Here is a 991,712-nt window from a genome sequence, read left to right as displayed (position 1 = left end):
AGATGCAAGGGCCTCTTTTAATGGAGTTAATAGAGCATACGGGGTAACTGGGGGGGAAGTACCCTCACGGTAAACGGGCCCTCTGCGCATGCGCACTCCTCCTGGAGGGTGTGGTTAATTGATAAGGATCTGACACCAGTTAGCGACCTTGCCGTAGGCCCAAATGGATACGCAGAAAAGTAATTAATGTGTGAATATGATTCATATCTTAGATTCGGATAGGAAAATACCTTATACTAGAAATATGTTAAGGTTAGCCATCTGATATCTGTAAATATTAATTGTAATCAAATGTCATTCAATGTTTTCTGCGTGAATATGTAAATATTGTTTATTTCAATTTTTATTTGATTTTATGGTTGAATAAATACGGCCGGGGGTTGTTCGACCCCCGCCTCCAAAGAAATCCCTCTCATGTCCATTTTTAATAAATGTTGGCTAAATTCACAAGGGGGAGGAGATATTTCCGGTAGTCCCTGGCCATAAAGACAGACGGAGACAGAAAATTCTTCTTGTGTATGACGTCGGGTTGAACTGTTGAACAAAAGTAGCCTACAGACGCTGGCTGTTCTGCTGGAAGGATGACAGCCTGGCATTTAACGAACAGCGCGCGGACTGGTATAGAGATACACAGCCTTGCACCCTTTTCATCTCTTATTGAAATCTACCCGCGGTCAGTGGGGACTCGAATAGCCAGTGAAAGTACGATAAGGTTGAATAGTTTACACAGCATAAAATAAAAATCCATATTTCTGTGCAGAAAGTCATACAATAGTTCTTTTATCTGAACCGCTTGTTGACCCCACCTGAGAGTTTCGTCGTATTTGGCAAACCTTCAAGAATGTAATTTTTTTTCTTCACTTTGTAGTTTTACATAGTGCGAACTTGACCCAAAGGCATCATAGCACTTTAAATGAGCATTGGGTTACATTACACAAGGCTGTTGGGGGGAGGGGTGGATGCGAGCAGGGAGATTAATTGATTTCCTCAGAACCACCGGATGTTGAGCCGACGCCCCAGCCCCAAAGTTGGCAGCTTTAGTCATAAGGTCACATCAACAGTAGTGGGCAACAGCCCTCACTCACATGGATGTGACCTGGCTGTGGTGCTCATGGCACAAGCTGACAGACCCCAGAGTCGCGCTCACACACCCCCTAGTCACACACAAATTTGTTTAATGTTTCAAAAGTGTCAGGTTGTTCGGGGCCTACTTATCAGACGCGCAATCGTTGACAACTTTGATAAGTGTAAATATGCTTCAAAAGGCGCTAGCCGGCGGCGGTAGCGCTTCAAGTCTAGATGTGTTTCAAAGAGCGCTAGCCGGCCGCTGTAGCGCTCATTGTGCAGAATTTTAAACTATGTGTCAATTGTGATATGCAAAGCTTTTTCATACAAGTGAGCAGTTTGTGTTGTGTGTTCTGGTGTGTTTGTACTGAAATCACTCTTGTGTACATGCGTACACAGTGAACTCCGTATGCGAAACTTGTCCCTGCGGTCATTTTTTCAAAACCAACATATGTGCGCTCACGGCTGGCCGGTGTGGGTGCAGGAGGGGCTGAGGCAATGATGCTTCCTTCCACCTTTCCCACACTGGCCCCGGTAACCCCAACAACCACAAGAACTGCACTCACGGTGAGTGTGAAGGCCCTGCATTCTGCCTCGACAGCAGGCACTGTGATTAAAGGGCAGGGAGACCTGTCCTGCCCAGTGCTTTCCGCCCCAGTCCCTCAGACACTCATTTAATTTATTAACAAATGTTAAGTACACTAATTCGCCCTCGAACTTAAATCTATTAAGCTCCATACGGGGAAATTAACGAGGTGTCTGGATTCCTTGCCTGGTTCTCTATTCTCCTCATACAACATTGGTGATTTGGTGATTTATATTGCTAGTACATCGGGATCGAGCACTCAGGGACATACACAGCTTGATGAGAACTGTCAAATACTGAAATTCTCTCAGACAAGCGCGCTCACAATGGAGCAGACCTGGACAGATGAGGACATCCTTTTCAAAACGTTTCCAAGTCAGCCGGCAGACTTCCACTGCCCCCTTGCAGCATAACCCTTGTTCTCACGAATGTGGATTCCATGTAATTAAGTAAGCCGGCTGACGTTCACTGCCCCTCAGCAGTGCAACCCTCGAGTGTGGATGTCATGTATTCATGCTCCACCGCTGTGCCACTGCATTCATGAGCAAAAGAAACAATTGATGGATGGAATGCTGTACAATATAAACATTCATACCCAGTCACAAGTATGTGGGTTAAATCCATCATTCTTTTACTTACCACAGCATCCCAGTTTGGACCCAACAATATGCAAATCAGTCTTGACCCTGTTCCTTGTGGGAACAGTCCAGCACGAACTGCGTAGCCAGGTCCTCCCTGGACCGGAAACAAGCATCCTGCAACCGGTTTCAGGGCATCACCCTACATCAGCCAGGCTAGCTTAAATCCAGTGGTGTAGTGAGCACAGGACCCACGTCTGGGAATACCCTTCAGACTTAGGCTGACATATGGGTACCTTGCTTGCTGTGCCACTGGATTCAAGCTAGTATGGCTAATGATGGGTGATACCCCGAAACCAGTCCCAGGATGCTTCTTTCCTGTCCAGGAAGGACCTAGCCTGGCAGTTCTTGATGGACTGTTTCCATGAGGAGCAGGGTCAAGACTGATTTGCATATGGCTGGGTCCAAACTGGGGTGGCATAGTGAGCAAAGGAACAATGGATTCCACCCAGATCTCTTGACTGTGGTGAGTGGCTGAAAAGTTTCAGCACTCCATCCATCATCTTGTCATGTTTGCCAAGTTTTCTCTAAGTGGTCAAGGGTATGCCCGTACGTGGGTTCCTTGCTCGCTATGCCAGTGGATTCAAGCTAGTCTGGCTGATAATGGTTGAAACTGGTCCCAGGGTACTTGTTTCCAGTCCACGGAGGACCAGGTCTGGCAGTTTGGGCTGGAATGTTCCCATGAGGGCCAAGGTCAAGACGTATTTGCCTATGCCTGGGTTCAACTTGCGGTGGCATAGTAAACAAAAGAACGATGGATTCAACCCAGATCTCTTGCCTGGGGATGAGTGGTCAAAACATTTTAGCACTCCGTCAATCATCCTGTTATGTTAGGTATGTTTGCCCTAAGTGGCCAAGGGTATGCACAGATGTGGGTACCTTGCTCACTGTGCCACTCGATTCAAACTAGCCTTGCTGATGAAGGGTGAAACCCCGATAATGGTCCCAAGAAACTGATCCCAAAATGCTTGTTTCTGGTCCAGGGGTGACTTGGCCTGGCAGTTCGGGCTGAACTATTCCCATGAGGAGCAGGCTCAAGACTGATTTGCTTATGGAGGGGGTCCAAACTGGGATGGCATAGTGAACAAAGTAACGACGGATTCAACCCTGATTTCTTCACTAGGGGTGAGTGGTTGAAAGGTTTCAGCACTCAGTCCATCATCTTGTTGTGTTTGCTATTCCTAATGTGTAACATGGATGAAAGATGTAGCTTCCCAATGTTTGATACAATCAAATAGATTAGTTACATTTCTATTATCTCCAATACTATTACTAGGCTTGGGTATAAGAAATATATTAGAGAATTTTCTAAAATGCATGCTCATGTGTGACTGAAATTGCAGCAACATTGCACCTTGCTCGTACTTTTGCCCAGCCCGAGCTATCAGCTGGCAGACAGAAGGAAAATAACAAAGAGGCCAAGATGGGACGGGAAGATAATCTCTTGGCATTTGGTGACCCTGTCTGCCTCTAATTACCTTTTGGAGCACCCACTTGTTTTCAAGTTGTAAGTCATGGATAGAACCCTGGGTGATGAGGTCTCAGGCTGGAGATGTCCTTTATATGTTGATGTAAAGGCTGGAGATGTCCTTTATAGGTTGATGGGCTGCGCTTTAAGGGGCCCTGGTGGGATTAAGAGGCGAGGAGAGCTTAGGAAGGTAAGGCAATAAAAGACGTATGCAATCATTTCTTGAAACTGCACACTTAAATAGGAAGACATTTGAGAAATTAACTGACAGAATGCTACAGATGCAGGATACCTTCAAGCAGTGCTGTAGAATGGCAAAGAATACACAGATGAAATTATAGGGACACTGAATAAACTAATCTCCTAAAGGGATCTAAGGAGAAAACAAGACACGCAGCATCCGACTATTTTAGACACTGGAGGCGCTAAGGGCACAACAATGCATTATCCAATTGATTTCTATATTAACAAGACGAATTTGGGAAAATTATTTTGATATATTAAGTAACAAGTAAAAAAGAACTAATTTGTCATTATAAACATGTAATTCCTAACCTGCAGGGTGTAATAGAGTTATTGTGAAATCTGATCAAATCTATAAAGAATGAAAACTCTTGGTCCCATAAGACTTTAATAAAACTAGCAGATTGCGGAAACAGAAATTCAATAGTCATTCAGCAAACAACCATAGGCAATCATATCACAGGCTTTGCAGAGACAATTCTATTGTGTATTTGTTTCATTTCAACACCTATTTCCACATGACATCCATAGGGAGCCTTACTTTTATGCAGAAAAAAATGCCCCATATGAATCCATTGTTAATTAACATTAGAAAGAACCATGATTACAATAGGGGTCAAAAAGTGATGTTTTGTTTTGCTTGCACACATACTCGTTTGAAGTAAAAATATCGGTTTTCTAAAGAGAAAAGTATGCATGGATGGACATTGAAATATTGAATTGGTTGCCTGGTGGAATACCATTCCTTACTTAATAAATAGGTTTTCATGTAAAACCCATCACTCATCCCTCGGATAGATTAAACTGCAATAATGTATGAATTCAAAATGTTTAAATATGTTATGCCTTATGCATGAGCTAACAAAAAGAGAACGGCCTATTTACAAGTCACATGCAAGTGTCCCTTCATTTGTATTTGTGTATTTCTGCAAACTGCCCACATCATATTTCAAGATCACAACATGTGTTTGTTTCTTTTAAAGTCATAACCTTACATTGTATCAGTATTTAATCCCCTCTAGTTCCCCTGTTAATCCTACCAACCATCTATATGATCTCACATACCCCCACTACTGATCTCACCTAACTACTATTAACTCGTACTAACTACACAAAGAAACTGAAATAAATGCATGGAATGGTTTCTGTGAGAGCAAGACTGATCTAAATAACCAACAAAACCGATAACCACTTAATTGACCACTAACCTTGGGCTTACAGGGCAGTGTGATTCCTGGCATTAAGCCTTTCAATGCCTTGTCAGAGGCTGTCTGTGCTATATAAATGCAACTGCAATACAAAGCAATGCAATACAAAGTGATTTTCAAAAAAGTGATACAAAGTTGTGCAGAATTTGACTCAACACACACCAATCTTCGATCTGGCGAAAAGAGTGCTTGTTCACAGCATGTGCCAATACAAAAAAGTAGCACCAGTGGCGTAACACAGGCCCTCGCAGCCCCTGCGGTGTGGGGGGCACCAAGTTCCATGGGGCCCCTCAGCAAAGTACTCTGGCCGGTGGGCTCCCGATTGAGTCTGGAGAGGGCCCTCCAAGTACCTTGCAAGGGCCCCCCTCATAAGTGATTGTGAGGAAGAACCCCCAATTTATTGGTCTGTACAGAGCTTAATGATTGTTATTCTTTAAACTTCTACTGTTGAGCAGAAATAGATCATTCTCTTGCAGATCGCCTGGACATAATGACTTAAATGCACCAGTACTGAGAAAAGGTACATTGCTTGCTATTCATATTATTTTTTATCTCAATGCTTAGGCATAGTTGTGATGATTAATGATTTTTGAAGTAAGATGGATGATGTATCTTTGAAAAGTAAGTCAAGAGACTTTTGGCCATATCAATAGTTTGCAAAACCTTACCAAGTAGACATTTTTTATTTGTTCGCTACGAAAAGGTACACAAAGAACTATCAGCATGAAATTTGGAGGATACCATTCCAGGAATTCTGCATCTCTTCTCACTGAGACATACTTAAGAAGAAAACACTAACAATTGTGTGTGAGTCTTCATTTCCCTGAGTATAAATGCTATGAAGATGTCTATCATGCATTGCAATGTACAGCAAACATTGATTTGATTACTGTTCCAAAATTGCATTGTTTTATACATCCACCATGCCAATTGTTTCCTCACATACGTAGCACTATAGTGCCATCTGAGGTTGCTCTTACAATAAATCGAAAGCTGAAGGCTTGATTGCTTTGTAAATGCCAGCAGAAACTAGAGATGCAATAAAGGACTTATTTACTCATACTACTTGTTTTAATTTTTTTATATTAGATGTTTATTTTAGAGCGATATACAGTTAGCTTGACAAAATGTGTGTTTTCAAATAGAAAAACAGTTTGAGAAATGCTTGACTTTTTGTTGTATCTGTACAAAGAAGAGGGAGATGTTTCATTACATGGTTCAAAAATTCGAATTTTATTCAAAACAAGTTTTGGTTTAGTATAAAATATGCATTGAAATGTAGACCCTGGCCAGGTCAGTGGAGGCTTTGACCTCCTCTCCACTGGCGAAAGTTCACCCACAAGATTTAGAGATCTCAACAGGTAGGCAGGGATCTGCATAGCTTCAGAGTCCCATACTAAATACTCTCCTGTTAAGTCCATTACACATGGATTACATCGAAAAAAGGGTCAAAGACCATTTTATGTGGGCTAGCCAATAACACTGGGCAGGAGTTGCTCTCAAAAGCTTTTCAGGATCTGACAGGAGCAACCTATCCTGCCTGTCTGCAGTAGCTGCAATGCCAAACAGCTATATAGCCATATTAACCCGATAGACCTGCTCCTTGCCTAATATAAATCCATGCTATTAACAGAAGCAGCCAGTGCATGTAAAAGCAGTGGGGCGGGGTGGGGGGTACTCGACTGACGACAATGAGGGAAAATTAAATAAATAATTAATTTTTGCACGGGTCGTTTCTGGCTATTAAGTTGAATCTTAGAGTGGATTTTAGCATCACAATTGTTTAATGACAGCAGATGATATTATCTATGCCGTAGCTGGGCCCTGAATAGCCCCCCCCCCCCTTAGGTATAAATAGTAATGATCATTCCTCATTGCCTTGAAGGGATGATTGGACCCTTTCCCACAAGGGATTAAAAATGTCAGTCACCAGTTTCTTTAGGTCCTATACAATGTGTGCCAACTCCTCTGCTAGGCTAATTCGACTCATCAGATGATGACTCCTCTTCTAATGATTTTGAAGATCTTGACCAAGGTAGTCCTAATGTCCCATCATAAGTGTAATCTCTTCCATGGAGAGGAAATGGCAGAGTAGCCCAATTCATAGTTCAGGGCAAGCAGGTGTCACCCAGAGCGCGGGAAGTGTGCTCAAGTGGCAGCCCCCTAATACATATCAGCTGTAAATGTCATTTCTTTTTTTACTAGAGATGATGAATGTAAAGTCAATACTGCTATTTTCCCCCCTTGACTATTCCATCTTGAAAAGTTGAAAAGTGTTGGAGCTATGCACTGCTCATGGTAATATTGTTCAAACCAACACTAGAGTCTACTAATTTTCTCACATGGTTTGGCCAGCACTTGTTTTGTGTTCCTGCAGTGTACCCTGTATTTCAATTATAGATTAGCAGAATTGCCGCAGCTTGTTCAAAATATGTTCTGTTGTAGAACATTTCTCGGCCAAGTTCCCTGAGATGTATACTCTAGAGAAAAATATAGCATTCAACTAATCTTTGATTTCAGGTTGGTGCATGCCAAACAATAGAGCTCTGTATGGCATCAAGCTGTACATGTTGTACAACTGTGCCCTCAGTTATGCATACAGCAGGCAATTTAGAAATTTGTGAAAAGATCTTTGGGAAATTGTTCTATCTCTCATTCAAAAGTGCTATAACCCTTTTATGGATAATTTATACTCAAGTGTACAGCTGCTCAGCAAGCTGGACAATGCTGGCACGGTGGCTTGTAGTGTAAATCAAAAGTTGATAACCGTAGCCAAGAAAGATAGTAAGTAGGTGTGTGTACGTGTAGATGATGTGTTGATTGAGTGGTAGATGAATAATGTAAAAAATAGGAAAGGCTGCAAGTGTGCAAATTACCCAGTGCCATTCACGGGTAGTAGTTATCAAGAAGGCTCAATAAAGGGCCTGAACCTTGAATTAGAATAGCAAACAGAAGACTTGATAACCATAGACTATACTGTCTCTTTTTTAATATTGGTAGACTTTTGTTAAGGTTTTTTTTATACATGAACGGCAGGAAGTGCGCAAATTACCCACTGCCATTCATGAGTAATAGTTTCCAAGAAGGCTCAATAAAGGGCCTGTACTTTGAATTTCTATTACAAGAAGGATTAATGATAACCCCAGCCAAGAAAGGCAGCAAGTGCGCAAATTTCCCACTGCCTTCGCCGAGGTAGTAGGTACAACACAAAGGCTTGATAAAGGGCCTTGACTTTTAATCAGAATATGAAATTCAAGAATAATTGATAACCCCAGCCAAGAAAGGCAGCAAGTGTGCAAATTTCTTACTGCCTTCGGCCAGGGTAGTTGTAACAACATAAAGGCTCGATAAAGGACCATGACTTTGAATCAGAATATGAAATTCAAGAATAATTGGTAACCCCAGCCAATAAAGGCAGCAAGTAGGTGTATGTGTAGATGATGTGTTGATTGAGTGGAAGATAAAAAAGGTGAAAAATAAGAAAGGCTACAGATGCGCAAAGTACTCACGGCCTTGTGAGGGAAGTGGATGTTTGGATTTCCAGTCCATTACACAGACTGTGCGTGGGATTCCGCAGAGGGAACCTGAGAAATGGGTAGTACATCTAAGCAACCAATGCAAGTGGACAAAGTACACACACTGTGTGATAGAAAGGACGCAAGTGTGCAAATTACCCACTGCTATTCATGCGTAGTAATGACCAAGAAGGCTTAATAAAGGGCCTGCATTTTTAATTTAAGTTATTTGAAGAATAATAGATAACCCCAGTCAAGAAAGGCAGCAAGTATGCAAATTTCCCACTGCCTTCTGCTGGGGTAGTATGTACATGAAAAAGGCTTGATAAAGGGCCTTGACTTTGAATCAGAATATCAAATTGAACAATAATTGATAACTCCAGCCAAGAAAGGCATCAAGTGTGCAAATTTCCCACTGCCTTCTGACGGGGTATTTCTTAAAAACAAAAAAGCTTGATAAATGTCTAATGACTAATGTTGAAGACAGCGATGCTCCTGTTTCTTGTTTTTGATGAGGTTGATAGAATGTTTCATGTAACAGAAAAGTTCATCGCAATAAATGCATAGAAATTTAAGTTTACCAAAATCAAGATTTATATGTGAGTATGGATGGACTGCTTGCTGAAGATGCTGTTGCAGCAGTTGATGTGCTTGGTGCAGCAGGAAGTGGGTTGCCCTTCAATCTTTGTGTTGCAGCTCAAGCAAAGTTGTTGAGGTGCAAGTTCTTCACGCATCGCACTATATTTGCTGTGATAAAGAAGTATTTTTTGGATGGATCACCCTTTGAAAGAGTTGTTTGGCAAATTTTGAAGATTACTTTTGCAGTATTAACCTTCGGCTGGGGTAGTAGCTACAACAAAAAGGCTTGATAAAGGGTCATGACTTTGAATCAGAATATCAAATTGAACAATAATTGATAACCCCAGCCAAGAAAGGTAGCAAGTGTGCAAATTTCCCACTGCCTTCGTCTGGGGTAGTAGCTACAACAAAAAGGCTCTATAAAGTGCTTGCACTTTTAATAGGAATATGAAATTGAACAATAGTTCAGAACCTCTGCGAAGAAAGGCTGCAAATGTGCAAATTTCCCACTGCCTTTGGCCGGGGTAGGTAATACAACAATAAGGTTTGATAAACGGCCTGCACTTTGAATAGGAATATGAAATTGAACAATAGTTGATAACTCCTGCAAAGATAGGCAACACATGTGCAAATTTCCAACAGACTTCTACCGGGGTAGTATCTACATGAAAAAGGCTTGATAAAGAGCCTTGACTTTGAATCAGAATATGAAATTGAAGAGTAATTGATAATCCCAGCCAAAAAAGCCAGCAAGTAAGTGCGTGGATGATGTGTTTATTTAATGGAAGATTAATAAGGTAAAAAGTTAGAAAGGGTGCAGACGTGCAAAGTAACCACTGCCTTATCAGGGAAGTAGATATTTGGATACCCACCTCATTACACAGACTATGCGTCACATGAAAAGATTGAAGTGTGGAAATTACCCTCTGCCATTCACGGAAGTAGTTACCAAGAAGGCTGAACAAAGGGCCTGCATTTTGAATTTCAATTACTTGAAGAATAATTGATAACCCTAGCCAAGAAAAGCAGCAAGTGTGTAAATTTCCCACTGCCTTCGGACAGGTTAGTAGCTACAACAAAAAGGCTCAATGCAGGGCCTGCACTTTGAATACCGATATGAAATAGAAGAATAGTTGATAACCATAGCAAAGAAAGGCAGTAAGTAGGTGTGTGTGCGTGTAGATAATGTGTTTATTGAGTGGTATATGAATAATGTAAACAATGGCTGCAAGTGTGCAAATTATCCACTGCCATTCACTGGTAGTAGTTATCAAGAAGGCTCAATAAAGGACCTGTACTTTGAATTAGAATAACAAACAGAAGATTTGATAACCATAGACTATACTGGCTCTTTTTTAATATTGGTAGACTTTTGTTAAGCTTTTATTTATACATGAACGGCAGGAAGTGCGCAAATTACCCACTGCCATTTACGAGTAATAGTTACAGAGAAGGCTCAATCAAGGGCCTGCACTTTGAATTTGTATTACAAGAAGGACAATTGATAACCCCAGGCAAGAAAGGCAGTAAGTGTGCAAATTTACCACTGCCTTCGGCCGGGGTAGTAGCTACAACACAAAGGCTCGATAAAGGGCCTTGACTTTTAATCAGAACATGAAATTCATGAATAATTGATAACCCCAGCCTAGAAAGGCAGCAAGTGTGCAAATGTCTTACTGCCTTCGGCCGGGGTAGTTGTTACAATAAAAAGGCTCGATAAAGGGCCTGCACATTGAATACAAATATAAAATAGAAGAATAGTTGATAACCATAGCCAAGAAAGGCAGCAAGTAGGTGTGTATATGTGTAGATGATCTGTTGATTGAGTGGAAGATGAATAATGTAAAAAATAAGTAAGGCTGCAAGTGTGCAAATTAACCACTGCCTTTAGCGGGGAAGTAGTTAAAACAAAAAGGCTCGATAAAGGGTCATGACTTTGAATCAGAATATGAAATTCAAGAATAATTGATAACCCCAGTCAAGAAAGGCAGCAAGTAGGTATGTGTATATGTAGATGATGAGTTGATTGAGTGGAAGATAAAAAAGGTGAAAAATAAGAAAGGCTACAGATGCGCAAAGTACCCACTGCCTTGTGAGGGAAGTGGATATTGGATTTCCAGTCCATTACACAGACTGTGCGTCGGATTCCACCCTGGGAACCTGAGAAATGGGTAGCACATCTAAGCAACCAATGCAAGTGGACAAAGAACACACACTGTGTGATAGAAAGGTCGCAAGTAAGAACGCAAGTTTACCCACTGCTATTCATGCGTAGTAGTTACCAAGAAGGCTTCATAAAGGGCCTGTATTTTGAATTTAAATTACTTGAAGAATAATTGATAACCCCAGCCAAGAAAGGCAGCAGGTGTGCAAATTTCCCTCTGCCTTCTGCCGGGGTAGTATCTACATGAAAAAGGCTTGATAAAGGGCCTTGACTTTAAATCAGAATATCAAATTGAACAATCATTGATAACTCCAGCCAAGAAAGGCAGCAAGTGTGCAAATTTCCCACTGCCTTCGGACGGGGTAGTTCTTACAACAAAAAAGCTTGATAAATGTCTAATGACTAATGTTGAGGACAGCGATGCTCCTGCTTCTTGTTATTTGATGAGGTTGATAAACTGTTTCACGTAACACAAAAGTTCATCGCAATAAATGCATAGAAATTTAAGTTTACCAAATTCAAGATCAATATGTGAGTATTGACTGTTTGCTGAAGATGCTGTTGCAGCAGTTTATGTGCTTGGTGTGCTTGGTGCAGCAGCAAGTGGGTTGTCCTGCAATCTTTGTGTTGCGGCCAAAGCAAAGTTGTTGGGGTACAAGTTGTTTACGTGTTGCACCATATTTGGTGTGCCAAAGGAGTATTTTTTGGATCGATCACACCTGGAAAGAGTCGTTTGGCAAATTTTACAGGTTACTAATGGCTGGTGTGTTTCAGTTAGTATGTGTCTGGACTTCGCAGGAATCTTTAAGGGACACATTAGGACTTCATTAATACAGAAAAACTTTGTACTTAGTGACATCCAATTCTATTTTATGAAGAACGGTTGAATTCTACATCCGCCATTAGGGCTAGTGGGAGGGAAGCATTTTAAAGTGTTTGACACGTTACACTACATGTGTCCATGCGGCTAAAGAAAACTTAGCATGGTTATGCAAGGGCATCCTCTCACACAAAACGTAGGACTCAGCATTCAGGATTGTAAAAGCTTGCCATAGGCGTGACTGATGAGTTTATATATGTCAGTGACAAAAGAAAAGAAAAACAAGTATGCTTGTCTTTACATTAGAGATATACAAACCTGAAAGACTATGCATGTAAATCCATGAAATCTATTTTGAAGGTATGGAAGAAAGCAGTGAAAGGTTGTTTAGAAGCAATACTGTCCAGCATAAAAAGTGCATAATTGTTCTTTTTGTTGAGTCTAAACACACCTTTTGGATTATGACCATGGAATAGTGGTGTAACTATATCATAGATTCTATTGTCAGATATCTACCTTAGTGATAGTGGAATCACCACTACTTGTTAGACTGCAATTGAGCAATCATGTGCAGAGGAGCGGCATTGCTTCTTGACCTTTAAAGAGGAGGAAGATTTAAATTAATCTTTCAACACCTAAACAAAATATTTTGCTCAATTTCAAAAAGAAAATTAAGTAGGAATGTTACAGAAAGTCTGGTCTAACTCTAAAAGGATTGTGCAAATTATGACAGCTGAAAGAAGTGTGTCTCAACATTAGTTTTTATGATAATTCAGACAAAACACTAGATTGCAGGAGTGTGCAATTATCTAACTAGACATCTTGCATGTTACTTAAAAACATACATTTTGTACATATCTAACCAGTAAAAGGTAAGTAAGATTTACATTTGGTTTTATAAAGTCAAGGTGGAGTCATCATCTGTATTCGAAACATTGGGCCTGTTGGGGAGGTAGTTTAAAGTAACTTGTTATTAACATTGCATTGTTTAAAGGTGAATAGGATTTTGAAATGAAAAGTGTATATGTATTTACATGGTAAACAAGGTTATCTCTCATCACTTAGTGGAAACGTGGTAATGACTCCATAACTTGGAAGGGTGCATAGCCAGCTTTCCAACATGGTGGACGTAACTCTAAAAAGGCCCTTGTAAATGCCTCAGTTATCTGAGTGAGAGTAATATACACCCTGAATCAGACAAATGTGAACTGGAGACTTAATGCGCTCTACTGACTCCAAGGACTTATATCACTTAATTTTTATATTCATTTACACTCATTGAGGGTACTTACCATTAACTTTTGCACGTATGTTGTTGAAGTATCTTGGTTGCAGACAACACAATACTTTTCAACAGAGTCTAAATGTAAAAAAAGATGTACATTAGGACGTCAGAACAGCAATCCTAACAATTAAAAACTTAGTTTGCAATATATTATGCATGAGTCTAGGTGTTTTTAGATCCAGGATTAGAGACAGTTACAACTGTTGGAAACATATTCAAATGGCTTCACTACAAACAATATTGAAAATTCACAACTATAATGTCTTTATCTATGAAAGATCTTGTATGAAAAAACGAAATAAAGAAGAATCCAATGTTCAGGACAACACTAGAGTGTGAGACCTTATTTATCACTGAAATGTTGAAGTCAAAAGTGATGACTCCATTAGGTTCATTACAATTTTCAGTCCATAATTCCCCAGAAATATTACAGTAGTAAAAATGTGGGCAACTGGCTGCTGAGTTGGGTAGCATTCTGCAAACTGAAAACATAATAACAAACGTATATGTTGAGCAAAAGTCGAATCTGAATGTTAAAGCAATCATAGGTTTCAGAGTAGAGAATTTCAGTACACACATTGATGGTAAATTATTACTTAAAGATAAGTAACTGTAATAGGAATGAAAATATACATATATTTGGTGTTGATAGACATATTTTTGAGAGGAAGGCATTGATTACTTGTAAAAATATATGAAAGCACATCAGCTTCTAAACAGGAACCAATATGTACATCATACGCTATTGGCTATAGTATACACAATTTACATGTAGCAGAACGTGGTGTACCTGGTACAGGTCCTGAAGATGGAACAGGTCCTGAAGATCGAACAGGTTCTGAAGATCGAACAGGTCCTGAAGATGGTACAGGTGCTGGTGAATTATTACTGGTTATGCTTCCTGCAAATTAATTTTGAAAAAGTAACATTTCTTAAAGAAGAAATTAGTTTAACAACCTAACACAATCGTTGCTCAAACATTGTATTAATGTAGTTTGAAAAATATGTTGTGTGCAGAAAGTTTAGGCGAGGGATATAGAGTACAGTCTATACAAATACAGAGGTAAGGCCTGTCAAATGGATGCAGTTTGAAAACATGACAGTTTAACAAACGGCGCTCAGTCCCTGCAGTGAAAGACTTGATTTTTATATTTGGAGTTTCTTGTGTGGGTGGCACAATTACTGCTGTAGGCCCAGTAGTAGCATTTACATGAGCAGCCTTGGTATACATAGTATACATAACTATCAAGACTAACATTTTAATCATGGACAAACAATTACCATTACACTTTCAAAAGGAAGCAATTGCACTTAAAGACTGATCATGAAGTGGTGAAGTGTCCAAAACATGTATTTTGGCGAAAGCATGTCATAAAAAGATGTACGATAGAGGGAAAAATGGTTATGGAACCTAAGCCAAATAAAGGGCCAGTACAACACCGTAGTGTCAAGGTTATAAATCCAACAATTATTAAGAATTAAAACTATGCTAGTCTGAGGAGGCAAAACTTTCGTAGGCCAAATAGAGCACATAACAAAACAACTATAGGTCACGTGAGGAAGGAAGACATTTTAAAAGTCAGTGGATGATTAAAAGGGAGCAAATATGATGATTAGGAGAAAGTACATATGTTGAAACTCAAAGCACGTGGTGTAGCACAAATATGTAACATATATATTTATGAAAGCACAATATATAAGAAAACAGGCCTGGGAAGGCCATGTGAGGCAGTAATAAATGTTAAAATTCATGGGAGAAAAAAAAAGGAAAACAGAGCTGGGAGGGTCACATGACGCAGAAAAAAATATGATGAAGCACGTCAAATTTCTAAGAACAGACACGAAAGCACGTGACATTTAAAAAATACAACCCAGAAATTCATGCAAGCACAATTTATTAAAGAAAGGCCTAGGAGGGCCCCATGACGCAGAAGGAATTAAATAATAGGAACATGCAAGTACGATCAATAAGAATAGAGGCCCAGGAAGGCCATGTGAGGCAGTAATAAATATTAAAAATCATGGGAGAATTAGGAGGGAGGTAATATGATGAACCACAAAGCATGTACCCCACAAAAATAAAGCAAAACAGAGCTGGGAGGGCCACGTGACGCAAAAAGAATACCATCAAGAACGTAACATTTTTAAGAAAAAACACGAAAGCACGTGACACACTTCAGAAATACGACCAACAAATTCATGCATGCACAATTTATTAAAGAAAGGCGTAGTAGGGCCCGTGACACAGAAGGAATTATTAGGATCATGCAAGTACGATCAATAAGAATAGAGGCCTGGAAAGGCCATGTGAGACAGTAATAAATAATAAAAGTCATGAGAGAATTAGGAGGGAGCAAATACGATGAACCACAAAGCATGTACACCACAAAAATTAAGCAAAACAGAGCTGGGAGGGCCACGTGACACAGAAAAAAAATACCATCAAGCCCGTAAAATTTCTAAGATCAGACACAAAAGCATGTGACACACTTTAAAAATACGACATAGAAATTCATGCACACATAAATTATTGAAGAGATGCCTAGCAGGGTCCCGTGATCCAAAAGGAATTAAATAATAGAATCATCCAAGTACAATCAATAAGAATAGAGGCCTGGGAATGCCACGTGAGGTAACAATAAACAGTAAAAGTCACGTGAGGATTGGAAGGGAGCAAATAGGATGAAGCACAAGTAAACCTAATCAGATCTAGGAGGGCCCTGTGATGCAGTAAAAAAATACTATCATGCAGGTATAATTTACAGCTCATTCTCCTACCTTTGCTTCTGTTGTCTCTTGTCTTGTCTTCAAAAGCTGGGGCTTTGGCTGGGCCTGGGGTGGGCTGCGCGCCGGCGCAGCTGGCTCCGCGCCTACGGTGTTCTGGCTGCGCGGCAGCAGCAATGACACTACATCGAGTGTGACGAGTCCTCCTCCGCTCGACCAAACAGTTCGTAGTAAAATTGACCATGACAGTGTGTCTGTCATCCCATGACAGGCAGGCAAAAGAGAGCGTGGTCAAGTCAGTGCCCACATTATATGGGAACCGCGGGGGCTGACGAAACCAAGCCCAGGGCCGTAATTGGTAGCGTTTTCGCGCTCTACAAGAATGATGTCCCTGGGGGACGTCCAATTGGTTAATGTATTGCTTTCCAGGCTTAGTGATAGCAAGCATCCTAGGTGGTGGCATCTGGGGAGTGTGGACGGCGTGCACCGCGCATGTGCAAGTGTGAGTGTGTGCAGCAACAAATAACAACAGAGAGAGACGGCGGTGAGGTTATCATGTGCGCAGAGGCAGGCCCAGAATCAGATCTCCAATGAGTGACCACTTCTAATCAATCTTGTTAGCGCGCCCTGTGCTCTGATTTGTCACTGAGAGGGTGATCACACCATACTTTATACTGCTAATCATATTCAGCGAACCCGCGAATACGGTACGAATATGCTTTGACGTATCGTATCGTAAGAGCATCGTAAGCACACCATAAGCATACGCAAAGCCATGTGACTTTAAAAGAAGAGATTTCGATTGGTTCCTAACACTTCCTATTGCAACTGTTGAAAGTTCCGTTACATTTTAATCATTTGACTTTGACTTTCTAAGAAAGAGCATCTCTTCTGAGAATCTTGTCAAATAAAAGGAAGATAACAATAATAACAGCAATGGACTCATCTTCCAGCCATTATTCAGATGGACATTTCATTCCTGAAGAACCTCCAAAAAAGAGGAAAGAAGCTCTAATTTGGAAGTATTTTACTTTTCCAGAAGTGCAAAAAAAGGTTAATGCTCCAAAAGTAACCTGTAAAATTTGCCAAACAACTCTTTCAAGGGGTGATCCATCTAAAAAATACTCCTTTGGCACAGCAAATATGGTGCGACACGTGAAGAACTTGCACCCTTACAACTGTGCTCGAGCTGCAAGACGGAGGTTGCAGGACAGCCCACCTGCTACTGCACCAAGCACATCAACTGCTGCAGCATCATTTTCAGCAACCAGTCCACACCCACAAATTGATCGTGACTTTGGTGAAGTTATAAATTGTATGCATGTATTGCGATAAACTTTTGTGTTATGGGGAACAGTCTATCGACCTGATAAGACGCAGGATTCAGGAGCATTGGTGTCCTCGACATTAGTTCTTTTTTTTCATTCTTTTGTTCCTGTTGAACACTTTTTGGGTTCCAGTTCCATTTTTTTGGTATAAAAAAAAAACTTGTTGACAAAACCCCCAAAAAAATAGAAAACTAAAAACACAAAAAGCAGTTTTTCTTAGAACTACATTCACTGGTCAAAGAAAGAACTATATTTCTATGTTAGTGTATAGAAGTTTCTCAGAATGAATGTGTGGTAATTCCGTTACCGTGCGTATGCGGTACGATTACCAAAAAAAAAAAACAATGAAAAAGGAATTCTATAGAATTAAATTTTTATATATTGGAAAAAAATTAATCAAAACAACAATTTGCAATGTAGTTTTGTTTTTATTTTACAATAAGAATATGAAATATAATTTAAAAGATAAAATAAATATAAGTATTTATATTAAAAAATTTAACAAATTAGTATAAAAATTAAGAAATATAATAAATAATACATTTAATAATTATCATTTAATAAACCTTTGAAATTCACTGAAAAAAACAGGTTTCACACACGTTATAGTTAGGAATGAGCATTTAAAAAACCTTTGAAATTCACTGAAAAAACCAAAGGTTTTAGGCATGTTACAGTTAGGAATTAGCATTTAAAAAATTTGCTAATTCACTGATATAAACATAGGTTTCACACATGTTATAGTTAGGAATTAGCATTTAAAAAACCTTAGAAATTCACTGAAAAAACCATAGGTTTCACACGTTATAGTTAGCTGGACATTTCACTCATACAAAACCATTGAAATTCCCCCGTTATAGTTAGTTCAGCTAATTATAACTCGCGCGCCCGCAATGCACTGCTGATGACGTCACATATTACATCACTCATGACATGGTCAGTGACATCACTCATGACATAACTGATGACATGAACAAGGGCCTAACTCCGCTAGAGCCGTTAATGTCTTGCTTGGGGTCGGAGTTGGTCGATGATTGTGTAGTCTACCTTTCGACCCGGATAAGCGGTAGGAGTCTGTTCCTTACAGAAAGGGTCTTCGTCAGGACAAAGAAGTTGTGGGTGGGCAACCTCCTATCGCAAAGGGCGAGAGGGGCTGGATCAACAGAAGGTGAATTCTCCCGGACCGAAGTAGTATTTTCTAACTCTGATCTCTAAAGGTTCCCATGGAGTCTTGACAGTTCCCTAGTCATACTTCGGACTCTTTACGAGCCTCATGGTGTGGCCATTGATTTAAGGGACCACATGTACACAGTCTTCAAATTAAGAATAAGACTTGTCACTGAATGATTCAGACCATTCCTATCCTATCCCTGACACTTCCCTCACTTCACCACTCCCCGTTGTGCATCTTTTGACTTAGTCCCTCGCTCCCTACTATGGAAAGTCCTAGCTAAGATGGGTATGCCACTAGAAACTCTATCGCTAGTGATGAGACTGCACGAGTCAAATTACGCTAAAATACAGTGGGGGAGACATGGGCAAGTATCTGCTGAGTTCCCGGTAGAGCGGGGTGTACGTCAAGGCTGTGCCATGGCCCCAACGCTCTTTTCCCTCTACATTAATGGAGTAGTAGAGCGTATGTTGTCTGGTTCTGTAGATGCTCCGACTTTGGGTGGTGTGAAAACGCCAATCCTACTATTTGCAGACGATACGCTTATACTATCTAAAACCCCCAGCGGTTTGCAGCGTGCCTTGAATATCTTTGAGGGCTTTTGCTCTGATCGTGGGCTTGAAGTAAATGTAGCAAAAACTAAGCTCATGACATTTAATCCCCATCCCAGCTTTAAAGGGAACTTTTTCATGGATGGCCAAAAGTTAGAAATGGTTTCGGACTTTGTTTATTTGGGAATTCACATAGCTAAGGGTGCAAAGTGGGGGAAACACACAGAAATGGCGGCTCTCAAGCTCCGCCAAAATGCTGGTGTTATAAGTGCTGAGCATAAAAAGTATTTGACCAAACCTATTGTGCCAGCACTTCAAGTATATGTGGCCAAAGCCGTTAGCTCGGCGCTTTATGGCGCAGAGCTTTGGGCCTATGACAATCTGGCACCACTAACGCTCACCGAAAACAAATTCCTTTGAAACCTTATCGGCCTCCCAAACAGTACACCCATGAAGCCATTGCGTGGTGAGCTAGGCAGGAAAGCCATTTCAGATATGGCCAGACTAGGAACCATTATATATTGGCGGCTTATTTGGGTCACTCCTGAACTCGCTCATTATGCAAGAGGCTTCTTGGATGTAATCAACTGCGATAAGTTTCACAGAATAGGTTGGTTAGGGGATCTGTCTAGAACATTGGGGACCATGGCCATGAAGGAGTTGTGGAAGAAACCAGAGCTGGTTCAGTTTCCTACCAAAGATACGATAAAAACAAGGTATTGGGAAATGATAGAACGCCGGAACTGGAATGATGCAGACCCCTCCACTATGGAGGGACCCTTTTTGGAGGTAAAAGCTTCCCCATTCCTGGAGCCCTATTGGGACATCATAACGAAGCCTCAGGATAGGAAGCTTTACTTCCAACTTAGAGTGGGGTCTCTTCCAATTAGATCGCTAACTGGAAGATGGGCAGAAGGTAATTCTCATTTCTGCCCAGCCTGTAATAGCTGTACCGAGACCATCGCCCACTTACTTTTTGTGTGTGGGGCCTACTCAATCTCTTGACGTGTCTGGTTGAGGGCCATGTGCAAACAGCTCGGCACGAGAGAGAGTGATGTGGCTCTAAGAATTATTTGCACCAGTTCCTTGCCAACTATTTCTGTGGCAGTTGCCAAATTTCGGGGTTGGGCATGGGCTATCAGAAGGAAATCTCTTGCATAATAGCAGGCTTGACGAGATCAATCCAGGCCTTCTTTGTTCTTCGAACCAGCTAAAGAGAATGTTTTGACCCTGTCTTCTTGAGCTGGTATTGGTTCTACAATTCTATGAATTTTGAGGTTTTATTGATGAATTTTAATATTATCGAAGTCACAATGCTTTATCCTTTTTTAATTCTTTGAGGTTGTAAATATGTTTTAAACTTGTTGATGTGGATTTAATGGTTTTAAGATGTATCATGCTTTTATGAGTTTTTTACCTCGAATAAAGCAAATTTGACTGACTGACTGATATACCCCCCTTTAGGAAAAATCTGCCATCTTGGTGTGCTGCACAGGATCCCGCAATCCATTGCACCCAGTGGTTTGACCAAACTACAAAAAGGTATAAACGGGAGGCAGCATCTTAGAAACATGAGCTGCAGAACATTCAACTCACCACTATCAGAAATAAGGACTGTGGTGGTTTAAAATTCTTCAGAGCCAGTCTGAAATCACTTGGTTCCCATTTAAGGGTGAGTAATTTTCTTGTCCACGTTTCCATACAGAGTATGCAAATGCACAGAAGCTGCCCAAGGCATGCACGTCTCAATGTGGGAACCACCCAGAGGCTCAATAAATAATGGAATCTAACGAGATATGGCCAATGAAGTACCAGAAGAAAAGGGAGTCTACTTAGTTGCAGTAAGTTCGTATCCACATAACGTTTAGTAAGCCCAGACCTCAGCCAAAAAAGTCCCTATTTCCCTTTATTATGGTCTGGCTTGACAGCGCAGCTATGGCCAGACAATTATGTGAGGATCACTAAAGAGGGGCTTTGTCTCTGCCCACATGTTGGGAGCAGGAGTACATGTTTTGATTGGGCAGTGTGTGTGTGTGCTTCCACTAAAAAGTGCTTGCCCCCACGCAGCTGTGATCACTTTGTTTTTCCAGGTGTCCATGCTTGAACTTTCAGGAGCACCTACAAGACCTTGTAATGTTATGTAAGTGTGTAGGATATCTTGATTATTTGTGGTGTTTTTCCAAGGCAGTCGCTCGGATTGGAGGGGACAGTTATTAATGTACATGGATGTTTAGGTGTGGCTTGAAGGTGAAACTGTGAGTTGACCTTTCAACGTTAACCAATATTATTCTCCATTCTTTGCTCCCACACACATGCATCTTTAGTCCCATGCTAATTCCCTGTAATGTTTCACATTACCATGCAACATTATTTTAAAGCACGACCTATTGCCATTGCCAATGCTTGTTTAAATTGACTTCGAACAGAAGTTCACTCCCTGGTGAAAACAAAGTCCTGGGCCTTCCCCATGCCTAGCTTATGCCCTGTAGGAACCTGTCTGTGAAGGGTTTTCGAATCTTGCGAGGAGTTTACCTGCAGTCAGTGCGACTTGGTCAGGTTTGTTTGACGTCATATTGTGAGCTTTGGTTGTGTCTGGGCTCCACAGTTAGGGGCCCTATTTTGAGTTCTGAAATCAGTTCGAAAATGGAGGTGTATTACTTAAAAAAAAAAAATTAAAAACAGGAAAGTCACATATTGTGACACCTGAAACCCCCCTTTAGTTCCCTTCGACGTAGTTAAGAATGTCACCTAAGAAGAATGATGTCAGTAAGGATGGGAGCAGAGCTTTGTATCCATTTTTTCATCTTCTTTGCCAAATACAAAGGTGTCTTAGTGTGGCCTAATGGCTAGAATTGCTAAGTTTGGAAATGGGGACTCAGGGTTGAATCCCGGCCCGACTCGCCATCCTGTGATTCTGGACAAGCCGCCTAATTCTTCCTTCGTTAAAAAACAGCAATCTTTGCCAGGCAGCCAAGTTTTGAACACAGTATTTCTTCCATGGCCTCAAGTTTGCTTCCAGGTTGCAGCCTGGGTGGGCAGCCCCTCATGTCTCACAGCTAACTATCCCTTGGCGGCAGCTTGACTGTGGGGTGGTGCCATGGTGGGGATTGATGGGCGTCCCTTTCCGTGACTTCACATACATGCAGACCCCAGGACAAGCCCTGCTGCCTCCTCTTATGCGCCCATGTTCAGTGCAGCTCTCGAGCCACTGTTAATGGGGTGTCACCCCCCTCCTAGACGGGGCCCCTCACAGCCCCTCATTTTTTAAACCTTTATTTATAGATTTCCCAACATAAATCAGACGTTTAGACTGTATTACACATCCCATATTGCTCCAATAGCATAACTCCTAACAACAACGGTTCCATGTGCACATTCTACTCCGTTGTCTGATATAACCTTTGGTCTTTTGCTAAACGCCAGGGTGTACTTTAAACACGCACATCTGTTCATATGATAAACATCTTTATAGGTAGTCCTCGGTACTGCATCACTGTCCGTAACATCCAAACTAGTCTGTTTAGTTTGTTTTCAGGCACTCTGCTGTGCTGCAGTCTGGGCGTCACACAAAGTACTCTGCAATAAAATACTACATTGTGACATTTAGCAAAACAACTGTTGACCCGTCTCAGAAATATTGTGTTTAGAGTGGACTCCTTACGCCTATTTTAGTGATTGAACCAGAGGGAATGCTGCCAGTAGCGCCTTGATAATTGAGTGCGAGCAGCAGGGCTGGTACTTGATGTACCCCCCGCTGTGTTTCTAGGCACTTTAAGTGGGATATGCCTGTTGGTCTCTTCACATGTACAGGAGAGATTGGAACGGTGTCCATTCTTCCAGTCATAACATAGAAGGAAACAAGCGGATATCCCTGGTTGCTTTTGAAACCGGTAGTACATTTTTCCCTTCTACCATAATAACACTAACACACAACACACACACTGCACACCACCACACTTTGCAACTATTGAAACAAACCAGCCTAAGATAAACACTCTCACCTCTACTACATTCCCTCCTACACACAACATACACTCTAATCATAAACATATCACCACCCCTCTCTACGTCACAACCTCCTCTCACAAACAATACAACACAACCAAATCCGGCCCATGAAACATATACATCAGCACCCCTTTTCACTACAACTCAAAAGCAAAACATATCACACACACCAGTAAAACAAGATCTTCAGAGCACAACACCTCATAACACTTACCATCACAAAATACATGCATATACCCCGCTTTCAAACCCCACAAAGGAACAAACTCCAGTGCCAAGGTTTCACTCTTCCACCACACCTAACACAGACACAGCAATACAGCACATCTCTTCTAACCACCTCTGATCCATTGGACAATTTAGAACATTATGACATGACCCACATGCTGCACCACCTCCCCTGACTCATACACCCTCTATATATAGAATATAAGCAACATGCCACACCTCACAACTTTGCTTCCCCAAGTCTACCTCACAACAATGTTACACCACGAAAGCAACACAGCACTCCAACTCACTCTCAAACACCATCTCCAACACATACACATGCAGACCCATCAAAATGTCTTCTTAGCATGCTGGATGAGGAACACACTATAGAACAGCTACACAATTGCTATCCTAATACAGCTAATACCAGCACTAAAAACACAACTACTACACACCCACAAAATACTGATCACTCTTCTACAAAACAAAGTCTCACTATCACCATTTTTTTTTAAATTTCTTTTATTGCAGACAGTATAATAATAAAAATCACATGTTCCACAGTCCACCTTTCCAAACCTGGCGGCTGCCTCGTACCAGACTCTTAGAATCCCATCACACAGCCCGCGTGCCCACATCCCGGAGGTCAGGCGGCGATACCCATGAGGGATTAAACATCTTGCAACAAGAGCCCATCGCAGCCATCTAGTAGAAAGATCTTGTGTCCGCTTTTCCATTTTTTAAACAACCTCTCCCAAACACCCTCCCTCCCCCCAACAACCCCCATCTCAAGTCTATTTTCATGCACAAAGTCCCACTATCACCATAGGCTACTCTCGACACTGTCTACTAATAAAAGGTCGATCCCTCTCTAAAAACAAGCATAACATCTCAGCCGCGGTCGGCAGTAGAGGTTCCTGCAGTGCGGTGACATGGGGAAGGGGAGGGGCAGGGTGGGGGGTAGTAATGTATGGATTATGGAGTTTAACAGGTAAGTAAACATATAAATAAATGAAACAAATTTTGTTGCGTGCACTGCATCACCAAATGCTATGCAGTGCATGCAACAAAATTTGTTTTATTTATTGATATGTTTACTTACCTGTTAAACTCCGTAACTCATACATTACTACCCCCCCACCCTGCCCCTCCCCCTTCCCACGTCACCGCCCTGCAGGAACTCCTACTTCCGACCGCGTCTGTCACATCTACGACCTTCTCAACGATGTAAAACCAGACATACTATTCATAACCGAATCAAGGTTGGGAGAGGATGTGGCTCCAGTCCTACATGAAGTTATCAAATAATCATCCAAAATCGTATAGCCAAAAAAGGAGGTGGTCTAGCTGTTGTATTCAGGCAAACAATACATATCACTAAAGTTGATAACATCTCCATGAAAAATTGTGAGGCTCTTCTAACAAGTTGCAATCCTACACCGTCTTCCACCTGTAACTTCCTGCTTCTTTACAGACCTCCACCTAGCAAGGCTACATTCCCAGATGCACTTCTAGACACAGTTTCAAACCTGATAACAATACACTCCAAACTATGTGTTCTGGGTGACCTAAACATTTGGTTTGATAAAACCAATATGACCCATTCAAAAACAATAATCACCGGCCTAGATGCATTGAACCTGTATCAGATTGTCCACAATCCGACACACACCGCTGGACATATCCTAGATGTCATTTTTGCTAATACTGAACTAGTTACCTTTCAAACTATAACTCCAGTCACATGGCCAGACCACCACTTGCTTGCTTTCCAACATAAAAGAACACTAAGCGACTCACCTAAAACTACCTTACATCTATCCACCTATCGGCCATGGAACAAACTCAATTTGGAACACTTATCATTTCCGGGCAGCTCTTTTCAAAAGTGCTTGTTTTTTGTTTTTTTTAGTTTGAGTTTATTGAAATATAAAGAGTCAAAGATAGAAAATGAAGAAACAATCAAAAGTTATAACACAAGAAATATATCTTATAAATATAAGCATAGTAAATATCATTGAGCAGCAAGGAGAAAACACAAGGCAATTAAGGCATAAAGAGTAAACAATATAATCAGTTACTAAAAGTAATAAAAGCATTGGAAGAATCATGGTGGTTTTTGAACCTCATCAGTTCTAATTTGGGTAGTGGGTGTCGGGGAAGCAACCAAGGACAGATAATTGGTTAGGGGGAGCCATAGAAGATCTCATTTAATTGCTAGGGAAATGGGGGGGACAAAATTGGTGTCAAGTCGGTGGTGAAAACAGACCGAATTCCACCAAGCACGAAAAGAGACTCCAGTAGCTTGTTTCCAGCTGGAGGTAATGTGATGAAAAGCAATAGTTATTAAGAGGTCTATCAGTTTGTACTGTTGTGGGGAATTGGCGAAAATATAGGAGAGAGAACCTAGAAACATATTGTCAATGGAGAAAGGAGACTAAAATTTAAAAATATATTGGAATTGGATCCATACTAGCTTCCCAAACTGGGGAATGGGTGGGCATTCAAACAGCATATGTTTTAAATCAGCAGAAGGGCTTGGGCAGGACCAACAAGTAGAAGGAGTGTCTAAGGAGAAGGACAATAAAACTAGCGGAGTAAATAAAATATGATTACAAATGAAAAATAAGGTTTGAGTGGTGTTGGCAACTCTAGAGGTACTATGAATTTTTGACCAAATCTTATCCCATAAAGGGATTGACCATTTTTGTGAAAGATCATTCTCCCAGGCCAACTCAACTTTGGATTTAACTCTATCTACTGCGTATTGAATTGATTTATAGAGAAAAGTAGCAGAAGGTGAGTGTTCTAGCGCATTAGATATGAGATGAAGTGTATTAGGGATATTATTGGTATTAGGTAGTGAATGTATATATTGAGTAAGAATAGGGCAAAGTGAGTATATTGTGTATGAGAAAAAGAAGGTAAGGAGAATTGCGTTTGAAGATCATTGAAGGAAAGAAGTTGAATACAAGAAACAAGTTGAGAAATCCACTTTAGACCATGAGAGTGCCAGTATTTTCAAAATATGGAACGATTCCGAATTTTAGGATGTTTATTATGCCAAATAGGTTGTAAGTTAATGGAATTAGTAGATGGGTAAGAAGAGGACAAGTATGGGGTAAGAAGGTTACGAGAATGGGAAATGATGGGGTTACGAAGGGAAGCTACGTTAGATGTAAAAGAGAGTAGTTCACGGAAGTCAAAGGGAGCGAGAAAGGAAGATTCTAATTCAAGCCAGAGAGGAGGGTAAAAGGAGAGATCAGATGAAAGCCATCGTATACCTTGTTTCAAGGAAAAAGCTCTATGATAAGTCTCAAAATCAGGGAATTTAATTCCTCCATTTGATTTATCTTTCTTCAAGGTAGCGATAGCATTACGGGAGCGTTTACCCTTCCACAAAAATTTAAGTAAAATAGAGTCTATTGTTTTGAAATATTGAGCATGAATATGCATAGGGATCATGGAGATAGTGTATAATACAAGTGGAGCCAACATCATTTTAATAGAGTCGAGGAGCCGCCACCAAGAGAGAAATAGAGGCTTCCAACGTACAATAGCGGCATTTAATTTTTTAGATATATATTCGAAATTGAGTTTAAGAGTATCGGATAAGGGAGGAGCAAACCGAACCCCCAAGTACTTGATCTTTGATGGTTGCCAAGAGAAACCGGACGCTCAAAAAGATGTTTTTGACAAAGAGAATTCAAGGGCAAAATTTCACATTTATCGATATTAAGACGATAACCGGAAACCTTGGAAAAGGAGGAGACTTGATTCAAAAAGAAAGGAAGAGAAGATTGTGGATGGGAACAATACAATAGAATGTCATCAGCGTAGACTGATAGCTTAACTTGTTGAGAGCCAAAATGAAAACCAGAAATATTATCATCATGTCTAATTTTTGTCAGAAAAGGTTCTAAAGCTAAAACAAATAATAAGGGAGACAAAGGACATCCTTGTCTAACACCTCTTTGTAACGGAAAATAATCTGAAACCATGCCATTTGCGAAAATTGATGCCTGAGGACTCAAGTAAAGTAAAGAGATAAGAGATATAAATTTAGAAAGAAAGCCCGCCCATCTGAGAGCTTGAAACATAAAATCCCACCCTATCCTATCAAAAGCTTTTTCAGCATCAAGGGAAATGGCGGCCAAAGGATAAGGAAGTGAGGGAGCCTTACTTAAAATATTAAAAAAGACACAAGAATTATCTGATGAAAGTCGACCTTTAACGAAACCTGACTGTTCTGGACCAATTAAAGCAGGCAAAAGAGGATCTAGTCTGAGAGCTAGAATATTGGCGAAAATTTTATAATCTGTATTTACTAATGAAATGGGGCGATAGTTCTTGCATAAGGTGTGATCTTTATCTTCCTTAGGGATTAAACAAATCAAAGCTTCCTGAAAGGTCCCACGAGAAGAACCGGAATCAGAAAACAAGTGGAATAACAATAATAGTTTTGGTAGAAGAAGGGAAGAAAAATTATTGTAAAACTCGATAGTGAAACCGTCAGGTCCAGGCGCCTTGCTGTGTCGTAATACTGAGACGACATGTGAAATTTCTGTAAGAGAAATATTCGAATCAAGAGAATGAAAATCTACGTGAGATGAAGGAGGAGGAGGAACATTTTGGAAATAAGAGAGAAGGTCAGCCAAATCAGGACAAGTTTCGGGAGCATAGAGAGTTTTATAAAAAGAGAGAAATTCGTTCAGTATGTCTCTATCTTTAAATAAGGACACACCAGCGGGGCCTTGGATAGAATCAATGTTTGTCCTTTCCTTCCGTATTTTAAGGTAATTAGCCAATAACTTCCCCATTTTATTTTGACGAGAATTACATTTCAGTAAAGAATTCGAAGCAGCTGTTGTGGTGATTTTATTAAAGGTAACCTTAGCGTCAATAAGATCTTGAAGAGAGGATTCAGTACTGGAATTATAGTATGTGTACTCGAGTTTTTTGATTTTATTCAAAAGTTGAGTTGATAGTTGTTTTTTCTTTTGGGAAACAAAATTAATGATAAAACCTCTAGAAGCTGCCTTAAAGGAATCCCACACCATTACAAAAGGAGCGTAGGGGTTTGATTAAGTACAAAAAATTCAGCAGCAAAGACATTAAATTTAGTACAATAAGCAGGGTCAAGGAGTAAGGAATTATTAAATCTTCAACGTCCAGGATGAGGGGAAAAGGGGATGAGGTCAATATCAACAAAAACAGGTGCATGGTCTGAAATTAAAATGGATCCGATGTCCAAATGAAGGGTGCGTTGAACTTAAGATTTACTGAGAAAAAGGTAATCTATGCGGGATTGTGAGTGATGAGATCGCGAGTAAAAACTATATTCTCTGAGGTCGGGGTTGCAGAGTCTCCAAATATGAACTATTGCATTATTAATAATAAAAGCAGTAAACTGGGAGTGCATTTTGGAAGTGATAAATTTGACTTTGGAATTTCTGTCCAAGATAGTGTCAAAAACTTGGTTACAGTCACCACCAAAAATAATATAATCCTCATTAATTGTAACCAATTTTTCTGAGATAACAGACCAAAACGATTTGTCAGCACCAGTAGGAGGATAAACATTAAAAATAATTACAGGAATTTTGTCTATATTCAATTTGACAATTACCCAACGTCCATCAACATCGCATTCTTAGAATACAATAGAAACATTTAACTTTTTGTGACATAATATCACAACACCATTTTTCTTACCCAGAGCAGGTGAGTGAAAAACATGACCCACCCAGCAACGTTTTAGCTTCAAGGCCTCAGTTTCCGAAATATGAGATTCTTGGAGAAGGGCCACATCTGTTTTGAGCCTAGCTAGATGGGTTAAAACCTGTTGCCTTTTAATAGGGTTATTTAAACCTTTAACGTTCCAAGTAACAACCCGGAATTTGAGACAGGGAAGTAATATAAGAAAAAATTACTAGATGTAGAAAGAAGAGATATTGGAAATAGACAGGAACGAGAAAGGTAAGAGTTTAAGTGCAGAAAAAGGAATAACATTTGGAGAATGAGTTAAAGCCAAGAGAAGAAAGAGAGAGACGTAGAGAGGAAAAGTAAAAAGAAAAGTAGGAGATTAAGAGATAGTAGACAGTCTAGATCAAAAGAAGACGACTAAAAAACATGCCAACAGATACAAAACGAAGAATGGGGGTGACGACGCCAGAAGATGACGACATCAACAACGAAACCACAAACGTCACCGAACATCCGAAAAAATACAGCAGGTTACGTGATGTATGGATAACACCGGGATGGAGAGGAAAAGAGCATACCTGTAAAGTAAATGAGAGAAGACAAAGAATTAATAGAGGAACAAAACATAGTCATTACAAAACAATACAAGAGTGTAGAAAGAGTACATAAAGGCGATATGATGGAAAAGACAAGATACAAATGAATGAGCAAAAATTGAATTGAGACAATTAAACAACTCTTGCAGTGTCCATGACATCAGCTCCTTGTTGACGAAGGAATTCTTGTAGAACAAGTGGGTCTTCAAAAGTGGTGGCCTGGGAAACATCCTTAACAACGCGGGCATTACCCCGTGCTGCTATTACGACGCTTCCTTTACAACGCAAGTCGTTACGACGACTTGTGCTAGAGGGCGCTATTGGATAGGGAATAGTTAATTTTCTATTCCAACACCTTCCCTACTGTAACGTGGGCTGGAGTTGGAATAGAAAATTAAACTATTCCACTATCCAGCCCTTACAGCGCAAGTCGTTGTAACGACCTGCGTTGTAAAAACAGCGTTGTAACGGCACGCGGTGTAAAAGCCCACGTTGTAATGCCGTACATCCGGTGGTCTTGTCCTTGTAGGTCACCTTGAAGAGTCAAGGGTGAAGTAAACCAAACCTGGCATTCAGAGCACATAGCTGCGGTCACATATCCAAAAACTGCTTTCGATGGTCTGCTGTTACTTTAACCACATCTTTGGAAAGGTATAAGCGGTGTCCTTCCCAAACAATCTGCTTCTTGGACTTGGCGGCTGATAGTACCTGGAGAAGGTCGGTATATTGCAGAAAAAGCATGATGACGCCTCGAGGTTTTTCCGAAATTTTTGGACCCAGTCTATGTGCTCATTGAATATTGAAAGTAGTAGAAGGAGGAAGATCCAGAATTTTTGGCAAAAAAGATTGAAAGAATGCAGTTGGATTGGATCCTTCTGTGTGTTCAGAAAGTCCATAAATTCGGAGATTATTTCTGCGATTTCGATTTTCCAAATCCTCCGCCTGTCTCTTCAAAAGTGATATGTCTTTTTCCAGAGTGGAGATCCGAGAGCACGATGTCTGAAGGGATTCCGTTGATTGTTCTACTAGGAGAACACGAGATTCCAAAGTGGACCACTTATCATGTAGGAATTGCAAAGCTTGAGTGGTTTCAGCCATCAAAGGTTTCAGCGCACAAATTTCTTCAAGAATAAGATCTATTGAAGCAGAATGTGAGGAAGTACCCGGGGAAGGGGGATCTTTCTTTAGACGTTTTGTCAACGCAGATTGTTGAAGTCTGCTCGAAGAATTGTTTTCGGAATCGCCCCAGGTGTCAACAGGTTTCTGAGAAGCAAGATCCTCCATGTCTGGGGGCGCAGAGTCGGAGTCCGAGCAAGTACATGACCTAACAGAAGTTGAGAGTTTAAGGTTATGCAATTTCCTCATAGAGGAAATGTAAAGCCAGTGGGAAAGCAACAGTCCTCTCAAAAGTTCCTTAAAATCAGAGTCAAAATAGACAACAAGGCAGCCCAAAAGTAAGTGAAGACTTAGATATGCAGCAAAAATCTAATAATGAGTCAAACAGTCATTCAAATGATGTAGGGGCTCCTTTCCTCTCTGGCGACAAAATGGCAGCAAGTAGAATCATGAAGAGAGGAAGTTATCGCAATACAAACTGAAATTTCCACAAAGGAGAAACATTGTCATGTTAAAAGAAGAAAGTAGATGGCAATGAAGTAGCCAAAAAGCAATTTGTGAGGCATTGCGTTGTAAAAATCGGCAGTAGCGCAGTTGAAGAAAAACAAAATGGTGGCTGCAATGAAAACGGGCCATTTTGAGGTAAAATTAAGGCATAGACGCGATGTTGGAGATTAAAGAGCAGTGTGTCCAGCTCACTTCATGCTCCCCTAAATGATGCCAGCCTTGACAGTGAGTTGTCTCCGATGAACCCGGGTTTATTTTGCCGGTTTCGGAGTTCGGGAAACGGAGCTCCGCTGCTAAGCCGCCATCTTCTGCAGCGTTCAAGCCACGCCCCCCAATTTGGAACACTGGAAACACAACTAACATCCAGTATAAATCAAGAAACCATAAATTCTGTTCAGAATCAATATGAGTGGGTACAGGAAGCTTTTGACATCCTGATACCGCTCAAAACCACACAACAGAACAAAAGAAAAAAAGCTCCTTGGAAAAACATAGAAATAAAAGACATAAAACAACAAATTAGAAAGCTGCAACTGTCAGGTTTACTCTGCAGGATCCAGCTGTCGAATAGTGGTTCCACCTCCAAATGTCACCAACACCCTGATATTTACAAAACAAGGTGTTCGAGCCATTAGGTGAGGGAAAATATAAGAAAAATAAAAGAAACGGGAAGGGAAAGGAAGGGGTCGGCAGGGAAGGGAAATCTGAAACGACAAAAGGATATCTGCTTGAAAACCTTATAAACAAGTAAGGCTACTTTCATATATTCTCGCTAATAGGAACCATGTATACCTGCATAAAGAAAAGGGAACCAGACTATTCAATAGTTTAACACTCTTCACTCTCCACAACTGTCTCAGTTAATCCTAAGGGGACACAAATGAGAAACATACAGTCACAGACAATTGTGTAGTACAACGAACACATGAATGAGCCTATCTCTGTCTAGGGACATACCACTGACAGCATGAAGAAATGTGGAATAAGGGATTCTGTAGAAATGAATAAGTAAACGAACTCAGGATGAAACAAGCTCTTAGTCCGACTTGGACACGGTAATGTGTAGGAGGCAATAACCACAACACTCCGCTCCTTAATGGTCCATAACCAATATGCATAAGCTGAATCAGCCAGTACTAAGATGAGGGACACTACAGTATCGCGTAGTTGCGTCCACTACTGCGTTCTGCTCCCTTCCTTCAAAGCGCAAATGTTCAGTAAAAAACACGGCAGGGCTTGTTACCCGTTACCACAGCGCTCCACTTTATTTACCTAAATACACAGTTTATGAAATGCGGTAATCAATGCAGCAGCGCGGGGTTACTCTCACCACGACGCTCCACCTTGAATATATACACCTCCTAGAATCCAGGGCATTATGCATGAAAGGGAAATCAAAGGATCAAGAAACAATGAAAGAAGTCACTCCGCTTCTTGGAACTCAGAAGCAGAATAGTTTAACAAACAGCCCAGACGTCGTGACTGAAACAACACGACTCCGTGAACTTGCCGAATCTCGATTCTTACCGAAGGACTTCCAGAAACAGCGTCCCAGGGGAAGGGACACCGGAAGAATGTCCAGGAAGCCTACCTCGAGGTTCGGGCGCAGACGGCAGCCCGAAACGGACTTGTCTCTGGGGATCGACGTGCAGAGTAGCCGCTTCCACGTCAGGAAATCAGAACAGGAACCAGAATAACATGCACCAGGAAGCGTGCACCAATCATTAATGTAACTTCCTGGCAGCACCGCTAATGGTCATGGGAAATGTAGTTCTTCCGTATTTATGAGCAATGTAGGCGCAGGTGATGCGAAACCTGACAGTAACGTACCTGGCTCAAAACAAATGCCAAACAAGACAAACTTCACCTACAGAAAATTAACAGATTATATAATTCGGCTCTCAAAAAAGCTAAGAAAAGGTACTATTCAGACAGAATTCAAAACGCTCAATGTGCAAATAAAGAATTCTATAAAATACTCAATGAATTTCGAAAACCAAATTGCCTAGAAGGAACTCATCCTGTTACTCAAGATTTAACAGACAAACTGGCAAATCATTACACCGACAAAGGAAACACGTTGAACTTGTACTTAAAACAGAAACAAAGCACCAGCACTAACCCTTGTACTAAACAACTATCCAAGAATGCTCTAATCAAGCCTCTTCGTTCCTTCCAACACATCTTACACGTTGAATTTATGGACCTGGTCAAAGCAAGCAGGCCTGCCGGCAGCCCTTCTGACCCCTGTCCGCACAAACTTTCAAGAGAAATCTTTTAACAACCTCTGCTGCCGTTCCAGTAAGAAGAATCATCAACGATTCCTTAACTACTGGAATATTTCCAGAAGAACTCAAAAAGTCATACACATATGCTTTACTGAAGAAAACAAACTTGAACCCACTGAACCCAGACAACTACAGACCCATTACAAATGGACCTTTCCTGGGCAAACTGATAGAAAGAGCAGCGTTCGCCCAGATGTCACAATTCATTGACGAGAATGACATTTTTTCACATTTCCAAACAGGATTCTGTCTGGGAAGAGGCACTGAATCTGCCATCTGGGATGACCTAAAGAATACAGTTGACCGCAACGGCGTTGCTGCGCTACTCCTCTTCGACCTCTCAACTGCCTTTGACACGGTTGACCATGACACGCTGAAACAAAGACTTTATGAAGCCGGCATAGAGGGAACTGCTCTAGACTGGATCGTGTCCTACCTTTGAAACAGAACTAATGTCATCCATACCCCACCTTTCTCGCCCAAACCGTACTCCACAAAAGCAGGGGTCCCTAAAGGTTCTTTCATCTCGCCCATGCTTTTCAACATCTACCTGAAGTTTTTACCAGTACTGATCAATAAATTTCACCTCACGTGCTACAACTATGCAGATGGAACGCAAATACTCCTTCAACTGGAATGCCCCAAAGACATTGGAAAATCACCAATTTTCAGCTGTCTCAGAGCCGTGGATCAGTGAATGACTTGGAGCCATCTCAAATTGAATGCTTCAAAAACTGAAATACTCACGTGTGGCGATTGCAAAAATTACAACCCACTTACCGCATGGCCTGATAAACTGGGATCACTGCCTAAAGTATGGAAGGATGTAAGAAACCTCAGAATGACCATGGACTCCAAGCTGTTGATGAATGCCCAAGTGGATAAACTAGAAAGATCAAGCTTTGCTACTATAAAAACTCTGCGATGAATTTTCCCTCATTTGGGATTTCCACACAAGGTCCAAGCTACCATCTCCCTTGTTCTATCCAAACTCGATTACGCCAATAGCCTCTACCATGGATCACCTTTAACGACCATGAAAAGACTACAACGGATTCAGAACTCGGCTGCCAGACTACTCTTGAATATCGAGACCACTTCTCCCCTGCCTTGAAAGCCCTGCATTGGTTACCGGTTGCCAGAAGATCCAAGTTCAAGCTGCTTTGTATTACCCACAAAGCAATACATGGAATAGGACCACGCTTCATCAGGAATAAAATCACCAAACACATTCAACAAAGGAACCTCCGCTCTAAAGGAGCATCTTGCCTCAAAATCCCACCATACAAGAAAAAAACCATGGGTGGCACATCCTTCTCTGTTCAAGCAACCAAACTCTTTACTCCCCAACATAAGATCCACCGACAACCACCTTATCTTCAGAAAACTACTCAAGATTTGGCTCTTCCCCACATAAGCACCATACGGAAACAGAAATTTACAGCATATCCCTCTGTATATAAGCATTTGTTTTCACTATAGATATGTACCTATCTTAGTGTATTACTTTATAAAACATGTAAAATAATTATGTTGTTAAGAGAAAAGAAAAAAAATAATAATAATAATATTAATCAATAAATAAAAATCATCTTTAGTCTACATGTACATACTTCCATTGTGCATCTATGTACCTTCCATGTACTTGGATCTGTGTGTCTGTTACTTCTCTCCTGAAAAAACATATCCAATGCACTACCCTATTTCTCATCCTGTGCCTCTATCAATATATTTAATCTAAATATACTTCCTTCCTTTATGTATCTATATACTTTCAATGTACTTATGGATCTATATATTTATCACTTTCTTCTAATTTAGCATTTCCAATGAACTAGCCTATTTCTCAGCCTATACTTTGCTCAATATATCTTCTAGCCCAACCTTCTGACTCATCTCAAACTTCCTTCTACTACTCCTTCTAATGCACTACCCTATCTCTCATTCTATACATCTATCAATATATCCTCTACATCCACTCTCTCATTTATCCCAAACCCCATACCACTACCATGATCGCCAAAATAACCCTTTCTAGACTCTCTCCTGCTCTACCCCTCCTTGCATCATCTGACACCTCTTTTTACTACACTGATCCCTTAAAACAAACCTTTCTAAACTCTCCCCTCTGACTCCTCCCCTCCAAAACTCCTTTTTACTCATCCAAAAGCATCTTCCTACTGCGAAGACCTAAAAAAAAATAAAAAGAAATACCTCACTTTTTCATCCCTCCACTATCCTTTTCAATCAAAATTAACAGACTAACATGTTCACTTCTCAAATTCCATATTGTACTATACTAATATACTGCCCAAATAACTGAATAACATATCTACTACTCAAATTACATCATATTATACTAATTTTCAACACTAATCCTTTATGGGTTCCGGAGTGGCGTGCTACTCGCCAGAAAAGAACTTCAACACCCATCAGGGGTAGCAAGTGCTATATGAATGTTAATCTTTCTTCACCTTTTATCCCTCCGCTATCCTTCTCACTCCAAGTAACAGACTAATATCCACCACTGAAATTACCTTATATTTCACCACATTAATTCACAACTAATCCTTTATAGGTTTTCTGAATAGCGTGCGTCAACAAGCGATAAATAAATATAAACCTTTGTCCTCCTCTCTCCTTCTGCTATCATTCCATATCCAAATAACTGACTAACCTATCCACCACTTAAAATGTACTTGCATGTTTCACTATACTAATTCAACACTAATCCTCTATGGGTCCCGGAGTAGCGTGCTACCCGCTGAAAAAGCACTTTGACGCCTCGTCAGGGGTAGTAAGCGCTATATAAATGCAATTACAATCCAATACAATACAATACAATACAATACAATTTCCTGGTGTCTTTGGTTTTCTGGGCGTTGTCGTGGCTATGGTTACTGCTATCGGGGCATCGAGTGGATAAGCTTGATGCGCTTGAAATCCTGGATCAGCTCCCGATTGGTTCGGCTTCGTGTTGGTACTGTGCTGCTGTCAAGACCAACAGAGGGCAAAAACAAGGAGATATTATAACCTCCTTATTGGTAACACGTTGAAAGTGCTTTAATTATTTTGAAGGAAATAACTTACCTGATTGTATTCTTTGTTTTCTGGAACAAGAGTTATTTGGTTGTCCAACAACCTATCAGAGAAACAAAAAATATAAATGGAAATTTTTTGGTTTTACTTGGAATAATGAGTGATTTTTAAGTACATCATTTACTAAGGCTGTATTCACTTATGTCACACTTATCTTTATGTTGTTTGTATGAGAACTGTTTAGTGTATAAGGCATGAAAGAATGGTTATTTGTTTGCAAATCTTGAGAACATATGTACTGTACATGCAAGTTCGAAATTAAAGGGGGTGTTTTGAAGAATTCAATCAATCAATCAATCAGGGGCTTATAAAGCATGCTACTCACCCGTTAGGTTCTCAAGGTGCTGGGGGAGGAGGATATGGCTCCGGATCAGTCGAAGAGCCAAGTCTTGAGGTCCTTCCTGAACATGTGCAGGGTCGGGGAGCATCTGATGTTCACTGGGAGCTCGTTCAGGTCTTGGCTGCGATATATGAGAAGGCTCTTCCTCCGGTTTTATTTCTATGGATGCAAGGAACCTCTGCCAAGGCGAGGGCGGCGGAGTGGAGGTTTCTCTTGAGTGCATGGTAGGAGACTCTCTCGTTGAGGTATTTGGGTCCGATGTTGTTGAGGGCTTTGTAGGCGTGGGTGAGAAGCTTGAAAGTGACTCTCTTCTCAACGGGGAGCCAGTGCAGGTCGCGCAGGTGTTGGGTCATGTGCTCGTGCCATGGAGTTCCGAGTACGAGTCTGGCCACGGCGTTCTGGATGGTTTGAAGTCTTTGGAGGAGAGTTTTGTTGATTCCGGCGTAAAGGGTGTTGCTGTATTCAAGTCTGCTGGTTATAAGTGCTTGGGTGATGGTCCTTCTGCAGCTGGGGATCCATTTGAAGGTCTTACAGAGGATCCAAAGGCAGTTGAAACTGGTGGAGGCAACAGCAATGATCTGGCGGTCATGAAGAGGGAGGAGTCGAGGATGATGCCGAGGTTTTGGACGTGGTCAGTGGTGGTGGGTGGGGTCCAGAGGGCGGACAGCCACCAGGTGTTGTCCCAGGTGGTGGAGCAGGGTCCCAGGATGAGGACCTTGGTCTTCTCTGAGTTGAGCTTCAGACAGCTGCCCTTCATCCAGGCTGCCTCATTCTTCATTCAGTCCTGGAAACAGAGTCTGGAGTCTTCACTATTTTTTGTGAGGCAAAGGATGAGCTGGGTGTCGTCGGCATAGGATAAGATGCTGAGTCCATGTTTTCTGACGATAGTGGCGAGGGGGGCCATGTAGATGTTGAAGAGCGTGGGACTGAGAGATGACCCCTGTGGGATTCCGCAGTTGATATCAGTGGGTTCGGAGAGGAAGGGAGGTAATCTGATCCTCTGTGTTCAGCTGGTGAGGAAGAATTGGATCCAGTAGAGGCTGGGTCCTTGTCGTGGAGTGCGGATGTGAGAGTGCGGTGTGAGATGGTGTGGAAAGCCACAGAGATGTCTAGCAGGATGAGCGACGCCGTGTGTCCCTGGTCCAGTAGCATGCAGATGTCGTAATTGGCGGCTAGGAGGGCGGCCTCGGTGCTGAGGTTGCTGCGAAATCCAGATTGGGTAGGCAATGTTCTCTGGTACTCTGACAGATGGAATACCAGCCCATAGAAGCAATTAAGGCATGAAGTAGTGTTACCTTCTTTCCCATTTCATTTTGCTTTGTGAGTGACCTGCATCCTCATTATCAAAAGAAAACTGGACCAAGACGCTACTGGAACGCCCACCCAACCATACCGGGAACCTCAATGTCGACACTAAGCTCTACAATACATGGCTGACCGACTGTGCCGACCACAATGCTACCACCAGAAACAATAACTACAAAAACAACAAATGATCCAGCTGGTATACAAATGACCTCGGGGTGTCCAAGTGCCACTGTAAACAACTTGAGAGAAAATGGAGACTTAACAAAAACATTACCACATGAGCCACATACAAGTTCGCCCTCAACCGATACCACCAAGAACCCATGAGATGTAGAAAAAGAAGCTCTAACTCTCAGACTTGAAGCCAACTGCAAAGAGCTCTTCACCATTGTCAAGGAGGTCTCCAACACCACAGCTGCCAACATCGATATCATCCCATCCCATCCCAAGACCTGCTTGTTCAGTAACACTTTTAGGATTTTTCGTTGAATGCCTGATACTGATATGAACGCCCCCGAAAAGTAGAACACCTCCTTCATTGCCAAATAGCAGCTACGCAACTGGAAGCCCCAAAAATACAAAGAAACCACAACCCGATGAATACCATTGACTAAGGAGCCACCTCAGACCCATGCCCCCACTTCATATAGAACCTTGGAAGATCCATCATCTCCCCCGCACTTACCACTATCATCAACACCTCCATGACTACAGACACCTTCCCGCCTTGCTGGAAAAATGCAAAAGTCAACACGCCATTGATGAAGCCAACTGCGGATCCCAACACGCTCAGCAGCTACAGCTTCATCTCACTCCTGCCTTTACCAGCTAAATTCATGGAGAAAGCAGTCAATACCCAACTCGCAGACTACGCAGAACTTCATCAACTCCAAGACAGCTCTTAATCAGGCTTTCGCACCAGCCACAGAACAGAAACGGCATGCATTTTGGCCACCATTGACATCAGAAGTTTCCTCAACCAATGAAAAATGGCCGTACCCATCCTTCTCGACCTCTCCCCAGCTTTCTATACAGTCTCCCACAAGTCATTCATCCGAAAGCTTCAGCATTTGGCTATCTGTGGAACGGCTCTCAAGTGGATATCCTCCTTCCTCACGGACAGAACATAACGAGTTAGATTTTTGCCTACACCTCAGAAGCCAAGAAACTAATCTGCGGATTCCCTTAAGTATCGTCGCTCAACCCAACACTCTTGAAGGTCTATATGACTCCCCTCATGGACCTCATCAGAGCCCATGGCATCAACATAGTATCCTATGTTGATGACACACTGCTCATTCTCTACCCTACTAACTAAAAAAGCAAACTTTACCAACTGCATGAGCAACGTCGCTGCTTGGATGAAAAACAACTACCTCCATGTCCACACAGACAAAACCGTAGTCCTTAACTTCAGCAACTAACACTATCTCTGAGATGCCTTTTGGTGCCCTCCAAACCTGGCCCTTACCCAATCATGTGGACCATGCTGAGAACCTCAGGATCATCCTGGATACCAACCTCTCCATGAGCAGACAGATCAATGCTGCCTCCTCATCATGATTCCACATCCTGCAAATGCTACACAAGATTTCCAAGTTGATCCTACTGCACACCAGGTGAACAGTCACCCAGGCTCTTATCACAAGTAGACTTGATTACGGAAACACCCTTGGAACTCCAGCCCATGTCTTACACCAACTCCACGCCACCCAGAACACCACTCCCAGACTAATCCTGAATATTCTGCGAAATAGCTACATTTCTCCACTCATCAACAAGCTTCACTGGCTTCCAGTCCAGGACAGATGTAATGCAAAAAACAGAAGAGAGGCACACAACAAATAACAAATAATGTGCAAAATTGACGACTCTTTCAGGGTCTTCAGTGTGGAGAATTCTTCTTTATTGGTATCATAAGTTGAGAGATACACACAGCCTTAGCCAACACGTTTCAGCCAAAAGGGCTTCCTCAGGGCTAAAATTCGAACACCTTACTTCAAAGTCCAAGGATTGGCATCCGATCCTGCATTTCCAATAGCACTTCACTTTTTCTTATTGCGTTTTTAGACAATGTTCCATATTTATTAGGAGAAGTAATGCGTCAAACAGACAGAGTTGTTGATTCCTGGAAAAAACTTGGGGCTCTCACTAGTATGCACCGAGTTTTGGGCTGTGTCTACCTCACATAAACTCACAATCCGATTGTCGTGTAAGTCAGGTCCTTCACAGTAGTAAGTTCAAGCTACTCCCCCATGTCTACAAAGCACTCCACAACTCAAGTCCAGCTTTCCTCAACCGCCAACCCAACTGACACCTTTGATCTGCTTCCCAGACAAAAGCACGCCTCCCTCACATCAAGAAGACCAGAAGCTGTGGACACTCCTTCTTATACGTCGCAGTCAAAACCTGGAACGATCTCTTGAAACACCTCTGAACCTCTCCCTCCCTCATTGACTCCCCCAAAAATCTCAAGACATTGCTTTTGCAGAACAGGCATGATCTCTTTCTCCCCCCTCAGACCTGCCCTACTCAGAATCTAGATACCATCACAGGTGATTGCCTGTGCCCTACAAATTCACATCACATAACAAGAAGTCCCTTGGTCAGTTTTTGCTATACTTCTAAACCCATTTTATTAGGAGTTCCACAAGGGTTCTGTCTGAGTCCCACCCTTTTTAATCTCTATTTGGCTTACCTGCCCATTCTCATTCCATCATTTAGCCTTACTTTCTATGCTCATGCTGATGACATCCAGACTATTTTGAAAGTCAAGCTTACATATACTTCAGACACAGTGGCAAAATTGCCTTAGTTTGCTTGCCACCTGGATGAAAGGCAACTCCTTATGTCTTAAAACCGAAAAAAATGGTGGTCTGAGTTTTGGGAATAGTGTCTTTTGGTCTTCTTGTTGGTGGTCTAGCCACTTTGGCACATAGGCACCCCAAGTACTAGTGTGGAGGGTGCTGCAGCGCCACCAAAATAATCATCCAGGAGTTCAGGTGAGTGAGAAATAAAGATGCCTTTCAACTTTGTTTTAATCTTGTCACTTCTGCTCTGTGTTTAAAGGCAGAACGGAAATGACTCTGTATGGCTTCTGTCAAATTACTGCTCATTGATTTAACATGGAGATTGTTGTTTTCTTTTTCTGACGTTTAGTGGGAGCATTTTGTAAAGCGAACTAAGAGACAATCTTGCTGGGATATGGGGAGTGTGAAAGGAAAGACTGTGGGATCTAATTTTTGTTAACACAGAACACAATGTAAATACTTGCATTGAAACTGTTCAAATTATTCAAAATGTATCAGCAGTTAAGAAAGCACAAATGAAGCTCTTTTTTGTCATACTCCTGTTTGATGCAAACATGGCTGTTAATACAATCAAAATAAATTGAAGGCACTTGACTTGATGAGGCGTACATGAGTCTGCATATTATCATTAGTGTGAATTCTAGCTTACTCACTATAACTACATGTCTATGTAAATTTAGTTGCCAGTTTAACGGAATGTCTTTTAATGTCTATGTGTTACCACACAAAGATGCAGTAGTATAAGTGTGACAATGCTCTAAAGTGCTCCACCAGCTATTTACTCACCCATACCACTCATCTGTGGAATGGATGTAGCTCATTTTCTACACTTGCTCTTAGTGTGACAATTGAATTTTTTCATAAAGCCTATAACTTTAGTGACCTACGATTGAAGGCAGCACCCCTACTCTGAAAATAGTTCCAGCACCACTGCTTTGGCACGTGTCTTACTTCAGTGTAATCGGCACTTTTGAAGTCCATTATTTTCTAAGGAAGGATGTTTCAGTGGCAGTGTTTTGCTAATAGTAATGCTGGACTTACTACAAAAGTGCAAGTTTACTACAGAAGAGTGAGTTAATAATACAGTGAGTTACTACTACGTTGCTGAAATGCAGTAAACTATATTAAAAGTGTAAATGTACTCAATAGTGTAAGTTACTGTTGTATTTACATATGAATTAAGTTGGGCCTTACACTTTAAATGCTATGTTCTATTTAGATTCCTTGTCGTGGTGGTGTTTCATGTCTTGGCATCCTGTGTCAGTTACCTGCTAGCCTTGATGGGAACACCAACTATTCTCTGTGGTTCTTAATAGACATTAATGATTTGATTAATAAATCATTGCCGGCTGCGTATCTTCCCCTACAACAGTTACCTTTGTGATTTAAGCCCACAATGTCTGAGCCTTTATCTCACGCTATGAGCTTGTTCATCCCTTATAATCTTCTAAATCTTTTTCGAGTAACAACTTCTTGTTTTAAAAGATCTTTTATGGGTAGCTGTGCTCTCTCTACAGTCATTCTTAAACTTGGAAAAACTTTACTCTTTTGTTTTGTTCAGAACCCCATTTCCTCAAGTTCCTTAAGCTGTTCAAAACTCATCTGTTTACACTCTGAATTTCTTGTTTTCCTGCTTTTGACTAATACCGAGGGTACATTAAAGCATTTGTGCGATTAATGAAATAGAAATAAGTGATCACAATGTAGAAAGTCTTGATCCAGCGCCAATACCAATAATTGATCAGGGATCGATAATCAATCACATCTTAACACAATGGCCCATACACATTCACCCAAAATTACCAGATGCCCTGGGGTCAATTTATTTGTTCCAACACATCTTTCCTTTCATAGACTTAAATGAGACATCTTTCATTAACTAGCATTTAATGTCAACTTTCATTCTATTCAGTCGATGGACCAATTAGTTGAATAGTTGATGGTAATGATGACTCCTAACTTAGCAACCATTTAATTAATTAATCACAGACTCTCAATAAGGTTAATAATGAATTTTATCTCAATTATAAAGGTCAATGCACAATTGCATTTGGTCACAATTACAAACATTGAATCTCATGAAAGAAGAAATTATATATAAAATACTGACTCGATAAGCAATGACAATATGCAATGAAGGAGTGGATAGGGTAAGAGACAAAAGTTTCAGCAAATATGTATGCCAAACAAAAGATACCTAATGGAGGGATAGATGAAGAGACAATAGGTTCTTCTAAAATAATGCATATCAAAATATTTTTGACGGAGTGGGTAGGTGGAGAGACAGAAGGTTCAGAGACAATTACAATAATATTTAAATTCTGCAATGGTATAGGCTAAATACAAACCTATTGGTCTGTAGGAAAACCACCCCCTCGATCCTGGAGATGATAGGGGTTCCCCAGAAAAGAAATCAGGTAACAAAAGGTATAAGGACAGGAATGGGACAGGTTAGGAACAGCTAGGCCTCTCTGCAGACCGACAGCTAGCGATGCATCTCCCCTCTTCTCTCCTGTCAGCTTAAGCTCTAGACACACCCCTAAAGGCACCCCAGTTATAGTCTAAAGTTAACATGCCCATCCCAAAATTGTTGCATTTTACCATCGACCTCGCAAAAGGGATTGGTGGGCTTGGAAGGTGGCGTTGTCACACCACCATGATTTCATCTTTTTATTCAACTACTTTATTGTGAACATTAGTTCCCATGGTCTGAATCTGATTTTGTTCTCAGGTTCCCCATACAAGATACAATTTTATAACGTTCTCCTTTCATATATTAACCTTTGCAGAGTATATCTCCGGTCCCACGCCTGGGTACAGTAGCTGGCAGTCGTCTGACACTCTGGCCTTCACTCTTTCATGTCATCTGCGGTTCACAGCACATCTTGTTTGCCTCGAGACAGAACAGAATCACTCATTGAAGTTACCCCCCTCCCACATTGGACAAGTTAGGAAGATGGAGGCTCCATTCAGCACACTAAAGTAGAAGAAAACGAACATTATTAATTATACTATTAGAAACCTTCACTGTTTACGACCCACCTTTCACTATTCCCATTGAGGTCACATAGCATAAGCTTAGTGCTAAGCAGCATTAATTATTACTTTAAAGCAGGATGCAACATACATAAATGCTGAGGCACATGCGGCCTATTCGTGCAACTTCTTCATTACTTTCAAAACGCAAAGTTATCACAATACTATGTAAGTACGTGTTAATTCAGGCCTGCACAAAGCAGTTCCCTTGTGTCTATGTTGGTGTAAATTAGTTTTTCTACATCTACTTACTGTTAGTACTTATGGGGGAATCCATTTGAGCAGGATTCCTTTTTTGCGAAACCCTGCTCCATCAGTCTCAATAACTCCAAAAAATTTAACCAACTAAAGCATATTATTTTGCTAAACTAATAGTAGAAATAATGCCCTGCACTTGCAAAAACTTGCCACAACTGTAGTGCTCGACTTTAACTTTTTAAACCAAATATCTATTGTTTTGAAACATTTGAATCACCTTAAACCTCATTGCCTCATTTTTTACTACCATATTAAATGCTTTGCTCGTTCAAGAATCTTCCAGTGAAAAGGTCACTCCTCAAAAATCACTGCACCCCTATAAATCAAACAACTATGACGCAATAGCAAACCTTCTATAACAACCTAAACAAGTTATGCATAATGTGTCGGTGGTGCAGCACTTGCACAGCAAGCCTGCCCATTTTTGATGGCACATTCCACTTTTACAGTGAGTGGGGCTGTTTATTAATACTGCTCAAAATCTCTGAATCATGTGATAAAAATGAATAAAAATAAGTATGACCAGAAAGGCTGACACAGGCAATAGCAGATTCCTTGATTGGTTCTCATCTTACCTGTAATGCTACTTTCAGCTGGTCAAAAACTGCATTCTAAAACTACCCCTTCTGGAAACCCAATGGAGTGCCCTAAAGAAATCCTATATTTATCCCTCAGGCTTTTCAGCATTTTCATTAAGCCAAAGCTTCACAGTACTCGTGCGTGTCACAAGCACAAGAAATGCCACAGTTAAAAAATACATCATTGAAATGGAGTCAAAAATATTGCAGCACAATCTGAGACCGCATCACGAAAAAGTACACAACTACTAACCAGCACGCGATTTAACACTAATAAGTGGACAGTGGCCACAGAAGAAAATGACATCGCCTCCAAGTAAATTACCCAAGCTTAGTCGCCAAAGTTTATGCGCATTACAGATCTCTTATTAGACCTCTGCACTAAAATTGTAGGAAAAGAAAAACAAATTCCAACTGTACTGGCATGCAAACTACAAGGAAGCTATGCACATTGCCAGAGGCATGTTCACTAACCAAGTTAACTATGGAAATGCTAAATGTATCTCCCAAAATGCAAATTATCATCGTAAAACCAGATTTGCAAACCTTGCGATCCTCTCACGAGATTACACGAGCTAGTTGTGGCTCCCACGTGAAGGACAATCACAATGTAAAACTATTTACCTAATTTATCAAATGATAAAGCATGCTTACTCGTGCTCCCTAAGCGAAGGAATTCCTAAGAGTGCTGAAAGACTGGTATTCAGTAAGCATGGAACACTTTAGTGTTCTCTAAGTGTGCCCTGAAATTAACCAACTACTTATCTTTATTCTGACTTGTTAATGACCTTGCCCACAAAAGGCAAGAAAAAAAATCATTGCATACGATACTGAGAGCAAAACTGCCCATCACGTAACACAAACCTTTCAGCCTCGGGTCCACGAGAGCAGAGTAAAAGCTATCTTTACAAACCCACAGGCTGATGTGTAGAAAACAGTGATACTCATGTGCTCAACAACTGTAACTTGCTAAGATTGTGTTGTTTGAGAGATCAGTGTAACATTGACCAGCTCTTCTATCCATTGTTATACTGACTGCCTATTCAGTCTCAGTAACACAAGGGCAGCTCCAATGCCAAAGTCTATAGGAACTCTGTAACGCAAGCAATTTTGAATAGAGCTTGTCAAATATTTGCAGCTAGAGATATACCTCTCTAGCATGAACCTGGAAAGATTGTGCTGCTGTCTACAGTATATATTGGTATTGTTTATGCAATCCCTGTGACTGCGTTATTCTTTAAGGTCTGATCTTATGGAATGACAGCTTTTGGCCTCCCTCACTAGGGCTCCCTCCCTGTCCTGTCAACTCTGTGAAGAGTCTTGGTGTGGTCATTTCTAGTGACTTATCCATGGGGCCCCAGATACCTGCATACCTCTTTCACAAGTTGCAACTTGTACAAAATCAGGCTGCACGCCTGGTTTACCACCAACCGCGACACCAACATGTCTCGGCGCTACTGCAGAGCCTTCATTGGCTCTCTGTAGCCAAGCGTTGCATCTTTAAACTGGGCTGTACGATCTTTAAAGCCTTATCTGATCTTGCTCCTCTCTTTATTTCCTCTAAATTAAAATGCTATGTTCCTTCTAGAAACCTCCGCTCCTCTGGCCACAATCTGCTAGTCATTCCAAAAACGAAACGGAAAAAACATGGCGGCTCCTGCTTTTCTTTCTGCGCCCCCAAAACCTGGAATGCTTTCCCGCCGGCCATCCGTCACTGCCCTACCTATGGCTGCTTTCGTAAACTGTTAAAAACTTATCTTTTCCAGTCTGCTTTTGAGTAAAACCACACGTCCCTGCCTCCCCGCATTTGTCATGAGCGCCATGAAACCGTACGGTGTCCGAGCGCGGTACAAAACTTTTTACCATACCATACCATACCTTAAGCATTTGTGTTGCCCACACGTATTACTAAAACCTCCTACTCTGAATAAATACCAGCACTCAAGATGCTCTTACTGAAACATCAACTGGTATGGTTGGTCAACGTCCATATTTGTATATCTGACCTATATTCACAGTATATAATGTAATGGTTAGTATTTATAATACATGGGACCCTGTAATCCCTGTATAAAAGCTCGTCTCTAATGTGCTTATTACTGGCAACTTCTGACATCTCTGGTTACCTGTAGTAAATAAATGATGTACCTGGTCAACTGTAATAATTTATTACAGTAGACTTGCGTCATAATGTCTTCTGCCAGAGCACACAGGCAGAGTAAAAGGCAGGTCAAGAACATAATTATAGCTGCAGTTTAAACAATGCAGCTAAAACTGGAATTGCATTCTTATGATCTGTTTTGCTAAAACAAACAATGATTATTAGAAAGAAGATATTTATGGCAACATATTTATTGTTTACACAGTAAAGGTCATCACAAGTCAAAAATGTATCCGCTTTTTTCTAAACATTCTGCGCTTCAACACATTGTAAATTAAACTTGCATTAAACTAATTCTGATATATTTTGGCAACAAACACTAACTTTGTTTTAGATATGTTCAATTTTACACTAGATTCCACTTTTATTCTTCATGTCTGCAACCATAAAACCTTTTTCATATGAAAGAGCAAGGCACCGAGGATGTAAGTGGTTTAAAGTAAATGGTGATTGTATGACCATGTATTATTAGAAATACAATAAACCCCTGCTGTATATTATAAGTATATTGCAGGTCACCTTGAAATTTCATTACCTTATAAAGGAACCAAGACGTCGGCCTCATTTCTCTATATGATCTTAAAACTCCTCAGTGACTTTCAACATCCTTATAATTAACGCAAGAAGTAGTTTATCACATATATAATAGTGTAATATATAAATATGTTTATTTTCATTATCAAACTACTATACTGTATGCAACCATGTAAAACCTCAACATTTCTCTATGACCAAGAAGCAAATTAGCTTTTGTAGTTGTCACTTTCTAAATAAAGAAATAGGCCTGGGTGTGAAATTAGGCTCAGCTCACAGAGTTTGCAGAGTTTTTCCTACCCGAAATGCGCACTCGAATAGCAGAGTTTTTTCCTCACTCACGCTCGCCAACATTAAAATGGCCAGCGAGGAGAATCTTACTCCAGTCTGTTTCTTGGCAAGATTTGTCAATGCAGGCGGTCGTGGATGGCCACTACAGCTCATGTTCAGTAACCTTAGGTTCGCGTTGAGAAGCTGCCGTTCGATTCTAAAATCTACTCCAGTGGCAGACAGAAGCAGTGCCTTTTGTGCTGTGCATGATGCTGTTTGCGCTGATTTGCCAGTGCGGGACAAACACCAGGTGTTAGAAATCAGCTAGAACATCGTGACCTAATGCACTTCGCCGCTGGCGGAACTCTGCACAGTAGAGTTTTTGGTAACTTTGCGGAGTTCTGCACAGCGGAACTCCACCCAGGCCTACTATTTAATTAAGCACACTTCCTAAATATCCACTATTCTAAATGTCCCTGTCAAAACTTGCACTACTACCACATACATTGTAGTGAATTGAATCCTAAGTTACTAAGGCCAGCATTATGAGTGCTGATACATTTTTTGGATAATTATTGCACTCAATAAATTCAGATATCCATCCTCGAGATGTTTAGAGACCTCAAGCAATCCCTCATGGCTATTGACCACAAAATAGACTCCCTGTCGGACAGATTAGATCGATTGAAAGATAAAGTGACCAGTCACGATGAACGTATTGGACAGCTTGAGCAACGCATCTCTACACTAGAGGATTAGGAATGCGTGACAAGGAGAAACTGCTCAGCATGGAAAAAGTCCTGGAAGTGATCCACCAGCATGACCCAGGTTGAGGAGTAAGTGGAAGAAATGCTAAGAACTCTATAAGGAAACTCATTGTTGCCTGTGTGTATAGTGGAAAGGGCGCACAGGTCACTGGGGCCAAGAACACTGACCAGGTTCCTCACTAGACTGATAATCACCTGCTTGCTAAACTATTGGGACAGAGATACTGTCCTTAGGCTGGCAAGAGACCAGCAAACAATGGTCTATTAAGGGAACAATGTGTGTTCTAATCCAACTTCACCTGGCGGTACAGGCAGCTAGAGGAGAATTCATGTCGGTAAAACGGTCACTTCAAAAACAGGATAGCAAGTACACTCTACTCTACCCTGCAAAACTGTGCATATTTCACGCTGCCAAGACATCATGTTTCAGGGACCCGAAGGAAGCTGCAAAATTTGTACGTGACCTCTGTCCAGTTAGACAGACTCTTGGAGAAGGACACTGGGGAAGATAGCCGCATCGGTGAAAAGGACTGAACATGCCTAGTGCGACAGCCTGCCATGGATGGGCACCTGGGACTGCGCACGAGTGGCGCCTATTGTCAATCTGCAGGAATGTAACTACCCACTACTTTAATTCTCTGCTATTTGACTAGAACTTGATGTTTGCTCTACTAGCAGCTCGGAGGTGCCTCCTCCCTAATGCTATCACATGGTCTAGCCACCAAGCTACCCCCAGCTGGGATAAGCCGGGCGCCTAGTATTTCCCCCTCAGGGATGATTCCTGTTCCTTGTTTGCTTGTCGGCTATAGATGGCTATGTTGGGGTTGGGGGATCTTCATTCAGCCAGGTTGGGTGTCTGTAGTGGGAGTGGGGTGGGTTATACTGGGGATGCTATGGTTATTAATATGTTTTTTTGATGTTCCCTTTTCTCCTCCGCTCTCCACCGTCCTGCTGGCCTCCTCTTATTTTTGTGAGCCTCGTGATGGGTCCCCGAGAGCGAGGGTGAGACTGCGTTGTGCATTTGGATGTGTGAAGTGTGCAATGACCTAACTAAAAGTAGTAACTTGGAATGTCTGTGGCTTGAGTGATAGATGTAAACCGATATTGGTAGCTGCACACCTAAACTGCCATGGAGCAGATATCTGCTTCCTGCCAGAGCTGCATTTGATGGAACACACCTGCGCACGCCTACAAGCGGGACATCTGTGGAAAAACATTTAGCATGCTACTTTAATTCAGCACAGGGTGGCCATTCTCATCACGTGGGTTGCATTGGCACATGCAAACGGCTCTATGTGACACACAGGGGGTTATGTGATGCTGGCAGGCATGCTGGGGGGGACACCCAATCAAGCTAATCTCGATTTATGGCCCTAACGAGGATGACCCAGATTTCTTTGGGGAGATCTGGAGACTGATCCACACTCTAGGCTCTGGTGTGATCCTCTGAGGAGGTGACTGTAACGTAGTTCTGGATCCTCGCAAAGATAGGTCGAGTGACGCCCGGCCCCCTCACCCAAGAGCGGTGGCACAACTCCACACCATTATGGCTGACAATGATTTAGTAGACATTTGGTACAGCAGGATCAACAGCGAGGAAGGCACTTGCATGTCCTCTGCTGGCCCCTCCTGGCCAAGAATCAATTACTGGCTTGCCTCACACGAAATGCTTGCCTGGGTCACCACTACGACACACTTAACTAGAACCTGTCTGATCACTCCCCCGTGCTTGTCGAATTATCTATGCCAGAGTATCCTAGCAGGTCGTTCAGCTGGGGACTTGCGGAATTAGGTGTTTTGGGAAATGATCAGGACTGCAATAATAGAATACTTTGCGCTGAATGAGGGTACGGTCGAGTCCCCTTCTACTCTCTGGGAGTCATTCAAGACAGTTATAAGGGAGGAATGCATTACAAAGCAGGCGAGGGTTCTGTGCTCGCTGCGAGAAGACCTCAAGTGTATGGAAGAGAAGATACAAAGTTGAAAGCGCAAATTCTTTGTCACTAACAATGTTGAAATCTTGTCCCGCATCAGTGGCAAGATTGGGGACTTCGATGAGGCTGCCTTGCATGAGACTCACTATTTCGACAAGGAGACGTGCTCTAGGAGATATGGAGAGGTGGACTGGGGGGGACACTGGCAGGCCTCCTTAGGAAGCCCTGAGCGAGTGATTATATCACAGAATTACTCACCTCAGAAGACGAGGCGGCAGTAGGCTAGACTGCTGTCCAGTCTGAAATGATTTCCTTCTACTCCTAACTATATGAGGTGAACCAATGGGGAACTCCTCCGGACCTTGAAGATTGTTTTGAATCAATGCAGCTGCTCTGTCTTAGGAACGAGCACCTAAGCTATCAAGATGGGCTGTTCACTAAAGAAGAGGTGTTCAGGATCATCAGCGCAGTGCCCGGGGATAAAGGCATCCGGTCTGGACAGCCTGTCGGCCGCGTTGTACAAAGAATATGAATCACTATTAGCTCAGTACCTCATAAATATGTGTGAGGAGTCACTGGAAAGGGGAGTAATTCCTCCCTCACTTCGAGAAGCACTCATCATCATGATCCTAAAACCTGATGAGGATCTATTGAGATGCAACTCTAGCACGCTGTTGTCCATGATTAATCTAGACAACAAAATCCTAGCTAAACTCATCGCATCAGGACTTATTCCATTACTGTCCCTTGTGATGCATCCTAAACAGTACAGCTTTGTTCCTGGTAGGGCTACAGCACACAACCTGTGCATTTTCTTTGCCTCAATGCAAGAAATTGACCCCTCTCTCCAGGTGGCTGTGATTTTTCGGGACACGACTAAGGCATTTGATTCTCTCGTATGGCCATACCTAGTAACAATTCTTGCCTGCCTAGGAATTAGTTCCAAATTCATCAAATTGATTGCCCTCTTATATTCTAGTCCCACGGCGAGGCTGTGTGTTAATGGAGGGATTTCGCAGCCGTTTCCAGTGTCCAGAGGCACGAGACAGGAGTGTCCATTGTCCCCCTTCTTTTTGCCATCACTATGGAGCCCCTCGCTGCCTGAATATGGCAGCTTCATACACACAGGAGTTTGCCTATCTCTCCTCAGTTGATACTTGTCTCCTTATACGCAGATGATGTGACTCTATAGGTCAAGCTCCTTGCTGAAAATCTGTCTCCCCTGATCAGAGAGTTTGGAGGACTTTTGGACATACTCATCCACTGGGAGAAATCAGTAATTTTTCTGCTAACAGACTTTACGGAGCGATTCCAATCTGAGTTTCCACTCTGTTGGGCAGAGGGCCCTGTGAAATACCTGGGAATATGGCTGAGCCGCAATGTTGAAGAACTTTGGTGTTCCAACTATGGAAGACTGATAGAATGGCTGGAGAGCTGAGTAAATCTGTGGGTGGGATTGCCTCTGTCCCTAGCGGGCCGACTGGCAAAAGTCGAAATGGTCATCCTGCCCAAATTCCTTTACTTATTTCTTAATCTTCCCCTCCCTCTTAACAGTGGCTTTAGATGTAGATTGCAATGGAACATGAGATCCAGTTTGGCTTTCACTGGATATACCCAACACAATGTATGGCGCATACAGCACCTGAACATGAACAAGCGGCGCCACTCCCTTTGAACTCAGTTCTTTATAGACCGCTTTCCAGGGAACACGGTCGGCTACACGGTGTGAGCGTGGAGGGAAACAGCCATTACAACGCAACTTTTACAACACATTACTTTTACAAGGCAACTTTTACAACGCATGTACCTTTATAACGTGTGTTTTTACAACGCATGCTATTACAACGCAAGTGCTGTTACAACGCATGTTTTTACATTGAAATTATATTATTTTCAGTAAATTAATTTTATTAAAATACTTTTGATTTTATTTTTTGAAAAATCAAAAAGTTTTATATATAATAAGAAAGTATTTTTTGGGAAAAAATAATAATAATTAATTTTTATATTGATTTTGAAAAGTTTAAATATGATTGTATTAGTTAAAGAAATATCAAAATTAAAATTGGATAGTATTTTTTATTATTAATTTAATTTTTGAAGGTATTTCAAATGTAAATTAATTACGAAGTAAACATATATATATATATATATAAAGTAAGTTTATTTATGGTTTTTTAATTCTTTTCTTTGATATTACTTTGTAGAGAGATTTTAATTAAATTATTTTTATTTTTTTGAAAAAAAATAAATAAATAAACTTATAATTTATAAATACTGCAATGTTTTTTTTAACTATTTCAGAAAATAATTTTATAATTTTATATTACAAGGGTTTCATTAAGTAAGCAAAGTTTGTTTTTTTCCCACTTTTTAACATTGTTTTCTATGGCGTGATTTGTCCTTCTTTTATTTCAATACCTTCTCCATTGCAACCCGCGTTATGCTTTTGAAAGTCCTAGAAAAGCAGGTAATAGGCAGAAAATCATGGAAATACAATCAGCATTAAGGTAAGTGAAAATATTTATCATTTATTAAAGTAAAATATTGTTAAAAAAGGTATAATAAAGAAAAGTAAAAAATATAAAGAAAGAGATTTTGATGTTTTCAAATTTTTTTTATTTAAAAAAAACAGAATATAATGAAGATAATTTTATTATAAATAAAACATATTTTTAATAATTTTTTTAAACATGATTATTATTTTTATTAAATTATTTACATTTCAAAAATAATAACTTTGTATAATAGTCCTTTTTTAATCTTAGTTGCTTTGTATCACGTTGTCACGTTAACGTCGACGCAAGCGGCCGTTTTGAACAGCATCGAATGGAGGAAGCAGCTGGAAGCTGATCTGCGCACAGCTAGGAAACTTAAAATACTTTTAAATTACTTAAAGTAAACATTGTGGATATATATATTGCTAAGTAAGGATAAGGAGAGGTTGCATAAGTAAAATATGATGTTTTGGATGTATATTCAACATGTCGCCGATCAAGTTAGTAGAATATGCCTTTGTTGGGTCGTATTTCGAGAAGGGGAAACGGATAATTTATTGAAAATAAGTATTTTTTCATTGTTAAAATACATTTTGAACTTAAATAAAAGTTTGCTGTAAAAGAAATGTATAGATTTAAGTAAATAGTTTGAAAAAAAAAGAAGACAGTACTGTTAGTTGTCACAAAAGTGGGTTTTTGGTTTTATCGAGTATTTTACATACTGGTTTTTGTGTTACTTTTCAAATATTGATTATTCATATCTGTTGGTTTAGTAGGAGATATTTTTCGATAATGCGTTTGTTGATCGGATTTTTATGTTAATGTTTGCAAAAATAAAGTTGCTTAGCGAGAATATTTGCAGGTAGGAAATGACAAAAAAAATTATGTTTTAGTTAGCGAGAAAAAATGAGTTAGAAAAATGTGGATATTTTATATGGTGTTCCATTTTAAGGTTGAGATGAATTTGAATGTGAATTTTAATTTTGAAAAATGTTTGTACTGTTGATTCACTGATTAAGATAATGTAACAAAATATATAAAAATGTATTTACATTATTTTTAATTACAAAAATGGGACACTTGAATTAAAACAATTGTTAGATTTAAATATGAAAGGTTTGTTGAAATTAAAAATTATAATTTTTAAAAAAAGATACATTTTGTGGGGTAATTTCAAATAATAGATAGATGAATGGTTTGCATGAGTTCAATTACAAAAAAACAGTTCTACATACAGAATTAATACCAAAAAATACTTTTGTTTTAAGTCGTGGATAGGGTGAAAAGAAGTCATTTAATGTTACGTTCAAAATGTTTTCACAAAGTTATTTTAAAAAAGTATATGGAAAAGTAGTAGAAAAATGATAATTGGTTTACAAGAATGATGTTTTATTCACTTATTTTCTTATGATGGTATTTTAAGTTTTTCAAATATATAAAATATTTCCTTCAAATAATATTTAGGAAATATAAAAAAAGATGAATGTAAAGGAAAAAATTATTAATGGTTTGATGACCCGACTGAAATTAAAAAAAATAATTTTGAAAAAAATTGTCAATTTAGTTAATAATAAAAATAAATTTAGGTAGAAGCAGGAAAGTAAGTTGGGTGTATGTGTTTAAAAATGTAAAATGTTAGCAACATTTTCCAGGTAGTCTAATGCCACACTCAATGAAAACTGTTGAAGTATTGCCAATAGTCTCTCAGACATCTCCTTAGATTGTTTTGAAATCCGTGGATTTAGGCTACCTGTCAAGGTTTGTGCAATTCTCATTTCTTGATAACTTTGCTCCTTCTTCAAAGTTATTTAGAAAGAGTAGAAATTGGGGTGTGGTTTTCCAACTGCGTGGTTGAAGGAGTTATGCCATCCCTCAATGGCATTGTTTGTTTTAGCACCTCCTTCTAAGCAGGTTGTGTAGCAGTTCCACCACTCCACATGGAAACGTGGCTTCCTCCTGCGACCCGATCTACTTAGATGTCCAATCCATGTGTCTTCGAAATAATTTAACAATGGTGCCAATGTATCTTCATTTTCGACATAATATTCAGATTCAGAAATTGCAGGTAGTACTCGTCTACACTTTCAGGAGGTACAAAACAAAGTGCAGTTAGTTTTTTTAATTCTACCTGTAGTTTGCTATCTGAACAGTAATCAGCAACTAGGGATGTTTTTTGTAACTTACGCCAAAATGCCTGGGAAAAATGAAAAAAAACATTCCTGAATTTAGGTATCCGTGTACGTTTTGTTGATCACATTGATCATACTCAATTCATAATCCACAATAATTTTACTAGGACTTTTATTAGACGTTTTTTCTTTAATTACTGTCAAAAATTCAGTATAAGTTGCTGATTGCTTATCAGGAAGTAAACTATACACTAAGGGAACTAGATTATATTGAATCTGTGCATGAATACTGTAAATTTGGGTGAAAGGATGGGGGGTACTTTTAAACGTCCCATCCATCATCCAAATTTCAGTATTCTCTAATTTTACAAGGTTGCGGGGAGTGCTAAAGATTAGTATAAGTTTTTGAGGGTTTTGGTTGTCGTAGAGTAAGAAGGGTTCATTGGAGAAAGAGATTGTAAGTTCATTAGGAATATGTATATCTGCAAAAGTGTGTGGAGTTTCAGTGTAAGTGTTACTTGCCTGCTTTTTTCTTTGGATAATTCGTCGCAAATTAGGAATAATAGGCATATTACAAGCAACATGACCGGGGACATGCTGTGCAACCTCTCTTAAAATTGAACCGGGTGTGGCATTGGAGGTGGATGCAATATCTTTCATTTCGTTAATGGTTTCACGAAGTTCAATCTCCATTGCAGAGGCAGAGTGGTTATGTTCTGTTGTTTTTATAATGTTATCTCCAACAGTAACCGCTCTGCCGCTGCAACGGGATGAATAATATTGCACACACCTCTAATGTCTCCTTGGTTCACTTATTCTTTCATTGCAATATATATATCCACAATGATTTGATAACCTGTTTCCTTTCCTGGATCTGATATAGTTTGCAGTAGCTTGGCTTGACATTTTCTGTTGAAAAAATAGAAATGAAAAAAAAAATGTTGTGTTTCGGTTTAATTACAGAGACATATTTCAATCTATTCTTTTTCTAATGTTTTATCTATCTGGATTTGGAATAGTAATTTACATTCTTTCACTATTCATCATTTACGTTACTGCTGCACCTTCTGGAGTTGGAATAGTAAATGTTACCCTTATACTATCCGTCACTTTCCCTACTGCTGAATCTTCCTGGAGTGGGAATAGTAAATTATACCCTTACACTAAACATTACTTACCTTACTGTTGCACCTTCCTAGAGTTGGAATAGTAAATTTTACTCTTATACTATCCATCATTTTCCCTACTGCTGCACTTTCCTGGAGTGGGAACAGTAAATTATACCCTTACACTATCCATCACTTTCCCTACTGCTGCACCTTCCTGGAGTGTGAATAGTAAATTATACCCTTACACTATCCATCACTTTCCCTACTGCTGCACCTTCCTGGAGTTGGAATAGTAAATTTTACCCTTACTCTATCCATCACTTACCTTACTGTTGCACCTTCCTGGAGTGGGAATAGTAAATTATACCCTTACACTATCCATCACTTTCCCTACTGCCGCACCTTCCTGGAGTGGGAATAGTAAATTATACCCTTATACTATCCATCACTTTCTCTACTGCTGTATCTTCCTGGAGTTGGAATATTACTTTATACCCTTACACTATCCTTCACTTTCCCTACTGCTGCACCTTCCTGGAGTTAGAATTAGTAAATTATATCCTTACACTATCCATCATTTACCTTACTGTTGCACCTTCCTGGAGTGGGTATAGTAAATTATACCCTTATACTATCCATCACTTTCCCTACTGCTGCACCTTCCTGGAGTGGGAATAGTAAATGATACCCTTACACTATCCATCGCTTTCCCTACTGCTGCACCTTAGTGGAGTGGGAATATTAATTTATACCCTTACATTATTTCTCACTTACCTTACTGATGCACGTAACTTGACTTGGAATAGTAAATTATACCCTTACACTATCCTTCACTTTCCCTACTGCTGCATCTTCCTGGATTTGGAATAGTAAATTATATCCTTTTACTATCTTTCACTTTCTCTGCTGCTGCACCTTCCTGGAGTTGGAATAGTAATTTACTATGCTGTTTCACGAGCGGGGTCATGTACATTAATTAAACAGTATTAGGAATAGTTTTTTAACAATTGGTTTACTTGTGTTATTTGATTTACCTTTTGAGTGTGCTTTTTTTTCCTTGGAGTTCTTTCAGGTGTGTTGGGTATTGAGTTTCAGAATTATTTTCGGGAAACTTTTTTGAGAGTCGGAAAAAAGAAAACAGTATGTTTATGTTCGTTATTGTAAATAGTGTTTATTTTTTAAATGATCATGTTTGCATTTATTTGTATACGTTTATATAAAATGTACTGGTTTTAAAAAAAATGAAATGATACACAAACTTTTTCCTACGTTTTTCTTATGATGTACTTATTTCCGTTACAATAGTAATTATTACTCCTACACCATTTATGTAGCATCTTCAAATTTTTTTACCTGTACACTTTCCAGCATTTTGTGTATTACTGTGTTTTATTGACTTTAGAACAGTCATCAGTTTCTGTATATTACGTATTATTTGTATAAGTTGTATTTTTAAAAAATGTACCTTCTTAGTTTGGTGTGTTTTTCGACTTTAGATGATTTTGTTCGAAGAGATTTCTTTGGATGAGATTCACTTGTTCAAATTCTGTCAGAATTGAAACAAAAATGTTAATTGAAAGCATGCACTACTTATATTACGGAATGGGAAAAATTACCATTTCTGAACACTATCTATACCTTTTCTATTTCGCTTTTATTTTTGATTTAGAATTAATAACTATTTGCTTTCGATATCTTTGACAGAAAAATATTATTACATTTTTCAGTGGTGACATATTTAAATTTTATGGCTAGTCGACATTTTATTATATTATGTAATCCATTTTGCTGCTCTTCTTATGTTTATTGCTAAACCGTATTTGTACTAAACTTTTTCGACTGTTTTTATTTTTAGATACATCATTAATACATTTATTTCACAGTCATTTTTTTGGGTAATGTTACCTTTGGTAAACTTGGTAAACTAGTTTTTGGTTTCCGGATGTTTTAGAGGAAATTTTCGGAAAGTTGAGTAATTTATGAAGTCTTTTTCATAAAAAAACAATTTGTCTGTTGAGAAAATTACATACCGTAATTGTAATTTCAATTTATGTAAAAATTGTACTAATTATGCGACAGCATGTTTTATATAACATGAACGATTTTCGCTTCAAATCTATATTTATTTAAATATGGGGTGTTTTGTTCTTGAAATTTTTTGACATTGTTTTTAAAAAATAGAGTATTAATCTTAAGTGCTCTGAAAAGTTTATACTATATATTAAGATTTTTAAATAATAAAAAATTATGTTGCAATTTCATTTATTTCAAACATTATGTCTGTTTGAAAATAAGTACTTACTTTGCTGTGATTATGTACGTTGTTTATGAAAACGTGTTTTGGTAAACAGCAAACATCAAATTTTCTATAATCTGTAAATTAAAAATATTTAGGTTTTAATTATTAAGTCGTTTCTAATGTAGTAACTATTATTATAGCTTTGCTCTATGTTTAAACTTACTTGTTTATTCGGAGTAATATTTCGTAGAGTAACGTAATGTTGTTCAAGGTTCAGTAGGTCAGAGGGTCAGGTTCAGGCGTCTGCTCACTCTGCGAGTTGATAATCAACTGATTTCAAAAATGGTGTCTGCTTCGTTTTTATATGTTTGTGTTACTGTCTTTTTATTTTTTGAGAAAACGTGCTTTGAAAAGAGCGTTTAATTTCGATTTATTTAATGTGGAAACATGTAATTTAAAATTTGAAAGTAAAAAGTGTGTCTTTTCGGTTTTAACAGCATTTTAGCGCCCATTTTGATTTCAATGTTGTGGTGTTTCGTTTGTTGAAATAGTTGCAGGACTATTATTTATCACCCCTTTCCAAAATGGCAGCTATTTGTTTGGTATGTGTTTGTTAATAGGAAAAGAAAATTTAAAATGTCTATTTGTTAGAAGTGTTATGATAGTAAATCATGCATTTTTAAAGGTTAGAATTAATTTTTACATGTAAAGAGTAATTTTATAAATACTCGATTATTTAATTCATTACTCGAGTAATAATTTACTAATGAACTCTGGTTTAATCGAAATGAATTCGTTTAATTTCCCAATATGTTTGAATATATTTTTGGAAGCAATATTTTTCTTATTTTTCTTTGCTTGGATTTTGGTTGAGATAAGTCAAAATTTAACATTTTATTTAATGTAATAAAAATTTGGCATTTAATACTTGCGTATTAATTTTAATACTTGAGTATTAATTTTAATACCCGAGTATAATTATTTTTTTAATACTCGTTATTCGTCAATTTATCGGTAACTTTTTTTACTACATTTTAAAACACTTCCCCACCCAAAAACCCCATTTTCCCTGCATCCCGTGCCACATTTTATTTTACTATTTTTTAAAATATTTTATTTTTTAATATATATGCGTTGTAATGGTATGCGTTATAATGGGTTTTGTTGTAATGGTACTTTTCTATTACTTTTATATTTTCGCGTTGTAATAGCATGCGTTGTAAAAACATGCGTTGTAAAAGTTGCGTTGTAAAAGTATGCGTTGTAATCGCATGCGTTGTAACGTCATACCTCCGAGCGTGGAATGAGCCGTGACTCCACCGTTGCTGGAGATGTTGTGCGCCCCTCCATACTCCTGCTCAGGCATCCTACCTTACCGTTCTCAGTGGACGCTGGGTCCTGCACCAAATTGAGGAGACTGCGACTTCATACTATGGGAGATGTGTTCCCAGAGGGAGCCTTCAGAGTGCCCTGCCAGGTTCTGGAAGGGGAAGAGCTGGGTATGCTTGACATATTGACTTACTATCAGCTCCGAGCTGCACTACATGCTAGCTTTGCTTCCTTCCAAGCAGCATGGCCCACATTTCGGGTGCTAGAGGACTTTCTGAGTAGCCCTTAGCCCCGCAAACGGATCACACGGTTATATACTGGCATGCAGCGCACATCGCCAATATGCGTTCCCTGGGCTCATCAAGAGTTGGAGGCTCAGTTAGGCATACCTATATTAGAGGACCAGTGGACATTCTTCTGCTCGCAGGCAACAGAACTGTCCCCCAAATATCGGCTGCATTTAATTCATTTTAAATTCATACACAGATTATACAGGAGGCTAGAATGGCTACACAAAGCAGGCCTGATTGATGATGTGCAATACATGAGGTGCCGAGCCCCAAGCATGTCCTTCCTGCACCTGGCCTGGGACTGCCCGACATCAATCACTACTGGGGAACCATCTTTGATGTAAAGGATGATATGATAGAGCTTCATATAGAACACTCCACCTTGAATGCGTTGCTGGGTTATGTGAGAAATGTGCCTATGGGCAACAGGAAATTAATGTCCATGCTTCTGCTGCTTACTAAATGGTGCATAGGGATGTGCTGGGGCCATCGTCAGGTTCCCCAAGCCGAAGACTGGCTCAGAGATACAGCGTTCTGCCATGGGCAGCTGTCTACCTACTGGGACCTCATGCCTACCAAGCACTCCCTAGGGGCATCTGGGAGCCGCTGCAGACCTACCTGCGGCTGAATGCTGGGGATCAAAGTCGATCTCCCCCCCTCCTCCCCCCCCCCCACCCCGCGCTGGAACAGCTGTACAGGTCCAAGATAAATGAGCCAACCCAACAGCAGCCAACGCAGTAATGAATGTCCACATCATGAGGAGGCCAGCTCCCCTCCCTTCTCTCACCCACTCCCCCCTCATCCCCCTCATCCCCCTCATCCCCACCAAACCCTTCTTCTTCTTTTTGGGGTTCTCTGTTGGGTACTCGGGAACTCAGTACATAATAGAATGTCATACGAGGACCGGCTCTTACATTAGTAGTTGATTTGTACAGGCTGGTCAGTGGTCAAGCTTTATCCCAATGCTTAAAATGTATATGATTTGTCTCAGCTTCCCGCTTGTAACCTCAAATATCTTCAATAAGCAGAATTTCTTTTTTTTTAAAACTGATATCCCAGGGATCTGCATTTTATAGTGGTTATAATTATCTTTAATTAAAGGTTTCCCATTTGAAATGGGGAATAACGTGGATTTGGTGCTCTTCCAAATCCACATGCCTGGCCCTTTGCCCCATTAAACGTCGACAGGTTTGAATTAATGAAATTAAAACTGGGGGAGCAGACTTATATTGCACAGTTAATCACTAGGTCTGGTAAACACTGGACCACTAATATTCATCTCTGCGCAAATATGCATTTGAACAGGCATTGCAAAAAATAACAGGCACTTATCCGAAGTTCACTTATCATGCATGATGTTTGGTAATGGAGGATATAGTTCTAATTCTAGCACGCCGAACAGAGTTCTGAAGTAACAGCTTTAAATGCACCTGGTTTTTTTAATTAAAAGTACAATTCTATAACTCAAGCACTTTTGCACATACTTAGTTGCAAGACGTATCCTTTTGTACATCCACCGTTACCATCCCACTGTTCAAAGATGCTCATTAATTTTAAACTTACATTTTTTGTTAATTTAAAATGTGTTGTGCTTTGCATTCTGAATCAACATAAAGTCCTTCAAAGTAACATAATACATCCCAAAACCATCATTACGAGTTAGCAAACTAAGAAGTTGCTTCACAGAAATCGACTTGCCTTTCGATTCCCAAGACAGACTTCATAATCTGTCCAATTAGCATAACCTACGAAGCTGCAATATTAATCACTTTGAGTTCTAATAGTTTAAATAGATGACATACATTCAAGTGAAAAATACTTATTTGCAAACATCTTCAGTTCTTACTCCCTTGATATAAAGCTAGAGGAGACCTTTAGCGTTTAATTAATTTCCATTTATTATTTCTAAGAATCACATTTTACTCCCTTGTCAACTTCTTTGCCAGATTTGCGCTTCTTACAGTTGATGTTAATATATTAAAGTGTGAGTCTCCTTTACGTAAATCTATTCCCCCAAAAGCATAAAAAAATTATGAAGAGCCAAGGTAGTCAATGCAAATTATTATTTCAGAAAAAATTAATTTAATATTTTTTTAAAGCATGCTCTTGATCCATTCATTTAATCTTTTCTCATTGACTGGTTGTCATGACATGATGGAACAAATCAGATTAGACTGCTCCTTTAAAACAGAAAGTTTAACTGTTTTCAGGAAAAGATTACAATTGCTGGAAATGTTGTGAAAATTAAACAAACTTACTTCTAACTACATTGGGTACAAGCATTGTCAAATCCAATAGCTTAAATGCGACGATACACCCAAAGACAGTCATGCAAGATAGGCATGCAGAAATGCTGGAGCAAATTTACACCAAAGTGAAGCAAACCCAGTGCAAAGTGGTGTTTTGAGATTTCCTTTCTGTTTGCATATTTCTTTAGAAGACTCGAGGCAAAATCTGTGTCAGACAGTTTTACTGTCAGCCAGACCTAAAAATTAGTGTTATAATTGCACTTAGAGGCTCTAATTTATGTTATGTTACCTAATGACTGGTAGGAATTTCGAATCCATATTCCATTTGTGCTCCATGACTGGTCTCTCAGATCACAGTCAGCTAGTCTCACACATCTAGGGGCAGATTTACTAAGAAGTCACACAATGCAGCAAGAGAACTTGCTGTGCTGCATTGCATCACAGGGAGGGAGCAGAAATGCTCCTTATATACTCTCCCTGCTCCGGCTCACTATGTGTTGAGTAGCTCTAATCCAGGCACCATTGCACCATGTTGCAAGGGTGTCTGCATTACAAGTAGGATTGCTTTTGTGCAGGAAGAGATACCTTCCGGCATGAAAATTATCTTTAGAGGCATTTCTCTCTTTCTATGTGTGCTGCACACTTAGAATGCAACACATGTGGAAATAGCAAGGAGAAATAAAGATATTTCCTTTCATTAAATCTCACTTGAGTAAGAATACCATTTTGTTGCAATCCCAGTTTTACTGACCTTAATAAATATGAGTTTGCATCAAAATCCATGAGTAGATTCATGGGCACGCCCACGCTTCACCTACAGAATGCCTTCCCAGCACATAGGGGTCCATTAGGATGTCGGGCGGTGGCACCACTGCGGAGCCGGCGGTGCGAAAAAATGCCTTTCCCTGCCCGCGAGCAGTGGTACTCCTGTCCGCCATATTAGTATGGCCAAACATAGAACAATTCCCATCCTCCGCGGTGCGACGCACACTGCCATCAAAGTGCGCCTGCCGCCGTGGAAGTGGGAGCCAATGGAGACTCACCGCCGTGGGGAATGACGCCAGCCTGCTCCACAAATTAGGATGGCCCAAACAAGCTGACGCACCGCAGCGGAGACACTGCCCAACCAGAGACGGAGGAAGCTCGACAGCTGAGCGCGAAACCAGAGTCCCGGTCCACACACCCCAGTCAACACTGCCATGGACCCAGCGTTACACGTTTGCTGTACCTGCTACATCACGAGCAACTCATGGACCGCTGCCGACGCCGCCGCAGGTACGTAATTACACAAACACAACACACAACACACAGGCTGACACAGGGTCCAAAAGCACATCAGACACTCTGCTGGGGAAAGGAACACATCCGCAAGGGCACCCACACAAGACCCTCCTGCCACCAAGTCACCCCTCTGCATCCTGGACACACATCTACCGCGATCTTGCAGGAATGTCCCAGTCACGTCACCGTAGAGAACACAAGGGAAAACATGTGCACAATGCAGAAGGCAGGGCCAGTTCAAATCCTGGGCAGGGCACAAAGACCCCAGGACCACACCTCCTCCCACCACACATTAGCACACCCCATGAAGGCACATTCACAACAACAAGCCAGGTCAAACCACACCCTGCACCACACAACAAACAACAACGGAGACAGCCACAGCAGGAGTGGCTACACAGGAACACACAACACACAGGACAGTAGCATAGGGCCAGGGAAACACACACACCATAACAACACCACACATATGGAAACAAAAATTAGTACAATAACCAAATGAACACATACAAGGAACAAATTTACACATGACACACAGCCTGCATAGTCACACATACATACCACAGACTGACACACAGACACATACACACCCGACTGACACACAGACACATACACACCCCAAATGCCAACAGCAATGGAGCACAACAATAGGAAAGCCAAAGTCAGATGCACACATATGGAAGTCGATGGAGACACACAACAAGCATGTGTACAGCGCATGCAAGACAAGGGACACACAACACCCCCCCCCACCCCCCAGGCCATCAAACCACACATGGCTGGTACAGTCAGTGAAGTCAAACCACAGACATCACAGTGCAACAACATAGGGAGACAGCAAAGCAAACCATGTATAGCCACAAGGATGAAAGGAAGGCCCGATGTGAAAATGGGAACAGACACTCATGCACACAACCACCTCACAGGAGTCCACCAGCAGCACAACACATAGGGCCCATTGGCAAGATCCATGACTACCAAACACTAGAAGGAATGTACACACATACCTCCCTCACACCTGCACCGCACAACACCAGTGCCAAATACACTGAAGGCTGGCAATACTTGCCAGTCCATACACCCACAAACACACACCCTGTGTGTGTTTACACAAACATCACACACTGGTATGTCAGAACAAAATCTGCATAATAACTACAGACAAACACAGAACTAAACATAAACACACACAGAACCACAACAGAAACACACATGCTCTGTGCAGCCAAACTGTGGAAAGCAATGGGAGCACACACACAACAGGAGTGCACAACCTAACCACTCAGGAACAATGCACAGACAACATATCACAACACACACAAGAAGTGCACCATCCCAAAACAACACAGCCACATCAAACAAACAACAGATGCACAGGCAAAAGAACAGAGCAAACACTGCAGGACATCAGGGGATGCACACCAGGCAATGACAAGGCAACACACACACACAGCACTGCACGCACAACAAGCAGTGTGTGCATACCAAGCATAACAGTCACACACAGACATCAGTGGCACAGCATCAACTCACACTACAGAAATCAGCACAGCACAAACCGACCAGCACACCCAGGAAGTGAAGCAATACCACAGCCAACACACATACATCCAACACAACAACATATGGCTGAGATACCCGCCACCCCCTCTCGACACAATCCCCAAGGATGGGAAAACGGAAACAGTTCTGAACTTTTGGAAGGCGGGAGGGAGTGACCCTCCCGGCCGTATTTATTAAAATATGAAACAAAATCAAAACATTAAAATAACAGTTTCATATTATGTACAATTTCATTTCCACATTACGATGTTTGGCTAACCTTAACATATTTCTAATACAAAGGTTCTCCTAGCCGAAACTAACATCCTACAAAACATTTTAACTTGAAATTGTACATCCTAACGTTAAGGGCCAACGGCAAGGTCGTAACCGGTGTCAGATCCCTAAACCAGAATTACCCCCCCCCCCACTTACGAGGGGCGACCGCACAGAGGCTGTACCTCATGTGCATCTACCAATTTCCCTTGACTTGACGGGGGCCCCAATGAACTTGACGCCATTTAATGGTCGTCCGAGGACTCGTGTGAGGTGTCTAGAAGGTAGCGTAAACCCCCCTCCCCACCCCACACAACTTAGCACATCTGCCGTCGCAGGTGTCCTGGCCCCGGGAAATTCCCAGGAGGGGCCCGTAGCCCCTCCTATCCAGGAAGGGGCCTTGACCGCCTTCCCTTTCCTTTCGGCGGCCCATCCTTAGAAGGGACCGCCTCCCCGTTGAGGGGCCAATGGCCACCTCCCCCGGGCGCTCCCATCCGAAATGGGTGACGCCCCCCCCATAGGGATCTTCCAATTACTGCTCACCGATCATGACCTTACCGCCCGACCAAAATAAATACGACAATTAACTAAAATCACTAAATTAAAACAACCATAACTGCTGCACGTATGATTACTGATCAACACTCGTGCAAAATACTTTATTTGAAAAAACATACTGTAAAGAAACACACTTTATTGCATACTCAAATAACACTTTAATCATAACGACCTGTAAGAAATAGAGTTACCACATCAAAACTTTATTTCAAAACCACTTGCTGTCTTCAGGGGCTGGTGGGTGGGTCAAAATTGGCTCTTCGTTCCGTCTCGAGCTCACGTGCAGCGGGGAGGTGCAGCTTCAGAGCACGGGAACAAGAGGATGCTTCCTTGGCTTGTTGCTCCTTTTATCCGTCTTCGGGCGGGCGTAAACCCGCCTCCGCCCGCCTCCGGGGGCGTGGCTGGCGGCTTCAGTGTCTAGGACAACCCACTCCAGGGGGGGAAAAAGCGCGCCCCGGCTACGCCGCTTCGGGCATACCAGCCGAGACTCGCCTCCCGCCGAAGATGGCCTCCCGGGGGGATCGGGGTATTCCGCCATACGTTCCGGGGGACCGAGTGGTTGCCCCTTTCCATATGGCTGAGATACCCGCCACCCCCTCTCGACACAATCCCCAAGGATGGGAAACCGGAAACAGTTCTGAACTTTTGGAAGGCGGGAGGGAGTGACCCTCCCGGCCGTATTTATTAAAATATGAAACAAAATCAAAACATTAAAATAACAGTTTCATATTATGTACAATTTCATTTCCACATTACGATGTTTGGCTAACCTTAACATATTTCTAATACAAAGGTTCTCCTAGCCGAAACTAACATCCTACAAAACATTTTAACTTGAAATTGTACATCCTAACGTTAAGGGCCAACGGCAAGGTCGTAACCGGTGTCAGATCCCTAAACCAGAATTACCCCCCCCCACTTGCGAGGGGCGACCGCACAGAGGCTGTACCTCATGTGCATCTACCAATTTCCCTTGACTTGACGGGGGCCCCATTGAACTCGACGCCATTTAATGGTCGTCCGAGGACTCGTGTGAGGTGTCTAGAAGGTAGCGTAAACTCCCCTCCCCACCCCACACAACTTACCACATCTGCCGTCGCAGGTGTCCTGGCCCCGGGAAATTCCCAGGAGGGGCCCGTAGCCCCTCCTATCCAGGAAGGGGCCTTGACCGCCTTCCCTTTCCTTTCGGCGGCCCATCCTTAGAAGGGACCGCCTCCCCGTTGAGGGGCCAATGGCCACCTCCCCCGGGCGCTCCCATCCGTAATGGGTGGCGCCCCCCCCATAGGGATCTTCCAATTACTGCTCACCGATCATGACCTTACCGCCACAGGCCGGATAGTTGACCGGCTATCCGGACCCCCCACAAAAAACTCCTGCCTAAAGGTCATGTTTCAAACTCCTTAGCCAGGCTATGAGGTCTCCTATGAGTAACTCATTCCCTACCCGGGACAAATGGACCCCATCCCCCAAATACATACAGTCCCCCTTGATACAACCATGAGGAATAGAATGCAGTGCACTTGAACGAAACAATCTACCCAATTTGTTATTTACTTTCTTCACCGAATGATTTATAGCAGAAACCGAATTCGCCCCCCGCCCCACCTTACGTGGAATCATATGGGACCATGCAATTTGCACCCTGGAACCCTTCTCGCCAACCAACTTACTGTAGAAAGTATCGCCTCGAGAAGAAGTCGTCTACCAGTGGTCACCAAATCGTTGCCCCCAAGATGGACTATGATTATAGATGGCGGTGACCTTGTCCGCCCTAACAAACCCTCGAAAAAGGATTGAAACTGGTCAATACAGAGCCCGCCCCTTCCGTAGAAGGTCACCCTGTACCCGTATTCCCCAGCCATGTGAAACATGTCACCTGCTTTGAATACGTCCGCGGCGCGCCTCACGTATGAGTGGCCCACGACCCACACCTCTTTTTCCGCAGCCGGTGATGTGTGACCGCTGGTTCCCAGGTGTCGGGTCGACTGCACAGTCCACCCCGCCTCGTAAGCTTGCGAAACTGTAAACCAAACAAAAACAAGAAGCGTGAGTACATGATTACAGCTTCACAACATGTGCAACCGCACATACCTTTTGTAACAATTCGAGGACCAACGCCCCAAACGTTTCACTTTTTCTACACTCAGACCCCTGGCTGTAGCCTCAGTAGCAGCCCCTATCCGAAAGGAATGGGTCCCAAACTCGCCGGGGTTCAAGCCCGCGGCCGAAATTGCCATTGTAAGCACCCGCTGGAACTGAAAACTCGTCAGTGGGGTGGCATCAGCGTGCCTCAGCAAGGCCCCCCCCCATGATGCCGCCCTCTGCGCTAAATATTCCTCTACGCAAACCACAGGGCACATGGGAGATCCGGGAATCCGATGTATGACTACGCAATCCCCAATCGCACCCTGATCGGCCTTGGACCTGACAAACGAGACAGTCATCGTCTCCCCCTTAACCTGAATGTGCTCTCGGCACAGTCCCCCCACCGTATCCCGCTTGTTCTTGGCCACCAGTTCGCTTACTCGCATCGCCCCATGGAATGCTAACGCAAAAGCGGCCCAGAACAACATTGTTTCATACTGGGATGAACATGTCGCAGGGAGTACGGATAATAACAGGGCCAACCTATCCAGACCTATCGGGTGCCTTTCATCTACTCTGCGACCCTCAAGGCGTTGCCACCCACGTAGCGCTTTCTGCACCACGAAAGACGCTGTCCGGTCCTGGATCCCATGAGCCCTTGCCATAAAGGAAATGGCGGCCCGATGCCTCTGGGCCGTAGCTACTGATTTGCCTGCCTGGTGTAAAGACAGCAAAAATTTTACGACAAGCTCTTCCTGGCCCCAAAGCTCCCCCCTAGCAGAACCCAAAAAGGACCAATAGGAACGGAACGCCCCTTCATATGCCTTCCTTGTCCTGGGTGCTAAACTCTCTCCCACGAGGTTTTGTAGTTCGGGGCACCGAGAGACCAGAGAGCTTCGGGAAAGGGTGCCGCCACCGGGTCCGCTGTGGGCAGAAAACCCCAGAAGGCCTGCATACGGAAATGAGAAAGCGCATCAGCCGCTTGGTTCAGTACCCCCGGGACATGTCTTGCCCTAAAGAGCACGTTCAACTGCATACACAATAACACAATTTCTTTGAGCAGTCTCAGAATCCATTTGCAACGTGCTGCCTGACTATTGATACACTCAACCACGGTTATGTTATCAGACCAGAACACCACAGAGTGATCCCGAAACCCCTCAGGCCATGTTTTCAGGGCCACCAAAATAGGGAAGAGTTTGAGAAAAGCAATGTTACTCGTCAGCCCGCACTCGTGCCACCATGACGGCCATTTTTGAGCCGACCATTGCGTACCGAATATGGCGCCAAAACCTATACTCCCCGCCGAGTCTGTCCACAGCCCCAGCTCCTCGGAGGACACCGCCGGCTTGTTCCAGACAATTCGACCATCGAAATCCGCCAGGAATGCCAACCAAATGCGCATGTCCTGGCGAGTCTCTGCCGAGAGCCTCGTGCGGTGGTGTCCCTCCTTAAGACCGACCATGGCTTGTGCAATCGAGCGGGAAAAGGGGCGGGCCATTGGCATTACTCTAAGGGCAAAATTCAACTGGCCCACCGTTTGCTGCAATTGACGCAGGTTTACCTTAGTCTCCCGAATACATGTTTCAAGGGAGGCCCTGAATTTTACCACCTTTTCCTTGGGTAACCGAAAACAACCTTCCTCTGAATCGAGCTCTATCCCCAGAAACTCGAGTGAAGTCGAGGGACCCACAGTCTTACCTGGTGCCAATGGCACACCAAAATGATTCATTAAGACACAAAATTCTTTTAAAGCCTGTCCACATTCTGGATCCCCGGCTGCCCCCAGGAACAGAAAGTCATCGAGATAATGCATAACATGCTGAAAACCTGTCTTTCTCATGAATACCCATTGCAGAAAACAACTGAACTTTTCAAAATAAGCACAAGATATGGAGCATCCCATTGGCATACATTTATCCATGTAATAGCGACCCTGAAACATGAAACCAAGGAGACGCTGATCGTCTGGGTGTACCTGGAGCAACCGGAACGCTGACTCAATGTCTGATTTTGCCATCAGCGCCCCGGGCCCCAGGCGATTCAACATGGCGACGGCCTCATCGAAAGATGCGTACCGCACCGAACACACTTCCGGGTCTATCGCATCATTCACGGAAAGACCTCGTGGGGCTGACAAATTATGTATTAGCCTAAACTCACCCGGGTCCTTCTTGGGGACCACCCCTAAGGGGGAACAAACAAAGTTAGCAATCGGTGGTAAATCGAATGGACCGGCAACCCGCCCTCGAGTCACCTCTTTCCCAATCTTTACCTGTACCACCGCCGTATGCTGCAGGACCGACAGTTGGTTCTTACAACTTGTTCTACCCTGAAAATCCCCCACTGGAATGCGGAAACCATACGAAAACCCGTCTCGCAACACCCCAGCGGAGACATGATCCGGGTATTCATTGAGCCAAGGAATCATTTCCATGGTATCAACCGGGGTAGGTAAAGGCGCCCCTCGGACTATTTCAGACCTGTTTGGCGCTTCCCCTACCACCGTTATCACCCGTTTTGGCTCTGCACATGGACTCGGGATGGGAGGACTGTCCACACCCCCCACATTCGTGTCTAAACTTGCATGACCCCTGGGGCCTCGTACATTTCCCCCTGTTAAAATTCCAACAAATCCCCTTTTTACCTGCGTTGCCACTCGAATTCGAGTGATGCTCGTTACCTGCACCCGTCCGAAAGGGTGTCCCAGAGGATTGGCGGGAAGACTCACCCCCGTTACCCCCCGACAATGGTACTTTTAACATGCCTGAATTCTCCATTTTTTGCCAAGAAATGGAGTCATAACAATCCCAGGTCAGAGCTGGGTCGTGCTCTTTGGCCTTCCTAAAAACATTGTCATAGCAAAACCACTGATTGCCCTCGTATGATTGAGAATACTCCATGATACGTGTCTGATATATGGGCAACTCGGGTAACAACTCAGGCCTTCGTTCCCCCATAATTGAGGTGAATATGCCAAACGCTCTGCCCCAGGTACCTATGTTCTCATCAACCTTAAAGGCGGCCATTTTGGCGCGCCAAACACTCGGATGCAGAAGCTCTTTTTGACCCTTCACATGCTCGATCTCGTAGTGGTCGGTAAGCAAAGAAAACATGTTCACATACTTATCAGCCCAAATCTTTTCCTTAACTTCGAGTGGAACATGCTGGGCTACTTTCTCCCTTCGTGAAGGTACAGACCCCTCCCCCGCAATCGGCAGTAGCCGCTTACCTGAACTAGGAGCTGTACTTGCCGCCGAACTCGTGCCCGCTGCGGCCTCACCCACCGGAACCTGTGGGGGAACAGAAGATGGTGCCTTCGCAGCCTCTCTAGATTCTCGCAATTGCCTCATTACTGCCCTGGCGTCGTCCGCCGTGGTGCCCTCACTATCTTTTCCCAACCACGCTGCCAGTTGTGCAGCCAACTCGGGAGGCATATCCTCCCCGTTCACAGGGGTGACTACAACGGGGATCTTCGTTCCGTCTCGAGCTCACGTGCAGCGGGGAGGTGCAGCTTCAGAGCACGGGAACAAGAGGATGCTTCCTTGGCTTGTTGCTCCTTTTATCCGTCTTCGGGCGGGCGTAAACCCGCCTCCGCCCGCCTCCGGGGGCGCGGCTGGCGGCTTCAGTGTCTAGGACAACCCACTCCAGGGGGGGAAAAAGCGCGTCCCGGCTACGCCGCTTCGGGCATACCAGCCGAGACTCGCCTCCCGCCCAAGATGGCCTCCCGGGGGGATCGGGGTACTCCGCCATACGTTCGGGGGGACCGAGTGGTCGCCCCTTTCCAAGAGATGCACACATCTGGGATACAAAGGCAGAATCATCTTGACCAGAGGACTGGGCAGCACACACAGCCGAACAGCAGATGAGCAGCCATGATTGCTAAACAGCACAAGGACATCACAAATAAGCAATTGGGCAAATATCCTGAGTGACACATAGCTCCTGACCAAAGAACTGCATCATGAAGCACAGTGCAACAAATGAAGTGATGAGGAGGCACACACACACACACATAGAAAGCAAGGGGACAGCTGACATCTAAGTGAAGTGTACTGCACGTCAGTAGTGGAAATGGCAGGAATGCACCATACACAAACAGAGGGAGTTCGGACCCACAAAGGGTAGGCATTTTAAACACAGATAGGGGATGGCTTCACACCACACACAACATGCCATACTGGAGGAAAAAAGGCAACATGTGACAGCAATGCATGAGAAAACACAACCATAATGGCAGTGTGGAGCAGCAGGCCTGCACAGTCTAAACAAACAGAAACCAGACACATGGATGAACAACTATACACCACACTGATGTGGCAGTCAAAAACTCTACATACTCACAAGCGACAATAACAACAAGTAGGAGCAGACAGAACTACATGACCACACCAACACACTGCACAATGCACAACAAATACATCAACACTCCCTCCAAAGTCACACCCTTCACACTGCACACTTCTTGACTACCCAAGAGCACACATATAAGGTGGTCCATGGGACCAAGATGACTGACCATCACAAGATGAACACACACATACACTGCTGGACACAAATAAAGGTACAACACACATACATCATGACATTGCCAAGCCTGCCTGCAAATCTGTGGACAGAATCCCACTCTGTGCTGGCAGTGTCCCCCAACCTGACATTTGAAGACAATATCCAACACTTAAAATGCATGAAAATGACTACTGCAGTGCAGGCTAAATTGTCATCGTAGACACCCCAAGTATCAGTGTCAGGAAGAACGGAAGTCCCTGTCACCCCTGTGAAAAAAAGAGTAGGCGAGCAAAGACATTGGCAATGTTGAAGTGGCACACAGAGCATGGGGAATAGTCAACCATATGCACACACCAAAATTACTTTATTCAGCAAGGACACTGACAAAACAGACAACCGGAATAATTGTATTTATTCACATATTGCACAGCTAGGCACCAACAGTAGAGAAGAGCAATGCACAATATGCAGAGCATATCCATGAGAATCTGCACAGGCAAGATCAATACAGAAAGACCAGTGGCCAGTTCAGGGTGCACAGCATATCCATGAGAATCTGCAACGGCAAGCTCAATATAGGAAGGCCAGTGACCCGTTCAGGGAGCACAGCATATTCATGAGAATCTGCACAGGGAAGCTCAATATAGGAAGGCCAGTGACCCGTTCAGGGAGCACAGCATATCCATGAGAATCTGCACAGGGAAGAGTCCAACACAGCAAAGAGCAACAAGGCCAGTGTCAAGGGAAAAATGCATGGCGGGTACATGAGAGACTACATGGGGAAGAGTCAAACACAGCAAAGAGCAACAAGGCCAGTGTCCTGGGCAAAGAGCATGGCAAGTACATTAGAGATTGCACAGGGAAGAGTCCAACAGAGCAAAGTGCAACAAGGCCAGTGTCCAGGGCAAAGTGCAGGGAGAGTACATGAGAATCTGCACAGGCAAGGGCAAAACAGGAAGCCCAGTGGGCATGGCAAAGTGCAGAGCGAGTACATAAGAATCTGCATAGGGAGTGTGTGCAACTGTACTCTTCCATGGGCAGCAACACAGTCAGGGGGGTAACAATGAGCAGTACAGGCCCACCTGTGTGAGAGACGGGTGTGTGATAGGGACTACCAGGCAGACTGGGAGCTGGCTGCGTGTCAGGGACAGCAGGAGCACTTGACTGGGGAGAGAGCGGCCAGGGTGAGGTAGAGCTATCAGTGGCTTAGCAAGCCGGAGGGCTGATTGGACCAGGTAATGTAGTGGCACATGGAGGTGGAGTCATGCAGACCTGAGACACAGTGTGGGTGGGAAATGTTTGAGGAGTGCCTTTCTTCTTCTTGGGGATTCGAAATGGCTTCCCTGTACTGGAATTAATGGGAGCAGGTGTGGACACAACAGGCAAACACACCAACAAAGCTGCATTAGGTCCAGAACCTGGCACTCCCTCTGGGGACATGCTGGAACCAGCAGAGCGCTTCTTCTTTCTTCGCCTCTGGCCCTCCTTCCCCTATTTGCCAGGTGTACCCCCTACAGTGCCCTCCTTCCCCTGCTTCACTGGGCTTGGAATGGGAGTCGAGGTGGTGGGTGAATCTGCCTTGGAGCCCTTCTTAGGTGTACCCTTGCCATGCACCACCTCCTCAGTGGGCACAGAAACTGCATGCCTCTCTTTGCGAGATGCTTTAGGGAAAGGAGAGTCCTTAGCTGGGGATGCCTCTGAGGCATGTGAGCCTGACGTCTGCCTCTTAGCTTTTTGGGCCTTGGTTTTGCCTGACGGGCTTTTGTCTTTGCATTCTGAGGTGGCTTTGGGGATGGTGTCTGTGGGCGGGGACGCTTGGGTTGTTGCTGCTGTGTGCTGCGTGTGCTGTATCGGGACTTTGAGGTCTGTGGACCGTGGTCACTATCGTCAGAGGTGGCCACAACCTGGGGGGTGGACAAAAGTCTCGGAGCTGGACTGGTAGTATGGGCCTGTTGAAGGGCAGACGTCACTGTGGAGGACAAGGCCTGGACAGTACGGTGAAGCCCACCCACGTCAAAATGTATGCCCTCCATGTTAGCAACCACCTGGGCTATTTTTTGTCATGTTTAATGAAGGCATTGAGCAGAGCTGTCTGGCCCACACAAAGCTGGCGCAAAAGCTCAACAGACTCAGCACTGAGGGCAGCAGGGGGGACAGGGGCAGGGGTGCCAGGTGTGAAGGAAACTCGGCCCCTTTTACTGACCCGGACACGGGCAGCACCAGAGGAAGTGGCTCTGAGGGTGGGCACTGGCCGCTGTGTGGTTGATGATGATGCAGAGTCTCCATTCCCTGTGCCTGCCAACGTGGATGCATCACCGCTGGCATCAGATGATGTGGTACTTTGCATCTCAGGCTGGGATTCCTCCTGCAGACTCTAGTCCCCCTCTGAAGCACTGGTGACATCTGTGTTAATGGGCTCCTGTGCAGCTGTAATGGTAGTATCACCCCCACTGGTGTCCGGCTCCTGTTCCTCCGTGACCACTGGTGAATCTGCATGAGAGAGAGAAGCAGGGTCAGGTTCATGGCAGCAACAGAACAAACCAATGCAATCAATGCAGTACAAAAGAGGACCAAATCGACATGTTGCACACCACAACCTGCAATCACATTGCAGCATGTCACTACATAGACCCTAACAGTGCATGTAACCCTGATCATCTGTCATGACTGAGCCATATCATGGCCACACAGAACAACACTCTGCTAGTGGCTGTAGTCTACCTGACACATAACCAGCTCTGCGCACACCTAGGGACATGATGGAGGCACACCACTTTTTGCCACTGACAGACCTGGATGGAATAGGAGGGGACAACGCAGACACTGATTACAACATGACAGTCCACAATGGCAAAGAGCCCATGCCAACCACCATGTTGTAATCTTGGGTCCAAAGACTGGTGCATATTGTTGTCAGATGTCTAGGCCTCAAACTTCTGGCTGCATGCAATGGACGCATTGATGAAGTCACACTCAGATTGTGAACACTGCTGTTCCCTCCCAATGTGATTCACCAGACTAACCCAATGCTGAAGAAACCTGAAGAGCACAACTCAGACTGCAATGGTAATGCACAGCATGGAGAATTACCTTTGTAGGAACAATTTTGACAAATGCATGACACTGGCACCCAGCCCAGCAGCCACTTACATGACACTTCATCACTACACCAACATCACATGTGCCAGCGCTGGCACAGGCCCTGTACACATGCAGCCACTCCCAGACAAAGTCACCCTCCCCTAATACTCACCCCTGCCTTGCTGCTGACGCTCCTTCAGACATGCATCCAGCTCAGGGTGAGTCACCGCCAAGATGCGGCCCATCAGTGGTGTCATGCTGTGCTGTGCCAAATGCCCAGTGCGAGGAAGCAGCCCCAATATCATCTTTGCCACGTTCTTTGCCAGCCGTCTGATGTTGTCCCACCTCTTGTGGCAGTGGGTGCGCCATCAGTTAGATACCCCCAGAGCTCGAACCTTTGCTGCAATGGCCCTCCACATGGCCTTACGCTGGTGTACCTTGAGCTGCAGGCATGGGAGACAAGAGGGGGAAATGATCGGTGACACAGTGTCATGTGCCAACATCTATCAGTATAGTAGCAAGTCACAAACTTGTCACAGATTCTACGATATGTCCATCAGAGACTAGGGTACATCTCACATGGGTACGCTGCATGGGATAAGCTGATGTGATTGCAGGCAGTTGTGAGGGGGAACCTAGTCCATGCACATCTCACACACATGCAGGATTCCAACACTGAAACCAATATGTGGCCTGCACACATCTCCAGTCCTCAGCATGGTTGAGTAAAACATGCATCATATATCAATCTGTGTCTGGGGGTGGATTCCCTGTGTGCAAGACTGCAGCACTCAATGTCACTGCCATGTGATCCAATGAGTATGTCATGTGTGTGGCACTGAGAGACATGGGCTCACAAATAGCAATACCTCAACACAAGTCCGGTCATGTGCAAACTAATGGGCTGAGATGGTGCATAGCTGTTGTTTTCTGCTTCCATGGAGGTCGGGGTGATTTTCCGACTGCCCTCCTTATGAGCCCCACAGTGACCAGAGGTGGAGATTTACAGTCAGCGTGGGCATTTCATACAAAACCGATGGTAACTAGCAGGCTTTTCTATGAAGAGAAAACTCTGGATAAGCCTTCCACCTCAAGAAGTGTTTTCTATTAAAAGAATTCATTTCCATCTTAGATCAGCCTATCAACACCACAAAAACCAGTGCAGGTGGCATAATTGATTGTCTGTGAAACTACCAGATGTTTTGTTTATAAAAACATCTGTGTAAATATCAAGGTCCCTTAATTCAGAAAACACTAGCAGAAGCAGCACAGGGAATTGATGGCACTCCTTTGTCTTTAGGGAATGTACAATGGAAAAATGGATCCTTATTCAGGAGCATGGAATAGAGGCATTTAAAATCTTTAGCCTTAGATATAATCATGACCCCTGTCTTTTACGTGATAGGAATAAAAATGGGTAAAACGGGATATACTCAAAATTAAAGGATAGCATATCATCTTGAGTTTTAACTGTTGTAAACAAACATGTTGGCTAAGACCTACAAGACAGATTAGTTGTTCTGATTTGCCTTGTGAGAATCACAAAGATGTATTTAGGAGGATGGGAGCTAATACTTTGCCATTCTATCGGAAATGTGACTGTGAAGTAGTCCTTTAGACAGGATCCCCGATCCCTCGCTGGAGAATCTATCCATTAACCCTTAAGGAAGACAAAGAACTGAAGAGAGCTAAAAGGTTTATTCATCCCTCTGTGTCCCCAGCAGGGGCACTAGTCTTCTTCAAACTAAATGGTGAGAAGAGACGATGTACTGACATTTTAGAACTGAATGCATTTACCACCTTCAATAAACCTCCTCTCCCCTCATCTCTTTATTACTGGACCATCTGAAAATGCCCATAGTCTTTATCAAAATAGTTCTTACACGATCCTTCAATTTTGTCTATATTAAAAAGGGGGATAAGAGTAAAACCACAATAAATACCAATTGCCATATATGGGTACTGCGAATTCCTGGTGATGCCATTTGGCCTCTGCAATGATGGTTCTGCTTTTCAACATTTTAGCAATGATGTGTTTAAGTATGTACTGGATATCTTCAAGGTAGTATATCTGGACAAAATATTATTTGTTCCCACACCCTTGAAGAAGTCACAAATACTGCTCTAAGTTTTGCAGCAACTGAGAGAATATTAAAAAATGTATTGTGTGCTAAGGCTGAAATTTGCATTTTTAGATCACTCTGTTATCTTTATTGGGTTTGTTATTTCAGACCAGGGTGATCAGATAGACCCAGAAAAGGTAAAAGGTGTGGGTGAATGGCCCACTCCAAAGATTGTGAAACTGTTCCAGACGTTCTTGGGATGTGCTCATTTGCATGGATAAGTTATCAGAAATTTCTCAGATTGTTTAGCAAATAACCAAATTGACCAAAAAGAATCATCCATATGGAGGGAGAAGATCATGAAAGGGCCTTTGAGAACTTTAAAACTGCTTTCAGTGCAGCACCCATTTTGAGACTTCCAGACAATTCACAGCTTTTTTGTGTGGAAACAGATGCTTTCTCCTGCACTATTCAAATTGTCTCAGACATATTCTAAGACCCAGGACATCCATCCAGTAACCTTTTTTTCTCATACTCTATCAGCTCCTGAAGAAAACAATGATGTTTATGACCATGTGCCTCTGACAAATAAGGAGATATTTACATGCTGAAGATATTATTTGGAGGGATCACAAATGCAGTCACTGTCTGGACAGTTCACAAAACAATAAAGGGGTATATTTACATATTGGAGGTGTGTATTCTCTTTCATAACGGCAATGGAGTATACACACCACCATCCTAATGATCCATCAACCCGATGTAATTGCTGGCATGCCATAGGTTTGGCTACGGTGGTGACTACTCTGTCACCAAAACAGTCAAACCTTTCGGTGGACTGACACATTAAGGGCCATCGAATAAATAGCTATATGCCAGTCCACCCAATGTAGATGGGTAGACATGTAGCCATTTATTTTTTTAATGTCTGTCACAATCAGACAAACTGTGGTAGTGAAGGTTAGTAAGCTGTAAATAATGCTCCCCCTGCCATGGGTCCCGAAGTGAGGGGAGCAATATTTTTTATATTGAAAAAGGAAACCCCATTTTGGAATTTTCTTTATCAAAATAAAAAATTAAAACGGTTAGATTCAGGTTTGCATCATACTGATGAAAACTTCACCTACCAGCAGCCTCAGCCCTTCCAGGTAAGGAGCAGTGGGGTGGTGAAGCTGGGTGGGGGGGAGGTTCGACAGACAATGAAAAACAAATTATTTATTTCAATTTCCCCCGCGACATCTGTCAAATCCCCCACAACCCGGCTGTAGCACTCTTACCTCCCCAGGCCACTCCTGTCTAACAGCGAGATGGATTGATGGGAACAACGGTGACAGAAGTTCCTGTCAATGTTTTAGGAATGACCACCAGCTTGGCAGCCAAATATAAATTTGGCAGGCAGTCCCTCCACGAAGGGGGCAGAGTAATTTACTCCATCCCCATGGTGGAAAAACGGGCCATCTGCCAACATATAAATCAGCCCCATAGTTTCTTAAACAGCATGAAGGTTGCTAATGCGAGGCATGCCCAGCGGTTCCTCTTGTTTTCCATTTTCTGTTTTCAACATCTCATACGTAACTGACTCAAGTCAAGGAAAGACTGATGCTCTTTAACAGTAAGATGATGAGGAAGATTCCCCTATGAAGATCAGATTTTTCTAATCCTACAGACTACAATTCTTATGAAAACTGAGCTACTGGAACAGATTAACCAGAAAAAACAGTGAGTACAATAGGAGCAATGGTTACAAGAAAATAGCATTGCTAGAAGAGTCCATGAATGGCTATTTCATAAGAATAGACTCTTTGTACCTTAAAACTTAAAACTCAGTTAATCAGTATGTGCCATGACAGTCCTTGGTTAGGCTACGCTGGAATTAGAAAGACCAAAGACACGGTTTCAAGAACATTTTGATGATCCAGTTTAAGAAGGACAGTAAAATGTTATGCTATGGCACACATTGTGCAGTATCTTGCCAGAACAAGGCAACCTCAAAAAACAATGGAGTTACTACAACCACTTCCTATACCTCAGAAAACCTGATATGATCTCATTTATCTATGGATTGCCTAGTGAAACTTCCAAAATCCCAGAGAAATACTGCAATATGACCAAAACTGGCACATTTTGTTCACTTGTATAAACTACACTAAGCAGATGAATTGGCTAAAAAGAAGGTAACCAGGCTTCATGGCTTACCTGAGGTCAGCATAATAGATAGGAAAACGTAATTCATGTCCTTTTTGAGAAAATCTTTTTTATAACAACTACATATCCACTAGTCATTATCCTTAAACTGATGGGCAGACTGCATGCCGCGATCAAACCATAGAGGAATATTTAAGGTTCTTTGAAGTGGAACATCACAAACATTCAGTCTGTTAAATACCATTGGCAGAGTTACATGTAATTAATATTATAATATGTTTTCTTTTTATATATTTATTATCTTAGGTTTTTCATTTTTTAATATTTTTTTCCAACTGTTTGAGTGTGAATAGTAATTTTTGCCTCTCCACTATCCAGCACTTTCCCTACGGCTGCACTCACTGGAGTGGGAATAGTTATTTTTACTCACCCGCTATCCAACACTTTCCCTACTGTGACATTCACTGGAGTGGTAATAATACATTTTACCCCTCTGCTATCCAACACTTTCCCTATTGCTGCTCTCACTGGGAAGGGACTAATGGAGTGGGAATAGTAATTTTTACCCCTCCGCTATCTAACACTTTCCCTACTGTTGTACTAATCAGAGTGGGAATAAAAATGTTATCCTCTCTGCTATACAACACTTACCCTACTGTTGGGATCACCGGAGTGGGAATAACATTTTTTACCCCTCCGCTATCGAACACTTAGCCTACTGTTGCACTAAGTGGAGTGGGAATAGTAATTTTTACCCCTCTGCTATCCAACACTTTCCCTACTATGGCTCTCTTTGGAGGGGAAATAGTAATGTTTGCCCCTCTGCTATCCAACACTTTACCTACTGTTGCACTCACTGGAGTGGGAATAATATTTTTTACCCACCACTATCCAGCAATTTCCCCACAGTTGCACTCACTGGATTGGGAATAGTAAATTTTACCCCTCTGCTATCTAGCACTTATCCTACTGTTGTACTGAGTGGAGCGGGAATAGTAATATTTACCCCTCCACTATCCAACACTTTCCCTACTGTTGCACTCTTTAGAGTTGTAATGGTAATTTTTACCCCTCCACTATCCAACACTTTTCCTACTGTTGCACTCACTGGAGTGGGAATACTATTTTGTACCCCTCCGCTATCCAATACTTTCCCTACTGTTGCACTCACCGGAGTGGGGATAAAAAATGTTAACCCTCCGCTATCCAACATTTATCATACTGTTGCACTCAGTGGAGTGGGAATAGTAATTTTTACCCCTCTACTACACAACACTTTCTCTACTGTGGCACTCTTTGGATTGGGAATAGTAATGTTTGCCCCTCCGCTATCCAACACTTTACCTACTGTTGCACTAACTGGAATGGGAACAGTAATTTTTACCCCTCCGTTATCCAGCAATTTCGCTACTGTTGCACTCACTGGAGTGGGAATAGTAAATTTTACCCCTACGCTATCTAGCACTTATCCTACTGTTGCACTGAGTGGAGCGGGAATAGTATTATATACCCCTCCACTATCCAACACTTTCCCTACTGTTGCACTCTTTGGAGTGGGAATAGTAATTTCTACCCCTCTGCTATCCAACACTTTCCCTACTGTTGCACTCACTGGAGTGGGAATAGTACATTTTACCCCTCCACCATCCAACATTTTCCCTACTGTCGCACTCGCTGGATGGGAATAGTATATTTTACCCATCCGCTATCCAATACTTTAACTACTGTTGCTCTCACTGTAGTGAGATAGTAATTTTTACCCCTCTGCTATCCAAAACTTTCCCTACTGTTGCACTGACTGGAGTGGAAATAGTCTTTTTTGGCCCTCTGCTATCCCACACTTTCCCTACTGTTGCACTGACTGGAGTGGGAATTGTAAGTTGTTACCACTCCTTTATCCAACACTTTCCCTACTGTTGCACTCACTGGGGTGGGAATAGTACACTTAACCCCTCCACTATCCAACACTTTCCCTTCTGTTGCCCTCACTGGAGTTAGAAAAGTAATTTTTACCCCTCCGTTAATCAACACTTTCCCTGCTGTTGCACTCACTGGAGTGGGAATAGTCATTTTTGCCCCTCCGCTATCCAACACTTTCCCTACTTTTGTACTCAAAGGAGTGGGAATAGTAATTTTCCCCCTCCTCTATTCAACACGTTCCCTACTGTTGCACTCACCGGAGTGGGAATTGTAAGTTGTTACCACTCCTTTATCCAACACTTTCCCTACTGTTGCACTCACTGGGGTGGGAATTGTAAATTTTACCTCGCTGCTTTCCAACACTTTCTCTACTGTTGCACTCACCGGAGTGGGAATAGTACACTTAACCCCTCCACTATCCAACACTTTCCCTTCTGTTGCACTCACTGGAGTTAGAAAAGTAATTTTTACCCCTCCGTTAATCAACACTTTCCCTGCTGTTGCACTCACTGGATTGGGAAAAGTCATTTTTGCCCCTCCGCTATCCAACACTTTCCCTACTTTTGTACTCAAAGGAGTGGGAATAGTATATTTTACCCCACCACTATCCTACACTTTCCGTACTGTTGCTCTCACTGGAGTGGGAATAGTAATTTTCCCCCTCCTCTATTCAACACGTTCCCTACTGTTGCACTCACCGGAGTGGGAATAAAATGTTTTGCCTCTCTGCTATCCAACACTTTCCCTACTGTTAAACTCACTGGAGTGGGAATAACATTTTCTAGTCCTCAGTTATCCAACACTTATCCTACTGTTGCACTTACTTGAGTGGGAATAGTAATTTTTACTCGTCTGCTAACCAACACTTTCCCTACTGTTGCATTCACTGTAGTGGGAATAGTAAATTTTACCCCTCCACTATCCAACACTTTCCCTACCGTTGCACTCACTGTAGTTGGAATAGTAATTTTTACCACTCGCTATCCAACACTTTTCCTACTGTTGCACTCACCGGAGTGGGAATAGTAATTTTTATCCCTCCACTATCCAACATTTTCCCTACTGTTACACCCACCGGAGTGGAAATAAAAAAAATTACCCCTCTGCTATCCAACACTTTTCCTATTGTTGCACTCACTGGAGTGGGAACAGTAATTTTAACCCCTCTGCTATTCAACACTTTCCCTACTGTTGCACTCACTGGAGTGGGAATAAAATGTTTTGCCTCTCAGCTATCCAACACTTTCCCTACAGTTGGACTTACCTGAGTGGGAATACATTTTCTTACCCCTCCGCTATCCAACACTTTCCCTACTGTTGCACTCACCAGAGTGGGAATAGTACATTTTACCCCTTCGCCATCCAACACTTTCCCTACTGTTGCTCTTACTGGAATGGGACTAGTAATTTTTACCCCTCCGCTACCCAACACTTTCCCTACAGTTGCACTCACTGTAGTTGGAATAGTCATTTTTACGCCTCTGCTATCCAACACTTTATCTACTGTTGCACTCACCGGAGTGGGAATAGTACCTTTTACCCCTCCACTATCCAATACTCTCCCTACTGTTGGTCTCACTGGAGTGGGAAAAGTAATTTTTGCCCCTCCGCTATCCTACACTTTCCCTGCTGTTGCTCTCACTGGTGTGGAAATAGTAATTTTTACCTCTCCACTATCCAACACTTTCCCTACTGTTGCACTCACCGGAGTGTGAATGAAATGTTTTGCCTCTCTGCTATCCAACACTTTCCCTACTGTTGGGCTTACTGGAGTGGGAATACATTTTTTTACCCCTCCGCTATCCAACACTTATGCTACTGTAGCACTAAGTGGAGTGGGAATAGTAAATTTTACCCCTCCGCTATCCAACACTTTCCCTCCTGTTGCACTCACCGGAGTGGGAATAGTACATTTTACCCATCCGCCATCCAAAACTTTCCCTACTGTTGCACTCACTGTAATTGGAATAGTCATTTTTACCCCTTTGCTATCCAACACTTTCTGTACTGTTTCACACTTTGGAGTGGAAATAGTAACTTTTGACCCTCCGTTATCCAACACTTTCACTACTTTTGCACTCACTGGAGTGTGAATAGTAATTTTTACCACTCCTCTTTCCAAAACTTTCCCTACTGTTGCACTCACTGGGGTGGGGATTGTAAATTTTACCCCTCCGCTGTCCAACACTTTCTCTACTGTTGCACTCACCGGAGTGGGAATAGTACCTTCTACCCCTCCACTATCTAACACTTTCCCTACTGTTGCACCCCACTGGAGTGGGAATAGTATTTTTTTCCCCTCCGCTATCCTACACTTTCCCTACTGTTGCACTCCCCGGAGTGGGAATAGTATATTTTACCCCTCTGCTATCCAACACTTTCCCTGCTGTTACTCTCACTGGCGTGGAAATAGTAATGTTTTTACCACTCCACTATCCAACACTTTCCCTACTGTTGCACTCACTGGAGTGAGAATGAAATGTTTTGCCTCTCTGCTATCCAACACTTTCCCTACTGTTGGACTCACCAGAGTGGGAATACATTTTTTTACCCCTCTGCTATCGAACACTTATCTTACTGTTGCACTTAGTGGAGTGGGAATAGTAAATGTTATCCCTCAGCTATCCAACACTTTCCCTACTGTTGAGCTCACTGGAGTTGGAATAGTTATTTTGACCACTCCCCTATCTAGCACTTTTCCTACTGTTGCACTCACGAGAGTGGGAATAAAAATGTTTACCCCTCCGCTATCCAACAGTTATCCGACTGTTGCACTCAGTGGAGTTGGAATAGTAATTTTTGCCCCTCCGCTATGCAACACTTTACCTTCTGTTGCAATAACTGGAGTGGGAATAGTAATTTGTACCCCTCCTTTATCCAACACTTTCCCTTCTGTTGCGCTCACCTGTGTGGAAATAATAAATGTTACCTCTCTGCTATCCAGCACTTATCCTACTGTTGCACTGAGTGGAGTGGGAATAGAAATTCTTATCCCTCCACCATCCAACACTTTCCGTATTGTTGCACTCTTTGGAGTGGGAATAGTATGTTGTACCCCTCCGCTATCCAACACTTTCCCTACTGTTGCTCTCACTGGCGTGGGAATAGTAATTTTTTACCCCTCTGCTATCCAACACTTTACCTACTGTTGCACTGACTGGATTTGGAATAATACATTTAATTACTCCTCTATCCAACACTTACCTTACTGTTGCACTGACTGTATTGTGAAATTAAAGTTTATATTTTTTTATAGTTTAAGGTTTTAGTATATTATAGATTTTATTTTTTATATTTTAATCATTAATATATATTTTTATTTTTTATGTAATGTTAAACTCAACATAAATTAAAAATAATTGTTTATTAATTGTTTTACAGTCAATATATATGCATAAATGATGTTTGAGTATTTATCTTTTTTTATCAATCAATCAATCAACCAATGACACTTGTAAAGCGCGCTACATACCCGTAGGGTCTCAAGGCGCTGGGGGGGGGGGGGGGTGCCGCTACTGCTCGAACAGCCAGGTCTTCAGCTTCTTCCTGAAGGAGAGGTGGTCTTGGGTCAGGCGCAGGTCGGTCGGGAGGGAGTTCCAGGTCTTGGCAGCCAGGTAGGAGAAGGACCTTCCTCCTGTAGTCGCTCTTTATTTGTTTTATGTTATTAAAATGTAAAGAAAAATTATTTTATTTTGTTAAAATTATATTTACTATGAAATATATTTAATATATTATTTTCGTTCATATATATACATATAAAAGTCACTATTTTATACATCGATATTTTTACATTAATATTTTTGTACTTTCCTGGTTAAGTATAGGAGTCGCTATTTTTGTTGTCTATATTTTTCACTTAATAATTTTTACATCGATATTTATTACATCAATGTTGTGTGAGTGAACCGTGTAAATTCAGCTTCCCTATGATCAGTGCCTTATGATCTCTACATAATAGGCACTCAATGTGTGTAGTCAGTAATTAAATGAACAACTGGAGCTACCGACATCACTTAAAAGCATGCAGTCAAACACAATCTATTTGTAAAGAAAGCACCAGCTTTATTATTCATGTCAGGTCAGAGGGATGTTTGGGGAAGTGCACATGTTAATAAATAGACAGATAGGTCTAGAGGAGTGGGTTTGCAAAATCATGTAAACTTAAGCCAGGGACTATGAACATGGGACATAAATTGGCATGAAAACAGGGCACAGAATATTTCCAAAAATATTGTTCCAGAGATGTCTTCATGGGAGCAGGGACTGTCAATCCATTAGAAACCTCAGGGGATTTCCTAAAAAAAATCCTGTTCTCCTAAAAGGCTGAGTAGCTCTTCATAATACATCTGAATTTGACAGTGCAGGGCAGGTATACAAGGTACAGACTGTTATCAGGCAATCCAGTGCCAGGTTAAACTCCTCATAAATATGATGTCTGCATTGTCCAACTTTATAAAAGTCAGCATGGGATGTCTGTCTCAAGTAGAATTTGGCATAGATGTGCTACAAAAAGTATTGTGTGGGGCACTTAACATACATGGTTAGTGGTACAAAAACTAACCATTTAGGGTACAGCAATAACGAAATAGCTTCCAAAGATCAAAAAATGGGTGCTATGGTATAACTGAGTTGGGCACAGTGTTTCAACTTTGGAAAGGTGACAGCCTAAGATGGTGCCTACCAATTCTAAGTTGTAACCTGCACCTCTCTGCAGGCAAACTGCCTTAGCTGTATTACGCGCATTTGACTTGGACAGATTTGTTTGATGGTACAAATATCAAGTTGTATTGCCATGTCCATAGGTCAGCTTGAAGACCAGATGTCGTCAAAGTCCAGTGCAACCAGTGCTGAGCTCTATCTAGACCACACCCAGAAAAGAGATCAACTAAGCTGCCCAGCACAGTCCCTTTTAAATCCAAGTCCTAGTCTTCACTCAGTACTTCAGAGACAAAACCTTTTCTGTCTGAGGCCAATTCAATCTAACCCAGAGCCTGCTCCAGCCTAGAGCCCAGCATAGCCTATCTCAGCCCCACTCAGCAGTCTCCACAGTCTCCTCTGCACAGAGCCACAAAAAGTCAAGATCCCAGGCTTGAGCCCTGTTTAGCATGGATTTGGGGCATTGTCTTCCTGTGCTTCAGTTTCCAGATCTGTGTTGTAATGAAGGTTCAAAAACACTAGAAACTTGTTTGACGGTTACGTTTAATTTAGCATCAAGCCTGGTGGCCACTCTGACCAGGTTCCACAGAGTAACCACTCCAGAACATTCAAAACACAATAACCCCATAGCCTTCCCTACAGTAAGAATGACATAGTAAAGATTCTTATGAAACATCATAAAGAACCTACACAGTTAAAGCAGCCTTACTACACCGCACCCATCCTTTGGCAAAGACACATACACACCAAATGAACAAAAGTACAGTACCACAAAACCACACAGAACAAGCAAACACAAAACAAAATACACCACTCAGCCTCACACCCCTACTACCAAACAACCACACATTACAAACTGGGCTTGTGGTGTTTTGACTGACCTGCAGTGGTAACTCTGTGGGTCTTGGCCGGAGAGGCAACCAGACTTGATGCTACATTAAACTTAACTTACAAGCAAGATTCCTGTGTTTCCAAACTTAAAATCCAACAATCTGTCAGCAGTGTGTACATAAAAAAGTGGTAGCGCAAACGTGTTGGGCCGCATAAATTATTTGAATTGGTCTAGTTTCTCATATCTCAGAATAACCTCAGCTACCATATCAAATCTCTTAGGTCCTCAGATGGATCTTGTTCTGTGCTGAACGAGAACAGAATATTTAGGGGGTGAAATAGTTATCATATGAAGTCCTGGAATAAGATCATTGTTAATATCCAATAAATTAAGGTAACCTCCCAGGTAATATCTACCTCTCGTTAGTTGATAATAAATCAGATAAATTTTAGCCACAGCAAATAATGAGATAGAATCTGCAGATTATTTTTTTCTCGAACTTGGTCATGTTTCAAATAATTAGCATACAATCTATATTTAAATTGATCAGATTTAATAAGTGTTAAAGTAATATTGGGCCCATCAGCACTACATAGCCATGGAGCCTGTTTTTTTTTATTTAATTCACCACTGCGTGCAACTGGGAGAGCACAAAATGAGATATTCCTGTGGTTGTAATAGAGAGGGGAGTGATGAGGCACTTTCTCCGAAGAAATGTGGGCGATGTCTCAGGTGACGTCCTGTGTGTGTCCTGAAAGCAACAACCCCACACTCAGCATTGGAGAGCGATTCTCAACTACTGGAATGACTACTTAGGGGACTAGCCGTGCATGGAGACCCACAAGGGACATCCCTCTCCTCTTCAACATCTCTACAAGGTGACACTGTTTGGTTTCTAGGAAATCCACAGCATTAGCTACCAGGGGTCTGCAAATGACATCCAGATCTACCTGGAGGAATCTGGAGTTTGACACAAAGTGATAACGTGACTGGCAGAGGGCAGGATTAGATGGTAAACGAATAAGCTGTGCCTCAATAGCAAAACACAGATCTGTTTATGCTCCCAAGGAACCTTTAACCCCTTCTATACTCATGGCCTGACTCAATACGAAGACTCCAATTTCATTGATTACTGAAGATGTTTTTCTTCCACTATGACCAGGAGCGGGACCAGCCACTCTTCCTGCACACATCTCGTCTTTCTCAATATTACTGTACTATCCTCCTCATTACAATCCAATACTTGTGACAGGTTTCGGCTCTTGCTCTTCGGCTCTTGCTCTCCAGAAGGCACCAGAGGTTCTTTGTTGTGTTTCCAAGCCCATCTACAAGCCCATCTACAACAGAGACTCCACTATCATCTCTGTACACTGAGGTGGTTGTATGTACGGCGTCCTTGCTTCCAATCCCCACAAAGTGCTTTGAGGCTGTTTATCAGAGATGAGCACTTTGCAATAAAACTAAGATGGTTAGACAGACAAGTTGACTACGTTCAATCATCAAGGCCCTCTTCCAAGACTTTCCACACTCTCTGTTGAATTTCAAACAGCTCTGTATAAAGGGCCAAGTGTGAGGCTCACAAAGGGCTCAGTCTGCCTAGAGCACTTGGACAGGGGAGATGGAGGACAGGATTGGGCACTTTATGGACGCCCTCCATACAAGGCCACATGCTGATCACACAGCTCAATAAAGAGAGCCATAACACCTGTATATTTAGAAAGCTAAGTTCTGGAGTAGGTGTGGCACATTCAAGGCACTGAAACACGTTTCAACATCTGTGGTGGAACAGGGTGAGAGGCCCAGCAGTTCTTTCAGCTGGGCTACAGGAATTGGGCAGAGTTTGGTATCTCATGCACCACTCGGAGTATAAACGGTATTTTATATAAATGATCTGTTTTCTTAGAGAGGAATACAGACTGGATTTGGAGAGGCTGTGATTTGCAAGAGAAATGAGGGGATAGACATGTTCTGCCTCTTGGTGTGGGCAGGATGTTTTTGTCCATTAGTAAAGAATGAAGAGAGCTCGAAGTTTTAGTGAAGGCAGTGTTTTAATTTCATGCACTTCTATAAGACTATATTTGTAAGTTACGCCAGTAACAAATTAGGAAAACCACATTTAAAATGGAAATGGGTACAAACTGTGGCAGAATGCGTCGGGTCCAGTCTGTAGGGGTAAGCAATGCGTCAATTCTGAGCAGACTCCAATCCGCAGGTGATGTGTTGGAGAAAACTTGCAGCAAAGGGATGATTCGATGAACTCCAGGATGTGTTGGTGAACGATTCAGCAGCATCTAGCGGCACTGCTTCAGTTTCTTCAGCCGCAATATCTTGATGCATCGATTCTTGCCACGGTGACAGATGCTGCTTCAGGTTCAGCAGCGGCGCAGCGATGCATGGAGATTCTTCTTGCACCACGGAGCTGCGTCGCAAACGGTCACAAGAAGAGTGATGCATCGATTTTCTTGTAGTTGCGTTGCTTTTCCAGCTCCCCACAGCAGAAGCAACTTCCAGAGGCCCAAGACAGTCACAGGCACCCCCTGGAAGGTCAGAAGTTCCAGCCTGAAAGTTAAGGGGAGCTGGGTGTGAAGTCTTTGTATTCCTGAGACTTCAAAACAGGAGGCAAGCTCTACTCAAGCCCTTGGAGACTTTCCTCAAGCAGGGGATACAGCACACAGCAAAGGCCTTCTCCTTTCCTTGACACAAACAGCAAATGCAAGCCAACCCCAGACACACAGCAAGGGCAGTTTCTCCAGCTCTTCTCCTTGGCAAAGGTTCCTATTGATTTCAGAAGTAGTCTAAAGTTCAGGGGTTTTCGTTCTTTTTATACCCCAAAATGTCTTGATTCTCTTTGTGCAAGGGTCTCTGAGCCCAGTCCAAACCAGTTCTTTCCTCACTGGTGCAGTATGACCACAGGGGGTGGAGACAGCATTTTGCAGGGGAGACAGGCCATATTCAGGAGCAAAGAAATCTCCTACCAGTACTTTAAATTCAGCCAAGGTCTATTCAACTCAGCTCTGAGTCATCTGGGAAAAGCAGGACACACATCAACCACCCCCCCTCTCCGAGTGGCCATCTGAGAGAATGCACATCCCCAGCCCCTGTCATTCAAAACCAGACAGCCAATACACAAACAGGCATAGGCACAAGGAATGGTTAAACAAGAAAATGCCTACTTTCTAAAAGTCTTTAACAGGAAAGTGTGCCTCACTTGAAAGAAGGAGAAGAGTAAGAACAAATTATTCACAAGAAAGATGCGCATTCATAATTGAGGACCCCAAAACCAAGAGGTAAGATTAAAAGCTTGTTGAACAGCCCCTATGAAAATCAGCAGCGCGATGGATTTAACGCGCAAAGTAATCACCACGACCTTCAGCTCGTTAAGAATCCCCGGGGAGCCCAAATATCAACAACGAACACATTGCGCTTAATAGTGACTGCAGCACGGAGAGTCGGTCTTCGAATTCATAAAGAGACAGAGAGTTTCTCTTTTCAGCAGCTTCAGCTGAAGAAAAAGATAAAGAAGCATTGAACGGACAAAAAAATACACCATTGTCCAGAAACCCACATTGCTGCCTAAATTCAAGAGCCCTGATGAGAGTCCGCATATTAGATATCAGAGACTCGAAACGCGTTGGCTTCACTATGATTTGTGATATGAACATGGAGGAATTATGAATTTATTTTTTTGTCTATATATGGAAGAAAAATCTCATGTATTTTACACTAATGCTTTCGTAATTGAAAAGCTGATTCACACAATATTGTAGGATATTTATGAAACAATATCTACATATGAAATTGATTTGTGTCTTGGATGCAACAGACAACATAAGGCCTCTAAGATATTAGGATGTTTTATTGAAGATTTTTCACAAGAATGTTGATTTAGATTGTGAAGTCAGAACACGATTTTTTTGTTTAATGTTTGGTTTATTATATGCACATAAGTATTTTCTGTACATATGCTTTATTGTCTTTTTCTGTGACAAATGTGCAACAAAGAATTCTAACAAACAGTTGAATAAAAAGGTATAAATAAAGTACCGAATCAAATGAAAGAAATAGTTTGGTCTAGTGTCAATTAAAAACGCCAAAATAATACAGGTCCTGGCACACTTTCCAGTTACAGATTTATATACGCCCCAGCCAGAACCTGGCCCTTTGGGCCTAACTCCCCTTGTTATATACTTTCTAAAAGTAGCAGAACAAGGAACCTAGCTACCACTTTCTCTGCTGTTATCTACTTAATCTGACAAGAACCAATACCTAATTCCATTGGTCATGGTTATTTATTCAACCATTCTTTTTTTTTTTTTAATTTTCCATTTTTCTGTTATCATATATGTCAGAAATAGAGAAAACACTTTTAGTTTCAAGCAAGTATATAAAATAAATTATAAACATAATAAACAACAATACATGAACAAAACTTCAAAGTATTACACCAGTCAGTCATTTCATAAACGTCATGCATGCAGCAATCCCATTGTACTTTTGTACCTGATTTTAACAGTCCTTTTGAGGGGATGCTGCCCATTGGGAACAAGCTTGGAGGCAGCTCTGGTTAAACCATTACAATATTTCCCTCAAAGCTGCTCATGTTCCTAAATTGCTATCTCCTCAATGGTGAAAAATGCTGACGCGTTTCGAGTCCCAGTCGTACTCATGGGGCTCTCTTCATGGCTTTGACTTGGTGTGATCTAAAAAATAAACAATGTTGCTATTTTATAAATTCTCTACAATGCAGTGCTTCACAGACCATGAATTGCAGTTGATTTTGAGAAGGGATCTACATGAGTCTCCCTGCTTTGGTTCTAACAATGAACTTTTTCTTTCTCTAGTGTAATTTTTCACAAAAAGTATGGATCCCTGTATCCAGATCTCTAAGTTTAACCCAACTTCTTCAATAAATACTCTTATGCCAAGCCTTCGTCTAATTCGTTGTTTATCTTTTTGTTTTTTTCAAGGATTCTGTATCATACTTTTGCATGTACATATAGACGATTTACACAATTTACTGTAACATAAATATTCATTGTGACAACATGCAAATAATTACTGTAGGTTAACAATTAGAACAATGAATGACAATGTACAGCAATATAGCTTACACACAAACAGTCCATAAACAAAGAGACATATCTTTTTACAATAGACATATATTTACAAGTGCTTTGTTCCTCTCTCTTTATGCAAATTAAACCAGATACCTTGTTGGAGTTTCTTGTGTCCTACTCTTGTTTGTTGTTGGGACCAGATACCCTTGCGTCCTCGCACATTTTTGTATACTGACGCTATTTTAAGGTCCTAATAAGGTCAGAGCTTTAAATGGATCGATTTTTGTATCACCCTTAGTCATGCTCTCTGCATGGTGCCTCGTGTGCACCGGTTAATTATTTGTTAGGGCTCTTGACCTTTGTGTGAAATACGATGACGCGTTTCGACCTTCAGGGGTGGACCGTAGTGGTGGTTATGTGGAAGGTCTTCTTCAGGGCCAAATGCGTTCTTGAGGGAAACGTATTCAATCTTGTGGAGGAATGTAGGTTTCTTGGGGTGTATTCTTGTCTCTGCATGGAAGGCTGTCTCCCATGGTATTTGTGGTAGGCTTTGAGCCTCTCTTACTTGTCCTTTTACTTGGAGTCAATCCGAAGTGCCTTGGCAAGCGTCGCCTATCTTGCTTCTAGTTTCCTGTATCCTGCTGATTGAGGGCAGCCATATTTTACAAATGGTTTCAAACCTTTTGTTAATATCCACTGTGTAAGTTATCTTGAAGACTTCACAATACCTGATTAGCGCATGCTTTTTTACTGCTGGGTAAAGTGCTCTTCTTTGCTATTAGCTTAAAAACAAATTCATTGACTGTTCTGTCTGGGATCTGAAAGATGAAAGGGAACCTTTAAACATCTAGATGCCAGATTTAATTTGAAGAGACACTCAAAAGAGTTATAGCATCTTACTTAATTTGCGGAGCCATCACTGGGGACGTGTAATCTTTATTTAGAACGCAATGGTACAGCATGAAGAACAGTTCTTGGATTGCAGGTCAGTTTCTTTCACAAACAAAAAACAGACATTCAATTCTTGTTGAGTCTTTCTAAAAGTGGCATTTTTAAACAGACAATTTAAACACCATATTTACTAGAAGATGTGTTATTAAATTCTGAGTTCAGAGAGCCTAAACTTTTTTTCACGATCTTGTCCCAATGGGAAGTTATATCTATAAGATGTTATAAATATATAAATAAACTCCCATTCTATCCTATGGGCAAGATGGCCTTTCAATAGTGAAAAATGAAGTAGACAGTATTTCACTATAATTACATGTCACAAACACCGGTACATGTCCTACCTTTCACATTCACTGCACCCTGCCCAGGGGGTTCTTTGGGCCTACCTTTGGGGTGCCTTACATGTAGAAAAAGGGAAGGTTAGGGACTGGCAAGTGGGTGCACTTGGCAAGTAGACCTGGCAGTTAACAACTGCGCACAGACACTGCAATGGCAGGTCTGAGTTACTTTTCAAGGGTTACTCATGTGGGTGGCACAATAAGTGTTGCAAGCCCACGAAGAGTGTTTGATTTACAGGCCCTGGCACACTCAGTGCACTTTACTAGGGGCTTACCAGTAAATCAAATAGGCCAATCATGGATAACCAATCATGATAACAATTTACACAGAGAGCATATGCACTTTAGCACTGATTAGCAGTGATAAAGTACCCAGAGTCCTAAAACCAACAACAACAGGTCAGGAGAAACTAGGAAGAAGATGCAAAAGGTTTGGGGATAACTCTACAAAAAGGGTCAAGTCCAACAACCAGGCACCCATTCACAATGAACCACTCAAATTGAGTGTGAAAAATAATATTACAAACGTGTGATTGGTCTAGCAGTACATATCACACGTGTATTATTTGTAAGCAGTGTAAATAACGCATCGTTGTTACTCAGTTTACCCTGCCATGCCCTGTTACACGACAATGACTCCAAGGCACACTCATCTGAAATTTCAAATACACGACATCCTTACATATGACGTACAACATTACCCAGTGGGTACCATGAGAACATTGCAATGGCAAACACACAACCATTATCTGGGTTGACATACGTACATGCACAATGAATTCAAAGCTTAAGTGCAACAATATTTATTACATTTGAACACTGATATGGATTGATAGTTATGCTGCTTCTTTCTTTATCAGAAGCTGTGCGCAGGATAAACAGATTAGGAAAAATGTACCACTGAAAATGCACTTAGTCACAAGCATGGCAATAAGCTGTGCTGCCCTCTAAAACATATATATTCAATTTTAACCACACTAACCAGTTTCTTTTCTTTTTTAGTCGGGGGAAGGAGGCCTTGAAAGGTGGGGTCCTGGCAATCGCCCATGCCTTAAAACGTCTCTGAACTTAATGCCATTACTAGGAAATATCATGTAATGGAGCCGTCGTGCAGAAGGGACATCTGTACTGATCCCGAATCCAAATGAATTGTGGCAGAAACCAGTTGTGCTAATAGAATCCGAGATAGCCTTCTCTGCCTCGATGGACATTTAGTAATTTTTACCCCTACGCTATCCAACACTTTTCCTACTGTTGCACTCACTGGAGTGGGAATAGTAAATTTTATCCCTCAGCTATCCAACACTTTCCCTACTGTTGCGCTCACTGGAGTTGGAATAGTTATTTTTACCACTCCGCTATCCAACACTTTTCCTACTGTTTCACTCACCGGAGTGGGAATATTCATTTTTACCCCTCCACTATCCAACACTTTCCCTACTGTTGCACTCACTGGAGTGGGAATAAAAATGTTTACCCCTCCGCTATCCAACAATTATCCTACTGTTGCACTCAGTGGAGTTGGAATAGTAATTTTTACCCCTCTGCTTACCAACACTTTTTTTACTGTTGCACTCTTTGGATTGTGATTAGTAATTTTTGCCCCTCCGCTAACCAACACTTTACCTTCTGTTGCACTAACTGGAGTGGGAATAGTAATTTGTACCCCTACTCTATCCAACACTTTTCCTACTGTTGCTCTCACTGGCGTGGGAATAATAAATGTTACCCCTCTGCTATCCAGCACTTATCCTACTGTTGCACTGAGCGGATTTGGAATAGAAATTTTTACCCCTCCACTATCCAACACTTTCCCTATTGTTGCACTCTTCGGAGTGGAAATAGTATTTTGTACCCCTCCGCTATCCAACACTTTCCCTACTGTTGCTCTCATTGGCGTGGGAATAGTATTTGTTACCCCTCTGCTATCCAACACTTTACCTACTGTTGCGCGGACTGGATTTGGAATACTACATTTAATTACTCCTCTATCCAACACTTACTTTACTGTTGCACTGACTGTATTGTGAAATTTAAGTTTATATTTTTTTTATAGTTTAAGGTTTTAGCCTATTATTGATTTTATTTTTTTATATTTTAATCATTAATATATATTTTTATTTTTTATATAATGGTAAACTCAACATAAATTAAAAATAGTTATTTATTAATTGTTTTGAAGTAAATATATATGCATCAATGATGTATGAGTTTTTATCTTTTTTTATTAGGTTTATTTGTTTTATGTTATTAAAATGGTAATAATTTTTTTTTATTTTGTTAAAATTATATTTAATATGTAATATATTTAATATATTATTTTCGTTCGTATATATATAAAAGTCACTATTTTATACATCTAAATTTTTACATCAATATTTTTGTACTTTCTTGGTTAAGTATAGGAGTAGCTATTTTTGTTGTCTATATTTTACACTTAATAATTTTTACATCGATATTTATTACATCAATGTTGTGTCAGTGAACCGTCTAAATTCAGCTTCCCATTGATCAGTGCCTTATGATCTCTACATAATAGGCACTCAATGTGTGTAGTCAGTAATTAAATGAACAACTGGAGCTACCGACATCACTTAAAAGCATGCAGTGAAACACAATCTATTTGTAAAGAAAGCACCAGCTTTATTATTCATGTCAGGTCAGAGGGATGTTTGGGGAAGTGCACATGTTAATAAATAGACGGATAGGTCTAGAGGAGTGGGTTTGCAAAAGCATGTAAACTTAAGCCAGGGACTATGAACATGGGACATAAATTGGCATGAAAACAGGGCACAGAATATTTCCAAAAATGTTGTTCCAGAGATGTCTTAATGGGAGCAGGGACTGTCAATCCATTAGAAACCTCAGGAGATTTACTAAAAAAAAAATCCTGTTCTCCTAAAAGGCTGAGTAGCTCTTCATAATACATCTGAATGTTACAGTGCAGGACAAGTATACAAGGTACAGACTGTTATCAGGCAATCCAGTGCCATGTTAGTCGCCTCATACATATGATGCCTGCATTGTCCAACTTTATAAAAGTCAGCATGGGATTTCTGTCGCAAGTAGAATTTGACATAGATGTGCTACAAAAAGTATTGTTTGGGGCACTTAACATGCATGGGTAGTGGTACAAAAACTAACCATTTAGGGTACAGCAATAACGAAATAGCTTCCAAAGATCAAACAATGTGTGCTATGGTATAACTGAGTTGGGCACAGTGTTTCAACTTTGGAAAGGTGACAGCCTAAGATGGTGCCTACCAATTCTAAGTTGTAACCTGCACCTCTCTGCAGGCAAACTGCCTTAGCTGTATTACGTGCATTTGACTCGGACAGATTTGCTTTGATGGTACAAATATCAAGTTGTATTGCCATGTCCATAGGTCAGCTTGAAGACCAGATGTAGTCAAAGTCCAGTGCAACCAGTGCAGATCTCTATCTAGACCACACCCAGAAAAGAGATCAACTAAGCTGCCCAGCACAGTCCCTTTTAAATCCAAGTCCTAGTCTTCACTCAGTACTTCAGAGACAGAACCTTTTCTGTATGAGCCCAGTTCAAACTAACCCAGAGCTGTACCCAGAGCCTGCTCCAGCCTAAAGCCCAGCATAGTCTATCTCAGCTCCTCTCAGCAGTCTCCCCAGTCTTCTCTGCACAGAGCCACAAGAAGTCAAGCATGGATTTGGGGTATTGTCTTCCTGTGCTTCAGTTTCTAGATCTGTGTTGTAATGAAGGTTCAAAAACACTAGAAACTTGTTTGACGGTTACGTTTGATTTAGCATCAAGCCTGGTGGCCACTCGGACCAGGTCCCACAGAGTAACCACTCCAGAACATTCAAAACACAATAAGCTCATAGCCTTCCCTACAGTAAGAATGACATATGAAAAGATTCTTATGAAACATCACACAGAACCTACACAGTTAAAGCAACCTTACTACACTGCACCTATCCTTTGGCAAAGACACATACACACCAAATGAACAAAAGTACAGTAGCACAAAACCACACAGAACAAGCAAACACAAAACCAAAGACACCACTCAGCCTCACACCCCTACTACCAAACAACAACCCATTACACAAACTGGGCTTGTGGTGTTTTGAATGACCTGCAGTGGTAACTCTGTGGGCAACCAGACTTGATGCTACATTAAACTTAACTTACAAGCAAGATTCCTGTGTTTCCAAACATTAAATACAACAATCTGTCAGCAGTGTGTACATGGAAATGTGGTAGCGCAAACGTGTTGGGCCGCATAAATTATTTGAATTGGTCTAGTTTCTCATATCTCAGAATAACCTCAGCTACCATATCAAATCTCTTAGGTCCTCAGATGGATCTTGTTCTGTGTTGAACGAGAACAGAATATTTAGGGGGTGAAATAGTTATCATATGAAGACCTGGAATAAGTTCATTGTTAATATCCAATAAATTAAGGTAACCTCCCAGGAAATATCTACCTCTCGATTAGTTGATCATAAATCAGATTAATTTTAGCCACAGCAAATAATGAGATAGAATCTGCAGATTATTTTTTTTCCGAATTTGGTCATGTTTCAAATAATTAGCATACAATCTATATTTAAATTGATCAGATTTAATAAGTGTTAAAGTAATATTGGGCCCATCAGCACTACATAGCCATGGAGCCTGAATTTTGATTTAATTCACCACTGCGTGCAACTGGGAGAGCACAACATGAGATATTCCAGTGGTTGTATAGAGAGGGGAGTAGTGAGGCACTTTCTCTGAAGAAATGTGGGCGATGTCTCAGGTGACGTCCTGTGTGTGTCCTGAAAGCAACAACCCCACACTCAGCATTGCAGAGCGATTCTCAACTACTGGAATTACTACTTAGGGGACTAGCTGTGCATGGAGACCCACAAGGGACATCCCTCTCCTCTTCAACATCTCTACAAGGTAACACTGTTTGGTTTCTAGGAAGTCCACAGCATTAGATACCAGGGGTCTGCAAATGACATCCAGATCTACCTGGAGGAATCTGGAGTTTGACACAAAGTGATAACGTGACTGGCAGAGGGCAGGATTAGATGGTAAAAGAATAAGCTGTGCCTCAATAGCAAAACACAGATCTGTTTATGCTCCCAAGGAACCTTTAACCCCTTCTATACTCATGGCCTGTCTCGATACGAAGACTCCAATTTCATTGATGACTGAAGATGTTTTTCTTCCACTATGACCAGGAGCGGGACCAGCCACTCTTCCTGCACACATCTCGTCTTTCTCAATATTACTGTACTATCCTCCTCATTACAATCCAATACTTGTGACAGGTTTCGGCTCTTGCTCTCCAGAAGGCACCAGAGACTCTTTGTTGTGTTTCCCAGCCCATCTACAACAGAGACTCCACTATCATCTCTGTACACTGAGGTGGTTGTATGTAACAAGGTAATGGAAATATTGATTCTGCACAATATACCTGAATGTAGGCAGGTACACAGCGTCCTTACTTCCAATCCCCACAAAGTGCTTTGAGGCAGTTTATCAGTGATGAGCACTTTGCAATAAAACTAAGATGGTTAGACTTACAAGTTGACTACGTTAAATCATCAAGGCACTCTTCCAAGACTTTCCACACTCTCTGATGAATTTCAAACAGCTCTGTATAAAGGGCCAAGTGTGAGGCTCACAAAGAGGCATTAACTTACTTCTCTCACAAAAGGGCTCAGTTTGCCTAGAGCACTTGGACAGGGGAGATGGAGGACAAGATTGGGCACTTTATGGACGCCTCCATACAAGGCCACATGCTGATCACACAGCTCAATAAAGAGAGCCATAACACCTGTATATTTAGGAAGCTTAGTTCTGGAGTAGGTGTGGCACATTCAAGGCACTGAAACACGTTTCGACATCTGTGGTGGAACAGGGTGAGAGGCCCAGCAGTTCTTTCAGCTGGGCTACAGGAATTGGGCAGAGTTTGGTATCTCATGCACCACTCGGAGTATAAACGGTATTTTATATAAATGATCTGTTTTCTTAGCGAGGAATACAGACTGGATTTGGAGAGGCTGTGATTTGCAAGAGAAATGAGGGGATAGACATTTTCTGCCTCTTGGTGTGGGCAGGATGTTTTTGTCCATTAGTAAAGAATGAAGAGAGCTCGAAGTTTTAGCGAAGGCAGTGTTTTAATTTCATGCACTTCTATAAGTCTATATTTGTTGGTGTGTATAATAAGTAAGTTACGCCAGTAACAAATTAGGAAAACCACATTTAAAATAGAAATGGGTACAAACTGTGGCAGAATGTGTCGGGTCCAGTCTGTAGGGGTAAGCAATGCGTCAATTCTGAGCAGACTCCAATCCGCAGGTGATGTGTTGGAGAAAACTTGCAGCAAAGGGATGATTCAATGAACTCCAGGATGTGTTGGTGAACGATTCAGCAGCATCTAGCGGCACTGCTTCAGTTTCTTCAGCCGCGATATCTTGATGCATCGATTCTTGCGGCGGTGACAGATGCTGCTTCAGGTTCAGCAGCGGCGCGGTGATGCATGGAGATTCTTCTTGCACCACGGAGCTGCGTCGCAAACGGTCACAAGAAGAGTGATGCATCGATTTTCTTGTAGTTGCGTTGCTTTTCCAGCTCCCCACAGCAGAAGCAACCTCCAGAGGCCCAAGACAGTCACAGGCACCCCCTGGAAGGTCAGAAGTTCCAGCCTGAAAGTTCAGGGGAGCTGGGTGTGAAGTCTTTGTCTTCCTGAGACTTCAAAACAGGAGGCAAGCTCTACTCAAGCCCTTGGAGACTTTCCTCAAGCAGGGGATACAGCACACAGCAAAGGCCTTTTCCTTTCCTTGACACAAACAGCAAATGCAAGCCAACCCCAGACACACAGCAAGGGCAGTTTCTCCAGCTCTTCTCCTTGGCAAAGGTTCCTATTGATTTCAGAAGTAGTCTAAAGTTCAGGGGTTTTAGTTCTTTTTATACCCCAAAATGTCTTGATTCTCTTTGTGCAAGGGTCTCTGAGCCCAGTCCAAACCAGTTCTTTCCTCACTGGTGCAGTATGACCACAGGGGGTGGAGACAGCATTTTGCAGGGGAAACAGGCCATATTCAGGAGCAAAGAAATCTCTTACTAGTACTTTAAATTCAGCCAAGGTCTATTCAACTCAGCTCTGAGTCATCCGGGAAAGGCAGGACACACATCAACCACCCCCCCTCTCCGAGTGGCCATCTGAGAGAATGCACATCCCCAGCCTCTGCCATTCAAAACCAGACAGCCAATACACGAACAGGCAGCGGCACAAGGAATGGTTAAACAAGAAAATGCCTACTTTCTAAAAGTCTTTAACAGGAAAGTATGCCTCACTTGAAAGAAGGAGAAGAGTAAGAACGAATTATTCACAAGAAAGAAGCGCATTCATAATTGAGGACCCCAAAACCAAGAGGTAAGATTAAAAGCTTGTTAAACCGCCCCTGTGAAAATCAGCAGCGCGATGGATTTAACGCGCAAAGTAATCACCACGACCTTCAGCTCGTTAAGAATCCCCGGGGAGCCCAAATATCAACAAAGAACACATTGCGCTTAATAGTGACTGCAGCACAGAGAGACGGTCTTCGAATTCATAAAGAGACAGAGAGTTTCTCTTTTCAGCAGCTTCAGCTGAAGAAAAAGATAAAGAAGCATTGAACAGACAAAAAAATACACCATTGTCCAGAAACCCATATTGCTGCCTAAATTCAAGAGCCCTGTTGAGAGTCCGTATATTAGATATCAGAGACTCGAAACGCGTTGGCTTCACTATGATTTGTGATATGAACATGGAGGAATCATGAATTTATTTTTTTGTCTATATATGGAAGAAAAATCTCATGTATTTGACACTAATGCTTTCGTAATTGAAAAGCTGATTCACACAATATTGTAGGATATTTATGAAACAATATCTACATGTGAAATTGATTTGTGTCTTGGATGCAACAGACAACATAAGGCCTCTAAGATATTAGGATGTTTTATTGAAGATTTTTCACAAGAATGTTGATTTAGATTGTGCAGTCAGAACACGATTTTTTTGTTTAATGTTTGGTTTATTATATGCACATCAGTATTTTCTGTACATAGGCTTTATTGTCTTTTTCTGTGACAAATGTGCAACAAAGAATTCTAACAAACAGTTGAATAAAAAGGTATAAATAAAGTACCGAATCAAATGAAAGAAATAGTTTGGTCTAGTGTCAATTAAAAACGTCAAAATAATACAGGTCCTGGCACACTTTCCAGTTACAGATTTATATACGCCCCAGCCAGAACCTGGCCCTTTGGGCCTAACTCCCCTTGTTATATACTTTCTAAAAGTAGCAGAACAAGGAACCTAGCTACCACTTTCTCAGCTGTTATCTACTTAATCTGACAAGAACCAATACCTAATTCCATTGGTCATGGTTATTTATTCAACCATTCTTTTATTTTTTTTAATTTTCCATTTTTCTGTTATCATATATGTCAGAAATAGAGAAAACACTTTTAGTTTCAAGCAAGTATATAAAATAAATTATAAACATAATAAACAACAATATATGAACAAAACTCCAAAGTATTACACCAGTCAGTCATTTCATAAACGTCATGCATGCAGCAATCCCATTGTACTTTTGTACCTGATTTTAACAGTCCTTTTGAGGGGATGCTGCCCATTGGGAACAAGCTTGGAGGCAGCTCGGGTTAAACCATTACAATATTTCCCTCAAAGCTGCTCATGTTCCTAAATTGCTATCTCCTCAATGGTGAAAAATGCTGACGCGTTTCGAGTCCCAGTCGTACTCATGGGGCTCTCTTCATGGCTTTGACTTGGTGTGATCTAAAAAATAAACAATGTTGCTATTTTATAAATTCTCTACAATGCAGTGCTTCACAGACCATGAATTGCAGTTGATTTTGAGCAGGGATCTACATGAGTCTCCCTGCTTTGGTTCTAACAATGAACTTTTTCTTTCTCTAGTGTAATTTTTCACAAAAAGTATGGATCCCTGTATCCAGATCTCTAAGTTTAACCCAACTTCTTCAATAAATACTCTTATGCCAAGCCTTCGTCTAATTCGTTGTTCATCTTTTTGTTTTTTTCAAGGATTCTGTATCATACTTTTGCATGTACATATAGACGATTTACACAATTTACTGTAACATAAATATTCATTGTGACAACATGCAAATAATTACTGTAGGTTAACAATTAGAACAATGAATGACAATGTACAGCAATATAGCTTACACACAAACAGTCCATAAACAAAGAGACATATCTTTTTACAATAGACATATATTTACAAGTGCTTTGTTCCTCTCTCTTTATGCAAATTAAACCAGATACCTTGTTGGAGTTTCTTGTGTCCTACTCTTGTTTGTTGTTGGGACCAGATACCCTTGCGTCCTCGCACATTTTTGTATACTGACGCTATTTTAAGGTCCTAATAAGGTCAGAGCTTTAAATGGATCGATTTTTGTATCACCCTTAGTCACGCTCTCTGCATGGTGCCTTGTGTGCACCGGTTAATTATTTGTTAGGGCTCTTGACCTATGTGTGGAATACGATGACGCGTTTCGACCTTCAGGGGTGGACCGTAGTGGTGGTTATGTGGAAGGTCTTCTTCAGGGCCAAATGCGTTCTTGAGGGAAACGTATTCAATCTTGTGGAGGAATGTAGGTTTCTTGGGGTGTATTCTTGTCTCTGCATGGAAGGCTGTCTCCCATGGTATTTGTGGTAGGCTTTGAGCCTCTCTTACTTGTCCTTTTACTTGGAGTCAATCCGAAGTGCCTTGGCAAGCGTCGCCTATCTTGCTTCTAGTTTCCTGTATCCTGCTGATTGAGGGCAGCCATATTTTACAAATGGTTTCAAACCTTTTGTTAATATCCACTGTGTAAGTTATCTTGAAGACTTCACAATACCTGATTAGCGCATGCTTTTTTACTGCTGGGTAAAGTGCTCTTCTTTGCTATTAGCTTAAAAACAAATTCATTGACTGTTCTGTCTGGGATCTGAAAGATGAAAGGGAACCTTTAAACATCTAGATGCCAGATTTAATTTGAAGAGACACTCAAAAGAGTTATAGCACCTTACTTAATTTGCGGAGCCATCACTGGGGACGTGTAATCTTTATTTGGAACGCAATGGTACAGCATGAAGAACAGTTCTTGGATTGCAGGTCAGTTTCTTTCACAAACAAAAAACAGACATTCAATTCTTGTTGAGTCTTTCTAAAAGTGGCATTTTTAAACACACAATTTAAAAACCATATTTACTAGAAGATGTGTTATTAAATTCTGAGTTCAGAGAGCCTAAACTTTTTTCACGATCTTGTCCCAATGGGAAGTTATATCTATAAGATGTTATAAATATATAAATAAACTCCCATTCTATCCTATGGGCAAGATGGCCTTTCAATAGTGAAAAATGAAGTAGACAGTATTTCACTATAATTACATGTCACAAACACCGGTACATGTCCTACCTTTCACATACACTGAACCCTGCCCAGGGGGTTCCTTGGGCCTACCATTGGGGTGCCTTACATGTAGAAAAAAGGAAGGTTACGGACTGGCAAGTGGGTGCACTTGGCAAGTAGACCTGGCAGTTAACAACTGCGCACAGACACTGCAATGGCAGGTCTGAGTTACTTTTCAAGGGTTACTCATGTGGGTGGCACAATAAGTGTTGCAAGCCCACGAAGAGTGTTTGATTTACAGGCCCTGGCACACTCAGTGCACTTTACTAGGGGATTACCAGTAAATCAAATAGGCCAATCATGGATAACCAATCATGATAACAATTTACACAGAGAGCATATGCACTTTAGCACTGATTAGCAGTGATAAAGTACCCAGAGTCCTAAAACCAACAACAACAGGTCAGGAGAAACTAGGAAGAAGATGCAAAAGGTTTGGGGATAACTCTACAAAAAGGGTCAAGTCCAACAACCAGGCACCCATTCACAATGAACCACTCAAATTGAGTGTGAAAAATAATATTACAAACGTGTGATTGGTCTAGCAGTACATATCACACGTGTATTATTTGTAAGCAGTGTAAATAACGCATCGTTGTTACTCAGTTTACCCTGCCATGCCCTGTTACACGACAATGACTCCAAGGCACACTCATCTGAAATTTCAAATACACGACATCCTTACATATGACGTACAACATTACCCTGTGGGCACCATGAGAACATTGCAATGGCAAACACACAACCATTAGCTGGGTTGACATACGTACATGCACAATGAATTCAAAGCTTTAGTGCAACAATATTTATTACATTTGAACACTGATATGGATTGATAGTTATGCTGCTTCTTTCTTTATCAGAAGCTGTGCGCAGGATAAACAGATTAGGAAAAATGTACCACTGAAAATGCACTTAGTCACAAGCATGGCAATAAGCTGTGCTGCCCTCTAAAACATATATATTCAATTTTAACCACACTAACCAGTTTCTTTTCTTTTTTTGTCGGGGGGAGGAGGCCTTGAAAGGTGGGTCCTAGCAATCGCCCATGCCTTAAAACGTCTCTGAACGTAATGCCATTACTAGGAAATATCATGTAATGGAGCCGTCGTGCACAAGGGACATCTGTTCCGATCCCGAATCCAAATGAATTGTGGCAGAAACCAGTTGTGCTAATAGAATCCGAGATGGCCTTCTCTGCCTCGATGGACATTTTATATTCAAAGTCGGGAGTCTAGTCATAATGAATTAGGAGATAATGAGAGAGCTGCAATTTACGAGTGGATAATCTAAAGTGAATTACATCATAATCACCCAGCGTCTCGCCTGCAGGTTGTAATGGCGGCCACCCATGACAGATAGGCCGCAGTTAAAGGGCACCTCTCATTGATGCATTAGCTTATTACTGAATCTGCTCCTTCGGTTTTAAAAATGCAGGGGCATATTACCAAGCAATAGCGATAATTATCGCTATTGCTTGGTTAGAGACAAAAAATGCAGCTGAGCTGCGGCGATTTTTATCGCAGATAAACCTTGGTATTACCAAGGTTTATCGCAAATGCGATAAAAATCGGCCGCAATGCATGAATATCGCTGAAAAGTCAGCGATATTCATGCATTACCGAGCTAATGCTCTTAGCCATGTTATCCACCTCCCATTGGATAACATGGCTAAGAACTCCTCAGGGCAGGTGTTAGCTTTTGGAGATATTCGCGCTTAGCACGAATATCTCCAAAAGTTGGTAATAGGAGATAGCGATGTTAGCTACTGTTTTCAGTCGCTAACATCTTGGCACGCCCACTTTGCATGTCATTAGTGATAAATATCACTGACATGCAAAGTGGGGCCCAAGATGGTCGCTATCTCCTACTAGCTGTCGCTAACTGGTGTTAGCGACAGCTAGGTAATGGGGAGATAATTTTATATCCGCTTTCTTGGCTTTTAAAGCCAAAAAAGCGGAGATAAACCCCCTTGATAATATGCCCCGCATTTCCTCTATGGCTCCTCACTTCCTCATATTTATTCGTGTTTGTATTTTTATTAACTTCTCTAACAGATAGGTAGATATTGCGTATGTACCAATATACTGTTCTACTTAGAATATATTGGTTTGCTTTGTAGTTTGATTACGGCTATGATTTTGAGTATGTGACTATGTGTATGTATGTTGTATGTTTTCCTTAAATCAATAGCACGTAAAATATATGTTCAAGTAGTTTGTTGACCTTATGCATTTGTGCCTGTGGATATCTCATGTTTGTTTTTGAACACGCAGGTCATATGTGATATGGACCAATGTACTGTAAGTCTGCAGACTACCTAGCAATACATTCACCAAGACAATACCCAAAACTCACAATATTCATATCCCGCTGACATTGACAAACAGTCTCCGACGATGGCATCCGTCATTGGCTGTCTAGTGAACCTGGCCCAAGTGCTGCTACCTTCCTTGGAAACACGGTAAGTAGGCAAGCGGTAGGCTGCAAGGTCCCTGAACTCCTCTGCAGTCTTTGGATTTCAGAACTATGGGGCATATTACCAACCTACAGCGATATTTATCGCTAAGTAGGGTTCGCGGTAATAATTTTATCGCCGCCCTTCACCTGTTTTTATCGCTGAGATAACTTGCTATTAGCAAGGTTTATCTCAAAAGCGATAAAAATCAGGCGAAGTGCGTGAATATCGCTGACAATACAGGGATATTCACGCATTAGTGTGACAATGCTCTTAGCCATGTTATCCACCTCCCACCTCCCATTGGATAACATGGCTAAGAACTGGTCAGGGCAGGCGTTAGCTTTTGGAGATATTCGCACTTAGCACGAATATTTCCAACGCTACGCCTGTGTTGATCATAGGCGATAGCGAGGTTAGCGACTGTTTTCAGTCGCTAACATTTTGGCACGCCCACTTTGCATGTCATTAGCGCTAAATATCGCAGACATGCAAAGCGAGCCCCAAAAGGCTCGCTATCGCCTACAAGTTGTCGCTAACTGGGAGATAAAATTATCGTCGCTTTAGCGGGAAAAAGTCCCGCTAAAGCGGCGATAAGGGCCCTTGGTAATATGCCCCTAAATATGTGGTGTTGAAGGGTGTGTGGTAGAACATTACTATATTCTGTGATGGGGATACTTTTCTTTCCCTTTAATTTTTAGAGTGTTTGTTTAACTCATTATATCTTCTGGTACGCAGTCCAAAGAGCGATCAGTAAGGTTTGAGATTTGAGTAGTCGTCGTCACTGCCAGGGACATCATGATCACTTCTGAACCCGGAATAAACTTCTCCATTGTTTAAGTTCTCTCTTTCCCTTTATTGTTCCACATCAGAGATTACTAAATATGTTTGCGATGAGGAGAACTCTCAGTGCTGTTCACCTTCGGGAACAGCATCTTATGGGCACCTCAAATAAAGCACTGAACATGCCAGATACTTTGCTGAGCCTTCGAGTTTGCTCAGAAGGCAAACTTCCTGCTTGTCTTTTTGGAACAAGGTACCACAACCACCAAATTTAATGTATCTTACTTCAAGTGGCCAATTTTCTACGTCGTTTTCCAATCATGCTGTCTCATGCCCTAGCTAGTGCTCCCTTTCGTGGGACAGTCCTCAGTCAACCCATTGTCAGTGCGCTCCCTTTACACACCCCTATCTCCTTGTGGGTTATTCAGAGGATATGTTTAGCAGCGCTTGCCGATTCTGGATCCCGCTAGACATCGGCACCGATTCTGCAAGAGACCTGATTGCCTGCCAACACTTCAACCAGGAAGTGATGGAAGCCAATTTGTGACTCAGCTTCAGTCAAGACGCTGACAGAAGGTTAAAAAAAGGGGGCAGGGTAGGAATACCCTGACTCCTTAGTTTTGGTTTGGGGGTCCCAGAGGGACCATGCCAGGCCAAAAAAGCATAAGTAGCCAAAAACCGCGGCAGATCTGTGGATCCGGAAAAAATAACAAAAAAGCCTACGCTTGTTTTGAAATTAGCCCCTGGGTGCGCCAGGTCCTGGGGGCATTTTTTCATCATAAGGGGGGCACGCAGACCCACCTCCAAGGCTTATTGCAAATACCAGACATCACCACCTCCCAAGGGCAATACATTTTGCAAATATGTGAGGGGCTGCACAGACCGCCAGGGGACCACCACCTCCCTGGGGCCTACAAAATAAATAACACTGGGCGGGGGCATACGTTCCCCCTCTGAGGCCCTATATGGCCCCAGGAACCACCACCTTCCTGGGGCCAACATGTACAAAGTGAAAGAGGGTGGTCAAGTGATGCCCCTCCTGGAGCCATATATAGCACTGGGGACTGCCTCTCCCCAGGGCCAGCTCCTGCTACGTCCCGTGGTTCCCACCCCCTGGGACATAGCTGTTTGCTCAGTCTTGGCAAGAGCTTTGACAGCTCCTATCAAGTCAGAGCAAACATGAGCTGGGCTCTCAGCAAGCAAGAGATGCGTACCCGCTTCTGCTTTCTGATTGCTCCCACAGACACAAAGCTGCATGTTTAGAAGCTCCCTGTTGGTGAGAGCAATCCTGACTCCCGCAGGAAACAGGGAGATGGCTTGGACAGAGGGGCCCTGAGGCTTCTCCTGCGGTCCCCTAGTTGCACCCAGGAGACATGACTGGGCTCCGGGGGATGAGGTTCTCTGGGCTGAAATTGGCCCAGGGAGGGGGCTATGGGGCTCCCCATTACGTTAAGGCAGGGCCATGTTCGATGTGGTCAGGGGCTGAAATTGACCCAGTGAGGGGGGCTGCGTGGGTCCCCTCCCCCTTTGAGTTAAGGCCAGGCTCCAGGAATGGAGTCCTCGGGCTGTGAGGCTGCAAGGGGTCTATGTGGCCCCCTCTCACTTTAAAGAATGTCTTTGGCCCCAGGGAGGTGCATCATTTTTAAGTAGCCCCGGGAGGTGGTGGTCTTCAAGGCATATGAAAGCCCCAGGAGGGGAGATTCATATGCCCCCTTCCTTTGGTTACAATAAAGCCCCCTTCTCTATATCAGTAAAGCCCCGGGTAGGTGGTGGTCCAGGGGATCATAAAGGGAAAAAGAGGGCAAAAAAGCAAGCAGGAAAGACAAAACAGAGGGCAGAAAAATAGGCTGAAAGGGAAAAAACAGAGAGCAAAAAAACCAGCAGAAAGGGCAAAATCAAGTGCAGAAAAAAGAGCAAGAAAGGCAAAACAGAAGACAGAAAAACACGCAGAAAAAGCAAAACAGAGCAGAAGAAATCAAAACAGGGCGCACTCACACACACACTCCCAGACCTAATGAGACACTCATGCACCCACTCACATACCCACTCAGAGACTCATGCACTCACTCACAGACCCACTCAGGGACTCACACACCCACTCACAGACCCACTTAGACACTCATGCACCACTCACAGACCCACTCACACACTCACAGACCCACTCACCGACCTACTTAGAGTCACACATCCACTCACAGACCCATGCAGAAGCTCACACACTTACTCAGAGACTCACTGAGAAACTGATGCTCTCTACTCACAGACCCATGCAGAGACTCATGCATCCACCCAAAGACCCACTTAGACACTTATGCCCTCACTCAAAGACAAACTCAGAGACTCTCGCACCCACTTACATACCAACTCAGAGAATCCTGCACACATTCACAGACCCAGTGAGACACTTATGCAGCGACTCCCATGCCCACTCTAACACTCACACACCCATTGAGACACTCACAAACCCACTGAGACATTCATGCACTCACTCACAAACTCACTCTCAAAGGTAAAAGGTTACAGTTAAGAAATAAAATGTAAAAACATGAGAAAATCCCTAATAAAAACAAGGTTTACAGGGATGTTTTAGTTAGGATTGTTTTAATGTAGAAATTCACAGAAAAAAACAAAGGTTACTGAGACATTATAGTTAGAAAATTGAATTAGAAAAACCTTTGAAATTCAATGAAAAAAACGAAGGTTACAGGGATGTTATAGTTAGGAAATAGAATTAGAAAACCCTTAGAAGTTGTCTGAAAGAAACAAAGGTTACAGGGACAGGCACTCACACAGTCACTCCCTCACCCATACAGCCACTCAGTCACCCATACAGCCACTCACACACCTATGCAGATACTCACGCAGCCACTAACTCACCCACACAGACACTCACACGCCTATTGACTCACCAATACAGCCACTCACTCACCCATACAGCTACTCATGTACCTACTAAAATATCCATATAACCACTCATACAACCACTCACACACCCACACAGCACTCACATACTGATACAGACAGTCACACAGCTACTCATATGAGATATGTTAGAAACAGTATGACTAATTATTAGCAATTTAACTTATTTTGTTTCTTAGTATATGTAAGTCTCAGAAATATTTACAAAACACACTCACGGGATGATGTCATCAATTATGTCATTTGAGATGTCATAAGTGATGTCCCTGACCATGTAATGAGTGATATAATGTATGAGATCATAAGCAGTGCCAACGAAGATCGTAGCGCTAGCGCTTGACTGTGACTAGGATTACTGCAAGCATTCTACTCTGTTTTACTGATATTTTAAAAACCTATTGAGTGTGATAATATGTGTTTTTAAAACGATTTCTGAGCTCTTACTTGCATTCTGGTCGCTACTCCCTGGTCCACCACAGCTTCTGTGCTGATTGTCGTGGAGGGAGGTTCAAGCGACACCACTTCCTGGTTGTTCCATCCTGGCCAGCCATCTTGGGGAGGTTGACGGGCTAGTCTCCCCCTCGCCCTGACTATTTTAGGCCGGGAGTCATTCGCGCACGATCATTGACCAACAAAGATCGTAGCGCTAGCGCTTGACAGTGACTAGGATTACTGCAAGCATTCTACTCTGTTTTACTGATATTTTAAAAACCTATTGAGTGTGATAATATGTATTTTTAAAACGATTTCTGAGCTCTTACTTGCATTCTGGTCGCTACTCCCTGGTCCACCACAGCTTCTGTGCTGATTGTCGTGGAGGGAGGTTGAAGCGACACCACTTCCTGGTTGTTCCATCCTGGCCAGCCATCTTGGGGAGGTTGACGGGCTAGTCTCCACCCTCACCTAATCTATAAGACCTCTCCCTACCTAGCGTAGCGGTGACGCACAGTGGTAGCGCCGTATACGCGCCGAAGAGGCGCCAAAGAGTAGCCAGTCTGCGCCAGTCAGCGGCACGGAAGCGGACGGGGCCGGACGGCTATTTACTTTTCCAATTCCTGGGCTAGTGGCAAACTGCGCCTTAGTATGCTCACGTATTCCAGCCCCGAGCTGCGTACTCTCCGTCCTCCGTGTGGTCGCTGCCATCATGTATTCCCAGGAGGGCGGGCTCTGAAGAAAGGGTGTAGCGCATGTGGTTGGTGCCTTCCTGATCGGAAATTACTTACACAGGTTAGCCCACCCATCCACCATCAATGTTTACTACTTAATACCAGATCCTTACCTGGCCACGCTCTAGACATTTGGAATATGTTGCAGGATTCGAAGGTATCCTGTTTGTTCCTGACGGAAACTTGGTTGTCTGACTCTTCTGCCCCCGATTTGGCAAACGCCGTACCCTCCGCTTACAATATTTTTAGGAAAGATAAGCCATCTGGTAGAGGCGGTGGAGTGGCTATCATAGTAAATAAGAACATAGCATGTTGCACGTTCCCTGTAGATAATATACAGGGCAGTGAAGCCCTTGGCTTCACTCTCCACCTCTCATCTTCCCAGGCTTGTACAGGTATTCTTGTATACAGACCACCAGGCTCGGTGGGGCCGTTTCTAGAAGAACTGCAGGCAGCCCTATCGACTCCATGCCTTAGGTCCAATCATTGCCTTCTATTGGGTGATCTAAATATTCATATGGATAATAGTTCAGATCCGGACACTCAAAAACTGCTGGATATTACTTCTGTGCTCGGCCTATTTCCTTATGTGGTAGGACCGTCTCATAATAAAGGCCACACGTTGGATCAGATCTTTTCTACTCTTCCTATCTGTGTTGACCCTCCCATGCCAGTTTTGTGGTCAGATCATTTTCTCATTACTTTCTCCTTCCCTGTCATGGCTTCATCACGGTCCAAACCTGCTGGGTCGTTAAAGCATCTCTCTAAATCTTTCCATCTTCTTACTAGAGAGATGCTATCAAATGCTTTAACAAATTTCCCTTGTCCTACCTCTGACAATGTAGAGGATTACATTGCACTCTTTCATAATTGGCTCGCAGATCGTCTGGAGAGCTTGGTTCCGGCCAAGAAACAAAATTCTGCCGATAAGAGGACATCTGCCCCATGGTTTACCCCTCATTTAAAAAAAGCACGACAAGATCTTAAGAAAGCTGAAAGAGCATGGAGGCGATCTTACGATCATACTGAGAGGCTGAATTTTAAGGCGCTGACTCGAGCCTACCATAAATTAATTTGGGCAGGTAAAAAATCCTATTTGGAATTTAGAATAAATGAGGCGGAGCATTCTTGCAAGGAAATTTTCAGGGTGGTAAAAGATTTCACCTCTCCTTCTGCTTATACTCCGACCCATGCTCATTCAGAAGCTTGGCTGAAAGAATTGGCTGTCTATTTTGTACAGAAAATTACCACTATTCAAGAATCTCTCCAGTCCACTTTTCAGCAGCATACGATGAGTCTGGGGTGTCCCTTGCCCAACCATGGTCCCTTCCTGTGTGATTTTCCCCCATTAGATCATGAGAGTTCTCTTGACATCTTGGCAAGTCTTAAATCCGGATCTCCACAGGATCCTTGCCCTGCCAAGTGTCTAGCAAATATGGCACCTGTTCTAAATGACCTGGTTAATCCCATCCTGAATCTGTCGCTCTCTTCCGGGGTAGTTCCTAAGGCTTGGAAGAGCGCCATGATCCTGCCACTCATTAAAAAACCAGCACTCGACCCTTCAGTCCATGCCAATTACAGACCCATTTCCCTACTCCCTTCTCTGGCTAAAGTGACTGAGAGGTTTGTTCACAGATCTATTTCTAATTTCATCGAGGAAAAGGGTCTGTTACATAGTACTCAATCTGGCTTCCGTGCAAATTTCAGCACGGAGACTGCGCTCCTTGAAGTCACAGATGCCATCAGGGAGGAGTTGGATGTTGGAAGAAAAGTTGTACTGATTATGCTAGACCTGTCGGCGGCTTTCGACACCGTTCCCCACGCACTTCTTCTTTCCAGACTCTGGGACTTTGGTCTGCGGGGAACGGTGTGGAATTGGCTTAAATCCTTCTTAGCCGACCGCCGACAGACAATCTGGGCGCCTCCCTACTCCACCGAGATGTCACCACTAGAAGTGGGGGTTCCCCAAGGTTCCATCCTGAGCCCCCTCCTTTTTAACATCTTTATGGCCCCCCTGGCGGTGACGGCGGAGTCTTTCGGCGCCCGGATTGTCACCTATGCTGATGACACCCAGCTCCTCTTTGTAAGCAACAAGGATGGCCTGTTTGACGATGCCCAGGTTAGGGGCTGTTTGAGCGCTGTTTTTGAGTGGTTTGGACGTCATGGACTGAAATGCAACTCCGACAAGTCGGAGTTGCTCTTCTTTGGCTGTACCTCTGAGCCTGATTGGAAACCCTGGTGGCCGCAGGATATGGTTCCTCCCACTAGTTCATCTTTGAAGGCCAAAAATTTGGGAGTTATGATTGACAATGAGTTATCTTTCGGACCGCATATTTCATCTCTTACTGGGAAATGTTTCGGCATCCTTCGGATGCTTCGTAAATTTCTCCCTTTAGTCTCCATCCAGCACAGGAAAATCATTGTCCAGGCACTGGTCGGCTCTAGGCTGGATTATGCGAATGTTTTGTTTCTGGGACTTCCCAAATATCTGGTTAGGCGTCTTCAAATCGCCCAGAATTCTGCAGCCCGAGCCATCTTTGGTCTTCCAAGAAAAGCCAGAGCCACTGATCTTCTCTCAACCCTACACTGGCTACCTATTGCTAAAAGGATTTTGTTTAAAACTTTGACCACGACTTTTAAGGCCCTACATGGTATAGGCCCCAAATATATTTCCAAACGATTGTCCTGGTATCACCCCTCCAGATCTCTCAGATCTTCGTCCCTATCAAAAAGGAGTGTTCCCATTATCAAGCGTGCTAGAGCAGGAGGACGGTCTTTTCGCTACTTAGCTCCTCATGCTTGGAATGACCTCCCAATTTCTTTGAGACAGACCTCTAGCCTTCTGTCCTTCCGAAAGGCCCTTAAGACATGGCTTTTCCCTTAATTTGATGTTGCTTCCTGTGTCTGCACGTCCTTTCAGAGTTATGTTCTCCCTTCTTCGGTTGGGTTTCCTTCGATAAAGCGCCGGGATACTCCGTGGAGTGGCCGTGCGCTATAGAAGTATAAAAATAACATAACATAACATAACAGTGCATTTTGGGGGCGTAAGTTATAGTTAGCTCAGGTAACTATAGCTGCTGAATTTCTATGATTTTGTAGAAGTGAAATCTGAGCTTAGCTACAACGTCCTTGTAACCTGTTTTTTGTGTGAATTTCTAAGGCTTTTTTATTTCTATTTCCTAACTATAGCATCCCTGTAAACTTTGGTTTCTTCAGTGAACATATATAAATATATATTACCTACTGGCGGCCACCAGTAGGTAGTTCTTATTAGGACCAAGGTTTCCTTGGTAAAAGCATTTTTTGTTTTGCCAATAACTTTGACACCACTTCACAAATCTTCACAAACATTTCAAAACAGACCCCTTTGTAGTCGAGCTGCTATGAGGAAATTTTGTGGGTGATCTGTCAAGCTGGGGCTGAGAAAAAAGGCGGTTTCCAAAATGTGTTTTCCCCCTGTTAAATCAATGTGGATTTTTTTTTTTTAACATTACTACACCGAAGGCATTTAGGAGTCCTAAAGTTAGGAGTCCTAAGTTTACTACTACTAAATTGAGAAAAATCCTAACTTTAAGACTTTCGGTATTCACAGAAGTCATTTAGGAGCCCCAAAGTTAGGACTCCTAACTTCTGTGAATACCAAAATGAGTAAGTACCTTCTGTGAATACCAAAATGAGTAAGTGCCTTCTGTGAATACCAAAATGGTAGTAAGTTTAGGATTTTGTCTTAAGTTAGTTGCGTGAATCAGGCCCCTTGTTTCTATTCAAAAAGTGTTTTTACTTTCCCCAATTACTGGCGCTGGATGACGAGTCTTCGTGAAATTTTCAAAACTAGTGAGGCCCTCCGGTGAGCTCCTGTCTTGAAAGTTTTGGGGTGAATCGTTAAGCAGGGCAGAGAAAAAAGGGGAGTCCCTGAACGCATTTTCCCCATGTTATTTGCCATAGGAAACTTTAGACAAAGCTACAGTCCGAACTGCTGAACGGAATTACACCGAATTTGGCAAAAAGGTAGGTCTTGGTTACGAAAGATCCCTTCTTTAAAATGGTGTAAATCTGTTTAGTAGTTACTGAGAAATTAGAAAAAGAAAAAGTCTCAATATCTATGGCCGCGGTGGGCTCGCTAACCCTCCCGAGCACGAGCTTGATTCTCATTGGCTGCCAACACTACAAACCAGGAAGTGTTGGCAGCCATCTTGTGAGTAGGTAGAACCGAATCACAAGAAAACAGTGAAAAAAAGATGAATAACAGGAAAAGGGGGCACAGTAGAACACCCTGACCCCCTAGGCCTGCTCAGTGGGTCCCATAGGACCCCCAGGGCCAGAAAAAGCATTTTATTTTTGTTTTAAAAATGGCAGAATTTGAAATGGGGTTGCAAATCCTGCCATTTGCACAGTGGTGCAGGGAGGGGGTGGGCCTGATATAAGAAGTTGACAATCCTGCTGTGTGGGACTTACTGATGTAATAAAAGGGGTAGTTGGCCCCCTAGGTTGACGTTTGGGGCTAACTACTCCTCCTGTTATCACCAGTAAATCCTACACAGTGGGATTGGTAAGAGGTGTTTCAGAGGCCACGCTCACCTTTCTCCACCACTCTGGAAATGCGACTGGTATGTTATAGTTAGAAATTAGCATTTAAAAAATCTGTGAAATTCACTGAAAAAAACATAGGTTTCAGGGACGTTATAGTTAGAAATTAGCATTTAAATAAACCTTTGAAATTCACTGAAAAAACATAGGTTTCAGGGACGTTATCAGTGATGTCATTTGAGATGCCATCAGTGATGTCATTAGTTATGTCACTGACCATGTCATGAATGATGTAACATGTGATGTCATCAGCAGTGCGTTGCGGGGGCACGAGTTATAGTTAGCTGAACTAACTATAACGGCAGAATTTCTCTGGTTTTATACGAGTGATATGTCCAACTTACTATAACATCCCTGAAACCTATGGTTTTATCAGTGAATATATATATACACAAGTATGTATACATATATAGTTTTTCTTTTTACTGAAAAAAACAAAGATTAAATTGACGTAAGTGACAATATCAGTGACAGCACAGCTTTTTAAACTCAAACACTGATATTCACCAGTTATAGCTATCTTAAGTAACTATATCTTGTGCAGTAAGATAACTATAACTCACGCCCTTACCATGCACTGCCAATTATCCAACATATTGCATAATTTTTTGACATTTTAATTGATCTCATTCATAATATCACTGCAACATTTGCAATAAAATTATTGATGAGAAATCTGCGCATGGTCGTGGTGCAAGTAATAGTTACCTTAGGGTACAAGGTATAGTTACTTAAGATAACTATAACTGGTAAATTTGAGTGGAATTGTTAGTGTGAAAACATATGTTTAACTGGCATTTTCACCTATCTATACTACTACTTAGGTCTATGTTTCCATAGGAAAAGCATTTTTTTGTTTTAATAATAACTTTGGCTTGTTTGACCAATCTTCACGAAATGTTCCATAAACAATGCTCATCTACCTTAGCTCCTTCCTGGGGTGATCCATCAATCAGGTACCATGAAAAAGGGAGAGTCCCATAGCATGTTTTCCCCATACATTTTTCCATTAGAAAATTGAATAGCAATACCGCAAAAAACACTTCACAAATGTACACCAAATTTGGCAGAAAGCTAGAGGATGGTCTGGAAAAACTTCTGTGTTTGGGGGTAAAATTATTTTTTTAAATGTTACCACAAAGTTGCAGAGGATCCTGAGCTACTATAACCCCCTCTCCCCATCGGAGTGGGCAAGGGCCCAGGGTGGCAGCGCAAAACATTAATGCCCACTTCATCCACAACATCCTAATTCGCATCTCAGAATCCTCGATTTAAACGCAACCGGACCACACACCACAGCCTTGACGTGTCTCGGAACCGATGCATTGCCTCGGCTGCGTGATGCATCTTCAAAGCGAATCCACGTAACACTCCACAAACCAGAATGGAAGGTTGAAGGTACTATTTGTTCAGCAGGCCTATCTGGGTCCCTGTTGCTGGCCCATGCTCCATCGCAGTTGGCCTGAACTTGTGACTTTGTCCCAGTCTGGCGTGATCAGATTTCCACAGTTGGTGCTTTACTCCTTTAGGCATTATATTCCCTAAATAATCTAAAATTCAATATTTCCAGTTCTACTAATTGGATATTTGTTGTTTTGGTCTTGTTTTCTTTATTAGACCACTGCCTGCCCTTAACAAATTAAACAAAAACGTTTCAGTTTTATTTTTATTTTAAATGCATCCTGTTTTCCTGTAAGTAAAATGGGCTGCATTAAAAAAAACTACTTTATTAAAAAGTTTTCCCAGACATGGGGCTCCATTAGGATGACGGGCGGACTTTGCCCGCCCGTCATCCCATCGTAAATTGGGACCACCCTCCATAAGGGCGGGGGTCCCGGGGGTGCCATTAGGATGTGCCCGCCACATTGGCGGGCACATCCTGTATTTTCAGCATTGTGGCGGGCGGTGCTCTCTGCACCGGCCGCCACAATGCTGAAAATGCACTTCAACATTGTCATGTGCAAAGCAGCAGGCAACGCGCGGTGCCTGCCGCTTTGCAAATGACAATGGAGGGGGGGTACCACAGGTACCCCCCCACGTGCACCCCCCACCTGTACTTCACTCTGGGGGCCCGCATGGGGCCCCCAGAGCGAAGACCGCATGCCTTTCCGTGGCGGCATCGCCGCCGCGGAAAGGCACTGCACACCAACCATCATAATATGTCTGGCGGTGTCTATTAGACACCACCACCCTATTATTCCTTTTCCGCCCCTGCCACAAGGCGACCGGGGCGGAAAAGTGGCGGGCGGTGTTTCCCTCCGTTGCGTTCCCCCCCGCCATTGTAATGTGGCGGGGGGGAAAAGGGTGGGGGGGCGGGCATTTCTGTCGGGCGGATCGCCACCGCCACGATGGCGGTGGCGATCCGCCCGACATCCTAATGGAGCCCATGGTGTCTTCTGAGCCCAGCAGGCCACCATCCCTGGGAGGGCTGGCATTCCCAATGGGCTTGGAAATTGAGAGAAGCTCAATTTGCGCCTGCATTGGGAATTGCAAAACAGTGTAATAACACTGTTGTACATTACATTTAGCGCCGCATAATTTGTGACTCGCAACGAGTCGCAAAATGCGAGGCGCTAAATGAAAGGGTCATACATCTGGTCCTGAGTCTTCTACAGAAATACATTTGCATCTAGCACTATGGATCTCTATTTACAGTTTTAGGTACCTCACACTGCTTTACGAAAAACAAAATACGAATACGAAAAAGTTTTTCAAAAGCATGGAATTATTTTCTTTAAAGAAAGTGAGACTACTTCGTTAACCAGAAAGAAACCAGATTCAAGCTCAGTGCCGAAGAGGAAAATCCAATGGCATTGATTAATACCTTTTGCAAGTCTCATACAGCCATCCTGTGCTTCACGGATCAGATGTGACAGGATTCTTTTTTCAGAAATAATTGCACTTGGATTAGGAGACCATTATTTTGCTACTCTAAAACTACTAATCCCCTCTTTTGCATGCATTGTGATGCTTACTTTTTTCCATTGATGTTTACCTATACAAAATAAAATGTTCCTGATTTTTTTAGGGCACATTTGCCTATTGCCAAACATGATAAGACGTTCTTCATATTTTTGTAGCACTGCTGGCTGTTTCACATTTGGGTTTAACATTATGGCACATTCCAACACGGGCATGCATATTAATATTTGAAATAATGATGGATCCCCTTTTCATCTTGCTGGTTAGGAAACTTTCTGCCCAGGTTTAACCATCTTGTACCATTCTCATTAAATTTATTTTTCTTGTACACTGGGCTTCTCTCCATGAATTAAACCTTTATAATAAAATTGGACATGTGATTGTATCTTTTCCCATTACAATGGTGACCCTTGGAAGTAGCTCTGCTAATCCATCCTGATGAAGTCGTCACCATTAATAAGGCACAGAGAGATAACTGAAATATTGGGATGTTTGTGTCTATTGTATATATATTATTTCTATTTTATAGCCTCTCCTATGACACTTTGGAGATTGTGCCATTTTTTGCACTGTTTTATATTTTCTATATATTGTGTTAAAATAAAAACACCTCTGAAAGCCTAAAGTCTAACAGGCGTTTGATACAAAATAGCAAGCAGCACAGCAAAAGATCGGAGGAAATTATCATTTCGACTCACCAGGCCCCTTAACAGAAAACCTTCAGTTGAAAGCGAGAGTTAATGTAGGAAAACATCCTAGTATAGATATGTTTTCTCTCAATGTATGGCAACACAGTTTAACGATGTGAAAAAACGTGTTAGTCTGAGTGAAAACGTATCTAATGTGCAGGTGGTAGGATCGTTCCCCCTCCCCCCTCACCCAGGAAGCTCGGATTGATCTTGAGGGGAAGATATCATCCATATGTACAATACTAGCCTAATTATTCTCAGAAAGTCCTGCTTCTACTAGCCAAGTTTGAAAATGAGGTTATGCTGTTAAGAAACGTACAAGGTACAACCCTGAGCCCTGTGGCTTCTGGCCTGCTGGAGCCATACAATTTAGCATATGCATAAACAAAAATTATTCTGTTGGACCTGCTTAAAGAAATCATTTTTCTGAGTTGGAGGGAGAGGTCTCTGAAGAGGTAGTTTGCAGTATTATGAATAAAAGAGGCATGTGATAAGGATAGTCCACTGAGCATGCATCTAATGCTGTAGTAAACAATAAATTGCAATAATATTGATCAATAAACAACAATGAGAGGTGCTTCACAAATTACACTGGAAAAGGTGCAGCAGTACAGTGCTTGTAAGATGTGAATAAGTAAAGACCAAAACCAAGATTACATGAACGTTCTGGAATGAGATCAAAGCGTATTGGTATTCAGTTATCCCATAAGATCATAGACGGTCTCTGTCTACATAAAATGTGAAATCCAAGCTTTTAAGCAACAATATCATCGATGGTTCGACCTGTGAAAGGATGATTTTAGTTAGATTGGGTCTTCATCAGGACAAAAGGGTGGATACACATGTGATTAAAAACATGTAACTAATGTCAGATGTTTGTATAACAAAAAGTAAATATGCCTAACGAAGTGATAAAAAATTATTGACCAACCTACTAGGCGTTCCGTTAAAGGTCAGTAGATTGGTTGTATCGCAAAGGATTGAATGTGGTGGGTGTCACTAAGGGGTACTACGAGACACCAACATAGATATTGAGAAAGAGTTGTGAAAAAAAACATGCACCCAGTATTACAGGAAGCCCTTAACTAATGTAAAACGAAATTCATATTTGGGTGAAAATATTGAAACATTTTGAGTTCTGTACGTGATTGCCAGCAATACAATACATAGGTATATATGAATGCAATACAGGTAAGATTTAGATTTCATAAATGATTGTCACTATTTTACATCTTATGAATGTATTTTGTGATTAAAACATGAAAGAAGTGACAGTAATAAAATAAAAACTGCCTAAGATATTTAGGCTTCATTTACAATGATAGTAACAAGAAAGTATGGAACCCAATATACCCTTGGAGGCTTGGGCAAAACAACTAATAAAAGGTGAAAGTACCTTCAATGGATTTCATTGGATACTCTCAGGCAAATCCATTCAAGAAAATCACTTATTGGTCTAACTCCAACTGGTGTCTGACAATTGAACAATCAAAACATCAGTATAGTTATTTAAAGCATGTATATTCAACAATAGATAGTTCTCAGACACGGTATGCCTTCTTTTAAAAAATAAACAATTTAATATAAACAAAATTGGGAAGGGTACTTTAAGATACAACAATACACCATGATAGAGGACATATAAATTATAAAACCTTCAGATCATAGGCGTCAACATCTATTCCAAATCATAATGAAGGAAAGGAATCTGAAAATAACAGACAACAATTCCTAAAAAGCAACCAATGTTGGAAATAGATGTATTTTGTTGGTGTTTCGGTCTTTTGTGGTAGATTTGTCTGTCAGACAATCTTCAAGATGAAGAGTAGATTGAAATGGGTCACAGTTGGTATGGTAATCGCAAAGAGAGATATCGCACAGAAATGGGGGGCAGCTGAAACCCCCACTCTCACACAATGGTGTAGAAATATGGACATGGTAATGTTTACAGAACGCGCAGTGTACACAGCTATGGTCAGTCCACGTAGGTGGAATAAGATATGGACTCCATGGGATGTATACAGGGGTGAGATCTGTGACCCTCTGCCGGAAGACGAGATTTTAGCCTCAGACGAGGATTCTGACGGAGATGTCTAGGGGAGGAATAGGAGATCCCTTTGATCACCGTGGATAGATGGAGAAATACCTCCATAAATACCTGAAAGCACTGGATCTACACTACCTACATAAACGAGTTGTTGCTTTGTTCACGCTGATGTGGTTGCCTACAGAAGTGCCCTCCATTAATGTATTTTACTTACTGAAATGGGTCACGGTTGGTATGGTAATCCCAAAGAGAGATATCGCACAGAAATGGGGGGCAGCTGAAACCCCCACTCTCACACAATGGTGTAGAAATATGGACATGGTAATGTTTACTGAACGCGCCGTGTACACAGCTAGGGTCAGTCCACGTAGGTGAAAGAAGATATGGACTCCATGGGATGTATACAGGGGTGAGATCTGTGACCCTCTGCCGGAAGACGAGATTGTAGCCTCAGACGATGATTCTGACAGAGATGTCTAGGGGAGGAATAGGAGATCCCTTTGATCACCGTGGATAGATGGAGAAATACCTCCATAAATACCTGAAAGCACTGAATTTACACTACCTACATAAACAAATTGTTGCTTTGTTCACGCCGATGTGGTTGCCTACAGAAGTGCCCTCCATGTATGTATTTTACTTACTATAGTTGATGCATTCAGTTGAAAAGTTCTAAAACTAAAGCAAAACTTTAGACCTGGGATTTATCCGGGATACACCCTGATTGAATGATATGCATTTTATCAAACCACGCCGCCGGACCCCAGGGTTATCTGCTGAAAGGCTGTGTTAAATTGAACGCTATTTGACAAACATTATTTGTGACGTGGCCGGCCCTTGGGGTTATAGGCTCTACGTGGTGTAATGGTAAATTTGTGCAATAGAGGTCTTTTAAAAAAAAAGAAAAACAAAAGATGTAAAAGTCGTTCCTTGTATAAACATCATTTTAAATTACATATATAGCCTTAAATGGAATTATGTCTAAAAAAAGAGAAACAGCCCTGTGTGTAAAAAGAGAAAGAGAAGGCCTCATTATATATGCGGCTATCATGTACAACTCAAACCTTAACCCAAAGTGTAGTTTTAAAAAAAGCAAAGTATTTGCTGACACCGAAAAAATTCAAGGTGAATGAAAAGACATATATGACTTACTCAAATCTGGTCAGGCACTCAGTTTTGAGCCAGAAAGATTTTAAAGGGGCCTTATGAATGAGTTCCTATCAATATAAACACTAAAAACAGAAAAAATATATGTTTATAAATAATCATTAGGAGTGATAATGGATATTATACAATTACACCTGGACTTCCATCTTGTGTTTAATTTGCTCAAATATATTTTGCTATCGTCATGATGAGTTGGGATGAAGATAGTTGCTTTCACTTAAGGGGAGAAGTCTAAACTTAACTAGAATGTGTCAACATCGATCCACCGCAAAGTATGCTCGAAGTCCGACCACAATTCTAAAGTGATTTCCCATCTAAACATACAACAGGAACCATAGTTCTTGAGTGCAGCAAAATGCTGCGTTTTGTATGGAAAAACGAATTTGTCGACACACCTAATATGCTGCCTCCATTTTCAATGCACTGTGTTGTGCTAAAAATCAAATTAAGTTCTCGCACAGCAGGCATTCAATTATTTACAAAACATATAAATCTGGAACCATGCCAAATGGTATGCACCTGAAACATTGGACCATATACAAGTCTAATTTATTGTAACAGCGATCTGTAGATTGTAAATATATATATAGGAGAAAGGCTGGTTGATGACATACACTTCTGAATTAATACTGTTCCCGATGCACTATATCTTATTTAAAGTCTACGATAAAGATAATCATAACTCCTTTTGTTAAAGTCCTTACACCTCGCTAGTTTTGTTTCAATATTTCACAGTGATTAACCGGCTTAAAAAAGGGGTCTAAACGATAGAAGATGAGTGCCTGGCGCAACATGTTAAAGGATCCTAAGAGCATGCTTCTGATTAAACAATTGTACAAACATATATTGGCCGAGTTTACCTATCTCGGAAAAGCAGTAATCTCAATCCGAATAGTAGTCATGAAACACGCCATTTAGTGTGATCTGTTTAAAATAAAATAAAGGAGCCCTTATTGAGCATAAAGCTGGTCAATTACGTAAGCAGCCAAACATGGCAAAGGCTAGATCTCACTTACTAAATTTTAAAAAAGTTACGTCGTGGCTCCAAAACGCGTTCCGCTTGCGATGCAGACAGCATACAAAGCGTTATAATATCACAATTTTATATAGACTAATCTACTCAAATCGAGTGACATGAAAAGCGGACTATCTTAGTTCCTCTGTATTTAGCGAAAAGAGGCAGCGGTCGTCTTGAGATGTACGAGATCATCTCGGAACCAGTGAATATACATTTAACTCTGTCTATGGGCATGTTTTGTTAAATGATCTGGTCTTTTTTAATTTGACAAAGCACCCGAAAAGTGAGAATTAAATCGAAAGAGGTTATTGTGAAAGACTCAAACAGCAATAAATATTGTTTTTGAAAAAACAACAACAAAAAGAAGATGAGTTGTTCAAATCATTCCCAACCTCCATTCTTCTACAATGCAGCATAATATTGTTATTTTTTATTGGCACAGTGTATTCATGATGCTATAGAAAACATAGTTGCATGGGTTGTGCTCCGTACAAAAGAAATACTCATCATTGATAAAAAGTGCAGTCATGTCACCATTTACAAATTGATAAAATATTCCCTGATAACACGGTATTGTATGATGAAATAATATCTTCATTATTCAGTCAAATTAAGCAACAGCCATCTAGGTCACAAAGTTTAATGTAAACAGTATCACATTCCTCAAAGAATTTTAAAAATGAAGTACATAAATAGAGGTGATAATAATTTGATTGTATACGTAGAAAGTTAAATTCAGGAGTTCTATACTTGCTGATTTTAAGAAAAGACATGCTTTACAAAACTTACAAAGGATATAGACAGCCCATATGATCAAGGCACAATAAACAGATAGTGGCCATTATCTGTTGTTTGTAAAATTATTAGAACTAATATCTATACCTGGTATGTTACAATCATCACATACATGCAAGGTAGCATCTCCAGCAATCACATGACAAATTGGAGAATCTGAAGATGGCATAAATCCTCTTTGCTTTGCGATCAGAATTGCCCACAGTCATGAACAATCCTAAGCCATATTGACTGTTGGTGAAAATAGTCACCCTCAGTTTTTCTGTAACTCTGCAAGCTTTGGTAAGAGCAACTAAATCAGCCACTTGTGCTGAAGTAACACCAGGGGGCCATGAAGTTTCCACTACACCTTCAACTGTGCAGAAAGTGTATGCAGCTCTCAAATTCCCTTCCTCATCTCTCAGACAAGAGCCAACCACAAAATACATATAATCCGACTTTCAAGGGGCTCATCCTTAATATCAGGTCTTGACTTGGTGCATAGCTCTGTGACATCGAGCCAATCATGATTAACCTCCCTCTCAGTCTTTTCATTTCCAGGCAAAGGTAACAGTGTAGCAGGATTGAGCGGTAAACATTTTTTCAAAGTTATGTTTTCTGCAGGCAGTATACCATGCTCATACTTTGTTAAGTGGCTATTTGTCAGATGCTGGGTTCTAGTCAGCAGATACTCGATGGAATGAGGAATAATAACTGTAATCGGATGTCGCATGACTTTACTCTCACACCTCTCGATGTTGACACCCACTTCTGCAACCGTTTTAAGGCAACCGAGCAGTCCTGTGATCACTGGATCTAGGATAACAGAAACAAATGCCTACGTGCCTGCATCTCCATGTATTTGTGTAAGCACTGAGAGAGTCCAGATCTCCCTCTCTCTGCAATAGAGTGTAAAAGCTTTATTGTATTTTGGCATTCCCAGTGCTGGGGCATGACAGAGACTTTCAACTCTAGGAACGTAATCAAACAGTTGTCATCTCATGGTAGCTTATCAGGTACATCTTTGTGTATCAGTCTCGCTAGAGGTTTAGCCACTAGGGAAAAGTTGGATATCCACTGTGTACAGTAGCACACCACCCCCAGAAACATCTTGACTTCTCTCTGGTATGGCGTGGGTTAGCCCCTTGGCTGCGGCGGTATTCTGCCGCAGCGCTAGGGTGGAGGGGGGCAGCGCGGCGCTGCCATGCTCATGACAGAATCACTCCGTCATGAGCCATGGGCGCGCTGTGCTTGTGACGGAGTGGTTCCGTCACGGCCCCACCCGCTCAATAGAACACTCAGCGCAGGCGCAAAATCGCTGCCGCGCAGGCGTGCCGGCCGGGCCGTGACGGAACCACTCCGTCATTAGCACAGCCCGCCCGTGGCTGGTGATGGAGTGGTTCCATCACCAGCACAGAAGGGGTTCGTTTTCAAAATGGCAGATATTCTCACTTGCAACACCTTCCTTGCTCCTCTCTCAATATTCTAATAGTTCTGCATTTTGCTCTGGGACACTTTCTGGCCATTCACCTCCCCTCTTATGTATGGGTGACTCTAGTCTGCCTCCAAGACTGAACCAAGTACGCAATCTTCCTCCCCCCTCAGGCACTGTCATTGTGACTGCCCGGAGAAGTAGCCATCTAAAGAATTAAAAATAGGAAATCTCTAAAAGGCTGCCTGGTTTGAAAATGGATTTGAATTGGCTCGTGAACGTGGGTTTCCTTTAAACATAGGGCTTCCCATATTCTGTTGTGACATCAGGACTTGAGGAACTGGCACAATTGGCGCTTAAGACATGTTAGGATTTTGCATTCTCTGTATAGGAGCATTCAGCATCTGCACCATGTGAACATATTTCATTGGCGTTGGATTTGCGATTTGCCCCTGGTTGTCATTTGTCCCCTCTTATTGGAATTTAAGCGACATTTTGGCCCAACTTATTACAATAATGACATGGGTTAGATCTCTTCAACATCACAATATCAGTCTCAGTATTTGGGTCAACTGGACCACTGCAACTTCGGCCTTGTAAACCACCACTTCCACCCTGTTCCATCTCCCATCCAAATGGGACTCCTACACCTTGCATCCCACCAATATTCCTCACGTAACATCCATTCTGGAACTGCTTCTGAGACAGTTTTGTTTGAGCCAGCATAACTCTTTTCTTAAGCCATTTTGGTTTAATTTCATGCTCTTCACTGCAGTACTTCCCATATCGGGGGATCACATCCAATTGCTTATTCTGCCAAAATATCACGCTCTGAATATGCATGCTAATCTCCTGCCGTAACCCAAGCACAAGTGGAGACACAAAACTGCTCATATTTCTCCTTTCAGGATTTGTGACCCCATTATGCTGCTTGAAAACCTGTAATAATCATTCATATTAAGCATGTACTGACTACTTAGCGTCCTAAGTTTACGCGTTATTTTCAACCAATCAATTTCTTTCTGAGAAACCTTGCCCTTCAAGAAGTGTATCATCTGGTCATACTTTGTCGGAAGGAGCATTCATGCATGTCACCCTCAGAGGCTCTGCATTTGGCCACTATATGGGTAATTTACATTCAGCCCACAAATCACTAGCAGTCACTATTTCAAACAAAGTATTCAAATCCTCTCTCAAATCCTTTGACATTTTACAAATGGATCAACTTGATTACACAAGTGTTCAGGATTTTCTCTTCATTTCAGAACTTGATTTTTGAATATGGCAAGATTACCTTGACTCAAAGGTACATGTACATATCCTCCTCCATGTACCTCTCTTAAGGGGTAATTTAGGGTCATGTCTCTATCTGGGGGAGCTAGAGTTGGCTTCTCCCTTTCTCTCAGCACCTCTAGAGCTTTCTTCTTGTATTCCTGTTTCATAACCCATCTATTCTTCTCTTCATCTAAATCACTCTAATTCCATATGCTGCTAACCAATTATCTCACCTGCAACTTCATCCCAGAAGCCCTCATATTCAGAATATTCTCATTATTCAACTGGGCTTGAAAACCTTTTTGCAAAGACTTATTTCAGTTAATATTTATGAAATATGGATCCGCTAATTCAGCCAACATGTCATGTGCTCGAGCTGCTAGGCGAGTAATGTTCTTATTCACATATATGCCTTCATTCTTTTTCTTCAGTTCTTTGAAATTAAACTTTATGTACCATTTTAACATACTTCAAAAACAAATATCAGGTACATGTTCAGAGTACAGTGATCATAATACACACTGAGTGATACACGGTACAGCAGGTTCTTACCAATCTGAGTTAACATCTCACAACTATTACGTACCTTCTTGCAGCAACCTCAATGCAGGACGGAGGACTGTAGCTTTGTGACCCTCCACAGAAAGTGACGGGCTAATTCAACCTACTCTGGTGGGAACTACACCAGGGGGCGACTGTGACACAGTGGCATTCTCTATTTCTAATAAATAAGACTTAAAGGGTCCCAAATATCTTTGGGTCGGGATGATCTAGGCAGTGTAGTTGCATACAAGTCACTATTTGTGTTGCCGTAGATAAGGATGTGTAACCAGGCTGGTGGCTGGTACAAATTTACTGCCCCAATGTAAAGCTATTTCCCATGTTGCTAGGAGGAGCATGATTGAGGTGTATCTCCCCAACTGTTTGGGAACCTTACGGACATCCCCAACAGTGCCACCTTCAGGGTGGAGCGTAAAGTCAAGCCTGTCATGTGTGTAAATATAATATACACTGCATTCCAATAGGTCCTGATTTTAACACAAGTACATGTCATGTGTGCGAAGTCAGTGTTACTAGCTCCACATTTGGGACAGAGGTGGGATTTTGAAGGGTCAATAGAGTGAAGTTTGGCCAGTGTAAAATAAGCTCTCCACAAAAATTTAAAATGAAGTAACTTATGTTTGCTGTTTAGAGGCTCTTCTTTGATCTGCGTACACCAAAAGGTCCATTGTGCATCATCAAGTGGGTGCCCCAAGTCTCATTCCCAAGCTTCTCGTATTTTAGTGTCTTTGGCAGACATACATGTTTTATATAGTCTCGAAATGAGATGATCTCCCTCAGCACTTATAATCAGGACTCTCAGTGGCAGGTAGGGCTCTGGTTCTAGAGGAAATTCTTCAATTTGCGCTCTCAATGCGCTGCAGAGTTTGTTAAAGACAAATTTGTCCATAAAGTGTGGATTGCAAAATCTGGTGTCTTCTGAGCAATGAAATACATGAGTCCTCGAAAAAAGGTCTCCACATATAATTAAGGAATAGGTGGAGAATGTGCACTGTACAAGTTTTTCTTCAGTAGGGGCAGCCATGGGTTATTGGCCAGTGGTATCGCAGAGGAATACAGGGGATGACCCCCAGTCATGAGTTCTAGTTTCCTCCATGCCCAACAGGTCACAGACACAGTTTTATATCATGTGGATCTCTGGAGAACCTTTAGGTAATATAACATTTAAAGGTTTAGGGTTCACCAGGTACGCCTCTAGTCTAGGATAAGGAACTCACGCATCAGGATGGTACTATGACCGCGCAACACTACACTGCGCTACTAGATAATAAATATGCAGATTCTGCACTCCCAGACCCCCTCTCCCGTAGGGTAACGTCAAGGTGTCCCAACTGACCTGTGCATTCTTTCCACCCCATGTAAGCCTAAGAAGATGAGAATGAAGAATTCGAAAAATACTGTTGGGGAGGTGGATGGGTATGTTTTGAAACAAGTATAAAAATTTAGGGAGAACCATCATCTTAATAATTGCTACTCGTCCTGCCAGCGAGATGGGGAGTTTAATCCAGTGTTCTACCTGTTGCTCCAACTTATGCATTGCGGGTCAATATTTAAATGAAGCACTTGTTCAGCTTCTAGATGTATATTAATTCCCAAGTATCTAGTGGTGTCACTGCACCATGTCAATGGGAGTTCACAGTCCCATCTAACTGTGCAAGGTGTCAACGGGAACATTACCGATTTAGCCCAGTTTATACCTAATCCAGAATGCCCCGCCAAACCTGATTGTTTCTCTAATGAGGGGAACTAAATTGTCATGTGGCTTACGTGGGAAGCAGCCATTACAACGCTGGCATTACAATGTAGTGCCATTACAAAGCAACTTTTACAACGCAAATGCTATTACAACGCATTCCATTACAACAAATGCTATTACAAAGCAAATGCTATTACAGTGAATGCCATTACAACTCATACCATTGTAAGTTATGAGAATACATAGCTTGGTAAGTATATATTTTTAATAAATTATTATTTTATAATGTATTTTTTTAGTTCTAAATACACTGTAAAAATTATATGTTATTACTTATGTAATTAATACTGTTTATGATATGCAGAAATACTTTTAAAAAATACTATAAATTAAGTTAAAATAAATTAATTTAAAACAATGAATTATTGAAAAAAATACTCAAGTATTAATAAATAAAAAAGTATTTTTTATAATAAATATGAAAGAATATTTTATAAAATTATTACGAATGAATAAAAAAATGAAACATTATTTAAACAATGAATGCTCAGGTAATAATGAATATTTAGGGGGGAATACATTTTTTTTAAATTAATATGTATTTAAAATAAATAAATTATTTTGTAATAAATATTCTAAATAAATGTAAAAAAATAATATATATATATATATATATATATATATATATATATATATATATATATATATATATATATATATATATATATATATATATATATATATATATATATGTATTCACTGAAACAACCATGGGTTTCACACCAGTTATAGGTAGCTGGAAATGTTAAAATGTTAGTGACATAAAACCATTGAAATTCCCACGTTATAATTAGTTGGACTCACTATAACTTGCGCGCCTGCAATGCACTGCTGATGACGTCACATATTACATCACTCATGACATGGTCAGTGACATCACTCATGACATCACAGATGACACCATTCAGTGAATGTGTGTCTTTCTGAAAAATCAATATGTTATATATATGTATTTGTAAAGGTCGATGGACGAATAAATGTTTAAATAAGTGTGTAAATGGATGTTTATTTTTAATAAAATATTGATTGGTTAACTGGCTTATAAACTGTATCTTAGTGAATACATATATTAGCGAGTAATTTTTAAATATTTAAATATATGTATCAGTGTTTCACTTTGTGTATAAGTGGCTGCATGGGTTGGTGACTGACTCACTGTTTGTATGTGGTTTGAAGACAGCATATGTGCAGGACTGTATGGGTGGATGAGTGTGTATATGTGTGTGTTAGTGAGTGAATGCCTGCCTCACTAGTGTCTTTATGAGTAACTACATATGTTTTAATCTAGTAAATGTGAGTATTGATGTATGTAAGTGAGTATATGTGAGAGTGAGAGATTGAAAGAGTCCCTGTTTAAATAAGTATGTGTTTCTATAAGTGATTGTTCAAGAGAGTAAGTATGTGTAAGTTTCCTTAGAAGTAAATAATGTGCTAGTGTGTGTATAGCTGTATATGCAAATAAATGGATGTTCAATAGTTGATTTGCATGTGTGAGTATGTGTGTCAGTAACCTTTTGGATGACTGTCGGTGTGTAACAGGATGTATATGTGTATCACTACATATGATGAGTGAGTATATGTATGAGTGACTATATAGAACTGTTGCTGAATGAGAGGATGTGTATATAGATGGTGGAATTACTGAATTGGTTGTTGTCACTGGTATGGGTTAATGTTAATGTTACTGGGGGTTTTGTAAAGCGCTCAGCTGCTCCGAAAAGCGCCCGGCGCTATAGATCATTACACAAATACCAGCATCTAACAAGACATTGAAAATGTTAGTTTCTATTTTTGAATATGTGTTTCAAGGGTTACATTACACTGAAAGGAGGTCTGTCAGTCTGTCACAAGGATGGTGTCATCAGTGATGTCATGAGTGATGTCACTGACCATGTCATGAGTGATGTAATATGTGACGTCATCAGCAGTGCATTGCAGGTGCGCAAGTTATAGTGAGTCCAACTAACTATAACGTGGGAATTTCAATGGTTTTATGTCAGTAAAACTTCCAGCTAACTATAACTGGTGTGAAACCTATGGTTTTTTCAGTGAATTTAATAGGTTTTTTTAAATGCTAATTCCTAACTATAACTGGTGTGAAACCTATGGTTTTTTCAGTGAATTTCATAGGTTTTTTAAATGCTAATTCCTAACTATAACTGGTGTGAAACCTTTGGTTTTTACAGTGAATTTCAAAGGTTTTTTAATAGCAAATTTCTATAGCTATGAAATGTAATATTTTTTATAATGAATCCTATATTGTATATTTATGTAATACTATTTTTTTTATGTATATTGTTAATGGGTTTTTTTGTTGTTGTTTTTTTTTTTGCCCTGGAGCGCTCCCGGTGCGCGTCCCGGTGAGCGCACCGGTAAGCGCAGTCTTGCGGCGTGCCCCAGGGCGCGTACCGGTGAGCGTCCCATTAGCGCTTTTTCCGCGAATGAAAACATCATCGTGGCGTATCGCGTTGCCGCGTCCGTGTGATACGCACGGCGTAAACGCACCCGGAAGCACTCGAGCGCATACGATCGCGCAACGTAAGCATCCGACGCGCTTACGCGACGCGCCCCTGGGCGCGCCTAGCATAAGCGCGTCGGGTCATGTGACCTAAAAATAACACTTTTTATTGGTTCAGGACAGTTTTGGTTTCCAAATGATAAATGCCCTGGTCATGTGTCCTGAAAATAACACTTTTCATTGGTTCAGGACAGTTTTTTTCCTAATGATGAAAGCCCCACCTTTTTTCTACATTCTCACTTTGTACTTTGAGTGAAGAAGACCTGTTGAAAGACCTCTCTGTACCATTTTGGACTGAAAAATGGCTTCAGTAGCAGCAGCAGCAGGAGCATCCCAGCCACCACCACCACCACCAAGAGGACCACCACAACACCACAGTGGTGGAGATGAAGAAGAGGAGGAGGAGGAGGAGGAGGAGGAGGAGGAGGAGGAGGGGAGGAGGACATTCCTGCCAGAAGATAATACCCCATATAGGCCAAAGCAGCACATTATATGGGAGTTTTTTTCCATCCCAAAGGACCTCAAAAAAGTGAATGCGCCAAGGGTTACTTGCCTAATCTGTGGCACTGAACTTTCAAGGGGGAACCCTAACAAAAAATACTCATTTGGCAATAACACCATGATTCGCCACATGCAGCGCCGGCATCCTAACAACTATGCTGCGGCAGAGGTCCGAGAACTGGCCAGAAACCCTCCCCAATCTTCACCCAGCACCTCCAAAAGAAAGCAACCCACTCTATCGGGACCAGAGACAAGGGAGATGGTCCCAAACATACAACCCCAGTTTGGGCAATACAAGATCACTTGTATATTTTGTGGTAAAACAATCACAAGCAAAGCATAAAGCTCATCAACCGTGCTGGTGACAACCACAATTGCCCCAAAAAACCATAATTTTTTCCTGATTTTTTTTGCTCCAGTTGAGCCGTTTACAATTCCGTGTTTTTTATTTCTCCCATAAAAAGAACAAAAAAAATATAAAATTGTTCATAAAAGCCAAAAAAAGTACAAAATGTTCAAAAAAACATTAAAAATATATAAAACAACAAAAAGAAGAAAAAAACAGTTCTTTTTAGAACTACCTCCAATTTATAAAAAAAGGCTAAATTTTTTTTCATTCTCTTTCCCCTATGATATGCTCCCCGGTGCGTGTACCGGGCGCTCCCCCGCGCAAATCGAAAAAAATGTTTATATTTTTTTCCCCCGCGGGGCCCTTTTATGGCCCCCACATCAAACCTAGGGGGTCAGGGGGGTCTACTCTGCCCCCTTTTGGTCATTTCCCCCTTTGTTTTTGCCGCCTCTTGTGTCTCGATCCTACCGAGACACAAGATGGCGGCCGCTCCGGACTGTTTGGAATGTTGACAGACACCCGAGAGCCAATCAGCTTTCCGCGCGCGAACTTGCGTAGCGCGCTGGTTCGCGCCCCGGTGCGCGTACCGGGGCACGCTTATAGATATATATATTTATCTGAACCTAAATAACTCAAAATCCACTGGAGCACATATCTTGAGACATAGCAAAGGCACATCGGGCTACCAGTCCCTACAATTTTGCCAAGTTTGGTGGAAATCCATTTAGCCGTTCGGGCTAAAAGTGAGTTTGACCGCCCTATGGAAATTAACATGGGGAAAATACGTTTTTGGACCCCCCTTTTATCTCGGCCCTCGCTTGACGAATCCCCCCCAAACTTTCAGGGAAGGAGCGGAGCGGTGCGAGGCAAATTTGAGGAAAATTTCAGGCAGGTTCCTCAACCGACGCCAAAGTTATCCCCAATAGAATGTTGCGAATTCCCTATACAAAATAATCCTAACTATAACTACCTACTGGCGACTGGCAGTAGGTAATAGATATATATATATATATATATATATATATATATATATATATATATATATATATATATATATATATATATATATATATATATATATATATATATATATATATATATATATATATATATATATATATATATATATATATATATATATATATATATATATATATATATATAGTTAATACTCAGGTATTAATTTATAAACTGGTGTAAAATTAGAAAAAAAATGTAAAGGTAACTAATTTTAAAATATTATAATGAAAAAATCATAATTGGATTTAATAATAGAAATTAGTATTACTCATGTACTAATATTGTACAATGTTTAATGTTTTACTCAGGTATTATTTAAATATTTACATATATATATAATAAAAAGATATGATGTATTATAATGTAATATATAGTAATCTTAATTAAAAAATATTTTAATGATTTAATCAGGAATATTTTAAATATTTTAAAATAATGTGAATACAAATGTTTAAGGAACAGCATATTAAAGAAATAGTGCTTGTTATAGTAAAATTAAATAGTAAAAAAATATTTATAAAAAAATAGTAAAATAAAAAATATTTTTAAAAAATGGGCAAAATATTGAATAAAAAAAGATTTTTTTTAGAAATATGTACAAGAAAAATAAATAAAAGATGTTTTATTAAACGCTTTAACATAGAAGTGAATAGAAAAAAATGTCCTTTTCTATTTTCACAGTAAGTGAACACCTTTACGCGTCTAGGTACTTGAATTGAGAAAGAGGATCATCGCGGGACAGAGCAGAAGGATGGGAGAGCTGCTGAAAGGTAAGATAATTTAAATCTAATACATTACAATATCAATTTAAAAGAAATATAACTGTAAATTATAGATACATATTTAGGGGCCGATTAAGATAGCGGTTTCTGCGCATCCTCCGGGCCGGTGGAAGCCACCGCCGGCCCGGAGGATGCGGGAAAACCGCTGCGGAGCCGCGAAAGACCCACCACCATATTTGGATGGCGGTGGGTCTTGAATCGGTCCGCAGCCTTTCCGCCCCGGTCGCCTTCCGACCGCGGCGGAAAAGCTTTAACATGGAAGGCGGTGCCTATCAGACACCGCCAACCATATTAGGATGGTGTAAAATGTATGCTTTTCCGCGGCGGCTTTTCCGCCGTGGAAAAGCATACGGACCTTCACTTCGGGGGCCTATTGCGGCCCCCTGGATGAAGGGGGGTGCACATGGGGGGTACCTATGGTACCCCACTGCATTTGCATCAACAAAGCAGCAGGCACCGCGCGGTGCCTGCCGCTTTGTGCACGTAAATGCGGTGCATGCATTTTTAACATTCCGGCAGGTGCAGCTTGAAGCTGCACCCGCCGCAATGTTAAAGGTAGAGGATGTAACCACCACCCTGGCGGTCACATCCATCCGCTGCCCATGCGGACGTTCCCTCCTACTCTGGGGTCGCGGACGGCCTCAAGTCCGTCCACGATCCTAATGACCCCCTAAGCGTGTATTTCATAACAGTAATCTAAAAATAATAGAAAGAAGCAAATTATTGTATACATTTTTTTTAAACATTTAAATTGAAACAATATGTTTTATTAACAATAAGTGTGTTTATTATGTACATAATATATTGAATATACATTAAAAGACAACATGCGGGTAATTGTCCTTTTTTCCTTTTTAAAGCATGCTATGACGTTGATGCGTCAATGTGAGTTTATTCATTATGAGGATCATCGCATGACAGAGCAGAAGAATGGAAGATCAGCGTAAAGGTAAGCTCATTTAATAAACATAAAATGCATATTGTAGGGGTAATATTTATTTTAAGGAGAGAAGAGGGAGGTATTTAGAAATAGAAAATATGTTTTAGAAGTTTTAAAAGTTAGTAAATCAACAAAGTTGCCAGAGTAGGCCCACGTCGGGTCACATGTTTTCAAAACTTTTAATGTTTATTTATATTAATAACTAGATTAAAGTATTAAATAGACAGACAAAGTTTGAAATGTATGCCTTTATAAAATTGCAAATTGTGACTTAAAAAGAAAAAAAAAGAAGATTGTTGCGTTAATGGATTTGGGAATTGTGCTTGTTTTACGTTTTTTGGATTCGAAAAAGCTTTCTTTTTGGGATTTTTGATTTGTATGACTACTTTTTTTGATTTTTCAAAAAAGAAAAAAAGAAGATTGTCACGTTAATGGATTTGGGATTGTGCTTGTTTTTTTGGCGTATTATGGATTCGAAAAAGCTTTTTTTAATGGATTTTTAATTTAGATGTCTAATTTTTGGGATTTTGTAAAAAAAATAGAAAAAACACCAGAACGACCAAGGATCGGACTGGATTGCAACAATGGATTTGTTTTTGAAAATGTGGATAAGAGAGTTACATTTAGATTTCCCAAAAAAAGAGTGTTTTATTGTTTTGGTTTAACACATTTTGAAAAAGGACTCTAGGTGAAGAGATGGAAAGAAGAAAAGACCTTGGGGGTCATTAGGATGGCGGGCGGAATTTGTCCACCCGCCATCCTATTGGGAAACGGGACCGCCTGCCATAAGGGCGGGAGTCCCGTGGGGGCCATTAGGATGCGCCCGTCACAGTGGTGGGTGCATCCTGCATTCCTGTCATTATGGCAGGCAGTGCACTCAGCACCACCCGCCACAATGCCAGGAAGGCATGTCGTGCACTTCCATGCACAACATGGCAGGCACGTCGCGGTGCCTGCCATATTGTTCATGGAACTGCAGGGGGGTACTATAGGTACCCCCCATGTGTACCCACACCCCCAAGTCACTGGGGGCCCGCAACAGGTCTCCGCAGTCTATTCCTGCATGCCTTTCCATGGCGGCATGTTACCGCACCCATGGTAATATGGCTGGTGGTGTCTAACAGACACCGCCATCATATTAAATCCTTTTCTGCCCGGTCAACTCGTTGACCGGAAGGAAAAGTGCCGGACAGTCTTTTCGTCCGCCGCGGTCCCCCGCACCATAGTAATATGGCGGGGGGAAATAGGTGGCGGGCTGGGTCGGATCACGGGCGGATCGCCACCACCATGGGGCAGTGGCGATCCGCCCGTGGTCCTAATGGGCCCCCTAGAGTTGAAAAAAAGAAAACATCACAAGGTAAGGTGACCCGACTTTTTTAATTTATATTTCAAAAAGTAATGCCAAATTGTATAGGGAAGGTATTTTAGATCAAAACAGGCAAGTAATAGGGTAGTGTGAGTTAGTAACGAAGGATGTGGGCAAGATTATCCAGGTAGTCTGAAGCCACACAATGAAATCTGTTGTAGTGCAGCCAATAGTCTTTCCGACATTTCCTTTGATCTTTTGTAAATAAGTGGATTCAGACTACCTGTTAATGCTTGTGCTAATCTCATTTCTTGGAAACTTTGATCCTTCCTCAAAATTTCCAAAAAATGATAGAAATTTGGATGATGTTTGCCAATTGTATGATTGAAGGAGTTGTGCAATCCCTCTATGGCATTGTTTGTTTTTGCTCCTCCTTTTAAGCAGGTCGAGTAGCCTGGAAATGTGCTTCCTCCTGCGACCCGACCTGCTTAGATGGCCAATCTACGTGTCTTCAAAATAATTTAGTAGTGGTACAAATTTATCCTCATTTGTAGAAAAATAGTCAGATTCAGTAATGGATGTGTAGAACTCGTCTACACTGTCAGGAGGAACAAAGAAAAGTGCAGTTCGTTTTTTTAGTTCAAACTAAAGTTTGCTATCAGAGAAATAATCCTCATCTAAGGATGTTTTTTGTATTTTACGCCACAATGTCTGTTGAAAGTGGAAAAAACATCCTTGAATTTGGGTATCCGTGTACATTTTGGTATTAGTATTAATCATTGCAAATTCAAAATCAATTATTACTTTTCTAGGACTTTTGTTAGATGTTTTTGATTTTAACACTGTTAAAAATTCAGTGTAAGTTGAGGCGTGCTTATCTGGTAGCAAACTGAAAACCAAGGGGACTACTGTTTGGTTACTTTGAGTGTGAATAGTGTATTTTTGGGTGAATGGATGGGGTGTGCTTTTAAACGAACTATCCATCATCCAAATATCACTATTCTCCAACCTAACAATATAACGGGCCGTGCTAAAGATTAGGATTCGTTTTTGAGGGTTTTCGTTGGCATGCAATAGGAAAGGTTCATTAGAAACAGAACTTCAGGAGGAATAATTATATCTGAAAAGATTTGGGGAGTTACTCTTTGAGAGTTACCTGCCTGTTTTTTACGTTGTACAATCCGTCTCCAATTAGGAATATTGGGCATACTGCTGGCAACATGTGCTGGTTTGTGTTGTGCTTCCTCCCTCAAAATAGAACCACTGGTGTCATTGGAGGGGTTGCAATTTATTTAATTTCATTAATTTTTCTCTAACCTCAATCTCCATTGCAGACGCAGAGTGGTTCTGCTCTGTGGATATTAAAACAGAGTCACCGAGAGTAACTGCTCTGCCTGTGCAATGGGATGAGTAGTATTGTTCACACCTCCAATGACATCTGGGTTCAGTAAGTCTCCCCTGACGGTATGCAGTCTAAATAGTAATATTGAGGTAAGTAATATCGAGTTTTATAGGGAAAAAAAATATCGAAGTTAGTAATATCGAGTTGTTAATATCGAGTGTGTAAAATATTGTTTATGTTTGTAAGTAAATAATATCAAAAGTAAAAAATTTAAAATAAAAATTTTAAAACATTTTTTTTTTAAATGTATACATAAATTTAGTATTGGGATGTGTTTTTTTAGGGGAATAGGGTGGGGATTGTTTTAAAAATTTGAATTTTTAACTTTTTATATTATTTTTATAAAAAAAAATACATTTTTAAAAAAAAAAATGTAATAAAATTTAATAATGGGATGTGTGTTTTATGGGAATAGGGTGGGTAGTTTTGTTAAAGTTTGTATTAATAAATGTAATTTTTTTTAAATTAAAAAATGTAAATTGTTTAAAAATATATTAAACATTTATATTAAACTTTAGGAGTGGGATGTGAGTTTTTATGGGTATAAGATGGGGATTTTTTTTTAAATTTGATTATGTAAAATCTAAATTTGTCTTCTTTATAAAATATTAAATTTGTGATATTTTTTTTAAATTTCTAATAAAAATAAGGAGTGGCATGTGGGTTTCTTTGGGTATAGGGTGCAGAGTGTTTTATAAATTTGAAATTGTTAATTTTATTTAAAAATGTTACAATAAAAAAAAAATATTAAATAGTAAATTATATTGTTTTTGTGTACAGTACATTCCCAGAGCTTGTAGTTGGTGGAGTGGGATTAGTTAATTAAATTGTTTGATTGTCCAGCACCTTCCCTGAGTTTATACTTGGTGGAGTGGCAATAGTACATTATATGGGTTTTGTTTCCAGCGCCTTCCCTGACTTTGTACTTGGTGCAGTGGGAATAGTAAATTATTTGGGTTTTGTGTCCAGCACTTTCTCTGAGTTTGTAACTGGTGGCGTTTGAATAGTAAATTATATGGGTTTGCTATCCAGCAACTTCCCTGAGTTAGTACTTGGTGGAGTGGGAATAGTAAATTATATTGTTTGAGTGTCCAGCACCTTTCCTGAGTTTATAGTTGGTGGAGTTGGAATAGTAAATTATATGGGTTTTGTGTCCAGCACCTACCCTGACTTTGTACTTGGTGGAGTGGGAATAGTCAATTATATTGGTTTTGTGTCCAGCGCCTTCGCTAAGTTTGTAATTGGTGGAGTGGGAATAGTAAATTATATGGGTTTGGTATCCAGCAACTTCCCTGAGCTTGTACTTGGTGGAGTGGGAATAGTAAATGATATTGTTTGAGTGTCCAGCACCTTCCCTGAGTTTATAGATGGTGGAGTTGGAATAGTAAATTATATGAGGTTTGTTTCCAGCACCTTCCCTGACTTTGTACTTGGTGGAGTGGGAATAGTAAATTATATGGGTTTTGTGTCCAGCACCTTCCCTGAGTTAGTACTTGGGGGAGTGGGAATAGTAAATTATGTTGTTTGAGTGTCCAGCACCTTCCCTGACTTTATACTTGGTGGAGTGGGAATAGAAAATTATATGGGTTTGGTATCCAGCACCTTCCCTGAGTTAGTACTTGGTGGAGTGGGAATAGTAAATTATATTGTTTGAGTGTCCAGCACCTTCTCTAACTTTATACATGGTGTAGTTGGATTAGTAAATTATATGGGTTTTGTGTCCAGCACCTTCCCTGACTTAGTACGTGATGGAGTGGGAGTAGTAAATTATATGGGTTTTGTGTCCAGCACCTTCCCTGAGTTTGTACTTGGTGGAGAGGGGATAGTAAATTATATGGGTTTTGTGTCCAGCACCTTCCCTAAGTTAGTACTTGGTGGAGTGGGAATAGTAAATTATATTATTTGAGTGTCCAGCACCTTCCCTGAGTTTATAGTTGGTGGAGTTGGAATAGTAAATTATATGGGTTTTGTGTCCTGCACCTTCCCTGACTTTGTACTTGGCGGAATGGGAATAGTAAATTAAATGGGTTTTGTGTCCAGCACCTTCCCTTAGTTTGCACCTTCCCTTAGTTTGTACTTGGTGGAGTGGGATAGTAAATTATATTGGTTTGGTATTCAGCACCTTCCATGACTTAGTACTTGGTGGAGTGGGAATCGTAAATTATATTGTTTAAGTGTCCAGCACCTTCTCTGAGTTTATACTTGGTGGAGTTGGAATACTAAATTATATGGGTTTTGTGTCCAGCACCTTCCCTGACTTTGTACTTGGTGGAGTGGGAATAGTAAATTATATGGGTTTTGTGTCCAGCACCTTCTCTGAGTTTGTAATTGGTGGAGTGGGAATAGTAAATTATATGGGTTTGGTATCCAGCAACTTCCCTGATTTTGTACTTGGGGGAGTGGGAATTGTAAATTATATTGTTTGAGTGTCCAGCACCTTCCCTGAGTTAGTACTTAGTGGAGTGGAATAGTAAAATATTTTGTTTGACTGTCCATCACCTTTCCTGACTTTATACTTGGTGGAGTGGGAATAAAAAATTATATTGGTTTGGTATCCAGCACCTTCCCTGAATTAGTACTTGGTGGAGTGGGAATAGTAAATTATATCCTTTTAGTGTCCAGCACCTTCCCTGAGTTCATAGGTGGTGGAGTTGGATTAGTAAATTATATGGATTTTGGGTCCAGCACCTTCCCTGACTTCGTACTTGGTGGAGTGGGAATAGTAAATTATATGGCTTTTGTTTCTAGCACCTTCCCTGAGTTAGTATTTGGTAGAGTGGGAATGGTAAATTATATTGTTTGAGTGTCCAGCACCTTCCCTGAGTTTCTAGTTGGTGGAGTTGGAATTGTAAATTATATAGGTTTTGTGTCCAGCACCTTCCCTGAGTTTGTACTTGGTGTAGTGTGAATAGTAAATTATATGGGTTTGGTATCCAGCACCTTCCCTGAGTTAGAACTTGGTGGAGTGGGAATAGTAAATTATTTTGTTTGACTGTCCAGCAACTTCCCTGACTTTATACTTGGTGGAGTGGGAATAGTAAATTATATGGGTTTGGTAACCAGCACCTACCCTGACTTAGTACTTGGTGGATTGGGAATAATAAATTATGTGGGGTTTTTGTCCAGCACCTTCACTGAGTTTGTACTTGGTGGAGTGGGAATAGTAAATTATGTGGGTTTGTGTCCAGCACCTTCCCTGAGTTACTACTTGGTGGAGTGGGAATAGTAAATTATATTGTTTGAGTGTCCAGCACCTTCTCTGAGTTTATAGTTGGTGGAGTTGGAATAGTAAATTATATTTGTTTTGTGTCCAGCACCTTCCCTGACTTTGTACATGGTGGAGTGGGAATAGTAAATTATATGGGTTTTGTGTCCAGCACCTTCCCTGAGTTTATACTTGGTGGACTGGGAATAGTAAATTATATGGGTTTGGTATCCAGTCCTTCCCTGACTTAGTACTTGGTGGAGTGGGAATAGTAAATTAAATGGGTTTTGTGTCCAGCACCTTCCCTGAGTTTATAGTTGGTGGAGTTGGAATAGTAAATTATATGGGTTTTGTGTCCGGCACCTACCCTGACTTTGTACTCGGTGGAGTGGGAATAGTAAATTATATTGGTTTTGTGTCTAGCACTTTCCCTGAGTTTGTACTTGGTGGAGTGGGAATAGTAAATTATATGGGTGTTGTGTCCAGAACCTTCCCTAAATTAGTACTTGGTGGAGTGGGAATAGTAAATTATATTATTTGAGTGTCCAGCACCTTCCCAGAGTTTATAGTTGGTGGAGTTGGAATAGTAAATTATAAGGGTTTTGTGTCCTGCACCTTCCCTGACTTTGTACTTGGTGGAGTGGGAATAGTAAATTAAATGGGTCTTGTGTCCAGCACCTTCCCTGAGTTTGTACTTGGTGGAGTGGGAATAGTAAATTATATTGGTTTGGTATCCAGCACCTTCCATGACTTTTTACTTGGTGGAGTGGGAATAGTAAATTATATGGGTTTTGTGTCCAGCACCTTCCCTTAGTTTGTACTTGGTGGAGTGGGAATAGTAAATTATATTAGTTTGGCATCCAGCACCTTCCATGACTTAGTACTTGGTGGAGTGGGAATAGTCAATTATATTGTTTAAGTGTCCAGCACCTTGTCTGAGTTTATACATGGTGGAGTTGGAATAGTAAATTATATGGGTGTTGTGTCCAGCACCTTCCCTGACTTTGTACTTGGTGGAGTGGGAATAGTAAATTATATTGTTTGAGTATCCAGCACCTTCCCTGAGTTTATAGTTGGTGGAGTAGGAATAGTACATTATATGGGTTTTGTGTCCAGCTCCTTCCCTGACTTTGTACTTAGTGGAGTGGGAATAGTAAATTATAAGGGTTTTGTGTCCAGCACCTTCCCTGAGTTTGTACTTGGTGGAGTGGGAATAGTAAATTATATGGGTTTTGTGTCCAACACCTTCCCTGAGTTAGTACTTGGTGGAGTGGGAATAGTAAATTATATTGTTTGAGTGTCCAGCACCTTCTCTGAGTTTATAGTTGGTGGAGTAGGAATAGTAAATTATATGGGTTTTGTGTCCAGCACCTTCCCTGACTTTGTACTTTGTGCAGTGGAAATAGTACATTATATGGGTTTTGTGTCCAGCACCTTCCATGAGTTTGTACTTGGTGGAGTGGGAATGATAAATTATTTGGGTTGGCTGGTCAACATTTTGGTAAAATATATAGTTGATGGAGTGGTAATAGTAAATTATAATATATGAATGTTTAGTACTTTGTGACAGTATATATAATGATATTAACTATGTTTAACTCATGTTGTATGGTAAATTATTATAACAATATTAATTAATTATTGTAATTGTTAGTAATTAAAAATAAATTAATCAGAGTCACAGCATGTTTTAAAAATTTTATTATTTTCAAAAAGTAGGTAATAAAATAAGAACTCTGAATATGATTTTATTGACATTTTTAAATGTTATTTGTACATTTTTATTTTCATTAAATAAATTAAAAATATTTACATTTTCATCACAGTTGTACATTTGTCTCAAAAAATTAATATTGGAAAATAATTAAGTACAATTATTTTCAAGTAAAGTAATATTTATTAAGTGTACATTTCTATGTTTATTTCACAGTTTTTAATGTAAAAATAAAGATTTATTTGACAAGTCATATACAACAACTATTTTTATAATTGTTTAACACTGTGGTAGTATTTTAAAACATTTTTCGTTGTACACATATTTATAAACATTAATACAAAAAGGTAGGTTTTGTTAACATTATATAATATTTACATTTGTATTTTTTGAAATAAATTATTATTATTAATATATAAAGTATTAATAATAATAATTTTTACAGATACATTGCTAATGTTTTTAGGTAAAATATTGGTATATACAAACAGTAAATAGTAGTAATATTAATAACAGTATTGTACATTTATAGAGTCATGTAAGTAATTTTTAATAAGGTAAATGTTTGTTTATTTAATGTACAGTCATTGAAAATAACATATAGTACATTGGAATAATTTTTATAACAATCTTACATTTTTTTTTATTAAAAAAAACAATATTCACATAATGTATATTGTAACATGTGTAAAATAATTTTAGAATGGTATTTAATGTTAATATAAATGGGACTATCTGTTTGTTTGGGACTATTTTGTAACTGTGCCATGGTATTTTGGGTCATTTTGACTTGGAAGAGATTTAAGTTATATGTTTTGTTTGAGTGTTTGTGGAGTATGTTTAGGTTTTCTATTGTTTGGTAGTTGTAGGATGTGTGTGTTTTAGGCGGCAGTTACGGTTATCGTTTTAGTTCCGGTTTACAAGTTTTGGGTTAGTTTGTTGATGAGGTAGGAATAAGGTTAGAAATGTAACTTAATGTTTTGTATTATGTTTAATAATGTTTTAAATTGTACGTTGGGGATCATTGTGTGCGGGTGGGTATGTTTTTTTTCTATTTTACAGGTGCTTCATGTGGATGTCGTTTTTGGGAGATTACCTTTTTTTTCGTAAGAAGGGCCTCTATTATTTTTTAATATGTTAGGGACACACTTTCTAACATTTTCGGTTTTTCCAGGATCGTTTTTTATCTTTTACACTATTTTCTGGTTTTTAATGGGTTATCGTTGGATCTATTATGGAGAAGAATCGTTATGGATGTGTTTTTTTAATTTTAGTTATAGTACATTTCCACGGAGCGTTTTTTCTGTTTTTGTTAACTATTTTCGGGTTTTTAAGGGTTTTCGAGTGGATTGTGTTGGAGAAGAACTTTTTGGGATTTCATGTTATTTTCCAATGATCTCGTTTGGATTGTTTGGGTGGATTACCTCTAAGAAATTATTTATTTTGTTACAAAGGTTTCTTTTCAGCAACAAAGTGAGTAAGTATTTTTAATTTTTTTTGGGTGGGATTGACATGTTATTTTTTATGTAATTTAATGGTTATGTTAGAAATTGTAAGGAAATATTTAGATATATTTAAATAAATATATTAAATATATTTGAATAATTTTGTTACAGTTTTTAACATGTGTTTAATATGTATATTTTATGTTTACTATTTGAATAGTGTAGGTATGTGAGTTATGTTTAAAGAATTGTTTTAGCCATGGTAGGTAGGTGTGGTAGGTCTCTGGTAGTTGGGTATAGGGTTACTTTGCTTTGTAAGGTGTTATACATTTTTTTCATTTCTTTAGTTAGTTTAGGGCCTATTTGTGTTATAGATTGCTCCATTCGGAGTTCTTGGTAGCTTTGCTCCTTTTGTAATGCTTGAAGGAGTTTATATAGGGTTAGGGAACCTCTGCCTTTACCTGCTTGGAAAGCATTGTGCCATCCTTCGACAGCGTTGTTGCTTTTAGCTTGTTTATTTAGTGTACTTAGGTAGACATTCCACCAGGGGATTTGGAATTTTGGTTACCTTTTGTGTCCAGATCTGTGTAGTCTCCCTACCCATGTATCTTCCAAATAATCTAAGAGAGGGCTTAGTTTTGTTTCATTTTTTTTATAATAGGGGCTGTCTATTAATAGGTTGTAATGTTCCGCTACATCTGTAACTGGAACGTATGCCAGTGCAATTAATTTTTTTACCTGGTAGGCAAAAGTACTGTCAGCGCAGTATTGGGTGCTTAGGGCAGATTTTTGTATATGTTTCCATATACATTTGTTAAAGTGGTAGTAGCAACCTTGGATTGCTGTGTGAGGGTGAGTCTTTAGAATTGTATTCATCATTGCTTTCTCAAAGTCAATGATAATTTTTGGGGGGAAGTAATTATTTGTTAGGTCTTTTATTTTATTTAGTACCTCGGTATAGGTTGTTTGCTGTTTGTTGGGTAGTAGGGCATATATGAAGAGGATATTGCAGTTTTGAAGTGTCCATGGATGGTGTATAATTGGTAGAATGGTGTTGGGCACACTGAGAATGTGCCGTCCATCATCCATGTTTCGCATTGGTGTAATTTCACCATATTGTCTGCTGTAGCAAACATTACAATTCTTTTTTCTTTAGAAGCATTGTCATATATGATGAAAGGTTCGTTATTATGGGTTATTGTTAATTCAGGGGGAATTTGGACTTGCTCAAATGTTTTTGGGGCAGGTGGTCTAGCTGTAGTTGTTCTTTTTTGCCTAGCTATTGTCCTTTTAGAGAATCTATAGAAGGGAGTTGGCTTGCTGCATGTTGGGGGAGAGTTCTTAGATGGTCTTTAAGAATAGTTGTAGATGGGCGGTCTGTGTTAGTGCTTGCTTCTTTTAGTGAGTCAAGCATTTGTCTAATTTCTATTTCTGTCCCGTTGGGAGGGTGGTTATGTTCTGTTGTGTTAGTTACAGTTGTTTTCTGAGTTATAGCACAACCATAACATTTATTAGTGTAATATTTGCTGCTTTTCCAAAACACTTTCAATTGATGTTGTTTTTCTTGGGTATATGTATAGCCCATATAACAAAGAAGCATTTTGCCTTTCTGTGAAGTTACAAATTTAGCTTTTTCTGTCATTGTTCTGGTTTCTTTCTACAGTAAATAAATATTACATAGAGAAATTTAGATTTGTTTTAAGTTTATCATTACATTTATCACATTTTCACAGTATATTTACCAGTTTTCAGTTGTTTGGAGGGCTGTGCTCTGTTTTTTGGTGCTTTTCTTCTCTGTTTTTTTTTGATGGCTCTGTTGGTAAAAGTAAAATCATTTATTGTATATGTTTTGTTTACAATTATTGGATTCCTTTTTTTTGGACGTTTTCTGTCTAAGTTTCGTTGTATAAGGTGTCTCTGTTATTTCAGTTTGTATACTTACTTTGTTTTTAGAGTTGATAGGTTTGAAAATGTTGGCCTTTTTTTCTTTAATTGTTGTATATCTGTAATAAATGGTAAAAATGAAAGAAAATGATTAGTTTATTGTTTAATGTATTATTTGTAGCTTGTAGTGCTAAGCCTAGTAGTTAATGTCAGGTTCTTACTTTTGTTTTCTTTATCCTTTGTTTGATGGTAGCAGCTTTCTGTTCTGGGGAAAATTTGACAGAGTTTCCCCTTCTTCACGTTTTGTAGCACCAAGTGGTATCTAATTGTGTGTTTTCTTTCTTTATATAGTGTTTCAATTATTTGTTGGTTGATTTGATTGGTCTATTTAATGGTTTGGCGTTTTTTATTGGTTGAGATATTTTGAATTTTTTTGGTAGTTATGTGATTCGTTTTATAGATGCTAGGTAATGGTTTTATATTGTGGTGCATTTATTTTTCATTCTTTTTATTTAATATTGTTTTTTAATGTGAGCTGTATAATGTTTTATATGAATATATTATGTGAACTTATTGTATTATAAAAATGTTTTATACGTTTTAAATGTTGCTGTTTATTTATTGTTTGATTGTAGTATGTTATATTTTATATAAGTATGTTGATTTATGTTACGATTTACTGTGTTTTTTTCCTGATATATTCATACATTTATTATGTATATTGAAGTCAATAATTTGATTTAGCGATATTTTAGTGGTCTATATTTTTGTTTTCGATATTTTTGATTATGTCTTTATGTGTGTTGGAAGTCGATATATTTTATTTGCGATATTTTTTAGGGTCGATAATGTTGTTTTCAATGTTTTTTTGTTGCGATATTGTTGAGTCGATATTTGTGTAGTTTTATGTTTAAGTATTGGGAGTCGATATTTTTGTACTCTATATAATTACGTCTATAATGTTTGTACTCGATATTCGGTCCGTCGATATTGTTTCAGTGATCCTCTCCTAACAATAAATATACCCTGCATATTTCAGTAGTCGATTTCCCCTGTTTGAGGTGATGTATCTAGCTTCTGGAAAGGACAACATTATCTGAAAAGACATGAAAAAGTTGAAAACAAATGTTAAATATTGTTTAAAAGTGTGTTTACCTGTGCATAAATGGAAAAATTTCAGTTAGTATTTTTATAGCTAGATCAATGTCTGGTGATAGTAAATAAAATTGAATTAAAGAAGGTTTTTACATTTTTGAGATTTATTATTAACACACTATATCAAAGATAAAAATGGATATAGGGGACTGGTAAAAAGAAAAAAGGAATATTGCACTATGTTTACAATATATTTATCTTTTGAGATGAGTTTTGTTGGTTCTACTTGTATTTAAATTCGGAATATTAGATGTGGATGGTCTTGAATTTGTATCTGGTAGTGAATAAAAATAGAATAATAATATTAGTTTGAAGTTAAATATTGTTTGTTGCTAGGGTATAAATTCTGTTATTATTTTGAATATGAGTTTAGGAAAAATAAACTTACCGTCTATGGATGATTTGTAGTAGTAGCAAGACTATTCTAGCCTCTGGGTGTTTTATCTTCTGGTCTTTAAATGGTATCTGGAAGAAAATAAGAATAGGAATATAATCTGTGAATGAAATTTGAAAGGAATCTTTTTGGAAGCTTGAAAAAAGCGTTATTTAGTTGCTTTGGATTATTTGTTTTAAAAACGTACCTTTCAAGTTTGATTTGTGGAACTTTTAAGGTTCGTAGTTTTGTTAGAATATTTGAATGTGCTGCAAAGCAATGCTAAAAAAAATTGTTAAACTTGTGCTTTGATTGTTTTTTTTTTAGCACGTTTTTGAAAATTCATTTACCTGGAATAATGATGTTTTGTTGTTTATAGTGGTAATGAGGTGCTTTTCAAATGGAAGTTTAACTCAGTTTTTTGTAGTTTTATCTGTGGATAGTGAAAAATATTTAGAACAGTACATTAAAAACCCCACCAGTAAACTGCATTCTAAATGAGGCAAGGGCACTTCAGACTTGAAATTGTCATTCTAAAGAGCACCACTTTCTAGTGTTCTCCCAGAGGAAAGCACCACTTCGGAGTTGCAATAGTAGTTGTAAGGCCAACCACTATCCAGGATTTACCATGAGGCAAGGAGACCTTTGGAGTAGGAATATTAATTTAAAAGACAAACAATATCCAAGTTTTTTCCAAGAGTAAAGCACCACTTTGGATTTCAAATAATATTCATAAAGACCACCACTACCTATCATTTTCCCTGAGGCAAGCACTCTTTGGAGTGGGAAAAGTAATTTTAAACAGCACCAAAATCCAGCAATTTCCATGAGGCAAGCCCCCCTTTTGGAGTTGGAATAGTAATTTAAAACAGTACCACTATCCGGCGTTTTACCTGTGACAATCTCCCCTTTGGAGTTAGAATAGTAATTTAAGAAAGTACCACTATCCAGCATTTTACCTGTGACAAGCACCCCTTTGGTGTTAGAATAGTAATTTAAAAGAGTACCACTATCCAGCAGTTTCCCTGTGACAAGCACCTCCTTGGAGTTAGAATACTAATTTTAAAAAGTACCACTATCCAGCAGTTTTCCTGAGACAAGCACCCTTTTGGATTTAGAATAGTAATTTTTAACACCACCAATATCCAGCAGTTTCCCTGAGCCAAGCCCCCCTTTTGGAGTTGGAATAGAAATTTAAAGAGTACAACTATCCAGCAGTTTCCCTGAGACAAGCACCTCTTTGGAGTTAGAATAGTAATTTAAAAGAGTATGGCTATCCCGCAGTTTCCCTGAGGCAAGCACCCCTTTGGATTTGGAATAGTAATTTTAAATAGTACCACTCTCCAGAATTTCTCCAGCAGTTTTCCTGAGACAAGCACCCTTTTGGATTTAGAATAGTAATTTTTAACACAACCAATATCCAGCAGTTTCCCTGAGCCAAGCCCCCCTTTTGGAGTTGGAATAGTAATTTAAAGAGTACAACTATCCAGCAGTTTCCCTGAGACAAGCACCTCTTTGGAGTTAGAATAGTAATTTAAAAGAGTACGACTATCCCGCAGTTTCCCTGAGGCAAGCACCACTTTGGAGTTAGAATAGTAATTTTAAACAGTACCGCTATCCTGCGTTTTACCTGTGACAAGTACCCCTTTGGAGTTAGAATAGTAATTTAAAAGAGTACCACTATCCAGCAGTTTCCCTGTGACAAACACCAATTTGGAGTTGGAATAGTAATTTAAAAGAGTACCACTGTACAGCAGTTTGCCTGAGGCAAGCACCTCTTTGGATTTGGAATAGTAATTTTGAACACCACCACTATCCATCAGTTTGCCTGAGGCAAGCCCCCCTTTTGGAGTTGGAATAGTAATTTAAAACAGTACCACTATCCAGAGTTTTCTCCTGTGACAAGCACCCCTTTGGAGTTAGAATAGTAATTTAAAAGAGTACCACTATCCAGTAGTTTCCCTGAGGCAAACACCCATTTGGATTTGGAATAGTAATTTTGAACCGCACCACTATCCAGCAGTTTCCCTGAGGCAAGCCACCCTTTTGGAGTTGGAATAGTAATTTAAAACAGTACCGCGATCCAGCGTTTTCCCTGTGAAAAGCACCCCTTTGGAGTTAGAATAGTAATTTAAAAGAGTAACACTATCCAGCAAATTCCCTGAGGCAAGCACCCCTTTGGAGTTGGAATACTACTTTTAAACAGTACCACTATCCATCGTTTTCCATGAGGCTAGCACCATTGTGGATTTGGAGTACTAATTTAAAACACCATCACTATCCAGTTTTATCATAGAGGCAAGCTCACATTTAGGGGCCGATTCCGATCTCGATTGGAAAGCACTCCGACCGAGCCAGATCCGGGGTGTTTTCCGACCGATCCGGACTCCTGCAGTCTGACCGAACGAGTACGATGCAGCCGTATGCTGTCGGACTCGGTGCGGTCGGACTCCCATCGAAGTCAATGAGAGCCAATCGTACGACGCATACATGGGCTCCCATTGACTGAATGGGTATGTTGCAGACAAGTGTGCTCCCTACAGTGGGTACGCGTTGGGGCCATCCGCACCGTACATGCCTGTGTTGGGGAGACCCATGGGTCTCGCCCTGTGTCCGAGTCGTAAGGCTGCGGGTAACAGGGGGTCCGATGCGGACCCCAAAGCCCAACTCGGGATATATTGCGAGCCGGAAGCTCCGACTCGATCTGCCTGTCCGAATCGAGCATCGCACTGGCTCGGTCGGAATTTGCCTCCATTGTGTGCCACGGTTAGCTTACGGCCGAGACGTATGGAGCGGTTCGGACTCAGAAACGATTTGGACGGAGATTTTGCGCTTGTTCACATCGTACTTCGACATCCGTACCCGTGTACAGACCAAACGGAAGTTCAGCCTCCGAATCTGATCCGCTAATGCTGAACCCGATTCGGTGCCCTTCCGACCGAGATCGGAATCGGCCCCTTGGTGTTGGAATACTAATTTTAACCACCACTGACCAGTTTTTAAAATGAAGAATGAACATCTTGGAGTTGCATTAAAAAAATAATTGTACTTTTTTTCGGATGCAGGAACCAATTTGGTGTTTTAAGGATTAAAAAAATGTACTTTTTTTAAATATCACAACTAGTTTTTCCAATTAATCAAATAATTTTTAAAATGCAACTGCTAAAGAAAATTATGAAACATAGATTTGAAAAAATATCCATGTTTAAATATTATATCTTTTATTTCTTTGCAATAATTTCATTTATGTTACTTAAAATATTCACTTACTTTTTAAATGTAGCGTTCAGAAAAGGTGAGTCACCTTCAAGAACTTCGAGATAGCTTTGATAAGATCCTGTAAAAAAGTATATATTTTTGAGTATAATTCTTTTTTAGGTAATAGATATATTACCAATTTGTTTCATCTTTAATGCTTACTTTTTATAAACTTTTTAAAAATTTGTGATGTGACACTCTCTGGTAGCAGAATGTGTGTGGTGCCTCTGGTAGTCAGGTAGCCACTGAATTAAAAATGGTGGTCGGCTCCTTTTATACTTTTTTTGTGTTGCACCTAAATTTTCAGAAAAATATGTTTGTGCATAGTGTTTTTTTATTGTATTCATATGCTGCGAAAAACATTAATTAAGTTATGTTTATGGTTGTTTCCGTTACATTTGGCACAGTTTGTTTTATCCTCCATTTTGTCTACATGAGGGTCGAGTCAAGTTCATTTCATAGAAAGTGTTGTAGGACTCCAGCGTAGGTCAGTTTATAAAATGGTGGATCCTTTGTTTACCTATCTGTAGTTTGCGTTTTTCAGCTTTCCGTTTTATTTACTTTGCATTTTTATCGTTAATATTTTAATTGGAAATATTTTGTGTTTGATAAATATATTTAGAATTTTACATTGTACAAATATTAATTTAAGTACTCGAGTAATAAAATTAGTACCCGAGTATTAATTTTTACCACAAGTATTTTTTTTCCTTAATTAGTGCTGTTGATTTTACCACGTTTTAATACACTTCCCCACCCAAAACCCCTAATGTCCCTGCATCCCGTTCCAGGGGATTATTATACATTAAAAAAAATGCTTTTTAAAAATATGCGTTTTGTTGTTTTGCGTTGTAATGACACAATTAATGTAATACATATTATTGCGTTGTAATGGTATGCGTTGTAAAAACTTGCGTTGTAATAGTACTTCGATGTAAAAATTGCGTTGTAAAAGCATGCGTTGTAAAAGTATGCGTTGTATCGTCATACATCCCTCTGCATATGTTTTTCCTGTAGTGGCCAAACGAGAGGGTCAAGGGCAATAATAAATGATGATGGAGAGAATGGGCAGCCCTGCCTGGTGCCACATGTAAATGTAAATTGAGAAGAGACCGTGCCATTCAGGCCAAGTCTCGCCGTAGGCGATACATACAGAAAACACTTGGGTCCAAAATCCCTTAGGCATGCCCATCTTCCTCATGACTGCAAGGAAAAAATGCCATTCCAGAGAATCAAAGGCTTTATCCGTGTCCAAAAGCACATATATGAGTTCATTCTCCTGGTATTTATCTAATTGGAAAATGTCAAGGTTCCCTGAAGTCATCTTGTCTAATTTTATTCTAAACCTAGTGTCATCTAAAGGTTTCTCATGTGTTTGGGGCCAGTGTTAAATGCTTACTTCTACCATCTTTCCACTATTGGGGAATCTGTTTAAAGAAGCAAATCAACTCCTCAATCTCATTCCAACCCATCCAAGTCTTCGTAGTGTGGGTCATAAATACTAACCTCCCTCCAGATTTAACGCACTGCATCTTTGATGGAGGACTCCAGACATTTATACTTGGAATTCTTTGACGTAGGGGTAAACTCAGCCACATTCACTCCCGAACGTCTTGGGCATTGGGGCACTAATCAATGGGGTATGCATTATTGCGACTGCTACAGTTTGTGCAGGTAACAGAGGCGGGATCAGTTCAAAAGGGGTACAGGTGGCCTACTGGTAACCAGGGTACTCCCAGTAACAGCAGACAAATCAGGTGCTGTTGTTCTTTGAAGGGTTGGAGAGGGTCCCAGGCTGGGTCACAGTGGGATCAACTGGGGCAGGGGCTGTAGCAACAGTATGGCTTCTAGTAGCGCCATTATTATTTGAGGATGGGTAGCATTATAAGATGGGGGATGAGATGATAACAAGTTGTCTAAAGGTCAACGCTAAAGTCATCATCTGTACCGGATTTGTCTGTTTTTTCTGTGTCTTTCCCTCCTTCAGCTTTTAGTTTCCTAGACTTTTCATTTGTCAATAAAAGGTACATCTTAACTCCTTAAATCACCTCCTTTCTCTACCTTTGCTGTTCTGCATCCCATTTAGCATCCATATAACTGTGACCGGTCTTCTTAGCTCTGTTTGCCCTTAGCATGAGCAGCATGCTCCTAAGAATTCAAATACTCATACTGAATGGGTCTATGCGAGGGCTTCATATCATATAGTACACACTTCAAATGTTCAATTATTCTTACGTTAAATATCCCATATATGGGGAATTATTACAGACCTTCTTTCCCAGTGATCATATGCCATTGACTAAGCCAAATGCATGTATGAAGCCTCACATGTAAGGCTATGTAATAACCTTGTGTGCCCTTCTGGTCAAATCACAATAAGCTGCTTCCCGACACCAATACCCAATCTCAGCACAGGACCTTCTGTCCTGACCAATATACTCTTACCTATCCCGGGATCTTGGTCTGTGGCGAGCCTGAAAACAACTTCAACTGCATAACATTATTTAAATAGGTATCTATACAATAAACCCACCCAAAAGCATCCTCACACCTCAAAACACACAACTGCAACACAACATTACAGGCTTGACATACACAGTTGCAACTTGTGACCCTACTAATACTCACTTCTCAGCTATCACAAACTCCTTCAAGACCATTGCAATGCCGCCAATCCTCAAACTGGGCTCAAGATTTTAAGAGCCAGGAATGAGCTTGGATGGCTCCAGATTTCCTCTAGAGTATTTTAGCTACCTACACTTCAGGGACAAAATGTCCTCTGATCACTGCCACTTAATGGAGTGGGGATATTTAAATCTCAATCTCTTGGTAAGATGATTGGACAATGTCCCCCACTGGCCATATCAAACTTTGATTGTCAAATTGAAGCATTGAGTGTAAGCTAACATTGGAAATGCATTTCAGTCACAGTGAAAACAATGTGGCTCCATTATAATGACAGAGAGGATAAAGTTAAATTTGATCTGGACCTACTAAGATGCAATAAGAACAAGAATATCATCAGCTGCCCTACGTTCACAGGTAGGAATGCGAACACTAATATTGATCACATCTTAAATTCCAGTAATAGTGAATACTCTAATTTATGGGTTAAGGAAGAAGCTTTAAGTGATCATAATAGCATATCTATACTATTATTATGTTGGGGTAACAAACCCCTTAATACTAATGTCTGCTCTAAGCTTATAGTAGCCTCAAGACCAAATGGTATGAGGATCAAATGGGCTGGCATTGATCTCTCCAAAATACACAAAGAGGTAGAGGACAAATGTAGAACAGAGATAGAGTATTGCCTTTGTGACGAAGTTAACCCTGAATTTTTGCTCATAAGTTTCATTAAGATCAATGAAACAATAGAAGGTATTTTCACTAAAAAATCCAGGGGAAAAAGAGATGTTAGGACGAGTTGGTTTGACAAAAGTTGCACAAAGTCACTACATGAGTTAAAACAAGCATTGAGTACCAAGCCCCGGAACAACATAAATATTCAAATGCTTTATAATAAGTACAAAATAACTTTGAATAAAAGGAAAAAAGAGCTTCAAGAGGAGGCATGGCAAAACCTTAGGTTAGCATCTGAAACGAACAACAGCAAACTTTACTGGGAGATTATAAATAGTCCCTTTTTAAAGAACGATAGCATACCAGAAATAACATCATTTGTGGATTGCAATGCGTGGATCGAACATTTTACCAATATTTTTAACAAAGATAGGATGATTTTAGAAACAGTTTTGAAGGAGGAACCTGTATGGCAGCCTATGCCCCTCGGAATAAGCCTAGAGGAGGTATATGAAGGTTTAATTAACAGTAGAGGAGGGAAAGCGCCAGGCCCAGATGGGGTCTCGGTAGATTTGCTTAAAACCAAAATTAACCCGTGGGTGCCACTTTTAGTAAGGTTTTTTCATGCGGCAGCGGAAGGAAGTTTACCACCCTCATGGTGCCAGTCGGTAGTTATACCCCTTTTTAAGAAGGGATCAAAATCTGAAGCGTGTAACTACCGTCCGATTTCCCTTCTAGATGCATCAATTAAAACCATGAGTGGGATAATATTGAATAGGTTAGAAACCTGGGCTGCTGAAAATGGAATTTTAACCAAAGTACAATATGGCTTTAGAAAAGGCCTGGGACATTAGGGCAGTGCGTTAACTTGGATCTCCTTATTAACAAATATACCACTGATAAGGATGGTTCATTGTTTCTCTGCTTTGCAAATTTAAGTAGCACCTTTGATCTTGTAGATCATTCCATTTTATGGCCCATTTTAATTGATCTAGGTGCACCCAAGGGAATTATACATTTTCTAGCCAGGCTTTATGAGAAACTGTCATGTAAAGTACGTTATGGACCCTTGGTGAATGTACCCCCTCTCTTAAAGTTTCCAGAGGCATCCGTAAGGGTTGTGTTTTAGCACCTTTTTTATTTTCTTTATTTATTAACCAGGTCGACTCAATTTTGAGTCTGATCCCTGCGGATGCACCACACGTAGGAGGGAAGGTGGTCCCTTTATAATTATACGCGGACTACGCTGTTTTAATATCACGTACTCATTTTGGTCTACAGCGACTAATTGACAATTTTATGATATTTATTGAAAGCAGGAGACTCAAGGTAAATAAACTTTTGTGATGACATGTGGGACAAAGGCCAAGTCAGAAAGCTCTAGTTTCTTTACCGACAAGGTCAAAATGCAACAAGTTAAAACTTTTTGTTACCTTGGGATTACATTCTCAGGGGATGGCAAATGGCAACATGAGTTTGATAATATCAGTTTAGAGATGAGCAGGAATACCAATAGTATTTTTAGATTTTCCTCAAAATTAGGGGTCAGAAACATAAAAGACATGATGGCCATCTACAACGTACGATGTACTTCATCGGCTTTGTATGGTGCTGGGGTTTGGGGGCACCAGCATAATCCAACACTTCAGGGAGATGAAAATAAGTTTCTCAAAAAGTTACTATGTGTACCTACCTCGGCATCCACGGAACTAGTACATAAGCAGGTAGGAATCGAATATATCTCTGATATAGCTGCACTACGCCCTCTGCTGCAATGGCGTTCCATTTGGGCCAAAACAGAAACACAGTTTACAAAAGAGATTATCCGTGATTGCCTGAGGCTTGATCATGCATCCCATATTTCCTGGCTCAAATACATTCATCACTGGTACAATCTCCTGTTTGATTGCAATATTTTTCTTGAACCTGAGAATGTAGTTTTAATCCCCAAAAAATAAATAAAAATAAGGTTTCTTACATACAAAAAGGAGAACCGTGAAAGATGTCCGGAAAGTTACCGACTGTGGCTTTTTACCAGGATCTAGAACTAAATACCGGTTTTCAGTCCTACCTCTCTATTGTTACCCGAAATTCCCACCGTTTTGTTTTAACGCGTTTAAGATTGGGTATTGTACACCATCTAGTAGCTTTTCCAAAAATGAAATCCAGTTCAGACTCCTTATGCCCATGTGATAATACTTCAAGACAGAGTTGCTGCCATTTTTCATTGTTTTGTAAATTTTATTATTCATACAGAAAATTTTATCTAAAACCTATCTTCTTAAAAAATCATGTTCGTTCCACAAAAACAGCAATGAATTTAATATGTTCTTTGGAAAGCCCAGATATTTGCTTTTTTTTGCGACATATATACTGAAATGTACAGCTGCCAGGAAATCCGTAGCCATCTGATATCATTTGACTGTGTTATAAGAAATTTGACCTGTCTGTACATTCAAACTGTACATATACTTTAGATTTAGGGAATAGTCTCCGGTAACACCTAGGCCTTATTATGAGAAGAAGCATTACATTTGTATGACAAATTTTTATGTACTTCAGGGCTTTTATGTGATATAAATGCTTTCCTTATATTTGTTACATGGCGGGAAATTTTGCTCATGAATTATAGTATCAAAAGGATACATAAATGAAATATCCATTTTAGGCTAACTGATGTTTTTAAATATTTTTATTTGATTGAAAAGTTTATGTATCTGCTTTGCTTATATGGTTATGTTTTATAAACCGAAGAAAGCTTTTTAAACTGAACTGAAACTGACAGAGAGGATGATATTCAGCCATAAAGGTTTATTTTACAACTATTAGTCAAATCACAAGTCAGTGAAATTGGAAATGGTTAAGAAAATATATCAAATTAGCAAAAATATTGAACTGTACAAGTATTCTAAATTTAAATATTATTAAATACAAAATGCTAACAACCAATATGTAAAGAATGTAAAATATCCAAATTAGATGTTCCATAAAGAAACTCACCCTTTCTAAACTAAGCAACGCAAAGAAGTTGGGCATTTTCAAAGAGAAAGAGAAAACTGTGTCAGTTTGATGTAAACCTCAGTAGAATTCAGAAAAATGAGTGTTCAGCATGAGATCAGCCACTTGGGGAAACACAGCAGAGTTTTCTGCTCTCCCCAAAGGCAGGAAAATGGTCTGCCTTAACTAACTTTAGAACACTAATAGAAAATGCAATTGAATGTTCCAGAACACACACAACTCGCTCCCACAGTCAGGAGTCAATCCCATGTTGCATTTGCTGGGAGTTGGTGAACCCCCTAAATTCCCATCCCCTTTACATCTCTTGCCAGATTTCCTTTCTCAGGACTCATTATCTGTCTAATACATAACAAGAAACCTTTCTCTAACTAACGAGGAACCCAATAACACACATGCAAAGTTAAGGAAAAAAGCATACCGGTAAATTTTAAGATGTGCAATGCAAGTCAACGTCAAGCTAAGTTAACTCAAGAATCAAAATGGAAGCATATTACAGCATAATTAATCATTAACAACTACATGATTATTATTAAATGTAAGTAATTTCAATAAATGCGGTTACATTGATTAGTATATAATTCAACACAACTACATGTGACTTCTTAATGTGCTAAAAACAACGGCATACTACAATTTCATTAGGATGAGACACATGAGTTAATTATGCTAATCACATGCTTAGTACATAGGTTACATAAAATGCACACAAATATTGTATGGAAAGTAGAGCCTAAGTTTTATGCTGCTCCATGTGAGAGAGGAACTGACCAACCGGTTTCAAATAAGCAGTCCTGCAATATACAACCTGCATCTGCGAAAGTGGTATAAAGATGGAAGACCAAGACCCATCGGCTCCTCGGTAGGAAGTGCCACTCTGCAAGAGGAGCTGATAGTGGAAGCGACTGCTTCAATTGACCCAGGCATAGGGATCTGTGTTATAGACACTTGCTAATCAACTGCCTCAAAAGAATCACGCCAGACTGGGCAATGCAATCTTTCTCATTTAACCCAGTCATAGCCACCACTGAACCCGAAGCTGTGTGCCCCATTTGTGGGCTCGACTAAAACCTGGATAAGGGCCTGCTGGTGGCCTGTGGCCTCAAAAAGTGGATTGCGAGAACGCAACAATGCCAAAGTGTGCAGTTGGTTTTGGATCATTCCTGGCGACCAAGTGGTCTCATGGGTGGGGTGATTCATGAAGAATTGAGACTGTGCACATGGTACGGAGTACCACAGGTAGCCACCATAAATCTCTGCACCAAAAAACAATGGCGTGTGGGCTCATTTCGTCGTATTCAAGAAGTGGTGCCAAGTACTCACCTGAGTCAGCTTTGCTGTGACCAGAGACCTCCTGCACCAGCTGCCCATGAAGAGGTGCTGACAGAAGCCCTTGCTCCTGTTGTTACCCTCTGAGTGATGTCCTGCATGGCAAGCTGCCACACAGCTCCCTTGAAGACTGCAGTGTGAAACCTGCAAGCTCCCTGCTAGTGGTGAGGTCCTGCAGCAGCTTGAGGGCAGACAATGGCTTGGCACTGCTCCTACAAACTACATTAGAGATTCAAAGGTCCTAGGCCTAATAGACTAGGTACTAACACCAAACAGGGATAGGCAGTACCTCAAACTCTGGACCTGGAGGAGAACCACAGAAAGAGGGAAACCCACAAGGAAAAGATGGAGGAGTAGCTTATCTAGCCGGAAAAGGCCCTTTGAAACTTAAAGACTCTCACTTGTAAACTCAGTATCCCTGCAGAATTGTATATATACCAAATGGAAAGGTGCACTCAGGAAATTGTTCTAACCTCAAAAACCTTCAATGCAGAATCTCTGAAAAAACTTTTTTGAATTCCTTCTTCACTTGAAATCCATAAATATAGAAAGAACATCTACCCAACGCATTTCATTCAAAACCTCTCTTTTGAACTTCATCAGGGCTCATATACATTGAAGTCAAAAAAGCTGTGTCTCTTAATGAAACAATAAGGTCATCTGTCATTTCAGTCAATGTAGAGTTTGTAAAAGAGTTCTATCCCCCTTTAATGTAAGTCATTTTAAATCCAATCATGTTTCCAAAATATTATCAATTGGTGCGAAATTGAGGATGAGTAGCCCAGAGTGGATACCTTGATACGTATCCTGTCCGTCCCCGTGAGGTCCAACAAGCAAAAATTAAAAAAGTCCCTGCATAATTGTTTATGTAGTAGAATTCTGTGTTTACTGTGTAACAAAGTGTTTTTCCTTTATAGAAAGAGAAGTACTGATCATGACATTGATCTTACTGTGCTGTTGCAGGGTGGTAATGATTACTGAACCTGAGTATCCCCACACTAACCTTCCTGAGAAGTCTGTGACTGGTCGCCCTTGCTCCACTCAGAGCCAAGTGCGGAATCAGTTGCACTCAGCTTCTGCCAGTTCATATGGGTGAAGTGACCCGCCCCTCACCTTTTTCCGGAGAGGAAGAGTGTCTGTCAGGTTGAGCAAAAGTCACCCTGACAGACACTCTTCTTTTTCAGGTCAGGCAGTCAGGCGCTAGACATGTTCTAAAAGTATAGGCTCCTAGCTGTCTGAGCTGAACTTTTCCAAGCTGAGGATTTCACAGTCCTGAGGGCCTGACCTCCTCAGCCTGGCAAAGCTCCTCCCCCTCATGATGACGGGGAGCGTCACCTATTGCTTTGGACCTGGGTGCTTTCGTTTTAAGCCCTGAAGTGCCCAGGGCAGAGTGTCAACCAGTGACACCTTGTCACAGGGTGCAGTAGGTTCAGCAACTTTCAATGAACCCATACCACTGTGTGACGAGTGTGGGACTGATGTCTTCCCTCATTGGCTGACCTATGGTCAACTAATGAGAGAACGCTTCTGGGACCTCTGAGATTTTCCTCTCCTGGAGCTGCAGGACAGGTAAGTGTTCTGTTTTGAATGTTTGCTGCAAGCTTGTGTATGTATAAATGTATGCATTTGTTGAGAATGGGTGTGTGTGTGCGCTTGTGACTGCATGGATGTGAGTGAGTGTATATGTGTGGCCCCCTCCCTGTCAAAATTACAAGCCGCCACTGGTTGTACTTGTCCCAGTTTGCATAGCCATAATAAGACAGACCCTGGGACAGCAGTGGTGATAGAGCTCAATTTGCTGTGTCATTTGTAGGGTTGCAATATAATCACGAGTAGTTTTGCCCGCATATAATACTCCATTGTGCTAACATTTGGTCATTAGACTGTGTAATGTAATAATGTGAAAAGTGAAGTGTTGGGTATATTTCAGTGTAAACTCGAAGAAATCATCATTGTACTAACATGTGGCTAGATGGAAATCTTAACGTGTAGGGTTCACATGTGCAGTTAACGAATATTCTCACAGTTAATGTGTTTATGTAATGTGTTAATTGAATGTGCTCTGTAATAATGTTCATTTATATGTGTGTTTATGAAGTTATGTGTCGTTTATTATGTTGGCCAAATTCTGTAGGCCTAAAGTGCATTTCTCCCTCAACTTTCCCATTAGATTTGTTAGTAAAATTCATGTGTATGCAGAACTTGCTCTTTCTCACGTTTCTGTTGCAGGTGGAAGAAAGTCATCTTTGTTAGGTAGAATAATGTCTTTGTTTTATGAGTTAGGCTTAGGCAGGAGAAGATACTTTGAATGGTGATGCTGATAATGTGGGATGGTGTTCTTTCTCACCAAAGAGAGCCTGGGATTCAAGGTCATCGAGCCAAGGCCTGGGAGCATCGCTGCAGTATGAAAAGTTACCTACGAGGAGGTGGCTTGCCTGGATGGGGTGATTTTGCAGAGCATTATGGGATGATTTTGTTACAGGTCCAACTACTGGATCTTGGGACAGAGTATGGGGTCTCCTGCCTTGAAATAAAGAAGAAAGCATCTTAGAATGAGCTCTGTAGCTTTATGCTACTTGGCCCATTCAACGTGAGTGTACTTCTTAGAAAGCCTTAACGTGCTGACACCTTTACAGAACTTGCCTGGGAAATGCTAAGTAGGGATGTCACACTAGTGGTAGTGTAGAGACGGATTAATGCTTTTCACCTACGAACCTCCAATGAAGAGGACTCTCGATATTGGAGCAGTCATTTGCTGTGTCCTGATTTTGGAATAGGTTATTCTGTGCATGCTGCACCGTCTTAACTTCACCTGTTGGTTTGGATTTGTATTAGTTTCAGTGTTTTTTTACACCCTCGTCTTGAAGTGCTTGATGTCTAACTATTCTTGGCATTGTAATAAACGTACTAAACTTTGGATCGGGAGTCTGTGATTCTTTAGAGTCATGGTTCATTGGCACAGTAATGCGTGATTTGCTAAAGATTTTTCCTCGCCTCCACACTTTCATGCAGACAAAAAAAGACATCGGCCAAGTTTTCCAGGATAAATCTGGAATGTGGAACCCATCTCCTTCAGAGGTAAAATGTCTCAATCCCCACAGTTCTAGCCCAGTTGCCTCTGCCTCTCTGTGACCTCCAGAACTGGGCCTTACACTGAGTGATTGAATCAGGTATTGGAACAATACCTCCGCTGCATTTGTGAGACCAGAAGACTAGTTCAAGTGCATTGCTATTGCACATTTTCATAAAACAACTAATTGCATAGCTCCCTCGGATATTCATCCTTCTTTTGTACCTAAGGTTTCCATCCCCTTATGTGGCTTTCCAGTTTTACACCTTCTCAGTGTCTGCTGTTAAATGTTTGTTACAGACTTTACGGCAAGTCCATCATTGTACATTAATGAATTAATGTTCAGCTAACTTTCTCCGCTTGAAAGAAATTTGCTGACAGGGACAGATGCTCTTGTCCTCGTTACATGGCACAGGTTAAGATGTTGTTTTCTATAGCACACCACACAATTCAAATGTCCTATCTTAAATTCAATTCAAGATTTATAGATCAATTTTTCACTATGCCGTTTGTTGGTGGATCTGGGACCAGTTGTGTTGTGTCTGCCTGATCACTGGAGGGTGCAATTCATATATCCAAGATAAAGCCAGGACAACATTTCCACTGATTCATATCCTCCTCCTATGGTCTTGGTTGATGGCTCACAGGAGTATGAAGTTGAGAATACCCTTTAATCTAGGATCAATTAGTGTCAGTCGCTGTAAAGGATATGATACCTCTGCTGGGTCCTGTGAGTTATTTGTTTTTGTACATGCAGGTCATCTGTTTTTTTCACTTGCTTTTATTAATCACTTTGTCCAGGTTTTCAGTAACAATTGACATGCATGTATATTTACTTCATCTATAGCCGTTTCATACACTTATTTACTGACACATCACTTACACGCCATCTGGTTAAGATTTTCATGGACAGCATTTTCATAATCCTACACCCCAATTTTGGAGGGGATTCTGTTGGTGAGAGCACTATCAGGTCCCTGAGTCTTCAAAAGGGTAAAAAGGGATTATTGAACGAATCTGATGTACAAAAGAAAAGCTCACATCTAAAGAAGAGGCTGAAGGTTCACCAGTAGAAGAGATAAAGAATAAGGCACACCCAACGATAACCAGTATCAATTGGCTGAATGAGACTGGGGAAACAGAAGGGCTAGCACTTTAGGGTCACACCCGACTTTTCCTTGTACCACAAACCACCTTTAGACTGGCCCCAGTAGTTTTAGCATGCAGTGCTTCCGGGTCAGGTGTAGTAGGGTCAGCATAAGACGCAGGCTCACTACTAAGCTAATGTCTGGCAACAGTGATCGCTAAGGCGTACTTCTCTTGCTCTAATTTGCACCTGTTAATAGTGTGGCACACCTTTTTTGTTTTGTTCCCTCTTCGGTTGCACTTTGTAAGGTTCTCTGTAATGCTCCATTCCGTTTGGCATTCATTGGTATCCTGATACTTCCCTTGGAGACTTGCAAGAAAGATCCAATGACGAACAATAGCCCCTGCAGCTCCTGTGTTGCCGGGGAGTCTCGAGCTCCAGGGGCCCCCCTCCAGCACTGTGGACGGGTGGCGGGTCCCTTGCATGAGAGTTACTAACAAGATCTGGGGAAGTGAGGACCCTCTCTATGTACTTTGCAGACGGGCCCCCTCAAGTTTGGTTACGCCACTGGAATTCCATATACCTCTTGGCACTTCGTCTGTCCTGGGGCACGGTTCCTAGTATGCTCTGGGTCTAGTCACAGTATCCATGCCCAATGGTCTCTGTAAGCTCTCTGTTTGTCCTGTTTTCTTATCTTTTCCATCATTGTTACTTCTAGTTTGCTTATATTTTCTGATTCTGCATCCTTCCTCAAGATGAGGTCGTATTGAGGTATCCTCCCTGCATATCCTGTTCCTCGGGGCAAATTCTGCTTTCCAGTACAATTGGTCATCTCCCCAGACACTGCTTGCTTCACTTTTCTTCCACCTTTTTCAACTTTGGGGGTCGGTCCCATATCTGTACCTGTGACCGTAATCTGGTTGATTCCAGGAGTGGAGTGAGGTGGACTGGCTTCAAATGTCTTCTGCTACTCAGTACATGGCATTGCCCTTCTAGTGTGCTCCTCATCGCATTCCATGAATAGTCACGACAGAGCTCACACAATAAAGTCACTTCTCTCTGGATCTCTTCTAAATATTTTTGAGTTGCGGGGACACAAGCTGGGGGTCGGTGAGAGGGAGGAACTGCATCAAGGATCTGTCAACTGGGATGAAGAAGGGGCCAGGGACCAGAAGGTATTCTACTCAATTTGCATTGAGTAAGCCCTGTCAATGACTTAACACTCAGTACTAAACTATATGATGCACTTATATGTTTCCTCCAATATATATGCTTGTGCTCAGGGCCGTATGAATAGTATGCACATCAGAAATGAAGGTCCCTGCTGCTAGACTGCTAACGTTCTGTGTTCAAGAGGCTCATGTGAATGTCTACCTTCTCTTGCTACTTTTCCCAGAGAAAATACTGACCATTTGTGTGTGTGCCATGGTTCAAGGAGGGTCAGCGGCTCATACTGAAATAATAGTGTGGTTAAAATCCTCTGTATTTGTAAACAGCGTTTCGGCTCTATTTGCTTTACAAACCATTTGAGAACAATGTGTACACCAAAACAATTGTTCTGATGTGTTTCCGTCATATGAGTTTTCTTTACTTTTGTAAGGGGAGGGAGGATGATTTTCATTATTTTCCTGTTTTTCTGTTTACCTGTCGCAGCATGAAAATACTAACCCTGCTGGTAAAATACTGGTCAACTGGCAACCCCAGTTTTAGCACTACAGCACTTTAGTAGAAGTCACAAATATAGTTGCCACTGTTCCCAGAGAAAAATACCAGGCATGTGTTCAAGGAATCATTTTCTGCAAAGACCTGGATGTGATACTTAATAGAGCTTTATATAAATTCGCCTGTATCCATTTTTAACACACTTTTCTGTTTTTTTCTTTATTTATTTATATCAGTGATCAATAAGGCAACACTAGAAAGTAAAGGTGGCAACCCTAGCTCATCTCGACAGTGATAATTTATTACTGTGGGATAGCTATGTCACATTTTTGCTACAAGTGACTAATGATGTCACAACTATATTACATTAAGACAATTAGAGGGTTTTGAAGGTTTCCTATCTTGGTTTTATTATTATTTTTTCTTAATAACAGAAATAAATAGCTTCATCGTTGTGCTTTCAGTCATACTATCAGCCACACCTTATACAAAAAAGGAATATATTAAGGCAAAGTGTACTAGAAGACATAAGAAAATATCAACAGGATAAAGTGGATCTAATAGAAACGTTGTATTCAACTTTACTTTTCTAGCCACATTTCATCATTATATGAGCGTGGCTTGATCTGGGCTCATTTTTTGGGGGTTGGGCTTCTTTTCACAAGCTGATCTTGTTATGTTAAAAAGACCTGGCTAGGCTGACAGGCAGGGATTGGAAGTGCAGCCAGCAACACTGCGCGCGGGTCTGTGCCAGCAGGAGTTCAGGAGCTGGGTCATCGGAGAGATTGCAAGGAAGGGGGACAGTGCCCGAAGCAACACCATGAGCAGCAAATACGATGTGATTGTGGTTGGAGGAGGCATCTCAGGTTTGTCTAATCTCTCAACTGTCTTAAAAAGTTGCAGGACACGCGCTCTATTTGCACTGAAACGTTCTCTACAGCGAAAAGAAAAGTTGATTTTTGGGCTTCTGCTCCAATGCAAATGCACTGGCAATGTGATTAGAAAAAACAGCAATGCATTTGTATTTCTTATATGTTAATATTTCGTGCTTCTGTTAAGGGTTGCTTTAGAAATGCTTTACATATGTTGCTATCAAATTTGCTCTTACGGCGAAGTAAACCTATAGCCATGGCAAACTCTTTTGTGCTTTGCCTGCGCAAAATGTATGCATATTTTTTGTATGCACGTAAGAATGCATATATTTGTTTATGCACGCCCGACATATACACAGGCAGACCACGTTCTGTACAGGCGTGAAGTTAACCGAGCCTCATTAAATATGTGCTGGAGTTGAACGCCTGAAGAACCGACCGCTTCTCAACAAGAGGCGTGACAGGGTTAGAAAGTATCCCAAACTCCAGCACTGTAGCAGCAATACAGTTCCATACTACATAAAAAGACACTATTCTGAGATTTCGATTTAAATCCGGTAACACTGACTTTTGATGTACTAGCGGGTGCAGTGTACCGTTTAGGGAACACTACAATTTAGTGTATACAACATATTGTGAAAGTTCCAGCACGTCTACTCAGAGCCCGGTCGTTTCACCTCCTTGAAGCACATGCTTTATTTATGGCACAGCACAAGGTTGTGGACTTCGGACAGTGTTTTCACTGTGAAAGATATTTACTGTGTAAACTGGGTGCAGCAAGCAGCCTTTCAAAGACGCACAACCCTCCAATGGGAAGGCATTTCTCGCAGCATTTTAAGCTCCGACCCACGATAGTTTACATATTATCTGGCACCCCAACTTCATATGGTGACATTAATAATGTTGCCCCCTTTGTGATAAACTCTTGCTTCGTTCTCAGTACCACATGAGTATACCTATGCTATGCCACACGTAGGCGTAGTTACTCACTTGGGATTCCCCAGTATCGCAACTTCTAACACTGCTGACTTCCTCCGAACTTGCTAAACCCTCTCAGAACGTCTGCAAACGCAGAGTGTGGTGGGAAATGTCTCCTTGAAAAACTTTTTCTGACCTTCCCTTTAAAAGCATGCAGAGTTTTGAGGACTTCTGGTCTTTCGTGCTAGTTCCTCCGCCTGTTTTATCACTCCCCTTGCACATACCTTGCTAACAACGTTGGCAAGCAAAATGCAATAATTATCACGCTATGTTTGCTATCTTAGTTTATAGACCGGATCAGGACCAACCCCCATATTTTGTTAACACCTTTAACATCTTGATAGGTTATTTAGCATCCAGGGGATGCAGGACACCCACCAAAACTTGGCAGATGTCTCGTCCACTCTATTTCAGTTTTATAAATGGATACACACTCTAAATAGGTCGAATACATGCATATACCTCTAAGTTGGACAGAACACCCGCTAAATCCAAAATAACTCCCTTACATAGAACAAACCTGGCTAGACACCCACCACGGATCAAAGCCTTCGATGATCACATTGATAGCCCTCACAACCAATAATATTAGACAGCTTAAGGCTTTAAATTAGATATATCACGATTGCAAACCTGCAAGACAAACTAAATTCAGGAGCACCCATTCTCTTAGATTCTTCAGCCATATCTGAAATACTGTTTCCGTATTGCCAACCCATAATTATTTGCTAATGCCTGTAGCTGCCATATGTCTTTTGTCATATGAATTTTATACATTTCGTGTCCAAATACCTTTAAGCTGTAATATTTGCAGCTATTCTAATGCGCTACTAAATGTTTTGTTCCAAACTTTGTTACCCCAAAACCAGTACCGGGAAGACCTGGCTTGGCATTTTGGCTGGACTGTTACCATGAGGAACAGGGTCAAGACTGATTTGCATATGGCTGGGTCTGAATTGGGGTGGCGGAGTGAGCAAAAGAACAATGACGGACTCACCCCAGATCTCATAGTGACTGGGTGTATGTGTCTGAAAAGTTTCAGTGCTCAGGCCATCATCTTATTGTGTTTGCTAGTTCCAAACTGAATCAAGAAATAGCATATCCATGCATCCAACAGTTTATACTTTCCCACAGTGCTGTGTAGCTGCATATCATTTGCTTTTACATCAGATAGTCTGTTGATAATGCCAGGGGATACATTTATGGTCATGGAGAAACATACCATGTTTGGCACAATTACTGAATTCCGAACTTGTTGGTGTCACATAAAAATAGTTTTTTATCTGAAAACCTGCTCTCCAGCATATGTATGTCCAATCATCAATATTGGACACTATTTACAAAGGCAAATGTACAGATATACATGTTTATTTACAACTACACCTAGGTGTAAGTTTACACTTTTGTGGTAGTGACTATTTTCAAGTGTAAATGTAGACTTGTTTATCTTCAGCCCTTGGTGGAGCCTTCTACAACAGGATTTACAAGTGCAATTACTCTAAGAACCTTTCACACTTCGGCAACATCTCCCACTGTGAACAGATCTCCCTATGGGAAAGTATAAGGAAAATTAGAAAAGTTTATTAAACTTTTAGGGATAGGAGAAGGTGGATAGAGATAGAAGCAGAAAAGAGGGCGGGACGAGTAGCCTGGCTATATTGAACGTCTCTGATATACTAAGGATTAGTTGACAAAAGTGCAGTTTAAGCTTGGTGGGTCTGCATGCTGTACTCAAATGCCGACAGCAACCTAGACATCCTCCTTGACGAAGGTTTCCAGGGGGAGTTGTGAAGTGAGATGTTGTCTGCCCCTCTTAGGTATATAATCCAATTCAACCAGCCTTTAACCCCATCGCCGCGGGGCTAATTCCCCCGCAGTGCGGGGGGGGGGGAGGGACCGCGCGCGGCGCTGATGACGAGCTGAGCACGGTGGCGCTGTGCTGATGACGAGCTGAGCTCGCCATGGCCACTCCTGCTCAATGGAATGCCCAGCACAGCGGGATAATCATCCAGTGTGGGCGTTTCCCCTGAGGTCATGACGAGCTCAGCTCGTCATCAGCACAGCGCCACCGTGCTACATGACGAGCTCAGCTCGTCATCAGCACGCAAGAGGTTAAAGGACGTTTTGCTTGTGTCTTTCCAGTTAGTTAGGACCATTTTAACTGCCGATGTGATTAGTAGGTCAAGCAGGTCCTTGTCAGAGTTAGAGTTAAGGTTTGGGTTCATAAAAGCTCTAGGTAGTGCTGAGAAAACTTTGGTTACTTCACAACCGAACAGGTCTTTTAGGAAAACGAAGATTTTCTCCCAAAACAGCCCTAGTTGATGGCACTGGAAGATAAGGTGGGCTAGGACCCCGTTCTGCTGGTTGCAGTTCCAAGATTTTGCATCCTCCCTGAGACCAAAATCGTTTCAGATATTTATTTTAAGCAATAAAATAAAGGTTACAGCACAGTACATTATTATATGATGTCTGCATTCATGAAAATGTATTTATTTATTTTAGAAATAATATTACTTAAATAATAGTTAAAAAAACACACTCAGTAACATTTGTATTTCTAAAAGGTGTAGAAATGTAATAAAAGGTATGTATGGAACTCATTTAAAAGTTTAAAACTTTAATTTCATTTTCTGTTTAATATAGGTTTATTTCATATTAAAATATTATAATAATTCATAATTGTATATGTTTAACATAAAAAAAATGGATGGACATTTTAAAAAATCATAATAATTCTATTTAATTAACCATATTTCTTCCGGGGTGTTAGTTTATTCTCCTGTCGCCATTAATTTCTATGGGAATGTGTTGCAGTACCTGTGACTGGCCATGTGTGGTGCTGGACTTATTCCATGGCTGGACTAGAATTAATTTACTGTTTTGGATCTTTTTTGGCTAGAGTAACTTTAGAAGTGTAGTTAGTGAATAGCACTGGGCTTACTCTTTTGAAGGTGTATGTTTGTGTTTGCATGTGCCTCCCTCAACCCCTCCTTAGGTCTCTCTACCCCCGTCCATATAGGTGTAAGTATTTCCCATGTAACAGCTGCTCGCCATCCCTCCTATATATAATGCTAAAATGTAAACCTATGTGTGGTGAGAATGTACACTGTTAAGTCGGAACCCAAACTAAATAGATGCAAAACTTTATGTTGACCTGAGACTGGTACTGTAAAGTTATAAGAGAGCTAGAGATATTCTCTCAAATGTATTCTAACTTCTAAGTACTGAACACATTTTTTTTTGTCAATTTTTTATTCTACAGAGTTTTATATAGCACAAACTTGACCCGAAGGTATCAGGTATCAGAGCGCTTAACATAGCACTAGTTGCATTAAATGAGGACACCATTTTTTGTTAGACACGGGAGAGTACGTGATTTGCCCAGAATCACAGGAAGTTCAGCGTTGTTGCCGAGACTCAAACCCAGTTACCCAGATTCACCATCAACCACCCTAGCGGTTAGGCCAACTCCTCTCTAGATATCCGATTAAGATTGGAGCTTCTGGCCCATGTTTTTCTAAAGGAAACAATATGTGCTTACCAAGGGACCTCTTAATACAACACAGGCAAGAATAACGTGAATTACTTTCAGCAAAAGTGAGAATCTCAGTTCCCGACCTTCAATTACAGTGAATTGGTTGAGATAAATTTATGGTATAAGTTCAGGAATGTTTTGCTGCACCATCTACGAAGTCCTAAAAACTGACTCAATCGAACCTTCCACTATTGAACTCACTTTCATTTTTCCTTGGCAAACAATGCAATCATATTTGCCTGCCCTGGTTGTGTCCAGTCGTGAAGGACTCTGACGTCTTCTCATGGGTGTCTGTAGATTGGGAACAGTATTAAGTCTAAAGTGCAGTTGCTAGTGTGCTAGAAGTTGGGGATAGAGGCTGGCAAGGGTGGTATCCCAAAAGTGTAATGGTGGTAAGAATGTCTGAATGTCAGAACCAACCAGTTTTCGTCCCAATTTTCGTGTGAAGAGTGGAGCACACCAATAGGGTTCAAAGTGGCTATGAGTAAGCTGGAGCCTTCTAGGGAACTGAGCTATAACCAGAGGTTCAAACAACAATGCCTCTGGAATAACTTGGTTTAGAAATATTATTCTAATGGTTCTGAATTCAGGGGGTCGTCTTCTAGCTACTACAGGATCCATGGGATAAAGTTAAGATTTCCTCAGGCCCCTAAAGCAACTACAGAGGTATATATATTATAGGCTGCACCACGAGGAGAGTCAGGAATGAAGCAGGCTGACCTTCCTTGGTAGATGAAGTTGACAGGACTTCTCTAGATCCAGATGTTGCACTACTGTAGGTCTTGCTTCCTGGGCAGCTGCCTAGAAGTAACATCAAATCTCAGATGGCAGATATACTCTATTAGGCTGTCCCACGCTGCTCCTATGAGGCCCATGTTCACCTTCATTTTGCTAAGCTTTAGTCAACTTTTCTCCTTGGGGCAGCCATCTTGCATCTTCCACAGACACACAAAATCTCCACAGATCTGCATAAGCAGTGGCTCCACACTCTTGTCCTGGCTTAGTACTAGCCTGGGAAGTAGCATAAGGAACAACCCTCAGTAATCCTATTCCTGGATCTTCCTTTGTGTTCTCCTATGTTTCGCTGTACCACGCTCCCCGGCATTAACCCAGTACTGGCCAGAGGGCTTAATTCTTATCCTCCCAGAAGGCCTGGCCACCAGTGAATTCATATTTGTCATGGTGCCACCAGTCCCCAAGGGGCATGAATTCGGCTTGGTAACCTTATAACTAGTTGATGCCTTAAAATGGGGGTTGCTTGTGATGTGCGGGGCTTAGGAACCCTGGGTCAGTGATACCACCTTCAAAGAGACCAATCTTAATGTATAAAGTTTGAATAACTTGCTGTACCTATCAGCATTGGATGGACACCCACAGGCTCACGTAGTTTGCTCTGGACCACACTGGTCTTCCTTAATCTGATTAGCTCACAGGCCACTGGGGTGCTAAACCTACTCCAATGCAGTAGTGCCAACGATGAACATACCAAAAAGTGGTGCAGAGAGGGAATGTGCTCGTGAGGCAGAGTCAGCACATAGCTAATATTCAATTTGTAGCAATAGTTTTTGAGGCCATCCTCCTCCCGTCTCTGGGGTCGAATAGAAGGGCTCCAAGGTACTTGTTCTTCTCCTGGGCTCCTTGGTTTGGCTGAGTGAGGTCTACATCGGAGGCATATATGCAGCACTAAGTCAAGCAAGCAGGAGTTCATCAAGACCTTCAGGCTTGCTACGAACAGGAGAAAATTGGAAGCACTCAGCTTCATTTTTTTAGAAGCACCAACAAAAGCAGGACCGATACTTTTTCTATAGGCTTGAGAGAATATCTAGCTTACATCTCCAAGTGTTGGGATTTAGGAGGAAGCCTATTACCAACCAGAGTCAATGGGGGGAGAAGGAGGGGTGGAATTACCATGGATCACAGGTAGAAACCTGAGTTTCATCATAAAAATTAGAAAATACAAGTGAAATCAGTAATTACAGCTGCTCTCCGAAGCTGAAACCTCTGGGGGGGAAAAAAGAGTTCCATGGTGTTCTTTATATCTTCTATTTTCAATGGAGCTGGTAGCTTCTGTTTGAACTTCATCGGAGTCAAGTGGCTATTCATAATAAGGTCATTAATCTGAACACTCATTCCCATGTGTGCAGTCAGTGTTGTTCTAATAGGGTATAAAGTGCTCGGAAACATATTGAAAAGACCATAAAAAAATCACAAATGGGTCACGCTCCACCCCTAACTGTGGGATTTAAGTTACATGGGGAAGTCTGTCGGCATCTCTCCTAGGTTCAGCTACTGCATCCCGAAACCTTTTACATGCTGGGCGTGTGCAGAGCTGGCAAAGGAGAGTTCATTCCTTCAATCTCCAGGTTGCAGGGTCCAGTGGTGTGCCTCCTCATCTCCGGGTGTATCAAAAGGTGTAAGCGAGGAATACTAAATCTACAGATTGTGGGGACAATAGTGAGAGCCTTCCTCAGGAAGGACCCCAAAAAACTGACAAAAACTAAAGAATGCTTCTGAACCTTGAAACTGAGGGGAAAATGGCAGTAATCTCACCGCAGTAAAGATGATCTAAAAATTGTAGCCTTGTAGCCTTACAGACATGTGTCAGAGGTGAACCACACACTGTAGAGAAGTGTACAGTTGGCCATTAGGTATTACCCAATATGCTTTATGTGAAGAGGGAGATAAGCGAAGCTTAAAGGCCGTTAGTACACCTTCCCTGCTCTTCAATGTATATATAATCAAATACTTAGGGGCCCATTAGGATCTCGGGTGGATCGCCCGCATGGCGGTGGTGATCTGCCCAAGATCCGTCCCTGCCCGTCACCAATTTCCCACCGACATATTACTAAGGTAATATGGCGGGGGGGACCGCAGCGGATGGAAAGACTGTCCGCTGCTTCTCCGCCCGGTCGACTTGTTTAGAGTTTGATATGGTGGCAGCGTCTGTTAGACACTGCCAGCAGTATTACTATGGGGCGGAAACATGCCTTTCCGTGATGTCATGCGGGAATTGCTTGCGGGGTCCCGATGCGGGCCCTCAGGGACTCTGGGGGGTGCACATGGTGGGTACCTATGGTACCCCCTGCAGTTCTATGCACAACATGGCAGGCACTTTGCGGTGCCTGCCATGTTGTGCATGGAAGTGCACGACATGCCTTCCTGGCATTGTGGCGGGCGGTGCTGAGTGCACCGCCCGCCACAATGTCAGGAATGCAGGATGCACCCGCCACTGTGGCGGGCGCATCCTAATGGAACCCAAGGGACCCCCACCCTTATGGCGGGTGTCCCCCCGCCATCCTAATGACCCCCTTAGTTCCTCTTCTGGAGACACTGAATATCTGTCTTTCCGCATAATGGCACATGCTAGTACATAAGTGTCCACTTTTTCTTTGCTGTATTTTCTAAAAACGAATCAGAACTGTCCTCCATACTAGAGGACATGCTTCATTATAAGCATTGCCAGTAAACGGAATTGTTGTGAGCTCATCACATGCTGTTTCAAACCGATGTGATTCTGTAATTTCCAACTCTTATCAGCTAATGTTGAGTGTTGTACAGGTGTTTTTTTGAGGAGGTGTGTATTTTCACCTATTGTGGCATTATTCGTAAAGTTTAACATTGTATGCTGCTTTGCCAAGATTATTTATTTATACCCTCTTATCACAGTTTTAAAAGCAAAAGTAAATTTGGCGCTGATACGACCCATCATGTCTAACCATCACCTTAAGGGAGTGTATTTCTTTGTGTGTTTCATATATTTATATTGGCTGGACCTGTTAACATATTTTGACTCCGGGCACTGGAGAATCATTCCCCAGAGCATGTGCTCTGACCTAGCAAATAGTTGGCCACTCCAATTTGAATATCTGACCTTTAGATGAAGCCAACATTAATTGGCACAAAGATTCGCATGCAGCATTAACTTCAGACATAACTAGGGGATTGGTATGTACCTACACCCACACATTAGTAGCTCTAAAATATAACACCCAGTATTCTTGTTGTGCTGCAGGGCCAAGCTAGAGCAGCCACATGTCTAAATAAACCTTTCACATGTTTAAAAGCCTACATGTAACATTAGCTAACTCCTGCAGATGGGTATGGTGCCTTGTACCCAACGAGGCCTTGAGTCTTGATGTGTAGTGTGATGAATAGTCGATAAGAGTATTGATTTTAAGGATCTATTCCTTCACTACGACGAGACCCACTGTAGAGCCCTTTATGTTGCGGGGAGTTACACATATTTAAAGAAGGGTATTATTATGTAAATATTATTTGGGATAAGAAAGATGCAAATTAAGGTCACCCATGTCTTAACTAAACTCCCCCAGGAAAATCTTATTACCCTAGAAGATCAAACAAATTGTTCAACTAAAGGTATGTTGTCACCAAGTGTATGTGTATTGATGTGGGGTTTGGTAGGAGCTGTTTTTTTGTGTTTTTATTTCTACTGAAAGATATTTAAAAAATGAGAATTACAATTTTGTTGTGCTATTTCATTTTATAATGTCTTTTTGGATGACTCACCCTGCCACCAATTTAAGTATCTCATCCGGGAGGATACTGGACTTCTGTGGTGGGATAAGCAGGCCCAACACTAGTTACGAAGATTCATTATAACTAGTCAAACTTCATTAAGGAAAAGCAAGTTTTGGTTTTTGGAAGTTATAAAATCTGTATTCTCTTGGCTAGGTTTCACAGCTGGCCTGCAGTTATGAAGAAGGCATTTAAGGAAGAATTGTGTAGTTGTGAGCACTAGGACTGCGAGCATTATTTCTGGTTTGTCAGCCTGCACTGTTGTCATGATAGACCTGTATTTTTATCCTTATGCTCTCAATGGAGGGAATCTTGTATATTCTTGTGGTGTACTGGCAGACAGTTTAGAGTTGAATTGTTATTTTTTGTCCTCATTCGCCACCAATCTCAATTCAAGTCACACCCTAGATATCTGTACTCACACTCAGCAGGCTGAGGGACATAGGCTGTTGGAAATGGAGACCCGCCTACTAGTACCAGAACAACATGGGGATCAATGAAGAAACCAGTGAGAAACCTCTTCTGCCAAGCTCTGGGAGCTAGATGACTTTAGTCGAAGAACTGCCATAGGATCTGGCAATGTCCGACTTGGCCCGTAGAGTATTAATCATAGGACTCGGGGTGGGGGGGGGGTGGGGGGGGGGACAAACAAAAAAAACCCAGATCCACAGCTTGAAGTAAGCATAACCTCTTCTGTTTTCTGTCTAGCTCTTCACTTGCTGAAAACTGTGACTCTAAGGCTTCCCTCTCTTTCCTTTGCTTCATTCATTCTTTTGAAATGGATCTAAATAGGAAGTAATACTTTTGATGGAAACAGGCCCTATTTCTCAACCTGTACCGCCTGTCTGAAGTTCCTTCAGTTTTAAAGACTGCTTAAATATGTCTCTGTGTTCCATCGTCTTAGTACCCTCTGCTTGGAGCAGTCCCCTGAACCCTTAGCAATATCGCGTCTTGGCTTTGCCACACCCCAATTGATACCAGCGAGAATAGGTATGCTGTCCTTTGTGCTTACTGGCAAATTGTGTGTATGGGTGAATGAGTAACAGGCATTTCTACACCGCTATAAAAGTTGCAAATGATGTGTTTTATGTTTCAGTATAACTGCATTGTATATGTGTGCAACATTTTGCATGTAGGATTGTGGAATGGAGCACTGTGTTTGAGTAAGAATGACAGTGATAGAGAGTGTGCATGGCCGATTGCATGATACACTATGTATCAGACAACAGACGTGTATGTGATAAGAGAGCCTCGTGCCGGACTGTCCTCGCAACTTGCTGTCCGTGACACTTCTGTACCTATGTCCAAGTGTCTGGAAGGAAACTGTATATTAGATTGTGTGAAATAGTGATGCATGAAGCTCAATATGAGCTGCAGCTTTTACCATGGCAGGAACACTTTCAAGCAGTCTGAATCGGTAGCCTTTTTTTGCACGTTTGAGAGAAAACTGTATTGCTGTACATGCTGCAAAGTATGGCAGAAATGTGTTTGGAAAGATACATTTTTTTAATGGTATGGTTTAGAACAGTATGTCTGTCTCTGAAATGGCAAATCTGTGACGTTATGTCTCTGAAACAGCACTTTGTATGCTTTGAATCTGTGTCGCTAAAAGCACGCATACCATGTTTCAATGTGATTAGTTTAGTGTTGCTGTATGTAGACTGGTTGAATTTGAAGTAAAACATTTTTTTACAGCATCGCTGTTTTCATTTAACTTGAACAGGTATGGCTAAATATTGTTGTCAACATGGGAGAGGCATATGCGCAGCTGATGGCAGTTGTGGTCATGTGGTTTAGGTCTCTTTTTGGTCATGTGTGGTATATGTGTTTGTGACGAAGTCTTGTCTGTCCCATACCTGACCATCAAGACATCCCAGTGAGCCTCACAAGAGGTAAGACTTACTCAGATAGCAGTAAAACACAATGCATCTATCCTGGACTGCAACGTGGCATTAACCCAATGTACATAAAGTTTTCTAAGTTGCCATTGGGATCAGCAACAAACACTGTTGCTTGCAGTACCTGGCTTGGCACTCCCAGCTCTGTCACTACAAACAAAAAAAACCCAGATCCACAGCTTGAAGTAAGCATAACCTCTTCTGTTTTCTGTCTAGCTCTTCACTTGCTGAAAACTGTGACTCTAAGGCTTCCCTCTCTTTCCTTTGCTTCATTCATTCTTTTGAAATGGATCTAAATAGGAAGTAATACTTTTGATGGAAACAGGCCCGGGTTTAGGGCGGTGCGGGTGGCACCGGGCGCCAGTTTGGAGAGGGGGTCACCATTTGCACATGTGCACTGGAAGCACGCGCCATTGTGAATCCGAATGGGATGTGCTTTCACATTGCATAAACATAATCCCCTGTGTCCGGTGGGGGGGCGCAGTGCTTAATTTGTGCCACCCACCAGCACCTATTTTTCAGCACCAGCATTCTTCTCCTGCTACGGGCCGTATTACCAGTAGAAAAAAAAAACGTTCTATGTAGTTGCCCCGGCATTCACACCGTTGACTTTGGGGAATGGCCGGTGAAGTTATAATCAAACCCACAATTCATCGCACCTCAGCCTTGCCTACCTCCAATTTATTAACGGAAATTTGGGCGGGCGAGCTCCATGGGACGAGCTGCCTGCGGTGGCATGTGCGCTATAAGAGTGATTTGAGAGCGCATGTGCGGTGGTAATGGTTCATACAGTGTGTTTTGATCTGAGACAGAGCATGCTCTCGCCCTATTTCTCAACCTGTACCGCCTGTCTGAAGTTCCTTCAGTTTTAAAGACTGCTTAAATATGTCTCTGTGTTCCATCGTCTTAGTACCCTCTGCTTGGAGCAGTCCCCTGAACCCTTAGCAATATCGCGTCTTGGCTTTGCCACACCCCAATTGATACCAGCGAGAATAGGTATGCTGTCCTTTGTGCTTACTGGCAAATTGTGTGTATGGGTGAATGAGTAACAGGCATTTCTACACCGCTATAAAAGTTGCAAATGATGTGTTTTATGTTTCAGTATAACTGCATTGTATATGTGTGCAACATTTTGCATGTAGGATTGTGGAATGGAGCACTGTGTTTGAGTAAGAATGACAGTGATAGAGAGTGTGCATGGCCGATTGCATGATACACTATGTATCAGACAACAGACGTGTATGTGATAAGAGAGCCTCGTGCCAGACTGTCCTCGCAACTTGCTGTCCGTGACACTTCTGTACCTATGTCCAAGTGTCTGGAAGGAAACTGTATATTAGATTGTGTGAAATAGTGATGCATGAAGCTCAATATGAGCTGCAGCTTTTACCATGGCAGGAACACTTTCAAGCAGTCTGAATCTGTAGCCTTTTTTTGCACGTTTGAGAGAAAACTGTATTGCTGTACATGCTGCAAAGTATGGCAGAAATGTGTTTGGAAAGATAAATTTTTTTAATGTTATGGTTTAGAACAGTATGTCTGTCTCTGAAATGGCAAATCTGTGACGTTATGTCTCTGAAACAGCACTTTGTATGCTTTGAATCTGTGTCGCTAAAAGCACGCATACCATGTTTCAATGCGATTAGTTTAGTGTTGCTGTATGTAGACTGGTTGAATTTGAAGTAAAACATTTTTTTACAGCATCGCTGTTTTCATTTAACTTGAACAGGTCTGGCTAAATATTGTTGTCAACATGGGAGAGGCATATGCGCAGCTGATGGCAGTTGTGGTCATGTGGTTTAGGTCTCTTTTTGGTCATTTGTGGTATATGTGTTTGTGACGAAGTCTTGTCTGTCCCATACCTGACCATCAAGACAACCCAGTGAGCCTCACAAGAGGTAAGACTTACTCAGATAGCAGTAAAACACAATGCATCTATCCTGGACTGCAACGTGGCATTAACCCAATGTACATAAAGTTTTCTAAGTTGCCATTGGGATCAGCAACAAACACTGTTGCTTGCAGTACCTGGCTTGGCACTCCCAGCTCTGTCACTACAACCTCATGAAGTATGTCTACACAGGCTGCCTGGAAGTGCTCAACCTGAAGGAAACAGAATGGCGCATGCATAAGAACTGTGTTCAGAGATCGCTAGCATCCTAAATGCATCTGTTAGGCCTGAGCATCTGTGTCCTAGCTTAAGCAACACCAGAAACACTAGAAAGAGCTGAAGCTACCTCATACCCCCCTCTTCCCATCTACAGTACTTTTTTACTCTCACAACATCACTTTTTTATTAAGTGACCTCAAAACACAGTTTCTTCTCTAGAATGGGTAAGGCATCAAGCTTGTCCTCCATTTTCTTGCCCCCCTACTCCTACCTGAATGTAAATCTCAAGTCTGTCAGAACTCCATCCCACCAAACCCATGAACTCCATTCTGTCCATCCTTAAAGTTTGCTTTTTGGTCTCTGCCTCTGTTCTAAAGAGGTGTGCATTAGAGGACATGTAGCCCTGTCACTTCTGTGTTCAATGACTTGCGGAGTACACCTAAAACCTTCCCATTTATCAGCCCCCTGCTTTCCTTGTTTCAGTTTTCCTGCACCTGGCCTCTACTTCTGCACTGAGATCTCCCTCTCTTGCTTTTCTACAGACTCTAAAGGGGACACTCCTCTTTGAGTTTCTGTCTAAGTAGATAGATGGAATCAGTGATGGCTTTGGTACTTAATGAGCTGCTTTATTAATATTGTTCTAGACAATGTGGCTTAGCGAAGCTGATCCTACTAGCTCTTGAATGTGACACAATCGTCCACTGTATCATCAATGAAAGGTTTGCCGATGTGGATCTCTCTAGAACCACATCAATCTGATTTAGATTTTGTTTTCCGGCGATTTTTTTTTCTCTGTTTCATTGTAGTAGCCAGGTCATCTGCTTCTGAGCCTCACAAGATTCCCTCCCCCCATGGGTTTCTTTGTTTATTTAAGCTCTTTGTCTTATTTGATTTTTAATGTATTCATTCAATTCTTGTGCTCAATCATGTCGGAGGATGGTGATGAAGTAAAAATGTTGCCACCCCTCGGAAAAAAAAATCTTCGGACACCCCTGCGTCAACTAGAGCCCCAGCTAAGTTGCAGTAGGTTCGAAAATGCTCTCTTCCGGTCCGTGCCAGATCTGGCAAGATCCAATTTGGAGACTGCCAAGACTGAAGACTACCAGTCTAAAAAGGTGGGAGGGGTTGATTCTGTCTATCTTATACAGATTTGCCTCCTAGCTAGGAGAATAGCGTAGAAAAGCAGAGCTCCAGCAGGGCCAGTAACGTTTTCTGCAGAGCCGAATATAATTAGGGGTCAATCTATGTTGATAGGGCAACCCAAGGTACTTGTCAAAAAGTTACCAACACTTCCCCAGAAGGCCGCCAGAGATGGACATTCCTTAAACATGTGGATGTCGGAAACAGCAACCTGACCACATTTTTTACAACTCATAGGTGGCCCTTTCGTGATTTTTGAAAGTTTATGAGGGGTGAAGTAGGCCCTGTGGATGGTAAATAGGTGGTTTCTTTTTAACCAAGCTGGTTTCACAACTTTGGCAATTCCTTTGAGAGACGCTGGGTTGGTGGTTTGGGGAGACCTTCTCCCTGGAGGCACTCTTGTTTCCTGGGAACATCTGGAGCACAGGGTTGGAGTAGGTCTTTCCCGATTTTAAATATCTTCAACTGGTAAGCTGGATTCAATCCCACCCACAATTAATCTGTAAGAACGCTGTGGGTTGTGGTAGTTTTTTTTAACGCAAGCTTGTACCAAGCCCCCAAGGAGGAAGGAAGTCTCTTTTTGGTATCAAGCCTTGTTAGAAGAAGTAGACGTCAAATTCAATCTAGCTGAGGAACTGTGGGGTGGCTCTTTACCTACACAGGACTGTGTTTAACTATGGCAGAATTCTTGTAGAGTTGTATTGTTTTTTTTTTATTTGTTTCTTGACATTTCAAAAGACAAAAAAAATCAGCAGTTCAAGGCATCAGCATGCACACACAGTGCAAAATTAAAAGCATAGAATTATAAATTACACATATCCAGTGGAACATTTTAAAGACTGGACACCAACAGTACAAATACGGCGTAGCAAATTAGATTGTCTTGTGGCAGTGTCCCCCTCCGGTATCCCCCGCTTCTCAGTCAGCTGAGTAAACCTTACTAGAACTCACCCCTTCGTGACTCCTGTGTTCTGCCTAATTAGTGGGTGTGATAGGCAAGGGGCATATAGTAGGGAATTTAAATGTGAACTGAAGGACAATCCTCCCCTGTCTCCGTGGCAGCAGTCTCCCCATCTGGCATCTCGTAATGCAGGGTCCCCGAGTCAGGAAAAGGGACCAAAAGTTCTTAGGTCAGTTGCGAGGGGTAACACTTCGCTATATAATTCTGTTTAAGTGCTACAATTGAGCATTTCTTTCATCCACTGTGCCAATGTAGGCGTTGGACCTCGCAGCCAGCAGAGGGCCACACATCTTCTGGCAAGGAGAAAGGCCATATCTACCAGTCGTCTAAGGTCCTTGGGGAGTGGCTTGGAGTAGCCTAAAATAGCCAGGAGTGGGTCTGGGGTCAATGTCAGAACCGTGATGCGGTTAACCTCAGCATATACCCTGCCCCAGAAAGTCGCTATCCCCGGACAGGCCCAGGCACATGCAGAAAATCCGCGACCATTGCCCCACATCTCTCACAATGTGGGCTCTCTCGAAGACCATATCTATGTAGTCGTTCAGGCGTATAGTACACCCTATTCAGAAATTTGAAATGGACTTAGTCTGTGGCGCCCGTTGAGTGATATTCGTTTAGTGCTCGAGCAGCAGTACAGAAAATGTATCGTCCGTAATATCCACCCCAAGGTCTCTCTGCCACTCCATTCGCGGTTTAGAGTATTCTATGTCCCTTTCCGAAATAGCTATACGGACAGCCTGGAAATCATTCTAGCGGGCGGCTTAGCTTTAATAATGGTAGTTAGAGCCGTAACCTCCGGGGGTTCCGCCATATCCTCTCCTAGTAGATCTTTGAGTGCATGTCACACCCTGTGAAACTGAAAACGCTGCATCAGCGAGTACGACTCTCCCTCCGCTACCACATCTCCCCAAATGCGTGCAGGGCCATTAGCGAATTGGCCACCCATATTGCGTAGTTTCAGCATTCTCAGCGCTGCTATTACCCCTTTGTCTTTGCAGAGGCGAGCCAATAGAACCAATTGAGAGGAGCTAATGTGGCATACAGAAGGTTGCAAGCTTGGGCTTCCAGCTTATGATGCCATGCATGCGTAACCGACTTTAACAAATCTAATTTGCCAGAGCGCCGATCTCGGGGTGAAAACAGTAGCGCTGGTAAGGGTGTAGGGTCAGCGACAATGGTTTCAATTTGAATGTGCGGGACCTCTGCAGGCCCGTGATTCCAATGGTAAGCATGTGGGCTTTGGCATGTGGGATGTGTGCCGCTCTGTAATAAAGTTCCAAGTCTGGGGCGCCCAGACCACCCATTGTGTACGGCCGAGTGAGTATTTTCCAAGCCACCCTTGGCTGCTTTCCCACCCATCCGAGTCGAATCATCAGCGAGTGCAGTTGTTGGAAAAAATTTTTTACAAGATCATAGGGATATTAGTGAATAGGAAGAGGAAGGCTAATACATCTCTCAATGTCATCTTCTAATTTGGAGACTGCAACTCCGTAGTTTTCCCTCAGTACCATCTCAGAATCTGTATGCAGTTGAACTCCGAGATAGCGAACTGCATCCGTGGTCCAAAGCTTGTAGAGTTGTATTGTTGCAGCAAGTCCTAAAAACTTTTTTTTGTCCAGAGTTTATGTAGTTCTGCTAGTTCAGGGTTCTTCATTGTTGCGTGACTTTGGCTGAGGAATTTGTTTAATGGAAGATCCTTTGTGACAGAAATAGGACATGGAGATAGAAATAGTTCCCATGGTAGGTCACTGTAGTGCCTGTGTGTCACAGGACAGCGATCTTGCTTCTTTTCAAAGAGCAACATCCCCTCGTAGACAACCTTGAGGGTATGGTATAAGGTACAAGGAGGCTTTCCATCAGGAGATTCTTCTATCAGTTATGCCAGGGGGTACAGGGATTTAGGCCACGTTGGTTATTGTTAAAGCCCTGGGGTCAGGCAAGAGTGTAGCTTGCCTTCTAAACGGTGAAGGCAAAATATCATCATTTGAGCCCTGTCCTTCAGTGCTAATTGTATTCAGGGATGAGAAATTCCACAGAAAATGGCATTTTGATGGGACTGGAGAGCTTGGATCTGCACGCCTGCATATATGTTTGCGTAACAGCTGATGCACCAAAGCTTTGATTTGCATTTCTTTATCAACAGCTGACATTGTCCTCACTAGTGTAATGGTCTAATAGCGAAATAGCTATTTTTACAAATGGAAGTCATGCATATCAAATCTCTGTATATCGGATTTAGGGCCAGATACCGTGCCGGAGTGATTGTCTATCAAAAGTATTTTGATGTTTTCTTAATTTAATGATATGTTTCCTGCCCCACCTAAACAGGTGAATAGTTCTGTTTATCAATGCCACCTTTCTCGATGTTATATATTCAGTAAACATTAAACGATATGGAGTTGTAGAGTGTTACACTGTGCACGTGTGCATATTGCTATTGCACACTTCAATCTCCCTCCATCACTGTTAGTTTAATAGTAATGAGCAGAAAGTTAAAACTAGGCTCTGCCTTGAAAGACCTTTCTCCAAATCAGTCGAATAGTTTTAAACCTGGATATGTTGAAAACGTCCTTCATGTAACAATAGGTAAGTGCCACAGTGCGCTGCTATATGCGAGTATAAAAAAATACCCATTTGTGAAAAAAGTGCGTGTGGAAAGGCGTCCTTGCAAAGGAAGACCCAAGCGTGCAGAATAAGACACAAATCAGCAATTTAACCGGCCATAAATGAATAGCGGTGCTGCATAGTTTCATGTTCACCTTTGAATATTTCTTTTCAGTTCAAACACAACAGTCGTGGGTGAGGGAGGGGGAGTTATATTTCCAGTCCAGAGATGGTGAACAACTCCAGATGTGCATACCAGGCAAAACATAGAGACCAAAACACAGTCCCTTAAATACAGATGTCAAAGGAAGGTAAAGTTGGGGAGTAGAGTTCAAGTAAATTGCTCTGGAATTCTTGTCAAAATACAGTCTGTCAAATGTTATGGCACTCCGTGAGAAGCACAGAAAAAAATCCGGATAAACACATCATATTTGGTTTGGTATGGATTGGGAAAGTCTTAGTGGCGCGTGGAAGCTGAACATCTCCATGATTTAACAAGTAATCATTACACTGTTTGGACGATATGAGTTTATTGAACCAACACACCTTATGGCTGAGAGCCTGAGTGGTGAGTCGCCTTCCGAATCACGTAGAGAATTTCTTCAGAAATAACAAGTTAAGTAAACGATCGAGAGCTTCAGCATGCACCTCCAGGGCGCCAGCCAGGGAGGCTCCACTTGGCTCTGCTCGCTTTCCAGGCGTAAACAGTTGGATCATTTTAAAAGCAATTGGTATCAGTGATGTGATCCAGGTTCAGCCATTTAGTACCCGAGCCAGACTTTACAGACCTAAATAGGTTTTTAAGCCACATAACTCGATGTACTGTAGGCCACATTTTTCATATATATAATTGGCATACAATACTCTTATAGTTCTTTGTAACAGCTTGTTATGTAGTTTGGCGTCTTTGTTCAGTCTCCCGTTCACTGTGGCATGTCTGATGATCACTGCGCTTTCACTTTCCCTAGTCTCCGTTTCAGGCGAGGATGTTGTTTTAATTTCCAGATACTATACAAGGGCCCTGTATTACAACCAAGAAGGGACACAGATTATATTACACATGCTGACCCTCCCCATTAAAGGAAAGTCACACTGTACCTTGCCCATGGTATCCATTTTGGCACTCTCTTCAATGACTATAACTACTTTTATTTACTATATCTGAACATCTGTTATTAGTCAAATCTGACCATTGTTGGACTGGGGTTCGGGGATCCAAACCACTATGGGCCATATGCATGAACACATTTTCCCAAAGACACAGAATGGGCAAAACCCTTTGATGCATTTGGCCCCTAGTCCCTTGTATTCTGTCTCAACATGGGTAAAGAAGTCAGCCACATTCTCATCTTTTCGCTGCCTACAGGATTTTTGGGTCGAAGCCTGCATTGCAGGGCATGCCCTGCTGCAGGCAAAGAGATATTGTGAGCAGGGGATTTCAGTATGGCGTGAAGCCACGCCCCTTTTTTGCATTGGCAGGCCTCTGGAAACGGAGGCCTGCCATTGGAAAAAGCTCCTGTTTAGCAGATTTGTCTGCTCTGGATCCCGCCGCTCGAGGACTCCATGACCTGCCTTACGGTAGCACGACAATATTTTTAGAAATATTGCCTTGGCAACCATGAGGCAGGTCAGGGGGTCCTGGAGGGGCGGGATTCAGTATCCTGTTCCCGACCCGTTTTTTTTTTTTTTGGTTTCGTTTGTGCCGTAATTCCTGTGAGTTCCTGGGTGGTGAAGGAGGTAGGAGAGTGGGGGTGCTGGTTATGTTTGTTGCAGGATGCCTTTTTTTTAATATGCAGATGATCTTTTCACGGCCGTGCAGCTTTACTGCTGCGCGGCCAATGCTTGTTTTTATCCCAGTTAATGACAGTTTCCGGCAAAAGTGTTTTCATAAACGTTATTATTTTACCGGACAAAGTCAGGATGGCAGCTTCTGGTTTAGTCCCTCCTACCCTTACTTCTTCCATAGCCTCTAGGTCAGCCCATTTACCTCCCAACGCTACTTCATGGTCAGTATGTCGAATTTTGTCCCAAATTTCAGTGGGGACAGCTGTACCAAAAAGTAAATCTATATCCTCACGAACGAGAGTACCTACAGATATAATCTGACCTAATTCTCTGTAAAAGGCAGCCAGATTCTTCTGGGGATCTGGTAATTGTCCTTTTAACTGCATTACTTCTGACCTTTTCCAAGGAACATGAACCCAAAGCCTGCGCCAGTATGCCTCAACAGCCCCTCGGCCATTATTTTGCGCATCGGTAAGTGCGTTAACAAAGACAGGGGCCGCCTCGCTCATTGGCATAGCTGTTTCTAGAGGGGTGTTGGGAAAAGCGGTCATATAACGGTAAGCCATTAAAGCAGACATAGTGTCAAACATCCCCTCTCCCTGAACATCGCCTCTTTTTATTTGCGACCTAAGGTCCAATAATCCGGTGGGTATCTGCATAAGCGTATCCTCAAATCTTTGCATGACCAGGGAACACATGTATTCAGCCCAGGTGGTCTGTTCCATAATCGTCCACTGGGAAAAGGTGGACCATATTTCTTTAAAGGCATAAATATTACTGTTACTTATCCAATGTTCACACTGTTGCCTCTCTAGGTCATTTTCTCAAAGGGCCGAAAATCTGACTGCAGAGCGCAAGGAGGCCAGTCAGGGGGAAATTCAACAATTTATATAAATCCTTCTTAACTGTAGACCACGGGGAAGCAGGAAAAGGGCGTGTATGGGTAAAGCCGTAGGGGTTGGGTGGATGGAGACTTGTTGTCATTCCCGCAGTGAGGACAGGGTTAGTGGTCGGTGTCATAGGAAAAATCGGGAGGGATAGTGTGACAGGGAGAACAGTAAGAGGGGCAGTGGAGGCAGGAGTGGGCTGTGGCGGGGGGACATGCGGGGTGTGAGGCGTCAGGGCAGGGTACATTGGGGACATATGCAGGAGGGCTTTCTAGCATGGTATCAAGCAAGGAATCACCTTCTCCCCCTTCCATATGGCCCTTTCCTTTCTCCTCACGAGCTGGATACATTTTTTGTACCCGGGCCCCATGCTCCCTATCGGCTATTTCTACTGATTTTGTCATTAGATTTTGTAAATTTTCTCTGGCGTGGTCAGCCATTGACATACGTTCTTGTTTTCTTTCTTGAGCCTTCTGCTTTCTAGCTCTCTGCTCTGTCTCTTTTCTCCAAAATCAGACAGATTCAAACCTAGACGGGTGCGTTTTTCTTTTAATTAATTTTTCCTCTAGGTAGGCGAGAACTTGAGAATTAAAGGAGCCATAAAGTGGCCACTGTAATTCCGCGTTACTTTGTTTCGTATATTTTACCTAGAATGAGGAAAACATTATGGCAGAAGGGCCATGTTTAACATACATCGTATGGCCAGGGGTCCCTTCTGGAGGAAGCGGACAAGCCGCCTCCAGCTGGGAGTCCTGCGTACACATACAACAACATAATCTCATGAACTTTCTACTGACTGGCATGCTTGAAAACAGATAACAGACACCAGCAGGTTTTAAAACTCACCTCGCTTGCTTGGCTTTTGCAAAAGTCAATAACAGCAGAATCATACAGAACAGACACCAGCGGGTTTTAAAAAATTCACCTCGCTTGCTTGGCTTTGGCAAAAGTCAATAACAGCTTGGCTTTTGCGAAAGTCAATAACAGAATTATACAGACTTGGTGGGTGATCAGTCCACCCTTACCTTACAGGGGTAGTTCTCTTCTGCAGACGTGGGGCTGTGTCCTGCTCCAGAAATTATTTGCTAGGGGACTCCAGCGAGAACACGGTCATGTGGCCCAGACCGGGTGGGGAGGAACAGCAGGCGAGTCGTTCGGCTTACCGGATTGAAAGAATCACTCGGCTAGGGTACTCTCCATGCACCTCCTCACATCCACCGGGCCTGACCTTCGTGCTCGTGGAGTCCCTGTTCAGGCGCCATTTGAAGAACCGGATTAACCCACTTACTGGGTCTCGGTGGAGGGGTAACCGCCCAAGCCTTCCATACCCTTCATACGTAGTAAAAGGAGACACAGGAGCCTTTGTCTGCAGGAGGAAACCAGATTTATTCAAAAAGCCCGGGCTATGGAACAGAGTCCCAAGCTCGTCAGAAACAAGACAGAGGAGGCTGCTGCTTTACTCCGCAGCTTACAAGCCTTTTATACTTTTTCATCTCAGTCTTTTGGCTGTTAGTTCATTGTTCAATCAGGGCAGTGTTTGCAGTTGATAACCAGATCCAGACGACGTTTGTAGATGGTGACCTGGTCAAGGCTCGGTACACAAATCATTGTTCACTCAGCTTGATCAAGGCTCAGTCTTTCAGGTCATTGTTTAATCACCTTGATCAAAGCCCGGTCTTTCAGGTCATTGTTTAATCACCTTGATCAAGGCCCAGCAGTCAGACCATTGTCCAGATAACCTGATCACGGTGTCAAGGATGTTTACCAGGCTGGGAGCAGGAGATGGAAAACAAATCATTTACACATGGTGTGAGTGTCGCTTGGCTTTCTGTTGAACTGCAAGAACATTGGTGGTTGGATGTGCAACAGTTCCTGGGCAGAAATGCAGGCTGCAAGATGGCTGTTGTTGTGTTAGTTAGATTTTCCTCAGGCATCAGCAGAAACGACAGGTGGGTCGTGTGGAAGTGTTTGACATGAGATGGCAATGAAAAAGCAATGGAGTCTCTGTACAAATGATGCCGATCTGAAGAACACTTTTCCTCAGTACCAACAATTTATTTTAACAGCCACTGCTAGGATATGGAACACTATGCCAAGTCACATTACAGATATAAACTATTTTACCTCTTTCAGAAAAAAACTTAAAGACCTAGCTTTTTACTTCATAGGTCTGCTCATGTTTTCTGAGCCCTTTGATTAAGGCTCTCCTCTGTTTTCCCTTCCTTAGATGTGATAACCTCCCTCTATTTTTATGATGTTCTCTGGGTAGGCTTTTCCCTGATGAGGTTTGAAGTTCTTCAGACTCAGCACCTTCATTTCTTTGGGTTTAGAGCGCTACTATATACGTCTTTTTTTGTTCCTTTCTTTTCATTAACAATAATTTCCTTCAATAACGAGGCAATTAGCCATCCACCCTATGACCAGTAAACAAAATAGATCCTGGAATGTTTCTCTTTCTTTCAAATCTGTTTTACACTTTATCTTTTGTCACTATATATTAAAATAGACAGCTGGATTCACATCCTAGTGAATACACTTTTAATTCATCTACTGACGAGAGATGTCTCTAAAGCAACATATTGATTAACTTAAGCTATCATAATCAAAATACTTTATTTTGATCATCAAGATCATAAAAGTTGTGCATACATAAATACATTGTATTGGCTTTGGTACATACATATACAAAGTGATACACACAGTGAAGAAAGTAAGCAGTTTACAAAAATGAAAACATGTTCAAAAATAGTTAAGAAAAACTAAAACCCGTTCATAAATATACCTTGCAAATAATATTACTTCTTAACTGGCATTCACATGAGTTTACAGAATGTATATTCAACAGGAAATGCCAAATTCAAAAAGTGGCAATGTGTTGGTATAAAAGCTTCTTTTCCTGGTCCCTTTAGACATCACAAACAAAATCCTACTAACTAGTTAACATTAACTTAGGAATTAGCAGTTGTTCAGCATCCCCCTCAATAAAAAGTGCAAAAGGTATACAAACAGAATACATTTGGAGTATCAAGAATAAAACCTAATGTCAAAGAGCAAACCATTTCGAACAGCAACACTCCCTATGTATCAGAAGAGTACCAAAATACAATAGGTGCTAAAATGCAGTCATAACTAAGGTCCAATAAAGAAAAAATGAAAAACTGCCAGTCCGCAGGAACACTGATGTAACCACATAGACCAAGAATTAGAACAAAATTAGGAATCCCAGCATCCACACAACAAAGGACAAATGACCTTGTCATTATTAAGAAAAACCCTCCCAGCTTGCTATAAACTTGTGGACGACAACTGCTTTTGACCTTGAATGCACGTGCGGCATCTGATCCATACTGACAGCAAAAGTTTGACCATGGAGGAAACCGCCACTCCAGAGGTATTAGCACTAAGGATCCTAAGAGCCTCTATGTTCAGTCTAGTACCCAACTTCATACATAATGGAACCTCCCATTTTGCTCTCTGAGTGCAATACACAGAGCAAAAGAATAAAATATGAGGTACAGTTTAGGGCGCCTCTGCACATGCAGGGCAAATGTTACCCCTAACAAAGTAAGATGTCCACTTGCTACAAAACTGTGTGGTTGAAAGAGTCTTCTGTCTAAACTGAATGTACAATTTGCGCACCAGTGGAGGGTGGGGGGATAATCTCGTCAATAGTCTACTCATAGTATGGGCAAGGTTTTACATATAGGAACTCTGCTGTTAGAGTTCCTCTGCACTGGGTTAACTTTTGGACAGGTACAAATTCCTAATACATAATTTTAAAACCTGCTTTACATGAAGAGCACATCACTGTGGGGGAAACCCAAAATTTCTGTGTCGTAGTTCCCTTGTCTAAAAAGGAAGCGACAAGCGAATATTGGTACTGCTAAAGCAAGAAGTCAGGACCCTTCTAGGACCCGTCCGTCCTCTACGAGAGGCAACTCAAAATGACGAACAGAACAAAAAAAAAGAACAGGTCAGTCTCCCCTGCTCATTGTACTCCGGTAGTTACACTACCTGTCACCTGTACTGTCACCAGTGTGAAGGAAAAAGGTAAGGAGGGAAATAAAGGAAGTGCTACAGTCACGCTGTGGTGTCTTTCATCCCTTCCCTGTTAACCTTCATAAGCATTGAAGAAGAGAGAGATGCCTGGAGCTAGCGTCCTGGCTTCCCCCGGGACATCTGTATGCAAAGGCGTTCTCCCTTGACAATGCCTCCGTGTCCCCTGTGTCCTCTCGGTCTCCTCCTCCGCCACCCATGTGCATCCTCCTCCTCCACCGTTTCTCCTTCTAGCCATCCTCCTCCTTCACATTGTCTTCCTCGCTCACTGCACTTCTCCCCACTTTTCCGTTTGCCGGTGGGCAGGGCTTGTGACGTCGATGCAGGGAGCCTCCTCATCTCTCGACCGCCGACTTCCTCACTTGCCAGTTGAGGGCTGGGGCCATCTTGGAATCCTCGGCTGCTGGGGCCTCTATATCACATTCTCCAAACCCAATTTCCCTAATAGTCCTTTGACACAAGCCAGCCAAGGAATTTTCCTCACACATACAGGAGACATTAGATGTTTGAGCCTAAACCAATATGATTCAAGAGCAGGCGAGGTCCAGAGATGGAACCAAAAAGCCCAGGAGTCTCCACTCTATCTTATGGGAGATACCCCTCTCAGTCCGATACAAATTCACTGGGATCAATGGCATATTGGCTAAAGTCCCAGTAGGGATCTGACAAACGTATTTTCTGCCGTTGACAAGATCTTGATGTTTGCACATCCCCAGATTACTGATCCATACAGTGCAGTCCCTAAAGCCTTTACATTGTAAATCTCAAGAGCCGGTGCCACATTCTTGGAAGTTGTCCATCTGTGGACCATATGGCAAATTAGTAATGAATGGGTGTTTTTAAATTTGGGGAGTCCAATCTAAGTTAGGATTAAGTCTCACACCTAAACAGTCAAAAGAGGACACCTGATCAATTATGTTTTTGCCCACAAACAATCTACACGTCTGTTCTTTATGGAATACAAGCTGAAATAGCGTTAATTCAGTCTTAGAGCTATTCAGCTCCAGTCCCCACTCATTGCAGAAATCATTAAAATAATTAAACAACTGCTGTACCCCCCTTGGAGAATTTGAAAGTAATAGTGTAATTTGGCAAAGAGTAAAGCCGGCACCCTCTAGCCCTCCACCTTAGGGGAGTCACACTCATCCCTATTTAAGTGGTCAACCGACCTATTAATATGCAAAGAAAACAGAGTGGGCGCAAGGATACAGCCTTGCCTTACACAACGATTGATCCTGCAGGGATCATTCAGCCAGCTACTACAGTCCCACCTGACTTCGGCTTAGTTTTCTGAATGTAACCGCACCAAGATGTCTTTTAGGCTTGTGGGAAGGCCCATTTCCTCCAGAACCCTCCACAGCTTCGCTCTAGGGACCAGATCAAAGGCGGCACGTAAATCAATGAATGCTACATATAAGTTGCCTCCGTTGATTATTGACTTTTTCAAATAGACACAATTGAACCAAAAGACCTAGTCAATTTGTGCTGATGTAGCTTCTAATGCCCACCTGGAAATCAGACAGGACCTCTTTCTCAATTATCCAGACTTGAAGGTGCACAAGCACATGTTTGCAGATTTATTTTTGTAGGGAATCTAACAAACCAATGAGCCTGTATCCACAGGTCAGTTTGTTCCCCTTCTTATATATTGGCATAATCTCTGCAAATTTCCAAATGGAAGGAATCTTCATTCCAGACAGATTGCATTAGAAAGATGGAAAAATATAGGGTCCCGAAACTTGCGGATTTGCCATATACAGATAATTAGGAATCCTGCCCTGCCCAGGAGTTGGCAGCTAGGGTTTCACTGAGGTCAAATTCTAGTGGAGTTTACCTCAACGGCTAGTAGTGACGCAACACACTCCTGGACCAGTTTGTTGGAAGGGCAATATTAGCTACTAAAATGAGTAACCCACTTTTGGGGTTGAGCACAAAACTTCAAATCAGCCTTAGGGCCTATTGCACACGTTGTGGCTAATTTCCAAAGGATCTATTATCCTTGGCTCGCATTGCTTCATGGAGGATTCCCTAAGGCCATTCTACCATGCCCTCTTTGCTTTTGCAAGTTCCCTTCTGTAAAGGGCTCTACATCTCATCAAATTAGGCCTACATTTGGCTTTTGCTGCTCCTAGTAACTCTGATTACGCTGCCCTACATTCATCTGTGTACCATGCCACCTCCCTGGATTTGGTACTACGAATCTGCTATCTTGGGATATGAGTTCCCTGATTTGTTTAGGGAGCTCTTCATGATAATTTGGCAGTGGGGATATTCTAACCTAAGGGGTACAGTACATTTAGACCCTCAACTGCAGTCTTAACCTTACTAGGGACAGCTTCTAGGGCAAGTGAGTGTTTAACCACCCAATTCAATTCAAAATTAGCTTTATTCAGTTGGGACAAACAACCATAAAAGCACAAAATATACATAACGAGCTAAAAAACAATTCATTATAAAAATGGAGACAAGTACATCTGGAATCAAACTGGGGAGGATACAATATAGTACAACTCTTACTGAGTACCATTGTTAAAGGGTAGTTGATTTAAAAGTCCATAGGTGTAGCGTAATATGTCACTTCATATAAACAAATTAAAACATTAGCAGCTATTGTACAGTAAACATTAACATTATTAAATCGGGAGATACATTATAGATATACATTTGAAATAAAAAGCAGATAAAAACAAGCACAACCCCAGTATGGAAGGCCACAAATTTTGCTGTGATATAATTACATAATAAAAACTCAGTAATATATACAATATAAAGTGCAAGGTGCGTGAGTCATCCTGTCCACCACTAGCTTTTTAACAATTTAAAAGGGAAAGGAAAATTCATTAAAACACCATACTTTTTCTGGCCTTAATTGAGCTGAGGATAAATATAGCAGCAAAGAAGCAAATCCCTGGTTCTTCAATGGTGAGTAATAGTGTCATAACAGCTTTAATAGTTTTAACCCCATGTTTTTTAAAAAGTGGTTTAAGGAACATAATTCTATAAGACAAAAACAAATCACATAAGAGTAAAAAGTGCATAGTGCTCTGCTTTGAAGTCCCATCACAGGGGCATGGGGAGGACAGATACTGTTTCATTATAGGGAACGCAACCAAGTGGTGCACTTAACCTAGCCTTGTTCTGATCAAGACAAAAAGATGGTCTAGTGACAAAGGAAAGATACCCTTGGAAACCAGACGTATCAGTGTACATGTGGTAAAACTGATACGTAGTCTGTTTCCTGACTATTACCTTCCTCTTTTCGATCCTACGTGAAAGATAGATACTTTTCAGTTCCTGTTTGGACATTGAAGGTAAATCGTTAGGATTTCCCAAAATCGATCTGTCAAATATATCCCCATAGGATTTGATTAAATAACTAAGCCAAGGTATCTTAAAACCATTCTCCCATATCAGTCAATCATTAATAATGGCCTTTGTGAAAGAAGTTTTATCTTTTGACCATATTTGTCTCCAAAGCTGTAGTGGTCTCATGGCTATTAGATCCGACAAATAATTAAGTCCAACTTCACTATGTACAAGTTCCGTAAATGCTGAAGCTGGGAGGCATAGGAGCTTCTTCAAAAAAATATTCTCTTCAGATTGGAGATTTGCACATGGCTGGTGGCCCCATATGCCCGCCCCGTATAATGTAACCGAGGTGCATTTAGCTTTATAAATGTCGATCATATCATTGATCCGCCGATCCCCTAAATTAAAAGCAAATTTAAAAACACCATTTATACTCTTTCTAAGTTTAACCTTAATGTTTGACCTCTCATAGTTCCATTCCCCATCTGACGAGAAAGATATACCTAGGTAACAAAAGGTCTCCACATTCTGTATTTTGTTACCCTCGATGGAGAATGGTTTCAAACTTTTGAACTTAGGGCTGCACACCATTGTAAAGGTTTTAGTCTTGTTTATCAACAACAACCTCTTGTTGATAAAGGCTGCAAACCCATATATTAGCTTCTGGAAGCCCACTGGGGTTCTTGATAGTAGCACGGCATCGTCTGCGTAAAGCAGAACTGGTACCACCTTACCCTCAACCTCTGCTTGGATTGTTTTAAGGGCCGCAGCCACGTCATTAATAAATAAAGTAAAAAGTAGTGGTGCCAACACGCAACCTTGGCGAATACCACGCTTAACTCTAAAATTGGGGGTGAATTCTCCCTGTTGGCCGTACCTCACTTTAGTTGATACATTTTCATACAGCCTATCTAAAAAAGAAATAATTAGTTTGGGTGCACCGAGATTGATTAAAACAGGCCATAGAACTCCCTGGTTCACTAAATTGAAGGCACTGCTTAAATCTACAAAACATAAAAACAGCCGTCCCTGTTTGGCATATTTTCCTATTAAAAGCTCCAGATTGACACTCTGTTCTAGAGGGATGTACCATGTTACAACGCATACCGATACAACTACCTACTATTACAACGCGACCATTACAACGCATACCATTACAACGCATAGCGCTTTGAGGTGCTGGATAGTGGTAAGTATAATTTACTATTCTAACTCCAGTCCCCGTGGACCCTAGGGAAGGTGTTGGATAGTAAATTATACTTATTCCCTATCCTAGAGCGCCCCCCAGCGCAATGCGTTGTAATGGTATGCGTTGTAAAAGTCGCGTTGTAATGGTAGTGCGTTGTAACAAATGCGTTGTAACAGGTGTATACCGTTCTAGAGTACCTAAGCCTTTTCTAAAACCATACTGGGATTGTGCTAAAATATTATTATCCGAGACCCACTCCTCTAACCTTATCAATAAAACTCTACTCATTATCTTAACCGACGATTCTAATAAGGGGATGGATCGATAATTTTTTGCTTCAGATTTCTCTCCCTTTTTATAAATAGGGATAATAACCGATTCCCCCCATGAAGGGGGGCATCCCTCCATCACTGCCACGTTAAAAACCCTTGTAAGTATGGGCCCCCATAAATCTGGGATCGACTTATATACATCTATGGGAACTCCATCAGCACCTGGTGCTTTCCCCCCCTTGCTGTTACTAATACCTATCAATACTTCATCCAGAGTAATATCTATATTGTGGGCCACTTACTTAAGGTAAGGGGTTCTATCGGGGGGGGTTTCACTAGGGTTAAAAATGTTAAAAAAAAGTGGTCTACCCATTCTTCACTCCTCACATGAACCAAAAGTTCTGGGGCTGTTTCATTTTGCCAGTTCCCTTCTGTAAAGGGCTCTACATCTCATCAAAATAGGCCTACATTTGGTTTTTGCTGCTCCTAGTAATTCTGATTACGCTGCCCTACATTCATCTGTGTACCATGCCACCTCCCTGGATTTGGTACTAGGAATCTACTATCTTGGGATATGAGTTCCCTGATTTGTTTAAGGAGCTCTTCATGATAATTTGGCAGTAGGAATATTCTAACCTAAGGGGTACAGTAATTTAGTCCCTCAACTGCAGTCTTAACCTTACTAAGGACAGCTTCTAGGGCAAGTAAGTGTTTGTTTAACCACCCAATCCCATTGTTTTTCCATTACTTGAATTAGAGAGTACGCCAATGTCTTTCCTGGTTTATAAGTAGGGCTTACTCTGCCAGGTCGCTCACTAGCTTCAGACTAAGGGCATTATGATCGCTATCCATTCTGTCTATTACTATCTTGTCCATCAAACTGGACCAAAGTTACATCAATCAGGAATTAACCAATTTGGCTTGAGTGCCAGGTCTATTAAATGTAGGCCTACCTTCCCTATCTGAGGGTGCTCTACCATTTGCTGTGCGCAAGTCTCAGTTTAATGTAAAGGCCAACACTTGCACAGCTGTAGGGGACCATTTCACAGTAGGAAGTTTGATCTGAGGTATCTTCCACTGTCCATCTTGTTCCACAAACACATCAGGAAAGGTAATAGCCATAGGTTCAAATGTCATGTTTAATTCCCCTGACACTATTATTTTGGGTCTTTCCAGAGGCTCAAGGAGAACATTTCCAATATGCTAAAAACCAGTGACTTACCCTTGTCAATTTCTACCCAAATATAAATATTAATGATTTTCAAAGGCTTATCAGAAGGAGGCACCAATCTATTAGCTTGAATGTCTATCGATTTAATGGGGATACAGCTTATTGTGCACTGGAGTGACGTTTTGACCCATATTACTAGGCCTCCTGATGGTCTAACCCTACCAGAGTGTACAGCATTAACACAAAAAGACGTATACCCACTGCTAAAAATAGGACTAAGGCACCATGCCTCTTGGAATTGTAAATTAAGGTACCACATTGTTTTTTCTCACTGTCACGTTCAAGTGCTAGTGGGTGGCAACCAACTGCAGATGCACCTACAGCACATCTGGAGTAGCCATATAGTAACTTCTTAACATGACCTTAAATATGCACTTTGCAATGCAGAGCCTTAATTGTGTTTTACTAATGTGCTAAAATGATCGCTCACTACCAAAGCACTTACAACTTTAATAGGCATGCCGTAACATGTGAATATGATTGCAAACATAAACCCTTTAAAACCCATGTTGAGTCTCGCGAATGTGTTAAAACGACATTTCTCTAAGAGCGCCTCACTTTACTATGTAAACAATGTCATCACAATATCAATCTCACATATTTGCTGACCACTAGTAATACTACCTTATGCGTAAGAAACATTTACTTGATGTTGCTGTGCACCAAATGATTAGTTACATTGTTTTTACTCAGAGAACGTTGTCATAATTGAAATAAGTTTGTCAGAATTGAAAGGCTCCACATTATTTCCATTTGTTTAATTGTAAAGAACAAATAATTGCAGGAACTGAAGATTATCTTATGAGGTAACATTGGTTGTGTTGCAATACACACCCCTCTGGGCATGGGAGACCTGTCTTAGGGCACACAGCAAACTCTTCTAGAAACCTTTTCTCTAAAACCTAGAAGGCACAACCTCGCCATGAATTTTCTTGTCAGATAAATACTACTCACTCTTTAAAATAGCAACCCTAATAACTGATGACTCTAAAATTGAATTTTCCTTATGTTTTTTCTTTTTATATCAGTGATACTGTACCATCCACAAAAGAGTCGCTTGCCAGTAACAATAACAAAATGATTTTAAATCTTACTAACCTCTATTTTTCAAATAACTTTGGGTGATCACTTCGCACACCAATATTTCAGTCCTATAAACCGGTTATTGCATACACATGCCTGGGTGTACACATGTGGGCAATACAAACTTCTCACTTTCTATTTTTAATGGTGGACCTCCCACGCCCCCATGTCTGAGTGACAGGCATCACTTCACGTATGGCAGTGGACACATTTACCTGTAAAATGAATTACTAAATCCATGTTTTCTTTAACTTTGCAGCTTTGAAAAAGGCCAAGGCAATACAGCAACGTTTGTGGAGGAGGCAAGGGAGACAGACACATGTTTGCTGTGTACAGTATACCAACAGTATAAAATACATATCAAAATGGAATTTCTCTGTAAAGTGAAGTGATGAAAGGCATACAATGGAATTCACTATCACTAAGGAAAAATGAATAAATAAAAATAAAAACAAGACAACACCTTTTCTGTGTTCCTCCCTTATGGTTAGACACAATCTCCTCTCTCACATTGTTATGATATGTCCTATGTATTGTAATTCACACCACAAATATATATGGTTTCTCCTGGTAACTATGAACTGTAGACAGGTGAGTCCTGCGTTACTGTTTTACTACTTCTATCTACACCTAAAGTGTGCTTCTTTTTATCTTGGTTTTTATCAGGTGTAATGAGAATTAAATGATTGGACCTTCTGCATCACATGCTGTTTTTTATCTTTGTTGCTGTACTCCATTGTCTGCAAATTCATTTTCACTAAAGCAGTAAGTTTGCCAGGCAGGACTGTGACCCAGCAAAGTAGAGGTCATGAGGATAAAAACCTGTACTTCTGTTCTGTTTCTGAATTTTCTGCAGTCTTTTCCTTTCTTTCTTGCAAAACGTCTTTATTTCAGGCATGACTTACATACCTTTTCCCAGCTATATGTCTCTGAATTTATCTCAATTGGTATTTAGTCTCAACCTCCAACCCCTGAATCATTTATGATAAAATATTCCTCAATTTGGTGGGGCATGGTATAGGTGGCCAAGATGGCAGTTGACCCATCCTACCTGACAACGCTGATCTTCGTGTGCAGGGGGGCATTGGGGTTCTTTCTGGTGTCCTGTGGTGCAGAAGGTGCTGCTCCCTGTCCAGAGAGGTGCTGCCTGATTAGTTGGCTGCGGCGTGGGCTCCCGCCAGCCTGCTGGGCCATTGCTGTCCCGGCGGCACGAAGCGAAGTGGGACTTCACCTGGTGGGATGGACCAGAGAGAGGTGATTCTGCCTGTAGGCGAGCCTTGCCAGGCTCTGACATACCTGTGGCAGCCTGGGAGGTGCCTGGCCAGCCAGGCCAAGCTGCAGCCACAGAGTGGAGGAGAGTTTACTGACGCAGGCATGTGCTGACGAAGCAGGCCCTTTTCCTCACTTACCCGCGGTGAGAGTGCCTTGATCGGTCCCACACTACTTGGCCTGTGGTGTTCCTTGTTGCGGCTGTGCCCGAGGTGGCAAAGGGGATCTCCGCTGAAGAAGCTCAGGAGCCGAGGTGAGGGCTGTGCTGTGATCCGGTTAGGTGGAGGGCCCTTCCCTCCCCCGTCTTGGTCCTCATTCCTGCATCTTGGAGGTGCCCCTTGGGGGGCCTCCGTAGTAGCGAGGCACATGCAGCAGACATCAAAGGGCAGAGAGTCGAGGTGACGGCAGAAGTCTGCCTGACCTGGCCCTCAGGTCTGAGACCGTTCATTTACTGCAGGTAAAGGCCAAACCATTCTTGGAATCTGGCAGCCGAGACAACTGCTCGTGGCTGCTGTGCTGTCCTGAGAGGAGCCCCATTGACATTCCTAAGAGTTGTTAGAGGCTGGGGCAGCCTGCCTCTCTTGGCCCACTGTGGCAGAGGAGAGCTCATTGGGGCTAGGGTGTTTCAGCATCCCCCCTCCCCCCCCCCTTCTCAGGCTATCAGGCTATTGGCAACCGAGGCTGTCGGGAATGTGCATCGGCAATGTGCACGTACACAGTAAGTTGGAGCCCCCTTCCGCTGCTGATAAGCCCGGATGTGGGAAAGTAGCAGGAGCTACTCATGGTCTCATGGGTGCTGCATGGCAGCGTGGTTCTCACTTTGAACATTGGACAGCGGCGGAGGCCAGGGTTAGGGTCCTCCTTCATGAAACTCTTACCTGCGTTCTATATTTGGAACTTCCCTTGCCCAACCTGTCTGCTCTTCGGGGGCCTTTTGTCCGGTGGGCCTTGGTGGTTCGTGTTCCTCCCATGGGCAGCCCTGGGCCCTGGCCTGGGGCCGCTCTTGTCTCCCCTACCCCCTATCTCTACTATACTATTGGATCCCGAGCCCTGGAGAATGGGACAGGGAAAGGTTCTGCTGCAGACTCTGGTCCAGATGTCAATGGACCAATACACAGTCTCCCGACCGAGCCCCATGAGACTGGTGAGGGCCCGGTGGACCGAGCATCTGATTTGTCTCAGCAGGGGGGTGCGGATATCTAGATGTGATCCTTAAGGCCATACAGGACAACAAGGAGGCTATGGAGTCCAAGGTGGATGGCCTCCAGTTGGATCTCTCCCTGCTGCACCAAGCTCTCCATAATGTGGTGGACAGAACTACAGAGGTTGAGATACACGTATTGTCTGCTGAGGATCAGATCACCTCTCTCAATACTCAGATGCTCAAACTGTCCGCCTCAGTGTCATCTGTAACGGAGAGAGCAGAGGATGCCAAAAATAGATAGTGGCGTTATAATCTCAGACTTACTGGCCTGCCTGAGTCTTTGGAACAGCGGGCCCTTGCTGGGGTACTTGGAGGACTGATTTAAAATATGGGTGCCTGAACATAAGTTGTCTGCCTTCTTTGTCATTGAAAGTGCTAATTGCTTCCTGACGCCGTAGCACCCGCCAGGGGCCCCATCACGGCCAGTGATTCTGAGGGTGCTCAACTTCAAGGATTGAGATTTAGTCTTGCAGTAGGCCCATGCCCGCCTGGCATATCAATCGACAACTCAAAGGTTCTCCTGTATCCCAGTTCTATGAGGGCGGTGCAGCAGCGGAAGTGCTCCTTTGCTGAAGTGAAGCAGAAACTTTGCACACTCAACCTGCTGTACATAATCCTATTCCCTGCCCGCTCAAGGTCTTTTTTCATTTTCGCACTCTCTTTTTTGACACGCCAGACCAAGTTTGGGAGTGGGTAACCGAGCTGTGGTTGTTGCAGAGATCGCCCAGTGAGCTGCACTGTTCAGGGGACCCTGTGGAGCATGCCCGATCGCTGCCTCACAGTCAGAGGAGGGGTCGTCTTTCCTAATCTGGGAAAGTCCAGGCTGAGCGTGAGGGTGATGAGGAGGTCTCTGACTTAGCCCCAGAGGAAAATGCTTTAAATCCAGTTTTGTTGCAGGCGACCGTGAACCTTTCGACCACTCCCATGATTTTTCACTAGTAGAGGTAAACTTGGGATCTTCCTTTCAACTTTCTGCAACGCCATGACTCTGATGTTCAATTTTACTCCAATCGCTGATTCTGTTATGAGAGGCGGGCTATGAGGGAAAGTGGCTGGTTGCACTCCCCCTCTCCTGCGGGGGCCACAGTACTGGCTGCTCCCTCTCAGCTCTCAGTATTGCTTCTTTTGGGCACTCCCTTGCAATGATACTTACATATGTTGAATTGCGTTGTCAGGCACGAGATCCTTCTATGTTGGCGCCTATAGGTCATGGAAGTCTCCCCTCTCTAGTTAGCTATTATGCAGATTTTATTTAGGGTGATGGGGTGAAGTGTGGGGGAAGGTGTTGGGGGTTGGGAATGATTGTTTGCCTTTCCGGACTGGTTTATTCCATTTATTATTCTATCATTTTAGGTTGCTCAAGGCGAGCACATGTAGTGCTGCTGTTAAGTGTGTATGGCATAGCACTGCAGATTCCCCGGGGGGTCAGATTCAGCAGCCTTGTGTTTTCTGTTCGTGTCATGAACCACCCACAGACTAATGGTGCTCTCCTGGAATGTGAACAGCCTATTGGACTGGATTAAACGTTCTGCTGTATGTGGTATACTCGCCGATACAGGCCAGTAGTTGTTGTCTTCCAGGAGACTCACTTTCTGGGCACTAGATGCCCCTTCCAGGGCCGGATCGGTTATGACAGGATTTGCCATTCCAGCTTTACACGTGGCTCCAAAGGTGTCATCATATTCCTGCATAAATTTTTCTCCTATCAGTCACGGTGCAGCACACAGACGCACAGGGATGTTATGTGGGTATTGACGACCGTCTGGATGGAAGGCATTATAACTTAGTGTCCTTTTATGTTCCTCCTCCCCTGCTGCAGCCTTCCCTGTAATCACTGCAATCCTTTATTCTTTACTCTCCCCCAGGGATTTTCGGTGGTTGGAGGAGATTTCAATGCAGTCACTAAACCTGTGCTGGATGCGTCAACTGCCCTATACCCTGGCAGGCGTTCCCGTTCAGTCTGCCTGTCCTCGTGGGCTGATTCACTGGGCCTCTGCAACAATTGCGCTCTTAGCATCCTGGCCAGCATGTTTATACTCTTCAATCAGCAGTGCATGCTGCAAAATCCTGAAATGATTTGTTGTGGTTGCTGGCGGCGGTCTCCTCTCGGTTCAATCTGTGCTCACTTTCCCACACAGTATTTCTGACCATGCTTTGCCCTTGCTGTCTTGAGGAACCCAACCCACCTTTCAGCGCCTCACTTGGAGGTTTAGTGCTTGGCACTTGCAAGGATCTGAGTGTGCTGCTTTTGTTGATGAAGAACTACCGCAGTTCCTTAAACTTGATGTAGGCTCAGTCCCCTCAGCAGCGATGCTCTGGGCATCTAGTAAGCCTTCTTCGAGAGACCATGTTAAGTTATTTATGTCTGTCGGACAAATGCTCATCGTGTGGCACGCTGACTGACCTTGAAGGTCAAATACTGCTCCTGGAGCCCACCATGCACCAATGTGACACTGAACAAAACTACGTTAAATCTCCTTTGAGGAAGCCAAGCACTGTAGGATGGCATCTATGGAGTAGGCGTATGCATTTAATGACAAATTGGGTAAATTATATTAGTTATCTCTGACCATGTGATACTGGTTATGCGGTACACCTCGGGATGTCAATGGGAGGACCTCCCTGCTATTGCTAAGTCGTTTGCGGATTTATGCTGGGGTTTGTACTAGTGACCACCCACGCCACCAGCTGAAGTTGCAAACCCTCTTCTGGGTAGCATACCTCTACTGTTCATACATAGTGCTTTGGCCCAGAAGTTGGACCAAGACCTCCCGATGGAGGAGTTGTGCTCCGCGGTGTCAGGATTGCAAGCCGGTAAGGTGGCTGGCCCTGATGGGTACCTTATTTAATACTATAAGCACTTCCACAATATCCTACACCCCCATCTTCTGAATCCTTTTGAAGCTGCAGTGCAGCACAGGTTTTTTCGACCTGACCTTGATTGTGCCACAATAGTAGTCCTCACCAAAGAGATTCTCCCTAAAGACCAGTGTCCGGCTTATCACCCTATTTCCCACATTAACAACTACATTAAGATGTATGCAAAAGTTCTCGCGACACAGCTGGGTCGTTAATTACCACACCTGATTCATTCAGATTGATGTGGAGTTATCCCAGGTCTCTGTGTTTGAAACAAGGACCCCCTGATATGGATAAAAATCCTGGGACAGGGTAGACAATATATTCAAAATAACACTCCCAGGCACATAAGAAAATTACTGGCACAGTGTAAGTGGCAAACAATAATAAACAGCTAGGTCAAATTAAGAAAATACATTTTAATGCAACATGATAAGAAAAAGTAATAAAATTCATCGGTCCTTTGATAAGACTCAATAAAATAGCATTGTATCAATACATATGATTTCACTTTAAAAAGAGGTTATATATAAAAAATAGATGGTTTCCTGTCGACGCGTTTCGACACCAAGACCGTGTCTTCATCAGGACTTTACCATCGTGATACTGTAAAAGAGATTATAGGAATATTTTACTAATAGTTCTTTACATATTTTCACAGGTCTACAAAAATTAATTAACATTTGCCTTAAAATATTAACATTTGCCACAAACTTTCTTTTGCCATTGGATACAGTACTTCTGATATACCGCTTCATATTCAGTTATAGAACCTAATTTCAAAAAACCTATGTTATTTTATTTGCATATGATGGTTTAAAGTACTGTATCCAATGGCAAAAGAAAGTTTGTGGCAAATGTTAATATTTTAAGGCAAATGTTAATTAATTTTTGTAGACCTGTGAAAATATGTAAAGAACTATTAGTAAAATATTCCTATAATCTCTTTCACAGTATCACGATGGTAAAGTCCTGATGAAGACACGGTCTTGGTGTCGGAACGCGTCGACAGGAAACCATCTATTTTTTAGATATAACCTCTTTTTAAAGTGAAATCATATGTATTGATACAATGCTATTTTATTGAGTCTTATCAAAGGACCGATGAATTTTATTACTTTTTCTTATCATGTTGCATTAAAATGTATTTTCTTACTTTGACCTAGCTGTTTATTATTGTTTGCCACTTACACTGTGCCAGTAATTTTCTTATGTGCCTGGGAGTGTTATTTTGCATATGTTATCCCAGGTGTCAGCACACACCACTGCATTAGGAGAGTCCATGCGGCACTGTCTCGGGCGTGGGTCCTCGATTTCACACTGGCCCTTTGCTAATGGACTTCACAAAGTCTTTTGATACAGTTGTCCTGGGACTTTAAGGATAGAGTCCTCCAGCGGTTCGGACTGGGTGAAGGTTTCCATCATATGACCCAGCTTCTCTACTGTGCCCTTTCTGTTCAGATCGTTGTGAATGGGGTTCTGTCTCCTGCATTTCCCTTCAAGTGCAGTATGCGTCAGGGGTGTCCATTTTCCTCATTGCTATTTGTCTTGTTGATAGAGCCTCTGATAAGGCTTATACACTGCGATGCCCAGGTGTGGAATTGACAGAGGGGGAGCGGCTTTGAAAGCTGCATAGTGTTATATGCAGACAATATCCTACTGTTGCTGAAGGATACCCAGCGCTCTGGCCCCGATGTCTGTCACTCCTTCGGCTATACTGTGAGGCATCTGGGCTTCGGGTAACAAGGGCAAGTCCTGCTTGGCTGAGGTGAGAGGAGATGCCCTGGGGTAGGTGTGGTGTCTTAACATCCCTACCTTTCATAAATCATTCAAGTATTTAGGGATTCACTTGTTCCCCCTCCTGGATCTGGCCTGGGCCCTTTTTTTGGGGGGGCTGGAACTTCTGCTTGACCGCGACCGTGCCATTGCACCCTATGGGACGTACCGCCCTCTTTAAAATGGTATGCTTGCCACATTATTTGTACATTCTGAGCAATTATCCATAGGCCATCCCTGCAAATGGTTCCCCTCTCTGACGGCCAAGATCACTCATTTTATGTGGGCGGGTGGCAGGCACAAGGGCACATTTCAATCACTGCTCAGATCCCCCTTTGATGGTGGCTTGGTTTACCGGACATCTACGTATACTACCTCGCAGCCCATTTGGTACCAATTAATGACTGGTTCACAGGTGGGTGGGACGACCCTGCATACCATCTGAAGATTCATTAGATGGGTGTGGATTTCCTGCTCCATCTTTTTATATGGAGCGCATCTGCCCACTACATTATCCTCCTGTACATGGGTGTCCCTCACCTGCTGGAGGTCAGCTCTCCGGCGCACCGGCTGAGACTGTTGCCTCACCAGGATGACCCCCTTATGGCAGTGGGCTTGGCTTAGTCAGCTTTTGACCATGGTGGGCTTTGTCCTATGGGACCGTATTGGGATTTTTTATCTGGAAGATGTTTAAAGGGGAGGACACATTGTGTCATTTCAAGATTTAACGGCTAGATATACCCTGACAATTGGCAGTTTTTCTGTTACCTCCAGTTACATCATGTGTTGCAGGCCCAGGACCTCCGGGATAACTCACTACCTGAGTACAGTCCGTTTGAGTGGAAGGTTTTCTTGGGGCGGTTAATTAAGGGGGCAACCTCTGTGATCTATTGCTCACTGATAACTCATGCCCCGATGGTCTTGAGAGGACCCGGCAGAGCTGGGTGGGAGACCTGGATGAGGAGGAATGGAGGAAGGTCTGCATGGCTCCCCATGAGTTGGCAATTTAATTGCGGCTGAATATGGTTTAATTTAATTACTTGCATGTGATGTATCTCACCGCGCGCTTCCAGTAGCAGATTTTTTCCGTGTAGCCTGGGAGTTTCCAATGTTGAGGCCCTTCTGGGAGAGGGTGGGTCGAGTTCTTTCCTCTGTCTTGGGCCGCACCTTGGAGCTCAATGCCAGTGTTGCGCAATTGGGGTTGATGGAGGAGATTGGGGGCCCTAGAGCTGTGCGTATCTTTTTGGGAGTGGCCTGTTTGGTCACCAAGCAGGACATGGCTCGTGCTTGGAAACAGCAAAAACCATCTGCTGTCAAAGGTTAGCGCATGAGGCTGGACTGGTGCGCCCTCCAGGAGAAACCTATTTTTGAGGCCCGGATGTCCTCAGAAACGCTGCCTAATATAGCGGAAATGGTGTTCCTATTATGAGGTATCGATTTGCCCCTGTTTGTTTTGCAAAATTGATGACTGGGCTTGCTATACTATTGTGCATCGATCAGCCTTGATTTGCGCTAGTTTGTGTCTTGTCGCCAAACATTTAATAAAGTTGGTTATAAAAAAAAAATCCACAATTTGGCATGAGAGTTTGGCTTAAAGAACAGGATACATCGTGAGGGCTAGGGGGAGAATCCACCACTGTTCCGCTGGGGACTGTTTCGTAAGAAGAGTGCTCAACACTGCGCCATGATCGGACATTTTTATCGAATATTTATAAGCAGCCTCTATAAGCACAAAAAGGGTATTTCTAACAAAAATATAATTGATCTGTGAATAGGTAAGGTGTACATGTATTGAAAACTGTAATCTTAGGTTTGCCTGATTATTACCGTCATGCATCTTGTAATCCCCGGGATTAACTTCCTGCACATGCTTCTAGAAAAGCCTCTGAGTGTGAGGTCTTTCAGCCAAGGAGTCCAGCACCACATTTTCATTACCTGTCAGTTAGTATCACTTCTCCATTAGAAAACACAGCTAGGGCATTTAAAAGGTTTTAAAGAAATTGTCCTGACATGTATTAGGGTCATGAAATGTGGCACTGAGGATCCGCAGCCATCTTGTATCTATGATCTACCTGCCTTTCCTGCCCTTCTTATTTGCTATTGTGGTAAATTGCTGAGCCATATTATTATGTATGGTGACCGCAGATGAGTGAAAGAGCAGCGGGTGGTGTCTAGGTTGAAACCTAATCTCGTCATCCCTCTGAGGGTGAGTTTGCCTGATAGCTTTAACATCTGCTCTCTCCTCTGTTAGGAAAAGCCATACCTTAATTCTCTTGTTTGGAATGTAGCCCTTTAGTTTGGAAAGAAATGGCTCACTCCATCATTAAATGGGAGAGACCTGAAATATAGCCAGTGTGTGCACCTGTGAAGCATTGTCTGGGCTGGTAGTGGAGCTCTTGCCCTAGAGGCTGAAGAAGAACCTTTATCCCCACAAACAGGTGACTTACTCAGAGAACCAGTAACCCTTACAGCCCTCCCCTCCTTAATAGAAACCCAAAACACCAATTAAGAACAATAACTGTGGCTATCATGTTAGAAAAAACAAGTTGTGCATCTTGACAGCTGTGACAACAGGAGTGGTAAGCTTGGCTGCTCACAGAGGCAGTTTCTGGAAAGAACGGCTCCTTCTGACAGTTCTATAGGCCCACTACTGTCACACAGGGAAAGCTGAAACACCTGGGGTGTAATTCCTTGGGCCAAAATCCCAACTCCTGTTGTAGAAAGAAGTAAAAAAGAGGAGACGGGGGAGTTAAGCACCAAGGAGTTATCCCAAATAATTGCAATATTCAAACAGACTGTAGACAGCCGCTGCACTGCACCTCCAGATATGATGATCAACCTGAAAGTATGCAACTTTTCTATCCATGGCAAAAGTGAAATCAGGCCAATAAGGGGACCACCAGGCATCATGAGTGTCCATTTTTGGAATTACCTCTAGTTTTCCATTTAGCTTCCCGTCGGTGTTGGGCTATTGCTTTCTCCCAGTAGCTTATTGAAAGTTACACCTGCTATTCATCCAGACCTATGTTTATAATCCAGTCTGAGGTTGATTTATCAGGAGTGTCCACATTACCCAGAATCTTTGCCACCTCTTTCAAAGTCATGACGTTTTTCACCTTATCGGAGTACTCAAAAGGGATCCCAAAGGAAGAGGTCATCTGTATTTGATTTTCTATTTTCCCATTTCTTCCATGTCTAGGTGGAGCAAGAGCCTACACTGCAGCCTTGTTGGAGTATTGTCTGGAAGAGAAAGCATTTCTAGATGGAAATCTATCTCCAGGTTTTGACAGCATTAAGGACCTATACTTTTCTTTGAAGTTTTGGAAATTAGCAAGGATATTGTGAGGGCTGGCCTATCTAAGATCATTCCATCATCCACAAGTGGAGCCTCTCCAACCTGATCTCTGAGTTGCCATCATCAAAGACTAAAGACAATACACCATCCATAAACTGTGTATATCGTGGCTTTCAGCACCTACTTACAGGCCTCTTACTCATATTTTATCTTATCAGGATAGGTTTTAGAGATCCTTGCATTTAAAAATGAATGCCCTAACTTGGGAGTGAAGCATGTCAAGTGCAGATTCAAATGTAGCATTTGTGGTTTCCAGTTTCTCTACTTTTGCTCTTACTTCCAGTAGTCTTGAACCCTTGGAGTCTGTGTCATTTCGAAGATTATCAAGCTTGGTGCTAAGTTCAGTGTTTAGGATTTGAAGCCCGAAAACAGATCCGTTCTGATATTGATTCTCACTTTGTGCTTTAAAGTTTGCAAGGAGACAACCAAGTCCCCTCCGGCCATTGTGGTATTGGAGAGAGCATCAGACGCAGATCCAATAGATAGGAGACCCTTGCCTTTGCCACACTGATGAATAATTCTCCAAAGTGGATACAATATGTGTTCTATTTTGCACTTACTTTTTAGGAGGCATATGGAGTGCACCCTAGTCATCAAGGTATAATTCCTAGCAGGGGCAAGAGCTCCTCCCTCATTGCAAGCCTGTCCCAGTGGGTAAAGATGTGAAGTATCTCCATTATCTAATAGAGCTCCGATGGGCAACTTACATAAAGGGGACTAGCCCTGGTGGGAGTTGGGGGGTAGTAATATATCATCCAAGGGGCCCACAGCTAGCGAGATGGGCAATCCACATTCTCACTACTAGGATCTGCAGACCTCTTCTAATTTCAGAAACCGGGGGAATTGTCAACTCCAGAGAATCCATGCTGCACAGTCAACCTGCCAAGTGCCCTCCTCATGGGCATTATGCCCCCATGCAAATGCACCTACAGTTTCCCCAATCCAATCAATGGTCAGCAGAGAGTACTTCCCACATCCTGGTCCCTCCACTGCTGCAGCAGGAAGCACCCTTGTGAGTTTTGCTTCTGCGGTACACATGACATCCATTTGGGAGCTGCCAAAATTCATCAGGAGGCCCCTACCAGTGTACCACCCAATCAGGCAGTGTTAAGAAGTGAGGCGTGACCTCTCCACTGTCTAGCACCTCACCGCACAAGTCTCACAAGGGCTGCGGCTCCCCCTTTAGTGCCATTTTGAAACCCAGAGTACCATTACAACTACAGCAACGAAGCACTGGATCTACTGGAGTGCCCCAGTTAAAGAGGTTGTTTTGTTACTCCTGAGGTGTTAGAAGGGTGATTCCCTCCTAGTACTGGCCTGTCCCTTCCCATGGAGTCAAGTAAAAAAGCTCAGACCTGGGAGGTCATGTGGGAAAGAGCGTTCATTCTTGTTGGCATGATAACTACACTCCTACATCCTTAATTTACATTACATCCGGGAAGATCACACTTTTTTTGTAAAAGTAACAAACACATAGTAACCATTTAGGCACCAGTGGGGTTACCATTTAACATCACTTTAGTAGTCTCCACTTCCCTTTTGTAGGTGATTGCTTGCGATTCCAGTGCACTTTCATTTTACGCTCACCTCCCAAGCAGCAGGTGTTATCCGAACACTACATCTGAAACCCTGCACTGAACCAGTTTTGTAGGAGTAATAACTCAAAAAGAGTAGGTTGCAGTACTAGGCGGGAACGGTGGAAACAAAAGGGGAACCACAGAAGGTGGGTCATGATTGGGGAAATGGGAAGGTGTCTTTCACAGTATCCTTCAGAGTTTCTTCATCAGTATGGCCAGGGATGGTACTTAGCTTGATTTTTTTCAGGTAGCTCATAACAAAACACTTTGATTTATTCCAAATCCCTTTAATTTACATTGAATCCATAGTGGCTATACTGGTTCATGTTTTAAAGTCCCTCCACTGGCTATCTTGATGCATATCGGGAAACTCACTCGAGGGGTCATTGCTTGTAAGTGAGGTCTTGTTGGGTCACAAAGAGTCCATTCTGATTTTTAGCGTTCAGTGGTATTTTACTGTCCTCCGGGCATCAACATATATATTAATTGTTATTCTTTTGTCTACCTTAGACCCTCTCTTCTTCAGAAACTTCCAGAATTCTTATTTTCCTTGCTCTCTTAGAGTACAGCTAGAGTTGAATTTTACCCTGTCGCCGGGATGTTAGGACTTTTAGGACACCTCTGATGTTCTTTAGGCCCTTCTATTCTAAGGCATGTTGAATTCTTTTTTTCTTAGCTCTGATGGTCTTATAAACAATTTCTACTTTCAAATCTGGGAGGCATTGCTGCTTCAGGGCTTTTGCCACTCTTTCCTCCACTTCATATGTGTCTGTGCCCAGGTTCCTTTAGGGGAACTGTACTGAAGACTCCAGAAGTATGACTCTTTCATTTCAGCCGTTCCATTCTCTTGCAGATGTCAAACCTGTAATTTGAGAATATAATGTTTCAGTCCATCTTTTGTAGCCTGCCTGTTATCCGTATCCTTGGTGGTAAATAGCCTCATGGCAAGTAGGAGAAGAAGTCCTCTATCTTCATTCCCCCCTTCCTTTTTCTTAGCAAGAAGTAGCCAGCCTTCTCCTTCTTCCTTTGGGCTTTCTTTTTTGTGTTTGACATCCAGGATAAACTGTCACAGAGCTCAATGAAACAATGAAACAATTAAAACTCCTTCACATCAAAAGAATCACATTCATCCAAGAGGACAACATAGAGTCAACAAACTGAAGTCCTTCTTCACTGTTTTCAGACCATACATCTGGAAGCAATGACCTCAAACCCAGTCACATTTAATTCAGTGTCAGCACTGTGGACACCATTCAACATAGAGAACATAGAGCTGTTAATGTAGCATCCCCTTGGTGCCACAGTCCGCCCTCTTCTCCTCCTGCATTCTACCATCCTCTCATGTTGCTAGCAGTCTCCAGCACGTCTACCCTCAATAGCAGCATGTGAATCATCCCATGTTGCTCTATGTGCCAGTCACATACCAAGACAAAAGCTCCCTTCCAGCTTCTAATGCTGTACCCATATACACAACAATATGACCATATTTGGCATTGCTGATCTCGAGCCATGAGTACTCGGGATGACTCAGGGAGCTCCTTATCAGCTGGAACTCAAAAGATTAAGCTTTTGACTGGTCTCCTTCTTGGCCACCAACTCCCCCTTCCCTCTTTAGGTCTCTTCTACTAGACAGCTCATATGCTTTCTGTTGCACGACATATTGTTAGCTTACAATGGGGTTAGAGTCTGCCCATTACTTACCGTTAGTTAGCTTTATTGTCACTCTCATTTGCTTGCTTTTTATTCAGTAGCTTATGTCAGATTTTCTTCATTATCCTGTGTTTGTCCCTACCCTGGAGCATGGAGGTGGAGTGGTGTGGCTCACTGGTTAGAGGCGGCAGACCCGGAAGCAGAGAATGGCCCGGGACCAGGGTTCAATCCCCGACGCGGCAGGGTCGTGGACCAGGGTCAGCGGACTCGCTAATTCTCGCCTCGGTGCCTACTCTAACCAGGGATCACACTCGGCAACTCTGGGCATTAGCTTGCCTCATCTCTACAACGGCCCCCCACATTCGCTGGGGATGCCTGGTTTCACCTTGGAGATACCCAGTAGGGACCATCTCACAGGGATAGCCAGGACGGGTTCCCCAGCGGTCTACAGCGCCAGGACGCCTCAGGGCAGCAATGCGCTTTACAAGACACATACATTACATTACATTACATTACACATTACTCGTGGTCTTCCACCTCTCCTTTTTTATGTGATATTTTATTTTTGTTTAAGCATTGCCTAAGAATGCATTTGTTCCCCAGCTGACTCCAAAGCTCGCTTCTCTTCTCCCTTTCATGTTCCGTATTTCACTGTCTCTCATGACCGTGTGCTTCTTCCCTGCCCGCTCCTGTTACTCTCTCTATCATTTTTGCTTTTACACCCACTTCCACATTGCCGGCGCTCCCCTTTAGTTGGCATCTTTCCCTGTGACCTCCATGTTGCTTTCTCCTCCCTCCTGGCACTTCCCTCTACCCCTAGCCTCCTTGAGTTTGGCCTCCTGCCTTCCATATTGCTTCTGGAAGCCCCACACATTATGTCCTCCCGCCCACATTTCACCCTTTGTCCGTGACTCCAAGAGAAGCTTATGAACTTTGGATCTGCATTGCCAAGGATCACATAACTTCCATGTTTTGGATCAATTTCACTGGGGAACAAGTGCTGAAGTTCCATTTCTAAAAGGGTGTTGTGACACCAAAAGCCCCATGGCCAACCATCATGGTTTGGGGTGTGACAGTTGAAGAGGTCTGGCCTTCGGTTTGCTTTCACTCAAGGGCACAAGTTCCCCCTCTGATTCATAACACCAGTTGTGCTCCTGCCCTCCCCGAGAGTGAGTACCTTGGGGAGGAGAAAAATGGCTACTCCTTCTCTTCGCTCTACAAGTTTTAGATTTGACTGCAAGGACTTCAATATTTCCATCAGAATGTTAAGTTTGCGTCTGCAAGACAGATTTTAACTGTCTGTAGGCAAAAGCAGTTTGTGGATCACAGAGCTTTGAGAAAGATTAAAATGATGTGTGGGGATATCACTAAAAAAGACATGGCCTATGTAATTAAGGGCTTGGCTTAAAACATGTGAACTAGAACCTTGAGCTTTACACAGCATGCTACCTCAGCAGCACTTAAATGGCTCTACATGAGTTTTCTGCGACTGCATACAGACATGTCACACAACCGCAAACATATGCCTAAGACAAGCTCAAACTATTGGCTTTTTGAGTGCTTCTTAGCACTTTGATATAAATGACTAACCACAATGATTTTGTTATAAATAAATAGAATTGATAATTATAAATGGTACGTTTTGGAAAGTGCCCCTTTTTACATAATTAGCCCCCACTTTTTGCCAGATATCTGATGCACTTTGACTGAGTGTACACTGGGTCCCTGCCAAGCAGGTTCCCTGTGCCTCTGTTTTTTCCGAAAACAGTATCTTTGTTTTCACAATTGGCACACCTCTGGCTCACCTGCACGAACCTTGTAAAGGGTATCAGTGGTACCAAGGGCCTTGTGACCAGAGAGAATCTCTAAGGCCTGCAGCATGTCTTGTGCTAGTCTCAGAGGCCCCTCACCAAACACATACCCACTGCCATTGCAGATTGTGTGGTTTGGTGCAGACAACACTTAAGAGTCGACATGGCACACATCCCTGTGTGCCATGCCCATCAACCACTAACTGTGGCATGGGTAAGCCACATTGATTCCAGTGGTGGATTTATTACAAAATGCACTCAGAGTGCATCTTAGAGATTCCCCCTCTAAAACAACCAACTCCATTGTGTCTAGCTGACTGGTCTGCACCAGCCTGCCACACACAGACATGTTTCTGACACCTTGAGGTGGGAGCCCTGATGCTCTCTTGGGTCAGGGACAAAGGCTGCTGGAGGTGGAGGTGCTTCACACCTACCCCCAAGTAGGAACAGCATTCAGGGCAGTGGACCTCAAAGGCTTCCTACCCTTTGATATGCTAGCCAGGGCCTCTCTATCTAGTTGAGATGCCCGCCCCCTTGACCAAGCCTCCCTTTTGGCATAAAGGTTGGCAGGAAAATTAGTAGTCAGGAGAGGTGTGTCCCCTCTCTTCCAGGGCCACCCCTAAGGTGCAGTTGACCGAGGTGACCAGCTCCTTAGGAAATCCTCTACCTTGAATAGAAGGTTTCAGCCCACTCAGGTTAGGGGGATACCCTCTCCCCAAAAGGAGGAAGGGTGTAGCCACCCCAAAAGGCGAGTAGCCCATTGGCTACCATCTGTCTGTACCCGTAACCCCCTAAATTCAGTATTTAGTGGCACCCCTAAACCTTGAACATCAGATTCCTGCAACATAAGAAGAAGACGGATGAAGAGGAAGCTGTGCAGCAAAGCTACGTCTGTAAAAAAAAAATATTACAATTTCAATATGTTTAAAAACATTTATTTTTCAATTTATATAAAAAATATGTAATGTAATTTAAAAAATAAAATATCTAGAAATAAATCATTTAAAATAATGTAGTAAATCAGTATAAAAAAATATAACAATTAATACATTTTAAAAATTATCATTTACAAAACCTTTGAAATTCACTGAAAAAACCATAGGTTTCAGCCACATTATAGTTAGGAATTAGCACTTAAAAAACCTTTGAAATTCACTGAAAAAAAAACATAGGTTTCACACACGTTATGGTTAGGAATTAGCATTTAAAAAACCTTAGAAATTCACTTAAAAAACCAAAGGTTTCACACATGTTATAGTTAGCGTGACATTTCAGTCATACAAAACCATTGAAATTCCCCCGTTATAGTTAGTTCAGCTAACTATAACTCTCGCGCCCGCAATGTACTGCTGATGACGTTACATACTGCATCACTCATGACATGGTCAGTGACATCACTCATGACATCACTGATGACATCTCAAATGACATCACTGATGACATCATCCTTGTGAAAGTGTGGCAGACCTCCTCTCTCCCTAGTATAACCTTTGATACACACATTCAAAAATAGAATGTAACATTTTCTAAAGAATGAAGATACCAGTTAGAACAACCTATTCAGTAATTCCTATATACACATCCACTCATTCACCAATCGTTCTATATAGTCACTCATGCATGTACTCACGCATCATATATACTCATGCACCTATACATCCTGTTACACACCTACACTTACACATAGAGTTATTCACACATATACTCACACATGGAAATTAACTTCCATTTACATGCATATACAGCTCTACACACACCACTGCACTTATTTCTACAGAAACGTACACAAACTTACTCTCTTAAACAATCAGTTATAGAAATACGTACTTATTTATACAGGAACTCTTCCAATCTGTCACTGTCATATATCAATACTTATATACATCAATACTCACATATACTAGTTTAAAACATATGTACTTAATCATAAAGACACTATTGAGGCAGTAATTCACTCACTAACACACCCATACACACAATCATCCACCCATACAGTCCTGCACACATGTTGTTTTCAAAACACATACAAACAGTGAGTCAGTCATTCATGCATCTGTGCGGTAAGTAATATTTCCCACCAAACCATACAGACACTCATTCTGATACTCAAAAAACAACTAATAACCCATATAGACACTCATGTAGCTACTCACTAACCCATACAGGCACTTATACACAAAGTGAGACACTGATACAGATATTTACATATTTAAACATTACTCGCTAATACATGTATTCACTAAGATATACTTAATAAGTCAGTTATACAATCAATTTTAAAAAAATAAAAACATTTAGACACTTATTTACCCATTTATTCTTCCATAAATCTTTAGATACAGATATAAAAAATATTTATTTTTCAAAAAAACACATTCACTGGATGATGTCATCAGTGATGTAATTTGAGATGTCATCAGTGATTTCATGAGTGATGTCACTGACCATGTCATGAGTGATGTAGTATGTGACGTCATCAGCAGTGCATTGCGGGCGCGCGAGTTGCTCTACACTGCGCTACCTCCCCTCAGTCCCCTGGGAATGCCCACCTGAGGGTGCTTGGTCCGAGGGTGGGGGGGGGAGAGCCAGGCCATGCCCGGGGGGCCACCCATGGGGTGGGGGACCATTTAGGCACCCACAAAGGGTGAGGGGGTTTCGGAAGGCAATTGGTCCCACGCTGCAGGTAGACCCCATGCGGGATGGGCAAACAAATGCCCACCATGGTGTTGATTGAGCCTGAGCAGAAAAGTGGACCACCGGTCGAGCACCTCTGCTGCCGTGTGCGCGAGGGAGCATCACATTCGACAACACCCCCCTCTCCCACGTGCTTTCACGCAAACCCCCCCCGCAATGATGCCCGCTAGGCTCGATCGCCGCAGGCCTCACCTCAGCGGGCCGCTGCTATGCGGGCCGCCCGGCCCTGCTGCGACCCCCATAAGGGGGGAGCGGGCTCGAGGGAGAAATGCGGCCATCGGTGGCAGCGCATACCAATTGGCCATCAACCCCAGCAGCCCGCTAAGCAGGCCGCCCGGCCCTGCTGCGACCCCCATATGGGGGGGAGCGGGCACGAGGCGGGCTAACTAACCTTTGTAGTAAATGGCGTCTCCCCTAGACCTAGGTTCGCGTCCTGGGCAGCAAAAGAGGCAGGTAAAATGGTGGTGGGGCCTTAAGTACAACTTGGCCCCTCCTGCTAGCCCCGGACGTGACGTCACCCCACGTGAAACCCCACCCTCCCAGGTAACCGGAGGGGGGGAATCGAAGAGATGGCGAGGGGGGGGAGCCCAATGCAACTAAGGGTGCCGCCTTCCTGAATGTCCCCCTGCGGTGGCCTCGGGCAACTTCATTTACTACTTTTCACTGGGTGTATCTGATGCAGTTCATGGCACAAACACCTCCTGAACAGGATCAGGCAACACCTCACCCGTTACACATGGTCCTATACGGGGCGCAATCCCGGTCGCGATGAGAGATTGACACTGTGGGATGTAAGGTGTGGGCATGGCATGCATTGCACCGCAGAGCGAGGCTGGAAATACTGCATGCCCCCTCGATCCCTCTGTCCAAACATCCTGCATTGCTCTTTCCATCGGAGGCAGGACTGTGCGCAGGACTGGGGAGAATTCGACTCATTACAATGGGTAATGTATTCCCTGAAGGGACATTTATAGAGATCCATCAGGGGCGAGAAGGCGAGGAACTGACCGTTTCAGAGAAAATGGCTTATTTCCAATTACGTGCGGCATTGCAAGATTACACAGCCTCTTTCCCAGCTGTGCCACCAATGTTCTTCTAAAAAAATCCATCCCCACGAAAACTTAGTACACGACTATACTCTGACATACAGCGCACAGCACCCATCTGCACTCCAAGGGCCCACATGGAGTGGGAAGACTCGCTTGGCATATCAATCACGCCGGAGCAGTGGGCCTTTTGCTGTATGCAGGCAAGAGCCCTGTCACACAACTATCCGCTACGCCTCATCCATTTTAAATTCCTGCATATATTGTAAAGAGCACCTGATTGGCTTTGTAGAATCGGCCTGGCTGATGAAGCATGCTTCAAGCGCTGTAGGTCCCCCGATGCCACCTTCCCTCACCTTGCCTGAGGCTGTCTTAATATCTACCGATATTGGGAAATTATTTTTTAGACTATCGAAGTGATGCTTGGCATACGCATAGATCACTCCCCCTTGATCGTTTTAACGGGCTATGTGAAAGACCTGACGGAGGATTGCAGTAAATTGGTGGCATGCTCCTGTTGCTTGCATAGGGGCACGTTGCGAGGTACTGGGGCAGAAGTGGCCCAGGGATGCTGTGTTCTGCCAGGAACAGCTGTCAGCGTATTGGGAGCTTGTGCCCGCCCGTACCCGGCCCAGAAGCATATGGGAACCACTGCTAATGTACCTGCATTCACACAACACTGATTTAGACCCCTCACAATAGCATCCCTCAGGAGAAGTATCACAGTCCTCAGGCCGAATAACGATGTGCATGAGGATGCTTGCCCCCCTATGTCACTTGCATAGGGCTGGTCTCCCCCATTTCTCTCCTTTCCCCCCTCTTCACTTTCTTTGGCTCTGTTCTCCTCGCACCGATTGGGCTTTGTTGAATATTGTCCTTGAAGCTCCAGTATCTTTGCCCGCTAATTCCGAACTGCGTTATGCACTCCGTTGAATATTGGTACTACTAGTCATATACTGCAATCCACAGTGTTTGTCTTTAAATGCAATCCCTGGCAGCCCCCATCTGGTGGCTGGTGACGATTCATGTGTGCATAATAAGTTTGTTTAACCGGATGTACTTATGAACATTTTTATAAAAATATTTTTTTTTAAATCACTTACGAAAAAGTTCTATTTATTTTGCTCTACTAGTAATCAGGCAGGCATCCGAAATTATAAAACGTTAAAAGACTTTCGACAAAACGTAAAAAAGGCAGTGGACTTGTTATAAAAATTGGAAGAAATGCACAGGGTAATTGGTCACAGGCATTCTAGGGAGTTTTGGGCTCCTCAAAGTGTGCTGCCTTGTGTTGTTTCAGAGTTATATTGGATTTCCTGCCTAATCAATGTTTCTAGTGGACCAGATTTACATTTTTAAGCATCTTCTATATATCTATCTATCTATCTATCTATCTTGACATTTGTATAGCGGGCTTCTCACCCGGAAGGGTCTCAAGGCGCTGGGGGAGAGGGGTCCGTTACTGCTCGAAAAGCCAGGTCTTGAGTTGCTTCCTGAAGGGGAGGTGGTCCTGGGTTAGCCAAAGGTGGATGGGGAGGGAGTTCCATGTCTTGGCTGCCAGGTAGGAGAAAGATCTTCCTCCGGCGGTGGCTCTGCGGATGCGTGGAACGGCGGCGAGGGCGAGGCTGGTCGACCGTAGCTGGCGGGTGGGCGTGTAGAAGGTCAGGCGGTTGTTGAGGTACTTGGGGCCCAGGTCGTGGAGAGCCTTGTGTGCGTGGGTGAGGAGTCTGAACGTGATCCTCTTCTTGACGGGGAGCCAGTGCAGGTCTCTCAGGTAGCCGGAGATGTGGCTGTGTCGGGGGACGTCCAGGATGAGTCGTGCGGAGGCGTTCTGGATGCGTTGGAGTCTTTTCTGGAGTTTGGCTGTGGTTCCGGCATAGAGGGTGTTTCCGTAGTCCAGTCGGCTGGTGACGAGTGCCTGAGTGACCGTCTTCCTGGTCTCGGTGGGGATCCATCGGAAGATCTTTCGGAGCATGCGCAGGGTGTTGAAGCACGATGATGAGACGGCGTTGACTTGTCTGGTCATCAAGAGGGAGGAGTCCAGGATGAAGCCCAGGTTGCGTGCGTGGTCCGTTGGTTTGGGAGTGGTGCCTAGGGCAGGGGGCCACCAGGAGTCGTCCCAGGCGGAGGGCGATGACCCCAGGATGAGGACTTCCGTCTTGTCTGAGTTCAGTTTCAGGCTGCTGTTTTTCATCCACTCGGCGACGTCTTTCATCCCTTCGTGTAGGCTGGTTCTGGTGGTGGCTGGGTCGTTGGTGACGGAGAGGATCAGCTGGGTGTCGTCAGCGTAGGAGATGATGTTGAGGTTGTGTTGACATGCGATGGCTGCGAGGGGGCTCATGTAGACGTTGAAGAGGGTGGGGCTGAGCGATGATCCCTGTGGTACACCACAGATGACTTCGGTGGCCTCGGATCTGAACGGGGGGAGGCGGACACTCTGGGTTCTTCTGGCGAGGAACGAGATGATCCACTCCAGTGCCTTCTCTTGGATTCCGATGTTGCTGAGGGGCTGCACTAGGGTGCGGTGGCAGACAGTGTCGAACGCTGCGGAGAGGTCCAGGAGGATGAGGGCCGCTCTTTCCCCGTTGTTGAACAGGGATCTGATGTCGTCAGTGGCTGCGATGAGGGCGGTCTCGGTGCTGTGGTTAGCTCGGAAGCCGGACTGCGAGTGGTCGAGGGATCCGTTCGTCTCGAGGAAGGCGGCAAGCTGCCTGTTGATTGTCTTCTCAATGACTTGGGCAGGAAAAGGGAGGAGCGATATGGGGCGGAAGTTCTTGAGGTCGGTGAGGTCCGCTGTTGGTTTCTTCAGGAGGGCGCTGAGCTCGGCGTGCTTCCAGCTTTCCGGGAAGGTGGCGGTGTTGAAGGAGGCGTTGATGATGTCCCGGAGTTGGGGTACGATGATGGAGTCGGCCTTGTTGAAGACGTGGTGGGGGCAGGGATCGGTTGGGGATCCGGAGTGGATGGTGTGCATCGTGCGGGTGGTGTCTTCAGTGCTGCCCGGGGTCCAGGCGCAGAGGGTGGTGGTGGGGGCGTTGGTTCGGTGGTTGGGTGCGTGGTTGGTGCGCCGAAGCTGTTGTGTATTTCGGCGATCTTGCGGTGGAAGAACGAGGCGAGTGAGTCGCAGAGGTCGTGCGAGGGAGTGATGTCGTTGTCTCCGGGCTGGGGTTGGAGAGCTCTTTGATGATGCTGAAGAGTTCCTTGCTGTTGTTGGCGTTGTTGTCCAGTCGTTCTTTGAATGCTGTCTTCTTGGTGGTGCGGGTCAGCTGGTGGTGTTTGCGGGTGGCGTGCTTGAGGGCAGTCATGTTGTCTGTGGTCTGGTCGTTGCGCCAGGCTTTCTCAAGGGTGCAAAAGGGGGTGGTGATGAACAGAGTGTCTGAATTGAGCAGACCACTCTTACCCAGTCCAAAGATCAGGGCTTGATCCATCACCGTTATTTATCTCACTGCCCCATCCCAGCTCAGAACCTGGCTATATGCAAATCAGTCTGTCCCTGGCCCAGTGCATCATGGGAACAGGGCAGACTAAACTACCAAGCCAATTCTTTACCAGAAAGGAGACAAGCTACCGGGGACCGGTTTCTGGCATTTCAGCCTCTTCGGCCCGGCTTGCTTGAATCCTGATGGAGCAGTGAGAAAGGGACTCATGTCTGAGTATACCCTGCCACACCTATAGTGGCCAAAATCGATTTACAAAAGGGGGTGGTGATGAACAGAGTGTCTGAATTGAGCAGACCACTCTTACCCAGTCCAAAGATCAGGGCTTGATCCATCACCGTTATTTATCTCACTGCCCCATCCCAGCTCAGAACCTGGCTATATGCAAATCAGTCTGTCCCTGGCCCAGTGCATCATGGGAACAGGGCAGACTAAACTACCAAGCCAATTCTTTACCAGAAAGGAGACAAGCTACCGGGGACCGGTTTCTGGCATTTCAGCCTCTTCGGCCCGGCTTGCTTGAATCCTGATGGAGCAGTGAGAAAGGGACTCATGTCTGAGTATACCCTGCCACACCTATAGTGGCCAAAATCGATTTACAAAAGGGGGTGGTGATGAACAGAGTGTCTGAATTGAGCAGACCACTCTTACCCAGTCCAAAGATCAGGGCTTGATCCATCACCGTTATTTATCTCACTGCCCCATCCCAGCTCAGAACCTGGCTATATGCAAATCAGTCTGTCCCTGGCCCAGTGCATCATGGGAACAGGGCAGACTAAACTACCAAGCCAATTCTTTACCAGAAAGGAGACAAGCTACCGGGGACCGGTTTCTGGCATTTCAGCCTCTTCGGCCCGGCTTGCTTGAATCCTGATGGAGCAGTGAGAAAGGGACTCATGTCTGAGTATACCCTGCCACACCTATAGTGGCCAAAATCGATTTACAAAAGGGGGTGGTGATGAACAGAGTGTCTGAATTGAGCAGACCACTCTTACCCAGTCCAAAGATCAGGGCTTGATCCATCACCGTTATTTATCTCACTGCCCCATCCCAGCTCAGAACCTGGCTATATGCAAATCAGTCTGTCCCTGGCCCAGTGCATCATGGGAACAGGGCAGACTAAACTACCAAGCCAATTCTTTACCAGAAAGGAGACAAGCTACCGGGGACCGGTTTCTGGCATTTCAGCCTCTTCGGCCCGGCTTGCTTGAATCCTGATGGAGCAGTGAGAAAGGGACTCATGTCTGAGTATACCCTGCCACACCTATAGCGGCCAAAATCGATTTACAAAAGGGGGTGGTGATGAACAGAGTGTCTGAATTGAGCAGACCACTCTTACCCAGTCCAAAGATCAGGGCTTGATCCATCACCGTTATTTATCTCACTGCCCCATCCCAGCTCAGAACCTGGCTATATGCAAATCAGTCTGTCCCTGGCCCAGTGCATCATGGGAACAGGGCAGACTAAACTACCAAGCCAATTCTTTACCAGAAAGGAGACAAGCTACCGGGGACCGGTTTCTGGCATTTCAGCCTCTTCGGCCCGGCTTGCTTGAATCCTGATGGAGCAGTGAGAAAGGGACTCATGTCTGAGTATACCCTGCCACACCTATAGTGGCCAAAATCGATTTACAAAAGGGGGTGGTGATGAACAGAGTGTCTGAATTGAGCAGACCACTCTTACCCAGTCCAAAGATCAGGGCTTGATCCATCACCGTTATTTATCTCACTGCCCCATCCCAGCTCAGAACCTGGCTATATGCAAATCAGTCTGTCCCTGGCCCAGTGCATCATGGGAACAGGGCAGACTAAACTACCAAGCCAATTCTTTACCAGAAAGGAGACAAGCTACCGGGGACCGGTTTCTGGCATTTCAGCCTCTTCGGCCCGGCTTGCTTGAATCCTGATGGAGCAGTGAGAAAGGGACTCATGTCTGAGTATACCCTGCCACACCTATAGTGGCCAAAATCGATTTACAAAAGGGGGTGGTGATGAACAGAGTGTCTGAATTGAGCAGACCACTCTTACCCAGTCCAAAGATCAGGGCTTGATCCATCACCGTTATTTATCTCACTGCCCCATCCCAGCTCAGAACCTGGCTATATGCAAATCAGTCTGTCCCTGGCCCAGTGCATCATGGGAACAGGGCAGACTAAACTACCAAGCCAATTCTTTACCAGAAAGGAGACAAGCTACCGGGGACCGGTTTCTGGCATTTCAGCCTCTTCGGCCCGGCTTGCTTGAATCCTGATGGAGCAGTGAGAAAGGGACTCATGTCTGAGTATACCCTGCCACACCTATAGTGGCCAAAATCGATTTACAAAAGGGGGTGGTGATGAACAGAGTGTCTGAATTGAGCAGACCACTCTTACCCAGTCCAAAGATCAGGGCTTGATCCATCACCGTTATTTATCTCACTGCCCCATCCCAGCTCAGAACCTGGCTATATGCAAATCAGTCTGTCCCTGGCCCAGTGCATCATGGGAACAGGGCAGACTAAACTACCAAGCCAATTCTTTACCAGAAAGGAGACAAGCTACCGGGGACGGCTGTAATGCCAGAAACCGGTCCCCGGGAGCTTGTTTCCTTCCCAGTGTAAGAATTGGCTTTTGTAGTTTGGTTTGCCCTGTTCCCATCATGCACTGGGACAGGAACAGACTAATTTGCATACAGCCAGGTTCTGAAACTGGGATGGTGCAGTGAGCTAAAAAACGGTGTTGGATCTAGCCCTGATCTCTTGACTGGGTGAGAGCTTTCTGCTTAATTCAGAGACTCTGTCCCTCACCACCCCTTGTTGTAAATATTTTTGTCCACCCTAAGCGTGGAAGGGTATTCTCAGATGTGAGACCCTTGCTCATTGCACCATCAGGATTCAAGCAAACTGGGCCGAAGACGGCTGTAATGCCAGAAACCGGTCCCCGGGAGCTTGTTTCCTTCCCAGTGTAAGAATTGGCTTTTGTAGTTTGGTTTGCCCTGTTCCCATCATGCACTGGGACAGGAACAGACTAATTTGCATACAGCCAGGTTCTGAAACTGGGATGGTGCAGTGAGCTAAAAAACGGTGTTGGATCTAGCCCTGATCTCTTGACTGGGTGAGAGCTTTCTGCTTAATTCAGAGACTCTGTCCCTCACCACCCCTTGTTGTAAATATTTTTGTCCACCCTAAGCGTGGAAGGGTATTCTCAGATGTGAGACCCTTGCTCATTGCACCATCAGGATTCAAGCAAACTGGGCCGAAGACGGCTGTAATGCCAGAAACCGGTCCCCGGGAGCTTGTTTCCTTCCCAGTGTAAGAATTGGCTTTTGTAGTTTGGTTTGCCCTGTTCCCATCATGCACTGGGACAGGAACAGACTAATTTGCATACAGCCAGGTTCTGAAACTGGGATGGTGCAGTGAGCTAAAAAACGGTGTTGGATCTAGCCCTGATCTCTTGACTGGGTGAGAGCTTTCTGCTTAATTCAGAGACTCTGTCCCTCACCACCCCTTGTTGTAAATATTTTTGTCCACCCTAAGCGTGGAAGGGTATTCTCAGATGTGAGACCCTTGCTCATTGCACCATCAGGATTCAAGCAAACTGGGCCGAAGACGGCTGTAATGCCAGAAACCGGTCCCCGGGAGCTTGTTTCCTTCCCAGTGTAAGAATTGGCTTTTGTAGTTTGGTTTGCCCTGTTCCCATCATGCACTGGGACAGGAACAGACTAATTTGCATACAGCCAGGTTCTGAAACTGGGATGGTGCAGTGAGCTAAAAAACGGTGTTGGATCTAGCCCTGATCTCTTGACTGGGTGAGAGCTTTCTGCTTAATTCAGAGACTCTGTCCCTCACCACCCCTTGTTGTAAATATTTTTGTCCACCCTAAGCGTGGAAGGGTATTCTCAGATGTGAGACCCTTGCTCATTGCACCATCAGGATTCAAGCAAACTGGGCCGAAGACGGCTGTAATGCCAGAAACCGGTCCCCGGGAGCTTGTTTCCTTCCCAGTGTAAGAATTGGCTTTTGTAGTTTGGTTTGCCCTGTTCCCATCATGCACTGGGACAGGAACAGACTAATTTGCATACAGCCAGGTTCTGAAACTGGGATGGTGCAGTGAGCTAAAAAACGGTGTTGGATCTAGCCCTGATCTCTTGACTGGGTGAGAGCTTTCTGCTTAATTCAGAGACTCTGTCCCTCACCACCCCTTGTTGTAAATATTTTTGTCCACCCTAAGCGTGGAAGGGTATTCTCAGATGTGAGACCCTTGCTCATTGCACCATCAGGATTCAAGCAAACTGGGCCGAAGACGGCTGTAATGCCAGAAACCGGTCCCCGGGAGCTTGTTTCCTTCCCAGTGTAAGAATTGGCTTTTGTAGTTTGGTTTGCCCTGTTCCCATCATGCACTGGGACAGGAACAGACTAATTTGCATACAGCCAGGTTCTGAAACTGGGATGGTGCAGTGAGCTAAAAAACGGTGTTGGATCTAGCCCTGATCTCTTGACTGGGTGAGAGCTTTCTGCTTAATTCAGAGACTCTGTCCCTCACCACCCCTTGTTGTAAATATTTTTGTCCACCCTAAGCGTGGAAGGGTATTCTCAGATGTGAGACCCTTGCTCATTGCACCATCAGGATTCAAGCAAACTGGGCCGAAGACGGCTGTAATGCCAGAAACCGGTCCCCGGGAGCTTGTTTCCTTCCCAGTGTAAGAATTGGCTTTTGTAGTTTGGTTTGCCCTGTTCCCATCATGCACTGGGACAGGAACAGACTAATTTGCATACAGCCAGGTTCTGAAACTGGGATGGTGCAGTGAGCTAAAAAACGGTGTTGGATCTAGCCCTGATCTCTTGACTGGGTGAGAGCTTTCTGCTTAATTCAGAGACTCTGTCCCTCACCACCCCTTGTTGTAAATATTTCTCAAGGGTGCGGCAGCTCTTCTTGGAGTTCTTAAGTTCGTCGGTGAACCAAGAGGCTTTCTTGCTGCCGTGTCTGCTGGGAGGTGTCTTCAATGGTGCGAGGTCGTCTGCGCAGCTGGTGATCCACTGTGTGAGGTTGCTGGCTGCTTCGTTGGGGTCCGTTGTGCTGGCGGGAGGGTTCTGGCTGAGGTAGGTGGTGAGCTTGTCGGCGGTGATCTTGTTAAAGTTCCTGCGAGGAACCTGTTGCGGGTGGAGGTGGGTCGTGGTTCTTCTGAAGCTGAAGTGGACGCAGCTGTGGTCAGTCCAGTGAAGTTTGGTGGGGTGGCTGAAGGAGATATACTTGCTGGAGGAGAAGACTGGGTCAAGCGTGTGGCTGGCGTAGTGGGTGGGGGTGTTCATCAGTTGCTTGAGGCCGAGGTTGGCGAGGTTGTCCAGCAGGGTGGTGGTGTTGCTGTCCTTGTTGTTCTCCATGTGGAAGTTGAGGTCCCCTAGGAGGATGTAGTCAGCGGAGGGGAGGGCGTGCGGGCTGATGAAGTCTGTGATGTCTTCGCTGAATTGTGTGCTTGGTCCCGGGGGTCTGTAAATGAGGGTGCCTCTGAGTGTGGTCTTGGGGTCGGTGTGTATCTGGAAGTGGAGGTGTTCGGCGGCGGTAAAGGTGTCGTCGGAGCCGGTAGTGATGCGGATGGTGTTCTTGTGTACGATGGCGATGCCTCCTCCAGTCTGGTTGACGCGGTCCCTCCAGGTGATTTTGTATCCGTCCGGGATGGCGATGGCAATGTCGGGTGCTGAGGAGGCGTTCATCCAGGTTTCCGTGAGGAAAGCGATGTCTGGTGATGTTGTGTCGAGCAGGTTCCAGAGTTCGGTGGCGTGTCTGTGGATGGAGCGGGTATTGAGCAGGATGCACTTGAGGTGGTTGCTGCTGGTACTCGGCTTGGCGGGTGCGGTGCAGGTCCGGAGGCAGGTGAATTTGCAGGCTTGTCAGGTGAAGGGTCCGTGGGTGCGTTTCGGGGTGGCTCGGTAGCAGGCGGGGGTTCGGCCGGCGTTGAGTGCGTTGAGTGTGGCGGCTTCGTAGGTCCGTCGTGTGGTTTTCGGGGGCTGCGCGTACGTGCGGTGTTGGACATAAATGGATAGGGGGAGGGAGGAGGGAGGGAGGGGCAGCTGGGAGGCGGGAGCGGCGAGGCGGGAGCGGGGTGGCGAATAGGAGTGGAGAGGGTACAGAAGTGAAAAGGGGGGCGGGGCCGCGGGGGAGCAGCGGCAGGGAGCGGGGAAAAAAACAGTGGGAAACAGGCGGCAGAATAAGCGCCAGAAATTAGAAGTACAGGGACACAGTGGGCGCACAAAATAAGGCACCAAGCAGAATATAGCACACAATAAGGCACAGAGCAGAATACAGCACACAATAAGGCACAGAGCAGAATGAATAAAAAAACAACCAAGGGGCACAGAGCAGAATACAGCACACAATAAGGCACAGAGCAGAATGAATAGAAACAACCAAGGGGCACCTAAGCCCTGGGGGCAGCGGCGAGCAGGCGGTAAGAGCAGGAGGGACACCCGCACTCGGGAGGAGCCACGCGGCGGGAGGAGCGACCGGCTCTGACAAGGTCAGGTCACAGCCCTCCGTCGCGTGTCCAGCCTCTAAGTAGTCAGTGGGAGGGAGGGGCAGCTGGGAGGCGGGAGCGGGGTGGCGAATAGGAGTGGAGAGGGTACATAAGTGAAAAGGGGGCGGGGTCGCGGGGGAGCAGCGGGGAAAAAAAACAGCGGGAAACAGGCAGCAGAATAAGCGCCAGAAATTAGAAGTACAGGGGCACAGTGGGCGCACAGAATAAGGCACCGAGCAGAATATAGCACACAATAAGGCACAGAGCAGAATGAGTAAAAAACAACCAAGGGGCACAGAGCAGAATACATCACACAATAAGGCACAGAGCAGAATGAATAAAAACAACCAAGGGGCACCTAAGCCCTGGGGGCAGCGGCGAGCAGGCGGCAAGAGCAGGGGGGACCGGCGCACTCGGGAGGAGCCACACGGCGGGAGGAGCGACCGGCATCTTCCCTTCTTGTAGATACAGAGCTCAGTTCTGCTGCTCATATAAAAGAACTACTGCTTTCCATGAATTTGTCTCCCACACCCTCAATAGTTGGTCAAAGTCTCATTTAGTGGGCCAGCAATGTGTGCGCCTTTTTCCACGTAGCGACGATATTGCATCAGATACCTTACTCGTGTCTAGGTGTGCGATGATCAATCTCGTTTTTAAAAAGGGTGACCGCTAAAATTCCACATGCTGTCTGTTAATTACATTGCTGCATATCTGTCTAGGTTTATAGCCATATATCTTTCTTAGCTCTCTGCCTGAACATTTTGCAACTCAACAAAGTGGATTACCTTTTTGAAATGTTTGTCCATAATAGTTTGGCTCCTGAAATGCCTGCATTTATATACTTGATGACGACCCAATGTAGGTCATGGAATACTAACTCCAAGCTTAAGACATTCTGCTTTTACAAAGGTATTACAGACTTTCTAAAGATGTTATTGAGCTTACACTAGTACAGGTGTTTTCAGTGTTTGGTTTCTCTCGGTTTGTGCATATTTGTTATAAGAGAAGGTACACCGACCTCAACTGCAGGCCTGATCGAGGCCTGATTCTATTTCCTTGGAAACAACATTGACAGCTCGAGCCAGAAATGAGTCTAGTGTTGTACCTCCTGAGGAGGTGGCAGAAGTTGCAACTCTGTCCCCTGGGATTTTCCGTTTGTCCACTGTTCTTCTACAGTCTGCAGGAACAGCACATACAGCAAGCAGCCGTTGGGAGAATTGGGGGGGTAACAGCATCTAATGATAAAACCAAGAAGGACTAGCGCTGGTGCAGGTGGTGTGGCGACAAATGGTGGGATAAGCCCCATGCTCGGGGCCACAACAACTAAAAGGCCCTAAGCAGAGACTTTTTCACCTGAAGATGAAGTGAAACCAGCCACTTTATGATGTCAACAAATACAGAAGCAATAACAGGGCCCTCCTTGACCCCCAGGTGGGTATTTTTGGGACTGGAAATCCTCAGAGCAATAACAACTGGGCAGGAGAAAACATAGTCACTTCCCTCCCCCTCTCTGATACTGGACACCGCCACCACCCACAGGTGCTGGTGAATAGAGTTCTTAAGAGATATTTCCCCAGAGCACGCTATGGATCTCTGGCCAACACGTTGCAAGATCCTCAAGGTTATAATAGCTTGGACAAGTAAAACGTTTACCTTGAAAAGCCATCGTCATTAAGACATTGGACAAATGCGTTCCTAAATCAAAATTGCTTACCTCTCAAGGTACTTACATTTTCTACTTAAGATCTCCCTCCGAGCTCTTTTGAGTTTTAAAAACTGCAATTTTTACTTTCTTTTTTTCTTCTGAAACTAGGCACTGAATCTATTTTCTTTATAACCTTTAGCATCTGTTTACATAGTGAACAGTCTCTAGATTTCTGGGTCTACTTTCCTAATCTAATTACAAGTGAGCAGTCTCGCTTATTTTGTTTTTCCTTTACTTTGTTTTTGATTATTAGTAGCCCAATTTTTTATAGAGATTCACTTTGGATTTATAGTGCACCTGGGATTTTTGTCCTAGTTAAACTTAAGGACAAAACTTAAGTTTAACTGAGACAAACGTCTAACTTTTCTACTCGTAAATGCTCTTTCTGAATACCAAAAGTTGTAAAAGTAGCCATTGCCTTTTGTGAATTGGACCCCATGTATGGGCTTTGTGTCAAAAGGTGACAAATACAGTGATTGCTTGGACGCTACAATAACAGGTGCTCATTATGCTAGACTGCATGCTGACTATTGGGAAGCAGTACTCTGCCTGTGGAGTATTTCAGCAGTGCTGAATAGTGCAAGCATGTCCCTTTCCGAAACAAAGACGTTTAGGTGCTTGGGGTCTGTAAGGCCGGTAGGCCCATAGGAATGAATGGGGAATACCGAATCGGTAAATACTGAATCAGTAAGAGGGGGAAGACCTACAAGGGTGGCAGGGTGTCACATTGACACCATGTTGCACCCCTGAATAGTTCATGGGTGCACATGTGGTACACGTACATGCCCTAAGGGCATGTATGTCTGCCATATGGCACTGTTAAAAAAGCACAAAATTGCCTTTTTAACGGTTTTCGTTATTAACCACCAACTTATAGTTGGTGGTAAATAACGAATCCTTACAAGTGAAAAGCACTCACTTGAGTGCTTCCTACATTAAGGATTCAGTAATTTACCGAATCGGTATTTAAGAATTTGGTAATTTACCGATTCCTTAAATTACCGATTCGGTAAATTACCGAATCCTTAAATTAGGCCCCTACATCTCAAATGCCTAATACTTGTCGGTAAAGGCCGAAATTCGGTAATGTCGGCTGTTACCGAACGGTATTAGGCTTCCTACATCTGGCCCTAAGTTTCCTATCATCTCACCAAATCAGCCTCACACATATACACAACATGCAGACGCAGCTAACAATGACTCCTGCTCTCAACTAGGCACCCCTGACAACACCCCATTATCTGATCGTGCGAAGCAACCCACCACTACCCTTACTGGATAATGCGACTCAATGAGATCGATCGTTGCCTAAAACACCTTAAAGAGGATATGCATACTTACTTCCATCACAGCCAATCTCTGGCACCCTCGCAAAGCAAAAAGCCCCAAGATAGCCAGAAAGGACACCCATACAGACATCAACCCAACTCAGTCCACTCACACAGCCAACCGGGGATCTCCAACTACACTTTCCCCCAACGCTGATTCCAGACCAAAGAGATCAAAGCAAGACCTAACAAACAATGAGATCCATGAACTCCTATATTATAAGTCTGAAATAAATACAAGCAAGGCTAATCGAATCCATCCAAGCGAACCCTTTGAGAGAACCGATTCACAATCACAGAGGAATAAACAAGAACAACCTTAAACGTATCGCTTTATCTCAAATGGCCTCTCAACACAATAATAAACAGCTAAAGTTCATGCTCATCAACTGCAGATCCGCTAATAAACACGGAGCAGATATCTACGACCTCATTCTCACACATAAGTTTGATTTAGTGATCCACACGGAAACTTGGTTAAACAACTCATCCCATCCCTTCATAGATCTACTAGTCATCTCTGACCCTAGCAACGTCCGGCCCATCTCCAACATCCCTACTCTGGCTAAGCTCTGTACAGAAACAACTCTGCAATCACATAGAAAAGTTTCAACTACTCTATCGATTCCAATCAGGCTCCCGTCAAGATCACAGCACAGAATCAGCCCTTACTCATGTTGTAGATGACATACTAAAAATATTGGACAAGAACGAATCATGCCTTCTAATATTGCTTGATTTATCTGCTGCGTTTGACACCGTCAAACACGACACCCTAGTAAAACTACTGGAACAAAGAATGGGCTTATCAGGGGCCGTATTACAATGGTTCGCTTTTTTCCTCCAAAACAGATCCTTAAGAGTCAAAATTAATTAATCTCTATCTAAGTCACAAGCGATAACTCTTGGTGTTCCTCAAGGATCTACTCTTGGTGTTCCTCAAGGATCTACTCTCTTCCCCCATTCTCTTTAACTTATTTCTGGAACCACTAGCAAACTCCCTAAAATCAGCTAACATCCACTACCATATGTATGCGGATGACACCCAGCTATATCTCAAAATTGCCTCTCCAGATAACATTAAATCTCTCAACTCCATCCTACAAAATACACAACTCTGGCTCACGGTTAATCACCTCAAACACAATGCTGATAAAACAGAATTTCTTCTCATCTCTGCACCAAATGACAGCATCAAGATGGATATGTGGCTGAATCATCTTACAGCCCTCTAATGGTCGCCCCACATCATAGACTCTGCCAGATCCTTAGGTATTACATTAGACAAACACCTAAATATGCAGGATCACATTTAAGGCTGCCACCAAAGGAGCTAATTAACAACTGAGCATTCTGCGGAAACTGAAACCATACCTGCCACATGAAGATCTAAAGCTAGCGTTCCAAGCCGTAGTATTACCCAGATTGGATTACGGTAGTGCCACACTTTGTGGCCTACCTAATACAAACTGGCACCACTAAGAGCCTCTCTCAATGCAGCAATAAGACTTGTAATTTCAACTAAAAGAAATGCACACATCTCACCAGCCCTAAAAACTTTAAATTGGCTACCATATGAAGCAAGAATGCAACTGAAAATTGCCTGCATGACGCACAAAGTGTTACATTTCAACACACCCAGTTACCTGGCCCAAAAACTAGAAAAATCAGGGTGCAGCAGATTCTCTCGAAGTGCCCTCCCCTTCTTGCTGAAACCCCAACGAACACTCAAAAAGAAAACTGGGGCTAGAGCATTCTCGACTGTCGCTCCCATGATTTGGAACTCTTTACCGCCGGACCTTCGACTACTGTCCTCCACCTACGTCTTCAAAAGAGAAGCCAAATCATACCTACTGTCTAAGTTCTTACCCTAAATCAACTTATCAATGTCATTGAATAGATTCAGATCGCAATTTATGTAGACTATCCTGCCTAGCACTGGTTGTATTTTGCTCTAACCACAGTTAGCCTATTCTTAATAGTTGATTTGTTTGTCTCTCACGCATATGTTTGCATGTTGTTCAGACCAAGTGCACATCATACGAGACGTTTGTCCGGATTACTCGTGTTTTCGTCTTTATGCAGGCTGCTGGCGGTCTTGCAAGATTTCAGTAAACGGGGCTGTCATATTCTACCCGCTACCCTACTGAGGCACCTAGAGTATAGAAACTCGGGCGTTTAGAGGACACTGGTGGTGCCTTGTTGATTTTTTAGACCAGATATATATGCAAGAATTACGATACAGTTTATAGAACGCTGTATATTCGTGCTGCTTGTTTTCCCTGAGACTCCATGGGATCATACAGTGGCTAAAAAAGATATTCTATATTTATGTGGGATTCATACATTTTATCCTGAAGAAGGTGTTGGCTCTTAAAGTATATGCCCACCGAAACGCGTTGATGCACTTTCTGAGTAGTGATACACTAAGTCTTTGAAGCAACAACTCTCACCAAGATAATAATACGTGTGATAGAGTGAGATTGCATTGTTTGGACTATTGTATCTTCCTCAGTTGTATATCTTCCTTTTTTTGTTTCCCACCCGTGTATTTTCCTGTATATTATTGTATGATTTTTTAATGTCAGTGTATTAATGAATATGTTTTTTATGTATATTTGAATAAATTTGCATACTTTTTATGAAATCAATTTAATTTTTATTCTCTCTTGTGGCTCCTACTTGAATTGAATGTAGTGTTTGATTGTGTATGTTCTGTTATCATAGCCCAAAGGGGAAGTTCTGTTTTGACTAATTGTGTTATCTCCATATAAAGTGCTCTGATACCCTTGAGGGTCACGTTTTCGCTATACAAAACTTTCTAAATAAATAAACAAGAGTGAGTCCAGTAGTAATGTTGCTACTGACCGATTTGTTTTTTCTGGTACAAGAAGAATAATTAGATTTAATCTCTTTAAAGCAGGAATCATAATCAAAGAGGGACTTTCTTACTATATGGTTTACAAGATAATTGCCTAAATTTACAGTGAAATGTATTGCTCAGGCCAGAATTTGTTTTTATTTGATCTGTAAAATAGGTGGTTGTGCCTACAAGACATGGGCCTGATTTAGATCTTGTCGAGATTGGTCCCACAGTCGCTTTTTTGGCGGTCTCCATACCCGCCGCCTTGGCCGTCCGCCCGCTCAAATTGGATGTTGGCTGGTCACTTAGGGAAGACCGCTTCAGTCTCCCATTTTGATGGCGTGAGAGTCAGAAGCTGCTGTGGGAGGGAGTCAAGATACCCGTCATCCAGATTACGATGTGCCTTTCCATCAAGGCATCTGTGGCAGGGAAACCTCCTAGATTGAGTTGGCAGAATAGAAGAAAAAGAGGTGAAAACCCACAATTTTTCGGGGTCCCACCACCGATCCCACCTTGAACGCCATTATAAAGGTCCATCCTGTGCTGCTGCTACTTGACTAAGACACTCAGCCATCCCGTTATCGCCTGGATCTGAGGTAGGCTTTTGTGGTGGATGGGAGTGTACATTCAGTAGTGTGTGAATGTTGTTGGTGTGCAATGCTATATGTCAGAATATGGGCAGTACACATTACCTACATATACAAATTGACAGATTCACAACATATATTTGTATTTAGCTGATAATAAGCAGTACTTACTTGTCTCCACTCCACGATGGCCTCACGCTGTCAGGACACCGCCAGCACAACGGGAACATCTAAATCTGCATGACAAAGTACTGTTAGCTAGCAAAGAACACTGATGTCTATTACCGCAGCATCTAAATACAGTGGGCGGACGGCAGTCGGCTTGATGGATAACTTGGGACCGCTACCATGGTGGGACGGCGGTAGTACCACCAAAATCTAAATGAGACCCTCAGTTTGTGCTTATGGTCCTTTTAATTTTGGGAAAATTAGCCGCTGCCTACTAAACAAAATGACAGAACAACCAATATATTTGGAATGGTTTTAGCCAGTATTATAATTTAAAACAATGTCTGCAGCCTTCTTCACCCAGCATTGGCTCCACAATGAAATTCTGAAGTGACGGAGGTTTAGCATTTCACCACAATGTTGCTAAGGTAGTGTTCACCCTTTCAGTAATACTTTTTAGAGGATTCTGTCTGCCTTGCAAGTAATCATTTAACAGTTTATTTGCCCTCCAATCGTATTTCAGTCTCCACTGAGGTCTGTATCCTATCTTCTGCTCTTCTGTACATCTGCATAAATGGGAAATCTTTCCTTTGTGTGCAGATTTCACTAGTAGGAAGAGTTTTGCCTAGTATGTGACATTTATGCATTAATTCAGACATTTTTATTTTATGAGAAGTAAATATGTTTAATGAGATCAGTGCAGGTGACCTGACATCTCCTGTTGAACAGTGTCTTACTTTTGAAATTCATTGTAAAGAAGGGTTCATCTTCCCAGACTCCATATTGCAGAAAATATTTTTTCTTTTCAGACTCAAGGGTATGCAAATTGCTTAAAACCAGTGTAGCATCATTTTAATTTCTATTACGAGTTAAAATGTACATTCATACACTGCTAGTGGAAGCGAATAATGTCATTAAATTAGAATGGCATATCGATTCCTTAAGTTAACTAATTAATTTCATGTTCATTTGGGTGTGTGTGTGTGTGTGTGTGTATATTTGCTAGATCTTAAGTTTATAAAAGAATATTACTTGTTGGGTAAATATCAAGTCAACCCCCTGACAACATCCACATATGTATGGGGTGTCTTGGCTTCCATAAATGGGATTCAAAATGAATAACTACCTATCCTGGTAATGCCTGTGGGTACTTCACACCTTCTGGCCTTGCTTTGTGAGACCCAGATTTTACCAGTAATCTCCTACACAGTAAGGGGAGCTTTTCTCTATCCAAACAGCAAGACACGAGTTCTTGTTGAATTAAAGAGGGGGCATCGCAAAATGGGACCGAAAAGGTCTAACCCAGAAGCTGAGCTCTTCTTCCGTTTTGAGTTTGTAGAAAAAACACTGGTGAATATTTGGGCTAGTGTAGGGTCAAAGGTCCATGGTGCAATAGCCTTGTTACACCGTTCTCCTAATGTTGTCATTCTCACCGACCTGGTTCCTTTCCTGTTCCAGAAACTTGTCTCAAGAGTTCCCTTGCACGTGCCCACCATGTTTTATGTTTTGTAAATGTGTTTTCAGGTTACAGCTCGATTGTTCAATTGTTTAAATGCCCTTGGATTAAGTATGTTGCAAAATATTGTGTATTTGTAAACTGCCTTTTTGGTTTCCTGTGAAGAATCAGTTTCCAGGGCAGTGTTTTTTTAATAGATTAGCAGCCCCACATGTAACTAGTGATAGTGCTTGAAACTCCAGATGACCAGATCACGTCCTTTTGAGGCAAATAGCAACATCCTCTTGTTGGCTGAACTTGGAATTTAGAGTTCCATTGCGTACCTCACTGTTTCAATATCAAGTTTCAAATTGTTCGTAAGTAGGACTAGAAGAGTCTGATAGTAGCCATCAGTCAGTGTGAAGCATGTTTGTCTGAGCTAATGAGTAAGTAAGTTGCTTCAGACATTATTAAATCTGTGCAAGCAGTAGTGTGACTTATCCACTTCTTTTGATAGCAATCTGAGAAACTTTGGTGAGCCATTCGAATAATATAGGAACTACCTGTGATCTCAGATGGTGCAGAATACAGAGTTTTGCCTCCGTCAGGGCCTCAACTAACCATCAATCTTAATGGTTTACCAAGTCTTTCACATAATTCACGAAGTTGGCCTAAATGTACTGATTCTTATATTGGAGATGATACGGTAGCTGCTATTTCTCTCCATATTTCAGTCCAGTAAAGAGAGACTTGAATAGTACCATAAGATGTGGTGTAAATCGCTTCTATAGGCTTTACAGCACCAGCAATTTGAATGAGGAGTAAGTGTACTTAATGTAAACTGTAAGGGGTCCAGTACCAATTGTGAAATACCTTAAAATATAAAAACGTCAGCTTAGCTTCCCAAAGGTATCGTTGATGATTCTTCTAGTGGGTCTGCCCAGTCCTCTTCCTGGTAGTCCTTATGCAGGGCTAATTGCTGATAGCTTGAAACTTTCTGTGTAGAAAAAGAAAAGGTCATTCATAGCACTGTACAAAACAACCATTACAGTACAGAACCCTCCCCATGTCTGGGTGTAATATAATGTACTTTAGGTGAGTCTGCCAGTCCCAACATCTGCCCTTGGAATCTACCTTGTTCAGTGTCATCAGTAGGTATTGGCAGCAGTATACTTCCAGTGGTGACAGAAATTTCTACCTCTCCCGAGTGTCTCCAGGATGCGTTTTTCTCCATTATGCCATCGAAGTCCAGAATTTGTTTAAAATCATTTCGTCCCATTTCTTTGTGGGCCCGATGTCATGTGTATTGGGTTGCACCTATTTGTGGGTTAGGAAGTGTAGCAGAAGGGAGTTTGTCCATTGCAAGTAGTTTATTCAAACAGAACCCATGGTAGAGGGTGTTCTGTTTAGGGTAACAGACATACCAGTTGAGACAGCATATGAGCTAAGTAATACCATAGGATTTTCAGCACACACCTGTATTCTTATGTGAGCCAATATTCAAGCATCTATTCAATTTCATCATGCTGTGGAGGTATACCCTCTGACCCTGGGTATCAGTCTAAAATGTGTTCAAGCACGTTGCTAGTCTGGAACTGTGTCCCTTCCTCAAGCACTGCTATTCAAGTACAGACAGTCTCCACATTGTGAGTAAATATTCATATATGTGAGAATGATTTTCTTCATACGATGTGGTGATGAGACATGAATCCAACTTTGTGATAAACATAAAAGTTTACTTCCCCGATGCATTTCGGGTCAACTCGGACCTTGGTAAGGGTGTAGTCCCTGTGGAACAGAAGAAAAGCCAACCAGTTGAATACATCCAATATCATGAAACATAATTCAATTAATATTATACGTGGACTGGTGAGTAGAATAAACTGGGCTTTTAGAGCTGACCAACATATAAATCCCGTATTTTTACAGTAGAAAGAAATTTGAAAAGTTGCAGAAAATGTAACAAAAAGCAGTGGCAATCCCAGCCGTGGCCCGTGCAGGTAAGAGTGGTGGGGCCATGTTGGAGAGGGATTCGACAGACGACTACGAGGGATAATTAAATAAATAATAAATTTTCCGTCATCGTCGTCTGTCGAAATCCCCTCCCCCCACCGGCCCCACCTCTCTTACCTGCACTTGTCACGGCTGGAAAATTAAAAAAAAAAACGAGAATAACAAGGCCTAGTTAAGTGTGTGGTATCGGGTAATTGTAATAGTTCATTTACAGTGTGATTTCCATGCTATTGTTTTTGGGATAAGAGTTGTAGCCTTAGCAATAGGGACACAGGAAGTGATGTTATGAAAAAAGTCATACTCATGTGGTCACATTTGTAGCTTCAATTACATTTCAACCAACAGTTGCAGGTGTGAACTTTTATTTACAATTTGGAGACTATAGGTATAGCAGTGCTTCAGGAGGGGACATAGTCCCAGGTTGGGATCATGCTTGAACACATCTAAGTAATAAGTGTTCATATGGGGTGTGCCCTGCCCTCCATAAACCATGGGGCATATTTACAAGGAAATGACGAAGTGCGGAGCTGCAGCAAATTTGACAGTGCCACGCTCCACCATTTCCAAAACGCAAGGATGCACCATATTTGCAACAATATGGTGCACCACTGCGTTTTCCTTCGCGCTGGCACTAAAAATAGCAGCCTAGCACCAATGAAGGCAACCCTTGCACCATAGTGCAAGGGTTGCCTGCATTGCAGAGAATGATTGTTTATACGCAGGAAGGTGTCCCTTCCAGCACATAAACAATCCCTAATGGCAATTTGTTGCTTCTATGTGTGCTACATTCTGCAGCACACATAGAAGTAGCAAATCACCATTATTAAATGATTATGTGCAGGGCGTGACACTTTCCTGCACATAAACAATTATTAATGGCATTCTGCTCTTTCTATGTGTGCTGCAGAATGCAGCAACACATAGAAAATGCAAGAATGAGGAGAAATAAAAGTATTTCTCATCGTTGCACCATTCTAACATCTACTATTGCATGGTGTTCGTTTTTGGCGCTGCTTAGATTTACTCATATTTACAACAAGGGGTGGTGAGGGACAGAGTCTCTGAATTAAGCAGAAAGCTCTCACCCAGTCAAGAGATCAGGGCTAGATCCAACACCGTTTTTTAGCTCAGTGCACCATCCCAGTTTCAGAACCCGGCTGTATGCAAATTAGTCTGTTCCTGTCCCAGTGCACGATGGGAACAGGGCAAACCAAACTACAAAAGCCAATTCTTACACTAGATTTACTCATCCTTGGAAATGTGGGGCAGTGTCAAAAAACAATGGTTGTTGCGGTAAAGCGCCCACAGCAACACCCATTGCACACCTCTTTCCCACAAAGTGATGCGTTTAAAGGGGCGTAATTAGAAGGCGGCGTTAAGCCACTCAAAGTGGCTTAGCCCCGCTTTGTAATTGGGGAGAAGGGCATAGGACCACCAGAATGTTGCTAAAGGTGATGTTCTGGTGGTGCAATACCCTTAAAAATATACCCCATGTGTACACGGGGTATACCTGGGTCAGACTGGGGCTTTTGCAGTCCCACACAATGATTTATTATCTTTATAAATCCTAACTAATGTTGAATGTCTTATCTGGATTGAAAGCATTTCGAAATTATAATTGTAACAAACTACATTTGTCATTATTTTAACCACTTGAATTGTGACCGTCACTGAGAGTTCCAGGCAGGATCAACTGGCTATGTCATGTTGAGTCTTGGATGTCAAAGGGTTCCGATTCTCTTCTACAATCTTCCCATGTCCTCTGTTTAGTTTACTTCCCAGGTATTTGAGAATGCAGCGCATGTCAATCTGTGCTAGGCTATCTCTGGTGGGAATGCAGGACATTGGGAGAGGCTCACATTTTCCCCAGGTGATTTTGTTGCCTAAATCAGAGAAGGGGTCATTCATTGACAATAGGTTCTGCAGGGACATATACAAGTATACAAAATGTGATGGATGGAATGCTTGAATTTATCTGAGCCACTGGGAGTTACTTGGGCTGCATCAAGACCGTCATTATTTTGCACACCATACTACCTCAGTTTGGACCCAGCTATATGCAAATCAGTCTTGACCCTGCTCCAGTAGGAACACCCCAGCCTGAAGCGATAAAGCCCTGTTTCAATCTAGAACTAGAAAGAGAGGGGATGGGGTCGCAATCCTCTAAGATCAAATGAGCTTTGATAAATTGGAGGTAGAGCAAAGTTAAGGAATAGAGATACTAGGGGCCCGATTCACAGAACTTACTTAAGACAAAATCCTAAACTTACTACTTTTGGTATTCACAGTAGGCATTTAGTAGTAGTAAAGTTAGGATTTTGTCTTAAGTCTGTTTTAAGTCTGTCTTAGGTCTGTCTTAAGTCTGTCCTACTACTTTTGGTATTCACAGAAGGCATTTAGTAGTAGTAAAATCCTAACTTTACTATTACTAAATGCCTTCTGTGAATACTAAAAGTAGTAAGTTTAGGATTTTGTCCTACGTTAATTCTTTGAATCGGGCCCTAGGATTCTCAATTAAAGAAAAGGAACGCGCTATTCTATCTGGATTATTGCCCTAGAGACCCCCATGCCCATTAATGGAATTTGGCCAACTTTTCCTGCAAATATTTTTATGTCCCGCTCTAATTGCCTAATTCTGGGTGACTTTAACATCTGGGCATAAGACACCCATCAAAATCAAACAATGGACTTTCTAAAATCCTGTGAAGGTATGAGTCTCCTATAACAGGTTAAATGGCCTACTCATGTAGGTGGACACACTCTGGACATAATTTTAGCTTCATCAGACATGGTAACAGTTCAAAACCCTAGCCCTATTAGCTGGCCAGACCACTACTTGGTCACATTTAACTTTAAAATACCTACTAAAGGAATCAAAGTTAATGAGTCCATTAGAACCCACCATTGAAAAGATTATGTGCTAAACTAAAGAAAAGTGACAAGGAAACAATATTTGTCACCACCACCTGTTTTCTAGACTCCAACACAGTAGAAGTGAACTACGCAAACTATGAAAAGTCCATTGTGGACACTTCAGATAAGGTAGACCAACTAAAAGCAATCCAACACAAACATAGGAATTCAGCACCTTGGTTCACAGAAACCCTAAAAGACCTAAAATCAAAGTGCAGAAAACTCGAGAGACAGTGGAGAAAATACTACATAGATAATGATAGAGCACAATTTAAACTGGCCCACAAGGAATATAAGATCGAAATAAAGAAGGTCAGAGCCTCCTACATCTCAACTACTATCCTCAAGGTGTCCAAAAATCAAAGAAATACTTTGACCTGGTAAAATAATTAACTTCCCCTGAATGTATAAAACAAAATATGTTGCCCTCACAAGAACTATGCAATAACTTCTCTGAATATTTCCATGGCAAAATTAAACAGGTCATAGCAGACATACAAATAAGGACACTCCCAATCAAAACAAAAAAACAGATAACAGGACCAAAAGGCTAAACCCAAATCAAGATTGTCCCAGGGTCACAAGCCTAGAGATGGTTGATCTGCTAGGAGAGTCAATATTCTGAGATCTTGTTGCATCGATCTCTTCAGGTTCCCCCTTAGACCCCATTCCACAAGAATATGGAAAGAAAGAGTGAATGAACTCCTCCCCACTCTACAATTAATCTGTAATCAATCTCTTGCCACTGTGAGGGTTAGCCTGGAAGAAGGCTTTGAAGACCTCTCTCTTTTTTTTTCTTTTTTTTTCCCAAAAACCTTTATTGACAGTTATGGTTATACAGTAACAAGCATATAACCCCCCGAGTCGGCTGTCACATTATCAACGAGTATACAGGATAAGTCAGTTACACAGCGCTTCAGCCGGCAACCTGGGGGTCCGGCGGCGATTGAGCAAACATGTCGTAGCAATGTATTTTTAATCACAGGAGAAATAAGGTCTTTTTCTTTTACGTTTTTTAGAGAAACAAACAAACCAAAGAGAAAAGAAAAATGTAATTAACTGTCGAGGCAAAACAGAAAGCTTACACACGAGTGTTCCTCTGGGAGGGGGAGAACCGCATCTAAAAGGATCTTATGCGGCAGCAATTAAAGCTAAAAAGCTATAGGGAAAAAGGGGGGGGGAGAGCAAGCAATCAATGCATTGACAAAAATCAAGACCAGAAGGAACATCTGGCTAAGGGGATTGCAACACCTCCGGTGGATTCACAAAGGGGGGAGTACAGATCTCTCCGCGATACTGGTTCCACTGATTCCATATCCTCCCCCACTTCTTAGGTCTACCCCGGGCAACATAGACTGTTTTTTCTCGAAACATGCACCAGTCCATGTTTCTTGACCAGGCTGACAGACTAGGTGCCCTCGAGGATCCCCAAAGTTGTGCAATGTCACGTTTGGCGACCATATTCCCTAAAGTGGCCCATGGTGTCTGAGCCACGTTGTAGTCGTTGGGCTCCCACACATTCAGAAGACACCTACGGGCCTCAGGCAAGATCGAAACACCTGTTACTTCTTCCATGACGTCATGCACACGGTTCCAAAAGGATACTACCTCGGGACATTCCCACAGAATATGGAGGAAGGTACCCATCATTCCACACCCACGCTTACACAGTCCATCCACAGAGTATCCCATACGTAACAAACGAGGGCCTGTCACATACACGCGGTGCAGGATTTTCAATTGTACCAGTCGCAGATGGGCCGGGATTGCCACCTCCTTCGGGGAGGATATCGCTGCCTGCCAATCCTCATCGTCTAGTTCCAGTCCATCGCTGGTCCAGGCCTCACGCAGCTGTAGAAGAAGGTCTATCCGGTCATTTATCAGTTTCTTATATATAAGAGGGATCGTACTGTCCGGGACGTGACCGTCGAGCACCCTGTCTTTCAGGGGTGAGGATTCCGGAATGAGGATGCCGGTCGGGAAGACCGAGCCAATGGTGTGCCGGATCTGTAAGTACCGGAAGGATTCCCGATCGCTAAGTGTATATTCAATTTTTAGCTCATCAAAAGTCTTTATTCTATCTTTCTGCCAAAGATCCGCCACCTTGCTGATACCAATTAGGTCCCATTTCTCAAAGCCCTTGGTGGTCCACAAATTGCCTAACTTCTCAGAGACATAAAGTGGAGTCGCTCGAGTGACAGTGTCCGACCAGCCCATAGCTGCATTAGCACTATACCAGATACGCACCCCCACCTTGGTGGGTCCCGTTAACGTCTTATCCGACCGCCTGGAATAAAGTGCCCTGTAGTAATTCCCGCCCGGAAGTAACCATTTATCCATGGCAAAGGCCGGGTTAGAAACTGGGCCATACAGTGCACGATTGACCGCGCACAGTTGGGAGGCCCAGTAGTAACGCCTGATATCAGGCAACGCTATGCCGCCATCGTACCAAGGCAGTGTGAGCTTAGCCAGGGCAATCCGGGGACGTCCGGTCCACAACAAATTTCTTTGGAGGCTCTCGATCTCATGGAAATAGCTGGAGGGCACAAGGTCAAGAGTGTTTTGAAGTGCATACAAAAATCTAGGCAGGGACATAATTTTGAAGAGAGCTGCCCTGCCCACCAGGGACAGTGGCAGCCTACACCAAGCTTTTACATCTGCTTTCAAGCGAAGAAGCGGGGGGAGTAAATTACGCTGATACCTAACGACAGGGTCACGCGAGATATATATATATACCCAAATACTTGAAGCCGGAGTTCGAGATTTGTATCGGGCAATTGCGCGGCACGAGAGGTGTATCGTCCGTGAGCGAGTAGACACAGGACTTACTCCAGTTGATCACTAGACCAGAGTTCTTACCAAAGGACCCAAGGACATCGAACAGTACACCCAGAGATTTCCGAGGGGAAGTGAGATAAAGGAGAATGTCGTCCGCATACAAGGAGATGCGGTCTTCAAAGTCGGGGGTCCACCTGATACCCTTAAGTGATGGTTCCCACCGCAACCATGCGGCCAGGGGTTCCAAATCCAAAGCAAAAAGCAGCGGGGATAGGGGACGCCCTTGTCGCGTACCTCTCCCGAGGACAAAAGAAGCCGAGATCCTACCTTTAACGACCACCTGAGCCAGGGGCTCCTCATAAAGTAGCCGGACCCAGCTAATGAATACCGGTCCGAAGCCAAACTTCGTGAGAGCCGCCCATAGGTACGGCCATTCCACTGTACCAAATGCCATGGTGGCATCCAGAGAAACCAAAATGGCCGGTTCACGCAACGTCTCCGCCCTCGCTGGAACGCCGTGCAGACGACTTAGGTTCAACGCAGTGTTGCGGGTTGGAATAAAGCCAGATTGAGCTGGGTGCACCAGGTCCCCAATCACTTTAATACATCGATTCGCTAACAGTTTTGCCAGGATCTTGGGTTCGGCATTAAGAAGTGAAATGGGTCTATAAGAGGTACACAACTCACGGGGCTTCCCCTCCTTATGTATTACGGCGATAGACGCCAATCTCTGGTCTCGGGGGAAGTGAACCCCTCTCCCTGGACTCCAAAAACATCGAGCGAAGGTACGGCGCCATTTTGTTCGGACATAACTTGTACAGCTCGATGGGTATGCCGTTCGGGCCTGTAGCTTTCCCGGAGCGAATGGAGCGAATAGCAAGCGCTACTTCATCGGTGGAAAATTCCGCCTCCATAAGCTCTCTGTCAGAGTCGGACAAGCTAGGCAATGCGATATCCCTGAGCAATAGATGCGAGTCCTCCTCCGGCCTATCAGAGACCGGCGCATACACCGCTCGGAAATGACAGGCAAACTCTTCCACGATCTCCAGGGGATCTACCACACGTACACCATCCACACGTTCAACAACCGGCACCACTCGATTCAGTCTTTCTCTCTTGTCCAACCATGCAATCAATTTCCTTGCCTTGTCGCCCACATCATACAAACGGCCCTGTTGCTCACGACTCATGGCTTTCGCAGCATTCGTCACCAAGGCTTTATAGTCAGACTGTTTCAGTTTCAAAACATGCACCTTATCCCGCGTGACCCCGGATTTAAGATCTGCCTCTAGAGCAGCGATGTCAGATTCCAACTGTTCAACCTCCTCATTGTGGCGTTTCCTTGAACCGGCAATCAGCGACAGCGTCTGACCCAGAATAACAGTTTTAAAAGCTTCCCACAGGGACACAGACGAGGACACCGATCCCACATTTTCGGCAAAGTAATGGTCGATAGCCTTAACCACCCCAGCCCTGGTTTCCGGATGACTGAGATGCCAGGGATTGATCGGGGCGACCCGGCCCCCGGTACCCAGATGGAGATCAATGAGTATCCCTAGCGTTGAGTGATCCGAGATGCCTCTGGGCAAATGTCGGACCTCTCTCACCGATACAGCCTGGGCCGCAGGCATGAGGATGTAATCAAGCCTAGCCAAGCTCCCATGTGCCCCAGAGTGGAAGGTGTATTGAGCCTGCCCGGGGTGAAGCATCCGCCAACAATCAACCGTACCAAATGTATCTAAGAAGCCACCAAGGCAGGACTGCGACTGCGTGAGAGCTCTGGGAGGGTGACGATCTTCCGAGCCACTAACAACTGAGTTGAAGTCACCTCCAACCACCAAGATCCCCTCGGGAAGCTCCAACACCAGTTTCCCCAGGTCGGCAAACGTGGTGGTCTGTAAACCCGGGGGAACGTATATTGAGAGGATGGAGATCGCCTTACCCTCCCACCTACCAATAATGGCCGCATACCGTCCCCTATCGTCCAAGACTGTGTCATCAATCTCCAAGGGGAGGGAATTTCGGACCATAACACCAGTCCCTCTGGATCCCGAGGTGAACCCCAAGTGTGCAACCAACCTGTAGCCCCTCCGATTCATAGCATGAAACGTGTTCCCCACCAAGTGCGTTTCTTGCATTAATACAATGTCAGGGGAGAGGCGGACAAAGGGGGTAATGTGGTAGTAATGGATCTGGGAGACTACAACAATGAAATCCAGTCACAATTGGACGATCTCACATGCTATGAAGAGGTGGGACACAATCCAATGGGTCCCCTAACGATCGACATCAACAAACAATTACTAGTCTGGCACAGTGCGGGGATTTTAGACGATGATGAATTAGCATACCTAAAAGTGAATCGACCTACATATCCCATTCTGTACACACTACCGAAAATCCACAAACGCCATGCATTCCCACCCGGAAGACCTATTGTTTCGGGCATTGGCGGTCCGACGGAAAGGTTATCTGAATATGTTGACGTCTTCATTGGTCCGTTGGTGACAACTATGGCCAGTTATATTCAACACTCGAAACACATCATGAGTATTCTTTCTGACTTGGAATGGCAACGGGACCTGACACTAGTCACTATGGACGTGGTATCACTCTACACCAACATCGATCCAGTATTAGGCTTAAAATCACTGACACGTCTTCTGAACAACAGGCCGGCCTCTCAGTTGGTACACAATGATATGTTGATCTCAATGATGAAAATCATCCTGGACAATAATTTCTTTTTGTTCAATCACAAATGGTACAGACAAAAGAAGGGCGTTGCAATGGGCTCCAAATTTTCACCTTCCTTCGCCAATCTGTTTATGGGATGCCTAGAAATGGATTATATTTGGGTTGAGAAAGGCTCCCCTTGGATTAATCAAATCCTATACAGGGGTCGTTACATAGACGATTGTCTTCTAATCTGGTCAGGCAACATCGAAGAATTGGAGAGTTTCAAGAATCACATGAACAACAATGAATATGGTATGTCCTTTACTTTGGAACACAGCAAAGAGAAAATCAGCTTCTTAGATATCGAATTATACATTGAAAATCATCAACTCCAAAGTCGCCTTTTCAGGAAAGAAACATCCTGTAACTCAATCTTACACGCCAACAGCAATCACCCACCGTGTCAAGTCAAAGGGATTCCTTTTGGTGAATATCTAAGAGCAAGACGCAACTGTAGCAAGGATGATGAATTTGAAAAGTGCAAAAAGAACATGGAACAGCGTTTCATCAATAGAGGATATGATAAAAACACTCTCAAAAAAGCAACATATAAGATCAACAAGACAAAAAGAGAGGATACACTGAAAACAAAATCATGGTCCTCTAAGGAAGATGGTGCAGTACGTTTGTTAACAGATTACAATGGGCTTAATACCACTTTGAGGAAGAGCTTAAATAAGCATTGGGAAATACTCAAAACAGACAACATCTTGGCAGCAAATATCCCAACACGACCAATGATTTCTTTCAGAAGAGGTAGGACGCTACGATCCAGACTGAGTCCGTCCCTACCAAGAGAACCAAAGATCAGTATATGGTTGAACGAACGATCAGTGGGCTTTCACAAGTGTGGCTTCTGTAGCATGTGCCAGTGGGCACAACACAAGACTAAAACGTTCACTGGTCCAGACAGCGTAACACACACCATCAAAGCACATATCAATTGCACTTCCAAATTCATTGTGTACATAATCACCTGCAAATGTCAAAAACAATATGTTGGAAGCACAATAAGACCTCTGAAGGACAGAATCATGGAACATGTGAGAGCAGTGAAACAAGGAGACCCTAAATATCCAGTGGCTATCCATGCCAGAATGTGCCCAGCCCAAGGGATACATAAACAAATCACATTTTTTGGTATTGACCATGTTGCTCCTCACCCAAGGGGAGGAAACAGAGAACTACAACTTCGTAGAACAGAGGCTTTATGGATAATGCGTCTAGATGCAGTGAAGTACGGGTTAAACTGTGACCCGGAGATGCAATTCTTCTTGGGCTAAACCACATGTATTTGTCAGATACACAGGCCAAAAGGGATCTTTTACAATAATGTGTATGAAATGTATTGTCAATATAACAAATCGTATAGGAGTTACGTTGTTAACACTCTCACACATGTAAACTTGAGCGGACAACGTATACGACATATGTTTACAGGAATTTTGATACACGGGCATATGCATATAACAATGTGTCTTTAGTTTACATGAGTTTTAGCCTTGTGTAGATATAACCATGTCTAACCTCACAATGTCGATTATAACAGTGTATCCTATCGCTTGTAACCGAGGGTCCTTAAACAAATATGTATAGATAAGCAATGAACTGTCAAGCTTACTTTTTCCTACATCACTTTCCACCATCATATTGGTGCTCTCTCAGGTCTCAAATAATGATTTTCCACTAATAATAGTGAGGTTATTCTCCAAAAAACCTGATTCTGCTACCTTCTCTCTTTTGGCTAATACTAATCACTGAGTTTTTGATACAGCTGTTTTGAGACACTCGTTCCCATTTGTACAATATTGCTTTCACTCTAGTTGGACTTTTTGAGCTATGGACTAGTGTATATTCGGATTATGACTGATTCTGTCACACAGTTTATTTTATTTCTCTTATTTCAAAACATCTACTATGGTGATGTCTGTAAATCATTGTCATTGAATTCGTGACGTTATGAGAACTTATTCTGTTTTTAATTTGTTCGATTTTTCCAATTTCACATATCTACCAAGGCGATGTCCTGTCGATTAATCACCGTTACCGAATTCTTGACGTTCTGAGGAAATAACAACTTCATTCCGGGAACTTTTAAAACGCAAATTTTGCGTCCTTTGCTGCTTTCTATTCCACTCACTTCCGGTTCCACATCCGAATAACACCGGAAGTGTACATGTCGGTCTAGTGCTTCTAATGCGATCTGGCGCGTTCTTTTGACTAGATAAGCGGTGTTGCTGCACTTCCGGTCGTTACCCTGACTCGGAGACAGCAGCACACCAGGGAAGGCGAAACGGATCTTTTGAGAGGTATGCAGCTCAAATTTAGACAGCGATCAATCCCCGACCTAGGGCGTGTATCTCTCCTGCTATGATTTTCCATACGCTAACTATCGACTCATTTGGGTTTTCTTTACTTTTATTCGTCAGGGCGGTGCCGACTTCTTTTGCCCATCGAGGCTTTCTATATGGTCACTACTAACCTAACAGCCACGTAAGTGCCCATTTCGTTATATTACATTTACGATGCCCGTGCACTGTTGGGGTTTTTTCAAATGAGAATAATTGTTGAATAAACGCTTGTTTTTACTATAAATCTACTCCTAACATAGGCCTTTTCTATACCATGGAGTGATATGTTCATAAGTCAGAACAGTTTGGGCACTAATTGAGGAGAGCTGATTCAAATATGTCAGCTACCACACATCTAATAATGACGTTTTTTGTTATATCTTTTCTGTTTGCTGCAGTGACTACAGTATCACCGTCCTTGAGGCCGATATTTACTCAAATCCCTTACTTTTCATGAATCAATAGACAAGGTGTGTGCATTTTTAAATTAAATTTTTATATAGTAACTTGATGTCTACTCAATAAGCTAAGAAAATAGAGAGTGTTTCAATTTTGCAAAAGCACCATGGTGGGGAGGTTAGTGTCCTTCTATTTATCTTCTGTATAGCCACTTTGACTTATTTCCACTTTCTTTAATCTAGATGTGTATGGAAACAGGTAGGTTTTCTAAGATGGAGGTGCAGCATACTCTTCCGTTATTATTTTCATGCGTCTTATTATTGCTGCCATCAATATAGACTCTCTACCCTGGTTACTATACTAGTACACATCGATGACTCTAGACATCTTTGGCTCTGTTTTTCAGTCTTTTGAGTGATACCACTGTGTAATCTGCTCACTTCCTACTGATTGATAGCTGAAATTGTGGCAATTTTCTCCAATTAGCATATTCCACACACTACCGGTGCATCTGACCTGAAGATCCTAGTACCCGGAATGGGTTGGAATTATCACCAGTCGTGGGGTAAGCCATATATTTTTGATGATACTTAGGGTAGCTAATTAGAGCTCTGTGATTAGCATTTATGTCGCCGTTTCTTAACCCTTCCTTTTGATCTTTTTTATCATTATTTACAGGGATCATTCTGCCTTTGTCCATTTGGATTGGGGTATGTTGCATGCCCCTTGCTCTTTTTATTCCAGGACACTTCTATAGCATTTCTCTTAAATCACTAGTTGCCTCTATCTTTACACACCCTTATACCTAGTTTTCACTTTGGGGAGCACTTGGTGACTATTATGTGCATTTTCGAGTGCCAATTTGGACTGTTGTTCTAGGCTTTTAAACTTTTTTGCTTATTAAAAATCAAAAAAAGAAAAAGTAAAAAGAATTGACATTTTAGTTTAATTTGCCTAGTTTCACGCACGGTATCTGCCACTTTGGATATGGCTTGCCTTATGACTGGCACCTACTTGCACATAGACACTAAGTCTATTCATGTTATTGAAGCTGATTACTGTGCTATTTAATGCCGTTATTATCCCAATGTAAGATCAACTACTCAAACTCGGTTTGTCTATACATATCTCACTTAGACTCACTCGCGTACTGTCATAGTATGTGTTGGATTAACATGAATTGCTTGAGCTTTCTTTTTTAATGAATTCAAATGGTGTTAGGAGTTTCAGTGGTGGTGACTTATACCACTAGTAATTGTATTGTATCTCTGTTGTTTTTCCAGCCCTGAAGATTTGGAGTGTAGTACACTCCAATGAAACATGTGTCGGCTGGCGCAATAAATAATATTGCTACATTCACCAACTGTCCTCTGTTGTTGCTGTAAATCAAGACCAAAGAATTTATTACAGTTCTGTATTACTTTGTTGTTGCGCAGGTGTTTGCTTACTCAAATTATATGTAAATGTTTGTACTTTACATTGTTTAGGGGTTGTACAGGTCACCCCTTTTCCTAGCTGCACCACCTCAACACAATCATTGTATAGACCATTCCAATTACCCAGTGGTGCGCATAGTATCCCTTCAGCTAAGTACCTGTTCTTTGTTTTGAACAATGTCAGGGGAGTGGTGTTTCAAGTATTGAAGTACTATCCCCCGTTTTATCTTGTCCCCCAAGCCGTTGACATTCCAACTCAAAACTCTCAACCCCCTATCCCCCATCCCATAAGTAGTGGCGGGGTCCTCCAAACCCCAGGAAGGAAACACAGATCACAATGAGCAACAATGCGCAGCCTCTGAAACGATTCAAACAGAAAAAAGAACCCCCCTCCCCCAAAATGCCCCACACACACATCCCCCCCACCCTGCACCCCTGCGATAGTACAAAAAACCACCCCAATTTGCAGTTTGCCTGTCGCCCTACCCTAGAAAAACTAATCTACAAGAAGAAAAAGGAACACCCCAGGAGGAGGAAAAGTCCCAATCCCCCCGCCGCCTCGGGGTTTGCTTCGTGAAAGTGTCATTGACCCAAAAAGAAAACTAGCCAACCCCAACGCGGTACAGTAGTTGCATACGCCGGTCTCCTCACTCCTCCTGGTCCTCCTGGCCTCCCTCTGCGCCTCTGGATTGCTCTGCATTGTCCCGTTGCGTCGACAAAGTGTCCAACCAGTCACTAACCACCTCTGGCATATCAAAAAATAGCACACGTTCATTATGTTCGATACGTAGTCAGGCCGGGAAGAGCATGGAATACTTCATGCCCAGGTCTCTCAGTCTACGCTTCACCCTGGTAAATCCCAGTCTCTGTTTCTGCACCGATTGAGTAAAGTCGGGGTAGAAGCTGATGGATGTATTCTCAAATTTGGTGGGGCCGTTGGTCCTCGAGGCCTTTAAAATGGCGTCCCTGTCCCTGAAGTTGAAGATCCTCGCAATTATCGGTCTTGGTGTAGCACCCTGTTTGCGTCTTCCACCCGGGACTCTATGGGCACGCTCCACCGCAAAAAGTTACTGAGGCCCTTAGGGGCAAGATGGTTTAGAAACAGGTCTTCCACAAGGAGATTCGTCGATTGATCGGCTGAGGACTCCGGAACTCCGACTATGCGAACATTATTGCGCCTAGCGCGGCTTTCAAAATCCTTGAGCCGGCGGGCAAACTGTTCACTCGAGGTTCGTAAGGTCCGGACCTCGGTCTGGAGATCGGAAACGTCGGTGGTGAGACTGGCAGCTTTGATATCCAGCGACTTGACTCTCTCGTTGGTCTTAGCCAAGTCCGCCCTAATCAAACTGACATCCACAGCCACTGTGTCAATCTTGGCGGCCAAAGTTTCATATTGTTGGCCCATGGATGACTTCATGCTCGCAATGGCGCACATCACATCTCGAAGAGTCAGGTCCTCCGTTTCAGGGGGGCCACCACCAAGGTCCTCCGAAGTTTTGCCTGTTCCGCTGGGAGAACCCTTGTGGCGCGCAAATTGGTCCATAATGATGGTTTGAGTAATGCCACCCCGAGACGTGTTCTTGGTCGTCCGTTTGTCGCTGTCAGGCTTGCACGCCATGTTGGGCTGCGCGCCCCTAAGGGGCTTTTGGGACCTGGTGTAAATGGCTCCCCACGGAGAGAAACAGCGAGAAATCCAAATGCAGGGCGCCGGCGAAGAGCAATTAAGCAAGTGAGCTCATGGGCCGGCCAGATCAGGGGACAGTTGTCTTTCAGCCGTCGTGGGCCGGAAAATCGAAACCGAAAGTAAACCCCGGGTAGCTATCTCCTTCCATCTGCCGTTGTTGTTCAACTACCCCCGGGGTGATTCGGATGCTCAAGTCCCTGGATATCTCACGGTGTAGGCCTTCAGGCTTCAGGACGCAGTATTTCAGGTGTCCGGCGTTCGATTCAAATTTTGAAAAAGGCCATATAGGTCAGGAGAGTTACAGCTACAATAACCCGTTGTTAGAAACAGGATCCGTGACAGGATAGATGTAGGAGGCGGTGAGGGTTTCGGGAGCTCTCAGCTCACGCGACCATCTTGGGTGCGCGCTAAGCTCCTCCATCTCTCTCTTAAAAATAAAAACCCTGGTTGATATTAAAGAACTGAGCAACTACTGCCTTATCTCGAGGCTTCCTCTCCCAGTCAAGATACTCATAAATTCCTTGGTAAGATACGAGCTGATTTCCTTGAGGACAATAACCTGTTAGAACCAGAGCAAATGGGCTTTAGGCCTCCCTATGGAACAGAAACTGCATTGATCTTGGCCACCAACGAAGTAAGAACACAAGTTGACAGTAGCCGAACAACAGTACAGATTTTACTAGACCTATCTGCTGCGTTCGACACCGTCAACCACCGAAGATCAGTTTGAGATGCACAATGCTCAATTGGTTCCTCTCAAACAGAGTACAGCAATAACCCTTCCACCTTTAACATCAAAATACAAGAAAATTCAGCATGGGGTTCCCCGAGGTTCTGCCCTAAGACCCATAATGTTCAATGTATACCAAAGGCCACTGTCAATCCTTATAAAATCTTAAGGGATATCATTTGTAAATTATACACACAATTAATAATATCCCTGAATAAATCTGATCCTAACCAACTAAATAACTTCCACTCCTGTTTGAAAGAGATGACCCAATGGTTGGATGATAATATGCTAAAATTCAATGTAGATAAGACAGAATGTTTGTGTTGCTTGCTGGCAAACATACAACAGCAACTTCCAGCAAACTTCTGAGGGTGGGTGAATAACTCAGATTTAGACACAACAAATCCAGCACGTCAACTGGGAACGTCAATAAAACAGTAGCAGTATGTCACGGACTCCTTAGAAACGTGAAAAAAATAGCCCCACTGCTCCCAGGCTTCACTTCTAAGCAGACTGAACTATATTTAACTCTCTGCTACTAGACAGCCCCAGCTCTCTCCTCAACTGGCTTCAGAGGATCCGGATGTTAGCGACCAAATTAATGCCAAACAAGGGAGAAGGGAATCAGCAAAACAACACAGAAATTCCACTGGCTGTCAATAAAGGAAGGTTGTATCTTTAAGGCTCTATGCATTACACATAGGACAGTAAATGGCACAGGACCTAAAGGTCTTCAGCAAATAATTGAGCTGTATAAGCCTACATGAACCTTAAGATGAGCTCATGCTGGCCTCCAATCCATTCCCCCTTCAAAAAAAAATGCGAGTGGGAGGTAGAACCCTCCAGGTATAATGTTCACAACTTTTGAACAATCACCCACTCTCCTTAAGAACTGATACTGATCTGTTGAGCTTTAGGAAGAACCTGAAAACCTGGCTCTACCCCTGGAACTAGAAGGCTAACAGAAAGGACATACCAACCATAGCAATAATTATCTCTCTTCTTTACTGATTAATTACCAGCACTAAGATGCCGTTGGGTGATAATATGGTTATCTATCAAACAGCTGGTCTTTCACAAACTTTGATTTCGCTCTAGACCATCTCATTACAGTTGCTAGGAAGTATAGGATATTAGCTTCCCCTGAGGGAACCATTGTTTAATTTTGTATACATTTGCCCAGGTTCCTAGAGACACCAGGTTTTCCCCATACATTCTCTATAACGAGTGGGCCTGCAGCCCTTACTGCGCTACCCTCTTAAGGACCACCATAAAACATGTCCCGGGCCTGCCATGGTAGCCCTAAAGCAGTTTTAAATTGGCTATTCGGCTTGCCAATATAACCCTCTTGCCTGTCCTGGTATTGAAAAACTCCTAAATTCTTTTTTCCCTACTGTGAGACCTACCTGGTCCATAGGATGGCATTGGGTTTCCTTCTTATAATCCAAAGTACTAACTTTTGATTGGGACCAGCCAGCTCTTGTTTGGTATATATGAAATGGTAATGCAAAATCCTCTTTAATGGTTAAGTCTGATTTATAATTACAATTTTGAAAATACCACTTTTAGAATGCTGGCAAATTCCTGCCCTTAGCCCTTTCGTGTCCACAGCCTACCTTGGGTCACATTACTGTGTGTAACTGACAGACGTTGTGAATTCCTCCCACACCATAACACAATAGAGGGAGTAGGTGTGCCTAAATGGGCCACCTGCTGGCAGGATGGGGGTGGTGGAGCTGAGCACAGCCCCACTTGCACCTGAATAGGCTGTGCTCTGCCTTCACACACCTGCCACCTTTAAATTGCCATGGAAGCCAGCTGGGAGTCAGGCAGGGGTCAGAAAATTCTATGCACTTCAAAGAAACTTTCTAGAAACTTCTCCCATCTTCTAGAGGAATCGCACCATGTTTAAAAATAGGACCCTCAGGCTCACTGTTTAGTTTACTCCTGGACCTGTGGAAGGACTCACAGAGGACTGCCTACTGCTGTGACCGCCTGGGCACTCTGCAAGACTGCTTGCTTTACCTGGAAAGGATGCTTTGCTGCCTGAGTCTGCCTTGAACTCTCACAGACCAGCCCTGCTGTTCAGCCCTGCACTGTCACCTGACGCAGGACTACCAGAGTGACCTCAAGGGCCAGTTTTCTGGCCTCCTGTTCGGAGCCATAGGGACGAAAAAGGCTCCTGCCATCTTGAACCCGCACATGGGCCCAGCCTGAGTGAGTGCTGAACCCCCAAGTGGTGTCCCACCAGTCCTGGACCCTTGGTTGTGGTGCTAAAGGCACCCATATGGCCCAAAACCCCAAAATGAGCACTATTTGGCCAGAATCTGCTCTGAAAAACAGGAGGAGACCAGGACCAACCTGCTTGCCTATCTGCGATTGGATTGACTTTAAAGCTCATCCGCTTACGTTCTTATCTGCTGCAGCAGCAAATTCTGTTCAGTGGTCCTTTGCCAAAAGGGTATCTCAGCCCCTGGAACTCTGGAATTGTCATTCGCTAGAGTCCTCTGCCCCATCTCGCTGGAGAATTGAAACTTCCAAAACATAGACTAACTAAATCTGAACATAGACATTTTTACCTCTTGCTTCGACCCAAAGCTCCCCAACTATGACGCTTCCTGCTTGGACGTGGCAGCTTTGCCCCGCTGAATCTTACCTTCTCAGAATTTAGTTTTTCAAAATTTCTTCTAAGTGCTGAGGTAAGCGCTGACTGGGCCCAGTGCACTTCTTGTATCCGAGCCACACTCCATTGCAGTTGGCCATAGTTTTTACTTTGACCCGGTCTCCCACAACTAGATGTGCATGGTTGGCGTTTGGATCTTTTAGGGGCTAGTTTTCACTAAAACCTTTAAAAATTAATAACTTCGGTTCTACTGATATTATTGTTTTGTTTTGGAACCAAATTATTTATTAAAATGTATTTATTACCTATAAGTTAAACCTGACTGCTTTTTAGCCAAGCGACCCAGGGTAAGCAATGAGATTGTGACTTTTGCTTAAGCAGGGTTCACAACACAGTCAACCAAAAACCCAATTTCTCAGTTACCTTAGCTGCATAACAACCATGGTGGCTACAAAATCATGCTTTTTCTGCTCTTACTTTTGGTCCCGGAACAGAAAACTTTAACAGGAGCTCAATAAAAGTTTATGTGACTATCTTGTACACTTGTCAACTTTTGGATCTTGCCTTGTCTTAGTTGGAATTTAAGAAAAGTAAAAAGGTACCAAGGGAAAATGACTAGTGTGACCGTCTAGACGTACCTGGACCTCACTCTATTGTGTTCAGACTGAAATGATGCCTACATCCTGGTCTTCCACAAACATTGACCTTCAGTTATTCTTTGTGATTTATTGATGTATTTGCCTCAAAACTTCAAGAATCCATATCTCTGGTTCCCTTTACTCAATTTTAAAAATGTTTGTGTCTTTTTGATTACTATATTTTAATGATTCTTCTGGAGTGATGTGGGAATTTCATGTTGCTGTGTGCCTAACATTAATTTCACTTGGTGCTGCTTGAAGTTATCATACATGTCTTTAGAGTATATCCTTCTGCTCATGCTGTAGCTGCCAAAGGTTAAGCAGAGATTCACTTAGAACTGTGTTTTTATTGTGTTTTATTAAATTGGTTGGGACACTTGTCTGTTTTATCTGCTTGAGCGGGCCCGGTTCCGGGGTGGTTGAGGGTCTCTCGAGTTTGCCTAGCGGGCGCCATCTTGGGAAGGGCTTTGACGCTCTTTCAGCGCCATATTGAGTGTCCTGGTGGTGCGCTTTGCTCCTCACCTGGACACACTATTTAAACTAGTCCTCCGAGCGCAGCGGAATCGCGCAGCGGGTCGGCCTCCGCTTTGCCGGAGTCTTGCCAGAGTCCTGCCCGTCTGCGCCCGTCAGGGTCTCGGTAGCAGACGGGGCTGGACGGCTGGTTTGTCTTCCTTCATTTGCACTTTTGTGCTGTTCCATAAGTATGATTATCTATACTTCAGCAGATTTACTTGCTTTTCGCCTCCCCCGAGGTCGCTGTCACCATATCTTCCCTGGCGGCCGGGCTTTAAGGAAAGGCTGCTCGATTTGCAGTTGGCGTCTTCCGGTGTTTACTGGAACCGCGCAGGGCAATATCTCTGCTCCTTTTCAATGTCTTCTTCTCAATACCAGGTCTCTGAACTGTCACTCTCTTGATATCTGGAATTTACTACAGAATTACAATATATCATGTCTATTTCTCACAGAGACCTGGCTAGGTGATTGCTCCGCACCTGACGTGGCCAACGCCATCCCTCTGGAATATAACATCTTCAGGAGGGATAGAATATCGGGCAGAGGAGGAGGAGTAGCACTTGTTGTAAATAAAAACATTCCCTGCTCAACCTTTCCGGTAGAGAATATTCAGGGATGTGAAGCCCTTGGTTTCACCCTTCATCTTTCCACCCTCCAGGCCTGTACTGGGATTCTCTTGTATAGAACTCCGGGACCTGCGGGACTTTTCTTTGATGAACTACAAGTAGCTCTCTCAGTTCCCTGTCTGGGATCCGATCACTGTATTCTTCTTGGGGATCTTAATGTTCATATGGATAATAAACTTGACCCCGATGCTATGAAACTTAGTGACATCACAGCTCCATTAGGACTGTCTCCGTTCCTGCAAGGACTGACACACAATAAAGGCCATACCTTGGATCAGGTTTTTTCAACGAAATCTATCAATATAACCTCCATACAGCCAGTACTGTGGTCTGATCATTTCCTGATCTCCTTTTCCGTGCCTGCCACCGCCTTCACTCGGGTGAGAGAATCAATAGAGGCCACGCGGACTTCGTGCCCTTTCCATTTGCTTTCGGTGGATATGCTATCTGAGGCTTTCACTACCTTTCCATGTCCTCTTTTCGGCAATTTAGAAGAGAATCTTGCTCTCTTCCATAAATGGCTTATAGCCTGATTTGAGACCTTAATCCCCGAAAAAAGCCTAAATCAGGTGAGCGAAGAGCGTCGGCACGTGGTTCACTCCCCAGCTGAAGACGCAAAGGCAGGGCTGTAAAAGGGCAGAGAGAGTCTGGAGGCGGGCTTATGATCCGATTGAAAAAGTGACATTTCGAGCGATAACAAAAGCCTACCATCAGTCGATCTGGAATGAAAAAAAGGCCTATTTTGAGCGCCGAATTGATGAGGCAGAAAATGTTTGTAAAGACATTTTTAAAGTTGTTCAGGATTTTACTTCTCCAGCCATTTGCACTCCCTCTCACACTCACTCAGAACTATGGATAAAACAGCTTGCCACCTTCTTTGTTAGTAAAATTACAACCATTCAAGCCTCTCTTTCTTATTCCTGCCCACAGTTGGTTTCGAGTCCTTCATCTTCCTCATCTCTTATAGAGGGTCAAGGCCCTTTTCTTTCTGAATTTCCCCATCTGTGTCTTAATACTTCTCTCGATCTTCTGTCAGGTCTGAAATCTGGCTCTCCACTTGATCCGTGCCCGGCTAAACATCTGGGGAAAGTGGCACCTGCCTTAAATGCCTTGCTGAACCCCCTTTTGAACTCCTCCCTGTCTACAGGTGTGGTTCCGCAGGCATGGAAGCATGCCATGATCCTACCACTGATCAAGAAACCTACCTTAGACCCCCTCATCCATGCCAACTACAGGCCTATCTCCCTTCTCCCTGCTCTGGCGAAAGTGACCGAGAGATTCGTGCATCGGACGATTTCCAGTTTCATCGAAGGAAACGACCTGTTGCACACAACGCAATCTGGTTTCCGTGCTAATTTTAGCACGGAGTCGGCTCTACTCGAGGTCACTGATGCCATCAGGGAAGTACTAGACTCTGGGGGAAGAGCCATGTTGGTAATGCTTGATTTGTCGGCGGCTTTCGACACCGTTCCTCACAATCGCCTCCTTGCAAGACTCTGGGAGTGCGGTCTTCGAGGAACGGTGTGGAATTGGCTTAAATCATTTCTGGCCGACCGCCGGCAAACGATCTGGGCGCCCCCTTTCTCCGCTGATATGGCTCCGCTAGAGGTGGGGGTCCCTCAGGGTTCCATTCTCAGCCCCATGCTGTTTAACATCTTTATGGCCCCTTTGGCGCTAGTCACGGAGTCCTTTGGCGCCCAGATCGTATCCTACGCCGATGACACCCAGCTCCTATTCACATGTGATAGGGGCGGGTCATTCGACGGCATACAGATCAGGGATTGCCTTGGTGCGGTCTTTGAGTGGTTCAGGTGCAATGGCTTAAAGTGCAATTCCGATAAGTCGGAACTGCTCTTTTTTGGATGCGCCCTTGAACCTGACTGGAAATCTTGGTGGCCACAAGATATGTTTCCCCCTGACAATGTGTCTTTCAAGGCCAAGAGCTTGGGAGTGATTGTGGACAGTGAACTGTCCTTTGGGCCGCATATTTCGTGCCTTTCTGGTAAATGCTTCGGCATTCTACGGATGCTGAGGAAATTTCATCCTTTAGTGTCTTTTCAGCATAGGAAGATAATTGTCCAGGCCTTGATCGGATCTCGACTGGATTACGCAAATGTTCTTTTCTTGGGTCTACCAAAATATCTTCTGACCCGTTTGCAAGTAGTCCAGAACTCGGCAGCCCGTGCCATCTATGGACTCCCGAGAAGAGCAGGTGCCACTGTCCTACTGAACACCCTACACTGGTTACCGATTGCAAAGAGAATTCTTTTCAAAAGCCTGACATTTGCTTTCAAAGCTTTACATGGCACAGGCCCCAAGTACATAGGGAAACGTCTTTCCCGATATGTACCTAGCAGGACCTTGAGGTCATCCTGCTTGTCTAAGATGACAGTCCCGGCCATTAGGCGTGCAAGAATGGGAGGTCGGTCGTTCCGTTACCTAGCCCCGAAGGCCTGGAACGATCTTCCACTTTCCTTAAGACAGGCTCCCAGTCTTCTTGCTTTTAGGAAAGACCTTAAAACGTGGCTTTTTACCAAATAATTATTTTTCCTTTTTTTTCTGTCTGCATTTTAGTTGTTGTGTTGCTGCTTCACTTGCTGATATTCTTCGCCAAAGCGCCGGGATGCTCCTCGGAGTAGCCGAGCGCTATAGAAGAAATAAATTAACATAACATTAACATTATAGCATTAGGGTTTCCTGAAGTTTGTTTCTTGGGTGGTAATTGAAAAGTAAATAAGGGATAAGGATGCTTTTTTTGGGGTGAGGGGTCACTTCCAGTTATATTGCCATGAAAAAATTGTTACAGTGGGTGGAATCCAGCTTCCACTTACAGTGCAGTTCAAATAGGAATGCAAACAGGAGTCTATATATTAGTCTGTGTGTGAGCCATTCCTGCCTCAGCTCTTCTGATTGGAGGCCCCATTCTGTTTGTCTGAAAGGGTGGCCAATCAGATTTCTAAAACGACATGTTGTTTTATGAAGTCTGACGGGCCATCCTCTTAACCAGTAAGAATAGGCTCTTTTGTTGAAACCATTTAGTACGCCTGGCAGAAGCCAGCCAGAGCTTATCTAGGTAGTCTGGCTGGCTCCGGTGCCAGGTGTTGCAGCTCGCTGGCCTCCCCTCTCCAGCCTGCGCTGCAGGCTTGGTGGGTGTTCTGGGGTTTGTTATGACTTGGAAGCCAGCAATACTCGAAGTCTGCCTTACGTGCACCGCGGGCCCCGGGCGGCCTCTTCTTCACTCCAAACTTTTTGTGAGTGTTTCTGTGATTCCCAAAGAACTGGCAGCCCTGACGTTCCGCTGCAGGTTCTGAATAAATGCAAAGGTTGAGTTTAGCACAGCACTGAAAACTGGTTTTCAGATGGAAAGTTCGCCAAGCGGACGTGGAGTCATTTGTCCAAGATCATACAATGGAACCAAGCGGATGAACCGTGATTGTACTCTTCTTCTCACCGCTTAATAATAATATTTATTTAGTGCTAGCGATCCGAACCGTTGACGTACTTCTAACAGATAGTACTGTAATGCTACTCATTGAGGGGAGGCGTCCAAAGTCTATTGCGGCCTGTGACCTGCTGTAAATGCTGCTGGAGAGTTGATCCACCAGAACACTGCCCGTTGATGGGACTTTTGGCCGCATCTTCGCTGCGAATGGCGGCTGTTCCAGGGGCTTTGCCGGGCTTTAGGGACTACAGTTCCCGGGAGTCCCCGAGAGGCGCCCAGGACCTACGTCACCACAAAGCTCCCGGAGACGCTTAAATCATCCTCGCGCCTCCCGCAGCACGGGAGGCGTCCAAAGTCTATTGTGGCCCATGACCTTCTGTAAATGCTGCTGGAGAGTTGACCCATCTGAACACTGCCCGTTGAGGGGACTTTTAGCCGCATCTTCACTGCGAATGGCGGCTGTTCCAGGGGCTTTGCCGGGCTTTAGGAACTACAGTTCCCGGCTCCCCCGAGAGGCGCCCAGGACCTATGTCACCACAAAGCGCCCGGAGACGCTTAAATCATCCTTGCGCCTCCCGCAGCGCGGGATGTGCACGGGTGCCCGGACGAAGGGCGGGCCCGTCCGTGTCCGAGCCCTTCAGAAGCCGGAAGAGGCCGGGCTGGGCCTGCCCTCTTACTCTGTAGCTCGGGGACCTGAAACCAAGGTACTGTTTACAACAATATTGGTCCGTCAAGCTGGATCACAGTTAGCCCAGTGCATAACACAGAACCCCCCGGCTACAATAGCAGGACATAAGTGTATTCAGAATTATCTGCGTACCCCGATTATCATAGCTAATGCACTTATTTTTGGTTCTGTTACAAAGAATTTGTTGAGCTGTGTATTTCCTGCTATTTTGATTAGTGTGTGCTAGTATATTATTCAAACTATAGAGTTAATGGGGAATTTTGCCACAGAGTTAGCAGAATGGGGAGACGAGCTTGTGTGGAGAAGAAACAGGTATCGCTTAAGCCATCCTCAAAACCTGCTTCCATTGATAGGATGCTACAAAAGTCACTAGGCGCCTTGACAACCGAAATTGAACGGACCGAGAGACGTTTGTCCCTGACCCCTAATTTAGAAATTGCTTCACCTGATCTCAAATCCTCACACATTTCAGGGGTTTCATTGTCTGAGCCTTTCAGTGACCAATTACTAATAAATGAAGTTGTTACTCAAAATGACCTAGGGTCACTTTACAAGATCAACCAGGCAGAAATAGTAAACCTAAACCCAAGGCGAAACCAGCTGTAAGGAGGAAGAAGTTCCAGGGTCAATCTTTAGATAAGGGGAAAACTGTGTTGAGGATTCAACAAGAGGAGAGCGTGGAAATTACAAGTGAACAGCCAGTATGAGTCACAAAGTTGATAGTGGATTTACAGATCCAAATGATGGACATAGTAAGGGATGAACTTAAGTTCCTTCAAGAGAAGGTTGAGGGGTTGACTGCATTTTTTAATGACTGGATAACTCAGAGGGGTATAACCCACAGCTCTGCCAGTGCAGAGAACAGGACACAACCTCAAAACGCCTCTAATCCAGCTCCAGATAATGTTTATTCTAAATCTAGTGTACAAACATTACCTTCAAACACAAAGGGGGTATCACATGTAATGGAGGCCAATAGGGACAGCACTGCTAAGCCTCCCCTAGTTATTTTAAATCATCAAGTTGTCCCTATATAAAACTTTATAGATAAAATAAATAAACCCATGTGCCCACCCACATTGATTACACCTACAGAGCAATCAGTAATAAATTCTAGACAGGTGGGGGACTGTGTACCTAAAACTAAAGATGATACCAATCGATCTTACTTCCCAGGAGTCATTAATCTCCCCCTGAATCAACTCCATATGTCGTCGTCCTTGCAGGTATCCCTGAACTTAGGAGGGATCAATTTGAATCCCATCAAGACTTAAAGAATAAATGTGTTCACTGGCTAGTAAATTATAGATATTTTAGATATGAGAACGTGGAAGAAATTTTAGTGTAGGGTGGGTTGGCTACGCAGATGTCATAAGGACATACATGGGGATTGCATAATAATTAATTTTAGAAACCCTAGGATGACTCAAAGTATTTTATCTAGAGAAGAGGGAAGATCACCAAATGGTATTCAGTTTCTTCCCCCCCCCCCCCCCCCCCCAAGATCCCTCCTTACGAATCTTGGTAAGGGGAGCAGGGACGGAGAAATGATTACAAGTTTTCTGTGCCATCACACTTAGATCAGCATTGGCAGAGAAAATTTACTTATAACATTCCTACTCCAAATAGAAACAGATTGACTGGAGGAAAATTCATCTACCATGAAAGCACAAATTGGCCCAGTGCAACTGGAAACTCAAGGTTGACGTGGGCACAGCAGGTCCTTGCACAATACCCAGGGGGGCCTAAGCAGTGGGAGCATGAGCGGCTCCCCTGCTTGCACCCATAATGGTGGTGACTTGGATAGGAATGTTAACATTACAACCATATTGCCAGCAGGGCCAAATCCTAAGGATGATAGAGGGATACTAGAGGCAATAGTACTTTCACCCGCTATAGAGCTCCAAAATCCGAAACCCACTAATCCCTCAATAATAAGAGCGATTTCATGGAACGTGGCAGGGTTGAACAACAAGATGGAGGACCCCACTTGGGGTACCTTTATTAATCAATTTGAAATCTGCATGTTTCAAGAAACCTGGGCTAGAGGGGTGGTTTCTAGGTTGGGCTTTGCCACCTTTAGTATTCCTGCAATCTGTGGAGGCAAAGGGAGACCATCTGGAGGCCTTAGCACGTGGGTGGGCATTCACCTAGGATGTCAGGCTGAGCAGATAGACACAGTGTCTAACTGCAATTTCCACCAAAGATTTCTGTAGCCCTCATCAATATATACTCAAGACCTACAGTTTTGGCCAAAGAGTCACAAACACTGGAAGAATTATCTAATTTTCTAGGCACTACTGCTGACAAACATATGATGATTTTGGGAGGGGATTTTAATTGTCAATTCGAGCCACTGGAGGGATTGCTCAAGGACAGTTTATCTGAGGAGGACAATTTCTGGGCAATCTCGGAGACTAGTTGTCCACCAGTAAAAAAATGGTTGCCCTTGGTGGTACAAATGAACTGCCTTGTATTGAAATACTCCCTCAGAGCTTGTAATGGCAGAACACCTTCCGAAACCTCTAATAGTTACACCTTCCATCGAAACGAACGGGCTCCTTACTATACTACATTTTAATTGATTCCAAATCCTGGGAGAGGGTCATAGATTTTAGGGTAGTCCAATGATTCAATAGTGATCACCATGCGTTGGCATTGGAAATAAAAGCCTTTAATCGAGTGTTTCCGTTATGGAAAACCCTATAGACCATAAGTTGACTATCTCCAATTGTAGACGAAGAGTGAGATGGTCTGACCTTAACCAATCCCAAGCCAAAATGAGCTCCCTATATGAAGCTCTGGTTCCAGTGCTTCAGACAGCATCCCTCTCATTAAGTCAAAAAGGGGATGGTATAGATCTGGAGATGGTGAAGAAGAACCATGCCAGATTAAAAGACACCACATTGGATTTCTTCTATCCCAAAAAAACTAGTAGGATAAGTAAGAAGCCCCCCATCCGTGGTATAATGATCATTGCCTTAAATCGAAAAGAGCCCTGGTATTATCTATCAAGGCTAATAATCGTCCGCTAATTAAATCCACCAGGACGACATATAAAAGGCAATTTTAAAAGCCAAGAAAGGGTGGGAAATTGAAAAATGGGAGGCCCTGAGAAGTGCTCTGGGAGCGAGGGATATGAGCTTATTTTGGAGAGTAGTCAATCTGGATAGTTCTGGCCCTAGACCACCGGTAGAGCCCAATCTGGGAGAGGAAGTTTGGCGGGAACATTTTCAATCCCTCTATTCTAAGGAAGAAACAATGGTTGGTGACCCAGTTGATGGCTGTCCGATGGGGGTTGGTCCTTCTCATGACCTAGGAGAATGTAAAGAAGTCACTGATGCTACAAGTAATATAATTATTAGCCTAAGTGAAATCAAGGGAGCTTTAGCGAAAATAGCCCCCGGGAAAGCACCGGGTTTAGATAAAATCCCGGGGGATCTTTTTTGCAATGAAACCTCTGTATGGGCTCCATATTTCCGGGTTCTATTCAATGCGATATTACAGGGTATGAAGATCCCTCAGAGTTGGGCAGGAGCTGAAATAATTCCGATTTATAAAAAAGCTCCCCACTCCTGCCAAACAATTATAGGCCAATTAGCTTGATTGATATCTCACAAAAGGTTTTCGCGCGTGTAGTGCTCCTTAAGCTCCAATCCTGGATGGAGGATCAGAATATACTAAACTCCCTTCAGGCAGGGTTTAGGGAAAAAATGTCCACTATCGACCAAATTCTTAGGCTCCAGATGTTACACTGGAAGACCGTGTCCTTGGAGGGTGGCAGCCTCTATTTAATATTTGTTGACCTCCGGTCAGCCTTCGATTTGGTCCCTAGAGAAAAACTTTGGACAGTCCTCTATGAGATGGGGGCCCCTGTATATCTAATTCATCTCATCAAGTTGTTACACGAGGATAACTTTGCACAAATTATGTGCGGCAAGGATGGGAAGCTTAGTGTACCGAGACCAATCAAGCGCGGAGTACGTCAGGGCTGCGAGCTTGCCCCTACTTTGTTCAGCCATTATAATAATGGTTTGATAGATTTTTAATCAACAGAAAAAGATCTTGATGCCCCTAAACTATTCTCCTGCCCCATATCCGCAATGATGTTTGTAGACGATAATTTATAAGTATCAAAATCTCCCATGGGGATCCAGAGGGTACTTGATAAATTTGAACTTTTCTGTAGCCAAAGAGGTCTGAAAATTAATCTACAGAAAACTAAATTTATGGCGTTTAATAGCCCCAAAAGTACAAGATCTAAACCCACATTAAATGGTAAACCCCTCGAAAGAGTTACCTCGTTTGATTATTTAGGGATAACAATTGCTGAAACAATGGATTGGGGGGCTCAAGTTAAAAAATCAATTCTTAAACTAGTGCAATCTTCAGGTGGCATCATGAAGGTCTTCTGTAAATCTAGCCTGAAACTATTGAGTCCGGCCATCAAAATTTATAGAGTACAAGCTTGGGGAGGGGCATTATATGGTGCAGAACTTTGGGGGCATGTAAGCCAAGAGAACCTTACCCAAGTAGGGAATAGTTTCCTTAGACAACTAGTAAATCTTCTACGGAGTACTCCGCGTATCCCTTTACGATTAGATCTGGGCATTATGGCAATTGCGGATGTAACAAATCTGAAACGTTTACTTTACTGGCATCGCCTCTGGGTTACCCCTGAACTTTTACCATATATTTAGGAATTCATGGAAATATTGAATCTGCGAGAAGCTGCCAAATTCCTGTGGCTTGCCCATATTAAACACTAGCTGGTTCGTCTCGGGTTGGATGAGCTTTGGGATTATCCAGAAACCACTTGCGTCACTCAGCCCAGGAAATTATTGAAAGCTTACTACGAGGAGTACAAATTATCTCAACTTCATAGTTGCCCCTGAACTGGTAGATTAACTATAGCTTTTCTAGAAATTAAAGATAGGTTTAGCTTTGAGCCGGTTTTTGACGAAATTAAACTGTCAGCGGCTAAAAAGCTTTATCTCCAGTTCAAGTATGGGACCCTCTCTTTTCGATGTTTTACCCACAAATTAGGGGATATGCAAAGCGCAAACTGTCCGGTATGTGATTGCACTGAAGAGACAATACCGCATACTCTGTTTACCTGCCCCGGCTATCAAAAGGCAAAGAAACGATGGCTGGTGCAGATTTGCAGGAACCTAGGAACTAGATGTTCTGAGGCTTTCAGGATACTGAAGTATGATACTAGTATCCTGATAGTGTACTCAGTCGCTGGGTTTCTATTTTCTATGTGGTGCACACACCGGACATACTTGAAAGCGTCAAGTTTGGAGCCACAGGGTCTTTTTTGGCAGATATGAATTAATTTATTACATTAATTAATTAATATCTGGATAATAACTACAGTACCCAGTCCTGCCAGTCTTAAAATCAGGCCCTGCTATCTATTAGAACAATTTAAGTTTGCTGCTGGCCCTCCAGTCACGCTTTAATGAATTGGTGAATTTCTCACTTTATTTAATCTATATATTTTCTGTAGACCTAGCCTCTAGTATAGAGAGCTCTGAATCCTAGGCTGCATTTATGTAGAATGATAGTGTATAGGTCATCCTTTTTAGCAAACCCGCTAGGTAAATGTTTTTAGATAATTTATTTATTTATTAAGCAATTTGCACTTCCCGAGTATGGAGCATTATAGACTGCCATGAACTACCCTTTGCTTTTTGCACTCTTCCATGATAAACCAGTTTGATGTGTATTTCTCCTTTTAAAATGTGCTGTACAGAATTTTTTTAATTATCAAATGTGTTTACTACTGTCATTGCCGTAATTTTAAATGCATTTGCTAGTTTTGTGATTGTACTTTTGAGGTCATGTTGACCGAAATAAAGTCTTTTGAAATGGAATGGTAGTCTGTGGCTGTCTGTATCGTAATTAGCCAATAATGAAAATGTCGGCAGTTCATATGAGGCTGATATCTTGGCATGAAATCCATTGTTTTTTCAAGTTTGATTGCACAACAGAATTTGGTAGTTTTTCAAACCAAATTCTGCGCCGCTTGTATTGAAAAAGCTTACCAATTTTGCATTTTAGCTAAACTCAAACCTTGTAAAACGCATCCAATATTCGGCATAGCTACATTTTTGCATTTAATAAATAAAAAGAGTAGCCATTCAGTATGCATATAGTCATTGTATGCTGAAGAACCATTCTTTTAATTAATTTTACATTAAAGAGTCATACTTTTTAAAATATTGTAAGCTCTAAAAAGTATTGATCCTACTGTGCTAATTAACATTACAAATTGTACAGTGCAGTCAGTCAAAGGGAAATCAACACTCCTTACCATTTTGTAAAGGGAAAACAAAATTGGCCCCAATTTTCACAATATGTCTCTTCCACAAGTAGTTGAAGGCCTGTCGAACTAATTGAAGTCTGGTACCATTACATTAAACGTGAGAAGGAAAACACTAATCCTCTTTAGAATAAAGATTAAAACCGGTAGGAAAGGCAGAGAATAAGTAATACACTGGTGTTAATGGGAGACAGTGGGAAGTGTACACTGGAAAGACTGGTGAACGGAAATGTACACTCCGAAGTTTTACCTCAGACACCATCTCTGAGCAAAAGGACTGGTTTTTTTAACCGACAATACATCCTCCATGATTCTGAGAGAATATCACCAGACAATTTGTTGATACCTTCCACTAATTACCATGGCGACATGATGCAATGAGATGCAGGCTGCAGGCCCGCTTGCACAGGAAGTGGAATCTGGGCCGGTGCCATCAGCAGCAGATGCGGATCAGCTGTGGTCAGACATGCCATTTAGTAAGACCAGGGTGGATTGGATATGTTCTAATCATTGCAGAGCTGCGCATCTCAGCCAACATCAGTACTGAATCTCTTTGTATCTTGCCTCTTAATCATGCCCCTGAGTCAATGTGTTACTCTTTTACAGAAATTAAGTTAAGTCTCCAAAACATACTGAAACATAAACGTAACAGAGAACTAAAGGTAAGCATGTTGGGATGTTCATCTTCAAATGCGTTTTTGCCCATTTTGAAGATGTTATAAATCGATGTTGCTTGGTGTGGTCGTGCGATGCTATCACAGGGAGCATATTTTCCGTTGAATTGACCTGTTGAAATGGCCACTTAATTTGCATCACACATGCAGTTTTAAAGATAATGATTTAGAGATTTGGCAGACAAGCAATAATGTGTTGAAATCAGATTTAATCAAATATGTATTATTTGCGTATCACACAAATAGGGTCTTATTTACGCTTTAGAATTATGAAAAAACGATGTCCCTCATTTGCGGTTACTGGACGCTGATATATTTTGAAATATCTGTAAAGTTCGTCTGCAAGTATTTAATTTGTGTTGAGTTGGAAAAAACTGACATCCTATAAGAAAAAAAATGAACTCCTATAACCTTTCCTTTTACACTCCCTCACACCCCAGCAAGATTATCACATAGTTCACATTAAAAAAAAATCCTCTCATATTACAGTCAAAGAAAGGAAGAAAACGCCAATCTCCATATTCAAAGAATAAGTAGCAATTTGCCACAAGACATTGTAATGATGCGTTTTTCCCCAAGGACACTCTCGACCCAAAGTGCAGGTGAATGTAATTATATTTATTAATTAGGCAAGGAGAGCGCCGGAAAGTGCGTCCACAGGGATCGCAGGCTCTACGCTCTCTCTCCCAAAATGGCGGCCGCGCTCTATGTCGACGCAGCGTAACAACTAGAGCGTGACACTACATATCTCCCTCCTTTATATATAATATGACAGAAAGGGAAAGTCTCTCGGTCTACCTGCTGGTTGGCTCACTCCCTTCACCCATCTCAAAGTCTCGGTACTTGGCCGGTCGTACCACGGCCCTGCCAGCACGGGTACATCTCACTGGAGTACTGGAAGAGATCACAGTCTCTTCTCGGGATCTCTTACTCCAGTTTGTCAGCACACGGCTTTCTAATCTGCTAATTCCATCTGACTAGTTTTCTCTTCCAAAGCGCCAGGATACCCGCAGGGTGACAGTTGCGCTATATAAGAACAACATTCAATACAATACAATACAATACATGTGGGGATTCTTCCTTGAGGTGTTCCGCTTGTGCTTCCCAGGAACTCTAGAGGGTCTGGATCCTTCGCCATCTTCTCCTCTTCTTCTCTCTCTCTCTCTCTTCGAATCTTTCCGCTCCTTCTCCCACTGGGATGCTCTCTGTGCATTGGGTGTGGGGGTTTTCATCTTGCCCTTCTCCTTTACCCCACTGCAGTATTTTGTTACATTTGGACATACGGTCCAGGGACCAAACTTTCCCATCGCTCAGCAGGGCTGCTCTGCTATAAACCTCTTTCACTTGCAAAGGTGCATTGAACTTACTGTCACCTTTCCTTCTCAACTGGGCTAGTTTGACTCTGACCCACTCTCCTCTCTCTAACGTAGCGTCTTCTGTTAAAGTGTTCTGTATATATTCTTTGAGCTTTATCCAAGTTGTGGTGAACTACTGCAGGGGACCACTTGCTCGTGATTGTGTGCTCCTTCCAAGCGACGTTGTCCCTAGTGAAAGGATCCCGACCTCTTAAGATCTGAAAGGGACTGTATCCTGTGCTGGTCGGAGTGATCCTGTAGGCCCACAATGTGCACTTCAACTCTTTTTCCCAGTCCTTTCTTGCTCCTATCGCGGACTGTACAAAGCCCATGATGACTCTATTAAATCTCTCGGCTAAGCCGTTTCCCGCCGGATGATATATTGACGTGTGCTTGATCTTTATTCCGTTCCTTTCCATGTAGGTGTTCCATTTTCCCGACGTAAACTGGGGCCCTTTGTCACTTAGGATGGACCGAGGAATACCTTCTCAAAGGAAGATGGCTGTCAGAAACTATAATACTTTGTCTGTGTCTATGTCTTCTTTTATGTCTATTTCAGGCCACTTGGAATACCTGTCCATGAGCACTACTACGTATTTCGGGACTCCTTGTGTGTCCAACACCGGTCCTAGAATGTCTATCGACAAATCCTCCCACGGGTTGGAGGGGTTGTCAATTTTCCTCCTAGGTGGGCGCAACAAGCTTTGTGACTTATCTGCTTTCTGGCATTGCTCGCACTCACGCACATGTCTTTCTATCTGGCTATCCATTGCTGGCCACCAGTACATCTGTTTTGCCCTAAGCTTCGTCTTCACGATGCCCAGATGTCCTTCATGTAGAATGGCGAGTAAGTGTGGTACCAAGGATAAAGGAGGAACCACCTTTTCTCCTCTTAGCAGGAATATACCTCTGTCACCAATGGATGATTCTTCTCTCACTTCAAAGAATCTCCTGTATTCGGCCTTCACGTGCCTCTTTTCTGGCCACCCTTGTAATATAAATTGCTTGACCCTCCTGATGTCAGAGTCGTTCTCATATGCTTCCTTCCATTCCTGCACACGTATTACTTTTTCATGATCCTCCATGAACGCCACTCTGATATCTTCATCTTCGGACTCATGTGGAGCTTCCTCCATGGCTGAGGCACGGCAGAGATAATCGCTACTTTGTTCCTTGCTCCGGGGATATGTTCCACGTCGTACCTGTAGTCCAACAATTTCAATGTCATCTTAGCAATACGTGGAGTCACATTCGCAAGCCCTGACGACGTGAGGACTTTGACCAGCGGCTTGTGGTCCGTCCTGAGTCTTAATCTTGTGCCCCATATGAACTGGCGGAACTTCTCCATGGCCCACACTGTTGCTAGCATCTCCTTTTCTATTACACTAAACTTCTGTTCAGTGGGTGAAAGAGATCTGGATGCAAAGCTGACGGTGGTCATTTCTCCCTCCTCTGTCTCTTGCAATACGACTGCTCCTAGGCCTCTTTCGTTCGTATCTGTCGTTAGTATTGACCTTGCTTGATGGTCAAATCCATTTAGGGGGACTGCCGTACTGATATCCTTTTTGATCTTCTGAAATTCTTCTTGTGTCTCTTTTGTCCATTCAAAGATTGTTTTGTCTCGGAGGAACTGGTGCCAATGGTGTGTCTTGGTGGCGAAGTGCTGGACGAATTTACTGTAGAACTCGGCCATGCCTAGGAAGGACCTGACCTCTTCTTTGTTTCTTGGCTGTGGAGCGTCACAGATTGCCTTGACGTTGGCTTGTTTCACAGTGATGCCCTGATCACTGATCTCGTGGCCCAAGTATGTGACCGCCGACGTCATACCAAACCGGCTTTTGTCCCATTCTGCAGTAAGCCCATTACGTTCCAAGACATGCAGGACATTGAACAGCTTTGCGTCATGGTCCGCCTTGTTCTTGCCCATTACCAAGATGTCGTCCTGGAAGTATTGAACTCCATCCACCTCCTTGAACAGCTTGTGCATCAGTTTCTGGAATACGGCCGCCGCCGATGCTAGTCCGAACGGCATTCTGCGAAACTGGTAACATCCGAAGGGAGTTATGAACTACGTCAGTTTTCGGCAGGTGTGGTGTAGGGCTATTTGATGGTAGGCTGAGGTGAGGTCGATGGTTGAAAACCATTTCACCCCCGTTGTTTTTGCCAACATTTCATCAATTCTAGGTAGTGGGAATTTTTCTACTATTATGTTTTTTTTCAATTCCCTCAGGTCCACACACAGACGGAACTTGCCGTTTGGTTTCATCGCTTTGACTAATGGTGCCAAACACTCCGCATTGTTTATCGGCTCTATGATGCCATTGTCTTCCAGTCTTTGTAATTCCATTTGTAGCTTGTCCCTGATTGCCAAGGGGATGTTTCTCACTTTGTGGCACACAGGTTTTGCATCTGCTTTGAGGTCGATCTTGTGCGTGAATTTGGTTAGTTTGCCTACCGTCCCTCCAAACACTGTGGGAAAGTCTTCCTTCATTTGTGTGACGTCTGGCATTTGTTCAGAGCTGGTCATCAGAACTTGTGTGGTGCCACCCGGGTTCAACTGAATGCCTAAATCTCCTTGGTCGACCCATCCCAGAACTGAGGGACCTTTCTCTGCCACATATAATTTGCACTCTGCGCTCCGCTCTTTGAATTAAAATTTCAGGCTCCGATATCCTAGCATAGGGATAGGCTCTCCTGTAAACGTGACTGGTCGAATGTCTGGAGGTTCAATTTGATGTCCTATGCGGCATTTGAAATGTTCATCCCACACCTTCCTTTGTATTATGGTATACGGGGATCCAGAATCCGCTACCATCTTTATCGGCACTCCTCCTATCACTAAGTCACACTGGGGTTTCTTGGAGCGGTTGCAGTTAATTCTCAGTATGTGTTCTTCTAATCACAACACACTATCTTCTTCTTCTTCTCCCTCTACATCTGACTCTTCTGCTACGTACTTGACCGCCGGTCTTTTCTGCTTGCGGCGACACACTTTCTCGTAGTGCCCCCAATTCAACAGAACATGAATTTGGCGCGGAAAGCTGGTCAGCGCTTGTCATAGGCCGCATGAGACAGACTGCCGCACCTGTAACACATGTTTTTGCCGTCATTGGCAGGTTTCTTCGTTGGTGCTGGTCTGGGTGTCCCTTTGGCCTTTGTCCTCGTGTAACCATGGGCCTGGTGGTGGTTTCACTTTTTGCTGCCTCTGCGCACCTTTTTGATAGCTCTGCTTTCTTCACCATGGCTATGACTTCCTTCAGGGTCGCATCTCCATTTACCCACAGCTTGTCTTGGATTGCTGAGTTCGTGGTGTGCATGACTATTTGGTCTTTAATGAGTTCGTCATGTAGGGCGCAGAACTTGCATGTGACAGCTAATTTTTTCAACGCTGCTACATACTCCTCTATGGACTCCCCCACCACTTGTTTCCTCTGTTGGAAGTTGTACCTATCAATGGACTTGCTCACCGCCGGTCTATAGTTGTTGTTCAGGTCGTCATTCGCATGTTGAAATACGTCATCATCAGCTGCTTGTCGTGGTGTCGGAACTAAATTCCAGAATACTCTGATGCCTTCTGGGCCTAGGTTGTGAAGCAATATCCTCTTCCGTCTTTTGCTGGGAAATGCTTCTCCATTCTCATCCTCTAGGGCCTCTAAATAGTTCATGAAGTATTCTCTCCAGTCCTCCCACTTCATTGAGGGATCCCCTGGTTTGGGTAGGAAGGGGATCGGTGTTGTGAGCGAGGATGTTTGGGCACAGATTTCTACCCTTCTGTCGGGTGGGTCTTCCTCCCCTCTGGGACTGCCTGGTGCACCCCTTCTGTGCTGACGCGTGGGGCTCTGTTGTGTTGTCGATTTGCCCCCTGCTCTGTGTCCTGTTTGCTCCGCCAGGGCCCCAGGCTGTCGTGCTGTCCCCTCTGAACGTGGATCCAGGTGCTTCTACACCCGATGATTGTTTCACTGCCCTGCTCCTCTTCCTTTCTACAGGGCAATCACTGTGTGGTGGTTAGCCCATTCACCTTCCCTGGCTTGCACATTGGAGTACTGTGTGGTGCCTTAAGTTTCCCTTTTTGTCCCGCAGCTGGACAGAGCGCTCTGCTGTATTCGCCCTGGCTTCATTAGCTGTGGTTGGGGCTGTTTCTGCGCATGGTGGGGCTAGTTGGTGGTTGTGGGCGCTTGATCTCTTTCTCTACCGCGCTCTCCTGCTGCTCAGTACCTGCTCTCTGGTCATGGCTGCCGATGGGTTTTCCTTCCAGCTCGGGGTTCTGCGTGGTCTCCGTTTTATTCGTGTTTATTTTTTTCTGCTCCCGGCCTCGTCGCCAGTTGTAATGATGCGCTTTTCCCCAAAGACACTCTCGGAACCAAAGTGCAGGTGAATGTAATTATATGTATTAATTAGGCAAGGACAGGACCGGAAAGTGCGTCCACAGGGACCGCGTGCTCTACGCTCTCTCTCCCAAAATGGCGGCCGCGCTCTAGGTTGTCACGACGTAGCGTAACAATTAGAGCGCGACACTACAGACATTGCCTGATATTTGACCTCTGTCTTTGAACGCACAGGAAAAAATTGACAAAAAAAAATATAGACCTCTTTATTTGTTCATTTCATTCACGTTCTGAACTCCAGCATGGTTATTTTGGATGTGCCGCAGCACCTCCCACACCCCTTCTTCCAGCGCCTATGACCCAAACTGTGTTTACGACACCTTAAGTGTAATAAAGCTGTATTTTTCCCTTATGTCTCCACCTAGAGCATTTTGATTAATTTAAGATTTGAAATTGCATTTCTTCTTGTACTTTAATTTAACGCAGGTTATATTATTTATAACTGTGACTGGGCGCCTTGTACTTCAGTTTAGGTAAGAACTTTAATGTGATTTTTCTAACTGAGTAAAGGATCCAGGAAGAATACACAGCAAAACTTGAGTAGAGGATTTGTGTTCCTAAATTTCTGAGAACACTTGTCAGATGTGACATTATCACTCTCTCTATTAGATTTTATAACTATATTTTGCATGCTTTTTAAAACTGGCACTTATAGGCTTGAATCGAAAATACATGATCGGAGATGTAGGTCAGTACCTACAACAAAGGTCCAAAATTCCCTTTACAGCATGAAAACTCTGTTGGCTTACAACCTAGGACTAGCAAACCACACATGATTATGGGACCTTTTGGCTGTCATGATGAATAAAGATAGTCTGATAATCTAGGTGATGCAGGATCATTTTTTTTGTCTTGCCTTACTTACAGGCAGGTATAGCTGTTTGCTGCAGAGACCTGTTCTTTCCAATATGCATAGAATATGCTTCAGATCTACCCCTTGCTCCTAATTGGACAATTGTATTGTCTCTCCCACTTCCCTTGCTTCCGATTCAGTGGCTTTTCTCCATATTTATGTGTATTTCCCACCTAGGTACATTTCATTATCACATGTTCCGCTTGGTTGACTTTTTCTACTGCTGACTTTGCTTGCATTCAGGGAACTACTTTTTTCATTGCTTGTTGGATTTCTATTGGAGTGCATGTATTTTCTTGCTCTCTCTCACTGTGTGCTGCTTCCTTCTACACCTTCCTCCTCCTCCACCTCCACCTCTCACTCTTGATGTTTCTTTCCGGACCTATTCCCCAGGTCGTTCCATTACTTTCCCCTTGACTCCCCACCATACTCATTAACCCCCACCACCATGCCTCCACTGTTCCCATTGCCCTTCCCCTCTTGGGCTCGCTACAATGTTTCTTTTTCTTTTTTTTTAATTAACTTCAGGGAATTGATGCAGCATCAGCAGGCATCCATCTTAAAATATGTTTTCCTAATTTTAAGGTAGATTTCCATGTGCACACATGCATGATGGCTGCCTGTAAATTATGCGCACACCACACATGCGCGTACATACACACTTGCAGGCATCCATCTTTAAGTGGGAAAAATAAACATTTTAGGATGAACACCACAGCATCCTCGCTGTAATTGTGTCCCTAAAGTTATTATAGCATAGGCTTTTATATAGTGAGGCTCCTGTAAGTGGCATTCTCTTCTTGTATTCCCCCTCCATTAGCCTAATCTGCTGACATCTGCATTATATTGTGCTACATGGTGGAACATTGAAAGCTGGACGAGTGGCAGTGCTGTTCATCAAGGATTCAAAGTCCCACAAACTACTGCCCTTCCTCTCTTCACTGTCTTGCGCTAAAGAGGCACTTTTTAAAAAAGCATAAAAGTTCTACTGCTGAAAAGTGCAGTACAAATACTGTACAATAAAGCTGTTTTGCACTGATCTATGTTGTGCTTAAAGTCAGACTTGGCGATACCAAACGGGATGATAGACGGAGCGTTTGAGCAAATGAAACACTCACCCCCAGTCAACTGATCTGGGTTTAATCCATCACCATTCTTTAGCTCACTCCACCACCCCAGTTCAGACATGGCCATATACAAATCAGTCTGACCCTGTGCCTCATGGGAACAGTCCAGCCCGAACTGCCAAGCCATGTCTTCCCTGGACCAGAAACAAGCATCCTGGGACCGGTTTCGGGTTCATAACCCTTATCAGCCAGGCTTTCTTGAATCCAGAGGCAAAGTGAGCAAGGAACCCACCTCTGGGCATACCCTGCCAACTTAGGTCGAACAAAGTGATACCAAAGGGGATGATGGATGGAGCGTTTGAGAAAATCAAACACTCACCCCCAGTCAACTGATGTGGGTTTAATCCATCACCATTCTTTAGCTCACTCCACCACCCCAGTTCAGACATGGCCATATGCAAATCATTCTGACCCAGTGCCTCATGCGAACAGTCCAGCCTGAACTGCAAAGGCATGCCTTCCCTGGACCGGAAACAAGCATCCTGGGACCGGTTTCGGGTTCATAACCCTTATCAGCCAGGCTATCTTGAATCCAGTGGCAAAGTGAGCAAGGGACCCACGGCTGGGCATACCCTGCCAATTTAGGGCGAATAAAGCCATACTAAAGGGGATGATGGACGGAGCGTTTGAGCAAATCAAACACTCACCCCCAGTCAACTGATCTGGGTTTAATCCATCACCATTCTTTAGCTCACTCCACCACCCCAGTTCAGACATGGCAATATGCAAATCAGTCTGTCCCTGTGCCTCATGGGCCAATACAGCAAAGGGGCCCCCTGAAAAGGCAAATAAAGGGCAGACAAGCAGGGGAGTCAGAAACATTTCAACACAAAAAATAAGCTGCCCTAACAGATAAGTAGTGGCTCTAATAGAGTCCCAGTTTTATATCATCAATCCTGAGCCTACTCGACCAGCGGGAATCAATACATCCGAAACAGATAGGTGAAAAAGAGAAACTTCAAGTTTATTTGATTTTTACATAAATAAATGTAGACATTAGTTTAGAGAGTAATTACATTAACATAATAAATAATCAATTCATTCAATCCAAATCCCACACATCCCTTCAGTCAGTCGTATCCAGATCACATATACTCACACGTTCTTCATTCATCCAAGTCACATCACACCTCAGTTGCCAGTTGTTAAAGATGAGTCCAGTCTCGTGGAGTCTCGACGGAGCGTAGAGACTCAGATAGCAAAGTTGCGGGACAGTCTTGAGACGCCAAGGCGCGTTTCGGTGCTCGGCCAGATCTCGGGCCACACCTTCATCAGGGCACAGACAGGCGGGGGGATTTTTTTGAGAAACAACAGCGCAATCTGCAACAATTAAAAATTCAACATTTATATATCTCTTCTTGTTTATCCTTTCCCCATATGAGTCTGTTTTATAATCAATACAGAATCCATATTAATCATCAAGTATATCTGGTCATGAGTAGCGGGCTTAAGACTGGAAAATAATAATACTTCAAAAAATGTTTAGAAAACAGCGGAACCAGGAAGCTTGACGTTTTTATTACAGAAAGTAGGAGAAAGACAAACTTGGACAATATAACGCTACAGAAATGGGTACATACAAAAAACCACAACTAAACATCACGGGGAAACAAATTTGGGACCACAACCCTCAACCAGCCAAGAACTCGTAGTTAGCTCTCTTTCTCCCTCGCATAATAGGGTGATAGCTGACTTTAATAGGAACATTGTTTAGGAATAAAAGGATGGTATAAATCCTAATTACAGTACCTACCTCGCGATCTCAAACAAATTTAAGTTCGGGGCGCAGAGAATTATTCAGGGCCAACCATAAGGTACTCATCAGCCAGGCTATCTTGAATCCAGTTGCAAAGTGAGCAAGGGACCCACGTCTGGTCATACCCTGCCAACTTAGGGCGAACAAAGCGATACCAAAGGGGATGATGGACGGAGCATTAGAGCAAATCAAACACTCACCCCCAGTCAACTGATCTGGGTTTAATCCATCATCATTATTTAGCTCACTCCACCACCCCAGTTCAGACATGACCATATGCAAATCAGTCTGACCCTGTGCTTCATGCGAACAGTCCAGCCTGAACTTCCAAGCCATGTCTTCCCTGGTCCGGAAACAAGCAACTTGGGACCGGTTTAAAACGGACCACGATTGACAGCTTTGGTGCTGATCCTCAGGGCACTGCTGTTTTTTTTTACCAGTGCCTGTCAGTGTTTGAAATATTCACCTCACCAGTTTTGTTTGCCGAAGGCCGCCACTGGATTCGGCATACAATGTAATCTAATGTATCTGCAGTATCAATATTTAAGGAAGAGCTTCTGCATGTGTGCTAATTCGAGATAAAAGTGGTATAATAAATTACCGAAGGGAGGCCTTTTTTCGGTAGATACTCAACAATTAAACATTGGCAAAGGCAATAGTTTAGTTCTTCTATTTCAAAAGTAAAACCTCTGGCCATTTCTCGTTTTAAATTGCCTTTGTATTGATGTTTTGTGGTTTGTAGTCAATGCAGATTTGATGCTGCGAGGTAAGAATGGTGAAGTCATACTGCCTGACAAAACTTATTTAGTGAGACCCGAAAAATATGTATGGCTGTAGCATAATTACAAATTGAGGCTCTAGGGTGCAGTACAATTTAAACAGTCAAAGTATGGAAAGGGGCGACCACTCGGTCCCCCCGAACGTATGGCAGAGTACCACGATCCCCCCGGGAAGCCATCTTGGGCGGGAGGCGAGTCTCGGCTGGTATGCCCGAAGCGGCGTAGCCGGGGCGCGCCTTTTCCCGCCCTAGAGTGGGTTGGCCTAGACACTGACGCGGCTGGCCACGCCCTAGGGGCAGGCAGGGGCGGGTTTACGCCCGCCCTGAAGACGAATAAAAGGAGAAGCAAGATCCGAAGGCATCCTCTTGTTCCTGTGCTCTGAAGCTGCACCTCCTCGCTGCACGTGAGCTCGAGACGGAACGAAGAGCCAATTTTGAGCGTTGTAATCTTTCTTGTTTATTTTCCAGATACTCTGTTGGAGAATGCCGAAGAAGGCGGGAAAGCGCATGACTACTGACCAGATGCTGCGCGTTCTTATGAAAGAGATGACCGAGTTAAAGAGGCGAATGGATGAAAACGAGGAAGGGGGACCGAAACGTCCTTTGGCGGGAGCAGCCCCGGGAGGGAAGAGCAAGAGGCCCAGGAGAGGGAGAGCTGTGGAAGACATCCCGGGCCCCAGTACCCCGCTAGAGGCACCCACCCCCGTGCCGGAGGGAGGGAATCCGATTCCTGTGGTGGTCACCCCCGTGTCCGGGGACGATATGCCGCCCGAGCTGGCAGCACAATTAGCAGCGTGGTTGGGTAAAGATAGTGAGGGCGCCACGGCAGTCGACGCGCAGGTGCTGATGAAGCAACTGCGTGAGTCACGGGAAGCAGCAAAGGTATCCACGCCGGCTGCGGCAGTGGAGAAGCCACAGGGGACAGGTTCGGTCGCGGAGACACCGTCCGGTTCAGGTAAGCGGCCATTGCCGATTGCAAGGGATGAGTCTGCACCTTCTCGTAGGGAAAGGGTGGGTCAGCATGTTCCCTTGGCTATTAAGGAGAAGATATGGGCGGGAGAATATGTAAACATTTTCTCGTTACTTACTGATCACTATGAGATGGAGCATGTTAAGGGCCAGAAGGATCTCATGCATCCGAGTGTTTGGCGCGCAAAAATGGCCGCCTTTAAGGTGAACGAAAACATTGGCAATTGGGGCAAAGCGTGGGGGGTCTTTACATCGATCTTGGGGGAACGAAGGCCCGATCTGCTACACGATTTGCCGATTTATCAGTCACGAATCATGGGGTACTCGGTATCACATGAGGGTAATCAGTGGTTCTGCTATGATAATCTGTTTAGAAAGGCCAAAGAACATGATAAAAACTTAACTTGGGATTGTTATGATTCTGTGTCTTGGGATAAAATGAAGGAGACTGGTATGTTGACAGTGCCATTGGTGGGGAGTAACGTCGGCGAATCCTCCCGCCAGTATGCGGGGACGCCCTTTCGATCAGGTGCGGGTATCGACAATTACTCGAGGCCTGCCGGAAATACAGGAAAAAGGGGGGTTTGTTGGAACTTCAACAGGGGTAAATGTACCAGGCCCCAGGGATCGTGTAAATTTAGACACGAATGTAGTGGGTGTGGGCAATCATCCCATCCTGAGTCCACGTGCAGAGCCAAAACGGGTGATAATGGGGGGAGGGGAGGCGCCAAACAGGTCTAACATAGTCCGAGGGGCGCCTTTACCTTCCCCGATTGATACTCTGGCGATGATCCCCTGGCTCAGTGAATACCCGGATCGTACTTCTGCTGGGGTGTTGCGGAACGGGTTTTCTTATGGTTTCCGCATCCCAGTGGGGGACTTTCAAGGTGTAGAGAAATGTAAAAATCAGCTATCGGTCTTGCAGCATACGACCGTGGTACAGGATAAAATCCGGAAGGAGGTGACTCGAGGTCGAGTCGCCGGCCCGTTTACTGTACCCCCGGTTCCTAACTTTGTTTGTTCCCCTTTAGGTGTGGTCCCAAAGAAGGACCCGGGTGAGTTTCGGCTGATACATAATTTATCAGCCCCACGTGGTCTTTCCGTTAACGAAGCGATAGACCCGGAAGTGTGTTCGGTGCGGTACGCATCCTTCGATGAGGCCGTAGCCATTTTGAATCGCCTGGGGCCCGGGGCGCTGATGGCAAAGTCTGATATCGAGTCAGCGTTCCGGTTGCTCCCGGTACATCCAGCCGACCAGCGGCTCCTAGGTTTCATGTTTCAGGGTCATTATTACATGGATAGGTGTATGCCGATGGGGTGCTCTATATCCTGTGCCTATTTCGAAAAATTCAGTAGTTTTCTACAATGGGTCTTCACAAAGAAGACGGGTTTCCAACATGTGATGCATTACCTTGATGATTTTTTGTTCCTGGGGCCAGCTGGGGATCCGGAATGTGGGCAGGCTTTGGCTCAATTTTGTGTTTTAATGAATCAGTTTGGCGTGCCAGTGGCACCAGGTAAGACTGTGGGGCCTTCCACTTGCCTCGAGTTTCTGGGGATCGAGTTGGACTCCGATGAAGGTTGTTTTCGTTTACCTGCCGAAAAAGTGTCAAAGTTCAGGACATCCCTGCAAATATGTATAAATGGATCCAAGGTTAAGCTGCATCAGTTACAGCAGCTAGTTGGCCAGTTGAATTTTGCCCTGAGGGTTATACCAATGGCCCGCCCCTTTTCTCGTTCGATTGCTCAAGCCATGGTCGGCCTGAAGGAGGGCCATCATCGCACGAGGCTCTCGGCTGAGGTCCGCCAGGACATGCGCATTTGGTTGGCATTCCTGGCGGATTTCAATGGTCGAGTCGTCTGGAACAAACCAGCCGTGTCCTCTGATGAGCTGGGGCTGTGGACGGATTCGGCAGGGAGTATAGGTTTTGGTGCCATCTTCGGCACAAAATGGTCTGCACAAAAGTGGCCGACATGGTGGCATGACAGTGGGCTGACAAGTAACATTGCTTTCCTGGAACTTTTCCCCATTTTAGTGGCCCTGAGAACTTGGCCCGAAGGGTTCATGGATCACTCTGTGGTATTCTGGTCTGACAATATGACCGTGGTCGAGTGTATCAATAGCCAGGCAGCACGATGCAAGTGGATTTTGAGACTACTCAAAGAAATTGTTTTACTGTGTATGCAATTGAATGTGTTATTCAAAGCAAGACATGTCCCAGGGGTAATGAACCAGGCAGCTGATGCACTGTCTCGTTTTCGTATGCAGGCTTTCTGGGGTTTTCTTCCCACAGCGGACCCGGAGCCGGCACCCTTTCCCGAAGCTCTCTGGTCTCTCGGTGCCCCGAACTTCGTAACCTCGTGGGAGAGAGTTTAGCACCCAGGACGAGGAAGGCATATGAAGGGGCGTTCCGGTCCTATTTGGCCTTTTTGGGGACTGATAGAGAGGAGCTTTGGGGCCAGGAAGAGTGGGTGGTGAATTTTCTGATGTCCTTACATCGGGTCGGGAAATCGGTGGCCACGGCTCAGAGGCATCGGGCTGCCATTTCCTTTGTTGCTAGGGCCCACGGGATCCTTGACCCGACAGCGTCTTTCGTTGTACAGAAAGCGCTACGAGGGTGGCAACGCCTTGAGGGTCGCAGAGTAGATGAAAGGCGCCCGATAGGTTTAGATAGGCTGGCCCAGTTGCTATCCAGACTCCCTGCTACGTGTTCATCTCAGTTTGAGACGGTGTTATTCCGAGCCGCTTTTACGCTGGCATTCCATGGGGCTATGCGGGTAAGCGAACTAGTGGCGAGGAACAAGCAGGATGTGACAGGAGGATTGTGCCAGGAGCACGTCCGGATCAGAGGGGAGACGATGACGGTCTCATTTGTCAGGTCCAAGACCGATCAAAGTGGGATGGGTGACTGCGTAATCATACGCAGGATTCCCGGGTCCTCCATGTGCCCGGTAAGGTGTCTAGAAGATTATTTAGCACAAAGGGTGGCATCATGGGGGGGGACCTTGTTGAGACACGCTGACGCCACCCCACTGACAAAGTTTCAGTTTCAGCGGGTGCTTGCGATGTCGATTGCCGCTGCGGGCTTGAACCCGGGCGAGTTTGGGACCCATTCCTTTCGGATAGGGGCTGCTACAGAAGCTACAGCCAGGGGTCTGGATGTTGAACAAGTTAAACGGGTGGGGCGTTGGTCCTCCAATTGTTATAAAAGGTATGTGCGGTTGCACATGTTGTGAAGCTGTAGCAATGTACTCACGCTTCTTGTTTTATTTGGTTTTCAGTTGCGCAAGCCTACGAGGCGGGGCGGACTTTGCAGTCGACCCAACACCGGGCCAGCGGTCAGACATCACCGGCTGTGAAAAAGGAGGTGTGGGTCGTGGGCCACTCATACGTGAGACGTGCCGCGGACGTATTCAAGGCAGGTGATATGATTCACGTAGCTGGGGAATACGGGTACAGTGTGTCCTTCTACGGAAGAGGCGGTCTCTGTATTGACCAGTTCCAAGCATTTTTTGAGGGTTTGCTAGGGCGGACGAGGTCACCGCCGTCTGTAGTCATAGTACATCTTGGGGGTAATGATTTGGTCACCACTGGTAGACGACTTCTTCTTGAGGCGATGCTTTCCACTGTAAGTTGGTTAGCGAGGAGAGTTCCAGGGTGCACAATTGCATGGTCCCATATGATCCCACGAAAAGTGTGGCGGGGGGCTATTTCGGTTCCTGCTTTAAATCAGTCTGTGAGGAAGCTTAATAACAAAGTGGGTAGGTTGTTCCGTTCCAAGGCACTGCATTCTATTCCACACGGGTGTATTAATGATGATGGTATGTATTTGGGGGATGGAGTGCATTTGTCTCGGGTGGGGAATGAGTTACTCATAGGAGACTTCTTAGCATGGCTAAAAACGTTACACCATGACCTTTAGGTAGGAGTGTTGTGGGGGGTCCGGATAGCCGGTCAACTATCCGGCCTGTGGCGGTAAGGTCATGATCGGTGAGCACTAATTGGAAGATCCCTATGAGTGGGCGTCACCCAGCACGGATGGGAGCGCTCGGGGGAGGTGGCCATTGGCCCCTCAACGGGGAGGCGGTCCCTTCTAAGGATGGGTCGCCGAAAGAAAAGGAAAGGCGGTCAAGGCCCCTTCCTGGGTAGGAGGGGTTACAGCCCCCTCCTGGGGAATTTCCCGGGGCCAGGACGTCTGCGACGGCAGATGTGGTAAGTTGTGTGGGGTTTGGGGGGGGGTCTACGCTACCTTCTAGATACCTCACACGAGTCCTCGTACGACCTCTAAGTGGCGTCGAGTTTTATTGGGGCCCCCGTCAAGTCAAGGGAAATTGGTAATTGCACTTGAGGTACGCCTCTGGGCCGCTCCTCACAAGTGAGGGCGATATTTCTGGGTTAGGGATCTTGACACCGGTTACGACCTTGCCGTTGGCCCTTAAACGTTAGGATGTACAATTTCAAAATTTCAAGTAAATGTTTTGTAGGATGTTAGTTCGGCTAGGAGAACCTTTGTATTAGAGAATCTGTTAAGGTTAGCCAAACATCGCAATGTGGTAATGAAATTGTACATAATATGAAACTGTTTATTTAATGTTTTAATTTTGTTTCATATTTTAATAAATACGGCCGGGAGGGTTACTCCCTCCCGTCTTCCAAAGACTTCAGAACTGTTTCCGGTTTCCCATCCTTGGGGATTGTGTTGAGAGGGGGTGGCGGGTATCTCAGCCATATGGAAAGGGGCGACCACTCGGTCCCCCCGAACGTATGGCAGAGTACCACGATCCCCCCGGGAAGCCATCTTGGGCGGGAGGCGAGTCTCGGCTGGTATGCCCGAAGCGGCGTAGCCGGGGCGCGCCTTTTCCCGCCCTAGAGTGGGTTGGCCTAGACACTGACGCGGCTGGCCACGCCCTAGGGGCAGGCAGGGGCGGGTTTACGCCCGCCCTGAAGACGAATAAAAGGAGAAGCAAGATCCGAAGGCATCCTCTTGTTCCTGTGCTCTGAAGCTGCACCTCCTCGCTGCACGTGAGCTCGAGACGGAACGAAGAGCCAATTTTGACCCACCCACCAGCCCCTGAGGACAGCAAGTGGTTTTTGAATAAAGTTGATGGATAACTCTGATTTTCGTTTACAGGTCGTGGTTTTATCGTGATGATTTTGATTATGTAATAAAGAATGGTCGATTTGTGTTACGTTTCGCAAATAAAGAAATTCTGCTTTAGTGTTCATTGATAAGCAGGCTTTAATAGAATTGTAGTTGCTACTGTCTTTTTTAGTTTAGTTATTTAGTTAGCATTGTCGTATTTATTTTGGTTGGGCGGTAAGGTCATGATCGGTGAGCACTAATTGGAAGATCCCTATGAGTGGGCGTCACCCAGCACGGATGGGAGCGCTCGGGGGAGGTGGCCATTGGCCCCTCAACGGGGAGGCGGTCCCTTCTAAGGATGGGTCGCCGAAAGAAAAGGAAAGGCGGTCAAGGCCCCTTCCTGGGTAGGAGGGGTTACAGCCCCCTCCTGGGGAATTTCCCGGGGCCAGGACGTCTGCGACGGCAGATGTGGTAAGTTGTGTGGGGTTTGGGGGGGGGTCTACGCTACCTTCTAGATACCTCACACGAGTCCTCGTACGACCTCTAAGTGGCGTCGAGTTTTATTGGGGCCCCCGTCAAGTCAAGGGAAATTGGTAATTGCACTTGAGGTACGCCTCTGGGCCGCTCCTCACAAGTGAGGGCGATATTTCTGGGTTAGGGATCTTGACACCGGTTACGACCTTGCCGTTGGCCCTTAAACGTTAGGATGTACAATTTCAAAATTTCAAGTAAATGTTTTGTAGGATGTTAGTTCGGCTAGGAGAACCTTTGTATTAGAGAATCTGTTAAGGTTAGCCAAACATCGCAATGTGGTAATGAAATTGTACATAATATGAAACTGTTTATTTAATGTTTTAATTTTGTTTCATATTTTAATAAATACGGCCGGGAGGGTTACTCCCTCCCGTCTTCCAAAGACTTCAGAACTGTTTCCGGTTTCCCATCCTTGGGGATTGTGTTGAGAGGGGGTGGCGGGTATCTCAGCCATATGCACAGAAGTAAGAGGAATGGCAATACTCTTATATTAAACAAGTAAATAAATAATTTCATATCGAATAATTTGTTTGCTTCTGTTTTTTTATACCCACTTTCATTTCTCTCATTTTAAGCCTAGAGACTCTTAGAATATTTAATTCGAACCCACAATCAGACAGTAGATATATTTTAAATACGACGATTAGTCACTATCAATATGCCCTTAGGATGCCAAGAATTTGCATTGCAAACAGAAGAGAGACATATTTTGTTTGTCTAGGGAGGTGCCCCACTTCTCCCCTTAGCAGTGGTCAAAGTGCATTAAAAAAAAGTATGGGAACTGTGATGCGTGCAGTGGGGTTGGGTTGAGTGAGCGTGTGGGGCGTGGTAAAAGGCCTGGCTAAAAAACTAAATATTCAGTAACTTTTTCTGGTCATTCACCTTCAAGTAACTACACACATCAATACTTTAAATGGGTCCGGTACTGTCCCGTACTGAGTACATACAGTTCTTTAATTTGAAAGAAAAAGTACCTGCACTTCTCAGCACTACTGAAATACATTTAATTGAAGAGTACTGGCACTTCTCAAGAGCAAGCAGGTACTGTAAGTAGTAAGTACCTGCACTTATATAGTTCCTTTTAAAGCACTGCTACACATAAAACATAACTTAAAGCTTAAATGAAAATGAAATGCAGTTTATGTTAATCAGTGCGAAATGCATCATCGTACGTTATGAAACCTCTATTAGTTAATACACTGCAGAGGTCTGCGTGTGTAACCAGAGAGCCACAGAATTGAATCCTGGTTGGTGCAGCGGTGAATAGTGACTTGTGTATGTTTAGTGCTGCGAGACCCCAGTCAGTTAGAGAGAGTACTGTGAACATGTAAGTCAACATCTCTCAAAAAGAATAAATGAGCATCATCAGGAAATGTCAAGTGATTCCACCATTCAAAGCCAATACTGTCTTCCAAGCACCCTTTACATTTGCAGATCGACCAGTAGCGCAAATTTAATTCTTTTTTCAGGCAAGCAGGCACCCTTGCAACAAGTCTTGTTACTTCTTTAGCTTTCTCCCTCCTTCGGTTACATACTGCAAGAGGCATCCTGCCATACACTTCATCTGAACCGTTGTCTTTTCACAAAAAGAAAGGGAACTGTTTTTCTAAAGTTAAACAAGCATTTACAATGCAACAGTCTCGCCTCAAAAGTTAGAGCTATTGGCATTGTAAATGACACATTTTTTATCAATGTGTTGGTTTTGAAAACAGATAAATAAATGGCATTGTCATTTACAATGGCAATAGCTTAATCTCTCGCAAATGCGAGACCTATTGCATGTCGCGTATTTACATGAGTTTGACCTATTGACATTGGAAATAACAACTCGTTTTATTTATGTTTCAAAAACCAAAACATAAATAAAATGTCTCTCACACTGCTGTCTCTCACACTGCTGTCTCTCCCTAGAACACACATATGCTGTCTCGCACACTGCTGTCTCTCTCACACACACTGCTGTTTCTCACACACTGCTGTCTTTCTTACACACAATGCTGTCTCTCACACACACTGCTGTCTCTCACACTGCAGGTGTGGGTTTTGGGATGTGGGTTTCTAGCTCATATCTGGAGGGTGGGAGCTGCTGCGTTTCATGTTTTTTTTACATACTCCCCAGGGCATTAGTGGTAGCTTCAGAAGCTTTTGTTTTGGGGGGAGGGATGTTGGGGGTCAGATCTCAGCCCAAAGCCCTGACCCCTCTTCATAACCTTGTGCCCTCATGCCTCGTAAACACAATTGGCTTATGAATTTGTCTCCAGCACAGTATACTATATACCAAAACATTTCATAACATATAGATTAACATAGTAAATCATGGCATAGACTATACCATAACACAGGGTAGCGGAGCATAGCACACACTAATATATAGCAAACATATGACCGCATATAGCATCCAATAGCAAAGCAAAACATAGAACATACCTGGGCACAGCACGATGTGCACCATGGCATACAGCGCAGCGCGTGACAACACATAACATACACATGGCAGAATAGAATATAATAAAGCGTATCATCACATACCAAAGTATAACTCAACACCCACTTCACTTGGGTGTAGCACTTTATGAAGAGAAGCGCTACTGGTTAAACTGGAGACTGCTGGACCATAAGAACTGGGTGCAAAACACAGACCCACAACTTAACTGCACTGTGAAGTGTGAGGCAAACCGTCCCATGCGCATGTCACCTCGTCTGGGCACCGGGCTGCATGTGCCTCGACTCCCTACCTGCCAAGCTCTATGTGTGCCTGAACCCGTGATAGCTCAAAGTGTGTTCACAAGAAGACACATTCATCCATTGACTGTACATTGGCAGAGCGCAACAACCCCACATGGCCTCTGCAAGCAGCAGGGGGGGGCACCACGCTTTTTTGGGGGCTCTATGCGAAATGCCTATGCATAACCAAGCACGCTCCCTCACTGTACCCGCGGGGCGGGTTAGGTTGAGGTTCTGCCTGGGGCTGGCAGTAGAGAGTGGCGGTCGGCGGTGCACGGGAGGAGCTTGGGGAAGTGCTTGCAGGAGAGACCTTGCATGAGGGGGGTGGATGCATGCAGGGGGCCTTTCATCCTTTTGAGGCCATTTGGGTTGGAGTGCAGTTGGGCGGGCGATCGCGGGACGGGCGGGGTTCGGGCGCTATCTGGAGGGAGGTGGCGTGGAGGATGCGGTGTTGGTGCTTGTTGCAGCAAAGTGTTTCAGATTGGGATTCAAAGGTGGGAGGAGCCGGGTGCACAAATGCTTCATGAGTACAGTAGTGAATGACTAACAAAAAGGCCACAAGGGGTCTAAGTACAAAGTGGAGGGGGTGATTAGCCGACCTGGGATGGGGGGACGGGATCGCCCGGGAGGCTCTTTGTGTTCCTTGCCCCTTGGTCCAGAGAGGGCTGGCGCGCCCCAGGGAAAGTGCTAGACTTGAGGCCAGGGGATCGGGGGCGGTGCGGTGTCACTGCGGGCGCTCTGCGGGGTGGATCAGAATACGGTGCATTGGTGGTGGTCTAGGCTGGTAGGCCATGGCAACGAACGAATGCTTGAAGGATGGCAGTTTGGGTGCTGGGGATAGAAGATTGAGGGTAAAGGTGTTTGCCTTCTCGCACAGGACGTGGGGGGGTTTACAAGCATCCAGGGGGGAAGGAAAATAAATAAATAAATAAACTGTTTTCCGTATGGCAGAACCGGGGGGGTTGCAGGCTGTGCGGAGATGGGGTGGGCGGGGATTGGAATTAAGTGAGGAGATGAAGGTGGCGGCGAGGGGGGACTCTAGGAGAGTCCTAGGGCTGCTGCAGGTCGGGTGGGGGGTAGTTGGAGGGTTGGGAGTTGCAGTGCAGCATTGGAAGGCGCAGGGCTAAGGGAGTAAGGTGGGAGGGAGGCAAAGCATGCCAGGGGTAGTGGGGGGCACCAACCCAGAGCAGCCAGGGAAGACATCGAGCTGGGGTTTAGTTACAGGAAAGGGGCCTTCCGAAGGAATGAATGTATGAGATATCGGGATCAAGGAGGTCAAGCTATGGCCGAGGGGAGCGAGCTGGCGAAGTGGGTCGGTGCGGGGGCAGCTTCACCAGGCATGGCAGCAGCGCCAAATACGTGTGGGGTGGGGGTGATGCGGGCAAACAGGAGGGGTGCATATCTCTCTCAAATCCGGTTCAAAGGCATGCAATCTATAAAAAAAAGCCCCTGAAGTCACGGGCTCCAATATAAGCAGGTCAAATCCGCTGAGTCACAGCAGGAAGGTAACGAAAAACCACATTGTGGCGGCGAAGGAAACAACGAAAATGGCGGCGCCCAGAGACTCACTCACTTAGCCACGACGCAAAAGTGAAACCACCACGGCACCACCAGAGCCCAAGACCGGCAGCCTGATCAACAACGGTCGGTGAGTGCAAACTGTGCTAAAACAGTGCCCAGAGTGGCAAGAGAAGCACTGATGCGGCCTGCAATGGAGCCAAACGACTGAGCGAGGCGAAGGACAACATGTGGCTGAGAGTATACCGCCAGAACCACCACAAGGTGGCTGGCATAGTGTGGATCGGTTAGAGCGGACCACTTCGCACCTCAGATTAGTAGCTGCAAAGTGCATTGGAGCAGCCTGCAATACCCCAGGACCACAGCCGAGTGGTGCAGTGAAAGCAGGCTGCCCCGTATGTCCACAGCTGAGGCTACATATAACATTGGAGCAGCCGCAGGAAATCACGTTTGTCGGAGGTGAGGAGCGGTGACTGCGGGCCGCACTGCATGCTGACACGAGCAGCTGTAGCGACTACCGGAGCAACCACCAGCAATCAAAGGCCACGGCGGTGCGGGCGGCAAGAATGTCCATATTTGCGACTGCAAATAGCAGTAACAACCAAGTGCGCACACAGCCTTTTGTCTGTAAGTCCCGTCCTTTTCAGACTGGGGGGCGTGTTTTTGACTGTTGTTTACATCCTTTGATGTTTTTAGGTCTTCGCCAGCTCGACTGCGCATGTGCGCAGTCTTTCGTAGGCGGAGACCCAAAAACATCAAAGAATGTACGAAACAACAGTCAAAAACACACCCCCAGTCTAAAAAGGACGGGGCTTAGATAGAAAGAAGAACGTCACTAGGACCTCTTCTCCAATGGCTGTCCACCGTTTAGGAGGCCAGCCAATGGAGAAGAGGGGCGGGGCTTAACCTCGCTAGTGATGTTCTCTCTATCCCATTAAGTCTTGCCAGTGAGCCTTTCGCAGGCAGAGACCTAAAAAGGATGGGCACGTCGTTTCCCTCAGACCACCTCCCCCCACCTAACACCTCCCCTCCCCCCACCTAACCCTCTCACCTCCCCCCAACACTTCGACCACTGTCCCTTAAAGAATATATTCGGCTTGTGTCAGGTCGGGCGGGCGAAGAGTCCGGGGAAAAGTGGGGGGCATCAGGCTGTTACGAAGTTGGCGGAGTCATATGGTCAACCTGACCGCAGAAGTAAAGGGCATTTAGCAGCATGGCAGCATCAATTGGGAGATGGGTTTTAAGCAAACAGCATCCAAGTCTTTCAGCTTAGCTTGGGGTTGCCATGGCAATGTCCGTGGGACCTGTTCATTTTCTCTGCCTTGTATGTATCCTGATCTAATAACAAATCTTACTGACAGCCTGAGGCCCTGGACGTGCAACGTCCTTTGTCAGAGTTGTCTCATTTCATTGCGTTTAGCCATTGATTTTTTTATAACATCTCCAGCAGATGACCGACTTGGATGCACATTATGTCCATGTAATTTTTACTTACCTGTATTATTTGTGAGCAGATGCCTGGGGGGATTCTGAATGTGGTGCGCTTCCGTCTCATGCAGCAGTGAGGGAGGGACCCTAGGGCAGAAGAGAACGGATTCTGTTTCTTGTTCATGGAAAGCCGGCTCAAACCGGAGCCTCCTGCCTGTTTTTGAGATGGTTTTCACTTGTTATTGAGACTTTTGTGTTGCAAACATTTCTGCCTCTCTAAAAATGTCACTTAGTTGAAACGCAAACAAAATAGAAACTAAGTGGGAAGAGTGGGGCATGCTTTTAACCCCATTCTCTATTTAGAGGTATTTTTCTCTTACTTCAGCAGAATCTTAGTGTCAGTTAGGGCATAAGTCCTAAAAAAAAAGTGGGGGGACTAACCAGGGTAGGCAGCATGCAAGTGAAATCATGATGCGTACTATCACAGCACATGATGTCAGAACGTGCGATATTGCATGTGACATCACAGGAAGTGACATCACAAGAAGTGACATAAGATATTAGGACCTCACATATGTTTTATCAAGTATATCAAGAGTACATTTAAGTGCTTTATGAGATTTAATAAATTAGATTTGGGGTTGTGCCAAAAAAGTGGTACAATCCTGACGCAAAATCTGGGCCTCAACTAATACATTTATTTTATTAAACACTTCTACAAAGAAATTCGCAGAAAGGAGAAGCATGGTAGTAGATCTGCTTTGCTTAATTGATTGCAAAGTCTACATTTTAAAAGATTTGATTGGGTTAAGGCATCTGCTGTGAAAGTGCCCAATAAATCTCAGGGAATAGTAATCATGGTGAGATAACTCTGGTGGTTAATGCACTTGCTGGAGAGATATGTGTTTTGTAAAGTAGTAGAGAAGGTAAATGTGTCTCCTGCAAAGCACATAATCTGACACACAGATGATTTTTTTAATGTAGGTAATGAAGTGGGCTACTGCCTTTAGTTACCTGCTGTTCATAATCCTTCTAAAAGACTACATTGAGGTATGACAGACATGTGACTCCTACACCTCGTAACCCTTACTGTCTCATGTAAGTCATCTTGTACATTGATTTACACATGTACATGATTTATTGTCAATGTATAATGTGTATGTTTACGTAAAAAGCTCTGACACCCTGCATTAGGTTACGTAGCGCTAAAAAAGAAATAAAATAGTGCTATTAATTAGTGCTATTGAAATTATTTGTGTAAATACTGGGACAGACCAACACATCTGACATTCTTACAGTGCATCAATCATATATAGGGACTGAACAAAGGCTAAAGCATGCCTCTCTTAAGTACTTTTGAAGAGATAACAAGCTGTGTGCCTTTGTTTCCCCTCTGAGGCATGTACATGTATGTGTGAGGTTCCAGGCTGCCTCCAGTCAGTATATTCAAACAAAAGGAGGCCTGATGGCCCCTTAACTTTGGCCCATCTGGAGGTGAAAAAAGCCCTCTCCCTGCCAGCATGTGTCCCGGTATCTGAAAATTACACCGGAAAAAGTTCACCATATTTCTGTGGTCCCAAAACTTGGCAGGGGGACGGCGTCCACCCTGTGAAAAGAGTGGTTGGACCTGCGTGTACCCCCCACTTGTGCCATGGTGTCAGCTCAAGTTCCCGCGAAAGGTGTACGCCTTGAAGCAAGGTATTCTTTGGCATTGTTACCATTTACCAATAAAATAAATATGAAACACCATTGCAAACTTTAAAGTGTGTAATTAATTCTGAACATCAGTACTACTGTTATATCATATGAATGCTAAATATTCAAAACATACATTCAATGTATGGCTGAGACAGCCTTCCCTCCAAAATGTAAATCAGTTGTTCAGAATACCAAATTAAATAAACTGAATGTATACTTGGTGGATTGTACCTGGTTTTAGGTGTTAGTTTCAAGTAGGTGAGAGTATGTGGCCTAACGGCTAGGGCGGTGGACCTCATATCTGGGGAACTGGGTTCAAGTTTCTGCAATGACGCTCATCATCCTGTTATTCAAGACAAATCACTTAATCTCCTGTGCCTAACAAAAATGAATGTGTCCTCATGTAACGCAACTGGTGCTCTAATATCGGATTTCGGGTCAAGTTCACACTATTGAAATCTTGGGGGGGGTGGGAGTAACCTTTTTCCTGGTCAGTCGAAATGACAATGTCATTTGATGTTTCGCTTTGCTGCCTGCTTTTTTACATTAAACATTAGTTTTACTTTAGGCTACCCAAAGAATATATCCTTTAGCAAAATGTCAAAAATCAAGCTCGGAGATTTTGAAATATATTCCATGCTTTCAAATAGTGTTGTTGGTCAATTTTACCAACAATGAAAAACTGTTCTATATTAGTCATAGGCAAAATCCGTAGCTTAGAACAAAGCAACTTTCGTTTGTTTAAGGGTTTTCTCAGTTAAAATCTATTAGGTGGAACTGGGTGGTAAGGAACCCTGCAGTCCTAGATATAGTAAAGTGAAGTGTCAGTGTGGATTATAAGTATTTGTCTCAACTATCTCCTGCCTAGAATTGAGGAGCCTGCATGTAGCCATGACCAGTTATTTAGCCAGGGAAGGGAGGTGTTGGGCAAAGGTAGAAGAAAAGGGAAGCCCTCTCCAAAGCCCGATGCCTGATATAACGCTGATTGTAGAATGGCTAAAAATACCCAAATGGTGGATGAAGTATAGAACCTGAGTAAAATGACAAAGTTGTAAAGTCATTGTTGGACCGAAAAATGGAAGAAATGAAACGCAAAGAAAGATAAGAGAAAAAGCTTCCTCTGCAACAATCTCTAAATACTGGATGTTTCCACATCCTATGCCATGAATTCTTAAACATGACCAGTGCCTATACCAAGTGGAGTTTGGGGCAGTGGAACTGTATCAAGACACTGTAAATGGCTACCCCATCTACTCCGGGTTCGCAGGGCGTGGCCAAAAACTGTGTCCAGTGTCTGTGGAGGAATTGAGTGCAGTGCATGGCAGAAGGTCATGTCCTGCACTCAAAGCCTTGTAAGATTGGCACAGTGGGCATCTGGTTAACGGATCAAAGAACAGGGTTTGACCGAAGGTATCAGCCAGAACCAGAGCCTGCTGTGTTCTAGGGAAATGGGTGCAGGCACATTCAAGGCAGGTGTTAATGGTATATCATCAGATATCACAAAGCAGTTTCAGAAAACATTTGTTAAGGGAAGGATTTGTTATCAACTAAAATCAATAACTACTCAATGTAATAAAAGTGATAAAACCTCTAAAACATTTCCTGACAAAAATCCATTCAGAGGGACCCAAAAAAACCCCACCAGATATGGGATGTAGATGACATCACATACAACATAATTGATGGCATTACTGGTGATGTCACATCAGATTACGATTAACATATATAATAAAATCACCAAAGGTGAAATAATTCGATTTTTCCACATCCATTTGCTGACAGTGGAAAAGCAGCCTTGCTTTCGAATATGTCAGCTATGAGGGTATCAGTACGCTGATAGTAGATTGTGACCTTCACCTAATATTGATGGCTAGGAGGGTATGTATGGCTAGGATATCTAATGTTAGCTGCGTTTATTGCCTAGTTACGCTTACTGTTTCAGAAATGACCACATTACTGGTGTCTCTGGAAACAAGATCTATTTATCATATCATCTTTAACGTTATCACTTGCTTCACTGGAATGCACAAGAAATTGCTATATTATATGTGTTTGTACTGAAAGAATGGCCATAAGAGTGCAGTGTTGTTTCTCTGTGTATCGATGGTAGGGTCATATGGATGTTGAAAGTGAAAGGGTAGCCTTCCAGCTACATTACAGCAATCATTACAAGTGGCCTGGGAAATGGGTTCATTTCCCCTGCCTATGGAGTTCCCTACACCGAGGTACTGGTAACCCCAGGGGTGTGGAAAATCCATCCCATTATGAGTTGGATCCTGAGGGGCTGATAGGAAATGAGTAAGTACTGTGGGAATCAGTAGTTCTGGGTCTGACCCCATCCTCCAGCAATTATTCATGTTCTCCAGACATTCATACAGTGATTTGGCTGTTTTCAGCAGCCGAACTTCAATGTGAAAGTGAAAAATGAATAATTCGGTCATGGCCAGGCCTGCTGCTAATGGGCCTATCAGAGCTAGGAGGCTACTTGGTATGAGAGTTTTATGGTCTATGAATGTATTTATTGCTTGTAAACGGAATTGCTGCAGTTTTTAGGTTTTGGCTTAACAGCGCTGTGCTTACGAAATCTCTTGTATTAAAAATAAAATATCTGGAAAGGGGCTTAGAAACCCACCCAATACTTACCTGAACTTACCGTTCGTTGATTCCAGCATTGCTCTGGTTTGCATGCTTCTGATTGGCCAGCACGTCATTTCCACGTTGTCTGTTTTCACGTCCTGCTCTGCTTTGCCGTCCATGCAATGGAGCTGGGACCGAGTACAGCTTCCGGTCACTGGCCACTGGCTACTGGGCAGTGTCCTTCCACTGATTACTCATTGCAGGTACTTTTTTTTTAATTTACGAAGGAGCACTCCATACAAGTGCATCTCCAGGCTGACTCTCTGCTCCTGTGGTCTTGCAGCCTCTTCCGGGGTCACAACTCAGTGCTTCATTGCTTCACCCCCTCATGCGTTGTTCGCTGTCCTCCCTCCTGTATTGTTAAATGTGCATCTCCCCCCCATGGCTTGAACCTTCTTCTCAGGTTACACCTCGTTGCTTCCACCTCAAGCAGCTTTCGATGCCCCCCCCCCCCCCATATTATTACATTTCTTGCAACTGCAGGCCATCTCTCTGCTCCTGTGGTCTTGCAGCTTCTTCCCGGGTCACATGTTAAAAGTATCCCATGGAGTAGCGTGCTACATGTTTGCCAAGCACTCCAGCGACTCGTGAAATGTAGCGATATTTAAATGTAACTACAGAACAATTGTTAGAATGGGAGACCAGGGCATTTGCGTTTGAAATGGATGGCCGCGGGTGCATTGTCTTTGCATTCGCCCTTTGTGATACATTTCCTTTCTGCAGGCCGCTCAACAGCCTTTTGTCCAAAAGTGGAATCTGTAGTAAACTGAAGAGGTGAATCGTGCCCTGTTATGAAACCTGACCCTCGGCCACCTCAACACATTGGCTCTGTAAGCCGGAAGCTAGCGGCGCTAACATTGTTGCCAGAACAGGAATGTCTGATTCTTCGACACCATTGGGTTGGACAAAGCCATTTGGCAAGAACTAGCATCTCAGCAAGTGGTAACAAGCGAAGTGTTTGTGTCTACACTACATCCCTGCATTAATTTCCCAAAAATGTCATCTTTGTGAGCCATCTTTTGGGTAAGCCCTCCCCATCAGAGCAAACTTGCTACAGCACAGGGTGAAACAGTAATTGCTCAAAATCACACGAAGTATCATTCAGCTATCTGTGGAACAATAAATAGATTAGATTTTTCCCACTTTACAAATACACCGGTTCTGTTTAAACCTGACAGTATGGTATTAAACTGTGAAGTATGTTGGTGCTGTTATTGGCATGCTAATGCATTTTAAAAGTCTTGACTTTTGCATATTGTGCTGTGATCAACTTATATTTTGTTACTCGGATCTGTATGTTACTCCACTTTCAAACCTATAGTTCTTTCTTCTCAAATAGTGGTATGAAAGTGGCTTTGGTAAAGCAGTCTGTTACAGTTGATGCTTGTAGTAGGGGTTTGCGCAGACCTGCTCTGGTTTCATGCTTCTTTGGAATTTGTATTTTTTTTCTTCCCTGAGAACTGCTGTGCAACTTTTATAAAACATAGACAGAGCCAATACATATCGCATAGGCAAAACCTATTGGTTGTAGTAAACACTGATACAATAAAGAAAAAATAACGCCAGCAATAACATTGGTACCAGCACAAATTACATAATCACTGTCGTCAGTGAAGTTACAAACACGTGCTTTTATCGGATCTTTTTTTGTTGTCAGCGCTACTGCAGAATATGTTCGAGCCCGTGGGAAACCGGGCAGGGTAGACTTGGTAGAGGTGGTGGCCTTGCTTCTATATACAATCTTTATAATGACAGTTAGTTGCTTACATTAGTACTACCCAATTACAAATGCATTTGAAATCCTGTTAGTGAGAAAAACCACTGTAATCTAAAAAATCTAACATGCTTCATATTTAAATGTATACAGGTGTGCATGGTCAAGTATCTCTCCAAAGTCATATTTTACTGTTAGTCACATTCTAAAATTCTTTACTCTGTTAGTATCAGTAGTGTATTGAAGTGCACTGGTGCAATTTTGCACTCACCTCTCTGAATTACCTGGATTAGAATTTGTATATTCTAGTGCAACATGCTCATTTGAGCTGTTAGCTGATATAACGTGTTATTTTTTAATTGGTTGTGTATGCAAATTGAGTTTTTTGCACCTGTCAAGTGGTGCAAGTGTCAGTGCAATATTGCACCACCAGTAATACAGTGTATGTCTTCAGGATACAGTTGTCTTTTGGAAGATAGCACTATCTGTCCACATAAGAGCTATTGCCTGTCACCACTACAGATAGTTTAGGGGTTCTATTTATTGTTTCTGGAAGGTGCCAGGGATAATGGAGACTAGAATCCTCTAGAGCAGTGTTACCTTAATGAGGCTTAATAGCTTCCCCATATAGGGTGAGGACTTCTATCGAAGACTGCTCCTGAGTCCCCCTCTCTCCTGTGGTGGAATTGTGTAGAAAATAGGGCAATTGGGAAACTTGCTTCCTGGATGCTTCCTTAGACTCCGGTGCTCAACCTGAGACTGCCTGTACACGTCATCGATGTGTGCAACTGCAAGAAGTGCTCTGGATTCTGTTGGCACCTGATCCTGGTGGTGACGGTGGCCATCTTGGAGTGGTAGGCGGTGTTCTTGCTGCCATACTTTAGATATTCATCTCGTCTTCTGCAGATGTGGCCTCCAATGTCACAAGCCAGAGATGTGAGGGCTGTTTATTGACTCCTGACTCAGCTGTACACCGCATGCGGAGAAACAGTGATGCGGTCCCTAGATTGTCATCGAGGTTGATGGGGAGAGGTAACAAAGCAGATGACACTACTGAATTCTTTAGTTTGAGAAGGCCAAAGCTGTCTTGACAGCTCTTTAGAGAAACTTGTGTTGAACACCGCCAAATGGCTAGTAAACCGACCATGGACATAGGTCTGAAATTCAATGATTGTATGGCCATAGAACATCTTATTCCCCATGGCCCACCCTGAGTGCTTACCTAACTGGCTGCTTGGATGCACAGCCAGGGCATGTAATTTGTTCCTGATATTGTCTGCTTCAATGGGACAAGGAAATATTTCAGCAATAATGCAGCAGGCAGCTAGCAGCCTAACCACCTATGAGCAAGCATTACGGATAGTCCAGTAATAGCCATGTCCATATATCCGAAGCATCACTAAAAAAAGAAGCAGAGAACACTGTCAAGCAACGGACAGTTCCCCTCCAGGCCTTGTACAGGGTGAGGGACTCAGGACCCAAGGAGTGTGGTCCAGCACACAAACATGTCTCATCATGTATTCTTATCAGACACCTAATTTTCACCATAAGAAAGTCTAACTCTACAAGATTAAACACTGTCATACCACCTGACCTGGTGCCACATCTCAAAGTGATGGATGCACAGTCAGCTTCTGCTAATGGCATTGTCAGCCAGTTAGAATGACAGCCTATTTGGCTGTTTACTGCGGGCCATTCAAGAAAGTCATTCACAAGAGCTGTGTGGTGTGAAAATTGATGTTATGACCACTAAGGTCAACCTACTGTAAATTGACCAGAATAATTTAAGAAATGGGGTCAGGGAAACAGATATTTTGAACAATAGAGACTGAAGCCTCACACCTATCTAATTAAGTGGAAACATGAAAGACAGAATCATACACCGTGTATAAAGAGCTGAGGATACCGAAAATCGTCCCAGATACTACTTTAACATGGTGGACTTTCTATGAGATCCGAGTTTTTGAGGCTTCCCACATGGAACTTTTTTTAGCAGACTGCTTCTCTAAGTTTGTGGCCTCCAAGGGCTTGCAGAGTTCTTTCCCATTGAATGTGCCCAGAAGACCCAAAAACCCTTGTCCAGTCTTGAAGCTGAACCAGATGTGCAGTACCCAGACTTCTCAAATACAGGGATCAGGAGCTCATACTTTAAAGGAAGAGGCATCTGGGCCCTATAATCTTTAAGAACACTACTGTATTGATCCTTTGACACAACACACAAGTGGCGGAGCATGAGCACAACTCGTACTGTGCAGTGTAATGATGGCTGAGATAACTAAGTTTAATTTACATGTTGCTTTTCCCCTGTCAAACATATGGTGATAGCTGATGGAAGACTCTTATCATTAGAGATGCTGCCACTACTTAGGAGTGTGTGAATACAAGAGAGAGACCCTGGTAGGGCAATGTGTTGATGTAGTTTGAGAAGCAATGGCATAAATCAAGATCTCTAAACACTATGATGAAAGGAGAGGAGTTTTTAGAGACAATATTAGCACAACCTCTCTGCTCCTATATCCAAAGTGGACTGACCATCTCTAGTAAAGATACATTTCTTCTGTACTTGGTAGAGTTGTTTATATTCCTCTACCAGGTTTCACAGTGGATGTCCTAGTATTCTTCGGATGCCACCAATTTAAGACTACTATATCAAAGCCAGTCAGAGGTTCACACACTCCTGAAGGTAAACTCCTGCACGTTATCACAAGGGACATTGCATAATTTTATTACCTGGAGTGTGAAGGGTATGGTGGAGCCCACCAAGCACTTTCAGGCCCATGCTTTTCTCTGATTCAGGGGTTCCCATCAGTGCATTTTTGCACAGAGAATCACCTGTTGGACTAGGAGGAACAGAAAAGTCAGAAGAGATGTAGAGGTCAATTCAATAGTACTAAATAGTTCTCTTTTGCTAGGGGTGCTTATGTGGGTCCAGCCCAGTGTTCTCTTTCTTTCCACTCATAAAACAATAGACTAAGAAGACAGACCCATAATGATACAGGTCATTGTGGACAGAGGACTCATCTCTTTTGTTTCCATCTCCATCCTGAATGTCACATCTGTGGCTTTTCTGTTGAAACAGATAACATGCTTCTCCTGGACCTAGTGATGCCCACAATATTAAGTGATGACTTTAATTGTCTTTCTAGCATCTCTTTGAACAGGACTTTTCGACCTCTCTCTGGGTCATCTGGCTTTAGGACGGCCTCTGAATATAAGGAATGGGGGTTTAAGGATGATTTAAGAGATGCAACCCCTCCCCTAGAAAGGGAATTTTTTCTTTCTCTGGTCGGTGGAAAACCTTCAACTCAAATTTGGCACATTCTTGGCATTTCATCATATCACCACCAAATTTTAAATGAAGAATATCACGCCCCCCTACTACTGCCTGTGGGTTGGGTTGAGCTCCTACCTGCATCTCGTCACGGGGATTGCAGCCAGCAATATCTTCTGTTGAAAAGTATAATCTATAAAACTATAGTTGATTACTTTGGGGCAAATACTGACTCGGGCGATGAAGAGGTTGATAAGGAGGCTTTTTAAGGTCGTGGATCGGGATAAGTGATTTAAAGCAGGTTTACAGAGTTTGGGCATCACTCTTGAAAGATGTGAGGATACAAGAGGAGGCACAGAGAGACATAGAAAAGAGTGTTGCCCATTCCCACATTAAATCAACAACACTCCTATAGTCCAAAAGGGAAATATGCAGTAATCCTTTTGTTAATAAAAAACTTTTTATTGATTTTATAGCAAAAAATAGATGTGCACTGAGCGTGGCACACATACACAATACAGTACCATAATACAGTACAGAGAAAGCAGTTTGTGGAACCAAACAATACGGTGTCCTGACTTTCGTGAATATACTGTAGAGCGCATGAAGAGAAAGACAAATCAGGCTGTAAGCTAGCTCTTCTGTTTAGAGCACAGTGTGACACGCAGACTGTAGACTGCTTTAAGATGTGCAGGCGAATAAGTGCTGTGTGCACAAGGGTTTAACAGTCTTACCTTCACTATTTCTATTATTTATGCTCCAGTCATCCCCCCTGATGCTCAATAGGTGCTAATTCTGATTCCAGACAAGTGAGATTGCGTGGATTTCCTGATCACTTAAGATGAAGTCTCCTATTTGATCAAGCTCAGGAGTGCCTCCCTGGAGTTCTTTGGAACTTTTGAGAATTTGTTAACATCTTGTTTGCTGAACATGCATAATTATTTACTGGAATAAGGCAGTCCCCCCCTCCTCCCCCACAAATATGGAGGTGGCAGTGGTGGTGGTTCACACCCCTGACCGTGATCTGCTAGAAAAATCATCATCTTGCCCCGTCTGTGTTGATGTTGACCGTGGCCTACAAGGTAATGACGGAAATACTGGTGGTCATGCTGTCGGGTGTACTCCTGTCACTGATCCAGCCTGATATGAGCCTGTTTTTTTGTCCTCTCCGCAGCACCTGAGATTACTGTTCCACATCATTGACGACCTGCCTAATGATAACTGAATTCTGTGGGATCACTGTATATTGAAAGGAACTCTGGTACACTCCTGTGGGGCTGTCTCTGTGCTGTGGGCCATGAATTTTGGATCTTAGATAATACAGTGGCTCAAACTATTGTATCCTACCAAACTGATGGCAGGAATCTGCAGACACTGAGTAAAATCTGATAGTCGTCCGGTTCAGCAGCACACTTTCTAAGGCTGTCCAGTGTTCTCTCTGTTGTTTGCATTGGGCATGGAGCCTTTAGTTTGCCAAGTGCAATGCGAGAATGGCTGAAAGTGCATAACTGTGTATGGTACATGCCATACTATCTCCTAAAATGCAGATCCTGGCCTTCTATATCCAAAGGAACCATTTAGTGACTTGAATCCAGTATTTTTATTTGATTGGGGTTTTTTTTGGCTAGCTTGTCTAACCTTTGGAGTCACCTGGAATAAGTTGAGAATGTTTCTTCTGCAAAAGGGTACTCGGCTCTATCATATTCTACCCCCTTATGCCCACATGTTTATGACTTAGTTTAGTACCTTTATGTGAGGAATCTTCCAAGAGCTGTATCGGCACTACGAGGTTGAATTTTCTTTTGGAGGTTCCTGTCATTCTGAGTGGTGGGGCTTGAGGCACTGTCAAAGCTGGTGCTGCTCCTGTTTTATCTGAACTGTTTTCCTAATCATGTAATAGAGCCATGCCTGAACTGTCCTTAGAATGCTGAATTCTTTACTACTAGAAATAATATGGAGTGATGGAAGGAACAATGTTACAATTAAAAAATCTCACAGTATCACTTAGACAATTTTGAACACTACTACCTGAATCTGCAGTTGCAGTGTCTTGTAAAGAAGTCGTAAGGTGAAAAAACTCATCTGGGCACTGGCACCGGCCTTCCTGGGTGTGTTACCGGAATCTTATGCTCAGCATGATATTGCTGGAAAAGGTACATAGCACTGATGAGTGGTGGCATTGCACCATGTGCCAGGACTGCCAGTGTGACTTTCAGGATTCACCTAAGCCAGGCATAAGACTGTTTTAAATAATATCGCCTTGTGAAGAGAGCTCTCCCCATACATTTGCCCATAGACATGCACGTAGCTTTCCTCTCACAGTGTATAATGCATAGTCACCTTACTAAATTGGTAAATCATACTTGGGGTTGTGACAATTCGGAACCACCTAAGAACAGGGTCCTGCATATACATTTAGCATTGGTGACATAACATAGCGGAAATCTGTTCCACAGTTTATAGTCCGTTACGGAATATAGGGGCCCTGATAATGGAGGATTCCAGGACTACATGAGGAAGCACATGAGCTTCCCGTTGATGAGTGGGACTTTGTGAAGTAGCATCTTTCTGATGTGCAGTACCAACAATTTATTGGAGGTGAAGGGCAGATCCCGCTTGCATATCTGTTGAGCATCTCAAGCAGTTGCGGCCAGCATGACTCGCAGGGGGCGCGGGGCGGGTCACGCGGGGGTCACGATTGTGGGAGGGAGCATAATTTTAAAAATAATAATAATAAATAACTTACCTTGCCACCGGGTCCCGCATTTCTGCTCCTGCTGTCCTACCTCGGACTTCAGGCACAGGAAGCAGGCAGCCAGGCTTCCTCCCCAAAGCCAATCACAATGCTGCCATGCAGGGTTGTGATTGGTCTGAACGCCATGACACGGCTCTCAGCCAAGGGCTGGAGGGGTGGGCATGTTTTCCATACAGGGTGTAATGCAGCCTGCATGGAGAACGGGGAATGTGCACATGACTGCTACAGGCTGCCCAATTAGTCATTGCGCACTTGGGGTGGGCAAACCACTCCTCCCGTGTGCTGCTCCGAGAGCAGAGCAGCCCTGCTCGTCCGCAAAGCAGCACAAACATAAAATGATAATAACCGAAAGTTATTATCATTTTATGTTTTTGCTTCTCGCACTGTTTGAAAGCAGTGGGTCGTCGCTCCTACGCCATAGTGGAGGAGCTGCCACTGATCTCAAAAAAGCTTGAGCTGAGTGTAGGTAATTAGCTCTAGTGCTCCACAAGCCTGTAAAGCTTATGGCCCCAATAACGGTGCGTTGTATTACCGATGTGTGTAAATGGACGGAGACCAAGGGCAGTCTCATTAGAAGTCAGGGTGCCAGGACAGAGAATAGACGACTGCTGCTCGACTCGCCTTGGTATGTTCTATAAGAGTAATTAGGTGATGCCACTATTTTACTAAAAACTCTCTCTACAGTCTTCAAACGGAAAGCACATGCAGGTAGAAATGTTGACCCCTAGAAAGGTCACTAGCCTATTGTAGTACTTAGAGCAACATTTTCTGTAACCCTGGTCCTATACTATGTGTCTGTAATTATATAATATGTGTCTTTTCAAATTTCACTAAAGGGCAACTCTAATGCAATAACCATGGACACATTTTGTAGGTTTGGCTTTTGTACAGTGTCAGTCGCGGCTCCTCGAGGGAATGCAGCGGAGCGGTGGGGCAGGGGGTAGTAAACTCCGGCATATGGCCAAACGGAGTTAAGTACATAAATAAATAAATAAATGAAACGAATTAAATTGTGCGCGTTGCAACCTAATTTATTTATGTACTTAACTCAGTTCGGCCGTATGCCTAAGTTTACTACCCCTCACCCTGCCCCTCCCCCTTCCCCACTGCCCCGCAGCACTCTTTCGAGGAGCCGTGACTGTACAGTGCAGGGCTTTAAGTGGGATGAAACAACTGGGGGGTTTCTCAAAGGGGCATGGCCAGTGTAATTGGGGGCGTGGCTTTAAAACACTTACTCTAAAAATCTGTGTTTATCAAAGTGTGCCGCCCGACTTGTATTTTGCAGTTTCTGTCATTGCATCCAGATATGTGACAAGTAACATCATAGCAACAATAAGTAAGGACTATTGGCTTTGTCAATGGTTGTTAGTTGCATTAGATAAATTGCAACTATGGCTTGTTACGTATAATATTGAAAATGCTTCCAATTAAAGCCCTGGTGACCCTACCACAATGTTGCTGCTCTTGCGTTTTAGAAAGAGAAGGGAAATCTAGAAAGAAAATGACTCTTTAAAGGATTTCTCTTCCCCCACAACGCTCACCTGAGATGACGTCATGCCGCAACTTCTCCACTAGTGAGAAGTGAGCAGTGCACATCGATGTGCTTGCTGTCTTGAAACAGTTCTCTGTTTTGCGCCCGTGCACTTTTTTCTGGACTGCAGTCCGGGGGAAAAACTGACCCCCCTGTGCCAGGGCTCACAACAGAGCTCGATAGAGACCCGTTTCGAGGCCTCCTTTAAAATACTGCCGGTGCTCAGACCCCTTGAGACCCGGCCCACTTAAAGCCCTGGTACAGTGTATGCACACTGAACCACATAAAATATGGCTGCATTCACAGAGCACACGTACATGTGCACAGAGATGCACAGTGACGGACTCCCTTTCACACAGCCAAGTTATATACAGGCATCAATACGCACAAAGCAACAAAGAGAGAACCCATGCCTCCCAGTTCCGAGGTCGACCACTCTAACCGTTAAGCCACATCCCCTTCCATGTTCCGACAAGTGCACAGCAGGTTTTACCTTAGAGGTATCATTTTTTTAAGACGAGTTCCTCTTTTGTCCAAGTTTCCTTAAAACATATTATGTTGAATCTATTAACCCATTCCGTTTACTCTAAATCAGCTTTGAGTTTGTTTGCACCTGCTATATTCCAGGATAATAACGAGAACTCATGTCCCTTGCCGCCAAGATGTTTAGAGCTTTTAACTAGCCAGTACAAGACAATTATAGATATCTATAAAAATGTGGACTCAATCCAATATTTGAGCCACAGAAATTGAATTTAAAACAGTTACATTTCATGTCAGATATTAATCTTTAGCTATGAAGAGAAAAATCATCCACAGACAAAATTTCACTATGGTGTTACTTCAATTGGCCAAGAAATTAAGGTAAGCCTAGTTTTAGTTATTTTTGGAATTCTTTCTGAAGACAGCATTAATATTAAGCTGTCAAATGACCAAGCTTCACTTCTGTTTGTTCTAATTCTTTTGGCAAGAAGGGAAATTTGTTCAAATTGGGTAACCCCCAACCCGCCAAAGTTTTTAGATTGGGTCACTTCTGTTAAAAGAGTTAATACATTGGACACGGGATGCATGTAAAAGTAAATAACTAGATTTTGAGGGCTATCGGAAGGTGGGTTAATAACGCGGGTATTGCAACTTCCTAGAATAAATATAAGTCCAATGATTATGAAATAAGAGAGTTTCTGGGAAGATAGTTTATGCAGAATCCGAGGGCTCAACATCATCCTTGTCAATTCCCAAGATTCATGTGGTCGGCGACTCTAGGAACCCTAGAGGTGGACAGAGATCTACAGGGCGGCTCCCCTCTATTTGGGTCCAGGGGGGGTGCCATGGTACTGCTTTAAGCCCACTCACTTTCTTTCTTTAAAGAGGACACAAATTAGAAAAAAAAATGGTGTTACTTCATTTACGCATTAAAAAGCGTGACTGTGGCAATCATAAAACATGCAAAACTATTTAGCTACAATTTATAACAATGTGTCGTGAAAAACACATGCAAATTAACACTCCAACAAGTGATAACAAGCACTGGCAAACCAGTCAATCTGGTGTTTATTGTAAGCCTTTTGGCTTTGTCAAAGATTGTTTTGCCATGTTTTTTAAATATAAAATATTGTTATGAGATCTGCCAGACCCTCACAAATATTAAAAATAAGATTAGAATTAAAAGTATTTTTGTTCTGAAAAAGCACACATAGGAATTGTTGCATTGAAGGGAACTACTTTGTATGCAGAAGGGCTGTGAAAGAGATGAATGCTGTTGCTCACTGTGAGGTTTTCGCATGGATGAAGTGGCCTGATACATTACCCCATGTTGTACTTTGTTGTGGGTAGAATGTAAATGACACAACAACAAAAAAAATCCATGAGGAGGACTAGCTGAAAGCCCCTCTAAGTAAATTTATTCTAGGCATATATTATTTTGCTAAATCGTCCTGGATGATGCCAGACCTAGCCACAATGCAGATTATCAGTTTGTCACGGTTCTTTTTTCTGATTATTTGTTACCATTTTACTTAATCAACTCAGCATAGCAAACCTTCAAGCGTGGCTGTAATGATTCAACATGCCATTAGACAAAATGAGGCAATAAAAGATTGTTCTACAAGTTGTTCTACAACTCGCTTTGTGGGGGTTGGCCATTTTGCAAGAGCTGTGTAGTCCATCATTTGAAACTGATGTGATTAATGATGCATACCCCTGCTAAGTGCTCCAGCGTCTTTTAAAATTATTTCCTCTATGAAAGACTTATGGAACAGAGCCAGCATTTTGCTGAGACACATTAATCAGCATATTGTTTAGTTCGAGCCTAGAGTCCGCGTGCATGTGTTGCTCTGGGAGAATTGTTGTAGTGGAGTATGTAATGGAAGCGCCGCCCACTCTCTGCCCATATTTGCCATTGGCTTGTGTCAGTGTCCTTTGTACATGCTGGTGTCTGATTCGTAAACAGGCCTGTTAGTCCCTCCCTAGTACCGCCTTGTCTCCATTAGTAACCTTCCATGGTGACTAGACCTTTTACTTAGGTTTTTACACAGTCCCTCTTTTTTAGTCTGTGAGCACTATTTTCTTTATTCAGTTTTTCTTGTTGCAGGCACTACTGCATTGGTGCCTTCTTTACCCCCCTACTTGTTGTTGTGCCTTGTTAACATCCCCCCTGCCCTTCCTCCCTCCTCGTGTCCGTGCCTTCTCCCTCCCTGCTATCACTCAAGACAACAGCAGAGCCCCTTTCTGGTCAGCCTTGCAGCACAACAAAACACATCGCACACATGCACACTGCTCGCCCGAAAATTCACTTCGGCTTCCCATAACGGTGTATGAACCGCTATACAAATGCTAAAATATCTTTAGATCCGTAATGCAATTAAAATATTGGCACAGTTTTATCTTGTAAGGAGAATTTCCCTGTGCAGCCAGGCAAAGGAAGTAGGTATGCAAATGTTTAGCAACTGTGTTGCTTTTTAGCACACATCACAAACGGATTTGCTTGTAGGCACTTGAATAAGAAAACAAGTTACTTACCTGTAACTACAGTTATCCAGTATTGGTATGTTTCATAGATTGACATGCCTGAATCATTCCCCGTTGCCGAGGCGGGAGTCCCACGGTAACAAAATATACAATAGCAGTGCCTAGACATTTTTTTTGTAGTAGGCTGAAAAGACTATAGGCCCAACTAGGCCCAAAACTTAGCAGCCTATCTACCTCATTATGCAAAAAGAACTGAAACAGGAGTTCCAACCAATCAGCTGTCCGCAACCTCTAGAACCTTCCCAGCTGAGGCAGTTCTCAGATTTTCGCAGCACAAGTGAGAAGTATGTATCCCAAAGAAAGAACTGCTTTGCCGGGGAGGAGGGTGGGTGCATGTGAATCTATGAAAGATACCAATACTGGATAGCTGTACTTACAGGTAAGTAACTTGTTTTCTTATCCAGTATTGGGGTATCTTTCATAGATTCTTATGCCTGAATCAGAATAGCAAGCAGTAAAGCCATATCTGTAGTTAGCGGAAAATTGTACATATCCCCCACACAACCGGAAGATTATAGAGCACTAAAATGTAAATATACATATATGCAGAAAAAACCTTCATATAATATCGTTCACAATAAAGACAGCATTTGATAAGCAGTACATTACAGTACATCATACATATTTTTTAACATCAATATAATGTGAGAGACCTAAAAAGTCTAACCTTAGTGAAGAAGATGCTGCAGCACAGCTTCTCCCACTGCTGTATCATCATGTGATGCCGACTGCAAGCAGTAGTGCTTCTGTAAAAGTAAGGACACTTTTCCATGTAGCAGCTCGGCAAATGTTCTCCAGCGTGACCCCAGCAAATAAGGCTGTCGACGCCGACATCATTCTGGTGGAATGTGCTTTCACCGGTCTGATTAAAGGTATGTTAGCCTTCTCGTGACATAATTGGATTACAGAGGATAACCATCTAGCTATAGTTGCTTTCGTCACTGCTTGTCCTAGCCTGACCTGTCCATAAGCAAGAAATAGTTGGTTAGATTTTCTTATGTCCTTAGTTTTTTGTAGATAGAACTTCAGACACCGTTTCACATCAAGTGAGTGCAGGGCCCTTTCTGCCGGTGTGACAGGATCCGGGAAAAAAGTCTTTAGCTCTACCGGCTGATTAAAATGAAATTGAGATGGTACCTTAGGAATGAACTTTGGATTGGTTCTCAGGGTTACATAGTCTTTAGAGAGACGTAGGAAAGGCTCTGCAATCGTGAAAGCTTGTATCTCGCTGACTCTACGGGCTGAAGTGAGAGCTAGTAAAATAGCTACTTTCCAGGTTAGAAACTTCAGTTCAGCTCTGTGAATAGGCTCGAAGGGCCTCCTCATTAATTGGGACAAAACAATATTGAGGTCCCATTCAGGAGGTGGAGGTCGGATTGGAGGGAAAGCTCGGAATAACCCCTTAAGAAATTGCTTTATCAATGAGGAAGAGCATAGTGATGGCTTGTTAGAACTTTTCCTGAATCTGGATATAGCGGCCAGATGTACTCTAATAGGAGAGAATACCAGACCTGCTTTGGCCAGCGACAGCAAGTAAGGAAGGATGTCCTCAGGTGGAGCCTGGAGCGGATGAATATTATTTGCTTCACACAAACTACAGAATCGCCTCCATTTAAAACGATATGTTCTGATGGTACTCTGAGCGCGGGCTTGAGATAACATCTCTCTGCAGTCCAGTCTGCAGAAATGTTGAGATCCTTAAACTCTAAGATGTCAGGAGCCAGGCGTGCAAGTGAAGAGATTGAGGATCCGGGTGTAGAATCTGACCTCCTTCCCTTGTCAACATTGAAATTGTTGGTTTGAGACGAAGTGGAGGTTGTTGAGATAGTAGGAGTAGTTCTTGGAACCAGTACTGCCTCGGCCAGCGAGGAGCAATGAGGAGGAGAGTGCAATGTTCCCTCTTCATCTTTTGTAGTATCCTTGGTATTAAAGGAATCGGGGGAAAGGCGCATGCAAAGATTCCGGACCATCTCATCGACAGGGCATTTCCCCTTGACCCCCGTTGAGGAAATCTGCTGACGTAGTACAGGCATTTGCTGTTCTGTTGCGTCGCAAACAGATCCAGAGTTGGTGTGCACCATGTCTGAAAGATCCTGGCCACTTGATTCTGCTCTAGCTCCTATTCGTGACAACCTGTGAGACATCTGCTGAGGTTGTCGGCTAGAAAGTTTTGAACACCCTTCACATGCTCCGCTCTGAGGGTTATGCCGTGTTGTATGAACCACTCCCACATCTTTTGAGCTTCCTGCGAGAGGGAGCGAGATCTTGTCCCCCCTTGTTTGTTGATGTAATACATGCTGGTGGTATTGTCTGTACGCACCAGCACTGAGGAATTTGCAATTCTCAGTAGGAACGCCTGCAGAGACAGGAAAATGGCCCTTAACTCTAGGCTGTTGATGTGTTTCTGCCGATATTGGTGACACCATCGCCCTTGAATCTGAAGGTCCTGGAGGTGACCTCCCCAACCTTCCATGGAAGCGATCGTAGTCAGGGTAAACTCCGGAATGGTTTGGAGAAACGCGAGGCCCGGTGACAGATTGTTTCCTTTTGACCACCAAAGAAGAGCCCGCCTCATTCTGGGTGTCACCTTTATGCAATCGCCGAAAGAGCCTCCTACTTGTCGCCATTGTCGGTGCAATTCTTCTTGCAGAGGCCTCATCCTCAGTCTCGCCAATGGGACTAGACTGATCGCTGACGAGCACATCCCCAGAAGAGAAGCATATGTTCGGACCGAAAGTGACTTTTTTGTTGAGATTAGTTTTGCCAGCTTTTGAAGTTTGATCTGTCGCTCCTGAGACTAGAACGCCTTGCAGCGTCGGGTGTCCAGTGATGCTCCCAGAAAAGTCAACACCTGACGGGGTTGCAGTTGAGATTTCTTTGCATTGAGAGTGAGTCCTAGGTTTGAGAATAGACGGAGGGAGCTTTTGACCGCTTGTCTTGTAGCCCGTCTCGATGGTCCCTTGAGCAGCCAGTTGTCGAGGTATGGGAAGACTTGTACTCCCTGCGACCTCAGTAATGCAGAAACTGGGGCTAAACACTTTGTAAATATTCTTGGTGCGGATTTTAGACCGAATGGGAGCACCTTGAACTGAAAGTGGACGCCAGCCACTGCGAATCTCAGGTATTTGCGGCGTTTGGGGTTTACAGGGATGTGGAAGTAAGCTTCTTCCAGATCCAGAGAAGCCATAAAATCTCCTTCGTTGAGACAATTGAGCACATCTGCCAACGTCACCATGCAAAAACTCTGTTTCTTTAGAAATTTGTTGAGTTTGCGCAGATCCAAAATCGGGCGCCACTCTCCCGACTTCTTTTTTATGAGGAAGAAGCAAGAGTAAAATCCTTTTCCTTTTTGCAAGATGGGAACCTTCTCTATAGCATTCTTGTGGAACATATTTAAGGCTTCTTTGAACAGTAAGTGAAGATGAGGGGGAGGGGGACTCCTGGGCGGGTTTGTAGGTAGTTTCTTTAAGAACTCCAGAGTGTGTCCGTTCTTGACTAGGTCGAGGACCCACTGATCCGAAGTAATGTTCCGCCATTGCTGGTAAAATGCGGAGATCTTCGCGCCCACCGGGAGGGGAGGATGTTGGACTGGCGTCCGGCAGAGCTCATTGACGTTGGTTGGAATCTCGTCCTTGATTGTTTGTTCGTCGTCTTCCTCCCTGACGAGAGAAATTACTGGAGGTAGATTGTCTGTATGAAGATTGGTAGTATGGCTGTTTGTACTGGGATTGATATTGCCTGTTCTGTTGGTTGTGGTAATTTCCTCTGGAGGAAAAACCGCAACCTCTTGCCCCTCTAAAAGAGCCTCTTTTATATTGCAGGGTACCAAGTGATTTGGCGGTGTCGGTATCCGTCTTGATTGCCAGTAAGGCGTTGTCTATGTGCTTACCAAAGAGTGAGTCACCGTCGTAAGCCAGATCCAAAATCTTAGTTTGAACTTCCGGTCTGAAGGAGGTAGCTCTGAGCCAGCCATGTCGCCTGAGGACTGCTGCACCTGCTAACTGTCTAAAGTTAGTGTTTGCGATGTCTAGGGTGCAGTCTATTATTTCTGATGCCGCCCTCTCTCCTTCCAGCACTATCTTGCGTGCTTCCTGTTGTCGATCTTCTGGTATCAAATTTATGAACTCCGACAGATCCGACCACATCTGTCGGTCATAGCGGGCAAGGATTGCCAAGGAATTCGCCGCTTTAACAGAAGCTGCAGCATTGGTGGAGAACTTCTTTCCTATAAGATCTAGTCTCTCTGCCCTCCTTTTCCGGCGGTGTCGAAATTGGAGCGGATGGATTTTTGGACGTCTGTTGAGCAGCTTGATATATCAAAGAGTCCGGACGTGGATGGCCCAACAGACAAGATGGAGTGTCTGGCGGGGCTCTTTACTTTTTCTCATTACGAGGAAGAAAGGCCGGAATAGAACCCGGGGTCTTAATAATGTTAAGACCTTCCTTCCAAGTAAAATCTATAATAGGTATAGCCCTGGTGATCTTCCTATACCCTTCTTTGAAATCATGTAAAAAACAGTCCGACTGCTCAACAGTTACTGGCAGTTGAAACCTTGTAGCAGCCCGTTGCATAATGTTGTGAAAGCCGCCAATATCCTCTGGTGGGGAATCTGAGGGCTGCGGCACAGGAGGTGAAGGCATGGGGATTATGTAATCATCCCAAGGATCTGTAGGTGTATTGTCATTAGGTAACTCGCCTTCCTCCCTTCCATCTTCATCCGAAGAGGAGGTATTCTGATCGTCTTGCGGTGTAGGGTCCAGGGTGTGTCTTGGCGACACTGGAGCCTGTGGTGATGGAGGCCTAGATACATCCACTGGTGCAGGCACAGCTGGCGTGGATGGTGTAGGGGGGAATCCTTGGCGGTAGTCTGCCAACATGGCCTGCAAGTCTTCAATTAAAGAAGGAGGGAGATGACTTGTCTCCTCCGAATGTGGAGGTCTGTATGATTGTCTATAGCGAGGTGTAGACAATTCTTCCTGATAGTAATGCTCTTGCATATCTTCTTCATCCTCTTCTTGACATTTAATTCGCAAATCTGAAGGGTGACGTGCAATTCCAAAGGGACCTTCTTCATCTTCATCCTCATCCGATTACTCCTCTGCATAAGTTTCCAAAATGTGCGATGGCAGAAGTGGGGAAGTATTAGAATAGTCCTGTCTCTGATAGGACTTCATTTGAAAAGGATCATATTGCACTCTTGTAGGTGGCGTCTTGGTGAGTAGATGCGCTGAAAGCAGCTGGCTCATTGATGAAATTACCGCAGACGAGCTCGTCGTCGAGGGTGACATCGTCGATGGTCTCACAGTCGACGGGACTGTCGTAGACGGGACTGGCGTCGATGGAATCTTCGTCGACGAGACCATGCCATTAGGACTTAGACAACCCCAACAACGCATTAAGAAACCTCTTCAAGTCATCACCAAATATAGGAGACATTTTTGTCAAATTTTATCTAATTAATTTCACACCTCTTCCACTTAATTTCACACCTCTTTGACCACGGATACAGGAGCCGATTGACAGAAACATTTATGGGTACAGGAAGTAGAAATACCTGAGTACTCTATTATGTACTCTTCAGTTCCTTTGGGAATCTTTTCCAAAAAGTGCAACTCCCTATTAGTAAAAGTGCAAAAAAGGCACAGTTCCCTCTATTTGTACTAATTGTATATGAATATTCTTTGAATATTCCCATTTTATTGTCTTTTTAGATGTTTGAGGCAAATACACAATGGCGAATAAGAGTATGTAAAAGAGTACTACAGGAGAACAAAAGCACCCTCTTATATAACCAAGATAACAAAACCTTATTTTTATATTGTTGTTCCTGCAAATGTGACAAGTGTTTTCTTTCGTGGCCCATACAACAATCATTTGTATTAATTATGTGTTCAAAAATATACATTTCTCGATTTTAGACTAGTATCATCTTTTGGCACATTTTAGAAGACTCCAGGCACAGGCAATCTTTAGCTTTTACTCATTCACCTAGTAAGTGTATCAAAAGCAAAGGAAAACTTCACTGACTGTGCAATCTTAGGGGCTCATTACGAAGGTGGGCGGACATCAGGCCGCCCACCATCGCTGCAGAGCTGCAACCGCCCGCCGGTAAGGCGGCGGTCCTGCTGAGTGTATTAGGATGTGCCCGCCACTATAGTGATTAACTAATTAATAACAGCACCGTAGGGACCTGCATTACATCATTAGAGTATCTAGATATGAAATAGATCAATAGCTGTTTTGGATTTAAAAAAGTCTGGTAAACTCAGACCAGCACAGTGTTACCACACTAACACCATGTTTACATTGAATAAAAGAACGGAAAGACCAGGATTTTGTGTTATTTGAGTATTATTATTCAGATCATGAAGGGTACATACAAAGATATTATTTAGATATTCAAGGTATTGGTAGTATCATCCTTAAACATATCTAAACATTAAGTCCAAACTGCTCAAACATAAATACAATGATTTCAACCCAAAAATCAGAAGAAAATCAAAGGAAGGTGAAGACACAAAATATGCAGAGATGGACTGAAGTAGTCGACGTTTCGGTCTTTTTGGAGCTTTTCACAAGACCATCATCAGGACAGATAGGTTATATATACAAATGGTGACCCTCTGTGAAGAAAAAAACACATTGTTACAATAAATATATATATTTTTTTTAAATACCTGGTTCCTCACTCTTTATTTCAAACAAATCAGAATATATTTACATTTATATACATTTAATGATCAATTGGCTAAAAAAGTCGGTGTGGCGACTGAAGAAAGTTACATTTTGCCAAAACGGTTAATTCGTCATTGGGGAAGTCCTAACAGAGTATAGTTATTCAATGTATACATGGTGTTAGTGTGGTAACACTGTGCTGGTCTGAGTTTACCAGACTTTTATAAAATCCAAAACAGCTATTGATCTATTTCATATCTGGGTACTCTAATGATGCAATGCAGGTCCCTCCGGTGCTGTTAATTAGTTAATCAACAAAACCCCTTGCAGGCCAACTCTCTTTGAACTAACCTTGCCCGAGCCCGCAAGGGTATATTGGGTTGCTCACCTATATATTCACGCCACTATAGTGGGCACATCCAGGCCCCTGATCATTGCGGACGGAGCTGCTGGCTGCAGCACAGTTCGCAATGCACAAATGCCACATAGTGGATTTCCATGCACAACTTGGCAGGCACCACGCGGTGCCTGCCACTTTGCGCATGGAAATGTAGGGGGTACCACGGGGAACCCCCCAGTGCACATAGACCCTCCCCCCACACAGACGGGCCCGTAACAGGCCCCAGAACCCAGCCTCCACCAGCCTTTCCATGGTGGTGGTGGAACCACCATGGAAAGGTTGGCTGACGCCAGCATTGTAATCTGGGGGACGGTGTCTGCTAGGCCCCGCCACCATTTCACAAATGCTGACCGCGCTGCCAGGCAATCGTGACGATTGCCATGGCGGAAGCATGGAGGGCGGTCTTTGTGACCGCCGCAGTTACTAAGAGATTCCCCCGCCATCCTAATGTGGTGGAGAAATGGGAGCGAGTTGGCGATGGGACCGCCACCGCCTGCCCAGCGGTGGCGGTCACTCCACCATCGTAATGAGCCCCTTAGCTCGCTTAATGACTACAAGTTGATGGAGTCTCTTCTTCCTCATTTTAATAGCTTCCTCAATGTCAGCCAGATATAAAGGGACAGCGACAATCCCATAGTTATCTAGTTAGTAACCCATCGGCAAGAGGATTATTAATTCAATAATTCTATAAGATTATTCAGTGTGAAGTGAAATGTATGTAACTAACTCCTAGAACATGGATTACCCCATTGAATGAAGGAGAGAGTACCACCTGAACTTTTCCTGTCTCCCTTCTTGTACCTGATACTATATATGCCAGCTTCTATGATCTTTCAGATTCCAAGACTCTATACTGAACAGTAGCAATTAGGGAATTTCTGCAACATATCATGTTATTACTGGAGAGTTAGTTTCCAAAACCTGCACAGTAAATTAACAATTGCATATCATTTTATTGAAACATTATGGGTGCTTCCTAGCAGGCAAGTGTGCTTACAACAGGTAAATAAACCCTATTTAGTTTTCATTGACATCACATGAATATGTGATTCTTATTGGAGAGTAGAGAAGGCACTATTGGTCTTCAATGTAACCTGAAGACACACGTTGATCACACGAGGATGAAAACAAATGGAAAGAAGAAAGCAATAGCAACAAAAAGGTAATGGTCTACCAGCCCTGGTACCGAAGAGCACTTCTATTCACAGGCAGATATGAACATGTGATCAGGGAAAATGCCATTGCTCACAGTGGAGAAGAGAAAATGGCTGAAGTTACCTGAACTGCTGCCACATGCGGATGTGGAAGCATAATGAGAATGCTAGATGAACAGACCAATGGATTAAGACACCTGGCCCAATGCCCTTATGTATTTGAAAATCTTTATTTATGATTGTTTATGATTATATGAGACTGGGTAATAACTGAAGCTTTCTCTAGGCCAGACCTAAACAAATGACATCCTTGTGTTTTATTGATTTTTTTCCGTTCAACAAATCCTGCATGTGCCATATTAGAAAGTTAAATGGGAGGTATGATCCTTCAACACACTCCGCCATTGACCGCTGAAACTCATGGAATGTTTGAATCCACTCAATTGGCTGTAGGACTGAATGACAGGATCTGGACAAGTTCATCTAGGGGTGGGGGAAGAAAAAACCTGGCCCTTAATGAAGTAATATTTCACGTGAGCCATTTTTGCTCCTCTTCGATGTCCTTTTGCTCTTCTTAGCCATTTCCAAGTTACTCTTTCCATTTTTTGGTCTTGGCTACCGACAGCTTTAGATGCATGTTGGCAGTCCTATTTTTACAAATAGGTAACAAACAAGGTGGGATTTAGATCAACCTCTTGCTCATGATTGGATGACTTTGTTGTCTATCTAAGTTGCCTGGTCTTGATGGCTTTCCTCCCTATTACTGTTTGTCCAACTGCACAGCATTTCGGTGTCACAGTGTTTTGATTACAACATAATGCCTTTACCACACACTATGAACACGCAATGCAGTTCCAACAAAATAGTAAGTATATATGGGGGTGGGAGGGTGTGTGTGCGTGTGTGTGTGCATGTGTGCATGTGTGTGTGCATGTGTGACAAACCTTCGCAAATATTTGCAGATCTATTGCACCTGTTAGAAAAACAGAGGGATCCCAAAACACACTTGCATTCCAATGCAGTTTACAAAGACTTTTGCATTTCACATAGCACAAAAACGGTCAGCTGGATTTCTGTGACATTTGGTAGGATTGAAGGTTATGGTGTGCACATGACTCTTTTCACAGTTGCAACTAAAATGGTCAAGTATTTTTAGAGTTATTAGACTTTTATAGTTAGAGATTGCTGTTAGCACAGTAGTTTTAAGGTAGATTGCAATAGTACTGTGGTACATAGCGATGGCACGTCATTATCTAATTGGATAATGACTCTTTTTGCAAGCATCGCAAGCAGACATATTCTTTTAAGGCCACTTTGCCAGTGGTCTAGCTTAGGGCCTTAAATATAGGTAAGTATTAGGTTTGATCTGTTTCCCCTATCTGTTAGCACTTAATTAAAGTGATAATAGGAAAGGAAATATAATTAAAGGTTTCAATATATTTTTTTTTTAAAATGGCATACTGGGGTACTCAGTAATACTATGGTACTTTAAAAACATAGGTATAACATTTGAAAAAATGCTGTAAACACAATATTTTACCAATAAATTGTACTACAGTATCCTTACCATCTTTTCCATATTTAATTATGTCAAAAAAAGTCTACGCATCACCATGGTAATACCTAAAATGTACTGCATTACTTACAAAAATTACGAAAACAAATGTACATTTGCTTAACTCATTTAGGCCTGCCTCGTCGCTGCTCCACCTCCACCGCTATCCGTCAGCTTCACTGGCTACCAGTGGCAGAACGGGTGGCGTTTAAGTCTCTCTTTTTTGCGTTCAGGATCCTGAACTCCCCTGCTCCTGGCATTCTGGCTGGCCTGCTCTCCGCCTACGCCCCCTCTAGTCACCTTCGCTCGGCAGGTCAACACCTCGCAGCTGTTCTCCGGGTTAGGAGGGCTCGCGCCGGTGGACGCTCTTTTCGCACTCTGGCAGCGAAGCTGTGGAACGCTCTTCCTGTTCACATCCGCAGCTTAGATAACTACCTCAAATCAAATCAAAAGTGAGCTTTAGTTGAATATCAATCATAAAAGCACATGAAGCATATAATAACTACAACATTACATGTGTGTTACAAAAACAAATTCATTACATTAAGAAATGTTTAGCATTCCAAGGGGAATAAGCCATTATTAAATTGTCAGTTCACCTCAAGTTAAAAAGTAACAACGATACTATATATGAAGCAGTTTCATATTAAAATCATTAAAACACATTTTTATGCTCCCACTGTAATTTATAAGCACATTTAGAAAAGGATTTGTTTCCTTAAACTAAGAACCTTTTTCATGAAAAAAGCCATCCTATAAACGCTGTGCACATTATCTAGATATTGCAATGCCAAAAAGGCGGGACGACATTGACTGAACCCGAGACTTTTCAGCACAGGGAGCAGACACAATTTCCTCACAGGAGAATAACATTTACAAAAAAGGATAACATGGAGCAAAGTTTGTTCAGAAATGTTATCACAAGTGCACAGCTGGAGGTTTTGAGACCAGTCATTTACGATGGGAAAAGTGACTAGCCTAATTCTTCAAGTTCTGACCATGTCCTTGACCCTGGACATGGCGATGCACATAGTATTTCAGAAAGTAATGGGCCCCCTACCCCCAAAAGAAAAAGGAATTATAGGAAAACCCAGCAAAAACAGGGACCGGCAAATAAAGGTACAAAGGTCCCTACCTCTAACCCTACTGTAGAAGACTTACCTAATAGAGGGATTATGTGTGATGCGCAGGTCAATAAGATCATAGCTGCTGTAACTTGCACACTAGTAACACACCTTAAACCCCTGGAAGACAGAATAGTTAAACTAAATGGTGAGGTTGTTAGACTTAAAGGTATAATCACCACTTTTGAAAAAACCTATAAAGATAACATAAATAGGAAGCTCGAAGGAATACAAGGTATTGGAACTGTACTTGCCCCAGGGAACGGAGTTAGTTCCCCAAGGACTGGAAGGGTTGGATCATCTATAAGTCCTACCCAAGGAGCATCAAGTTTTCCGGGGGATTTAGCCCCTTTAGGACAGAGTAAGGAAATGCCCGGGAATAGTCTCCCTGGGAAGGTAGGAAGCCAAGGAACAAGGAACAAGGAGACTATGCAGGTGCCCTTAAATAGGACAGAAAAAGACCCAGAGGCGGTAAAAAGAATTAGATCCATCAATCTGCCTCCGGATTGCTGTCTGTAAGTGGCAGTATTAGTGAATATTCCACCACTTAGTCCAAGTACAATAGAAACGCATGCTTCTCTTAAAAACAAAGTGGTGGATTGGCTAAATCGCGACTGTGGCTACCCTACTAATCATGCAGACCAGATCCTCACGACAAGGAGAGTCAACTGGATTGGCCCCTCTAATAAATCAACGAAGGGGGACTGTGTCATTGTTAATTTTAAGAACCCTTACTATGCTAGGATCACCATGGAAAGAGCTTCTTCTCGAATATTTAATGATGAAAGTATCTTGCTTTTTCCACTTTTTTTTCTATAGACAGTTTAAACAAGATACACCTATGGTATTAGACCAGAACCATCGGAGAGACAATTGGCCAATACCACCCCCACAAAACTTTGCTTTTCATACCCAAAATAGATTCATGCCACTTACCTCCCTTGATGAGATTGATTTACATAGCCCCGCCCGCCACAATAAAAGAATGGCGGGCCTTAGAAGTATAAATCAACAAGGGGCAGTGGGATTTTTAGGACAACTGTTGTTTAGACAGGAATTTAGTCCTCGGGGGATCAAAATGTATTGAAAGGTATTGGTCCCAGTAAAGAGCAAGGTGACTCTATAGAGAGCTGTGTGTATGAACCTATAGTAGAAGATCATATGTCCTGTGCTGTGACTAATATGCCTAATGTGATCGGGGACATCCTGCCCATGTTGAGCCAGGTAGCCGGACCCATAGAGGGAGCTAAGAACCCTGGATACAGTATAATCACATGGAATATAGCTGGATTGATGAACAAGATAGACATGTTAGGATGGAAGGATTTTGTTAACAGTCATGACATTTTATGTTTCCAAGAAACCTGGTGTGTGGAACATGTTAACCTCAATGGGTTTGTTTCTTATAATTTTCCTGCTCTGCACTCTACAGCTGGCAGAGCGAAAGGCGGGTTGTTAATACTCACGTCCATTAAACTGCCTATAGAAGTCAAACTATTCATAAATGTTGGATGCCATTAATAGGTATTGCGGGTACATCATAAAAATGGACTCTAAGTTTTGTTAATTAACTTTTATAATAACGTGTTTGATTCCACACGTTATAAAGTGATTACAGATTTGGAGAATGTAATTGACAATCTGCGTAATGACGAAGGTGTTAATTTTGATATTATTTGGGTGGGTGATTTTAATACGCCACTATGCCCCCTGTCCGCAACCAAGGTTTGCGGGTTCAGGAATGATACAGGTGATGACTGTGTGCACTTTCCGCATAATCAGTATGGCGAGATTTTAAATTCTTTTATAGCTAATTTCGATATGGATATATTGCAGTGTGCAAGAGATGGAGATGGAAACATTATACCTACATTTACAGGCAGAAATGCCAAGACTACGATTGATCATGTATTGGCATCTGTAAACATTGCATCCTCCTATACCACCCCAGTGATAAAAGATCTATTAGTAAGTGACCATAATTGTATCACTATGTCTTTAAATATTTGGGGTAATAGATGCCAAGAAATTCAAACTATGATAGGCAACATAACTCCATGTAGACCTAATGGTACTAGGATAAAGTGGAAAGGGGTGAACCCGGACAAGGTATTAAAAAACATTGTTACGGTTTGTCACACTGAGATTTTTGAGAGTTTGGATGACAATGTCGAACCAACGCTAATTTTAACACATTTTTGTAAAATAAATGGAAATATTAATACTATGCAGAATAGAGGGTGGTTTGACCACGAATGTACTCACTCCCTGAACCAGCTAAAACAAGCTCTGTCTATTAGTAATAGGGACACACTGTTTGTTAAAAATTTAAGACTGGCTTATAAATTACAATTAAAATGGAGTAAGAGGGAGCTTCAAGATGAGGCCTGGGACAAACTAACTATGGCAGTGGATACATCTAACAGCCAGATGTTCTGGAAAACAGTTAATTCACCATTTTAAAAAAACGATGAGGTTCCTGAAATGACATCCCATGTTAGTAGTGAATCATGGGTTGCACAGTTTACCAGTATTTTTAATCCAGGAGCTGCAGTTAGAACAGACTCTAGGAATACAGACATCTGGACAATTCTACCTCTTGATATCACGCTTGCAGAGATAGAGCAAGGAAATAACAGTAGCAAGGGAGGGAAAGCACCTGGTCCGGATGGTGTACCAGTAGATGTGTATAAAGCCACACCAGCACTCTGGGACCCCATATTAAACAGAGCTTTTAATGCTGCCGTAACAGAAGGAGCACCCCCAACATGGGGCGAATCTATAATAATCCCCATATTTAAGAAAGGGAATAGATCTGAAGCCAAAAATTATCGACCGATTTCCCTTTTAGATTTGTCAATCAAAATTATGAGCAGGGTCCTGCTTGTTAGGTTAGATGAGTGGGTTGAGGAAAATAGGATCTTAACGCAGTCCCAATATGGGTTTAGGAAAGGACGGGGAACCCTGGAACAATGCATTAATTTTGATCTAATAATTGACAATTATACCAGTGCATAGCAAGGTTCCCTCTATCTTTGCTTCGCCGATCTAAGCAGTGCATTCGATCTAGTGGACAATGCCCTGATATGGCTGAATTTATTGGGTCTTGGCGCCCCGGAGTCTATTATATTTTTTCTGGTAAGGCTCTATGAAAAATTATTTACATCCGTGCAATATGGCCAAAGGGGAGAGTGCACCTCTAAATTTGAGGTTAAATTAGGCATCCGTCAAGGCTGTGTTCTTGCCACACTTCTTTTCACCCTTTTTATAAATGAAGTAGAGGCTGCACTTAAAACTGTAAAGTCGGATGCGCCCCAGGTGGAGGGTCAAGATGTGCCGGTTCAGCTTTATGCAGATGATGCAGTACTTTTATCAAGGACACCAATAGGCCTACAGAGGTTAATATATAAGTTTACTGATTTCATCAAGGGCAGAAAGTTGCAGATTAATTAAACCAAAACGTATACTATGATCTTTGGTTTGAGCCCTGAGAGAACAAAATCTTTTTTTGTAGATCGACAAAAAATGTTGACAGTCGATAAGTTCTGCTTCCTAGGGATAATCTTTATCGGTAACGGAATATGGTCACAGGAAATGATGAATGTTAGGTCTAAATTCGCTAAAAGTGCATACGATGTTCTTAGGTTTGCTGCTAAGATAGGGGACCGCCGAATTTGTGATATGTTGCACATTTATCAATCCAGATGTACCCCAATAGCACTTCACGGTGCAGGGGTATGGGGCCATTACCACCATGAATGTTTGCAAATAGAGGAAAACAGGTTCCTTAAAAAGTTACTCTGTCTACCTACTTCTGCTTCCTCTGACTTAATGCATAGGAAAGTGGGGCTCAACTACTTGACGGATTTATTTGGGTTGAGACCACTGCTTGTATGGAGATCCATATGGTTGAAGGAAGAAACTATATTTAACAGAAGTATTATTAACGATTGCCTTCAATTAGACAACTGCTTAAAGATCCCATGGCTTAAATATATAGTATCAACATTTAAAGATCTATTTAACATAAATATTATGGAAAACCCCAATGGAGCAATTGATATTCCGAAAACTGAAATGAAATATACATTTTTGAGGAAGAGAAATTACGAACGCCCAAAAATTCATGGGCATTTAACAACTAGTAAGTTTTATAACTCATATCTGGAAGCTGAGGGATTCCAACAATATTTAGGCTTGGTAACTAGAACATCACATCGATTCGTACTCACTAGAATGAGATTAGGCATTGTCCATCATCTGTTAGCATTCCCTTGTGTAAAAAAATACCCTGTTTCCCCTTGCCCATGTGATGAACTTACAAAACAGAGCACTTTGCACTTTCTTCTTATATGTGACATGTATTTGCACCTCAGTATTGCTTTCTTTAAACCCTTGTTTAAAAAATACTGCACTTTAACTACGACTGCTGCTATGAGTCTGTTGTTTACATTGTGAGAGCCAGATATCTGTTTTTTTACTGAAACTTATATTTTATGATCAATTGATGTTAGGAAAAGTATGTTGTTTTAAATTGATTTCATAGTCATGATTGATTACTATTAATTAAATGAAATGTATAGGTTTTTTAACACTTCTTTATATGTGCTTTTATGGTTGTTTTATTATAACCGAATAAGTTACTCTGCACACCATAATCTATAGTCCTCCAAAATTTCTTCTACAACTGTATCCTCACTACATTGTAAGACACTACCTTATACATCTCTCAATGCTATGCTATTCCACTATATGCCACTGCAGTCTACACCACTCCACTGTAAGCAACTCCATTTATCACTACTCCACTATAATCTATTCCACTCTACGCCACATCACTGTAAGCTATTTCACTTATTTTACTCCACTCTTCGCTTTTTTTCACTGTATGGTACTCCAATACACGCTACTCTATTGTATGCCACTCTACTCTACAACCCTCTACTCTACACTATTCCATTCTATACAATTCCATAGGATGACACTCTGGAGCACTCCACTATATGGTATTCCCTTCTACCCTACTCCACTGTACGCCACTGCAGTATTCGCGATTCCACTGTACACAATTCTAATGTATGCACTATACTGAACCCCAATCCAGTCTACCCCACTTCACTGTTCCCAACTCCACTGTACGCTACTCGACTATATGCAATTTCACCACACTTCACTCCACTGTATGCCACAGCACTCTACACTATTCTAATATATGGCCATGAGCAGTACATTGAGGATGCATAGGTTATAGTTAGCGGTACAAAAGGGGGTGGTCATGGACGGAGCATCTGAATCAATCATACACTCACATCCAGTCAAAAGATCTGGGTTTGATCCATCACCGTTCTTTAGCCCACTCTGCCACCCCAGATCAGACATGGCTATATGCAAATCAGTCTGACCCTGTGCCTCATGGGAACAGTCCGGCCCGAACTGCCAAGCCATGGCAGTGTAATGGAGTGTAAGTTTTGTTTGGTTGTGTTATTGTGGTGGAAAGAAGAAGAGGAGTGTATTTGTTGGAGAAATGATGGAAGTCTGAGTCTAGGTTTGTTAGTGTCAAGAATGGGTCTGTTAGGAGTAACTAGAGTATGGAGTGTGTGTTTGTATGGGATATAGTTAAGTTTGGTGTGGATTTGGGTTGTGTTAGTGATGAGTGGATTGGAGAGTGGCATAGGATAGAGTTGTGTACTGTTTGTAGGTGATGGTGGAAATGTGTGGTAGCTGGGATAGAAGGTTGTATAGGTGTGGCTTGTGTGGTTCAGTAATGTTAATGTTAAGAATGACTTGTAAAGCGCATGTACACCTGGTGGTGGTGCTGTGATAGGCTCTGTCAATTACCTATGGAGACTTCAGTTGTAGGCTTGTGCACAGTCTGGGGGCGAGGGTTGCAAATCTGCATCCTCCCTGACATTTCCGTTTGAACGCGGGGGTGGAAAGGAATGAAAGGTGAGCAGAGCGCAGGTTGCGAGAAGGGGTGTGCCTGAGTATCAGGTTGTTTATAAATTTGGGGTTTTGACCGTGGAGAGATTTGAATATCAGGCAGCCTGTTTTGAAAGTGCAATGTTGAGGCATTGGGAGCCAGTGCAATTTCCTTAATAGAGGAGTCGCTGATTGCCATCTGGGTTGTCGAAGGATCAGTCTGGCTGTGTGATTCTGGACCATCTGCAACTATTTGAGCAGATAGATTGGCATGCCCAGGTACACGGAGTTGGCATAGTCCAGGTGTGACAGGACAGCAGCTATCACAACCTGGATCAGGGCTTCCAGCGTGAGTAGGCGATGAATCTTCCTGATCTTCCGCAGTTGGAAGAAGCATTTAGCGATGACTGAGCTGACCTGTGTTTTCACTGAAAGATCACTGTTTAGGGTGACCCCTAGTGTTTTAGCCGAGGGGGACAGAGTGGGCGGAGGTCCTAGCTCAGACGGCCAGAAGTGTGGGCTGCAGAACATATGGCTGCCCCCTGTGAGGACTAGCTCCGTCTTGCCAGGATTTAACTTAAGGTGGTTGTGGTCCATCCAGTGTTGAATGTGCAGCATGGTGGCCTGAAATTCGGTGACTGAGCTGTGTGAGTTGTCAACTGTGAAGGCCATTTGCAGGTCATCCACGTAACTGAAGACAGTCACCTTCCTGTCTTTGAGGGACTGGATCAGGGGGAGAATGTAAAGATTGAAAAGATGAGGGAGAGAGCGGAGCCTTGTGGAACACCACACATAGTTTTACGTTGAAGGGCAGTGAAATGGCCTTGACTAACAGCCTGGGAACGGTCCTCCAGGAAGGAAGTGAGCCAACTAGCGGCAATACCTTGAATGCCAGAATGCCTGACACGGTCTACCAAAATAGTGTGGTCGACCGTTTCAAAGGCAGCGGAGAGATTGATTAATACTAGTGCCTGGGGGGAGCTTTTGTCGGCGTTGTCATGGAGAGTGTCTAGGACAGCTAGTATTACAGTTTAAGTGGAGTGAGCAGGACAAAACCCCGCTTGGTGAGGGTTGAGGTATTTAGATTCTTCCAAGAAGTTAGACAGGTATCTAGCTACATGGGCCTCAAGTACTTGGGCTAGAAAAGGGAGCAGGGAAATGGGACGGTAATTAGGCAGAATCGTGGGGTCAGATCCAGTTTTTTTCAGAAGAGGAACCAGGGACTCGTTCAGGAGGGAGAGGGTTGGGCCCGGAAACGCCGAGAGGCAATCTTTAAGTATATCAGGTGGGCAGCAGTCCGAGGGGGCTCCTGATTTGACTTTCACTAGGAAGTCCTGAAAGATATCGGTACTGATGGTTGGGAAGCAGCTGAGCATGCAGTTGTTGCTGCGCTAGGCAGAGGAAGTCATGTTGGGGGAGTGTTTAGGAATGCTGGCTTTGAAGGTGGTGATTTTTTTTAATTATAATATAGTCATTTAGTGAGTGGCACAGTGCTTGGGAGCGCGTAGCCTTAGTAAGGATTCTGTCTGGGTTGGACAGCTCATTCATAAATGCAAATATTTCTTTGGAGCTTTTGTTGGAGTTATGGATACGTGCGGAGAAGTGGGCAGCTTTGGCTGAGAGGATGGCCTACATATATTCTTTCCTTGCTGTGGTATACAGAAGTTTCTTGTCAGGGGAGTACTTCTGTCGCCACTGCCTCTCTAGTAGGCGCAAGGCCAGTTTCTGAGATTTAAGCTGGGAGAGAACCATCTCTGGGCGTCGGCACAGCGGGCCAGTTTATTTTTCTGAAGGGTGCGTGCTTGTTGCTGGCCACGAGTAGACAGTCAGAGAGATTTGCTTCAGTTGCATTGATGTCGAGACCAGGTGGTGGGGCTGTGCTGGCCAGAGTGTCAAGAAAATCTTTTTTGTTTATGGCATTCAATTTCCTAGCAAAACCGCCTTCGAACGTGCGGGTTTTATCAGTGGTGGGGAGTACCAAGGTAAACTTTAATAAATCGTGGTCAGACCATATGGAAGGGACAATTATGGGAGCAGATGTTATCAGGCAGTTCGTCCAGACTTTGTCTAGGATGTGCCCTTTCAGATGAGTGGGGGAGGAAACCTGTTGCGTGAAGTTCAAGTTGGTAAGGAGATCGGTCAGCTCAGCTGATTGTGGTCCTTCGTAAGGGTCATTATACCAATAGTTAAAATCGCCCACGAGAAGGCCTTTGGCATGATCGATGACGAGCATAGCAATCTGTTTGCTAAGCGATAGGGGAAAATTGGGCATCTGGTGTGGGAGTCTGTAGACTAGCACACAGACGAAAGTGTCGGCAGCAGATTCTAGTTGAATTACTATGTTCTCCGCCTCAAGGAGGCAAAAACAGGTCAAGGCACTGAGTTTGAGTTTAGTGTGAATGGTGGCTGCAACCCCCCACCCCCGGTTTACCAGGCAGGCGGTTAGCATGGATGATATATTAGTCAGAGGGTAACGCCGCCAGCATATCAGGGGAGGAATCAGGTGTCAGCCATGTTTCTGTCAGCAGAAGGATGTCAGGTTTATCAGTGAGCAGGAGGAAGATGTCAAGCTGGTGCTTGACAAGGGAGCGTATATTAAGGTTGTACATTGATAGGGGCGCAGGCTTGAGATTGACAAAGCTCTGTGAGATTTGCGTGGTGGTGGCAGAGTTCAGAATTTCTGGGAATGCTCTCAGTTCTATAAAGATTTGCTTCTCAGTTGTTAATGTAGCTATTTCATGGGAGAGGGCCAGGTGAGTGGAGGGCATCCTTTTGAGGGCTTCTGATGGGTATGTAATGGACCGAGCATAGTGTCTGGCCCCTTGGTCCGGATGGCACGGACAGGTGTAGACGGGTCTGCCTTTAGCGCGCCGCCGGCAAGCTAGCACAAAACCCTAAGCCCTACATCCAATAGAACGCCGAACCCCAGGCCTAATCTCTACCCGAGTCCAGAAGCCAATCAGACATGAAACCCTAAGCCCTACGCCCAGTAGAAAACCTAGCCCCAGCCCTAGTCTCAACCCTAGTCCAGCAGCCAATCAGACACAAAACCCTAAACCATATGTCCAATAGAAAGCCTAACCCCAGCCCTATTCCTAACCCGAGTCCCAGCAGTCAATCACACATTAAAAGCCTAAACCCCATATCCGATCGAAAGCCCAGCACCACGAACCAATCCAAAACTCTACGCCTATCCACCAATAAGATTACTGGCCCTAAGCACTACATCAATAGAATAGCTGACCCATGAACCAATCAGTACCCTCAAATACCCAACCAATGAGAACACTAACCCTGATCCAATAGAAACAGCAGATGCAACCACCAATCAGTGCACACATGTAGCATCCACTAGCAGACTATGTAAGGTCCCTTTGACCTCAGGCAATGTAATGGTGTTTTTATGTTTTAGGGGTTGAAAAGGGAATTGGGTGGTATTGTTACAAAATGCTGGATTTCTTTTAGCAAAAACAGCTGTTGTGTAGTCTTTGAATGCAAACGATGTATTGCAGCAGATGGACTACTTGCTGGTTCGCTGTAGTGATGAGAAAGTGGACAAGAGAAATTAAAATGACCAACAATTGGTTAAAAAAATACATGGGCCAATTCCTAAAACATTTTGCACACTAGAGGGAATGTTGGAATATTTTATGCAATGAAAACTATTTCCGTGTGCAGGAAAAAAGTGAAGAAATGCAAATGTTCCCAGTCTCTAAGCCTGTTAGTTACCCAGTCGCGAGGCTATCTGCATGCAAACGGCTAGAAGGGGGCACCCTTAAAACACAGCTTTTTAGGAAGTACAGCCACCAAATATCTCAGAAGAAGAAACAGCTACACTGGCATGTTTATCACAGAGAGTGGATACTAGCTACCTCAAGCAACACAAAATGAACACAGATGCTGTTTGCTCTTGTGGAAACCTCTTCTCCAGTCTAAGCTCTGTTTGAAATACCTCACTTCTGGCAGCACCAGTCACTGAGGAAGTCCTGCTACTTACTGTCGGGTGAGGTAGGTGAATAACATTGCTGGACAACTAAGCACGAATTTATCCGAGGACTGACTTGTGTTCCTGTTTGAGATGCTAATGGTGAGGGGAAGAAGCAGACACACCTTTCTTGCTATCTCTTCAGCTTTCTCCTTCAAGGACATGACACATATATCTTGCACAGTTCTGATCAGATATCCTTGCATCAATTCCTGCACACAAAATAACTTTAAAAAACTCTTAAGATATTTTAAAGCATCACACGTCCTTTATTAAATCACATTTATTCAGTATTCATTCCCTAAAAGCACCAATTATTAAAGCTTTTTATTCCTGTGCCTCTTCAGGCTTGCAAAAAGGGGCTTTTAGAGGTGGGGGAACTGGGAGAAGTACCAACAAAAGTTTGGAAATATAAATTACATAGTTCACATATATACTAAGATGAATGTTACATGTTTTGCAGTCAAAATAGTTTGTTTTTTCGTGACCATGACTTAAATTATTGACTACACTCTTCATTTCCTCAGTCTAAGCATGAATTAGGAACCTGAAACAGACTATGTGACAGCTTTTGAATGCATTACAAAGTACTTAATCCCATTGGAAAGACAGAACGAAGAGAGACTATTCTCCCCTCTGGATAAAACGCTGTAAACAGCCTAAAGTGTTTAACAGTAGAAGCATTATCTTTCTCTCAGGCTGTGGTTTCATGCTCTTCTTGTAAGATAAAGGCTCTTTATGCTCCTAAAATGCCTCATACTCCATGGTCCATTTAATTACAACGACTGTCAGAGAAATCCCAGTCTTTGCCTAAGTGTGTTAATCAGTGGTGCTGTTCAAAATAAAGTAGGTTTTAAAAGAAAACTATTTCAAGCCGAGCATTCGATGTAAGAGTCTAAGGATCTGATTTAGAGTTTGGCAGAGAGGTTATTCTGTTGGCAGGGAGGGTACTCCGTCGCAACAGTGACAAAGTACTTTCTCTGCCAAGAGAAGGTAAACCTGCCTGCTTTGCAGACCGGTGAAACTTATGTGTGTCAGCGACAGACGATGCTGTCTCCGCCCCTCTTCCGTTGGGCTTTTGGAGGTTTAGTTATTCGACTGCCAATCCAATTTAACGTAGGCAGCCAAATGGCCAGTTTTCACTGACCCTTACCACCAGGTCAAATCTGCCATTAAGGGGCACTGAGAACTACCAAAGACAACTCCTGCTGTGTAAAAGTCATTAATGTTTGTATTTTCAAAAACAAAATTCCACTTTTGTTTTCTGACGATACTGTCCACCAAAGCTTTGATACATTGATTGCAACTGCTTAGACAGCCGTTCCTGCTAATGTTAAGAGATGTCTGCTTGGCCAGCGGCATCTCTAAACTTGGAGGCTGAGGGCCCTCAGTATGGCAGGAGTAAAGTACACTGCCATAACGATGGATTTACCTCCATCTGCCAAAGTCTAAATCAGCCCTTAAGTGTGCATGAGCATGCCTGTACTTTCTGACTGCAAGAATCCGTAAGTAAAGTTTATTTTGTTGATTAATTAAAACCATTACAAACAGCAAAAAGCAAATTCAATTTACAACCTGATTTGAGAAAGGCAATAAAAACACAGAACCAAATCAGCCAGCGTTCAAGAATCCATCCATGTCTATTTTGATAGGAAGCCATTCTTGTCTGCCAGAATGCCTCACTAGAATGATATATTGCAAGGGACCATTCATGCTTTCAGGGAAATATAAACACGGGTTGACAACACTTTTTTTTCACAATGATTGAGCAACAGCCTCTAAAATTGTTTCACATACATTGTCAAGACAAAGTCTATTCCACTAGGCAATTATCATATTGTCTTTATTTCTTCCCTCACAAATTAGTTAGTAGACAATCCTAAAATTACTTGTAGCCATTAGCCAAAATGTTTCATTCATCAATAACTTCTTCATCAATAACTTCTGCATGGCTAACTTTAATGGCTAATTTTGTAACTGCAGTTCTATATTTAAGTTGTTCATTGTTAGACCTGGCGTCTTTGGCGTGGTTTCCCCCTGTCTTTTTGCCTCTACCTCTTGTATTTTTTATGCTGAGCTGGATTTCGTTTTTGCTGGTTTAGATGCTTTGGGCACTTTGCCACTGCTGTTAAGTGTCAAAGTGCAAGTGCTCCCTGTATAAATTGATATTGTGATTGGTTATCCATGATTGGCATATTTGTGTCACCAAGAAGTCCCTAGTAAAGTGCACTGAGTGTGCCAGGGCTGGTGATAACAAATGCTACTAGTGGGCCTGCAGCACTGAGTGTGCCACACACATGAGTAGCCCTAAAATGGTGTCTCAGGCCTGCCACCGCAGGGCCTGTGTGCAGTCTGTAAACTGCCATGTCCTCCTGGTCAGTGTCCCCACTGGCCAGGCCTAACCCTTCCCTTTCTGTACACATTGGTCACCCCTATGGAAGGCCCAAGGTAGCCCCTTGGGCAGGGCGCAGGGTATGTGAAAGGTAGAGCATGTACTTCTGCAGGTGACTTGCTCTGGTAGTGAATTACAGCCATTTTCGTTTTTCACTATTGTAAGGCTATCTTGCCCCATAGGCTATCACGGGGGATGCTGGCTACAGTGGCTACCAGCATATCTTCCCATAGGAGCAAGATAGGACTCAGAATTTAATAACACCTCTTTTAGGAAAGGTTGTTTTTAAATCCTGTGTTTGAGAACAGCACTTTTAGAAAGTTGCTGTTCTCTTGTCTGACCTTTCTGTGTGCCTTGGCCTGTTTGTGAATTGACTGTCTGGTTTGTGAGTGACAGGGGCTGGGTGGCTCCCAGAGTCTGAGTGGGCCATCCCTGTTCTGAATAGCTCCATCTGCATCTAGAGTAGTGGGAGGGGGAAGCACCTTGGCCTGAATAGGGCTGTGCCAGCCTTCCACAATGCTGGCTCCACCTCCTGCTGGGCGGCTGACGACCCTGCCCCTTTCCCTGAAAGGGAAAGGAGAGGCCAGGAAAACAAAGTGCTGAAGGAACACCCAGAACTGGTTCAGACCGGGATCAGAGCCCTCCTACACAAAGGGATCAAAGACTTTTAGGGGTATAAGTACAGGACCCCTGACTACAGAAAATTAGATCATCCTGGAAACAAAAAGGAACACCTGCCAAGGAGAAAGCTGGAAGACTAAAGAAGAAGGACTGCCCTGCTGTGTAATGCTGGACTGACCTGCAGTTGCTTTTCTGCCTAGGAGAGGGGAAGGTCTTTGTTGTTGCTTTGTCCCCTTACTTGAAGGAATCTCCAAGGGCCTGTTGTGAGCTGGCTCCCTGTTTTGAAGTCCCAGGAACAAAAGGACCTCACTCCCAGCTTCCCTGAGCTCTGCTGAGAGAGCTCTGTCCTTCCTAGAGTGCTTGGGCCAGTTGTGGTGCCTCTGGAAGTTGTACCTGTGCTGGGAAGCTGGAAACCAAGATTTGAGAGACTTTGCTACGAAAAGTTATCGCATCGCTCGATTGCGGAGCGCATCTCCGACAGCGCGAGGAAATTCCTGCCGCTACGAAGGCCGAGATCGTCGCAGCGCCTCTTGCCGCTGCCGGAGACGTTGCATCCTTCATTTGCAGGAAGATCACCATCGCTGCGAGCATCGTCGCAGAGCCTGTCATCGCTGGGTGAGATCGCGGCACCACCTGCTTGCAGACAGCATCACGTCGCTGCGAACATCATCGCAGAGCCATCGCATCGGGGAGCTGCGAGAGGAAGATCGCCACTGGATCACGCATCGTCGCCCCGGAGATCGTCGCAGCCCCTAAAGATCATCGCATCGTGCCTTTGCAAGAACAAACTTACTACGGAACCTACGCACCGGAATCCATATAAGTCATCGCCTTCCTCCCCATAAAGCCCCATGGTCTCAGGAGCAACGCATCACTTATTTTCCACCGCACCAGCTTCTGCTTTGGAACTTTGTTGCATTTAAAGGTACTGTTGGCTAAACGTGACACAACTGTGAACTTTTCACGCAACTGTGGATTATTTTATTCGCAACTTTAAGAACTCTTTCGCAACCATATTCTTGAACTGTGTATGTTGGATTTTTGTTGTTTTGGTCTTGTGTAGTTTAGATTAAATACCTTTATTTTTCTAAACTGTTGTGGAGTCAGTTTGTGATGTTTTAACTGTGTTACTGTGAGTGTTGGTACAAATACTTTACACATTGCTTTTGGATAAGCCTGACTACTTGTGCCAAGCTACTAAGGGGGTGAGCAGAGGTTATCTAAAGAGTGTTTCCTCCTTACCCTGACTAGAATCATGGGTCTCTATTTGGACAGTGGTACCTACCTCTGCCAACTAGAGACCTCCAGTTCTAACATTCATCGTATGTCACGCCCTTGTGGATTCATATGCCACCAATGCTTTGTCTGTAACACTTCTGCCCCGCGGTCCTGCTCTAAATGAGGTTATGTGTACTAGCTATGTGGTGTCCCACTGGAGTCCACATACTAAAGTCCGTGTGAGGATTGTTCTCAGCCAGAGCTCCTGCTAAACCCTAGCGACTTCACTTTGTGTACTCTAGAAGGGTCACAATGAAGGGACTAATGACTGAAGGACACCAAGGAACACTAAGAAAGTAGTAAATATAAAGAAACAACTTTTTTTAAGGATGCATGTGACATTCGTATAGTGTGATACTAGATGAAGGGCAGCATAATGCAGCACAGTGTCAAAGGCACAGATATAGTCAACAGAAGATTAAAGAGGTAGCCAGGTTTGTAGAGCAAAAGTGGATTCTTACTGTGCCATGGGATAGTGTTCTTTAAAATGGTCAGCTCTTTCCTAATTAAAGTAAGGTTGGAAAGGTCTTGATGGATAGAGGGAGGTTGATCCTGCATTAACAGATGAGGTCTGTGTCCTTGTATTTTTAGGTCTCGGCCTGAAGTAAGCAGCGCATGCGCTGCTCTCGTCAAACGAGGCTTCTTGTAATCGATACGTTTCCAGAAGCCTCGTCCCAGCTCCGCCTTCAGTTTTTATTCATGCACGTTGTTTGGCGTCACAAGTTATGCCAAAGGCAATGCAATAATTGCACTGAAGGCATGTGAATCGCTGCTTGTTGCCACCCTGCCTCCTTTGATCCATGCCCAGCGGGATTGGATCTCTTACTGGCGGCGGGAGACAGTGTCTCCAAATTAGCCGCTACGCACTTTTTTGTTAGCATTCACCTTTGGCAAAGGCAGCTAGTGTTTATTTTTGCATCGCGCTTTCACTTAAAGTGAAAGCGCAATGTAATTATAAACAAGCGGCTGCCTTTGCCAAAGCCAAGAGCTTGTTTACAATGCTAATACAATTTCAAAATGGTATACAGGCGTATGTGGACATTTTACAACTATTTCTTCTATAAACTCATGTGAGTGCCTAAAACAGCAAATGTGCTTTCATTGCGACAACAAAGGGCTTGCTTGCTTGAGAAAGATGTTGCATTCTCTGAGGGAAGCTTTTCCATCCTGCTGTTTATGGCCAATCACTCACTGTTTTAAAGCCAATCACTCACTGTTTACAAACCAACAAAATGCCCACATTCAGCTAGTACCAATTAGAACGATCTTCATTACAGCGCAACCTTTATTATACCATCGCAGAGTCCTTTGAAAACACGCCCAGAAACCATTCTCACCTCTCGCACACTAAAAACTTCTTAGTGCAGCCTTCTCATTTTGACAGGAAGTAAGCTCTGCACATATTCAAACAGCTTAAGGTGTAAAGATAGCCTTAGGGGAGCTGTTAGCCTTATTATCCAATAAAAAAAAACACTTAAAAAAATGACTGGCTGTGTCCTGTTTTCTTTGAGGTCGCGTTAGTGCATTTAAAAAGTGTATTATATTATTTTTAAAGTACATTATAAAAATGTGTTTGTTCACATCAAAGGGAGATGTCCTTCTAAACTTTGCATTGCCGTATAAAACTGCGCTTAACTGCCATCTGCAACAAAAAGCGTGGCTTTCCTAAAAAAATAATGTGGGTTATGTGAAGGTCTTGAAAGTGCCTTACATCAAGGGTGTAACAAACACTCTCGCAGTCCCTAGTCTTCAGTACATGAAGGGGGCCCCTCAGCAGCCTTGTGAAGTATCGTGCATCAGGCATTAGACTAATGCATTTTAACCCCTTAGCTGCGTCGGCTATTCTGCCGCAGTGCTAAGGGGGGGGGGGGCCGCGCGGCGCTCCCATGCTCGTGACGGAACCGCTCCGTCACGAGCCTCAGGTGGGCTGTGCTTGCGACGGAACGGTTCCGTCACGGCCCGCCCACTTAATAGAACACGCTGCGCAGGCGTGAAATCAGCGCCGCGCTGGCGCGGTGTGCGGGCCGTGATGGAACTCAGACCCAAGAACTTAAGATCACATCTGGGAACAAGACAAACCTTTTGCCAAGGAGAAGAACCAAGTAAGATACAGGAGCTTGGACTACCCCTCTGCCAGTGTGCTGTTTGCTGGGTTGGCCTGTAGGGGTTTCTTTATTTCCAAGGAATAGGAGAAGGAGCTTTTTAAGGACTTTCATCATCTTACAGAATATTCTCCAAGGGCTTGAACTTGCGCTTGCCTTCTGCTGAAGTCTCAGGGACAAAAGACTTCACCTCCAGCTCCCCTCTGAATTTCCTTGCTGGGAATTCTATCTGCAGAAGCCTGCGTGTCGCTGGGAGCTTGAAGCGCGACGCAACGAGAAGAAGCGTGACGACGCCGCAGCTGTAGTCGTCGCATCGCCGGAGAAGCGTGCCGCTGCCGCATCACCCAGGAAGCGTGCCTTTGAAGCTGTTGCATCACGGAGAAGCATGATGCCATTGAGAGGGTCACCATCGCATCGCTGGAGAAGCGTGTCGCAGGACCTGTCGCGGCTCCAAAGTACAGGGTGGTCACAAGGCTGCCAGGGCGTGAACGCATCATCGTTGCATCGTCGCATCAAGGGCACCATCTTCTCGCATCGCACCAGGATTGTCGCATCGCTTCGAGGCACCACCTTGCGCATCGCAACTGGGCCACAGGCCGAGAACCTACGCATTACTCCCACACTGGTAAGGATCACAATGCATCCCCTACTCTGCGCAAGCATTAAGGCGCGACGCATCATCTCCCCTGGAGCACGGAACCGACACATCTCCCTTTGCAAGCCTTTTGTTTATTTTGCGTTACGCATCAAGATACTTTAGTGAGAACTGTGTCGCATTTATCACCAACTTGAACTAAGCAACTTCTACCATCTTTAGGTCAATCTTAAGTACAGTATTGTGGATTTTTGTTCTTTGTGTTCTTGTGTTAAGTCTATATAAAGACTAATATTTTTATAAAACCTATGTGGTGTCCATCTGTAGTTTGTTCACTGTATTACTTTGTATATTCACAAATGCTTAACACACTGCCTCTGAGATAAGCCTGTTTGCTCGTGACAAGCTACCAAGGGGGTGAGCAGGGGTCATCTAGGAGTGTAATCACCTTATCCTGACTTAGTAGTAAGGGTCCCTATTTGGACAAAGGTGCATTCCATTGCCAACTAGAAACCCCCAGATCTAACAACCTTCATCAGTCCATCACCTTCCCCGGCACAGCAATAAATATGTGAAAGTTGATCATTTAATTTTTCCAAAGGTACATACATTGCACTGCATTTCATAAGCAGAGTTTCTAATAACTCTTGAGTCGTTTCAGCTCGAAGTATATATTTTTTTAAATAAAATCTGCAGATTTTGTAGCCAATAATTTATTGTGTACCATCATATATATTGAGAATTTACGATGTCCGCAAAATGAATAATTCCAATGGCAGCGACTATACTCAGACCACGTAGAAAGAACTTTTTTATTTTCCATAGTCACTCATTGAACATGACTGTCCTAATGTGTGATCAATGGTTTTCTATGAGTGAGGCGGGATTCTAATAGCATTTTTTTTCCAGAAATATATCTTTTCTCAGCCGTATTTATTATCCACTAAAATAGCATTGATGTATAATAGATCAACATGATTTTCTGAAAAGGCGGAATTCACTGACATTTTGGCAGTTATTGACTGTTTTATTTGTCAAAACCCACTTATTAAAGAACAAGCTGAGCAAATGTCAGTGCCTGTTTTTTCTTGGCATGAGAATGAAAAATATGAAAGAAATCTGTTTTTCACAGCAAAGGGACGTGTTGATGACTACCATTTAACCCTAAAATGATTATATCATTAGTGTCTGTTGATTTTTTTCCTCAATCCAGATGGGATCTCTGCGTTTCCTTATTTGACATAATTCTTCTGGATCACTGACATAATATAGAGTACAAATTAACAATGAATTAATTAGCAATTAAAATTAATTGACAATTAAAAATAAATACCAATACATAAATTAAATTATTTAATTAAATTACTTCCCACCCTATTCCCCTATAAACCCACAACCTGCTACGGAAAAAAAATTAGTAAAATTAACATATTTATCAATTAATCAATTAAGTAAAATTAATTGCCAATTAAAATATAATTAATTCGCAAATAAAAATTAATTAACAATTAATTCAAAATAAATGCCAATAAATACATTTAAATATTTGATTAATTATAATTAAATTACTTCCCACCCTATTCCCCTATAAACCCACAACCCGCTACAGAATTAAAGTACGCAAAAATTAAATAACATAAAGATCATTACTTAAAATAAATGATAACATAAATATACACTTTTCACACATATACTAACACACAAAACACTATCAAAAATTCGATATTACTAAAAATTTGATAATTTTAATAACCTATATTATATACTTCGATATTTTGACTTTCTATATTTATAAAATTCGATATTACATTACTTACCTTAAAAACGATATTTTTGATGACTATATTCTGTCCATTCGATATTTTGTCCATTATATATTTTGAAGTCGATATCTTGTCCATTCGATATTTTGAAGTCGATATTTTGTCTGTTTACCAATTCTTATCTTCAGTATGATCTTTTAAAGATTGAGATACATCTTGCAATCCTCTATCTGCAGTTCACATATGTCCATTCAAGTTTGAGAGCTAGAGGAAGTAGGTGCCATGTCTGATAGTTACGTGTGCCCTGGTGGCCATTCTCGCCTATTTTCCACAAGTTAAATTCTGAGCTCATCTTTGTCTAAAAATTAGACTTTATGCAATGTGCTGAGAGTCTATCCAGACAGTGACCTTCATGGGCTCATGGAATCTAAGACACAATCGTGCTAGCTGAGTTATCAAATGTTTGCTGCAGAGGATCAGTAAGGATAGATAAACCTATATGTGTGTACATTTGATGCATTTGTTAACTGCAAAAATGTCAGTGGAGCGCTGTATAGGGTCGAAGACAGAGACACAATCAGAGTGGATGTAAGTACCAGGTTCTGGCGTCTGAGCAGGGAACACATTTACCAATCTTCGGAGAGCAGTGTAGATTTGGAACCCATGAGTGCAACATTCCCATCCTTCAAAACAACTAATTACCTGTACCCTGGCCCTATGATGGAGGAACAACGCCCCACTGCTTTTAAGAAGTGCGAAGCAGAAACATAAAATGATAATAACTTTGCGTTATTATCATGTTATGCTGCTTCTTGCTGATTTGCAGGTGGGTGGGCGGGGCTGCTCTTGGAGCAGGGCCCGGTAGGAGTGGTTTGTCCACGCCTAAGTGCGCAATGACTGTTAGCTCGGTCCTCTCGGGCTGCCCAAAATAGTTATGCGCACTCTCCCTGTTCTTCATGCAGGCTGCATTACAGCCTGCATGGAGAACAATACCCAGGGTCCCATTCCTAGGTTGAGTGTCCAGCCAGGAATGCAGCGTTGTGATTGGTCAGGAGATCCTGGGTGCCTACCAATCACAATGCTGCATTGCGGTGTTGTGATTGGTCAATGGCTGTGCTTCCGTCTGAGATGGAGAAGAGCACATATGGAGACGCGGGACCCGGCGCAACGGTAAATTGCACAACGGCGAGCCATGCTGGCCGCCGCTGGTGTTAACTAGGAAAAATGGTTCCATTTCTAGAAAAAACGTGTATTGCATGTGTAAAGTTAACAGCACACATTTAGTGTGTGGGATTCTTCTCGGTTTGTCTAGACTTAAGAATGTGTACTCCAGCACAGATGCTATGCTAGATAGTACACACATACCTCCGCGAGGGTGTGTGTCACACAAGGCAGTTTTTAGAGCTCCAGCATCGAGGATGACCGCAGCAGCAGGCAAATCTTAAAAGATAGGGCTTTATGCTGTGTTTTCCCCCTTGTGCAACACAATGTACCTCAGCAAGTAATGTAAATGTCAAGGTATTTGTAGAGCGCACTGCCACCAAGCGGTTTCCTGGCACTATTACTCATACCGCTGTGGAACCCTTCCTGGCTTTCCCTGTGAAGTGTCCACTCCTGGGCACCCCCAGGGTGAAGCCAGGCATCCTAGCGATGTTGGGGCGGGTGAGGAGGTTAAGCAAGCTATCGCCCAGAGTTGCAGCGTGGGGGCCATGATTAGAATAGGCACCGAGAATTGTCAGGTCCGAGGAAATTGAGCCCAAGACCCGCTGAGGTGGGAAATTGAACCCTGGTCCCGGGCCAGAACTCTGCATCAGGGTCTGCCGCTCTAACCATTGAGCCACACTCCTCCACGGTGGCCTATGAGGTGAACCTGCTTATTTGTTTTTATCTGAAATCTTTTTATTCTTCTTGAATTCATTACATACTTGTTTACCTTGTGTAAATGGCCTAATTTTCTGCATCAGTAAGTACCCACTCAATTGAAGCTGATATTTTCTAGTTATATTAAAAGGTCATCTAATTAGTAGCCGACTTTTATCGAGAGGCTTGTCATTGATTAGCAGACGTAATTTCGTTACAGATGCAGGCTAGTTAAATGTGGTTTCATTGTGCTTTCAATCAAAAGGATTAAAACATTAGTGTTTTATTGTTTTGCTTTTTTGCTGTCTGGTTTTATTAGTCTTTGACTTTCACTTTTTGTACTTTAATAAATGGATAGATGTTGTAATAATTTGTTTTTTTCTGTGCTATCGAAGCAGCAGTTACTTTATTGGTCCCCTGTGCGGTTCACCATTGTTTGTATGTATGCCTTTGCTGTACAAAGGGCAAACCTAGCTGCAAAGCTGTAAGAGGGAAAGTTCATAATGCTCTGCAATATGATGGTAGAAAATGGAGTGGGAGTCGTTGAAGGAGGAAATCTTGAAGAACAAGGCTGCGGTAGGGCTGGGGGTGGATTAGCATAGTTAATTAAGAAGCACAGGCATGACCTTAGACTGTAGTTTCCACGAACTAATCTGTGCTTTTATGGTTACAACTTGCTGATACAATTGAACTTTGCATGCAGACCTTTGTTCCAGTTCCTAATGACCTTAACCTTTGATATGAGCAAGGTAGGGCTCAGAAGGTAAGTGTTTCTGCACAGGGGAAGTAAAACCAACAAGGTCCTCAACTAAACTGTTCGATGATTAGTTTTCCAGTGGCAACAGGTATTCGTTTCCAAATAATGATTTACTTTGCCATCCAGTGTGACCCCGACCTGAGCTAAGGAGCTCTTATCCAGCAGTGCGCCTTGGATCGATACAAATACCATACATTATGATTCACCATTTCTTCTTAAATATCTGCCTCCTATAGAACATTACACGATAAGGCTACCAGTTTATGTTATTTCAGCATCAAATATGGTTTGAGTCACCATTGCTGTTCTACAAACAAGTTCTGTCACTGTGGGATACTACAGCTCACCGTCTAACAGCATTTACTCTTCAGTTCAAGTTTGATTACACCTCAAGGCAAGGGTTCCTCTCACAATTTCACCAATTGTAAACAGCCTTTGGATGGCAGGCAGCCATCTGTTAATACTGCTAGCCTCTGGTTTTTTTTTGTGAAAGAGTTTTTGTTACAAACTTTATGCACAGTTAGGTATGTGTTCCTCTTCTGTGTCTTAACATCATCCCTAAGATCACCATTCGGATGGATTGTCTGTGGGTGAAGGGGTATCGTTGTAGGTAACTACGGCAGATGTTATATGGTAGTTACATAGATGCAAAAGGATGCAGATAAAATGTAGGTCTTCAGTAGACCATGCAGTGTGACCTGGAATTGGAATGTCTATATCCAACCTCATCACTATCCTTCACTATACTATTCAGATTCCTTTCCTGAAGTGATAGCACAACTCATGGGTCATCCCAACATGCCAGACGTTTTAAATGTCTCTCTGCCTGTCCGCGCACTCAGATCCCTTCAGTGGTGTGGGACGGACACTGACAGTCGCAGTGACATGCTCACTCTCTGTCAGTGAAAACCCTGGGGTTCCTCCCCCTATTAATAAGGCAGAGGAACCACGTGTTTGGCAGGGAAGCTAAACCACAATTTTTTTTCTGTTGCCCCATTCTGCGATACTCTATCTGACCCCCTGGTGCATTAAAGTGGTCAAGATAGACGAGTACTGGTGTGATCATAGAATTTGGATACCCAAGGTATGGGGAAATTCATGGAGGGCCTCTCATCATGTGGAAGCATCTTTTGGCTACTTGAATAATGTGTTTTGCAATGCATAAGTTACACTTCATGATCACGCCTTAGTTCCTGACTTGGATGCGTGTGGTGGAGAGGGTCTAAGGGGCACATGCATCAAAGGATTTTGCAAGCGCAAACGGTGCGATTCACAAAATTCGGCCGTTTGCGATCGCAAAATGGCCCTTTTGCAAGAAAGCAGAAGGGTTTGGTTGGGGGCGGGTGAGCAGTCCTGCTCTAGGGCAGGGGAGGAGTGGCTTGCCCACTCTGAGGGAGCTGACTGTTTGGTCAGCCCCAGGGCCGACAAACCAGACATGCGCACTCTCCCTTTTCTCCATGTAGGCTGCATGCAGCCAACATGGAGAAAATGGCCTCCCTATGGACGCCTGTGTGGTCGGCTTCCCAGCCAATTACAACGCTACCATTGCAGCGTGGTAATTGACTTAGGGGAGGTGAGGTAGGCTGCCTGCTTCCTGTGTGGAGCAGCAGAGAAGCAGAGATAACGCGGGACCGGACCGGCGAAGGTAAGTTAACATTTTAAAATGTTTTATGAAACCAACCACCCCACCCCTCCCCCGCAACCAAATCCCATGCAACCCCCTCCCCGCGCGACCCCCTGCCCCCTCACCTGTGAGTCATGCCGGCCACGACTGTCACTACTCAGCAACAACTGGAATTATAGTGTTTGTCCATATTTAATACAAAATTTCATGAAAGTGATACTACTAGGTGTAACTCAATATTTATTTCTCTGTCGGCAGTCAGAGTGGGTCAAGGGGTCAAGTGAGTTAATACTCCTATGAGACTGCTAGGGTACAGTATACAAGCAATCATGAAGAATCTAGAGAGTCCCTGTTATACATTTTGTAATGGCGTCACTGCTATACAAGCCTTTTGAACCATCATTCCTTATATTTCCTGTAGTGATCAGGCAGCATCAGCTTTGGCGAGCTTGAGAATTGTCCTACCTTCAATAGACGACGGCACAGTGTAAAGTTTTTTCTTATCGTAATATCATGATCATTGAGGCTGCTTGCTGCGAAATACAGCACCAATCTTTTTCATTACCATAAGTTCCAACCTGGACACTTTCCATCCATGGGCATAGGAACACTATATATGCCGATGTGTGCATGCTCAATGGTCATTGTTTTTTTTTTATGATCATAAAAATACGAACAATATATGCCCTAAAGAAGTCCAATTTTTGGACAAAACACGTTGGCTGTTTTTGCTGTACCCACTGGATATTTATACAAGCGAAAATAAACTGAAAAATTGGAAATTTCTGAAAATTGAGCAGGACTCATTGTCATGAAAATATCAGTTGTGGTGCACCTCTATTTGTTTGATTAAAGTTATCTAGCTTTCAATTTTTCCAGTAATGAAAAATATTGAATAACAATTTGAAGAAAGCATAAATATTTTAACTGCTTCATTTGCTTCCTAGTAGTGAGTAATTCGTTTTCTGAGTGGGCTTAATTACATTAATACTTATTTCTTTACCAAGCCTATGTATGCTGAAATGACGTGTTTCCTTTTTATCTCCTAGGACTATCTGCAGCAAAATTGCTTCATGAATCCGGACTGAGTGTTTTGGTCCTGGAGGCACGTGACCGAGTTGGAGGACGAACTTACACGATTAGAGTAAGAACCTTTGTATTGATTACTGTGTCACCTACAGCAAAGAAAACTGATTTACACTTCTGTGCTATTGTAAAATATATGTTATTTTTTTATGGAATTTAACATTCTGTGCCTGGCAGGCGTGACCAAGATGGCGGCCACAACGGATGCACTATAAGGAGCCCCGGAACCGGCACGCTCACTCTCCTACAGTATCCTGTCCATCCTGCCATATAGCGCTGGAGTGCGATTTAAGGCCATCAGAGGTTCGATCTGGGACTGATGGGCGCCACCAGATAGAAAAGCGCCATTGTGGCCTACACTAGCTGTCGATTCGGTCTCCTCCATGCTGGGGGATACTACCACCGGAGGCAATTGCGGTGGTTGACCGAAGGTGGACGAGGCTGACTCGGAGGCGGGAGGCCGCTGAGCACCTCGGTAGGACTTCGGTGCTTTATGTAATGTAATGCAATTTAAACTTATATAGCGCAGCTGTCACCCCTCTGGTATCCTGGCGCTGAGACTTATCCTGTTGTCAGTGTGCATGTAGATGACCTATCCAAAAGATAAAGAAAGACTCAAGTTACTCCTCCCTCAGTAAGAGCCAGGTCTTCAACCTCTTTCTAAATGGAAGCAGGGTTTGAATTTGTCTAATGTCTAAGGGGAGATCAATCCAAAGCCATGAGGCTGCAACACCAAAGGCTCTCCCACCAGTCCTAATCTTCTTGAATCATGTAGTAGCCACCAGATTTGTGCTTGATGAACAGAGATTTCTCCTGGGAGCATACTACTTAAATTCTTTCTGCAAGGATTTCGGGCCCAATCCATGTACTGCTCTAAACACCGTTCAGAGGGATTTAAATTGTATTCTTTGGCAAATTGCAGCCCACAATCACCTACGGGAATGAGTCAATAAGAGGAAGAGATGCAGCAACTTTAAGCAGCATATTAACAACCTCCTTCCGAGTGATATTTCAGCTCCCTAAATACGTTTCTCCGGCCCAAATACGGTTGGAATTTGGCCTACAAAATCAGGCGACAGAGAGAATGGGAACCTATGCAAAATGCTGGCATAAAATCTGAGCTGCCGAGATTGGTTCCCTTGTAGTGTAGTTCCTAGTTTCCCACTAGGCCCTGCGCATTGGAATAACATAAACAGTAGTATCGACGTAGAAGTGCGGATCTTCCAGGCCTCCACTGACTATGCTAAACTTAATTGGGTTTGTTACCAACTAGCTCAGAGGTCACTGGAAACTTTCTTGACTGAAATAGGAAGTGATCAGCTTCCCTGGCACAGACAAGAAGGGATTCAGTTTTCCAACAACCGTGCAACATGACAACTTTGCTCCTCAGATCAAGAGTCAATCTCTAGGGTCGTGTGAAACAATAGACAGTTATTTTACTCAGTCAGGTTAGTGCAGATTACTTTCACAATATGTAGAGAATAGAGAGACGGGCGTTTGTCAATAAAGGGTTAACATTTATTGAACAGTCTTTCTTCTCGTACAAGAGAAATGTATTGCCACAATTGCAAGACTTGTTATTATAAAAAGTACGTAGAGTAAGATAAGTATTGAGAAATAATACTGTAAAAGCATTGTTATGGTTTCTTAGCCATACAATGGTTTAAAAGTAATAAAACATAAATACAGTCATATATACATTAGGCTAAAATACTCAACTGGTGCTTCTAACTACTCCTACCCCAGTGTACCTGACCTAAGCCTAATACTTGGGAGGGGAGTAAGTAAGTAGCTTTAGTTTAAGTTGGTTTTGCCAAGGTTTGCTTCAAGAATTCTCACTAAGGGTTTAGTCAACACCATACCTCTGAATAGAATGATGGAGGTCTGGTATCTCCTTCAGGGAAACTCGGTATCCCAGTCACCCGCAAGGGTAGACCAGAAACGCTGGAGCTGGATTTCTCGGCAGGAGAAAGACAGCGTCTCTCTTCAGCGCGTCGAGGAGGAGGAGGGGGGACAGCGTCCGCGGGCAGCTGGCATCTGCTGGGCTCTTCGCAGAGGGACGGCTGTTCAGCTCCTAGTTTCACCACACCATCGTTCGAGCTTTAGCAGCGATAATGGTATCAGCAGCTTCGGGACAGCAGCAGCATCAGCGTACTGCAGACAGCTAGCAACAGGCAATTGCTTAAGGCAACGTTGGTAATATTTATACCTGAAAGGTGCCATGTTTGACGTAAGTTTGCTGGACATAAGACGTCAATTAAAGATGTCACTAGGAAGTGATAGCTATCAGTTGCTCATTAGAGTTCCATTACTAATCAAAACACAGCAAGCGGGGATTTCCAGGTTTGCTGAGTTTTTATCTTGTTGAAGAACTCGGAGTGTTAATCTAGGAATCTCAGATAGTGACTTCTGCTCTGTCATTGCACTAATTGGTTGCAAAGGAAGTGGCAGAGAAAACTATTCTGGAATGTGGCTCTGTTCGTGTGAGGCCAGAGATGACTTTCTGAATATCGCACTTGAACGGTTATGCCAATATAGGGAATAAATGGATTTATAGCCGAATAGGGACATAAGGTCACAGTATCGATCAGGATCCTAGATAAGCACACAACAACCACTCCACGGGTTCATGTCCATCAAATTACTAAAACTAGAGCAATAAGATGCATGTGTAACATTGCCCACCCCAAAATACATATATGCATTTGAAATAGGCGTATATTGTAATACGTGAAAATTATAGGTACTGTACGTTTTTGAAGCATAGAAATCATTCAAAAATTATTGCATATGAAATCAATGAACGATTATGCAAAAAAGAATTACACATGAAATATCTCTGAAACAGAAGAAGGGCGAGATAAATCATCACATATAAATGCATTGCAATAAATGTGCTAGAGGCTGATGTAAGTTTGTTATGTCTCTAGATGTGTTTAGAAATAGAAGTTGAAGCTTCTGTTCTCTAAGAATAGTTTTTACCCTAAGCAAAGAATTGTTCGTGCCAAAAAAGGGTCAATATTAAAAAGTGTTCAATTCAAAAGAATTAATGCTTGAACGGGGAAATAGAGTTCCAACGCTTTAGCAGTTTTTGTTGTTCAAAACTGAAGGCCGAATTCAGAGTTCATGGGAACGCTGTGTGTCGGAATGCTTCTTCAAAGTTATTGTTTCTGTTCGGGTGAGAACATCATATCAGACAGGCTCTCAAAGAATTGGTCTACAAAATCAGGTGACATTTCAACCAAATTCGATAGTGCTGTAACTTGGCAGGTGTGAAAATGATTGCTGTCATCATAGTCGGGATCAGCAATGCTCACAGAAGGTCGTACCTGGGTGATGTTGCTTTTGTCACTTGCTCCACTGTTACCACCTAGTCGTAGCACAGGAGTCTCAACGAATGGCGTCATCAGGATTGGTAGCCGCTGGGGACAACACAATGCGTGAGCCGTTATCGGACTGAGCAAAGTATCGACGTCCATTGGTACTGCTGATGGAAGTGAAAGACAGATGTCCAACACGCACTCATCTCCGCATAGCATACATCGAAGTACCGGTAAGATACAGTTCTGCCATATAGGTCTGAATGAAAGGAACCAGGTCATGTTTAGATCTCTCAGCCTGGCCAATGCAAGGACGTTAGTTATCCTGTCCCGGTAGCGCATTGCTAGGATTGTCTCTTCCATTCCCATAGGAGCTATGTCTGAGCTTTGGCTTGCCATAACGAAGCAGGACGGTCAAAAATAAAATCCCTGCTACAAGTCCCAAAAATAAGGGTATGCCGCCAAAAACAGAGTGGACAAAATTAGGAACGATTCCCAAAATTGCTTGAAAAGGTGTTAGCAGTCCCGTAAAAATCGTCTTAAATATGCCTGGGATGCCTGTGGCACTAGACATGTTAAGGAGTTGGCTAAGCATTTCTACGAAATGCATGGGGCAATTTGTTGATAAAAGTTCATGAACTTCCGTAGCTGTCCTTGCAACTAGGAGATCATACGTCTCTTTTGATGACGTTATGGGCACTGTTGTCTGCAAAAGCACAGACTTCATTTTGCTTAAAGTATCAATTCGTATAGAATAGAGATTCAGACGAGGCCAGATGGGAGTCTCTGTGTCTGCAAGCCCGCTCGGGAACAATGCCTGCATACAACATTTGACCATGGATGTTACTCTTACAAGATAACTTTTCCCTGGAACAAGGCCACAACATCTGTGATCCGTTCTAAGAATGTAACTCCCGTTAGCAAGTTGCATAAAGAAGGGCTCTATCTGAGTTGCAGGTGTGACTAGCTGGTGGCATGAAAGGTTGTTAGAATTTCCATCACAAGCTCCGTGTAAATTAATACCTTGGCACAAAAGTATACCGCTTAGTGAATGTTTACAATTTTCACCACTAAGAAATACATTTTTGTCGCTGTCACTATAGCAAGAATGTGTGTATGGCAATTTCCATTCTGATTTTACATATCCTTTACCCAATCGTTCATACTGGCCAGTAGGTATGTATTCAAGGCACTTTTTAAATCGGAAAGTTGTTATCGGAATTGTGATAATTCCGTGTATTATCCATTCAATGACAGGACTCTCTGACATTGTCAATGGTAATCTCTCAAGTTTTTCGATGCTCAGGATTGTATAGTCTGCTCCTTTCTGTGCCAAACTGATTTGTTTATCAGTAAGGTTAAAAATGGAAATTAATGACGTTGTGTTGATTAAACGCCAAGGCACATAGCCTGAACGAAGATTTTGCAGCGTCTAGAACGTAATTGAGATTGGCCATGTTGTAACATTAGCAAGTCTCTGTCTATTATGTCAAAGGCAGAAGATACAATATTGTCCAACGAATATATTCTGGAGGACAGAGTCATTAACCCATTGTCCACTACAGAAAGTGATTTTTCCAAATTAATACAATCAATTTCTCGTATTTTTTCAGCTGTTTCAATTTGTGTGACTTTCCAAGCCTCGTTGTATGCAGCATAGATACTGGTCGCTATTAAACGCTTTTGACGCCGTTTGCTTGGTCCAAGAATGAAATTGCGCAAATCAGCACCATCTTTTAGTAAAGACAAGTGTTGCTTAATTTCAGCCAGTGTGGATGATGTTAGCCATTCGAGGCAGAGTTTCCCTACACTGTATGTTGTTACTATCCCTGGATGTTGTCTCTGGGAGTATCTAGGGTCTAGTCTGGTCATTTTAACCCCTGTGTTTTATTCAGGAATCTATCTTGACAGCTGTTTGTGTCAGTAGGCCAGATTAACCACTTTTTCCAATCAGGATGTGTTCTGTTAAATTGCAAAATATTTGAAACGTCTAATTCAATATCTGTAGTTGTATTTTCAGGTATTGGCTTTGGAATAGACGGTGTTTTAAGGTCTTTGATCTTAGCTAGGCCAAGACAGGATGTTTGGTGTATTGTGTCATTTAAAAACATCATTTTTTCTGGTATCATGCAGGTTCTGAATAGTGCTTCAAGGCCTTGTACCTGCCAATCTTTTGTACCCCAAATTGTTTTCGTTTCAATGTTATTTTTCCAATAATCAAAACCAAATGTCATCATTTTGTCATAAAATGCTTCTGAATATATCAATTTAGAATTTGTCAGCATTGTTTTCATTCCTGTTTTATCTAACAGTTTGTAATAAAACGTTTCTGCATCAGTGGTGTTAAACCCTGAGAAGTATTTGAATTTCTCAAAGAATGTTTTAGAACTGCTTTTAGGTGGTGTAGCACAATGTTCCCATTGATTATACTTAAAAACATTTCTAGGCTGTGCAGATTTATGCAAGTAGTGATCACCATAATGTGTGTAGCAGAATAATTGCTCATAACTAGACGAACCTTGTAAATAATCATGATCTGTGAATCTAGCTGACATTACTAAATCAGACATCATGTCATTAATACTGTTAAAGTCCCAATCATCAGAGAATGTACTAGGTTTTACAAAGTCACTTAAGGAAACCTTCAGTTGATGAGGATACTTCAGGATTTCGACCGGACCATAGATCTCATAGTCAGTTTTCTCCCATACTACCCCACCAGGTATTGTAATTGCTGTGACATTTACTGTTGACAGTTCTCTTTTTTTCACGTGGGATGATCTGTGTGGTTTGAGGACTAAGTTGATGTTCTGACTTGCTGTGTCCATTCAATTGTACTATATTTTCCCTCAATGAATTTTCCCTAACAAAGTACCATGATGAGCCAAAGCAGGAGGAAAAATACACCTAGACCGAACCAGAACTCTAACCAAGGGGAAATAAGGTAGATTTCCTTCAGTTGATGAAAGTGTTCAGTTGCTTTTTCTTTAAAAGTCTTTTTTATTTCTGGCATCACTTCGGGGTCGTTTTGATCTTCAGAGAAGTTGTTGAAGTTGATGAAATAACCAGAGGCAGTTCTGCCAATTGTTGGGATTGTTCTTTCAATCTGTCTCTCGGTAGCATTTTCTGATGCCACATTATTGTAGACTGGTGTTTCTTGACGAACTGTTTCAATCTGTGTCTCAAGAGGCACGAGTTCCATGGCATTATTGCATAGTCCTTCTCTGTGCACTGCAGGCTGATCGAATGTGATGAGTCTTTCAGTTTGAACCTCTGGGATTGTTGCAAGTTTGGGTATTCTGTTGTTTCTTGGGAGTCCACTGGGCCTACTGTTGATTATAGGCCACATGCTTGTGGTTTTACCAGGTCGATAGACACGACTCTGTTCTCCTTTTTACCAGCAAGGGGCGGTAGTACTACTGATCTTGTTACGGTGACTGCCAAGACAGGTGCTGCTTTTCTGTAAGAAGGCCCAAATTCCTTCTTCACCGCGATTTTTTCTCTGACTAGATCCCCAATCTTTGGAATCCAGACAGGCCTTGCTGGGGCTGTTGCTTGTGGTGCCTCGTCAGTGGTAGATGGCTGTTGCTTTAACTTTATGTTGCTTAAGGATTTTCTTGTTTCATTCAGTTCCTGTAAAACAGCCAAACGATCTTTGATGTCAAAGTCTGTTGTTTTTTCTTGTACCACTGACACCTGACTATCGAGGTCCTGAATGGTCATTCTAATTCCGAACAATAGTTCATATGGGCTGAAACCTTTTAGAGAATTTCTTGGCAAGTTATTAAGACTGGTCTGGACACTTATTAAATGTTTGACCCACCCAGCGCCTGAACCTAATACCTTCGCTGTTATAGATCGCTTTATGTCCCGGTTTTTTCTTTCAACCACACTATTCCCTTCGGGGTGTGACGGACAAGAATACCGCAACCCAATTCCCATGCTGGCCATGGCCTCCTTATAAGCTCGAGAGCTAAAAGCAGGACCCTGGTCAGAATGGAACGTGGTAATTGCGTATGTGCCGATATAGACTCGCAGATCTTTTATAACCGTTCTGGCGTCAGCCGAGCGCTGGAGGCCACATTTTTTAAGTGTGTTTAGCCTTAAGGATGTACAATGGGACGCGCTTCTCTTCTTTGATTGCGCAGATAGACCGCCTTATGCTGTCTATCAGGGTTCCTGAAACTACACTGGCCTGTTCATTACTGCGATCTCTGTTGCAGTTTTCACAATTTTGAGCAAAACATTGAATATCTATGCTCATTCCTGGCCACCAGTACTCTGATTGTAATTCTTTCAGAGAATCCTTAATTGTTTGATGTCTCAGACCCAACCCCATGTGTGCTTCCAGTAAGAGGAAGCCCCTCCTGCTCCTGTTTGGAATTACTCTGTCCCCCACTCCAGGGATTCGAGCAAAAGGAACGGAGTTTGCATCGATTATGTATGCATAATTGAGTGGATAGTTCACGGGTAGTGCTGCACAGTCACCTTTTACGGTCGTTTTTACTGCCAGCATGGTTTCCCCGTCTATGTATTTTTCTGTACGCTTTTTTGTGGCTACGGAAGCCGGTTTAGTTGCTTCTGCTGTGGCTGTATTAGCCAATGAATTCCCTGCAACGTGAACGCCATCATGTTGAAGACTCTGTGTGTGTATCACGTGAGTCTTTTGTAGTTCTTTGTGTAAAAGAGCTACCTGTTTCCAGAGCAATTTATGCTTTATTGTGGCATCTGTGGCATCTTTGTAATCGTTTTCAATCCAGCTCTGCAGCTTATTGTTGTAAGAGTTGACGCAAAAATGAGAATCACACACGATAAGTGTCGGGAATTCACGTTCTGCATTTTCAAGCGCCATCTTTAAACATCTGATTTCAGTTCTCTGAACCGAACAGTTTCTTACATATTCAGTTTTTGTTACTTTCGGTCTGAATTTACCGCACAGCCAACGACCTTTAACAATCGCACATGCTGCATTGTAGGATTTGCTCTCTACGTTGAAATGCTGTACAAATCTATCTGTATAGATTATACAGGCGTATTGTGGGAGAGGCAGAAGTTCGATTGGCAGAGGATATTCTTCTTCATACTCTAAATCATTCAGTTCCTCGAATTGCGGGGCGAAATAGTATTTCACATCTTCCGCTCCTAGAGAATCTACATACTGTATCCATTTCGGATCCAGTGATACTGTAGGCAGGTTTACTGGGCTGAATAGCGCCTCGAAGGCGGATTCCGCTGTGAGGATATTAATCCTTTTACCATGTGCTAGTTCTCGTTCATTTGCTAATGCGATTTGCACTGCTTTCACAGTTCTTTCTGTGAGACTGAATGTTTTTTTTGCTTGTGTGTACAAGTGAGATTTAATTGAAATTGGTACCTTTTCTCCCTCATTAGAGTTTAGGTACGTGAATCCGCATCTTCCTGGGATGACTCAGATTACAAGACCGCGTGTGTTGTCACGTGTATCTAATTTTGTTTTCTCTAACATATCTATTTGCAATGATCTCAAAATTTCTGTGTGTTTTTGAGTCCAATTGATTTGTTTAAAATCAGGTTTAATTAGTTCGTAGAGAGGTTTAACCCTCTCTGCGTAATTTAGAATGTAAGTTCTTCCGAAATTCAGAAAACCTAGTAGGGATTGTAAATTCTTCAGCGTTTTTGGAGCTTGGAGTACAGCGCACTTCTCTAAGAAGTTGTCCGCTAGGCTTTTCCCTTCACTTGATAATTCGTACCCTAAGAATAGTACTGTCAGATGGGCAATTCGAGACTTTTTAAAGTTGAATTTATAACCCTCTGCTGCGAACCCAAGTATAATGGTGTTCACTCTTTTCAAGTGAGTATCCAAGTCGTCGTCTGTGAGATAAATATCATCTACGTAAGATAATGCCTCATCATCATATATTTGTAGTAACTCTTACTTTAGCTGAGAATAGTCCTGGGCTGTTCTTGAACCCCTGTGGGAGTCGACAGAATTTTTTCTGCGACCCAAATGCTGAGAAAGCGGTCAAATATCTGCTTTCTGGTGCAATGTTTTGACAAAAGAAACCATTAGATATGTCTAATGTCGTTTTATATTTTTTCCTAACTATGTTATTCATTAGGGCTGCACTATGCGAGTTTTGTACTGCAAAAGTTTTACAACATGCATTAAGGTGTCTGTAGTCCAAAACTAGACAATATGAATTGTCTGGCTTGGAGACAGGAAACAAAGGATTGTTCATTTGAGAGGTGCATGTTTCAATCACCCCCTGGTATTCAAATTGATCTAAAATCTCCCTGACTTGTTTTTTAGCTTCTTGCTTAATGGGATACTGCCGTTGGGCAGTTGGTTCACTTTTTAACTGGATTTTGTGAGGAGGTGAGTCCTCATCCCATCCTACATGATTTTTATATAATGCCGGTGCCTGGGATACTGCCCATTTCCTTGCATATGTATATTTTTTGTGAATCTGAATGTGATTCGAGAAGGCAGGCATAATCACTTCTTCGCCATGAGGGCACTCCCTGACAAACTCTGGGGGCCAATCTTTTTCAGCTAACAGAATATCTTAGCCTTTTGAGAGCTTATCCCAAAATAGACCTCTTATTTTCCTAGTCTTATCACCCTCTATACGCAATGTTATTTCGTATATCTTATGGGGCTCGCTAAGTCTGGTGTCGGCAGTTTCAACCTGAATGTATTCATTCGTGTCCACTGTCTCCAGATGATTCATCAAGATCTTGCGCGCTATACTGATTTCTGCTGCACTGTCCAACATTGTCAATGCCCACTCCCCGTTTTTCAACTGTGTCCTCAGTATTCTCGGCATGGTTGATTACTCTAATACTGACTACCTTCTTTTTTGGAAATTGAGATTTTTTACTCTGAGCAGGTTCCTTGTCTTTGGACTTGGTGTGCTCTCCTGGGTCTGACCGTCCTCTTCTTTCCAATTTCTGCGAAAAAGATTGAGAGGGACGTGTATCAATACTTTGATATCTATCAGGTTTTTTCAGATTATCCCTATTTCTAAGGTTATATCTTTTCTCAGAGGGCTCCCTCTGGAGAGACTGGTGTTCTCGAGTCGGAGTTCTTTCCCTCCGTCGAGGAGACCTTCCTCTGGACTGGAAAACTTTTCCTTGGGAGTGGATTGTTTATTTCCATCCCAGCTCTTTTTAGGAGTATTTAAATTATTTTTAATAAATAATTTTTCAGGTTTTTCGAGCAGTTGGGGCTTAACTGGTTTTCCACCCAAGCTGTCTCTACCTAATTCTTCATAGCATTTTTCTATGATTCTGGCAAGCTCAACTGGCTGATCTTTTATATCTGTTTCCTTCAACTTCTGGCGGATCGCCACAGATGCTGCTTCTCCTTTTATGTTGGCTAATAATATAGCCGAGACCTGCTTGAAATCTTTCAGTAATTTCATACCCAGATTTAAAGCGGGCTCTGGACCGTATTCATTTTGAATCTGTTTTAGCACTTCTGGTATTACCGCCATAGACGGAACACCATGTGTTTTTGTGTAAATGGAAGCAAAGACTGTACCCCAAGTGTCGCAGTCCTCCACGTGTGGTGCGATTCCCATAGGAAGGCAGATGGTCAAGATTCTGTGTTTCTCTATAGGGGTAGTATCAGGAAATACTGCCTCTATTTGAGTGATTTTCTGTGCTAACCAGAAAGGAATTTGTTCCCGTTTTACGGGTGTTTTACCAAGACATGACTGTATGTTCTGTGGTGTAATTTTATTAGTGTTCCCCTGGTGAGGGGTCAGCTGTGGTACATTAACAGCTGGTTGGACTGTTGCAGTCCGCATTACATATTGGACTAATTGCCTATGTATTTTTATAAGTGTTTTTAGCTGTACTAACAGCTCTTCTTTAGACATTTTTGCAATGTCAGGATGTGGTGTGTAGCCGGCTAGAACTGGCCACGTTGCTCCTGGTCTACCTAGTGGACCGAGCCTGGTTATGTGACCATTATGTTTTAGGGCGCCATTAAACCAGAGCAGGTGCTCTTGGAATTTTAGTGGGATTTCAGTCTCCTCGAAAGGAGCGTACTCTTCCGGAGGTTCCTCTATTTTGTAATAGTGAAACTCTTTTGTTATAGCGTTTGCCGCTGGAAAGTTTATCCATGAATAGAATACCTCTGTCTGCCGATATTCGTGTGCTTCTATCACGAAAATTACTGTACCACCTTGAGGTGTCAGTCCGTTCTCTATAAGTTTTAAAGTTATAGATTTTCTTAAATGTGCCGGGATGATTATTGCACCCGGTACCGTGTCGTCGGGATCCTGCTGAGTCGCATCTGCTGCGGCCCCAGTGGTTCCGTTTTCTCCTGGCATTGTATAAATGCAGGTTTTGCAGAGTTGGTCTCCAAGGAGACAAAGATTAGGTGCACAATATTTTGGAACACTGTATCCTTCAACGTTGAATAAACCAGAGCTTTACATAGGAATCTCTTCCTACTGAGTTCGGGCGGATTTTAACCTTTCACCCACTCCAGACGTCTATTGGAGTATTTACGGGAGAAAGGGGTCTGTGTGAAATATGCACGACTGAGTTACTCTAACGTCTTGCGTTAGTTTATCGCCTTACCAAACGTTGGGCGCCATGTAGTGTAGTTCCTAGTTTCCCACTAGGCCCTGCGCATTGGAATAACATAAACAGTAGTATCGACGTAGAAGTGCGGATCTTCCAGGCCTCCACTGACTATGCTAAACTTAATTGGGTTTGTTACCAACTAGCTCAGAGGTCACTGGAAACTTTCTTGACTGAAATAGGAAGTGATCAGCTTCCCTGGCACAGACAAGAAGGGATTCAGTTTTCCAACAACCGTGCAACATGACAACTTTGCTCCTCAGATCAAGAGTCAATCTCTAGGGTCGTGTGAAACAATAGACAGTTATTTTACTCAGTCAGGTTAGTGCAGATTACTTTCACAATATGTAGAGAATAGAGAGACGGGCGTTTGTCAATAAAGGGTTAACATTTATTGAACAGTCTTTCTTCTCGTACAAGAGAAATGTATTGCCACAATTGCAAGACTTGTTATTATAAAAAGTACGTACAGTAAGATAAGTATTGCGAAATAATACTGTAAAAGCATTGATATGGTTTCTTAGCCATACAATGGTTTAAAAGTAATAAAACATATATACAGTCATATATACATTAGGCTAAAATACTCAACTGGTGCTTCTAACTACGCCTACCCCAGTGTACCTGACCTAAGCCTAATACTTGGGAGGGGAGTAAGTAAGTAGCTTTAGTTTAAGTTGGTTTTGCCAAGGTTTGCTTCAAGAATTCCCACTAAGGGTTTAGTCAACACCATACCTCTGAATAGAATGATGGAGGTCTGGTATCTCCTTCAGGGACACTCGGTATCCCAGTCAACCGCAAGGGTAGACCAGAAACGCTGGAGCTGGATTTCTCGGCAGGAGAAAGACAGCGTCTCTCTTCAGCGCGTCGAGGAGGAGGAGGGGGGACAGCGTCCGCGGGCAGCTGGCATCTGCTGGGCTCTTCGCAGAGGGACAGCTGTTCAGCTCCTAGTTTCACCACACCATCGTTCGCGCTTTAGCAGCGATAATGTTATCAGCAGCTTCTGGACAGCAGCAGCATCAGCGTACTGCAGACAGCTAGCAACAGGCAATTGCTTAAGGCAACGTTGGTAATATTTATACCTGAAAGGTGCCATGTTTGACGTAAGTTTGCTGGACATAAGACGTCAATTAAAGATGTCACTAGGAAGTGATAGCTATCAGTTGCTCATTAGAGTTCCATTACTAATCAAAACACAGCAAGCGGGGATTTCCAGGTTTGCTGAGTTTTTATCTTGTTGAAGAACTCGGAGTGTTAATCTAGGAATCTCAGATAGTGACTTCTGCTCTGTCATTGCACTAATTGGTTGCAAAGGAAGTGGCAGAGAAAACTATTCTGGAATGTGGCTCTGTTCGTGTGAGGCCAGAGATGACTTTCTGAATATCGCACTTGAACGGTTATGCCAATATAGGGAATAAATGGATTTATAGCCGAATAGGGGCATAAGGTCACAGTATCGATCAGGATCCTAGATAAGCACACAACACCCTAAATAACCATCTCTGGGTAGAACTAAGGTGTACAGGTCAATCATAGGCTAACAAATACCTTTTGTCTTCCATCTAAGCTCTAGGTCTGACAGATCTTTGGAATATTCAGACGGCTCACTGTGTGTTCAAAAAACTAGTCACAAAGTCAACAAGACTTAAATCTATTGTTGAGGACAAGGAAGCATTGTCGAAGCGAGCACATGGCTGGGTAGTGCTCAACAATTACGAAGCCTGCAAACCCCAACCCTACCTTAATGCAGGAATGAAGTTAACAACTAAAGAATTTTTTTTAAAACTTTGTCTGGGAGTTGGTTCAATTAACCCATTCTTACCACCTTGGGAAAGCAGAGGAGGAGAGCAGCTATGCAGGCTTTGTACCAGTGGAGTCGAGAACCTCATTCACAACTTTTGTATTTGCGACAAATTAAAAGATATAAGGAAAACTTTATTAAAACCATCCTTTAACCAGCATGGCATCAGGGTTATCAGGCAGGCGGTAATCCACTGCTTTAATCCAATCTCAGTACAGTTGAATTGCTGCCTCATAAAATTCCTTGCTCTCACTGATCAGAGATTGAAAAACGCATCCTTGAAGGCAACGCCCTAGCTCTACAATTTGAGCTATATGGGGATCCCACGGAGAAAAACAACAACCCACAGAATAAAAACTTTGACAAAAGATTCAAAGGACTAACTGCTTAGTAATGCAAAGTACATGAGATATATTTTTTACTTGATTAAAACATTGATAGCGTTTTATACAGTTTTATGTAAATTACAATGTGGATAACCTTAAAACTGGTTAATCCCTTTTTTATAGGGAATTATTTTAGCACTGATTAACTCTTTTATAGTAGTGGGTTTGATTTTAAAGATCATTTAATGCATGCAACGGTTTTAATTAATCATGCATAATAAAAATTACCTCACCTTACTTTTGGCAGATTGGCAGCCAATGAAGGTTCGTCAAAGCCAGCGATGTTGAAGATCCATGCTGCCAGTTTAAAGTCAATTTGGCAGCTATAGTGTGAATCCTTTGCAACTTCAGTATTACTGAGTTTGGTGCACCTCGGTATATTGAATTGCAATAATCCAACCTGCTCATTATTACACTCCTCACTACCTGTGACCTGGTAGTAGTGGGCAGCAGAGGTAGGATCGTTCGTAAGGCTCTAATCAGGGGGAAACAGGTGCCCACTGTCTTATTAACTTGTGACTCCAAATGGAGGTTATCATCCAACATAACCCCCAGATTGTGTACTGTTCTAGCTGGAGTCAAGGGTTTGTCTGTGGGGGTGAGTCTAAATTCTGAGGGGAAGGGGCGAGCAATTTTAGAGGCGGAGCGGTAGCCTGGCGTAGGCAGCGGGCTTCAAGTTGGGGCCTGCAGCTCTATGAGGGGCCGGACAGGCTCTCCGCTGCCACCTGCGACTCTGCCTCGGCCTTAGCAGCGAGGCAAAGAGGCAACAGGATACTCCCAAGCCACCATCCAAGGCAGGGTGTGCTCTGGTGCTGCAAAAAGGTGTTAGGACGGGCCCAAACTGTTGGATAACCAGGAAGGTCTGCCCACTAGGAGGGCATAGTGGTGGCTTGGACCCCCCCACAACTGACAGCGGAAGACATCGGCCTGACCTGGGTGCGAGGGATGGTGACATACTCTCAGGCCCCATGGAACGGAGTCGAGGTGCTGCAGGGCCACGGTTGTAGGGCCTGCTGACCAGACTTATCCTGCAGGTGTTCTGCATGAGAGGCACTCACTATTTGACTTGAAGCCTTAAAGCCTGCCTGCGCAGCGCTCGCTCTTCAGATCGTTTCATTGCTGAGGCTCTGAGGCTGCCTCCCTGTTGGGACTATGTAAAGAGACTAGGGGGAGAAAGAACGCTGGTAGCTAGACAAGAGGAGCAGCGTGAATGAGGTCGTTCTCCTGTTGCTGGAAGCACTGTGTGTCACCACTGGTGATTTGCTCCTGCATAGTGTTGTGAGACACACTCCCTGGGGGCTGCGGTTGACTACTACCTGCTATGAACCCTCCTTACCGGCCCATTGAGGTATGCTGATGTGGTAGGGATTTTGCAGCATTGCGCACCAAGGGGGAGAGTAGCCCTCTCAGGGTCCTGGCATAATAATTTTACTTACCTGCTGTGTATCAGTGGTGCCCCCCTCCTGTGAAGGCCCACTGATATGTAAAGATATAAACAGCTGTTGACAGCGTCCTACTTCCGTCGAGACCTCGGAGATCCCCTGACGGACATTCCCACATTTCTGGGTGTTTGGGCCTTTCAGAGGTGGGACCTGGATACACCGCTCCTGGCCCTCAGCACTTGAAGAAACAGTCATGGGGAAAGTCAGGCCGCAGAGGGGGCAGCAGCATAGCAAGATGGACTGGTATACAGTGCAGGGTGGCGCACTGTGCCCGTTCTCTCCGGGTGACCCCGCCCGTGACGGTCAGCACACAGGTGAACTCTACTAGCGCCCAGATCCTTGCTGCCATTGAGTCTTTCAGCTTGACGGTCCAGGCAAAAATGGACGCTGTCTCCCTTGACGTTGAACTATTGAGAGTGGACCTGTGGGAGGTGGCCCAGAGATCCCTGGCTACTGAACAGAATGTTTCAAAGCTGGAGACCGAGGTCTTCACCCTGAAAACAGCCCATACTGACCTAGCGGCGAAAACAGCGGTTTTGGAGCCCAGAGCTGAAGATGCGGAGGGCCACTCCTGCAGATGTAATGTGCATTTTGTGGGCTTCCTGCAGTGTGCAGAAGGAAGTACTCCTAAACTCTTCCTTGAAAACTGGATCAAAGCGTCACTGCCATCAGCCCCCTCTCTTCCTTCTTTGTGATCGAACAGGTGCATCATGCACTGGGCCCGACCCCTCCCCCCCTCGGTTGGTACCTCCCCTCATACACTTATTTCCAGGATCCTCAATTACAGGTATCAAGACTGCATACTTAGGGAGGCACGATGGGGAGAAGACCCGTTTTTTTAAAACCATACCAACCGCATCTTTCCGAACTATACACGCATGGTACTGCAACAGAGGATGTCTTTTAACAGCGTGAAGCAAAAGCTGAGGGCGATGAACTTAGTATATGCTGCATTACCCCATTAAGCTCAAGGTCAAACAAGGGAGTTAGACCCACTATTTCACCATGCCCGAAGCTGCTTGGTACTGGCTGAAGGTAAGAGGAGAGGGCCGGACCATAGCCTCCAATGGTTACACTGGCGACCATCGGAGCCCTGGACCTCAGGGAGGACAAGCAAGCATGGTCTGTGGAGTAGGCGTTCCTTGAGATCTACACAAAGAGTGGTAGTGCGGCAGGAGGGCTCCTTAGACTTGGAATGATTGAGTTCAAACAGTGAAGGGGATGCATTCATCTTGAGTGAGCACTGCCTTTTTTCAGGCTGAACATGAAGAAGCTAGAGGTCTGGTGGAGGTGGTGACCGCTGCAAGTTCAGAAGCAAATATGGGGGATATTGTGGAGGATACCCCCCAAGCCACCAACACCTGAACACTCTGCAAATACTGGGACAGTGTGTGCTCAAGGATAATTGGGAATGGGAGCACTGGCGAATGAGGAGTTGGGGGGACTGGAGGTAAAACCTAAGTCAACTAAGGATGTCTAAAGTTGGCTCGCTAGACTAATTACCACACTCGTGGGATGGGCGCAGAAGCACCGTATTGCGGGCCAGCTTCCCCCCTTTTTTTCTTCATTCTCTCTGCTTTTTCTCCTTCATTTCTCACTTCTGATTTTCCTTGCTGTGCTGGATGAGACTGCAGTAGCTGAATGAGTGTGATTGAGCATGTTGTGTGGCTGGTGGTGGATGGGTGCACCTGTAGCTCACTGACAGTGGGGCAGGCGGGGCACCCCCTCATCCCGGCACAGAGATAACAGTGGAATAGCTGAGGTGTGGTTGAACTTGGAGATGTGTGATTGGTTTGTACGGGACTGTATAAGGGTTTATGTTCCAGGCAGAAGTTCCTCTTGTAATTGGGTAGTAAGGTGACTGGAGAAGTGTGGCTCAGGGGTTAGAGGCGGCAGACCCGGAAGCTGAGATCGGTCCTGGACCAGGGTTCAATTCCCCGCCTCGGCGGGTCTTGGGCTCAAATATTCCACGGACTCGATAATTCTCATTCCGGTGCCTACTCGACTTACGGGTTCACACTCTGCGACTCTGGGCAATAGCTTGCTTAATCTCCACTATGGCCCCTCGCGGCGGGATGCCTGGCTTTCACCTTGTGGATACCCTGCTGGGGTTATCTCACAGGGGAATACCAGGACGGGTTCCCAAGGCAAGCGCCTTGATGCCTTCGGGTGATACGTGCGTTATATAAATCGCAATACATTTACATTTACTGTTTTGATTCACTCCAGTCCGTAGGGTGGGAGTTGTGGGTTGGGATACAATTGCGGAGGAACAGCTTGTTTTTAATGTGTTTACCCGGTGGGTGGGGTGTTTTTGATTATGGTGTTTAGTTCAGATGGCAGCAGGATGTGTATAGACATTTTTTTACAAGAAATTAAATAAATAGATAGCTTATTTTAATTTAATAACATGAAATGTATGAGGGCTCAACTCATTTGATTTTAACTGTGTGTTAGACAGCCCATTAGATAGACCCCCCAAAAACACACACAAAATCCAATTTGTTGACTGCTCACCGGGAGGTCATGGAACCCCTAGGTTGTGTGGACCTGTGGCGCATGACATATCCAGATGAAAAGGGTTACACATGGTACACCCCAGTGCGTTCAGTCTATAAACGCTTAGATCACTTTTTGCTTACTGGTGATGCTTCCGCGGCAGCCCTACAGAGGGTATTAGGGAGATTCCTTTCAGATCACTCCCCTGTGTTACTGGAATGGGGGACTAAGAGTGGCCGGCTGAAGGTTCCTCTTTGGGGCCAGCAACCCGAGGCCCTGAAAGATGACATATTTCGAGAGGAACTCAGAGAGTTAACCTGCAGCAATTATTTACCAACTGGTTGTCTGCTGATGCCAGGGGGACAGAGTGGAATGCGCTGAAGGTGGTAAAGCATGGGGAATGCCTGTCACCGGTGGGCGACATGCGGAAACAGTTAGAGAAAGATCTCACGGAGGCGAAGAGCATATTGGCCACACTACCGAATAAGGATCCTGCCCTGGAGGCAAGCAGTGAGGCATTGCTGCATGCCCAGCGCAGAGTAGGAGACATATGGGAAAGATTGGATTGCCTTGTTCGCCACTAATACTGCCAGCTCCTGCACCAGTAGGGGGATAAATCGGGTAAGCTAATGGCAGGCTCCTTAAATGAGAACGCCCTCCTGATTATATTGACGTTAAAGCAGGCTGACATTGCCCTCGTCTCTACGCAGATGGCCATGAACGCCTTGCTGTGTACACACTTGGAAACTGCATATAGAGAGGGCAAGTTGGTTGACAGATCAGAAAAAGGACTGTTCCTTGACTTTATAATACTACCACGCCTTACAGATGACCTACGCGATGAACTGGGGGAGAGATTTGACTTGAAGACCTCCGGGAGGCAGTGCAGGGTATGGCACGTTGCAAGGCCCCGGGTCCAGATGGCCTCCTGGTGGAGTACTTTCAGATGTTTGCGGATATGTTGCTCACTAAGTTGATGGAGACCCTGCATGAGGCCAAAGGCGTGGAAACTCTCCCTTCTTCCATGTGGGAGCCCCATATAGTCATGCTCCCCAAACCAGGCAAGGATCCCTCTCTGCCTGGCTCATACCTGGCTCTCTGACAATGTTAGGAGTAGATTCAAAAATGTTGGCTAAAGTATTAGCAATACGACAAGATAGGGTGGTTACACAGCTGGTGTAAGAAGAACAATGTGGGTTTATGCCAAGCTGGGGAACTCACATAAATTTGCGCAGACTCTCTCATATATTGCACTCTACTGCTGAAATGGATATGTAGGCGGATGCAATCACCTTGGATATTGAGAAAGCCTTTGAAACCCTACAATGGGACTATATATGGGAGGTTTTGTCTAGCATGAGTCTCGGATCAGATTTTATCTGTTGGGTTCATCTACTATATTGTCAACCAACTGCTAGAGTGTGCAGTGGTTTCTGCACTCATTACTATAGAGCGGGGTGCAAAACATGGATGCCCATTGTCCCTGCTCCTTTTCCCCCCGGCGATGGAACCACTGGAGATCCGGCTACGGCGGGACATGGTCCGATGGTGCATAGTTGTAGGTGGGCGTTCTCATGTCATATATTTCTATGCGGATGACGCACTGCTTTATATTTGTCATCCAACAGAGGCTGTACCAGCCCTCCTGACGGTGTTGTCTGAGCTCGGGACAGTGTCAGGATTGGTTATCAATAGGCAGAAAACAGTTATGTTCCCCCTGGCGACTTTGGCTGGAAGAGAAATCATGGAACTCCCTGCTTCTGCATTTTCATGGGAGTGGGATCATTTCCGTTATTTGGAAATCTAAGTTGCTCATATGTTTTAAGCCCAATATGTCTTGAATGCAGGAGCCGTCCTCACAGGCCTGGAAGCATCAATACGTTTCTGGAATTGCCTTCTACTGGCTGTAATGGGGCACATAGCACTGGTGAAAATGGTCTTGCTGCTGCACTGCCTCTATGTGCTGCAGTACTCCTTCTGCTGAATCCCCAATGCCACATTTCCCACCCTGAATAGCCTTCTCATTTCCCTAGTATGGGCCGGGAAATGCAGTAGAGTGAAGCTGGAGCTGTTAAAGCTGGATATGGACCAGGGGGGCCTAGGCCTTCCAGGCCTTCCTCTCTATTATTTTGCCCGTCTCCTCCAGTATGCGGCACAATGGTGCGCTGAGGGACCAAACAAAGAACAGAAATTATTAGTGGCTGGAGCACAGAGGCAGACCTTCCACAATATCTTATCATGGGCTCGCGTACCCCCCAGGATAGTCCATTTATGGTCAGACATGTTGCCTGGGCATGGGAACGTGCGGTCACTCCTATACTAAGAAGGGTCCCATACGCCTGGTCACTACCCTTAAAATGGGGTCACAGCTTCCGTCATATACAGCTGGTGATGGATCTGACTGGATGGTATGATGGCAGCTGTGTAAAAGAAGGTGACCTATGTTTCAATTGAACTTTTCTCCCCTTTGCAAATGTGAGAGAATGTTATCATGTCCCAGAGGGTCACTTTGTACAGTACGCTAAATTAACGCGCACTCCACGTGAAATATGGACCACATTCCCGGAGGAACCCGTGGAGTCCCACACTGATTTCGATCCTGGACCTGGGTTTCTTCATGGGATTGATCTGTTGGCTGTATAAAGCCCTGAAGGCAGACCGTACAATAGTTGTATTGAGGGTCCAGAGTAGGTGGTTAGAGGATTTGCCGACACCTCTAACGGAGGTAGAGTGGAAGAGGGCATTCGCACAGGTACAGGAAGTGGCCAGCAACGCTCGTTTTGAACTCACCCAATTTTATTACCTGCAGCTTACCTACCTGACCCCCTTCCGATTATCCAGATTCAACCCGGCGCGCGGTTCGACATGCCCTCTATGCAGAGATGAGCCGGCCCATTTTGCGCATATGACCTGGGACTGTCCTCACGTCTGCCTTCACTGGACGGATATCCTGGAATTTTTGTGAGGCGTGACAAGACTCCCAGTCGAGACGTCAATCAAACACTGCCTTCTAGGAGAGTTACTGTCACCCAAATCAAAGACCCTTATGCAGTGCAAATTTGAGTCAATGAGGTTGGTGCTGGTGAGGCGCTGTATCGCTATACGTTGGACACAGTCTGCGACCCCTCATTTGGTTAAATGGAAGGTGGACATGTGTGAATGGGGGGTAGCAGAGGAACGTCACCTGCGCTCTGCTTGCACGGATGAAAATGATGAACGAGACTTGGAGATGTGGAGTATTATGCTAGAGAGATTACAGGTCAGCCAAGCAGAGACACTGCAGACCTACCCCGGACAGTGACCCCCTCACAGATGGTGCTGCTGTCAAAGCCCCCCATCAGGGCCGGCCTTAGGCATGTGCAAGCTGTGCACCTGCACAGGGCCACCAAATCCCAGGGGCCACCACATCAATATATATCCTTAATATAATAATCCTCTGAGGATGGATACATATTTTTGTGGGGGCCCCTGGCAGGGATTTGGTGGCCTCTGGCTCTATACAACTTCCAAACACCATGACCCCCCCTCTTCACTGGCCTCCGCGCTCCGCCCCACCCGGACCCCCTCTTCCGGGGCCCCCTACCTATGCTCCCTGCCCAGGGCCACCATGAACCTAGAGCCGCCCTTGCCCCCATTGTCTGATGGTGACGGTGGCTAATAGATGAGCAGATTGACTGTTGGAGTGGGGACCTCAGGAGCAGAGCCATAAACCCCAGTGGGATCTCCTTCTTGTGGGTCCTCGTGGAACGCAACTGGCGTACCCGTTGATTCCATACCTACTCGAGTTAGTTTTATTAGCTCTATGTTGCCTGGTACTGGATATTTAATAGAGACCTTCACCATTTCCACCGCCCCTACCCGGAACTAATGGGGTCACACCTATCTGGAACGGCATGGAGGGCACAGCTACTAGCATATGCACAGGTCCGTCTAAATGTTAAAAAAAAATTGATTGTATTGCACCACTACCGCCAATGAGTGCCGAAAGTTCTGTATTATTCAGTTTAAGTTAGAAATAGATAATGGAACCACGAGCCAACGCAATGCGTTTCTTTAATACGGTAATTTTTATTTAGATAGTGATTAAGGATAAGTGCTCAGTTGTTTATGGGTGAGATTATCTATGTCAATATGTGATTTGTATTATGTATTACAAGTGATATATCGACCATCATGCGTTATACATGTAACACTTATGTAAAGTACCCAGGGAGAGATGACATATACCACAAATTTGCGATCCTCCTCGGGCAAATGCCCAGGTTGTATACTGATTCAGATTCAATAGGCTTTATTTCGATAAAAACATATCTTTAAAAGCAGTACAAAGCACAACAAGTTAAAAAGGACAAGAACCGGAACATTTAAAAACTTTCGCAAGAATATAAAGATACACATGACATCAATAAATTACTTAAGAAGGTCTAGCATAATGACCAAATTTAACCATTTTATTAAGCCTTTTAGATCTGATCACCCATGCCCAACTTAAAAACTTTGATATACTACACACAAACAAGGGCCGGGTATCGGACTTTAAGATTCGCAAACCCACTAAATGGTGTCTGGTGCCCAACTCCTTACACAATGGTTTTAGCCACCTAGATCTCGGAGCTTTATAAGCGGGGCATTCGAATAGGAGGTAGGCAACAGACTCGACCCTAAGTGCACAAAATAAACAAAACGGTGAGGTTTGGGCTGGGATTTTCCAGCGTGTGGTCAATTCGCTCACTGGAAGCATACCTACTCTAAACTTAAAATACAAAACCCTATCTAAAGGTTTTGAAATTATATCAAGGTAGGGTTCATGGAGGGCTACGTCCTTGATCATGAGGAACTCGCTGGTTGCTCTGCATTGTTTGTGGTCAGTGCTACTCCTATCCGCTACCCAATTCCAATACATATTCTTAAGGACAGACTTAGGGGCAGATCTAGTTAGCCAAGCCTCCCTGAGCCCCAGCTCCCCAAGCAGGAATTTGACATCCCTAAGCCACCCAAATTTGGACCAGCTGGACATCGATAGTACCTCCATCAGCCCTTCCGCATAGCTGGCAAGTTCAGGAACCCTCTACAGGCGGGCCAAGAGTAATAGGGGACGCAGCTTTGCCTGATCTTTAATTGAGCGGCATCCCATGTCTAAAAGCAGGGGTAGGGTAGGGGTACTCTGTGGGAGAGCCAACAGGTTCTTTAAAAATGTGTTCTCGTAGCAAGATAGCTGGTCGATATTGTGTGTTCCCCAGAGCTCTGCCCCGTAAAGTGCTGCACTGACACCTCTCGCCTTGTATATATCTAACACAGGGGCAATGGGTTTAAAGGAGGACGACCGCTGTTCTTTGAGGAGAGCCCCCACCATCCTTTTGTGACTTAATAACATCTTCTGGAGATGGGAGTTCCACTGCATAGTATCGGTCAGACGGATGCCTAAGTAATCAAACTCCTTAACCCTTTCCAGGGGCACCAGGTTTAGTACAGGGGCCCGTCCAAGCTTTTTTGGGGGTTTCAATACCAAGTATTTTGTCTTTTCTGTGTTGATTTTTAACCCCTTACTTACACAGAAGGATTGAAAACTGTCTAGGAGGCTCTGTAGACCCATAGGGGATTTTGAGATCAGAAGGGCGTCGTCAGCGGATAGGAGAGTTGGTATTCTCCTGTCCGCCAAGGATGGTGAATCAGATGGATTTTTCAAGAGGTGCTCCACCACTCCGTTCACATACAATGAGAACAGAGTGGGGGCAAGGACACAACCCTGGCGGACGCCCCTATTCACTGGCATTCTGGCAGTCTTCTGTCCCTGCTTACCCCACCTCACCTGCGCAAAGTTTCCTGTATGGAGCTTCACCAGTAAGGACAATATGTATGCGGGTATATGTACTTGCATAAAGGTCCCTAATATCAAATGCTAATAAACAAAAAATGGTTAAAATAACCATTCTGTGCCTAAATAGCAGCTTACTACTTCTAGTAACTTTCTCTGCTCCAGGGAGCTTGCCTCACCTAGTCGTATTTCCTCTGAGATTTTGGCTCTCTCTTCTACAGCAAGGAAATTTAGAGTGAATTTAAACTCCATCATATAACTGGAATCGGTCATTCCCTCCACTGCTTCTGATCTGAGATACCTAGTAAAAACATCAGAAAGATACTGCCATGTCTTTTATTAATACCTGCTTAAAGTATATACCTTATAATTGTAGCTTCCTTTCAGTGTACATTCTGAAGTATTCATACACCTCACTAGTCAAAGACATCCATTTAGTGTGAAAACACCTTCCAACCTCCCCAGTCACCTCCCAACTTGCTTTGCAGCCACTAAGCCAGGGGCTTCCACAAAAGACAAGGGAAGCCCTCTCTGTACCTCTCTCAAAGGCTTGAGTGCTATGAGCACTCCAGACACCTCAGCCCTGCCAACCACCAATCCTAGTTGCACCCAAATCACCCTGCACTTTCTCTCAGCTCTTTATCTTACTAGCACATCACCAATAGATCGGGGGCTCCCCATTCTAAAGGCAGTTTATTCTCTTCCAACATACAGTACTGCCCATGGCAATGAGCATCATTTAGCCAGCTATGGTATATGGTCTTTTGGTACCCAGAGTGGCAAGGGGCATCCCGCAGCTTTGGGTTTATACAAACCACCCATATTTGTTTGCGCTCTCATGAGTCCATTGTGGATTGAAGAGCAGTTATTTAGGGGCATATCATCAAGATGGGCGATAAAAATCGCTAAGCGCACTTAGCGCTAGGATAATTATTGCCACCCAACTCTGAATTTTATCGCGGAGATAGCGTGCTATCAGCAACGCTAATCTCCACAGCAATAAAATTCAGAGTGCCAGCTGCCTAACTGTGTGATTATCGCTGGAAATCCAGCGATAATCACACAACTTTTGGCGATAGCTTGCTGATAGGGCCTCGCCATGATATCCACCTTCCATAGGATATCATGGCTAAGTCAGTTTCAAAGCAGGCGTAAGGAAAGTAGCGATAACAGAGGTTATCGCTACTTTTCTTGTCGCTATGCTGCTTTGCGTGAGGCTTGATAATAGGAGAAATGTCGCTTAGCGACATTTCTCCTGTTATCCTGGGGAGGAAGGCTCACTTTGCATCTCATTTGAGATGCAAAGCTGGGCGTTGAGGGAAAGGGCGAAGAAGCATGGATTCATGCTTTAGCGTGTCCTTGCTAATAGGGCATTAGAATTACTGCCGCTTTTCAGCCGAAAACGTCTTCAAAAGCGGCGATCATTTTTTTAACGCCCCCTTGTTGATATGCCTCTTAGTTACCAGGTAAGGGTTATGTCACTATGACTTCAGTCACAATGTGAGGTTACAAAACCGGTCATAATTTCCATTATCTTGGTTAGTACAGGGGGCAGATGAGCATTATAAGACATGATTGGATTGGATTGCCAGCGGATGATTGCCATTTGGATGCCTATTGAAGACCTAATAATTCAAGCCAAAATGCAGATTGCCCTTTATACTGGTAAAGGTGAAAATGCAAGATAATGACAGCTAAAGGGTATATTAAACCCATATGGTGGTTAAACCCAGTAGATGTGGGAATAGTAGTACAGGATAGTGCATCGTACAGCTTGCCTTATGGAATTCCTGGCTTTGATACCTATGCACGAATCGGATCTCACAAAATTCAGCAAAAAAATTTAAAGATGTGGCTCTCTAAACATTTTTATCATTGAGCTTGCTCCTTTGTCTAATTTTTCCTGAGCACCAAAAAACCCATGGTGAACATGCATCAAAACTGAATAACATACCATGTTATGCCAGTGGTGGTGTTCACATAAAATGAACAGATTAGGAAGGCATCTCATTTCCATTAGGTCTTGCTGAGTCTATCTAAGTTTGACATAGATCGCTCTGTGTTAATGCGTGTCAAACAACCAGCTGTGCTCTGTGTTGGTTTGGCCAAGGAATGAACTCTCAACATTCCAAAGAATGATTGGTAGGGATTGGTACAGCCACTGGAAGTATGACCTATGAGCACCGAAGTAGGATCAGGAAGTCCTAGCATCACCATATTTTACACTTCACTACAGTTTTGCCATTCACACAATCAAGGCCAGTCCTTAAATTTTGTTTTTGTTCAAGCGAACCTCACACTGAATAAATATTCTAGACATATGCCAGAGGCACGATTTACACAGTCCTGTGTAGGTTAAATGCATTTAATTTCAGGTGGGCTGTAATCAGATGAGATACTGTGATAACTGTAGTACAACTATTACATTGAATGCCATTGGTTTTGTTTATGCTGAAAAGAGATTCCATGATGTTTACACAAACAAGAGTGTCTGCCCCGCTTTCAAATCATCCTTGAGCAGATTTAATAGAGATGACAGCACCAAGGCATAAACACAAGCAGTCCACTAGCACATCTCCTTTTACACAAGCTTTAAATAGATTAACAACATAGTAGTATAATTACAGCCAGTTCAACTTTACGCCAGAGGGCGTCGTCACCAGACGGGCTGGTCAAAGACATTTTTATTTCAGGGGGCTTCAAACAGATTAGATATTGAAAAAACTGTACATATTTTAGATGCTTTTCAATTAAGATGGATCTAAAGAAGAATAGATAGTGTGGCCAGTGCCATACGCTAGTAGCATGTCAGAGCAAGGATAGATTTTGTTGTCTATAAATTGATGTGCACGCTAGTTCAGCATCTGGTAGGGCATCATGCCAGTAGTTTAGTTATTACTGTGCAGCCATAGTGTATGCCTTGCAGAGTCCTCCAGAGGCCTCTGTGTTTTTAGGATCTAGCCTAGGCCACGCATGCACCAGTCTTTGTGGCATTCTGTAATCTAGACTGTAGCTTGAAGCACCTCCCAGCTTTTCCATTCGTTCCTGCCCTTCAATAAATGCCTACTTTTGTTTGGTCAGTAAGCTTATTTAACCCCGCCTTTTGGTTTTTTTAACCCTCCCAGGAGACTCGCCCCTGTTACATGTGATCACGCTCTATTTTAAATGTAGGTGCCTTTGTGCACTATTTTTTATTTTTATTTTTGCCTCAGCTCATGTATCATCATGGCACCTGCTTCATGGATGCCGCGCTTCATGTTAGCGAAGGCAAGGGCATTTTACAACTGTGAATTTCCTTTATTCAGTACAACCTGCCTAAAATGGCTTATGCCCGCTGCCGGCACACACTGTCTCTTTAAATCTATGTGCCGTAAAATGCCCAGGTACATTTGCTGTATGCCCTTCTCTTTGGCAGAAGCTAGCCGTAGTTTTGTGGAATTAATCAGAGAGCTTGGAGGTTCCTCATGGAATTAATCAGTGTGCATGGAGGCTCTGCTTACAGCCATTAAGAGCATCACTACCCACCTTTGCAGCTATTCTTGGATTGCATGAGCACTGGCCCCGGGGCACCAGCAGCCCCACAACTAAGCCATCGGTCACAGATGCCTAGAAATGGCTCCACAGTTTTACGGACTGCCCTACATATTGCCTGGTGGCTCACACATTCCTATATTGGGTGTGCACACACACTTTCATAGAACCACTTCCTGTGATGTCTCCCCCCACCCTCTCACCCCTCCCACAATTCCCCCATCACTCTTCCAAGATCACTGCTTATTTTCCTTGTTTCCATAACTTTTTTTCATAATTGCAGCCGCTTTGGGAGGACACGCTCCTTTCTTTTGGTATGTGAAATTCTTTGATGTTTGTTATATTTGAAGGTATTACCGAGTACAAATGATTGGGCCATATGTTATTGGATGGTGCAGTATCTAATTGTTTTTATGTTACATTAGGTGCAGTTGCACAATTGTACTTATGCGCATTACACCATTGTTAACATTTGTGAACGTTTATTTTATTTGTTTGAAAGGGATTATCAAGCAAAGAAACTGCAGATGCGCCTTTATTACTACTGAATCCGACTTTCATTCTTGGGAACAAAGGTGTTGGCTCGGTTTGTTGATCAACATCCTGTGCTTTTGGCTCATTAACTTTATGGCTTGGGGCCTAAAAATAAACACAAATGCAGCTTGTAACTGCAATAACAATCATTACTGGCATGCTAATGTAGTGCTTCACATATTCAAGCAGGCCCATTGCAAAACAAAGACAGCAAGCTTTCTACTTCCCTAGGCTATGTGTGACTCCATCCTGACACCGGCTTGTGGCAAATGGTGTGAGTCTGTGATAATCATTTACATTGCTAAAGGTTGTCTAAAGACTACTCTCACAGCTTCTGGGCTACACCTCTGCCGAGGTCGCGTGTGCCTTTTGAGGGAAGGGGCAAGGGGCAAGGGGCAAGGGGTACCCGGCTCCAACCCCCGCCCTCGCCCAGGCCCTAGGCTCCAGGACCTGGTTATTGCAGGGGGGGGCCTCAGGATTACCATCGGACATTCCCTTTGTCTGCCGGATCTACAACTGCTACAACCGATCACAGTAGCAGCGTTTCTGCCAACTTGGCCCCTTTAATATTCACGACTAATCACAGCAGAGCTTGGCTGACCTGTCCCGGTCCTGTCCCGCCCCACCTCGGAGCCGCAGATAGTGGTGTCCAATACCTGGCCGCGGCAGGTGGAAAAAGGAGAGCCCGGGTGTGCTACACTGCTGTGGGAAGCAGCTGACAACCACAGGGGTTTAAGCGGTTCTAAGTGTCACCCGTGCGCAGGACGAACCGGAAGAGCAAGACCCGGTGTGAAGGGGAGACGCCACACCGCCGCCAAGCCGCCAAGCCTGAGGGGGGCCACCAGTCAGCAGGCGAGAAGCCTCCGCCCAGGTTTTTGTTGTCTGGCTTTCTCTCTCCACCTCTGGGCACTCACCACTCCTGACGGGACAGGAGTAGTGTAGTCCCCCACCCTGTTAAACCGGCGACTAATATCTCGCGGGCTCGCTATGGAAAACTTCAAGCAACTTAGAAAACTTCCACGGAGGAAGGGCACTACCCTCCGCTCTGCTTCCCCCAGTGGGGCTCAACAGGAGTTGCCACCACCCCAAGTCAAAACGTCATAGATAGGCAGCCCACCATCGCAATCGCAACCGCGGATTAGCGACTTCTTTGTTAAAACCCCTGTCAAAAGGGTTCCTCCCCTACCCAAACATCTCAGCAGGATACAGACTTAAAAGGTGATGTCGGGACTGATAACTACTGCTCCCACGGATCAGTCTACGTTAAAAAGTCATCTCCGGAGAAACCCTCTCTACCCTCACCCAAATCTTCCATCACTCACGAGACACTCCATGAGTCACTCCATGATACACATCAGCTGCTCATCCTCTCCCAGGAGGTCGCCGCCATGACTCACAACAGTTCCTTAGTCTCACTGAGTGCCTTCTCTGTTCCAGGCAATCCAGCCTCACCAGTTCTCAGCTCAGACTCTACAAACATTACCATTTTAAACACTGCGACTAAGCTAGAAGTCCAAGCCCAAGTCCATGGCAGCGTTCCGTTAATACCGTCTGAACACATTGACAACTGCCATATCGCAGACTCTACATTGAAGACTCTATTACAATTCAGTCCAAGCTCATGCTCAGGGGCACCCTTAATTAGTCGGAACGACCCCCCACTTTCAAACAAGAGCACAAAAAATTATGGCCTTTCATTATCTCACAAACTATCTAACCGATTTCTGGCCTCTTTAGAAAGCTGAATTGAAGAATCACTTGCCAACTCACCGGGCTTCAGCCCTTCCTCAAATCCCTTTTGAATCCCTCAAGAGGACCAGGAATCATCTGTGTTTATTTTGTCGGACCCCACAAACTCTGTCTCGGTCTCACTGACATCCCTCCATGCTAAACAAGACGCGATTGCCAAGGCTACGCTATGGCAGTCGCAGAAAATGGAGCTGCAGATCGATTTAATGCAAACTCTGGCCTCAGCATTGTCGGACCTGGACTCCAGGATAAGCTTCCTCGAAGGTTTGGCGGGGACAATGGGCAATCGGAATTCCTGTCCCTGCAGCCCAATAATCAACAAACTCTCATCCCTCCCCGAAATCTTGGGGGCAATCTTGAACAGCGTAGAGTGCCACAGCTTCAGACATGGAACATCTCCGCCCACGCCCATGTAAGAGTCTCAAACTCCATCCATCACTGAAGAGCCTCTATGCTCCGCCACACCAGCCGGCCCATGCATTGTGAGGAAAAACACTCCCCCCCGCGCCGACCAAGCTACCACAAGTTCGGCCAGTCTTTCATCAGGGACTAACCCTAGCTCGCTTACAGCGGGCTTGGAACACACCGATACCACATCAACGCAAGTACCAACCACGCGACCCGATTGCTTCAACACTACCCACATGGGCCCGGCTAACAGCGTTTCTAAGCTTCCAATGAAAACTTCATTGAAAACTTCATTGTCAAGGAGGGAGAGAAAAAAACAATCTAAAAAACAAGGCTTAGCAAAAAGAAGAGCAGGGCGTGAAGGGTTAGCGGCACCCAGTCTACCAGTTAATAAACCAAGGGGTCCCCCCTATTTCCCCATTTTCAACCCGCCTCTAAAACCCGAAACAAAAAATATCACGACAAGTATGACCCTTGCGAGCTCAAAGGACACCAGCGAACAGCCAGGGCCATCAACCCTGGGCAGTCCCGGAATTACAAGAGCTACTGAAGCACATACCACAACTACAGTAAATGTATCGCCGCCAAACAAATATACAGGAACAAGTACCCATGATTGTAGCGCTGGTAACCAGAATAACCCTGTACAGACCACAGAAATAATAATGGAAGACTGGAAATGTCCACCTAATCCCCAGGTAATGGCAGAAATCTCGAATACGGATCTTCAAAGCTCACCAGGAAGTAAGGCAACAGACCGCTGTGTGCTCCATCCATTAGAAAACCCAACTAAAGCTTGTTGGGACTTTCACACACATTGCAGAGGCATATTTTGCCCCAAGTGCCACAAGCCTCGGGAATGACAAGCCAACCGGGGGGGGGACTACTTACCCACCTGAAGCATGCTTCCAACTCTTGATGGCGACAGCCCCTTTACCTGGAATAGCCAGGAGTCAGGATCTTCAGATTCCGGAAAAGGGAGCAGAACTGGTCTTCTATCCACATTATGTGCACAAGGGGCACAGGGCCCACACGACACTCTTAACAGATGCAACCTTCTCCGCCTTTTCAACTGCATTCCATCGCTGGCTGGGGTCGCCTCGTCAGACCTTATATCAGTCAAGTTCTCCACAATCATATTCACAAAACCTGGTCCTACTATACACTAGGAAATCTCTTTCAAACCATCTCCTGTTGACTCGTTCGTGTGGTTACACTTAACCTTACACCCACTCCAGGAGTTTACAACAAGGTGTGCCTGTCTTTAAAATATCCTCGTACAATCTGTGTGTGTTATTCCCTGTGTGTCTATAGTCCCTACTCTCAAGCAGTGCTCGTGCAATCCCATGTGTGGATGCGGAGAGTGATAGGTCAGATTAGATCAAAAAGGGTTCAGAAAAAAGTCAGAAAAAATCAGAAAAAATGTGTGGATGGTGGGAAGGTACCTCACGGGAGCAACCACCAGGGAGCTGCTGACAGGTTCTCATCAGTGTGTTTCACTTCTCATCATTGGCTCCTTCCCATTGAAAATAAACAAAATAGAAAGTAGGAAAAATGTTAATTAACTCAATAGTGTATGTCCCTACAACACTGATGTGCATCTACCCCCACAGGTATCAACGCCGCTACTCAGTGTGATACTGTATTAAAAATGGAGTTAGAAGTCCCTAGCTATTCGGACATCTTTATTCTATGCTGGGTATCTCCTCCCACTAAAACCAACACTCTACCGTTGTGCTTCGTTTTTGTATTCTATAAAGCCACCATGTTTCATTGCCTATCTAAATTTGTCTGCAACTTCTTCAGGGCTGGGGGTGTTTTCTCCACACACCGCCGGGCACTGCCGGCATTTAAATCTGTAGACACAATAGTGCAGACACACAGACAGAAGACAAAACAACATAAAAACATAGAGTGACACACATTAGTTAGGTGCCCATTTCCTCTAGATGTACATAAAATCCAACTGTTTCAGGGACATGTTTAGGAGTATTACCTTCATCTCTGTGCCTACTGGCATATCTGGGGTTCCTCGTACCCTCGTATGTAGTACTGGTCCACCTTTGGGTTATGTTTTGTGGTCGCTTCTCGTCGACCTGTAATCATGTGCACACTTAGTAAGTACCTTGTACCTCCTAGCTGTGCCGCTCTTCCCCGTTTATTTAATTTGTAAAATTACAATTAAAATTAAACATCTCCAGCATGACTTGTGCCCCGCTGTCGCCTAGGCTCCCTGATATTAGAGCCGCTCTCGTCCCTCCAGTTTCCAATACAAATATGCTCATACTGGGTGAGTCACATTTCAGACCCGCATCCTTACATCTCCTGTATGTTAATTTGCGATTCTCAAGGTGTTAGCAAATTACTACCGCAGGTCTTTGTATCTACCGTTTGCTACTCCTCGGGCTATGGATGCTTCAGGTATACTCATATTCCGGATCCCTCTCCTTACCGTCTATATCTGTAGACGTTTCTTTTACTCAGGGCTCCCGTTCCCGCTTCCTCAAGCCTTGTTCTCGCCGACTTGTTAAATGTTGGCGTGTGACGTAGCGTGTCACATGACCTACTGCTTCGCGGCGGCCATCTTGGAACGGGGAGATCTCTCATTCTTCCCTACGCCGTGGCTATGCCCCCTCCTCATAGTGTATGCGATTTCTCGATTATTTAATACTAGAATGCATTTACCTGCCTCACTATTTTAATAAAGAAATTATAATTAGCATTCTGTGGGATCCTATTCCTTTATATATTCTCAATGAGTATGCCAGCTGATTATACCTGTTGGGGATGTATTAAATTCCCTATGTGTACCGCCGCCTCTCCAGGAAGAAGTAAATCAGAGGGCCCTCTTACAGATATCTTATTCCATTCGATAAGGTCATTGAGTCCACCTTTATCTGCCCTCTCTTGGTAGATCCAGCGAGCTCCCTTTGCCATCAGCCTGGTTTCAATTGTTCTAGGGTCCCCCATGATTTTTTCTATGATCACTCAGCGTATGTCTTTAGGTTGAAGTTGCGTCAGTTTGTAATGCTGTACCAGCTTAGTTGTTAATCGTCCTGCTCTCAGCGTGCTTTCTAGCCTTTCTAGTTGTTATCCCAATGTAATGTAGTCCGCATGGGCACGTACGCCGATATATGACATTAGCTGTATTGCAGTTCGTCAGGCTATTCAAATTCCATATTCTCCCATTCATCAGTTGGACACTCTTCGTCTTTTCAGTGAGTCCGCACACTGAGCAACAATCACACGGGTGATGCCCAGCAACTGTCTGTGGTGCTACACCTTCCTGTCTAGGTCGTGAATGCACTAGTCTGTCCTTCAGGTTTTGGGATCTTCGAAAGGCAAACCGCGGTGGTAGCATCTTGAAACTGCTAGTACTCAAAAGGTGCCAGTGTTTTCTTAAGATCAAGCGGATCTTTGAGGACAATGGATCAAAGGTGGTGACCACCGGTAGACATTCTCCTGTTTCCTTTGGTACTCTCTCAAGAAGGCTTTCTCGGGGAGTGTTCAGAGCTCGCTTCCATGCAGATTTCACTATTCTTTTGGGATAAGCGCGTTTCTCTAGCTTCGCCATCAAATCACTCGCTTCTTCCACATATTTCTCTCTAGTACTGCAGTTCCGTCTGTACCGGAGGAACTGTCCTACCGGCAGATTGTCACGGAGTGCACGAGGGTGGAATGAGTTATAGTGGAGCAACTAATTTTTATCAGTCGGCTTCTTATAGACCTGTGTGGTAAGTTGATGCTCCTGGGCTAGTATATCAAGGTCCAGGTATACTGCTGTCTTCCTATTGTAACGCCATGTAAATTTCAAACATGGGTCCAAGTTGTTCAACCATGCAAAAAACTCCTGTAATATAGCCTCAGACCCAGTCCACACGCACAGGACATCATCAATAAATCGTTTCCAGAGACAGATGTTCTTCTGGTACAGGTTCGATGGATGATGAATATAGTGAGTCTCGAACTGTCCCACATAGATGCATGCTAGACTGGGGGGAAATGTAGCCCCCATCGACATCCCAGATATTTGTAAATACAGTTGGTCTTTATACTGGAAAAAGTTTCTGGCAAGCGCTATCTCAATACATTGCAGGACAAAAGATGGAGGTGTATCGAAGAACCACTCTCTCCCCTCTAGGGCCTGCGCTGCTGCCACCAGCGTGGCGTCCTGGGGTATGCTTGTATATAGCGATTCGATGTCGATTGTTACCAAGAATTGTTGGGCCGGATCATATTCCATGTCCATCAGTATATTCAGTACATCAGTCGTATCCTGTACTTATGATGCTTGGGTGATGACACATTCCCTAAGGAAGAAGTCAGCAAATTGAGACAGTGGTTCCAGTATAAACTGGATACCGGACACTATAGGCCGTCCCGGAGGTGGGGACTGGGCCTTGTGGATTTTCGGGACAATATAGAATGCTGGAGTCCTTGGTTTTGGGTTAATCAGGAAATCCATTTCCTTCGCCGTGATCCACTTTTTCTCTTTAGCCTCCGCCACTAGTGCTGTAATTATCGTGAGCAACTCTGCTGTGGGGTCACGCATTAACGGTTGGTAATTCTGGCGTGCTCCCAACAGGCGATTGATTTCTGTTTCGTAGTCTATAGTGTTAAGTACAACAACAGCCCCGCCTTTATCGGCTGGCTTGATGGTAGTGGAAGTATTGTTTTCCAAAGTTTTGACTGCCAACCATTCCGTTTTGCTCATATTAGAGTGTTTCCGTTTGGATTCTGTCTGCTCTAGTTGTTCAATGTCAGATAAAGCCTTTTCTTCGAAGACAGCTACTTCTGGTCCTGCAGTGCTCATTGTCGGACAAAAAGTAGAGGGGCGGTGGAGATTTGTATTAAACACTGAAGGAGGGTCCTGTGGTTTGTCTGCAAAAAAATTTTTTTGTTTCGTTTTTCTAAGGACTTCACAAATTTCACTCCGACACTTGAAACTATCATGTGCAGGAGTGGGAAAGGGGGCTCAGAGGCCACTTCTACAATGTGGTCCCAGGAATCCATTAGGAACACAATTCTCAAGGAATCCAATCATTTTGAAAACTGGGGTATTGAAATATGGGTCCCTACTCAACAAAAATACCCAGACGTTCTTCTCCCACAGGCACCTGCGAAACAGCTCACCAGCGTACTGAAGGGGTCCAGGGGCGCAACCCATGCTTGGCTCCCAGATGCGTTGAAAGCTGACAATCTCCTAAACATTGCATGTATAACAATCAACGTATGATAAGCTACAAACTTAATTGCCCTGTCCCCCATGCCAACGACACGCGCTATGGAGACTCCGTCTCAGATTTATTTATTATTTATTTATTTTGTGTACTTGTAGAGCGCAGACCTGTCACCCAGAGGGCATCCTGGCGCTATGAACTTCAGGACGATTGCACTTCTCACTGCTCAAACAATTTTCGGGAAGAGATGCATTTTCAACGCTTTCCTAAACGGCAGGTAGTCCTTGTGGCTTCTCAGAGAAAGAGGCAGGGAGTTCCAGAGTTTGGCCGCTGCAACACTGAATGAGCGGCCACCCATCCTAACTCTCTGAAACCTCGGGACTACCAGCAGTTGTGCCGAAGAGGAACGAAGGGGCCGCGAGGCAGAGTACCAGGCAAACATATTCCGCAGTGGTATTGGGCCCTGTTGGTGTACTGCCTTGAACACCAGGCACGCGGCTTTATACAGCACTCGCAGATGTACCGGAAGCCAGTGTAGGTCTCTTAAGGCGAGAGTGGAAGAGCTGGACCTAGGACGAGAAAGAGCCAACTTGGCGGCCATGTTCTGCACCCGTTGTAACTTCCCCAGCAGTTTTTTTGGGGCCTCCAGAAGTAGCGCATTGCAATAGTCTAACCGACTTAGAATGGTACTGCGGACTACTTCCGGCCTGGCCTGGGCGGGGAGAAGGGGCAGAACTTTACGCAACATGCGTAACAGCATCATGCACGTAGAGATGGTTTTATTGACGTGCAAGTCAAGCTGTAAATTTGGGCCGAAGATCACCCCCAAGTTACGAGCTGATTCCGCCGCCGTTACTGGCTCGGGAAAGGTGGTAGGCCAGAAGTTCTCTGGAAGAACCCGCGGGATCCGGTCTATGGAACAATAGAGCACCTCCGTCTTAGAGCTGTTAAATTGGAGGGAGTTGGCCCGTAACCAGTCCGCTGTGGCTGCCATACAGCGGTGAAATGTCTCCAGCGGGACCGCATTATTTCCTTCCAGAGAGAAGACCAGCTGGGTGTCGTCGGCATAGTTAAAAGCCGAGACACCAAAAGATTTTATAAGCTGGACCAGGGGGCGAAGGTACAGGTTAAAAAGTATAGGGCTGATGGCCGAGCCCTGTGGGACCCCCTGTCCAACTTTCCTTGGCTCAGAACAGAATGGAGGAAGCGAGACCAGCTGTTGCCGGCTACCCAGATAGGATATCAGCCAGTCTCTTGCACCCTCTGTGACCCCACACTCCTCTAGTCTCCTGATAAGGGTCTGATGGCAGACCGTATCGAACGCGGCCGACATGTCGAGCAGCACTAAAAAGGCTGCCCGACCACTGTCGACACGAGAACGAAGGTTGTCCAGTACGGTTACCAGTGCAGACTCCGTCCCGTGCCCGGGGCGGAAGCCAAACTGTGCCTCATCAAACCAACCGATGTTCTCCAGGAAGCCTGAGAGCGAGCGGGTCACCCATTTTTCCATGATCCTAATAGGAAATGGGAGCAAGGAGATTGGCCTATAGTTAGAAAGGCAGGCAGGGTCCAGCGTTGGTTTCTTGAGCAGAGGTGACACTACTGCTAACTTCAAGCACTCGGGAACATATGCCAACTCCAAAGACTGGAGACAGATGGAGTGCAGAGGCTGAAAGAGTTCTGCGTGGAAGGCCTTCCAGAGTTTGGGAGGTAGTGGGTCGAGCGGAGAGCACGAGGCTACCGTATGTGCCAAGCTGCAAAATTCCTCAAAGGAGGGACAAGGAAAAAGTCTTAGTTGGGGTCGACTGGAGGAAGTCTCCGGAGCTCCCAAGCAAAGAGCTGGGTCGCTCAGCTGGGGTCGACTGGGTGGTCCATCCGGAGCTCCCAGACTGGGGCCAGAAGTACCCGTCTGGGGTCGACTGGGCAGACCAGCCGGAGCTCCCAAGCCAAGAGTACCCTGTGTGAGAGCTGCGACAATCGGCTGGGGTCGACTGGGTGACCCGTTCGGAGCTCCCGAGCCAGGGCAAGACCCGACTGGCCGGGGTCGACTGAGCGGGTTAACCGGAGCTCCCAAACCGAGAGCAGCGGGCAGAGGGTTTTTTAAGCCCTCTAAGATCTTTGCAGTCTTCTCCTCAAAAGCACCCGCCAGGGAGTCGCACAGGGCCTGCGACGCCACGACCGTGTTGGCCACACACACTGGACAGGGCTTGAGATTTATTAGGCGCCCTGTTCAAGGTGGATTCCAGAAAAGCCGCCTTTGCCAACTTAATCTGCGCCTTGTAGCCCTGCAGTGCGAGCCTAAACGAGGCCTTAGCCGAGGTTGAGTACTGCTTCCTCCAAGCTCTCTCAGCACGTTTGCAGCTCGAACTTTAGCTGTCGTAGCTCTTCCGTGTACCAGGGGAAAGCGCGATTCACTCTCCCTCGAGACCTACGAAGGGGCACCAGCTTATCTAACGAGTCAGTAATGGACCGACACAAGGTGAAATAGCTTTCCTCCACCAAGTTACTCAGACAGAAGTTGTCTGGTAGTAGGGAAGGCAGTGAAGATGACTTGAAGAGTCGGGACCAAGGTCTACCCAGTTTCGATAATCCTACCCCGGCAGCTTCAGAGGGATAAACCCCTATACAAATGGAGAAAGCCACCAGTGCATGGTCGGTCCAGCATTGGCGTAGGATATCGTTGACCACTACTGATTGAGCGTCAGCGAAAATCAGGTCCAGGACGTGACCTCCCCTGTGGGTCGCAGAGCCGACCAGTTGCTGCAGCTGATCAACTGTCGATCAACTTCGTCCAGCATCAGCGATCCTCCTAACAAGATCACTAACTGGCCTGATTCCAAACTAACTATCATATCTTGGAACACGTGCGGGCTAAAGTCAACCCTTGCTTCAAAATCAGCCATGGAATTCCTGAACAAAAGTGACCTCATTTGGACAAGAATCCAGAGCACACTTAGTGTATCAAATCAAATTTCAATCTTCAAATGGCCAAACCAATGGGATAGATCAAACCAGACATAGGTTTTCAAAAGTTTTATTATTCAACAGTGTTCTTTCCTCAGAATCACTGTGCCTATCACTCTAGCCCATTGGTTTGGCCATTTGAAGATTGAAATTTGATTTGATACACTAAGTGTGCTCTGGATTCTTGTCCAATTACCTTAGAGAGAGGTCCCGGATCCTCTTCTCTTACAGAGGTTAAGGTTTTCCTCAGCCAAGAAGCACCTAATTCTATACCACGACACCTTAATACTTACCGTGATAAGTTGAGCGCCACATTTCTGAACACTCAAAAACCTGTTCACAGATTGTATAAAAAAAAAAGTGACCTCATTTGTTTCCAGGAGACCTGGTCTCTATCTCCATCGCCTCTGCTTGGTTATTATGAACTCTTCCAACCGACCGCCCAGGTCAACTCTCAGGGAAGACCCTCAGGGGGCCTTTCTATTTTCATCAGCCACAGGTGCAAGATAACGGTTACACCTATCACCCGGAACCTGACGGCAGGGCAGACGGTTTTGATCACCGGTCTGTCATTTTCAGGCAGGGCATGCTCCATCCTCCTAATTAACATTTACCACAATACAGCAAAAACCGCAAAATCAACGGTAACTGATCAAATGATAAAACAACTGGAAGATCTTTTAGTGGAATTTGCATCCACGGAGGTACTGCTACTAGGAGACTTTAACATCAAAGACCTCGCAACCAACGGCCTCTTAGCACGGAAAAACAAGCAGCAAGAAGCGATGACCACTTTTCTAACAACTCATAACTTCCGCTCGGCTCAGCAAATTTCGCTGGAACAGCACCCGGACGCTCGTTTTTTGCCAGCATTTCGGAGAATTTCAACCATTGATTATATTTTTCTTTCACCGCTTCTGGGCAATCATCTGGCCAGGATGGAAATCCCCTACCGTTTGGAGAGCGATCACAACCCCATAATAGCTACACTGCACCTGCAAATGCAAGTCGCCCTCGAAACGACAGCCGTGGGGCATTCCACGCGGGCCGAATTGCACACCATGGTTAGAAGAATCAAATGGGATCCACGGGGATCTGCCAAGGTGGGATCCTGGCTCAAGGGTGAAACACTTAACTTCAGACACAGTGCCTCGACAGAATCATACTATCAGTGGGATAAGGCAATTGTTAAGCTACAGGATTTCCTGGCAGGGCCCGCAGTTCCTCACAGATCATTCGGGCCACATCCGAAGCAAACCCATGACCCATTGGTAGCCTCCCAGCAAAAGATCCTCAGGAAGGCCGTCCGCCAGCACAAACTGATTGGAACCGTACACACTGCCAACCAGGTGGCATTGCTGCGGAGGACCTACAAGAAATCCTTACGGGAGACTAAGAGACTCAAAGAACAGTCTGAGTGGGTAAAAATGTTTGCCCTACTCAAGGGCAAAAGCCAGTCCCAGTTTTGGAATCATATGAACAAACTTCGCTCCGCCAACAAGACGAGAGGAAACGCAGTCTGCGAAGAAGCCTGGGCCCAGCACGTCTCCAATCTTTATCGCAGTGTCTCTGGGGATCCCGCAGTGGTCCAATTAAGAGATCACGCTGTTTCCACTCAAATAGAAACTCTCGAACTGACCACTGCTGTCGAGGTCGCCAAGTACCTGCGAGCCATGAAAAAAGACGGAGCTCCAGGGCCCAACGGACTCCCTGCCGGGATATTCAAAAGTGCCCCAGAAGAGTGGGCGGTCCTTCTGACTCCCCTCTTTAACAACGTGTTCACGAAAGGCCAGCTACCAGACTCTTGGTTAGGCTCGATTTTATGCCCCATATTCAAGAAAGGAGATCCTGCCTTACCGGCTAACTACCGCCTTATTGCCCTATTAGATCTGGAGGCAAAGGCATATGCCCGATGTCTTCTCCGGTTGCTTGAAAAATGGGTTGCAGAAAATAACATTATTCCATACTACCAAACTGGGTTTCGGGCATCGGCCTCCACAATAGACAATATTACTACTCTAGCCATTCTGAGTCAAAAAGCAGTACAAAAAAACCATCTTCCACTCTATTGCTGCTTCATAGACTACAGTGCGGCTTTCGATAAAGTGTCTCGGAACATCTTGTGGAGGAAGCTGAACAAATGGGGGATTCCGCACGACCTACTAGGAGCACTAATCTTCCTGCATAAGAACACGTGGGTGCGAATTAAAACTGGCCCAAAGACACTTTCTTCAAGAATTGCCGTCGAAGATGGGCTAAAGCAAGGCTGCGTTCTTGCGCAGCTGTTGTTCAACCTTTATACAGCTGATCTCTGTATATTCCTGGAGAATAGTAATCTTCTCCCGCCAAAATTAGGACCCGCCAAAAAGCCTCTCCACATATTACAATACGCCGACGACATTGTAATAATGGACCAAGCAAAATCGGGTCTCCAACGGGCACTAAGTACGCTCCACTTATATAACATCGCCAATGCTCTGCAAATCAACCGGGCAAAGACGAAGGTACTGGTATTCGGCAGATGCAAGAATAAGAAAAGGCTGACATGGAACATTGGGCCCGTCAGGATTAACACAATAGTAAAATACAATTACTTGGGAGTTTGGTTCAATGAGATGTCTAGGCCTACAGCTCACCTAGCTGCCTTGCAAAGGAGAGCCAGCGCAATTACATACTCCCTGACCCGGCTGAACCAAACCCTGAGCAGCCCTTCTGCAGAAGCCATCTTGAAGGTGACTAAAGCTATTCTACTTCCTGCCTTAACTTATGGACATCAGGCCTTTCCTGGCGCATGCTCCCCCAGTCTTGAGCTTGCTCAAATCTCCACCTACAATTTTTTTTTCCATCTGCCAAGTTTCATTCAGCGGGCAAGACTACGATTGGAGCTGGGTCTACAAAGACAATCTCTTTACTGCGAGGCAGACACCCTGAAATATTTTATAAAGATCCTAAAAGCAGGTGATAACACTCTTAAATCCCAGCTAAAAGGAATCCTGTCCACTCCTGGCAATCCCTGGAACACCCAGATTGTAAAGGCCATAAGAGTGTTAGAGATTGACAAATCATCTCTCCTCTCAGTTACTATTTCATACTCGTCCTGCAAATGCGCCATCAACAAGCAAGTCAAACTTATCTCTCAGTCTATGGATCTGCAGGCTGTAAAGTCATCAACTATTCTGCTCCCCTTGAACTCTTCGTATCTTCCTGGGATCCCACAAGCATATTTCCAGGAAAATTTAAGTGCAGTAGCTCGGAAGAAGATAATGTTTATGCGACTTCTAGGCCTGCGCTCGACGGCCTTCAACAAATGGGCTCCAACAAGCGAGGGGGGGCTTGTAGGCTGTGTAAATATCACTCTGAATCATGGCCGCACCTCATGTGCTGCTGCCCGGCAGTAGCAGCCCCCAGAAGGTCCCTCTTGAAACCCTTGTTTTTAAAATGGGGTGCCAGGACGTGTTGGGAGGCCTCGGCCTTGTGCTTTACATCTACTGACATCCAAGTGTTCGCAAGGTTTGGTAAATTTGTGAGACTTTTGGACAATCTTCTACTACCTCCCTTGGCCGTTATGCTTCCTCTCCCTCCCCCTCAAAGACTTATTACAGACTTTTTCCGTCCTTTGGCCCAGTACCCTTTGTCTTAATTATTTTTATCAGACCAAGCACAGAAAAACGTTCACATAGGCAACTATAATGCTGTATTCTCAATAAGAATACCGGTCTCTAAGTCTGGAAAATTGTTTTTTAGCCCTGTTTTTATATGACAAATGTGCCAAAAGCTAAATTTTATAACTGTGCTAAAGTAGATTTTGTATAGCAATGGTTTTAAGTAACTGTGCTAAATTAATAAAACTTTGAAACTACTCTCACATTATAGTGCTTTACAAACATGAGTAACAAATCTTTACCCCACTTTCAACTACAAACAGACTATTGTTTTGATTTGCAATTAGTAGAACTTTTTGTTTTAACAAACCAGCATGATTCTTTTTTGTAGGTCGCAAAGGGAGTTTGTAAAAAAATAGCTATTTAAATATTCTATATAATAACTTCACAATGTCCATTTTTGGGTACTTTTGCATTATTCATTTGTAAGGGATAATCAAATTACGATTCTGTGGATGTTACTTTATTGCTACTGAAAAAGACTTGCATTCCCGGGGAACAGGGATTTTGTTTGGTCGGTGGTTTAACATACGGAATTTGAGAGAACTAAACTCTATTGCTTGCTGTTTAACACAAACAAGAGTATAGTGTCTGTTTCCCCCCAAAAATGCTAGTTCATTTCCACAAAACGGATTGCGATGTTACAGATGCACAGGCACAGTTTTGACCACTTCCCACAACCGATGACGTTTTCCTTAACTAAATCAGTGTGGTACTTGTTTCACTGTCTCCGCACTAAGGGCAAGGTGTACGACGCACAAAATAGCTCCTCGCAAATTGCTTTTTTGGATGTAAAACAGTGTGCAACACACTGTTCGCGATTCCCAATGGGCTCGCAAATTGAGAAGCCATGAATATTATTGAGCCTCTCACAATTTGCGACTCCATTGGGAATGGCAGGCCCTCCCAGGTATGGTAGCCTGCTGGGCTTTTTTTAGGCGCAGACCCATTTTCCTAAAAATGAAACGGTTTCATTTAATTTTTTTTAAATCCAGGCTGTGGGACCACTGCCTGCCCTTAAAAAGTATTTCCCCCTGAAGAGGGTGGTAATTTGTGAGTGTTTTTGCGGTCTCAAAACATTTGTACATGGGGTTGGCTCACTTTTAGGAATGGAACCCCCCCTTCCTACTAGCGACTTGCAATTTTTAAATAGCGACTCTCAAATAAATTGTGACTCGCTATTTTGGTATGGTACATACCCCTTTTGGTTTTTGCAAGCGCGAATAGGTTCGCAAACCCGTTTGCGCATGCAAAAACCATTGTACATGTGGCCCTAAATCTTTCATCAAAGCTAATAGGTCCCACCTATGCAAGAGCTATTGGCATTGCCAAAATGTTTTAGCCATATTGCATGCCAGCGTGGCAGATGTTCAGCATGGCTAACAGTTAGTGGGATAAAGAAGAGAGGCATGGAGTGGAGTGTTGTGAAGTAGAGTAGAGTGTCGTGGAGTGGCGTTGAGTGACATGAAGGGAGTAGAGTGTCGTAGAGATGAGTAGCGTAGAGTGTCAGAGAGGAGTGGCATAGAGTACCATGCAGTGGTGTAGAGTCTTTTGCATAGAGTGGTGTAGAGTAGATTGTCGTAGAGTGGAGTAGTGTAAGAGAGTGGAATGTGAGAGTGGAATCGATTATTAAAGAGTCAAGAGGCTTACAGTAGAATGAAGTGGCAGAGTGGAATGCAATAGAGTGGAGAAAAGTGGCATGGAGCGGCATAGAGGGAGTTGCGAATAGAATTGTAGAATGGAGTAGTGTTGTAGAGTGGCATCAAGTGGAGTAGAGTGTTTAAGGGGAGAAACGTTTAACATAATAGAGCGTTGTGGAGTGGCCTAGAGTGAAGTGGCTTAAAGTACAGTGGTGCAGAGTAGATTGGAGGAGTGCATTGGTTTTGAGTAAAGTGGTGAAGAGTGCAGTGGCATAGAGTAGATTATTTAAGAGTCGAGTGAAGGGGTGTAGAGTGGAGTGGTTCAGGGTAGAGCGCAGTGGCGTTGTATAGGGTGGCGTAGAGTGCAGTGGTGTGGAATCAGTGGTGCAAAATAGATTAGTGATGCAGAGTGTAGTATCATAGAATGCCGTAGATTTGAGTGGTGCAGAGTAGAGTGCCGTGGCATTGAGTGGTGCAGAGAGCAGTGATTAAAAAGTAAAATAGAGTGGCATACAGTGCAGTGATGTAGAGTGCAATGGTGTAGAGTGAAGTGGTACAGAGTAGAGTGTTTTTGGGTTCAGTAGCGGAGAGTGCAGTCTCTCAGAGCAGAGTACAGTGGCGCTGAGTAGAGTGATACCGAGTGGTGTAGAGCGCCGTGACAGAGTGCAATGCTGCACAGTGGCATAGCGTGCAGTGACACAGAAGAAAGATGTGCTGGGTTCAGTGGTGAGAGTCTAGTCTTGCAGAGTTGAGTGGCATAATGTGCAGTGGCATAGAGTAGAGTGGTGCAGCATACAATGCAGTGGAGTAGAGTGCAATGGAGTAGAGTAGATTGTTTCAGAGTAGAGTAAAGTGGCATAGGTTGAAGTGTTTCGGGGTAGAGGTGAAAGGTGTAAACTGGTGCAGAATGGACTAGAGAGGCATTGAGTGCTGCAGAGTGTTGTAGCATAGAGTGCAGTCGCAATGACTAGTGTCGTGCAGAGAGCAGTGGGGGTGAGTAGAAAACAGTGACATAGAGTGCAGTGATAGAGTGCAATGGTGTAGCTTGCAGTGTCGTAGTGTACAAGGTCAGAGTGCAGTCTTGCAGAGTAGAGTGGGTAGAGTGCAGTGGCACGAAGTAGAAAAGAGTGATATGGCGTGCAGTGGCACAAAGTGGATTAGTGTGGCTGAGAGTGCAGAGGCTTAGAGTGCAGTGGTGTAGGTGCCTCAGAGTAGAGTGAAGTGATGCTTGGTAGAGTGCCGTAGCATAGAGCAGGCATACTGTGAGCAGTTCATGGATCACAAGGGATACTTTTAGTTGTTCACTATGTTATGTGTGCGCACAGAAAACAGAAGAAGAAACTGAAAAAAACCAAATTGGCTTGTAATTCAATTCAGTTTAGCTCAGAAAATGTACCCAGCCTAACATGTGCGGACTTCAGGACATGGTTAGGTTACTCAAAAGGCAATTTCATGATCACTACTTTTGAGTGCTCTGTGATCAACTTAATAGCACGGGTCTGTTAAGTTATTAGACAAAGAAGAGAACCACTAATATCATTGCATTACTTTCAATCCTTTCCCACCTCTAATATTTCAGTTTTATCTTTGTTCTACAATCAAGTAATTTTGTTAGCAAAAGGTGTACAACATTCACTGTAGGCGTAGGGGTTAGCACCATTAGTGCAGGAGTATTACTGAGTGAGTAACTATGCATGCATGAGTGCTCAAGACGTTGTGGTTGTGCCTTTAAGTAAGTCTTTAGTAGGCTTGTGAGTGATCATGGGCGTACTGCTGTTTAGTGGAGGTGTGAGTTGGTCTTGTGGTTGTGTACTGTAGAAGTAACTAATTGTGGGTGGTTTGATCAAATGACGTGAGTGGCCATGAAATCGGCAAGTGCCTGTCGCTGCACAAAGTCACCACTGTTGTCCCACAGAATGGGACATGCACGGGTCATGCCTGGGCATATGACCGGGCCAAGGGCAGGCCCATCTGTGTCAGAACAAGACCGGACCGGGTCCCCCATTTTGGCCCGAGCCCTCTGGCATCCTTGGACCTATCACTATTGTGGTAAGAAAATATTTTCTTCTTCTGTAAAATCGTAGGTTTTAAAATTCTCGTGGTAGCCTTTATGACATTTCTATAAAGAGCCATGGTAAAACCGGAAATTGACACAAAGCCCCACTTCTAAATAACTGAGCAGTTTAACTACTCGAAATGCCATTACAAACTATCTGATTTTTTCAGTGGAGTTTATAAATAACAGAATTGCTTATGCTAAATGTCAGACTACCAGCGACCAAACAAGCAGCAAACAAAGCATTGTGTAGTGCTATAGTGAAAGCTATAGGAGAAACTATATAATTTACTATTTAGATTGTTAGTCCTGGTATCATTGGCGTGAGTCTCCCTTCCATTTTTTCTGATTACCTCCTCTGTTTTTGATCTGTTTTGCTTGTTAGATGCTTTGGGCACTGTGCCATTGTTATTCAGTGCCACATTTATGATAAAATAAAAGGAGCAAATATACAACAATTCACAATAGCTAACTGCCTTCACCCCTCCCCTCAAAAATCCTCTACATGCAACAGCAGCTCGGCGGTTAAACGTCAGGTTGACCTAAAAATTACTACCCTGAATACACGATCCCTACAAAAACATTATCTGGAAATATTTTCCCTGCTCCAGGATGAGGATATAGACATTCTGGCGCTCACGGAAACTTGGCTAGGCGAAACCTCAGTACCAGACATTATCGCTTCCCTCCCAAACGCATACGATGTTATGTGGCATAATCGTAATGATAACACCAGAGGGGGAGGCGTGGCAACCTTTTTCAAAAAAGAATTGACTGTCACCAAAATAATGGCAGAGAATGCCGACTCAGCTGATTTACTGGTAGTAAAAATCACCGTTAACAACTTGTTCTTTGCCCTCCTGACGGTATATCGCCCTCCAAAATGAACACCGCAATTTAATGATTTATTTACGACCATAATGTCTGATATCTGTACTCGTTATCAGAGAGTATTAATAGTGGGAGACTTTAACCTGCTCTGGGATAAGGAACCCAAGGATCCGGCAGCTTTACATCTGGAGGCTCTGATGACCTCACTGGGCCTCCAACAATTAGTGGATGCCCCTACACATATTAAAGTTCATACTCTGGATTTGCTCTGGACCACCCAAGGGGGGCCAGTCTGATAGACATTCTACCATGTACGTGGTCAGACCACTTCCTAATCAGGTGCTGTATCTCAATAGATGGCGCCTTAACTAAACGGCCACAAATAGTGGAAAAAAATCATTCCCGCAAGCCTGGTAGACCTCCTTCTTGCCCATAACTCCCCTGTCTGTAAACAAAATAATCTAGATCAGGAGTATGAGACCCTCACCAATAATCTATGCGCTGCTATTGACCAGCTAGCACCGGAGCGAAAGTATAACATTAAGAATGAGGCAAAAGGGGCCCCCTGGTTTAACTCCCAGCTAAGAGACTCTAAAAGAAATTTTCGCCAGGCAGAAAGATGCTGGCACAAAACGAATGATCCAGCAGAGCGAGAAAACTATAAATTATTGCTCAGCTCCTATAAAAAATGTATTACAGCGACTAAGGCGAAATATTATGAATCTAGAATTAACACTGCCGAAAACAAACAGAAAGAAACTTTCAGAATCCTGCTAGAACTCAGTAAAAAGACCAATAGGTCATCAGTGGAAACTACAATTGATTGTAACACCTTCCAATCCTTTTTTCTTGAAAAAGTCAGGGGTCTCCTTCAAGAAATTAATAGCACCCCTACCACCTACATCCTACAACCTTGCCCTAATACTCCCTCGCAGGATCACATACTTTCAAGTTTCCCAGAACTAGATACTATTTCCCTCAAGCTGATCATGAATACGATAAAAACAGGTTCTCCATCAGATCCATACCCGCCTAGAATCTTTTGAATGGCGCTCCCAGGCCTAGAGGGACACATTATCTCCATACTAAACATCCCCCTGGAGACTGGGTACCTACCACCAAGCCTCAAGGAGGCTAGAGTTAAACCTCTATTAAAGAAACCAGGAGCCAATGCAATCAACTTGAAAAACTATAGACCGATCTCCCAGTTACCCTTCCTGGCTAAAGTTCTAGAACAACACGTTCTGAAGACGCTCTCATCTTTCCTGAAGGACCACCGTCTCCTCCAGGGACGCCAAGCTAAGTTTCGAGCACATCATAGCACTGAGTTGGTGATGCTCTCAGTGCTTGATGAGCTCAGAGCAATGGCTCACAGTAAAAGACCTTGTGCCCTGTTATTATTAGACCTATCAGCGCCCTTTGATACTGTCAGCCATGCACTATTACTGGACGGATTTGCTGCCTTTGGCATTTAAGATCAAGCCCACCAATGGCTTGAATCCTTTCTGTTGGGTAGGTCCCAAAGGATTCAAATGGGTGATGCAGTGTCGGAGTTAGGGTCGCTTGATAGCGGAGTCCCTCAGGGCTCAGCACTGTCCCCACTCCTTTTTAATGTCTACCTGCAACCATTGGTAACAGCACTAGTGAATATGGGCTGTAAAATCTTTAATTTTGCAGATGATACCCAGCTGCTCCTTAGCATCGACAACACTGTATCTGCTCAGTCCCAAGCACAAAATATCCTCAGTTTTACCGTGAGTTGGATGACAGCTAACTCACTAAAAATCAAACCCAATAAAAACAGAGGTCCTGGTCATCTTCACAAACGAATCACCTTGGAATGACAGATTCTGGCCCAAAGATTTAGGTCCCACTCCTAGACCTAGTTCAACCGTAAAAAGTCTGGGTATAAAAATCAATGATAAACTCTCGATGGATAACCAGATTTCATCAGTGGTTGGCACCTGTACAGGATTAATCAGACAACTTCGTAAACTGGTCCCCCTTCTTTCCACCTCCACGCTTCACACCATTGTGGCGGCTATCATAATCTCGCGCTTAGATTATGGTAACGCTCTTTACCTGTGTCTTCCCCAGTATCTGGTAAATAGACTGCAGGTAGTTTTAAATGACGCAGCTAGATTGATCCTCAGATTGCCTAGGAAATCCCATTCCACCCCGCTGCTACGCAAGCTGCATTGGTTACCTATAAAACAAAGAGTGGAATTTAAGAGCCTCTGCAAAGCTCATAAAGCTATATTTGGCCTAGCCCCCGTCTACATAAAAGAACGCTTGGAGGTTTATACTCTGGGACGCTCCTTACGGTCTTCAGAGGCACAATTTTTGTTATGTCCTTGTTGTTTCCCCTAAAGGTGGTAGAGCCTTTTCAGTACTTGTCCCTCAACTTTGGAACACGCTACCTGCCCTCCTGTGTAGAGAACCCATTGTGCTTCACTTCCGGAAACTACTTAAAACTGTCCTTTTTAAAGAAGCCTTAAAAATTGAGTAATTATTTCCAGATCATGTTTACCACCCATGCAGTGAGCTGTCTACCCCTGTTCAAGCGCTAAGAGACCTGGCGGTGATTTGGCGCTATATAAATTGCAAATAACATAACATAACATAACATTTCAAGTGCTCCCTATGGTAAATTGTTGTACTAATTAGTGACTCCATAATTGGGTTATTTGATTTACTTGTAAGACCCTAGTACAGTGTACCATGTGTGCCAGGGCGTCTATATCAAATGCTGCAGGTGGGGTCCCCGGGAGCTTGTTTCCTTCCCAGTGTAAGAATTGGCTTTTGTAGTTTGGTTTGTCCTGTTCCCATCATGCACTGGGACAGGAACAGACTAATTTGCATACAGCCAGGTTCTGAAACTGGGATGGTGCAGTGAGCTAAAAAACGGTGTTGGATCTAGCCCTGATCTCTTGACTGGGTGAGAGCTTTCTGCTTAATTCAGAGACTCTGTCCCTCACCACCCCTTGTTGTAAATATTTTTGTCCACCCTAAGCGTGGAAGGGTATTCTCAGATGCGAGACCCTTGCTCATTGCACCATCAGGATTCAAGCAAACCGGGCCGAAGACGGCTGTAATGCCAGAAACCGGTCCCCGGGAGCTTGTTTCCTTCCCAGTGTAAGAATTGGCTTTTGTAGTTTGGTTTGTCCTGTTCCCATCATGCACTGGGACAGGAACAGACTAATTTGCATACAGCCAGGTTCTGAAACTGGGATGGTGCAGTGAGCTAAAAAACGGTGTTGGATCTAGCCCTGATCTCTTGACTGGGTGAGAGCTTTCTGCTTAATTCAGAGACTCTGTCCCTCACCACCCCTTGTTGTAAATATTTTTGTCCACCCTAAGCGTGGAAGGGTATTCTCAGATGTGAGACCCTTGCTCATTGCACCATCAGGATTCAAGCAAACCGGGCCGAAGACGGCTGTAATGCCAGAAACCGGTCCCCGGGAGCTTGTTTCCTTCCCAGTGTAAGAATTGGCTTTTGTAGTTTGGTTTGTCCTGTTCCCATCATGCACTGGGACAGGAACAGACTAATTTGCATACAGCCAGGTTCTGAAACTGGGATGGTGCAGTGAGCTAAAAAACGGTGTTGGATCTAGCCCTGATCTCTTGACTGGGTGAGAGCTTTCTGCTTAATTCAGAGACTCTGTCCCTCACCACCCCTTGTTGTAAATAGGTGGGCTTGCAGCACTGGTTGTGCCACCTACAGAAGCAGCTTGTAAAGTGTTTCTCAGGCCTGCCATTGCAGAGCCTGTGGCAGTCTGTGACTGCCATGTCGACTTGGCAAGTGCACCCACTTGCCAGTCCCTAAACCTTCCTTTTTCTTTATATCAGACACCCCTATAGTAGGCCCAAGGACAGGGCGCAATGTAAGGATAAGGTAGGACATGCCCTAGTGTGTGTAGCATGTCCTAAAAGTGAACTACAGCCATTTTCGTTTTTCACTATTGCAAGGCCACTTGTTTTCCATAGGCCAGAATGGGCCGTCTGATCATTACAATTTATAATCCTAACTGACTCAGGGAAAATGGTAGAAATTAGAGTTTAGTATGCCTGAACTCAGAATGATAAATTACATCTTTTAGTGAAGTTGGTTTTAACATCTGTGTTTGAAAATACCACTTTTAGAAAGTAGGTATTTTCTTGCCTAACTATCCAAACCTGCCTCTTCTAGGTTGTGTATTCCTTGTCTGGAGTTTAATTGACAGGGTCTGGGAGATTCCAGGAGACAGGGTGAGACAGCCCAGTGCTGAAAAGAGAGATTTGCATCTAGATGGGAGGGAGGAGTTGCACCTGGGACATGAATAGGTCTTGGGCGTCCCTCCACAGTGTTGGGTCCACCTCCTGTGGTGTGTCTGATGTCCCTGGCCTACACTGTGAAAAGAAAGAAGCAGACTTGTCAACAAAGTGCTCCAGGACTGACCAGAACTGGTTTGGACTAGGCAGAGGCCGCTCTGCCTTCAGAGAACAAAGAGAAAAGTAGTATAAATATTGGGACCCAGACCCTAGAACTTTAGATCACTTCTGGGAACAAGACAAACCGTTTGCAGAGGAGAGAACCAAGGAAGCTGCATGAGTTTGGACTGCCCCTCTGCCAGTGTGCTGTTTGCTGGGTTGGCATGCAGTGGTCTCTTTATTGCCAAGGAAAGGAGAAGGAACTTTTTAAGAACTTCATCATCTTGCAGAATATTACTTCAAGGGCTTGATTTGAGCTTGCCTCCTGACCGAAGTCTCAGTGATACCAGACTTCACCCCCTTCTGTTTGCCTGCATCTGGAACTTGCTGTTCTAGTGCTACAGAGGGAATCTGCAACACCGACGCCGGCGAGCGACGCCGTCATCTGCAATAAAGTTGTGAGTGCTGCTCCGACTTGCGACGTGGACCCGACGCCGGCCGCCGTGCCACATCGACACCAGAGACGACTTTGTAAGCCTGCCGTAGCCATGAGCGCTGCTCCAACTTGTGACGCCGGCCCAACGCCTACTGCTCTGCCGCAACGACTCTGAAGCCGACATCATCGCGGAGCCGATCGTCGACGTGGGTGGTCAAGTTCAAGTTCAAGTTCAAGTACTTTATACTGTTAATTTGATAATAACCATAAAAGCATACAACATGAATATTTCATTTACAAAGAAGTAATACACATTATTTCCTATTAAAAACAAGTTTCCACACAAGAAAAACAATTAAAATACATCCATACAAATTGATTTCCGCAATTTAAATACTTGTTTTAAAAATTCTGAGACTATTACAACACTTAATACTGTATCTAGTCTCTGCAATTCTAAAAACGCTGGGCGACATCGGTTTAAATTCATTTCCTTAAGGATGGGGATGATAAGTTTCCTGCGAGGCAATGTGTAGAATTTACAAAAGAATAATACATGAATGTCAGATTGGGGTGAACAATCGTCACATGGGCACATAATTAAATCATGGGACCAAGAATTAATGTCGGGGAAAGTTAAAAGTCTAAAAACAATGTGTAACCTAAAACGAGTCAGGACAAACCTCTCATAATTAGTCATATGTAGGGATAAATAAGGCTGTAGTTTGTCCCCAGTTGGTGTAAAGAAATCGTTTTTTTCTTTATTTCTTCTTTAGCTCTTATCTCTTGAAGATGTTCCATACAAAGTTTTTTCAATAATTTTCTGGATATGTTAACCATTGAGATTGGATCATCATAATATTGTTGGAGATCAATGTCAACAAGGAAACTTTTAACATAAACAAGCCACTTGATCCTACTCACATTTTCTAGGGTTAGGACGCCCCGAAGGATAGCGCGATTCAGGACAGACTCATTTGTTGTCCATACCCTGTGCCACAAAAGAATGGGCTGAATTCTAATTGTGTCTGTGATACATGGCTTACCAAGTTCTGCGTGACAAATATAGGTCACGGCACTCTCTGGTAGTGTTAAAATGTGCCTCAAGAACATATTTTCGGCCGTTTGAATTGTTTTTATGTTAACATATCCCCAAAGACCTGATCCATAAAGAACAACTGATAAACAAGTAGCATTATAAATAGCTAAAATTTCCTTGATTGTTTTTTTAATAAATTGTTTTAGAGCCATTATTGTTTTTGAGAACAAAAGAGTTCTCGCTTTTACCGCACTTGCCCATGTGCCCGCCTCATGGAACAGGACACCTAGATAAGGGAAAGTAGGGGTAGATTCCAAGGGAGTATTATTTATATACATCGTTTTTCTTCATTGCTTACTTCCTGTGCCACAGTTCATGGAATATGTTTTTGTACAAATAATTCTTAGATCCAGGTTTGACATAAAGTTGTTAAAAGATGTTGTCAGGTTCTGTAGGGCCAGGGGCGTCCGTGCCATTAATACCGCATCGTCTGCATACAAGAGTGCAGGGATAGATCTTTTACTAACCATAGGCATATCCCTGCACTCTTGCAGCAGGCGACTCTCTAGACCATTTATATACATTAAAAACAAGAAAGGGGCAAGGACGCACCCTTGGCGTACCCCACGGCCTATACCAAAAGATCTAGTACATTCTCCACCCTTCCTATAGCGGACAGACGCTGTGGCCCCTGAGTATAATTCCCTCGGAAAGCAGATAATATTTTCTTCCACCCCTAGTGTTTCTAATAATCCCCAAAGTTTACTATGGGATACGCAATCAAATGCCGGTGTAAGATCGACAAACGTAAAGTATAAGTGTTCCCCTTTTACCCTAGTGTATTTTTGGAGCAGAATAAATAAATGTAGGCCCTGTTCAACTGTTCCTATCCCCTTCTGGAAGCCATATTGCAGGTCGCTTATTATCCCATAGTCTTCTGCCCAGTTTTGGAGTCTCGCTAAAATAATCCTGCCAAGGATTTTTATGGATGAATCTAAAAGGGAAATGGGTCGATGACATGCACAATTTTGCCTATCTCCCTTCTTAAATATTGGGACTATTACCGAGGTGAACCAAGAGTCATTTAGTCCCCTCGCCTAAGCAGCGTTAAAAAGCTGTACCAACATTGGCCCCCATAACTCACTATTATCTTTAAACACGTCTGCAGGGATACCGTCTGGGCCTGCAGCTTTTCCACCCTTAGTTGTGTTCAAACTCATCATGACTTCGCCCAGGGTTACAACCAGTTTTGAGTCCGGTGCGCTTTTTCCACTGGGTATATCTGGCAGTAATTGGTTTGTTCCATATGAGCAACTATAGAGGTTGGAGAAATGGTCGACCCATTCATCCTCAGCAATCGCTATTTCCATACGTGCTTTTGTATTTTCATAAAGAAAGGGGGCATTTACCGCCTTCCAAAACGCAGATGGGTCTTTTGATAGCGACGCTTCACAAAGTGAATCCCAGGCCACCCTTTTTAAAGCATTTTTCCTATTTTCCAGTGCCTCATTATATGTTTTCCTTAAACCTCTTACCAATAACAGATCTCGTGGGATCCCTTGTAGGGCATTTTTAAGTTCGGAGAGTGCCTTTGTGCATGAAGTGTCAAACCACCTCCTGTTAGATTTCCCCCGATTTTTAAATTCAACCCACAAACTATCCCTGATAGTAAAAGCTATTAAGTTTAAATGTTCAATTATACACTCGCTGTCTGCGTGCTCATCCGGACAGATCTTAAAACTTTCTAGGCATTTCTTCACCAATTTATGTAGAAAGTTCTCTGGGGCCATCTTGCTCCATTTAAGTGTATAGCCATTTTGCCTCCCAAGTACCACGTCAGGGACTGTCTGCCTAGGTGACCCATCACAATCTAACTCCTGGAATGGGTTTTCAATCTCTAATATTATCGGCAGATGATCGCTCAACGGGGAGTCAAGGGTCTTAAATCTTTTGATCTGGTGTGCATACCTATTCACAGATATAATAAAGTCAATAGTGGTCAATGCTCCCCTACCAATATATGTCGGGACAAAAGGGGATGGTGTTTGTGCAATTTCGTTTGCATATCCCAAATCATATGTAAACAATTTTTCATTTAATAGGTCCCCACACACGGAATGCTCAAAATGGGTAAGGCTAATGTCTTGTTCAAGCATAAGTCCACAAATGCCTTTTTGACCCCTCTTACAAAGAGCACAATTAATGTCCCGCCCCCCAAATAATGAAACTAACCGCCTTCTTAACATCAATCTTTACCATTTGGTAGAAAGTACTATTTGATAGTAATTGTACTTTCTCATACTTAAGCCGGTTAGAAAGATACATAGTCAGTCCACCCTTAGCTCTCCCAAGCGTTTCCACCACTGCTGGTGTAAACAGTGTTTTATAGCCATTAATATGGAGTGGCTCTGTTAGCCAAGTTTCCTGTAAAGACAGGATATCATGTCTATTTACTACGTTTTCCCAAATAGGGTTTTTAATCTTCGATTTTAACCCCGCCACGTTCCAGAACATAAAACTACAAAATTCCTTTTTTTCAGCAGTACGGATGGAAGTCAAGGACAAATTAGACCCATCTATTTTCTCAGTCGTAAGCACTTTGCCTATTTCACTCCCGTCAACCAAGCATCCAGATTTTCCACAGTCTACCTGTAACATTACTTCAACATTACTGTTATTCATAGAACAATGCCCTTCATTAATGTTAAGGGTCTCTAGGGGTATAGAGTCTACACTGTCTGAAGCTGCATTCCCTACACAGCTCATGACTTCTACCATATTTGGTTTGTTTATCTCACTGACCTGTTGGGTAGGTTGCAAACTAATAACAGAATTCTCCCCATCAAGTCAGTCCACCAGATCAAGGCCTGAGAATAAATCAAACCGATTGTATGTTGTTATATTTTAGCTACTTGATGCAAAGGCTGCTTTGCCCCTAAATAGGTTATTTTCTAATTGTGGTCTTACCGATGGAAGATGTGGTGCTCTGGGATAAAAGTCACATAATTCCCAAGTTACTATAGGGCCGTCTCCTATTTGGGGTTGACAACTTCGGAGGTACGGAATAACATGTTTCTCCCTAAAATTTACTATAACCAAGTCTCCTGCTATGTCCTTTGGCATATGGCCTAACCACCCCACCCTTCTTACATTCAAGATTTTCCCATCGATATTAGGTGGAAGAGGTCTGTTTTTAGTTAGCCAAAAGGCTACCTTGTTTTTTAATTCCTGGTGTCCTCGTGTTTTTTCATTTATAAGCTCAGGCACCCCCGAGAGAACACACACAAAGGGAGCAGCCTCCGGGGGTAAGTCTATACGGTTAATACTTCTGTTTAACCTACCCTGATAAAGACCTGTCCCATTTAAATTAATACTTTTTTAAATTTCCCCTACTGTGGGTGTGGGACTCTTTACTTTTACAGATTTTTGGGTTGTTTTTGAATCCTGAATATTTGGGGATAATATTTTCGGGGCTACCAATTGGTTTAAGGCGGTATTCCCTGCCCCAGTACTTTTGGTCACAGTAATTTCAGTTAAATTATGTGTTTGTTTATTACCTACCATTTTCTTTACAAGTATGGCATTTTCCTTTGCTATTTTCTCTATGCTCCCCACCTTTTCCCCTATTCTTTTCAGTCTTTCTACTAGGGTTAATATTAAGGATTTAACCATATGTTCCATCTGAACCAATAGGTCTGACGGCAGGGTAAATACAGGAACTTCTGGTATTTGAGAAACCTGAGAAGTTCTAGGGGTGCTGTTGTTGACCATTGGGGGACTTAGATGAAGTTTTTGTTGTTTCGCTAATCTCCCCCTATGTTTTGCACCTTTACGCTTCCTTTTGGCAGATGGAGTCTGTAATGGTGGGGATGCTTGCATGTTATCTTTAGTTGATAAACTAGGGGCATTATCCAATGGGCTATTGTCCAATATAAATTGTACACTGGGCTCAGCACTTATGTTACCTGAGGTTAGCTCAAGGCTAGGGGCCCTGAGTGGCCGGAATTCTCCTTCTAAAGCGGTACAAGTAGTGTTACTAATCTCATTAACATCCCCTGGAACAGTTGGAGTTTGCGAGAGTTCAGTTAACACCAACGAGGATCGTTTATTGGATACGGTTTCCAAAGATAGGCGTTGTTCGGCTCTCACTATTTCTCATTCTATGGCGGTTGTTGCCCTTGTTAGATAACGGTCTATTGTTCCCTTAAGCGATCCCCCTTGGGAGATAATAGTTTGGGGAACCCCTTTCGTAGTCATTTTATAAGTAGTAATTATATATGGAGCAAGGAAAAAGATAAGAACAAACAATTAACAAACAAAACATCCTCCTAGCGAGTATATAGACCATTAAGCAGAAACCTTAGAAAACAGAATAATATCCATATAACTTTTAGCTTACTTAGGAATCTCGGAGTCCACAATTACATAGAGAGAGAGAGAGAGAGAGAGAAAAACTTGTTTATTTAGACCTTGGTCTTTTAAACAGTACAGAACACACACAATCAGGATCAAGAGGAGTATGAACAGACAAAATTCTACAACATATAAAATAGTTCAAATTCAATGCTTGTTATTAGAAAGTTAAAAGAGGGTGGCGCCCTCAAAACACAACATACAATGCACCCTATTTTTACAGAAATCTCATAATCTCATAATCGCTAAAGAATAAAATTAAATTACATAGGGTGGCCCAGCCCAGCCACAGTTGGCCACTGAGGGCCCCAGATGGCCCACCCGGCGTCCCGCGAGGCGGGGATGACGCTGTTCTTATGCGCCTCCTGGCGCGGTTGTCCAGTGCCGCATGGGCTGCTGGGGGTTGGAGTCCCCTGGCCTGCTCTTCACTCGGCGGCCACACTCCGGTACTGGGAAAAGGGAGTGAGGCAGCGGGAGGCAGGCGGGTGACCCAGAGAAACCGTCAAGACCATGTGGCAGGCAGCAGGTAGTGTCACAAACTCCAACGAGGGCTACAGGTTGGTTTGGCAAAAGGTCAAGAATCCATCGACATCGTGACATCGTACGGAATCATGGTTTCAGCGCCATTGTGATGTCACCTCCTCCCCAGTCCGGAACAGACGCCACCCCTGCCTGCTCAAGCATCCAGGACCCACCGCATCATCTCCCCCGAAGCGAGGAACCAACGCCGCAACGCTCCAACGACACTGCATCTCCCTGACACCGTGAGCTGTCTTTGTTTTCGCTTTTCCAAGGTACTGTTCTCTGTGGGTCTGTTTTGACTCCGGGCCCCATGCCGCGCACCTCGCAGTCGGTGCCGTACTTTGGGATTTCTTTGACCTTGACGTCGTGATAACTCCCTTTGGGGTTATCTATTGCTAAAGACTATTTTCAAGTGCATAACCTATTTTTAAACTATTCCTACCATCTTAAAGAATTCTTATTGATTACAGTATTGTGAATTCTTGTTGTTTATGGTCTTGTGATAAGTCTAAGTAAAGAATACTTATTTTTATAAAACCTGTGTGGTGTCTATCTGTAGTGTTTTCACTGTTATACTGTATGTATTTACCAATGCTTAACACACTGCCTCTCAGATAATCCTGTCTGCTTGTGCCAAGATACCAAGGGGGTGAGCAGGGGTTATCTAGGAGTGTCATTCCCTTATCCTCACTTAGAAACAAGGGTCCCTATTTGGATAAAGGCGCCAGCCATTGCCAACTGGAGACCCCCAGTTCTAACATAGACCATAAGTCCCCATGATGTTGCAGAAACATTCATAAGTGCTAATAACTCTAGGCAGGTAACTTGTGTTTCAAATATGCCTCTGGAGATTATTAAATCATCACCAAATCAAGTACTGCAATGAACACAAGCAAAAATGAGTACACAGCCGGGAGCAACATTATCCCTAGTACAAAGAAGTTAAGGGTCACAGGGGGGCATTAATAGTGGAAAAGGCTGTAATATAAAGGGACCTAAAAAGACAATGAATATCCTTTACCCAAAAATCTGGAGACTATGTTGAAAAGAGTTCATGCTAAATTAGATAAGATCGAGAAGAAGCTCTTGATTGAAATCTGGAAAATAAAAGAAAGATGTACAATCCTTGAAAATGAAGTTAAAAACCTACCTGGTATGATCCAGCCTAAAGCAAATCGGTTAATGAACATAAGGCCCACTATAGTTAACTCTACCACTGAAATTAATCTTACCACATCAAAGGATCAAGTTTATTTGTCTCAGTATGTCGGTACAAGCAATATACCTCCCTCAAGTGGTCCTCAAGAAGGGTCCTATAGTGACCAGTTGAGGACATTTGAAGTGTCAGATGTACTACAACAGGACTATAGAACCTACCCGTGCTACTTTCCATTTATTAGCTGACGCTACTCCTTACGTTATCATCCTTAAGGATGTCTCCAAATCAGATCAACGCACTTCTGGATGAACCTAAAAAATAAAGAAGTCCATTGGATGTCAGCTCAAATTTGTAATACAGAGTTAGGAGTGTAAATTGGGTGGGGTACTCGCAAAAAACAATGTACGGTGACTGCATCATAGTCTGTGTAAGGTACATCTAAGTATTGTCAGTGTGTATATTCTAACTACATCAGCTATATAGAGTTAAAGTATGCCTGCAGAGTGGTTGGGTCCTCAAGTGTGGTTGACTAATTAAGGTCAGTGTGGAAATTTACTATGGTGCGCCTGATACCTTCTGTGTGAGAAATCTTCTGAATGTCAATCAGTTCTATGATGTGGTTGCTGGCCAGGGCTTACCTAGGAGCCCAGCCAATGTTTTTCCCTGCTCTGTCCCTCTCACGTATTTCCTGGGCGTCGCCTCTCTGCCCAGATAATGTATTTCCTGAGTAGCCTTCTCACCAATACTTAAACAGCTTACTTTTTATTGAGGTAAGTTTTGTGCATATAGTAATTAAAAATATCTCAATTCAAGCACACATATCTCTGCCACCAATTGGAGAGTTGTGTGTGTGTGTGTGTATCACACAAACCACCCCAGCTTGCTTAGAAATGCAGTTTCCTCATACAATATTCGTAAATGCATCCCATAGTGTCGCGGGGAGGAGACTGATAGTTCTTTGCAAGTGAAGTTGTCAATAAAAGCTCTTCTGATTTCATCTTTAAAAGACAGAATCTCAGTTTGCATTCGGATGGAGTCTTCAAGTGAAGGCACTCAAGCAGGTGGAGGCAGTCTCCAGGAGTACTGGAGCATGGTCAGACAGAATGCTCTGGAGATGTTATATGTTGGTGGTCCAAAGAGATACGTTTCTGCAAGTCAGCCAGTAGTCAGTCCTTGACCATGCATTGTGCTCTGAAGTAATGCATGTCCCTTCAGTGCCATACAGCTGTGCCAGTTGCCATAAAGGTTGTTATCCTGTATAATGTCATGAAGCCACACAGAGGCTTCAGGGTGTGAACATCTGTTATCACTGGATCTGCCCACCTGGTGGTCCCAGATAATGTTAAAGTTACCACCACAGAGTACCGTCCCTGTCCCCACACCCTAAATCTGTTGCCACACCTCTTTGAAGAAGTCAGGGCAGTTGCTGTTGGGCCCATATATAGAAGTTAGTATGACAGAGTTGCCATGTAGGGAGCCATGTGGACCACAAATCCCTCTCAGTCACAGATCACCTTGTGTGCCTGCCACATAGTCTATTTACAGATGATTATAGCTACGCCGTGGCTGAAATAGAAAACAGTGTGTTTTTCTGCCATCCAGCCCTCCCGGAGCTTTAGGCGAGTGGTGTTAATCAGTTGTAGCTCTTGTAAGAAGCAAATGTCAAGGCGGTGCCTATTTAAGTAGACAAATACTTTCCTTGTCTTACATTGGTCATTGAGCCTCTGTATGTGCACGTTAGGCACCTAGTTATCCCAGTGGGAATGGTGTGCACTGTTGATTTGGTGCATGGCATTGTCCCGGTTTGCCTGTGGATTATGTTGCTCTGTGTCCCAAGTATGCATTTTGCTCAGTTTGTGTCAAGCCAACCTGTAGTGAACGCCAGCCCCTCACCCACCCCCTTCAGCACCCCAAACTCGTTGAAGACCACTTAACATACACACATCCACCTCTGATACCCGTAGTCGGTAAATATAGTTGGAGACTTGCATGGGGGCTGCCAGTGGCCAAGCATACAGGTCAGTGTTGGAAAACTGGGTGGTCGTGGGGAAGAAACTACACAAGGGGCTGCAGGTTAGGCAATGTTACCATTCAAGGTGGCCTAACTTTGTGGTTGTTTGGCATGTCAACATAAACCGTATATACTGAGGTCTTGTGGTGCACATTATACAGGCGAACAGCCCTTTCCCCTCTTGGGTAGCAGCAAGAACAGCATGCAGGAGTCTCTGCAGTGCAGTATTGAGCACTCCTTGAAATTCTCCAAGGCAGAGAATGTAGATCCATGATCAGTCATTGTTGCTGAGGTGTCTTCTAGAGTCAGAGCAAAGCAACATCAAGCTCATCTGCCGGGGGGTCATCAATGCACACAAATATTTAATCACCATCTTTGGATCCTTAAAGTATTGCTTCTCGCCTTTCTAGTTGACTTGCTGCTTGGCCAAGCAAATTGAGGTGTAGGTGACACTGACATTTTGTAGGACATGTTTTACCTTCAAGAACTCCCAGTGGGGCCACTGGACGATAAGGGTGAAATGCGGACAGATTAAGATGATGTTTTCCTGATATTCGCGTCTCAGAGCATGATTAAGATGTTCTGGTGACCTATGTATAATTTCTAGCACTCAAGACTAATATTGGGATATTGTGATAGCTTAAAATCTTGCAACTGAAATTTGTGTGTTTTTTAATTTTGCGGCGTGCTTTTAACATTGTTGCATCCTAGTGCTGTTTACACAGCTTCCTGCTTTGCTCTTACTCCTGCCGTGGCCCCGTTCCACCACGGGTTTTCCCGCTTGTGTGGAGGGCACGCGGCAGAGATTGGGTCCCCGCTCCCATTGGCTGCTCTCAGTCAGATGGGACGCGAGATACGTGACCTGACATATTTAAACAATGATGTCCCAATTCGCGCACAGCGAATGCGCACAGCGAATTTCCGCCGAAGTTTCGCTAACGTCAATCCCGTCTGCGCCCGTCCGCGCTGAGGACGGCCTGCAGGACGGGCTGTGCAGTAATGAGACATTGTTGGGCAGCCAGGTAACTCGGTCTTATGCCCATTCGGAAATACTTGCTCTTAAGTCCCCTTCCCTTCCCTGTCATCATACCCTTCCCCCTGAAGCTTTTCTTTGCTCACCGGTATGCTGTTGCTTCTCCCGTACTAATGAGTCTTGTTCCCCTCATTCACCTATAATGCACCCATCGGCTAGAACCCCCTCTATGCCAATCTACAGTTCTGAAAGGGGCTTTCTTATCAATGCCAGGTCACTGATACAAAATAACATTGCTTTTCATGAGTTTGTTACTGACAGAAGCCCTTCCTGGGTTTTCATTACCGAAACTTGGGCGTCTGATTCATCTGACCCCCAGCTCTTGCATGCTATTCCCGAGGGATATGCTCTACAAAGACTGGACAGACTAGGACGCAGGGGTGGTGGGCTGGCTATCCTGTTTAAAGTCTCATCTGTCTGTCGTATTAAAACTCTTTCTGCGCCCTCAGACCTCTTCCAGGCTATTCACTTTGCCATTTCTTCCTCTCCCTCTGTGTCCTTCACAGGTCTCCTCATTTACAGACCACCCGGTCCCAGATCCTGCTTTAGCCTTAATCTATTTAAAATCTTGGAACCCTACTTTGGCAAACCCCATCTTACGATTCTGGGAGACCTTAATTTTCATCTAGATGATCTTTGTTCGAAGGACACCCTCTCCCTGGTGGACCCCCTGGCCGCATGTGGACTTCATCAGCTGGTTGATAGCCCTACCCACCTGGCTGGCCACATCCTTGATGGGGTGTTCTCCAATGACCCTAGATTATCTGTAGGCCCCCCTATTCCCCTGGTCTGGTCAGACCATCTGGCGGTTCCCTTAGAACTTAAAACCCTTTCCTCTTCTCTACCTCAACGAAGTTCTACTAATAAAATACTTAAGCGGAACTATAAGGGTATCACCAATGACTCTCTTGCCCCCCTTATAGCGCAGGCTCCTATCCCCCCCTCGAAGGATGCCAGTGATGCTGCACTGGATTTTGCTAATTCTATCTCCAGAGCGGTTGATCTATTATCCCCTGCCTCTCTACGCTATTCAGCTAGGCGGAAACCTTCTGCCCCCTGGTTCACGGAGCATCTTAGACTGCTGAGGCAGGGATGTAGGAGGCAGGAGAGGCAATGGCAAAAAGCTTGGAACCCCACAGATAGAGAAAAACACAAGCTGTTACTTGGAGAATATAAGACTAAGGTCATCAAAGAAAAGCAGGACTACTTCTCCAGGCTCACATCGTCCCTCACGTCCCCTAGGGAATTATTTAAGATTGTAGATTCCTTGTGTTCTCTACAAACGCCTGATCCCATCATAGGCTCCCAAGAGCTGTGCGACTAGTTTGCCCATTTCTTTCATGCTAAGATCGCCGACATCTCTCTCACTCTGGAAGCACAGAGAAACCTTATGTGTTCCCGTCCCCTCCCGCCTCAACCTGTCTTAGAATCTTGGGCCAAAGATCCCTCTAAGACTCTGACCAACTTCCCACTCCTTACTCTCGACCAACTAGACTCTCTGTTAAACAGGACAAAGTCAGGTTCACCAATGGACCCCTGCCCTCTGAAGGTTCTAAAAGATTGCAGGGAAATCTTGTTGCCCCTTCTTCTTGAGGTAATGAACCAGGCTATGGCTCAGGGCCTTTTCCCTGCATCCTGGAAACAGGCCATAGTCAAGCCATTGCTTAAAAAGCCCACTCTGGATCCGGACACCCTTAAAAACTTCCAGCCGATTTCCTTACTGCCTGCTCCAGCCAAGATGTTGGAATCACACCTCAATCATCATCTGACTGCTTTCCTTGATGCCTCTGGGTTCCTGGACCAGTCTCAACATGGCTTTTGAAAATTTCACAGCACTGAGTCAGAGCTCACAGTAGTGGCAGACAATATACGATCAAGGGTCGACCGAGGCCAGACCACTCTTTTGGTCCTCTTAGACCTGACCGTCGCCTTTGATACCCTATCTCCCTCGACTTTAACTGCTCGTCTGAGGGAGATAGGGGTGGAGGGTCCAGCACTGAGCCTGCTGTCCTCTTTCCTTGACCAGAGAGAACAGAGGGTCAAGCTAGGAGAGTTCCTCTCTCCTGCTAAGCCTGTACAATGTGGGGTCCCACAGGGGTCGGCCTTGAGTCCAACCCTCTTTAACATTTATGTGGCCCCACTTGCTAGGCTAGTAAGAGCTCAGGGGATGGAGGTGATGTCATACGCCGATGACACCCAGATCATGGTGTCCCTCTCCCACTCGGTGAGTACCTCCGCGCTCAGCTTCAGGAACTGCATGCAGGCTGTCTCCGATTGGATGATTTCAAACGCCCTGAAGCTGAACGGAGAGAAAACTGCAGTCTTAATCTTCGGTAAAGATCAAAACAGTTGGTCCAATGAATGGTGGCCTCCTTCTCTCGGAGTCTGTCCCGTACCGTCAAATTCCGCCCGGAATCTTGACGTGATCTTCGATACTTCCTTGGACATGTCACTACAGGTCAAAAGAACTGTTTCGACCTGTTGGGGAGTTATTAAGGTTCTTAGAAAAATCACCCACTATCTCTCCCCTCAAGCTCGCAAACAGACCGTGGTGGCCTTAGTTACATCACGGCTGGATTATTGTAACGCCCTTTATGCAGGCATCAATAAAGGCCTCATCCAACGCCTCCAGACCATCCAGAACGCGGCTGCCAGATTTGTTCTGGACGTCCCTAGCACCGCTTCTGTTTCTTTTGCTAGGAAGAGTCTTCACTGGCTCCCGATCCAGTCCAGAGTTTCTTTTAAAATCTTATGCCTAGTTTTCAGTGCCCTATCCGGCGGCAGCTCTGAGGCCATAAGCTCCCTTCTGAGTCCCTACACCCCTAGCAGAAACCTTCGCTCTGCCAATAAGAACCTTCTCACAGTCCCTCGGACAAACAAGGTCAGATGGGGCGGAAGAGCCTTTTCATCTGTGGCCCCTAAACTATGGAATGCCCTCCCCTCTGAGATCAAATCCCAACCCACCATGGCTCTTTTTAATAAAGCTCTAAAGACGTGGTGTTTCACCAAGGCCTACCAGTAATCATGCTCTTTGACCTTATCACTTTATTTGGTTAGGCGCCTTGACGCCCTCTGGGGCTAAGTTGCGCGATATATAAATCTGGCTTCATTCATTCATATTTTAGTGATTTCTGCTCCCTGACAAATATTAATGTATCTGACTCTGTAATTCAGTAAACAGGTCACAATAGACCTTGCTGGCATCCTGGGTGGAGGCTGCTGGCCCAGCGACCTATAGGCACGCTCCTCTGTGAAGTCTGAAAAAATAGGGCATCTCCGATTATGGGACAAAGCATAGTCTCCACAAATGTTTCCAATCTGCCCATAGCAGTGGACTCAGAAACCCCAAGAATTCGGAGATTGTTGTGCAGGAACACACTTCCAGGTCTTCAGTTTTGTTCTTTATGACCTCCAGGATCTTTTCCATCTGCAGTAGGCACTCGGTAGCCATTGATTGGGTGTTCTCAGTATCTGATTATCAGTTCTCCATGTGTTCCATGCGGCCTTCTTGCTTGTCTAATCTCCCCTTCATGCAGTCTATCCTGGTTGTGAGTGTGTCAATTTTGGAGTTGATGGTGCAAAGGCTGTCTTTCACCTCATTAAGTATGGCTTTGAGGTCATGCTCTCGTCCATCAGGGAGGGGTGTTCGCATCTCCCTTGTACAGTCCTCAGGATCCAAATCCACCATTCTTGTTTATTGTCTATTGTCAAAGGTTAGCTTGGGCTGCTTTTACTTCTACGCTGAAGCACATAAAGTGTGCTCTCATCTAGTCCATCTCCCTTTACCATACTCTGAGACTCACTGAGTGGTAGTAGCATGCATCCTCACTAGGGTCTGTCCAATCACTCACTGGTGGAATTACTGCTGCGGCTGGGCCCGGGGCAGCCAAGGCTGGAATGGCACCTGAGCATATGGTGGCTGAAAGAACGGAGACCAAAAAACATATTTTGGAAGTCATTGAATACTATTTTCTAGTAAAAAGAGGCTTGGTTGCCTCCCCATGGCTGCAGGGAGATATCTTCAGCCACCCAACATGTAGACACAGACAAAGGCATGGAAAGTGGCCAATCTTGAGACACACATTCCAGAAGAGAGAGAGGTGCCTCACTCACCTTTGGCCATGAGGAATGCAGGCAGTTTTCCAACAAATGCTATGAAAAGAGGCAAGACCTGCATAGCTCGTTAAGCAGAGCTGAATCTACCAATGGGAAGACAAAATGAGTAAATCTCTTCACTGGCTCTGCACCAACACTGCCCGTCACAAACCCATTGCCTATGTTGTAGGTCTGGAAGGTAACGAGCTAAGCGGTGATACCAGTATTGCTCATTGCTTTGCATCCTTATATGCAGCTTTGTACTGTCAACTGAATGAGTAAGACTTGACTGCCCTAGGGGACTTTGTTGCGGACCTCCCTTCCCGCCTTTTGGCGATAGAGGATAGGAACTATCTCGAGGGGGACATTACAAGGGACTAACTGGGAGAGGCCCTTGCTCAGATTCAGTCTGAGAACACCAGGCCCTAATGGGTTCCTTGCTGAATATGTCGAAGCTTATAGGGCTCAGCTCCTGAACTCATTTTCTGAGGTTTTTGCCTTGGCCCAAAAGACAGGGATGTTTCTCCCTGATGTTTACTTCACAGAAAATATGGTCATACCCAAACCTGGCCACTCACCTGACTGTTGCCCCTCCCTCATATTACCCTATCTCCCTTCTGAATATCAAAGTTAAAATTTGGGCTAAAGCGATTACCATTTGTCTGTTACCGCTCATGCATCCCTAGTTCACCCGTATCAATCAAGCTTCATGCCTCAAAGTCTACTAGGCACAACATCAGTGGAGCCCACAATGCTATGGCCTTAACTGAGAGATTTCCACAAGGCTTTTTACTCTGTAAACTGGGACTATCTGTTTCTCCTTCTGAACAAACTGAATTCTTGTCCCAGATTTCTCAGCGGTGTCCTTCCATTCTACACTAGTCTAACAGCCCGAAGAGAGAGGGAGGCATCCTCTATGATATTTTCCAAGTACAAGGAGTAATGAAGCAGGGGTGCACTCTGCTGCCACTGCTATTCACCATTGTGATTGAAGCCCTGGAAGGTTGGCTGAAGATTGATGCACTGGTCAGGGGACTATAATGGGCCCTGGTTATCTCAGCTAGAAAAGTGTTATACGCTGACATGTCCCTATATTTTTAGATGACTCTCAAGAGTCCAAATCCTGGGTCCTCAAAATACTACAAATATAAGAAGATGGTTTTCAGGGCTCAACATTAACAGGGATAAGTCCTCAGTGTATCCCATAGCCCTTAGAATGGCCGCAAACCTACAGGTCTTAGGGAACAGATTTAAATATCTTAGGATTTATGTGATAGAAAACTCACAAAGGACAAGGGACAGGAACATCCAGCCCCAGTTAGATTGCCTGACTCAGTACCTTATGTCTCCACTTCCCATGTCCTTTTTGGGACGTTCTTGATTTTTTAGGATGCATGTCTTACCCCCCCCCCTCCCCCCCCCCCTTTGTACAGATTACAAAATTATTTTTTCCCCCTGCCAGGTTCCTTTTTTTATGTGAGTTGGCACAATATTGAGGGAATCCCTGTGGAACCACAGGTCCCTGTGGATTGCCTAACCTAAATGCTATCAGTCTACAAACAAGGTTGTTATCGCTGCTCTGAAAATCACATTATACTATAGGGTGTCCCATCTAATTATCAACAGTGAATGGTGACTTGACAGTACAGGAGACCCTGCTTTTGCATCGGAGATGTAGGCAATGAAAGACATGGCACTCTTAAAATTGTTTTATGGGGAAGTTCCCCCAAGCAACAAGTGTGGTGCTTCGTGGTGTGGAAGGTCACAAACAGAGCTCTCTGGTAGTCCAGCACTTAACCAAGGAGTCTCCCTTGGATTTTGGACAAGATTGAGAAACGTGTCTGACCTACTGAGATTCAAGTCCTGGAATACCATTGGCATCTCTAAGCTAGGAGGTGTTATGTTCGATATGATGCTAAAATGTTTTGCTGATTTACAAGGGGCATATGATCTGTATCGCAGTCACTTTTTCAAGTACCTACAACTCCTACCCACCCTTGCACCTTACAAGCAGACCTAGAAGAATTACTGGAGTGTAGCGCCATGGAGTCCAAAATCCTAATAGACGAGCTGACTATTCATAAGATATCACAAGTTTACTACTCACTAGTGGTCAACTCGAAGGACGCAGTTGATCAATTGTGGGAGTTGTTGGCCAGGGACGTGGGACCCCTGATCGATGGTAATTTGAGATAGAGGCTCGAGCATCCCCCAAGAAACTGCATTGCTTCGCAGTTTAGAATCATCCAGCTGACGTGCTTGCATAGAGTCTACGATATGTGGGAAAGGCTGTGGAAGATGGAGATAATAGCTTCACCAAATTTTCTGAGATGTGGGCGTCGGAGAGGCGATCTAGTGCACACCTTTTGAGCCTGCAAACAATGGATGCCCTTCTGGGAGGGAGTGCTTAGGTGTTTGGGGTGGAAATGCCCCAGGGATCCCAGATTCACACTACTTTATGTCACAATAAATACTGATGGCAGTAGATATCATACAGCTATAATGCAATTGGGACTAGTTGTGACCAAAAGGGGCATTAATAAAGCATGGAAAAGCTCAGACCCTCGTCCTTGAAAGGATGGAAGAATAGTTTAGGCTGCTGTTTAAGCGTGGAGATGCCTATTTAGGTTGGCAGCTGTTCCCCCACAGAAACATTACAAAATATTGGCTCAGTGGTGTCAGTTCAGGGGAATAATTGTTGAGGATTGTGGAGATGATTCCTGAACTCTGGATGATTAATTTCAGGGCTTTGGAGGATCTGTCCCTGTCTGAGAACCGTGGGGACGGGAAAGTTGTGAGGTTAGTTGTGGTGGATTGGATTTTTATTATGGGATCGCCATGCTGTTTCTTCTGTGGACAAATGCAAAAACAAAAGTTGATGGACAGAATGCAGAACAATGTCATACATCACCCCAGTACAGAGATCTGGGCCTAAATTCATCGTTTATTTGCACCCCACACAACCCCAGTTCAGACATGGCCATATGCAAATCAGCCTTGACCCTGAGCCTCATGGGAACAGTCCAGCCCGAAATGCCAAGCCATGTCTTCCTTGGACCGGAATCAAGCATCCTAGGACCGGTTTCTGGCTATTAGCTATCATCAGCCAGGATAGCTTGACTCCAGTGGTGTGGAGAGCACGGGACTCACGCCTGAGCATACCCGTCCCACTTAGGGCGACAAATGCAAAAACAAAAGTTGATGGACAGAATGCAGAACAATGTCATACATTCACCCCAGTACAGATATCTGGGCCTAAATCCATAGTTTTTTTTGTACCCCACAACACTCCAGTTCAGACATGGCCATATTCAAATCAGCCTTGACCCTGTGCCTCATGGGAACTGTCCAGCCCGAACTGCCAAGCCATGTCTTCCTTGGACCGGAATCAAGCATCCTAGGACCGGTTTCTGGCTATCAGCCGTCATCAGCCAGGATAGTTTGACTCCAGTGGTGTGGAGAGCACGGGACTCACGTCTGAGCATACCCGACCCATTCAGGGTCGGGTATGCTCACAGCATGGCTCACAGTGTGTCCTTGGGCTCCCCTCTTGACCCCCTTCCACACAGAATCTGGAAAACATTTGGTCAAGATACCCTCCCCTGGCTGCGACAGATTTGTAACCAATCCTTGGAAGAAGGAATGGTTCTGGAGAGGTGGAAGCAAGCAGTGGTCACACCTCTGCTTAAGAAGCCCTCATTGGACCCTACAATTCCAGCAAGTTTTAGACCTATCTCCCTTCTGCCATATCCAATTAAAATCTTGGAAATGGCAGTAAGTAAAACTATCATGCTATTTGGAGGATAATCAATTGCTGTATAGGGACCAATTTGGGTTCCGCCCAGATCACAGCACAGAGACTGCTCTGGCAACCATGTTGGACAATCTACGAATGCGAGCCAACAACAGGAATGCTACTGTTTTAGGGCTTCTCGATATGTCGGCCGCATTCGACACGGTGAGCCATTCAATACTGGTGGAGAGATTGGAGAAGATAGGGTTGAAAGGACGGGCTCTACAGTGGTTACAGTCCTACCTATTGGAGAGACAACAGGTGGTGACCATGGCACCGTTCACCTCTAGCAAATCTCCTGTAGTCCATGGGGTACCGCAGGGCTCTGCGATCAGCCCCATTCTTTTTAATATCTATCTGCAAACCCTGTTCCCCATTATTAAATCGTTTGGAGTTGACCTGGTCAACTACGCTGACGATACCCAACTGGTGTTTTCCCTGGAAGGGAAACACGCAGTATCCATGGATATGTTCCAGGAATGTATGGGTCAGACTGCTGGCTGGGGCTCGGGAGAAACTCTTTGCAGTTTAATGGGTGGTGGTGTATTGCTCATCTGCTAAAATGTCTCAGCACATACCACTGGAGTTTAGGCTCACCCCGAGGAGGAACCTCTGGTCTCAGTCAGTAAGGTATGTAATCTGGGGGTTTTGATAGATGGCAATCTCCAAATGGAGTCACAGGCAAACAAAACCGCCAGTGTGTGCTTCTCATTGATGCGCATGATATGGCAGATTCTCCCACTGCTACCAAAGGGCTCGTGCTCCCTTGTAGTGAGGAATATAGTGCTGATTAGGCTGGACTACTGCAATTCCCTGTATCTGGGAGCACTACAGTACATCTTTCAGGGGTTGCCGAGAGTCCAGTCCATGGCAGCAAAGTGGGTGCTAAATAGGCAACGAAGGTCTTTTACTATCTTGGCCTTGAGACATCTTCATTGGCTGCCTATTAAGGAAAGGGTCCATTTTAAATCGCTCTGTCTGGTATACAGAGCGGTACATGGTCTGGGCCCAGTCCCATTGCAGGAGAAGTTTACCTGGTACCATCCTAAGAGGCAGCTTCGCTCTTCCAGTGCAAATTTGATGACGACTCCCAGAATTAAGCGCTCTAGGATGGGGGCGAGGGCCTTTAAGTGTGGCCGCTGCACATCTATGGAATGAGTTACCCCAGAGTGTCATACAAATCAACTCCCTGACCGAGTTCAGAAAGAGTCTGAAAACCTGGGTCTTTCCCAAGGACTGATTCTCAATTCCCCAATACTCTGGTCTGCTCATATGATGGTCATCTTTAAGTCTAAGGGCCAGGAAACCCTTAGGGTGGCAGTCTGCGCTATATAAGAATCGTTTACAATTACAATTACTTGGGGGAGATGTGGACGTCTGGGGGGGGGGGTGTTTTTTAGGGAGCCAGGTTACTTTCCATATGTGTAACCACGCAGTTGCTTGATTGATAAAGCACCAGTGTTTTCTGACAAGTTGGCTCTATTCCTAGCCATGCAGTGTTTCTTACCTTCCCATATGAAGATCCTAATGTGGTGTTGCAGTTTAGATATGAAGTGATGGGGTGGTTGAAGGGGCAGGGTCTGCAATATATATATAGGTTTTTGGGGGGCGAAGTGTAATTTTGACTTCTCCCACTCTTCCTTTCAGTAAGAGCACCCCGGAACTCCAAGCCTGTAGTTTTGATCGTGCTACTAGGTCAGTATAGTTGCAGTCCACTGTCTTAGCTAGTGAAGAGCAGACTTTTAGCTCCCGATTTTGCACCCATTGGTTGGCCCATAGCAGTGGGTATGATTTTTCTAGTTGGGTTCTGTCTCTGAGTAGGGTGGTGAGAGTCATAATTCGTAGACTTTAAAGTCTGAAACCTTTCCAAGTGCTTCAAGTTTCCCAAGCATGGCTGCAATGGAAGAGTGCAGTTGAGAAAGAGAAACCATAATGTCAGCTGCATAGAGGGCCAGTTTGTGTTCCTGGTACACCTTGGTGATTCCAACAATTTGTGGGTTTTCTCTCACTCTTTCAGCCAGTGATTCCATGTAGAGTGCAAAGAGAAGCGGGGACAGCCCTGCTGTGTTCCTCCATTGATTACAAAGTCTTTGGCATAGTGCCATTGGGTTTCACTTGTGTGTTAGACCTAAAGAAGTTACACCGTATCCATTTTGTGAAGCAGGGCCCCAGTTCCAGTTTTTTAGGGTGCTACACATGAATGTACTCAGCCTGAACGCTTGTTCTGCATCAATCAATACTAGGAACGCTAGGTTCGAGAACGAGTCTCCTTATCAATTAATTGGAGCAGGCGTTTTGCATTGTCACTGCAGTTTCTTTTGGGCATAAACCCTGTTTTACCTGGGACTATGAGGCCTTGCATATAAGGGATGAGACAGGGAGCCAGTCTGGCATTCTGAGGAGGATCACCTCCACATTAGCCTATTAAAGTTGAGGTCATCTGCTTTGCATTGAATGCCTTCCTGCTGTCCATCAAGAGGAGGCTGGTTCAGATCCTCACTGACAACACCACCGTCATGTGGTATTGCAACCAACAGGGCAGTGTTGGGTCCTGAGCCCTGTGCCAGGGGGCTCTTCACCTCTGGACTGAAACTAGCTGAATCACCAGGCCATATCCTCACTGTGCACAACTTGGTGGGAATTGTAAATGCCAGGGAAGACAAACTTAACTGGCAACACCTAGCGGATCACAAAAGGCAGTTACAGCTGGAGGTAGTAAAAGGTGTCTTCCAGTAATTGGGAGAACCGAGGCTCTTTCTCTTCACCACTGCTGATAATATGCAATGTCAGCACATTTGTGCACTGGAGTTCCCAAAATTACTCTGTGTGGAGACGCATTACACCTAGAGTGGAGCACACAACTTCTGCGTGCCTTCCCACCACTACCTTTCCTGCTGTCATTTCTGTTCTAAAGGTAAGGAATCTGCAAATCTGTAAATAACTTCTTATTTTGAAGGAGTTATCTACCTTCGGTAATGCTCTTGTTGGCGAATAATGTATCTGACCACAGATTCTTCACCACCCTCCCACCACCTGTTCTGTGGGGTTTCCTCTTTTCTATCTAAAAAAGTAATTATAAATCTGTACAATGGCATAGATAACTGGCTTTTGGTCTCCACGTCCGAAGGCACGGGCAGTGTCAAGCAAGAAATGGACAACAGCAGGCTTGAATGATGCTTATATGTGACCTGACCCGTCACTTCACGGGTAGAACAGAGTTGAAGCACAGCAGAGTGACACCACTAATCAGCACCCAGGGGATCTGCTAAAAAATCTTTTGGATGCAGCCTGGCACCTGGGGATATTCTGAGGGTGAGAAACCTGCGGTTAGATGGAATATCCTCCCAGAAAGAACATTTATTACCAAAGGTAAGTAACTTGTTCAACAATGTCCCTACTCACCATTGATGGGTAGGGTTTACCGCAGCATAATGTTAAGCATTTGTGGTAGAGACTTACACAGTGATTAATATTTAAACATGACAGGCATCCTTCTTATGGATAGCCGTGAGGCATAAAAATAAACATTCATGGCTGAAGAAGCCTTTGTGAATTGGTCTGTCTGTATTACCCAACTTTTTCACAAGCTGGTGGGACATGGCTCTGTTTCCGAAATACAGAGACCGTTTTCCTTTCATTTTTTTCCAATTCTGGGTGCAGACTCATCTTGGTTTAGGCATAACCCGTTCCTGGTAAGTCCATGCACCTCACAGTACCCTGACAAATGCAAATAATTTCTACATGTGAGGTTATGAATGCTCTTGCAACTGTTGGTTAGAATTTAGTCTACCGTGCAGAATTCACTCAGACTGCAGGATCTGTCAGTCTAACCTTGGGCCACTTCATGCCTTTACAAGACTCGCTCTTATTGCTGTGTTTATCAATCTATGAAGCAATATCCATCCATTTAAGATTAGAATAATACTTGACACCACAGAGTTGCCAGAAACCAGTGATTGCATCATCCGTGGTCTGTACTAACAACTGCCTGAGCTAGATGCCTGAGAAAACCAATCCCACTTTTCTAGAGACGAGCACATTCAACGTACGTTTTTTTGGGAAAGCATCTTTAATGACGACCCTTATGAATAACACTCCTGCCTCGTATGATCCCCATGGAGGAATACATAACCTTTGGCCATATTTCTGGCCCATTGATCGCGTCCTACGAGTGATGCCATATCAGCCGACCTGTCATTCGGCCAGTCATCTTTTGCCATAGTGCATGTTCACACGCTTGTCTGACCCCAGAACAGCGTTTTCTTGCACTAAACGTATTTCGTCAATCAACCAGTCATCTTTTGCCATAGTGCATGTTCACATGCTTGTCTGATCCCAGAACAGCGTTTTCTTGCACTAAACGTACTTTGTATAACACCATGGTCTCGCAACTGAACTAGCCTTAAGCACTCGCACTCAGAGATCTGTTTCTTGCAGAAAACACTACAGCAGATCGCACTAATTATGTGTTTGTCTTTTATGTATGTATGTCTTTTCTATTTTTCAGACTCAATTACTGAGGTAAATCCCACTACTTGTTGGTTTGTTTTTTGCACTCATAATTATTTTTCACCTATTTTTAACTTTCACGTCCTCTGGTAAGGGTGGGCCTTAGCGCGCCCATACCGCCGAGGTACACATCTAACGGTCCTGAAGAAAGCCCAGTAAAACTACACATATAAGGGCAGAAACATGTCGACCCCACTTTAAGTGGAAATATCCAAAATAATATTTGGTAGATTTCCAAACGCATACGATTTTAGCCATGTCAGGCTGACCACTGAATAAAGTTTTTCTTCTGGTACAGCTCTTTGACATTTTTAAACCACTGTTTTTCACACCGTTGTCACAAAAACCAGCTCCGCAGTATTCTGGCGTTGTAGCACACCAGGGAGGCCCTCTGCTTTTCCTGGTGGGCCCGATGATGAAGCATGTCACCACCCAGGGTGGTGAGTGCGGGCTTCTAAAAAATCCCTAATGATTTCCAGTGTGAATTATTCAGGTTGATTTCTTCTCTGTTCCTGTGCTTACATATACCTTTAGCTTTACACTCTTTTGTTGTTTAACGCATATTGACCTGGGGGACTGAGAGTGTCCCTGTGTTTCCCTCTCTCTCTAATTGTTACTACTGACTTTCTAACACATTCATAACCGGGGAGCTTACCTCTCCCAAATGCACCTCCAAAGAGAACCCAAGCCAGCTAACAGTTAGAGTTGGAGAGCTCCAGAGGCCATAAAGACGATACACTGTAATTAACCACCACACCAAATGGACAAAGGCCACAGGACATCCCTGATGTACACTAAAGCTGGCACAGCATCAGTACCCAGCAAAGCCCCATTGCCAAAAATGCATTGCTGAGCAGTGTCAAGCAAGCTACCTGGCCCCAACACTCATCAACAGGATCACCTCGCTGCAAGATATGCCCACGAATAACACTGTCCAGAGGCTATAGTTCTTGTGGGAACAAATCGCAGAACACGGGTTCAAGGAAGACTACTCCTTAAAAGACATGCTTTTCAAGCAACCTCACCTGTTGTGAGATCCTCTGCTGGATGATCACCGACACAAGGCACCGCACTGTCATGTACAAACCAGGAGAGAGTTGATGCCCAATCACTCAATCCTTCATGTAGACCCTCTTCAACAATATATACAGATATGTATAATATATATTAAACAATACAGATATCATGTACATCAAATGAGATGTGGTGGAGTTAGGTCTGCTGCTGGCAAAATAGAAAGACAACAATGATGTTAAAGAGAAAGAACTCGACAATCACACTCTACTAGAGCTTTAAGAATGGAATCTCAATCTCTGCATCCACCTGGGAAACGTAAATAATATGTTGTGCAGCTCAAATCAGGATCAAAGGCTACCCTCTTAGTGCTGAAAAAGGCAATTGAGAAGTTTATGTCACTAGCTTCTTCACACACCTGCTCCCAACTCACCCTGGATCACCCACGTAGAGCATGTTGCCCAACCCACTTTCAAGGCATGCCACAAGATATATTGACCTACTATAGATTTAAAGAGGCCATAATGTCTGCAGCAAAATATCAAGGCCCCATTTTGAGAGCATAGAAGTATGGCTGTCCCAAGGCGATGACCCATTTCTCCCCAACATTATTGCTGTTTAAAAGCAGCCACCACCTTCCTGCGAAAAAACGATTTCAAATATAGATGGGGTATCCCTTTCAACTCATCTTTGTGTGGGGCAAAGAAATGCACACCAGGTGAAGGGGTTGTAATGCACATACATGGCAAACCCCCAAATCATAAGCCCACAGGTTGTCAGTGGATGAAAGCTGCAGAGAAAGCTCAGCAGTGCTAGCACCATAGATAAAAGGCAGCCGGGTTATAGAGAATTGCACTAATTAGGCTTAGTCACGAACGTGTAGATATTGCCCACCTCAAATAGTCAGCTGCCACTTAACCATATATAAGAATATGCAAACAAGGAAGGATGAGAGGCAAAATAAGCATGCAGTACAATTTAAGATATACAGGTAGATAAACAAGAGTCGTTGATTGCAGTCTTGGATTCCTTATTTCAAGTGTGCCCAATTTGCATCAGTTAGACAGCCAACTCGTTTCGCCCACACATGGTCTTCTTCAGGGCTGCAATGGCATACAATGTATAGGTATTTTTTTAATCTGTTTTAATGAGACGACAATATTTACTGTGTAGTTGAAAAAACCTCACCACCAGTACTCAATCCAGAGCCTAGAGCACTGAAACCGCATTTCATTCTTACATCTCTCCAGCTCAGTCACCTCCTCTCTGGTTATATATTACTCATATGCGGAGACTTTTACTTAGTAATAAATCCACAGCTTGACAAAACAACCCAAAGAGCTGGGCAAACCAGAGCATTCTCTGCTGGCAGCTTGCAATAACTGATAGATATGGGCCTGACTGAAGTCTGGCAGTCATGTAAACCCCACATTCAAAGCGTATATCTTTTTCACAGCCTTTCATCAGACATAGGATAGACTAGACTGCTTCCTAGCATCCCCCTCAAATGCTGGCAGCATCCCACAGATTGACATGAGAGCCGCTCCACTGTGTGATTATTCACCCATCTTGATCTTCCTCAAAACTCCCAAGCCACCTACGCCCAACCTGCCATGAATACTCAATGGCAATCTCCTCACACATGAAAACACCCGGAAGGAAATCCAAAAAGGTATCCAGCAATACCTCCAAATCAAAGAAACACCCCAAAAAAAACATTCCACGAATGTAGGAAATGCTGAAAACAGTAGTTAGGCACTGTCTTGTCTATCTCCACTACCCTCAATAATGCCAAAAAAAGACAAGCGGTCGAGTTTGAGGGTCAGTTGGGGGCCATGAAAGATGCCCATAAGTGCACTGGAACCCTTAAAATACTTGGTGAATTTAACTTGATCAGTAAGCAACTTAAATAACTTGACTTAGATGAAGCTGAATATGCACTCCTTTGCTCTAAGCAGCGATACTATGCTGGGAGAAACACAGCGGGCGACTCCACAGGTAAACTGAATAGAAAGCTTGATTAGGCACTGTAACTCTGCGAAGGACTCTGGTATGACTTCTCTCGCAGGCAGGTCGCTCCCCACGCCACCACACAGCCGCCAGCTGCCTCGTTGATCCTGCCTACCGGCCACCGCCGTTTCCCGCTCCCTCGTTCCCGCTGCTGCGTCCCTGCGGCCCCGCCCCCACGTTCCCCATTGGACTCCCCGCTCCCGCCTCCCAGTTGCTCCTCCCTCCCTTTCCACCTCTTATGGAGGCCACACAGCAGACGCACGCAGCGCATCTTCGGCGCGCCAAAGGCAAGCCCGTCTGCGCCCGTCCACGCCTGGACCGCGCCCAGAGCCAGAACCCCTGGACCCAACGAACACCACAACACCAGACTCCGCTACGACGCCAGCACCCTCTACACACTCAACGCCGGCCGAAAACACACCTGCTTCCAAGCCACACTGAAACAGACTCACGGACCTTTCACCTGCCACACCTGCAGCTTCACCTGCGACAGAACCACCAAACCTCCAAGGACCGGACCCAAACACCTCCGATGCATACTCCTCAGCACTCGCTCCGCACGCAAACACGCCGTCGAGCTCTGGGACGTACTCGACACCTCCGCCCCAATTGTGGCCTTCCTGACCGAGATCTGGTTGAATGACTCCTTGGCGCCCGACATCGCCATAGCCATCCCGACGGCTACAAGATCACCCATAGGGATCGTGCCAACGAAATCGGAGGAGGAATAGCCATCGTCCACAAGTCCACCCGCAAGGTCGCCACCCACGCAGATGACACCCTTAACACCCTCGAACACCTGCACTTCCGTATCCACACCGACCCCACCACCACCTTTAGTGGAACACTCATCTGCAGACCACCCGGACCCCGAGCACAGTTCAGCGACGCCATCACCGACCTTGCCAGCACCCACGCACTCACCTTCTCAGACTACATCCTCCTCAGGGACCTGAATTTCCACTTCGAGAACAACAACGATGCCAACTCCGCCACCCTGATCGACAACCTCACCAACCTCTGCCTCAGACAACTCGTCACCGCACTAACCCACGCCACTGGCCACACACTGGACCCCATCTTCTCCACAGGCACCCACATCGTCTTCGACCATACCACCGAACTCCACTGGACCGACCACCGCTGCATCCATTTCACCATCAACAAACCAACCACGCACCACCGCACCCAACAGCTGCCTCGCCACTGCTGGAGCAAAGTCACCGAAGATCAGCTGATCACCACCCTCACCCGGAACCCACCCACCGACCCCATCAACCCAGACGATGCTGCAAGCAATCTCAGACAGCGGATCGACGACTGCGCCAACATCCTAGCCCCACTCAAGAAACCATCCAACAACCACGCCAGTAAGAGAGCCACCTGGTTCACCGACGAGCTGCAGACCTCCAAACGCGCCTGCCGGAAACTGGAGAAGATATGGCTCCACGAACGCACTTTGGACAACCGCGCAGCCCACAAGGACGCCACTCGCAGACATCACCACCTCATCAGAATAGCCAAGAGATCCACCTTCAAAGACAGCCTGGATAACAACGCACACGAACAAAGAGCTCTTCAGCATCGTAAAAGAACTCTCCAACCCCAGCGCCAACCCCAATGACATACCGCCCTCACAAGAACTGTGTAACTCACTAGCCATCTTCTTCCACCGCAAGATCGCTGACATCCATGACAGCTTCAACACCATGACCACAACGACTACGCCAGACCTCACCCCCCTGTGAACACCATCAGCGCCAACCGCCTGACCTCCTGGTCCAACGTCAATGACGACGAGACACGCAAGGTCATGAACTCCATCCACTCAGGATCTCCATCAGACCCGTGCCCACACCACGTATTCAACAAAGCAGACGATGCCATCGCACCCCAACTACGGAAGGTCATCAACATCTCCTTCGAAACAGCAACATTCCCAGAAAGCTGGAAGCATGCCAAAATCAACGCCCTCCTCAAGAAGCCCGAAGCGGACCCCAAGGACCTCAAGAACTTCCGGCCCATCTCCCTGCTCCCGTTCCCGGCAAAGGTCATCGAGAAAATCATCAACGTGCAACTGGCCCGCCACCTGGAGGACAACAACATCTTGGACCCGTCCCAGTCCGGGTTCAGATGAAACCACAGCACCGAGACAGCCCTCATCGCTGCCACAGACGGCATCAGGCGCCAACTAGACAACGGCGAAACATCAGCCCTCATCCTCCTGGACCTATCAGCTGCCTTCGACACGGTCTGCCATCGCACTCTAAAAAAACGCCTCCTAGAAGCCATAATCCAAGAGAAGGCCCTTGACTGGACCACGTCCTTCCTCTCCGGCAGAACCCAGAGCGTTCGCCTCCCGCACTTCCGATCCGAGGCCACTGACATCACCAGCGGCATCCCCCAGGGCTCATCCTTCAGCCCGATGCTGTTCAACGTCTACCTGGCCCCCCTCGCACAAGTGGCCCGCCAACACAACCTCAACATCATCTCCTACGCCGACGACACCCAGCTCATCCTCTCCCTCACCAAGGACCCGCACACCGCCAAAACCAACCTCCACGAGGGAATGAAGGCCGTTGCCGACTGGATGCATAACAGCCGTCTGAAGCTGAACTCGGACAAGGCGGACATACTCATCCTCGGACCCACCCCTTCAGCCTGGGACGACTCCAGTTGGCCGACCACACTGGGAACAGCACCGACATCCACCAACCATGCACGCAACCTAGGATTCATACTCAACTCCTCCCTCTCCATGACTAAACAGGTCAACTCCGTCTCCTCCTCCTGCTACAATACCCTCCACATGCTCCGCAGGATCTACAAGTGGATCCCGACCGAAACAAGAAGAACGGTGACCCAGGCCCTCGTCAGCAGCAGACTGGACAACGGCAACGCACTCAACGCAGGAATCCCAGCCAAACACCTACGACGACTACAACTCATCTAAAACGCCTCCGCCTGACTGATTGTCAACGTCCCCCGCCGCAGCCACATCACCCCCCACCTGAGAGACCTACACTGGCTCCCCTTCGACAAGAGGATCACCTTCAAGCTCCTCACCCACGCACACAAAGCACTCCACAACAACGGACCAGCCTACCTGAACAGCAGACTCAACTTCCACACCCAACCCGCCAGCTCCACTCCGCCAGCCTTGCCCTCGCTGAAGTCCCCCGCATCCAACGAACAACCTCCGGTGGCAGATCCTTCTCCTACCTCGCCACCAAGACCTGGAACACCCTCCCTACCCACCTACGTCAGGCCCAAGACCTACTCGCCTTCAGAAGACTCCTCAAGACCTGGCTCTTCGAGCAGTAGCGGCACCCCCTACCCTCAGCGCCTTGAGATCCTCACGGGTAAGTAGCGCGCTTTGCAAGTGCTCTGATTGATTGATTGATTGATTGATTTGGCACATTGTAACTGAACCCCACCTGTGTCAAGAAGTTTGCCATCATCTGGAGGTCTTCCACAACTGACTGTGGTGCACCTGCCCTCAATAGCCAGTCTACCTTACCTCATGAAGGTATGATGCGACTACCGTCATTATCATTGTGAACACCTGCGTAGCACTGGTGAGGTCACAGGGGAGCACAGCAAACTGGACTGGTAAACTGAGAGCCCAAATCTAAAAACATAGGCAAACTGGAACTGCTCCTGGCCCACCATGAACCACAAGTAGGACCTGTGGGTTTGGAGAAAAGTAACATGGTAATAGGCATCCTGCAGGACCAACACTACCATCCAGTCTTCTGGATAGAGGGCAGATATAACCTGGAACAGTGTGAGGATCTTACATTTGTCCTTCTGCAGGAAGACATTGAAAGGTAAGCAAAGTCCTTTCTCACTTTTTTGGCACTAAGAAATAGTGGGAGCAATAGCCAGTTCTTATGTCTGAGGCTAGTAATCTCCCTACTGCTCCTTTCTCCAAAAGAACCAGAAATTCCTGCAGTAAAATGGACAAGTGAACCTCTCCATGTGGGTGGAAGATTCAGTGGGTTGGAAAGTAATGGCTGGGGGTAGCCATGATGAGCTATTTTCATGACCCACTTATAAGATGTTGCAGGGTGGTTGCAGGCTGCTAAGGGCAAACTAAAGTGGCCTGAAGGATGCTTCCCTAGTGCTGGGAGACTGGAAGATTTACTGCTCAGTGGGCCTGGACACTGTCTACAGGATCTCTGACCCAAACCCTGAATGGCCTGGGGCACTTGTTGCTGGGGTGGTGGGCCTTGGCATTGCCTTTAAGCAAAACCCCTGACGATATCACAAAAGGGGTGAAACTGTTGTAGACACTGCCTTGCAGACAGGGTCGGATTGGGATCACAATTTGGCCCGGGCACTGACGAAAAAAGTTGCCCACATTTGTGGGTCATGGCATACATTCAAGGGGCATTAGCCCACATTCAAGGGAGGTGGCCCACGTTCGCGGGGCGTGCCCTTCCATGAAACACCATTTGGTTACTCTTTGAGGTCTAATTTGTAGAGAAATATTTAGTAAATTAAGCCTTTTAAAGCTTACAGAGCCAGTAACATTGGTAAAGACTAGGAGCACTGCAGTTCTGAAAACTGAATACTTGCTTGCAGTCTTAACGCCCTGTACAATGTCGTTAGATACCGGTTATTGTTTATAGTTGTTTTTCCATTTGAAAGTTTTATATAGTGTGAATTCAGCCCTAGACAGGCTATTTTAGTTCAATTCATGAGCACCAATTACAGTACACAAGATCCGATTTTTTATTTAAGGGCCTGGGCGATGAATTTATCTGCCCAGAATCACAAGGTGTTGAGCACACGCGGGGCTCAATCTGAATCCCCATCCCTGCAACTCTGGCGTCAGGCCACATATGCCTAAGTACACACATGGAATAAAAGTGGGAGGATACTGTTCTTGCGAAGGACACAGGGCCAAGGTGACAATGGCCTAAAAGCTGAGCAACTAAAAAAACAGCAAGGCCCCTTTCTGTTGCAAAATTATTCGAGCCTTCCAGCGCAGGAGAACCTGAAAAGCAGTGAGGTCATAGCTATTACTAACCTACTCAGCCCTCAGTCCCCAGCCCTCCAGCACAGGAGCACATGAACAGCAGTGAGGCCCCTGCTATTAGTATCAGTCACTTAGCTTTATTCGATTTTGATTTAAAAATCATAAAAGCATACAGATAAAAAAGACAATTTTAGAGTAAAAACAGAGGAACATACATACAGTAATATATCTACAAGTAAAAAAAAGGACGTGGGCCCAGCCTCTTTAAAACGTTTCCTTAGTTATATCGCACTGTTCATAAAATTAGCATTTATCGTCTGAGTTAATACGTAAGCTAGTCCCTCTATAATGGGGCCTTCAAAAATTAAAATTTTTATACTGTAAATCAAATCTCTTGAGGGCAGGAGAGCTTCTACCAGTAAAAGCACGAGGTCCCCTTCCCGTCAAATATTTTTGTACTGCCTCTGATCTCGGTAGGAGGATATGTGGGGTACTTGGGTTAAAATCGTGCAAGTCCCAAATGGAAATGGGGACATCTCCTTCTTGGGGCTGGGAGGAACGTAGATGGGGGACAATGTTCCGATATCTAAATTTAACTAGAATTAAGTCCCCAGGGATGTCTTTAGGTAGTGACCCTAACCAGCCCACCCTTCTAACGCTCAGGATTCCGCCATCTTGATTGGGTAACAGGGGTCTGTTTTTATTTAACCAAAATATGACCTTACTTAATAGGTCCTGATGTCTTTCGGGTTTCCCATAAGTGGGTGCAGGTATTCCTGAGAGAACAAGCACAAAGGGGGCTGCTTCCGGAGGTAAATGTATACATGCAACTCTATTTCGCTCTGCTCTGGCAACAGTGTAGTTAGTTAACACAGATTTGGGGGAAATTTTAGTAGCAGATGGTGGTTTTATGTTTGGGGTTTGACGTTCAGGTGGGTCAGTTTTTCTGGTAATAATTGGCATAGGCACTTCGGGTGCGGTCGGTGGATTGGAACAATTGGATATTACCGTCTTTATAGGAGGTGAAGAGTTGACATTAATGATTCTCTCTATGCTTGTCAGCCTATCCCCCAGGATATTGATTTTTTCTACCAGGGGAGCTATTATCATTCTTAACATTTGTTCGAACTGAAACAGTAGTGGCAACTGGGACGATGATACTTGGTCAACCAAACTTTCAGCGTCCCCCTTAGATAAGAAAGAGTTAATTGCGGGCGATGAGTGACCAACACATAGTTTTTGTACTTTAGGTTGATTTCCATAGTCATTAACCCCGTCATGCTTCCTTTCAGCGCTTGGCCTCTGGGGCGGTACAGTAGCTTGGATGTTGACCCCATTAGGTGATAGCGATGGTTCAGGCAGTCTGTCAACGGGGGTGTCGATACTGGAGCATTTTACAAGTTAAGGGGTTACTACTGGAATGAACTTCGTGCCACACAAAGCGTTAAGTTCCTCCCAGTAAGACAAGGTTTGCGGACTATCCGGGGTTAATGGGGGTGATTGCAGAGGTTGAGTAGTATCTGGGGGTTGGCGAGATTCATCAGGATCAACTTCACTTAGAGTGGGCAGCATCCTCCTACTCGGGATTAGCTTTTCCATCCCCTGCCCCGGGCCCCGCTGTGGGATAGATTTATTGTAAGCCCCCGTTGAGTGTCAAGTTTGATGAAATTTAATCAGTATTAAGGTCTTTAACTGGGAGATAGAGTGTCCATGGGAAGTCACAGTGTAGTGTAGAGTAGATCACAGTACCTTCTCTTGTCAGGATGCAAAGGGAGGTGGCTCGTCCCGTCCTCCTCAGGCCTTGGAGGGCATTAGAGGGCCCGCCCTTTGCCCGGCGCCGCCCGCGCGCGTCCCGCGGGCCGGAAATGAAGCGTTGAATATATCCTCCCCGGTGTCCAGGGGGTGGGGCTGCCGGTCCGCTCTCAGCCTCCTGGGACAGGTAGTCCCGCTGCGTCCCCCGCTCTCCCCACACAAACAGTGATTGCAGGGTAGATGCGTCTCCCGCGAAGCGGGAGGCGCAAGAAGTATTTCAAGTGTCCCCGGTGTCCAGGGGGTGGGGCTGCCGGTTCGCTCTCAGCCTCCTGGGACAGGTAGTCCCGCTGCGTCCCCCGCTTTCCCCACACAAACAGTGATTGCAGGGTCGATGCGTCTCCCTGCTATTAGTAAATTATTCAGCCCTCCCCAGCCCTCCATGGCCTCAGGGCACTGTCCTGGCAGAAGAGCACATAAAACAGCTGCTGGATCATCCATGGTAGCCAGGCGGAGGCTAAGGTGAAGATGGTGCGAGTTCCAAACATCACCTGGCACCCACAGCGAGACCCATTCTTCCTCGCCCACTATGCCCTGAATGTGAAGGGCTGTGTATGAGATGTTAAGACAAACACTGTTTCTGGGATGCGTGGGCCCCAGCGGGGCCGAGGTGAAAATGGCTCAATGGCCTAAGCAACACCTGGCCCCCAGGGAGGCTGATTTTTGCACACAAACGCCCCTCCCCAGCCCACCCTCAGCGTGATTGCTTTGCAGGGCAGCGAGTCAAGGAGAAGCCACAGCTCATAATCGCTGTATGGCCGCCTAGCGAAGCTGCTTTCCTTTCTCTGTCTCTGTCTCAGTGCCCTCTGTGGGCCGTTTTTCTTTCTCCCCTTTCCCAGTCCACATAGAGCACTCTCTGTGGACTGGGAAAGGGGAGAAAAAAAAACGGCCCACAGAGGGCAGTGAGACACCGGCCCTTCAGCCAATGCCCGAGTGCCCATTTTTCTCCAGTTTCCCAGTCCACAGAGAGCACTCTCTGTGGACTGGGAAAGGGGAGAAAATAAATCGGCCCACAGAGGGCACTGAAACACCGGCCCTTCGTCCAATGCCCGAGTGCCTATCCGCCCCTGCTTGCAGATGTGAAAAGACCAAGGGATCACACTGTGGCTCGGCTATCTTTGAACCTATTTAGTGCAGAATCTGCCTTAATGCCAGACAGGTGAGGCAAATCAAAAGGCATATCCTTGAGTGATGCCTGAACATCATCTGAGAAGCCTGAAGATCTCATCCACACATGTACCAGCGCATCTTGTTAGTCGCAGCTGTTCTGTGTAAGCAATCAGTAGTGTATAGGCCTGATCTAATCATATATTTGCCCATGTCCTTGCCATTCTGAATAGTTTATGCCAGGTTGGCCTTAAATTTCCCCACACTTGCTCAAGATCTCTGCGACCATGTTCCATAATGTGTGGGGGGCGGGGTATAACGAGTACCTACCCAACAAGCAGCAGAATATTGACTGACTGAAGAACGGGGCTAGCTGAGGAGAATTTTCCTTTCATGAATGCCTCAATCCTCTTCGACTTCCTGTTTGTGAGGGAGGGTCAAAGGGAATGAGGTAGGATTAATCCTGATAGTAGATGCCTTACTTTCAAGTGCATGGCTCTGCATCAGGAAAGCTGGGTCACCAATGTAAATTAAGTGCCACCGTGCTACCTGTCTGTTAACAGGTGAGCAGCAACAAGGTTCTGGCCAGGTACCCTTTAGGGTGTCAGTCAGGGTTTCGCTGAATGGCAACAAGGGCTCGGACGAGTTCTGCCCAGTCAATATGACTTCAGTGAGGATATTTATTTTCACCTCAACAGACCGTAACTGCAAGTCTAGGACTGAAGCTGCTTGTCCGATCACTGCAGCAAATGAGGCTGTCTCGCCTGTTGATGGGCCAGGTGCAGAACCCAGACCCATGTCAGAGGAAGTGTTAAGTCCTCTGGCCTCCTGTAGGTCTAAATAACTGCTATCATTTTGCGGTGGGAATGTATCCCCATCATCAACAGAATTTACAAAACCTGGTTGACTTTGATCAGAGTACGATTGAAAAAGTTGTTGCAGTGCTGGAGGACAACTTGTCAGAGCCAGAACGAACTAGGGCTGGGTGCATTAGAACTTTTACAGGATGTGACCTCAGACGAGAAAGAGACAGATTTGGGTCAGAGTCAGACAGGGAAATAGGAGCATCTTCCTCCTCCAGCACCTGGGAAGGTGTCAAAAAGGCAGGAAATGGCATGGATCATCATGCCAGACCTAGAGTCAGCTACGGAGTTGGAGCTGAACTGGAACTGTATTCGGGAGGTGGAGACAGTGCCAAGGACAGATGCACTGGTGGTAACTCAACTGGAAGCCCCTACGGACCTATTTGGCCCAAAGGCACATCAGTGGGAGCTATCAGGATGCCAAAGATTGACAACATGGCTTCCTTAAGTGCCTCAATCTGCTGTGATGTCACTGACAACCCTGGAAATTCGGAGCACATGGGGATTAGCTGAGGAACTGGTTCGTCAAGGGGACACGGAGGGAGACTGAGGTGCAACTTGACATCCTTGCAACTTGTGAGATGAGGAGTGGTGAGGTTGGAAGGAGCCGTGCTTGCACTTGTTATGTTTCTTCTTGGACTTTGACCTACATGATGACTTGTACCATTATGAAGGCCTGCTGCAGGTGTGGTCTCTGAAGTGGGAAGGGGTCATCACTCTCGACTTCGAGTAGGACCAGGGCTTATACAACTTCCTGCGTTATTCTGCAATACGGAATTTTGCATTGCAATCCCAGTTCATATTCAGATGCATAAGAGCACACTCCTCACATGACTTGGAGTTGTGGCTTGAATCTAATGCCAGAGACACTGCAAGGAGGTCTGTCACAGACATCTGCTTGCAACAGTCTTTACAAAGTTTAAACCCTGTAGTTTTTGTAGAGGAGATGTTCCCTTACACACTAAACAATTTTGAGAAAATCTCTTCAATTATGACAACAAAGTTAGGATCTACCTCTGGATCCACGTACAAAGGCATGGAAAGAATGGAACTGACATCTGCATGCTTAGGTGGAGCTTATAATCGGTGCTTCCCATCACTTCTGGGGTTGATGCAGATCCTCAAGAAGGCTCCAACCGACACACAGGGGCCATTCTTAAAAATCTATCGGCTCCAGTCTGGTGTCTGAGGAAATTTTAAAGGTTGGGCATCTGCGGTATCCATCGAAATACATCATTTTTACAATACCCACAAATGTGTGCATACAAATTTCCTACCCCAGGTTGTGAATGGAAATGGATCTCCCCCATACTTGGAGGGGTGCAAGGATAGAAATAATTCCACTGAGGAAAATGATTTGTCCATTGAAAAAATAAAAAAGATGTGCATTTGTACTTTATACTGTCTTTCACTATTGCGTAGTTGTACACTATGCACAAATAAGCATTTGGGAAATAGTAGTCGTTAAAAAAAAATCATGTGACTCACTCAGTAGAACGCCTTGACTTTTTCAGCATAAAACTGCTGAGTTACATAGATTGGGAAACAGTTATCATTTTAAATCGGCACCCATAAACAATTGGATTTCTGTGGGTGCAGATTTAAGAATTCCCTTTGAGAACCAGGCATCTAGCCTTATATTCAAGAGATTGTAGAACAATGTGAAATTCCACCATGAATCACAGATTTTTCTTTGTTCTCTATAGTTCTAAATGTGTCTGTGTATATGATGGACAGCTTTCTAGTAATTACTCTGAAATATTTTTACTTTTAAAAGTAGTCTTTGCCTTAGGTTATATTCTATCCATAATTTTTAATTACAGTAGTACATAGGTAAATGAGGGTTATCCAACTCGCATCCATAGTCCTAGCAGCTTTGTTGCATTTAACAAAAAGATAAATACATCTTGCCTTATTTTTGCATAATGATTGAAAGCTAGCTGCTGAGGAATACTTGGGGGATGCGAAAAATGTGTAGGGCCAATTCCTCTTGAGTACCTCTCTAGTGCAACTTTAACCTGCATTGTCATTTATTTTGGTCTTTTAATGCCTTGTTACCTTTTCTTTATAGAATAAACATGTTCAGTATGTGGATATCGGAGGAGCCTACGTTGGCCCGACACAGAATCGCATCTTAAGGTTAGCCAAGGAGCTGGGCATAGAGAACTACAAATTGAATGTTGAGGAACGTGTCATCGAGCATGTTAAGGTAATCACTCATTAATTGAAAATCAGTATGTTGTACTGTTGAAATACTGTTGAATTTACTAGTCATGAATATGACGTTTGCATAACTAGTTTTTTTCTAACGAAGTAAACCATTATAAGGCAGAAAATGTACTATTACTCAATTTAATTCAGGGTATTTGCTGACAGTGACCGCAAGTTATTCTACCTGGTTTGCCCTGTCTAATAGTTGTTCACACTGCTGACAACATGGATAGTCCTGTAGGCGATATGCTCCCAATTTCTCATTTGGCTCAGAATCTTGTTTCTCAACAGTGGTGCCTAAAAACTTTGCCAATTATTAGTAACACATTCTCAGGAGTGGACCAATCCAAATGTACACAATTTCAAACATAAATAGACATTATCAACTGGTTAGGTGAATATTATTAATTCTGTAATTTTGCAAACACTAAGTAGGACAGGATTAAAGTGATTGGTGCTCACATTGATTGCGCAGTGCTGGGCACAAAGTATACAATTTTGTTTGTACGCAAGGTACAATTGACATGGGTCCCTTTCTGTTGATTGGTAGTCAAAGTCACAGGAACCCAGGCCCTGTGTTCCAACAGACAGCCTACCCTAATCTATGCCTTCACCTGTGCATGCCGTTGAGTTGGACTCAGGGTTTGGCTGCAACCAACCACAAGGGGGCTCTGCACCACAGCTGAATTACATTGAGCTCCTGCCAGGAGTGCTTTAAAAAAAATATGTTAGGCACTCCTGAGGTAATGGATTTACTGACCCTGGAGACTTACCTTTTTTTCTTTTTGTTTATTATTGTTGAGGAACTGCTGTACTCCCTGCAACCCCCAGAACACAAACATATTAGTGGTGGTGCCTCTACCCCTTCTAGGAGCAACATGCAGCTTGAAGATATGTTCACATTGGCCACTTCTTTCAAAGAGCAGTGCATATTAAATGAGCTGCTGCTGTCACTCCTTTAATCATTTTTAAAACATGTTAAAAAAATGTTTTTGGGTTTCCCAGTGCCCACCCAGGACAACATATGCTTTTTTTATTGGGGCTGTGATGTGAGCACAAGCCCCCAGTGGCCCCACTTCCTACTCTATCCGTACCCAACCTGAATGCCAGCGGAAGATGGCAGTTCTTCTTTGCTTTATTTGTTTTTTTGTGTTTTTTTTAAATTTTGGGAGGGGGGAGTGTGGCCCTCCCATCCCAAGCCTTTACAAACTGTGGGGACCCCATCCTCCTAGGTTGATTTCTTTTTATGGCCCCCTCCCAGAGCTTTTACATGCCCCAGGTGCACATACAAGACACAGTTGGGGGCTGTTTGGAGGAACCCTTAGGGCCCCTGCGGCATCGCTGGCTTCCTACATGCACCCATCCTGGGTACAGCAGGGATCCGTCATTGCTCATGCAGGGTGGGAGCAGGTATTTTACTATGCTTCTGCCAGGCAAGAGCAGTCTCTGTTTTCCGGCCTGCAAGTGTGGGCAGGGCCAAAATGATGTGCCCCCAATCGACTGCAGCATTTTCACAGCTCCCTCCAGGTGGGAGTGTACATTCTTTCCCTGCCCGCGATTCTGCGTGTCATGGAGAGTCCAGTCCAGGGACACATGTTGGCCCCAGGTGGTTGTACGCCTAATTCCCTTTTGAAAATAGCAACCATGGGGTATGCTGCTTGCAACTGAAGACTGTGCAGTGTGAGGTTGGCTGCCTGCTGGGAGGTCGGCTGCCTTCTAATGGGTAGGCTACTGTTGCCAACTCCATGCTGTGCACAGCCAAAGGATGTATGCAGTGTGGGGTGGCTGTCTGTGGGGGGTTTGGTGCAGGGCCAGGTCGCAGGCAAGGATTTGAGGCCAATCCCCTACCATGCACAGCCATCAGCCTTGCGGAGTGGGGTTTGGCTTAACATATGGTAATAAAATATTAATTTACATTAAAGCCTAGAAATTCACTGAAGAAAGCAAAGGTTAAAGTAACATTAGTAAAATTATCTGTTTTTGTTTAAAAAAAAACAAAAAACCTTAATACTTTACTGAAAAAACCCAAAGATTAACGTTATAGTTAGATGAATAATTCAGTGACAACATTAACGTTTTGAACTAAGAAAAAACACAGAAATTCACCAGTTATACTTCCGCCTCCACCATGCACTGCTTATGACCTCACATGTTACATCACTCATGACTTGTTTTTTTTATCCTCATATGACCTCCGTAGATGAAACAACCTCTCGATCTGTACCACCCTTGTTGCTCTTATCTAAGGGGTCGGGACTCAGCTGATGCTATTTATGCGAAGCCCAGCTGCACCACACATCGTGAGCTGACTAAGAGGTATAATCATTGGATTGTACAAAGTAATTTAAACAGCAACAGTGCAATCTAACAGATTCCAAAACAACTCCAAGTCTACTCTACCCCTATTCTGATTGACCTTTTGGTCCAAATCTCTAAAGTATCGTACCTCATTCCACCAGGCTCTCCAGGTTGGGAGCAACGCTTGGCACCATAGTTTACAAATCTCCCTTCTTGCCAAAAGAACTAGTGAAAATACCAGCTTACTTTGAAGCCCAGAGAGCACCAACACCCCTTCAGGCTTCAATATAATACCATAAAGAATAAGAGAGGGGCTTACCTCAACCTCCATGCCCAGCACATCGGACAAGATCTTACCCACACCACCCCAAAATTCTTGAATCATGGGACAAGCCACAAAAATGTGAACGTGATCCGCTTTTGGGACTCCGCATCTCGTACACTTAGCCTCTCCATTACCCCTTATTTTGGCGAGCTTCACAGGCGACCAATGTATCCTGTGAAGTGTGAAAAAGTGATTCTTCCTGAGTGCAGCAGATTTAATCAATGGATATAACATTTCTAAGGATACTTGCCATAACATTTCCAGATCTACACTCGGCAAGCACCTCTCCCAGACCAGGTATGGACGCTCCATTTTTCTATCCGCTACCGCAAGAAGATGATGGTACCACGGTCCTACTTCATTTTTTACCAGTTGGGTCTTGCAACTCATCTTCCATGGAGGTATCCTCGGAGATTAACCAACATTGGTTCTTACACCATGAAGAGATTTGATAGAATTTAAATCTGGAGAGAGCTCCACTAGTGAGGTTCCACCAGACTTCCCATGGGTAACAGTTATTGCCATCCATTATATCCTTCCAGTGTGAGACTCCAGCCTCCTTTAATGGCTGAGATAGAGCATCTAAGAGGCATGCTGGTGTTCCTGGGGAATTTCACACTGGAGCCCAACCACTATATTAGGACAGTCCCAAACATGTCCGACACTCCGCCATAGCTTCGATAGATAGAGTCTTCAGCCTAATATTTTTAAAATATTTAGGGGGTTCAAATTTATACATAAAACCTAAATCATCTAGATCTAAAAGCATAGCTATAAACATACTGCCAATCAGGGAGCTGCCTGGTTTCAAAAGTAACAGGTGTATAATATGTACGGTGTATGTATTTATAGTAGAATATCCGGAGGTGAATACTGGATGTGCTATGCTCTGTCTGTCCGCAGCAATAGGTTCACTGCTCCTAGGTTATAGTTAGCTGCAGTTCTGTGGACCATTTATCACTGGAGGTGGTTCGTGAAGCAGATTGAGAGGTGTACAGAGATCGATAGAGGGAAGAAACTAGATGAGGTGCCGCATCTCCGGCTAATATAAGACGAAGTGCAGCGACCTCTTGTGGCTCACTGGGGAAGGATCGAGTGTGTTCCTTAAATCCCTGTCGCAACCGGATATATAAAAAAGGTCCATGGGAGAGGTGGGTATCGCAGCGAAGAGCTGTTATGAGGTTCGGAATTTGCCCTGGAAGTAGAGGTCTCCCCAAGTTTTAATCCCATATTTAGCTAGTGTCTTCTTAAATACTCCCTCCTGGAGGATCGGTATCTTCGGGTGGTATGACAAGGGAAGCAGAGGCAAGTATAGCATAGGGGCCCGGGTTCTTGTAGCAATATGTTGCCACGCCCTAACAGTGGTAGTGATCGGGGACTGGGTCTCCGCACGATTAGCACCAGCAGCAAATATAGCACTGTTTAATGTGAAGGGATCTGATAGCCAGTTTTCGGCTGCCACTTGAGGCATGTATCTGGGGAGGTGAAACCAGAAGTGTGCATAATAAGCCTGTGTGCAGATATAATAGAGTTCAAAATTGGGGATATCGAACCCTCCTTGTGCATGGGGACGAGTGTGGATGTCCCACTGCACTCTGGGCTGCTTACCTCCCCAAGTCAGGAGAATAAGCTCTGTCCGGATCATCAAGAAAAAAGCCCTACCTGGGTCATAGGGCACGTTTGTGAAGAGATAAAGGAGTTTAGGGAGGATGACCATTTTAATTAAGGATGTGCAGCCTGCCATGGATAGCGGGAGGGCGATCCAGCGGGTAACATTGTCCCTAATCCCATCTAGAGTACAACCGTAGTGAAGGTTCATCAGTTCATCGTGATTTGTGGATATCCAAATACCAAGATATTTAACCTTGTCAGGGCATCATTCAATTGGAAAGTCCGGGGCAGATTCCATGACTGAGGAGGTGAGGGGGAAGAGTTGAGATTTGGACCAATTTATATGAGTCCAGATAGACCCCCAAATCGCACAAATTCTCGAGGCAGCAGATTGAGGTTCGCCTGGGGCTCTCTGATATATAGCGTGATATGATCCGCATACAGGGAAATCAGGATGTGTCGGTGTGGGCAGCGCAGGGCCTTATCTTGATGGTATTGTCGGATTTTAGCTGCAAGGGGCTCAATCGCTAAGGCGAATAGGAGTGGCGACAGCAGGCAACCCTGTTGGGGCCCTCAAGATATCGGGATGGGAGATGAGGATTGGCCGTTAATAAGGACCTTGGCTATGGGTTCAGTGTAAAGGAGGCGAACCCAGGAAATGAATCCCCTCGGGAAGCCCATGTTTTGTAAAATCACAAAGAGGTAGTCCCATTCCACCCAGTCGAATGCTTTTGTGGCTTAGAGAGTTACCGCAGCAATGGGTATCTTTGGGTTGATCGTGTGCAGTGTGGAGAAGAGCGTGCGTAGATTATGCGAGGTCAGTCGCCCTGGATCAAGGGAGTACCAGCTTATCCATCAAAAGGCTGAGGTAGTTAGCTAGAAGTTTGGCAAGAATTTTAGTGTTTGTATTAATTAAGGATAAGGTCTATATGAGTCGCAGAAATCTGCTGCTTTGCCAGGCTTGAGAAGGGACGAAATAGGTGCTAGTCTCATGGAGGGGGGCAGGCATCCTATTTCCAGCGCTTCATTAAAGACGATTTTAAGGATGGGAAGCAGCTGGGCTATGTAAGCTTTATAAAAATCTACAGGGAGGCCATCAGGGCCCAGGGCCTTACCAGACTGCATTTGCATAATTGCCTCATGTATTTCATAATTTTCAGAGGGAGCCGCAAGGAACTCCCGCTGCGTATCGCCCAACCAGCCGAGAGTGATATCTTGCAGGAAGGGGGCAAAGTCAGGGGATTCGGTTCTGCAAGTGCTATATAATGTAGAATAGAAGTCAGTGAAGGTACGCAGAATGTCCTGACTGTCCTTGAGCTGTATTCCCTCCGAATCTTTAATGTCGAGGACATAATTGGCGAATCTAGGACGCCGTACCGTTTGCACCAACTGCCTGCCCAGGCGCTCGCCCTTCCCGTACCTGCGCGCAGTATGGTAATTCCCGCAGAAGCGTGTCGCTGATACGGCTGTTTCTTTATATTACGTGAGTTTTTCTCTAAATTTGGAGAGCTTTCGGCCCTAGTTCAGTTCCCAGAGTTCAATCTCTAATTGTTTGGTATGGCGCAGATCACGTAGAACCCCAAAACTCTTGGCCATGCAGGCCCGCGTATTGTAACCTTGAATGCTTCCCACCCCCACTGCTGAGGAAACGGAATCTATATTAGTCTGGAAGAAGCAGGTGATTTTCTCACCTATTTCTCCTCTGAACACTGTATCAAGTAAGGCCTCTGGAGCTAGCTGCCAGATTCGGGGTGTGGATCGCATGTCAGGTAGAGCAATAGTTATGAGCACTGGCGCGTGGTCTGAATATGTCCTGGCAAGGTAGGTGGCACTTTCAATCCAGGAAACAGAGCCCCAGGAGACCACCCAGTAGTCTAGTCTGGCCCATGAGGCATGGAGAGCAGTGTAATGGGTACCCTCCCTATTTCCAAGATGGAGATGGCGCCAGGCATCGGTGAGCCTGTGGGCTGTAAGAATACCCTGTATGGCTGCCTGTGTTTTGGTATAGTGAGTGGGGAGGGGGTTGGATCTGTCCATCACCGGATTGAAAGCAGAGTTGAAGTCTCCCCCTCAGATCATATGAGTGGAGCCTACTTGCAGAATTTTACCCCATAATGTGGTGTAAAAGTCTGGGTCATCAGTATTAGGGCCGTAGCTACATACTATCGTAACAGATTGGGTCCCAAGCATGCCCCAGGGTAGACAGCTACATCCCATGCGATCTTGCTGTGTGCCGCCCAGGACGAAGGGTGAGTTGCGCTTAACCAGGATAGCCACCCCCTTGGAGTAGGTAGAGTAAGAGGAGAAGACATGTGTCATAGCCCATTTACTGGCAAATGTGGGAGAACTGGAGGGGTCATAGTAGGTTTCTTGCAGTACCGCTATGTGTACATGTCTGTCCAGGTAGGATATGATGTGCCTACATTTCCGAGGGTCCAGAATTCCCCGAACATTCCAGTAGATTAGATTAAGACGTAGGGGCTCAGGGTGTTATTACAGGGAGGAATGCGTTATTACGGAGAAGTGGCCTGCAGAGCATATAATACCATGCATGTCATCGAGTAAAGTCTGTGCCTGTCAAAAGGTTGAAAAAACTATACAAACAGTGAACATAAATCTCTCTCCCACCCTCCCACTCACAGCGGCACCCCAAATGTGCCAGCAGTACCACCATCTCCCAACTCAACTAACAGTCATTACAAAAGTAGAGTGATCTAGGGGGATCTTCCACATTGGGGTATGCCATTGTGCAACGAGTGCCTCCCCCCAGTGCCGATGTTCAAGGGGGGAGGGTACTTGGAAAGGACAGTACGTTGATCAAACAACCGTTAGCTATATCCACATCGTACATTGAAAAATTAGGGAAATTAAAGATGGAAAGATAAAAAACAGCCTCCAAGGGGGTACTGGAAAATGGGGAGCAGTTTGTGCCTACATAAACATTACAAAGGTGATACCACACAACTGCGAGATAATATAGTCATTATGCATTTGGTTGCAGGACTTATCTGTGGTCTGAGCGAGGAGCATAGGATGGTGTAGTCCGAAATGAGCTGGGTGTTGCGAGGGTGCATACAACAGGACATCACTCCTCAGAGACTTCAGCGGTATGGCCGGAGCAACGGCAGGACAGGTGTGCCGCAAAGGAAGGAGAACTAAATGCAACTAGGTTGCAAGATTCCGCACGGGAAAGAGATAGGGAGACATCTTACTACCTGAAGGACAAAAAGGACAAAGTTCAGTCAGCACTCAGTGATGGTGATTTGGAGAGGTGATCTGGAGAGTCCCTTGTCGGAGTGCCTTTTTTGACGGTGCAGAGAAAGTCACCCACCTGCTGTTCGTTCGTGAAGAAGTGGTGCTTATCCCGGTAGGTGACTCTCAGGCGTGCTGGATAGAGCAGAGCATACTCAATCTGGAGTTTGCAGAGTTTTTGCTTGGCCAGGAGCAGTTTACGGCGGGTCTCCTGCACTGCCATCATGAAGTGGGGATATATTGAGAAGCTGTTGCCTTCAAATTGTAAGTTCTGATGATCCCTGGCCAATCTCAATGCAGCATCCTGGTTTCTGTAATTTAAGAGGCGTGCTATTATTGGTCTTGGGCTAGCCCCGGGGGCACGGGCGCGTACCGAGGGGTCGATGCGCCCACTTCACTATGAATTGAGATGAGAAGGCTTCCGCACCAAAGGTGGTACTTTGTAGACGTTCGAGGAAATCTTCCATCCTGCCGGTATTGGTGCTCTCAGGAATTCCGGTAACGTGGATGTTATTGCACCGGCTTCTAGCCTCTAAGTCCTCGTTCTTGGCAGCAATCACCTTTAAGAGTTTGTCCATCCAGCTCATTTGGCGGGACATCTGCGAGGTGGCGTCTTCCGTATCAGAGATACGCTTATCCGCCTCCTTGATCCATTCGTCATGCTTCTCCACCTTTTGGACTATGTAGTCCATGTGCATACTCATCGGGTCCATTTTGGTGGAGAGGTGAGTCAGGCTGCGTAGCAGTAGGGATTTGACCTCATCTTCCGGAGCTGGAGGAAGGATCGAGGAGGACGCAGTAGTTGATGGGTCCGATTCTTCTGTGCAAGAATGCGTGACGGATCTCTTGGCGTCAAAGGGGAGTTTGGTTTGTCAATCCTTCAGGTTTCCCCATGGTGTCTGTGCGGCGGACAGGATGGTCTGGCAAGATGGGAAGCAAAGCCAATGGCAGTTGTGCTTCTCTACAATAGGGGTATCGGAGATGGAGGCCAGGCTAGACCTGGGCAGAGAGTCAGCAGCGCGGTGTAAGGCGGTGGAGGTGAAGCCTCTGTTATAGTGGTAGCCGCAGGTTGGACGGAGCTAGGAGATCCAGCAGCAATGGGCCAGGATGTCAATCTCTGACGCAAATGCCGGGAGCAGCGGAGCTGGAGCTGGGCACAATGAGCACTCTCTGTAGGGCAGGCGAGCAGCACTTTGCAGATGGACTGGCCAGGAGGGATAGCGCAGCTTAGCGGTGTGTGTAGTCCTGCGCAGGGCTGAGCCAGGCTCCCCCCACCGAGGTACAGATCAGTAAAGGGATGAGGCTCAGGCAGGGATATTCTCAGTGCTTGTGGTAGCTCGGTGGAGCTAATAGCTGGTGTCAATAAGGTCCAATAGAAGGCAGTGATGTGTGCCTGGCTCCAGATGTAAGCAGTGGGGTCAGGCGGCTCTGCAGGAGTCAATGGACGCAGGTCAGCCCCTTTGCAGCATGTGAAGAAGTATCTCTCATTCAGTCTCCCACTTGGCCTCCCATGGAGGCAGACCTGCAGTTGTATAGAGTGGAAGGGGGAGCGGGATATCAGAAGCTGCAGCGCACCGCGGGGAAGCCGAGGGATCAGTGAGTAATTATGGCGGGCGCCGAGCCTGCCAGACGATAAGCTGCGCACTTAAAAGAATATGCAAGTTCAGTCTGCCTCACCGCGTGTGTTGTCCCGTCCGGCGGTCGATAAGCTGGATGTCTCCGCCTCGGGTTTGCAGTGTCAGGTAGGGCTGCCCACAGTCCTGATGGGCGTTTATGGTGAAGGGGGCAGTAGAGTCACTAATCTTGCGACCCAGGCGCCGCATGTGAAGCCCCGGCTCTCCCGTAGTTCATACAGCCGCACATAGAGTACAGCAGGACTTCACTGCCGTCTCGGTGAGTTTCCCCAGCCAATACCAGCGCCAGGGGATGTTTCCAGAAGCGGATCTTGTAGCGGTAAATAGCAGTCGGCTTCAAGAAGCTTTTCCCATTTCGTTGTGGGAAGCTGCAGTTATTCAATCTGGAAAAAGGCAAATCAGTTTGTCAAGTGTCCAGAGCCTCACATGCGTGCAGCCATTTTGTGCCACCCAGCGCCCCCCCATATCTATCTATATACATGCATATATATATAAAAATTGTTTTCACTGAAAAAAACAAAGGTTACAGGGACGTTATAGTGAGGCTAACATTTCGCTCGTACAAAACCAGATAAATTCAGCAGTTATAGTTACCTGAGCTAACTATAACTAACTCCCTCCTATACAATGTTTATGACCTCACATTTTACATCACACATGGCATGGTCCCTGATATCACTGATGACATCATCCAGTGATTGTGAGTGTTTTCTAAAATGTCTGACTGGGCATACAAGAGACTGTATACTTGAGATAGCGGGTGTGTGAGTTTTTGTATAGGTGAGCGAGTGGGTGCGTCAGTGATTGTATGAGTAAGTGAGTATGTGTGTCTGTGAGTATCTGTATAGTTGACTGAGTTGGTGTATCAGTGCTTGTAAATGGTGAATGGGAGGATGCATGAGTGGCTGAATGGGTGTTTGTCTCTAATAAAAGAGAGAGGGACCCCAAAACCAAAGGGATAGGGTTCCACAGTTGACGCAAGTCAAAAAATAATTCCCTTTGGGCGAATTAACGTTAATACATAAGTACTTACAGACATATAATGAACTGACCAATACCAAACATATAACAAGGAAGCAATGAAAATAGGTGATAAATACAATACACGTGAAAACACTATGGTGAAATAAAGTATTCAAAACAATTTATTAGCATACATTACATTTGTTAAAAATTGGGAAACACATACAGGACGGAACAATAAGCAATAAAATCAACATTCCAATAAAAAAGGAGCTACAGGGAGACAGGACTAAACTCAAACACAAAACAGTAATTTTGAATTTTCCTTAGTTTATAATCCCAGATTTACTCCTTGAGCATCGACGCGTTTCGGCGGTATAATCAATCTAAAACCGCCTTCATCAGGACAATGTGTACAAATGTTTCCCAATACTTCTCAGGTAAGCAAAGGGTCTGTCAATATATCATAAGGGGTATGCTGCCTCCTTATCGTTTGGTAGAGATATTCGTCCAGCGAATTATCTTCTTGATCTACACAAAATTCTGGTTTAAAATGGTGACGGAACCTTTATCATAGTTTCACTATTAGTGGCGCATCCAGCATAATGGCTGGGGAAAAAGAGTTAAAATCACTGCGTCCAAAGCACGCAGTAGTTCTGTTCTCAATATCGACTCCCACCTATAAATAGAGCGGTTTGCGACGTTTAAGGGGTTCAGGGTTCCAGTAAGATACCCACGACACGAGGCGATTTCCTCCGTGTTGACCCTCTTTTGTAAGTCCTCGAACGTCCCGCGTGGATGTCTGCTCGTCCTACCGGCTAGCCGGGACGCCACTAATAGTGAAACTATGATGCACTGACATTGGTTTCAGCAAATTCTAGCAGTTACAATCCTGGGAGTGTTTTATCTTCAGAAAAGGACATATAAGTTGTTCCTTTTTATTTTTCCATTGTGCACTATGGCTTAATTTTGACTGACACCTTGGGACTTAGGGATAGTCATGGTATGGTAGGCATATTTGAAATATCTTCTTCGCATGTACACATCATTAAACAACTATAATCTGACATTACAATTTGCCACTGTCTGTAGTACTTGTCAAAGGTATTACGATGAATTTCATGAATGTATGACGTTACATTGCATTCTGTTGTAATGCATGCCTTTACAAGCATGTGTTACATTGCTAATGCCATTACATCACAAACCTTTAACACGCATAGTTTTATCACTAATATACATTTACAACCCATGCCTTTACAAGAAAATTAATTGTAAAAGCATGCTGGATAAAAGCATATGCGTGGTAAAGGATTCCGCATATGACTACGACGCAAGCCTTTACAGCAAAACCTTTGTTCCCCCTCCCCCACCTCCAGACCAGGGGCAGTGAGACCACTGTTGACCACAATGACCAGGTGCCCCTCAAAGTCGATTCTGACAGTGACTTTCAGACACTTTGAAACCGCCAATTATACACCTCCCTTGGGCTGACCGAGTCAAACAGCCCGAGTCAGGGCCCTCCTTACTGGCGCTGGGTGTATGCTGCTCGTTCTCCTCTCACTCCAGTACCAATGGCAGGAGATGGGTTTCTCATCTGCCGCACGTCTCTCTAGTCTTCTGTAGAGACCCATCCTGGCAGATGAGAGGAACACATAAAACCCCAGGTGTTCTGCAATCTCAATAATGAATCTGAAACAGCCATAACAACACGGTCAAAACTACACATGGCCATTACCACAAGTCCTTTACCACAAACTTGCCTTTACTAAGCCGATTTTGTTGTGTAGGCATGCGTGGTAAAGGCATATTCGTGGTAAAGGATTCGTTCCAATGGACATGCATGGTAAAGGAACTTTCATTGTAAATGATTTGTGGTAATGGCCATGCGTGGTTTTGACCGCGTTGTATGGCTGTTTCACAAATTCCATATCACTCCTTCTTGAAATTGTAATGAGTTGTGCAATGCATTCTATTGCTTCTTTCACCAAAACTGGCTCTACTTTTAAGGTTTTTATTTTTGTTTATTGAGTTTTATATAGCGTGAACTTGACCAGGAGGCATCAGAAAGCTTCATAGAGTTAGCACAAGCAGCGTATACTTGAGATACAGAATGGAGTAAATACAGATACATAATGACAGAACGTGGCTAGGTTTATGAGAAATTGCATAAGCAGCAACTATGTAAGACACATTTGAAGTAAATGTACATGGTGTGTCGGTGGAGGGTTTAGATTGTGGACAGGAAGAAATGGCGCTCAGGCAAGTTTGCAAGGAGTTAAAGAGATGGACGAATGAGCACGGTGCAGACAGCTCAGGGGGAAACAAACCCAAATGAAACAACCCCTGCGAGTGTGTAAGTCAAGACCTACACAGTGAAATAGAACCAAGACCTGTGAACACGTAGAAGGGTGAGGGTTTTAGTGTAAAAACAAATTCAACAGATATTATCTTGTAGAAAAAATGCAGGTCGACATCAGGAATAGTATTAGTGGGATTTATATATCAATCCATATCAATACAGAAACGAGAGACCAGCCGACACGTGTTTCGTCACAACGTGATACAATTGTGACTCTTCAGGGCTGTGCTGTCGCAAAAAAAACCAAGGATATCGCATGGCCGGTGATAATTCCGTCCCGGTAGCGGATGTGGGTAAATGAAAATTACTGACGGAAAAGCATGATTACCGGAAATTTGGACGCATACCAGACATGCCGCTACACAGGAGCTGAGATCTCCTTTTTGAATCGGACACACACGTCCTTACGCATTTTATCTCTTACTTATGAGATATCAGGAAGGACCACACATGCTTTCCCGTCAGGATAAGCCTCTTGAGGATGGAGCAATCTAAAGCAGTTTTCTCCTGGGTTGTGGTGCACAGATTTATTTAGAGGGTGCTCGCTGGCTAATCAGGTGATTTAAGGGGGCGGGTTTAGGTATTTGTTGAAGAGAAGAAGCTTCAGTATTTTCTTGAAGTGAGGGAATAACTGGCTTTCTCACAGGTCCTGGGGCAGAGAGTTCCAGATTCTTGGAGTATTCCTGAAGACGAAGCAGGTGCAAGATTGCTCTCCCTTATATTTTGGGGAAATCAAGAGTAGACAGTTTGAGCTTCGTAGTGGTCTCTTTTGGCCGGCTTTTGATAGTTTATTTGTGAGGTAGATTGGTTTTTCAGTGTAGAGCAGTTCATGAGCTATGCAGGAATTTTTAGTATGGCCCTTGATTAACAGCCAGTTGAGTTGTTTGAGGGTGGGACTGATGTGGTCAAAGAGTCTTTCCCCCGGTAAAAGTCTAGTTGCAGCACAGAGTGTGGCTTTCAATGGGGGAAGGTAACATTTTGGGGCTCCTCTGACCACTGTGTTGCTATATTCCACCTTGGATAGGACTAAGGATTGCACCACCACCTTTAGGTCTTTAATGGGTATGAAGGGTCTGCAAAAGGATACAAAGGTTAGTGCGCATCTGGAGCACTTTCACTATTCCTGTTGTTTTTAGATATGTTCTTCCTGTTATTATACTCTCTAGAGCGTAGTTCATGCCATGATGTCAAGGTGATCAGCAGCTTTTAGTTCCATAGTTACTTGGTTTTCAGACTCTATCATGGCAGAGCTGAACATTGTAAATTTAACATCAGGAGCACAAGTGCTGTACCAGATTCAGATTGTCGCTGAGTCGGCAGTCTAGTTATTGTCTGTCTCAATTCATTACATTAAAAATGTAACCAAATGTTCACATTCCCAGTACTACCATATCTGTTCTAGTGTCTTCATGACGTAAGTATTAAAAGACTGGCACACCTCTTACAGGTGTGCATTGCATGAGTTTTCGAAAGAGAACCACATGTTTCAGAAAAACATAATCTTATAGTCAGTTCTGAAAGCCTCCTTAACTGTATTAAGTCTAGCATCAAATTAGACACCATACTCGATTCTTCAGTAATTTAAGTTTTAGTTTTACGTTCATGAGATACTTCTACAGTCTATTTCATGAACTCTGCCTTATTGTTGGGTTCAACGAGCAACGTCCAGGAATAGTTTGGTGTTTTCTTTGGTGTTGTGGGCAGCCAGTCCTGTTGGTACAGTAACAATTCATGAAAGTTTGGAGGGTATTGCTGGTGATGTATGCTATTACAGATTGGATTACAAAACCTTACCCCATCCCAGATTGCCCACCGATATATTGAAGCAGTGGAATCAATGCTGAGAATTTGCCTATGATCCACTGCATCTACTCTGAAAAAAACAATGGTTTTCTCTTCATTCAGTGCTGCCACAATGGCATCCAAGTAAACCACCTATTTGGTTGCTTGTTCTATGGCTTTTTCAACCACCCTTTAGGTCTGTCCCTGCCTGCTGGGGTTCGGAGATCAGGGTGTGCTCACCATGCCCATCATATGTGGGTTTTACATTTTTTGGGGAGGGTGTGAGGACCGTGCCTCCTGTAATGGTAGCCAGAAGAGAACATTTTTGCAATCAGAGCATTCATGTCTCTGTTTTAAGCCCCAAGACCTTGAATGTTTGTTTTAGTTTCTTTATTGTATTGTATTGTATTTTTATTTTTAAATATCAGAACTATGCAGCAAGAATGGTAGAGCATTGTATTGGCAGTCGTTTCACAGCAATACATTTCAACTTTTAATAAAGAAAAACATGGAGAAATGAACATCAAGTCATAAGCAAATAAAAGAATAAGAACATTCATTAGAGCAATAGGATTTCTTAACACAGATAACGAGAGTCGCTTCCTCCAATATCATTTGTGTTTAAAGATATTTTATTGCATTTTAGTAGGAAACAAAAGACCATACAAAAAAATCACAGAATAAAGGTACAGTGAATTATAAATCATAGAGAAACAAAGCTAATTACAATATCAAATGTATTATAAGAGAACATGAAGTAAGTAAAGTACTTATATATTCTCAGCTGGGGAAAAAGTGTAATAAAGGAAAAAAGGGAAACTGAAAAAAGGGGGAACAAATTAGAAAAACATTTCACTATAACAAAATAGAACTACTAAATTAAACCAATCAATACATAGATGAAACTGTTATAAAGAGGACTATTGAAAAATATTCCAACATTGTAAAGCTATATAATTATCTATTGCATGGGTACTCACTAGCTTTCTCGCCAAATTAACAGTGTGGTTTGTGGCTGAGGGCTGCACTGGTGGGGGCGGGTCAGTGGGGGAGGGAGCGGGGCTAGAGCAAAAAAAAATTGGGATTATGAGGTTGATCACAGCAGCGGATGCATTCGTCCACTGAGCCACCAGACCTGGCATACACACATCTCTCTCTATCCCTCTCTCTCTCCCTCTCTCCCCATCTGTCTACCTCCCTCTGTCTCCATCTCTCTGTCTCCCTCGCTCTCTCTGTCTCCCTCTCTCTCCCTCCCACCCTTTCGCCCTCCCTCTCTGTATCCCTCCCTCTCCATCTCCCTCATTCTCTGTCTCCCTCCCTCTCTGTCTCCCTCCTTCTCTGTCTCCCTCTTTCTACCTCCCTCTCTCTCTCTGTCTCCCTCCCTCTCTTTCTCTCTGTCTCCCTCCCTCTCTCTCTCTGTCTCCCTCCCTCTCCCTCTGTCTCCCTCCTTCTCTCTTCCTCCCTCTGTCTTCCTCCCTCCCTCTTTCTCCTCACTCTCTTCCTTTGTCTCCCTCCCTCTCTCCCTCTCTCTCTCTCTCCTAACCTCTCTCTCCCTCTGTCTGTCTCCCTCCTCCCTCTGTCTGTCTCCCTCCTCCCTCTGTCTCCCTGCGTCCTTCCCTTTGTCTCCCTGCATCCATCTACCTGTCTCTTTCTGTCCGTCCCCTCCTCCCTCCCTCTGTCTCCCTCCCTCCTCCCTCCTCTTTCTGTCTCCTTCCTCCCTCTGTCTCCCTCCTCCCTCTGTCTTCCTCCTCCCTCTACCTTTCTCCCTCTGTCTGTCTCCCTCCCTCTCCCTTCGTCTCCCTCTCTCCGTCTCCCTCACTTCTGTCTCGCTCTCTCCATCTCCCTCTCTCCGTCTCCCTCTCTCTGTCTCCCTCTCTCTGTTTCTCTGTCTCTCTCTCTCTCTCCGTCTGTCTCTCAGTCTTCCTCGCTGTCTCCCTCTCCGTCTGTCTGTCCCTGTGTCTGCCTCTGTCTCTATATGTCTCTGTCTGTCTCAGTCTCTGTCTGTCTCTATCTCTTTCTATCTCTGCCTCTATCTGTCTCTGTCTGTCTCTGCCTCTATCTGTCCCTTGCTCTATCTCTGTCTGTATCTCTGTCCTTCTCAGTCTGTCTCTGCCTCTATCTGCCTCTGTCTCTGCCTCTATCGGTTTCTATGTCCCTGCCTCTTCTTGTCTGTCCCTATCTATCTGTCTCTGTCTATATCTGCCTCTGTCTGTCTCTATCTGTCTCTGTCTCTATCGATCTCTGTCCCTGTCTCTTTCTGTCTGTCCCTGTCTATCTGTCTATGTCTATCTCTGCCTCTGTCTCTACCTGTTCCTGCCCCTCTATGTCTCTGCCTCTATCTGTCTCTCTCACAATCTGTCTCTGCCTCTATCTGTCTCTGTCTGTTTCTATCTCTATCTCTATCTGACTCTATCTACTCTATCTCTATCCCTGTCTCTATCTGTCTCTGCCTATATCTGTCCCTGCCTCTGTCTGCCTCTGCCTCTACCTGTCTATGCATGCCTCTATCTGTCTATCCCCGTCTCTCCCTGCCTCTCCCTGCCTCTATCTGTCTCTCCCTGTCTCTATCTGTCTCTATCTCTGCCTCTATCTGTCTCTGCTTTTATCTTTCTCTACCTCTATCTGTCTCTGCCTTTGTCCGTCTCTCTCTGTCTCTATCTGTTTCTGTCTCTTCATCTATCTGTCTCTGGATGTCCCTGTCTATGTCTGTCTCTATCTGGCTCTTTCTCTAGCTGTCCCTGTCTCTGTCTGTCCCTGTCTCTGTCTGTCCCTGTCTCTGTCTGACCCTGTCTCTATCTGTCTCTGTGTCTCTATCTGTCTCTATGCTTCTATCTGTCCCTCTGCCTTTATCTGTCTTTGTATGTCTGTCTCTGTCCAAACAGGAAGCTTCCCAAAACGCCCTTAAAAGTCAGTTGGGAAAGCGCTTACAGCTGACTTTTAAAGGGCCTTTTGGGAAGCTTTCTGAAGGTGCCGTGACGTCACAGAGGCCGGCAGTAAACACAGAAGATGGCCTCAAGAGCATATGTAGTGAATACCTATTTAATACGTATTCACTACGTATGCTACTGCGGTCATCTTCTGTGTTTACTGCCAGCCGTGGAAACTGCAAGGCAAGGTCTGCCGGCCGCCAGTGAAGGCGTGTCGGGCCGCTGGCCGCCCGCGGGCTGTACTGTAAATACCAGTGATCTATAGGCTCCTAAAATAAATGTTAATTAGGAGTAATTGAATGACACCCAACAAAGTCAATCTAGCTCCTTTTCTGATAAATATTATCCAAGACCACCAAGCATGTACAGATAATAATGACACATTGTCCCAATTAGTAGTAGTTGATTTTAAAGCTGCAGAAATTAAAAAATCAAACAGTTTAATATGAATAACAGACATCACCGTTGAAATTAAGGATGATTTACATATCACTATGTCAAGTGACAGTTTATCTATCCAAACCTCAACCCCCAATTTTTGAATACTACTGCATCCATAAAACATATTGCGCAAAGAGTTTATTTTCATATTACAATTCCAACAGTTAGCAGAATCTAAAAGTTTTGCATTAAATAATCTTAGAGGTGACCACATACAATTAAATGGTATCAATGAATTTGTTTGGTAAAGAGAAACAGGTAACCATCCAGAGACACTGTTCAACCAATGTTTCTTCCAAGTGTCTTGTGGTATTGATAAATGTAATTCAGCGTTCCAAAATAATGAGAAAAAGTTTATATTTTTCCTTTTGAATTAATCAATTTTTATAAAGTAAAGACACTGCATGTGATAATGAACCAACTGTGTGAATACAAATTTCTAAATCAGAAGAAACCTTTAGAGGAAATTTTTTTGGAAGTGAATCAAGGATTGAATTACGTAAAATCTCATATTTAGAAATATCTGATGGCAGCAAAGAGAATTTTTGTCGTAAGTCATCAGAAGTCAAAAAAGCATTATTATGATGCATATAATTTAAATAAAAAATATCAGCTTTAAACCAAGGTTTCCTAAATTTAGGGCATTGAGCTAATTTTATAAAAGGATTATACCATAACGATAAACTTAATGTATATGAAATCGAAGATTGGAAAATCATATCCAAATCATGCAATATCAATTTAGTAGATTTTAATATTGTAGATCTCTTTAACAAGGTAGATGAATTAGCTATACTAATAAGAGCAGGGAGAGGAAATGGTGAAATAAAACTTTGTTCCACAAAAATCTATGAATGTGAATTAGAAATCTGTGGAAATTAAAACCATAAGGAACTTTGTTTTAAAATAAACGCTTTATGATAAGTAAGGAAATCAGGTAACCCACAGCCCCCATTGATCTTAGTCATTTTTAATTAATTATAACTTATACATTGAGGTTTATTATACCAAATAAACTTAGACATAAGTTTATCTACATTTTTATAAAGATGAAGAGGAAGTTGAATAGGTACCATAGAAAAAGATTTAAAACATTTGGGGCAATACCCATTTTAATGGAATCAATCTTCCCCCACCAAGATAAATGTTATGCAGACCATTTATGACATTTTTCTTTGATATGGTTAACAATGAAATCACTATTTGAATGCCAGCTCTATTGCTTAATGTGGAATTCAATTCATAATGGAGTTTTGTCAAATTAATTTATATTTTATGTTATTAGAAGTGATAAAGAGGTGTTCATACATTGCTATTTGTTTATCTAGTTCTCTTGCTCTGGAATTAAATGATTTGTTGCTATTGGTCATAATAGAAATTGTTATTCCTCTTGTATACACTTTAAATGCATCCCATCTATTAACAAGAGAAGTAGAACCTTCAGGGTTAAAAGAAAAATAATCATGTAGAGCAAACAAGAGCTTGGGTTTATTTCCTCATTTAGGACAATATTAGCATGCATGCTCCATCAACCTTGCGATGATTGAGGGGAAGAATATTGTGAAATACAGGAAATCAGCGCATGATCAGAAATATCAATATCATGAATAGCATAGGCAGAAACTGAAGGAATTAATTGACTGTATATATATATATATATATTATCTATACGAGAATAGGAGTTATGAGTGTTAGAAAAAAACTAAATTGTTTCTCTGTTGGATTTTAGGGGAAAAAGACCTTAGGTCGATATTTGTTTTGAGAGGTTCTATCCAATAAAGCATCACATATGAGATTAAAATCCCTGCCAATAATGAGTGGAACATTACCTAATTTTAGGATTTCAGAAGTGAAAAAAGTCCCAAAATTGAGGTCATCTGATGTTGGACCTACACATTAACCAGATACAAAATATTATTATCAATTTTAGCAAAGATATAACGACCTTCAACATCGGAATACTTGTGTACAATTTGAAGATGTAATTTTTTGGGTAAAAAGAATAGCAACCCCATTTTTCTTGTTATGCACTGGGGAAGAAAGAACCGTGCAAACCCATTTTTTGTTCATAAAATATAAAACTGTATCATCTATATGTGTCTCCTGAAGCATACAATATCCGCTTTATGTCTAGCTAAATAATCAAGAGCTTTAGTACGTTTCACGGGGTAGCACAAACCTTTAACAATAAAAGAAACAATTTTTATATCAGCACTGTTATCCATGTTCATAGAATAGGAAAATCAGTAAAACAGAGAAAAGAAACCAATTATAATAAAAGAATAAAAGGTAGCTCCAACAAGGCATAGGAGGTAAAAAACAGAAGCACGCCTACAAACACAGAAAAGACATCATAGACAAATAACAACATGACTACATAAAAACATAAACCATAGATCAGGATAGCACATACACAGAGACAGATCAGCCAGCCCAAATGAAGCCCTCAAAGAAGAACGCATAAAAGATAGACGAGTTGTGAGGAAAAAATTAGAACAGATGACTCAAGTGTCAGACACATTTATTTTTATTGATAGCGATTACTGCTGGTCCAAGATAAGACGAGATCCTCAGAGTGCTGAAAAGACTTGGAAAAATTATTGTTTCATATTCTCATGGTAGATGGATCAAAAAAGGCCATATTTGAAACCACAGCTTCTTAGTCGAGGTCTGAGGTCAGAAATTCCCTTTGAATTCACTCAGTTTCTTTAGCAAAATCTTGCTGAATAAAGATCTTATGACCATCAAAGACGGAATCTATCTTGCTGTTTTCCGAATCGATACCCAATGATGATTACGCAGAACCTTGAAAATCTTATGACGAGGTTTGGTAGGACTGGGACTATGATGAGAAGGAATTCTATGTGCCTTACAAATTTCAAATTTCACTGGAAAAGTAATATGCAAAAGATCCTGAAGTATTATGGCTTGAAATTATTCCCTTCAACATCCTCTGGCAAATTAAAATTATGTAGGTTATACTGTCTGTTACAATTTTCTAATTCAAGCAAGAGACCACTCTTCTACAATGTTTTTGCTGTAATAGGCATCAAACCATCAATTTTGGATTTATTATCCTGTATTTCCTTTGCCTTATTAGAGACCTTCATAGAAAGGCTTGCCATATCTTTGCGAATATTTTTAATTTCGGAGGCAATATTTTTACTTAACTGGTAGAGGACAGATATTTTGTTTGCGTGTGTTGGAGGCAGCGTACATATTTTTCCCTTCCATTATAATAAAACAGTAGCCACCAATGACAAAAACAGCTTAAAATGATGATAGAAGGGGCAATCTCTATAAAGGAGGTTGTGCCGAGAATTAGCAAGCAGCAGCCTTCTTGCCGGCTTTGAAGCTCCCTCCAATATAATTTGTTTCTGTTTTTAATTTAATCTGTAGATCTTCTTTGAATCTCTAAATACTACTGTTCCAGTTATCTTTAAATGTTTAGCCCTTTAAAAACCCGTACAGCTAAAACTATTTTTATGAATGGATTTACACCAAACAAAGGCACGTCCTTGACTAAAGTTTTACTTTCATGGCAACCTTAATGTAACAGGAACAAAAAGGTCCCACAGCCAATCAACTTGTAAGAACCCAAGTGTAGATCACATATCTCTCAAAATACCATGTTCACTTTGAAACTTGTACCATATTACCATAAACAAATATTAAGCAAATCACGAACCATGGAAGATGTGTGTGTTATAAAAGTATACAATTTATTACAATATAAAGATAAAATCAAACAATTTATACAATAAATGTGCCCTTAATGTAACTCCATTTATCATTTTTCATGAGCAAAGATTCCTGTGAGACTTAAAATACTAAAAACATTTTTTTGACACTGGTGTTGCCCCCCAAAGCAGAAAAAAAATTACCAAAACATCCTTTTCAAAATGGTACAGCAAAAAAGACTAACGGCAAAGAATGAAACAAGGCAGACGATGCAAGTTATTGCTTACATCGTGAGCATTGATTACCATAACCAGTGAATTTCAGTGGTTTACAAGTTTCAGCTAAAACAATGACGCAGTTTCAAACTGTGTTTTTTAGTTGAATATATACACATACATTAATCGAAAAAATATATAGTTAAAAGGTTGTTTATGGATTAGTGAAGAGAAACCAAGAAAACCACACAACAAGGCCAATTTTAGTATGGCATACAGCACAAACCACACACAATAACTCATGCTGGCAGCCATGTTTTGCTCATGGGAGATACCTTTTCTTTCCTATGCAATTGGCAAAGTCAGTGTGCTGACCATGGTAGGCACCTTGAGTTATGCTGTGCCCTATAGATTTCTTACCATAACCAGGCAGATTTCAGGAAGTTATGGACTGGTGTTGCTTTAACCTTGTTAACCATATCTGTGTCTTTAGGTGAATGTTTTAGAGTTGTTCTGATTTATTGCATTCTCCTGCCATGCACAGTTTGGCCACAGGGCATGACCTTCAGACATGTCTGGAGCACCAGCCACATATTCTGCAAGACCTACACCCAACTTTAGCTTTGATTGTTTTGCTTTTTTGTTAGTTTAAATGTTGATTTTTATGTGAATTGCAAATTTGGGAGACTGATGCCAGTTTTCTAATAAACATTGGAGGTTGGGTAATTGTGATTTTCAGTAAAATTGTAAATTTACCATGGGAAATGTTTTATTTGTTCAATTGTTTTCCCAACTATACTATGCCCTTGAGTGGCAATTTTAGACAGCAGGAACACACAAAAATGTTAAACCATTTCAAGTGCATCCGGCACCTTTTTCAGACGCTATTTTCTTAAGCACTGGGACAGATTTACACCAAACCACAAAAAGGCACATTTTGAGTAAAGGTCTAATTTCATGCCTTCTTTGGTGTAAACCCATTCAATTACTTTTTTTGTAGCTGCGAGCAAAATTTCATATAGAATCTAAAAGCGGAAAATAAATCTATTTTGGCCCTCCAACCCAGTTTTTTCCGCCTGGTCAGAACCATACAGAAATTGCCTATGGGCTCTTCCTGCATAAACAAAGCAAATGCCAAATTTGGAGAGATAGAGAGAGTGTGTGTGTGCGCGTGTGTGTGCATGTGTGGGTGTGTGCGTGTGTGTGGGTGTGTGTGTGGGTGCTTTAGATGGCTGAAAAAGAATTAGAAAATACCAAGAGTGAGCTTAATATGTTATGTGTGTACCACTTACCATGCATATTTTCCAAATTGCGCTAAATGTATAAGCCAACCAACAGACGCCATTTAATTTGTCAAGAGGAACAAAGGAAATAGCCCATTCAACTCCAGCTGACCCCTTTTTCAAGTTCTAATATACCAGAGACGACTGAATGGGTTTACACCAACCCTCAAACTTCACACTTTGTGAGCAAAGTTCTTCCATTAAACCAAGCTTGACTTAAATCCGTTTTGTTATTTTTGATGTATTGGTGACAACATTTCTTATGGGAGTAAAATGGCGAAAACACATCTTTTTTTTACCTCCTCTCCGCCCCCTCTTTTTAACTTGTTTTACCATGCACAGCGCTTCACAAAAATGTGTGTGCCAAGCCTTAGCTGCATACACTAAGGGAGTGCCACATTTGGTAAAGGTGTAACCGGAGGGACCAAATCCAAAAATGTTTTTTCTTGCAGTTGAACCATAATTACACACTGGCGATGTCCAATATCCATTAAATATAATCCATATCATGATGGGTTAAAATGTATGTGAAGCCCACTTTAATGCAGTGTGAAAAAAACACTGTTATATCTCTAATAGGCAACCAGGAGGATATGGAACAGAATTTTCCAAACCAAAAAGATGTTTCATGTGAGGACCACCAATCCCTTTCTGTACGAACTATTAGTTCCACAGGGGTAACAGCAGTGGACACTTATTTCCCACATAAAGTGACATTTTCATCGCTGCTGTTTTGGAAGTGGATTAGAGTAGGGCCCATGAGTCAAGTAGAAGAGAAGGGTCTGTGGGATGGAGTGGACTGAGCTGGGGGAACGGAGAGGAGCATGAATGTAGTCCAGAGGGAGGAAGGCAATTTCTGGGCCAGCAGCATGAGGTCTAGGAGGAGCAAGAGCAACATCTTTGGAAGGCAGAGCTGTATCTAGGAAAAGAGTCTACAGAGGTGAAGAATCTACTTGCCATGCAGCAGCATTACAATAGCCACCTCCTTGTGGATCCGGTACCAAAGTGCATCAGCAGTGCAGACTTAATTTAGTCACAGCAAACACACCTCGCATCAGTGCAAGCTTCACTTCCACTCAGAAAAGGTACTGATCGAGCTGGAACAACATGGCTCCCTTCCGGCCAGCACCGTTCCCATGTATATGAGTCATAGGACTCAGCAGGGATCATCAGGTTCTAAGGCCCAGGCAGGTGGCATCATACACAGGCAAAAACAGTAATGGAGGTGGAACACTCATTGAGCAGGAATTCAACATAGAGATCAAAGAATGCTGCATCCTGGCAGTCACAGCTATTCAATTGTCTTCTATATATTTCTGCCATCACCAAAACCCCATGCACCTGCTTCAGCTATGGTTGCCTGACTTGGCATGGCAATAAAGCTTTTTTTGTATTTTATTGTAATATTGTATTTTGAGAGCCTGTTGAGTTTGCTGATAAACTGCACATAACATGAAATCCCTTGAGGACACACTGTATTGGTCGGTGTAGGCATCTTTAATAGAGACTTGTGTCAGTTGTAGATGTGCACATCAGTAGAAAAGGAAGAGGAATAGAAATGGGTTGAAGCAATTTTACATGGCTCAACAACCAAATGCTTTGACCACAACATGCATGTTCTTGTTATTGTGAAGTTGCCCTCGATTTAAGAGCAAAAAACACAGTTGATGGACAGAATGTAGAACAATGTCATACATTCACCCCAGTACAAGGACCTGGACCTAAATCCATCGTTTTTTTGCACTCCACACCACCCTGGGTTAGACACTGGCTATATGCAAATCGGCTCTGACCCTTTGCCTCATGGGAACAGTCCAGTCCGAACTACCAAGTCATGTCTTTCCCAGACCGGAATCAAGCATACAAGGACCAGTTTCTGGCTATCAGCCCTCATTCAGCCTGGATAGCTTGACTCCAGTGGTGTGGAGAGCCTGGGGCTCACGTCTGAGCATACCCAGCCCACTCGGGGTGAAAATTGCAAAAAACACAGTTGATGGACAGAATGTAGAACAATGTCATACATTCACCCCAGTACAAGGATCTGGGCCTAAATCCATCGTTTCTTTGCACTCCACACCACCCTGGGTTAGACACTGGCTATATGCAAATCAGCTCTGACCCTGTGCCTCATGGGAACAGTCCAGTCCGAACTACCAAGCCATGTCTTTCCCAGACCGGAATCAAGCATCCAAGGACCGGTTTCTGGCTATCAGCCTTCATTCAGCCTGGATAGCTTGACTCCAGTGGTGTGGAGAGCCTGGGGCTCACGTCTGACATTGTTCTACATTCTGTCCATCAACTGTGTTTTTTGCAATTTTCACCCCGAGTGTGCTGGGTATACTCAGACGTGAGTCCCAGGCTCTCCACACCACTGGAGTCAAGCTATCCAGGCTGAAGGAGGCTGATAGCCAGAAACCGGTCCTTGGATGCTTGATTCCGGTCTCGGAAAGATATGGCTTGGTAGGGTGGTGTGGAGTGCAAAATAACGATGGATTTAGGCCCAGATCCTTGTACTGGGTTGAATGTATGGCATTGTTCTACATTCTGTCCATCAACTGTGTTTTTTGCAATTTTCACCTCGATTTAAGAGCAGCAGCAGTCTCAACATGTTCCAACCTTCATACTCCACATACATCTAAAGCATAAATATTGCCTAGGCTGCCCGATTCACCTGCCTGCTCCAGTGTGCTCCTAAATGAATTCTGGCTACACAAGGGAGAGGATGTGGCATTACTGCCACAACTGCCGACTTTGAAACTGAGGAATCAGGTTTGAGTCTTACAGTCTCCGTGCCTTGAAAAAAACAAAGAAACAAGTACAGGCTTGCGTAATATAACTGGTGCTCATGTAAAATGCTCCAATACCGTCGCAAGTTCATGCTATATAAAACTGCAACAAAAACACAAATACATGGATAGATAGAGAGACAGACAGACAGAGAGAGAGAGAGAGGGAGGGAGAGAGAGAGAGAGCGATAGATAGATAACCGAGATTTCTGACTCCTTGTGGTCAGCATTGTCTACACAGAGGGGAACTTGGTGCAGCAAAAGAAGTAGAGAACCGAACAGCGACTGCTGATGCCTTGCAGAGGCGTTTGTGGGTGAGCCTCGGTATCTCTGCGCTGTGTGGACGGGAGTCAGGAAGGAGGAGTCATGCGGCCCAAGGGGGATAAGGGGAGGAAGGGCTGGCTCTAGGGCAGGGCGATCGGTGCCACCGCACCGGGCGTAGACTTGGGGTGGGGGCGCCTTGTTTGTAAATATTTTTTTTTTTCAAAAGCACCTGCTGCCCGTGTTCCCTGCTTCCAGCAATTTCCAGCTATCAATAGGAACGTCCAGATCACTCCAGTGATTAATATTCATGCTGGAGAGAGATCGGAGATTTGTCTAGTGGAAGTTTTAACTCATCCTTAGGTAGTGCAGTCGGTTGATATGGCTGTTGCAAAGAATGTGTACCATACAGATCACAAAGTGCATATAATGTAAATAGGCCAGTGGGTTACTGCGTGTCTCCCAGGGATCCTTTTGTTACTTGCAGTTTATAAGTTAAAATCCTAATATTGCATAGTTAGCTATTAACTGTCATCAAAGAGCTGCATGCAAACTCCAAGATATGTATTAGAGCTATATGTCATTTTGCCCTGTCTTTCATTATCCTAAACTGGAAAAAATGGGTCGTTTTGGTAGACATCAAGTCTTAATTATTAAAGAGAACCGCTAACAATGATGTTAGTTTTAAATTCTGAATTTGTGCTTTTCTAGACCAAGGCCTCTTAAACTATACTGCCTACCAGTATAGATGACATGTGACTCCTACAACTTGTAGTCCTCTGCCTTATATAACATTTCCTATACACTGATTTACACACATATGATTGTCTCTGTGCCAATGTGTGTGTGTGAGATTTAAATTGCTCTGGCATCCTACACTAGTATGAGTGGTACTATAACACTAAATCAGTCTGAGAGTGGTTATAGAGACTTGAGCACTGTTAAATGGTGGCAGTGAAGGAATCAGTGGTAGATGTTGTGAGAGGTTAGACTGGCATATGATGTCCACTAGTTATAGTGGGCACCTTGCACCAGTCTAATCGATCCTTATTGATGGTGGTTGTAAAGTCAAACTTATAGAAAGCTATCCTAGTGGTAGCATGGACCAGCAGTCAACAGGCTAAGACTTCAGAGAGCATGTGAAGCTAATTTTTTACCAATTATAATCCCTTGAATACCAAATGAGAGGACACCACACAAGGTATATATCAAATATATATGTATTAATTCTAAACACAACCCCTCTGCACTCTTTATGACGTAGGTAAAAGCACAATACAAGTTACTCAATTAGCATATGATAAGTTGGACATATTCAGTTTTCCCCCAGGGACCTCACAAACCATATACTAAAATAGTGGTATAAGAACCACGTCTGGAATAGAAAGTAGGCCTAGGGAATCGCTGGGGCTACACTAATCAACCAAAGGTTAGGAAGTAGGAGGCCCACGGGAGACGTGTGCAGTGTCTAAACACAGCCGCGAGTTACCATTGACTTTCTATGAGAAACAAAGAAGTTACAAAGTTACTGTTTTAGGGCACTTCCGGATGGACTACGACAAAACCCCTTTAGACTAGGACACTTCGAGAGTCAAGACCTACGGGAGCATCGGAGTACTCGTGTTACCTCATCCAGGGAAGCCGGGTGCATAGGTTCCTTTTGGTGTTGGGTTTCGTCTATGTTTTCCATGGAGATCTGCAAAGAAGTCCTGCAGGGGACCAGAGGAAAAGTGTCCGAGTGGATCCAAGGGTGGATCGAAGATCTGAAGAACCTGAAAGCAGAAGGGACAGAGTCTGGATTACTGGCCAGTGACCAGGAAGGTACCAGGAAGGAACCAGGCGATGTTGCGTTGATCTCAGGTGAAGAGGTGAAGCTTGTCTCTGCAGCCACGAGGACCAGAAGGTGTCGATGATGACCAGGAGCTGGATTCGAGCTGTCCCACAAAGGATCTAGTTGACTGTGGTGTTGGTTTCTGGATTGGACCCAAAAAGCCTTGGCAAACGCAATCCACGCAGGAGATGAAGATTGGCTTCAGTGCAGATCAGCAGGGTCTGAGGGGCTTCTCCTTTGTAGGAAAGCTTAAGCAAGCCTGGAGCAAATTAGGAAAGCAAGTTAGATTCAAGATGAAGTCCTCCGGGGTCTCACTAGCCAATGGGCCAGGAACCGGGAAGACGCGTCAAGCTGAAATTCAAGAGCGAGCCCCACGGGACACTCCTGGAGCGTGGAGAGATGAGCTTCAGTGCAAATGGTGCTCAGGTCTGGGGCTTCTCATACCCCAATTCACAACTGCAAGGGTACCTCGGGAGTCGAGCAGTAAGCAAAATGCAGGATCTCCAGGAGTTCCGGTCCCCCGTCTCTCGTGTCCGCCATGGGTCTCAGCTTTGCTGGGATCGTCGAGCAATATCAGAGATGTCTGGAAGTCCGTGTCCTGAGTCACAGAGTCTTCGAGTTACGGCAGGAGCCTCAACAATGCAGACCGGCAAGTTACTGGTGGTGCCTGTTTGCACAGGGTGGTCACTCCTTGACCACAAGGGAGATGTCTTCCGACTTCCAGTTGAAATGGAATGTCGAAGGTCCGGGATATGTCTTGTGAAGATTCGTCCAGGGTAATCTAAAGTCCTAGGGACATCGCTCCTATCCTTATACTAAGGTTAGGGGCTGGACTACCTGGCTAGGTCCCTCCTATGGGTGGAACTGAGAAGGGGGTGGTTACACCCCTTTCCCTTTGTCCAGTTTTGCGCCAGAGCGGGGCTGGAGTGCCCCAGCAACTGGTTTGAACCGGGCTATGCATGGAGCACCTTGTGTGCCCCAGGCAGTGTCTGGAAAAGCATCTGCTGATACAGCCCTCTCTGCCCCAATACACAAAACCCTGTCTGGGGAGGAAACCTATTGTCCAGGCCTCCCCTGCCGGAGTTTCGTCCTGCAGCAGGAGGTCAGACTCGTGTCTGTGGCAGCAGCATCCATTTTGTGATGCTGAGGCTCTGTTTAACTTTAACCGAGTAAACCAGTTACTACATGTCTTCACCCTCTAGAAGGGTGGAATGCTACCCACGCCGCCAGGACTGGCGGGGAAGCGGGGGGGGGGGTAGTATTCCAAAGTGTTTGACATCTTACACAACATGTTTTGATAAAGCCAAACCAAAGTTAGCATTAACCGCGAGGATTATAATGCACTTACGAGTACATGGTTTGGCTATATCATAGAACGGCTATAAGGAGATGGTCCCGAAAGCTGCAGAAGGGCTCAGCTCATGCTAGGGCACCCTCTCACATAAAACCAAGCACTATCCCTCCAGGATTGTTAAGGCCTGCCATAGGAGTGACTTATAGTTAACATGTGTCTATATATAAGGTAAATATAGGTATACTATATATAAGTAAGGGGTGATTACACCACCTTACCTAGGCTGTGTGAACAGACCTGTGGTGTCAGTTTGGAAGGCCAGCCAGGGGTGGCATAATACATGCTGCAGCCCCTGGTAGGCCTTGGATGCACCTATGCCCTGGGTACCTATGGTACACTTATATAGGGACTCACAAAGGTGACCCAATACCCAATCTAGTATGTACGTAAAGTACATGGTATTAATTTAGAGAGAGAACAGCTAGGCTGTGGACCTGATTAGCAGGGCCACTGGGGGGCACCAACAAACAATGTCGCACAGGGCGCCACCAGCGCTAAAGCCGGCCCTGAGGGGAGGGACGGTACTCAGTGATCAGAGCGAGACGCAGACAAGGCAGCTCTGGGAAGGGAAAGCGTATCAGAAAGCTCAGACTGTTGACCACTGTAGACCAATGTCGATATGTGATGAATACTGAACCAGTACGGCCCATCACAACTCCACATTTTCAACAGCAAAATTGATTTGCATAAAGTGAGTTATTGTGTCTCTCCTGCAGTGCTGACAGCTTCACTGCCCAAGCACCGCAACGCAAACCGCTCTGTCTTTTGATAAAGTAAGATTGAGCGCTAAAATGTGTGTGATGAATCCACCACTGCTGTTTGCTAGGAGGGCCATTTCCGCAAACAGTACAACCCGGTTGCGCCCGCCTAATGCCACTTGCATAACACTCTGCCAACAAATAAACAACTATAGGCTTGACAAACATTAAAAACACAAAAAAACCTTCTTCGACTGCTTACCCATTTGTGGGGAACTGAACGATAATTGCTTAGTTTGCTGTCTACAGATTCAGTACAATTAACAGTTTTGTTAATTTCTCCCTTGTTGCTCTCCCACTGTTAATTGAGACTGGTTCTCTGCTAATTAGGACAGACAGAACTCACACATCCTTGGGAATGGAGATAATGCCACATCCACGGTGAGCCAATGTAGAAGGTAGATTCAGAACATTTAAAAATAATGTGGAGGTCCCGTTTTCCTTAAAACTAAATGTGCTTTCGAGTGTTTCATCCAAACATGAACTGTGACCTTCACCCTGGTGTCCATTCTACTCTGTTTACATGTCTGCAGCTGGGAGCCGTGCCAGTGAAGTAGGGATGATTTGCAGCTGTGTTCTCTAAGATTCTTTTACTGCATGCTACGGATGTTTACCCTGCGCAGTGACACAGCAGAAGCAATTAAATTAAAGGCAGACATCGCACAAGTAACTTTAAAGCTGATTTTAAGCTGTAAAATGTCGTAGACTACATCCTGCATTTATGATATGGATGTCTGGGGTGATGTGAGACAATAGGGAACAGGAGGATGGGTCGTGACAGGAGTAACTTTTGTAAAGCGTCTTCTCTGGGCCTACTTTACAAGTCCAGGGCAAACTTCCGATCACTTTGGAAAAAAACACTTTGCACATTTTGTCTGCATTAGAAGTTGTCTGTTGTGGTAGTTATCACGTACTTCGGTACTTATAGTTTTCCCTGATTTATTCCAGCTGGCCAAACCTGGCCAAAATGATCGGGGTAAAACTTGAAGAATTCCAGTTCTGCCTGTGATGACCCACTTTCTAGAGCCTGTTTATGAGTGCCTGGTGAATTGAGATCCCTGTGCAAACAGGTTGTTGCACAGGGGCCGCAGTTATAAGTGGTGACATGTGTAATTTTTATTACACTAGGTAATTACTTGGTGTCAGTGCCAGGGGCATAGCTTCATGGGGGGTGTTTGCAGTGTTACACCCCCTAATAAATGTATTCTGTAGTACAGTGGTTCCCAAACTGTGTGTCATGGCTCCCTAGGGAGCTGCCAAACCTAGCCTGGGGAGCCGCGCACCAAGCACTTTAATGCATTTAATGTTGAAAGGTCTTTTGGTTTTAGTTAAACTAATTAGACTAAAACGCATGATGTAGATGATTTGTAAGTAACATGCCTAAAGCTGTAAACATAGTGCTTAATTGATGTCATGTCAAGGGAGATGATCTATATATTTTACTGGATCCCCACGTTCCAACACTCCCAAAGTAAGCAGAAGATGCCTGATTTATTTTGTTAGACTCGTTAATAGTTTTGTTTTTTTCCAAATGCATTTTACACCAATGCATGTTATCAGGAAAGTACAGTTGTCCTCTCTGTTCAACACACTAAGTATTATTGAGTATTGACATTTGTACTTGAATCATAGATACTTCCAGTGCACATTTATTTCAGTTCACACACATTTCCAGACAGGCCTGCTCTCTCCTTGAGCACACAGAAGTAAAACACCATATACGGCATAATGCCAACATCTGAAAGCAAGAAAGAGAGATGTTTAAAAAAAAATAGAAACCTGAGGAATTGATTTTTCTTGCATTGATTTGGAGGCAATTTTGGGGAGGAGACAGCCAAAGTAAAGCTGTATGTGGTTTACAAAATCACGAGTCACCATGCTGAGAAAGCTGTGTTGGCACGTATGATGTGGGTAGAAATGGAAGTGCATGCAAATATTCTTCAAGCGCAGAAACACTTTAGCAATGGGGCCTACATGGATAGGGGAGCTTTCTAGCACTTTAAGTAGGTAGGATAAAAAAGTTTGAGAGATAAAAAAGTTTGAGAGGGTACTCTAAAATTGGCATGGGCAAAGAAGTTTAACTAGTAATATTTTATTAGAGGCATTGCCTTAGTAATACAAAATACCCTGCATATATGATTATAATACCTTTAGCAGCTTCATCCCAATTATTTACATGGAGAAAAATGCAAGTACTCCCGAGGCCGGGCTTACATCCCCCCCACCCTCCAAAAAAACAAAACAGTGAGGAGCCAAAGGCAATGGCCAATAGGTCAAGGGAGCCGTGGGTTGATACAGTTTGGGAACCACTTCTGTAGTAAATAGTTGGGCACAGGTGCTTTCAGTTGGTATGGTGAGGTGTCTATTGGATTTTACTTAGGATTAGTACATACTCATAAACAAAAACACACATACACCATAGCTGCCAACTGTCTCGGTTTTGCCAGGACAGTCCCAGCAATTTGGCGACTGTCCCAGGTAATTCACTATCCCGGGAAAGTCCCGGCAATAGCACTTCCAGCCCTGCCAGGTGGCTTGCAGGGAATTATGATGTGAATTTCAAACTTTAGGCCAAAGTAGCTGAGTTCGAAAAAGACTCCAATGCTGCAGAATGGGAGAATTTTTCCAACTCAGCTACTGTGGCCTCAAGTTTCAAATTCCTGTCTCAATTTCCTGCAATTCTCTCTTTATAGAAGGAGATCCTATCATCTGCACTATGGTAAGTAGGTGAAGTTAAAATATGCTAATTATGTGTGTTGGGCGGAGTGGGGGGAACTTTGGGGCACTGGGTGTTCTAAACTTTCAATTAAGTAATTTATAGCTGTGCTGTAAAGTGTCCTTTGATTTTTTTATCAAATGTTTGCAACTATGGCACACACACTCTTTACAAACAGTTATTCTACAAACCATTGAGTGTTAAGCACCTCCTTTCCACTGCTCCTTAAGCCCTCCTCCTGCTTTGCTTCTCATATAATGTATTTTAACCAGGGGGATTGTTGGGAAATCTGAGGCTTTTACCCTCCACAACTAACTGACCAAGATACTCCTCTGGTCAGTACTTTCCACCTTTCAAATGAAAGAAGTGCAGGTACTCAGTACTGGACAGTATCTGCTGATTTAAAGGAGTGATTGGTGTGATATACTCTGCACCCACCCCCCGTAATATTTCTGCATGTAAAACCTACCACACATTTAACAAGTGAAAAATGTCTGGATATTGCTTGTATATGTGGATATGCACAGTTTTTGGGGCAAAGCTCAGACTACGTGATAATCATCACTCCAGATTCATTTTGGACAGATTCAATAATTACTGCATCCAACACAGGACACTGATAATCAGGCCTCAGAAACCTCAAATGAGGTAGGTGGTGGACTGAATTTGGAACTCTCTGACACTGGTTTGGAGATCTCCATATAGAAAATAATAGAGAAGTTTAAGAACATTAATTTTGAATTATTTTTTTAAAATGAAAATGTATGGGAAATCTGAGTCTTTTACCCTCCACAACTAACTGACCAAGATACTCCTCTGGTCAGTACTTTCCACCTTTCAAATGAAAGAAGTGCAGGTACTCAGTACTGGACAGTACCTGCTGATTTAAAGGAGTGCTTGGTGTGATATACTCTGCACCCACCCCCTGTAATATTTCTGCATGTAAAACCTACCACACATTTAACAAGTGAAAAATGTCTGGATATTGCTAGTATATGTGGATATGCACAGTTTTTGGGGCAAAGCTCAGACTACGTGATAATCATCACTCCAGATTCATTTTGGACAGATTCAATAATTACTGCATCCAACACAGGACACTGATAATCAGGCCTCAGAAACCTCAAATGAGGTAGGTGGTGGACTGAATTTGGAACTCTCTGACACTGGTTTGGAGATCTCCATATAGAAAATATTAGAGAAGTTTAAGAACATTAATTTTGAATTATTTATTTTAAATGAAAATGTAACATATCAGTAGATTTTAACCTCATTATATGTATAATTTGTTTTATTTGTATTTAACAATGTGTAATAAATTCAATGTTAATTTCCACCCCAACCCATTACTGTTTCATTTTTGGTGAATGTGTCAAAATCTTGTATGCAAGTCATATATAATGTTGTATATGATTTAAAGTTTGTCTAAAAGTTATCACTTACAATATATTTTAATCAGTTTCATTAAAAATGTAACTTAATTTATCTTATTTTATATATATTCGTCTTTGTTTTAGTTGTATTGCCTGTCTCCATTAATTTTTATGGGTGTGTCTTGTAGTACCAATCGTTGGTGATTAACCCACTCCTGGGCAGGGCTGGAGTGCATTTGAGATTGTTTTTCAGTAGTACTACTGTAGTAGATTTAAATATGTATTTTTTATTTTGTAGATGGCTTACTCTTATATGTATATGTGTTTTGAATTAGCATGTAGCTCCCTTAACTCCTCTTTCAATTTACCTTCACCGATTTTATAATAATTATTCCCTAATTACCAACCATCCCCCTATGTACCTCCAATGTATACTACTTGGCGGAGAGGCAGAGATACAGGGAGGTTTGCAAATTTAATTTTTGAGTACTATTTTGCATACTCCAAAATAGCTTTTGCGGATAATAGTGTGGAGTTGGGAAAGCCAAACTTGTTTTCACGGTCTAGTTTGGAACGGATAGCCGACTCTCAAAGCTCAGAGGGAAGGAGATACTGAAATTGTTCCACACATAAAACACCCGATTTGCCTGTAATGTTGACGTGTGTGGTGTTATTGATGATGATTTTACACCATCTCTTCTTGATCTGTTCTGCTGTGCTCCCAGCACTTCATTTCATTTGTTCAGGGGCAAATGGCTTCTAAAAGCCAATGAATAAAACAATAATTTTAATTATACTTTTTTTCATAATTTATGCATAATCTTCTTTCACAAGTAATACTATTACCTTTCATCTCTTATTTACATACTAGCTATCTGTATCAATGGTGTATTTTTGATGAGGAACTTTTAGTTTCCTTAATACCAGTGCTTGGTTTTTAAAAATGTGACTACAGATGGGAATAGTGATGGCAGGGGAAGTGATATTGCCTGCCCAAGATCTGAAACATGAGGTGGGCATTTAAGCGGTTGAGTGGGCCTTGACAACAAATTGAACAAAACAATGGAGTGCTGCAACATAGAGTACAATGCATGCACTGAGGGAGAGAAAAGGGGAAGGAAGAATAGGGAATGGAAAGGGTACTGTAGGGCAGGGGTAGCCTGTAGATTAAGAAGTCACTTGTAGGAGATAGGGAAGGGTTGAAAGAGAGGGGTCTTATGGGGTGAGCAGAGGAGTGAAGGGGTTAAGAATCAAGTGGGGAGGCTTTTATTATGATGGCTGCTTGAAAATTTGAGTCTTCAGTGTATTGCAGAAGTCGGGAAGGGATGGGGCTTACACCATCCAATCTGGCATAGAGTTCTATACTCAATTGTGTTTGTGCGGTAGAATTGAAAGTGAACCACGCTCTTGATTCTGATAGACCATGCCACAGACTTTTCTTACCATTTAGTAATAAATACACATTTTGTTCCTATTGCAGTGAACCCTCCAACATGTTTCCACTCTTGGTACTTGTTCTCTTATTTTGCATTCTCGCCCTGAAGTCAGAGCTTTTTACCACATGCAGAGATAGTTTTCTTATCCGCATCAATCCAAAGATGTCTGGCACTTAACTGCAGGGAAATACTCTGAAGAACTGCAGCTACTGAATTCTGACTTTGGACCATATTCCTAACTAAACACACCATGCTGTGGCGGGGTGTGTGTCAGGTTTATTTTTCTATAGTTAGCAATGACTTTATCCAGCATTAGAATGTGTCCGGCCAGACACAAAAACGGATTGGCATGATTTCTCAGATTTGCTTTTTCATCTCCTATTTGCTCTTACACAGTATAAAAGTAACAAGAAGGGCGGCTTATTTTCATTTGCTTCTGTAAAATGGGAATTTGTAAGTAAAGTAAAATGCTGATCTTTGTTTGGTGAGGAGCAAAGGGTGATGTGCCATCATTTCTTGGTTTCCTCAAGCACTCCCTCTTCTTACCTTTGTTTAATGGTCAAGCCTTGAGTCTTTCATTTATCCCGCTTCCATGTAAGTTTTTGCAATAAATGGATGAATTTGAAAAGGAGGTGCAATGTGAGTATATAGGGAAAGAAGCAGAGTTGAATACTACAATCTGTAAAAGGTAGAGTGAACAAGAAAGGGGATTACATTTGGCAGGAATAAGAGTTAACATTGGAGCAAGGATCAGAAACTGGGAGTACAAGTTCAAAGTAGGGTCACAACAGACAGACACCAGTGTAAGACCTTGGAGGATAGACTGCCAGAACTTTACCAGCTTGGATTGGTGGATGGCCGGCCTTACTTCATTTCTCACCACCTCCACTAAAGACTCTCATCATCCAGATGCACTTGTTCCCATTTACAGCAATGGGGGATGAGGTATGTGACTTCTCCAGATCTAGCACAAACTGTCACTCATAAGAATGAGGTGTAAGACGTGGTGCTCAAGGGAAGACCGGCCTTACTTCATTTCTCACCACCTCCACTAAAGACTCTCATCATCCAGATGCACTTGTTCCCATTTACAGCAATGGGGGATGAGGTATGTGACTTCTCCAGATCTAGCACAAACTGTCACTCATAAGAATGAGGTGTAAGACGTGGTGCTCAAGGGAAGACCTTGGACGCTGGATGCAAAAGCTCAACTACGATGCAGACTACATGGCTGGAATGCCCCTGAATGCCCCTCGCCCTCTACGAACCATGATGCCATTTATTTTTTATGAAAATTGGAAACAGAAGCCAAACATCAAAATACCAGGTTCTCATCTCACAGGGGCACAACCCAAGCTTAAAACACTGCAAGATATGTTGGCCATGTTGAGTGGCAGGAGGGGCTCCTCCGCAAAGTTGAAGGAGCATTGCCACATTAGCTAAGAGCCAACAACTGAAAAATAAAATAATATTTTATATATATATATAATATATATATAATAATCTTTATTTGGATATAAAAAAATATCCTTAAATCGCATCTCAGTAATTCCCACAACTCGACACGTTATTAAGTGAAATCAGGAGCACAATTTAACAACAATTAATAAATGAGGATCATCCGGATCACGTCATTCAATTTCTGTTACATATTAAAAATTAAAACATTATGTGCAAGACGATAAAAACACATAACATTAGGACAAAAGGGATTTTGTTGCGCTAACAGTTAACGACATTCAACTTATAAAAAACCAATCCATATTTCGGAAATTACTGCTAGCTACGATAAAATGCAGTCGAATTAGAAAACCGTTCTCAGGTAATCCAAGGGCTGCTAAACCTTGCTAGTGAAACAGCACTTACCAAACGAGTTTCGGATAAGCCAATGTCAGCTCAGCCAAGCTCAGCTGAACCACACTCACACAAATTATTTTAGCCAACCTGTACTCAGCTAAACGACTTTCAGGCTACATGTCGAGGCACACTAAACAGACCGCTATCCCATAAACCCAGCTCAGTTGAACCACTCAGCCAAAGCCCTTTCAGCTAACCCAGAACTAACTGGAGCACTCTCACACACACAACCCCACAGTCGGCGAAACCGAATGTCTGACAAAATATCGAAATCAAAAATATCGAAATACAAAAATATCGGAACAAAAATATCGAAGTCAAAAATATAGGAATCCTATCCCTAACAAGGTAAGTACAAAAATATCGAAAAAATAATATCGTAGTACAAAAATATCGAAATTAAAAATATCGTTTTTTTAAATGTATTAATAATAATGTAAAAATAACTATAAAATACATATAATGTTACAAATATTAAATAAAAATATTAAAACATAATTAAAAAATTAAAACTAATACATATACATTTAAAATAAATTAAAAACTTAATAATTTAATGTAATTTTATATTTTTTTATTTCATTTAATTGATTTAATTTAAATTTATTTTATTTTTACCCTGTACGACTGTACCCCAAAAACCCAAAACTGACCCTGAACCCTAAAAATACCCCTTTACCCAAAAACCCAAAACTGACCCTGAACCCTAAAAATATCCCTGTACCCCAAAAACCCAAAACTGACCCTAAACCCTAAAAATACCCCTTTACCCAAAAACTGAAAACTGACCCTGAACCCTAAAAATACCCCTTTACCCAAAAACTGAAAACTGACCCTGAACCCTAAAAATACCCCTTTACCCATGAACTGAAAACTGACCCTGAACCCTAAAAATACCCCTGTACCCATGAACTGAAAACTGACCCTGAACCCTAAAAATACCCCTTTACCCAAAAACTGAAAACTGACCCTGAACCCTAAAAATACCCCTTTACCCATGAACTGAAAACTGACCCTGCACCCTAAAAATACCCCTGTACCCATGAACTGAAAACTGACCCTGAACCCTAAAAATACCCCTGTACCCAAAATTAATTAATATTATTTAATTACCAATTAATTATTAATTAACAATAACAATAAAGTAAATATATTAGCACATTTGCTGTAATTAATTTAATTTAATAATTAATATTATTTTGCACAATTAATTAATTAAGAATAACAATAAATTATATATAAAAAAATTACTATAATTAATGTAATTAAATAATTAATAATAATTAATTACCAACTAATTAATAATTATAAATATGTAAAAAATTCTAATAATTAATTAACTAATTAATAGAAATTAATCACCAATTAATTATTAATTAAAATAGGTACAAACATATATCAATTAATTAATTATTATTAAATTACTTCCCACCCTATTCCCCTATAAACCCATAACCCGCTACAGAACATATTTATCAATTAATAAATTAATTAAAAATAATTAAACATTAATTCTCAATTAATTAATTAATAATTCCTACTAATTCATAATTAATTTAACATAATTAATTACTTCCCACCCTATTCCCCTATAAACCCACAACCCGCTACAATAGTAAAAGACAATATTTAATAAAATAACATTAAAAATAAATAATAAAACATAATAAATACAATATAATATACACTAAATTTATTTAAAAATTGATATTAGTAACATCAAAGTTATTAATTTTGATATTATTAATATCGATATTTACAACTTCGATATTACTAATATCATACCAATATCGATATTTAGACTGTCGATATTACTTACCTCCGATATTTTTGTATTTCGATATTAAAACTTCGATATTTTTGCATATCGATATTTAAAAATCGATATTTTGTCTGTGTACCGGCGAAACCATGTCATAACAAGTCACTCTCAGCTCTCCAGTACTCAGTCGGACCACTTTCTTTTAAACCACATTCAGGTTAAATACGCCCCACCCCCTGACAAGCACCTCTGGTTAAACCACCGTCAACTAAACTAACCTCTGCCATACGACTCCCAGCCGAACCGCATTTATGTGGCCCGCTCGTCTAAAGCACATTCGGCTAGTCGACTCTGGTTAGCCACACCTTCCAAAATACACCAACGCGCTCCCATGTAAGCTACACTGAGCAGTTTAGCAGAGCTTGTGCCCGTTTAGAGAGGTCTACAACCCTCGGCAGGTCCGTGCCAGGCTGAACCACTGGCAGCTGAAGCACGCCCAGCTAGAGGTAATCAACAAAACTACGATCTGCTGATGTGCAGCCGCTAAACTACACCCTGTCTAAGGTAAACTCAGCTAACCCACGCAGCAAAACCACACTCAACTGAACCACACTCCAATAAAGCACTCTCAACCATAACACATAACTCACACTGCCCTAAACGCCCCTGAGCCAAATATTTCCAAATGAATCACAATCAGCTAAGCCAAGCATTGATAAGTCCGTATTAACTCTCCGAAGAACAGCATGCGAGCACGAAGGAAAGCACAACAAAAGTGTATTTACATTGCTGGAATCAAAGTGCGACCACGAGGGGGGAGAGCGGGAGGGGGGGGCGGCGGGAGGAGGGACACGGAGAACTTTAAAACTCACCGGACTGAAAGCACAACAAAAGTGTATTTACATTGCTGGAATCAAAGTGCGACCACGAGGGGGGAGAGCGGGAGGGGGGGCGGCGGGAGGAGGGACACGGAGAACTTTAAAACTCACCGGACTGAAAGCACAACAAAAGTGTATTTACATTGCTGGAATCAAAGTGCGACCACGAGGGGGGAGAGCGGGAGGGGGGACGGCGGGAGGAGGGACACGGAGAACTTCAAAACTCACCGGACTGCTTAGGCTTTCACTACCAGGCTCCGGGAGGAAGGCAGGACCACATGGAGAGCGGGAGGGGGGAGAGCGGGAGGGGGGACGGCGGGAAGAGGGACACGGAGAACTTTAAAACTCACCGGACTGCTCCCAGGAGGCGGCGGGGGCGCTTGCGGTGTCCTTCCTCTGCCGGGGCCTGGGCTCTCTTCTCGGGTGCCGCGGGTGGGGCTCTCATGCACCGGGGCCTCGCTGGCGGCCGCACTCCTTTCTCCCGGGCACTTTTCCCCTGGCATAGAAAGAGCGGCGGCGGGACTTCCGGCTTGCTTGCGGCCCGGCCGGACCAGATTCTGGGGCGTTCCCGGCTTTTGGCTGACGTCGCGTGACGTCGCCAAAAGCCAAAAAATCTCGGGAACGCCCCCGAATCTGGTCCGGCATTGACGGACAGGCCCATCGTCCAATGGCTAGGCTCCATTTATGGAGCTAGCCAATAAATGACGGGGGCCGTTCCTAACTCCACTACAATACTCATTAGGTTTTCGCCTTCACGAAAAATCTGCGCAGAGCGCAGCTTTCGCCAGGCAAAACCTAAAAAGGGCACATTTTGAGTAAAGGTCTAATTTCATACCTTCTTTGGTGTAAACCCATTCAATTACTTTTGTTGTAGCTGCGAGCAAAATTTCATAAAGAATCTAAAAGCAGAAAATAAATCTATTTTGGCCCTCCACCCCAGTTTTTCCGCCTGGTCAGAACCGTACAGAAATTGCACATGGGCTCTTCCTGCATAATTAAAGCGAGTGCCAAATTTGGAGAGATAGAGAGAGTGAGTGTGTGTGCGTGTGTGTGCATGTGTGGATGTGTGAGTGTGTGTGGGTGTTTTAGATGGATCAAAAAGAATTAGAAAATACCAAGAGTGAGCTTAATATGTTATTTGTGTACCACTTACCATGCGTATTTTCCAAATTGCGCTAAATGTATAAGCCAACCAACAGACGCCATTTAATTTGTCAAGAGGTACAAAGGAAATAGCCCATTCAACCCCAGCTGAACCCTTTTTCAAGTTCTAATATACCAGAGTCGACTGAATGGGTTTACACCAACCCACAAACTTCACACTTTCTGAGCAAAGTTCTTCCATTAAACCAAGTTTGACTTAAATCGTTTTGTTATTTTTGATGTATTGGTGACAACATTTCTTAGGGGAGTAAAATGGTGAAAACACATCTTTTTTTTCCTCCTCTCCGCCCCCTCTTTTTAACTTGTTTTATCATGCAAAGCGCTTCACAAAAATTGGTGTGCCAAGCCTTAGCTACATACACTAATGGAGTGCCACATTTAGTAAAGGTGTAACCAGAGGGACCAAATCCAAAAATGTTTTTTCTTGCAGTTGAACCATAATTACACACTGGCGATGTCCAATATCCATTAAATATAATCCATATCATGATGGGCTAAAATGTATGTGAAGCCCACTTTAATGCAGATTATATGTTAAAAAAAACACAGTTATATCTCTAATAGGCAACCAGGAGGATATGGTACAGATTTTCCAAACCAAAAAGATGTTTCATGTGAGGACCACCAAGCCCTTTCTGTACGAACTATTAGTTCCACAGGGGTAACAGCAGTGAACAATTATTTCCCACATAAAGGGACATTTTCATCGCTTCTGTTTTGGAAGTGGATTCGAGTAGGGCCCATGAGTCAAGTAGAAGAGAAGGGTCTGTGGGATGGAGTGGACTGATCTGGGGGAACGGAGAGAAGCATGAGTGTAGTCCAGGGGGAGTAAGGCAATTTCCGGGGCCAGCAGCATGAGGTCTAGGAGGAGCAAAAGCAACATCTTTGGAAGGCAGAGCTGTATCTAGGAAAAGAGTCTACAGTGGTGAAGAATCTACTTGCCATGCAGCAGCATTACAATAGCCACCTCCTTGTGGATCCGGTACCAAAGTGCATCAGCAGTGCAGACTTAATTTAGTCACAGAAAACACACACCTAAACTCGCATCAGTGTAAGCTTCACTTCCACTCAGAAAAGGTACTGATCGAGCTGGAACAACATGGCTCCCTTACGGCCAGCACCGTTCCCATGTATATGAGTCATAGGACTCAGCAGAGATCATCAGGTTCTAAGGCCCAGGCAGGTGGCATCATACACAGGCAAAAACAATAATGGAGGTGGAACACCCATTGAGCAGGAATTCAACATAGAGATCAAAGAATGCTGCATCCTGGCAGTAACAGCTTTTCAATTGTCTTCTATATATTTCTGCCATCTCCAAAACCCCATGCACCTGCTTCAGCTATGGTTGCCTGACTTGGCATGGCAATAAAGCTCTTTTTGTATTTTATTGTAATACTAGCAGCCCGTCCCGACGTTGTCCGGGGCAGAAGGGGGCTGGGGGCAGCACCGCTGCAGGAGACGCTCAGCAGAGTGGCCAGCAGCGGGAGCAGCAGGAGCGTTGAGTCTTTGTCTGTTTTCCTTATGGAACCCTTTGCGTGGCGTCGTGAAGGCTGTGACATATGTAATAGCAATAGGCGGGCCATGAATGTAGCGTTCCTACGTAACGTGTCTTGTTGATGGAAGCCGCGCCGTTGATGGAAGCCGCGCCCCTTATAAGGCGTAGTTACAGAACTGATGCACCGAGTGTGTCTGCCTGAAGTGAATACACATCAACTTCTACATTCATGGCATATGTGAATGTTTTTTCTGTTTAGTTACACATGGCGACGTCCCTCAAACCCCGCCCATGCTGTTTATGTCACCTCCCTCAGTAAGTTACACCCGCCCACGCCCACTCTCTTTATGTGCCCACCGTCACTATCGCTTACTTCTATAGATGCTTCAATGTTGCAGCGAGTTTCTGTCTTCATGCAGCGAGTTTCTGTGTTTCTGAACTCGCGGTGTTTTGTGTGTGCCTGCTGCGCTCTGTGTACCTGAAGCTCGCAGCCCCTGGAAGCGAGTGACGTTGTATGGGCCATGCCCCTCTGCCAATGTTGCCGCCCACAGGTTTAGTTTGACATGCCCATGCTACTCCCTAACTGCAGAAGAACGCCCTCAAGGAACTACTTTACCCCGAATATTGTTTTCACTTTGTAATGTATATGTTGCCCAAATGTATAGCCTATGTCCATCTCCTGGACCTCCCCTTTCCAACGCTGTATTGGGTGTTGTGATTGGTGGTGTACCTTTCGAGTTTACCTGGCTCAAAGGACACAGTTCTCTCTTTATAATAGTAGTATAGATTGTATTTTGAGAGCCTGTTGAGTTTGCTGATAAACTACACATACCATGAAATCCCTTGGGGACACGCTGTATTGGTCGGTGTAGGCATCTTTAAAAGAGACTTGTGTCAGTTGTAGATGTGCACATCAGTAGAAAACTGAGAGGAATAGAAATAGGTTGAAGCAATTTTACATGGCTCAAAAGCTAAATGCTTTGTCCACAACATGCATGTTCTTGTTATTGTGAAGTTGCCCTCGATTTAAGAGCAGCAGCAGTGTCAACATGTTCCAACCGTCATACTCCACATACATCTAAAGCATAAATATTGCCTAGGCTGCCCGATTCACCTGCCTGCTCCAGTGTGCTCCTAAATGAATTCTGGCTACACAAGGGAGAGGATGTGGCATTACTGCCACAACTGCCGACTTTGAAGCTGAGGAATCATGTTTGAGTCTTGCGGTCTCAATGCCCTGAAAAAAACAAAGAAACAAGTATAAGCTTGGGTAATATAACTGGTGCTCATGTAAAATGGTCCAATACCGTCGCAAGTTCATGCTATATAAAACTGCAACAAAAACACAAATACATGGATAGATAGAGAGGCAGACAGAGAGAGAGAGAGAGAGAGAGAGAGGGAGGGAGAGAGAGAGAGCGATAGATAGATAACCGAGATTTCTGTCTCCTTGTGGTCAGCATTGTCTACACAGAGGGGAGCTTGGTGCAGCAAAAGAAGTAGAGAACCGAACAGCGACTGCTGATGCCTTGCAGTGGCATTTATGGGTGAGCCTCTGTATCTCTGCGCTGTGTGGACGGGAGTCAGGAAGGAGGAGTCATGCGGCCCAAGCGGGATAAGGGGAGGAAGGGCTGGCTCTAGGGCAGGGCGATCGGTGCCACCGCACCGGGCGCAGACTTGGGATGGGGGCACCTTGTTTGTAAGTATATTTTTGTTTTAAAAGCACCTGCTTCCCGTGTTCCCTGCTTCCAGCAATTTTCAGCTATCAATAAGAACGTCCAGATCACTCCAGTGATTAATGTTCATGCTGGAGAGAGATCAGAGATTTGTCTAGTGGAAGTTTGAACTCATCCTAAGGTAGTGCAGTGTGTTAATATGCCTGTTGCAAAGAATGTGTACCGTACAGATCACAAAGTGCATATAATGTAAATAGGCCAGTGGGTTACTGCTTGTCTCCCAGGAATCCTTTTGTGACTTGCAGTTTATAAGTTAAAATCCTAATATTGCATAGTGAGCTATTAACTGTCATCAAGGAGCTGCATGCAAACTCCAAGATATGTATTAGAGCTATATGTCTTTTTGCCCTGTCTTTCATTATCCTAAACTGGAAAGAATTTGCCATTTTGTTAACATCAAGTCTTAATTATTAAAGAGAACCGCTAACAATGATGTTAGTTTTAATTTCTGAATTTGTGCTTTTCTAGACCAAGGCCTCTTAAACTATACTGCCTACCAGTATGGATGACATGTGACTCCTACAACTTGTAGTCCTCTGTCTTATGTAACATTTCCTATAAACTGATTTACACACATATGATTGTCTCTGTGCCAATGTGTGTGTGTGTGAGAGATTTAAAGTGCTCTGGCACCCTACACTAGTATGAGTGGTACTATAAAACGAAATCAGTCTGAGAGAGAGAGGGGTTATAGAGACTTGAGCACTGTTAAATGGTGGCTGTGAGGGAATCAGTGGTAGATGTGGTCACGGGGGAACCAACAAACAATGTTGCACAGGGCGCCTCCAGCGCTAAAGCCGACCCTGAGGGGAGGGACGGTAATCAGTGAGCAGAGCGAGACGCAGACAAGGCAGCCCTGGGAAGAGAAAGCGTATCAGAAAGCTCAGACTGTTGACCACTGTAGACCAATTTATTTATTTATTTATTTTATTTATAAAGTTTTATATAGCGCAAACTTGATCCCGAAGGATATCTGAGCGCTTTACAATTTGAGGCATTACGAATCATAGTGATATGAGGTAGGTACATTCAATAGCCATAGAGTATTCACATATGAAAATACAGTGACATGAGGTAACTTTAGGATACATTTGATATCAAGACGTGCTGGGGCTTCCAGTACTTGATAGTTCTGAAAATGTCTTTTTCTCGTGAGTTCTAACAAGTCAGGATTAGTATAGTGCTTACATAGGTTATTATGCCCATATCAAAAACGACAAAACAATGACTGAACGTCGAATGGGATAAGGGGCCGGCAAGTAAGGGAAGATTATCTCTGTTCAGTCGGCCTGTAGATTATCAGAACGCTTTACAATTTTTGGATAATATTGGGCCTACCTCCCTCTGCACCCGGCTGCCCCTGTGGGGGACCCTTGAGTCTATGCCCAGAACCTTAACTTCGCCAGTCGAGTACTCACCTGAAAACCGGTAACTCACTTACCTGCCATTGGATAACATTGACTGGTTTGACTCGAAAAATATTCTAAGTGTGAAGTTTTGAAAACTTACAATATTCCTATAAAATCAGCCGAATTCCGAAGTACTCTCCTTACTGCCACGAATCAGCAAGTTGGCAGAAAAATTTGTCAACCGCCAGCTCTCTGTCTTCCTCGAATCCGGTGGACTCCTACACTTCTCCCAGACGAGCTTCCGCCCTGGTCAGGGCACTGAAACCGCTCTGGTAGGAAGGTGGAGTCCTAAGCAAAATGGATTTAAGTAGCTAGACATTCCTGCTAGGGTGTCTGACTGTATTTACTTAAACCTATGATTTTATCTGTGATGCCTTTAGGGGCTGTAATTGCAATGCATTCTAATGATATCCACATGTTATGAGTACTGTCACTCTAAAGGGATGCTTAAACATGTATTCTTGCTGCTGCGCTTAGGTAAAGAACCCAGACTGTTAGCCCTTAAGATATAGAGGAGCATACCTATGATCAGTAGGAAATGCCACTGGGATGGCGCCAGTGCGCAGGGCACGTGCTCCATGCTCCAGGTTATTTTTTTATTTTTTATTATTTATTAATAAAGTTTTACATAGCGCGAACTTGATCCCGAAGGATATCAGAGCGCTTTACAATTTGAGGCAGAGGTAACCAATCAGAACATTAGTCTAGCATTGGGAATCTAATGGGCATCGAATCAACTAGAACAAACATAACAGCTCAATATAACCGGAGTGCACGACTAGGAATGCATTTCAACAATTGAAACAATCGCAAAGTGCTCAACACCCAACCCTGCAACGATCACCATAGTCACACCACTCGTCCAAAAACAAAAGGTCACCCAAGAACCCAGTTGCAGCTCCCCAGTGCAGGCCGCACCGACCACCCACCGGAGAACCAGTCCACGCTGGCCACCGAACAACTGCTAGTGGGGTAGGCCCCGAGGCGTCCCCGTTCCCGATGCTGCCCCCCCTCCACCGTCCCCACAAAGTTCCCACACCACAGCGGGGGCACCAAACACATGAGAACGACCCCCAACATCCAACAGGGGGCAAGCTGGACACAACACGCCACACCGAAGATCCAGACCGCGCAGTGCCGCCCCCAGCCGGTGCACCTCCACCTGGCCTCCTGCACCACGACAGCAAAGTCCGGAAACAGCCCCAACACTGAACCCAGCCAGGACACGGAACCAGGCCCCCCCACCAGCCCTAGCACTGCATGTCTGTCACGAAATAGGGCTCTCCAAATTTCGACCGACATCTTTTGTGTTGCTTTCTTCTGTCCCTCCCCTCCATCTTAGGGGTTCACTCTTGGCTTTGTGGTTAATGTGGCTAGGATGACAATCTTACTCCACATCATTACGGACATTGTCTCCAGTTCTGAGCTTTTTTTTTCTCTTTTTCTCCATCCTTCGCATTCCCAGGGGCAGACTGAGGTCTATTTAGGAGCCCATTTTGGGGTCGATATGTGAAGGATACTGAACCAGTTCCGCCCATCACAACTCCACATTTTCAACAGCAAAATTGATTTGCATAAAGTGAGTGATTGTGTCTCCCCTACAGTGCTGGCAGCTTCACTGCCCAAGCACCGCAACGCAAACCGCTCTGTCTTTTGATAAAGTAAGATTGTGCGCTAAAATGTGTGTGATGAATCCACCACTGCTGTTTGCTAGGAGGGCCATTTCCGCAAACAGTACACCCTGGTGGCGCCCGCCTAATGCCACTTGCATTACACTCTGCCAACATATATACAACTATCGGCTTGACAAACATTAAAAACACAAAAAACCTTTGTCGACTGCTTACCCATTGGTGGAGAACCGAACGATAATTGCTTAGTTTGCGGTCTACAGATTCAGTATAATTAACAGTTTTGTTAATTTCTCCCTTGTTGCTCTCCCACTGTTAATTGAGACTGTTCCTCTGCTAATTAGGACAGACAGAACTCACACATCCTTGGTAATGGAGATAATGCCACATCCACAGTGAGCCAATGTAGAAGGTAGATTCAGAACATTTAAATATAATGAGGAGGCCCCGTTTTCCTTAAAACTAAATGTGCTTTCGAGTGTTTCATCCAAACATGAACTGTGACCTTCACCCTGGTGTCCATTCTACTCTGTTTACATGTCTGTAGCTGGGAGCCGTGCCAGTGAAGTAGGGATGATTTGCAGCTGTGTTCTCTAAGATTTTTTTACTGCGTGCTACGGATGTTTACCCTGCGCAGTGACACAGCAGAAGCAATTAAATTAAAGGCAGACATCGCACAAGTAACTTTAAAGCTGATTTTAAGCTGTAAAATTTCGTAGACTACATCCTGCATTTATAATATGGATGACTGTGGTGATGTGAGACAATAGGGAACAGGAGGATGGGTCGTGACAGGAGTAACTTTTGTAAAGCGTCTTCTCTGGGCCTACTTTACAAGTCCAGAGAAAACTTCCGATCACTTTGGAAAAAAACACTTTGCACATTTTGTCTGCGTTAGAAGTTGTCTGTTGTGGTAATTATCACGTACTTCCAGTTTTTCCTTGATTAATTCCAGCTGGCCAAACCTGGCCAAAATGATCGGGAAAACTTGAAGAATTCCAGTTCTGCCTGTGATGACCCACTTTCTAGAGCCTGTTTATGAGTGCCTGGTGAATTGAGATCTATGTGCAAACAGGTTGTTGCTCAAGGGCCGCAGTTATAAGTGGTGACATGTGTAATGTTTTTTACACTAGGTAATTACTTGGTGTCAGTGCCAGGGGGGTAGCTTCATGGGGGGTGTTTGCAGTGTTATACCCCCCTAATAAATGTATTCTGTAGTACAGTGGTTCCCAAACTGTGTGCCATGGCTCCCTGGGGAGCGGCCAAACCTAGCCTAGGGAGCCGCGCACCAAGCACTTTAATGCATATGGGGCCCGATGTAGGTACTAAATACTGGTCGGAAACGGCCGATTTCGGCCGTTTCCGACCGGTATTTGGCCTACTGAGATGTAGGGGAGCTTTTTTTGTCCGATTCGGTATTTTACCGATTCGGTAAAATTACCGAATCGCAAAAATACCGAATCGGTAATTTTACCGATTTTTTTTTAATTTGGGATGTAGGTGGGACTACTTTCAGTCCCACAGGCCCTTCAGATTCGGTATTTTAACACCCAATCCAATTGGGTGTTAAAATACCGAATCCAGGTGTGCATGCACATGTGTGCATGCACACCTATGCCATGTGACAGACAGACATGCCCTCAGGGCATGTCTGTGTGCCACATGGCTCACATGCCTTTTTTTGGGGTGCTGGAGGGTGTCAAAAAGACACCCCCTGCACCCTTGCGCAAATCGGTAATTACCGAATCGGTAATTACCGAATCGGTAATTACCGATTCGGTAATGCCCATTGATTCCTATGGGCTTCAAGGCCCATAGGAAGCAATGGGGGATACCGAATCGCTATTTACAGAATCAGTAAATACAGAATCTTACAGATTCGGTATTTACCGAATCTGAAATACCTACATCTCCCCCCCTCTAATTTACCACTTCATAAATACCGATTCGGTATGATTCGGTATTTATGAAGTGGTAACTGTAGATTTACCTACATCGGGCCCTTAATGTTGAAAGGTCTTTTGGTTTTAGTCAAACTAATTAGACTTAAATGCTTGATGTCGATGATTTGTAAGTAACATGCCTAAAGCTGTAAACGTAGTGCTTAATTGATGTCATGTCGAGGGAGATGATCTATTTATTTCACTGGATCCCCACGTTCAACACTCCCAAAGTAAGCGGAAGATGCCTGATTTATTTTGTTAGACTCGTTAATAGTTTTGGTTTTTTCCAAATGCATTTTACACCAATGCATGTTTTCAGGAAAGTACAGTTGTCCTTTCTATTCAACACACTAAGTATTACTAAATATTGACATTTGTACTTGAATCATAGGTACTTCCAGTGCACCTTTATTTCAGTTCACACACATTTCCAGACAGGCCTGCTCTCTCCTTGAGCACCCAGAAGTAAAACACCATATACGGCATAATGCCAACATCTGAAAGCAAGAAAGAGAGATGTTTACAAAAAAAAGAAATCTTAGGAATTGATGTTACTTGCATTGATTTGGAGGCAATTTTAGGGAGGAGACAACAAATGTAAAGCTGTATGTGGTTTACAAAATCACGAGTCACCATGCTGAGAAAGCTGTGTTGGCACGTATGACGTGGGTAGAAATGGAAGTGCATGCAAATATTCTTCAAGCGCAGAAACACTTTAGCAATGGGGCCTACTTGCATAGGGGCGCTTTCTAGCACTTTAAGTAGGTAGGATAAAAAAGTTTGAGAGGGTACTCTAAAATTGGCATGGGCAAATAAGTGTAACTAGGAATATTTTATTAGAGGCATTGCCTTAGTAATACAAAATACCCTGCATATATGATTATAATACCTTCATCAGCTTCATCCCAATTATTTACATGGAGAAAAATGCAAGTACTCCCGAGGCCGGGCTTACATCCCCCCACCCTCCAAAAAAACATAACAGTGAGGAGCCACAGGCAATGGCCAATGGGTCAAGGGAGCCGTGGGTCGATACAGTTTGGGAACCACTTCTGTAGTAAATAGTTGGGCACAGGTGCTTTCAGTTGGTATGGTGAGGTGTCTATTGGATTTTACTTGGGATTAGTACATACTCATAGACAAAAACACACATACACCATAGCTACCAACTGTCTCGGTTTTGCCCGGACAGTCCCAGCAATTTGGCGACTGTCCCAGGTAATTTACTATCCCTGGAAAGTCCCGGCAATAGCACTTCCAGCCCTGCCAGGTGGCTTGCAGGGAATTAAGATGTGAATTTCAAACTTTAGGCCAAAGTAGCTGAGTTCGAAAAAGACTCCAATGCTGCAGAATGGGAGAATTTTTCCAACTCAGCTTCTGTGGCCTCAAGATTCAAATTCCTGTCTCAATTTCCTGCAATTCTCTCTTTATAGAAGGAGATCCTATAATCTGCACTATGGTAATAGGTGAAGCTAAAATATGCTAATTATGTGTGTTGGGCGGAGTGGGGGGAACTTTGGGTAACTGGGTGTGCTAACCTTTCAAGTAAGTAATTTATAGCTGTGCTGCAAAGTGTCCTATGATTTTTTTTCAAATGTTTGCAACTATGGCACACACACTCTCGTCTCTGTTTAAAGGTCTTACAAACGGTTATTTTACAGACTATTGAGTGTTAAGCACCCCCTTTCCACTGCTCCTTAATCCCTCCTCCTGCTTTGCTTCTCATATAATGTATTTTAACCAGGGGGATTGTTGGGACATCTGAGGCTTACACCCTCCTCACCTAACTGACCAAGATACTCCCCTGGTCAGTACTTTCCACCTTTCAAATGAAAGAAGTGCAGATACTCAGTACTGGACAGCACCTGCATGTTTCAAAGGAGTGCTTGGTGTGATATAGTCTGCACCCACCCCCTGTAACATTTCTGCATGTGAAACCTACCACACATTTAACGAGTGAAAAATGTCTGGATATTGCTAGGATATGTGGATATGCGCAGTTTTTTGGGCCAAAACTCAGACTACGTGATAATCATCACTCCAGATTCAATTAATCAATCAATCAATATGTTCTTTATTCGGTTTTGCAGTGTAGAAAACCATAAAAGCAATATCACAGATAAAAAACAACATTACACATCATTAAAAACGTATTACAATTCACTTTACACGCGTTACCCGTAAGCAGCATTGGGGATCCCTGACCATACTTTCTAATACATCAACATTCTCAGTGTCCAGAATTATCCCAATTCAGAAAGAGGGGCTTGTCATAAGTTTGTCCTGTGTTTAAAAATACATTTTAGAAATTTGGCGATATATTTACAAGTCCATTCAGTCTCTGAAAACTGCAAGCACAACATGGCTGGGCGACATCTTCTAAAACCCAACAATTTTAGCAATTATAACAACAAGAGTTTGCGATGGCAGTCGTAAAACCTACAGAATAGAACAGTATGTATAGTTGTCTGCTCTGAAATTTTATCACAAGGACGGGGTAAAAGAATTCGATCCCAGTTGTTTTTCACAGGGAAAACCACCAATCTATGGAATATATTTAACCTGAATCTCGTCAGAAGGAATCGCTCAAATAGCGTAAGATCGTAAGCTAAATATGGCTTATTTGAAAAAGTAAACTGGACTGCCATTAAATGTTGAACGGAGGCTTTCATTGCTTCCTTGGCAATTCGCAGTTTTTCTAAGTGGGCTAAAGCCCTTACTTTCAGTTCCTTCCTAGATATGTCACAAATCAGGTCTGGGGTAGAGTAAGGATCTCCTAGTCCAAGATCAGTCAAAAAACCTTTTACATATGTTAGCCATCTAATTTTAAGTGAGCGCTCAAGAGACATGCAATCTGCCAATATTTGCTTGGTGAATAGGTTTTTTTGGAATGTCCAGATTCGACGCCAAAGTAAAAGTGGTTGGTTTCTTGCTAGATCCACCAAATACGGAATCCCCAATTCTCTATGGCAAGCAAACGTGGACACACATTTTGGTACAGCTAGCAAAAATCATAAAAAAGTGTTCTCTGCCACTTGTAGGGCGCTAATGTTGGCATGCCCCCACACTCCTGCCCCGTAAAGGGCTATTGCCTGACATTTAGCTCTGTAGATCTGTAGCAATTCTACAGGCGGCCTTTTGCCCAGTTTTTGGGAAATGTTTATGAGTGCAGCAATCGCTCTCATCAGATGATGTTTCCTAGCCTCAATCGCGGATTTCCAATTCAGTTTATCGTCAATTATGATGCCTAGATAGGGGTATTGTCCCGTAGTTTTCTAGTTTTTCTTTATTAAGGAATATTTTTTTTACCCTTTTTTCCCTGTTCCAGCTACCATTACATAGGTCTTTTTTATATTTATGCGTAGATCTAGACTCCCCATGAAGTCAGCATACCTATCCAGGGCCTTCTGTAGTTCACGTGGGGTGCGAGCCAATATCACGGCATTGTCCGCATAGAGCAGTGCGGGGATCGGACGGGTTCTTACTTGCGGTAGGTCCAGGGCCCCCTCAGCATTGCCACCTCCAGTCCATTTGTATAGAGGGAGAACAGAAAGGGGGCCAGGACGCACCCTTGCCGAACACCGCGCTCTACACCAAATGACGCAGACAGCTCGCCCTTAATGCCAAACTGTACCCTCGCGGAGGCATTCGATTATAATTCCCTCAAAAAGTTTACCAAAGGGGGATCAACCCCCATTAGTGACAAAACAGACCAAAGCTTGGACTGGGAAACGCAATCAAACACAGCGGTAAAGTCAACGTAAACCATGAATAACTTGCCCGGCTTTGCGCAAACATATTTGCCCAGCAACAATGATAGATTCAGGGCTTGCTCAGTCGTGCCAAAGCCCTCCCGGAACCCAAATTGAAGGTCAGAGAGGACCCCGCCATCGTCCACCCACTGCTGGAGACGTTCAAGCACTACTCACCCTACCACCTTGCCCAGTGAATCCAGCAGTGAGTTCGGGCGATAGCAGGATACCTCCTGGCGGTCTCCTTTTTAGGTTTCGCTGGGGGGCAGAGCCGTCAGGCTCCTCCTCCAGCGAAATCTGTAGTTTCTAGTATGGGTGACTTGAAGACGCCTCTCTGCTTCATTGGCTAGCTCCATAAATGGAGGCTAGCCATTGGAACAGAGAGGCGTCCGTCAATGCTGGACCAGACACGGGGGCGTTCCCGAGATTCTTTGGCTTTTGCCGACGTCACGCGACGCCGGGAACGCCCCCGTGTCTGGTCCGGCCGGGCCGTGTTTGCTGCTGTCCTGCCTTGTGTCCCTCCTCCCGCCGTCCCCACGTTTCCCTCCTCCCTCCCGACGTCCGTGTCCTTTCCCGCCCCCCTCGTCCTCTCCCGCCCGCCCCCCTCGTCCTCTCCCGCCCCCCCCTGTCCTCACAAACAAATATTGGTATCCCGTCCCGCCCGGGGGTTTCTTCAGCCGGCCGGCCAATCCCAGCGCGGCCGGCCGGAAGTGCCCGCCCCCCCCCCCCCCCCCCGGCCGCCCAGCGCGAGAAGAGGAGCCACGGCGAGCGCTGGAAGTCTGCGCTGCGCATGGAAAACAAGCTTCCCCACTCGGGTAACTGCTGGAAGTGAAGGTAGGCACATCGGGCATGAGTGTGTGTGGGGCTTCAGAATTGGCACTTTCCCCTGTATGACGAGCACTGCTAAAAACACCAGCATACGGACCTGGAACCCTTGGAAAGCTGCAGTTTCTAATAGAAAGCACAAGCCCGAGTCTAGGAACTCCCGCCCGCCCCCCCTGTCCTCACAAACAAATATTGGTATCCCGTCCCGCCCGGGGGTTTCTTCAGCCGGCCGGCCAATCCCAGCGCGGCCGGCCGGAAGTGCCCGCCTCCGGCCCATACCCCCCCCCCCCGCCGCCCAGCGCGAGAAGAGGAGCCACGGCGAGCGCTGGAAGTCTGCGCTGCGCATGGAAAACAAGCTTCCCCACTCGGGTAACTGCTGGAAGTGAAGGTAGGCACATCGGGCATGAGTGTGTGTGGGGCTTCAGAATTGGCACTTTCCCCTGTATGACGAGCACTGCTAAAAACACCAGCATACGGACCTGGAACCCTTGGAAAGCTGCAGTTTCTAATAGAAAGCACAAGCCCGAGTCTAGGAACTCGGCAGCACCCTCCCCCGAACCACAATCCGCCCCCCTCCACAACTATGTAACACCCGAGATGTCACAAGACAGCTGAGTGTGTGTGGGGCTTCAGAATTGGCACTTTCCCCTGTATGACGAGCACTGCTAAAAACACCAGCATACGGACCTGGAACCCTTGGAAAGCTGCAGTTTCTAATAGAAAGCACAAGCCCGAGTCTAGGAACTCGGCAGCACCCTCCCCCGAACCACAATCCGCCCCCCTCCACAACTATGTAACACCCGAGATGTCACAAGACAGCTCAATAAATCCCACTGCACGTATATTCCGTGGCCGCGTGGACAATGCCACCTTTTCATACCCACATCTGCACATATCCCATTCCCCCAGCAGAGCCAGCGAGGGAACCAAGCCACCAGGGGCTGCGTCCGTGCACTCCCTGCTCTTCCCAGAGCACCTTTCCCTCTAGAACTATGAAACATCAGAAAGGGTTTCTGGCCACCCCAGGCCTGGCGTGTCTTACCCTTTCTGCCGAAAGCAAAAATCTCTACGGTGAACCCCGATTTTCTGGAACCATATACCACGGCCTCAAGTGACAAGCTCTGCCATGCGCCCTTTCCTCTACCCTCCCAACTCTTACAGTTTTTCTCCTCCACAGGCTGAGATTTCTTTTAAGTATTATTCCCCTCACCCATGGCCCAGGTCTTACCCCCCAGTCATGTCGCATCTCGATTCGAGGCTCTATCTCACGCCCCTTCCCGGTGCTAGAAACCCTTCTAAAGGATGCCCCCATCCGAAGCTCTATTTATCCACTGCCCCCAGAGAGATCCCAACTTTGTAACATAGCGCTTTGTTTCTTATTTGGCTAGACTGTGTAACATAGCGCTTTGTTTTCTATTTAATTAGATTGTGTAACATAGCGCTTACTTTTGTATTTAGTTAGACCATGTAACATAGCGCTTTGTTTTGTATTTAGTTGGACTTTGTAACATAGCGCTTTGTTTTGTAGTTAGTTAGACTGTATAACATAGCGCTTGCAAGGCTGTGCCTCTCACGCTGACCCGTGTGAGTACCTACCGACCCAGGGGGGAGCGTCAGCTCTGCTGTTGGTGACGTCTACTTGTTCATGTTTGTTTCACGTATTTCTGTGTCTTGTTGCTGTTGTCTGTTTTCGCCACGCCCACATCAGGCAGTCTGTGGCGCTAATTGTTGATGTCCCAGTGTGAGTGGGTCCCTGCCAGTGGGGTGCTCCCTGTAACCAGAACTAAGGAGGTGGTAAAAGGATATGTGCTGGTGCATGACGGCATAACGTGCGGTTTATGAAGGAAGTGGCCGCCCCAATAAATGGGCTAAAACATGGAGCCCTGGCTGCCTACAGAGGGCTGTGAGGAACTCGGAAGCTGCAATTTGACCCTGTGTGGGAGAGAAGTGCGCGCTGAACGCCCGGAGACAGGGACTTTATAAGTGATTCTCATGTTAATAAAGCGAATACAATGTTAAGTGTGAGTGGCTTTTATGTTGCCCCTACCCTCGAGGCGAATGTAATTACCATTTAGGAACACTACATTTAATTTGTTGTTTTTTTCTGCGAGAAATGCTCTTAAGTACGGGTACGCTTTTAAATGGCATTGGTCAACCAGACCGTCTTTCAGCTGAGCTGCCTGTGAGCATGAGAAGCAGAGGTCATTCATTTGAACCGTGGTGTACTACATGCAGTGAGAATGCTGCAACTCTCTCCCTAATTGGTCTTCAAATGAAACTAAAGTGCCCGCGGTAGCTCGGATCTCAACGTGCAGGGTCTCGTTAAAAAATGCAGCACTGAGCTCCCAGTGACGCTTGTCCACGCAACCATTTGTAATTTAGCATTTACACATTCCACATATACCCCACGCCCAAAGACGAATGCACCGATGCATTTATTTCAAAGAGTCTCAAAAGCGTTTATTCTAATTGACCAATTAAAATCATAGACAGGTATTAAATTTGTTCCGTTTTAAAAATCGCTCAAAGAACACTAAGCAAGTATTTGGCTGTGCACTTTGCACCAGTGTTCACAGATAAAAAATATGTACAGAATAAAATTTACGGTATATCAACATAGAAAAGAAACACGTTTTTTACAAGACTGTTAAAGATGTTTAAATACACAGCTCTGTTTTTATAATTACAGTATTTACATCGAGCACCCTGCGCATAGCACACGGTACTGTGTAGTAAATACACAGTTGCTAGTAAACCACAGTATACTTCCCCAGTGAAGAAGTATAGCTGTTACATCGCCCTATAGCACACGTGGCATCGTATGTCTGCCCTGATTTTAAGTCTACATTATTTGCTCGCTGGATATTTTGAGTCTATAAATGCGATATTAAAAGTGAAATTACAAGTCCCAGAATGCATCATTCAGTTGTCTAAAAAAAACGAGACCCAAGCAGCAGAAAGTATCACAAACGTCACACAGGGGCCAACAGGCGCCTATGGAAAAGTTAGTACTTCTTCAGCACTTTTTATCCTGCACCATGGAGAAGAAGAATGCGCAGAGCGAGCCCCACGACTCCCCGCAGTACTCCTCCGCGACCTTTTTCTGGTCGACGCTCTCGTCTTCCACGCATTCTTTGCTGCTCGTCTCAGCGTCCTGCTTCACCTCAGCAGTCGCGTTAGAAGGGCGGGAGGGCTTTTTACCGGGGTGAATTACTTTCTCCTTCCCAGAGGCAGCTTCTATAAGGCTGGAGCTGGAGAAGCTGAGGAGCGCCTCCTTGGGCCCCTTTTTGCACTCCTTTGACTTTAAGACCGCCTTGGGGTCTTGACACAGGTTCTTCTGTTTCTTCAAAGCGCACGCGATCTGCTTCCAGTAGTTCTTCTGGTTGGCTGCATACTGAGGGCACGAGGAAGGGCTCCCGGCGAACACATACCAGAAGCTCTCCCCTCGCTTGAGTCTCATGTGTGTGTGTGTGTGGCTATGGGTGTGTGTGGCTATGGGTGTGTGTGGCTATGGGTGTGTGTGGCTCTGGTGTGTGTGGCTATGGGTGTGTGTGTGTGTGTGTGTGTGTAGCTCTGGGTGTGTGTGTGGCTCTGAGTGTGTGTGTGGCTCTGGGTATGTGTGTTTGCGTTGCTCTAGGTGTAAGTGTGGCTCTGGGTGTGTATGTGTGTGAAGCAGTGGGTGTGTGTATGTGTGTGGCTCTGGGTGTGTATGTGTGTGTGTGGCTCTGAGTGTGTGTGTGGCTCTGAGTGTGTGTGTGGCTCTGAGTGTGTGTGTGGCTCTGAGTGTATGTGTAGCTCTGGGTGTGTATGGCTCTAGGTGTGTGTTTGTGGCTGGCTCGGGGTATGTGTATGAGTGGCTCTGGGTATGTGTGTGTGACTCAGGTTGTATGTGTGGCTCTAGGTATGTGTGTGTGTGTGTTTTTGTGGCTCTAGATGTGTGTGTCTGTGTGGCTCTGAGTGAGTGTGTGTGTGTGTGGCTCTAGTGTGTGTCTGTGGCTATGGGTGTGTGTGGCTCTGGTGTGTGTGTGTGTGGCTATGGGTGTGTGTGTGTATAGCTCTGGGGGTATGTGTGGGTCTTAGTATGTGTGTGGCTGTCTCTGGGTGTGTGTGTGTGTGTCTCTAGGTGTGTGTGTGTGTGGCTCTTAGTGTGTGTGTGTGTAGCTAGCTCTGGGTGTGTGTGTGTGGCTGGCTCTGAGTGTGTGTGTGTGGCTCTGAGTGTGTGTGCGGCTCTAGGTGTAAGTGTGTAGCTCTGAGTATGTGTGTTTGTATGGCTCTGGGTGTATGTGTGTGTGTGGCTCTGGGTGTGTGTGTGTGTGTGGCTCTCGGTGTGTATATGTGTGTGGCTCTGGGTGTGTGTGTGTGGCTCTGAGTGTATGTGTGTGTGGCTCTGGGTGAGTGTGTGAGTCTTAGTGTGTGTGTGTGTGGCTGGCTATGGGTGTGTATGTGTGGCTAGCTCTGAGTGTGTGTATGTGGCTCTAAGTGTATGTGTGGCTCTAGATGTCTGTGTGGCTCTGGGTGTGTGTGTTTGTGTATCTCTAGGTGTGTGTAGCTCTGGGTCTATGTGTGACTTTGAGTGTGTGTATGGCTCTCGGGGTGTGTGTTTGTGTGGCTCTGGATGTGTGTCTGTATGTGTGTGGCTCTGGGTGTGTGTATGTGGCTCTAGGTGTGTGTGTGTGGGGGGGACTCTGGGTGTGTATGTGTGTGTGTGTTTCTCTGGGTGTCTGTGTATGTGTGGCCGCATTGTGTGTGTGTGTGGCTCTAGGTGTGTGTGTGGTAGTAATTGCTGTCTGCTAAACTCGTCCGTAGGATACAATAAGTCTCACATTTGAGAGAAATTAAGCAAATGGCAATGTAAATAACAATGCCATTTACTTCTCTATTTCTTAAACCAACACATAAATACAAACTTTGTCATTTACAATGCCAATAGCTCAAACTTTTCCAAAGGCGAAACCATTGCATTGTAAATGCTTGTTTAAATATAGGGACCATAATAGATTTGGTCCAGGAGTCCAATAAACCCTTCACCATTACTGCCTTAAACACCCTGGTCAATATTGGGGCCCATAGGTCCATATTATACTTAAATAGATCTATGGGGACCCCGTCTGGGCCCATGGCTTTCCCATTTTTACGTGCATTTAATGCTTGAAGAACCTCATCAATGGCAAAGTTCTAGTGGAATGGGATATGACACGGCAGCCGAGCTACTGGTGGAAACTACATCAGTCCCTGTTGATACTGGGTCTTTCTGGAATATTTTGGATGAATGTGCCACCCAAACTGATTCCTCAATAGCTACTTCTATATGTGGAAGATTTTTCTGGTCTGCTAGGAAGGGAGATTTTACCACTCTCCAGAATGCCTCGCTATTTTTATCTATGGAACTTTTCTGCAGTTGATCCCATAATTCTTGTTTTAATTCGCCCTTTCTCTCCTTACGTGCAAGATTATAGTCTTTCCTTAGCTTGCTTATTTCCTGTGGGTGTCTATTAGCTTCATTTAAAGCAGCTTTCAGGATTCTGTGGGCTTCCGTGCATCTATGATTGAACCACCCTGTTTTCTTAGGTCGGTCACTTTTGGTCTTTAATGTTAGTGATTTGTTTACTTTTGCCAGAATTAGCGCAAAATTACTTAGGACTTCCTCCAATGATGTTACCGGGTCTAGGCATTTATCAATAGAATAGTATACAGCTCTTATCACGTTTTCCGTTATTTCCCCAGGGACAACCTTCTCCCACCTTAGGCAATACCCATTGATCTAAGCTAACTGCAAAGTATTCTGGCTCAACGTGCTGACTATGGTCTGTGAAGAAAACTGGGAGCATGTTAACTGGAGTTCTAAACTAAGGGCGCAATGGTCGCTTAATGTATTAACCAATAGGTCAAAGCCCATAACTCTATCAGCCAGCGCATTTGAAACTATAATGTAGTCGATTGTTGTATCATACCCCCTCCCGAAAAATGTTGGATCAAGGCGATGCAAGTTTTGATTCACTTTATAAACTACCATAAGGCCCAAGTCTGAGAGAACTTCGTTCAAATACGTCCCCGTGCTGGAATGATTAAAATGAACAATCGGATCCTTGTGTTCATCCACCAACCCGCAGATGTTACTATGGGTGCGTGGGCAAGGATGCTGGTTAAAATCACCCCACCATATGATGCTAACAGTTACTCTACCTCCTATATCTTGCCTCAATTGCGAAAGCTTCTTTCGCAAATTGCACAGAACATTCAACACCTGTCCTTCCGATAGGTTTTTGTAGAAATTAAGCAGAAGGATAGTCTCTTTATTATTGAAGGAAAGTCTAAGAAGCTGGTAATTAGCATCCAGATGTATTACAATTGTTTTCAGTCCCCATATTGTGTTTGCTATGTAAGTGATCAGGTCTCCTTTGGCCCTGCCCGAGGTTACTGCTAATGCAGAAGTGAAGTATGTTTTATATCCTACCAGATGTAATTCGGTCATCGACCATGTCTCTTGAATACAAATTATATTATAGCCCTTGAGAAAATTCAAAGCACTACTGTCTTCAACCTTTGGGCGAAGGCCCGCAATGTTCCAGAAAGTGACTTTCAACACTTGGCAGTCATTAACTTAGGAGACTGTCCTCTAAAGGGGTAAGGTAGAATCCCGGCCGTACCTTAGCCGTTAAGGGATCCGTTATATATTTTCGCTGTCTGTGTTTTGAACCACACCTCCTATGGGATTTCCAGCTTCATTTTTATCTATGCTACTATCTACTCTTGATATCGTTTGAATGCAAGAGGGTTTATCACTAGTGTCCTCTTCCTGATTAGCTAAACCACCTATTGTTAAATTTTTAGCATTTACAAGTTGGGCAGGGGTAGATAGTTTCTCACTTCCTGTTGTCTGGAGTCAATCCACACCTTCTAACCCAGACAGCATCGAAAAGTGATTTAGGGTTGGAATATTAAAGCCATGATATTCTGTGCTATGCTGTTAAAAACCTGATTTCCTAGGGGGAATCGGAGCGGTCTCTGCGGGTAAAAATGACTTAAATAATGCGTAGAAATTTCTTCGCTACCTCTCGCATCGAACCAATCGCCATTATGTCTCACTGCTCTATGATCTTTAAAATGAATAATAATAACACCCCTCTTTCTGTCTTTAAGCCGATTTCCAACCCAATTCACACACCTTACATTTAAAATTTCTCCGTTGATATGAGCCACTAAGGGTCTGTTATTGCACAGCCAAAATATTACTTTATTTTTTAAAGCACGGTGATCCTCTTTTATTCCTTCTGGGAGTGCCGGGACACCCACCATAACAACAACAAATGGTGCTGATTCCTGTGGCAAGTCTATTATTTTATGGGTTTCTCTATTTCTATTAATATTTGGGGCAGTGGACCCATTATCCATTTTTAGTGTGGCTTCCTGCTTCTTTTCCGGCTTATCCCCCTTTTTATGATTAATCACACTGGGTTTAGATGTCCTATTAGGGGCCGAGGTCTTCTTGGATGGGGAGGGTAATTGGGCCTTATTTGAGGTGTTAAGTGATGGCCCCTGACCTGATGCACTGGGCTTTGTAGGAACGGTGGGACTAAAGGGAGCTTGCTTATTGACCAGCTCGGTGTGCTTTAACATCTCCTTTTCAATAGAGCCTAATTGTTAACCTATTTTTTTTACCCTTTCTATTAGGGGGAGGATTAGTGGCTTAACCAGTATTTCCATACTGGGAATTAATGCATCTATGGATGTTATTGATGGGAGCTGTTGGACTGTCCTATTTTTAGGAACAGTTAATTTCACGCATGTTGGCTGATTTTGCGTGAGCTTTGCCATTTTAGCGTTCTTACCACCCTTATTGTTGCTCCTAAATTTCCTCTTTTTTGACTGGGGGCCTGTGTCGCTGCTTTCTATGACCAGTCCCTCACCTAAGGGAGACTTGTTTGTAAATGACATTATTACGGGATCAGAGGAGATATCTAAAGAGGTATCTAATGTTAGGTCAGTTACATTTGATACTTGTGGAGGTGGTTCAATAAACGATGGATGCGGTGAATCGTTAACAATTTGGGAATGTTGGGATTGAGACAGGGTCGCTTCTACGAATTGCCTAGGGGGGGTTACCACTAAGTTAATTGGACCCAAGGAGGAGCCTTTTTTGTTCAATAACTCCAAAGAGAGACGTTTTTCTGTTCATACTATCTCTTTTTCTAGTACAGAAGCAGCTCTAGTAATAAAGGCATCTAGTGTCCCCCTCACAGAAGCCCCCACCAATGAGGGTTTTTCTAAGCTTATCTTATCTTATCTTATCTTAAGTGTCATTTGTAAAGCACACTGTCGCCAAAGCTTCCTGGCGCTATAGACAGAGGGAGTGAGGAGGAAGTAAGGGAAGCGGAGAGCCTAACTGAGGGGGGGGGGAAGGTGCGTTTTTAACAGTTTCCTGAATTTAAGAAGGGATGTAGAGGATTTGATTAAGAGGGGGAGGCGGTTCCAGAGTGCAGGAGCCAGATGGGAAAAGCGGCGGCCGCCAAATTTTTTGGTTTTGCTTTTGGGGGTGACTAGCAGATCACGGTGGGCTGATCGGAGGTTGCGTGTCGGACAGTGAGGATGGATAAGGGATTTGAGGAAACCGGGGCTGGGGCAGTGAAGAGCTTTAAAGGTGAGACAGGCCACCTTGAAAGTGGACCTCTGATCTACCGGGAGCCAATGGAGGCTACGGAGCAGAGGCTTGGCTGATAGCCATCTAGGGGATCCGTGAATCAGGCGAGCCGCCTGATTCTGGACGACTTGGAGACAGTGGATCAGAAATAGAGGGAGACCATTAAAGATTGCGTTGGAAAAATCCAGTCGGGAAAGCACAAGTGACATAGCAGTTTGGATGAGTGCTTCGGGGGGGGAGAAGATGACGGACTTTGCGAATCCTCCGGAGTTGGTACGGGGGGGGGAGAAGATGACGGACTTTGCGAATCCTCCGGAGTTGGTACATGCAGAAGGATACTACAGCTCCAACTTGGGTTTTAAGGGAACGTTCGGCGTCAATAATTATGCCCAGGCTTTTTACAGCTTTAGCTGGAATGGGGGGAGAGCCGAGCTCTGCAGGCCAGTACTGTGGGCCCCAAAAGGCATGGCTGAGTCCCGGAAGAAGGAGCTCAGTCTTGCCGGGGTTTAGTTTTAATTGGTTCTGGTTCATCCAGAGCTGGATGTGAATCATAGCCTTGTGGAATGTTTTGGTGGCATGAGGAGAATTGAGGGGGAAGATGAGTTGCAAGTCGTCTGCGTAATTAAAAACTACTATATCCCATTTCTGGAGAGATTGGATCAGTGGCCGAAGGTATAAGTTAAAAAGAAGCGGGGAAAGGGAAGAGCCCTGGGGGACACCACAGGAAGTGAGGGTCTTGTTGGCAGTGTAAGGACCCATGCGGACTGCCTGTGTTCTTCCAGTAAGGAAGGACTTGATCCACTCGTAGGCTGTACCTTGGATGCCCGCCTGCCCGACACGGTGGAGAAGGATGTTGTGATCCTCCACCGTGTCGAACGCGGCCGACAGGTCCAACAGGACAAGGGCCTGGTGACGTCCGCCGTCCGCGTTGCTTCTGAGTGTGTCAAGGACTGCCAAGATGACAGCCTCTGTAGAATGGGCAGGTCGGAAGCCCGCCTGATTAGGCTCCAGATGGCAGGAGGATTCGATGAAATTTTACAGGCACCGAGTGACATGGGCCTCCAAGATTTTGGAAAGGTAGGGAAGAAGGGAGATAGGACGGTAGTTCGACGGCTCCGCAGGGTCGGCGCCAGGTTTTTTTAGGAGGGGTAGTAAGATGGCCTCCTTGAAGGAGGTAGGAAAGATGCCGCAGCAAAGGGATCTGTTAAGTAGATTTAGAATGCCGTCTGGTAGATTGAGACATACATCCCGCATAACGGATGGTGGACAGCAGTCATTGGGGGAACCAGATTTGACACGGGTGGAAAGTTCCGCTAGGGAGGTGGAGTCCAGAGCGGGAAGGGAGGTGAGAGTCATGGGGTTTGTAGAGGAAGTATCCAATGGGGATGACTGGGGAGGGGTGGAATGGACATTTTAATTTGTATGATCTTTTCCAAAAAGAACAAGTTTAGAGTATCACAGGCCTCCTGAGTAGGGGTCTGAGTCGGGAGGGTACAATCATCAGTGGTTAGCTCATTCAGAACTCTGAACACCTCCTTGGATTTATTTTCTGCCGATGAGATCCATTCAGAGAAATGGTCTATCTTTGCCGTTCTAATGGCTGCCTTGTATTCTTTACGCGCAGTCAGATAGGATTGTCTGGCTAGGTCTGAGTAGTTGCGTCTCCAGGTGCGTTCCGACTGGCGGGTTTTCAGTTTGTGGGCTTTAAGTTCATCCGAAAACCACCTTTGAGAATTGCGGTGCCTGGTGCCCGGGAATTTAACTAAGGGAGCAACTAAATCGCTGGCTGATTCTAGCCAGGAGCCAAGATTTTGTTCTAATTTGTCGATATCGTCGAAGGGATCTATTCGAGAGTCGGCAAGAGCAGTAAGAAAGCCCTGAGCATCGTAGGTGCTCCATTTCCGTGACAAGCCACCGGCCATCAAGAGGGCAGGGATCTGACCGGCCATTGTTATGGTGGTGTCCACTAAGTGATGGTCTGACCAGACACAGGGGGATATGTCTGGTGGGGACAGGACCAGGTTGCAGGACCAAATCTGGTCCAAGATATGGCCCTTGATGTGGGTGGGTTGGGAGACATGTTGAGTAAGATTCAGGTTAGTGAGGGTGTCAAAGAGTTCTGTGGCGTGAGTGCCAGCGTTGGTGTCATTGAACCAGTAATTCAAATCGCCAAACATAGCGAAACAGGAGTGCATTGTTAGCAGAGAGGACAGTTGTTCGTTTATAGTGGGAGAAAATGAAGGCATTGAGTGGGGGGGTCGGTAAAGGAGGAGGAGAGTGAGAGGGCCAGAGTCCATTTCCACACTAAATAGTAGATTCTCCACCTCGCTGCTGCTGCGTCGACTCATGATACCCTAGGGTAATACCAACAAACCCTAAGACAATTGATCATACAATAAGCACAAAGAATTAATCAGTTTGAAACTCCAGTTAAAGATGTTTCTTGGTCTTTCATTCCCAATTAGCAATGGGAATGTGAAAAGCAATCGGATCGGACTAAGCAAAATATATTACTCAGGAACCTAAAACAAGGCTCCTTACTTGTAACTGATGCCCCACCTGAAATGTCAATGGGCTGGCCCAGCCCAGCCTGGCCGGCCCCGGACGTCCAAGGACGGCCCGCCCTCTGCCCGGGCATAGCCCGGCAGGTCCCGCGCGCGTCCCGCGGATTGCGTGTATCAACCAGGCTAAATAGTACTAGTAGATAAAGTGGAGTTGATAGGCGGGAAGAGGACTAGCTGCGCCCGATATCGCGCACTGCCTGCTGGTCCTCACAGTCCCGCTGCCTCCCGTAGGTGTTATGTCCTTCGCCCAGGTCCCGAAGCAAAATGGGGAAACAGAGTCTGCTGATTATGCCTGCCGAGGTCAGCAAACAAAGAGAGAACAGCCAAAGGTGATCCTGACACGGCAGTGTCAATCCAATTCGGAAGGGCTCTGATTCAGATTCATTTTGGACAGATTCAATAATTACTGCATTCAACACAGGACACTGGTAATCAGACATCAGAAACCTCAAATGAGGTAGGTAGTGGACTGAATTTGGAACTCTCTGACACTGGTTTGGAGATCTCCATATAGAAAATAATAGAGAAGTTCAACAACATTCATTTTGAATTATTTTTTTTTAATGAAAATTTACCATATCAGTAGATTTTAACCTCAATTATATTTATAATTTATGTTTTATTTGTATTTAACAATGTGTAATAAATTCAATGTTAATTTCCACCCCCATCCCTTACTGTTTCATTTTTGGTGAATGTGTCAAAATCTTGTATGCAAGTCATATATAATTTTGTATATGATTTTAAAGTTTGTCTAAAAGTTATCATTTACAATATATTTTAATCAGTTTAATTGAAAATGTAACTTAATTTAGCTTAATATATATATATATATATATATATATTCGTATTTGTTTTAGTTGTATTGCCTGTCTCCATTCATTTCTGTGGGTGTGTCTTGTAGTACTAATCGTTGGTGATTAACCCACGCCTGGGCAGGGCTGGAGTGCATTTGAGATTGTTTTTCAGTAGTACTACTGTAGTAGATTTAAATATGTATTTTTTTATTTTGTAGATGCCTTAATCTTATATGGATATGTGTTTTGAATTAGCATGTAGCTCCCTTAACTCCTCTTTCAATTTACCTTCACCGATTTTATAGTAATTATTCCCTAATTATCAACCATCCCCCTATGTACCTACAATGTATACTACTTGGCAGAGAGGCGGAGATCTCTAACAGGGAGGTTTGCAGATTTAATTTTTGAGTACTACTTTGCATACTCCAAAATAGCTTTTGCGGATAATAGTGTGGAGTTGGGAAAGGAAAACTTGTTTTCACGGTCTAGTTTGGAACGAATAGCCGACTCTCAAAGCTCAGAGGGAAGGAGATGCTGAAATTGTTCCACACATAAAACACCCGATTTGCTGTAATGTTGACGTGTGTGGTGTTATTGATGATGATTTTGCACCATCTCTTGTTGATCTGTTCTGCTGTGCACTTCATTTCATTTGTTCAGAGGCAAATGGCTTCTAAAAGCCAATGAATAAATCAATAATTTTAATTATACTTTTTTTCATAATTGATGCACAATCTTCTTTCGTAAGCCTGTATCTTTTTGCAGACATCTGTGAGGAGATGGATTTTGTGATATGCATCCAAGGGTTTGCATAAACGGTCCGGGTGCCTGCACATAGTTACAGCAGGAGCACTACACACTGTAGGCTCCTGTGCACGGCGACACGTTCACTCTTCTCAGGGGAGCAGGAGGGGCTTTTGTGCAGTTACTTAATATTAACATTAAGATTGCATGGTTAATTATAGGATGCCGGGTTACGGCCCTGGTCTGCCACTCTTGATGCATACCTAGAATGGTAAACCGTGGCAGCGCCGTGGCTTTCCCTGGTCCCAGCCTCACTGGCACGCATCAGGTGAGTGTCTCCAGGAGGGTGGTGTTTGGCGTGCACGCTGCAGCCTGGTGGCCCTCGCTCCGGAGCCGGGTCGTGCCGGGATCATGTTCTGCATCAGAGCTCCAGGTGCATCCTTGGCACTGTCCCGCGTTCTGTTCCAGCCTGGACCGGACTTCAGTTTTTTTATGCTTGCTCTATTTTTCTTCTATTTGCCATTGTGGGGCCATGGAAGAGGTCTCAATAAACTAACAATACAAAAGACGTTGTGTGTGTTTCACAGGTGCCACCATCACCTTTCATCACTTATTTACTTACTATCTATCTGTATCTATGGTGTATTTTTGATGAGGAACTTTTAGTTTCCTTAATACCAGTGCTTGTTAGGTTTCGCCTGGCGATCCGCTGCACAGCAACGTTCGCGCAGGCGAAAACTTTTGTTTAGCAGTATGGGGCTTTGTCCCGCCTCTCTGTTCCATTGGCTAGCTCCATAAATGGAGGCTAGCCATTGGAAGAGAGATCAGTCCGTCATTGCCGGAGCAGATTCGTGGGCGTTCCGGCGATTTTTTCGCTCTCTGCCCCTTTTTTAACGTCATTGGGGCGGGGGGCGGTGGGCGGATGTTTTTTTTTTTGTCTCGGCATGTTTTTGCCATTTTGGTGTGTCTTTTGCAGGGTTGGGCTGCACACTGAGGCCGCTGGCCGATGTCGGAGGAGCTGTAGACGGATGTGGGCTGTGCGATTTAAGTTGCCGGGATGGATTTCTCTATTTGCGAGCAGCTGTGTCCCATAAGAGAGCTACGCAGTACACCCCCACCGGCCCCCGTGTATCCGGAAGTGTATTGGTGTCTGGGAGCAGCGTCTGGCAGCCGGTCCGCCCTCCCCCACCTCAAGGAGTGTGTCACTCTCATGGGCCGCCTTGCATCGCCTCCTTCCTCCTCCGACATGATAAAAGCGCTGCTTGCAGTGGGCCGGCAGCTGGCTGCTCCCATGAGCCGGTGCCCAGCCACGCTCCCCGGGCACTATGAGCCCCTGCACCCCGCGCTGAGGAGCCCGGCAGCCCGCAGCCACAAGGTAGGTGCCCGAGCCCGGTGGAAGGGAGGGGCTGCCTGTGTGTGGGGGCCGGGAGGGGCTGCCTGAGTGTGTTGGTCGGCAGCAGTCCTGCGGTGTATAGTGTCCTGCGGTGGAGCCAGGGGTGCTAAGTGCGCTGGAGTTGTGTGGTTGTAGGTGGTGTTTGCAGGTGGGGGAACTGTTTGTTGTATGACTGTCGGCGGTGCTCTGCACAGGGAGCAGTGTTTGCTCCGGGACACTTGTTGTACCCGGTCCTCGCGCACCCGGAGGCGGCGGCTGCTGCCCTCGCGCGCTCCGTGGACCCTGCTTTGTCATTGGCCCCCGTTGTGCAGGTTTTTGTTTTGAAGAGCCACGCCTCGCACTCGCTGCTCCAGGGACTGCAGCGCCCGCCCGGCTCTTCTCGCTTTACCCGGCAGGGGAAGGAGTCGGCTCCTCGTGCCCCTAAGGAGCACAACGGAAGGTTTGGCGGCTCGCGCGAGCACTGCCTTCTTGGTATTTACTGCCACAGTACAATGCACAACCTTTCTGCTGTGTCTCGGACGCTGCAGAAAAAGTACCACCCGCCAATATTTTTTTATTTTGCAAAGAATGTTCTTTCTAAAGGACCGAATTCGTTTAAACAAACCTGAAATCCTTCACTTCCTCATCAGAAGCCTGTATCTTTTTGCAGACATCTGTGAGGAGATGGATTTTGTGATATGCATCCAAGGGTTTGCATAAACGGCCCCGGGTGCCTGCACATAGTTACAGCAGGAGCACTGCACACTGTAGGCTCCTGTGCACGGCGACACGTTCACTCTTCTCAGGGGAGCAGGAGGGGCTTTTGTGCAGTTACTTAATATTAACATTAAGATTGCATGGTTAATTATAGGATGCCGGGTTACGGCCCTGGTTTGCCACTCTTGATGCATACCTAGAATGGTGAACCGTGGCAGCGCCGTGGCTTTCCCTGGTCCCAGCCTCACTGGCACGCATCAGGTGAGTGTCTCCAGGAGGGTGGTGTTTGGCGTGCACGCTGCAGCCTGGTGGCCCTCGCTCCGGAGCCCAGTCGTGCCGGGATCATGTTCTGCATCAGAGCTCCAGGTGCATCCTTGGCGCTGTCCCGCGTTCTGTTCCAGCCTGGACCTGACTTCAGTTTTTTTATGCTCGCTCTATTTTTCTTCTATTTGCCATTGTGGGGCCATGGAAGAGGTCTCAATAAACTAACAATACAGAAGACGTTGTGTGTGTTTCACAGGTGCCACCATCACAGTAGCCACTTATTCCAGCCCCAGAGCAGGCTGGGAAATGGCCGTAGACGGAGGTGTGTACTGTGTCCCCTCTGCCTAGGCTGGGGGTGTGTATTCTGTCCCCTCCGCTTAGGCTGGAGGTGTGTACTGTGTCCCCTCCGCTTAGGCTGGAGGTGTGTACTGTGTCCCCCCTGCTTAGGCTGGAGGTGTGTACTCGTGGAGGTGTGTACTGTGTCCCCTCCGCTTAGGCTGGAGGTGTGTACTGTGTCCCCTCCGCTTAGGCTGGAGGTGTGTACTGTGTCCCCCCTGCTTAGGCTGGAGGTGTGTACTCGTGGAGGTGTGTACTGTGTCCCCTCTGGTTAGGCTGGAGGTGTGTACTCTGTCACTCCTAAGTAGGCTGGAGTTGTGTACTGTATCCCTTCTACTTAGGCTGGAGGTGTGTACAGTGTCTCTGCTTAGGCTGGAGGTGTGTACTGTGTCCCCTCTAAGCAGGCTGAAGGTGTGTACTGTATCCCTTCTACTTAGGCTGGAGGTGTGTACTCTATCCCCCTAAGTAGGCTAGAGGTGTGTACTGTATCCCTTCTACTTAAAATAAAAAAAATATTGCAAGTATGAGTAAGAGTAAGCACATGAACACATGCATGTTTCGAATGCATGTGTTGAGGTGGCGGTAGTAGGATAGATAGTGTTTCTGTGGCTGTGTGTATGTGACTGTGTATGTTTGTGTGTGACATTTGCGAGAGATTAAGCTATTGGCATTGTAAATGACAGTGCCATTTATTTATCTGTTTTCAAAACCAACACATACATACATTTTTTTTGTCATTTACAATGCCAATAGCTTTAACTTTTTCAAAGGCGAAACCGTTGCATTGTAAATGCTTGGTTTTTAAAAATGTGACTACAGATGGGAATAGTGATGGCAGGGGAAGTGATATTGCCTGCCCAAGATCTGAAACATGAGGTGGGCATTTAAGCAGTTGAGTGGGCCTTGACAACAAATTGAACAAAACAATGTAGTGCTGCAACATAGAGTACAATGCATGCACTGAGTGAGAGAAAAGGGGGAGGAAGAATAGGGAATGGAAAGGGTACTGTAGGGCAGGGGTAGCCTGTAGATTCAGGAGTCACTTGTAGGAGATAGGGAAGGGTTGAAAGAGAGAGGTCTTATGGGGTGAGCACAGAAGTGAAGGGGCTAAAGAATCAAGTGGGGAGGCTTTTATTATGATGGCTGCTTGAAAATTTGAGTCTTCAGTGTATTGCAGAAGTCTGGAAGGGATGGGGCTTACACCATCCAATCTGGCATGGAGTTCTATATTCAATTGTGTTTGTGTGGTAGAAAGTGAACATTGCTCTTGATTCTGATAGACCATGCCACAGACTTATCTTACCATTTAGTAATAAATACACATTTTGTTCCTATTGCAGTGAACTCTCCAACGTGTTTCCACTCTTGGTACTTGTTCTCTTATTTTGCATTCTCGCCCTGAAGTCAGAGCTTTTTACCACATGCAGAGATAGTTTTCTTAACCGTATCAATCCAAAGATGTCTGGCACTGAACTGCATGGAAATACTCTGAAGAACTACAGCTACTGAATGCTGACTTTGGACCATATTCCTAACTAAACACACCATGCTGTGGTGGGGTGTGTGTCAGGTTTATTTTTCTATAGTTAGCAATCACTTTATCCAGCATTAGAATGTGTCCGGCCAGACACAACAACGGATTGGCATGATTTCTCAGATTTGCTTCTTCATCTCCTGTTTGCTCTTACACAGTATAAAAGAAACAAGAAGGGTGGCTTACTTTCATTTGCTTCTGTAAAATGGGACTTTGTAAGTAAAGTAAAATGCTGATCTTTGTTAGGTGAGGAGCAAATGGTGACGTGCCATCATTTCTTGGTTTTCTCAAGCACTCCCTCTTATTACCTTTGTTTAATGGTCAAGCCTTGAGTCTTTCATCTATCCTGCTTCCATGTACATTTTTGCAATAAATGGATAAATATGAAAAGGAGGTGCAATGTGAGTATATAGGGAAAGAAGCAGAGGTGAGGCTACAATCTGTAAAAGGTAGAGTGAACAAGAAAGGGGATTACATTTGGCAGGAAGAAGAGTTACCATTGGAGCAAGGATCAGAAACTGGGAGTACAAGTTGAAAGTAGGGGCAGGTGTTACTGTAGAATGGTGAACGAAAGTAGATTAGTATTTGCAGAGGTTTAAAAAGAACTAGTAAGGGTGGGAATTGACAATCAGGTGGATGGTCTGTCTGTAGTGTTAATGCTCTTCGTGTTATGCCTTATAAACCTCTAGTGATATGTTACTGTTGCATACCCTCTGTTTTTCATGCTACACTGCTCAAATCCCATTTGCCACCCTTTCAGCCATCTTCTGTGAGCTTCTATCAGGGGGTTCATCAAGATAGTGATGGTGTAAAAGCTCCTAAACAGACCTTCCCACTGGTATCACCACTGCTGATTGCCGCTGCTCTGACCGACTCAAATTAAACAGCCAAACATCCAAACGGGACACAAATCACATGTACTGATGAATTACTTTCCCGAGAGAGCCCTGAGTCACAACAGACAGACACCGGCATAAGACCTTGGAGGATAGACTGCCAGAACTTTACCAGCTTGGATTGGTGGATGGCCGGCCTTACTCCATTTCTCACCACCTCCACTAAAGGCTCTCATCATCCAGATGCACTTGTTCCAGTTTACAGCAATGGGGGATGAGGTATGTGACTTCTCCAGATCTAGCACAAACTGTCACTCATAAGAATGAGGTGTAAGACGTGGTGCTCAAGGGAAGACCTTGGACGCTGGGTGCAAAAGCTCAACTACGATGCAGACTACATGTCTGGAATGCCCCTGAATGCCCCTCGCCCTCTATGAACCAGGATGCCATTTAATTTTTTATGAAAATTGGAAACAGAAGCCAAACATCAAAATACTAGGTTCTCATCTCACAGGGGCACAAACCAAGCTTAAAACACTGCAAGATATGTTGGCCATGTTGAGTGGCAGGAGGGGCTCCTCCGCAAAGGTGGAGGAGCATTGCCCCATTAGCTCAGAGCCAACAGCTGAAAAATAAAATAATATTTTAATTTTCAGCTGCTGGCCGAGCCAGCATGTGTAGGGCAGGTCGGGCTGGGGTCACAGGAAGGAGCGGTTGGTGCACTTCTAAGTCTGCATGTCTATTCTCAGGGTGTAGTCTACAGCCAGGTTGAGAAATGGCACATACTCTCTGTGTCTGAGCGAAGCGTTAAACCATCCCACTCAGGCCAATTCCAGTGCTGCTCTCATATTATGAGAACAGCGTCTGGATTGGTTGGGGAGTCTGTCGCATGGACTGTCGGGAGGAGCAGGAGAACGGAGGAGCACCGAAGCGCGAGATGGCCCTAGGATCAGGTATGTTTTTTTTAATTCACCGCCTCCGCCACTTCTACTGCCCTGCCGCCCCCTCGCTGCATAGTGGCAGCAGCCATGACTATTGAGTGGTGTCCTGTCTTACCACCTTTCGATACGAATACAAGGAATACCCAAAAGTGAACTTACCAACTGTTGGAAATTGAAACTCAGCTCAGACCTAGGGGCAGATATTGCTTTCCTATTTGTCACCTTGTGTAGGGACTCTGTATTATAACCTTGCCCCTTTGTGATCTTGACATGGAACTGTTCTTTCCTACTGTGGCTGGAACCTAACCATCTAGGAGGGTCCTGGTGACGAATAGAAGGAGCACTCCTTGGAATTTTCTAGTCAAAAGAGGTAGTGCTAAAGCGGCCCTTACTTCTGCCAAATGTTTTCCTTTCCCCTCCCAGATGGCTAATCCCTGCTAAGTGGTCAGCAGTTAACATCCTTTCCTAGGCCCAAAGGCAATCTATTGTCCTATGAGCCGGATCTAACAACCAAGGATGTGTGCTCCAAGTTCTGGAGGTGTGATGATTGGCAGAATTGGTTTTAAGCTAGTTCTGGCTCAGGCATTCTAAAATTCATTTTTACAAAGTTACTTTCCTGTATAAGGTATCAAAAATCTGATTTCACCCTTAAAATAGTTATTAAAAACTAAGCAGGGAATACCTCTGAAACATTTTTCTAACCATTTCCTAAGTGGAGGAGTAAACTAAAGATGTTAATCCCACCCAGGCCTATTAGGGAAAGGGCAGACCAAACCTACAAAGTTGAATAACTTTTAAGTTGTATTTCACCAGCAGGGCACATTAGTCTCAATATCTAATGGTTCCTGTTGTGATATATTAGCTCTCTGCCCTGTGGGTCACAATTTAACGGGTCTGGATTCCATCATAGCGAAGGCCTTTTTCCTTTGTCACTTTGGTGCATTTAAACTGCAGTCCAGCCAGTGCACAGTGATGCTCCTGGCAGACATATATTTAGGTCATATCCGTAGGTGTGTAAATACCCACTGCTGCCTGCATATGACATTTGACTTTCCGTGCAATAGGTGCACTTAAGACCCTATTTACAAGAGACTTATATGGAACTTGAAAAGGCCAACTAGGGTGTTCCAATGTACAGCACATATTTTAGTGGAGAGGCAAACACACATTACTACTGTTAAGCAGTGGTAAGGTGCCCAGTGTTCTAACACCATTAAATGCAGGGTCCAGTAAAAGGCAAACAATCTGAGGTGACATTGCAGAAAACACAATTTCGCTACAGTATCTATTTACATTTATTTTTTATAAGTCACCTTTATCTTTTTTAGTTTCTTCATAGGTCTGGCCTAAAGATAGCTGACTGTAGCTGCCTCCCACAGTTCATATGAGGAACAAAGAAATATACAAATTAAGGCAATTTGGTCAACCCCCTTCATCAGTCACTTACTTTGGATTAGCCTTCTTTAGCTATTGATTAATGAAAACGTCATTCACATTTTACATATGCCCATACAAGTATTTTCCCTTTACTGTAATTGTCATAAGAACCCATTTCAGAGAGCCACAGGGCAAGTAGGAGATACCGGACCCAACCATGTGGGTTGAGGCCTTTTACTCCTCAAGTCCTGGGGCCTGCCCTCCTGTGGATCCAGAGCAACAGTGCCAAGTACCCCATCAGCACTGGACTCTCTGTGGTAACACAGGTTGAGCAGTCTAAGACATCGGGGGGATACAAGTGAGTGAACTAAGACTTACAATTCAAGGGACGTTCAATAGTATCACTAAATGGTTATCCAACCAAGTATTGTCTTTTATGACAAAATTACTGTTTATATCCGAACATAAAGGTAAATATGACATAGGTAACAAATGTACACAGCTCCCCCAAGGTTAGTGCTCTAGTCTTCAACAGACAGGCTCCCTGAGTCCCACTTCCTTCTCACTAGCGGTAATGGTTATTCCAGATTCACTATACGTGATATTCAGGTTAGGCCCCAATAGCAATTCCGGTCTCAGGAGTCCCACTTTGACTGTGTTTGAAAAGTGAAAAGTGTTCCAGTGCCAAAGCGCTATCAGGCAGACAAGTTCCCCCAAGGCCTTCCTGCCCTTTAATCAGTTTTACCTCCACCAGCAGGGACTGTTCGACCGGAGTCTCTGAGAAAGCCTCTCTCATGGTCGCAGTGGCTGCTTTAGTGACCATCACACATGTGGCTCTGCAGGGGCCGCAGCTGGGTGTCATCTGTCCTCCTCCAATGCAATGGTAAGTTTCCTTTGGTCTTCCTCACATGTGGGCAGGGGAAGGCAATTCAACGGCTTCTGGGTCTGATCCTTAGCTCAAAGTCACCGACTTACACACCATACATGGGCGACAGCCTGATTTGCATGGTTAACTTACCAAGGCCCCCTCTAGCTTACAGGGTCGCCCACTTACACACCACTCACAGGTGAAAGCCTTATCAGCATGCCAGTCCTCTCCTCATACCTCACTACAGGGATCCACTCACCAGGATGCCCACTGTACTGTGCTCCCTCCAGAAATCTCCTTTTCCTCACACACCACACTGGTTTTGACAATCAAGCAGGCCTGGTGCCCCAGGCTCGAGAGGCAGGTGGGCTTGGATCTTCCATGGGTGATATGCCCTCATCCAGCTAGGAGACTGGCAGGCCTTAACCCCCCGTCCTGGTCACAAGCAGAAGTCTTGAAGAGCTTCCCCTCCTCTCATAGCCCAACTGGCTGCTTGACAGTCAACAGTCTTGAGGGCCTTGAACTCCTCTTCTTGTAGTCCATTTCTGGACACCATATGTGATTTAATGTCTGAGACTTTAAAATTTGTAATGGGGGTCTGCTTCTTTTGAATTGCCCACTCCTCTGTCCTGCCCTTCCTCCAGAAGGCAGTCCATCAGAGTGACTAGAGTTTCGCACCTGTATGTCAGCCACAAAGATATGTGCTTCAAATGGTTACCTCAGGCCACCAGCCCTAATCTTTATGATTCCTTTATCAGCCCCATATCCTTCCGGAGATGTGTCCAGGCCCTTTTCAGTGACCTCTCTCTGAATTAAAGAGCACCCTTTGAAGTGTACTGAAGAACCTGGCTCTTCTTCCTTCAGTGTGTGTTTCCCACCCAGCTCACAGAAATGCAACAATCCACAAATCTGTCTGGGGAGATCAATCTTACCTCCTCATGCTCCTCCAGTCAGCCCAGGACCTCTCATAATGGAACCCAGAATCTTCCATGTATTGTATCACTCACATGCACAAATACATCCAGCACCCTCATACAACACACACATGCACTGCACAGCACTGCATACTAACGTGATGTAGTCCATGGGTGAGTTAAGCACAGAGCAGCAGAACTTTGAGTGTAGGCCTCATTCCAGTGACACAGGTAAACTGACCTGCTCACTGCTACTGATTCCTACAAAGTATGCTGCCACCAATGTGCTGCTTAACTTCTGGTATAGTGAAACAAGAAAAATCCCATTGGGTAGTTTTCTATACAAATATTGGGTACCATGCACCACTTTGTACCCTCATCAACTACACTCTTTCCGCTTTCTCTCTTTACACACCTAGAGATTGTGCCATATATAACGGAAAACCACTATTAAAGGTAAGAGATATACAAAATTGTATTGATTACATGCACATAAAATTCATAAAATTAAAAAAGACCTAACAACGAGCTAGATATCTCAAAGTTTAAAACATTTTTTTAAAACAGCAATTTGAATTCCACATAATTAAAAAACATACAAGAGAGTAAAAAAGCCAGACAGGTATACTAAGTCTTGTCAGGCTACACATCCATTGTTACACGGTACCAATAGCATTGAAAAATACAGTTCACACTCTCTTTGTTTAAACAATGCTGGGAGAATGGATTGTGTATTGATTTGGCGTCGATGCGTTTCGATGGTTCAATAAATCATTCTATCTTTTCCAAGACCAGTTAATAACTCTCTGTGCTTGTTATATTTTTTCCAAGCATTCACCTTTGATAAGATGATAGACTGCCTTGTCTTCATTAGACTTGTCTATCCCTTTGGAGAATAGACAGTGATCCACACGCAAATGAAATGTCTCAATATAAAAGACTCAGGATCGTGTCCGATATTTTTAGTTCGGCACTCTATATGCAGTTCCAGATAGTGGTATTGTTATGAAAATCACCCCTTGGTCAGGGAGGATAATGTAACCACTGGATAAAAGGTTGTCTTATTGGTGTCACTTCTTGCTGGTTACTTAGTTTCCATAAACTTGGATCCTGCTCAATGTTCCTTTTCAATTTCAATGTAATCAATAAAATGTTGTGTATCTCTTACCTTTCATAGTGGTTTTCCCGTTATATATGGCAAAAACTCTAGGTGTGTAAAGAGAGAAAGCGGAAAGAGTGTAGGTGATGAGAGTACAAAGTGGTGCATGGTACCCAATATCTGTATAGAAAACTACCCAATGGGATTTTTCTTGTTTCACTGTATAAGTGCCCTAGTCCCACTGGGTGTATAAGGGGCTCCTCTTATCTCTAAACATAACTTCTGGTATAGGCAGTAGCCTTTCACCCCTCTGAGGGGGATATTTACAAGGAAGTAGCGGAGAGAGGCATTAACCTTCCTGGCTTAATGCCTCTCTCCGCCACTTCTGAAACTCAAGACTGCAGCCTATTTACAACGATATGGTGCAGCCTTGCGTTTCCCCCTGTGATGGTGCTACACTTAGCAGTGTACCGCCAACACAGGCACCCTTGCACCATAGTGCAAGGGTGTCTGCGTGCAGGGGAGGATTGTTTGTGTAGGAAGGTGTCCCTTCCTGCACAAAAAACAATCCTGAAATGCCACTTCAACACTTTCATGTGTGCTGCTTAATGCAGCACACATGAGAGTCACAACATGCATTTTTTTGTGCATGTTTATGTACATGAAGGGATCCTTCCTGTACATAAACAATCCCTGGCATTTTGATTTTTCCATGTGCGTTGCACAAGGCAGCACACATGGAAAAAGCAAAAACTAAGAAATAATGCATTTCTACACCTTTTTCCAACTTAAGAACAGGTTTTCCCTGGTCTTAATTTTGGCACTGCCTCCTATGTATGCCACCCTTGTACATAGGGGGCAGCATCAAAATCAATGGGTGTTGCAGTGGAACGACCACTGCAACACCCACTGCCCACCCCTTTCACACTAACCATAGTGTGAAAGGGGGCCTTATTTATAAGGCAGCCTTAAGCCACGTTAAGTGGCTTAACGCTGCCTTGTAAATAAGGCTAATCCCCTATCGACACAACAGATTCGATAAAAGTGACTTTGTGGTGGAGATAGGGGCATGTACATATGCCCCTGAGGGTAGTGCTTTGGGTGCTGCTCCAGGTTCAATAACACCGCAATCTGTGAGACAGGCCTATGTCATGGTGCACACGCATCATCCATGTTCGCCCATGACAATAAAAATCAGCACCAGGGATCCAGACATCATTGCGGCTGTGGCACTCAGGGCAGGGATAGATGTCCATCACCATGCAAGGGACTTTTCCGTCCCAACAGCCATACTGTTGGATTTTATGCAGTGCACAGACAATGAATCTACATGTGCTGTGGTGGAGACACAGCCTATTGCCTACTCCCAACCTATTCTTTCCAATGCTCTTACCTTTCATCCACTCTTACTTCTACTTCAACTCATTTCTCTATTCCTACTCCTTCTATTTTACTGTTTCACATATTCTTACTCCAACATGTACTCCTGTTCTTAACTTACTGTTATACATAATCCTATTTTTACTCCTACGTACTCCTATGGTGGCTCATAAACATACTTCAAATCTTGCTCCACCTATTAACCCTAGTCACTACGCTCTTTCTCATTTTTACTACTCCCTTACCCCTTCTTAATCTTACTCTTACTCATACGTATGCCTACAGTTACTCCTACTTTCACTTCTGCTTATCTGAAGGTTTGACCTAGAAACTGCTTTTGTTGTCAGCCAGAGCTTGTGTTGAACAAAAGAAAATATACAGAGAGGGTTTTAGACAGTGCTTAATTTGTAAAAAAAAAGAAGTGCAGGTGCTGAAAATTTTGCCAAGGAGGTCACAGCTCACTTCTTCCTCCGGTGAGCCCAACTTTCAACACTCTCGCTGCCTCAGTCTCTATCTTCTGAGGTTCCGTGACAATTGTAAGTGGTGTTTTCGACTCGCACGAATATGGTCGAGTCTGGTATCTATGACCCGCAAATGATGAGTTTAGTAAGTGTGCGCAGTTTCGCTGTGCTAACTTAAACCGTTCGTTTGTTATGTGGGTTTTTCATCTGTACCCACGGGTTCCATCTTAGATACGGCATCCATTTTGTCTCTTGCCCTCAAGTAGCCAGCGAACGGACGCTGTCCGCTTCGCGACCCTGGGACTCCCAAGATATTTGCGGAAGACACATGTTCTTTGTAAGTGTCTTTATGACGAGGGGGATGCTACTGTGAGGCAGATGACGCCGCTCTAGGCTCATCTTGCCGCACGGACTTATTGTTTCAGCCGTGCATCTCATTAGGCACATCCCTTTGATGCCTGTATCTCGTGTTTCTCGATACCTCCCCTTTTACACCCTTTCCTATCTCCCCACTGTCTCCGTCTTCCTCTGCACCTGTCTTCGTTCCTATTTCGATCTATTTTACTGCTGATTGGAATTTGCTAATGGTGGGAAGATGGGTTTTTACAGTTGGGAACCGCCAAATGTTTCCGCACTTATGTTCCGGACTTGATGTGTTTCAAAGTGACCAAAGCGACCCCTCTGGGGGATAATTGTGGGAACCGGGTTGTAAACTTTTGTGTATCATGTTATCCTATGGGTAAAAACTGTATAAAAGGAGCGATCCACAGAACCAATTTGAAGCAGTCTCCCCAAGTTGCACGCTGTGTACTTGTCGTGATCTCTGTGTTCCCTGCAGCAAATAAACCTTGAATCTTTGACGTCAAAGGAAGTGTCCCGTGTCTCTGTGACTTGTACGCCGGAGCAGGTTACCCACGAAGGTTTCAGGTGTTGTGCCCTGGCACCGCTGGGTCCAAAAGAACCCAGTCCTTCAGTTGGCGCCCAACGTGGGGCTGCATCAGTGGTACCGGTCCAAGCCCGACGATCGTGAGGAACTTCGTGTGAAATCTCCGAGGGAAGGTGCACTCCGCTTCATCGATCCTGTTGTCGAAATAAGTGGCCCGAAGACTTTTCCCGCGAAGATTCCCGCCTCCTGACGGCTGCGACGGACTGCTGCCCTGACTGTAGACCTGTTTTTGGCGCCTGGCGTAGACCTTGGTATAGCGAGACGATTGACGGGCCTTCCTGGTGACGCCATCGATCTTTGAGTTAAGTATTTGTGGGTCGCTCCCAGAGTTCTTGGTTGTGGTTACTTAGTGGTTGCATGGTTCCATTGCACTTGTGGTTCTTGGTACTTTGTTGTGTTGTTTGACGACTGCAGCCGCCAAAAACCGAGGGTTTTGTTCTTTGCTGGGACTTGGTAAATCCCGTAACCCTTGAAGTTTGTGAAACTCGGCTAGTGTGCAAGATGCCTGGTCGCAGTACTTTGTTCAGTTGTTTTAGACCTTGTGGTGCAGATTCCCGACTAGAGGACTCGTGTCCGATACCTCCGGTTGGGACTCCTACTTATGATTTGTATAGCAAACACGGGCTAGGCCCGATTACCTTTAACGATTATTGGATTAAATATACAAAGAAAGACGGCGACCTTCGTTGGCCACCTCACGGTAGCTTCGAGGCGTCGATCTTAGATAATCTAGAAATGAAGTTGTTCGAACGTAAATCAAGGCCGGCCATGTTTGATGCCTTTCGGTTGTGGCGCAAAGAAGCCCGACAGAAAGAGATCAGACAGAATAAACGTAGTCAGCGAGATAATGTTGCTACCATAGTGAAGAAAGCTGAGCAGTTCCAGCGTGATAAGGAGGATAAGGATAAGGAAGTGTTTGATAGACTACAGCGTATGACCATAGATAAATGTTATCCTGTTTTGCCTACGGAGTCGGATAAGAAAGAAGAGGCAGTTGAGGATTCTTTAATGTCCTATCTTATGAAGTCGCCACCTCCGTACGTACAGGGTACCGCAGCTCCTGTGGTCCCTGCCGTACCTGTTCTTCCACCTATTGTTCCTCCGCCTGTTCCTCAACCTGCACCCGCTCTTCCGTCTGTTCCTGCTCCTTTGTCTGTTTCTATTCCTACTGCTCCTCCGCTTCCACATACTCCTGCTCCCGCTACTGCTCCTGTTTTGTTAACCCCTGTCGTTGCTACTGTTTCTACTCCTTCTCTTGTTAGCCCTGTGTCTTATTCTTCTCCCTCTACTCGTAGTCGCAATTCTCCCCTTGCGACTAGCTTCTTTCATTCGCTCGGACCTGTTCATGGGTCTGCTGGTTCCGATGGTCCTCAGAGACGTAGTCAGCTCCCTGGAAACAGAGAACGCGTTGCACTATATAATATGGCGATGGGTTGGATGGTAAACCCTCTTAGAAATCCACCCCGTGTTGTCCTCGACACGTTTTGTCAATTTAACATACCAACCCAGAGATATGTGTTTGACGAAATGTGCAAATTCCTACATGATCAGATAGCGACCCATGCGCCTGACGAGGTGCTGACCGCCCTGTCTGAACTTCGGCTTCAGTTCGCAACTGGACTGATAGTAGATACTAATGTCCGACGTGCTATTGAGCGGTTACTATCCTTCCGTCCCGCTCCAATACCTCATGCATTGTTTGTTGAGGATATTGAAAACCAACCAGACGAGTCTGGCCAATATCCTATGCGTGAAGTTCCGCCGGTTTGGATACCAGCTGATCCTAATACTAATCCTGCGACATTGGCGCATTTCCAGCAAGTGTGGATACATCTCCCATGGAAACGTTCGGAAGTGCTACAGGTGAAACAATCTTTGCCCGATCCTCGCAAAAATCCTACTGGGTATTACAAGGAATTATCGCAGCTCGTAGATGCTACGATAATGAATCTTGCCGATATCGACATGTTGTTTGGCAACGTCGTACCGCAACCGGTATGGGCTAAGATTCGTCATCAAGATCACGCAAATGAATTAGGCGGTGATTGGGCTGCCATTACAGCGGCAGATGCTGGACAAGTGGCTGCTACTAAACCCGACCAATTGATTACTGCTCTTCCTCAGCGAATAATAACATTAATGAAGACTCTTATGCCAGCTATGAGGGTAAATTGGGACAAATTGTCAGCTTGCAAACAAAAGAAAGACGAGAGTGTTTCGGATTTCTTTACAAGGTTTGAGGAAGCGTTCATTGACCATAGTGGACAGGATATGGGTACTGAGGGTGGACAAAGGTTGTTTGTGGATAAATTTGTGTCGAATCTGTTGCCCGATTTGAGCAATAAATTAAAGAATTCGGAGAGTGCATGGGCCGTTTCTACCTCAGCTCAGATATTGGCTACGGCGCAATATTATGAGAATAGGGAGAAAGAGGAGAATGACCGTGCTGACAAAAAGACGAAAGAACTGAAAACTAAAGTATTGTTGCAACAAGCGTTTCCGCCGCGTTCTACTCAGAATGCGCCCCAACAGAATAGATCGCAGTCGCAATCAAATCGATCGCAGCCGCGTAATGATTCCTCCTCCCAAAGATCTTCGTTAGGGTACAATCAATGTGCTTATTGTAGACAGGAGGGACACATTAAATTCAATTGCCCTGTTTTAAATGAACGTAATAGCGGTAATTCGTCTAAAGGAGGCCGTGGTGGTGCACAGCAGGCAGCTCGTGGTAGAGGTCGTGGTGCTCAAAACGATCGCTCAGACCATTCATCAAATTCTAATAACTGTTTCGATCAACGTGGATCATCGCAAGGACGATCTGCGCAGTACAATGTAGACGATTATTACGTCGATCAGGGAACTGACGACAGCAATTACTAGGACAGCCAAAGACAAGGAGAGGGAGTGGTATCAGTTCCGGTTGATCAGAGAGGGCCTTACGTCGCAGTTGCTACATCGGGCGTCGTTGAGCCTTTTCTGTTGGACACTGGTGCAGCGAAAAGTTCTATCATGCATTCGAAACTCCCTGGCGCACCTTTGTCTGGCTTAACAAATGTTTCCGTTGGATTCTCTGGCGCCCCCGTTAGCAATCCAGTTTCACGCCCTTTGCCCCTTCAGATTGGGCCACGTGAGCTTCAAGCTCCGTTGATTTTAACCACGGGTTGTGGCGAAAATCTTTTGGGCCTGGATTTGCTTAAACGTTTGTACGCAACTTTGTATTGTTCTCCTGCGGGTGTAAAGCTTACGTTAGGAGAGAGGGTAGTCTCTCCCATGTATTTGTCCCTCGATAAGCTCCCACCGGAATTGAGTTCTCTTCCTGCGTCTTTGTGGGCGACGGGTCCAAACGACGTGGGCCTACTTGATATCTCCCCTTATGTTGTTCAGTTGAAAGCTAATGTGCGATTGCCGCGTATTCCCCAATATCGTATCTCCCTTGACGGTGAACGAGCTTTGTTAGCGATCATCTATGATTTGATCGAGAAGGATGTTATTGAAGAGACTCGGGGAAACGTGTGCAACAGCCCTGTGCTGCCCATTCTTAAACGTACTGATCCTTCCAAACCGCCTGTTTATCGCTTTGTTATCGACTTACGGGAGGTGAATAAAATTGTGGTTCCTCAATTTCCTGTTGTGCCTGACATCACGGCGCTACTGACTCTGATTCCAGCTACTGCATCATGGTTTTCGGTGATTGACTTGAAAAATGCGTTTTTCAGTATCCCGATTGCCGAAGAGAGTAGGGACCTTTTCGGTTTCTCTCTCGGTGGACGTAGCTTCCGGTTCAAACGCGCTCCTCAGGGCTACTGTGAAAGTCCATCGATTTACAGTCAAGCCTTGAAGGGTCAACTGGATGTGTTTCGGTTGCCGGTTGGTGCGGCTTTAATCCAATACGTCGACGACTTATTGGTGGCTGCTGATACTCAGGACATTTGTAAAATCGCTACGGTGTCATTGCTGCAACATCTCTGTGAGTTAAATCACAAGGTGTCACCTTCTAAACTCCAATATTGTTGTCAAGAAGTAACCTATCTAGGTCACTTATTGTCAAAGGAGGGAAGGAGATTGACCCCAGAGAGAATTGCAGCAATTGCGCGAATGGCTGTGCCAAAAACCCAAAGAGATGTGCGTGCCTTTCTAGGTATCACGTCGTACTGCAGGCAATGGATTCCTAATTTTTCATTACTAGCGAAACCATTGGTGGCTCTCACGTGCAAGGATGTTTCCACTCCTTTACCATGGACGGAAGAATGTCAGAAAAGTTTTTCTGAACTACGTGATTCATTGTGTTCGGCTCCTGTGTTAGGTACCCCTGACTACGGTAAGCCGTTCACGTTATATGTTCACGAGAGGGAAGGTTGTGCTTTGAGTGTTTTAACGCAACCTTTTGGTGGTAAGCAACGTCCATGTGCATATTTTTCCTCGACCTTGGACCCAGTAGCTAGAGCATTGCCGAGTTGTTTGAGAGCAACTGCGGCAGCTGCGGTCTCCATCCGACAATCAGCAGGATTGGTCATGGATAATATGCTTACGGTGATGGTTCCGCATGCAGTCGATACTCTTTTGAATCGAACGAAAACTCAGCACTTGACGAGTGCGAGGTTGTCTGGGTACGAATTGACGCTCTTGGCAAGCCACATTCAGATAATACGCTGTAATGTCCTAAATCCGGCAACTTTGTTACCAATTAGTGCAGAGTCAGATGAAGTAGCAGAACATGACTGCTACTTGAGGACTGAAGAAGAAACGAAAGGTCGAGTGGACCTTAAAAACACCCCATTGGAAGATCCGGATGGCACTCTGTATGTGGATGGGTCATGTTTTAAGTTGCCGAATGGCGATGTGACTACCGCTTATGCTGTTGTAACATTGAATACTGTTGTTGAAACTGCAAGATTGAATCAGAATTCTGCCCAAGCTGCGGAATTGATTGCTCTCACTAGAGCATGTGTGTTAGCAAAAGGGAAACGTGTGAATGTGTACACCGATAGCCAATACGCTTTTGGTGTAGCGCATAGTTTTGGACGATTGTGGCGAGAGAGAGGTTTCTTGACGTCGCACGGTACGAAGATACAGCATGGCCAGCTTGTGAATGATCTTTTGGATGCATTGACCTTGCCTACGCAAGTTGCGATTGTTAAGTGTAGTGCGCATCGTAAAGTGACGGATGATGTTGGTCGTGGTAATGCGTTTGCGGATGAGATTGCTAAGGAGACTGCCCGGAACCTTAGCACTCGAATGTATGTGACGAGTTCGGTTAGGTGGCCCACAGAATCGAGTATGTGTGAAGACACTATTGAGAGTGTGAAAGCAATTCAGAATGAGGCCACCGAGACTGAAAAGGCAAAGTGGAAAGAAAGTACGGGAAAGTTGGATGCGAATGGTTGTTGGATTGATTTGTCGGACCAGAAAAGATGGATGTTGCCTGATGCGTATGTGCTGGCCGTTGTGACAATGGCACATGGGTTAGCACATATTAGCGCGAAAGGTATTTGCAAGTTGCTGGCTGATGTGTGGAAGAATGATGGCATTACGAAATGTGCTGAACGTTTGGTGAAGAATTGTATGGTGTGTATAATGTACAATCCTGGCAAAGGAACCCCAACTCCTCCTGGCAGTTTTGCTCCTCCTTCATATCCCTTTGAGGTGATTCAATTGGACTTCATCCATATGGAGCGATGCAATAACCTGAAATACGTTTTAGTTGTGGTTTGCGCATTCTCCCGATGGATTGAGGCCTATCCCCTCAAAGACAATACTGCTTTGTCTACTGCGAAAATCCTACTGAAGGAATATTTTCCTCGGTATGGAATGCCTAGAGTCGTGTGGTCAGATAACGGAAGTGAGTTTGTTGGAAGTGTGATGAAGAGTGTGTGTAAGGGCCTTGGAATAAATCAAAAATTCCACAGCGCCAATCATCCCCAGTCAGCTGGACTAGTTGAGGGGTATAACGGCACCCTTAAACTAAAGCTAGCAAAGATTCAGGCTACGACTGGTCTTTCGTGGCCTGACGCTTTACCCTTGGCATTACTGTCAACTAGGGCGACGGTACACTCCCGAATAGGGCTTAGTCCCTATGAGATAGTGTTCGGCCGTCCTGCGAATGTGTGGGGGGTTCCTAGGCCAGGAATGTTTTCTGATCTTGAGTATCCAATGTTGATTGACTATTTACATGACTTGACTGCTAAACTGAGGTTAATTCACCAACAGGTTTACGACGCATTGCCGACGCAGACGGAGGGTCCAGGCCACCAGCTCCAGCCTGGGTGGTAACACGAAACTTTTCACGCAAGAATAATCTGGACCCAAGGTTTACCGGACCTTACCAGGTGCTCCTGGCCACGAGGACTGCCGTTCGTCTTGAGGGGCGTAAAAACTGGGTGCATGCCACCCATACTAAGCGAGTCCCTATCCCTTTGCCGGCAGACCCGTGGGTAAGGAAAGGCATTGCGTCAATAGAAACAGAAACATTGCCGGCGTTTGTGCCTTTCAGCGACGCACAGCCTGTTGGAGAATCCTCAGCGCAGCAGAAAGCCACTGTTGAAACATTGTCAGCAAAAAACTCAAGACCAGAACAATCAACTGATCAGCAGGACGCTGTCTCTTCAACGGATCCTTTGTTCGACGAGCAGACACGTCCCGGGAAACACCGATATTCCTTGCGATCTCGCACTAAGGACAAATAAAATTTTTTTCCTTGCTTTGCTGAAATTGACAACTGCATTTTCCCCGTTTCCCGTGATCAGTTTTGAACTTTCGTATCACTGTGATTTGTATATATATATATATATATATATGTATTGAGCTTCCTCCCTTGTATCTTTTTACTTCCACAGCTGAGAGACTTTGTGCTTCTATATACATATTGCGTATTGAAGGCCGTAGGGCCGCGCGCGTACTTCCTTCTGGACAGTAGGTCTTGACGCTAGGTTAAAGGCCGTCGGTTCCTAGGAACTCCTAGGGATTGACTATTGCTGCACAGAACGAAGTGCGTCAAGAAACGTTGCGGACGGTCGTAGGGAATGGCATTCTCGAAGCTGAATAATTTGGAAGGGGCTCAAGTCTATAGATTCAAGCTGCAGCAACTCAGTCGTACTAAATGCTTCATATTCCAATTGTTTGTATTGTTTTTGGCTGCTTCTGCATTATTGGCGGGTGGGGTGTATTACACGATGTCTTATTTCTTATCTGCTACACCTACTCCTACTCCTTACCCTAACCTTACCTCTACTGCTTCTCCCCATTCCTTTCACATGTTACCGGAACACGAGCAGGCTAGACGTGTAGAATTCCGCAACAATTCCTTTATTCAGCTCCTCCATCAGCATCAGTTAGTGGTTAACACTACTAATTGTTGGGTGTGTGGGTTGATGCCACATACTACGGATAAGGGAATTCCATATCTGGTGTTACCGTATAGTTCCCAAGGGTCAGCTCGAGCATTTCAAACAATGTTTCGAAGCGCACTGGGTTTCCACCCCATTCGAGAACCACGTTCCCCCTACTCTGGTCCTACATCGTACCAAAAACCTTTGTCGATAGCCATAGAGGATTTAGATAGTGAGATCTATGATCCTTCGCTTATTCCTGAAGAAGAGGTACAAGCCTATAGAGTCCTAAGTAGAGGTGAATATAGTGTGTTCAGCAGCGAAAAACAACTTAAAAGCTCACCTCCAATATGGGTCGTACCCCACACTGGTAATTTTTGTCTTATGGGTCGTGGTCGAAGATCGCAAGCCCGACTTGGAGCAAGTGCTTGCACTGAAAATTACATTCTGCCGATGTTCTCGTCCCCTGTGTTTCTGGCTGCCAAGGGTACATACTTTATCTGTTATGATCGTGCATACACATGGTTGCCCGCTGACTTCATGGGCTCTTGTTTCATTGCAAATCTGTTGCCTCCGACGTTCACTGTAGATGCCGATTATCATAAGACTAGAGTTGTGCGAGGCGTAATTAGTGAAGAGGATACTGCCGGTCAAGAGGCAGGAGACTTTTTCAAGGGTTTCCTCCCGTTTTGGGGACCTATGGTAAATAGTAGGAACCTAAGACAGTTGACTCGAGTGGTAGAATCGACAGCTAATATTACTGCCAGTGCCCTTGGTAATATCACCACAGAACTTCAGGCGGAGAGACTTATGACGTTACAAAACCGCATGGTTTTAGATGTCATCTTAGCAGATCGCGGTGGGGTATGTAAGGTGATCCATTCGAGCTGCTGCATTTTCATTCCAGATAATGCTCCTACTGTCTATCAAGCCATCTCGAGGTTGCATAAGATCTCCGAATCCATACACGTGGATGTAGGGGATTGGACGCTACTTGGATGGTTTTGGGGCCTGATGTCGACTTGGGGTTGGAAGATTCTGATGATCATTGGAGTTGTGGTAGTGTTCCTGTTCACGTGTTGCCTTTGTGTGCAGTGTGGTCCTGCCTTATGTGGCCTCTGTGCTACAACGTGTATGAGACAACCATCTGTTACCAAGGGGACTCGGTTGGACAGAGCTATGCTACAGCAACATCTCGATGGTTTGATGAATATCGAATATGATTCCGACTAGTGCTTGCCTACATGAGGGCAAAAGGAGCGTCTGAGGTTCCGTGACAATTGTAAGTGGTGTTTTCGACTCGCACGAATATGGTCGAGTCTGGTATCTATGACCCGCAAATGATGAGTTTAGTAAGTGTGCGCAGTTTCGCTGTGCTAACTTAAACCGTTATGTTATGTGGGTTTTTCATCTGTACCCACGGGTTCCATCTTAGATACGGCATCCATTTTGTCTCTTGCCCTCAAGTAGCCAGCGAACGGACGCTGTCCGCTTCGCGACCCTGGGACTCCCAAGATATTTGCGGAAGACACATGTTCTTTGTAAGTGTCTTTATGACGAGGGGGATGCTACTGTGAGGCAGATGACGCCGCTCTAGGCTCATCTTGCCGCACGGACTTATTGTTTCAGCCGTGCATCTCATTAGGCACATCCCTTTGATGCCTGTATCTCGTGTTTCTCGATACCTCCCCTTTTACACCCTTTCCTATCTCCCCACTGTCTCCGTCTTCCTCTGCACCTGTCTTCGTTCCTATTTCGATCTATTTTACTGCTGATTGGAATTTGCTAATGGTGGGAAGATGGGTTTTTACAGTTGGGAACCGCCAAATGTTTCCGCACTTATGTTCCGGACTTGATGTGTTTCAAAGTGACCAAAGCGACCCCTCTGGGGGATAATTGTGGGAACCGGGTTGTAAACTTTTGTGTATCATGTTATCCTATGGGTAAAAACTGTATAAAAGGAGCGATCCACAGAACCAATTTGAAGCAGTCTCCCCAAGTTGCACGCTGTGTACTTGTCGTGATCTCTGTGTTCCCTGCAGCAAATAAACCTTGAATCTTTGACGTCAAAGGAAGTGTCCCGTGTCTCTGTGACTTGTACGCCGGAGCAGGTTACCCACGAAGGTTTCAGGTGTTGTGCCCTGGCACCGCTGGGTCCAAAAGAACCCAGTCCTTCACTTCTAACCTTGATCTGTTGTCTGACCCCTATGTCTTTGCTCTAATTGTTTTCTATCATCTTTGTCACACCTGGTGTGTTACCTTATTCCCTGCATTTCTGATTTGCCCTCTGTTCATTCTACCCCTGCCTTTTTTCCCCTCAACTTTTATCCATGCTCTGCTCTCTCTCCCCTCGATCTTGGGTCTTTATGATCACTCTTCTTGCATTGATTAGCGGTGTCTCCATTTTATCATTTGTCTACTTTTTTTCCTCTGTCCTGTCCTCTACATCCTTTCATTCTATCTTCTCTCTTCTTAATGCTCTCTTCACATCATGGCTGCTTTCTCTTTGTATCTGATTTGCTCTCCTTTTCTTCTACTTAGCTCTGTCACATCTCTCTCCTCTCCTGTTGTTTCTTTCTCCTCTTTATTCCTGCTCTCTCTCTCATCTGTAACCCTGCTGCTGCCTGTGACCCCTGTCGTCAGCCTGTATATGTCCCTGCTATTTTGAGCTCTGTGTTTTCCGGTTGTCTTTCCTAAAGAAGAGGAAGATGACATGTGTTTTGCTTTCTTACCTACACCGAGTGCAAAAACAAAATGTACACCAAATGAAAAAATTTTATTTGCATATATTAATCTGTGCAGTATAACTGGGTTATTTGCAGAACAGGTAGCTGCTTGAGCACAGCAGGTGATGTCACTACTAGTGCTGCCTGTAATTAGTAGGTCCAGGGAAGGCGACGGCATTGGCATCCACTGCTCAACTTGCTGTGACCCTGCCTGCTACAGCACAGGCATTGACCTCAGTCGTAATGCTGCCAATGCCGGTAAGTATGGCTGTGGTGCCTACTGGACTCACGCACGCTCAGCAATTACCATGCTGGGGTGGGGCGCACAGATGCTACAGGTGACGCCATGGCGCACAAAAGTTGTGTTGGGCCACAGCCGCATCGAGCACGTTGAGGATAGCAGCAATGCAGGGCTGCAGGATATACTACTCTGGCCACAAAGAAAGTGTAAAGCCCACACTTACTTTCGTTTATTCTTCCTCAAGAGCCCTCACTCCCAAGTTCCAAATGCACTCTCGCAGCTTCCTTGCCTCAAATCCATCTTGAGCCAGCCCCCAGCTACAATTATCCAATGGGAGGCTTAGGCTCAGGCGGTGGCATGGTGCAGCAGACTCTGGGAATAGAATGCAAGACATAGTTTGTCGATGACTTCTTGGATTGTGATAGGCGAGATGACATCATCACTAACTTGATGATACACAATCATGCCTGCCTGGACAGGCGTAACTGGCCTGTCTATGAACATTTACCAGCCAGACACCATGCAATGTATGTTATTCTTTTTATATTGAATTTCAACAATTAATATTGAGACCACCACCTGCAGGGTCAGAAATTGTAGCCCCGGCCCTGTGAAAGAAGTGCAGGTGCTGAGCACCTGAAAGCTCCTGCTCAAATTAAGCACTGTTTTGGATCAGTATCTTTCAGGCTTTGGCTGACCCTTCTTCAGCCATTGCTCGATAAGTGTCATGCATATTTACTATCAGCCACTGGAGTATTTTCTATGTGCATTCATGTTTTGGCTAATTGGTATATTACTTAGTATAAAGATGGCTTCTGTTGCAATACATGCACTCAGTTGTAGCACACTCATTTCCATATTCCCAATCTACACCTGCCCGTGCATTTACGGATTCTCCTACTTCTACCCTTGCTTGTACCCCTGCTTCTTTTACTCCTTCTCTTCTAGTCTAACTCCTACTTCTAATCTTACTCCTACTCTCATTCTGTACTTCCCCTGCTAAACCCAACCTCTTTTGGTCTAGTCTATATACTGGTTAACCATCAAGACAACCACAACACTGTTAAGTGAACTATTTCCCTGCTTCTACTTTTCAGCATTCCTACTCGCACCTCACTCCAAACACGGTATATATAACCTCATTAGTATTAAATGTACTTATAGCAACACTCATTCTAATTTAAGCACCAAATAATTTCTACTGTGCGAGACACAAAAATGCATAGTAGGACAACGCACGTCTTGCCGAATTCTTCAGTCTGATTGCTAAACATGATTGGACATTTCATGTATTACCTGCATAAGGATTCTAAATCATATTTCGTGACAGGAGACAAAAAGTAGGAGGCAACAGAGCAGCCATTCACTTACTAGAGCATCCTCAAAGGCAGATCAGTATTGAGCAGGGTCGCTAGGACACATTTGAATGCTTTGGAATTCAGCATTATGTTTTATCGGAGGAGACAGCCAAGGTATAAACAAAGAAAGACACCGCGCGGTGCAGTGGGGCCTTGTACATGAATAGGATGTGTCCTTGTGCGTGGGCAGCATCAGCTCTTCTACACTGTGTGCTCCTGTTAAGTATTTGACCATGATATAGGCGGCGATACACTCGGAGAGATGCCAAAGGGCATATCACGCTCCACCATTTGCACAGCAATGAAAAGAAATGAAAGGGAAATATTACATGGACAAGATTGATCAAAAATGATATTCCGATCGAAAGGAGAAAGAATGACCATAATGTCTTTTAAGCAAAGATGAAGCGGTTAGGTGAAACGTGTTGGCTGTTTTTCCGAGCATCAATTAATGTATCTACATATTTGCATTTCGGAAATATTAGATTCATATCAATGAATGTTTTAATAAATGAATGAAAGAGTGCCATTGAATGATACATACGGCAATCATTTTGTATATAGTTTGGCACTACAATTGAATTATGAGACTCCTCTCAATTCTAACCCAAGTAAATGATGTGATAGAGTGTGCACTGTGGGGTTTCTCTCCTGCATGCTTGTGTACAAGAGAAAAACCTCCCCTTCTAGATTCTTTCATGTTAGAAACGGTTTGCTCTTCTTTTTGTTTGAACATAGCACCTTTATTCTCAGGCATGATGTTGCTACACTTCACTTTAATCCCCTCTCATGGCTAATAGGCTATGCTTCCTTCTAATCCCCTCTGCTGGCTCAAGAATGCCCTCTGTGCTGAAAAGGTCGGTTACTTGTCATCCATAAAGGCCTCTTGCTTTTTTTTCATTTTTGTACAGAGATAAAAGAGTCAAGTACTTAGTTGTCCAGGTTTTTCTTTTTTTAAGAAAGAGAACTAGCCATAAAAAGAACTTGAACAAGTGAGTTTTATTAATCTATGAATGTCAGGAATTCCTAGAATTGCAGCTTTCAAAAAGGTTTCCACAGGATCGGGCACCACAAGGGGGCCAATTTACAAGGCCCCTGAGCCACTGTAGCGTCACTGGCTTAGGCTCTCCTGTGGCGCACAATGCTGAGCCATATTTACAAGTATATGTGCACAAAGGAAACCCAAAGATCGTAAGGGATTAAGGGTACATGAGTAATTCTCTAGACAACGGCCCCTTAACAAAAAATGAAATGCAGTCATTCTGGATACAAAAAACATTTCCATAAACAGAGTCAATGGCCAGAGTTTTCAATTTTATGACTACAATTCAAACAAAAATTTGAATTAACCCTTGGTTGAATTGTAGTAAAATGTGGTTTTACATTGACATTGTAAAATGGCCCCCTTTCACACATTATTCTGCATGAAAGGGGCATTCTGGTTGTTTCCTTGCAACACTCCTGGAATCTAACACATTTTCAGATGATTTATTAGGTTTCATAACCTGGGAATGCGTAAGATTTTAACGCCTCCCCAGGGGAGGCTTCAAGGTGGAGCAAGAAGGAGAAATATCTTAATTTCCTAGTTTTTTCGCTCTTTCTATGTGTGCAGCATTCTGCAGCACACATAGAAGGAGTAGAACTCCATCAATGGTTGTTTTTGTGCAGGAAGTTGTCCCTTCCTGCTCAAAAACAATCATCCCTGCAACACAGGCACCCTTGCATAGTATGGTTGTAAATACCACGCATTCCTGCACTTTCCTAATGACGCAGCTTACTGCAGCAAGATGGCTTGCCACACTGAGCTGTCATTTTTTAGTAAATATGCCCCAAAATGGTGAAGAAACTGTGAACCTTTATCCGATTTAGATTCCTCTTGCAGTGCCTGTTGCGGACCCTGTATCTGCCTGCATTGGCTAAGCCAATAGGTCTCACCTATGGGTGAGCAGTTGTCTTTGGCATTCGGGTGGGCGTGGTGAACTGGAGGGCAGAATAATAAATGATAAACATCCTCAAAACAATATACTTTTATTCATGCTAGGATGTTGAAATAATTTTCAGAAGTGGCGCATACAACCTGTACCTGCTAACAGTACACACAGGCGTGCATTTAGGCAAGCGGTCATGTGACCAGTTGGTACACTTCAAGCAAAGCAGCAAGACACTGCTAGGATGTTAAGATAATTTTCGAAGCAACACATACAACCTATAACCTACGCACAGGCGTGCATTTTGGCAAGCACACTCGCGACCAGTTTGTACACTTTCAAAACATGTAACATCTTTAACATTAAAAATAGTAACGGAACAAAGAGCAAGAAAAAAATTGCCAATGCTAATGCAGTACAGCACCATGTGGGAGATGATGCAAAATCTTTTTTAACAACTTAGGTTATAGTAAAAAAGTTTAGTGTGAAGAAAACCCCTGGCATCACACTCTGTAATTACACCGGTACAGATGGTCAAAAGATAGTCAAAAGGAAACAGGCGCGGGGTAAAAGCGTCCGACATTTGATCTCGGTCGTTGAACAAACAGCAAAGGTGATGAGATAAGAACAAGAATTACAGCCCTGTTTACAGAAAAGCTCACCGCGAGTGGAAACACAGAGTGCTCGTGAAAACTGCTCACATTAAACTGTATTGAACTGTTTAAAAAAAGTGAATCATAGGTTGAGCAGAGCATTCATCTATTAAAAGTCATGGACGCAAACCATGCAAGCATGTGTTAACATCATTCAAATCATACTGTCCACTCTCCCTTCTTTGAAAGCAGAAAGCTATGTGTGTACGCACCCGTGCATACACGTGATGGCTGCTTGTGAGCTAGTGTGCTTGTGTGTCTGTTTTACTGTGTGCGCCAGTATTTTCACAGTCCTTTGACTGCTGCTGTGTGATGTTGATTTGGATGCAAGTCTTTATATAGCCATTCCTTGAAATAATTAATCATAAATACTACTACAAACAAAAAACTCAGGAACACCATGTTTTTGATTTTAAAAAAATCGGGGATGGAGCTGTCATTAATTAACAAGCATATCAGTAAGACACTGCTAGGATGATTTTAAAATCGATTTCAGAAGTGACGCATTCAACCTATAACCTGTTAACAGTACGCCCATGCATGCTTTTCAGCAAGCACACACGTTACCAGTTGGTACACTTTCAAAACATGTAACATTTTTAAAATAAAAAAACAGAACAGGAACAAGGGAAAAACTGCCAATGCTAATGTAGTACAACACCAAATGAGAGATGAAGCAAATAACATTAAAAAAAATGTGGTGATGAATACCCCTGGCATTAAACGCTTCGAATTACACCGGGGCAGATGGTCACAAGATAGTCAAAAGGAAACAGGCACACTTGCGGAAACACCCTCTGACTTTTGATATCGGTCTTTAAATAAACAGCAAATGTGACGAGATAAGACCAATATTAACAGCCCTGTTAACAGAAAAGCTTGTACCTACTTAAAACATGAATGCTTGTGTGAAGTGCTCTTTCTGAATTAAAATAAATAAAAACTGAGGCAGTAACAAAATAAGGCAAGCGGGAAGCTACATGTAATGGGGTGCTTCTCCGTGGGAGTGAAGAACCGATGAAAAGTAGGGACAGACAGGAAAGATTAACCACTTGGAAGCAAGGAGTTTTAAAGGACATTGAAAGAAACAAATGAAAAGCAATGGGTGGGCCGTAAGCCCACGGAGTATATACAACATGTCTTGAAGAGACAGCGCAGGTGCTGGCTAGGCTTGATCTAAAAAGAGGGACCTTCTTTACCAGTGACCATCTTTAGTCAGCTCAGTAAACCTTTCATCCAAAATAAAACTATGTGTAAGAGAGCTCACTTTCAACTTTTGGTTGCTTTGGGGTACCAGGCAATAGATTTATACCTAAACAGCCCTTGGAACAATCCCTTGTTCTGTCTCCACTTGACTATAGAAATTCACTTCTCCCTGGTCTATATCATGTTCCTTTGGGAAGTGATACAAGTGTCAGCTCACTGTGATACTGAATGTACAGGATTTGACCACGTCTCTCCCTTGGGCAGGAGATTGTATCCTCCTGGATAGTCTTCCACTCATTTTTGTCACAATGAGTATGGGGATGCCCTTATTTTAATTATTAATAAATACAATCTGCATTTATTGACTTGCAAACAGGGAGATAATGGAGTTTCAATCCCTACCTTTAGGGGAAGAAATGCTGCCATGATTATCGGTCATATTGATGGGTCAGCCTCAGCAAGTAGCAAGTGCGTTACCTCTAATATGGTCCCGACCTCAATCAATCATCATAACCCTTTTCTGATGCCTTTCTTATTTTCGTGAACGAAAAATGCATTTCCATCTCTAGTTAATAATATCGTTCCCATTAGGCCTAATAGGGTGATAATCAAATGGGCAGGAGTCGACCCACATGGTTTAACTTGTTACATTCTAATTAGTAATATTACGGAATTTAACTATTGTTTAAATGATGAGGTAGCTCCCCATATGCTATTGGATAATTTTAATCATTTCGTAAATTGTGTTAATGTATTTTTGACTCATGATGAACATCCCTCTGGAGTAAAAAGAAAGGGATGGTTTGAACATTCATATTCTTAGGAATCTCGGCAGCTGAAGATAGCATTACATAGCTCCCCCCTGGATAATTTGCTAATTAAATCCCTCCCCAATAAATATAAAACAGCAATTGTCATGAGGACGAAAACTGTTCAGGAAGAGACATGGTCTAAGCTGTCTGTAGCTGTAGAACTTAAAGACAATAAACTATTTTGGGACACAGTTAATGCCCTGTTTGTAAAACATTATGAATTCAAATAATTTTTCCTTGTGGCACTTGGGAGGAAGATTTTTCATTGTAGGCATAAGGAGGGTGGAGTAGAAGTTAATGCGATGATCCTAGACCATAACCCTCTTTCATTGAATCTCTCTGTTGCAGAGGTGACTCTAGCTTTGAGAGAAATTGCTGGGAGAAGGGCTCCTGGCCCCAACAGCGTGCCCTTAGATGTACCTAAAACAGTTATGGATTGATGAGGACCCATTTTGACTAGGGTGTTTAATGCTGCTGTTACTTGTATAATTCCACCAACATGGGGCATATCTGCTGTGGTGCTAATCTGTAGGAAAGGTGATAAGGGCATATCTGCTGTGGTGCTAATCTGTATGAAAGGCGATAGGTCCGACCCACAAAGTTATCACCCTATTTCACTTCTGGACTCCTCAGTAAAAGTTATGAGTAGCGTGCTACTGAGGAGGCTAGAGAATTGGATTGAGGAGAATGGTGTTTTATCACCAGATCATTTTGGCTTCAGAAAGGAATTAGGCACATTAGAGCAATGTATTAATTTGGAGTTGTTGATATACTCGGGTTTAATCAGGGTCTCTCTACCTTTGTTTTGCGTATCTAAATAGCGCATTTGATTATGGTCAACGTTGCTGTCCTTTGGTGCTCCAATTGCAATTGTTACATTTTTGGCATGCCTTTCTTCAAATGTATTAAATAAAGTATGCTATGGACCACAGGGTGAATGTTCACCCACTTTTAAAGTGGAAAAAGGCATTCAACAGGGTTGTGTGTTGGCCCCATTACTATTTTATCTTTTCATTAATGGGCTGGATACCATTTGACAGGCTTTTCAAGCGGATGCTCCTTGTGTTGCTGGCCACCCCACACTAGTGTTATGATATGCTGAGGATGGTGTGTTGCTATGTAGGTCCCCATTTGGCCTACAGAATTTATTAAACGCCTTTGGGGAGTTTAGGGCCTCAAGGAGTATGATGATTAATCAATCCAAAACTGTTGCAATAATCTGTGGGTACAAACCAAAAAAATATAGATCTTTTTACATTGACAATACATCTATTGACAGTGTAAACTCTTTTTGGTATTTGGAAGTCCTATATTCGAGCAATGGCAGCTGAACCCAACAAGTTCTTAATGCCTAAGCTAAAATGGCCAGAAATAACAAAGGATTTTTTTAAGTTTTCCTCTAAGTTGGGTAGCAGGCCAATTAAGGAAATGGTAGCGATATACAAGGCTTGAGGAGTGATTACTGCTACTTATGATGCTGACCCCAGGGGGTATTCCTCTAGTACGAAATTGCAACTGGAGGAGAATCGTTTTACTAAATGTTTACTTTGTTTTAACACTTCTGCTTCTAACTTTATTGTCTATCAAGATTGGGGGCTACGGTAGCTAGAGAACTTGCTCTTAGTCAAGCCTTTGCTCCTTTGGTTTCCCATCTAGTCAAAAGCAGAGACTAACCCACCACAGCTTAAATGTAATGCTAGAAAGACAGAGCTATTTTTATTCGGTGTAAGAACAGATGAGCCCTGGCAGTCCTTTTGGCCAGTGGGTGCTCCTCCCCCACTAAGCCATACTAGCTCTGTCAAAAATCTAGACATTAAGTTTAATGGTGAGCTCTCTTTTCTGTCTCAGGTTAATGCAGTAGTTGGGACCTGTTTTGTTTTGTTACGTGTACTTGGAAAGTTCCTCCATTTTTGTTCCTTTTCTGCTCACAAACCGGCAGTAGAGGCCATAAAAACATCTAGGCTTGACTATGGCAATGTTCTCTTTTTGGCCTGCCTGATTACTTGATTTATAAGTTGCAGGTCACCTGCATTTGAATGGTGTTTCATCACTTTGGAAGAGATGGGGACCCACTACGGGGTGGGTTATTGAAAGTTTTTACAATATGCAAGCATGGTGGATACTGTACGTAGGATATGGACCACCTTTCCAGATGAGCCGCAATGCTCTCATATTATTGGGGTGATATTAGATCCGGGGACTATAGAGGCATCATCTCCAGATTGAATGTAGCGCTGAAGGCAAACAGGATGACGGTCGTGACCAGGCAACAAGAGGAATGGGTCAGGGAGGTGGACACCTCACTTACGGATGGTGAATGGTGCAGGACATGCGCACATGTGTGTGAGGTAGCGAGCAATGCCCCCTTTAGGTTAGTGTACTTTTAATTTCTTTACCAGGCATTTCTTACCCTGGCCCAACTTCACAGAGCGTTTCTCTCAAGATTGCCAGGGTGCGCTACGTACAGTACCAACGGATTTCTGCCATGTGGCTTGGTATAGTGCACAGCTACAGCTATACTGGAATGAGGTACGTGATGAACTGTATAGGGTGACGAGGGTGGCACTGATGCTTTCAATTCATCACTGTATACTGGGATTGATACCCACCCCTGATGTGGGAGATAAAATTGTGGTATCACCTCCTACATTACCTATAGCACAAGATACACATATTGACTCCCCCCTCTGTTCTACCTGGGGCCTACTTTAACCCACCCACCACTGGACAAAGTTGTGATTGCTGATGTGTATTACTGCTGCTGTTATCTTTTGTATTCTTCATAGAAATAACTGAATAAACAAAGAAAAAAACCAAGCTGCAGGCAGTCCAAAATGCAGCCGCCTGTTCGCTTCTCGGCATGCCTCTGAGAACTCATGTATCCCTTTCATTAGGGAGCCACACTGGCTTCCCATTAGGAACTGGATCCCTTTTAAGACCTTGCTCCTGGTTTACAGAGCTCTTCATCAGTCTGGCGCTGGATACCTTAGAGCAAGAATTTGCTTTTATGCTCCTTCCAGGTACTTGAGCTCTGCCAACCTCTTTCTGGCCAAAATCCCAAGGATTTGGCAGTCCAGAAAGGGGTGAAGATCCTTTGCATTTTTGGGACCTGCATTAAGGAACAAACTCCATTTGGAGCTACAGTGCATTTCAGCTACCCTCAGTTGTGGAAGAAATTAAAAACATGGCTTTTTTAAGCAGCATTAGTGTATTTCTTTCAGTCAGTTATCATTGGAGGTGCAGAGCACCAGGACACTCCTTGGAGTAACAGACCTCTGTAGAAATGTCCTTTCAAGTGCATTATATTACAGTAATTGCCTACCCCTGTTCTCCAGAGAAGCAATAATATCTGTACTCTTCAAACCCAGTAAAGATGTCCCCATATGTTAATAATATCACACACTAGGCCCGATTCACAGAACTAACTTAAGACAAAATCCTAAACTTATTACTTTTGGTATTCACAGAAATTAGGATTTTGTCTTAAGTTTGTCTTAAGACAGACTTAAGACCTACTTAAGACAAAATCCAAACTTCTGTGAATACCAAAAGTAGTAAGTTTAGGATTTTGTCTTAAGTTAGTTCTGTGAATCGGGCCCACTGTCTCTACTGAATATGGCTTATAACGTGTTGCTAAAATTATTGCCACCAGACTCTTCTGATTTATTGACAACTTAGTCCTTCATGAAGAGTTGGGGGTTTATTCCTTGTAGAGCAAACAATTCACCCAGATCTTGTGGCCATATCAGCATTTCCTAATGCCAATAAGGCCTTTGACTCCCTAGAATCATGTTTCTTAAAACATGTTTCTTAAAACATGTTTTGGAGTCAATAGGCCAGAGACAATACATTCAAACTCTTGTACAACTATTAAATACAGATCGTAGGAGAAGGGTGAGAGGGAACAATACACTTTAAGGCACACTTTGCGAAAAGCAAAGGTGCTTGCCAATGGTGTCTGCTATCTCCCTTTTTGTTTGCCTCAGCACTACAGCGTTTGGCTTGCACTTCACTATCTGAACTCTATCTGCAGTTTAAAGTGTGGGAGCTACGGACCCAGAGACGTTTTAAGGCATGGGCAAAGTGGGCTCTGGCCCAGGGCCCCAGCCCTTCAGGGGGTCCCCTGATAGAGCTAGCTCTGTTCTACAGCGAGTCATGCCCTGATAACCTTGAATAACTCTTAACAAATTGTTTTAAATACTGTTTTGCTTTAATTTATTTTGAATGTGGGTGATGTGTGAGGGTCTATTACAGACATTTCGCAGAGAAGTGTTGTGTTGTTTCATGCACTGTCCATTAAAAAAAGGTTTATTTTAGAGCAAAACAGGACTTCACATCTCAGAAATGGGAGGGTGTCACAGAGAATATTTGCATTAATGTTAGTGAGCTGCTGCTGTGTTACAATGGTGAAAACACAGGTCACTATCCATGAATATTAAATGGAAATCTATTTAGAATTAAGACAGTGTGTCGGTGCACTGTCAGTGACCTGGCCATAGAGGGCATGAAAGTGCTGAAATTGGATCATAAGTTCTAAGCTGTTCTGAACAGGGCCCCCCAAAATTCGTTTGTCCCAGGGCCCCATTATTTACATATAAAGCTGAAATTTAAATGAGATACTCTTCTTTCTGAGACCCCAGCTTTTTTGAATGATGTAATCTTTTTGTTCGCTGAACCTGTGAGAATCAGTAACCTGAGCAATAGTGTATGATTCTTAAAAATCTGTAGGTCTCCTGTCTATGGCCTGAGATTGTGAAATGTGGGTACTTTTTTAAATGTTATTTTTCTCCCCACCCCCTATTTGAAAAATGTCAATTGTAATTTTTGGCTATGAAACTACTTGGAACAGCACAATGGATACATGGAAGAAAGTAAAACATAAACATGAAGAAATATGAATAATATAGGGCTTGGGTCATAGCATTTTCTGATCCATCTTTGAATTTGTAAATCTTTTTTTTTAGGAAAATGGCATAAAAATGCACCATTTTTGTTGGAAATGTGATTTATTTCATTAGTACCCCACCAGAACCTATGGCTGTTTAACGAATATATGCAAAAAACTGTGCATTAAAATGCTCTCTTTGAACCTATTTTTAGGTCGTGCTTGCAGGCATGTGCTGTCGCTTGGCTACCAATAGTGTTAAAAAAAGAAAAATTCTCAAAAAGGGCCATCCATTACTTACTATTTTGTATCCCTCCTCTCTGCTTCCTTCTAATTCGGCTGAGCGTGTGAAGCGTCACTTTCTGCATCACTTCCTTATCTTTCTGTGGCACATGGACCAAGTACAGATTGATTTAACTTAGTGTCTGTCCATCTGCCTTTTATTGGGGCATTTACAACGTGGCAGCCCAAGAAAATGCTCCACACAGCTGGGGTATCTTACAGGATATACTGACCCCCTGGTGTATTGGTAGGTGACTGGCCATAGCGGGCCCCGGGTGTTTCCCTGGTGGACCACCAGGGTGGGGCTGGGTTTAGACCCCTAGGGGGCTATTTTTTTTCCTGGGGCCGGTATTGCTGCATAGCTGCAATATCGCCCCCATGCAACAAAAGCAGCACAAAGCTTACACTAGCACCTCCCACCACCCATGCCCCCTCGGGCCGGCCAGGCTCAGGTTCGCAATCCGGCTCTGTGTATTGGATGACCCTTCACGCAGGACCAGCTTTACCACTGGTGGCGCCCGGTGCAACAATTGTTTATGGAATACCCCCCCCCCCCCCTGGAATGTTAACTAATGAAGCTCTTGATGTGTTACAGATGGGAGAACTGCTACAAATGTACCTCCTCACTCGTATTTCTGATGGTGTTTATTTTCCCACAGACAAAAGTTGAGTAAATCCTGCAGAATATTTCTTTAAAATGTTACAGTGCTGGATACGATGAGAATGTTTGGAAAGGACTAGAAGCTAGATGATATTGTTGTCTTTAGACATATGAAAAGAACATGGACGGAAGAGTAAAATTTTCTTACTATCAGATGCTTGGTTTGACATGAACTTCAGTATAAGTGTACATGGACCTACTTTTACATTCATTTAATGCCTTCAACGCTAGGTAGCTCTTCAGTCATCACTGTATACAGCCATTCAAATAGGAGAGACACTGGAGAATTGAGACCTTTGGCTTAAAATTCTCTCCACCTGAAAGAGGGGCTATATCAGAGCCTCTGTTTCTGATTTGCAAAGGTACAGTCTTGCCTGCATAATTATATTAAAACACCAACTGGAAATCCCAACAGGCCGACCTCAGTGCCATTATTTTTGTAGGATTACTCTAGTTTTATGCTAATCGTAGGTCCATAGTAGTCCTTCATTTTTAGGTCAACCCTAGTAGCAGTGCGCATGCGCTGCTTGCTCTGCGAGACTGCTGTAGTAGAGTATGGGAAAGAAGCCCCGCCCACTCTCTTCCCATATTTTTCATTGGCTTGTGTCATTATCTTTCATAAATGCTGCTTTCGGATTCATTATTAGGCTTGTTAGTCCATCCTTAGTACGGCCTAGTCTTCATTTGTTCCTTCCCATGGCAACTGATCCTTTTACTTCAGTTGTTACAAGGGACCTGTTATTTACTCTGTAAGCGCTATTTACTTTTTTGGGTTACTCTTATTGCAGGTTGGAAATGCGCTGCTTCAGCTGAAACTGCTTGTGTTTTTTTCAGCAGCACGGCCGCCACCGTAACACGGGGGCTTGCTTTCAATCACTTTAACCCGGCATTATCTCCTGTCTCTTTCAAGCCCCCAAGTAAAATGGATTTAGAAATGATTAGCGAATTAAGTCACATGAATTGCAGGTAGCACATAATCCTGTGCTAATGGGCTGAAGCTGACAACAGCACATCTGTTTGATAAGTCATCTGTACTACAGCCAATACCACCAACACTACCAACACTACCACCACCAAACCCACCAACACCAATACCACCACCATCAATACTACCACCTCCACCACCACAAATACTACCACCACCAATACCACCACCACCGATACCTCTACCTCCACCACCAATACCACCACCAGTACCACCACCATCAATACCACCACCTCCACCACCACCAATACCGCAACCACCCATACCGCAACACCATCAACACCACCACTACCACCACCAATACCACTACCACCACCACCAATACCTCCACCACCATCAATACCACCACCTCCAACACTACCAATACCATCACCACGAATACCACACCACCAATACCACCACCACTAATACCACCAATACCAACACTACCACCAATACCAACACCTCTAATACCACCACCAATACCACCACCAACAATATCACCACCACCAATACTGATACCATCATCACTACCACCACCAATACCACCACCACCAATACCAATACCACCACCGCCAATACCACCGACACCACTAATACCACTAGCACCAATACCAGCATCAATACCACCACCACCATCATCAATACCACCACCTCCACGATAATCAATACAACCACCACCAATACCACTACCACTACCACCTCCACCAATACCACCACCACCAATACCACCAATGCCACCATCAATTCCAACGCCACTAATACCACCACCACCAATAGTGCCTCTACCATCAACACCACCAATGCCACCAGCAATACCACCACCACCATACTACCACCACCAATACCATCACCACCAATACCACCACCACCAATACTGCCACTACCTTCAAAACCACCAATACCACCACCACCACCAATACCACCAGCACCACCACCACCAATACCACCAGCACCACCACCACCAATACCACCACCTCCACTACCATCAATACCACCACCACCACCAATACCACCACCATGAATAACATACCACCAATACCACCACCACTAATACCACCACCAATACCACCACCATCAATGCTACCACTTCCACTACCAATACCACCACAACCAACACCACCAACAACACCAATACCACCAACACTACCACCAATACCACCACCAAAACCACCACCACCAATACCAACAGCAATACCACCACCAATATCACCACCATTAATACTACTACCTCCACCACAAATATCACCCCCACCAATACCACCACCACCGATACCAATACCACCACCAGTACCACCACAATCAATACCACCACCACCAATACCGCAACCACCATCAACACCACCAATACCACCACCACCACCAATACCACCACCACCACCAATACCACCCCCACCACTTATACCACTAGCACCAATACCAGCATCAATACCACAACCACCACCACCAGTACCACCATCATCAATACCACCACCTCCACCATCACCAATACCACCAACACCACTACCAATACCACCAGTACCACCACCACCAATACCACCACCACCAATACCACCACCACCACCACCACCATCAATACCAACACCTCCAACACCACCAATACCACCACCAGTAGTGCCACTACCATCAACACCACGAATGCCACTAGCAATACCACCACCACCACACTACCACCACCAATATCACCACCACCAATGCTGCCTCCACCACCATCAATACCACCACTACAACCAATACCACCCTCACCAGTACCACCACCATGATCAATACCACCACCACCATCAATACCACCACCACCAATACCACCACCACAAATACCACTTTACCAATACCACCACCACTAATAACACCACCAATACCACCACCTCTAATACCACAACCAATACCACCACCATCAATACTACCACCTCCACCACCACCAATACCACCACAACCAACACCACCAACAACAACAATACCACCAACAATACCACCACAAAACCATCAATACCACCACCATCAATACTACCACCTCCACCACCACAAATATCACCACCACCACGATACCTCTACCACCAATACCACCACCAGTACCACCACCATCAATACCACCAGCACCACCACCACCAATACCGCAACCATCAACACCACCAATGCCACCTCCAATACCACTACCACCGCTACCAATGCCACCACCACCAGTACCACCACCACCATCAATACCACCACCAACTCCATCAATACCACCACCTCCACCACCATCAATCAATCAATCAATCAATCACTGCATTTCTAAAGCACGCAACATACCCGTGAGGGTCTCAAGACGCTGGGGGGAGGGGGGGCTGCTACTGATCGAAGACCCAGGTCTTTAGAAGTCTTCTGAAGGCCAGCAGGTCCTGAGTCTGTCATAGGCTGGTAGGGAGAGCATTCCAGGTTTTGGCGGCGAGGTAGGAGAAGGATCTTCCACCGGCGGTGTTTTCACAGATACAAGGAACTGAGGCGAGGGCGAGGGCAAGGTTGGCTAAGCGGAGGCTTCGGGTGGGGGTGTTGGAGCTGAGTCGGTTGTTGAGCTATGTAGGCCCGGTGTTGTGTAGTGCTTTGTGTGCGTGGATGAGGAGTTTGAAGGGGATCCTCTTGTTGACGGGGAGCAGTGCAGGCCTCTCAGGTGGGGTGTGATGTGGCTGCGTCGGGGGACGTCGAGGATCAGTCGTGCCGAGGCGTTCTGGATTCGTTGTAATCGTTTCAGGAGCTTGGTTGTTGTTCCTGAGTAGAGGGCGTTTCCATAGACGAGTCTGCTGGTGACAAGGGCCTGGGTGACGGTTTTTCTCGTGTTAGGGGATCCATTTGAAGATCCTGCGGAGCATTCAGAGGGTGTTGAAGCAGGACGCGGAGACGGCGTTGACTTGCCTGGTCATGGAGAGGGTGGAGTCGAGGATGATCCCCAGGTTGTGTGCGTGATCTGTGCGTTCCGGGGCTGAGCCTAGTGATGTGGGCCACCAAGAGTCGTCCTAGGCTGATAGGGTGGGTCCGAGAATGAGGACCTCTGTCTTTTCTGAATTCAGCTTCAGTCTGCTGTCTTTCATCCAGTCGGCTACAGCCTTCATTCCTCGGTGGAGGTTGGCTTTGGCGGTGTGGGGTCTTCGGTGAGGGATATAATCAGCTGGGTGTCGTCGGCCTAGGAGATGATGTTGAGGTTATGTTTTCGTGCAACGTGGGCGAGCGGCGCCATGTAGATATTGAACAGCGTCGGGCTGAGGGAGGATCCCTTTGGGACTCCGCAGATGATCTTGGTGGAAGGGTGGGAGGCGGATGCTCTGTGTTCTGCCGGAGAGGAAGGATGTGGTCCAGGCCAGGGCCTTCTCTTGAATTCCGGCGTCATGGAGGCGTGCTGATAGGGTTCGGTGGCAGACTGTGTCAAAGGCTGCTGATAGGTCCAGGAGGTTGAGGGCGGCTGTTTCTCCCTTGTCCATCAGGATCCTGATGTCGTCGGTGGTGGCGATGAGGGCGGTCTCGGTGCTGTAGTTGCTGCGAAAACCGGATTGGGACGGGTCCAGGATGTTGTTGTCTTCGAGGTAGCGGGTTAGCTGTTTGTTGACGATCTTCTCTGTCACTTTGGCTGGGAACGGGAGCAGGGAGATGTGCCGGAAGTTATTGAGGTACTTGGGGTCCACCTTGGGCTTCTTCAGAAGGGCGTTGATCTCAGCGTGCTTCCAGCTTTCCGGGAAGGTTGCCATCTCGAAGGAACTGTTGATTGTTTTCCGGAGGTGGGGCGCAGTGGTTGTGCTGGCTTTGTTGAAGACGTGGTGAGGGCAGGGGTCGGATGGGGATCCGGAGTGGATGGAGTTCATGGTTTTGACTGTGTCTTTGTCGCTGATGTGGGACCGGGTGGTCATGCGGCTGGTGTGGGTAGTGATCGCAGGGGTGGTGGACTCGGTGGCTGGCGCGGGGGTGTCGGTGTTGAAGCTGTTGTGGATGTCGCTGATCTTGCGGTGAAAGAAGGTGGCCAGGGAGTCACACAGGTCTTGTGATGGTGAGATGTCGTTGGTGTTGGAGCTGGGGTTGGAGAGTTCTTTCACGATGCTAAAGAGCTCTTTGGTGTTGTGTGCGTTGTTGTCTAGGTGGTCCTTGAAGGCGGTCCTTGAAGGTGGTTCTGATGAGTTGGTGGTGTCTGCGGGTGGCGTTCTTGTGGGCTGCGTGGCTGTCTGGTGTTCGGTCGTGGAGCCATGTCTTCTACAGCTTCCGACAGGTGCGCTTGGAAATCCGGAGGTCTTCGTTGAACCAGGCGGCTTTCTTGTTGGTGTGGTTGGTTGTAGAGGTCTTGAGAGGCGCGAGGGTGTTGGCGCAGTCATTGATCCATTGTCGGTGGGTGGTGTCAGGGTGAGGGTGGTAGTCAGTTGGTCCTTGGTGACCTTGCCCCAGCAGCGGTGTGGTAGCTGTTGGGTGCGGTGGTGTGTGGTGGGTTTCCTGAAGGTGAAGTTGATGCATCTGTGGTCGGTCCAGTGGGGTTTGTGGTGCGGTTGACGGAGACGTAGGGGCTTGTGGAGAAGATGGGGTCCAGCGTGTGTCTGGCAGCGTGGGTGGGTGTCGCCACAAGCTGTTTGAGTCCGAGGTTGGTGAGGTTGTCAATCAGGGCGGTGGAGTTGGCGTTGTTGTTTTTCTTGACTTGGAAGTTCAGGTCCCCAAGGAGGATGTCGTCCATGGAGGCGAGGGCATGGGTGCTGACAAGGTCGGTGATGGTGCCGCTGAACTGTGGTCGTGGTCCGGGAGGTCTGTAGACGAGTGTTCCTCTGAGGGTGGTGTTGGGGTCGGTGTGGATCTGGAAGTGCATGTACTCGGCGGTGGTGAGGGTGTTGTCAGTGTTGGTCGAGACTCTGAGGGTGTCCTTGTGGATGATGGCGATTCCCCCTCCCACTCTGTTGGTGCGGTCTCTGCGGGAGATATTGGAGCCCTGTGGGATGGCTATGGCGATGTCTGGTGCTGAGGTGGCGTTCAGCCAGGTCTCCGTCAGGAAGGCGACGTCGGGGCGGTGGAGTCTAGGAGATCCCAGAGTTCGATGGCGTGCTTGCGAGCGGAGCGGGTGTTGAGGAGGATGCAGCAGAGGTGGATGGGTTCTATGGTTGGTGATTTGCTGGGCTGGATGCTGGTGAATCTGCAGTTCCGGCAGGCGAAGGGTCCTTGGGTGCGCTTCGGGGTGGCCTGGTAGCAGGGGTGGTCTCGTCCGGTGTTGAGTGTGCGGAGGGTGCTGGAGTCGTAGTGCAGTCTGGTGTTGCGGGGGGTATGGGGTCCAGGGCTCCAGGCGCTGGGCACGGTCCAGTAGCGGACGGGTGCAGACGGGCTGGCCTTTGGATGTAAAAGACAAAATTACAGTATAGGGAAAAAGAAACAATGTAAGGCACAGTGAGAGTGGCAGTCACCAGGGGCGGTGAACCCTCGGTCGGCGGCAGCAGCGGGTAGACACCGGTACCCAGGAGGAGCCGTGCAGCGTGGGGAGTGACCCGAGGTCAGGTCACACTCACTGCCGCGCGGTGACCTCCATAAGAGGCCAAGTGGGAGGAAGGAGCAGCTGGGAGGCGGGAGCGGGGGGCCAATGGGTGAGGGACACGAGGCAAAGGGGGTGGGCCACAGGGGAGCAGCAGCGGGGGCGGGAGGGCACGGAGGGCAGTGGCGCTAAAAAGGAGCGCCTAGAGCGGACAATAAGAATAAGTACAAGTACAAAGAATGTAAAAGACAAAATTACAGTATGGGGAAAAAGAAACAATGTAAGGCACAGTGAGAGTGGCAGTCACCAGGGGCGGTGAACGCTCGATCGGCGGCAGCAGCGGGGAGACACGGTTACCCAGGAGGAGCCGTGCGGGGTGGGGAGTGACCCGAGGTCACCATCAATACTACCACCATGAATACCACAACATCAATACCACCACCACTAATACCACCAATACCACCACCACCAATACCAACACCTCTAATACCTCCACCAATAACTCCACCAACAATACCACCACCACCAATACCGATACCACTGTCACTACCACTGCCAATACCACCACCACCACCACCAATACCACCAAAACCACCACCACCAATACCAACATCACCAATACCACCACTACCACCAATACCACCACCATCAATACCACCACCTCCACCATCACCAATACTACCACCACCACCACCACCAATACCACCACCACCAATACCACCACCAACACCACCACCAATACCGCAACCATCAACACCACCAATACCACTACCACCACCACCAATGCCACCACCAGTACCACCACCACCATCAATACCACCACCACCACCACCATTAATACCACCACCTCCACCACCATCAATACTACCACCATGAATACCACAACATCAATATCACCACCACCAATACCACCACCATCAATACCACCACCTCCAATACCACCACCTCCACAACCACCAATACCACAACCACCATCAACACCACCAATACCACCAACAATATCACAAACACCACCAGTACCACCAATAATACCACCATCACCACCAATACCACCACCAACACCACCAATACCAACACAAAAACCACAACCAATACCACCACCACCACCATCAATACCACCACCTCCACCACTACCAATACCACTACCACCACCAATACCACCGCCACCAACACCACCACCAATACCACCACCACTAATATCACCACAACAAATACCACCACCACCAATACCACCACCACTATTACCACTACCAATACCACCACCGCCGCCATAAATTAGACCACCTCTGCCACCTCCAATGCCACCACAAATACCGCCACCAACATCAACACCACCAATACCACCACCAATACTACCACCACCACCAATACTACCACCACCAATACAACCACCCTCAATATCACCACCACCAATACCACCACAACCAATACCTCCACCACCACTACCACTACCACCACCACCAGCACCACCACCAATACAACCACCACCAATACCACCAACACCACTAATACCACCACCACCACCACCAATACCACCAATACCACCACCAATACCACCACCACCATCAATACCACCACCACCAATACCACCACCACCATCAATACCACCACCAATACCACTACAAATATCCCCACCACAAATACCACCACCACCAATACAACCAATACAAATACCACCACCAATACCACCACCACAACCACCACCACCATCAATACCACCACAAATACCACCACCACCAATACCACCACCACTAACACCACAACCAATACCACCACCACCAAAATCACTACGAATACCACCTAAGCAATACCACCACCCACAACACCACCACTACCACCAACAAATGACAATACCACCACCACCATTACCACCACCAACAATACCACTGCCAATACCACCACCAACTATTCCATCACCACCAGTAATACCACCTGCACCAAAACCACCACCGATACCACCACAGCCACCAATACCACCACCACTAACACCACCAAATCCACCACCACCAATACCCACACCACCAGTACCACCACCAATACCACCACCATCAATACCACCACCATCAATACCATCACCACCAATACCACCACTATCAATACCACCACCAAAACCGCCACCACTAATACCACCAACACCACCGACAGCACCAATACCACCACCACCAATATCAACACCACCAATACCACCACCAACAATACCACCACCACAACAAATACCAATACCACTACCACCACCACAATACCACCACCATCAATACCACCACCTTCACCACCTCCAATACCGCCGCCACAACCACCAATACCACTACCACCAATACTACCACCACCAATACCACCAAACCCACCACCGCCAATACCACTACCACCACCACCAACACCTACACCAACACCACCATAATACAACCACCACCAATACCACCACTACTACCACCACCAATACCCACACAGCCAATACCACCACCACTACCACCAACACCACCATTACCACCACCATCAATACCATCACCAATACAGCCAATACCACCAACACCACCACCAATACCACAAACACCACCAATACCAGAAACACCACCACAAATACCACTTCCACCACCCATACCACCACCACCAATACCACTACCATTACCACCACCACCACCACCATCAATACCACCACCTCCAATACCACCACCATCATCAATAACACCAATACCACCACCACCAATATCACCACCACTATCAATACCACCACCATCAATACCATCACCACCAATACCACCACCACAATCACCACCACTACCACCACCACCAACACCACCATCAATATAACCACCACTACCAATACCACCACTATCAATACCGCCACCTTGACCATCACCAATACTACCAATACCACCTGCACCACCACCAATACCACCACCTCCAATACCACCACCATCAATACCACCACCAACACCACCAATACTACCACCACCACTAATACCACCACACCAAATACCACCACTACCAATACCACCTGCAATACCAACACCTCCACCACCTCCAATACCACCACCACCACCACCAATACCATCACCACCATCAATACCACCACCATCAATATCACCACCACTACCCAACCACCAACACCACCACCACCAATACCACCACCAACACCACCACCAATATCACCACCACCATCAATACCACCACCATCAATACCACCACCATCAATTCCACCAATACCACCACCACCAATACCCCACCACCAATACCACCACCACCACCAATACCACCACCACCAATACCACCACAATTACAACCACCACCACTACCACCAATACCACGAACACCACCAATACCACCACCACCAATACCACCACCACCAATACCACCACCACCAGTACCACCACCACCATCAATATCACCACCTCCACCAATACCACTACAACGAATACCACACCACCAATACCACCACCACTAATCCCACCACAACCACTAATACCACCAATACCAACACTACCACCAATACCATCACCACTAATACCACCACCTCCAAAACCACCACCTCCACAACCACCAATACCACAACCACCATCACCACCAATACCACCACCAATACCACCACCGCCACCACCACCACTAATACCACCACCAAATATAGCGAAACACCTTACCGGGGTGAGTTTCCCTTCTGTAATACCTAACTAGTGGGGAGGCCCGCCAAGCCCTGTTTGGATCTCTCATATAACTGATTTAGACTTAGGTGACACACCTGGGTGGGCGGGTTGGTACGGGGTAGTTGGGGGGGTTGGTTGGAGGGTAAGGGGGATGGGGGAGTTTTGGAGCCAATGGTGGCATTTGCTGCAGTTGCTACAGGACCTGACTGCAAGAACTGACATAGTGCCAGCTAGCTGAGGGGCGCACCTTAAACTGCAGCTGATCTGCTATCTTGTGGGTCCTGTTTCGCTCTACTTTTGTTAAAAGTAACTTGTTGCTCAACTGTATGTTTCGCCGGGGCGAGATGCCACAGCCTATACTCTCTGCACCACCACCAATACCACCACCACCAATATTACCGCCAACCAATACCACCACCACCAATACCACCCCCACCAATACCACCTCCTGGACAACAACACGACTATAGCAGAAGAAAATCTGAGAGACTGTCTCACCGCAACTTTTGAATGGATGAGAACCCACCACCTCAAGTGCAATTCAGGCAAAACTGAAATCCTTCCTTTCGGCCAAGACAACATTTTCTCCCCTAAACACTGGTGGCCCCAAGATGCCGAAGTCCCGCCGAACACCATCAAGTCGGCCCGCAACCTCGGGATTAGGTTTGATGAAGCACTATCTTTCAAACAACAAGCAGGCACTGTGGCAGGGTCCTGCTTTAACATTATCAAGGGCCTCAGAAGGTTCTTTGACCTCCTCCCCCTGACAGCTAGAAAGACGGTAGCAGTGGCCCTCATCACATCCCGTCTGGATTATTGTAACAGCATCTACGCAGGCTCCAACAAAGCTGTTCTGCACAAACTGCAGATGGTTCAGAACGCTGCCGCCCGCCTAGTGCTGAGACTTCCCAGGAAGTCATCTGCCTCAGCAGCACTTAGAACCCTGCACTGGCTACCTATCCACAAGAGAGTGTTATTCAAAATCTTACTAATCACTTTCAGAGCCTACCACCAGTCGGGTCCCACCTATCTGTCCCAAAGGCTTGGAAGATATACTCCCTCCCGCTCACTCAGATCTTCCAACTTAAACCTATTGGTGGTCCCCAGGTTCAGACTCACTACAAAAGGAGGAAAATCCCTAGGAGTGTTGGGAGCCAGAGCCTGGAACAAGCTCCCAGCCCACATGCGTCTGATCCCCTCAGAGAACCTGTTTCGAAAGGCCCTTAAAACCTGGATCTTTAATGCCTCTGACACCTTTTGTCTAGCGCTAATTTAACCCCCACACCCTACAAACTACTTTCAGATCCACTAATTTCTCCCCCTCACCTGGTGTTATTTAGTTTCCCTTTTTTCTCCTCTGTGACACGTTATGACTAGCGCCAAGATGCTCCATGGAGTGTAAGCCGCGCTTTATAAAAGCCAAATCATATCAATACCACCTCCAATACCACTACCATTATCACCACCACCAATACCACCACCAAAGGCACCACCACCAATACCACCACCAATACCACCACCAATACCACCACCACCAATATCACCGCCACCATCAGTACCACCACAAGTACCACCACCACCACCAATACTACCACCAATACCACCACCAATACCACCACTACAACCAATACCACCACCACAACCAATACCACCACAATCAATACCAGCACCAATACCACCACCAATACCACCACCACAACCAATACCACCACCACAACCAATACCACCACCACCAATACCTCCACCCAAATACCCGACGACCAATACCGCCACCACCATCAATACCACCACCACCAATACCACACCACCAATAACAATACCACCACCAATACTATGACCATCAATACCAATAGCACCACCAATACCATCACCAATACCGCTGCCATCAATACCAGTACCACCCCCAACAATACCACCACCACCAATCCCAATACCACCACCACCAATACCAATGCCACCCCCACCAATACCACCACCACCAATACCGATACCACCACCTCTGAGCCTCTCACTCACTAGAATAGGAGAGGCACTGTACGAGGTCGGAGCTGCAGCTGAGACAATCCCTCCCTCCCTCCATGCCTGCCATAAAGCACAGCCCGCCCTGCACCAGGAGGTGAAGCCAGGGCCCTACTACAGCTAAATTGTTTTGTATTAGGCCAAAGATAGCAATGACATTACGCAATGCCACACTGCACACTCAAATCACAAAGAGGGCAGGAAATGCTCCCCCCTCCCACTCTTCCTCCTGAGACGCAACAGTATAATCACAGTCAAAAGGTGTTGGAGCACTTTGTTACTCTTTATAGCTCGGATCATATGTAATTGTCACTTCAAACTTTGTTTCTGTGTAATTTACAACACTTACACATCTTCTTCACTGCACTATTTATCACTACTTTGAAGATGTCACAGGCCGGTCTCTTCCTCTGATGTTTACAAGCGGTCGAGAAGGCCCTTTATTGCAATGCAATAGGTCTTGCATTTGCTAGAGTTTGTAAATGCATTTGAGAAAGTTTAAGCTATTAGTATTGTAAACGACAATGCCTTTTAAAAAACAAAACATAAATAAAAGGCATTGTCATTTACAATGCCAAAAGCTCAAACTCGTGTGTATGCGAGACCTATTGCATTGCAAATGCTTGTTTCAATAGTTTGGGGCACGTGTGTGCATAGCAAACTATGCAGTGACCCCTAGTACATGTGCCCTCAGTGCCTTCAGTTACGGTGTACTTTTCGTTTGCTATTGTCCCTAGTAGTACATGGCTCTCAGCACAGTGCCTCCTCAAAACAAATCTCTCTATAAATCTGTATAGTACAATCTCAGGCTCGAATCCTTACTCTAGTATCCCTTCTGTACTGCTCCTCTTTAGTGATTTGCTATTCTAGTGCACAGATTCTTTTGGGGTCTACAGGATGTTGTGTTGAGGTCACCTGGGTCCTAGACCAGTCACTTTCAAGGGACAATTGACGTGATAATGTTGAAAATTGAAGTGGCTGTGTTATGGCCTTTGCGAATTCGAATTACTAAAATAACAAGCACTGGCAAAGCCAATAGATCTCGCCTATGCAAGATCTGTTGGCTTGGTCAATGTTTTTAACCATGTTGTACAGCAGGCCACCTTCTGTACAGCATGACTGAAAGTGTAAAAAAAAGGGCTCAGACTCAGTCAATGCTGGCACAGCATAGCAGCCACTCGGCCGTACAACATAGCGTAAAAAAACTTGAAAAGCAAATAGTAGAGCTATCTGGCTTTGTCAATGTTTTATTGTTGTACAGCTGTGTGGCTGCTGTGCAGCACGGTGGATTTTTTTTAAAAAAAGCGCAATTAAGCGGCTACCAATGACTGCGCCATATTACTTTTTAAAAACTTTTAGCATGCTGCACAGGCTAAAAAACACTGACGAAGACAATCGATCTTGTGTAGGCGAGACCTATTGGCTTCGCCAGTGCTTGTTTTCAGTTTCTGTTGAGGACAGAATCACACAAATTATTCCTATAATGCAAGTTGGACCGGCTAATGTAACTCTCTCATCGTCCTCCCGACCTTTGAATTATTATGGTCGCCACTGAGAAATACTTCCGTGCTATTAAACAGGCTTAGAGCTTAATTTACAGTCTAGTGGACGGGCTGGTGTCAACAGCATGCCGAATATCTCATCCGCAAAAAGTGCATTTTCTCATGCTCTACTCAGAGCCAGGAAAACTGCAATGTTTCCAAGGCACACCATTGGCCCTCTTTGGAAAACTTCTTTCAGTGGCCTCACAAATGTTTGGGGGTCAGCCACAGTACCGCAGACCGTAGTCCTTTTTAAGGCGGATTTTCCAAATAACTTGTTCCTGTTCTTGACTGCCAGGGAAAGTCTGGTGGTCCCGGCCAGGAAACCACAGAAGTGACCCCCAGCAGTGGATGAAAACTCCCAGGCTGTCAGGGCCTTTCATTGTTTGTTTTTCAGTAATCAAGTCCTGAGTTTGATTTTAAGAACAAAAATCTGTGCCGAGCTGACACATTAAGCATGCTGCCTTCATATCCGCTGGGAGCACAGAGTTCTCCTGCCTGGCAGAGATCTCGAAGTATGACGGTCAGTCCTCTACAAGGGCAGCAGGGTACATTCACTCACTGCCCTGACTGTCTGACTGCCAGATCAGCTCCCATGCACAAAATTCAGCAGCATAACTATCAGATGTAATACTCTCCACATAATGCATTGCAGCTTACTTCAAGACCTATGGAAGGAAAACTTGTGTTGAGCATATTACTTTCTTGAAAGAACAGCAAAACTTCTTTTAAACACCGAGACCATTGTCCATTGTAAAACATTAACTTCTGCTAAAGTTTGAGTTGGCAAATCCTATTTCCTGTTTTGCTGAGAAAATCATAAGAATGGAGCCAACAATAGACCACTTGAGATTATGAGATATTTTCACATCTTGTTTTACTTTGTGGAACAAATCAGTGTAAATGTACTTTTAACTCTGAAATGCATTTAGATAAAATACCCAGAAAACTTATATACGGAAGCAATTTACTTATGCAGCACTTTCTTAAAACAACACCTTGCAAGCTTTAACTACATGAATAATAATAGTTTAATGTGCTTTCTTTAAAATCCCAGGATTAGGAAAATCTGAATCTGGGAAAGACTGAGTGATTGAGCAACAATGTCTAATAAAAACTCGGGTAAAATAAACCATTGCTGCAGCACAGAAATAAGGCATTCTGTTATCTGTCAAGAAGTTGGACCAATCCTCTTTTGCAGAGTACATGCCATGTTGTAAGGCATCGTCCGGCTAAATCATTAACAATAAAAAAATGTAAACTGTGCTTGATTAATACACAGCTCGTGGTCATTTGGAGAAGGTGCGAGGCTGTGTCTGGAGGCAGAGCTGTTTCCTGACTACATAATTTAATAGAGGCTCATATTTTTTTTAAGAATGCTTGTTGTGTTGATATACTGTGCTGTGTAGTAAGTTTTGTCTATAGCCTTGCATTCCAAAGTGAGCCTCTGAGCAATTGTTGCAGACTTCAGTTGAGGGATCAAAGAGGAAACAGCTTTGGGAAGATGTAGAAAGATATTTTTCGATTGCAAGCCCAGTGAATCGCTGTAGGACTTGGCCCTTTTTGCAGGGTTATCCCCAAACATTTTGCTTCTTCCTCCTATTTTTTCCTGACCTGTTGCTGTTGCTTTTAGGACTCTGGGCAGTTTACCACTGCTGATTAGTGCTAAAGTGCATATGCTCTCTCTGTTAACTGCCATGTCGACTTGGCAAGTGCACCCACTTGCCAGGCCCTAACCTTCCCTTTTCCTACATGTTAGTCACCCCACAGGTAGGCCCAAGTTACCCCAGGGTGCAGTGTATTTGAAAGGTAGGACATGTACTGGTGTGTGTGACATGTCCTGATAGTGAAATACAGCCAATTTCGTTTTTCACTATTGAAAGACTAGCTTGCCCCATAGGACAGAGTGGAGAATGCTTTGTAACATTTTAAAAGCATATCTTCCCATAGGGATAAGATGGAAAAAATGTTTAGGCTCTCTGAACTCAGAATTTAATACATCTTTTACTAAAGATGGATTTTAAATTATGTGTTTGAAAATGCCTCTTTTAGAAATAGGCATTTTCTTGTTTAACCATTCTGTGTGCCTCTGCCTGTTTGTGTATTGACTGTCTGGTTTTGGATTGACAGGGGCTGAGGAGGTGCATTCTCTCAGACAGCCACCAGGGCGAGGGAGGGGGGGTGATGTGTGTCCTTCCTTTCCTGAATGAGTCCGCACTAGGTTGAATAGGCCTGATCTGCATTTGGAGTGGTGGGTGGAGTAGCACCTGTACCTGAATAGGGCTGTGCCATCCATCAAAAATGCTGGATCTGCTCCCCCTGTGGTGTGTCTGGAGCCAAGACTCACACTGACAATTTATGTTGTTGTGCACCTGCAGAGTGCCCCCCAGAACTGGTTTGAGCTGGGCTCAGAGCCCCTTGCACAAAGAGAATAAAGACATTTTGGGGTATAAGTATCAGAACCAAAACCCCTGAACTTTAGACTACTTCTGGAATCAAGAGGAACCTTTGCCAAGTAGAAGAACTAAAGAAACTGAGGAGAAGTACAGCCCTTGCTGTGTGTCTGGGGTTGGCCTGCAGTTTCTGTTTCTGGCAAGGAAAGGAGAAGGACTTTGTTGTGTGCTGTGTCCCCTGCTTGAGGAAAGTCTCTGAGGGCTTGAGTAGAGCTTGCCTCCTGTTTTGAAGTCTCAGGAACACAAAGACTTCATCCCCAGCTCTCCTGAACTTCCTTGCTTGGAGTTCTGACCTGCCAGGAGTGCCTCTGACTGTGTGGGGCCTCTGGAGGTTGTTTCTGCTGCTGGGAGCTGGAAAGCAACTCAACAAACAAGGAAGTTGATGCATCGCTCTTCTGGTGACAGTTTTCCGATGCAACGCCGTTGTGTGAGAAGAATCTCCCCACATCGCTGCGCCACTGCTTAAACCGACGGAGCTCCTGTCCCCACTGCAAGAATCGATGCATTGAGAGATCACAGCTGGAAATAGCGACTCAGCACCACTCGCATCGCTCGCCGATGCATCCCGCATTTCCACGCATCGTCCCTTTGCCGCACGTTTCCCCCGACGCATCACCCGCGGATCAGAATCGTCTCAGAACTGAATATCGCTTCCCTGTGATGTTGCATCACATCCACGAAGGTCTCAGGAAGGACGCATCTCTTTGTTTTTATACGCTTCTCATCACTGCAGCTGTTTGGCTTGGTGAAATTTGTTGCAACAACAGGTACTTTTCAAGAAGTCACGCATCCATAGTTTTCTATGGACTCAATTGCTTAAACCTTTTGAAGGTAATTTTTCTTAATACTTGTATGTTGGATTTTTGTAGTTTTGGTCTTGTTAAGTTTAGCTAAAGATACCTTTTTTCTAAACCAGTGTGGTGTCCATGTGTGGTGTTATTACTGTGTTACTGTGAGTGTTGGTACAAAAACTTTACACATTGCCTTTGGGATAAGCCTGTCTGCTCGTGCCAAGCTACCAAGGAGGTGAGCAGGGGTTATCTAAAGTGTGTATCCCCCTTACCCTGACTAGAAGCAAGGGTCCCTATTTGGACAAAGGTACCTACCTCTGACAACTAGAAAACCCCATTTCTAACATTTGCAAAATCACAGGGTTTGCAATTGCAAAATTGCTTTTAGGTATGTACTAGTCCCATTTTGCAAAGTCTTTCTGATTCATAAAAGGAGTTTAGTAATAATTACTGAATCACATTGAGGAGGGGGTGTAAAAGAGGAGCCCTCTCTAAATTGTGGTTCAATATTATATGTATCAATTCCACCTCAAAGGAGGTTTAAACTGATTCTCAAAGGGAAAGGTGTCCGCTTGGGACACCTTTCCTTTTGTGCGTGGTGTTGGATGACCTCGGGGGGAGCTCCAGCTAACAGTGTCCTGCCTAATTAATATTCATTAGATCAGTCAATCTGTGACACCCTGCAACTGGACATTTTGGAGTGTGACCTATTAGTACAAAAGCCGCATTGCAAAATCAGAGACAGGTCGCAAAAATCAGTGCACAGTTTGCTACTACTTTTGTGGCCGGTCATTTAATATAGTTGGCACTTTTTTCTGATGGATACATATTGCAACATATTCTTCAAATTACTAATATTCTTCTAGACTTCAGACTCTTCAAGAAAAGCTTTTCTCCTACAATAGCTCTCCCCTGCTGCCAGGTGCTGCCGTGCGTGTTAAAGTGACATTCAGCCTGCTGCGCATGATGAAAGTGAGGTGTATTAGGGCCAGATGATGTAGTGGTGTTAGGTCTTGTTTATCCATGCCTTATTGACACAGTCCATCTCTCTCTCAGTCCCTCCCTGACAAAATTCTCCAGCGATTAAATCAAATGTCTCCTCCGGGAATCTCAGAGTGTAAACTCTGTAACTAATGCTGCAAGAAGTTACCCTTGTTGGACCCATGAGATTTCTGCAGATGGCATAAGTCCACGGCCTGCAACACCGCTGTCTCCATGCATCTGAAAGCCATTAGGTAGCAGGAGTCCAAACTATATTTTTTAAAAGCCCTAAGGGGCCGATTCACAGAACTAACTTACGACAAAATCCTAAACTTTCTACTTTTGGTATTCATACAAGTTAGGATTTTGTCTTAAGTTTGTCTTAAGACAAACTTAAGACAGACTTAAGACAATATCCTAACTTAAGTCTGTCTTAAGTCTGTCTTAAGTTTGTCTTAAGACAAAATCCTAACTTCTGCGAATACCAAAAGTAGTAAGTTTAGGATTTTGTATTAAGTTAATTCTGTGAATCGGGCCCATAGTGTTTGCCAAACCAATCCCCTCATGTTCAAGTAAGTCCCTGGTAGGAAAAGATTTCTAAAAAGGTCTTTGCACAGAAAGAAAAGTGGGGTAGGAAGGAGAAGTCCTCTTCTTCTTCGAGGAGACAGTTCTGCTCTTAGAAGTATCCAGATTCTCAATGCTGTTCCCAGATGTCGGACTCTTCCTTGTCATTTGATAAGGTCCCTGATAAGGTCAAGGCCTTCTGGGTGGCTGTGTTGGATTTGTTCAGTATGCTCTTGTACCCCCTGGTCATCACACTGTGTCAGCCTCATCCTGTGAGCCGGCACCTCTGGGACCTCCAAGCATATCTCCTGGTTCAAGGGCTCTGGTGCCTAAGGAGAGACTGCCAAGAAACTGTCCCCTATTTAGTTAGAACATCCTTTTATGCCGAAAAAGACGCAATTTTCTGAGCAGACTACGGCACCAGCCTCAAAGCCAATAAAGTTGACAAAGAATGTCCTTTTTAAAAAATCTGTTTAATAATTTTGTTTGTCCATTCTATCAGACAGTTTCATGCATAAAATTATGTATCGGCTTTATGCAATTCAAGCTAAAGCATTATTGTAGGTAATGTCCCATTAGTATTCCTCAGGCGTGGCTGTGTTCTCGAAACTTAATATCCAGAGGTTCAATGGCATACACAAATAGCAACAAGGACAATGGCATCCATGCCTTGTGCCCCACGCTATTGTGTAAGGTTGAGAAATATAGTGGCCCTTTTTAACTTGGGTGTGGGGCACTGAATAGAGGAGCCAATTCCAATGGATCATAGTATTATGCATACTGTAGCACTTCACAACCTCAAGTATACACAGACAAGGGTATCAAAAACCTGTTCAAGATCTAGGCTTCTTGTGGTCATGTTGTATGGGAAGTTTCTGATATCAGAACCGTTGTGTATGGAGGGAGATGCTACAGCAACGGATGAAGCTGTTCTGATCTTCGAGAATCAGGCTCAGTACCAGGGGCAATGACTGCACACCAGTAAATTTCCACTAATTTTGTATTCTGTATTTAGTATAGAAATTGGTCTGTAAGAGGACAACGATAGAGCATCCCTGCCAGGATTAAGTACAGAGGTAACCACTGCCTCATTCAGATATGTCGGCAATACACCCTGCACAGCGGCAGTCTGAAATGACTTAAGAAACAGCAGGACCACTAGGATCTTATACATGCCTTAGAATTTTATTGGGAGGCCAACCATGCCAGGCGTTTTGCCTCGTGCTATTGCTCAGATTGCTTCTTTTAACTCCTGTTTTTGGGGGTGGTCAATGTTGTGGCAGCTGCTCTCAATACTTGTGGGAAAAACACATCTTGCAAACATGCATGAATTGAGGCATCATTACTGCACTGTGATGCAGAGTACGATGTGGAGTAGTGAGTTCATAAGACTTGGTTGATCTCATTTAGCGTTTCCACTAGACTCCCATCTTGGGTCACTGTTGGACCAGGCCCTTTGCAGGGTTATCCACAAAATGTTTACCTTCATCTGTCTATTTCGCTGACCTTCTTTTTGTTGGCTTTGGGACTCTGGACACCTTACCACTGCTAACCAATGCTAAAGTGCATGTGCTCTCTCCTGTAAACATGGTATGATTAGTTACACCTGTTCGGCATATTTGATTTGCTTGTAAGTCCCTTTTAAAGTGATATCCCAAATACCCAGGACCTGTAGATTAAATATTACTAGTGGGCCTGCAGCACCTCTTGCACCATCCACAGACGTAGCCTTTCAAACCTATCTCAGGCCTACCACTGCAGGGCCTGCATGCACAGTTTATTGCCACTTTGACTTGCAATTAAAAACTACTTGCCAAGCCCTAAACTCCCCTTTTGTTACTCATAGGTCACCCCTACGGTAGACCCTAGGTAGCCCTATGGCAGGGTGCTGTGAAAGTAAAAGATAGGGCATGTGTCTCTATATGTGGCACGCCCTGGTAGTGACAAATAGCCTATTTTGTTTCTCACTGCTGTGAGGCCTACTCCTCTCATAGGTTAGCATTGGGAATTACCTTAAGTAGTAATTCCTGATCATAAAGAGGTGGCGTTGCCATGTCTGGTATGTTTAGAATGGTAGTAATAAATCCTACTTACTGACGTCTTGAGCCATGGATGGGTTGAAAGAGATTGTTGCACAAATCCAAAGGTTCTTTTTGAAGTCAACCCTGAACAAAAACAATTTTAAGTATAAGTACAGGGGCTCTGACCCCAGGATTTTAGTACACTGCCTGACCTGGAGTAAACTGCGCTGGAGCAAAGTCTGCTGTGCACAAGGATTGTAAACTTGCTGTGCTTAACTGATCCAAGGGACTATTTGTTTTCCCTGATTGAGCTGCCTAGCTGCTTGCTGACCTCTGCACTGCTGGAATAACTAATAACAACCCCAGAGTGATCCTAGTGCTTACCGGCTTGACTCCTGTTCTCCCTGAGGTCTCAGGGATATTAAAGACCTTATAAGCCCCAGAGCTGCGTTTGTGAAACTGCTGTGCCTGCCCGACTGCGGTGGACTCTGTTCCTTCTTCGTTAAACTGTGAGTGCTTGCGCTCCTCATTAAACCCAGTGTGGTGCACTCTGACCCTGTCTCTGCTTGCTGTGAGTGCTCGGCGGGTTTGCGCTCTTCACCGTATCCGGAGGGGTGCGATCTGAGTTTTCACTTTTTGGGGCACATCTTATTTCTACACGGGGCTCGTGCTCTGTACCATATCCAGCATGCAAGCCCCGCCTCTACCATGAGTCGTGAGTGCTCCATAAGCCCACGCCCCAGATTGTTGAGTGCCGGCATGTGTGCTGTAACCGGAGGAACCTGCCTGTGATGTTCACCTGGGCTCTCCCACCTGCCGAAGAGACCCCAGTACTGACAACATGGGCCCCAGGGCTGAGACCTGCCAACCACTTCAACAAACCCGAGCGGTCTTGGGGACCGCGCTCCACAAAGCTGATTGCGAGCACTTGATAATTGCTTAAGTGACCCAAGTGGTATTTTGTTTATTCCCTTGAATCGGACCCGCTTATAGCAGTAACCTTGAGAGATAGCCTAATTACCCTAATAGAAGCGCACCAGCTTCAAGAATTACTGTATAATACATACCTTAAAATGTTCATATATTTTGAAGCACTGCTTTGACATTTATTCTTATAACCATGATATCTCTGAATCTACTCATTTGATTCATGTTGTTTTAGTCTTATGTTATGTATCATATAATATATATATTCATATAATCCTGTGTGGAGTCTCTTTCCTGGTGTGCTAATTGTGTTTCTCTGTGAGTATGTTGTGCAAATGCTTTACATATTCCCTTTGATGATAAGCTTGTCTACTCTGCACCAAGCTACCAGTGAGCACAGTTTATCTTTGGTGTGTAACTTACTTGCCCTGACTAGAGTTGTGGGTTCTGCATGGCTTAGGTATGTACCCTAGCCAACCAGAAGACCCATTTCTAACAGTTACGATAGCAGAGATGGGCATTTGTGGGTTTTGGTGTTTTTAGTATCCATGCCAGGAGTTGACCCACGTTTTCACCATCTGTGTGGGATTTGGCTCAGTAGGTTGCCTGATCTAAACAGCATAGATGTTCAAGCAGTCCTTTGTATGTTTGTCTGGCCTCATTGATGGTGCCAGATTACTCTGGAGTCTGCATAGCTGCGTGCTTCAGTACCAAGAATGAGCTTTCCACCCATCAGGGGTGGAGAATTCCTATCTCCCGGCGCCCGAGACATCTAGATTTCTCACAGGGGCAAGAGGTTTTGATTTCTAACAAGTAGACAGTCTTTTGCTTTCTCCCCGAGGCTCTTGTGTGGCTTCCAGGCCCTCCCCTGGTCCTTTCATTTTTTTTCGAGAACAAGACGCAGCTCCAGAACACAGACATCACTGGAATGTAAGGGGCTGCCTTAAGAGCCTCATGGCTCCTGCTCTGACTTTAACCTTGTGACCCCCTTGCCTTTTATTCTGTGCTTCACCCTTGAGCCTCAGATAGTCCCCAAGATCCCTCCTCACCCTCACCACCGGGGCCTACAATAAAAATCATGCTTTCCCTTCTCATGCAGCCCATGCACAACCCTCCTTTACACTTTGCTTTGCCTGTACACCTTATGTTTCACTCAGTGCCTCTACTTGCTAACCCCCCCCCCCTCTGCTGCCCCCTCTGACTGCCTGACCCGCTCCCCTTGGCCTCTCATGTGTTATCGCATCCAGGGCTTACATTAAAGTTAATAAATTTGCCCATGGGGAATTGATGAAATCCTCAGGTGCACTCTCATTTCTCTTCTTGCACTGGGCCTCTTGTCTCACTTTGTGCGTGCACTAGGGGCATCTTAACATGCTGCTGTAGCATCTACAGCAGCTGTGGAGTTCTTAATCGGCCTCTTCTTTCTGCAGGTCCAGACAAAGGTTCATAATTAACATGAAATGGTGGATGGATATATACATGGATGAATGAGTGAAAGGATGTATGTAAGAATGGATGAGTGAAAGAATGGAAGGATGGATGAATGAAAGAATTGATGGATGAGTGAAATGGTGAATGAATAGATGGGGTGAAAGTGGATGGATGAGTGAAAGGATGGATGGTTGAATAAAAGGGTGGATTGATGGATGAGAGAAAGAGTGGATGAACGGCTGATGGAGTGGATGGTTGGGTGGATGGTTGGCTGGTTGGACAGATGGATAGATGGGTGGAAGGATGGATAAATTGATGGGTGGAAGGATGGATAGATTGATGGGTAGATAGTTAAGTGAAACGGTGGATGGAGGGATGAATGAAATGGAGGATGGATACGAGTGAAAAGGAGGATGGATATGAGTGGAAAGGAGGATGGAGGGGTGAAAGATGGAAGAGCAAAAGGATGGCTGGATGGAAGGATGACTGAAAGAGTGGATGGTTATGAGTGAAAGGGTGGATGGAGCGGTGAAAGTGGATGGATGGATGAGCGAAAGGATGTATGTATGTATGAATGGAAGGAAGGATAGATGAGTTTGAATGATAGATTTGGAGCTGGAAGGAAAGGTTGGGCCCCAAGGGCACCGTGAACCACTTGCTTTAGCAGCTACAGTGGGGGTGGAGCTCTTGATGAGCCTCTTCTGTCTGCAGCTCGGCAGACAAAGGCCCATAATTAACGTGTAAGGGTGAGTGAGTAAAAGGATGGATGTGTGGGTAAAAGGGTAGATAGATGAGTGAGTATGAGTGTAAGTGTGGCTTCCTAGATGGATGAATGAGTGAAATGATGGCTGATAGGGATGGTGAATGGACAATGGATGTGTTGATGAAGGAAAGGGTGAAAAGATAAATGGGTTGCAGGGTGGATGGATCAGTAAGTAAAAGGATGGATGAGTGAAAGGGAAAATTGATGGATGAGCGGAAGGATGGAAGAGTGAAAGGGTAAATTGATGGATGAGTGGAAGAATGGGTGAGGGAAAGGATGGACATATGGCTGTGATGGATGGATATGTTTGTGGATGGATGGGTAGATTTGGATATGGATGGACGGATAGGATGAATTGACAAACAGAATGGCGAAAGGCTGATGAAAGAATGCATGGCAACCACTGTAAAGGTGAAATGCTAGATATCAGTGGGTGAATGAAAGGATGAATGGTAGATCTGCAGAAAAGAGGCAAAATAAAGAAATCACTAGTATTCAAATCCTTCTATACTATGAGCCTGACATAACCAGAGAGGCTATTATCCGAGCTCTTATATAATGAGTGCTGCCAATTTTTGACGGTGCACTACACAATGGCACCAAGGGACAAGTGGATTTTGTACAGGACAAGTAGATTTATGGAGCTACCTGTCCTATGGACAAGTAGATATTTTATTAAATTCCACACCCCTGACCCATTCAATCGCCGGTCGTGGTGTACTACGGGTGCCCAATGACATACAAATGCATACTCTTTGCAGCACTACATTAAAGGCCACCCACTCTATCAGCGGGGTTGAGGCAGTGTTATTGTTATCTTGAAATTACTGCAACTAAGCTTCCCTTATTTCTTCCTTAAAAGGCAGTTTCCCAGCCATGATGGTTGGAATTTCCAGGTACGGATTAGAGAAGGCACCATGCCCCAGAACAACCAACCTCACGTGGGTTATGATCAGATAATGTCTTACCGAACTACTGTGTGTGCGAGACTGAAGACTGAAGACTGTAGCAGGCTGGAGCACACTATCTGATCCAAACAAATATGGGGGGTATGGTAGGAGTAAAATGAATATTCTTTCATCTCTTCATTCCTAGTTTAGAATGCATCTACTAGGGCTATTCCCATAGTCAGGCACACAGTGCTTTTGCATTGCATACTGCAGGCGAGGAAGGTGAGGATGGATGGGAGCGATCTAGGTATTTATTTATTTATTTATTTTATAACATTTGTAAGGCGCGCAGCTACCCACAAAGGGTTTCCCGGCGCCAGACCCGCAAGACACACAATACCACTAGGGAGAGAACAGACAAAGCAATTATTTATTAAACAGCCAAGTTTTTATGCTTTTCCTAAAATTCACATAGCTTTCCTCCTTGCGTATGTGAATAGGCAGTGAGTTCCACAGCATTGGCCCCAGGTAGGAGAAAGATCTCCCGCCTATTCTGGCTCGTTTGAACCTAGGTACCACAAAGTTCGCCGCTGTGCCTGAGCGCAGACTGCGATTTGGGAGGTAGGGTTTAGCAAGGGCCTGTAGATATTTGGGGGCAGTGCCAGCTTTGATTTTAAATAGGTAGCTCAGGGCTTTGAAACGAATACGGTTTTCAACCTTAAGCCAATGCAGATCCCTGAGATGTTTGGTGATCCTAGCAGATCTAGGGATTTTGCAGAGCAGTCTTGCCGCAGCGTTCTGCACTAGTTGCAGACGCTTTATCACTGCCTTATTTGAGCCCAGGTATAAGATGTTACCGTAATCAAGCCGAGATGTCACTAAGGCGTTGACCACGGTCTTCTGGGTGGTAGGTGGCAACATCTAGATGACTTTGCGTAACCATTTGAGAATGGTAAAGCATATACCTGCCACTTTGTTAGCTTGCTGGGTCATGGATAGACTGTCATCGATGATGACCCCAAGGTTTCTAACCTGAGAGGCTGGAGGTGGAAGTTTACCTAATGATGGTGGCCAGTGGGAATCATTCCAGAGATCTTTACTATTCCGTAACAGGAGAACCTCTGTTTTATCTCCATTTAGTTTGAGTTGGTTGTCTGACATCCAACAAAATATTTCTTGGAGGCCTACTTTTAATGCAGATGGGGTAGACACGTCAGATTTGGAAAGTGAGAATAGGACTTGTGAGTCATCTGCATAGGTCATTAAACTTAGCCCAAAGTTTTCTGCAAGGTTGGCCAGTGGTCGTAGGTACAAATTAAAAAACAGAGGGCTCAAAATTGATCCCTGTGGCACACCGTGAGGAGAGTGGAATACCTCAGAGCATGCCTCCGAAGAGGAGATCTGGAAAGTGCGGAGGGATAAGTAGGATCTAATCCATTCCAGAGCTTTGCCTTCGACACCATTCTCCCCCAGCCTGTCTAGCAGTATGGAGTGAGAAATGGTGTCGAAAGCCGCACTGAGATCTAACAAGACCAGTGCTACTCTTTGGCCGTCATCCATAAGCTCCCTGATCTTTTCTGTGACCCCGAGCAGGGCCGTCTCAGTAGAAAAACCACTCCTAAACCCAGATTGGGACGAGTGCAGGAGATTATTGTTTTCTACATAGGTTGAAAGTGCCTTATGGATATGCCTCTCTAAGATTTTGGAAAAGGCAGGTAGTAGTGAGATTGGGCGATAATTGGCCAATATCATAGGGTCTGCGCCTGGTTTTTTAAGTAGGGGGCTGACCATAGCATGTTTCCATAGAGCTGGAACTATGGCTTGCTCTATGGAGGCATTCAGTATTTCTGCTATGGGGGTTAAAGCAGCATCCTCTAGTTTGTTTATGATACTGACAGGAATAGGGTCCCGTGGGGAACCCGATTTGATCGATTTTAGTAGTTCCTTCAGTATGTCTAATTTAATGGGAGGCCAGGCTTCAAGATGATAGTTTCCTCTAGGGACTAGGGAGGTGTTTCCTTGCTTGTCTGTTGTCATGTTGGCATTTTTAATATTAGAGACGATGTTCTCAATCTTATTAGTGAAGAAAGAGGCCAAGTCCTGGCATTGCTGGGTATTAAGAGGGGTAGGTTCTGCTCTAGTGTTCTCCCCAGCTAACTCTTTTACCGTGTTAAAGAGAGTCTGGGATTTGTTTACAGCCATGTTAATAGTGTTGGTGACATAGCATGCTTTGGCTTTCATGCATGCTGAGTGGTAACATTTTCTGGCCTTTCGGTAAACTTCTTTTTGGTATAGGTCGTAGTTTTTTCGCCACTGCCTCTCTAGATTCTTACAGATAGATTTTTCTTTCTTCAAAGCTTCTGTGAACCAGGGAGCGGGAGGGCGATGGACTTTCCCTTTGCAACGGGCTAGGGGCAGGCAAGTGTCAACGGCGCCGGTTAGCCACTTTTGTGTTGACTCTGCAATGCTATGATCCAATACACTAAAATTCCCAACAATATCCAGGGTATAGTTACCCAGTTGGGCAATTTTTGGGATATAAAGAGAGGAAGGCTAATTGGTCGACATGTGGTGCATAAATGCTCTCTAGCATTATAAGATGGCAAGCTGATTTCCTTTTAAGCAGAACAAATCAGCACTGAGGATCTATTTGTTCCTCTTCTTTACTGAAGGACACTCCTAGCCAAACCTATATTGTGGCACCTCTTGCATGAGCTGAGGGGGCACTATGAAACTATTGACTCCTCCATTTATTATGCCATTTTGTTCTCTACTTCACTGAAATATGGGTCCCTTTGAATGCTACTTGTATCCCCCTGCGCCGCTGTTGTGCTAGGGCCTTATATTGCTTGGTTGACTGTATACAAGCCCCGTACATTACAGGTGGTAAACCTTTGCTCGTCATGCAGCAGTGCATATTTGAGATACTAGTCAGTGAGTATTGCCCTAATGATTGTGTTGAGTGGACACCCCAGAATGCTAACCCTTCTCCATGTGGGAAACTACCAATCAGATATCGAAGTGCAACTGACCAAAACTAGTATAAAGAACAAATAACAACTACAATTTAAACAAATGAGAAAAAAGAGCTTTTGCCTTGTAGTAGTGTGACCATTTGAAACCGAGCCTTAGAATAGGAAGGCCCCAGTGGTACTACCTGCCTCCTTGTCACTCAGTCTCTGATATGTGCCGCCTCGTAGGCCTTTGAGTTTCTGTTGAACTGCAGTTAGAGAGAATTACTGGGCAACCCTTGTGTGTGGATATGTTTTACATAATAACCAAAGCGGGTGCTGCCTCAAGGGTTGAAAAAGCGTCATCCGGGTTACATTAGTTAATTCACTGTTTTAGGGGTGATTGAAGGGCCAACACATGAGGCGTCACCGGCATCTGAATCATTAGCTTTGTTGAATACATCCCTAGATGTAGATATAGAGGCTATGTCCTCAATGGCTGCCTCGCTCTTGACCTTTATCTGGGATCTCCAAGGCGCGGCTGCCAACTGTTTCACATAGAATTTACTTACACAGTGTCTGGAGCTCTGCCGCAGCAGAGGTGGGCTTGATGTCCTCCTGTTCTGTTTGGTGTTCAATTCCACCCGAAATTGGTCTTTCCAAGCCTAGATCTCCCCTGGGTCAGCAAAAAAATGTTGGTTGACCAGCCAGGACTTTCAGTTTCAAGGGGAAGAGCAAAGGATATGTTAATCTGAGCTCATGGAGCTGTTTCTTTCTCCCCTAGGCATTTGGCCCTGTGGCGTTGTACTGCCAGCGAAAATTCAGGAAAAAGCATTACTCTAGCATTGTCGATAACTAAGGGAGGCCCAGTGTCTCTAAGAATTATGTCGCAGTCTGGAAAATTAAAAATCTTGGCCACAACAGCTCTCAGTGGACCCACTGGAGTGGGGTGGGTTTAGCTGGGACCTTGTGAACTATTTCCACCACAAACATTTTCAATAGGCCTTTAGTGACAACCGTTGGCTGTTGGCAATTCTTGATGTAGAGTGTAGCATCTGTATGTTTCACATCTCAGGGAGGCCTATAATACGGATATTGTTCCTTCTGTTTCACCCTTTAGCGTCTTCTGATCGCTACTTCAGAAAGCTGATCTGTTCTCTATAGTACAGCAGTGTCTTACCCATTGCGGCTGTCTGTGGGAGGAAGTTTCCAAGCTTAGTATGTTTTGGTCTTCAAGTACCAGGTTCACAATAGCCAGTGTGTCCATTTTCATTTCCTGCAGCATGCGTGTGTCACTTATGGCTACCAGGATTTGGCCCCATTTGTCTGTGGCCAGTCTCACTTATGGTCTTCACTGGTTCTGATGAACTTGCTCGGGGGAATCATTCAGCGGTTCTTCATTTTGCTCCCCCCTCAGTTCCCTGAGGGTGACTTTCAGCGCCCAATTCCTACCCATGATCTGGTATCTGGTATCCCTGGTCTGCTCAATAGCTGGCTTTCTTTGGCGAGAGCCCATCAGGAATCCATAGGGCGTGAACCCCTGGGTAAGCCTGAGTGACTAATGTCGACTGGCAGGGTTTAGGATTTCCATGGCTGACGTGGCCTCCTGGTGGTGGAGAAATAGGGGGTAATTAATCCTCTCGTCTCTAAGTGTCTTCAGGCCCCCTGGGTACACTGTTTCTTGTGGAGTGAGGCAGCTGGACTGCAGCTGCTCATCCCCTCTCTGTGGTAAGAGAAGCAGGGGGTGGTGTGTCTTCCGATGCTCCTGGCTGGTGAGTGGCAGTTTTTCAGGGCCCAGTCTCCCCTCCAACTCCCCCCTGCACACCCTATGAGTCACCTGCACTGTTGTACTGGGCATCTGGGGTGGAGGGGGAGGTGCGGGTAGAAGGAGCATCTCTATACTCTCTGCTGGCTGCCCCCTCATGCCATATACTTCGGGCCGGCCCAGGTGGAGCGGCCACGTTTGCAGCCTCCCTTTCCCCTGACACTTGTCCTCCCCTGCCACCTGCTGAAATCTCCTGGGGAGTAGTCCACTCCCTTGTCTCTGATGCCTTGCTTGTTGCTCCTGTGCGTCTGAGTGGGGTCTGGATCAGTTTGGAGGGTTCTACATCAAAGAAGGGGAAGCAGTGTCATGTGGGACTAGGGGAAGGTGCTCTCTCGGCATCCACTGCAGGTCTCGTGGGAGCCGCCGGCACCCACTCCCGGTTGTTTCCCCAAGCAGGGCCACCCTCTGCCCACAGCTGTGTGGCGTAAGACCCTCCATAGCCTCCAAAAGTAGTGAAGCTCGAATTAGGCCGGTTTCTTGCAGATTAATGAAGGATGGTGACTGGCTTGGGCCGGGAAATCACTTAGAGCATGTCCGATGTGCTTGGTGGTTGAGCACTCCCTGATCATCCAGATACTCAATCGTGAAAGCCTCTTCAGCATTCTTCAAGAATAACAGCATGTTATCCCCATAAGGTGGCACACCATGCTTCCTGGCACCAGTGGCATCCTCCTATCCCTAGTTTGCACTTGTAAGTGTTCTGTAAAAGGTGCTGTTGCTAAGGTGACAACATTTTTAAACAATCCACTGCTAATATCATGGCATACATGGGATGAACTGCTGTATCCTATTCCACTGTACAACGCATGGCATACATGGATTGAACTGCTGTATCCTATTCCACTGTACTTCACTGTATGCCACTGCAGTGTATGCCACTCCAATTTAGGATGTTACACTGTACACCACTACAATTTACCTCTCTCCACTCTATGCCACGGTATTCCACTGTATGCCACTGCACTATACAATACTTCACTCTACACCACTCCATTGTATGCAGGTTGACTGCATGCCTCTCCACTGTACCCCACTTCACTCTCTACACCACTCCACTCCACTCTTTTCTATTCCACTGTGCGCCATTCCACTTTACCACTCTCCCCTCTACTCTATTCCACTATACAACACTACACTCTGGGACACTACAGTATACAAGACACTTTTCACTCCACTGTACGACACTCCACTTAAAAACGCTCCACTCGACACAAAACTGTATGCTTTGAAATACATTCTTTTTCCAATTTAAAGAAAAAAAATCAATTAAATTAAACACACTTATGTTAAACCTTTGTTATAGTTAAGAACAGCAGTTGTTTGGGTCCTCTCCCTGGTGAGATACCATAGGCTAATCAAAGCAAGAAATTGTGAAACAATTAGCATCCTTAAGTGAGGGTCTTCTTAGATAAGCTGAAGCAGCCTCCATAGATGTCTGTCAAAAGTTACGCATTTCTTCAGTATCTGCCAATGCATTATGGCAGTTTACTTTGCCTTGAACCACGAAGGCACACCACATAAAATGAAGCATTGGGCTCTGATACCCATGCAACGTAAAAAAAGGATGAAGAACTCTTAGCATCTCACCCACTCCTGCAAGTTCCAAATTGATTGATATTCAAAGGGAGATCAGGCAAAACTTCTTGTAATTAGGAATACAGCAAGTCTATTAAGCTGAAACATAAACCCATAATCAAACTTTAGGTCAGGCACATACAAGTATGTCCTTTCTCTCCCAAAAATAGACCCAGAAAATGCGTAGGTCTTTTTAAGACCTTCCATTTTGTTATTCATGTTTTCCCACTAAATATAAATGACTGAATACACATATTTTTGGAGCACAATATTTGAGAGCATTTCATTAATTGGAATGGTTCCAATCCTGCCTTCTGACTTAGGCTGCTTCTTGAGATGCTTCATTTAGCATGATACGCTGCAATACCAAACAATAAATGTATTACTATAGACGGTGATTGGCAGAGCTGTATTTCATGTCCCATTATTGGACTAGCAGGTTTTCTGCAAATAATATTGACTTCCATTAGGAAACATGGGGCTTCATGCTAGGGATCCATTATCAGAGAGAGGTTAAGGTCAACGGATGTAGGTAATAGAAATGTTGTATTTCGATATTCTACACAAAAGCCATCAATATAAAAATAAATAAATCAGTGATTCCCTAAGAGGGCTGAAAACATTACTATCTATTCCATAATTAGAACTTGTGACCTACAGGTTGCACACATCCCTACAGCGAACATCTTATTTACCAATTCATTATAGTGTCATGTTGGAAGAGTGGTCCATGGGTCCCAATTCTAAAATAGCAGAAAGTGTTGCAGGTCAGGATTCATTCAGAGCTATTTAATATAATGGTTTGTGACATAATTTATTATGTTCACTAGTACTGCGCAAAACAGTGTCATTGTCACCCAGTCCCTGAACTCAGCCCACAACATGTCTTATTGGTAAAGCAGTTGCTGGTAATGTTTTCAAAAAAAGTTCTGTACACTATCAACTACATCTTTAAAAGACAAAGAAAAATGGGAGATGATCACAAATGCACATGGAACCATATCGACATTGGGTTTGATGACCAATTTGAAATGGGTATTGAAATGTGGCTTCATAGTTTTCACAGATAAAATCCACTGTGTCTTGATTTAGGTGTCTCAGTTTTCTATTAACTTGGGAGTACTCTAGCTCAGAAACAAGATCATTTGTCAAACTGGAATAAAGAAGGGTGTAATTCAGCACACAAAGGTTTTATGAAAAGTTTGGCAGTTGTGGAAGTTGTGTTGTCAGAAGAGCCCCAAATATTTGTATTTTTATTTAGGTCGGAGATGAAGAAATTGTTACTGTAGGAGAGTAGGATCTGCTTACTATGGTTACCCCCACTTTTTGCTGGTGTTTCACTGTTTTTCGACTTTAGTCTGGCTGGGGCCCTGCTAACCAGAACCCCAGCCTAGATGCTTCCTCTCAACATCGATTGCATGTACATTAGGTACACTCCAGATTGGTTACTGGGTTAACCTTGTGAGTCCCTAGTATATGGTACCTTAGGTACTAAGGGCATAGGTACCCCGGAGGCCTAGCAGGGGCTGAAGCATGTATTATGCCACCCCTGGGAAGCCTTCCAAAATGGCACCACAGGACTGCTACTGCAGCCTGGGTAAGGTGGTGCATGCACCCCTTACTAAGATATAGGTTACCTATATCTACCTTATATCACTGACACATATAAACCTATAAGTCACTCCTATGGCAGGCCTTATCAATCCTGAAGGCAGAGTGCTTGGTTTTGTGTGAGAGGGTGCCCATGCATGAGCCGGACTTCTCTGTAGCTTTCGGAATTACTTCTCTGTTGCTGTTCTGTGATGCAGCCAGACCATATACTCTTAAGTGCATTATAACCGCGTGGTTAATGATAACTTTGGAATGGCTGCATGGAAACATGGTGTGTTTGGTGTCAGACACTTTGGAATCCTACCCCCCGGCAGTTCTGGCGGTGGGGTTAGAATTCCACCCTTCTAGAGGGAGAAGACATGTACACACTCACCTAACCGGTAATAGTTTAAAAGAGCCCCAGCATCACAAAATGGATGCTGTAGCCACAGACACGAGTCTGACCTCCTGCTGCTGGATGAAACTCCGGCAGGGGAGGTCTGGGCAATAGGTTTCCTGTCACAGGGAGGTTTAACCACCTCTCAGACAGGCTTTACTATATTAGGGCTGGGTGGGTGCATTCGTAGAATGCTTTTCAGACAGTGCTGGGGGCACATTTGGTGTCCCTGTGCATATTCCAGTTCAAATCGGTTGCAGGGGCACTCAGTGCCCTGCTCTGGCGTGAAACTGGACAAAGGGAAAGGGGTGTAACCACCCCCTCCCTGGATCCACCCATAGGTGGGTCTCTAGAGTAAGTCCAACCCCCTATCTTAGTATAAGTATAGAAACCCAGTCCATAGGACTTTAGATTACCCTGGACGAAACTCTGCAACATATATCCTGGAACTTCAACATTCTATTTCGACTAGAAGACGGAAGAATCTCCCTTGGGGTCAAGGAGTGACTCCCCTGTTCAAACAGGCACCAAAGAAGCATCTTGCCGGTCTGCATTTCCAAGGCTCCCCCCGGATCCCACCGGATTTGCGACACAGGACATGGACTTCCAGACTCCTCAGAGGCCGAAACGAAATCCCAGCAAAGCTGAGACCCACAGCCCTCACGAGTGACGTGGGACCGGAACTCCTGGAATCGTACACATTTCCAAGTACATCAACTTCCTGAGTTTCCCGAAGTTGTGCATTGGGCTACTTTTAGTCTAAGCCCAGAGCTCCATTTGCACTGAAGATGGTGGGCCTACACTCCACGATTGTTCTGTGGGACCACTTCTAGCCTTTCCGCTCAAGGCTCCTTCACGATCCCTGGTCTGTCAACTGATGGGTCTCCACAAAGGTAACTCTTCAGTTTCTTGGGCTTTCCTGGTTGCTCCAGACGTGCACTGACTCCCCTCCAAAGGGTGAATCCCTCAGACCTTGCTGGTCTGCACCAAAGCCAATCTTTGCTTTCTGCGTGGGTTGCTGTTGCCAAGGCTTCTTGGGTCCCATCCGGAATCCGACACTGCAGCACTTGACATCCTTTGTGGGACAGCTTGAATCCAGCTTCTGGTCATCATCGACGCCTCCTGGTCCTCGTGGCTGAAGAGTCAAGCTTCACCTTCTTCACCTGAAATCACCTGACATCGGTTGGCATCTTCTCATCCCCTTCCTGGTCACTGGCTAGTGACCCTAGACTATGTCCCCTCTGCTTTCAGGTTTTACAGATCTTCGATCCACTCTTGGATCCACCTGGACACTTTCGACTTGGAATTTTCCAACCGCGACATTCCCCATAGAAGTTAATGGTGATTCACAACTGTGTTTAGACACTGCACAGGTCCCCCGTGGGACCACTGTGTCACTACCTTGGGTGGTTCCAGGTGGCCCCAGCAGTTCTAAAGGCTCTAGGCCTTGTATCTATGTCAGTCGTGGTTCTTATACCACTTTCTTAGTATATGGTTTGTGATGCCCCTAGGGCTCATCAAGTATTGTGTTAATTTACTGTGTGCTTAATAAGTTTACTGAAGGTACTTTAGCATCTAGCCTCATAAAGAGGCTAGAGGGATGTCTTTAGAATAACTACATATATTTTATATATATACCTGATGTGGTTCTCCTTTCATCTGGTCATTCATGAGATTATAGACTGGTAAAACAAGCTGCTTTACATTCCTTCAAGACTTAGCCTGAAGGCTGCTCTCCACAGCTACCACTAGGTTAGCTTTCTATATAGGTTGTCTTTAAACCTACCATCAATAAGGGTCGTTTGGACTGGTGCAAGGTGCCCACTACTATAGTGGACAGCATATGCCAGGCCAACATCTCACAGTTACCATGTTGGATATGTGACTATGCAGAAATTTGGTATCAAGTAAATTTGCGCCTTAAGAAAAAATGTGTTTAGGAGGTTCTGGATTCAAAACGTCTTCAGAGAATATTTATTCAGCCTTCATTGTTCTCAGCAGTTACATTTTGTAAAAGAAGAGGATAATCGGTCTTCATTCAAGCATAAATTACGATGGTCTGAATGATTTATTTATTGCGATCACTATCCTCTACCATTCACTGAAGAATTCGTGATTCACGTCCAGGAAGTGTCCCCCTTCACCAATACAGTTTTAGCAGAAAGTTATGATCTGTTGTGGAACAGACAAGGGGATGAGTGGAAGACTGGGAAATAAGACCAGGTCACATAGATTTTGAGGTAATGCTTTTAGGATTATATAATGCACCTGAAGTTTTTCAGCAAATTATAAATTAGATATTTCAGGAATATTTTGATTTGTTATTTATTGGTTACTCTTTAGATGTCACACGAATATACAGAATACATGTTATAGTGGCTATAGGGTTCAATCAGTATTGCGACTTGCTAGAGTGTGATGTGAGTTACTATATGTATTGTTACTTTGGACTATTGCTATGTATAAGTTCATGGTTCATAGCTCTCAAGACTGCTTCCTGTATAAAAAACAAAACATATGTGGAATATCCTGGGATGCAACCATTTTCATAATAGTTGTACTACAGGCTATTTCAGTTAGGGACAGCTGTGAGAATACTAAATTACATTTGTATGGGAAGCTCAAGGCCAATAGTTGCCAGTAGTTAAATAACACCTTTTGTTCAGTTACTGTTCTGTGTGAACCCAGTTTGGCTCAGAACTTCTCTAAGGAGAATGACACATTTAAAGACATGGTAATACAAATATATAATGCAGTCCGTGTAATTGCAGAGCCTTAATATTATTTTTTGTAGGTAAATAATTTTTATTGAGAATAAAGATGACAAGAAAACAGAAAGAGCAAACATTTCAGTTCCTATGCAATAAGAAGTATACATGAATATGAAGGAAAACAGCAGCATAATGGGTGATAAATAACACATTATATAAAACCTTATACTGCTAAATACTACATATAAAACTATGAAACAGAAATATATAAAAAGACTAGCATTAAAAGCTAAAAAACATTTGAACATAGTGAAGAAGGAACCTACGGAAAATAAGAAAAGATAAGTGTATTCAGGTAAAAATGAATAGAGAAAGTTTTATACAAAAGGAAAAAAGAAAAGAAGGAAAAGGAGATAAATAGGAGAAAGAAAGAAGAGAAGATATAAAAAGTACAAAGAAAAAGAAAAACTATAAAGAAGGAGAATCCGATGATAGAAAAGTAGTGAATGGTAACCATAATAAATCAGATTTAATGCGCAAATGAATGGAAGCATGTGGCACCAAAGCAATTATATGTTCATCACATACTAATTTCCACCAAAGTAAAAAAGACAATTTAGAGTTGTCTTAACAGCAAGTTAAAATAACCTTAAAAGCTATAGCAATAAATACATCAAATAAAATTGATCTGGGGGAAATGAGATCAAAATCAGGGGACAAGGTTCCTAAAAATACACTTAAAACAGTAAATGGAATATTATAAGAAAAAACCAATACAAATTTTGACCAAACAGCTTTCCAGAAATCATGTGCTTTAGGACAATAAAATAATAAATGCAATAAAGAACCTTCAGCAGTAAGACATGACCAACACGATGAAGAGACTGATTGGTTAAACTTATGTAAGAGAAGAGGAGTAATAACAACACGATTATAATTAAAATATAAGGATTGGTTAATACTTGCAGCTTTGGATGTTTTAAAGGGTTTTTGCTAAAATTTGTCCAACTGATGTACAGAGAGCGTTAGAGAAAGATCCTTTTCCCATTCAAGTTCAATAGTTGATTTCACTCGTAAAGAAATAGGAGTAGATAACGATTTATAAACAAAAGAGGCACTGGGAATAATGTTAGACGGAATTTGTTATAAGTGAGAGTCAGGAGTAAGAGAGGTAGGAATTGGAGGAGAATTAAAGCTCTGTAATCAATACTGAAGGATTGGTGCTATAATGTTATATTGTTGAATTAAGGAATCAGGAAGATTAAATGTCACTTGCAGTTGATGAAAAGGTACAATCACGTTATTAACAATCAATTGGTTAACATAAAAAAATACCCTTTTCTTTCCAGTGTTTGTAGTAGAACGATTTACGAAGGAATTTAATGTGTTTGTTATACCAAATTGAGGAGGCAAGGAAAATACGATACTTATCAAAGTTCTTAAAGAAAAGTGTGTGTGATAGAAAATGGGAGTATGTCAAAATTGGGTATTTGGAGATAAACGTACAATTAATCATATGAACAATTATCCTTCACAGAGAAATCATTCAATAATGAACATTCAACATTGACCGAAGAAGGTTTAGGTAAATCTAGGTAATCTTTAGACAACGCATTAAATTGACAAATCAAAAAAGCATGTGATATAATTTAAAATCAGGAAATCTAACACCTCCCTCAGACTTGGGACGTAGCAATTTGGAAAAGGCAATACGTGCATGCTTATTATTCCAAAGAAATTTAATACATAAAGAGTTAACCTGAGAAAAATAATATTTGGGGACTTTAAATGGTAACATTGACAGTAAAAACAATACTTGGGGTACAATCATCATTTTAATTGTATCAAGTCTGCCACACCATGAGAGAAATAGAGGAGACCAAGAGTTTAACAAATTAGTAATTTTAAGCTTTAGAACAGTAAAATTATAAGATAATGTATCACGTATGTTAGAGGAAAACCATGTACCAAGATATTTAATTTTTATAGGACACCAGGTAAAGTTGGTAGAGTCAAACATGTGTTTATAAAATGAGGGATTTAAGGGTAGAATCTCAGTCTTGGAAACATTTAATTTATAGCCTGAAACCTTATAGAACAAGGAGATCTTATGTAAAAAAGGGGGTAAAGAGGAAGTAGGATTGGACATATAGATAAGAACATCATCTGCATAAGCAGAGAGTTTAATTTGGTGAGATTTGATGTTAAAGCCAGTGATAAGGGTGTTACATCTAATACGTTATAGAAAGGGTTCCAAACAAACTTGAAAAAGAAGTAGGGAAAGAGGACAACCCTGACGAGTACCTCTTTTGGAGAGAGAATTATGAGGAAAAAAGACCATTACCAAAAACACAAGCTTTAGGGTTGGTATATAGTAATTTAATATAGGAAATGAACTTAGGACCAAACCATTGTAAAGTGTGTATCATGAAATCCTAATTAAATCGGTCAAATGCTTTTTCTGCATCTAAAGATAATGCGGCTAAGGTAGAAGGATATTTTTTATTCAGAGAAATAATATTGGAAAACATTCTGGCATTATCAGAAGCCAAACGTCCTTTAACAAAGCCAGATTGGTCTGGATTAACAAGAGAAGAGATAACTTTCTCGAGAAGAGAAGCTAAAATCTTTGCAAAAATTTTACAATCATAATTGATTAATGAGATAGGGCGAAAAGTTTTGCAATAGGAAGGATCTTTATCTGGCTTAGGTATGACAGTAATCATGGCTTCTAGAAAAGAGCCACAGGCCTTGGAGTTGGAAATAAAGGAGTTAAAAAGTTCATGTAATTTAGGAGTAAAAATTGAAGAGAAGGCTAAAAATAACTCGGATGAAAAACCATAAGGACCAGAAGCCTTCAATTTCTTCAAAGATTTCAAAGCGTCAGTTAATTCTTGTAGAGAAATATCCTGTTCAAGTGGTGTGAAGATAGTTGGGAGTATTTTAAGTTTGGGGATATCTCGAAAGAAGGAGGTAAAATCCTCTTCAGTAGGGGTTTAGTGGTTTCTGTGTAGAGCAGGTTGTAATATGATTGAAAAGTATTAATAATATCAGAATCAGATAAGAGGAGTGTATTATTCGTTTCTGCATGAATAGGGCCAATCACCTTCCGTTCTGATTTGATTTTTAGATAATTTGCTAGCATTTTTCCTGCTTTGTTTTTACCACCATGGTATTTTGATTTAACCTTAAGTAGGATATTACAAGCATCCACAGTAGCTAATTTATTCAGGGTAGATTTGAGTTTAATTAATTCTTGTAATGAAGAAGAGGTTTTGGATGTGTAATAAGTATGCTCTAATGTTTTAAGTTAAGATAAGGTTTCTTTATATTTAGTGTACAGTAGTTTCTTTTTCTTAGAGAAATAGACAATAGTGAAGGCCCTAAAGGATGCTTTAAAGACGTCCCAATTATTGTGTAAGGATGTATCAATAAAGTCAATAATAATAAAAAATTCAATAATAAAAGTAGTCGCTTCTGAAATAAAGGAACAATCAGATAAAAGGTTATTAATAAAACGCCAACGTCCTTGTTTATATGTGGTGATAGATAAGTCAAAAGAAGTGAGAACAGGTGCTTGGTCAGAAATACAAATAGAACCAATTTCTGATGAGTGGAGGCAAGGTAGTTGTGCTTAGGAAATAAGAATGTAGTAATACGTGATCTAGTGTGGTGTACAGGAGAGAAAAAAGTAAACTCAGAAACATCAGGATTTCCGAGAGTCAAATAAGGGACGAGATGACAAAGCAGATTGTAAAGATTTGTGGGTTTGGTCTGGTTTAAATTTGCTTTTGGATTGTCGATCAGAAAAAGGATCAAGCCAATTATCAAAATCACCACCAACCACTAAGTTAGCATTGAACATAGTCAATAGTTTCAACTTTATGGATTGCCAGAATTCTGGATCAGGTTTAACAGGACCATAAATGTTGAAAAAAGTAATTTGCCTTTTGTTTATGATAGCATCAACCAACACCCAACGACCAAAGGGGTCATGATTTGAAGACACAATTTGGGCATTAAAAGATTTGTGAAACAATATAGCAACACCACCATGACGATCAATAGCAGGAGAAAAAAAAAATTAATGACCCATTGGCATTTGAGTTTTAGAGATTCAACATTGTTACAGTGGGTTTCCTGTAAAAAAGCAACCTGAGTGTTAAGCTTAGCTAAGTGAGACAATACCTTTTGACGCTTGACAGGATGCCCCAGACCACGAACATTCCACGAGACCACATTAACCATGAGGAAGGACTAGGGAATACATAAGGGAACAGGAGCATGAAACTGCATAAACAGCAAAGAGAACAAATGGAAAGACAAAGGTTAATATGTGATGCACAAACCAAATACCACATAAAATGCAGTTTTCAAAAAAACAAGTTAAGAAAAGAGAAAGAGCAAGAAGATTATCAGAAGATAGGAGTAAGATTGAACCAGACTGAAAAAAGTAAAGAAGTGAAAATGAGAAAAAAGAAAAAAGAAGAAGAAAGAAAAAATAAGTAAGCAGATCAAGGAATAACATCCAGGTATTTTTGAAAGTCAAACAGTTATCAAAAACTAAGACTAAAAGAGATATACAATAAGAAAAGTAGAAAAATGGAAAAGAGAAAAGAGACGGTAGATAAAAGCAAACAAACAGATCAAGGAATAACATCCAGATCTGTACAAAGAAAAGAAGTCGAAAGAGGAAGAGCATAGTGACGCCAGAGGACATGGGCCTCAGAAGCAAAGAAAAAGAGGAGGAGAAAAGAGAGCCTCATGAAAAATGAGTAAAAAACAAATAATCTGCAAATAGTGAGGAAACATGTATGATAAATTCAAAGTGACACTTCTAACAACAAGAAAAATCAAACATTAGTATCAAACATTAGTATCCATTCTGTTCGATGACAGATCTTGAAGATAGACTTTAAGTTTTTCCTGATCATCAAATGATTGTGATCGACCATTATGTGTAATCTTGCAGAGACATGGATGGAGGATTCCATACTGGATGTTGAGATGTCTCATCTGTGGACGCAATGTAAGAAATTTTTTGCGACGTGCATTTATTGCATTAGAAATTTCTTAAGAGATGAATAGATTATGACCAGACCAAATAAGACGATGTTTGAGTCTTACAGCCTTCAAAACCTGCATTAGTTCAGTAAATTCAAGAAAGAGCATTATGATTCCAAGTGGCTTAGAAACGTTAGATGTTGAGCGTCCTAGACGATGAGCTCTTTGTATGTTGAGGGGATTTGTTGAAGCTGAAAGATCTAGGAGTTCTGGAAGGAGCTTTTGAAGGAATGATACCATATCAGGACCTTCAATATTTTCCGGCAGACCAGAAAGGTGTAATGATTTATCCGATTACGATTTTCAAGGTCCTCAGTATGGATTTTTAGCTTGTGAATTTCCTGTTCTAATAAAGGTATCTTAGTAGAGACATCCTGTAGGTCTCTAAAGCATTGTTCCAATTCCAGTACTTTGCCCTTCATAACAATACATCTCTCCTCAATCTGTTTTAATTTTTCGTTGGTCGCGGACATAAAGGGTTGAAAACCACGGACTTCATCTAGTATAGAGTCTAAAACAGGATTCTGAGACGAATGTATGAGAGAATGTGGGTCATTTTCATGCCTCTTTGGTTTTGTACCAGATACAGATGCTCTAGCAGAGTGAATGTCATTAGCCATACAGATATGTAAAGAAGACACCAAAAAGTTGGAATAAAAGTATGGTATTTGCAACAATTGCAGCAAAAGGACCACAATGGGGTATAATATAATAACAGTATCTTTAAAAATAGATAAAGAGTAAACAAGTTCCTCCAACTTGCAAGAATAATCAAGGAAATTCAATACAAGCTCTTCAAAAAGAACAAATGTAGTCTTTGGTAATAGGAATGCTGTACCAATTCCTCAAAATATTGGTCACCTCAAGAAAAGGGCTGTATGTATTCCATTTGTACAGAGCCAGTAATTGTTCATGACAACTATATGACAAGAGGAAGAAAGTGAATCTTCTAAGTTCGCATTTGTGTGATATCGGTATATCTTGTGGCACAATGGACATAGACTTGATAATTGAATACAGCTGCTTGTGGTTGTTCTGAATGGCAATTAGAAGCGACCTGATAGTATTATGACTTAATTAAGGACTATGTTGGTAAGTAAAGTCATTGTAAACACCAGCAATAGATAGAACACTTTCCTACAGCAGGCTGCGGCAAAAAGAAAAAGATTTAAAATGATGCTAAAATGTGTTCAGGAGCGCTTAAATAGGAGAATCACTTGCAACAATTAAATATGTACAGCAGTAAGTGATTCCTACAATAATATGACATTCCAATAATAGGAGCGGTAAAGTTTGACATTGTAGATATATGCGAGCGCAGCGACCTGGGCAGGCGCCTCTCACGTGCTGACAGGAGAAAATTACCGCTTGATAAGAATTGAGTTAACAAACGTTTCTGAGCACTTAAAACATACTTGAGGCTCCAGCAGAAGGCAATGCAAACGTGAGGATGCAGTCACTGAAACTTTAGGGCGTATTGGAGAGCAGAAGCAGCAGAACTTGATTGCTGAGGAAGACGCGAGTGCAGCGACCTAAAATGGTGGCCGCTCGCGTCTGTCAGAAGCAAAAAATCGCAGTGGATGCAAAATTTCTTGAAGAGGGCAAGAGTAAGTCCTGAAGGCGGTCTCCGAACTCACCGCATCTTCGTGTAGATATGCCCGTCACTCCACGGCCAGAGAGCCGAGATAAGAGGCTCAGAACAACATCCTGAGTCCCGCGATATGGCGGAGCTCACACAGGGTCCACCATTAGACCTCGGCGCGCAAGCCCAACCTTACTTTTTTTTAAAGAAACCTTTAGCTGTGGAATAGACACACGGTCACGTATGACAGTATCTTAAGGATGGTATGATATGATTAATTTTCTAACTGAATACCACTTTCGTCATGACGAATATGTAAACATCTCCTCCCCAGTATATATTTTCAAGTAATGTCCAGCTTTCGAAGAAAAGGAGCATGTCCCAATCAATCAATAATTTTTCTTTCCATGATTTCAAGAATATTAATTTGTATTCCATAACTCATTCCATCCAAATAATCACTTAGGGCCTCATTAGGATTGCGGTGAATCCGCATCCTCCGGCCCAGCGGAAGCCACCGCCGGCCCGGAGGATGCGGATTCACCGCTGTAGACAGAAAAAAGACCCCCCGCCAGATTAGGATGGCTGGGGGATCTTTTTTCCGTCCGCCGCTTTTCCGCCGCAGTCGCCTTCCGGCCGCGGCGGAAAAGCTCTAACATGGCTGGCGGTGTCTATTAGACACCACCAGCCATATTAGGATGGCGTCGGTCCTATGCCTTTCCACTGCGGCATTTCCGCCGTGGAAAGGCATACAGACTTTTCTTTGGGGGCCCGTTGTGGGCCCCCAGGAGTGAAGGGGAGGGTGGGGGGTGCACATGGGGGGTACCTATGGAACCCCCTGTCGTTGCGTGCACGAAGCGGCAGGCACCATGCTGTGCCTGAGCTTCGTGCACGCAAAGGAAAACATGGTTAATTTAACATTGCGGCGTGTGCTGCTTCAAGCAGCACCCGGCGCAATGTTAAATATACAGGATGTGACCGCCAGGGTGGCGGTCACATCCTAATCTGCACGGAGGGACCGGCACTGCCCCTGCGGACGGTCCCTCCTACTCTGGGGGGGCAGACGGACGCAGGTCCGTCCGCCATCCTAATGAGGCCCTTAGTTGGGAGTCTTGCATTTTATTTCAATCCAAATGTTTATTCAATCAATGTTATTTATCAAAGTAGTCAACTCAGCCCAGCCAACGCGCTTCGTCCATGTGGACATCATCAGGGCTCTAGATCATGAATTGAGTCAGCAGGCTCTATTCATTCTTCAATGTTGTCTGTGGTGCAGCACAATATATGGCTATGTGTGGCTTTCTGTTCCCTTAGTTTTTGTGCTGCAATCCCCCACTTCTATTCTGTACAGACCTCCTGACCAATGTTAACATTGTGTCCATCTAGACGATCTCTACCAGGTGGACTGGAAGGTCTATGCAAGGTTCTGTGGTATAGACCTCTTTAATACCAAGTGCTCACACCAACACTAGAGTTACTTTGGGAGCTGTTACTGACTTACTACTTATATATCGGGCCAATCTCAGCCTGCGCTTTCATTATTGTTCCCACCAAACATGGTTTAGAACTCTGACAATGTGTGCACTTGGTATTAAAGAGGTCTACACCTCATACTGTTGCATAGACTTTCCAGTCCTTGGGGCTCCAAGGACAGCGTTTATTGTCTGGCCTTTTTATATGCGAGAAGAAGATTTTATCTTGACTTCCTTGCTTAAAAGAATGACGAGCCTTGAAAAAGAAGTCATCACGACAAAACATGTGTCGGCTATGTTTTCAACGATTGACCTGCGTGTTAGTACATTTTGGATCTGAATGCTTGAAAATGAAAGTTGCATCTACAAGACTGGCAGTTTGGAATTACTACACCTGTGTAGTGCTCTGGACTGTTTTGTTTGTATATATGCAAACGTTGCATTTTCATATATTAATTTACACTATTGAGGTGGCATAGCGTTGAACCATTTCAGCATACCATACTCTCTGTATCCTATATATCTATCTCAGACTTGACAGATGTGCTAGCACTCTTGATATTAACCCTACCACCATCTTCCTCTTTTTTGTCTTATGTTATGTTATGTTACGTTATGCGATGTCATGTTATGTTACATTATGTTATGTTATGTTATGTTATGTTATGTTATGTTACAGCATATTTATAAAGTGCACATACACTAATAAGGTTTCATGATGGTAGAGAAACACAGAGGCACAGGAGACTCAAATTGTAACCGTGCGCCTGTCTGAAAAGCCAGGATTTTAGTAGAGACCTAAGGCTTGTATAGGAGGTCGTCCATCTGATGTTAGTGGGACGGGAATTCTAAAGACCAGGAGGAAGCACAACAAACCTGGTTCCACCCAATCTCTTCCTGTTGAATTTAGGGACCTCCAAAATGTTTTGGAGCGCAGACTCTAAATTGCGTTTTGGAATATAATTCCGGATTCCTGAGGTTACAAAAGTTAAGCATTTACTGTGTCATGATTTAAAAATAATACACCCAGTTTTGAAAAGCGCTCTCTGTGAGACTGGGAGCCAATGTAACTTTTCCAGCAGGTTTTTGGTGTGGCAAAATCTAGGCTGAAGCCCGACCAATGTAGCTGCTTGGTTTTGGACCAGCTCGAGCCTCTGACTCAAATCTATGAGAAGGCCCAAATAGAGAGATTTAGCATGGTCAATTTGGTGCATGACAGGGGCAGTAATGATCTGAACGATGACCTCGATGGAGAAGTATTTCCTCATTTGTTTCATTTTTCGAAGTTGAAAAAAACTTCGATAAAAAGTCGTCATCGACTAGAATCCCAATCTTATGTGAAACATAGATTTTCCATGGACTGCGCTACACATAGGAAGCTCAGGTGTGGTCGAGTGTAGAAACAACAGTGACTAGGAAACCATGCAAAATTTTAATTCTGCTATGCCTTGTGAAGAATCGTTGTTTGAAAAGAGCAAAATTCACTGGAGCCTTAAGCTGATAAGATGGATAAATGTTCAAAGCAATAACTGCCGAGCTCTGTACGTGATAGTGTTGTGAGTTCTGAAATGAAGAAATACTATATACTCTGCTATGGTGAAATTAAAACTGAGGTAATTGCTGAATTTTAAATATGTTATAACTTATTTTTTTAAATGTAATATGAATCGAACAGTACGATGTAGTCTAGACGTTATGATCTAATGTTTTCTATCACCTCTTGTATACTGTGACCCCCTGACCTGCCACTGTATAATAATGTGCTCCCAAATAGCTATCTATTCCAAGTTAAGGGTGGCAGCACCCAATAGTGCATGATCCACTACCAAAGAAGCATAAGTGGCTAAACTCAGGGCAATAATAGTGTGTCCCATCAGGTCTTCTTCGTTGTCCCTTCAGTAGTTTCATGCACTGTTCTGTGAAGACCTATCCCTTCTTAATGGTAGCGATGATGATTCCTAAAATGGTATGCTCAGTGTTGTATGCCTGCATGTTATCAAATACTGTTAAAAGTAGGAATAAACTGGTCTCAAAATGTATAACAATTTATAGAGATATAAGGAAGAGCGTTAACGCGGACCTTTCATGGCATGCTTGCTGCTGTGTGTGAAAAAACGATTCACTCTAACAAATAACCATGCTGCAAAGTAAAATTATATATTTTCTTGATTACATAGGGCACATATAACTATGTTTTTTTTATTCTTGTTTTCAGGGAAAGTCATATGCATTCCATGGTGCATTCCCTCCTGTGTGGAACCCTTTGGCAGTTTTGGATTATAACCACTTATGGAGAACCATAGAGGAAAGGGGAAAAGAGGTACAGTGTTAAAATAAAATGCAAGCATTGGATAATAAATCACAGTCTTTAATCATTTATTTGGTGGTTTTGTTGAGTGTAAAATTAGGCAAGGTAATATACATCAAAGTATTGAGAGGCTCAGTTGGCCGTTTTACAAATAAAAGCTGACTTGATGATCTTCTATAAAAGGGATTCTTCATTTGCAATTAGTAGATTCATTTGCATTGCATATTTAGATGCTGGTAATAAAATATTATATACACCGTTAGGGGTAACAGTCACATGATCATTCTTTTAAAATTGACATCCCCTGTTAATATAGTAGTTGAGAGTCAATATGTGGGGGTACACATCAAGTAGCATATTTCTACAAATAATCCGAAGGGTTTGGGTTAATAATTATGTAGGGGTTTAGGTGAGTAAAAGTCGTAAATGTGGCAGTGAAAAATGACGATTCTCCGATTACTATGCAGAGAGAATCTTGATTTCATTGAAGACATATGGAGGCTAACATGCAATGACATTTATTAGCTGCTCCAACATGTATCCCTTCATAGAATGTTCATAATTAATAAAACATTAGAATGATCATAAAATACAACAAATATCCAGTGCACGGTCTCAACTTCCTCTATAAGCTGCACAAAGGATGAGCCGTCTCAAAGAATTATGTTCAGTTCTATGCATTATTGTCTGAAGAAAAGGTTTTAAAAAGCATTAAAATTGTACTGTAAAGGTGGACTGAATGTCAAGCTAATATGCAGATAAATAACTCTTAATGATAGAATAGTCATTTTCTTCTTCCTTTTAAAACATTTGAATATCTCAAAAAAGGTACTCATCTAAAACATCTTTCCCCTCAGGAGTGAAGAGGGTGTGATAATGTTAGCCGTCGTTTGTTTTTAATGAAATCAAGATTCTCTCTGCATATTAATTGGAGAATTGTCCTTTCATTAAAAGACCTGAGGCTACCATTATGCATGTTTGAGGCCATCTAAGGCTACGTTGCTAACATGCTCTACTGGTCTTACGTAAAAGTTTGCAAAAGTGTTTGCATTTGACCAATCAGCTGTTATTACTATTTCTGGCAGGGAACCGCCTGCCCAAAATACCTTGCTAGCCATGGTGCCTCTTGATGAGTGTGCCCCAAACCTAGAGAGATCTATTCCTGTCTCTGGGCAGGGCTCTGTCCTGGTCATTATCCTCTCTACGCCCCAGGCATGACAGACCAGCGGTCAGTCAGTGTCAGGGGCTGTTTGTTGTGCAAACCTGAGGCGAGAAAAGTCCTGCAATATGCAATCTGGCTCCCAGGGTTTGTTTACGTTTGCCTTCTTGCTGTTGCACCATTTAACATTCACCTTTTAAACAGCAGGCTTCACACAATAGAGGGCATATTATGACTAGCTGCATAAGTAGACTTAATTATGATTTCTCATTACAAAACCACACGACTTATACATTCAGTTCATGAATGTGTATTGTAAACTGTTTCAAAGATTCTCCTTTGAATTTTACTTCCCTATCCCTGACATGGTACATAAATTACATTTTTAACGTATGCAAAAAAAAAAGTGAAAAAAAGAAGAATACATACACAGTCGCATTAAACCACAATTTATTCCTTAATTGGAGCCCCGCAGCGCTGTGGCAACAGGTTAAAGGTCAGCTGTCATGGTAGTCTGTAGAAAAGAAAACATCCTATGGACTGCATACATGACATAAAACAAGACCGGAACCCCTCCGACCTCAATAGTGAGTTAATAGTAACAGCCAAGAGTCATGCTGGCAGAGGTTAAAATGGCTTTACCCACATCTTTCAATTGCTTCACTCCTTTTCTTTGACAGAGTGGGAGTCTCCATCCCAAGCCCAATAATAAAAATGCGCACCTCCCTTGAGGCAACACAGAAACGTGCAGAGGCACTAATGGTTGCACCCTGCAGCCTACGTCCTGTAATAAACATCTATGAAACAAAAGTCATGCCCCCAAAGAAAGGCTTCATCAGTTCAAAGCACTCTGTGGCTGCGTATTTTCAGTTATCTTGAACTGCACATGCCTTGAGGGCTGTTGGCCTTGTTGGTGAGCAATTTTAGGCAGTGATAGGGCAGGTCTGATACAAACCAGCATTTGAAGCGAACAACTTGCAAAAGGGAGGGACCAGGAAGACAGATTACCAACTGGCAAGCAAGGAATTTTACAAGACAACCAATTAGACAAATCAAAAGCGATCGGAGGAGTCAAAGCCTACAAAGTACACACAGCAGATCATCCTGACAGTGCTAGCGCTGTCTATGCTTGACCTAAAAACTAAGCAGAGCAAGATCTGTTTCGGAGTGGAGGTGATACATAGTGCACAAGCCACACTAGCACCTAGGCTGCCTGTCTCCGCACGCCACAGCTCTATGCCCAGCGCTACGACACCTAGCGTGCTGCAGCTCACCTTCGCCTGAAGGCATACCATGCATGGCTTCCAGCCATCACCAAAAATCATCGTTGTCAAGTCCAGCCGCCTGCGCAGGCTTCTCGCATGCCCTGTTTCCTCTCTACACACCGCTTTTCAGTCTTACTGCCGCATTCACAGAGCCTCATTGGGACCTCAGCACTACAGCAGACTTTCGGGACTTAGGTTGCCCAACTTTTCCAACTTTTCTCTTCAGTTCTCCAGACTTCCCTGCAGGGCGGTTGTGGCAGAGTGGTAGCAGCAATGCAAATGCGAGTGCAGCAGGTAAGACAGACAGACGGCCCTTCAGTCGGCCCTTCAATTGGCCTTCTCCTTCCTTTTCCCTTCTCCCACAATGCCGACCGACTGCAGGAACACATCTCTATTCAGTCCAACTGACTGAAACACAATGTATCTAGGCCTACCAAGGAAGTATACGTCAACACTTGCCATGAATACTAAGTGAAACCAGATAGTCACTGTACTACATTATCTACATTCACTCTATCTCCCAGCAATAGAATTTTTCTTCACTTCACATTTGCAATTTTGGTGCATTAATGCATCCAGTCCTCAACCCATTAATATCTAAAAAGCTGATACTCCTGAAAAAACTGTCCACTCAACTTCATAAGGCCCGCTGATAGTGCCTGTGTTCGAGATCATCATCATATGGTTCAGATCATATGCAGTTTTTTTAACTGACCATGCAATGAACTTCTAACTGAAGTAAGTTCTGAACCAACCCTCTAAGCACACATGAAGTGGTTGAAGACAAATCTGTGTTAACCTGCCTGTCATAATATGGCAATAAGTATGTGGTGTGGAGGTTAAGGGTTTTGAATGCAATTTTATTGTTCGGAAATAGAAAAGCTATTTCACAGTGCCCTGAAGCCGTGTCAAAAATAATGCCATTTACCAAGGTAGCCGTGCCAATGTTATACCTCAGAACAGAGTATAGAATATATGAGCTGCCCATTCAAATCTGGATAGGGGGAAAAGATGGCCAGACACTTACAGTCTGTAGTCAGTGGATGTTACCAAAGTACCCACTAAGGTTGAGTATCACCAGGTGATAAAACGTAGGTCAGCTGGGATAAGTGATGGGCCAGGTAGTACATATGCATATTACGGAGTTGAAGGCCACCCACTTTAGGGTCACCATGTAGCACGCAGATTTAAGTTGGCGCTTTTCTTCCTGTCAATATAAACTGCTTGATGTTGTAGGGATCGGAAGGGGTAACATGCCAGAAACACAATTGAATCATGTTGTTGTAACCATTTAGGATTGTTGTCGGAGGAGGTTAGTTGGTGCATCTGATCTGTAGAGGATGCCCAGGAAGTTCGCAACAGTATTGGCAATCTCCACAGGGTGGGTCACCAATCTCTGAGAGAGGTCCCATAATGCAGGGATACCATAACTAGCTTCCTGATGGCATAATTGTGCAGCTAATAGTCTACTCACCTTTTCCCTGTTCACTATAGCAGCATTTGAGGTGAAGAAGGGCATGTACAGCTTGTGTAATTACCTACTTGTTCAAGTCGTATTTCACTTGTTCTAAACGACATAGACGGTCTGGTGTTGGATGACTTGTATAACTCTAAATGAGAGTGCAGATCTTAGTCTCCAGCTGAGTCTGAGCCTCCTGGGTATGCTTTTCCTAGCCACCTAGTCACACTTGAGGGAAACCTGTAGAGTAACCTTCCTAGCAGCCTAGAGAACTTGCACGGAGGAGACTGAGACTTCCTTGTCATACAAATATTGGTGTAGGTGAGCCGTTAGGTCACGTTTATCCTCTGACCTCGGACGTGAACGGAAACCTCCGCAGTCTGGAACCGCTTCGCTTTTAAAACTTCTACGGGATTCCTCCTCTCCGAACCCATTTATCAAAAAGGAGTTGATGTCGTGAAGCCCCAACCATCACCCTCGCTCGCTATCCAGACGCGGCCACCGTTCATTAGCAACAATCAGGAAAGAAAAATGGGATTTTCTCTTCGGCCAAACAGAAATCCTTCTCCACCAGATCGGGAAAACACGGACCCTTTGAACCTTTTATCCTGTTAAGTCTTCCTGACCTCAGTTTGTTTGTTCCCCTCCTTGGCTGCATCTGCTCGCCCTGACGAAGGTGCCTCACACCGAATCGCGCGTCGGCGCTACTTTTAAGAACGGCAGTATCTGAGTCCCTGTGGACAACAGTCTACCATCTAATCTGCCTTCTTACCTTTGCACCCCCGTTCATGCAACCATAATTTATTTCTTAGTTGCAGGCCATGCTAGATTCATCCAAACGAACTGCTTGAATGTGTATGAGTTTGATTGATCCCCTGAAGGTATGAGTGTCTGTTGAGTCCTTTGAATTGCCCTGGAGTGAGTGGAACACTGAACAATTTGAATATATATTTTCCTTTATGTGACATGAAAAATTGCACTGACTTCATCCATTAATCCCTGTATATGTATATATTGAATGCTTTTTAGAAATGTCAGACTTTATATAAACAAATAAATATATATTTTCTATAAAAAGTATGGACTGATTCACACATGTTTGATGTCTCTGGCTCTGATGCACTGTTAACATTGCTCCCCTCATAACAGTTGTGGATCCTCTAGAGGACCGTCAGTTATCTATTCTGGCAGGGTGTTGTTCTTTCTATTTACATTGTTCTAATCCCCTCCCTTCCTGCCTATATCATTTATCTTACCGGGGAACGCCCTTCTATTGTGTTGTGTATGATTGTGGCCCATACGTTGACCCTATGTTGCATTCATGTTAGTGTGGCTAAATGTTCAGTAGTTGTCTAAGGGAAATCATATCATTATGGTGCAAGCCACTTTGCCTTGTCTGGTCAATATACCATATAATGTTTCTCAGCTCTCTCAAACTCACTATGCCTCTGTTTGTCTTTCCCATGAGGAATGCACTATGGAGCCACTGCCACATGCACTTGCTTTGCAGTACAGTGATTCTGAGCTTCAGCTGTGTCTGGTTTCTGAATTTCTGATTCTTCTGATGGGTTAAGTTATAGCAGTCCAACTTCGGCTGTCAAAGTATGGAGTCATTATGGAAATAATGTTATTTACACAAAATCCTAATGGGAATCAATTATATAGTTCAGTATTTACCATGCAAATCTAGTTTGGCTCCAGCCTTAAAAAACTGGGCACCCCTTATTTATGAGTTGTCCTATGTTTTGACTTCCAACTGTTGGCTTCAAAATGGGTAATTCTGATTTTTGGTATCCAAATTATGTGTGTTTCCACTTGGAAATTTCATTGTCACTGTTCATCCTGTTTAGCTTGAGGCTGAAATTAGATTCAGTGATTAAAGTATATTTGCATGTAAAGATGGATGTTGGTGATCCCTGAGGATTTTTAGGAACTTCTTTATGGAAAAGTAGCAATATGCCTACTAAAAGCCAGTCGAACCACATTTCCTTTAAAATATTGTTTTTGGGAGGGTGGAGTCTGGCCCTAAACAAGGTGGCTGGCTCCTGTTAATGCTCCTAAAGCGCCTGGCGCCTCCCTGCGAATTACAACCAGTGGAGAGCGCTGCACTGCCACATTCCCCGTGGCATACTGTCGGAAGGCATCCAGCGCGGTTTGCTGCCCTAGGCATGGCCTTTTGGCAGACCAACATGCTCCTGCTGACATCGGCACGATTGCTCCAGCCGTGGCCTCTCATGACCAATGGTGCATCCTGGGCCTGCGACATCGACCCATGACTCTCCATCACTGCAGCAGAGCAACACTAGAGCACATCGAGCTTGTCCTTGTCTGACACTACACCTTGCCTTTGGATATCGGCCTTGGGGATCCCCCCTATGATGGCTACAGTGCCATCTACGAACAACCACCAGCCCTGCTACATGGAGCCTTCACACTGCCTGGCTTCTTCCTCTTTTCGGCCTACTCTCCGGCAGGCCTTTGGGTTTCTCAACGGACACAGGCTATCACGCCCACTCGAGAGCTTTAGGCCACATTGCACTGCACAGCTACATTGCAACTGTGTTGGGACATGTCAGGCTGATGACCGCAGCCCTCTACCTACTGGAAGCTGGCCTTGAGGTTCCCCCTGTGATGACTAATGAGCCATCTTCTCTCCAGCACCAGCCTTGCTGAATGAGGTCCATTCCACCACTCCTCCCAAGCCCTGGTAGACCATTGCTCTTGTCTGGTGGGCCAGGGGCAGGAAGTGAACCACATGTTCATCCTGCTCATTGTGCCTTTATTAGCTAGAGCATCACTATTGGATACTACTTCTATTGTTTCCCTAGCACTGACCATTGACCACAGCCTCTGATACCTCCGGCTCTCCTGAGTGGCTTTTTTGGGCCTCCCATCCACCTGATTGCTTATGTGGTAACGCACTGGTGGGGGCCCTGTTTGGTACCCTATGGCTTAACCTTTTGTAACTACGATTTGCAGCACTCCCGCACTGTGGGTGTGCCTACTACTGCTGCATCCTGCCTATATGGCCCTACCTTACCAAAACAGTAGTTCCAGGGTTGGCTCCACACTCTTTTCCCTTTGTACTAATCACATTGTGTTTCCAGATGTCCATGGGTAAACCCACCTGCCAGCTGCTACTTACGTACGTGGTGACTGGCAAGGCTAGAAATACCACACCAGCCATGGCAGATGTCATCTTAGTGACTCTTCATGAAGGAACTTATGGATATCAAGTCAACCATGAACTCTATGCATACGATACTAAAACCACGACTGCAGAACTTAAATCTCTTTGGGTCAAACTCACGTCCTTCGAAACCTGCTTTGATGCTACAAACCGCACAATGGAGGCCATGGAAGATCGCTTGACTGTTTTGGAAACCAGCCTTGATGTTGGCAGCGAAGTGTGGCATGTGTGCAGAAAATATGCCGGAGATCTAAGACTGCAGTCACAGGAATAGTGCTAATTTATTTAGCATTCTGTAAGAGCTCAAGCCAACTTGACCACGTGTCATTGCTCTTCTGCCTCTGCTGGCCCAACCTTCAAATGACTGTTGTGTGTGTGTCCGTCCGTCCAACTGTCCATCCATCCTAGTCGCCAAGAGCTGGTGTTGCAAAATCTCCAACCTTTCAAATTAGATAGTCCCTGTTTCTCTGTTGAATCTTATTGCCCGCATGCCTTTCTTTGTGATCTGCCATTTGGTAACTTGCAAGTATCGTCCACCCTGATGTAGACTCCCTCTCCTGAGACCCCCTGATAGTTTCTGTGGAAAGCCTTTACCCAGCGAGGAGCAAGTACAAAGGTAATAGGAACTGCATGACCTCTCTGAAGTGTCATACCTCTCCCAAGCGGCTAGACCCCTTTATGTGTCCTATAATCTTGAATTGTCTCAACTTCAAATTCCTGTGAACTATCCACTAGTACTGTGGTGGGGTGGGGTGGGGTGGGGTAATGTGACTATATACCTGGCTGGTTTAACTCCAGACACATGAACCACAGGGTACATTCTATGTGTGCTTGTTAAGGCCAATATTATAGGAGAGGAACCTAGCAACCGTATGATCTTAAGGGGACCCTAAATCGAGGAACAAACTTAGGATGGGATCCAGGAATGTGGAGATGAAAAGTGGAGAGGCAAATCATATATCCCACCTGATAAATAGGGGTGGGTCTCAAGTCCCTATCAAAGGAACATTTGTAGTGTTCCTTAGTTTTAGTTAACTGAAAAACGGCCAGTTTTTGGGTTAACTGCAGCTTCTAAAGTAAAGATATGACTGACATTACTCGAGTGATAGTTATGGTATAGGGCCTATACCTGACTGACTGACTGAATTATTTTTAAAGCGCGCTTATGCCGAGGCATCTTGGCGCTGAAGAATGGGAGAGGAACCAGATAGCTATTAGGGCATAGAAAAGAGCCAGGTTTTTAGCGCCTTCCTAAAACTGGTTCTATTCGTGTCGGAGCGTAATGTGATGGGCATGGTGTTCCACAGTTTTGCTGCCTGATAAGAAAAGGATTTGCCGCCCCATCGAGCTCTTCTTATTCTAGGCAGATGGATTAGATCTTGTCTACTAGATCTTAATGTGCGAGAAGGCACATAACGAGGGAATAGATTAGTTAAATCCTCTGACCCTCTTCCATTGAGAGATTTGTGGACCAGACAGAGGGCTTTGAATTGGGCTCTATGCCTAACAGGAAGCCAATGGAGTTGCCATATGGCATGCAATGTCGGATGGTGCTTAGGGAGGTCCAGTAAGACTCTGGCTGCCGCATTTTGAATTGACTGAAGCTTTGTGAGCTGTTTTTCCCTTGTACCTAGATACAGTGCATTGCAGTAATCTACACGAGACATTACCAAAGCTCCCATCACTGTTTTCCTCAAAGTGAAGGGAATGTATGGCAGGATTTTCCGGAGAACCTTGATTGTAAAGAAACAGGTCGATGTAACCTGACTGATTTGCGCTGTACAGGTTAGTTCCTTGTCAATCATGAAACCGAGGTTCCTAACCTTTTTGGCTGGGACTGGACATGTACCAGCTTCTGGAGGCCACCAGAGGTCACTCCAAATGGAAGGTTTTTGACCAAACCCAATCACTTCAGTTTTTTCAGTATTGAGTTTTAAAAAGTTCTCACTCATCCAGCTCTTAACGTCTAGAAGACAGTTTCAAAAGCGCTCTGCTGTGGCTTCCACCGTCTGACAAAGTGACACTACTAATTGTGTGTCATCGGCATAAGACACTAGACGCAGAGCATGTGATTTTATTAGTACTGCGAGGGGGGTCCCATACATATTGAATAATGTAGGGGAGAGCGCTGACCCCTGGGGGACGCCACATGGGAGAGAGAACTCTCCAGATTGGAAACCTCCCCAGTGAATTTGCTGTAATCTGGCATCTAGGAAGGACCTGAGTAGAGTTAAGGCTGTGTCTGTAATGCCTAGTGTTCCAAGTCTATTCAGTAGGACCCCATGATTGACAGTATCAAATGCCGCTGTTAAGTCTAACAGAATCAGGGCGGCTCTTCCTCCGTCATCCATAGTCCTCCGGATATCCTCGGTTGCCATAATTAAAGCGGATTCCGTGGAATGACATGACCTGTAGCCATGTTGAGTGGTGTCTAGTAGGTTATTTTGGTCTATGAATTCCATGAGCTCTTGATTCATAGCTTTTTCAAGAATCTTGGCTGGTAAGGGAAGGCACGTTACTGTTGGAGTGGATAAATTGTGGAGATCGTCATAGACCGCTTGAACTTTTTGCTGGAAGAACAGAGCCAGATTTTCCACAAAATTCTGATCCGGGATAAAGATAGTGTCACGGGGACTCTTAGCTAGGTGTAAGACAGTTTTAAATAGTTCCTTAGAGGAATTAGAGGCCTTTTGGATTTTTTTGGTGAAGAAGGCCGATTTGGCCTGTTCTATCTTTATCTTATATTCAAGTAGGACTCTGGTATATTCCTTCCTATTTTGGGAGCTATAGTCGGATCTCCAGATCCGCTCATAATGACGGCATTTAAGTTTAATTTGTTTGACGTCAGGAGTGTACCATGGTGAGGTAACTGAGTGTCTTCTAGGTTTCTTGGTTTCCTCTGGGGCCAGCTCATCTATCGCTTTACTGATCCGTGCATTGAAGTTGTTGGCCCCGCTATTGCTGTCATAGGTTTCGAAAGGGGGTTTTATAGATAGAAAATTGGCAAGATGAAAACCATGTGTGCAACAGAAGAAAAAGCAACCTGATGCACTACATAGGGAGTTATTTGCTATCTCTGCCACTGAAACCCAGGATGCCCAATCTTCGAGATGTTTCAGAGAACAAATACTGATGTTTTTAAATGCATTCTGACGGAAACACCAAGATACACTTTTATACATTATAGTTGAACATGAAGTTGCTGCATCAGATCTAAACCTTTTACGAAAAGCGTTTAGACTGACAAGGACCTAAGTAGTGTTTGAAGTATTAAGAATGTTCTCTTTCAGTTTTACAGTTCATAGGTATTCGAAACAAATACAGGCATTGCTGAAGTCAACAGTTCTTACACTTGATACCTGTTGGCGTTGTCAATGCTTGTTTCTTTGCCTAGATGGTTACTATTGTTAGCCACTCATATGCTGTTGGTAAAGTGGGATGGTTCTTTTGTTTTAAGGCAGCGATGGCCACAGAGCATGAGAAAAAAAACATTCCAAGATGGCCACCATGCATGTGCACATGCCACCCACCGATTCAAAACTGGGCCATAGTGAGAGTGCAGGGGAGGTATGGTGACGAGAGAAGAGGGTCCACATGAGGATTGGAGGAGCAGGAAAGACTCAGAGGATCAGAAAGTATCTCATGATGCACTACAATACACGTCATCAGTTGAAGGATGCAACTCTGCCAATCAAACTGAAATGCTCTTTGGGTAGGACAGACAAAAGATTACAGAGTGTAGCCATCAGATTGGGAGCAAGGGGTGGGCAAACTCTTAATGTCTGTATTGGATACAGTAGGCATGTTTACTGACAGACAGCCGAAGCAGTCTGTTGACGAGACCTACAAAGGAAAACCATCCTCCAATTTACATGTTGATGTATATGTGCAATGCATACAGCTGCTAACGATATGCACTTCTTTTTAGATTCCCGCTGACGCGCCATGGGATGCACCACATGCTGAAGAATGGGATAAGATGACGATGAAAGATTTTATCAACAGCGTTTGCTGGACAGCGTAAGTCAATTCAATTCAAAAGTGACGTTTATTTTAGACCATTGGGTCTTTAAACCCGTAAAAACATATAGCCCTTTACAATAATTCTAAATTGTACTCAATTCATCATAACTTCCAATACAATTATCCAATTTCCATGTACTTTTTCCATAGTTTACCCAGTATTAAAACTGTAATACATACACATGTCTATAAAAAGACATAAAAATGTTAAACTATATAAATTTCTATTATACAATATATTCCTAAAACAATATAAGCCACATACAGCTTTGACTAGCTAGGAAACGATCCTAACTTCCATCATATCTTTCAGCCATCCGTTACTTTTTCCATGAAAAACCTTTTTGCGGCCTCCATGTACTCTGCAATGCCTACTGAAATGTTAAGATTTGTCATATTTGTGAGAAGTTCGATTGCTTGTGCACGCAAGGGTCCCATAATTTAAAAAAATCAGGCGTAAAAACTGTTTGCGCAGAGCTAGCACTTTTCAGCAGTCAACTAAAATGTGTAAATTATCGCATTTCGTTCCCAGCCTATATGTATAATTACCATTGGGTTGCATCATTTCTGCTTTTACTTTCCCGTTGATCATACCAACATTAACACCACTTCTCAATCTTAAAACATCTGATCTAAGCCATTGATTGGAAAATATGTCCAAATAGGGGTACCAAATTTCTTTCTCCCAACTAGTTATCACAAATTTCACTGACTTTCTTTCTCAGATACTCCATGTCTTCTATGGAGTATCTGAGAAAGAAAGAGTAAGAGTGAGTCGAAAGAAAGTTTTTATTGTGAAACCTAAAAATAATGCATACAATATTACATTTTAAAGTAGAATTGAATCCATCACCTGGCAGGATTCTATGTAATTTTCTGTCTGTGACTTTGGAATGCATTCTCAAAGGACATTTGTGTTACTCCTTTGCTGTAAGCCTAATTTAGTAGGCTATATTTTAGAGGACCTATTTTGTCAATCATTTTGTTTACTCGTAATAATATGAAATTCCATTAAACAAAACAGTTCCTCTTAAGATAGGTAAAAAGCAGTTCTTCGTAGATTATTTTTATTTTGTCAATTAAGTCTGCCCGATGTTATGGTTACACCTTAGAAGTGTAGGAAACGCCTAGGGCCAGTAACTGTGATATTGTACCTCTGCAGTCTGCAGTGCAGGTTTGCACTTACTTTTTCACTGACCATGTAATGCAAAAACTTTGCATGAAACCAGTGCAAAAATGCAATATTTTCAATGAGTAATAACTGCAAATGGCGTTTGGGCCCTGGGGCTGTATTATGGTCGGCTTTTTCTGATGCAGCGCGGAACAGAGTGCCTTTTTTTATGCCTGTTAGTTAGTGCTTTATTTTCAGATTGCACAGCTTAAAAAAAGCGCCCGAGCTGTGTTATCTGAAAATAAAGCACTACTCCGAGAAATAACTGTAAAAAGATTGCGCTTTACGCACTTCAGGCGCATAAGCAGGTTCTTGGCTCTGTGCTACTCCCAAAAATTTGAATTGAGATACGGCCCCTGAACCTTGTGTGAACACATGAAATTTGCACTAGAAAATAGTCATCTCATAGAGTTTGTAAAAGGTAACAACACAGCAAAGAGAAGGAAAGAGAAGTATGTTTAAAAGTGAACTTATGAGCTTTATCTTTGTTAGTCATCCTTAGGCAAGATTTCAGAATGAAATCAACAATTGTAAGATGAATTGATATAAATACAAAAAAAAGTACAACGAAATAGGAGCAAACTTAAATGGCTTATTAATAAGACAAATATTAAAGGAAATATTTCAGTTTAGACCAGGCCAGTTATGTGACCACAGAGCTTCCGTTATCTGTGATAGAGGTGTCAAAAATAGTCAATTTCTAATTGTGAAATTTCACAAAATTTCTTGAAAATTATATGAAGTTATGCAAAAATAAGCTTTTAACACGAAGTGTGATTTTATGGCATCTCGTGTGACTTCGCGTAAAAAGCCATGCAAGATACCGGCAGGAGATTTGCCTTCACAAGATATTTTATGTGTTAACCAGTCTCCCTGAAACAAAATAGTGCATGCATTTCACTTAATGAAAAGTTCTGGAATTTTGACAGTTTGGTCAGTATACATTTAACTTAATGCAGGCCAACCTCTTTGTATAAAATTCAGTTGCACTCTATTGCAGTAGTTAAACTACACCATCTAGGCCCTGCAGTGAATGTTTGTAGTAAGCATCTATATTGTTGCCAGAGACTCACCTCATCTGGGGGGTGGGGGTGGGGTTGTTATCAGAAGAAAGAGGCAGAAGACCTCCAGTCTTCTTGGGCCCAAACTGAAGTTTTTTACAGAGACCTCATGAGTAATCTTGGAACATGGGACAAACTGAATCAATAGACGTTCTTGAAATGTATTTCGGCCTGGTTAACAAAGTTCAAATCTGCCTCGGCAGCTAGACTGAAACAGGGTAAACAGTCTTTGTTGGTAAAATTAAACTCAGAGCAGTGCAGAGACTTAAGCTTTAAGGAATAATTAAGTTTGACGATGAAAAGTAATGATTAATTTAATTGGTATTTTGTGACATTAACAAGCTTGTGGAAAGCCTGGGAGGCGAGCCAGGAAACCGTGTCATTATAGTAGCTTAGTCGTGACACTTATCCTTTCAAGTTTACATTTGGCATTGAATAAGCCAACTTTGAGTGCATGAATACATGAATAATAAACTGTCTTGCTTGGCCTCAGTAAAAAAGCATGCGATGCCTTCTGTGTATTAAAGTTAAAACGCTTAATCGGATTGTCCCGAAACCAGAAGCAGATGGTTTTAACCCCTTCCACGCTCATGACGAGCTGGGCTCGTCATGGCGTAGCCTCCTCGCACGCTGATGACGAGCCCAGCTCGTCATGTAAAGTGGGATTCACAAAATCTCAGCCTGTGAGCAGAATAACGCTAGCACGCATGAGGTTAAATGATGTTGTAAATCAGAGAGCTATACACTACAAACAATTCTTTATTTTGACTGACTCCGAGTAGATCGCATATCACCATGCCTTTTTCCAGGAATAACTTGCTGTGAAGATCAGAGTTCTAGTAAAGAACTATAGACATAGTGTTCACTTAGCTCACAGAATGTGCCTGAAATAAAAAACAAAACTGTTCTCATCTGGGCTACTACAAGTTCCTGAAATAAATGAGTTCCTTAATATATTACTTTCACTTTGTATTATATTTTTAATCTGTTCCAAGTCTTGTGTAGTCCATGACAGTTTTTCCTATGTATGCACTCTACCCTTAGAACATGGAGACATTGGTGAATCCCTGATTGGCATAATTAACTGTTTTATAATGCCACAGTTTATGGGGCATAAATACACCCGGTCACCTGTGGACTGCAGCACGTATTGTATCATCCACTAGTGTTACAAAAGACACCATGGCTTTAGGCCTATCATTGTAGCTTGACTGTTGTAGTGTAAAACCTGCAGTGCATCCTGTAAAAATAACACTTTTTGGCAGGTATAAGGCCTCCCTTTTAAATATTAGTCAGTCACCCATATGTAAGCCTTGTATCCCAAAAGGCAGGGTGCATGGTACTTAAAAGTGGGACATGTAGAAAACTAATATTACCATGTCTCTACTGAGACAAGGATCTGAAATCTATTTCCACTGTGGCAGGTCAATCTGTGCTATGTAGAAAACAGAGTGCAGATTAAAATACTAATAATGTAGTTGGAATGGGTTAAGCTAGAAAAGTTATTAAACCACTAATTTTAATAGCTAATAAAAATACAAATCAGTGGTGAAGTTGGATTTTTAATGAATAATAAGGAAAAGTAACTTTTAGAAAGTTTTCCTTTATATACTTAAACTGTCAGAAGGCTAATTAGCATAAGTTCCACTTACAGACCAGCCTTTCCATGGAGTTTCTGAGCCCCAGTAATCTGATAAAGGTGTGAAATTCTTTCCAGGAGCAAACAAAAGGGAAACCTCAATAGTCAAAGATTTCTGATCTTAACAGAATATGTAGGGTGGGGCTGTTGGCATCCGTTTTTGCACTACAGTGTCAAATCCTGCTTGAGTGGTCTGTTGAGCCACATGAAACACTTATGGCCCACTTGAAAGAGAGAGAACTGTATGCAAAGACTATTCTTGTGTCTCCTGTCTGGTTGCTTAATAACCGTGCATTTTTCCTATCAGGCTCTCTTTCTAAGTCTATTGTGGATACAGTGCCTGCTTTAAATTATATTTTATTATTAAATGTGAGACTATTGTTAGATGTGGGACTACATTGGTGATTTCCTAATGACTCCTCCACACACACTTCTAGCCCTCTGGGCCCAAGTGAAGTATGGCCAAAGACTTTCACCATCTTGAAAATGCTGACACATGCTATTTTGGGCATGTTTGCAGTAATTCAAACAGGAACTGCTGAAAACTTGGATGAGGTTGTCCCTGGGACATTTTGCAAGATTGGTTAGGGACTTCCAGCATTTGGAGTAGCAGAGTATTGTCTTCATATCAGATTTCTATTTATTAACACACTTTGTGTACATTATTTCAAATTATTTTTTTAATTTGTATGTCCATTATTCTGCGTTGTTTTGGCTTCTTGTTTCCCATGTATATACAAGTATTTTCTTTTGGCTACTCCATGAAATTATAAAGTTATATATATTTTTTGCTAACTAGAGCGTCCAGGCCTTCCTATTTCTTCTTTTCCTAATTCCTATCTTCCTTCTCTTTCATTTATTTATCTCAACAATAACCCATGTTTTGTTGCAATTGTGTGGCAAAAGCAGTGGTTTGGAATTTGTTTATGCTCCATAGGAAAATATTTGAACTGATGTCTTATTCAGCAATATGGTGCCTACAGACCTGCCAGCAGACATATTGTCACAGTCTGTCACACAATATCTGCTCTGCTCACAAGGTGTTCTGGTGTGGAGATTATATCACAGTGTGGGTCACAACATGAGCTTGAAGTCTCTCCGTAGTGTGGGTTTCCATCTTGTATTTGGAGTTGGGGCATGGCAGCTTAACCCGTCATGCTATTGTGCATGACAGGTGATGCAAACCCCTCAGGACATTAGCCGCAGCCTCAGAACATTTTTGTGTTTTACAGTGTTTGGTGTCTGTGCTTGGCACAAAGCTCTGCCCACAGGGCCGGACTGGCTACCGGGCAGTTTGGAATGCTGCTGAGCTGGGGGCTGATTTCGTTCATGGAGACCTGCGTGTGCTAAACGAAATTCGTTTTGCTTTAATTATTTCGAAGCACACGCAGGTCTCCATGAACCAAATCAGCCTCCACCGTAGTGAAATCAGCCCCCAGCTCAGCAGCATTCCCAACTGCCCGGTAGTCAGTCCGGCCCTACACCCTCTCATGCCTTGTAAACGTAATGGCGTTAATGTCTCACCACTTTCCAGACCCACCCCTATAAGACCGCACCTTCTCTCACTCTGTGAGATTTATCTCAAAGTTTACAGGTTTGTCTCCATTTTTTGAGGGTTACGGAATAGTATCACTCTAGTTGTTCTTTAGGAATCTCTGGAGGAGCAACAGTAGGCCTGTGGGAAGACTACATAACGACAGCTGCTGCTGTTGAAAGTACATGTTTCACTCATCCTTCCAGACTTATTTCTGACACAGATGAGGAAGATGTTTAAGAGTTTATAGAAATGTGTAATTGTTTTAGCGTTCCAGAGTGTTAACTGTCATTTCTATGACAACATGAAACATCATTTAGTAAATTTCTCCTCTCTCATCTGCTGGAAAAGATTTTAATTCAACAGGCCCTATCCTACCCTCTTGGCGTTTAGGTGTGACGCATTTTTGTAATGAATATTATTGTTAGTGCTCTAGTTGTTCTTTGAAATTCTGTGATGAAACTGCACTAGAACACTAAGGAACCAGATAATGGCTCGCAACTCCTGTGGGAAGTACATGTTTTAATCAACATATCAGACTTTCCTCTCTAATGGCAGAGGACACTGTTTGTGAATTTATAGACAATATGTCTTCCTTTTAGCCTTTTGGGCCCTTAACATCATTTTCGTGAGATATCAAATGGAAACAACATTTTCCTTCACTCGTGGTTCATCAAAACCCTGTAGAATATCAGCATTTGCTTGCACTTAGTAAAATCATCTTAGAATGCATCACAATTTTTTAAAATTAGTATTTCACCACCAACAAATAATTTATATTGCAAATAAATTCTGTATCACCCTATATATCCTTTTAGTAATCCTCAAAACGAGCCTTCCACTATAATGCATTTCAAAGTGACAAAAATGGCAGACCCTTATCAGGCAAACTACTACAACAGCTGTGCCTCTTTGAACCTTACAGTTAAATAGTGCTGTGCAAAACACACCCTCTAACAAACACATTTTGTGAATTTCAGTCCTGATATAACAGGTCTGATTTACAATATCAATATTAGCCAGGGAAGGGCACGCCCAAGTTGGTACTAACCAAGGTAGAATAGGCCCTCAACTTGGCCTTGGAGCCCTAAGACTCCACACTTGGGAATGCCCTACCCATGAGATAATATTGTTACAGTTCTTACATATTTAACCCGTTCTGTGCTCCCGTCGGCCAACAGCTGACGGGAGCACTACCTGGCTGGTGCTACGAATGACCGTTGGCCTTCGCAGCCCCGCCCGTTCTTCGAACATTCCGCACTGGCGCAAAACGTTCGAAGCAGCTAAGGCGTTAAAAAATCTTGTGTTTATTATGGCTGTACAGTGCACTGCAATATATGCAAACAAATGATATAGAAAAACATGTAGTTTATAACAATAACGGCAACTAATAGAGCATATAGTATGCACAGAATTGGATCTTGATACCTAATAACCTATGCAGAGGTTTGAACACTAAGGCGAGTCACTTACAAAAACCAATATTCTGCATGTGTCCAATTGGTGATAAGTTGTATTATTTGTTGGCCATGAGAGATTCTACAGGAAATGGGTGGTGAAGGTAGAAACCTTATCCTGATGTTAGGATGAAAGGGAATGGTAAAAAAACATCAGTAGAATTTAATACTACTGATGGGAAGTATGGTAATTGAGGATTTAGTTTAGTCATCTGATCATTGATACAGATTTTTCTTTTGTTGGGTAGGATTAAGTTGCAGTAGAGGTGCAAGCTAAGCACCTTTCATAATTAAAGTGTGCACCTAGAATGGATTCTGATTGAGAAGTGGTGATTGAGTCCAGAGTAAAGAGCATAGAGAATACAAGCAATTTTGGTGTTGAGGATGTTGGGGAGGGAATTATCTTTGTATTATATAGGTTTAGCTTGTGGTAGAGCTGTGCCAATCATGGATAGATAGCAGGTAGACGTTTTTTGTGTAAATCATTTTCTTAGCTATTTTATGTCTATAAAATATGACATCTTGTCCAGCATACAACATATTAACAGTTGAGTCATCACGTTAATCCAAATGAAACATCACTGACTGTCATAAATTGCAAATAGTGAAATAGGATGCAAAGGAAACCCTATAATATTAGCTTTTAAGCCAACTAATATACCACCTCAACCCCACCTCAAACCCACTTCCAGCCCTCCCTCGGAACTACATTTGTCAGCCACCTATCCCACAAGTTATGATGCAAACCATCCAGCAAGCCATTTCTCCCAACCTTCATCCTGGGTTCTACAATCACCTGTCTCTTCAAACAGAGGGCCTCTCCACAACCCTCAATCGAACAAAGCCGGCGCTCTCCATCTAGGAGGAAGCATGATACTTGAGAGGCCATTTCATGTGACTGTACAGTTGAGTCATCACGTTAATCCAAATGAAACATAAGATGCCAAGGAAAACCTTAAATATTAGTTTTCAAACCAACTAATATAACACCTCAATCCTACCTCCAGCCCTCCCTCAGAAATACATAAGCCACCTATCCCACAAGTTATGATGCAAACCATCCATCAAGCCAATCTTCATCCTGGGTGTTGTAATCACCTGTCTCTTCAAACAGGAGGGCCTCCCCATAACCCTCAATCAAACAACTAGCGCCATCCATCTAGGAGGAAGCATGATTCTTGGGAGGCCAATTCATGTAACTGTACAGCGGCTTACTTTTGGCTGCGAAGTGTAGTGGAGTGCCATTCATATTATCAGCAAATTGATCCATGGCCAGAATTGTCCAGAGCCTGTGGTACCACTGAAAGAGTGGTGGATTATCCCTCTTCTCCCAGTGGAAGACTATTGTTATCTTCCCTGATGCTCTGTAGCACCATGTGCCAATCATGTTTTGACATACTTTCATGTTTATGGGCCTCAAACCAGCAACATAACCTTCAGGACAAAGGGAATCTGATATCCTAGAATCTCAAAGTTGCCACCCCCCTCATAAAAGGGACAATTCAATGGGTATTCCCACCAAACATGCAATCCTCCCCCCCCCCCTGGTTCTGCAATCGCTCCAACAATTTGGATGAACATTTGGGAACATTTGACACAAGCAGGAGGGAGTATAATGCCAGCCCAACCAGGGTTTATAATGAATCATCCTACCCAAAACAATCTTAGCAGATGAATTGATTTCCCCTAATTAGCCACTCCCACTGCTTTGGAGATATCTATGCACCCAAAGCCCATTCCCATTCCTTATTATGGTGCCAAGTCTGAAAAGCCTCCTTAGCAAGCAAAACTTGATATAAATTAGATTTATTGCTTCTCGAGCCCACCAGTTTGGGGGAAAAAAAGCTTTCAGAGAAGTCCTATGTTGAGTTGCACCCTGTCAGATTATTAGATTAGTGACCCAACGGTGAAGCAGTGCACATTGTAAACAGCCCTGCTCATAAAGACCAAAGTTGGTCTTACATCATAGGAATATCTTAGGCCTGAAAGCCTCAAACATGTCCACGAGTGTCCTACACCCCCTTGTCCATTCTTGGAATGCAGTGCCCCATGCACAGGGTAAATCCTTTATTATGACGATTTAGGTTATATGATGAAAGTTCAGTCACCAACCCTGGGCTTCTATATAGGTATCCCATACTTAGAGGGTTGTTGTGATTGTTGTGCTGACATATGGACTTGTCGGCCTGAGCTTTGTATTCAGCTTTACCAGGTCCCACAGAGGCCTTCGGGCAAAGACGTGGTCCATGTGCCTCCAGTTCTACTCTGATGCCACCATGGACCATTCCACAGCTATCCTTATCTGAAACACCACATAGTAGAGAGAAATATCAGGTATGGCCAACCCTCCACTCGTCTCCTCTGCGATTCACATAATTTCACTGTTTGCAAATGCAAAATTGTATTGTGCAATGTAGGGAAGAAAAAACCCACTTGCAAAATAAGAAATCAGAAAATTTGTGATTCCCTATTTTGCGCCCACGTTTAGAGGATCGCAATTTCTGATTCCCTAAATGCTATTCAAATAGCCATCACAAATTGCGATACTCCTTAAGGAATCGAAAATTACCACTAACTTCAAGTTGGTAGTAATATGCGATTTCCTAGAAAAATGCATTATTTTTTGCATTTTTCAAAGTGCCATGTGGCTCATATACATGCCCTTAGGGCAGTGTTCTTCAAACTGTGGGGCGCGCCCCCCTGGGGGGGCACGATGCCATCTCAGGGGGAGCAACACTCCATCCTAAACTCTTACTATCATTTCCCACATCACAAGTCCGTTGGGGGGACATGGAGGGGGTTCAGCTGTCACAGAGGGTTGGAAGGGAAATGAATGGGGCACGTCGACGTGCCCATGCTTTTTTTTTTTTTACTTCAAGGGACAGTTTGTCTCCCTTCTGGAAAGAGCTAACCCTCCCGGGAATGGGTTAATTGTGAGAGCTGAAACGGTTCAGATGCAGTGGGAGGCAGGGAGTCTCCTCTGCTATGAAACCGAAAGCAAACACACAGACAGTCTACAGAGGACTGCCAGTTACTTTGTTTTTCGTTTCATGGCAGAAGAGACTCCCTGATTCCCACTGCAGCTGAAATGACTGTCCCCGTTTGTGGAGAGGCCCCAGAGTTTCACAAATGCTTATTGGTCCTGGGCTGAATGGGGCGCCACCTGAAAGGATGAGGGGCCCTTGGCAAGTATCCTGCAGGTTTGAAAAACACCCAAACGATTTTAGTCCCAGAGAGCCCTCAGACCAGCTGACCAAAGCACAGAACTTAATTAACGTGAAATGGTGGGTGCGTGAGTAAGTGAAGGGATGAGTGGATTGTGGAGTGGATTAGTGAAAGGGTGAATGAAAGGGTGAATGGATGGATAATGAGAGAAAGGATGGATGGGTGAGTGGTAGGATGGATGAGAGAAAAGGTAAATAGATGCATGTATGGGTGGAATGGTGGATGATGTGCGAGTGAATGGGTGGATGGATGAGTGCAATGATGGATGGATTGATAATCGAAAGGGTGGATGGACAGATAAATGAAAGGGTGGATGTAAGGATTGATGGATGAGTGAGTGAAAGGGAGGGTAGATGGACAAAAGGATGGGTCGATGAGTGAAGGAGTGAAAGGGTGAATGGATGAGAGGAAGGATGGATGAGAGAGGATGGATGAGTGATAGGGTCAATAGATGGATTCATGAGTGGATGAGTGGGTGGGTGTATGGAAGGCTTGATGGGTGGCTAAGAGAAAGGGGGATGGGGAGAGAAAGGAAGAACGGATGGATGACTAAAAGGGTGAATGGATGGACGAGTGTACGGATGGATAGGGTCAAAGGGTGGATGTAGGGATGGATGAGTGAAATGATGGATTGAAGGATATAAGAAGGATAGGTTTTCAAATGGTTCAATATGTGTGGCCATGGATGGGCACACAGGTGGAAGGACATGGTGAAATGAATGAATGGTGAAAGACTGAATGATGGATGAAAGAATGATTAAACCTTGTAGCCCCATTATCTTCAGAACATTGACTTTCACATTTATATGAGTCATTGTCTTTATATAATGTGTGTGATTTAAAGCACTGCAACACCCTGACGTACATACTTGGGATGAGTAGCACTATAAAAGAAACCAAATACACATGAGGGACGGTCTATGCGGAGATGAGGGGCCCCATTGGAGGGTGGTAGCAAGGCTGGCTGGCCGCACCGGGTATCAGGCGTTTCCCAGGGAGGCTGGAAAGGTGGGGGCGGGTTTGTTACTGGGTGCTGACACTGCAAGGTTCCTTGTATATCCAGCATTTTTTAGGCAACAATAAAAGTGGCATTGCTTATATTCAGGTGTAGTTCACCAGAGTCAGGTGACTAATGTACCTGCTGGAAGATTGCGTTTTGAGCTGTGTAATAAGCCTTTGTCAGTTAACCACACCCACTCACAAACCTGCAGTTAACTAAACACACTTATTGTGTTAGACATTATTTGCCGGATATGGCCCAGGATATGAGGGTGGAGGTCCATTATGTGGTGTATGAGATTCCAGAAATTTGTCAGGTGGTGGGGGGGCCCGACATGTAAAAAATATCAGTTGGGGGGGCTCAGCCTACAAAAGTTTGAAGACCTCTGCCTTAGGGCATGTATGTGCGCCACATGTGCACACATGCGCATTTCAGGGTTGCAACAGGATGTCCTTTTAGAACCCTTGCATCCTTGAAATTTCATGCGCAATTTGCGAGTACCTATTGGGTACTCGCAAATTTCTCATGCAATTCCCATTTATTCCTATGGGCCTCTTGGCCCATAGAAATTAATGGGAAGCTATTCCTTATTTGAGACTCGCAATTTGCGAGTCGCAAATAAGGAATGCGTAGGATTTGCAAAATATTAGCAGATTCCTAAATACATTGCATTTTGCAAGTCTATAATAGCGAATTGGTAAAATTCGCTAATGTAGACTCACAAAATGTAATGTTGATAAAGCTGGCCCCTAGTGCCTACAAATAGAGGACAATAAATGGGGGGAAAATTAGAGAGGAACAGCTCACCCGAGGGTGTCCTGTTAATCTACATGCCAAGTAGCGGATAGGTTTCTTAGCCCTTCAGAAGGGAAATTCCTTAGGAGATGGGCCACTTCTTCAGCTGCTACAGTTAAATTGAGGACCTTAGATAAAGATCATAATTGATTTTATTCTCGGATAATCTCTTGAAGGCCTGTTAAAGGGAGAGTATTGCTGGAAGGGCCGATCGTAGGGATCCCAAAGTTAGCACCACATTGTCCACATAATGGTGAAGTGCGTACCTACCAGACCTCAGATTCCTGGACTAACAGCCCAAGGGGTCTATGAAAAGGGCAAATAAAAGTAGGAATAAAGAGCACCCCTGGCTAGAGCTTCTGTATGGCTGAAAGTCCTGGGACAGTTGGCCATTCAGAGTGACCCTATCTTTAGGACTGGTGTAGTTGGGTTAGACCACATTTAAAAAGCTCAGGCTGATGCCAATGAGCAGGAGCAGTAGGAATGAGAAGGAGAATTCCACCCAGTCAAAGCCTTTTTCTGCATCTAGCAATGGCAGGATCGCTGGAATTTCTTTAGGGAAGCCTTTTCATGAGGTGGATGGCTACGCTTATGCTTTCATGAATCTGACATCCCTGCACAAATTCACTCTGGTCCGGGCGGATCAGGGATGTGAGGACCTCATGGAGGCAGGTGGCCAGGATCTTTGTATATAGTTAATGCAAGAGCTAGAATGGGTAATGGCAGGGCACCTCACACTGCAAAACACATAAAGTAATAAATGCTGTAAGAGGGAGGCTTGGCTTGCACTGCACCAACAAGCTAAACTCACTCTTTTGCACTTAAAAAAAGTGGTTATTTGTTACAGGAGATATGGTTGGTATGCAGCTGGCCCATACTGGTAATGTTCTGTCTGATGCTACGGCTAAGCTTAAGGAGTTTTCTGTTTTTCCTTGGACTTTTCATCTGGGGAGGCATGTTTGGTACCCCATCAAGTTGCTTACCTTAATGATGTAAAGCTTTCTCAGATTACTAAGGCTCAGGGATTCCATGGAAAGGCACATATTGCAGGAGGAAGTGAGGGCAGCCATAAAATCACCCTTTTTAACTTATGCACTGAAATGGGCTACACAACTCAACAATAGGAGAGTCAATCATCTCGGCCCTCCCCAAACCTGGCAAGTACATGCAAAAATGTGCGTCCTACCTCCCAATTGCACTTTTGAATATTGAAGCAAAACTACATATGAAGATACCCACTTGAGCCGTTCTTGATTCCCTAAGCCTTGTCCTGAAGATGCAAGGCCCTCGGGTGACTCCAACTGGCCAGGTCTCACTTCCTTGAAGCTGTGCCAGGATCATTCCTCCTCAGTGGAACACCTGAGGAGAGCTCAGGCTGAGGAACTCTGAAAAAGGAGAAGGCCTGGGACCTCTCAGGTCAAAGGATAGGCCAAATAGATATTCCCAGCAGTACTCCTCATAATTTTAGTTATCCCCCTGAAGTCATATCTTTCTATAGGGTGGCCTGGCCAACATCCTGGTATATAGAACAAGTATATTCCCTGAAGAAGGCATTGCTAAGCTGCCAGGCTTGCTTAAAAATATCTTCCCTTCCCGAATAGCGAAACTTAATCAGGATATATCTTGGTCTTTGTTGCTGAACTCACCATTTAAAGCCCACCTTGTGGACCCTGTCAAGGTTCACCCCTCCATCCCCATCTCCTAAAATGTTAGACAAAAAGTTGGTCATGATACCATCCAAGTTAGGATTTGGGAACTTTTCACTCAGACCGCGTATCAATATGTTTTCCCTTTGGAAGTGGTTCTCCAAATCCTCCAACATTTCTAGGGCCAACCTTGGTTGTTGTTCTACTGTGAAGGCAAAAGATGACGTGGCTACATGCTGCTCTCCTACAGTATACAACTATGCCTTAGTATCTAGTTGCATTGACTCGCCAAGTCAAGGTCTGTGTGCAGTTCTTGTATGTTGGAGCCTTGGTCGGAAGGCATATCAGCTATTTTCAAAGTCTTGGCAATGTTCATCTCTCAATTAAATTTGGAATGCCCAAATATTTCTCTGTGAGGGCTATATCGTCCAGACCTGCATGAGTCTCTCGCACCTCCAGGGTGATGTCTTGCCCCTCCCCCACCCCCTAGTCTAAATAAGCAAGTAGACTCCCCTTGAAAGTGTTTTATTCTTAGGGGGCATGTGGAGCCCTCCTATACCCCCCCCTCATCTGGGGAATAACACTGGGAATGCCTCTGTTCTCCATGAGGTTGCAAGAAAGAGAGCACAGAGGATTAAGGATCATAGGGTCACAAGGAACAAGTGCTCACTTCATCTTGTTCTGACTGCTCCTCTGTGCTTTCCAGATCACTTAGCACACTGGTATAGTGGCACTTTGAGCTGGCAGTTAGCTCCCCACAGACTAGGGGCCAGTCTTTTTTAAAAGGGCTTCCACAAAACTGGGCCAAGAGGAGGGTGAATGCTGCCCTTGTTCATGTTGTCTCTCAGGGTCCCGGATAAGTTAATCATGCTATGTTCGGCAGTCAGCTCTGGGCACTGAGATGCGTTATCTTGGGTCTCCGGCATGACAGTTGGATAGCATTTCTCCTCTGAGCCCTAGGAAGGAATCACAGCCAATCCTCATCGTTCACTGTCCCAGGCCTTGCGCCCATCAGTCTGGCACACATGAATCGCTGTTCCCCTGCACTGGGCCCAGCCCTTGACCGCCAGTCTGGGGCTCTGGGAGCGCTGTCCTTGCAGCAGCAATCTGGGGTCCGGAATTCTTCCTCACCGGTTGTGTCCCTTCTCAAAGAGGGAGTTAAGACATCTGTCGGCAGTTTGGACCCCCGGAGACATTGAGGCATGTGATGAAATTTCCGCAGGCTGGGAGCTTAGATAGAAAGCATCTAGATTGTCTGCCATCTTGACCACTAACCTTGGTCACATGTTTTTTATATGATGCTTGACAGGCACATGATGGTGGAAGAAGAAGAGTTGATTGTCATTGGTGAACCTGTGGGGAGCGGGCCCAAATGGGGAGGTCATATTGCATATGTTAGAAATATGGGGCTCTAATTGTCAGAGGTAGGTACCTTTGTCCAAGTAGGGACCCTTGCTTCTAGTCAGGGTAAGGGGGATACACACTTTAGATAACCCCTGCTCACCCCCTTGGTAGATTGGCGACGAGCAGACAGGCTTATCTCAAAGGCAATGTGTAAAGTGCTTGTACTCAAAACACACAGTAATACAGTTAAAACACCACCAATAGATTCCACACCAGTTTACAAAAATACGGTATCTTTATCTAAACCAAACAGGACCAAAACAACAAAAATCCAACATACAGATGTCAAAATAGCACTTAAAAACAGTCACTTGCGGAAATAGCACTTGTAGAAACTAATAGCTCCACCTGGGGATATTACGACGTCGTGACCGACAAAAATACAAAGTATGGTGCTGACCGCGAACTGTGTGGTGTCAGACATGGTGTCATATGGACCCTCATACAACAGTACCTTGGAAATTGAAGTCTATGGACGATGCATGGCATTGTGGAGGTGAGGTGTCAGTGCCGAGGTCGAGGCCGGTTTCCTGGTTGCCTTGGGGAGGAGAGGCGTCATGTCTGCGAGGAGGCAACGTGATGAGTCCAGGACAGGGGAATACAGCAGCATCAGCGGTGAGGCGCCAGTTCCAGTGAGGCATTGCAAGGTTGGAGAGTTTGTGAAGGCACCCTGGTCGGCTATTGACCCCGCAGTAACAGATGGGGCTGCTGGCAGGGATGGTGTTGGTGCCAGTGTGGCATCAGGAAGGCCAATAACTGCAGGCTTCAGCAGGTGTCGAAGGGCATCGGAGATGGGGTGGCGGCGGGACGGTGCATCCTGCAGTTCATGAGCGGTTCCCCTGGCCTTGTGGCAGCTGACAGCGGTGGGCATCATTTTTCTTGCTTCTTTTAGGTTTCTTCCAGCTCCCAACAGCAGGAACATCCTCCAGAGGCCCAAAACCTGGAATAAGCCCCTCCTGGCAGGTCAAAGCTCCTAGCAGTGGAGTTCACGGGAGCTGATGGTGAAGTCTTTGTGTCCCTGAGACTACAGAACAGGCGGCCAGCACACACAAACCCTTGGACATTCTTCTTCAAACAGGTTCTCAGCAAAGTTCCAGTCTTTGTTCTCTTCCTTGGTAGAAGCAGCTACTGCAGGCCAAGCCAGCAAATCACACAGCAAAGGGACTACACTCCTCCTTCAGCTCTCCAGCTCTTCTCCTCGGCAAAAGGTTCCTCTTGAGTCCAGAAGTGATCTAAATCTCTTGGGTTTAAAGTCCTCTACTTATAACCCATTTTGTCTTCGTTCTCTTTGTGGCAAGGGTCTCTGAGCCCAGTTCAAACCAGTTCTGTCATCCTTAGCGCAGCATTACTACAGGAACTGGAGACAGAATTGTGCAGAGGAGACACTGCCTGTTCAGGTGTAAGTGAAACTCCTCCCACTGCTCTAAATGCACCCAAAGTCTATTCAGCCCAGCTCTGAATCACTCAGGAAAGGCAGGACACACCCCAAACCCCCTTGTGGCTGTCTACAGTGAATGCACATCCCCAGCCCCTGTCACCCCAAAACCAGACAGTCAATGCACAAACCAGCAGAGGCACACAGAATGGTTAAATAGGAAAATACCTACTTCCTAAAAGTGTTATTTTCAAGCACACAATTTATAAACCATCTCCCTAAAAATATGCGTTATTAAATTCTGACTTCAGAAAGCCTAACTCCATTCCTCGATTTTGTCCTAATGGTAATTAATGCTTATAAAATGTTACAAAGTAACTCCCATGTTAGTCTATGGGACAGATAGCCTTTCAGTAGTGAAAAACTAAATTGGCAATATTTGTAAAACACACCAGCACATTTCCTACCTTTTACCTACACTGCACCCTTCCCATGGGGGTACCTTGGGCCTACCTGAGGGATGTCTTACATGTAAGAAAAGTGAAGGTTAGAGGCACTTGCCAGGTCGGCATGGAAATTTAAAACTGTGTGCAGACACTGCAGTGGCAGGTCTGATATACCTTTACAGAGCTACTTATTTGGGGGGCACAATCAGTGCTGCAGGCCCACTGGTAGCATTTGATTTACAAGTCCTGGACACACTTTGTGTACTTGCCTATGGGCTCACCAGTAAAATCAAATATGCCAATCAGAATAACAATTTACACAGGGAGCATATGCACTTTGACACTGATCAGCAGTGGCAAAGTGTCCATGGAATCTAAGCCAGCGAAAAAAGAAATCCAGCACAGCATCAAAAATATAGGGGTAGAAGCAAAAAGTCAGGGGGAACCACACCAAGCATGCCAAGTCTAACAGTATACAAGTTGATTAATGTTTGTTTCACATGTTTGAGTCACATAACCATAATGCCATAGAAATCAATGGAATTCCTAACTCTGTGTGGTCTATTGTATAGTAGGTGCTGAAGAGCGAGCAAGATGGTGAACATGGTTGGTTAATATGCCTGCTCTCTAATTCTCTTTCTGAACAGTGCTGCAAAACGCTTTGCTACTCTCTTTGTGAATGTCAATGTTACCAGTGAGACTCACCAGGTTTCTGCCCTCTGGTTCCTATGGTACGTGAAGCTCTGCGGTGGACCAAACCGAATATTTTCAGTCACCAATGGGGGACAGGTACAGTGATTTGCTCCCTTCTTTAGCCACCCAAATATGGTGCATTGTTTAAAGTACTACAGCAGTCCTTCTACGCTAGAGGTTGACGGCAAATATACAGTGTTTTGTATAAACATTAGAACACATGGCACACTTCTGAAGTTGTCTCTGCATCCTTACAGACTTTACACTGCTTGTCCAAAATATATAATTGTATTGGTCAAGTCATTTCTTTATGAAGCAGTGATTACTGTGCTATGTTCTTATCAATCATTATTCTTCATGGGTGTAGGAAATCTGCCTTATCTACACGGTCTCCCCCCGTTTTCCTTTTTATTGACACTATTTTTCTGGTATTGCATGTTCTCTGTTCCCAAAAAATTAGGAATTGGTTTCATCCAATTGGTTTATTTAAATTTGTCATAAGGTTATTGTAAGTCAGTGCAAAAATTGCATGGGGCAAGGAAGTTAAATTTTGTATGTGGGCGGCAGTGTACTGGAAAGGCATGGGGAGCAAATAAATGATGGATTTAGTCCCAGATCGCAGTACTGGAGTGAATGTTTGACATTGTGCAGCATTCTGTCCATCAACTGTTCTTTTTGCATTTGTCACCCCGAGTGGGACGGGTATACCAAGACGTGGGTTCCATGCTCTCTAAGCCACTGGAGTGAAGCTAGCCTGGCTAAAGAGGGGCGATGCCCTGAAACAGCTCCCAGGATGTTTGTTTCCAGTCCAGGGAGGACCTGTCCTGGCAGTTCGGATTAGACTGTTCCCACGGGGAACAGGGTCATGACTGATATGCATATGGCTGGGTCTGAACTGGAAATGCAAGGGGAGCAAAACAAATACGATGGATTTGGGATCAGATCTCTGTACTTGGATGAATGTTTGACATTGTGCAGCATTCTGTCCATCAATTGTTCTATTTGCACTTGTCACCCTGAGTGGGACGGGTATGCCCAGGCATGGGTTCCGTGCTCTCCATGCCACTGGAGTCAAGATAGCCTTGCTGATGAGGGGTGGTGCCCCGAAACAGGTCCCAGGATGTTTGTTTCCAGTCCAGGGAGGACCTGGCCTGGCAGTTCAGGCAGAACTGTTCCCACAGGGAACAGGCTCAAGACTGATTTGCATATGGCTGGGTCTGAACTGGAAATGCATGGGGAGCAACAAAACTATGGATTTAGGCCCAGATCTTCGTACTGGGGTGAATGTTTGACATTGCGCAGCATTCTGTCCATGAATTGTTCTTTTTGCATTTGTCACCCCGAGTGGGACGGGTATGCCCTGATGTGGGTTCCATGCCCTCCATGACACTGAAGCCAAGCTAGCCTGACTGATGAGGGTGATGCCCCAAAACCGGTCCCAGGATGCCTGTTTCCAATCCAGGAATGACCTGGCCTGGCAGTTTGTTTTGGATTGTTCCCACGGGGAACAGGGTCAAGACTGATTTGCAAATGGCTGGGTCTGAACTGGAAGGGCATGAGGAGCAAAAAACCGATGGATTTAGGCCCAGATCTCTGTACTGGTGTGAATGTTTGACCATCTGCAGCATTCTATCCATCAATTGTTCTTTTTGCATTTGTCACCGCGAGTGGGACGAGTTTGCCAAGATGTGGGTTCAGTGCTCTCCATGCCCCTGGAGTCCAGCTAGCCTGGCTGATGAGGGGAACAGGGTCAAGATTGATTTGCATATGGCTGGGTCTGAACTGGAAAGGTATTGGGAGCAAAAAAAGAATGGATTTAGGCCCACATCTCTGCACTGGGTTGAATGTTTGAAATTGTGCAGCATTCTGTCCATCAATTGTTCTGAAATTGCCCTTGGCATGGATGTGGGCGGTAGTGTATATTTACACCACTCACATGTATCTCTTAAATTCTGTTCTGTTCTGAGTAGCTCACTCCACTCTGCCTGGAGGCAGGGCAGTATCCCCATTGGAGAAGCCCAGTCATGGATTAAGAAAAATGGCAGGTGTTAGATTTGGGGGTCTCTAGTTGGCACAGGTAGGTACTTGTGACAAATAGGGACCTCTAGTCAGGGTAAGGGGGTACACTCCTAAAATAACCCCTGCTCACCCCCTTGGTAGATTGGCATGAGAAGACAGGCTTATCTCAGAAGCAGTATGTAAGCATTTGTGAACACATAAAGTAATCAAGTGACAACACTACAGATGGACACCACACTGGTTTTATATCAAAAATAAGTATTCTTTATATAGATTTAACACAAGACCACAAACAACAAAAATCCACAATACTGTACTTATAAATGGTAGTTTTAGCTTAGTTCTCTTTAGTTCTTAAAATGCGACACTTTGAGTCAATGTACCTTAAGATGCGACACACAGGGCAACAAAAGTGTTGCAACGATGGAAATACGGCAAATTCCAGTGCAAAGAAATAAAGACGCCAAGTTCTTCCTGATGCGGCACACTTCTCCGATGTTGTGAGAAACCTCGGATAGCTGCATCAGCTGCAGCGGCGACACCCTTGTGCAGAGATGCGACGACAGAGGCCGTTAGGATTATAAAATGTAATAATCTAACTGCCCATTCTGGCCTATGGAGAACAGCAAGCCTTGCAATATTGAAAAACTAAAATGGCTTTAATTCACTATTAGGACATGCCACATACACCAGGGCATGTCCTACCTTATACTTATAATGCACCCTGCCCTTGGGCCTACCATAGGGGTGTCTGATATGAAGAAAAGGGAAGGTTTAGGGACTGGCACACTTGCCCAGTCAGCATGGCAATACCAGACTGCACACAGGCTCTGCAATGGCAGGCCTTAGACACACTTTTACAGGTTGCTTCTGTGGGTGGCTCAACCAGTGCTGCAAGCCCACTAGCAGCATTTGGAGTACCAGCCCTGGGCACTCCTGGTGCACTGTACTAGGGTCTAACAGATAAACTAAACCAGCCAATCATGGAATCACAAATTCATACATTAATTTACAATAGGGAGAGCATATGCACTTTAGCACTGGTCAGCAGTGGTAAAGTGCCCAGAGTCATAAAACAGCCAACAACAGGTCAGAAAAAATATAGGAGGAATGCAAAATGTTCAGGGATGACCCTGCAAAAAGGGTCAAGTCTAACAGCAGGAAAGTCATTTCTGCATTCCAGTGCTGTAACCCTTCCTTGTGCTGCACTCTGATGTCTGATCTTTGTACTAAGTGCCTCATTTACCAACTTTTGAAGCATGGCAGTGTAGCAGACCTTCCTGCTGAGCTGCCTGGCGCCAAATGAAAAATGTAGGAATGCACCATATCTGCAAGATACGGCGCATTCCTGTCCTTCTCCCCTGCGGCGACGCACAAAGAGGAGCCGTGCGCCAACGCAGAAACCCTTACGCAATGGTACAAGGGTGCCTGCGTTGCGGAGATGATTGTTTTTGTGCAGGAAGGGTCACTTTCCTGTACAAAAACAATCATTGATGCCATTTTGCTCTTTCTATGTATGCAGAAGAATGTAGCACGCATAGAAAGAGGAAAAAATGAGGAGAAATAAAAGTATTTCTCCTCTGCGCCCCTCCTACGCCTGTTTATGATTCCTCATTTAGGAATGTTTCAGATTCTATGGCTGTTGCGTGGGAACACCCACAGCAATACCCATGGAATGCCCCTTTCACACAGTGTTCTGCGTGTAAGGAGCACATATTTACAAGGCCATAAAAAGCCACGTAAATTTGTGCTGTGTGAGCTTGAAAATATGCTTCAGCACATTGCGCCACCGGAGCGTCAAAAAAGTGATGCTCCAGTGGCACAAAAGTGCCACCAGGGCCTTGTAAATGAGGCCCAAGAAACGCCAAAAGCATCGAAAGTTTGTCAATGAGGCCCCTAGAGTCCTGCACTGAATCCGGTTTTGGGTAGTTCTTGCTTTTTGCATATGCCTCTCGGACTGGTCCAGCCATTGCCTTTGTTTTCAGGTACAAGCAGGAATGTGGGGTGGAGTTGGGAGTCTTTTGTTAAGAGAACCACAAAACAAAGGCAAAAAAAGGGAGCGACTGCGCCACTAAATTATTTATTAACCTTTGGGGCTTAGCACATCTAGGGACCAATATAGCTGGAAAGGGCAGGAGGATTTTCCTACACTTCAAAAGGATGTTCTGTCTCCTATCTTCAACACCCTCGTGTTTGGTCCATTACAAAGGACCTCTGGAATACCTTGGAGAAACCCCGTAATTCGCATTGCCCAGTATGGCTCTTTCACACTCCCCATCTTATGTACCACTTTAGTTTACTCTCATGTATCACACTTGTTCCACATGCACTCCACTGTACATTTTTACTACAACCACATGCCTCATCTATGTCCCAAATGGATGGAGTAATGAAACACTTACAGGGGATGACAGATCGATGAAAAATTAAACATGAGAGTCTAGGAGGCAACTCCTGATGGCAGGTAAAATGGCTTGTTCTGTGACTACAATTGGTTACTTCCCTAATTGTCCTTTTTTTTACAGCCTGATGAGCTGACAGTAGTCACACTCAAAAACGTCATAGTGCAGTATGTGTGGCTCTGAAAATCACAAAACCCACTCCACGTCTCATGTGTGGTGAAATGAAAATAAAAAAATCAGCAATAATTGCTATCAGGAACATTGTCCAGGGGTGCACGCTCTCAAAGGCTATGTGAGGAGTCTTTTCTCTCTTAACAGACACCCCAGAAGATCAAAATGCCACAGGTTTAATCAACTACTAGAGACATCCAGCTATTGGAATGGGATGAAAGTCCATGAGCGCGACAGTGCTGTACCCCTTCCTTATGCTCTATGGTAAAGCCCAATCCTTGTGAAGAGAATGACCACTCACTGCAGCAACTTGGGATTCTCTCCTTTCATAGCCATCAGCTGCTTGAGGAGTTTGTGATCTGTCTTGACCAAATCATGGTACCTCACCAGTAGGGCCTATCCCTGTGAAGGATCCACAACAGTGCTTAATTTGAGCCGGTGGGGGCCATCGGCGCTTACTTGTGGGGACCAGCACTTATTTGCAGCAACAGATATTTCCTGAGGGCAAGAGAGGGAGGGAAAAACATACAGTTGGGAAACACGGAGGAAGAGAAAGACTGCAATACCGACAGAAAGGGAGAAAACAGGAACCTAAAAGAGCGAGACCAAGGGAAAGAGAGAGTGTCTGGTAGTGGATTAAAGACTTCCAACCTTGTTATTTGGCACACTGACATTTATTTGCACTGGCCGCTGGCTTCTGAGCAGAACTTCAGGCACTGTTACTTTCACCAATTAAGCACTAGTCAACACTAAGGCAAAAACACTCTTTTTTATCGGCAGCCCACTTCTGCTTTCTAGGCAGCAACATGTGGCTGCTTAAAGAAAATGGGGAGCATATGTACAAGGACTTAATGCCACAAAAAACAAAGTCTCTTTCCGAAAGACTAGTAAGAAAGCGAAATGAATGTATAAATACATTCTGTAGTACCACCTACAATTCGGATCATGTGCTATAGGTAAATTGTGCAGGAAATATGACAAAAGTAGGTTACCACAACTTTTTTCTTAAAAAGCCCTTTTCATTTATCAGGTGCTGTAATGTCTTACAAAGAGACTCAAACTAAAACATATATTAAGCTATGTATTGTTTTATTTAAAAACTTGTGTTGTTTTTAAGACCAAGTTGGTATTAGGTTCTTGAGGTAAAGAATACAGACATTAATCCACTTGTCTCGTACAATAATTTCATTGATACATAAACATTGTTTTCTTTATCCACTTAAAAAACAAATACCAAATACACATTTGAGAATTACAATTTTATAAATACACAATCTTTAAAAAACACAGAAAAACTGTTGTTTCGGTGAAAGTTTGATTGAACTTCACCTACATCATGACAATTGTTTTTCAGTTTATCTGAGTAACAATAAAAACATTTATTATTAAACCATAAATTCATAAGAGACTTTCTTCATTTGCAACACATTATTTAATACTGCAACACAAGATTATCAATGTCCGTGTACATGTAACAGTGATTCACCTATCAATAATTACTTATACAGCAGCATAATAGAATGACTCTACAACAAATGTGCCTATATCGCATGATCCACATGATTAAATAGTTTACGGTTTTCTTATCCTTAACCTAATTATAGGGCATCAATGCAATCCACCTATTGTGGTCGCCTATTGATTTAGAACGGACAGATTTTGTGTCATAGAGTCCACATTTTGAGGACCTTATGGTTAAATTGAAGGAATCTACAAAAGAAAAAATATCTTTAAAACTGTTTTCTCAGGTGTAAAAATGACTCCCGACTTAATCAAATGGAGATCTCACCATTGACAAAAGAGTCGCGTGAACAGCCTGTAGATTAATCTGCTGCTTGCATTCACTGTTATATTACTTCAATGTTAGCCTTCCCTGTTATTTATTTATTTATTTTAAAGTTATATAGAGCGCGAACTTGACCCGTGAGGGTATCAGAGCGCTTTACAGGTTCAAAGAGTAATACAGAAAGATTGGTTGACAAATGATAGCAATAAATCGGGGGATATACAGAAACAAAGGTCATATGGTAGGCAGGGAGTCAAAGGGGTATGTGCAAGGAGGGAGGGGGTGAAAAGGTACATAGCAACATTTTACAGAATATATGGTCATACATTAGGGAGGAAAGTGCAGGGGTGCTTTACATTACGAGGCTGAAAAAAAAAGAGAACTATAACACAGTGATCTTTACAGAGTCAAGGAACATACAATAGAACAGGGTATCACAAAGGTAATAAGTCTCTCGGTGCTTGTGGAGCGAGTTAGCCAAGGAATTTAGCCATGAGGAAGGATTTAGCCTCTTTTTTAAAGGGTGCCAGGGAGTGGATACTTCTAATGTCAGGCGGGAAGGCGTTCCATATTCTTGGAGCAGACCCGTGAAAGAGCGATTGTAGTTTTTTTTTCTTAAAACGTGCAGGCCGGAGTAGGAAGGTATTTGCTGATCCAGAGTTTCTGCTTCCTCCAGATATCGAGAGCTTCTGTGCAAGATACGCAGGGGAGTTAGTGTGTAGGGCCTTGTGCGTGATGCATGCCAACTTGAGGTGAATCCTAGCCTCGAGAGGGAGCCAGTTCAACGCTTTCAAGTGAGGGGTGATGTGATCAAATTTTCTAGAGCCCGTAAGTAGTCTGGCGGCTGCATTGAGGCAGGCTTTTAAGGGTGCAGAAAGTGTGACGCGCGCTTGCGAGTCACCAAGAATTGCACAGCTTTTATACACATTTGTGTTTAACATTATACACGTACTCAAAAATATTCCAAAAGTTAATCTATTTATTTATTTCATTTCTCAACGTCTGTCTTTCAAGTCAAAGGTACGAGGTACCAAAAGTTTCTTGCATTTTTTTGCACAGGAATTGCCCATCCGGGCCTAATCACTGGCATGTCGGGAAAGTCGAATCCTCCATTTACATTTGAAATCACCCAATGCATTTCGGTCAATGTGACCTTCCTCAGGGGTATATGTGAATACGCCGTGTGATTTATGATCTTCCCACCTGTGTCTCTTTTCAATGGCCTTTGACGTGAAAAATGTTGCTTTTTGAAGCTCCATTCTTAATGTTTATTCTTGGGGTGCTTAACAAGGTTGGAACGGAAAGTTGTAAATAGTCACTGAAAATGACTCGAAGCACACCCATATTTTTGTTTCTTGATTCTTTTTCTCTTCCTTACTTGCTCAAGGTTAGCATGCATACACTCTTTTGTGCCCCGTCCCGAGTGCACATATGTGAATACTGCAAAAAGTGTGACGCGCGCTGTGCGAGTCACCAAGAGTTGCACAGCTTTATACACATTTGTGTTTAACATTATACACGTACTCAAAAATATTCCAAAAGTTAATCCATTTATTTATTTCATTTCTCAACGTCTGTCTTTCACGTCAAAGGTACGAAGTTCCAAAAGTTTCTTGCATTTTTTTGCACAGGAATTGCCCATCCGGGCCTAATCACAGACATGTCGGGAAACTCGAATCCTCCATTTACATTTCAAATCACCCAATGCATTTCGGTCAATGTGACCTTCCTCAGGGCTATATGTGAATACGCTGTGTGATTTATGATCTTCCCACCGGCGTCTCTTTTCAATGGCCTTTGACGTGAAAAATTTTGCTTTTTGAAGCTCCGTTCTTAATGTTTATTCTTGGGGTGCTTAACAAGGTTGGAACGGAAAGTTATAAATAGTCACTGAAAATGACTTGAAGCACACCCATATTTTTGTTTCTTGATTCTTTTTCTCTTCCTTACTTTCTCAAGGTTAGCGTGCATACACTCTTTTGTGCCCCGTCTCAAGTGCACATATGTGAATACTGCAAAAAGTGTGACGCGCGCTGTGCGAGTCACCAAGAGTTGCACAGCTTTATACACATTTGTGTTTAACATTATACACGTACTCAAAAATATTCCAAAAGTTAATCCATTTATTTATTTCATTTCTCAACATCTGTCTGCATTTATTTGCACAGGAATTGCCCATCCGGGCCTAATCACAGGCATGTCGGGAAACTCGAATCCTCCATTTACATTTGAAATCACCCAATACATTTCGGTCAATGTGACCTTCCTCAGGGGTATATGTGAATACGCCGTGTGATTTATGATCTTCCCACCGGTGTCTCTTTTCAATGGCATTTGACGTGAAAAATGTTGCTTTTTGATGTTCCGTTCTTAATGTTTATTCTCGGGGTGCTTAACAAGGTTGGAACGGAAAGTTATAAATAGTCACTGAAAATGACTCGAAGCACACCCATATTTTTGTTTCTTTGTTCTTTTTCTCTTCCTTACTTTCTCAAGGTTAGCATGCATACACTCTTTTGTGCCCCGTCCCGAGTGCACATATGTGAATACTGCAAAAAGTGTGATGTGCGCTCTGCTTTTAAGGGTGCCAGAGTGTTCTTGGGTAAACCAGAGAGGGTGGAGCAGCCATATTCCAACCGAGAGATACTAGAGATTGGACTGCTAGTTTTAGGTCGGGAGCAGCTAGAAATGGTTTCAGTTTCCATAGGTAACTCAGGTGGAATCTGGCAGATTTGGTCATTGAGTTGATGTGGTTTCGCATGTTTAGGTTGTAATCCAAGGTGATTCCCAGTGATTTGGCAGAGTCCACTATTGTCGGGGAACAGTTTAGGGCTGTGATATCTTTGATCCAAGTCTGTATCTCAGAGTTGCTCTTGGGCGGGGAGATTAGAAGGTACTCAGTTCTGTTAGCATTGAGTTTGAGTTGGTTTGAGGCTAGCCAACGGACGGTCAACTTCAGGGCCTCATTCATGGTGAGGATCTCTGCAAGAGATGAGATTTTTATGTAGATCTGAGTATCATCAGCGAACATATAGAAGGAGATATTTGCATTGCGGAGGATTTCAGCAAGGGGTTCTAGATAGAGATTAAACAGGGTGGGGGGACAAAGTTGATCATTGAGGGACTCCCACCGTGACCATGGAGGAGGAGGAAAGTTCACCATTGATTAGGAATCTCTGAGATCTGTTTTGGAGGTAGGAACTAAACCAGTCGAGTACTGTGCAGTCTAAACCCATCCTAAGTTTGGAGCGTTCGAGTAGTATCTTGTGGTTGACAGTATCGAAGGCCGAGGATAGATCCAGGAGGATTAGGAGACAAGTTTTGTCTTGGTCCAGGGCTTGAAGAGCATCATCGACAACGTGGAGCATGGTGGTTTCAGTGCTATGTCCTGGTCGGAAGCCAGATTGGCAGTCATCAAGTAGATGGAAGTGCTGATGTGGTGACTTAGCTGTATGTGAACACACTTTTCCAACACTTTTGCCAAGTGGGCAATATTGGAGATTGGTCTAAAGTTGTCTGGGGAGGCTGGGTCCAGCAATGGCTTTTTCAGAATAGGGAGAACTTATCCTGCTTTCAGTGAGATTGGTATTGATTCCTGCCGGAGAGAGGCATTGATTTTCGCTGTCCAGCAAGGAATAATGGATTTGGTAATCGTCGCAAGACAGTTTGAGGGGAGCGGGTCGTTGAAATGGTTGTTCGGGTTTAAGGAGGAGAGGATATTTGCGACTGAGTCTTCATCGTAGGGTAAGAATTCAGACCAGTGCGCTAGGTTCTTGGGTGAGGTCAGTGTCAGTAGCACTGATGGAGGAGGCGAATGGTCAGTGTTTGGTGGGGGGAGTGAAGCAGCTTTGAGTTCGGTATCTAAGGTTATGATTTTGTTTGCGAAGAATGAGGAGAAATCTTCGGAGGAGATGAGAGACTTGGGGTTTTCTTTCGCTGTTTTGGACAGTTTGTTTGACTGGAGTTTGATCATCTCAAAGAGTTTGCGAGGCCTGTTCTCAGCATTTCCTAGTTCCGCTCTGAAAAACTCTTTTTTTGAATTGAGGATGTTTTTGTTGTAAGCATTTCTTGCCTGGCGAAGAAGGTTCAGGTGATCTGCCGATGGGTGCTGTCTCCAGATTCTTTCGGCTTGACAGAGGGATCTTCTCTCGTCGTTGAGGGAGCCAGTGAACCATGGGTTTCTATCTTTGAATTGAGTCCTCTTTAGTTTAAGAGGGGCGAGGTCATCCAAAATGTTCGAAATCGAAACAGTGTAGTGATCATTGAGGTCACTGGCTGAGGTGATGTGGGGAGGGGAAGGAGGTCGGATTTGCAACGTGACTCAAGTTCAATTAGGTCTAGGTTTTTGGTGTCTCTGATCCAGCGTTTTGGGAGCACTGGTTGAGGAGCCCATGTTTTGAGGGTGCAGGGTAGAAGAAAGGTGATGGCATGGTGGTCTGACCAGTCGCAGGGGTCGGTGGATATGATCTTAACAGTTTTCTCATTAGAGATGATCCAGTTGAAAGTAACACCTTTGGAGTGGGTAGGGAGTAGGCAAGCTTGGGTCAGGGCTAGTTCAGCCATGAGGTCTTTAATGGCGTTGATATGAGGATCCTTAAGGTCGTTCCAGTGCAGGTTGAAGTCCCCAAGGAAGATGTCTTTGGAGTTGGGGGAGTTCTTAGCCGTGATAATTTCCATGAGGTAGTCAGTGAATTGATTGTTATTGCCTGGGCGGTGGTAAAAAGTGTGCAGGTTACACAGGAGGGTGGTGTTGCTCCAGACTGAGAGGGCTAGATATTCCCAGGAATCAGTGGTATCCGTTGAAAGCTCTGAGACAAGGAGGTTAGAGCGATAGATGCAAGCGATTCTGCCACCTTTTTTGTTAAGTGGTCTGTCTGGTCTGGTAATGTTAAAATTGGAGGGGACTAAGAGGTCGAGGCAAGGGGATGATGCATCATTACGCCATGATTCAGTTAGGATGGCTAGGTCGGTGTTATTGTTCAGAATGAGAGCAGCGAAATCGGCGGCATGCTTTACTGCCGATCAGCAGTTGATTAAGAGGCCCGTCAGACCTGGGAGGGAAGTGGTAGTGGGAGTCGGGGCAGTCAGGGGTACAGGTGCAAGATTGCTTCTGATGGCCCTTCTATTGCAGAGGGGGGCCAGTCTGTGTGGGTCGATAGCGACCGTGCAGATGGGGTGTGCGGTACTCATGTCCGGTGGGCAGGGAGGGATAGGGGCTGGGTTGAGGTCTTTAAGAATATCCAGGATTTCGATTTCGGTGAGGTCAGGGGAATCGGTGGTGACTGGGCAAAAGTTGTATGAGCAGGCGAGGTCAAGGATTTCCTCCTCAGATAGACTGCTAGTGTGCTTGTGAGTGCGAAGATGTCTTAAGGTTGTTGGTAGCGGGCGTTTGAGAAGTTCAGGGATGGGCGGGGGAGACCTCTGAGGCATGAGGTTTGCGAAGGCTAATTCTGCAAGGTGGAGGAGGTTTGTTAGGTCGAGGATAGAGGAGTGGACGCTTTGAATTATTTTTGAGGCTCTGGAGTGCAGAGAGCAGATATATGTGGGGGGGTAAGATGGTTGGGGTGGATGGAGCTGTGAGTTATGGAGGATTGGGTGGTAGGGTGGACTTTGCTAGGAGTCAGGGAAGGGAGGGTGTGATCGTTAGCGGGGCAGGCTTGATCTGCTGCAGAGGACGTCACTATGGAGTGGGGGGTTAGTAGGATAAGGATGGACAGTTTTGGTGGATTGGGTGGTAGGGAGGATAGTGCTAGCGGTCATGGAGAGGGGGGTGTGCGTGTTAGCGGGGCTGGCTTGACCTGCTGTGGAGGACGTCACTAGGGTGGGGGGATTAGGAGGACAAGGGTGGACCCTTTTGGTGGATTGGGTGGTAGGGAGGATTGTGCTACGGGTCATGGAATGGGGGGTGTGCGTGTTAGTGGGGCTGGCTTGACCTGCTGTAGAGGACGTCACTAGGGTGGGGGGATTTGGAGGAGAAGGGTGGACAGTGTTAGGGGTCAAAGAAGGGGTGGATAGAGTGTTGACAGGGCTGGTTTGACCTGTAACAGTGAAGATCACTGAGGATGTGGTGGTCTTAAAGTCAGAATGGGAAGCATGGGGGGGACCGAGGGTCCAGGGTTAATTGCGATCGGGGGTTGAAGAAAGATTGAAGGGGTTGAGGTGTGTTGTGAGGGAAATCGTGGGTTCGGAGTGAGGAGGGGGGAAATCAAGGGACTCTGGACGCTGGCAATATGAGGGTTGATAGGAGTAGTGAGGGGATGAGTGTGCTCTGTATTGAGCCGGGGGGACGGGTTACCGTCAGGCTGAATGTTGGTCGGCGTTCCAGTGTCCTGCACATGTTTACGGAGAGTGGTATAAAAAGCTGAGAATTTGTCGAAGTTATTAGTTAATGAGAATACATACATTATCAGTCTAAATAATAAGATCCAAGAGGGAAAATAATTCTAGTGCGTTGACGTCTTACCTGGCAATTCAGTCGATATTGCCGTATTCACACTTTGCTTTTATATTTTGCAATAGAGTGTAATTGCGGGAAACAGAGTCGGGTTGTTGATAGACTCTAAAATTCTAAAAAATATATAATTTCATGAAATTTTAAAATCAAGTCGTCTCAAATTGGCCTCATCATGTTACCGATATTTGGCGTTTTAGGGTCTGTTTTATCTAGACATTATTTGCTATCTGATATAATGCCAACAGAACATCACTTTTTAGGACGTTATGGTAGATGTTTAGTCCATTGCCTCATTTACAAGGCAGCGTTAAGCCACTTACTGTGGTGTAACACTGCCTTGTAAATAAGGCCCCCTTTCACGCTACACTTAGTTTGAAAGGGGCGGGCAAAGGGTGTTGTGGTGGGCATTCTGCCACAACACCCATTGATTTTGAGGCTGCCCCCAATTATCAAGGATGACCTAAATAAGGATCAGCACCAAAATTAAGAACAAAATAAGCCTGGTCCTAACATGGCGAAACAAGGAGTAATTATTATTTTCTCTTTGTTTTTGCTGTTTGTATGTGTGCTGCATTATGAAGTATACATAGAAACAACAATTCTCCATGAATGAATGTTTATGTGCAGGAAGGTGTCCCTTCCTGCACTTAAACACTCATTAAAATGATGATTTGCAACTTGTATGTGTCCTGCACTATGCAGCACTCATAGGAGTTACAAATCACCATTCTGGACCTGCCTAGACTTATGAGCATCTCATCTGTCATGGCAAATTTGCTTTGGCTGCCTGTTCTTAAAAGAAAAGATTTGACGTGGAGAGACTGATGCTGCAAGCTGGCCAGCGGACCTAAGCGGCCTTTGGAGCAGAGGAAACAGAGGCCTGGGGGCCGCGGCTGCCAAACTCCTGTCGGGGCCCAGCAGCCCTGCAGTGTACCCTCAGCAGCAGGACTGGACCCCGATACTCCTGGTAGTTGTGTAGGCCGAGTTGGCCCTGGGGGGCTGTGGGCCGGGGGTGTTGAGGCTGTTGAGGAGCAGAGGAGACATGAGCCTGGAGGGACCTGACCCCCAAATCACCTGCGGGGGCCAGCAGCACTTCAGTGTACCCTCAACACCAGGTCTGGAGTCCCAATTCCCCTGGCATTGTGGAGGCCATGTTGGCCCTGTTGAGATCTTGGCCAGTGGTGCTCGGACATCTGGGTCTGCGGTTCCTAAGACCTCTGGCCCAACTGTACTGGAGGTGACTCTACCTTCTTTTGGGAGTCAGATGTAGTGCGCTCTCACCCATCTTCCTCATGGGAAGTTAGATGCGAGGGCCCTGTAGGTCCTGTTTTATGGCCAGCATCCCCTATTAGACACCTGACTGGACACCAGGACCATACAGGCTATACATCTACAGCCACTGTCCCAGAGGTGCTGCCCTGCTGTCTGTGGGACCCAAGGGTTAGCTGCTTGCCATACATGTTTCATCACATGCAAACGCTCTATCACACAATCCTCTAACACACTGGGGTCCTTCTCTTACAGTGACTCCCTGAGGGTGTTGTGACATGTGAGAAGACAGCACAGAGAACCTTGGTGCCCAAATGTAACACTGTGAATTATAAAACTGATCTCACATTTACACTCTGCATCGCTACAGCCCTATAGTGACCAAGGACCCCTGGGCACACATCCCCAACCATGGGTAAATTGTAGGCAGCAGTGGCCCAGCAGTATGGTCAAATTGATAAATATGCAATAACGTTGACCATTGTCCGCCAGGTCGAGGTGCAGTGGTACCCTCCAGGACCAGATATCATTGACACAAATACTCTAGACCATCTCTGACACCTGAAAATTGCTGGAGATCAAATCCTAGGTGTGGGGACCAAGGTGAGGCTCCTATGCCACAATCTTTGGAAACTAGCTGTAATCTCAACTGCAGAGAACACTGTGCCCAAACTGACTGATGAAGTAGGCCATCTGAAGGGTGTGGTGAGCCTTCTGGAACAGAGGGCTGAAGAGTCAGTAGGAAGGTCAAGATGAAACAATCTCTGAAACCTAAGGGTCCCCGAAGAGTCTGAAGGTGCACATCCTGAAACCTTTTTGGATGCCTGCTCACTCCAGGATCCTAGTGGATTCACAGTCGTCCTACTTCATAATTGAGGGAGGCCACAGGACTCTGATGCCTAGACCGACACACAGGAGGTGTTGAAGGCCCTGATCAGCAGTTTTCTAAATTCTGCTGACAGAGATGCCATCTACTGCCAGTCTCAGACTCAGAAGTAACTAATTCTAGAGGGGGCCCAAGTCAGCATACACCATCACCATACACTGCATGTGCAGCAATTGGGGAGATAGGTTAGGGCAGTTAAGCAGGAGTTGAGAGCGATGCAGCTTGCATACATGACCCTCTTACCTTTCAGTTTTGCATGCAAATCACATTTCTTCGAGACACCCAAGAAGTCTGGGACTGGCTGGAGGTATGGAAACCACATGTCAGCAGTGGGGTGTGAGGCCAATGGCCTGCCCAGAGAGAGCAGCATGGCAGTAGCTAGACCTTCCAACTTGCAACATGTGGCTCACGGAAACGACTACGGAGAGACAACACAGTGAAGAACCCCAGCATGGTCAGTCACCTAGCAATGATGGAAGGGATGACGAAGATGGGAGGATGGGTCATCAAAGCCAGACTCCGCCCAACCAGAGAACACTAATAAACCCCAGATTCTCACAAATACTTGTTTTCTTTTGGTACAGTGGCGCATTTGGGACACACCTTGGTAGTTGTTATTTCTGGAGATGCAGAGATTATGTCCTGGAGACGTTTGGGGATGGAAATACACTGGTACGGACTGAATTAATCACAACTAAGGGTCGGTAGTTATCATTCAAAAGCAGTTGGGGCTGGCACCTCCCTTGGGACCATCTTCACCTATCACATGGTTCAAATGTTGGGGTGGTGCAACAGATGCTTCTGTTCAGAAAGTGTTGGGAAGGGGGCATTTGGAGTTTAGGTTTGGTAGGTTTCTTCAGTTCTTGTCTGCTCATTCACTGTTTTAAGCATCATGCATTATGTGTCGTATTCATGCAGGGGACCTACTTGATTAGTACATGATGATCCCTAATGGCTTGAGGCCGACACACCAGGATATATTATTCTAGATATATGTCAAACTCCTGAGGCATGATAGTGCTGCTATACAAGCAGTTGCTGATACAAGTCTTGAAAGTAACCCATGATGACCTAGCAAGGTTTACGATAGTGGATGGTATGGTGGGAGACACATGATGGGTATCAGCTTCTAGGTACGAGCTATCGGCTTTAGTTAGCAAGACTCTCAATGCACTCACAAAGCACATTTGAATTCCCCAGTGAGTACAAAAATCCTCAGGCACTTTTATCTCAGTCATGGATTTAGATAACGATGCAGGCAGAACTTTGAATACTGCAGATCAATTCTCTTGCCTTAATGGTCACTGTCCGGGATCCTTCATGATATCTAGTGCGTGATATACATTAACTTTGTCCGGTTCACTCACTACTACTACACGCATAAATCATCCGCCAGATTAAACTATATTTGTATTCCCTCTACATACATAGGTTGTCTAGTGGAGGCCCAAATACTTCCCTGTGCCCTGTCAGATCACTCTCCCACACTGGGTAAATTTAGACATCCTGAATGCGTAGGGATTGGACATGGAGACTAAGTGCTTGGTAGTACCAAGATGGGCACTTGGAATTTATTGGGGGTTATATCGTAGACTGATTTGCTGAAAACCAAGGCATGGTTTCATCCCCTACTACGCTTTGAGAGGCGTTCAAGGAAGTTATCAGGGGGTGAGCTATCTCCTATCAAGATGCTGCCAAGCAGCGCAGGAATTCGAGAGATCTTGGCCCTGGAAACCAAGATTAGTGAGCTAGGGGATACATGACAGACAATCATGAGGATCAGCTGCAGAGTTTTTTGGAACTAATACGTTTATCACTTAGACAAAAACTGCTTGACTCTGCTGCATCGGCTGATGTCACTACCGAATACCATGTCCGTTAGTGCACGGGAAGGTCCAGAGATCCTGGTCCTAGGTGGTTTTGCCAATGTTTGTCAGAAATTGGTGGTGGAGATTAGCTCGAGGCACTGGACCCTCCTAGCCTCGTTTATAGAACTGTTTAAAGAGGATTTGAGCAATGTCTCCTCATTTATTTTGTTCTCCCAAGAAGAAGTGTTTGATCCTTATACTGAGTTTGGAAGAAAATACAATTTGCTAGTGTTCTTCTTTTTTATAAAAAGTCTTTATTGTTTATTGGTTGATAGCTTTATTTCGATATGCATATATCATAAAAGCAGTACAAAAGATAAAAACAGCATGTCGAAAAAGTATGACTGAACATTAGGAAAAAGAGTAAAACACATTTGGTGAGCATAAATTAGTTAAAAAAGGATTAAATTGAAATGGACAGTCTTCTAAGTCTAATCAACCAGGCCCATTTTAAAAACTTGGAAACGGCACATACAATGGGAGGGGCTGTATTGGTTAAAAGGATCCGAAGGGCAACAGAATACTGACGGGTACCCAATTCTCTGCAGATAGGTCCAAGCCAACGTGATCTGGGGCGTCCATAGTCCGGGCATTCAAAGAGAAAGTGTGGCACCGTCTCAGGTTTATCAAGACAAAGGGCACAGTAGCGTGTTGAGGGCTGGGATTTATTCCACCTGGAGCAGAGATCGGCCAAGGGTAGGGTTCCTAACCGGAATTTAATGTACAAGGACCGGTCCATGGCAATTGTTATTATGTCCATGTACGGCTCGTAGGCGACGACATCTTTTATCAGCAGGAAGGCTGCGGTGGTTTTGCAGTGCTGCTGATTGCTGATGCGCTTCGCACGAACCCACTCCCAATAAAGTTTTTTTAGGGACTCCTTTAAAGGGGCGGAGTGGCTAAGCCAGCAGGAGTCCAGGCCAAGGTCCCCTAAAAGAAGTTTAATTTCCTTCAGCCATTTGATGCGGTGCCAACCGTCGGAGTGCATCACCTCTGCTAGGCCATCAGCATAAGGTTTTAGCTCCGGTACCCTCCACAGGCGAGCCCAGAGCAGGAGGGGTCGAAGGCGGGCCTGATCCCCTATTGCTTTACAGCCAGCATCCATGAGGACTGGAATAGTCGGACTGCTCGATGGAATGGCAAGGAGGTCTTTAATGAATTTGTTTTCAGCCTTGCTCAGTAGATCCACTTTGCCTAGGCCCCACAGTTCAGCTCCATAGAGTGACGCAGAAACCGCACGTGCTTTATATATATCTAATAGAGGGGCGACACAATGTTTTGTTGAGTTGTTAAACTCCTTGAGGAGGGCCCCCCCCACCCTTTTATGAGCCATATTGTTTATAACCTTATTTTGTTGTAGTATTTTAGGTTTTGAATGTGCAAACAGCCGACATGTGTTTCGCCCCAGATGGTCTATTGGACCAGGGCTTTCTCAAGGCTTAACGAGTATTCATAATGGCATTATGCAGTTCTCTTCAAGTTAAACATAAGATATACCACATCAGTTTTTAAACTAGCAAGAATAAAAGCTGCAACTGTAATATCCTGGAAGATAGATACTATCTATGGCTTGCTAGACCGGAGACTTGTTCCCCCTTCTCCTGAGCTGGGCAGCGACTTGAGATTGTCCTGAAATGGCGAGCAAATCGGAAGGGGACAAGCAGAAGTTGAAAACCACCAGAAGGGGCGGATATACCCAATCCAATGTCATGGATCGATATGCCCAAGTTAAAGAGTCGCCCAGTGGACCAGGTAGGTCGCTGGAAGAGGCGAAGGATTCCTCAGCCCCGGCAACCGAATTGACATTGCAGGAAGTTATGACCGCCATTGACTGCATTAGGTTAGCCCTCGGGAAGCAAATGGAGACCTTGGCACACAAATTAGACACCGTGGCCATTGATGTGAATCTGATTCGCACAGACCTTACAAAGACAAATGAGAAGGTCAAATCGTTAGACATAAAGACATCGAGTTTAACGGATGACGTCGTCGAGTTGCAGACCGAGGTACGAAACCTGAGGGCCTCGAATGACATTGTGGCCCGTCGCCTTGAGGATTTTGAAGGGAAGGCCCGAAGGAATAATGTCCGTATAATTGGAGTTCCGGAAAAGGCAGAGGATCAAGCGGCTGACCTTTTCGTGGAAGACCTTATCATCAACCAGCTAAAGCCCAAGGGACTGAGTAACTGTGGAGCACGCCCACAGGATCCCTAGTGGAAGACCGAAAGTGGGCGCCCCGCCGAGGCCTCTTATAGCACGGATCTTTAACTTTCGAGACAGAGATGCTATCCTCCAGGCCTCTCGAGCGGGTGGGCCTTGAAGTTCGAAAACTATCAGCTTTTACCCGGACTTCACTCAAGCGGTCCAAAAACAAAGACTCAGTTTTCTGGGAGTGAAGAGGAGACTTTGTGACCTGGGTCTCAAATATGCCATGCTTTTCCCGGCCAAGTTGAGGATTGAATATGATGAGCGGACCTATTTCTTTGATAAGCCTGAAGTGGTGACCGATTGGTTGGATACTTTGCCGGCCCAGCAAGGCCCGAGAGACATTCTGATGGGACTGAGGGAAGGATTGTGGAACAGGATTGATCATAAGTTGTCTGGTTCCTGGGGACTCTAGGGTATTTCATATTGTGGTGGTTCTAGTCTATATGTGCATTTTCACACAGATGGTATGAGGGGTTATTGGGCCATCGAGGGGTCTCTCTCCTCCTCAGCCTAACTTTTTGTAGTTTTGTTTAGGTGTGGGGGTGACAGGCACACTGCGAGTTGGGGTGGCCCTATAGTCGGAAGTAGGGGTGCAGGGTGGGGGGAGTTGTAACGGGCTGTTTGGGTGGGGGGGTGTTGGTTTTCAGTTTCGTTTATCAGCAAGGCCTTATATTGCAAGACACTTGTATTGATATGCTGGACTCGGATGGAGGGTAGGTCTTCTTTCTGTTTTATGATGGGGGTAGGGGGTTGAGGTTGTTGAGCTGGAATGTTAACGGGTTGGGGGATAAGATTAAATGTGGGGTGGTGTTGCAACTCCTGAAACGGCACTCTCCAGATGTGGTATTACTTCATGAAACCCACTTAGTTGGTAATACATGCCATGCCATGAATAGGAAGGGACATCGTTGGGTGGCTCATGCTGGGTTCTCATCTCGGTCCCGGGGGTTGGAATTCTCATTAAGAATTCTCTTCCGTTCGAGGTGGAGTCAACTGTCCTCGATGAGAGAGGGCGCTATGTCGCTGTATCGGGACGGTGGGAGGGTCGCACGCTTTCCCTGGTGTCTATTTATGTTCCACCTGGCCTTCAGTCTACTACCTTTGCTGACCTGGGACGGGTTTTACTCGATCTCCCTGGGGGGTTTCCGATACTGGGTGGCGATTTTAATGCAGTGGTGTCTGGTGTGTTGGATAGGCATCCACCTAGAGATCTCGGGAGGGCTCATGGCTGGCTGCCTGACTTCATTGACACAATGGGAATGGTGGACTGCTGGAGGTTGCTCCACACTACTCAGCAACAGTATACCTTTCTTTCGGGCGCCCACGGTAGTCTCTCCAGGATAGATTATGTCTTAGTGCCGGCTGCGCAGGCGTCCTATGTTGCGGAGGTCAGACATATGGCTCGTGGTATTTCCGATCACTCCCTGCTTTGGCTTCGGTTTGAACTGGTGCCGGGCTCTGAGGGGAAGATAGCTCCTATTAACCCTTGGTATCTTCGTAATCCCAAAACATGCAGTGCACTTGTAAAGGGTTTGGAACACTACTTCCGGGAAAATAAGGGTTCTGTTTCTTCCTCGATATCGCTATGGGAGGCTTTCAAGACAGTACTTAGGGGTCAAGCTCTCTCCTTAATTGCTGGTGTTAAAAAACAAAAGGAAGAGGACGTGGTGAGGATAGAGACGTAGATAGCTGATTTGGAATTGGAACTGGAGCAAGAGATTACCCGCTCTAGATTGCATGTCCTGCAATTGAAGCAGCTGGAATATAGAACGTTGGTAACGGATTGTGCGAAGGCCCTTAGTCGAGAACAACAGGGGCGTCTATATGACGTTGGGGACAAGGCCGGCAAATTAATAGCATGGTTGGACAGGACAGATAGAGCTGGTCGTGTTGTGCCGGAAATTGAGACAGAGAGTGGGGTCCTGGTCACCGACCCGCAGGAGATAGTGTCATGCTTCGCTGATCACTTCCGCTCGGTGTACTCTTCCGTGTCGGATAGACCGGAGGAAGACTCATGCTTGTTGTTGGGAGATATTGCGCTCCCGTGCCTGTCCGAGGCTGACCGAGACCTTATGGACGGTAAGATCACTACAGATGAGGTAGCGTTAGCAATACGCTCCCAGAACGCTGGTAAGGCGATGGGTCCTAACGGTCTCCTGATTGAGCTTTACAAGCTTCGCCCAGATAAGATTGCTCCGTATTTGAGAGACATGTTCCTGGAATCCCGTGATCGTGGTCTCCTCCCCCGCGATCAGAGATTGGCGTTGATTGTGGTAATTCATAAGGAGGGGAAACCGAGGAATAGGTGTGCTTCGTACTGGCCGATCTCATTATTAAATTCTGAACCTAAGATTCTTGCTAAGTTGTTGGCTAATAGATTGATCAAGGTTATTAGTGATTTGGTTCACCCGGATCAATCTGGCTTTATCCCGCACAGGAATACGGCGCTGAATCTTAGACTCCTGCACGGGGCTCTTGCGTGGGCCTCAACGCTGCGTGAATCGGCCATTTTGGCGTCATTAGATGCCACGATGGCGTTTGATACTATTGAATGGCCGTATCTGTGGGCGGTGCTAGCTAAATTTGGGTTTGGTTCAGATTTCATCAGCTGGGTGCATCTTCTCTATACAGACACGCTCGCCCAGATAGTGGTTAATGGTCGCGTCTCGGACCCGTTTTGTCTTGGGCGGGGTACTCGCCTGGGTTGCCCGCTGTCTCCTCTTTTATTAGCGTTGGCCCTCAAGCCTCTTGCGGCCTGAATACGTTGGGAGCCCTCGATGAAGGGTATTAAATGGTCTCCACAGTTGGAAGATCGCATTTCCTTATATGCGGACGACATCTTGCTGTATTTGACCTCCCCCAGGAAATCTTTGGTAGTGCTTGTTGACGTTTTGACCTCCTTCGGTAGAAACTCTGGCTTGGTCATTAATTGGGCAAAATCCTATCTGTACGTTCTTAGTGGCGAGATACCGATCCTACCGCGTAATTGTCCTAATCAAATAGCACAGGAGGGGTTTAAGTATCTCGGAATTTACGTCTCGATGGACCCCATGGTTCGATACGAAAGGAATCTTCTCCCTCCTTTGACTAGGCTGAAGCGAGATGTTGCGGGCTGGCGGAAACTCCCATTGTCGATGCTGGGGCGGGCAGCCTTTTTTAAAATGATGTCTCTCCCTCGTTTTCTGTATGCCCTTCAGAACACGCTTGAGATAGTCCCAGCTAGTTATTTTCGTGTGGTGGAGGGTCTACAAAGGAAACTGTTGTGGGACGGAAGACCGCGGATTGCGCTCGCTAAATTATCGCTCCCTTGGTACGATGGGGCATTGCTCTCCCTGATATTAAGAGATATTATTGGGCTTCACAGTTGGGAGCCATCAATCACGGTATGTACGGCCCTGAGTTAAACCCTGGTTTCGCCATGGATAGGTGGCTACTTCCTGGGGGCAATTATTATAGAGCGTTGTACACTAAATCTGTGGAGAGGACTTTGACGGGGCCAACCAAGACGGCTGTGCGTGTCTGGTGTGACGCTACAATTTCGTTAGGGTGGGAGGACCATCTGACTTTGGCTACCCCGCTTTTCGGCTCTGACAAGTTTGGTAAACTGTGGAACACTAAAGGGTTTGACAAGTGGGATCTCATTGGCATCTCTAAGGTGGGTGACCTATGGGTGAAGGGACAGGTGAAATCGTTCGTGACCTTGCAGACCGAGTTTGAATTGGGAGGGACGGAATACTTCTGTTATGCTCAGGTCCGGCACGCGCTAATGTCTGTTTTCTCGGAAGGGGAGGTGATACCGAAGTCTACCCCGTTAGAGGATCGTATCTTGGATGGCCATATGCCTGATAGTACTATTTCCCTGGTGTACAAGAAACTGATCAATCACAGGGCAGACCTTCTATCGCAGCTGCATGATCAGTGGACCCATGACAGCCTTGAGCTTGACGATGAAGACTGGCAGTCCGTGATCTCCTCACCGAAGGAGGTCGCGATTCCAGCACGACTGAGGCTAGTTCAGCTCAAAATACTACATAGGGTCTATGCCACGGGTCTCCGTCTGGTCAGGATGGGTTTTTCTGAGGAGGGTCTGTGTCAGCGGGGCTGCGGTCAGTTGGGGACATTCCTCCATATTATCTGGGAATGTCTGGAAGTGTTTGACTATTGGAATAGGGTCCATGAGGTGATGCAGGAGGTTACAGGGTAGTTCTCTTACCGGAGGCTAGACGCTGTTTGTTAAATGTTTGGGAGCCCACTGATGATAATGTGGCACAGACTCAATGGGTAACTCTAGGGGCCATGATTGCCAAAAGGAACATTGCACAGTTGTGGGGTCCCAGAGGCCTCCCACTCTTGAGCTGTGGGTAGAAAGCATGGATTGGTGCATGTTCCGGGAGAAAACGGTGTACTTAGCTCAGGGTCGCCCCCGGAAATGGCATAAAGTGTGGGGTCCTTGGAATCGATATAGAGGGGACATCTGCGTACCACCTGTGGCTGCGGTCCTTGATGTCCCGCTTTCCCCCTGACCCCTTATTGTTACTGATAATATTCGTAGGATTTCTGTGTTCTCTTCTCCTCCCCCCCTTCCCTCGTCAACACATTGTTTATTGTAATGTTTGATGATATGATCTCAACCCTCGTAGAGTCCTTACATTCCTATGTTTTGTACTTGCCTTGCTTGTTTTTACAATAAAAAGAAATATAAAAAAAAAAGCTGCAACTGTGTATCATTTGAGCAGTCTCAGGACAATCCCTCGTTCCGAATGTCGTGATGATCTGACCTTCAGATCATCACGACATTCGAAACGAGGGATCACACAATTACACAATTACAGCTTTTATTGTCGCTGGTTTGAAAACTGAGGCAAACAGAGGCATCCTTATTAAAGTCCCCGACCACAATCCCCTAGAAGTGAAAGTCACACAGTCAGCTATATTGAGCAAAGGCATTTTGAGACTTTATCATACATTGGTACCCAATACCCCTTTTCCTCTGGTGGTGTTGAGAGACAGGTGAATGCAAGATGTAAGTTCTATAGATGATGCGGTTTGGTGGATGCAAGAATGGCTCCACGGGTGCTGGCAATCTTTGTGAGACTGCACCTCATTCAGCAGAAATAATAGCTATTAAGAGTATACTATAGCCCATCATGCATAGCCAAATGACGCAGGGCCTTAATCCTAGCTGTCTAAGATGTAGAACTAAGGGCCAGATGTAGGTTGCTAAATACCAGTCAGTAACGCCGAAATTCAGTAAATTTCAGCGTTACCGACCGGTATTTAGCCATTCCTAATGAAGGTAAGAAATCGGTTAATAAGGAATCGGTAAATACCGATTCCTTAATACTGATTCCTTATTGCTCTTGCATTTAAGGAATCAGTAATACCGATTCCTTAAATGCAATGTAGGAAGCACATTAAAGAGTGCTTTTGAGCCTTAAGAAATCGGTAATTACCACCAACTTCAAGTTGGTGGTAATTACCAATTTCCTTTAAAAAAACACTTTTTTGCTTTTTTAAAAGTGCCATGTGGCACACATCCATGCCCTTAGGGCATGCATGTGCGCCACATGTGCACATATGCAATTTTCAGGGGTGCAACAGGGTATCCTTTGGACACCCTGGCACCCTTGAAATACCTCCCGGTATTACCGATTCGGTAATACCGAATCGCTAATACTGAATGTCTTCACATTCATTCCTATGGGCCTCCAAGCCCATAGAAATCAATGGGTAGGTATTTCTTTTTTTTTTTTTTAAACCTTTATTTATGAATGCACAGTACAGGGCCGGCCGCTATGACATAAACGGATTGTTGAAAAGTAAATTTGGAGACAGTACGTTGTTAAAGCAATCTCTCGAGACTACATTGTCGGATGGAACATAGCACCATATCAAATAGGATAGGAAAGGTTTAATTTTATGATTTTGTCTAAAAGAACAACAACACACAAACACATGGTATCATAATGGCAAGGGTCGCAGGAGGGGGGGGGAAGGGGGGAAAGAACGCTAATAAATAAAGGAGCACATATGGCGAGGGGGGGGCGAGCACGAGGGAGAAAGCAAAGGCTATACTGGAAATTGGAAAAGGAACGTCAATCATGGAGAAGAGGGGAGAGGAACCTCATAGTCTAGTGGAGGGGAGCAAATGTCTCCGCGGTACGAATTCCACTGAGCCCAGACCCTGGACCATTTCTTGGGACGCCCCCGCGCCTCATACACAGTTTTTTCTCGGAACATGCACCAGTCCATGTTCTCTTTCCAGGCACTGAGCAATGGTAATCTAGGGGAGCCCCAGAGCTGCGCTATATCTCTCTTTGCGACCATGTTGCCCAGAGTAACCCAAAGCGTCTGGGCGGCATTGCAATCCGACGGTTCCCACACATTGAGCAGGCAACGTCGTGCTTCGGGAAGGAGGGGGATGCCGGTGACATGACCCATAACATCATGCACTCTAGACCAAAAGGCTGCAATCATCGGGCATTCCCACAGAACATGAAGGAAGGTACCATCCATACCACATCCACGCCTGCACCGTCCATCCGAAACCAAACCCATTCGTACCAGACGCATTCCGGTCAGATACATACGGTGGAGGATCTTCAGCTGGACAAAACGAAGCCGAGCCGGGATAGCCACCTCCTTAGGGGAGGATACAGCTGACTGCCAGTCCTCGTCATCAAGTTCGAGCCCATCAGCTGTCCAGGAAGCCCGAAGTTTATCAAGTTGGTCAGCCCTGTTGTTGACAAGCTTTTTGTATATCAGAGAAATAGTGCTATCGGGGACATGGCCGTCTAAAACACGATCCTCCAAAGGGGAGGACTGCGGGATATCGGTACCAAAGGGAAAGACGGAGGACAGGGCATGTCGAACCTGCATATATCGGAAGTGCTCCCTATCATCGAGCCGGTATTCCAATTTCAATACCTCAAAGGATTTCCCAGCGCCCCGTGCCCACAGATCCTCCACCTTACTGATCCCAATCATGTCCCACTTCTCAAATCCTTTCGTCTTCCACAGATTACCCAACCGATCAGAGTCGTACAATGGCGTCATACGCGTCAGCCTACCACCCCAGCCCGTGGCCACAGTAGCATCTCTCCATGCCCGCACTACACACTTCGTCGGGCCTGTAAGGAGTCGAAAGGGTGACTTTGAGTACAGAGCCCTATTAAAGTTGCCACCGGGCAATAATAGTTTATCCATAGCAAAGGCGGGAGCAGGTTCCGAAGCGTACGTCGCATGGTTGATAGCGCTCAGGTGTGTAGCCCAGTAATAGCGTCTAATATCCGGCAACGCAATACCACCATCATACCATGAGAGGGTGAGCTTGGACAAGGCAATACGGGCACGACCATCCCAAATCAGTTGTCGCTGTAAACTCTCAACCTCACGGAAGTAGCGAGCAGGGACAGGATCGAAAAAATTCTGCAGGGCGTAGAGAAACCGGGGGAGCGACATCATTTTAAAGAGTGCTGCTCGGCCCAATGGGGATAGGGGCAATTCACGCCACCGTCGCACGTCCTGCTTGAGTCTGCGGAGCGGAGCATACAAGTTCCGCTCATAGCGGACCGAAGAGACCATAGAGACATAGATCCCCAAATACTTGAAGCCGTCAGTCGCTACCAATATGGGAAACCTGCGAGGCAGAGGCGGCAGCGCCCCGGCTATAACGTAAACACAGGACTTGGTCCAGTTGATGACTAATCCCGAGTTCTCACCAAAGGACGTAAGAACGTCGAAGAGGACGTTAAGCGACTTTTGAGGGGAAGTAAGATAAAGAAGGATGTCATCCGCGTACAAGGAAACACGATCCTCAAGATCTGGAGACCATCGGATCCCCTTGATAGAGGGTTCCCACCGAAGCCACGCAGCAAGGGGCTCAAGCGCCAATGCGAATAGAAGCGGGGAGAGCGGACAGCCCTGACGAGTGCCACGGCCTAAGGGGAAGGGGTCAGAGCATCTACCATTTACCACAACCTGAGCCAATGGTCGCTCGTAAAGGAGCCTAACCCATGCGATGAAGTTAGGACCAAAGCCAAACTTAGCGAGAGCCGCCCAAAGATAGGGCCATTCGATAGTGTCGAAAGCCATAGTGGCGTCTAAGGAGGCGACCACTGCCGGCTCGGCGAGAATTGGAGCCCTCGCGAGAACACTGTGGAGCCTACGCAGGTTAAGGGCCGTGTTCCTATGCGGGATGAAACCGGATTGATCCGGATGGATCAGGTCGCAAATCACCTTCAGCAACCGATTGGCCAGGACCTTGGCCAGGATTTTGGGTTCCGCGTTCAGCAGAGAGATGGGGCGGTAGGAGGTGCAGCGGTCACGAGGCTTGCCATCCTTATAAATGACCACTATTGTAGCTAGGCGCTGCTCGAGGGGGAGGCTTCCAGCCTCAACCGCCTCCAGAAACATGTTGCGCAGATGGGCGGCCATCTTGTCCGGACAAAGTTTGTAAAGTTCAATGGGCAACCCATTTGGGCCCATCGCCTTTCCCGAGCGTAATGATCGGATAGCAAGGGCAATCTCATCAACGGTAAAAGGGGCCTCCAGGACAAGACCATCTTCATCCGAAACAGTAGGCAGGGCTATATCTCGCAATAGCAGCCTGGAATCAGCCTCATCTCGATCACTAACAGGCGTATAAACCTCCCGGAAGTGGTCCACAAAGCAATCAACAATTTCACCAGGGCCGGAGACACTCTCACCGGATTCGCGAACAATGACAGGAACAACACGACTCGCTCGTTCAGCCTTATCCAGCCACGCCAGGAGCTTGCTAGCTTTGTCACCCACATCATACAGTCGGCCTAGTTGATTCACTCGCATCAACTTAGCAGCATCAGTGACACAAGCTTTGTAGTCAGCTTGTTTTAGTTCCAAAGTGTGCAACAATGCAGGCGTGTCATCCCCACCCAACTCACTTTCAAGCGCAGTGATCTCAGTTTCAAGAGCCAGAACAGCCTCCCTCTTTACCCTACGCTCAGCAGCAATGAGTGATAGAGCGGAACCCCTGATAACCGTCTTGAAGGCCTCCCAAAGAACAGTAGGGGAGGTGACCGAGCCCACATTCTCATCAAAGTAACAATCAATTGCCTTCACCAAATCTGAGCGGAGCCGGGGGCTTCGGAAATGCCAGGAAGGGACCGGGGGGATCCTGTTACCAAGTAGACCACCCACAGAAATCTTAATCATCAAGGGGGAATGGTCCGAGATACCCCGGGGAAGATGTCGTACCTCCCGGACAGTGGACAGAGTGGAAGCTAACATAAAGAAATAATCGATACGAGAGAGGCTGCCATGCGCACCAGAATGAAAAGTATACTGCAGGAGTGTAGGGTGTAGTGAGCGCCAAACATCCACCAGGCCAAAAGTATCAGCCATCTCATTGAGCCACATCTGGGACGGCAGCAGGACTCTAGGGGGAAGCCGATCACATTCACCAGACATAACAGAGTTGAAGTCCCCGCCCAAGATTAACAATCCATCAGGAAGGCCAAGAAGAGTCCTGCCAAGATCAGCATAGGTGGTAGCCTGCAGCCCCGGGGGAATATAAACAACAACCAGCACAATCTGTTTACCCTCCCACCTCCCGGAGACAGCAGCATACCGCCCGCGGTCGTCAAGGATAACCTCGTCAATAGCAAGAGCTAGGGAGGACTTCACCATGATACCCACACCCCGGGACCCAGAGGTGAAACCAGCATGTGCGACCAGGCGGTAACCCCGGCGGTCGAGGGCCTTACAAGCATTTCCGATTAAGTGGGTCTCCTGAAGGAACACAACATCAGGGGCATGGCGCCTCAAAAATTGTAACACAATGCCCCGCTGGATCCTGTTACCCAACCCGTTGACGTTCCAAGAAAGAACCCGCATTACACTAACCCCCTCCCATTGCGGCAAAGGCAATCCACCCCAACCCCCCTCCACAACCCCAAGTTCGGAATAATTGCAATCAGTGAAATACCATGAAAAATGAAACATAACAAACAAATCGAAACACAACCAAGTCCCCAGGAACCAGCCCCCAAACAGAAACCCGTTACAACACCCCCCTCCCTGCACCCCTGCTGACCAAAAAGCCACCCCCAACTGCAGTGTGCCTGTCGCCCCATCTGATCTACACAAAGAACCCCCCGAGGAGGAAGGGAGAAATCACCCGTTCCCGCACCGCCACGGGCATAAACATAGAGCACACAGTTAATTCACTCTGTACAGTACGTAGTCTCAATCCGGACCTCCGGGGGCCCATATTACTCCTGGGCCGTTGCACCACCTTCCGCCCCACCAGGGCCACCGCTCTCAGAGTCATCTGTCGGCAACGAGTCCAACCAGTCGGCAGCACGCTCCGGCTGTTTAAAAAAGTAGGCACGTTCTCTAAACTCAATCCGCAGTCGGGCTGGAAACAACATGGCGTACTTCAGTCCCCGGTCTCTCAGGCAACGCTTCACTCCGAGAAACCCAGATCGTTGTCGTTGCACTTGGGGAGTGAAATCAGGATAGATGGAGATAGAGTTATTGTCATATTTCAACGGGCCGTGTTTACGGGCGGCCTGCAGGATAGCGTCTCTATCTCGATAGTGAAATAGCCTTGCAATGATAGGCCTCGGCGAGCCTCCTGGTTTCACTTGTCCTCCTGGAAAACGATAGGCGCGCTCTACGGCAAAGAACTTACTGAGTCCAACCGGAGCAAGTTTAGCAACGATAAGTTCCTCGACCAATAAATCGATCGAGGCAGCACCATAACTTTCCGGCACTCCAACTAGGCGTATGTTGTTCCGCCTGGCCCTGTTGTCGTAGTCCTCCATACGTTTAAGCAGCAGATCATGCGAGGAACGCAGATTCCCAATCTCAGATTGCGCCTCCGCCATGTCCGTCACCAGGCTCGAAGCCTTCAGGTCTAGTGCCTTCACCCTCTCGTTCGTTTTGGCTAGATCGGCCCGAATAAGAGTAACATCCACAGCCACCGTGTCTATCTTGGACACGATGGCTTCGTATTGCTGACTCATATCGGCCTTAAGTCCAGAGATGGCAGCCAATAGGTCTTGGAGCGATACTTCAGAAGAAGACAACATGTCCGTTTGAGGTCCTTCAGCGCCCACGCTGGTGACACCGGGGGAGCCTCTCGGCTGGGTGTAGCGTTCGATCATATTGGACTGGATCGACCCCCCCCGGGTTACAGTCTTCCTGCGTTTTTCGGCCTTAGGTTTTGTCGCCATGTTGGAATCAGTGGCGGCCGAGAACCCAAAAGGAGCAGTGGGACGGAGAAAAATCCAGAAACTCCGAAGTGTAGTTCGAAGAGGGAATACCGCAGGCCTCCTTGCCAGTCCAAGGATGGAAAGTGTGCACTGTGAAGGCAGCAGGCGAAGACAGAGTAGGAGGAGACAGAGACAATGAGGCTGGAAACCGAAAGTGAAAGTAATACACCACCGGTGGGCCAGATGCCAGGCAGCCGTTGTTGTTGCATTACAGCTCGGCCATAGTAGGCAGCCGAGACCCCGGTTGCGTCCGTGGGCAGGCCAGAAAGTTGAAGACGACAGAAAAATGGTCCCCGAGGTCCGATTTTGACCAAAAAAGGATTGTCAGCATCAGTGAGAGTAGCACTTCAAAAGCCCGTCGAAATGATCAGGATAATTGCAGGATAGATAAAGAAGGGCGGCGCGGGTCCCGGGAGCTCTCTGCTCACGCGACCATCTTGGATGCCCACGTAGCTCCTCCCCGGGGTAGGTATTTCTTATTACCGAATCTCAATTACCGATTTGGTAATAAGGAATATTAAGGATTCAGTATTTTTTACCGAATCCTTACCTAAATAGGAAATACAGATTTCTTAATAGCGAATCGGTGAAATTCGCTATTAAGAAATCGGTATTTCAGATTTACCTACATCTTGCCCTTAGTTAGGTACCTTTTATCATATAGTGTGGACATGTCTTATTCTAAAGTGTACTGGTTAGAAATTCGCTTGAACGTTACAGAGGTGGTGAGTAGAATGGACGTAGCTGATCCTAGAATGGCACTCTTGGATGAATGGTGTGGTCCAGGGGCTACCAGAACCCTGGTGACGCTTGCACATTTAACTGCCAAATGCAATATAACCCTTCACTGGCCCTCTTTTAGAAAACCCTTATGCAGAAGTTGACATATGGATTGAACTGATGTTGCTGGGCAGAGGAATATATTTACAGATCCAGGGCCTGTCCCCAAAAACATGAAAATATGATTTATGTGGCTTAACTATTCCTCTACAGCAAGGGTCTAGGTGAAGACACCTTTTACATGTACGCATTTGTACTCCTGATCTGTTTTATTGTGTAAAATGCGAAAGTGTATTGTAATGCAACTTTCTTTTGTTATGATTTCATGCCATGCTTTTCCTGTAAAATCAATAAACAATGTGGTAAAAATAAGGAGTGACCAGAGTTTCCTCCTGAGGCTGATGTGCAGCCTGCCCCCTAATGATCATGCAAGGCAACATGTTTCAGAGCTTTAAATATTTCTAAATTGATTCATTCCGGTTCTCATGTGACCATTTATTGGATGTTCCTACCCTGAATAATGATTCCCCCTGCATCCCTGGCTACTGACTGCACTCAGCATATTCAGATTCAGCAGATTCATCACGACCCCAGTTGTTCTCTTGGTGCTTCGGTTTTGGAGTTTTACCCATTTCCGTCACTTGGTTGTGATTCATTCTCCAATTTTGACTTACGTGATGCTCTGTTAATTTTGACAGTCTGCCCCGCTACTAGTGCTCAGTACATTGTACTTGCTGTGGCACTGCCTGAACCCACAGGAACAATTGTCAGGGGGTTCCTTGGCCTTATCGTCGTAGTGCTCATATTCTTGTTAGTCTTGATGATGGCCTTGAGTTCACGTCAACGTTCAAAACATCATGGACTCCCATCTAATTAGACTCCTGTTACCATGTTGTTTCCTGTACATCTTTGAGTCTTGAGTCCATTGTACTGCTGTGTGTGCAATTGATATGTTTGCATTTGTTGCACCCTATACATGTGTGCCAAACTTGGTACTTTAGCAATGATTTTCTTTGACTAGCATGAGGGATAACTGTTTCCTGAGCTAATCCCTTACTCTGCCGTTAACCTCTCTTTTCAGGGTAATCCTCTCATTCTCCAATTCATCCTCTGTCTTTTTCCTGTCTTTCATTCTCCTTAATTACCTCTTTTATGGGCCATTTCATCCTGTCAAATCATTCACCTTTCTTCTTCTTGCTGACATGAGTTTCTCTCTCTGTCAGGGTGTTAGCGAAGCCTAACCTATCTAAAGAAGCAACACCTAGGACAGAGGACATAGGTAAACTAGAGATGAATGGGGAAGACTTTCTAGGGGATACTCCGAAAAACAATCTAGAGGATACTCTACTAAGTCAGTTCAAGAAAGGTCTGTACTCAGCGACTCTGGCTGCCTGCATCCAGAGAACTCTCATTTGTGGTATCCTCTACCAAACCCCCCTCTGACCTTCCTGCACCCTTCTCCTTTCCCGTAAGGCCTGTTTTCTCCCATTTAACCATCATAAAATCTGTAATGGGTTCCCCTTCTTTGGATCTTGGAACTTTCCATCGACTGTCCCAACACATCTCCTTCAACTGATCTAAGGGGAGGTTTCTCATGACTGCTTCCTCTCATCTAGCATATTTTAACATACAGGTTGTGTGTGAAAAACCAATTAGTTGCTATTCGCGTTCACAGGAACTGGAATCTAAAAACTTGCCAATTCTCTCTCCCATTTGTGGGACCTTTTCAGGGGTCTGAAGGTAGACAGAGGTAGCTGGGGCTGACTCTGACAATCAGAACTATTTCCACTGGAGTCCTGGGGCATAACCCTACCATAGAGCCCAAAAAAGAGCGCAATGCACACACCGTTAAAACTTGACTGTTGGTTGTAGGGAAGTTGAGCTGGCCAAGACCTACTCGGAAAAGTGCTATGTGGTAGCCATTCAGATCTAACTGAAAAATCTATTAACAATCAGCCGATCAATGTCCAGTGAGTGTTTTTACTCACAAAGAAATCCATATGTATTCCTGGTTTGCCACATGTATTACACCCCAGTGTCCCATATGGATGGAGTGAAGGACCCATTTGACAGTCTAATTTAAAGCATGGGAGAAGCTGGGAGACAACTCTCACTGCCATGCAACAGATAAAAAGTTCTGATCTGCCACTAGAATCTGTTGCTGTCACCACTGTTAGTCTTCTTAAGCCCAGTGAAATGCTGATGGTCAAGCTCAGGAAAGGAAAGGCGCATTTGGTGAACCACCTCAAAACCACAGAGCATTATTCTGGAACTCATTTTGTGCCATAAGGTGCCCTTAGTGCACACACATGATTGTGATGTGTGTCCTAGCATGAACATGAAAAAACCTCACTATGGAGTACTCCTGGAGACAGGGACGCGTACTCTCCAGGCCCATACAGAGGATCTTTCTGTCCCAACAAAGGAGATTATCACTGAGTAGGTAAAGGTCCATTTTCCATGAGGAGACATGCTAATGCATAATAGTCACTTCTATATCACTTGGCCCAGGGAACTGATAGAATGGTTGATCACAGTTATTTTCCTCTTAGTATTAAAATTTCAGTTCACTGTTCAAAGTAGCTTTTTTGTGGGGGGGGGGGACTGTAAATGTGTGCTTAGCACTGACTGAGAGTAAACTTGTTAAAAATTGGTTCATCACGGCCTTGCTCCAGAAACCGAATGGACTACTCTATTTGGCTGTTAATGACCCACCTCCTGGAAGCCAGTGGTTTGGTCTTAGCCAGCAGTAAGGGAATTAATCATATGGGAGAATGACCTGAACAGATGGCGTACAGAGGACAGCTTTCATTTGACTTATTTTTGAATGAGAGATTCCAAATATGAATGTCAGGAACCGAAACTATTTATGAACAGAGCCATCCTAGCTTTCTGCCTGTGCTCCCTGCAGGAGGGAAATACAGTTCCAGTCTGGCAGTGGGTGGGAATCATCCCCTCCATATGGGAGTGGCTAGAAAGAGAGACAAGACTCCTATAGATGGAAGACATCTAAGGCTGTCTTGGAAGAGGAATTCTAGGAAGTTTTGCAGCACAATTAGAAGGGAAGCACTGCAAAAGAAGATGTACATTTGTAGGGAAAATGCAAAAATGGGGTAATTGGATGTCTCCAATCACAGGATAGTGCCCAGGACAATATGTACTGCACCATCCTGTCCTCAGAAGATTCATGACTTAGTAATAAAACATCAGGGAGAAGAAGGACTCTGCATGACCAATGGAGAACGAAGCCTGAAGGAACCTGACTTTTGCCTGAACTCAGTGACTCACAGGTTAGTGGTTGGCCTCTTGATGCTGTTACTGAGACACAAAAGGCAGAGGGTCCCTGCTCAGAAGAAGGCCCAGTCTCCTACTTCAGATCTGATCCTGATAGAACCCTGGCTGGAGGGCGAACTGGTACCTGAAACCCTGATATAACGTCAGGCTGACTGTAAAAGAGACCAGGAGTGAATTTTCCAGCATCAAGAAGCATTGGCCGGAAACAGGGGCAGAGAGCCCCATCTCCCTTTGGAGCAGTGAAGGAAGTACATCAAAAGAGCACAAGAAAGGCTGGAAGCACCGAAGTATAGCAGCTTCAAAGATTACTGACTGACCTGGACGTCTATGTGGTAGAAAACTTTGCTGGCAACTTGTTCTTATTTCTTTACTAATATAAGAGGGGCCTCTGGTTATCATTTGGGTAATGAACATAGACTGAAAGTGACCTTCATATGGGTATTTTTTCGACCGTTTTGTCTTAAAATGTGAAAAAATCCTTACGGGCCTCCCCCTTATCTTATTTTAATTGTATTATTTTGTTTTCATGATTTTCCTAAATTGGTTGTGGAATTTCATTTTGTTGTGTTCTTATTCTTAAGGTAAGTTGGCACTGCTTGAACATAACACACGTTTGTCTGTGAAATTGCCTGCTGTCAATGCTACCAGGGATTGAGCAGAAATTTTCTTGGAACAGCATTGTCACATAATAAGATTGTGTTTATCAAATAAGTACCCCTCTCCCAAATTCATAGGCCAATTACTGACAATGGATTTACGTGGGCTGGCAGATGAATCCATGGAATTATATGTTTTCAAGTTTCAGAGTAAAAATAGAAAACATACAGTGCAAGTGATCTGATCCACGTACATCTCGCTATCTCATAATTGAAAGAGGCTTTGTCAGACAGTAAAATAATACTGTACAAGCATTCTGGGCATTGAATAATAATATAGACTGGGGTCATCTCTGGGGCTCAAAGGTTCCAGCATACATGGCTTGAAGTACAAGGAAACCGAGTCAATAAGTAAATCATACAATGAGGAATCTGACATTGACCTAGTTGGTCTTCATACAGTGTCTGCTATATCAGTGGCCTACTAACATTCATTCTGATACTTCAAAGCTGCTGTCAGAACTCAAGTCATTACTCATTTGAAACTTAAGAAGTAGTTGTGCCCATAACAATATCTCATCACCCGCTCCTCCACCTGTCCGTGACACTCTCATATATAGTTCTTCCGCCACCCCCCAATCTACCAAAATAGAGTAGCATTTGATAGAAATACCTAATACATTTGGAGCTTGAGCAATGGTTAAGAGTGTAGACACTGGTAAGACCAAATATAGGCATATTTTTATTGTGTGCTGTATATTTCCCTAGTTTAATCATTTAAATATTTAAAGACCTTGTCTTGTTTTTGCAGAACATTTACTCTAAGTGTTGCGGGCAGTATTATATTGTGTAATGCCTTCCCAAGAAGTTCAACCAGAAGCAAAATGTATCCACAATGACAGGGTTGAAACCCTGTTGGATTATAACAGAGTCAATGAAGTAGGACATCACATCTTCTTCAGTGGGGGCCTGCACCAAGCGGGGGTGGTGAGGCATGGGCAGGGGCGAGAGGGGGTGTAAACTACTAAAATGAATAACTTACCTTATCCCCACCTTGTCTCTCCTCCACGTCAGGACTCCGCTGAACAGGAACCAGGAAGCACCCAGGCAACCCTAACCAATCACAATGCTGTAATGCAGCATTGGGATTGGTCTGAGAGCTGTGGCTCTGCGCTCAGACAGGGACTGGGGGCCTAGGCATGTTCACTTAGGCAGCCTGTATGGAGAACATGCGAAGTGCCCAAACTGTTTGGCAAGCCCCAGGGGCCGGCCATACAGTCATTGCGTGCTGGCTGGCACACTTTTATCTATGTTGTCTCCGTTTATTTTTCCGAATCTGTTAATGTTAATTAGTTAATACAAATTTTTGCGCTTTTTATAAACCTGGTCAGCACTTTCTCTTCTTTAATATTTTATGTGTATTTATAGCCTTTTCAAATATTTATTCAGCACCTTCCCAAGAGGGGTCATAGCTTGTATGTCTGCAACATACTTGGGGCATATTTACAAGAAGCTGGTGCATCTGTATTGATGCGTAAGCTTTCCTGCGCCTGCGTGCGAAACCCTTGCGCCACCATGGATGTGCTGTATTTACACAACTATATTTACAACAAGGGGTGGTGAGGGACAGAGTCTCTGAATTAAGCAGAAAGCTCTCACCCAGTCAAGAGATCAGGGCTAGATCCAACACCGTTTTTTAGCTCACTGCACCATCCCAGTTTCAGAACCTGGCTGTATGCAAATTAGTCTGTTCCTGTCCCAGTGCATGATGGGAACAGGGCAAACCAAACTACAAAAGCCAATTCTTACAAGCCCTGATCTTTGGACTGGGTAAGAGTGGTCTGCTCAATTCAAACACTCTGTTCATCACCACCCCCTTTTGTAAATCGATTTTGGCCACTATAGGTGTGGCAGGGTATACTCAGACATGAGTCCCTTTCTCACTGCTCCATCAGGATTCAAGCAAGCCGGGCCGAAGAGGCTGAAATGCCAGAAACCGGTCCCCGGTAGCTTGTCTCCTTTCTGGTAAAGAATTGGCTTGGTAGTTTAGTCTGCCCTGTTCCCATGATGCACTGGGCCAGGGACAGACTGATTTGCATATAGCCAGGTTCTGAGCTGGGATGGGGCAGTGAGATAAATAACGGTGATGGATCAAGCCCTGATCTTTGGACTGGGTAAGAGTGGTCTGCTCAATTCAGACACTCTGTTCATCACCACCCCCTTTTGTAAATCGATTTTGGCCACTATAGGTGTGGCAGGGTATACTCAGACATGAGTCCCTTTCTCACTGCTCCATCAGGATTCAAGCAAGCCGGGCCGAAGAGGCTGAAATGCCAGAAACCGGTCCCCGGTAGCTTGTCTCCTTTCTGGTAAAGAATTGGCTTGGTAGTTTAGTCTGCCCTGTTCCCATGATGCACTGGGCCAGGGACAGACTGATTTGCATATAGCCAGGTTCTGAGCTGGGATGGGGCAGTGAGATAAATAACGGTGATGGATCAAGCCCTGATCTTTGGACTGGGTAAGAGTGGTCTGCTCAATTCAGACACTCTGTTCATCACCACCCCCTTTTGTAAATCGATTTTGGCCACTATAGGTGTGGCAGGGTATACTCAGACATGAGTCCCTTTCTCACTGCTCCATCAGGATTCAAGCAAGCCGGGCCGAAGAGGCTGAAATGCCAGAAACCGGTCCCCGGTAGCTTGTCTCCTTTCTGGTAAAGAATTGGCTTGGTAGTTTAGTCTGCCCTGTTCCCATGATGCACTGGGCCAGGGACAGACTGATTTGCATATAGCCAGGTTCTGAGCTGGGATGGGGCAGTGAGATAAATAACGGTGATGGATCAAGCCCTGATCTTTGGACTGGGTAAGAGTGGTCTGCTCAATTCAGACACTCTGTTCATCACCACCCCCTTTTGTAAATCGATTTTGGCCACTATAGGTGTGGCAGGGTATACTCAGACATGAGTCCCTTTCTCACTGCTCCATCAGGATTCAAGCAAGCCGGGCCGAAGAGGCTGAAATGCCAGAAACCGGTCCCCGGTAGCTTGTCTCCTTTCTGGTAAAGAATTGGCTTGGTAGTTTAGTCTGCCCTGTTCCCATGATGCACTGGGCCAGGGACAGACTGATTTGCATATAGCCAGGTTCTGAGCTGGGATGGGGCAGTGAGATAAATAACGGTGATGGATCAAGCCCTGATCTTTGGACTGGGTAAGAGTGGTCTGCTCAATTCAGACACTCTGTTCATCACCACCCCCTTTTGTAAATCGATTTTGGCCACTATAGGTGTGGCAGGGTATACTCAGACATGAGTCCCTTTCTCACTGCTCCATCAGGATTCAAGCAAGCCGGGCCGAAGAGGCTGAAATGCCAGAAACCGGTCCCCGGTAGCTTGTCTCCTTTCTGGTAAAGAATTGGCTTGGTAGTTTAGTCTGCCCTGTTCCCATGATGCACTGGGCCAGGGACAGACTGATTTGCATATAGCCAGGTTCTGAGCTGGGATGGGGCAGTGAGATAAATAACGGTGATGGATCAAGCCCTGATCTTTGGACTGGGTAAGAGTGGTCTGCTCAATTCAGACACTCTGTTCATCACCACCCCCTTTTGTAAATCGATTTTGGCCACTATAGGTGTGGCAGGGTATACTCAGACATGAGTCCCTTTCTCACTGCTCCATCAGGATTCAAGCAAGCCGGGCCGAAGAGGCTGAAATGCCAGAAACCGGTCCCCGGTAGCTTGTCTCCTTTCTGGTAAAGAATTGGCTTGGTAGTTTAGTCTGCCCTGTTCCCATGATGCACTGGGCCAGGGACAGACTGATTTGCATATAGCCAGGTTCTGAGCTGGGATGGGGCAGTGAGATAAATAACGGTGATGGATCAAGCCCTGATCTTTGGACTGGGTAAGAGTGGTCTGCTCAATTCAGACACTCTGTTCATCACCACCCCCTTTTGTAAATCGATTTTGGCCACTATAGGTGTGGCAGGGTATACTCAGACATGAGTCCCTTTCTCACTGCTCCATCAGGATTCAAGCAAGCCGGGCCGAAGAGGCTGAAATGCCAGAAACCGGTCCCCGGTAGCTTGTCTCCTTTCTGGTAAAGAATTGGCTTGGTAGTTTAGTCTGCCCTGTTCCCATGATGCACTGGGCCAGGGACAGACTGATTTGCATATAGCCAGGTTCTGAGCTGGGATGGGGCAGTGAGATAAATAACGGTGATGGATCAAGCCCTGATCTTTGGACTGGGTAAGAGTGGTCTGCTCAATTCAGACACTCTGTTCATCACCACCCCCTTTTGTAAATCGATTTTGGCCACTATAGGTGTGGCAGGGTATACTCAGACATGAGTCCCTTTCTCACTGCTCCATCAGGATTCAAGCAAGCCGGGCCGAAGAGGCTGAAATGCCAGAAACCGGTCCCCGGTAGCTTGTCTCCTTTCTGGTAAAGAATTGGCTTGGTAGTTTAGTCTGCCCTGTTCCCATGATGCACTGGGCCAGGGACAGACTGATTTGCATATAGCCAGGTTCTGAGCTGGGATGGGGCAGTGAGATAAATAACGGTGATGGATCAAGCCCTGATCTTTGGACTGGGTAAGAGTGGTCTGCTCAATTCAGACACTCTGTTCATCACCACCCCCTTTTGTAAATCGTATTTACACAACAGCGCACCATGGCGCAAGGATTGACAGATGTGTCAGAAATGTTGACGAATCTGTCGGAGCAAAAGTCATGCATTGCTCGAGTTGTGTCGCAAGAACAACGCAACTCCAGCAGTGCATGAGGAGGCGTAGGGTTTTGATGCAGTGGCATCGTAGAAGTGGCGCTGTAAAATCTTGTAGATTTCACTGCATCACTTCTACGAGGCTTTCCCGCGTGGGAGCGCCCACCCCGCATATATTCTACCTGACGCAGGTATAATGTGGCACATGACTTTACAAGGTAACGCATCTCCCTAGATGCCTCACGTTGTAAATGGGTCACAAAAAGTGATGCAACGGCAGTGCAAAAGTGTCACAAGGGGCTTGCAAATTCCGCCCCTTCCTTCTTACGGTGTCTATGGGTTGCCATAAAGGATTGTGCTAATGGGGTAAGTTGAGGTAAGGAGCTGTAGTAGTATGTATCGTGTAAAGAAATAAGTGCAGGCAATCAAGGTTTTTCTTAAGAGGCTGCTGCCGAATGCTGGGGCTGCCAATTACAAGGCTGTTTACTGTTGATTCCTTCTTCTGCTTCTGTCTCCTACAACCCTATATGTCCTGTCTCTTTATCTCACTCTTGCAGATTTTTTTTTATTCATGCTTTGTCACTTTTCAGCTATTTCCATATCTCTTCACTTCTCCCTTTACTGCTTTTCTCTCTCCCTTGCTCTTAGTTAAAGTCTGATGCTAAAAACATGAGTCCCGGTGCCCAAAAATGAGTGTTGGTGCCCACCATCTACAACTTCCATCGCAAATTAAACACTAAGCTTAGGGTAAGTCTCAAGGTGGAAACACAGGTACTCAGTTATGCGTAAAACTAATATCAACCTTACAGAGAAAGACTTTCAAGGGAATGTTGTCTGTGGACCGGTCTGGCCAGTCCATGGCTGAAGATTTCCCAGAACGACTGGTATAGTGAAAACAGCCTACAATTTGTAAGTAACTCAGCCTATCATCTGTGATCATTTACTGTTTAATGAACACGCGATGGGGAAAGATGCCAATGCAGGAAGCAAGCATTTAGAAATTATCAGTATCGCTAGGCCCTTCACTATGGCTGATGAGAGGAGAATAGCAGAAGTTGGCTGTTATCGTCATCCCACCTTATTGGGCACTGTCTCATTTGGTTACTTGCCAGTTAATGAAGGTACTGAAGATGAAACTGAACAGAGCTCAAGCTATTCCTTTTTGGATCCAGAGGCTTACCACCTTGGTATCCAAGCAAGTAGCAAAGTAATTTCCAAAGAGTAATGCACACCAATCCATCTGAAACCCTAATTTTCGTGGAGACATTAGCTGGGTTTTCTCCCAAGTTAAGAAGCTGGACAGTTATTGATCAAAACCTCACCCGCTGGTTAGGCCATCCTAATGTCTGTCAGAAAGTGGTCCGTACAGACAGGCTTCTTAAATGTACAGGCCATGATTTAGAAATGGGTGGAAGTGGAAAATCCAATGTATGGAGGTAAAGCAAAATACTTTGTTAGAGGATTCTTCCCTATTAAAGATTCTGCCAGCGGTATTGCTTCTGGGGTACTATCACTAATGTTGAGGTACGTTTTCCAACAGTTTCTCCACATCTAGAGAATGAGGGATACCATATTTCCTCCTCATATTAGAGGATTTTCCATTGCCACCCGATTCTAAATCAGGCTGATAGTTTGGAATTAGTTGATGACAGGAAGGAGTCGCTAAAAGTTCTAGAACTTTGAAATTATCTTCTCTTTTTCTACTTTCACTGCTAGTTTTATTATTGCATTGTTTGCTATCTGGCAACCTTTTTCTCTTCTATTCTTATACATATCCAACTGTAGTCATAATATATTGGTCTGATATTTTTTAAACTTACCTGTAGATTTTTATTCAAGGCACTTTTTCTTCTAAAATTGTTCCCCTCTACTATTCTTACCAAGGAAAGAAAGTTTGTTGGTGGAGCTAGTCAGATAAGCGAGAAGATGATGGATTGCCTGAAAGGTAGAGTGAAGCTGGAGAGACCAGTTGTTCGCATCGATCAATCTGGAGATTCCGTCATTGTGGAAACCCTTAACCATGAGAGATACGAGGTAATTTAAGTGCAAAATTTAACATTGATACTATTGGAGGTACACGCAACTTGTCAAATTCAGTGTCATATAATGAATTTCTACACAGTAGAGGAATCTGCAAAATATTTAATTCAGAATCTGAATGAATTTTAGAAAAGTAAAATGTGATGCTATCCAGGTCTCCAATTTCCTTCCTCATGGTAACGCAGTCACATATTTGACATATGTGAAGGTAACAAATAGCGGAAAATAGTGAGGGCAAATGTTGGATTGAGGCATGTTCAATGAGGTTCTCTTGTTTACGTCCTACCTCATCATTCCTTGTTTTACATACATACTTTAACCTTCAGTTCCATATATATACTTGTTGAGTGATGCAGATTGGAACTGTTCAGTGGTTTTATTTTGTTCAGTGACTCTGTGAAGAGTGCCTTTGGTGTTAAGAGCATGCATACAGGGTACTTACTTCAATGTTGCAAGATCTCTATTTTGCTTACCTCACCTCTGCAGGAGGCTCAAGCCAAAGAGATCTATGTATGTATGTATCTCTAGGTATTTATAAAGCACAAATCTAGCAGGCCAGAAGCTGAGCACTATTAAGGGGTCGCTGGTCCTTAAAAATGCATATTGTAATTTTAATTGCATTTATATATCGTTTGCTACCCCTGACGTGGCGTTGAATCGCTTTTTTGGCGAGTAGCACGCTACTCCAGAACCAAAAGAGGGTTAATGGTGAGTTAGTATAGGGAGATATGAAATTAATTTGAGCAGTGGACATGTGAGTTTGTTTTTTTGCATTGAAAAAGGATAGTGGAGGGATAGAAGAGGCACAAGTTTGCATTTAGATAGTGCTTGCTACACTAGATGAGATGTTGAAGCGCTTTTTGGTGGGTAGCGCGCTACTCTGGAACCCAAAACAGGGTTAGTGAGGAATTGGTACTGGGAAATATGTCTTTAATTTGAGCAGTAGAAATGTTAGTCTGCTAGTTGGATTGAAAAGGATAGTGGAGGGATAGAAGAGGGAATGGTCTAGAAAGTGGGATTTTCTGAGCTCATAGCAGCAGGAGGAGATTTGGAATGAGTAACGGGCAGGGGGAAGAGTCAGAGGGAAGGGTTATTTGGGCAATCTGGATAGTAAAATCGGTATAGGCCAGAGGGCATCATAGTGCTGTCCAAATTTGACATCTCAAACAAGTGTCACGTATAATACTGGATTAGCACCCCAGCCATGCATATAAGTAAACCACCAAGAACACGTCCCTTGATGAAAAGGCAAAATGTTCCTCAGCACAGACTGTCAGCACAGCACTGTCAAGACAACTTGGTGACATCCTAATGAAGCACTCATTCAAAGTTTTGCTCTTTTTAAATTCCTGAGTTCCCTGCCTGAAACTAGAAGTATTACCAAGTTACTGCAAACAATTTTAAAACACTAACATTTCAGTTCTGTTTACTAAAGAGGGAGTGCCTATATTGCATGAAGTTTGGACACGCAATATTAAATCACAGTGTAACATCAACATCACTGTGACTCTGGTGGACGGGGATCAATCAATCATACCTAATGACTGGCAACATACAATTGGGGCAGATTCAGCAAGACACCTAGTACTGGTGTGTCTCCATCACACATAGGTTTCTAAGACTAAGATCACACAAGTAAACCATAGGATGTTCTAGATACTAGTGAGAACTCTGTGGCTACACGATAATGCCTGTTATCTTTAAAGCCATGCCATCTGAAAACACAACTGTTTGGCATACTTATATCAATGCCAAATGGTATCTGCTCTATTCATCAGAATCTTTCATGGATCCATCTAAAATGTAAGGATGTGGGGGCTCCGTAGTTCTGAGAGTGAGACAAATACAGAGTAGGCGTAGGCCATATTTACTCAAGCATGATTAGATAAGGAGAGCCCATTCCAAACCTGGACATTGGGCCCTCCCTTTCAACTCTTACAAGTCCCTGACATGTTGGTAATAATATACAAGTGATCAATGGTAGAGGCTCTATCAGGAATCCCTATCATTAAATCTGAGAAGAGTGTCATGTAGCACTAGGAGAGTACAAATCCCAGTTCTTAACATTCTAACAGATTTTTCACTGACAACTTTGTTGCCAGTGAGGAATCTCTTTGCTATAAAATGTTATGTGAGACATAGGGTGGTAATGACTTCACATACCAATCTCTGTGATTTATGTTTTTAAAAGGGAATACACTAGTTGGCATTAACTTATGAACATGACAGGTTTTTTCTTATCCAAAAAGATTCAACTAGTGTGAGTTTCAGGCAATAAGAAATGGGCTGTTCAATGCTCTCTCTCCCAAACAAATATTACACATTCAATACCCTTAACATTAGAGAAAGCCTTCTTCCCTTTAAAGAATGACTGACAAGGCTAATGCAGAGCACTACTGGATGCTGATGACAGAAAGGAACAACAGGCCCACCTTAAAAAGGGAAAAACAAGCATTGATGGGCTAAAACAGGTAAGTTTAACACGTGTTTTGTAAATTAACTTGAACCAAGCACACGCCTCAATCCTGCTTTGTACACCATATTTTTAATACTTTTTAGAGAAACTATAAAGATTCAGTGAACCTACTTATAAGAACAATGTGATGCCGGGGTCAGTTTGTATGCCTTTAAGAATTTCTAAGCTCTATATTAGCAATGAAGAAACACTGGACTACTGACGATTCTGCAATGACAGCATTGTTGTCTTCAATCAGGTTCAGTGGTAATGAGATGGGACTTAACACCAGTCTTTATCCTGCCGGCTGAAGGATTTCCATATGCACACTAATGGAACCACTCTTATGCCACCTGCTTCCTAACCACCTTCATCCACCCATGTACTTTGCCTAAACCTTCCCCTTACTTCTCCTATATCCGGTCTTCTTATTAACACTTCCCCATCTTCTCTCCTAACTGTGCTCCCTGTTTATCCTCTAAGTCATCTCCTTTCTTCAGCCACTTCTATTTTGGCCTGCTTACCCACCCTGTTGACTTTGTACTGATGGGGCGAGATTACCAGCTTGGCTTACCCATATCATTTTATACTCACCTGGGCCCATAAAATACACACAATGAAACGGTAATCTATTTTTGCCGCTGCCGATCGGGGATTATTTACCACATATACCTGTATACCATAACTTACCAATTCTTTGTCACTGCAATTTAAAGTTAAATAGGGGATTGGATCGGGAAATTAGAATAATAGGTATAACTAAAAAAAATCCTTTTATTTTCATGGAATGGCCACAGACTCGGGAAAGTTTTAAAACCTTTATCTATGCAATATTTTGTGAGTCAAATACCAATACATACTAATCAACAGTTTCTCAAAAATAAGAATAATGATTGAAGCAAAAATCTTTAGAGACTTAGTTAAATTTCTAGACATTGGTACCTGGGAAGGGCGAAGAAGGGAAGACAGTACAAGGACATACCACACGGATTTATATTTACCTAGAATGGTGCGAGGATCGACCCAGGCCAAGGGCTGGGAAGAAAGGGTTCCTGACTAGACAGGAGCCAAAAAGTCAAGACAGGTGCAGGACAGGTAACCTCTTCTAAGTGCAACACCAGCGTTACACCCCTCTCTGACGCTACTCTCGGACCCCACTGGGTGGATCGATTCTTCTCCTTCAGCAAATTCCCGATTCTTCTGTCAGGGGGCTCTCAAATCTCCTTCAGCATACATTGGGTCAGTGACAGGTCTGTGACAAGTCGGACAATCTAACTGACTGGTCCTACCTTAGTTATACCAATTTCCTGGGTATGTACCGCCCCCCATTGTTTCAATATTCGTGTATTCCCTTCATTTGATTGGATAGTGGGACGGGGAGAGGTCATCACACCATACTAGTATGAAGTCATTTTCGTTGACTTAATTGTTCTATGTTTCCTCCCCTTACTTGGTATCCCATGCTTTATTATTCCCACCCGCATTTCATTGAATCATAAACGATGTATTCAAAATTGACACTTCTTCTTTCCTTCTTCGGGTCAAAAGGTGCAGTTCTCAAGCACATCACTAGTTAAACAGTCTTTTGGCTGCAGTTCAATGCCATCTCCACGAAGTTCAGAGTGTTCAATGCGCATGCGTTCCCCATGACAAAATGGTGCTTTCAGTCTCCCTCCAGGCCCAAATATGAACTAATAATAAAGTAAAGGAAGAACATGTTAGAATACGAAAATAAATGAATGCACTGTATACCACTTAATTCTACTCTAATCCCATTCATTTATGTAACTTATTGCATTAGCAGTTAAGCAAAACACAGGAGGTTTAGGCACTATTGCGCAGCTGCAAAGAATTCCCACCAAAAGCAAAAGACTTCACGCTACGTAGATGCAGTTGACGCATGCGCAGAAGAGTTCCCTCATTTCCAGCAGCATTTTTAATACACATAAATTATTTGTTAGTAAAGCACATTTAAAAGCTTCCCCCAGATACATAAATGTCGGGTTGTGCATTATTAATACTCACAAAACATGTTGGTTAACTTATTACATGTTATTTCGAGAGGTTTGAGTCCAAGCAAGTTTCTTTACGTGTGAAATCTTGCTCCATCAGTACCTGTACCTCCGAAGCAACTACATGTCTTCAGAATGTGCTTCTTGGAAAGAACTGATATCCAGAGAAGATGAACATTGTCAAAAGTACCATAAAAATTATGACAAGAAGTGGTGACAGGAGACAACCATTGTGTGTACCTCTTTCAAGTTTGAAAAGTGCAAACTTCAAGTCACTGGTGATATTTGCAGTTGACTTTTACATGCGTTTTTGACCAAGCTGAGAAAGACAGGCTTAGTAATCAAGTGAACTCTGGGAATTCTACAAAATAACTAGTTATCCTTTCTATCTTTTTATTCTGTTTATATGTAAATGACACATATGTTGCCATCGAATGGCCGCACAGCTGCATCTGAGTTTGGTTCCATTGTAAATTGGTTTGCAGGATTGCACCATAAAAAAAAAGACTTGGATGGTTTGTGAGTTGTAGTAAGTAATAGGCATTTTGAGGATAATTGATTTTTTTTTAGATAATTAGATGTTTTATATTTTTTATTGCAGACAGAGGTCTAGTGTAGGTGTTTTTGTTGTAACTGGGTTCTTAGGACTGTGCATTGCCTTGCAAGAAGGTTTGGGATGCAACTGGAGGTATTGGGTGGTGTCGTGAAGCACTAATAGTCACCTGCTGGCCTCACTGGATTGTGATTGGTGGATGTTATGAGTGTTTGTTTAAGCATGTTATGTTGTATTATGTAGGGTAACAAGGGTGTGGGTGAATACTTTGCTGGTACACTTTAAATCCATCTACATTATATGTCTCCACATCGATGTGTGAGGGGTTCTATAAAATAAGTTCAATTGAGCATTTATATGTACTATTCAATAGTAGGTGCTAATGTGAGTATGTTGACACCAAACTCTATGTCATGCCTGCACTGTGTTGTTTATACAGAGTTCTCTATAATACATTCTTTCGCTGGTTATGTAGTTGTTGAATGCTGTTTGTCCATGACAAATATTTAAGGCATATTAGACGTGTTAGGTGGCAGTGCTTAAATCTGTTCTGATTTATTTCTTCTAATCTGTAACCTATCACATGGAAGGATACTTACAGTTAAACCGACTTAATAACATGAAAAATATTTTGAATAATAGAAAGGAAAGAAACTACGATGTGGTCAAATATAGGCAAAGAAACTGCAAGGAAATATAGGCAAAGAAACTGCAAGGAATTTGGGCCTTATTTAGAGTTTGACGGATGACATACTCCGTCACAAATTTGGCACATACTTCATCCGCCATATTGCAAGTGCATTATAGCTTATGGCAATAGTAATATGGTGCATATGTTACCTGTCACGTTCTGACATCTGCTAATTTCTAAATAAGGCCCTTTGTTTGATCCACCTAGGTATGGTCAACAACAGCTGAGTTTACCACCTTAAATCTGATACAAATAATCTATGAACTAGAGATCTGGCTAGAACAGAAGAAGAGCATAGGTCTGCCTGTGGTTCACTGGAAGAATTTTCATCTGCCTGAAAGAAGTGTGTGTAGAAAATTGTGTCCAGCTTTATCTTAAATGTCTTGGACTGGAGGCTCCTCCAAAAGCTAAGAAAGATAGGTCTGGCTGACCTACAAGGACATATAGGTCCAGGTCCTGTCCAAATGAGTCTGATTACCTGTTGGAGCTTCTCTCGTGAAGAGGGAGAGAGAAGAGCGTCCCAGAGACATAAGAAGCTATGTTTGTCTGTAAGAAAAACAGTAGACCAGTGGTAATTAGACATTTTTTTCACCCTGCCCATGTGAAGCTTCTCACATATGTGGGAGGTAAAGAAGCCAAGTGGACAGAAAAAGGTTGGTGCTCCTCATGGATACATCCTTTTTCATTGTAATATTGATGAAGACAATTGTATTGTTTTTGCAAACGTGAAGCTGCAAAACTAACTGGAAAATACATTAAGTGTTACCAATAATTTGATATTTCACTTAACACCGTTTCAGCAAATGGAATTTCAGCAAAAGTGAAGTACCGTGGAATGTGGGTTTCACCACAAGCTTGAGTCTTCAAGGAACTCCATCCTAAAAGTCATTCCAATTTTGATAGATGTTCTCTGCTACAGCTCATATTGTGGGGCATGTAGTGAAGATGAACATTGTTCATATGATTAACTATTTGGTAACTGTTTTGCCTTTCTATTTTCCGTAATGCATGTTGAAACTAACGAGCAGCCTGGTTAAGAAGGTACAGTGGATGGAAAACCAAAGTGGCCTTTTCTAAGGATACTACAACTGCTGTGCTCAGAAGGTAGCATGATTTTCCCAGGCTACTAGAACTATCACTTTTCTTTTCTTGCTAGTTATATCTTCAAATGGCTGAGCTGCCTTGAGCAGTGGATGATGACAGAATCCTTTCTGTGTTCCTAGGTGAAAACATAGGCACTTGTTCCAACTAAAACTAGAAACACCAAGGGGAATGTAGTTCCCAGCACATCATATAAACAATTGTTGGATAGGTATCTATGAGATACCTTACATTACACGTAAAACTCTGTATTATGCTTCCCTTTGCCATCTAGCCTACAAACCAGCTATTTCAGGAGGTCAATGTCAGTTTCAAAACCTCACAATGTGTCTTTCTATAAATCCCTTCTTTCAAAATCCCAAAACACTAAAACAATCTTGTCTGGTAGTGCCCCTTTGATCCAGAACTCCATTGCTCTGGACTGCAGGACAATACATTTATATAACACTTTTAAAATATAATTATAATATCTATTATATTGCAACCACAGTGATACAAATGATCAAAGATTGCTTTTAATTCGTAAAGTCTTTTTTTATTGCCATCGGAAATCTGACTTTAGCAATCTCTTTTGCAGTAATCATTTTATATCACTGTGTCACTGTCCAACCGACTGCAACCTTTTGTAAAGCACTCGGTCATATATGATCAGATAAAGTTTGTACTTTTAAAAGCTTATAACAAGTAAATAAATGATTTAATTTTGCTCTGTCACTTGACATGCAATATGTATCTATTGGGCTGTAACCATAACCTGATAACTTACATTCTTTTAAAGCACTCTGTCATTTACTGGGGGTTTAGTTCACTCTATAGAAAACTGTTCATAACAAAAAAGGTTAACGCATTGCAGCAGTTGGTGGTAAACCTCATTCTGTTTGCATAATCATTCATCAGGAGGAGTCTTGCAGGTAAGATCAAAAGCAACACAAACGTCTGGTAAAAGTTTTCCTGGTAGAATCAAATACATTTCTGGTCTTATTCAAAATGAATATTTGATTACATTTTATCCCCTTCTCCAAGGATTACCTACAGGGAATAGAAACAACTAAGAGTGGCTGTTAGTATAGCAATGTGAAGCAGGGGAGAGAAAATCAACAAATATACTTGGAGGAAATCTTGAAGTGAAGATCATAGCAGTCACATGTTCCGATCTACAGTTTAGTTTGTGATGCATGAAGCCCAGCAGCAAAACTGCCTGTGCTAAGAGCTATCATAAGTAATGAGCCAATTAATTAAGATACATGGACAACCGACTATACAAATATTTTGTACAAAAACCTCTCTGGACTGGAGAACAAGATCTACACAAAGTATGATTCTCAAAGGAATATACAAGGCCCCATTTAGGGTGGTGAACATGAACATGACAAAAAGCGGCCTATGCTGGAAATGCCTAAGCTACAGTGGCACCTTTCACATGATACGGTAGTGTCTTAAAGCATATGACTCTGGAAAGAAATTACTACCAGCATCAACATCCCTCTTTAATATTTGTCATACAGATTTGGAGACAACCAATATCTGGCAGCCATTCTAAAGCAATCGAATAGATGGTTCCACAAACGCACTATAAGAGAGAAGAAATTGTTCTTTAGTGGAAGGAATTCCACATCTTGCTCATTCAATTTTAGCACTACTAAGTGGGCCATCTACCAATTCAAGAATAATCTTCACCTATCCAGTAACTGATGGTCATTTGTAATGGAGAGTTATGGTCACTAGGTCTAAAATCTGATCTGTTTTTCACCATCTAATCATTTTTTTAAACAGCATAGTTTACCCCTGTCTCCTTTTCTTTTGTGTTGGTTTTGTAGAAGGTATCAGCATGTACTTATATGAGAGGATGGTAGATGTGATCTGACATATCACATGTAATGGATTCTCCTGTTTGATAACTATAGATTAAAGTTATCACAATACGAAATTTTCCACCACTGATAGGTTACTGTTTGGATCATTTTCTCCCACTTATAAAAAATATTCACAGAAAAAGTTTACCTTTTTTATACTCAAAAACCAAAATAAATATGCATACTCTGGTTGAAAGGCTGTACAGTAAGATCTATATATTTCTTTTCAGGGCAAGTACATCATTAGTGCTATTCCACCAGGGCTTACTACAAAGATCCATTTCAACCCAGAATTGCCAGCTTTGAGAAACCAATTAATCCAACGCCTTCCAATGGGCTCTGTCATTAAAAGCTTTGTGTACTACAAGGAAGCCTTTTGGAGGAAGATGGGTATGTACATTTTGTAAAAATAAATCTCATGATTTTGGATTACCTCAATTAGAAACAATGTGATAGAACTATTGCTTATTTGTGATATATCTGCACACTTCAAGGTATTTTTGCCAAATGTATAGCTTCCAGGAATCCCTAAATGAAATTGCTGCAAAGGTGGCTTGCTGTGAAAAATATTAAAATTAAGCATGTTTAAAAACCAAACACATTTTGAAAGCTAGAATTCTGTATCTTATGGGATGTAAGGCGGCTCTGACATTTTGTCAATGAGACTACAAAAGTATCTTTTCATGCCTCACTTCTTGGGTTTTTAAGGTGCACAGATCTTAGACACTTTTTCACGTTTATGTGATTATGCAGCAATATTTTTTTTAAGTCATCCAGGCAGAGACCTTCCAGATCACTGGAGTACCTTATACCTCTTCTAAAGTACCTGCAATAGACACTTCATTTGTGTGCATGCCATTCAAACACGCCATATAGAATTCTTCATATAAACTAGATGAGAACATACTTCAGGCAAACATTGCTGCAGGTAGAGATAGACTGCAGTCTGTATTAGTACCTGAATCGTAAGGCTGAATAAGGTTGAATATGTTATCTGCACTGTTGAGTTTTAGTGGCATGTTCAATGTATACTCATCAGTGGGAGTCAAGACAAGGAGTGGCAATGTCTTTTTTCCACTTCCATAAGGATGTTCCTCCGAAGACAGAGATTCTCTACTTAGTTATTATCTAGGCCATCTTATCACGAGTCACTGAGTGGAAAGTAGATCTGTGTCTTCCCTGATGAGTTTAGTGTCACTAGCATCATCAGCTTCCATATTCAATTTCGTCAGCCTCCATCTTAAGTTCAGAAACAGTCTCCTGGAAAAGAATGGATGTGACCTCCTGCAATCTGATGATAAAGTTAAAGTGTTATTTTTGTTCCACAGTCACAGTGTTCACACATAATTTGGACTGCACATCTCTATCTGAAAACATGTGTTCAAAATCACTTCTCAACAAAATAAACACATTTGGACTGAAGAGGTAGACACTCAAACTCACTTCTAAAAATACAATTTTTAACAATACCACTTAAAATCTGCAACGTGCAACTGTTTCACCGGTTATGTAAAAATGTATTTGCTGTTGATAAAGCTGCTTGACTCTTTTTTATTCTTTATTTAAGCATATTTAAGATTATCACGACAGAGCATATTGCAAATAATCTAGATCATTATCTGACATGCATAAATCCAATGTGAATGAAATAGAATAAACCGCAGTCAGGTAGTTTGCTGTAGAAATAAAAACAGTGTGACTGCAGTGGAAGGTAACAGACTTCTAACAAAATACGTTTCCAAGACATAGATAGGCGTCGCGTAGAGAGGATCAGTGCCAGGTTCATGAACCTGGAAGTGAGTAGCTTCTCCTTGGGTCTGGGGAACAATCCCAGCAGACATACTGTCAGGGACTCAGCTAGCGTTCTGTCTGTAGCCACATTGAAAATGTGCTAACTGTGCCCCAGTAGGGTGTAAGTGTTGGACATCCCACACCATATGATAAACTTCCGCCCCCTCGAGTTGGTGATGTTGGCAGGCCATACGGGCCTCCAAAGATATGAGAGTGTTATGTTACACTCTGTGTAAATAATAATGAATAATTATTTGGAAAGCTGTATCGGGGGAGGGTTGCAAAATAGTACAGGACTCATGGGAGAAAAGTTATTTTTGACAATGCAACCCTTCCCATAACCATTACTGACAATGCAATGTCAGCCAGGATTGTACAAAGTGGCGTAGAGAGAAATGCACTACTCTAACATTGCCCCCTAGTACAGCGGCTTCAGAATTGTAAACACTGATACCCGGATATCTGAACGTGAATGGGTTCCAACGAACGGTTTGACCCATTCAGGGTGTCATGTGACACCGGAACAGGTAACAGGTATTTGGCTTGTCCCAGTTCACGTACAGCCCACAGAGAGTGCCAACGTCTTCAGTGCCTCGTGAGCATCCTTTACATCCAAGCGCTCACCCTGCAAGTATAATAGCAGTTCATCTGCGTAAATGGAAACATATTAAGGGAGGCGTTTTATATGCTGTCGTCTGTAGGGTTGTCCCGTGCAAAGGGCCATCGGCTCCATCAGCATGAGGACCAAACTGGGGATAGTGAGCATCCTTGTCGGGTTCCCCTCTCCACCCAACAGTTTTCTGAAGTAACCATGCCTGTTTTAACACATGCCAACAGATCTGTGTAAAGGAGCTGTGTCCAACCAAAGAAACCTCTATCCAACCCAATGCTGGCCATCACTGCATACAGAAAATACCATCGCAATGAGTCGAAGACCTACTCAATATCACAAGGGCCTTCGGGAAATAAATCAAAGTGGCTTGCAACATCTGCATCAGCTAACAGATGTTGGAGACTGTGCTACACTGTGGTATGTAGCCCAGCGGATCAGGGTGAATGAGAGCACTGATGTGTGGCAGCAGTCTGGTGACCAAAATTTGCTTTACACCTTGTAGTGAACATTGAGGATGGATAAAGGCCTTTAGGATGCTACCTGGTTGTTGTGGGTTTACTTTAGTTCCATTTGCAATGAAACCTCATGCTTGTAATGTCGCCACAACGGAGCTGGTGGAGTGTTCCGAGGCAGATGGTTAGTCTGCCAGGGACGAAGTGCCTGGATGGTCGTGTGCTGTTCATGCAAGAATTAAATTTCTGAGTGCATCGACTTACAACTGTCTCGTGTTGTTAGTCGCAACACTGGTCCTTGGCTTTTCTCTTTTTAAGAGAGGTATGTTGTAAATAAAAAATCTTCTGTAGCCAAGTAGTATATACATATGTTGTAGATTTACTCCTGAGATAACAGCTTCATATAAATACTGGAAGATGTAAAGTCCAGGCGATGCCCCACCAGGAGCAGCCTCTCTCCTGCTCAGTCTGCTCACTCCAACTGACACTCCCAACCACACCAGGCACCCATGCATTCCACGACATCATCAATCATCCAACATTCCAGACATCTCCAAGCACACCAACACTCATTCTGGCTGAGCAGTAGGGAAGAGATACATAGGCAAAGGGAAAGGCAACAGTAGATCATACCACATCCCCCTTCCTAAGGAAACCAAAACACAGTAAAAGCAATTGAAAGTACATAAGGTAATCAAGATAGAAAATACATTAGATTATAAAAGATGCATGAAAAGACATTGAGCAAATGAATCAAGAAACATAACAAGCAAATAAAATGCATGACAATTCAAAAAGCCAACAAATTCACACATCAAAAATCAAAAATGGAAGAGTTTCAAGAAAAACATCAGGCTTTGACAATAATACAATATCCAAGAAACTCATCAAACATTTCAAAGCTAAAACTAGAGAAGCTTCGTAAGAAGGTGTCTTCTCTAACACAGTCCAAACAGGGAAAAACCTTTCACCCACGCAGATGACAAATGCACATCAAGGTACACGCAGAGAAGCTTCGTAAGAAGGTGTCTTCTCCATCTCTTAACACAGTTGAAACAGAAAAAACCATACTCCTCTCAAGGTGCACACAGAGAAGCTTCATAAGAAGGTGTCTTCTCCTACGCAGTCCAAACAGGAAAAACCTTTCACCCACACAATCCAAACAGTGAGGGTACACACAGAGAAGCTTCATAAGAAGATGTCTTCTCCTATCTCAGTCCAAACAGAAAAAAACTTTCACCCACACAATCCAAACAGTGAGGGAAACCGACAAACTCATGTAAACCTAAAACCATAAATAAGTGATAAACCAAAGGCTAAAGGAAAACACAAAGGGTAAATACTCTACCCTTGAACTCAGAGTACTACTCAAGTCTCAACACATCAACGCACACTAGGATGACCAGAGTGATCAGTGACACTTCACACTCACCTCCTCCTTTCTATACAGTAGCAGAAAGACATTAGGCACATCCCTACGACCTCATACCATGTTACCAAGAGGTCAACATAAAAAGGAACACACTACTCCCCCCACCAAAACAGTGTTGAATAGTAAAAACAAAATCAAAGTCTTTCACTCCGGTGAACGACCTCTCACCCGAAGTCCTCACCCAAATTGAAGTCCTTGTCCATGAGCTCCCTGTAGCTGTAACACAATACAGTGAGCTCTTCCTCCCAGTTGATGTCTCACTATAGAAGGAATAGTAATTAAAGATGTGCTCAGTCTTTCCAAGTACCACACAACTGCAGGCTAGATCCAGTGTTCTTCATGTGCTCGCGTTTACGCCACCTTTAATTTGAGGAGTGCCTTTGTGGCAGGCATCAGTTCAGAAACAGCAGTTTCTACACTGTGTACTCTATTAGCCATTTTCTGTCAACCCTCAGCAGGCCAAAATCCACAACCAAGGAGTCCATTTTGTATTGCAAGGCCTCACTTGTAGGGTCTGTTGCAGCCTGATTGGCGCCCAGTTTATCGCCAGATGCTGAAGTCGGTCCAGGAACTGCATAGGAGGCAGGAGGGCACATCCCCCACCACCAACGGGGGCACAGGGGAATCCTCTTGAGTCACATGTGTGTGCCACATAATGCGGTAGTGGCAGGCTCAGTAAAGGGTGCATGCTGGTGAGGCGAAGCATGGGGCAAAGCAGGTGGTGGAGTGATATCTTTGAGAGCTGTCACACCCCAAGCCCCAGCACCCTGAGCCTGTACCCACTGGGCAGAAGGCAGTCATGACAATAAAAGTACCAGTGATAGAAGGGAATGGGGTACCCGATTCCAAAGATATTGGCATAAAAATAAATAACAAGTCTGGCCACCATTCAATGTTTCAACGGGTCTAACTCAGGTGAGGTGAGTGGGGGTTCATATTCACCTGCACTCCCCTCAGTGGTACGCACTGCTCTCTCCTCTGGCACTCCAACACTTTTGTGATCTGTGTAGTGCAGTATAACAGAGAGGAGGGGTGCCCCTCACAGCTGTCCCAACGCCCCCCCAGGCCCAGTTCAAGCACCATAAACAGGCTAGACTAAGGGGCCCAAGTCCTGAGAAATGCTGCTCGCAGTGCTGCTCAAAGAGGAGAAGCGGCCCCTTGCGGGTGCCTAAGCAGCCAATGCAGGGCGCAGCAGGGGCGGGCTCCTCCCTACCGCTAAATACCCCTCTAGCACTCCCGTCACCGCAGCAGCAGTGTACTAATGAAGCTCTTATTTTATTGACAGGTGTATTATATTTTGAAGTAGCGAGGAAACATTTTAGAGTACACTCTTTTAGGTTCATGAACAGCACAAAAGCATGTTAGCCCATTCTATCATTCTATTTCTAACCTAGGTATAACTTTCGACTGTAAAAGCATTAGCCACCTAAATATTCAGCCTATTGTCAGTACTTGTGACAAAGTAGTTCAGACGTGTCATTCACATGCGTTTGCTTCTTCTACCTATGTAAATCTAACTTTTCATTTTTAGATATGGCATACCAATTCCTTTTGAAATTAGGAAAATTATATCCATAATATTCTTAATTACAGATACTTTCAGCCAACCCTCTTCATCCATTGGTCGGTCGTTGTGTCATTCACATTTTTCTTCTATCCACTACAGCATTATGGCATGGGGCAATGGGGCAGCCAGCATTAGCTGTTGGATAACATCTCTGTGAGCGACCACAGTCTAGTCTGTCACAAAGAGCCAAGGACTCCAATGGCAATGTGTTCTTTTTTTAAAAACTAATATTTGTTTTACTTTTTCCCCAATGTGTTTTTTTAATGTTAGCAAGAACTTGCCAGTTCCCACAATTTATATTTTTATTAAAAAAAGGCAAAGCAAAGCAATCATCGGCAAAGCCAAAGTACTGGCAGCCAGACTGATTGACTTTGCCAATGCTTGCGTAACATGCAAGTGTAGTTTTGAAGTAATATGTACTTATTTACTACTTTGATTAGATTATTGGAGGAAATTAAAGTATGTTTTGTTCATACAAAAGGTGCTTGGATGACAGGAAAATCCTCACTTAATAGCATATGCTAGGAGTAACAATGGCACAGAGTGGAGATCAAGAGGTTACAAACAATCCAATGGAAAAGCAAACCACCATAGGCAAATACAGCAGGTCTGGCGTGATTACTGAGGAACATGCAATCTCACAAACATGACCACATTATTCATTCTCTTATACTCTCACACACATTATACTGTCACGTGTTACTGTCATGCACAATACTGGTCTTACACACAAACACTCACAAGTCTGGTATTAGTAGCTGTGGTAGTTGTGGTAATGATGGTAGCAATGGTCAGTGCAGTGGTTTGGTGATGGTGGTAGTAGTGGAGATGGTGGGGTGATGGTGGAGGGAGTAGAGGTGTTAGTGGTTTGAGTGGTAGCAGTGATGGTGATGGTAGTATTGTTGGATATGGTGATAGTTGTGATGGTGGTAGTAATGGTATGGTTGGTGATGGTCTTGATTGTGATGGGTATTTTCGTAGTAATGGTGGCGTTACTGATAATAAGGGTGATGATAGTGGTATGGATGGGTTGGGAACAGTAGTCATAGCTGTGAGGATGGAGATAGTGAAAGAGGTAATGATAGGATAGTATTGATGGTGATGGTGAAGATGGTAGTGATGGTGGTGGAGGATATTACTGATAATTATCGGTGATAGTGTTGGTGGTAGTGGTCATGCTAATGGTGATAACAGACTTGTGAATGACAATGCTTGCTATGCTGTAGTGTTGGACTGAGTGGAGCTACGTAGCCCAAGACCAGAATAGCAGCCGGGGCTATTGGACACAAAAGAAGAATGCTGTCAGAGCTCAGAAAGGAACAGCAGGAGGTAAGGTGGGTTGAATGGATGGGTGGCATAGCCAGGGGTTGAAATTGTTGGAGATGCTGCAGGACTGGAACAAGGCGCTTTTAGGGTCATGTGCAGGCCCATGTTGGAATTGGAATAAGACGCCTTGTGTGTGGGTCCATCTAGGAATGCCTGGAATAGAGGATTGGAATAAGGTGTTTTAGAGCTTTGTGTATGTTCTCATTCACTCCATGCCACGAAGGCATGGTTGCCAGATACATCAGCTCTGGTTTATCGTTCAGACAAGTGTCCTGATGCTGCCCACCCAGAAATAATGCCATAGCATGGTGATGAGTGTGAAATCAAGTGAAGCATCGCCGGACTATCTCTGTGTGTTATGCATAAGAAAGACACCAACAACTCCCCTAAGAGTCTTATTCAAAATTGGGTAAGATTTTAGATATGCTTGTGAAGCTTGCATGATATCCTAATTTTGTGTCACCCATTTTTTTTTAGAAAATGCCACATAACAGGGAAGGCTTATTCGTGCTGACATTGTCTCACGAAGATATATTTTCTACTTGAACCAGTCTCCTGCTGGTATTTCGTGAGAATGTTTTCAGACGTGCGTGCCGTCGTGGAAAAAGTCATGTGAGGTATCCGCATATCACATTTCGGCAAATAAATATAAATTATTTCGTTTTTATAATGGAATTTCATAAACATTTGCCAAAAATACACGAGAAAAAAAAGAAGAAGAAGCATTCCAGGCGGGAAAAAACACCCATATGGTCACAAGTCAGAATATAGTTTATTCTGATTCAAATCTTAATTTATTCCCACAATCCGCGAGGGTCGTGTATGGGAAAAAAAGAGTTTTGGTTTACAATTAAAAGTATAATATTCTAATTGTTTATGTCACAAAACTGTTGGTCCTGCTGGTTTGTCAATCTGCAACTAGCTGCAAGGGCTTTTGTTATTGGCTATATATAAACAGTTGGGATACGTCCAGAGACAGCAGGCGCAAACAGATTACTTTGATTGCGAGGAGGCGTGTGACATTTATTGCCTCACCCTCTGATTCTCTGTCTACAGTTCCCCTACTTTCCCCCCCCCACTTCGACCACTACCTGTGCAGGTAGTGCAGGCTTTCACCTGGAAAACCTCTTCTTTTAATACGTATTCGGTTGTAAAGCATCATCTTTTTTGCTTTGTAAGAACACTTGGAGAGGCAGATAAATCATCTTGAATGCGAGATGTGTTTTGGTGTGTATTGTCGCCACACTCCAGCATTTCAGACTTTCATTCTCATAAATAAAAGCTTCACTGGTATTTGAAAATGTGATATTTCAAGGAGCGATTGGCAGGTAAGGTCAGAAGCACCACAAAAACGAATTAAAAAAAGCACCATTGGTCACTAATCAGATATGGACTCTCGAGTTGTCAAGGGCATGTTTCAGACCTACAAGGGAAACCACAGCAAGTGTCGCTGGCAGCAAAATGCGTATAAAGCATTTATAATGTACCAATTGTGTCCCGTTTAACAAAAAATATCTGCATTTTAGTAGTGAAAAATCACCTATATGGTTGCCAATCCGAATAAAAACAATTATTTTTCTGTGTATTAACTGTAGGAAATGAAGTTACTTGTGGGGGGTGATACACTATAAAAGCTGCAACCACAATTCTTGCCAGGGTGAAACACAAGCAAACCCCAAATTAGCATTTGCCTACCCCTCTGGTAGATGGGCGCAAAAGCAGTTTAGATCAACCTAGAGGCAATGTGTGAAGTATTTATGCAGCACTTCAAACAGTAACAAAGTCAAAATATAACACAATAAAAATCCCACACCAATTTAGAAAAATAGGGTAAATTTAATTACATTATTTGCCACAAGTACAAATAAAATCCAAGTAGTACAACTGGAGATATGCAATTTTTAAATGCTTTAGGTTAGTAGAGCACCTAAAAGCACAAAGTGCCACTAGTGGCTCTCTGGTCTTGCGAGACCCGGTGAAAGTCACAATTTCAGGCCAACCGCAATGGAGCTTGGGCTTGATACAGGGACCAGGGAGAGCATTGCATCGCGTCGTAGATGGTTGTTTATTTAGCGCTAGCGTTAAGAGCCGGCCAGGCGTCGCGGACGGTCGTCACTGTAGCATGAAGATCTTATTGGGCATCGCGGACGGCTGTTGTTGGAGATTCACGTAGATGGTCACTGCAGGCTGATGATGTCGTAGCGTGAAGAGTAAATCTCACATTGCAGGTTGTTGCTGACGGTTACTGTAGCGCGAACAGTCGGGTTCCCCTGAGCTTCTCATTGGTAGTTAGTGCATGCTGCAAGATCTTGGCACAAACAGGCCCATTCGCGGTCGCAAAGAGCCATCAACTCCAGGATTTCTCCTTTTATTGGAGAGGAGCTCACTTGATGACACACCAAGGGTCCAGGACCTGAGGGGCACCTCTTGTGGGTCAGGAACTCACTCCAGCAGAGGCAACAGGGCTAAGGCACGTCCAGGCAGCAGGTCAGCTGGGCAGAAGCAGGTAGCCTCTGGAGCTTATTATGTCCCTGTAGCTCAGAATAGGAGGTTAGTCAACTGTCCCTTGGAATCCCTTCAGCATGAGACGAAAGGTGCAGGTCCACTATTCCTTCTAAGCAAAGCGGACTGCAGGCATCAGAGTAACAGGGTAGCAGGATAGCAGTCCTTCTAACAGCAGAGTACTACAACAGTCCTTCTTCTGTAGGGTGTAAGCCAATCTTACCATGTTTAAAGGAAAGAAGAGCACTAGCATGTTCGCACTGGTAGTGATAAAGTGCCCAGAGTCCTAAAAGTGAACAAAAATGGGTTCAGAAAAGAGAACGGTGAAAGCAAAAAGTCTGGGGATGACTCTGCTGAAAGGGCCAAGTCCAACATTAACACTATCTATAAGGATTATGTATGAAAAATAAAAGGCATGGGCTAGGTTTCTACAAAAAATATTCCACTTAACAGCTAAGCTTGCCAACCCTTTTTGCCACAGAAGATGCTGCTGATCAAATCACTCTGTTACTATTACAATTAGTTGCATGGACTCTGGTTATTTGACATATATAAACACTTGGCAATAGCCTAGAGATACTTCGTCTTCAATGTGATTTGGATTGTGGGGCTTATTGCCTCATCAGTGCAGACAGCGCTGTCTTTCATCTATGTAAATAAAAGCTTCACAATTTTACCAATCTGTTTTTTAATGTTTCCCTGAACTAAGTATTACAAAAGATATGACCAGTGAGTTTAGCAACAGCCCAAAGATAAGTACGAAAAAAAGACAGATCGACCCACCAGCACAGACAATGAAGAGACATATTTTAAAGGTGAACGTGCTCTAGCAACATTTCCCCATTCACAGTGAATACAGTTAATTGCAAAAGTGTGTTGAGGCTTTGCCGGATACTGTATGCTGTGTTGGGGAGAATCATAATGTGAATGGCAATTTAACAGACTAATGGATGAAGACACCTGAACCAAAGTGACCTTTATGTATGTACATACATATTCATTTTTCTTAAAAGAAGGTCTTGGCTAATGCCAGACCTAAATAGAAAATATGGAAGAGTGTTTGGAAGGGATTGTTGAAAATAAGCAAGAGTGAGAAGTGATGTTAAAATATGTGCCATAATTAAAACATATCACGGCAATAATTAAAAGGCAGATCATGCAAATGACAATTTAAATTGTCTGCTTCTTTATGTTTAACAGATTTTTGTGGACTGATGATAATGGAAGATGATGATTGTCCAATTGGAGTAGCTCTGGATGATACCAAGCCTGATGGATCATTTCCCGCCATAATGGGGTAATTAATAATACCTTCAACTTATGTTATGTTATGCTATGTTAACTCCATTTATATATCGCGCACAGCTACTCAGAAGAGTGTCCTGGCGCGCGCTCAGGAAAGGATCCGCTAGCCAAGACACTAATCAAATAGGAAAGTTTTAAACTTTTTTTTGAAGATCAATGAGTCTTGAGTACTACGTAAAGTCAAGGGAAGAGCGTTCCAAGCCAAAGCAGCTTTGCGCACAAAGGAATTTCCCATCTAACCTCTACCGTTTAATCTAGGGGTCTGCATCAGAAGCTAAGAGGATGATTGCAACTGTCTCATAGGATTGTAGAAAACAAACCTCTTCTGGAGGTAGGAAGGACCCCGGCCATATAAGGCCCTATGGGCAATAACCAGGGTTTTGAATTTTATTTGCGCCTCCACCGGTAGCCAGTGCAGAGAACGCAAATGGGCACGCACACTACAACTGCCAGACACGCCCAGTAAAAGTCTAGCAGCCGAGTTCTGCACGACCTGCAATTTGTTCAGGAGGTAGCCAGAGATGTCTACATAGAGCGCATTGGCGTAATCCAATAGAGACAAAATCAAAGCACAGACAACCGTTTCTTTGGCAGGTCTAGGAAGAAGAGGCAGGAACTTCCTCAGGGCTTTTAGAATACCAAAGCAGGTCCCAGCCAACTTTCTGACCTGGGTAGAGAAGGTCAGATTGTCACTAAACCAAACCCCCAGATTTTGGCATTAGGCATGGGGAAAGCAGGAGGCCATAGCCTCTCTCGGAAGTCAGCTGGAAAACCATCATACAAAAGAGCCTCTGATTTCTCTTCATTACATTTTAACTGTGCCCAGGCAAGCCAGCCAAAGACTGAGGAAAGACAGTATGGGGCTGCCAGAACTGAGTCCTCTGCCCTTCCCCAGAAAAACAGGAGCTGGGTATCATCTGCATAGGCCATCACCTTAGCCCCTAAAGACTCTGCTAAATAAATCAGCGGAGTAACATAGGCATAGATTCATCAAGCGAAATTGCGATCGCAATAAAAGCGATTGCGATTGCAATTCCAGCTCCCACAATTCATCAAGTACAAAAGCAGCAAATAGCGAATTCGCAAAACAAAGAATTGCAAAACCATCAGGTTACCCCCATTGCAAATCCTTAACAGCGATTACCCACAATTTTTGGAAATAAATAGCGAAATCGCAAACAAATTGCGAATTCGCGAATAAATCGCTATTCCCATTCATCATAACTCGCAAATTGCGAAAATTGCCAAAATCGCTAAAAACGAGTCGCAATTTAAGGAGAAGCAAAACCAGGTGGTAACCATGAAGTCCAAGTGGTGAAAAAAAAACATTGGCTAACAAGAAACAGGTGTTGGGTAAATCAAACACACTTAAGGAGACTCAGTAGGAGCATGAGGAAAGTCACAACGCCAGGTCTCTACATCGTGGCAAGGTGGCTGAGGCTCCAGGCTGCAGACCAGAACCGACGCAGGATCCAGGAGCGCATCTTCCGGCTGCGGATTACACTCCTGGGCCACACTGAAGAGGAGATGTACTCAAAATACAGGCTCAATGGGGCTATGACAATGAAGCTCATCAGAGACCTTGACCCCCTGATGCAGCACCCAACACGGAGGACCAATGCCGTGCCTACCCATGTCCAGGTCCTGTGCTGCTTGCACCTCCTGGCCTCCGGCAGCTTCCAGGGGATAGTCGCAGTTGCAGGGGGTATATCACAGAGCACAATGTCACGGTGCCTACAGACTTTCCTGGATGCCATGCTGAGCCAGATACACCACTACGTCACCTTCCCATCTGCCCAACAGGACTTAATGCAAACAAAACTGGACTTTTATCACACTGCCCATTTCCCCCATGTAATTGGCTGCATCGACTACACCCACATTCACATCTGTCCACCTGCAGTGACCGAATACATGTACCGGAACCGCAAGTCATACCACTCCCTTAACATCCAGATGGTCTGCAATGCAAAGACCATCATCACAGACATTGTGGCCCAATACCCGGGGAGCACGCATGATTCGTTCATCTTCCGGCACAGCGGCATACACACCCGCTTGGCCAGGGGTGAATTTGGCGAAGGACATCTCCTAGGTAAGTACACATGCCCACATACAGTATGTTAATACCATGTTGCTGCGCATGACAGGCACTGACCCTCTGCTCCTACCTTCAGGTGACAGCGACTACGGCCTCCGTGAATACCTCCTCACCCCATACCTCAACCCTGCTACCCCACAGGAACAGCGGTACAATGCTGCGCATATACACACCAGAAATGTGATAGAGCGGACATTTGGCATGTTAAAGAGTCAATTCCTCAAACCCCACTAGACTGGCGGGGCCCTCAAATACCGGCCTGAGGTCTGCTGCCGCATCGTGGCCGTGTGTGCCATACTCCACAATATTGCCACCAAGCGGAGGATACCTGTGGAGGTGTCTGGTAGTGAGTCGGAGGGGGACAACCTGCCACCTGCACATGTGCATCATGCACGCGGGGAGAGTCCTGCTGGACACAGGCGCCGCACCATCATCACACTGAACTATTTCTAGTGCACCCATACCCGTCACACAACACTGCACTCATGCATGCCACATGAATGAATGACATGAGGAAGATTTGTGTTCAAAATAAATCTTTTGTTTAGTTACAAACTCTCAATGTGCTTTCAATCTGCAAAATTTTGTGCAACTGTATTGAGTCATACAGGCTCTTGTATCCTGAGCAGGCGTGCGTGGTTACCTCACCATGGCACTGCCGGTAAGGTACAGTCACTGGTTCCTCCTGCCGGACACACCCTGTCGCCTCTCAACCTCCACGTTGGGAGTGTCCTGCCGTGATGCAGCGTTGGGCCGGGAACTGTGGTGCCTTTCAGGTTGCACCGGCACAGACAGGCTGCTCAGGCTAGATGTACCCTCACTGGCATCATCCCCCCCCTTGCATGGTCATGGCCGGACGCCTGTTGGTTCTCCACAGCAGTGGGGACCTGCTCCAGGGCCCTCGCAACCTCTTGGCAGCATTGTACCATTTGTATCTGCATGGCCAGTGACCTGCGCGACAGCTGGGAAGTGGCGTTCCCTATAAGGTGGTTTGAGCAGGTGTAGGCAGATAGCCGTGTCAGCAGCTGGCGGTGGCGTCTGCGTGTGATGTCCTGCTGCGCCACCATCAGTTGGTTGCTCTCTTTGACAGCTGCGGTTAGCTCCTGCACACTCTGTTAGTTGATTTATGTTGTGTGCAGTTTTGTAGAGCTGCAGCTGCATTGCTGCCATGTGCTGTGCCTGCTTGCGGTGCACATCAAGCTTCCGAGCCTCAATACCAAGGCCTAGGTTATCTGCCGGTTGCGCCATGTCTGCCTGGGTGGCCACAGAGCGCTGCTGCCGCAACCTGCTGCTTGCCTGGGACCATACAGTGTCTGTGCGGCATGTCTGCCTCCTGGGTGGTGGTGGGGTCGACTCCACTGCCATGCATGACGACTGGTGAGGTTGTGCTCCTCCTATGGCTGCAGGGGTGGCCCTGTGTGTTTGGGAAGGTGCTGGTCCAGGTGCATGTGCTGGTCCATGTGCTGGTCCAGGTGCTGGTGCTGGTTGGCTCTCTCCCTCCGTTTCATGAGGGGTCTCCACAATGTGGAGTGTCTCGCTATCAGACGCCTCAGCATCTGCAGCACCTGTGATGTGAATGAGTGCATGATTAATGATATGATTCAGGCACCTAGGATGTAGCAACATGCATGCAGGCTAGCATTCCCTGACTGGCTTTAGGGGTATGTTTCACTTGACTATTCTGACTGTGTGTGGCTATCAGGGCACTACAGGTCCCACAATGCAATTGGGCGTTTAGGAGGGGCAGGGACTGCATTACTGTGGTTACCAATATGGCTTGCTCTGGGGGCATGGGCATTGTTAGGGGGCGGGGTCGCTTTTGCATGGCTCTTACCTTGTTATTGGTGTGTGGGACGGGAGGTGTCCAATTGAGTGACCCCCACGCAGGCTGCAGGGTTGATGGTGTCCTCCACTAAGTCCTCCATTGGTGTGTTCACAGGAACTGTGGAGTCTCCTCCTCTCATGGCCACTCTCTCCCCCAGTCTCTCCGCAATGCGCTCCTTGGCACGGCCTCTGAGGTCGTACCACCTCTTTTTGAGGTCATTTATTGACCGTATGTAAATCCAACGGCGTTGACCTTGGCCTTGATGCGCAGCCAGATGCGCCTTTTGGTAGCCTCGGGCACCTTCCGGGACAGCTTCCCAAACAGCTGGTCATGGTCCCTGCTGACTCCCTTTATCAAGTACTCCAGATCTTTTTCAGAGAACTTGATTTTGCGCTTCCTGGCTGTTTCACTGGGTCCTGCAGCTTCCTGGGACATTAGGGAATCAATGTGTTACCTGTATTGGGACTGCAGGGTGTGTCTCTTGGAGCTCAGTGCTGTGCCTCCTCCTCTATCCAGCTCGGTGATCCAAATGAAGCATGGAGCAGCCTACTTCCTGGTAGTGATGTCATCATTGTGCTCAAAATGCGACTTCTCGTTTTTGCGATCTCGCAATCTGCGAGATCGCTATTTGCGAAATCGCAATTTGGGGTTGGGAAACAGACGATTCTGCGATTTTATAGCCATTTTGGGACATTTGCATATGGGGATTGCGGCCGGTTGCGAATTGCAGTTTTTTAGCAATTTCGATGATGCATCCCATTCTGCGAATTCTGGATAGCGATTCGGTATTTTTCGCTATTTTGGATTCGCAGAGTGGGTGCTTCATGCATCTGGGGGTAAGATGGTAAAAAGAAGGGGACTAAGGGAAGACCCCTGCAGCACACCAGTAGCTACCTGCTGAGAGGCTGAGGCACAGGGAAGGAGCCAAATCTGCTGAGACCGGTCTTCCAAGAAAGATTTCACCCAGCGCCAGACAGAGCCGGATATCCCAATCTCCGACAGGCGATCCAGAAGCAAAGCATGCGGTACAGTGTTGAATGCCGCCGACAAGTCGAGCATGACCAATGCCGCTCTTCCACCGGCATCCAGACACCCGCGAATTGCTTCTGTCACCTCCAGCAGGGCAGACTCTGTACTGAACGAGGCTCGAAATCCCGATTGAGCCGGATGTAAGAGGCCTGATGCCTCTACAAAATCGGTCAGTTGTTTGGTAACGATCTTTTCACAAACTTTGGCCAGGCTTGGCAGCAATGTTATCGGGCAATAGTTTACCAGTATCAGAGGGTCGAGGGACGGCTTCTTAAGGAGAGGGAGGATTTGTGCCTGCTTCCAAGAAGATGGAACACGACCTTCCAGCAGAGACATGTTGACAATTTTATTGGCTTCCGGGTTGATCGTATCCGCGGCAAAAGTCTAGCGGCACAGGGGTCATTCGGCGAACCCGACTTTAAGGATTTAAGAACTTTGAGCAAGCCGGCTAACTCAATAGGCTCAAAAGTTGACAAAGTATTAGTAGGAGTGTCAGCCGGCCAGCCAGACACCGGGACCGTGAAAGCTGTGGAACACGAAGTAAAGCTGGCTTAAATAGAGCAGATCTTATCTAGGAAAATGTTCCCAAGAGTGTTGCACCAAGTCACTGAGACTGGTGCAGTTCGAGCTTGAGAGCTAGGAGTCATAAAACTTTGCACAATAGCAAATATTTCTTTAGAATTATTATGGGCCTGATTGATGCGTAGAGAAAAGTAGCAACTTTTTGCGGCTGCTATAGCGGTATAATAGCTTTTTTGTTTTGCTCTGAGTAAGATTTTTGCTTGAAGGCCATAGTCACTAGAGCGCCATGCCCGTTCCAGTACTTTACACTCATGTTTCTAGGCTTTCAGTACTGAAGAAAACCAAGGTTTTGAAGGGGAATCTCTGGCCAACTTAGGCCGGCAACGTGCAGAGAGAACCGACAGAGGCAGAGGTCCAATCAGTAAAACCCTCCTTGTACAAAATAGCAGGACTGCCCCCTCTTCTAACTGGACAGTCTACATGATAGAGCTTATAGCCTGCGGGTGTTGCCAATGCTATAATAGGATTGGAAGCAGAGTCCAACTAAGTCTCAGTAACAAACAGCAAATCTAAAGAGTTGTCAATGTCCACATCAAAAACATCCATATAGTGCTTCCTTAAAGATCTCGCATTGCTGAGGGCCACCCTAATACTCACAGCCTTTGCCGCCCCATTGTTCGGATGGCCAGAGGACTTGGCGGACATCAATGTAAACCCACACTCTGGACACCTAGCATCCAACCAAGGGAACGGAGGGAAGCCTGCCTGCAAGGGGCACCGGGGAGGCCGAAGAGACTCCAGAAACTCACCCGACAGTTGTGATGAATTAGCAGCAACTCGGGCAGCATGACTGGCCCTGGGAGCTCTCACTATTTAATGGCCTTTACTCTGACGCACAGACGGGCACAGATGGGCTTACCTTAGGCGTGCCCGCTGCCGCATCCGCTGCGCGTCCGAGTAAGGGCCATTAAATAGTGTTACCTAAGGGCGGCGTGCAGCGACTAGAGCGCTGACCGCAGAAGTGAAACGGCACAACAAAATGGCCGCTGAGACCGAACCTGGTCTCAGGAAAGTGGAAGTGCAGCAGGAGAGCAGAGCATAACACACTCCGAGCTGAGGAGAGCTAGTGTCAGTCTCAAAGTTCAAGGATAACGCCCCCCAATAAATTCCCTAAACGCGCTTTTTTTTAAGTTCAGGAAAAGTAATCAGTTGAGAAAAGAGCCCCCCAGTAATTTCCCAGAACACAAATCAGCAATAATCACAGTTAGAACATTCCTAATTTAAAAATGAGGCAATAAAATGGACCTTTTCAAAGCACTGCACGCCCTAGCATAGCCCGTTAAATAGTGTTACCTAAGGGCGGCATGCAGCGACTAGAGCGCTGACCGCAGAAGTGAAACGGCGCAACAAAATGGCCACTGAGACCGAACCTGGTCTCAGGAAATTGCAAGTGCAGCAGGAGAGCGGAGTATAACACACTCCGAGCTCAGGAGAGCTAGTGTCAGTCTCAAAATTCAAGGATAAAGCCCCCCAATAAATTCCCCAATCGTGTTTTTTTTAAGTTCAGGAAAAAAAATCAGTTGAGAAAAGAGCCCCCCCGGTAATTTCCCAGAACACAAATCAGCAATTATCACAGTTAAAACATTCCTAATTTAAAAATGAGGCAATAAAATGGACCTTTTCAAACCGCTGCACACCCAAGCACAGCCCGTTAAATAGTGTTACCTAAGGGCGGCATGCAGCGACTAGAGCGCTAACTGCAGAAGTGAAATGGCACAACAGAATGGCTGCTGAGACCGAACCTGGTCTCAGGAAAGTGCAAGTGCAGCAGGAGAGCGGAGTATAACACACTCCGAGCTCAGGAGAGCTAGTGTCAGTCTCAAAATTCAAGAATAAAGCCCCCCAATAAATTCCACAATCGCGTTTTTTTTTAAGTTCAGGAAAAATACTCAGTTGAGAAAAGAGACCTCCAGTAATTTCCCAAAACACAAATCAGCAATTATCAAAGTTAAAACATTCCTAATTTAAAAATGAGGCAATAAAATGGACCTTTTCAAAGCGATGCACGCCCAAGCACAGCCCGTTAAATAGTGTTACCTAAGGGCGGCGTGCAGTGACTAGAGCGCTGACCGCAGAAGGGAAACGGCACAACAAAATGGCCACTGAGACCAAACCTGGTCTCAGGAAAGTGCAAGTCCAGCAGGAGAGCAGAGCATAACACACTCCGAGCTCAGGAGAGCTAGTGTCAGTCTCAAAATTCAAGGATAAAGCCCCCCAATAAATTCCCTAATCGCGTTTTTTTTTTAAGTTCAGGAAAAATAATCATTTGAGAAAAGAGCCCCCCAGTAATTTCCCAGAACACAAATCAGCAATTATAACCGTTAAAACATTCCTAATTTAAAAATGAGGCAATAAAATTGACCTTTTCAAAGCATGTGCTATTTGGATGTACCTGAAAATACAAGTTCCATGGGTTAATTTGCTATAGTAGAGTGTTACAAACTGTTTTCAACAAAAGTTGCACATAGCATTATGGTGGTTTATGGGGAACTACAGACTATACACATTGAACATTGAATGCTACCCTCTGTGGGTCCTGTAGATCTTTCTCTGTAACCCACAGCTACTTCCAGGAAACAAACCTGTATAGTTAACCATCAGTTGTATGTCAAAATAGCAATGTCAACGTCCTATACATGGACCCCAGAATACTGACTACTAATATATGTTCATAAACCTATACAGGTGTATATGTTTTATTCTTACCCCACATCTGGGTACCTTGGGTATATTTTGGTAGTCAAAATAAGTACAGGTAAATATTGAAAACCCAATGGTTTGTTAGAACACCAGACTGACACCCAAACAGTAAAGCGTTATGCAACACAATCCTCAAAAGTAGTTTTTTTAATGCATGTGCTTTAGTTTCATCATCCTAAAATAAATATATGAGCAGGTAGGCACATTTGAAGGCAATCAAAGCAAATAATCTATGTTTGTTAGCATTGCTACATTGGTAATGTAAGTGACAGCAAGGAAGTGAAATTTCTGAAGTATTAGCTTAACATCATTTCAATCAGACAGGTAAAAAGTCGTCACTTGGTATTTTGTCTCAAAGATGACAAAAGTCTAACAACTGGCATTCAATTCATCTCACTAAATAAACATACTTTGTAGTGTTTGGTCCTCATTAGGTCTGCTCAGGGATTATAGGCTAAAATGGTTTTCTCTTTTATCTCATTTAGAAGGATGAAGGTCTAGCAGTTGTGCCTGATTTATTCGTCAGAAAGTCACAAGCTGTTGTTCTGTTGTAGATTAAAGAAAACTAGTGGTAATGTTTTTTAAGTTTTGAGTGAGATGACATGCACACCAATATTCAGCTGTATATTTTTCAGAAGCTAAATTGAGGAATGAATCCTGCTGAAGCTGTTAGGATTGCTCAGTGAGTTAAATGCTCACCATTGACATCTAATGTGATCTGCAGGTCCCAGATTTGAATTTTTGTGTACAGAGGTTAGACTTGTTTGCCCCTATATATTCTTATATTTGTCTGTGTGACATGTTTTAATTAGTAGTCATTGTATTATCAGTACAGTTGGATTGATGAGATCAAAGCATTTACTCTTAGAGACGAAAAGTGTCACTTCGTGCTAGGCCACATTCAGTTGTTATGTATATTTGATGAATGCTAATAAGAAATTAGTTTTCACAAATCAGGATTTTTAGACCTAAGGATTGAATTGTTATCTTGAGGTCAGGATCCGGGTTGAAATGTTTGGTTTCTCATAGTCATGTCACTTGAAATTGGGCACTCCTGGCCATTCCATTTACTGGAGAGTAAAGATTTAGGTATTCCTACAGAGTTAAATTGTGATGCAACATTGTTAAGAATGTGTGCATATTCTGTCCTCTCATTACTCCGTTTCACCGCCACCACCAGTAGAAGTGGTAAAACTGCTGTTTTTAAAGCATGGAGCCTCAGCTTTGCCCACCTATGGAAATGCCCTGTCAGTCAGGGGCACCAGTAACCCACTAGATGTTGAAAGGCCTTCAGTTTTATGCTGGACCTTCTGATACTGTGTCTGCCATGTTGTATTTGTACTGCTTTTGACCACAACGTACAGCATGGGTATTAGAAAGAAGTTATCAATGTCCATGATATGCTGGAAGTAAATTAATCTATCAGCATATCAGATTCATTACATTATATTTTTGAAAAACTAGCCACAATTTTGGGGGTTTGCCTTTGACAAATTAAAACAATGCATGCATGGTATGGTTGGCAGCAGGTATTGCAGGGATGCTGTTTTGAAACAGAACTATGCCTGGGATTACAGAACATCAGTATGGAGGTACGGAGTCACCTACCACCTACCACCTTAGTACCTATGGGCCCCAATCCTGACTAGCTCATAGTGCCTTATCTGCTCTCCTAACCATCCCAGAGTAACAGGTAAGTTGGCATCCCAGAACACAACACTCTACTCCCCCAGAGGAAACAAAACAGGTCAGACTCATCAGCTTTCATTCCCTCACTCATGCATGTCCATAATAAACAAATGAAAGACACAAGGAAAGTTCACAATATTTATTGAAACTATCATGCTCTATCATGCAGCAACTGTGCTTCAATTAGAAAGCATATGCAACTGAGCAGAGTAATTTGCATTATCAGTAAACTGTACACAATGAAAAGCCCTATCATGGCGAATGATATCTTTGCCTAAGCCTAACCTCACTAAGTGAGCACAGTGATATAACAGAGATCTCTGGGATTAGAGCCGGCCCCGTACCTGGCATTTGTCTTTAGCTGCTCTGTATCTTAGATTGTGCAGAGCTAGCATGCTCATTGTGGGGCCTTTGCTCTGTTAGAAATTCTCCTCTCTATTTTCAAAATGACACCCTCTTGGCTTATATGACAGGAGATGCCATGCTAGAAAACAACACTGGGTCTCCCTATTATGTCCATGTGATAGAATGTGTAAGTGACCGACCACAGAGAATAACAAGGCACAATATTGTTTGACCTTGTGCGAAATGTTCAGAATGAATCCCAGCAGAAGAGCTGAACAACGAGAATTGTGCAGCCTATATTGAGGAAGACAGATTAAAAGAAAGTCTGTTTTATGCACATTCTCTTTCAAATGGTGAAGTAGCATCGAACCCTGGTATTTTTCACTCATTTTGGTTAAGTGTGAAAGTTCTTCTCGCTTGGACATGTATAGATATAGATTTGTGTGTCTTCAAGATCCTGATGTAATAAAATACCTGGATATTTGATGATGCCCTAAGGGGCTCAAGATAGAGATGAAAAAGGGTTTGAGCAAATATAAGCCCTCAAAGAAACACTTGTGAGTGATAAACTGGGGTGGAGTATGAGTTGCTTAGTTTTAACTGCTGAGATCAGTTGGTAAGTTTAGAATTAATAGTTAATCAACTGGTAGGGAAGAGGAAACAATAGTGTCCGTTTTATTTCCCCGGGTGAGTATGGATTTAATCAAAATAAAAGGACACTTGTAACAATTCTAAACCATTGGTTAGAAAGATGGAACACCCTCAAAAACTCAATGTTGTTCGTATTTAGCTGTATATATGTTTCATCCGCCCCACATTGAACTTATGGCAGTTATCATTGGATGTTCCAATACGTGCTCTTTGCCTGCCTCATCCAGAGGTACCTCTGGTTGTAGAATGCAGTGTCCAGAGATTAAGAGGTTCCCCCCAAAAAATTGTGTGAACAAGACAAGAGGTAAAGTTAAAAAAGGAGAAAGTCACCCTTGTGCTTTAATGTGAGGTGAAATTCTGCTTAGCTAAAAATAGATTGATACTGCAGAAAGATCGGGTTACTGGATCTTTTAGTATTTGTAACAAAGATTTGTCGACATGTTTCAGCTCCCTCTGGCCCTGCAGGGTCTGTGGAGCTTTCGTCAGGACTAACACACATTAATTGGATACTCACACGATTAGTGTAGTCATTTTAGAGTTCTCACTTTTTGGTACTCTATTATTTTGACTCTCCGCAATCTGTAAAAAAGAGAGATATACAATAGTACATATAATTCAAACGACTGTTTATATGCGTTGGGGGGGAAGGAAATAGGAGGATGTACATTGATATCATCCTATTCAAATATCAGCGTTTATTTCGCTATGAAATTAAATGGGAAATTGTTAGGCGAAGGATTAAGAGTTAAATTAAGCAACTTCGAGTTACATCATTACGTTGTAAATAAATGATGTGGTGAAGAAATGACAGTGTAAACAATTGGAGCTCACTAGGCCTCATCTTAAATAGCGTGTTTGTAAGCTATTAAAAGGTATGTATCTGGGTAATTGCTGGTTTGTTAGATGGCAATGTTATCATATTGGTGACTCTGTTGATATCAACTAGAAAAAGAAAGTTTATTTTCTGGGTTCTCTATGACGATGTAATTGTAAGAGAATAAGTGGTTGTGGGTATATTGAATCTCCGAGTTGTCATCATCAACTATATACAAAGTGGCAATCTGCGCGCTAGATGGTTCTGCTGCCTCAATTGTTCGTGTCTTAAGGTCTGTTGTACATAGACAAAGCTATGTGAAGCCTTAATTTCATGATTATTTTGGTCTTAATGTCTATAAACAGTGTTGACGGGGCTTAGATGTTAGTAAATCATTTGAGCTCCCGTCTGAGTTTGCGGGCAGAAAGGCAAAACAAAACAGAACAAAACACCATACTCGCGCTATTCGTCATACCTGTTTCAGGAGAGCAGTCTTCTCCATCAGGGGGGTACCGCTTCAATGAGCGCAAAACTGTAGATAAGGAAGCGGGACATTAGGGATGCAGCCGGTAGATCTTACCGGGTTTTTGCACGAGTAGAACGCGGCCGCCATTACCCGCATGGTATGAAGTTCTCCGACTTGTGCTGACTCTGCCCCCGGATGTAATACTACGTATTGCGCACCTTTTTAAAGGGCTACTGACTGAGTTGGGGAATCAGGTTTTTTTGTCACAGTCTCAGTTTTGACAAACAACTTCTTTTGCAGGACGTTATGAGTTTAAAGGTACTGGTGACCCATTTAAACATAGGGCAGAGTTTCCTATATGTCGAACTGCTCATACGAATGTTATTCTTTGATAGTTAGGATGTGTCAATCAAAAATCGTTGTTATTGTATTCGAGCAAGTTTATTTCTTTCAACGTTTTGCGCTCTTATTTAGAGGAGTTAGGTGTTTTGAATGCCTTTATATATGGCTATCACTATTTTGGTGAACAATTATTTGCAATATGTGTTAAGTTGGAAGCACTGTTTCTGATTTGATATAGGACGGCACTCTTAAAAGGTGTAGACAACATGGAAGTCAATAAGAAAAAGGTCTTCCAAAATCTAAATAAAAAAGAACGGCTGGCACTAGAGGCTCTACAAACAAACAATGAAATAGTAATCAAACCAGCTGACAAGGGGGGAGGCATTGTAATACTTAGCAAGCGGTGGGTAAACCGCCTCCGAACCTCACAGCAAGGTCTTAATGATAACGTACCGTGGCATCAATTTGCCAAATAAAAATACCTTCTGGCAAATTAGAAAATAATATCTATCTGGATTGACCATATTTACCTATCAAAAAGAATAATATCCGCATCTAGCAGCTCATCACACAGCAGACTCCGTCCTATATCAAATCGGAAACAGTGCTTCCAACTTAACACATATTGCAAATAATTGTTCACCAAAATAGTGATAGCCATATATAAAGGCATTCATACACCTAACTCCTCTAAATAAGAGCGCAAAACATTGAAAGAAATAAACTTGCTTGAATACAATAACAACGATTATTGATTGACACATCCTACCTATCAAAGAATAACATTCGTATGAGTAGTTCGACATATAGGAAACTCTGCCCTATGTTTAAATGGGTCACCAGTACCTTTAAACTCATAACGTCCTGCAAAAGAAGTTGTTTGTCAAAACTGAGACTGTGACACATAAAGTTATACAAAAAACCTGATTCCCCCACTCAGTCAGTAGCCCTTTAAAAAGGTGCGCAATACGTAGTATTACATCCGGGGGCAGAGTCAGCACAAGTCGGAGAACTTCATACCATGCGGGTAATGGCGGCCGCGTTCTACTCGTACAAAATAGCGGTAAGATCTACCGGCGACATCCCTAATGTCCCGCTTCCTTATCTACAGCTTTGCGCTCATTGAAGCGGTACCCCCTGATGGAGAAGACTGCTCTCCTGAAACAGGTAAGACGAATAGCGTGAGTATGGTGTTTTGTTCTGTTTTGTTTTGCCTTTCTGCCCGCAAACTCAGACGGAAGCTCAAATGATTTACTAACGTCTAAGCCCCGTTAACACTATTTATAGACATTAAGACCAAAATAATCATGAAATTAAGGCTTCACAACGCTTTGTCTATGTACAACAGACCTTAAGACACGAACAATTGAGGCAGCAGAACCATCTAGCGTGCAGATTGCCACTTTGTATATAGTTGATGATGACAACTCGGAGATTCAATATACCCACAACCACTTATTCTCTTACAACTACATCGTCATAGAGAACCCAGAAAATAAACTTTCTTTTTCTAGTTGATTTCAACAGAGTCACCAATATGATAAGATTGCCATCTAACGAACCAGCAATTACCCAGATACATACCTTTTAATAGCTTACAAACACACTATTTAAGATGAGGCCTAGTGAGCTCCAATTGTTTACACTGTCATTTCTTCACCACATAATTTATTTACAACGTAATGATGTAACTCGCAGTTGCTTAATTTAACTCTTAATCCTTCGCCTAACAATTTCCCATTTAATATCATTGCGAAATAAACGCTGATATTTGAATAGGATGATATCAATGTACATCCTCCTATTTCCTTTCCCCCCCCCCCAACACATATAAACAGTCGTTTGAATTATATGTACTGTTGTATATCTCTCTTTTTTACAGATTGCGGAGAGTCAAAATAATAGAGTACCAAAAAGTGAGAACTCTAAAATTACTACACTAATCGAGTAAGTATCCAATTAATGTGTGTTAGTCCTGACGAAAGCTCCACAGACCCTGGCGGGCCAGAGGGAGCTGAAACATGTCGACAAATCTATGTTACAAATACTAAAAGATCCAGTAACCCGATCTTTCTGCAGTATCAATCTTTTTTTAGCTAAGCAGAATTTCACCTCACATTAAAGCACAAGGGTGACTTTCTCCTTTTTTAACTTTACCTCTTGTCTTGTTCACACAAGTTTTTGGGGGGAAACCTCTTAATCTCTGGACACTGCATTCTACAACCATACGTGCCTCTGGATGAGGCAGGCAAAGAGCACGTATTGGAACATCCAATGATAACTGCCATAACTTCAATGTGGGGCGGATGAAACATATATACCGCTAAATACGAACAACATTGAGTTTTTGACGGTGTTCCATCTTTCTAACCAATGGTTTAGAATTGTTACAAGTGTCCTTTTCTTTTGATTAAATCCAAGTTTAGAATTAAGCCAGTTTGCCACTAATGCCAAGTTGTCATCTAGGATTTTGAGAAGTGTATTCTTATTTACTGTGTCAAACTCATTTGACAGGTCAAGAAGAATAAGTAGGCTAGAGTTGCCATTATCTAGACTATGTAAAGCATCCTCAAATAGGCTGCTCTCATTGATGTATGCTTTAAATTGCATAAACACACAACTTTCAGTAACCTGCAATGCGTGGAAATGACCTCATAAATGTTTGAAATTGTAAGGTCCTCATAGTTGTCTGACGTTTTTTTCAGCATTGATAAAGCTTCACTTGATTGACAGTCAGGGGTATACCTTAAATGAAAGTTAACTTTGTTCTGCATAATACAAAATAGAATTTCATGTCTAGAGAAGGCTCTGTGCAATGGTTAGATGGTTTCACAGTGGCAATAATCTTTATTAGATCATTTTGAGAGTTTCATTGTAATTCCCACTTAGTTAAGGGAATAAACTGGTTGTTGGTAAAAAAGGAGAAGAAAAACTGAATGGATTGATGTTTTAATGCACAACATCCTCTCATGAGGTTGTGAGTCATTAACAGTAATGGAATGTGAACAATTGCTGACATATTTGACTGGTGCAAGCACGCTTTTGTATATTTCTCTTTAAAAATGTCTTGTAACTGATTTTCGTTTTTACAGGCAGAATCAGGGCCCGATTCTGATCCTGGTAAAAAAATGTCCGTACGATTTTCATCCGGAGCCATCGCCGTACGAATCGTACCCGTCCGTCCAAGTCGCGTAGTACGATCCGTATTCCGTCAATCCGTCTAAATCGTCGCGATCCGTACGTATTGCAGGGCTGATACAGTGAACCGTACGACTCGTACACATGCCGTACGACCCGACGAGTACGATCCGGCCCGGGGAATCAGCACGCGATTCGTACGGTCCACGTCAGGTAAGGGCGATTCGTACGGAAAAGCGCACAATCACATACACACCGTACGGCGCGTACCGTCCCATGATCGCAAGGGTATGGCGCGTACCCCTGCGATCATGAGGGGTACGCACCGTACCCCGCGATTGCAGGGTGTACGCACCGTACACCCAGAAAACATGGGATACGGTGCGTACACCCTGCGATCGCGGGGTAAGGCGCGTACCACCCATGATCGCAGGGGTACGTGCCATACCCCTGCGATCATGGGGGGTATGCGCTGTACCTGGGGGGGGCGTTCCGTACCTGTTACGCGGCGAACTCTGCTTTTACGGCTGTTTACAGCTCCCGTAGGAAAAGGGTCGTACAGTGTGTACCCGAGATGAATCGTACTTGCCGGGTCGGAAAAAGCAGCCGCGAATCGTACAGATGTCGCGTACAGCGGGTTCCGGGGTGAATTTGTGCGGAGATTAGAGTCGTACGGTCTTTGTACGATACGTACGGAGTCCTGCTCCTGGTACGAATCGTACTTTGTCGTACGTACAGGGGACGCTGCAGGGTACGATTCGTACGAGAAAAACGCTCCGAACGGCTATTCGGAGCGGTTTTTCCAAAATCGGAATCGACCCCTCAGTGTCTCCAAGTTCTCTATTACATCCTTGCTCATTTTCATTCAATATTATGTTGTCCTGAGAACCATTGAGACGAGGTTTGTAATTTCATCCTTATTTCATGCAAGGTACTATGCTATTGAATGGATTATTGAAGACATTTTTATATTGGACTTTGTCATGGTTCTCATCTTGGAGTGTAGAGATAGGTGAAATGGTTTCTGGTAGCGTTCAGAATTACGTTGTTGAGAGCAATATTTTAGTGTCATAGATTTATGATATCTCAGTTACTGGCTGACCAATGTTTGTGATATTTAAGAATGAGATCAAAAAGGCATATTTGAGATAATGAGATCTATAGTAGATCTCTTGGCTTGTGTGTGTTTTTGCAGTGTTGAATTAGTTCATTGTTAGAAGGAGTTAAGTAAATTAAATGCAAGATTTGGTTTTCCACTGAAAATTATTTCAGATATCAACAGTTGATTAGTGATATTCACATTGTTCACTAAATGTGCATTTCTTTCCAGGGGGTAGGGGCGGGGAGTTTGGATGGGTGATATATGACATTTAGAATTTCAGGAGAGGAGGAGATTTATTTAATTTTGAGGCGCAAGCATTGAGAGTAAGGTCTGTGTTACATATACATACATTTACAGCAACAAGAATCCCTGGGACATATTTTCAAGAACGTGTGATAATCAACTCCAAATTAACTTAACGCACTCTTTGCATCGCAGTCTATCGCGACACAATGACACAGTGTCAACGTTGTAGTCCCAACCCGTTGGCACAATGCGATAGTAGCAGGATAACGCGCCAAATGACCGCCTAGAAATTGACTCGACCCCGAATAAATGCGAAACCCGAACGTGAAAAAATATGCGATGCCCCAAATCACGATACAAAAATCAGTGACAGCCAGCGATAGGCCTGCAATTCCCATGCTTCATGTGGAAAATGCAGTATAAAAGCAACAAAAAAAATACACCAAAATCAAAGTAAACTCCGTAGCACCATGGATGCACCCGCACTGAGTGCAGAGGACAACCTGAACCCCACAAGCCACCCAGAGTACCCCCTGTCATTATCCAGTTTAACTAAACAATACATGATTAGCCTACTCCAATTTTTCCTGCCACTGTTCAATAGGACTGAACTCCAAACATTGTAAAACACAAGTAACTACAACATCAACAGGCCACCTGGGGCCATATTATGCATTTTCAATGTTTGCGCCAGGTGCACCTATTAAAAGTTGTGCCCGGTGCAAGCAATAAAAGTGCGCCCCATTGCGGTGAATGTGCTGCCCCCAGAGCAGCTGCGAACTTGCGCTGCCCCCAGGGCAGCGCATTCATGTGAAAACAAGGAGCGGCCACTTGCAGCCGCTCCGTGTTTTCCAGGTGCAGGCAGCACCTGCCTGCACTTTTACAGGGTATTAGAGATCCCCTTGCAGGCGGGTGCAGTCTGTGACTGCACCTACCTGCAAGGGGATGTCTTGAGGGTTCGAACCCCCTTTTCCCCTCCAGAGGTCTGCTCTCGGAGTGCACACTCACAGTGCGCCCCTTGAGCTTCTTTGCCTCTGTGCCCTTGTCTGTAATATGGCGTGGCGGCTGAGGCAAAGGAATTCCCTCATTTGCACAGGGCACACGCCCATGCAAATGAGGGAGTGCCCCTTATAGGTAGTGCTGGTGCTTTAAGTGTGCCAGCGTTATCAGTATTACTGAAGAGGACGCACAATGATCTGCACCCCCTACTGTAATACCAAAGTGCCACAGGGGCACGCAAAGCGGGCACTTACTGTAATACAGCCCCTGGACTCTAATCACTCAGAATTGTGACGGGACCCCAGATTCTAAAAGCATGTACCATTGAAATCCTGTGGATACGCTACACAAATGTGCACGTACACCATTTCAAAACATGAAATGCTGGTAGATGGGCCTTAAGGCCCCATTCTCTGAAATGTAGTGTTGCCTATTTCTTTGCCTCTAAATATGCAGTCAATAAAGAAAATGAGTATTTGGCTGTTCTGCCTGGAACTCACAAGACAGACCATTTCCAACATGAGGTCTCTGCTTTCTGCATTTTCCTGCACTTGGTAAGACCAGTCTGAGGAATGGAAGGTCCACGATGTGCTTTTCAGTGTGTGCATCCCTTTGTGAGTGAAGAATACTCGCATAGATGTGATGAGTATATGCACTGGCTGGCAGCCTGTAAGGGTCAAAGCACAATTCACTGCTTGCACCTTAAGTAGCCAGCGCACAAATGGCCAGAGCACAGTAAAAGTGGGTGTTATTAGTTTGACCTGCATACTCACATTCCATTCACGAATCTAGCTGTTATACTTTCCTTTTTCCTTTTGTTTTAATTTTCATGTCCACAAAGCACACTCAAGTCAACAATAGTTTTTGTGAAGTACTTTCCTAACTGGTCTTGGGGTGCTTGGAGTTCAGAGTTGAGTCCTTTCCAGCCAGTCAGTAGCAGGGTTAGAGATGACAGAATATCAAGCAAGGCATTCTGGGGCCAATGAGGTTGTGACACTAGCATTTGTCTTATACTGCAAACTTCCACTAGAGTGCAAGAAAGCATCTTCCTAGCTGCACAGCACTTGTGTACAGAGAAGGGGTGGGCCAGTGCCAGGTTAAATGGAGCAGAAAGTGTTTCACGTTAGAGACGCCATGCTCATATTATCTTAGCACAGCTTCCCTCTGGAGACATCTGTTGTGTAGGTTAAGATCTCAGTAACAGTATTAGCCGGGTTCTAACTTGGACAGAAAATACGCGCAGGCACCAAAATAAATGTGCTCGCCGTTAGTGAATTAGATAGCCTATGTTTGCAAGTGAGGCAGATTTGAACTTGTAAATACATGCTGTATAAGTGTTTTGCAGTGTAGTGAGGACTGCAAGGATTTGAGCTTGCTGCAGGTAATGTTTATTTTAATATGAGGTAAATCAGCAGAAAAAACTAGACCAGCAGACCATGTAACAGACCCACAAACAGGATGTTAGACCGGACATCCTTGGTGTGGTTCCACCCAAACATTTTACCTTAACTCCTCTTGTTTAGCTTAATTTGTTTTTGTTGGCTCTAGGACTCTTCGCACATTAACACTGCTAACCAGTGCTAAAGTTCTTGTGCTCACTCCTGTAAACATGGTAACATTGGCTTATACCCAAAAGGCATTTATAATTTACTGGTAAGTCCCTAGTAAAGTGCTGTACTGTACACAGATGGTTTGTAAATTACATGCTACTAGTGGCCCTCCAGTACTTATAGTGCCACCTACACAAGTAGCCCTTTAAAAACTTTCTCTAGCCTGTCATTGCAGTCTGTGTGTGAAGTACTATACTACCATTTCGATCAGGCGAAACACACATTTTGCCAGGCCTAAACCTTTCTTTTTAATACACACAAGTCCCCTCTAAAGTAGACCCTAATCAGCCCACATGTCATAGTGTATTGTATTTAAAAAGTTGGACATATGTTTTCAAGTTTCACATGTCCTGGTAGGGAAAAACTCTCAAATTCATGTTTCATTAGTGGAAGGCCAGCCTCTTCCATTATATAATATTTAATACATGATAACATTTGTTTGGGAGCAGGTAAGAATGCTATGTTTGATGTCTGACTTGTAATTTAAAACCCTCTTTAATGGTAATATCGTAATTTAAGTCACAATTCTGAAAATGCCACTTTTAGAAAATTGACATTTTCCTTGCCTAAACATTTAGTGCCTGCACCTGTTCCTGGGTCACAAGATTAGGTGTAGTTGGCAGTTGGTCTTTGTGTATTCCTCCCAGACAGTCACACAATAAAGGGTCTGAGTGTTGGCAGGATGGGCCATCCTGGCATGATGAGGGGGTGAAACTGTCACCTGTCACACTTGCACTTCAGAGACAATGCCTCAGCTCATACGCAAAGGACTTCAACTAGCCTGTTGTGCCTGCAGACAGACTGGGACAAGGACATGGAGGTAGGAAATTACAGACACCCCTGTAGGTGGAAGACTACAGAAGCTTTTTCCACTTCAATTTGGGCACCAGGTGTAAATAGTGGCCCCTCAGACCCACTCTTCAGTATACTTCTGGACTTGTGGATACTACAGAAAAGGACTGCCCTTCTGCCAGAGGACTACTCTTCTGCTTGAGGGCTGCTCTGCTATCTGAGAAAGGTGACTGGGCCTTCCCTCTTTTTCCCAGGTTGAAGTGACTCCAAGGGTCAGAGACTCGCCTTCCGTTCTGAACTACGTGGACGCAGCAATCTCCAGAGGTCTATCTGCAACTGCCCAGTTCACCTGTGGTACTGAACCTGCAACTAGACCTGCCTGAGCATTGCTCGCCTCTGCTGGAGTGAGCTCCTGATCCCCAAAAAGTGTCCCTCAAGTCCTGGATCTTTGGTGTGGCATCAGTTGAGCTACTCCTAAAAGAAAAGAAAAAAAGAAAAATCCCTAAGTTTTGGCCTCTTCACAACTGCAAACTGGCCCATTTGTGCCAAGATCTTGTCGCCTACAACGACCCCTGATGTGAACCTCGAGTGAATACGACTCTTTGCTCTTCTGCAATCGCCAGTGAGAATCAGCAACACGAGCTTTGCATCTTGTCCCACAGCATCTACAGTGCGTGGTAAACACCAACGTGAAACTCCAGCAACAATTATCTACGATGCCTGACAGGATCTTCATGCTACAGCGACAACCGTCTGTGCTACCCCTCCTGCTTTTACCCAGTCTTGCACGACCAGATAACTGCGAGTGGCGCTTTGTGCTTTTAGGCGCTATACTTCCCTTAAATCTCTGCAATTGCATACCTCCGATTCTACTGATTAAATGTTTGTTGTTTTGGTGTCAAATAATTTATAAAATGTTACTCTATTTTTCAAAATTGATGTGGGAATTTTCTTGCTCTGTGTTTTCACTATATTGCTGTCTGAGTCCCCTATAAATACTTGACACATTGCCTCAGAATTAAGCCTGACTGCTTTTGTGCCCAGCTACCAGAGGGCGAAGCACGTGATAATTTAGTGACTTTGTGTGGTTTACCCTGTCAAGGATTGTGGCTGTTGCTTGAGTAGTGTTTCACCCACTCAACCAACAACCCAATTTCTCAAATGGCCCAAAAAACGACCCATGCACTGACTTGCCAGAACTGCACGTCAGCCACTGCCTGAGTGCCTTATAGGCCAATCCGACCCTAGTGTTTGCTTCTGAAACACATAGCTGTCCAGGCTGTCTCAGTTCTGTATAGCTGAGTCTAGTGGCTCGGTGAACCACTACATTACCTCATGGTAGCAGATTCAAATCCAAGTGGATCCATGCCTTGTATCGGAAAAATGAGCACCTTTGAGTTTGGTAACAATAGACAACTGCTATTTAATGCCAAGATACCCCAATGGGTGAGATTTACAAATACACATGATAATGGTACTAAGAATCAAACTATAGACGACTAATCCCACTGAGCAATTATACTGACAGAGCCTTTACAATCCAGGGATTGTCTCTGACTGCAGAGGCTGCATTTTCCTTTTCACTTTTTCTTTTCCTTGTCATTGCCAAATTGTAATCAAAACTTGTTTTAGATAACATTCGTAAAACTAGGCTGTCATGGCTTTATATAAATAAACAAGCATAGCTTATATTTGATTGTGTATCATGATAAAAAGTCCCACATGTCTTTCCCTAGACCTGCAGTTGGGGCGGTTTATGGAGAACCACTTCAGCAGGTCTGCCTACTACCAGATCGGTGTCTCTTCTTAACCTGTGTATAGAATCCACAAGAAAGTTCCACTACAGTAAACTTCCATGCATCCTCGTCATGCTAACACGTTAACATTTAACCTGATTTGCTGTTTGTGTAATATTGCATTTTGAAACATCCACATTTCAAAAATAACCAAATATACCAATATATAATTTCTATTCATGTAGTTTGGAAACAGCACACCCATATCCTTTTAATGTGTTATCTATTTTCTTTAGTTTCATTCTGGCCAAGAAGGCTGCGAAACTGGCTAGCCTTAGCAAAGAAGAAAGGTAAGAATTTTAAGCATTTTTCATCCTACCATTGAAAAACACAGAATTAAAATGTGTATGGTTTTACCGTGGGTGACACGAAGCTCTCCTTTGAATCCATGTGATGCTACAATATTGTGTTAAAAGAACAAGTCCAAAATACTGTTAAGCATATCGTTATCACGGTTATTGTAATTGTTTGGCCACCATTACAATAATGTAACATGGTTATGCCGATAGAAATACAGGTGGAAGAAAGATGCATTATTGATACACTGTGAACCAATCATATGCTCAACCTAGCGTTGAACCACAATTGCTAACTATTGAGGCACCCATCACATGAGACCAGTTTTATACTCATAACTGCATGTTTTATTACACTATTGTCTAAGGGCCACTCCCACCATAACCCCACTTTTAAAGGGTGGTGATGTTCTGTGATCTACCATCCAGAATACTCAGCAGACCTACTGCTGACAGAAATGATATACTATGAGTTCCTCAATTGAGGGTCACCTTCCCGACATCATTTTTGGTGGTCTGCCTTCTGTCGGGGACAACTATCGAACGAATGGCAGTGCTGAAAAGAAAACAAATCTTTAAATATTACTCCACATTCTAGAAGATATCTCCTTGGGCATCAGAAACATTTGTTATGTGTGCCCTGAAAATTAGGCTTTATGTGTTCATCTCCAGCACTAAGGTGCAGGTTGGAAGCTCAACCATCGCTACATTTTATGCCAGATCTATCGCAACAGTTTTATCTCAGAAGCGGGTCCCCCCATGCATGTGGGAGACATTTTGGAGGGAAATGCTGCTGCAATGACAGACATCTTTACATAGAGCAGTCTAGCTCTCCCTGGGTTGGTTGAGATGCTCCCTCTAATAATATTGCTTTGGTAACCAAACCACTAAATACAAAAAAAAACGTGAGTTTATGCATTTCTAAGTAATCATGTAATTCAGTAATTATTAACTCTAGCATTTTTCACTTCTTTGACACCTGTCTATGTCAAATCAATTTGTAATACTTGTAACTGCTTTCTGTGCACTTAGGAAGAGAAGAATATGTGAGCTGTATGCCAAAGTCCTGGGCTCAGAGGAAGCGTTACACGTAAGTAATGTTGCTCCTGTCTGGTTGTGTTAAAGATTCTTTGATCTCGCCATATAAGCTATTCTGTCAAAGTTGTATAGAAGAGTATACGAGTTAGAGAGTGCTTCACATCTTTTCATCCTTATGTTGGAAGTTGCACAGTTTTGAGCTTATTAAAACATTGGGGAATCAACTGACTGCGTTTTTGCCTGTTCAATCTCACACTGCTTATAGGATCCAAAACGCCTGTTTCGTGTCGGGCCGTTAAAGAAAAGATGCTGACACCAGCTGCATTTCAAAGCATCTTCATTCTGCCCTCTGTAGCTCTATCTGCAGCTTCTTTCCTCTGCCCTTTCTCCTCCCTTTACGGCCATGCATGACCCTGGCGTAACATGCCAGGTAAGACACAGCGACACTACATCTCCCCCCTTTTTTATTTTAAGTGTTCCAAGTTGTGCTTTCTTACAGTTCCTCGATAAGCTGGGTGGGTCTCCGGATAGTTCTCTGTGGTCAGTGAGAGAGACGCCCTTCTGAGAAGTGTGGCTCAATGCTTAGAGCGGCAGACCTTGATGCAGAACGCTGGCCAGGGACCAGGGTTCGATTCCCGCCTCGGCGGGTTTCGGGCTTAAATTCCTCTGACCGGATATTCTCGCCTCAGTGCCGATTCTAAGCATGGGTCCCACGCTGCAACTCTGGGCAATAGCTTGCTTAGTCTCCACAAAGGCCCCCTGATACACAAGGGATGCCTGGTTTCACCATGGTATGCCCAGGAGTGGACACCCCACAAGGAAAAGCCAGGAGGGGTTCCCTTGTGGTAGGAGTACAAGCGCCGGGATGCCTCCGGGTCACTGTTCGCGCTATACAAATACGCCACATTTACATTTACATTTACTTGGACTCACCATCGGTTGATATTCTTCTTGCTCTTCGCTTTCTCTTCTTGAGTCGTCTGTGTCCCATTCAGGTTCGTTTGTTCGGGTGTACACCGCAGGATTGCATTTCTTGAAGTGTGACACAATTCGTGCTGTTCTCTTGGTCCCAGAGGCGGCTGTGATCATGGTTCCTTTTCGCCTCATCACTTGCAATGGTTGGACACCATATCGACTGTTGGCCTTGGTCTTCCGCTTCTGTCTAACTAGTACCCAGTATCCTTCTCGGATGTGGGATACCTTGGCATGTCGACGATCGTCTGCACACTCTTTCATTTTTGCTTTCTTGGTCTTGTCAATACTCACTAGGGTTTCGTGGTCCAAGGTCGGGAATCAAGGTTGCATGGCAACGTCTGCAGTTGGTATTCTGGTGCGTGGTGTTCTTCCAAGCAACAGAGTTGTGGGGCACCTGTTGGTGGTGTTATGTGGTGTGGTCCTGTATGCTTGTAATACTTCATTCAGCGCTGGTTGGATGTCGCGTTGAGTCAGTTTGGCTTGTTGTATCATTTTCTTTATGGTGGCCATGAACCTTTCAACCATCCCATTGGCCTGAGGCCACAGGAGAGTGATCTATCTGTGTCTGAAGTTCAGGTGATTCACAAACTCTGCAAACTTGTGCCCATTAAATGGTGGCCCATTGTCCGTCTACACTACTGCTGGGATTCCCCATGCAGAAAACGCTTAATCGATGACTGGTATGACTGCATCTGATCTTGTGGATGAGATTTGTTGTGCAATAGGTATTCTGGAATATTCATACATGATGACGATTATGTATTTCCCACACTTCAGTGGACCAAAGAAGTCGACGGCTTCTTGTTGCCACACCTGGTCTGGGAGGTCGGACATTTGCAGCGGGGGATGCGGTTCTTCACGTCCTACGAGTTGACATTGAGGGCAGTCTTAGAGTGTGGTTTCTACCATCTGGTCAAGGGATGGGAACCAGACTCGCTCCCACAATGCTTTCTTCATTGCCACCACGTCTCGGTGTCCTTTGTGTGCTTAACTGACGGTTCCTTGTCTCAGTTGTTGAGGGATGACGATTCTCCTGTCTCTCAGTAGTAGTCTATTGGCGCTGATCGTGAGGTCGCCCTTGACGTGTCTGAATGATATGAGATCTTGAAGTTAACCGTGTTATCACAAGGCAAACTCTCTAGAAGCCTCCACGAGTCTTTGTGAATTCGATGCATGACATTTTGGAGCGTGGCATCCTTAGCTGTGGCTTCTATAATGGCATTGAGTGGGACAGCAGGTGGTCATGCTTGATTGATGACAAAATGGAAATATTCTTCTGCCAGCAAGCACCTTGTCCGCGTCGAGGCTTGCGGATGTCGCAATATGTAATCTGCCGGGTTTTCCGCCTTCCCCAGCTAGTGACTGATGGTGTACATGTAGTCTTGAAGGTGAATTCCCCACCTTTCAATCGGTGGTGGCATCTTTGCACAGGGATTTCCGAAGATTGTTATCAGGGCCTGATGATCAGTGATGATCGTGAAGTGATTCCCATAGACGAACAGATGGAAATGCTCACAAGCCCATACAACTACGTTGTTCTCTGTCGTTATCATACTGGGCAAAGATTGCCCCAAGTCCAACAGGGCTCGCATCTACTGTGATATCCGTCTTTTTCCGAGGGTTGAAGTATTCTAGGTTGATGGCGGAACTCACTGCTGTTTTGATTTGATTGAAGGCGTGCTCACACTTGGCTGTACAGTGAAAACTTCGACTTTGTCTTGTGAGTTCTCGCAGTGGATAGCTGATGGTCGCATAGTCTTTAATGTAGCAGGCACAATAGCTATCCATGCCTAGGAAAAATCGTATGTCACTGACATCTCGGGCTGTGGCGTGTCAGCTAGCGCCAAGACTTTTTCAGGATCCAGTCTCATTCCATCTTTGGAGAAGATGTGACCATAGAATTTTAGAGTGGACTTGTGGAACTCGCATTTGTCTTGGTTTAGTGTGAGGTTGGCATTGAGGAGGGCATGGCATACTAGATCCAGTGCTTTGTTGTAGTCCTTGCAAGCTTCTCCAAATGCCAAGATATCGTTGCTGTAATTGAACGAGTTTGGGATATGCTGAATGATGCGCCGTACCGCTTCTTGAAAGATTTCCGCTGCCGTGGAAATTCCGAAATTGAGGCGCTTGCATGTTTTTGGTACATGTGGGGTTGGAGTTGTTTCAAATGTCTCAGAACTTTATAAGTATGAGAGATCAGGCCCCTCGAGCCCTCAACATTTCGAACTAGGGTCTCAAAGGCAGTGAGCTGCCTGGTCGCTCTTTGCGTGTAGGTTGGGGAGAGTAACCAGTGGGGAATTTGATAGTATTGTATCTGTGCCCCATCGGTAAAGTGGAATTTTTTTTTGCACTGGTCAAAAGTGATGAATTTGTCACCCGGTCGAGATTCTGTATTACCCGGCACTCTCCGTCCGACCAAGCACTAAAGTCTCAAGGTTGCAGAGCAAGAGGGAAGGTGGGGCTACCTGCTATGGACGTGTTAGGGGAAGTGAACGAGGTCAAGCCCCAGGCTCTCGCCAATTTGTCTAATATGTCTAAAAATGTTCTTGTAGGAGTGGGTATTTATTCCCTATGGGGGCGGGCCCCTCGAGGGAGCCAGTCTAGGTCCCGAAGAGGTCTACAGGCTACTCCCCGGTCCATATGAAACCAGTGCTTTTCACTCTCCCAGACTACCCATTCTGAGATGTATCGCAGATGGCAGGCCTAATAATACTCAATGCTAACACCCCGGGTCTCGGGCAGTATCAGCACCTTATTAGAAAAGATTGTGCGAGACTTGCCCCAGATAAAGTTGGTCAGACCCCGCTTAAGGGACAGAGTATCACTTTGTGAGATTGGAGTAGGGAGGGTTTGAAATAAGTATAGTATTTTTGGAAGGAGTGACATTTTAACAAAGTTAATGCATCCTAACCATGACAGTAGTAGGCCATGCCATCTGTGAATCACCTCCCTGACTATGTATCTATATCTAGGCCAGTTGGCTAGAAACCAGGGGGAGAGTGTCAGGTCTAGACCTAGATATTGTATCATCTTCACAGACCATTTTAGGGGGAGCAGGTTTTGTAGATCTTGTACCTCCGAGGTTGGTATGGTGAGTTTCAGGTCATGAGATTTTGCTAAATTAATCTTAAAACCTGAGGCAACCTCAAAGGAGCGCAGAAGTGTAGCTAAGGCTGGGAGAGAAGAGGACGGAGTAGTTAGAGATAGGAGGAGGTCATCAGCGAAGAGAAACATCTTATGTTCGTGTCCTCCCATAAGGATGCCGAAATAGTAGGTGAGCTGTAAATGGCGATCGCCAGAGGCTCTACCACTAGGGAAAATAGAAGTGGAGACAACGGTCACCCTTGCCTGGTGCCATGATATATGTAGATGATGGGGTTGAGGCGGCCATTATTGCAAATGCATGTTGTCAGCTGCGTGTATTGGCCATCAACCTGGAAATCATTATGGGGCCCAGCTCTATTTTTATGAGAACCTCCCTGAGAAACCGCCAGTCTACCCGGTAAAAAGCTTTCTCAGCATCTAGTGACACCAGGCAGGCAGGTATATATCTCTTACGGACTTTTCCAATAAGATGGGCTATGCAGCGAATGTTGTTGGCCCCCTGGCGACGTTGAATAAATCCAAGATGGTCCGGATCTATGAAGCCTGTGAGGAAAGGTTCCAAACGATTCTCAAGGAAATTTTGTATAAATCTTCACGCCTGTATTTAGGAGGGCGATGGGATGGTACGACGTACATAGGGAGGGTCTTTCCCCGGCTACGGGACCAGCACTATCTCAACCTCTGACATAGTTGGAGTAAGGCCCATGACATCAGTGAAATTATTGAAGAGCTGAAGAAGATGGTCTTGGAGCTGTGGATAAAAAGTGTGGTAAAAGACAACAGGGTGGCCGTCAGGGCCAGGAGTTTTCCCTATTGGAAGCTGTTTCAAAGCTTTTGCAATTTCCTCTTGTGAAATTGGTTCGTCTAAGAGGTTTGTGTGATGAGGGCTGATAGGTTCCCTGGGGTAGGAGTCAAGAAAGCCCATAATTTCCTCTGGGGGACAGGGTTCATCTGTGTATAGATCTCTGTAGAAGTTTGAATGTGTTATGCTCTTGTCCAGCTCCGATTTGGCCCAAGTACCATCTGTGCGCAGAAGTTTTGAGATGTTAGCTTGAGTAGTTTGGGACCGCAAATGTCGGGCTAGGCAATCCCCAACCTTGTCATCCCTGTGTAAAATGTTTGCACGAGGCGTTCTGCTTTATTGGTGCGGTGTGAACAGAGCTGACCTTGCAACCCAGCAAGCTGCTATTTATTTTGAAGGGAGGGTTGTTCATGGTCCTTGCGCTCCAAGGCCTTGATGTTGTTAGTGAGGGTTGATCTACCAGGTGGGCTACTCGGAATCTGGCTATCGCAATAGAGGATATAACTCCCCGGATGGTTGCCTTACAAGCATCCCATCTAACTGCTTCCGAAGTATCAGAGATATTGTTTGGGATAAAAAAGGCCTCAATCTCTTTCCGGATATCTGCTACATCAACAGGAAACCGGAACCGGAGGAAGTCTCCAACGTTGAGTGATACGTTGGGTGATTGAAGAGCTGAAGTGATATCGATATATGGGCATGGTCAGATAGAGAAATGTCGAATATCTCTGCAGCGAGTAATGATTGAAGCAGGGGAAGGGAAAGGAAGTAATAGTCAATTCGTGAGTATGAGCGGTGTGCATGGGAGAAGAATGAAAATTCGTTGGAGTCAGGGTGTTAATATCTCCAGACATCACTAAACCTAGATCAGTAATGGTGTTTTTAAGAGCTGCAGACATTGGGCCAGTGCCCTGATATTTGTGTGCACTACAATCCCAGTCAGGGTCCCATACCTTGTTAAAATCCCCCAGAGAATAATCGCTTCTTTCGCTGGTTTTAGTAGGTCACTTAGGTGTAAGTGTAAAAATGCGTCTTGATTCTGGTTTGGGGCGTAGATGTTTACGAGGGTCAGAGACTGTGTGTCTCAGTGTAGTTGCAGTTTAGGAAACCTCCCTTCCGCATCCCTTGCAACTTTAGGAGCATTCCTACCCACCTTCCTTAAGTAGTATGGCACTCAGCAGTTTTAGTGGGAGAACGGGCCCAGTATTGCGTTGGATACTTAGGATGTGACATTAGGCGAATGTCAGTGTGGAGGAGGTGGGTCTCCTGGAGGAACATAACATCCGGGTCCTGGAGGAGAAGATACCGCCAGATCTGGCGTCTCTTGTTAAGGGAATTAAGTCCCTTAATGTTTAATGAAAGAAGTTAAAAAAGATTAGTCATAGTTGGCCCAGTAAGTTGTCCCACATAGGGAGCCCATCAGACTTGACAGTTGGATCCCAACTTCCCCCCAAGGCAGTCCCCAATACAGTAGGGTATATAAAGACATGCAAAGCAGTTGAAACAGCAGGATGCCGACAAACGACATCCAAGCTACCAAGGCTGGGAGTACCCAACTGAGTCACCCCCACCAAAAGCGCATCCAAGGAATGATGACTGGGAAGGGAGGAAAGAGGGGGGAGGGTAATGTTCCCAATGTCAAAGTCCACGAGGAACAGCCCACATTCCAAAGAACGGGCCATTCTAAAGAAGTCACTCCTCAAAGGGACACTGTAGATGTGGGGGGATGGCAGGAGCAGGCAGATTTGTAGGTCTCCACCTCCAGCTGCCCGCTGCAGGGTAACACTCAGAGGTTGCCTGCTGCCAGGTCGCCTCCAGAAAAGCCAGAAGCCGGTGTCATGGCTATCTGTGATTAGGTTCAAGGTCTAAAAGCTGTGCTGCATGTGTCCGTGTGTCCTTTTCGTGGGGATTCATGCCTCTCCTTTGCATCAAGATGGTTAAGCATTTGGTAGGCAATCAAATTCTCTCTAACACATCCGGGCGCTAGGCCGCTATGTTAGATTGCGGAAGCACAGAGAACCGGGCATTCCCTGTCTGGATCATTCTTTATCTTCAGGGGATCGAGTTTGAGGGGAAGAGTTACTCAGAGACCGGATATGATCGAAAATCTCCTGTTTAACCTGGGAGGAGTCCCCTCCCGGAGGCATCTCCTGTAGTTAGGCGGGGGACAGTAAACCATTCCAGGCGAGGGGGTTTCTGGAGCGCCCATGTTGAAAGAGAGGATCCCCGTCTTCAGGATTCAGTGGAATATGGAGGAGTTGTTTCACTTCGTTCAGTGAATGGAGGGCACATTGTTTGTCGTCCCAGATGAATATGAGGGCAAAGGGGTGGCCCCACTGGTATTTGATGTTAAGTTCATGAAGCTTGTCCGTGACAGGTTTAAAATGTTTTCGCCTCCGAAGACTGGCAGGGGCTATGCCTTGAAACATTTGGATCAAGTGGCCAATATAGGATAAGGTTGTGGCTCCCTGAATCTTTTTCAAGATGGTTTCTTTTTCGGCAAAGAAGTGGACCCGTATGAGTATGTCGGGGATGATATCCAGGCGGTTTCTGGGGCCCGGAACCCGATGTGCTCTATCCAGGACGGGTTGAGATGCATCTTCGTTTTTGCGAATCGCCTGGAGAAGGTCTGTAGTGAAGGCCATGATGTCTTTGCCTTCCGACCCATGGGGAACTCCTCTGATGCGTAGGTTGTTACACATACTTCGGTTTTCCAGGTCCTCCTGCGTGAGCTGTAGGCTACTGTTTTGGTCTTCTAAGTGTGCAGTCTTTAATGTGATGGCACCCAAACCATCAAGTCACATCAAGCTGGTCAGAGAGGCAGTAGCGGCTGCTTAAATTCTAAAATGGTGAGGCGAAATGTTTGACCTGCTTACAGGCACTGTGAGAAACCAGCACAGAGTGTGAGTTTCTCACACTGCCTGCAAGTGGGTATAAAAGCAGTTTGATCGGAACATAAAATAGCCATCTTACCTACTACCACATCGTCACGTTCCTCTTCGATCCTGCTGCAGTACAAGGCTATAAGATTGAGAGGAGTCTCAGAGCCACTCCCCTAACTCTTCCAGATGCTGCTTTCATGCTACTGCTATTACCAAGCATGAGAGAAGCACCAGAATGGGCTGGAGCGGGCTGCCTCAACGCTTCCAAAGGAACAAGAGGCTTGTACCTGCTCTCTAGCCAGCTGTCTAATACAGCTGGGTTGGAGAGGTTTAAAATGCACATCAGGCTGGCCGTCGTAAGACAGCTGTCCAAAGTGACACATTCCCTTTAATCGTAAGTACCCACCACTCCTTCCTGCTGCTTCCACCCAGGAAGCAGTGGCCCCACCTCACCCTGTTGCTCGGCTTGGCAGTAGGGAAACAATTAAATGGTAATAAATTACCTTTATTGCCATCTTATTTTTCGACTCTGCAGCATTTTGTTTAGTGGGGTGACCTCCTCAGCCCTAAAGGAGGAACTGCCGCTGCACAGAGGCAATATTGGTATTAAAAAGGACAGGGGCTGTACACTGGCCCCATCTAGTAGATTGGTATTTAAACTTGAAAATGTAAAACATTGTCTATGACAGAGTTTAAAGGGCATGGCATCTTTCCTAAAAAGAAACTACTACTACCAAACACTCTAGAAATATCCTGTCCAACACAAGCGAATGTAGGCATTGATTTGTCAACCGGCTGCACAGCATTAAATCACTTTACAAGACCACGCCCATTAAAGATGCAGTGCTTGATTCCCTTTCCACCCCATACACTTTAAACAACAATCCCTCATTCATTGGTTATTGTAAATGCCATTTACATGTTGATCAGACTAGATTCTTCAGACCTTTAGGCATTTTGCGAATGTAAATGTCAAGTACGACCTATGGCGTGTTCCCATCACCATTGCAGGGAATTATCATTTCATTTGTACAGTAGTTTTATGAATTTCACCCAAGTAAGAGTCAAACTCTTTTTTAAAGTGTAATCAATGCCAGGGTAGCCCTAATCTTAAAAACATGGAGTAAGGCATGTATTCAAGGCAGCTCTTATTTAGTTCAACATCTACTATTGTTTTGGGGTGAGAGTCTTCATTTAAATCAGAAATATCATGGTGAAAAGTTGCCTCTGCTACCAGCAATTGTGCATTATAAAGTATTAATCTTGCAAGACACGCAACACCAAGATATCTGATGAAGGTATGCTATGGATCCAAAAGTAGTGTACTCCTCTCAATGTATGGTGTTGTGTTATATGATGCAGAAGAAAGACAAGTATACAGGAAAATACACTTTTGTAAAGATTCTAACCTGTCAATTTTTATTTAACGATGTTAAATGTGGCTGTTTGGCTTCTGAGTAGCATCCATGAACTCCTTTAGTCATCAATGCCATAACTCACCAATCCATCATTCCATATATGTAGTTGCTCATCCATTTATCTACATGTTCACCTATTGCCTCATTCTTAGATTCATCCACTCGCCCTTTTCCACACAACCCACAACCAATCACACAAACCTGACAAACAGTAACTTGCACTTAAAATAAAGCCAGACCTTTTGCCTTTGGAGCTATTTGTGCTACTTGTTTCTTAGATTTATTTACTGTTTTACTGAAAAGTGTCGATTCAACCAGCTACTTTGTTAAATTAAATACGTTTAACAATTTTCCTGCAAACTCCAAACTTTTTGAAAGCATGTATATGCCTATTTAGATAAATGCTGGAAGTGCATTGACCATGCTCAAAGCATGTTTAGTAAGTGCTGGCATTACATCAGCACTGTCAACTTCAACAAGCATTGGCAATGCCATTAGGTCTGGGTTTAAAAAAATGTTTAGTGATTATGTGCAATATTACGAGTAGATAGCGTGGGAATGGCTATGTATTTTTGTAGAAGCAGAGAACTGTAGAATTATATTGTTGAAAGTTAAATGGTCAGGTGACAGTTGCACTGCCAAGCCAGAGCTTAAAACTCAGTAGCAGTTAATGACTGCCCTCCTCCCATCTGTGCTGCTGCCAGAGAAAAACACTGAACATTATCTACTTATCTAAGACACTTTAATAGCATGTATGTGTGCGCCCCTGAAAGTTCAACCTCAGGCAGTTGGATAAATAAAGAAAATGATCACAGCTGTGCAGAGATCAAGCACTTTTTTGTGGAAGCACACAAATTCTGTCCAAGCAAAACATGTACTCCTGGCTCCCAACATGTGGGCACAGCTAAAGCCTCTCTCCTGGTGTTCTCACATAATTGTCTGGATACAGCTTGACCTGTCAGGCCAGACCATAAAAAGGAATATTTTGGCAACTTTGCGCATGTGAACGTGATTATTAAAATCCCAGTTTGAAAAAGTCTTCAGTAGAGGCATGTGCCCTGGATGATCCTGCATGTAAATGCGCTGTTGACCGTCTGTCTTTAGGTATTCTAGTTCTGGCCCCCTGATGCTATTCCGCTCAAACCTATAATTACAAATATAAACATATGATATATTCGACGTCTTCAATTGGGCTGTGGTGCAACAATGAGCTAGCAAATGATCAACTATGACCACAATTTCTTCAGTAAAAGAGCTAGTTCCTTCTACATCTAATTAAAAGCAAAAATGGATATCAAACTATTTCTCAATGGTCAACATGATTCTACGTTGTCCTTCATTTCGAAGTCTCACAAATTTCCTGAAATGTGCATTAACAGGCGTTTGCACGCCAATATAATCAACTACAAATCTGACCTCTGGAACTCAAAATGTCTGTTAACTACTGCAATGCACCACACCGTGGAGTATCTGTATTTACCAAGTGTGGTGATTATAGATCATTTCCTGCTCTACCTGGTGAGACCCTTACAAATTATGGGGTTTCTTGACCAGTCGTAGGACAGGGACTTGCCCCATGTCTTTTTAAACGAACATCTTTGCCTTGATTTCAGCCAGGTCCATTCCAGATAAAGGCTCACAAGATTATTTTCCATGTTTGGCAGAGGACTAACTCTAGTTTTTGAAACTTTAGGATAATAACACTTCAGCCATCCTGTTCTATGTGTGTTTATGACCCTTCATGAGTTGAGTCTTCTCACTGTCTTGAAGTCCTTAATCCCATTAGACAGTGACAAAGCGCTTACCAGAAAAATAATGTTTGAATTTTGGAGATTCAGTGATAGGACTTCCTTTAATACATACCCAAGATCAATAAATAATACAGATCATTTCCTCTAATGTTCTTTATCAACTAGATATAAAATGCATATGGCTTTCGCTTAGCACCTTGCCCACAGTTTATTTGTGTTTTAAAGAGCCATATCATCCAGATTCAAGTTGCATCACAGCATTTACAATTTCCTTTTTACCTGTATGTCATGGTCCAAGTAGGCAAAGCCAACTAATTAAATGATGAAAAATGCTGACACTTTGTACCCTCTGAGAATACCTTGACCCATACCATATTTGAATTCTGATCATGGTGAAAACACAAACAAATACTATAAAACACTCGAGACACCCAGGACCACAATACTTAGTAAGCAGGAGCTGAATTGGTGAACATGCACACTCCACATGTCATGAAATGTTTTTTTCATCACGTTATGTGTTAGGGCAAATCAACAAACATACACATGATAGGATCAATTTTGCTGAAAGCTACAATGGCGTAATAATGCTGCTTCCTGGAAGAATCAAACTGAATTTCTTTGATGCTGAGGGCAATAGTCAACACTAAAAGGACAGACATGCTCGTCGATAAAAATGTTTATCTATATCCATTGCTTTGTAGAGAAATTTCAGTAAAATGGTCTGATTTGTGAAGGAGTCATAACATATTAGAAGAACATCTACGTGTCCCCATGGTTGTTAGTGGTATGCTGTACTGCATAAATTCATGTTGCAGTGACTTCTTGAAACTTTGTTTTGCAGCCAGTACACTATGAAGAGAAGGACTGGTGTGAGGAGCAGTATTCAGGTGGATGTTACACTTGTTACTTTCCACCAGGAATCCTGACTCAGTTTGGAAGGTATGGTGATTTAGATTTCATTGGGCCCTATTTACTAAGGAAAATTTGTATGTGTACATCTCCTCACATGTGGAGTTACACCTACACCTAGGTGTAAATCTACTCGCTGCTGGAATTTACCGTTGTGTCTGTGTCTAGATTTTCGCATAGATGAAGACTCCTGTGACTGAATTTATGAGTGAAAAGTTAGTTAGTAATTTTTCACATTTTAAATTAATAAAACATATATCTTTTGTAATTAACATTAATTGAACACATTTCTCTCACTCCTATTTACCTAGGATTACCACAGTGACAAGAGACAACACTCCTTCACTAAAATTACATATGAAGACATTATACTTATTTTCTAATTAAATAAATAAATTAGATTGTTAATTTAGATTGTTAATTTTTCCTCCCTACCCCATGCAGAATTATTTGTGTTGGATGTGTTGCAGACTTGGATGCAAGCTATGTATTATTTCATGTGTGGTTATTAAAATATAGTATATTAACTTGTTATGTATATTAAAATAACAATTGGATTTTTTTAATTTAAAAAAATTATTCAAATTGAAGTTAATTTAATTAAAGTTTTAGTTCAAATGCTATGTTTTACATTTTATTTCATCTGTTTCTCTATGTGTTAGTGTTAGATCCTGTCTCCATTGATTTCTATTTAAGGGTGTTGCAGCATGAGTAATTAGCCATATGTGGCACTGAACTTACTCCTAGGCTGGGCTGGAGTACATTTAAGCCTGTTTTACTGACAAAACACACATGAAAATACTCAAGCCCAGCCCTAGAATAAATATAATGTAATAGATTCAAATGTGTATTTTTGTGAATTGTAATGTTCTTACTCTTAAGTGGGTATGTCTTTGCACTATTACATAAACAAAAGGAATCCTACTCACAGTGGAAAGGGAAATGTGTCTACCAAAAGTGTGGGGACACACAGTGTTTTGTAAAATACCTCTCACACACCAACAGGCCCCTTGGTGTCATGCTTCATCATAAGGGTCTTCGCACCCCTCTAGCGGGATGCGGCGTGCTGCGACCTACGACTACGTGGGAGCACTGAAAGTTAGACTATGTGTGGTGTGTGTGATGCAAGTGGTAGGGGTATTAAAATGTGAGTGGTGGGATATAGTGAAGGTTTAAAAAGTACCTGGCTCGTGGGTGTACAAGAAAAATATTCTTTGCACTAGCATGTCCTCCCATAAACCACTTGTTCACTGTTTTTCAACCCCACCTATGTTGTAGTAATTATTTCCAATTTCTCCCCACCCACCCCCAGTCACTCCCACACCTGCTACTAAGTTATTGCACTTATATATTGTTGGAAATCTCCACCAGCGCAGAAATCCCCCAACAGAAAATATAGAAGAGCCAGATACTCTGCCCGGAGGTCTGTGAAATGTATATAACTTTTAAATTGTCTAGCAACAACTACAGTAAACTGATTGGGACCAGTTATTAAGGCAACCCTCTAAATATTCTACTAGTGTTCATTACTGTATTAAGTAAGCAAGTACTTTCACAGTCATAACTGTTTGGCACTCTTCAAGTATTGGGAATGGTTGTTTATGTGCAGTAAGGTGTCCCTTCCTGCACATAAACAATCTGAAATGGCGTTTTGAAATTTCTATGAGTGCAGCTTAATGGAGCACACATAGAAGTTGCAAAATGTTATTTTTTTTTTAATGAATGGCACATAAACAATCAATGGTGTTTTGCTATTTCTTTGTGTGCCACACAATGCGGCATACATTGAAACAGCAGAAGCGAGGAGAAATTATACATTTTTCCTCGTTGGCCATGGTAAAACCAGGTTTTCCCTGGCCTTAATTTTGATGCTGCCCCATATTTACGCCACCCTTGAAAATATGGGGCAGCGTGAAAATCAATGGGTGTTGCGGTGGAACGCCCACCACAACACCCATTGCCCACCGCTTTCACGCTAAATATAGTGTGAAAGGGTGACTTTTTCAAAAAACGATGTTAAGCCATGTTAAGTGTGAATAAGGCAAAGCCCCTGTCGCCACCACAAAGTCGAGAAAAGTGACATTGTGATGGCTATAGGGGCTTGTAAATATGCCCCCTGTGTTAATTTTACTCCTGAGAGGATCCTAATGTAGTTGCCCTTCTTGGTCGAGGCTCAATATACGCAGTTCCACTAAGCACACTCCCTCCACTGCTCACCACACCACATCTCTGAGAGGACTCTTAACCGGTAATCCCATAACAAAAGAGGTTCATGCCAAAAGCACAGTTTGACCTTATGATCTTTCGATCCTCCATTGCCAATTCCATGGGCCCCATCATGGCTGGTCAAAACCTGTCACTTTCTCAGTCTACAAGACCTGATCAAGTTGCTGTGAAGCATGATGGTTGTGCTCTAAAAACACTTACATAGATTAATAATTGCTGGCTACCCTTCTAGTGGGTTATAACAATTTACTCAGAATATTTTAAAGATTGAAGAGGGGTGGAATCTTCGTATGTGTAATGGTATTGCAGAGGCCTCACTGTCCATCCTTAGGTTATTGGCATTAATATATTGCCTGAATAACTTCAATTAAAGGGATTCTTCTGTTAAAACTCAAAACTGTGAAATTCACCAGTTCATCTCCCAATGCACTAACAATGAGTGTGAAAGGTTGCTGGTGTGTGTAAGAACTGACTTCAACAGTAACTGGTGTACTTTGGGTGTAGGATGGGGTTTTATTTGGCCAGGGCAGCCAGTCAACAGCCCTATCCATAGTATGATCAGCATGACCTTAGGCCATTTTGGGTGGAGGCATACACTGCAATGACAAAATCTACTCCAATATGTGCTTTGGCTTTGTTTCCATGGGGTTCAGCTTTGCCCAGAGTTCACTGTAGTGGGTGAAGAAATTAGTAGAGAGCATTGGAACAGTTGTGATTTTATTGGTTCAGTATCACTGGAAAATGTCCTTTATACCGTTTTGAGTCACAACCATAACATTCCTTCTACAGACTTTTTTTCGGGAAATGTCTTTTTTTCACAAGTGTTATTTGCCTTCTGCATACTTAAATATAACCTTGTGAAATGCATTTAACTGTATGTGTGACCTTGTTTAATGGTATACCTTTGTCACTTGCCAAAGCACAGAGCCACTGAACATGGCCTTTGGCCATGTAATCTTGGTTGTGGGCGCAGGGCATGCCTTTTGTCCTTGTTGTGTGGCCAACCACCACACCCACTGTCTCTGCTGTGTACATCCTTCAGCTGTGCTCAGCTGGTTCTGGGTGCAGTGCCTGACATTTGATTAGGCCCAACATGCAGCACCTAAGTCCGTAGAACCCACTGGTTAGGCCTTCTGCCACGCACAATGGACACAGGGAAAAAGGCATATTTTTGGGCCACACCCTACACCCAGATCTATACCACCCAAACATGCTGTGCATACCCTTCAGTGATGGGCAACATGCTCTTAAAGCAGGGTCTTTCGTCTGCTCTATTCCCCCGTATTTCCCTGTGCACAGACTTTGACACTGCACATGGGATATGCGCACACGGTGTAGCCGTTGGATGGACAATGCATCTAGTCAACGTAGTTTCGGAATCTTTGGCCGTGAGTTTTGTGCTCTGGTTGTCGTGTCTAGCCTTCTCGCCTTTGGCTGGGTCCCTCACCTTGTCTCCCTTCCCTGCCTTGTGGATATCGCTGGGGCACTTACTGACTCACAGAAACACCGGGCTGCCACAAAACCACATCGTAGTCCTCCCGCCGCCGCTCCTGTCACCTGCGGCCGCCGAGTGGAGGACTACGTCTCCCTTGTTGCATTGCGGCAGGAGCCGCCATCGCCAGACACTGCCCCCGGAGGCGCTACTAAAGCGCGCGTCACCGGCGGAGCGGGTGTCTCCCTTCCCTGCCTTGTGGATATCGCTGGGGCACTTACTGAATTACAGAAACACCGGGCTGCCACAAAACCGCATCGTAGTCCTCCCGCCGCCGCTCCTGTCACCTGCGGACGCCGAGTGGAGGACTACGTCTCCCTTGTTGCATTGCGGCAGGAGCCGCCATCGCCAGACACCACCCCCGGAGGCGCTACTAAAGCGCGCGTCACCGGCGGAGCGGGTGTCTCCCTTCCCTGCCTTGTGGATATCGCTGGGGCACTTACTGACTCACAGAAACACCGGGCTGCCACAAAACCACATCGTAGTCCTCCCACCGCCGCTCCTGTCACCTGCGGCCGCAGAGTGGAGGACTACGTCTCCCTTGTTGCATTGCGGCAGGAGCCGCCATCGCCAGACACCGCCCCCGGAGGCGCTACTAAAGCGCGCGTCACCCGCATCGCGGGATGCCGGGCGAAGCCCGGGCAAAGGACGGGCCCTCTTAGGCCCTCAGAGGCCAGAGGACGCCGGGCTGGGCCACCCCCCTGTCGTGTCGGATATTGGACCCCATAAACTGGTATTTAGATTTGCGCCATCTAACACACTGTTCTGTGTATCATTATTGACTTCTTTGTTGCACTATGGTGCGGACACTTAGGAAGGACCGCAAGGTCCCTATTGCATCCACTGGGGTGGTTGCTACTGGCAATATTGATCAATTCTTGACACGGGAAAAGGTGGTTATAGAGAAAGAGATAGCGCTAGTGGAGAAGCGCTTGTCGCTAGATCTTTTAACTGGGAAACGCTCCTCGCTTGGCAAGATAGGAACATCTGTTACACCTGAACCTGTTCCAAGCACCACTCCACTAGTCACTCTGAGCCCAGTATTCAGTCACACACAAGGAGAAATCGATAGCACTGAGGCATGTTCCCTATTAAATTCTACCCCTATCAGTCTGACCTCTCGTGCCTCCTGCGTTTCATCACCCGTATTATCCATCTCACCATTGCAGCCATCTTCTCCCGCTATCTCTGTACATGTTAATACAGAGACGCGTGAGACCACTAATATTAGTACTGTTAATTCACCAGCATTATTGTCATCCCCACCTGCAATCTCTGTGCATGCTAATTTAGAGTTACCAGAGAACACGAATATTGGTACCATCAGTACTACTAACCCACCAGGTAAAAGGAAAAGAGGTGTTAGTCCACCAAAGAAGGTGGCAGTAAAGAGGCGCAAAAAAGTACAAAGGGTACCCCGAGAGCCTGTGCCACCTGTTACCTCACCTCTAATAGTTAATGACAACCCCCATCTAGTCCTGCATGGGTGTAGTGAAGCAAGGCTAATTGAGAAAATGGAAAAGCTGGTTAGGTCACTAATGTTACCACTAATTGAAAGGACGAAACAGATTAATTCTAAATTAGATCACTTAGAAAAATTAGTTTCTGGTAACACAACCAGACGCGACGCCATTACAACAGTTTTAAAGAACCCAAAGGTCCCACATCCTACTACCACAATACCAACTACCGTCCCAAGTACTAAAAGTGTAACAATGAAATCCAATACCAACACACCCTTGGTCACTCTACCCGCAACAACCACGCTGAATAAAAGTACGCCAGATCCCAATTTAAAGGGGTCTGCTAGAAACACAGCTGCAAGGGTAGGCGCCACGCCTAAGAACCAACCCGAGTCACGTGTTCATACAACAGACAACTTGCCCAAGGCACAGGGTGATACGAACAATAAACATATTCACCAACGAGCCCCCCATGTAAATCTTCCACCGGAAGCAATACCTTATAGAATCATCATGGTGGGAGTACGCGGGATTGGAACCGAGAAGCGGGAAACACATAGGGACTTGAAGCACAAAGTCATCTACTGGCTTAATACCAACAGAACACTCCCCCCCTTTTCCAACACAGAGATACTTAACGTTAGGAGGGTAAACTGGATAGGGAACACTACCAAGGACCTGGAAGGTGACTGTGTCATTGTGAGTTTTAAAGATCCCTGGGTGGTTGATTTCAACAGCAGGGAACCAAGGTTAGGCAGAGAGGGGGACATCCAAACATTAGACCTAAATTATTTCTACCCTGGTATAAGACTTGGCCCACCGTTCCACCGGCGCCATGCATATAGAAGGGAGCCATATGTAGCCAACACTTTCAATAGGGCTATGTTTCACCTACCCTTATCAAACCGATTCGAGCCGTTTTCAAATTTAGAGGGGGTAGACTGACTGTCATGTAATGTTGATTCGTCTGTAACTGGTAAATTTAATGAGATGTCCCCGAGGGGCACCAATCATGGAGCGATCGTGGAAACTCTAAACGATGGTCAGGAGGAGGGCAACGAGGAAGGCCAAGAAGAGGGGCAGGATGTGGACATGTTTTATCAGCATTCTGTTGAGGGAAAAATAGTTAGCATAAGATCCATTATAATAGATCTAGCCCAGAATGCGGACCCCCCTGTCAATTTGGAGAAAGACCAATACCTATGCGATCTGGATAAAACTTATGCACAGAGGCGAATGTTCCATCAAAACATAACAACACGCCCACTATTGATACTATACATACAGGCAGCCATAGGTTATCACCATCCCACCAACCACTATACGTAACTGGAGTTGGATTGAACTTTATAACCTGGAATATAGCAGGCATTAATAGCAAATTTGATACTCCATTTTGGAATGATTTTATCGCCCAAGGGCATGACATAATATGTCTCCAAGAGACATGGTACAGAGATCAAATTACTGTTGAAGGTTATACATCCTTTTATATAAACGCCGAGGACCCGGTTGCTGACAGAGCAAAGGGTGGCTTATTGACCCTGACCTTTACTGGGCTCACAGAATTCAAACTAGGTAAACACATAGATGTTGGCCCTCATGCTTTAATAACTTGCCTTGAACACCAGCAAACTAATGATTTAATTATTGTTAACTTCTATAACAATATTTTTAACGCAAATAGAAATTTTGTGGTACAGGAAATAGAAACAGCAATAGACAATCTTCTCACCAACTACAGAGATTGCCCTGTTATTCTTTGGGCAGGGGAATTTAACCTGCAGGCTTGTACAGATGTTCAAAAGGGGATCTGCGGTACCACTTACGACCTAGAAGATAGAAGTACACAAATCCAAAATCATTTCTCACATGATAAATATGGGTTGGCTTTGAATAGCTTGGTCGCCAAGTTAGATCTAGAACTTCTGGACTGCTCTAAAAAGAGGGGAGACATCAGATGTCCAACATTTAAGGGCAGGAATTTTAATTCCAACATTGATCATATTTTATTATCGAGTGGTACTGCGTACCGTGATCTATGGATAGAGGAGCAAGCTGTGAGTGATCACAACAGCATCTCACTAACTTTACTCGGCCGGGGTCCTAAAACCCAAATATATAGTAAGCCGACACAAGAAATTATGGCCTCTAGACCAAATGGCCCCAGAATTAAGTGGGCTAAAATTAACCCCTACAAACTACTAGCGGAAATAAAAGATAAATGTGGAGCGGAAATAAGCTATTGCCTCAAAGACGAGTATAACCCGGTAACTATGCTACCCATGATCAATAAGATCCACGCTACTGTAGAGGGCCTATTGACTGGTAAGAACCGTAAACACAGAGTCAAACAATCGGGCTGGTTTGACAAAGACTGTATAGAGGCTCTATCCTCATTAAAACACGTGATGTCAATCAAACCTAGAGACCCGGAACAAATTAGGGAAAGCGGCATGTTTACAAAACCAGGCTAGCAATAAGGAAAAAACAATTACAAGATGAGGCATGGGAAAATGTAGATATGGTGGCAACTTTAAAAAACAGTAAATTATTATGGGAGACAATTAATTGCACTTTTCTAAAGAACGACACCATACCTGCAGTAACTTCTAATGTTAGTTGTACAGATTGGATAGAACATTACTCCAAGGTTTTTAATTCAGATGATTTGTTTTCAGATACTTCTGGCCAATGGCCGACCATCGCGCTAGCTATTTCCCTGAACGAGGTCAAGGCAGGACTTGAGAAGAGCAGTGGTGGCAAGACCCCTGGACCGGATGGTGTGCCCATAGACTTATATAAACATGAAAAACACCTATGGGCACCCATCCTTACACGTTTTTTCAATGCTGCTATTGAATTTGAACTTCCTCAGACATGGGGCCAATCAATCATTGTACCACTCTTCAAGAAGGGTTCTAGGGCTGAGGAATGCAACTACAGACCTATCTCCCTCCTCGATTCTTCTATCAAAGTACTAAGCAGGGTCCTCCTGGCTAGACTGGAAACTTGGGCAGAAGAGGAATCCATTTTATCACCAGTACAGTATGGATTCAGGAGGGGGATTGGTACGATGGAGCAATGCGTCAACCTCGACCTCATCATTAATAAATACACAACAGTTAAGGAAGGAAGCCTTTTTTTATGTTTTGCCGATCTCAGTTCTGCTTTGATTTGGTCGAACACTCACTCTTATGGCCTGTTTTAATAGATATGGGAGCACCTAAAGAAATCATATACTTTCTCGCTAGATTATATGAAATACTAACATGCAAGGTACGTTATGGGACGGCCGGCGAATGCACTCCTTATTTTAAAGTTAACAGAGGCATAAGGCAACGATGCGTTTTAGCACCACTTCTGTTTTCATTGTTCATCAATGAGATAGATATGATACTTGGAACTACTGCGGTGGATGCACCATGTATTGATGGTAAGCCCATTCCAATTCTGCTTTATGCAGACGACTCAGTACTTTTATCGCGTACTCAAAACGGTCTGCAACATCTCATTGACAACTTTTCTGCTTTTATAGTCAAACGGAAACTGGTAATGATTAAGGGCAAAACGTTTACGATGGCATGTGGGAAAAAGACCAAGCAAAATAGGACCTTCTTTTTAGACAATGTCAGGCTAGAACCCGTCAAGAAATTCTGTTACCTAGGGATAACTTTTTCTGGGGACGGGGGCTGGACTAGCGAACAGGAGTCTGTACAACTAAAATTGTCGAGGAACACCAACAGCATCTTTAGATTCGCAACTAAACTGGGGAACCGCAGAATAAAAGAAATGATCCACATCTACATCGTGAGGTGTTTGTCATCTGCACTGTACGGGGCCGGCGTGTGGGGACATAACACTAATAGTTGTAAGCTACTTCAACATCAGGAAAATCATTTCCTTAATCGCTTATTATGTACCCCGGCATCCGCTTCCATAGAGATCATACATAGGGAAGTAGGTTTAGCCTACATCGGAGATTTGGCCGCATTACGTCCCCTCTCCCTATGGAGATCCATTTGGTCTAAAGCAGAAACAGAATTTACACAAACCATAATTAAGGATTGTTTAAAACTAGAACATCATATGCGTATCCCCTGGTTTAGGCATATCCAGTTTTGGTTCAAGTCAGTTTTTGACCACGACCCATTTTTGAATCCAGAACTGGGCGTCCTGGTTTCAAAAAAAGAGCTTAAAGATCTGTTCCTGGAAAATGCAAAGAAGGTTAGGGCTACCAGATATGCAAGTCAACACACATAACGTTTTCTACAACAAACATAATATCACAGAAGGTCTCCAACAATATTTGATAACCGTCACCAAAAGTTCACACCGTTTTGTACTGACCCGACTGAGACTAGGCACAGTGCACCATCTAGTGTCCTTCCCCCATACTGGAAGGAGTAGCACTTTGCCCTGCCCATGCGACGGGATATCTAAACAGAGCTGTTGCCATTTTATGCTTTTCTGTAAATTTTATATTTCTTATAGGAAAATGTACCTAAAGCCTTTGTTTTTAACACCTTGGCTGCTAGGGGTTTTCCCGCTGCATGCTGGATCCTTTGAAATCCCATTGTTCATGACAAAGCCAGCTCGTCATAAGCGCAGGGCAGGTAACACCCATGACGAGCTGGCTTTGTCATCAGCGCTGAAGGGGTTAAAACATAACAAAAGAACTACTAAAGAAGCCTTGCAGTTAATGTTCGATTTGAAAAGCACAGATGTATGTTTGCATGTAGCCATTTACATTTTAAAATGTGTTTCCAGCAGAAAATCGATCATTCTATGATCCAGATTAACATGATCCCTGTAATTTTAATAGTTTGTATATTGCTGTTTGTACTGGTTTTATTTTGTATTTTAAATCGGTTGATTATTTATTTAGATGAAATTATCATATATTATTAATAATTTTAACACGAATTTAACCAGAAACTATATCCCTAAACGAAATATGAGCTATTCTAATCTTATCTGACCAACTTTGGGATTACGCACTTCATCACTTTATTTAAAGGAAATAATGTAATAATGCAACTAACTGTTTGTAAAGTGTCTTGAGCGAAACACCGTATTTCTGTCCTCTAAAAAGGATTTCATTTATCTAATTTTGGGGAGATTTAGTTCACGTCCTTGTTCTAGGATGGTAATCGTCCTTTTTAAAAAAATAAGGTTTATGATGTATTATCTGTTTTTATTTTTTTGTATGCTATATGGTTATATTTTATATACCAAATAAAGCATTTGAAATTTGAATTTGAATTTGCCTCCATAACTACAGCGCCACCTGCACAGAGCCTCTGTCCCTGCACGACACTGTGGGCTTACTTTATCAAATGTATTAATTGTTTCAATGTCATTCTTGTGTCCTCTTCTGATCTGGACCCACGAATAGCAGGTGTATGGAAAAATAACTTTGAGGAGTTGAAGCCCCCGCTATATCTTTTTCCAAAGCTAATGTTTCAAAATCTGTTTTCTACCAATTTAAACTAAAGTTCTTGCGTCATAACAAATTAGGTGTAATTCTGATTAGCTGAGGAGATTAAAATTCCTATGCCAGCCCTTTAACTTTGACTCCACTTTCTGAGTGGCCAATCCGCACGAATATTGACTTGCCAATACAAATCTGAATGTGCTTATTGTGCATTAACTATAATAGAAATTTGTCAAAGTGACGAACTTCTTAGCAAATAAAAAAATTCCTATTCCATACATTGATATGTAACAGCAGTATGCCACCGTTTTTAAAAATTAAGATTTTGAATCTAAAATGCAATTTTATCAGTTTGAACTAGTTAGAACATTTTAATACATTCTACACAGAACTTCCTTCAAAGACATCACACCTGCCAGTTTTTTTGTATATTCTCTTACCGACTTTGCTTGTCCCCAGTTTAGCTCAGATCGGGTTTGTTTATATTTATGGCTGTGTTCTAATTTTTTTTCAGTAGTGACAATTGTACCGTATTTTACGTTCTTTGTACATGTACTTCTGCTTTCTTCGTGTCTTTCTGGTACATGTTCCTTTCTTTAAAATCTCACTACAAATGTTTGTACTAAAAAGCACATGGGATACTCATAGAAAATGTGACGATGTGCAATATATTCCTAAAAGCAATGCTTTCCCTTTTTTGACATTGACGCATTGTTTTAAAGGGTAATTCGAGAGCCTGTTGGTCGAATATACTTTGCTGGAACAGAAACAGCGACGCAGTGGAGCGGCTACATGGAGGGCGCAGTTCAAGCCGGAGAAAGAGCAGCTAGAGAGGTACTGAAATATGACAAGTGCTCAAAATGGAGTTGACTTTTAAAAATTAATTTGCTCTAGCATGCAATATTTACCTCTACACCTGCAGAACAACAAGCAACCAGACGACGGGTTAATGTATGGCCGCTCTGTGAAATGTGAGTGTGAATGAGATGCTAATAAATGTTTTATAAGTTCGGTCACTGAGTGAAGCCGCTTGCCAAGAATTCTACTTCTCAAAAATCACAAATGCAAACCATCTGACTGGTGGAGGCACCAACATCACACTAGCCTGCTCTGTATACACCCAGCATCTGTCAATGCAGAGACCTCTTTGCTGAGGACTGTAGGGTCCAAAAGTCACTGAGACAATTCATCTGGCATAAGGAGGGGTAGGTATGACAAAATCTCATTGGACCTATTTTCAGGGTGAGGCCTAACCCACCATGGGCGCAAAGCAGGGTCAACACACAATGAGCTCTCCCAAGCTTCTCACCTTAATCCCTAAATCTGTGCATTTTCATAAAGAGGTAAGTAACACCAATGTTCCTGGATTCTGTAATCATTATTTTGATTTTTATTGAATACATTTCTTTGGAACACATCATCACTACTTGTTTCAGTAGCAGCCAAACAGCTGACATATGTTTCGCTACAAAATGCTGATTCTGAGGACTGTTAACCTCTTCCGTGCTAGGGACCGACCACGCCGTCATGAGACACGGGTGGCATGTGTTCATGACAGCGTGGTTCCGTCCTGCTGCGGCTGCTCCACCCACGTGGCACTGATTCCCCGCCTGTGCGGGCGAATTGATGAGCGGGCGTGGTCATGACAGACCACGCCGTCATGAGCACACGCCACCCGTGTCTCATGATGGCGTGGTTCCATCACGAGCATGGAAGGGTGACCTTCCGTTCTCCGGAAGCTCACCTTTGTGCTGCGGCAGAATTTTTGCCGTGACGTAGGGGCTAAAAAATGTAAGGCCAGGTGTATCATTCAAAAGAGCATTTTGCGATTCCCAAACAGCGATTTTTACTGAATCTCTATTTGGGAATCGCAAAATGCAATGTATGTAGGAATCACAAAAGATTTTCCGATTCCTTAATGTTACCTATTCACGGTTCGGTAAATAGTGAATTGTAATAGGTAATATGACTTCATTTGTTCCTAATGTCTAAAAGGCCCATAGGTGCGAATAGTTTTGAATTAGCTAAATTGCGATGACCTAATTGGTAATTGCAAATTAGGGATGAAAAGCTAAGGGTGCCTGGGAGCCTAAGCCCCCCTGAAGAACCCCCAAGAGTTAAATTGTGCACAGGTAGGGCACACACACAGGCCCGAGGGGCATTTGTGCGCAACATGGCACTTTGAAAAATGCATTCTGTTCATTTTTGAAATTTTGCACATGGTTACCATCAACTTGAAGTGCATTGAACTGTGCATTTATGAAAGGTTTCTTACATGTGCATTAGGGAATCGCATTGCATTCGCAATTCAGGTAATTTAAAAAAATTGAGATTAACTAAATTGCGAATGCAAAGCCTTTTCATACATAAGCAAAGGCCATTTTGCATTCGCAAATGGCCCAATTTTGGGATTTGCACCATTTGCGAATGCATAATACTGTCACACATCTGGCTCAAAGTATTGAAAATTTCAAGTTTTATAACATCTAAAGATGTTTAACTGCAACCAAAATTGAAGAATTAATCTTACTATATCCGGATGATAAGAACAGTGCAAACCACTGCATTCACTACAAAAAAAAAACATTCTATTAAATTGTATGCTCATCCAGATCTGACGCGTATCTAGGAACAATAATTTAATTATTTAAAATACAAATTTGAATGCTAATAGAAACAGACCAGAATAAAACAATATTAAAAATCCCAAAAGAGGGTGCAGATAGCTACAAACCCATCTATCAACACAAAGCATTTTCATATTGTAGAGATATAAGTTGCATAGCACAGCGGAATCAGAGAACCAAAGCCCGGTTAAGGGTTATAGTGCATAATTCAATATTTGTCCTCTCTATACATCCCAAATTAGATAATTACAGGGCTCATTGTATATCACGTGTAAAACGATGAAGATACATACTTAAGCATAAATTTATAATTGTGGGCAATATCTTGACAAAAATCAATCTAATCTCCACGATATTAAGCCTCAAAATCACTCTTTAGTCTGGAATAAAATTTGACTTAATAATTATGCCGTGTTACGGCAGTTGCAATATTAGGAAAATTGATAATAAATGAATAATCTAACAGTATATTTCCAATTGGAAATTATTCCTAAATTTGAACAAAAAAAATATATTTTCCATTCATTCAGAAGATTCATCAGCATGATTTATGTTTTGAAGAGGGTATTTCAAATTTCCACAGCAAAATAATACAGAATGCTGCTAATTGTGAACTCAGTTTTTGTGTAATATTATAGTGCTCCAAACTTTGGATGTAAAAGAGCTTTTGTTTTTCCGAATAAGTTACGGCGTGACATGTTTTTTAAACGGTTACCGTCATGTCTAACTACTTAACATATTGTTTCAGATACTGTGCAGCATGGGGAAAATTTCGAAGGGGGAAATCTGGAAACCAGAACCAGAGTCATTGGTGCGTATCCCTTCATATGATATTAAACCATTTATGTCACAATGAAGTACAGCAGTGCACAAGTCGAATTTTAGTAGTGAAATACTACTGGCCAGTATTGAGCATCACATGTGCCAGTGTGGAACACATCTCACATATTTGAATTCACTATTGCTCCAAAAGATACACAAGGTACTTAAGTCTCGCTGTGCTTGTTACACAGTTCTGAATAGGTATTTAGGACGTTATTTAGGGTTTGGAAGACGGCATACTCTGTCAAAATGTGGCGGATATCCTGTCTGTCGTATTATAAGTGACATAGGCTTTAATGCACTTGTAATATAATGGAGGGGCTATCCGTCTTGCTTGCGATAGAGTACCCGTATTCCAAACTGTAAATAAGGCCCTATGTCTTGGCACTGCACAGTGGCAGCTCCCCTGCTAAGGCATAGTATCGTCGCCCCACTATTTTTTTTTTTTAAACAAAGGGGAAATAAAATGATAATGCGTTATTACAATTTTACTTTCTCCTACATACGCAGCTTTGCGTGAGGGGGCATGGGAAGAGGAAGAGTGGTAGGCAGCACCCTCCTAAGTATGCAATGACTGCTTGGCCAGCTCCCATGGAGCCAACGTGGCAAACATGCCCAGGCCTCCAGTCAGCGTCTGAGCGATGTAACAACCGGATTTTCCGCTCAGATGAAATCAGCCCCTAGGGGCCCCTCTAACCCAGCCGGAACGTAATCACCTCCCACCTCAGGACGTATTTACAATGGGTATAGACATATATGTACGTACATTTCGTACCTAAGGATGGGGAAGACAGCAATAAACATGCATAGGTTTTCTACAATATCCTATTTATACCAACTAGTCTCGCGGCCACTTCGGCCCAGACTAATCTACCCTAGGGCAGGTCTGAATATGTACCCTTACACACTGATCACTATCAGTGCTCACTCGACACACAATCTGGCGTGTCTACACACATGGGTCTGCAGCCCCAGTGCTCTCATTTTCCAAACAGTCCACAATCAGGCGAACCTCCACACTGTGTCCCCCCAGTGCTCTCACTTATACACACGGTCCACAATCCAGCGAACCTCTACACTGTGTCCCCCCAGTGTTCTCATTAACGCCGTTCACTGACGACGACCACTTTCCTATGAGTACTTAAGAAGGAAATCTCTCACTTGTCTACTCGGGATAAAACTACAATAGTCGAAATCAGTATAACTTGTCAAAATGATGTGTATATATGTACCTTCTGCTCTTGACATCAAACATACCCTCCTTCCCTCATTGTTCATTCATTCCTTACCTGATCGGGAATCACAACCGTTCATGCAAACAATGCCTGACTAGAAAGTACGGTTACCTCGATTGAACAAGAATACAAGGCACATGTCAGTTCACTAAGAACTCGGGGTATTTATTAGCAGTTAACACAAACACAATACTATGCGATATGTATATATTCTGCAAAGAAAAAGACAAAAGGGGTTAGAATGAGCGCTCAATATGGGAAAGGGCGGAGGTCACCTGGTTAATATGAAGTCGGGGCTCGGTAGTCATCTAGGTTCCCTTCTCGTCTCTGTGTCTTGGCTCGTCTCGGGATCACACCTCAGCCGTCACAAGTACACGTCTGCACCGCTAGGCTCAACCTCCTCTGCTTCCCTCCAAGGCACTGGAACCTCGCTCGCTATTAGCTACCGTCTCTCTCTCTCTCTGGCTCTATGCGCTCCGCGCTATTTCTCCTCCAGTCTTTCTCAGAGAGTCTCGGTCTCAGAATATTTCTCGGACTTCAAAATGGCGACTGTCCGCCTTGAAGATAATTAATAGCATAGATGCTAACGGCTAGCTGCCGCCTACGAACTAACTGACTCATTGCCTAACACTTTCGCTAATATCAAAGCCTGTCCCTTCATGGAAAGTTACGGCCAGTAACCTGCCGCCCACCAAATTCTTGTACCTCCTCGTACCAAAGACACGTTCCCAGCCGGCCGGCCTGGAGTTGTGTCTTCGGAGTGGAGAAAAATACATTCCTTCGATAAGGGCCAGCCTGAGCCGGTTCTCTCCAAGCGAACAACACCTTGAAACTAAAACATTACACTTGACCTAGAAGGCCTCTCCAGCTACCGGGCAGAAAGCAAGATGGAGTCTGTCCCGTTTAAGGCCTACCAGGCCCAAAATACGCATAACTCCATGGGAAATATGCTAATACTCTAGCAAAAGAATGGATCATCACTAGCACTTATATATCTATTCCCTAGCTTAAGCTCATAAGCCCTGATCTAAGAAAAAGGGTACGAAAATGCACTACTGTGCCTTATGAATAGGTCCTACTTATAGTCCTCATCCCTATACTATAAAGGTGATAGACTGGAGTCATTCTCCATCATCCTCCCTCTAAAAAGGGCCAGAAAAAGTCGGTTATTACAAGCGCCAACACACGGTGCTCAGACCAATCATAGTGCTGCTAAGGCAGCATTGTGATTGGCTGACTGGGATCCTGGGTGTGCTTCCTGTGGCTGAGCGAGGGACAACTACGGATGAGAGACACATGGACGAAACCCACCCAACTCCCTACCTCAGATCCGTTGGGCCCGACTACCTCCGATATCATGTGAAAAAGAAAATGCACTCGCAGACATGACAGAGACACGCACCCGTGACTTACACACCACAGCCAACACACATGAAGGCACACATGCAATCACAGAGTGCAGGCATATATACACAGGTCATTTCCTCCCCTCTTAGCCATCTTCCTGTCTTCCCTTTCCTTTTCATCTTCTCCTTCTTCCCCCTCTTCCCTACTTTGCTTTCTTTTCCCTCTTTCCTTACTTGTATTGCTCACACTTTTCCTCTTTATTTCCTTACTCTGCTTCTTTATTTCCCACCCTTCACCATGAGAATTTACAATATTTTGGCTTTGCAGTGCTTAGTACACTGGCCAGTTAGTGCCAATATACTTTATACATCGGTCATTGAATGCAAAGGACGGCGTAAAATTATAAACAGTGCTGCAATCTATATATCTTCCTTCATAACAAAGAAAAAAGAAATCCCAGATCCTATAGAAGTCAGAGGACTGTTTTCTCCTAATTCTCAAATATCATCTGAAAATGACTATTGTTCATTAACTCAAACTCCACAGGACTAGAGAGAAAAATGTTTGAATTGCTTTATTATCATGTGTTGCCCTACAAAGAATTTAGAAACCCTTCCTACATGTCTCCAGAGGCACAATCCTGAATTGTTTGCCAAGAATTCTTTGTATGTCTAGAGCTACTCAGTTGCTTTGTTTTTGTATGGCGTTTGCTGGAAATGGGTCACATGTTAACACTGATGTCCCTTGCCAAATGCACTTTTATAACAGGAAATCCAACTGAATGTTATTTTTGATAACTTGGTGAAAGGATGCAGTTCTACAGAATATTCTCCTATACCACAGTAGACTGTATTAAGTCAAAAGGACTCCCCAGTACAATATAATTCCACTGTAGGACTATTGGGGGGAGGGTACGTAACGTAATCTTTACAGTGCAGGTTGGTACAATGTAGGTAAGTACTACGTGTGCCTTTTTGGGGCCTGTTCACAACGCAGTGCTTTACCATGCAGACAAGTATTTTTTTATGACGTATTTTTAATGTCACTTAAAAAAAGGGGGGTTATTTGAGGGTTAAGAAATAGGTTTCTTAGCATTTATGAGCAGGTAAAAAAAAGTTCAGGGAGGTAAGATTTTAGGGTTGAGGAGCGGATAGGTATGCAGAGAGGTAAGGGTTTTTTTAAGGTTCATGGGTGGGCAGAGGTAACAGGAGGTAAAGGATGTTTAGGGTCATTCGGGGTGTTTTCAGGGTTTAGGGATGGGTAGAAATAAAAGAAAAAAAGGAGATAAGGAATTAAGGAAAAAGGGACTATGAGAGAGATTATATATATATGAATGTATTACAAAGTGGAGGTAGCCACATTGTAGTTATGATTAATATTCAGAGAAATAAGATTTTGATTGGTAATAACTTTGCAACCCCTAGGACGAATCTCCACAAAACATTTCAGACCTATTCTTTTTTCTACATTGGTCAAAGATGCTAAGTTTTGTGGTGATTAGTTGGTGTGCAAAGAAAAATGGGGAGAGTTCCCAAAACAAATGTTTCCACCAATGCATTTTCCATAGAGTTTTTAGACAGATGTAGTAGCAAAATGGCTGAGCAGATTCTCATGATATTTAGCTGGAATATAGATGATTATGGTGCGGAAGGGCCCTTTTTGTTATTTGAAGTAAATTGGTTCAGTCGTTTTTAAGCAATAAGGGAAAAACACTTAGTGGTATATTGGGTCACAGTATACTGCAGTAATTTTGTGGTATAAAGTGACACATAGCTATGACAAAACTAAATATTATTGACTAATGAAACCCTCTCCAAACTATAAATGTAGCCGTAGTCTTTAGACCACACTTTGACTTTGTTCTTGGTTTGAATTTTTAATATAGCTTATTACTGGTTTGTAAATCAATCAGAAGAAATGAGGCACTTTAGCAAAGTTTCTATAGGTGGGGAAAAGTATTTTAGTGTTTTATATATTTAAAAAATGTTTACTAAGGATCGCAGTTCTCCCTGAAAACTATCTAGGTACCTATTGAAATAAAAAAAAATTAAAAATTAAAACTAAAACTCCAGGACACACCACTCCACTCCACTGTATGACATGCCACTCCACTGTACAACACAAAAATTAACTCAACGACACTTCACGCCATTGCACTGTACGACAAAGCACTCCACTCTGCGACATGGCACTTTGCTCTAAGCCACTCCACTCTAAGACACTGTATGACATGCCACTCCCCGGTACTCTACGACATACCACTATACTCTACAATACTCTATTCCACTCTATGCTCCTCCACTCTATGGCACTGTATGATACGGCACTCCATTTGCCTCTATGACAGGCCACTCCATTACACTCTGACATGCATCTACACTCTACAGCACTCCACTCCACTCTACGACACTCCACTACACTCTACGACACTCTACTCCACTCAGCGAGACACCACTCCGTTCTTCAAAATGCCACTCCACTCTATGCCACTACAGTCTACGTCCCTCAACTCTAAGACACTCTACGATACACTACTCTATGACACACCACTCCACTCTACGACATGCCACTCCAATCCTCAGCATCTATTGAAATCTAAAAAAATATTTATATATGAGCAAAGACACTCTATGGCACACCACACCAGCCTGACATCCTACTTTACGACAATCCACTCCAGTCTGCTGACACTCCACTCTATGCCATAGCACACCACGACATGCCACTCCAATATATGACTTGCCACTCCACTGTATGACACATCACTCCACTCTACGATATGCCACTCCACTCTATGGCATGCCAGTCCATTCTGCACCACTTCTACATCACTCTAAGAATCTCTTTTTTTTTTACAGAGTATTTTATAGCATGAAATTGACCCGAATCGGGTATCAGAGCGCTTACATAGCACCAGTTGCATTACATGAGGTCACATTCATTTTTTCTTAGGCATGGGGAGATTAATTGATTTGCCCAGAATCACAGGATGTTCAGTGTCATTACAGAGACTCGAACCCAGTTCACCAGATTAGAGGTCGACCACCTTGCCGTTGAGCCAACTCCTCTCCCCAATTTTTGACATGCGACACGTCACTCCCCTGCACTATGTGACACGCCGCTCAACTCAATGACAGTCCGAGATACTGCACTGAGACACTGCACTGTATGACACACCACTCCACTCTACAACATGCCACTCCATTCTAGAGCACTCCACTATACACCATTCCCCTCTAAGACACTCTACGATTCTTCACTCTATGACACACCCGCCCACTTTATTCTACGACCACCACTTCACGCTGCCCGACTCCATTCTACAACACTCTACTCCACTTTATGCCCCTCCACTCTATCTCACTCCACGAACCCCACTTCATTTCACTCTATGACATGCCACTCCACTCTAAGAAACACCACTCCACTCTATGCAAGTCCACTCTATTCCCCTACACTCTAACACACTGTATGTTCATGCCACTCTATGACACACCGCCGAACTAAACTTACGGCACGCCACTCCACTCTTTGATATGGCACTCCACTCTACGAAACTGCACTCCACTCTGACACTCCATGCCATCCACTGTATGACACGTCACTCTACTCTACACACCACTCCACTTTACACCACTCCACCTTACACCACACCACTCTACACCAGTACACTCTATGCACCTCCAATCTATGCCACTCCACTCTATGCCATTCCACCCTACGCCATGGCACTCTATGTCATAACATTCTATGCCATGACACTGTACCACACACCCACTCTACGCCAGTGCACTCTATGCTGTTTCACTGTACTCCTTTGTACCACACACCACTTAAATCTATGACACGCCACTCCACTCTATGACACAGCACCACACGGTACAATACAACACTCCACACCATTCCACTCTGCAACATGCCAATCTACTGTACACCTTGCCACTTCACTCTACAACATCCCATTCTAGTCTTGGGCACTCCAGTCTATGCCCCTCCTCTTTAGGATACTCTGACATATCACTTTATGACACACAACTCCACTCTAGTCTATGACGCACCACTCCACAATACACTATGACATTGTATGTCACGAAACTATATGCCACGACACTGTAGGCCATGATACTCTATGACACAAAGCTCTACAACACTCCGCTCTGCGGCACTGCACTCGATCCAGTCCACTCTACTCCACTCATTGAAATTCAATGAAAAACCAAAGGTTAAAGATTTGTTTTAGTTAGGAAAACTTTATTTATACATTTTATACAAAACCGACTTAAACTACACAAACATTAGAATTTCTAAAGTTAGAGCTATTAATTAAAGTTATAAATTGCTCCCCACATAAAACTTACTAACTATAACTAACCTTAAACCTTTTTTAGTTTTCATTGAATATATATATATATATATATATATATATATATATATATATATATATATATATATATATATATATATATATAGGATGAATAGATAGATAGATAGATAGATAGATAGATAGATAGATAGATAGATAGATAGATAGATAGATAGATAGATAGATAGATAGATACCCACGATACTCTGTCCCTCCACCTGTCCACAAGCACTTCTGTTTTAGCTTTATTTGTTTCAGACAAAGAAAGATATGATGCATTTTGGCCATACAGGTCTTGCTCTTGCTCACATGCTGTCTGATTGAAATGGAAAACCTTACGTAGTGTTATCAGCACTTGTAACACTTGACCTAGGACCTTGGGTAGAATTTTATTCAAACACAAAACCTTTGGTGGCATATAGGACCTCCAGTTGGGTTATTATTAATATTATTTTTTTGAAGTTTGAAAAGTGCACAGCTATGCCCAATGGAGGTGTCCCGGCGCCGAAGCAGTCTACTGATTAGAAGGGAAAGGGAAGAAGCTAGATGTAGTTGAAAAGGCAGATTTTGAGGGCACAACGGAAAGTGAGCTTCGTCTCTGATAAGCGGATCGATAGTGGCAGGGTGTTCCAGAGTTTAGCTACCCTGATCGCAAAAGCTCTACCGCCAGTCCTTGCCTTGCGAAAGCGGGGAGAGACAAGGAGACATAGATGGTTCTGGCATGACGTAATGTTGGGGCCTGTTTCTCAGATAAACCAGGCCCAGTCCCCTGGTTGCTCTGAATGCCAGAGTCAGGGCCTTGAATTCAATGCGCCTGATCATGGGTAACCAGTGAAGGTTCTTCAGGTGGGGGGAGATTGAGTTCTTTATAATATAGGACACTGAGTGGAGTACTATTCCAACACAGGGACCTTAATAAAGAACTATACCAACCACCCAGTAGAGTACCTTGTGTATCCACTCTTGCCCTTCATCCATACAACAGACCCTAAGTTAAACCTATTGCACAATTATTGACCCACTAAGAATATCAATGTGGAGGGATGAGAAGAGCACCCAACACCTGCCAGAGCATTTGAGAAATCCCCATGCAAAGTGACAGACAGATTGTCAAACTGCTAAAGCCACCTGCACCCTGACATCTGAAGGCAAGCTTAAGCTTTCCCGCCAAGATGTTTCCAGTCTGTGGCAACACCCAGCTTGTAGGGCTCTTCGCATATATATATATACTAGCCTTGCAAGCTATTTGTAAATTGTAATTCGAGCTCCATGGATACCGTGATTATTCTGCTGGGGGATTTTAACTGTGCTCTGTGTAAATCAGCTAACCTGAAAATCTGTGGCATTTATATGGAAGAGGGGGTACTCAATTGCCATTTTGCACACACAAAGGCTGGGGATCATCTCAATGATTTAAAGTCTTGTTATGATTTGGGATTTGCGAAATGAACTTGTTCCCACCCCTCTAATTATGTCCCCGACCTTCAATGGTAGAGGATTTGTATCCACCATTGATTTTATGCTGGTTTCACACACGCTTGTCCTGAGTTTGTTGTCCTTTATGATAGGGACTATTGTGTTGAGTGACCATTATCCACTTTGTCTTAAGTTACAACTTCAAGCTCAAAACATTGTGAGGAAGAACCATGTGAACCAGGTGATGGGATCCTTAGAGCTGAACAAAACGAATGGGTATGGTCTTCGTTGGTCCAAAGTAGACCCTGAGGTATTGACTAAGCAGCTTATCGCATCCTGTAAAACTGCTTTCGAGATCTGCTTAAATGAGCTTTCTACTGCAGATGACTTAACTCATTATTTCCTTGCGATAACTAAAGAGGTTAGGAAGTTACTGACTGCTCAATGCCATACCCGGCCAAAAACCACTGGCTGATTCAATAGCACATGCACCAAGGCATACTCCAGCCTGAAGGTAGAGCTACATAGACAACCTACATCCCACTAGGGGATAAAGAGGGCTAGAGTTTCTTATAGGAGGACAATTGCTGCTAGAAAGAGGTCACTGAAGGAGGAAGCCTGGGAGTCGCTACATGCCGCAGCCCAAAAAAAGGACTCTACGGCCTTCTGGAAGATCTTAAGGACACCGCCCCTGTGCGGGGGTGTAGGTCCTTTCATTGAGATTGCAATCTCAGAAAAGGATTGGATAACCCACTTTTCTGCATTACATAATGGCCCAGCACCGATGAGCAGCCATCTCAGGGTCCTGTCTGTGTACACAATGGCAACCTTCATGTAACGCTGGATGAAATGGTACGGGCTCTTGCCCGTAACAAGGGGGGCAAGGTTCTGGGGGCTGATGGCGTGCCACTTGACTTGTTCAAGTCAAATGTCCCGCTCTGGGCCCCACTACTAACCCAGGTGGTTAACGCCAGTGACTGTACCACCTTCCAGGAGACTTGGACGGAGTCCATCTTTGTCCCAATTTTCAAGAAGGGAAATCCTGGTTCTTATGGACCAATTTCCCTTCTTGACTCAATGGTGAAGGTAGCAGGCCAAGTTGTCCTGCAGAGACTACAGGACTGGGCAATAGAAAATAATGTTCTTTCCGATCTCCAGTACGGGTTTCGGGAGGTTTTGGGAACCCTGGAACAGAGTATAAACCTGGCAATGATTGTCAGGAAATACACAAGAGCCAAAAAAGGATGACTATACTTAGTCTTCGTTGATTTGACGGCAGCATTTGACTCTGTAATCCATGCGAGGTGATGGGGGATTCTTGCCAACCTTGGTGTGGATCCTAATATTATTGCCTTCCTGCCCCGTTTCTACGAGGGAGCTTCAGCCAGTGTAGGATATGGGGTGGACGGCCAGTGTACAGTAGGATTTCCTGTTAGAAGAGGGGTCAGGCATGGCTGCGTCCTGGTTCCCTTTCTTTTTCATTTATACATCAATGGCCTGGCTGAGGCACTCCTTAAGAGTGGGCATGATTTTTCCCAAGTAGGTGGGAGACCTATACCGGCTCTCCTTTACAACGCAAATTATGCTGTTTTAATGGCGCGTACAGGTAATGGGTTGCAAAGGGCCCTGACCAGTTTTAACACCTTTGTGCTAGACTTGGGCTTAAAGATTATTCTTTCCAAAACGTTTAAAATTAATTATGCTACTGGAACCCGGAATATTACGGGGCGGTACATCTATCTGGATTGTGCTAAGCTCGCAACTACAACTCCTTTTTCGTATCTCGGTGTCCTCTTCAGTCATAACAACACATGGACCCGAGAAATTGAGCGGAAATAACTGGGTTTCAGTAGATCTACCGGTGCCTTGGCTAGTTTTGCAAAGAGACTGGGAAGGAAGCCACCCGGTGAACTCTTGCAAATTTACAAGGCTTAGTGTACCTCAGCAGCGATATACGGGGCAGGGGTATGGGGTGTTGCCAATTCCCTTCCCTTACAAACTGTGGAAAACGCTTTCCTCCGGTATATCCTTTCTGTCCCTCCTGGCACGTCCTCTTTTGTATGCCATGAGGAGTTGGGCCTCCCGTATCTAGCAGATCTTATCAAACCTGAGCCAATTCTTCTATGGCATAGGATCTGGATTAGTGAGCAGACTCACTTAAATAGAGACATCCTGCTTGACTGTATTAAGTTGGATGGGGCACTGAAGATACCCCGGCTTAGGTTTATTTACAGGTTTATGAATGGTCTTGGACACCCAGAGTTTTACTCAAATCCCAGCTCTATGACTCGAGTATTGAGGAAAACCCTGAAAATAGTGTGCCGCGAATTGTTGGGTTCTGTTAGAATAGCAGATGGGGCCTCTAAACCTACAGTTATCCAACATAAGCTAAGGCTTAGTTCTCTGGGTATGGAACCTTACTTAAATGGTGTCCCAAGTGGACATGATAGAATGCTGTTGATAAGATTCAGACTGGGTATGGTACACAGACTAGTGACTACACCAAAAATGAAAGATTGGTCAAGAGTGTTACCTCCGTGTTCGTGTGACACTCACTCAGAGCAGTCTGCCATCCACCTAGTCTAGAACTAAGGTAAGTCTGGTTACTTCCTCTTTTAAGACAGCAGGGCCTAAGGCAATGCCGCCCAACACTTGTTCGTTAACAAGTTTTAGAGAATGAACACGTGGCATGGAGGGTATCTACTTTTGTGAAAAATTCTCTGCGGTTGAGGAAAAGCATGTCATTTGAACTCTGCGAGTCTGCCTTTTAGGTGAATTATTGGGACTTGAATTATATTTGGCTTTTATGTAAAATACATTTTTAATGTAAGGTGTCTTTGCTATTTTAAGCTTCCTTTTAACTTGGATATTTTAACTATGAAATGTTATCTTAAATATTTAATAATTGTGATATGTGCTTTTATGACTGTAATTTTCATGGTTGAATAAAGCTTAATTGAATTGAATTGAATATATACTAAGTTAGACCACAATGGTCCTATTTTTCGTGTTTCTTAGAAAACAGATTAAACCTCAGAGAGCTCAGAGAGCTACAGTAGTAAAAAATAATTTTTCAGTCGAATGAATTGATTTCTAACAGTAGCTATATTTTCTCAGGATGTGCCGGCGCTGCCCTTCCCTACAACATTTTGGGAGAGGAACCTTCCGTCGGTGCAGGGCCTAATGAAGTTCTGTGGATTTTCTCTTGTTATGACGTCGGCTGTCATTGCTGGACTCTTAGCTCACAAAAGGGGGCTATTGGTTAGAAACTGAGCACGCTGCTTGGCCAACGCAAAATACCTTTTGTTTAGGTAATCAGTGTTGAAGACAATTGCGTGTGTCCGAATGTTTGGGTGTATCGTAATAAGTAAGTCAAAGTTAACTTTGCTTTCAAGCTATGTATCAAAGGATCATTTTCTTCAGATTTTAATACATTTGTTTTATTCCTCATAATAGAGTGTGAACTTTTTAATAGCAAAAACCTCAAAGGGATCAGAGACTGCACACTACAGGATGCCAACATTGAACAAATTAACTTTTTGTGTTGTGTTTATCAATAAATAAATTGTCTGTGCATTGTCCGTAATCATTGAAAAGTGTGTTCTTGTGTCTCGCTTACCGAATTGATTTGAATGGCTTAACATTGATTGTTGTCAGTCTCAAAAATTTGCTCTTCAAAAATGTTCCCTCAGCCATGTGCTGATATTGGAAACAGGTAGAACATTACTCCGGGAACCCATGAATTGGGGGACAAATGTGAAAGTAAATCTGTTTTGGCCTATTTGGTCACAAAGGCTGCATTCTAAAATATCTTATGGGGTTAGGGCACCTCCTGCAGAGATCTTTGTGGGCCCAGCAGTCTCAGGGGTATAAAAACAATGGTAACCTAACACTGTCTTTTGTCTTACAGTTTTGACTCCTTAAAAGACTAGCTACAATTTTTACTCCTAACATAGTATTGAAGTGTAATGTGGCTTCTACAAATCATCTTGTGTAAAATTCAGATAACAGATTTTAACTTTATGTAGATAGGTGAGTGGGATACTCTTTGAACAAGGTGATCTGTTACTTGCAATTATAGCACAGTGAGCTGTGGATCAGCACCAAGGAGCTGCTTGCAAGCTGCACGTCATGGGTTTAGAGCATTAATATTTTTTCTTAAACTCTCACTATTATAAGGTAGTAATATGGTCTTTGTAGCACAGATGACCCCACTCATTGCGTTATGTTTTAAATCCGAACGTTGTTTTTCTTTCAACCGTGCACTCTTAACATATAAGACCTACCAGCAAAGGTGATATATGTCTCTTACAGCATGTTACTCGTATCGCCTTATATGGCACAATTCCTGTATTTTGATTTTACACATTTCATTTTGTGTCAGTGTTTAATATGAGTGTGTATTGTAAAGCACTTTGACACCCTGGACACGAGTAGCACAATTTAAGAATTACATTTATAAAACGTCTGTGCTCTTTAAATTGTTATCTGTGTAACTACTCAACTATTCCTACAGACCGATGCATGGCACTCTTACAGTACATTCATATCACTTATATACAGTGGTTGAGCAAAGTCAAAAATCTGCTGCCAATGTTTTTTTTAAGTATTTGTGAAGTGATAACAAGCTGAGTGCCTTTGTTTCAATCTGTTTCATTGGCAGCTAGGTGATAGGCTACAGATAGCTTCCAGGCACAAACATACTTAAACAAAAGGAGTGCTGCAAGCCCCTTAAGTACAGCCTTTATTTTGGACCTAGTTGGAATTGAAAATAAGAAAGCCCCTAAAAAGCAGACTGTTGCAAAATGGGCTCCGTCCATTTAGCACAACCAGATTTTTTGCTTTTTTGCACTTGATTTGGGACTTTTTACTGTGGGTGAGTCCCACTGTTTGCGTCTCACCCGTGGTAATCACATTGTAAATGGGATGCACATGTTTACTGCCAGTGTCAGCCTTTAAAGATATGACTGTTGCGACAGAGAAAGGTTAAGGGGCACTTGGCTGGTTACATGTGAAGACTTGTGCTCACATGTGAGAGCTGTACGTGTGAGACTACTGTCGTGCGCAGCTCGTTAACTGCACATTTGTAGTTTGGTGCAGAGAGTGCTTTGCAGAGTTAGTTACCTGGGATGGGCCGTATAATATTAGTGGGCACTTATTTTGTTAGACAAACTTTATTAGGTTTCAAAAGGTGTATACAAGTCTCACAATTGTGACAAATGGATAAGCACAGATTATCCAGACTTACAACTTGAAACAAGTATGTGTACATGGTAAAGTGGATTGTGTCATGTGTCACTAAGCACTTATAGAGCAAAATGTTTCCCTGAACATTTTCGCCCCTCCCCATCTTTCCCCTTGCTGGCAGGTATAAACTCACAATGCTGACATCATAAAGAACATTCATGACATGGGTAACACAATGCTACAAGTGCCTACATGCAAAATGCAGTACAGTATACCATTATATAGTGGAATGGCCAGGGTGTAAAAGAATATGTGAAGGTGTGTATTCAGCGTTAGGCCCACCCTATGCTGACATTAGAGAGTTAGCAGAAATCATTCTAAAGAGCCCATGAGACTAGTTCAAGTTATGATTTAATTGATGTAGATGTACCTGGGGTATTTAGAGTTTTAAAGGTATCTAGAAGGGTGTCCCATTCCATGGCAATGGTACTTTCCTTAAGCCCCTATACTCTTCTCTGCGAAGTGCTCCTCCCTCCGCCCTGCCCTACTGCACTACGTCCTCCCTCCACGATGTTATATTCGAAGGGACTGCTGATTTCAATCATTTAGTTGTTAGGTGCTTTATTATTGGGCACTGATAGGAAAAGTCAGTATGGCTTACTGTTTTGTTTGCAGTCACACTTTATTATACACATAGGGCAAATCTGCCTTAGAGTGCATTTTCACTTCTCTTTGGCATACAAAGTTGTGCAAGATATCAAAATGGGGTAAAAAGTGTGCACCGATTTCAAATAAGAAGTCACAAGCTGATATATGTACATCTAATTGGTTGTTCAACATTCTTACATTTCTCTGGCTCAGCCCATTATCAGAGCCAGATGTTTTTTGTTACCCAGCTGGGCCAAGTTAATTACTTCGCTGCCCAGCCGCGGGAACAAAGGCCGCCCCACACAAAAGTATTCATTAACAGTGCTTCTCTCAGGAGGAAGGTGTGAGGAAGAATATCTACATCTGTTAATTAGCTGCCACACTGTGCCAGGGTGGGACAACCCAGGCCCACTAAACAAAGGAGGGAGCCTAGACAACTGCAGACAATACAGCAGGGGGCTTCTCTTTGAAGTTGTGTGGGAAAAGAACCTGGCAGCTATGGGTGGAGCTGAGGCTCCCAGAGGAGCTGTGACCAATGCTTTTTAGATGGCACCACCTTGAACTGGCCCAGCATGCTGTGCAGGATGGTTGGGACAGAAGTGTATGGATGATATGGCACCCTAGTATTGGCCAGAGTTAACTCCAGGAACAGTGGGTCTTTTCAAGGGTAAGCGAGGCTGGCCCCTTTTTCGCCCTGAGGACCCTTTGGGGCTTGATCTGGACTGCTGCACCCCAGTACAAGGAAAGGAGCAGGAGAGACAAAGACCAGGTGGAAAGCTGGTGCAGGAAGCCAGTGGAACCAGCTTCCCTCAAAGTATTCCACTTCTGAGGCCATGAGGCCTGCTGAAACTGCTCCTGGTGGCTAGAGCTCACCACCAGGAGTACAATTATCTGAAGATATTTCAAATTGGCACATCAACACGAGATATTCATATTGAAAGATTCCTAAACGTTGACCCACTTGAGGAATGGAGCGTGTGGTTTTTAACTGCAATCTTGGAGATTACCCCTGGGCTATGTCTGAGCGCCGGCACAAGGATTATTCTTCTATTTTACCCTGTGTGGCGGTGTGTGCAGGGTCCTTCCCACACTGTGGTCCCCCATCTCCCGGGGGACAGCACATGAAGAAACCTGAGGCCCGGGAACCCATCCCCGGGCACCAAGGTGCAGATAAGCCCCAGTTGGGGGGTGGCCTGTGTGCAACCCCCCTCAGGAATGGTGGGCTCTCTCCCTGTGCCTATGTCCAGGGGAAGCAGGGTGGCCACTGACAAAGTGGCACCAAGCCTGCATGAATTACACAGAGAGAGAGTGCACACCGGCTCACTGCACCGCTGACTGGGTGTGTAGTCAGCTGGGCAATGCAAGAGTTGGCTGCCCACGCTGCCCCACAGAAGCCAATATCAAAGTTTCCGGGTAGGACTGGGCTCCTCCAACTGAAGAAAAAGACACAAAAAAGCTGCACAACCTTGCAAATAAATGCAGCCAAAGCTGCTAATTTAATATTCATGCTCTAGCTAAAGGAACGCCCCATATTAATAACAATAACCCAGTATTTGTAAAGGGCTAACTATTCACACCTAAGGGTCTCAAGGCGCTGGAGATAGTGGGGAAGATTAAGCGAGCTACTGCCCAGAGTCACATGGTGCTGGGCTGACCTGCTGCCGGCTATCGAACTGTGAGCCCCGTGCCCTGGAGTCAGCCATCCTGGCTGCTGGGCCACACCTCTTCCTAATGCCCTGCAGGACTGCAATTTCCATATTTTTCAAGGCTTTTTGACAAAGCCCATAGGTTTGTCTTTTATGTGTTGTGATGACCTTTTGACATTAAATATCTGCCTTATGTATATATTTGTAAATTAAAGCATGTTATTTAGTAGTGTGTGTGAAAAATTTACTTTTTCCTTTTCATATTAAGTGTTATTATTGCATGTCAGCAAATGGTGATTGCTAGCACACACCAACTCCCATGATTAGGACTCACTACCCTGAGAGAATCATGGGCTACAGTGTGGTGCTTGGTTTCCAGTAACAGGATATTGCGTCCCTATAACTCGCGGTGGCCTCACATCCTGCACAACTGTTGACCCAATTTCTTACACAGACAATGTGTATGCACTCCTGAATCACTGTTTAATGTGTCCCAGTGACCTAAAATTATATTGGGACAAAATCTGCAGATTTCACTGGGTACACTAGTTCTGGCTCAATAATGGGTGCCAGAATCGGGATCCTGCTGGATTCCCTTAATTTCCCGCAATGCTTCAGCCAAACTGAAAGTATCATCCCTGGTGGAAATTTCCGTAGACTGGTTGCAAATGGCTTCTACTAGATCCAGAAGTGGCATAACCATTTTTCTGCGTGTTTCCACTCACCCAGCAGAAGAAAGAAAACGGAAATTCAACTGGAATCTACTCCAAAGAAAGCAGTAACAATTCTCCTTATGCAAAGTTGCCACCTTTGTTGACAGTCTGAGTACTTACGTCAAATAATCAGTGTACAGGAAATGTGAAGTCCATTTACCCGCAGGCATTGGTTCCTTCTGCAAGAAACCAGTAAAAACTATAAGCCACATTCAGGGGCCCATTAGGATCGCTGACGGACGCACCCCTGAGTAGGAGGGAACCTCTGCATGGCCTGCAGAGTTCCCTCCTGTGAAATTAGGATGTGACCGGCACCCTGGTGGTCACATGCTCTATTTTTACCATTGCGGCGGGTGTGGCTTCAAGCTGCCCCCGCCGCAATGGTGAAAATGCATACATTGCATTTGTATGCAGAAAGCGGCAGGCACCTTGCGGTGCCTGCTGATTTCTGCATACAAATACAGGGGGGTACCATAGGTACGCCCCATGTGCACCCCCCAGCCGCCTTTTCACCCAGGGGGCCGTAACGGGCCCCCGCAGTGGAGTTCCGCATGCTTTTCTACGGCGGAAAACCCGCCACGGAAAAGCATTTTTTTAAACACATCCTAATATGACTGGCGGTGTCTGAGAGACACCGCCACCATATTAGAGCTTTTCCGCCGCGGTTGTAAGCCAACCGCAGCGGAAAAGCAGCGGACTGAAACCAGGACCCACCAGCCATCCTAATGTGGTGGTGGGTCTTAGGTGGGTCCGCAGCGGATTTTCCGCATCCTCCGGTCCGGCGGTGGCTTCCGCCGGCCCAGAGGATGCAGAAAATCCACAATCCTAATGAGCCCCTCGGTATTTTAATTTGTAGGGTTCTATTGTAAGTGCCTCAGGAGCACAGTGGGATCTATGTGTAGACTTTATGCGCTCCATTGGCACTTCTCCAACACAAAGGACCAAAGACACTATTGCTTCATCTGTGAGAGCTATTATTTTGTGTAGCGCGCAATACAGTCTCCATATAGCTCTATACACTGAAACGCATTGCACAGGTGCACATTTAGAACCCATACGTTGTGGAGTGGGTATTTCATCATTTTCATGGGGTTGTGAACATAATCAGATAAAAGAACACCTTTGGATACGTACATACTCCACAATCATAGGTAGACAGGCTAAAAGGCTTTTTCTAAGTGCACCACCCTCGAAGATGGTGCACAATAATTGCCCCACTAAAGATACCAATTTGGAGGGATCAGAAGAGCACCGACCCCCAACACAGTATTTGAGAAATCCCCATGCAATGTCACGGGCGGAATGTCAAACTGCTAATGCCACCTGCACCCTGACATCTGATTTATTTATTTATTCCTTTGTTTTTTATTGAGCGCGACAATAATGTTTAATACCTTCACTCAAGCACATTGTTTAAGTTCCAAAAAGTTCGGGAAATAGATCCCCAATGAGCGGTCACAGCTATTGGGCCCATATTTATTTTATTTTTTTTCTTTACATTTTTTTTCTTTACAACCATGAAAAATAAAGATGTCCGGACAAATATTGTTATTACCAATCCCCCGCCCCAACCCCACCCCTTGTGATTGAGAGGCACAATTTTTATAAAGCCGAGGCAGACGCAAAAATTAAAAGAAAAGGGAAAAAGAAACGGTAAATAGGAAGAAGAATGTCGAGTTTCAAAACAGCACTGACAACCAGTGAAGAGAAAGAGGAAAATAATAAATAAAAGAAAAAGATAATAAAAAATAGCTAAGAAAAAAAAAGGAGAAATGTGTCCCAATGGGGAGTCCAAATGACTGCAGAAGGGCCCCCATGGCACATTTTAACCATGTTGTCCCTGTTGTTCTATCCAAAGAGAACATTTTTCCCATACCTCCAAGCCATTCTTCCGACTTCTACGCCCTTTTTTAGCATACACCGCTTTTTCTAGGTGGAAGATGGCTACTAACCTAGCCAGCCAGTGAGAGAAGGAGGGGGGATCAGCGTCTAACCAGCCAGAGGAGATACAAATCTTCCATACTGCCATTGCAATAAAAACCAGTCCTTCTTCTTTGATCCTCGGTGAATCGGACTGGGTCTCCAATAGAATGGTTGTGGTGTTTAAAGAGATTGGTTGGTTAGAGACCTCGCTAAGATAGTCCTGTACTCTGAGGAGTGTAGGGATAAGTTTTGGACAGGTTGCGAAAACGTGTATTAAATCCGCCCCCACCTCCGAGCATCGTGGGCACAACATCCCTTTACCCACTCCCTATTTGATGATTTTACTAGGTGTCATGTACAAAAAAAAAATAGTTTTAAAATGCTGTGCTTGTAGTTTTAGCCGAAAGTAGAATCCAGCAAAAGTTAAAAGGGTGAGGATAGCCCGGGTGCTGTAGAGATAATAGGTTCTCTCACTAATTCCGAACTATACTGTAGCACTGATGCCCAGTAGTAAAGCACAATGTTGGGACCAGCCGCCTCTTTCTTTTGGGAGTGAAAGTTGTTTTAAGGCTCGCCTGGGTTGGGAATAAGCCCAGATAAACTGAGTGAAATTTTGCTGGAATTTAAGAAGGTTAGTTTTACTAAATTCCAGGGGTATAGTACGGAAGAAGTATAGTAATTTCGGGAAATATGTCATTTCTATAACAATACATCTACCGACAAGTGTTAAATGCAAATTGGTCAATCTGTTTTAGAGCCTTCTTGGTCTGGGCAGCCAGGGGTACCAAATTGTCTGTTACTATTTCGTCTAGCTTGGGCGAGATAAGCACCCCCAGATATTTGGCTTTGGGCACAACCCTGTCATCAGTCCAAGTAATTTTGCTATTTACTATGATTTGTGTTTTATTTTTGTTCAGGGCGTATCCGGATAATCTCCCAAATTTCTGAGCCTCCCATTCTAATGCTAGTATGGTGTCAGCAGGATCAGGGGAAGTGATGGCGAGATCGTCAGCGTAAGCCAGAATCTTGCAGTTGTTATGATGGTAGCTGGCTGGTGAAATGTTATCATTTTTCTCTATCTGTTTGATGAATGGATCCAGATAGAGAGCAAACAGCAGAGGGGAGCAGGGGCAGCCTTGCCTGGTGCCCCCAGAGATGTTAAAGGGATCGATGAGTTGTCCGTTGATAGTAACACAGGCCGTGGGTTTAGAGTAGAGTGCCTGTACAGCCTGCAGAAGCTTCCCACCGAATCCCATCCTGCTCATGACACTCCACGGGAATCACCAGGAGACTCGGTCAAAAGCCTTTTCGGCATCGAGTAAAGTAAGTGACATCGGGTCTCCGGCAGCCTGTGTGGCGTCAAACAGGGTGATCACCCTCCTGACCTGTTCGGTTGTCCCTTTCTTGGGAATAAGTTCAAGTTCAAGTTCATGAATTTGTATAGAGCACTACTCACCCAGAGGGTCTCAAGGCGCTTGAGGGGGGTAGATGCATTATTTATCGAATAGCCAGGTTTTTAGTTGCTTTCTGAAGGATAGGTGGTTCTGTGTGAGGCGGAGGTGAGTGGGGAGAGAATTCCAGGTCTTGGTCGCTAGGTAGGAAAAGGATCTTCCTCCCATGGTGGACCTATGGATGCACGGGATTGCGGCGAGGGCTTGATTGGAAGATCGTAGTTGACGGTTGGGTGTGTAGAAGGACAGTCGCGTGTTGAGGCATTCAGGTCCTAGGTCATAGAGGGCTTTGTGTGTGTGGGTAAGGAGGCGGAAAGTTATTCTTTTGTTGACGGGGAGCCAATGGAGGTCTTTTAGGTGGCCGGAGATGCGAGCTTGGCGGGGGATGTCCAGTAGGAGTCTGGCGGAGGCGTTTTGGATGTGTTAGAGTTTTTTCTGAAGTTTGGCTGTGGTTCCGGCGTAGAGGGTATTTCCATAATCCAGTCGGCTAGTGGCCAGTGCGTGGGTGACTGTCTTTCTTGTTTCGGTGGGAATCCAAAGGAAGATTTTTTTGAGCATGCGTAGTAGGTTGAAGCATGACGATGAGACTGCGTTGACTTGTTTGGTCATCGAGAGGGAGGAGTCTAGGATGAAGCCCAGGTTAAGTGCGTGATCTGTGGGAATGGGTGCTGTACCCAGGGCCGGAGGCCACCATGAGTCGTCCCAGGCAGAGGGGGATGATCCTAGGATGAGGACCGTTTTGTCCGAGTTTAGTTTTAGACGGCTGTTTTTCATCCACTCGGCTACTTCTTTCATTCCTTCGTGGAGATTGGTTTTGGCGATACTTGGGTCATTGGTGAGGGAGAGGATCAGTTGGGTGTCGTCAGCGTAGGAGATGATGTTGAGGTTGTGTTGTCGTGCGATGGATGCGAGGGGACTCATGTAAACGTTGAAAAGGGTGGGACTGAGAGATGATCCTTGTGGTACGCCGCAGATGACTTCGGTGGCCTCTGAATTGAATGGGGGAAGGCGGACTCTCTGGGTTCTTCCGGTGAGGAATGAGGTGATCCAGTCCAGAGCTTTCCCTTGTATTCCGACGTTGCTGAGGCGTTGAATGAGGGTGCTATGACAGACTGTGTCGAAGGCGGCGGAGAGGTCGAGTAGGATTAGGGCTGCTGATTCTCCGTTGTCCAGTAACGTTCGGATGTCTTCTGTAGCTGCGATGAGGGCGGTTTCGGTGCTGTGTTTTGCTCGGAATCCAGACTGTGAGGGGTCGAGGGAATTGTTGGATTCAAGGAAGGCGGCGAGCTGATTATTGACGGCTTTCTCAATGACTTTGGCAGGGAATGGGAGGAGTGAGATGGGGCGGTAATTTTTAAGTTCAGAGGGGTCTGCTGTGGGTTTCTTCAGAAGGGCGTTGAGTTCGGCGTGTTTCCAGCTTTCCGGGAATGTGGCGGAGTTGAAGGAACAGTTGATGACATCGCAGAGATGGGGTGCGATGATGGAGTCTGCTTTGTTGAAAATGTGGTGGGGACATGGGTCGGATGGCGATCCTGAGTGGATGGAGTTCATCAGGCGGATGGTGTCTTCAGTGGTGATTGGGTTCCAGGCGCAGAGGTTGTGAGAGTGCTGTTTTGGTTCGGGAGAGGGTAGAGTTGACTTCTCTTCGGCCTGGTTTTCAAAGCTGTTATGTATGTCGGCAATTTTGTTGTGGAAGAAAGAGGATAAAGAGTCGCAGAGGTCTTGGGAAGGAGTGATGTCGTTGTTGCGGGTAGTGGGGTTGGTAAATTCTTTGACGATGTTGAATAGTTCCTTGCTGTTGTGGACGTTGTTGTCGAGTAGCTCCTTGAATGCTGATTTCTTGGTTGATCGGATCAGTTGGTGGTGTTTGCGGATGGCGTTTTTGAAGGTGGTCAAGTTGTCAGTGGTTTGATTTTTTCTCCAGACTTTCTCAAGGGAACGGCATTCCTTCTTGGATTTCTTAAGGTCATCGTTGAACCAGGGAGCTTTCTTGCTACTTATTTTTGTCTGGTGGTTTTTCAGGGGTGCTAGTTCGTCAGCGCTTTGGGAAATCCAATGTGTGAGTTTGGTGGCAGCTTGGTTTGGGTCCGAAGATATGGCAGGAGGGTTTTTGTTAAGCGATGTGAAGAGTTAGTCGGTGGTGATTTTGTTCCAGTTTCTTCGAGGAATAGGATGTGGGGGGATGTGGATCGTCGTTTTTTGGTAGCTGAAGTGAACGCAGCTGTGGTCTGTCTAGTGGAGAGTTGTGGAGTGGTCGAAGGAGATGTATTTGCTGGAGGTGAAGATAGGGTCGAGTGTGTGTCCGGCTAGGTGGGTGGGGGTGTTAACAAGTTGTTTGAGTCCGAGATTGGCCAGGTTGTCCAGAAGAGTGGAGGTGTTGCTGTCGTTTTTATTTTCCAGGTGAAAGTTGAGGTCTCCCAGTAGAATGTAGTTCTCGGAGGTGAGGGCATGTTGGCTGATGAAGTCAGTGATGTATTCATTGAATTGTGTGCGGGATCCTGGTGGTCTGTAGATGAAGGTGCCTCTGAGTGTGGTCCTGGGGTCGGTGTGGATTTGGAAGTGCAGGTGTTCGGCGTTCGTGAGGTTATTGTCGGAGCTGGTCGTGATTCGGATGGTGTTCTTATGGACGATGGCGATGCCTCCTCCTGTTTGGTTGGTGCGGTCCTTTCGGATGATCTTGTAGGTGTCCGGGATGGCTATGGCGATGTCGGGCGCTGAGGAGGCGTTCATCCAGGTTTCTGTGAGGAAGGCGACGTCCGGTGATGTAGTGTCGAGTAGGTCCCAGAGTTCAGTGGCATGTCTGTGGACCAAACGGGTGTTCAGTAGGATGCACTTCAGGTGGTTAGAATCGGAGCTGTGTTTGGGGGATTTGGTGTAGGTCCTGATGCAGGCGAACTTGCAGAAGTGGCAGGCGAATGGTCCATGTGTGTGTCCTGGGGCAGCTTCACAACAAAGAGGTGTGCGGCGGGGGTTAAGGGCAGAGAGGGTCGCTGAGTCGTACGTAATGCGTGTGGAGCAGGTATTGCGAGGACCAGGGGGTCTGGCGCTGGGCACGGTCCAGGCGCGGATGGGCGTCGACGGGCTTACCTTTGGCGCACCTTCGGCGCGCATGGGGCGCGACCGCTGCACGTGAACGCTGCGCGAAAATGCATCTGTCATAAATGGATAGTGGGGGGGAGGGGAGAGGGAGGGTCAGCTGGGAGGCGGGAGCGGGGTGGAGCTACGGCTAACAATCACAACAACAAAATGGCTGCACCAGATGGAAAGCGAAACTCGGCGAGACTGGGGCACAATCAGGGCACAATCGGGCAAAAAAGTATATTTAACTTGGCAATGCGCTCAGAACAATGTGCTAATTAAAGTATATGGCACTGAAGGTGGCGATCACACAATGCAGCAATGCGGGGGTATAATATCTCTAAGGGATGGCAGCAGAGCGAGCGGAGCGCAGACGTGGTGCTTGAGGTCAGCTGGGAGGCTCTACGATACCTCTAGACAGCTTCAAGGCGCTCTGTAGTCAGCAAGTCACCAAGCCTTGGGTGCGTGGGGAGCGATGTTGTTATTTTGAGACTAGAGACTCAACTACTTGGGAGATTCTAGAGGCTAACATTTTAGAAAAGATTTTTGAGTCGCAATTGATGAGTGTGATAGGCCTGTAGGAGCTCATATCCAGAGGGGATTTATCTTTTTTTTGGGAAGATAGCATTTCTGGCGCTTGCCCAAGAGGCCGTAGGGGAGGCCCCGCCAAAGATGGATACAACTACCTCAGTGAAAATTTGTTTAATTAATTGGGCATAGATTTTATAGAATTCTACGGGGATACCGTCAATGTTAATGTTAATGTTATGGAGATTTATATAGCGCACGGCTGCCCCAGCCAAGGGGCGTCCCGGCGCTGAAGCTTTCCCGTCCAGGAGACTAGTAAGGGATTCCAAAATTTCCTCCCAGGTTGGAGTAAGATCTAATAGCTCACTGTCCTCTGGGCTAAGCTGCTTTAGTTCAATCGCATTAAGGTAGTTAGAGATCTCACTTTCCATAGTATCACCAGCAGGGTAGTTTTCCTCAGTGTACAGCTTGGAATAATAATCCTGAAAACCTCTTCGTTTGGAGCTAGGATCTTTGGTCTCCGTGCCGGAAGGGAGTCTTATTTCATGTATTTCGCTACTGGTTACCTGTTGTCTGGTCCTGACGGCAAGGTGGTGCCCAATACTATAGCTACACTCATAGTTTTTAGCCCTTGTAGCTGCCCATTTTGCTGCAATTTTTTCATAAAGACGGCCCCTATCTCAGCTTTGGGCCAGGACTACCTCTTTTTGAGCAGATTGGCTATCTTGTCCTGCATGGATCATTTGATTTAGTTTCGTTTCTGCTCTTCTTAATTTGTCCTGTAAGTCACTAATTAAAGTTTTTTCTTTTTTGTTTTTCTGGATTGAAAACCTTAGGGTCTCACCTCTGATCCCCGCCTTTAAAGTGTCCCATACAATCATGTGGGAAGCAGAGCCAGTGTTTATTTCCAGGAATTCATGGAACCATCCCTGCATGTAAGCTAAATATCTGGCATTGTATAGTAACGCTTTCTTGAAGCTCCATTTAGTAGCCTCCTTCCATTGCCCCATCCCCTTAATGTTAATAATGAGGGGGTTATGGTCCGACATGAAGCGGGGTGCGATGTCAATGGTATAGCTATTGGCGAGTGAGGCTGAAATAAAAAAGTAGTCTAATCTAACTAGTATTTGATGTGGAGCAGAAAAAAGGTATATCCGGGTTGTGTAGGGGTTTTACTGTCCCACCCATCTACTAAGCCGTGGGTCTGAGCGAGATTGGCTAGGGCTTGGAAGACTAAGGGTTTCCCACCTTTATACTTCCGTTTTTTTATCAGTCTCCCAGTTACAAGGTAAGTATATTAAGATCACCGAATAGAACAATGGAGGTAGGCCAGTGTACTAATTCTCCGGAAACCTGGTTGAAAACCCCGGGGTCATCGAAATTGCTCCCATACAATGAACAGAGGATAAAGGATGAGTTGTTTGGGAGAAGAAACTCAGTAATAACCCATCTCCCTAATGGATCAGATTTTGTTCAGGGATTGTTAGTAGAAAATCTTCTTTCTGTCATGATTCCAACTCCGTTTGTGGGGTTCTGTGTTCCAGGGGGGACCTCCAGGCTTTGGATGACGAGTTCAGTTCCAACTAAATATGTTCCTGCGTCTGTAATACAAGCGCCATCGCTGCTTAGCCCCTTGTGTGGCTCCAATTGTCCCTGAACGGTGGGCAGAGCTTGCAACGCAGTGTCTGATGGAACAATATTTCCCGAGTTCTCTCTGGGCTGATCGTGATCATAATCCGGGGAAGTGTGCAAAGTGGGAGCAGGCTCGAGCAAGCTAGCCAAGAGGTCGCTAGATGTTATGCCTTTAGAAACACCACTACTGTTTAATAAAGTCTCCTTAGGGCCTTTTTTAGCAGTAGCGCCTTCCTGCCGTGAGTGGGCTTTAAGTAAAGTAGGAGAGGGTCCCCCTGTGGTGCTTTTAATACTAGCAGATTGGCTTTTAGCTGTCATGAACATTTTCGCAATGGAGGGGTATGAAGATCCTGAGTCTTTTGTATCTTTGTAGTCTCTTTGGGGAGCCCCCCCTGCTTTGCCCAAGCTAGACTTTTTCACCCCACTGACCTCGTGTTTTGGCTTCACAGCTCCTTCACCTGTTGACGAGTCCTTGGCAATCACGGGTGTCTTTGCTTTGAGCCCCTTCATTGCCCCACGAGCGCTCATCTATGAGCAGGTTCTGCTGTCAGTAGTAGCTGGCGGCGTTAGTTCTTCCAATGTCGTGGAAAAAACTGATTTGAGTGGAAGGATCAAGACCACAGCCGTGGCCACAGCAAAAGGGGACCAAGCGCGCCAAATTCCAACCGGCGTTGTAAGTGCCTTGTAAGGTGCCTCGCTCCTCCCCCCACGAGCCATGTGTAATCGGCAAAGTTTGTGCCCCCGGGGGAGCTGGTCAGCAGTCAGGTCAAGGGAAGTCTTGTGAGGCCCCTTGCTCTCGGTTACAGGTCCGATGAGAAGGCAGAAGAGCTCAAAGCTTCCAGGAGACAGCCGCAGCGTTTTCCTCTGCCTCAGCGTGACAAGCGATCTGTGTGCATGGCATCTCAGTCATTGACGCAGAGCGGCTAGCCGATCATCTCCGCATCTGGCGTGAGTGGCCGAGCAGCGGGAGCACTCCCTCTAACTCCATCTTGCCTGCACCCTGACATCTGAAGGCAATCAGGGCATTCTCACGAAGATGTTTCCAGTCTGTGAAAGCACCCACCTTGTGGGGCTCTTCTCCGATCCCCACCTCCCTATAAGGGTAGATCTCCACCAAAGAAACAAGGGGGCATGGTTTCAATTGCTGTTCCACATTTCCCAGCTGCGCTCTCTGCAGGGCATGAACTAACGCTGTTAGTTACAGCATGTGCTGGAACGAAGACAGGGCCATATTATCAAGAAAGGGCGATACATTATCGCCGCTTTTATCGTCAGGAAACTGCCGCTAAAGGGGCGATAATGGGCTTGATAATATGCCCTTGTAAATTCCCATAGAAGCCCAGGTTCTGGTGTTAACCTGGGCTTCTATGGACATTCATAAGGGCATATTATCAAGCCCATTATCGCTGCTTTAGCGGCAGTTTCCTGCCGATAAAAGCGGCGATAATGTATCGGCCTTTCTTGATAATATGGCCCACAGTTTTTTCCTCATTTGTCACTCAGCCCAGGTGCACTATTATTGAGCGTGCTTACTGGCACAAACTAGGATCATATGCCAGATCAGTAACCTGCTTCTGAGGTCTACGGGTCTTATCATGAATGTGTGCTCCCATGCAAGGCAGAGTGGGTATATGTTTTTATGTCATTGCACAAACATTTAAGTCTCAATTTCTCTGAGATAGAGCATGAGCTGTAGACAGCCCAGCACGGAAACAGGGAAACTACTGCTCACTGTTCTGAAAATTATAGTCGCCAGCTCATTCACTTACTTGGAGAATTTCCAAGTCAAATGCATGTGCGGTACACTCCCATCAAAATAGGGGTTCAGCTCTGTTGTGAGCCAGTACATCTGGCCCATAACTTTGGTTCCCTTATGAAGCAGAATGGTAACAGCAGTTAATTACACTGCTTTTCAACTTGGGTAAAATAACACTTCTAGCTAATTGTGTTTCTTCAGAAAGCTTCCCCTGCTGATCAGGCAATGATCACAAACCCCAGTCTGCTCAAATGAGACTGCAAACAACAAAAGAGATAATGAAGCAAGTAAGCCACGAGACCAGTCTAGCGATGGGCCTTGACTTAGATTGTATGTTTATACTTTTATGAATAATATAAATGATAAATAGCTTTACATATTAAGTTTCACCTGCACAGTGCTTGCGCTGTGCTTGTGAAATCTATTGTTAATATAATCTTAAAAGGGGCTTAAATCCTGCCCTCTATTTTCATTGGCTTGGGTGCTTGTCACTTACTTTTCCTCTATGTCTATTGACTGTAGCATGTTGTTCCACGTGTGTTTCTCTTATCAGTATCCTAAGGCCCAATTACTGTTTTCAGCTGTGTTTGTGGAACTTTTTCTTAAGGTTTTGCCTTCTTGTGTTTATAAAGATCTTCCGTTATTATACTGAAATGTCACACATAAACTAATTGCAAATACTGTAACGTAACATATACCACAGGCAATCCTTAAAGTTGGCAGCCCGGTATCATTCATGCGCTGGCCCAACTATCTGCATCCCTACAATTTCTTTTGTTCGATCCTCCAAAGTTAGCATTCTAGTTCTTTGATAAATAGTGAGCTTATATGGAGCAACTCTTCTGAAATGTTCATAGGTTCTTTCAAATTGTAGTCTCTCATTTATCTCTAGGCGTATTCATTTCTCTGCTCTCGAAAATCTGTACTCAATACTTTGAATGATTGTGTAGATGGTGGTGTACCAGGAAAGCATCTGCAAGTTTACATTTTTTTTATTTTCATTTGAATACTATTATGAATAAATAGGTGCAACACCATTCTAAGATGGTAGTCATGTTTGCCTGTTGTCTAAATTGTGAACAACATAGCCTTGAAGCTCCTGCGTCCCACCGTAATTTAACAATCTTTTGCTATTGCTGTTGAATATGCACACCTATTCCACCACCCATACTGCACACTAAAGGAAGAAGAAGTTGATTTCACATGCAATAGCTGTGCTGAGCTTTTCAGGATCCAAGTCCCAGGGCTGCCCAATTCTTGGTCAAGTCTCTTTCTTAGCAGAGCCACCAGTGACCCGTCAGCCTCCTGTCCTGCCATGGCCAACTACAAGAAAGTAAAAGTAATGGACCACGACATGTTCATGCAGCCAGTGAAGTGCTTCAAAGACAAGAAAGTGCTTGTGCTGTTCTGTGGTAAGGAGACCAAGGAGGCAATCAGCTGGTGCCCGACTGCATGGAAGGTACCAGCTGCAGAAGGTGTTGAGCACAAGGCCAGTGCTCTACGTTTCCTCCAAATCCCAAACCAAACTGATGATTTCCTTGGTCAGAAAAATTTTCAAAAAGTCGCTAACTTGGGTTTTATATGTCAAGAAACAACCAAGAGATACGTGTGCGCCAATTTTTCACTGTCCGTCAGTAGTGTGGAACCATGTCACGATTTCTTTTAATTACTCTTGAAACTTCTTTCACAGAAATAGATCTGCTGTCAGTGCTTTAAATGGGCAGGTATTGTCTAGTACTGAGTACCTGATTTTAAAGGAAGTGAACCTGCTCTTTTCAGCACTGCTGCAATACATATAATGGAAGAGTACCAGCACTTCTCATAAGCAAAAAGGTACTCTAAATAGTGAGTACCAGCACTTTTGTATATCCATATCAAGAACTGCCCGCTCACTGCAAAGTGGCATATTTACTTTTGTAAATAATTAAAAAGGTATGAGAAATGTATACTCTCCTGAAGATTTCTGTTTGTGTTTATAGCAAAACGCAAACATCTCTTTGAAGGATCCATCTTCATTTACTGCCAAGTTGGACAGAGGTTTATTTTCTGCGTTTTTAACAGATCTGTGGAGATTAGACGTGGATGCATGCACACTTGAGCTCACCTAGAGGAACAGCTTGCTCTGAATTGGTGCTATCCCCATCCCCCTCCCACCCTCCGCATGCTGTCCCTGCTGTAAATTGCCACCTCCCTCCCTCCTTCTGCTGTCCTCTCCCATGGTCCACTGAACTCTCCACAGCCCTTCTGTTGCTTGCCCATTCACTGCCCCAGTCGCTGCTCTTCCCATCTTTGCTTACCTGGTCTGTGGGGAAAGAAAGAAAACTGGATCAAAAACAATCAGGTGAAATTAAGGCTGGGAGAGGCTGCATCTCCCGCTCCATGCTCCCCCACCACCACTCCTGCAATACACAACACTCCCAGCCAAGGCAACAGGCCCATGCATACAATGAAGGCTATGAATGCTAGCTCTGCACCCCCTCACACAAGGTCAAAATTGCTTGCATCGTATGGCAAATCACTCCCTCATTCCTTGGTTACTTGCCCACCCATTTCTTGCCCCATCCCCCTATCCCTGTCACTACTTTAACCTTCTTTGCTTGCTCCGCCTCCCCATTGTTTTATTTTAAAGTATAGCATTTTTTATATGTTCAGGCAAAGTACTCCATTTTATTTTCAACTATAAACGCAATACTTGTTTGGCGAGTGGCGGGTCAGTTACGTATTTATTGCTACTAGTACGACTGACTTCGGAACTGCTGACAGCTGTCTAGCACTCGAACGGCAGACGTAGGAATGTGATAAAGAGGACTTTGGCACACCTGCAGTAGTTTGCATTTCTGACAGAGCTAGTTAGTTATGCTGGTGTGAAACTTTCTCCCATGAGTGGGGTTTTTCAGTAAGTGTATGAAATGGAAAAATATAAGTGCAGATAGCCTGTACCAGGGTATTTACTTGCTTCTGAGACGTGCCAGTACTCTCCAGTTTAAAGGATTGTATCTCGGATGAGAAGTGCAGGCACTCTCCCTCTCAAAATGAAGAAGTGCCGGTGCTCAGTGCCTGCCTTTTTGCAGTACTCTCCAGTTTAAAGTATTGTATCCTGGATGATAAGTGGAAGTACTCTCCCTCTTAAAATGAAGCAGTGCCGGTGCTCAGTACCTGCCTTTTTGCAGTACTCTCCAGTTTAAAGTATTTTATCTCGATGAGAAGTGCCGGTACTCTGCCTCTCAAAATAAAGAAGTGCAGGTGCTCAGTACCTGCCTTTTTGCCATTACTCTCCAGTTTAAAGTATTGTATCTCGGATGAGAAGTGCAGGTACTCTCCCTCTCAAAATAAAGAAGTGCAGGTGCTCAGTACCTGCCTTTTTAAGGCACAGTTTCAGTATATGTATGAGTAACATTCTACTATCAAATGTGTGACACCTCGAATGACACTTTCTCGAGAGTAAAACCAAGCAATAAAGGGCATATAAAGAGGTAAAGTATTGCAGATAACACTCGTGGCTGGTGATAAAGGTGCTGGCATGCTCATTTTATGAAGTTGGAAGTGCCATCAATGCATGTGCGAATTATGCTGTTGGCAATCAGGGTTGGAATTGTGTGTTCAGTTTTCACCTCTTGGCTCATAAGTCATCTGAGTGAAATTGTTTTTTTTGAGAACTTGGCGCAACGTGCATTGCGTTGTTACTGTTTAGAAAGGCCCACAGATGCGTACCCGTAGGACAGTGCAAATCGGTACCGCTTTAGTAGCAATCGCAGCATGCAATACTCCCATCAGAAATGAATTGCTAAAGCTGATGAATGGGGGATTGCGTTTTGCCTGCATGCAGTTCCACGGAGACCCTCACTTTCAGTCAAAGATAGCTTTCGTGTTGTGACCCTTGGAAAGAAGCATCAAGATCAAACAGATTCACCAGAAATGTCATGTTTTGAACAGTATTTCAATGTTACTCTTCTCTCGTTGCAACTTTGACAGTTCTCTAGTAATGTTAAAGCATCATATTAGTAAAGAACAAATGTCAATTGGTGTACTTAGCACGATTGTGCTCATAGGTAGAGAGACACGCCCATGTGAGGACCTTGACCATGAGAATGTAATAGAATTGTTTGTTTGCCTGTTTTCAAGTGATGACTGCTAGATCCACATGGCTTGGGGTTTTGGGAATTTATACTTAACCTAAATCTCAAGCCACAAATTCACCTCCCGGCCGAGCTAATTGCCTAGGGCAGCAGTGCAGTGCTTTAATAGGTTTCCCCTGCACAACAATCCTTGTACAAAAAAAGAAGCCTTAAAAGAGGGTTAGAACCCAGAACCTGCCCAATACTTACCTGGACTTACCATTGGTTCATTACAACGTCGCTCTGATGTATACACTTCTAATTGGTTACGCACATCATCACTTCCTGTTCTGCTTGCCTGTCCATGCCGTGTGATGGAGCTTGGCGCAAGTACACCTTCCGGTCACTGTCTAGGGATCTGTGTCCTTCCACTGCTTACACATCCTGAAGGTACTTTTTTATATTATCTGCTATTGAGCATTCCATATGAGTGAATCTGCAAGCCGTCTTCTCTCCTTCCTGGTGCTCTTCCCACATCATTCTTGCTATAAGCATTTGCTTATTCTAACCTCTTCTTCACTCTACACCCTGCACCCTCACCAGCACTATCCATTGTCTTCCCATCTTTCTCCCAATGTCGGTTGTTTACCCCCCTCCTCTCGTGTCCTCTTCTGGCCAGATTCAGTTTCTCAGCAACCCAACTCTCTCCTCCCGACATCCATTTCTCACCACCTCGAGCCCCCACTCTTCCCACCACCTGGTTTTCCCAGGGAGTTTGTGATCCGAGTGATCAAAGACCGGGTTAATGTATTTTTAGCTTGAAGTAATTGCTGTGTTTGTATTTTGCTCCCGCCGTCGATTTCTCACCACCCCAACCCTGTCTGTTTTTAACCGGAAGTTTGTGGTTGTAGTGATCAGAGAACGGGCTTAATGCCTTTTTATTTAGTTTGATGTTATGTTTGTATTTTGCTCCCACTGTCCATTTCGACCGCCTCGACTCTGCTCCTCCTGCGATCGCAGTGATCAAAGAAGTTTTAAGGCTTTTTTATTTTGAAATTATTTCTGTGTTTGTATTTTGCGTTGTACTAATTGTTATTTTAGTGTGTCGGTTTCAGGGCATGTCACAGTATCGTTACCTAATACTGTGCTTGTTTTTGTCAGTGTAAAATGTTACCTTCTTGCATCCATAATCATAACAATGCATTCATTATGTGCATTATGTTTGCAAAGAGGCACTAGCCTTTCCGCTGAGGAAATAAGATGGCCGCAAAATATTGACAAAGGCAGTAGTTTGCATAAGCGAAACCTATTGGCTTTGCTTTGATTGAAACGCAACTGTATAGAGATTTTAAGAACATGGAGGAATAATGCAAATACAAAAACAAAAATTAAAAGTATCGTACAAACAATAATGGGAACATTTTCATGCTAGAATATAGATGATTTTTTAGTGGGGAAATACAAAAAACACATTCAGACAAGTTTTGGCAAAGCAGCTGGGTATGACTATGTCTTTTAGGGCATCATTGAAAGCATATTAAATTAAATTTAGTAAACGAATAAGAATGTATCTATGTTTTTCGGTGCCATGTGTAGTAATGCTTGCATAAATGTTAGGTTTGTCATGTAATGGTGCTTACACCTTTTTGGCATATTCAATGCAAACTACATACATAAAGAAAGGGGCTTCATTCTCCTTCATCCACTATTGACTTAAACCATTGTTAAACACATCTTGGATCCTCCCATAGTAGCATTGTATGTTCACATGCTTCTATTAGCGCAGATGTGTTCTTTTCCTATGTGTGGAAAGCATGAGAAACTATTTTACCTCAGCACCTAGATACCCTCGTGGGTGATTATCCACACAATACAAATATAGATTAAATTGACTGACATCTGAAAAACAGACTTTATCATTATACATTTAATGTTTTCTCTCATGCTTTGTTTTGCACTGCAGAGGGGATTTCTTATTTGCCTTTATTATTGTTGGGCTAGGATACATGAGGCTCTGTACAATCCAAAGAGGTTGTTAAATGTCTGTCCTCTTTTTATCCAGACATTACAAAGGGGGGTAGAACCCATGCAGTCGCGGGGACCTGGGCGTTATGTAGTAAATGTATAGGGGGGGTCCCCGTGAGAGGAAAGTATAAACAAACAATAACAAATTAGAAATTTCAAAAGACTAAGGTGGTGGTTCAAAAAAGGGAAGACTGTTGCCATTTATTCAACAACACATCATTATGATTGGTGAAACATTGTTGCAATCATTACAAGAGAAATGAAGATTCAGAAAATGAAATGGCCCCAATGGGGGAAGAAGGGAAGGAAAAGGGTGTGCTCAAAGGCTGTGAGAAAGGTTAAGGATAGTACACAGACTTGAACATGATGTACATAAATACAAAAATCAACAAGGAATTAGGAATTGTTCCAAAAACCAAAGCAGCCTATATCAATTAAGGCAAGTATTGAAAATGCACTTCAACTACGGACATTCTACGGTCACATGTGTAGTTCAATGTGATACAGGGGATGTGCCGGACGTCCCAAAGTGAAGAGGCGTCGACGTTTCGACCCCTTTGTGTAGGCTAAATTCAGTCCTTTGCCGGGGTCTTCATCAGGACCGTTACAGTGGGGGAAGGAACGGAAGGGGGCCGTCCTGTCTGAAAAATTAAAAGCCAATATCAGAAAATGGGGTATTAAGTTTAAAAATATCACAGTCACTGTCCTGTACACCATAAGGGTGGCTTATTGAAAACGAACTAATACCATGGAGTCCGGGTCATAAGGACCTCTGGACTGGAGGAACCAGGAGCTGAGTAGGCGATAAGTCATACTCATGCTCAGTAGTGTACATCTGAAGTATCAAACGCACTACTTGATTATCGAGGGAAACATTAGCCAACAGAAGAATAATGTCCACTTAGAGTAGGGGAGACGGTGCAGTAGTACATTCTAATGGTGCACTGCTCTAAGACGCTCGCTCCTACGAGACTATGAATATCAATGGACCCACTAATGAACTCAGTTCAAAAAACAATGTGTCACGATCTCATGGTGACTCACCAGTACACGAACATGGTGAACAGATAAAATAAATTGTAGGTGATTACCTTAAGTCAAGTTAAACACACTCCATCAAGATAAACAACAGCAGAACCAAATGGCAGCGTGCTGGTATGGTAAAAACAGCTGGGCAAATCTAGGTCAAACCAGATACTTCAGGTTATTAAATATTAAGACACTGGTGTTATAACGTTCCAAGTCTCAGAGGGTCCTGGTGCAATACTATAACACTCACAAGTATGAAATTACCTAAGTTGAAATTAAACACCTTTCATTAGGAGGAACATCAGCGAGAGTGATTGCTGCCAACAATGGTGGGCGCCATGCTGGTATGCTGGCAAAATGACTGTTAAATCTAAATCAAACCAAATATTTCGGGAAATTAATTTAGGAAAAGCGTCTTTGTAATACACAACATGGTGGTGTGTTAGACATGAGCCACATAGGCGTAGGTCCATACCTTTTTAGGGTCCACGCAATGTCTATGTGAACCGGAAAAACAGGGTGCACGCGGCGGTCGCCAAGGAATTCGGTCGACTGGGTGCCTTCACAATTATCTAAAAAGATGGAATATATGAGCGTTTTACCTTTCTGATAACTGTCAAAACAGGGGCATATGATTGCAACACTTACTGGGTGCACAAGGAGCGAGGCAACAGGACTTCTTGCCGCTGGCGATACTCCGAACTCCGTCAGCCGCTACGCGGAGTTTAGGGGCGGAGCCTATGGCGTTGCATAGCCGATAGAAATAGAAGAAATGCTATCTGGTATGATCAAGGATTGGGAGCGGAGTTCGGTTGTAGTAACGCATCGTCTCCACAGTGCTTTACAAATATGGGTAACAGTAAGCTAACAATAGCTGAGATTGCTATATCCTAAATTACGCTTAATGCAATCCGCTCGCAAAATGCCCATTTAACGCGGAGTTAGGGGGCGGAGCCTATGTCATTGTCTGGCTGAAAGAGCGAATAGGATCGCTATTAGTCACATGTCGTCTTGCAAGAGAGTTTACAGAAACAGATAACAAAAATGCTAACATCGCTCACCAAAAGTATTCAAATTACTTAGTCCATAGTTATGCTTGAAACATATTACTCGCGCACTACCCATGCAAGGGAGTGAAGGCGAGCTAGCACGTGATTATTTGCCATTAAGAATAACACACGATTAAGCGTAGCTGGGAAAAAGTTGAAGAAACACAGTAAATTACACTCAAGTTCTATCCAGCCCAGGGGATGAGAATACTCGTGCACCTGTCACGCATGGTGGTGTAGACGAGTAACCCAAGACAAGTTAGTGTGGATTATCGGGAGGGTGTGTTGTACCTCTCAATTGTCGGTATAGGCTTGTGTGCAACTAAAAGGATTCTATCATCTTAGTGCAGCCAATTGGGCAAAACTGCCATCCTGTTCATTCAAGCCATTTTTAATGGAGTCTAGGAGAGACATCCATTTGCACTCTCGTAAGTTAAGCACAGCTGATAAATTTCCACCTCTCCTACCTAGGGAGACTTTCTCAATTACCAGCCACTTTAGGTCTGCCAGTATGTGTCCAGCGGTCTGCCAGTGGTCCACCAGAGGGGCACCTAGGACCTTGCAACGTAGTCTGCTGCTGTGTGCAGAAATACGAGATTTTATTTTTTGCTGGGTTTGCCCTACATATACTTTATTACACGGGCATGTAATTATGTAAATCACACTGTCGGTGTTACAGTTAGTATGGTGTTTTAGTCTGAAGGTCTGCTGTCCATGGGTGAAGGTTTTTGTCTGGATGGTTGTCTCGCAAGCTGTACACGTCCCACATCTAAAATGACCTATCACAGGTGGTAAGTGCCATAGACTCGTAAGTGTTGGAGGGCTCTCGGGTTCCAAGTATGAGTGGACCACCATATCTTGAATGTTTTTAGATCTCTTGAAAGAATGGAGAGGAAGCTGTGGTTGATCAATCTCTTTGGCTATTAGAGGCCAGTTCTTATTGATCACTTGTTTAACCTCGTTACTCCTTGTAGTAAAAGTAGTGACACAAATCATCGGGTTCATCTCAGGGTCTATACGAGCTTCAGGATTCAGCAGATTCACTCTCGGGTTATACCAGGCTCACTTTCTAGCACGTCTCACCATGCGAGCTGGGTAACCCAGTGAGACGACGCGCTCTTTAAGGATCTCTGACTCCTTGATATAATTGGTCCGAGAAGAACAGTTTCTTCGGATTCTCAGAAACTGTCCTACAGGAAGATGGTCTCTGAGGTCTCTCGGATGGTGGCTGCCATATTGTAGCAGAGAGTTCCTCTCTGTCGGTTTTCTGTAGAGTGTAGTTAAAAGATGCCCGTTTTCCACATAAATGGAGATATCAAGGAAGGGTATGGATGTATTGCTTGATTCCAACGTGAATTGGATGTTGGTGTTCCGTTGATTCAACCAAGCGTGGTAATCATTTAGTTGGTCACTGTTACCTTGCCAAATACACAGGACATCATCGATGTATCTGACCCAAAGGGTCAGCATGGATGAAAAAGGATTATTTGGTGAAAAAAATGTTCCTGTTCAAAATGGTCCATATAAATAATGGCCAGATTGGGGGCAAATGTTGCGCCCATGGCTACGCCCTTGGATTGTACATAGAACTTTTCTTGAAAAATGAAGACATTTTTCTTCATAGCTATGTTCAGTAGATCAATTATGAACTCCGTTGGGACTTGGAACGGTGCAGGTCTTTGATTCAATGCCACCTCCATGACATCTAGAGCCTCCTGTTGGGGGATGCTAGTATAGAGTTATATAATATCACAAGTCACCAATAGTGTAGTAGTTGGGTCGAAAGGTCTTTCATCAATCATTTGGATAACTTGGGTGGTATCACGTAGATAGGCTCTAGTGTTCAGGGCAAGTGGCTTCAGAAAAAAGTCTATGTATTTACATAACGGCTCTAGTATAGAGCCACACCCAGATACTATGGGGCGCCCTGGAGGGCTGTCGAGATTTTTGTGAACCTTTGGCAAGGTGTAGATGGTTGCCAACCTCGGAGATTTCTGATTCAGAAATTTAAACTCTTGTTCGCTCAGAAAGCCTGATTCCAAACCCTTTTGTGTAATGGATAGAATCATACGGGCTAGGTCTCTGGATGGATCACTGGGTATCTCTTGATAACTGACTCCGTCGTACAATTGTCTATGGATTTCTTCTTTGTACTTAGACAGATCCTGGACAACGATTGCCCCGCCTTTGTCGGCGGGTTTGATGACAACTTGTTTGTTGGTAGACAAATCCGTAAGTGCTTGTTTTTCTTTTTTGCTGAGGTTGAATCTGACAAACTTTTTGGTGTTTAATGTTTGCTCAGCTGCTTTCGTGACTATATCTTCAAACGCAAGGATTCTAGGACTCATAGCGTAGGTTGGTGGAAAGAAGGTAGATGGTTCCCTTAAGCCAGTGATGGATCCTTGTTGTCTGGTTGTTTGATTCCGAAAGAAATACCTTAGGCGAATCTTTCAGAAGAATCTGTAAAGTTCAGTTTTCAATTGGAATTTGTTTTCCGCAGCCGTGGGCACGTAAGAGAGACCTTTACTTAGTACCTTGATTTCTTCCTCTTTAAGTTGGTAGGACGAGATGTTAATCACTGGGTTGTCCTTCACCGCATTAGTGGATGGTACCACGGGTACGTTGGTGGCCGTTCCCATCACCACCGGTAGGTATTCCTCCGAGTCGAGATTTCGCCATGCGGCTCCGCGCGGAATGTCACCTGTTTGGGTGATTTGCCTCTGTTGCCGTCCCATCCTTGGTTCTGTTGTTGCCCTCTCCTCTGACCTCGGTTCCAATTGGTACCCCGCCCTCGGGGGGACGCCATTGTCTAAAAAATGGGGTTGGAATTGAGGGGGGTACTGTTGGTAGTTGGTATCAATGGGTGGGTAGTTGTACGAGGTGCTGGGTCCTGCCTCACTATCGCTGCCGGAACTGTACGAAGAATCCGAAAAATGGGGTTGGAATTGAGGGGGGTACTGTTGGTAGTTGGTATCAATGGGTGGGTAGTTGTACGAGGTGCTGGGTCCTGCCTCACTATCGCTGCCGGAACTGTACGAAGAATCCGAAAAGGTAGAAAAGTTACGTCTTCCTCTGAAGCCCCCGCGGCCGCGGTTGGAGAAGCGACCTTGTGTGTCCTGCTTGTAGTAGTCTGGCTGCAGGTAAGGGTACACAGATTTCTTATCAAAGGTTCTCAGGTCTCTCGCCAATTTCTCCAATTTTTTGGTCTGGGCAGTTGTAGGAAGGGGGAGGCTCTAGTTGGCGCAGTGCAACACTAGCGACAAGCAGGGACTCTCTCTTCCTCGTCAGGGCTGAGGGTTACCTTCCAGACAACCTCTGCTTACCCTCTAGGTAGTGTGGCTTAAGCAGTCGTAGGCTAATCTTTGGGGCACATAGGGTTAAACACTTGCCATATTACACCGTCACAACCAACCCACCACACAATGAGACCAGACTGTATTCTGTAAAAATATATATCTTTATATAGACTTCAAGCAGGCTTATGAATACAGTTATCAGACTTTCAAATAGCGGTTCCAAGTTACTTAGTTCAAGTTGCCACAGTTCGTTCTAGCAATAAGAGTTCTTTAGGGCCTTCTGCCCAGTTCAACAAAGTTCTTGTGGATCAGGCGGCTCCCAGGGGATCTGTCCCACGTCGCGTTGCCTTCCCGGGGTCGCTGTTCGTTGCGGCTCTCAGCCGAGCAGTTCACGGGTCATCCGGGGCAGCGGTGTTCTGTGGCGGCAGGGTCCTTTCCTCGTCGTCCGCTCCGACCCTGGAGGCGGCGGTTGCGTGGTGGCGGCAAGTGGCAGTACGGTCCTCAAGGGCAGGACGTACCCAGCCAAGTGCCGGTGCAGCTGTGCGCTCACAGCTGAGCTGTCGGGCAAGGTACCGACCTAGGGGACTCTCACAGGGCGGCTGTCCGTCTTTGCAAGTGGATTGGCTGCTCGTTGCGCAGTCAATTCGAGAGCTCGGACCGGACGGGTCCTCCTTCGCTTTGCTCTCGGGCTCCCGGTGCAGTTGCGGTCACGGTGTTCGGGCCAGCGGCGGCTGGTCCTCACTTTGCTTTCGCGGTTGCTCTGGGCCCCGGTCACGGTGGTCAGGTGGATGTCGTTGCCTTGGAGGAGATTCCTCCATCGGTACTGCCACGAGGAGCAGCACACGCAGTTGCTTTCTTCAGGGTGTAGCGCCCACTGGTCCTGGGGCGCTGGTCAGGGGGCAAGTTCAGTTTCAAGCCCTTGGAGATCTTTTAGCAGAGTTCGGCACAAAGTCTTGTAAAGCAAAAGTCTTTTCGTAGTCTTTCCTTTTTCCTCTCCTTCGGCAGCAAGGCACCAGACACAGGCAAGAGACAGCACTCTTCCTTGTCCTTCCCGGTCCTTCTCGTCGGGCAGAGTTCCTTCTGTGGCCCAAACAGGATCTAATTTTCAAGGAGCAGGACTCCTTCTTTTATATGGCATTTCTTTTGTTCTCGCAGGCCAGGGGGGCCTTTGCATAGCCACTCTCAGTCCTCGAGTACCCTGGCGGGTGTACTCCGGCTTCTGCTTTCAGTGTGAGGGGCAGGCGCATCAGACGCCCCACAGGAGGTGGAGCCAGCATTGTGCGGACAGGGGCAGCCAGAGTACCTTGTTGATGGGGCTTCGCCCTTCCTGGGCCAGGTGTCGGCTGAATCATCCGACGCTCCCCAGGAGGGTGGAGCCAGCATTGTGGTGGCAGAGCACAGCAAGATCCAGAGTCAAGAGCCACTCCTACCTCCCACTAAGGTGTAATCTGCGCATTCACCACCTGTCATCCTCCCAGCCCTGTCACTCACACGTCCCAGGCAGTCAGATACACATACCAGCAGAGGCGGGCTGAAATGGTTAGGCAAGCAAAGGCTAACTTTCTAAAAGTAGCATTTGCAAACCCAGGATACTAAAATAAACTTTACTAAAAGAAATATTTTATCATCCTGAGTTCAGGCATACTAAACACGACGCGCTACTATGCTCCTTGAGCCTGCTGGGATTATAGGGTGTAATAACTCCAGCAGCTCAGTCTGGCCTAATGGAGCAGGTAGCCTTCAATAGTGAAATACGGTTTTGGTTGTAAGTCACTACTAGGACATGCCACACACATCAGGGCTTGTCCTACCTTACACCTACAACGCACCCTGCCCGCAGGCCTACCATAGGGGTGACTAATATGTAGTCAAGGGAAGGTTCGGGGGCTGGCAAGTGGGTGCACTTTCCCAGCTAGCGTGACAGTACGAGACCGCACGCGGGTTCTGCGGTCGCAGTTCCCAGACACATCTTTACGGCTGCTTCGGTGGGTGGCGCAACCCGCGCTGCAGGCCCACCAGCAGTATTGGCATCTACAAGCCCCGGCACTCCTAGTGCACTTTACTAGGGACTAACAGTAAATCCAATGAACCAATCATGGATACCAATCGCATGTACAATTTACAGTAGGGAGCACTTGCACTGCGGCACGGGTCAGCCGTGGCGCAGTGCCCTGAGTATCGGAAAACCAGCAAAACATCGGAGGCACATCAGCAAAAAGTGGAAGGGAGACTCACGCCAAGGTGCCAGGTCTAACATGTGTCCCCTCCAGCTGAAATGTGGGGGGAACTACCCTTCCCCAGGGAGTTCCACATCACTAAGGCGGAAAAATCTGGACAGACCGTCAGCGTTGGCGTGATCGGTGCCAGGGCGGTGTTCCACCGTAAAGTCCATACTCTGTAGAGTAATGGACCACCTCAACAGTTTCGGGTTCTCACCCCTCATTTGCATCAACCATCTGAGGGGCCTGTGGTCCGTCTGAACTCGGAAGTGAGACCCAAACAAGTAGGGTCTTAGCTTCTTCAGCGCCCAGACCACAGCAAATGCTTCACGCTCTATTGCACTCCACCTACTTTCCCGTGGAAGTAACCTCCTACTTATGAAGGCTACGGGTTGGTCAAAGCCCTCCTCAGTCATCTGTGAAAGAACGGCCCCTACACCATGCTCTGAAGCGTCTGTTTGCACTATGAACTCCTTGGAGAAATCAGGAGCCAGGAGCACGGGCGCCGTGCACATGGCAGTCTTCAGGGTGTCAAAAGCCTTCTGACAGGTGTCAGTCCAAATCACATTCCTGGGCTGCTTCTTCGAAGTCAGCTCTGTCAAGGGGGTCACGATCGTGCCATAGCCCTTGACAAACCTCCTGTAATACCCAGTGAGCCCCAGGAAGGCTCTCACTGCAGTCTGGGTCTTGGGGGGTTCCCAAGCCAGGATGGTCTCAATTTTGGGTTGCAAGGGTGCTACCTTGCCACTCCCAACTTGGTGTCCCAAGTACACCACTGAACCCTGCCCAATCTGGCACTTGCTTGTCTTGATGGTGAGGCCTGCTCTGCGCAGAGCCATCAACACTTCCCAGAGGTGTCGCAGGTGTTCTGGCCAGGTGCCACTGAACACCGCGATGTCATCCAGGTAGGCGGCACTGAACTCGTCCAGCCCAGCCAACACCTGGTTGACCAATCTCTGAAAGGTGGCAGGGGCATTCTTCATTCCAAATGGCATAACCCGGAACTGGAAATGCCCATCTGGTGTAGAGAATGCCGACCTCTCCTTTGCCCCATCGGTCAAGGCGATCTGCCAGTACCCAGACGTCAAATCAAACGTACTGAGGAACCGAGCAGCCCCTAGCCGATCAATGAGTTCATCCGCTCTGGGGATGGGGTGCGCGTCAGTCTTCGTGACTGAATTGAGTCCTCTGTAGTGCACACAGAACCGGAGTTCGGGTGTGGCTCCCGGCGCAGCAGCCTTCGGAACCAAAACCACGGGGCTGGACCAAGGACTGCTGGAAGACTCAATCACCCCCAGGGCAAGCATCTTGGAGACCTCCTCCTTGATGCAGGCCCGGACCCTGTCAGTCACCCTGTAAGCCTTATGCTTCACAGGTAAGCTGTCTCCAGTGTCCACATCATGGACGCACCAATCTGTGACACTCGGAACCAGGGAGAACAGATCTGGAAACTGCCCCAGCAACTGGCGGCAGTCTTCCTGTTGTTCGGGGGTCAGGGTGGGTGAGAGGTTAACTCCATCCACTGACCCGTCTTTCTCACAGGCCACTAAGAGGTCAGGGAGAGGCTCCGACTCCTCCTCCATTCCGTCATCAGTTGCCAACAACATGCCCACTTCGGACCTTCGCAAGTGGGGCTTGAGGCGGTTGACATGTAGGACCCGCAAAGGGTTCCTGGGCGTCTTCATGTCCACCAAGTATGTCACGGGGCTCTTGCGCTCCACAACCTCGAATGGGCCTGTCCACTTATCCTGAAGGGCACAGGGCTCCACTGGGGCCAGGACATACACCTCTTGTCCAGGCTGAAGCTCGACCAGAGTGGCATTCTGGTCGTACTATAATTAACAAAAAAGGGAGGTAGAGTACAAAATAGGATTCCTACTCCACGGGCACTGATAAATAAACAAGAAGAATCCTACTACCAGTGTGCATCACAGGGAAGGGGGACACTCAGTGTTGTGTAAAATACCCCTCACACACCAACAGGCCCCTTGGTGTCATGCTTCATCATCGGGGTCTTCGCACCCCGCTAAAGGGATGCGGCACGCTGCGACCTGTGACTGCGCGGGAGCGTTGACAAGTTGGACTATGTGTGGTGTGTGTTGAGTGTAAGTGAAAAGGGATTGATGTGAGTGGGAGGTGTGGTGAAAATTTAAAAAGTACCTGGCTAGTGGGTAATGTGAAAAAAACTTTATTTCGTACCCCTGGCTGGTGCTGTTAAAAGGTGTGCAAAAGAACGAGGTTTAATTGTCTTAATTAGGGACAAAACCTCTGGTGTGCGTCGACATGTTTCGGTACTGGTGTACCTTCTTCAGGACGGGGCACAACTTCCCAACCCTACTCACGTTTTTCTAAGAAAAAAAGGGGGGTTATCTTAATTTTCTAAAAAGTGATAACAATTTTAAAGACGGCTACAATGTGCCTACAGCGGTTTTTTGGATCATGCAATTACATGTCCTGAAAAAAAGAAGGAAAAAACCATAAGGTTTGGTTACCATATAGGAATGGCTCAGACAGGTGCAGTCACCTGGAGCCCCAAACGGTTAATTAAACCTGTAAAGGAAGAGGACATACAACACATACAACATATAAGACACACTTAGGGTTTTTTTGTTTATACTCATTTTCTTTGGACATACTCATGGTCTTTGTAGTGTATTGTCTCATGAGCCAATCCTGGGCATCAAGGTAGGTAGGTGGATCCACAATCTATGAGGGTAGAGAAGTGGATTCAGTGTTGTAGCTATTACTCACTGTTTAACTCCATGCTACACCTGGACAAACTGGGGTTGCATTTTGTTGAAGTATACTCACGAAATCCGCCTAAATTGGCCTCCTTCTACCACCCTGTGCTGCTCCGCCGTGAATGAATTACGAATGAGCTAGGCGGTATATATAGGGGGATTGGGTGTGATTTCATTGGTTAATTAGCGGAAATGGCAAGCGACCTTGTAAGGAAACATCCGTGTTGCCGCCTCCTATGTACATGTGATCTAACCACATGTAACATGTATCCCTCTGTCATTTGTTAATTGCCGGGTCTTAGGATGTCCAAATATGGACCTTCCGCTCGCCAGCCACTCACGGGCTCTTGCTGTGGCTCGCGCTGACAGAGAACCCTTCAGCGCAGCTGCTGCTCGTCTGTCTCTCATGCGCGCGTGCGCACAAGTGATTTCACCGCGCCTCACTCCGCTGATTCCCGGCGCATGCGCGATACTGTTTATAGGCAGCGCTGATCACTGGGGCTGTCTAGTTCGTTGGTTTTCATTATTTTATCATCACTCAGGATGTGCCTGGGTGCCGATTGTCAGTCAGTTATTTTCAAAAGGGGCACAAGTTAAACATGAAGTGTCCTTATCCTCTTCAATGCTGGTTTTTTTTCACAAGGATTTGGTACACTACATTCGTTGTCTAGAGAAAGAGTTCATTTCGATATATTCTGTTTGGTGGCATCTTTTTGCTGATATCCACACTGGAGAATTCTTGTTGTTGGCATTCTTATATCTCAAGAACGGTCAAGTGAATTGGCTCCATGATATATCGCTTTTTAGACCAGTGATATGGGTTCCCAGGCTCACATTTATACAGGAGAATTCTTGTTGTTGACCCTCTCATATCTCAAGGGTGGTCAGGTGATTTGGCTCCATGGTATATCGTCATTTAGACCTGTGATATGGGTTCCCAGGCGGAACACCCAGCGTTGTTCCTTCTGGAACAAGCCTGTCTCAGAGGGTAGCCGTTCGATGATAGTCCAGCGTAAATCATTGATGCAATGTTGGTGTGACAAGAAATGTGATGCCATCTTGGTTGTCGTTTTCTTGCAGCGTATATTGCTTTTATGCTCCCCTATCCTTATTTTGACGGGTCGGGTGGTCATACCCACATATTCCAGTCCACATGGCCATGTTATCATGTAGACCACGTTTTTCGTGTTGCAGTTGGAAAATTGGCGTTGTTCCCATGATGTGCCATTTCTAAAGGTAAGGGTTCTGCTTTTTTGGGTTTGGTGACAGCAACTGCAATCCCCACAGGGGAAGTGACCTTGGACACCAGTCATATTTTGTCTTCCAGTAGGGTTTTCCCGTGGTCTAGTGTGTACCACAATGTCCTTTATGTTCTTGCCCCTCCGATGTGCATGCATCGGTTCCTCAAAACTGTGGAGACCTGAGTTTTGGTGCATTCTGGTCGTACCACCGCTTCATCTCTTCCTGGCTGGCTTCCAGATTTGCCTCGGCAAGTTGTCTGAAGCGCCTGGTCTGGTTTCTGAAGGCCAGCATGTAGCTATATACATTCTGTGGAGGTTTCCTGGGAGATTGCTCCCAGCCTTCCTTTACCAAACTCAGTGGTCCTCTCACGGGGTGACCGTACAGTAGCTCAAAGGGGCTGAACCCTAGGGACTTCTGGGGTACCTCGCGATATGCAAAGAGTAGGCATGGTAAGAGGACGTCCCACTTACGCCTCATCGGACCTTCTAGGCCCATGATCATGCCCTTCAGGGTTCGGTTGAATCTCTCAACCAACCCGTTACCTTGGGGATGGTAAGGCGTGGTGAACTTATACGTTACGCCACACTCTTGCCAAAGGGACTTCATATACTTGGATATGAAGTTGGTCCCCCTGTCGCTCACCACCTCTAGAGGGAATCCTACTCGTGAGAAAATTCCCATCAGTGCACGTCCCACCACGGGGGCCGTCACTGTCCTCAGAGGGATGGCTTCAGGGTACCGGGTGGCATGGTCCACCAAGACCAGGATGAACCTGTTGCCCATGGCTGTCTTGGGGTCCAGAGGCCCAACAATGTCAATACCCACTCGCTGGAATGGCGTACCGACCACAGGGAAGGGTTGGAGGGGAGCCTTCTTCTTCCCTCCGGTCTTCCCACTTGCCTGGCAAGTCGGACAGGTTCTGCAATGAGCGTCTGAACTCTTATGCATTTGGGGCCAGTAAAAGTGGGTGACAAGCCTGTCATAGGTCTTGTCCATCCCCAAATGTCCTGCTAAAGGCACATCATGAGCCAGACCCAGTAGGAAGGCTCTGAACTTCTGGGGTACCACCAGCACACGGGCTGACCCAGGTTCAGCAGCCTTAGGCTCTGAATACAGGAGGTCGTTCTCCCAGTACACGTAATGTGTTTTGGCCTGAACACCATTGGCCTGGTCTGCAGCCAGCTGCCGCATACCCATGAGAGAGGGGCATTCCTTCTGCTCCTTGCAGAATTCCTCCCTGGAGGGTCCTCCTTCTTGCTGCCAATGGGTCAGCTCAGGCAGGTCCCCCAGTTCGGCGATCTGTTCCCCTGTAGGCTCCAGGGCATCCCCCTCAAGGTCTGCTTCCTCCTGGACCGTGGGAACCTCAGGGGCCCGTTTCCCGCGCCCCCTGCGCCCTCTCCCTAAGGCCGGTTCCTGGGCCTCTCCTTCAGGCCCCAGGACCTCTTGATCACCCCTACTGGCTGGCATTGACCGGGTGGTCACGCACGCCCAGTCAGGCAGACCCACCATCCGCAGGTGAGTCGTTTTCTCCACCTTTTCCCAAGGGGAGTGCTCCAAGTCATTCCCTAGCAAACAGTCAACAGGCATGGTTTTTCTTACACAGACCTGCAGAGTACCAGAGACCCCCCCCCCCCACTCGAAGGGAACTTGAGCCATCGGACACTGACTCTCAGAATTATCAGCGTTGATAACCCTACAGTAGGCATGGGGTACAACCTGCTCTTGAGACACCAGGTGCTGCCTCACTGCAGTCACACTGGCTCCTGTGTCTCGAAGAGCCTCAGCTTCCTTGCCATTGATGATCACCATCTGCCCATATTTCTTAGTGTTAGAGGGCAGGTAGTTCGTAGGGATCATCTCACTGTCTCCTAGCGAGACTAGGGTCATCTGAACGGGATCTCCACCCCCCGGGACCATCACTTCTTCTCCTAAGTGAACACTAGTCACTTGACGGGGCGGAGCACCAGTGGGTGCGGGTTTTCCAAACAGGCGACACTTGGGGTCACTGGATATGTGCCCAGGCTCGCCACATTTGTAACAATTGAAGGGCCCCTTTGGAACAGGTTTACCTGTCGGGCCCCATTCTGCTTTGGGGGTGGGGGAGGCTGAGAACCTTGCTGCTGGTTCCCCTGGGAACTACTTTGGGGGCCTTTTTGGAACCCTTTCTGTTTTCCCCCCTTGTCCCCCCCACTCTTCTGCTGGGGACCCTGCCCACTCTTGGCGGAGTCTCCCACGGGACCCTTATGGACCCTGGTGCTGAGCCAGCGGTCCGCCTCCTCAGCAAGCTTCCTCGGGTTGGACAGCTTGCTATCGATCAGGTGTTGGCGTAACTCAGGAAAACAGTGATCAGACAAGTGCTCCCATGCAATTAAATCAAAGAGACCTTGAAAATCATTCACTTTGCTACCCTTCACCCAACCATCCAGTGCTCTGCAAAAATAAGTCACATACTCCACATACGTATTCCCAGGCCGCTTAGTACATCCCCTAAACTTCTGTCTATACATTTCAGGGGTAAGCCCGTACCTGCGCATTAAAGCTTCTTTCATGTGGGAATAGGATCTCTGTTTCTCAACGGGCAAATCTAGCAAGGTATCTCGCCCTTCGCTAAGGAACCTTCCCCACAACCCCGCTCCCCAATCCTTGTCAGGGACCCGGTGGGAGGACATGGCTACCTCGTATGCCCTAAACCACTGTCCTATGTCATCCCCCTTAAAGAACTCCTTAACTACGTCCTTCGGGATGTGCACTCTTGACTCTACCTGCACTGGCGATGTGCTGCCACCAGAGGGAGGACGATCCAAGTCTCTCTCCTTGAGACTTATCTCCCTCATTTTCACTTCATAATCCATTTGGTGCTTTCGCTCTTCCAGCGCCATTCTTTTTGTTTCCAACTCCAGTTGGATTTTCAATTCTGCCAGCTTTCTTTCGTGATTCCTTGTTTCCTTCCTGTCTGCCAGCTCCTCTGGCGACAGGCCTTTACCAAAGCTGTGCACGCTGTCTTGCCTTTCGAGATCCACCAGATCCATAGGTGCATTCTGCTCTTCAGTCGCATCTTGCTCCGCGAGGGCATCTTGATCCTCCGGGGCCTTTCTGGACTCTATCCAGGCTTTCAGGGCCTTGTAGAATTCTGGCTTATTCTTGCAACCAGCGTGCGGAACTTTGAGTTTCTTACAGAAAAACTTCAGCTCCGTCTTTGAGTATTTGTCCAGCTTTGCGGCGTCCCACTCCACCTCCAACACCTCAGAGGTCGTGGACCCCGCTCCATCCAGGCTCTTCGTGCCCGGCATGGTTCTCACACTCGGAATCTTCTTTCAGCGAAAAGCAAAGTCTGTGGCTAAGTAACTGGACTGAAATCACTGTGCAATGGTCGGAAGCTAAGGTATAGATACCGCAAGTGTAAATTGGAAAAATCCTCACCGCTGCGTCCAATGTAGGAAGGGGGAGGCTCTAGTTGGCGCAGTGCAACACTAGCGACAAGCAGGGACTCTCTCTTCCTCGTCAGGGCTGAGGGTTACCTTCCAGACAACCTCTGCTTACCCTCTAGGTAGTGTGGCTTAAGCAGTCGTAGGCTAATCTTTGGGGCACATAGGGTTAAACACTTGCCATATTACACCGTCACAACCAACCCACCACACAATGAGACCAGACTGTATTCTGTAAAAATATATATCTTTATATAGACTTCAAGCAGGCTTATGAATACAGTTATCAGACTTTCAAATAGCGGTTCCAAGTTACTTAGTTCAAGTTGCCACAGTTCGTTCTAGCAATAAGAGTTCTTTAGGGCCTTCTGCCCAGTTCAACAAAGTTCTTGTGGAGCAGGCGGCTCCCAGGGGATCTGTCCCACGTTGCGTTGCCTTCCCGGGGTCGCTGTTCGTTGCGGCTCTCAGCCGAGCAGTTCACGGGTCATCCGGGGCAGTGGTGTTCTGTGGCGGCAGGGTCCTTTCCTCGTCGTCCGCTCCGACCCTGGAGGCGGCGGTTGCGTGGTGGCGGCAAGTGGCAGTACGGTCCTCAAGGGCAGGACGTACCCAGCCAAGTGCCGGTGCAGCTGTGCGCTCACAGCTGAGCTGTCGGGCAAGGTACCGACCTAGGGAACTCTCACAGGGCGGCTGTCCGTCTTTGCAAGTGGATTGGCTGCTCGTTGCGCAGTCAATTCGAGAGCTCGGACCGGACGGGTCCTCCTTCGCTTTGCTCTCGGGCTCCCGGTGCAGTTGCGGTCACGGTGTTCGGGCCAGCGGCGGCTGGTCCTCACTTTGCTTTCGCGGTTGCTCTGGGCCCCGGTCACGGTGGTCAGGTGGATGTCGTTGCCTTGGAGGAGATTCCTCCGTCGGTACTGCCACGAGGAGCAGCACACGCAGTTGCTTTCTTCAGGGTGTAGCGCCCACTGGTCCTGGGGCGCTGGTCAGGGGGCAAGTTCAGTTTCAAGCCCTTGGAGATCTTTTAGCAGAGTTCGGCACAAAGTCTTGTAAAGCAAAAGTCTTTTCGTAGTCTTTCCTTTTTCCTCTCCTTCGGCAGCAAGGCACCAGACACAGGCAAGAGACAGCACTCTTCCTTGTCCTTCCCGGTCCTTCTCGTCGGGCAGAGTTCCTTCTGTGGCCCAAACAGGATCTAATTTTCAAGGAGCAGGGCTCCTTCTTTTATATGGCATTTCTTTTGTTCTCGCAGGCCAGGGGGGCCTTTGCATAGCCACTCTCAGTCCTCGAGTACCCTGGCGGGTGTACTCCGGCTTCTGCTTTCAGTGTGAGGGGCAGGCGCATCAGACGCCCCACAGGAGGTGGAGCCAGCATTGTGTGGACAGGGGCAGCCAGAGTACCTTGTTGATGGGGCTTCGCCCTTCCTGGGCCAGGTGTCGGCTGAATCATCCGACGCTCCCCAGGAGGGTGGAGCCAGCATTGTGGTGGCAGAGCACAGCAAGATCCAGAGTCAAGAGCCACTCCTACCTCCCACTAAGGTGTAATCTGCGCATTCACCACCTGTCATCCTCCCAGCCCTGTCACTCACATGTCCCAGACAGTCAGATACACATACCAGCAGAGGCGGGCTGAAATGGTTAGGCAAGCAAAGGCTAACTTTCTAAAAGTAGCATTTGCAAACCCAGGATACTAAAATAAACTTTACTAAAAGAAATATTTTATCATCCTGAGTTCAGGCATACTAAACACGACGCGCTACTATGCTCCTTGAGCCTGCTGGGATTATAGGGTGTAATAACTCCAGCAGCTCAGTCTGGCCTAATGGAGCAGGTAGCCTTCAATAGTGAAATACGGTTTTGGTTGTAAGTCACTACTAGGACATGCCACACACATCAGGGCTTGTCCTACCTTACACCTACAACGCACCCTGCCCGCAGGCCTACCATAGGGGTGACTAATATGTAGTCAAGGGAAGGCTCGGGGGCTGGTAAGTGGGTGCACTTGCCCAGCTAGCTTGACAGTACGAGACCGCACGCGGGTTCTGCGGTCGCAGTTCCAGGACACATCTTTACGGCTGCTTCGGTGGGTGGCGCAACCCGCGCTGCAGGCCCACCAGCAGTATTGGCATCTACAAGCCCCGGCACTCCTAGTGCACTTTACTAGGGACTAACAGTAAATCCAATGAACCAATCATGGATACCAATCGCATGTACAATTTACAGTAGGGAGCACTTGCACTGCGGCACGGGTCAGCCGTGGCGCAGTGCCCTGAGTATCGGAAAACCAGCAAAACATCGGAGGCACATCAGCAAAAAGTGGAAGGGAGACTCACGCCAAGGTGCCAGGTCTAACAGCAGTTATGTCAAATTCCTTGATCGATGCTTCCAAATTCTCCAGAGCTTCCTTGCTTTTAGTCAGAGTACTATCTCCTAAGAGCTCTGCTTTGAGGTCTGCAATTTCCTTGCTGAGTGATACCACTTGTTCGGCAGCTGTCTCTACTCCCAGCACCATCCAGTGCCGGGAGCAGTTGTTGGCCACGTAACTGAACCCTTCTTTAAATTTAGGGACGTCCACAAAAATTGCAGGCTCGATTTTCATTTGTAATCCTACTGGTATAATGTTCTCCTGTAGGTACTTAGTAAACAAGTGTCCGTGTAATCTGGTTCTGATGAGTTTCTTCTCTAATCTCTCTAACCGAGATATTTTGTCATTCAGAGTGACATTAATTATTGGTACGGTGGTAGACAAAAAGGTGGTAGATAAATCTTTAGTGAGTTGGCTAATGTATGCCTCTGTGTAGGATAGGATCTCGGGATCCGCCATGGTAAAGTAGAGTTAATCTACAGAAACCTCGCAGGTGCGCACCTGCTCTGAAGACATTACAAAGGGGGGTAGAACCCATGCAGTCGCGGGGACCTGGGCGTTATGTAGTAAATGTATAGGGGGGGTCCCCGTGAGAGGAAAGTATAAACAAACAATAACAAATTAGAAATTTCAAAAGACTAAGGTGGTGGTTCAAAAAAGGGAAGACTGTTGCCATTTATTCAACAACACATCATTATGATTGGTGAAACATTGTTGCAATCATTACAAGAGAAATGAAGATTCAGAAAATGAAATGGCCCCAATGGGGGAAGAAGGGAAGGAAAAGGGTGTGCTCAAAGGCTGTGAGAAAGGTTAAGGATAGTACACAGACTGAACATGATGTACATAAATACAAAAATCAACAAGGAATTAGGAATTGTTCCAAAAACCAAAGCAGCCTATATCAATTAAGGCAAGTATTGAAAATGCACTTCAACTACGGACATTCTACGGTCACATGTGTAGTTCAATGTGATACAGGGGATGTGCCGGACGTCCCAAAGTGAAGAGGCGTCGACGTTTCGACCCCTTTGTGTAGGCTAAATTCAGTCCTTTGCCGGGGTCTTCATCAGGACCGTTACAGTGGGGGAAGGAACGGAAGGGGGCCATCCTGTCTGAAAAATTAAAAGCCAATATCAGAAAATGGGGTATTAAATTTAAAAATATCACAGTCACTGTCCTGTACACCATAAGGGTGGCTTATTGAAAACGAACTAATACCATGGAGTCCGGGTCATAAGGACCTCTGGACTGGAGGAACCAGGAGCTGAGTAGGCGATAAGTCATACTCATGCTCAGTAGTGTACATCTGAAGTATCAAACGCACTACTTGATTATCGAGGGAAACATTAGCCAACAGAAGAATAATGTCCACTTAGAGTAGGGGAGACGGTGCAGTAGTACATTCTAATGGTGTACTGCTCTAAGATGCTCGCTCCTACGGGACTATGAATATCAATAGACCCACTAATGAACTCAGTTCAAAAAACAATGTTTCACGATCTCATGGTGACTCACCAGTACACGAACATGGTGAACAGATAAAATAAATTGTAGGTGATTACCTTAAGTCAAGTTAAACACACTCCATCAAGATAAACAACAGCAGATCAGAACCAAATGGCAGCGTGCTGGTATGGTAAAAACAGCTGGGCAAATCTAGGTCAAACCAGATACTTCAGGTTATTAAATATTAAGACACTGGTGTTATAACGTTCCAAGTCTCAGAGGGTCCTGGTGCAATACTATAACACTCACAAGTATGAAATTACCTAAGTTGAAATTAAACACCTTTCATTAGGAGGAACATCAGCGAGAGTGATTGCTGCCAACAATGGTGGGCGCCGTGCTGGTATGCTGGCAAAATGACTGTTAAATCTAAATCAAACCAAATATTTCGGGAAATTAATTTAGGAAAAGCGTCTTTGTAATACACAACATGGTGGTTTGTTAGACATGAGCCACATAGGCGTAGGTCCATACCTTTTTAGGGTCCACGCAATGTCTATGTGAACCGGAAAAACAGGGTGCACGCGGCGGTCGCCAAGGAATTCGGTCGACTGGGTGCCTTCACAATTATCTAAAAAGATGGAATATATGAGCGTTTTACCTTTCTGATAACTGTCAAAACAGGGGCATATGATTGCAACACTTACTGGGTGCACAAGGAGCGAGGCAACAGGACTTCTTGCCGCTGGCGATACTCCGAACTCCGTCAGCCGCTACGCGGAGTTTAGGGGCGGAGCCTATGGCGTTGCATAGCCGATAGAAATAGAAGAAATGCTATCTGGTATGATCAAGGATTGGGAGCGGAGTTCGGTTGTAGTAACGCATCGTCTCCACAGTGCTTTACAAATATGGGTAACAGTAAGCTAACAATAGCTGAGATTGCTATATCCTAAATTACGCTTAATGCAATCCGCTCGCAAAATGCCCATTTAACGCGGAGTTAGGGGGCGAAGCCTATGTCATTGTCTGGCTGAAAGAGCGAATAGGATCGCTATTAGTCACATATCGTCTTGCAAGAGAGTTTACAGAAACAGATAACAAAAATGCTAACATCGCTCACCAAAAGTATTCAAATTACTTAGTCCATAGTTATGCTTGAAACATAGTACTCGCGCACTACCCATGCAAGGGAGTGAAGGCGAGCTAGCACGTGATTATTTGCCATTAAGAATAACACACGATTAAGCGTAGCTGGGAAAAAGTTGAAGAAACACAGTAAATTACACTCAAGTTCTATCCAGCCCAGGGGATGAGAATACTCGTGCACCTGTCACGCATGGTGGTGTAGACGAGTAACCCAAGACAAGTTAGTGTGGATTATCGGGAGGGTGTGTTGTACCTCTCAATTGTCGGTATAGGCTTGTGTGCAACTAAAAGTATTCTATCATCTTAGTGCAGCCAATTGGGCAAAACTGCCATCCTGTTCATTCAAGCCATTTTTAATGGAGTCTAGGAGAGACATCCATTTGCACTCTCGTAAGTTAAGCACAGCTGATAAATTTCCACCTCTCCTACCTAGGGAGACTTTCTCAATAACCAGCCACTTTAGGTCTGCCAGTATGTGTCCAGCGGTCTGCCAGTGGTCCACCAGAGGGGCACCTAGGACCTTGCAACGTAGTCTGCTGCTGTGTGCAGAAATACGAGATTTTATTTTTTGCTGGGTTTGCCCTACATATACTTTATTACACGGGCATGTAATTATGTAAATCACACTGTCGGTGTTACAGTAAGTATGGTGTTTTAGTCTGAAGGTCTGCTGTCCATGGGTGAAGGTTTTTGTCTGGATGGTTGTCTCGCAAGCTGTACACGTCCCACATCTAAAATGACCTATCAGAGGTGGTAAGTGCCATAGACTCGTAAGTGTTGAGACGTGCTAGAAAGCGAGCCTGGTATAACCCGAGAGTGAATCTGCTGAATCCTGAAGCTCGTATAGACCCTGAGATGAACCGGATGATTTGTGTCACTACTTTTACTACAAGGAGTAACGAGGTTAAACAAGTGATCAATAAGAACTGGCCTCTAATAGCCAACGAGATTGATCAACCACAGCTTCCTCTCCATTCTTTCAAGAGATCTAAAAACATTCGAGATATGGTGGTCCACTCATACTTGGAACCCGAGAGCCCTCCAACACTTACGAGTCTATGGCACTTACCACCTGTGATAGGTCATTTTAGATGTGGGACGTGTACAGCTTGCGAGACAACCATCCAGACAAAAACCTTCACCCATGGACAGCAGACCTTCAGACTAAAACATCATACTAACTGTAACACCGACAGTGTGATTTACATAATTACATGCCCGTGTAATAAAGTATATGTAGGGCAAACCCAGCAAAAAATAAAATCTCGTATTTCTGCACACAGCAGCAGACTACGTTGCAAGGTCCTAGGTGCCCCTCTGGTGGACCACTGGCAGACCGCTGGACACATACTGGCAGACCTAAAGTGGCTGGTAATTGAGAAAGTCTCCCTAGGTAGGAGAGGTGGAAATTTATCAGCTGTGCTTAACTTACGAGAGTGCAAATGGATGTCTCTCCTAGACTCCATTAAAAATGGCTTGAATGAACAGGATGGCAGTTTTGCCCAATTGGCTGCACTAAGATGATAGAATCCTTTTAGTTGCACACAAGCCTATACCGACAATTGAGAGGTACAACACACCCTCCCGATAATCCACACTAACTTGTCTTGGGTTACTCGTCTACACCACCATGGGTGACAGGTGCACGAGTATTCTCATCCCCTGGGCTGGATAGAACTTGAGTGTAATTTACTGTGTTTCTTCAATTTTTTCCCAGCTACGCTTAATCGTGTGTTATTCTTAATGGCAAATAATCACGTGCTAGCTCGCCTTCACTCCCTTGCATGGGTAGTGCGCGAGTACTATGTTTCAAGCATAACTATGGACTAAGTAATTTGAATACTTTTGGTGAGCGATGTTAGCATTTTTGTTATCTGTTTCTGTAAACTCTCTTGCAAGACGATATGTGACTAATAGCGATCCTATTCGCTCTTTCAGCCAGACAATGACATAGGCTCCGCCCCCTAACTCCGCGTTAAATGGGCATTTTACGAGCGGATTGCATTAAGCGTAATTTAGGATATAGCAATCTCAGCTATTGTTAGCTTACTGTTACCCATATTTGTAAAGCACTGTGGAGACGATGCGTTACTACAACCGAACTCCGCTCCCAATCCTTGATCATACCAGATAGCATTTCTTCTATTTCTATCGGCTATGCAACGCCATAGGCTCCGCCCCTAAACTCCGCGTAGCGGCTGACGGAGTTCGGAGTATCGCCAGCGGCAAGAAGTCCTGTTGCCTCGCTCCTTGTGCACCCAGTAAGTGTTGCAATCATATGCCCCTGTTTTGACAGTTATCAGAAAGGTAAAACGCTCATATATTCCACCTTTTTAGATAATTGTGAAGGCACCCAGTCGACCGAATTCCTTGGCGACCGCCGCGTGCACCCTGTTTTTCCGGTTCACATAGACATTGCGTGGACCCTAAAAAGGTATGGACCTACGCCTATGTGGCTCATGTCTAACACACCACCATGTTGTGTATTACAAAGACGCTTTTCCTAAATTAATTTCCCGAAATATTTGGTTTGATTTAGATTTAACAGTCATTTTGCCAGCATACCAGCACGGCGCCCACCATTGTTGGCAGCAATCACTCTAGCTGATGTTCCTCCTAATGAAAGGTGTTTAATTTCAACTTAGGTAATTTCATACTTGTGAGTGTTATAGTATTGCACCAGGACCCTCTGAGACTTGGAACGTTATAACACCAGTGTCTTAATATTTAATAACCTGAAGTATCTGGTTTGACCTAGATTTGCCCAGCTGTTTTTACCATACCAGCACGCTGCCATTTGGTTCTGCTGTTGTTTATCTTGATGGAGTGTGTTTAACTTGACTTAAGGTAATCACCTACAATTTATTTTATCTGTTCACCATGTTCGTGTACTGGTGAGTCACCATGAGATCGTGACACATTGTTTTTTGAACTGAGTTCATTAGTGGGTCTATTGATATTCATGGTCTCGTAGGAGCGAGCGTCTTAGAGCAGTACACCATTAGAATGTACTACTGCACCGTCTCCCCTACTCTAAGTGGACATTATTCTTCTGTTGGCTAATGTTTCCCTCGATAATCAAGTAGTGCGTTTGATACTTCAGATGTACACTACTGAGCATGAGTATGACTTATCGCCTACTCAGCTCCTGGTTCCTCCAGTCCAGAGGTCCTTATGACCCGGACTCCATGGTATTAGTTCGTTTTCAATAAGCCACCCTTATGGTGTACAGGACAGTGACTGTGATATTTTTAAACTTAATACCCCATTTTCTGATATTGGCTTTTAATTTTTCAGACAGGACGGCCCCCTTCCGTTCCTTCCCCCACTGTAACGGTCCTGATGAAGACCCCGGCAAAGGACTGAATTTAGCCTACACAAAGGGGTCGAAACATCGACGCCTCTTCACTTTGGGACGTCCGGCACATCCCCTGTATCACATTGAACTACACATGTGACCGTAGAATGTCCGTAGTTGAAGTGCATTTTCAATACTTGCCTTAATTGATATAGGCTGCTTTGGTTTTTGGAACAATTCCTAATTCCTTGTTGATTTTTGTATTTATGTACATCATGTTCAAGTCTGTGTACTATCCTTAACCTTTCTCACAGCCTTTGAGCACACCCTTTTCCTTCCCTTCTTCCCCCATTGGGGCCATTTCATTTTCTGAATCTTCATTTCTCTTGTAATGATTGCAACAATGTTTCACCAATCATAATGATGTGTTATTGAATAAATGGCAACAGTCTTCCCTTTTTTGAACCACCACCTTAGTCTTTTGAAATTTCTAATTTGTTATTGTTTGTTTATACTTTCCTCTCACGGGGACCCCCCCTATACATTTACTACATAACGCCCAGGTACCCGCAACTGCATGGGTTCTACCCCCCTTTGTAATGTCTTCAGAGCAGGTGCGCACCTGCGAGGTTTCTGTAGATTAACTCTACTTTACCATGGCGGATCCCGAGATCCTATCCTACACAGAGGCATACATTAGCCAACTCACTAAAGATTTATCTACCACCTTTTTGTCTACCACCGTACCAATAATTGATGTCACTCTGAATGACAAAATATCTCGGTTAAAGAGATTAGAGAAGAAACTCATCAGAACCAGATTACACGGACACTTGTTTACTAAGTACCTACAGGAGAACATTATACCAGTAGGATTACAAATCAAAATCGAGCCTGCAATTTTTGTGGACGTCCCTAAATTTAAAGAAGGGTTCAGTTACGTGGCCAACAACTGCTCCTGGCACTGGATGGTGCTGGGAGTAGAGACAGCTGCCGAACAAGTGGTATCACTCAGCAAGGAAATTGCAGACCTCAAAGCAGAGATCTTAGGAGATAGTACTCTGACTAAAAGCAAGGAAGATCTGGAGAATTTGGAAGCATCGATCAAGGAATTTGACATAACTGCCCAGACCAAAAAATTGGAGAAATTGGCGAGAGACCTGAGAACCTTTGATAAGAAATCTGTGTACCCTTACCTGCAGCCAGACTACTACAAGCAGGACACACAAGGTCGCTTCTCCAACCGCGGCCGCGGGGGCTTTAGAGGAAGACGTAACTTTTCTACCTTTTCGGATTCTTCGTACAGTTCCGGCAGCGATAGTGAGGCAGGACCCAGCACCTCGTACAACTACCCACCCGTTGATACCAACTACCAACAGTACCCCCCTCAATTCCAACCCCATTTTTTAGAGCAGGGCCGGGGACAATGGCGTCCCCCCCGAGGGCGGGGTACCAATTGGAACCGAGGTCAGAGGAGAGGGCAACAACAGAACCAAGGATGGGACGGCAACAGAGGCAAATCACCCAAACAGGTGACATTCAGCGCGGAGCCGCATGGCGAAATCTCGACTCGGAGGAATACCTACCGGTGGTGATGGGAACGGCCACCAACGTACCCGTGGTACCATCCACTAATGCGGTGAAGGACAACCCAGTGATTAACATCTCGTCCTACCAACTTAAAGAGGAAGAAATCAAGGTACTAAGTAAAGGTCTCTCTTACGTGCCCACGGCTGCGGCTAACAAATTCCAATTGAAAACTGAACTTTACAGATTCCTCAGAAAGATTCGCCTAAGGTATTTCTTTCGGAATCAAACAACCAGACAACAAGGATCCATCACTGGCTTAAGGGAACCATCTACCTTCTTTCCACCAACCTACGCTATGAGTCCTAGAATCCTTGCGTTTGAAGATATAGTCACGAAAGCAGCTGAGCAAACATTAAACACCAAAAAGTTTGTCAGATTCAACCTCAGCAAAAAAGAAAAACAAGCACTTACGGATTTGTCTACCAACAAACAAGTTGTCATCAAACCCGCCGACAAAGGCGGGGCAATCGTTGTCCAGGATCTGTCTAAGTACAAAGAAGAAATCCATAGACAATTGTACGACGGAGTCAGTTATCAAGAGATACCCAGTGATCCATCCAGAGACCTAGCCCGTATGATTCTATCCATTACACAAAAGGGTTTGGAATCAGGCTTTCTGAGCGAACAAGAGTTTAAATTTCTGAATCAGAAATCTCCGAGGTTGGCAACCATCTACACCTTGCCAAAGGTTCACAAAAATCTCGACAGCCCTCCAGGGCGCCCCATAGTATCCGGGTGTGGCTCTATACTAGAGCCGTTATGTAAATACATAGACTTTTTTCTGAAGCCACTTGCCCTGAACACTAGAGCCTATCTACGTGATACCACCCAAGTTATCCAAATGATTGATGAAAGACCTTTCGACCCAACTACTACACTATTGGTGACTTGTGATATTATATCACTCTATACTAGCATCCCCCAACAGGAGGCTCTAGATGTCATGGAGGTGGCATTGAATCAAAGACCTGCACCGTTCCAAGTCCCAACGGAGTTCATAATTGATCTACTGAACATAGCTATGAAGAAAAATGTCTTCATTTTTCAAGAAAAGTTCTATGTACAATCCAAGGGCGTAGCCATGGGCGCAACATTTGCCCCCAATCTGGCCATTATTTATATGGACCATTTTGAACAGGAACATGTTTTTTCACCAAATAATCCTTTTTCATCCATGCTGACCCTTTGGGTCAGATACATCGATGATGTCCTGTGTATTTGGCAAGGTAACAGTGACCAACTAAATGATTACCACGCTTGGTTGAATCAACGGAACACCAACATCCAATTCACGTTGGAATCAAGCAATACATCCATACCCTTCCTTGATATCTCCATTTATGTGGAAAACGGGCATCTTTTAACTACACTCTACAGAAAACCGACAGAGAGGAACTCTCTGCTACAATATGGCAGCCACCATCCGAGAGGCCTCAGAGACAATCTTCCTGTAGGACAGTTTCTGAGAATCCGAAGAAACTGTTCTTCTCGGACCAATTATATCAAGGAGTCAGAGATCCTTAAAGAGCGCCTCGTCTCACGGGGTTACCCAGCTCGCATGGTGAAACGTGCTAGAAAGCGAGCCTGGTATAACCAGAGAGTGAATCTGCTGAATCCTGAAGCTCGTATAGACCCAGAGATGAACCGGATGATTTGTGTCACTACTTTTACTACAAGGAGTAACGAGGTTAAACAAGTGATCAATAAGAACTGGCCTCTAATAGCCAAAGAGATTGATCAACCACAGCTTCCTCTCCATTCTTTCAAGAGATCTAAAAACATTCGAGATATGGTGGTCCACTCATACTAGGAACCCAAGAGCCCTCCAACACTTACGAGTCTATGGCACTTACCACCTGTGATAGGTCATTTTAGATGTGGGACGTGTACAGCTTGCGAGACAACCATCCAGACAAAAACCTTCACCCATGGACAGCAGACCTTCAGACTAAAACACCATACTAACTGTAACACCGACAGTGTGATTTACATAATTACATGACCGTGTAATAAAGTATATGTAGGGCAAACCCAGCAAAAAATAAAATCTCGTATTTCTGCACACAGCAGCAGACTACGTTGCAAGGTCCTAGGTGCCCCTCTGGTGGACCACTGGCAGACCGCTGGACACATACTGGCAGACCTAAAGTGGCTGGTAATTGAGAAAGTCTCCCTAGGTAGGAGAGGTGGAAATTTATCAGCTGTGCTTAACTTACGAGAGTGCAAATGGATGTCTCTCCTAGACTCCATTAAAAATGGCTTGAATGAACAGGATGGCAGTTTTGCCCAATTGGCTGCACTAAGATGATAGAATCCTTTTAGTTGCACACAAGCCTATACCGACAATTGAGAGGTACAACACACCCTCCCGATAATCCACACTAACTTGTCTTGGGTTACTCGTCTACACCACCATGCGTGACAGGTGCACGAGTATTCTCATCCCCTGGGCTGGATAGAACTTGAGTGTAATTTACTGTGTTTCTTCAACTTTTTCCCAGCTACGCTTAATCGTGTGTTATTCTTAATGGCAAATAATCACGTGCTAGCTCGCCTTCACTCCCTTGCATGGGTAGTGCGCGAGTACTATGTTTCAAGCATAACTATGGACTAAGTAATTTGAATACTTTTGGTGAGCGATGTTAGCATTTTTGTTATCTGTTTCTGTAAACTCTCTTGCAAGACGATATGTGACTAATAGCGATCCTATTCGCTCTTTCAGCGAGACAATGACATAGGCTCCGCCCCCTAACTCCGCGTTAAATGGGCATTTTGCGAGCGGATTGCATTAAGCGTAATTTAGGATATAGCAATCTCAGCTATTGTTAGCTTACTGTTACCCATATTTGTAAAGCACTGTGGAGACGATGCGTTACTACAACCGAACTCCGCTCCCAATCCTTGATCATACCAGATAGCATTTCTTCTATTTCTATCGGCTATGCAACGCCATAGGCTCCGCCCCTAAACTCCGCGTAGCGGCTGACGGAGTTCGGAGTATCGCCAGCGGCAAGAAGTCCTGTTGCCTCGCTCCTTGTGCACCCAGTAAGTGTTGCAATCATATGCCCCTGTTTTGACAGTTATCAGAAAGGTAAAACGCTCATATATTCCATCTTTTTAGATAATTGTGAAGGCACCCAGTCGACCGAATTCCTTGGCGACCGCCGCGTGCACCCTGTTTTTCCGGTTCACATAGACATTGCGTGGACCCTAAAAAGGTATGGACCTACGCCTATGTGGCTCATGTCTAACACACCACCATGTTGTGTATTACAAAGACGCTTTTCCTAAATTAATTTCCCGAAATATTTGGTTTGATTTAGATTTAACAGTCATTTTGCCAGCATACCAGCATGGCGCCCACCATCGTTGGCAGCAATCACTCTCGCTGATGTTCCTCCTAATGAAAGGTGTTTAATTTCAACTTAGGTAATTTCATACTTGTGAGTGTTATAGTATTGCACAAGGACCCTCTGAGACTTGGAACGTTATAACACCAGTGTCTTAATATTTAATAACCTGAAGTATCTGGTTTGACCTAGATTTGCCCAGCTGTTTTTACCATACCAGCACGCTGCCATTTGGTTCTGCTGTTGTTTATCTTGATGGAGTGTGTTTAACTTGACTTAAGGTAATCACCTACAATTTATTTTATCTGTTCACCATGTTCGTGTACTGGTGAGTCACCATGAGATCGTGACACATTGTTTTTTGAACTGAGTTCATTAGTGGGTCTATTGATATTCATAGTCTCGTAGGAGCGAGCGTCTTAGAGCAGTACACCATTCGAATGTACTACTGCACCGTCTCCCCTACTCTAAGTGGACATTATTCTTTTGTTGGCTAATGTTTCCCTCGATAATCAAGTAGTGCGTTTGATACTTCAGATGTACACTACTGAGCATGAGTATGACTTATCGCCTACTCAGCTCCTGGTTCCTCCAGTCCAGAGGTCCTTATGACCCGGACTCCATGGTATTAGTTCGTTTTCAATAAGCCACCCTTATGGTGTACAGGACAGTGACATTTTTAAACTTAATACCCCATTTTCTGATATTGGCTTTTAATTTTTCAGACAGGACGGCCCCCTTCCGTTCCTTCCCCCACTGTAACGGTCCTGATGAAGACCCCGGCAAAGGACTGAATTTAGCCTACACAAAGGGGTCGAAACGTCGACGCCTCTTCACTTTGGGACGTCCGGCACATCCCCTGTATCACATTGAACTACACATGTGACCGTAGAATGTCCGTAGTTGAAGTGCATGTTCAATACTTGCCTTAATTGATATAGGCTGCTTTGGTTTTTGGAACAATTCCTAATTCCTTGTTGATTTTTGTATTTATGTACATCATGTTCAAGTCTGTGTACTATCCTTAACCTTTCTCACAGCCTTTGAGCACACCCTTTTCCTTCCCTTCTTCCCCCATTGGGGCCATTTCATTTTCTGAATCTTCATTTCTCTTGTAATGATTGCAACAATGTTTCACCAATCATAATGATGTGTTGTTGAATAAATGGCAACAGTCTTCCCTTTTTTGAACCACCACCTTAGTCTTTTGAAATTTCTAATTTGTTATTGTTTGTTTATACTTTCCTCTCACGGGGACCCCCCTATACATTTACTACTCTTTTTATCCAGAGCGCTATGAATGGCAACCAAGCTAGGACCGGTATAGATGCAGTTTTCCTATACAGCCGACCGATGTTCTCTAAGGAGAGTACAAATGCCTGAAAAGTGATTTTGCACTCTGAGAAAAAAAAACACAGCGCTGCATTGTACCCAGCTCCACTTTTTCCTGAAACAAGTGCAAGTAAACATATTAACTTCTGCACAGTCACATCTGCCATAAATTAAAATCCACAATTAAAAAATGTTCCTTTCTTTTTAGGAACTAGGGGGCTCATTACTATGGCGTAACAATCGAGCCGGCGGTGGCGACCATTATGCCATCGGAACGTGAATTACCCCTGCCATATTACGATGGCGTGGGTATTGCGGCGGACGGAAAGTCTGTCCGCCGTTTTTCCACCGGAAGGCAATCGTTACGATTTCCGTGCCGGGCAGAGCAGGGGATCCAATATGGTGGCGGTGCCTAGCAGGCACCGCCAGCCATATTTGGATTGGATTCTTAAAGACTGCCGCCATGGAAAGGCTGGCAGAGATTGGCCTTGGGGGCCTTTTGCGGGCCCCCGGGGGAGTAGGAGGTGCACTTGGACATGTCGCTGCACCTAGTGGCAGGCACCGTGTGGTGCAGTGACATGCCAGGCATGGGATTTGAGATCACGGCGGGTGCTGCTGTAAGCAGCACCCGCCGATATGTTAAAATGTGCAATGCGATCGCCATGTTGGCTGTCGCATCCTAATTCGCGGTGTGGGACCACCGCATGTCTGGCGGCTGGTCCCAACACCGCGGGGATGGCGGCGGGACTCCGGTCCACCCGCCATCCTAATAGGCCCCTGGGATGTGCATCCCAGTGAAGAATGGCAGCTATTCCAAGATGACTCTAACATCCTGGAATTTTTGCACACAATAAATACATGTAACAGCAGCACCAGTGTATTAGAAAGAAACAAAACTGCTATAGTTCCTCAAGTTATTACTAAAGATTTCTCTCAAGTCAAACACACTTGCTTGAAATGTAAATCACAGGCCTGATTGGTTGTGGCTTCAAACTATAAATGTGCATGTACATTGTTGCTACTTGTTAGACCTGGCATCTTTGGCATGGTTTCCCCTGTCTTTTTGGCCTCTACCTCCTGTATTTTTGATATTGTGCAGGATTTCGTTTTTGCTGGTTTAGATGCTTTAGACACTCTGCCACTGCTGATCAGTGCCAGAGTGTAAGTGCTCCCTGTGTAAATTGTTATGATGATTGAATATACATGATTGGCATATTTGTATCACCATGAAGTCCCTAGTAAAGTGCACTGGGTGTGCCAGGGTTGGTGATGACAAATGCTACTAGTGGGCCTGCAGCACTGATAGTGCCACCCACATGAGTAGCCCTAAAATGGTGTCTCAGGCCTGCCACCGCAGTGCCTGTGTGCAGTCTGTGAACTGCCATGTCCTCCTGGTCAGTGTCCCCACTGACCAGGCCTAAACCTTTCCTTTTTGTGCACATTGGTCACCCCTATGGAAGGCCCAAGGTACCCCCCTGGGCAGGGTGCAGTGTATATGAAAGGTAGAGCATGTACTGGTGCAGGTGACATGCTCTGGTAGTGAATGGCTGCCATTTTCGTTTTTCACTATTGTAAGGCTATCTTGCTCTATAGATTAACATGGGGGATGCTGGCTACAGTGGCTACCAGCATTTCTTCTCATAGGAACAAGATAGGACATAAGAGTCTAGTATCCCTCAACTCAGAATTTAATAACACATATTTTAGGAAAGGTTGTTCTTAAATCCTGTGTTTGAGAACAGCACTTTTAGAAGATTGCTGTTCTCTTGTCTGGCCCTTCTGTGTGCCTTGGCCTGTTTGTGTATTGACTGTCTGGTTAGAGAGTGACAGGAGCTGGGGATTCCCCAGGAGGCTGGCTGAGTCAGCCGTAGGCTGAATGACTGCATTTGCAACTTGAGTGGTGGGAGGAGATAGCACCTGGGCCTGAATAGGGCTGTGCCTGCCTTCCACAATGCTGGCTCCACCTACTGCTGGGCGGCTGACGACCCTGCCCCTCACTCTGAAAGGAAAGGAGAAGCCTGGAAAACAAAGCGTTCAAACAACACCCAGAACTGGTTCAGACCGGGCTCAGGGCCCACTTGCACAAAGAGAACAAAGACTTTTAGGGGTATGAGTACAGGACCCCTGACAACAGAAATTTAGATCATCCTGGAATCAAGAAGGAATCTCTGCCAAGGAGAAAGCTGAAACTGAAGAAGAAAGATTGTCCAGCTGTTGCTCTGCTGGATTGCCCTGCGGTTGCTTTGCTGCCAAGGAGAGAGGAAGGACTCTGCTGTGCTGGGTCCCCTTGCTTGAAGGAATCTCCAAGGGCCTGAGAAGAGCTGGCTCCCTGTTCTGAAGTCCCAGGAACAAAAGGACTTCACCCCCAGCTTCCCCTGAGCTCTACTGAGAGAGTTCTGTCCTTCCTGGAGTGCTTGGCCCATGTGTTGTGCCTCTGGAAGTTGTACCTGTGTTGGGACGCTGGAAACTAAGCTTGAGAGACTTTGCTGAAGAAAAGTTATCACATCGCTCGCTGCGGAACGCATCACCGACAGTGCAAAGAAATTCCCACTGCTACGAAGGTCGAGATCGCTGCAGCGCCTGTTGCAGCTGTCAGAGCCGTTGCATCCTTCGCTTGCGGGGCACACCCGATCGGTGCGGAAAGCCTAACATCGCTGCTAGTGTCGTCACAGAGCCTGTCGTCGCTGGGTGAGATCGCCACACCGCCTGCTTGCGGACCGCATCACGTCGCTGCGAGAGTCATCGCTGAAGCCATCACATCGAGGAGCTGTGAGAAAGAAGATCACCGCTGGTTGGCGCATCGTCGCCCCGGAGATCGTCGCAACTCCAAAGATCGTTGCATCGTGCCTTTGCGAGAACAAACTTCCTACGGAAACTACGCACCGGAATCCATACAAGTGGCCTTCCTCCCCATACAGACCGGATTAGTCGCAACAAGCCCGCTGCTGCAGCGGGGCTGTCGCATCGCCTCCCCAGGGTCTCAGGAGCAATGCATAGCTTGTTTTCCACCGCACCAGCTTCTGCTTTTTGAACTTTGTCACAACTAAAGATACTGTGTCTGAAACGTGACGCAACTGTGAACTTTTCACGCATCTGTGGATTATTTTATCGCACCTAAAGAACTTTTATCGCAACCTTATGAACTCTTTTGAAACCATATTCTTGTGTATGTTGGATTTTTGTTGTTTTGGTCTTGTGTAGTTTAGATTAAATACCTTTATTTTTCTAAACTGTTGTGGAGTCAGTTTGTGGTGTTTTCACTGTGTTACTGTGAGTGTTGGTACAAATACTTTACACATTGCCTTCTGATTAGCCTTGACTGCTCGTGCCAAGCTACCTAGAGGGTGGGCAGGGGTTATCTCAGAGGGTTTCCTACTTACCCTGACTAGAAGCAAGGGTCCCAATTTGGACAGTGGTACCTACCTCTGCCAACTAGAGACCCCCAGTTCTAACATTGTTGGTCATCTCTGGGGATTTGAACTTGTATTTGTACTAGACCCACAGTGATTGGTGTACATCACTAGTGAGTGCAGACCACTACGCCACCGCATACTACTGTTTTTTTATTTTGATTCTATTTTTGAGTAACTCTTCCAAGCATCATGTCTGAGAAGGGGAAGGCACCCAGTAAGGAGGCAGAAGTAGAGTTGGAATTTGTCTTTGGGGATTTGTATTCATACAAAGTTGAGCATCTTAGGAAATTCTACCACAAGTTTGAGTGCCCCATAAAGACTGCCTACAGGAAGGAGGAGGCTACAGAGAATCTTGAAGGCCCATTGGGAGGCACAAGAGGGAAAAAAGGATGTGGATGCAGACAATGGTTTTCAAGTCACAGATCTGCCAGTGGGCAGAGTAGGCTCAGGGGCTGGCAGCAACCATTCCGGTAGGGGCCTCACCCCAGAAGAGTTACAAGAAAATCAGAGAGTAAGAGAATATGACTTGGAAGTCATGAAAATGAAAATGAAGCAATTGGAAATGGATAAAGAGAGAGAAAAGGCAGGGGAGGAGAGCAAAAGTGCCTGCGCCTTGGAGGAAAAGAAATAGCTTTTGGCTCATGAGTTGAGCATGAGAGAACTGGATCTTAAAGCCAAGGAGGTGGATGCCAGTGCAAATGGTGGCAGCGCGCAGCCAGTACATGTGGGTAAAGTATATATTCCCAAGGATCTGGTACAGAATTACAATAGGAGTGAGGATATTTATGCCTGGTTTACTTCCTATGAGATTTCATTGAGAATGAATGGTGTGTCTGAACTGCATTGGGGGGCGGGCTGTGGAAACATTTTGAGGCTTCTGGGAGGAGTGCTCTAGAGCCCCTAGAATTAGCAGGTACCATGACCTACCCCAATATGAAGGAGGCCTTATGTCTCAGATATGGACTTACTCCAGAGCAGTACAGACTGCAGTTTAGAAATTCTAAGAAGAAAGAATCTGAGACTTGGATGGCGTGTGTGAATTTGTACTCGCGTGCACTGGAAGGTTGGATGAAGGGCAGCAAGGTAACTGATTTTAAGAGGTTGTTGCATTTAATCAGTTGGGAGCACTTGAGTAGTCTTTGTGTTCCACAGCTGCGCCAGCATCTTTTAGACATCAAGCTGACAGACCCCATTGAGCTTGCTAAGGAGGCGGACCGCTGGACCAGTACCAGGGTCCACAGAGGAATTGTGAATACTACAGCCAAAGGTGGGCAGGGTCCCCAGCAGAAGAGTGGGGGGGGACAAGGGCAATCAAAAGGAATCCACACCAGGGCCCCAAAATAATTCCCAGGAGAAGGAATTCCAACCCCCCAAAACAAGACAGCCATGGCCCCCTAGGGGCAGGCGGGACGACAGAGATCCCAGGGGCAACAGGGGCCCACCTACCTGCTTTCACTGCAATGAGGTGGGACATGTTGTCAGCCGGTGCCCCAAGAGGCCCCCAGCACCCTATGGTGCTCCGGCCCCAGGGTTAGCAAGTGTAGCTTTGGGAGGGGATTTGGTTTCTAGTGGGGAGGTGGGGCTAGCAGTTATGTCCCTTGTCTTTTTAGGAGACCAAGAGATGGTCCAGGAAACCTTACTGCCCATGAACACTAAGAAATATGGGCAGAAGGTGACCATCAAAGGAAGGGCGATAGAGGCTCTGAGAGACACCGGGGCCAGTGTGACATCCATGAGGTGTCAGTGGGTGTCTGAAGAGCAGTGTATCCCTAATGTACTCCGCCCTATAGTAGCAGCTGACAGTTCAGTGCGCCTCTGCAAAGTGGCACGTGTTCCCTTTGAGTGGGGGGGAGTCTCTGGTCTTTTGGAAGTTGTTGTCAGTGATGCCTTGCCTGTAGACTGTCTGCTAGGTAATGGCCTGGACAGTTCTCCATGGAAGGATGTAGAACACCAAACTCATTTGGAGATGTTGGGGTTGCCTGCGTGGATCTGTGTGACCACGCGAGCTATGGCAGCCAGTAGGGGTGATTCAGCAGAACTGGAGCCTGAAACAGTGGCCCAGAGACCTGCCAGGAGAAGACAGGGAAGAGGGCGCAGGAAACCAGCCCCAGCTGTTCCAACGGTCCAGGAGGAAGCAGACCCTGAGGGGGATGCCCTGGAACCTACAGGGGAACAGGTAGCCAAACTGGGCGACCTACCTGAGCTGACCCATTGGCAGCAAGAAGGTGGGCCCTCCAGGGAGGAATTCTGTCAGGAGCAGAAAGAGTGCCCATCCCTCGTAGGTCTGCGGCAGCAGGCTGCAGACCAGGCAGCAGGTGGAGCGGCCAGAGATCACTTCATCTACTGGGAAGATGGCATATTATATAGCGAGCCTAAGTTTGCTGAGCCCGGTGCAGCCCGTGTGCTGGTGGTACCTGCGCGCTTCAGGGACTTCCTACTGGGTCTGGCTCATGACGTGCCTCTCGCAGGACATTTGGGGCAAGACAAGACCTTACACAGGCTTGTCACCCACTTCCACTGGCCCCAGATGAGGAAGAACGTCGGTTCCTTTTGTAAGTCTTGCAAAACATGTCAGCCCAGTGGCAAGACTGGAGTGAAGTGCAAGGCACCCCTCCAACCCTTCCCTGTGGTGAGCACCCCTTTCGAGTGGGTGGGCATCGACATGATGGGGCCCCTGGACCCCAAGACAGACTTAGGCAACAGGTTCATCCTGGTCTTAGTGGACCATGCCACCCGGTACCCGGAAGCTGTACCTCTCAGGACAATCACAGCACCCGTGGTGGGCCGTGCATTGATGGGGATCTTTTCCCGTGTGGGGTTCCCCAGAGAGGTGGTCTCCGACCGGGGTACCAACTTCATCTCTAGGTACATGAAGTCTCTGTGGGAGGAGTGTGGGGTAACTTATAAGTTCACAACCAGTGTCTGTAGTAGTGCACTACAGACATCCCTTTGGGCACACCTTCTCTCCTCGGTGTGAATGAGGATTTCAAACCATAACATTTTAAGTAATTTCCTTTATTGTGGTAACTCTTGTCTCTTTATATCTTATGGTACATTATTTTGATGATGAATTCAATTTATTCATATTTATTCATATTTGCATCAACAACACAATAGTGGTTAAAATCCAATGCATTTCGGGCATGTGTGTCCTGCCCTTCATCAGGGAATCAATTCTATAAATGAAAAATGAAATGCAAACCATAAATAACGTGTGTGTATCTCCAGTGGGTCAAAATGCAATATTCAGCAATCACGCATATGTCACGGAACAATTCTAGAAGAACGTGTATGTGTTACCGCTAGCACCAGCGTGTAACCTTATTAGCCCGTGTCCGTAACGACCAAAATGGTCATTTCCTCTGCACTTACGTGTCGTGTTGTGCCAATACTTGACTAGCACCCACAACATTCATATAGAGTGGATAAAACTTTTCAAAAACGTATCAAGCTGTGCACGATTCCCAACTACAAAGGTAACTTATAAGTTCACCACTCCTTACCACCCTCAAGGAAATGGGTTGGTTGAAAGGTTCAACCGCACCCTGAAGGGTATGATTATGGGCCTAGAAGAGCCCATGAGACGGAAGTGGGACGTCTTGTTACCATGCCTGTTGTTTGCCTACAGGGAGGTGCCTCAGAAGTCCTTAGGGTTCAGTCCCTTTGAACTTCTGTATGGCCACCCTGTTAGAGGACCTCTCACACTGGTAAAGGAGGGGTGGGAGAAATCCCGTGGGAAGACCCCCCCAGGATGTGTTCAGCTATGTGTTGGCCATTCGCAACCAGACACAGCGCTTCAGGAAGCTCGCAGAGGAGAACCTGGAAGCTAGCCAGGAAGAAATGAAAAGATGGTACAACCAGAATACCACTCTGGTCGAATTTCAACCTGGGCAGAAAGTGTGGGTGATTGCACCAGTGGAGCCTTGCGCGCTCCAAGACAAGTGGACTGGGCCATATGAGGTGGTGGAAAGGAAAAGTGAAGTAACCTACCTGGTTAACTTCTGGACCCCCAGGCAACCCCTAAGAGTCTTGCATGTGAACCGCCTCAAGCCACACTTTGAGAGGTCTGAAGTGACAATGCTCATGGCTACAGAAGCTGGAGGGGAGGAGGATAGTGATCCTCTCCCTGACCTCCTGGCAGATAAGGGGCAAGACGGGTCAGTGGATGGTGTGGTCCTCTCGCCCACCCTGACCCCAGAACAGCAGAGGGACTGTCGCCAAGTGCTGGGTCAGTTTGCCCCCCTGTTCTCCCTGACCCTAGGTATCACCAATTGGTGCATCCAAGATGTGGACACTGGGGATAGTTTACCTGTGAAACAAACATTTTACAGGGTAGCTGACAAGGTCAGGGCCAGCATCAAGGAAGAGGTTTCCAAGATGTTGGCGCTAGGGGTGATTGAGCCCTCCAGCAGACCTGTGGCTAGCCCAGTGGTCTTAGTGCCAAAAGCTGCTGTGCCAGGTGCCACTCCAGAACTCAGGTTTTGCGTGGACTACCGTGGGCTCAATGTGGTCATGAAGACTGACGCACACCCCATCCCCAGAGCTGATGAGCTTGTGGATCGGTAGGGAGCTACCCAGTACCTCAGTACCTTTGTGTGAGAGGTTGGCCTGATATGTAGTGTTTCCAATTCTGGAACCACTTGGTATCAGTCCAAACAAACCCCAAAGATGTCTGGTTGTAAGTCAACCTTGTTAGACAAGCTATCCTAGAGGTAGCATGGACTAAGCAGCCTTAAAGGCTTAACTTAAGAGGTCGTGTTAAGCGAGCTGTTTTACCACATACAATCCTGTAATCAAATGAAAGGACACCACACAAGTATATATTGTAAAAATATATGTATTTATTTCTAAATTACTCCCCAGTACTCTTTATGAGGAAAGGGGCACAAGCGTTAAATCAAAAGCACAGTAAAACATATAAAGTGGCACAATTATGGATGAGGGCGGGTGGCCACTCAAACCATATACTAAAAAAGTGGTATAAGTAACACTTCTCGAACAGTGGTTAGGCCTAGGGCTTAGAGATTCGCTGGGAGCAGTCAGGACTAGCAATGCTGAAGTCGGGAGTAGCCCACAGGAGACGGGTGCAGCACGGAAAGTGCGGCTCGCACCAATGCAATGTCAATGGTGCGTAAAAGTTAGATAAAGTGAATTAAAAGATACTTCCGCTGAACCTAGAGGAACAAAACTTTAGACACAGACCCTAGAGGTGTGTACCAGTGTATGTACACCGGCGTTGCAATGTTACCTCACCCACAGGCCGTGGGTGCACAGGGTCGAAGTGGCGTCGGGTTTTGACACGCAGGCTCTTGGTGCTTGAAGCTGTTGCAGCTGCAGGCGATGTGAAGCAGAAGTGTCCGGTGCGATCCAAGGGTGGATCGAAGTAGAAAAGTACCTGAAAGCAGAGGGGACAGAGTCTGGGTCACTCAGCAGTGACCAGGGTGGAACCAGGACGGAACCAGGCAATGTCGGGCGCAATCAGGTGGTTGTTGATAGGCTTCTCTCCACTGTCACGTGGGCTCTGGGGCATCTGCGACGTCCAGGAGCGGGTCACGATCTGTCCCACGTAGGCTCTCGCCGTCAGCACCGTCGGCTTCAAGATTGCAGCAAACAGCACTTGGCAAAAGCAATCCACGCGGAACCAGGAGATTGCTTATCACTCGAACCAGGAGGGTCAGAGTGGGGGCTCCTTTTCACAGGAGCTGGTGCAGATCTGGAGCAACCAGAAAAGCAAGTCGTATTTTGGTTTCGTCAGCACAGCGGCCACAAGCCAGCTGGCAAGTGACCGGGCCAACGCGTCAAGCCAACACAAGCAGAAGGGCCCCACGCAGCACTCGTCGAGTGTGGAGGGGTGAGCTTTGGTGCAAGTGGGGCTCGGGGCTGGGGCTTCTCAAACCCCGGTGCACAGCTTCGAGGATCACTCGTGGGCTGCACGGTCAGCGTCTTGTGGCCTTTTCAAGATGGCGTGCCCCACGCTTCCGGTCGCCTCCACTGGTCTCAGCTCTGCAGGGACTGTGGATCGGGCTGGGAGAAGGCAGGCAAGCTTGATCTCGTCAATCTCTGTCGCTCGAGTTCCGGCGGGAACTGCAACAAAGCAAGGGTCGAGGGCTGGATGGTACCTGTTTGCACAGGGTGGTCACTCCTTGACCACAAGGGAGATTCTTCAGTCTTCTGCGTTGAGTAGAAAGTCGAAGGGTCCAGAATTCGTTTCTTATGTTTCTTCAGGATGATCTGAGTTGCATTGGCACTGCTCCCCCTCTTATTCGAATCTCGGGGGCTGGACATCCTGCTAGGTCCCCTCCTATGGGTGGGACCCAGGAAGGGGGTGGTTACACCCCTTTCCTTTGATCCAGGCCGCACTGGGACGGGGGCTGGAAGGCCCCAGAACCGGATTATGCAAGGGGCAGCCTTGTGCTCCCCAGGCAGTGTCTGGTTTCTTTGAAACCTCCCTGCTACAATCCACTATCTCCTGTCTGGGGGGGTTTAACACCGCCCTTCGACAGGAAACCCTTTGTCCAGGCCACCATTTGCTGAGTTTCGGTCAGCAGCAGGAGGCCAGACCCGTGTCTGTGGCAGAGGCATCCCTTTTGTGGATCTGAGGCTCATTTTAAATCAACCGCGTTTCAGTAAAGTAACATGTCTTATCCCTCTAGAAGGGTGGAATGCTACCCCCGTCGCCAGAACTGGCGAGGGGGTAGTATTCCAATTCGTATGACACCTTACACGACATGTTTTGATAAAGCCAAACCAAAGTTGCTATATAACCGCGAGGATTATAAGGCGCTTAAGAGTATATGGTATGGCATTATCCCGGATCAGCTTAGGGAGTTGTTCCCGACAGCTGCAGACAGGCTCAGCTCATGCCAGAGCTCCATCTCACATAAAACCAAGCACTCTGCCTCCAGGATTGATGAGGCCTTCCATAGGAGTGGCTTACAGGCTATATATGTGTCCAGATATAGGTTTAGATATAGGTATACTATATCTAAGCAAGGGGTGATTACACCCACTTGCCCCAGCTGAGTGATCAGCCAGTTGTGTCAATTTAAGAACCAGCCAGGGGTGGCAAAAGCTATGCTTCAGCCCCTGGTAGGCCTTGGTGGCACCTATGCCCTGAGCACCTATAGTGCATGGTACAGGGGCTGACAAGGAGTCCATTTCCAATTGTGGTATGTACCTATAGCACATGTATTATAAATTTAGAGAGAGAACAGCAGGCTGGGGGTCTGATTAGCAGGCCCACAGCCTCAGTAAGTCGAAAACCAGTGAAGCAAAAAGCAAAAATTGGGGTGACCATAGGATAGCAGACCCTACTTTCCTACACAACACCCCCCAAACGCAGGGACATTAAACTTAACCTTGACCAGATAAGTCTTCATGTTCTAAGTGGAAGTACCTGGAGAGACCATCTGCATTACCATGGTCAGTCCCTGGGCGGTGCTCCACTGTAAAGTCCATCCCCTGTAGGGAAATGGACCACCTGAGCAGTTTGGGATTTTCACCCTTCATCTGATTTAGCCACAAGAGGGGCTTATGGTCTGTCTGAATTAGGAAGTGAGTACCAAACAAGTATGGCCTCAACTTCTTCAGGGCCCAAACCACAGCAAAGGCCTCCCTCTCAATAGCTGACCAACGTTTCTCCCTGGGGGTCAGCCTTCGGCTAATAAAAGCAATGGGCTGGTCTTGACCATCTTGATTAAGTTGTGAAAGCACAGCTCCCACCCCCAACTCAGAAGCATCTGTCTGTACAATGAACTGTTTGGAGTAGTCAGGACTCTTCAGGATAGGTGCAGAGCACATGGCCTTCTTCAGGTCATCAAATGCCTTTTGACAGCTAACTGTCCACTGAACCTTTTTGGGCATCTTCTTGGATGTCAAGTCATTCAATGGTGTCACAATGGACCCATAGTTCTTTACAAATTTTCTGTAATACCCAGTCAGGCCCAAGAAGGCTCTGACTTGTGTCTGGGTAGTTGGAGGAGCCCAGTCCTGTATGGTCTGGATCTTGCTCTCCAGTGGTTGAACTTGACCCCCACCTACTAGGTGGCCCAAGTACACAACCTTGCTCTGCCCTATCTGGCACTTAGTAGCCTTGATAGTCAGGCCTGCCTTTTGCAGGGCCTCCAGAACCTTCTTCAGGTGGATCAGGTGATCCTCCCAGGTGGAGCTAAATACAGCAATATCATCTAGATATGCTGCACAAAAGTCATCCAACCCAGCAAGGACTTGATTCACCAACCTTTGGAAGGTGGCAGGTGCATTCTTCAAACCAAAGGGCATTACCACAAATTGATAATGTCCACTAGGGGTAGAGAATGCTGTTATGGCTTTTGACTCTTCAGCTAGTCTGATTTGCCAGTAGCCAGCTGTCAAATCAAATGTGCTCAGAAACTTGGCAGAAGCCAATTTATCAATGAGCTCATCTGCTCTTGGAATGGGATGAGCATCTGTCCTAGTGACAGCATTGAGACCTCTGTAGTCCACACAAAACCTCATTTCTCTCTTCCCATCTTTGGTATGAGGTTTTGGCACAAGGACCACTGGGCTAGCCCATGGGCTCTCTGATGGCTCAATCACTCCAAGCTCCAACATCTTTTGCACCTCAGCCTTTATACAATCCCTGACATGGTCAGGTTGCCTGTAGATCTTATTCTTCACAGGCAGACTGTCACCAGTGTCCACCTCATGGGTGCACCAGTTAGTCTGGCTGGGTGTGAGTGAAAACATATGTCTGTGGGCCTGCAACACCTGTCTGCAGTCCACCTGTTGCTGCTCAGTGAGGCTGCCTGCCAAGGCTACTCCATCAACTGAACCATCATCAGGGTTCTGGGAAAGCAGGTCTGGGAGAGGGTCACTCTCTTCCTCCTGTTCCCCATCTGTGGCCATGAGGAGACTCATGTCCTCCCTGTCAACAAATGCTTTCAAACGGTTTACATGGAGCACCCTGTGGGGGCTCCTAGGGGTGCCAAAGTCAACCACATAGGTGACTTCTCCCTTCTTTTCAATGATAGGGTAGGGTCCAGTCCATTTGTCCTGGAGAGCTGCTGGCCCCACTGGGTCCAACACCCACACCTTCTGCCCTGGCTGGAACTCAACCAGAACAGCCTTTTGGTCATGCCAAGCTTTCTGTAATTCTTGACTTGCCTCAAGGTTTTTGGATGCTCTCTCCATGTATTCAGCCATCCTGGAGCGGAGACCAAGTACATAGTCCACAATGTCTAGTTTAGGCTTTTTGAGAGGTAACTCCCATCCTTCCTTCACCAAACTCAATGGACCTCTCACAGGGTGGCCAAACAAAAGTTCAAAAGGTCTGTAGCCAACCCCCTTCTGTGGGACCTCTCTGTAAACAAAGAGCAAGCAGGGTAAAAGGATGTCCCATTTCCGCCTGAGCTTCTCTGGTAAACCTTTTATCATTCCCTTTAGGGTCTTGTTGAACCTTTCAACAAGCCCATTGCACTGTGGATGGTAGGGTGTGGTAAACTTATAGTTTACTCCACACTCTTTCCACATTGCTTTTAAGTATCCAGACATAAAGTTGGTACCTCTGTCTGAAAGAACCTCCTTTGGAAAGCCCACTCTTGAGAAAACTGCAATGAGGGCTTTTGCCACCACAGGAGCTGTGGTGGTCCTCAGGGGAATTGCCTCTGGGTACCTGGTGGCATGATCCACTACCACCAGTATAAATCTGTGCCCAGATGCTGTTTGAGGATCCATGGGACCCACAATGTCTATTCCAACTCTTTCAAAGGGTACCCCCACCACAGGTAGTGGTATCAGGGGGGCCTTTGTTGTGCCACCTGACTTACCACTGGCTTGGCAAGTGACACAGGAGCGACAAAACTCCTTGACATTTTCTGACATGTGAGGCCAGTGAAAGTGTGGAACAAGCCTGTCCCAAGTCTTATTCTGGCCTAAGTGTCCTGCAAGGGGAATATCATGGGCCAAGGTAAGAAGGAAGCCCCTAAACTTCAAAGGTATAACCAACCTCCTGGTTGTGCCAGGCTTGGGGTCTCTAGCCTCTGAATAAAGGAGTCCTTCATCCCAATACACTCTATGGGTACCTTGAGCATTCCCTGCAGCCTCAGCAGCAGCTTGCTGTCTGAGGGGTTCAAGTGAAGGGCAATCTAATTGGGCCTGCCCCAGGTCTGCCCTTGAGGGTCCCCCTGTCCCCAGAAACTCAACCTGATCAGGTTCAAGCTCCTCTGAGACAGTCTCCTCTTGGACTGCAGAATCAGTTTCCTGTGAAACTTGATCCTCAACCTGGGGCAAGTGGGAAGGCACAGCCTTAACCCTCTTGCTCCTTCTCTTGGGTTGTGGTTGGTCTATTGTTTCAAGATCCACCACTGGTTCAGGAAGGCACTTCTTAGCCTGAGACCTTGTCACTGCAAGGACATGAGCTGAAATCCCTAGCATTTCTGCATGAGTCCTGTACTCCACTTCTGACCAAACTGAGCTTTCAAGATCATTGCCTAACAGACAGTCTACTGGGAGGTGTGCACTCACAACAACTTTCTTTAGGCCATCTACCCCTCCCCAGGAGAAGTTCACAACAGCCACACTATGTGAAGTAGTGGAGTTGCTTGCATTGGTCACTAGGTAACTTTCACCTAGTACAATCTGTCCAGGGTCCACAAAGTCAGGTGTCACCATTGTGACACTGGCACAAGTGTCCCTGTAGGCCTGAGCCAGTTTCTCATTGATTAAGGGAGTCTGCCTATATTTGCCCAGGTTACTGGGGCTTACTGCAGTGGTCAAAGATAAGTCCACATCATATAGGAGAACTGCCTGTGTGGGGATTCTGACTAGGCCAGATTCCACCTCAGTACCCAGGGTCAACCCTACTAAACCCTTTGTCTGTGTACCACCACTGTTAACTGTACTAGGGGGTGCAGGTGCTTTAGGAGCTGCAGTGGTGGGGACTGGATTTTTCTTAGTGCATTCACTGCCCCAGTGTGAAACTGATTTGCAGGTATTACACCAAGGTTTCTTTGGGCCATCATTCTTCTTTTTCTTGTTTCCATTTTGGGAACCCCCCTCCTTATTGCTAGTTTGGGGGCCTGAAGACTTCTGGTCCTTTTCTTTATCTTTCTGATTCCCACCCTTCTGGTCTGTTTTCTTCTGGTCACCTGGGTTCTGGTTTTTCTGCTTAATCCTTGTTCTGACCCATTTGTCTGCCTTCTTTCCCAATTCTTGGGGAGGGGTCAAATCAGAGTCAACAAGGTATTGATGCAACAGCTGGTTCTGACAGTTATTAAGGATCTGCTCTCTCATCATAAGATTGTACAATCCTGTATAGTCTGAAACTTTACTTCCCTGCAGCCAACCCTCCAGAGCCTTAGTGGCACAATCTACAAAATCAGTCCAGTCCTGAGTCTGTGCTTTTTGGGTGTCTCTGAACAACAACCTGTATTGCTCAGTGGTTAGGCCAAACCCTTCAATAAGAGCACTCTTCAGAACAGAGTAGTTTTTGGCATCCTCAGGTCTAACAGTGAGGAGCCTGTCCCTCCCTTTCTCAGAAAAGGAGTACCATAAAATTGCTGCCCACTGATCCTCAGGGACCTGCTGTACCATGCAGGCCCTCTCAAGAGCAGTCATCCATTTGTGGATATCATCCCCTTCCTTGTAGGGGGGCACAATTTTTGTCAGGTTTCTATTGTCATAGGCCCTGTCTTTTTCTTTAGGAACTTTGCTGCCACCAGTGGCATCTAAGCCACACAATTTTCTTTCTCTTGCTAAAGCAAGTTTAGCTTGAGCCAAGGCTACCTCTTCCCTTTCTATTTGGAGTTGGACAGCCCTCATCCTGGCCCTATGCTCTTTTCTCTGGGAGGGAGTCATCCCTCTCTGAGATTCTCTTGAGGCACTAGAAAGATGAGAGTCCCTTGATTGAGATCTCACCCTCCTGTTACCTGGGAGAATTTGGTTATGAGATCTGGAGTGGTGCTGGCCCTCTCCATTCTCATGTAGGTCCAGGTTGGCCTTAATGACTTCTGGTCCTTTTCTTTATCTTTCTGATTCCCACCCTTCTGGTCTGTTTTCTTCTGGTCACCTTGGTTCTGGTTTTTCTGCTTAATCCTTGTTCTGACCCATTTGTCTGCCTTCTTTCCCAATTCTTGGGGAGAGGTCAAATCAGAGTCAACAAGGTATTGATGCAACAGCTGGTTCTGACAGTTATTAAGGATCTGCTCTCTCATCATAAGATTGTACAATCCTGTATAGTCTGAAACTTTACTTCCCTGCAGCCAACCCTCCAGAGCCTTAGTGGCACAATCTACAAAATCAGTCCAGTCCTGAGTCTGCGCTTTTTGGGTGTCTCTGAACAACAACCTGTATTGCTCAGTGGTTAGGCCAAACCCTTCAATAAGAGCACTCTTCAGAACAGAGTAGTTTTTGGCATCCTCAGGTCTAACAGTGAGGAGCCTGTCCCTCCCTTTCTCAGAAAAGGAGTACCGTAAAATTGCTGCCCACTGATCCTCAGGGACCTGCTGTACCATGCAGGCCCTCTCAAGAGCAGTCATCCATTTGTGGATATCATCCCCTTCCTTGTAGGGGGGCACAATTTTTGTCAGGTTTCTATTGTCATAGGCCCTGTCTTTTTCTTTAGGAACTTTGCTGCCACCAGTGGCATCTAAGCCACACAATTTTCTTTCTCTTGCTAAAGCAAGTTTAGCTTGAGCCAAGGCTACCTCTTCCCTTTCTATTTGGAGTTGGACAGCCCTCATCCTGGCCCTATGCTCTTTTCTCTGGGAGGGAGTCATCCCTCTCTGAGATTCTCTTGAGGCACTAGAAAGATGAGAGTCCCTTGATTGAGATCTCACCCTCCTGTTACCTGGGAGAATTTGGTTATGAGATCTGGAGTGGTGCTGGCCCTCTCCATTCTCATGTAGGTCCAGGTTGGCCTGGTTAAGCCTGGCAACCTGTACCTGGTTTCCCCTCTGATCCTGATCTTCAGGCTCTTCTAAATCAGAGCCTTCCTCTTCCTCTTCCTCCTCCTCTTCTTCATCTTCTGGAAGATTCTCATTCTCAGGGGAGTGTATCCCTTCACCTGATTCTAAGGGAGCCTGACTCACCTTATCTAAGTCATCCTTTTCTAGGAGAGCTACTAGGGAAGTAATGGTAGGGCCTCTGCCCTTTTTTAGCCCCCTGGCTGTGCACAAGGCACTCAGGTCTTTGTGGCTAAGGTTGTCATATCTGGATGTTGTCCCTATAGGATCAACTATTACAGGAGCAGAGCCTGAGGCTCTACCTGTATCAGACATGGCTGCTAGTGAGGTGTAAGTGATGCACTTACCTACACTAAGTGTTTTCCTACTGTACCTTGCTAGTGAGTTGTAGTCAGGGTGTGCTAATCCCTTTAATCTACAACTACTAAGTTCAGTAGAACTTAATATGCTAAGCTTTTGATTTATATGTACCTAAGGTACTTGATGTGATCTTTCAATTTGATGTAAAGATTGCAATGGTAAAACAAACAGCAAGCTCAAATCTGCACCGCTGCACACCAATGTGAGAAGTTGGCTTGATATGTAGTGTTTCCAATTCTGGAACCACTTGGTATCAGTCCAAACAAACCCCAAAGATGTCTGGTTGTAAGTCAACCTTGTTAGACAAGCTATCCTAGAGGTAGCATGGACTAAGCAGCCTTAAAGGCTTAACTTAAGAGGTCGTGTTAAGCGAGCTGTTTTACCACATACAATCCTGTAATCAAATGAAAGGACACCACACAAGTATATATTGTAAAAATATATGTATTTATTTCTAAATTACTCCCCAGTACTCTTTATGAGGAAAGGGGCACAAGCGTTAAATCAAAAGCACAGTAAAACATATAAAGTGGCACAATTATGGATGAGGGCGGGTGGCCACTCAAACCATATACTAAAAAAGTGGTATAAGTAACACTTCTCGAACAGTGGTTAGGCCTAGGGCCTAGAGATTCGCTGGGAGCAGTCAGGACTAGCAATGCTGAAGTCGGGAGTAGCCCACAGGAGACGGGTGCAGCACGGAAAGTGCGGCTCGCACCAATGCAATGTCAATGGTGCGTAAAAGTTAGATAAAGTGAATTAAAAGATACTTCCGCTGAACCTAGAGGAACAAAACTTTAGACACAGACCCTAGAGGTGTGTACCAGTGTATGTACACCGGCGTTGCAATGTTACCTCACCCACAGGCCGTGGGTGCACAGGGTCGAAGTGGCGTCGGGTTTTGACACGCAGGCTCTTGGTGCTTGAAGCTGTTGCAGCTGCAGGCGATGTGAAGCAGAAGTGTCCGGTGCGATCCAAGGGTGGATCGAAGTAGAAAAGTACCTGAAAGCAGAGGGGACAGAGTCTGGGTCACTCAGCAGTGACCAGGGTGGAACCAGGACGGAACCAGGCAATGTCGGGCGCAATCAGGTGGTTGTTGATAGGCTTCTCTCCGCTGTCACGTGGGCTCTGGGGCATCTGCGACGTCCAGGAGCGGGTCACGATCTGTCCCACGTAGGCTCTCGCCGTCAGCACCGTCGGCTTCAAGATTGCAGCAAACAGCACTTGGCAAAAGCAATCCACGCGGAACCGGGAGATTGCTTATCACTCGAACCAGGAGGGTCAGAGTGGAGGCTCCTTTTCACAGGAACTGGTGCAGATCTGGAGCAACCAGAAAAGCAAGTCGTATTTTGGTTTTCGTCGGCACAGGGGCCACAAGCCAGCTGGCAAGTGACCCGGCCAACGCGTCGAGCCAACACAAGCAGAAGGCCCCCACGCTGCACTCGTCGAGTGTGGAGGGGTGAGCTTTGGTGCAAGTGGAGCTCGGGGCTGGGGCTTCTCAAACCCCGGTGCACAGCTTCGAGGATTACTCGTGGGCTGCACGGTCAGCGTCTCGTGGCCTTTTCAAGATGGCGTGCCCCACGCTTCCGGTCGCCTCCACTGGTCTCAGCTCTGCAGGGACTGGGAGAAGGCAGGCAAGCTTGATCTCGTTGATCTCTGTTGCTTGAGTTCCGGCGGGAACTGCAACAAAGCAAGGGTCGAGGGCTGGATGGTACCTGTTTGCACAGGGTGGTCACTCCTTGACCACAAGGGAGATTCTTCAGTCTTCTGCGTTGAGTAGAAAGTCGAAGGGTCCAGAATTCGTTTCTTATGTTTCTTCAGAATGATCTGAGTTGCATTGGCACTGCTCCCCCTCTTATTCGAATCTCGGGGGCTGGACATCCTGCTAGGTCCCCTCCTATGGGTGGGACCCAGGAAGGGGGTGGTTACACCCCTTTCCTTTGATCCAGGCCGCGCTGGGACGGGGGCTGGAAGGCCCCAGAACCGGTTTGGCCGGATTATGCAAGGGGCAGCCTTGTGCTCCCCAGGCAGTGTCTGGTTTCTTTGAAACCTCCCTGCTACAATCCACTATCTCCTGTCTGGGGGGGTTTAACACCGCCCTTCGACAGGAAACCCTATGTCCAGGCCACCATTTGCTGAGCTTCGGTCAGCAGCAGGAGGCCAGACCCGTGTCTGTGGCAGAGGCATCCCTTTTGTGGATCTGAGGCTCATTTTAAATCAACCGCGTTTCAGTAAAGTAGCATGTCTTATCCCTCTAGAAGGGTGGAATGCTACCCCCGTCGCCAGAACTGGCGAGGGGGTAGTATTCCAATTGGTATGACACCTTACACGACATGTTTTGATAAAGCCAAACCAAAGTTGCTATATAACCGCGAGGATTATAAGGCGCTTAAGAGTATATGGTATGGCATTATCCCGGATCAGCTTAGGGAGTTGTTCCCGACAGCTGCAGACAGGCTCAGCTCATGCCAGAGCTCCATCTCACATAAAACCACGCACTCTGCCTCCAGGATTGATGAGGCCTTCCATAGGAGTGGCTTACAGGCTATATATGTGTCCAGATATAGGTTTAGATATAGGTATACTATATCTAAGCAAGGGGTGATTACACCCACTTGCCCCAGCTGAGTGATCAGCCAGTTGTGTCAATTTAAGAACCAGCCAGGGGTGGCAAAAGCTATGCTTCAGCCCCTGGTAGGCCTTGGTGGCACCTATGCCCTGAGCACCTATAGTGCATGGTACAGGGGCTGACAAGGAGTCCATTTCCAATTGTGGTATGTACCTATAGCACATGTATTATAAATTTAGAGAGAGAACAGCAGGCTGGGGGTCTGATTAGCAGGCCCACAGCCTCAGTAAGTCGAAAACCAATGAAGCAAAAAGCAAAAATTGGGGTGACCATAGGATAGCAGACCCTACTCTCCTACACTTTGATTTGACTTCTGGGTACTGGCAGATTGCCTTAAGTGATGGGGCCAAAGAGAGGTCCGCATTCTCAACACCAGAGGGGCACTTCCAGTTCTGAGTCATGCCCTTTGGGTTGAAGAATGCCCCTGCCACCTTCCAGAGACTGGTTAACCAGGTACTGACCGGGCTGGAGGAATTCAGCGCTGCATACCTGGATGACATTGCGGTGTTCAGCTCCACGTGGGAGGAACACTTGCAACACCTCTGCGAAGTGTTGAAGGCTCTGCAAAGGGCAGGCCTCACTATCAAGGCCAGCAAGTGCCAGATAGGGCAGGGATCTGTGGTGTACTTGGGACACCAGGTGGGGAGCAGTCAGGTGGCGCCCCTACAGGCAAAGATTGATACCATTCTGGCTTGGGAACCCCCCAAGACCCAGACAGAGGTGAGAGCCTTTTTAGGCCTCACTGGGTATTACAGACGGTTTGTCAAGGGATATGGCACCATCGTTGCCCCCTTGACAGAACTGACTTCTAAGAAGTTACCCAAAAGAGTGAACTGGACCGAAGCCTGCCAGACTGCTTTTGATGCCCTGAAGACTGCCATGTGCACAGCACCGCTGCTCCAGGCACCTGATTTCTCCAGTGAGTTCATAGTGCAGACAGACGCTTCAGAGCATGGTGTGGGAGCAGTACTCTCACAGATCACTGAGGAGGACGGCGACCAGCCTGTGGCTTTCATTAGTAGGAGACTACTCCCCAGGGAACAGAAGTGGAGTGCGATTGAAAAGGAAGCTTTTGCTGTGGTCTGGGCCCTGAAGAAGCTGAGGCCCTACCTGTTTGGGACTCACTTTCGTGTTCAGACCGACCACAGGCCCCTGAGGTGGTTGATGAAGATGAGGGGGGACAATCCAAAAATATTGAGGTGGTCCATCTCCCTACAGGGAATGGACTTTACGGTGGAACACCACCTTGGTACAGAACACGCCAACGCTGATGGTCTGTCCAGATTTTTCCGCCTTAGTGAAGAGAACTCCCAAGAGGGTGGGCAGTTCCCCCCACTTTCAGCTGGAGGGGACGCGTGTTAGACCTGGCATCTTTGACGTGGTTTCCCCTGTCTTTTTGGCCTCTACCTCCTGTATTTTTGATGTTGTGCTCGATTTCGTTTTTGCTGGTTTAGATGCTTTGGACACTCTGCCACTGCTGATCAGTGCCAGAGTGTAAGTGCTCCCTGTGTAAATTGTTATGATGATTGGATATACATGATTGGCATATTTGTGTCACCATCAAGTCCCTAGTAAAGTGCACTGGGTGTGCCAGGGTTGGTGATGACAAATGCTACTAGTGGGCCTGCCGCACTGATTGTGCCAGCCACATGAGTAGCCATAAAATGGTGTCTCAGGCCTGCCACCGCAGTGCCTGTGTGCAGTCTGTGAACTGCCATGTCCTCCTGGTCAGTGTCCCCACTAACCAGGCCTAACACTTTCCTTTTTGTACACATTGGTCACCCCTATGGAAGGCCCAAGGTACCCCCCTGGGCAGGGTGCAGTGTATATGAAAGGTAGATCATGTACTGGTGCAGGTGACATGCTCTGGTAGTGAATGGCAGCCATTTTCGTTTTTCACTATTGTAAGGCTATCTTGCTCCATAGATTAACATGGGGGATGCTGGCTACAGTGCCTACCAGCATTTTGTCTCATCGGAACAAGATAGGACATAAGAGTCTAGTATCCCTGAACTCAGAATTTAATAACACAACTTTTAGGAAAGGTTGTTTTTAAATCCTGTGTTTGAGAACAACACTTTTAGAAGGTTGTTGTCTCTTGCCTGACCCTTCTGTGTGCCTTGGCCTGTTTGTGGATTGACTGTCTGGTTTGAGAGTGACAGGGTCTGGGGATTCCCCAGGAGGCTGGCTGAGTCAGCCCTAGGCTGAATGACTGCATTTGCAACTTGAGTGGTGGAAGAAGATAGCACCTGGGCCTGAATAGGGCTGTGCCTGCATTCCACAATGCTGGCTCCACCTCCTGCTGGGCGGCTGACGACCCTGCCCCTCACTCTGAAAGGAAAGGAGAAGCCTAGAAAACAAAGTGCTCAAGCAACACCCAGAACTGGTTCAGACCGGGCTCAGGGCCCACTTGCACAAAGAGAACAAAGACTTTTAGCAGTATAAGTACAGGACCCCTGACAACAGAAAATTAGATCATCCTGGAATCAAGAAGGAACCTCTGCAAGGAAAAAACTGAAACTGAAGAAGGAAGATTGTCCAGCTGTTGCTCTGCTGGATTGCCCTGCGGTTGCTTTGCTGCCAAGGAGAGGGGAAGAACTCTGCTGTGCTGTGTCCGCTTGCTTGAAGGAACCTCCAAGGGCCTGAGAAGAGCTGGCTCCCTGTTCTGAAGTCCCAGGAACAAAAGGACTTCACCCCCAACTTCCCCTGAGCTCTACTGAGAGAGTTCTGTCCTTCCTGGAGTGCTTGGCCCATGTGTGGTGCCTCTGGAAGTTGTACCTGTGTTGGGAAGCTGGAAACTAAGCTTGAGACACTTTGCTGAAGAAAAGTTATTGCATCGCTCACTGCGGAGGGCATCCCCGACAGTGCGAAGAAATTCCCACCACTACGAAGGTCGAGATCGTCGCAGCGCCTGTTGCCGCTGTCAGAGCCGTCGCATCCTTCGCTTGCGGACGCACCCGATCGGTGCGGGAAGCCTAACATCGCTGCGAATGACGTCGCAGAGCCTGTCGTCGCTGGGTGAGATTGATAGAGCACGCAGGTCACCCGGGTCACCAGATTACCAATTTTCACGCACTGGGCCCCTGGCGTGCATATGAAATGACTGAGATTGCGCGAACCGGGTGATTCTTACCCGCTACTATGAGTAATTCGGGGGGTGACTTCACACCACTGCTGTTCATGTACCTGACTTACCACAGGCACATTACTCCTGACGGATCAGGAGCTAGCAGGGAATAGGTGACAGGGTTCCTAGGAAAAATTACACATTATAAACCAAAATACATTTATCCACACTATACACTGTGAAATGACCACAGACACCTGATGAGTTTTAAAGGTTTATCAAGAGATTTCAAAATGAATATGCCAAGCTGATGAGCCAAATACAAAGTAACACATCAATTTGTTAGGATCAAAGCCACAATGTAACTATGGATTAGGGCAAGTATCATTTAGATTCCTTGGGAACACTACAAGGTATGAGTATATAGGGAACACACTATTCAGCACAAGTTAAACTAAGGCATGGGACATAAACAGGACCTAGAAGGTGTACTTAAACCAAGCTACTTATGCTATTCTTACTAAGTTCACTGCAACCATGCTAAAGGAAAGGGGAAAAATGGAACACACTAATAAAATACGACAATTTGATAATACCCTACAGGTGGGGAGAGAAGTGGAGCAATTCTAAATAAACAATTGCATATAATCTGCATTCAAAGGTGATAGGGCAATATCACAGGCAAGAGTGCTTTATTAAGAAGAGAAGAAAAGAGAGATAGGAAGACGCAAACCCACAGATTAATAATTACCTAGATAGGAATGAGGACTAACCCTGGCCACGGGTCAGTTTGGAAAGACGGGGACAAGGACCCTCAAGGAATGGAATACCAGAATGCGAGCAGGTACAGCTCACGGACAGTCAGGACAGGATACCCCTCAGGATTTGGGTCAGGACTGGGCTCACCAAGGTACGACCAACACCCACAGCTTCGGATGCAACGCCTGCGTTACCCCTCTCTGCAAGTAATCCGCCAGTAACCCCGATTGGGTTTTCGAATCTCCCCAGCAAAGTGCTTCGCCAGTACTTAGGACTATTTCCAACCCTAGGAGATTGTGGAAAGTATGGACAGAGTGCTCCGCAGCACTCTAGATTGAGCACCTATAGAGTTCGTAGGGTCAGTGACAGGTCTGCTACTCGGACAAGTCGGACAATTTCTCTATGCAATACCAGGCCAATTATACGGTTTGAGGACCCTTAGACCACCCACTAATGTTGCAAGTGACAGTTTCCCACATTATGATTGGTCAGGAGAGGTGATTGGGTCATTGTCACCTCCTAGAATTCAGTGTTCCCATCATTACTATTAAATTTTGCACACCCGCCCCTTGGGTTCACGTTCCCAGGCATAGGAATACAGAAGACAATACAAGTGCATAGCATATAGCAACAGTGTTGCTTCGGTCAAGGTAGAATTCAGTCTCCTGGAGAGGGTTCCCAGGCGCATCGGGCTTCAGGAGCCAGCTGGCTAGTTTTAGCTTCTGCGCAGTGAGGTTTCTCCCGGGTCACATGACAGGTTTCAGAGGAGCTTCATCATGGCGTAGCTCATGTTTGCCCCAGCCCCCAGAGACGCGATACATGAAAAGTAAGCGAGAACAAATTAGAATCTTACATAAAAATGATCACACTGTATACCGTGATAGATTTTAACACACCCCTTATTTTATAACATCTATAGTATTAAAGTTTAGTGCGAAAAGACAGATAGGCGAAAGCAGCGGTAGCAAGCAGAGAGCGTGGTGAGAGACAAGCGGCCATATTTGCATCAGTGCGCATGAGCAATACAATCCCTCCAAAATGCGAGTGCGTCACATCACATGGGTATGACCGACGCATGCGCAGACTGGATTTCTGCAAAGCAGCCATTTCCTTAGTGCAAGCATTGTGAGGATGAAAAGACACACAGGCAAGCCTCTCGGGGACACCCGCGTGTTGGGGAAAATGCTAAATAAATGACGGACAGTTGGATTAATATGATTACAAGTTGGGCGAGGTTCATGAGTAAGAGCAAGTCGCTTTACGTGCGAATCCTTGCTCCATCAATCCCCTCTTTGATGATATTTACTATCATCACTATAAAGGAAACAGATGCCAACTTTCATTCTTCCATATCTTTCATCTCAATCTCAACCAATTTATTGTTTAGTTTTCTTTCGGCTTCTCTATGAGAGTGGTGATTCTTTACCTTCTTGTAGATTTAATTCCTCAATTCTTCTAAATCTAACTCATCAATATTTCTTTTCACTCCTCTTTTATTCACTGTATACTTTCTGCATTTTTGACATTTATAGCAGATGAATATGATCAGTACAACCACACCTATTCCAATTATTGGCATCAGTATTTTCCACAGAAGATTTCTACCTAAGTTAGAAAACCAACTACCTATTGAGGAGAGACCTCCAGTCAGTCTCGTCCAGGCACTGTCAACCTCCAATGGTTTGAGCTCTTTTTCCAAATTAGTTATATTCCTTACATATCTTTTAAGTTCGATACTTTTGTCATGTATATAGGTGCAACAATGTTGCGCCTTCAGCATTCTACAGACTCCGCCCTCTTTTGCCAATAAGGTATCAAGAGCAAGGCGATTCTGCAAAACCATTGATCTGATCGCAACCATCTCAGTATTGACCAGCAGGAATCCAGCAGCAGTGTCAGTAGATAACCGATCCACTACTGTAGACAATTTGCAGATTCTGTGTGTGTTCAGAACTACCCCCATTCCAGGTATCAGTGCACTAAAAATATCACCTATGATTTCTCCTACACTCTCGCGTTTACTACGCACTAAGCCATTAGTGTCTTCATCATTGCTTCCAGCAGCATTATTCACATGGTATATTTTCGGGAAAATAATGCCAAAGTAGCAGCTTCCATACCAGTGATCCGGCAATTTAAAATAAGCCTTGTTCCCACATATATAATATATTCCGGGAAACACAGGTTCTGACCCATTTTTGAAACCCCAACCTCCAATTACCTTATAATTATGTTCACACTCGCTGGAACCAATGAATACATCGTTATAATATTCTGTCCTTTCTCTATGGAGACAAAGTTTTCCTTTCCGTTCAAAATCCAGCAACAAAGCAGGATTAGCTTCGCCTTGCGAGGTGTTATCCATATGTTCTGCCCACCTAGGGACTCTATCCTTTTCATCATTCGCCTTTTTCTGGAACTTTTCCCTCCTTCTGTCTGCCATTTTTATAAACATCTTTTCCTGCTCTTGCAAAGAACAGGTCAGATTAGCTTGTCTTGCTTCATTCAAGTCTATGTCACCTATAGTCAGGAAATATTCTCCCATATAACGGGTTACCTCGCTCCTAATATGTACAAGGTTTAGGTGCCCCCTAATAGGAAGTTCAGAAAAGATTACGTCAGCATTGGAATAGTAGTATTGTAAAGTGCTTCTATAAAACAAGCTTGCCAATATACTACAGGAAATTCCGTAGGTTAGGGGTAAGTGGTGATATGTCACACCTTCAGCTACAGAAGTGGGTAGCTTCATGCAGACATAACAATCTTCTATTTCCATAGCCTCTACATAATGCACTAAAAGGTTAGCGAAAACATTTAATTGTGTTCGGTTTCTTATTTTGTGAAAATGTAGTCCGCCCTCATCTGATGCTTCTAATTTTGGTCGTGTGTGTCTCAGACTAACTGGGTTGTCACGTCGTTCTAAGCTTCGTGGTGTTTCTGCAGTCTGTACAACGTCTGTGTCTAATATTTCAGGTTCAGTAGGGGACAAATTAGGATCTTTATTTATCATAAAAGGTATAAAGACTGTTAGTCCTATCCACATCACTATCAACATAGCTATGCTACATAAGCATATTTTACAGCACGTTTTGCAACACCTAAATCTGGATCTTCCAGCTACGCTTGAATCAGACATTTTAGCTTACAGGTGGCTTTTTGCAACCCCTCTTTGTTACTTTACACCAAAGGCTCACTCGGGTTTCTCTCAAGGAGGGTCTTCGTCTGAACTCCAATCAGTGATGGACTCTTCGTCACTTTTGCCACTGGGGTTGGGCTCATCAATTTCTTCCAACACCAAGTATGTCCATTCAGGGCTCCGATACAGCCTGTTCTGTTTCTTTACTCTGTCGCTCTTTCTCAGCGACTTGCCTCGGGCTGCTTTTCTTTCACTTTCAGCCCTCTTTCGGTCTTTCAGTTTTTCTTCGACTGTTTTTATTCGAAGTCTTAGTCTTTTGACGTATCGGGGTACACCTTTGTCTCTGTGACTTCCAGTGGTCGAGGAAACTTGGCCTTCCTCGTGTACCCTTTTTATTTCACTTCGTTGTGGCACTTCTGTATCATCAGAGTCTATTTCCCTTCCTGTCTGACTAGTTCCAGGTCTTTCATCTATTTCTTCTGCCTGGTCCTTTCGCTGGCCCTGTTCAGGTTTGCTTTGTATGTTTTCTTTGCTTTCAGGTGAACTTGATTCTGATTCCTGAACACGTTCATCTATTTCTATCTGCTCTGATTCATGCACTTCGTTCCCTGCATTTTCTTCCGCATGAACTTCAACTTTGACCACTATCTGTCCCTTTCCAGACTCCGGAGTTTCAGGAGGAGTGTCGATGTCTTGGTCTGTCCCTACTTGGCCTACTTCCTGGTCAGGTGTGATGTGAGTCTCGTTGACCTGACCTTCGTCCTCTAGTTCTGTCTCACCTGGACTATCCCACTCACTGTCTAGGTAGGAATATTTCCTGGTTCATATTGGATCATGAACCTGGTCGTCGGCAGGGTACCAATCAACGTCTCAACTTGTGCTCGGCAGTTCGATGTCAGCGAGATCCGGACTCTCTTCAGGAGTCTCCTCAGCGGTGCTGCCTTCAGCTTCAGTCGCGTTTTCTCCGGTTACCCGCTTTGTGTGGCTGGCATGGATCCACTTCGGTACACCAGCACACTTTACAGCAGTAGTGGGGACAAGGATCACTTGTCTTGGCTTTCCCCACTTTGGTCCAAGGCAACTCTTCCTGGTGTGTTTCTTTAACACCACCCAATCACCTGGTTGTAGCTTATGTGCTGGAGTCTTGGGCCAGTCGTCAGCGGTCTCTCCAATCTGGTGGGAGAGAGAACGCACTTGGTCACCCAGTTGCTTGCAGTATTCTAGCACCAAATCATCAGTAATGCTTAGCAGTTTGTGTCCAGGTACCAATGCTTGTCGCATCACTCTCCCCATTAGTACTTCATGGGGGCTCAGGCCTGTTTTTCGATTTGGAATACTTCTCAGACTCATCAGCACAAGGGGCAAAGCTTCTGTCCAGTTCATTTTGGTGGAATCACACATTTTCGCCAATCTGGACTTGATCGTGCCATTTATCTGTTCAACCACCCCAGACGCCTCGGGATGGCAGGCACAGTGCAGTCTTTGTTTCATTTTAAAGGCCCTACAGAGCTCTTCTAGGACCTCGTTGGCAAAATGCCCACCTTGGTCTGTTTCAATCGTCTCAGGAATTCCAAACCTAGGTATCAACTCCCTGAGCAATAATTTGGCTACAGTCAAGGCATCATTTTTCTTTGCTGGGTAAGCCTCCACCCACCGGGAAAACAGGCACACTATGACCAGGACATACCTATATCCCTTGCATCTGGGCATTGTTATAAAGTCCGCCTGCATCCTGACAAAGGGACCTACTGCCTTTCCAATGGTACTTTGTTCTACTACAGTCCTCTTTCCTGCATTGAATTGCTGACACACTAGGCACCTTTGGCAAAGCCTTTCCGCTTGGTTCCTGAACTTTGAATTATAGAACACTTTGTCAAACACACGACACATTGCGTCCCTTCCCATATGTGTTGGTTCATGTATCATCCTGACCATGGGATCTATCAGGCTGTCGGGCAGTACAGGCACCCCAGTCGAGTTTACCACCACACCATCATCCCTTATTCTGCATTCGTTCGCCCGCCATCTACCTTTTTCTTCCCTGTCTGTTGCCTGTTGTAAGTCTCTCAATTCTTCCCATGTTGACACATTTTCAAACAACATCAGTTGGCAGCTGTTTCCACCCCATAACCCAATTTGGAGGGACATTTGGTGTCGGGCACAAAACTGGGCGATTTGGTCAGCGTATCGGTTTCCGGCTGTCACATCATCATTTCCGGATCTGTGAGCCGCACACTTGACCACAGCCAATTCTTTGGGCAATTGAATAGCTTCCAGTAAGTCTTGTACCACCTTTCCATTCCTGATAGGGGTACCTGAGGAAGTCATGAATTCTCTTTGTAACCACAATTGGCCGAAGTCATGAACAACCCCATAACAGTACTGGCTGTCGGTATAAACAGTTATTCTTTTGTTTTTACCCCTCTTACATGCTCTTGTCAACGCGATGAGTTCTGCGACTTGCGCAGATTTCACTTCGCATAGGTAAGATGCTTCCAGGGTGTTTGTTAATGTGACTACAGCATAGGCAGCACACAGACCTGCGAGAGTCATCGCCGAAGCCATCGCATCGAGGAGCTGCGAGAGAGAAGATCACCGCTGGTTGGCGCATCATCACCCCGGAGATCGTCGCAACTCCAAAGATCGTCGCATCGTGCCTTTGCGAGAACAAACTTCCTACGGAACTTACGCACCGGAATCCATACAAGTGGCCTTCCTCCCCATACAGACCGGATTCATCGCAACACGCCCGCTGCTGCAGCGGGGCTGTGGCATTGCCTCCCCAGGGTCTCAGGAGCAACGCATCGCTTGTTTTCCACCGCACCAGCTTCTGCTTTTGGAACTTTGTCGCGACTAAAGGTACTGTGTCTGAAACGTGACGCAACTGTGAACTTTTCACGCATCTGTGGATTATTTTATCGCAACCTAAAGAACTTTTATCGCAACCTTATGAACTCTTTTGAAATCATATTCTTGAACTGTGTATGTTGGATTTTTGTCGTTTTGGTCTTGTGTAGTTTAGATTAAATACCTTTATTTTTCTAAACTGTTGTGGAGTCAGTTTGTGGTGTTTTCACTGTGTTACTGTGAGTGTTGGTACAAATACTTTACACATTGCCTTCTGATTAGCCTTGACTGCTCGTGCCAAGCTACCTAGAGGGTGAGCAGGGGTTATCTCAGAGGGTTTCCTCCTTACCCTGACTAGAAGCACGGGTCCCTATTTGGATAGTGGTACCTATCTCTGCCAACTAGAGGCCCCCAGTTCTAACACTACTATAATGCATTGTGCTTATTTTCCTAAACGAAAGGATCAATTAATACACTAAAGTTGTTTGATAGTGATGAGTCAACATTGCAACTTTCATAAAAATTAAGATATTTATTGGACATGGTTAATTACATTCTACATTGCATAAAGACTTGCAGTCAATGTGGAGTAAACATTTCTAAAATGTATTGTTTCCAGGGAACAATCTTTTAGGAGTATTTATGCATGTTGTGCTATACTATCAACAGAGGTCTTAATAGAAAAGTTGTACAATGTAGATTGAAAACTTGTTGTAGTCTGCTACCAACAGAAGTCCTCGTAGGTGAGTATGATGAAGATGGAAAGCTGCAGAAGCACTGTGTTACAAATAGGGGCCCTTACAGAAGAAAGCAATGGAGATGGAAAGCTGCCCTTGCGCTATACTACCAATAAATGTCTTTACGGAAGAGGACAGGGGAAATGGAGATGCCGTTGCACTGTCTACCAATGGAGGCTCTCACAGAAGAGTTCAGTAAAAATGGAAAGCTGAGGGGGTGTGACTTCAAGCTAGAAATGTGCATGTACGCTCTTGCTAATTTAATGCATTGTGCTTTTTTTTCTAAAGGATACATTTACCTAAGCTTTTTGATAGTGATAAGCCAACTTTACAACTTACAATAAATCTACTGAGTTTTATGGAAATTGGTGATGAGTCACTACTATACACATTGACTATCACTCAATGGCGAGTACGTGTCTAAAAGCATTTTATTCATGAGGAACTGTTTTTTGTTTTATGTAAAAATGAACAATGGCAAAATGCAGGCACTCAAAGTGAAGGTATTCAGTGGCTGAAGTGGGCTCTATTTTGTGCCTTGGCAGAAGGGAGCCTTATTTGGAGTGACATTTGAACAGACCAATGGCAAAACAAATTGCTGACTGCCTCTATATATGTATATATTTTTCTATGATATTCTGGGGAAAGCATGAGGCTGAAAGAACGGCTAAAGCTGTCTTTAAGCCAGGCCTGTATAGCAGAACCTGTCTAGAATTCAAAAGTCTGAGCATTTTTACAAAATAATAGAACATTAAGGCTGACTCCATTAAAGGCTGATTAAAGTAAACAGGAGGATGAACAAACTTCTGGATACATAGGTGTGGAAGGTAAATATAGCTTCTACAGTTGAAGCAAGGGCAGTCAACCAGCAAATTAACTCTTCAGGCAATGCCATTGAAATCCTTAATCAGTGCACCAAGAAGGAAACGTGAGATTGTCAACAGACTCTGGGGAATGGTTGCTGAGGACAGCTATCCAAAGCTAACATTCCAGTGTAGGCAGCATGCAGCGCTTCTGTAAACAAAGCACATTGGCAGCATGTGATGAACCCCAAACAACACATGATTAATATGTATTTCATCAGCTGAACTTGTCTAGAGGGCAGGCCCCACCACGAAACCTGAGCTTGTGTAAGGATTTACACCACTGAATTTTTAGTGTGGCTCAGATCTTATGAGCAGCTTCTTCCAGGTAAGTTGCCTACCTTGTCCTCTGGGTGCCTTACCAACGTGTGTGATAGTCCATGAACAAGATCCCATAATGAATTAATACACTCAGACTCTAGAACCATAAGCAACCCATCTATGTATTCATTTTGTAGAGCAAGTGGCTGCCCTTCCTTGAACCCAGGAAGGAGGAAATAAGTTCCCAAAAATTGATGAAGGAATAATTATCATAAACAATGTGCAATGATATCCAGCTAAATACTTTACAACGTATATTTTAGATGTATGTAGCATACAATTTACATCTGTTTTGCTACATATGTGACGTACAGAGAGCTGAGGTATGTGATTTTATGTATTAATTTGAGTGCTCTAGCGACCTCATAACTGTCTGGGTACATTCAAAGCAACAATAAATTCGATATTAGCAAAATAATTGAAAATACCATATACCTATTGTAAATTAGATCCATATTTCCAAATTGTAGGATTTATCTGGCCACAAAAATGACTCAAAAATCTAATATTTTACAACAAAGGCAAGCTTATTTTGTTGTGTACCTTTGAAAATGGGACCTTTTAAACTAGCAAACAAAGACTTTCTTGACCTCATTTTGGTGTTAGGCGGAATTCCTGCCTCCCACACCGACTCGGCCCTGGGACCGTCCGACACCCATTTGGCGTATCGACCGGCCAATTACAATGCCACTGAACACTTTGGTTGCATTGCACTTTTCTCAAGGGGGGCTCGTGTTACGGCCGGAAACCGGCGGTAACACAAGCTCCCATTGAGAAACCAGAGTTGCAGTTCCTCCCTGCACCCCGTGGCTGGCATCTCAAGGTGCCTGTCATGGGATGCAGGGATCAACAGGCACCCATGACCGTGCACCCAAAGAGGGCTCTGCTGGTGGCCCGACAAAGTTGAGTTCTAAGAGCCTTTCCTTGTCTGAAAGGCCAGCATGGAAAGGCTGCCAAAACCCGACTGTAATCTCAAGGGCGGAAATGCCTGCCCTTGAGATGACAGGCCGGATTCTGACTGGCTGACAGGCTCTCAGACTGAGAGATGATTTGCAATTTCAGCAATGTGTCTCTGCCACAAAAATGACAAAATCCAATAAGTAGAACCTGAGATATACATTTTAGAAGAATTATGGGACAATAATGCCAAAAAGCACTAAGTGCCCACAAGGGATATCTGGTCATGCTGGACCGGGACAAAATAAAAATTTCAGGCAGACTGTGATTGAGCTCTGGTCGGCTGCAGGGACCAGGTTGAGCCCGCTGAACAAAAGTACCTTAGTTCTGTAGGCGTCCACATCGAAGATCCTGTTGACAGAGAGGCTGCGGAGTGCAGAGGGGGCGATGCATCGATGTTGATCCACGATTTGGCTGTGATGCACTGGTCCTGGTGGCACACTAGGGACAATGCATTGGCTAAGATGCAATTTGGAATTAGAGTTTCGATATTGATGCTGTCGTTGAGGGAGATGTGAGAACCTTACTTAAAGAGCATCATGCAGTGGTGGTTCTGGAGGAAGAGTGGCGTCTCTTGAGCAATGCAGATACCTCGATGTGTTGGTTCTTCTGGTCTATGCAAACAGGGGCGATGCGCTGGTTCCAAACAGCAGATTGCGATGAATCAGTGCTAACCATGCAGTAATGCTCTAGTTCTGTCTCCACAGAGGCAGAGAAGGGTTAAGCAAGCACCTTAGGCCCACTTTCAAGGGTCCAGGACTGAGGTGGCACCATTTTGCAGGGTGGACTCACAGAGGCAGAGTCCAGGTGCAGAAGGAGGATAGTTAAAAGTCTGTTATGGCCCTGAAAATTCAGAACAGAAGGCTATCCAACTAGCCCTTGGAGTCACTCTGGGTTTCAAGTGATGCAGCTCCAGTTACTTCTCACCCAGACCAGAAAGGCAGCAGGCAGCAGGTCAGCAAAGCAAGAAAGCAGTTCTTCCAGAGCTGCAGAGCAGCAAAGCGGTATTTCTTCAGCAGCTCAGCAGTCCTTCTTCCTGACAGAGTATTCACAGGTCCAGATGTGTACCGAAGTGGTCAGGTCTGAAGCCTAGTTCTTATACCAACTAGTGCGTTTGCAGTGGGGGAGAGTTTCAAGAAGGGTCTTTGAGAGGGGCGTGGGCAGGCTACCAACCATGAAGGCCCCGTAGCACTGGATCTCCACTGTCCACCTCATCATCCTTTCTGCCATCCACCTTTAAAGCTCGCCATCCTGGTCACTGGCGACCTGCAGGAGTAGCGACTTGGCAGCGGAGTGTTTTTCAGTTGCTCCACTGCCTACTTCCTGAGATCCAGTCAATTTAGCCGGCAGCGGCCTCTGGAGCCATGTGATCCCGCAGGCCATCATTCTGGAAGTGGCCGTCTGTGAGAAGTTGGCCTGATATGTAGTGTTTCCAATTCTGGAACCACTGGGTATCAGTCCAAACAAACCCCAAAGATGTCTGGTTGTAAGTCAACCTTGTTAGACAAGCTATCCTAGAGGTAGCATGGACTAAGCAGCTTTAAAGGCTTAACTTAAGAGGTCGTGTTAAGCGAGCTGTTTTACCACATACAATTCTGTAATCAAATGAAAGGACACCACACAAGTATATATTATAAAAATATATGTATTTATTTCTAAATTACTCCCCAGTAGCAAAGGGGCACAAGCGTTAAATCAAAAGCACAGTATAACATACAAAGTTGCACAATTTTAGATGAGGGCCGGTGGCCACTCAAACCATATACTAAAAAAGTGGTATAAGAGATACCAATCGAACAGTGGTTAGGCCTAGGGCCTAGTGAATCGCTGGGAGCAGTCAGGACTAGCAATGCTGAAGTCGGGAGTAGCCCACGGATTCGGGTGCAGCACGGAAAGTGCGGCTTGCACCAATACAATGTCAATGGTGCGTAAAAGTTACGCAAAGTGAATTAAAAGATACTTCCCCTGAACCTAGAGGGACAAAACTCAAGACACAGACCCTAGAGGTGTGTACCAGTGTGGGAACACCGGCGTTGCAATGTTACCTCACCCACAGGAAGCGGGTGCACAGGGTCGAAGTGGCGTCGGGTTTTGACACGCAGGCTCTTGGTGCTTGGAGCTGAAGAGGGTGCAGGCGATGTGAAGCAGAAGTGTCCGGTGTGATCCAAGGGTGGATCGAAGTCGAAAAGTACCTGAAAGCAGAGGGGACAGAGTCTGGGTCACTCAGCAGTGACCAGGGTGGAACCAGGACGGAACCAGGCAATGTCGGGCGCAATCAGGTGGTTGTCGAGAGGCTTCTCTCCGCAGTCACGTGGGCTCTGGGGCATCTGCGACGTCCAGGAGCAGGTCACGATCTGTCCCACGTAGGCTCTCGCCGTCAGCACCATCGGCTTCAAGATTGCAGCAAACAGCACTTGGCAAAAGCAATCCACGCGGAACCGGGAGATTGCTTCTCACTCGAACCAGGAGGGTCAGAGTGGGGGCTCCTTTTCACAGGAGCTGGTGCAGATCTGGAGCAACCAGAAAATTAAGTCGTATTCAAGTTTTCGTTGGCACAGGGGCCACAAGCCAGCTGGCAAGTGACTGGGCCAACGCGTCGAGCCAACACAAGCAGAAGGGCCCCACGCAGCACTCGTCGAGTGTGGAGGGGGTAGCTTTGGTGCAAGTGTAGCTCGGGGTGGGGGCTTCTCAAACCCCGGTGTACAGCTTCGAGGGTCACTCGTGGGCTGCACGGTCAGCGTCTCGTGGCCTTTTCAAGATGGCGGTCCCCACGCTTCCGGTCGCCTCCACTGGTCTCAGCTCTGCAGGGACTGTGGATCGGGCTGGGAGAAGGCAGGCAAGCTTGATCTCGTCGATCTCTGTCGCTCGAGTTCCGGCGGGAACTGCAACAAAGCAAGGGTCGAGGGCTGGATTGTGCCTGTTTGCACAGGGTAGTCACTCCTTGACCACAAGGGAGATTCTTCAGTCTTCTATGTTGAGTAGAATGTCGAAGGGTCCAGAATTCGTTTCTTATGTTTCTTCAGGATGATCTGCGTTGCATTGGCACTGCTCCCACTCTTATTCGAATCTGGTGGGCTGGACATCCTGCTAGGTCCCCTCCTATGGGTGGGACCCAGGAAGGGGGTGGTTACACCCCTTTCCTTTGATCCAGGCCGCGCTGGGACTGGGGCTGGAAGGCCCCAGAACCGGTTTGGCCGGATTATGCAAGGGGCAGCCTTGTGCTCCCCAGGCAGTGTCTGGTTTCTTTGAAACCTCCCTGCTACAATCCACTATCTCCTGTCTGGGGTGGTTTAACACCGCCCTACGACAGGAAACCCTTTGTCCAGGCCACCATTTGCTGAGTTTCGGTCAGCAGCAGGAGGCCAGACCCGTGTCTGTGGCAGAGGCATCCATTTTGTGGATATGAGGCTCATTTTAAATCAACGCGTTTCAGTAAAGTAACATGTCGTCCCCTCTAGAGGGGTGGAATGCTACCCCCGTCGCCAGGACTGGCGAGGGGGTAGTATTCCAATTCGTATGACACCTTACACAACATGTTTTGATAAAGCCAAACCAAAGTTGACATATAACCGCGAGGATTATAATGCACTTAATAGTATATGGTTTGGCATTATCCCGGAACAGCTAAGGGAATTGGTCCCGACAGCTGCAGACAGGCTCAGCTCATGCTAGAGCACCATCTCACATTAAACCACGCACTCTGCCTTCAGGATTGTTAAGGCCTGCCATAGGAGTGGCTCACAGGTTTATATGTGTCCAGATAGGTTTAGATATAGGCATACTATATCTAAGCAAGTGGTGATTACACCACCTTGCCCCAGCTGAGTGATCAGCCAGTTGTGTCAATTTTAGATAGCCAGCCAGGGGTGGCAAAAGATATGCTGCAGCCCCTGGTAGGCCTTGGATGCACCTATGCCCTGGGCACCTATAGTGCTCTGTACAGGGACTGATAAGGTGACCCAAGCCAATCTAGTTATGCACCTAGGGTACATGGAATCCATTTTACAGAGAGAGCAGATAGCCTGGGGCCCTGTTTAGCAGGGAACCAGGCCAACTAAGTCGAAAACCAGCTAAACACAAGGCAAAAAATCTGGGGTAACCATAGTTAGGTAGCCACCTTCCTACACCGTCCATCATCCGGTGGCTGGTGCCCTGTCCTGTTTGCTGTTGATGCCGGTGGCGACGGACTCTGCCGGCAACACAGAGGCAGTGGAGACCTGGTAATAGGAGCGGCCTCCGCTGAAGCGTGTAAAGAGTGCCAGAGTGTGGGCTGGACCTTGATACAGCTCCAGTGATCCAGATGAGGCAGAGGCAGGCTGCCGCCATGACCCTCTAAGTGGCCTCACTCCTCGAGTCCCGCCAGGTGGCTGCCCCAGCAGGTAAGTTTTTTTGCCTTGCTTTGCTCCCTGAGTCCCCATCTGAGATAGGGACCGTGGGTGTGCAGTAACAAGGTGCCGCCGACCCGCTGGGACACGGTGTAGGAGAACCAACATCTTGGGAATATAGCTGGAGACGGGCCCAACGGCGGGTGCAGTACCCGGTTTCCAGTGGAAGCTGCTACACTCAAAGAGACCCCCATTCTGCTGTTGACAACAAGGGCTATTTGTGTTCCTCCCCCCTAGTGCAAATAAGCCCCGACCCCTGGCTGTAAATTGTCGGCCCTGCCCTGCAGTGACCAAACAAATTGGCAGCTAGAACTTGATGGCATACTTCTCTGCTGAACTGAACCCTACAGGCAGTGGGTTAATGCACAATGGTCCGTATAGATCCCAAACAGCGGATCTTACAATTTGCGAAATCCGGCGGCGCGCAAGGTGGCACTGACAAGAATATGGCTGAGGAGGGCCTGGAATCTGCCCCTTTGGGGCCCTCTTCAACTAGTCCAGTTGCACTGATGGTGGAGCTAAGAGCAGGCTTTAAGGCATTAGATGGGCACTTTGATGTCCTTGAGAAATGGCTAGACAATATGGGTGCAAATCAGATGGTCAGGAATGGCACTTAGATGTTGCAGAGGGGAGGGTTTCCGATCTGGAAGATTGGTCTGCACAATCCCTTAAGTGCCTGGATCGGATGGAGAAGATTTTAAAATCAGTTGCCATGAGAAATGAAGACCTAGAGGCCAGGAGCAGGCGCAACAACGTATGCATTTTGGGGTTTTCTGAGTCAACAAATACTGGCCGTATGGACACCTTTGTTGAAACCTTGTTTGCGGCCCTCTTTGGTCGTGAGGCTTTTACTTCTACCTTCCTAGTGGAGAGAGCGCACCACACACTGGGGCCTAAACCAATTCCTGGTGCTCCTCCCCCTACTATATTAGCTCGCCTCCTGAATTACTGTGACAGAGACACTGCGCTTTGTTTGGCCCGTGAAGCAGGCACACTAACTTGGCAAGGATCAACAATTACTTTATTCCCAGACTTTACTGCCATGGTCCAAGAGGCGTGGAGGAAGTTCATTAGGGTGAAGGCCACTCTCCAAAATCTGGGACTCAGGTACGGGATGATCTACCCTGCACGTCTGCAGGTAAATGTTGCTGGCAGAGCCAGAATATTTGACTCACCCACGGAAGTGCAAGAATTCTGCCGAACTGACAAAGACACTGTACACGGACTGTCCGGCACCGCTACAGGAGCCTATCTGCCGCTCGGTGGCCAGTGTGGAACTTTTTTAAACGGAGTAACATTAATCCATATCCAATCTGTAATCTACCAGAGACCAATGGTAATGTTCAAATAGTGGGTAGCAATGGTTAGTTGCTTTGCAAGACTTTGCAATGTTGAGTGGACGGCGGGACGTTGCCTCCCCCAAGTGTGTATCTCTGTATATTGTTATTTCACTTTGAATATATGATGTTCACCTTTCTTCTCGGGGGTGTGGGGGTTGTTAATTGGGGTAGTTTAACTTTATATTCATCTACAGTCCCTCAACATTTTGTTTTATTGCTCTATTGTCTGCGAATACAGTTTGGTTTCCGCCTTAGATTATGGCGGTGAGAGTTCAAATGTCCTATCTCTCTAATGTTACTTTGCTTACGTGGAATGTTAGGGGCTTCAATAATGCAAAAAAAAGTAAACAGGTGTCAAATTACTTATGAGGTATCAAGTTTATATAGCATTCCTGCAGGAAACGCATTTACCCAAGTCCATGGCAACTCAATTTGCATCCACCTGGGGCCCTCACAGGTATTTCACCAATTACAGCACTTATGGGCGAGGAACTGCTATCCTTAAACATAAGCGATTGCCCTTCTGCCTCTCGAAGGTACGTACAGATGCAGAGGGTAGATACACCATGGTAGTGGGCTGGCTCATGAGACGCCAGATTGCATTAATTTGTCTTTATGCACCAAATGTAGATGACCCTGATTTTTTCATTCCTTACATTCCCATATTCTTCAATTAGATGCGGACTACATTGGCATGGGGGTGATTTTAATCTTTTTATTGATCCTGACCGTGACTGTACTTCTACAACTGCAGATATAAAGCCTCGTGCAAGTGGCGCCTTGTCCGAGCTCCGAGAGACCTTTGGCCTTGTTGATGTGTGGCGTAGCTGCAGGCACCGGGACTCGGCATATACCATTATTCCGCCCAGTATACTTGGACGAGACTTGACCTCGGGTTGGTGACCCCGAACCAAGCTGCTTGATATATCTGATAGTGTCAAGTAGGCGTGGGCGGAAAATCCGTTCCGCTCGCGGATTTTGCGGATTTTCGGGAAATCCGCAATCCGCGAGATTTGCGAATTTCCCGCAAAATCCGCAAATCCGCGAGCAGCGGATTTTGCTCGCACTGCTCGCACTGTTCGCGTGAGTTCGCGCCCCGCGAATAAGTGCAAAATTGCAGAAATACGATTTTAGCAAAACTGAAAGTAACTACTTACCAGGTTCAAAAGTTCAGGCTCATCATTAGTAGCCATTTCCTGGAGTGCTTCCTGAGGGGCCCCTCCAGAGTTCAGTTGCCAGTTGAAACTAGTATGTGACCCTGCTCTGAACCTCAGAATAGTTACACATATGCCACAAAGGTCCTGAATTACAGCTAAGGGAGACAAGCAGGAGCCAGGCTGGAAGTTAAAATCCATTAATCAGCCCCTAATTCATTATTGTCAGTTGGGGCAGGGCAGGTGTTGTAACTAATTTTGCAACAATGAAAGCACTTAGCAAGTGCAAAAGATCACTAATCAGGGCGCACTAAGGAAGCAGGTGCCAGCTAAAAAAATATTCTGTGACACATGAATCAGCCCCAAATTAATTCAGGTCACTTGAGGCAGGGAAGGTGTGCTTTGCTTTGCCGAAAATAATGTACACTGGACAACCAGAGGGTGTGGTGATGAAACAGAGGGTGGCATGGGTGGGCCAGAGGGTGGCATGAGTAGTCAGAGAGTGGCAGTGGTGACAGAGAGTGGCAGTGATGAAGAAGAGTGTCCCAAACAGGCTGGACACGTAGAAACAACAAGTTCGCGAAACTTGCGACCCGACAGGTAAGTTCGCAATTTGCGAAAGTGTACAAAACCCTCGCGAACTGGCAGAAACACGGGCGAACACAAAAAAAAAAAAAATCCGCAAATTCGCGGGAATTCGCGGATTTTGCGGATTGCGAATCCGCAAATCCGCAAAATTCGCGAACGCGAGATCCGCAAAATTCGCTCATGCTTAGTGTCAAGGCGACGCTTTCCTCAGGATCTGTCGTGAAGTTATAAGGACCCACCTCTCGATACCTCCAATTCCGAATGTAATTACTACACAGAATCTTGGAGTGATCAAGCGAGGGGGAAAAGGGAATTAGGAAGGGGACAGCAGGGAAGGAGATCTGGAAAGGAAAGGTTAGTAGCAAAACATTCCGTAAATCAAAGTTGACCATAAAACCTAGAGCCAACACTGAATTCCAATGCAGAACCCTGTTGCTTAATCACAGACTCTGAAGATTCATTAAGCTTCAATAAAATAAATACTAAATCTTTTATAGCATCCTTTTCACCATATTGTTATTCTCTTGTGAATAGCGACCAAAACATCCTTATCACAATTCTGTTATTCTCTTGTGAATTGCGACCAATTCACCTTAAGCAAAAACAAACTAACTCCTTAGTAAATAACCTCTTTACCAAAGTTTTGTGAAATAATCCAGAGCACAAATCACACTGCTATCTTAGTCTTCAATTATAACAAAGCTTCTCTTGACCTTTTCTCCCAAAAGACATTTCAAAGAAAGAGTTGCGCAAAAACAAACTGTTGAAGAAATGAATGCATGCTCTTTTACATACTTTGCACCTTTAAGTTAAACATCTCTCGCCAGCAACAAGATGTAAACGCAGTTTTCAAAGTGCAAAAATATACCAATGATTTTACGCTTCAGTGTTCATAATATTCCTCATAACATGAACTAATAGCTTTATCAAACATAAATCAAGATAGGTTTTACTTAAAAAAAGACTTAGCGCCGAGAAACTAGAATTGCTAAGTCCTACCTGTAGAGTACGACCTACTCTACTACCTTGAAGGACGAGACGCCCCCTAAATGGCTCTTCCAACCGATAACCTGGGACTCACAGCAAGCAGGATAAAGACACGCCCCTTGGAAACGATCCTCAAGGCCACCGATGGAATCCTTCTTCGAAAAACAGCTGGAACTCTGCAGAAGGGAGAGGGAGCAAGAAGAGAACACTGCCACTCCCCAGACGATTCCAGAATAGTGAGCACAGAAGATAGGGCGTGGTCGCGTAAGCTAACGTGCTTACGGCGCCCGCGTATGCGACCGGGCTACCAAACCTCACGCATTACGCGTGAGCATGCCAAACCTCACGCATCACGCGTGAGCATGCGAAACCTCACGCATTAGGCGGAAACACAGCAAACAGCAGCCAAAAGACCTGGAAACCTGCACAAACCTATAAACAGGGATGCAACTTGACAGCACAAGCAGGTTTGAAGCACATCAGCCACCAACGCCCTCCCAAAGAGGATTGATGCATTTTGCCACAAGGGCAACTCCGAATGCAGAGTGGGGCGGGCCCTAGACCACAAGCCACCCTAGCCCTGACAGATAGAGACATCTAGACACATATTCCTTAACTTAGAATATCCACAGCTGTCAGACTGGATCCGGAAATTTTTTTGAAGCAGCACCTCTGGGCGCCGGGGGACGGCGCCACAAAACGCCGCCATGATGTCTTCCACGTACGTGACGTCATCAAGGTCATATAAGTCCCTCCCGGCACGCTGACATCAGTTTCATTCTTTTCCTCATGCAACGCGGATCTGGAGTAAGCGGTTCCTCTGGCCTGTTTTCAGACCCCCTTTTCAACGCTTCGCATCTGGAACGGTGTGCGATGCCTTCGGGCTTTAAAACTTGTACTTCCTGTTCAAGGCAGATAAACACGACGGACCCGCATCTTATTTGTATGTGGTGTCTAGGCGAGCACCATGACTCCACATACTGCGACGCCTGCCAACACCTCAAGCCAAAGTCCCGGCAGGATAGCCGAATGAAGCTTCTTTCAGCACGGCTGTCCCGGTCAGAGTTGTCTCGTCCCCCAACCTCTTCATCACCGGCAGGTCCCTCTACTTTCCGGTTCTGCCGTCGATAGCCCTCTGGGGCCCGGGGCCGTTGTTTGCCATCTGTAGGTAAGTCAAGGTGCATGTCGCCAAGGTCCTCTACCTCACTTTCTTCTGTTGTCGGGGGCACTGGTTCCTGTAACATTCCGGACATGCGCCGCTGACAGTCGCCCCCCCCTCTATCCGCTCTATCTCGGTGCGGGGTGACTCAGGCCCAAATGGAGGCCTATGCCATGGCTTTGTAGGCCTCCCTTGGGTCCTCTCCCGTTCCTGGGGTGTCCTCGGGGCCTCCGCTTCTTGCGGCATCTCCAACGGACTCACCGGTGGGTTTGTCCCCAGCACCAATTGAGCCCTTGCCCCCCAGGGATGTAGGAGATGTGGTGTCATCAGGGCGTGGCCCGGCTGGGTCCCCCTCTACGATCCACATGGCGTCGTCAGGGCACGGCCCGGCTGGGTTCCTCTCTATAACCCACTGCACCCCTGCCGCGTCGCATGGTCCCAGGGGGCTCCCTGTGGCGTTGCAGATGGTTGCCGGAGCACAACCCGGCCTGTGGGCTGGCGGCCCCCTGTCCGGAGCCAGGGTAGGTGCCGTTCTGACACCGTAATCTCGCCTCTCCGGCTCTGCCTCCGCTTCTTTCTCTGGAGTCGGAGCCTGTCATGGTTGAGGCAGAGTCGGCACCGGTGCGGCACCAGTGGCTTGCCTCTCCGGCTCCGGCGCCTTCTCCTTCTTCGGAAGGGGAGCTTGTCATGGTTTCGGTGCCAGACGTGGCCGACTCGACGCCGGATGGAGTCAAGTCGGCACAATTGGCCCCAACAGATGTCATTTTGGCGCCCCATATACGCCGGGTTGTTGACTCTTCTCCAGAAGCCTCTGGAGAGAGTTTGGTGTTGCCCTCACGCCCGGCGTCGCCGGATGTGTTCTTGCTTGTGCCCCCCTTAGAATTTGTGGACCCGGCAGGATCACCGCCTCCTCAGGAGCCCCCGGACCCGGCAGGCTCTTCGCCTTCTCAAGAGCCCCATCAGGGTCCTCATTCTTCGATGGGCTCCCTTCAGTTGGGCATTGGTCACACCCTCAGTGTCTTAGGAGGTTTAGCTTACAGCCCTCCCCTACAGATGAGCTGCTGTGGCTGTTGCAGCTTTTCTTAGAGTAGCCTCTTTGGCCACTCGCATTTTGAACATGCAACCCCCTTCGGCCCCCTTGTCTGTGGACCCTCTGCTTGAGGTACTTCACTGTGGGTCTGGGAATAAGGAGCCTCTTATGACTTTTGAAACTTCTCTTTATGATGCCCTTTTGGATACCTGGATTCGGCCAGATTCGGGTGATCCAGTAGCTAGTTCAGTTTTGCACTGCCACTGTCCTGCTCCACAAGATCCGGTTTGCCTGTTTGTACACCCTGATGTGCAGGGGTTTGTTTTGCAAACTGCCTTCCCTTCCCTACCCCGACTAATGCTTCCTCCCTCCCGGGAGTCCAGAAGGCTTGAGTCATTGGGTCGGAACATCTTTGCCTCCTCTAGATTTGCACTAAGGTCCTTAAATGAAGTGTGTGTTCTGGCTCGGGCTACCTCTGCCGGGTGGGACTCTAAAGAGTCTTTGCTCTCCGCCACCACTGAAGGTGCTCGTGTTGACCTCCTTCATCTTCTCAGGGATGGCCGTGACCTTGTTGAGTTTACGATATGCTCCGCCTTGGATACTGCTGATCCCTTAGGTCGGGCTTTGGCTGGTTCAGTTGCCTGGTGGCGCCATGCTTGGTTACGGCATAGCGTCTTCCCAGAGAATATCTGGGAGAGACTTGTTGATTTACCCTTTGATCGGGGTTTGTTGTTTGAGGCTCCCCTTTAGGCATGTATTCCTCAGGTGTTTGTTCTGGGGTGGTACCTTTTCCTTTAGCATCCTTTAGATGCGCTATGTGGTTTTAGGTTGGCGGTAAGACTCAGGTCTTCTTTTCGCATGGTTGGAGGTAGTACTCCCTTTCATTTAGCATCCTTTGGGTGCATTATGCGTTTTGAGCTGGCAGTTAGCCTGCTGTGGCAGTGTTCCACAGATTGTTGTGTCTGGTCCTCTGACTGTGGGTTGCCCTAAGAGGTGTTCCCCGTTGTTGGGGTGTGCATACTCCATGTGGGGTACTTGTATGCTGTCTATAGCTCTGCTTCATGTCAACTGGGCCTGAGAAATTTCTTGGATTCTATGCATCACCTGGTGCTTTTATCTGCCATTTTATGGTGCTAAATGTTGTGCCTTGGCGCTATTTTCCATACGTCATGAGACATCTTGCTTATTTGCCTCATTCCCCTCCTTGGGAGGTTTTCAGGGGGTTTATCATGCTTTAAATGGGGCTTTCGTCTGCCATTAATGCACTAGGTGTGTTCATGTACAATCATGTTGGATAGTTGTGGCTTGTTACCCGTCTTTGCTATATATATATATATATATATATATATATATATATATATATATATATATATATATATATATATATATATATATATATATATATATATATATATATATATATATATATATATATATATATATATATATATATATATATATATATATATATATGTATATATATGTATTTATGTATATATACAAGTTCCAGGGGTACTCCTCTTCCTACGTCTTCACCTCTCTTCACAGCTGCGAGGTCTGGTCCAATGTCTCCATGTGTCAGGGAGCTTTTCAGTGATGCATGTGGGATTGCCAATAAGGCCCCTTTTTGCGTTCCACTTACTGGGGTGATTCCCCAGTTTTACACTGCTCCCTTCTTGGTGTTAAGATACTGAATGATATCTCTTTTTCTGGACAAGGGTTACTTTCCTTCCAGTCAGAGGGTGTGGTCTAGAATTCTGAGGTTCTTCCGCCATTTCAATGCCTTGGTACTTTGGAGCCTTTGTTGCCCCTTCCATTGGATGTGCCTCCTTCATTAGGTATCATCCTATATTATATCAGCTGGGTATGCGGGACGGTTCTATTTATGTCTGTCGTCCTAGTTCTACACCCTGCAAATCTGAATTTCGTGTGTTGGTTCTCACCTTAGTCTTAAAGCTGCCTGGTCGGGCAGTCTTATGCTTATTTTACATACGCCACCTTGTGGTCTCTGTGGCTGTTTGCTCTGTGCATGTTTCCGTGGGGGCCTGCATCACCATGCTTTAGATTGTTATTGTTTGCCTCATTCCCCTCCTTGGGAGGTTTTCAGGGTGTTTATCATGCTTTAAATGCGACTTTCGTCTGCCATTAATGCACTAGGTGTGTTCATGTACAACCATGTTGCATAGTTGTGGCTCGTTTACCCGTCTTTGCTATATATATATATATATATATATATATATATATATATATTTCCACAAGTCTCGAAGCCCAGCTTGGCATCCGCTTTCGCTGATCGACGAGAATTCGAAAAAAGCCACAAACTCGGTAATTCTCGTTCCAGTGAGTTTATTGTGCATTTAAACGCCCACCAGTCGCCATGACGCGTTTCGCCTCAGCCGAGGCTTGATCACATGTCATGTCAAGAAGGAGGAAGTGACATATATAGTGTGATAATCAAATGGGCAGTACTTCCACTTTTAAAATTTAAAGGGATATACACCAATTCACAATTAATGGAGAAAACAAAATTTAGAGCATAGTGCTCTGCATCATTTGTTGGTTCAAGACTGCATCATCAAAACAAAAACGGCATTTCATCACATATGTCCATTTTGTTGATCGCTTTCCATAGATATTGTACAGGGTAAGAAGGCATGCATATATATAAAAGGGAAATATCCCAACAAGAATATTCAATACAAAAAACAAAGAAAAGAAAATTCTATTTCTTTAAAAATATGTATAAATCCATATCCTAATTTCATATATTTACACCCTATTTACAAGTATTACATCGATTCTAGTTTGCCACAAAAGACAGACTGAATCAAGCCCTTTGTTGACCTTTATGTGGGTATAAATACCCTTAGCATGATCAGGTCATTAAGTATAAAATTGCAACCTTCAATTCATATGTTTTACTATCTAATCCTGTTGCACTATAAACTGATTTAATTGTCAGAACAATATCACAATTGGACCAGAACCAAATCTCAATTCTCCATTGTATCACCTAAAATTCATGTTCATATCCATTTTCTGCTATGTGCTTCCTCGGGGGTCATTCAATTTCTGATAAAGTGACAGTGCATTAAAATTGTATCTATTATTCAAATAGGAATACAAATATTCATAGGCTGCCTTATATACATATTTACATATGATTTCATTTAGCTCAAACGACAGCCGGTGTCCTGCAAGATAATTCTTAAAAGAAACCATAGATCATCCCAGACATGTGTAAAGGTCCTCACTATGGTTTAATCCCCCAGGCTGTTTACTATTTAGTTCGAGGATGTAGCGTGTTTCTAAGAGACAAAGTTTCCCATCTCTATCTCCTCCCCTCTTTAATGGTAATACAGTATCAACCAAATAGTACTTTAAAAGATCTGCATTACTTTGATGATGTTTCTCAAAGTGTCTAGCCACGGGGTATGCCTGATCTTTCCCAATGATCGCTCGTAAATGTTGGAGGATGCGCTTGTGGGCCGGGAGACGAGTACTCCCCACATACTGTAGGCCACAAGGACACACTAATACGTAGACAACATATTCGGTCTTGCACCCCAACTTCTGTCTAATGGCCACAGGAGTGTCATGGAAAGGACTGGAAAAATGGGTCTTGTTTATGCCATGTTTGCATGCCTTGCAGCTCTGGCATTTCTTAAACCCGGTGATACGTTCCCACCATTTTTTGGGAACGTCCATGGTGCTACTGACAATGGCATTGCCTAACGAAGGAGATTTCCTAAAGGTGATATCAGGTTTGTTCTTAACCAGATCTCCTATTATCGGATCACCCTGAACCAAATTCCAATTCCGTGAAAAGATCTTACGTATTTCACTGTGTTGTTGGCTGTACGTAACAATGGCTCGACACTGTACTCTCTCCTTGACTAAAGGCTGAATCTCAGCTGGGTCATTGCTACCCACTGGACAAATCCCTAGTAATTGCTCTCGGGTAGATTTGTTAGTTTTAGTTATAGCGACTTCCACCAGCTTTTTACTGTACCCCCTCTCCAAAAAGCGTGATCTACACTGTTCCTGGGCTAATCTGCATTCAGACTCAGTACTGCAGATACGTTTAATGCGCAGCATCTCCCCATAAGGGATGCTGCGAATTAAATGTTGGGGATGGCTGCTTGAAGCATGTAACAATGTGTTACCGGCAGTAATTTTTCTATGCAGTCTCGTCTCCAATTTATTGTTCAGTCTATCAATGTAGACTTCTACATCCAGGAACTGCACTGAAATATCACTAATTGACGATGTAAATTGTAAATTCACATCATTAGTATTGAGTTTAGCAACAAATTCAACAGCACTGTCCATTGAACCACTCCAGACAACAAACAAATCATCTATATATCTGAGGTATAATTGAATATTTTGTTCAACGATAGTCCTGTGCTGTCCCATGAGGGTCTGCTCCTCCCACAGCCCCATGTGGAGACACGCGAAGCTGGGGGAAAAGCAAGACCCCATGGCAACCCCCCTAAGCTGTTGATAGGCTTGGCCACCAAAGGAGAAGAAATTTTGCTGCAAACAAATTTGTAACATCCCCATGAGCATTCTGTTATGCTCAATGTCATGCATAGGGCGTTTATCAAGAAAAAATTGAACTGCCTTCATGCCATCCATATGTCTTATAGAGGTATAGAGAGAGCATATGTCCAGTGTCATCAATATATAATTTTCTTTCCACTCCAGTTTAGACAGTTTGCACAAAAAGTCAGTAGTATCTCTTATGTAAGAGTTCAGTCCCTTCACCCACTCCTGTAAAAAATAGTCAATATACCTTGAGAGGTTTTCTGTTGCGCTTCCAATCGCCGATATTATCGGCCTACCTGGTGGGACCCGAGGATCCTTGTGGACCTTCGGCAGAAGGTAAAACGTGGGTATCACAGGAAATTCCTTTTTTAGAAATTTAAGTTTGTCTAATGTGATCAACCCACTGCTCCGCCAGCCAATGAGTTTGCCATTTAGTTCATTCCAGGCTGCTCTAATCACGGTGATGTTGGTCTTGCGGTAACAGGATGTATCACTCAGTTGTTTATCTGCTTCTGTTAGATATAGCTCACGCCCCCAGAGGACGATATTACCGCCCTTGTCCGCTTGTTTCACCACCAACCCTTCGTTGGTTCTCAATTTTTTGATTAGTGAATTGTAGCACTGGTTCTGTCTAGCAATGGCTTGGCTTTTCTTATTTGTACTGATGTACAGTTTTTTTAGGTCCTCCACTATTAGTTCCTGGTAGATGTCCAGATTGTCATGGACAGAGATCGGATTGAAGGTTGATTTGGGCTTGAAAGACGTTCTTGCTACTTCACGCCCAGGGTTCAGATTAGGCGTGAGAGAGGGTATTTCAAGTACTGATTCATTTTGCTCGTTTTGTAATTCCCAGATGTCTTCAAAGGAAGGAGCATCTCCTGCTAATAGAGGCATAGGATTGGTATTAGATTCCAAAGAGGTCAATTTCTTGGTTTTGCTTGGTCTAAGCCGGTGGAACTTAGTCAACTTCAATTTCCTTATGAATCTGTAGGTGTCCATACGAGTTCCTGCATAGTCAAACGCTCGTGGTGGACAAAATGACAAACCCAGACTCAAAATCTTAGTTTCCTTGGGGGTTAGGACGATATCAGTCAGATTAATTATTGAAGGGGACCCGGCTGGTTGCCCCGTTTCTTGTTCGCCCATTTCCTTTGATTCTGTTTCCTGTTTGCACCCCCACCTCTTTTTGTGGCTTCGTCTCCGCTCTGCCCGCTTGCGGTTCACCCTTGTCCTACTTGAGTGAATTTCACTCTCGGGCGCAAAGTCTCTCTTCTTGCCTCGCATAGGCGCTGGACCTCCTGTGCAGGCGTTAGTGCGGTAAACCCCAACGGGGTGTTTTGTTGACCCCCATCAGAGTCATTTCCCTCAGTAGAGCTCAAACTGATGGAAGAAATAGTGCTGACATTGCTGTTCGATACTTTCCCAGCACCCCCCGCTACTGAGTGACTTCCCTTATTCTCAAATTTACGGGCAAAAGTAAAGATATGGCCATTTAGGTAATCCAATCGGTCTCTTTCAAACTTGAATGTTTTGCGTTTTTTTATTATTTCCTCCTCTTTAGCAAGTCGAGAGTCCATTTCCTCTCTCATTTTTTTCATTACCGCATCACTTTCTCCTAGTGCGGTTAATTCCGCTTCTACAAGTTCAACCTCTTTTTGTATCTTCGCTCGGTCGCTTTCCGCAAATTCAACAAGAATCGCCATTAATTTCGCCGAGCAATCTAAATTGGTCACCGACCATTTTTCAAGCATTAGTGGGTCGGGATTATCATATATATCCACAAAACCTCCTTCCAAGAAAAGAGACAGAGACCCAGGAGGAAACGGTAGGAAGCCTTCTTTTATTTGCACAATAGCGAATGCATTTCGGCAGCCTTCGCCCAAAGCGTCCTGTAAGTGGTGTCACATGCTGCAGAACAATCTCTCCTCTTAAACGCTTGCAAATACAAGCCAGCTCCACCCCCTGCAGTAAACTCCACGCACCTGTGCGCAGTCCCAAGTGTGGCGCAGGACTACACATCCCAGCATGCAGCGTAGTTGAATCTGTGATCTAAGGTGCTGGAGCAAGACACAGAATGTGAAAATGTCATTGCGGGGGGGCCAGGGAACAGCATGCGCCGCATAAAACACAAGAATGGAATCTCCCGCTTTGGTGTGCAAATGGCCGAGTGCTACCTCCGGTCCCCCAATACCACCTCAACCACATTGTCCAGCGAGTTTGTAGAGCAGGGGCTGAACCACAATGTGCTCTGCCCGGCATGGGATTAATAATCCCAAAACTGCTTTCTCTCTCCCCGGTGTTAGTGGCGGGTTCCTGGCCTTTCCAACAAACGCTGGTGAAACAAAACGAACTGCAGCAGTTCAGTCCCAGTGAAGCCAGTGTCCCAAGCGAGGTGGGAGTCTCTGAAAAGCGTCTATGGGTGACGCTGCAATTGATCCACAAAACCTCCTTCCAAGAAAAGAGACAGAGACCCAGGAGGAAACGGTAGGAAGCCTTCTTTTATTTGCACAATAGCGAATGCATTTCGGCAGCCTTCTGCCTTCCTCAGCGCCCAAAGCGTCCTGTAAGTGGTGTCACATGCTGCAGAACAATCTCTCCTCTTAAACACTTGCAAATACAAGCCAGCTCCACCCCCTGCAGTAAACTCCACGCACCTGTGCGCAGTCCCAAGTGTGGCGCAGGACTACACATCCCAGCATGCAGCGTAGTTGAATCTGGGATCTAAGGTGCTGGAGCAAGACAGAGAATGTGAAAATGTCATTGCGGGGGGGCCAGGGAACTGCATGCGCCGCATAAAACACAAGAATGGAATCTCCCGCTTTGGTGTGCAAATGGCCGAGTGCTACCTCCGGTCCCCCAATACCACCTCAACCACATTGTCCAGCGAGTTTGTAGAGCAGGGGCTGAACCACAATGTGCTCTGCCCGGCATGGGATTAATAATCCGAAAACTGCTTTCTCTCTCCCCGGTGTTAGTGGCGGGTTCCTGGCCTTTCCAACAAACGCTGGTGAAACAAAACGAACTGCAGCAGTTCAGTCCCAGTGAAGCCAGTGTCCCAAGCGAGGTGGGAGTCTCTGAAAAGCGTCTCTGGGTGACGCTGCAATTGATCCACAAAACCTCCTTCCAAGAAAAGAGACAGAGACCCAGGAGGAAACGGTAGGAAGCCTTCTTTTATTTGCACAATAGCGAATGCATTTCGGCAGCCTTCTGCCTTCCTCAGCGCCCAAAGCGTCCTGTAAGTGGTGTCACATGCTGCAGAACAATCTCTCTTCTTAAACCCTTGCAAATACAAGCCAGCTCCACCCCCTGCAGTAAACTCCACGCACCTGTGCGCAGTCCCAAGTGTGGCGCAGGACTACACAACCCAGCATGCAGCGTAGTTGAATCTGGGATCTAAGGTGCTGGTGCAAGATACAGAATGTGAAAATGTCATTGCGGGGGGGCCAGGGAACAGCATGCGCCGCATAAAACACAAGAATGGAATCTCCCGCTTTGGTGTGCAAATGGCCGAGTGCTACCTCCGGTCCCTCAATACCACCTCAACCACATTGTCCAGCGAGTTTGTAGAGCAGGGGCTGAACCACAATGTGCTCTGCCCGGCATGGGATTAATAATCCCAAAACTGCTTTCTCTCTCCCCGGTGTTAGTGGCGGGTTCCTGGCCTTTCCAACAAACGCTGGTGAAACAAAACGAACTGCAGCAGTTCAGTCCCAGTGAAGCCAGTGTCCCAAGCGAGGTGGGAGTCTCTGAAAAGCGTCTCTGGGTGACGCTGCAATTGATCCACAAAACCTCCTTCCAAGAAAAGAGACAGAGACCCAGGAGGAAACGGTAGGAAGCTTTCTTTTATTTGCACAATAGCGAATGCATTTCGGCAGCCTTCTGCCTTCCTCAGCGCCCAAAGCGTCCTGTAAGTGGTGTCATATGCTGCAGAACAATCTCTCCTCTTAAACGCTTGCAAATACAAGCCAGCTCCACCCCCTGCAGTAAACTCCACGCACCTTTGCGCAGTCCCAAGTGTGGCGCAGGACTACACATCCCAGCATGCAGCGTAGTTGAATCTGGGATCTAAGGTGCTGGAGCAAGACACAGAATGTGAAAATGTCATTGCGGGGGGGCCAGGGATCAGCATGCGCCGCATAAAACACAAGAATGGAATCTCCCGCTTTGGTGTGCAAATGGCCGAGTGCTACCTCCGGTCCCCCAATACCACCTCAACCACATTGTCCAGCGAGTTTGTAGAGCAGGGGCTGAACCACAATGTGCTCTGCCCGGCATGGGATTAATAATCCCAAAACTGCTTTCTCTCTCCCCGGTGTTAGTGGCGGGTTCCTGGCCTTTCCAACAAACGCTGGTGAAACAAAACGAACTGCAGCAGTTCAGTCCCAGTGAAGCCAGTGTCCCAAGCGAGGTGGGAGTCTCTGAAAAGCATCTCTGGGTGACGCTGCAATTGATCCACAAAACCTCCTTCCAAGAAAAGAGACAGAGACCCAGGAGGAAACGGTAGGAAGCCTTCTTTTATTTGCACAATAGCGAATGCATTTCGGCAGCCTTCTGCCTTCCTCAGCGCCCAAAGCGTCCTGTAAGTGGTGTCACATGCTGCAGAACAATCTCTCCTCTTAAACGCTTGCAAATACAAGCCAGCTCCACCCCCTGCAGTAAACTCCACGCACCTGTGCGCAGTCCCAAGTGTGGCGCAGGACTACACATCCCAGCAGGCAGCGTAGTTGAATCTGGGATCTAAGGTGCTGGAGCAAGACACAGAATGTGAAAATGTCATTGCGGGGGGGCCAGGGAACAGCATGCGCCGCATAAAACACAAGAATGGAATCTCCCGCTTTGGTGTGCAAATGGCCGAGTGCTACCTCCGGTCCCCCAATACCACCTCAACCACATTGTCCAGCGAGTTTGTAGAGCAGGGGCTGAACCACAATGTGCTCTGCCCGGCATGGGATTAATAATCCCAAAACTGCTTTCTCTCTCCCCGGTGTTAGTGGCGGGTTCCTGGCCTTTCCAACAAACGCTGGTGAAACAAAATGAACTGCAGCAGTTCAGTCCCAGTGAAGCCAGTGTCCCAAGCGAGGTGGGAGTCTCTGAAAAGCGTCTCTGGGTGACGCTGCAATTGATCCACAAAACCTCCTTCCAAGAAAAGAGACAGAGACCCAGGAGGAAACGGTAGGAAGCCTTCTTTTATTTGCACAATAGCGAATGCATTTCGGCAGCCTTCTGCCTTCCTCAGCGCCCAAAGCGTCCTGTAAGTGGTGTCACATGCTGCAGAGTTTACGATATGCTCCGCCTTGGATACTGCTGATCCCTTAGGTCGGGCTTTGGCTGGTTCAGTTGCCTGGTGGCGCCATGCTTGGTTACGGCATAGCGTCTTCCCAGAGAATATCTGGGAGAGACTTGTTGATTTACCCTTTGATCGGGGTTTGTTGTTTGAGGCTCCCCTTTAGGCATGTATTCCTCAGGTGTTTGTTCTGGGGTGGTACCTTTTCCTTTAGCATCCTTTAGATGCGCTATGTGGTTTTAGGTTGGCGGTAAGACTCAGGTCTTCTTTTCGCATGGTTGGGGGTAGTTACCCTTTCATTTAGCATCCTTTGGGTGCATTATGCGTTTTGAGCTGGCAGTTAGCCTGCTGTGGCAGTGTTCCACAGATTGTTGTGTCTGGTCCTCTGACTGTGGGTTGCCCTAAGAGGTGTTCCCCGTTGTTGGGGTGTGCATACTCCATGTGGGGTACTTGTATGCTGTCTATAGCTCTGCTTCATGTCAACTGGGCCTGAGAAATTTCTTGGATTCTATGCATCACCTGGTGCTTTTATCTGCCATTGTATGGTGCTAAATGTTGTGCCTTGGCGCTATCTTCCATATGTCATGAGACATCTTGCTTATTTGCCTCATTCCCCTCCTTGGGAGGTTTTCAGGGGGTTTATCATGCTTTAAATGGGGCTTTCGTCTGCCATTAATGCACTAGGTGTGTTCATGTACAATCATGTTGGATAGTTGTGGCTTGTTACCCGTCTTTGCTATATGTATATATATATATATATATATATATATATATATATATATATATATATATATATATATATATATATATATATATATATATATATATATATATATATATATATATATATATATATATATATATGTATTTATGTATATATACAAGTTCCAGGGGTACTCCTCTTCCTACGTCTTCACCTCTCTTCACAGCTGTGAGGTCTGGTCCAATGTCTCCATGTGTCAGGGAGCTTTTCAGTGATGCATGTGGGATTGCCAATAAGGCCCCTTTTTGCGTTCCACTTACTGGGGTGATTCCCCAGTTTTACACTGCTCCCTTCTTGGTGTTAAGATACTGAATGATATCTCTTTTTCTGGACAAGGGTTACTTTCCTTCCAGCCAGAGGGTGTGGTCTAGAATTCTGAGGTTCTTCCGCCATTTCAATGCCTTGGTACTTTGGAGCCTTTGTTGCCCCTTCCTTTGGATGTGCCTCCTTCATTAGGTATCATCCTATATTATATCAGCTGGGTATGCGGGACGGCTCTATTTATGTCTGTCGTCTTAGTTCTACACCCTGCAAATCTGAATTTCGTGTGTTGGTTCTCACCTTAGTCTTAAAGCTGCCTGGTCGGGCAGTCTTATGCTTATTTTACCTACGCCACCTTGTGGTCTCTGTGGCTGTTTGCTCTGTGCATGTTTCCGTGGGGGCCTGCATCACCATGCTTCAGATTGTTATTGTTTGCCTCATTCCCCTCCTTGGGAGGTTTTCAGGGTGTTTATCATGCTTTAAATGCGACTTTCGTCTGCCATTAATGCACTAGGTGTGTTCATGTACAACCATGTTGCATAGTTGTGGCTCGTTTACCCGTCTTTGCTATATATATATATATATATATATATATATATATATATATATATATATATATATATATATATATATATATATATATATATATATATATATATATATATATATATATATTCCACCTTTTGCCACGATACGCCAGACTCTTGAGGGTGGGGGCTCAAGTGCGAGTGGCCACGCACAAAACATCCAAACTCCACGTCCCTTCCTGTCAGAAGAACGAAAGCCCACACAGGTAAGTCGATCCAGGCACCTTTATTTTCAGTAAAAAGAGCGGCATGATGCATTTCGGCACTCCGTGCCTTCCTCAGATGCCATTTACTCTTTAAAATTCACTGTCCACTTTTAAAAGAAACAGAGCGCCTCACTGGGTTGGTAGAGACGCTCCTTCCACCAATTTAAGGGAAGATGTTATTCGGACTAGCTGCCCCAGCCTATTCGCTGCAGAAACACATGTGGAAGTCCTTTCCCTAGTGGGCGGTGTCTGCAGCTCCCTCTGCATTGTGGATTCTGTAGTGAGAAGGGCTGGAATTGACTGACCTTCACCCAACCTGTTGTGCCCCCAGCGCGTCGGAACACCTTCGCCTACGTAAGCCGAGGCGTCTTCATGAAGTCATGACCCAGTCTTAACCATCCTTGCAACGCGCTGAGAGTTACGGTGGTCTGGCATTTCCCAAGCGCCTTGAGACATTCCACCTTTTGCCACGATACGCCAGACTCTTGAGGGTGGGGGCTCAAGTGCGAGTGGCCACGCACAAAACATCCAAACTCCACGTCCCTTCCGGTCAGAAGAACGAAAGCCCACACAGGTAAGTCGATCCAAGCACCTTTATTTTCAGTAAAAAGAGCGGCATGATGCATTTCGGCACTCCGTGCCTTCCTCAGATGCCCTTTACTCTTTAAAATTCACTGTCCACTTTTAAAAGAAACAGAGTGCCTCACTGGGTTGGTAGAGACGCTCCTTCCAAAAATAGTGTCACGTAAAGAAACAGGTGGAATGCATTTTCCTTGTCTGTAAATAAAATCTCCTTCTACAAAAATCTCATCAGAGACTTTCCAAAATGGAAATAATTCATCTGAAATGTCCTTCTTAGAAGGCCAACCAACACAGGTATAATTAACACCTTGCTATAAAGTTTTATCTTCTCTCACACTTTTCTTCCACAATTCTTCAGAAATAGCACTAAATCTGTCTGATAATACTTCCGAAATGCTTGCAACAACTTCTTCTTTACATGTATTGTTGTTTCCATCACAGGGAAGACGAGATAAACAATCTGCTGTGACATTCACTTTTCCTGGAACATATTCAACGGTAAAAGTATATTCTTGTAAACGTGACATTAACCTAGCTATCCTTGCCATGGCAATAAGACCATCACCACCCCCTTTTCTGAATTGTTTTTGGCCACTATAGGTGTGGCAGGGTATACTCAGACATGAGTCCCTTTCTCACTGCACCATCAGGATTCAAGCAAGCCCAGCCGAAGACGGCTGAAATGCCAGAAACCGGTCCCCGGTAGCTTGTCTCCTTTCTGGTGAAGAATTGGCTTGGTAGTTTAGTCTGCCCTGTTCCCATGATGCACTGGGCCAGGGACAGACTGATTTGCATAAAGCGGGGTTCTGAGCTGGGATGGTGCAGTGAGATAAATAACGGTGATGGATCAAGCCCTGATCTTTGGACTGGGTAAGAGTGGTATGCTTAATTCAGACACTCTGTTCATCACCACCCCCTTTTCTGAATCGTTTTTGGCCACTATAGGTGTGGCAGGGTATACTCAGACATGAGTCCCTTTCTCACTGCACCATCAGGATTCAAGCAAGCCGGGCCGAAGACGGCTGAAATGCCAGAAACCGGTCCTCGGTAGCTTGTCTCCTTTCTGGTGAAGAATTGGCTAGGTAGTTTAGTCTGCCCTGTTCCCATGATGCACTGGGCCAGGGACAGACTGATTTGCATATAGCCAGGTTCTGAGCTGGGATGGTGCAGTGAGATAAATAACGGTGATGGATCAAGCCCTGATCTTTGGACTGGGTAAGAGTGGTCTGCTTAATTCAGACACTCTGTTCATCACCACCCCCTTTTCTGAATCGTTTTTGGCCACTATAGGTGTGGCAGGGTATACTCAGACATGAGTCCCTTTCTCACTGCACCATCAGGATTCAAGCAAGCCGGGCCGAAGACGGCTGAAATGCCAGAAACCGGTTGTGAGAAGTTGGCCTGATATGTAGTGTTTCCAATTCTGGAACCACTTGGTATCAGTCCAAACAAACCCCAAAGATGTCTGGTTGTAAGTCAACCTTGTTAGACAAGCTATCCTAGTGGTAGCATGGACTAAGCAGCCTTAAAGGCTTAACTTAAGAGGTCGTGTTAAGCGAGCTGTTTTACCACATACAATCCTGTAATCAAATGAAAGGACACCACACAAGTATATATTATAAAAATATGTGTTTATTTCTAAATTAATCCCCAGTACTCTTTATGAGGAAAGGGGCACAAGCGTTAAATCAAAAGCACAGTATAACATACAAAGTTGCACAATTTTGGATGAGGGCCGGTGGCCACTCAAACCATATACTAAAAAAGTGGTATAAGAGATACCAATCGAACAGTGGTTAGGCCTAGGGCCTAGAGAATCGCTGGGAGCAGTCAGGACTAGCAATGCTGAAGTCGGGAGTAGCCCACGGAATTCGGGGGCAGCACGGAAAGTGCGGCTTGCACCAATGCAATGTCAATGGTGCGTAAAAGTTACACAAAGTGAGTTTAAAGATACTTCCGCTGAACCTAGAGGAACAAAACTTAAGACACAGACCCTAGAGGTGTGTACCAGTGTGGGAACACCGGCGTTGCAATGTTACCTCACCCACAGGCCGTGGGTGCACAGGGTCGAAGTGGCGTCGGGTTTTGACACGCAGGCTCTTGGTGCTTGGAGCTGAAGAAGCTGCAGGCGATGGGAAGCAGAAGTGTCCGGTGTGATCCAAGGGCGGATCGAAGTCGTGATGTACCTGAAAGCAGAGGGGACAGAGTCTGGGTCACTCAGCAGTGACCAGGGTGGAACCAGGATGGAACCAGGCAATGTCGGGCGCAATCAGGTGGTTGTCGAGAGGCTTCTCTCCGCTGTCACGTGGGCTCTGGGGCATCTGCGACGTCCAGGAGCAGGTCACGATCTGTCCCACGCAGGCTCTCGCCGTCAGCACCGTCGGCTTCAAGATTGCAGCAAACAGCACTTGGCAAAAGCAATCCACGCGGAACCGGGAGATTGCTTCTCACTCAAACCAGGAGGGTCAGAGTGTGGGCTCCTTTTCACAGGAGCTGGAGCAGATCTGGAGCAACCAGAAAAGCAAGTCGTATTCAAGTTTTCGTCGGCACAGGGGCCACAAGCCACCTGCAAGTGACCGGGCCAATGCGTCGAGCCAACACAAGCAGAAGGGCCCCACGCAGCACTCGTCGAGTGTGGAGGGGGTAGCTTTGGTGCAAGTGTAGCTCGGGGTGGGGGCTTCTCAAACCCCAGTGTACAGCTTCGAGGGTCACTCGTGGGCTGCACGGTCAGCGTCTCGTGGCCTTTTCAAGATGGCGTGCCCCACGCTTCCGGTCGCCTCCACTGGTCTCAGCTCAGCAGGGACTGTGGATCGGGCTGGGAGAAGGCAGGCAAACTTGATCTCGTCGATCTCTGTCGCTCGAGTTCCGGCGGGAACTGCAACAAAGCAAGGGTCGAGGGCTGGATGGTGCCTGTTTGCACAGGGTGGTCATTCCTTGACCACAAGGGAGATTCTTCAGTCTTCTATGTTGAGTAGAATGTCGAAGGGTCCAGAATTAGTTTCTTATGTTTCTTCAGGATGATCTGAGTTGCATTGGCACTGCTCCCACTCTTATTCGAATCTGGTGGGCTGGACATCCTGCTAGGTCCCCTCCTATGGGTGGGACCCAGGAAGGGGGTGGTTACACCCCTTTCCTTTGATCCAGGCCGCGCTGGGACTGGGGCTGGAAGGCCCCAGAACCAGTTTGGCCGGATTATGCAAGGGGCAGCCTTGTGCTCCCCAGGCAGTGTCTGGTTTCTTTGAAACCTCCCTGCTACAATCCACTATCTCCTGTCTGGGGTGGTTTGACACCGCCCTGCGACAGGAAACCCTTTGTCCAGGCCACCATTTGCTGAGTTTCGGTCAGCAGCAGGAGGCCAGACCCGTGTCTGTGGCAGAGGCATCCATTTTGTGGATCTGAGGCTCATTTTAAAAATCAACCGCGTTTTAGCAAAAGTAACATGTCGTCCCCTCTAGAGGGGTGGAATGCTACCCCCGTCGCCAGGACTGGCGACGGGGTAGTATTCCAATTCGTATGACACCTTACACGACATGTTTTGATAAAGCCAAACCAAAGTTGACATATAACCGCGAGGATTATAATGCACTTAATAGTATATGGTTTGGCATTATCCCGGAACAGCTAAGGGAATTGGTCCCGACAGCTGCAGACAGGCTCAGCTCATGCTAGAGCACCATCTCACATTAAACCACGCACTCTGCCTTCAGGATTGTTAAGGCCTGCCATAGGAGTGGCTCACAGGTTTATATGTGTCCAGATAGGTTTAGATATAGGCATACTATATCTAAGCAAGGGGTGATTACACCACCTTGCCCCAGCTGAGTGATCAGCCAGTTGTGTCAATTTTAGATAGCCAGCCAGGGGTGGCAAAAGATATGCTGCAGCCCCTGGTAGGCCTTGGATGCACTTATGCCCTGGGCACCTATAGTGCTCTGTACAGGGGCTGATAAGGTGACCCAAGCCAATCTAGTTATGCACCTAGGGTACATGGAATCCATTTTACAGAGAGAGCAGATAGCCTGGGGCCCTGATTAGCAGGGAACCAGGCCAATTAAGTCGAAAACCAGCTAAACACAAGGCAAAAATCTGGGGTAACCATAGTCAGGTAGCCACCTTCCTACACCGGTCCCCGGTAACTTGTCTCCTTTCTGGTGAAGAATTGGCTTGGTAGTTTAGTCTGCCCTGTTCCCATGATGCAGTGGGCCAGGGACAGACTGATTTGCATATAGCCAGGTTCTGAGCTGGGATGGTGCAGTGAGATAAATAACGGTGATGGATCAAGCCCTGATCTTTGGACTGGGTAAGAGTGGTCTGCTTAATTCAGACACTCTGTTCATCACCACCCCCTTTTCTGAATCGTTTTTGGCCACTATAGGTGTGGCAGGGTATACTCAGACATGAGTCCCTTTCTCACTGCACCATCAGGATTCAAGCAAGCCGGGCCGAAGACGGCTGAAATGCTAGAAACCGGTCCCCGGTAGCTTGTCTCCTTTCTGGTGAAGAATTGGCTTGGTAGTTTAGTCTGCCCTGTTCCCATGATGCAGTGGGCCAGGGACAGACTGATTTGCATATAGCCAGGTTCTGAGCTGGGATGGTGCAGTGAGATAAATAACGGTGATGGATCAAGCCCTGATCTTTGGACTGGGTAAGAGTGGTCTGCTTAATTCAGACACTCTGTTCATCACCACCCCCTTTTCTGAATCGTTTTTGGCCACTATAGGTGTGGCAGGGTATACTCAGACATGAGTCCCTTTCTCACTGCACCATCAGGATTCAAGCAAGCCGGGCCGAAGACGGCTGAAATGCTAGAAACCGGTCCCCGGTAGCTTGTCTCCTTTCTGGTGAAGAATTGGCTTGGTAGTTTAGTCTGCCCTGTTCCCATGATGCACTGGGCCAGGGACAGACTGATTTGCATATAGCCAGGTTCTGAGCTGGGATGGTGCAGTGAGATAAATAACGGTGATGGATCAAGCCCTGATCTTTGGACTGGGTAAGAGTGGTCTGCTTAATTCAGACACTCTGTTCATCACCACCCCCTTTTCTGAATGGCAATAAGACCACCACCTGGAGTTAAAATAGTAATAAAAGGTTTGTGATCTGTTTTTAGAATAAATCGTGCACCCCAACTGTAATTTCTAAAATGCTCCACACCCCATACACACGCTAGCAACTCTCTTTCGATGACTGCATAACGTCTCTCTGTCAAACTTAAAGTGCGTGAGGCAAAAGCCACATTCCATTCATCCTTCCCTGAACCCTGTGACAACACAAATCCTAGTCCATACAGACTGGCATCTACGGTAAGTACACATGTTTTCTCAACACAAAATGGTTTGAGAGACGGTGCAGCAACCATTTCTGCCTTAAAATTTTCAAAGGCTTTTTGTTGGTTTTCTCCCCACACAAATTCAAAAATGTTTCTCATTAGTTCTCTCAATGGCTCTATTTTTGAAGCAAAGTCTTTTATGAACATGCTATAATTCTTGCAAAGTCCTGAAAAAGAAAGAAGCTTCTCTTTAGAGTCTGGAGAGGGTGCTTTAAGTATAGCATCAACAAAGTGACCTTTTGGGAACAACACCCTCCTTGGAAAGTGTATGTACAAAATAATCAACAGATTCTTGGAAAAATTTACATTTGCTCTTCTTTAGTGTGAGTCCATAATCCTTAAAAATACTACGTACTCTTTCAAGATGTTCTGAATGAGTTGTTACAACTGGTGAATAGTGAATAGATTAAAATATCATCTTGAAAGTATTTTACACACGACTCCATTTGTTTGAAAAGATGGCAAATGGATCTCTGGAATACAGATGCCGCCGCAGACGTTAGTCCGAAAGGCATTCTCTTGAACTGGAACAACCCATGTGGCATGATAAAAGCAGTCAAATGGCGAGATTCTTTAGCTAACTCAATTTGATGATAGGCCGACCTGAGGTCCAAGGTGGAGAAAACAGTAACCCCTCCCAACAAACTCACAACCTCCTTAATGTTTGGTAAAGGGTGACAATCAATCAAGATGTTGGAATTAAGTGCACGAAGATCAACTCACTCTCAATGAATTATCAGATTTGCGTGCTAAAACGATCAGAGAAACACATTCTGATGACTCGACTTCTTAAATCACTCCTTCATCTAGCATACCCTTCAAATGTTTCCCCAATTCATCACTCACATGAATGGGCACATTCCTAAGTTTTTGTTTGACAGGAGAAGTCCCTTTTTTAGGTCTCGCGCCTGCGATGCATATGGCGAAGCCATATGCCATCGCGCAGGCGCGATACTATTGTTGCCGGGTCTGCTTCCCAGGAGACAGGAGACTGTCACGCGCACGCTCAGGAAAGCGATCGGAGCCGGCCGCGCGCGCGCGTTCCCAATCTCCTGTCTCTCTGGGAAGCACACAAGCAAGCCCAGCAAGCCCCGCCAAGGCACCACGAGTGAACGCAGTAAGAGTTGTGCAGCCCAGTTTGTGCACTAGTGACGTCATCTCTGCACGTGGCCTCTGTCGTCCATCTACGCGAGATTTGTAGATACACCGACTGGAAATGACCTTCAAACAGAGATCGCATCCTCCTTTAGCAGTATTAGTAAAACGCATTCGAGGTGTACTGCACGCAAACGATCCTGAAAATAAGGCATCGTCGGTGCTGTTTCTAAAGCTACGCTGTGCTTCAAGTCAAATACATCTCAGTTCAGAGACTGCTGTAGGCTCAGCCGACGCAAACACACTACCACTGTTGCCCACAATATTTTTGTTTTTCATAATAGAAATAACTGTTACTGAACTAATAGCGATCTGTCCATCGTGCTCGCAGGAATGGCCGCACGCCTGGATTCTAAACTGTAAAATGCAGACTAAGCATAGACTTCTGCAGCAAATGGTCAACCCACTCAGAGATATGTGTTTATTTTATATTAATATCGACACCGTTAACTATTCGGTAAAGACCAGTCAAGATAATGCTTCTCTCCGGTAGGGGTTATGCAAACGGTCATTATTAGCAGAGAGCTGCTGCGCACTTGGAACGGAGCTGCAGCACCATCTGCAGACCTGCGGGGGTGTTCAGGGAGGGAGTCGCCCCTGGCAGCGTTGGCATGGGTTAAGTGCAGTGCAAGCACTGAACGTTACCAAGCCAGGGCACGAGATATTGCCAGGCATTTGCGACCCCTGCACTTCAGCGAAAATACCAGAGTGAGGTATCTGCAGAACACGCACCGTGTGATCTCAGCAGTTCGGTCTGCACTCCTTCTCGAGTAGAGAAAAAAGGATTTGAAAATGGTTGTTCCCCCTTGTGCGATGGAACGCAACCCTGGGGAATTCGGAGTGCTTACGAGTGACTGAAGCATATACATAATTTGTATTTTAAAGTGGGTCGCAACCCTCAAATACGCGTGTGCAAAGGTGCGCCTCACACACCTGCGCTTGCCCACAATCAGTAAATAATACGCAGACCATGACTCCCAATATATCCCGCCTGTGCTCAGGTTACCTTTTTTCCAAGACTGCAACCCAATTTTTCCCAAACCACACTGCACTCTCTCCCACACTGCACTCCTCTCTCTCCACACTGTACTCCACTCTCTCCACACTGCACTCCACTCTCTCCACACTGCACTCCACTCTCTCCACACTGCACTCCACTCTCTCCACCCTGCACTCCACTCTACCCCACACTGCACTCTCTCCACACTGCACTCCAATCTCCCCCACTGCACTCCACTCTTCCCCACACTACTCCACTCTCCCCCACACTGCACTCCACTCTCTCCACACTGCACTCCACTCTCTCCCACACTGCACTCTACTCTCCCCCACACTGCACTCCACTCTCCCCCACACTGCACTCCACTCTCCCCCACACTACACTCCACACTCTCCACACTGCACTCCGCTCTCTCCACACTGCACTCCACTCTCTCCACACTGCACTCCACTCTACCCCACACTGCACTCTCTCTACACTGCACTCCAATCTCCCCCATTGCACTCCACTCTCCCCCACACTGCACTACACTCTCCATACTGCACTCCACTCCACTCTCCCCCACACTGCACTCCACACTCCCCCACACTGCACTCCACACTCCCCCACACTGCACTCCACTCTCTCCCACACTGCACTCCACTCTCCCATACTGCACTCTACTCTCCCACACTGCACTACATCGCTCCGTGCTCATGCCCTCCTTAACTACTGTCCATATCAGTCACTTCCCCCAGGCCACTATCTACACCTGTAGTAACCCCGACCCCTCCCCGCCCTTTAAGACATCACTTCGTCAGTCAGTTCCTGCTTCCCTCCTGGATGCTTTCCTTCTATTCTAGCCCCTTCCCTCGCCTCCCCTCAGCTTTTTAAACTGCAGTCCGCCAGCATCTTCCTCCTCCCTGCCCAGCAGCCCTCGGCCGCAGTCCTTGCGTCTGCACCCTCCTTCCGTGCTGTAGCGCATACCTGCTCCTCTCCAGGTTGCAATGGGCGCCCCTCCCATTCCCTCTATAAACTCCTTCCTGTAGCGCATATAATACCTTCCCTGGGCTGCACTTATCGCTCACGCCGCTTCAGCCTATTCTTCTCCTTTCCCAGCGGCCTTAAATGACGACCATAACTGCTCTCCTCAGCTCCAGTACATCCATTATTTCCCCCCTGATGCAGCCCTGCCCCTACCTCCCCTCCCTCGCCTTTATGTAGTCCTTCCCAGCACTCACTTCGTTCCTCCTCTTTCTCAGGTTCCCTACCTGCTCTCTCCAGGATGCTGCTCCTGCCCCGGTCTCACCTTGCCAGCAAGGATGCTCTGAGCTTGGGAGCTTCCCACGATGCACCTCCCCTCTGCATCCAGGAGTAGGAACCGCCAATCAGAAGGCTGATTCTTTCTGGTCCAGTCTAGCAGTATCGGCTGAGGCAGAGTCGGGCGAGACCAATAGGCCGTGAGTGGGACGCTCAGGTCCTCAGTCCCCTGCTCCTCCTATCTCTCTTTTTTTGCATTACGTGTTGCAGCAAAAGCACCCCTCCTGGCCGACCCCATTCCACTGACACAACCCTTAATGTAAATATCCAATGCGAACCTCCCCGTCCAGCCATTCTCAGTGGACATGCACGAGCAACAGAAACGCAGGAGCTGAAGTCGGCGCACTCCCGCGGCCTCCTACGAAGATCCGTACCCTCTGTCAAGAGCGCCCTTGGCGCCATCTTTCCCCATATTTAGGGCTCGCCTGGCATTGCAGCGCAAAGCGCTGCCGCTAGCGAGCCTTATTGTCGCTGTGTTGCCTCCCCAAGTGGTACAGACTGGTGCACGAGCAGACACTGGTCTGTGAACGCGCGAGCCGCAAGGAACGCCAATGTGCACGCTCACGGCATCACACTCCTGCCCTCCCTCGTCTCTTCCAAGGCTCGCTCCAGGCCAACTTGTTGGTAACATCGACTGCTCTTCCTACCCGTCACTTTTCTACTAACTCATTTTATGCATTACTATGCGCCCCCTCTTCAGCGCCACTCTAAACATGTTTTTGCAGGTTGTGTCCTGTGAAAGCTCCTGCAGGCAGGCAGGCTGCGGGAAACCTGAGCTCGGGCAGTAACAGCAGAGCAACGCTGGCTGCAGGCAGCCACGACTCTCCCCTCCTCTCGGTTGCTTACACGGACCAACTTAACCGGGGAGTTAGGTGTCCTGACTCTGCACGTGGCACGGTCGGGGTGATCTGCGAGAGTCCTGGCCCCTGGAGGATCCCTGCCCCTTCCCTGCTTCAGAGCCTTCAGTCTGCCAGGCTGGCACGAGTAAGTATACATTTTCGTTAGCACAGTCTCTGCTTGATGGATGTCTTCATTTTATAGGCATCCTCCGTGCTTTCACCCCAAGAGCAGTGTGCGGCTAGCTCGGCTCGAAGTGTTGAGCACTCACTGCCTGGTCTCGTCAGCTCCATTGGTTTTACCCCAAGATCAGCGGCGAGCTCCACTCTGCTCTCACAGCTGTGAAAATTAAAAGTCTTGTGTTTTTTTTGCAGAGCGAAGTTATTTTTCAACAACCAGCTGTTCCTAATGGCCCCTTGGGTCAAACGTTTGTATTTCTCGTTTGGCCCATCTTAGCTCACTGCTCAACCCGGTGAAAACCAATAGGGAAAACAAACAATCTTTTCTGTGGCAAACCCTCCCTTGAGATCATGGAAAAATAGGCTGCTGTAAATATTGCACGGTTAATGGCTGTAGGTGTCTGGGAGGTTAAATATGTGTTGAGTTTAAAACCAGTGGCTTTCAGTATTTACGGACAGGTGGCTTTGTTACTGCCACCAGCACATGCCTATTTCAATGAGGGCAACAGGCTCTGTTATTGTTAATAGTCTGGGAAGTAAACTTTCAGCGGACATCCCACTCGACACGCACATTGTTGTCAATGTATGGCGGGACTTTAAGTAATTAAAAGCACCACCACATCCACCACCACCACCACATCCACCACCACATCCACTACATCCAACACCACCACATTCACCACCACATCCACCACCACATTCACCACCGCATCCACCACCACATCCACCACCACATCCACCACCACAGCCACCACCACATACACCACCACATACACCACCACATACACCACCACCACGTCCACCACCACCACGTCCACCACCACCACGTCCACCACCACCACGTCCACCACCACCACGTCCACCACCACCACATCATCCACCACCACATCCACCACCACATCCACCACCACATCCACCTCCACCCCCACATCCACTACATCCACCACCACCACATCCACATCCACCACCACATCCAACACCATCACCACATCCACCACCACCATATCCACCACATCCACCACATCCACCACATCCACCACATCCACTACATCCACCACATTCACTACCACATCCACCACCACCACATCTACCACCACCACGTCCACCACATCCACCACATCCACCACCATCACCAAATCCACCACCACCACCACATCCACCACCACCACATACACCACTACCACATCCACCACCACCACATCCACCACCACCACATCCACCACCACCACATCCACCACATCCACTACATCCACCACATTCACTACCACATCCACCACCACCACATCTACCACCACCACGTCCACCACATCCACCACCACCACCACATCCACCACCATCACCACATCCACCACCACCACCACATACACCACTACCACATCCACCACTACCACATCCACCACTACCACATCCACCACCACCACATCCACCACCACCACATCCACCACCACCACATCCACCACCACCACATCCACCACCACCACATCCACCACAACATCCACCACAACATCCACCACCACATCCACTACATCCACCACCGCCACATTCACCACTACATCCACCACCACCACATCCACCACCACATCCACCACCACCACATCCAACACCATCACAACATCCACCACCACTTCCCCCACCACCACATCCCCCACCACCACATCCCCCACCACCACATCCACCACCACCACATCCACCACCACCACCACCACCCCCACCACCACATCCACCACATCCACTACATCCACCACATCCACCACCACTACATCCACCACCACCATGTCCACCACCACCACGTCCACCACATCCACCACCACGTCCACCACATCCACCACCATTACCACATCCACCACCACCACATCCACCACCACCACATCCACCACCACCACATCCACCACATCCACCACCACCACCACCACATCCACCACATCCACCACATCCACCCATCCACATCATCCACCACCACATCCACCACATCCACATCCATCACCGCCACATCCACCGCCACCACATCCACCACCACACCCACCACATCCACCACCACATCCACCACCACCACATCCACCACCACCACATCCACCCCCACCACATCCACCACCACCACATCCACCACATCCACCACCACACCCACCACACCCACCACCACCACATCTACCACCACCACATCCACCACCACCACATCATCCACCACCAACACATCCAACACCCCCACATCCACCAGATCCACTTCCACCACATCTATGTGTGTGTGTGTGTGTGTGTGTGCTCTTTGTATGGCTCTGTGTGTGTGTGTGTGTGTGTGTGGTTGCACATGCAATAGGTCTCACATTTGCGAGAGATTAAGCTATTAGCATTATAAATGACAATGCCATTTATTTATCTGTTTTCAAAACAAACACATACATAAAAAAAACTGTCATTTACAATGCCAATAGCTCTAACTTTTGCAAAGGCGAGACCGTTGCATTGTAAATGCTTGTTTCAATTTAATCTCATGAGTGACACCCTTAAGTTTCCCTAATGTGTCAGAAAATACTTCAGGAAACTATGTTTCAACAAGAACCGGATCAGCACCTATACTCATGACTCCACCAATATCACTCCCTTCTACTACCATAACTGGTTCTTTATGACGTGGATTAAGAATGATTCCTAGTCTCCACTGATCCCGTCATCCCAACTCTTTTACACCTTTTCTAGCAACATACATTTTAATAAAAGCTGACCTTCCTTTAAATTGAACTTCTGAAGCTACAAACCCTGCAAGATCAATAGCAGAACCGTTGAAACTCTGAGCCACAATATCTGGACTAGACAAGTATTCAACTGACAAAATCTTGCCAAACTTTTCTTCAAAATAACTTTCAGTTATAATGGTCCACAGTAAACCAGAATCTGCCAAAAGATCTAAATCCACATTTAAAAACGTAACACTACACTTTGGTGAACTTAAGTTCTCTTCTAAAGAACACACATCAAGAATAGATACAACCATACTTTTTTCCATACCAAGGTCTTCATCAGAAAAATTAAAACTTCTCACAACAGAAACATCATTACCTTTGGACCCTACACTTCTATGAGCATCAGCAGTCCTTCTATGATCATCCTTGCATGCCTTAGCAAAATGTCCAATTCTACCGCATTTAATACATTCTTTTCCTATGGCAGGACAAAATTTAAATGACGCTATGTGGTTAGTACTTCCAAACCTAAAACAAACAATATTTTCAGTATCTCTATTATATTGGTGAGGAGACTAAGTAAACACTTTTTTAACAACACATATTTCATTGATGCTATTTCTACTGTCACCTTTAGCATTTACATCTTCAATTGTCTTCCTCCACTTATCGGATTGCTCGAAAACCTTTGCAGTGGAAATAGTGTCATTCAAATTAGGATTTCCTAAAATCCACAACTGTTCTTGAGTTTTCTTACTCCTTACATTCACAATAATTGGATCCCTTATCATTTCATCAGCAAGATTGCCAAAATTGCACGAAATTACAAGACTCCTGAGAGCAGTTAAAAAATCATCAAATGTTTCACCCTCCCTCTGAGCTCTAGTAAAGAATTTATACCTATTGAGCGCTATAATAGTTGTCGGTTTAAAACGAGTTTCCATACGCATAAGTGCTTCATCAAAAGTACCATAATCTCCACTTGCAACAGGTAAAGTTCATATATTGCTTGACCTTCAGACCCAAGACAATATAGCAAGATACTTTTTTTCCTCTCATTGCCCATTCTTTCCCCATCAATTGCTTTTAAATAATTAACAACTCCTTCTTCCGTCTAGACCATGGAATTGGAGGTTCACCTTTAGCTTGTAAAAACTTTGTAGGTGGATCAAATTGCAGGTTGATGACAACAAATAAAAGAAAATACAGACTAAATAAATAAAAATACCAAAGTACGATATGTAATAATGATAAATGTTAAGAGTTTAGTATAAAGGAGCAGAAAAGAAGAAAATTGGGCCTAATAATATTAATTGTATAGAAGTATGTAACAAGACTCTTGAAAGGAAAGAAGTCCCCCCACATTGTGAGAGGCGGTGATAGTTCTCCTACCAAAACCGGGCAAAGATCCGCTTTTATGTGGATCATACAGGTCACTGTCGCTCCTGAATTTGGATTATAAAATCATAGCTAAAATGATAGCGATGCGGCTTGCACTATTGTTGGACGTATTTTTTCTCTGGTACAATAAAATGGACCCCACCCTACCCGCCGCTGCTGCATTACAAGATACTGAAAAAGCCTTTGATTCCCTCTAATGGCCCTTTTTTCTGGCAGTAATGCAGAAGATGGGAATGCCGAAAGAATTTATCGAGCTGGTCTCTCTGTTATACACCTCTTCCACAGCCAGGCTGAGCCTTAATGGAACCCTATCCTCTCAATTTATGTTAACACAGGGCACCAGACAGTGTTGTCTGCTTTCGCCACTGTTGTTTATCATCGCCATGGAACCACTGGTTCGACAGTTTCAAGAGAGGCACTTACGTAGAGGACTGAAGTTTACGATGGGTCCTGTTACTCTCTGTATACGCGAATGATGTTATACTTTATACTTTATGTCCGTCGCCCCCAAGACAATTTGGATCTGCTAATACAAGAAATTATCAGGTTAGGGGCATATTCGTGACTTGGCATAAATTGAAACAAATCACAAATGTTTCCTCTCACGACCAGTACAACTAGGTAGGATTGTGAATTCCCATTGCGATGGTGTGCCGATACCACCAGATATTTGGGGAACCAAATACATTCTGGCCAGCGCTATAGAAAACTTCTTAAATAAAAAAATAAAATAAAATATTGAATCTTCTCAAGTGGTGGTGCTTAACACCTCTGCAGCGTCGAACGTTCAGCGCCCAGTGCTGAACGTTCGAATAACGGGTGCTGGCCCGTCGGCCAACGGTCGTGCGCACCACTCGCAAGGTAGTGCTCGCGACGACCGTTGGCCGACGACAGCACTTAAAGCGTTAATTATGGGACAGCCGAACAGGCCCTGGAACAACAGGTAGAACGTTGGATTAAGCTTCCCCTGTCAGTAGCAGGGAGGGTGGCCATTATAAAAATGATTGTTCTCCCCAATTTTTTATATTTGTTCCAAAACATTTCCATTCCCTTACTCAACAGTTTTTTCAGTACATTCCGAACACATCTTATCCAGCTAGTTTGGGGTGGAAAGAGAGCCAGAGTCAGTTGGGACACCTGGACACTGCCATACGATAGAGGCAGATTTGGGGTTCCTAATTTTCAGATGTATTATTTGGCAGTGCAGTGTAGTTATGCACACTTGTGGTATCACCTGGATGAACGAATCCCATATTTAAAGTTAGAAGCAGACCTAGTACTCCTGGCGTGCGTCTCAACCCGGGCTGCGGTGCAGCTCGATCTGCTGTGGACTCGGCTGGGCAGTGTCTGGAGTCTTATCTCCGGCACGCCCGAGTTTTTCACAGGTCTTTAACGACCATGTGCATTTTCACATACCTTTGTAAACAGAGGCCGTTTGTTTTCTGGTTCCAGTACCCCCTGGGCCCCGACTCTGCCTATTCATTTCATTTGGATTATACTTTTTACTGCGTTAGTGTTAGAATGCATTTCGTGAAACAGAATGTAAAGTAGGGTTACCAAAAGAAAAGTGACGGATATGTGTTTTTTAAAGAGCCTGCAAAGGCCTTGTCTTTACACTAAATAGGGTTATAAATAAAATAGTCTGTATTCATTTGTAATGTGACTTTTCAATCTTACTTTAAATTATCAGTTGTGGATGATTCAGGCAGCCCTAGAACACAATTAAAAATGTTTTCTATTTATTTTTGCTGTTCTACGTATGCACAGATGTTGCTGAAAATAGGCTTTAGGGGTCTTCTACTTATTTTTGTACCATCTGGGACATAAATATAATTAGCTGGCAAACCAAATCACAAGACTGGAAGCTTGCTGCAGGATGAGCACAATATTTATTTCCTCCACCCGTAATACCTGGACCCTGAATAATGCCATAAAAGCAATAGTATAACTTATATCTGAAACCCTATGTCGGCCCTCAATACCAAGTGTGTGTGGGAATGCCCCCTGCATTCAGACAACTCACTCCTCCTTCTCGCCCTTCACTTTCATGCTCACCCTGCACTCACAGGGATCACAATGTACTCACACCGATCACCATGCACTCACAGCATCCGCTCACCCTGCACTCACAGTGACCACACTGCACTTATGCCACTCGCCATGAACTCACACCGTTCTCACTCCACTTACCCTGCGGTCACATGAGCACACCGCTCACTCTGCACACAGTGTTCACTTTGCACTCACAATGCTCTTGCGCTGTTCACCCGGTACCCCACCCTGCAGTCACAAAAGCACACTACTCACCCTGCTCATGTGACACTTCAATCACCTGACCCCCTCACTGCTCACTCTGCAAACTCACTCAAACAAGCCCATCACTAACCATACATTCATTCATCCCACTCTGCACTTACATCCGCACCCAAATTTATTTGATCACCTCACTCACCCTGCACAAACTCCTCTCACCCTACTCTCACACTGTTGCATTGCTCACTGTGCACTCACATGAGCACTCCTGTAACCCACACAGCGCAGAGGGCTAAATGTTCGCGCTCTATAAAACCTCAAATAAATGTACCTGCTACAAAGAACGTGTACCACCCAGATCACAGAACTGAGTGTGAGTAAACTACGGGTAGCCCTATACATTTTTTTTATGTTTGTCACAAAGGGGCTATAGAGAGATGAAGTGCATTGTTGGCAAGTGGTAGTGAGGGAATTCATGGAGAAGGAGGAAATGGGGAGGGCCGCACAAAATGACTGTTGCACTGTGCGCGACCAGTGTTAGGGCCAGCCCTAGCTGGGAGTCTTAGACCCCCCGAGTTATGGGTCTAGTTGCGCCCCTGGTTGCGTCCCACGTCGTTAGTATAATTGCTGCCTGTTTTTCATACCCCCATCTCGAGTTAGGGCTCTCTGATTGGAGTAGTCATTCAGAACCACCAATCCGCAGATAGTTCCTGCAGCAGAGCACAGCTTTGACGTCAGCTCTGATGTTCCTCCAATGAACGGGATAGTAGGAAAGATGCCCGGGAGGGCCACAAATTTTGTATACATAAAGTTGCAAAATACTTCAACTTTGCTGATGAAACAGCACTTCTTCACCGTTGCCTTTTACCTCGTGGTTGCTGAATTTAACATCTGGTTGCTGCTGTTCACCTCGCTCTTGAACCCTTCCCCCTCAAGGTTATCCTGGAGCTGATGACTGTGGAGATGCCGAACCAGGTTCAATTCTTGGTGCCTGCTCAACATCTTGTGATTCTGGGCAAATCACCTAATCTCCCTGTGCTTACAAACATAAATGTGTGCTTGTATAATGTAAAAGCTGCTCATATAAAGCTCTCGAATACCTTTGGGTCAGGTTTGCGCTATATAAAACTGCAAGAAATATATTACATAACTTTGTGAGCACTCACATTTCCAAGTACTGCTCAAGACTGGAAGGGGAACACAACCTAAGGATGGCTGAAGCAAGAATCCATCCACACTTGACTGTCCCAGTGGAGAAAAACAGGCACACCCCTGACCTGTGGGTTGGGAGTGTTTTTACTAATCTATCCTAAATTTTGTGTTTTATGTGAAAAATAAAGCACCAATGTAATTTTTTGTGCTAATTGTTTCTTTGAGACTTTTCATTGGCACTTTATAATAAGCACAAGCACAACAAAAACATCAGTTTACTAAACACTCTTACTTTAATATTATTTGCCCTATACAACCTGGGCAGCAGGAGGGAATGGCCATCAATGATGCAGAGTACCAGCTTCCAGAACTTTTTCGTCAGGTGGTGGTGGTGGGGGGCTCAACGTGTAAAAAGGTTTAGATGGGGGGCTCAGCCGCCAAAAGTTTGAAGACCTCTGGCATAGAGGAAACTCACATGGCTGACTTGTGGCCACAGGTTGTACTCCTTGGCTACCCACCACCGAAGAGAAACTAGTGCAGCACACTCTAGCTAAATACTCTCTAGACACTTCTGGTGAGCTATTCCCAAACAGACATATATTTCATTGCTCAGATGATATTAGATTTAGTAAAGACTTATTCATTGACCACTTTCTACTTAATGGGCTCCGCTGTTCACTTTGGTTCTTGTTACCCGAATTCCCTCTTGAGCCGGAGTCATCCACAAACTTAACATTGGTAATCTCAGATGCAGGAGGGGTGCATTTAGTTTCCAAATTATATCGGGCCTGCATGCAACCAATGACCACCAGAGACGGCAAGATCCGGGAGACATGTGAGCGAGACTTGGGGCATCCGATAGAGGTTTCCCATTGGTCCTTCTGCTGTGCTCAAATTAAGGAAGTCTCACTAAATAGCCACCATAAGTTGATACATTTAAAAATGTTGTGGAAAGCCTATATGTCCCTCGCCAAACTTAACTTGGTTGATCAATCTAGGCCACATAATTTCCCCAAATGCAAGGTGCAGCATGCTGCTTTTGTTCACATGACCTGGAATTGTGATAAGATTAGAGAATATTGGAGATTAGTGTATGTCATCCTGTCTAGGATAACACATTTGGACCTACTCGATCCACCAGAAGTGGCCCTTCTGGGGAATCTCCAGAACATCCCAAAAGCACTTCGTCATTACACTTCTCTTGCGCTATTACTGGCTTAGCGGGAGATTGCGTTATATTGGGGGGATAGGTATAAGCCCACCACCAAGCATGGCTGCACAGTCTTGTGTATTGCAATACTAATGGGTAGTTGTTAGCGGCTACACTACCTGTAACATCGCGGCCCAAAAATATTTGGGGGCCTTAAAGGACTATTTACAGGAGTTAGAGTCTGCTTCATCTCAGCCTCATGCAGGAATTGTCCCGACTGGAGTGGGTTGAATCCATCTTCTTGTATAGACATCGAAATAAATGACTGTAACAGAGCCAATAGATACTTAGGAAGCTCCGAGACTGCTGGACAGTACAGCAGCTATATTTATGTTTATACTGACTGGTGACTTGGTGTTGATTTATAATGTATTTACCTTTGCTGTATGTCCTAATAAGCAATGACTGTAATTGCTCGCAGGCAACAGATACGTTATCCAAATTGTGGCAAACTGTATATGAAAGTAAAAGGTTAAAAAAAGTAAAAAAAAAAGAAAGACAGGTGTTTGTAGAGCACATAGGGCCACCCTTCCTGCTCTGGCTCCAGTCGCACTACAGAGGGCTATGCAGCCCTGTGTGTGGACAGGACACAGCCTATTCAGGTATAAGTGGGAGGCTCTTCACTGCTCCTCCCTTCCATCATCCCAGGATGGCCCATCAAGTCGCACCTAGGCTCCCATTGTGTGTGGCTGTCTAAGGGGAATACATAAAGTCTAGCTGTCAACCCACCTCCCCAGATGTTTATCAGACAGGTTACAGGCACAGAGTGCTAAGAGCAGAACAATGCCATCTTTCTAAAAGTAGCATTTTTTAAATTGTATTGATAAATTTGACTTTGCAATTAAAGAGGATTTCTGATTATAATTCCATATCTATTAAACATGACAGATCCACATTCTTCCAATTGGGAATTTCAGCTTATTAGACGTAATAAGAAATCCCCAATGTTAACCTATGGGAGGGGTAGGCCTCAAAGTGGTAAAAAAATTATTTTGGGAGTTTTTCACTACCAGGACATGTAAATCTCGAAAGTACATGGCCAACCTTTTAATTCATAGTACTCTGCTCGATGGGCTACCCAGGGTATACCCTATGGGTAACTTTGTATAATAAAACGAGAGTTGAAGGCTTAGCAAAGGGATTTAAATGCCAAGTTGACATGGCAGCATAGACTGCAAACACATGCTTTATAGTGGCAGGCATGAGACATTGAAGGGGCTACTTAAGTGGGTGGCAAAATCAGTGATGGAGGCCCTTTAGTAGCATTTAATTGACAGGACTTGGGCACATGTAATGCACTCTACCAGGGTCCTATAGGTAAATTACATATATTGCTGTAGTGGAGAAGTCAATCAAACCATGCTTAGGGGAGTGAGCACAAGCACTTTAACACTCGTTAGCAGTGGTAAAGTGCACAGAGTCCTAAGGCCAACTAGAACAAATTCAGCAAAATTGCAGGCAAGCAAGGGGCAAGACCACCCCATGGCTGACAGGTCTAGCACCCTTCAATTCACAGTATTATTTGTTTAAAATTCACTGTGTCCATTCACAATTTCTCATACTCAGAGGCTTGAAATAATAAAACTTCAGTTGTCAATAACGTGGTGCAGTTCTTTTTCTCTATAGCTTGCATTGTACTGCTTTCGTTTTGATTGTCCCAGACCAGGGAAAAATAGGTATTGTGGTCTGGATTCGCAAAATGCAAAACAAGTGTGCAGGCCTGCTCCTATAGCATGAGTATGCAGTTGTAGAACTGCATATTCTACCTGGTGAGGTAACCACTTTGCTGGGACCAAACCTTCCTTTTTAATACCCTAGATTCACCCCTAATGGCGTTCCTACATACCCATACAACATTGTGGATGGTATTTCAAAAGTAAAATATGTGTACATATGTTTTACATGTCCTGCCAGTGAAAAATCTCCAAAGTCGTTTTCTGTGTGGCAAGGCTGGCTGTCCGACAAAAAAATACTTTGTTACATTATGACACCACATAAAGCTTAAATCCAGTTTGGGAATAGTTAGAGTAATTATTCAAGGACTCAAAGTAATTGTATTTTAAAATCCAGTCTAATGGTGAAGTCAGACTTTAGATTACTAATTTGGAAATACCACTTTTAGAAAGCTGCAAAAAGAACAGGTGATGGATGGAATGCTGAACAATGTCAAACATCCTCAGTACAGAGATCTTGGTCTGAATCCATAGTTGTTTTGGTCATCACACCAATCCAATTTGAACCCAACCATATACAAATCAGTTTGGACCCTGCTCCTCCTGGGAAAAGTGCAGCCCAAACTGCCAGGCCAAGTCCCCCCTGGGCTGGAAATAAGCATCCTAGTACCAGTTTCAGAATATTAGCCAAAATAGCTTGACTCCAGTGGTATGGCGAGCACTGACCAATGTCTGAGCATACCAGGCCCACGAAGGGCGACAAATGCAAAACAAGCACTGGCGTTGCCAATAGGTCTCGCAGTAGGAAAGTTGGAGCTATTGGTTTTGTAAATGACAAAGCCCTTTATGTTTTTAAAATGAAAACAAAAATAAAAGGCATTGCTATTTGCAATTGTAATAGCTCAAACTCTCGTGAATGCGAGACCTATTGCATTGCAAATGCTTGTTTCCTTTATCGCTCCAACTCGGATCAGTAACTACAAAGAAAAACAAGGCCTGTAGGCTTGGCTAATTCTAGTTTTCACTGAGTGGGGTAGTGGTTAGCATTAGAAGAGGAGTGTCCAACGTAAGCCCACGAGGGCCAGCGATTGAGAATATTCACATAAGATCCATTCATATACAATAAATTAGCTGTTTCAACATAAATCATCATGATCCTCAAAAGGAGTTATGGATCCAGCCTCTCAGGACCATTGTTGGACACCTGTTTCAGATAGTCTGTGGGATTGGAGAGTGAACATCACTGGCAGTGGTGATGCATGTCGGCCCATGTGACACATTCTTCTGTCTAAAGAAGACAGATAAGATTGTTATCATCACCCAGGCCTTCAGTTTGCAATGATTTGGTCTCTGGTGCGCATCACTCTCCATTAATTATTTGGAAGCTTTCTTCCTTTGTGGGAGAAAAAGGAGTTTTTGATGCGCCTGTGCCAAATGTTACACAGTCTGCGACAATCTGCAAGTGCTGTGAAACGCTGACTCTGAAGCTCTCAGCAATAAATCAAACCTCTTTAGAGCATCTCCACATGCCAGCAATTATAGCATTCCTTTAATAAATGCAGACCAGTCTGTCTCCAAGTGCAGGCAATCACAGAATCGCTATAATAAATGCACCCAAACTCCGCAGTACTGTGCCCTATTGTCCCCATTGCAGACAAAGTGGGTAAACTGAACGGTCTTGTTTTGGCAAGCAAATTTCCAAAATACTGCTTATACGAATAACATTATAAATGACATATCTGAAGGAACAACAGAAAGTGGACGAGCTTGAGGTGAATATTACTTTGACATGCAAATGCGCTATTTTGCGCAAGTGTAAAAAAGCGTTCCGAGGGACATCGCTTTTTTTTCAGTTTTATACTGGGCAACCCAATTGTATTGTAGCGCTTTGCATTTGCACCGGTTACACTAAACAAGTTCACGTTAATTGTTTAGGCAAGGTATAATGTAATTTGCCCAGAATCACGGATGCTGAGCTAATGCTGCGATTATGACCTAGTTTCCTAGTTGGCTTCTCTGGCTATTGCGCCACACTCCTCTCTCCTGGGAATGTTACGGAGACGAGAGGTGATGCTGCATTGAGTGAGGTGAGGGGGCTGGGGGTTGGGGCGGGCTAGGTGAGCCGTAGGCCTTAGGAGGGATGGTGTGGCAGGTGGGAGGGTTAGTGCCTTTTGGCAGTGCATGGCGCTGGGGGGGGGGGGTTGTTTGCAGATGGGAGCAGCGAGGGGGCATGTAGAAGGCCCACATGCGGTTTGGAATCGGGCGCAGGAGCGCATGGTGGTTGCGCAGTGAGGGGCAAGATATAAGGAGTTTATGTTGCCCCTGATGTAGTTTTCCTGCCTCTTTGACACCGGGATACCCGTGGCACTGCAGGGTAAATGCAGCGCAGGAAGAGATGCTGTGGAGGCGGGAGGGGGTTTGCGCAGATGGATGGGGAGCGGACGGTCACTCGGGGGTTGGAAGGGTGGCACGAGGCTGTGGCTCCGAGTGGGGAGAGGATTCAGGGAGCCGCTGGTGTCCTTTGATGTTAGCTCTATGGAGCTCCAATCTGCTTTCTACAAATGCCATCAACTAATAAAAAAAACGAAGCAATTACGCTTACCAATGTAGTCGCAGCTTCCCCGCATTCTAGACCAAACTTCAACTGTGTGAGGCACAGTGCTTTAATGAACCACAACTATTCCCCTGACGTGCTGGCTTTAAATCTCAAAGCATTTACGCGACCCAGAAGAAGTGTGGTAAAGGCAGAATGTACATAAAGTTGCGAAAAAAACGTGAGAAACTAAAATAAATGAATAAATGGGTGAGAAATAGAACAAGAGCGGCCGGGAAACTGAAAGTACGGCCGGCCACCGGCCAGCCATGAATAATTAGGGGAGGAGAAGCCGCAGACCGCACGCTGGGAGAAGCCCTTTGATGTGGTGGCGGCCGTGAAAAAATGCAATTAGGAGGGAGGGAGGGAGGCTGATGCGCATGCTTGTTTGGTCACGTGATTCACGTGAACTCAAAGAAAACCGCACCAAAAAGCCCTTGGTTTGACGAGCATTTTGAGCACTTGAATTCTCGCCATTTCCCATTCCTTCGGAATGGAAAAGGCGAGACCTAAATATTAAGTAATGGACGGAATGCGGAACAATGTAAAACACTCACCCCCAGTATAGAGATCTGGGCCTAAATTCATTGTTTTCTTGTTCACCATGCCGTTCCAGCTTGGACCCAGCCATATGAAAATATGCCTTGTCCCTGCTCCTGATGGGAACAGTCCAGCCAGAACTGCCAGGTCAGGTCGTCCCTGGGCTTGAAACAAGCATCATAGGACCGGTTTCAGGGTATCGCCCCTCATCAGCTTGGATAACTTGACTCCAGTCGAAGGGTGAGCACGGAACATACATCTGGGCATACCCCTCCCACTTAGCGCAACAAATGCAATGTCTGCCTAAGTGGGACGGGAATGCCCAGATGTGGGTCCTCTGCACACTGTCTCACTGGAACCATGCTATACTCAACTGATGAGCCTATAACCAGGGTGAAACCAGTCCAAGATTGCTCGAGTTCTGGTTCAGAGTGGACCTGGCTTGGCAGCTTGGGCTGGACTATTCCTATTGGAGACAGGGTTGTGACTGATTTGTATGCAACTGGGTCCTATCTGAAGTGGCATGAGGTGAAAAATAACTATAGACTGGGATGCAGCCCATGTAATTATCAGCGGCGGAGATTAATTCAAGTATTCTCTCCATCACTATTGTATACTTCAATATACTTCAATATCTGTCCCTAGGTTGAACGGGTATGCCCAGACGACAGTGTTATTGGAACCAAGCTGCTAAGGCCATAACAAGGACAAAACCGGTTCTGGATTGCTTGAGTTTTAGTTCAGGGAGGACCTGGCTTGGCAGTTCGGGCTGGAATGTTTGCCTATAGTTGGGTCCAAATTGAGGTGGCATGGTGTGCAAAATAGCTATGGGCTGAGATGTGGCCTTGTGTAATAACCAGTGGCTGAGATTATTTTCAAGTTTTCCATCCATTACTTTTGCGTACTTCAACTTTTAGAAAGCTAGCATTTTCCTGCCAGAGGCACATGTGCTTTTCTGCCAGTGTTCAGTGCTAGCTTACTGTTAATGGCTCTTCTCTGGTGTGATGTGTAATGCTCCCAGACATGGAACAACAAGGCCTTATGTGGAGGGAGGTGTATTCTCCTCATGACATTGGGCCTGGGGGATGTACCCACCAGCTGGACAAGCTTCAATGGGGCATTTCCTGTCACAGGCACATGTAGCTCACCCCTAGGCATGTCCTTTCCTTTATCACTGTAGTCAGAGGAGCACCAATGCAAGTGTAGGGAAAACCTGTATCCTAACAGTTTTTTCAGGGGGAATTCTTTTCATCTACAAAACTGCATCACTGATTCCTAGAACGTTTTTCTGAACTTTTCACAAAATTAATCAGAGGTAACCACTATACCTCTGCTGAGCAGCAGCCACTCATGTTGAACTGCTATCCGACTCAACTCGCTGGTTTGCCCCGCTGAATGGATCCAGACTTCCAGACAAGTCCATATGTAGCCAGGGCCAAATCTGAGAGGCACCCCGTTGTCGTTTTAAAGCCATCAACATCGAGAGGCCTGAACCTCCAGCCAACCCTGATGCTCCCACCAAGGTCTTGCATGACAGCTGGCTGCCATCAACAAGCCAAGCCTCTCTTCAGATGCAGCTGGCACCCTGACCCAGTACGGCCCTCTCAGGTAAGATTTTCTCCAAGACAAAGTCTAAGTCAGAAGGGATGAACCTGGTTCCTGTATTCACCCCGATTTCCATTGAAGGTGGTTTTAACATTTGACTTTGACACTGTCTAGCATGACCAGATACATACGGTTGGCACTATGGGCCCGATGTAGGTGGCCGTTTCAGGCCATTTACCGACCGGTAAAGGCCGATTTCGGCCGTTACCGACCGGTAAATGGCCAATCGGTATGTAGGGGCCTAAATCCAAGGCCACATGTAGGTAAATCTACATTTACAGAATCGGTAAAATTACCGATTCGGTAAAATACCGAATCGGTAATTTTACCGATTCTGTAAATTCCATATGTAGGTGGGACTCTTCTGAGTCCCAAAGGCCTAAACGAATCGGTATTTTACCATGAAATCCAACTTCATGGTAAAATACCGATTCCGGTGTGCATGCACATGTGTGCATGCACACCTATGCCATGTGGCAGGCAGACCTGCCCCTAGGGCTCGTATGCCTGCCACATGGCACCCAATCCTGTTTAGGGGGTGCCAGGGGGTGTCAAAGTGACACCCCCTGCACCCTTGTGAAAATCAGTATTTACCGATTCGGTAATTACCGAATCGGTAAAGCCAATTGATTCCTATGGGCTTTGAAGCCCATAGGAATCAATAGGCTTTACCGATTCGGTATTTACCGAATCGGTAAATACCGACTTTTACCGATTCGGAAAAAGGGAACATCTGGATTCCCTACATACCCACCCCTCACATTTACCGATTCTTAATTACCGAATCGGTAAAATTCGGTAATTTTCGGTAATTAAGAATCGGTAAATGTTACTTACCTACATCTGGCCCTATATGTTTTGGGGGGCTGGAAAAACCGTAACATTTGAAAAATAATATCTCCGGATACCTATGTCTGATTTTGCTGTTTGTAGTGTTTATTTAAAGACTACAATTATAATATTTCTAATAATTGGAGTGTTTATTTTTAATTGTGATGTTTTTTCTACTTATTAACTGCTTTGGTAGTGATAAATGCTGAACACATTTCTCCTAAGATAAACTTTTTTGCTCTGTGCTACTGGTAACAAAAGTTGAGCTCAGGTTAAAATTATTAGAAGCTAACTGGATTTACTAAGAAACAGTAACATTATTATTTGAAGAGGAGTCGAGACTACCATCCACTTCAACTAATAATCCACTTTCTCACAGCATGTAAATACATGTGTCAATAAATGTTTTCATGCATTGGGGCATGGAAAAAAGACCTGACTTTCCAAATGCTTGTTTTACTCGTTCCCTTCTCACCTTTGGCAGAAATGTGCTACTATCAAAAAATCATGGCAGAAGTGTGCTATCATCATATAACGTTCTGTGCTGTCCATTATCTTCCTAACACAGCCATACATACCTTATGGGAAGCCTTTACTATGTCCCGTGTGTCTCCTAGTGTTACGCCAATTTATACACTGTGTCTCACTTGTATGTTTTAGATTCATAATCTAGATCGACAACTACATAGTCCCATTGGTGAGTAGAGAGCCCCTCAGTACGGCATTGGGGTGATATATCCATCTTTGAAGGGTTTGTAGTATTTGGCAATCCAGGATATGCCAATAGTGCTGAGACAAATTTTATTGGCATATTGTAAAAGGTTAATTGTGGCAGTTCGTGAGAATACTTAATAGAGAGGGCCAGAGCATACCCAAGAGGACTGCTCGGTTGCAGATTCCTTGAACTCCAGCTAATCCTGAAACATCTTGAGGGTTAACACTTAGGGGTTGATAAGGATATTGATCATAGTTTCCTCCGCCCAACATACCTGTGGATTCAAGACAGGCCTTCCTCTGGTCTGTGGTCCGAAACCGCAATCATGATGCGACCGCATACGGTGCAGTCGCTGACTCCCATTTGCCTATGGGAGCTTGTGTGGCGGTTGGAAACTGACTGCAGCACAAGCTCTCATTGAAAAATGGGAGTCACTGTAAATCCATGCACCGTGTGACAGGCACCTGACTGTGCCTGCCACACAGTACAGGGATTTAGTGGGGGGGCACCTTAGGTACCTCCTCACCCCCAACCGCAGCCCACAGAGAGAGGGGGGCCCTGCTAGGGGCCCCCAAAGTCACTTTCCGGCAGGATTTCCATGTCGGACAGCCCGACAGGCAAAGCCTGTGGGAAACCAACATCATAATCCCGATGGCGGAAACCCTATCTGCGCTGGTTCATTTTTGGTTTCCGACTGGACAATGGGCTCTATAAGCCCATCGGAAGGGAACCGAAAGGACCGGCTGGTTTGAATTCCGACCACCGTAATCCTAATACAGCTGTCTTAATTCAAAACAAGGATGTCAGTCCTAAAGCCTACGACCGTAGGTCAGAGGCTTTACGTCCGACATCCTAATGAGGGCCTATGTGGAGATTTTAATACTCACATAGAGGGGAGGGATCTGAGGCATGATGGTCACTGGTGCTCAGGACAGTATGTGGGAAAAAGAGGAGGCAATTTGTGGCCCCTTCTATCGCTCATTTAGACCAAGAACATGGGCAGAGTTGAAAACAAGACTGCATGACCTTCCTGGGAGAGTGCAGTGGTGCCAAAAAAACTAATGGAGGGTAATAGAGAGTAAGTGTGTCCACAAGCTGTTCAGAGCCTGTGAAAATACCTGGCGGGGTGGCCATCTTTCTCCTGGTCAATGTCAGAGACCCGCTTGAAGATCCCAGTGGTGCTCCCCTGGTCATATGCCACTGCTATGGACCAATTTGTGAGGTGGATGAGGAGAGATCATTGGTGTGTGAGTGACTTAGTGATATGGGGAACTCTATCAGTGCATGGAAGAGGTGGTGGAGGATTTTGTGAGCCTAGGTGGAGACCGAGCAATGGTTGAAATGACTGAATGCTAAGATTTGTGGGAAGGGCCCTGAGAAAGTAAATCCTTTCCATATTCTTCGCACCTATCCTGTGAAACCGACAGCTCCAACAAGAGTGAGTTGTCTGCCTGTAGAAAACAATGGGCAGTCTCAGCTGTCTGGCAGATCAAAGAAGGCTGGGTGCTGATGAAGTTTGACAGAGCACTGGACTCAATGAGGAGTGTTGAGTGTTCCAGGGAAGGATGCATGTCTTGCTTGAGTTGGTGGAGAGGTCTAGGGTAATCTGGGTGAGATCTGAGGTAGCAACCTGCAAAAGACTTGTTGTACTTCCCTACTGAGAGGCTTGGGAGAAGTGGCCCACAAGGCATTGTGTGATGTTTGCTTGTGGGTGTGTAGCAGTGTGTTGCTCCTTTCACTCTGGAAATTCATTGATGTAGAGTGGCTAGACATATAGAGACCTGGATCTTGTCCTCAACTACTAAACTGTGCGCCTCCCCATGTGAGGCATAACATAGAGAAATTACTTTATTTCTTCTTGTTTACTCCTCTATGTGTGCTGCATTCTGCAGCACACACAGAAAGAGGAAAATGGCTCCATTGATTGGTTTTGTGCAGGAAGGTATCGCTTCCAGCACAAAAACAATTGTGCCAACAACACAGAAACCCTTGCACCAAGGTGTAAGTATGCCTGCATTGCTGCTAGGCACCAATGTGTGCGCCTGTGAAGTCAGAAAGGACAGGAATGCACTGTATTTCATTGATGCAGCACACTCCTGCCCTTTCCTTTTGAATCAGGGCAGCGCAGCAAGAAGCCTTCCGGTGCTGCCCTGCGTCAAAAACTTGTAAATGAGGCCCTTACGACTGCCCAAGTAATGCACATTTGCTATGACACCGATTTGTAATGGCATTTCTATTGAAGATGTTTATTACTTTTTTTATAAACTTACATCATAGTCCAACATTCTTCCCTTCTAGGGGCTAAAATTCTCAGCCACCAGGACCTTTGCATTTCTTGTCTGTTATGACCTCTGATACCATGTGAAAAGTGCTGAAGGGACTTATTTCAACTAAGCGGGAAAAGCATTGAAGTTAGTAAAGAAAACTAGGTTTTCCAGAAGTAAGTTATCAGACCAGTAAGTGGGGCATGGGTATTCGCAAAAGCAGTTAGTAATATGAGTAGTAACTCTAAGATGCCTTTGTGATTTGGCCCCGAAACATTCAAAGAGGGCACAGTCCTCTCTATTTCTGCAACCTGTATATGAATATTCCCATTTTATTCACATTTTAGGGGATTTGGGACTAACTCTGGTACGAGTACGTAGAAGAGTACTACAGCAGTGCTACTTTAGGCACTCTAAAATGCCTTTGTCAAGAGGCCCCTACGACTGCAAATAAGGAGCGGAGGGGCATAGTTACAAGCCCATTGCACCACTGAAGCATCACTTTTTTTGACACTCCGGTGGTGCTGTGTGCTGGCCCATATGTGCAAGGCCACACAACGCCACTTTGTGTGGCTTTACACGACCTTGTAAATATGGCCCTCGTTCATGCAGTGCTCTGCATCAAAAGGGCATGTCATGGGTGTTGCTGTGGGTGTTCTCACGCAACACCAATGGCTTACAAAGTTTCGTAAATCAGAGGCGGCTCCGAAAACCAAAAATTTTACAGGGTTTTAAGTGGCTCAAAGTAGAGAAAAATAATTTTATTTGTTCTTGTTTTTTGCTCGTTCTATATGTGCTGCATTCTGCACAAACACAGGCACCAATGCATCATGGGGCAAGGGTGCCTGTGATAGTGCAGGGCTGCTGTTTGTGCACCAGTGCAGGGGAGAGCACAGGGATGTGCCGTATTCTTGTAAAAACAGCTCATCCCTGCGTTTTTGGAATGACGCAGATTGGTGCAGCAAAATTGCTTGCAACCTTGTGCTGCCCCATTTCTTTGTAAATAATATGCCCCTGAGTTTCAGTAACTAATGCTGAGGCTGTGTATCCCATGCGTCTCGCACAGCAACCAATCAAGTGCAAGCGAGGCCAACCAGAGAGTCAGAGCTGCATGTGATTGGCAGGCACACAATACCGCGAGAGGGCTCTTCCTAAAAGGAAGGACGTGTTCTCTGACTTCCAGTTGTCTTACCAAGTGCTGAGTGAGCATGTACTGAAACCCCTGAACGTGTGAAAAGAGAGTTCGGCCGGATTCAGCATAGCAGAACTGATGCTATAAATACAGGGGGAGATGGGCGCATGGTGAATGACCCAGCCTCGCTTCCTCTTTCATAACATGTTCCTCTTTGAAGGGGCTCTTCGTAAAGTTTCCCACATGCATTCGTCTCCCAAACCGGAAGAGCATCTGAAGAAAAGGAAAAGAAATAAGAACCGCAGTGAAACTGGAAACGGGAAGAAAAATGGTATGATAGAACTGATTGCTAGTGAAATTAGACTGTTGATCTCACTGAAACAACTATCTAATTGTATAACGGAGCAGATTAAAATGTAATTGTTTGCCGTCACAACTGAACACACCATCAAGCTCCAAAGACCATTCTGCATTAATAGATCTTCGAGGAGTAAGCAAGCGCCTGTTATGCTGACGATGTTCACCACAAGTGATTCTCAATATACGAATATAAAAATAAATGATAAACATAGGAATTTGTATTTAGGTACATTCTTTTTCAAATGGATTCGTTCCGAAATTAAAGGCAATTTCTCTCAACTATACCCAGGCAATCAAAATGTGACCAGTCATCACTGGGAGTCTTGAACAGACTTTTATCCGATATTACAGCAATTGTTATAACTTTCTTTCTTTCCTTCATTCTTTCCTTCTTCCTTCCTTCCTTTCTTCATTCCTTTCTTTTTTTCTCTTTCTTTCTGTTTTCCCCTTCTTTTATTCTTGCTTTCTGTGCTTCTTTCTGTTCCCTTTTTCTTTCTTTCTTTCTTTCTTTCTTTCTTTCTTTCTTTCTTTCTTTCTTTCTTTCTTTCTTTCTTTTCTCCTTTCGTTCTTTCTCTCTTTCCTTCGTGCTTCCCTTCTCTTTCTTTCTTTCCTTCTTCCTTTCTCTTTTTTCCTCCTCCTTTCTTTTCTCCTCTTGTGCGTTCTCTCTTTACATCTCATTCTTTCTCTCTCTTTCATTCCCATTTTGTTCTCTTGCCTTCTTTCATTCCTTCTTCCTTCGCCCTTTTGACGGCACGATGACCTGCTCATATATTTGATAGTTTGCTGTATCCATGGTGTTGTAATGTCCTGCTTCTAGTTCTCGGTACCGGTAAGAACTGTAGCAATGCTGATGCCTGTTCCTGGTCTAGGACACAGACATGGCTTCCGGAGTAAATACAGGTACATTCGTTTAGGTTGTAGGGCTGCAAAACAAATGTTGATGCCTACGATTCTACCTAAGGCACAGGTTTCTCTCAAAGGAAGTTATGCTTTTAGAAAGCTTTAGTATTAAGATCATCAGTGTTGTGTTCTTTTCAATTTCTAATATCATGTGCAGGGCTCAAAAGTATCCTTCAGTCGGTCAGTCTTTCTGGTTCCTCGTTCTTCACCTCCAGTATTTGGATTCACAGCAACTCTTTATGAGTTCATCATAACTTTCGATGAACCTGGTAACAGAAGTAATCAGGCCCATCAGCATTACATGTAATGTGGAGATGCCACAGGCCTTTACAGGTTCCTGTGATTACTTGGCCTGCTAAAAGCAGTTGAAATCTCCTCCTGAAACTGCGGCTATGGAGAATAACCAGGGGAATCAGATACAGTAAGTCAGATTCCCCCAGTTATTCCCAATTTATCATTGGACCTACAGGGTATAAATCATAATGGTGTGGTTTTACAGACCTCTGGAATCACTGTCCTGGTAAGTCCAATGGCTGGAATTATCAGACCCACTACTAGGGAATTCACAATCAGGCCCTCAGTGTCAGTACCTCTGGGTGTCCCACAGTTCCAGATGGCTCTCTCCTTCACCCCTGCTTCACCTTCTCCATCCTCACCTCATAGCCATGATGCAAAAGCTTCTTGCCTGAACAGTAGTTTTCAGTGGATCTGGGCATCACTTCCCACACTCAACCAGTGTCTCCAAATGTCAGAAGCTCCCATAGTCACTCTTGCAGAGCCACCGAAGGGAAGATGCTTCCACATATATTCTGATTTCCGATAGTGATGCCTCTCCGATCATGCTGTTACTGTAGCTCCAAAGTCATTTGGAGTCCATATTGATGGTCACTAGGAGGTGCAGGCAGTTTCTTCTACTTCCATTTTTATGTCTTGGCTAGACAGCACATGCGCTGTCTCGAAGAGACTGTTGTATTCAATATGTAGGCTTTAAACCTCCCATAGGCTGCTCATTTGTTGGGTCCATTGTTGTTCTCATATTCTTTCTCCCATGTGTCCATGGCATGCATGCATCATGCCTCTTCTTGTGTTTGGCCCTCCCAGAGAGCATAGACCAAATACTGGTATCCTTCCACTGTTTCATAAAAAACAAATGTGTGGAGGGTCAAAAGGGGAAATATTTTGACGACCTGTCCACTCATGCCCCTATACTATAGATACAAAACACGGAAAGAAGTGGACCAGGTCAATTAGTGGTGTGTTGCCCTGAATGGAGAGTGGGAATCACAAGGACACCCGTGTGGACTTGTTTGTTGGGTCACATTGGGCTGGAAAAGTCCCATCAGACCACCCTCTTGGCGGTATATCATCATGTGGGGATCGGCAGCCTTACCATATACCGCCCATGTAACGGTGCGGAAATGGACAAATAGCGTATTTTGCCACAGTTGTGCCCAAAATAAAGTGTGAAAAAAAGTGCAGTGCTAAGAAGAAGGTGATACTTAAAAATTGACTACCTAGACTGAGCACATAGCTTATCGAAATAAGTGTAGGTGTCAAAATTAAAAACACGCCTAGTAGTAAATGAGTTGGACTACATTGTGGCGCTATGTGAAAGGGTCAACTAGTTTCAGCTCGATGGAGCATTGCTCCAGCTTTCATCAGGACCAGGGAATAGTAAGCTACTGCAACACAATATACTATATAGGGTGTACAGATATGGGATACCAAAAAGTTGCATCAAAATACTTTAAAGAGGAAAAGTGTCACCCAAACTTGGAACCTCTATGTCCTCTGTAGACAGAGAAGGGTCTTCTACCCAGCTTTGTGTGGGTGAAGACCTCACCTCGCCCGGCAACCGCTCGGGAAATTGAGGCCCCGCTCTGTCCGTCGGTGCCCGCGCTCCAATCCGAGCAGAAGTGGAGGCGGATTTCCCGAGCGGTTGCCGGGCGAGGTGAGGTCTTCACCCACACAAAGCTGGGTAGAAGACCCTTCTCTGTCTACAGAGGACATAGAGGTTCCAAGTTTGGGTGACACTTTTCCTCTTTAAAGTATTTTGATGCAACTTTTTGGTATCCCATATCTGTACACCCTATATAGTATATTGTGTTGCAGTAGCTTACTATTCCCTGGTCCTGATGAAAGCTGGAGCAATGCTCCATCGAGCTGAAACTAGTTGACCCTTTCACATAGCGCCACAATGTAGTCCAACTCATTTACTACTAGGCGTGTTTTTAATTTTGACACCTACACTTATTTCGATAAGCTATGTGCTCAGTCTAGGTAGTCAATTTTTAAGTATCACCTTCTTCTTAGCACTGCACTTTTTTTCACACTTTATTTTGGGCACAACTGTGGCAAAATACGCTATTTGTCCATTTCCGCACCGTTACATGGGCGGTATATGGTAAGGCTGCCGATCCCCACATGATGATATACCGCCAAGAGGGTGGTCTGATGGGACTTTTCCAGCCCAATGTGACCCAACAAACAAGTCCACACGGGTGTCCTTGTGATTCCCACTCTCCATTCAGGGCAACACACCACTAATTGACCTGGTCCACTTCTTTCCGTGTTTTGTATCCTTCCACTGTTCCCATTTTATGACCACTTTAGGACCTTCTTTGGTCTTTGTTTTTGAGCATTTCACATAAGTGCTTGTGGTTTCGCTCGCTCCATTCTCCGTTTGCTGTTGCCTCTTTCAGTTTTCTACTGAGAGCTCCTTTTCTGTAAACAGGTCTGTAAAATCTTTTATATGAGTGTGTGCAGTGGAAAAGCTTACCTCCTAGTTTGTTGAAAGCTTTCCTCTTTACTGTTCCCCTTTGTTTCCTTTTGTAAACACTGGGATAGGATGTGGCGTACCTGCTTGATCAGCCAACTTTGAAGCTGGGAAACCAGGTTCAACTCTTGGCAGCAGGTTCTATATCCTGTGATTGTGGGTAAATCCAGGCTCATTTTATACTTGCAGTGTTTCGCTGCTTGCCAGTTTCTGTTTATATTTTCACCCAACGTGTGCAGTGGAAAAGCTTGCCTTTGTTCAAGGTCAAGTTCAAGTTCGGGCATTTATATAGCGCACTACTCACCCAGAGGGTCTCAAGGCGCTTGGGGAAGGGGTTCATTATTTGTTGAATAGCCAGGTTTTGAGTTCTTTTCTGAAGGAGATGTCGTTTTGAGCAAGGCGGAGGTGAGTGGAGAGTGAGTTCCAGGTCTTGGCAGCAAGGAAGGAGAAGGATCTGCCACCCATGGTGGATTTTCGGATGCGCGGGATTGTGGCGAGGGCTTGATTGGACGATCTAAGTTGGCGGATGGGTTTGTAGAAGGACAGTCGAGTGTTGAGGCATTCGGGTCCTAGATTGTAGAGGGCCTTGTGTGCGTGGGTGAGAAGGCGGAATGTAATTCTTTTGTTGACGGGAAGCCAGTGGAGGTCTTTTAGGTGTCCAGTGATGTGATCTTGGCGAGGGATGTCTAATATGAGTCTCGCTGATGCGTTTTGGATGCGTTGGAGTTTTTTCTGTAATTTTTCTGTGATTCCGGCGTATAGTGTGTTACCATAATCCAGTCGACTCGTGACCAGTGCGTGGGTGATAGTCTTTCTTGTCTCGAGGGGGATCCAGCGGAAGATCTTTTTGAGAATGCGAAGTACGTTGAAGCAGGAGGATGAGACTGTGTTGACTTGTCTGGACATCGAGAGAGAGGAGTCTAGGTTGAAGCAGAGGTTACGTGCATGGTCTGTGGGTGTGGGTGCTGTGCCCAGAGCGGAAGGCCACCCAGAGTCGTCCCAAGCAGAGGGGGAAGATCCTAGGATGAGCACCTCCGTTTTGTCTGAGTTGAGTTTTAGGCGGCTATGTTTCATCCATTCGGCTACTTCTTTCATGCCTTCGTGAAGATTGGTTTTGGCGGTGTTAGGGTCTTTGGTGAGGGAAAGGATTAACTGGGAGTCGTCTGCATAAGAGATGATGTTAAGGTTGTGTTGACGAGCGATGGAGGCGAGTGGACTCATGTAAACGTTGAAGAGGGTGGGACTGAGTGAAGATCCTTGTGGTACGCCACAGATGACTTCAGTGGCCTCTGAGTTGAATGGGGGGAGTCGTACTCTTTGAGTTCTCCCAGCTAGGAATGAGATGATCCAGTCCAAGGCTTTTCCTTGTATGCCTATGTTTCTGAGGCGTTGTATAAGGGTGCTGTGGCAGACTGTGTCGAAAGCGGCGGAGAGGTCGAGTAGAATGAGGGCCACTGTTTCTCCGTTGTCCAGTAGTGTTCGGATGTCGTCAGTCGCTGCAATGAGGGCGGTTTCGGTGCTGTGTTTGGCTCGAAATCCGGATTGAGATGGATCGAGCGAGTTGCTGGATTCAAGGAAGGCGGCGAGCTTTACTGTACCCCTATGCTTCCTTTTATAAAAACCGGGAGAGGATGTGGTGTACCTAATGAGCAGGTGACTTTGAAGCTGGGGAACTGGGTTAGAGTCTTGGCGTCCGCTTAACATCCTGTGATTCTGGGCTAATTACTTTCTCCTTTCCAATGAATGAATGCAACTGGTGCTCATGTACAGCGCACCAATATCTGCAGGTCATGTTTGTGCTATAAAAAACAAAAAAATATAGGGCCATATTATCAAGCCTGGGCGATAAAATTATTGTCACTTTATCGGCAGGAAACTGCTGCTAAAGTGGCGATAATGGGCTTGATAATAGGCTCTATGGAATTCCAATCGACGCTCATGTTAAATGTCCTTCACATCTAACATGGACTTTGATTGGAATTGCATAGAGCCTATTATCAAGCCTATTATCGCCACCGATAAAGTGGCGATAATTTTATCGCTCAGGCTTGATAACATGGCCCATATTTTCTTGCTGAATACTCTGGAACAGTTTATTAAATAGGCATGATTCCGACTTGGAAGCTGGAGAACTAGGTTCGAGTCTCGGTGGCATGTTCAACATCCTGTGATTCTGGGGAATCGTTTTCATACTTGCAATGTTTGCTGCTTGCCAATGGCCATATTTATTTTCTCCTGACGTATGGAGTGGAACTACTTGAGCAGCTGACTTTGAAGCTGGGCAGCTGGGTTTGAGTCTCGATGCCAGCTCAACATCCTGTGATTCTGGCCTCATCACTTTCTCTGTTCCTAAAAAATAATGAATATAACTGGATCTCATGGACAGTGATTTGAGTTAAGTTTGCACTATATAAAACTACAAAAAGGTGGTTTCTTGCTGAATACTCTGGAATGCTTTATAAAGTAGACACAATATTTTTATTTGTTGTAATGATTTTGCAATAAAAATATTATTACACACCCAATTAATTCACACGCTCAGAACCTACAGCCGTTCTACACGTATACATGCTCATACTTCATGCTTTTTTACTTCACTTTCAGCCAGGCTGCTATTCAACATGGCTAAAAGACATTAACATTGACCATGCCATAGCTCTCAGATTGCCGAGACCTATTGGCTTTGGCAATGCTTGTTGCTGTTTTTACTCAGCTGAAGGTGTTGTCAATCAACTGGCAACTCTAAAAGAAATTGTAGTCTTCCATGCGGATGGCCATTCTTTAGATTCCTTGTGTGGATTGCCATTTCAGCATCTGGAGCCTTCTCTCAGTGCCAGTAATCTCCTGGTGAATATCACTAAGGCATTTTTCCATATAGTATTGTTTAATAGCAGAGGTGAGGGGGAACGCAGCAGCCAGTTGGGGGAGGGCTCTGTTTTGACACTCATGTCTGTTACTGCGGACTTCGACCAAAGGGAGACCACCAAGCCGTCTCTAGCAACCTTGCCCCTTGGCATAGTTGATGGGCAGGAGGCTGCAGTTAACTCAGAATTACCAGGCAGGGGGAGGCCAGATACATCGCCTACAGGATTAAGTTGGGACAAGAGGTATGGGGCATATGATGGAGTGTCACCTTTAGGCAGCAGAGGTGGCAATGGGTTCAGCCAAACGATAAGGGGGCGGGCATCTTCTAGTAGCAGAATGTAAGACGATACATGTCCAGGGGAGGTGTGGCGCCACTCGGCAAGGCAGCAGAGGCAAGCGGACCCCTGGCCAGCAAGGTCCTAAGTGCACTAGTGCCGGTGGGTCCCACCTCAAGGCTCCAGGATGAGGATCCCTCACAGAGCCAAGAGGTCCAGGGGTGTGCAGATGGCCCCACTCTCTGGATCCCTACCTTCCAAGTGTCCTCCCCTTTAGAGGAACTGCTGATGCCTATCGCGCCCCCACTGCCTAACTAGATCTCAAGACACAGTCAGATGCGTGGTGAGCAGGATCAGAGGCACAGGTGGATGCATGCCCTTGGGCATTTTCTGCACGGCGGTACTGATGGGGCTGGCACCGTGGGGGAAGCACGGTGTCCCAACCAAACTGTGCCTCTCCCCAGTACACTCCTCTGCAAGGGGTACTGAAGCTGGGGAGGCCTTCAAGTCTTATGGCAGGTAGTGGTGCAATGCTGCCCAAGGGGCCCCACATGCCCCCACTCCTGTTCAGTCCTCAAATGCACCTTCTGCCGACGGTCACTGGTCAGGCCCCCAGGAGCAGGGCGTCGCTGCGGGTAGTTACTGCTGCAAGGGGAAGAGGACCAGGGGCTCATGCCAGCAGAGCAGCGGTGTGTTAAGGCCAGTTGTGCCCCCGCCCAGAACCTCACGGCGAGGAGGCCCCCACGAGACGCCTTCAGTCGGGGTCAGTGCAACGTTCCGGCCATGTGTATTTAGGCTTGTCCCCCGGGCCAGAGATATCACTGCTTCCGCAGTTCCTAGGTCCCCGCTTCCACAGATATGAATACATGAATGAATGAATAAAGTAACTTGTTAAGCACAACAAAAGCCTGAAGGTGTCTAAAAAATGACAGGATCAATAAGGCCCAGAAAATATCTATTGTTTAACTAGCCAGGTTTTTAAAGACTTTCTAAAACCTGAGAGGAAAGCAGCGGCTTGAGGTCCAGAGGCAGTTAATTCCAGTTCAAGGCCATGCAGGTGGCGAAGCTCCTGCCTCCCCAGGAGAAACGTATAAAAGGGAGGAACAATCAGATTACCTGCCGAGCTCGAACGGAGAGTCCTGCCAGGCTTATACCATATTAATCTTTCCTTAAGATAGACAGGGCATTGTCCATGAAGCGCCTTGTAGGCAATGCATAAAGCTTTAAGTGATATCCTGCTTTACAGGCAACCAGTGAAGCCTGCAAATGGCTGAGGATGATGAATGGAATCTGGGGGCATTCAAAAGAATGCAGGGTGCCGAATTTTGCAGAGCTTGAAGTCTGTTTAAAAAAACTTTTGGCAGATTCTGGTATAGTATATTGCAATACTCTAGTCTTGATAAGACTAATACAATAACAACAGTCTTCAGGAGGTCAAAGGGAAGAAATGTAGCAATTTTTTTGATTGTTCGAAAGGCAAAGAAGGAGGACGAGGTAACCTCGCTAACTTGATCTATAAAATGGAGTTTTACATGCATCAGGACACTAAGGTTCATAACCTTTTCCACCAGCACAGGAAGAGAACCCGTCATCAGGCCACCAAGAAGGGGACCAGAAGCATGCGTTATTCCCAAAGAGAATAACCTTAGTTTTGGATGAATTTAGTTTAAGACAATTAACTATCAATCCATTCACTGACTGCACTCCAGCGGCGACTCCTCCGCTATGGCGAGGGAGCGTCGCTCGAACTGCCCTCATCCCAAAAAGTGAAAAATAAAATAATAATAAATCCTTGTTTATTATTGTTTTATTTTTGCTCTTGGAGCCGACGCTGGGGGGTGGGGCAAGGGATGACAGGCTGGTGAAGAAGTGGTTGCACTGCTATTCAGTGAGTATGACGGTCTGGCGGCCCGTCTCAGACCGGCCAAACCATCATGCGCACTGAAGCTCTCCCCAATCCGAGCTGCATTGCTGGGTTGGAGAGAGCGGTACAAAAGGGGGTGGTGATGGACGGAGCATCTGAATCAATCAAACACTCACACCCAGTCAAAAGATCTGGGTTAAATCCATCACCGTTCTTTAGCCCACTCTGCCACCCCAGTTCAGACATGGCTATATGCAAATCAGTCTGACCCTGTGCCTCATGGGAACAGTCCAGCCTGAACTGCCAAGCCATGTCTTCCCTGGACTGGAAACAAGCTTCCGAGGACCGGTTTCTGGCATTCCTGCCGTCTTCAGCCCGGCTTGCTTGAATCCAGTGGCAAAGTGAGCAAGGGACTCACGTCTGAGCATACCCTGCCACACTTATGGCGGCCAAAAGTGGTACAAAAGGGGGTGGTGATGGACGGAGCATCTGAATCAATCAAACACTCACACCCAGTCAAAAGATCTGGGTTTAATCCATCACCGTTCTTTAGCCCACTCTGCCACCCCAGTTCAGACATAGCTATATGCAAATCAGTCTGACCCTGTGCCTCATTGGAACAGTCCAGCCCGAACTGCCAAGCCATGTCTTCCCTGGACCGGAAACAAGCTTCCGAGGACTGGTTTCTGGCATTTCAGCCGTCTTCTGCCCGGCTTGCTTGAATCCAGTGCCAGAGAGCAGGCACAGGCTACCAGTCTAACTGGAAGTGCAAATCATTGGCGCTCAGACCATATGGCTGAGATACCCGCCACCCCCTCTCAACACAATCCCCAAGGATGGGAAACCGGAAACAGTTCTGAACTTTTTGGAAGACAGGAGGGAGTGACCCTCCCGGCCGTATTTATTAAAATATGAAACAAAATTAAAACATTAAAATAACAGTTTCATATTATGTACAATTTCATTACCACATTGCGATGTTTTGGCTAACCTTAACATATTCTCTAATACAAAGGTTCTCCTAGCCGAACTAACATCCTACAAAACATTTAACTTGAAATTTTGAAATTGTACATCCTAACGTTTAAGGGCCAACGGCAAGGTCGTAACCGGTGTCAAGATCCCTAAACCAGAAATATCCCCCTCACTTGTGAGGGGCGACCGCACAGAGGTGTACCTCGAGTGCAACTACCAATTTCCCTTGACTTGACGGGGGCCCCAATAAACTCGACGCCACTTAAAGGTCGTCCGAGGACTCGTGTGAGGTATCTAGAAGGTAGCGTAGACCCCCCCCCAAACCCCACACAACTTACCACATCTGCCGTCGCAGATGACCTGGCCCCGGGAAATTCTCCAGGAGGGGGCTGTAGCCCCTCCTACCCAGGAAGGGGCCTTGACCGCCTTTCCTTTCCTTTCGGCGGCCCATCCTTAGAAGGGACCGCCTACCCCGTTGAGGGGCCAATGGCCACCTCCCTCGAGCGCTCCCATCCGTAATGGGTGACGCCCACTCATAGGGATCTTCCAATTAGTGCTCACCGATCATGACCTTACCGCCCGACCAAAATAAATACGACAGTTCTAAACTAAATGACTAATTTACTAAAAGACCGTAAAACAACACTTTTATTAATAACATGCTACTGATCAACACTAGAGCAGGATAACTTTATTTGCCAAACATACCACAAATTGACCATTCTTTATTGCATATTCAAAGTTATCACGATAATAATCCGAACCTGTAAACAAAATTAGAGTTACCACAACAAACTTTATTCAAAACCACTTGCTGTCCTCAGGGGCTGGTGGGTGGGTCAAAAATGGCTCTTCGTTCCGTCTCGAGCTCAGGTGCAGCGAGGTGGTGCAGCTTCAGAGCACAGGAACAAGAGGATGCCTCCTTGGCTTGTTGCTCCTTTTATCCGTCTTCGGGGCGGGCGTAAACCCGCCCCGGCCTGCCCCGAGGGCGTGGCCGGCCGCGTCAGTGTCTAGGCCAGCCCACTCTAGGTCGGGAAAAAGGCGCGCCCCGGCTACGCCACTTCGGGCATACCAGCCGAGACTCGCCTCCCGCCCAAGATGGCTTCCCGGGGGGATCGTGGTACTCCACCATACGTTCGGGGGGACCGAATGGTCGCCCCTTTCCATATGGCTGAGATACCCGCCACCCCCTCTCAACACAATCCCCAAGGATGGGAAACCGGAAACAGTTCTGAACTTTTTGGAAGACGGGAGGGAGTGACCCTCCCGGCCGTATTTATTAAAATATGAAACAAAATTAAAACATTAAAATAACAGTTTCATATTATGTACAATTTCATTACCACATTGCGATGTTTTGGCTAACCTTAACATATTCTCTAATACAAAGGTTCTCCTAGCCGAACTAACATCCTACAAAACATTTAACTTGAAATTTTGAAATTGTACATCCTAACGTTTAAGGGCCAACGGCAAGGTCGTAACCGGTGTCAAGATCCCTAAACCAGAAATATCCCCCTCACTTGTGAGGGGCGACCGCACAGAGGTGTACCTCGAGTGCAACTACCAATTTCCCTTGACTTGACGGGGGCCCCAATAAACTCGACGCCACTTAAAGGTCGTCCGAGGACTCGTGTGAGGTATCTAGAAGGTAGCGTAGCCCCCCCCCCAAACCCCACACAACTTACCACATCTGCCGTCGCAGATGACCTGGCCCCGGGAAATTCTCCAGGAGGGGGCTGTAGCCCCTCCTACCCAGGAAGGGGCCTTGACCGCCTTTCCTTTCCTTTCGGCGGCCCATCCTTAGAAGGGACCGCCTACCCCGTTGAGGGGCCAATGGCCACCTCCCTCGAGCGCTCCCATCCGTAATGGGTGACGCCCACTCATAGGGATCTTCCAATTAGTGCTCACCGATCATGACCTTACCGCCACAGGCCGGATAGTTGACCGGCTATCCGGACCCCCCACAACACTCCTACCTAAAGGTCATGTCTTAAAGTCTTTAGCCAAGCTATACAGTCTCCTATGAGTAACTCGTTCCCCACCCGGGACAGATGAACACCATCCCCCAAATACATACTGTCACCCGTAATACAACCATGCGCAATAGAATGCAGTGTATTGGAACGGAACAATCGACTCACTTTGTTATTAATTTTTCTTACTGAATGATTCAGAGCCGAAACAGAAATAGCCCCCCGCCATACTTTCCGTGGGATCATATGTGACCATGCAATCGTGCACCCTGGAACTCTCCTCGCCAACCAACTTATAGTGGAAAGCATCGCCTCAAGAAGAAGTCGTCTACCAGTGGTGACCAAATCATTGCCCCCAAGATGTACTATGACTATAGCCGGCGGTGACCTCGTCCGCCCTAGCAAACCCTCAAAGAATGATTGAAACTGGTCAATACAGAGTCCGCCCTTTCCGTAGAAGGACACACTGTACCCGTATTCCCCAGCTACGTGAATCATGTCACCTGCTTTGAATACGTCCGCGGCACGCCTCACGTATGAGTGGCCCACGACCCACACCTCCTTTTTCACAGCCGGTGAAGTCTGACCGCTGGCCCGGTGTTGGGTCGACTGCATAGTCCGCCCCGCCTCGTAGGCTTGCGAAACTGAAACCAAACAAAAACAAGAAGCGTGAGTACATCATTACAGCTTCACAACATGTGCAACTGCACATACCTCTTATAACAATTGGAGGACCAACGCCCCACACGTTTAACTTGTTCGACATTCAGACCCCTGGCTGTAGCCTCTGTAGCAGCCCCTATCCGAAAGGAATGGGTCCCAAACTCGCCCGGGTTCAAGCCCGCAGCAGTAATCGACATCGCAAGCACCCGCTGAAACTGAAACCTCGTCAGTGGGGTGGCGTCAGCGTGTCTCAACAAGGTCCCCCCCCATGATGCCACCCTTTGTGCTAAATATTCCTCTACACAACTCACCGGGCACATGGAGGACCCGGGGATCCTTTGCATTATTATGCAATCACCCATCGCATCCCGGTCCGGGCTTGGACCTGACGAACGAGACAGTCATTGTCTCCCCTCTGATCTGAACGTGCTCTTGGCACAGTCCCCCCATCACGTCCTGCCTGTTCCTCGCCACTAATTCGCTTACCCGCATAGCCCCATGGAATGCCAGCGTAAAGGCGGCTCGGAATAACACTGTTTCATACTGGGATGAACATGTTGCAGGGAGTCTAGATAATACCAGGGCCAACCTATCCAGACCTATCGGGCGCCTTTCATCCACTCTGCGACCCTCAAGGCGTTGCCACCCGCGTAGCGCTTTTTGCACAACGAAAGACGCTGTCGGGTCCTGGATCCCATGAGCCCTAGCCACAAAGGAAATGGCGGCCCGATGCCTCTGGGCCGTAGCCACTGATTTGCCTGCCTGCCGTAACGACAGCAGGAATTTCACTACCAACTCCTCCTGGCCCCAAAGCTCCCCTCTAGCCGCCCCCAAAAAGGCCCAATAGGAACGGAACGCCCCTTCATATGCCTTCCTCGTCCTGGGTGCTAAACTCTCTCCCACGAGGTTCTGTAATTCGGGGCACCGAGAGACCAGAGAGCTTCGGGAAAGGGTGCCGCCACCGGGTCCGCTGTGGGCAGAAAACCCCAGAAGGCCTGCATACGAAAACGAGAAAGGGCATCAGCCGCCTGGTTCATCACCCCCGGGACATGTCTTGCCTTAAATAGTACATTCAATTGCATACATAATAACACAATTTCCTTGAGCAATCTCAGAATCCATTTGCATCGTGCTGCCTGACTATTGATACACTCAACAACGGTCATGTTATCAGACCAGAATACCACAGAGTGATCTCTGAACCCCTCGGGCCAAGTTCTCAGGGCCACCAGAATGGGGAAAAGTTCTAGGAAAGCAATGTTACTTGTCAGACCACGATCATGCCACCATGACGGCCATCTTTGTGCCGACCACTGAGTGCCGAATATGGCACCAAAACCAATGCTCCCTGCCGAATCTGTCCACAGCCCCAGCTCCTCCGAGGACACGGCCGGTTTGTTCCAGACAATTCGACCATTGAAATCCGCCAGAAATGCCAACCAAATGCGCATGTCCTGGCGAACCTCTGCCGAGAGCCTTGTGCGATGATGACCCTCCTTCAGGCCGACCATGGCTTGAGCGATCGAGCGAGAAAAGGGGCGGGCCATCGGTATAACTCTTAGGGCAAAATTCAACTGCCCCACCAATTGTTGTAATTGATGTAGCTTAACCTTAGACTCACTTATACACATTTGCAGGGATGTCCTGAACCTTAACACTTTGTCACCTGGTAAACGAAAACAACCTTCCTCGGAATCGAGCTCGATCCCCAGAAACTCGAGGCAAGTCGAGGGACCCACAGTCTTACCTTGTGCCAATGGCACGCCAAACTGATTAATCAAGACACAAAATGCATTCAAAGCCTGTCCACATTCCGGATCCCCGGCTGCCCCCAGAAACTAAAAGTCATCGAGATAATGCATAACATGTTGAAACCCCGTCCTCTTTGTGAAGACCCATTGCAGGAAGCAACTGAACTTTTCGAAATAGGCACACGATATAGAGCACCCCATCGGCATACACCTATCCATGTAATAGTGACCCTGAAACATGAAACCAAGGAGACGCTGATCGTCTGGATGTACCGGGAGCAACCGGAACGCTGACTCGATATCAGATTTTGCCATCAGCGCACCGGACCCCAGGCGATTCAATATGGCTACGGCCTCATCGAAGGATGCGTACCGCACCGAACACACTTCCGGGTCTACCGCATCGTTCACGGAAAGACCACGTGGGGCTGATAAATTATGTATCAGCCGAAACTCACCCGGGTCCTTCTTGGGGACCACCCCTAAAGGGGAACAAACAAAGTTAGCAACTGGTGGCACATTAAATGGACCGGCGACTCGACCTCGAGCCACCTCCTTCCCGATTTTTTCCTGTACCACGGTCGTATGCTGTAAGACCGATATCTGGTTTTTACATTTTGCTATACCCTGAAACTCCCCTACTGGGATGCGGAAACCATATGAAAATCCGCTCCGCAACACCCCAGCGGAAGCGTGATCCGGGTATTCGCTGAGCCAGGGAATCATTGCCATGGTATCAATCGGAGTAGGTAAAGGCGCCCCTCGGACTATGTCAGACCTGTTTGGCGCCTCCTCTACCCCCGTTATCACCCGTTTTGGCTCTGCACATGGACTCAGGATGGGATGATTGCCCACACCCCCCACATTCGTGCCTAAATTTGCATGACCCCTGGGGCCTAGTACATTTCCCCCTGTTAAAGTTCCAACAAACCCCCCTTTTACCTGTGTTGCCGATTGGCCTCGAGTGATTGTCGTTACTCGTACCTGATCGAAAGGGCGTCCCCGCATATTGGCGGGAGGATTCGCCAACGTTACTCCCTACCAATGGCACCTTCAACATGCCAGAGTCCTCCATTTTGGACCAGGACACAGAATCATAACAATCCCAAGTTAAGTTTTTATCATGCTCTTTCGCTTTTCTGAAAATATTATCATAACAAAACCAATGGTTGCCCTCGTGAGATACTGAATACCCCATGATCCGTGACTGATAAATCGGCAATTCGGACAGCAATTCGGGCCTACGTTCACCCAAGATGGATGTAAAAACCCCCCATGCTTTGCCCCAATTACCAATGTTTTCATTTACCTTAAAGGCGGCCATCTTTGCGCGCCAAACACTCGGATGCATGAGCTCCTTTTGGCTCTTAACATGCTCCATCTCATAATGATCGGTAAGCAACGAGAAGATGTTTATATACTCCCCTGCCCATATCTTCTCTTTGATAGCCAGAGGGACATGTTGACCCAACTTTTCCCTACGAGAGGGTGCCGACTCATCCCTCGCAATCGGCAATGGCCGCTTACCTGAACCGGAAGCTGTATCTGCGACTGGACCTGACCCAGGTGGTTTTTCTACTGCCGCATCCGGCGATGGAGCCTTCGTCGCTTCCCGTGTTTCCCGCAGTTGCTTCATCAACACTTGCGCGTCGTCAGCCGTGGTGCCCTTGCTACTTTTACCCAACCACGCTGCTAGTTGTGCTGCCAGCTCGGGCGGCATATCCTCCCCGGATACGGGGGTGACCACCACGGGAATCGGATTCCCTCCCTCCGGCACAGGGGTGGGTGCCTCGCGTGGAGTACAGGGAACTGGGACATCTCCCCCCGCTGCTCCCCTTCTGGGCCTCTTGCCTTTTCCTCCTGGAGCTGCTCCTGCCAGGGGACGTTTCGGACCCCCTTCCTCGTCTTTCTCCGCCATTCGCTTCTTTAGGTCGGTCACCTCTTTCATGAGAACACGCAGCATCTGGTCGGTAGTCATTCGCTTTCCCGCCTTCTTAGGCATTCTCCGACAGAGTATCTGCAAAACAAACAAGAAATATTACAACGCTCAAAAATGGCTCTTCGTTCCGTCTCGAGCTCACGTGCAGCGAGGTGGTGCAGCTTCAGAGCACAGGAACAAGAGGATGCCTCCTTGGCTTGTTGCTCCTTTTATCCGTCTTCGGGGCGGGCGTAAACCCGCCCCGGCCTGCCCCGAGGGCGTGGCCGGCCGCGTCAGTGTCTAGGCCAGCCCACTCTAGGTCGGGAAAAAGGCGCGCCCCGGCTACGCCACTTCGGGCATACCAGCCGAGACTCGCCTCCCGCCCAAGATGGCTTCCCGGGGGGATCGTGGTACTCCACCATACGTTCGGGGGGACCGAATGGTCGCCCCTTTCCAATCTTTATGCTGCTTTCAGCTGCATGAAAGCAGCATCAGTATTGGCCGCAATGGACTTTGGGAGCCTGTCCCTGCAGTGAGGAGGAGCACGATGCAGCGATGTAGCAGCTAAGTGTTTATTTCAAATATATTTGTCACGTCATCCGTCCCCCACCACCACACCCCCTCCACACCACGCCACTCTGTCAACACACCAGCTGCTACTGCTACAATCATGCAGTTACAGAAGGAATCACCCACATTATTGCAGTTACAGAAGAAAGATGATGAAACCTGGCGAACTCCACATGGCAGACAGAAGGGCTCTAAGGTAAATTCTTTAAGGGACAATGATTGAACCCAATCGGTGAGAAACTAATGCAGAATGGCCGATGCTGCAGCTACGATCCCTAAACTTCGTAGATTGTCACTCAATCGAATGGTGCAGATAGGTTGAGTAAGATAAGGGCTGCATTGCTGCCCTTATCTAAGGCAGCCCTGATTTCCTCTGTGGCTACTAGTAGCACTGACTGGGTGCTATGACTTTGTCTGAACCCGAATTGAGTATCATCAAGCAGTTGGTTAGCTTCAATGAAAGCAGCTAACTGTATGTTTATGGCCTTCTCTACCTCCTTGGCTCGAAAGGGAAGCCAGGAAATAGGCCAGTAGTTGTTGGGATCCAGCACGTTAAGATTGCTTTTTTTAATAATGGCTGAACAGACGCCAATGTCCACTGTTTAGGAAAGTACCCTACGTTACCCTACCTTGCGCTGGCCACCGCATTGGGCACAAGTTGAATATTCTGAGGTGGACATGAGTCCTAAGAAGATCCTGATTTTGTATTCATTATCACAGCCTTTAGTTGTTCAACAGTGAGAGAATCAAATTTGTTTCAGCTATGCTTAATGAGATTTCCATCTGGAAGCATTGCAATATCATTGGGGTCGGAGCAATTTGTGGAGAATTTGTTGGTGAGGGTACCGAACTGGTTTGAACTGGTTTGAGCTGGTTTGGAATTCCAGCCGGTTTGAGCTGCTTTGAGCCGTTTGAACCAGTTTGAGCCGGTTTGAACCAGTTTGAGCCAGTTTGAGCCGGTTTGAGCCAGCTTGAGCCAGTTTGAGCCGGTTTGAACCGGATTGAGCCAGTTTGAACCAGTTTGAACTGGTTTGAGATGGTTTGAACCGGTTTAAGCCGGTTTGAGATTCCAGCCGGTTTGAGCTGGTTTGAGCCGGTTTGAACCAGCTTGAGCCGGTTTGATCCAGTTTGAACCGGTTTGAGCTGATTTGAACTGGTTTGAACCGGTTTGAACCAGTTTGAGCCAGTTTGAGCCGGTTTGAACCGGATTGAGCCAGTTTGAACCAGTTTGAACTGGTTTGAGATGGTTTGAACCGGTTTAAGCCGGTTTGAGATTCCAGCCGGTTTGAGCTGGTTTGAGCCGGTTTGAACCAGCTTGAGCCGGTTTGATCCAGTTTGAGCCTGTTTGAACCAGTTTAAACTGGTTTGAACCGTTTTTGGGACGGTTTGAACCTGTTTGAACCGGTTTGAACCTGTTTGAACCGGTTTGAACCTGTTTGAACCGGTTTGAGCCGGTTTGAACCGGTTTGAGATTCCAGCCAGTTTGAGCTGGTTTGAGCCAGTTTGAACCAGTTTGAGCCGGTTTGAACCGGTTTGAGCCGGTTTGAACAGGTTTGAGCCAGTTTGTACTGGTTTGAGCCAGTTTGACCCGGTTCGAGGCGGTTTGAGCCAGTTTGAACCAGTATGAACCCGTTCAAGCCGGTTCAAACCGGTTTGAGCCAGTTTGAGCCGGTTTGAGCCGGTTCGGGACTAGGGCCAGAAATGCTGCCCTTTTTTTCATTTAGAAATACCCAGCCCACACCATCCACATCCACAAACAGAGCAACACACTCACACCAATCTACACACACTACTATCCCAACTGCCACACGTATCCACCATCACCCACAAACAGTACACAACTCTATCCTATACCACTAACCAATATACTCATCACTAACACAACGCCAATCAACACCGTACATAACTACATCCCATTCAGACACACTCTCCCTGCTGTATTTACAGCTAACAGACCACCTTTTATCAATAACAAACATATAATGATCCTTCCCTCAGTTGTCCAACAAACACCCTCCTCTCCCTTCTACCATAATAACACTAACACACAACACACACACTGCACACCAATACACTTTTTAACTCTTGAAACAAACCATTCTAAGATAAACACTCACGTCTACTTCATTCCCTCCTACACACAACCTACACTCTACCCATAAGCACATCACCACCCCCTCTACGTCACAAGCTCCTCTCACAAACACTACACAACCAAATCCAGTGCATGAAACCTATACATCAGAACCCATTTTCACTACACCTCAAAAGCAAAACATATCACACACACCAGCACAACAAGTTCTTCAGAGCAAAACACCTCATAATACTTACCATCACAAAATACATACATATACCCACCTTTCAAACCACATAAAGGAACAAACTCCAATGCCAAGCTTTCACTCTTCCACCACACCTAACACAGATACAGCAATACAGCACCTCTCTTCTAACCGTCTCTCATCCATTGGACAATTTAGAACATTACGACATGACCCACATGCTGCACCACCTCCCCTGACACTTACACCTTCAGCCATAAACACACGCAAAAAATATAAGCAACATGCCACACCTCACAACTTTGCTTTCCCAAGTCTACCTCACAACAATGTTACACCACAAAAGCAACACAGCACTCTAACTCACTCTCAAACACCGTGTCCAACACATACACAAGCAGACCCATCAAAATGTCTTCTCAGCATGCTGGCTGAGGAACACGATACCGAACAGCTACACGATTGCTATCCTAATACAGCTAATACCAGCACTAAAACACACCTGCTACACACCCACACAATACTAATCACTCTTCTACATACCAAAGTCCCACTATCACCAAAGGCCACTCTCTACATTGTCTACTAATAAATGCTAGATCCCTCTCTAAAAACAAGCATCACACCTAAGACCTTCTCACTGATGCAAAACCAGACATACTATTCATAACTGAATCATGGTTGGGAGAGGATATGGCTCCAGTCCTGCTTGAAGCCATTCCTCTAGGCTATCAAATAATCACCCAAAATCGTATTGCCACAAAAGGAGGTGGTCTAGCTGTTGTATCCAGGCAAACAATACATATCACTAAAGTTGACAACATCTCAATAAAGAATTTTGAGGCTCTTCTTACAAGATGCAATCCTGCACCGTCTTCCACCTGTAACTTCCTGCTCCTTTACAGACCTCCACCTAGCAAGGCAACATTCCCAGACGCACTTCTAGACACAGTTTCAAACCTGATAACAATACACTCCAACCTATGCGTTCTGGGTGACCTCAACATTTGGTTTGATAAAAACAATAAGACCCATCCAAAAACAATAATCACCGGCCTAGACGCATTGAACCTGCATCAGATTGACACACACCGCTAGACATATCCTAGATGTCATTTTTGCAAATGCTGAACTAGTTACCTTTCAAACTATAACTCCAGTCACATGGTCAGACCACCACCTGCTTGCTTTCCAACATAAAACAACACTAAGCGACTCACCTAAAACTACCTTACATCCATCCACCTATCGGCCGTGGAACAAACTCAATTTGGAACACTTGGAAACACAACTAACATCCAGTATAAATCTGGAAACCATAAATTCTGTTCAGAATCTATATGAGTGGCTACAGGAAGCTTTTGACATCCTTATACCACTCAGAACCACACAACAGAACAAAAGAAAAAAGTGCCTTGGCAAAACATAGACATAAAAGACATAAAACAACATATTAGAAAGCTGCAACGTACCTGGCTCAAAATAAACGCCAAACGAGACAAACTTCACCTACAGAAAATTAAGAGATTATACAAGTCGGCTATCAAAAGAGCTAAGTAAAGGTGCTATTCAGACAGAATTCAAAACGCTAAATGTGCAAATAAAGAATTCTATAAAATACTCAATGAATTTCGAAAACCAACTTGCTTTGAAGGAATTCATCCTGTTAGTCAAGATTCCACAGACAAACTGGCAAATCATTACACGGACAAAGCAGACAAGTTGAACTCGTACTTAAAACAGAAACAAAGCACCAGCACTAACCCTTGTACAAAACAACTATCCAAGAATGCTCTAATCAAGCCTCTCCGTTCCTTCCAACACATCTTACACAATGAAAATATGGACCTGGTCAAAGCAAGCAGGCCTGCCGGCAAGGCCTTCTCACCCCTGTCCGCCACAAACTTTCAAGACAATTTTTTTAACAACCTCTGCTGCCATTCCAGTAAGAAGAATCATCAACAATTCCTTAACTACTGGAATATTTCCAGAAGAACTCAAAAAGTGATTACTGTCTTTGCATGTGGTTGTTGCAGTTTAAAATTGCAGTTTTTACCTGCCTGTGATTGCATATTTTATCACCTGTTTTGTGTTTGAAACTTGTGGTTTTCCCTGCCCATGATTGCTTGCATTTACTGTGTTGAATTGTGGGATTTGCAGTCCAACCTCTGTAGTTTGTCCCTCCCATTCCTTGATGACAAATCTGTTTTCCCTCCAAATTTCTCCTTTGCTCTGTGCTAAGACCGTTGTGTTAAAACATTGCACCCCCTGCCACCATTTTGTGTTCACAAGCCAGTGAGGCCAGCCTCTCTGCCCCCCGCAACAGGGATATTCTACATCAGAGGGTGCTTCTGTGAGCTGTTTAAACTGTACTTAACTGGAGCCTAGGCACTTCGTTTTTTGGTCAGCAGGGGGAGTAAAGTTTTATTCAAACAGTATTGTTAGATTTTGAGTTAGTGAAGACTTTACCTGCAGAAGTCCAAAGTGTGGATTGAGCCTGTCTGTCTCCTAGGAGATTCTAAACAGGAGAAGCAGCTTCCAACTCCCTGGCCAGCAAACCTTGTCTGAGGTCGCTGGGACCTTATATGGTCTGCTAGTGGTTGGCACATGTGTACACTGATTGGTGGTTGTATCTGGTGTTTCTATTGCGTTAGGGTAATTGGTTGGGTATTTGAGGGTTCTGTTTGGTTTCTGGGTCTGTGATTCAGTCATTGTAGGGTTGGGACTATGGCTAGGGTTAGGATTTCTATTGGAAGTAGGGACTAGGGCTTCCTATGTTATTGGTTGTTGGGAGTAGGGTGGGACTAGGTCTAGGGTTAGACCTTTAATTGGAAGTAGCTCTTTAGGGCTTCTGGTGTGATTGGTTGTTGGACTAGTTGTGGGACTAAGAGTAGGGTTAGGCTTTCTATTGGAAGTAGGGACTAGGGCTGCCTGTGCCATTGGCTGCTTGGACTTGGGTTGGGACTACTGGCAGGGCCTTTAATTGGACATAGAGATCAGGGTTTTTTAACTGATTGGGTGCTTGGACTAGGGCTAAAATTGGCTGTAAGGTCCTGGTCTCCTATTGGTTCTAGATGTTAGGGCTAGTGTTATGATTGGATAGTGTTAGGGCCAGGGTTCCCATTGGCTGAAGGGGTCACCTGATTACTAGGGCTATAGAAAAGGCCAGGCTTGGGGTGTCTTAGCTAAGGGCGGAGAGGACAAGGGTAGTTGCCTGTTTGAGCCTGTTAAGGGTAGTAGCCTGAGCCTGTTTGAGCCGGTTCTGGATTCCAGCCGATTTGAGCAGGTTTGAGATTCCTGCCGGTTTGAGCCGGTTTGAGATTCCAGCCGGTTTCAGCTGGTTTCAGCTGGTTTGAAACCGTTTTTTAACCGGTTTGAACCCCTTTGAGCCAGTTTGAGCCGGTTTTAACCATTTTTACCCGATTTGAGCTGGTTTGAGCCGGTTTGAGCCGGTTTGAACCAGTTTAAACCGGTTTGAGCCAGTTTGAACCGGTTTGAACCGGCTTGAGCCAGTTTGAACCGGTTTGAACCGGTTTGAGCCGGTTTGAGATTCCAGCCGGTTTGAGCTGGTTTGAGCCGGTTTGAGCTAGGTTGAGCCAGTTTAAACCGGTTTGAGCCCGTTTGAGCCGGTTTGAACCAGTTTGCACTGGTTTGAGCTGGTTTGAACTGGTTTGAGCCGGTTTGAGTCTGTTTGAGCCCAGTTTGAATAGGTTTGAGCCAGTTTGAACGAGTTTGAACCCGTTTGAGCCAGTTTGAGCTAGTTTGAACCATTTTGACCCAGTTTGAGCCGGTTTGAGCCAGTTTGAGCCAGTTTGAGCCGGATTGAACCAGTTTAAACCAGTTTGAGCCAGTTTGAACCGGTTTGAACTGGCTTGAGCCAGTTTGAACTGATTTGAACCGGTTTCAGCCGTTTTGAGATTCCAGCCGGTTTGAACCAGTTTGAGCCGGTTTGAACCGGTTTGAACCAGTTTAACCACTTTGAACCGGTTTGAACCGGTTTGAACCAATTTAGAGTTTGAGACAGTTTGAACAAGTTTGAACCAGTTTGAACCAGTTTAAACCAGTTTAAACCGGTTTGCGCTAGTTTGAGCTGGTTTGAGCCGGTTTGAACCAGTTTGAGCCGGTTTGATCCGGTTTGAACCAGTTTAAACCGGTTTGAATCGGTTTGAGCTGGTTTGAACCAGTTTGAGTGAGTTTGAACCAGTTTGAGAGAGTTTGAAGTGGTTTGAACCGGTTTAAGTCGATTTGAACTGGTTTGAGCCAGTTTGAGTCGGTTTGAGCTGGTTTGAACCGGTTTGAACCAGTTTAAACCGGTTTGAACAAGTTTGAGCCAGTTTGAACCGGTTTGAGCCAGTTTGAACCGGTTCAAGATGGTTTGAGCCAGTTTGAACTGGTTTGAACTGGTTCGAGCCGGTTCAAACCAGTTTGAGATGTTTGAGCCGGTTCGGGACTAGGGCCAGAAATGCTGCCCTTTTTTTCATTTAGAAATACCAAGCCCACACCATCCACATCCACAAACAGAGCAACACACTCACACCAAATGTACACCACGCACAACACTATGCACAGATTAATATACCAGCATGCACCACCAACCCAGCCAAACCACATCTACACACCCTACTATCCCAACTACCACACTTATCCACCATCACCCACAAACAGTACACAACTCTATCCTATACCACTAACCGATATACTAATCACTAACACAACGCCAATCAACACTGTACATAACTATATCCTATCTTGGAACCAGTTTGAGCCGGTTTGAACTGGTTTGAGCCGGTTTGAGCCGGTTTGAACCGGTTTGAACCTGTTTGAACTGGTTTGTACCGGTATGAACCGGTTTGAGCCAGTTTGATCCGGTTTCAACCGGTTTGAGCCAGTTTGAGCCAGTTTGAACTGGTTTGAACCGGTTTGCACCAGTTTAAACCGGTTTGAACTAGTTTGAGCCAGTTTGAACCGGTTTTAGCCAGTTTGAACCGGTTCAAGATGGTTTGAGCCAGTTTGAACTGGTTTGAACTGGTTCGAGGCGGTTCAAACCAGTTTGCGATGTTTGAGCCGGTTCGGGACTAGGGCCAGAAATGCTGCCCTTTTTTTCATTTAGAAATACCAAGCCCACACCATCCACATCCACAAACAGAGCAACACACTCACACCAAATGTACACCACGCACAACACTATGCACAGATTAATATACCAGCATGCACCACCAACCCAACCAAACCACATCTACACACCCTACTATCCCAACTACCACACTTATCCACCATCACCCACAAACAGTACACAACTCTATCCTATACCACTAACCGATATACTAATCACTAACACAACGCCAATCAACACTGTACTAACTATATCCTATTTTGGAACCAGTTTGAACCGGTTTGAACTGGTTTGAGCCGGTTTGAACCGGTTTGAGCCGGTTTGAACTGGTTTGAAATGGTTTGAGCCGGTGTGAACCGGTTTGAGACAGTTTGAACCGATTTGAACCGGTTTGAGACAGTTTGAACCGATTTGAACCGGTTTCAGCCGGTTTGAGCTGGTTTCAGCCGGTTTGAACCGGCTTGAGCCAGTTTGAACCGATTTGAACCGGTTTCAGCCGTTTTGAGATTCCAGCCGGTTTGAGCTGGTTTCAGCCGGTTTGAACCAGTTTGAGCCGGTTTGAACCGGTTTGAACCAGTTTAACCACTTTGAACCGGTTTGACCCGGTTTGAACCAATTTAGAGTTTGAGACAGTTTGAACGAGTTTGAACCAGTTTGAACCAATTTAAACCGGTTTAAACTGGTTTGAACCAGTTTAAACCGGTTTGAGCTAGTTTGAGCTGGTTTGAGCCGGTTTGAACCAGTTTGAGCCGGTTTGATCCGGTTTGAACCGGTTTAAACTGGTTTGAACCAGTTTAAACCGGTTTGAATCGGTTTGAGCTGGTTTGAACTGGTTTGAACCAGTTTGAGTGAGTTTGAACCAGTTTGAGAGAGTTTGAAGTTGTTTGAACCGGTTTAAGTCGATTTGAACTGGTTTGAGCCAGTTTGAGTCGGTTTGAGCTGGTTTGAACCGGTTTGAACCAGTTTAAACCGGTTTGAACAAGTTTGAGCCAGTTTGAACCGGTTTGAGCCAGTTTGAACCGGTTCAAGATGGTTTGAGCCAGTTTGAACTGGTTTGAACCTATTGGAGCCGGTTCAAACCAGTTTGAGATGTTTGAGCAGGTTCGGGACTAGGGCCAGAAATGCTGCCCTTTTTTTCATTTAGAAATACCAAGCCCACACCATCCACATCCACAAACAGAGCAACACACTCACACCAAATGTACACCACGCACAACACTATGCACAGATTAATATACCAGCATGCACCACCAACCCAACCAAACCACATCTACACAGCCTACTATCCCAACTACCACACTTATCCACCATCACCCACAAACAGTACACAACTCTATCCTATACCACTAACCGATATACTAATCACTAACACAACGCCAATCAACACTGTACTAACTATATCCTATTTTGGAACCAGTTTGAACCGGTTTGAACTGGTTTGAGCCGGTTTGAACCGGTTTGAGCCGGTTTTAACTGGTTTGAAACGGTTTGAGCCGGTGTGAACTGGTTTGAGCCGGTTTGAGCCGGTTTGAACCGGTTTGAGACAGTTTGAACCGATTTGAACCGGTTTCAGCCGTTTTGAGATTCCAGCCGGTTTGAGCTGGTTTCAGCCGGTTTGAACCGGCTTGAGCCAGTTTGAACCGATTTGAACCGGTTTCAGCCGTTTTGAGATTCCAGCCGGTTTGAGCTGGTTTCAGCCGGTTTGAACCAGTTTGAGCCGGTTTGAACCGGTTTGAACCAGTTTAACCACTTTGAACCGGTTTGACCCGGTTTGAACCAATTTAGAGTTTGAGACAGTTTGAACGAGTTTTAACCAGTTTGAACCAATTTAAACCGGTTTAAACTGGTTTGAACCAGTTTAAACCGGTTTGAGCTAGTTTGAGCTGGTTTGAACCGGTTTGAGTCGGTTTGAGCCGGTTTGAACCGGTTTGAACCAGTTTGAGCCGGTGTGAACTGGTTTGAGCCGGTTTGAGCCGGTTTGAACCGGTTTGAACCGGTTTGAGCCAGTTTGAGCCAGTTTGAACTGGTTTGAACTGGTTTGAGCCAGTTTGAACCGGTTTGAGCCGGTTTGAGTGAGTTTGAACCAGTTTGAGAGAGTTTGAAGTGGTTTGAACCGGTTTAAGTCGATTTGAACTGGTTTGAGCCAGTTTGAGTCGGTTTGAGCTGGTTTGAACCGGTTTGAACCAGTTTAAACCGGTTTGAACAAGTTTGAGCCAGTTTGAACCGGTTTGAGCCAGTTTGAACCGGTTCAAGATGGTTTGAGCCAGTTTGAACTGGTTTGAACTGGTTCGAGCCGGTTCAAACCAGTTTGAGATGTTTGAGCCGGTTCGGGACTAGGGCCAGAAATGCTGCCCTTTTTTTCATTTAGAAATACCAAGCCCACACCATCCACATCCACAAACAGAGCAACACACTCACACCAAATGTACACCACGCACAACACTATGCACAGATTAATATACCAGCATGCACCACCAACCCAACCAAACCACATCTACACACCCTACTATCCCAACTACCACACTTATCCACCATCACCCACAAACAGTACACAACTCTATCCTATACCACTAACCGATATACTAATCACTAACACAACGCCAATCAACACTGTACATAACTATATCCTATTTTGGAACCAGTTTGAGCCGGTTTGAACTGGTTTGAGTCGGTTTGAGCCGGTTTGAACCGGTTTGAACCTGTTTGAACTGGTTTGTACCGGTATGAACCGGTTTGAGCCAGTTTGATCCGGTTTGAACCGGTTTGAGCCAGTTTGAGCCAGTTTGAACTGGTTTGAGCCGGTTTGAGCCGGTTTGAGCCGGTTTGCACCAGTTTAAACCGGTTTGAACTAGTTTGAGCCCGTTTGAACCGGTTTGAGCCAGTTTGAACCGGTTCAAGATGGTTTGAGCCAGTTTGAACTGGTTTGAACTGGTTCGAGCCGGTTCAAACCAGTTTGCGATGTTTGAGCCGGTTCGGGACTAGGGCCAGAAATGCTGCCCTTTTTTTCATTTAGAAATACCAAGCCCACACCATCCACATCCACAAACAGAGCAACACACTCACACCAAATGTACACCACACACAACACTATGCACAGATTAATATACCAGCATGCACCACCAACCCAACCAAACCACATCTACACACCCTACTTTCCCAACTACCACACTTATCCACCATCACCCACAAACAGTACACAACTCTATCCTATACCACTAACCGATATACTAATCACTAACACAACGCCAATCAACACTGTACTAACTATATCCTATTTTGGAACCAGTTTGAACCGGTTTGAACTGGTTTGAGCCGGTTTGAACCGGTTTGAGCCGGTTTGATCCGGTGTGAACTGGTTTGAGCCGGTGTGAACTGGTTTGAGCCGGTTTGAGCCGGTTTGAACCGGTTTGAGACAGTTTGAACCGATTTGAACCGGTTTCAGCCGTTTTGAGATTCCAGCCGGTTTGAGCTGGTTTCAGCCGGTTTGAACCGGCTTGAGCCAGTTTGAACCGATTTGAACCGGTTTCAGCCGTTTTGAGATTCCAGCCGGTTTGAGCTGGTTTCAGCCGGTTTGAACCAGTTTGAGCCGGTTTGAACCGGTTTGAACCAGTTTAACCACTTTGAACCGGTTTGACCCGGTTTGAACCAATTTAGAGTTTGAGACAGTTTGAACGAGTTTGAACCAGTTTGAACCAGTTTAAACCGGTTTAAACTGGTTTGAACCAGTTTAAACCGGTTTGAGCTAGTTTGAGCTGGTTTGAGCCGGTTTGAACCAGTTTGAGCCGGTTTGATCCGGTTTGAACCGCTTTAAACTGGTTTGAACCAGTTTAAACCAGTTTGAATCGGTTTGAGCTGGTTTGAACTGGTTTGAACCAGTTTGAGTGAGTTTGAACCAGTTTGAGAGAGTTTGAAGTTGTTTGAACCGGTTTGAACCGGTTCAAGATGGTTTGAGCCAGTTTGAACTGGTTTGAACCTATTGGAGCCGGTTCAAACCAGTTTGAGATGTTTGAGCAGGTTCGGGACTAGGGCCAGAAATGCTGCCCTTTTTTTCATTTAGAAATACCAAGCCCACACCATCCACATCCACAAACAGAGCAACACACTCACACCAAATGTACACCACGCACAACACTATGCACAGATTAATATACCAGCATGCACCACCAACCCAACCAAACCACATCTACACAGCCTACTATCCCAACTACCACACTTATCCACCATCACCCACAAACAGTACACAACTCTATCCTATACCACTAACCGATATACTAATCACTAACACAACGCCAATCAACACTGTACATAACTATATCCTATTTTGGAACCAGTTTGAGCCGGTTTGAACTGGTTTGAGCCGGTTTGAGCCGGTTTGAACCGGTTTGAACCTGTTTGAACTGGTTTGTACCGGTATGAACTGGTTTGAGCCAGTTTGAACCGGTTTGAACCAGTTTTAACCAGTTTGAGCCGTTTTGAACCGGTTTGAGCCAGTTTGAACCGGTTTGAGCCAGTTTTGAACCGGTTCGAAACGGTTTGAGCCAGTTTGAACTGGTTTGAACCGGTTTGAGCCGGTTTGAAATGGTTTGAGCCAGTTTGAACCGGTTTGAGCCGGTTTGAACCTGTTTGAACTAGTTTAAACCGGTTTGAGCCAGTTTGAGCCGGTTTGAACCAGTTTGAACCGGTTTGAGCCGGTTTGAACCGGTTTGAGCTGGTTTGAGATTCCAGTCGGTTTGAGCTGGTTTGAGCCGGTTTGAACCAGTTTGAGCCGGTTTGAACCAGTTTGAGCCAGTTTGAACCGGTTTGAGCCAGTTTGAACCGTTTCAAAACGGTTTGAGCCAGTTTGAACCAGTTTGAAGCGATTTGAGCCAGTTCAAACTGGTTCGAGACGGTTTGAGCCGGTTCGGGACTAGGGCCAGAAATGCTGCCCTTTATTTAATTTAGACATACCCAGCCCACACCATCCACATCCAAAAACAGAGCAACACACTCACACCAAATGTACACCACGCAGAACACTATGCACAGATTAATATACCAGCACGCACCACCAACCCAACCAAACCACATCTACACACCCTACTATCCCAACTACCACACGTATCCACCATCACCCACAAACAGTACAAAACTCTATCCTATTCCACTAACCAATATACTCATCACTAACACAACGCCAATCAACACCGTACATAACTACATCCCATTCAGACACACTCTCCCTGCTGTATTTACACCTAACAGACCACCTTTTATCAATAACAAACATATAATGATCCTTCCCTCAGTTGTACAACCAACACCCTCCTCTCCCTTCTACCATAATAACACTAACACACAACACACACACTGCACACCAATACACTTTGTAACTCTTGAAACAAATCAGTCTAAGATAAACACTCACGTCTACTTCATTCCCTCCTACACACAACCTACACTCTACTCATAAGCACATCACCACCCCCTCTACGTCACAAGCTCCTCTCACAAACACTACACAACCAAATCCAGTGCATGAAACCTATACATCAGAACCCGTTTTCACTACACCTCAAAAGCAAAACATATCACACACACCAGCACAACAAGTTCTTCAGAGCAAAACACCTCATAATACTTACCATCACAAAATACATACATATTCCCACCTTTCAAACCACATAAAGGAACAATCTCCAATGCCAAGCTTTCACTCTTCCACCACACCTAACACAGATACAGCAATACAGCACCTCTCTCGTAACCACCTCTCATCCATTGGACGATTTAGAACATTACATTACTGGTTTGAGCTAGGTTGAGCCTGTTTGAACCGGTTTGAGCCGTTTGAGCCGATTTGAACCAGTTTGAATTGGTTTGAGCCGGTTTGAACCGGTTTGAGCCGGTTTGAGTCTGTTTGAGCCCAGTTTGAATAGGTTTGAGCCAGTTTGAATGATTTTGAACCCGTTTGAGCCAGTTTGAGCTGGTTTGAACCATTTTGACCCAGTTTGAGCCGGTTTGAGCCGGTTTGAACCGGTTTGAACCAGTTTAACCAGTTTGAGACAGTGTGAACGAGTTTGAACCAGTTTGAACCAGTTTAAACCAGTTTGAACCGGTTTAAACTGGTTTGAACCAATTTAAACCGGTTTGAGCTGACCCATCAAAATGTCTTCTTAGCATGCTGGATGAGGAACACGATACAGAACTGCTACACGATTGCTATCCTAATACAGCTAATACCAGCACTAAAACACACCTGCTACACACCCACACACTACTAATCACTCTTCTACAAACCAAAGTCCCACTATCACCAAAGGCCACTCTCTACATTGTCTACTAATAAATGCTAGATCCCTCTCTAAAAACAAGCATCACACCTAAGACCTTCTCACTGATGCAAAACCAGACATACTATTCATAACCGAATCATGGTTGGGAGAGGATATGGCTCCAGTCCTGCATGAAGCCATTCCTCTAGGCTGTCAAATAATCACCCAAAATCGTTTTGCCAGAAAAGGAGGTGGTCTAGCTGTTGTATTCAGGCAAACAATACATATCACTAAACTTGACAACATCTCCATAAAGAATTGTAAGGCTCTTCTTACAAGATGCAATCCTACACCGTCTTCCAACTGTAACTTCCGGTTTGAGCCAGTTTGAACTGGTTTGAACCAGTTTGAGCCGGTTTGAACTGGTTTGAGCTGGTTTGAGCCGGTTTGAACCGGTTTGAACCTGTTTGAACTGGTTTGTACCGGTATGAACCAGTTTGAGCCAGTTTGAACCGGTTTGAACTGGTTTGAGCCAGTTTGAACCGGTTTGAGCCGGTTTGGTTTGAACCGGTTTGAGCCGGTTTGAACTGGTTTGAGCCGGTTTGAGCTGGTTTGAACAGGTTTGAACCGGTTTTAGCCGGCTTGAACTGGTTTGAGCTGGTTTGAGCCAGTTTGAACCGGTTTGAGACAGTTTAAACCGGTTCGAAACGGTTTGAGCCAGTTTGAACTGGTTTGAAATGGTTTGAGCCGGTTTGAACTGGTTTGAACCAGTTTGAACCGGTTTGAGCCGGTTTGAACCGGTTTGAGCTGGTTTGAGATTCCAGTCGGTTTGAGCTGGTTTGAGCCGGTTTGAACCAGTTTGAGCCGGTTTGAACCAGTTTGAGCCAGTTTGAACCGTTTCAAAACGGTTTGAGCCAGTTTGAACCAGTTTGAAGCGGTTTGAGCCGGTTCAAACTGGTTCGAGACGGTTTGAGCCGGTTCGGGACTAGGGCCAGAAATGCTGCCCTTTATTTAATTTAGACATACCCAGCCCACACCATCCACATCCACAAACCGAGCAACACACTCACACCAAATGTACACCACGCAGAACACTATGCACAGATTAATATACCAGCACGCACCACCAACCCAACCAAACCACATCTACACACCCTACTATCCCAACTACCACACGTATCCACCATCACCCACAAACAGTACAAAACTCTATCCTATTCCACTAACCGGTATACTCATCACTAACACAACGCCAATCAACACCGTACATAATTACATCCCATTCAGACACACTCTCCCTGCTGTATTTACACCTAACAGACCACCTTTGATCAATAACAAACATATAATGATCCTTCCCTCAGTTGTCCAACAAACACCCTCCTCTCCCTTCTACCATAATAACACTAACACACAACACACACTGCACACCAATACACTTTGTAACTCTTGAAACAAACCAGTCTAAGATAAACACTCACGTCTACTTCATTCCCTCCTACACACAACCTACACTCTACTCATAAGCACATCACCACCCCCTCTACATCACAAGCTCCTCTCACAAACACTACACTGAGGTACTGAGTTTTTCGGAACCCAGTGGTGTTAGGGACACACCCTTATGACCTTGAGTTCTTCCTGTTTCAAACCACAGAAACACGAGTCTTCTAGGTGAAGTCAAAGATCGTATTTATTGGCTGCAACCAGTAACAGGTATCCTAGAAGTACAACAGCAGGTAGGTTCTCAGGAGACTGCTCAAAGTTACAAAGCCAGTCTTCTTCTTTTATACAAAATATTATGCTTTAGGCACAAATTCCCTTTTTTTACAATCGGTTATTCACATATTTTTACTACAAAGAAAGAACAGAGTCATGATGACAAGCCCACATTTCAGTAATTCTAACCCATGATCAATTACCCGGCAGGGTCCAGTATTTCCATCAGATATCGGCGGACCCCCAATAAAACAGGGAACCTCCTCCTTGTAAAACGAGTCATAAAGAAGAAAACAGGGACAGGTGTGTGTGAGTGTGGGCATGGTTTGTGCGCGATGAAAGGTTTATGACATGTTGCACCTTGATACTAATCTCGATCGGCTGCTGGGAAGGAGCTGACCGAACAGGTTTGGCTTCGGGCAGTGGAGTCAGCTTGCCCAGGTCACAGAGGAGTCAGCAAAGGCGTACGTGTCGTTCGGACTCGGGTTTGGTCTTTACTTATTTGGCTATGTGAGGGCAATCACAAAATGGCTGCCGTTCACAAAATGGAACCCGAGCGTTCGAGACGGAAACTCTGGTTTATGGGTGATCCCAATGCTCGACTACATCGAAAATGCGCACGTATAGCGTATTTGTCATTTCCTGTCTGTTGATACCAAAATCGTCATGATATGACGAAGTTTATGACACAGGTCCAGAATTTTCAGTACCACAGACCCTCCTTTTGCCCTTACATAGGCAATTAATCTATACTCATGCTAATCTGAGTCTAGGTCTATATTCATAAAGTCATTGAGGTGTTGCTGTAGCATCATCCTATTACTTAGTTCATCTCTTGATACAGGTTTCCTTATACATGATGTAGCGCAGAGGCCACATATTGCAGGAGCACACTGTACACACAGACAGAACAGGAAAAGAATGGCTAAGATTAGCCCAATGACTATCAGAATCTTCCATCCCCAGGAGGATATCAGTTCCCAGGCCCACCCCGTTAGTGACTAGTCTCCTTTGTCCACGTGGATGGATTCGGAGATTTTATGTAGTTTGGAGATGGCCTGGTATACTGTCGGGGCGTTGTCTGGGATGAAAATGCAGCAACTGGATTGGATCACTTTACATACCCCACCTCGGTCTGCAAGTATGACGTCTAATGCGACCCTGTTCTGAAGAGTCATGAGGCGATCCGACTGGAGCTCGGCAGTCAAATTACTAAGAGCACCAGCTGTTTCAATCACAGTAGATTCAACCACCCTTGTCAATTGCCTTATGTTCCTGCTGTTCACCATAGGCCCCCAAAACGGCAGAAAACCCTTTACGAAATCTCCAAACTCTTGTCCGGTAGTGTCGTCTTTACTCGCGACACCTCTAACTATCCTTGTCCGGTGGTAGTCTGCTGCGGCCGTGTAGGTGGGTGGCAACAGGAACGAGACAAAACACGTGCCCGAGAAGTCAGGGGGCAACCATGTGTAGGCTCTATCATGGCAGATGAAATAGGTACCCTTAGCTGCTAGGAACGAAGGAGAAGTCCGGGACATGAAAACATATGTTTCAGTGCAGACACTCTTCCCTAATTGAGCTCTGGGGTTTTTGCCATTACCTTGCAGACATAGGTGCCCCTGATGGGGTACAATCCAGATCGGGGAAGACCTCTTCGTTTGCTCGTTCTCACTCAAAGCAACTCTATATCCTGTTATGTTCCATCTAGTGTATGCTTGCGACTCATCTCTGGGAATCGTTCTATACGAGTCGATGTCCCTGCTCATATTGGTGATTCCCACTATTAATGCTTTGTTACTCGAGTTACTTTTTGCAGGACGCTGGGGATAGGGTTCAATGGCATATATGAACACCGTCTGGAACGCCCATAGAGAACCATAGTAGCTGAATGGTAGGACCAAGTATGGAATACCCTTATCGGTGGTATGTGGCATAAGACCACACACCCAACAGTTAGTCGTATTTACCACTAGTTGGTGCTGGTGCAACAGCTGAATGAATGAGTTATTGGCAAATTCTGATCTCCTAGCAGACTCGTGTTCAGGCAGAGGATAAAAAGAATGTGAAGATACAGTAGGAGGAGGTAAGGGCTGTGTAGTGGGTGCAAATGTCACATGAAAAGAAAACAAAACGTATCCTATTAAAAACGTAATGACACTGAGCAACAGGAAAATACGTAACATGAAAAATCGTGTCTTAGTCATCACTTTACACATTCTGGATTTAAAGTTCATCTCTTTGGTAGGTCTCTCCATCTTGAAAAACTCCACCCTCTACAATTGCTGCCCGCGGCGGTTGGGTGATTCTGCTAAGGAGTGCTTCTGTCAGTCCAGGGCAACTCCCTTAGACCAACCAGAACCGTTGACCTAATGTCTTCGGCTGCACCCCAAAGACTTTGGGCAGCCGCGACCTTAGCAGCTGAACCCGGATGGCGGTTCGAAAAAACAAAAATAAGCAAATTTCTCAGAGGAGAGAGAGCTGCACTTTTCAAAATAGAAGGAAGAACGTTTATTTGTCCATAGTCACAGTTCTCTGTCTCAAATTATAACGTGTTCTTCCAGGTGCTGTTTGGTCTAGGAACAAAAGTTCAGGTTTGGTAGTGTTCAATCGAATTGACGGTGGCACAGCTTCTTGCAAAATGTTGTCGCTTTCGTTCTCAGAGTTTGTTCCTTTTACGTGTGCATCGCTGAAAGGCAGAAAGTGAGGTACGGTCTCAGTCTCAGAGTCAGCGATTCCCTCCTGGACCCTCCGGTCATACGGCAGAGGCAAAGGGATCCTCTTACAGTGTACGCCATGGATCCAATGCTTTTTCCACTCCACTCGTACAGCTGATCTTGTTGACAGGAGCACTAGATGAGGGCCAGTCCACCGAGGCTGGTCATTCTTTGTTCGCTTGAAGTTCCTGACCAATACCCAGGAGCCAGGATCGATAGGGTGTCCTGGAGCTTCAGAGACTGGAGGTAGAGTGTCATGTACCTGTTGGTGTAAAACACGCAATTTAGTCGTCAATTCATACAGGTAATCGAGCAGTACAGGGTGTTCGACCTCGCTGAACTTAGTGGGCCTTGGCACTCCCCATATGTTGGCCGGGCGACCGAACACAATTTCATGCGGACTGAGTCCCACTCTAGAGTGCACAATCATTCTTGTTGATAGGAGTGCCAAAGGCAGAGCGTCAGGCCATTTAAGACCAGTACTCGCTTGAATCTTGGCCAATTTGAGTTTTAATGTGCCATTATAGCACTCTACTAGTCCAGCTGATTGGGGGTGATTTGCAGCGTGGAACTTCTGCTGTATGCCTAGCCCTTCACATACTCTCTTCATCACTCGACCCACAAATTCACTTCCATTATCACTCCAGACCATCCTCGGCATCCAAATCTAGGGAAGAATTCCTTGACAAGGGCTTTAGCTGTGGACAAAGCAGTATTATCCTTTAACGGATATGCTTCCACCCATCTTGAAAAGGCACAAACAACAACGAGTACGTATTTCAGATTGTTGCACCTTTCATGTGGATGAAGTCTAGCTGCAAAACCTCAAACAGATACGTAGGAGGAGCAAAATGACCAGCTGGAGTTGGGGTTCCCCTACCATGATTGTACTTCAGACACACCATGCAGTTCTTGACCACATTCTCTGCACACTTAGGAATTTTAGCGTTTTGCCATACTGGAGCCAACAACTTGCAAATCCCTTTCACACTGATGTGAGCCATCCCATGAGCCATTGTAACCACTGCAGGCACATACGCATTGGGTAACAACTAACCCTGGGCGAAGAACTACGCTCCGTTCGCGGAGTTTGCGGAGTTTCGGCAACTCCGCGCTCCGCGGAGAACGCGAAGTTGTCGAATACTCCGCAAACTGCTGCGTAGCGTAGTTCTCGTGCGCTCAATAGCATTTTCGCGTGCGCGAGGATGCTTGTTGGTAAGATTGAGTTGCCGAACACGCAGAAACTGCAATATGGCACAGAATAACTTGCGAACACGTTAGTAGTGACCGGAAATAAGGGGACGCGAGCGGGCGGGGCAAACCTTATGGGTAACTTCGCGCGCTACACATCCAGAGCATGCAGGCAATCAATCAATCAATCAATCAGGATATTTGTATAGCGCGCTACTCACCCAGAGGGTCTCAAGGCGCTTGGGGGAGGGTGGTCCACTACTGCTCGAACAGCCATGTCTTGAGTTGCTTCCTGAAGCAGAGGTGGTCTTGGGTCAGGCGGAGGTGGATAGGGAGGGAGTTCCAAGTCTTGGCTGCCAGGTAGGAGAAGGATCTTCCTCCCATGGTGGATCTTCGGATGCGTGGCACGGCGACGAGGGCATGGCTGGTCGATCGTAGCTGGCGGGTGGGAGTGTAGAAGGTCAGGCGGTTGTTGAGGTACCTGGGGCCCAGGTCGTGGAGGGCCTTGTGTGCGTGGGTGAGGAGTTGGAACGTGATTCTCTTGCTGATGGGGAGCCAGTGAAGGTCTCTCAGGTGTCCGGAGATGTGGCTGTGTCGGGGGATTTCCAAGATGAGTCGTGCGGAGGCGTTCTGGATGTGTTAGAGTCTTTTCTGGAGTTTGGCTGTGGTTCCGGTATAGAGGGTGTTTCCATAGTCCAGTTGGCTGGTGACGAGTGCCTGTGTGACCGTCTTCCTGGTTTTGGTGGCGAGCCATCGGAAGATCTTTCGGAGCATGCGTAGGATGTTGAAGCATGATGATGAGACGGCGTTGACTTGTCTGGTCATCGAGAGGGAGGAGTCCAGGATGAAGCCCGGGTTGCGTGCGTGGTCCGTTGGTTTGGGTGTGCTGCCCCAGGGCAGGGGGCCACCAGGAGTCGTCCCAGGCGGAGGGTGATGATCCAAGGATGAGGACTTCCGTCTTGTCTGAGTTCAGTTTCAGGCGGCTGTTCCTCATCCACTCGACTACGTCTTTCATCCCTTCGTGTAGGTTGGTTCTGGTGGTTCCAGGGTCGTTGGTGAGGGAGAGGATCAGCTGGGTGTCGTCGGCGTAGGAGATGATGTTGAGGTTGTGTTGGCGTACGATGGCTGCGAAGGGGCACATGTAGACGTGGAAGAGGGTGGGGCTGAGTGATGATCCTTGTGGTACGCCGCATATGACTTCGGTGGCCTTGGATCTGTACGGGGAGAGGCGGACTCTCTGGGTTCTTCCGGTTAGGAAGGAGATGATCCACTCCAGTGCCTTCTCTTGGATTCCGATGTTGCTGAGGCACTGCACTAGGGTGCGGTGGCAGACCGTATCGAATGCTGCGGAGAGGTCCAGGAGGATGAGGGCCGCTGTTTCCCAGTTGTCGAGCAGGGCTCGGATGTTGTCAGTGGCTGCGATGAGGGCGGTCTCGGTGCTGTGGTTGGCGCGGAAGCCGGACTGCGAGTGGTCGAGGCTAGTTGGGCGAGCGCAATTGGTGATCCACTGTGTGAGGTTGTTGGCTGCTTGGTTGGGGTCCGTTGAGCTGGCGGGAGGGTTCTGGCTCAGTGAAGTGGTGAGCTGGTCGGTGGTGATCTTGTTCCAGTTCCTGCGGGGAACCTGTTGCGGGTGGTGGTGAGTCGTGGTCTTTCTGAAGCGGAAGTGGACGCAGCTGTGGTCTTTCCAGTGGAGTCCGGTGGAGTGGCTGAAGGAGATGTACTTGCTGGAGGAGAAGACTGGGTCAAGCGTGTGTCCGGCGTAGTGGGTGGGGGTGTTCACCAGTTGCATGAGTCCGAGGTTGGCGAGGTTGTCCAGCAGGGTGGTGGTGGTGTTGTCGTTGTTGTTCTCCAGGTGGAAGTTGAGGTCCCCTAGGAGGATGTAGTCAGCGGAGGCGAGGGCGTGCGGGCTGATGAAGTCTGCGATGTCTTCGCTGAATTGTGTGCGATGTCCTGGGGGTCTGTAGATGAGGGTGCCTCTGAGTGTGGTCTTGGGGTCGGTGTGTATCTGGAAGTGAAGATGTTAAGCGGCTGTGAGGGTGTCGTCTGAGTTGGTCGTGATGCGGATGGTGTTCTTGTGGACGATGGCGATGCCTCCTCCTGCCTCTTTGACGCGGTCTCTCCGGGTGATCTTGTATCCGTCGGGGATGGCGACGGCGATGTCGGGCGCTGAGGAGGCGTTCATCCATGTTTCCGTGAGGAAGGCGACGTCTGGAGATGTGGTGTCGAGCAGGTTCCAGAGTTCCACGGCGCTCCCGAAGACGAAAAATGGCTCGCGAACGGGTCAAGCAAGCTACTACGCATGCTCGCGGAGCTATGCGTAGTTCGCGGAGTGCAAGTGCATCTTCGCGTAGCTCCGCGGAGTGCGGCTACGCGAACTACACCCAGGCTTAGTAACAACCAACGCTGATGCTCTGACAATTCAATCCAACAACCATTCGCATCCAATTTACCCGTCTTCTCTCTCCACACACCTAACTCTTTCTCTGTAGCTTCAGTTTGAATGGACTTCACACTTTCTATTGTATCTTCGCACATTCCGATTTCTGGGACCCATCTTGCAGGACCTGCAACGTACATTCGACCCATCACATCCTTTGCAGTGTCTTTCGCAACTTCATCCGCAAATGCATTTCCACGACCAACATCATCCGTGACCTTTTTGTGTGCACTGCACTTCACAATCGCAACTTGTAACGGCAAGGTCAGTGACTCAAGGAGCTCATTCACCAACTGACCATGCTGGATCTTAGTACCATGCGAAGTCAGGAACCCACGTTCACGCCACAATTGTCCAAAACTGTGAGCCACACCAAAGGCATATTGACTGTCGGTGTACACATTCACCCGTTTTCCTTTTGCCAACACGCACGCTCTCGTAAGTGCAATCAATTCTGCTGCTTGTGCTGAGTTGTGTGGGATGCGTGCAGTTTCAACAATCGTGCGTAAAGTCGTAACAGCATATGCCGCAGTAGTATCACCATTCGGTAACTTGAAGCATGAACCATCAACCCACAAAGTACCGTCACATTCAGTAAGAGGAGAGTCTCTAAGGTCCACTCTTCCTTTCGTTTCCTCTTCTGTCCTAAAGAAACAGTCGTGTTGCTCTTCAACATCTCCTGACTCGACTAGGATCTGCCACAACGTAGCTGGGTTCAGAGTATTGCACCTCTTAATGCGCACATGACTCGCTAGGAGAGTTAGCTTGTAACCTGACAAACGAGCACTAGTTAAGTGCTGTGTCTTGGTCCTGTTTAACAGAATGTCTACTGCGTGTTGGACCATTACCACTAACTCGTTATTCATTACTAAACCAGCAGACTGTCGAATAGAAATGGCTGCTGCTGCTGTGGCTCTCAGACAACTCGGCAATGCTCTAGCTACCGGGTCCAAAGTCGATGAAAAATACGCGCATGGACGCTGCTTGTCCCCAAAAGTCTGTGTCAATACTGATAATGCACATCCCTCTCTCTCGTGGACATACTACGTAAAAGGCTTACTGTGGTCGGGGGTACCCAACACAGGAGCCGAACACAACGCATCTCGTAATTCGGCAAAACTTTTCTGACATTCCTCAGACCATGGAATGGGTTTCGGCGTGTCTTTACAAGTTAATGCCACCAAAGGTTTGGCAAACAAGGAAAAGTTCGGTATCCATTGTCTGCAATAAGAGGTAATACCTAAAAAGGCACACACTTCTCTCTGTGTCTTTGGCACACTTAATTTTGCAATTGCCTGAATTCTTTCTGGGATCAGTTTCCTTCCCTCCTTCGATAAGAGATGACCTAAGTAGGTCACTTCTTGTCGACAATATTGCAGCTTGGAAAGAGACACTTTGTGATGTAAGTCAGACAAATGACACAACAATGACAATGTAGCTTCCTTACAAATCTCCTCAGTATTTGCGGCGACAAGCAAATCATCAACGTATTGAACAAGGGTAGCGCCATCATGTAAAACAATCGTATCAAGCTGTGTTTTCAAATCCTGACTATATATGGATGGGCTTTCACAGTAGCCCTGAGGAGCGCGTTTGAAGCGGAAACTTCGGCCTCCTAAACTGAAGCCAAAGATATCCCTGCTCTCCTCGGCAATCGGGATGCTGAAGAAAGCATTGTTCAAGTCAATCACCGAGAACCAAGTTGCTGAAGCTGGAATCATAGTCAATAGGGCAGTTATATCAGGGACAACTGGAAACTGTGGCACAACGATCTTATTTACCTCTCTAAGATCAATCACAAACCTGTAAACAGGTGGCTGGGAAGGATCAGTGCGCTTCAAAACCGGCAGAACAGGACTGTTACAAATGTTACCTCTTGTCTCTTCAATTACACCTTTTTCAATCAAATCGTAAATGATCTCTAACAACGCCTTTTCGCCTTCGCTAGAGATCTTGTACTGGGGAGTGCGCAGCATTCTAACATTGGCTTTCAATGTCACAACATATGGCTGAATTTTCAAAAGGCCTACATCGTTAGGGCCAGTGGCCCAAAGAGTATCCGGAAGAGATGATAATTCGTCTGGCATTTTATCCTTTGACAAATACATCGGAGAGATCACTTTTTTTCCCAATGTGAGCTGTACTCCCGAAGGAGAACAATACAATGTCGCGTACAATCTTTTCAACAAATCCAATCCTAGCAAGTTCTCACCACAACCTGTCGTAAGAATAAGGGGTGCTTCGAATTCACAAGGACCAACAGAAAGAGACATAGGACTAGAGATCAGGTTCCTAACCGGGGCGCCAGAAAAACCTACTGAAACATTCATTTCGCCAGACAAAGGTGCGCCAGGGAGTTTTGAGTGCATAATAGAACTCTTTGTAGCACCAGTATCCAACAGAAAAGGCTCTGACACGCCTGATGTAATCACCTCGACATAAGGTCCATTCTGATCTACTGGAACTGAAACGACTCCCTCTCTTTGTCTATGGCTATCCTAGCAATCATTACCATCCATACCTTCGTCTTCTGCAAAGTAGTCATTGGCATAGTACTGAGTCGTCCTACCGGACGCGTTACCTTGCTGATCGAAGCTATTCATGGAGTTTTGTGGCGGAAATGGACGTGTGTTCTGAGGAATGTTTGCACGTCCTCTACCTCTAGTGGTTTGTTGAACACCTCGCCCTCTTGCACCAGAAACACCATTCATGTGTTGTAATAAAACAGGACAGTTATTCTTATAATGACCCTCTTCTTTGCAATACGCGCACTGATTGGGCCCATACGGTAAACGTTGTTGGGAAAACTCTTTTCTTTGCGAGTTTCCCGAATACTGCTGAGGCTGCTGATAATTGCGCTGACTATTGGTACGGGGTGGATAAGCTTGCTGTAGAAGAACCTTAGTTTTTAATTCCTTAGTCTTTTTATCTGCTTTCTCCAACTCATCTTTGCGCCTATTTTCGTAGTACTGGACTGTAGCTAGGATCTGTGCTGATGTTGAGACAGCCCAAGCACTCTCAGAATCCTTCAACTTAGCACACAACTCGGGAAGCAAATTATGTACGAATTTGTCGACGAACAATCTCTCGCCACCCTCAGTAGCCATATCCTGACCACTATGATCTACGAAAGTCTCCTCAAACCGCGTGAAAAAGTCGGACACCATTTCATCTTGCTTCTGCTTACACGCAGACATCTTATCCCAATTGATACGTAATTCGGGCATAAAAGTCTTCATATACGCAATAATCTTACCAGGAGGCTCTGTGATCAAATCGTCGGGCTTAGCGCCGTCTATTTGTCCATTATCAGCGTTTCTAAGATTAACCCATGTATCACCTAATTCGACCGCATGATCTGCGTGACGAATCTTACTCCAAATAGGTTGTGGAACAACATTGCCAAACAACATGTCGATATCCGCCAAATTCATAATACATGAACCCACAGTCTGAGTCAACTCTTTATAGTACCCTGCTGGATTTTTGCGCGGATCAGGCAAAGACTGTTTGATGGCTAAAACTTCAGCACGTTTCCAGGGGACATGTACCCAAACACTCTGAAAGTGTGCTGGCACAGGTAATATTCCAGCATTAACATCAGCCTGAACCGCTTCTTTCCACACCGGAGGGACCTCGCGCATCGGGTACTGTTGCGCCTTTTTCCTACCTGGTGCATCATGCTCAGACAGTGGTCGAGAAGTTGCCCCTTTACTCCGAATCGACAACAAGGTCTCAATCGCTCTTTCAACATCGAGACCTACGATCATGCCCTCTGCGAACTTGAACCGCACAAGGCACAACTCAGACCGATCGTACTCCGAATCATTTCCCTCCCAATCGTCACAGAGGAAAACACACATTTGTTCGAAAACATATCTCTGCTTTGATGCTTCCCATTGATGGAAGACTTCCATGATAGACTGTACATCATACTTTACAGCATCGAGAACCCATTTACGCGCTAAATCGTTCAGTAATTCTTTTTCTCGATAATCAGGCAGTTGACTCCGCAACTGTCTTCGTTCCATATTAGGGGTCGTATTAGGTGACCCGAAGAAAGGTGAGAGAATGTTAGTGAATAGGGGCCCGATTCACAGAATGAACTTACTACTTTTGGCATTCACAGAATGCACTTACTACTTTTGGTATTCACAAAATGAACTTACTCATTTCGGTATTCTCAGAAGTTAGGACTACTAACTTTAGGACTCCTAAATACCTTCTGTGAATACCGAAAGTCTTAAAATTAGGATTTTTCTCAATTTAGTAGTAGTAAAGTTAGGACTACTAACTTTAGGACTCCTAAATGCCTTCTGTGAATACCGAAAGTCTTAAAATTACGATTTTTCTCAATTTAGTAGTAGCAAAGTTAGGACTCCTAACTTTACTACTACTAAATTGAGAAAAATTGTAATTTTAAGACTTTCGGTATTCACAGAAGGCATTTAGGCGTCCTAAAGTTAGGACTCCCAACTTTACTACTACTAAATTGACAAAAATCGTAATTTTAAGACTTTCGGTATTCACAGAAGGCATTTAGGCATCCTAAAGTTAGTAGTCCTAACTTTACTACTACTAAATTGAGAAAAATCGTAATTTTAGGACTTTCGGTATTCACAGAAGGCATTTAGGAGTCCTAAAGTTAGGAGTCCTAACTTTACTACTACTAAATTGAGAAAAATCCTAATTTTAAGACTTTCGGTATTCACAGAAGGCATTTAGGAGTCCTAAAGTTAGTAGTCCTAACTTCTGTGAATACCGAAATGAGTAAGTTCATTCTGTGAATACCAAAAGTAGTAAGTGCATTCTGTGAATGCCAAAAGTAGTAAGTTCATTCTGTGAATCGGGCCCAGTGTTAGCCATTCTCTATCGAACGGACGGAGAAGCTGACGGGAGAACAGTATTAGAATCAGATTGAGGTAAAGCTGGAGCAGAGGAAATAGCAGAGGAAGTGTTAGGGGAAATAGGCAAGGTTGTGGAGATCGGCGGGCCTTGAGGAGGCTCCACCAGAGGAATAGAAACCAGCGGAAAAGGGGCTGGCGGATGTGGAAGAACTGGGGCCTGTGCGGCGGGCCGTGGTATAACAAAGCGTTGCGGAGGTGCAGTAGCATTTTGTGCATAGGGGGGTGGTGAACTCAATAAGTGGGATATTAAAGGATCCTTTTCAGGGTCTTTCTTTGTTTCCTGTCCCTTATGCGGCAAAACTGGGTAGCACTTATCTACCACTACCTTCTTTATCCTAAACATTTGTTCGCTCTCCTGCTCTTCCTCATTATCCCTAAACGCAACAGCCTCTTGTACCATTGACATACCTTGTTTATTTTTCTTTGCTAGTTTCATTTCTTTCTGTTTGGCTTCCTTTCACCATAGGCGGAAAGAGTCAAACATTGCCGGCCGGGCTTTCTTCTTAAACAGTTTGACCTCTAAGTTGTCTAGAATTTCCGTATCAAAACTACCATATTTGGGCCATTTTAAAACACCATCCTTTCTGGTGTATCGGATCCATACTTCGTTATAGGCGATGGGACCTACGCCGTGCTTCACGTATAATTCATAAGTTGGAGTTCCAATCGGAGGAACCGGACACGAGTCCTCCAATCGGGAATCCCTATCACAACCCAGACAAAACAAATTTCCAAGTCTGCTAAAAACAGGCATCTTCGCTTTCTAGTCTAGCTTCAAACTTCGAAGGATTATCGAGTACGATAGTCTCGCGAATACGCGAGTCCTTCGGTTTTGGCGCTTGCAAGTTCCAAACAAAGTGTATCCTCGAAGGGACACCAAACAAAACTAAGGACTGGGAGACGCTCCACTTATACTTAACTGAGGTATCGATGGCGTCACCAGAAGACTCGTCTATCGTTTCGCTCTACAAATCATCAAGGGTCCAAAACAGGGCGATAGTCAGGGCAGCAGTCCTTCGTAGCCGTCGGGAAGCGGGGAACCTCGCAGCAAAGACCTTCGGACCACGTCGACATGCAGGGGTCGATGAAGTGGCTGGCCGTCCTCCAGAATTTTCACACGAAGCTCCTCACGAACCTCTGGCTTGGACCGGTACCGCTGAAATCGCCCCGCGTTGGGCGCCAACTGAGTTACTGGGTTTTTCGGAACCCAGTGGTGTCATGGACACACCCTTATTACCTCGAGTTCTTCCTGTTTCAGACCACAGAAACACGAGTCTTCAAAGATCGTATTTATTGGCTGCAACCAGTAACAGGTATCCTAGAAGTACAACAGCATGTAGGTTCTCAGGAGACTGCTCAAAGTTACAAAGCCAGTCTTCTTCTTTTATACGAAATATTATGCTTTAGGCACAAATTCCCTTTTTTTACAATCGGTTATTCACATATTTTTACTACAAAGAAAGAACAGAGTCATGATGACAAGCCCACATTTCAGTAATTCCAACCCATGATCAATTACCCGGCATGGTCCAGTACTTCCATCAGATATCGGCGGACCCCCAATAAAACAGGGAACCTCCTCCTTGTAAAACAGTCATAAAGTCATAAAGAAGAAAACAGGGACAGGTGTGTGTGAGTGTGGGCATGGTTTGTGCGCGATGAAAGGTTTATGACATGTTGCACCTTGATACTAATCTCGATCGGCTGCTGGGGAGGAGCTGACCGAACAGGTTTGGCTTCGGGCAGTGGAGTCAGCTTTCCCAGGTCACAGAGGAGTCAGCAAAGGCGTACGTGTCCTTCGGACTCGGGTTTGGTCTTTACTTATTTGGCTATGTGAGGGCAATCACAAAATGGCTGCCGTTCACAAAATGGAACCCGAGGGTTCGAGACGGAAACTCTGGTTTATGGGTGATCCCAATGCTCGTCTACACCGAAAATGCGCACGTATAGCGTATTTGTCATTTCCGGTCTGTCGATACCAAAATCGTCATGATATGACGAAGTTTATGACACGGGTCCAGAATTTTCAGTACCACAAAACAACCAAATCCAGTGCATGAAACCTATACATGAGAACCCCTTTTCACTACACCTCAAAAGCAAAACATATTGCGGATTTTACAGCGATTTCGCGAGATTCGCGGATCGCGAAATCGCGGAAAATCCGCAAATTCCGCGAGTGGAACGAATTTTCAGCCCATGCTTAGTTTGAACTGGTTTGAGCTGGTTTGAGATTCCAGCCGGTTTTTGCTGCTTTGAGCCGTTTGAACCAGTTTGAGACGGTTTGAACCAGTTTGAGCCTGTTTGGTCCGGTTTGAACCGGTTTGAACTGGTTTAAAATGGTTTGAAACAGTTTGAGCCTGTTTGATCCGGTTTGAACCGGTTTGAACTGGTTTGAACCAGTTTGAGCAAGTTTGAACCGGTTTGAGCCAGTTTGAACTGGTTTGAACCGGTTTGAGCCGGTTTGAACTGGTTTGAACCGGTTTGAGCCGGTTTGAACGGGTTTGAACCAGCTTAAACCAGTTTGAACCAGTTTGAGCCAGTTTGTGCCGGTTTGAGCCAGTTTGAACCGGTTTGAGCCGGTTTGAACTAGTTTGAGCTGGTTTGAGATTCCAGCCGGTTTGACCTGCTTTGAGCTGTTTGAACCAGTTTGAGCCTGTTTGAACCAGTTTGAGCCTGTTTGATCTGGTTTGAACCGGTTTTAACTGGTTTAAACTGGTTTGAAACAGTTTGAGCCTGTTTGATCCGGTTTGAACCGGTTTGAACTGGTTTGAACCGGTTTGAACCAGTTTGAGCCAGTTTGAACCGGTTTGAGCCCGTGTGAACTGGTTTGAACAGGTTTGAGCCAGTTTGAACCGGTTTGAACCAGTTTGAACCAGTTTAAACCAGTTTGCACCGGTTTGAGCCAGTTTGGACCGGTTTGAGCCGGTTTGAACTTGTTTGAACTAGCTTAAACCGGTGCAAACCGGTTTGAACCGGTTTGAGCTGGTTTGAGATTCCAGCCGGTTTGAGCTGGTTTGAGCCGGTTTGAACCAGTTTGAGCCGGTTTTAACCAGTTTGATCTGGTTTGAACCGGGTTGAGCCAGTTTGAACCGGTTTGAACCATTTTGAACCGGTTCGAAACGGTTTGAACCAGTTTGAACCTGTTCGAGCCGGTTTGAGCCGGTTCGGGACTAGGGCCAGAAATGCTGCCCTTTTTTTCATTTTTAAATACCCAGCCCACACCATCCACATCCACAAACAGAGCAACACACTCACACCAAATGTACACCACGCACAACACTATGCACAGATTAATATACCAGCATGCACCACCAACCCAACCAAACCACATCTACACACCCTACTATCCCAACTACCACACGTATCCACCATCACCCACAAACATGGTTACCCTGAGCAGGGAGCTCCTGGTTGTGGGATCACCTTCGGGTGTAAATCCTTGCTAAACCAGCCAGCCTTCCCTACCTTCCGTCCACCTTCCGCAACAGGAACACTGACACTCACGATACATGACTCCAAATCGGAACAACGGGAAAGTTTTCTTACCGCGATCTACTGTCCGGTGACTGGGCAGTTCAGCATGCGGCGAGTCTGCAGGAGAATGGAGTGCTGAGGAGCGGAGCGGAGACAAGACGTCGGACCACGGACATATCCTCGAAGCCGGTTGCGGTGTGCCGGGGAAGCAGGTCCGGAGGAAATTGATCTGTTATCCAGTGGGGATGAATTACGGCTTGAGAGTGCCGCGACGGGGGTCCTGAAGCAGTGCTCGTCACGGGAGCAGCTTTTGCGGGAACAGGATTGGAGCAGGGGAGGGGAGAGAGGAACAGTGATTGCGACACCGGAGCAGCGTGAGGAATATTGCAGCGTTACCGGAGAAGCTGGCACCGGTGAGGAGCATGGTCACAAAGGATGGACTAGCAACGATAGGTGAGAGAAGAGAGAGCCTCTATAAAGGATCTCGATCTCCCAGTCGGTGCTCCAGCATAATGGGGGGCAGGACAGGGAAGGTCCACTGCTGATTTCAAACAGCAGCCAGGGATTATGCTTTTTAAAACCAAAGCGGTGAGAGCGCTTCAGCCTGCCTGACCCTAAGATGGCGGCCAGATCAGACAAAAAGTGACGAACTGGCAACTAGAGACTATCTATGAGAGATAACACAGAGAGAAAGGAATGTCTCAATCCCTTACAGGAGGAGGAAAAGAAAGCTGATAACTGGGGGAAATAGAGAAAGGACTATCGAATCTTATAATTACAATTAAGGGAAATAGAGAAAGGACAATTGAAACGGTGGTTCATTTTGGATAACAAAAGTTATACCAGAATATTTAAAGACACAGCTTATCAAGAGAGAAATAAATGGAAATATTTTATCGACCGTTAGTAGGAAACCCCATTATCATTATAAGAACTACTGAAGGAAATAATTACTACAAGGAGGATAAATAGGAAGAAGGGACCTTCTGAGAATCACCTGAGGAGAGCCACTTTAAGACCACTTAACGTGGAATTAAGATGGATGATAGGCACCTAGCTGATGCTGGCTCCAATGCCTTGAACATTGAATACCCCTCTAAACTATCCAAAACTGCTGCAAAAAAATTCAAACACAACACCCTAAGAAAAAATCCGGACAAACTTTTTTACGACCCTTATTTTAATATAGCTAAAGGCGTAATATTGAACGACCTGATATTCTACACAAAGAAATCAGCTCAATGGCGTATCGCCATAATAAAAACCCTCTTCATAAAATCTACGAAAAACATCCCATACGGCACAAAAATAATGACAGCACCTTCGTTAAGATGCAGAGCAGACTTATGCATAACCATTTACAAAACAGGAATAGTGCTAATACAAGCTGGGAACAACGAACTAAAGAAGTTTGAAAAGATATTTCAAATATTAAAAGACTCTCTTGAGGGGCCAGGATACCCACAACACCAGTCACCAGCAGGAGACACCCCTGACAATAACGCCTCTAATATGACCAAGGACGCCAATAGTTATGAAGGCCTCCTCGAACAAACAAATAGCCCAAGAGATATTATCGAACAGGCCTCGAGATTACCAGAGAATGAGGTTGAAGGGACAGAGGGAACCTTTAATCAGGCAATTGTAGAGCATGACCAGCGCCGAAGGGAAGATCAAACGCCACCACCAAAAGATGAGACATCACGTCTAGAGCATCCATCGACCCAGAGTGAATCACGCGATATGTACCCGGAACTGAAGACATCAGAAGAAACCAACACTATGCCTCTTACCCCTAGCACAATACTAGAGAACTGTAGATCCTCGCCAACAAAAACTTCACCTCAGGCTTCACCACCAAATGATGTGACATCAAGTCCAGATTGTCCACGGACCCAGAGGGAGGCATTATATGTGAACCGGAAACTGAAGATAACAGAGGAAACCAACACTCTGCCACATACCTCAAGCACAATACTGGAAGTTGGTAGACTCCCCCCTACAAAAACACCACCACTGGCTGCACCGAAACTTGATACCACTCTTGTCAACACAAATAATCTAGAAACCAACAATATATCAAGGGAGAGAAAGAAAAGGACTATGGCTCGGAATACTGATCTAAAACAGATAAGAACTGAGTGCAAACCCCGGATAGTCAGGCCAAACATACGTAAGATATTGACCCGAAATCAGAAGGATACTAAAGATCTCCAGAATCTGGTTAGCAACCTCGCACTAGAAGCTAATAACACTTCCCAAGCAATTAGAAGTATCCTGGAGATAACGGCAAGCACCCACTCTAAGATCGCGAATATCCAGAATGTCTTACACGCCTCAAATATAATGTTTAATGGGAGGGCCTTGGCACTAGCTAACAGATTGAATCAACCACATAGGACGAAATCCTTGATGCAAGATGAAATACTAGGTTTACTCCAAACATACGAATCATCTGACCCCGGGAGGGAGGAGAAAATCAAAACAGTAGCTATCGATTCCAACAGAACATCCAGAGAGAACAACAGAAAACCCAACCTCCTCAATCTACAACAAATCCAGTTAACAACAACTGAATCCACGGATAGGGACGTCAGTAACTCAGGGAAATCCCTGTCGTGCCTTCTATTCAATTGTCGATCAGCAAAAAATCATGCATCAGATATAGCAGCCCTCATTATCAATAAGGGAATTGATCTGGCAATCCTGACTGAAACTTGGTTAACGGAATCATCTGCTCCAATCATGGATCTGTTAGTACCACCTCAATATAGCATTGTGAGACAAGACAGACCAATAAAAACAGGAGGAGGTATAGCCTGCATTCACAGATCGGATATTGAGGTCAAAAAGATTCAAGCTGACCCCTTAGAATCATGCGAATACCTAGGGCTTAATATAAAAGCGGCAAGCAATCAAACATGCAACTTGCATGCGTTTTACCATCCACCAGGTGACAACGCAAAGTTCACAGAGGAATTAATGGAGATCATAACTGCTTACCCCAGTACGGATGTGAATAATATATTCCTAGGCGATTTCAATCTACACTGGGACGACCACAATGATAAGCTGGTCAATAAGCTTAAAGATTTCCTCGACGAGCTAAATCTAACTCAAGCATGCTCGTTACCTACACATTTGAAAGGATCGACATTAGACTGGATTATTGCAAGAGACAAAAATGCTTCGATCCGTGTGATTGGTCCGATCATCATGTAATATCATTTACGATACCCACAGTGAGAAAGGGCACGACGGTGCAACCCCTCAAGATCAAAAAATGGACCCGCGACACGAAAGAGGCTAACATGGAGCTACTGGTTGAAAGATGTGAGAGAGACTTAAAGCCTCCTAACCATTTACAGAATGTAAGTGAGCTTACAGATCACTACATGACGTCAATCGAAAATATTGTCAACAACACCATGCCATTAAAATTGAAAAGCGTCACAGAGAAGACAAAAAATCCTTGGTTTAGTGGAGCACTCAATGAAGACAGAAGGAAACTGAGAATGGCTGAAAGGAAATGGAGACAACATCCCTCATCCCCGGAGCTGAAAGCTCTAGGAAAAATCAGAAACCAGTATAATAAAAAGATCATCCATTCCAAAAAGGAATTCATCCGATCAGAACTGGACAATGCCAAAAACAGACCCCGAAAACTCTTTGAAATCCTTAAACAACAATCAAACAAGCTAGCTAAATCCTCTCATGAGAATACAATTACTCCGTTAGGCTGTGAAGAATTCTCCACATTTTTTACAGAGAAGGCAAAAGCGCTGGAAGAAGAACTCACAAATGCGGCAACCACTTTACATCCTCTGCCCCCGAACGATGACATCCAGTCATTAGAAGGTACAAAGACCAAAAACAAGGCAAACTGGGACACATTCAAACTATACGACCAGTATAAGATCGCCAAAACGCTGTCAGAAATTAAACCTAATAACCACTACCAAGACCCTCTTCCCGGAAAATGTGTAAGAGATATCAGCCACATTTTGGTTCCAATATGGACCAAAATAATAAATGCATCTCTATCTCAAGGGATTCTCCCTGACTGCTTGAAAACAGGACAAGTGGTTCCCATAATCAAAAAGCCTACAGCGGACGCAACAGATCCGAATAACTTCCGCCCAGTGACTAACATCCCTCTTCTGGCCAAACTAATCGAGAAATGTGTGCAAGGGCAACTAAGCCAACACATCACCAAATTCTCCCTACTAGACGACTGCCAATCAGGATTCAGAGCAGGACATAGCACGGAAACGGCTATACTACATATTGTGGACGACGCGCTACAAGCCCTAGACCAAAATCGAGCACGCCTACTGATTCTCCTGGACCTGTCATCTGCATTTGACACGGTAAACCACGAAGCCTTACTGACCAGACTTCGAGACAGGATGGGACTAACTGGAAATGTGCTGAAGTGGTTCGACTCCTTCTTACTGAACAGGACACAAAGATTCCTGGTCAATCATTCTACCTCAACTCCATGTCCTAACACAATAGGAGTCCCACAAGGATCGACACTTTCTCCAGACCTGTTTAACCTATATGTTGAACCACTGAAATTCTCCGCGAATCACAGATATCCTACCACATGTACGCGGATGATACGCAAATTTACATAAAGGTAGCCTCCATTGAAGACATTGATCGGATGAACAAGTCCTTAGGAAGAGCGCTGCAATGGTTATCCACCAACCACCTGAAGCTAAATGCTCACAAAACAGAGTTCCTACTAATTTCGCCACCGAGGTGCCAGTCGGGAATAAGGGAATGGACCAAACTATTGACTGCACTAAACTGCACCCCAACTCTAGTAGAATCAGCTAAATCGCTTGGAATCACCCTAGACGAGAACCTCGACATGAAAGTTCACATTAATGCAATGGCTAAAAGTGCCCGCTTCCACCTTAACTACTTAAGGAAAATGAAACCCTACATCTCTGAAATTGATCTAAAGTTAGCTATCCAATCTCTTGTTATTTCTAGGATTGAATACGGGTGCTCCACCTTAGCAGGTCTACCAAAAATGTCAACAGCTCCGTTAAAAGCCTGCCTCAATGCAGCCGCAAGACTGATCACAGGATCAAGGAAATTTGATCATATCTCTCCTCAATTGAAAGCATTAAATTGGCTACCTTATGAAGCCAGAATCCAAATGAAGTTAGCATGTATAACCCACAAAGCGCTTCACTTCAACACTCCTAGATATCTAGCCAAGAAAATTAAGATATCTGGAGGTGACAGACCAGCTCGGAGTGCCGTTGGTCTACTATTGCGGCCAGCCAGATTCCGAAAGAAAAAGACTTACGACAGAGCATTCTCTGGAGCGGCCCCTAGAATCTGGAACTCTCTTCCTCCAAGCATCAGGAAAATTCGCAATATTGCATCATTTAAGCGGGAAGTGAAGAGCTTCATGATGAGCAAATACCTTGCTTAGATAAGCTGCCCCGATCTTGAGCTGCTCTCAGAAGGAGAAGCTCCAACTGGAATAATATCAAAGCTATTTGGTGACTCAAGACTTGAGATTTATATAAGATGCAGAGATATTCTTACCTAATGACCTGAAGGGCAATGGGATAATATATCTTAACTGGGTATATGGCATATGATATAAGCTTAGCCTTACCCCACATCTCAATACGAATTGCATGGTACCTGTGCTTCGCATATATACTATTCCCTCATATTCATATCCACACTATCTACCTCATAACGGCTCTGTTTTTAGAAAAGGTTAACACCTGTTAAGTCAAAACTTTAACATTGCCTACCTCACCCGGCTAGGAATATGGGCATATGATATAAGCTTAGCCTTATCACACCTATTAATGCGATTTGCACATGTGTTTTGTTTTGCATATATACTGTTCACATAATTGTATTCATTCTATTATATACCTCATATATGTTTGTTTACTATCATGTCAACATTTGTGTTGGTTATCTATTCTGATGTTAAGCGCTCTGATACCCACGGGTCTTGTTCGCGCTATATAAAACTCTACAATAAATAAATAAATGAATAAATAAAACAGTACACAACTCTATCCTATTCCACTAACCAATATACTCATCACTAACACAATCAACACCGTACATAATTACATCCCATTCAGACACACTCTCCCTGCTGTATTTACACCTAACAGACCACCTTTTATCAATATCAAACATATAATGATCCTTCCCTCAGTTGTCCAACAAACACCCTCCTCTCCCTTCTACCATAATAACACTAACACACAACACACACACTGCACACCAATACACTTTGTAACTCTTGAAACAAACCATTCTAAGATAAACAATTACGTCTACTTCATTCCCTCCTACACACAACCTACACTCTACTCATAAGCACATCACCACCCCCTCTACGTCACAAGCTTCTCTCACCAACACTACACAACCAAATCCAGTGCATGAAACCTATACATCAGCACCCCTTTTCACTACACCTCAAAAGCAAAACATATCACACACACCAGCACAACAAGATCTTCAGAGCACAACACCTCATAATACTTACCATCACAAAATACATACATATACCCACCTTTCAAACCACATAAAGGAACAAACTCCAATGCCAAGCTTTCACTCTTCCACCACACCTAACACAGATACAGCAATACAGCACCTCTCTTCTAACCACCTCTCATCCATTGGACAATTTAGAACATTACGACATGACCCACATGCTGCACCACCTCCCCTGACTCTTACACCTTCCGCCATAAACACATGCAAAAAATAATAAGCAACAGGCCACACCTCACAACTTTGCTTCCCCAAGTCTACCTCACAACAATGTTACACCACAAAAGCAACACAGAACTCCAACTCACATTAAAACACCATCTCCAACACATACACAAGCAGACCCATCAAAATGTCTTCTTAGCATGCTGGATGAGGAACACGATACAGACCAGCTACACCATTGCTATCCTAATACAGCTAATACCAGCACTAAAAACACACCTGCTACACACCCACACAATACTAATCACTCTTCTACAAACCAAAGTCCCACTATCACCAAAGGCCACTCTATACATTGTCTACTAATAAATACTAGATCCCTCTCTAAAAACAAGCATCACACCTACGACCTTCTCACTGATGCAAAACCAGACATACTATTCATAACCGAATCATGTTTGGGAGAGGATATGGCTCCAGTCCTGCATGAAGCCATTCCTTTAGGCTATAAAATAATCACCCAAAATCGTATTGACACAAAAGGAGGTGGTCTAGCTGTTGTATTCAGGCAAACAATACATATCACTAAAGTTGACAACATCTCCATAAAGAATTGTGAGGCTCTTCTTACAAGATGCAATCCTACACAGTCTTCCACCTGTAACTTCCTGCTCCTTTACAGACCTCCACCTAGCAAGGCAACATTCCCAGACGCAGTTATAGACACAGTTTCAAACCTGATAACAATACACTCCAACCTATGCGTTCTGGGTGACCTCAACATTTGGTTTGATAAAACCAATTTGACCCACCCAAAAACAATAATCACCGGCCTAGACGCATTGAACCTGCATCAGATTGTCCACAATCCGACACACACCGCTGGACATATCCTAGATGTCATTTTTGCTAATGCTTAACTAGTTACCTTTCAAACTATAACTCCAGTCACATGGTCAGACCACCACCTGCTTGCTTTCCAACATAAAACAACACTAAGCGACTCACCTAAAACTACCTTACATCCATCCACCTATCGGCCGTGGAACAAACTCAATTTGGAACACTTGGAAACACAACTAACATCCAGTATAAATCTGGAAACCATAAATTCTGTTCAGAATCTATATGAGTGGCTACAGGAAGCTTTTGACATAATGATACCACTCAAAACCACACAACAGAACAAAAGAAAAAAGCGCCTTGGTGAAACATAGACATAAAAGACATAAAACAACAAATTAGAAAGCTGCAACGTACCTGGCTCAAAATAAACACCAAACGAGACAAACTTCATCAACAGAAAATTAACAGATTATACAAGTCGGCTATCAAAAGAGCTAAGAAAAGGTACTATTCAGACAGAATTCAAAACGCTAAATGTGCAAATAAAGAATTCTATAAAATACTCAATAAATTTCGAAAACCAAATTGCTTAGAAGGAATTCATCCTGTTAGTCAAGATTTCACAGACAAACTGGCAAATCATTACACGGACAAAGCAGACAAGTTGAACTTGTACTTAAAACAGAAACAAAGCACCAGCACTAACTCTTGTACAAACCAACTATCCAAGAATGCTCTAATCAAGCCTCTCCATTCCTTCCAACACATCTCACACATTGAATTACTGGACCTGGTCAAGGCAAGCAGGCCTGCCGGCAGCCCTTCTCACCCCTGTCCGCCACAAACTTTCAAGACAATTTTTTTAACAACCTCTGCTGCCATTCCAGTAAGAAGAAGAATCAACGATTCCTTAACTACTGGAATATTTCCAGAAGAACTCAAAAAGTGATTACTGTCTTTGCATGTGGTTGTTACAGTTTAAAATTGCAGTTTTTACCTGCCTGTGATTGCATATTTTATCACCTGTTTTGTGTTTGAAACTTGTGGTTTTCCCTGCCCATGATTGCTTGCATTTACTGTGTTGAATTGTGGGATTTGCAGTCCAACCTCTGTAGTTTGTCCCTCTCATTCCTTGGTGACAAATCTGTTTTCCCTCCAAATTTCTCCTTTGCTCTGTGCTAAGACCTGTGTGTTAAAACAGTGCACTCCCAGCCACCATTTTGTGTTCACAAGCCAGTGAGGCCAGCCCCCCTGCCCCCCGCAACAGGGATATTCTACATCAGAGGGTGCTTCTGTGAGCTGTTTAAACTGTACTTAACTGGGGCCTAGGCACTTCGTTTTTTGGCCAGCAGGGCGAGTAAAGTTTTATTCAAACAGTATTGTTAGATTTCGAGTTAGTGAAGACTTTACCTGCAGAAGTCCAAAGTGTGGATTGAGCCTGTCTGTCTCCTAGGAGATTCTAAACAGGAGAAGCAGCTTCTAACTCCCTGGCCAGCAAACCTTGTCTGAGGTCGCTGGGACCTTATATGGTCTGCTAGTGGTTGGCACATGTGTACACTGATTGGTGGTTGTATCTGGTGTTTCTATTGCGTTAGGGGCATTGGTTGGGTATTTGAGGGTTCTGATTGGTTTCTGGGTCTGTGATTCAATCATTGTAGGGTTGGGACTATGGCTAGGGTTAGGATTTCTATTGGAAGTAGGGACTAGGGCTTCCTTTGTTATTGGTTGTTGGGAGTAGGGTGGGACTAGGTCTAGGGTTAGACCTTTAATTGGAAGTAGCTATTTAGGGCTTCTGGTGTGATTGGTTGTTGGACTAGTTGTGGGACTAAGAGTAGGGTTAGGCTTTCTATTGGAAGTAGGGACTAGGGCTACCTGTGCCATTGGCTGCTTGGACTTGGGTTGGGACTACTGGTAGGGCCTTTAATTGGACATAGAGATCAGGGTTTTTTAACTGATTGGGTGCTTGGACTAGGGCTAAAATTGGCTGTAAGGTCCTGGTCTCCTATTGGTTCTAGATGTTAGGGCTAGTGTTGTGATTGGATAGTGTTAGGGCTAGGGCTCCCATTTGCTGAAGGGGTCACCTGATTACTAGGGCTATAGAAAAGGCCAGGCTTGGGGTGTCTCAGCTAAGGGAGGCGAGGACAAGGGTAGTTGCCTGCTTGAGCCTGTTAAGGGCGGAGAGGACAAGTGTAGTAGCCTGAGCCGTTTGAGCCGGTTCTGGATTCCAGCCAGTTTGAGCCAGTTCGAGATTCCAGCCGGTTTGAGCCGGTTTGAGATTCCAGATGGTTTGAGCTGGTTTCAGCTGGTTTGAGCCAGTTTGAGCCGGTTTGAACCGGTTTGAGCCAGTTTGAGCTAGTTTGAGCCAGTTTGAACCGGTTTGAGCCCGTTTGAACCTGTTTGAGCCGGTTTGAACCAGTTTGAACCAGTTTGAGCCAGTTTGAACCGGTTTGAGCCGGTTTGAAACCGTTTGAGCCGGTTTGTGTCGGTTTGAGCCAGTTTGAACCAGTTTGAGACGGTTTGAGCCAGTTTGAGCCGGTTTGAACCGGTTTGAGCCAGTTTGAACCGGTTTGAGCCAGTATGAACCGGTTCGAGGTGGTTTGAGCCAGTTTGAACTGGTTTGAACCGGTTTGACAGTGTGAAAAAAAGCATCAAAATTGATATCACCAGGGAGAGAACGACATATGGAAGGCACAACAATCAATTAAAAAGTACAAAATTTTGTTTTTTTATTAAGTATATATACTCAGAATAAAAACATATAAATTCAAATACAAAACCAAATAATACGTTCAACCTATTCTAATTATAAAAAACAATAATTAACATACAAGTTAAATTATCAATAACACAATTCATTGTAAGTTCATAAAACAGTGGCAGACAAATGTAATCTTCGACGCGCGTTTCGGCGTTTTAACAAGAACGCCTTCTTCAGGAGCCACATATAAAATCAAGAGGTAAAATATACTGTGTACTTCCAATTAATGGCTGGAACACAGGAGAACGCTCCGTTCCTGATCGTGGGGACGGTTGAGGGACTCAGGTCCTATTGTTATACACAACCATCCAGCCGAAATACTAATGTTGGTCGATTCAGTGCATAAAGGTAAATGTTTGGAAGGGCATCCAATCAATATCGGTGCTACAGCATGCAACCAAAAGGTTGCCACATTTAAAGCGAAAACGGCTCTTCCTAGATATGGCGCTCGTTGCTTTTGGGAATTTCTTTAAAACAAGCAGGAGTCGGCTAAGTTGGTAAATATACACGGGAAAATGGTCAGTAAATCTGCTCCCTTAGCGATGTCTTTAGGGCGAAAGCTGTCTTGGTATCAGCGTTAACATCAACCTGCGGGCGTTCTGATCGGTGGATTCCTGGAGTCCCGCAGCCGTCGGAAATGATAATAGGATTATCATTTCCGACGGCTGCGGGACGTCAGGAATCCACCGATCAGAACGCCCGCAGGTTGATGTTAACGCTGATACCAAGACAGCTTTCGCCCTAAAGACATCGCTAAGGGAGCAGATTTACTGACCATTTTCCCGTGTATATTTACCAACTTAGCCGACTCCTGCTTGTTTTAAAGAAATTCCCAAAAGCAACGAGCGCCATATCTAGGAAATGCCGTTTTCGCTTTAAATGTGGCAACCTTTTGGTTGCATGCTGTAGCACCGATATTGATTGGATGCCCTTCCAAACATTTACCTTTATGCACTGAATCGACCAACATTAGTATTTCGGCTGGATGGTTGTGTATAACAATAGGACCTGAGTCCCTCAACCGTCCCCACGATCAGGAACGGAGCGTTCTCCTGTGTTCCAGCCATTAATTGGAACTACACAGTATATTTTACCTCTTGATTTTATATGTGGCTCCTGAAGAAGGCGTTCTTGTTAAAACGCCGAAACGCGCGTCGAAGATTACATTTGTCTGCCACTGTTTTATGAACTTACAATGAATTGTGTTATTGATAATTTAACTTGTATGTTAATTATTGTTTTTTATAATTAGAATAGGTTGAACGTATTATTTGGTTTTGTATTTGAATTTATATGTTTTTATTCTGAGTATATATACTTAATAAAAAAACAAAATTTTGTACTTTTTAATTGTGCCTTCCATATGTCGTTCTCTCCCTGGTGATATCAATTTTGATGCTTTTTTTCACACTGTCTAATTTCCCTGTATAACATATTCTGTTGCAAGAACAGGGGGTCCTTGTTACTTTCGCCAATTGAACCGGTTTGAGCCAGTTTGAACCGGTTTGAGCCAGTTTGAACCAGTTTGAGCCAGTATGAACCGGTTCAAGGAGGTTTGAGCCAGTTTGAACTGGTTTGAACCGGTTTGAGCCGGTTTGAACTGGTTTGAGCCAGATTGAGCCGGTTTAAACCGGTTTGAACCAGTTTAAACCAGTTTGAACCGGTTTGAGCCAGTTTGAACCGGTTTGAGCTGGTTTGAACCTGTTTGAATTAGTTTAAACCGGTTTGAACCAGTTGTGTGGAGAGCCTGGGACTCACGTCTGAGCATCCCCAGCACACTCAGGGTGAAAATTGCAAAAAACACAGTTGATGGACAGAATGTAGAACAATGTCATACATTCACCCCAGTACAAGGATCTGGGCCTAAATCCATCGTTTTTTTGCACTCCACACCACCCTGGGTTAGACACTGGCTATATGCAAATCAGCTCTGACCCTGTGCCTCATGGGAACAGTCCAGTTCGAACTACCAAGCCATGTCTTTCCCAGACCGGAATCAAGCATCCAAGTGTTGGATTCCACGGGCCCAGTCACTGCAGGAACGAGGTACGACCAAATCCACTACCCTGACTCAAATGCCTCCCATGAAGTAGACAACCATGAGAGGACACCCAAGCCCAGGGCAGGGGACAGGAATTCAAATGAAAGGGACGTCAAATAAAGCTTCACCCCTGAGCTGGACTGGACAATGAGACTCGACCACCACCTCCACGCCTCTGTACCTACGAAACAATGTAAACACAATTACTTCTGTGTCCAACTCCAAGGAGTACCCCTCCTTCTCATAACCACACTCCACCATACAATAAGAAAAACCCCTCCTTACTTGTGAGTACAGGATTAGCCTCGGGAGGTCTTTGGCAGCAGGTAGGATGAGTATTCCATTAACATAAGAGCATCCAATTCCATATAACGATAGGGGATAAGGGGATTACACTTCGAGGACAATGTCTGCCAAAAACGGGATTGTCAAGGGGAAAAAGCCATGAACTTCGGCATAAAAAACCCCAGCTGATGTCCTTGTAAGTGATTATAGTTCTAAAAGCAAGGCGTGGGACACAACAAACAATCGAGTCCCTCTTCCGGGATCTGCAGCTCCTCTGTGTTCTCAGCGCGACTGAAAGCGCCCAAGCGGCACACAATGAGGCGGATAGCCTACCAAAACGCGGAAGTAGAGGACGCTGCTTGGAATCCACGCAGCTAACACGCCGGCTGGCGTCTCTTGGGGAAAGTATCCCTGACTGTCCGAGAAGCCGTGATACGAGGGGACCGGAGCCCCAGTTCCCTCGAGTAGCAAACAAAAACACCACAGCTCAATCCTCAGATAACGAAGGAAAATGGGAGTGAAGGAGGGGGGAGGGGGCGGTGTGGGATTAAGGCTTCTCCTAAACTACTCTAAACTAAAGGGAAAAAACGAAACAACCAGGAAACGGGAAGGGCAAGGCAAAAGCAGGACTAAAGATACAAAGGGGATTAAATTAAATAGGAACACGAGCCCGTGAACCACACTTTCTTACAACGTAGATAACAAGACCCAGAACCTGGAACCCAAAGCTAAAAGATACCAAGCACTGAGCGGAGGAAAGGGCGGTCCCTAAATACCCTCAGAGCCAATCATGTGATGGTGGAGCATGGCCATAGAAGATAGACTAGACCTGATTCCTAACACCAAGGACCGGTTTCTGGCTATCAGCCTTCATCAGCCTGGATAGCTTGACTCCAGTGGTGTGGAGAGCCTGGGACTCACGTCTGAGCATCCCCAGCACACTCAGGGTGAAAATGGCAAAAAACACAGTTGATGGACAGAATGTAGAACAATGTCATACATTCACCCCAGTACAAGGATCTGGGCCTAAATCCATCGTTTTTTTGCACTCCACACCACCCTGGGTTAGACACTGGCTATATGCAAATCAGCTCTGACCCTGTGCCTCATGGGAACAGTCCAGTCCGAACTACCAAGCCATGTCTTTCCCAGACCGGAATCAAGCATCCAAGGACCGGTTTCTGGCTATCAGCCTTCATCAGCCTGGATAGCTTGACTCCAGTGGTGTGGAGAGCCTGGGACTCACGTCTGAGCATCCCCAACACACTCAGGGTGAAAATTGCAAAAAACACAGTTGATGGACAGAATGTAGAACAATGTCATATATTCACCCCAGTACAGTATCTGGGCCTAAATCCATCGTTTTTTTGCACTCCACACCACCCTGGGTTAGACACTGGCTATATGCAAATCAGCTCTGACCCTGTGCCTCATGGGAACAGTCCAGTCCGAACTACCAAGCCATGTCTTTCCCAGACCGGAATCAAGCATCCAAGGACCGGTTTCTGGCTATCAGCCTTCATCAGCCTGGATAGCTTGACTCCAGTGGTGTGGAGAGCCTGGGACTCACGTCTGAGCATCCCCAGCACACTCAGGGTGAAAATTGCAAAAAACACAGTTGATGGACAGAATGTAGAACAATGTCATACATTCACCCCAGTACAAGGATCCGGGCCTAAATCCATCGTATTTTTTGCACTCCACACCACCCTGGGTTAGACACTGGCTATATGCAAATCAGCTCTGACCCTGTGCCTCATGGGAACAGTCCAGTCCGATCTACCAAGCCATGTCTTTTCCAGACCGGAATCAAGCATCCAAGGACCGGTTTCTGGCTATCAGCCTTCATCAGCCTGGATAGCTTGACTCCAGTGGTGTGGAGAGCCTGGGACTCACGTCTGAGCATCCCCAGCACACTCAGGGTGAAAATTGCAAAAAACACAGTTGATGGACAGAATGTAGAACAATGTCATACATTCACCCCAGTACAAGGATCTGGGCCTAAATCCATCGTATTTTTGCACTCCACACCACCCTGGGTTAGACACTGGCTATATGCAAATCAGCTCTGACCCTGTGCCTCATGGGAACAGTCCAGTCCGAACTACCAAGCCATGTCTTTCCCAGACCGGAATCAAGCATCCAAGGACCGGTTTCTGGCTATCAGCCTTCATCAGACTGGATAGCTTGACTCCAGTGGTGTGGAGAGCCAGGGACTCACGTCTGAGCATCCCCATCACACTCAGGGTGAAAATTGCAAAAAACACAGTTGATGGACAGAATGTAGAACAATGTCATACATTCACCCCAGTACAAGGATCTGGGCCTAAATCCATCGTTTTTTTGCACTCCACACCACCCTGGGTTAGACACTGGCTATATGCAAATCAGCTCTGACCCTGTGCCTCATGGGAACAGTCCAGTCAGAACTACCAAGCCATGTCTTTCCTAGACCGGAATCAAGCATCCAAGGACCGGTTTCTGGCTATCAGCCTTCATCAGCCTGGATAGCTTGACTCCAGTGGTGTGGAGAGCCTGGGACTCACGTCTGAGCATCCCCAGCACACTCAGGGTGAAAATTGCAAAAAACACAGTTGATGGACAGAATGTAGAACAATGTCATACATTCACCCCAGTACAAGGATCTGGGCCTATATCCATCGTTTTTTTGCACTCCACACCACCCTGGGTTAGACACGGGCTATATGCAAATCAACTCTGACCCTGTGCCTCATGGGAACAGTCCAGTCCGAACTACCAAGCCATGTCTTTCCCACACCGGAATCAAGCATCCAAGGACCGGTTTCTGGCTATCAGCCTTCATCAGCCTGGATAGCTTGACTCCAGTGGTGTGGAGAGCCTGGGACTCACGTCTGAGCATCCCCAGCACACTCAGGGTGAAAATTGCAAAAAAACACAGTTGATGGACAGACATGGCTTGGTAGTTCGGACTGGACTGTTCCCATGAGGCACAGGGTCAGAGCTGATTTGCATATAGCCAGTGTCTAACCCAGGGTGGTGTGGAGTGCAAAAAAACGATGGATTTAGGCCCAGATCCTTGTACTGGGGTGAATGTATGACATTGTTCTACATTCTGTCCATCAACTGTGTTTTTTTGCAATATTCAACCCGAGTGTGCTGGGGATGCTCAGACTTGAGTCCCAGGCTCTCCACACCACTGGAGTCAAGCTATCCAGGCTGATTAAGGCTGATAGCCAGAAACCGGTCCTTGGATGCTTGATTCCGGTCTGGGAAAGACATGGCTTGGTAGTTCGGACTGGACTGTTCCCATGAGGCACAGGGTCAGAGCTGATTTGCATATAGCCAGTGTCTAACCCAGGGTGGTGTGGAGTGCAAAAAAACGATGGATTTAGGCCCAGATCCTTGTACTGGGGTGAATGTATGACATTGTTCTACATTATGTCCATCAACTGTGTTTTTTGCAATTTTCAACCCGAGTGTGCTGGGGATGCTCAGACGTGAGTCCCAGGCTCTCCACACCACTGGAGTCAAGCTATCCAGGCTGATGAAGGCTGATAGCCAGAAACCGGTCCTTGGATGCTTGATTCCGGTCTGGGAAAGACATGGCTTGGTAGTTCGGACTGGACTGTTCCCATGAGGCACAGGGTCAGAGCTGATTTGCATATAGCCAGTGTCTAACCCAGGGTGGTGTGGAGTGCAAAAAAACGATGGATTTAGGCCCATATCCTTGTACTGGGGTGAATGTATGACATTGTTCTACATTCTGTCCATCAACTATGTTTTTTGCAATTTTCAACCCGAGTGTGCTGGGGATGCTCAGACGTGAGTCCCAGGCTCTCCACACCACTGGAGTCAAGCTATCCAGGCTGATGAAGGCTGATAGCCAGAAACCGGTCCTTGGATGCTTGATTCCGGTCTGGGAAAGACATGGCTTGGTAGTTCGGACTGGACTGTTCCCATGAGGCACAGGGTCAGAGCTGATTTGCATATAGCCAGTGTCTAACCCAGGGTGGTGTGGAGTGCAAAAAAACGATGGATTTAGGCCCAGATCCTTGTACTGGGGTGAATGTATGACATTGTTCTACATTCTGTCCATCAACTGTGTTTTTTGCAGATTAATATACCAGCATGCACCACCAACCCACCCAAACCATATCTACACACCCTACTATCCCAACTACCACACGTATCCACCATCACCCACAAACAGTACACAACTCTATCCTATACCACTAACCAATATACTCATCACTAACACAACGCCAATCAACACCGTACATAACTACATCCCATTCAGACACACTCTCCCTGCTGTAATTACACCTAACAGACCACCTTTTATAAATAACAAACATATAATGATCCTACCCTCAGTTTTCCAACAAACACCCTCCTCTCCCGTCTACTATAATAACACTAACACACAACACACACACTGCACACCAATACACTTTGTAACTCTTGAAACAAACCAGTCTAAGATAAACACTCACGTCTACTTCATTCCCTCCTACACACAACCTACACTCTACTCATAAGCACATCACCACCCCCTCTACGTCACAAGCTTCTCTCACAAACACTACACAACCAAATCCAGTGCATGAAACCTATACATCAGCACCCCTTTTCACTACACCTCAAAAGCAAAACATATCACACACACCAGCACAACAAGATCTTCAGAGCACAACACCTCATAATACTTACCATCACAAAATACATACATATACCCACCTTTCAAACCACATAAAGGAACAAACTCCAATGCCAAGCTTTCACTCTTCCACCACACCTAACACAGATACAGCAATACAGCACCTCTCTTCTAACCGCCTCTCATCCATTGGACAATTTAGAACATTACGACATGACCCACATGCTGCACCACCTCCCCTGACTCTTACACCTTCCGCCATAAACACATGCCAAAAATATAAGCAACATGCCACACCTCACAACTTTGCTTCCCCAAGTCTACCTCGCAACAATTCACTCTCAAACACCCTCCCCAACACATACACAAGCAGACCTATCAAAATGTCTTCTTAGCATGCTGGATGAGGAACACGATATAGACCAGCTACACGATTGCTATCCTAATACAGCTAAAACCAGCACTAAAAACACACCTGCTACACACCCACACAATACTAATCACTCTTCTACAAACCAAAGTCCCACTATCACCAAAGGCCACTCTCTACATTGTCTACTAATAAATGCTAGATCCCTCTCTAAAAACAAGCATCACACCTACGACCTTCTCACTGATGCAAAACCAGACATACTATTCATAACCGAATCATGGTTGGGAGAGGATATGGCTGCTGTCCTGCATGAAGCCATTCCTTTAGGCTATCAAATAATCACCCAAAATCGTATTGGATCAAAAGGAGGTGGTCTAGCTGTTGTATTCAGGCAAACAATACATATCACTAAAGTTGACAACATCTCCATAAAGAATTGTGAGGCTCTTCTTACAAGATGCAATCCTACACGTCTTCCACCTGTAACTTCCTGCTCCTATACAGACCTCCACCTAGCAAGGCAACATTCCCAGACGCACTTCTAGACACAGTTTCAAACCTGATAACAATACACTCCAACCTATGCGTTCTGGGTGACCTCAACATTTGGTTTGATAAAACCAATTTGACCCATCCAAAAACAATAATCACTGGCCGAGACGCATTGAACCTGCATCAGATTGTCCACAATCCGACACACACCGCTGGACATATCCTAGATGTCATTTTTGCTAATGTTGAACTAGTTACCTTTCAAACTATAACTCCAGTCACATAGTCAGACCACCACCTGCTTGCTTTCCAACATAAAACAACACTAAGCGACTCCCCTAAAACTACCTTACATCCATCCACCTATCAGCCGTGGAACAAACTCAATTTGGAACACTTGGAAACACAACTAACATCCAGTATAAATCTGGAAACCATAAATTCTGTTCAGAATCTATATGAGTGGCTACAGGAAGCTTTTGACATCCTGATACCACTCAAAACCACACAACAGAACAAAAGAAAAAAGCGCCTTGGCGAAACGTAGACATAAAAGACATAAAACATCAAATTAGAAAGCTGCAACGTACCTGGCTCAAAATAAACGCCAAATGAGACAAACTTCATCAACAGAATATTAACAGATTATACAAGTCGGCTATCAAAAGAGCTAAGAAAAGGTACTATTCAGACAGAATTCAAAACGCTAAATGTGCAAATAAAGAATTCTATAAAATACTCAATGAATTTCGAAAACCAAGTTGCTTAGAAGGAATTCATCCTGTGAGTCAAGATTTCACAGACAAACTGGCAAATCATTACACGGACAAAGCAGACAAGTTGAACTTGTACTTAAAACAGAAACAAAGCACCAGCACTAACCCTTGTACAAAACAACTATCCAAGAATGCTCTAATCAAGCCTCTCCGTTCCTTCCAACACATTTCACACATTGAATTTATGGACCTGGTCAAGGCAATCAGGCCTGCTGGCAGCCCTTCTCACCATGTCCGCCACAAACTTTCAAGACAATTTTTTTAACAACCTCTGGTGCCATTCCAGTAAGAAGAATCATCAACGATGCCTTAACTACTGGAATATTTCCAGAAGAATTCAAAAAGCGATTACTGTCTTTGCATGTGGTTGTTACAGTTTAAAATTGCAGTTTTTACCTGCCTGTGACTGCATATTTTATCACCTGTTTTGTGTTTGAAACTTGAGGTTTTCCCTGCCCATGATTGCTTGCATTTACTGTGTTGAATTGTGGGATTTGCAGTCCAACCTCTGTAGTTTGTCCCTCTCATTCCTTGGTGACAAATCTGTTTTCCCTCCAGATTTCTCCTTTGCTCTGTGCTAAGACCTGTGTGTTAAAACAGTGCACTCCCAGCCACCATTTTGTTTTCACAAGCCAGTGAGGCCAGCCCCACCACCCCCCGCAACAGGGATATTCTACTTCAGAGGGTGCTTCTGTGAGCTGTTTAAACTGTACTTAACTGGGGCCTAGGCACTTCGTTTTTTGGCCAGCAGGGCGAGTAAAGTTTTATTCAAACAGTATTGTTAGATTTCGAGTTAGTGAAGACTTTACCTGCAGAAGTCCAAAGAGTGGATTGAGCCTGTCTGTCTCCTAGGAGATTATAAACAGAAGAATCAGCTTCCAACTCCCTGGCCAGCAAACCTTGTCTGAGGTCGCTGGGACCTTATATGGTCTGCTAGTGGTTGGCACATGTGTACAATGATTGGTGGTTGTATCTGGTGTTTATATTGCGTTAGGGTCATTGGTTGGGTATTTGAGGGTTTTGATTGGTTTCTGGGTCTGTGATTCAGACATTGTAGGGTTGGGACTATGGCTAGGGTTAGAATTTCTATTGGAAGTAGGGACTAGGGCTTCCTATGTTATTGGTTGTTGGGAGTAGGGTGGGACTAGGTCTAGGGTTAGACCTTTAATTGGAAGTAGCTATTTAGAGCTTCTGGTGTGATTGGTTGTTGGACTAGTTGTGTGACTAAGAGTAGGGTTAGGCTTTCTATTGGAAGTAGGGACTAGGGCTACCTGTGCCATTGGCTGCTTGGACTTGGGTTGGGACTACTGGTAGGGCCTTTAATTGGACATAGAGATCAGGGTTTTTTAACTGATTTGGTGCTTGGACTAGGGCTAAAATTGGCTGTAAGGTCCTGGTCTCCTATTGGTTCTAGATGTTAGGGCTAGTGTTGTGATTGGATAGTGTTAGGGCTAGGGTTCCCATTGGCTGAAGGGGTCACCTGATTACTAAGGCTGTAGAAAAGGCAAGGCTTGGGGTGTCTCAGCTAAGGGCGGAGAGGACAAGGGTAGTTGCCTGTTTGAGCCTGTTAAGGGCGGAAAGGACAAGTGTAGTAGCCTGAGCCTGTTTGAGCCGGTTCTGGATTCCAGCCGGTTTTTAGCCGGTTTGAGATTCCAGCCGGTTTCAGCTGGTTTCAGCTGGTTTGAGCCAGTTTGAGCCGGTTTGAACCGGTTTGAGCGAGTTTGATCTAGTTTGAGCCAGTTTGAACCAGTTTGAGCCCGTTTGAACCCGTTTGAGCTGGTTTGAACCATTTCGACCCAGTTTGAGCCGGTTTGAGCCAGTTTGAGCCGGTTTGAACCAGTTTACACCGGTTTGAGCCAGTTTGAAACGGCTTGAGCCAGTTTGCACCGGTTTGAACCGGTTTGAGCCGGTTTGAGATTCCAGCCGGTTTGACCTGGTTTGAGCCGGTTTGAAAGAGTTTGAGCCAGATTGATCCGGTTTGAACCGGTTCGAACCGGTTTCAACCAGTTGAAACTGGTTTGAGCAGGTTTGAGCCAGTTTGAACCGGTTTCAAACCGACTCAAACTCGCCCTGTTTGAACCGGTTTGAGCAGGATTGAAGTGTTTTGAACCAGTTTGATCCGGTTTGAACCGGTTTGAACCAGTTTGAGCCAGTTTGAACTGGTTTGAACCGGTTTGAGCCAGTTTGAACCATTTGAACCAGTTTAACCAGTTTGAATTGGTTTGAACCGGTTTGAGACAATTTGAACCAGTTTGAACCGGTTAACTGGTTTGAACCAGTATACACCAGTTTGAACCGGTTTGATCCGATTTGAACTGGTTTAAGCCCGTTTGAGCCGGTTTGAACCATTTCGACCCAGTTTGAGCCGGTTTGAGCCAGTTTGAGCCGGTTTGAACCAGTTTACACCGGTTTGAGCCAGTTTGAAACGGCTTGAGCCAGTTTGCACCGGTTTGAACCGGTTTGAGCCGGTTTGAGATTCCAGCCGGTTTGACCTGGTTTGAGCCGGTTTGAAAGAGTTTGAGCCGGATTGATCCGGTTTGAACCGGTTCGAACCGGTTTCAACCAGTTTAAACTGGTTTGAACCGGTTTGAGCCAGTTTGAACCATTTGAACCAGTTTAACCAGTTTGAATTGGTTTGAACCGGTTTAAGACAATTTGAACCAGTTTGAACCGGTTAACTGGTTTGAACCAGTATACACCAGTTTGAACCGGTTTGAGCCAATTTGAGCTGGTTTGAACCGGTTTGAACCAGTTTAAACCGGTTTGAACCGGTTTCAGCCAGTTTGAACCGGTTTGAGCTGGTTTAAGCCCGTTTGAGCCGGTTTGAACCATTTCGACCCAGTTTGAGCCGGTATGAGCCAGTTTGAGCCGGTTTGAACCAGTTTACACCGGTTTGAGCCAGTTTGAAACGGCTTGAGCCAGTTTGCACCGGTTTGAACCGGTTTGAGCCGGTTTGAGATTCCAGCCGGTTTGACCTGGTTTGAGCCGGTTTGAAAGAGTTTGAGCCGGATTGATCCGGTTTGAACCGGTTCGAACCGGTTTCAACCAGTTTAAACTGGTTTGAACCGGTTTGAGCCAGTGTGAACCATTTGAACCAGTTTAACCAGTTTGAATTGGTTTGAACCGGTTTGAGACAATTTGAACCAGATTGAACCGGTTAACTGGTTTGAACCAGTATACACCAGTTTGAACCGGTTTGAGCCGATTTGAGCTGGTTTGAACCGGTTTGAACCAGTTTAAACCGGTTTGAACCGGTTTCAGCCAGTTTGAACCGGTTTGAGCTGGTTTGAGATTCCAGCCGCTTTGAGCTGCTTTGAGCAGTTTGAACCGGTTTGAGCCGGTTTGAACCGGTTTGAGCCGGTCTTAGATTTCAGCCGGTTTGAGCTGGTTTGAGCCAGTTTGAACTGGTTTGAGCCTGTTTGAACTGGTTTGAACTGGTTTGAGCCAGTTTGAACCGGTTTGAACCAGTTTAACCAGTTTGAACAGGTTTCAGCCAGTTTGAACCGGTTTGAACCGGTTTGAGCCGGTTTGAACTGGTTTGAGGTGGTTTGAGATTCCAGCCGGTTTGAGCTGCTGTGAGCCGTTTGAACCAGTTTGAGCAGGTTTGAGCCAGTTTGAGCCAATTTGAGCCAGTTTGAGCCGGTTTGAACCGGATTGAGCCAGTTTGAACCGTTTTGAATCGGTTTCAGCCGGTTTGAACCGTTTTAGCCGGTTTGAGATTCCAGCTGGTTTGAGCTGGTTTGAGCCAGTTTGAACCAGTTTGAGCCGGTTTGATCCGGTTTGAACCGGTTTGAACTGGTTTCAGCCTGTTTGAGCCAGTTTGAACCAGTTTAAACCAGTTTGAACCGGTTTGAGCCAGTTTGAACCAGTTTGAACCGGTTTGAGCTGATTTGAACCGGTTTGAACCAGTTTAAACCAGTTTGAACTGGTTTCAGCCAGTTTGAACTGGTTTGAACCGGTTTCAGCCGATTTGAACTGGTTTGAGCTGGTTTGAGATTCCAGCCGGTTTGAGCTGCTTTGAGCCGTTTGAACCAGTTTGAGCCGGTTTGAACCAGTTTGAGCCAGTTTGAACCGGTTTGAGCGAGTTTGAGCGAGTTTGAGCCGGTTAGAGCCAGTTTGAGCCGGTTTGAACCGGATTGAGCCAGTTTGAACCGGTTTGAACCGGTTTCAGACGGTCTACCAATTCCACAGGGCCAGGTGGTGTCGTTGGCATGGTGGAGTCAGCAGGCGTCTTTTCATTGACCAGACAGGGCCCAGCCACATGCCCCGGTGGCGGCCAGGCAAGATGATGACTTTTCTCCAGGCCGGGGATGGGATGGGCAATGTGCAATGACAGCAATGCCCATTGGCTGTCAGCAGGATGGGGCTGGTACTGGCCTGGTTTAGTGTCCGTAATGGGCCAAGCTGGAGCCAACAGGCTTTAAAATATTGCACTATCAAAGGCTTAAATGCCAGCTGGATCCCAGATCTGGTGCTTTTTACTTCTTACTCCATTTCCAGTCAGACCACAAGCCCCCAGATTTGTTTTTTGATGTATCCTTGTGAGTGTGCTTGAGTATCAGTCATTCTGCTCCAATCATTGTATTTTCTCTGTATGTTTTTTCTCTTCTAAATCCTGTTGTGTCTAGTGTCATACCTTTATTTGAAGTAGTCACTTGCTAATTTTCAGTGAGGGAAAAACTATTTTAACAATGAGCATTAGAACATTGACTATGCTAGCAAGGGGGATATTTAATGTAATACAGCAAGAATTATTTTGTTTAATGTCAGAGAATTCACCAGTAACCTGCGCTCTGGATTTGTCAACTGAATGAGTCTCCTCCACTAGTTTTAATGGTTTCCTTTGCAGATCAGGGTCTGAGTGGCCCTTTAGTTAATGTGCTTTATTAAGTTTCGAAGTTGTGGAGTTGTGGGCATATCATTTCTTGTGTTGCAGAGGTGTGGCCGGAGACTTTTAGTGGGTTCTTAAGCATATCTGAGGTCGAGAACATGGCCAGTATCTAGAGGTTAGAGAGGACTAAACCTGGGTCTAAAGAAGGTAAAACCTTCACCCGCATATTTGGGTGAATTAGGAATTTAGACCCTGATTACGAATTTTTTACAATGGGTTTAAAAGTGATGCAAACCCAGTGCAAAGTGTTATGGTTGGAATGTTGCCTAAAGTAACACAGAGTAGCACTATGTGCTATTCTGCTCTACTTTGCATCAAGGGAGCGTACAATCGGTGGTACATGGGCACTGCCATGCAAACATCCGAGAGTTGTGACTCAAATGCATGTCTACTAACATGCCAAAAAAGTATACCCCCTCGAGGCAGGCGTCACAGTGAAGCAACTTTTAAGTCTCCACTTTTTTCCCAACTTTGCAAGTGTGTTGCACTCTAAGCAAAGTTACAATTTAGAAAAAGTATGAATGCATAGTTTTTGCCCTGGAAGAGACCCCTTCCAGTACCATGTTTATTGGGAGAAGTGTGGGAAAGATGGGTGGTAGGGGTTTTGTGGACCCCCACCGATTACTGAACTTTCACTTCACAGGAATGTAGGGAAATGCATGGTTTTAGCCAAACTATGAGGTTCAAAGGGCATTACATGTAAGAAAATGTAGTGGGATCCACAAATGTCACACCAGCCTCAATTGCTCTGAGTTTCTTGTGTTCAGAAATGTCTGGGTTTAGTAGGTATTCCTTGGTGGTGGCCGAGCCCAAACCCAAATAATGCAGCTAACCTCATTGCCAAAATGGGTCAATTTTCAATATGAAAACTTGATATTTATACGTCGCGTTAATGGGCCTTTTCTACCACAGGCACTAAGGCCCAGTCCCACAAGTGTGGTGCTATTTTAACTGAGAGAAGTGTAGAAATGCGTTATGGTAAGAACTATGTGGAACTCCACAGATTCAGGAACCTTCCCTCCCAGAATTGTGAGGAAAATGTGTGATTTAAGCCAAAAAACGAGGTTTCTAGGGCATTCTGGGTAAAATAATTTAGTGAAATCATCGCAACACAAAGAGATTGTAAGTGTAATTGTATTTATATAGTCCTTACTACCCTGGATGAGGCGTCAAAGTGCTTTTTCGGCGAGTAGCATGCTACCCCGGAACCCAAAAGGGATTCGTGGGGAATTAGTATAGGAAGATAAGAAATTAAGGGGTCTATTAGAATGGCGGGCAGATGGCCACCGCCGGGCCAGCAGCAGCAACCGCCGGACCGGCGGCGGACATCCACCCGCGATCGAAACACTGAAAACCGCCGGTCCGATTAGCATTGCGGTCGTGACCGCAGTGGTGTGATTTTCCGCCTGCCACTTGCAGTCTGCCCGCTTGCCTGGCATGCGGAGCTGGACCGCTACAATTGTGGCGGATCAGGGCCAAGCACCGCCGGCGCGATTATGATGCCGGAGGTAGACAGCCTTTCCGCAGCAGTGGGACCGCCATTGAAAGGCATGCAGAGAATGTCTACGGGTCCATTGTTATTATTATTATAGAGGCTACATACCCCCCCAATGTGTTGGGGGGGTATGTAGGTGCATTGGGGGGGTACCCATGGTTGTCCCTCTACCAGGTGGCAAGCACTGTGCAGTGCCTGCCACACAGTGCAGGGACATGCGGGACATGCTTTTTTGACATTGCGGCGGGGCTACTGGCAGAAGCAACCTCCGCAATGTTAACTGCTGCGATCCGACCGTCGTGGTTGGATTTCGACTGCGGAGCATACTAATTGGACCAGCGGTTTTCCAGCGGTCCTAGCGGGCGGTGTTTTCCTGCTACAATAGCGGTCGGAGTGATTTTTCGACCGCCATCCTAATAGACCCCTAAGTTTGAGCGGTGGACATGTGAGTTTGTTATTTGGATTGAAAAGGATAGTGGCGGGATAGAAGAGGTAAAGTTTTTCATTGATATAGTGCTTGTTACCCCTGATGAGGTGGTGATAAGCATTTTGGAAGTTAACACGCTACTCTTGAACCCAAACAGGATTATTGGGGAATTAGTATAGGGAAATATGAAATTACGGGGCATATGTACAAGGAAGTGGCGGAGTGAGGCATTAGCCATCATTGCTTAACGCCTTACTGCGCCACTTCAGAAACGTAAGGATGCACCATATTTACAAGGATATGGTGCAGCCTTGCATTTCCCCCTGTGTTGGAGCTACACTTAGCAGTGTAGCGCCAATGCAGGCCCCCTTGCACCAGTGTTTGCGTGCAAGGGAAGGATTGTTTATGTATAGGAAGGTGACCCTTCACATAAACAATCCTGAAATGCTATTTTATAACTTCTATGGGGGCTGCTTAATGCCATAGTGAGCAGTGGACACATGTCTTGGCATACCCTTGCCACTTGGGTGTGACTATAGCAACACAACAAGATGATGGATGGAATGCTGAACATTGTCAAAAAGTCACCCCTATAACAAAGATCTGGGCCTAAGTCCATTTTTTTTTGCTCAACATGCCATTCCAGTTTGGATTCAGCAATATGCAAATCATTCTTGACCCTGCTCCCCATGGGAGCAGTCCATCCTGAACTGCAACACCAGGTCCTCCCTGGACCAGAAACAAGCATCCTGGAAATTGTTTTGAGGTATCGCACATCATCAACCAGAATAGCTTTAACCCAATGGCATAGTGAGCACAGTACCCATGTTTGGGCATACCCTTCCCATTTGGGGTGACTATATCAACACAGAAAGATGATTAACAGAATGCTGAACGTTGTCAAATATTCACTCGCATGCAGTTCAGGATGGACTGTTCCCATGGGGAGCAGGGTCAAGACTGATTTGTATTTAGCTGGGTCCAAACTGGGGTGGCGTGGTGAGCAAAAAAATGATGGATTTAACCAGGATCTGTGACTGGGGGTAAATGTTTTATTTGTTCTGCATTCCATTCATCATTTGTGTATCTGTCTGCTTTGTTGCCCTAAGTGGGAAAGGTATGCCCAGGACCGGGTTCTGTGCTCACTATACTACTGGATTCAAACTAGCCTAGGTGATGAGGGCTGATACCCCTAAACCAGTCCCAGGATGCTTGTTTTCTGGGCCAGTGAGGACCTAGCTTGGCAGTACTGGCTTGACTGTTCCCATGGGGATCAGGGTCAAAACTGATTTGCATATGGCTGGGTCCAAACTGGGGTTAGGGGTTGAGCAAAAATAGGATGGATTTAACCCAGATCTGTGACCGGGAGGTGAATGTTTGATTTGTTCTGCATTCTGTCCATCATTTGTGTGTTTTCTTTGCTTTGTTTCCCTAAGTGGGAAGATTATGCCCAGACACGGGTCCCATGCTCAACACACCACTGGATTTAAGCTAGCCTGGCTAATGAGGGGTGATAACCCAAAACAGGTCCCAGGATTCTTGTTTTCCGGTTCAGGGAGGGCCTACCTGGCAGTTTGGGCTGGACTGTTCCCATGGGGAGCAGTGTCAAGCCTGATTTGATATGGTTGGTCCCAAACTGGGTTGGCGTGGTGAGCAAAAAATCAATGGATTTAACCCAGATCTCTGACTAAGGGTGAGTGTTTCATTTGTTCTGCGTGCCATCCATTATTGGTGTGTTTTTTTTGTAGGCTCAACACAGTCACACTCCCCAGAATTCCCATGGCTTTTTAGCTTTCAGAACTGTTTGGGTTTCCTGGATAGCAGCCAAACCTTAGCCCAGATACTGTGGTTACCACCATTGCCAAATTGGGTCATTTCTCAAGGTGAAAGATTAATGTCTCTATGTTATGTTTAGGGGCCTTTCCTGTTGGGAACTATAGATCCACCAACCCATGTGGGGTACTGTTTTTATAGGGAGAAGTGTGGTAAAACAGAAAAAGTAGAAGAATAGTAATTATCAATTGGGTTTCTCTCCATTTTTAACTTCCAAATGTAGGCCAATGTGCAGGAAAAACACATTTTACAAAATGCCCTTGAATCACATGACAGTATGGATAACCCCAAATTCAGCGTTGTACAAATACCCTCTACTCCTAAACTCAGATCTAGGGAAAGTTTCAGAAATGCCATGGTCTACTTCATACTCATGTTTCATTCATTACATTTTAACGTATGAATTAATGCATGATTGGTACACAGTAAAAAATCATAAGCTGCAGCATAAAGTTTGAAAACAGTTGAGTAAATATGACTTAATAACATGCTCCATGCAATCGGATGAAAGTTAAATATGGTGAAGTCATCCCATTCGGACCCGACTTAATTTAATCATTGATTCCATTTCTGCCTGTGAGATGGAATAAATCCACCCAGTGCGAAACAGAAGGTTAGTGACCTGCCACTCAAGGTTCATTGATAAACAATTCCTATTTTGTATAGAAAATTTAATAATCACAAGATTTTTTACAACATTTTGTGCTGAACCCATCTATCGCCCTCAATTTTCTCGAGTCCTTGGCTTCAATGTCTCTCATGGGCCATCACCGAAGGACAATGAAGTTCTTCGGTGTCCTTCCACATAGTTTTCTGATGGGGTTTTTAGACAGATTTTTGTTTCACATATAAATGATGAAATTCAATGTAACCTCTAAGTTGCATCTTGTCCCACTCTCCTTTTTTTGCTTCGGTTTATTATTGCAGTTGGCATTTAAGATATCCTTTTCCTTATCCTGTTATGTGGACCTCACTCTAGAGATCCGACGCTAACTCAAATGTCCAAAAAGTCACTATGCTAACCTGCTGTTTTAGGTGTAACTGACCCGTTTTCCAACCAATGGAACATTGATTACCATTCCTACTTACCAGTTTTCCAGATTTTTTTCTGAATCCAAAACTGCATCTTTATCTTTCTGGTGAGTTGTTACGTTTAGCAAAGGGAAGCACTGTATAACCGACTTTGCAGCTAACAGTTTTGTGCATTTTTGTCAATAAAAAACAGAGAGCAAACTGGATCACAATTCAACATGCTAACAGATTGCTGTAGAACTTTGTGTTTCAGGTATTTACATTGCTTGTATGGGGACCTAATATACATAAATCGTCCAATTCAGTGGTTAACTACAATTTTAAGACGAAAATTATTTTAATAATTGCTATTATGTATTTAAAGAGTTTTTCAGTTGGGTAAACAATATGCCTCTTTGAATAGCCTTTATTTCAGCTAGGGCAGCTCCTTGATAATCACTTCAATCTGAGGGAAACAGTCGGAACACTGTGGTCTAAACCACGTGTGTTCCGACTTCGCAAGCTAAACCTCGCATATGCCTTAACCACGCATGTGCATGGTTAAGGAAATGGACTAGCTGCTGGCTGCATTGGATGGAAGCATGAAGACCTCGCAGGGAGATATCCGCGGTGAGGTAAGTGGGGCTGGAGTGGTTGGATTGGGGGTAGGTTTGTAGGCTGGTGGATGTGCCAGGGGTAGTTTTGTGGGCTTGGCGTGGGTCGGGGTACTTTTGTGGAATGGGGGTGAGTCGTGGTACTTTTTTGAGCTGGGGGTCAGGTAGTTTTGTGGGCTGGGAGTGAGTTGGGGTTGTTTTATGGGATGGGGATGGTCGAGGTTGTTTTATGGGATGGGGAGGGGTTGTTTTGTAGACTGGGGGTGGGTTAGGGGTAGTTTCTGGGCTACGAGTGGATGGGGTAGTTTTCTGGGCTAGGGGGTGGATCGGTGTTGTTTTGTAGGCTGGGGGTCAGGATAGTTTTCTGGGCTGGGGGTGGGTCGGGGTAGTTTTGTAGGCTGGGGAGTGCAGGGCTAGTCTTCAGGGCTCTAGAAGGGTTGAAGGTAGATTCAGGTCTGGGGGTTCGGGGCAAGTTTTTAGGGCTGGGGTAGTGCTTAATTTGTAAAAAAAAAATGAAGTGCAGGTGCTCAAATGTTTGTCGGAGGCCACACCTACTTTTCTCTGGCTCCACCCACTTCCCCCACTGGCCCACCCACTTACTCTATTAGCCCCACCCACATCTTCAACTGGCCTTGCTAAAAGTCAGATGTAATACTGCCAGTCCTGAGTGAGTCCTCTACACAGTCACCAACGTCGGGGAGCGCTGGTTGTCTGGTGTGGTGAAGTTGTTGTTCAATGGCCGACCCAGTAAGATGGATCACATGACTCGGTGTGCTGGGGTGAGGCCGGCCAGTGAGGGTATGCTGGGGCGTCTGAACAAAGGAAACTGTGCAAGCTGCCTACTGCATGTGCACAGCCCCAACCCCTGCAGAAGCAAAACCAGCAGCCCATATGTCATTGTGTCCACACCGTCACCCGCTCCTCCCCCGCACTTGAAAACATTTTACCCATGAATGATACACCAGACACTTTGTTTATGGGTAAAGAACTGCTGCAGGTTTATTATCATACAACCATAGTATGACATTAGTGGGGCATCTTATGGGCGATCCAGGGCAGGCAGCCCCTCGCTGCCCCGCCTGCCTGTAGAGCCAGCCAGCACGGTGGGTCGACGCCCGGACAGTGCCGCACCTTGTAGATCCTTATCTTACGACTCCCGCCCCTTTCCGGGCAGAGCAGAATGGCACACCCCCGATGGTTCAGGCTCCCCAACCGCCCGAAGGACTAATGGGGCGCCGTCGTGGTTTCCGGAACCTCCTGCGGCTCCCGGTCTTAGGCTCGGGCACCCTTACTGTGCCGGGCAGAGGTACCCTTACTGTATCCGTCTGCCGCAGAGGTACCCTTACTGTACCCGTCTGCCTCCAGATCGCCCTGTAACTCCGCCTGCAACACAGAGAAAACATTACAACGTTCCAATGATTCACGTCGCCTGACATGCTGCTGGGTATGTGGACAGGGAGGGTGCAGAACTCGAGGGGGGGGCGGATGAACGCAGCCCGGGGACAGTGGCCACGCACTGAGCAGAGGCAGGAAGCTACGAGATCGGGGTGGTGGGGAGGTCGGGGCAAGGGCGGACCAGGCCCTATATACCTGGCACACCCATCCCAGGAAGGCCCTCCCCCGGCTGGGTGGCATGCAGGTACCTGGGAGGGGCAAGGGGGGGCTCCCTGGATTCCCTCCCAAACCCCGCGTGCAAGGAGAAGAGAGGGGGAGGGGGCTGGATTAGTGGCCACTAAGGGACTGCCCTGCCAATGTCCCCCTGCATGGGACGCGGGCAGCGGCATAGTGTCCACACTGTCACCCGCTCCTCCCCCGCACTTGAATTTTTTTTACCCATGAATGATACACCAGACACTTTGTTTATGGGTAAAGAACTGCTGCAGGTTTATTATCATACAACCATAGTATGACATTAGTGGGTCATCTTACGGGTGATCCAGGGCAGGCCGCCCCTCGCTGCCCCGCCCGCCTGTAGAGACAGCCAGCACGGTGGGTCGACGCCCGGACAGTGCCGCACCTTGTAGATCCTTATCTTGGACTCCCGCCCCTTTCTGGGCGGAGCGGAATGGCACACCCCCAGTTGGTTCAGGACCCCCAACCGCACGAAGGACTAACGGGGCGCCGTCATGGTTTCCGGAACCTCCTGCGGCTCACGGTCTTAGGCTCGGGCACCCTTACTGTGCCGGGCAGGGGTACCCTTACTGTACCCGTCTGCCGCAGAGGTACCCTTACTGTACCCATCTGCCTCCAGATCGCCCTGTAACTCCGCCACAGCTCTGGAGGAGGCTACCGTTGATGCCAGGGCCCCCCACACCAGAGTACTTTAGTGACAACCCGCAGCTGCGAGTGCATCTTGTAAATCTAGTAAGAATATATCCATGCCAACCTTGGACAAGTGCACCTCATCCTTTTCATAGTAACCCTCGATTTTCTCTTGGATCAATGCATGCCTAATGAATCCTAGGCTCCTTCATTCCATGAAATTCTGCATGGACCTATTGACCCTCCTGCGTGAATGTTCAACTGCCGCTGTGGATCTAGCGCCCTGCCATACCCTGCGTGGCACGATCTCGGACCACACCAGTTCGCACGCTCCCATCCTGTTGCTAATCGCCATGATATCAGACTGCATGTTCTGGAGTAGAACCCTCCTCCCCATGGTGACCAAGTCATTCCCCCCAAGTGAATTATCAGGACATGTGGTGGGGGACCCCTGCCCAGGTGCTGCTCCAGGCTCTTCCTTAGGTTGTTCCATTTAATCCCCGGGGAGCCCAACCATACCAACTGTGTCTGAGTGAAACCCTTGCTCCAGTCCCTGAGAGCCGCCCACTGTTCCAACCTTGTCACGTACGAATGTCCCATCACCCACACTTGACCGCCTGCTGGAGAAAGGAGGACGCCAGTTTGTCACAAGTTGCTTTTAATTCTTGAACACTGCACACAACATTACTGAATAGATCACTCTTGAATTGTTTACACACTGCACACAATAGTCAATACGTCATATTTACATGATGGTAACTTTTACCAAATGCCTCTTTTGACCTTCCTCGCCTGGGGTACTAAGGGCGGATGTACCGCTGGAAACAGTTGGAATTTCAGCGCCCCACCCCTTTGACGCCTTCTGGCCCCAAGCCTGCCTTAAATACAGCCGTGGCTGCTCCGATCCTGAAGGAATGGCTTGCAAACCTCTTCCTTTCCCCTGCTAAACCTGATTTGGACAGGGCTGCCCTCATGATGCGGTCCAGCTGAAACCTGGTCAATGGTGTCTCATCCCCATGAATTAGGAATTGTCCTGCCACCGCTGGCCTTATCCTCAGGAACTCCCTAACTGTTGTAAACGGGCAGTATCTGGGGTCCCCCAACGCATGCAGCACAATGGTCGTGCCCCGCCCGGCCTGATCAGTCTTAGACCTCCGTATACGGAGTGCCAAAGCATCTGTTGCACAGACATCCATCATACTCAATGCTGTCCCCGTTCTATCTGTTTTAGATTTGGCCACCAGCTCGCTTACCCTGAAAGTCCCAAAAAATGCCATACAGAAAACTGTGGTGAATAACCGTGCCTCAAATGGGGAGTTGGTGACCCAGGGTAGGGCGTCTATCATCCGCTGTAGTGAAGGGAAATCTATGGGCGCCCTGGTGTCTGGGGTAGCCCCTTCCTCCCGAGCCCACACCCGCAGCGCTGCCCTCACTCTAAAAGAGCTGGTGGGATCCAGCCCCCTGTTGAGCCTGGTGTCATCTCTCAAGGCCGCCAGGTGGCCGCATACCCACGAGTGATTTGCCTGTTTCTTTCGCCCAAACCACAAATGTCTCCGCCTGCTCCTCAAGACCCAGGGCCCCTGTTTCTGACGCCTTCATGACTGCCCTAAATGTGTGCAACTGGGAGCCATATTTCCTCCGCGTTGCTGGAGCCAGAGATCGCTCGCCCATCCTCTTCAATCGCTCCCCCACCGTAGCAGTCGCCATAGGGATGCCGGGAATGGTGTCATCGCTGCCCTTGCCTGCGGCCAGGCCTCTCGGAAACGGAGCCACTGAAACCGAGAGAAAGCGTCAGCTGCCACATTCTTCACACCAGCAATGTGTCGCGCCCTGAACTCTATGTTTTTGTGTAGGCCCCTCTTCACTAGCTCTCTGAGTAAGCTCAACACAAGGGGGCAGGTGGCTGATAACCCATTGATTCCCTGCACCACTGCCATGTTGTTTGACCAGAACACTACCTTCCTGTCGCCCAACCTCTCTGGCCATAAAACCAACGCTGCTACAATGGGAAAGAGCTCCAGGACAGTGATGTTGGCAGTGATCCCCTTTTTCCGCCAAACATTGGGCCATCGCATAGCGCACCATTCTTCCCCCAGGATCACTCCAAAGCCCTCTCTGCCTGACGCATCTGAAAACAAGCACAGGTCCTGGCTATCCACCCAGGGGGCCCTCCACATGACCGTCCCGTTGAAATGTTCTAGAAACTCAGCCCACATTGCTAGGCCTGCTTTCAGACCAGAACTCAGACGGACCAGGTGGTGTTTTTTACTTACGCCGGCTGTAGCTCTCGCTAACCTGCGGGAGAAGACTCTGCCGGCCGGTATCACACGAGCTGCGAAGTGCAGCTTGTCCAAGAGGCTCTGGATGGCCCCCAAAGTCGCCTTATCCCTGCCCAGTAATGCCAGAATCTCCTGCTGCAAACCACAAAGCACAGTCCTTATTCACAGGGAGCCTGGATTCACCCTTGATGGTGTCCAGCTTGATGCCCAAAAAAGTCAGTATCTGCGCAGGGCCTTCAGTCTTACCTGGAGCAAGAGGCACCCCGAGGTGACCTGCCATTGTCTCAAAGGCCCGCAAACCTTCAGCACATTCCTGCGTACCTGCCCGGCCAAAGAACAGAAAGTCGTCCAGGTAATGCGTTGCTTGCGTTATGCCGTGCGCGATAGCCAAGACTCATTCTAGGAAGGAGCTGAACGCCTCGAAGTAGGCACAGGAGACTGCGCAACCCATCGGCATGCAACTGTCGAAATAGAATTCTCTCTCCCACTTAAATCCTAGAAGATGTTGACCGGATGGATGCAGGAGGTGGAAGGCAGACTCAATGTCTGCCTTTGCCAGCCATTCCCCTATACCTGCCCTCCTAACCATATCTATAGCCATGTCCAGTGAACAGTAGGCCACTGAACATGCCCCTTATTCCAGCCAATGGTTCACAGAGTTACCCTTGGGATAGGACAAGTGGTGGATCAGTCGATAAGCTCCTGGCTGCTTTTTTGGCACCACTCCCAGTGGAGAGACCAAAAAATTGTCAAGGGGGGAGAATGGACCAGCCACCCTTCCTAATGTCAACTCCTTGCTGATCTTCGCGCTGACCACCCCCGGAAGTTCCCTAGCAGATTTCAGGTTCTGGACATCTCTACAACCCATCTCTACAATTCCTTTGTAAGGAATCCTGAAACAATCTATAAAACCTTCGGCCAGGAGCACCCTGTCCTTGTCGAGGGGGTACAGCCTGATTAATGGAAGTATGTTCCGTAGAACAATGGTAGAAGGGCCCTTGCTGTTTGCCGTTGGCTGATCACAACTGTCCTGTATAGTGAGGGGGTCCTGTCTGTCAACTTGGCGGTCTGTAACGTATCACTGCCTAAACTAGCGTGTCCCGTCTGGTCTGTGAGCCTGGGGGGCGGGGGGCAAACCTTGGGCCGTGGTGCAGGAGAATGCTGCATGCTGTGCGCCGCATTTGCTGCAACTGTGAGCGAACTTTCAAGTCCTTCCCCAGGTGCACACCCCACCGTTGAAGAGCCTACAGGTCCCTGAGTTAAAGCATCTGGGCCCCCCTCTCTGACCCCTACCGCGGCTCCCTCGAAAGGACTGCTTGAAGGGTCGCCTTGAGAACTGCTCACCTTTCTTATTCTCTACCTCGCCTTGCGCCTTTTGCGCTGCCTCCTTCCGCTCACTAGTAGTCCTGCACATGTGTTGGATCCAGAGTTGGATCTCCTTTTGGTCCCACCCCAGATCCGGGCATATGGACATCCTCTTACGGAAGTCTTGGTCATAGTAGAACCAACCTATACCCTCACCGTGTTTTGCTTAATCCTGTATTGTGGTAGCGTATTGCATCATCGCCTCGCCTTGCTCAGGGTATTTTTGCGCTACTACTGCGGCTAGGATGTTAAATGCAGCAGTCCAATTCTCTATTGACTTTTCTGGCCAGCGCTGATACCTGGTCTTTTTATCATCATCCTTGCCCCCCATTTTTCTTGTGTCTGCACCTGCCGTACCATGCATCAACAAAGTTAAAATATCGATGTACTCTCTCCTCCATATACCTTCCTTCGCTGCCTGTGGGACCTGACATGCTAGTGAACATCTACCGGAGGCCAGCGGGCCTGAGAGACTAACGGATGTGGGACCCCCGCCATGCCTGCTTCCCCTAAGACAGCAGAGTCCCCATTTGCTGTGGACGGAACCCCATCAGCTGCCCCGCTCATGCTTGCTGTGTTGTGCACCGCCGTGCCATTAGGTTGAGCGGGTAGGACCACTGGGGACGGAACAGCAGGCGCAGGCGCCGCAGTTGCAGGGGCCGGCACGACAATAGCAGGTGACCCTCCCACAAGCGTAGCGGCTGCAGGCACCCCCAGCCCAACCTGCCCATTCGGACCTGCCCCGGCCTGGCCAGCCCACACTTGCAACAACGACTCCGGTGCAGCTTCTGTGGGGGGGGGGTGGCACGTTCTGCGGTGCTGTTGACATGGCATCCAAACGTTTTTGAAACATTGACATCAGCCCCAACATTTGGTCCATTGCCATACCCATTTGGGCCATGTCCGTCAAGCCTGTGGCAGAGTCATGTACCACTATCGGTGCCCTTGGTGCCTCAGGGACCTGCGCCGTGGGTGGTGATTTCGCTTTGGCCGGCGGTGCCCTGGCCGAAACGTCTTTACAGGTTGTTTTCGCCTTCGCCGGTGGAGCCGCGGCCGGAAAATCCTTGCACAGCTTTTTACGGTTGCGCATGGACCTCCCCCGCTCTTGCGTTGAGGGTCCAGCCACTTCTTCCGGTGCCATGTCTACTATGACGCCAGAGTCCTCCTGCCTGCGCGCCTCCATAAATCCTCGCTCCCACTCCGGGCCCTTTGATCTGGCCATGGCCATGAACTCTGCCCACAATCCATCCTGCGGTTTGCCCGGGTGTGAGTCAACCATGCCAGAGCCCTGGGTGAACAATGGAAACGGGGTCCCGAAATCGCTCATCGTGGAGTGACCTCTGCCCCTGCGAGTCCCTAAGGGTGAGAAAATTAATGAATGCGTGCGCAGCTCAATTCCGAGCCCTTCGGGCCTGCCAACTCACGCACTGGGTCTCCCTCTCACTCGACCCCCCCCCCAACCTTTGTCACACCAAGCCTTATATACCTGGTCTCCTACTCTGGTTGCTGCAATGATGTACCGGCCACTCGTTAATCCCGACTCTCTACGTCGCGACAAACCTGCAATGAAAGGGGGAGAATTAACACGTCTTGTTCCCCGTACTGTAGGGACTCCCCAGCAAGCTCCACATTACTTTCCCCATCCGGGCTCTGGCACCCGACAATGCCCATGTCTTTGTCACTACTGCGACCGCTGACAACCGCTTGATTATTCATAGCATTGCTTGACCACTGCGCATAATTGTAAAAAAGCTGCACCCCACCTCACTAGCCGGTGGGGTGCAGGCAGGTTTCTTGGTGCTCCATAACAGATGTTCATTGTTACCCAGCCCAGCTGTTCCCTCCTTCCAGAAACCTTTCAGGGTCGCAGCTGTAACCGAAGGTGTGCGCAGCGGCCAGGGGTAGTAATATAGGCCTAGGACCAACTGCACACTGTTCCCGGACAGGTCCTTCCCTTCATGATTACTACTGGGTCATCTATGCTATATCACACAGGGTCACTGCAATCCTAGCTTACCAACCTGGGAAAGCCTGGGCACCTGACATTTTACAACTAAACAGCATGTTGTTAGCATTTTAATTGTCATGGGGAACAATGCGTCCGCGCCGAGGCCCGGGTGCTATCTGCGGAATGTTGCCACCCTACCCGGGCAGCCTATGATCGGCGGGGAAGAGACGGCTAATTGGTTCACCGGAATGGGGCGGGCGCTCCCAGGAGCCGTGCGCCGAGGCCCTGGCCAGGTGAAGATGAGGGCAGCACCATGAATGCTGCTCTCCCTAGGCCCGCGGAGGCTGCAGACGAGCTCACTAAGCCCCATCGCACAGGTTCAGTGTTCGTTGCAGAAACACCCCAGGAATCATGAATGGGGACACAGTCGCTCTCAGGGTGGCTGCCCACACCGCCGGCTCATAGCAAGGGAGCACGCAGCAAATGACAAATACCTCTTCCCGCAACGTCCCAAATCCGAGGGGAGAGGCAATAGCAACTCAGCGAACACAATGCAAACGAAATCGCATTCTCTCTCGCGCTCGCCCAAATTAGCAAAAATTGCCCCATGGATCCGTCATGGCTTGGTCCACACGACAACCGCGATCCGGCCACCCTGGGCGCGCCTCAAACCTGCCAAGACATACGTCGCCATGCACACGATCACGCCTGGCCAGGAGGACTGCGGTGCACCACGAACCCCAGCGAGGGGGGGCGGGCGGTCGGGGATACCATGTGCGCGCCCAAGCACAGTCGCCACAACGTGCAGGCCGTGCAATGCGGCTCGAAGAAACCACATGCAGCAGGTGGGTGCATATGCCAAACGGGTGGGTATAGCCAGGCGGGACCGGCGATATGTGCAAGCCAGGCGGGATATGTACAAGTCGGTTACCGGCAGGTCTATCTCTTTCCCGAAACCCTGAGAAGGAAATGGCATTTTTCTCACGTGCTACTACCATGACCCAGTATGTGCTGTTCTAATTCTGGGCAAGTACAGACTTGTGGCCCAGGGCACGCAGGCTAGAGAGGAAGACTTCCTTAGCCCGGAATCTCCTCTTCAGGTGAGTCAGCGTGTAATACCTTCTGGCCACAGAAAAGCCGACAAAAGCCGCCTGACCGTGCTTCTATTTGGACCCTAATGCCGAGCGCACAGTAAAACTCGTTCCCTGCCCGCACTGGCTAATTAGCGGTCACTCCGTCCTGATCATGAACTGGCCGTGCCTCGAGTCGAGGCGCTGCAGGCCCCAGGGGCCGGCTCGACTAGCGGCCATCTTAACCCCACACCGCCTCCGCCAGCCCAGCTGCATGGTGGCATACCCCAACAGTCGAGCGTGTGGGCTGCTCTCAATCCCACTATGCTGCCCCCTAGCCCGAATCCCACCCGGACACAGTGCCGCAAAAATCAGCCTACTCGAGCCGATACACGTGGATGGCCACCTCTGCCCCCCCCCCGTGGTCTCCTACCACAGGGCCCCTGTACAACCTGGATCCATACCAGGGAGGCGGGAGGGGCAAGAGGGGGGCTCCATGGATTCCCTCCCAACCCCCGCGCGCAAGGAGAAGACAGGGGGAGGGGGCTGGACTAGTGGCCACTAAGGGGCTGCTCTGCCAATGTCCCCCTGCCTGGGACGCGGGCAGCGGCACTCCCACACGCCATCAACATACATGGATACCAGCCACCATCATTCAATTTGAGGAAAAGAAAGTAGAAGTTAGAAGAACCGAGCTGTAGTCTCTCGTCTCAGATGAGAATGAGATTCATTCAGCATCATGAATGAATCTCCATTCTCGTCTTGGCAGTAGCCTGGCTTCATCATGATTTTGAATTCTGAATGCATGATCCTCGAATGGCTGGGGCGGGCCGCAGGAGCATGTGGCGACTTTCACTTACTACTACGTTCTACGTAACGCTACTAGTTAAACTAAAGTAAATACTAAAATAAGAAGTTAAAGACTGTAAGTGTCCCCGGTCGGGCCAGCGACCGGACGGGACACACGTCTGACTGCAGCAGGGGCCAGGGCAGGCAGGCAGTCAATCTGTATCCACAGTCCTGCCTTAAGCTGCTGCGCTGTAATAGGTTCTTTTGGCTGGCGAGTGGCGGGGCCTACTAGGTGTCATCTTGCCTGCGGGCTGCGCGGTGCGTGCTTGCCTAGCCCTTACCAGGGTCACGGTGCTGTGCTGACCACTGAGTGGTACTGGTGGGTAGTAACTACTGCTCTCTGCTGCCAGTCCCTTCCCTTAACAACACCAACGTCGTGGGGTCGCGCTGGCTGGCACTGACTCAGACTCAGTTACCAACAGTGTCGGAAAGGCTTTGGCGGTAGCCCCTTGTTGTGTTTATATGCTTGTGTCCCTCTTGGGACACCTTACCTGTGCGCTTGTCAGTGTCCCTGCGAGGACACCGTACCAGCAGTGAGGTCACCAACTGGTAACTGTCAGGAGTGACAGTTACCAGCTGATCGCCGAGCTGACTGCTGTTTCGCTCTATGCCTGTAGGAACACTGCGTGTTGGCTTATGAATAAGCAAGTTAAGAACTTACAAGTGTCGAGTATTTTTAACACCCCTGAACCACAAGTCGACGATAGTGTTGGTGGGGTGCGGGTTTGCAGGGGCATGGCCAGTAATGGGCAATGAAATCTACGCACGTTGCCTCCTGCCGCACTGCCCCAACCCCCACAGAACTAAAACCCAGCCCAATTATGTGTTCCGAGTCCGACTTGCCCACCGGGCCGAGAAGAGAACACTGCTTGTGCTGCTGCTAAGGGCCGGCGCTGTGGCCTTCAATTCACATGACGCCATCATGCCATCATCTCATCATAAACAGTATGATGATCAGACATCAACACTTACTGGACATCAATCACACACACACTGGCTGCAGAATTTGAGTTATCAGGGGCGGCCTTAGGCATGTGCAAGATGTGCACCTGCACAGGGCCACCAAACACCAGGGGCCACCATGCCAATATAAATCCTTAATATAATAATCCTCTGAGGATGGATACATATTTGGGTGGCGGCCCCTGGCAGGGATTTGGCAACCTCCGGCTCTGTTCCACTTCCAAACACCCTGACCCCCCCCCCCTTCACTGGCCTCCGTGCTCTGCCCCGCCTGAACACCCTCTTCCGGGGCCCCCTACCTACGCTCCCTGCCCAGGGCCACCATGAGTCTAGAGCCGCCCCTGGAGTTATTCATGAAGACTGAGATTCATTCACATTATATTCATGAATCTCAATCTCCATTTATGTTTCAGTTTCTCCACTGGGTGGGCTCAGCCAGTGCAGGCGAAGGCCAGGCAGGCTCCCAGCTCTGACTGTGGACGAGCCGAGGTCTTGCTGACGGAGTATCTACTCTATACTACAGAGTCTGTGCTGCTGTGCTGTGGCCCTGCTGTGCGTGCGGTCATTGCGTGCATGGGACCGACTGAGTGACTCGGGAAACTGTCGGATTGAGGACGAAAAGCACAGTCACCAGGCTGGCAGCACAGCACTGGGGACACCGGACAACTTATCTCTCCCATCCAGTACTGCTCCCATCCTCTCCAGGTACCGGCAGATGCAGACGGACAGAGCGCGCAGTGCAGCATGTGCAGACATACACAAACTGCTTGTTAAGTTAACTTGTGTACCTGACCTGGCGCAGTGGCACCTTTCCCAGCAGCACTATTTTGTAAATTTCACGGGCCGGTGTCGGCGACAAACCAGAACACAGACAATGCTGTTAGCCTAGTACGCAGGCCAGCCAGGCACTCTGCTCAGTTCAAATCTTGTAGTAGTAGAAACAACAACAGTCAGACAGTAACTAACTAACTGTAGTACTACCCTCTTCCTGGCACTTCTTCATCACATTACCTGGGCGGCCAGGCACGCTCACGCCCCCCAGCCCCGCCCGCCCTACCCTACCCTAGCAGTGCCAGAGACAGTGGACGAACGATCGTGATCCGGACCGGTGTCTCAAGGAGCACTGCTGCACTGAGCACACACTGACTTGTTTCCCGTCATGACAGAGGGCTCAGGGGCTGCCTTCCAAGTTGGACTCTTCCTGCCTGCTGTAGTAGTAGTCAGCACAGCAGTTGACTGTTAGTTCCATGACAAAAGCAAGCGTCAGTGTAACACTGTGCAGAAAACGCTATCAAAATCAATGCCATGCAGCATTGCGTGTAGACCAGAAAGCACCGGCACAAATTAAGTACTGGTTGGGGGTAGTTTTCAGGGCTTGGGGGCTCAGGGGTAGTTTTAGGCCTGGGGGGGTCAGAGTAGTTTTTATGGCTGGGGGAGGGTCGGGGTAGTTTTTTTAACTATGGGTTAGGGTATCAGTCCTCAGGGCTTGGGAGAGGGGAATGGGTTGTTGGGTAGTTTTTAGGGCTTAGGAGAGGACGGGCGGTTTTTAGGGCTGAATCAGGGCTAGGCTGGGTCAGGTTAAGGGACAGGATTTTAGACCTCAGGGCAGGAGGAGGGACAGCGTGGGGGTTGGGAGCGGGTAGGGGTTTTTGGACCTCATGGCGGGGAGGGGGCAGGGGGGGGGGATTTGAATCTTAGAGCAATGAGATGGGAGTCACGACCTTAGCCACACATACCTTTTTACCATTCATGCCTTTACCATAAAATTACATGGTAATGGCATGAGTGGTAAAGGAATGCATGGTTAGATGTGGTCGTTATTAGGACGTTGTTGTTTAGTCATGTGTAGTTAGGGAATTTGTGGTCCTGACATACAACCTCAATCTGAATATTACTTATAGAGCCTACCAATATGCAATTTTTTCGTAGGTAGAAATTTAAAATATTTTAGCCTCAAAGAAGAAATTAGGTGCTGAGTTTTTCTTTTCTATTTAAATGTCCTAATTTTAGATGTGGGTGAAAACAGAAGATTGTCCTCACCCAGTTGCAATCTCCCCTCCAAATGACAGTTTAGTGCCATAACAACAATCCTTGGGTGACTAATTAAAGGAATGATCAATAGATAATGGACTGTCTGGTATAGTTAGTCAATGACTACCATAATATGCTAATATCCATGTTTTAAAACTCAGTGAAACCTAAAAGAGCAAATAACAAGCATTTACAATGCAATGGTTTCGCCTTTGGAAAAGTTAGACCTATTGGCATTGCTCATGACATTTCTTTCTTTTTTTTTTACTTATAAATAAATGGCATTGTTATTTACATTGCCAACAGCTCTCTCAGCCCATACAGCTCTCTCAGCCCACACAGCTCTCACAGCCCACACAGCTCTCACAGCCCACACAGCTTTCACAGCCCACACAGCTCTCACAGCCCACACAGCTCTCACAGCCCACACAGCTCTCACACCCACACAGCTCTCACAGCCCACACAGCTCTCACAGCCCACGCAGCCCTCACAGCCCACACAGCTCTCACAGCCCACACATCTCTCACACCCACACAGTTCTCACAGCCCACACAGCTCTCACAGCCCACGCAGCCCTCACAGCCCACACAGCTCTCACAGCCCACACAGCTCTCACAGCCCACACAGCTCTCACAGCCCACACAGCTCTCACAGCCCACACAGCTCTCACACCCACACAGCTCTCACAGCCCACACAGCTCTCACAGCCCATGCAGCCCTCACAGCCCACACAGCTCTCACACCCACACAGCCCTCACAGCCCACACAGCTCTCACAGCCCACGCAGCCCTCACAGCCCACACAGCTCTCACAGCCCACACAGCTCTCACAGCCCACACATTTCTCACAGCTCACAGCCCACACAGCTCTCCCGGGGAGGCAGTTATCTTTAAAAGAGTAGAATTGGGCTACGTGTGTTCGTCTTGTGGATTCTGGGTTTGAGCACACACCCCAGATGCAGATATGCGGGACTCTTCAAAAGTAACCTCTCCTCTCCCCCCACCCGCCGCAGAATGGCGAAAACACACACATTTACAACAAAAAAATGAAACTCCGCCCACCACCTTTAACTCTGACATCGTGTGATCCTCTACAGGGGGCTTGCATCGCGCTGTTCGTACTCCTCCACCTTTATACTATAATAGTTGGCTCCGTTATGGAAACCACATCTTAAGCAACCAGGCATTGGCAAAGCCGATATGCTTGCGGCCCGGCCGGACCAGATTCGGGGGCGTTCCCGGCTTTTGGCTGACGTAGCCAAAAGCCAAAAATTCTCGGGAACGCCCCCGAATCTGGTCCGGGCATGACGGACGCCTCTCTGTTCCAATGGCTAGCCTCCATTTATGGAGCTAGCCAATGGAACAGAGGGCGGATTCCCGAGCAACATACTGTAATCATTAGATTTCTCCTGCGCAAAAGCTGCTTGCGCAGCTTTTTTGCAGTCGAAACCTAAAAAAGTATATAACGCGGGTGTGAACAGCCTTTCTAGGGTGTGATGCCGTCTCTTGCTAATGACGTGTCAATAAGTACATTTGCTTCTCCTTGAATCTCTGGGGATTGTAGTGATCCATCATCTGCTCTGGGACGAGGTACTTTGCCCATCCTATACCTGTTCAGACCCTGCCACAGGCTGGCCAGTCGCCCGACTGCCTCGCGCCTGCGCACAACCCACCAGCGTGGATCGAGCTCTGTCGCATACCCAAAGCCCTCTGTATCGCAATATTCACTTGCTCACGAAGAGTACCCATGCAAGACTGGCCAGCCAGCCCCGGACAAACACCATCGGCTAGCCTCTGAATGACTGTTAGGCATCTGCTCCCGCTCTTCACCCCCTCCATTGGATCTGTCACAGCACCTATAAGTGGCTGGAAAGCTTCACATAACACTTTACAAAGACAGGAAAAAAGATGTAGCCACTTTTAAACTTAGGCCGTTCAGGGACACAGAGCTGGGGTGCAAATCATTCGCACCTCTTTTGTGAGTCAACAAACGGGGGGTGTTCTTTTGTTGAATGAGTTCAGTGCTGCATCGCATTACCATGGTCTCACGGCGCTACTGGGATTAGGCCCCATCACGCCCTGGTTTCGAGGATTCCGTCACAGACCTGGCCTTGACCTCCCTCGTGGGTGCGTCCCGTTTGCACCGCCCGTCCTTGGCCGCTTGTTGGACTCTGCTGTTGTGCACATGCTAATAGAATGATGTGAGTGCTCCACTTCACCCACCGTAAAGCGCCCAGTCCTGCTTTGCAGAAAAGTGAACTATGTAAGCGTGACGCGGCGTTGCACAAGAGCATCCCAGACTCGCAGTTCTTTGTGAATCCTGTGCACATACATAAAATGTGCATTCGGGGAGAGGGGGCAGCTGCACTGAGAATTTGTGATACATATTCCCTTTGTGGTGCGGGCTCGTGGTGTTTTCATGCAGTTGCTCTGCATGTCTCTGCCCTACGTACACCAGCGCACACGTCTCTACAGACACCACTGCAGCCCATCTCGGGTCATCACGGATGACAGGGCAGGGCGGCGCTCCCAGATCTGTCCAAAAGTAGACGCAATGAACGCTGCAAAGAAACTGCTCGATATTTTCAGCTCAACACCCAAAGTCCGCCTTCTCATCTGTGACCACAGCAAACCTTTGAACGCGAGTCAGCTGCGGTGCGGCAGCGAGCTGAGCTGCCCAAGAGCACTGCCGAGTCCTCTCTGAAGTTAGAAGCCGTGACCGCGGCACGTCTTTGTGGGGATACAAAAACTGGAGACAGAAAGTGACAGGAGGCCACAGCACTGCCTTGTTTTGATTATAGATGCTCTCCCACAGCACAGTGAGGCGGACACCCACAGCAGTGACCCACCGCTGGCTGCAGCAGCTCTACCGCCTACCCCACAGCACTGCCCAGCGCTGGCTGCAGCAGCTCTCCCGTGGGTCCTACAGCACTGCCCACCACTGGAGACAGCAGCTCTCCCATGTACCCACAGCACTGCCCTCCGCTGGCTGCAGCAGTTCTCCCATGTACCCACAGCACTGCCCGCCGCTGGAGGCAGCAGCTCTCCCATGTACCCACAGCACTGCCCCCCGCTAGCTGCAGCAGCTCTCCCGCTCACCCTCAGCACTGCCCCCCGCTGGCTGCAGCACACGGCTCTCCCGCTCACCCCCAGCACTGCCCACCGCTGGCTGCAGCAACTTTCTTGCGCACCCACCGCTGGCTGCAGCAGCTCTCTCACAGCTGCAGGCACACTGACCCACAGCACTGCCCAGCGCTGACGGCAGCAGCTGTAGCACAGCTCCAGGGCATAATGAGCAGGAGAGCCTCTGGAGCAGCCGTATCGCGTTCCCAAACCAGATGCTGAACTAACCCCAGCCCTCCACTGAACTGACCCCAGCCCTCCACTGAACTGACCCATCCCCAGCCCCTCCACTGAACTGACCCGTCCCCAGCCCCTCCACTGTTACAGGTTTGGAGCACACACCCCAAATGCAGATATGCGGCACTTGTGGGGAGTAACAGCTTGTTGGGTTGAAGTGGCAGGAGGGTGCTGGACAGGAGCAAGTCTCCGTTCGTTCGTCATTCGGATACTTTCGGCGTTCGAGCATACACACCAGAGACAGATATGCGGCACAGGAGAGAGTAACATCTTGCTGACTTAAAAGGCAGCAGGGTTATACAGGACCCGGGGAGGCAGTTATCTTTAAAAGAGTAGAATCGGCTTAAGCAACCAGGCATTGGCAAAGCCGATATGCTTGCGGCCCGGCAGGACCAGATTCGGGGGCGTTCCCGGCTTTTGGCTGACGTAGCCAAAAGCCAAAAATTCTCGGGAACGCCCCCGAATCTGGTCCGGCCATGACGGACGCCTCTCTGTTCCAATGGCTAGCCTCCATTTATGGAGCTAGCCAATGGAACAGAGGGCGGATTCCAGAGCAACATACTGTAACTCATTAGATTTCTCCAGCGCAAAAGCTGCTTGAGCAGCTTTTTTGCAGTCGAAACCTAAAAATGATAACTCTTGATAAAGAAACATGATCACATTCTGACTGATAATTGATGTTCATGGCAACACATGAAACATCATGTAATAAGAGTCACAGATAGCACTAAGGTCTCATTTGTAAGGATTACCTTTCTTTCTTCTTTTTTTAGAGTTTTGTATAGCGTGAACTAGACCCGAAGATATCAGGTATCAGAGCGCTTTACAAAGCACCAGTTGCATTACAGATGGACACATTCATTATTGTTGGGCACGGGGAGATGAAATATTTTGCCTAGAATCACAAGATGTTGAGCGTCAGTGTCGAGACTTGAACCCGGTTCCCCAGATTCAAGGTTGACCGCTCTAGCTGTAAGGCTATATCCTCTCCTCTCCCTTGAATGCCTGAATAATAAAAACAATAAAATAATAAAAACAATAAAAAATAACCTAAACAACAAATAGAAAAAAGGAAAACATTATAAATATTCTAGTAAAGGCAGAATCCAAATTAATTTATGTATCAAGTTCTTAAGAACTGTTACAATACCATATTTAAAAAATACTTTTAAAAAGCAAAGCTGCCCCTATTTGAATATGTGCTGAATCCAGTGCTAATAGATCACTAAAAGCCATTCCTTAGTCCTTATACCAACTTCTTTAATAAATCGTTTCAGAAACTTCTTTCCTTTATGTAATACAGATGGGGGCCTATTTACAAGGGCTTATCGGAACCAGAACGTCCCTTTTTATTGCGTTCTGGTGGCGATAAGACCTTCGCCTTATTTACAAGGCAGCGTTAAGCCGCTTAACACCGCCTTTTAAATAAGCCCCCTTTTCACGCAGCACTTAGCCTGAAAGGTGCGTGCAATGTGTCTTGCGATTGTGCGTTCCCCCGCCACACCCATTGCTTTTGACGCTGCCCCCAATTTACATGGGTGGTGTAACTATGGGGCAGTGCCAGAAACAAGACCAGGGGAAACCTGGTGTTAACCTGGCGAAACGAGGAGAAATTATTCATTTCTCCTCAATTGTGCTGTTTCTATTTGTACTGCATTATGCAACAACCAAAAAGAAAATTCCTTTCTGTGTATTTAAATTTTGGGTAAACAATAGCATTTGCTTTGGTCAATTATATCCACAGCCCACCACACATTGCATTTAAGTCAAAACATAACATTTGATGTATCTAAATATTTTTTATTATTTCTTAAAAACGTTTTTTTATATACTCAGTATACACAATTTATTTAAAACAAAATCATATAGATTTTTTCAGAACAACATTTTACATGTATCCGTTCAATTTATCATAACTCAATACAGTACAGCATTATGCAACACACATAGAAAGAGCAAAACGCCAATAGTGATTGTCATGTGCAGGAAGGTGTTCCTTCCTGCACATAACCAATCATTAAATATTCACAAGTTGCTACTTCTGTGTGTGCTGCACAAAGCAGCACACATAGGGCCCGATTCCGATCTGGGTCGGAAAGCTCTCCGACGAGCCGGAACCGAGTGTTTTCCGACCGAGCCAGACTCCTGTAGCCCGACCACGTGAGTATAATGCGGCCACATGCTGCTGGACTTGGTTCGGTCAGACTCCCATAGAAGTCAATGGAAGCCGGTCGTACGGGGCGTAAATGGGCTGAATGGGTACGGCTCGTACAAAGGCGTTCCCTACAGTGGGTATGGGTCAGTGCCATCCGCACACGCCTGTGTTGGGGAGACCCTTGGGTCTCCCCCTGTGTCCGAGTCGTGAGGCTGTGGGTGACAGGGGGTCCGACGCGGACCCCCAAAAGCAACGTCCCAGACTTTTCGTGAGCCGGAATCTTCGTCTTGAACCGGCTGTCCGACGCGTGCATCGTACTGGCTCGTTGTAAATCACATCCATTGCACCGCATGGTTAGTTTACAGTCGAGACTTACTGAGCGGTTTGGACCCAGAAACGACTTGGTCAGTGAATTTCACGTAGCTCGCATTGTACTTGCTTGCTCGTACAGCTGTACGAGTCGGGCGGAAACATACGTACGGCTCGTAGTTTTTCTGGCCGGATCGCGTTCGGTGCCTTTCCGACACGGATAGGAATCGGCCCCATAGAAGGTACAAATGACTATTAGTGATTGTTTATGTGCAGTAAGGGACACCTTAATGCACATGAACAATCATTCTCTGCAGCACAGCCACCCTTGCACTATGGTGCATGGTGCCTAAGCTGACGCTAGGCAGCTAGATTTAGCGACAGCTCTAGGGGAATTGCAGGAGTGCCGCATTCTTGTGAATACAGCTTATCCCTGTGTTTTTAAACTGACAGAGCACAGCTTTAGCAATTTTGGAGCTACACTTCCCGCCAGTTTATTGTAAATATCGCCCTTGGACACGTAATGAATGGGTGTAACCGTATGTCTTGACATTTCCTTTTACAAGTGCAATTCAAGCTTGCCAATTTCTGTTTTGTGTTTGGTATATTAAATAAGAGGCCAACTTTCCTTAAAAATAAAAACTTTCTTGGTTCGTGGCAGAATACTTCCTTTAAATACTTGTCAGTCCTGAAAGAAATCTTGGTTTTATACAAGATAGCACCATAGATTTATGAGATGTGTTCAGGGTATCTTTTACAAACAATATCTCATACACCTGACCCTTGAAGCATCCTCTGGCAAGAAAAATAAATTCTTATTTTCTGAATCATTCTGGGTCTAGATCAAATTCGTATTTCTTAAACAATTTGATATTTCCTCTTAATCTCTTCACAATGAAACAAACATAGTGCAGATATTAAAGGGGTGTTGTCACTCATAAGCTTATTCATGAATGGCATTTCCTAAAAATCCTGCTTCGTTTTCCAAGGCTTGCATTCCAATCTTAATACTTTTACTCCATCAGAGTTAGGCAAAAGTAACACTTTCAATAAAGTTTGCTTTCAAGGGGCAAATTTACAAGCCCCTTGCGTCATTTTGGTGTTGCAGTTGCGTCACTTTTTGTGACGCTTCCGAAGCATAAAAATGTGGCCTATTTACAACGTGACGCATCTAGGGAGAAGCGTCACGTAGTAAAGCCCTGTGTCACATAATACCTGCGCCAGGTATAATGTATGCAGGGTGGGCGTTCCAACGCAAAAAAGCCTCGTAGAAGTGACACAGTGAAATCTACAAGATTTCACTGCGCCACTTCTAGGACGCCACTGCATCAAATTCTTAAGCCTGCTTGAAGCAGGCATAAAGAGTGACAAAGCACAATGAGGATAGGCCTCCCCCTGCATTGCTGGAGTTGTGTCGTGCTTACGACACGACTCCAGCAATACGTGACTTTTGCGTCAACAGATGGGTCAAAATTTCTGATGCATTCATCAATCCTTGCGCTATGGTGCACCGTATTGTAAATACGGCATATCCATAGTGAGCAAGGATTTCTCAGGGTGGTGCAGGGAAAGTGGCTCATCTTTACAGATGCGTCACTTTCTTGTAAATCTGCCCCCAAATGTTTTATAATCAGGTTTCTTTTTGATAGAAGCCCTGCAGTGCCATATGTTATAAATAATTGGATGAATCTTTTGTTTGTAATTATGCAACATTAGCAGTATGGTGAGCCCTCTGTATCACTTATTGAATTAAAGTAAGCCACACATAGCTGTCAGGACACTTGTTTGTATACTGCAATAAAGTTCGTTGTAACATTATCATTAACTACTAGGCCTATTTTTACATTTTTTTCCTTTGTTACTTGATCTTATCTAAATATCAGTATCCAAAATAAATTGGTTGGGTTTTTCGAGTGGTGATAGGTAAATGACTTGGGGCCAGATGTTTGTGGAATCCCATTTGCGATTTCTGAAATGCGAGTTTTAGCGATTCTCAATTAGGAAATCTCAAACGGTGATGTACAACTATGTGTCACACACATTTAGCTATTCCTAATGGAATCACGAAATACCTACTACATTAATATTAATGAGGTAGGTCGCAATTTGCACCCCATTGGGAATCGCAAACTTGAAGTTGGTGGTAACATGCAAATGTTTTGCGACCGCATTTTGGTACATACTGCTGCGATTCGGTATTATGAAGGGATGCCTTAAGCACGCCCTCCCTAATACTGAATCACAAACCCTATTTGCAATTCGGTAATTGGTTACCGAATCACAAATAGAGGTTGGTGCACCAGAAAATGCTTTTTTGTCGTTGCAAATGACTGAATTCTGTAAACCGGGCCGTTTGCAAGCAGAAAAAAGCTTCGTACATCAGGCCCTTAGTGCCTGATTTAGAGTTGGGAGGACAGGATACTCTGTCATAAATGTGATAGATATACTTTTGCATAAGTTAGGACTTTGGCGTAACTCTACAAGGTGTACTTTCATACCCACCGGTGTCAAGGGTGAACTTGATTCAATGCACTAGTGATGAATGTGAAAGACAAGGTATTGTAGCCCCATAAAACACTATTGAATGTGTAATGGCAAATAGCAGTCCAGGCTGGACTATTCCCTCAGGGAGCAGAGTCAAAACTATTTGCATTTGGCTGGGTACAAACTGAGGTGGCACAAAAACAATTGGTTTAACCCAGATCTGTGAATAAGGGGTGAATGTTTGACAATGTTCAGCATTCTGTCCATCATAATTTTGTGTTTCTATAGTTGCCTTAAGTGGGAAGGGTATACCCAAACGTGGGTCCCATGCTCACTATGCCACTGGATCCAAGCTATCCTGACCGATGAGGGGCGATACCACAAAACAGGTCCCAGATTGCTCATTTTCCAGTCGAGAGAGGACCTAACCTGGCATTTTGGGCCAGACTGTCCACATGGGGAGCAGGTTTGATGCTGATTTCAATATGGCTGGGCCCACACTGGGGTGGCCTGGTAAGCCAAAAAGCAATAGATTTACCCCGGATCTGTGACTAAGGGGTGAATATTTGACAGTGCTCAGCATTCTATCCATCATCTTTTGGTGTTGCTATATTCACACTAGGTGGAAACAGTATGTGCAGATATGAGTCCCGTGCTCACTATGCCACCGGATTCAAGCTAGCCTAGACGATGAGTAGTGATACCCCGGAAGCAGTCCCAGAATACTTGTTTTCTGGTCCAGGGAGGACCTGGCCTAACAGTTCGGGTTGGAATGTTCCCATGGGGAGCAAGGTCGACACTGATTTGCATATGGCTGGGTCCAAACTGGGGTGGGATTTTGAGCCAAAAAACAATGGATGTAACCCAGATCTGTGACTGGGGGTGAATGTTTGACAATGTTCAGCATTCTGTGCAGCATCTTTTTCTGTTGCTATAGGATTAGGGCTGTTTGTGCATCAAGATATGCATTCCAGATGTTTCCTTATGAACATATAAGGCAAAAGGGCAGCTGCAGTTTCTGCGAGTGAGTGGAGGTGTTACGCCCTTCCAATTAAATTCTATTTCAATGCGAGTAATTGCAAAAAGCGATTGCCATGCTTTTTAAACTGACCTGGAGTATCTCCTGCCTCGGCCTGCTAAGTCTGTTCTACAAAACGAATTTCAGGCAGTTTTAATGTGGACACCTGCATTAGTGCACATGTGTTTATTGACAGACCTGCAGCAGTAAATGTTAAGCAGTATGCCAGCTCGATTCTACAATAATTGGGGTCTTCTGGAACCGCCCACAAATGACGTTTTAAAAATGTCACATTCTAAAGCAGAAAAAAGCCACAGGTCCGAAATGCTCGGAGAGGTCAGAATTATAGCTTAGTCCACTTAACCAAGCGTAGTGGGGGGGTCCCTTTTCAGGACGGTTCCCCTCACACACCAAAGGCGTCATGCTTCATCATAGGGGTGCCTCCTTGCGTGGGAGATCTAGTCTCTATGCAGGCTACATCGCGATCTTCCGTAGGGCCCCCTTGGCAACCCAATAGGTGGTCCGCTTTGACCACACCCTTGAGTATACTCTGTTTCACGTTATCCTGGATCCCCTTTCCCTCCTCCACATGACCCCATTGGTAACCGTATAGATGGGTCGCTTAGACCACACCGCCGATTACACTCCATTTCACGTCATCCTGGACTCCTCTTCCTCCACCTACATGTGAGATGGATCCTAGGCTCTAGGGCCGCTTTACCCATTTGTCTGAAAGGGCACCCATGTGCGTACCCTCTTCTTTTGTTTAGGCTGTCCCTTCCCATCTCTTAGTTTAACATTAGCTCCATGCTCACTGATTGTTCGTCTCCGGACCAATCACAGTCCTCCTTCTGCTGCATGGACTACATTTCCCCTGCACACACCACTACCGGCGGACTTCCGGCCGCCGGCAACTCCACCCGGCTTTCAATTTATCCGGCATTATTTAACATGGTCCGTTCCAGAGGTAAGTCCTCCAGTCCTACGGACGCGTGCTTTCCCGGAACAGGTACCGCACACTTGTGGTTAGTACCCAGCATGTTGCCAGTCGCCAGCTCTTCCTGTAGCCAATCTTCAGCGTCAGGCATGCCTTGCACCCCCTGCACATCTGACTCCCTTGTGCAGGCCGATTGCCGTGCTGCCTTGCCACCACTTAGGATCAGCAACTTTTGCTATCCTGCCCCAAGTGTTAGCGGACACTTGCCCCGCTACTGTGCTCAGTTCACACTTTGACCCCCAGCGTGTCTGCCTCCCTCGAGGAGGCCGTCCGACCCTATGCTTTACTTTACTTAGGATCAGCAACCCATGCTATCCGCATACCTTTTCAGCTGGCACTTGCCCAACTATTTTACCATCCCAATGCATAGCCCTGTTAATTACACGGGCTCGGGACTGCACACCGCGCACCACAGCATCCATTTGAGACTGGAGGCAGTATTCCAGCGTTTCCACCCCTCTACCTCTCACCACTAGTGCGTGGCCCTAGCTGTCCACCCTCACTGTTGGGTTGGGAGGCTAGTAGCCACACTGGACACATGAGACGGTTTATCCATCAGACACCCAAACTTACAGCCAGAACACTAACTTCCCTGTACCCCAAGCTTTGCCATCGCGTTCTACCTACTACTTAATTACTTCCTCTTTCCTGATCCCATTTTAAACGCAATGAACCTTCTCTGATAAGTTTGGTGCACAGACCAATTGGCTAGTATGCCAGGACTGAGGTAAAGAACTCTGTAACCAACAGTGGTGATTCATACATCTCAATACGTTTTAACTAAATGTTTGGAAAGAAGTACAAATATGCACTACATCCAACATGCAATTGTAAAGGCTAACCTACAAGTGTGGTTGGAAGCCGGGTAGCTTTAAAGCACCCCAAGGTTTGTAGCAAAGATGTATTGTTTTTGAGTATTAGTGTAGAGTTGACAACTGAGCTCAGTCGCGGCCGGCATGTCTCTCGGGGGTGGGAGGGGGCGCCGGGATGACGTGGGGGATCACGTGGGGAGGGGTGGTTCAATTTGACAACGAAACAAAAAACTAGACTTACCTTTCCGCCGGCTGAGTCCCGTGTCTTCTCTGCTCCTGCTCTCCTGCCTCAGGCAGGAACAGAAAGCAGGCAGCCAGGCTCCCTCCGGACCCTCCCCTAAGCCAATCACAACATTGCACCCAGCGTTGTGATTGGTGGGGACGCCGCCCAGCCAGGGGCTTACAGGGAGGCCGTGTTCTCCATGCAGGCTGCACTGCATAGAGAAGATCCGAGTGTGCATGACTGGTTTGGGCGGCCTCAGAGGGCCACCCAAACAGTCATTGTGCCCTCAGGAGTGGGCACACCACTCCTCCCCTGCCCTGGCTGATCGCAGAGTAGCACCACCCACCCGCAATGAAAGCACTCACTACCACTGACCATGTGTGGAGAAGTGTGGCTCACTGGTTAGTGGAGGCAGACCTGGAAGCAGAGGTCAGCCCGGGACCAGGGTTCAATTCCCGGCTTGGTGGGGTCTTGAGTCCTAAAATGTCCATGGACTCGACAATTCTCGCTCCGGTGCCTACTGGATTCACAGGTTCACACTCTGCGACTCTGGGCAATAGCTTGCTTAATCTCCACAACGGCCCCTCGCGGTGGGATGCCTGGCTTTCACCTTGCGGATACCCTGCCGGGGTTATCTCACAGGGGAATACCAGGACGGGTTCCCTAAGCAAGCGCTTAGAAACCGGTCGGTGATTTGCGCTATATAAATTCCTGTACATTTACATTTACATATGTATTGAAGGGAGTTATGTTAGAAGAAATTTAGTAATTACAGTCTTCGTATTACTAAAATCTATACTTTGGAAGCAGCATTTTATCTTAAAACATTTTGCAGCAATCTATGTTCCTGTATGTAATGAAAGTGTGACCTCGTAGCATTAAAAACACAGAAGTCCCTATACTCCACTGCACCAACTAAGATTTAATTCCGTGGATCTCTGGCTGCACACATACCTCTGCAGTGCCTCTAATAGACTTTCATAATTTACGATAGTGTGCTTGCCACTGAGTACCAGCTTCTTAAATTAATTTTTTACTTAAGTTCCATGTTATTTTATATGTAACTATCTGATGGTGAAACTTACAGAATATTATGCTTTTGCCACACCTTTTGTACAACTGATATTTCGAATGTACATATTTAAAAGTGCTTTCTTACGTCATAATGAAGAATATTAGTTGTCCAACACTTCAATCTGTCTCTGCAAGCCTTGCTTTTGGTGCCCATGACAGTAGGATTGTCTTCCGAAAGCAACCAGTATACTTTTTGTCTATCGACTTTTGGTTGATAGCCCCATGCAGTCCTCAATGTTTCTGGTAAATCTAGAAAAAAAAGAAAGAACAACACCAGGTCAAGAACGCATTCTTGTTTAAGATCATGGGGCCTCATTTATGAGAAATGACGCATCGCTGCGTGAACGCAGCGATGCGTCACTTCTCAGTGCGCACTCCTTGCGACATTCCTGATGCGTCATATTTAATGTAGGATGCATCATGTCGCAAGGAGTTACAGATACGTCAGTATTTCTGACGTATCTGTAAGCGCAAAAGTGACGCATTGCTGGAGTGTGTCACAAAAGTGGCACAACTCCAGCAATGCGTCCTTTCACATGGGGCAAGCCCCATGTGAAAGGGCCTGCTTCAGTTTTACGCCTGCTGTGAGGCAGGCGCAAGATTTTGACGCAACGGTGTCCTAAAAGTGACGCAGTGAAATCTCATAGATTTCACTGCATCACTTCTACGACCCTTCCATGGGTCAATACGCCTCCCTTGCATACATTATACCTGGCGCAGGGGTTTACAAAGTGACGCATCTACCTAGATGCATCACTTTGTAAATATGGCGCAATGAGGCGCATTTTATACGCCACTGGTGCGTCACAAAATGTGACGCACCGGCGGCGTAAAAGTGACGCACAGCCTCATAAAGGAGGCCCATTATGTTTAGGGATATTTTTAGTTAACTAACCCTTTCACCCCAGTTGGACTTTTAGCCAGGTATTACTATACAAAGCAATACCTATTTAGAGAAGGTAATGCGGAATAGCAAAGGCATGTAGCTTTTTCCATAGTAAGGGAGGATCCCCCATATAGAAATCTGATCTAAAGTTAGCATCATAAACTGACAATGCGATATGAATAAAGAACATCTGTACTATATAGTTTACACTAAATATATGACAATGAATGCTCATTCCTGACCTAAAGACTAGTTGTTCGATCTGTAGTCATTTTTTTTCACTGGCCCACTCTTCAAGATGGTCATAAAAGCTCTTTGCAAAGACTTTATGGGACTTCGAATAATGATATTAACCTATATAATGTTGATACTTCATGTTTTCCTTGTTTATATATAGGTTTAATTTTTGAGCCCAACCACATTTTCTGAAGCTCACCTTTTGCCAGTATGTATGAAAATAGCTTCAAGTAGATTTGTCTCCATAATTGTGGATCTTGGTTAATGAAAATGGGGCTCATTTATTGAGTTTTGTCATAGGACAGTGCAGCAAGGCACCTTGCTGCGCTGCTCTAAGCCAAAGTGAAAGGGCAGCAATGCACCATACTCAAGCAATATGGTGCATTCCTGTCCTTTTGACCTACGCTGGTGCCATTTTGACAGCGTAGCGCTAAAGTAGGCACTGCCTCGGTTGAATGCAGGATTGTTTTTGTGCAGGAAGCAGCACCTTCCTGCACAAAAACGATCATTAGAGGTGTTTTCCTCTTTCTATGTGTTCGACAGAATGCAGCACACATAGAAAAAGGAAAAAACGAGGAGAAATAAACGTGTCTCCTCCTCATGCCTCACCTCATGAGGCATACAGATTTGGCATCTGATTTTGTAAATCTGGGCAGCATCAAATTCCATGGGTGTTGCGTGGGAAAACCCACTGCAACACCCATGGAATGCTTCCTGGGAGCAGGGTAAGCCAACACAGCTATTTGCACTGGATTGACTTACTCATGATTTATGAGGCCACTCAAAGCCATGCAGGGTGGCCATGCATGGCTTCAGAAATCAGATTGAGAGCCCTGCGTCATGCATCTACCATGTTACGTGGTGCAAAATTGACGCTGGTCTCTCATAAATAAGTCCCAAAGTTCCTTATGATTTCCAGTCCTGGAGCATGATTGCTGCTAATGGCTTCAATTGTACAATTTTTCAAGCACTTATTTTGTCAGTACACCAATCATCTAATTCATAGTCAGCATTTCTTTGCTCACTATTAACATGATGTAACGGTCAACCTGAGCATCCTCCATCCCCAGGATATCTGAGATTAATCTTCAGAAGAGTTTAGAATTTTTTTTTCCTAGTTTCATTCATCCTTGCACAAGCAGTTCCCCTCTTTTTATCCCATAATCAAAGCTTCATACTTCTTTTGTTTATTTCAACACATTTAGAGCATTTAATTAGTCTGACTCTTTCAGAACAAGTTGTAATAGTCAGTCAGTCAGTCAAAACCACTTTATTCAATCGAAGAGAGATCCCTGTGTAAGTTGGCCAAGAAGTGAACTAAACACTGATCAATTCCCATGCCAATCAGTATGGACCAAAGCTTTGATCTGTTTACCAGATCAAAGGCCGAGGATAGGTCCATAAAGGCCAGCTGTAATGTCCCCACCTTAGCCACTGTATATTTCCCTGCTAATAAGTGTAAATTTATACACAGGTCCAGTGTGCTCCTTCCTTTTCGGAAGCCATATTGAAGATTTGTTAAAACACCACTATCATTCAGGCAGACCATTAACTTACTTAAATTTACTCTCCCTAGTACTTTGACAGCTGAGTCGATTAGAGATATCGGCCTATAGCAGCTTGGACCCCTCTATGGCCTTTTTAAAAAAACGGGATAATAGTAGAATACGACCAGGATGTCGGAAATCCCTGTGCAGACTAGCGACATTAAAAACTTTATTTAAAATTTTAGCCCAGAAAATTGAATTCTGTTTATACAGATTGGCCGGAACACCGTCCTTACCGAGGGCCTTGTTGCTAGTCATTTGCTTTATAGACATCTCAACTTGAGCTTCATTAAAAACCACTACAGATTAGTCCATTTATGTTCTAAGCTAGCAGGGAAAAGCAGTGGGGACCTCATATATAGATTTAAAAGGAGAAAACCATTGTGCTTCTGTAATATAACATTTTAAAGGAAAATTGTCAAATCCAGAGAAAAAGGTTGTATTTGCAATGGCCCAAAAGCTGGCCCTATCCTTTAGAACCTCTACTGCTAATAAATCATTCCACGCTTCCTCTTTAATTACATTTTTACGAGTATTTAAAGCACACTTATACGTCTTTCTTAGTGTGGCTATATAGGTTTTGTCTCGTGGGACTTGTTTCAAGGAAACTACCAGCTTGCGATGTGCTTCAGAGCAGTTACTATCCAACCATCTCTCACCTGTTTCTTGACAACTTCTGGTAGCAAGGGAAGCCCTTTCGCTACCTGCGCGCAATTGCCTTCAAATGCTGTAAGTACTTTGACACCCTGTTTTGTTTAATCAAGGCAGATACAGAGCATCTCCTCTGTATTCGGTCAGAGGTCCTGAAGAAAAAGATCCGGAATTACTTTGTCCCATTTTAACCTGTGACCTTGATCAGTAGGTTTTAGGCAGATGTCAAAAAATTGTTTTCCATGCTTGACGTTTAGGCCAAAACCCCTGCCCAACACAAGAATAACGGGGTTATGGTCACTAAAATGGGACCACTGAGCATTATAACAAGCATTGGCATAGCCAATAGGTCTCGCTTTTGGAACCTTATAAGTATTTAGTTATGCAGCACAATACCCTTGATGCAACAACATCAACTGCTGCATGGCTAAACACTTAAAGAGTCCCAAAGGCGAGACCTAGGCCTTTTTTCACTATTTGTGTTATTGTGTATAGCATAGTTACCATTTTCAGTTGCTCAAATTCCCCATGTATTCGAGGACAGCTAGAAACAAATATAATTAGCGTTTACCATATGTACCTTTTTCAGATTTCCTTGCCATTACATAGAATGTTCATTTGCTGATGTTTTTTTCACTGCTACTAACTTATATACATGTATAAATGAATCCTCATGGAACACTGTTTTACTCTCTCAGGGGCAACAACTCACTATAGAGAATATTTTTATCCTTACAGCAGTGTCGCTCGCAAGAGTTATTTGCAGAAAAAGAGGAGTGTGTACATGGGGTATTGCTGAGGCCGAATTACTGGAAGTGATGGAATAGGGGGAAGAGCTGAACATGCAATTGAGACATCACAAGGCACATTTCTGCATTAGGGACACCCACCTTGAATTGCACCATTTTGAAATTTAGGACACATAAATTAAGATATTTGCCCAGGTTCCTGCGCGCAGGCTAAGAAGAAGAGGCATAGCTGTGCATGTTGCGCGCTTCTGCGCGTAACAGCATGCTGGTGACCGGCAAAAGCTGTGGGTAGCACTTTTAAAACCCAGCTACTAAATGCCTCGCCAGACAGCTCATGCGCTTGCTTTGGCGAGACCTAAAAATGGCCAATGCAACAGCCACCGTGGTGGTCGCATTGTGATTCCATGGGCGGGATCTCCGCCATATAGGCGGACGGTCCCAATTCCTGTGACGAGTCCGTCCGCCATCGTAATGAGCCCCTTCGTTTTTATTTTCAAACTTTTGAAATCATGTATTCTGCCTAACATGTTATAGTGAAACTAGTGTTGTGCAATAGCATCGGATGACATTCTAAACTGAACATCTTGCTGCTATCATTCTTTTCACCTGCACTTTACCACTGTCAAATTCGACTCTTGCATGAAGATTTTGTTATACCCATACCCCTGTTTTTCCTATTGTGACTCTCTTTTTATGAGAGGCGCACTTATATTTGATTTGGGATTTTATACTCTTTGTATGTGTTTTTAAATGCGTTGTAATGGTTTTAATTACCTGTAGACAATATAAGTGTTTAGCTATGCAGTACATTACCTCTTACATTATCTATCAAAGTTTGTGTTAAATCAATGGCGGGAGATATAATATGCAGTTGAAAAAAAACATCAAATACATAGATATGCAAGCACAGCGACCTAAAAAGGGCTTTAATTAAATGAGATTGTGACACAGAGAATGGAAAAAAATGTGAGGGATATCTCTGCTGCCTGAGCAATCTGTGTAATGTGAGGGATAGTTCTGCTGCCTAAACCTGTGCAATCCATGTAATTCGAGGGATAGGTCTGCTGTCTAAACCTGTGCAATCCATCTAACTCGGAGGATAACTCTACTGCCTGAGTGTGTACAATCCCTAGAATCGAGGTGATAGCTCTGTTGCCTTAGCCTTTGAAATCCATGTAATGCGAGAAATAGCGCCGCAGTCCTGTTATGTGCAATCCATGTAATGCGAGCGATATATCTGCTGCAGGGGCCTGTGCAATCTGTGTAATGCAAAGAATAGCTCTGCTGCCTGAGCCTGTAAACAGATCTGCGCTCTCTCCTGTTAGGGGCAATAAACCGCTCCCCTGCTACAGCCTGTAACTTCTGTGCACTTGAAAGATAGCTATGCTGACTCATTATGCCCCCTTCAGCGCGCTGCTTTCCTGGTAACTTCAGATCCAGTTCTGTGCAGTGAGAAGGAAACAAAATCCACCAAAATCTGGCATGCAAACAGATCAGTTTTTTTTTCAAGTTAGGTGAAAATTACCTAGTACTGTTTAAGAAATTTGAATTCTGAAAATGAGTCAAACTGGTTTTAATAGGACCATTTATTAATGTATAGCTAACCGCAGGTTGATGAACTTTTTGAGAACTGGAAAAGCCCTGCATGGGTGTGACTTTTAGTGGCTACATGCAGATTCATATTTTTCTCCGTCCTACATTTTGTAAGGTCCCATGATTCCTGCCACAACATACAGGAAGTTCCATGTGATCGCTACAAGGGGTGAAAAATGCCATTCCATCCAATATCAGATGGTTAGATTTGGAGGAGTACGTATTTCATAACTATATTGAGAGGACCTTAATGCAGATCTCGGCACTGTGATCAGTGCGTACTCTATACAGAGTTATGCTAGATTTCCAGGACCGTAAAATGTGGCTAGTGCCTGCGGGGTACTGACGGTGGAGACGAGAAACAGTACATGGCCGACGGCCAAAACCTTTGACCAGTACAAATGGACAAACCCATAGGGCCCGATTCGCAGAATGAACTTAAGACTCAATCCTAAACTTACTACTATTTTGGTATTCACAGAATGCACTTACTACTTTTGGCATTCACAGAATGCACTTACTACTTTTGGTATTCACAGAATGAACTTACTACTTTTGGTATTCACAGAAGTTAGCATTTTGTCTTAAGTTTGTCTTAAGACAAACTTAAGACAGACTTAAGTTAGGATTTTGTCTTAAGTCTGTCTTAAGTCTGTCTTAAGTTTGTCTTAAGACAAACTTAAGACAAAATCCTAACTTCTGTGAATACCAAAAGTAGTAAGTTCATTCTGTGAATGCCAAAAGTAGTAAGTGCATTCTCTGAATACCAAAATAGTAGTAAGTTTAGGATTGAGGCTTAAGTTCATTCTGTGAATTGGGCCCATAGTCTCTGCCTAGGAGGTGTGGACAGAATCTGTGCTTCCAGCAGGTACAAAGACAGCAGTACTGTGAGGAGGCTGTGTGCAAAGATCAGTCACCGTGCCCATCTGCTGCAGAAGTGGGGCACAGGCTGTTCATGTGCTTTCCTTGGGCTAGGAAGATGGGCAGTGGCTGGGGAGCAGATTCAGTATAGGTTACAGATTGACAATAACACCCCCAAATACTGCTCCACACAGATGATATTACTGGAGTAATCTCATATCTCAACAACCAAAATAGCAACAACAAATCCCCAGGGAGATTACACAGAAAGAAAACAATACATTTCCACTGAACAAGGTGACTCTAGAAGAAAACCTGCATAATTACTATGAGCTATGAAGTTTAAGAAACTGCTTAAGTACATTTATGTTGTTGTAGTTGGATTTATATAGTACTTACTACCCCTGACGAGGCATTGAAGCACTAATTTATAAACTAAACATTTAAAAAACAATAGCCAGCTGGTACTTTACTATGTAGAGGTAACAGATGTTCCTACACCATATTTAGATCCCCAATTTAAGTCTCACAGCTAGTTTGCAGGAACCCAAAATTTTCATGGCTCATGTACAAAGGGGTGCGCTTTACCAACACGCAGATCAGTGTTTACATATGACAACCTCGTCTGCACAAACAGCCACAAATAGTCAAAGGTACAAACTACCAACCCAGTGAGACCTGCCAAAGCACAAATGCAGAGTAAACTCCTATTTTTGTAAAAGGGGAGAGGTCATATTTTAAAATGCACAATCCATTTGCTTAAGCTCTGAAGCAACAGGGGTACAAGCATGTCACTGTCTGCTGCCAGAGTTCAGCCTGGAAACCTCCCATCGTGTGGTCACCTTCCCATGGAGTCATTAAATCGCCAAATGTCAGCTGGTGGGAGTCACCTGCTGGCTCGCACATCTGAACCCTGTGGCTGGGACCACCGGGCTCAGGCCACCGCTAATGAACATGGATTTCATATGCAGCTTGTCACAGCTCGCGAGCTGATGCCACCAGGATCAGATGTGTTGATTTATTTATTTTTTGTCGCATATTTATATAGCGCAAACTCGACCCAAAGGTTTTGGAGCGCTTTCATATGAGCACCGTATCTATATTACACATTTAGGCACGGGGAGATTAAGTGATTTGCCCAGAATCACAGGATGTGGACGCCACCCAGAGGCTCGAACCCTGGTCTCCAGCACCAAAGTCAGCAGTCTAGCCGACTGACCACATCCTCTCCCCATGAAGATTCAAAAAAAATGACTCGCATACAAAAAAAAACATCAAGTTGCTGATCGCGAGCGTAGAAAATAAACCTCTCAGCGAGCTTCTCAATGCGGGGAGGTCAGGTTTCTCATTGCGAGTGGTCGCGTATGCTCGCGACCGCTAGTGATGAGAAACTACCAGGCCACGTTGAGAAAGCTGCAGCTCGAGTAAAAATCGACTCGAGCGGCCGTAAAAGACAGCTCACACTGTGCAAGATACCATTTTCAATGATTGCACAGTGCGGACAAGCATCCGGCACTGTGCAATCGTCGCCAACAGCGCACTACGCAGTTTGCGTAGTGCTACGCGTAGCGCGCATAGCTCGCGTAGTGCGAAGTGCACTTCACGTAGCTGCTCGAAGCGCTGCTTCGCAAACTACGCCCAGGGATAATCTTTGCTCCTAGGATAAGTCACAGTTACAGACGACTCCCCCGTAAGCTGGAGTCACAATAACATAATCACCTTCAAGATCCACAAACCTATCGACAACAACACTTCGAAGACAACATAAACCACCACCAACAAATGCTCGTAAAGACAATAGAAAAAAGTAGACCTCCAGCAACTCAAACCCTACCTTGAAGAAACCCCAATTAATATGTGCTGAACATATACAACCTTATACAACTGGATCCCAGCTGCGCTGAACAAACAGATACCAACAAAAAACCACATCCAGAATCAACCCTAAAAAGAACACAACACGGGTTAATGGCAACTTCAGAAGAATGAATACACAACACAACATACACCAAAGCAAATGGCTAAAATCAGGAGATGAAACAGTCAAAAGGAGACTACGCCACTATGACAGGGCCTACAAAAGAGCCATCAGAACCACAAAAGACACCACTACTCCACATTTATAACTGAAGCAGATTGCTCTTCTAAAGAACTCCATGAAATTCTAACAGAGATTCGCCATCCAGAGTACGTGAACACAGAGACACCATGATCGCAAGACTTCTGTGACAAAATCTCCCATTAATTGATCTAAAATATTACAAAGATTGAAAATTACTTGAAGACAAAAACAGACAACCCAACAATATGTAACCTAACCACCAAAGAAAGAGACAACAATAACCATCCATTAATGCATACCTTCAATACTCTGCTGCAAAAAGATTTCCTTGATATTATCATTGTAGCCAGACCATCAGGATCACCATCATAACCAGGACCACAAAGAATCTTTAAAGATATTCTTTGCTGATCTTTTGCAGGAGAGGTAGCCAGATTCCTACTCAACACATCCCAGTAACAAGGGTTATTCCCACCTGAGGTCAAACCCTCCTACATCATACCACTCCTCAAAACAAAATAACTCACCTATCTGATCCTGCAAATTACAGATCAATATTAAATGGGCCGCACTTCAGACATATATTTGAGAGAGCAGTGTTGACTGATCTCTCTAGTTTTATCAAACAATATGGTTTACTGTCAGACCAACAGTACAATATCAGACCAGGCAGAGGCACAGTGTCAGCCATTATATCCATCTGCGATGATCTAAAACTCACATTGGATAACAAATGGAATAGCTGCCGTACTGCTTATGGATTTATCAGCTGCACTTAAATCCTTAATAATGGATTGCTTATCTCACAGAGAAAGTGTAGCCTACCTACCCCCTTTCACATCGCCTTCTCACACACAACACTGTGGCGTTCCTCAGGGGTCCATCATATTCCCTCTATCATTGAATAACTACCTAACCAAATCTCAATACATCTTACAACCTCCCCTGTTACAACTATGTAGATGACAACCAAATCATCTTCAAAACGGATAGTCACAAAGACCTCTATAATTCAAAACTCAGTGACTGTTTTCTACCCATAAACACATGGATGATAAAGAACCATCTAAAGCTCTACACCACAAAGGCAGAGATTATGACATGTGGACAATGGCAAAACTAGCCTACCACCATATGGCCTAAGGACCTTAAAGTACGTCCGACAACATCAAGTGAAGTTAATAACCTTAGATGTAACCATGGATTCAGACTTATCCTTGATACCTCATGTTAACAACAGACTACAGCACACATAGAAGGAGCAAAAAACTAGGAAAAATAGAAGTATTTCTCCTCGATGCGTCACTCTAACGCCTGCTTTTTAATGGTGTTAGTTTTTCTGCTGCCCCAGAACTACACATCTTTGTAAATCGGGGCTGCATCCATAAACAATGAGTGGTACAGTGGAGCCTACACAGCAACACCCATTGCATGCCCCTTTCACGCAAAGTGATTTGTGAAAATGGGCCTTATTTACAAGCCCATGAAAAGTTACGCAGGGTGTCTTTGTGTGGCAGCACATCACGCCACCAGATCATCAAAAAAATCATGCACAGGTTGCGCGACCGGTTTGTAAATACTCCTCTGAGTTGCTATGCTCTTGCCTTCACTATAACTTTTATCCTAAAAATAGGACATTGAGGAGGGCTATTTTTGATTTTTTTAAATTTAATTTGTAGACTAAGTGAGTAAATCCCAAAATGATGGGGCATATGTACAAGGGAATGCCGCAGCACAGTGCTGTGGCAAATTTTGCAAAGCCGAACTGTGCCATTTCCAAAACGCAGGGGTGCACCATATCTGCAAGAATGCAGTGCACACCTGTATTTTCCTTAGCACTGGTGCTAAAAATAGCTGCCTAGCGCCAACTCAGACACCCTTGCGCCATGGTGCAAGGGTACCTGCCTTACAGGGATGATTGTTTATGAGCAGGAAGTCGAACCTTTCTGTACATAAACAGTCAATAATGGCTATTTTCTACTTTTATGTGTTTTACGTTCTTAAGCACACATAGAAGCAGCAAATAGCAATTATTTAATGATTGTTTTTGTGTATGAAGCAATACTTCATGCATAAAAACAATCATTAATGGTGTTTTGCTCTTTCTATATGTGCTGCAGAACGGTGCACACAGAGAAAGAAAAAAAAGAAAGAGAAATAAAAGTATTTCTCCTGATTGCACCAAACTAACACCTGATTTTGTCTTTTAAATCTGGGACAGCACCAAAAAGCAATGTGTGCTGTGGTTGAACGCCCACGGCAACATCCATTGTACGCTCTTTCACGCAGATGCCTGTGTGAAAGCGTACCATATTAACAAAGTGGCGTTGAACCACAAAAACTGGCTTAACACCACTTTGTAAATATGGAGCAGGGCATTGTGCCACCGAAACGTCAGTAAAAGTGATGTTCCGATGGCTCATTCACCTTGTACATATGCCCCTATGTGATCTACTCTAGCCAAGTGAAAGGTCATCATCCATTAGGACAATGCCTGGTCAACATATTCTTGCAAACGTTCTGTAACAAGGGGTGAAAACAACACTGGGGTTTTCTTATATCCCTTGGACAATCCACAGAACTGCTCTTGAGACCCGAATGTGGTCAAGTAACTGCTTTCAGGTGCTATGTTTTGCCAGTAAAATCCATTTGAAATGTCAAAAGTGGTTTTGTATTTTTTCCGCACTATTTTATTCATTAGTGCTGCACTGTGTGCATTCTGTACTGCGAATGTGCATGTAGTTGTGTTCACATGTCTGTAATATAATGTTAGATGATATGAATGGTCTGGTTTCATTACTGGAAACAAAGGATTATTCATGTGGGAGGTGCATCCTCATATTACACGTTAGTATTCAAGTTGTGTGAATATCTTTCTAACTAGTTTTTTTACCTCATTTTTATCGAGGTATTATCATTGAGTTTTGGGGTTGACCTTACTGGTATAACATGAAAAGATGACTGTCATCCCACCCACACATGGTTGTTGTATAATGCAGGATCTAGTGCTGAAGCCCTCTTCCTGGTGTATACATGTTTAACTCCATCTGGAACGAGGTTGGAAAAAGAAGGTAAAATTACCGTTTCTCCCACGGGCAGTCCATGAAAATTTCTGATGGCCAATTCCTTTTAGCCAAGAGAATATCATAGCCGAGGGACGAGTTCCTCCAAAAGAGAACATTAATGGTGCATGGTTCATTCCCCTCCATTGGGTGTTGCATCTTGTATAATCGATGCAGGACGCTCACTCTCATATGCGGTGTTTCCACCTGGATATGCAAAAAAAAACACAATTGATGGATGGAATGCAGAACAAATCAAAACATTCACCCCCAGTCAATAGATCTGGGTTAAATCCATACTTCTTTTGCCCATCATGCCACCCTAGTTTAGCCCTGGCCATAAGCAAATCGGTCTTGACCCTGTGCCTCATGAGAACATTCCAGCCCAAACTGCCAAGCCAGGTCCACCCCGGACTGGAAACAAGCATCCTAGGACCGGTTTAGGGGGGATTCAAGCTAGCCTGGCTGATGAAGGGGGATGCCCTGGAACCGGTCCCAGCATGCTTGTTTCCGGTCCAGGGAGGACCTGGCTTTGTGCTGGACTGTTCCCACAAGAAACATAGTCAAGCCTGATTTGCCTATGGCTGGGTCCAAACTTGGGTGGTGTGGTTAGCAGAAGAATGATGGATTAAACCCAGATCCTTGTGACTGGGGGTGAATGTTTGCATTGTCCAGCATTCCGTCCATCAATTGTTTATTTTGCAAATGTTGCCCTAAGTGGGAAGGGTATGTATGTCCAGACGTGGATCCCTTGCTCACTACACCACTGGATTCCAGCTAGCCTGGCTGATGAAGGGTGATGCCCTGAAACCGGTCCTAGGATGCATGTTTCCGGTCCAGGGAGGACCTGGCTTGGCAGTTCGGGCTGGACTATTCCCACAAGGAACAGGGTCAAGACTGATTTGCATGTGGCTGGGTCCAAACTGGGGTGGTGTGGTGAGCAAAAAAATGATGGATTCAAACCAGATCTTTGTGACTGAAGGTGAATGTTTGCATTGTCCAGCATTCCATCCAACAATTGTTTCTTCTGCATATGTCCACCTGGATATTGTCACTGAACACTACTGCAGCCTGACAATCCATCAGGCTCCAGTGAACTATCATGACTTCTGCCAAACTGTCCATAATGATAAGAGCGCACTTCCTGCTCAGATGCAGTGTCTCAATATCCGTGGCATGCTTTACTTTAATGCCAGCCACTTTTTCTTTTCGAAATGAGGCTTGAACGTTTAGGTTTAGCTTCCTTCTTTAATATGAAGTCAGAAGAGTGCTGTAAGTCCTTCTTTGGTTTCAGATACTCCTCTGATCTGTGCTCTGATCATCCACCTCTCTCCGAGTGTTTTTTGGATGACTCCTGAAAGGAACAAGATGAACGTGTTTCGTTATCCGGATACCTGTCATGCATTTTATTATTCTCACAGTGTTTTTCAGTAACCTCCTGTTGAGGAGATCCACCCTGCTATCTAGTGTTTTTGTTTTGCTTCTTATTATCCCACTTCTCCCTAGAAGAGTTTAATGTCTGCTTTGATTCATCCTTTTCAGAATTCCTCTTAATTTGTGGTTTACTAGGTCTGGCTTCCAAAGTATCTCTGCCTTTCTTTGCATAGGTTTCCTCAATCCTTTTTGGTTACTTATGCTCCTGTTCTCTCTGAGTCAAGTTTGTGAGTCGTTGATGTATCGCCGATGCTGCTGCTTCCCCTTTCGTGTTACTTAACATGATGATGGCTACTGCAGCAAAGTTGCCCATCAGTTTTATCCCCTAATCCTGGGTAGGGGCTGCCCCGTACTAATTTTGAATCTGTTTAAGCACCTCTGGAAAAACAGCTACTTAGGGTGTAACATGTCTTCTGGTATATTCTGCTGCAAAGACTGTACCTCAAGTGGCACAGTCTTCCACCGGGGTGAGCCATCCCCATTGGTAGACATATGGACAGAATACTGTGTTTTCCTGAGATCCTGTATGGGGAAACACTGCTTCAAGCTGACTTGTATTTTGTACAATCTTGAATTAAATTTCCTCCCGTCTGAAGGGAATTTTACCCATGACAGCATTGATGGTTTGTGGATTGATTCCAGGTGTAGCCAATCGTGGTTGTACAGCTTGAGGAGTCCTCACAGGATTTATTGTCATTGTTTGCATGACATATTGTGTTAAACATCTTTATGTTTTAACCAGATCTGTGTATAGTGTACTTAGCTCTGGAGCTGTCAGATTATCTATTTCTGGATATGATGTGTAAGCGGCTAACACTGGCCATGTTGCTTCCTCATTGCTAAAGGGTCTGCCACTAACATTATTATTTGTATGTGGTAGGGTACATTCAAACCGATTTTGATGTTCTTGATAAGTTAGTGGTATTTCTAGTGCTTTATAAGCTGTCTAGTTGTTAGCAACTGAATTTGCAGTGTATTTGTGAAAGAGTCTTGATATTATATTAGCTGTTGGGAATGTAACCCCTGAATAGAATAACTCTGTCCTAAATGCTTCATTGGCCTCAACCATGAAGGTAACGTCACCACATTTCTAGGGTAGTCCACGTTGTTACAGAGAGGATGAGTAGACCTTGAAGCTGTGTAACCAGATTTGTGTCTCGGCAACAACGCTCAATATCCAGTGATTCTGGGCAAATCCCTTAATCATCCCCGTGCTCAACAAAAAAAAATGAATGTGTCCATCTGCCTGTTTTCAGAACTGTGATTAAAAATCCAACTTCATCATTAAAGATGGTTTAAATGATAATTCTTTAGACAGGTTTGGGCCTGGCAAGAGCTTTATCTAGCCATTTCTAAATGGCTGTTTAAAAACTGCACACACTGGCTGCAGTGGTAGGGTGAGACGTATTTAAAGGGCTACTTAAATGGATGGCACAATCAGACCTCAGGCCCACTTGTATCAAAAAATAATAGGCTTAACAAAAAATAAATTGTAAAAATACTTCTTTTTGATAAATACATGACTTCAGTAAAGGATTATCAGTTTTATACTTATTCTTACCATAGTCCATCAAAGACTAGAGAATTTGATTGCAGATGATCAAAGTCGAATAATAAAAGTCAGAGAGAATGAACTGTTAACGTTTCGGCCTCACATGACTAAAGAGTCCAATAGACCATCTTCAGGACTGAGTGACAAAAACAAAGCCAAAAGGACAAGCACTTGACGAACCGGAAAAATCATCAAATGCTAAGCCCTGGTCTACTTTTGTAAAGTCAATCTTCCACATTGTGTATAAAAAAAGGTGTTTTCATCACTAAGTCTCTCAAATCTTTGATGGGCTATAGTCAGAAAGTTCATGGTGTGTTAGGCAGATATACCAATCCTCATTAATCAGCACTATAAATATATAAAAAATACATTTTGTGATTTTTGTAGGTCGGATGGGCTCTTTACATTATTCTCATCACTGCTTTTGACCTTTACCACCAGACCTTTTTCACCTTTATTGAAATCACTAAAAGAATATCCGAAACAAAAGTATTGTGTGGATAAAATATTGTATCAAAAATATTGAGGACGATTGAACATATATTTGATGAAGTGTGTATCAGTATTGATAATTCTTTCATGAGGTTTTGCATATATAAAAAGGGAAAACTTTTTATTTACAACTTATTTTTTCCACACATTATATTTGTTTTGTGTGTTTAATTCCACATAGGTTGGATTTTTATACAAACTCAACTCAAAGTAATAGAAGTGACTCCTTGAAGAGACTATTGTTTTATAATTAATATCCAGTCTCCTGAGGAAAGATTGGATAGCCCTATTGTGTGTAATATTCCAGGCCCACTAGTTGCTTTTAATTTACAGGCCTGGGCCCAGGTTGTACCACTTAACTAGGGGCTTACAGGTAAATTAAATAGGCCAATTGGGTGTATGTCAATTCTACTATGTTTAAAGAAAGAGCACAAGCACTTTAGCACTGGTTAGCCAATAAAAATGTGTTCAGAAAACAGGAGGGTGAAGACCAAAGTTTTGGGTCTGACCCGGCAGAAAGGGCCTAATTCAACAGACTCCAACCATGGGGATCTACTTTGAACACACGTTATAGGACTCTTATTAGGTATATTCATATATAGAAAAATCTTTTCTTTTCTGTCTTTGTTATTCTCATTACTGCTTTTGACCTTTCCTACTACAACTTTTATTACCTTTATTGAGATCACTGACAAAAATATCAAGGACCAAAATATCTAGAAGGTAAGTGCAAATATGAAGTATAGATTTACTTGTATTAACTCCACAACTACATACCTTGAAGATAAGTATATAATCAAGGTACATTTTTGTGGAGTTATATATAGTAAAACTTTGCCTACTTGAGGCCAGGACCACCTTGTTGGTTCAGTCCGATTGGGCATCAGTCCAAGCCTGCAGCCTCATTTATGACAGACCAATCTCCATAGACTTGAATAGGGGCACCCAACTCTGTAAGGCACCTCTGCACTCGGCCGCCCCATTGCTGCCCTAAGTGAACTGTTGGTGCTGCCTTGGACCTTGCCCTAAACTCACCAAAAGTCCAGAATATTGGTCCTGTAAGTCATGTTGAGTGCCTGAATGCAGTACATGTTGTTCCTCCAGAGTTTAACATTTCCACAAAGTTCTTCAATTAGGATTTAAACTATCAAAAGCACCTGATGCCAAAAAAAACACCTCTGCACTCAAAAGCCCCAGTGCCTCCTGAGGTGACCTGTTGGTGTTGCCTGGGACCTTGCCCTATACTCACCTTAAGACCTGGGTAAGGGTCCCACAAGCCGTTGTTAACCCCTTCACTGCGGGGCCGATTCCCCCGCTGTGCTGGGGGAGAGGAGAGGGGCGCACACAGCGCCCCCATGTTCATGACGAGCTCAGCTCATCATAAGTCACGGTTCTCGTGTGCTCTCGTCATGACCACGCCCGTTCCTTAGAACGCCCAGCACAGCAGGGGAATTAGCCCCTCATGTGAGCACACGAGAACCGTGGCTCATGACGAGCTGAGCTCATCATGAGCGTGGGTGGGGTTAATTGACTGTATGCAGCGTTTGTTTTCTTCCTACGTTAGCATTGCCGTAAAGGGCTTAAACGAGGATTTAAAGTATCAAAAACCTGTTTTCTTTAAAGCTGCTATTTTAAAAAGTGCCTTCCTGATTTTTATGATCTTTATGCCTAAAGCTATATGGAGATAAGTGCTATTTTTATAAATTGGTGTGGATCTCCTTTATTGGGTCATCTGTGCCATTTATTGGCTGTGTGAGCAGCGGATGCTTATCAGTCCTCTCTGATAAGCCCAAGGCTGTGCGAAAACACTACCCCCTAGTGGATCGCCTTGGGATTGTTAGAGCAAGCTCCTGTCTACTAGTAAGGGAGTACCTGGACTCTTTGCACGGTATATCTCTTTTTGGTATACCATATAAAGAGCAGGCTTTCTACATGTATCGTCTCCATAATTGTATTTGAAGGCACAATTTCCAGTGTTGATTCATTTCACAGACATTTTAATATTCAAGCCATTCTTATCTTATCTAATATATTGTCTCTCTCATCTTAGCCACTTGGAAGTCATCTTAGCTGCTAAGGATAAAAATCTCTTCAAGCGACAAGTTATATTCATGGGTATCAGTAATATTTACAAAGCTGTCTGCATTAGGACTCAGATAACTTTTGGCATTCCTGTTGTTCTCCTCATGAGTAAATTGTCTTCTTCTGTTACTCCAACAGCAGGATTGATGAAGCCTTCCTAGCTATAACAACTTGCCTATTTACTTTTTTCTATTTACGCTTAATAAAGTCTTTAATAGATTATTTTAAAGGAATATCTGTCACTACTCAACTTTACTTCATTAATGTGCTTTTTTCTTCAGATCCATATTCTGTTTAGGTCAAACCTAGGCAGCACATACGCTGTCTCTTCAAGACATGCTGTATTCACTCTGTGGGGTTACAGCCCACCCATTGCTTTTTTGTTCATCCCTTTGATTTTCATTCAGAAAGGGTTGCTTGCTAGTGGTTATTACTTCCTCTTTGTCCCTTCTTTTTGTGATTAGTTTCCTCACACATAGCACCCCACAATAACTGTTAACATTACGCTTCTGTGTGAATGTGTTCATTTGGAGTACTATTTTTTCTTTGATTCCTGCTCGTGTCCCTGTATGCTCATCTTCAGTTGTTCAGCTGTGGCGCCCGTTATTTAATCTCTCCGTCCAGTTCAAATACTGAGCTGAAATGTCAAATGCTTCAGACACTCTTTCGAAATCGCCTCTTTATTTTTCTCTGACTTCACAGTGTGAAGATTTCTCCCAAGCCCCTCCCACTTCCCAGCTTTTTGGTTTAGAGAACCTCGGTCACCAGACCTTCAGCTGCCCAACCTTGCAGCACATTTAGGGGCAAGGCTTGGGTAATCCTGTCCCATTTTCTTTGACACTTGTTTATATAATGTGAACTCAAGTGATCCAAAGAGGTTGGAACACTTTACATGAGCGCTACTTACATTACACAATGTCAGATACATTTTCGGGGGCATATTTATAGAGCATGAACTCGACTGATCCGAAGGTATAGTCAAGTTAATTTGTTTATTTTAGGTGTATGGAGATTAAGTGATGCTGACGCTGCCCGTGTATTCATTATTTCCCCTTCTACTTGACAAATGGGAACTGAGTTCACCCCTCCCACCTTCTCCCATGTTGCTGCATGCCTGACTCGCTGCCTCTTCCTGTCGTCCTCCTCCTTCTGCACTCCGCACTCCGAGAGCTCCGCGAACGGATTTGAGTTCACCACCCAGGCTTAATAAAAATGCACTTGGAATGCACTACCTGAACTGCTCTTGAATCACACAGGAGAACAGGCTTGACACCCTGTTATGTCTGCATATCCCCCCTTTAAAAGTTAAAACTGAGAATGTCAAAAACAGAGACAGAATTTTCGTAGTGAAATAACTTGACCTAATAGGAGTAATCAGGGAGTTAAGATGGTCCCAGTCTATTTTTAAGAAACCTTCAAAAATACCCAGCACAGTTAAAATACTATACAGAATTCGGAATTGTCCTTCTGGCAGTTAGTCCCTGTACGAAGGATGGTGGAAACCATGTCCTTTCAGGCATGGAGAGAGGGTGGCTTCATGGTATCGTATGTAAACAACATTTACCTCACTTTTGAGCAGGCATGTGAAGGGTTTGGTCTGGGGTAGGGGCAATATCTTCAATATACTGGCCTGATGGAACTGGCCAAGGTGACATGGCCCACTTACCCAGATATACCCCGGACCCCTGAGACCTAGACATATTGCTAACATGTGGAGGTGGGCGCTGACTGGTGTCTTTGTTGTACAAGGCTATGAGGGTGGACTCTGGATCTCTGGTTCTTCGGGCGTGGGACGCTTGGAATAAGGATTTACAGGCACTGTTGCCGGAGAGGGATTGGGTGATGTCGTGTCTTAGTGACAATAATGACATACAAGTACTTATCTTTGAAGAGCTTTATTCCTCACGTCTCATACTGACCCTGTCCCTACTCTAACTCCCCTTTCCTGTGTTCCCCCGCTCCTCCTCTTCCTGTTCCGTCCCTGGCTCCACCCCAACCACTAGAATGCATCCCGATATTACATCTCCCCCCTTGTTAACAAAATAAGTTTAGTATCCACCATGTCTGTAGGTCCTCAATCAGCCACGCGGGTCTGCAGGCCACCCGTTTAAGCTATGAAGACACATGTCCAGTTCCATGGCGTGGCTTTCTCTTGCCTCGGCAAAAGTCTCTTCGACTACAGGGGTGCGTCTTTGAAATTGCCAGATGTCTCGTGTGATTTTCTTGTTCCCAGATTCATGGCGGTTTCCGATAGGATTCTGGGTTGTCCACTCATCTTCAGTCTCCGGGGTGATCACGGTTGCCCTTCGTGAGGTGACCATGAAGGGCTCCGCGTGATGGCAGCAGTCTGTTTTCCTTTGGGGCCCTTGTTCAATTAACTCGTGATTTCCTTCGTGGGAGGATGTTGTTCTGGTTCTCTTTCGAGCATCGGCATATAATTTTACTTCCTTTTGTCTTGTCCAGTCAAGGGCAGTACTGTCCTCCGGTTCAGTGTCATGCATGCCAGATGGTGATACACCATTTGGAAAGATCATCCTGGTTTGATCCGGGGACTCATTTGCTGCCGCTGGTTGATTCACCCACTCCCATTCACGTTTGGGACTGGTGAACCCTTTGACTGCCTGAACATGTGCAGGTTTCCCTCTCGTCTGATGATGATTTGTCTCTGTCAACATGTCAAGTTTTCCTTGAGGAGTGACTGGACAGTCCTTTCTCATCCGGTGTGTAGTGTCCCTTATAACTGTTTTCATTCGGTTGGTCCTTTGAGTCAGCCTCGCTGACCCCATCAGGGGTGACGGTATGTTCTTTATGTCTCGACACACCTGTGACTGACGTGACAGGTTGTCTTGTGGTGTGATGTTGTCTTCGGAGGCATTGGCGTGAGATGTTTTGCCCTTGACGGGAAGAATGTCCTTTGGTTCGATGGTGTGTTCGGGTGATTGATGCCACGGATGTTGTAGGAAACATGACTTGGTCGACCAGAGGGATCGAACAGACATGCTTTCTGAGTCAGAGGAGTCTTGTGCTGATTTCCTTCGAGAACGTTCCTTTGGGTGTGTCTTGAATGGTGGATTTCTGACACAGGTAGGCCGTAATGAGCCGCTCCTAGCGTCGGAGTTCTCTTTGGGATGTTTCTCTAGGTACCTTTCTTGAAGTGGCTTCGGCGCCATCTCACTGGAGAGGTTGTTTGCTAACCACATGTTTATTTCTGGTGTTTGATCCCAGGGTACTTCGTCTCTGCCTCTCTCATCTAATGATAATGTCCTCCTCTCAGTTTCCTCATTGTCATGAGTGCATTTGTGTCCGCCTCTTCGGTGTCTGAGTGAATCACTCCGCTTTATGTGATTTGCTTCGTCTTCTCGTTTGTTTGGTGCACTGGCATCCATGCCATGGGGATGATGTGTCCCGCTGCTTGATGCTTCCTCGGACTCATCTGCAGACTTTGGCGAATGGTGGGATGCTCGGGGTTGTTTGTGCGCCGAGTTCCAGTGTTGACATGATTGGTCCAATCTTCTATAGTTTATCTTTCTTACCCGCTTGTTGTGCAGGCTGTCATCTTGTCTATGGGTGTGATCTATCCCACTTGACGCTTCATCCTCGTCATGATAGGTTGTGCCATACTCTGAATGACTCCTTGAGGTTGAATAACTCTTTGAGGTTGTATCAGTGCCGCTATCGCAATCCTGACTCATCCTGGTCTTTTGTGTTGTTGGCTCGGAGTGTTTCATGACACTTTGTCTCTTGTTTTGTCTTGGCTCTAATCTGTCTTCACCCTCCCTTTTTCTGGTTGTGTTTGGTTTCTGGGCTTTGCCCCCAGACATGAGGGATGTCTCCTTCCAGACATCTTTGTGTCTTGCATTCGAGTGCACGTCTTTTGATATGTCTCTTGCTTTGATCCGCACTCCAACCTCGGCCCCTCTGATGATTCTCTTTAGCGACCACTGCCCCTGAAGAATCTTGCGCTTCGTGTCAGCACTTGAACAGCCTTCGATGATCCGGAGCCGAACTGCTTCTTCATTTGTGAATGTGTTGAAATGACAGCATTGTACCAGACCTTCCAGCCTTGTGATGAAGCTGGGCAATGATTCTCCAGGTTCCTGCCGTGCTGCATTGAAAACCATGCGTTCATGATCCACGCTTTCCTGTGCGTTGAAATGAGTGCTTAGCATCTCTTTGAGGTTTCTATATGTCTTTGTGTCCTTTGCTGAGAATGTCCTGATCAGGCGTCAGCCTTCGTGAACCACCAGCCGACGTAGTAACAGTAGACAGTTGCTATCTCTTTGCTCTCCGGTTGTTTCAAGAAATGCATCTAGTGATTCTAGCCACCGATTCCATCTAGAACCCAGACTCTGGTCACTGGTCTGCGTCACTGGGGGTGGCACCTCAAGGCAGATATTGGATTTGTGTTTTCCTTTTCCCACCGACATGGCGGAGGAGAGTCCTAGTATGCTACTGTCACAAGGCTGTTTCCTTGTGCTTTTCCGCGTTATTCTAGAACTCTCTGCAGTCGAGGTCTTATGTACAAATGTTTCCTCTTTGATTTTAATCGCTTGCTTTCACTTAGCGCTGGAACTCACTTTGAGACCGGGATTCGTTTGTGCCTGTTGCATTCCAGACTTACATTTGCTCGGGCTTGTTGCATCTGAGGCTTGTATGAGCTGGTGCTTGTTGCCTTTGCGCTTGGTATCGGCTTATGTGTTGCAATCGTGACTTATATTTGCCTGCGTTCTTTGTAATCGCCCCTTACGTTTCCTTGTGCTTGTTTACTTGTTCAGCCTCTTGCATTGGCTTGTGCTCATTGCCTTTCTGATTGTCTTCGCTGGTGTCTGTTTGTTCTCACACGTCGTCTTTGCTTGTGTTTGTTGACTTCAGAGGATTGCATTTACTCGTGCTTGTTGATCTCACTCTGCGCACTAGTCTGAGCCGGTGCGTATTGAATGTTGCCTTGCCTCATCACTTGTCTTTGCTTGTTCATAGATATTTACCAGTGCTTGCTCTTGTGCATTTACCAATGCTTGTTTGTTTACATTTATCAGTGTTTGTTTGTGCTCACCGTTGGTTTCATTTGTCCCTGGCATTTACTTAGATCCGTTCTCTTATTCTGCTTGCGTTTGCTTAGGCACGTCTCATCACACCTTTGTATTGGCCAGTGCTTGTTGGGCCTAGTATTGCCTGACTTCAAATGGCCGCTCAGCACTTTTAACAGGGGCTGGAAAACGACATGCCTGATCCCAAAATGGCCGCCCATTCACTTCATGGGGATGTCCTTTACAATCGCCTGACTTCAAGATGGCCGCCACCAGTCATCCACGAGGTTTGAGCTCCTCTTCCATCTCTGTCACACTCGGTCTCTTCCTGCACTCACCGAGGGTCCTTCCTTCCAGCAACCAGGATTTGGCAGTTCCCCTTTCACCTTCTGGCCACTTTCCACCATTCAGGTAGGCCAATGCAGGTTTCCGCGTCTTGTTTACCGCGGCGTGCCGTTTCTCACGTATCGGGGGTGAGACCCGATGGCGGCGGCATCAGCGCTTTTGTTCTGGCGCCTCCGCGAGTTTCACTCGCTTCTCGCTGCACTCCTCACTTGTGCAGGACACTTCAGGAAGGCTGGGGTGGGCTCCCAGTCCCTTCCTTCTTGATTCTAGGCTTCGGGGCACACTCCCGAATTTGGCGCGAACGGAGCGCCGGACACCAGAGGGGCAGCGTCTTGCTTTTCACTGCTCTAACGTGGCCACAAACGATCTCCTGGTCGTGGGCAACTTCTCCACCGCTGGCCTCAGGCTGTAGGCGGCGGCAATCACGGGGCACAGACGTCACGAACAGCGATCGCGTCTGGCTGGTGTCCTGGACAGGTCAGCTTCTTTTTCTTGCTCTCCGGGATTGCTAGTGGGTCACCTGATCCCACCCTCGTCGCCAGTTGTCGTGTCTTAGTGGCAATAACGACATACAAGTACTTATCTTTGAAGAGCTTTATTCCTCACGTCTCATACTGACCCTGTCCCTACTCTAACTCCCCTTTCCTGTGTTCCCCCGCTCCTCCTCTTCCTGTTCCTTCCCTGGCTCCACCCCAACAACTAGAATGCATCCCGATATTACAAGTGAGAGTATGTACGCTAAAGCGTAAGGTGTCTTGCAATGCCCCTGCTAAAGTTGCAGCACTATACCTTCTTGCAGTGGGTGTATATGACCCTGTCAAGGCTCCATTATATTGATGCCACTGACCGCATGAATGTCCTAGATGTCATAGAGCCCATACAGGGATCAGGCACTTAGCATGGGAATGCCCAGAAGTCCATCAGTATTGGCTTGATGCAGTAGCGTGGCTCCGTGGAGGGGTGAGAATCGCGCTAGAAGCTACTCCTGAACAGTGCCTCCTAGGGCTGGTACCGCACAGCAAAATAAGAAAAATGGCTAACAAGCTTACAGCTAGCATTGGTGTTGGCTAAATGGAGGGTTGCCATTTACTGTATGAGTGAGCGGGCTCCTTCTTTTGTGAACTGGATGAGAGCTGTGGGAGAGTGGTCTTTGGCAGAGCAACTATACTTGAAAGCCTGCTGCAGGGATAAAAAGTTGGAAGAGGACATAGTAAGTTGAAGACAGTTATGCACGGAATTGTTGAACTCAATGGGGACAGTTAGTGACTAGGCTAGTTAATCTGATGGTAGCAACGGCATGTAAACATTAGTGCATGTGTCAGCCCTAATTGTATATGATGCTGAATTTACTGCTGAGTCATAAAAAGTGTAAAGTATATTCAACTGTGTAGTGTGCTTTGGACTCTAATGCATGTAATGAAAATAAACTAATGGATATTGTCTCGAAGGATTCTGTATATGACTGCCGAGTTTGATGTGCAATTTTATAAATAAAGTTAAAAAATAAATACTACACAGAATTGTCACTTGTAACAAATCCAAGGTTTAGACAAACTTGCATTTTGTTTCAGCAATATAGATTTTCAGTTGGTGATAAGTAAACTCCTGTACATATGTTGCTGAAATATTACCATTAATGGACTTTGGGAAAACAGGAATATTCGAAATTAGTATATCTTTTCAAATCTGTAACTTTTTATTACATTTCACGTTTTTGCATTATTCTCACAGTTAAGCACTTTAATGTAAAAGTCTGAGTTGGTATATGCTGTATTAATATGGCTATTTCTTTGAAAGAAAATGGCTAAACAATTTTAATTGAAAAATGCTATTCTTCTTCAATGAGTGTATCTGTTTTGGAAATAGCACAACCCTAACAATAAAACCTAATCTTAGCCTTGACCCTAAACTTTACCAGATATAGTAACCTAACCCTAAACTTGTCCCTGGCTCTATACCTGATACTTATCCAAACGTAAATTCATAATGCCCTGTGCACTCCCTTGCTGTGTGGTACATTGTTTAAAATTAATATTCATTTGTATCTTGCACTTGTAAGTAATCGGTTTCATTCAGTGTAACTCTTCTGAATAAACATCTTTACAGACAATTTTCAGAAACTTCCAAGTTTTTATTTATATATAACAAAGATTTGTTTTCATAGCATCATACAGTCAAGGACTTCTGTTTGAGCAGCATTAGGCCCAATCTCAATGCATTTCTCAACAGGAAAATGATTATGAAATTCATTTAAGGTAATGAAACACTACAATGTTATCAAACAATGCGAGATGTCCTTGAAACCCAAGCATTAGCCATGCGCTCACACATGGAGATTATAAGGTGTTCTGGAATAAAACATGTGACCCAAGAGTAAAGATTACAAAGATTGTTCTTCTTTAATAATAGTCTTGACATATAATGATTGTCACTGTATACTCAGAACATTATGAATGAATAATACAGAGAAACACAGGCACAGTTTAGTCATGAGGGGACATGAGAAGTTGCAAACTATGGGGGTCAATATGATGTCAGTGAACCTGCCACTGACAGGCTGTTGGTGGCTGTTTCACAGCCATCGTGAGGCCATTTTCCTTCCGCCATATTTTGATGGTGGGCGGTGTGCCGATGGGCGGAAAGCCCAAACGCCACAGATCCGACAGTAGCAATCATTGCGATTGCCTGTCGGACTGAATCGCATCCCCAGAATGGTGGCGGTGCCTAGAAGGCATCGCCAGTCTGATTATGATGCTGAATCCCCACAAGCCTTTCTATGGCGGTTCACCCGCCATGGAAAGGCTGGTGGATTGCAGGCCCCCTTGAGCAGGAGCAGCTCAGTTTTGCACTTGGGTGGCATCTATGGTGCCGCCCCTACATTTCCCTGCACCATGTAACAGGCACCGCGTGGTGCCTGCCACGTAGTTCAGGGAAATGCAAAACTTGACTTTTTTCCATTGCTGGGATTGCTGCAGCCAACAGCAGCCACCGCAATTGAAAACAAGGAACTTGCAGCCGCTGTGGTGGCGGCCACAATATAATGCCATATGTGGAACCACCACCTAATAGGCGGGTGGTCCCCATCCCCGGGATGATGGCGGAAGGACAAAAGTCTGTCCACCATTGTACTCAGGCCCTATATAATTATTCATATTAGTATGTATATTAGGTAACCTTTGGGCATGTGTAAATGTACATTCAAATTCAACATACAATAAGTTGTACCATGTCTTTTGGTCATGCTTGATCATGGCGAATTTACACTTGGACCATGTGTATCATTCGAGAGCACCTTATAATGTCCACTTACAAGAACTTCACTACTGCTTGTGTTGTTCTATCAGTTAAAACAAGTCTCTTCTCATAATTGTTTACAGATTCAGAAATTCTCGAGATGAAGTGCATTAAATATGCAAAATGTATTGGAATTGGGCACTAACCCAATAATGCTCAAGAAGAGGTCATGAACATAAGACATAATATGTATGAAAAAATTAACACTACTCGTCTCTTTATATAAATAGCAAAGAGGTTCCTATAATTGTTGACGAAGATGTTTACTCGAGTTACACAGAATAAAGTAGATAACTACAAGCAGACGATAAACATAAACATTTATTGACAACACTATGCCAAGCAGCAAGGGGGTGCACAAGACGTTCTAGGATAGGTGTGCACCAATATCATGTTTTATTAACTTGCATTTCCATAATGTAAATATTTGCTGGCAAGTCTGAAATCCTCATTGTACAATATATTATGAAAGAAAAAAGCAGCTCACAAAATGGTAGTTGTAAACAATCATCTATTTCTTGAGGAAAAAAATAACAGTCCATATATAGCATATTGTTATTTTTGATAGACCAGAACATTGTTCCTAATACACATTAAAGTCACGGGAAGGTAATTAGAAAATGATTTCCTAAAAATATCAAAAGTACAATAAAAAATTGAGACGATTTACTAGTCAACATTTAAGCTCTTGAAAATATTAAGTACTTCATAGTGTCAAAAATACTAGATTCACAATACATAATAATTGCAGAATTAACTTCACATGTG

At 44.7% G+C, this 991,712-nt stretch overlaps 1 protein-coding gene across 1 annotated transcript; it reads left to right on the top strand.

Moving 5' to 3' along the window:
- The first annotated feature begins 166,054 nt into the window (after window positions 1-166,054).
- On the top strand, window positions 166,055-728,348 carry LOC147697031 (amine oxidase [flavin-containing] A-like). The gene is made up of 15 exons (XM_086934108.1): window positions 166,055-166,213; window positions 341,619-341,713; window positions 429,326-429,463; window positions 576,904-577,008; window positions 587,998-588,089; window positions 605,493-605,634; window positions 647,125-647,274; window positions 656,176-656,335; window positions 666,829-666,925; window positions 689,397-689,450; window positions 690,489-690,546; window positions 702,272-702,369; window positions 713,680-713,791; window positions 716,333-716,395; window positions 727,885-728,348. Exons 1-15 carry the CDS (start codon window positions 166,168-166,170, stop codon window positions 728,038-728,040), a joined length of 1,566 nt encoding a protein of 521 aa, XP_086790234.1. The 5' UTR covers window positions 166,055-166,167; the 3' UTR covers window positions 728,041-728,348.
- The last annotated feature ends 263,364 nt before the right edge of the window (window positions 728,349-991,712 follow it).

The sequence above is a fragment of the Lissotriton vulgaris genome, chromosome 8, assembly GCF_964263255.1.
Source record: "Lissotriton vulgaris chromosome 8, aLisVul1.2, whole genome shotgun sequence".
NCBI classification, from domain to species: domain Eukaryota; kingdom Metazoa; phylum Chordata; class Amphibia; order Caudata; family Salamandridae; genus Lissotriton; species Lissotriton vulgaris.
The sequence above is the reverse complement of the archived record's forward strand: the minus strand, read 5'-3'. Positions and strand labels throughout refer to the sequence as shown.

Coding starts and splice junctions, on each gene's coding strand:
- LOC147697031 (XM_086934108.1), top strand. CDS start 166,168: ATGAGCAGCAAATACGATGTGATTGTGGTTGGAGGAGGCATCTCAG. Junction 605,635..647,124: donor CAGTCACCAATGGGGGACAG/GTACAGTGATTT, acceptor ATTCTTACCAAG/GAAAGAAAGTTTGTTGGTGG. Junction 690,547..702,271: donor GCTCAGAGGAAGCGTTACAC/GTAAGTAATGTT, acceptor TTTGTTTTGCAG/CCAGTACACTATGAAGAGAA.